We start from the raw sequence: 985,523 nt of genomic DNA on the forward strand, positions 1-985,523 counted from the left end.
TACCATTACAGCTGCCATTTTCATTAATCAGAATCACATCCTGACGTCCTTCAATCCCTTTAGAAGACTCGTGAAGCGATTTAAACAGAAGGAAAATATCGTTATAACTATACCAGAGAAGTTGAACTGGGGTTTCCAAGAGAGATGGAGGGGACCGTATATAGGTTATTCATGGCTGTCCACGAATATAAGTTGCGCCAGACAAGTGATGCCGGTAAGAGACAGGGACTTAACAGAGGATGAATGGTTTGGCAACGACGAACACAGGCACAGTCCTCTACACGATCTATTTGTTATGAGAACGTATAAGAATTATGAGTTTGAAGACAGAAACAAGCTGTATAACTTTAGATATATGTGGTATGACCTGACACTGAGGAACGTAACTGAGGAACAAAAAGTCTGTGGGCCCACGTTGTGTCTTTTGGCGAAACCAGGTTACCATTTGGGCCGCTCTGTAAGCTTTGCAACAACTGCTTTACATCAGAATGAAAATTTTGATGGAAATGGTCTTAGAGTTTTTTACGGCAACGTAATCAATTGCGACGAATGGATTCCTCGTGACTGGGGGCACTTTATTTGTGTCTCCCCTCTTGATGATGACTTTAGCATGGTAACATCGGGATCGCCTCTACATTACAATGACTTTATATTTGGCATTGCCAGTTTCTTTTTTGAAAGAATTAATTCGAAGATACTGGTGTTCACAGATGTTAGACCGTATTGGCATTTAATATTTGATACCTGTACACCGGCTGATGGTGATGAGAACGAAGGTGAACGCACGAAGAAGAAAAGGACTAAAAAGAAACAAGTGCCAGCGCGTGAAGTGGGAAAACCAGGCTTTCCGGGTATATCGGGAATGCGGGGTAGGCCGGGAATGCCGAAGGGACCGGGTTAAACTGTTTATTACTCCTACCTGTCCGACCGGCTAGATGCGTCAAGTTCACGGGTGGTTACTCCCCACCAACTCGCTCGAGATCGTGGTTACCATGGTTGCGCCCCGCCGATTTGCTATTAGACTACACGATCTGATCGGGAAACGGAAGTTCGTGGGGAGTAACCATAGTAACCACCGTGTTTTTTTTTTGACGTGACTTATTGTAGATTTGCCGCAGATGGCATTAACTACAACAGGCCTGAGGGTGCTCAGTTGGGCGCGAACCTCGGCTCAGGGCGTCGTCTGACAGGAAAAATATTTGAAAGAATTAATCGACCCAAGTGGGGCGACAGCGATAAGCGCTGATTGAGGGAAATCGTCGACCACGCCGGCGGGGTCGGTATCGGGGTTCTAAAGTGTTTGGCGTCGCGAGTTGATTGGCTGCCTCTATGGCTAGAGTAATCGGGTCGTCGGGATCGTATATTAAGTGGGTCTCTAGTAAATTATAAAATTATCAATTCCCATTTATAATATTAGTATGGATTCTATGGAACTGAGCACAGTAATTGATTTAATTGCACAAGAGATAAAATGAGTCTCTTCTATCGTGTGGGGTGTGAGGTGGAGTACCAACCTCATCAACCCTGGTGTCAGGGTTACTATTGAGCCGCCATGACATGGCTCATGTAACGACTACTTACTTACATCAGTAAGTAGTGACCGGGACCAACGGCTTAACGTGCCTTCCGAAGTACGGATCACCTTACTTTCGGACAATCAGGTGATCAGCCTGTAATGCCCTAACCAAACTAGGGACTACAAAGTAGTTTTTGTGATATGTTCCCACCGGGAATCGATCCCAGGATCTCCGGATCGTGAGCCCAACGCACAACCACTGGACCACCGAGGTCGTTAGAACTCAGCTGTGGTTAGTTTTATGTAAATAAAAAATAAACGATTATAAATTTAGTAGTTTTTTTTTTAATGTTTCACTGTGATCCGTAGTATCTGCCTACAACGTGAAATAGACGTGATCTTATACTATACGTATAATATGTATTGTATGTATGTACTTTTTTATTTCTTTCTAAAACTGTTTTAGTAAAAATATTTTTTTTATGTCCAACAAAATTATGTCCAATTAATTAATTATTTATTTTTTATGTCCAAAAAAGCGGGACCATTGAAGATATTTTTTTGCTATAAGTATTTGGTCGCCGATTTATGGTACTTAATTTGAAAAAAGTGAGAGTTAAGCCTTCTACCGACTGGTCTACTGCGACATGGCTAACGGGCCGAAATTAATCGGGCCGGCAAAAAATTACAATACATTATAATACAATACAATACAATACAAGAACGCTTTATTGCACGTGTGCCAGGAGAAGTACAATCGGCGGCCTTATTGCTAAATAGCAATTTCTTCCAGGCAACCTTTGGTTGAATGAACTTGCTACATATTGGAGTCGGAGACGGTGCAAGTAAATAATAATGCAATATAACTCAAAACGATTTACATAAAACATACCTACATACATAGGCATACACATACAATGCAAACATACTTATACACGCATATACATACATAACTCATTATATGAATGTATAAACTAAAGACAACTCATATAAAATATCATGATACATATATAGAGGAGAGGGTAAAATTACCTGCGTTCCCCTATAGAGTTCTGCAAACGTTATGTTGGCTCATGGAAGAGAAAAAAAGAGGTTGGAAGGGCCAAGTGAACGCGAAACGCGCGCCGTACAAGTATTGAGCAAATCATTTATACTTTATTTTTGCACTCCTTTCGTCCGCAAACTATACGATGCATAGAGCTCCGAAGGTCGTCTTGTGTATTATAACCTGCAGGGCAATAATTCAAATCGACTACCATGCAAGGAGATCTCTCCTTATCACAGGAAATCTATAAACCTTCGTATGATCGGCTATTTATCAAAATAATACATTTGTATGCAGAATCTTACGAAAAGTAATGATCAAATTGCAACCTATCACATAAAGTATACATTATCGAAAAAGTGGCTGTGGAATTTGTGAAGTAGTAAAGCTATCACTATTTATTAGGATTATTATACTTTTTATATTTTATATTATATTTGTTACAAAATATGCGTGTCTCGTGACGCTCCGGTAGGGCAGTATTGCCATACAAAAAAACTTATGTTACGACTTACATATAGTATTGTCGATTAATATTTTAATGTTTCCAACAGCTATCGTAGTTGTCTGTTTGTAGGAGTAGTAGTAAAAGAGAGTGGGGTTGACCTTACGACAGCGGTTCTCATACAAAATGCTTATTAGGGCCTTTCTTACTTCTTTCTTCTATTACGCGGAGGAACTGGCATGGTGTCCTAGTGAAATACCCTTTTTTACCTTTGATGGGTTAGCTCTTGGTCCCAGACTTGCCCGAAGGCATTGACGCATAGCACCCGCACCCGGGCAATATGCATTCGGAAATACAGAAGACGGCAGAGAATTACTCACCCTTACAGAATAGTGATGTTCCGGATATCCGTATCCGTATCCGTATCCGTATCCGCGGATATCCGAGATAAAAGAAAAATCCGTATCCGTATCCGTGTCCGTTACTTTTCATGCGGATCTTTTACGGATCTTTTTCAGGTGATTAAGTAGAATTATTAAATAAAAAGCTATAAAATTCCACTCAAATTGTTTTTATTTCTTAAAATCAAATATTTGGCACCTTTATATTGCAAAAAAATAGATAGATAGATCTTTATAATGAAAGCAAGATAAAATATCACTTTTATAACAATGAAATAACTAAATCTTTTTTTTTAAGAAAATAAAGATCCGTATCCGTATCCGCGGATCTTTACACTAAATATCCGTATTCAGATTCGTATCCGCGGATATACATTTTTAACGATCCGGCACATCACTATTACAGAATTGGATAGTTTCCTAGGTCAAAGATAAATTATGACATTCTGATTACTAAATAGAGACAGATCTGAAGCTGTCAAAAAACGTTTTTTTTTTCTATTTAACATATTTATTAATTTTAATGAACAAAAATGTGACAATAAGTGCGATACTTTGTCGTTTTCATGACGTCACAGGTTGCTTTTTCATACAAATTCCATAGTTATTTCGTGTTTTGACGTTTATTAAAAAGTAACTGATTTGACTAGTTGGAAACTACCCTATTTCATAGAAATACAGGGAGTAGGTCCGATGGCCGCTGGGGCGGAAAGGTTCTCGAATGGCGACCACGGATGACGCTCAGTGGGTAGGCTACAATGTGGACCGACGATCTGGTGAAGGTCGCGGGAAGCCGCTGGATGCGGGCAGCGCAGGACCGATCGTCGTGGAGATCCTTGGGGAGGCCTATGCCCAGCATTAGGCGTCGTACGGTTGATGATCGATGAGGGAATAGGTACATTAATACCTGCTAACATCTCGCTTATACAATTGACTATAACCACACCAATAATACAAACATAGATAATGAGTTTCAGCTACTTAATTAATTATTCATGCGGTATAATTGAACGTGTAATGTGAATTGATAATTATGAACGATGAACGCATGAATGACATTCTGTCTGATGGGTTGAAAACCTCTACTGTGATGATGTGACCTCTTCGGGGTGCATCATGCTTGGTGGTACTGCTGGCTGCCCGGATGAGAGCACTCAGCGCTCCCCATTTGTCAGGCCAAGTCAATGCCATTTGCGGCGAATTAACAATAATTAAAACACATAATAACGGGTTCTTACCGCGTTTAAAGTAGGGATATGAGACCCCCGATATTTCGACACTGTTGCAAGTGCCATAACAATGGCACAAGAATCCGTTATTATGTGTTTTAATTATGATAATAACCGCGTAAACTTACAACAATTAATCTACAATAAGTCGCGTCAAAAATAGATCAGTCGACTGTCATAAAAAGCTTTCGTCGCTTGGCTCCCACTGAGGTCTCAGGTTCGACTTTCAGCAGGGGCCTAAACCAATGATTGTCGAATTTGTTTTCGAATTTATTGTTTAAATCTTATATGCTATCATATGTCAGCGGTGTAGGAACACATCATGAGGAAACCCACATTCCCGAGAGAGTGAGGAGGAAGCGAATCTAGCGGTTCGAAGAGGAGGAATGTCCATCACATATGGATGGAATCCCTCCCCGCGCCGTGTCGTCAGATGGTGGAAAGGTGCAGGTGGAATTAGTTCGTGCAATTCCTGAGCAAAGTCAATAACTGCTTATTTTAAAAATTTAAAAGTTAATCGTTGAATAGCGTTTGAAAGACAAGAAAGTATTTACAGCGTCACGTGCCTAGCACGATATCGATTGCATAGACTTCCATAATTGGGGAGTTCTCTTTCTCTCCTTATTAATTTACGAGCACCGACAAGAGCAGTCGGTCGAGTAATCGCCTTCATTACTCCATAGATAGGGCGTGTGGAACGGTCCCAATCGCCTTCCGTTCCGCAGTACACCGACCAATTTCTCAATCGGTGATGTTCTAGCTAGAGCCCTACCCGAATCCATTTCCTCGGCCTCCAACCAGTACTGACACCGCTGCTGCTCGGCATCAGGGGTGCGCTATTGAAGTAGCGGCGTCTACTCGCTACGTCGCAAGATCGAAAACAGATCTAAAGGTTACAAAAACGTTGTCCTTTTTTCTGTTTAACTTATTTATGAATTTTATTAAAGAAAAATATAATACTAAGTGCGACATTTTGTTAAATTTTTCTATATCGTCCCGGGTTCCGTTATCATACAAATAACAAAGTAATTTCGTGTTGTGGCGTTTTCTAAAAAGTAACTGATTTGATTAGTTGGAAACTACCCTATTCCATAAATCCCCTATCGGCATTCAAACCTGGGTCCTCCGGATTGTGAGCCCAACGCTCAATCACTGGACCATGAAGGCTGCTACGTCTTCAGCCTGTGGGAGGCTTTATGGAATTCCCTTTAGGCTTTCATACAACAGAAACAAGTCAATTTAAGCGACGGTCGTTGAACCAATAAACTCGGTAAAATCGGGCTCCTGCGAGGAGGTTGCCTTAGTTCGAGCGTGTAGCGATATACTATTAAAACAATATATTCATTAACAGCTTCCGTGGTCTAGTGGTAAGAGCGTTAGGCTCACGATCTGGAGGTCCAGGTTCGATTCCCGATGGGGACATTGTCGAAATCACTTTGTGAGACTGTCCTTTGTTTGGTAAGGACTTTTCAGGCTTGAATCACCTGATTGTCCGAAAAAGTAAGTTGATTCCGTGCTTCGGAGGGCACGTTAAGCCGTTGGTCCCGGCTATTAGCCGTAAAAACACCTCCACCAACCCGCAGTGGAGCAGCGTGGTTGAGTATGCTCCATACCCCCTCCGGTTGATTGAGGGGAGGCCTGTGCCCAGCAGTGGGACGTATATAGGCTGTTTATGTATGTTTATGTTTATTTATTATTATTATTTTATTTATTTTTTTTTTCTTTTTTTTTACGTTCACTTCGGGAGCCGTGGTAGCCAAGTTAGTAGAACGCTTGTCCCTCACTTCGAGCTCGCAGTTTCGAATCCTGCCCAGGCCTAAACCAATTAATGTCGAATTTGTTTTCGAATTCATGTTTGGATCATAAAGATTATCACGTGCTCAGCGCTGAAGAAAAACATCGTGAGGAAACCCACACACCCGAGAAATGCATTTTTGGAGGTATGTGAACTAACTTGTATTGAGCTGGTTTTCCCTTCGCGGGTTGGAAGGTCAGACAGGCCGTCGCTTTTGTCAAAAACCGAACCTATCAAATCTTCAGATTAAGTAACCAGGCTCTGTGAAAAATCGGATGATGCTTGAGAGATGATGGTTGGAAGGTCAGACAGGCAGTCGCTTCTGTAAAAAACTGGACTTGTCAAATCTTCAGGTTAGGTAAGCGGACCCTGTGAAAAACGGGGTAATGCTAGGGAGATGATGAACTAAGGCGCATACATTATTAACCTTAATCTAAGAATACATACAAGGTAAAGGCACTTTTGTTTACGGGATTTTATTTAAATGTCATAAGGAAAAACGCTTCCCGCTATCACTCGCGCTACACTGTAGAATGCACGTGGAGTGATTGGATATGAAAGTTTAATTCCTTTTGTAGTTGCTTCCAATCACTTAGAACGGCTTACAGTTGGTTGGTAGTAGTTAGATATTGTACTTAGCTCGTTATGAACTGCTGCCTTAACGAAGTTGTAAGCAATTATATGACTTATGACACACAGACTTCGTGGTTTAGTGGTTAGAGCGTTAGGCTCGCGATCTGGAGATCCGGGTTCGATTCTCGATGGGGACATTGTCGATATCACTGTGAGGAACCTATGTTTGGTAAGGACTTTGCAAGCTTGAATCATCTGATTACGAAAAATTAAGTTGATTCCGTGCTTCGGAGAGCACGGTAAGCCGTTGGTCCCGGCTATGTCCTACTGCTGGGCACAGGCTTCCCCTCAATCAACCAGAGGAGGTGTGGAGCATACTCAACCATGCTGCTCCACTGACTGTGTCCAGCAGTGGGACGTATGTAGGCTGTTTATGTTATGTTATGATTTATGACAATCGACAGTCGACAGTATTTGAAGATTTGGGAATGACTTATGGTGACATGTCAATCTACCAATCCCATATATTTTTATCACTATCACTGTTTGTACTAGATGAGAGCTCTCAGCACTCCCCATTTGTCCGGCCAAGTAGTTAACGCCATCTGAGGCAAATCTAAGTAGTCACGTCAAAACAAAGGTTGGCTTTGGATGGCAGGCAGATCACCTGCACAGTTCATCATATACATCTTAGAACTTTCATATCAAATGTCGCTGCAAGTTGCCTTCTAGTATGTGGCTCTGCCCACCCCTTTCGGGATCATGGGCGTGAGTTTATATACGTATTGAATTGGCTATTCGTCTTCCAGTAGTAATCAAACCTATTTGTCTCTTCGTACCGTATTCCGTTGGCAGTCACCGATTGAATTTAATATTGAATGCGATTCTCCACTACATTGGCTGTGTGCGGTGTGTCCTATATAGGTCCAGGTGTAACAGGTGTTTTGAGAATATAGTTAGGTACAGAGCTTCTTTATTCTATGTCCCTAAGCAATCATCGCATTTTCGAATAAAAACGAATTCTAATAAGAGTACAAGAACACATATAGACTCATTTTAGATATTTTTGATGAATAGACGCTGTAATTTGGACTTAAATAAAAACTTGTATGAGCGCTCGCCATTGTTCTTTCAGAATTTAAATTCAGAATCCAAATTCAGAATTCAAATTCTGATTACACGATAATTCTAATTAAAGCCAAGAAAATCGTGTGTAGGCAACTTAGCTTCTTAGCTTATTAAAGAGGACTTAAGTCGACTTTAAATGCCCGGGCTGATAAGCGGCTAAACGTATTATGTACTTGTTTTTTTTTTACTGCAAATTAGAAAAGTTAATAAATCAAAGGCAACACTTAACCTTACATAGTATAACTGTCGTGGCCAGGGGGGTTAAATGCCCCCCCTGTAAAAAGGGTAAAAGGGGGGTACATCTAAGCAATTCATCTAAAAAAGCGAAATACAATCAAATGTCAAATAGCAATATTGCTTTCTTAGATGAATTGCTTCGATGTGGCCATTTTAACCCCCCTGATCTTAGAATTGTTCATTTCATGATGTGTTCTACCATTTCATGAAATGGTCATATTTTTTTTTCGGAAAAACGTAAGGGAAAGCTTAAAGCGTGCGAGTAAGACAGGCAGTCCGCGCGCTCCCATTTACACCTTAGCGGCCATTTAAGACTAAAGTAAGACCCAGAGGGGAGAGGTAAATCTAGTTCGGTACAAATTGGTGCGGGGCGGAGAGTTAGGGTGCGAACAGACCAATCGGTCGATCATCGATCGACAGCATCGATCGATGGTAGAATAGAATAGTCGACGTCGATCGATAGTTTCTACCAGACCAATCGATCGACGGTATCGATCGATGGTAGAATGGAATAGTCGACATCGATCGATAGTTTCTACCAGACCGACGGATCGATTATTGTCATCGCCCGGCAATCGATCGATTGCTTAATCGAACAGTATCTGTCGATCAATTAAAGGTACCAGACCAGTCGATCAACTTCGATCGACGTTGATCGATACAGTCGATCGATGATCGATCGATTGGTCTGGTAGCACCCTTACCGTTCCATACGTAATGCTTTTCTTTATTCTATGCGTATGTAGTGGGCCGATCGTAAAACTGGCCCGATCGAGATCTGCCTGGGCTCATCATGACGTGCCCAATTTAAAATTGGGCAAATCGATGAGAGCAACGCGTACTTATAAACAAAAAAATCTCTCTTAACGTTATCCATGTCTACACTGTGTAAAACTGACATATGTCATATTTTCCCATTTTTTTAAAATTCAAACAGCGAATAGCGTACTGACCAATTAAAAATAAATTACTGGACCCGCTTTCAGAGTCCGACGGCAAGTGAAATGCGCGGGAATTCTCCGCGTTCTCATTTCAAAAGATTCTTGAAATCCGCTCCTGTGTCAAACGGTGTAGCTCTAAATTGCAGCTGTTTTTAGAGTCGGGAGGTTGATTTCTAAACTCTCTTTCTCTCGACTTGTGAGAGAATTCTTGTTTTGAACAGCGAGTTTCGTGTTTATAATAAACACAGTACTCTCCTTGCCTCGCAAACTAAGGAATTTCTTCCAGTGAATGCCTTCTTAGAAAATTTCTAGAATACGGCAAAAAATAAAATTTCGAAAAAGACTGCCAATAAAAAAGATAAGTTACTAACGCCGTAAATCCCTGGGAACAAATATTTTAATTATCTTTTTAAAAACTATCTAGGTAAGTTAGTAGCTATGTTTTTGTTTCAATGTCTCGTTATAGTAAGTAAGTACTTTTTTTTTTTACTTACCCACCTAGTCTGTAATAGCTAATAAATAACGTAAATTATTTTCTTCGTGTACCTCTGACTACCTCAGTTGGGGATATAGTCAGTTGGGGAATTACGCGTGAGTTTATGTATGTATCAAAAAAGAAGGAAGTTATCAATTTGACTTTGTATGTGGCATTATTGGAATTGCACAATATGTGTATTATGTTAACAGCCTCCGTGGTCTAGTGGTTAGAGCGTTAGGCTCACGATCTGGAGGTCCGGGTTCGATTCCCGATGGGGACATTGTCGAAATCACTTTGTGAGACTGTCCTTTGTTTGGTAAGGACTTTTCAGTCTTGAATCACCTGATTGTCTGAAAAAGTAAGATGATTCCGTCGGAGGGCACGTTAAGCCGTTGGTCCCGGCTAGTAGCCGTAAAAACACCTCCACCAGCCAGCATTGGAGAAGCGTGCTCGAGTATGCTTCATACCCTTTTTGATTGAGGGGAGGCCTGTGCCCAGCAGTGGGACGTATATAGGCTGTTTATGTATGTCATGTATACTTACCTATATTGTTTCTCTTTATTTACGTTAGAAGAATAATTGATCCATCAATTATTGATGTAATTGTGCCTGGGTGGAATATAAAGGGTCATCATTTATACCCAAAAACAAAGATAAAAGATGCATAATATATCTGTTATCCATGAAATAAGAAGATGAAGAAAAATCTGTGCAGCGCCATCTACATTGCAAGGAACGTATCTTGAAATAATTCCTCATTCTTTTCAAATAGCACAAGTGGGGGTGGAACTTTATATCAAGCCAAGAATAAGACTGCTATATTCGCTTCGTGTTTCAGACGAAGTTTTATTACTTAAGTACTAACAATATTCTACATACAACGGTATTTCAGAATTCAGACGGCGAATGAGGAAAACTGTTTCTTTATATAGAATTTTAGATTAAAATAAAATGAATTGATTCCCAAAACAGTAAATTAGAAATAGAAATAGCCAACTTAATATTGGCCATTTTGAGAATATGGCGTTTTTGTATTTAGAATTAGACAGTTTAAGGGTTGGTCCATTAACCTCTTAGTTAACCATTATAGAAATTGCAACTTTTATAACTAAACTAAAAAAATAGTTTTTTCTTTTTTATTTTACGTTTTAATTTATTTTTCTTATCATCACAAAAATAGACGTTTTAAACTTACAAATTTTATCTTAAACCGGACTAACGTTCATGAAATTCAAATTTGGAATTCGCGTTCGCTTTTTAAATCTGCGAGGATTACGTTGTCGATGTCAAACTAATCCCGACAATTCTTATTTAAAATTCGAATTTTATTCTTCCCGATTGTCTTTGGTTCTTGCAGTTTTACCATTCGTTGGTTTTTATGTTTTTTACTCTGTGGTCCGTATATTTAAGTTGGGATTTTTAAAGGGACTTTATGGAGCTTGACTTTAAACCACGAACTAAAAAGCTGGCTAACTAAGCACCTACATACCTATCTACTAGCTACGGTTGTGGACATATTTTACGTCTTTGTAGAAGGCGTCTGAAGCAACTAAGTAACATTTTAATTCTATAAATACTACGAGTTCAGTCTTCTTTTTATCGTGTGGGTTGTGAGGTGGAATACCAGCCTCATCAACCCTGGTGTCAGGGCTATGTTTAAGCCGGGCCCCTGACATGGCTCATGTAACGATTACGCACATCAGTAAATAGTAACCGGGACCAACGGCTTTACGTGCCTTCTGAAGCACGGATCACCTTACTTTCGGGCAATCAGGTGATCAGCCTGTAATGTCCTGACCAAACTAGGGATCACAAAGTGATTTTTGTGATATGTCCCCACCGGGAATCGAACCCGGGGCCTCCAGATCGTGAGTCCAACGCTCAACCACACCACAAAATTACCGTGTTTCGACTAAAATAACTTAACATAGCATCACGCCTGTATCCCAGTTGTGGAGTAGGCAGAGGTTATAGGTTAGGTCAGGTTATACCCACTTCTCTCCAGCTATGTTTACATCCCATGTAATAGGGGACACCTGTGAACTTTGGCACACGTGTCTAAGAGCCCACATAAACTAACATAATACGAATATTGACCCCGATTCCTGCAGGCACCACCTAATTTGATTTTAAGTTATACTCGTCATTTTCTTATCCGCTGAAAAGGAAAGGAACGGATGATTGACAACTAATATAATTTAAAAATAAATTAATGAACAATATTATGGGAAAGTACTATTATGCTAACAAACGTTATGCAAAAAGGATTATGATAATTAAAATTATGACATAAACATTTATGACATATAATATACTAGCGACCCGCCCCGACTTCGCTCGGGTGCAATTCTGAGGAAAAAAATAATTTATTTACGACATCACATTAAAAACCTGAAAAATAACAGTATTTCTCCACTATTTCACGCACGCACACACGTGCACATACACCCAACACACACACACACACACACACACACACACACACACACACACACAGATACACACACACACACACACACACACCTTTTCTTTTATTATTTCTTTTTTATTATTATTATTTACTGTTATCCACTGCGCATATGGATTAACATAACTCTGGTCTGTACATTACTCCAACGCTTTGCCAGACTCACTGACCCCTAAGATACAGGTTTTTACCTAGTTTAGGGGACAGCGAATCAAATCCTTGTATTTTAAGTACAACCATTGTAATTTTCATTGTAACAATTTTTTTTTTTTGGAAATAAACTTATTATTATTATTTTTATCTATCTTTGAGATTCTCAATATTTTTAAGAAATATTGGTGTACTAATATTATTATTATTATTTAATGGATGTTATTATACAATATAAACCTTCCTCTTGAATCACTCTATCTATTAAAAAAAACCGCATCAAAATCCGTTGCGTAGTTTTAAAGATTTAAGCGTACATAGGGATATAGGGACAGAAAAAGCGACTTTGTTTTATACTATGTAAGTAGTGATGTTTGACTGCTATGTACGTAATATATTTGAACATGTTGACGCAACATAGACCCTATTTAGCAGGCAATTTATACTACTTGCTATGTATCGAGTTATACACTTGCATCATACACGTCACATACACGTCACATACACGTCACATACACGTCACATACACGTCACATACACGTCACATACACGTCACATACACGTTACATACACGTCACATACACGTCACATACACGTCACATACACGTCACATACACGTCACATACACGTCACATACACGTCACATACACGTCACATACACGTCACATACACGTCACATACACGTCACATACACGTCACATACACGTCACATACACGTCACATACACGTCACATACACGTCACATACACGTCACATACACGTCACATACACGTCACATACACGTCACATACACGTCACATACACGTCACATACACGTCACATACACGTCACATACACGTCATACACGCGAACCAATCGCATTCACATACGATTCACTGCACAACTCACCGCACTCAACGGACATCCATCTAAAACTGTAAAAATACGAATAATTGCAAATCAAAACCACATTTTTAAATCAAGAAGGATTTTAATATTTGAAAGAAAGAAAGAAAGAAACATTTATTACTTCCGGACATCACAGACACTGACAGACAGGTACATTACATTTAACACAGGACAGAAACCACACGGAAATCAATAAGTACACAGACAAAAAAAAAATATCCAAAACAAAAAGAAAAGCAAACCAAAATCATAAAAACAATAATAATAAAACAAAGTATTTATTCTAAATGCAACGCACTGACGGCCCGATCATCTGCGGTGGAGTCCGGAATAAAAGGACCTCGCTCAGCATAAGTCGCGGCGTGGGCCACGACGCTGGTATTCTTCGGGCCCTGCCTTTGTCCGTATTTCCCTTGTCCGTACTGAACAGAACATATTTTTTTACGAGTACCTATGATGGATTTGCTCTTGGCCTCAAACTTGCCCGAAGGCATTGACGAGGCCTAAGAAATAAGTACTTAAACTCACAGCTATTTCTCACCGAAAAAGAATTTCATTTGCTTCGATCCTGACATATGTCTCTTGCTTCCTTCACAATCAATCATTCATTCATTTTTGAAGTATGTTAAAAATACTAGAATATAATAATTCTGAATTGGTTAATGCCCCGTCGCCGAAAGCCAATTTACAAACTAAACTATATCCTGACTATAGTTACTAAACTCCCGTTTTTCACAGGGTCCGCTTACCTAACCTGAAGATTTGACAGGTCCGGTTTTTACAGAAGCGACTGCCTGTCTGGCTTTCCAACCCGCGAAAGGAAAACCAGCTCATTACAGGTTAGGTCGCATTCCTCCGAAAATGTTTTCCTTGACTACTGCTGAGCACGTGATAATCATCTATGGTCCAAACATGAATTCTAAAAAAACTCGATAAGTCCTGTGTTGGATTCGAACCTGCGACCTCAAAGTGAGAGGTAAGCGTTCTACTAACTAGGCTACTACGGCTCGACTATAGTTACTAAACTAAACTAAGTTATTACCGGTGGTGAGTCAACAACAACCGGAAGTGAGGCGGGCACCTGATTGAACATCCGGTTACGGGATATTGTCTGGCCTGAGGTAACTTTCCTTTTCGGTCACTTTGTACGGTAACATAATACAACGTAAAGAATATAACATAATAGAGATTGCTTCATGAGCAGTAAGACCGCATGTGCATATCTTATATTCTTCATATCTTCTTTATTTATTTAACAGTTTCAAATTCGGTTTCGAATTTATATTTGCATCATAAATGATCGTCACGTGCTCAGCGGTGAAGGAAAACATCGTAAGGAAATCGACATTTCTGAGAAATGCGTTTCGAATGTGACCTAACCTGTATTGGGCTTGTTTTCCCTTCGCGTATTGGAAGGTCAGACAGGTAGTCGCTTCCGTAAAAAACCGGACCTGTCAAATCTTCAGGTTAGGTAAGCGGAACATATGAAAAACGGGATAATGCTAAGGGGATGTTGATGATAATTTATCTATAAAGGTTTCGTTTTTCCTTTTGACGATCGGAACCCCGAAAAGATACCCAAAATCAAAAAAGAGTGTTACAAAGGTGATTATCCGTTTTTACCCGACTGTGGCAAAAAGGAGGGTTATGTGTCGGAAATTATAAATCAGAATTTGCGCATATACCTAAAAGTAAGTGCGGGCAATGTCAACATATGTCTTTAATAGCAATATTGCTTACTTAGCCTATTTCCCACCGGGGTAAGCAGAGACTACAGAATTCCATTTGCTTCGAGTTTCATTTTGGCGTGAGTTTATGTATGTATGTATGTATTGCTTTCTTAGTTAAATTGCTTCGATGTGGCCTTTTAACCACCCTATTCTCAGATCCCAGTGGGAATACATAATTTTGTTAAATAAGCGGATAACAGCCTCCGTGGTCTAGTGGTAAGAGCGTTAGGCTCACGATCTGGAGGTCCGGGTTCGATTCCCGATGGGAACATTGTCGAAATCACTTTGTGAGACTGTCCTTTGTTTGGTAAGGACTTTTCAGGCTTGAATCACCTGATTGTCTGTAAAAATAAGATGATTCCGTGCTTCGGAGGGCACGTTTAGCCGTTGGTCCCGGCTATTAGCCGTAAAAACACCTCCACCAACCCGCAGTGGAGCAGCGTGGTGGAGTATGCTCCATACCCCCTCCGGTTGATTGAGGGGAGGCCTGTGCCCAGCAGTGGGACGTATATAGGCTGTTTATGTATGTATGTATGTAAGCGGATTCCTATCCTACCTCTGATAGGTACGATGAAAATTCAAGAATAACCAAATTAGGTCTTTATCTTGGAATATACGTAAAACTAAATTGTACAATGAATTAAATATTAGCATGGAATTTCAGGTTGTCTAGACGAAAATTCGCCGTGATTTTATTTTTAGAATACCTAACCATTTTGGTGAAGAAAAGAAAAATATTCAAATACTATTTAATCGGCACTTTGCTTATACAGGCATAGAAGAAGGAATAATACTAAGTACAGAACGGCAACTCTCTGCTCCCCACCATCGGGTGAGCTAGGTTTACCTCACCCCCTGGGTCCTACTCGGTCTTATTATAGTTTGTAGGTTCTCTAGGCCTTCAAGAAGTGGCAAAAAGGTGTAGAGCTTAGTTTATCTATGACAAAAAAAAAACTCACCGAATGGCGCATGGCGTGGTCGTGAAAATTATAAAGCGAGGGTTCAAACACCTTTAAAAGAGTGCGTGAATTCAGAGTCAGGTAAAAAAGCACATTTCCATAGTCTGAGATAAGCGGTGTCAGCTTAAAGTGGGCAATATCCGAGGACAAGTCGCCAAATGAGAATATCATGACATGTCCGGGCTTGATCGCCAGCAGATAATATGGAGACAGCTTCTTCTCCAGAATAGTTTCGCGTTTTTTTTTATTTATTTATGTTAATGCAACTTTTTTTACTGTATTTCTTTTTATTTATTTTATTTAATAGTAAGGTTGGTAATCCACCTTACAACCCACACGATAGAAGAAGAGTGCAATTCACATTTGGCTCGACCATTATAGACGGCGATATGACTCATCAGGTTGATCTAACAGGAAGCTCGGAGAGATGTGTGCACTTAGTTCATCTTACGATAGATGTACCTCCGACCAACCCAATTGGGATTTCATCGTGAGCTTTTATTAATTCCAATACCAAAGATGATTCAAGGAGCCTACGTAGTATCGTCTGAGGTTACCTAATGACTTCAGAGGCTCTCAAAAAAAAGACATAACATAACACCACGATGCACGATGTACCAAACAAGTAAAGATTACGCTCTTCAAAGCATTTTGTACATCTTTGTACACGTGCGGTTTGTGGATCAGCTTTACGAAGCGTATATACAGTGACCTGAGAGTGCAATACAACAATGCGTTCAGGGCGCTGCTGGGGCTGTTGCGACGCTGTAGCGCCTCCGGTATGTTCTGCGAGGCGCGTGTAGACGACTTCCACGCGATCATGCGTAAGCGCTGTGCGTCTTATTGCGCCGTGCGCGTGCCAGCCCCAACACCATCATGAGCGCATTGGTGGACCGGTACGACTCGCCGCTGCTGAACCGCTGGGTGCGATTGCACGCTGTTACATAGCTGCCCGCGGCTTCGGTGATTCAGGCCGGTCTCATGTGTCTTATTTTTATGTTGTTTGTCTTTCGAATCTGTTACTAATACTAGGTTAAGCTTTTTGTTACTAACTAAATATGGACTAGTTACCGAAATAAATATTTTGAATTTGAATAACAACATGCGCTCACGACTATATTTCAATAGGTTAGTTTCCAACTAGTCAAATCAGTTACTTTATACTTAACGTCAAAACACGAAATTACTACGGAATTTGTGTGAAAAATCAACCTGTGACGTCATAGAAAAAAATACATTTTTCTGTATTAAATATCTAATAATAAGTGCGACACTGTATGTATGTACTTACATGTAATAATAAATTTGAATTTGAATTTCACAATTTATCTTTGACTTAGGAAAGTAACTAATAGGGCTAGTCATAAGTACATCCATCGCAAGATGAACGTAAGCAAAATTTTAGCAAAATTCGCAACCATGAATGAAACGCAAATATGTGAGTTTATGAGCTTCAGTTCATGTCTGAATCAGAGATAATTGATATCATGAGGTTTCCAGGATTTGTGTCCAATTAATAATAATAATAATAAAGGCGTCGGGATGTGACGACCCCATCGCCCCCTGGTGAATTTATCAGCGAACCTGGTTAATTCATCAGTGCAGTCAGTCTCCGCAGGCCAGCTTGTGGCGAGCTGTTGGTGAGTGACGACACCACGGAGCTGAGATCCCCCGAGAGTCGGTCAGGCCCTCCGTCTCCGACTTGCCTTCACTGGCCGGCCGGAGTGGACCCCAGCGGGGGCCGCAGGACTCTCACCTCTGGCTTGCCTTCATTGGCCGGCCAGAGTGGGGCGTTAGAGCTATACGCTCGCAGGGTGGAAGTGAAAGATGCATAAGTCGCGAGTTGGTGAGGCGGGTAAACCACCTCGCAGAAAGCGGTGTACACCTCTCGACACCCTGAGCTGCTCACAACCATGTTGCTGCCTTGCCGTCCAGTCGCGTCGGCTAGATAGGTGGCCCATCCAGTGAGTGGCGAGTCGCCGCCTGCTCATTTATCCATGTTTACCAACATTGGTCGAGCAGGCGCCATAGTCCCCCATAGCTCCAGTATCCCGGTCCACTAACCCCCAACCCAATAGCCCAGTTCCCTTTGTTCCTATAATTTGCAATAGTCCTACACAAACCGGGGATTGTCTTTGAGTGCACTCCCATAGTGCATACAGGGATAATCGCCGGTTGGTGCCACACCACATTTAGATTAAACTGTCTTAAGGGGCCTCTACGTGTTGGCTTCGGCCCCACGCACGCCTTCCAAAAGTCCGGGCCTCCATAGGCCCGAGATATGAAAAAGACATACAATAATAATAATAATATTTATTGACAAAAATATTGGTACATAGTTTTCCTTAAGTTAAGCATAATTGACATGAATATAATTAAGTAGGTACCATAGCCGACTAAGTATATAAATACTTGTATTTCAGTCTATGATGCCTCTCTCCTGGAGAAAGACACAATAGCAATAAGCTAAATCGTGGACGTGGGACTTAAACACAGCTGGCGAGGATTGGGTGTATTATCATACACATCTGCCTGCCCCTTTGGGGATATAGGCGTGATGTTATGTTATGAAACAAAAATATTTTTCATAATAGCCCTCTCCTTTTATAGCCTTTGTATATTTTCACCACGACTAAAGAGCACATTATTAAAACATTACTTTGGAAAGAAAAATGTATTTTTGACTTGGTCTGCTGTTTACATACCGTCTACGAACGGCCTCCCACTTATACAGGGTGTTAGTGACATCGTAACGAAAACTTTTAGGTTGATTCAGATCAAAATTCTAAGTAGATATCAAATAGAATTTCCCGTAGCAAAAGTATGGAACTGAAAATACTTAAAAACATTTCATGAATTTTCCGGTAGGAAAATCCACTTGATATCAACTCAGAATCATGATCTGAATCATCCCCCTCAGTATTTGTTACGATGATACTAACACCCTATCTACTTGTAGGTACTTTTATACTTGTACAGAGTGTAAGTAACAACGTTAAAAATACTGAGGGGAATGATTCAGCTCAAGTGGAGATGAGTTAATATCAAGTGGAATTTACCATCGCAAAAGTATAAAACTGAAAATAATAAAAAAAACACAATAAACGTGAATTTTGCTACGGAAAATTCCACTTGATATTAACTCAGATTCACGAGCTGACTCATCCCCCTGAGTATTCGAATTTTTAGACTTCTTTTATTTTATTCTCACGTTTAACATTCCAGCTACGACGTAATGGTCGATTAAGTAGGGATTTTTAACATATTTAATAGGTACATTTGGATATTTTACTGTAGAAGCTGTGGTAGCCCAGTTGGTAGAACGCTTGCCTCTCAATTTGAGGTCTCAGGTTCGAAACCAGTACAGGCCTAAACCAATGATGATCGAATTTATTTTAGAATTTATGTTTGAATCATAAATGATTATCACGTGCTCAGCGGTGAAGGAAAACATTGTTAGCAGACCCACATTCCCGAGAAATGCATTTTCGGAGGTATGTGACCTAACCTGTATTGGGCTGGTTTTCCCTTCGCGGGTTGGTAGGTCAGACCAGTCGCTTCTCTAAAAAAACCGGACCTGTCAAATCTTCAGGTTAGGCAAGCAGACCTTGTGAAAAACAGGATAATGTTATCGACTTTAAGCCACGTCAAAAAAACTAATAATTTAAAAGCCTTTACTGCTTTATTATGAATCGAAGACTAAAGCTAATACCACAGATAAGGTATAAAATATAGTCTGCGCCACGAAAGAAGTCAGAAATCAGAAAACATAATAATTTATTCAACGTAATTATCATGGATAAACTTGTTGAAGGTCAATGTAACATTTTTGAATTTACGTCATTTCGCAAGGTGAGAAGAAATGACAAGGAACTGCAACAGCAACACATATTTTCCTATGGCTACTGTCTATTAGTATAGATAAACGTGGAACTCTTCAGCACAGTATATACTAAGAGGACATTAACTTGAAACAATTCAAGGTAAATAGTCAAGACAAGACCAGCGAATTACAGGGTAAGCAGTGAGTCGTATTTACGTAATCTGTTTCAATAATATTGTCTCGGGTAAAAGTACTTGGGTACAAGGTACGCGAATTGAAGAACGTCAAATGAAGAACTTTTAAAGTTTTAAGACACATCATAGAAACAACGGTGACATCAAATCAAATCAAATCAAAAGAGATTTATTGCAATTGTACAGTACAAAAAAAGATGTCATAGGTACATTATCAAAATAGAAAAAATACAGTTCTTAGGTACAATTTAACCCAATCGGTTAAATAATCAATTTAAACATAAGAGAGAGAAATAATAATAATAAAAAAAACATTACATAGTATATTCAATGAATTAGTAGGTCTATGAAATAACTATTGATTTATGTGATCAAAAATTCTTTGACGTCATAAAAGCATTTTTGTGCAAGCCATGTCTTAAGAGCAGTTCTAAATTTGTTCATATTCATAGTTGTAAATGACTACGAGAGTTTATTGTACAACCGAATACACATGATGAACGAATTTTTTGTGACAAGTTCGAGTCTGTTTACTGGTTTGTGTAATTTATTTCTGTATTGTTTGCGTAACGTTCTATTGCTAAGTTCATAATTATATTGGAACAGCTTTTTGTGCTTATGAGAAAAAATGCATACATAACATAAACTGCCTATATACGTCCCACTGCTGGGCACAGGCCTCCCCTCAATCAACCGGAGGGGGTATGGAGCATACTCCACCACGCTGCTCCACTGCGGGTTGGTGGAGGTGTTTTTACGGCTAATAGCCGGGACCAACGGCTTAACGTGCCCTCCGAAGCACGGAATCATCTTAATTTTTCGGACAATCAGGTGATTCAAGCCTGAAAAGTCCTTACCAAACAAAGGACAGTCTCACAAAGTGATTTCGACAATGTCCCCATCGGGAATCGAACCCGGACCTCCAGATCGTGAGCCTAACGCTCTAACCACTAGACCACAGAGGCTGTCATAAATATATATTTCTAAAATAATAAGAGAATATCACAGGATATTTATTTATAAAGAAAGAGTTTTTTTTTTTTATTTATAAGAGAGCTCGAAGCAAATGGAATTCTAGAGTCTCTGCTTACCCAGGTGGGAAATGGGCGTGAGTTTATGTACGTATGTATGTGTTTAAAATAATAATAAATATAATTTTAATAATATTCTATTTTTACTTATATGTATCATTGTATGTATATATTTATAGTAATGTATATATATATATATATATATATATATATATATATATATATATATATATATATATATATATATATATATATATATAATATAATTATATATATTTTATTTATTTATTCATGTTTTTTCTCTTATACTATTTTACTTTTTTGCGCGCTACACTGCAGCTGTACAAGTGTACTATATCCTCTGCCGAATGTTGTCTGGAAGAGATCGCTCTTAGCAATAAGGCCGCCTTTGCCCACCTTAGAATAAGTTTACCCTGTAAATGTTTTGTGAATTTGTGTGCAATAAAGTGTTTTATTATTATTATTATTATTAAATATATCCACAAGTCGTGTACCGTGTTACCTGGTAGCGGGGAACAATTTAAGGGCCAATAAAGTTAAACTGTTCGAAAAACGAGCGCAGAGGAGGGGGAGTTAATCGGTTGGAATATCACTTAGCAATGCACCGCTGTGCCGTACCGCCTATGTCACTACCCATCGTTTGTTTAACCCAGTTACATCGTGAATAACTTACCTTTATAATACATGTACCTATAAATACAAAAGAGGTAGGTGCCGTGCCACCCCCGGACACTTCATACAAAACGTATATTTTTTTAACTTAATCTTTATTCTTGGTTTTCATTTACACCTCCACCAACCCGCATTGGAGCACCGTGGTGGAGTATGCTCCATACCCCCTCCGGTTGATTGAGGGGAGGCCTGTGCCCTAAAACTATTTTAATAGTAAGAACACTGGTTGCTAAGCACTGGTTGCACTGGTTGCACTGGTTGGTTATTGCAAAAGCGGTATATAAAGCGAAAGTTGATGGTAGGGCTGGCAGAGGAAGACCGAGAAGGACTTACGATGATCAAATTGGAGATGTCCTTAGAAAAGGTTCAATACGATCTACTCTGAACCGGCGTGCGTGTATGAAGCGATTGATGAATGTGGAGGAAGCAAGAGAAGTGTGTCAAGATCGAAGCAAATGGAATTCTATAGTCTCTGCTTACCCCGGTGGGAAATAGGCGTGAGTTTATGTATGTATGTAACACTGGTTGCTTTTTGTTTTTCAAATTGTTGTTGTATTTTGATCCTATCTGCTGAAAAAGAGCTGGTAAATAAAGCTCTTATTCCCCTTTTGTGCCTTTTTACTGTCGGAAATGTTCCGACAGTGAGAACATTTCCAAGACTGGCACATCACTGCTAGCATTATCCCGTTTTTCACAGGGTCCGCTTACCTAGCCTGAACATTTGACAGGTCCGGTTTTTTACAGAAGCGACTGCCTGTCTGACCTTCCAACCCGCGAAGGGAAAACCAGCCCAATACAGGTTAGGTCACATTCGAAACGCATTTCTCAGAAATGTCGATTTCCTTACGATGTTTTCCTTGACCGCTGAGCACGTGATAATCATTTAATGATCCAAACATGAATTTGAAATAGCTTATTGGTTTAGACAATTTATTGAGTGATATTAGCTAACAATGTGCTAATCAAACTGGGGACAGTCTCATAAAGTGACACCATCGGGAATAGAACTTGGGACCTCCGGATTGTGAGCCTAACGCTCAACCACCGGACCTCGGGGGCCTAGTCTTTCATTATCATAATAGTCCTTCGCTTTGTCAAAGGTTGGTAATTTGTATTGTAATAATTGAATTGTCAACCCACTGTGTTAATGAATTCAACTCATTATCATTCACTGAAGGACTTGGCTTTATTTATCTGCTGATAAACAACAATAATGACTGAGTGTTCCAGCGGTTGAGCGCTGGAATTATGATCCGGAGGTCCCGGGTTCAAATCCAGGTGACACGTATATCAAAAACATAGCAAATATATTAAATTTAGTTTGTATTTATAGTTAATTACTGCAGTTTTTATGTTACTTTTATAATGCTTCAACATACAGGGAATTAAATAAATAAAACTTTTTGAATTTTTCGACGGAAAATTATACTTGACTCATAGGTAAGCTGAATCATCGCCCTGAGTATTTGGTACGGTGTCACTAACAGCCTATATAAGCGATTAATAGACAAAATTTACTTATTCTAGTTTGAAACTATAGTCTAATATAAATTTTAATCAATCTTGTGTCTGCGTGATAAGTGGTCATTTTGTGTTTTTTTTAATTATTTTCAATTTCATACATTTGCTATGGAACATTCCACTTGATGGCGACTCAGAATCATGAGTTGAATCATCGCCCTGAGTATTCTGAGTACGGTTTCACTAACACCCTGTATAAGCAATTAATAGATAAAATGTACTTATTCCAGTTTGAAACTCTAGTCGAATATAAATTGTAATCAATCTTGTTTCTGCGTGATGAGTGGTCATTTTGTGTTTTTTTTAATTATTTTCAATTCCATACTTTTGCTATGGATTAGAAAATTAAATAACAAAAACGGTGTTACGAAAAACGGTTTTATAGAAAAATCGGCCATGTTAATAAGGAAAAAAATTTAAGGCTTTATCATCTTATTTATATAATTGAATCCACACGTACGTACATATACTCACGCCTATTTCCCACCGGGGTAAGCAGAGACTATGGAATTCTATTTGCTTCGATCCTGGCATACTTCTCTTGCTTCATCCACATTCATCGATCCTTTCATACACAAGTAATAGTAATAGTAAGTGGAATGTCACTTGATGGCAACTCAGAATCATGAGTTGAATCATTGCCCTGAGTATTCTGAATACGGTGTCAATAACACCCTGTATAAGCAATCAATAGATAAAATGTACTTATTCTAGTTTGAAACTCTTATATAAATTGTAATCAATCTTATTAAAGTCTCCTTTAAACGACTTTTCGTGTCTTGGGTCAAAAAATTGTTCTTGAAAATTGTAAAGGCGATTTTCTGTTACAAGTGTAAGTTGTAAGAGTCATAGATATTGTATCAGACTGTTAGACCAACGTGATAGGTGTGCCGTATCGCCGTCTATAATGGTCGAGTCAACTGTGTTAGTGAAATCTGCACTTAAGATAAATTAATAACGCATTAGTGCAAGTCCGGTACGGGGTTTAAACTGGCGCTCGCCGTGAACTACAGAATCACAGTACAGTCATGAGCAATAATAATGTACCCACTTTAGGACTCTGTCTCACTAACATATTTGACATTTATTGAGACTTACAGTTCAGATTGTCAAAAAAGTTAATGTGACATTGTACCAAAGTGTATACATATTAATGCTCGTGACCGTACCTATTTACGAAAAATCGGAATGAGATCTGTGTATCTCGTCCCGAAGCTATTTTGTAGAACATTTAAACCAAACAAAGGTAAGTACTTTAACAGGGTCACTGTGTATGAACCACATATGAAGCAATAAATTTGAATCTCATACGTGCATGCCCCATATGTGGGGCACATTTTTTCTTGCGATAGTGTGTCTATGTACACATTGCACGTAAGGGGTTGATATCTAATTTTAAGTTACACAAGTGAACATGTTAAAAAACTGTAGCTATTACGAATAAAATGATAACAGTATAGAACAAAAGAACAATGTTAATTATACAAATGCAGATATTAAAGAAACAAAAATGGCGAATGAATAAAAACATATCTACAGTAATTGTATTACCAACTGAAATAACACTGCAAAAATGTAATTTTCTTAATTAGATAAAATACTTTGAAACGAAAGGTCTACGTGCTTACCTACAGAGAGGACGTAGCTACCACAATGTCATTGACTGTGAAGCATGATAATAGAATTAAATAAATATTATAAATTAAATAAATAAATAAAATAAAATAAATAAAAAATAAAAATAATGGAATCAGCATAAGCTATGCTGATGCCGCTTCTGTCATAGAATAAGGGATAATACTGCGTATAATAGTAATAATAAATAATAAAATAATAATAAAAATATATTTATTTCCACATATTTTTACAATAGTGTTCATAAAGATAATTCATTTAAGTCTTAAGGGTAATCTTAAACAGAAAGTACAGCTGATGCCTAAAATAGACTAATAAAGTATGTGCTATAGGCATTAGCTACCATCGCAGAACGATGAATGAACACACGTGTGAAACAAGTTTACAAAAAAGTTGTCATCGAGAAGAAAAACAAAATAAAATTAAAAAAGAAAAGACAACGAGTTATTGACAAGATATTATATAACATAGATAAATCTGAGTATCTATGTTGTGTGTTTCTGTCTGTCTGTGTGTGTGTGTGTGTGTGTGTGAGTGTGTGCGCGCGCGTGCGTGTGCAAGTAACGAGGATACAGTATAGTATAGAACAGCAACTCTCCACTCGCCACGCGGACCCTGTGAAAAACGGGACAATGCTAGGGAGACGATGATATCCAGCTTAGGACAGCGTAGCAACAGTGCGTAATAAAATTATCTATCGATTCAATAGATTTTGTCTAAACCGATAAGTTTGTTTCTTTCCCTAACATGCGTGACACGTGATTTTTTTGGTATTTTGACAGTACGACATGACTTATTTGGGTTCGCACATTAGCACCAATCGACATAATTATGTCGTCAGAATCGATAAAATGACCGTGAAACATTTTATCAGTTAGCTCAGCTATATGTGACTCTGCCCACCCTACAAGGCAATACTAGCGTGAGCTTACGTATTATGTATATACATTACAACGACAATAGTCGTAATCTTCTATTTTCACAACTGTGTTAGTGGGGGCTATTAAATAATTAATGCGAAGCATGCGCAGGCTTCACGGGAAGCGGAAGTGGAATAATTATACGTGTATCTCATCGGATGCACTCAGCGCGAAAGCCTCTTTTCCGCACCGGGTCTATCGCTAATGATATTTCCAGACAGGTTGTTTCAGTATGGGCGGGGTTATGCGGTAACGCACAATTCATTTAAATGAAAAATATAAGAAATAGGAGATCATTATTATTGCGTATGGCAGACAAAAATAAAATATCCTGAATGGATCATTATATCCAGCTTAACCTCCCCTAACCAAGTATCTGCCGCATCCATTTCACCCTCTCCCTTTTTTATTCTTCTTTTTTAGAAGAAGAATCTTCTTTTTCTATATACACTTCATTTGTTAATTAGTGACAGGTGGTTTAGAAGTTAGGTTGGGACAGACATGAACACATACAAACATACATAGCAGTCAAACACATAACCTCAACCTTTTTGCTTCGCCTAAGTCGCGTAATTAGAATAAAATATAACATTCACATATCACATCCTGGGACAGAAACTAGCAGTCTACGAGCTGCAAGCCAAGCACAGCCATGCATAATGTTTTGTAGCAGTAGCTTAACTGATGCACAAAATAACATTTTAATTAAATTCCTGACTCTATCTTGTATTTTGCCATTCTGTTTCTCGGACGACTGCAGGCGAGAAGCGAGTAATATGAAGTTTATCTAAACTTATAATAATATACATTATTGAATAGAATGTCTAGTTCAGTACAATCAGTGATTGCAGTTCAATTGCCTTTGTGAGGTAACCCTGTTTTTTTTTTAAATAGGCCTATTCTATCCGTGACAACTATAAACGGGGGGGGGGGGGGGGGGGTTAAACAGGCCAAATCGAAGCAATTCATTTAAATAGCAATATTGCTATTTGACATGCCCATATAAGGGCGCAATGTCAATGAATGTCAAATAGTAATATTGCTTTTTTAGATGAATTGTTTCAGTGTGACCTTTTTACCGGCCTCTGTGGTCCAGTGATTGAGCGTTGGGCTCACGATCCGGAGGTCCCGGGTTCGAATCCCAGTGGGGACATATCACAAAAATCACTTTGTGATTCCTAGTTTGGTTAGGACATTACAGGCTGATCACCTGACTGACCAAAAAGTGAGATGATCCGTGCTTCGGAAGGCACGTTATGTTATTATTCCCGGTTTAGTTACTGATGTAAGTAAGTAGTCGTTACATGAGGCATGTCAGGGGCGAGTTGGTAGAATGCGTGCCTCTCACTTTAAGGTCGCAGATACTCGTACGAATCCAGCACAGGCTTAGACCAATGATCGTAGAAATTGCTTTCGAATTCATATTTGGATCATAAATGATTATCATCATCATCATCAATTTAAGAGCCACGCTCTTGTCGGTGTAGCATTTTCCATTCCAGTCTATCAAAGGCTAATTCCTTGACTTCCCTATAAGACACGACGTTAACCTTTTCTTTAATCTATTCCATGTAAGCTCTTCTTGGTCTTCCCCTTCCTCTCTTTCCTTCTAGCTTTCCTTCTATGATGTTTTTAATGAATTCGTCGTGTCTTATTAGGTGTCCAATCATCTTGCCTCTTCTAACACATTATGCATAAATGATTATGCATAATGTATTTTCGGACTTATGCGACCTAACCTGTATTCGGCTGGTTTACCCTTCGTAGGTTGGAAGGTCAGACAGGAAGTCGCTTCTGTAAAAAACCGGACCTGTTAAATCTTCAGGTGAGGTAAGTGGACCCTGTGAAAAACGCTGTGAAGATGATGATGATAACTCATTGGTAAGAAAAAAATAAATTGAAAATTGTTATCGCTAGAAGTAGAACCTCTCCCTCTGTCTTGTAACAGTTCATTTCAAGAAATGCCCTTAGTGTCTTCATGGAAAGCACATCGTTTGAGACGTCTTATCATTTAACAACCATAATTTCTTTATTAACGTTTAATCTTCTGCGTTCAAAAACACCGTTTGAGTCTTCAGCTTGGCTTCTTGTACGTTTGCATTCAATTTTATGTAATAAGTTTTCATTTAATGTCACAGGATATCAATTATCTATGTTAGGATCATAGATAATTGATATCACGTGGTTTCCAGGATTTGTACCCGGTTAATTGCAATAGGCTAGCCATAGCGGCAGCCAATCAGCTCGCGACACCAAAAATTTCAGGACCCCGATACCGACCGGCGACGATTTCCCACAATCAGCGCTTATCGCTATCGACCCACTAGGGTCGATTAATACTTTCAAATATTTTTCCTCTCAGACGACGCCCTGAGCCGAGGTTCGCGCCCAACTGGGCACCATCAGGCCTGTTGACATAAATTTTAACGGGTGAGAGCGTTAAGCGCTCCCCATTTGTCCGGCCTTTTGCGGCAAATCTACAATAAGCCACGTCAAAAAAAGGTGTTCTCACACTGTCTTAGCATATAAGAACATCGTGAGAGAGTCAGCCGACCGGGACGGATCCGACTAGCGTGACGACTTTGTTTAACACAAACCGACTTCAGGTTTGTATTTGAATATTTGTATTTAAACGGTCTCCGTGGTCCAGAGAGCCTTCAGCGCTATGTGTTTTATTCATGATTTTTGCGATATATCCCCGTCGGGGTTGTTTATATTACGTAAATAAACTATTAAAGAAATCCTACGGAACCTTTTTACCCATTTCCTTCCTTTACAAACCTCGAGAAATAATAAGGGCCATAATACTTGTTAATTATGTTTTGTAAACAGCGAGTGAAGCCAGCGCCCGGAATTAGTATAAGCCCATAAGCCAAAAGGAAATAAGTCTACCCTCTAAACTTGTAAGGATTTTCATTTTGTCTGAATATATACTTATTTTATACAGACAGTTCAGATTTTTTTTATTTTAATTAAAACACATAATAACGGGTTCTTGCCGCGTTTAAATCAGGGATATGAGACTCCCGATATTTCGACACTGTTGCAAGTGCTATGATCACGGGATGACTGATGAGATCGGAGTGGAGTGGGTAGATCCATAATTTTCTACGGGCAGACATACACTCACACACACATACAGCTTTAACGTATAACTTTGACATATATAACTTTTTATTTGACTTGACCTATTGTAGGAAAATCTACAATTATGGTTTTTACTATTACGCTTATGGTATTTACTAGGGATTCTCTGAAAATGCATAAATGGTTTTGTCATAATTTTAGTTATCATAATCCTTTTCGCATAACGTTTTTAAGCATAATAGTACTTTCCCATAATAACATCTAAGAATTCTGGTTTGTTAGGTATAACTTATTTTTGGACTAATATTTGTTGGTATAAATTTGATTCGCATATAAATAGGTATCCATAATTCTTTTTTTGGAATAATAGTGTTTTGTCATAATTTTTTCAAGGCATAAAAGTAGGTTAGGGTGCGGCGGGGATGGCCCTTGGGCCACCCCTACGCCGCCAGCATGTTTATCTTACACACGAAAAGTATGCTGAATGATGACCAACAGCATGAAGTAGAGTCAAAAAATATAAAAAGTCACAATCATGAACCAAATGCAGCCAAGGAAAAAGTAAGTTTCGGAAATATTCAAAGTTGTGCCAAAACTTTTCTTTTTCGGAGTATAGTTTTTATGCTTATAATAATTATGCTTATATATCATTATTGCCATTAATTATTATGCTTAAAGTAGTTATGAGTTTCAAAATTATGCTTAAAAAGTTATGACAAATTAATACGATGCGTAACTAATAATAGGACAAGTAACATTATGCCATGGTAAATTATTACATTGAAATTTATGCGTAAAAATAGAGAACCTATTTACTATTTGGCTGGACAATTGTAGAGCGCTGAGGGCTCTCACCCGGTACAAAATTTAATAAAATAAGCAAATAAGATAAATTGATAACTCATTAATGTAAGCCGTGGTAGCCCAGCTGGTAGAACGTCTGCCTCTCACTTTGAGATCGCAGGTTCGAATTTGTTTTCGAATTCATGTTTAGATCATAAATTATTATCACGTGCTCAGCGGTGAAGGAAAACATCGTGAGGAAACCCACATGCCCGAGAAATGCATTTTCGGAGGTATGTGACTTAAACTCTATTGGGCTGGTTGTCCCTTCTAGGTAGAAGGTCAGACAGGCAGTCGCTTCTGTTAAAACCTGTCAAATCTTCAGGTTAGGTAAGCGGACCCTGTGAAAAAAAATGGGATAATTCTTAGGCGATGATGAGGTCTGTAAGTGCCCAGTTGATCGCGAATTTCAGTTTCAGATGATTATTTTTGAAAGGTTTAATCGACTCTAGTGGGCCGATAGCGGGGTCAGTATCGGGATCCTTAAGTGTTTGTTGTTGCGAACTTATTAGCAGGCTCTACAGCTAGAATTATTATATATAAATATATATTATGTAGATATTTTTAACAATGGGTTCAACGCGCGGTACGAATTAAATAATTATGTCAATGTGCAAAAGCTAGTGCTGTGACATTAATTAGCATAGTGATGTATCTGTAGTAGTCAAGATTCGGTCGATGCTTTTGTACCTGACAACACACTACCGAACGGGGTTATGACGGGTTTAATTAAATTCTCAACTCAACAAAAGCACAATTCGAAATTCAAGTGCTTACTTGACTCAATAAATCGAATGCGACACTCAACTGCACATATTGAATACCTTACTGTAACTGAAACTACACGACTGTACAAATGTCCATATCCACTGTTCCTGAAATATTTCACTAGTTGGCAGTTTGATTTATAAGCCATGCTGCATGGCACGCCAAGGGTGTAGGCTTTAACATTGCCTGAAATTCAAAGAATCATCCCCCTAGCATTATTCCGTTATCCACAGGGCCCGCTTACCTAACCGGAAGATTTGACAGGTCCGGTTTTTTACAGAAATGCCTGTCTTACCTTCCAACTCGCGAAGGGAAAACCAGTCCAATACAGGTTAAGACATATACCACCGAAAATGCATTTCTCGGGAATGTGGATTTCCTCACAATGATTTCCTTCACCGCTGCGCGCGTGATAATCATATAATTGATCCAAACATATTAATAATGTTTAAAACAATAAATTTATTAATAAATAAACTAAGCCGCCTTATATAATTTTAATTCAGTTCAAGAATACCTAAGTAAGAAAAATAATTAAGAGATTTCTATACGCATCGTATATGTTTGCACTTTGTTTTATTGTGTTTTATTATTTGAACTTTGACTTAACTTTGTTGAATGAAAAATGTTTTTGTTATACTTCTATTTTTATTTTATTAGTTATTCATTTTTATTGACTTTTATTAATTTGAATTTGTTTTATGTGAATTAATTCAATGACATTTATTTAAATCTGTATAACAATTAATTTCATTATAGGACCTTTGTATGAATTGACACTTTAATATTTTAAATTTTATAAATTTTGCATGATTTATGTAATTTAAATGTCACACTGGATTTATAGCAAATAAAGAATCTTATCTTAACTTATCTTTAATGTGTTCAGTGACATTGTTTTTAATATTTAATTTTTTGTTTTTTAATATTTAATTTAGCAACGGACGTCAATTTTCTTTTCACAATAGGCCATTTTTTTTGAACTATGTACATCCATCTTTTAATTTACCCTTTTCAAATGCAAATAAAGAGTATTTCCATTATTTCTATCTATTATTAGTTTATGATGTTTACCTTATTCATAAGGCACACTCTCTACTGCTCTATCCACCCTATTCAGGAACAGGGGGTTATTTTCTAAAGTAAAGTAAGCTGTACGGTTGTTCTAAGTGATGTACTGCACACGGTAAATATGAGTGTGTTATATTAACGGCCACCTCTATTAGACATGTGGTAATGAGACGCAACAGAGAAAGTAGTAGAATAGGTTAGTTTCCAACTATTCAAATCGGTTGAAAGCCCTGTGCTGGGAGGTTTTCTGGCCACTTCTTTCCCTCAGCGTTACAGATTCTGACGTTCAAAAAGCGCTAACTTTGTAAGCCAATTTTGAAAAATAACTATTTTTGAATTTTTTTTTTGGTTTCTTATTATTAAACGTCAATTCACATAATTACTATGTAATTTTCACGAAAAAGCACACTGTGACGTCATAAAGAAGCATAAAATGTCGGACTTATTATCACGTTCTTCTTGATTAAAATTCATAAATAAGTTAAATCTTCTTCTATCGTGTGGGTTGATGAGGTTGGTAAACCACCTCACCTGGTTACTATCGCCAAAGGCTACGTACTTACATTAGTAAGTAGTAACCGGGACCAACGGCTTAACGTGCCTCCCGAAGCACGGATCATATTACTTTTGGGACAATCAGGTGATCAGCTTGTAATGTCCTAACTAGGGATCACAAAGTGATTTTTGTGATATGTCCCCAACGGATATTGAACTCGGGACCTGGGGACCTCGGGATCGTGAGCCCAATGCTCAACCACTGAACCACGGAGGTCGTTAAATAGAAAAAAACAATAAGTTAAATAAAGGAAATATCTTTCGTTAGTTTTAGAATTGTGTTTATCTAGTAATCACAATTTCATAATTTATCTTGACCCTAAAGTTGCTTAACTTCAACAATCACAGACCGAGCGCGTTTACCCCAGCGCCACCGAGCTCCTCAGTTTTTCGAGTTTATTCTTTATACTACAATAAATTACATATGTCCAACGTACGTTGCGTCTCTGTGCCTTTTATAAAGAAAATAAATAAAAAATAATCAATATTACTTAAAAAAATCAATAAGTCTTTATTAAAATTCATAAATAACTATAAAAACTTAGTCTAATTACACATAGATACAAAATGATAATTAAATGATTTTTAAATTAATCCAACATCAGTGAATTAACGTCTATGTGCACGTGCGTCATGTTCAAATAATCTAAAAAAAAAACCTTAAAATTAATCTTAAAAAAATTAGAACAAAACCCACTCCATAGCTTCTCTGTCCGTACGCACTGCAGAGCAAATTTTACTGGAGGGGATGTGGAACATACCACATAGTGTAACCAAGTAGGTTAGCTATAACTTACTATATACCACATCTATCTACGAGTAACTTTACTCTTCCTTCTATCGTGTGGGTTGTGAGGTGGATTACCAACCCCATCAACCCAGGTGTCAGGGTTACTATTGACCCGCCAAAGGCCCCTGACATGACTCATGTAACGACTAACTTACATCAGTAAGTAGTAAGCGGGACCAACGGCTTAACGTGCCTTCCGAAGCACGGATCATCTTTCTTTCGGACAATCAGGTGATCAGCCTGTACTGTTCTATAACATCACAAGGTGATTTTCGTGATGTGTCCCCGCCGGGATTTGAACTCGGGACCTCTGGATCGTGAGCCCAACGCTCAAACCACTGGACCACGGTGGCCGTTTAGTAACTTTACTAAGCAGCTTACTTTCATACATACATAAGAACACATTTCCCGCTGGGGTAGACAGACACAACGGAATCCTACTTACTACTTCTTTTTTTTTTTTGACGTGACTTATTGTAGATTTGCCGCAGATGGCATTAACTACTTGGCCGGAGAAATGGGGAGCGCTGAAGGCTCTCACCCGGTACAACGTTTAAGACAACAGGCCTGAGGGTGCCCAGTTGGACGCGAACCTCGGCTCAGGGCGTCGTCTGAGAGGAAAATATTTGAAAGAATTATTCGACCCTAGTGGGTCGATAGCGATAAGCGCTAAATGAGGGAAATCGTCGACCACGCCGGCGGGGTCGGTATCGGGGTCCTGAAGTGTTTGGTGTCGCGAGCTGATTGGCTGCCTCTATGGCTAGGGTAATCGGGTCGTCGAGATCGTATATTACGTCCTTCGGGCGCCGATACTTTTCAGTACCGTCCCTAAGCGGGATGTATTCGGAAGCCGCAACTACCAGGGGATTTGGGTGGTGCGGAGCAGAATCGAAAAAACGTTTGGAAGCTAATTTGAGCCATTGGGCAATGGTTGGCAGACCTAAAGCCTACTTACTACAATCCTGGCAATAAATAATGACAAATGGTAATATGGGTAATGATGAACCTTATGGTGAAAAGAGAAAAGCCCATAACAATTGTCCATCGTATTAGAAAGGACACAATCCTGCGGTTTTTACATGATCACGCCTATTTGGTGTTATTTTGACATGACATAAAACCATATGTATGTTTGTTTTTTCCTGTTTGTGCAATAAAGTATTTGTTATGTTATGTTGTTATGTCATAAGCAAAACGTAGATATACCACAACATGACTTATTGTAACCCTCAATAGGTACGGTACCTATAAAAAATAGGAATGAAATGCACCTCTGCATTTTTTTGGTCCTTAGAAAGTACCTTATAACATTTTCTGTATTCCGATGACATTTATGCAAAATTACATCATGATCCGTTGAGTAGGTTTTGCGTACAAACACATTAAAGAAACTCACTTTCCTTAAACCGCGTAATTCTCACTTCCGTTCCCGCCCTTTCTGTTTACTTCCTTTTTTAATTAATTAATTTGATGTACAACATTTTCAATTATAAATCATTTATATTAATTACATTTAATAATATTTTAAATAATTAAAATACTTTTAAATTAAAGGCCAATTTGCTTGTACGATAAATGTGTAGGTAAATTCCAAAAGGTAAGGTAAATACCGTCGTTTCGTAACTTTTAACTTTAACCTAGTTTTGCATTTTTCACTAACGCAGTTAGCTATCGACTATTATAGACGGCGATGCGTTATACCACTAATCATGTTGGTTTAATAAAATGAAAACCCCTGTGTCCAGTGTCCACCTCCTAGTAATAAGCAGAGCAGGGACTTAGGTATGACAAGTATGAAAAACGAACAGCCTCCGTGGTCTAGTGGTTAGAGCGTTAGGCTCTCGATCTGGAGGTCCGGGTTCGATTCCCGATGGGGACATTGTCGAAATCACTTTGTGAGACTGTCCTTTGTTTGGTAAGGACTTTTCAGGCTTGAAAAAGTAAGATGATTCCGTGCTTCGGAGGGCACGTTAAGCCGTTGGTCCCGGCTTTTAGCCGTAAAAACACCTCCACCAACCCGCATTGGAGCAGCGTGGTGGAGTATGCTCCGTCCCCCCTCCGGTTGATTGAGGGGAGGCCTGTGCCCAGCAGTGGGACGTATATAGGCAGTTTATGTATATTATGTATGCAAAAGATATGTATGTAGCATTAATAAGAGCCCAGCCTATCCTGTGCGGCAGGGGTATTAGGGGTGAAGCGTAGGTAGGGAATATACCTACTTAGTTCTTCTTCTGACTACCCCAATTGGGAATATAATTGCACGGATCACCTCACTTTCAGTCTGTAATATCATTACCGAACTAAGGATTGAAAAGCGGTTTTTGTGATATGTTCCCACCGGGATTCGAACCTGGGACCTCCAGCGCTCTACCACTGGACCACTAGAGGAGCAAACAGTGTCCTGTCTACGCCGTATTATTGTTTAATCTATGGCTGAAGTTGGTTTGAGAAATCACATAGCTGAAACTTTCAATACCAGTTTTCTACGAACTATGTAATAACCAGCCCTTTAATTGTAAACTGCTGAGTTTCTAGAACATTCTAGAATTTAATAAGATGTTCTGAGAATTTGCTGTAAGTAGTTATTTGTCCCGTCTAGCGCTTTGAAACTATAAGTATCCTTTAATCGAGGGATTCTAAAACTTACACTCAAAGTATTTTGTCTTGGCTCTGGATAGGTAAGTCGTATAGATAAGTCGAAATAGGGTTAATATAAAAATTGTTAACAATCAGAATATTTAGCTCCTCAATATTATCGTGAACATAACATCATCGTCATCAATTTAAGAGCCACGCTCTTGTCGATGCAGCATTTCCATGCTACTTTTTTAGGGAAAAATAGGGCAGTGGTTTCCCTCTTGCCTACCGCCCCGCAGTACTCCGTCTGACGCAAGTGGGATGGCGCCCAGAGTAGTCTATTACAAAGCCATACTAGGACCCCTGTCTTCCGCCTCTGAATAGTACTGACAGTTACTGCTGCTCTAAACCAATCCGGAACATTGTAATGCTGTATCCTGAATATAAATAATCCCTACATAATAATCGCTTTGAGGTTTGAGTAGAGAACGCCTGAAAAGTACAGAAAAGGGAAGATGATTGGACACTTGATAGGACAAGACGAATTTATTAAAAACATCATAGAAGGGAAGCTTCAAGGAAAAAGAGGAAGGGGAAGACCAAGAAGAGCTTACATGGAACAGATTAAAGATAAGGTGAAAGTCGTGTCTTGTAACGAAGTAAAAGATTTTTTTGATAGATAAGAATGGAGAATGCTACACCGACCGGCTTTACGACGGAAAATTCCACTTGGTGACAACTCAAAATCTTGGTCTGAATCGTCCCTCAGAGTTTTCGTTACGATGTCAATTGCAGTCTCTCTGTATAAGTTTTTTTGCCTTTGATGGGTTTGCTCTTGGCTCCAGACTTGCCCGAAGGCATCGACGAGGCCTAAGATGGAGAGAGCTTGCCCAGAAGGTGCCTGTTCACACTGGCCTTGAAAGCACACGGGTTATATGCATTCGGAAATATAGAAGACGGCAGGGAATTCCACTCCTTACCAGTAAGTATAGGTAGTAGGCATATATATTAAGATTTATCTACCTATTCTAAGTATATTCCTTAACACTTCATCTCACCCTTGTCACCTCAAACGAGGATTAAATTTTATAATTATATTTAACTAATTAGTGAGAGTAATCCTTTCAACTAGCACTTTGTGTAACTAAATATATATCTAATACTTAGTAAGTAGAGATTGTAAGCGCTTTTACCTTCAAATAATAAAGTTGTACTATTGGTTTTAGTCACTCTATACTCACTTTTACGTATATTATAACTAGTTTTTTGGATTTCTGGTATAAGTAAGTAAATTAAATTCATCAATTTTTGGTTTATGTACTATTGATTTTATAATAAAATACCACGTGATATATAATTTATTTAAAAAAGTTTATATAATAAAACAATCACCTAAATTATAAAACGTGTTGCTCTAGCTAATAAATATTAAAAAAATAAAATGTATTAATACGTAAATTGATTTAAAAGATGTGCAGTTTCTTGTCATTCTTCTCGGCCATAACACGTTGCGAAATGACGTAGATTCAAAGGATGTGAAATTGACCTTCAACAAGTTTCTCCATGATTTATTAATTAATTCAGTTTTCACTAACACAATTTGCTCAACCATTATATACGGCGATACGGCTCATAACGTATCAGGTTGGTCTAACAGAATTCGGTGAGGTATAGGTACTTAGTTCAACTTGCGATGAATGTACCTCTGACTGGCCCAATTGGGAATAAGTCGTGAGCTTAAAATTCAATCTCACTTATATTCACTTTAAGACAGAATTGCAAATGTAAATTGTAAATGAGTTCTAATAGTAGCACTTTTATGTAAGTGATTCCTCAAAACACGAAGTATTCGACAAACAAAACACTTGTAACAGTTTAACAAGGGTATTGAAAACTAGTGTAAGTACTTAACTAAGGTTAGGAAATAATTAACAAAGGGTAATAGGTTCGATCCCCGATCGGCACAAAATTGATTTAAAGACATACTCGAACATGTAGGTATGGGAGCTTAAGCTGGATATATGATCCACGCAGGATATTTTATTTCTCTCGCCCCACACTCTCTCTCATGAGACTATCACGCCCCGTTTCTTAAAAGGAGTGGACAGAGCCACAAATAATCTGAAGACAACCTTGCAGTCACTATTTATGCGAATCGCGATGGCTTAGGCTGGCCTGCTTGGCTTCGGCGATGTCTTAAAAACGCATGGATGGTGGTTGCCTGGAAGAAATTGCCGCTGAGCAATAAGGACGCTTATAGTATTGTATTCGTGTACTTACCTATGTTTAAATCGTTTTGTGTGTAATGTAATAAAGAATATTTGATTTGATTTGATGGCTTTGATAAACTGTATAGTGACAGGAATAATCCAATCAAAACCATAAATGTGAAATGAGAGCCAAGTTCAAAATTATGATAAATGCCTTGGTTGTTGACTTCAACGACAAAAGAAGTGTGATCTAAATGGGTGCCAAGTTCAATGGTCAGTTCTGAAATTGATTTAATTTATTTACATATAAAATTTACTAACATAAGATAATGTATTCTAGCCTAAGGTATGTATGAAATTCTGATTACTAAATAAAGACAGATCTTAAGGTGACAAAAAAAAAATAAAGTGCGACATTTTGACACATTTTTCTATAAAAAAGGTTGCTTTTTTGCCTACAAATTCGATTTCGTGTTTTGACGTTTAGTGAAAAGTAACTGATTTGACTGGTTGAAAACTAGTGTATTATCTACGATTACGTGTGTGACGGACAACTAGTTGACCAGCTAGTTCCGCGCATAAATAACAGATGGCGCGCAAAGCATTGAATGCAGTCCTGAAACGCGCAAGCGAAGTTTGCACAGCGCGACGCATATATACAACTTCCAACATGACCCCGTTGGATTGTCGATCCCCAGTCACTAGCAACTTGTGGCTAACGAGGTACTATGCTCTATTCGGTACCCCTAAAACATCCTTTGGCTAAGTACGTGTAAAGCCTGCTTCTAGCTTCCACATAAAACGTTGCATATCGCTCTGCGTACGTTCATATTAATGTATTTATGTGTAGAGGGGTATTCTGGAAATAGCAAAACATGCAGTAGTATTCCGCGATAAATGGTTGGCAAGCTGTAATACTATATTTATTGGAGCGTATTCCACCACGCTAATGTAACGTGGTGAGCGGCTCTCAAAGCTTTCACGTATTTAACATGGTGAATACCTAATATTTAGTTGGCAACAGTACTAAAATGAACACACGCACGCAATCACGCAAGCTTACACGCACGCATGCACGTAAGCACGCGAGCACGCAAGCAAGCAAGCATGCATGCACGCAGACAACCAGAAAGTGCCTACGAAATTCTGGAGGTACATTCACTTAGTGGTCATTTACTTAGTTAAGAGTCTTTTTGTAAGTAATTATTTCTTTTTATTTTGGTGCAATAAAGTGTCCAGCAAGAACTGGGCTTCTGAATGTATGATATTTTTTATTTTATTTTTGACAACATTACAATCAGTCGTAATACAATTTTCGTGTATTACAAAGTAATAACTGAAGATAATGTTTCTAATTCCTGTATACCATATAATTTTATTTTGTTATACCTGTCATTTTCTTATACGCCGAAAAGGAAAGGGACGGATGATTGACAGCGGGAGATTCAAATATGTATTTCGATGGTATACAAACCGTTTGACGTGCACTGTCAACTTAAGTCAATCGGGTTATTGGCTATTAGATTTGGACTTAAAATTGACGTGAGTTCCATAATAAATATGCCTGTCGATTAACCATCCCTTTCCATTTCGGCGGATATGAAAATGACAGGTATAACTTAGAATAAAATTAGATGGAGTCTACAGGAATTACCACCAATGATTGCCTACTATTTCGATACCATTATTTGATCCCAGTTCATAGAAGCAATCTTCAATCCGGCAACTTACCTCTAGCAAGTCAAGTGGTAAGATGAAACAAACACGTCAATCGTAGCGGTGTAGACAGGCGAGATACAGTTGGTGTACTGTCACTGTGAGAACGAGGCACTGCACTGAATTGTTATAGGGTTGCCATCTGTTACTTTTAAAACAGAATCAGAATCATTTATTCAACGTAATTATCATGGATAAACTTGTTGAAACTCAACGTAACATTTTTATATTTACGTCAATTCGCAAGGTATTATGGCTGAGGAGAAGAAATGACAAGAAACAGCAACAGCTACACATCTTTTAAAAACCAATGAGGGTATATATTACAAGTTATTTAATAACTAGAGGAACATATTCAATACCAGACATTTTTATAATTTAGGTAGTCATTAATCTTATGATAAGCTTTTTTACATAAAGTAAGCTTCACATGAGCTTTAAATTCATTTTCTGACAAATTTAAAATATTACTTATCTGGTATTTTATTGTAAAAACGTATACATAACCTCAAAAAAGATGAATTTAATTTACTTAATCTGATTTTGAATAGCTAAAAAAGCAATATTTATATATATATTTTCAACATAAGCTGATGACTATATCCCAATGAACTGAGTACCCCAATAGGGTAGTCAAAGGTACATCCATCGTAAGATGAACTACTTAGTAACACACACCTCACAAGCGCTTTCTGTTAGACCAACGTGATAGCATCGCCGTATATAATGGTCCTCTGACTACCCCAATCGGGATAGAGTCTGATAATTATTTAACAAAAATATTTACGTACAGACAGAAAAAAACATATCTAATCTAAAAAAATAAAAAGCTTGATAAAAAAATAAAATATAAACATATTTTAGGCCTTTATGTTATGTTTTGATCGTGTAATATAAATCCTCCTTCTATCTATACCAAAAAGAGAACGTGTCAAAATGAGTATTTAAAAAAAAAACAAAATTACATACATTTACACTTTAATACTATTTCCTAACTACAACCGTAGTTTGTTGGTTTCACGCTCATTCCCTTATTTTGTTTAAGTACCAGCATTTACAACAACTATTACATGTTCTTTGGTTTGCAAAAGCATTTACAAATAAAAAAATATTTATAGCTATGTTGATACTTTCTCGCCACCCCTAGCGCACCGTCGATACGGCACGACTTTTAGACACAAAATATATTTCTCGCTTGGAAATATTGAAAATTATTTTCAAACAGAGAATATGGTGTTTTGGCGGGAAACCGACTCTGCCTTTCAGTATTGCTACTGTGTAAAATATTGGAAAATGTTGCCATTTATTTTCACGAGAATTGTGGTTTTCGAAGTGCGATACGTTAATTGTGGGAATAAAAATAAATAAAGCTTCCGGCGTGTTTTAAACACTCGATTTAATTTTCATATATTTTATAACATACATTGAGTTACGTTGTGAAGCTTGGTTATGAGGATATGAACATATTCTATTCCTGTGATTTTTATGTTTCCCCACCGGGATTTGAACCCGGGACCTCCGGATCGTGAGCCCAACGCTCAAAACCATGGACCACGGAGGCCGACCCACTGAGGTAAGCAGAGATTATGGAATTCGAATTGCTTCAATCCTGACATACTTCCCTTGTCGCCTTCACATTCATCAATCGTTTCATACACACACGTGTTAAAGTAAAATATAAGTAAACATAAATTGCATTCGTAACGTCTAAAAGGCCATCTAAATCATAAACACACACAGTAGCGGGAGGATTATTCGCACCTTCCCAAATCCTAGGCTGGAAGGGCTGTCTGTGTCCAGACTGGACAATATCCGTTCACTGTAATCCAGTGACAGTCTCTAAAGGTATTACTGTCTACGACTATTGTATACACGTACCATAGCACATGAAATCCCAAACTGTATATATTTGATTTTAGAATCAAGAACATCATGTACTTTCTCCCTATTGGGGCGGGTTGGGAGTTCGTTCTTTTAGCTTACTGTGTCCCGCTGCCTCCGTGGTCTAGTGGTTAGAGATTAGGGCTCACGATCTGAAGGTCCAGGTTCGATTTCCGATGGCGACATCGTCGAAATCACTTTGTGGGACTGTTCTTTTTTTGGCTGTAAGGACATTTGCAGGCTGATCACCTGATTGTCCAGAAGTAAGATGGTCCGTGCTTTGGAAGGCACGTTAAGCCGTTGGTCCCGGTTACTACTTACTGGTGTAAGTAGGTAGTCGTTACTTGAGTCACGTCAGGAGCCTTTGGCGGCTCAATAATAACCCTGACACCAGGGTTGATGAGGTTGGTAATCCGCTTCACAACCCACACGATAGAACGAAACTAGGGATCACAAAAAGTTTTTGTTATAAACATGTTCCCATCAAGATTCGAACTCAGAACCTCCAGATTATTATGTGCTTTGTATATTTTCTAGCTAAGAATAAGGATGAAACTATTGAAAGTCTAAGTGCTAGGTGATGAAAAAACATTCACGCCAAAACTAACAGTTTCGCGCGCTGTGACGTCATTACCGATTGATTGATGCTACGGAGGAGAGGGTAGGGTGGCCATGGTTTTATTTTATTTAACCAAAAATGTACATATCCATGGAATAATGCAGACATACCAATAAACCGTCTTGGGTTTGTCCTGGCATGCCATCGCTTCATTATATCTTGTTTTAGAAATTGTTTTACTATTTTTAAACAGTGATGTGTTTTTTTTTCAACAGTATTACTTTTTATTCCATTGTTATTAATGATATTAAGCATACTGGATAAGCAGTTCAAGCACATTCAGGCCTGTTGTCTTAAATTTTGTATCGCGTGAGAGCCCTCAGCGCCGCCAAGTAGTCAATGCCATTTGCGCAAAAAATGCTTAAAGTTCAGATTATAATTCTCTATAATAGGCTCATAATAATACAGATAACGTAAAATAACGTTCCGTTTCCTTATCATCTCCGGATCCTCTTTTGTGGACGTGATTAACACTTTCAAGGACAGAACGTCTAATGACGTTCCGATCCCAAGGTGTCATATTACCTATTATGAACCATCAATGACCCATGATCTCTGTCCGTAAAAGGGTTAAAACATTTTTTTTTGGATATCACTAATCAAATTTGCACTATGATTTATGACTATTTCTGTCTTTTTCTACCCATTTACGGGTTGTGGATGCAAGTCTCTATACGTTTTTTTATTTCTACATTACCTAGACCTTAAAATCAATGAGAACTAATAGTTTTTTCTTCCTGCTATTCATGTGGGATGTATAATAAAAAGGGATATTTTAATTACTTGACTCCTTCTGTTTTCAAAAAATGCCCCTTATATTCCGAGAACAAACTAATAACGGACAACTACTTTATATTTTTTAAAACTTCCTTCCATCCCATTTATTAAGCATTCTAAATTCATACCATAAACAACCAAATCCCCATTCATTATCCTTCCATAGTATTATGTGTGTATGTATATAGTATGATCGTCGAGGTGCCGATCTATTGCATAGCCTCCGTCGAAATTCTAAAAAGAACCAATTGGTTAAAGAACATATTTTTTTACTTTAATGAATTTCTTTGCTATAATAATGTATATACACTTAATTAATGTACTTACCAATGACATGTAGTTTACGTTACCAATAAAGATTTGTATTTGTATCTGTTAATTTCTTACATTTATCTTAAGAAATCCAAAATCGTAGTCATACGAATATACTGTAAAAAAAAACCAGCAGTAAGTCGGCTGAAGTGACTCGGAGCTAACTGCCTCTTGACATCACGCCGACGTGGCAAACTATTCACTTTTTGCTAAAGTGTTGCTCTTAGTTAGTTTCGGGAAAGTCTCACTAAGATTAATATATTTCGGTCGTCCTACTTACTTTTTTTGTTTTTGTTTAATAAACTACGCACAGATTATTTTTATTAATTCTGATCTGACTGGGTGCGAATAGAAAACAGAAAGGTTAAAAAGGCCACATCGAAACAATTCATTTAAAAAGCATTATTGCAATTTGACATTTGCGGATATAAAACTAAGGGCGCATTACCAACATATGTCAAACAGCAATGTTGCTTTTTCAGATTAATTGCTTAAATGTGGCCTTATCTCATAGACAGGTTAAACAAATAAAAAATTATACTTAATTAAAATATGTATTTCAAGTAGCCTAATACATGTAGGTGGCTACAACTTAAATTTATTATTATTATTAAAAATTAAGTACAGCACTTAATAAAAAAAAATTACAGTAAATATTAGACAATGTATGGCTGTTTAAATTTCTCACAAGGTAAACACCTCTGAACTCCCAAACTAGAGTCTTCTTCTATCGTGTGGGTTGTGAGGTGAGTACCTCATCAACTCTGGTGTCAGGGTTACTATTGAGCCGCCAAAGGCCCCTGACATGGCTCATGTAACGACTACTTACTTACATCAGTAAATAGTAACCGGGACCGACGGCTTAACGTGCCTTCCGAAGTACGGACCATCTTACTTTCGGAGAATCAGGTGATCAGCCTGTAATTTTTTAACCAAACTAGGGACCATAAAGTATTTTTTGTGATATGTCCCTACCGGGAATCGAACCCGGGACCTCCGGATCGTGAGCACAACGCTCCACCACTGGACCACGGAGGTTGTCAAACTAGCGCAGGTTACGTTGTATCTCCAAATCTTGTTAGTATTGCGAAACTAGCCCACTATTTCCACTCTATTCTGAAAACATCCAATCCCTCTAACATTTCACACTCATAACACAACTCATGCACGTGAAGCCTGAAGCGTCGTCACGTCACGTCACGTCACGTCGCGTGTGACACGTGACACGACACGTCACGAGATAACTAGTGACATCAGGCATACTACGCTACGATAACGATTCAAAACGATTTCGAGTTTGCAATATTCTAAATGTTGTCATAATGTATTTGCGCTGTAAATGTATTTCAAGTATTTTGATTACTGTGTTTGTCTGTTAAACGTTCATCGTCTCCCTAGCGTAACTTGAAGATTTGACAGATCTGGTTTTTTTACAGAAGCGACTGCCTGGCTGGCCTTCCAACCCGCAAAGGCAAATCCAGCCCAATATAGGTTACGTTAGGTTAGGTCACTTATCTCCGGAATACATTTCACGGGAATGTTCGTTTCCTCACGATGTTTTCCTTCACCGCTGAGCACGTGATTATCATTTATGATCCAAACATGAATTCAAGAACAAATTCGAGAATCATTCAACAAAGTTAGAGGCAAGCGTTTTACCAATTGGGCTATCGCGGCTCTGAATTCAACTTTATGAGTTTGAATTCGTTTGGATCATAGATAGTCGATATTACGTGATTTTTTGCCTTTTTAATAGAAATAGGCTCACCCTCTATGACATGGGTTTAAACATAGCTGGCGCGGAGTGGGTGTTATGTTATGTTACTAGGTTACGTTGAGCTGCGGCACCCATATACCTTTATATTTTCCAACTAAATATTATTGTGTTAACAGCCTCCGTGGTCCAGTGGTTAGAGCGTTAGGCTCAAGATCTGGAGGTCCGGGTTCGATTCCCGATGGGGACATTGTCGAAATCACTTTGTGAGACTGTCCTTTGTTTGGTAAGGACTTTTCAGGCTTGAATCACCTGATTGTCCGAAAAAGTAAGATGATTCCGTGCTTCGGAAGGCACGTTAAGCCGTTGGTCCCGGCTATTAGCCGTAAAAACACCTCCACCAACCCGTAGTGGAGCAGCGTGGTGGAGTATGCTCCATACCCCCTCCGGTTGATTGAGGGGAGGCATGTGCCCAGCAGTGGGACGTATATAGGCTGTTTATGTATGATTTGTATGTAATGTATATTTTAATGTTGTACTTAAATTTATATGTGTGTCGTAGGTTTTACCTAAATTAACTTTTTGTATAATGATTATAAACCTATTAAAATAGTTGCTAAACTTTTTTATACTTTCAGATGAACGAATCAGTTTAAACTTATTTTTTTTTTCGATTTCTACAGTCCAACTTTCAACTGACAAAGTTTTTAATTAATTTTTGAAACACCTCCCGTGAGATAAATTTTATCACGAAATTCTTTTTTTATCTTTTATAATATTAAAAACTACTTGGAACTTGTACCTTGTAACGCGAGAAGGGGAAAAGGAAAACGGTGTTGGAATCGACTGGTTTTAGCTTCTAAAGAACACATTCATAAAATTCGCTTTCTGATGCAAGTGTTAGTAGCCGCGTTGGAAGAGAAAGGCCTAGGCGTCCATACTGCGAACAGATCCAGGATGTTTTAAAGAAAGGTCAGGTCAAGAGTACTGTAAACCGGCGAGCATGTATGAAGACTTTGATGAGAGTGGAAGAAACTTAAATGTTGTGTCAGGATCATAGTAAGTCGAATTGGTTACCTACCCCAACGGGAAATAAGCTGGGTGTTAGTGACATCGTAACGAAAACTTTGAGGGATGATTCAGACTTTAATTCTGAGTTCATATCAAGTGGATTTTTTCGTCACAAAAGTATGGCACTGACAATAATTAAAAAAAAAACACCGACAGGAAAATCCACTTGACATCAACTCAGAATCACGGTCTGAATCATCCCTCAAAGTTTTCGTTACGATGTCACTAACAGCCTGTAGATGTATGTATGTTAAATCCGATAAGAATGCCCGCGGGTAGTTTCCAACTAGTCAAATCAGTTACTTTTTACTAATCGTCAAAACACGAAGTTACTATGTATTTAGAATTTGTATGAAAAAGCAACCTGTGACGTCATAGTAAAACATGACAAAATGACGCACATATTATTTCATTTTCCTTTACTAAACTTCACAAATAATTAAATAGAAAAAAGAAAACGTTTTTTGTCACCATTTGATCTGTCTTTATTTAGTAAAAATCAGAATTTCATAATTTATCTTTGACCTAGGAAACTATCCAATTGTTATGGCTTTTCTCTTGTCACCGTAAGGTACATTTAAGATACATTACCCATATTATCCATCTTAGGACTTTGTATCAACAGTGACTGCTAGTTAGCTAACACTGATGAAGTTGAAATGGTTTCTAAACCAACACTGACAGTACAATGTAGGTAAATCACGCGTTTTCCGGATTATGGATTTTTTTATGAATAAAAAATGTAGGTAATTTGCTAAGTTTATATGAGAGAACGCAAAAGTAACTTTATACTCTAAATACTCTCATCTTAAACGAAAAATCAGAATTTCCGACTAGAGTTCGACAGTAGCAATCTACCATAATATCTTCCTAGTATACAGGGTGTTAATGACATCGTAACGAAAACTTTGAGTGATGAATGAAATCATGTTTCTGAGTTGGTGTCAAGTGAAATTTTCTGTCACAAAATCATGGAACTGAAAATAATTTAAAAAACACTAAAAGCATCATGAATTTTCCGTCAGGAAATTCCACTTGATATCAACTCAGAATCATGGTCTGAATCATCCCCTTCATCATTATTAAATTAAATTTACAATAAGTCACGTCAAAACAAAATAGTGACAGTGATTGCAATAATAGTTTGGAACCTAGCTAGTCCCCGTCATAACAGCTACTCCATCACACCACTCATCACTAATTTAAGAGCCACGCTCTTGTCGGTTTAGCATTCTCCATGCTTCTTTTTTGGGGAAAATTGGGCAGTGGTTTCCCCTCTTTCCTTCCACCCCGCAGTACTGACGCGACTAAAATAATAATAAATAAATAATATTCGTTTATTTACTAAAAGAACACAGGTATAATTATACATAAAATAAGTTACATAACACTAACAAAACGGACGCAGTCCCTGCACTAAGAGCAGCTTCTGTCGCAGGGGCCAGGATTTGTTATATACACATACATACATAAACTCACGCCCGTAATCCCTAATGGGGTGGGCAGAGCCACAAGCAATCAAAGACAACTTGCAGCCACTGTTGATACGTTATCGTAAGCTGGATATGATGAACCTTATGGTGATAAGGGATCAGCCTATCGCCCATAACATAAGTCCATCATGTGAGGACACAATCCCTCTGTCGGTTTTTACGACATGCCCGGGAAGACAAGCAGCTGAACGTGTTCTATGTTTTTTATTTGCTCCCAGAACAGCATAGAAGCAATATAATAATGTTATATATATTATGGATACAATAATGAACACACGGATTTTAGCAAAAAAAGAATCAACAGTAATCATCATCACCATTTAAGAGCCACGCTCTTGTCGGTGTAGCATTCTCCATGCTACTTTTTTGGGGAAAATAGGGCACTAGTTTCCCTCTTGCCTTCCACCCTGCAGTACTCTGTCTGACGCGAGTGGGATGGCGCCCAAAGTAGTCTATTTCAAAGCCGTACTAGGACTCCTGTCCTTCGCCTCCGCCTGTCTTCCTTAGTAATAATAATTCATAATTCATTTATTCGTTTTAAAAATGGTAGGTGGGTCGTTCTTCTTTTTTATCGACAATGATCTGTCCTTCGTTCTGCTTCTGATAAGTTATGTTTTAGAATTTTATTTCATGTTTTGATTGTCCAAAAATATAGTTATCTTATTATACTCAAAATACAAGCAAAATACTAATCGGTTCCTCAATTAGTTATTAACGTAGCTTGATCGTTTTTCACAAAATTCTGTGACAGAGTGGTAAATTGAAATGCTGTCTCCGATGAAAAGGGCCACTCTGTCACAATATTTTTTGGAATGCGCCTGCAAAGAAAAGTATGTTACCAAGATAAAGAGAACCACGAAATAGTCCTCTACAGACACATATTTATATGATGTTTTAAAATAATTATTGCCGTTGTAATTTTAAAGATGTTAAATCCGATAAATCGAGAAAATGTCTTTTTATTGTCGATAAAAAAGAAGAACGACCCAGGTACAGTTTGCAGGTGGTCAGCATTTAGCCTAGTTCTATTAAAGTAACAGCTACTTAAGGCTGCGTTTCCATTGACGCGGAGCTGGGCGGAGAGGAGCGGAGATGTGCAGGAATCGACCAATCATCGTGAGGGAGAGAGTGACAGCGTCTTCGTTTTTCGCTCTCTCGAACGCTGTGATTGGTCAAATGTCCGCGTCAGTGGAAACCCGGCCTAAAATACGCTCCCCTCCATTCGTGTAGATATTAGTACGTCACAACTTGTAACTTGTAAGTTTTAACGATTTACTAGTTCCATCAAAGTAGCAGCTACTGATCTGACACCCCTATTCGTAGCCTATTTTCCTCACACCGGATGGAGACATTGACTAACTTTTTTAATTTGTGGAAGTGGACATAATCGACGGAAGTGACGTCATCCATCTACTCAGTGACGGGAGAGCGATGAAAAAAAATCTGTAACTTTTATTTTTAGGAAGGCATTATTAGGATGTATGGAAGCGGTTTGAATTAGTATGATTACGAATATTTCATCATGTCTCTATTATTTTTCAGCATAAGCTCACAACTATATCCCAATAGGCTGGTTTCCAACTAGTCAAATCAGTTACTTTTTAAACGTCAAAACATTAAATTACTATGGAATTGGATCGTGTTCTAGGTTTAACATAAATAATGAAATGCTGATTACTAAATAGACACAAATCTAAAACTAGGTATTAACGAAAAAAAAAAATTATTTTCCTATTTAACTTATTTATGAATTTTAATGAACAAATCCGTAATAGTAAGTGCGACCTTAATCTCTTTTCTCTATCATGATCACCAGCCCATTAACGTCCCCACTGCTGGGGCACGGGCCTTCCCTATGGATGGATAGGGAGATCGGGCCTTAAACCACCACGCGGGCCCAGTGCGGATTGGTGGTTATTAACGTCTGCTAATGCAGCCGGGACCAACGGCTTAACGTGCCTTCCGAAGCACGGAGGAGCTCGAGATGAAATCTTTTTTTTTATGGTCACTCATCCTAAGACCGGCCTTTGCGAAAGTTGCTTAACTTCAACAATCGCAGACCGAGCGCGTTTACCGCTGCGCCACCGAGCTCCTCGACCCTCACAGTACCTCACAGTATTCTTTGTCATACAAATTCCATAGTGATTTCGTGTCTTTGACGTTTAGTTAAAAGTAACTGATTTGACTAGGCGACTAGCTTATTTGTATGAAAAAGCACACGTGATAAAATGTCGGACTTATTATTGAGTTTTTCTTGATTAAAATTCATAAATAAATTAAATAGGAAAAAAGAAAAATATTTTCGTTAGTTTTAGATCTGTCTTTATTTAGTACTTAATCAGAATTTCCTAATCTTGAACCTAGTACAGTCATGAGCAATATAATGTACACACTTTAGGACTCTGTCGCACTAACATTTTTTGATATTAAGTGAGACTTACAGTTCAATTTGTCAAAAAAGTTAATGTGACATGGTACCAAAGTGTATACATATTAATGCTCGTGACCGTACACGACCCAATTCAGGAAATCAGAGGAATATCCATCGCAAGATGAAGTAAGTACACAAACCTTAGGAAGCTTCATGTTAGACCAACGTGATAGATGGCAAGCCGACCCGGGTGAGAGCCTTCAGCGCTCCCCATTTGTCCGGCCAAGTAGTTAATGCCATCTGCGGCAAATCTACAATAAGTCACATCAAAAAAAAAAGGCAAGCCGTATAACCGTCTATAAAGGTCGAGCCAACTGTGTTAGTGAAAACTGTACTTAAGATAATTTTACAATTTTGTTGATGCAAGTCCGGAACCGGAGGTCGAACCGGCGCTTCCCGTGAAGCAATCCCGACCAACAACAGGACCATAGTGATTACAGCTTTCAGCCCAGTTTTGTTAGTATTTAAAAAAAAACTTTATTGCACCAAAATAAAAGAAAATATTTACAAAAGAGACTTAACTAGGTTCAGTTAGGTATTTTTAGTATTTTTTTTTATAATTCTGCTCAATCATATTTACAATATTTATTTTCGAGTTTGCCTATTTTTAACTGACTTGCAAAATAGGAGTTTTCTTTTTACTTTCGTTCAGGAAGATGGCACGGAAGCAGATGGCATTAACTACTCGGCCGGCCAAATGGGGAGCGCTGAAAGCTCTCACCCGGTACAACGTTTAAGACAACAGGCCTGAGGGTGCCCAGTTGGGTGCGAACCTCGGCTCAGGGCGTCGCGTCGTCTGAGAGGAAAATTATTTGACAGAATTAATCGACCCCAGTGGGTCGATAGCGATAAGCGCTGATTGAGGGAAATCGTCGTCCACGCCGATTGGGGTATCAGAATAGTACAGAATCTACCAAAAATGGCGTCTAAACAAAACAAACAACCTTTATATTGGATAATGAACTACTTGTATTCCGCGGGTCTGATTGTGCTCTGTTTTTTTCACTGCGCCATTACAGCAGATACAATGGCAGTTCGCTTGATGAGGACCGTGGAGGATAGAAGAAGTGGATGTGGCACTTGGCCCTGACAATCGGGGAGCGATAATGCTAATACGCTATCCCGTTTTAGTTTTAGCATAGAATAAGGAATAATACTTATAGTATAGCGCGGCAACTCTCCGCTCCCCAGCTGCTGATCTAGGTTTACTTCACCACCCCCCCACTAGATACCCCCCCCCCCCCGCTCATAGTGGTGGGTACTTAGTTCATCCTGCGTTGGATGTATCTCTGACTACCCCTATTGGGATATAGTTGTGAGCCTATTTTTTTTGACGTGAATTATTGTAGATTTGCCGCAGATGTCATTAAATACTTGGCCGGACAAATGTGGAGCGCTGAAGGCTCTCACCCAACGTGAGCTTATGTTATTACATTCCACACCGGTTTAGAGTAGATCGTACTCTACTTTTTCTTAGAACGTCCCCAATTTAATCAATGTATGTCCTTCTTTGTCGTCTCTGTTAGCCTTAATAAAAACCTTCGCCTTATACACCGTAATACCGTAAAAAAATCATACCAGATTTTGACCCTGCGATACAAGCTGGGCTTAGCGCAGGGATCGACGCAATCCATTGGTAATCGTTAAGTATGCTCTGTGTGTATCTATATTGTTTCTTGTAACTGTGTCTTTATAGTAAATAAACAGTAAACATTATAGCAAGTAAAAAAGTTAAGATAAATTTGTGAGGATCGAAGCAAATGGAATTCCATAGCCTGCTTACTCCGGTGGCAAATAGGCATGAGTTTATGTATGTATTATAATAATTTACGCTATCGGAAAAAAGTCATAAGGATACATCCTCCCCCCCCCCCCCCCAATACTAATTACCGCATCCACCCGAAATTCTTCCCACATCTCCGTTAAAACCATTCATTAACTCTAGAACAGTTTAATTCTCGTCAGAAGAAGGTAATGAGACGTCCGCTTCCACTTTTTAATTTTATGCCTTCATTTAGCTTTCCTTCTCTTTATTAGTTAATTGTTATAGTTGCTATTCTAGTCTGCATTTTGAGATGGTACAGACGTTGGATGGAATTCAGTTTGATGTCCTTTCGGAGGAAACTTTAAGGGTAAGAATGTTGTTAATATAATACTAAGTAGTCACGTAAAAGTACGATGATTCTGTGCTTCGGAGGGCACGTTAAGTGTACACCTCCACCAACCCGCAGTGGTACAGCGTGGTAGAGTATGCTCCATACTCGCTCCGGTTGATTGATGGGAGGCCTGTGCCCAGCAGTGGGACATATATAGGCTGTTTATGTTATGTTTATGTTTAATAAGTAATTATAATTACAATTTTAATCAGGTTACAATCATAATAAATTTAAGAGCCACGCTCTTGTCGGTGTAGCATTATCCATTATCATCAAATACCAATTCCTTCACTTCCTTATAAGACACGACGTTCACCTTCTCTTTAATCTGTTCCATGTAAGCTCTTCTTGGTCTTCCCCTTCCTTTCTTTGTAGCTATCCTTCTATGATGCAGCGCATAATAACACATCACTAATTTAAGAGCCACGCTCTTGTCGGTGTAGCATTCTCCATTCTTGTCTATCAAAGACCAATTCCTACACTTCCTTAAAAGACACGACGTCCTCAATAACTCTCAATATTTGCCTCTTTTCCCTTACTCTTACTAGCACTTCCTCATTGGTAACTCTTTCAATCCAACTTATTCTTTCCGTCCTCCTCTAACACCACATTTCGAAGGCCTCGAGTCTCTCTCTGTCTTTCTGTGTCAGCGTCCACGTTTCGCATCCATAGAGGGCTATCCATACGAAAGTTTTGATGCATCGTTTTCTGATTGCTTTGGCTATCTTAGCCTTGAATGCATGCACAATTGCAATTAGAAAAAAGTAAAGCTTAATTACAACGTCACGCAAATCCTTGGAAGGGCTTAATTCTCGTGAAATTTACGTCAAATTGCCGTGAAAATTCGCGTCACCGCGGCGTTGTGGCAATCAAATTATTGTGAGAGCCGAGGTCAATAGCTGCATCATTTACCCTGACCGCTTTAAGTGTGGCGTGTGTTATGAGAGACTACATAAACAGCCCACGTCCCACTATTGGCTATGGAGCATACTCCAACACGCTGCTTCACTGCGGTTTGGTGGAGTTTGGGCTAGTGGCTCGGGACCAGCTGCTTAACGTGCCTTCCAAAGCATAAAATCCTCTTAGTTTTTCGGACAATCAAGTAACTTAATCACTACGATGTCCTAGCCAAACAAAGATCAGTCTTACAAAATTGCTATGCGCCAAAAAAGTATGCCGTTAAGGGAAAAAGAGAAAGGAGGATTTTACTATGACATTTTCTAGAACTCTCTGGTCTGAAATTCTAGGACTCTTCGGTCGCGTTTGTTTATGCTTCGTGACATTGTCAATCCGTCACAATACATTAATAAACCTTTGAAACTTTCATCTCCCTAGCATTAGTGTTTTTGACAGGTCCGGTTTTTTACAGAAGCGACTGTCTGACCTTTCAACCCGCGAAGGGAAAACCAGTCCAATTTAGGTTTGGTCACATACCTCCGAAAAAGCATTTCTCGGAAGTGTGGGTTTCCTCACGATGTTTTCCTTCACCGCTGATCACGTGATATTAATTTACGATTCAAACATAAATTCGAAAACAAAATCGACAATCATTGGTTTAGGCCTGTGATTCGAACCTGGGACCTCAAAGTGAGACGCAATCGTTCTACCAACTAATCTACCACGGCTCCCGTCCGAGTCAGATTTTTTCGGTTTAATTTTCTCTTTGTGTTTCCCTAGTCACGAGTGAGTGCTATTAAACAAAAATCATACTTTATTTTGTTTGAGAATCAGCTTGTAAATCGAGCCACAAGCAATAGTTGTACAGCTTAGATGCAATTTGAGCGAGCACGGACGCTGCGGCTAAGAGAAGTAAGCCACTGGTAGCTATAAGCTATAAATATACACAGGGTGTTAGTGACATCGTAGCCAATACTGAGGGGGATGATTCTGAGTTAATCGTCTCCCTAGCATTATCCCGTTTTTCACAGGGTCCGCTTACCTAACCTGAAAATTTTGACATGTCCGATTTTTGACAGAACGACTGCCTGTCTGACATTCCAACCCGCGAAAGGAAAACCAACCTAAAACAGATTAGGTCCCATACTTACCTCCGAAAATGCATTTCTCGGGAATGTGGGTTTCCTCACGATGTCTTTCACCGCTGAGCACGTGATAAACATTTATGATCCAAACATGAATTCGAAAATAAATTCGACAAGCATTGGTATAGGGCTGTGCTAGATTCGAACTTGCGACTTCAAAGTGAGAGCCAAGCGTTCTACCAACTGGGTTACTACGGCTCCACTTGATATCAACTCAGAATGATGGTCTGAATCACGGAATAGAAAGAGGTTGGAAAGGTCCTAACGCGCATTTGTATAAGCATACATACATAAACTCACGCCTATTTCCCACCGGGGTAAGCAGAGACTATAGAATTCCATTTGCTTCGATCCTGACACACTTCTCTTGCTTCCTCCACATTCATCAATCGCTTCATACACGCACGCCGGTTCAGAGTAGATCGTATTGAACCTTTTCTAAGGATATCTCCAATTTTATCATCGTAAGTCCTTCTCGGTCTTCCTCTGCCAGCCCTACCATCAACTTTCGCTTTATATACCGCTTTTGCAAGTCTATTATCCTTCATCCGCTCAACGTGTCCAAACCAACCTAACATTCCCTTCTCAATCCTAGTCACTATATCGTCTTTTACACCACATCTCTGTCTTATCACACTGTTTCTCACTCAACGCACGCTGCACGCTGTATAATATTTGTTTTATCCATGAAATTAGAAATTTAAACGAAGACAACTCTGGACAGCGCCATCTACATTAGTTTTGGGGAAGGGGGCCGTTATATACACCTATAATTTAAAATATGTGTACATACAATTAATTATTATGCATTTTTGCAGGACATTGCATTTATACTAGTGTTACTTAAGGCTTAATAATAAATAAATAAATAATACTAGCTTATAGTTTCATAGCTTTTGCTGTGCCAAACCCTGGATGCGGTCTAGCTACTACTCCTGGCCATTATGATAAAATTTAATGTGTTCTGTCCTCAATTCCGACGAGTATAAGAGTTAATAGTGTCCAGTTGATGAAGTGTTTTACATACATACATCTTTGGACGAGCGCCGTAAATGCTCCCCATTTGTCCGGTCAAGTTGTGAACAGTTGAGGTAACCCTACAGTAGGTCCCGTCAGAAACAATAACATTTTGATTTTCTTTATTTAGATTTCATTTTGAACCTAATACATTGAAACAACAGGTATTAAATACTGGTAATCTTCTTCTATAGTGTGGGTTGTGTGTGAGGTTAACTACCAACTTCATTAACCCTGGTGTTAGAGTTATTATTGAGCCGCCAAACGCCCCTGATATGGCAATACCGGTGGTATACCGATAATACCGGTCATACCGGTAATGAAGTTGGTAATTCACCTCACACACAACGCACACTATAGAAGAAGAAGATTACCGGTATTTAAGGCCTGTTGCATACCGGTAATAACGGTAATACCGGTAATTATTATTATTATCACTTTTAAAAGATCATACACTTAATTCTAATATTAAAAATATCCTATATACCTCCCACTGCTGGGCACAGGCCTGCCATAAATCAACCGAAGGATGGTATGAAACATATTTCACCACGCTGCTCCACTGAGGGTTAGTCGTCGGGACCAACGTTTTAATGTGCCTTCCGAAGCATCGAATTATCTTAGTTTTTCAGACATTCAGGTAACTTAAGTCCTAGGCAAACAAAGCACAGTCACACAAAGTGACCTACCGGGAATCGAACGTGAACTTCTAGATCGTAATGAGATTACGCTGCAAGATCACGGACGCCGTAAAAATTAACATGCCTATTCCTAAATAAATATTAACACTATTTACCATAGTCTCTACCTATTTTGATAAATGAAAACAAAAGAGATTAAACTGAGGCGTTAGGAAAAACAAACCTCGTTTCAACATTCTACTTTAATAACACTAAAAGCAAACATACTCAACACAAAATAAATCCTCACATCATATAAATAACCAGCATTTTCGAAGGCGTTACTTCGATACGATAATAAACATAAAACAAAATTCCCCCTACAAAATACCTTCTAATTAATTAATTTACCCTAAAAAATACCTTACACATTAAACGTAAGAACATTAAAATTTAAATTTGAACTCATTCGGGAACGCGGCAACATTAACAGGGCCGTATTAAGCGAAATTACAGAATTACAAAATTACAGAATTACAAGGAACCGACCGAATAAGGTTGGTAATCCCCTGTAATCAAATGAGGAAGAATTACTTACCTGAGCGGTGAACGCCGGAATTGTTACAGCACATGCTATGAGCGACGGTGCGAGGTTTTCGTTTAGAAATCTCTTCAAAAACCAAAGTAATGAACTCTGAAAACAAAACAATATTTAAGTATTACACATAAGATAAGATTCTTTATTTGCCATAAATGGACTGTGACAGATGTTACAAAAAAATATAGTTTACCGTGCATTTAAATTACATAAATCATGCAAAATTTATAAAATTTAAAATATAAAAGAGTCAATACAAAGGTCCTATTATGAAATTAGCTGTTGTACAGATTTAAATAAATCTCATTAAATTAATTCACATAAACCAAATTCAAATTAATAAAAGTCAATAAAAATTATAGAAAACTAATAAATATAACAAAATTATTTTTCATTCAACAACGCAAAAAAGCAATAAAGTACTTATAAGACAGTTACGACTTCCGTTCATGAAGTAAATGCCCTAAAATAGCATCACACCTGTGTTTCCGACGGGGTAGGCAGGGGTGACTCGTATATAGGTACACTAAACCTACTCTTCGCTTGCTATAAGTCCCATATAATAGGGGACGAGGCAAGCGTTCTACCAACTGGACTACTAATACACGCACCGTATTACATCGCCCGTGTCAGCGCACACGTCATCAACGCCCCAGTTTGGTTCTATCGTCGCCGCCATATATTACCCGTGTAGCCGCCACTCTATGTTAACATGATACACACACGAGGAAGTATACATTATTACATACCTGCGATCGAAGTATAGTGAAGCTCTAGTAGCCCAGATGGTGGAACGCTTGCCTCTCACTATGAAGTCAAAAGTTCGAAACCAGGACAGGCCTAAACCAATGATTGTCGAATTTGTTTTCGAATTCATGTCTGGATCATAAATGATTATCACGTGCTCAGCGGTAAAGGAAAACATCGTGAGGAAACCCACATTCCCGAGAAATGCATTTTCGGAGGTATGTGATCTAACCTGTATTGGGCTGGTTTTCCCTTCGCGGGTTGGAAGGTCACACAGACAGTCGATTCTGTAGAAAACCGGACCTGTCAAATCTTCAGGTTAGGTAATCGGACCCTGTGGAAACGGGAAAATATTGATTCTCTTAATAATGAGTGTAAGATGTAATTGTGCCTGTAATTGTGTAATAAAAAAGGCCGTCATTATGACCCAAAAACAAAGATAAAAGGTGCATATGTCTCAAATCCATGAAATTAGAAGTTTAAACGAAGGAAAAACTGTACAGCGCCATCTATATTGTTTTCGAGGAACTTAGCTTGGAAAGTTCCTTCATTGGGAGAAAAAAAAACATATAACTCTTCTTCTATCGTGTGGGTTGTGAGGTGGATTACAAACCTCATCAACCCTGGTGTCAGGGTTACTATTGAGCCGCCAAAGGCCCCTGACATGACTTATGTAACGACTACGCACGTACATCAGTAAGTAGCAACCGGTACCAACGGCTTAACGTGCCTACCGAAGCACTAATCATCTTACTTTCGGAAAATCAGGTGATCAGCCTGTGATGTCCTAACCAAACTAGGGTTCACAAAGTGATTTTTGTGATACATACAACACACATACACAGAGTTTTGTGTAACATATAACTGTTCAAAGAGAACAGGTTACCACCACCACCATCACCATAACCACCACTTTGTTTATTTTACCACTTTTTGTATTTTATGTGTTCTCGCAAATAAATTGATTTGATTTGATTTATTTGCAGTAGTTCGTAACAGGTCCAGGCTATTACTTGTTACTTTTACCCGTTCCGATAAATACGCCTCAAATCTAAAATGAGTATTCTATTCTTCCAGAACTAGTAGTATACGAACTCGTAGACGTCGCAAGTAGATTTCGTAACAAATAGCTGAAATAAAGCGAGAGCTTTGTGCCTGCATCAGCCTCCAATATCTCAAACAGCCGATTCTTGTTCAGGTTTATTTTACTTTATTTTTTTTTATTTAAGGAAAACAAAGGAAGGAAGGTTTAGGATTTAAGGAAGGTTTACGTAGGTACTTGTTACAAGCAAACTATATTGACAAAAATATTCACTTTGAACCATCGACAAGAAAAGGAAGACTTACACTGAAATCACGAAAGCGCCTTTTTGAAAAATCGGACTATTGTGATTTCTTCAACAAATTCTTTTTTCCCCGGGTCCCGGGTTTGAATCCCGGTAGGGACAAATCACAAAAAACACTTTGTGATCCCTAGTTTGGTTAGGACATTACAGGCTGATCACCTGATTTTCCAACAAGTAAAACGTTCCGTGCTTCGGAAGGCACGTTAAGCCGTTAGTCCCGGTTACTACTTACTAATGTAAGTACGTAGTCGTTACATGAGTCATGTCAGGGGCCTTTGGCCGCTCAGTAATAACCTTGACAAAAGGGTTGATGGGGTTGGTAATTCAACTCACAATCCACACGATTAGAAGAAGAAATCCTTCTTCTGTGCCTTCTGTGCCTGGTTAATGTTTATAGGCTTGCCCCCTAGTACCTGGCATTCAAACTTAGATGGCAAAGAGTGGGTATGTATACTGCATGCCTCTTTCTACCCATTCTGGGATACACACATATGTAACCGTTAGAAGTTCTATAAACTACTCCAAAACATACGTAAGCAGTAGTAGAATTGGGAAGTAGTCGGCAACACGGGAATAATATCTCGACGCTCTTACGTGGGGGTACAAACGAGAATTTAATTTTTTTTCGCGTCTCGGAAGGTGTACTAATGCATGTCCGTTTAGTGTGGAGGTGGCTTTTAGCACTACATAATATAAAACAAAGTCGCTTTTCCTGTCCCTATATCCCTGTGTACGCTTAAATCTTTAAAATTACGCAACGGATTTTGATGCGATTTCTTTTAATAGATAGAGAGATTCTAGTGGAAGGTTTATATGTAATTATAAAAACATCCATGAAATAGCGGAGAAATACTGTTATTTTTGAGGTTTTTAATGTGATGTAAATAATTTCATTTTTTTCTCAGCATTGCACCCGAGCGAAGCCAAAAAAAAGTAAAAAGTAAAAAAGTGTCCGTGACGCATTTCGTCACAAGCGACAGCGTGAGTATTCACTCCTCGTCGGCTACAGACTATTTATAACCGGGAACAAATCCCGGGCATCATTATATCCATCTTTAAACGTATATCAGGAATTGCTGAGAGTTGCATTATTAATGACTTACAGCTCTACCCATCCCGATAGGCTTTGCGAGCGTGATGTTACTAAATACGTATTTTTTAATCTTCCATCTCCATACTAGCCGTGCCTTTAAACCATCTCAACCGTTACTCCGTAACAGCGTAACGCGTAGCACGTCTACGGCGTAGCATTATTAAAACACTGATGTTTTACAAACGCACATTTGATTGGACAAAACGTAAGCCTTAAAAAACCTTGTTAGAATGATTCCAGTGATATATAGGCACATTAGGCTTTCCAAGAAATTATATTAAGTTTTCTCGGAATGGAGTTATGAGATTTTTTTCATATTATGTGGTTTCTTATGTGCTTTTTTTTTCGATAGGAGATTTGTTTTGATACATTTTGGTAAATGTGTATTATTACTATTTAGTAGAGCTTTAGTAGCACAGTTGGAAGAACGCTTGTCTCTCACTGTGACATCGCAGGTTCGAATTCATATTTACACATACACACACACACACACACACACACACACACACACACACACACACACACACACACACACACACACACACACACACAGTAGTAATTAGATAAGATAAAAATACACTTTGTAAATAAAATGTAAAAATAAAACTATGCCACTCAGATTATTAGATGTAATTCTTTTATACAGGGTATATTGCTCGAAGGTTATTTTGCATAACAGAATAACAGATCCAATCGGCCTTTCCATCTATCAGAGTATCTAGTGGTCTCTGCCAAGGGCATAGAGTAGAGAGTTATAGACGAGACATGAGCCTTATCAGAGACCTTTGGCAAGGGTTGCTGGGGTTGGTCATCCACCTCACAACCCACACGATAGCAGTTTGAATTGAATTGCAGAAGCAATATTGCAATTTGCGCATATAAAAGTAAGTGCGCCATGCAAACAAATGTCAAATAGCAATATTGTTTTTTTTTATGAATTGCTTCAATATAATAACATAACATAACATAATATTGGTGCTAATTCCTGTAAATACCACCTAATTTTATTTTAAGTTATATCTGTCATTTTCTTATCCGCCGAAAAGGAAAGGGACGGGTAATTGACAAGCATAAAATTTATGGAACACACGTCAATTTTAAGCACAAATCTAAACCAACCGTCTAAAAATTTTACATCAGTCAATAACCCGACACATTCATTTACTCATTCTTCCTAAAATTAAGAGCTGTGAATCATCCGTCCCTTTCCTTTTCGACGGATATGAAAATGACGGATATAACTTAAAATAAAATTAGGCGGTGTTTGCAGGAATCGGGGCCATTGTATTACCTATTTTATTTCATATTTTATATCATTTTATTGTATAATTTTATTTTATTGTATCTTTTATTTTTGTATATGGGTTTTTTATGCCTGAAATAAATGACTTATTATTATTATTATTATTATATAGCCTTTTTAACCCCGCTAATGATTAGTCCGCTCTCCATTTAAGTAGTCTTAATCTTTTTGAAGAGGATGCAATTCCTTCCTCAATGCATTAAGTAAGGTTTTTATTGAAGGAAGGAAAAAAAATACATACTTTTTTAAGGTTGTAGGTGTAATGGGGTCTTACACCTAGCAAATAAAGAATAAATCGCGTAGTGAAATGAATTGTAATTGTCATTTTCGGGATATCTAATTATATATACAAAATGTCTACGCAACTAGTGGTAGGTTTGCACATTATAAACTTATTATCTATCAATTAAAAAAGGACAATTTAAAGTAAAATATGCAGTACGCGCATGCGCGGCGCAATCGTTCCTCTCGCGGCGTCGAAGAGTGCGGACGTGCGCGGAGCGCGCCGCTACAAGGTTTACGCGGTTATTATTATAATTAAAACACATAACACCGTGTTTAGTACAATTGTCCAAACCATTTACCCCAATTACATTTACCACAAGCATCAACTTCACACCACCACTTGTTTAATACGGGGCAACATCTATTGAACGAAATTAATACTTGTACCGTAACGTTAGAAAACCAAACAAAAAAATATGAGTGTGAAATTGATCAGCTCCAGGCACAGATAAAAAAACTGACAAAATCCTTAGAAAATATGACACTGGACTACGAAGTAGCTCAGAAAACTATTCGAAAGCACGAGCTGGCCGCTGATGAGTTAGTGAATTTGAGTTTTCACAACGCGGAACGCTTCGATTCACTAATTAATCGTCAGTATAGTTGCAATCATTCATCCTCGCAGACTGAGCGGCCTGCTCGTGTTTCCGAGTCCTCCCCGCTGTCCGCGCCCGCGCCGGCCCATAAGCTGGTACCGGCGGCGCAGGACTTGCTCCTCACACCAATTGTTAATGACAATAATACGTCCTTCTCGTCGGCGACCGGGCAGGCGGCGCCCGCGCCGGTAAACAAAGCGCAAAATATTATTATGTTTAGTGACGAAATTGGAGGGGATGTAAGGGGCTCCAAACGACACCTTTCGGAGCCCAAGCCAACCTCGCCTGCACGCGGTACATCCTGCTATTCAACGAAAGAGGCTCTGGCGACCCACCAACACGCACTGGACCAGCGCGGTGGGCTTATGGTCCAAACCCCCCCCAATATGACCTCAACACATAAAAAACGGCCCCCAGTCCCCGGCAGCCCCGTTGTCCGTGGCTACGGTAGCGGCTACGGTAACGGCGGGGCAGGGGGTGCGAAGAATCTCCGGGCTGGATTCGGCTACCACCAACGACGACTGTACCTGGCAACATACAACACGTGCACACTGAGGACCGACGAGAAGCTTACCGAGTTGGAAGAATCTATCAGCAGGTTACACTGGGATGTCATCGGGTTGTCTGAAGTCCGAAGAAAGGGCGAGGACACGATAACTCTGGGCTCCGGTAACTTGCTGTACTTCCGGGAGGGCGAACAACTGTCCATGGGTGGTGTCGGGTTTATCGTCCACAAGTCCCTAGTCAACAACGTGTTGACCATCGGTAGTGTTTCGAGCAGGGTAGCGTACCTGGTACTCAGAATATCATCGCGATATTCGCTGACTGTCATCCAGGTATACGCTCCGACCTCGGGACACCATGATGACGAAGTGGAGACTATGTATGAGGAGATTTCTAAAGCCATGCATAGCCATAAAAGCCACTACACGATTGTGATGGGGGACTTTAATGCACAGTTGGGGAAACGTTGCGGTAACGAGCTGAGAGTGGGGCAATTTGGATTTGGGGTCCGGAACACCAGAGGCGGGATGCTTGCGGACTTTATGGAGAAGGAGAACCTCTATATGATGAACTCCTTCTTCAGGAAGCCCGCGACCCGCAAATGGACCTGGATAAGTCCCAATGGCAGGTATAAAAATGAGATCGATTTTATCATGTCGACGAAAAAGCACATATTCAATGATGTCTCTGTGATCAATGCCGTTAAGACGGGAAGCGATCACCGCATGGTAAGAGGCACATTGAATATCAATATCAAGCTAGAAAGATCGCGACTGATAAAATCCACGCTCCGACCGGCGCCAGCCCAGATCCAAAACCCCGAGCGCTTTCAGCTCGAGCTTCAAAACCGCTTCGAGTACCTTGAGAACTGCGCAGACGTGGACGATATAAACGACCTGATGGTGGATGCTGTCCGCACGGTAGGTTCTAAACACTTTAGAACCCGCCGTACCAAAACGCAGAAACTCTCCGCACACACACTCGAACTCATGGATAAGAGACACGAAATGAGGCTGCAGGACTCAGCGGATGTCGTACGTTATAGACAACTTAATAGACAGATCTCGAAGTCTTTGACGAGCGACCTTCGCCAATTTAATACTAAACGTATTAAAGAGGCTATAGAGCGGAACAAGGGCTCCAAGGTGTTCGCAAAAGATCTGTCTATTGGGCAAAGTCAACTAGCGAGACTGAAAACTGAGGACGGCAGAATCATTTCGTCGACTCCAGAAATCCTGAGAGAGATTGAGAGTTTCTATAGACAGCTATATTCCACGAAAACATCAGGCGAAAGCATGGCTCGAGACCCTCGAGCCAAGCTTACCCGACACTACACTGAAGATATCCCGGACGTCAGCCTGTACGAGATTAGGATGGCCCTCAAACAACTCAAAAACAACAAAGCGGCAGGAGATGACGGAATCACAGCAGAACTTCTGAGAGCGGGCGGAACGCCAATACTTAAAGTCCTCCAGAGGCTCTTCAATTCCGTCATATTTCAGGGCAAAACGCCGAGGGCATGGAGCGGAAGCGAGGTGATCTTGTTCTTCAAGAAAGGGGATAAAGCCCTACTGAAGAACTACAGACCTATCTCGCTTCTGAGCCATGTCTACAAGTTGTTTTCGAGGGTCATTACGAATCGTCTCGCTTGCAGGTTTGACGACTTCCAGCCTCCCGAACAAGCCGGTTTCCGAAAAGGCTTTAGCACCATAGACCACATCCATACGCTGCGGCAGGTTATACAGAAGACCGAAGAGTATAATTTGCCACTTTGCTTGGCGTTTGTGGACTATGAGAAAGCCTTTGATTCGATCGAGACCTGGGCTGTGTTGCAGTCTCTTCAGAGGTGCCAAGTGGACCATAGGTACATCGAAGTGCTAAGGGACCTCTACCAAAATGCCACTATGTCAGTTCGAGTACAGAACCAGAGCTCTAATCCGATCCAACTGCAGCGAGGAGTGAGACAGGGAGATGTCATCTCTCCGAAACTGTTCACTGCTGCATTGGAGGATATTTTTAAGCTTCTGGACTGGAAAGGATTTGGCATCAACATCAACGGCGAGTACCTGACGCACCTTCGATTTGCCGATGATATAGTCCTAATGGCTGAGACCCTGGAAGACCTGAACACCATGCTCGAGCATCTCAGTAACGCATCCCAACGAGTGGGTCTTAGCATGAACATGGCAAAGACAAAAATTATGTCCAACGACCATGTCGCACCCACTCCAGTTCAGGTTGGGAACGTTACACTCGAAGTTGTAGACCAGTACATTTACCTAGGACAAATAATCCAGTTAGGTAAGTCCAACTTCGAGAAAGAGATCTCTCGTCGGATCCAACTCGGATGGGCAGCGTTCGGGAAGCTGCGGAATATCTTCTCGTCCAGAATACCTCAGTGTCTCAAGACGAAAGTCTTTGACCAGTGCGTGTTGCCAGTGATGACCTACGGCAGTGAGACGTGGCCGCTTACTATGGGTCTCGTGAGGAGGCTCGGTGTCGCTCAGCGGGCAATGGAGAGAGCTATGCTCGGTATTTCCCTGCTGGATCGAATCAGAAATGAGGAGATCCGCAGGAGAACTAAAGTCACCGACATAGCTCGGAGAATTGCAAAGCTGAAGTGGCAGTGGGCAGGACACATAGCGAGGAGAACCGATGGCCGATGGGGCGGAAAGGTTCTGGAGTGGCGACCACGTGTCGGACGACGCTCAGTGGGTAGGCCCGCTACAAGGTGGACCGACGATCTGGTGAAGGTCGCGGGAAGCCGCTGGATGCGGGCAGCGCAGGACCGATCGTCGTGGAGATCCTTGGGGGAGGCCTATGCCCAGCAGTGGGCGTCATACGGCTGATGATGATGTGACGAAATTGGCAAAACAATGGGTTTACAACTTAGCCATTTCTTGAGGCGGGCAGTAATTAATAATTGTATGCCGGGTGCCTCCTATTTAGACATTTTAAAAAGAATAATTTCTTATAATTTCTCGAAAAATAGTACAATCATAATCTTGGCCGGTAGGAGAGGTAACGCGAACAAAGAACTACTTTCCCATTATATTTCCTTACTTAACAGCCTACCGAATGTAGAACAAGTGATTTTGTTTGCATTGCCTTTCAGCCAAAGTCAGCTTAATTCCGAAAATAAGTTTAGGCATGATCTAAACCTGACATTGCATACTTTAGTATGCGATTATTATAATAAATTTCAGTTCATTGATACGAATTCCTATGTTAGGAATTTTTATTTGACCAAAGGTAGATATTACTATCTATCTAACTTTTACAAAAGACAAATAGCGAAGTCGCTATCCTTTTTTTTTACAATAGAATCAGCCAATTCGTTGGCTTTTAACGCGTCTGCTCCTATTGAGCAGCCTATTTTTATTTCTGACATTTGTAATTTAAATTAAATTTAATGACAACAGAGAAAAACTTTGGCTGTAGTAAGTTAAATGAGGACATATTAAATATAAAATGCAATAAGAAAAATACAAATGTAATCAACCTGGTACACCAAAACATACAAGGAATATTGGGCAAGGAACTTGAAATTGAACTTTTTTTAAACAGTAATTGTGTTGATATTATGTGCGTAACTGAACATTGGCTAAAAAAACATGAGTTCGTTTGCTTCAATAATCACCAGGTTGCCAGCTCGTACAGCAGGGAGACGGCTATCCGTGGCGGTTCATTAATATTAGTACGTAATTGTTTAAAATATAAGGAACGAACGGATATTGTAAGTCTCTCAGTTGAGCGAACTGTTGAGCTAGCCTGTATTGAACTCAGCCGGCTTATTGTATTGAGCGTATACAGACCCCCCGCTTCATCTTATGATCTATTTGAGAAAGTTATTGATGAAGCTTTATGCAAATTATGTAATAAAAGCAAACATGTTATCGTCTGCGGTGATTTTAATATTGATATTCTGGAAAATTGCTCATTAAGTACTACATTCAAATCTTTATTTCTGTGTTATAATCTTGTAAATCTTTTTTCAGAACCAACCCGAATCACGTCACAGTCCGCGAAATGTATCGATAATATTTTTAGTAACTTAGAACCTTGTGATAAATTAATAATTAATAAATTAAAGTCAGATCACTGTGGTCAACAAATATCTTTCAACTTATTTGTTGACCGCTCACTGAAAAAGGATGTTACATGCAATCCCATATCAAGTAGTCGTTTAGAACAATTCAAAGATAATATGTCAAACAAATTACCAGAACTTCCTTACTGTGATGACCCAAATTTGTTATATAACTCCCTATTTAATCTAACAAAATCGGAATTTAATAAAGTATTTAAGGCAAAAACAATTAAGAAAGCAGACACACCAATTTTTAGTGACTGGGCGACGGTAGGAATTTATAAGAGTAGAAACAGGTTGTATGAACTTTACGAAGAAAGAACATACAATCATAGCGTAGCTTTTCACGACTATGTAAAACAGTATTCAAAAGTTTTCAAACGTGTTTGCGTTACCGCGAAGGCAATGTTTGTTAGCAGTAAAATTAAAGGTAGCTCAGATATTATTAAAATGACTTGGAAAGTTATTAATAGCGAAACTGGGAAAGTCAAAGCACGCGATCTCGAGTATCAATTACAAATTGACGGTAAACTACTCACAAATGATAAGCAAGTTGCTGAAGCTTTTGAAAAATTCTTTACTGACATTCCATTTTCGACTACCAAGGACTTGAAGTCATCTCCTGCACTCGCTCAATCACTTGTAAGGGAGCACATAGATACGTCCAAAGTAGATAAACTAACATTTACACACGTGAGTCCTAGGGACGTCTTAAGAGCTTTTAAATCTTTAGAAATCAAAAAGACTGCAGATCTTCATGGTCTCTCTGTTAAAGTCATTAACTCCGTGATTGATTGCATAGCTCCCTATCTATCATGTATATTTAATAAATGTGTAGACAATGGTGTGTTTCCAGATTTAATGAAGCACAGTAAAGTCATTCCATTGTTTAAAGCTGGTAGTACTTCTGACCCTACTAATTTTAGACCAATATCTATACTACCCACGCTTAGTAAAATATTTGAAAAAATTTTATTACTGCAATTACTTCAACATTTCAATTTAATGTCTAATAAACAATTTGGTTTCACAAAGGGTCGCTCAACAACCGATGCTGGTGTTGAGTTAATAAATCATGTTTTTCAGGCTTGGGAGGAGTCCAAAGATGCTATTGGTGTCTTTTGCGACCTTTCCAAAGCCTTCGATTGCGTTTGTCATGATATCTTAATCGCGAAACTTCGTCACTATGGAATAACTGATAATGCCATCGCTCTTTTGGAGTCATACCTTAGTGGCCGCGTTCAGAGGGTTGATGTGCATGGCTCCAGATCGTGTGGATCTAACGTCACTATAGGCGTCCCGCAGGGCTCAATTCTAGGTCCATTTCTATTCCTAGTTTACATAAACGACCTACCTAGTCTTGTAAAACATGAGGTGGTGCTGTTTGCAGATGATACCTCCTTACTTTTTAAAGTAAAGAGACGACAAGATTCCTTTGACGATGTAAACAACGCCATATCAGAGGTAGTGGATTGGTTTACTGTAAACAACCTGCTACTTAATGAAAATAAAACAAAATATGTTTATTTTACGTTATCGAATGTTAGTAGGCCCCTCGATTCTATTATTGTAAAAAATAAGGAATTGGACCTCACGGATACTGCTGTATTTTTGGGAATTACTTTGGACGCTAAGTTGCAATGGAGTCCTCATATTGATAAGTTGTCCAAAAGGCTCAGCTCAGCAGCATTCGCGGTCAAAAAAATTCGTTTAATAACCGATGTAGAAACCGCGCGATTAGTTTATTTTGCCTACTTCCACAGTCTAATGTCGTACGGCATCTTGCTGTGGGGTCATGCTGCAGATATGAACAGCATTTTTGTTCTGCAAAAGCGAGCCATTCGGGCGATTTACAAATTGGGACCCAAGATGTCACTTAGAAATAAATTTAAAGAAATTAATATTTTAACTTTGGCATCACAATATATCTTTGAAAACTTAATATATGTAAAAAAACATATAGGATTATTTGCAAAAAATAGCGATCGGCACATTGTTAATACCAGGAACAAAAATAAACTTGCTTTACAAGTCAGTCGATTACATAAGATTACTAAATCTTTTAAGGGGCAATGTATACGTTTTTACAATAAGATTCCCATTGACATTCAGAATTTGCCTTTCAACTGTTTTAAGACAGTAGTTAAACAAAAACTTTACAAAAAAGGTTATTATAAAGTTAGTGATTATTTAGAAGATATGAATGCATGGGATTAACTGTCTGAGAACTGATATTAGGCAGCTAAATTACTCAATTGTATACCAATATTTTATGTTTTATGTTTATTTTTATTTTTTAAAGAACGTCTAGGGCCCTGTGCCGAGGTTTTTCTTGCAGCTTCTTTTCCCCGGCTATACAGGTTGTGAGAAGCTGCAGTAGTTTTAGGCGGATGAGACGTTCGTTATGTAAAATTGACGATTCAAAGTGTAACTATGTTACCTACTGAATAAAGATATTTTTGAATTTGAATTTTGAATTAGATATCTTAGAGACATACTTACATAAAAAAGAAACAATTCAATTTCATTATCATTCAAATGAAATCATTTTATTAGCGAGAGCACATAGAAACCACACCAATCTTTTCAGCCCATCGTACTTTGATCTATGCCATCCATCAGACTGCACTATCTAGTAAAAACACCGACTGTTTACTGACACGGCACGCCACGTTCTTGATTGAATCCGCCTAAAACTAGTTCCAACTGGTTTGGACCGGCTAAAAGCGGTTGAAAGCGGATTTTTTTTAATTTTTGGCAACACGTCGCCCGGCCAATCGCGCTCTATGGCCACAGACAAATTGGTTGGCTGTGCCGCGTCAAATTTTATGTTTTCATCTCGTGTGTAATCTGTGGTTCTGGTTAGTGGGTGGGCTAAAAAAATGTGGGAATTGCGGCTACGACGCTCGTATTGAGTCAAATATAGAATATTCGACAAGAACAGTGTTATTAATATATAGATTGATTGAGGGTGAGAAACAGTATGATAAGACAGAGATGTTGTGTAAAAGACGAGATAGTGACTAAGATGTCGTTATAAGCGTTTAATTGTACTTACATTTATATTTTGTTAAAATTGTTCATAAGAAATGTGTTTATATCTTATAGTTTGTTTGTTTTCATTTACGGTAAATGTTGTGTACGCAAGTAATTGTAATATACCAAGTCTTTCTTTTTATAATACTGTATTTAAAGGTTTTATATGTATTTTATATGTAGCTGTATATGTACCAAAATAAATAAATAAGATAGAGAAGGCAATGTCAAGTTGGTTTGGACACATACAGCGGAGGCAGGATAATGGGATTACGAAAGCAGTATATAAAGCGAAGGTTGGTGGTAGGGCTGGCAGAGGAAGACCTAGAAGGAGGTACTTTAACCAAATTGGAGATGTCCTTAGAAAAGGTTCAATAAGATGTACTCTGTAGCGGCGTGCGTGTATGAAACGATTGATGAATGTGGAGGAAGCAAGAGAAGTATGTCAGGATAGAAGCAAATGGAATTCCTTAGTCTCTGGTTACCCTGACGGGAAATAGGCGTGATTTTTTGTACGTATGTGTAATATATAGATCAGTACAGTGTATCTATTTCCTTAATAACTCTCGCCAACCATCTAATTTCCGGATATAAAACAGCAATAAAGTACTTACATACACTTATTTACTTAAGTACTTTAAAAAACATTTTTTAGAAAAAGAAAAACAATCAACTACGTACCCCATTCGACCCCTCCCTCCTAAGCCCGTGTATCTCTACGAGACACTATCCCTGGTTATAATAATGCAGGTCACGTGACGAGATAAGCCTTATATGTAAATATGTGTGTTCATTAGCTGCGTGACGGCGGTAACGAGAGGTGACCCTTGCAACGCGTGTTCCTATTCAGATACTAACGTCCTCCATGGTCCAGTGGTTGAGCGTTGTGCTCACGATCTGGAGGTCCCGGGTCCCTATATACGTCCCACTGCTGGGCACAGGCCTCCCCTCAATCAATCGGAGGGGATATGGAGCATACTCCACCACGCTGCTCCACTGTGGGTTGTTGAAGGTGTTTTTACGGCTAATAGCTGGGACCAACAGCTTAACTTGCCCTCCGAAGCACGGAATCATCTTACTTTTTCAGACAATCAGGTGATTCAAGCCTGAAAAGTTCTTACCAAACAAAGGACAGTCTCACAAAGTGATTTCGAAGATGTCCCCATCGGGAATCGAACCCGGACCTCCAGATCGTGAGCCTGACGCTCTAACCACTAGACCACGGAGGCCGGTGGGGACAAATCACAAAAATCACTTTGTGATCGTTAGTTTGTTTAGGACATTACAGGCTGATCACCTGATTGTCCAAAAGTAAGATGATCCATGCTTCGGAAGGCATGTTAAGTTGGTCCCGGTTACTACTTACGTAAGTACGTAGTCGTTACATGAGCCATGTCAGGGGCCTATGGCGGCTCAATAATAACCCTGACACCAGGGTTGATGAGATTAGTAATCCATCTCACAACCCAGACGGTAGAAGAAAAAGAATTCAGATACTACATAAAACTACACATAAATGGGGCTTAAAGAAGTCGCCATACTCTGAATATGGTCACCCGGATTAAACCCTAACTCACATAGTGAACGAGTGCCCTCTACACCGGTTCCCAGTAGGCTGATAGGCTCTGCACGGTAACCGTGCCGATAATCGTGCCGGTAATTTGCGCGCGGCGCAAATTATATCGAGGCCTTCGACCATCTACTTAGATAGCATTCGTATCGTTTATTGGTCGAAGCGCTCAATATAATTCGCGTCGTGTGACGGATACGGCAGACACTTGGTTGAGGGAGCTTAAGCTATATATATAGTCCACGCAGGATTTTTTTTTGTCATACGCAATAATAATTGAGGTACTACTATTATAATATCGGCCTGCCGGCCTCTGTGGTCCAGTGGAGCGTTGGGCTCACGATTCGGAGGTCACACGACATATCACCAAAAAAAAAATAACATCTAGTGATCCCTAGTTTGATTCTGTATTCGGCTGGTTTTCCCTTCGCGGGTTGTTAGGTCAGACAGGCAGTCGTTTCTGTAAAACACCGGACCTGTCAAATCTTCAGAACGGGATAATGTTAGGGAGATTATGTGATCCCTAGTTTGGTTAAGACATTACATGCCGATCTCCTGATTGTCCGAAAGTGAGATGATCCGTGTTTCAGATGGCACTTTAAGTTGGTGGTTACTACTTACTGATGTAAGGGAGTAGTTGTTACATGAGCTATAGAAGCCTTTGGCGGCTCAATACCCTGAGACCAGGGTTGATAAGGTTGGTAATCTACCTCAAAACCCATATGATAGAAGGTTATAATACCTGTTTAATGCAATACAAAAATCATTATTAACATGTGCCTAACGCGTGAGCGAGCAAGATACAGTCTTTGCGCTCTCTCTCTTACTCATAAGTCATCCGTCTCACTATATGACCATTTAAGACTAAAGTAAGACTCAGAGGGGGTGAAGTCTGCGCCCGATACGAATTGGTGCGGGGCGGAGAATTACCGGTCTATACACAGTCTTTAATCTATGCTCAAGCATAGTTGGCGAGGAATGGGCGTATACTTATTACTATACCCCTGTCTACCCTTTGAGGGATAGAGGCGTGATGCTATTGTTATGTTTAGTTTGTTTATCTCACAATATGAACACGCAGCAACCGCAGACTATGTTTTTGGGTCCTCATTTAAATGGGTATACTTTACCCGACTTTAACAAATTGTGTTTTGTTAGGATATTGATAATAAAAACCATTTCACCTTGATATATTTATTAGTGAAAGCTACATCTTACATTTCCTTTTCTTTCTTTTATTTTTAAGTTAAATATTATTATAACCACAATCAACAACTTTTTTATTAGTGTATTGTATAGTTTTTCTTTAAATTGTAGTCTAGAATAGTATGTTCTAACTGTATTGGCAACGTAAGAAAGTGACTTCTACGATACGGACTTTTGCCTAGTGCAGGAGTTACAGCTAATCTTGTAGGAATGTCGAATAACAGTTATGCACCAATATTATGTCTGAAGATGATTGTATATTGTTTCTGAGTAAAAAACATTATTATTATTGTATGTCATTTCCATATCTCGGGCCTATGGAGTCCTGGACTTTTGGAAGGCGTGCGTGGGGCCGAAGCCAATACGTAGAGGCCCCTTAAGATAATTTAATCATAAAAAAACATCAAAACAGAGCATCATGCTTGTGTCAGAAGTGTACACCCGTCCACTCTTGGCAAACTATATTTATGTCCCATGTAATAGAGGGCGAGCCTATTGCCATTAACAGGGCACAAATCCTGGAAACCACGTGATATCAATTAAGTAATCCAAACATGAATTCGAAATTCAAACTCATACGATTGAAGGAAAAGATTATATTGTAAAATTCACCAGACCATAACTAGTTGATAGCAGATTACGTTTTAACAAAGACATGTATTGCTTTACAAGCCTAGAATATCTTGGTAATCTCTTCTGAAGAGATATTATAGCTAGTAAGAAGATTTATATTTAGATTTGTGTTCACAAAAGCTTTTTTGATAAATAAAATATTTGCCATATTTTTTTATGTTGGAGGGAATGTTATCTTTTGTTCAATTTTTCCAATACCTACAGAGTGTGTGACACTGTACGGAATACTGAGGGGGATGATTTAGCTCATGATTCTGAATTGATTTCAAGTGGAATTTTTCGTCTTAAAATTTATATTTGATATTTTTATAAAATATTTTCAGTTCCATACGTTAAGCCGTTGGTCCGGGTTATTAGCCGTAATAAACACCTCCACCAATCCGCAGTGGAGCAGCGTGTTGGAGCTTGCTCCATACCCCCTCCGATTGGTTGAGGGGAAACCTGTGCCCAGCAGTGGGACGTAAGTAAATTCCATTTGATTTTAACTCAGAACCATGAGCTGAATCATCCTTCTCAGTATTCGTTACGATGCCAAAGGCCCCTGACATTACTCATGTAGTGACTCCAGGACCGATTCCTTACCGTGCATTCTGAAGTACGGACCAAGGATCATTTTACTTTCGGACAATGGGGTGATCAGTCTGCAATGTCCTTAACAAACTAGGGACCACACAGTGACTATTTTTTTACAAATTCAAATTTATTTATTTCAGACATTAATACATCCATAGGGGTTAGTATGAAAGAAAACTTAATAGCTAATGCTATTTTAATAATTTACTTATAAATAAGAGCTGGGTTTCGGCAATATATGAGCCTTTGTCCAGTGCTCAAAAAATGAACCCTGGGCACATGCTGCTACAATTTTCACGTACTTTTGTCATAAGTCTCCACCGGTTGTGAACCAAATTCTCAATCACTTGACCACAGAGGTCGCATTTACAATTATTATTGTAGTTTAAAACGAACTTTAGATTGAATACAAAGATTAGGATTAAACGTTTAACTACCAAAATTTCAAACCAAAATGATACAAACTAAAAATTATTACCAACTCAAATAATAATAGAAACAACGTTAGACCACTATAAAGATAACAGATATTAAAGTTAAAATTAAGGCCACAAACAGACAAAAGGGTTTATTTTATGCACATAATGCGGAACCGGAAGTGATAGTGAAACCGGATGTAACGTCACAGCTTTGTTATGCTAATTCGTTTAGTTTCCGCTTGCTTTTATTGCTGAAATTGGTGCGATATATGTTAACGTAGTTTTACTTGGTTAAAAAATTTAAATTTAAAAACTAAAACCCGACTACGGAAAAAACACGCTCTAAAAAGTATGAAACAAGAAATTAGATATAATTTCTCTGCAATTCTTCCGAATAGTGATGTTTGGAAGATAGCCGTGGTCGTGTGCCGTGGTAAGCAAACACTTAGGATCGATTGGACTGTGTGTCAAACTAAATACAATCCAATACAAAGTGATAGTGACATCGTAACGAAAACTAGAATTGAATATAATATAAAAACATGAATTGCGTCGGAAAATTCCACTTATAATCAACTCAGAAACATGGTCTGAATCCTCCCTCAATGTTTTCGTTATGATGAGACTAACAAACTGTACATAGCTTATCGAATTTGTACTAAGTTTTCATTTCTCGGCCAATATGGTATACTCATTATATTTATATAATATTCTACATAATATACTATGTAGACTCTATTTTTGACGTGACTTATTGTACATTTACAAAGGAAGAAAGAAAATATTTATTTCTATATTGGACGCAACATTTACAAAACTAAAAAATTACAGAAATAAAAAAGACAAATAATTACAGACATTAAATACACAATGGAGGCGCCCAAAATAAAAAAAGGATCTATGTTTTTGTTGTTGTTTTTTTGCGCGGCCTTTGGCCACACAATTTATTTATTTCAAATACCTAGGAAAACAATTTTGAAACGAAATTTGCAATTTGTAAAATGCAAATAGTTTGTGCGTTAGCCAACGATGTCTCCACTTATAAGTTTGTCCTGTTAATGTTTTGTAAATTTGTAAGCAAGAAAGTGTTTTATTATTATTATGTGTATGTCGTTTCCATATCTCAGACCTATTATTATTATTATTATAAACACGTGCATCACTAAGAAGTTTGACAGGATAAGTAATAAATTAATTATTGACAATAACTGGGTAATACAAAAAAGAAAAGAAAAGTTAACGTTACATCAGTTCTAACGCTTTGAGGGCAGATACAAATTTATTGTGTTCAATAATAACCCTGACACCAGGGTTGATGAGGTTGGTAATTCACCTCACAACCCACACGATAGAAGGAGAAGATTGTAGATTTGCCGCTTTTTTTGACGTAACTTATAGTATTGCCGCAAATGAAATTGAAACTAGGAGCGCTGAAGGCTCTCATCCGGTACAAAATTTAAGAAAACAAGCCTGAGGTTGACCATTTTGGCGCGAACCTCGGCTCAGGGCGTCGTCTGAGAGGAAGAATATTTGAAAGAATTAATCGACCCTAGTGGGTCGATAGCGATAAGCGCTGAAAGAAGGAAAACGTCGACCATTCCAGCGGGGTCGGTCCCGGGGTTTTTAAAGTATTTGGTGTCGCGAGCTGATTGGCCGCCTCTATGGCTAGAGTAATCGGGTCGTCGGGATCGTATATTACGTCCGTCGGACAACTGGCATTCACTACTTGTCCGGACAACTAGTGCAGTATGCTACAAGCGACGTATGCATGGCAACTCTGACCTATAACCAAATATTATACCAAGGAGCTAGGAAACAAAAGGCGCAGCTATGAGAGACCTTTGAGATACACGAAATCATTTTATGTCTTTAGGAAATCAGGTGAGTCAAGGTGCAGTTTTCAACATAAGTGTTCAGTGTTCGCCTTCTATGTTTAAACCCCTGTATAGCGGGCGAAAAATGGTTGCCATTAATGATAATAGGAAAATTATATTATTGCAAAAATTATATTATTGAAAATTATATTATTATTACGATGATAAATTATACTTGATATTAACTCAGAATAGAAGTGTGCTGACACTTCTCTTCTTCTTCTATTCTGAGTTAATATCAAGTATAATTTTCCATCGCAAAAGCATAAAATTGAAAATAAATAAAAAATAAACATGAATTTCGCGACAGAAAATTCCGATATGTTGCGATATCACTAACACCCGTATGTACACACCTCTGCCTACCCTTCGGGGATACAGGCGTGAGAGAGGGGGGGGGAGAGAGGGGGAGAGAAAATGTTTATTCAACAAATTGTGACACATGACAATTCTTATGCTTATGATGAACCGCATAGTGACAAGTGAACTGTCGAGCGCTTATAACGTCCATAACCTACCCCCACCTACCCTACCTTAACATCTTGTTGTCTGGAAGATATCGCTTTTAGCGATAAGGCCGCCTTTGCCCTGTCCCGTGAATGTGTGTGTAATTAAGTGTTTCATTATTATTGTTAGTGAAAGAAACCTTAGTAAGTATATTTGTATTTGTTATGTTTTATATAAGTATTATATAATATTTATAAAGATTGGATTGTATCATTAACTGAAATGCAGATTATTTATTTATTTATTTATTTATTGAGTACAACTACATCATATATATAAAACATTCACAAATAATACAATTATTAAAATTAAGACTTATATATATGACAATTACAGTGTACATAGCATCTACAAATTAGTAATAAAATTAACACAGCAGTCTCTACTTATTTAAATATGAATAAAATATGAAAGTAAAGTAAAATAAAAAAAAATGAACTTATTAATTTACTTATTACTTACTAAATAGTTAAGAATTTGGACTTAAGTATTTCAGGACATTTCTCACAAATCTTGAATGAGTGTCATGGAACACATCAAGGTTTTCAACGCGACCATTGGCGAAATTGTATTGGTTTAAAATTCTAGTCATCGGTGATTGCAAACCCAAGTTTGTTTTAGACGGAGGGGTGTAAAAGATGTTTTTAATTTTATATCGAGGATATTTATAGGGAATTTTGAGTGAAACTCTGTTAAGTAGGTGATCGCAGTGAATATGTCCATTGATTAGCTTGTGTAGGAATTTCATGTCCAGTAGAAATCTTCTGTTGGCCAGAGTAAGCATGTCAAACTTATCGAGACGCTGTCCATAAGGTTGCCGATGAGAAAAACCTCTGCTACAGTAAGCCAAATGTCTGGTAAAAGCTCTTTGTATGCCCTCAACACGTTGTGAATGAATTGCATAGAATGGACTCCATGACGTACTGGCATATTCGAGATGGCTACGCACAAGAGCATTATAGAGGAGGACCTTGGTTTCGAGGCGTTTAAAACTAACCGTATTTCGCTTAAGAAAACCAAGCATTTGGGCAGCTTTTTTAACTGTCTTATCAACATGAGATGCGAATGTCAATTGACTATCCATAATAACGCCCAGGTCGCGTACTTCCTTCACCTCCTTTACAGCTACGCCGCCTATCTCGTACATAGTAACAAGTGGTTTCTTTTTTCTAGTGTATTTAATATGAAAATATTTGTTAACATTGAGGGACATACAATTTTGCTCGCACCAGGTTTTAATCGCATTCAAGTCATTCTGCATAAGGAAAGCATCGGAATTGGAATGTATAGAATTATACATTTTTAGGTCATCTGCAAACAGAGAAAATTTTGAATTTTTGATATGATCTGTAATGTCATTGATGAAGACCAAAAAAAGTATTGGCCCAATATGGGAGCCTTGGGGAACTCCTGATTTAGCAAAATATGCTTCAGATTCATAACCGTCAACCACCACGCTCTGAGATCTACTAGAGAGGTAGGACTTGAACCATTTGAGCAGCGATCCTTCGATACCATATATTTTAAGTTTTTGTAGAAGAATGTTGTGATTAACTCTATCAAAGGCGCTGCTAAAGTCCGTATATATGGCGTCGACTTCTGATCCCTTATCCACCTCATCAGATATATCTTAAATAAAGGGTACTAAGTTGGTCAGTGTAGAACGACCTTTTCTGAAGCCATGTTGGTTATCAGAGATATTTTTATCGACATACGATGTTAACACAGGACACACGAGCGACTCGAATAGCTTAGAAAAACCTGAGAGAATTGATATAGGTCGATAGTTTTGTATATCATCATGATTCCCTTTTTTAAAAACTGGGACAATACGTGCTTTTTTCCATTGATCAGGAAATACCCCTTCATCAAGAGAGCGATTAAAAATCAAAGTTAGTGGTAGAGCTAGCGATGTACCACAGCGTTTTATGAACAGAGGAGGGATAGAATCTGGTCCTGCTCCCTTTAGTGCGTCAATTTTTTTGATATTTTTCAACACATCGCGCTCATGGAATTGTAACTTATTTATACAATTATCAGAAGAAATGTTGGTTATGTTTAATGATTGAAGAGGTATGTCTGAAGAATAGGCCGATTGAAAGTGAGTAGCAAACAAATTGGCGATATCTGAACCTGACTCAACAGCAACACCATTCAATTGCATTCTAGCTGGTATATTAGAGTGACCACCACGTTTATTTTTGATGAAGCTCCAAAACAATTTAGGATTTTTTGGGATAGAAGATTCTATACTATTTTTGTATTCATTATAGCATTTATCGTACAACTTATGACAACGACTTCGAAGTAATTTATATTCGATTTCATCGCGAGGATTTCCGTATTTACGGTGTCTAATACGAACCCTGTCTTTTTCTGCCAAGAGCTTAGAAAGCGCGAATGAAAACCATGATGGTGCGTTGGATTTCTTAATATTACGTTTAGGTACAAATTTATTAATGGTGTGATATAAAATATCGTAAAATACGCTAACCATTTCGTTTACAGTATTACAACATACTAGTTCGCGCTGCCAGTCCACTTTTTTAAAACTACATATAATACCCTCATAATCAGCCTTATAATAATTAGGTTTAATATTAATTTTAGGACGTATATAACTAACATCACAGTAAGAAATATTTAAAACTAAGGCAGGGTGGTTTTGGTAACATTTTGTTAGGTTGCTAAGAGGACTAGTCACATATGCTTGGGATGATTTACATAGGATTAGATCAAGAAATCGACCTTCGCTATTACTAATACTATTAACTTGGTATAGATTATTACTAGCTATAAAATCTATTAAAGAATAACCCAGAGCTGCGTTATAATTAGATGGCTCCATATAATTACAGTTTTCTTTGACATTCCAGTCAATAAATCTTAAATTAAAATCTCCTAAAATAACGAGATCATCTGTGTATGGAATAACATTATCAATACTTTCAAGGAGACGCGATAAAGATTCTAGTTTCACTGGTGGAGGCAAATATACTACACAAATGGAAAGCTTTCTTACCGAGCCATTAACGATAATTTCCAATGTCACCCAAAGATTTTCCAAGTTAGTCTCCCAACTTTGTACACGAACTGAAGGAATATCTTTTGAAACCGCCAGCATTACGCCTCCACCCTCTTTTTTTGTACTATTTAAGCAAGTTCTGTCTCCGCGATATAACACATACTCATCACCTACCAACTCACCATTCGAAATGTTACTATTTAACCATGTCTCAGTAAAAGCGATAACTTTATAATTGCAATTATGAACACTTTTAAACAACTCATTAGTCTTTGTTCTGAGTCCCTGAACGTTTTGATAGTAAATATCAAGCATTTTTAACAAATTAGATCTAAATCATTTACTGACATAACAATATGTTTAATTGAGGCTATTAAGGCTTTCAATACTTTTAATGTAAAGTGCTTGATGAGTTTCATCTTTCCGAACAAAAATACGCCCATTTCGAATCCAGATGAATTTGTAGGAGAGCTCCTTGGCTTTTTTACGAGTCGCGGCGTGTAGGTGTTTGTTCGCAGGTGTCAGATGCTCAGTGACGTAGACCGGAGTACGGGTTCCCCCAATTCCGAGGTGGCGAGAGCTCAGCTTGTCTTGGGGGTTCTTCTTGTTGAAGTTGGTGACAGCGGCTAGCACCGTATCGCGAACTCGTGCGCTGCGCAACTTAACCACTACAGCTCGCGGTCTGTCGTTGTCTCGAGCCAATTTAGCGACCCTGGTTGCATGCAGGATATCATCGGGCTGAAGAGGAATCTGTACAGCTTTTGTTAGTTGTGTGAAAGTGTCCATCAAATTCTCTGAGCGGTGTTCTGGTATGCCATTGACTTCGATGTTTCCCTCCCTCATGTGCAATTCGACTGAATTGAGTCTATCAGCTAGGACAGATACTGTAGATTTTAGAGCCTCGTTGTCAGTTTTGAGCTGAGCAATCGTAGCGGACCTTTCTTCCAGGGCCGTTTTCATGTCCTCAAATTGTTTATTGAAGAAATTAACTGACTCCTGGAAGTTATCAATTTTATTATTGATGGTTTCAAGTTCCGCCTTAACGAGCTTCTTTAGAGTCACGCTCATTGCGGTTTGAAGCTCTTGTTGTATAATTTCACGGAGCCTTTCCTCAGCAAAGTGGCTATGAGAACACGGTGGCGGCGGTGTTAGCGGGAGAGACTCAGAAGGCATGACAGCGGCAGTGGTGGCACCCATAAAATTCGATTGACCGTCAATTTTTTGCGTCTTTGATTGGCAAGCACCATTTGGGCGAGATGTAGGCGCGTTAGTATTACCTACTTTGGGTTGTTTTCTGAGGCAATCAGGACATTTCCAGCTTTTTCGTGGTTTATCCATCAATTGGAACAGCTTGTATGACACGTTGGCGCAGTGTAAATCATATTTAAGCTTGCAAACAAAGCAAGATAAAAACTCTCTTTTCGGTATTGCGTTATGGCATTTAGCACATTCTTTCGTCTCATTTCCCTTCAAATTATTATTAGTGGTTGCCATTTTACTTACTAATAAATTTCAACAATGTTTACTTGCCAATCAATCACGAAGTAAAATACACCTTATTTCGCCGCACTAGAGCTAGAAGTAGAGATTGCGCCATTCACGAACTCGCGGCCGGTTGGCTACTAGCGAGCGCGGGGTCAATGAATTTCGGGAAGCGCGGGCGCGGTTCCTGGAAGCGCGCGCGTACAAACTTCGGCAATAATTTAGGTAGGTAAGTAATTTCTAACCTTTAAAATTTTATTGTTTATTGCACGTCAATTAAAGGAAAATTCACTTATTTGCACACACTACACTGTAACACTATTGATTTTCGATATAACTGTAGTATTTTTATAACTTTATGTAAGGTATTTATCAGTAAAAACAAATAAAAACTGCGGAGCGATTAAAATTACGTGTTGCCGCTGCGCGCGGCGGCAGTGTTGTTTACTTCGATATATGCTGTATTTTCCAAAATATCAAATTAACAGTTAGTGAAACCTAGTGCGTGAGAAGATCGGAAGAAGAGAGAGACGGAAAGCGAGACGGCAATATATGACAGTGACAATACGTTTATCTCAACTGTATATTTGGCTATGTGATAAATGTTATTATTGTATAAAAAAATATTTTGAAGATGCTAAGAAGTTTAATATTAATAATGTTTAGAGAATTTTGAGGCTATATATTTATTTTTGTTAATTATTGTAAGCTTGTTTTCTTTAATTATTTTTGTTTTTATTAGATTTATGTTAGGTTAGTTAAGTTAGTAAGTAGATTTAATTAGTTAATTAAGTACTCACCTACTTACCTCCTAAATTTTCGCATGCTTACATCTAGCGGATCATGTGATACTTGAAACATAAAACCCATCAGCTGTTATACAAAACCATGAATCCTAAGCGAATAAATGATTTGATTTGATTTTGATTTGATTTGATTTTGATTTGATTTAGAAATTTAATTACAATACTAAACAGTATTAAACGCAAACTCCTTCCTACCTCTTTGTCCAGCAGCATACGTCCAAAGTTATGATTAGCCCGGCTCCAAACTTGCTAATTTGAATATTGCTATAAGTCAATATTGATTTTACAAACATAACTCCGTGTTACTTGCCCGCCAGGCGTAAATTGCAAGCGTCTCGCTTGGGAGAAGACGCTTAGGTATATGCCTGTGAATATACCTATAAGTAAATCCTGATATAAAAGATTTCATCTTCTTCTTCACTCACATCTCACCAGCATTATCCCGTTTTTCACAGGGTCCGCTTACCTAACCTAAAGATTTGTCCTGCCTGGTTTTTTACAGAAGCGACGGCATATCTGACCTTCCAAACCGCGAAGGGAACATACCTCCGAAAATGCATTTCTCGGGAATGTGGGTTTCCTCACGATGTTTTCCTTCACCGCTGAGCACGTGATAATCATTTTTGATCTGAATATGAATTCGAAAATAAATTCGACGTGAGAGGCAAGCGTTCTACCAACTGGGCTACCACGGTTCCGAAAAGATTGAATGAGAAAAAGAGAAAAATTGTTTGTTACATACTGTCATAATAATAAAGAATAATAAGTACTATAAATTAGAACAGACACTCTACGCACCAAAGCATACCCAACCCATATAGGACGAACACATTTCCGAACATAAAACACACGAATGCTAATTTCACTACTCATCATTATTAGATTTTATCGTGTATCAAAATTTGAATTCAGAACAAAGTATTTCCCGCGTAAATAAAACAAAAAGTAGTTACATTAGTTCTGAATTCAAATTATTTTACACGATAAAGTTAATTGGGTCGTGTATTAGGTTCAAAATAAATTATGAAACTCTGTTTACTAAATAAAGACAGACCTAAAACTAACGAAAAACATTTTCTTTTTTCCATTTAACTTATTTATGAATTTTAATCAAAAAAACGTAAAATTAAGTCCGACCTTTTATTACGATTTTCTATGGCGTCACAGTATGCTTTGCTATTTCGTGTTCTGACGTTTAGTAAAAAGTAACTGATTTGGCTAGTTGGAAATTTTGCTAATTGCGATGATTGCCAAGATGATTAAAAATAGAAAAATATTGTATAAGTATGAATATATTTGGTACGGCGCAAAGTAATGTACAACATAATTTTATGATAAAATTCAGTTTAAAACGAAGCTGCAGTTAACATACTTGCCAAGTTACTAAACTGTTCACTGTGATGTATTGTAGAAGTCTGTTAGTAACTAAAGCCTCCGTGGTAACGGCTTTCGACTGAAGACCTGAAGGCCCAGGTTCGTTTTCCAATGCGGATATTGACAAAATCACTTTTTAGACTTTCTTTTGTTTGATCCAGAAGTTCACCGGCTGGCTTCTCGAACGTAGAGCGCCGATTCAAACCACAGTACTTACCGGATTTGCATGTATTAGTCATAAGCAGTTTTGAACATTATAGACGGCTCACCATCTACCACATTGGTCTAACAGAAAACTCGGTGAGGCGTAAATACTCAGTTCATCTTGTAACAGATGTAACTCTGACTACACCAAGAGCTACTTTCCATGCTTCGTTCCCCAAAAACAATACAGACAGCTATAACGTCATAACTACTTACTTTCTCATTGCTCGGGTAAGTACATAATTACTCAAAAATATAATTTAATGGTAGAGGCATAAATGAAAATAATTGTTGCTTGATATTTGGATCAGATACATAATATATAAACTCCCGCCTATTTCCCACCGGGGTAAGCAGAAACTATAGAATTCCATTTGCTTCGATCCTGACACACTTCTCTTGCTTCCTCCACATTCATCAATCGCTTCATACATGCACGCCGGTTCAGAGTAGATCGTACTAAGCCTTTTCTAAGAACATCTCCAATTTGGTCAATGTAAGTCCTTCAGAGATGTATGACGGATCAGATATGGTATAGAATTATAATGCTACCTATATTGCTTTTCTTTATAATGATCAGAAAAATAATGGGTGGAAGATGTGTTGTGCCTGGGTGTAATAACAAGGGTCATCATTTATACTCAAATACAAAGATAAAAGATGTACGTATTATAAAATAATAATAATAATAATAATCATCTTTATTTCAGACACAGGTCCATATAAAACGTATATACAAATACTAGGTAGGTGGGTCGTTCTTCTTTTTTATCGACAATAAAAAGACATTTTCCCAATTAATCGGACTTAACATCTTAAAAATTATAACGGCAATAAATATTTTAAAACATCATATAAAGATCTGTCCGTAAAGGACTATTTAGTGGTTCTCTTTATCTTGGTAACATACTTTTCTTTGCAGGCGTATTCCAAAAAATATTGTGACAGAGTGGCCCTTTTCATCGGAGACAGCATTTCAATATACCACTCTGTCACAAAATTTTGTGAAAAACAATGAAGCTACGTTAATAACTAATTGAGGAACCGATTAGTATTTTGCTTGTATTTTTGGACAATGGAAACATGAAAAAAAAATCTAAAACAACTTATCAAAAGCAGAACGTAAGACAGATCATTGTCGATAAAAAAGAAGAACGACCCAGGTATCATACAATAAAATAATACAATATAAATAATACAATTTGTAGGGAGCGCTGGTAATTTTAATAAAACCCCACACAAACAATTGAATGAACTGTATTACTTAGGATATTAATTAAATTACAAGATCCAAACATTGAGACGCGTTGGCTTGCTCGCGCTAGAGATGTGACTGACCATAAATGGTAGACTATTAGGTATGTCCCATACACAATTAATAAATTAAAATTTGGATACAAGTCTTAACCACTTCTTATACATAGGGGATGACCAGGTCACGCCAGATAGCTCAGTAAAAATCGAGTTCTCGGATGTACGGATGCGGTCCATGAAGGATTCCACTCATAATATGTCTGTTATCCATGAAGTTCAAAGGTTAACACGTTCAGCTGCTTCTCTTCCCGGGCATGTCGTAAAAACCGACAGAGGGATTGTGTCTTCTAACATGATGGACTAATGTTTGGGCGATAGGCTGATCCCTTATCACCATAAGGTTCATCATATCCATCTTTGGACTTCGTATCAACAGTGGCTGCAAGTTGTCTTTGATTACTTGTGGCTCTGCCCACCCCATTAGGGATTACGGGCGTGAGTTTATGTATGTATGTATGTAAAAGGTTAAACGAAAGCAACTCTATACAGCACCATCTATATTTATTTTTGAGGAACGTAGCCTGGATGGAATGGCGATAGAATGGCGATTACTCCGCCGACAAGAGCGCAGCTCTTAAATAATGAGAACCTGAAAAGTTCTTCATTGGAGTATAGTTGTGAGCTTATGTTGAACACTGCATCCAGAATCACCTGATTTCCTAAAGACATAAAATGATTCGGAAGCAACGTTAAGCCGTCGGTCCTTATATATTCTCAGTCCAGCATAGAAGAAAATAAAAATCAACATTTAAGCACACACATACAAACATAAACAGCCTATATACGCCCCACTGCTGGGTACAGTATGGAGCATACTCCACCACGCTGCTCCACTGCGGGTTAATGGAGGTGTTTTTACGGCTAATAGCCGGGACAAACGGCTTAACGTGCCCTCCGAAGCACGAAATCATCTTACATTTTCGGACAATCAGGTGATTCAAGCCTGAAAACTCCTTACCAAACAAGGACAGTCTCACAAAGTGATTTCGACAATGTCCCCATCGGGAATCGAATCCGGACCTCCAGATCGTGCGCCTAACGCTCTAACCAGTAGACCACGGAGGCTGTTTTAGTACTAATTACCAATGACAAGGAAAGCCAATAAAACTGGAATAACTCAATCATATCCCGCAAATCGTCAGTTACGAGTTTTGAAAGCCGAACAAAGTGTACCTATTGTTGCTTAGGACAGTGGCAGGTATAAGGTGGTAAGCGGAAGCGATTCGCGGAAGATTTGCGATTTGAGGTCGGTTACCAACCTCATCAACCCTGATGTCAGGGTTATTATTGAGCCGCCAAAGGCCCCTGACATGGCTCATGTATCTACTACATACTTACATCAGTAAGTAGTAGCACTGATCACCTTACTGTCGGACAAACAGGTGATCAGCCTGTAATATCCTAACCAAACTAGGGATCACAAAGTGATTTTTGTGATATGTCCCCACCGGAATTCGAACCCGGAGCCTCCGATTTGCAAGACCAACGCTCAACCACTGGACCACAGAGGCCGTGGAAGACACACACACACACATGAATACACATGAACTCGCACTGACAATTTAATTTCAAAATTTACTGTAATAATTTGTACTATTCTATTTCACCTCATTCTTAAAATAATATTATAATATTATAGTATTTTATGCAACAGTTGTATAAGAAGGGTCAAAAAATGCGAGTGGCGTGAGTTGCGATGTGAGCCTTGGCGAACATCGCAATAAGAGACGCCACGAGCATTTTTTGACCTAGTTATACAACGTTGCATACAATACTTTTTCTACGACGACGTAATTTTAAACGAAACACAAAAATTTTCCAATTTATTTTCCAACGCGCGGGAAAATGGCGGCAAATGTATACTTTTTTTTTATAGTATATCTATGGCACCAAACAAAGTAAAGGTGCCAGTTTCCAGGTCAAAAAAAAAAACAACAACAATGCTTTTTTGGCGACATTATAGTACAGTTACACTTTGTAAACAATGCTTTTATAGGCCATAGAGCGTACACTTTTTCAAAGAGTTTAATTATGTATGTACTTATATTAGACTTTTTGGTTATTTAAATGCCAGATTAAAGTAGAGGAGTAGAAAAAATAATAATAATTGTATATTTTGGATATTTTAGTACCTACTTAATTGTTTTAGAACTCCGCTCAAACTGTTATAAAACAACTGTGTTATAAAAAACATAAATAATTATACTTACTGTTACATTCTCTTTTGTAATTTAAATTTTTGTTGTTATTTTTATTTATTATTTATTTATTTGTACACACTAAAACAGACACAAGAAACATACAAAAAAAACAGATAGTACAGGCAAGCTTATTTCTCCGATATCTTTAACTTTTTTCCTGCGCTGCAATGTATACGTGTACCTAATCTAGCGAGTGAGTTGGAAGGTCAGATACGCAGTCGCTTCTGTAAAAAACCGGACCTGTCAAATCTTCAGGTTAGGTAACCGGGCCCTGTTAAAAACGAGATAATGCTAGGAGGAAATGACGATTTTCAATTAGGATTTTATACTATTTAAAGCACAAGATGTGAATGAAAGTAACCAATACAATTGAATTTATTTAATCAAACAACACACTATTATTCATCAATTTTCCGACAGGAAAAATTACACTTGATATCAACTCAGAACAATGGTCCGAATCATCCTCCAAAGGTTTCGTTACGGTCTCACTTACACGTTGTACTTGAGAGAATTAATCGACCCTAGTGGGCCGATAGCGATTTCGCTTAAGCGTACCACTATTACAGCTACGTAACCAAACTCGCTAAGCCAAAGGATATAAGTTTCGCGGTTGTTCTAATTCCAACATCGGCCGTCCTCAGGGATCGACTTTGGTGACCAACTTCCTAAGAACTAAAGCTGCAATAAGTATTTGTACTTGGGAAATATTGTACCTATTACTTTGCTTTGTACTTTCTTGGGAGTTGTTACCTGTCCTTAGCCTTGAAGGCAGCCAATCAGCTACAACAAACACTACATCGCTCTGATACCGAACCTGTCGGCTATTTTTTTGACGAGACTTATTGTAGGTTTGCCGCAAATAGCATTAACTTGGCCGAACAAATCTTCTTCTATCGTGTGGATTATGAGGTGGATTACGAACCTCATCAACCCTGGTGTCAGGGTTATTATTGAGCCGCCAAAGGCCCCTGATAGGACTCATGTAACGACTACCAAGTCCTGGTACAAAATTCAGGACGAAGGAGTCCAATTAGCTACGAACCTCGGCTCAGGGCCACGTCTGAAAGAATTATATTTGAAAGAGTTAATCGACCCTAGTGGCGCTGAGGGTGAGACCTCAGCGCTCCCCATTTGTCTGGTAACGGCCTCCGTGGGCCGGTGGTTGAGCGTTGGACTCACGATCCGGAGGCCCCGGGTTCGAATTCCGGTGGGGAGACATATCACAAGAATCATGTTGTGATCCCTAGTTTGGTAAGAACAAGATGATCACCTGATTGTCCGATAGTAAGATGATCCGTGCTTCGGAAGGCATCTTGAGCCGTTGGGCCCGGTTACTACTTACTGATGTAAATATGTAGTCGTTACACGAGGCACGTTAGTAGCCTTTGGCGGCTCAGTAATAATCCTGATGAGGTTGATAATCCACCTGACAACCCACACGATAAGAAGAATAACTCATTGGTGCAAATTCTGCACCGGGGCTCGAACCGACGCTCCCCGTGTCCAGTCAACAAGGTACTGAACAACATCTTACACCAAAATAAAAACCCCATTATAATCCTTACCCTTCCTTCATAAAATTCCCTTCCTACGCCATAAAAAACGGCATATTATATTCGGGTTATTAGACGGAGAGTTGATACAAATAACGAAACGCAGGGTAGATGTAAGATCATTGCGGTTAGACAGTCGTGAATGAGATATGATTGCGCAGTTGTATTGTACGAGACGGAAGCGATACGATGGAGAAAGGGAAAGACGGAGAAAACAAAAAGGGAAAGGAGAGGATAGAGGATGAAGAAAGTGGAGAAGAAGGTAACTGAGAGGAAAAATCAGAGAGAGAGAATGACAGATACAAATATTTTTATTAAAAGAGTCACTTTTTAAATGACTAGTAGCACACCCCAGACACTTCATGAAAAACACGTCAATTTACACAGACACTACACATTGACGTTATCGTACACGCGCATCTGTGTATATGACGTCTGACACCCATACGATTGAAGACTAAAGTAAGACCGAGGAGGGGTGTATTTTTTTAATTACTTATTTTCAATTCTATATTTTTTCTATGGAAAATTCCACTTGATAATAACTCAGGATAATTATAAATCATTCCTTTCAGTATTTGTTACGATGTCACTTACTGTACAATATAAGTACGTACAGGTAACCATACAAGTAGATTGGGTGTTAGTGACATCGTAACGTATACTGAGGGGAATAATTCAGATCATAATTCTGAGGTACCAAGCGGAATTTCCTGTCGGAAAATTTGTGCAAACTTTAGTGTTTTTTTAATTAATTTCAGTTCAATGCTTTTGCGACGGAAAATTCCATTTGATATTAAGTCAAAATCATGGTCTTAATCATCCCTCAAAGTTTTCGTTACGATGTCGTTGTTCGATTGTCGTTGGTAAGTTAGGTATCTCTAAGGACTAGTGGTAAGTCAAGGTATAAGTAAAATCGTATCATGTAAACATTGATGTTGAACATTACGAAGATTAAAATTGTTTTTTGCTGACAATTCGCTGACGTTCCATTTTGATAACAGTATTACTTCGGCGAAGTTATTCGTATTTGTTTATTGTTAGAAAATGGTAAGCTTCGTATAGATTGAACGTATAGCTGATGAAAACAGAAAGTGGATTGGAAGAAATAAGTTTATCATAAGATGGATTACTCTGCTGTACTATACATAGTTGCGCCTACGGAATAGTAGAAAGAGGTTGGAAAGGCCTTAACGCGCATTTTGTATGGGAACTGCTATCGCCACTTCGACTCCGCTCTTTTTTACTACTACTCCTGCAAACAGATAATTACGAGCTCTATTGTTTCTTAAATTCCATAGCCTCTTTACCGGCAATGTATATTTTATGTGATAGGCTGCAATTTTATCATTGCTTTTCGTAAAATACTGCATACAAAGGTATTTTTTTTGATAAATTTATGATAAGTTTTTAGCTTTTCTGTGATATAAGGAGGGGTTTCCTTTGTCCTTTTAATATACTATCGCAGAGTTCCGTGTGTCGGGTTCCGTGTAGGTACTTAAAAAAAAAACTATGCCCTTTTTGACGTGACTTATTGTAGATTTGACTCACATACCAGTAACTACTTGGCCGGACAAATGGAGAGCGCTGCGGGCTCTCACCCGATTTATTTTATGCCGTAAGTACGTATAGTGCATATATTTCTTTTCCACTAACAATAAAAATCTCCATACAACCCATACACACGAGCGAGAAGTGAACATCACTACAGAAGACATATGAAATGAAAGACACAAACCATCAGAGAAACTCAGTATTCCACTAGTGATGTGCTTATATTATATCGATATACACATGTCGATTGAATGACTGTCGATAATAAATTGATGGCAATTTGGCGACCCGTGCCGTGTCAGCGCTTACCTGGTAGGGACGAGACGTTGTCGATAATATGTTGATATTTTTTATGTTGGGGTTTTATATCACTTTATATAAACGTACATACATAAACTGACGCTCGTAATCCGTAATGGGGTGAGCAGAGCCACGAGTAATCAGAGACAACTCATCTCATCTATCGTATGTGAGGTGAATTACCAACCTCATCCTGGTGTCAGGGTTATTATTAGCCGCCAAAGGGCCCTGACATGGGTCATGTAACGACTACTTACTTACATCAGCAAGGGACCAACGGCTTCACATGGCTTCTGAAGAACGGATCATTTTACTTTTTGGACAATCAGGTGATCAGCCTGACAACAACGAAAGACAACTTACAGCCACCGTTGATACTCTATGAAGTCGTCAATTGGATATGATGAACCTTATCGTGACACGCCTATCGCCCATAAAATTGGCCCATCATGGTAAAAATGACACAATTACTCTGTCTGATAGAGTCATGATGATGCTTAGTCCAAGAAAATTATATTTATTTTATAAGCAGTTAGATATTATTGTCGTTGTTAACACTTTCAAAGACAGAACACTTTCAAAGTCTAATGACGTTCCGATTCTAACTCATACTATCTATTATGAACCATCAATGACCCATGGTCCGTGAAAGGGTTAATAATAGTAACATAAAAGTATAAATAATAGTAAAAAGTAATATTAAAGAATAATACTACATTAAAAGGTTCGCTCTCCGTCCCGCACCATATTTGATTACCTCACCCCCGATTTGCGCCAAAAAAGGCAAAAGTGTATATGTCTTCGTATGGCTGCGATATCCAGACACAATAGTTAAACAATGGCCCTTGGATTTTAAAAGAACATTCGGCATTACGGCTTTAACCCTTTGTATGCACAAATTAACGAAATAAAATGTTAATTATCGATATCGACTATCCCATCCCTAGTAGCAACAAAGAGCCGGTGATTTGTATCTGAGAATGTTTTTTCTTGAATCCCGGCAGAGCGGGGTATTATAGTGGCGTTATTGCCAGAGCGATTTATACTGTTTTCAGGCAAAGGGGGGTTGAATTATACGTACATGTGGGGGGTTGTGTTACCTGCTGTTGCATTTTTGAGCGAGCTGCTTCTATGCTGGACTGGGGGCGAATATAAAACAGAACACGATCAAGTGCTTATCTCTACGGATATATCGTACACACCAACAGAGGAATTGGGTCCTTTCTTACGTTTTTTAACCCCCGTCGCTACGCGGAGATCAGCATCCGAAAGACGTAATATCTATACGATCCCGACAACCCGATTACTCTAGCCATAGAGGCGGCTAATCAGCTCGCGACACCAAACACTTCAGGACCCCGATACCGACCCCGCCGGCGTGGTCGACGATTTTCCTCAATCATTTCTTATCTGCCAGGGTCGATTAATTCTTTCAAATATTTTTTCTCTCAGACCACGCCCTGAGTCGAAGTTCGCGCCCAACTGGGCACCCTCAGGCCTGTTGGCTTAAACGTTGTACCGGGTGAGATCCTTCAGCGCCCCCATTTGTCCGGCCAAGTAGTTAATACTATCTGCGGCAAAACTACAATAAATAAAAAAAGCTACGCGGAGAGGTGTTTTATCACTTTGTCTGTGTGTCGGTCTGTCTGACCGCGCCATCGTGGTTGCCGTTTTTTTTTTGTGGAAAAAGAGAAAAGAAAAGAGAAGCAAGATCGCGAGGAGTCGAAATCCGTTATTCGAACCCTACTTACATTCCAACATCGGATAAACGGATTAGAAGAATGAGTAAACCATTTATATAGGTGATGGGCTGTGAGGTTCAAATTCGAATTTGTTCACGAAGTCATGTTTGGATTAAATGTTTATTACGTACTCAGCGGTGACGGAAAACATCGTGATAAACCCACCTTCCTGAGAACGGAGTTAATGTAAAAAAATGTAATGTAACTTTACAGCGATATGGGTATAATTTAATTCTTAATGTCAACGTTCCAAATTCAAATTTACAATTTAATTTTTAAACTCACATTCCGTAACGTTTTTTTCGAATTTTTCATTCCAATTTTGATTTAGTTTTATAAGAAGTAGTACAAAGTTAGTGATATTTTTATTAGTCTCCCCATCTCAACAGGGCAGGGCGTGGTTTTTTGCACGTATGTATAAAATTTAGGTCACAGCCTAAATTCCGTGTCCTAAAAACATCCATCAATTCAATTCATTCGGAACAAAGATAGCTCTGAATAATCGATGTTTGTCATCGATTGTAAAACGTGGAGCGATTGTCATTTGTTTGCGTATCATACATACTCCATCCCAGCGGAGTGATTGGAAACGGATCGTTTTTAAACGTTTCAAATCCAGGTAAGCGTTCATAACTGCCGGTAAAGCTTTTGTAAACACGCGTTTTAAAAATGAAACTAGATTTGGAAAATGTTTTACTATTCTGCTTGGTTGGGTGTTGATAATGAAAGACAAAATGCGCTTTTAAAAATAGTAAGTATACGGTATTACCTATTACATTTTGCGTTTACATAATTAAACTCCTATAGTGTGGGTTGTGAAGTAGAGTACCAACTTCATCAACCCTGGTGCCAGGGTTACTATTGAGCCGCCGAATGCATGGCTCATGTAACGACTACTTACTTCCATTAGTAAGTAATAACCGGGACCAACGACTTAACGTGCCTTCCGAAGCACGGATTACTAGGGACCACAAAGTTTTTTTTTGGTGATATATCCCCACCAAAAAACAAAGTGAGAAAGGATTGTGTGGGGGTGTGATTGAGTGGGGTATGGGCAGGAGGATAAATCCTGATGAGAGAAGAAGTCATTGATTTACCACTAACGTAGATACAGCGCTTGATACAAAAACGCGGCGAAAACTTGGCACTTGTTTAGCTATACATTCGTACACTACGCACAATCACTACAACACAATCAAATCGTGTCAAATTAAGAAAGTTCGCATCGTCTTATTATGTACTCGTATATAAGCGCGCGGTGCTTCGTAACGCGATTGGGTTATACTGCGACTCGAATTGACCGGGAGTACTTGTTTAAAATAATAATTTTGGTGGGTTTTACTGCGAATATTATAATGTTTATACTATGATAACATGCACAATGTCATTACATATTAGAAATATGATGTTCTATCCTTCCTTTTCGCTTTGAGCTTCTATTTTTGCAAGTTTTTACCACGCACTTCCCCGTGTTGCTACTTGCTAGATTGGCGCCTAATCACGCACTAAGGTAAAGTACCTACGTGGTCAAAGTCGCTATATTAACAGTAATTTTAGCGTCCCACTTTTTGAGCGCTGATGTTCAATCTAGTGGAGTAGTAAACCTATGGAAGAAGTACATATCTACTTCGTATTAAAACTGTATGCAACTTGTGTTATGATTACTTTAGGCTCAACTTACCACACTAGGTATTACCAGCTCGAGTTTATACACATTATAACAATGATAACAAATGCCAAAATTGTACAGTAGCCACATTCAAATGATCCTCTCAGTAATATCTGAGGTATTACTCTCAGGGGGGTGATTCAAGTCCAGAGTATTCAACAAAATTGTGCTCACCTTACAATTATTACTGGCTCAGGCACTATTGATGAGAAAAGTTTTATGAATTATAATGAAAATAAGTATACTATTATTTATCACTTCACGAATAATGTGCTTTTCTTGCGAAACGTAAAAACAGAATGGAAAAGTGCGTTATATCCACTTTTGTTTATGAGACAAAGTAGCGTTTTAATTTAACACTCGTTTTTCCCGTTAAAGAAGGCATGGGAACATTGCCATACAGCCTGATCTGCAATGTAAACTCTGTAAAGTATATTTGTACAAGTATATTTATTGTTTAATTTTCTTAATTGAATTTTACTTTTACAAAAAGTAATATTTAAAACTCTAATTACATAAAAACAAAAGTAAAAGTAAATAAAACATAAAAATGTTACTCTAAAAATACTTAAAAGGAATAAACATATGAAAACAAAATGGCGCGAATCAAATATCGAATGTTTTCTTTTGACATTACATTGTTTGAAGTCGAAGGGGTAGGCAGAGGTGCATAGTATATACAGCCACTTTTGCTAGCTATGTTTAATTCACATGTTATAGAGGGCGAAACTATATGAGAATCAGTCTATATTATTACAGATACTAGTATAATGGGTTAAACATGGGCCGCCATATTGTAGAACATGTTGTAATGACAATGCGGCTAATTGTTGACCCGCCGTATTAAAAAAGCGGCCTTATTTTTTAATACGGTAAGCTGTATATGTAACATAACATAACATCACGCCTGTATCCCCGAAGGGGTAGGCGAAAGTGTATATACATATTATATACACCCATTCCTCGCCTGTTCCGGCCAAGTAGTTAATGCCATCTGCGGCAAATCAACAATAAGTCACGTCCAAAAAACAAATTCCTGGCCTGCTATGTTGAGGTACACTCCAGACACTTCATAAAAAAACACCTCGTTTTACACAGACGCTACACACTGACGTTATCGTACACGCGCATCTGTGTGTGTGACGTCTGACGCCATACGATTGAAGACTAAACTATGTTCGAAGGGGGTGAGGTAAACCTAGCTCAGACAGTGATGGGGAGTGGAGAGTTGCTGTTCTATACGTAGTATTATGCGAGCGAGCCGTAATATAATATAAGTACAATGGCTGCGACGTAATGTACAAGTAGGTACGTAATTTATTTGTTTTTCTTTTTTAATTTTTTAAACTATTTTTTTTGGGTTTATTGCCTGACATAAATCATCACCTCCAGCATTATTCCGTTTTTCACAGGGTTCGCTTACCTAACCTAAAGATTTGCCAGGTCCGATTTTTTACAGAAGCGACTGCCTGTCTGACCTTCCAACCCGTGAAGGGAAAACTAGCCTAATACAGGTTAGGTCACATACCTCCGAAAATGCACTTCTCGAGAATGTGGGTTTCCTCACGATGTTTTCCTTCACCGCTGAGCACGTGATAATTATTTATGATCCCAACATGAATTCGAAAAAAAATCGACAATCATTGGTTTAAGCCTGTGCTGGATTCGAACCTGCGACCTCAAAGTGAGAGGCAAGCTTTCTACCAACTGAGCTACCACGGCACTTTTATTGTCTGACATAAGTGATTATGATTATTATTTTACACACGACTTTTCTCTTCAAACGGCCGCCGTGGTCCAGTGGTTGAGCGTTGTGCTCACGATCCGCGAAGGTCCCCGGTTCGAATCCCCGTGGGGACATATCACAAAAATCACTTTGTGATCCCTAGTTTGGTTAGCACATTACAGGCTGATCACCTGATTGTTCAAAAAAGTAAGATGATCCGTGCTTCGGAAGGCACGTTAAGCCGTTGGTCCCGGTTACTACTTACTGATGTAAGTAAGTAGTCGTTACATGAGCCATGACAGGGGCCTGCTGTGGCTCAATAGTAACCCTGACACCAGGGTTGATGAGGTTGGTACTTCACCTCACAACCCACACGATATAAGAAGAACGACTTTTCTTACCATCTGTACGTCTCTCCCTCCTCTAAGTAGTAAGACTAAACTTCGCTCGTTTGTGGTTTACAATATCGGTATGAATTCATGGAATCCATCACATCATACATATTACTTTACATCGACCAGTAAACATAGGAGTCGCTGTTGGCAAAGAACTTATATTACTTATGCAATGTTAGTAAAATCGTAACGAAAACTTTGAGGGATGATTCAGAATTGGTATCAAGCGGAATTTTCCGCCGCTTTTTTTTGACGTGACAAGAAACAAGAAACAAGAAACATTTATTGAGAAGCTAGGTACATACATGCAGGTGTCAAACATTATAAAATTGTCTCAACAGCATGTCCATGTCGGACGTACAATATTACAAATAATGTCAGTATTGAGCATCAAGGAATTAAGTAAGTACCTAATAATTACTTTAATTACTTTCTTAATTTTTCTTAATTTTTTCTTTTTTTTAGTGACTTATTGTAGATTTGCCGCAGATGGCATTAAGTACTTGGCGAGACAAATGGGGAGCACTGAAGGCACTCACCCGGTACAACGTTTAAGACAACAGGCCTGAGGGGGCCCAGTTGGGCGCGAACCTCGACTCAGGGCGTCGTCTGAGAGGAAAAATATTTGAAAGAATTAAAAATATTTCCTCTCAGACAACGCCCTGAGTCGAGGTTCCGCCGCAAAAGTATCGAATGGAAAGGAACCGAAATATTTTGAAAACTTTTTTTTTCATACTTCATAAAGATCATTTACACACTAATACTTAAAGTGTACGTCTATTCAAAAACTGGTCCAATATATGTTTTTTTTTCTTTTATTCTTTCTATAATATCATAGGCATTAAGTACCTACGTATTTTCTTTGAATTAAAGTTCAGTAATAACATGGTTCGAGTATTATTTGTGAAAGTAATAAAGTAGGTAGGTACTCAACTAAAACGTATTTCAAAAATATATTTTTCTAAGTTTCTATTATTTAGACAGAGCTTAGAATCTAAATCTTTTTAGGTACTTATTATGGTCCTTAATCGCTATTCCATTAAGAAGAATTTTCGAAACAAATGTATACTCATTTGTTTATGTAAATACTATTAAACAGAACGACTATTATTGATTATATTTCTACAAGATAACATTTTACAATCGTCTCAATGGGCGGAAAAATTAGATCTGTCAAAATACGTATGCTAGTGTTGTGACGTTTATGAACATAGTGATGTATCACGTCGATATCATGTCGATATTAGGTCGACCGATTCTTTCTTCTTCTATCGTGCGTGTGAGGTGGATTATCAACCTCAGCAACCCTGGTGTCAGGGTTATTATTGAACCGCCAAAAGCCCCTGACATGGCTCATGCAACAATTACTCACTTATATCAGTAGGTAGTAACCGGGACCAAGAGCTTAGCGTGCCTTTCTAAGCACGGATCATCTTACTTTCGGACAATTAGGTGATCAGCCTGTAATGTAAAACCAAATTGGGGATCACAAAGTGATTTTTATGATATGCCCCCACCGGGTTTCTTTTGTATCTAACTATACTTATGAAGATTTGGTTCCGAAAACACTCACTACTTAGTTTAATAAGTCTTTTTGTAATTATTTCTTTTTATTTTGGTGCAATAAAGTGTATTTGTATTGTATTGTTTTGTATTGTACTTTAACTAAACCATTGCCCGCTTTAGTGTCTGTTTGTCCAGTAAGTATATGACGTTAGAAAAACTAAAAAACTGCACATTTTTTACAGAGTGTTAGTGATCCCGTAACGGAAACTTTGGCGAACGTTATCAACCCTGATTCTGAGTTGGTATCAACTGGAATTTCCTGTCGGAAAATTCATGAAAATGTTGGAGGTTTTATTTAATTAAGTATTTCGAGCTCCATAGTGTGATTTAAGCTGCATACAATCGAAATTTCAAATAAATATAACGAATTATTAAAAACCATTACTACCACCACTTTTCATGGTATATGATTTAAAATGCAACCCAAAAACTTAACATTTCCGACAAGAAAAACAAGTTTTTAGTACCTACACTTATGTAGTTCTTAATTATTTCGTTATGGTGTCCTAACACCGTACCTACCTAAATAAATTCTATCCGCAATCAGAAACTAAATCTCAAAACCTAACATCAACTGCAAAAGCAAATAAAACACACTTAAGGTTCCCCATACAATGTGCAGAACCCACTAGAACCCGTGGAACCCCATTTTATTTGTAAAAGTGAGTGGCGAACCTTGTCCGCACTTTCCGCGGAGTCGGAAACTCTATATTGTTGCAATTAAAGTGGATTTCTACGAATGCGAGGTTCAGTTTGAATTTTAATAAATTTTATCCACACTGTAGGTGCCTAAAGTTATAATATTACTGCTCTCAGGTGGGGAGGTACTCGTCGTAATCAAACAATTCAGCAATTCTCTTGAATAATGTTATATTTTCATAAACAATGTCTAACTCTCCAACGCTTCATAGCAGATTATCGCAACCGAACAAAATTCCCGCCACCGCCTTTTAAAAAGGCGGGAAAACGTTCCCGTTCGAAGAAGAAGAAATCAAAAATAATAACAAAAGAAATAATATGCCAGTTCCAAATTAAAAATAATAAAGTCGTGACACAGATTCACGACTTTTTCCGTCCGTTATTAAGTTATATAATCTAATAATAATTAAATAATAAAATAAACATTACGAACCCTAACACTAATACATTTACCATTACATTCCACATAGCTACAAATGTGCACCAATGAATTATTTATTAATTTATTTTAAGTGCAGTTTTCACTAACACAGCTAACTCGACTATTATAGACGGCGATACGGCCTACCACCTATCGCGTTTGTCTAACAGAAATCTCGGTGAAAATTATGGTAGACAGAGCTACATCCATCGCAAAATGAACTAAGTACCGAGTTTTCTGCTAGACCAACGTAGTAGGTCGTGAGCCGTATCGCCGTCTATACTTATCACGTTTAAGAATAAAATTAAATCATTTGTCCATAAAATACAGCTTCAACATTCTGCCGAAAATATTCTCATCTTCTAATTTAATTTGTTATCTTACCTCTTACTCTTCATACGCAATACCTATGTTACTTTAACTAATTTAATAATCTTATGTGAACAGCCTCCGTGGTCTAGTGGTTAGAGCGTTAGGTTCACGATCTGGAGGTCCGGATTCGATTCCCGATGGGGACATTGTCGAAATCACTTTGTGAGACTGTCCTTTGTTTGATAAGGACTATTCAGGCTTGAATCACCTGATTGCTCTTTTTAGAGATAAGGTTTAAATTCATTATTTTGTTCACTATTCTATTCTGTGTACCTACCTAATTAATTATAAAATAAATTATTTTCTTTCTCTTTTTTCTTCTTTCTTTCTTCTATTAAAGATAAAATTAAAGATTAAAGATAAACGTGAATTTATGTTATATTTTATGTAAAAGGATTATATTCTTGATAATATGATGTACTCGTAAACAACTTTAACTTCATTAGCTGGACTCTACCGTCAGCAAACAAAGACGAAGCTGACGACTGTAGCTGACCATTGACGGGTCAGCTGACTATCAGCTGATCAGGTTCAGCTAACGAACAAACATTTGTGCTCTGTATCGACACGAAATCTATTGCACCTTTATTGCACAAGCACAGTCAGCAAAGAAATTCAATGTAGTATATATTACAAGTTATTTAATAATTAGAGAAACCTTAATCATTAATCTTATAATAAGCTTTTTTACATAAAGTAAGCTTCTCATGAGCTTTAAATTTATTTTCTGAGAAATTCAAAATATTAACTGGTAGTTTATTGTAAAAACGTATACCAAAAAAGATACATTTTATTTATTTAATTTAATTTTATAAAAAAATATCTAGAAAACATATATTTCTAAAAAAATATATTTTTTCAATTGTTGTATGGCAAACCATCAAAGTAATACCTAGTAACTAAGTAAACCTTACAACTTCACAAGACTAAATAAATACATCTTTTAAAAAAATAAGGTAAGCTGCTTCGCGGGTAAGGCAAAGGGAACTATGCCCATACAGCCATGTCTTACGTATTGTTTTTTCTTGATGATTAATGAAATGATGAAAGGTGATAACGATGAATGATAAAACCTAAGCCCCCACCCGCGAAGCAGACTCCTACTCCGAACCCCAAACGAATTAACTCAAAAGTCCGCATAAACTTACGAGTTATGAAACGGCTTGTTGGCACGAAGCGAAAATAGATAGAAACACTTGGTTATTGAATATTCGGATATAATAACAATGTCGCGAATGTTTTTCGACTAACTTAATGCGATCATTAACCACAAAACACCACTTCGTATTAATTATTTAGATTATTCAATGAAGAAAGCAACTGTCCCGTTCCCGTTCCCGCCAAAAAGTCAAGAATGCTTCCTTTCTGACATTAAATCCTCTTTAAATATTTTCTTTTTTTTGTTGATTGTTTTGCAGCCAGTACCGTAACTAGCCCGACAAAGCGTCTGAGAGAGCCATTCGTACCCTCCTTTCCTCTCCTCTCCTCTCCTTTGAATTCTAAATGCGCCTCTCAACATTTCACTCCTACTTGCAAGCACTTTTGAGCACTAATTTATGGAACAATTTAATTTTTAATACCTATTGCATTTTCGAATTAAGTTTTTAAAAGAGTGCTTATTACCCGCCTTCGATAGGAGAGAGATTTTACCTTATAGGTTAAAGCGACAAAAAATATATATTAAAGTGGGAAAATGCATACATACACATACATACATAAACTCACGCCTATTTCCCACCTGGGTAAGCAGAGATTAGAATTCCATTTGCTTCGATACTGACACACTTCTCTTGCTTCCTCCACATTCATCAATCGCTTCATACACGCACGCCGGTTCAGAGTAGATCGTACTAAACCTTTTCTAACGACATCTCCAATTTAGTCAATGTAAGTCTTTCTAGATAAATGCGGTTTGTCATTAAAAGAAATACTTAAAGGAATTTTAGTTTAATAAATAGAATATAATAACTTTATTCCAAGAACAGTGAAGGTAACAAAAGTACTTATATAAATTATGACTAGTAGCTAACACTGCGCAGGGAAATGGGACTGACTCAGCATATTGTTGCTAAGAGTATGGTACGAGTATCCACTCTCACCAGCACTGATATTCTGCCAGTACCGAAGTTACGCTTTTGGCGGCGAGGTTGTGCTGCTGCCAAAGGATGTTTTCGGGGCACCGAACTGAGCATAGTACCCCGCTAGCCACATGTTGGTAGTGTGACTAGGGATCGACGATCCAACGGTGTTATGTCGGAAGTTGTATATATGCGTCTTGCTGTGTAAACTTCGATATCGCGTTTCACGACTGCTTGAAGCCTGCGTTATTGAACGTGGCGCCATCTGTTGCATGTGGGCGGAACTAACTGGTTTTAATACTCAACATACAACAACAACATAAACAGCCTATACACATCCTACTGCTGGGCTCAAGCCTCCCCTCAGCATACTCCACCACGCTGCGCCACTGGTCGGTGGAGGTGTTTGAGCTAATAGCCCGAGTCCAACGGCTTAGCGTGCCTTCCGAATCACGGAATCATCTTACTTTTTCGGATGATTAGGTGATATAGTAATACTCATGGTATTAAAATTGCTAGTAGGCATTATCCGTCCATTACTCCACCCCAGCTGTCCTGTTTGTTTTCGTAGCAATATTACACGAATACAAATTCTAATTATTCATTAATTCTGTGAATGCAAACAACGCCAACGAAACGCTAACAAACAGGAATGCATCCACAAAACGCAGGCACCACATGTTGGTCGCACACTAATTTCGCGGGAATTGTGGGGTCAAATCAAATTTATGCGACGCGGTCAACCGTCAAAATGTCATAATAAACATAACATAAGCTCACAATTATACCCCAATTGGGGTAGGCAGGTACATCCATCGCAAGATGAACTAAGCACCCACAGCTCACCGAGTTTTCAGCTAGACCAACGTGACAGTCTATAATGGTCGAGCTAACTGTGTTAGTGATCAGTAAGAGAAATCAGTAACTCATTGGTGCAAGTCAGGTATCGAGGTTCGAACCGGCATAAGCTCACGACTATACCCCAATTGGGGTAGTCAGAGGTACGTCCATCGGAAGTTGAACTAAGCACCCACACCTCACCGAGCTTTCTGTTAGACCAACGTGATAGGTGATCCGTATCGCCGTCTATAATGGTTGAGCCAACTGTGTTAGTGATAACTGCATTTATGATAAATCAGTAACTCATTGGTGCAAGTCAGGTGTCGAGGTTCAAACTGGCATAAGCTCACGACTATACCCCAATTGGGGTAGGCAGATACATCCATTGTAAGATGAACTAAGCACCCACAGCTCACCGAGTTTTCAGCTAGACCAACGTGTTAGGTGAGCCGTATCGCCGTCTATAATGGTCGAGCCGACTGTGTTAGTGAAAACTGCACTTAAGATAAATCAGTAACTCATTGGTCCAAGTCAGGTATCGAGGTTCGAACCGGCTCTCCCTGTTTGAGGAGCAACGTGCTCCGAGCAAGCCGGTAAACCTTTTTTTTGACGTGACTTATTGTAGATTTGCCGCAGATGGCATTAACTACTTGGCCAGACAAATGGGGACCGCTGAAGGCTCTCACCCGGTACAACGTTTAAGACAACATGCCTGAGAGTGCCCAGTTCAGCTCAGGGTGTCGTCTGGGCCAGTGAACCACAGCACCATAGTGACTATCTTTAAGTACATTTTAGAAACCTTAAAAGAAACTTAAGTATTTTATACTTTTTTAAAACTTAAGTAACAAGAACTTAAAATATTTAATAATTAAGTCCTAAGTTCATTTTAGCATCTTTATTAAATATACTTATAATATCTTCATCTCTCTAAGCATTGTCCCGTTTTTCACAGGGTCCGCTTACTAAACCTGCAGATTTGACAGGACTGGTTTTTTACAGAAACGACTGCCTGACTTAGCTCCATAGAAATGCCATAGTAATTTCGTATTTTGACGTTAAGTGAAAAAAAGTAACTGATTTCACTAGTTGAAAACTAGCCTATTACTGATGATGATCGACTTAAGCCTCTGTAATGTATACAATTAAACGTCGTTGATATCTTGTATTTTATTGGAAAACAAAAACATATTCATGTAACATCTGTAACAAGACACAAAACCATAGAAAGATATCATACCCCCAATTTTCAGCCTATAATCTAGGATTGTGTCCCTGATAAGTCATATATTCAGACAAAGAGATGGAGTCCCGGGAAAATGGATTTAATCAGAATTACAGCTCACAGGGCAAATCTAATTTCGGAAACCCGGAGCGACTTCCACAAAATGCGGTTTACCGAGTAAACGGTTTAGGGAGGGGAGTCAGTATCATACTGTGTAAGTCGATATATGCACAACACGAGCTCACGACTATAACAGGGTAGTCAGAGGTTCCATCGCAACATGAACTAAGTACCCCCACCTCACCGAGCTTTCGGTTAGACCAGGTGGTGAAGGTCGAGCCAACTGTATTAGTGAAAATTGCACTTAAGCATAGAATAAGGAGTAATACTTCGTATAGAACGGCAACTCTCCGCTCCCCACCAGCGTCTGAGCTAGGGTTTACCTCACCCCCCCTCGAACATAGTTTAGACTTAAATCGTATGGTGTCAGACGTCACACACACAGATGCGCGTGTACGATAATGTCAATGTGTAGTGTCTGTGTAAAATGAGGTTGTTTGTATGAAGTGTCCGGGATGTGACTTAAGGTAAATTTCGGAGGTATTCTCGGGAATGTGGGTCTCCTCACGATGTTTTCCTTCACCGCTGAGCATGTGATAATCATATAAGATCCAAACATGAATTCCAAAATCATTGGTTTACGCCCGTGCTAGGATACTAACATGCAAACTCACAGTGAGAAGCGGGTCGCACCTTTCCCTCAAAAATGTGCGAAGGGAGCGATAGTTGGCTTTCGCGTCAACTCGTGATCGGGTGCTGCGTATGTGGACAGGCCTGCTTCTGTAAGGGAGCTCATAAAACACTGTTTCTGTGATAAAGTCACATAAACTCTTTATTTTTCACTTTCCTTCCATCGACTGTAATTGGAATACCATAGTATTTAAGTTTATAAATTATGTAATACAAACTAGATTAAAAAAAAAAGAAAGGAAAACATGAAACAGTAGGACTAGAGCCCTGTGCTGGGAGGTTTTCTGGCCACGTCTTTCCCTCAGCGTTACAGATTCCGATGTGGTAGTAGTTTTTCAGCTAGTTACATAATATGTAATTTAATTTTTGACGTTCAAAAAGCGCTAACTTTGTAAGCCAATTTTGAAAAATCAATATTTTAGAATTATGAATTTTTGAATTTAAAGTGTTCTTCCAACTGGGGTACCACGGCTTTTAATATATCGACTACTTAATAATATTTATCGATAACAAACAATAGTGTGTACACCACTAGTGCGAATGTAAAGAGCCAGCTACAGCAGGCGTCGGTTAGGAATTTGACTTGTAGTAAACCTAATATTACGCCGTGGAGCCTCGGATACTGATTCAAGAGCCATGCAGACGGGGCTTGGTTAAGTACTTCATAAAATTAAATAGTTCTTTATTCAAAAAACTCACAATAATTGCCTGCTTGACAGATTTCGGATGAGTATTTAAAAAATATTAAAGTTTTTGTTTTCTCGAAAAAGCTTTACATACATACAACACATAAACTCACGCTCATTTCCCACCAGGGTAAGCAGATACTATAGAAGTCCATTACAAATACATTACATTGTATTTGTGGTGGCCAAATATGTGCGGAGAAATATGTCGGAGTTTATTGTCGCGCCTTGGCAGTCTGACAGGAGAGGATGTCAACTTGTAACCCCAATACATAGGCTGGAACACACTGCTCACTCATTGCGTGTTATGGGGCCGCGCATCTACAATAAGTTACCGAAGGATCTGAAGGATGTACCTACTGATGCAAGTTTCATTGGCAAATTAAAAGTGCTACTCACACAAAAAGCTTACTATAACGTTAAGGAGTTCATTGATGAATGAATAGTGAAGTGTTCTGATCTAGTTCTTATTAAATATTAACTACTTATTGTTACACAAAATATCTTGAATTAACCGCTCGCTTGCCCGCCCGGCCTTCGACCTGCGCGCTACTTTGCCCCGTTTGCCGACCGCCGTGAATCAACTTTGCCCGTTCGTTTTCGCTACTTAGCGCGGTGCCGTGCGGCGTGGCTCGAGTTCGACGAAACCATTCATTGTGACTCAACTTGTTATTAGAACTCTGTCAAGTGTTGTTTTTTATGTTTAGAATAAACAAAGCTATTTATTTAAGTGCTTTGTTTATCGATATTTGACTACAGTGTAAAGTTATCATAGGTTGAACACAGAGCTAGTGCGTTTTTGAGCACGATTTGTGTTTGAACGATCATATTTCAAAAATTAAAGCGATAACATAGGGTTTTTTATTTTTCATTACAATATATATACTATAAACATGAGGATAGTAAATAAAAACATACACGTGTTCCTACAAAAATATTTATTTACAGCTCTTTTATTTTGCATAAAAATTTGCCGGCGCGGGCGCAAGCGTAATTGCACGTAGCCTTAAATGCACCATTAACACTTGTTAGTCAGATTTTAATATTTCTGACTCAAAATGCTTCTAATTTTAACGTCCCGGCTAGAATTTACATGATCATAACGTTAATAATCAAATACATCAAAATTGAAGATAAAACTATTACGTTAGCCGGGAAGCGCGCGCCAAAAATATACCGTCAACTTTATCGGGTTCACAAAAGGACAAATTTTATGTTTCACGCTGAAAACTTTATTTCTACAGTTTAGTAGTTTACTTACCTACCTTGATAATAATAAAAATCCAAGTTAAAATACTCACCGTAAGTATTTAAATTCTTCACAAATCGGCACAACACATAAATCACAGCACTCGCGAACCACACATTCGAAAATGTCAACTTCAACTTTGTTTTTTTTTAATTTTTTTCTAGGAATGGAATACGGTTTTATGGTTTTATTCGGTTGGAAATTTATCAAAGAAGCAGGATAGATATATATAAACACGCTAATGAACGAGGAAGACGGATATAATTCATAAAACTAGAGAAAGGTCTAGTCGAAAGCGCTTGTAGACCACTAGTCCACACGGGCAATTTAAGCACAGGTAATCTTGTAGACTAGTGGTCTACGGGGCATATTAGGTGCAGAAAGTGTGTAGACTGGTAGTTTACGGAGCAATCAAGCGGTTAAGTATATAATTTAAATTGTTTTTTTTTTATAAAATAATGATGTTCAACTAAACTTAATGTTAATAATGTATGATAGATAAATAATGACAATGTATGATAAATACAAATAAATATATGAATATGAATATATGAAATATGAATACCATTATTTTATTTATTAATTTTTTGATTCCCGATGGGGACATTGTCGAAATCACTTTGTGAGACTGTCCTTTGTTTGGTAAGGACTTTTCAGGCTTGAATCACCTGATTGTCCGAAAAAGTAAGATGATTCCGTGCGTCGGAGGGCACGTTAAGCCGTTGGTCCCGGCTATTAGCCGTAAAAACACCTCCACCAACCCGCATTGGAGCAGCGTGGTGGAGTATGCTCCATACCCCCTCCGGTTGATTGAGGGGAGGCCTGTGCCCAGCAGTGGGACGTATATAGGCTGTTTATGTTATGTTATGTTATGTTATTTATTATTATTTGAAAAGCTGTACATAATATAGAAAAAAAACATATTACTCTTCATTAATTTCAATTTTAGCGCGAAAACGATGGGTCACGTGACATTTTGCCCGGTGACGTCACATTTCAATAAGCAAGGAAACTGTCAAACAGTATAACTTGAAACCTGACAGATAGCTTTTGTTTATTTTGTGAAATGTGACGTCACACGAAGCTCAAGCATGGCCGCTCGTGTTTCGGATCTTGTAATACACAGATAAAATACCGCATTTTTATTTTGTAAAAATACAATATTTGAAAATGATCTTAATAAAAAAGACTATTGGATGATTATCGTTAAATAATAAAAGAACTATCACCTGATTGTCCAAAAGTAAGATGATCCGTGCTTCGGAAGGCACGTTAAGCCGTTGGTCCCGGTTAATACTTACTGATGTAAGTAAGTAGTTACATGAGCCATGTCAGAGGCCTTTGGCGGCTCAATAATAACCCTGACACCAGGGTTGATGAGGTTGGCAATTCACCTCACAATCCACACGATAGAAGACTAACAGAGTTGGCTCAGCCGTTATACGTAGACAGCGATACGTTGGTCTAACAGAAGGATCGGTGAAGTGTGGATTCTTAGTTCATCTTGCAATAGATGTACAGTCATGAGCTGTATCATGTACCCACTTTAGAACCCTGTCGCACTATCATATTTGACATTTAATGAGACTTACATTTCAATTTGTCAAAAAAGTTAATGTGACATGATACCAAAGTGTAGGTATACATATTAATGCTCGTGACCGTACCCACTTTAGAACCCTGTCGCACTAACATATTTGACATTTAGTGAGACTTACGGTTTCATTTGTCAAAAAAGTTAATGTGACATTGTTTCAAATTCAAATTCAAAAAATATCTTTATTCAGTAGGTAACATAGTTACACTTTGAATCGTCAATTTTTACATAACGAACGTCTCATCCGCCTAAAACTACTGCAGCTTCTCACAACCTGTATAGCCGGGGAAAAGAAGCTGCAAGAAAAACCTCGGCACAGGGCCCTAGACGTTCTTTAAAAAAATGAAAATAAACATAAAATATTTATACAATTGAGTAATTTAGCTGCCTAATATCAGTTCTCAGACAGTTAATCCCATGCATTAATATCTTCTAAATAATCACTAACTTTATAGTAACCTTTTTTGTAAAGTTTTTGTTTAACTACTGTCTTAAAACAGTTGAAAGGCAAATTCTGAATGTCAATGGGAATCTTATTGTAAAAACGTATACATTGCCCCTTAAAAGATTTAGTAATCTTATGTAATCGACTGACTTGTAAAGCAAGTTTATTCTTATTCCTGGTATTAACAATGTGCCGAAGTGTATACATATTAGTACTCGAGACCGTACCTCTGACTACAGTTATTGGGATGTAGTAATGAGCTTCTGTTACGTTATGAACTGTCACATGACTAACATAACTCTCCCCGTCTGCAAAGACCATTAACTCAATAATACCAACCAAGGCAGTCTCGACACCAGGGGCCCGATTCTCGCAGTTTGACCACGGTTTTAGTTAAAGAGTTAGTAATGTAGCTAATTCCAGACGGTTATACGGTCGCAGAATTGGGGCCCCCGAGACGTCGGCAGTCCATGTTGTTTTGTGAATTTGTTAGTTTGTTAACCGTTTTTGGAGTGAGGTGAAATTAATTTATAACAATATTGCAGTAAGGTACAGAATACCATTTACCTATATTTCCTTTAAAAAGCAGCATGGAGAATGCTACACCGAAAAGATTGTGGCTCTCAAATTAGTCTTCTTCTTCTTCTATCGTGTGGGTTGTGAGGTGGAGTACCAACCTCATCAAGTCTGTAACGACTAAATTAGTGATTTGTGACAAAATACCCATAAAGTCTATTTAGGTAGATAATGAAAATACTTAAAAGGCCGCATTGAAGCAATTCATCTAAAACCGCTATTTATATTTGACATTGGCTGCCATTATCTCTACTTACTTTTATATAAGTATATGCGCAAATAACGAAATGAAATATTACTCATTTTTAGATGAATTGCTACAATGTGACCCTTTTAGATCCCCTGTGTTCAGATAATTAGAAGACAAACACTACAACGCACTCAGAAATAAATAAGAAATACAAATTAAACCAAGAAAATCCAATTTAAGCCACGGGAATAAAACACGTTCTCTTTAAACAGTAGCTCTGAAACAGAAAATAAAATAAAAAAGGTAAAAACCCTTTTACACTGACCTCTTCTCGGGTCCAATTTACGGAAGAAATTAAAAAGCTCTAGGTGCACTATAAAACAAAGATGGCCGCCGTAATCTAGGGTTAAGTGTCCCGCAAAGTCTCGGAATAAAAGGACATGTGTAACGGTTAGTTTCTAACTTTATTTTCTGTTGCCCGGGAGTTTTTTCAAGGTTAGGATAAGTTGGAATTTAGTCTTATTTGGCTTCGCTAGTGGTTAGGATTCTTCCTTTCCTTTATCTTTTTCTTTTCTTTCCTTTATCTTCATCTTTTCTCTTTCAAATTTATCTTTTCTTATTTTACATTCTGCATTAATGTGTATCCTATAATATTTAAGAAAAATAAAGATACGCTACCTTAAACACCGTGTCACTTATTGATTGATGAATTGATGGCATAATAACCAAAAAGGAAATTCGTGTTTATTTTAACACGTACTGACGCGTCTTGTTAACTTAAGTTCACCTAAGTGAAATATTTCTTACTCTGTTTATGTACACTCAAAATCACCTCAGCAATTTCTTCCCGTAGGTAGGTGTTTTAAGACAGTTTCCGGCCAAGTAGTTAATGCCATCTGCGGCAAATCTACAATAAGTCACGTCAAAAAAAAAGGAACGAACAGCCTACACGAGTGCCCCACCAGTTCATGAGCCACCAGTTCATGATGATGGTTCAGTAGATGATTCAGACCATGATTCTGAGTTGATATCAAGTGGAATTTTCCTTCGCACACGCTGTATAATAATAAATCTTAGTAAAATACTCAGTAAATCAGATTAAAATATCATTCCTAGTACACCTTGTTATTCTCTTCATTATAAAAATACCGGTGCAATATACGGGTATAAAATACGGGCTGTGCTACACTGTTTTCTTTGAAAATTAAGCTTCCAGCTAATTTTCTCTTTGTTGCTTATTACTTAAAGGGATTCCTTAAGGATTCCTCAGGTGATTCATTAGGTCAGTGCGGTGTATGGTTTGTGTGCTGTGGGTTTGATTCTTAGTGGAGAAATTGGACTTTGAAACAAAAACACATCACACACATTAACTACTCGGCCGGACAAATGGGGAGCGCTGAAGGCTCTCACCCGGTACAACGTTTAAGACAACAGGCCTGAGGATGCCCGGTTGGGCGCGAACCTCGGCACAGGGCGTCGTCTGAGAGGATGTGTAGGCTGTTAGTTCAGGACACTTACAAGAGAGCACGCAGCCGCCAGCTGTTGGCTGTGCCGCGCGCGCGCACTGTGTCGTGCGAATTCACCTCTTATGCGTGCTTTGCGTCTCTCTCAAGAGATAAATGTTCAAACCAAACCAAAACCATCTTACTCTCAAACTATTATCATCATCATCACCAGCCCACCAACGTCCCCACTGCTGGGGCACGGGCCTTCCCTATGGATGTATAGGGATATCGGGCCTTAAACCATCACGCGGGCCCAGTGCGGATTGATGGTTATTAACGACTGCTAATGCAGCCGGGACCAACGGCTTAACGTGCCTTCCGAAGCACGGAGGAGCTCGAGATGAAAACTTTTTTTTTTTGTGGTCACCCATCCTATGACCGGCCTTTGCGAAAGTTGCTTAACCACAACAATCGCAGACCGTTGTTTACCGCTGCGCTACCGAGCTCCTCACTCTCAAACCATTTACCCTTCAAATCCTTACAAAGCCGTCTTTATTTTGTCAAAAAATTAATCAGGACACCTATCTTTTTAAACGTCAGTTGAGCTACACTTAATTCTTCTACGTCATTTAATCCCGGGTAATAGAATTAGAGGCCCTTTACAAATCACGGGACTTTGTCCCTCTGTCCCGTAAGCCCGTCCTAATGGGACATTTTATTTTCTAACGTTTTTTCTTTACCTGATTGATATTACCCTTTTTAGGTGATATATTGTGGTATCTATTACATTTAATGGTGGAGAAAACATAGAGGTTTGCTTTTAGTTTAAGAGTAAAAAAGTATAGGGAAATAACACTATGTATAGAAGAGATACTCCTCACTCCCAGATAGTGCCTGTGTTTGGTATTTTAGAGAATGCAATCCCGATCTCGCGAGATCACGTCAAATTTTTCGAGATCAATACCGAAGCATAGTATTACGAGATCCCATTCGAGATTTATGGGATTGGGCGAATCTCCTTGAGTTATACTTTTTGACTGATTTCCAAAGAAAACTTAATTATATAGTTAGTAATATTGAAGATAAAGGTTTTCTTTCAAAAAATATTTTGTTTTAATTAACCTCACTATCACAAACAAGCAGTTTTCATCTTTTTCAGCCATCCTAACTTTACATTTTTTATGAACCCGCGACATCCCGAAATTGATATTTTCCAATCCCGCGAGATCTCGAATTCTCGAAGACGTAAGAAAGCGCGTGCGGACTGTCTGACCCGCTTAGGGCCGGTACTGAAAAGTATCGGCGTCCGAAGGACGTAATATACCGGCCATCTGTAAAGGGCCTACGATCCCGACGATCCGATTACTCTAGCCATAGAGGCAGCCAATCAGCTTGCGACACCAAACACTTCAGGACCCCGATACCGACCCCGCCGGCGTGGTCAACGATTTCCCTCAATCAGCGCTTATCGCTATCGACCCACTAGGGTCGATTAATTCTTTCAAATATTTTTTCCTCTCAGACGACGCCCTGAGCCGATGTTCGCGCCCAACAGGGCACCCTCAGGCCTGTTGTCTTAAACTTTGTACCGGGTGAGAGCCTTCAATGCTCCCCATTTGTCCAGCCAAGTACCTAGTTAATGCCATCTGCGGCAAATCTAATAAGTAAAAAAGACAGTCTGTCTCGCTCGCACGCACGGTTGAGGCAGCAAACGGGTTTTCTCGCAGCTTGTTTTCCTACACAGGATGTGAGAAGCTACAATAGTTTTAGGCGGATGAGGCATTCGTTATGTAAAAATTAACGACACAAAGTAACTATGTTATCCTAGGTCTACCCCTTCCTCTCTTCCCTTCAATTTTTCCTTCTATAATTTTTGTTATAAATGAATCGTGTCGTATCAGGTGGCCAATCATATTTCCTCTCCAGTTCTCTATAGTCTTCAATATGGTTCTCTTTTCTTCAACTCTTTCCAGCACTTTTCATTTGACACCATTTCAGTCCAGCTTATACCCTCCATCCTTCGCCAACACCACATCTCAAACGCTTCCAACCTCTCTCTGTCTCTCTGTGTCATAGTCCACGTTTCACTTCCATAGAGTGCAATGCTCCAAATATATGATTTAATAAACCGCTTCCTTGTTTCGGTCGTGTCGTATCGGGAGGTGAAGGTTTTGGCGGGAAGAAGAGAGGAATGGCGATTACTCCACCGACAAGAGCGCAGCTCTTAAATAGAGAGAGAGAGTAACTATGTTACCTACTGAATAAATATATTTTTGAATTTATATTTGACAGTTTTAATGAGACTTATGTATGGTGTTTTCGGGCTTTGCTATTACTTACTAAGAAATACATAGTCACATATAACGCTAATAAACGACCTTGCTTCCGGATCGACTCCCCGGTAAGGCATACAATTTCCAATCCTATTACACACAGAAAAGACATCCAATAAAAGCAATCTTAGCAGATTTATCACCGGATTGTTGCCAAAAATACTACGCGGTTGGAAATACCCGGGTATTTATACTATTAAGAGGGTTCTATCCGGGGTTTGTCGTGGTAAAAAAATGTGATTTCCCTAAAATGTCTCTTATGAGCTCGGGCGTGAGTTAATGTATAAGTGACATAGGTAAGACACTATGGTGCTGACACTAAGGTGCTAACACTATTGTGCTGACACTATGGTGTTGACACTATGGTGTTAACACTATGGTTTTGACACTATAGTGCTGACACTATGGTATTGACACAATGGTGGCACCAACAAAATGTATGCAGTTGACTCCTGGTGTTTTGTTGGTTGCGACGCCGTGGTGTTCAAGTGAAATAAGGCCATAAAACAGCATAACGCTTGTATCTCCGAAGGGGTAGAAAGAGGTAATCCTTGCAACCACGTGATATCAATTATCTATATCCAAACATAAATTCTAAATTAAAAAGTCGAATTCAGGATTTTTTTTTCACGACTATATACCCTGTATACAGGGTGTTAGTGACACCGCACATAATCAGCGCTTTTCTGAGTTAATATCCAGTAAAATTTTTGGTTAGTAACTCATGAAAATATAATAATTATAATAAAAACACTTTATTGCACACAAATTCACAAAACATTTACAGGATTAACTTATTCTAATGTGGGCAAAGGCGGCCTTATCGCTAAGAGCGATCTCCTCCAGACAACCTTCGGCATTTGTACAGCTGCAGTGTAGCGCGCAAATAAGTAAAATGAAATAATAGACACATTTTATATATACATACAATGGTACATATAAGTAAAAATAAAATATTGAAAAAAATATATTGAAATATTAAAATAAATAATATATTTATATAAGTGTTTACTTTTATTTATTTTTCAATTTATACTTCTCCGATGAAATATTCCACTTGATATTAACTCGGAATCATGAGCAGAATCATCCCCTCAGTATTCGTTACGGGGTCACTAACACCCGCATAAGTCAATGCTAGAGAGGTATTTTAGATATTTAACTGATCAATGCTCCCATACAATCGCCAGGCAACGAAATGAAGATCGTTTGCTATAGCAACTTGCTCGAACTAAACTTGAAACATCCAAACCCCTAATGCTAACTTAGCGAGTTACACTAAGATTATTAGCACACGTAACTAAGAGCATTCCTTTCACATTCCTACCGAATTTAAGTTGGGTCATAGAATAAACAGTTACATTACATATATAGAAGGGACATTCTCTGCCATGCATACGAGCTTGGTGCGAGCTTGATTTAAGTATCTCGGACATTAGTCTATTCCAAAAGCCGTTAAGGAGCTGTCTCTATTTCATCAGTTCTCCATTTAAATAAACGAACGCATATATTTTTTAAATAATATAGGCTGGCTGGCTGGATGACAAGCATAAAGCGCACTATTGCTTGATATTTGGATCATATTATGTAAAGAATGATGTTGCTAACTATATTGCTTCTGTTTTTTTTGATCAGAATAATAATGGGTGGAAGTTGTAATTGTGCCTTCGTGTAATAAAAAGGGTCATCATTTATACCTAAAACGACGCTAAAAGGTGCATATTATGTCTGCTATCCATGAAATTTAACAACGCCATCTATTGTGTGTTTGGGGAACTCCGGTTGGAAAGTCCGTCATTCAGTTAGTTCGTGACTGCTCGTGATTATGTATGGTTCACGACAGGAGCAAGGGAGCGCGAATGGACCGTCCGTCTCACTCGCACGCACGGAGTAAGAACGACATTTTTGTAAGGAGTGTCCAGGCTGCCGTTTAGTCTTAGTTCAGTTTTAATTAAGTTTAGCTATCGGGTTCAAATGTCGAGTGCTTAAGTTGTTTAAACTCAAAAGTGAAGATGTTTGAAGATTACCACGCTTAGGCATTTCTCTTCCAACTCGATGACTTAGATACACACGGATCATAAATCTTTTTCGTAAGTCAGTCAGTTTTTTGTTTACAGCCTCCGTGGCCTAGTGGTTAGAGCGTTGGGCTCACGACCTGAACGGTCGGGTTCAATTCCCATCGAAATCACTTTCTGAGACAGTCCTTTGTTTGATAAGGATATTGCCGGTTTGAGTCACCGTTGGTCTCGGCTATCAGCCGTAAAACACTTCCATCAAAGTGGAGTATGCTCCGTACCCCCCTCCGGTTAATTGAGGGGAGGCCTATGTCTAGCAATGGAACGTATATAGGCTGTTTATGTTATGTATATGTTATGTTTCTGTTCATAATTAAGGACTTAAGGCGGATTTATATTTGTCCGATGTGTTGTGACGTGTCGTGTCGTGACGTGATGGCTAATTTTCACATTTATATGTTATGTTCTGACGCCTCATGAAGATATTTTGAATCAATACAGCTCTGACTCTACCGCGATCGTTTCTGATACGACACAACACTAGCCATCAACACAATACGTATGTATTACTAGTATGAACTTTTTTTTTTTTTAACGTGACTTATTGTAGATTTGCCGCAGATGGCATTAACTACTTGGCCGGACAAATGGGGAGCGCTGAGGCTCTCACCCGGTACAACGTTTAAGACAACAGGCCTGAGGGTGCCCAGTTGGGCGCGAACCTCGGCTCAGGGCGTCGTCTGAGAGGAAAAATATTTGAAAGAATTAATCGACCCTAGTGGGTCGATAGCGATAAGCGCTGAATGAGGGAAATCGTCGACCACGCCGGCGGGGTCGGTATCGGGGACCTGAAGTGTTTGGTGTCGCGAGCTGATTGGCTGCCTCTATGGCTAGAGTAATCGGGTCGTCGGGAACTAGTATGAACGTTACTATACTAAATGTATGAAACCGATACCGTTCTGACGCGTCACGTCACAACACATCAGGCAAGTATAAATCCGCCTTGAAGTAATCAGAGCGGGGGTGAGGTAAATCTAGCTCGGCCGCTGGTGCGGGGCGGAGAATTACCGTTGCTATAAATCAAATCTAATTCTTTGTGTTCTTTAGTTGAGCACAGCCGTACAAAAAGATGTTACATAAAATTATTCGATCTCTGTATTCAGCCTGTAGGTATTTAAAAATAAATTCTTTTTTTTTACAATAGGATTTTAAGCAAAGAAGTCAATTTAAGGATACTATTAATCTTTCTTCTTTTTTGAAGATTTCTTTATTCTAATTAAAACAAATGTAAATTGTTACTGGCAATAAATTTATTTTATTCTTATTCTTATTCTTAAACACAATACATAATACCGGATTCTTACCGCGTTGTTATCAGGGATATGAGACTCTCGATATTCTCTATATTTCTCGATATTTTCTTTATTCTGTCTTAAGTACACGTATGTGTGTATGTGTATGGCTACGTCTATGGGATGCAAATGGTGGTGTATGTATGCCACTTGGGTTTATGTATTCTATCGTAGTGCGGCGCGTCTGGAGCATATATTAACCTGGACAGAACTGTGAGGGCATAGTTCTAACGGAACTATTCTGAAGGAGAATTTATTCAGAATTCAGTGCTTCGAAGCGCACGTTAAGCAGCCTCTTCCGGCTACTATTTACTTAATCATGTTGAAAAAGAAAAGAAAAGGGTCTTCTTCTATGGTCTTCTATCGTGTGGGTTGTGAGGTGAATTACCAACCTCACCAACCGTGGTGTCAAGGTTATTATTGAGGCGCCAAAGGCCCCTGACATGGCTCATGTAACGACTACTTACTTACATCAGTAAGTAATAACCGGGACCAACGGCTTAACGTGACTTCCGAAGCACGGATCATCTTACTTTCGAACATTCGCTTGATCCCTATACGAACCCATAGGTGTTAGTGACACCGTAATGAAGACTTTGAGGGATGATTCAGACCTTGATTCTGAGTTGATATCAAGTGGAATTTTCAGTCGGAAAATTCATGTTTAGTGCTTTTTTTTACATTTTCATTTTCATAATTTTGCAACGGACAACTTGATTGAATCACTTGATATCAACTCAGAATCATGAGTTAAATCATCCCCCTCAGTATTCGTTAAGATATCACTTACACCCTGCTTCTTTCAGGACTTGTATCGAAACTATCTTGCCTTCGTGGTCCAGAATAGTCAGTCTTGAAGGATTTGCGAGAGTCTAAAGTTATAACCGGGCCAAAGGCGAATATTCCAGCTTTTATTCCTCTGCCCACGAGTTTATTTTATAACTTCTCGCCGGTTTCATCTTATAACTTATTTAATACAATACTAGTTCCTGTTGTAAACCTTGTTGCTCATTTTACTGCACTTACTTAGTTACATATATACATAAACTCACGCCTATCTCCCACCGGGATAAGTGCCCTAACACCTGCACTATTAAAGACCTTTACGAAGCCACTGACAATGCCGTAAACGTGACAAATTATTGGTCAGCAAAAATTTAGTTTCGATCGCCATCGACTCGCAAAGAAGAAGAAGCACAGACTATAGCATTCCATTTGGTTCGATCCTGACATACTTCTCTTACTTCCTCCACATTCATGAACATACTTAGTTATAAAATATAATTATTTTTTGTAACAACCTCCGTGGTCTAGTGGTTAGAGCGTTAGGCTCACGATCTGGACGTCCGGGTTCGATTCCCGATGAGAACATTATCGAAATCACTTTGTGAGACTGTCCTTTGTTTGGTAAGGACTTTGTTTACATCGGTATTTGTTTAGTGGGTGCATCGCAATCGTTAATTTTATAAATAACCGCAATACAAGCTCTGCCTACTCCCCACCTTGTATGTTCTATGACACATTACCGACCGGCCCACGACACTGTGCGTATGTGTGTAAGTTAACCAGTGCCTGAAGACTAGTGAGAGTATCCTGCCTACCCTACAAGGAGTATCGGTAACGTACCACATCATATTGCCATAGTTCGAATAACTAATAATTCATATTGTCCGAAAAAGTAAGATGATTCCGTGCTAACGCACGTTAAGCCGTTGGTCCCGGCTATTAGCCGTAAAAACACCTCCACCAACCCGCATTGGAGCATCGTGGTGGAGTATGCTCCATACCCCATCCGGTTGATTGAGGGGAGGCCTGTGCCCAGCAGTGGGACGTATATAGACTGTTTATGTATTGTTAGTAACAGAATATTATATCTAAGTTAGTAAAATTTATAATTTTCACTGGATGTCACATGCATATACAACCAGTGAGTGAGGATGGGACTGTCCATCCTTTGTGAGACCACCTTCAGGAGACTGTTGCCGCTACCCCGCACTCGCTCCCACATAAACAACACACGCACAAAACTAGTAATTTACAAACAATGAACAAATAATGTATAAACAATAAACACAAGTGCATATAACAATAACCGCGCCACATGTGCTACCCGGGTATGTACCCGGTACATAAACTTACATAAAAATACCCGGGCAAGACGCCTCGTAAAAGATACAGAGCAGTTTACACGCGGCGCGTGATTCTGCATAACTACCTCGCTTAGAACTACAGGCGCTGGATGAGACATATATTAGCGACATCTTAAATTGTCTACTTAACAGTTATAACATAATATAAAATATGTCAAATATGGTAGTTTATCATTTACTTAACGATAATTATCGAATTTTTACAATACAATACAGTACAAATGTAGGCATATTATTGCGCCAAAATAAAAAGAAATAATTTCAAAAAGACTCTTAACTAAGAACATGGCAAATGGCGGCCTTATAAAGTGAGGAAAAATGTAAAAATTAAAAAATTGCGGATACAAACTATAAAATAATATAAAGAAATATTAAAATAAATATTTTATTTTTACAACATAAGAATGCGATTTTTTATCTGTGTCAGGACTCAGGACCCGAAACACGGGCGGCCATGATCGAGCTTCGTGTGACGTCACATTTCACAAAATAAACAAAAACTATCTGTCAGGGTTCAAGTTATACTGTTTGATAGTTTCTTTGCTTATTGAAACGTGACGTCACTTTTCGCACGAAAATTGAAATTAATGAAAAAAGTATGCTTTTTTCTATTATATAAAGCTTTTTCGTAAAAATCAAATATTTTAAAAGGTATAAAATAAGCTAATGTTTAAAATACTTCTTCTATCGTGTGGATTGTGAGGTAGATTACCAACCCCATCAACCCTGGTGTCAAGGTTATTATTGACCCGCCAAAGGCCCCTGACATGACTCATGTAACGACTACGTACTTACAGCAGTAAGTAGTAACCGAGACCAACGGCTTCACGTGCCTTACAATGCTAACTTTCAGACCATCGGGTGTTTAGTGTGCAATGTCCTAACCAAACCAAGGCTCACAATGTGATTTTTGTGATGTCCCCACCGGGATTCGAACTCGGGACCTGCGGAGCGTTCAACCACTGGAGCAAGAAGGACCGCATCCAGTAAACCTTTATCTTTGGCCCACACAATATCCAATAAACAACCATTTAAATATTATCATATCAGTGTATACTCCGTTTAAAGCTAACGTTCACAAAGTCTGAACGTATATGTTGTTTACTTTCAGCTACTTCAGTTTAAAATCACTTTGTAGGTATTAATGGGCTAAGACTTTCGCAATTCGTCCGCTTTACAACTGGTAACTTATCTGAAGAAAAGGTATTGCGTGCGAGAGAGACGGATATAGGCCGCGCTCGCTCCAAGGCGGAGAGTATACCTTCTATATTTCGTCGTCTTATAGTCGTTTCTGACGGTGCGTGACGCGGCTTACCACATATCACGTTGGTCGAATAGAAAGCTCTGTGAGGCGTGGGTACTTAGTTCATATTGCGATAGATGTTCAGACTTAGACGGAGGATAGAAGTCCTAGTACGGCTTTGAAATAGACTAGGTACTCTGGGCACTATCCTACTCGTGGAGAATAAGAGCTTGTCCAGAAAGGGCGAATTCGCCGCGATTCTCTCGCGTGTTGCGTCCACAAGGTACGTGCCAACGCGCGAGCATTTGGGAAAATTTTGGCGCTCCATTGCCCTCAATACGTGCACTCGCTCTAAGAGCTTGTCCACAAAGGGCGAATTCGCCGCGAAACGATTCGCGCGAAATGATTCGCGCGTTAGTGAGATACTAGACAGCAATACATCGCGTACACAAGCATCGCGCGAATTCAAAATACGCGCGTAAATCGTGTGAATCATTTCGCGCGAATCGTTTCGCGGCGAATTCGCCCTTTGTGGACAAGCTCTAATACACCGACAAGAGCGTCAATCGTCACTTTTAAATTAGAGAGAGAGCGAGAGAGAGAGAGAGAGCGAGAGAGAGAGAGAGAGAGAGAGAGAGAAAATGTTTATTCGACAAATTAGTGATTACATACATATACATTATAATGACATCACATCAGAAATCAACGCACACACGAAATATTTTCTATAGGTATAGAAACATGGAAAACGAACACAGAAACTTATACCTAAATTAAAATGTGACGTCATGTCGGCTTACCCATGTGTAGTGGATGGTGTCCCGTATAAAAGGTCCTCACTCAGCTTATGCCGCGGCGTGAGCCGCGACGCTGGTATTCTGTGAGACCTGACCTGAGTAATGAGTGAAGTACGGACATCGCGCCACCATTGTACATACCTCTGACTACCAGTACCCCAATTGGGATATAGTCGTGAGTTTATGCATGTATGTATGTCTATCATGAAGTAATCATGCATTTAGTTGCTCATGTCGTTAAACGTTTTGTGTTCATTGATCTGACCAAACTACATCATGATGTGGCCAACGAGTGATGTTCTATTTCATGAAATATGACCATTTCATGAAATTATCGAGGAGATCGTGAAATTATCAATTTTAAGATCTGGCCACGACATCTAATAATGGTCGAGCCAGATGTGTTAGTGGAGTAAGTTTTATCTTACTTAACAATAATAAGGAAAATAAGAAAAAAAAAACATTATACACATACAAATAAATACACTCACATACACACACACAACACACATACAAATATATGTACATATGTGTATGTGTGTGTATTTACATATAAATATAATGTAATAACTTATAATTACCTAACTCATTGGTGCAAGTCCGGTACCGGGGCTCAAACCAGCGGTCCCCATTTGAGAAGCTAGCCGGTGAACCGCTGGGCCACAGTGACTACCAACATAAGACATAACTTTCACCAACACTCCTACAAGTTAACACAAAAGGTCGAATTCCACAGACTACATTAAGCCGTAGACTTCACTCACGGAAGCGCCTACGGTTAAATCTAGATATTATGGACACGTGTCAAGTCTAGACCTAGGTCGTGATATGTCAGCTGACCGGCACCATAGACAAGTTATCAGGTAAGACATAAAACTATGTTATAGACATAACATAACAAATACTTTTCTGCACACGTAGGAAACACAAAACAAAAGAGAAACAGAAAAGTAGGACAGGCGGTCTTCTTGCTAAGTAACAATCTCTTCCAGGCGACCTTTGAGTATAGGATATACTTAATGTTATATATAATATGGCGGGATAGTGCAGCATGGCAATGCTTGTTATGTACCACCATAAACTACATACTTAATTATAATACACATTAATTGTGATAAGAAATAAATATGACATCGTAACGAAAACTTTGAGGGATAATTCAGACCATGCTTCTGAGTTGACATCAAGTGAAATTTTCCGTCAAATCAAAAGTATGGAATTGAAAATAACATAACATACATAAACAGCCTATATACGTCCCATTGCTGGGCACAGGCCTCCCCTTAATCAACCGGAGGGGGTTTGGAGCATACTCCACCACGCAGCTCCACTGCGGGTTGGTGGAGGTGTTTAACGGCTAATAGCCGGGACCAACGGCTTAACGTGCCCTCCGAGGCACGGAATCATCTTACTTTTCCGGACAATCAGGTGATTCAAGCCTGAAAACTCCTTACCAAACAAAGGTCAGTCTCACAAAGTGATTTCGACAATGTCCCCATCGGGAATAGAACCCGGACCTCAAGATCGTGAGCCTAACGCTCTAACTACTAGATCACGGAGGTTGATTTAAAAAAAAAAAGAAACAATAAAGATCATGAATGTTGCGACAGTAAATTCCACTTGATATCAACTCAGAAACATGGTCTGAATCATTCCCCTCAGTATTCGTTACATGTCACTAACACACTGTGTAAATTGTTCAATACTTACCTGTTAAGTACATACGTATATATAGCTTTCCTAACAGAGTGTTGGTACTTTATCTTTGGTGGTACGTTAAAATTACAACAATAAGGCAAAATTATATCTATTTAGAGCTGTTAGGCCACACCTCTACTCGCTGTCAAATTGACAAAATAATCGCTTTGCTACAAGTAAGTATACCTAGTAATATTACATAATCACGCGCAGTTTTACCCTAGTCTGCTTAAAAAGTTCTGCACACACTTTTGTAAATATATAAAAGCTTATGCCCGTAACCTGAAAGAGGGGCTATCTATCCTACTCAGCCTGTATCCACCCACTGCTGGGTACAGGCCTCCTCTCTTTCACGCCATCCTTGCCGGTCCTGTGAAAGTCTCATCCATAGCATTGCTTTTTTTTTAAAGAACGTCTAGGGCCCTGTGCCGAGGTTTTCCTTGCAGCTTCTTTTCCCCGGCTATACAGGTTGTGAGAAGCTGCAGTAGTTTTAGACGGATGAGACGTTCGTTATGTAAAAATTGACGATTCAAAGTGTAACTATGTTACCTACTGAATAAAGATATTTTTGAATTTGAATTTGCTTTCCGGCATACCTCACAATGTCATCCGACCACCGGGCTGGTGGTCTGCCTCGATATCGCATACCATCCCTTGGTCACCATTCAGTAACAGCCTTAGTCCATCTGTTGTCTTCCCGTCTTGGCAAGTGTCCTGCTCATCTCCAAAGAGGGTATGTAGAACTTTTTCCTACTAGGTTTATTTACCTTTAATTATAATATTTACATAATCACACGCAGTTTTATCCTGGCCTGCTTAAAAATTCACGCCCGTGACCTATAGAGTAGACAGAACTTTTTCCTATATCACTAGGTCAGTTTACGTGAACTGAAGATTTATCAGGTCAAGTTTTTAATTCAAATTCACGAAAATAAAACAAAATCAGAAATGAAATTCAAAGGGAAGACCAGACCAATACAGATTAGGTCACAAAATACCTCGGAAACGCTTCTCGGGTTTTCTCCCATGTTTTCCTTGATCCAAAAAGGTTTTGCTTGTAATTTCCTTTACAATGTTTTTTAATTTTATGTAATCCTTGTTATTGCACGATCCCGCACCTAAATATAATATCTGGGGGGTTAAAATGGCCACATCTAAGAAAACAATATTGCTATTTTACAGTTGTTCGCATTGCGAACTTACTTTTATATGCGCAAATGTCAAATTGCAATATTGGCCCCGATTCCTGCAGACACCGCCTAATTTTATTTTAAGTTATATCCGTCGAAAAGGAAAGGGACGGATGATTCACAGCTCTTAATTTTAGGAAGAATGAGTAAATGAATGAATAACCCGGCCGAATCAAAAGGTACGTCCCTGGTATGCAATCCGTTTGACGTGCTGTCTACTTAACTGTGTCGGGTTATTGACGGATGTAAAATTTTTAGACGGTTGGTTTAGATTTGTGTTTAAAATTGACGTGTGTTCCATAAATTTTATGCTTGTCGATTACCCGTCCCTTTCCTTTTCGGCGGATAAGAAAATGACAGATATAACTTAAAATAAAATTAGATGGTATTTACAGGAATTAGCACCAATGTGTTCTTAGATATATTGCTTCGATGTGGCCATTTTAACCACTCAGTACTTCTTGCCTCTGGTCTTCTTCTTCTAATCCTATTATCCCCTGTTGGAATCTAGGGCTCCAATAACAGATCTCCACACCTCGCGGTCTTTTGCAGCCGTTGTAGCTTGGTCCCATGACATGCCGAGAATTTTCAACTCTCGGTCAACCGAGCGTCGCCAGGTCTCTTTGGGCCGCCCCCTTTTGCGTTTGCCTGCCTACGGTCGGCTGGAAGAAATTGATATAGAGCAATTAGGCCGCTAATTATTCTGTAATCTTTTCTGTCTTTGTTTTACAATGTTTCGTGTGTGTATGTGCAATAAAGAATACCTGTCAGATTTGATTTCGAAAATAGATTCAAAGTCAATTAAAAAAGTTATTATCCTTTGTAAAAGCAAGAAAGGCCCAATTGTAAAGATGGCGCAACATCTCGCAATTTCCGGTTTGGACAACGGAACTAGTGAATTTCATAACAAACCGCCTATTCGGTCCTCTTTTGTCTACAGCCTCCGAGACAGGCTTTAGCCGACTTGCTTTTAGCTTATTTTCAGGTCAAGCCAAGGTTGAACTCGCTTTTTTAAGTTTTGGTTCCGTAGGTATTTTTATTTTTGAAAACTGAGCTGAGGACACCACCTAAAGTACTTATATCATCACTACATAGTATAAAACAAAGTCACTTTTTCTGTCCCTATATTATATAGGTACCTATGTTAAATCTTTATTTAAAACTACGCAACGGATTTTGATGCGGTTTTTTTTTAAATAGATAGAGTGATTCAAGAGGAAGGTTTATATATATAATAACATCCATTAAATAATGGAGAAATACTGTTATTTTAAAGGTTTTTAATGTGATGTCGTAAATAATTTCATTTTTGGGGCGGGTCGCTAGTCAAACATAAAACATAAACAGCCTATTTACTCTATCAACTGGACGGGGTATGGAACATACTCCACCACGCTACTCCACTGCGGGTTGGTGGAGCTGTTTTACGGCTAATAGCCGGGACCAACAGCTTATATCACTTACTTATATCATTAAGTTTAAAAAGTGACTTTTCTCCTTCACAAGTTTTTCTATGTCACCCGCGGACCCCTAACTCTTTAAATCTGGTCAAAGGTTCTTAACCTCCAACCGTCGCAACGGCAGTCGATAATAAAAACGTGATCGGTTATCGTGATCGTCTTCAAGCTCCAATATGATTACTGAATCTAGGACGACCCAGTAGTTATGTAGCGCAGAGTACTCGTAGAAGAAAGAGTTTGGAAGGGCCAAGTGAGCACGAAATTTCATACTTCAACTTTGCACTCCACTTGTCCGCAAACTTTACGACGCACGGAGCTCTGCGATAGTAGGTACATTAAAAAATCATCTTGTGCATAATAACATGCAGACCAAAAAATCAAATATCGACTATAATAATAATAATAATAAGGCGTCGGGATGTGACGACCCCATCGCCCCCTGGTGAATTCATCAGCGAACCTGGTGAATTCATCAGTGCAGTCAGTCTCCGCAGGCCAGCTTGTGGCGAGCTGTTGGTGAGTGACGACACCACGGAGCTGAGATCCCCCGAGAGTCGGTCAGGCCCTCCGTCTCCGGCTTGCCTTCACTGGCCGGCCGGAGTGGACCCCAGCGGGGGCCGCAGGACTCTCACCTCTGGCTTGCCTTCATTGGCCGGCCAGAGTGGAGCGTTAGAGCTATACGCTCGCAGGGTCGAAGTGAAAGATGCATAAGTCGCGAGTTGATGAGGCGGGTAAACCGCCTCGCAGAAAGCGGTGTACACCTCTCGACACCCTGAGCTGCTCACAACCATGTTGCTGCCTTGCCGTCCAGTCGCGTCGGCTAGATAGGTGGCCCATCCAGTGAGTGGCGAGTCACCGCCTGCTCATTTATCCATGTTTACCAACATTGGTCGAGCAGGCGCCATAGTCCCCCATAGCTCCAGTATCCCGGTCCACTAACCCCCAACCCAATAGCCCAGTTCCCTTTGTTCCCATAATCTGCAATAGTCCTACACGAACCGGGGATTGTATTTGGGTGCACTCCCATAGTGCATACAGGGATAATCGCCGGTTGGTGTCACACCACATTTAGATTAAACTGTCTTAAGGGGCCTCTACGTGTTGGCTTCGGCCCCACGCACGCCTTCCAAAAGTCCGGGCCTCCATAGGCCCGAGATATGAAAAAGACATACAAAAATAATATTAGTCTGTGACCCGTGTCTCTGGTAAATACCCTCCGAAAGAGGAGAAAAATTATACTTTAAAAAAGAAATAATAATAAAAACACTTTATTGTACACAAATTTACAAGACTTAAACTTATTCTAAGGTGGGCAAAGGCGGCCTTATCGCTAAGAGCGATCTCTGCCAGACAACCTTCGGCAGAAAACTTGAACTCGAAACTTGCGACGGTGTAGCGCGCTAAAAGTAAAAAAATCACAACAACACACTATTATGCAAGAAGATCCCTCCTTATTATTAGAAATGCTAAAAACCTTAGTATGATCGGCTATTTATCATAAAAATACTTTTGTAAGTGTGCAGTATCCTACGAATAGTAAATAAAAATAAAATAGTAACCTATCACATAAAATATACATTGCCGGTAAAGCGGCTATGGAATTTGAGAAGCAGTAGAGCTGTCGTAGTAATCTGCTTGCAGGAGCAGTACTAGTTAATACTTTCGAGGACAGGACGTTTAATGACGTTCCGATTCCAAGGTGTCATACTACCTATTATGAACCATCTATGACCCATGGCCTCTGTCCGTGAAAGGGTCAAAGAGTGGGGTTGAACCGGCGACAGAGGTTCCCATACAAAATGCGCGTAAGGGCCTTTCCAACCTCTTTCTACTATTTCGTGTTATATAGGTTTAAAAAGTTAGCTTCTTTTTACACTGTGTTCTTGTATTCTCCATACCCCCTCCGGTTGATTGAGGGGAGGCTTGTGTCCAGCAGTGGGACTTATATAGACTCTTTATCTATGTTTGTACTGCTCGCCAGTTAAGAAAGTTTAGCCATAGAGGCGGTCAATCAGTTCGCGACAAAAACACTTCACAACCGACGATTTCCCTTATTCAGTGCTTATCGCTATCGACCCTTTGTTTGTCTGTTGTCTTAAATTTGGACCTGGTGAGAACCCTCAGCGCTCCCCACTTGTCCGGCCAAGTAATCTTCTTCTATCGTGTGGGTTGTGAGGTGGAGTACCAACCTCATCAACCCTAGTGTCAGGGTTACTATTTTTGTGATAGGTCCCCACCGGGATCGAACCCAGGACCTCCGAATCGTGAGCCTAACGCTCAACCACTGGACCACGGAGGTCGCCAAGTAATTCTGCAATAAGTCACGTCAAAAAAAACAGTTATGTAAGTCCCGTTGAGAGTAGATTAGGCAGTTTATGTTATGAACATATGACAGTCATAATAGCGTCAAATATTATGGTTTCCATTCTATAATGAATTGTGTTTGCACGGATCGACATCTCCCTAGCGTTATCCGGTTTCTCAGGGTCCGCTTAGGTAAGCGGAAAAACGGACTTGTCAAATCTTCAGGTTAGGTAACCTGAAGATTTGACAAGTCCGTTTTTTTACAAAAGCAACTGCCTGTCTGATCTTCCAACCCGCGGAGGGAAAACCAGGCCAATAAAGTTAGATCACATACCTCCGAAAATTTCTTGAGAATGTGGGCTTCCTCACGATGTTTTCCTTCACCGCTTCTTCTTCTATCGTGTGGGTTGTGAGGTGGAGTACCAACCTCAACAACCGTGGTGTCAGGGTTACTATTGAACCGCCAAAGGCCCCTGACATGGCTCAAGTAACGACTACTTACTTACATCGGTAAGTAGTAACCAGGACCAACGGTTTAACGTGCCTCCCGCACGGATCATCTTAATTTCGAACAATCAGGTGATCAACCTGTAATGTCCTAACCAAACTGAGCCTTCACCGCTAATCATTTATGATCCAAACATGAATGTTTTTGTATGCAATAAGGTGTTTTCAATTCGTATTTTCATGTTATGTGAATTATCTAATGTGTACTAATTCTATTAAGCCGGGAAAGATACCTATATAACTGTATAAATAAATAGGTAAGTACTTAATATTATGCCAAGAAATGTATTCTTCGCTAGGTCACTTGAGACTTTTCCCATAAAATATAACATAAAGTTTCATAACAACATAATAGCTTTATTACAAACAACATAAAATTAACAATATAACAAAGTTCCACGTAAAAAGATGAAATAATACCCTATACAGCCACAAACTAAACCACCTGTATAGAACCTTGTCTCAGTGAGTTGTAAAGCCAAAAGCAAAACAAAGAGTTCAACATCCGAAGTGTTATTAAAGCGACAAGGTTCTAAAAGGTGTAACAAGGGAAGTACTTTCTATGAAAGAACAGTTTGGTAATAAATAAGTGTGCATTGCCTGAGAACTACCATTTTGGTACCGAACGTCGGCGATTACGCGCGAATTTCATATTAAGAACGATATTTCTTTTTAATTAAAAAATAATAATAATCTTAAATTCTTTTCCTGGTATAATCTTGCAGATAAAAAAATAAGTGTGAATTTTTAAATCGTTTTCTTTTTCCTATAAAATAACATTTTCCTTTTAATAATTTGGCTTTATAAATAACCTTTAAATTATTTAATTTATTTCACTTTTTTTATAAATATTGTGTTTTTCATGGACAAACGTTTTGTGCCTGTGATGTGATTTAAAAAATATTGTATTTCGTGTTTACCGTGCCAGAATTTTGACGCTTTTTGGTAAGTTTTTCTTTACATTTTCCTTTCTTGGACTTTAAATATTTTGATTAAATTTCACTGGAATAAAAATAAATTAAATATTTAAACCTACTTATTCAATTTTTGTGACTGTACTCAGAAGGTTAGTTAAGTATGATTAAGTGTAAATGAATAAACCATTGATGTATACTTAATTTGTATTCTCTTGTATACTTAAGTATAATACAGAGTAGGCAAGATAGTGTTATTGGTAAACAATCTTCTTCCTGTATCGTGTGGGTTGTGAGGTGGATGACCAACCCCATCAACCCTGATGTCAGGGTTGCTATTGAGCCGCCAAATGCCCCTGATATGTATGGGTCATGTAACGACTTCTAATTTACATCAGTAAGTAGTTACCGGGGCCTGTAATGTCCTAACTAAACTAGGAATCACAAAGTGATTTTTTGTGATATGTCCCCACCGGGAATCGAACCCGGATGGATGTGTTACGAAATTGATATTGTACGGTCACGAGCATCACTATGCAAATATTTTGGTACCATGACAATTTGCACTGTAAGTCTCACTAAATGTCAAGTATGTTAGTGCGACATAGTCCTAAAGTGGGTACATTATATTGCTCATAACTGTAGCAATACATGAGTTACGAAAAAGAAAAGCAGCCATCAATTGGCTAAAATGCAGTGCTTGAAAATATTTTTTGTTAAGTTTTCTCCGATCTTTCATACCTAATAACACTATGATTTTGCAGTTTAAGCTGCGCAAAAGGTTATAGATTATAGTGTAAAAATCTAAAATTGTGTTTGCTTTACTGAAACAATTTATGTTTCCCTTCTCAAATAATATAAAGAACTGGTAAAATTTAAGGACACTCAATAGTGGCGACACCTGATGGGAGAAAAATATTAAATATTCTCTTTAGAGGATCAAGGATGAAGGATAATAGGATTACGAAAGCAGTAAATAAAGCGAAGGAGAAAGGAAAGACTGATCACCTGATTTCGAGGCTGATCACCTGATTGTCTGAATGTAAGATGATCCGTGCTTCGGAAGGCACGTTAAGCCGTTGGTCCCGGTTACTACTTACTGATGTAAGGAAGTCGTTACATGACCCATATCAGCGGCATTTGGCGGCTCAATAGTAACCCTGACACCAGGGTTAATGAGGTTGGTACTCCACCTCAGAACCCACACGATAGAAGAACTCATCCATGTGTAACTAAATGGACATACGAGGAGGTAGATGATGTTTTTTCCTTCACCTGTAAGGAGCATAAGAAAGTTCTAGAAGTTTCTTAACTATATCCATTACTTGTAAACTATGCCGTGTAACACTTATCTACAAAGAGCAATCTATGTCACTATGTTATTATCACACGACTTCACGTGTTTTTATAATAATGATAACATCTATAGCTTTGTTTGTAGTCCCTCTGTGTGTCGATGTGCGAAAGAAGATTGGAAGTATGGAAGAAGATTGCATATTTGCCGCAAATGGCATTAACTACTTGGCCGGACAAACGGGGAGCATTGAGGGCTCTTACAAGGGGTGTCCAGCTGGGCGCGAACCTCGGTTCAGGGCGTCGTCTGAGAGAAAAATATTTAAAAGAATTTATCGACTCTAGTGAAGGAAAACGTTGACGACGCCGGCGGGGTCGGTATCGGAGTTCTGAAGTGTTTGTTGTCGCGAGTTGATTATCTGTGGTTAGAGTAATCGGGTCGTCAGGATCGTATATTATGTCCTAATTACGACTAACAACAACAACAGTAGCTTTTTTTTTACCTTTTTTTGCTTTTTTGCCTTTTTTTCTTTAATCTGAAGTCTTTGTATAAGGGTTCTAGTGCGTGTGTCAGAGTTAATGGCGCTCTGTCTTCCTGGTTCGACATCTCTGTTGGTGTCAGGCAGGGATGCGTGGCGTCACCATGGCTGTTTAATTTATTCATGGATAGTTGTCTGAATGAATTGAAAGAATCTATGAGTGGGGTAAGAATGGGGGAGTTGCTTCTGAAGTGCCTCCTGTATGCTGATGATCAAGTTCTTGTAGCATCATCGGCGGAGGATCTTCAGTACATGGTATCTCTAATGGTAGATGAATTACAAAAGAAGGGTATGAGAGTGAATGTTAATAAGACGAAAGTTTTGGTGATGGAAAGAGAAGAAAATGTGTCTGAGTGTAGAATTATGATTGGGAATGAAATGGTAGAACAAGTGAATGAATTTGTGTATTTGGGTACTATGTTTACAAGGGATGGTAAATGTGATGAAGATATAGAAAGGAGAGTGAGATTGGGTAATTCAGTGAATGGGGCAATGCACGCAGTTGTTAGTAGCCAATGTATCTCGCAAGATGCGAGGATGGCTGTTCACAATGCAGTGCTTGTCCCTACGCTGAAGTACGGTAGTGAATGTTGGGTATGGCAGAAGAAGCATGAAAGTAGGATCAATGCCGTAGAAATGAGGTCTTTGCGTAGCATCTGCGGTGTGAAGTTGAGTGATAGAGTGAGAAACAGTGTGATAAGACAGAGATGTGGTGTAAAAGACGATATAGTGACTAGGATTGAGAAGGGAATGTTAGGTTGGTTTGGACACGTAGAGCGGATGAAGGATAATAGGATTGCAAAAGCGGTATATAAAGCGAAAGTTGATGGTAGGGCTGGCAGAGGAAGACCGAGAAGGACTTATGATGACCAAATTGGAGATGTCCTTAGAAAAGGTTCAATACGATCTACTCTGAACCGGCGTGCGTGTATGAAGCGATTGATGAATGTGGAGGAAGCAAGAGAAGTGTGTCAGGATCGAAGCAAATGGAATTCTATAGTCTCTGCTTACCCCGGTGGGAAATAGGCGTGAGTTTATGTATGTATGTATGTTCTTTTCTTCTAAAAGTTCAGAAAATTCAATTCTATGAACTCATAGACCCTACTCACCTTCAACTCAGCAGGACTCAGGGTGGTAGAGAATAAAATTTACCAGGTGGTAGAGATCGGTAGAATATGCTTCATACTCCTTCGATTTAAGAGAGGCCCAGGATACAAAGGACCGGAAAATGTTATACCCATTTATGTATGCAAATCCAAAAACAATTCTGATAAAGGTTTCTACAGCTATTGTTTATTAAATATTTTTTTCTGTTCATTGCTGCTTGCTTCTGAATTCTTTGAAATAATAAAATAAGTTTAAATAATTTAGAAACTTTTTTCTCGTTTGTCTTAAACTAATGTACACTCGTTTGAACACAAGTGTATTGTTCTCTTACTTTTTGTCAATTATAAATAAATAAATATATTTTTACCGAAATCTATAATATATTCTTATTAGTGAAGATATACGTAACCTTTAGAATAGAATAGAATAGAATAACTTTATTCCCAAAACAGTGCAGTACAAAAGTAGAGAAGATAAAGATAAGTATACAAATCAAAAACACACTGCCAGGGAAAAGGGGCTGACTCAGCATGTTGTTGCGAAGGATAGTAGAAATACCACTCTTAGCAACACTGATATTCTGCCAGTACCTAAGTTACGCTTATAAATACTTTGAACTATCGTGCCAACAAAAAGTGTCGGGATTTACTTACAATAAATAAGAAAATAAGCAAATATAATTATGAAGAAAATATATGAATTACCTTTAGGACTTCTGGTGGATATCTTAAGAATAAAGGAATAAAAACATCTGCCAGCGCAAGTTGCAACTCATCCGATCGGATGTAAAACACTACATAAAAATCGAGGTGCTTTTCAGCATTAGAACATTTTACCAAGTTCATACTTTACCATCAATGTAATAAAGTTACGTGCTGGCACATAATGTTAGTAACCGTTACGCGAATTAGCCCTCTGAATTTTCGCACGATGGCGGGAAAACAATGCGTTGCCGTGGCAACGGCAATATGGCGCCGGAATGTGTTGCGTTCACAAGACAATGTCGCAATCAAGATAATAAACATTGCAAAGGCAAAGGTTTTTTTGCATACGTTTTTATTGGCCTGTGAAAACAATCACTATTGATTGGCTGCCAGAATGCGAGTTTGTTTGTTTTTCAAAATTATTTTTGGCCTGTGATACTCGCGAAATTGGAATAATTGAACGTGATACAGTGAATTTGTTTTCATACAGTATTGTGATCGAGTTCCAATTTAAATATTTGATCGAATTGTTGTATGGGACAAATTATATTATTTCGCCCTTGTGTTTCTGTGAATGGGTATAGTCATATTGATATATTTATAAATTGAATAAAGAAATAAAGAATACACACAACATACGTACAATACAAAATTACACACACAATTATAATGATTTTAATGTATACTTACTTAAAAATTGTATTATTTTAAAGTCATTGTAGTCCTGTGTGTGGTGGTGAGCTTACTTCTCAAACAGGGAGCGCCGGTTCAAACCCCGGTATCGGACTTGCACCACGGAGTCATTATCATCATATCGATTTGACAGATCCGGTATTACAGTTGCGACTTCCTGACTATAAATTATATCTGACCTTTCACTCTGAAGGCACCCCCGGACACTATACAAAAACCTCATTCTTACCCTGTTCGGCCTAACGCCATAGAAGAAGGAATAACACTACATATAAAACGTCAACTCTTTGTTCCCCACCAGCGGCTGAGCTGTAAACCCAGCTCACCCCCTCTCGGTCTTAGTTTAGTTTTCAATCGTATGCGCGTCAGTCGTCCCACACACAGATGCGCGTGTATCAATGTATAGTGTCTGTGTAACACAAGATTTTTGTATGAAGGGACTGGGGTGGGCTAACGCGTAAATATACGATCCCGTCGACCCGATTACTCTAGCCATACTCTAGCCATAGAGGTGGCCAATCAGCTCGCGACACCAAACACTTCAGCACCCCGATACCGACCCCGCCGGCGTGGTCGACGATTTCCCTCAATCAGCGCATATCGCTATCGACCTACTAGGGTCGATTAATTCTTTCAAATATTTTTCCTCTCAGTCGACGCCCTGAGCCTAGGTTCGCGCCTAACTAGGCTCCCTCAGGCCTGTTGTCTTAAACGTTGTACCGGGTGAGAGCCTTCAGCGCTCCCCATTTATCCGGCCAAGTAGTTAATGCAATCTGCGGCAAATCCCTATGCCCTATCCCACATAATATATATCTCTAAATAAGTATATTATGTTCTGTAAAACAATACTGGTTAACATTTCACATTATTATAAAACATTGACAAGTTAGTCTCCCATGACAAGTACAATTAAACAATTATCTTTACTAATTGTCCAAACCCATGTATGTTTTAACAATACGCAACCTCGCCCTACTAAATTGATAGTACTTACATTGTTAATACTAGGAAATTACTACTTATGCCTGCTACAGACATTAGCAATTCAACCCCGCTTCGCCTGGGTCATATAACAAGGAATAATACTAGGTACGTACGTACGTACGAACGGCGTCTGTGGCCCAGTGGCTGAGCATTGGGCTCACGATCCGGGGTTCGAATCCCAGTGGGGACGTATCACAAAAATCACCTTGGGATCTCTAGTTTGTTTAAGACATTATAGGGTGTTAATGACATCGTAACGAATACTGAGGGGAATAATCCAGACCACGATTCTGAGTTGATATCAAGTGGAATTTCCTGCCGGAAAATTCATCAAAATTTTAGCGTTTTTTTATTATTTTCCGCTCGGATTTTCCACTTGATACCAGCTCAGATTCATGGTCTTAATCATCCGTCAACGTTTCCGTTACGATGTCACTTACATCCTGTATATGTATATCAAAATATATTAACCAAGTGAGAGCTCTTAGTGCTCCCCATCTGTTCGGTCAAGTAGTTTTGCAAAAAAATAATTTATAATATTTTTTTGTTACGTAAATGTTCCGATTCAAACAAATACCTCCCTCCAAATCTAAATAGCTACCTTCTTTATACTATACTAGGTCCTATGATTTAAATTTTGGGCCATCGTATTCCCTTCTTACCCAATATTAAATACAATCTGGTTATTATCTAAAATAATTACCTACATCGTTTTAATTTTCACACGTTTAGCTTTTAAACCTACAATTATGAATCGCGAAACCTTTTTGTTAAAATTAATGTAATCTATCAGATTACGATGGAAAATTATCTCGCATCTAATATAGCATGTTGAAATGTCTTAGACAAAGAATAGTTTGGAACAGCAAGTCATTTTGTTAACTTTGCAATCTTGTAGCCAAGATAGGCTGTAATTAATTACAAAAAAAAATTAGTATGACACAGTTTTCTCGACCATTATAGACAACGATACGGCTCTTCACCTACTACGTTGGTGTAACAGAAAGCTCGGTGAAATGTGGGTACTTAGTTCATCTTGCAATGGATGTACCTCTGACTACCCCAATTGGGATATAGTCGTGAGCTTATGTTATGATTTTATATGAAAAAGAGCTTGTTTTAAGTTTACGCGGTTATTATCATAATTAAAACACATAACAACGGGTTCTTACCGCGTAATAACGGGTTCATATCCCTGCTAAAAACGCGGTAAGAACCCGTTATTATGTGTCTTAATTATGAAATAGAGGTGTTGAAAGCTTAACTTTCGACATACATAGCAAACGAAGTAGCGTGATTCCCAGCAGTGGGACAGGATATAACATGACAGCATCACGCCTGTATCCCTGAAGGAGTAGGTAGAGGTGTAAAATATATACATCCACTCCTCGCCAGCTATAGGTAATAGTCTCTTGTAGCAAATGTAAATTGTTACTGGCAAAAAATTTATTTTATTCTTATTCTTGTAACATCATTGGCCTTATACGTCTGTTTCAGACGATTTATGACGTCATTGCCTCAAAGAAATGCACTTTCTTTCATGGCTGTGCAAGCCAATCCTAGAGCGGCAAACTCTACCGCACACTCTGCAGGAGAAGTCTCCAACTGGTGGATTGTTGTCGGTTTGATGGCGTTTCATTCTCCTGCTCGCCAGTGTGTCAAACCAGGTGCCAGGTCTTGTAACAAGGAGAAAACATATTGCCATTAACCGGGCACAAATATTGGAAACCACGTGATATCAATTATCTATGATCCAAACATGAATTTAAACTCATATTTTATTAATTCGTTATATACCTATACCCTCATTGGTTTTTAAAAAATGTGTTGCTGTTGCAGTTTTTGTCATTTCTTCTCCTCAGCCATAACACCTTGCGAAATGACGTAGAATCAAAAATGTAACACGAAGACCTGTATTGTGTTACATTTTTCTTAATAAGAAGTGGTCTAAGACTAATTTACTATAACTATAAAACAATTTTCTCATACCAAATGTGTTTTATTTCCACAAATAGGATAAAATATTATGCAAGTCGCATAGACTCACGATCGTGCGACTTACAAATTATTCCTACGGCTCACAATCGTGAGGGTCTGATTGCTGAAGACCAGCTAAGCTGGGATTTTTTTTGTATTTTTCCCGGGGTCTTTGCATGGCATAAAAAGCTGTCACTAACATTTTATAGGCCTACGAAAGATTTCGTTTCTTCGGTTGGAAAGGGTTATAATTAACAACAGTCTATCATCCTTCCCTTTCCTTTTCGGTGGATAAGAAAATGACAGGTAGTTACATAAAATAAAATTAGGAGGTGTCTGCTATCAGGGCCAATATGAACCGAAATATCTGAATCGAACAAACTCAAGTAACCTTTAACCTCAATTCAATACAATACAGATTGTTATCTAAACACTTTTTATTTCAACCGTTTCTGTTACAAAAATAAATCTTTGAGATTTTAGGTCACGAATCTGGCATTTTTACCTGTTGATAGTAAGATAGCTCGATTTTGCAAGAAATTATTATTAGACCTGCGTCTTATCTGAAATAATTATCTACAAGACAATAGTAATAGTCTATGCAAGCGATAGAATATAAGGATAAGATTTTATGCATTATTTAATCGTTTACCTTGTAACCTAAAAAGTAAAGACGATATAGTGACTAAGATTGAGAAAGGAATGTTAAGTTGGTTTGGACACGTAGAGCGGATGAAGGATAATAAGTAGGTAGGATTACAAAAGCAGTATACAAAACGAAGGTTGGTGGTATCGATGGCAGAGGAAGACCTAAAAGGACTTTGACCAAATTGAAGACGTCCTTAGAAAAGGTTCAGTACGATCAGCTCTGAACCGGCGTGCGTGTATGAAACGATTATCGAATGTGAAGGAAGCTAGAGAAGTGTGTCAGGATTGCAAGCAAAAGGAATTCTATAGTCTCCGCTTACCCCGATGGGAAATAGGTGTGAGTTTATGTATGTATGTATGTTATCTTGTAACCTGACATGCATAATATAAACAGCCTATATGCGTCCACCAACATAGCTCGGAGAATTGCAAAGCTGAAGTGGCAGTGGGCAGGACACATAGCGAGGAGAACCGATGGCCGATGGGGCGGAAAGGTTCTAGAATGGCGACCACGTGTCGGACGATGCTCAGTGGGTAGGCCCGCTACAAGGTGGACCGACGATCTGGTGAAGGTCGCGGGAAGCCGCTGGATGCGGGCAGCGCAGGACCGATCGTCGTGGAGATCTTTGGGGGAGGCCTATGCCCAGCAGTGGGCGTCATACGGCTGATGATGATGATGATGATATGCGTCCGACTGCGAGGCACAGGCTTCCCCTCGAGCATACTCCACCACGCCAATAGGAGGTGTTTGAGCTAGTACCCGTAGACCAGCGGCTTGAAGTGCCTTCCGAAACACGGAATCATCTTAGTTTTCCGATAGATTTTCCAGAAGATTCTAGTTGAATACACAGGGATAAAAAGTACAAACAAAATAAGTTCTTCTCATACACACACACACACACACGAGCAGCTCAGGCAGATAATTGTCCATCATTTGTTATCACAACTCACATCTGCATAGACACTTATGAATATTTACACATGTGAATGCTTTCAGCAAACACAGACACATACATAATTACATACTAAACTAGGTAGGCTACGTTAGGCCATAGAATAAAGAATAATACGTATAGAACGGTAAATCTCCGCCCCGCACCGATTGGCAACGGGTACCGACCTCACCCCCTCTAACACCCGTATTCTAAGATGTTCACTCCAACTTTATCTTTGTATTTATTTTTATAGCCACAAGTATTCCCATGCTGCACTATACCGCTATATTAAATATCTTCTATATAAACAGCCTATATAGGTACGTCGCATTACTGTGCACAGGCCTCCCCTCAACCGGAGGGGATATGGAGCATACTCCACCACGCTGCTCCAATGCGGGTTGGTGGAGGTGTTTATACGGCTAATAGCCGGGACCAACGGCTTAACGTGCCCTCCGAAGCACGGAATGATCTTACTTTTTCGGACAATCAGGTGATTCAAGCCTGAAAAGTCCTTACCAAACAAAGGACAGTCTCACAAAGTAATTTCGACAATGTCCCCCATCGGGGAACCCGGACCTCCAGATCGTGAGCCTAACGCTCTAACCACTGGACCACGGAGGCTGTTATAAAATAATATCTCCTGTATTTAGATAACAAAAATCGCCTGGAAGAGATTGCTACTTAGCAATAAGTCCGCCCTTTGCACTCATTCTGTTTCTCCTTTGTTTTGTATTTTGTATTTTCCTGTTTGTGCAATAAAGTATTTTTTATGTTATGATATAAGCGCTGAGGGCTTTCACCATCCATCGCTATAACTACTCGTCTTAATGTGTTTACACTCGAAAAATCCAACACAATAATTACAACTTCTGCGCGGGAGTTCAAATATAAATATTGAACTGAGATAGTTTTCTTTCATCTCATATTTCTAAGATTGATCCGAGATATCAAAACAAACTTAATACCTTCTCACGGTACACAGGGTGTTTGAGGGATGATTCAGAGATTCTGAGTTGATATCAAGTGGAATTTTCCGTCGCAAAAGTATGGGACAGAAAATAATAAAAAAAAAGAAAAAGGGGTTGACAGACAGACGAACAGACGGAAGGAAAAGAAAGTGATCCTGTAAAAACACAAAAATTTTCGAATTTTCCGACAGGAAAATCCACTTGATATCAACTCAGAATCATGATATAATAATAATAATAATAAGTAATAATAAAAGAAGTTTATTCAACCACAAATATTTTACAAAATTGCTTAAACCTAATTAAGTACATGTAACACATTATCAGTTGTGGCCGAAAAGGAGGAGCCTCAGCATTGCTGCTGCTTTTCAGTCACCCCCTGTATAACCAACTGAGTCGCTACACTGGACGCCGCGAGAACATTTTACCAAAACAAAAACACTATTGAAATTAAAATTTAGACAGAAACATAAATATAAGCCATGCTGCAATTTGGTCGACCAACTGGCGAGGAATAAACATGGTCATGGTCTCAATCATCCTCCTCAGTTAGCTATATATCTGACGGAACTGGGGTACCAGTTGGAAGTATACTGCCTACCCCAATGGGAAATAGGGCGTGATCTTATGTATGTTTGTAATCTTATTGTTCTACAGGTCACTGAACCACAATGGCATTCCTGCTATTAATCCTCCTATCAGCAGCAAGCAGCCAAGAGGTGTCGACTCCAGCAAACCTGCTTGGTCCCAGGAACTACAACTACCATGCTTATCGATACTTGGAGGACCCCGAGCCTACCAAGTAAGTTATTTAGAGATCAAATTCAAATTCAAAAATATCTATCTTCAGTGGTTGGGTTACCTACATAGTTGTTGCTGGCAACACAAGTTCAATAATATTATATAATTAAGTACGAATAGTTTTATAATTATGGCAATATTATGCCGACTTAAATGGCCGACGCCTCTCGCGAAAGTGTAACAATTGTATAAAATATATAAATAAACTAGCGACCCGCCCCGACTTCGCTCGGGTGCTATGCTGAAGAAAAAATGAAATTATTTACGACATCACATTAAAAACCTCAAAAATAACAGTATTTTTCCACTATTTAATGGATGTTATTATACATATAAAAATTCCTCTTGAATCACTCTATCTATTAAAAAAAACCCGCATCAAAATCCATAACATAATATAAATAGCTTATATACGTCCCACTGCTGGGCACAGGCCTCCTCTCAATCAACCGGAGAGGGTATGGAGCATACTCCACCACGCTGCTCCACTGCGGGTTGGTGGAGGTGTTTTTACGGCTAATAGCCGGGACCAACGGCTTAACAAAATCAAAATCCGTTGCGTAATTTTAAAGATTTAAGCATACATAGGGATATCGTTAATAACCATCAATCCAATCCGCACTGGGCCCGCGTGATGGTTTAAGGCCCGAGCTCCCTACTCGTATCCATCCATACGGAAAGCCCGTGCCCCTGCAGTGTGGACGTTAATGGGCTGATGATGATGAGGAATATAGGTACAAAAAAAGCGACTTTGTTTTATACTATGTAGTGATAGTGACAAGAAACAAACTGGTGTTTGCACAGTAGAATTTGGCAGTAGAATCAGTCCAGTACAATCGTCGGGACCAACGGCTTAACGTGCCATCTTACTTTTTGGACAATCAGGTGATCAGCCTGTAATATTCTAACCAAACTAGGGATCACAGAGTCATTTTTGTGATATGTCTCACCCGGCATTCGTGAGCCTAACGCTCAACCACTGGACCACGGGGGCCGTTAGCAAAGAAGTGAAACGTAACTTTTCTTTTTCAGAAAAGGACCAATATTATTTCCAAATGATGCGCCACCGCCGCCTAGACCCCCACTCATAGTCACCGCGAGACCCCTAACAGAATCCATCGCCAGAAGTGAACTCAACAACTCCATAGCATCGTCCTCACAGATCAATCCGGAATTTCGGCTTAAGCCAAACTTTCTCAAGCCAGAGTTTCGGCTTAAACCGGAGTATAGAAAGCCAGATTATTTGAAAGGATTCCTGTCAAGGATTAAGGATTATCGGCCATTTGTGCTGCCAACACCAGCTGCCGATTATGCTGCTTATGACGGAAGGAAGTCAGTCTTGGATGATATTGGGGACAATGGATACGGCGATTATACGGTAAGTTTGAATTTACTATTCATATGTTAGTGTGGGAGGAAGGGGAAGACCAAGAAGAGCTTAAATGGAACAAATTAAAGAGAAGGTGAACGTCGTGTCTTATAAGAAAGTGAAAGAATTGAATCGTGTACCAGGTTCACGACAAATTATGAAATTCTGTTTACTAAATAAAGACAAACATTTTCCTTTTTATATTTAACTTATTTATGAATTTTAATCAAGAAAAACGTAACATTTAAGTCCGACATTTTATCACGTTTTTCTATGACGTCACAGTGTGCTTTTTCATACAAATTCCATAGTAATTTTGTGTTTTGATGTTTATTAAAAAGTAACTGATTTGACTAGTTGGAGACTAGCCTATTGGCCTTTGCCTCTTTTAGTGATGATATTAGTGTCAATCTGCCAACGCGGGAGACATTGCAGAATTGTTAATTAGTTTTATTACAATCCGTAGACTTCTTTCCTGGTGCGGATTATTATTTTAAAACTAGTCTTTCGTTTTGTGGAGGAAGCAAAGAATACCAGCGTGGCTAACGCCGCGAATTATGCTGAGAGAGGTCTTTTTATTCAAGTCCTTTTAGGTCGCCACCGCAGATGATCGGGCCGTCAGTTCAGTCAGTTCATTTTTAAATACTTATTTTTTTTTAGATTTTGTTTTGTTTTTTTTTTCTCTCTCCTTGGCATTTGTTTTTTTTTTCTAATATATATTTTTTTAATTTTAGTGTTCTTTTTATTGGTGGTTTCTGTCCTTTGTTAAATGTAATGTACCTTTCTGTCAGAGTATGTGGTGTCCGAAAATAATAAATTTTAATGTTCCTTTCTTTAGAAGTGTGTCAGAATCGAAGCAAATGGAATTCCTTAGTCTGTTTACCCCAGTGGGAAATAGGCGTGAGTTTATGTATGTATGTAGTTTATCTTTAATCTACGTTTTGTAGTAACAGTAGATCTACTATGTTACATTTTCAAAATTCGAAATAAAACCTAAAATAATTCAAATTGAATCCATACAAATCAAATAGCTTTTAGAAATGAATCAGTTATGTAACATGTAATGTTGCAATGTAATATTGAGCCCGGGACGAATACTATTAGATTGTCATAACTGAATGCTTAATAATGAGTTTCCTCTCGTAATGGAGTATTCAGAGCGAATTAATAGGTATCTGACTGTGTTCTTTTTATACATATAGAATATGATCGAAGGGTTAAAGCCATGGTAGCCCAGTTGGCGCTTCACTCTCACTTTGAGGTCGCAGGTTCGAATCCAAGCACATGCCTGAACCAACGATTTGTTTTCGAATTCATGTTTGGATCATAAATTATTATCACGTGCTCAGGGTGAAGGAATACATGGTGATGAAACCCACCATGACCCAAACATGTTTGGATCATAAATAATTATCATGTGCTCAGCGGTGAGGAAACCCACATTCTCGAGAAATGCATTTTCGGAGGTATGTGACCTAATCTGTATTGAGCTGGTTTTCCGTTCGAGGAGGAGCTCGGTGGCGCAGCGGTAAACTCGCTCGGTCTGCGATTGTTGAAGTTAATAAACTTTCACAAAGGCCGGTCATAGGATGGGTGACCACAAAAAAAAAGTTTTCATCTCGAGCCTCTCTCTCCTCCATGCCTCGGAAGGCACGTTAAGCCGTTTGTCGCGTGGTGGTTTAAGGCTCAATCTCCCTATTCATCCATAGGGACGTTAATGGGCTGTGATGATGAAGCGGACACCGTGAGAAACAGGATAACGCTAGGACGAGGCTAGATGACAAAATAACTTCTCAAAGAAAAAACAAGTTAAAAAATTAATAAACATCATTAAGTTGAAAACAGTAACACATCACATCTAGGACAGTCAGCATCGCGAACATTCTTCCACCGTGACTCGCCATCTCTGCCGATCAAACGCTGGATTTGGCCATAGAACACGCGATAGTAGAGTAGTTTCCAACTAGTCAAATCAGTTACTTTTTTCTAAACGTCAAAACACGAAATTACTTTGGAATTTGTATAAAAGAGCAACGTGTGACGTCATAGAAAAACGTGACAATATGTCGCCCTTATTATTACATTTTTATTTATTAAAATATCTAATACTGAATTATAGACGTTTGTTCGGCCACCTGTGTGGCAAATCAAACATAAGTAATGACATAATAAAAAAGCACAATAGGTACTTACCTACCTAAGTACTTCAACAATAAATCATCTCCCTAACGTTATCCCGTTTTCACAGGGTCCGCTTACCTAATTATTGCTTATTCTATGCCTGACGATTTGATATTTTTTTTTGACACTTTTCGATTTGTTCTTATTTAGTAATCAGTATTTCATAATTAATCTTTGACCTAAGAAACTACCCAATTTTATAAAGTCAAATAATCCTTTTTTAAAAGACAGAGAGAGAAATAGAAAAACATAAAATAAAGAATTTAAATCAAAATAAAAACAAATCTCAAAAATATCAAAAATAGGTATCTTTATTGATTAAGTAATTTAATTACACTTTGAATCGTATTTTTTTACATAAATATTATTTATAAAATGAATTAAGGATTTATTAAATAATAATATTAAAAAGAAATAGACGATTCGACGTGTAACGATGTAACCTACTGAATAAAGATATTTTTGAATTTTAATTGAGTAGGTAATGAACCCTTCTTCCCCACCGCACTACCAAGCCGCACTACCAGTTGTGCCGTGGGGAATATTTATTCCCTTCTGCACTACCAGCTAGTAGTGTCGTAGGGAATTTAGAATTTCAAAACACCCTTATTCCCTTCAACACTACTCTATTAATTTACTTACTAATAATATAATTTACTTACTAATAATTTACACCGACAAGAGCGTGGCTCTTAAATTGATGATGATGAACTTGGCCTTGCGCGCCAGTCTTCAGAATCTGAACGTAACGTAATAATATAAGTCAACAGTGATTCAGGTGGCTATATTTATTATAACATAAAAAAGTATATTTCACTTATCTTGATTCCTTTTATTTTCAAAACACAAATGTCGTACAATAATAGCCATCAACCTTATGTTTTTAAAACTTCCTTCAGTCCCATTCATCAACCATTCTAAATTCATACCATAAACAACCAAATACCCATTTATTATTCTTCCATAGTATTATCTCTTACTTTCTACTCACTTTCCTATCCCCGTTCTCACTCCCCGCTCATCTTCTAGCCTCCCATCCCAAAGGAACAATTTTGTGATATTATTTTTTTTCTATCCATTCATGTTGTAATGATTGATTACAGCACCATTGTGCCATGGCACCAACCAGGTGTTGTTTCATTTTCTTAATTAATGATATACCAGACTTTTTCTTAGGGGGAAATAGTTTTGCTATTGATATAGGGTGGGCTGTTCGGCGAACACGGGACTTATGCCGTACTGTTACGGACTCTAAACCACTGAATTCGATTTTATATATTTATGTGCCTATGTTTAGACAGCCTCCGTGGTCTAGTGGTTAGAGCGTTAAGCTCACGATCTGGAGGTCCGCGTTCGATTTCCTATGGGGACATTGTCGAAATCACTTTGTGAGACTGTCCTTTGTTTGGTAAGGACTTTTCAGGCTTGAATCACCTGATTATCCGAAAAAGTAAGATGATTCCGTGCTTCGGCGGGCACGTTAAGCCGTTGATTCCGTAAAAACACCTCCACTAACCCGCAGTGGAGCAGCGTGGTGGAGTATGCTCTATACCCCCTCCGGTTGATTGAGGGGACGCCTGTGCCTAGTAGTGGGACGTATATAGGCTGTTTATGTGTGTGTGTGTGTGTGTGTTTGGATGTGCTTTCCAGGATTTGTGCCCGGTTAATGGCAATAGGGTCGCCCTGGTGAGGAGTGGGTCTGTATACTATACACCACCCCCTACTCCTTCAGAGATACAGGCGTCATACTATGTCTTCTTCTTCTTATCGTGTGGGTTGTGAGGTGGAATACCAGCCTCATCAACCCTGGTGTCAGGGTTATGATTGAGCTGTGTTACTATGTTATAGAATAGGAGAGTTATAAGAATAAGAATAAAATAAATTTATTGCCAGTAACAATTTACATTTGCTATATTCAAATTCAAAATTTAAAATTCAAATTCAAAATTGATGAATTCAAATTCAAAATATTTATTTCGGAAACTAGTCCATATTTAGTTAGTAACAAAAAGCTTAACCTAGTATTATTAACAGATTCGAAAGACAAACAACATAAAAATAAAACATATGAATGAGACCGGCCCGAATCACCGAAGCCGCGGACAGCTATATACTATGAACTAGGTAATTATGAATATTGCGAATATAAGATTCTTCTTCTATCGTGTGGATTGTGAGGTGAATTACCAACCCCATCAACCCTGGATTATAAGATTAATTAACGGATGTTTTTGGAAAATATAGTACATAACATAAACAGCCTATACTCGTCCCACTGTTGGGCACTGGGCTCCCTGTAATATTTTAAAAAACAAGATGGGGTGTAAGATGGTATTATATGTCGTGGCCAGATCTTAGAATTGATCATTTCATGACGTGCTCGACCATTTTATAAAGTAGGTAAGTAGGTAACATTTACACTTTGAATTATAATTTTCTACATAACGATCGTCTCATCCGCCTAAAACTACTGCAGCTTCTCACAGCCTGTATGGCAGGGGAATAGAAGCTGCAAGAAAAACCTCGGCACAGGGCCTTAGACGTTCTTTAAAAATTAAATTTTTATGGGGCAGTCAGAGATACATCCATCGCAAGATGAATTAATTAAGTACCCGCACCTCACCAAGCTTTCTGTTCAGTGTTTTGTGTTATCGTTTCAGTTGGTGGCAAGTCACCCCCATATACCTGTAGTCAACTCGCCTCGCGTTTCATGAGTCTGAGTCAGTTTACTCCGAAAGAACAGAAAATCCGAATAGAAAATATATTTCGCAACATTTTAGGATCAAATTTCTTCATTCTGAGTAAACTGACCCATCCAGGCGAGTTGACTACAAAAATATACACAAAAAGTGTTAACTCGCCCGCAAGGCAAGTATTAAGTGGGCGAGTTGCCACCTAACATTTTTTTCCTACCACACAGGTACAGACACCTCTACCGCCAATCTACAAGGTCTTAGCAGATCACGCCAAGCAGAAAGTCCTTAAACTGAAGCACAATCCGCTGGAGCCAGCTCATCATGATTACCAGGTAATAATTGTATACAGGGTGTTAGTGACATCGTATGAATACTGAGGGGGATGATTCAGACCATGATTCTGAGTAAATATCAAGTGGAATTTTCCACACACACACACACACACACACAGACACAGTGGATTTTTTTTAACTCAGAGTAATGAGCTGAATCATCCCTCTCAGTATTCGTTACGATGTCACTTACACCCCAAACAAGTAGCCAACCAGGTCGCTTGAAGGTAGGAAGGAAAGTATGTAAAGTGTGCGTGTATGTTTTAGGTTAAAGAACCAGATTATTCTCACCGCTACCAACATAACGACGTGAGGGACGATGGGGAAGCAGATTATGATCATGTAAGTAGTTGGTATAGTTTGTAATTTATAAAAAGCATAACGTTGCCTTTTAGCCCTTGAAAAGGCTCTTTCTGATATCATTTTCTTCAACAAAACTTTGATTTCTTTCAATTAATTTTATAAGATCTCCTTTTGGATTGAAACAAGCTTTTCTATTGCAACAAAAATCACTTCCGAATTGTGTCTTCTCCAAAAGTCGTTTACAAGGTTTACACCACAAGGCGATTTTTTTTAAATACAATACGCTCGCGTTTGACCACAATCTCACCTGATGGTAAGTGACTCATGGTCAGAATGGTCTGACTCATCCGTGAGACGTGAGTTACCACACAGGACTCGTGTAATTTAGTGCTGGTATATCTGCCTTGTTTCTGTGATCTGTGGAATATGTAGAGCGGTTTAACACTTTCAAGGACAGAACGTCTACGGACGTTCCGATTCCATGGTGTCTTACTACCTATTATGAACCATCAATGACCCATGGTCTCTGTCCGTGAAAGGGTTAATAAACATAGTAAATAACACTCTTATAACAGCAAAAGTACCTATCTTATTACAGGCTTCGAACTATGCCTTCTCCTACACGGTTAAGGACCAGAAGACAGGCGATGACTTCTCACATTCCCAACACAGCACCGGTTCTTCTACCAACGGAGAGTACAGGGTTCGACTCCCAGACGGGCGTATGCAGATAGTCTCCTACACAGCTGATCATAACGGCTACAAAGCTGACGTAAGATACGACGACGAAGACAAAACTTCTGGAAACAGAATCGATGATAATCATGATTACAAACAAAAACCCGATTACAAGAATACTCTTGATTACCGAACAAATGATTACAAACATGATTATGATGAAAATGATTACGATAAACATAATGATTACAAAAGTAATCCTTACGATTATGTTGTCAGTCGGGATTACAAACCAGTTGCAAGTAAAGATTCTTACAATCAATATACTGATTTATCAAAAGAATATAATAGTGACTATTCGTTAGAATATGACGGTAAAGATGATAACTACAGTCCACATAGGAGCAAGTTCTCTTCTTTCGTACCTAAAAGTTCTAATTTAGGCACAATTATTGTACCAACAGAGAGACAGCTAAATTCTGTGTCTTCAACTGTAAGGCCTTCTTATGAAGAACTGAAACATCTTTTTGTGAATAAACCCACGCAAAACTATTACAAAAATGTCGAAATTAACGTCCCATCGACAACACCAAATACTTTTAATTTTGATCAAACGACAGAGCATGTTGTTGTGATAGGGAAGACGAACCCAAATCTGTATACTAATATTAGGAACGTACCGCTAACTGCTACTCCCTCGCCGGTATCAACTAGTAATTTTGTAACACCAAGGAGTTACTTAGTATCGACGATTGCTAGTTTAGCTAAAGGAGAAAAACCAGTGTTGTCCGACAGCTTTATTAATAGGATTAACAAGTACTTGACATTTACTTAAAATGTACTTGCTTACATTAATTTTCGGTGCCGATGAGGATAAAATCTGGCTATTTCTCCCATTTTGGTTTTGGTTATATTTTTACACTATGACCCTTTGCGCATCAAAATAAAACCATACTTAGTGTTATATTTATTCCCTAAAGATCGGCAAGAACAAAACTTATTTTCAATAAAAACAGCCATTTTCCAACTGATGGCTTTTCTTAAATGGGTTACGGACAAGCTACCGAAATGATAAAATAACACTTTTAAAAAAAAATCAGCATGTTACAGTTGCCGTAACTGAATGTTTTTTTTTTTTGCCAAGGTATAGGACTACTTACCTCCACCAATCCGCATTGGAGCAGCGCAGCGTGGTGGAGTATGCTCCATACCCCCTCCGGTTGATTGAGGGGAGGCCTGTGCCCAGCAGTGGGACGTATATAGGCTGTTGATGATGATGATGAGGACTACTTACTTTAGCCAGAAAATTATACAAAATCGTTTAACAGAACTTTGCACTACCGTTCTCAGCCAAGACAAGTTTTTTTTGGCTTTTGCAATTCACCCTATTATTTTATTAATTTCCTTTGCCTAAATCTAACCAAGTTGTATTTCCTTAGTAAGTATTAATTATTTAAGTCTGAAAGTTTACCAATTTACAAGAAAAACCAAAACCATCTAAAGATCGTTTTTAAATTGTTTTTGTTAATATTATTACAAACATCTTTATTCTTAACATTAATTTTGAAAATAGGTAAGTACTTAATAAGTTTTAGTCTAATTTATAAAGTCATAATTGTTACTTAAGAAATATTTAGTTAAGTACTTTATTAAGGATTTAAATTCATGTAAATATTTATTAAAATTGAATCGTAGGTACATAATACTTTACACTTTTGCTAATAAATTATTTTTAAACAATTTGATTTTTATTTTGTATCAGTACAAACTAACGACCTTCGTGGTCTAGTGGTTGAGCATAGATCTCACGATCCGGAGGTCCGGGGTTCTAATACCGGTGTGGACATTATCACAAAAATCACTTCGTGATACCCAGTTTGGTTGGGACATTGCAGTCTGATCACCCGATTGTCCGAAAAATAAGATGATTCCCTGCTTCGGAGGGTACTTTTAGCCGTTGGTCCTGGCTGTTAGCCGTAAAACACCTCCATCAACCCGCAGTAGAGGAGCATGGTGGAGTATGATCCATTCAACACCAGTTTGGTAGTAACACGGGAAAAAAAATGTGTTTGAGAGGAGGCGGGTGCCCAGTAGTGGGACGTATATGGACTGTTTAAAATGTAATGTTTTTATTTATCATTTTGGACCTTTGGACTTCGTATCAAAAATGGCTGCATGTTGCCTTCTGTTGAAGTGCCAGTTGTGCGAACGCTATTGCCGCTCCCGTATTGGACTTTTCATTCACACAAGACGTTGCCACAAAAACGCTATATAAACCATCTGATCAAGATGTAAAGTCCAAAATGATAAATACATAAAACGTACCATTTTAAACAGTCCATATACGTCCCACCGCTGGGCACACGCCTCCTAATTATGTCATTTTGTCGATTGGTGCTAATATGCGAATAAAATGATAAAAATAAAATGATGTCTACAATTGCAAACTCAGTTTCAAAATTGGTTGAACAGATCCAAAAACTCGAGAAAATGAATGCCTTCTTGTAACATTAATGCTGATTAGATGAGGAGAGATGGTTAAGAACGTGCCGGGTTTTATAAACAGGTTCCTCAAACACTAAAAATCACTAAAAAGGTAAGTGGCATAAGATTAGGATAGAATAGAAATCACTTATTTTAGAATTGATGAGGCTGGTATTTCACCTTACAACCCACATGATAAGAAGAAGATTTATATTAGATTTAAGTTGGTATAGGTACACAGTAGGACTGAACATAATAATTAAACCTTATTTCTAAAAAGGGACGTCAGCTCAGCAAAATGTTGTGACACTTCGACATTGAGGAACAAACGCTGACTTTCAGTAGTGGCCCAAAAATACTATACAACAGAAGACACTTCCTCGTAGGCCTTTACATCTTGATCAGATGATTTATACAGCGTTTCTATGGCAACGTCTTGTATGGCTGAAAAGTCCAATACGGGAGCGGCAATAGCGTTCGCACGACTGGCGCTTCAACAGAAGGCAACATGCAGCCATTTTTGATACGAAGTCCACAAGTCCAGTCCTTGTCAGATGACTAAACCCAGTATCATTCCTTATTCTATGAAAGAAGCTAAACAATTTTGTGTGAAATAAAGAGCTATTGATTTACTTAATAATATGTTAAAATAACAATAATAATATGTTAATACTAGTTTGGTTAGGACATTACAGGCTGATCACCTGATTGTCCAAAAAGTAAGATGATCCGTGCTTCGGAAGGCACGTTAAGCCGTTGGTCCCGGTTACTACTCAATGATGTAAGTAAGTAGTCGTTACATGAGCCATGTCAGGGGCCTTTGGCGGCTCAATAATAACCCTGACACCAGGGTTGATGAGGTTGGTAATGTACCTCTCAATCCACACGATAGAAGAAGAGAAGAAGAAGATGTTAAAATGAGATGAAGATGAGGCGCACGCCGGACCTGTTAAATCTTCAGGTTAGGTAACCGGACCCAGTGATAAACGGGATAACGGTAAATGATAATGATGTAGTGACTTAAAGGTCGGTCAACTCATATTGCTGATCATCCTCGCAGTCCATGTGTCCCAAGTCTCATATTTAGCTTTAGATTTAGCAACGCGGTGTACTCGTAACTTCTTGATGGATAGAGCTCACAGACCGTGCAGCTACGTTAGGTATGCGTTGTCTAATCAAGAACTTTCCATGCTATGTTCCTCAAAAGTAATATAGATGTCGCTGTCGAAATTTAACGTAATAATTACCTATAAACTGCCTATATACGTCCTACTGCTGGGCACAGGCCTCCCCTCAATCAACCGGAGGGGGGTATGGAGCATACTCCACCACGCTGCTCCACTGCGGGTTGGTGGAGGTGTTTTTACGGCTAATAGCCGGGACCAACGGCTTAACGTGCCCTCCGAAGCACGGAATCATCTTACTTTTTCGGACAATCAGGTGATTCAAGCCTGAAAAGTCCTTACCAAACAAAGGACAGTCTCACAAAGTGATTTCGACCATGTCCCCATCGGGAATCGAACCCGGACCTCCAGATCGTGAGCCTAACGCTCTAACCACTAGACCACGGAGGCTGTAATAATTACCTATTTCCTCATTACTCGGTTACATAATCATTCAAAAATACATTGTAATGGCAGAAGATGGGAGAAGAAGAAATAGGATGGGTGACCGCAAAAATAAAAAAGTTTTCAACTCGAGGTCCTCCGTGCTTAGGAAGGCACGTTATGCCGTTGGTCCCGCATTAGCAGTCGTTAATAACCATCAATCCGCACTGGGCTCGCGTGATGGTTTAAGGCCCGATCTCCCTATCCATCCATAGGGAAGGCCCGTGCCCCATTAGTGGGGACGTTAATGGGCTGGTGATGATGATGATATTTAGATCACATTACGTATAGAATTATGTTCCTACCCATATTGATTTCCTTGATTTTGATCATAATAGTGAGTGGAAAACGATTTATGTCTTGGTGTAATAAAAAGTGTCATTATTTACTTATATCCAAAAACAAAGATAAAATATGTCTGTTATCCATGAAACTAGAACACCTGTTGCCTGTTGTGCTTTTCTGTATATGTTGTCCTTATCTCTGTATTTTGTGTCCATTGTGCTCAATAAAGTATTTTATCTTTCTATCTAGAAGGTCAAACAAAGGCAAATCTTTACAGCACCATCAATTTTTTGTTTAGGAAACGTGACCTGGAAAATCCCTCAAGGATTAGTTGTGTATCTCCCTATCCATCCGTAGGAAAGGCCCGTGCCCCAGCAGTGGGGACGTTAATGGGCTGATGATGATGATTAGTTGTAAACTTATGTTCTGTTTTTAAATGCAATTTACACCGAAGTACGGAATATCATCCGTGGTCTAGTGGTAAGAGCACCTCAGCGTGGTTGAATTTAAATTTTTATTATCTAAGGATTTTATTAATGTCCCAAGGAACCCTAAAAAGTTGCAAGTATACGGAACTCTGCAAGATAAGACGACTCTCCTGCGGTCTATGGGCTGTCGATTATTGGCGACGATTCCAATAGTGATGGACTTAGAAAGTAACGAACGAAAAATAAAACTGAAAATGAGACTACCTGAACTCTAAAATACCAGGGCCACACCCCCCTGGGCCAAGTAACACCAATTCATCGAAAAAGGCAATTAGTAATTTGACATTTGCGCATATAAATGTAAGTGCGCAATGTAAATAAATGTTACTAGCAATATTGCTTTTGTAGATGAATTACTTTGACGTGGCCTTTCTAACCCTCCAGGAGACTAAGCTTTGGTCTATGGGCAAAGAAAACCACAGACTGGGTGACAATTTTATTGTCAGGAGACGTTGTGGTCGACTTTAAAATGGCGTGGCGTGGTGAGTTAGATACTCATTTGACATATCGGAACGAGAAATCCCGGGATAAGTTACATTTAAAAGAGGTGTAGGTAGTGTAAAACTATTTTTTTTTATAACTTACATATAAAACCAATAGTGTATCTACCACATTTCTGCAAATACATACATACATAAACTCCTATTTCCCACTGGGGTAAGGAAAAAATATGGAATTCCATTTGCTTCGATCCTGACACACACTTCTCTTACTTCCTCCACATTCATCAATCGTTTCATACACGCACGCTGGTTTAGTGTAGAACTTACTGAACCTAAGAAAATGAACATATTATGAAATATAAATAATAATGATAGAGAAGAGTAGTGGAAAGACCTTAGAATCAAGCCTTATTTTATTTATTTTCTTATCTTAGGGGAGCTTACGGCATTTTTGACACAATATTTAATAGCCTCCGTGGTCTAGTGGTTAGAGCGTCAGGCTCACGAGCCGGAGATCCGAGTTCGATTCCCGATGGGGACATTGTCCTTTGTTTGGTAAGGACTTTTCAGGCTTGAATCACCTGATTGTCCGAAAAAGTAAGATGATTCCGTGCTTCGGAGTGCACGTTAAGCCGTTGGTCCCGGCTATTAGCCATAAAAACACCTCCACCAACCCGCAGTGGACCCCATACCCCCTCCGGTTGCTTGATGAGAGGCCTGCCCAGCAGTGAGACGTATAGAGGCTGTTTATGTTGTACATCACAATTAGTAGAAAAGTGGAAGGCTAGTAATTACAATCGATAAAAATCAATCGACATCGTAACGAATTACTCGTCCCATCCCTAGTCAATACTGCACCTCGCTTGTTCCGCTGAGTCCGGTTGGCGATGCGCCAAAGAACTGCCCTCAATGATACATACATACACACACACACATACATACACGTACATAAATTATATGTTTGATATAAGTTTGAAGCGTGAAAAAGCGATTGGCATTTCAAAAATTTACATTTTGATTTGCGAACTACCGATTCGCGTCTGAACTGAAGTCTGAAAGGATTTTGCTGGAAATCAGAAGTAACATAAACTTACTCACATACATTATATAAACTCACGGTTTTAATCCCTAATCGGGTGAACAGAGCCAAAGCTGAATATCCTAATATTCAACAGACTGTATTAGCACAGCCTGGACACTGCATACAAAAATCCTGATCAATAGCTTGGTTAGGACATTATAGGCTGATCATCTGATTGTCCGAAAGTAAGATGATCCGTGCTTCGGAAGGCACGTCAAGCCGTTGGTCCCGGTTCCTATTTACTGATGTAAGTGAGTAATCGTTACATGGGCCATGTCAGGGGCCTTTGGCGGCTCAATTATAACTCTGACACCAGGGTTGATGAGGCTGGTATTCCATCTCACAACCCACACGATTAGACTGTGATTGATTATGATGTGATTGATTTGACTGTGCTTGTTTCTCATGCTTGGTAAACTGTGGTGGTACAATAAACTGTTTCTTCGCATGGATAACGTTGTGTTATTATTTCGCTTACAAGAAGTCCAGTCCACAACTAGATAGGCAGGAACGCACAAAGGCTTATGCTTGTCACAGTCCAATATAAATTAAAAAACTGAATGTACAAACAACTCGAGGCAAACATCAACTTCTAAAGCACGTCTGGTACTCCACACCTTTGTACAACGCGCCAACAATCAAGTAGTGGCGTCTGCGCTACTGTCAGCGATCTAGCGGTTAGGGACGCTCATCGACCCGATTATCTAGCCATAGAACCAGCCAATCATCTCTCGACACCAAACACTTCAGGACCCCGATACTGGTCGACGACTTCCCTCAATGAGCGCTTACCGCTATCGACCCACTAGGGTCGATTAATTCTTTCAAATATCCTCTCAGACGACGCCCTGAGCCGAGGTTCGCGCCCAACTGGGCACCCTCAGGCCTGTTGTCTTAAACGTTTTACCGGGTGAGAGCCTTCAGCGCTCCCCGTTTGTCCGGCCAATTAGTTAATGCCATCTGCGGCAAATCTACAATAAGTCACGTCAAAAAAAAAGGGACGCTCATAAAGAGAAATTTTAAATTGAAAAAATATCGGACTCGGACGGGACTTGGACCCGCAGCTCTCGTCAAGCCGGGACGAGCGTGTAACCATTACATCACCGTAATATTTGAAAGGTTTATTGTCTTCCACATATATTTTTTTTTTTTTTTAATTAAGATGGGTTTTACACTTTTAATGTTAATAAGTTTTATAAATCACCGTATTTTTTGTATTTACTGTTTATTGTAATTGTGTAAATTTACTTTTTAACGCTAGAAAATATTAATTATGCATCCATTTTTGATGCTAAGAAGGAAGTATCTTTGTCTATGACAATACCTTTTTTATAGTAACGAAAACCATAGACATTTTTACATTTTGTATTTTTGTTCGTGATCCAAACAGCCGCCTCCCGCTAACCGCTATCACCCAGACGAACAACGAAACAGAATTAAAATTAACATGCCAGCAATGGCGAACTGCTGTAAGTTAGAACAAGAAAGTTGGCATCCCGGACAAAGGGCCAGCCCTGGGGTAATCTAAACTCACCTGCAGCTGTCTTCCACATGACATGGCCACTGCAAGTTGGTAAGTGCACTGGTTTATCTAAACCATAGAATAAAGTATAACGACCTAGAACGGTAAATAACTCTAAACCTTCTGATGACGGTGTATATAATTCGGATGAATTGTCATGTGATTTCAGCCTAGTAACAGATAGTTAAATGATGAAATTCTGATTACTAAATCAAGACAGATTTAAAACTAACGAAATCAATTTTCTTTTTAACTTATTTACGAATATTAATCAACAAAAACGTAATAATAATAAGTCCGGCATTTTATCACATTTTTTACAACTCACAGTGGGCTATTTCATACAAATTAAAACACATAATAACGGGTTCTTACCGCGTTTAAAGCAGGGATATGAGACTCCCGATATTCCGAAACTGTTGCAAGTGCCATGTTCACGGGATGACGGGATAAGGTAAGAACCCGTTATTATGTGTTTTAATTATGATAATAACCGCGTAAACTTAAAACAATGTATATATCATACAAATTCCATAGCAATTTCGAGTTTTGACGTTTAGTAAAAAGTAAGTAACTGATTTGACTACTTAGTTGGATGGAAACCAGTTTATAACCAGCCTATTTGCTATTGAATAAATCGTATTAATGTGTATTTATTGTAATTGTTATAATTTTGTAATACTAAATAATTATATGTAAGTAAGTTTAAGTAGTATGTATCTATGTACATATATACCGCGATGTCCGTGGCCTCACTCGGCAGGGCCCGCAGAATACCAGCGTCGTGGCTCACGCCGCGACTTATGCTGAGCGAGGTCCTTTTATTCCGGACTCCACCGCAGATGATCGGGCCGTCAGTGCGTTGCATTTAGATACTTTGTTTTATTATTATTGTTTTATGAATTTGGTTTGTTTTTCTTTTTGTTTTGGTATTTTTTTATTTTATATATTTTTTTTGTCTGTGTACTTATTGATTTCCGTGTGGTTTCTGTCCTGTGTTAAATGTAATGTACCTGTCTGTCTGTGTCTGTGGTGTCCGGAAGTAATAAATGTTTCTTTCTTTCTTTCTTTCTTTCTATTGATTTAGGACAATTACAATCTAAATTAAACACACAACGATAATGAAATGCTTCTGTCTTCCAACCACAAAGAGAAGATTTCCATTCCTAAAGCCTAGCTGGTACTACAAGAATCGATTTGCCAGCACTCAGTTGAGGCCTAGAGTATGTAGGAATGTTTGGTGAACAAACACAGACTACCCCCGTACAGGAAAGCCGCGATGTTGCTAACTATAGCCTTGTTCTATACTGGAATTTAATACTTACATTGATGGTTTACATTAGGGGCCGTCTATTAATCATGCGAGACTCGAGAGGGGGAGTGGAGTCCATGAAAAAATCACGAAATATCATAAGGGGGAGGGGGGGTGTAGTAATATATCACGAGTATTTTTTTCTGTATTTTTTTTTCGGCAAACGCGCGATACCGAACCGAAAATCGGCGTTTCGTGCAATTATTTTGGTTGGTACTAAAAAATACACGTGATATAGGAAAGGGAGGGGGGTAGTCTTGAACCTCACCATGTATCATCAAGGGGAAGGGGGGGTTAAAAATGCCAAAAAAACATCACATGATAATGGACGGCCCCATAAGGATTCTTCATTCGCGTGGGTTATAGGCGTGGGTAATAGTAAGGCTCTAGATTTTTTCAAGTTGTGCGAGCCGTGGTAGCCCAGTTGGAAGAATGTTTGCCTCTCACTTTAAGGTCGCAGGTTCCAATCCAGCACAGGCCTAAACCAATGATTGTCGAATTTATTTTCGAATTCATGTTCGGATCATAAATGATTATCACGTGCTCAGCGGTGAAGGAAAACGTCGTGGAAACCCATATTCCCGAGAAATGTATTTCGAGAGTATGTGACCTATAATATTAATGTCCCACTGCAGGGCAAAGGCCTCTCTTCCCTATGTGACCTAAATAAAAAATGTATTTATTGATCCAAACAACTTAATAACTAATTGGTACAATTAGATAATGCTAGAAGATTGACAATTTTAAAGCATTGCTGGCTCTTACAATAGGTACAAGGTGCTTAAGGTACCAGCTATCTTCCATTTGTACAGTAATTGTATTATATTCTTGAGTTGAGCGGAGTTCTAAAGCAATTATTATTAAAAATGGCTGAATATACGCCCCAGATTCCGTTACCAAGATCGGAACCGACCCGGATGGTAAGGTTTCCGTTTGTTTTGGAAGGACCAACGTGACTTAGTTAATTTATTCAATAGCCCGGCTAATAGTTTACCGCTCCCTCTCCGCTCTTTGATGTGGAATTAACTGTTTCCAACTGGAGTTTTGACAAGTTAACACCCTTCGGACTAGGTACAAGATTGTTTCAGATGTTTTGTGATAATTATTGTTGGCGTTAAATTGTCCGCGGTGAAGGTGATGTTGGAAAACATGCTAGAATAAAGAAGGATATTACGTCAACTCAAACTCGAAAATATCGCATAATTAATTTGGTAACGTACTTACTTACTTATACTTAGTTACACTTTGAATCGTCAACTTTTACATGCCGACCTAAATATATCTTTCGTCAAACATCTCCTTCGCTTACTGTAGCTTCTCACAACCTGTATAGTCGAGGAAAAGTACCTAAGTACAAGAAAGACCACAGCACAAGGCCCTAAACGTTCTTACATACATACATACATAAACTCACGCCCGTAATCCCTAATGGGGTGGGCAGAGCCACAAGTAATCAAAGACAACTTGCAGCCACTGTTGATACGAAGTCCAAAGATGGATATGATGAACCTTATGGTGATAAGGGATCAGCCTATCGCCCATAACATTAGTCCATCATGTTAGATGACACAATCCCTCTGTCGGTTTTTACGACATGCCCGGGAAGAGAAGCAGCCTAAACGTTCTTAATAGTAAAAAACGCACAATCTCCGCCCCGCTCCAATTCGTATCAGAGCCGAGCTAGAAGAGCTCTCCTTAGCCTGCTCTTACTAGTTAGGTCTTACTTTAGTCTAAATATCCGTAAGCTGATAAAGGAGAAAAGGAGCGTAAAAACTGTGTATCTCGCTTGCACTTTCTCAAATCCTGGGAATCACATGAATTCATACCCATGAAGTCGAATTCAGTGGTTTAGAACCCAAGCCGGGACTCGAACTAGGAACACTACGGCGCAAGTCACACGATCTCCGACCAGGTCTATCGCGGATTTGCATGTGTCTCTTTATATTGTCTATACTTTATATTGTTCCCATAACGGAGGAAAGCAGGCTCTACTTTTCTGGACCTAGGAATGTGCATACTCTCGCTACAATTTTCACAATAGCATTGCGGTAGTAGGTACATCTGCACGGGCAATTACTTAATGATAACTTAAATTATAAGACGCTCAAGTTCTGTCATAATAACAATAAAAACCGAGTACTTACTTACCTAAAAAATGTTTGTTGTTTTTAAAATTTAGTATACTTATTTACCAACTAGAAACACTGACTAATTAACGAAAATAAAACAAACAAAAGTGTGGTGGAGTTAATTCGCGTAATGGCAGAACGTAACATCAACAAGAAGGTATTGTTATGTGTCCGCCATTTTGAAAATAACCAAAATGGCCGCGTTATGTGTTTTGGCGCGAGAATGGTCGAAAGAAGTATGATTGTGGATGTGTTTCAGTAGGCTTGTAATGTTTTTATTGTGTTGTGATATTAGGATATTAGCCAAAATGTGCCTGTGGTTCTTGTAAGACTCTAAATGTGATAACCTTTTATGCTTTCAGGATATTTCCTTACAGTGGGGAACTTTCGTTTAATTTCGATTCTCAAAGAAAACTTTCGTACTTACACGTTACATACGATTACACCGATTTAGATTACGAGACCATGGCACTCAACTTACTAGGATCGTGACCCTAGCTCACCACATTCGCTTTCACCATTCTCATTAAAATCTGTCAAAGGAAAACTTAAGCGTAAAATCTGTTGAAAACCTGAGTTCACGGGATCAATCCTCACTTGTAAAACTTTTCGTATCCTGTGGGTGAGGTTGATGACTTCATTAACAGTGGTTGGGAATTGAAGAATGCATAAGCATAACATAAAATAGGTTCATGACTCCCCACGGACTGGGACGTTTCCCAGTGGTCAGAGGAATATTCATCGTATCATGAAGAAAGCAAGCACCCACGCCTCACCGAGCTTAGGTCACTATTGAGAAATGCAAACGCCTACTAATATTATAAAGCAATACATTTTATACCCTTGATGTAAATGCTGTATATTTTCTATAAGGCGCTCTTACATCTTACTTCACTATTGAACTAGTCCAAAGGTTCTTGAGAATAAACTTAAACACTTATCGGTCATTTACAAAAGGCAAGAGTAGGTATTTAGTTGTAGGTCGATAGGCAATATAACTAACATAGTAGGCACCTATCTACCTGTTACGACTTTACCTTAACAAAATGAAGTCCATTGACTGTTATGAAGGTACTTATTATTCTGAATTCCTTGCAGGAGGCAGTGGATGTGTAAGGCTGCAGTCACACAAGAGCCGCGCTTATTGCTAAGAGCCAAGCGACTCGCTAACTTCTTCTGTTGCCCAGTGGTTGAGCTCACGTTCCGGAGCTCTTGGGTTCGAATGCGGGTAGGACAAAAATATCGTAAAAGCCACTTTGAGTTCCCTAGTTTGGTTAGGACGTTTCATTACAGGCCCGTCACGTCAACATTGCGTCATCAAGCCAACCTTATCCCTCCCCCCACTCCTAGGCATTACTTTGGTCTTAAATGACTGTATAAGCCGTTAAGGAGTACCTAAGGGGGAACGTGCGGACTCTCTGTCTCGCTCGCACTTACACGTTACGCGGCACACGGACAGACAGACAGTCCGCGCTCCCTCCCCTTACACCTTAGCTGCTTTCGTCCATCTAAACCATACAATAAGGAATAAGTAATACTACGTGTCAGTCACTTGATGAGTACCTTCCCAAGTAGCAACCGATTGTCTTAAAAGAGAATTGTAGATATCTTGAAGGCAAGTAGACTAAATCAAACCCTTGTCTTGGATAAGTCTTATAGGTCTCCAAGATATCCCTCAAGATATCTTGAAGATACAGTTTAGTAAAAGTGGGCACATACTTTAACTCTTATACAAGACAGACTTAAGACAACGCTAAGTCAGACTTAAACCCTACTTTAGACAATGTTCTTGCATATTCTAAACTTAGAATTCTTGTAGTATCACTTAATACCAAGAATGTATACTTGAAGATATCTACAATACTTAGTTAAGACTATAGGATTGAATTGCACTGAGTCAATTGTAACTTAACGAAGTAAAACTTCAGGTCATACTAAAACGATTTTTACTTCACGCGTCTTTATTTTAGAATATAATGGCGAACATTTATATTAACACAAGAAATGAAGTCTGTAAGAAAATGGCGTCTAAAATATTTGTTAAGTTGTTTTAACAAAAGGTTATTCTGCCGTTTCACATACAGGAAATTATAAACGCATGATTGTTTCTCGTGTAAAATCGATAGAAAGTGTTAAAAAACAGAAGGGCCTTTAATATACCAGAAAAATAATAATAAAATTTGGATTGATTATTCAGCAAATAAAAAAAAATGGTGACATATAGTATAGAGAAATTCATTTTCTATTAATATGTGACAGCTGAACGCAGTAATTGTTACTACAACAGAAATATATATTAATTTACTTCAGTTTTTGACGATAATATTGTCAAAAAAATATTACATGTTTTCTTCCTGTAAGTGCAAAATGGCGTTAAGTAATATTTTTCTAAATGAAGTAAGACTTTAGAAACAATTGATTTCGTAAGAATCAGTTTAGAAAAGTAAAGTCAAGTTGCACTTCATCAAGTACTAGTTAAGATAAATTTTACTTCAATTGTCTAGGAGTATACCAACTTAAGACAAAAAGTATTTAGTGAATTCTTACTTAAAACTCTTATATCTAAAGTGATCCTCTATTTTGATTTAGTAAAGTAATGTCGTAAAATCATGTTTGTTTATTCTGTGCCAGAATTATCTATGTAACAAGTAACAATTAAAATCGAACAAGCTTAAAACCTATGGAAAGTATGTTTGTTTGAGAGGTAAGTTTTTCGACTCGTGGAAGATAAAAAAATATTGTTATGCTGAGTTCTTACTTGGATAGGAATGTGATTTACTTAATTATTTAATATTTATCACAATTGGAACTAACAAACATAAACTCAATTTGCTAATGAGTCTCCGCGCATACATTCTCATAGGTAGCTACATGGTTCGCTGACGCAAAGTAGGTACGATCACCGCGCTTCTAATTGCCAAAACAATGTGATTATTGTAAAAATTAACGAGTATGGGTGAATTTCAACAAGTCTCATTTTTTTATCATTTCGGTGAGATTTTTTATTTTAATACTTTTCTTCACATGTTTGACGACAAATAAAACTTTAACCTATTTTGAATTATGTGCGTGAGTGGGCATCAAATACGATCGAAAGTTACTGAGATATTTAAAATTGAATTTTTATGAGTCCACTGAAATGATAAGTACCCACTGAAATGATATAAATATACACCGAAATTATATAAATGTACACTGAAATGATAATGAGTCCACTGAAATGAAATTAACCCACGGAAATGATACAGTCAAGAAAAATTGTGCTGCTTAGCTAGGGTTCCGTACAAAGTGAAGTTTGATTTATACATAAATAGCCTATATACGTCCCACTGCTGGGCACAGGCCTACTCTCATTTAACGGGGGGGGGGAGAGGAGGGTATGGAGCATACTCCATCACGCTGCTCCACTGCGGGTTGGTGGAGATCGATTTATACATTCTTAGATAAATAGTTCAATACTTGCTAAATAAAAAATAGTTTAATACTATTTACTAATAGTAATAGATTGTTGTTCGTTTCTTTCATCGAGCAATAAAAAATGCATTTAGTTGTTGTCAATATGTGGAGCCGTGGTAGCTAATAGGTGGGTGGTAAGGTAATTCATGTTTAGATCAGAAATGATTGTCACATGCTCAGCGGTGAAGAAAAACATCGTGAGGAAACCCACATTCCCGAAAATTCCATTTTCGGAGGTATGTGACCTAATGTGTATTGGGCTGGTTTCCCCTTCGTGGGTTGGAAGGTGAGACAGGCAGTCGCTTCTGTAAAATACTGGACCTGTCAAATCTTCAAGTTAGGTAAGCGGACCCTGTGAAAAATCGGTATAATGCTAGGGGGATGATGCTTATTGTCAATATCTCTTTTTTGTGGCTATTGTAATTGCTTCTTTATTACTTACCTACATTATTTTAAATAATATAGGTTCACGTAGGACCACAATCTCACCTGATGGTAAATGACGATGTGGTCTAGGGTGGATCACACTTACCTAGCAAATGCCTATTCACCCTAGTCTTGAAGTCTCCTAGATTATAACGAGTTGGAAGTTATATCCATACCCAAGAGCTCGAGATGGTTGGTAATTCACTCCGGAAAGTCCCAGTCAGGAGGAAAGGACTCCGTTTTGCGGTGAACAGACACGCCTGGGTCATGGAAGCGTTGAGTCCAACCTACTTGTTGTCACCCCAGTCTGAGACGGACTTAAGGGGCAGTTTCACACGACTCACAAGATCCTCTCTGAGGGCACTATCATCTCTGGTGCTTACGCGTGCATTGGACATGTATCTCTCCGTCACTGTGCTATCGTCTGCATGCCTAAAGATACCGGGCATAATCAGCAGATCATTGATAGAAAAAACGTGGCGGAGAGAACAGATCCCTGAGGAAGTCCGGCATTAATAGCATGTAGATCAGACAAGCACCCATCAACTACTACCCGAATCAATCTATCCCTATCTATCCAATTACATAGGCTAGAAGGGATCCTGAATATATCAAGGGACATAACAAGATCCTCGCCTTGATTCTAGATTGCCTCACTCCATAAGCGTGTAGCATACACAAGAAGAACATCAGTTGACCTATCTCTGAGTAAATTGTTGGCTTCAGGGTACGCCAGGAGGCGGTTGTTCAGGATTAGCGGCGGTTGTGCCGAGATGGGGCGGTAGTTAGCAGGGTTGGTACGAGTGCCTTTTTTGGGCATACACTGCACATTGGCAAGGTTCCATGGTTTCGGGAATTGTCCTGAACCCAGAGAGAGCAGGTAGAGGCGTGTCAGTAGGAGACTATTCAGGTGCACAGTTCCGCAGTACTATTGCTGGGATATCATCAGGACTACTGACCTTATTCACGTCTAGAGTGCGAAGCATTTTTATACGGCAGAAGTTTGCTTCGACCGATTTGACTAGCGGCTAAAAGGTTTTACTACCAGCTCAGTTAGTTTGGCATCAATTTGGCCAATATTGTCGAAACGTGCCCTGCGCATTGTCTTCTTGCAAGACTTTGCAGCGGTATTCAGGGAATTTTTCAGAGCCCGCATGTTAGGGGGCATATTAGAGCTTCTGCACTAGCATACTCCGCGATGTACCATGAGCGAGCCTTATCGTCAGATGATATGTCAGAAAATGGGATAGAGTATTCCATTGCCTGACAACTAATATGGCATCTCCGCAGCTCGTCGAGTCTTCTGAAGAAAAGCAAACCTCACGCCAAGGATAGGTTTGCGAAGAAGTGCCGCATCTCATTCCAATTTGCTAGCGTGTGTCACCATATTTGCCTCGATCCTCTGGGGCTAGAATCAGGTGGGGAATAGACAGACACATATCTCACCAGACAATGGTCGGATGTTCCCAAGGGGGAAGTCACTGATAGAGATTGATATTGGTCCGGATCAGTTATCAGTAAAAGGTCCAAGCAGTTGGCGCTATAGTTAGCAACGTCAGGTATCTTTGTAACGCAATTCACCAGATGTGAGAGATTTTGCCACACATGGCAAAAGCTTGCGCCTCTTTGCCAGCATGGTTGGTCTTCTGGAATGGGAACAACCACTCTTGCTGGTGGGCGTTGGAGTCCCGGAGAAGAACAAGTTGCGCTGAGAGATACCTCCGCCGTGCCAACTCCACTGTCCTACTGAGGTAGGTGAATAACCTGTTTGTCTCAGAGTTACCGCTGTGCGATCGGTAGACACTGGTGTAAACTATTTTATCTAGGCCAGTGTCCACCAGGATCTAAAGAATGGATAAGTCTGGGTATTCAAGGTTACCGAGAAAAGCAGAAAGAGGAGTTTGATAGAAGGTTATATGACGTTTTCCAATCACCCAAAATGGTTTTGGAAAACCATGAGATCATCTCGAGGAAAAATAAAATAGCTCCACAGAACTGTTAAAAAGGCCCTTAAAACATTACCTAATTCGAAACAAAAATTTAACACACGGATCTCTAAAACTTAACGGTTTTATCATTTCAGTGTTACTTATCATTCCCATGAACTGTTATTGGCATTTCAGTCCACCGAATCCACCGGAATGATAACACCGAGATGATAAAAAACAGGTTATTTTTGTATAAACTGTGAATTTAAATAACTATCGAAAAATCGACACTTCTCAAACAAAACAGTACTTGCAGCCGATTTAACACATCAATATGAAATAAATTGAACTAATCTAACACGAGTTATAATGGCTACCGAAATGATTTTTTACTGATTTTTTTTTGTCCCCCTATCACCGAAATGATAAATTTCTTTTTTTGGCGGGAAACCATTACACGCTGTGACGGGTATGTTCACATCTAGCGGTCGAGCCGAACCAATGCGAGGTGTTGGCAGGTAAGGAGGTGTCATAGACGCAATGTTGACGGAGTTATTCTACCAAAACTTACTGTCCTCTGAAATGATAACTTTTTTTCGGACAAAATTTAACTGCCTGTCAAATGTACGAGAAGGAAGGTAAACAGACAGAAATAGCTTTTGTTGTTAGATTATTTAATAATTTAACGAAATTCTATCAATTTAAATCCCAATAATAGAAAATAATTGTAGAGCAAGACATTTTATAAGCGATAATGAGTTACGGACAAGCTACCGAAATGATAAAATGACACTTTAAAAAAATTTTTCAGCGTGTTACAGTTGCTGAAACTGACTGATTTTTTTTGCCAAGGTAGAGGACTACTTACTTTACCCAGAAAAAATATTCAAAATCATTTAGCAGAACTTTGCACTACCGTTCTCAGCCAAGACAACTTTTTTTTTCACTTTTGCAATTCACCCGTATCCGTTGAATATTGTATATACGAAGAACCCTTGCAATATGATTAACGTCGTGTGTGCGCGGTAGTTTCTAATCCCACCTAAAACATTATTGTTAAAAAAGGCGGCCAAATTCCCGATGTCTTTATCAAGCTAAAAAAATAAAGGAATCGAATCTAATGTCCACTTTAAATGCATTTAACCATACACAAAACTTAAAATAGATATGTTTTGTTTATGATTGTGAATAAAGCTTAGTTAAAAATAGTACATTTTTAAAATTATTAAAAGAAAGAATGAAAGAAGAAAGAAAAGTATCTAGACACGCGGTAGCATGTCAAGCCAAGTTCAAGAAATAGAACTGGCGAGCCGCACCGTGTGTATTATTACACGAACCATTTGGAGCCACTTTTGACCCCCTCATAAATCAAAAACTATTTCACATAAACGTATCAAATTTGGCTCATATATTGAGACTTGTGAGATACATATATAAGTGTTCTAAATTTCATAAGCTTATCTCAAACGGTTATTTAGATATGTCCAAAATCCTCATTTTTATCATTGACTGACTGACTGACTCATTTTTATCAAAACTCTAACCCAGTTCCAGATGACCTAGAGAGTTAAAATTTGGTGTGCAGATAGGTAATTAGATGAATATAAAGGAAAAAATAAAAAAACTGGCAACTTTTTAATAATTAGATTCTATCATGAACGTTTAACATAAATACCTAATTAGTGCCTGTACCTAACTATAGATGTAAGTATCAGTAAGTAATCAAAACTCATGACAGCCGGTCTTTTTGTGGTAGGTATGTAGATTAACTTAACATAACATACAATCACGCCTGTATGCCCTATCGGGGTAGGCAGAGCACTAAGTGATCATAAAACCACTTGATGCCACATTCGACAAGTACTTTAAGGGTAGGTAAGCAAGTTGGAACATGTGTTTAGCGGTGATAGGTTGCCAGCTTTTCGCCCACGATACAACACAACTCTCATCCATTTTACTGGCATATATTTTTTTTTAACTTAACGTGAATCTTAAACGAGTTTAATAGGTATTCAAATGTCTTATACCTATAAAATCGACTTTTAGTTTTGAATTTGTCCTTTTAAAAGGACCCACGCGTTACGAAGATATGTACTTACCTACAATAAGACAGACTTTAGGCTACAATATATTATCTTATGTTATAAGAAGATATGATATGTTATACTGTTACTTATAAATAAATTTCAGGACTGACCATTGAACTTGGCACCCATTTAGATCTCACTTCTTTTGTCGTTAAAGTCAACAACCAAAGCATTGCATAATATTGAACTTGGCTCTCATTTCACATTTATGTTTTTGATTGGATTTATTTATTATTAGACTAATAGGTACCTAATTTTATATTTTAACTTAGCAGGTTTTAATATAAAACTCGTTTTTTCATGGTGTAGTCTTGCCGTGCGCTTAGACTAGGTTAGACTAGCTTAGTCATTTTTGAGAAGATTTGTGCGAGACGTAGGTACCTGGGCCGCCACACGCAGGATCGGATTTGAAAAACAGGAACTTACGATTTTTTTGCCAAAATTAAATGATTGTGTTATACCAATCGATATAAAAAAAATGATGGCAATGAAGAATATATCGCATCGCTAACAAAAACAGTGGGATGTGCATTATCACAGGTTAATTTTCTGTATTTAATATTCTGCCTTCGAAAACCACCAGATCCTTTTATTATTTGGTCTTCATCCATCTTTTTGCTTGCTTCTATTTCGATTTTATCGTCCATTGAATAGACTTTTCTTATGTTTTACTTATTGTAGTCAAAAAAGAATAAAACAGTCTTGTATAGGAGCAACAAATAATAAAAATTGCCTTAAGTATATCTAGGCAATCAATTTTTACTTTACAAGACTAAACTGATACTTCACTAAATCAATTTCGTGTTAAGTGAGCCTTTAAATAATCTGAGTAAAGTAAAAGAATACTTGTAGACTTAACATTAGGCTGAGATAAGACTAAATAGTTTTGTGAATACTTAACTTGGTTTTGTGTATTCTAAATTATCTAAAGTAGGATTTGTTGAAAACTATATAGTATTAAAGAAGGAAATGAATTTATGAAGTCCTAATAAGTCCTATTTGATTTGGATAAATCTCACTTTAGCTAAAGTTTAGACATATATGACTTAATCACAATTCTTGATTGCTACTTGGGTTAGCTCTTAGCAATGAGCAAGGCTCTTTTAGTGTGGCCTTAGCCTAAAAGAGTGCTCTGGTACGGTCGGCAATTATGCAAACTGCGCTGCCTCCTTATTTGTCGAGTGTTTTCTCGAGAACTAGTGTTGGGGTGTTGCGGTTACGTGTTTGTTTATATCGATTAATTGGGCAATGGGCTCTCCTTCTATTTTAATGCGAACAGTGATGGACTGAAAATACCCACTGCTGGGTATAGGCCACCTCTCTTTCACGCCATCATTTCCGGTCCTGTACAAGTCTCATCCATTGCTTTCCGGCGTACCTCACAATGTCATCCGACCACCGGGCTGGTGGTCTGTCTCGATATCGCATACCATCCCTTGGTCACCATTCAGTAACAGCCTTAATCCATCTGTTGTCTTCCCGTCTTGCCAGTGTCCTGCCCATCTCCACTCAACTTTTTTAATTTTTATATCTGCCTACCCCATTAAGGATAACGGGCGTGAGTTTAGGTATGTAGGTGCATCTGTAAACAACATAGTCTGGAGTTCTCTTTACTTTAGTCAGAGGTACCTCCATACATTAACCATTCCATTGCTAGATTAACTAAGTATCCACACCTCACCGAGCTTTCTGTCAGACCAACGTGATAGGCAGTAAGCCTTTTTTTTGACGTGCCTTATTGTACATTTGCCGCAGATGGCATTATCTACTTGGCCGGTCAAATGGGGAGCGCTGAAGGCTCTCACCCGGTACAACGTTTAAGACAACAGGCCTGAGGGTGCCCAATTGGGCGCGAACCTCGGCTCAGGGCGTCGTCTGGGAGCAATAATATTTGAAAGAAATAATCGACCCTAGTAGGTCAATTCTCAAGGTCAATAGCGATAAGCGCTGATTGAGGGAAGGCAGTAAGCCGTATCGCCGTCTACGAGGGGAGGTCAAAAAGTTCGCGGAATGGAGGGGTTGGAGGGGGTTGGTTTACTCGTACAGGTAGCCGCTAGTTGCACACCTCATTAACAGTATATGTACCAAGTTTGAAGCAAATCGGGTCATTAACGTTTGAACTATCGACCAGCAAACAAGTGAATCGGGAAGAACTCAGCGAATATGGAGAAAATTGAACACCGCGCCGTCATTAAGTTCCTCAGACGATTTTTCAAGAGCTGTTAGCAGTTTACGCGGACTCTGCCCCTGGTAAAACCATGGTTTACAAGTGGCATAGTCTTTTCAAGCAAGGAAGAGAGTCGATTGAAGATGACCCCCGCTCCGGACGGCCCATTGAGGCCACCACACCGGAAATCATCGAAAAAGTAGAGAAACTTGTATTAGAAGATACCCGCTTGAAGAAGAAGCAGCTTGCAGCAATGGTCGGTGTATCCGAAACAAGTATTTTAAATATCCTACATCAACATCTTGGGATGACTAAGGTCAGCGCAAGATGGGTTCCAAGAATGCTCACGCCACTTCAAAAAAGCGAGCGTGTCGAGTGTTCTCGCCAGTTTTTAGAGCTCTGTGGAGAGAATAAGGAAGAAGTTATGGCCCGGATTGTTACTGGAGATGAAACCTGGGTTCACCACTATGAACTTGAGTCGAAGCAAGAGTCGATGCAGTGGCATAAAAAAGGCACACCTCCTCCAAAGAAGTTTAAGGTGTCACAATCGGCCGGAAAGATCATGGCCACTATTTTTTGGGATACAGAAGGTATTTTGCTGATTGATTATAAAGATCGTGGTGTGACTATAACGGGACATTACTACGCTTCTTTACTGGATAGATTGAAAGAGGCTATCAAGGAAAAAAGAAGAGGAAAGCTGTCAAGAGGTGTGCTCCTTTTGCACGACAACGCACCCGTCCACACGTGCCATGTTGCGACGGCTGCCATTCACCGATGCGGGTTCGAAAAATTAAACCACCCGCCTTACAGTCCAGACTTGGCCCCCAGCGATTATTATTTGTTCCCAAAAATTAAAAAGGAACTGCGTGGACGAAAATTTGGCGATGATGAAGAAGTCAAGTCTGCAATTTCGGCCTATTTTGACAGCAAAGAGAAATCTTTTTTTATGATGGAATAAACAAATTATTTGATAGATCCGGAAAATGTGTTAAGGTTAAGGGAGAATATATTGAAAAGGAAAAATAGTTTCGTGTTTAATTTCGACCCCCTTCCCCCTCATTCCGCGAACTTTTTGACCTCCCCTCGTATAACGGTAAATACCATCTATCGATAATTTAAAATATCGACACGGCGGACATCCCTAGTCATTGCCAGTCGATGTCGACAGCAACGCATCAGAATCGACAGTGTTGCTATTGTGTCGTTATCTTTCCAGTTATTATCTACGTTATTGTATAATCCCCTGGGACGCCGGTTCTCATTGAAAACTAGTCGAGGGTTTTGCTAAATACATTGAATAATCCTGTCTATCTTGTCTCGTTTAGGTATTGTACGGATGATTGGATTGGATACCAATTATGAAGCAGATAAGAATGCACAGTATTTAATAATATTCAATAGGTACATTTTTTTAGGAGGATCTCGGTGGCGCAGCGGTAAACGCGCTCGATCTGCGATTGTTGAAGTTAAGCAACATTCGCAAAGGTCAGTCATAGGATGGGTGACCACAAAAAAAAGGTTTTCATCTCGAGCTCCTGCGTGCTTCGGAAGGCACGTTAAGCCATTGGTCCCGGCTGCATTAGCAGTCGTTAATAACCATCAATCCGCATTGGGCCCGCGTAATGGTTTAAGGCCCGAACTCCCTATCCATCCATAGGGAAGGCCCGTGCCCCAGCAGTGGGGACGTTAATGGGCTGATGATGATGATGAGACATTTTTTTAAATAAAATAGGCTCGGGTTTGGCCACAAACTCACCTGATGGAACCTAAGTGACGATGTGGTCGAGCGTGGATCACGCTTACCTAGCAAATGCCTATTCACCCCAGCTATGAAGACTCCCAAATTATGACGAGTTGGAAAAACAGACGACGGCAGACAATTCCAGTCCTTTGCCGTTCGCATCAAAAAGGAAGAGGCAAAACTTTTAGTGCGGATTGGAGGTATATCCACAACATAAGGATGAAATGCCTGGCGACGTCTAGTTGTCCGTAGATGGAATGGATAGATATCTAGCTAATTAATAGATAATTATAATTAAATAAGTACCTTCTTGCGTGGTGGTGTGCTCCATACCCCCTCCGGTTGATTGAGGGGAGGCCTGTGCCCAGCAGTGGGACGTATATAGGCTGTTTATGTTATGTTAAGTACCTTCAGATTTTGTAATAGGTATCGTTTAGGTATACAGGGTGTTAGTGACACCGTAACGAATACTGAGAGGGATGATTGAGCTCATGATTCTGAGTTAATATCAAGTGGAATTTTCTGTCGCAAAATTTATTATTTTGCTTTTTTTTATAATTATTTTCAATTCTATACCTTTGCAATAAATATTACACTTGATATTAACTCAGAATCATAAGCTGAATCATCCCCCTCAGTCTGTATTCGTTACGACTTTACGATTTCACTTACATCCTTACACCCCGTACTTAAAAGTACGTACATGTGGCCATACGCGTCGGCGGCGGGGATGGCGGGTACGTACGGTCACGAGTCACGAGCATTAATATGTATACACTTTGGTACCATGTCACATTAACTTTTTTGCCAAATTGGACTGTAAGTCTCACTAAATGTCAAATATGTTAGTGCGACAGAGTCCTAAAGTGGGTACATTATATTGCTCATCACTGTACGGGTGTTAGTGACAGCATACCATAAACTTTGGGGGATGATTCAGACCATGATTCTGAATGGATATCATACGGAATTTCCTGTCGGAAAATACATGAAACTTCAGGGATTTTTTTAAATTATTTTCAGTTCCATATTTTTGTGATGGAAAATTCCATTTGATATCAACTCAGAATCATGGTCTGGATCATCCCTCAAAGTGTTTGGTACAGTGTCACTAACATCCATACATACCCCAGTACCCATACACCTGTGATATTTAGTTGGCATACATATTTAGAAACACACATAGTCTAAAATATACACATAAACATTACATAGGTACCTACTTATTTACCTCCTTTTTGGAAGTTGGTTAAACCTATGCTTGTTTGTGTAAAAGTTTACCATCAACAAGTTTATCTATGATAATTATAATTATGTTGAATAGATTAATTTGAGTTTGAGTTAGTATGTAATTAGAGAGGAAAGGTAATTGAAAATGTTGAACTACAAAGGTACAAACTTTGATAATATTATTAGCTTGACTTTAATTTGTATTCTTGTCTCTCTATAACTCTCTCTGTAACCTATAATTAAAAATAATTATAGAACATATTATTTATTTAATTATCAGTCAATGCTTACACTTACAGTATATACCAATCATGCAAACAATTTCAACTTCATTTTACCTACTTATCATAAAAATACAAAACAAATATTATTCAAATGTAAACAACGATCTCATAACCAAACACATCAATTTATTTACCAACATTAAATATCCCATACAATCAGACATTGTGGTGGAGTGTCTATATCCCAATTGATGTAGTCAGACGTACATCCATCGCAAGATGAACTAACCCACACCTCACCGAGCTTCCTGTTAGACCAACATGTTAAGTATTAAGCTGTATCACCCTTTACTAGACTAGATTTTAGTGGCTTGGTTTTTAGCAGCATTTTGTCACCATGTAATTAATGACATATAAACTCACACCCATTTCCCACCGAGGTAAGCAAAGACTATGGAATTCCATTTGCTTCGAATTTTACACATTTCTCTTGATGCACTCACTTTTTCTTCAGTTTTCTTTTTCTTTTAATTAATGACTCTTCTGTTTATGTAGACATAACTAGAAAGATTACAGTGTGCTTTCTTTAATTTCTCATAAATATTTATATTGGCAGTACTGGCTGGCTGATCACATTTTATCTTCTTTTCTTAAAGGCAGTATTATAAAATCCTGTGCCTTAACATCAGTCTTTAATTTCTCTTTATTTTTTATTTTTTTTGTGAAATATTCATTCCACCTTATACCAAAGGTAAAACTTTTCATACAAGTATCTCAATTCTTCTAACCAAACAATATCACGTTCTATCGTAGTCACTTCACATTGATAAGCAGAAACCATTCTAATATTTCTTATATCATCTATGAAAATATCTCCAATGATACTTGCGTAGTTTCCTTCTTCAAAATTAAGAACATTTTGTTTAGTACTGGATATAGCATCGAGCATTTTCAATTTTATGTCCATATTATCGTCGCCGAAGCGATATTGAGTCGCAAAATCTCTATGGAGAAATTTTAACTTATCATTAGGGACATTAAGGTTGTGTTTTGTACTATCGTAGTATACTTGAACAGTACCCGTGGGGTCGCTAAGTTCTAGGTTCGTAGTAGCACCAGTTTTGTTATAAACACAAGTAATAACACCGTGTATCATTATATTTTTGAAGCTCATTCCAAATATTTCATAAATGTACTTGTTTTCATGTGATCTATTCGCGCGAAATATGTCTTGAATATAGAGCTTCAGAGGGCTCTTTTGGAAATTAGAAAAGCTCTTATCCATTTCGGATTGTTTACAATGCAATAAAATTAAATTAACACTGGAGTAAGCTCAGAACACACATTTCAAAATTTTCAAAACTCAAAAGTAAGTTGATGTTTCAAACTTTTAAACTGTCATTGTCAGTCAAATGTCAATGTCATTTCAGTACGATTCTAATCGTTTCATCATCGTTCCGTAACTTCCAATAGTTCAACTCGGTAAAGCTATCGGGAATAGGGGTTAATTTAATTTCAACCTTTGCCTATTCTTCAGTCAATCACGGACTAATAAGAAGATACTATTCAGTCAGGACGTGGCTCAGGCCTTATTAAGATTTGGACACAAGTTTATAAATACGACGAAAAATAACATTAAGACACAATTAACATTTTAACACGATGGCTGCACAGCTTTTACCTTTCCCCAAGCGGATAAACAAGATTAAAAAAAAAGTATCTGTCACTTCCAGTCTTCATTGCTTCAGCGGCGCTCAGATATTTCAATTAATTTTCACGTTTTATTCGTGATTTTATTTAAAATTATATTTCATTTTGTAAGTATTTTAATACTGGAGCATTAATTAATCGTTTCTTTGTGTAAATTACAAGAGTACGTAATTTATAGGTTAGAATATAAGTGAATATTGTTTCGTTCATATTTTGTGGTTTTTGCTGGTAGAACCATGGGTGAAGAGGGAATTTCTCCACAAGAAGTCCAGGCTTTGTGCCAGACCCCTGACCCTTCAACTAGTGTAAGTATATCCTTTGTAATATTTCAGAAAATTTGGAATTTGTATCTACCAAATTACTTTTCTTTTCAAGTCTGTAGGAATTTATATGGCTTCGTATTAATTTCAAAAGTGCCGAAAGTAGTTGAAGGTATCGATATTTTGTTGTACAGTTCCTTTGAAGTTAGTTCTTATGAATAAATAATGAACTGAAGGAGTTATTTGAAGTCGCTTAATTGGCAACATAATAATTATTATGAAATTGATAAGCATTCAGCTTCTATCTTGTGAATACCTACCTGTTCAATTTATCTAATCTTGGCATTGTTTATAGAATGCATACAGATAAACTTAGTAAGTTTTAATAAGAATGTCAATGATTAAAAAAAAACAAACGACTGAATGTTTCTTTTTTCCCAGTGAAAAAAAAAACGTCACTTTATGTACATATCTGAGAACTATATAATGATACCTATTCAAGCTTGCTTGGTTTATAAATTAATAATAATAAATAATGTTTTATCAAGCCTGTGATGACACTTTTTAATAACATTATGATATGTCACCTCTATCCCATTATTTAAGAGCTGCACTCTTGTCGGTGGAGTAATCGCCATTCCTCTCTTCTTCCCGCCAAATCCTTCACCTCCTGATATGACACAACCTGCACCTTCTCTTTTTGTTGCATAAATGTTCTCCTACCCCTTCCTCTTTAAAATTTTCCTTTTATGATGTTAATTTGATTTATTTATTTTTATGAGATAACAATCAATTATACAATATATTAATATAAACATGTATAATCAACACATTGGTGCTAATTCCTGTAAATACCATCTAATTTTATTTTAGGTTATATCTGTCATTTTCTTATCCGCCGAAAAGGAAAGGGACGGGTAATCGACAAGCATAAAATTTATGGAACACACGTCAATTTTAAGCACAAATCTAAAACAACCGTCTAAAAATTCGCCCGGGTTATTCATTTATTTACGCATTCTTCCTAAAATTAAGAGCTGTCAATCATCCGTCCCTTTCCTTTTCGGCGGATAAGAAAATGACAGGTATAACTTAAAGTAAAATTAAGAGATGTCTGCAGGAATCGGGGCCATTATCCACATAATCTAAATATATAAAATGAGAAACTGACTAACTGACATATCAATGCACAGCCTAAACGGCTAAACGTAGGCACTTGAAATTTGGAAGGGACGTAGCTTAGGTACCGTAGAGGTGCACTAAGAAAGGAATTCCCGAAATTCCCACGGGAACGGGAATTAGCGGGAACATCCTTTTGTATGAAAAATCTAAACCGCTTAAGCTAGACGCTTGAAATTTGGCATGCCTTAGTAAATTTAAAGCTTAGTTGCAACAGGATATTGCAAAATTACCACGAGAACGGGAGTTAGCGGAAAAAAACATTTGTATGAAAAAATCTAAACCGCGTAATATAGATACACGCCACGCAGACGAAGTCGCGGGCAAAAGCTAGTGTTCTTTATAAACATAATTGTATCAGGTGGCCAATCATACTTCCTCTCCAGTTCTCTAAAGTCTCTATCTATGTCACCTCTCTTGTTCAAATTAAGTAGGTACCTAAGAAATGTTTTCATTAGGTAATGATTGCATGTTACTAATATGTTTTTAATATCAAAATAATGTTATCATCCATTGAGAAAATGTCTTCTTTTTAACAAGGAGATATAAATATTGATTGTGGCTTCTTGGCAACTTAGACAAATGAAACAATTTTTAAGAAGAATCAAAACAAAAATTTGTATGGAAATACTGTTGTGTGACATCATCAATTAAAACGGCCAGACATTTTTGTTGAGTCCAGACATTGAGTCTTCAAGGCAAGAGTGAATAGGCATTCTCTAGGTAAGCGTGATCCACCCTAGACTACATCGTCACGTCGCGGACACGACGTCATAGATAGATAAATATAGCCTTTATTATGGACTTATACATAATATTAAAAAAGAAAAAAGATGTGTTTAATTATGCTCTTCGTCCATTTGTCTTTTGACAAAGGCCTCCTCCAGCTCTTTCCACTTATCCCTTCTCTCGCCAGCCTTCTCCACATATTTCCTGCTGTATTTTTTATCTCTTCTTCCCATCTCTTAATTGGTCTTCCTCTCTTTCTTGTTCCGTATCTGGGGTACCACTCGGTTACGTCTTTTGTCCATTTCTCAATTTTTTCTCGCATCATATGTCCAGTCCAACGCCATTTGATTTTTCTTATGTGTTCTTTTATGTCTTTGACCTTCGTCTTTTTCCTTATATCGGTCAGTCTCACTCTGTCTTTTCTTCTAACTTTTAGGATGCTCCTCTCCATACTGTTCTGACAAACTTGAATTTTTTTGGCTTGAACTTTCGTAAGAGACCATGTTTGACATCCATACGATATACAACGACGTCATACTCATAGTTATTTCATCATCATCAGCCGTACGACGCCCACTGCTGGGCATAGGCCTCCCCCAAGGATCTCCACGACGATCGGTCCTGCGCTGCCCGCATCCAGCGGCTTCCCGCGACCTTCACCAGATCGTCGGTCCACCTTGTAGCGGGCCTACCCACTGAGCGTCGTCCGACACGTGGTCGCCACTCCAGAACCTTTCCGCCCCATCGGCCATCGGTTCTCCTCGCTCGCGTTATTTCATACATAATTAAAATTTGAAATTAAGGCAAAAAGAAAAATGGCATTGGGTTTTAATCATCTTAGACTGGCTTTTATTTCTAGATTAGCATTATTTTCTCTTTGACACCGACAAATACGTTTTTACTTCTTAGTTAAGTTAAAAAATATCCCTCACGTTTTACATTAGTAAAATAAAAAGTAGAAGCAAAAATTCATTCAAACTTATTACAATATAGGTATTTAAAAGTACCTACCTCTTGTAATTTGAATACACTATTCATTGTACTCTACTTTTGCAATATTAGTTTAGTCATCACTAAATCTGCAAATTCATAGAAATTCCATCTATTAAGTTTGACATAGTGTAATTTGAGAATTGAGATACATTATATTGTCATGAAGCGGGAAGCCGCTGGATGCGGGCAGCGCAGGACCGATCGTCGTGGAGATCCTTGGGGGAGGCCTATGCCCAGCAGTGGGCGTCATACGGCTGATGATGATGATATTGTCATGAGTCATGAGTTCAATAGGATATGGAAAATTACATGGGACGTAGGGCCTGTTCACACTAGCGATTTTTCAGCAATTTCACGGCGAGGTCAAGTCGCGGCGTACACGCGGCGACATCGCAGCGTGCACGCGGCGACATCACCACGATTTATCTATCTCCACGATATCGCTGTGTGCTCGCGGCTAACACACCGCAATTTCGCCGCGATTATTTTTTAGTAGCAAACTACACACATTTCGCTACCGTTCTGCAGTCTTTTATTTACTTACACATACATACATACATAAACTCACGCCTATTTCCCACCGGGGTAAGCAGAGACTATAGAATTCCATTCGCTTCGATCCTGATACACTTCTCTTGCTTCCTCCACATTCATCAATCGCTATTTCGTTTCGTTTCGTTTTATTTACTTATTAATTCATTTCGAAATTATGTGAGTAACGAGTAAAGAGTCATTCTCAGATATTTATAAAACTCGTTAGCACAATAAATCAGAGGGGGTACTTAACATTTCATTTAAGAAGAGCTTACATGGAACAGGTTAAAGTGAAAGGCTTAGGGGACATCTCGTCCCAGGCTAACGTCGTGTCTTTTAAGGAAATCAAAGACCAGTCTTTGATAGAGAATGCTGCACCGACAAGAGCATCATCTTCCTAGCTTTATCCCGTTCTCACAGGGTCAGCTTACCTAACCTGAAGACCTTCCAACCCGTTAAGGGAAAACCAGCCCAATATAGGTTAGGTCACGTACCTCCGAAAATGCATTTCTCGGGAATGTGGGTTTCCTCACGATGTTTTGCTTCACCGCTGAGCACGTGGTAATCATTTGTGATCCAAATATGAATTCGAAAACAGTCGACAATCGGTGTAGGCCTGTGCTGCAAGCGTTCTAACAACTGGGCTTCCACGGCTCCGACCGACAAGACACCGACAAGAGCGTGGCTCTTAAATTAATGATAACATTTTTTTAATGTAAATATTTAAATCAATTTTAAAAATGTTTCCAGGATTTCATGTTCCAACAAACGATGTACCGCATCAAGGACCCGAAGAAATCCCTTCCATTCTACACTGGAGTGCTCGGGATGACGCTGCTGAAGCAACTTCACTTCCCAGGTAAGGTGACTTAATATAAGCTCATCATCATCGTCATCAGCCCATTAACGTCCCCCCTGCTGGGGCACGGGCCTTCCCAATGGATGGATAGGAGATCGGGCCTTAAACCATCACGCGGGCCCAGTGCGGATTGATGGTTATTAACGACTGCTAATGCAGCCTGGACCAACGGCTTAACGTGCCTTCCGAAGCACGGAGGAGCTCGAGATGAAAATTTTTTTTGTGGTCACCCATCCTACGACCGGTATTTGCGAAAGTTGCTAACTTCAACAATCGCAGACCGAGCGCGTTTACCGCTGCGCCACCGAGCTCCTCACATCACATAACATAAGCTCACTATATCCCAATTGGGGTGGTCAGACGTAGACTACAGTCTTCTTCTTATCGTGTGGGTTGTGAGGTGGAATACCAACCTCATCAACCCTGGTGTCAGGGTTATTACTGAGCCGCCAAAGGCCCCTGTCACGGCTCATGTAACGACTACTTACTTACATCAGTAAGTAGTAACCGGGACCAACGGCTTAACGTGCCTTCCTAAGCACGGATCACCTTACTTTCGGACAATCAGGTGATCAGCATCTAATGTCCTAACCAAACTAGGGATCACAAAGTGATTTTTGTGATATGTCTCCACCGGGATTCGAACCTTGGGCCGCCGGATCGTGAGCCCAGCGCTCAACCACAAGACCACGGAGGCCGTAGACTACATTGATAACCGACTTTTGTTTTTTTTCCAGCGATGAAGTTTTCGTTATTCTTCATGGGCTATGAGAACCCGAATGAGATTCCCCAGGATGAGAGCCAGCGGGCTGTCTGGGCAATGACAAGGAAAGCTACCTTGGAGCTAACATAGTAAGTTCTTCAATAAATACCAAATAATATTTACATTTGTCAGAGAATAAATTTAAAGCTCACGTGAAGCTTATTTTATGTAAAAAAGCTTATTATAAGATTAAAGATTACCTAAATGATAAAAATGTCTGGTATTGAATGTGTTCCTCTAGTTATTAAATAACTTGTAATGTATACCCTCATTGGTTTAAAAGATGTGTTGCTGTTGCAGTTTCTTGTCCTTTCTTCTCCTCAGCCATAACACCTTGCGAAATGACGTAAATTCAAAAATGTTACATTGACCTTCAACAAGTTTATCCATGATAATTACGTTGAATAAATGATTCTGATTCTTCTCTCGTGTCATTTGGATTGTAAGCTCAATAACCCAACTCATTAACCCTATCCAGCGGTGGTGCTAGTTTTTTGGCCTGTCTAAACCTGTCCTGACTAAACAAAGGACAGTCTCACAAAGTGATTTTCGACAATGGACCATCGAACCTGGACCTCCAGATCGTGAGCCCAACGCTCTAACCAATAGATCACGGAGGCTATCACAACAGCTACAACTTATTACTTTCCTCTCATTTTCCAGTAACTGGGGGACAGAGAAGGATGATTCAAGTTACCACAACGGCAACTCAGACCCGAGGGGCTTCGGCCATATTGGAATTTTGGTTTCTGATGTAGAAGCTGCTTGTGCTAGGTAAGTTTTTATTATCTGTACATATCATTAAATATGAGCCGTGGTAGCCCAGTTGGAAGAACACTTGACTAAACGAACGGCTAAACCATTGATTTAGGAATTTGTTTTCGAACTCATTTTTGGATTACTAATGATTATCCCTCATTATTCTTTTAATACATTTTCAGGTTTGAACAACAAGGCGTGAAGTTTATAAAGAAACCTCAGGACGGCAAGATGAAGGGGCTGGCCTTCATCCAAGACCCTGACGGATACTGGATCGAGATATTCTCTAAGGATGTCGTAACTCGCGCCAACTCTTCGTTTTAGAGGGTACTTTCAACACAATCATTGAATAAGGAATAATACTACGTATAGAATAGTGTAGTTTCCAACTAGCCAAATCAGTTACTTTTTACTTAACGTTAAAATTCGATATTACTATGGAATTTGTGTGAAAAAGCACACTGTGATATCATGGAAAAACGTGACAAAATGTCACACTTATAAACTTTTCTTTATTAAAATCCATAAATAAGTTAAACGGAAATAAGAAAACGTTTTTTGTCACCTTTAGATCTGTCTTTATTAGGAATCAGGAAGTCATAATTTATCTTTGACCTAGGAAACTACCCAAGGGCAACTCTCCGCTCCCCACCAGCGGCTGAGCTAGGTTTACCTCAACCCTCGGTTACTTTAGTCTTCGCGTCTGGGCGTCACACACACAGATACGCGTGCACGATAACGTCAGTGTGTAGTGTCTGTGTAAAATGAGGTGTTTTATATGAAGTGTCTGGGGTATGACACAACATAACTTAGGTAGAGGTGTATATTATACAGGATGATTTGGCTCAAGATTCTGTGTTAATATCAAGAATTTTCCCCTGTCATAACGAATCAACTTATCACCTATTAAAGTTTATCATATCCTTATTAGGACTTAGTATCAATAGGCTGCAAGTTGTCTTTGATTACTTGTCGCTCTGCCCACCCCATTAGGGATTACGGGCGTGAGTTTATATATGTATGTTGTGCTGTATACTTGAGAGATCCTACTGTGGAACATATTTGAAATTGAGTGGACATGAGTAAATGTGACATGGAAAAAAAACATGATTCAATTTTCAGCGCCAGAATCATGATCGTAGTTTTGACAAAACTCAATTCACTTGTAGCCAGAGCCAAAAAATATAAAAAAAATGACCGATTTTATTATAATAATCCAAGTTCACGCCTATGTTCCCAATTAGAGTAGTCAGAGATCGTTTTTGATAACTAAGTATCCGCGTTTCACCGAGCTTTATTACACCAACGTCACACACGTTATCGTATGCCCGCATAAGTGCGAGCGAGACGGCGCGCGCTCTCTCCCTTACTCCTTAGCTGCTTACGGCCATTTAAGACTAAAGTAAGACCCAGAGGGGGTGAAGTCGGCGCCCGATGCGAATTGGTGGGGGGGGAGTTACCGTTCTGCGATTCTTTATTCTGTGCCAACGTGATAGGTAATGAATCTTATCGCCGTCTATAATGGTCTGTAACAAACTGTGTATTTATATTATGAGCGTAAAATTGTTCTATTTCACGCACTGTAGGTTTATGTCAGTGATATTCTATTCATTGTAATATTTTTTTAAAATTTCAAGCACTGATTCTTAGAATCGTCGGCCTTAAATAGTAAAGAGTTTATATCTTAAGTAATCTTCATTTAAGGGTAATATTGATTGCCCTTATTAATTGTAGCCATATCTCGCCGAACTTTATATTAGACCAACGTTATAGGTGGGCCGTATCGCCGTCTATAACGGTCGAGCCAACTGTGTTAGTGAACGCTGCACTTAAAATAAATAGTGAGGTGTGGGTACTTAGTTCATCTTACGAGGTACCTCTGACTACCCCATTGGGATATAGTCATGAGGTTATTATGACTATTTTGATATTGACGAAAATACCAACTCTAAGTTATACCTGTCATTTTCTTATCCGCCGAAAAGGAAAAGTAATCGACAGGGTAAAAAATTTTGGAACACACAATTTCATTTTGGCCAGAAATTCACAAAATGAAGAATGTAGCCTATTAACCCGACAGAATTAAGTTAACAGCACACGTCAAAAAGGTTGCATACCATCGTGATGCCTATTTGATTCGGCCGGGTTATTGTTCCATTCGCTCATTCATTTTGAAATTAACAACTGTCAAATTATCAACCATCAGTTCCTTTCCTTTTCGAGGGGTATGAAAATGACAGGTATAACTTAAAATAAAATTAGGATATGCCTGCGGGAATCAGTACCAATATATTTTTAATATAATTTTCAAAGGTGTTAATATTATTATTATAAGCAAATATTTTGTATCCTCTGTTAGTATAAACATTGCGTTTGGACTTTTTATATTATAGATATAGGTAATCGAGTGCAATTATTATTATATAAACTTGTGTAAAATATCATATTAATTTGTTGAAATAATATAATAAATAAATATTTTTTATTTGTTTATATTTTAATAGCCTTACGATCTGGAAGTCTCGGTTCGATTCCCGATGGAAAATTGTCGATTGGTAAGGAAATTATTTGAATTACCTAATTGTCCGAAAAAGTACGATGATTCCGTGCCTCGGAGGGCACGTTAAATCGTTGCTTCCCCCTATTAGCCGTAAAACACCACCACCAACCCGCAGCAGCGTGGTGGGGTATGCTGCATACCCCCTCCGGTTGATTGAGGGGTAGCTTGTGCCCAGCTGTGGGACGTATATAGGCTGTTCATATTATTTTGTTTATATTTTACTATCCAGCATTATACTTTCCTCTGTTGGTCATAGGATTCCATAGGTACATGTCCATAAGACGGATAGGAATTATCATCATCATTAATTTAAGAGCCACGCTCTTGTCGGTGCAGCATGCAAATTTTTAGGGAAAAATAGGGCAGTGGTTTCCCTCTTGCCTTCTGCCCCGCATTACTCTGTCTGACGAGAGAAGAGCTTCCTATCTTAGAAACTGCGAAAAGTCCCGTATAAAATTTCACCCCCTCTAAAGTGGTTGGGGCAGATGTTCCCGCAACCCGAATGTCCCGCACAACTGACCAATAGGACGTCATTGCCCTTGAGGCGTGTAACTTTTTGCACTAATGCTATAATAACAGTTGCGCTCTCTAGCGCACAGTTGGTGAATTATGAAAAAGACCTTTAAGCACTCGATGCATTCACATAAAAGGACACTTATGGCATTGTTAACTCTATTTAAGATTTTTTGTCATTTATGACTTAAAACTAGATGTGCGAAATGATGCTCGATTTTTTGTTAATCACAAATGGTCCGCATACCAATTTTTAGCTTTCTCCCTTGAAAATTGCGGAATGCTCTATACAAACTTCCACCCCCCATTTTATGGAAGTAGGAGGTTAGAAAGAGACAATGGCCCCGATTCCTGCAGACACCTCCTAATTTTACTCTAAGTTATACCTCTCATTTTCTTATCCGCCGAAAAGGAAAAGGACGGATGATTGACAGCTCTTCATTTTAGGAAGAATGATAAATGAATGAATAACCCGGGCGAATCAAAAAGGTATCTCGCTGGTATGCAAACCGTTTGACGTGAGCTGTTAACTGAATTCTGTCGGGTTATTGGCCAATGTAAAATTTTTTGACGGCTGTTTTAGTTTTGTGTTTAAAATTGACGTGTGTTCCATAAATTTTATGCTTGTCGATTACTCGTCCCTTTCCTTTTCGGCGGATAAGAAAATGACAGATAGAACTTAAAATAAAATTAGATGGTATTTACAGGAATTAGCACCAATAAATAGCCTATATTATTGCTCCGTTTTAACGTGAAAGACGAACAAACAGCCACATAAACTTTTTCGCATTTATAATATCAGTATGAATTCGTCGTAGGTAAACCCTGAAAAATAATAAATATTATTGTGAAATCACCAGTGAACCATTCTATTATACGTTCAGGCCATGTACTTATAATGTTGTGATAAATTGGCTAGATTAGTAATACCTAGTAGTGAAGTAATAAAAAAAATAAGAATTCGGTGACAGTTCAGTGCCTGTTGAAATATGAAGGCGGTAGTGTGGGTGGGAGTATTTGCTTTGACTGTCGCTGTGCCCATTGAGGTAAGTTCTAACCACAGAATAGAAGAAAGTTGGAAGGGCCACGTGAGCGCGAAACGCGCGCCATACAAGTAGTTATTAAAAGTCCGCGATAGTTATTAAAAGGTGAATTGTAGCGTTGACAGCGACTTTCCGAACGGCGACCCTCGCTACGGCGAGTCTCTTTACGGCGAGTGGCCTTATTTTCCCTCTACGTCGAGCGAGTTTTGACGTTATTGTACAGTTATGGCGTTTATTTATTATGGTTGGTATTCCACCTCACAACCCACACGATAAGAAGAAGAATGTAGTCTACGTCTGACCACCCCAATTGGGATATAGTGAGCTTATGTTATGTGATGTGAGGAGCTCGGTGGCGCAGCGGTAAACGCGCTCGGTCTGCGATTGTCGAAGTTAAGCAACTTTCGCAAAGGCCGGTCATAGGATGGGTGACCACAAAAAAAAGTTTTCATCTCGAGTTCCTCCGTGCTTCGGAAGGCACGTTAAGCCGTTGGCCCCGGCTGCATTAGCAGTCGTTAATAACTATCAATCCGCACTGGGCCCGCGTGATGGTTTAAGGCCCGATCTCCCTATCCATCCATAGGGAAGGCCCGTGCCCCAGCAGTGGGGACGTTAATGGGCTGGTGATGATGTACAGTTATGGTAAAAACTGTTTTGCTATTTTCTTATACTTTTCAGTTCGTTGTTTTTGTATAAGTAGTAGTGTTAGAGGTCGTCTTGTGCATTATAAGCTGCAGACCAAAAAATCTGATATCGACTATCATGCAAGGAGAACCCTCCTTATCACGGGAAAGCTAAAAACCTTAGTATGATGGGCTATTTATAAAAAAAAAACCTATTTTGTATGCAGTATCTTACGAAAAATTGTGATAAAATTGCAGTCTTATCACATAAAGTATCATCACTAATTTAAGAGCCACGCTCTTGTCGGTGTAGCATTCTCCTTGCTACTTTTTAGAGAAAAATAGGACAGTGGTTTCCCTCTTGCCTTCCGTAGTAGCTTCCGTACATAAAGTATACATTGCCGTTAAAGTGGCTATGGAATTTGAGAAGTAGTAGAGCTATCGTAGTTATCTGTTTGCAGGAGTAGTAGTAAAAGAGAGTGGGGTTGAACCGGCGACAGCGGTTCTCATACAAAATGCGCGTTAGGGCCTTTCCAACCTCTTTCTTCTACTCCGTGGTCCTAACGTACACCCGAATAACTATCTATAACATCGCACATAGTATTTATATTATTACTAGCTTTTGCCCGCGACTTCGTCCGCGTGGCGTGTTATAAAAGAGAACTATTTCTCATACAAAAGGATTTTCCCGCTAATTCCCGTTCCCGTGGGAATTTCGGGAATTCCTTTCTTAGTGCACCTCTACGGTACCTAAGCTACGTCCCATCTAAATTTTAAGTGCCTACGTTTAGCCGTTTAGGCTGTGCGTTGATATGTCAGTCAGTCAGTTTCTCCTTTTATATATTTAGATAATCTTCTCTTCGTATCGTGTGGGTTGATGAGGTACCAACCTCAACCTGGAATACCAATTCCACCTCACAACCCAACCCTAGTGTCAAGGTTATTATTGAGCCGCCAAAGGCCCCTGACATGGCTCATGACCAGGACCAACGGCTCAGCGTGCCGAAGCACGGATCATCTTACTTTCGGACAATCAGGTGATGAGTCTGTAAAGTCCTAAGCAAACTAAGGATCACAAAGTGATTTTTGTGATATGTCACTACCGGGATTCGAACAAGGGACCTCCGGATCATTAGACCAACGCTCAACCACTAGACCACGGAGGCCTATTATTATAATTTCATATTATCAGTACAGAACTAGGAGAAAAATGCTTCAGGCAAGGTCGTAAGAGCGTGTCATTAAATAACTGTATAAGAAGAAAATTTGTGATAGGACAAAGTTTTCCTTACAGCATACATACATACATAAATTCACGCCCGTATACTGTAACAGGGTGGGTAGAGTAATCAAAGACAACCTGCAGCCACTGTTGATACGAAGTCAAGATGGATAGGTATGATGAACCTTATGGTGGAAACGAATTCATCTGTCGGATTTTACGACTGCATTGATTTAGAAGCTTGATTTTTTTTTCAAGGAAACGCATCATACCTAACTTGACAGACAAACACAAAAATAAATTAATAGTAAAATGCATACAAAAAGATCACTACATAGTATAAAACAAAGTCGCTTTTTCTGTCCCTATATCCCTATGTACAGTCATGAATGATATTATGTACCCACTTTAGAACCCTGTCGCACTACCATATTTGACATTTAATGAGACTTACAGTTTAATTTGTCAAAAAGTTAATGTGACATGGTATCAAAGTGGTATATGTACATATTAGTGCTCGTGACCGTACGCTTAAATCTTTAAAACTACGCAACGGATTTTGATGCGGTTTTTTTTCAATAGATAGAGTGATTCAAGAGGAAGGTTTATGTACAATAACAGCCATTAAATAGTGGAGAAATACTGTTATTATTGAGGTTTTTAATGTGATGTCGTAAATAATTTCATTTTTTCTCAGCATTGCACCCGAGCTAGTCGCTAGTATATTATAAAATCTTTACGTTAGAGCACTACTTATACGCTTGTCATTAATTTCCAGTTTTTTCCCTCTAAGTATGTGAGTTATTTTTCTTTGTATACCCAATAGCAGGTATAACTCTTTGGTGAAAACTTGGTTGCCTATTGTACGGTCACGTGTACTAATATGTATACACTTTAAAACCTTGTTCCATTAACTTTTTTGCCAAATTAAACCGCAAGTCTCATTAAATGTCAAATATGATAATGCGACAGAGTTCCAAAGTGGGTGCATGATATTGCTCATGACTGTACTACATATATTATATGTGTTATATTTATAATGTTTTATAAAAGCCGTATGTTTTCCTTAAATAAATAAAGTGATCCCATAAAGATTCCGTTTTACCTTTTGAGGTTCGGAAACCTAAAAAGGAAGAGGAGGCACTTTTCGAGTAGTTGCTGTATAAAGTGCTATTATTATAATATCTGTAACATTTTAGGTCAGAGTCGTTCCCGATAAAGACTCGGAAATAAAGCGACAAATTTTCACTTGGCTCCAAAGGGAATACATTGCCAACGATGGAGACCTCTCAAAGATAAGCCAGCAAAGTTCGCCAGAAGACTTCCGAATCGAAAGCTACATTTACGAAAACAGCATACCAACATTCGTTGTCACCACTAACGACAACAAACGGTATAAAATACGTATAAAAAAGAAAGATGTAATTCGAAAAGGTTAGTACTTATATCTAACTTTTTTGGTATTTTAAGTTGCCATTTACGTTCTCGAGTTCAAGACTTTACTCACGGGATTCGAGAATATCATTCTGCTAACAAAACATCATCATCTCCCTAGCATTATCCCGTTTTTAACAGGATCCGCTTACCCATGAAGATTTTACAGGTGTTTTACAGAAGCGACTGCCTGTCTGACCTTCCAACCCGCGAAGCGAAAACCAGCCCAATACAGGTTAAGTCACATTCCTCCGAAAATGCATTTCTCGGGAATGTTGGTTTCCTCACGATGTTTTCCTTCACCGAGCTATACAAAACAACTCACTATCTATACTGCCAACAAAACAAAATAATTCCAAAATAATGATATTATATGCCTCAGTCTTACTGGAGTAAATTTGACGTGAGGTGACGTAGGGTGGTATTAATAAACGAATCTTAATTGCAAAACGAATCTTAATTAAACGAATTGCTATTTAGCAATAAGGCCGCCTATTGTACCTATGTTTTTATTCGTATGTTTATGTCCTTTGTATATGTCGTTGTGCAATAAAGTATTATTGATTGATTGATTGATTGAATCTTAACTGAGACTGCCCTCAAGATCACGCTCAAGTGCCTGTTTTTATATAAGAACTGTCATATTGACATGATCTTGAGAGCAGTCTCGAAGCTGAGGTTAGTTTATTAACCTCTCATCTGCTGAGATGAGAGGCACAATAGCTTTTACATTGTGTCTGGCCCTGATCAGTGTTTCCCGCATTCGAAGGGTTAATACCGCCCTAAGGGTGGTAATAATAAACAAATCTCAACTGAGACTGTTCTCAAGATCACGCTCAAGTCCCTGTTTTTATATAAGAACTGTCACATTGACATGATCTGAGAGCAGTCTCGATGCTGAGATTAGTTTATTAATACCACCCTAAGAATATCGATTTTCAGCCGAGTTCGAGGTTTTCCTTTAAGGTCGCGTCAATTGGGGAAGGGGTCGGGGTTTGAGTTAACAACGTTTTAGAATAAGGGTTTAAAGTTTCATAGTCTTAAGTACACAACATTCGCGAAGTTGCCTGCTCTCTAACTCTATAATCTTATTAAATATTTTTGTTTTAGATGTTTATGAAAATCTCGCATACATTCAACCCGAACATAAGGTGAGTTTAACTATATTTATATCCATAGTAGGTCTTCTTCTTCTATCGTGCGGGTTGTGAGGTGGTGTGCCAACTCTCATCAACCCTGGTGTCAGGGTTACTATTGAGCCGCCAAAGGCCCCTGACAATGGCGCATGTAACGAATACTTACATCAGTAAATAGTAACCGGGACCGACGGCTTAACGTGCCTTCCGAAGCACGGATCATCTTACTTTTCGGACAATCTGGCGATCAGCCTGTAATGTCCTAACCAAACTAGGGATCACAAAGTGATTTTTTTGATATGTCCCCATCGGGACCTTCGGATCGTGAGCCCAACGCTCAACCATTGGACCTCGGAGGTCGTTATCCATAGTAGGTACCTTCATATAACGGATGTTTCATATGAGAATCACGAAGAAGTCCATAAAGTCAATGATGAACATAATGGAAACGAATTTTAATCTTAAAGAAATAGTCACTTTAGTCCTGTGACACACGGGCTTTCTTCTCAAACGGGGAGCGCCTGTTTGATCCCCGGTTGGCGTACTTGCACTAATGCGTTATTAATTTATCTTAAGTGCAGTTTTCACTAACACAGTTGGCTCGAACATTAAGATGGCGATACGGATCACCACCTAACGTTGGTCTTATAGAAAGCTCGGTGAGGTGTGTGTCATCATTAGTTTAAGAGCCATGCTCTTGTCGGCGTAGCATTCCCCCGATACCGACGCCACCGACGTGGTCGACGATTTCCCTCATTCAGCGCTTATCGCTATCGACCCACTAGGGTCGATTAATTCTTTCAAATATTTTTCCTCTCAGACGACGCCCTGAGCCGAGGTTCGCGCCCAACTGGGCACCCTCAGGCCTGTTGTCTTAAACGTTGTAGCGGGTGAGAGCCTTTAGCGCTCCCCATTTGTCCTGCCAAGTAGTTAATGCCATCTGCGGCAAATCTACAATAAGTCACGTCAAAAAAAAAATCTCCATACTATATTTTTAGGGAAAAATAGGGCTATATGGGAGGTGTGTGTACTTAGTTCAAATTGCGATGGATGATTATGACTAAACCAATTGGGAAAATAAATGGTCGCGAGCTTATTTTTTGGACATGATTCGACCACTACACTAGAGCGTTACCCATCACCAGCGGGCTTAGCACCGTAAGCGCGACTCTTTCTCGCCTCGACATACGTCACCCGTCACTCTCTCACAGTACTGCACAGAAAGAGACAGACGAACTCTGTCGCGGGGAGAAAGAGTCGCGTGTTTACGGTGCTAGGCATGCAGGTAGATTTAGTAATGATCATGACGACAACAGGGGGTTAAAAAAGCCACATCGAAGCAATACATCTAACAAAAAAAAAAAAAAACAATTGGCTACTTGACAACCAATTTAAAACCGAGTAAAATGAATGAAATACTGACCTGTGACGTCATCAATAAAACATCATACTCATTGTTACTTAATTCATAAATAAAATTCGAAAATAACTCGAAAAGTAAAATGAGATTGATTTTTGATCATCTTAGACTGGTTTCTATTTCTAGAATAGCATTTTATAATTTATTCTTGACCCAGTCAAATACCCTATTGCTATTTGACATTTGTTTGCATTGCGCACTTACTTTACTTTTTATATGCGCAAGTGTCAAATTGCAATATTGCTTTTTTAGATGAACGGCTTTGATGTGTCCTTTTTAACCCCCCAGGTTACAAGTTTGTTAAACAATTTGTAACTTTTTCAGGTGGCACAGTCAATACATTCGTACTCTTCATACAAATTTTCACCTGCTTATAAAACTTATCTGGAGTACAATGAAGTCGACGTGGGAACTCCCTTGACAGAAGCAGAAGTATTAAGTATAAGGCAAAGTCAATCCACCCAATCAGGAAAGTCTACTTACTGGGTGAATTTCGGTCAATATTTCGGCCTGGATACCACTAAACCGAAAGATTTTCGAATAGCGAAAGATTTGCAACTTCTTGTGACGTCATCTAAAATTATTAATCAGAATGAAGAAGCAGCACTCGCAAACATAAAAGCAATTTACGACAAGGAATTAAGAGGTAAAGATTTTAATGTAAAATGGGACACTGAAGGCAGGTTCAATTTTCTAAAAGTGATTTCGAAAAAGTATATAGAACATCCTCAAGAAAGAGACATTAAATTACAAATAAAAAACAGAGGCATAGTAAAGCAAATCTTCTTAAAGACTTCTCTTGAGCCAGATGATATATCGATCGTACAACATCCCAGTAAAGAAAATAAAATAAAATATTTGACAAAATTGTCAGAATATGTAGACTTAGACATAAATAACCCTAAGAATATTGAAGTACTACAAAATCTTTTTATAATTTTATTATCTGAATTAAAAAGTAATTCAAACATGAATTTCAAAACAGCAGCTTTAAAGGTCAAAAATATGTATGAAAAAGAAATCGGAAGAAACAACTTTGATTTAAAGCTAAACAATGTGGATGGGAAAAAATATTTAGAAATAGATGTAAAAAAAAGTGTTGATGACAATTATGACATTAAAGATGATGACAGTCATATAAATGACGATGAAAATAATGATAACGATACTTATGAAGATAAAAATAACAATATAGATAACATTGACTATATTAAGAATGTCGATATTAAGAACGGTAGCGATTACGGTAACATTGATGATATTAGCGATGATAATATTGAAAACGACAGTGATTATGGTAAGATAGACAACATTAGCGATGATGATATTAAAAACGACAGCGATAATGTTACCATTGATGATATTAGCGATGATGACATTAAAAATGATAGAGATAATGGTGACATTGACGACATTAGTGATGATGAGTATAAAATTAACGGTGATAAAGGTAAGATTGATGATAGTAGCGATGATGACATTAAAAATGATAAGGATAATGGTGACATTGACGACATTAGTGATGATGACTATAAACTTAACGGTGATAAAGGTAAGATTGATGATAGTAGCGATGATGACATTAAAAATGATAGGGATAATGGTGTCATTGACGACATTAGTGATGATGAGTATAAAATTAACGGTGATAAAAGTAAGATTGATGATAGTAGCGATGATGACATTGAAAAGGACAGTAAAGATGATAACAATGACTACACTCGCGATAATAGTTACATTATCGGAGAAATAAGCGATTATGACGGTAATAAAGATTATATTGAAACAAATCCTTTAGTAAACTATAATATTGAATACAATAATGTCAATAATGAGCATATAGAAGGCGATAACACTGGCGATAATGACGAACACTATGATAATAATTACGATTCAAAGCAAAAGTACTATAATGCTTATACTTATGTAATTGGTAATAAAAGAGGCGTTAAATACAAGAACGATGTTGAAAACGGTTATCCAACACCGATACAAGACTCGAGACCGATGATTGACACTGTTGAAGATGATTCATCACACAGTGGTTTATATCATAGAAGTCCAAATAATGATAACACTAAATCAATTGAAGATCGTAAAGACATTGAAATAAATGGCAAACGTGAGCCCGTTGATGATTTGTCACGAGGCCTTCCTTTGCAGGGTAATGTAAACAGTACAATATTTGTCAAATCTGCATTATTACCAGACGAAATATCGTCATTAAAAGAAAACGTAAAAAATAATCCGGGTGCTGTTTGGAAGCAGTTTGAACCCTTGACAAAAGACTTGAACATAGAAAATCCGAGCGATTTATCACTTTTTGCAGACTTTTATATCCTAGTAGTGTCGTATTTACAGAATAATCCAAAGGACAGTTTTTTAAATAATGTTTTGACTGTTAAAAAGTTATATGAAGACATTTTATCAAAATATCCATATACTATTGAAAGTGTTAAGGTAAATGGAAAAGGATATTTAAAAATAACATTAGCACAATCAGATGATGAACCATTTGCTTCAGATTTCAGTAAATTAAATTACCTAGATGCATTTACTGCAGAAGGTATGAGATCATATGATACCGCAGATAAAAATCCTTTCACATTCAATTCAGATAGATACAACCCGAACAATATTGAAAAAAATAAATCCATAGACTACGGTGAAGTGTTTAAGAAATTAATAATTCCGCGTGAATGTAATCCTAAAGTACAACCGTATAATATTGACGGAACAACACATTTAAACTTTGAGGTCCACCGCTCTGAACAACATAAGTCATTTCCCAGAACATTTAGAGATATTGCAAGGAAATTTAAAATCCAGCAATCGGTTATTCAAGAATATCAGTCACATCCGGAGAAATTTGATATCAGTCAACATTTTATCAAAAATAAAAATGGAACAGATAACTATAAAGAAACTATATCAATTGTATTAGTTATGAATGAAGACGTTGCAATTAACTTGTTAAATTTTGTAGACGAGCAACCAAAAGAACTATGGTGGTCATTCTACGATCGATTAGGTATGGATATAAACAACGAGCAAGATAACGAGATTTTCAAATATTTGTACCTCATCATAATGTCTCAAGCAATGGAAAACGATTCTGGAGTTGTCGATGCTGTAAAACTCCTTTATATAGCTGAGATAAAAGGGCATTACGTGGATGCAGTTGTCTTTACGCGAAATGGTATTACGTTTCTATATCTAATTGTAGATAAGTCTTATCCGCGACTAAAACCGCACCCGAAACCGCCATCGCAACTGCAACCGAAAGTAATAGAAATACCAACGATAAATTATCTAATGAGAATACGAAAACTATGGGACTCCAAAAATAATATTAACTTTTCTTGGTTAAACTTTATAAGATTATTTGGTTTAGACCAAAACAATCCTCAAGATGTTGTTATAGCTAAAGATCTGAATGTAATTTACTTGTCATATTTACTGGTGGTTCGTAACCAAATAACTGCTATGATGATGACAAGAAAAATCTACGTAAACGTATTGGCAGATAAACAATACCATCTAGTATTCGCAAAAAATTATTATGGATATCCTGTGCTCAAAATTATACAAGGAGGACAAAGAAACAATTCTGGCAAGGCCAATTTCTTTATAGTCCTCGATTAACGTCAAAATTACAATATTAAAACAATAGGCAACTACAATTGCATATAAATATGATTAACAATTACTTATTAAATCTGAATAGTCTAAGTAAGAATTACAAGACACAGAAGTGAAATCTCTTACACCTGAAATAGATAATTAATTTGATGTAAGGCCAAGAAAATAAGAAGACATGGTAAGGAGTTTAAACATAGTATCTGTTTTTATAGTTGATTAAAAAGACACTTATAGAAGCGCTGAAACAGGTATTTTTGTGGAAAACAGTACGAAAAACCATTTTGAAGAAGACCATAGAACTTTACAGCCCACTATTCCTATTAATTTTATGCTAGTAGGTAGTGTTTTATTTCGACACTGAGAACTCACGGAAAAGGATTATTTAAACTATGATAAATAAAGTTGATTGTGAACGAAATCTTTTATTTTGGAGCACCTAATCTGTGAATCAACTTCCCAATACCTCGTCTCAGTCAACAGTTTTGCTCTTTTCACTTTAAGTTAGCAGGCAGTAGCTTCTGTAAAAACAGAACCGGTTAAATCTTTAGGTTAGGTAAGCAGACCCCGTCAAAACGGGACACCGTTAAGAGATTATGATGATTTTTAGTTAAGTAAGTATGTAAGTATACCTAATACTACTACAATTCTCTAAAAGCAACCTCAGCGCTATGCTCACAGCTTAGGCTGTGACGTTTGTCACCTCCAAACAAAACCTTTAATAAATTAATCAGAAACATAAAATTACTTTCACTAACTCCGTAAAAATGTCTGCAGGATTTTTTGCAAAAATGTAATATTTGGGTCTAATTTAAAGCTCGATAAGAAAGAGTAGAAAGTTCTAAGGACTAAAACTGTCTATTTGTGAGTTCTCCTTGATAGCTTATTCTTCTTAACATGACTTAATGTTTTGCCTCGGATGGCATTAACTACTTGTACTATTATGATAACTTTTTGTAAAATACGTTGCTGCAGTTTTCTTCGAATACCCCAACGAGATTTTTTGGGCTTTCAAACTTCATTCTAGCCAGTTTTTGCTTTCTTAACGTGCTATATAGGTAATAGTGCCTATTCATTGTAAGTAGTTGTGTTGTTGAAGCTACCATTCACCATAATAATATTAATAATACCTAATATGTCTCCGTAATAATAGGATACCTAAATAAAATAAATGTCTTACTACGACTTTCAATTCGTGGCTGAATACCTAGAGTAATATTAACATTGATCAATCACTGTGTCTCCCAATATAATAATAAATTATAGTAAACATCAGTCAACTGACACTTCGGATAATTTAGGCAAGCCTGTATGATTCAAAAAAATAAATAAAACCAATTAGTGCAAACATTAATAATTTCACATGAAACATAGGAGAAAATGAATTAACATTATTGCGATAATGATAAAAGCATGTTATAGCGATAAGCGATTTCACAGGTACAGGCGACAAGGCAGAAAAATAGCAAAGGTCGCTTTGGTCAAAGCGAAAGCAAAGCAAGCGGACGATGATATTGCCAGTTTTTTTCACGTGTTGTGCTATAATATGTGCATCGGTTTGCAGTGAAACGGTAAATAAGTTTTGAGTTAACTAAACGAATACACTTATTGATGTGTCCTACATAAAACACATGCATGACAAACAAGAATTAAAATAATTCATCTAACACTTGAAAGCGTTAAAAACTTGAAACACAACCTATATACTGTGTGAATTACGACACTTTGTTTTGGAAATTCAAGCGTTATTGATTAAATGACTAAGCTTTCAGATTGTTAAATCTTTTTCTAATTATGTGGTAGAATACAAAAAGTATTTAATTAATACTTAGTATTTACAATTTATTTGGAGCCTTGATCAAATGTGCGTTCCACAAGGTTGAAGTTTAGGTTCATTTCTCTTTTTAGTCTATATAGATTACTTATGATTACAATTATCTGAACTATTTTAAAGAAAGAAAGAAAGAAACATTTATTACTTCCGGACACCATAGACACAGACAGACAGGATTTGATTGTTTTATTTATTTATCATTTATGAAATACACACCAACATAATCATTACAAGTTCTTAACCTAATGCGACAATACTAGGACACTAGAAGATGTTGCACTATTTGCAAATGATGATATATCAATATATTTCAAATTGAATAAAAATAAAGTTGCTCTCCGACGTTCTAGAGTTCTATCTATCTATCCTACTTTGCCTGTATATCTACACCTGCTGCTGGGTATAGGCCTGATCCTTTCCAGTCCCGGTAGGTACAAGTTTCATCCATTACTTTCCGGCGTACCTTACAATGTCATTCTACCATCGGGCTGGTGATCTGCCTCGATTTGCATATCATCCCTTGGCCACCATTCATCTGTTATCTTCCCTTTTTGCCAAGTGTCCCGCCGATCACTTAAGCCTAGTTTTAGATTTAGTGTCCATTAAATTCATCTTTATTTGGGTTATGTAATTATCTTTTGACTTTGCGTAAAAAAGCTTTTTTACAAGATTATTTTTTATTATTATTTTAATGATAAATGGTTGGTTCTGATTCATAGTTATAATCTTTGATAAGTATGTATGTAACATTATGTTCATTAGACTCGCTTATTTTTGCGTTTGTTTAATTTTTTCTTTCGTTTTTGCGAAATAACGAAATAATTACGCTAGAAATATTTTCGTAACAAGCAAACAGCAGGTCTAAAGCAATTCACCTAAAAATATCATCATCATCAATCAGCCCGCATCATTCCACTACTGGGTCCATTTTGTACAACCCTTTTCGGTCCTGCGCCACCGTCATCCATAACTTTCCAATTTTTAACAATATGCCCAGCTGTTTGCGTCGTACGGCTGATGATGATGATATTCAAAATATGGTTGCTTACGAGACTGCGTTATAGATTTCGGGCACATCCCGGACACTTCACGAAAAACACCTCGTTTTACACAGACTACACATTAACGTCATAGTACACGCGCATCTGTGTTGTGACGTCAGACGCCCATACGATTTAAGACTAAGGGTGGTATTAATAAACTAATCTCAGCTGAGACTGCTCTCAAGATCATGCTCAAGTCTCTGTTTTTATATGAGAACTGTCACATTGACATGATCTTGAGGGCAGTCTCGAAGCTGAGATTAGTTTATTAATACCACCCTAAGGGCTCAGCTTCGAGACTGCTCTCAAGATCATGTCAATATGACAGTTCCTAATACATAAAAACAGGAACTTGAGCGTGATCTTGAGGGCAGTCTCAGTTGGATTCGTTTTTTAATTCCACCCTTAAGCATGTTCGAGGGAGGTGAGGTAAACCCAGCTCAGCCGCTGGTGGGAAGCGGAGAATTGCCGTCCTAACGTACTTAGTATTATTCCTTGTTCTATGCTTTGAGTAAGAAGAAAACCTTACGCAAGATAGGTAGGTATAACTTGCCAATAACATTCCACGGTATATTATCAATAGGTGTGGTTAACTAAAAGTGTTGCTAATTGAAAAGACACGATACTTAATATAAAATAATAATAAAAGCTCACGTGAATAGTATACATGGTTAAAGACCGTAAATTCTTGTAGGAGTCAGTCAGTCATGACCGGATAATTTATACTAAAATGTGTTAATGGCAGAGCCTTGGTAGCGCAGTTGGAACAAAGCTTGACTCTCACTGTGAACTCTGGCTTCAATCCCAGCAAGAGTCTAAACCATTGATTTTCGAATTAGTTTTCGGATTCATGTACTAGAGTGGCTAGTGGTAGCCCATTTGGTAAAACGCTTGCCTCTCACATTAAGGTCGCAGGTTGGAGTCCAGCACAAGCCTAAATCAATGATTGTCGAATTTGTCATGCCATAAAACTAGTTAAAATCTTTTGAAATTATTTCTTTTTTTTTTTGCAATAAAGTCTATTTGTATTATATTGTATTTGTTTTCGAATTCATGTTTGGATCATAAATGATTATCACGTGCTCAACGGTGAAGTAAAACATTGTGAGGAACCATTCATTCCCGAGAAACGCGTTTCGAAGATAAGTATGTGATCTATTAAGTAGATTTATAGGACTGATTTTCCCTTCGCGGGTTGGAAGGTCAAACAGGCAGTCGCTTCTGTAAAAACCGGACCTGTCAATCTTCAGGTTAGGTAAGCGGACCATGTGGAAACGGTATAACGCTAGGAAGATGTCGACGTTTCATTTCAGACGGGTGATCGTAATGTGGACGATAGGACATCACGACGCCGCGAATTTTTTGGTAGCGATCGACCCGCTGATATTTCAAATGAAGATTACGATGTACGTATTTTAATGACACTTTTTATTATACAGGGTGTTAGTGACATCGTAACAAATACTTAGAAGGATGATTCCGCTCATGATACTGAGTTTATATCAAGTTAAATTTCATATCGGAAAATTTATAAATATTTTTGTGTTGTCTTTAATTACTTTCAATACCATACTTTTGCGACGAAAAATTCCAATTGATATCATCTCAGAATCTAGGTCGGATTCATCCCTCAAAATTTTCGTTACGATGTCACTAACACCCTCTATAGTACCATATTTATACGTGAATGATTTTTTACATTAAGTAGCTAAAGTAAATCTTATATCCGTTATGCGACCGATTCAAAACAATGGGGTTTGGATTTTAAAAAGACATTCGGTCTTAGGCGGGTGGACCCGTGGTAGACGAGTTGGTAGAACGCTTGCCTCTGACTGTGAGGTCGTAGGTTTGAATCCAGCACAGGCCTAAACCAATGATTATCACGTGTTAAGCGGTGAAGGAAAACATCGTGAGGAAACCCACATTCCCGAGAAACGCTTTTTCGGAGGTAAGTGACATAAGCTGTATTGGGCTGGTTTTCCCTTCGCGGGTTGGAAGGTCAGACAGGCCAGTCGCTTCTGTAAAAAACCGGATCTGCCCAATCTTCAGGTTAGGTAAGCGGACCCTGTGGAAACGAAATAATGCTAACATTAGCAGATGATGATGATGACAGTATCCTCCTAAGGCCGATATTTGCAGATACTTACAATAGTTAATTAAACAATGGGATTTGATTTTTAAAAGGACATTCGGTCCTACGACTTAAAGTTTTTTTTTTATTTGCAGTGGCCAGACATAAATGACTATGATACCGTAAGTGAAAGTTAAATTATACAGGGTGTTAGTGACATCGTAACGAATACTGAAGGGGATGATTCAGACCATGATCCTGAGTTAATATCAAGTGGAATTTTCCACCAGGCAGAATCAAGGTCTGAATAATCCCTCAAGGGTATGTTATCACATCATAGACACTATTTCCTTAAATTTTGTACCGGGTGAGAGCCTTTAGCGCTCCCCATTTGTGCGGCCAAGTAGTTAATGCCAGTTGCGACAAATCTATAATAAATCACTCCAAAAACAGATGATGAACATAGCGAAGGCACTCACTTGCGTATTTTTATAATATTAGTTAGAATATATTCATACAAGCTCGGTATTTTAAAAGTAGCTACAAGATTAGGTTATACCATAACTTGTCACAGCTTTATTTTAGATCCCAATAATAATCTTGTGTTGTATTTTTTTCAGGATACTACATATTATCGTAAATTCTATGTAAACCCAACAGTAATCAATAAAAGTGAATCTATAAGACAACGTGTCACACCAACAAGGCAGCCTCGTACGAATCATCTACAAAAATATAACAATAAACTGCTTGCTAAAATCTTCAATCATGCCTTGAGCTTATTACTCGAGGTATTGTACCATGGAAGTCCAAGTATTGATACTGAGCATTACTTGCTGGAGAAAATCAGGAGATATACTCAAACAGCGTCACCAAAAAGTCATCTAAGCGCCAAAATTTACAAGAAATTAATTCTTCTGGAGGCACATCTAACCAATGGCAAGAGCGTGTTGCTAGATCAAAGTAATGAAGACCAATATTGGCGGCCAAAAACATTTTTACCAAAATTAGATCACCTACCATGCAGAGATGTATTAGATGACCTTATTGTTAAGGCACACGCCACGTATATGGACTTAACAAAATATCCAAATTGCTATCCAGAAGCTGTTGAGAAGAAGAATACTTTCAACAAAATCATACTAGACTCGCTAAATCCATTTATTCGGTATGAAGACACTGAAAACCGACATCATCCAAAAGAGGAGATAGAACCATTCAAAGCTAAACCCATAAGTAGTGACAGCGGCGTAATGGAATTGCTTCAAAACTATCGACCAGGTCTTATGATTACTCTACCTGGCAATGAACCCTTAATTTCTCTTGATAGCGCTACTAAAGTAGTAAATAGCCCCGTCGATATACCAGAAATTAATCTTACAAAGGAGGTACTCCTTAATAGTAACATACCGAAAATAAATCCTAGCACCGATCTTGATTCCATAAGAAATGAATTAATAAAAAACTTGTATCCTGCAAATAAATTGTCAAAAAATCCTTTAGAACAACTAATGGTATCGCCTCAAGATGTACCATATGACATACCTGATTCAGGGTCTACTACTTATGACTTAATTAACCAAGCAATATTTGAAGACGAAATCAAAGAAGCTGAACAAAAGTGGTTGAAGGAACATAAATCTGACATTAAAAAACATCCACGTGAATACAAGAAACCGTTTAAAGTAGTAGCTCTTAAACCACTATATTCTAATGAAATCGATGAATCTGCGGTGCTAACTGATGAAAATATCGATATTAACAATTATTACGGAAGAGACGTCGATTTATCTAATGAAAACCCGGAAGACTTCAAAAATGCTTCAAAAATAAAACTTCCAAAAAAGAAATTAATAAATACCTCTTTTGTGAACGAGAAAACGGTGAGTACAAACACCTATTACAGACCATCAAAAAATATGAAAACTAATGCAGTTAAACATAAGCATAGAGTTAGACTTCCATCTACGCCAGAAGATATCAGTGATGACTTTGTACCTGTCAAAGCAGTCATTGAAAATTATGTTAGGACTATAAAACTAAGCGCGCTTAAAGCTTTATCAAGTCAGGAAGGCAATGTAAGTAACTCAATAGTTCAAAATGTTGTTGAAAGTATTATCAAAGTTCCCATAAGAGGTAAAGACCAGAAAACAAAATCAAACATTCCTAAAAAAAGTTTTCCATGTTATAATACCTAATGTCTTTTTTACTCCGCAAGATTAGAGAACCAAAAATTACCGACTCAAAATCAAAAATTAGTCCTAATGATGACCTCGCACCAACTACTCAGCAACTTGCTTTTAGCAACTAGTTGTCAAGTTCTAAGCTCACATCAAGGGAACGGTTTGATATTTTACACATGCTTAAACTTATTAAAGAATATAACTTTTAACAGAAAGTTCTTACCCTTTTTTCGATAATCCTATATTAGTACCATCACATCATCAGTTTAAGAGCCACGCTATTGTCGGTGTAGCATTTTCCATTCCAGTCTATCAATGGCCAATCCTTGACTTCCCTATATGACACAACGTTAACCTACCTCGTTATTAGTACCACGGGCTCAATTATATAAACCAGTCGCATACAATCGGATGATGATGATCAATATTATTTCTAATTATTCGTATCACTGTCTAAAGTGTTATTAACTAAACTTTCAGTCACCAACAAATTGTAATAAAAATATTTTTTTTATTTACAGTCACCAAACAGTGAGAGCTATGAAAAAATAACTTATCTTCCATTACTAAGTGAGGATACTGGAGAATACATACGTCCTCCGTCAACAGACGTTCATAAAAGAGAAAAAAATAATCTTTCACTGCCCGTTATCGAAATCGAAAATCAGAATAATAGTCCGTTAACGGAGATTACAAAAAAGGTTCAGTTTTTAAATCACTCGCCCCATCACCAGCAATCCGAAGAAAACGATGACATTGATATTAAAAAAATCTACAGCGAGGAAACAAATATACCGAATAAAACTAAAGAACCTTACCACCATCACTTGAACTTACCATTTGAAGTTATAAATGTTTCGCCGGTCCTCTTTTCAAAGCCTGCAGACAACATTGCAAATTTAAATAAATTAAAACCTAATTCTAATATTCCACAGGATAATGACAATATATTTATCTCTAGCAGTGAAGAGAACGATAATACTAAATTACCTAACTATGATGACGAAACGATGCAATCGGATGAAAAAATATCCGGTGAAATGTATGATTTAAAGCCTATGTTTGATATTATGCAACAAATTATGTATAAAACACCACTTCTAACAAAAAATACGGACCAAGGACAGACTGAATTTAAATCGAAAACAAACGACATTCAGAAAAGTTCTGGTTATTATCCGGATCTCGATTTAACTAAGTTGACTGCACTTCTTAAACTTAAGCCCAAAAACCCAATTTCAATAAACAATAGTTTATACTCTGTCCCCGAGTCCGTAGAAGTCATAACCACATCATCAATAACGGATATCCCGAAAGACAACATTTTGTCTCCGGATTCAGTGAGTTTAGTCGCACAACTAGAGACTCTTAATTCTAAATCCAAAAGACCAAAACCAATACCCGGTTCAACAGAAATTGTACTTACGAAAAAAATCTTCGCTATCCTGACAAACCCTGATTTATCTACTAATCCTGATTTACAAAACCAGATTCAAGAACTAATTATACTTCTAGACAAAGTAAAAAATCCTGAAACTGCAGACTATGATGAACTTTATACCGTGCAGATTTCCTCGGAAGAAATCCAGACAAAAGATCCAGTTTCGTTGATAGTTGAAACATTCCAGAAACTTTGTGAACATCCAGAAAAGAAAAATACTCTGATTTCTCTTCTTCGAAGCATGATCAACCATGATGATACTAGGACTAATAATGTAAAACGACTTCCGTATTTAATTAAAATGTTAAAAATCAGCCCACAAGATTTTCGGGAAGTCAAGATCGAGGACCTAAGTCCTACAATTACTGACAATGACAATTTTATATCAAAATTAAATAGCAAAAATAATTACGAAAATTCATCTGAACTAAACGAAGGATATATAATTAAAACTTTGAATAACAGTGTAGTTCATCCCAGAGAATCACCAGAAGCAGCAAAGGATAAACTTAACCTTAACAAATTTATAAATAATATCTTCAAAGACCGTAACCGCAACTTGAAAAATATCGCTAATTTTGCAGATACCCCAAAGAGTGAAATAAATTTTGATCTTATGAAATCTACGCCAGATGTTATTGAGCTAACTTATAAAATGAAGAGATCTGGTTCCCCTAATAATTACTATGTCAGATATAGGATTCCTTACCATGTCTTTGCGTCTAACTTTAAAAATCTTTTGTTACGTAAAACGAGGTCAGATCCCGAACATTTATTTGAGCAGCTGAATCCATTGACAAACATAACAGAAGTATCACCAGATTTAAAATATGTTAATAGAAACGAGTTACTGAAAATGATTGCGGTTGACGGAACTTACGTAAAAGCCAAGGCTCTAAAAAATCCGACAAACGACTTACGAGAGCCACGTCCTGATGACCTTAAAAGTATGTTAGAATTTGAAAACACTATAAATGCACTTGATAAACTGATTAACGTAAATGTAACTACAAAGCAGCTAGAGCAAGACCACAGATCAAGAAAGCACTCAATTAGTTACATCGATAATGAGCACGATGATGAGTCGAGCGAAATAACCCTTTACGACGGACACAATTTAAAAAGAGGAGGTTCAAACTACAGCGCAGAGTTAGAAAATACGACTGAAAATTATGTGCCTCCAACATTTCCAGATATAAACAACTTAGGTAACTTTTTCCTTCACGCGATTTCAAGTAATGTCACTAATTTGAGAAATCATACAAAAGATCTAATCCAAATATTATCTAATGGCAATGTTTCGTCTACTACAGTGTCAAGTACAAATATTGAGATAGCATACAATAAAACAAAAACTTCAGATGGTGGAAATAGTATGAACCGGGGAGAAAACAGTACAAGTATCACAAGAAATGTTACTACTGCAAAATACACTATTAAAGAAACTTCAAATGCAATTGTAAACAAAACATCACACGTGACAAAAGCCAACGTTACTGCCCCATCACCTGTAATCAATCGAACTTGGATATGAGATTAACATATCCTTAAATATTTTCATATTTACCTATATTTTTAATTATTTATTATATTAAATTTGTGAGATCAGGAGCATGGAATAAGTAAAACAATTTCTGGAGTAACACTGTTCTTTTATTTCTATTAAACCCTTTTTTGCTTTGCAAATGTCCGTTATATTGTAGCATTCTTTCTTCTACATTCACTCACTTCTAAGAGAATACTTCCTCTAAGTTGTCAAAGCGATAAAAGTGAAGTAGATTTACATTTTCATAATGCATAGGACTGTTGCCAATCGATAGTTGACCTTGAAAATCGTCTATACAATCGATAGGATTGTCGATACTATCGACCTAAAGCTATCGATAGTATTACTTCTGACTATTAAAAGAACTATCGATACTTAGTTTTTTTTTAACTAGGTATCGATTGTCTATAGTGCATAGTCTTCTGTAGTGTGGGTAGTCAGGTCGAAGACAGTTCTGACCTGGTGTTAGGATTATTATCGAGCCGCCAAAGGCATCTGACGTACTTCATTGTCATGTACTTATAGAGAAAAAGATCAGTTACTGAGCTAGCGAGTTGTTTGTAAGCAGTGATGAAAATATGAACCATTACTCGTCATAATTATTTCCGTATTTATAATAGCTACAGTTACGAGTATTCGACAGAAAGAAAGAGTATTTTTTGAACATGAAGTGTGTGCGAATAACTGAAAAATGAAGCCACTGACAATGCCGTAAGCGTGGCCAATTATATTGGTCAGCAAAAATTTAGTATCGATCGCCATCGACTCGCAAAGAAGAAGACTGAAAAAATGATACAACTCGAGTTGTATTACTTTTTACCCTTTTTACTGACGGTACAGAATTATCAAACTGATGTTTTTACATTATGTGTTTGTGGTCTATTACAGAAACGACACGTAATCAGAAGGTCAATCCATTACTTTGCAAGAAACTGATTGGACTTTTGCAGCAGTAGGTACATAAATACCTAAAGACTACAATATGTCTAAGTAAGTATTAGTCACACGAAATCCTCATTTCGAGGTAATCAAATATTTTAGTCAACAATGTCCAAGAATTTTCGATTAGTAGTACCTAAGTAGGTAGCCAAAGTAGGGACTATCTCGCAGTGTTATTAATTGCATGTCTCAGGAAACGAACACAAGACCTCCAGATACATACATACATACATAAACTCACGCCCGTAATCCCTAATGGGGTGGGCAGAGCCACAAGTAATCAAAGACAACTTGCAGCCACTGTTGATACGAAGTCCAAAGATGGATATGATGAACCTTACCAAGACCTTATGAAGACCTCCAGATATTCTAACATAATTATGAAACCACGAAATAGATTGAAGATTATTAAGAATTAACTTAGAGGGCTAAGTTTTTATAAGTACAGTGATATTGGATATTGTAAACAAACATAATAATATTACCTAACATGGAATGTAGAGACTGTAAATGGTATCTCTACTTTTGTGAAATCAAAAGGTGAAATTCGCAATGGATTAGAGACCTGTGTCTAAATTAATATCAATATTATTTTTTAAGAAATTGTAACTTAGATACATTTCCCGCCATTTAACAAAAAAAAAATAAAGAAAAATTCTATATCACTTTTGCATTTCATCGATGTGTTCGATATGTATAATAAACATGAATAAATTTATTGATTTTCTGCGAATTAAATAACTTACAAAAATTAAATAAGTTTTATTAGATATTTAGATTAAATATCAGTATATGTTCACAAATAAAATTAAATTTTATATTATGAAAATTAATAATGAAACGAACGAACATGGACATGATGCGCTTATTTTGTAATTTAAAACGCTAAGATACTTGCATACATAAGTAAGCAATTGGCAATCTCTCAGAGCAATCTACGGCAGCTATCTCTCTTGTATATTCATGTTATTTCGTAAAAGATGTAAAATTAGATTATTTTGTGTCCGACCCATAGAGATAGGAAATTATATGGAGGCGCCCTGTTCTACTATATAAACATCATCTTATACAAATATGAGTAGTTTATGAAACAGGTCGTCAATAATCGTTTTGTCTCTTTTTTACTAGTACAAAATTTCATTTGGTAAAAGAGATAAATATATATTTGTTATTTCTAGTTATGGCAACATTTTGTGATGACGTCACAACAGCTGTAGGTACGTGCCATTTTTCGCCATTTTATGCGCTGTGTTTTGTGGTACTTCTGCTGTCAAGTAGCTGTTTATGAGATCGTATTTTGTGTTTTGCGGATAAATTACGAGGATTTGATTTGCTAAATCGAAGTTGAAGTTGAAAAAAGTGATATTCAACATGTCCGTGTATTGTATTGTACAGTGTGGTGCCAGAAAGGACAGAAATCAACCGTATTTGTCACTTCATAGGTTAGTACCCCGTATTCATTGAATAATACAAACAATCCTATAGATTTTGATGTTACAACGCAACTGAGCCATGAATTTGCATTAAACCTTTATATATTTTGAGTAATTGTCATATTACAAACCGTATTTTTCTTTGTTTTCCAATATCTTTATTCGTCATAGTCAAATTAGTGTTGCGCCAATAATACTGGCTAAGAATACTAGTTATTATTTTTACGTTAACAGGTTTCCAAGAAATAAAAGCTTGAGAAGACGATGGTTAGAGAGAGGCTGTTGGTGTTTAAATTTATATTTAAATTTCAGCCTAGCTTGCATCATCTCACTACTGGCTAGATAGATAACATATTTGTATCATGTTATCACAACATGTTTATACTATCTATCATTCAATTACATATTATTATGTACTTAATATACTTAGTCTGTAACTATTATATGTCGAAACAATTATGAGTTGTACAAATTTTATATAAATAAATGAATGTTATCTTTCATTTCAGGCCATCTTTCAATCCAAAATTGTCGACTGGATTTACTGAAACAGGTGATATTGGAAAACTAATCCACAGCTGCAACGTCGTCTGTGCTGCCATTGCCCGTACGTCTGTCTCATAAGTCAGTACATGAAAAGGTATTTATCAAATAATTTTATATTTTTAACATGATATAGTATAATTCAACCAGGTACACAATGCACTTAAATCAGATATATTTTAGTACATACACTGTTTTAACATTATTATTAAACTTTATTTCAGTCTGTTCAAGACGCGATGAAAAAATTAAAAGATAGCCAATTTGAAGAATATTATGGAAGATCTGCAGAATAAAAATCAAATAATAAAGGGCAAAGTGTATTGATGGAAGAATTGGCAGGGCCGCAAGACTTTTTGAAAAGGCAGGTAAATAAATTTCAAGGTTTACCTTAGCCAAAGAAGTATTCCCAAGAAATAAGAAAGTTTGCTTTAACTTTACATTTTCTTTCTCCGAAAGCGTATAATAATTATATATGCAATGTGACAGGGTGTCACAAAGACAATTTCTAAACAAATTGACACTGTTTAGATTTGTATTTATTGTAAATATAATGTAGTTACATAATAAATAATGTCTGAAATGAATACTTGCTAATAAACAGATTTACGTTATAATTTATGTTTCATTATACACTCCAGGTGGATTCGAATTGTGCGCAATAAAGAATGTAATCAATGTTATAGAGTTGTTAAGGAAACTACTTAGATAAATCTTGACTAAACCCTTTACAAATACAAATATACTTTATTGCACACAACATACCAAAAAGAACAAGTTTTACACAAAACATACACGAAAAATACAGTACACCACCTAATTACCCTTTACCTTCCCTTTCTGTTCTCTTATGAATACTTATTATTATAATGCTATACCTATTATTGGTCAGCAAAAATTTAGTATCGACTCGCAAAGAAGAAGATGCTATACCTAGTAGGTACGAGTATGGTAATTCTAGTATTGAAACAGCTTGCAGCCCTAGTAAAGGCCGCCATTTTATGCGACGAAGTGGCACGTTTTTTTTGTAGGTATTTCCAGTCCATACTCTTATATGTCTATGGTCCGACCGCGCGTTGTAAACAAATGGGTTTGTTATTGTGAATGTATTTTATTCGTTTTATAATTTATATTCTGTTGATGTGGTGTGAATTTATATATTTGAAGACTATTTAAATAAGTTTCATTGTATTAAAATGCTTTCTTCACGGCCGAAGTTCATAAAACCTGGTAAGGACACAATGTTTTTTATTCAAATTTGCTTAGGTGTTTATTTCCTTGGATTAAAATCGAATTGATTAAATTATCTATATGTGCGGAGCATATTGTATGTAATTATTATATTTCGTAAGTTAATACAATGACGATACTTTATTAAAAAAATTTGAGGTTGTAATTTGCTTATAATTTGTTTACTTTTCTATTTTAAGGAGAAGACACTCTTTATCCGACAAGAAGAAAAGATGGTGGAATTGAGACTCTAGTGAATCCAAATATAGAGTCAGCATTATCAATAGACAAAGATGCTAAGAGTAATTTTGTCTACAACCGCTACCATCATTTACCTTTGGAAACTCAACGGCAGAAGTTACCGGTGTTTCAGTATAGGAATCATATTCTGTACCTGCTAGAGAAGTATCAAACCGTGGTGCTTATTGGTGAGACTGGTTGTGGGAAGTCTACTCAAGTTCCTCAGGTAAGTTTGTGAATTAAACTCTATTTTCAATATTTCTGGTACATTAAAAGTTTGAGAAATCGTTGATTAGTTCATAAAATAATTTTAAAGTTACAAAGCTCTACGAGGGCATTTTTGGAATTTCATGCAGTTTTTATTAACAAAACCTAATAAATAACAGATTTGCTAGTTTCAATCCAGGTATTAATTTGTAGTCTCAGTTTTTACCTGGAAAGAAAATAGCTTGATGGTTTTCAACTACATTGTCCTCTACCTACCAATTGCAGTGCCCTTACGGGGTCCAAGTTAAAACCATAATACTAAGTATTTCTGTATTTTTATATCGCATTTTGTACGAATACATGGTCACAATAAAACATTTCTATTTCTTAAGTTTTGTTGAAGGACATCACATCAAAATATATCTATCAAAAAGAATAGTTGAAAATGAGTTGTAACAAGATAAAAATAATTAAATTTTAATTTGTAAGTACTTATATCCTTAAATAAAATTTAAAAGTGTTCCATAAAAATCTTGAAACTTAAATAATACATAATTCGAAACTTAAATAATGAGAATGTTCTCCTTTTTTGAACTAAGTTATAAATCCAAAATAAATTGAGAGTTACAGTGTATTTTTGAAGGTAATTCAGTTTGGTTTGTGTTTCTGTCTTAAATTGAAAGAAATAAACTATTTATTATTAGAGAATGCCACAATAACAATACAAAAACAATAAAAGGAAGGAAGTAATTGCCTTAAAAGGAAGTTTCGGTTTCGGTAGAAATCTTGTTTTGGTCGAACACTACTTGTTAGAGGTATAATTAAATCGCCTGTGTGAAAAAAATAGCAATGACATCTGATTAGATGTAATTTTTTTCACAGGCGTTTTTTTTTCCCTCAATAGAACGCTTTCAGCTGCTATAATCTCTTGATTAGCGTGAACACCGACAGAGGTATTGTGCCACCTCTAATATGATTATAATTGGGTATTTTTCTAGGTCAAAGATAAATTATGAAATTTTAATTACTAATTAAAGACAGAAAAGAAAAACTTTTTCCTTTATCTATTTAATAATAAGTGCGAAATGACACGTTTTCCTACGACGTCACAGGTTGCTTTTTCAGTCGAATTCCGTAGTAATTTCGTGTTTTGACGTTTAGTAAAAAGTAACCGATTTGACTAGTTGAAAACTACCTTATTATGGGCGATGGGAAAGTCAATTGTCATCACGCCATTCATCATAATCCATCTTAGATCTTCGTATCAAAAGCGGTTGTTAGTTGTCTTCTTATTACATACATACATAAACTCACGCCTATTTCCCACCGGGGTAAGCAGAGACTATAGAATTCCATTTGCTTCGATCCTGACACACTTCTCTTGCCTCCTCCACACTCATCAATCGCTTCATACACGCACGCCGGTTCAGAGTAGATCGTATTGAACCTTTTCTAAGGACATCTCCAATTTGATCATCGTAAGTCCTTCTCGGTCTTCCTCTGCCAGCCCAATCATCATCATCATCATCATCATCTGTGTGTTGTCTTCTTATTACTTTTGGCATTACCCACCCCGTTAGGACTTGCGGGCGTGAGTTTTCCTATGAGTTTTGTACATATTGTCCCAGCCGTGTCGTATTGTTAGACTTAATTCTTTTCTAACTCGTTGACGAACGTATAATATTAAAATCAGTAGGCTACCAGTGGTCCAGTGGTTGAGCGTTGGGCTCACGATCCGGAGGTCCGATTCCCGGTGGCGACATATCCCAAAAATAATTTGTGGTCTCTAATTTGGTTAGGACATTACAGGCTGATCATGTGATTGTCCGAAAGTAAGATGATCAGTGCTTCGGAAGCCACGTTAAGCCGTTGGTCCCGGTTACTGATGTAAGTAAGTAGTCGTTACATGAGCCATGTCAGGGGCCTTTGGCGGCTCAATAGTAACCCTGACACCAGGGTTGATGAGGTTGGTACTCCACCCATAACCCACACGTTACAAGGAGAAGTAGGCTACCAGTTTCATTGACGTGTTTCGCTCATTTCCACGATAAGAATTTACTATTAACACGTTTCGGGACAAAGCGTCTAGAGGCGACGTTCTAAATAAGTAAAACATACATACATACAAAAAACTCACGCCTGTTTCCCACTGTGGTAAGCAGAGACTGTGGAATTCCATTTGCTTTGATCCTGACACACTTCCCTTGCTTAGTTCTCATTCATCGATCGTTTCATACACGCACGTAGTTTCGAACGAGAAAACTCATAATATTACTTACCTTACTTAAACAAAATAATGTAGGTATCTTACGTATATTATTCCACATTGCCGTGAAAGACACGTTTATTCCCAAATGTTCTAGCCTAGGTTCATAGTCATAAAATTAACATAAAACATACATAAATTAGTTCATATTACATTATACTAAGCCACGCAACTTAAATGTTATCGTACGTGGATCAATATTATTAGAAATCCCTCAGGTATTGTGAGTAAATTCTATACTACATACATACTATAAGTATGTATATATATATTTATAAGCTGTGGATAATACGGCCAAGTAGTTAATGCCATCTGCGGCAAATCTACAATAAGTCACGTCAAAAAAAAAAAAAAAAAAAGCATAATATAGTTGGTTGCATGTTAAGATAAATTTTGTTTTAAGCTATTACAATTTGTAACATTATAATATGTAACTGTTTGTTATCCCAAATAAATAAAAAAAAAAAAAATACGGTAAGTACTTATTCAAATTCAAAAATATCTTTATTCAATAAGTAATATAGTTACACTTTAAATCGTCAATTTTTACATAACAAACGTCTCATTTGCCTAAAACTACTGCAGCTTCTCACAACCTGTATAGCCAGTGAAAAGAAGCTGCAAGAAAAACCTCGGCCCCCCTAGACGTTCTTTAAAAAAATAAATAAACATAAAATATTGGTATACAATTGAGTAATTTAGCTGCCTAATATCAGTTCTCAGACAGTCGATCCCATGCATTCATATCTTCTAAATAATCACTAACTGTACAATAGCGTTTTTTGTAAAGTTTCTGTTTAACTACTGTCTTAAAACTTATACTCTCTCTCTTATTTCTCTTTTGTTTTGTATATTGTTATGTTGTGTTATGTTATGTAATGTTATATTAGAAGATTGATAGGGTTTACGTATGTCATAGAATGAAGAATTATACTACGTTTGCGAACGGACACTCGTACTATAGTGGTTCATCATCATCAATTTAAGACCCACGCTCTTGTCGGTGCAGCATTTTCCATGCTACTTTTTTTAGGGAAACATAGGGCAGTGGTTTCCCTCTTGCCTTCCGCCCCGCAGTACTCTGTCTGACGCAAAAGGGATGGCGCCCAGAGTAGTCTATTACAAAGCCATACTAGGACTCCTGTCCTCCGCCTCTGAATAGTGACTATAGTGATTGCGAGGTGTTTTTTTTTATTGAAAGATTTGAGTGCGTTTGACCACGATCCAGCTTGGTTTTGGTCTTAAAAATTTGCTTATATTCTAAATTAAGATTACAAGAGTTGTATAACAGGGGTTAGGGGTTAGGGGGGGGGGAGGGTTGTATTCTACATACATTTTAATTACATAAGTTGTGCACGTCTGTAATTGGTGCAAACACTAGTACTAGCCTTAAGAAAGTTTTATTAATTGTTGTGTGTTTGTACTGTTGATGTGCCTAATAAATAAATGAATAAATAAATAAACAGGGGGACTAAAATGGCCACATCGAAGAAATTCATCTAAGAAAGCAATATTGCTATTTATCAGTTGTTTGCATTGCGCACCTACTTTTATAATTTTTATATGCGCAAATGTCAAATTGCAATATTGCTTTCTTAGATGAATTGCTTCGATGTGGCCATTTTAACCCCCCAGGGGTCTCCAAACTAGGCAATGCCTGAATCTTGGAGAACCTTAACCCTTTCACGGACAGAGACCATGGATCATTGGTTCATAATAGGTAGTATGACACCTTGGAATCGGAACGTCCGTAGACGTTCTGTACTTGAAAGTGTTAATATTACTTACAATGTAAAATATGACATAAAAAAATAAGCATTACAAAATAAACTGTAGTATAGGTATAAATTGAGGAAGAGGTAAGTGAAAAAAATATTTTACGATGTCAATACGATGTAAGGGCTCCTACGCATAAACACGATACGATGCGGCGTCGTTTCACAATACGATGTCGCGTCGTGGAAATCTACGACACTTCGTCGTAACGTGTCCATACGTGATATGACGTCGTGACGTTAGAAACTCACGATGCAATCCTGCGCAGTTGTTATTAGAAATACAAAGATGACGGATGATGAAATGGATGTATCCAGTATCTTCTGAGTATCTCTGTCTGTCTTTCTTCGTCTTCTTATTAACATCAGAAGCAGAATGCGTCTAGTGAGTTCCATTTTTCGGAATGAACTAACATCACCCCAACTGTATCGACGGCATCGTGCCGTGGTTGGCACGTTACGATGTCGTGTTATTTTACGAAGTTCATCGTAGATTTCCACGACGCGACGTCGTATCGTGTTTATGTGTGGGAGCCCTAAGTCGCGCGTTCTTCGAACAGGGTTATTATAGATCCTACACAATAGGTTAGGTATACCTTAGAGTCTTCTTTTATGCAGATAACTTGCCAGAGATCATAATTGTCACTGACTTTGCAAGGTCTTTATGGTTCTAATTTGATTAACGTGTCAAATCTATAAATCGACCTATGCACTCCTGCATTTTCTGAGACAAAAACACTTCATTATGCTCTTCTAGGGGTCGATTAAATGATTACGTCTTATAGTCCACTCAACGATGGAAAAATATAGGTATACAAATATAAACTCACGCCTATTTCCCAGTGTGGTAAGCAGAGACTATGGAATTCTATTTGCTTCGATCCTGACACTTCTCTTGTTTCCTCCACATTGATCAATCGTTTCATACACGCACGCCGCGCCGGCTCAGAGTAGATAAACAAGCGAAACAAAGAAAAAGCCAAAATAAAAATAAATAATTTCAAAAGAGTCTGAACTTGATTTAGGCCTGTGCTGGAGTCGAACCTGCGACCTCAAAGTGAGAGGCAAGCGTTCTACCAACTAGGCTACCACGGCTTCCACTAGCCACTTTACTGGCAATGTATATTTTATGTGATAGGCTGCAATTTTATCATTACTTTGGACAAAGATATCAAGTTCTGTTATCAGGGTTTTTTTTTAAAGCAGATAATTGAGTAATTTCCTAGGTCAAAGATAAATTCTGAATCTTATTACTAAATAAAGGTAGATCTAAAACTGACAAGAACGTTTTGTTTTTTCTATTTAATTTGTTTTTGAATTTTAATCAATAAAAACGCAATAATAAGCCCGACATTTTATCACGTTTTTCTGCTTTTCATACAAATTCCATAGTAATTTCGTGTTTTGACGTTAAGTAGATGGAAGCTTAAAGTAACTAGAGAAACTTGAAACTTGGAAACTAGCCTAATGTCAACCGAAAATCTAGTTTTTAAAATTATGCTTATTTTAGTGTATCATTTGATAATTATGGTATCATTTTAAAGAGGAAGGTATCCAGAGTAAGATAATACAGTGAAACCTGATTAAGTGAGACATCAAGGGACCTGCAATGTCGTTTCACTTATAGAGGTATTCCACTTACCCAGTGTCTCAGATATACAGGTATAAATAAATATCTGTCTCATTAATAGAGGTGAGAATACAGGTTATTTCAGTTATACAGGTGCGATCATTAAATAAAATAACATGTTATGTATTTTCCAAATAAACATCTGTATGATAGTAAAGCGAAACTAAAAATTAAGGTAATTGAAGCTCAAAATTTGTACTTACGTACTTGGAATTACGTGTGGAATTTGTGGGTAGAATAAGAATGAGTAAACAAACAATGTTATCTCAGTTACAGAGGTTTATGCATATAAAATTTACTCGCTGTCTCAGTTATAGAGGTAACTATGATGATAAATCGGAAGAACGAATCCCAGATATAGAGGCTTACCTCGTCCCACTAACAGAGGTAATTCAGTGCCAAAGTGTTGGGACCTCAGCATGAGTTCCAGTCATGGAGGTTTCTCACTTATCCAGGTTCCACTTAACCAAGTTTCACTGTATAAGAAAACAATGTGACAAAGAGAAATGATAGAGCAGAGTATTTTTCAAATGCTTTTTAGATATAAAGACCTTTTATTTTATTTTAATAGGTATTTTATAATAACAATTCGTCCAAAAACAAAGTGTCTATTAATTAAAATTCAAAATTCGTCGACCTTCTTAATCCGCAGTCGAGTGGGGATTTAGAAATCTATAAATAATAATTCGACTGCTTTTAAAAATAGAGTTCAAAGTTTGTATTATATACCTGTTTCGGTGGCACCACAATCACACCATATGGTTTGTGATCGTTCTTTCTCTTTCCTTTATTTTAGTGTGTGAGGGAGATGGAATTTTATGAGATTTGTATTAGTTCTCGGCTAGCCGGGTGGGTTGATCTTGATCGGTGTTGCTAGTTGTTGGAGAATTCTGCGGATCTTGTAGTTTTTGATGAGTCTCAAAGTCTTGCTACAAACCATTCTGAGCGTGTTCGCTGATAAGTGGGAGTCCCCATTGCTGCGCCGATGGTTGAAGCTCCACCTCTCTTAAGTTTTCATTTGCTCTGTTTTATACTAACCCTAGCTTTAAGTTTGTATTGTTACTAACATCTATGGACCTCTGTCTGAAAATAAATAATTTGAATTGCGCATTTTTAACAAAAACAAAAAGATTTTTTCTCTGCAAAAAACATTCGTCGGGCTCTGGCAACCCCGTTCGGTTGTCTCATTCCGTGACACACGGTCCGCGGTGCGCACGCACGCCCCACTGAGACGGACTCGCAAAAAATATATATTTACATCGAAAATACTACCTCATACACAAACAACACGAAAACAGTGCAGTGCAACCCAATTTGGATTAAAGTGAAACCATAAATAAGTGTTTAGTTCTAAACATCAAATTGTTTTGATAACACCATCCGCAGAATCGATTTTACAACACATTGTTTGAGAAAAACCGAGTGTTCCGACGAACTCGATGCTATAAAATTTGCAAAGAAAAAAATTAAAGTACGCAAATCAAAAATCTGCAATTATGTTTATGCAGATTGCGACGAAAAGATGCGGTGAATCAGTGCGACGAAATTTGACCCACGTACAAATTCTCAGATGCCTTGGAACTTACGTTTGTTAAAATTAGCTTTTAAGATGTTTGTTATTAAGGTGATTCGTTTTCCATACAAAAGTTGATGCAGTGCTACAGGAAAACGGATAGAGGAATATTGTTATAAAACCGATAAATAGTAATATTTTGGTGTATTATTTTCGCAAACTAACAAAAATTTAGGGTCCGAATACGAGAAGTACCATATTTCAGACCCCTCAATTTTGATCAATTCTACATTTGTAGTGGTGCAGATTACAGTGTATTTGCTGAGCGTGTAGAGGTGTCAATGTTAGTTTGTGTGCGTGATAGTTTTTTTTTCTAAAGGCTTTGACTACTTGACAAGTGTAATAGAATGTCAGTGACAATTTATAAACAGATTTTGTATGAAGAGAATAAATATAAATAAAAAACTAAAAATACTACAATCTGAGAAAAGGAATATTGGAAAAATATTTTTGTAATAACGTATCTTATTTAAACATTTTTAAATAATGGGTAAATACCGTGTTTTAAAAGAGGACATATATTATAATAAAAAATCAATACATAAAATGAAATGGCTGTATGGGCATAGTTCCTTTTGCCTTACCCTTCGGGGAAAACCAAATCAAAAAAGAAGTTGTTGCATTTGCCGGCCTAAATAGTAGTCATTTATAATTAATTGTTTTTCCATCCAACATAAAGATTTATTTATATTCTCTTTGCCGCGGACTTTTTGGTGGGACCGGGAACGGGAAGGTTGCTTTCTTCATTGAATAATCTAAATAATCAATACGAAGTGGTGTTTTGTGGTTAATGATCACATTAGTCGGAAAACATTCCCGATAGTATTATTAAATCGGAATATTCAATAAACAAAGTGTACACCTATCTATTTTCGCTATGCGCCAACAAGCCGCTTACTTCGTTTGGGGTTCGGAGTAGGAGTCTGCTCCGAGGGTGGGGGCTTAGGTTTCATCATTTCATTAATCATCATCAAGAAAAAAAAACACAAGACATGGCTGTATGTTCATAGTTCCCTTTGCCTTGCCCTTTGGGAAAAAAAATAAGATAAATTTTGAAATTCTTATGTATAATAAACAAACATCACAGACATCATGACAGATCTAAAACTAAATAAAATCTTTTTTCTTTTTTCTATTTGACTTATTTATGAATTTTAATCAAGAAAACGTGATAATAAGTTCGACAGCAACCAGTTCAGGTCCCCGAAACAGCCCATTTCAGGCCGCGTATATATGGAAATACTACTTCAATACGTCCCAGCCTCGTCTTTTTTTAACGTCCTCGTTATAAAAAGACGTCCTAACCTGAACTAACTAACCTAACAATAAACACCACGCGTAAATATATGTCCAGAAATGCGCTGTGAGTCGTCTGGACTGGGCGCGAAAACAACATAGAATTCGATTAGGTGCTAAGTGTCCCGCATGCTATCACCAGCTGTCACTGACATACGTATGAAGTCCCGCGGATTTTATTGGAACTAAATGACAAGTCATAATAATTATATGCGGATACTGCGACATCAGCGCCGTGCTTGCGGGACGTCCTGAAGCGCTATTACATCTTTCAAACGCGATGCGACAAAGTTTGAACCTACGCAATTTAGGAAAAATCTACCTTATTATTACTGTACTGTGATCGTTATTTGTAAAATCATACAATACATATACACAATTCTTTATACACAATATAATTATTATGACATATTGTGGACTTTTCGGTATACCTACAAAAAAGGAACAATTCAACCATACGTTGTTTTGTTATATCTCAATGGGCTCAGGCAGCGTTTTCGCCGAAAGCTCCAAGTCGGCTATATTTGTAACGATAATTATGTTTGACATTCATCATCATTTTTGAACCATTTTATACAAAAAAATACTTGTATAAATTATAAACCCTAAAGCACGCCCATGAATCACTCTACTCATTGGTGAAAACCGTATGAAAATCCGTTCAGTAGTTTTTTAGTTAGCCGCATGTTCACTGATGCGATTAATGCCTGTTAGAATTTTACAAAATAAAAAATACGGAAATTACGGAAGGTACTTTAGTGCAAAGTAAATTATTGTATACTTAATTATACTATTATTGGTAAAAGTGATACTTTTTGAAAATTCCGTAACAAATAGACGGGTTCGCCAAATTCAATTGTAAAAAAAAAATACAAAAAGTAAAAACAATTTAAACATGCAGTTGGGTTTGAACCGTGAACCTTAAGAATGGCGGCTACTGCTTTACCAAATGCGCCATTTAGAAGTTAGAAGTAGACTTCAAATTATGCATCTCTTTTAATAGCTAACCTAGTTCGCATGTGTGTGTGACAGCTTCGTGTTTGTACACAAATTGAAATGACACCAACTTTTGATGCAATGTTTCAATATGATATCTTCAGTAAATACTTCAAAATTGTAGCTTAACTTAAAGATAATGTATGTAAGATTTCGCCACTTAACATTTCACTGGGTCAGAACTCAACACTAAACGAATAAATGGAAAAAAATACGAAAACTGCAGAAGTAACGCCATCTACTGACGCAGCGTTACCTAGCTGACTGAAACACATCACCTTAAGAGAGAAATCTATGGTGTGTTACTTATTAATAGCCGGTTCCTGAAGTTTCGTTAGCGCTCCGAAAACTGTTACGATTTCCGAGCATATTTTTTCTCGTATTTGTGAAGCCTTAGTTTTATTTATGTGCAGCACGTGTAGACATCATTGGATTATAGATTACGGTAATTTACCCTTGACTCATACAAGATGATGTGGCCCGCATCACAAGCCAGCAAAGTTCTTACCCTTCTGCTTCTATGTATTCTAGTTTACTGCATTTACATGGACACATTTTTGTTTTTAAGGATAAGAAACTACAAAATTGATGTATTCGAGTACAATAATAGAAATACCTCACAAGACACCTCGACTCATCTGGCTGTTTTACCAAGTTACGAAGATGTTACCTGGGTACCTTGTAGCATCAATCCCTTATGTCATCCAACAGTCAAAGGTCTCATGGTAGACCCAGTTAATCATTACATATACGGTCCATTATGTGCCATTGTAGATATAGGCCTAGGGATATCGGAAAATATGCTCTTCCTCACGCCAAATATGATTTCATTTTTCCACGTATTTATTGCTTTTATCGGCGCTAAGCTTTTGACATGCCAAGCTTTGGCTTTAAGAAGAGTTGGTATAGTGTTGTTCCAACTCAGAATGTTCCTAGACGATTTAGATGGGCATGTAGCTAGGGAAAGAAAACATATCAAAGGAGAGAGATCTGAAGTCGGGACGCTTGGTTACTGGGTTGATGGTATATCTGACTTAGTTGGAGTCGTGGCTATGATGTTGGGAATACTTTGGTACTTGAAATGCAATCCCCCACGAAGGGGTTACAAAGGTACCCCCGTAAGCACGTTGCCGTACCATCAGCTCAAGGAAATCAACTCGACAGAAGACATAGAAAAGGACCACACAGCAGAAGTGGGGATCTCTTACAAAACAAAAGTGTCTTTTCAGAGAATGGTCCAAGTAATAGGACTGTTCTCTGGACAAATGGTGCTGTCTTCGTTAGCGTGGAATAGATACATAGATGTATACCAGGAACTGCTAGAAAATTGTACTGATTACGATGTTTTTAGAAGAGAAACTATGTTTAAGTCAGGTGTGTTTTTCTTTGCAACTGGATTGTGGAGGATTGTAAATCCACATTCGTATTTGCACCTATTGTCTTTAGCGGTGTTTTGTGATAAAACGTGGGGATTTTTGAAAGCTGTACATTATACTGGATATGTACTGTTGGTGATAGCTGTTGGAACTTCAGAGTATTTAGTCGGAAATATAAGAAGCTTTGTGATAAGTGACAGTCGATGATATTAGGCTTCTTCCATCAGCATTTAAGTTGATCAAATCGAAGTCATTTTGATCAGTTTCTAGCATTTTAAAGTCAAACGAAAAGCCAAATCATTTTTTATTACATAATTAACAATTATTGCTGGTAATGTTAAGTGTATAGTGTTGTTGGTCTTTGTGAGTCAATATATTCTGCATTTACCTGTAAATTATAAATTATATTTTCCTTTAGACATGTTATGGAGTTAAATATTTGCCTGATCAAAGTGACCTTGGATTCAGAAGCAGAAAACTTAATTTACCAAAAGATGCCATAGTAATAAGGAAGCAATAGTGTTAATTTAAAAAAATATTTTAATAGTTCTATGTTGTTATTGTTACCGTATCGATAAAACGTACGGCGCAAGAGTATATTGAAAAAATATAAGTACCTATGTTCGATTGGTTGATTCTGATGACTCAACATGATTGCAATGTTATTATATATAATGTACCTAGGTTTGAGATAAGTATAGGATCCACCCACGAATGACGAGTGGTATTGTTACGGTTGCAATCACACAAAAAAAAAAATGCCGAGACTTTAGAATTTTGCTCTGTATTTCACTTTCACAGTCCAAAAGAGAGTCTATACAATCGTTTTGTACTCTCACTACATTAGAATAGGAATCAGAAAGTTCGGAAACAGATGTTGTTTTTGTTGTAACACGGTCAATTTTATACAATTCAAAAGTAACTCCACTTGATATCAACTCAGAATAATGGTCTGAATCCTCCCCCTCAGTATTCGTTACGGTGACACTAACACCCATACCTACTTGTATGACTACTAGTATGTACTTGCACGGGGTGTAAGTGACATCGTAACGAATACTGAGAGGGATGATCCAGCTCATTATTCTGAGCTAATATCAAGTAACATTTTCCATCGCAAAAGTATACAATTGAAAATAATTTTAAAAAACTAATAAAAATCATGAATTTTGCGACGGAAAATTCCACTTGATATTAACTCAGAATCGTGGACTGAATCATCCCTTTTAGTATTCGTTACGATGTCACTAACATCCTATATATTCTGCAAAGATTTTTACATTCTCGTAATGTAATCCCGCATAATTATGTGGTTTAAAGAAAGCAAAATAGTAATTTACTCTTGCACGTCTAAAAATATTAAAATACAAATATCTAACTGCGACAAATTAATGCGTTATTTGATTCAATCTCTAACTACAACGCTGCGATTGCATTTATTCCCTGTTATTTTTACCTCGCGTTATCTTTGTGAAATTCTATACCAAGTTTATCGTTGATTATATTGCTTTGATTGGCTATAGCACTTGTGCTACCACTTGAAACTGTAAGTTCTTAGAAAGTAGCTGTAGTTTTAAAATGATGACGCATATAAACTCGCCTTTGTGCTTCGTTGGCGACTTGAAGTGCATGATTGACCTCTATCACGATCAATCGAAGGTTTTCTTCCTCTTTTCCACTACTTCGAGGCGGTTCGTCATCTGAAATGTGTTAAACTGTTATGTTAGACTTATTTTTTATTTCATCAGCTTCTTTTAAGATCTCCTACAGGTTCTCTAGTGACCTTTGCTTTACTATCTCGTTTAATTTCAAGACCAGTTTTGACTTCAAAGCTTTCTTAATTTACACTATATTATTTGCAATTTCGAATAACTTGATCATTTTCAAAATCTCGCTATAGGAAAATGTATTGTCATTTTAGTGGTACTTTTTTTCAATAAACATTTGATAAATGCGCATTCTATTTAGGGTCTGTTTCCAAACTTGATGATGACTGTTTGGTAGCCTATTCAGATTTTGTTTGTGTTTTAGATTGCGAAACGGAACCTTTTTGTATCGTCTCGGTAATAGGCTTTCTTGTCAAATCGAATTATAGTAACGATGAACTCTGATTCAGTCATAGACGTATAACCAAGTTTTATTTTTCATGCTAATAATGATAATACGAGTTTAAACAATTGAAGTAAACATTGCTATTGTTTCAATGGTTGATATTAAAGAATATTCTAGTAAAGTAAGCTCTGTGATATTGATGGTTTTAACTGTGTTTTGGTTTTATAAAACTTGCAAATGAAAATGTGGAAACTCAGTAGAAACAGGCAAAATAGTTTTTTTATGGAAAGTAAATATTTTTTCTCTGGACTAAATCCAGAAATGCAGGCGGATGTTATGATACCGTCAGCCAGAAAAAAGCAGATAAATAATACTTGTATTTCACTAAAACTTAACCAAAATCAGTAGCCAAAGAATACGAAACGTATCGCGGCGGTCTTTAAGGGTAGATATAATATAAAATAGTGGCAATGGCAACACATAGTACGATAGTTATACAAAAACTGAATACGATATTTAAAAAAAAAAATAGGTAAACCGATGACTTGTGAAGTTGTGATAATAACACGAACGTCCTTGATTTTTTTTATGCAGAAGTAAAAAGCGCATTTGACGTAGACGGATCGATTTATAAGAAATTAGATCATTTAATATGCGACACGATTCAAGGTCGGAAACCGGAGGTGATGTCCAAGATCGTAAATATTATATTGTTGAGCACCATGTGCGTTTAACTACTGAAGCGAAAATAGGTTATGGTTCGACAGCTGCCAGGAAATGAGAATAAAAACTAGCAGCTCTTATAGGTGGCAGCACTGTTGAGTGTTTCGAAATTTTGACAGTTCTCCATACTGGCCCCGATTCCTGCAGACACCTCCTAATTTTACTTTAAGTTATACCTGTCATTTTCTTATCCGCCGAAAAGGAAAGGGACGGATGATTGACAGCTCTTAATTTTAGGAAGAATGAGTAATTGAATGAATAACCCAGGCGAATAAAAAAGATCTCGCTGGTATGCAAACCGTTTGACGTGTGCTGTCAACATATTTATGTCGGGTTATTGGCCAATGTAAAATTTTTAGACGGTTGTTTTAGATATGTGCTTAAAATTGACGTGTGTTCCATAAATTTTATGCTTGTCGATTACCCGTCCCTTTTTTTCGGCGGATAAGAAAATGACAGATATAACATAAAATAAAATTAGATGGTGTTTACAGGAATTAGCACCATTGTCCAACTAAAATTCGTGATAAGAATAAAACTTTATTGCCAGTTACAGTTTACATTTTGCTATAAGAACTAGGTAATTATGAATATTGCGAATACGGGAAAAAAGAAATGGCTCAGCTTGCTCATTTTCTCTTCCTGGGATATTTGATAAATTGTTATTACATGTGGAGCAACGTGGAGTGTATCCGTTTTGCAAAAAAGGAAAGCAGCCAGTTGGAAAAAGGCAGTTTCGTTTGAAAATAAGGTTTTCTTCCGATCTTTAGGGAATAAATATAACAATTATTACAAAGGGTTATAGTGTAAAAATGTAACAAAACACTGTCTTGTTTGTTTACTCAAATAGTATGGGGAACGGTCAAAATTTTTAATTTTAGAACATCCGACAGTAGCGACACCTGATAGGAGAAATAGGCAGTATTTTTATCCTCATTCTGAAATCATCAAGGAGACGTTCAAAAAGAAACGTTCTAAAACTTCTAGACCAGGTAATCCCGTAATCCCTAATGGGATGGTCAGACACAATTTGAGTCCACTTTTGATACAGAGCCCGACACAGAAGTTTGAGACCTCTGCTTTAGATGTCTTTTTAAAATCCAAGACCTATTGTTTAATATTGTGTCTTGAAATCTCGGCCTTATGAGGTTAATAAAAATAATTCTGTTTGATTTTGAACTGGGTCGTGTACTAGGTTCAAGATCAATTATTATGATTACTAAATAGAGACAGGTCTAGAACTAACGAAAAACATTTTCTTTTTTCTATTTAACTTATTTATGAATTTTAATCAAGAAAACGTAATAATAAGTCCGACATTTTATCAAGTTTTTCCATGACGTCATAGAGTGCTTTTTCATACAAATTCCATAGTGATTTCGTGTTTTGACGTTTAGTAAAAAGTAACTGACTGGTTGGAAACCAGCCTAATATAATAATATGTATAGTTGATGAACTATTTTCAGATATCGGGTACCTAGATGAATTAAAAGATTGATAGATATATTTCGGGTTAAAATGCTAGTTTTTCGACTGATTTTTACGTGGTATTGATATGGATATTGATGTGAAAGGAAAAAAGGGAAGTAGACAGGTAGATACTTTAGTTTAAAGTTAATTTTTTTCAATTTCAATAATTTGTTTTACCGACGACATAGAGCAACAGGGGCCTCTGAGGTCCGACAATAATTATAAAATCGTCAAAAATAGTTACTTAAGTCAGAATTTGAAATCGGCCAATAATATTCTGAATAATTGATTTTATTTTTGTAGGTAAATATTTAGCAATAATTTAAAATAAAAATGTATTGGTATAATAGTGCAAATGTTTACGATCAATAATAGATAATTGTACAAAAGATAATTGTTAATGTTAAAATGTGTGAATAATTCGCCTTTCCAGAAAATACTTAAGTAGGTACTTATGCGAAATTATTTTCTAAAATCAATTGTTTATTTGAAAAATATTTAAAAAAATAATAAGTTTAAAGTTTTTAATAAAACTTATTGTACGTAGGATAAAATCTGTGATTTAGAAATATTTTTTTTAATAAGTGTTACTTGCAATTTCATTGTGTGTAAGTAATTGAAAGAAAGCAAGTAGATATGTTTATATACATAACATGAACAGCCTATATACGTGTCACTGCTGGGCACAGGCCTCCTCTCAATCAACCGGAGGAGGTATAGAGCATACTCGACCACGCTGCTCCAATGCGGGTTGGTGGTTATATGTTAAAATTTTAATTTTACTTTATGACAAATAATTTATTTTTATGTAGGTAAGCAATAACGTTGCCAATTATAGTGAGGATGTTAAAAAAATCAATAATTGTGTTTTTTTTTATATAAAATATAAACTGTTTTGATTGTGAAATGTTAGATAGAGTTCTGAATAAATTTTATTGAAGATTTTGAGTTTTCTTTTTAGTACAAACTTTAGGTGTCTATTCAAGTCTAGGTACTTTAAAAAAGGCCACGAATGAAAGAAAAAAAGAAAGAAAATGTTAATTGTTTATATCACGTGCTTCTTTCGTATGAGGAGGAAGCAAGAAAAGTGTCAGGATTGAAGCAAATGGAATTCCATAGTCTCTATTATTCGCTTACCCCGCTGGGAAATAGGCGTGAGTTTATACCTATATGTGTATGTTGAAATAAAAAGTAACTGTATTGTATTTTAACAAAAACAAAGACCTGTTTATCAAAACTTACAAGTCTACACGTTCACAAGCTACAAGTTACAAGTACGTGTAAATTACGTTTAACAAATAAGTAGAGGGATTGTGAGATATGCATGTGAAATAAATATTGACACTTGTAGCATGTAATTTCCATGTGTAGTTTTGATAAACACATTCTTGTAGGTAATATTTTTTTTTTGTAAGGAGTGTCCGTGTTGTGACTCTATGCGCGAATCTCGATCTTACCGTGCTCTAGTTCGTACCAGGCGTGCGAGTGAGACAAATAGTTCGTGCGCGCTCTCATACTACCTATTGGCATAGAATAAGGAATAACACTACGTACAGAACGGCAACTCTCCGCTCCCCACCAGCGTCTGAGCTAGGTTTACCTAACCCCCTTCGAACATAGTTTAGACTTGAATCGTATAGTGTCGTCACACAGATGCGCGTGTACGATAATGTCAATGTGTAGTGTTTGTGTAAAAGAATCAGAATCAGAATCATTTATTCAACGTAATTATCATGGATAAACTTGTTGAAGGTCAATGTAACATTTTTGAATTTACGTCATTTCGCAAGGTGTTATGGCTGAGGAGAAGAAATGACAAGAAACTGCAACAGCAACACATCTTTTAAATCAATGAGGGTACATTACAAGTTATTTAATAACTAGAGGAACACATTCAATACCAGACATTTTTATCATTTAGGTAATCATTAATCTTATAATAGGCTTTTTTACATAAAGTAAGCTTCACGTGAGCTTTAAATTTGTTCTCTGACAAATTTAAAATATTATCTGGTATTTTATTGTAAAAAACGTATACATAACCCCAAAAAAGATGAATTTAATTTACTTAATCTAGAATTTTGAACAACAATTTTATTTTTATTCCTTGTATTGTAAGTATGCCTTTCACAGTTTCTCGGAAGGAGAGATACATTTTTACGCACATACATATTGTTTTCATAAATATATTGACTTGCGACCGTCAGTATATTTATTTCTTTAAACAGCTCCCTTAAAGAGTCCCGACAACGCAGATTATAAATAGCGCGAACTGCCCTTTTTTGAATAATGAAAATAGTTTCTACATCAGCGGCTCGACCCGAAAATGAGGTTTATACATTGTTTTAAGTTTACGCGGTTATTAAACGCGGTAAGAACCCGTTATTATGTGCTTTAAAATGAGGTTTGTTTGTATGAAGTGTCCGGGGTGTGCTATTGGTGCGATTCGTATTAGTGCGGGGCGGAGGGTGTCCGTTCTATAACGTAATCTTCATGAAAATTGAGTAGTACAATTCTATTCTGGTAGCAAACTTAGGGTGGTATTAATAAACTAATCTCAGCTTTGAGACTGCCCTGAAGATCATGTCAATGTGACAGTTCTTATATAAAAACACGGACTTGAGCATATATTGAGGGCAGTCTCAGCTGGGATTAGTTTATTAATACCACCCTTAAAGCAGTACAAGTTACCTATGTTGTAAAAATATAATAACATAGACAATGGCGCTGATTCCAGAACACGCCATCTAATTTTATTTTAAGTTATACCTGTCATTTTCTTATCCGCCGAAAAGGAAAGGGACGGGTAATCGACAGGCATAAAATTTATGGAACACACGTCAATTTTAGACAGAAATTTAAAAAGCCCTTCCAAAGTTTTGTATTGACCAATAACCCGACGAAATAAAGTTGTCTGCACACGTCAAGCGGATTGCATATGAGCGAGATGTTTATTTTATTTGCCCGGGTTATTCTTTCATTTTAAAATTAACAGTTGTCAATCATACGTCTCTTTCCTTTTCGACGAGTAACGAAATGACGGGTATAACTTAAAATTGTCTGCAGGAATTAGGTGGCCCCGATTCATGTGTCTAGCTTTGTTATCTGTGGTTTAATGTCGGTTGACATACCTATAGCAGAGTTTTATTTAGGCACTAATATTCTATTTATCTTCCTTCTAGTTGCAATACAACATATGCTCACGACTATATCCCAATTCGGGTAGACAGAGATACATCCATCGCGAGATGAACTAAGTACCCACACCTCACCGAGCCTTCTGTTAGACCAACGCGATGAGCCGTATCGCCGTCTATAATGGTCGAGCCAAATGTGCTAGTGAAAACTGTGCTATAAAACTTATACCTAATGTTTATGTATGTAGATAAATAATACAACACAAAAGTAAAAATTACGTCATGCACCATCCGATCGGATGTGGGATTCTAAAAAAAGATTAATTACAAAAATGTGTAATGTACGTAGAACGTGTAGTATGCGCAGGCGGCGCCTCCACCGGCTCCACCAGACAACTTTTGGCACAGTTTATATAACCCTACAAGTCTTCAGTGTAGTGCTTTATTTGTTTACAAAATTCCATCTAAAATCGTTTAGAATAACGTCATCTATTTTGGTCTGTTAATGCATCGGCGACGGCGCGCGGCGATGGCCTTTGCCTGGTTTTTTAGGGTTCCTCAAGTGTAAACAGTTCCTTAAGTGAGGAGCTCGGTGGCGCAGCGGTAAACGCGCTCGGTCTGCGATTGTTGAAGTTAAGCAACTTTCGCAAAGGCCGGTCATAGGAAGGGTGACAACAAAAAAAAAAGTTTTCATCTCCAGCTCCTCCGTGCTTTGAAACGCACGTTAAGCCGTTGATCCCGGCTGCATTAGCAGTCGTTAATAACCATCAATCCGCACTGGGCCCGCGTGATGGTTTTTGGCCCGATCTCCCTATCCATCTATAGGGAAGGTCCGTGCCCCAGCAGTGAGGACGTTAATGGGCTGATGATGATGAAGTGTAAACAGAAATCCATTGCGTAAATATTTTTTACAAAATGGTTATGTTAGTTTTACTGTGGTACATCGGATTTTCAATCGGGGAGTGCCGGTTCGAACCCTGGTAAAGGACCTGTGCTAATGAGATATTCATTTATCTTAAGTGCAGCTTTCACTAACATAGCCACTCGACCATTATAGACGGCGATACGGCTCACCACCTATCACTTTGGTCTAACAGAAAGCTCGGTGAGGTGTGGGTGCTCAGTTCATCTTGCAATGGATGTACCTCTGACTACCCCAATTGGGATATAGTCGTGAGTTTATGTTATGTTAATGTTTGCAAGAGAACAGGTGGCGTTAAAACGACGCCAGATGTTTAATGTCTGTTCAATATAAATTATTATCATAGCAATGCAATGTACAGTCATGAGCAATATAATGTACCCACTTTAGGACTCTGTCGCACTAACATATTTGATACAATTGTATTTAAGTCTATAAATTATGTAATACAAACTGGTTTTAAAAAAAAAGAAAAGAAAGGAAAACATGAAACAGTAGGACTAGGGCCCTGTGCTGGGAGGTTTTCTGGCCACGTCTTTCCCTCAGCGTTACAGATTCCGATGTGGTAGTAGTATTACAGCTAGTTACATAATATGTAATTTAAATTTTTTGACGTTCAAAAAGCGCTAACTTTGTAAGCCAATTTTGAAAAATAAATATTTTTGACATCGTATCAACAGTGGCTGCAAGTTGTCTTTGATTACTTGTGGCTCTGCCCACCCCATTAGGGATTACGGGCGTGAGTTTATGTATGTATGTATGTAAATATTTTTGTTTTTTTTTTTTTTGAATTTTGATATTTAGTGAGACTTACAGTTCAATTTGTCAAAAAACTTAATGTGACATGGTACCAAATTGTATACATATTAATGATGTACGTATATAATGCGTGTTGTATTATTTAAATCAATAAGAATACTGGTGAAGTGAATACCGGTGGGGTGAAACTCGGTGAGGTGTGGGTCTTTTGACTTGGTCCATCTTGCGATGGATGTACAATCAAGGAGCAAAAGTGCAGTCACTGAGGCCAGCGAATTTTTATAAACAGTGGTGAGATTATTCAAAATTCAAATTCCAAAAATATTTTTTATTCAGTAGATAACATAGTTACACTTTGAATCGTCAAATTTTACATAACGAACCTCTCATCCGCCTAAAACTACTGCAGCTTATCACAACCAGTATGGCCGGGGAAAAGAAGCTGCAAGAAAAACCTCGGCACAGGGCCCTAGACGTTCTTTTATTAAAAAAAAATATAAAAAAATATTTTAATATTATGAACCATTAGTTGTCATAATTATAAAATTTATGTTTTTGTAGGTGTGTTTGGTCTATTACAGAAACGACATGTAACCAGGAGTTAAATGCAACCAGTAAATTTATTACTTTGCAAGAAACTGATTGGACTTTTGCAGTTCATGTGTACGTACCTCTGACTACCCCTATTGGGATATACTTATGAGCTTATGTTACGTGTACTACAACGTTCTATATTCAATTCATATATAACGTCTATACTAGCAGTTGCAGTTCGTATTAATTAATGACTACATTAAGAAGAAAATAGGTGTACTTTATTGGCAATAGTGGCGTGCACGTTCATATTTATCGCAACTTTTTAATACTAGTTCTAAATCTAAAACCTTACAGATGCTGGTCTCATTCGATTGTTTTTCGATAAATAATTCGTCTTTTACGTCACTATTGTAATCTGTCAAGTCAAAACAGTCATCGCGTGCCGTTACTTTAGTCGTACGGAACCTCTAACGTCAAACAACGAGTAACACTTTTCTAGTTTTTTCAATCGCCTGGCGCGTTTTCGCTTCGACCGGTTACGATTTACGGGGCGTCCTTAAAGTTTTTTGAGAGCGTTTTTAGATGCCTTTTGTTATTTGACCTTTTAGGGTGACTGGGGAAAAAAAACTAGTCTTCATAGCTTTGATATGTTTTTCTACTCGGTCTTTATTCGCGGTTGAATTTAGATTCGGCGTTTAGGTGGTATAGGGCCAGATTGCAATACATAAACAGCCTATATTGGTCAGCAAAAATTTAGCTTCGATCGCCATCGACTCGCAAAGAAGAAGAACCCTATATACGTCCCACTGCTGGGCACAGGCCTCCCCTCAATCAACCGGAGGGTTAGGTTTAAAGAATATTTATTTCTCAACACAAGACATACAATGTCACTTATATGAGAAAAAAGTTATAACAATGAAATGGAGGGGGTAATGCAATTGCAATGAACATCGGAAATTACCCGGTCCCAACGCCGAATTTGTTTTTATCTGAATAGTTTTCGAATTAGCCGTTACCCAGCCCAGGCCACGACATGTACATGTTAGTACCCGTGACCGTACCACTGCCTTACATGCCTTCACATCACACATCACATCATCAGCCCATTAACGTCCCCACTGCTGGGGCACGGGCCTTCCCTATGGATGGATAGGGAGATCGGGCCTTAAACCATCACGCGGGCCCAGTGCGGATTGACGGTTATTAACGACTGCTAATGCAGCCGGGACCAACGGCTTAACGTGCCTTCCGAAGCACGGAGGAGCTCGAGATGAAAACTTTTTTTTTTTGTGGTCACCCATCCTATGACCGGCCTTTGCGAAAGTTGCTTAACTTCAACAATCGCAGACAGAGCGCGTTTACCGCTGCGCCACCGAGCTCCACAACCTTGAACCAATATCCAATACAAGCTGTTAATAATAACTCCTAATTAGGCTAAAGGGTCAAACAATCAGATTGAAGGTGACATTACGTGGCGCCTCTTATTTAACTGGAACCTTATCGGCTCAATGTCACCAAAATCACGCCAATATGTTGACGTCATCAAGCACGCATGGATTTAAACCCAAAACATTACCAGTATCATTTTATTTTTAATTATTAGCCTTTTTTTTTTACTTTATTGCGCGCCACGCTGCAGTTGTACAAGTTATATCCTCTGCCGAAGGTTGTCTGCAACAGAGGGGTTAAAAAGGCCACAACGAAGCAATTCATCTAAAAAAAAAACAATATTGCAATTTGACATTCTTCCTCTTCTCTCGTGTGGGTTGTGAGGAGGATTACCAACCTCATCAACCCTGGTGTCAGGGTTACTATTGAGCCGCCAAAGGCCCCTGACATGATTCATGTAACGACTACTTACTGTTGTAAGTAATCAGTAAGTAGTAACCGAGACCAACGGCTTAACATGCTCTCCGAAGCACGGATCACAAATTATTTTTTGTGGTATGTCTCCACCGGGATTCGAACCCGGGACCTCCGGATCGTGAGCCCAACGCTCAACAAGACCACAGAGGTCTTTTTTTTTTAATAAAAATCCGGTTATATTCAAATTACTTATTTACTTATTCTCAAGGGCTTACCGTACAAATTTATTTACACTACATTTTGTACTTTGCCTAAGGGTCTCAATGTCAATAAGCCCACTCGACATGTTTTGAAATTTCGCCGTGACGTCATCTAACCTAATGATGCGTGGGAGTCGGTCGCGGGCCGCTTTTGATTGTGCCCATTGCACATTTGCTCGAAGTTTCCAATGGTTGTTTTTTAGGGTTCCGAACTTCAAAAGAAAGAGAAACGGAATCCTTATGGGATTATTTTTTGGTTAGTCCGTCTGTCCATCAAGATAGTTTTACTTGGGAGCGCGTGGTAGTAACAAGTTGAAATTAACATTAATGCACAAATGAACAAAAAACTACCTTACATGAGATCCATAATTATAATAAATGTATACTTTAGTATTATAATGGTGCTAATTCCTGTAAATACCATCTAATTTTATTTTAGGTTATATCTGTCATTTTCTTATCCGCCGAAAAGGAAAGGGACGGGTAATCGACAAGCATAAAATTTATGGAACACACGTCAATTTTAAGCACAAATCTAAAACAACCGTCTAAAAATTCGCCCGGGTTATTCATTTATTTACTCACTCTTCCTAAAATTAAGAGCTGTCAATCATCCGTCCCTTTCCTTTTCGGCGGATAAGAAAATGACAGGTATAACTTAAAGTAAAATTAAGAGATGTCTGCAGGAATCGGGGCCAATAAGTTTAAGTAATGAATTTAAACTCATAAAGTCAATCGATATGAAACAAAATTAGTGAAACAGTTTAACATAATTAAAACACATATTGGTGCTAATTCCTGTAAATACCATCTAATTTTATTTTAAGTTATATCTGTCATTTTCTTATCCGCCGAAAAGGAAAAGGACGGGTAATCGACAAGCATAAAATTTATGGAACACACGTCAATTTTAAGCACAAATCTAAACCAACCGTCTAAAAATTTTACATCCGTCAATAACCCGACACAGTTAAGTAGACAGCACGTCAAACGGATTGCATACCACCGACGTACCTTTTGATTCGCCCGGGTTATTCATTCATTTACACATTCTTCCTAAAATTAAGAGCTGTGAATCATCCGTCCCTTTCCTTTTCGCCGGGTATGAAAATGACGGATATAACTTAAAATAAAATTAGGCGGTGTCTGCAGGAATCGGGGCCATTATCGGGTTCTTACCGCGTTAAAATCAGGAATACGAGACTCTGTAAAAACCCGGTATTATGTGTTTTGATTATGACAATAACCGTGCAAATTTCAAAAAAAGTATAAAATAGGCTATCGACTATATCCCAAATGGATAGTCAGAGGTACATCTACCGCAAGATGAACTAAGTACCCACCCTCACCGAGCTTTCTGTTAGACCAACGCGTGATAGGTGGTGAACCGTATCTCAGTCTATAATGGTCGAGCCAACTGTGTTTCTGAAAAACCGGAAAAAAGTACCAGGGTTCAACCGGCGTTCCACGTTTGAGAAGCAAGTCGGTGAACCACAGGCCCACAGAACTTTTTTTCGAGAAACAAGATCTCTACAAATTGCTAACATTGTTCGTCTGTTATCAACTTATCGGATGCGTAGCAGATCCTGTTACTCTTACGTTTTGTGAAGTTATGCAACGTTTACGAGAGTGCAAAGTTCAACATGTGTTCGCTGAACATGTGAATGGAACGCTTTAGTGATAATGTTGTAAACTTGTAACTTGACACAACGTATCTGCTACTTAGTAACTGCTATCAACGTATCTGCTACTTAGTAACTGCAATCGGATCTATCTAGCATCATACCGTGTTCACAAGGTCCGCTTACGTCACCTGAAGTAAGGTCCCGGTTTTCACAAGCGACTGTCTGACTGTCTAACCTACCAACCCGCCGCAAAACCTAACCCAATACACGTCAGGGCACATTACGCTTTACTCACGATGTTTTCCTTGATCCTGATACATAATATATGACCATCCATATGATGGACTATTTAGACAGTTAGATAGCATGGGCGGATCCAGCAAAATGCAGCCGGGACCAACGGCTTAACGTGCCTTCCGAAGCACGGAGGAGCTGGAGATGAAAACTTTTTTTTTTGTGGTCACCCATCCTATGACCGGCCTTTGCGAAAGTTGCTTAACTTTAACAATCGCAGACCGAGCGCGTTTACCGCTGCGCCACCGAGCTCTTCATCCATTCCGGATTAGTGAGAGTTAATTTGAATACAAGTTTAATTGTGGGTAGTGTGAGTTTATTTAAGTCTTCTATACGTTTTTTACCCTATTCAGTGTTGCCATGAAACTCGTTACGTGTTTGCGTGTATTTTGAGACGTAATTAACATCAAACCGCTTTTTTATGTGCATATTTGCTGGTTTTTAAATTGTTTTATAAATATTTGTCACCTTGTTTTGTGAAGTTGGTGTTTGGATCGTTTCCAATTTTTAAGCTGGTGATGTAACTGTACGTACTGCGTATGATACGGAGATACGTATCATGTTTTTTTTTTTCAATTGAAAAATACTTAATAAAAATACTTAATTTATAAATGGATGTAATGTTAATGTCATTCAAATATTTCTAAAACAATGAAATGAGATTTTTTGTTTATAAAATAGGACAAGTATCAAAAAGGGGTTCTATACTAGCGGGTCCTTATCCTGTCCTTGCGAATTTATCAATCTGTGTAAGTGCTGTAAAAATCACTTTAGATACATGCCTAGTAGCTCTACCTAGTACGTACTAGGTATGACGAGTCACATCACTATGCAAGCGACAGGTCATCGGTCTAAACGATCGTCCGATACGCCGCGTGTGTAAGATAATTATTTACAACTAAATAATGTCATTTTTTTTATTAAAGTAATTGGATGATTAGTTAATGGTCTGTTTTCTTTTGTCTTTTTTATCCCTCTAGTGTAATATACCCTAAACACATGCAGCCTATCCACCTACATACACGTCCCTTAACATAAAAATTAAATCAGCATAAGTACCTATTACAGGGACTGTAACCTGGAACCTGACAGAGGGCAGCAGTAACTGTCAGTACTATTCAGAGGCGGAGGACAGGAGTCCTAATAAGGCTTTGCAATAGACTACTCTGGGCGCCATCCCACTTGCGTCAGACAGAGTACTGCGGGGCGGAAGGCAAGAGGGAAACCACTGCCCTATTTATCCCTAAAAAGTAGCATGGAAAATGCTGCACCGACAAGAGCGTGGCTCTTAAATTGGTGATGATGACCTATTTAGCAGCTCGGTGGCGCAGCGGTAAACGCGCTCGGTCTGCGATTGTTGAAGTTAAGCAACTTTCGCAAAGGCCGGTCATAGGATGGGTGACCACAAAAAAAAAGTTTTCATCTCCAGCTCCTCCGTGCTTCGGATGGCACGTTAAGCCGTTGGTCCCTGCTGCATTAGCAGTCGTTAATAACCATCAATCCGCACTGGGCCCGCGTGATGGTTTAAGGCCCGATCTCCCTATCCATCCATAGGGAAGGCCCGTGCCCCAGCAGTGGGGACGTTAATGGGCTGATGATGATGATGACCTATTTAGTACCTTCTCATTATTACTATTTGTATGACGTTTCAATATCTTGGGCCTATGGAGGCCCGGACTTTTGGAAGGCGTGCGTGGGGCCGAAGCCAACACGTAGAGGACCCTTAAGACAATTTAATCGCAATGTGGTGTGGCGTAAGTATGTATGTATGTATTTAACATTAACATAAGCTCATGACAATATCCCAGTATTGGGGTAGTCAGAGGTACATCCAGCGCAAGATGAACTAAAGACCTGTGGTAAACTAATATTACTATAATTTTGGAATTCGCTATGGATAAACGCTCGAGCGATGATAAATTTTACCAGACTGCGGCGAAGCAAAAAGGAGGGTTATGTGTTTGACCGCCATGTATAAGTATACAGGGTGTTAGTGATACAGTAACGAATACTGAGAGGGACGATTCAGGTCTTGATTCTGAGGTAATATCGAGTAGTTATCATTCATGTTTTTTTTGTGTTTTTTTTTTTCAATTAATAAATAAGACATATTTATTTTTATTCTTGGTTTTCTATTTTCATTGTGTATAATTTTAAGTTGTTGTAGTGCCCTTACTGGGTTCCTGTTTTTACTTTCCTCTACTATTAAGACCTCTGTAAAAACATCAGCCGGGTCTGCATGACAACCGCGCCGTGCGCGGCGCGTTATATATTGAGCGCTTCGACCAATAAACGATACGAATGCTATCTACGTAGATGGACGTCAAACGGCTATTGGTCTGAGCGATCAATATAATCCGCACCGCGCGCGACGCGATTACCGTGTAGAGCCTACAGGAATGCAAGAAATAACTATATCTTATTTGTGGAAGAAGGGATGAGAAATCCCTTATTCAGGGGTCGGAAGGGGGGAATAAGACATAGATACTTAGTTTGAAATAAAGTTTTAAAAAATATACACCAGTTGTATCTGTACACACGGCATCGCGATGCGTAGTTTAGATATTCATTACAACGAATGCATTTTTAATTGGTTACATCGCGACATGAGATCTCAGACAGATTATTATTAGCATTCTAGTATAGTTTTTAGCGTTCCCTGTCTGCATTGGTAGACGCCTCTGTGGTCCAGTGGTTGAGCGCTGGGCTCACGATCCGGAGGTCTCGGGTTCGATTCCCGGTGGGCACATATCACAAAAATTACTAATCCCTAGTTTGGTTAGGACATTACTGGCTGATCACCAAATTGTCCGAAAGTAAGATGATCCGTGCTTGGGAAGGCACGTTAAGCCGTTAGTGTCCCTGTTACTATTTACTGATGTAAGGGGGCTTTGGCGGCTGAATAATAACCCTGACACCAGATTTGATGAGGTTAGTACTCCACTTCACAACTCACACGATAGAAGAAGATTGGTAGACGCAACACTTATACCTATAGGTAATTACGTCGCCAACAATTTGTATAAATTTCTACAAAATATTTGTCGTTGACATGACTTTTACAAATATTGCAGTTGTTAGAAGGTACTTAATCGAGTTACTGAGTAATTAGTTTTTTTTATATCTTAAATCAAATCAAAAATAACTTTATTCAGTAGGTAACATAGTTACACTTGGTATCGTCAATTTTTACATAACGAACGTCTCATCAGTTATAGAAACAACAAACAGAAACACTTATATGAGTTACATAAAACATGAACAGCCTATATACGTCTAAATCTGTGATTTAGATTTTTTTTTAATAAGTGTTTAGTGTTACTTACAACTTCATTGTGTAAGTAATTTAAAGAAAACAAGTAGATATGTTTATATGCATAACATAAATAGCCTATATACAGTCATGAGCAATATAATGTACCCACTTTAGGACTCTGTCGCACTAACATATTTGAGATTTAGTGAGACTTACAGTTCAATTTGTCAAAAAAGTTAATGTGATATGGTACCGAAGTGTATACATATTAATGCTCGTGACCGTACGTCCCACTGCTGGGCACAGGCGTCCCCTCAATCAACCGGAGGGTAAATGGCGCATACTCCACCACGCTCCACTGTGTGGGTTGAGGGACTTATATGAATTAATTAATAAAAAAAATAACTACGCAAAGGACGGGTCATTACATTGCTCTAAATGATCCCTGCGGAACACTATTAGCGCTAATTAGACTTGCACTTGACAGGTTTTTAATTTAAATAACTTCATCCACCCACAGCCTGACACGTGGAAGTTATTCTAGACTGATGCAATGGCGCTTCTTCACGCCATCATCACTTTAGCGGTAGACACTAACGGCCTCCTTGTCAAGTGGTTGAGCATTCGGCTCACGATCTGTAATGCAAACATGCATAACGTGATAAAATTTTGTCACTGTCATTTTATCGATTCTAACGACAAAATTATGTCGTTTTGTCGATTGGTGCTAATATGTGAACCTAAATAAGTCATGTTGTTCTGTCAAAATACGAACAAAATCACGTGACACGTATGTACGGGAAAAAAACGAACTTATCGATTTCGACGAAATTTATTTAATCGATCGATAATTTTATCCCGTTCGATTCCCGGTGGGGACAAATCACTTTGTGATCCCTAGTTTGGTTAGGACATTGCAGGCTGTCATTGGCACCTGATTGTCCAAAAAGTAAAAAGATCCGTGCTTCGGAAGGCACGTTAAGTCGTTGTTCCCGGTTATTACTTACTGATGTAAGCGCGTAGTCGTTACATGAGTCATGTCAGGGGGCCTATGGCGGCTCAGTAATAACCCTGACACCAGGTTTGATGGGGTTGGTAATTCACTTCACAATCCACACGATAGAAGAAGATAATTTTATCACGTTGCACATGTTAGCCCTGCTGATCGAATCCCGGTGGGGACATATTTTGGTTGCATTGCAGGCTGATCACCTGACTGTCCGTAAGTAAGATGATCCGTGCCCATGGGGGTCGTTCACATTCGGAGGGCAAAGCTGTATAAAGAAATAAATATACTGACGGTCGCATGTCATCATCATCATCATCATCAGCCCATTAACGTCCCCACTGCTGGGGCACGGGCCTTCCCTATGGATGGATAGGGAGATCGGGCCTTAAACCACCACGCGGGCCCAATGCGGATTGGTGGTTATTAACGACTGCTAATGTAGCCGGGACCAACGGCTTAACGTGCCTTCCGAAGCACGGAGGAGCTCGAGATGAAAACATTGACGCGCCACCGAGCTCCTCGGTCGCAAGTCAATATATTGAAAACATTATGTATGTAGGTAAAAATGGTATCTCTCCTTCCGAGAAACAGTGAAAGGTGATTACTGTGTTAGACGAGGTGTGTGTGTGATAATGTCGGGATCTCGCGAGATTGATATTTCGAGATTATAATTTGCATTTTTGGGATTGCATTCCCTAATCCATAACTCACACGAGCGAAGTCAGACAATCATTTAAGTTCATCATTTAGGACGTCGTAACCTTATCAAAATCGTTGCTAGTTATTTTCTGATCTATTTCCGAAAGAGTGGAGAGATTAGTCAGGTTAGAAAGGGAAGGAAAGTCAGGGGTGGGGTCTTACTGATTGCTACTTTCTACTCATGTTTATATTTGTTTTTGAAGACAAATAGCTACTAGAACTTGTATTCCCAACAAATAAACTGTTGCTTTTCCTTAAGGCGTAGTAAGTATGAGTTTTAGTATTACATTATATTGCTTCTATGCTGTTCTGGGAGCATATAAAAAACATAGAACACGTTCAGCTGCTTCTCTTCCCGGGCATGTCGTAAAAACCGACAGAGGGATTGTGTCCTCTAACATGATGGACTAATGTTATGGGCGATAGGCTGATCCCTTATCACCATAAGGTTCATCATATCCATCTTTGGAATTCGTATCAACAGTGGCTGCAAGTTGTCTTTGATTACTTGTGGCTCTGCCCACCCCATTAGGGATTACGGGCGTGAGTTTATGTATGTATGTATGTATGTTTAGTATTACATAATCTCGCAATGTAAACCCAGCTTTAGATAAACAATTACATAGTTCCACGCAGGGATTTCCTTATACAAAAGATATTAGTCATGTATTGTCAGGAGCAAAGGTCCACGCGGCACGGATTCCGCGCGATGTCTTTGACCAATACACGCAAGGAATGCTGTCTACGTCGATGAACCTCGTACTGCTATTGGTCGAATCCACAGATCTATGAAACAAAGTAGATATGCCCTCATCAGTAAATTAGTAAATACACAAGCCCGCATATCGCTTGTCAACTCACGTCGGCGTGTGAAGCGGCCGCACCAAGACATTTCTTTCTGGACTGCTACATCGATCTACCCGCCGTTCATTACGTAGTATCACAAGCGCTAGTTGTAGTTGCGCGATACCAATGAAGCAATGAATGTCGTTGAAAGTTTTATAATACGATCGTTTAGTAAAACATTTCGTTTTGTGCATATTTTGGATCCACCGGGTATGCTCCCGCGGCATCTCTCTATGCCAAAAACTCTGTGGCATAAAGGTTAGTGTAATTACATAGGCGGTTCGGGTTCTGCGCGATTGCTTTGGCCAATAGGCGCAAGGGATGCTATCTACGTGGATAAACATCGCACGCGTATTGGTTAAAAGTCTCGATATAATTCGCGGCGCGAAACCCGTGCAGCGGGTTCTGGATATAGTACCTACATATAACACTCCTATTTGCTTTGCCGTAGTAGGGTAAAAAATACTGTCATTATCAATGAGGAAAATTGCAGTTAATGTACTTAAACCAAATACAAGTTTCTATTGGAATATACTTACATAATATCACGCTCGCTAGCCTAACGGGGCAGAGGCAAGACAATTGACAGCCATTTTTTATACGAAGTCATATAAGTACGCTCAGGATTATCTTCCCAGTTGGACAAATCAGAGGTTGGGACTTAAACCGTAGTGTTATTCCTTATTCTATGCTTAAACATAGCTGGCGAAAGTGGGTATACTTATGTATCTCCTACACACTTCTGCTTACTACTGTACAGGCCAACATTTTCTTAAACGCCGCGAAGATCTCCCTGTAAATTGAAAATACACATTGCGTCATGGAAATAGATTAAATACACCTATATCTAGACTGGTCCTACATTCTTCTAGCGTCCATCAAAATTTATAATAAAGTGCCTAACATACCTATTAAAAGAAGAAAAAAGTGACAAAATCTTTATTAAAAAAAATAAGAGAACTTCTAATTAATAAATGTTACTACAGCACTAGTAGACTAGTAGAATATTAGTAAGAATACCTTAATGATACTGATGTTACTATTTGAAAAGCTTCCTTCTCTCTTTTAAACTTCTATTTTGTTGTGCCAGAAAGGGTCTGTGATGTGAAACTCATATGTAACTTACAAACTTGTACACCATCAAGAATTCAAGAATGTTGAATATTGAAGCGTGATGCTATGTTATTATTATGTTATCCACTAAGAAGCAAATTCATCAAAAAAAATAAAACTATATTTCAATTTGACATTTGCGCATATATAAGTAACCAACTGAGGTGACTTTTTGGCGGGAACGGAAACGGGACGGTTGCTTTCTTCATTGAATAATCTAAATAATCAATAGGAAGTGGTGTTTTGTGGTTAATGATCGCATTAAGTTAGTCGGAAAACATTCGCGATAGTGTTATTATATCGAAATATTCAATAATCAAAGTGTACCTATCTATTTTCGCTTCGTGCCAACAAGCCGCTTCATAACTCGAAAGTTTATGCGGATTTTTGAGTTAATTCGTTTGGGGTTTGGAGTAGAACTCTGCGCCGAGGGCTTAGGTTTCATCGCCATCACCTTTCATCATTTCATAATTCATCATCAAGAAAAAAATACATACATGGCTGTATGGGCATAGTTCCCTTTGCCTTGCCCTTACCAACTGACGTAGGTATCTCACTTTTTTGCAAAAATAAGTTAATGTCAAATAACATATTGATCATTGAAAAAAATGTTTTTGGCTTTCTTTTCCAGTACCTTTTCGAGATCGGCCACAAAGTATGCGTATCTCAGCCCCGTATAGCAGCAGCTATATCGCTAGCGCATCGCGTGTCCGAGGAACAAGGTTCGATGCTCGGCGAGGCAGTCGGGTATGCGGCCGCTATGACGAGCGAGCGGACGCCTGAAACTGGAATTGTGGTGAGTTAGATACCTTTTCAATCTTCTTCGTGTGGGTTGTGAGGTTGAGTACCAACCTTATCAACCCTGGTGTCAGGATTACTATTGAGCCACCAAAGGCCCCTGACATGGCTCATGTAAGGACTACTTACTTACATCAGTTAGTAGTAACCGGTACCAACGGCTTAACGTGCCTTCCGAAGCAGTTTCGGACAATCTGGTGATCAGCCAGTAATGTCCTAACCAAATTAGCGACCACAGAGTAATTTTGTGATATGTCCCCACCGGGAATCGAACCCGGGACCTCCGGATCGTGAGCCCAGCGCTCAACCACTGGACCACGGAGGTCGTTTTTAATGTCATTTGAGCATTTGTCAACTGAAAGGAAATAGCCCGAACGAAAAAGGTTACAATTCCTTTGAGCAGTTAAACGCATTATTCGTCTTGTCGTTGTCGACACTTTAAAATGCATTACTAACATATCCGGTCATTGATTTTATATCTATACAAGGTAAAAGCTGCCAAGGTTACCCAAAAAGGCCTAAAGGTCTTATCATTTGCATGTCAGACACGCTCTTGGTAGGACTTTTCCAGCGTTTGTAAGAGCAAAAATTTGCGCTGAGCTGTGACCGTTTTGCGCTGCTGCAGCATACATACAGGGTGTTAGTGACATTGTAACGAATACTAAATTCCACTTGATATCAACTCAGAATCATGGTCTGAATCATCCCTCAAAGTTTTCGTTACGATGTCACTAACAACCTGTATATGTAGGGTGGTGGAGTAAAATTAAAATAACTGTATAATATTTAAAGTTTTCTTATATTTTCTCTTTTTTTTTGTATAATTCAGAGCACACCCGTCGCCATCTTCCTTCACCTTCCTCTCTTCCCCTCTCACTCTATCTATCTATCTTTTAGTATTCCCAAAAAGTTACAATCCAAATGCACAAAGTTATCTTTGCGATTCAAAAAGCTCTTAGCAATTCAAAACTCACGTAAATGTAATAATAATAAATTGTACCGTCTAGTACATAGATGGTAGATGTAAATTGGTATTTTTTCCTTGTTTCGTGGTTAGTTTATTAGTATAATTAGCACTATAAATGCAACAGGACTTAGCGAAACGATATAATACAAACTGTAGGACACGTGACGATAATGTCAGCCTTCGATTGTATTAATTCAATGAGAGACTTTCCAAATATAGATGGCCCTTTACAGAGTTACAGAGTTGCCTTCGTTTAACCTTCTGATTTTTCAAATTCAAAAATATCTTTATTCAGTAGGTAACATAGTTACACTTTGAATCGTCAATTTTTACATAACGAACGTCTCATCCGCCTAAAACTACTGCAGCTTCTCACAACCTGTATAACCGGGGAAAAGAAGCTGCAAGAAAAACCTCGGCACAGGGCCCTAGACGTTCTTTAAAAAAAATAAAAATAAACATAAAATATTGGTATACAATTGAGTAATTTAGCTGCCTAATATCAGTTCTCAGACAGTTAATCTCATGCATTCATATATTCTAAATAATCACTAACTTTATAATAACCTTTTTTGTAAAGTTTTTGTTTAACTACTGTCTTAAAACAGTTGAAAGGCAAATTCTGAATGTCAATGGGAATCTTATTGTAAAACGTATACATTGCCCCTTAAAAGATTTAGTAATCTTATGTAATCGACTGACTTGTAAAGCAAGTTTATTTTTATTCCGGGTATTAGCAATGTGCCGATCGCTATTTTTTGCAAATAATCCTATATGTTATTTTACATATATTAATAGTTTTTTTACAATTTCACGGATAACAGACATGCACCATCTCTGATTTAGGGTATAATTGATGACCCTTGTTATTAAAGGCACAACACATCTTCCATCCATTATTATTGTGATCAAAATAAAGAAAAGCAATATAGGTAGCAACATAATTCTATACCATATGTGATAGCGCGACAGCGAAATATTGAAAATCTAAATATTATGTTAACTGTAAACAACACGTGCGGCTAGCAAACAAACAACACCTGCACTTGTTTACGACACACGTGCAAGGTACGGTAGTGGGGACAACCCTTATAAGAAGGCGAGCCGCACGAGTTGTACCATTCTTGTGTCGAACTCCGTACAGAGAACATCCAATAAAAGTAATCCGTGACAGTGAGCCATTGTTTAACTGGCGCTATGCGTCCTCCACAAAGGTCACTGTTACCTTGGGATCAGAGTATAATATTCTTACTCTAACATCAGAAGTGGGATCGTCCTGCTGCCCACCCATTATATTGAAAAAGACGGCCACAAAGGATGAAACTAAGTTTCAAATACTCGTATTATCCTAATAAGATAATAATCGTGGATGGAGTCAGGTGTTTAATTAATTAAAACTAAGGCTAAACTTGGAATTGGACCTGAATATAAAAATTGGACCTGGACTTGAGCCGTGGCATATTCATCACAATGTCTATGTACTGTCAGGATCGAGGATAATGGTGCCTACCTGCATTTGAATACTGTTGTTACGGTGAGTCGTTTTCATACTGGAACTTTATTGTTATTGACTTCATTGCTGGGTGTATTTTAATTTTTAATAATGGGGAAATTGATTTAAAGTTAACTTGGAAAGTGCTATTTCTCTTTATTTTAAAACAAAATTGACGAGACATATTCCCGCGATACGTGTCAATCATAATTCAAACCGCGTTTTCAAATCGGTTTTCATCATCGTCAAATCTTGGTATTTTGGTCTAAAAATGTTTTGAATTGGTGCAGACACGCTAACGCTGCGTGGTTTAAGCTGTATTTTCTCACTCCAAGCAATAAAGAAATGAACTTTCGTTAAATTACAACGTGATTTGTAATCTACCGTCATTAATCAAATCTTTATAAACCGATTGAAAGAGTCATGTGAATGTGATAATACACCTAGTTATTTTGTTTCATGTGACCACTGCTAAATGACGACGAGTGAATGACAAACGGCGAAGGCGTTACAGCATGGCACAGCCGTGCCGCGTGTGTGCCGTGTGGTGGTGACTTCGTGGCAGCGTATTGTATACTAAGCTGGCGCTTGATTGCCGATAGCCGCCATTTCTTTTAATAGATTATCAGAATGACCGAACAATCTTCAGAAAGCAAGAAACGTTTCGATTCCAAATGTGCTAAAGTAAAATTATTTCATCCAGGAAACTTTGTGCTTTGTAAACATACCCAATGGTCTAATAACAAGCTAGGTCCTAAATATTTAGGGCCATATCAAATTGTAAAAATTATTGGCAATGATCGATACGAAATACAAAGTCTTCGTCCTGGCCAAAAAAATACTACAATAGCTCATGAACATCTCAGATTAATACCAAACCCGAATTTAGAATGATCCGTGATAGCAGTTTACAAGACATAAAAAAAAATGGTTGTAAAGGTCACTTGTCAAAACAAGCCACAAAATAGCCTCTGAGTTCATCGAATATTTCTGAGACTGGAACTGCTGCTAATCCAAGCAACTAAAGCCTCTGAGTTTGGCAAACGTCCCTTTCACCGTGATGTTGTTGAAACAAGCTATATTTTTGGCCGCTGAGTTTGTCAACTGAACTTTCAACCAGAACAAGCTTATAAAATTTAAGCCTCTGAGTCTGGCGAAAAGTAAAAACTATTTGGTTGATTAACATCTTCACCCATTTTAATCCGATCTTTGAACAAATAACGGACTAGGAAACTATTATTTTTTAATTTGTGAGATCGTATCGATGGAACGATATAGACTTACAACTGGGCGTAACAATGCAATTTAAAGAATGAAACGATTATTATTGAATTTGCCAATTGTAAGCTCGTGTCGATGCACCGATATAGACTTACAACAACTGACTTAACAGCACAAATACTTAGTTACAAATTGAATATGCTACTACAGTGAACTAAAAGATACCCTTGTTTCAGAATAAACGCAAGCTCAGAGCACGAGCTGCGTATCAGTATGGCCGTGATAGCGCGACAGCGAAATATTGAAAATCTAAATATTATGTTAACTGTAAACAACACGTGCGGCTAGCAAACAAACAACACCTGCACTTGTTTACGACACACGTGCAAGGTACGGTAGTGGGGACAACCCTTATAAGAAGGCGAGCCGCACGAGTTGTACCATTCTTGTGTCGAACTCCGTACAGAGAACATCCAATAAAAGTAATCCGTGACAGTGAGCCATTGTTTAACTGGCGCTATGCGTCCTCCACAAAGGTCACTGTTACCTTGGGATCAGAGTATAATATTCGTACTCTAACATATGTGATCCAAATATTCTTTCATATGTCTTTGCTATTACATTTATGAAGAATTAGTTAAAGAAAATAAGTAATTATCACGTTAACGTTAAATCTATACAACGAAATTACTATGGAATTTGTATGAAAAAGTGTGACGTCAGTAGTAGTGGTAGTGTGACTAAAAACGTTTTCTTTTTTCTACTTATCTTATTTATTAATTTTTTTAATAATAAAAAATGTACCTAATAATAAGTCCGACATTTTATCACTTTCATTCTATGACGTCACAGTGTGCTTTTTCATACAAATTCCATAGTGATTTCGTGTTTTGACGTTTAGTAAAAAGCAACTGATTTGACTACGTCTCACTAAATTTTTCCTTAGCAGGCATATACACATTAGACTTACATTTTTTTTTTTTCAAATTATCTTTTCTTTTCAGTTCATGACGGAGGGAGTTCTTCTAAGGGAGATGTTTGCTTCACCACTCCTCATGCAGTATTCCTGTATAGTACTTGACGAGGTATAATGAACCACGTTATTCATCTACTTCTACTATCGTGAGGGTTAAGAGGTGGATTACCAACCTCAGCAACTGGTGTCAGGGATATTATTGAGCCGCTATGGCTCATGTAACGACCGCGTACTAACCTTGTTACAAAACGAAAAAAGTTCAACAAAGGCTTTAGACAAGTTGCAACGAATTTGACAATCGACAGAGTTTTTCACGTGACCTATTGTAGATTTGCCGGGAATAGCGTTAACTACTTGGCCGGACAAATGGGGAGCGATGACCACCGCAACGTAAGAAGTGCACGAATTGTAATGGAACTAATTAACAAGTCGACGTCTAAAGGTTAGTTTTACCTTTGATGGGTTTGCTCTTGGCCCCAGACTTGTCCGGAGGCATTGACGAGGCCTAAGATGGAGCTCGCCCAGAAGGTGCCTGTTCACTCTAGCCTTGAAAGCAACCGGTTTATATGCTTTCGCAAATATAGAAGACGGCAGAGAATTCTCCACCCCGCGCCCTTCAGTGCCGAGCTAGATCCTCACTTTCGTCGAAATCGCTGCGAGCTATTAAGGAGTAAGAGTGCCTTTCCACCAGAGATGTGCTATGCTACGATGCCACGGATGCGTTTGATATCCACCAATCATATTCATTGGTGCACATAGCATAGCACCGGTGGAAACGGATTCAACTAAGGTATGTTTTTTTATATGGAAGGATGCGTGCTATAGATGTGTGCTATGGATGCGTACTTAGCTATGTTCCGAGCAGAGTACCTACAGTATACTTTGCTTCCTCGCACAGCTACATAAAGTTGACGACAGGTCGACATGGCAATCGGGGCATGAGGTGAGCCGCGGAGACGGGGTCGCCCCGCACACCCGCACAGTCCCCGCGGCGTCTTAGTCTTAGTGTCGCACGAGTCCGTATCGACCGCGTTTATCGATTATAATCTCGCTCACATAATTTATTACTATTGTATTTTAAAAATGGCTACGGTTGCATCTTCGTCGACATGGGAATGGAAAATGAAATGGAAGATTTTATTATAAAAGTCGGAGATACCAGTGACGAAGAGTCGCTATCGACCCTCTAGGGTCGATTAATTCTTTCGAATATTTTTCCTCTCAGACGACGCCCTGAGCCGAGGTTCGCGCCCAACTGGGCACCCTCAGGCCTGTTGTCTTAAACGTTGTACCGGGTGAGAGCCTCCAGCGCTCCCCATTTGTCCGGCCAAGTAGTTAATGCCATCTGCGGCAAATCTACAATAAGTCACGTCAAAAAAAAAACAGTGACGAAGATTCTTTAAGTTTTTGTAGCGATACGTTAGATGATTCAGATGAATAAATATTAACTTAAATGAAAACGTTGTATTGTTTTATTCACATTTTGTTACATACATAATAAAAATATATCGATATTGAAAACGTCACGTCACTAGAGAATTGTCATGTCGACCTGTCGTCTACAGTAGCTTAGTATTGGTGGAAAGGGTCACATAGTTTCGTAGCGCAGCATAGCTGCATAGCACATGTCTGGTGGAAAGGCACCCTAAGGGAGCGCGCGCGCGCTGTCTGTCTCGCTCGCACTCACGCGGTAGGCTGCATACATAAAAAAACGATATTTTTGTATGGATTGTTCGAGGTGTAGCTTTACTTTAGTTTGTTTGTACGTTCTCCGTACATGCGTTGTAACTGAATCAGTTTATGGTCTTTTGTTCCAAGTCCTTATTACCACGATAACGGACTTGCTCACGCGTCGATAGTGTATGTGGGTTATGGTAGCGCTTTCTTACGCAATACACTCTGTATATCACCCACCATAACTGATTCCTGGTATTGTTAGGCTGGTCTCTGCAATATTGGTGGCCAGCGCAAGTTTCCTCTCGTTGGTGGCTGACATTTGAAACGCCTTGAAATAAAATTTAATGTTGTTGCTGATAACAGTACAGTCATGAGAAATATAATGTACCCACTTTAGGACTCTGTCGCACTAACATATTTCACATTTAGTGAGACTTACAGTTCAATTTGTCAAAAAAGTTAATGTGACATGGTACCAAAGTGTATACATATTAATGCTCGTGACCGTACACACCATCTAATTTTATTTTAAGTTATACCTGTCATTTTCTTATCCACCGAAAAGGAAAGGGACGGGTAATCGACAGGCATAAAGTTTATGGAACACACGTCAATTTCGGGCGGAAATTTAAAAGCCCTCCCAAAGTGTTGCACTGACCAATAACCCGACAGAATCAAGTTGACAGTACACGTCAAATAGGTTGAATAACGGTAGATTGATGAAGGATAATAGGATTACGAAAGCAGTATATAAAGCGTAGGTTGGTGGTAGGGTTGGCAGAGGAAGACCTAGAAGGACGTACATTGACCAAATTGGAAATGTCCTTAGAAAAAGTTCAGTACGATTTACTCTGGATCGGCGTGCGTGTATGAAACGATTGATGAATGTGGAGGAAATCGAATTCCATAGTCTCTACTTAGCCTGGTGGGAAATAGGCGTGAGTTTATGTATGTATGAGTTTATGGATGATGAAATACCCTTGTTGTTTCAGGTTCATGAAAGATCACAAATGACCGATGTTCTAATGGGACTCTTGAAGAAGATTGCTAAAGTAAGTAGGACATTACATTTAGGCTGGCTTAATGTCATAGTGAAGAAGTAGGGAATCTCTCCACTAAAGAGAAATTCAAAAATATCTTAACTCTGAATCGTATTTATTTACTTAACGGCGAACGTCTCATCTGCCTAAAACTACTGCAGCTTCTCACAACCCGTATAGCCTGGGAAAAGAAGCTGCAAGGAAAGCCTCGGCGCAGGGCCCTAGACATTCTTTAAAAAAAAGTCAGAAAATATTATTCAGTTATTATTATCATCATCATCATCATCATCTTCCTAGCATTATCCCCTTTTTCACAGGATACGCTTACCTAACCTGAAGATTTTGACAGTTTCGCTTTTTTACAGAAGCGACTGCCTGTCTGACCTTCCAACCCGCGAAGGGAAAACCAGCCATACAAGTTATTCAGTAATTATTATACAAAACTAAAACTTCTTACAGAAACGCAAAAACCTTAAGCTGGTGATATCGTCAGCGACCATGGATGCAGAGTTTCTTCGCGACTTCTTCAACCTAACGGAGAAGAAACAGAGCGATAGAGGATCGACTTCTGTCATCATGTCCATACAGGGACGCACGCATCCCATTGATGTGTTTTATAGTGAAGGTAATACATATAACACAGATAGTCAACAACAAACAGATCCAAATAAATAGACAGAAACAGATAGACACAAACAGATAAGACGCAAACAGGTAGACACAAACAGATAAGACACAAACAGATAGCCACAAACAGATAAACAGTAACAGATAGATACTAACACAATACTATCGGCCTATTGGGCTCGATTAATTCTTTCAAATATAATCCTCACAGACGACGCCCTAAGCCGAAATTGGCGCCCAAATGGACCTGTTGTCTCAAATTTTGTACCGGGTGAGAGCTCTCAGAGCTCCCCATTTGTCTGGACAAGTAATTAATGCCATATGCGTCAAATCTACAACAGGACACGACCAAAAAGCTCCCGTCTCCGAAGCAAACGCCTAGTCTAAAAATTAAATTATCTGTGTGTAAAAAATGTCTTGCTCGTCACAAGGTATCAGGCGCTTACATAATGATTATTCACCTTATCACGACATTCACAGAGCTAGTACCAGACTACGTCAAGGCAACAGTCGACACCGCCATCAAAATACATGAGAATCAACCTTTTGGAGATATCCTTGCTTTTCTGACGGCACAGGTAGCTATTTATTTTATTCATAACTATTATAATATCATTTATTAAAAACATCATACAAGGGAAGCTACAAGGAAAGAGACGAAGGGGAAGACCAAGAAGAGCTTACATGGAACAGATTAAAGAGAAGGTGAACGTCGTGTCTTATAAAGAAGTGAAGGGATTGGTCTTTGATACACAGACAAGAGCGTGTCTCCTAAATTAGTGATGATGATGATAAAATTCATGTATTTATTGTGTTTTTTTTTTAATTATTTTCAATTCTATACTTTTGCGACGGAAAATTCCACTCGATATTAACTCATCTTCACTCTTGAGGAGCTCGGTGGCACAGCGGTAAACGCGCTCGGTCTGCGATTGTTGAAGTAAAGCAACTTTCGCAGAGGCCGGTCATAGGATGGGTGACCACAAAAAAAAAGTTTTCATCTCGAGCTCCTCCGTGCTTCGGAAGGCACGTTAAGCCGTTGGTCCCGGCTGCATTAGCAGTCGTTAATAACCACCAATCCGCACTGGGCCCGCGTGGTGGTTTAAGGCCCGATCTCCCTATCCATCCATAGGGAAGGCCCGCGCCGTGCCCCAGCAGTGGGGACGTTAATGGGCTGGTGATGATGATGATTAACTCATCTCTCAAAGTTTTCATAACGATGTTACTAACATCCTGTTTATACAGTTATATCGGGTAGGGTTATATCGGAAGCCTTAACTACAGCCGTCTATCTTTTCTATTATGATCCATACAATAAATTATTTTATTTTCGTCATATTTATGTGTTCTTTTTCCAGGAAGAAATCCATGCAGCTTTGGAAACCCTTCAAACTTACGTGGAGCAGAACAACACAAGCAACCAGCATAGGAAGTACTTCCCTAGCGGCATGCAAGCGTGCAACCTCAGCGTGGTACCGATGTACGGCAGTCTACCCTTATACAGACAAGTGAAGGTGAGACCCCGCCAAGGTTCCATTGGAGGCAGCCATTCGTGTCAAACTCAAACATAAAAATATCTTTATTCAGATATTAGTGTTAATTCCTGCAGACGCCATCTAATTTTATTTTAAGTTATACCTGTCATTTTCTTATCTAAAATTTACATTTTAACATTACAATATAAAATTTTCGTAGGGTTTTTAAAATTTCTGCTTAAAATTGACGTGTGTCCATTTTATGTGTGTTTTGTGTGTGACATTTTATGTCTGTCAATCGAACCCGTCCCTTTCCTTTTCGGCGGGTAAGAAAATGACAGGTATAACTTAAAATTAGATGGTGTGTACGGTCACGAGCATTAATATACACTTTGGTACCATGTCACATTAACTTTTTTGACAAATTGAACTGTAAGTCTCACTAAATGTCAAATATGTTAGTGCGACAGAGTCCTAAAGTAGGTACATTATATTGCTCATGACTGTACTGGTATCAGCAACAACATTAAATTTTATTTCAAGGCGTTTCAAATGTCAGCCACCAACGAGAGGAAACTTGTGCTGGCCACCAATATTGCAGAGACCAGCCTAACAATACCAGGAATCAGTTATGGTGAGTGATACACAGGTTGTCCCATAGATAATGGAACATACGCTAATGGAAAATGGGTGTGTCAGGGTCGAAGTAAATTGAATTTCAGAGGCTTACCCCGCTGGGAAATAGGCGTGAGTTTATGTAGGTATGTATGTACGTTAATAGGAGATAGCTCAACAAATTCGATTTGATTTTAAAAAAGACCGTTGGGTTGCGGTTTTTTTTTTCGAATTTTTACCATTTTTTCTTGTCCATTCCCTATTTTTAAAGCTGTAGCTATAATTTATGACTTTTTAGATAAGGTTTTTTTTGTGAATTATTCTAGAAGCGTCCTTGAAAGACTTAAGCGCGTTTGACTACGATCCAGGCTGGTGTAAAGCAGCGATGTGGCATGCAAACTCAAATAGTGCCTAATTACTATTGCCTTGGAAATCCCCAAATTATCTGTATAAGAGAATTCCATTCTGGGAGCGAATAAAAAAAACAAAACACGTTCAGCTGCTTGTCTTCCCGGGCATGTCGTGAAATCCGACAGAGGATCGTGTCCTTTCTAACACGTGTAACGCCTGCCGCGTTTTACTACTGAGTGTAATTGCTCTTGTTTTTCTGTTAGGAACTATCAAAAAGTTATCATTGAAAACACTTAAAAACTACTGCTTAAAACTAAAATATTATTACATAAATAAACATATACTAATTAATTTAACAAAACATATCTATTTACAAAATAATTCCGTTAATATTGTACGACTTTAATAATTATCACATTGCGTAGGTAGCCGTACCTACATTCCACAGCCGAGCCGTTACTCTTCCGGTCGGATGTTCGACACAATCCTTCTGCCTTTGTAGCGAGAACACCTCGATTACTCGTATATTTTTTAAATACGTTTTTTTACTAATTTTGTCTACGATATAATAATTTATAGTATTGTGTTATCCCCATTAATTGGGGTTCACCCTTCGAGTTCTACAACCGCAGGACCCACTACCGGTCCTGTACTTACCTCTACCGCTTCACCTTTCGGGTTCTACAACCCGCTGGATCCACTTTCGGTCCTGTACTTACCCCACCGTTTCTGCTGCCCTGCTGCGCGCGCCGGTGTACCCCGTGTCGTCGTGGGAAGAGTTACAGGGAAGTGGTAGTTTTCCTACTGCACCAAGGGTGCTCAGCCAGTATCAAATTACCTGCGACCCAGAGATCCGATCTATGTACTTGCTAGGGATTTAATGTCAATAAACTTGGTTTTATTTCTATATACCGTTTTATTTACCCTAGTAAGTACAACCTATTTGATTCGCGTGATAAGAACGTGACACACGATGGACAATTGTTATGGGCGATAGACTGTATACCCTTGTCACCATAATCCTCACCAAAGCTGCAAGCGTCTTTGATTACTTGTGGCTCTGCCCATGGTATGGTATGATATGGCGGTGGGCCCTGTTTCCTGTATTTAGACACGTGGGTATATAAGTCTTGGCCATACTAGCCAACTCAGCTCCTTCCAGAAGTTCAGAAGCCTCCTGGGCGTTCGGAGACTCTGCCGATCTCGTGAATTTATCTATGTATTATCTCCTTCCAGTGATAGACTGCGGGTTTCACAAACTGCCATACTTCGACCCATCGGTGGGCGTGGAGAGTTTGACCATCACGCCGATATCTAAGAACAACGCCACACAACGCGCGGGCCGAGCTGGGAGAACTTCCATCGGGAAGTGTTATAGGTTAGTCATCATCGTCTCAATATACACCTAGCACCAACCCGTTTTCACAGGGTCCGCTTATCTAACCTGAAGATTTGACAGGTCCCGTTTAGAGGAAAGGGAAGACCAAGAAGAGCTTACATGGCACAGGTTAAAGAAAAGGCGATCGTCGTGTTTTATAAGGAAGTAAAAAAATGGCCTTGGATAGACAAGAATGGAGAATGCAAATAAAAAATGCTACACCGAAAAGAGCGTGGCTCTTAAATTAATGATGATAGGAACAGCCGCCGTGGTCTAGTGGTTAAAGCGTTGGGCTCACGATCTTGAGTTGTCGACATTGTCGAAATCACTTTGTGAGACTGTCCTTTGGTAAGGACTTTTCAAGCTTGAATCACCTGATTGTCTGAAAAAGTAAGATGATTCTGTGCTTCGTGCACGTTAAGCCAATGGTCACGGCTATTAGCCGTAAAAACACCTCCACCAAAGCGCAGTGGAGCGCTCCATAACCCCTCCGGTTGATTGAGGGAGGGCTGTGCCCAGCAGTGAGCCGTATATGGGCAGTTTATGTATCGTATGGTCTCATATTACAGGTTATACACAGAAGCCGAGTACGACAAGTTGCCAGCGAGCGTCCCGCCTGAGATGGCTAGAAGCGATCTGTCTTCCATGTTGTTACAGCTGAAGGCACTAGGAATAGACAATTTACTAAGGTAAGAGCATTTAACTAGTCACTGTGGTCCTGTGGTACAGCGGCTTGCTTCCCAAACGAGAAGAGCCGCTTCGAACCCAAGTACCAAACTTGCACTAATGATTTTTGACGGCGACACGGCTCACCACCTATCACGTTTGTTTAACAGAAAGCTCGCTGAGGTGTGCGATGGATGTACCTGTAACACATTGACTTAGTGGTGAGCTTTCGTTAATATCTTCTTCATCATTTCCAGATTCACGTTCCCAACCCCGCCGCCAGCTAAGAGCCTCCTAGCAGGGCTGGAGACGCTGTACGCCCTGGGGGCGTTGGACAGCAGCGGCTCCCTCACGGCCGTTGGGCGCCGCGCGGCCGAGCTGCCTGTCAGGCCTATGTGTGCCGCCATGCTCTGCACCAGCGGTCAGTTACTGATTCAAATTAAAATTTATCCTTCTTCTATCGTGTGGGTCGTGAGGTGGATTACCAACCTCATCAACCCTGGTGTCAAGGTTACTATTGAGCCGCCAAAGGCCCCTGACATGACTCATGTAACGACTACATACTTGCATCAATGAGTAGTAACCGGGACCAACGGCTTAACATGCCTTCCGAACCACGGATCGTCTTACTTTCGGACAATCAGGTGATCAGCCTGTAATGTCCTAACCAAACTGGGGATCACAAAGTGATTTTTGTGATGTCCCCACCGGGATTCGGATTCGAACACGGGACCTCTGGATCATGAGCCCAACGTTGAACCACTGGACCACGGAGGCCGCAAAATATAACCTTATTCAGTAGGTAACATCACACTTGGAATCGTCAATTTTTACACAACGAACGTCCCATCCGCCTTCTAATGTGATGAATTTGTTTGTATTTTGCGAATACAAGCTTATTTGCAGTTGGTAAAAATAGTCACAACCTATGTGGATTTATGGAGCGAACAGCTTTTCAACCGCAAAAAAAAAGTTTATGCGTTTACAGACTTTAAACGTTGGTAAACTATTCGCGACCTATTTTCGATGTATGTAAGCAATAGTCAACGGCAAAGTTGCGCCCTCCGTGCGAGAGTCGGACTCGTACTTGACCGCCTTTTTTAATTGTATTTCAGATAAATTCGGCTGTATAGATGAGGCGTTGTCAATAGCAGCCATGTTGCAAGTTGACAGCGTGTTCGTGAAGTCTGCCAGTGGCAAGGAGAATATTGCTGCCAAAGTGTGCAGGAGGAATAACTTTGAGGTTAGAATCCAGTTAGGGACCTTTCTCAATCTACGATAGGGTCTTCTTCTTCTGTCGTGTGGGTTGTGAGGTGAATTACCAATCTCGTCAACCCTGATACACAAGACACGACACGACACCTACGATACTGACGACACACAACGACACACATACGAATACGACATGACGTCTACGATAGGGTAACGCAAGTGCTATTTCAGGTAGGGTTGCCACTGTTAGACGTCGAACAACAAAGTCCACGACAAAGATGAAAGATGAAATCGTCACTTGTTTCGATATAGCACGAATGGCATCGCGTCGTGAGGAAGTTTTCTTATTTTTTTTTCGTCTTATAACGTGTGTGGCGTTAGTGGCGTAGTCACATCATCATCACCATCTGAACCAGTGACGTGCTGTTCGCGGAAATGTTCCCAAAGTGCGAATGTTGATGTTGTAAAAACTCTTTAATATTAAGGACAAATTGTTCAAATTGTTCTTGCTTGTACTCTGATCCTATCTGAATATCTAATGTAGTTTATAAGATCACACTGCTGAGTAAAGGCCTCCCCTTCCTTTCTTTTATTTATGAATAATGCCACAAGCGCATGTACACACACACACACGCACGCCCTCACGCAGGCACGCACTCACGCACGCACGCCCTTATTTCATTAATGTATATTAATTATAGTGTTCCATTTTTATCCCACAGGTAGCAGAAGGCGACATACTAATGTACCTAAACATAATGGACTCATATTTGACCGTCAAGGCATCACATTCCGACGAGAAGCGAGCGAAGCGCGCCTGCAAGGAATGGTGTCATAGGATGTACCTCAATCATAGGGTTATGGAGAAGGTAACTTGATATGATGATTATGAGACCTGGTAGCCAAAATGGTAGAACGCTTGAATCTCACTTTGAGGTCATAGGTTCGAATCTAGCACATGCCTAAATCAATGATTGTCGAATTTGTTTTCGAATTCATGTTTGGATCATAAATGACTATCACGTGCTCAGCAGTGAAGGAAAACATCGTGAACCTACATTCTGCTGGTTTTCCCTTCGCGGGTTGGAAGATCAGACAGGCAGTTGCTTCTGTAACAAACCGGACCTTTCAAATCTTCAGGTTAGGTAAGCGGACCCTGTGAAAAACGGGATAATGGTAGGGGGATGATGATGAACTTGATATGATTCCAATAACCTATTGGGCTGGTTTTTCCTTCGGTTTGGAAGGTCAAACAGGCAGTCGCTTCTGTAAATCCGGACCTGTCAAATCTTCAGGTTAGGTAAGCAGAACCTGTGGAAACGGGATATACGTCTGAGGGAATCAATCGACCCTAGTGGATAGTGAAAAGCGCTGAATGAGGGAAATCGTCGACCACACCGAAGGGGTCAGTATCGGGATCCTGAAGTGTTCGTTGTCGCGAGCTAATTGGCCGCCTATATAGCCTTCTCTTTTTCGTTATTTAATATTTTTTTTGCTAAAAATACAATTTAGCCATGCCCTGAAAAACTGTTTAAACAGTTCGTCCGTAGGAATGAGTATCTAGTAGTAACATTTATACCTAAAAGTAATATGTATATTACAATCTAGTGGTCTCGATTCCACAGCAGAAGGAGCTAGGCAGCTCCTTATTTTATTTTTAGTTATATCTGTCACTTTCTTATTCGCTGAAAAGGAAGAGGACGGATGATTGACAACTGTTCACTCGAAATCACTTTGTCTCACAAAGTTGTCTCTCTCCTTTGTTTGGTAAGGACATTGCAGGCTTGAATCACCTGGGGCCTGTTTAATAAAACTTACGATTGTAAATTACAACGACAATTTGATGTTCATTGCGTAGCTAATATGAAACTGCATAATATTCGTGATCACACACTCCGCAATGCACATCAAATTGTCACTGTAATTTACAATTGTAAGTTTTATTAAACAGGCTCCTGATTGTCCGGAAAAGTAAGATGATTAGGGCACGTTAAGCTGTTGATCCCTCAACAACCCGCAGTAGAGCAGCGTGGTGGAGTATGCTCCATACCCCCTCCGGTTTATTGTTAGGAGGCCTGTGCCCAGCAGTGGGACGTATATAGGCTGTTAAACGCATTCTATATTTGTGTTCGCTGTCAGTATTTAAAACCATGGTAGTAATGTGTTCTTAATTATGATAATTATGTTACAGGCATCGGAAATAAGAGACAGCTTAGAAAAGCTAATTAAAGGGAAATTCCAAATGGAAAACCAAGCTGTTGAAGGACTGGACTTGGGGTCAGGTTGGTATTTCTTACGTCATCTAAATCATCATCATCATCTTCCTACCGCTATCCCGTTTTCACAGGGTCCGCTTACCTAACCTGAAGATTTGACAGGAACGGTTTTTACAGATGCGACTGCCTATCTGATCTTTCAACCCGCGAAGGGAAAACCAGCCCAATACAGGTTAAGTCACATACCTCCGAAAATGCATTCCTCGGGAATGTGGGTTTCCTCACGATGTTTTCCTTCACCGCTGAGCACGTGATAATCATTTATGATCCAAACATGAATTCGAAAAAAATATGACAATCAATGATTTAGGCCTGTGCTGGATTGGAACCTGCGACCTCAATGTGAGAGGCAAGCGTTCTGCCCAACAGTGAGATGTAATAGGCTGTTTATTTATATCATGTTTATGTATAAAAAAAAAACAAAGAGCTGCCGAGGAGGGCATGTACCTCTATACAGGCGTGTTGTATGTTATGATTATGTTTTTTTATTGTTCCAGAGAAGACCCGCCGCATAATGAAGTGCGTGCTATCGGGCTGGTTCCCCCAAGCTGCTTATCTGACTGTGGACAGTTGCTACCGCGGCATCCGGGGCGCCACGCTGCATATCAGCCCCGACAGTGTCTTGTACCACATGCAGCAGCCTAAATGGTAAGTTATGATAAGGAACATATTTTAAAAATGCACAAAGTCGGAAGTCCCAGTTAGACGGTTCACCGAGATCAGTTATCATTCCATAGCCGACCATAGTTATCAGTCTTCAGTCCACAGTTATCTGTTTTTAGTCATCAGTCGTTAGTTATCAGTTTTCAGTCCACAGTCATAAGTCGACAGTTATGAGTCTGTAATCGACAATTATTAGTCTTCATTCCACAGTCATTAGTCCACAGTTATGAGTATTCAGTCCACAGTCTAGTCCACAGTTATCAGTCTTCAGTCCACAGTTATTAATCTTAAGTCCACGGTCATATAACGTGTGACTTTTGTAAAGTGTAAATTATCTTTTTCTCACAAACTTTGCTGCTTATAATACTCGTACTAAATATTTGTTTTATTGCCAACAGGGTGATATTCGCGAGTGTGCAGAGTACAGGAGACAAGACATACATGCGAGACACGATGGTCATACAGAAGGAATGGTTACTGGAGATCGCACCGCACTATTACAAGGAGATTTGACTTTAGACAGAATAAAAAGTCTCCGCCCCGCACTGATTCATACCGGGCACGGACCTCACCTCTGGGTCTTACTTTAGTCTGACAACGTAAGGATTAAGGCGGAGCGCGCGGACTGTCTATCTCACTCGCACTTACGCGGTAAAAACCAGATTTTTGTATGGAGTGTCCGATGTGTGCTTTAAGAAATAAATTATTTTAAGTTTTTTTATATTGTCCTTTGTGGTTTTGTCGTTCATCGGCTCGCTTCTCAAGCGAGGACCAGCACAATTTCGGTACCGGGAATCAAACCGACACTGCGGCGCGCCGTTTCAAGCATCCTCAGCTCACACTCGTTGCTACGAAATCTTTCCAGGGACACAATCCCTGTCGGTTTTTACGACATGCCCAAAAAGATAAGCAGCTGAACGTGTCTTTTATCTGCTCCCAGTTCCAGTACAGAAGATAGGTGGCAGAGAGGTCGTCAACTAATTAAGTAGGTAAGTAAAAAAATCTAAGAATAACTTACGGAAAATATTTGGCAACTTATCGATAACGTATTGACATATCCTTGTATGTTTGATGATATTTTAGAAGGTATATTTCATCACGTTGTTGACATTCAGTTATTTACTTAGTGACGTGTGTCTACTAATGACTTACCTGGGGACTTAAAAGGCGACATCAAAGGAATTCATCTGAAAAAGCAATATTGCAATTTGACATTTGTGTGCAATGCGCATTTACTTTTATATGCGCAACTGTCAAATTGCAATATTGCTTCTTTAGATGAGTTGCTCCGATGTGGTATTTTTGACCCCTGTGATATCAAATTTCGAATCAGACGAAAGTATTACAAAATTCGAACATGTAAATTGTTCTGATGAACTAAAAAGAACGGTCCGCGCGCAGTCTTCATGATTGAAAACTAAAGTAAAACCGGGGGGGGGGGGGGGGGGGGGGGGGGGGATGTGAGGTAAACTTAGGTCAGCCGCTGGTGGGAAACGGAGTGTAGCCGTTCTATACGCAGGATTATTGAAAGAAAGTATTTATTATTAGAGGACTCCATAGTAACAATACAAAAACAGAAGGAGAAAAAAATAAAGTTATTTACACGAAATCACAATTCTTTGTTCTATGGCCGAGGTTCGCAGCCTCAGGCCTGTTGTATTAAATTATGTACCAGATAAGAGCCCTTTCCACTCCTCATTTGTCCAGGCAAGTGTTTAATAATAACAATAACCATATTATAAGTGCAAGTGCGGCACTGTTCCCCAAACGATGAAACATCTTACATCGTGTCCTGCGTGCCCGAACACCAGCACGCAGGAGGATCTGATGAGCGCTGCAGATAGCGCCATACTTTCCAAGTTTTGGGCCGATACTATTTAGTTTGCCATCGACACGATAAGAAGAAGATAAACATATTTATTTATTAAAAGAACACGGATTCTTGTATTTGTAAATATAAGTCACTTATGTAAGTAAGTTGATGTCATATGCGACAAATCAATAAGTTACTGATGTAAGTAAGTAGTCGTTACATGAGCCATGTCAGGGGCCTTTGGTGGCTCAATAGTAACCCTGACACCAGGGTTGATAAACCTATCAACCTATCGTTTGTCGAGTTTGGTGGAGTACCAACCGGTACTCCACCTCACAACCCACACGATAGAAGAAGAATCTATCTATATCAGTCTAAATTCATATCCAATTTTGGACGTAGGCCTCTTCCATGTTTTTCCACTTCCGAAGATCTTGGGCTATCGACATCCAGCCATATCCTGCGTGCCGCACGATGTCGTCCTTCCATCTCATTGGTGGTCTTCTTCTAGGTCTTGTGAATGCTCGTGGGCGCCAATCTAACAATCTTTCTTTGCTCATTCGAGCAATGTGTCCCGCCCATCTCCAGAAGAAGAATAAGTCACGTCAAAAAAGTAAGTAGGTATGTGTCGTGGTCAAAGGCTATCCCTAAAGATTACACCAGTGTTCCTCTCAGATAAGCGATAGAATCGGAATTTCATTAGCGATTATACAGTTGTTTACCAGACTATATTATCGTTTATTAGCAGACAAGCTACTGAGTTCCTTGCTCTGTGCAGCGGTTAAAAACATATGCTAACTTGTTGTGAGTTGTGAGTCATCACATCCTATTTATAAGGGCATTGTAACTGCGCTATTCCAACGCATACCCCCCCAAGATACTGGAAGCAGGTCCGACTTAAACTATGCTGGGGCTCTTAGTTGGGCACACATAGTTTGAGGCCCGTTTGCCAGTCAAATACCCTATTGACTGAGTCAAAGATTTAGAAACAAAAGCCAAGATAATCATAAATCAATCTTATTTTACTTTTCGAATTTTATTCATGGAGTACGACTGGTGCGTTTGAGATGTGGTGTTGGCGAAGGATGGAGGGTATAAGCTGGACTGAAATGGTGTCAAATGAAAAAGTGCTGGAAAGAGTTGAAGAAAAGAGAACCATATTGAAGACTATAGAGAACCGGAGAGGAAATATGATTGGCCACCTGATACGACACGATTCATTTATAACAAACATTATAGAAGGAAAAATTGAAGGGAAGAGAGGAAGGGGTAGACCTAGGATAACATTTATGAAACAAATAAAAGAGAAGGTGCAGGTCGTGTCGTATCGGGAGGTGAAGGTTTTGGCGGGAAGAAAAGAGGAATGGCGGTTACTCCACCGACAAGAGCGCAGCTCTTAATAGAGAGAGAGACGACTGATGACGCTTTTATTGATGACGTCACAGGACAGTATCTCCATACAAACTCCAAACAAAACTTTCATTTTGACGTTTCTTAAAAAGTATCTCATTTGACTAGATTGTCAAGTAGCCTATTTGTTACAATGACTATTTGATATGGGTAATCCATCCCCCTAGCGTTATGCTGTTTTTGACAGGGTCCGTTTACCTAACCTGAAGAATTGGCAGGTCCTGTTTTTTACAGAAGCTGACTGTCTGACTTTCTAACCCGTGAAAGAAAACCAGCCCAATACAGATTAGGTCACATATCTCTGTAAATGCATTTCTCACGGGAATGTGGGTTTCCTCACGATGTTGATGTTGTATTACGATTTGATATGGGTAATCATATTACTTATTTTTTCTACTCCTCTACTTTAATCTGGCATTTAAATAACCAAAAAGTCTAATATAAGTACATACATAATTAAACTCTTTGAAAAAGTGTACGCTCTATGGCCTATAAAAGCATTGTTTACAAAGTGTAACTGTACTATAATGTCGCCAAAAAAGCATTGTTGTTGCTTTTTTTTTTTTGACCTGGAAACTGGCACCTTTACTTTGTTTGGTGCCATAGATATACTATAAAAAAAAAGTATACATTTGCCGCCATTTTCCCGCGCGTTGGAAAATAAATTGGAAAATTTTTGTGTTTCGTTTAAAATTACGTCGTCGTAGAAAAAGTATTGTATGCAACGTTGTATAACTAGGTCAAAAAATGCTCGTGGCGTCTCTTATTGCGATGTTCGCCAAGGCTCACATCGCAACTCACGCCACTCGCATTTTTTGACCCTTCTTATACAACTGTTGCATAAAATACTATTATTTATTATGTACGCTGCTAGTTTTTTGGTTTATTTGTCAACCGTTGTCGGCTGACCCGTTGTTGTCTGTGTATATATTATAAGGTTAACTTTTTTTTGAGAAATAATTGTAATCCCGATGTTTTTGAATAAAATGTGTAGGAGAAATTTTCGTTCGCTCTGGGCCCCCTGATTGGGTTGCGTCCCTGGACACGGGATCTTGTGCCCTTACCTATTAGTAAAGACGGTATTGACTGCAAGGTTGCTTGAGATAGTATGCAAAAACGCATGGGTACTTTATTTTACTAGTTTTCCGTCAGCGATTTTGTCCGCGTCTTTTAAAATTTAAAACGAGGTACTTCAACGAGAGCCATGTTGTCAAGGGGTGAGGAGTGAGGGGCCGCCCGCGGGGCTCCCATATCGAGCGCATAAAACTAAAAGAAATATTATGATGATGAATAATATTTCTTTTAGTTTTATGCATTTTTTTCTTTTGTGATTTTTTTGATATCACTAATATAACAGTTATACGGACAGTAATAAATAAAATAAAATAATAAGTTTGAACCCTCCCTACCCTATGATGTATGCAAGAAAAAATAATTATATATTATCGTTTGTGTTTATAGACAAACACTTGAAATAATCCTATTTTTCTATTTAAATGATCTAAGAAACACTCTTAAACGTCCGCCAATTTATCAATAAGGTACTTAATAGTTATATTAAGTGTTAATAACATAAATAAAAATAATAATTGGCAATAAATTACCCCTAGCAGGTTCGAATAAATAATAATTAATTAATGGTGCTGCTTCCAGTACAGACTGGTACTAATTCCTGTAAACACCATCCAATTTTATTTTAAGTTATATCTGTCATTTTCTTATCCGCCGAAAAGCAAAGGGACGGGTAATCGACAAGCATAAAATGTATGGAACACACGTCAATTTTAAGCACAAATCTAAAACAAGTCTATAACAGTATTGCATTGGCTAATAACGCTTCGCCCGGGTTATTCATTTATTTCAAAATTCATAGTTGTCAATCATCCGTCCCTTTCCTTTTCGGCGGATAAGAAAATATAACTTAAAATAAATTTAGGTTTCTGCTGAGGGATTTTCCAGGCTACGTTCACCAAAAACAATAAAGATGGCGTGTTTTTTTAATTTATCTTTTTAATTTTATAATTTATCTTTGACACATTCAAATACCCCTATAATGCTATTGTTGTATAAGGCAGAATAGAATTAGAATCATTTCGAAGTCTTCACTTTTATTCTTTGTTAGAAAATAAAACAGCGCATATTTGTAGAATTGCAGTGAGGTAAGTATTATTCGTTATTCTATGCCGGAACGTGTTAAGATAATACAACAAGGATGGTCTGGGGCTAGACGGTTTATTAACCCATCGCCTGAGCATCACGTTAGTATCAGACATCCGAGATGATAAGCACAAAATTGTGTGTCATTCTGCAATAAAGGTTACTAATTATCATTAATAATTACAATTAAATAACTTGTAATAAGAAAATTGTTACATCATTCGCAAGTTCGTAACACGCGTTTAATTATTTTTTATCTGTATTTTATACGTATTTATAACTTGTAGTTTTAAAGTGTATAAGTTATAAATGACTTTGAACCCGGATAAGTAGATATAGGACCTTTGGATGTTGTATCTCTTTCTTATTTTTGTATTTTCTGTAAATAATTACCTAGATAAGATACCTAGGTTCTTTATTTGCCATAAATGCAATGTGACAGATGTTACAAAAAAATATAGTTTACCGTGCATTTAGATTAAGTACATAAATCATGCAAAAATAAAAAAAAAATTTAAATAAAAAAGTTTCAATACAAAGGTCCTATTATGAAATTAGTTGTTGTACAGATTTAAATAAATGTCATTAAATTAATTCACATAAACCAAATTCAAATTAATAAAAGTCAATAAAAATTATAGAAAACTAATAAAATAAAAATAGAAGTATAACAAAATTATTTTTCATTCAACAACGTTAAGTCAAAGTTCAAATAATAAAACATAATAAAACAAAGTGCAAACACGATGCGGGTAGAAATCTCTTAATTATTTTTCTTACTTAGATATTCTTGCACTGAGTAGAAACACTTTTCCGTTAGCCACGAGGACAGAGCGCGTTTAAAATTGTTAAATTGGAGTGATTTTAAAGACTAGGTAAGCGCATTCGGGTACTCTATACGTATATTCAGTGTACACATTTCATTTCATTTTAGTCAGAATGAGAATCGTTTATTCAACTTAATAGGGAATAATTTACTATGGAATTTGTATTAAAAAACAACCTGTGATGTTATAGAAAAACGAGAAATAGGGCCTAATTATTACAATTTTCTTTATATTCGCACGCTGTATGGTTGAGTGATGGACTTTTATTGATATAATTTATATTTAAGATCTTTTGTACCACTCTAGAGCGAATAAATTTCATTTCATTTCATTTCATTTTTAAAATGCATAACAAAAGTAAGTAAGTTTATAAGTTAACTAGAAAAAGGAAACGTTTTTGTCACCTTTATAATGTCTTTATTTTTAATCGGAAATTCACTACCCAATTACCTATCATAGACATACTTGTAGTCTACGTCATTTTGCACGGAGGAGAAATTACAAGAAACTGCAACAGCAACACATCTTTTAAATCAATGTAGGTATACATTACATAACATAAACATACATAAACAGCCTATATACGTCCCACTGCTGGGCACAGGCCTCCCCTCAATCAACCGGAGGGGGTACGGAGCATACTCCACCACGCTGCTCCAATGCGGGTTGGTGGAGGTGTTTTTACGGCTAATAGCCGGGACCAACGGCTTAACGTGCCTTCCGAAGCACGGAAATCACTTTGTGAGGTATACATTATAAGTAATTAAATAAGTAGAAGAACGGAGCCACACTTATGTTTCTTAAAATGTTTGCATTTGTGTTTATAAGTTTACCTTTCTTTGTAAACAGATTACTTATGTACAAGCAGATACTCCCATTTGATTTGTTTATATTTAAGTAAATAAATATTGCGCTTTGGTAGCCAATGTATCTTGCAAGATCCGAGGATGGCTGTTCACAATGCAAACTTGTCCCTACGCTAAAGTACGGTAGTGAATGTTGGGTATGGCAGAAGAAGCATGAAAGTAGGATTAATGCCATAGAAAGAGATCGTTGCGTAGCATGTACGGTGTTAAATTGTGTGATAGAGCGAGAAACAGTGTGATAAGAGAGAGATGTATTGTAAAAGACGATATACCAAGTAACTAAGATTGAGAAGAGAATGTTAACTTGGTTTGGACACGTAGAGCAGATGAAGGATAAAAAGATTACGAAACAAGTATACAGGGTGTTAGTGACATCGTAACGAAAACTTTGAGGGATGATTCAGGCCATAATTCTGAGTTGATATCAAGTGGAATTTTCCGTCGCAAAAGTATGGAACGGAAAATAATTTAAATAAGCTTTAAAATTTTCATGACTTCTCCGACAGGAAATTCCACTTGATATCGACTCAGAATCATGGTCTGAATCATCCCTTTCAGTATTCGTTACAGTGTCACTAACACCCATACCTACTTGTATGGCTACTGTATGTACTTGTATGGGGTGTAAGTGACATCGTAACGAATACTGAGAGGGGTGATTCAGCTGATTATTCTGAGTTAAAATCAAGTGGAATTTTCCATCGCAAAAGTATAGAATTGAAAATAATTTAAAAAAACTAAAAAAATAACATGAATTTTGCGACGGAAAATTCCACTTGATATTAACTCAGAATCATGGTCTGAATCATCCCTCTGAGTATTCGTTACGATGTCACTAACACCCTGTATAAAGCGAAGGTAGGTGGTAGGGTTGGCAGAGGAATACCTAGAAGGACATTGACCAAATTGGAGACATCCTTAGAAAAGGTTCAGTACGATCAGCTCTGCACCGGCGTGCGTGTATGAAACGATGAACGTGGAGGAAGCGCAAGAGAAGTGTCAGGATCGAAGCAAATGGAATTCCATAGTCTCTGCTTACCCCGGTGGGAAATAGGGTTGAGTTTGTGTATGTATGTATTGCCGTTTATTTGCAAAACATATGAAAATATAATGTACTGAAATATGTAAGTAGTAGATTTATTTTAATACACAAACAATACAAGATATTAAAATTTGTTGTTAGTAATAATGACGGTTAGGTTAGGAAGGAAAAAACAACTTGTTATTAAAGCGTAGATAAACAAGATTGGAGCATAGCAGATACTTTGTAAAGGTGTGGGTAGAATGTCTGCATTTTTTCTATGTGCTTATTTATTACGTGACTACATAGGTCACATAATAAATAAGCCGTGAGTCTCTCTGAGACTCACGGAGGCGCGGTTGGGGAGAAAAACTCTCTGACCGGACCACTTTAACATTCATTTTCTTTGAATGATTTGATGTACTATTTTATTCTTGGTGTACACGTGAAAGTTAACTACTATAGAAAAAATTGCCCCGATTCCTGCAAACACCTCCTAATTTTATTTTAAGTTAAACCCGTCATTCTCATATCCACCGGTTGGATGATTGACAACTGTTAATTTAAAAATGAATGAATAATAAACTATGCAACACGTTTCATGTGTGCTGCTAACTTAACTCTGTCAGGTTATTGGCCGATATAAAATTTTGGGTGGGTTTTTTAAATTTCTGCCTAAAATTGACGTGTGTTCCATAAATTTTATGCCTGTCGAATGCCCGTCTCTTTCCTTTTCGGCGGATAAGAAAATAACAGGTATAACAAAATAAAATTAGGTGTGTACTGCAACTGCAATCAGCACTATTATGTACTTAATAGTGGTTCCGCCAGGGATAAGGTTGGTAATCCACCTCACAATCCACACGATAAGAAGAAGAATTATTTTATATTTCCTTTGTTTTGTGAAAATTTTAAAATGGCATACAATGTTAAAAACAATACAGGTATGCAGATAAATTTTAATCATGTTTATTTCTGATCGCGTACTGTGGTGTTCTTTCCTTCGTTCTGTTTTTGTACCATAAATTAGTTGAAAACAAGTATTAGGTAGGTAAGTTATTTAGGTACTTATATCAACACCAAAATAAACTTGTTATATTTTAACAACAACACGCGATAATTTCGTGGTAATTAATCGGAACAAGACGGTGTCAATATTGCGGGGAAAACACAAAAATAACTGATTATTTTAGGTTAATTAATAAGAACAAAGTTTAACCCCATCATATGTATCACCGTTAACCACGTGATATTGGTCCTGATTCACACATAAATTTATTTTAAGTTGTACCTACCTGTCATTTCTTGAGCACCGAAAACGAAAGGGACGGATAATTGACTGTTGTTAATTGTAATTAATTGCCATTGGAATTAAATAGGCAAGTGAAGTGTATTGTCAACTTAACTCGGTCGGTTTATTAGCCAATGTAAATTTTTAGATGGTTGTTTTAAATTTCTGCATAAAATTGACGTGTGTTCCATAAATTTTATGCCTGACGATTACCCATCACTTTCCTTTTCTGCGAATAAGAAAATGACAGGTATAACTCCAAACATGAATTCTAAGATCATTGGCTTAGGCACGTGCTGGATATGAACCCACGACGTCACGATGGGATTCAAGCGTTCTTCCAACAACGCTATCATGGCCATGGCTACGCTTAGGTACATAAGATATTTCACTCATGGGGTCATAATGTCACATACAGCTCAGGAATGTTAATTAATACATTAGAAATACGTTAATTGCTCGTGTAAGTCTGCGGAAATGTCTGGTTATTCAGAATATAAACAATTATTGTGGTCGTAAACAACATTTATAGGTAGGTATCTTGGTAAAAAGTCAGCCACGAATCGAGGCGGTGATGAGTAGTCTCAACACGAGAAAGGTCGGATTAGTTAGTGTTAAAGATACATAACGCAAGTTCCTCTTGAATGTGGTTGAACAAAGAGAGAGAGATAATAGGGTATTTGACTGGGACCCAATGCCCATTTATACCCACCCATTGTACCGAGTCCCCTGGCTCGTACGTCACAGGACACAGGACAGTATTTCCATACAAACTCCAAAGAAAACTTTCGTTTTGACGTTTCGTAAAAATTATCTCATTTGTAGACAAGTACCAATGTCTGACCATACAGTCATGAGCAATATAATGTACCCACTTTAGGACTCTGTCGCACTAACATATTTGACATTTAGTGAGACTTACAGTTCAATTTGTCAAAAAAGTTAATGTGACATGGTACCGAAGTGTATACATATTAATGCTCGTGTCGTGACCGTACATATAATTTTAACTTTTTCGCATTCATCGTTTATCGCCGATAACATGTGTCTTGTTAACAATGACCCCAATTTATTCGCCATTGGGTCACAATTCACAATGGCTAATACTAAAAATAATTTGTTTGGTCATTTATTATCTTTATTTTTTTAGTTAAATTAGTCTGACCTTTCAACCCGCGAACGAAAACCAGCCCAACAAAAGTTAGGTCACTTACCACCGAAACGCATTTGGGTAGTATGCTAGGTGAAAGTAAGATGATCCGTGCTTCGGAAGGCACGTTAAGCCGTTGGTCCCAGAATATCAGCCCACGATATAGCAATATTGTATTGTTACTGTGGCGTCCTCTAATAATAAATACTTTCTTTCTTTCTTTCAAATATAAATTATCAAATTCCGATTACTAAATAAAGACAGATCGCCTAGATACAGGTTTGCCTAGTTTGGGAGACAGGGTTTCAACGAGAACTGTAGCTGAGCTATTCAATAAACATTATTAAAGAAAGAAAGAAAGTATTTATTATTAGAGGACACCACAGTAACAATACAAACACAGTAGGGGAAAAAAAAATATTACACAGAATCACAATTATTAACAAAAACGTAAAAGAAACAGAAAAATAATAATAAAATACAAAATATTGGTCGTACAGTCATGTGGCGGTGGTGGACGTCCTCAATAAATGGACCTCGCTCAGCATAAGCCGCGGCGTGAGCCACGACGCGATTATTATTGTGTCTTTTTCATATCTCGGGCCTATGGAGGCCCGGACTTTTGGAAGGCGTGCGTGGGGCCGAAGCCAACACGTAGGGGCCCCTTAAGACAGTTTAATCTAAATGTGGTGTGACACCAACTTATTTATGAATTTTAATCAAGGATACCGTAATTATAAGTCCGACATTTTATGACGTTTCTTCCATGACGTCACAGTATGCTATTTCATACAGATTCCATAATAATTTTGTGTTTCCACGTTTAGTAAAACGTAACTGTTTTGATTAGAAACTAGCCTATTTTCTGTTAAAAATGACATAAATACATACATAAACTCCCGCCCGTAATCCCTAATGGGATGGGCAGAGACACAAGTAATCAAAGACAAATTGCAGCCACTGTTGATACGATGTCGTAAGCTGGATGTGATGAACCTTATGGTGATAACCCACCACCATAAGGTTCATCATATCCAGCTCATAACCAGTCTCTCGCCCATAACATTAGTCCATCATGTTAGAGGATTTCACGTTAAAAATTATTGGTATGTTTATATCATTTTGCTTTCTTCTACTCAGATCAAATCCAAATCATTTGAACGGGCCGGTCGTGATAAGCGCTGTATGAGGGATATTATCCACCGCGCCGGCGTGGCCGTTGAGGTCTCAAAGTGTTTGTTGTTGCGAGCTGATTGTCTCTGCTGGCCGCCTCTATGGCTAGAGCAATCAGGAGAGTACTGTCCAGCTAAAATTTGCGATAAATTGCTATATCGTGGGCTGGTATTCAAGGATCAAAGACTTAGCGTGCCTTCCCAAGCACGGATCATTACTTTCGGACAATCAGTTGATCATCTGTAATGTCCTAACCAAACTAGGGACCACAAAGTATTTTTTGTGATATGTCCCCATCAGGAATCGAACCTGGACTTCCAGGTCGTGAACTCAACGCTCTAACCAGTGGCAAGTAGGTTGTTTATTATTATTAATATAAACTATTACTGATCTTGCTGTAGCAATATCAAGCCACGAGAACGATATTACAATTATTATTATTGATAAGAGATTTATTAATTTGCAATAATTATTAACTTGTAAACAATGTCAGAGATACCTTAAAGGTCAATAGGTAGGTTAATACGTGGTACGTTTAAATTGTGGGTTTATGGATGTAATTTACCAGATTGTCCGAAAAAGTAAAATGATTCTGTGCTGCGGAAGGCACAAGGCTCTATACCGGCGACCGAAGGACGTAATATTACTCGATTTCTCTAGCCATAGCGGCGGTGAATCAGCTCGCGATACCAAACACTTTAGGACACCGACCCCGCCGGCGCGGTCCACGACTTCCCTCATTCAGCGCTTATCGCAATCGACCCATCGATGAATTCTTTCAAATATTCTTCCTCTCTAACGTCCTGAGCCGACGTTCGCGTCCAACTGGGCATCCTCTGGCCTGTTGTCTTAAATTTTGTACCAGGTGAGAGCTCTCAGCGCTCCCCGTTTCTCCGGCCAAGTAGTTAATGCCATTTGCGGCAAATCTACAATAAGTCACATTAAAAAAAAGGTAGCGACTGGTCCAAAGGTCTTCACCAACCTACCTATCTTGATTGACAGGAGGTCTGTGCCCAATGCGGCTCGCCATCTAGACATATGGGGCTGAAACATAGCTGGCGAGGAGTAGGTGTATAATACCGTACACGTCTGCCTACCCCTTCGGGTTTACAGGCGCGATGGTGTGTTATGTATTTCCTCCTTACGTTTGTACATAATCAATACGTTATCATGTCGGGGTCCGCTTACATAACCTGAAGATTTGACAGGTTCAATGTTGTTATTACATGGTATTAATAACAAACCTGGGTGTAAGTAGTTATCTTGTGGCTCTGCCCACCCCTAATGCTATCACAGGCGTGTGTTGTGTCTGCGAGACAAGTTACCTCACGTCTTGTGAAGTGGGGGCATCTAAAAATACTTTCTGTAATTGATTTGTTTACAAAAGCAGCCATATTTATATTAATGATTAATTAAAGTTATATGCGGGCGTGGAATATACCACAAGGTGAGGTAAGGTCTGTGAAGGAATGTTGACCTTAGAAAATAGGTACAAAGTTTTTAGCCCTAAAGTTGTTGACACTAACTGCGCAATACCAGTAAGTATACAATTACAAAGATAAGGGTTGGTCGAATCATTTGACGCAATCCAACTTTATGTGATTCAATTCATGTTTGAAGCCTGAGGTTTTTCTTGCAGCTTCTTTTCTATACAGGTTGTTAGAACACGTAATAACGGGTTCTTACCGCGTTTAAATCAGGGATATGAGACTCCCGATATCAAATACATAAACAAGCGGCAAAGAAAGAGGGTAGACAGATATATCTGCCCGTAAAAAAATATGGATCTACCTACTCCACTCCAATCTCATCAGTCTTCCCGTGATCATGGCACTTGCAACAGTGTCGAAATATCGGGAGTCTCATATCCCTGATTTAAACGCGGTAAGAACCCGTTATTATGTGTTTTAATTGTGATATAACCGCGTAAACCTAAAACAATGTAAGTTCGTAGTCTAAGTATATTGTTATATATATAATAGGTATGTATCTAGGTATAGTATATTTTATATGTGTATATATTTATAGAGGCTTAGGCATATGTTTGTGTATATATATATTTTTTAAACGGTTTTATATGTAGATATAATTATTATAATGTATTTAATATATTGCACCTCTTTTTATTCTTCCGCAGTTACTCTAATACTACCTCTGGGTTGGCTGGAAGAGATCTCTCTTAGAGATAAGTCCACCCTTGTAAACGTCCATTTCTTGTTTGTGATGTAACTAGTTGTTAAGTGCAATAAAGTATATTCTTATGTTGTTAGAAGCTGCAGTAGTTTTAGACTACGATTATGATTAAAAGTGTAACTATGTTACCAATAGGTATTCAATAGAATAGAGATATAACTATTTGAATTTGATCATAATGTGGTTTCCAGGTTGCCCGGTTAATAGCAATAGGCTCACCCCTATTACATGAGAATTAAACATAGCTGGCGAGGAGTAAGTACTACACACCTCTACCTACCCTTTCGGAGATACAGACAATCAGGGTAAGTAAAATGACGGAACTTGTTATAATAATAATTGTGATTAGAAGGATGAACATTGACCACATTGGAGATGTCCTTAGAAAAGGTTCAGTACGATCTCTTACCCGGCGTGTGTGTTTAAAACGATTGATGAATGTGGAGGAAGCAAGGAGGAAGGAAGCAAGAGAGACAAGTGTATATAATTGTTTTATTCGGACAAATGGGGAGCGCTGACGGCTCCCTCAGCCTTTTTAAATCATAATTATTATTATTTATTTAATTTCAAGATAACATAGACCCAATTGGTTAGTAACATCATCATCACAGGCCTTTACATCTTTATCAGATGATTCAAACAGCGTTTCTGTGGCAGCATAGTGGTTAGTAACATAGAATAAAACTTAAAAGATAATGTTAGTAGCGTAGGTGGTAGAAAAAACATCATAAAATTTCAATTCTTTTTACAAGTATTTTGGCCCAGTGCCTCATAATTGGGGAGTCATACCTGGCCGCGATAGTTTTCAGGATGGAGTTGGTTGATAAGTGCAGTATCAAACACACACACAACAAGGAGTTTCCATCCATTTATCATTCTTCTACGGAACCTATTAACTTTGTGATTAGATAAGTTATCTTGGCGAAATTTTATCGAATATGTTTGTCTATGAATGTAAACGGAACTAAACCTGGTTTACATTGAGCGGCTGTTCAACTCGTAAGTATAACAAATAAGTTTTGTTTTGATTATATATAGGATGCTATTTTTCCTCTAATTCAAATTCAAAAATATCTTTATTCAGTAGGTAACATAGTTACACGTTGAATCGTCAATTTTTACATAACGAACGTCTCATCTGCCTAAAAGTACTACAGCTTCTCACAACCTGTATATCCGAGGAAAAGAAGCTGCAAGAAAAACCTCGGCACAGGTTCTTTAAAAATATAAATAAACATAAAATATTGTTACACAATTTTAACGCCGAGATTTCCAGACACAATAGTTAAACAATGGGTTTTGGATTTTAAAAGAACATTCGGTACATACATACATACATACACACATAAACTCACGCCCGTAATCCCTAATGGGGTGGGCAGAGCCACAAGTAATCAAAGACAACTTGCAACATTCGGTCTTACGTCTTTAAAGCAAGTAGAGCTACGTGACTATTGGTGAACTGTCACTGTGAATCTTCTTCTATCGTGTTGGTTGTGAGGTGAATTACCAACCTCATCAACCCTGGTGTCAGGGTTATTACTGAGCCGCCAAAGCCCCCTGACATGGCTCATGTAACGACTACTTACTTACATCGGTAAGTAGTTACCGGGACCAACGGCTTAACGTGCCAGATCTTTTTACTTTTTGGACAATCAGGTGATCAGCCTAACGTCCTAACCGAACTAGGGATCACAAAGTGGTTTTTGTGATATGTCCCCACCGGGATTCGAAACCGGGACCTCCGGATCGTGAGCCCAACGCCCAACCAATGGACCACGGAGACTTTGAATAAATTCATCATAACATAAGTTTACGACCATATCCCAATTAGGACATCTCTCGGGGTTATTTTAGTCTTTAATCGTTTGGTCGTCAGAAATCACACACACAGATGCGCGTGTAAGATAATGTCAATGCGCAATCTGTGTAAAACGAGGTGTTTCGTAAGTGTCTGGTATAGACTTAATGCCTTTATACTAGACATCAGATATTAGTCATACTAATGCGGAAGAACTTAACCGTTAGGTATACAAAATTTACAACCACAGATAATTAAAACGAAGTCCAAGCGAATCCGGAATCATAGTTCAACTATGCGACGAGATAAGATGAATAAGTTCTTATCGACATAATAACAGGTGTACAAGATCAAATAGTTTGTCGATAAATTAATCGAATAATAAAGATCATGCGAATTCGTCACCACAGAGTTTTTATTAGAGATGCCGCGGGGGCATAGCCGGTGACCGAAATATGCACAAAACGAGCATATTTACAACGATAGTATTATTAAACTTTCCACGTCATTCATTGCTTCTTTAATACCGAGTAATAACAACTAGCGCTTGTGTTACGGCGCAATGAACGGCGGTTGAATCGATGTAGCGATCCATCCAGGAATGTGTTGGTGCGGCCGCTTCACCAGGCGCCATGGGCCTCGTGTCATTTAGCTCGTGTCTTAGGTTTCATGTACACTTACAACTTCAGAAACAGTAGCTGGCCAATCGGTGGACTCTAGTCTGCTTTCCCAGGCCGACTGATCGCCCAATCGACTAGTCGCCCAAAACCGTAGTCGGCATAATTCTAATTTGAATTATATTGCATTGTTTGACCATTATCATTAACACGCACGTCATAATGCGTGTAGGCAGTTCAATATTACAATAACATTTATAATCTGTGGATAGCGACAGAAATGGGATGGGCTCACGTCGTGTAGTGCCCTATGACCTAAGTACTTTATCTACGTAGATATAAAGCCTATTATGATTTGTCACGTGTGTTGATTTAATACAACTCTTATATAATGAGTTCGGGATAATTATAGTCCGTATTAGAACTTCGTATCAAAAGTGGCTGCATGATGATTTGTGGCTTTGCCTACCTCGTTAAAGTGAGTTTATGTATATACAACAGAATCTCTGTTAGACTGGGACTGAAGAACTTGACAGACAGCGACGTTATCCTACAAGCGTCCCCCATTTGTCCGGCCAAGTAGTTTACTTTAGGTAAGCCATCTGAGTGAAAGAGTTTCGTTTTTTGAGTTACGGAACCCTAAAAATAGTTTAGTTAAGTAAGTACATTTATTTATATTTTTTAAATTCGGTGCGCGCCAAATCATCTGTCAAAATCAATTTATTTTTTGTTTGGTTTTCCCCGAAGGGTAAGGCAAAGGGAACTATGCCCATACAGCCATGTCTTACGTATTTTTTTTCTTGATGATTGATGAAATGATGAAAGGTGATGATGATTAAACCTAAGCCCCCACCCTCGGAGTAGAGTCCTACTCCGAACCCCAAACGAATTAACTCAAAATTCCGCATAAACTTTCGAGCTATGAAGCGGCTTCCTGGCACGAAGCGAAAATAGGCAGATACACTTTGTTCATTGAATACTCTTCTGACTAACTTAATGCGATCACTAACCACAAAACACCACTTCGTATTAATTATTTAGATTATTCAATGAAGAAAGCAACTGTCCCGTTCCCGTTTCCCGCCAAAAAGCCTGTCAAAATCAAGCTTTAAGTACTTACTTATAAGTACTTTTTTTATAAATGTATTTTTTTTATCTGGATTGAAACTATCTATCTATTGAGAAGTTGCAATAATCTCTTACGTGGCCTTAACTTTTGTTTGCATTGCGCATTTACTTTTTGTTTGCAATATTGCTTTTGTTGATGAATTGCTTCGATGTGGCCTTTTTAACCCCCAGTTATTAATTAAAATTAGACACGTCTCTATTTAGAGGCTTATCATTATCATTCATTGGTTATGTGAAACTATTTGGCTACCTACATAGCGAGAACACGCGCATTTCAAATGGTTATTTATTATCACTAAGGTACCTACCTTCTTAATAGTCTGGTTAATAAAAGGGTTGTAGAGTGCGTGAGAGGAACTAAGCGATTCTTTCAGAAATGTCTTCAGGGCGCTTAGGGAGTTAACATACTAAGCGTCCACAGGTGTAGCAGGCGAGGCGGAGTGAAGGGGGGGAGGAAAGGTCCCATTTTTAACTTTAATTTCTGTAATATTAGCGAAAAACCTATATCCTCGTAACGGCCGGATTTCCAGACACAATAGTTAATCAATGGGATTTGGATTTTAAAAGGCATATATTGAACCTTCCCCCCCTCTGGCTCGCCACCTAGACGTGGGGACTCTTAATATGTTAACTCCCTAAACACCCTGAACGCATTTCTGAAATCGCTTAGGAAGCACGCACTCTACACCCCTTTCTGAGCCATTTGTTGACCGAACTATACATGAATAGCACATTTTCCATACAGTGTTCACGATGTTACATTCATAATAATGGCTCGTGTTTTAGTCTTCCGCATACAATGAACCTAATCTCTTGATAAATAAGTAAATGGCTCTGATTCTTGCATTTACAAAATTTATGAAACGCACGTGAATAAAAATTTTAGGCAGAAATTGGTGCTGATTCCTGTAAACACCATCTAATTTTATTTTATGTTATACCTGTAATTTTTTTACCCGCCAAAAAAGGAAAGAGACAGATAATCGACAGGCATAAAATTTATGGATCACACGTCAATTTTAGGCGCGAATCTAAAACAACCGCCTAAAAATTTTACATTGATCAATAACCCGACCTAATTAAGTTGACAGCACACATCAAAGGGCTTGCACACCAATAAGATACCTCTTTGATTCGTTCGGATTATTCATTCATCCACTCATTCATTTTAAAATTAGTTGTATTAATCATTCGTCCCTTTCGTTTTCGGCGGATAAAAAAAATTACGGGTATAACTTAAAATAAAATTAGGAGGTGTCTGCAGGAATCGGCCATATATAATAACTCTCTTAAAATTTAACATTGACCAAATTACGCCATCGACAGAATTAAGTTAACAGCACAGGTCAAATGGGTAGTTTGTTCAGTTTTTTATTCACTCACATATTGAATATATAATAATATACGGTGAATTCCAATATCCGAGTTTTGACATGTCAAAGTTACAAGTCACATTGTAAATATGTACTTACGGAACCTCAGCCAACCGAATCTCACTTGACATTATTTTCACCTATCCATCCATACTAATGATATTATAAATTCGAAAGTGTATGTGTGTGTCTGTCTGTTTTTTTATCCGCCTTTCACGGCAAAACGGAGCAACGAATTGATCAAATCAAATCAAATCAAATATACTTTATTGCACAGAACTAAAATTTCAACAATCAGACATAACACATGAAAACAGTACAATTTGGGCGGCCTTATTGCTCTAGAGCAATTTCTTCCAGGCAAACACCAAAAGGAAACAAACATTTGCAAACAACTTGGATGCGGGATGGTGCAATAAAAAATAAATACCTAAAAGTAAAACTAAAGTTAATATAATAAATACTCTATACTATACGTAGGTACATATATTAATAAATACTCAATATAATATAAACCATATATACTAAAAATATACCTAACCATAATCAGAGAAAACTATAATAATAAATAAAAGACTATACACACACATACAAAACAAGTATTGAAATAAATAAAATACATCATATATAATAGTAATATCCTAAGAATATCCGCATAAGGATTCAAAATGAACTCGCAACTGGTTTTTGAAGCTCTGAAGAGAGTTAGAGAGTTGATGTGATTTTTTAAGCGGATATGGCTGAAGGGATGGAGAGTGACATAGGCTGCTTTTTGTCTCTTTCTAACCCCCCAGTTCCCTAAAATGAGGTGGAACTTTGTATTGAACATTCCGCAATTTTCACGGTAGAAAGATAAAAATTGGTATTCGGGCTATTTGTGACTGACAAAAAATCGTGCGTCATTTTTTATTGAAAATCTGTCATTAACCACTAAAAACAGGGGTTGAAATTTTATTTACAAAGGTAAGAAGCAAAGAGAACCGTGTTAACCCGAATTTATCGCGAGTGAAACCGCTGGTTTTTTTTTTCTTTTGGCGTGACTTGTTGTAGATTTGCCGCAGATGGCAAATTCAAAAATATCTTTATTCAGTAGGTAACATAGTTACACTTTGAATCGTCAATTTTTACATAACGAACGTCTCATCCGCCTAAAACTACTGCAGCTTCTCACACCCTGTATAGCCGGGGAAAAGAAGCTGCAAGAAAAACCTCGGCACAGGGCCCAAGACGTTCTTTTAAAAAAATAAACATAAAATATTTTTATACAATTGAGAAATTTAGCGGCCTAATATCAGTCCTCAGACAGTTAACCCCATGCATTCATATCTTCTCAATAATCACTAACTATAACCCTTACCTTTTTTGTAAAGTTTCTGTTTAACTACTGTTTTAAAACAGTTGAAAGGCAAGTTCTGAATGTTAATGGGAATCTGAATGTCAAATTAACTGCTTCGCCGGACAAATGCGGGCGCTGAAGGCTCTCATCCGGTAAAAAAATTAAGACAACAGGCCTGAGGGTGTCCTGTTGAGCGCGAAAGTCGCCGACAAAAGCTAGTTCTTAACAATAAGTTAGCACCAACGTTAGATAAATATTCTAAGGTACACGCGGTAAACACGATACCGCAGTCATTATGTCTGTCTGTAACGTGTTCATTATGATTACTTGGAGAATTTGAATTACTCATCCAAATGTATGTAATTTATGTATATGTGTGTGTTGCGTTATATCTAGTGGCTGACTCGTGGTTGTTTCACGTGCAAATCATTATGGTTCCGTAGGTACTTTTTTAAATTATTTTCTGATGTAGTAAATAAATGTCACTAAATATCACTGACACACATATTGTCTACTTACTATTAATGTTACCGGTTGCCATACAACCATAAAGTTGAAGTTGAAGCTATTAATGTTTTCTGTGGTATAGTTGAAATAAAGATGTCTAATCCTCTTACTAGCTTATTAGATTTTTGTTTTTTTTTTGTTTCCCGTTGATGGGTTTGCTCCTGGCCCCAGACTTGCCCGAAGGCATTGACGGGGCCTTTAGATCGAACTCGCCCAGAAGGTGCCTGTTCACTCTGGCCTTGAAACACAGAAGACGCAAGAAAATTCCACTCCCTGTTTTTGTGAAAACTTAATTAATCCTGAACAGGTAGGTTAGGTTAGGTACAGTCATGAGCAATATAATGTACCCACTTTAGGACCCTGTCGCATTAACATATATGACATTTAGTGAGACTTACAGTTCAATTTGTCAAACAAGTTAATGTGACATGGTACCAAAGTGTATACATATTAACGCTCGTGACCGTACCTGAATTGTGCTGTAGTCGTGCACTGAAAAAACATAATCATAACAAATACACATTTATACTTACTTTTTCATTAATTTAATTATTCTTCGTTTTATTTCCCTGACGATGCGATAGCACCATATTCATATTCTTTGGTATCTTGTAATTTTGCAGTTTACTTACATTTTCATAGAATAAAGAATAATCCTACGTATAGAACGTACATTGTCTATGTGTTAAACAAAAAACATTGGACTTTTCCACAATGCGGATTTTGTAACGATGCGCCGGGCGGCGAAGCGGTTTTCTTGTGATAGGAATCAGCGGATAACATAAGTTGTGGGCCGATTGTTAAATTAGCCCGATTGCGATCTGCCTGGTCAGATCATGATGTGCCAGCATTTCACGATGTCTAATTTATTTATTAATGCGCCCAATTTAAAATTGGCCAGATCGCAACATAATTTTTTAATTTGCCTTACATTCACTTGGAAGAATCTAAATATGGCACATCGTTTCACGATCCTGGTGGTGCAGTTTGCACTACGTATGTGTGAAAATATGGTACATTTGATGTCATTCGTAATCACTAATGGGGTGAGCTGCCCATAGTATGCACGACAACTCTAATATACTTGCTGCAATAGATAAGTCCATGCAGACAAAGTTGCAGGCAACTTCTATTAAAACATAAACATTCAACATATTAACATATACATAGAAATAGATTGGTTTAGAGAATTTTGAGACTGTATTTACTGTTTTATTGTTGTTAATTGTTGTAAGTTTGTTTTTTTTATTCGATTTATATTAGGTTAGTTAAGTAAGTTCCGTGCTTCGGCAGGCACGTTAAGCCGTTGGTCCCGGTTGCATTAGCAGTCGTTAATAACCATCAATCCGCACTGGGCCCGCGTGATTGTTTAAGGCCCGTTTTCCCTACGCGTATCCATCCATAGGGAAGGCCCGTGCCCCTGCAGTGGGGACGTTAATGGGCTGATGATGATGATGATGAGTTAGGTAAGTAGATTTATATTAGTTAACAAAGTACTTACCTACTTCCTAAATTTCCGCATGCTTACATCTAGCTGATTATCCACTGTTGACAAAACCATAAATCGTATGCGAATAAATGATTTGATTTGATTTAATAAAGTAAAACACATAATACCGGGTTCTTACCGCGTTAAAATCACGGATGACACATTTGCAACAGTGTTGAAATATCGGGAGTCTCATATCCCACATTATATACATACTCCACCACTCTGCTCCAGTCATCTACACATACACTGAACAATACATAAACACTAAACAGTCTATATATTGTTTTACGTTTACGCGGTTATTATCATAATTAAAACACATAATAACGGGTTCTTACCGCGTTTTAAATCAGGGATATGGGAGTCTCATATCCCTGATTTAAACGCGGTAAGAACCCGTTATTATATTGTGTTTTAACTAAACAGTCTGCATAAATATGGATGATTGGGTGATCTTTTTAAATCGTACTTTACTTAATTTCAGAGGTGCAATTTTTCTAACGATAAAGCATTATATAATTTTGCGTAAGTAGGTATAGTTTCTTATCGATGAAATCAGTGGATTATAAAGATTTTGTTTACAGCCAACATTAAAAAAACAGCGTGGAAAATTATAAGCGGCACCTAAATTACACATAAATAAATAAATCGGTCATATGCATTCCACTCAGTGATGTGCAATTCCCAGGAATATTCCCAAAGTGGGAATGTTCTTGTTGGAAAATCTTTTTTTTTTTCTTTCTTCTTTTTTCTAGGTGTCTTTTTTCAAGTGGTTCTTTCTCGTACTCTGATCCTATCTGCCTAAAACCTAGATAATAAATCTCTTTTACGTAACTTCGGATACGCCCATTATTAGTCCCACTGCTGGGCACAGCTCTCCCTATATTATATATTATAGATTTGATTGGCAAATAGCATACTCGATCAACGTTTAAGTTCGATATGGTACAAAACATTACCTTTATGATTATATATTTATTATCTAGTACCGGGCATTAATTTATCAACAACGTAGGTACTTACCTCCGGCTTATGTGGTGACTAGTAAATGACGTGTCGATTATCTGATTAAAATGAGAAATTTGGACGTCTGAGTAAGTACCACACTTACAGCAGCCAAAAAAATAATTTAATCGTTTCTCAATCGATCGAAGCAAATATAAACATTTTAAATATAATATAAGCATTTTCCTCCTAAACTAGTTAATTATATTTTAATGATCTTTGTACTATTACTAGAAAAAAATGCAACTATGTTGTAGGGGAAATAAATATCTAATTATGTTTTCAAAATGAAACAATTTTTCGAAATTTCAGGTGGGTAATTAAATTCGCGTTGCGGATCCCTAATTTATTTTTTACTATCTAAATCACAAGTCTAGCACGCGAGACGCCGGTGTTTCCAAGATAATATATAAGTATAATATAATAAACGTCTACATATATATAATTATTTGAAGAACATTTATTATATCGGCTGTCATTGGCACCGGTCCATAATCTCTCTAGACAGAGTAGAGAACACATCGACAATACAATATATAAATAATTTATTAATAAATACGACAATAAATAAAACAGTAAAGTGCAAAAAATATTACTGTTGAAGTTACATTTTGCGGAAGTTGCGAACAAAGTGTGAAAGTTTTTTTTTATTTGGAAAATGGCTGCGTTAGTGTTGGTGTTTACGGTAAGTGTTTATTTTTACTTCTTTAAAAATAGATTTTTAAAAATACACGAATATATAAAAAAGACGAACACTACACATTTACCTACTTTAAGTATGTAAATTATACACAAGAATTAATTTACTTTATTTTATGTTTTTATAAATAAAAAGGTGGTAAAATGACGTTTTTATATTAATAATAAAATTATTTACCTTTCGGTATCATTAATTTATAAAATCAACTTTAATTTCATTTTGAATTATCTACTTAATACTCTTGAATTTTTTATTAATACATGGTGTAATTTATTCAGAAATAATATTATTAAAAAACAGAATGTAAATCCACCACAGGCTTCGTCAGTAGCACATTCATGTTCAAAAAAAAAATAAGGGAAGCATATTCAAATCATACATAATAAAATCCGCACAAGCTTCGTCAAATCTTGATTTGAATTCTAATCTTGAATTAATTCGAACTCTTGAATTGTAAAACTGTAAATGAATATGAAATGGGACCTAACACTCTAATTAATCATCATTTTAACATATTGTAGAATTTGATGTAGAAATCAATGTGAAAAAAAAGAAGTTTATTTTCACTACAAAATTTTTTCTGCTTAAACATTTTTAAAGATAATAGGGCTGTTACAGTCAGACATAATTTTATTTCAACTTGTCAGATATAGCTGTATTTATAATAATTTCAGAATATTAATATTTTAGAGCTGAAAGTAAAATAATTTATTTCGCTAAAATAAACAAATTATAACTTTATTGGTACTCTCTCAAAATTTTAAATCGATGGACTTATAAAATCTACTTACTTATTAGTAGACCGAAATGTTTTTTTTTTTCATTTTGTCCACGGAACCCTAAAAACCATGTGCATGTCTGTATATTGTTTTAGTTCAATATGTACTGACCCTAGGTAGTTTTACGAGCGTAAAATTATTTAGGTACGTCTTATAAATGTGTCCTTCCGTCTATGTCTGGTCTAATTATTATTAGACTCTCTTTAAACATAAATGGCCTATATACTTCCTACTTCTGGGCACAGGCCTACCCTAAATAAACAGAGTGTTATTGCTGTCTCTTTCTCTCTATTGTCGCCTTATGGTAAAAAACCACTAAAGCGCCTTTTAAAGAAATCACATTTGGGTCTAATTACTTTTAACAAAACCTAGCTATAGACTCGCAAGGGTCTATCCAGGCGACGTTCCGCGAAAAAATAAAATAAATGGCGCGATAATGATTTTCCTTCCTTTAACCTTCTAATTTAATGGATAAATAACAGACATACTCGTATGCATCTTTTATCTTTTTTTTTGGTTATAAATGACAATTTTTATTACACCTAATCACAGTCACATCTTCCACCCATTACTATTGTGATCAAAATAAAGAAATGCAATGTAGGTATCAACATAATTCTATACATCTTCTTCTCGTGTATGGGTTGTAAGATGGAGTAACCATCTCATCGACTCTGGTGTCAGAGTTACTATTGAGCCGCCAAAGGCTTCTGACATGGCTCATGTGACAACTACTTACATACATCAGTAAGTAGTAACCGGGACCAACGGCTTAACGTGCCTTCCGGAGCACGGATCATCTTACTATTTGTATAATCAGGTGATCAGCCTGTAATGTCCTAACCAAACTAGGGACCACAGAGTATTTTTTGTGATATGTCCCCACCAGGAATCGAACCCAGGTCCTGCGGATTGTGAGCCCTACGCTCAACCACTGGACCACGGAAGTTGTTATTCCATACATAATGTGACGCAAATATCATGCAACAATTATTTTTATATAATGCTTCTGCCATTACATTGTATTTTTGATTAATTTTTTACCCGTGTAACGAGAAAATAGGTAATTACCACGTTAAACCTAGAGAGCGCTATCTATATTACTTTTGGGTAACGTAACTTGGAAAATCCCTCATAGATCAGAATTATAATTGACGGAAGATGTGTTGTGCCTGGGTTTAATAACCAAGGGTCATCATTTATACACAAAAACAAAGATAAAAAAATATACATAATGTCTGTTATCCATGAAGTTAGAAGGTTAAACAAAGGCAACTTTGTACAGTGCCATCTATATTTTTTTGGAAAACGTGTCTTGGTTAGATCTACATTTTAACCCGAAGTAAAATCAGTTGATAGAAATCGAGATATTGATGAAGAAAGCAACAACAGAAGGTGGCTTTTCAAAAAGACGCGTGCATTCCCTTACCTTTCCGGCGGATAAATAATGATAATAAAAAAGTTTATTCAGGTAACACCTACGACACACATATACATTTATAACATTAAAATATACACACATTAATATTAAGTTGGAAAACATAAAGGTATATGAGTGCCGCAGCTCACCAAAAAAGGCCAGGGTTCAGTGAAAATTTACCCAGAGGGCAACACTGATTTTCAACCCACGACGATCGGTGAAACGCTAGTGCCCGCACAATAAATTAAAAAATAAATAAAGAGTTAAAAAAAAAGCGACTTACACATGGAAGGCCGAAAAAAATCAATAAAGAAAGAAATATTACAATAAAAGAAGGAACTATAAGTGAGTAGTGAAAGCAGTGTGTAGCTATAATTAAACCACATAATAACGGGTTCTTACCGCGTTTAAATGGGGATATGAGATTCCCGATATTTCGACACTGTTGCAAGTGTGTAGCTATGGTGCATGTGATGTGAGTGCGATAATTAAATAAACGTCATAATATAACCGTTTTACATACCATCATCATCACCAGCCCATTAACGTCCCCACTGCTGTGGCACGGGCTTTCCCTATGGATGGATAGGGAGATCGGGCCTTAAACCACCACGCGGGCCCAGTGCGGATTGATGGTTATTAACGACTGCTAATGCAGCCGGGACCAACCGCTTAACGTGCCTTCCGAAGCACGGCGGAGCTGGAGATGAAAACTTTTTTTTGTGGTCACCCATCCTATGACCGGCCTTTGCGAAAGTTGCTTATCTTCAACAATCGCAGCTCCTCAGCATAAAATTACAAATATTTTACATACCAATAAAACGATTATTATGTGCCGAGAGAAAACACAGGATCGTTAATGAAGAAACAGCATATGACAGATCTGACTCACCCACAGATCCGAACCCACCACGGATAAGAAAATGACAGGTACAACTTAAAATAAAATTAGACGGTGCGTACGGTCATGAGTACTAATATGTATACACTTTGAAACCATGTCACATCAACTTTTTTGACAAATCAAACCGAAAGTCTCATTAAATGTCAAAAATATGATAGTGCGACAGGGTTCTAAAGTGGGTACATGATATTGCTCATGCATGACTGTACTGGAATTAGCACAAATAACAACTTACGTAGTTTTCAGTTTAAGGCGACGTTATATTAATTAAGTAGCAGCTTCGTAGCAGCCCCAGGGTTCGAATCCCGGTGGGGACATATCAGAAAAATCACTTTATAATCCCTAGTTAGGTTAGGACATTACAGGCTGATCACTATAATTGTCCGAAAGTAAGATGATCCGTGCATCGGAAGACACGTTAAGCCGTTGGTCCCGGTTGCTACTTACTGATGTAAGTACGTAGTCGTTACATGAATCATGTCAGGGGCCTTTGGCTGCTCAATAGTAACCCTGACACCAGGGTTGCTGAGGTTGGTAATCCACTTCACAACCCACACGGTAGAAGAAGAAGTAGCAGCTTTGTCTGTACAACAATATGGTGGTAACATAGAAAAAAATGACATTCTGATGTTACGATATTGGCTCAATAAATATCGGAATTGGAAAATGGGAAATCGGGTTCTGAGATTTACGAAAAAAAAGAAAAAAAAAACAAAAAAAAAACGAAAAATTTTTTGAGTAAGAATTTGACTAAAGCATCTTAAGTACGTTATAGGTGTTGATCATATAAGTATTAGAGATACGTCGCTTTGGGAGGTCGTAAAACAATCCGTGTTGACTCCTGTGGTGTTTGAAACTCAATATTCAACGATTTCTGGGTTACGCCTCTAGTGATGCAGCCAACGATATGTCCAAATGCCCATTGTTTTTAATATAAACCCTTTCAGACGTCGCCCTGAGCCATAAGATGATTAGGTTACTTCTCCTTCTTTTTTCTTGGCAATAAAGAAAAATAAGCTTGCTTAGTGATCATATCACCCAAAGGTTGTCCGGAAGAAATCGCTGCCTTAGCAATAAGGATGCCTATTATACGTAAGCACAAGTGTAAATATGCACAAGATTTGACGAAGCCTGTGGTGGATGCTTAGTCTTATTTTTTAAAATATTATTACATTATTCATCACTAAATAAGGAGCCACGCTCTTGTCGGTGTAGCATTCTCCACGCTACTTTTTAGGGAAAAATACGGCAGTAGTTTCCCTCTTGCCTTCCGCCCTAATTATTTACTCAGCCTGTATCCACCCACTGCTGGGTATAGGCCTCCTTTCTTTCACGCCATCCTTTCCGGTCCTGTGCGAGTCTCATCCATTGCTTTCCCGCATACCTCACAATGTCATCCGACCACCGGGCTGGTGGACTCTCCGGGTGTCGGCACTCGGTATACCCACTAAAATCCAACGGTGTTCCTCCTTGCCGCCGTGTGGCGGGGATACGGGAACGCCAACATTCAGTTACAGCCTTAGTCCAACTGTTATCTTCCCTACAACTTCGTCTTGCCAAGTGACCTAATACCTAATTATTCAGTGTACTTAAATATAAATATTAATATATTATATTTTGTCAGATATTCGATGAAAACTCGTATAGCAACTGAGAGAGTGGGCGGGAACATTTAATTATTATTTTCTTAACATTATTCTTATCTGCTTGAACTCGCCAGTACCCCTGTAAACAAGTTAAAAATACTCTATTTAAGGTAATAACGTAGTTTGCCACATTTGTTTATGATGATAGGAAATATTCTAGTACTACACAGGGTGTTAGTGACAGCGTAACGAAAACTGAGGGTTGATTCAGGCTATGACTCTCAGTTGATATCAAGTTAAATGAAAATAATTAAAAAAAACACGAAGTGTTTCGTGAATTTTCCGACAGGAAATTCCATTTGATATCAACTCAGAATCATGGTCTGAATCATCCCACTCGGTATTCGTTACGATTTCACTAACACCCATACCTGGTATGTACTGGGCCGGGGTGTAAGTGACATCGTAACGTATTCATCGTACTTACATAATTACATACATAGATGTAGGAGTAAGATTCGCCAAAAATACATAATAACATATTGTTAAGTGGTAGTTTATTATTATAATTATAAATAATGCAGCTCAGCAAGTGCCACAGCCTAGCTGTAGCAAGATTATGGCGCTGATTTTCAGCTGCAGCCAATTTGTCACCAAAAAACATTTCTCAAAAAGTGGGTACCAGTCTAAGCACATTTGTTCTTACTAAAAAGATAACATAAGATGAACAGGTGAGTGAGACAGAGACACACGTATATTACGTGTGTGAAAGAGATAAGATATGAGTGAAGACGTATTCGATTGAACAGAGTGGAAGAGCGAGAAGTATGAAAAAAGAAAGGGACAGAAGAAGAATGGAAGAAAACGTGGGTGCCCGTCGCTGAAGGCATTTTTCGCTATAATTCGAATCATCATCATCATCTCCCTAGCATTTTCCCGTTTTTCACCGGGTCCGCTTACCTAACCCGAAAATTTTACAGGTCCGGTTTTTCCCAAAGGGAAAACCAGGCCAATACAGATTAAGACACATACCTCCGAAAATACATTTATCGGGAATGTGGGTTTCCTCACGATGTTTTCCCTCACATGATTTTAAATTTTCTTTGGAAATCAGGGTAATCAAAACAAAAAGTATAAAACTCAAGGAGATTCGCCCAATCTCGTCAATCTCGAATGTCATAATTATGCTTCGGGATTGATCTCGAAAAATTAGACAAGATCTCTCTCTATCGGGATTGCATTCCCTAGTCAGGATCGTAGTAAGGGGAATTCCATGGTCTCTGCCTACCCCAACGGGAAAAATTATAAAACAGAACGACTACTTCAGTACAATTAGTGATTATATTTCAATAAAGATAACATTGTTTTAAATTTACGCGGTTATTATCATAATTAAAACACATAATGGTGCTAATTCCTGTAAATACCATCTAATTTTATTTTAAGTTATATCTGTCATTTTCTTATCCGCCGAAAAGGAAAGGGACGGGTAATCGACAAGCATAAAATTTATGGAACACACGTCAATTTTAAGCACAAATCTAAACCAACCGTCTAAAAATTTTACATCAGTCAATAACCCGACACATTCATTTACTCATTCTTCCTAAAATTAAGAGCTGTGAATCATCCGTCCCTTTCCTTTTCGACGTATATGAAAATGACGGATATAACTTAAAATAAAATTAGGCGGTGTCTCCAGGAATCGGGGCCAATAACGGGTTCTTACCGCGTTTAAATCGGGAGTCTCATATCCCCATTTAAAAGCGGTAAGAACCCGTTATTATGTGTTTTAATTAAAGATAACATTTAGCAATAGCTTCAATGCGCGGTAACAATTAGATCTGTCAGAGTACGTAAGCTAGTGTTGTGACATTCATTAGCATAGTGATGTATTAGTCGATATTAGGTCGATCGATTATTTTCTATCTAACTTTTCTAATTAGTTTAACAGTATTTTTTTTCTTGTACCTATTCTTCTTTTTTTTTTGTTGTTGTAGTGTTGCCTGGCTGTAACTATTCATACCTTTTGTTATTCCGTTAATTTTTTATTATTTTTTTTTTTAATCAAATTCTACATACATGTTAATTACATAAGTTGTGCACGTCTGTAATTGGTGCAAACACTAGTACCTACTAGCCTTAAGAAAGTTTTATTGTTGTGTGTTTGTACTGTTGATGTGCCTAATAAATAAATAAAAAAAAAAACAGTATGTGTAGTTGTGAACTACAAAAAAGTATATTATATACATTGTTTTAAGTTTACTCGGTTATTATCATAATTAAAACACATAATAACGGGTTCTTACCGCGTTTAAAATAGGAATATAAAGAAAGAAAGAAAGAAGAAAGAGGGTAGAGAGATATGTCTGCCCGTAGAAAATTATGGATCCACCTACTCCACTCCAATCTCATCAGTCATCCCGTGATCATGGAACTTGCGACAGTGTCGAAATATCGAGAGTCTCATATTCCTATTTTAAAAGCGGTAAGCACCCGTTATTATGTGTTTTAATTATGTATATTACAATTATTATTATTAAGAGGAAGTTTAGTAACCATGACATTAAATCTAACATTGTGCAAACATTAATTAATATTTCTAATATAATCAGAACCAATTAGTTTTAATTAGTTACAATATACCTTTCAAAGAGCGTCGTTGCAGGATTTGACCTCAAATATCAGATGTTACATTTATCTAGTCGATTCAAGTTTTGCTGTGATTTTGCTGAATTGACGAACCAATTATCAAGTATGCTATTTATCTGAAGCGCGGCGTAGATCACGTAAATAGCTTATTTATTGATTGTATAACTAATTACTTATGAACGAATGAAGACATACGTAAGCGATGCTGAAAATTGACCAAATTGGCGATGTTCTTAGAACAGGTTCAGTACGATCTACTCTGAACCGGCGTGCGTGTATGAAACGATTGATGAATGTGAAGGAAAAAAGAAAAAAAAAAAGAAAAAACAAAAATTTCTTATTTTCAAAATTGGCTTACAAAGTTAGCGCTTTTTGAACGTCAAAAATTAAATTACATATTATGTAACTAGCTGTAAAACTACTACCACATCGGAATCTGTAACGCTGAGGAAAGGACGTGGCCAGAAAACCAGCACAGGGCCCTAGTCCTACTGCTTCATGTTTTCCTTTCTTTTTTTTTAAATCCAGTTTGTATTACATAATTTAAAAACTTAAATACAATGGTATTCCAATTACAGTCGGTGGAAGGAAAGTGAAAAATAAAGAGTTTATGTGATTTTATCACAGAAACAGTATTTTATGAGTTCCCTTATGAGGAAGCAAGAGCAGTGTGTCAGGATCGAAGCGAATGGAATTCCATAGTCTCTGCTTACCGCGGGGGGAATTATGCGCGTGTATGTATGTATGTAACGTAAAGGAAAAATGAAACATGGTGATTTTGGTAATACTTAGCCCTGTTCGGAAAACTCGTCACCTGCTTCGTAGTTTGAATCCCTGCTCGGGCTCAAAACCACTGGAGTCGGCTTTATGAGTTTAAAGGAGACTGGTCACGTCCCATACAAAATTAATTACCAGGCCCGGTGCGAATGAAACTTATCTCATAATTTTCGTAAAATTAGGTAAAGTAAATCTAAAAAGTCCGCATCGCTGAAATATTTGGCGAACATACTGAATTTGCCTAGTGTTTTTGTAAAGGCGCAACATTTTATCATTAGTTTTTTCGTTTATTTTTTTTTATTGAACAAACATTAATATCCATTATTACCAGTTAAAACACATACAAATCATTTATTAAGTTATGTTTCAAAATGCTAATTTAAAGTTCGAAAAAAACGAGTGAAATCGCAAAAAGAAGGGAAACGTTTCAATTTACGTAAAAAATCTAAAACCTTTTTTTTAATCATCTGTCAGAAAATCCCTCATTGTTTCTTCTCTGAAGAGCCAAAGATTTATATATATAAAAAAAAACATTTTGCACTTTTCTCGAACTTTATCTTTTTTAAACATATCTTTTTTAAATGATTTGTAAATTTTTTACTGGGATTTTATTGTTTTCTTACTAAAATAACAAATCAACGAAAAACATGACGAAAAACATGTAAGAAATAAAATGTTGCGCCTTAACAAGAACATTAGGCAAATTCAGTATGTTCGCCATTTATTTCAGCGATGCGGATTTTTGAGATTTAATTTACCTAATTTTACGAACATTGGCCCCGATTCCTGCAGACACCGCCTAATTTTATTTTAAGTTATATCCGTCATTTTCATATCCGTCGAAAAGGAAAGGGACGGATGATTCACAGCTCTTAATTTTAGGAAGAATGAGTAAATGAATGAATAACCCGGGCGAATCAAAAGGTACGTCGCTGGTATGCAATCCGTTTGACGTGCTGTCTACTTAACTGTGTCGGGTTATTGACGGATGTAAAATTTTTAGACGGTTGGTTTAGATTTGTGCTTAAAATTGACGTGTGTTCCATAAATTTTATGCTTGTCGATTACCCGTCCCTTTCCTTTTCGGCGGATAAGAAAATGACAGATATAACTTAAAATAAAATTAGATGGTATTTACAGGAATTAGCACCATTATGAGATAAGTTTCTTTCGCCTGCCCAGTCTCCTTTCATGTTTGGATCATAGATAATTGTTGTCACGTGGTTTCCAAGATTTGTGCTCAGTTATTGGCAATGCGGTCGCTCTATTACATGGGACTAAACATAAATTAGTAGCTAGGGACTTCACCCAATGCTATTCGTCTCTGCCTACCCCTTCGGGATAAGGCTATGTTGGTGAGTATAATTCAAAGCCTCGCTTTAAAGCCTCATCATCATCAGCCCATTATCGTCCCCACTGCTGGGCCTTCCCGGGATGGATAGGGAGATCGGGCCTTAAACCATCACGCGGGCCCAGTGCGGATTGATGGTTATTAACGACTGCTAATGCAGTCGTGACCAACGGCTCAACCTGCCTTCCGAAGCACATAATATCATAATTATTACTTTCGGACAATCAGGTGATCTGCCTGAAATGTCCTAATGAAATCAGCGCTTTAAAAGTGATTTTTTGTGTTATGTCCCCACCGGAATTCGAATCCGGGACCTCGCAACGCTCAACTACAGGGCCACAGAGGCCGTTACTCATAGTAGTAGACCGTAAATAGGTTGCTTAAGTATCAAGTTGTTTATGAATGATATGCAAGTAGGTGGTAAACCAGGGCACGGTGTCAAAAGTTCAGTTTTCATACTATAACCCCAATCCGTTCGTAGTAAACATTGGTAGTAAGTACACATTGTTTTCCCAAACAAAACAAAGTTTTATGTTGAGTTTTTTTTTCAAATTGAAATATGTTTATTTCAGACTTTAAGTAAGTACGGATTTCCACTGAAACGGAGATAGGCGGAGAAGACCGGAGATGTGCGGATTTGACCAATCACAGCGTTGGAGAGAGCGAAAAACGAAGACGCTCTGTCACTCTCTCCCTCACAGTGATTGGTCGATTCCTGCACATCTCCGCTCCTCTCCGCCCAGCTCCGCGTCAATGGAAACGCAGGCTTACACATCGATAGGGGTTAGTATGAAAGAAAACCGTAAGAACAAAATAAGAGCTGGGCTGGTAATCCACCTCACAACCCACACGATAGAAGAAGGACTGCAGTTTTCACTAACACAGTTGACTTGACCATTATAGACGGCGATACGGCTCACTACATTGGTCTAATAGAAAGCTCGGTGAGGTGTGGGTACTTAGTTCATCTTGCGATGGATGTACCTCTGACTACCCCATTGGGAAATAGTCGTGTTGTGTTATGTAGATAAGTGACTGTAGCGCGCAATAGCAATCGGTAGTTCTGGTTGATGGCCCGTTTGCGTCGAGCCTTTGAATAAGGTACTTATGTATAGAATGGCAACTTTTCGCTCCCCACCAGCGGTTGATCTAGGTTTATCTCACCCCCTCGGTCTTACTTTAAGCTGAAGCTGCAGTAGTTTTAGGCGGATGAGACGTTCGTTATGTAAAAATTGACGATTCAAAGTGTAACTATGTTACCTACTGAATAAAGATATTTTTGAATTTGAATTTGAATTTAGTCTTCAATCGTATAGCGTCACACACACAGATGCGCGTGTACGTTAACGTCAAGGTGTAGTGTGTGTAAAACAGCGTTGCCAGAAGTCCCGATTTTGTCAGGACGTCCCGATTTTTTAATCAAAATTTAATGTCCCGCGCGGGACAGGCTCAGTCCCGCTTTTTGGGAATAACTTGACCGTGCGTGCAACGTACTGAGAAAGTGCGGGCGGATGGCACAGACAAGTGCGGACTGGGTATTTTGATTTTGATTTCCATTTTATTTTTTTTTATTCAGAAGACGAATAAGACTCAACTATTTAACGATAGGGTAAATCTGATTAAAAATATCATATTTTTATTAAAATACATTTTCTATGGATATTTTTGCTATCTATTGTCACGGAAACGTAATTTGAACTCAAATTAAAATATATTTTTTTATTATATACGTTTAAAAGTAAGATGATTCCGTGCTTTGGAGGGCACGTTAAGTCGTTGGTCCCGGCTATTAGCCGTAAAAAAACACCTCCACCAACCCGCATTGAAGCAGCGTGGTGGAGTATGCTCCATACCCCCTCCAGTTGATTGAGGGGAGGCCTGTGCCCAGCAGTGGGACGTATATAGGCTGTTTATGTATGTTATGTATATATATACGTTATTTTTACCATGTCCCGCTTTTTTCACTCAAAATGTTCCAAAATCCCGACTTGGCAAAAAAAAAATCTGGCAACCCTGGTGTAAAACGAGGTGTTTTGTATGAAGTGTCCGGGGTGTGGCCGCGCTTTGCGCTTGCGCTTGCGGCCTTTGATAGATCAGTGTCCTATTTCCCCCTCATTAAATTCCAAGTAAATGCAACGCGTAACAAAAAGAGTACAAAATATATGTCAGATAACAAAACAATTGTTATTATTCAAACTTACAATTAAGATAAACAATAGAGTACATTGATAAAAAGCACAGAAATTGGGACATTCTTGTTGTTTCATAAATATAGGTCATATAACATGGGGGTCAGATTAGGTGATAATAATAATAAACTATTGTGAATAATAACAATTGAGAAGCTTTATCAGTGAGGTACTTGTCGTTAGTACGTACCTTATGTACACATGTCTTTATTTATGTACAATCTTAGCGATAAAAGCTTTTGAACGAAATTATTTTTATAGTTTATTGTTCTATGTTTATTCTTTTTTTGAATTCCTGTTTGGATCATAAATGATCATCAATTGCTCAGCGGTGAAGAGAAACATCTTGAGTAAACCCAAGCGGGTTTCAATTTGACATTTGCATATTATTATGTTTGTGCATAGGTTTATGCGAAATGCAAACAAATGTCAAAAAGCAATATTGCTTTTTTTTGGATAAATAATAGAATGAATGTGGCCGTTTAACCCCCTAATTAATTATTATTGCTCTAGCTATAGAGGCAGCCAATCAGCTCACGACAACAAACACTTTATGACCCCGATGCCACGCCGGCGTGGTCGATGATTTTTCTCATACAACGCTCGACACTATCGACCCATTTAAATAATTTTCAGTTGATCATAATTGAAGAAAACCATCGAAATGATATTAATTATCAGTAATTTTTAATAGACCCTACATTTCCGAAAATGTGTGTCGGGGGTATGTAGTGGGCTGGTTTTCCCTTCGCGGGTTGAATGTTCAAAGAGGCAGTCGCTTCTGTAAACCGGATACTTAGGAGGTCTTCTCTTCTTGTATCGTGTGGGTTCTGAAGTAAATTACCAACCTAAGCAACCCTGGTGTAAGGGTTATTATTGAACCGCCAAAGGCCTCTGACGTGGCTCATGTCATATGTACGTAGGAGGTAAAAAACAACTTTTCTTTCGTATAGCAACAATAATGGTATAAATGTATATAAAACTAATGCAAAAGATTAAGGATATCTGGTTATTACTATTTATTATTACATGTCAAGGACATAAATCGAACGACTTAGATAAGATAATTAAATAATCGTATCTGACAAGTTATTCTTTGCAAATTATTCCGGCTCTCCATACAGGACGCGTCGCCACGTGTGTCGCGGCATAGAAAATAGAATAATACTATGTCTCTCTTTATTTAAGAGCTGAGCTCTTGTCGGTGGAGTAATCGCCTCCATTTTCATTACTCCACAGATAGGGCGTGTAGAACGGTGGTTGCCCCAATCGCCTTCCGTTCCGCAGTACACCGACCAATTTCTCAATCGGTGATGTTTTAGCTAGAGCCCTACTAGAATCCATTTCCTCGGCCTGCAACCAGTACTGATACCGCTGCTGCACGGCAACAGGAGTGCGCTTTTGAAGTAACGGCGCCTACTCGCTACGTCACAAGATCGTCATTGAACCTAAGTAGCATTTTATAGGTTAGCCCGTCCCAGTGACCTACCCACTACGTTCTGCTAATCCTGTCGCTGTTTGGTCGGGGACTGCTTATTTTTAATTAAAGCACATAATAACGGGTTCTTACCGCGTTGAAATGGGGATATGAGACTCCCGATATTTCGACACTGTTGCAAGCAAACGGCCTAATGTGGTGGCAAAACATGAGACCACAGTGAGTGCGGTTTGTCGTAGTGAGTTTCGTGCGAGTTCAGATGGTTCCGAACATTCCGATATCAAAAACATAAACAAACGGTAAAGAAACAGGGTAGACAGATATGTCTGCCCGTAGAAAATTATGGATCTACCTACTCCACTCCAATCTCATCAGTCATCCCGTGATCATGGCACTTACGACAGTGTCGAAATATCGGGAGTCTCATATCTCCATTTAAACGCGGTGAGAACCCGTTATTATGTGCTTTAATTATGATAATAACCGCGTAAACTTAAAACAATGCTTATTTTTATATTCGCAACTAACCATCATATCTCATGGCCGTTTCACTATCCGCCACTTATGGACCCCGTAGATGGCCTACAGCTCAGCGTACTACGTATAGAAGGGTAACTCCCCGCCCCGCGACAATTCGTTCGGGCGCCGACCTCACCCCCTCTAGGTCTCTTTATTTTTAACTATTGATTGAATGTTGCGTGAATTCCGAAGCACAAATGCGTACTAAACATTGGCATAGGTTTCAAATTGATAATTGTAGCCGTTAACGAGATATAGGAATACACCGGCGGTCCTGTCTAAAAGCTTTTAAGTACAAATATTATCTGTCTTAGTACATATCAGTACAAAATTCGTACAATTTTTCTGCATAATATATTTTATTAAGATATACTTAATATGTGTAAGTGTACACTTAAGTAAATTAAATTCTGATTACTAAATAAAGACATCTAATACGTAGGAATGAAAATTATTTACTTTTTTCAAGTTAATTTATTTATGTATTTTAATTAAGAAAAACGTAATAGCAGGGTCCACAGAATACCAGCGTCGTGGCTCGCGCCGCGGCTTATGCTGAGTGAGGCCCTTTTATAAAGGACACCACCACCATCGTTGACCAGTCCATACACTCAATTATTTGTATTTCTCGTGTATGCTGTCTTTTTATTTTTTATTATGTGTTTGATTGTAAGTTATGTGTTACTCCGTGTTTATATTATATATTTGTTATTTATTTTATATTTGTTACTGTGGTGTCCCTTTATAATAAAAGTTTCTTTCTTTCTAATAAAAGTAACTGGATTGGAAACTATTCCAACTAGTCAATCGTACCCTATTGGTATATTGGTGTTCTATGGAGTAAATAAGTATGAGCTGTGGTAGCCCAGTTGGTAGAAAGCTTGACTCTCACTTTGAGGTCGAAGGTTCGAATCCCAGCATAGGCCTAAACCAATGATTTTCGATTTTTTTTTCGAATTCATGTTATCAGCAGTAAAGGAAAACATCGTGAAAAAACCCACATTCCCGAGATATGCATTTCGGAGGTTTGTGAAAATGTGGCCTGGCCTGGCTGGAGTGTGTGGCCTGGTTTTACCTTCGCGGGTTGGAAGGTCAGACAGGCAGTCGGTTCTGTAAAAAACCGGACTTATCAAATCTTTAGGTTAGGTATAGACCCTGTGAAAACCGGGAGATGGTGATGTAGTAATTAACTAACCTATTCATTCTTTTGTCAACAGAAACACACAATATCATGCATACTGCTACTGCTGTGCGTTGCGATGCTGGTCCGGGAATCGAACGCGCGACCTCCCTGGTTGGCGCCCGGCAGCGGGGTGTTTACTGAGTCAGCGGAGTGTCATACAGATGTAAGTTCATACATTCATATAACATACATACATAAGTGTAAGATCACGCCTATTTCCCCAGTCTTCTTCTTCTATCGTGTGGGTTGTGAGGTGGATTACCAACCCCATCAACCCTGGATTCAGGGTTATTATTGAGCCGCCACAGGCCCCTGACATGATTCATGTAACGACTACGTACTTACATCAGTAAGTAGTAACCGGGACCAACGGCTTAACATGATAAAATTACCGATCGATTCAATACATTTTGTCGAAATCGATAAGTTTGTTTTCTTCCCTAACGTGCGTGGCACGTGATTTTGTTCGTATTTTGACAGAACGACGTGACCTATTTGGGGTCACATGTTAGCACCAATCGACAAAACGACATAATTATATCGTCAGAATTGATAAAATTACTGTGACTAAATTTTCAACATGCAGGCCGCTAAGTGTTAGGTGCGAGTATGTTCATTGCCGCTAAGTGTTTACCTAAGTGCCGCTAAGTGTTTTGCTGGTCGCTAAGTGTCCGCGTTTAATTTGCAAAAGGCGAAATAATTAGAGATCCTGTTACTAATTGCTAAAGTCTCTTTACTAGATAACAAGAATTTTTGGCCTCAGATTGCGGGGTCAGATCATTGAACACGAGAGTGTTAAAAAAATTCGCCTGTTGATATTAACCGGATATCGGAAAAAAACAACGTTGGCGTTACTTTTGTTTGTTTCTTATTAGATAAATACCTAAACTCACACTCGTGATAACAATAGTAGGTGGGCAGTACCACAAAGAAAATTTGTGACCACTTTTAATCTTCTCTCGTGTGGGTTGTGAGGTGGATAACCAACCACATCAACCCTGGTGTCAGGGTCAGTATTGAGTCGTCAAAGGCCCCTGACATGACTCATGTAACGACTACTTACTTACATCAGTAAGTAGTAACCGAGACCAACGGCTTAACGCGTTACTTATCTCTTTTTCTGTATGCTCGCCAATATCAAGTACTTTTCACTTGGCGTTTCTTTTAAACATCCTAGATCTGATTTTGGTAGACACGCCTAGATCTTCCTCTCCCAACTCTACTACTTACACCTACATCATAAATCTATTTTGATTTTTGACTAAATTACACCGTGGAGTTATCGTGGTATACGGCTTGCTTCTCAATCGGGGACCGCCGGTCCGCACCCCGGTACTGGACTTGCTCCAATCAGTTATTAATTTATCTTAAGTGCAGTTTTCACATACACATTTCGCTCGACCAGTATAGACGGCGATACGGCTCACCACCTAACACGTTGTCCTAACAGAAAGTTCGGCGAGATGTGGGTACTTAGTTTATCTTGCGATGGATATACCTCTGGCTGCCCCAATTGGGATAATAGTGAGATTATGTTATGATCATTTTCTTTATTCTTTCCAGGATGAACTTCTAGACCTCTGCCAACGTTGCGCCAAGCTAACCAAGTCAAAGCTCGCCTACCCAGCCTGTTGCTCCACAGACCTTGAAGCCAGGAGATGGTGCTCAGACTACGTATACTTCGGCAGTGGACAGTATGACTTTCATTGAAGAAAAGAAATGCTAACAACAAGAGATTTAAGTCTGTAAGCGTAGGTTAAGAGTCATACGGCTCTAGAGAAAATGGATTGCAAGAAATGCTTTTTGCAAGCTATGCCTTTTGCAAGATATGCATATTGCAAGTTATGCATATTGCATGAGACGCTTATTGAAAGTTTTTTGAACTACGCGTCTATTCATGTATTTAATGAGTCAATTATTTTGTATCTAAATCTTGCAAGAAAACGCAAATTGCAGTCCATTTCGAATAAATCCCCGAAGTAATTGTAGGGGATGGTTTATATAAGTACTACGAGATAATGCTTTAGTTACGTTTAACTGTAGTAAAATAGAGTCAATTTGTTGGACAGAGTCTGTTTGTATCAATTGAATTACTTCCATTTTCAAAGTTGCCTATGCTGCTATGCTAAAAATGCTATTTTAAAAATATTTTTTTTTTCACTATAAGTTTGTCGAAAAACCGTTCACGTGAAACTTGTTTTTGGCTTCAAATAAATTGGAAACTTTTAGAATAGTGTCAGGTCACGCCGTCCCTCAGAATCAGATATGGCCCTCAAAAGCGACAGATAAAATCCAGACCAGCGCGCGGACGGCGTGACCTGACACTATTCTAAAAGTTTCCAATTTATATATATATGATAAAGTCAAATCAAGTCAAGTCAGTTACGTGCTCAGCGGTGAAGGAAAACCCACATTTGTAAGAAATGCAGTTTCGGATTATGTGACCAAACCTGTATTGGGCTGGTTTCCCCTTCGGGTTGGAAGGTCAGACAGGCAGTCGCTTCTATAAAAAACCAGACCTGTCAAATTTGCGGGTTAGGTAAGCGGAACCCGTGAAAAACGGATTAACGCAAGGGCTATAATGAATGACAATTAGTCATATGCAAACTGGTTTTTACATAGGTGAATAATTATTAAAGCTAAATTAATGTTCCAATAGTACTCGCTTAAAATATTGTAAGTTTATTCATTTACGAAGATTTTTTTTAATGTATCTAGGTATGTAATATACTTTAGAGTTGGTTCTTATATTCGTGGTTCCTATTCTAAAAGACTTTAATAATTTTGTAAGCAAAATATAATAAATTGTGATAAATTAGTAATGGTACTTGTTCACAAGTTTAATTTCTAATATTTATTTTGTAAGTTATGTAATTTCCAGTGAAATTTAATGGTACAGGCTATATAGTTTTTTTTTATTATTTTTTACAAATTATTATATTGTAATAAATAACAAAAACAAAACAAACAATGTCTGAAGAATCGTCGAAAGGTTATGGCTGTGATAAATTTAGTCTATTAAGTATCTAGAAAAATAAGTATGTAAAAGATAATTAAAAATATCTAATACCTAATTCTTTTTTTATTTTATGTACCTACGCCTTTTATCTACACAAATATTTAGTTAGGTTTTTAAAAATATAGACGGGATTTAAATGAGAAATATAATAAAAACAACCCGAACCCGGAACCCGAACCCGTTATTATGTGCTTTAATTATAATAAAAACAACATTAAAAATCCATAAATTATTTTATTAACACTATGTGACAATATTATAACAAGTTGTTTTATGTACAAAACTTTTCTAAATACTTTTAACGTATTCGTCTAACATCTCGTATAGTCAACGCAGATATTCGATCACTGTTTTCTATCATCAAAAACAAGTTAAAAACTTTTTACAATTTAATTAAAAATCAGAAATACTGCAAATATTAACGCCAAAAAGTAAATAAAAAAGTTTCACAAATATTTTATTAAAAAAAAAATTATTTTTAACAGAAATCGTTTTATTGATCGTACTAAAAAAAATACGTCTTCCATTATTTATCTATTTGTAGATTTGAGCACAAATCTTTTGCATTAAAATTAAGAAAATTATTCTAAAACACATGCGGCGTTTCAAAAATATACCTAAAACGCAAGTTTTACTCTTTTTTTGAATACAGTATTTTTTATTAGAATTCTGATTAGATATTGACTAAATAAAAATGTATTTTCACAATCCGCCTGTATTTTAAAATGATTTTCTTGTTATTTACATTAGAACGACAGTAAAACTAAATTTAACTGACTGCTTTAGTTAACAGACCATGAAGTTCCGAATGTTACCTTTAACTGGAAGAAGTACTAGATAGTTTTACGACCGTTATCAATTTTCTGTCTAAATAATTCTAAGTTAGATAAAAAAATATGTGACTCATTCTGTTTTTTTCTTTAATTTGATGTAAAATTCTCTTGATATCAGAAGCGTAGAAGAAAGAGGAAAAATACTAATAATAAATCGCATGAACTCTAACCGTTGCTCATGCATATTAAATTGTGAAAATGTATTTTTTATTTGCATTTTTTTTCAACAGTCTATTATCTAGTACTAGTCCAGCTTACAATAGTAATTGTTTAAGACTTTTACCACAATTATAACATCGAAGAGGTTATTTGGAAAGCGTGGTTAAAATGCCTTTTCTGGCAGGCTCTAAAATATTAAAATAAGTACTTAACAATATAAAAATTCGAGTTCGTTGCACCTGTAAACTTAATGTAGTGTAAAAAAAATAATAATTTTAAAGTAAAAAATAAATGCCGATTATAACTACGGGCCGCAATTAAATTCCTGTTTTTTTAAGAACCAAAACAGAAAAACACTTTTGAGTTTTTACAGGTGTTATACAAATACAACCAACAAAGTGAAAAGTCTTATTTGAAAAAGGCTAATTCATATAGGTAATATTTTATTATTTAGTTTATAAAATTAAAAAAGTTGAAATTTTAAAACAATATTTTTTAATTTTGTTTTGTTTTTTGTTTTGGTTCTTAAAAATACCAATCCATAAGCAAAATGTATGTGAAATTACTTATTATGCCTTAGAAGAGTTTTGTCATTTTCTTCTAATTTTACATAATTCGCTAACTTATCTGTATCTATTTTTGGATAGTCTTTGATCTTCCAACTGTCTAATTTATACATTTTATTTATAATTTACACTAATATTTTACATAGACATGAGTTTTCAGCTAAATTTCAACTATTTTTGTAGACATTCCCGCTTGGACGGATAATACGAACTCTATATGTTGCCCAATCTACTAAAAGCTGTGTGTTTTATTGATCTATATTGTGGCCAAAATTAACAAACAATGAAAAGATTTTAGCCATAAAATAGAGTATTTTTTTCGCTTTATAATACCCTGTTCACGGAAAAGGGATTGCGACCGTACTTTTAAGATAATTTTCAAGAAACGACATAGTCAACCCTATACCCGTGACCAAATTGTAGGCGGGGTGACATTACGTGATCACGGACCAATCACAGTAAAGTTAGATTTAGTTCGAGCGCTCCGATTGGTCGAGTATCACGTGATAACCTTCATCCTGGGTCAACGCGTTAGGGTTATCAATTATTAATTTTAAAAATCTTAAGTGAACAGATTAGTGTTAAGATTTTTCTTGTTCATTCTCTTGAAAATGTTTCGAAACTTAGTAGTTATTTATATAGTAATATTATAAAAGAAATCTAACTTTTATTTACAACAGACAACACGTTCTACTCTGTACAGGCTGTGGCTATAATCGTGGGGTTTAGATGTATCGCCGGCGTAAAAAAGTTATTCATTTTGTATACAGTCTCATTAAGAATAATTATATTCTCATCATGTTTAGATTTACTTGAAAATTTTTTACCATAAAAATCTTCTCAATTCTTCATATTGGAAGAATCAAATCGATTTTTATTTATGTTTACCTTTTCTATATTTTGTAAGAGCAACATCCGATTTTTGGAATATTTTATTTCAGAAACATGTTATTCTTAACTTTATGAAAGTAGAAAAATACATGTGTGTAAAATTAGTTTAGTTAATAAAATAAACGTTGACTACAAATCTTTGGTAAACATGAATTGAGATTTTTAATAATTCGCCAAAAGTATACAAAAAAAAATACGTTGTACGCGAAAAAACGTTAGTTTCACAAGCTCTGAAAAAAAAAGAAACTAAACGCAATGCGCTATAATGGCAGAAAGTAATTTAACATTTTTGATCTTATAAATAATAATAATTGTATTTTTCATTTTGATTTATATAAAAAAGGGGACTTTATCATTCTGAATTTTACAAGAACCTTTTTCAAAGTAAGTCGTCATCCGGATGTTGCTTGTCGTAAATCTCTTGCATTTTCTGGTGTTCTTTTATTTTCTTCATCTGGGCGTAGATGGAGGCAGCTTTATAGTTGATGGGCCCGTAGTCCTTCATGTCAGCGTCGGCGTATATAAATTGGTCGTCTGGCTTGAAAGGCTGCGGAGAAAAATTAATAGGTATGATTTACTAAAATATTTTACATTGCCCTCAAAGAAGCAGATTTTAAATCACCTAGCTTTTTGTTATAATAATATAATACGTGTGTACGTGTAAATTGAAGATAGCCTTTGAATTGAAACAAATTGAAGAATCGAATTGGATAATTGAAGTTACTCTTAGTGTAAAAAAATATATTTAGGGGATATTTTTATTCTGAGTTTCTCTAAATTAAAAATGAAATTTATAGTATTAATCTTCAATTATTACAATCACAGAATTAGATAAATAAAAAGTTATTTTTTTGTCTTCAACTAAAAGTAGTCACATTGTACGATTTGTATGTCATAAAATGTATGGTCATGATTCGTCAAACTATGATTCTATATATCTAGAGAATTTCTAAAAAAACTCTTTAATCCAAAAAAGAAAATGGTAATATATGTTAAGTGAAAATATATATATATATATATATATACTTACTCGTAAACAAGGAAACATGAAACTTTTATATAAATATATATTACAAAATACAGTTTTATTTTATAAAGCTTATTATATATTCGGGTTATTCATGAAATATATATAATATTTATATAACGATTAATAAATATAAAATTAAATCTAAATGAATGAATCCATCTTTTGAGGAAGAAGGTAACTTTGCTATATTATTTTATAGCGATAAGTATAAAAAGTATTATAATAATCCAAAACTACAACATATCCAAAAATAAATAACATAAAATAAATGTTAGAGCAAACTAAAACAAATAAAAGCATTAAGGATATGAATTTTGAAAAATTACCTTTTTTAATAAATGTATGTGTCACTCTTGGTATTACGGGCCTAGAAATAAAAAAATATCAAAACGTCACAACACAGCATTAACATGCCTTAAAGTGTTAGTGCACTGGGTGCTTTCGACAAAACATAAGAAATTGTACAACATAATTGAGAGATAGATAATATTTTACTGTATTTACTTAAAGTCTTAGAAAAAATTTTAATTGTAAAAAAATATTGTATTTTTTCCATTGCTCGAGATAAGTTATTATTTGAAATACAAGAAAAAAAATTGATAAAGTAGATACAAAAAATGCAGTATTGGCAAAAAAAACAAGCTTAGTAAAGTCTTAGATTATTCTTTTTTTTATCCACAAAAATACTTAAACATAAATGCATGAAATACAGGTAATTAAAAGCAGAACGTCGATTTTTTTCAATTTTACATGCTTTCAATGCGAAATTTTCACTTACGCACAATATTACCACTTTATAAATTATAATAATATTTATATTATATATTTAAAAGTTTCATTTATTCAATATAATTATGAAATACCAATTGAGAAGTTTCTTATTTTTATGAAAAATATTTTTTCAGTGGAAGATTATAATGAAATATTTTCAGAAATATATTATGAAACTAGTAAATGAAATGGATCATGAAAAAAATATAATTAATTGAAGGAGGGAATAAATAATTATTTTTTGTTTTAAGATTTCCTTGATTTTAGATCATTAAAAACTCTTTATAAGTTGGAAATTCTATAGGCCAGGATAAAATTAGTAACTTTTCTCTTATCGTGTTTCATAAACTGGAAAAGGTTACCTAAATATCTAAATGGTCTTATAAAACAAATAGTGTTAACTTACCTTTCAGACATCGATCTCGTTAAATTTGAGCGTGGCGTAGTCGCTTCTCTGACTGTGACTACCTTTTCTTTGACTACTCTGCCCATTTTTATAACTACTGTTAGTCTCTTTGTTAGTACTACCATCATTCCCTATAGAATATGTATCATACAGGTGTCTATTAGAATTGACTGTATTCTTAAATTTCAAATTATGATTCCCTAATGCTAAATCTGCGTAAACTAACTTTTTATGTTTAGGCTTCTCATCTTTAGTGCCAATCGTATTGAAATTTGTATTGTAATTGTGCTCTTGGCCGAGATTTCTCGTTGAGTTTGATATGTAGTTGCCTTTAAGTAATTGCAAGTACGATCTTCTCTCTGATTCATTATATTCAGGCTCAGGATAATCAGGCTTCTCATAGTTGTCATATACACCAACGCAAGATAGCTTTTCTCTGAGACTTTCAGATTTCTTAAGACGATTTAATTTCTGGTTGTTTTTTTCTTTAGTTCTATTCAGTGTTTTCGTATAATATTGGGGATCGGCCTGTTGATAGATCAAAGGTCCTATCGTGTTGTTATAGGACCTTTCTTGGTCTACAGGGATTCGTTTGTCTACTCTTATAGGTTGGAAGTAGCAGAAGCTGTGGTGCTTTTGAAGGGGGATTTGGAAGTTTTTCTTGTTTTTTCCTTTCGAGCTGAGGTTAGTGAAATGATTGCGTTTTTGGAGGTATTGTTGTTGGAGTATGTTAGTGTTCTGAAAATGAAAATATTAGATGGTTAGTTAGTTATTAGAACACAAGTATGAATGAGATACATCGAGATGATAAAAGATCTTAATTTATAATTTACAGTAGATATTTTATCATCCCGACATGATGTCACATAAAATATTAAAATGAAAATGATAAATGAAACAAAAAATGAAAAAGCTTTATACCTGAGAATTATCACTGTCAACTGTCAAACTACTTTGGACCGAGTTACTCCGTCTTACTAACGTCCTCTTTGGTATTGGTTTCTCAGTCAACTTTGGTATTTGCAACGTTTTATTTGGTGTTATAATTTGCTTTTTTGGTAAACCCACTTTGTTAAACTCAGATTGCTCATCAAGTTGTTTGACAACTGATTTCACTAAGGAACTGGAGGGTAGTATCATTGACAAGTTTCTTTTAGGAGTTGCTCCTATTATATTTGGTTTAGAAAAGTCTTTTTTCTCATTATCTTCATCATCACTGTCACCAGCTTTATCAACTTCTGGTAGACCACTTTTACTAGTTCTCAAAGTAAGATTATCTTTTCCTTCAAATCTTCGAAGTGGTTCAGTCTTTGATATATTTTCAGCGGATTTCGAAGGTCTTACCGGAGCGTCGACAATATCTAACGATTTAGAAAACTTTGTGTTTATCAAAGGCATAGAAAGGTTAACATAGACATGATCGGTTTTAGCTGGTGATACTAAAGGGGATATCTTCGTTCTTGGTGCTGGTATTGGTCTGTTAAGAGACGTAGTAGATACATTTATCTGGTCATCACTTTCTTCGCACACTTGTATTGAGTCTGTTAAGTTCTCAAACTGTTCCACGCCACTTATGTTAGACTTTACTTTTAGTAATGATGGAAAATTGGCGTAAATTATATCTTCAGTAGCTGCGTCTTTCTCACTTCCATCTTCTTGGTCTTTGTTATTGTTTATTTCATTGAAATTCTCGCCATATTCTGTGTTAGGATAAAACCTTTCTATATTTCTCTTCCTAACTACCCTCATAGATTGAAACTGTGGCAGTTTTCTTACATTCCTCGTATTCAAAGATGAGAATTTCTTTGTGTCTGGTTCCATTTCTTCATCGATGGTTGGGAATTGCTTCAGGAAAGAAGTTTGCATCGGTGGTAGATACGGGTTAAGTAAAACCGTTTGATGTAAAGGGTACATCTGTTGTATTGGCGATAATACTGGGATGCCATAAGTTGTTTGTATGGAATTTGACGGAGCATTCACTGGGTAGGGTATAGCGTTTTGTACGAACGGTGGGCAAACTATTCTTGGTGTAAAAGATGGATTTGTAGTCAGTTGTTTCTGCAAGGCCTCGATGCCTTTAGTAACCTTTTGGCTTTGGTTAGTTTCCACGATTCTCGGTTGTATTGCTTGAACAGGCTTGTTATTCATGCGAAAACAAAACATGGAAACGAACAAAAACAATTAGACAGCAAAATAAAAAAATAATGGATTAAGCGGAACTAAAATAAATTCACTTTTATGGAATTTCCTCACATTCGATAAGTCTTCAACATAAAAAATGTTGACAATAAAAAAATATTTTGTTTTACAGTTTAGTATTTTAAAACACTGCCAGAGGTCATGGGGCATTACGTAGTTAATTTGTGAGAAATTTCATAAATATTAAAATTAATTACGGTTGCTGCACCAAATATTGATAAGGTTTCGTAAGAAAAGTAAATTATGTATTAATAATCGGTGTGGTCATTATTACCATAATTACTATTGATGATAATAATTACAGTGCTTAGACACTGTTCCCATTAGTTTTAAGGTAAATATGTTTCAATAAATATATTATGATTAATATTTTTATTAATAATCACTTTAATCTACACAAAAATTAGTGTTTTCTACTGACTTCGGCAAAGTTGTCTATTTTATGGAGCGACAAAAATAAACTATTTCTTATTTTTAATTTCTGATTTATTAAAAACCTACTTATATAATATAATGGGAAAGAGATAAGATAAATATTTTATGACGATATATTGTGATATACACAGTGATATTATTTTAGAATCTGACACGTATATCCGACCTCGCCGATCGGGATTAACGGTATTAATACATAAATAGAATATATTTATCAACATTTTGTGCACGCATTGTCATAAACATTCAAATATGAGTGATTAACACGTTTAAAAAGAGTACGTTATCAAATGAGTACGATCTTTTTGATGCTTGTGATTAAAAAACGTACCTAACACCCGTAACAAGTTCACTCAACTTTTCCTCCAATCGACTCGGCCTCAGCTGAGATTTTGGTATTTTAACAGATTTATATCCTCGACATGAGGATGTTACTGGAGTTAAATGACGTCATGCCATATTAGAGTAAACTCGAGTTAAGTTTGAGGCACCGTCTAAGGTTACCGATTTAGCTGACCCCGAAGAAAGCCTTAAGGTCGCTTCAACTGAGGAAGTAGTCGAGGAAGAATCGAGTGATCATCTTGAAATTAAATACGGGTGTAAAGCTAAAACTTGATGCCTGTGTGGACACTAGCCTGGAAAGTGGAAAAAGCGGGCCGAAAAGGGATTTGAGTTTATAACAGTAATATTTACCTTATTAGGAGGTTGTTGGAGGCCATGGAACGGCAGGTTCTCGTACAGGCCAGGGTTGTCTGCGAGGTTGCCGTTCGCCGCATTATCTACGCCATTCGTAGGTGGGCCTGGAGAGTTTTACAAAAAAAATAATGTTATTTTCGAAAACAATGTAGGGTCGATCAACTTGATTACTTCTTTCGTACCAAGATACTTAATTTTTTTAGAGAGAATTTACATAATATTAATTCTGAATATGCATTATGAAAACGTTAAAAAATAATCAACAATGATTTTGACACTGTTCTTTTAACAGGTTCTGATTTATAGTATGTTAGTTCCTGGATGAGACCTTGAAACACACACCATGAAGTCTAACTGAAATTTTCATTATTATCCCAAATCCTGATGATTATTTCAAAGATGTGGACCAAAATTTTCTTAGAATAAGAATACTCTAGATTCAAAAATGTATCTAACATGTCAAGCATTAAATTTTAAAGTTCTATCCATAATATTTTTGTAAAAAAACTAAGCCGTATTCGTATTTTTCGTTTTTTGAATCGATAGTATTCTCAAATCTGAACAAAAAGCACACGCAATCATCACACGTGGTAAAAATAAACATGCCATACTCACTGTCGCCTGGTTTCTTCCGCTTTCTGGTCGTTCTTGGGGGTTCAGTGAAAGGCTTAACTTTAGCACTGGTCGCTATCCTATCAGGCCTTTTAAACGACACAACTAAAAACATGCTCGAATTAAATGGAGATGCAAAACAAAAAGACATTCAAGCGAAAGCCAAACAAATTGGTAATATAGAAGCTAATAATGCAAGAATATAAATTTGTGAATTAGACGATACAATGTATGTTTGAGATAAGGAAATAGAAAAGTTAAAATAATTTTAACTCGGGTTTTTTTGCTTTGATTGCGAACTAATCAACAATAAACCGGAAAGGAATAAGTACTATGTAATCTTTGTAGGGATCTCAAATGAAATCATACATTGTCTCGAATATATTAAAGATAAGAGTTATATTTTTATAGTTAGTCTGTTGATAATATGAATTATTTTTTATCGCTGATATTTTTCGTCACTGGGTCACAAATATTCCAAGTAGTTTTCTTTCTTGTCTATAAAATAAAAGTTTATTCTTCTTTATTGTCTATAAAATAGTATTTCATTTTATCAACAGACTTATTTAGTATGGGATTTTGTGCGAGTGTTAATGTGACATGTTACAATATAACTACCTCCTTCAGTTACTATAACATTCGGTGTCTCACTCTGAAATAAAGACTTCAGTCTATTCTTAGGCAAGGCATAACCCGACTTATTTAAATTGATCAAAGATAAAGCTCTTTTGTTTGATTTGTTGATCTTCTTATATTTACCATTACTGTCATCTGAGTCATTATCACTTTTTCTTCTTAAATTCTTGAAAATACCCATTACATTTTGAGCATGTTTTGTCTTAGTCCTTTTAGGATATTCAGTCTTAGGTTCAGCGTCATCAGTCTTTCTGTTTCTTTCTAGCAAACCGAGGTTAGCTTCGTCTTCTCTTTCTTCAGCTTTCTGACTCGCAGCTTGGAGTCTTGCTTGATTTTTTGGACTGAGTGTGTGGTTTGAGTTCACATGTACTAGGACTCCAGGTTTTAAAGGCCACTTATTTGGAGACACAACAGGCGTTGTATTCTCAGGTAGGCTTTCTTTAGGTGTCTCAGTTTCATTACTTTCTTCTATTTTAGCTACTCTACTAGAGTTTAAAGTTGCTTCTAGTTGCGACAGGTTAGCTTGCAAGGTCGAGTTTTCCTTAAACTTGTTCATCTCTAAAGGGTAGTTTTGTGAATCGACTAGTCTCGTCCTGTCAGATGATTTTGGGCTAAATGATAGATTGATCCGGGGCGATAAAGCAGGCAAAGCTTGCGATATAATAGACTGGGCTATAGACACTTCGTTTAAACAGCTACCATCCGGACTGAATAAAAAAAGATGAAAAAATAATGTTAAGGTCATGCATGATGAATGTTCGTTATAAAAAAAAATAAGTCATTGTACGTAATGCAACGAGAAAACATTATGATTATTATGATAAATAAATAAATATTATCATAATTATTAATATCACGTGTAATTATATTTTTGTAACATCGATAAAAGTATTATATTCACATGTAGATAGATAGCATAAGTGTAATAAAAGATGAAATAGTATTATAATATCATAAATACATAAGACATTGAAGAAATAAAATAATATAGTATCAATGATTAGAAGAATGCTTTCCAGAAAATTTTCCATGCATTAAAAAATAGTATACGGAATTTTGACAAGATAACTACAATCGGGAAGAAATCTAGGTACATCAAACCACACAGTGTTTTTCATAAATACCAAAATCTTGTAATACTTAACTACTGAGCCAAAAAACAGCGAGAAAATAAATATAAGAAAGCATTCTCCATCTATGTAAGAAATGTTAAAATATAATTTTGTTATTATTATTAGTATGATGATACCTGAACTATTAATTGTAGTCAGTCTTAGAACGTCTGGAGTTAGTGCGGTTAGGAACCTAGGCAAGAAATGAGGCTTATAAAATAGAAGTTATATAAAATTTTGGCGCTTATTCTGGAAAATTATTTTATTTTATTTTCATTTGATAGCTTTATAACTACTCCCTTCACTTACGACAAACACAATAAATGGAGCTAGGTTTAAAATTTACAAAATAAAGTAAAATTAAAAGATTTTTGTTTTTATAGCACTCAGCCGTGCATATGGAAACTCATAAAAAGAAAATTAAATTGAAACAATGACTCGGACGGGACTTGAACCCGCAGACCATGTAATTAACAAGAGGCTTAAAAAGAGCTGCGGGTTGTAGTCTCATCCTCAGATATTTTCGATTTAAATTTCTTTTTGTAGTTAAAATGAATTTTGTCTGCCATAACATTTATGTTAAAGTTTTATATTTTGAACTCTCTAACTCTGGATCTTTCTTAAACTTGTTGTAAGTAAAGGATGGTAATATTTTTAAAGCTGCCAATAATATTAAGTTTGTTTCACCAGAATAAGAACCATTATCATCGTATAATTATAATAATATAACAATCCTGTTGTAAAAATAGTGTTAGTCGATTAAAAATAAATAAAAAAGATTTATCCATGCTGCTAACTGTAAGTTATATCTAGTACAGTCAGCTACATAAAAAAAATAACTAAATGTTACTAAACTATATCTAAACCTGTAAAATCTATAAATTATGATATGTTAGTGACATCTAAAGGGGACGTCGTAATATTCTATAACAGGATTTAAGAGGATTGTCTTACTAATAAATATTTTTCAGATGTTAATCTGCAGATGACTGTACTAAACACTAAACTTGTTAGTATAATTTAAACCCTAACAATTCACTAATAAAAATCAGCCGTTGGTCCAAGCATTCAGCAAAATTACAGGCTCAAACTCAACTCAAACTTTGATGACCTTTATAACCTTTGTGGACCTTGACCTTTAGGGTCGGTGCGGGACAATTACGGGTGACCTTGTAGGGGGCATGGATAATGTGTGCCAAGAATCTGCTCGGACCAAGGGCGTTGCTGAAAATGTTCATTTTTATTTTTATATACTACATATTAAATAAATTCATATTGCATTTACTTGGTTCTAGAGATTTTAAATAAAATATAATAAAATATATCTTTAAAATAATAATAAACTTTATTCTCAGATAATTTATATATTTATAATATTCAATAAATAAATAATTATTTCATAGTTTTTGATATATATTTCTAGTATTTATTTAAATGTAAACTAAATTGATATTAGAATTTTTAACCTATAAAGCTCGTAAAATATAAAATAAAAAAAATACTAATTCATTCTCAGCTATGACATTATTGACTAAAGTAGACTAGATTTTAAATTACGAGTAGGTAATTAAAATATAATTTTTAAATGATAAGATTATACAAATAAAACGAAAACTTACTTTTCTCTCTCCTCCAATTCGACTGGATTGTTATCTAATATGAGTTTGTATGTTTGTTAAACGACGTGTTAAAATTTAGTGCAGCGTCCGGAAAAAGACAGACAACAAAATTACTAAAAAAAATCACACTTGTAAAACTATATTATTAGTTACTGAAACGTGAATTCATTCACACGTTAAGTTACAGAAAAAAATTTGGTAAAAATTTTGAGAATTTTAAGTGTTCATTTTTACGTATCATTATTACGTGATTTAACGTCATTATATTATTAACTTATTTTAAAATTATTTATACCAATTTGGGTCCCTACTAGTAGATTATTCTCAACGAGACGTGATCATTATCGTGTTATAAGTCTGTAAATTAACGTGTGAAAATACTTTTACATTTCTTTGTTAGATGATTCTTTTTTATTTAAAGCAATAGACAAATTATAATAAGAAGCAACACAAGAAGAATAAAGTCTACGTCACACACGAAAGAAGAAAGCGAAACGTAAAGGTTTTATTGAAAAATAAAATGAATGTAAAGTTAACACTAAAATATTTATGTGCAAAAAATATTGTATAAAGTTTTTTTTTGTAAAATTAACCCACTAATTTTACAAAAAAAAAGTCTTATAAAGTAAAAATGTAAAACAAAAAAATAAGCTAAAATATACTTTGTAAAACCTACATTCATTTTGTACACATTTTAAAGTAGGTAAGTACATTTAAGAATTTAAAATAGGTATGCAACGATAAAACATTAGCAAATACAAAATGGTATTAAAAAAACTATATTCATAATATTATGCCAATTCGAATACACAGTGAACTAAAAAGTTAGTGGTTAAAAAGTCCATATCGAAGCAATTAAATTAAATTAAATTAGCTTGGTGACATGTGTTGGCATGCGCACTTACTTGTATATGCGCATATTTATGTCAATATTGCTTTTTAGATGAATTGCTTAAATATGGCCATTTTAACCACCCCGTTAAAAAAAAGTACTTACATTTGGACTTGGCCCTCATTCGACGGCAGACGCAAATGATGATGATGCATAAAATGACGGTGATGACCAAAATGGTCAGAGCGATCCCACCAATGAGGATCAACTTTTTCTGGTCACGCCACCACGGGACTGCACCTGAAGGAGGAAAGTTTAGTCAGTTAATCAACTTCTTCTTCTTATCGTGTTGTGAGGTGGAATACCAGCCTTATCAACCCTGATGTCAGGGTTACCATTGAGCAGCCAAAGTCCCTGACCTGACTCATATAACGACACGTACTTACTTTAACCTATTAAGACCGAGATTTCCAGACACGATACTTAAACAATGGGGTTTGGATTTATAAAGAACATTCGGTCTTAGGAGGTTAAGTAAATAGTAGCCGGGACCTGAAGCATGGATCATCTTACTTTCGGACACGATTGTGTGCCTGATTAGGTGATCATCCCGCAATATCCTAACCAAACTAGGCATCGCAGAAGATAAATGAAATATAGGCTTATTTATTATTAATAGTCTTTTATTTATTAAGTAAAAAACACCCAACCCACAGTACTCTTAAAGTATCTATATTTTAACTAACAATTATCAAACGCCATTAAACCACAGACAAAAAATAATAGAAAGCGACCGCTAGACATTGTCTATGTTATTACAATGATTATCAACACCCCGCCTCAATGTAATAACAGGAAAAAACTTATTACTACAGTCCAAACAACAATAGTTACTTAAATACCTAAGTAATACATACAGAACTACAAAATTACTTTTCATACACCCCACAACTATTTAGAAATCTCAACAGTAAATGCTTATTTAACGGCTTTGTGAACATATCTGCAGTCTGATCTTCAGTTTTTAAATATTTTAAACACAAAGTTCCTTTCTTAACTAAATCCTTAATGAAATGATATCTAATATCAACATGCTTCAAACGCTTAACACTATCAGTATTTGCAACCATTATTGCACATTGGTTATCGCAAAACATTGTAACCGGGCAAACATTTTCAATGTTAAAATCTTTTAAAACATTAATAAGCCAACAAGCTTCGCTTGACGCCATACTAGCGGCTATATATTCAGATTCTGTTGAAGACAGACTAACACTGGCCTGCCTTTTTGAACACCAAGAAATTAAACAATTAGCAAACTTAAAACAATAGCCCGTAGTGGACTTTCTATCACTTAGGTCTCCTCCCCAATTTGCATCACAAAAACCAATTAACATGTCACTATTACATCTATATACTAATTTATAATTAAGAGTGTGTTTAACATACCTTAAAACTCTTTTTAAGGCTGTTAATAACATATTATTAGCTTTATTCTGATATCTGCTCAAAATAGATAAAACAACACAGATATCTGGTCTTGTTCCTAATGCTGCATATGACAGACAACCTATAATTTGTCTACATGTCTTTTCAATTTCTTTGTTAATTACAGACCCATTATTTACCTCTAAAAATATTTTAGCATTAAAGTTTACATCCATAGGGGTACACATTTCTTTACAATTATACATTTTAAATTTATGTAAAACATTTTCAAGATATTCCTTTTGACTTAATTCAGTAATTTTATTTTCAAAATCCTGTTTTACATGTATACCTAAGAAAATTGATACTAATCCCATATCCTTCATTTTAAATTCCTTGTTTAACAATGACTTAAGGTCACATATTACTGTTTCATCATTTCCAAAGATTAATAAATCATCAACATATAACAAAACATATGTCTTACTACCACCTATACATTTTGTATACAAACAACAATCACTTTGTGACCTAACAAAGTTTTCTTTTGTAATAACAGAATTAAATTTTTCATTCCAATATTTGGGAGACTTTTTTAAGCCATACAAGGATTTATTCAATTTAACAATTCTCTTGTCCCCATTATAAGCACCTTCTGGTAGTTCTAAGTATACATTTTCATCTATATCTCCATACAAAAAGGCCCCTGTCACATCCATCTGAAAAACAGGTAAGTTTAATTTAGATGCTACAGCCATAAATAGTCTAAAAGTTGCTAATTTTGCTACAGGTGCATAAATTTCGTCAATATTTAATATATCATTTTGTTCAAATCCCCTGGCAACTAATCTAGCTTTATACTGTATAGAACCATTGCTTTGTTTGACCTTAAACACCCACTTACTACTAATCACTTTTTCATTACATGGTGGTTCACATACATACCACGTGTCAGTCTCTTGAAGAGTTTGAAGTTCCCTTTGTACGGCCTTTTGCCACTTACAGGCATTCGGGCTTCTCATGGCCTCCTCATATGTCTTAGGCTCTTGGTCATCCACCATCACATTGTTGCAGTTGTAGAATTTTGTTTGTTTTCTTACACGCTTCTCCTTAGGACTTACAGAGCATTCTCCAATATCACCAAGCTCGTCGCTGTCACTTGGTTCATACAGACTGCCTTCAGACTCGCTATGAGCACTAGACTCCAAGTCCGATGTAGAATTGGTGTGTGGTGACTGATGATCTTCACATACTTGGGTTTCTTGAACAGCCTCTTCTTTTTCAGCGCATGTGTCAGTCAGAACTTCCTCTTCACTTGTCGCTCTTGGTCTCATCCTCTCTTCTTTAATAAATACTATATCCCTTTTAATTTCCACTTCTTTCTTATCTGGAAAATACACTCTGTATCCTTTAGTAGTTTCACCATACCCCACCATCACTCCTTTTTCTCCCTTAGGATCCCATTTCATACGCTTCTCTTTAGGGATATGAACATATACTGGGGTACCAAATATTTGTAGGTTATGAATATCATAAATCTTATTTGCCCACAATTCATAGGGCGTCTTTCCTTCAACAGAGCTCTTCCCAGTCCTATTGATGACATAGGCCGCTGTATTAACAGCTTCAGCCCATAAATTGATCGGTAAGTTTTTAGCACAAAGCATTGTTCTGGCTGCCTCCACTAAAATTCGGTTTTCACGCTCGGCTCTCCCGTTTTGCTCTGGAGTGTAAGGTACCGACGTTTGATGTACTATGCCCTTTTCCTGGAACATATCTTGAACCTCTTTGTTTATAAATTCTGTGCCATTGTCACTTCTGACAATCTTTACCTTATTTCCAGTCTCGTTCTCGGCCAGGGCAATAAATTTCTTGATGCACAACTTGATTTCATGTTTTCCTTTCACAAAATACACCTTTCTATACTTTGAATAGTCATCTTTAAACGCGACAAAGTATCTAGAACCTCCAACAGACATTGTTTGCATTGGTCCACAAGTATCAACATGAATCATTTCACCAGTCTTTGTGCAGACGTTTTCGCTCCTTGGGTAGGGCAGACGATGCATTTTGCCCTTTAAACAACTTTCGCACGTAGAGGATTGGGCACTGCTCGGAATTATATTGTTTTTCTTGAGCGCGTCTTTCACGTAACCCATGTTTTGATGTGCCATTTTTTCGTGCCATTCATTCAAATCTGTCGTTCTAACATCAGCGACATTTGCGGCGCCTGTCTTATTATAGCGAAAATCCAGGTAATACATGCTGCCGCAACGCTCAGCCACTGCCATCACTTTATTTTGCTTATAAAATTTGCACATTTTATCACCAGTTACCAAAACATAACCTTTGTCTATTGCACAGTTGACAGAGAATAAGTTTGTTTTTAATTCCGGAACATGAAGTACATTGTCTATGGTTGTATCCACCCATTCACTACCATTCCAAACATATACCACCACCTGTCCACAGCCTCGGACAGTAATTTGCGTTCCGTTTCCCACAATTACAGATTTATTTTTTTACCATAGAGTAAGATGTAAATAGTTCGTAATCACAACACATATGTTCGCTTGCACCCGAATCCACCAACCATTTTGTTTTTTGAAAATGTTCACCAAATGCACTGTCTACTACAAAAGCGTTACTTTCTTTTTGCTCACTGTTTTCTTTATTCTTTCTAAAACGACACTGATATTTAAAATGTCCTGGTTTCTTACAATAATAACATCTCATATCTTGACGACTGTCTTTCACTGTTTTGTCCGTACACTCACTTTTATAATGTCCTATTCTGTTACAATTGAAACACTTTACAGTTTTCTGGTTTGTTTTCTTGGCTACGAAAGCTGTAGATGTTTGCACACTTTCCACTTTTCCTTTAATTCTTTCCTGTTCTATTAGCAATCTTGCAACTAGGTTTTCAAAAGTTTGTTTCTCGTCTGGAGCAGACTCCCAAGCTGATATAAAATGTTTATAATCTTCCGGCAACGACATTAAAACCTTTGTTATTACAAATTTGTCAGATATTTCTTCCCCCATCTGTTTCAATTGACTCTGTAACTCCTGTATTTTAGACAAAAACACAGACATATCTGACCCTTCCTCATACTTGAACTGAAAGAACCGTTGCTGTACAATGTGTATACTAGTTTCAGATTTTTGTTCGTAAACACTTAATAACTTTTGCCACATCTTTGCCGCAGTATCACACGTGATAATGTGAAGCATGACATCCTCCGTCATTCTTGTTACTATCAGCGATTGGGCCTTCGCATCCTGAGCTTCCCATTGAGAGTGTAGTGTTTCATTTTCAGGTTTTACCGTTGTACCTTCCACTAACTTAAACAATCCTTGCCCACGCAACAATACTGATGTTTGAAATTTCCAAATATTCCAGTTCTTGGAACCCTCTAGCTTCATCACATTCTGTGTATCCATAATAGTATCCCTCCTGTAGGTTGTCCTGCCTTGCCTCCGAACAAGTAATTTCAAAATTCCTTCCTGGCGAGATGTGTATAACCACCAAAAGAGGTCGATCGACACGTGCACAGTATTTCACTCACAATAAGCCTACATTCACCTCTCAATCCAGCTAGTGGCCTGGGCCCATAACCAGAAGATAAATGAAATATAGGCTTATTTATTATTAATAGTCTTTTATTTATTAAGTAAAAAACACCCAACCCACAGTACTCTTAAAGTATCTATATTTTAACTAACAATTATCAAACGCCATTAAACCACAGACAAAAAATAATAGAAAGCGACCGCTAGACATTGTCTATGTTATTACAATGATTATCAACAATCGCAAAGAGTTTTTTGTGATATGTCCCCAGCGGGATTCGAAACCAAGACCTCCAGATCGTGGACGCAACGCTCATCTACTGGCCCACGGCGGCCAGGAAAGCGAAGTTGTATAAGTACATAGACTCACTCCTCGCTCCTATTGCCGTTAACCAGGCACAAATCCCGGAAACCACGTGATATCAATTTATCTATGGTCTAAACATGAATTCAAACTCATAAAATCGAATCCAGAGGTTTAGAGCCCGAGCCGGGATTCGAACCAGGGACATTAAGACGCAAGTCACATGTTCTCCGAACAGGTCTATTATGATAAAAGAATATCTAATAAAAAAGAAAAAAGAAAAACCAGAACGGATGAATCAATTTCCAAAGGTATTTTTCTCGGCTCTTCTTCAGCTTTTAGAGCTTAATCTCTAGGTCTTAAAATTGGGAAAGGTGGTATACTGAGATGAGTTGTGCGAAAACTTTTAAGAATTGGCATTTTTCAGATGATAAGCAATCGACATGTTATAGAAGAAAGCGTTTCAGTATTCGGAATAATTAGAAGTCATAATAACGTAACACAAATTCGCCGAAAACCACTATCTTGCAAAAATATATAATTCGTAAAAAAACATGTGAGTTGAAATATAATAAACTTAAAAAATAACGGATAAAATAATCTATAATCTATAATAATCGATAAAATAATATAAATATTACACTATTAGAACACTGAAAGCAAAATTCTGAAAATTAACATAACATCTACTAATCAATACATAAAATAATGATACAAAAGAAAGGGAAACCGATACTCCATAGTCATATTCATACTTACTTAAACTTTCCCAGTTTGCTAGAAATCAGAAAACAATTTTGTAACATTTGATGAAAATCGTATCTTATTAAAAAAGTAGAATTCGGATTTGGAATTGGAATTTCAAAACAAAATAAATATATTAAAAAGGCGAATTCGAATTTCAAACGATCTTTTATCAATTATTAACAAGAACAAATATAATTTAAGTGGCTGTTACCAACGACTTCGTTCGCTTCGTAGCGGTGGTTACCATTAATTTATTTTTTATTTATTTACTTTTAGGAAGATTAATAGCTGAATAAGTAGTACAGTAAATAAAATCATTAGTATCTATATGCTAATTACAAATCTCCACCTATAGGAATCTAATATAACTATAGAAGTGTCATAAAATCTTTGTCTCCCCAATCTTTGCTTTGTGGGTTGAATTTCGCAAAATCCTTTTTTAAACTTCTAGCACTTGTAGTTTATGAGATTTCGTGATGTCAGTCAGTCAGCCCGTGAGTGGTCTTCCGTTTTTTTAAAAAAAAAAAAAGATTGTAAAATACAAATTGACTCACCAATAGTGATGGGCAGGGAAAGAAAAAATTGGGTGGGAAAGAAAAAATATCGGGAAAATATGGGAAAATAAAATAAACACCCGAAAAATTCCCGAATCATGGGAAAATATTTTTTATTTAATTATTTTTAATCTTATTATTATTTGTATGTCGTTTCCATGTCTCTGGTCGGGTCTGTCATGGAGTCCCGGACTTTTGGAAGGCGTGCGTGGGGCCGAAGCCAACACGTAGAGGCCCCTTAAGACAATTTACTCAAAATGTGTTGTGACACCAACCGGCGATTATCCCTGTATGCACTTTGGGAGTGCACCCAAAGACAATCCCTGGTTCGTGTAGGACTATTGCAGATTATGGGAACAAAAGGAACTGGGCTATTGGGTTGGGGGTTAGTGAACCTATATACTGGGGCTACTGCACCTGCTCGACCAATGTTAATAACAGAGATACATTCGGCAGGCGGTGACTCGTCACTCACTGGTTGGGCCACCTATCTAGCCGACGCGACTGGACGGCAAGACAGCAACATGGTTGTGAGCATCTCAGGGTGTCAAGAGGTGTACACCGCTTTCTGCGAGGCGGTTTACCCGCCTTACCAACTCGCGACTTATGCATCTTTCACTTCCACCTTGCGAGCGTATAGCTCTAACGCCCCACTCTGGCTGGCCAATGAAGGCAAGCCAGAGGTGAGAGTCCTGCGGCCCCCGCTAAGGTCCACTCCGGCTAGCCAGTACTGTCACCATCTTTGTTGCTCTTCTTTGGACTCTCTCTAGTAGTGCAATGTCCTTCCGATAGTAAAGTCTCCATATTTGAAACCCATGTTCTAACAGCGGTCTGACGTAAGTAAGTTTTGTAAAGCCTAAGGAACAATTCCGTATCTATATGATAAAAAGCTTTTCTAATTATGTATAAAAGGGAGTTATCCTTCTTAGTGATTCCAATAATGTGTTCGTCCCACTTTAGATTATGTGTTATCGTTATGCCAAGGTCCTTTTGTTTTTTAACACGCTCGAGAGGTTTTGAGTCAGTGGTGTAACTCAACGTGGGGTGGTTACTGCCAACATGCAACACAGTGCATTTGTCTACGTTTAATGTGATTAGCCAATCTCGGGTCCAAGCAATTACTCTATCAAGATCATCTTGGATTATATTATCTAATAAGTGGATTCCCCGTTATTTTCGTGTCATCTGCAAAGAGTGATATATCAGACATGATACCATGTTTAAGATATGTAAGGTAGTTACTGAATAAAATAGGTCCTAACACCGATCCCTGCGGCACACCGCTGAGGACTTTTCTGGGAACAGAGTATGATTCTCCGATGCGCACAGAGAATGTGCGATTTGACAGGAAGTCTTCAATCCACTTCACGACATTGCCTCTGATTCCAAAGGGCTCTAATTTAGCAATCAATGGTGTGACAGGAACTCGATCAAAAGCTTTTTCATAGTCCAAGTAAATAATATCTGTAGGTATTCGTGCCTCCCAATTTCTTGCACAAAACCATGTTGCTCCTCGATGATGACATTCTCTCGTGCCAAAAGCATCCTATATAAAATCGAACATTCCATTCAAAATATATTACAAAGGAGATCATCGGCTTTCCATACTTTGGCCGGCCCAAATTTGAAAGTGCCGGTCAGAGAAAAAAAATGTGTCAAACCTTTCGAGTAGATTGTTCTGAACATTTTTTACTATGACACCAGACGTGTATGACCATTAGTTTGGCTTTAATTGGATTTTAAAAATCTCGACTTTTCATACATTTGTAAAAAATAATATTATTATGTCCGTTGGGAAAAAAAGGTATAAGTACAGGCGTATTACAAAGGACCGTTAGAACATTTATTAGTATGGCGCCAAACTTCTATGACCATTATTTGGACTTTCAGTTTTGGTTAATATGTTAAAATGCCGGCCATCGAAAAAAATACGTCGAATCTGTCTAATAGTTGCTTCTCAATATTTTTTAATAACACCAAACATCTATGACCATTATTTTGACATTATTTTTGGAATTTACGTTTTAGTTTAAATATGAAAAATGCCGACCAGCAAAAATATCATGTTGAGAGTATCGAGTAGATGTCTGTTAACATTTTTTTTTATAGCGCCAAACTTGTATGACCATTAGTTTGGCTTTTAGTGCATTTTAAAAATTTTGTTTCTTATTTATTTTGTATGAAAATAAAGTGCTTTGGGTAAAAAATGCGGTACGGCGGATTACAAAGGACCTTTAGAACATTTAATAATCTGGCGCAAAACATTTTTGACCGTTATCTTGACTTTTTATTCGTCTCTCTTTCCGTTTTGGTTCAAATGAGAAAATGTCAGCCAGCGAAACAAAATAAGTCAAATCTTTTGGTAAACGACTTGAACGACGTATTTTTACTATACTACCAAATGACGACTTTGGCTTTTATTGGACTTTTTAAAAAAACTTTTTTATATACATTTTAACAATGACAACAAGTAGAGCTTTCCCAATGGCTAGTTATTAGTCAGATAAATACTTTGTGTTTTTGTTTTGTGTGTTGTTAGGTGAACTTCTATATTAATACTATCTGATTTTAGATATGACGTTGGCTGTAGTTTTTGCATTCGACTCAACGTTACGGCCTAAGTTTAGGTTGAATTATGGTATTGATTCACCTTGACCGTAAATGGTTACCACCCTCCAAAGATAAGCTTGCCATCTAGTGACGAAACTCGTATATTGGCATGACGTCTGAAGTATCTGTTAGGGAAAACAGGAGTCGGGTAGTTGTACTTTGCAAGTATGCCTATCACAATATCCTGGTGCTACTCGGCCGATAACATAGTAGGTACCTCTATCACCCCACTGTTTATTCCTTGTATACACTTTTCTTTAAAAAAAGTAGTTTCTTAAGCGTGTATCACCATCAGGTAAGGTAGTGGTCAAACGCAAACCTATTTTTCAAAAGACGACCACCATATTACGCCTTTAGCAAGATAGTTCCATTATCACTAGATAAAACTTTTTTTTGATTTTTGGAAAATCGAATTAAGTTCAAAATATTGGTCATAGTCGTTTAATGCCATAGTAATAAACATTCTGACGATCCTTTAAATAACGCGCCTGTTATATTTTATTTTTATACAAAATGAATCAAAAATCAAGTTTTTTTTAAATCCAACAAAAGCCAAACTAATTAATGGTCATACACGTTTTTGTCATAGTGAATAATGTTTACAGGTATCTTCTCGATAGCTTTCACATGTGTTTTTTGCTGACCGGCACTTTTCACACAGAAACTATAACGTAAAGTCCAACAAAAGTCAAAATAATGGTCATAGACGTTTGGTGCCCTAATAATAAATGGTCAAATGGATAAGTTCTAACGGGATATACAAATATTGTTTCATGGCCGGCACTTTACATTTTCACCAAAAATGTATGAAAAATACAGTTTTTTAAAATCGAATAAAACCGAAGATATTGACCCTACAGCTTTGGTGCCATAGTAATAAATGCTCATATGGATAAGATCTAACGGAATATAGCAAAATTATTTTTTGGCCGGCACTTTGACTTCTGGGCGGAAATCCGATGATCTCTTTTAAGTTTTTTAAGAGTTCATACGACACTACGACAGAAGATAAATTGGGCATAAGTAGGCATACATTATATTTAAACGGTCTTTGTTGGAAATCCTTACTTTTAATACAAATATATGGGATAAAAAATATTTTCCCTTGAAATGGGAATTTTTCGGGTTTTTTCCCTCAGAATTGGGAAATTTCCCAAATCGCGGGAATTTTCCGGGTAAGAACCCAACACTACTCACCAACAACATCTCTCTCACAAGGTCGCGACATGCCCACGGTATTATTGGCTTGGCACAGATAAGTTCTGTAGACGCCCACGCTAGGACTCAGTTTGAGGAAGCTCTGGTGCCCACTCTGCCATATCTTCTCGTCTGTCAGACTGTCGTTGTCGTTCTTCAACTTCCAGGAGAAGGAAACCTGGAAGAAGGAAAAGTGTTTGAAGGAATATTTGTGTGCGGTGTAAGTAGCTGGATTCGACAGCTAAAAACATAGAACGCGCAAAAAAAAAAAACAAAAAGCAATATTGCAATTCAACATTTGCGCACAAAAAGTACCAGAGTTGATAATGCCAACAACAAATGTCTAAAAGCAATATTGCTTTTTTAGATAAATTCAATAGAATTAAAAAGGAACACCAAGAATAGAATTGAATTGAATGATTTGCTTTTTAATACCCCTGATTGTCCTGATAACAAGTAGCTCAACCCACCTCGTTCGGGTGAATTTATTTATTAGAGTTACACTTTTCCACTTTGCAGACCCACTCAGCTGCTAACAATTCCATTAAGTCGACTATGGGATAGTGTCCTGGCCTATCTACATATTATAACACTCTCTAAAACTTAATTTATTCGAAAACCTTTACCTAACCGCTTACCTAACCTGAAGTTTTGATAGGTTGAAGACACTGCCTGTCCGACCTTCCAACCCATGAAGGGAAAATCGGCCCAATACAGGTTAGGTCACATATCTCTGTAACGCATTTTTCGGGAATGTTCCTAACGATGTTTTCCTAATGTTCCAAACGAATTCGAAAGTCATTTGTGTAGGTCCGTACTGGGAAATTATTAAAACAAAATAACGTACTTTTTAAAGAAGAGCTTACCTCCAAAGGATTGGCGTGTGCAGTACAAACTAGCACCTGTTCTCCATCCATTTCTATCTGCTTGATTCCGCATTCGGGTATAACTGAAAACGCGAACACTTTATTGTTTTTCTTCTTCTAATACTGAAGTAAATACATAAAGATAAAATCCTCCAAAAACAGATAATAAAGTGAATATATAAACATGGCATCCCTGAAGGATTATATTTACTCCTCGCCAGCAGTGTTTAAGTCCCATGCAAAGACCTTGTATAGAATAGACCTCAGAACAATAACTAAAGCATAGAAGGAAGGCTAAAATAGCAACAGAACTCTATAATTCTGCTCTACTTTATCTTACGGAACCGGCGTAATGTTAGACAAAGACGCATATACAAAAATTGTTTCGTAATTTCGTAGGTTGTCACAAGTTTTTCATTGCCTAGTGTTGGGTTTCACTTTAGTAATATGTCGATAAAATTAAATTTACTTACAATTAATGTCGATAAATTTTTTTTACAAGATTTCTTTTTGTAGGATGCAATTATCTTCTTCTTGATGAAAGGAGACTCTGTCTCTGATAGGTAAGTATCTAACCATTTTTGGATTATATTGTCTGGTTTATATTAGTTTGGAGCTGCAGCTCACATTCAGGAAGGAAAGAAAATAGCCAACTGTTATCGTTTCATCGGTAAGTATTTTGTAATATTCGAATTTATTTATGATGTCATCCGCCGTGCACTGGTGTCGATCGACGTGCCGTGCAAATTGGAACCGCCGCCGCCGGGTCTAAGCCGCACAGACGGTAAGAGACCCGATGGGGTCACGCCATAGACATAGAAAAGAGTATGGACTGGAAATACCTACAGAAAAAACGTGCCACTCTGTAAACATAAAATGGCGGTCTTTACTAGGGCTACAAGCTGTTTCAATACTAGGATTACCATACTCGTACCTACTAGATATAGCATTATACTTAAAAAAATACGGCATACAAGTATTCATAAGAGAACAGAAAGGGAAAGTAAAAGGTAGGTAGGTGGTGTACTGTATCTTTCGTGCAAAACTTGTAAGTATTGTATGTTGTGTGCAATAAAGTATATTTGTATTTGTAAAGGAAGGTTTAGTCAAGATTTATCTAAGTCGCTTACACAAATCTATAACATTCATTACATTCTTTATTGGGCGCAGTTCGTATCAACCTGGAGTGTTGGAGTAGGAGTAAATAAGAAAAGGAGGTAAAATGAAATATAAATTAGATCGTAAATCTGTTCATTAGCAAGTATTTATTTCACACGTTATTAATTATGTACATTATATTTACAATAAATACAAATTTATTAATTTCTAAACAGTGTCAATTTGCTTAGAAACTGTCTTTGTGACACCCTGTCACATTGTTTTTTTTTTTTTTCATTAAGTCGTTTGATCTTGAGGCGGGACTTGTTCAGCTTTTCTTTTAAATTTTTCATCTCGTCTTCTTGAACTGACTGAAATAAAGTTTAATAATAATGTTAAAATAGTATATGTACAAAATAATCTATAAAAATAAAAGTAAAATATATCTGATTTAAGTGCATTGTGCAGCTGGTTGAATTATACACTCTATATATGTATATCATGTTAAAAATATAAAAAAAGAAAATTATTTGATATACCTTTTCATGTAAATCCAGTCGACACTTTTGGATTTAATATCTGAAATCAAAGATAATAATAATTTACTTATATAAAACGTGTACAACTCATAATTGTTTAGACATAAAACAACTACAGACTTAGTATATATACTAAGTTTATTAAGTACATAATAATATGTAGTTGAATGATAGATAGTATAAACGTGTTGTGATAACATGATACAAATATCTTATCTATCTATCCAGCAGTGAGATGATGCAGGCTAGGCTGAAATTTAAATTTAAACACCATTTCATCTGTCTGATCTATAATGTTCAATGTAGGAATAGCATCGTCTCGAAGACGCCTCCACTTTGAATTAGGAACACACATAAATTAATCCGCAGTAAAATGTTTCGAGCAAATACGGCTGTACTTATTTGGAATCCAATTTCGTCTATTAATGCGAATTATCCATTCTTTCTCTTTGTTATCGTCTACAGGAAATCTAAAAATTAAAAGTATCGATAATTTTAGTACATCACTATGGACAATCAACATAACCTCAAATCAATTCCGTATTCATCGATGAAACGTATAATATAATGGATATCTCAAATATTTTATGCTACAAATCTATTCAGCAAAACATATTACTTTCCTAAAATTGTTCAGCAGTTCACATTTCACTAGAAAATTACAAAAAACTTACCGATGAAACGACAGAAGTTGTTGGCTATTTTCTTTTCTTCCTGAATGTGAGCTGCAGCCCCATACCACACAAGACATAATGTCACACAGTCGAGACACTCAATTATTTGATATAAATAAAAGTTTCTTTCCATTTATTTGGAAAAATATTGTTAAATTATCACTTAAAACAATCTGAACACAAGACACTCGTAAACACAGTTGACGCGACCGTGTCAAATAGTTCGGTAAATATAAGTAAAGTCTTCTTATGTATGTTACTATGTATTTGGCCGAGTTAAAATGAGTCCAATAGGTCCAAATGACATTTCATGTTGTGACAACCTCGGAAAAAATGAAGCAAAGAGCGAATCATTTGTCCTTTTCTCACTCATAGTTTGTGTCGTAAGCTAGAAGAGAGCCGGTTTATAGTTTCTGAATTCTTATTTTAGCCTTCCTTCTATGCTTTAGTTATTGTTCTGAGGAATAGACGGAGCATATTTAAGACGAAAGAAAAACATAGGTTTTGTTTTTCGCACTCATGAGCCGTCATAAGTTAAAAAGAGATAAATATACTATCGTCGTAACGCCTTTTGTACTTGCGTAGCGGGTTTGTTATAGAAACGTACTTATTTGTATATATTTTGTGTCACGACCACTAGGGATGTTCTATGTCTTTATCGATATTATTTTAGGCCAAGATCTAAAACTTTGTACATACAAATTGAGTGATTAAATGCAGAAACAAGGCCCTTGTATCCATATCGGAGTGGATAACAAGTATTTTAATCAAAACGATACCTATTCGTTCCCAAATAGATAGATACCTATGAAGAACCGTACGGTGTGCTCACAGATTCAAAATAACTTCGACCTTCTAGACCTTCTAGTATATAATAAAAGCAAATACTTCTTTATAAGATTTTTATTCAATATAGTTAGAATACAATGACCACGAAGCACTTAACAATTCCGATTTTTGGTGGTAAAAAAATTTTTCCTCATGTTCACTTTCTTTAGAAGTGTACAGTGTCGGCTCTGGTCGTTATAACTTTACCTGCAAGAATGGCACATATTAACGTGGAGCACACAAATACACAAGAATTACATGTTTACACATTGCACATAGAAGGAATAATCACAGGTACTTACAAAAATAGTTATTCATACTAATTATTTTGTGCAATAGAGAATATTTGTATTGTATTGAATTATTTTTTCCATGCTAATGTAGAATACAAAAACGAAATAGCTGCAAATTCATCTACAAACTTATAACTAAACTTAAACTCACCTTATGTGAGATATGTGAGTGAATATTGTTGGTACTGCATCTCTATGTAATATTTTTGTTTGGTATCCTGCTCGATAGAAAGCAAGATACATCGAAATGTAATTAGCACAGGCTTAAATAAGGAGAAGGCGTCCTTCAGAAGAGAGAATCATCTCGTTTCATGGTCTGAATCCAATTGTTTCTTAATTTCTGGTTTCGTAAATTAGGATATTTAGAAAATCTGGAAAATACAATATATTTATGTAATCTTCATACAAATCGGAAACAGGTCGAAAAATAAATTAAACGAGAATAGAATAACACATGTAGATGATACATTAAAACATAATATTATGTTATCGACATCAAAGGACAACACTACTTATAATACTTTGGGTACATGATCTGTCAAAGCTGATTAACGTAAAATGTGAAATCAATTGTACAAATGGGACGGCTTTGCTGAAAATATGCATCTGCATCGTGTTTAGGGCTCAATAAACTTTACAAAAACCAGACCAGGTAATGTATTTCTTGCACACAAACATGTATTATGTGGTCGATAACTTACCCATGGTGAGACATTGTTTGATCGTTCTCCATTATAACACCCATTCTACTCTCACAACCAATAGCTACGCAAGCCATGGTTCATAATGAATAACTATTTCACAGATTGTTTATATAAAAAGTTAAAATAACGTCCCAAAACACCAAAAAACTAACGGCAGGTTTGGTATCCAGCTGACTACCACAACATCTCAAAACGGTAAACACTGACGTTCTAGACAGCGGTGTTTGTCTATGTTTGTTTCTTTTTTCCACAGAGATTGTTGCCATAGGGAAGAAAGAGAGCTGTGATAGTTTGATCGTCACTCTAAAATATTATCCGTCTATTCTATACAAGGTCTTTGGTCCCATGAGTCTATTGCCATTAACCGGGCATAAATGCTGGAAACCACGTGATATCAATTGACTACTTGACAATTGTAACAATAAAATATATCGGAAATTGTAGTCTATTTATTTTATTTAGTTTATCATTTAACGATAATTATCCAATAAATAATCTTTTTTATTAAGATCATTTTTAAATATTGTATTTTTACAAAATAAAAATGCGGTATTTTCTGTGTATTACAAGATCCGAAACACGGGATTGATTGAGCTTCGGGTGACGTCACATTTCACAAAATAAAAAAAACTATCTGTCAGGTTTCAAGGTATACTGTTTGACAGTTTCTTTGCTTATTGAATTGTGACGTCACTGAGCAAAATATCACGTGCCCAATCGGTTTTCGTGCGAAATTTGAAATTAATGAATAAAGATATGTTTTTTTATTATATACTTAAAGCTTTTTCGAGAAAATAAAATATTTTAAAAAAGTATAAAATAAGCGTTTGTATTTTTTAAAATACTTATCCGAAAATTGACAAGTTGCCAATTTCATCTAAGATCCGAAGATGAATTCAAATTCAAAAAGTCTAACTCAGTGAGCTTTGGACCAGAACTACGTTGATGATAATGATATTGAAGATCAAGATCTGAATAACGCTGATAACCAACTTACACATAACATCCAACAACACAGTGGTATTAACACTCCCGTGCCTATTGTAGGCCTCGCACAGATAGTTGCCAGCGTCTTTCCTCGCGATAGGGCCGAGGAGGAGGCTGTTAGAAGACGACAGGATGAGGGTGTTGTTCTTCCCGGAGGATTTCGTTGGATGCTCCCGACGCCACGTGTAGCTGGGGACTGGGAAGCCTCTGTGGAGAGAGAGATATAAGTTGATAAAGGAGATAAAAACTTACGACATGAAGCAAAAAGAACGAAACAGACGAGAGAAGACGATGACGTATAAGCTATAACTGAAAACACAAAAGCATTTGTTTCTCGTGGCCAATTATGGGGGGCATACTCGTACATCATGTTATGTATCGTGTTTTGTTTATTGATTAATAATAATAATCTGTTTTCTTTGTATGTTTCTTGTGTCTGTTTTATTGTGTACAAATAAATAAATAAATAATAATAATAATAAAAACACTTTATTACACACAAAACAAAACATTTACAGGATAAACTTATTCTAAGGTGGGCAAAGATTGATTATACTTGTAGAATTTTGTTTTTCATTACTCATAATAATTATTATTGTAATTATGACTTGCTGGCGTTTTGAGCTAATTATAGAATAGAAATAATTTGTTTTAGATATAAGTTTAATTTCGTTTAGTTTAATTTTCAATGTTAGAAACAAATGCTTTTGAGTTTCAGTGTCTCAAAAAACGTGTGTTTTCAGTTATAGCTTATACGTCATCGTCTTCTCTCATTTATTTATTAAGCATGCAAGCTCTTCTGTAAGCTGCATGATTTTTGAAATGAATAATACATACATTCATAATTACACGGTGTAAGCACAGTCCGCATTCATCAATCTGTTCAGAGTAGATAATACTAAACCTTTCCTAAGAACTTCTTCAATTTGGTCAAGGTATGTCCTTCTAGGTCCATCAGATGGTAACAACAGAATATTTCATAAAGTAATGACGTAAACATTTTAGTGGTCTTATCAACCGAATCCCTTTAGAATGAAGTTAAGTCCTGTAGATTGCGATAAGAAATGTGTGTTTTGTCATATTCTAAGTTCTTACTTCGCTGAGCACACTACTCGAGCTGGAATTTCGTTTTCAATGACGGACACGACCTTTGGCGTCACTGTTATGTTCTCTGGTTCATCTGAAATTAGAATAAAATACTTAATTAAAACATTAGTTTTAAAACTTATGTTATCTAAAGCTGTCTGTATGGTACAGTGGGTTGGTTAAGACCAATATTGCTATTTGTCATTTTTGTTGACGCAAATGAAAAAAGCAAAATAAGTATTGCTTATTAGATGAATTGTTTCAATATGGCCGTTTTAATCCCCCAGATACCCTGTTTATCAAAACTTACAAACCCTGGTAGTACAAGTAATTCTCTTGTAAAAATGGGGGGTGGACGAATGGGGGTCGCTGTGGGCTCTCACCCGGTCTTCTTCTATCGAGTGGGTTATGCGGTGGTTTACCAACCTCTTCAACCCTGGTGACAGGTTACCATTGAGTAGCCAATGGCTGACATCGCTCATGTAACAACTACCAACTTACATCAGTAAGTAGTAACCGGGACCAACGGCTTAACGTGCCTTCCGAATCACGGGTCATCTTACTTTTAGACAATCAGGTGATCAGCGTGTAATGTCCTAACCAAAGCAGGGAAGGAAAGTTATTTTTGTGATACGTCCCCACTGGGATTCGAACCCGGGACCTTCAGATCGTGAGTCCGACGCTCAACCACTGGACCACGGAGCCATCTCACTCGGTTATACTCACACTCAACAGCAAACTTGGTGGTGCTATTGACAGGAGGGCCAGCATCATTCCTGGAGGAGCGACATGTGTAGCTGGCGGTGTCCGTGTCGCGGTCCAGCACGCCACCTGGCCACGCTGACATGTTCCAGTGCTGGGGGGAAAGTTATACACATATATACATAAACTCACGCAGAGACTAAAAAAAGAAAAGAAAGTTAAAAACTAAAAAATTTAAAATAGGGGGCCTTAAAATGCGTTTAAAGATGTAATTCTTTAACACGTTCACTGTGTATGAACCACATATGAGGCAATAAAGACTCTCATACGTGCATGTCCCATATGTGGGGCACATTTTGTCTTGACATTTTATCTATATATTGTTTTAAGTTTACGCGGTTATTATCATAATTAAAACACATAATAACGGGTTCTTACCGCGTCATCATGGGTTCATCAGTCATCCCGTGATCATGGCACTTGCAACAGTGTCGAAATATCGGGAGTCTCATATCCCCATTTAAACGCGGTAAGAACCCGTTATTATGTGTTTTAATTATCATTTTATCTATGTCAATAAGTTCCACTGTGTTTATCGAAAAATATCATTGCACGTGAGGGGTTGATATCTAATTTTCAGTTACACAGTGAACGTGTTAAGGCACGGATAGAAGGAACCGCTATGGTTGAAGAAACGTCAGTATAATGACTTTCTTTTTCTACACTGCCCTTTCGGTTAGTGATTATTTAGAAGATATGAATACATGGGAGTAACTGTGTGAGAACTGATTTTAGGCAGCTAAATTAATCAGTTGTATAATTGTTTTTTTTTTAAAAAGTCCGTCTAGGGCCCTGTTCCGAGGTTTTTCTTGCAGTTTCTTTTCCCCGGCTATACAGGTTGTGAGAAGCTGCAGTAGTTTTAGGCGGATGAGACGTTCGTTATGTAAAAATTGTCGATTCAAAGTGTAACTATGTTACCTACTGAATAAAAATATTTTAAAATTTGAATTTGAATTTCAAACTCAACTATTTCTCTTACCAAAGTAGACTCAGTAGCCTCAAAATCATTCCTGTTGACTTGTGGCTCAATTTTCCTCTCAACCACGTAATATCGATCAGTCTTTTCTGGGTCGATGACTGCTCCATTCTTCAGCCATTGCACGCTGCACAGCGGCGCGCATTCCACCGTGCATGAAAGTGATATGTTCTGGAAAATAAAGTATCAGGTTAAAACACTGTACATTTATTTATAATAGTTAAAAAATAGTTATGGAAGAGCGGAGTCTCCTACTACAAGCAACTTCTTGCTTAAAAGGAGACCCCCGAGCCCTTGTATTGTAAAAATCTACTTTTAAAGTAAATAATAATTTTTTTTTAATATTTATTTTATTTTTTTATTTATTTTTACACTGTCACTGTGGTCTTGTGGTACAGTCATGAGCAATATAATGTACCCACTTTAGGACACTGTCGCACTAACATATTTGACATTTAGTGAGACTTACAGTTCAATTTGTCAAAAAAGTTAATGTGCCATGGTACCAAAGTATATACATATTGTCAAATGGGGACCGCCGGTTCGAACCCCAGTACCGAATTATTTAAGCTGAGTGAGGACCTTTTATTCGGGACACCATCCACTACACATGAGTAAGCCGTCATCACATTTAATTTAGGTTCAGTGTCTGTGTTCGTTTTCCATGTTCTTATATAGAAAATATTTCAAGTGTGCGTTATTTGTCTTTAGATGTGATGTCATTGTAATGTATGTGTAATCCGTCTCTGTGGTGTCCAAAATAATAAATGCTTTTTTCTTTCTTAATTTATTGTTAGTGCGGTTTTCACTAGCATAGTTGGTTCAACCATTATAGACGGCGATACGACTCACCACCTATCACGTTGGTCTAACAGAAAGCTCAGTGAGACTGCCCTCAAGATGATGCTCAAGTCCCTGGTTTTATATAAGAACTGTCGTCACGTTGACGTGATCTTTAGAGCAGTCTCGAAGCTGAGATTAGTTAATGAATACCACCCTCATATACAGGGTGTTAGTGACGTCGTAACGAAAACTTTGAGGGATGATTGAGACCATGATTCTGAGATGATATGAAGTGGAATTTTCCGTCGCAAAAGTATGGAACAGAAAATAATAAAAAGAAAAACAAAAGTTTTCATGAATTTTCCGACTGAAAATTCCACTTGATATCAACTCAGAATCATGGTCTGAATCATCCCCCTCAGTATTCGTTACGGTGTCACTAACACCCATACCTACTTGTATGGGTACAGTATGTACTTGTGCGGGGTGTAAGTGACATCGTAACGAATACTGAGTGGGATGAAACAGTTGATTTTTCTGAGTTAATATCAAGTGGAATTTTTCATCGCAAAAGTATAGAATTGAAAAAATCATGAATTTTGCGACGGAAAATTCCACTTGATATCAACTTAGAATCATGGTCTGAATCATCCCCCTCAGTATTCGTTACGATGTCACTAACACCCTGTATATAGTCGTGAGTTTATGTTATGTGATTTGGTTTTAAGAAGTTTTACAGCTGAATTATACAAGAACAGAGTCCAAGAGGCGTTTACAAACTAAGGCCGAAGACGTATCTTATATAGGACTCAAAGTATCAGCCAGACTGCGCATTAAAACAAAAATTACCTGTGATTTATATAAGGCACCGCTGTAGTGATTCATTGCGTATTTGAAACTGGGTGGGGCTGAAAAAAAATGAAAAAATATTATTAAAAAATCGGCATCAAGTATCGAAGTAAAAATTTGGGCAGTCCAATATGTTCAGGTCTATGCTGCAATTATGGGAAACATCCTAATTTTATTTTAAGTTATACCTGTCTGTTTCTTATCCGCCGTAAAGAAAAGGAACGGATGGTTGACAACTGTTAATTTTAAAATGAATGAATAACCCGACCTAATATACTAGGCATCTCGCTAATATGCAACTCATTTGACGTGTGCTGCCAACTTAATTCTGTAGGGTTATTGGTCAATATAAAAACTTGGAAGGGCCTTTTATATTTCTGCCTAAAATTGACGTGTGTTCCATAAAATTTATGCCCGTCGATTACCCGTCCCTTTCTTTTCCAGCGTATAAGAAATTCAGTTATAACTTAAAATAAAATTAGATGGTGTGTACAGGAATCAGCACCAATATATAAATTATGCAATTAATCAGCAGTCATTAATGTCTAAATGATAAAGTTGGGAATCTTCTTCTATCGTGTAGGTTGTGAGGTGGATTACCAACTCCATCGACCCTGGTGCCAGGGTTATGTTTGAGCCGCCAAAAGCCCCTACATGGCTCATGTAACGATTACTCGCTTACATCACTAAGTACCGGGACCAACGGCTTAACGTGCCTTTCGAAGCACAGATCATATTTCTTTTGGACAAGTTGGGAATGATAGAGTTGGGATAAGGATTTCCTCATTCTACTCACCAAGCACATCAATGCTAGTAGTGGCTGGTTCCCCCTCCCCGCCTGCGTTGATGCCGCGACAAGAGAAGTTGGTCCGGTGGTCCAATGTGACCGGGTCGATGGTCCAATTCTGGGAAACGATATCGCTGACCAAACGTCCACCGCGATGCCAGCGGAATCTGAAAATAACATTATTTTAATAGTAACAAGTTGGTCCCGGCTGCATTAGCAGTCGTTAATACCCATCAATCAGCACTGGGCCCGCGTGATGGTTTAAGGCCCGATCTCCCTATCCATCCATAGGAAAGGCCCGTGCCCTAGCAGTGGGGATGTTAATGGGCTGATGATGATGATGAATATAGGCCGCCCAAATTGTACTGTATTCATGTGTTATGTCTGATTGTTGAAATTTTTGTTCTGTGCAATAAAATATATTTGATTTGATTTGATGAATAGTAACAAGAAGTCGCAGTTTTATAATTTGTTTCATGTGGTTCATTGGGATTTCACGATATGATTTATCTTTTCTTTTTGATATGATTTAGCTCTTGGCCCCAGACTTGCCCGAACGCATTGACGAGGCCTAAGATGGAGTGAGCTCGCCCAGAAGGTGCCCATTCACTCTGGCCTTTAAAGCACCCGGGCTATAAGCATACGGAAATACAGAAGACGGCAAAGAATTCCATTCCCCAGCAGTGCGCATAATGAAGGACGACGAAGCGCTTTGTGCGAATAGATGGGATATCCACCAAATAGGGATGGAACCCAGCCGTACGTCGCCGTAAGTCCGAAGATTAAAGGGAGATGGTGGAATGAGCTCGTGTAGATCGCGAGCACACTCCCTGAAGTGCAGTTTTCCATAACACAGTTGAATGGACCATTATAGGCGGCGATACGGCTCACCACTTATCACGTTGGTCTAACAGGAACTCTATAAGGTGTGGGTAGTTAGTTCATCTTGCGATGGATGTACATCTGATGACCTCAATTTGAATAAAATTGTGAGCTTATGATAGCAGTAACAAAATCTTGTGATAAACCAAAGCCCTTGTTGCTTGGATTCAGTTGATTACCTGTGAGCTTCAGGACGTCCTTTCTCCTGTATGCTGCAACTCAGGACTAGAGATTTCCCCTTCACCACCTTCCACGGAGAGTAGGTCAGTTTTGCTGGACTCGGTGGGTCTGTAGAACAGTGAATGAATATGAAAATATTTGTTTTATTTTACTTATAACATAACATACATACATAAACTCACGCCCGTAATCCCTAATGGGGTGGGCAGAGCCACAAGTAATCAAAGACAACTTGCAGCCACTGTTGATACGATGTCGTAAGTTGGATATGATGAACCTTATGGTGATAAGGGATCAGCCTATCGCCCATAACATTAGTCCATCATGTTAGATGACACAATCCCTCTGTCGGTTTTTACGACATGCCCGGGAAGACAAGCAGCTGAACGTTTATCTGCTTAGTTGAATTGTTTTATCTCCTGTGGCTGCAGTGGATGCCATCACATCACATGTCGAAGTTGGACACGTGTAGATGCTGCAGAATGTTTACTTATAACATTTATTTTATATTATTAGTACGAAAAAAAAGCCCCTTATAAACTATGTTAGTAAAAACAAATTGTGCCGTTAATAGCGATTCTCCGAACTTCGATTCCCGCTACAGCGAGTCTCTTTACTGCGAGTGGCTTGACGTCGTGAAATCGGGATAACGCTAGGCAGATAATGAGTAAGGAAGGTACAATGATAATGCTAAGTAAATCTTAAAGCATCGTAAACTCCTTCATCGTATACGCACAATTGACAACCAGCTCAGTCTTTGCGCTTTCGTTGCCCCAGCCGGCTGTGTTCTTGCCCATGCACGAGTAGTTGCCATGGAAACTCTTGGTGGTATCCTGAAGCAGCAGCATAGAAGGATCCACTTCATTGCAGAGGCTGTCTGGAATTACAAAAAAGACATGGATTTTGATACTTCTCAGGCCTTCTTCTTATATCGTGTGAGTTGTTAGGTGAGTCACCAACCTCATCAACCCTAGTGTCAGGGTTATTAATGAGCCGCCAAACGTCCCTGATATGGCCCATGTAACGATTTCTCACTTACATCAGTAAGTAGTAACCGAGACCAACAACTTAATGTGTCTTCCGAAGCACGGATCATTTTACTTTCGGACAATCAGGTGATCAGGATGTAATGTTCTAATCAAACTAGGGATCTTAAAGTGATTTTTGTGATATGTTCCCACCGGGATTTGAACCCGGGACCTCCGGATTGTGAGCCCAACGTAAAGGCCCGTAAACGCAAATCTGTAAATCTTTGTTAGATGATTTAAGCAGCTTTCTGCAACGACAACAAAAACAACATAGCATCACGCGCGCATCCCCAAAGGGGTAGGCAGAGGTGTATAGTATAGATGAGCCTATTGCCATTAACCCGGCAAACGGTAATGTACTAACCTGAATATCAAAGGAATTGTAAGAGTGAACTGCTAAGTGATTTTAACTATTTTGTTAAAAAAAACATCAACTTACTGTCTTCCTGCGTCCCGTTACTGCACTCAGGTAGATGCTTCAGGACCTCTCCATCCAGATACCAGATGACCTCATCCAGGATCTGAGGGTTGCCAGAGACGACCTCGCAGGTGAGGGTCACGTTCTTGTGGTCCGTCTCCAAGATGGGGCTCGGCGAGCTCATGGTGAGTTTTACTTGAGGTTTGACTGGAAATAATGGATCCTATGATCATATTTATGCTGATAATGACAATCTTCTTCTTCCGTATGGGTTGTGAGGCCAATGATCGACCTTATCAATCCTGACAAAATAATACTACGTACAGAATGGCAACTATCCGCTCCCCACCAGCGTCTGAGCCAGGTTTACCTCACCCAGGTCCCTCACTCAGGTCCCTTACTCAGGACTTACTTTAGTCTTCTATCGTATGTGACGTCACACACACAGATGCGCGTCTACGATAACGTCAATGTAGTGTCTGTGCAAAAGGTGGTGTTTTGTATGAAGTGTCCGGAATGTGCTTTTATAAGAAACAATTACATACAAACATAAACTCATGCCTATTTCCCACCGGAGTAAGCAGAGACTATGGAATTCAATTTGCTTCGATCCTGGCACACTTCTCTTGCTTCCTCCACGTTCATCTAACGTTTCATACACGCACGCCGGTTCAGAGTAGATCGTACTGAACCTTTTCTAAGGACATCTCCAATTTGGCCAATGTACGTAGTTCTTGGTCAAGAAACAATTTGTATTCTAATCTATTTAAGATGATGAAAGAACACTCACAAAGCACGTTGACTTCAATGCTTTCGTCGCTGGTGCCGTTGCCAACGGCGTTGGCCAATGTGCAGGTGTAGTTGCCAATGTCGGTGCTTCGAGAATCCACGATGATGAGAGAGTGCTGGTCGGTGGTGCCTCCTTCGTAGTGGGAGGTGTCGTTGACGTGCACCAGCTTGTTGTCTCGCAACCTGGAAATGTAGTCAATGTTGTGTTTGTAATTGGAAGCAATTGAAGATTTGCAGGTAGTTCAAAATTAATAAAACCAACATCGAATCAGGGTATAAGAAAACCAGGTATGCTCAATCCTATGATAAGCAGCCATTGCTAGCCCATTGATGACGTAAGTCCATTAAATCGGTATCTCCAACATTCCAAGGACGTAATTTTTTAAGATAACAGGCCTGAGGGTGCCCAGTTGGGCTGGTGTCACTAACACCCTGAATATTTTAAATGAAACTGCATCCTTTAGCGGTGAACCGTGACAGACTGTGGGACAGTATAAAAGGCTATAAGAAAATAAACTTACCAAATAACTTCGGTGAGCGACGATGGGTTACTCTCATATTCACATTTCAGCAGAATCTTGGACCCTTCCACCACCGTGATGTTGGTTGACTTCACGGTGACAATCGGTGGGTCTGGAATTGACACAATCAAATCAAATCAATTTATTTGCGAATAAACAAAGAATTACAAAAAGGTGATTAATTAATTTACATAACAGAACTGTGATTTCATGAAACCGTAAAAATATAACGTGTTAGTGACATCGTAACGAATACTGCGGGGCATAATTTGCTGTGGAATTTATCGCCGCAAAATTCATGTATTTTTGGGGTATATAAATTATTTTCAATTCCATACTTTGCAATGGAAAATTCCATTTGATATTAACTCAGAATACTGAGCTGAATCATCCCTATCAGTATATGTTACAATGTCACTTACACCCTGTACAAGTACATACAAGTAGCCTTACAATAGATAGTGACATCGTAACGAAAATTTTAAGGGGTGATACACGCCATGATTCTGAGTTGATATCAAATGGAATTTTCCGTCGCAAAAGTATGAAACGGAAAATAATTGAAAAAGCACTAAAATTTTCATGTTTCCGACAGGAAAATCAACTTGATGTCAACTCAGATTCATGGTCTGAATTATCCCCCTCAGTACTTGTTACGATGTCACTAACACCCTGTATAGGGTGTCCAATATGTTTTTACCTGCTGAATTAAGATATTTTTGAATTCTTTCTTTCTTGATAGATACTTACACCAAACCTCAAGTTCTCTGTTAGCATGTATGGGATGTTCGTTGGTTTCCACCATGACCTCGTTGATGGCTTCACAGCGGAACTTCTGTCCGTTCTCGGAGCGAGTCGCCTCGAATGTCAGGTTCGATGTCGTCTCGAATGTAGTGTCGTCCTGAAATAGTATAACCCCTTATGATGTGATATATCCGATAGTTTACAACCGGCTACCGGATGAAATCACAAACACCCCGAGCTTAAATATCTTCAAAAAAGACTCCGAAACTGGCTTATCAATCAGTCTTTCTATAACTTGAATGAATTTATATAATTAAAGGATATAACATAGCTATCAATTTATTTATTCCAAATGTATTACTTATTTGCAATGTTAAAGTATAGGTATTTGATTTGATTTATATTTTAATGTAATTTGCATTTTTAGTATAAGTTATCTGTTTATCGCAGATACTTATACGACGAATGTATGTTAATATTTCTTTTTTTTTTCTTTATTATAATTTTTATAAGATGTATTTTAATTTGACGTGTAGCAAAGTTATGAATGAAAGTGATTATGATTATTATGATTATATCATTCGTCTCTTTCGTTCTAAGCTGTACAGCGTTAGTGTGACAGAGACATATTATCACACTCTCTCCCCGCCCACCCTCTTCTCAGTATCCATCATTGTGCCTAGACTACATTATGACTTTGTTTCATTGTCATTTTTTATCGAAATTGTTTCCAGTTATAAATAAATAGCTGTTATTTGATATAATTCTTTATAACATAACATTACGCCTGTGGCCCTAAAGGGGTAGGCAGGGGTGTATCCACTCCCCTCCGCCTATGTTTAAGTCTCATGTAATAGCGAGCATATTGCGATATCAATTAACTATGATCCAAACATGACTTCAAAGTTGTCGAATTCAATGGTTCAGAGTCCTAGCCGAGGTTCGAACCCGTGACACTACAATGTAAGCCACGCGTTCTCCGAAAAGCGCTATTTATTTATTTATTTATTTAATTCTTCTCTTCTTATCGTGTGGGTTGTGAGGTGGAATACTAGCCTCATCAACCCTGGTGCCAGGGTTACTATTGAGCCGCCAAAAGCCCCTGACATGGCTCATGTAACGACTACTTACTTACATCAGTAAGTAGTAACCGGGACCAACGGCTTAACGTGCCTTCCGAAGCACGGATCATCTTACTTTCGGACAATCAGGTGATGAGCCTGTAATGTCCTAACCAAACTAGGGATCACAAAGTGAATTTTGTGATATATGTCCCACCGGGATTCGAACCCGGGGCCTCCGGATCGTGAGTCCAACGCTCAACCACTGGACCACAGAGGCCGTTTATTTAATTAGTACTGCCACATGGTTTACATTTATGCATTAATACTAACTAACTCTTATATATGCCCGTGCCCCAGCAGTGGGGACGTTAATGGGCTGGTGATGATGATGATGATGATATATATATATATATTATAATATAACCCCTTATGATGATATATACAGATCTGATGTAAATCACAGTTACGGCGTACATAACTTACATATTATAACTATCTTAACTTCTAAAAATAAAAAACAAAAAGAAAACATTTAGTAAATAATCATAATATGGTCCACCCTTACAACAGCCACATCCCTGACATCAGGATATGCCAATAAATACGATAATTTATCTATATGTATACCTATCAGTTACCTGTCACGGATTACAACATTATTTTTATACTTTGATTTAAGTAACTGTCTAATATTAGTGATTTTTTTTTCTCAAAGCCGTTGCTAATACCTCGTCGCTCTAGCCCCGATCTTACTGGAGTTGATGACAAATCCGCTACTGACATCGCTTTTAACGCGTCATCAAAATAACCATTTCATAATTGAGCACCCAGTTTCTAACACTCAGACAACCTCACATCCTATACATCTGTCAAAACCCGGAATACGTCCACGAAACCTTGACTAACAACCCGGTAAACCACTAACCCAATACACATTAGTCGTAACTCACAAAGTTGTCGCCATAAAATTGTAATTCTCACTCCAGGGTACAACCGTCTTAGATGTCACGAGTCTTTGTGAACTTTGAGAAGTTAGGAATGCTGGAAGTGGCAATAAATACTCGGCCTGGCATGCCGGTGAGTGTCAATGGTATTAGTGACCCCAAAGCCATAGCTGGCATTTTCAAGGACCATTTTAGGATACAGTCGCCGCTGGGCCCTAGTAGGTTGATGTTCGACGATCAGAATAAAAACGAGATAGTGGGGACGAGATTTACGGCCAAGAACGTTGCACACGCCATAAAGTCAATTTCACGAGGGAAATCTCCGGGCCACGATGGTTTGAGCATAGAGCACCTCCAGCATGCTGGTCCACACATGTCACGAGTTCTTGCTATGTTTTATAACTTAAGTATTAGTCACACGTACTTACCTAAAGACATGTTGAAGACCATTGTAGTTCCGGTAGTGAAAAATAAAACAGGGGATTTGACTGATACATGCAATTATAGGCCGATCTCGTTAGCCACTGTCATCGCGAAAGTACTTGACGCTATGCTTAATACACAGTTGCACAAACACTTGAATATACATGACAATCAATTTGGCTTTAGACCTCATTTGTCGACTGAAAGTGCCATACTGTGCCTTAAGCATACCGTCAGGTATTATACTGATCGTGACACCCCGGTTTACGCGTGCTTCCTAGACCTGTCCAAGGCTTTTGATCTGGTGTCCTATGACGTGCTATGGAAGAAACTCGAGTCTACTAACTTACCTAGAGAACTGTTAGACATCCTCAGGTACTGGTATGGACACCAGGTCAACAAGGTCAGATGGGCGGGAGCGATGTCGGAAGAGTATGGTTTGGAGTGTGGGGTGAGACAGGGAGGCTTAACCTCCCCTTCACTCTTCAACCTATATATGAACGAGTTGATTGTCGCGCTGAGCAATCGGCATGTCGGCTGTAATATTGACGGTGTAAGCGTCAATAATCTTAGCTATGCAGACGACATGGTGCTGCTGAGCGCATCGGTCTGTGGTCTTAGGAGGCTGCTAAGTTTATGTCAGGAGTACGCTTTGAGTCACGGTCTAAAATATAATGTATTAAAAAGTCAGTATATGGTCTTTGAGGCTGGCAGAAATAAGCCAGACAACATACCGCCTGTATGGTTATATGGTACTCCATTGGAAAGAGTATACACGTTTAAATACCTAGGTCACGTCGTTACTGCCGACCTCAAGGACGATGCTGATATAGAGAGGGAGCGAAGGGCGCTGTGCGTAAGAGCAAATATGTTGGCCCGCAGGTTTGCGCGGTGTTCAAGCGGTGTGAAGATGACTCTTTTCAAAGCATATTGCACGTCGCTGTACACGTGCGTTTTGTGGGCAAACTATACGCAAAAAACGTACAATGCGCTTCGAGTCCAATATAATAATGCGTTCAGGGTGGTGATGGGGCTGAGTCGGTACTGCAGTGCCTCGGGCATGTTCGCGGAAGCACGGATAGCTTGTTTTCACAGCACTATGCGAGTGCGTGCGGCGGCACTGGTACGGCGAGTGCGTGCCAGCCCCAACGCCGTCCTGGCGGTGATCGCGGACAGATTGGACTGTCCTTACATCATGCACTGCTGCGACAGGCATGTAAAAACTGGTATTGGTTAGATATTATGTTAGTGTATTTCATTTTAATTTTATTTTAGTTTATTTTCATTGTATTTTATATCATTTTATTGTCATTTCATTTTGTTTTATTTAATTTTTTATTTTTACTGTATTGTGTCAAAAGTATTGTATATGAGCCTTATGTTGCTTGAAATAAATGTATTTTATTTATTTTTTAATAAATTAAAATGAAAATAATGGTGCTGTTTCCACTACACACCATCTAATTTTATATTAAGTTATACCTGTCATTTTCTTATCCGCCGAAAAGGGAAAGGTAATCGACAGACATACAATTTATGGAACACGTCAATTTTAGGCAGAAAAGATACCCTCCTAAAATGTAATATGACCCAATAACCCGATTTAAGTTGACAACACGTTTAACATGCCTACATAATTCGCCCGGGTTATCCATTCATTTTAAAATGAACAGTGGTCAATATGATTTACGATATGATAATTTTAAAATTTTCGGTGGAAAAGAAAATGACAGGTATAACTTAAAATAAAATATGGAGGGGTCTGCAGGAATCGGGGCCATTATTTCTTCAAAATGCGCTTTATTTTATTATACAGACCCATCGAACCTATTGTCATTAACCGGACACAAAACCAGAAAACCACGCGATAGTATTATTTTTGATCCAATCATGAATTCATACTCATTGAATCGAATTTTAGTGGTTAAAGCAGGAGCCAGAATTCAAAGCCGTGACATTACGAAATTGTTTGTTATTTGAGAAATATTCAAGGAACGATTAAAAAGGAAGAAGCATTTATTAATTTAGGGCTATTCTATAAAAAATGTATATCACCTATCACGTTGGTCTAACAGAAAGCTCGGTGAGGAGTAGTTACTTAGTTCATGTGCGATTATGTACCTCTTACTACCCCAATTGGGATATAGTCGTGAGCTCATGTTGTGTTATTATAAATAATAATAATAATTAAACACTTTATTACACTTTTTTTATTATATATATATACATATTATTATATTATTTTATTTTATACCACTTCCATAATTCCTACATCTAAACTTTTCTCAAGTATTTGCATTGTAAATTCCAATTAATTACTTATGCATAGAAAATAACAGCTTCCCTAGTAATCGGTGTGTGTCTTGGCTTTTAATTTATTTACGGGTAACTATTAATTTGTTCCGTCTTAAGACTTTAATTAGGTTATTTGAAGATAGCAGTGTTGTTTTGGTTTGGAACTTGAACCTCAGCAGTGCCTATAGTATGTTTATTTATGCATATATAATAAAATATATGCAGAAAAATTGTACCAATTTTGTACTGAAGTGTACTATTTTTTTTGATGTGACTTATTGTAGATTTGCCGCAGATGGCATTAACTACTTGGCCGGGCAAATGGGGAGCGCTGAGGGCTCTCACCCGGTAAAAATTAAGACAACAGGCCGGTTTAGTCGATAAATGCCATATTCTGGAAATGACACAATAGTCTAAAAACGACAAATTCTATAAATGACAAAATCTGAAAACGCCACATTCTATTAATGACTTATTCTGCAAAAGACAGATTCTGGAAATGTCATATTCTATTATTGACAAATTCTACAAGGGTGTCCAGTTGGGCGCGAAGGCTCAGGGCGTCGGCTGAGAGTTGGTCGATATCAATAAGCGCGAAATGAGGGAAATCGTCCACCACGCCGGCGGGGTCGGTATCGGGGTCAATTTTAACAAGATAGGTCCAATTATATCTAGAACATTCTCCGTGTACTTACCGACTCGATCTCCCGTTGCTGCTCGTTCGAACATGAAACAAAGAAAGAAAAATAATTAATTAATTAAGTTTGTCAAATAGGATTATTTCAGTGCTGTTGGGAAAAGGGAAGTTCGTCAGGTATTTAAATACTTTACGGCAAAATCGATCGACTACGGGTGGTACTTTTCTCTTATGACATGCCTGGGGGTCGTGCCAGTCTCCCAGTTGGTAGAACGCTTGCCTTTCACTTTGAGGTCCCAGGTTCAAATCCAGCACAGGCCTAAACCAATGCTTGTCGAATTTGTTTTCGAATTCATGTTTCGATCATAAAAGGTTATCGTGCTCAGCGGTGAAGGAAAACATCGTGAGGAAACCCACATTCCTGAGAAATGCATTTTCGGACGTATGTGACCTAACCTATATTAGGCTGGTTTTCCCTTCGCGGGTTGGAAGGTCAGACAGGCAGTCGCTTCGGACCTGTCAAATCATCAGGCTAGGTAAGCGGACCCTGTGAAAACTAAAAACGATGGCATGCCTGGGATTGAAGAAAAGGTTTCTAGAATTGGTACAATTTAGTTTCTTGTATAAAATAAGATCTATGAGCGTTAGTTTTTAGCGACATCTGTTGGGTTATTCGGATACTTCGTTAGAATTTTAAATATCTATGACAATGACATCGCAAATGAACTGATAGTTCACTAGGCGATTTACAAATTGGGACCCAAGATGTCACTTAGAAATAAATTTAAAGAAATTAATATTTTAACTATGGCATCACAATATATCTTTGAAAACTTAATATATGTAAAAAAACATATAGGATTATTTGCAAAAAATAGCGATCGGCACATTGTTAATACCCGGAATAAAAATAAACTTGCTTTACAAGTCAGTCGATTACATAAGATGACTAAATCTTTTAAGGGGCAATGTATACGTTTTTACAATAAGATTCCCATTGACATTCAGAATTTGCCTTTCAACTGCTTTAAGAAAGTAGTTAAACAAAAACTTTACAAAAAAGGTTAAAAAAAAGGTTAAAAAGGTTAAAGGTTATAAAGTTAGTGATTATTTAGAAGATATGAATGCATGGGATTAACTGTCTGAGAACTGATATTAGGCAGCTAAATTACTCAATTGTATATCAATATTTTATGTTTATTTTTATTTTTTTTAAAAAGAACGTCTAGGGCCCTGTGCCGAGGTTTTTCTTGCAGCTTCTTTTCCCCGGCTATACAGGTTGTGAGAAGCTGCAGTAGTTTTAGGCGGATGAGACGTTCGTTATGTAAAAATTGACGATTCAAAGTGTAACTATGTTACCTACTGAATAAAGATATTTTTGAATTTGAATTTGAATTTGACTGAATGTGCGCTAGATGGCGCTGTCCGTGACAGAAATTATAGAAAAGTAACCATTTTTTTTATATCTAGTAGAAATTTACATGTCATGATCTACGCAGGATGAAATGTTTCCATACAAAAAGTAATTTTCCTAACTCATCAATTCCACAGGCAAGAAAATACCTTCTTTTCTAAAATTATCGAAGCCGTAAACCCGAAAAACCGAATCCCATGTCATCATTATTTCAAACTAAAATCGGATCACGACCATTTAGTAAGCCTCGTGTCGTTTGGTGGGTAAAGCACTTGCTATCAGCGTGAGTATTTTCAAAAAGTGCTCAGTTGTTCGCCTAACGATCATTTGAAAGTCTCAAATAGGATGGAGGAATATCGGTGGAGACATTATGGTGGAAGATTTTGTTAGAATAGACATGCCGTTTGAATTACCTTCGCTTTTCGAGTGAATACTATCTATCGTATAAAAGCATTATTAGACAGCCTCCATGGTCCAGTGGTTGAGCGTCGGGCTCACGATCCGGAGGTCCCGGGTTCGAATCCCAGTGGGGACATATCACAAAAATCACTTTGTGATCCCTAGTTTGGTTAGGACATTACAGGCTGATCACCTGATTGTCCGAAAGTAAGACGATCCGTGCTTCGGAAGGCATGTTAAGCGATGTAAGTACGTAGTCGTTACATGAGTCATGTCAGGGGCCTTTAGTGGCTGAATACTAGCCCTGACACCAGGGTTGATGAGATATATTATAGTCTTAACTGGGATATAGTTATGAGTTTATTTTATGTTACAACATTTTACAAAAACTTCAATCTATCAAAGTACAGAAGCCAGTGATGTGACGTATGTTAGCATAGTGATGTGTCAGTCGAGTATAGACCGATCGATCATTTTCTATCTAACGATTATACCATACTTATTTTTTTCATCATCATCAATTTAAGAGCCACGCTCTTGTCGGTGTAGCATTTTCCATTCCAGTCTATCAAAGGCCAATCCCTTGAGTTCCCTATAAGACACGACGTTAACCTTTTCTTTAATCTGTTCCATGTAAGCTCTTCTTGGTCTTACCCTTCCTCTCTTTCCTTCTAGCTTTCCTTCTATGATGTTTTTAATGAATTCGTCGTGTCTTATTAGGTGTCCAATCATCTTGCCTCTTCTGTCCTCAATAATTCTCAGTATTTGTCTCTTTTCCCTTACTCTTACTAGCACTTCCTCATTTGCAACCCTTACTGTCCAACTTATTCTTTCCATCCTCCTCCAACACCACATTTCAAAGGCCTCGAGTCTCTCTCTGTCCTTCTGTGTCAGTACTTATTTACTTATTTTATTATTAATTTATATTATTTTCTAAAAGATATAGGTATAGATATGGATATTTTCTAAAAGTAAAGATTAAAGACATGAAAATAGTGTAATGAGATTTCATTTCTAGGGGGGTGCCTAATTAATGCCTTTCTCTTTCATTTGAAGACTTTAAAAGAAATGCAAAATGTAAATCCAGTGTCCTTCCCCTCTGCTAAAGATATGAAACGGCAATTTTGAAGGGCTAATATATTAAGGTCCCGCAGGTAAAATGTTAAAACGTAGCGTTATTATATTACTGAGTCACTTATATTGGGCAAAGGCAGGTTTTTCTATTTCAGCAGTGGGGACGTTAATGGACTGGTGAGGTTTTTCTATATTTAGTTCCTTTATTAGGTATAGTACGGGATTATGTTATGAGTTGCTAACATAGTTTTAAGGGTATTGTTACTAACAGTCTATGGACTTAAGTCGTCTGAAAATAAACATTTTTTTTTATTTTTTATTTTTTTATAGTAGAATAGAATAGAATAGAATAGAATAGAATAGAATAGAATAGAATAGAATAGAATAGAATAGAATAGAATAGAATAGAATAGAATAGAATAGAATAGAATAGAATAGAATAGAATAGAATAGAATAGAATAGAATAGAATAGAATAGAATAGAATAGAATAGAATAGAATAGAATAGAATAGAATAGAATAGAATAGAATAGAATAGAATAGAATAGAATAGAATAGAATAGAATAGAATAGAATAGAATAGAATAGAATAGAATAGAATAGAATAGAATAGAATAGAATAGAATAGAATAGAATAGAATAGAATAGAATAGAATAGAATAGAATAGAATAGAATAGAATAGAATAGAATAGAATAGAATAGAATAGAATAGAATAGAATAGAATAGAATAGAATAGAAAAAGTTCATTATAAAAGGACGCCACACACAAAAAAAGACAACAACATCATATCAAATAGTACCCAGGACCAATAAGTCCGTCGCTACACCTTGGGCACCGCAGTGACCAGTGTCTAGAAAGTAGAACGCTGCGAAATATATCCATCCTCCTTTAATATGAGAAGCAAAAAAATATTAGAAGTGTGTGTGTGTTTTTCCTTTCCAATAGAAAAATATCTGCCTAGAGACGAGACAAAAATGTACGTTGTTAAAGCATGTGTGTAAGTATGTAAGGGAATGGCATTCAGCTAAATTAATGTCTACATAATTCTACTTCCATTCCACTATCTGAATTCCCGGTAAAAGCCCAAAATGGCAGAATCAATTGACCAATCCCGTTCCAGTAGTCTTGTTACCTTTTTATCGTAGTGATGGGCACACGTCGATGGTTTTTGTCGATAAAATTTGGCACGATGCCTCCCGATACGCGTTGGCCCATTGCCATTCGCGTTATCAATCTGTCGTATTATTTGCAAAGTGAATTTTGCGATTTTACTCTTGAAAATGTTTCGAGATTTCGTAATAGATTGGTTAAGTTCGATCGCTATTTTTAGGGTTATTTTGTTTGGCGACTTCCTTTGCGTGATAAGTTCTGACGTTTTACGATTTGCATGGATAGTATTTTGTAGTAAAATTACAACATTATTGTATGTTCGTGAAGATTTCTTTCTAGCTAATATGAGACTGAGAATATGAAGTACGAAAGAGTAGGTATAAATACCGAATAGAATGTTCTTTGGAATATTAATAATACTCTTGCAATGAAGTGAATCAGAGCGAACCATGCGTTTGTAAAAAATTGGTCTATCAGAATATAAAAAAAGATAAAAGTATCCTAGCCGGGACCAACAGTTTAAAATTCGGACAATGAGGTGATCAGCCTGCAATGTCCTAACCAAACCAAGGCTCACAAAATACTTTTTTTACCTTTGACGGGTTTGCTCTTGTCCCAAGACAGTCAGAACAGTCAGTCAGTCAGTTTGGTGTTTTTGTAATATGTCCCCACCGGGATTCAAATCCAGGACCTACGAATCATGAGCCCAATGTTCAACTACTGGACTGCGGAGGTTGTATACAATTCTATAATTATATTTCATAGAGAAGAAGCGGTGCAAATTGTAAACTTCTATCGCATAATCACTTTATAGATAGATAGATACAGGAGGAGCTCGGTGGCGCAGCGGTAAACGCGCTCGGTCTGCGATTGTTGAAGTTAAGCAACTTTAGCAAAGGCCGGTCATAGGATAGGTGACCACAGAAAAAAAAGTTTTCATCTCGAGCTCCTCCGTGCTTAGGAAGGCACGTTAAGCCGTTGGTCCCGGCTGCTGCATTAGCAGTCGTTAATAACCACCAATCCGCACTGGGCCCGCGTGGTGGTTTAAGGCCTGATCTCCCTATCCATCCATAGGGAAGGCCCGTGCCCCAGCAGTGGGGACGTTGATGGGTCGTTGATGATGATGATGATGAGATACAGAAAAGTACAACAGGCGGCCCCATTGTTTATTGGCGTTATGATCGATATCGATAAAATAATCATCTCATTACTAGCTCATAATAGGATTACTGCAGTAGGCTGCGCATTAAAGACGTTTACTTTTTTCACGTCGCGTCGTTTTTTTATACTCTGTGGAACATTGTACCGTTTTTAGTCTTTAATTCTTTTCCTCTTATTTCTTTTAAGGAGGTTCTCCATTCAAATGTAATTTCTTTTAAACTCGCATCTACTTTGTATTGAGACTTGGTTTCGATCAATCTATGTTCCAATTTTCATCCACGATTGTCTAATGGTTTAGATTTTAAAAGGCAATAGACATTCAGACACACTCTACGCCCCTGCCTTTGGTTTTGGTTTGATACAAGACCATTAAACTGGCCCCAGGGGGGACAGAGTCATCTTCTCTGCCTTCCACTGGGGCAGTTCCTATTCTGCGCGTCCTTGCCGCGGGGGTGCGCGCCTCTTACTTCAGTAGGCCAGAGTGAGATGGTGGCAGAGTACTAATAGGGACCCAGACCTACGGAGTATAACGTAGAACCCTTGCCCTTGGGTGAAAACCTCAACGGTTGCAGAGGCGGAGATGTCGAGCCATCGGTACGGCAATGCGGGACGGAAGGGGCAAGTCACAGGGAATGTAAACTAACAGGGGGCAGCAGTAACTGTCAGTACTATTCAGAGGCGGAGGACAGGAGTCCTAATAAGGCTTTGAAATAGACTACTCTAGGCGCCATCCCACTCGCGTCAGACAGAGTACTGCGGGGCGGATGGTAAGAGGGAAACCACTGCGCTGTTTCCCTAAAAAAGTAGAGAATGCTACACCGACAAGAGCGTGGCTCTTAAATTAGTGATGATGATAAAACAAACATAAATTACATTACCAGACCCTAAAAGCCTAATAACCAAAGATCAACAAAATTAGTTAATAAATTATCTAAATTATTACTTTGAACAAGTCGCGAATGAGCAGAGAGATATTATTAAGTATTAATGTAGGTTTAGGGTGTTACTGAACCGACCCATATTTTGCTGCTTGGTAGTGCTGGGATGAATATGTTAGTAGCTGCTACTGGTAACCTAGTACCTGTGTAAGCTAATAGTTCAACAGTAAATCATTACCCTCCTGCAATTATCCCACTCTAAGTGTGTTTTTCTTTTTTGACGTGACTTATTGTAGATTTGCCGCAGATGGCATTAACTACTTGGCCGGAGAAATGGGGAGCGCTGAAGGCTCTCACCCGGTACAACGTTTAAGACAACAGGCCTGAGGGTGCTCAGTTGGGCGCGAACCTCGGCTCAGGGCATCGTCTGAGAGGAAGAATATTTGAAAGGATTAATAGACCCTATAGTCGGTCGATAGCGATAAGCGCTGAATGAGGGAAATCGTCGACCACGCCGGCGGGGTCGGTATGGGGGTTCTAACTCTTAGTGTGGTCGGCACAACATCTATTCCTCTTCCTTTCTGTCAGTCATCTCAGTACTCACACCTTTCACACACATATCCTTCTTTAGTCTGTCCATCCGCATTCATACATACATAAACTCACGCCTATTGCCCACCGGGGTAAGCAGAGACTATGGAATTCCATTTGCTTCGATCCTGACACACTCCTCTTGCTTCCTCCACATTCATCAATCGTTTCATACACGCCGGTTCAGAGTAGGTATAATTAAAAATTGATCAGCATTGAATTTTTAATTTGAATTTTGTATCAAAAGTGGCTGCAAATAGTTTCTTGATTATTTAGTAGTTCTGCCCACCCCTTCGGGGAATGCGGGCGTGGGTTTATGTATGTATGTGAATTTTTAATAATTACATAGTATTATCTATAGTGATGCGACGATACGAGGTCTAGTACCATCACTAGTTATCTTTAATGAAGCTTTCATTATTTACCTGCGTCGGTTATCTCACTAATTAATTTTGTCCGTTTTTAATTAGAGTTTAGGCCGCCGGCCGCGGGCGGCGGAAATATTAAATTTAATATCACCTTTGAAGTAACTGTTACGAGTATTTTAGGATTCGTTGAAGTATCAAATTGGTTGCAAGAGAGTAAAGGTTAGCGGTTAGCTGGTGGTGGAGTAATCACGAGTCATCATCATCATCACCAGCCCATTAACGTCCCCACTGCTGGGGCACGGGCCTTCCCTATGGATGGATAGGGAGATCGGGCCTTAAACCACCACGCGGGCCCAGTGTGGATTGGTGGTTATTAACGACTGCTAATGCAGCCAGGACCAACGGCAGCTTGAGGACGTGCCTTCCAAAGCACGGAGGAGCTCGAGATGAAAACATTGTTTTTGTGGTCACCCATCCTATGACCGGCCTTTGCTAAAGTTGCTTAACTTCAACAATCGCAGACCGAGCGCGTTTAACGCTGCGCCACCGAGCTCCTCACGAATTACGAGTATCACGCCTGTATCCCTCAGAGTGTAGGCAGGGGTGTATAGGCAATGCTCAACCACTGGACCACGGAAGTCTAATCACCTATCATCATACGATATAATCATTCTTATCAAAAGTGGCTGTAATCTTTTGATCATTTCGACCCCAGTACATACGCAACGTGATAAAATTTTGTCACGGTCATTTTACCGATTCTGACGATATAATTATGTCGTTTTATTTATTTATTTTATTTATTTATTATGGTGCATCAACAGCAGTACATACACAAACACACAAAATAAAATACACATAGGAAAAGTTCCGGTATGCCTGCCAATTATAGACGCACACAACACTTATAATAAAAAGTAAAAACTGAAGTTAACAAATTAAAAGGAACAATAATTGAAAATAAAATTAAAAAAAGAAAAAGCATAGATCGTGTGATGATGATGATGATAAGATAGATCGTGTAAGGTTTCTTTAACAACGTTTAAATGGTATGAAAAAATAAATAATGCGAAAACTAAAATTGCATTGAAATGCAAAATAAATTTTAGAGATAGGTGGATATGTCGTTTTGTCGATTAGTGCTAATATGTGAGCCCAAATAAGTCATGTCGTTCTGTCACAATACGAACAAAAAGGAAAAACAAACTTATCTTTTTTTTTTGACGTGACTTATTGTAGATTTGCCGCAGATGGCATTAACTACTTGGCCGGACAAATGGGGAGCGCTGAAGGCTCTCACCCGGTACAACGTTTAAGACAACAGGCCTGAGGGTGCCCAGTTGGGCGCGAACCTCGGCTCAGGGCGTCGTCTGAGAGGAAAAATATTTGAAAGAATTAATCGACCCTAGTGGGTCGATAGCGATAAGCGCTGAATGAGGGAAATCGTCGACCACGCCGGCGGGGTCGGTATCGGGGCCCTGAAGTGTTTGGTGTCTTTCAAACTTATCGATTTCGACAAAATGTATTGAATCGATCGATAATTTTATCACATTGTGCACGTTAGCCCTGCAGAAGTGGGTTTGAAATATATGTTATAAATACATACATACATACATAAACTCACGCCCGTAATCCCAAATGGGGTGGGCAGAGCCACAAGTAATCAAAGACAACTTGCAGCCACTGTTGATACGAAGTCCTAAGATGGATATGATGAACCTTATGGTGATAAGGGATCAGCCTATCGCCCATAACATTAGTCCATCATGTTATAAATATACACAACAATAACATAAAAAAGGTTATTATAAGATAAGTGAATATCCAGAAGATATGCATGGGATTAGCTGCCTGGGAACTGATATTAGGCAGCTAAATTACTAAATTGCATAACAGTATTTTATGTTTTTTTAAAAAGAACGTCTAGGGCCCTGTGCCGAGGTTTTTCCTGCAGCTTTCTTTTCCCTGGCTATACAGCTTGTGAGAAGCTGCAGTAGTTTTAGGCGAAAGAGACGTTCGTTATGTAAAAAATGACGATTCAAAGTGTGAATTTTGAATTTTGGACCTCCAGATCGTGAGTACAACGCTCTAACGACTACAAACGTTGTGTAATAATATTATGATACGGTAACATACATAGGGAGTAAGGGAAGAACGGAAAGAACACCTATATCCGGCCCAACTGCCAACGTCACCTGCGCGCGTCGGTGCTTCGTTATGAGTCGCTGGTGGCGGTGTCCACTGGGCGCCGCGGTGCTCCTGCTAGATAACGAACGAGGCTCTGGCGACCGAGCAATGGCGGTATAACCATACCACCGGTCGGGCAATCGACCATAGAGGCAACCTTGGAGTTTAAATAACTTCAAAAATGTCTCGGGCACAAGGCAACGGGAAACCACTGCTTCTATTTTCCCAAGAGAGTCAGCATGAAGGGTCCTCGCAACCCTGATGCTGACCACGATCCTCAGATATGAGGGACCGACCCAACAGAGAAAACATACAATAGTAAATTGCGTTACTATGTCATGACACACATAGATATACAGTACTAGAGAGGACGTAAACACGAAACAAAAAATGAAAACCACATGTTCATATACGAGAAAATTGTCGGACATTTCTTAGAATGGGACTAGAAACAGTAACAATTGTAGAGCAAACGTTTCGAGACGACGATAAGATCTTGGAAATAATTCTTTAAACGCTCGCGAATATTTCGAGCAATAAGAGAAGCTTACGAGGGGAAACTAAGAGGAAACCAAGAGGACAGGGAGGGCATTGGGTGATGGTTGAGGTGTTAGACCCCCCCCTTTTACAACTCATCGTCTTCGTAGGGGCGTCATCTCACTAGGAAACCATGTTGGCGCCACCGCCGTTGTGGCAGTTAAAAGGCGTTGTATGCTCCACACCTCGGACACTTCATACAACTCCAACTCCAGACAGCACAAATTGACGTTATAGTACACGTGGCTCTGTGTGTGCGACGTCTTAGGGTAGCTACAGCTTAGGGTAATCGGACCGGCACAGTCGGTTCGGCAGTATTAGCCGAACAACAAAGCTGAGCTGATGTATAGTCCGTTCAAGAATGATCTTCATAAAAGGTAAACAAATATGGCTGCCGATATTTTTTGTCTGTGTCAAACTGCATATTAGTGAAGTGCTGAATTGATTTTAGCTCAAGTTATTTTATCAAAATGAACTGACTCTCTTGGGTTGTTTGAATATTTCGTATGATAATATTAAAATATATATTGTATGTTTCTTTGTGGTTACACTAACTCACTTTGAAAGTCATTTTTTCTGCGCATTTCGGCTTATTAAGTACAGTACACTCACTTAAGTTATTCACGGAACTGACTCGTTTTCCTGACCTGAATGAAATGTCTCATCACTAATCGTCAAATTGACAGCTAGCCACAGATTAACAAGAATTTATGATGTCAACTTTTTTGTGTGAGGTTTTGTTTGATTTTTGTTTTTACATGAAAAAATATATTTTTAATCATTATTTTACGTTAATTTCACATTGAGCTAAGAAATAATACATCTATTGAGTGCTACGGATGTTATTAGAAGAATAATTTGCGTAGTTTAGGTGAAATTCGAACATTCTTTGTAGTAACAGGTTTGTTTACCTTTTATGAAGATCATTTTTGAACGGACTATAATTACTGCACTTGTGGGGTAAACCTAGGTCAGACGCTGGTGGGAGTGGAGTTGCCGTTCAATACGTAGTACTCTAAACAGGGGCCTTATTTAATATATACCCATTTCACGTAGCACATCAGAACCTGACATGTGCAAGATGAGACAGGTACCTATATACAGAACATCGTAACGAACACTGAGGGGGATGATTCAGACCATGATTCTGAGTTAATATCAGGTGGAATTTTCCGTCGCAAATTAATGACTTTTTGTTTATTTAAATTGTTATCAATTCTATAGTTGTGCTATAGTTTTAATCATGGTCTGATCCCTCATTTTTTTATTACTTATCTTACTTATCGCTATCGACCCACTCGGGTCCATTAATTCTTTCAAATATTCTTCCTCTCAGGCGACGCCCTGAGCCGATGTTCCGCCCAACAGCCTCAGGCCAGTTGTCTTAAATTTTGTACCGGGTGAGCTCTCTGCGCTTCCCATTTGTCCGGCCAAGTAGTTTAAATTGCCATCTGCGGCAAATTTACAATAAGTCACGCCAAAAAAAAGGTCTGAATCATCTCTCAAAGTTTTTATTACCATGTTACAAACACTCTATATTTTCGAACGTATGTTGAAGGCGCGGGCTATCACGGATTCATACTATAATTTGACCCCCATGTTTTTACTGAATCCGGGCCTGTGTGCCGGCACTACAGCGGGTGCGCTGTAAGTAATTCCTCTGTAAGGAACAAGACGTTCCGTTTAAAAAGAAAGTATTTGTTCCGGGACAAAACTATTTATTAGAATAAACAAAGTGCCCACTACGGAATTAAAAATCTTTTTCTTCCGAGAACGTTCTTTGTTTGGACACGACAATAAGGTTTTGTTTGCGACCTCTTTTTCTGTTACTAAAGTGAAGATTAAATTTTCAAATTAAGCAAATTCTCAAAATAATCAGCTATTGTACTTAAAAAACGACAATAAACTGGCGACGAGTGGGTGTATATACAGGGTGTTAATGACATCGAAAAAAAAACTTTGAGGGATGATTCAGACCATGATTCTGAGTTGATATCAAGTGATATTTTCCATCGCAAAAGTATAGAATATAGAAGTATAGAAATAATTTAAAAAACATGAATTTGGCGACGGAAAATTCCACTTGATATTAACTCAGAATCATGGTCTGAATCATCCCCCTCAGTATTCGTTACGGTGTCACTGACATCCTATGTACTATAGATACCTCAACTTGCCTTCGGGGACATATTCTATTCTTGATGTAAGATTATATCCCGCAATCTAAGAAAAATGGGTACTTATAGGGTAAAAAATATATTATGCCTTGGCGAACCCCTTTCACTTCACTTATATCTTCTTCTTCTATCGTGTGGATTGTGAGGTGGATTACTAACCTCATCAACCCTGGTGTCAGGGTTACTATTGACTCATGAAACGACTACGTACTTACATCAGTAAGTAGCAACCGAGACCAACGGCTTAACGTGCCTTCCAAAGCACGGATCGTCTTACTTTCGGAAAATAAGGTGATCAGCCTGTAATGTCCTAACCAAAGGATCGCAAAGTGATTTTTGTGATATGTCCTCACCGGGATTCGAACCCGGGTCCTCCGGATCGTGAGCCCAACGCTCAACCACTGGACTACAGATGCCGTATATATTGATTTACATCTTTTTCATATTAAGTTAAACCAGCGTTGATATTGATACTAATAACTATTCACATTTTCAAAAGATTACATCTCCATAATAATACTTTCCTAATATCTAGGAAGGCATAGGTACATATAAGCAGTATACATAATATTTACCATCTCTTAAGTCTTCCCTGAGCAGTGACAGTATGAAAAATTGCATTCCCGACCTAATTCCAACCCATTAGTGGAACGAAGATGTAGAGCGGATGAAGAGCCCCTCACAGATACGAGTAGGTAGAACCAGAATCTTAGAATAAGGAATAATTTTAGGTACAGAACGGCAACTCTCCGCTCCTCACTAGCGGCTGAGCTAGGTTTCCTCACCCCCTCTCACCCTCTCTCTTATACTTTAGTCTTCAATCGTATGGGAATCAAACGTTACACACACAGATGTGTACGATAAAGTCAAAGTGTAGCGTCTGTGTAAAACGAGGTGTTTACAGAGTGTGTCAGAATGTAAAAACACGGAACATTTTTCACATCAATGGTTTAGGCGTCTTTTTAGAAAAACATAACATAACATAACAAATACTTTATTGCACAAACAGGAAAAAACAAAATACAAAACAAAAGAGAAATAGAATTAGTACAATAGGTGGCCTTATTGCTAAGTAGCAATCTCTTCCAGGCAACCTTTAAGTATAGGAGAAAATATGTTTTGATGATGATGTTTTTTTTTTTAACACAACAACATAGCATAAGCTCACATATACTGATGGGGTATTTAGAGGTGCGTCCATCGCAAGATGAACTAAGTACCCCCACCTCACCGAGTTTTCTGTAAGACCAACGTGATAGGTGGTGAGCCGTATCGCCGTCTGTATAATGGCTAAGCCAATTTATTTAAAACTAAATGAATGGTCATTTTATAATGCTAATTTTATTTTAAGTTACAGCTGTCATTTTCTTATCCGCCGAAAAGGAAAGGGATGGGTAATTGACAGGCATGATATTTATGGAACACACGTCAGTTTTAGGCAGGAAAAACAACTCTCTAAAAATACCAAAGTCAATAACCCGACATAATTAAGTTGACAGCACACGTCAAGTGCCACAGGTGTTGACATACACAAATGGTCTTAAGCCAACTTATGTCTTTGGCTACCCAAAAAGTTTTGGCGCGTAAGTACTTTTATATACAGGGTGTTAGTGACATCGTAACGAATACTCAGCGGGATGATTCAGACCATGATTCTGAGTTAATATCAAGTGGTATTTTTCGTCGCAAAATTCATGATTTTTTTACATAAACTGCTTATATTATATACGTCCCACTGCTGGGCACAGGCCTCCCCTCAATCAACCGCAGGGGGTATGGAGCATACTCCACCACGCTGCTCCACTGCGGGTTGGTGGAGATGTTTTTACGGCTAATAGCCGGGACCAACGGCTTAACGTGCCCTCCGAAGCACGGAATCATCTTACTTTTTCGGACAATCAGGTGATTCAAGCCTGAAAAGTCCTTACCAAACAAAGGACAGTCTCACAAAGTGATTTCGACAATGTCCCCATCGGGAATCGAACCCGGACCTCCATCTCGTGAGCCTAACGCTCTAACCACTAGACCACAGAGGCTGTTCAATTCTATACTTTTGCAATGGAAAATTCCATTTGATATTAACTCAGAATAATCAACTGAATCATCCCCCTGAGTATTCGTTACGATGTCACTTCCACCCCGAACAAGTACATACAGATATATACATACAAGTAGGTATGGGTGTTAGTGACATCGTAACGAATACTGAGGAGGATGATTCTGACCATAATATTCTGACTCGATTTCAAGTGGAATTTGTTGTCGGAAAATTCATGAAAATTTTATTGTTTTTTTTTTCAATTATTTTCATTTCTATACTTTTGCGACGGAAAATTTTAATTGATATCAGCTCAGAATCATGACCTAAATCATCCCTCAAAGTTTTCGTTACGATATCCCTAATACCCTGTAGTTACATTTGTAGGGAGCGCTGGTAATTGTAATAAAACCCCACACAAACAATTGAATGAACTGTATTACCCAGGATATCAATCAAATTACAAGATCCAAACATCGAGACGCGCTGGCTTGCTCGCGCTAGAGATGTGACTGACCATAAATGGTAGACTATTAGGTATGTCCCATACAACATTGACATAATTGTCTATTCCAGTACAATCATCTATATATCCAAGTAGTAATTTGGCTTGTGTGTACAAAATTGAATTTTCCATAAAACGATGTTTAATTAAGGTTCCTCAGTATGTAATATTGATGTCCCTGTATACATATTTATATAGGGAACCACAGAAGTTGTCAAAATAATTTATGACTGTCTCCTGACTCGATGAATTAAATTTTGTCACGTGTTTTGATGAAGAGCCGTGGTAGCTTAGTTGGAAGAACGCTTGACTCTCATTATGAGGTCCCAGGTTCGAATCCCAGCATAGGCCTAAAATGATATTTAGATAGATAAATAAAATCTTTATTTAGGTTTAAGACGTCACATTAACTTCTTAATATTGTGTTATGAATGTGTTTATTTATTTATTTATTAGGCATATCAACAGTACAAACACACAACAATTAATAAAACTTTCTTAAGGCTAGTACTAGTGTTTGCACCAATTAAAGACATTCACAACTTATGTAATTAACATGTATGTAGAATTTGTTTAAAAAAAAATATTACGGAATAAAAAAGGTATGAAAAGTTACAGCCAGGCAACACTACAACAACAAAAAAAGAAGAATAGGTACAAGAAAAAAACTACTATTTTTTTTTTCTATTAAACCAGTTAAACTAACGGTCATGACCAGATGATTGCACAATGAGTTTCTTGAATTTAGGCAAACTGTTATGAAATATGTAATAATATGTGTTCCTCTAGTTATTAAATAACTTGTAATGTATACCCTCATTGGTTTTTAAAAGATGTGTTGCTGTTGCAGTTTCTTGTCATTTCTTCTCCTCAGCCATAACACCTTGCGAAATGACGTACATTCAAAAATGTTACATTGACCTTCAACAAGTTTATTCATGATAATTACGTTGAATAAATGATTCTGGTTTCTGATTGAATTGAATTATATTGAATTTGTTTTCGAATGTTTGGGTCATAAATTATTATCACGTGCTTGGCGGTGAAGAAAACATCGTGGGGAAACCAATATTCTCGAGAAATGCGTTTCGCAGTCTGTGACATAACCTATATAGGCTGGTTTCTCCTTCCCTCTACTTACTAAGATATACGTATATATAGATTATCACTATATTACTCGGGTAAGTACATAATAGTTCTATTTGTATTTTGGCGCTCGGTCTGCGATTGTTGAAGTTAAGCAACTTTCGCAAAAGTCCGGTCATAGGATGGGTGACCACAAAAAAAAAGTTTTCATCTCGAGCTCCTCCGTGCTTCGGAAGGCACGTTAAGCCGTTGGTCCCGGCTGCATTAGCAGTCGTTAATAACCATCAATCCGCACTGGGCCCGCGTGATGGTTTAAGGCCCGATCTCCCTATCCATCCATAGGGAAGGCCCGTGCCCCAGTAGTGGGGACGTTAATGGGCTGATGATGATGATGATGATGATGATGAAGTACATAATTATTGCTTAATATGTGGATCACATTATGCAACATAACATAATTCTATTATGTTGCTAGCTATATTGCTTCTCTTTATTTTGATCAGAATAATAATGGGTGGAAGATGTGATTGTGCCTGGGTATAATATAAAGGGTCATCATTTTTTTTTCTTGTTTTATATTATATATTTGTTATTTATTTTATATTTGTTACTGTGGTGTCCCTTTATAATAAACGTTTCTTTCTTTCTTTCTTTTTTTTTTACTGAAAAACAAAGATAAAATATGCATATGTCTGTTATCTATGAAATTAGAAGGCGAAACGAAGGAAAATCTGTACAGCGCCATCTATACTGTTTCTGAGCAACATAGCCTGGTAAGTGCCTCATTTTATAAGAAGGTATATAATTAAGCCTTGTATGTTTTTTTTCTTTATGACTGTACTCGCTATTCCGTCCTTATCGTTAAACAGATGACGTAAATGAAGCAACTCTGCCTGAGATGTCCCTATTAAAATGAGTGCACAAAGTTTGCCCCGTAAACTACGTTTTGTCGAGCTTAGTGTTGAGAAAACGGTATTAAAATACGTTATACGAATATTAATAGTCATTGTGGTTCAGTGGTTTACTGGTTGGCTTCTCAAACGGGGACTGCCTGTTCGAACTCCGGTACCGGACTCTGACCTAGGTCTGCCAACCATTGCCCAATGGCTCAAATTAGCTTCCAAACGTTTTTTCGATTCTGCTCCGCACCACCCAAATCCCCTGGTAGTTGCGGCTTCCGAATACATCCCGCTTAGGGACGGTACTGAAAAGTATCGGCGTCCGAAGGACGTAATATACGATCCCGACGACCCGATTACCCTAGCCATAGAGGCAGCCAATCAGCTCGCGACACCAAACACTTCAGGACCCCGATACCGACCCCGCCGGCGTGGTCGACGATTTCCCTCATTCAGCGCTTATCGCTATCGACCCGCTAGGGTCGATTAATTCTTTCAAATATTTTTCCTCTCAGACGACGCCCTGAGCCGAGGTTCGCGCCCAACTGGGCACCCTCAGGCCTGTTGTCTTAAACGTTGTACCGGGTGAGAGCCTTCAGCGCTCCCCATTTGTCCGGCCAAGTAGTTAATGCCATCTGCGGCAAATCTACAATAAGTCACGTCAAAAAAAAAAAAAAAAAAAAAAAAAAAAAAAAAAAAAAAAAAAAAAAAAAAAAAAAAAAAAAAAAAAAAAAAAAAGGTACCGGACTCGCGCTAATGACTTAATTTATCTTAAATGCAGTTTTCACTAACACAGTTGGCTCAACCTTTTTTTGACGTGACTTATTGTAGATTTGCCGCAGATAGCATTAACTACTTGGCTTGACGAATGGGGAGCGTTGAAGGCTCTCACCAAGACATGCAATATGGCTCTGGTGATAGGTAGTGAGCCTTATCGCCGTCTATAATGGTCGAGCCAACTGTGTAAGTAAAAAATGCACTTACGATAAATTGATAACTCATTTTTGCAAGTCCGGTACCCCTGTTTAGTCGAGTATACAAACTCCTCAACAACGTATCGATAAACAGAACACCACTATTTTTAATTCGATCACATTTCAGTACGCTACAAAGGATCCTTCGCCTATTTGGCTTTCTTCTTGCCCCTCAATCTCCTTTTAACTTAACTTTTATTTTCCCTCGTTCCTTTGCTTGCAACTAGAATTAACTTTGGCTGACAGTTGAGAATTTAAATAGGAAACAAATTAATGAATTTTACTCTTAAACGTTGCCTTTGTTTACTTCCCAGCGAAGCAAAGAGATCGTTAAAAAATGAGGATAGAAATCAATAGACAAGAACAAGGCAACAGGCTTCGTGCTCAGGTCGGCGTCAGCGCCTCAGCTTAGGGCGACGCCAAACTGGGCATCCTCAGGCCTGTTGTCTTAAACGTTGTACCGGGTGAGAGCCTTCAGCGCTCCCCATTTGTCCGGCCAAGTAGTTAATGCCACCTGCGGCAAATCTACAATAGATCACGTCACAAGAGAGGATTAAATTTGAAAGAATTTATCGACCAATAGCGATAAGCGCTTAATAGGTACATTATTTAAGCTGTGTTGCCCGATTTAAATAAAAAAATACACACATAAGCTCACGACTATATCCCAATTGGGAGAGTCAGAGATACATCCATCGCAAGATGAACTAAGTACCCACATCTTGCCGAGCTTCCTGTTAGGCTAACGTGATAGATCGTCTATAATAATCGAGCCAACTGTGTGAGTGACAACTGCAGTTAAGATGATGATATAAAAAAGTTTAAAATTAACTTAAGAAAATTCCTAATTGAGAAAAGTTTTTACACACTGCAAGAGTTTTTCTTATATGATAAACAGACTGTAAGTGTTGTAGATTTTGAAATAAATAGTTTTTAAGATTTTTTATAGTTATTTTTTGATTACTTTTGTTTAATGTCAAGTACTTATTTATTTATTTTTTGTATTTCTGGCTTAATTTAGTTTCTTACTATTTTTTCTTGTTTTTGCTATTCCCTCCCGGGTCCATATCTGGTATTATAATATTTATAACAACTGTTTACCATATATGGTGTGCAATAAATACATTGACTTTGACTTTTAAGATAAATTAATAACTCATTGGTGCAAGACGGGTTTCGAACCGGCTCCGATATACCACAGGACGACAGTGTCTGAATAAAAAACACTTAAACTTTCGGATCGCTTCGATTTGCCTAGTCTAAAATAAAATAAAATAATAGCTATCACATAAAATTAATTGCAACCGCTGTCGCGACCCCATTAAATTTAAAACAGCGTCTATCTAACCGCAGTAGACAAAAAATGGAATTAATCCACTCATTCTTCACTGTCAACACGGTTTAGCATAAAGCGAAAAAAATGCGACTTCGCCTAAGGAATTACAATGTCATCAATTTTGGAAATTATTTTCTAACCTAGTTACATTTTTTGTGGTGTGTGCTCTGAGTGAGGAGCTCGGTGGCGCAGCGGTAAACGCGCTCGGTCTGCGATTGTTGAAGTTAAGCAACTTTCGCAAAGGCCGGTCATAGGATGGGTGACCACAAAAATGTTTTCATCTCGAGCTCCTCCGTGCTTCGGAAAGCACGTTCAGCCGTTGGTCCCGGCTGCATTAGCAGTCGTTAATAACCATCAATCCGCACTGGGCCCGCGTGATTGTTTAAGGCCCGATCTCCCTATCCATCCATAGGGAAGGCCCGTGCCCCAGCAGTGGGGACGTTAATGGGCTGATGATGATGTGTGCTGTGAGTAGATGAAGCTTTTTTTTTTGTTATCTAGGCTTCGTTTAGTCAATACAAGCCTAGACAAGTTGCAAAACGTTCTATTTACATACATACACGCCTATTTCCCGTTGGTGTAGGCAGATACTTCGTTGTTTCACATACATACTAAGATAGATAGATAAAATCATCTTTGTGATCCCTAGTTTGGTTAGGATATTACAGGCTGATCACCTCATTGTAAGTCTCATTAAATGTCAAATATGATAGTGCGACAGGGTTCTAAAGTGGGTACATGATATTGCTCATGACTGTACATCCATCGCAAGGTAAACTAATGCGGCGGACCTAACTAGTTGACCAGCTAGTTCCACCTACATACAACAGATGGCGCCACCATTCAATAGTTCTGAAACGCGGTATTGAAGTTTACACAGCGAGACGCATATATACAACATCCAACGTAACGGCTTCCGTAGTTCAGTGGTTTGAGCGTTCGGCTCACGATCCGGAGGTCCCGGGTTCAAATCCCGGTGGGGACATATCACGAAAATCACTTTGTGTTTGATTAGGACATAACAGGCTGATCACTTGATTTTCCGAAAGTAAGACGATCCGTGCTTCGGTAGGCACGTTAAGACGTTGTTCCCGGTTACTACTTACTGATGTCAGTTAGTAGTTGTTACATGAGCCATGTCAGGGGCCTTTGGCGGCTCAATAGTAACTCTGACACCAGAGTTGATGTGGTTGGTAATCAAACAATCCACACGATAGAATAAGATTGTGAGTTGTTGCTCAACTCGGCTAACAAGTTTTTCTACTTATCAGGTATTATGGGCGATTGTACATGTCTGTCTGTATGCTTATATTGTTATATACTTCCAGTCTTCTTCTTCTTATCATGTGGGTTGTGAGGTGGAATACCAGCCTCATCAACCCTGGAGTCAGGGTTATGATTGAACCGCCAAAGGCCCGTAACATGGCTCATGTAACGATTACTCATTTACATCAGTAAATAGTAACCGGGACCAACGGCTAAACGTGCCTTCCGAAGCACGGATCATCTTACTTTCGGACAATCAGGTGATCAGCCTGTAATGTCCTAACCAAACTAGGGATCACAAAGTGATTTTTGTGATATGTCCCCACCGGGATTCGAACCCGGGGCCTCCGGATCGTGAGTCCAACGCTCAACCACTGGACCACAAGGGCCGTTAGATTACTTCTAGTAATCTGACCTGTACAGTCATGAGCAATATAATGTACCCACTTTAGGACTCTGTCGCACTAATATATTTGACATTTAGTGAGACTTACAGTTCAATTTGTCAAAAAAGTTAATGTGACATGGTACCAAAGTGTATACATATTAATGCTCTTGACCGTACATAAACTAGTATATACCATGTTATATACAGAGCGTGCCGTAATATCGAACGTTGGACTGCGGCGCTGGCGTTGAATTTTGCTTCGTCCACCTCGGTCCACCTGCCACCTGCAGGACTCCGGTTTAGGGTGGGGTGGAGTCGACATTGGACTTACAATTTCATATAAATTGTACGTCAAATCTTCGGCGACGAATGTACCTCTTAACTACTCCATTGGGATATAAAAATGTTTAGTACAATCTACTCTGAATCTGAATTGATGGTTATGCGGGAAGCAAGAGAAGTGTATTATAGAAAAATATAGATACAATAAACACCCAACAAAAGCAATTCTTCGATTTGCCTGTGGGAGTGAAAATTATAACTGTGGTACTCCCACAGTGGTGGGTTACTTATGGTTTTATGTCATGTCAAAATATGATGGATAAAAATGCAAATGCCGTTTTATTGAATATATTACAATAACATTAAAATAAAGTAGTAACATTGCGTCTCCACAGCAATCTCTGTCTCCCCAAGCAAGGTGGCTAGCCAGTCGCTCCAATAACTCAAATTCAATAATGTCTACAAATGAAACGTCACTCCTCCGGAATTTTATATTCGAGAAACTTTCCTTTTATATTGTTTCTGGCTTAAACCGGAAAATTCCGGATTTAACAAGCCGGAGCGTTTTAAAAGTTAGCGTTTTTCGCGCCAGTTGATCAATTTGAAGTCGAAAGACGAATTTTGTCGAGTGGTTTTTCTTGAGGCTTTTGAGACTTTTGAATCCAGCCTTTTAGGAGTAGGTTTACATTGTTTTTTTTATATATATTCCTTTGTGCTGTTTTGTTTCAGGAAAACTAACCCAATTGGGATTATAGTCATGCTTATGATATGACGTTGCTATGTTGGTTTTGTGGTTTCCAGGATTTGTGCCCGATTTATGGCAATAGTCTCGCCGCCGGTTACATGCGACTTAAACATAGCTAGCGAGCGACAGGAAATAGGGTGTGGCGAGTCACAGGGACTGTAACCTGGAACCTGACAGAGAGCAGCAGGAACTGTCAGTACTATTCAGGGGCGGAGGACAGGAGTCCTAGTACGGCTTTGAAATACACTGCTCTGTGCGCCATCCCACTTGCGTCAGACAGAGTACTGCAGGGCAGAAGGCAAGAGGGAAACCACTGCCCTATTTTTTCCCTTCTTCTTCTTGTTTCGATGGCATTCAGATTTTTTCAGCCCAGCATTTTGCCACTCGAACAGCATTTTCGGTGGCATTCATCATCCTCTCGCGTACAGGTATCAGGGCACGCGGGGCAAGATGTCAGGTGAGCCATGTCAATGTAGCTTGGAGAATGCTACATTGACAAGAGCGTGGCTCTTAAATTAGTGATGTGAAATATAGCTAGCGATGAGTGGATATATTACTTATACATAGTATTATAAAACATAACATAGCATCTCGCTTCGCTCGGTGGCTTTGTATACTCCGATAGAGAATAAACGCGTGGGTTTTTTTGTAACTGTACGAAGAAGAGGATATTTTTTAAACTCCCGTATTTAATGAAGGAACCCAAAACGGGTTTCAATCAAATCTAATTGATTTGTCTGTTGCGATGGCAATTCGATTATGAAGTAAAAGTTTTGGGGGTTCGATCAATTTAATTATGACTGAATCGTATTTTGTGTAACATCGGCCGATTTCTGGTTTTTCCGGTCAATATTAGCCGTTGGTCCCGGATACTATTTACTGATGTAAGTAAGTAGTCGTTACATGAGCCATACATTGTTTTAAGTTTACGCGGTTATTATCATAATTAAAGCACATAATAACGGGTTCTTACCGCGTTTAAATGTCATCCCGTGATCATGGCACTTGCAACAGTGTCGAAATATCGGGAGTCTCATATCCCCATTTAAACGCGGTAAGAACCCGTTATTATGTGCTTTAATTACGTGAGCCATGTCAGAGGCCTTTGGCGGCTCAATAATAACCCTGACAGCAGGGTTGATGAGGTTGGTAATTCACCTCACAACCCACACGATAGAAGAAGAAGAATATTCCGCTTCTACTCTGGAAGGGTAATGGTGGTTCTAGGATCAGTGCGGTCCTGTGGTACATTGGCTTGGTTTTCAAATTTCACTAACACAGTTGGCTCGACCATTATAGACGGCGATACGGTTCACATCTATTACGTTGGTCTAACAGAGAGTCCGGTGAGGTGTGGGTACTTAGTTCATCTTGCGATGGATGTACCTCTGACTACCCCATTGGGATATAGTCGCGAAATTGTTTAAATATAGAACTCGTTTATCTGCTTATTTTCACGGCAAAAATAACTGCAAGTTGTCTTTAGTTACCTGTAGCTCTGCCTACCTCATTAGGGATTACGGGCGTGAGTTTACGTATGTCGTAAAAACCGACTGAGAAATTTGTGTCCTTTCTAACATGATGGCCCATTATGGTGGACGACAAGCTATCACTTGTCATCTTGGGTCAACGGCCTCTGTGGTCCAGTGGTTGAGCGTTAGGCTCAAGATCCGGAATTCCCGGGTTCGAATCCCGGTGGGGAAACAAAAATTACTTTGTGATCTCTAGTTTGGTTAGGACATTACATACTGATCACCTGATTGTCCGAAAGTAAGATGATCTGTGCTTCGGAAGGCACGTTAAGCCGTTGGTCAGTAAGTAGTCGTTACATGAGTCATGTAAGCGGCCTTTGGCGGCTCAATAGTAACCCTGACACTAGGGTTGATGAGGTTGGTAATCCTCCTCACAACCCACACGAGAGAAGAATCTTGGTTCGATGAATACATCGAGGAAATATAGTTGTTTTCTGATGATTTGTGGCTCTATCCACCCCCTTAGGGAATGCCAGTATGAGTATATTAAAAATAGATTTAAGATTGGGATGCGTTCATGCCAGCTATAGCGTGTGATGACGTACTGCAAAAAATTTAAACTCATTTTTGGATGTTTAATTGTACTTCCTAATTAGAGTAATTTCGCCATTCCCATTTGAGGTCAGTTCACGAGATCACTACGGCCAGTTGTGTTGTGGGCATAGGCTCGGAAGTCGATATTAGGTAAGCTACCATTACTACACAAAAAAACGTACATAAAATCACGCTAGTTACGCGCACGCTAATAGGGCGGGCAGAGCCACAAGTATTCAGAAGACTTTGCAGCTATTGTTGCTTTTGATGGGTTTGGGTTTTGAAGAGTCGTTACTTGAGCTACATCAGGGACCTTTGGCGGCTCAATAGTAACCCTGACACCAGTGTTGATGGGGTTGGTAATCCACGTCACAACCCACTCGATAAGAAGAAGATGGGTTTGCTCTTGGCTCCAGACTTGCCCGAAGGCATTGACGAGGCCTAAGATGGAGCTCGCCCAGAAGGTGCCTGTTCACTCAGGCTTTGAAAGCACCCGGGTTATCATCATCAATTTAAGAGCCACGCTCTTGTCGGTGTAGCATTTTCCATTCCAGTCTATCAAAGGCCAATTCCTTGACTTCCCTATAAGACACGACGTTAACCTTTTCTTTAATCTGTTCCATGTAAGCTCTTCTTGGTCTTCCCCTTCCTCTCTTTCCTTCTAGCTTTCCTTCTATGATGTTTTAATGAATTCGTCGTGTCTTATTAGGTTATATGCATTCGGAAATACAGAAGATGATGAGATGCTCTGTTAGAAATTAGGTGTACCGGTTGACTCTTTTCTGGTTTTATAATGTGTTAAGTGATGTCAATGTGTTATAACTATGCTGAACTTATTAAAATATTTTTCAGTATGATTCTAACGAGATTGTGTGGTATGCAGGTGTGTCGAGATGGAGTGGTCGGAGCGGTGGCGGCGGCGCGCGCTGCTGGCGTTGCGCCCGCGCACGTGCTGCTGCGTGGCGCCGCTGCGCGGGGGGCTCCTCGCACTCGGGTACTTCAATATGCTTGTGTCTGTGAGTACTAAGCCTTAGTCAAGTTACAAACTAATATGAAAATGGACATGGAATTGACATGATTGGCTCCTTTTCTATCACTGTCACTGTTGATTTTGGATAATGCCTAAAAACTGCGACTTCTTCTACCGTGTGAGTTGTTAGGTGGAGTACCAACCTCATCAACCCTGGTGTCAGGGTTACTATTGAACCGCCAAAGTCCCCTGACATGGTACATGTAACGTCTACTTACTTACATCAGTAAGTAGTAACCGGGACCAACGGCTTAAAGTGCCGTCCGAAGCACGGATCATCTTACTTTTGGACAATCAGGTGATCAGCCTGTAATGTCCTAACCCAAAACATCACGAAGTGATTTTTGTGATATGTTCCCACCGGGATTCGAACTCGGGACTTCGAAATCCGGATCGCGAGCTCAACGCTCAACCACTGGTCCACAAAAATTTAAATAAATGATTTCTATTCTATTCTATTCTATTCTACTTATGCGCAGGTGCTTCTGATAGTGGGCACAGCATCGTCCACGTTCGTGCCAATGTGCGTACGAGTCCAAGAGGCCGTAGTGGAGGAGCCTTCGCCCTCCACCTGCATCGTCGGGCCCTCCGCCGAGCTGGCCCTCAGCGTGCTGCTAATAGCTGCCACTTATCGGGTACTACACCTTTTTTTAACATATGTAAGGGCCAAAGCTGGGTTCCGGCTTCAGCGCTCCATCTGCAGTTGTAGTTGTAGGAGTTGATCGTTAACTCAAAGATTCGTTAAGTAGGTTAAATTGTTTATTACGTGTTTATTAGCGCTCGTGGCTAGTACGTATCGTTTACGTTGAGTGACCGTTTCACACTGACCCACTAATATAATCGACTGCGCATCGCTACCAAAAGCAGGGCGCAACGTTAGCAAATTATGTTCGGTTGAAGACCGTACATGCTCCCAACTTATAAGAGGAAAGAAAAGTAAATTAAAAGGGTGAAACGATATGATTCGTAAAAGATCGTGTAACCAATACAGCACAGTACAAAATTTACAAGTTACTTAAATATCTTAAATATTTCATTGCCTAATTAATGCTAGATCCGTTATCTGCACTGAAGTATCTCCGTAAAGGTTTCTTGGGTGCAACAGCTGCGTAGGATGGCTCCCTCTGCTGAAGTTCCATGCTCTGACGGCTCGTCGTAGTCGTAGGTAGATTTATTTGTACTGCGTGCGTTGTCCTTTCCTTCTTGCCATTAATTATTCGACGGCATTTTCTTATAGAATAGTATACTGCAGCAGATATGACTCCTACTAACAACAGGTACAAAACAATGTATTGGTGGACGTCGTGAGTAGTTATCTCGGCGTTTGGTAACTTTTCGTTGTCTTTCTGCTGTTTCAAAAGTTTGTCTATGGTGTCGTGTAGCTTGCTTTGATTAAGGGTGGAGGAGTTGTTGTTTATTCCACTGAAGTCAAAATGCATCTCTTCCGTTAGATGCATGTTCACATCCGAAAGCTGGAGCAGGCCAGGATCGACGTTCGTCTGGCTTCCAAAATGGTTGAAGGCGAAAAGAGTCGCATCCTTTTTCTGAATGACACACCCTTCCTCCAAATCTAGTGTTCCAACTCTCTCCGTGTTCGTTGTCATAACATTATTTCCGCATATGACTCTAGCGTGGCAATTTTTGCAACAAAAATAAAGCCATCTGTTTGTTGTATGCAATTTGATCCACTCGTCGGAACATTGAACTGCAGTTGTTATGCAATGCGGATTTGTTTGCTGTCCTAGTATTTTTGCCTCGCACGGCGCCAGTTCACTATGTAGGCTTGAAATCGGATAGTTCGTGTTACAAATGAAGTTTATCTCATTTATTTGTACACATTGATTAACATCATCTTGGGTCATAGATATGTATGTATCTTTCCTGAAGTTGGCTGCTATGTGCGTTGACGTAGTTGTTACCTTTATGACGTCATCGTTAGGCTGATACATCGGGAGCGGTATTGCTCGAAACACCTGATAATCATCGTCACTCGTTAGCGGTATGTGCACTTCTAGCAGTAGGTATGATTGTGTAATACGAGCCTTGACATAAATAAGCTTGTAAATGTCTTTTAAGTTTTGTTCGACATTTTTTACAGGTAACGTGAGCCGAGTCGATATTCTCGCTGCAATCATGTGTAGTTCGTGAATTAGTTGTTTCGGGGTGAGCAGGTGGATGTCCAAATGGCCGTTGTGGATGTTCATAAGGGTATCCAAAAGTAGTTCCTGCGTACGTTTCAAGTTAGTTAAGATCAAGCTGGCTGTCAAGGACGCTGCGTTGATTTCGTTCATGGAAGACATTAATTCCACCTTATACACGATTTTATTCATGGAATCGTTAGCTCTCGTTATGTAATCGTGTATAACGTCCAGTTGCTGCTTCATGAAGTTTTCGTTGGCTTTGATCAAGTTATTTTCAGATTCGACTATGCTCGTTTGATTCTTAATTAGCTGCAAAAGATAATTTTCGTTCTGCTGGACTTGTTCAATGTCGTTTTGGTATTTCGCAGCAAAATCTTCATCCAAAACACCAAATAAAGTTCTTGCCAGGTTACCTACTCCGTTAAAGTAACCTCGTTTTCGGCGACTTAAATGTTGTTCCAGCAAGAGGGTGTTATAGGCAGTCAGCTGATCGAGTTCGTGTTTTAGTTGCGACACTACTGGTTCGCATGGCTGTTTGTCGCTTCTTTGACATAAATGATCGATATTATTTATGTATTGTTTTATCCTTGAAGTTCCTTGCCAGAAACTTGTTAAGTTGTAGTAGACTAAGAGAGTCCATTCATCGTGGATGAGTTGCAGGTTTCCTATTTCATCAAAATAAATTGGTTTGTTGGCCTTGATTGGTGTAGTTTTCAGTGGTGATGTCATCGGTGTGGCGACAGCGGTATGTTAATGTAAACAAAGACAACAACAGTATTGTGAAACAATTCTTCCTCTTGTGGCATTTAGTTGTGCGATCTCTCTTAGTAGGTTGCTCTCGTGGCATATCGTTGCTACTACTCTCTATCGTAGTTTCTGTTATCTCACGTTTCGGAAGAGGTGCCAGCTTAGTTATCGGTCGCTTGAGGACGTTGTTCTGTGTCTTGATAGTAACGACACGAACATAACCGTCAGCTCCAGGATGTAGGGTAAGTACTCGTGCCATAGCCCATTTCCCAGGAGGCAGATTATCCTCTTTTACAAGAACTAAGTCTCCAACGCAGATATTTTCCTTCGGCTTCAACCATTTGCTCTTAGTTTGCAATTGGTGAAGGTATTCGTTAGACCACCGACGCCAGATATGGTGTTGCATCTGTTCAACCAGCTTCCATTTATTACGGAGATCTATTTTATCTTCAGAGCAGTCCTCTTGAGGCAGCGACATCAGTGGTGTCCCGGTAAGGAAGTGACCCGGCGTCAGCGTGTCTAGGTCATCCACATTCTCGGTAAGTGGGCATAGCGGTCTACTGTTTAGGCAGGCTTCAATCTGCGCGAGTAGTGTTGTAAACTGCTCGTAATCCAGCTTTTGTTCTCCCAGGACCCTAGTTAAGTGAAATTTCATAGATTTCACTGCCGCCTCCCATACGCCAGCCGCCGTTGGCCATTGCGGGCATAGGAAGTGCCATTTGATTTGATGGTTATTTATTGCTTTGAAGAATTCAGGCGAGGTCATTGTTTTGTATGCGGTGAATTCTTCTTGTAAAATTCGAGCGGCTCCCTTAAAATTCGTGCCATTATCCGAATACATATGCGTCGGAGTTCCACGCCTCGCGCACAGTCTCTTTAGGGCTGCCAAAAATGCTTGAGAGCTTAGATCTGACACCAATTCGATGTGAACAGCCTTCGTAACTAGGCATATAAATATAGCGATATATCCCTTTGTAGTCTTCACTCCCCGTCCTTTGTTTAATTTGACCTCCACGTGTCCAGTGTAGTCCACGCCGCAGTGGGTGAAGGGTCGAGACGGTGTTACTCTCTCCATTGGTAAGTTTCCCATAATTTGATCTTTCTTCGTTGTTCTGAAGCGATGGCATCTCACGCATAGACGGATAATGCTTTTGGCTGCACGCGTTCCACCCACTATCCAGTAGCGTTGTCTCGTGTACGCTAATGTTAACCGCACGCCACCGTGTAACGTGTGCTTGTGTGCGTGTTCTACAACAAGCTGTGTAAGACGTCCATGATGCGGTAAGATAGCAGGGTGCTTGCTTTCTTCCGGTAGAGTGGTGTTATGCAGTCGTCCTCCCACTCGTAGTATTCCTTTAGCGTCCAGGAATGGAGTTAAATTTAATATTTTGCTTTTTGAAGTTACAGTTCCGTTTTTCTTTAGATATAAAATGTCATCGGCAAAATATTTTTGTTGTGTGACCAGAATAATGAAGTCATTAGCCTTTTGCAATTCTGTAGTTGACAAACAAATATCAAACTTGTAACTTTTATTTCTAAGCCTTGTTATGAAACGCGATACCCAGGCTAGGCATCGGGTTGCTTGAGTCATTGTGCCGCATCGTTCTAACAGCTGACTTATTGTGTTATCATCGTTTTGTTTCATAACTTGAGCATGACACTCGTAGGTCATGTCCACGTTTGTTATGAACTCCTTGCTTTCAAAGTCGGCCTTACGTCCCGTTTTTAGCCAGCTAGGTCCGTGCCACCACAAATCGAAGTTTATAAGCTGAGATGGCAGTAATCCTCTACTAGCACAGTCGGCAGGGTTGTCCTTTGATTTGACGTACTTCCATTGTGTAGCGGGTATTATCGAGGTTATGATTGCCGTTCGATTAGAGACATATTTTTCCCAGTTCTTATTACCTCCTTGCAGCCACGCCAACACGACCTGGGAGTCCGTCCAGCAATGAATGGTAAGTTCATTTTCCGATAGTGCAAGCTTGACCTTCTCCATAAGCCGCGCCAGTAGAAGCGCGCCACATAGTTCTAGTCTCGGCAGGGAAGGTTTCTTGTTCAGCGGCGCTACCTTGGTTTTTGACGTAAGCAATGTTGTGACGCATTCTCCTTGTTCGTTAGTTGTTTTGGTGTAAATTACGCAGGCGTAGGCTTTTTCGCTTGCGTCACAAAATCCAACTAATTCAATGTGCTTACTGGCACTATTTATCCACCTCGGTATTGTTATTTCGGATAAATTTTCCAAATCTGACTGGATTTTTCTCCATTCTTTCGCCGTTTCGTCGGGTATAGGTTCATCCCAGGTAAGTTTATTATTCCACAAGTTTTGGAATAATATTTTAGCACTGACTATGATCGGAGCAAGCCACCCGAGGGGGTCGTATAGCTTGCTTATATCCGATAATAACATCCGTTTAGTTATTTTCCCGTTCCGTGCAGTCAGGCTCCATTTAAAACAGAAGTGGTCGAGTGATGTATTCCAGCCAAGTCCGAGCATTTTTGTTGGTGTATCCTGTTTGAAGTTAAAGACGTTTTGTTGACTTTTCTGCTCCTCGGGGAGATCCTGAAGGACATCTGTATCGTTAGTTGCCCATTTTCTCAGCGTAAATCCGCCCCTGCGTAACAATTCGAAAAGTTGTTTTTGTAATGTTCGCGCGCCTTCTAGTGTATTATGCCCTGTAATGACGTCATCCATATAGAATTGGTGACGTAATGCTTTATTTGCCATAGGAAACTCGTGTCCTTCGTCATCTGCTAGTTGCTTTAGCGTGCGCATAGCAAGGAATGGGGCTGCTTTAGTCCCATACGTTACCGTACACAGTTCCATCTCCTGTAGTACATTGTTAGGAGATGAACGCCAGATGATCTTTTGCAGGGGCCTTTGATCTTCGTGTATAAATATGGCGCGAAACATCTTCTCGATATCGGCAGTGAGAGCGTATTTATAGCTCCTCCACTTGATAATGAGAGAACAGATATCTTTTTGCAAGTTGGGTCCTGTCTCCATGAGATCGTTGAGACTGTAGTTGCTGTCCGTTTTCATAGAGGCGTTAAAAACGACCCGCAGTTTGGTGGTAGTAGCTTCCTCCCGTACGACCCCATGATGAGGTAAGAACGCTTGCAAAGACGTGGTTGATGGTCGCGCGGCAGGTGTCATATGACCCAGTTCTACGTATTCGTCGATAAAACGCTTGTATTGTTCGGCGAAGTACGTTTGCCGTGCCATTTTCTTTTCTAGTTGTAAAAATTGAGCGACAGCTTGAGGTCTTGACTGTCCCAATTTGTCTTCTAGATCTGCTTTCATCGGCATCTTAACGACGTACTGTCCAGTACTCAGGCGCGTAGTGGTTTCCATGTAATGTTTTTCACAGAAATCACTTCGTTCAGTTGTCTCGTTATCCTCGTTAATCTCTTCCGCTTGCCAAAATTTACTTATGTTGTCTAACTCGTTGAGCGTGACTAAACAATTAAACGTTCTGTTTACATTGCCGCATAAGATCCATCCTAGCTTGGTATGTTGTGCTACAGGTGATTTATTATCCTGTTTTACCACTCCATCTTGGATTATCAACGAGTAAATATCTGCACCCAATAGGATATCGATGGGTCCAGTAACATGAAAATTAGGATCTGCTAGTTTCAGGTTCTGTAGGTGCGACCATCTTGTTTCCGTTAGGGAAGTACTAGGCAAGTTATTTACCAATTTTGTCATGACTAGTACCTCTGTAGAAAATGTAAAATCTGAATGTATAGATTTACAGTCCAATGTAAGTAAGCCTTTACTATTTCCGAGAGACGTGCCCACCCCCGAAATGACGGCGCTCAGTTTGCGTCTCTTCAGGCGTAAACGTTGGGCGGCGCTTTCAGTGATGAGGGATACTTGTGAACCCTGATCGAGTAAACCGCGTAGAGTGACGTATGTACCCTCCGCATTTTTTGCCATTATTTGGACAGTGGTGAGTAAGACCTCCGTATCATCACTCGTGCTCGTGACGTTGTGTGCGGCTCGTTCAGTTGAGAAAGATGCTTTATTGCTCTCACTTTGGTCCACATGGAGTAGGGTATGATGTTTTTTCGAGCATACTCGACATGTTTTCTCTGACGTACAATCCATGCCATTGTGACTGAATAAGCAATTCGGACATACATCCAACTTTGCTACCTTTTCGTTTCGTGTTGCTACGTTCATTTTGTTAAATATGTCACATTTCATCAGAGTATGCGTATTCTTGCATAGTGGGCAGTTTAGACGCGCTGCATAGTAAGCGTTTGCCCACTTTCCACTTCGCTTAAAGTTTGTTGCTCTCTGTTCATTAGAATAATTGTTATTATTTTTCGTTGAATTTTGCGCCCAAGCTATTTGTTTCTTTTGAGGAAATTCTTGTTTAGGGGCGCCTTGGCCCTGTTTCACCGTTTCAAAGGCAATAAACTTCATCTCAAGAAAATGGATGAATTCCATGAGATTGGGAAGTTCCCGAGGGTTTTCTAAATCGTGGATGTAGTCCGCGTACGTTGTGGCGTCAAGTTTCGGCAATAATAGGTGGACTAGAATAGGATCCCACGTTGATACATCGACGTCTATGTTGGTAAGGCCGTTTATACACTCGTTCACAGTGTCGTGCATCCTTTTTAAGTGGCTTGCCGATGCGGCTTGGATGTTAGGTAGACTGAGAAGCGTGTTTATGTATGATGAGCATAAAAGTCGTTTATTCTCATACCTGTTACGCAGGATGTCCCAGCACGAGTCGTAATTGTCAGCGCTTATATTCAGATGCTGTACGAGCTTTTCTGGTTCACCTTTCAATTTAGATTTCAGTAGCTGCATTTTTTGCGACTTCGTTAGCCAATTGCTCGTATGGATCGTTTCCACATAAAGATCGCGAAAAGACACCCACTTGTTATAGTTTCCGTTAAACTCGGGTATATCAATTGTAGGCGTTGTTTTCTGGCGATTAGTGTCCGCCCAGATTTTCCTATTGATTTCCCTTTTCAGCGAGTCGTGCATCTCCTCTAGTCTGCGGTATTCTTGTTCATAAGTCGGGTCATCGAGGACGTAGTCGAGCTCCCAGTGGATTTTATCAACAGCTTCCCACCTGGTTTTCAGTATGGCTAAACTATCGTCGAGTTCCCACTTATCCTCTAATGCCATGACGTTGATTTTAGAAGCCGTTTTTTCAAAGGCACTAAAGTTTAAAAATTGTTTCCGCAGAAGTTTTCTGTTATCCTCCGAGATTTTCATATCCGTTAACCCCGAAGGATTATTGTTATCCTTAGATGAACCTGCCATTTGGTTATCTTCCATTCGGATATCAGTTGTAGGGCATGGTGACATGACAGATAAAGATAGTTTTTCCTTTAACATCTTCTGTCGTGTTTTCTCGTACAAAGCTACCGTTTGCTCATAAATACCTTCTGTGACGTAGTCCATGTCAGGCGTCACAAGTGGTGCAAGATTCTCGTGATTCATGCTAAACTCAGCCCAGTGAGCCTCCAAAGCCTCTAGACGTCTTTCTAGATAACCCAAATTCTTCCTTTGAACAGGATCCTTGGCGTAGTTGGAGGTGATTTGCTTAATGTTATCGTAGGTCACCTTCTGTTTCTGAAGGAGTTGATCTACGTTAGTTGCCATCGTGGCGTCAGTTGGAAGCTTCGCTGAAAGAAGTACGTGCAAGTTACACAGTGATATATGCGCTTTCTCAATGCACTTGGTGAGACCCGCTTGTGGGAGGCCAAAAACACCGATTCGCTATCACAGTAACACTAACACAACACTCCGCTAGTAGCTCGAAGGACCATACGATGTAAGGGCCAAAGCTGGGTTCCGGCTTCAGCGCTCCATCTGCAGTTGTAGTTGTAGGAGTTGATCGTTAACTCAAAGATTCGTTAAGTAGGTTAAATTGTTTATTACGTGTTTATTAGCGCTCGTGGCTAGTACGTATCGTTTACGTTGAGTGACCGTTTCACACTGACCCACTAATATAATCGACTGCGCATCGCTACCAAAAGCAGGGCGCAACGTTAGCAAATTATGTTCGGTTGAAGACCGTACAACATAATAAAACCTGAATGAGTTTTGTTATAGCACTTACTCGTGCATAGGGAAACTCACACCACCACCATATTATTTTTTCCCTGACTTATTGTAGATTTGCCACAGATGGCAAATCCACGAGGCACGCTCTTGTCGGTGCAGCATCGTAACGAAAACTTTGAGAAAAGATTCAGACTATGATACCGAGTTGATATCAAGTGGAATTTTCCATCGCAAAACTATGGAACTGAAAGTAATTAGTAACACCCATACGTACTCGTATGGCTACCTGTACGTACTTGTATGCGGTGTAAGTGACATCGTAACGAAAACTCAAGGGGATAATTCAGCTTATTATTCTGAGTTAATATCAAGTGGAGTTTTCTATCGCAAAAGTATAAAATTGAGAATAATTGAAATAAACCGCAAAAAAAATACATTACACTTGAATCATTGTCTGAATCATTTCCCTCGAATCGTAGTCGTGAGCTTATTTCAAATATTCTTCCTCTCAGACGACGCCCTGAGCCGGGGTTCGCGCCCAACTGGGCACCCTCAGGCCTGTTGTCTTAAACGTTGTACCGGGTGGGAGCCTTCAGCGCTCCCCATTTGTCCGGCCAAGTAGTAAATGCCATCTACGACAAATCTACCATAAGTAAAAAAAAAATTAACGGAAAATTCCACTTGATATTAACTTAGAATCATTGTCTGAATCATTCCCCTCGGTATTCGTGTGGTCGTGACCTTATGTCAAGTTTCTGTTCCCGCATCAGAGCGACTTGGTGTTGCTGCGGATCTACTCATGGCTGGCGCTGGGTGCGTTAGCAGCTGCTGTGCTGGTATACTGCCTGGTAGTGGCTCTTATTGGAGCACTATACCTCATTGCCATTGCTGTTAGCCTCGGTAAGACATACCCTCAACTCTACAATACTTACCAGCCCAATACAGGTTAGGTCACATGTGGGATATAGAAATAACACGGAATGTTTTAAATATCTTTACTCCTTGTCGGCGCTGCAATAGCTCCGGCGTGACGTGTAGATAGATAGAGAGAGAGAGAGAGAGTGAGAGAGCATAGACCGGGACCGGAAGAACGTCATCGGGGTTGCCATTGTTGAATGTTATTATTGATGCGTTCACGTTGGCGTGAACACTCCTTATATTTTACATCGCACCATAGACTCGCCTCCATACTTTTTAAAACTGCCTTACGTCCCATTCATTACCCATCCTCCTTTCATACTATAAACAATCAAATTCCCATTCATTATCCTTCCATAGTATTCTCACTTTCCTGCACATACCTCCAAAATTTGCATTTCTCGGGAATGTGGATTTTCAAATTCTATATTTTGTTATTAACAGAAAGCTTAACCTAGTATTAGTAACAGATTAGAAAGACTACAACATAAAAATAAGCTACATGAGGCCGGCCCGAGTCACCGAAGCCGCGGTTTTCTCACCGCTGAGCATATGATAATCATTTATGATCCAAACATGTATTCGAAAACAAATTCGACAATCATTAGTTTAGGCCTGTGCTGGATTCGAACCTTGCCACCTCAAAGTGAAAGGCAAGCGTTCTACCAACTGGGCTACCACGGCTCGGCACGGCGTGAGCCTATTTTAGTTAATGCGTTACAAACACTTCCAAAAGTCTTAAACAAAATGGCGGCAAATTGTTATTGTCTCCTGATTGTGGATCTACCCACCTCATTAGGGATTACAGGCGTGAGTTAGAGTTTAAAATACTTTATTGCATGTTTCAGTATACCAGAGCTACGTGATACTTCTGGTGAGGAGTTTCATTATAGAAATCAAATTCAAGGATACGATCGACAAAACTTTATACTACAACAAGCTCTTGGACATTAAGAAAGATCCGGAGGCGCCACCAGCGGCGGCAGAGCCTCAGGGCTCTACTGTCGTGCACACAGACACAGAAGGTGAAGAAAAGACACTAATAGTGACTTCTGAGAAGGAAAAACAAACAGACACTGTTAAAGTGACGAATTTACCACCGAACGATACAAAGACACCAGTGAGCACTACTGCGACTGTTGTGAAAGTCCACGAAGGCACGGGTCGTGCAACAGTCGCGAATAAAGATGACAAAGGCAAACTGAGGGACGAGAATATTGGTAAGAACGTCAGCGCAAAGGAAGCCGCAAGTAACCGTGCGATAGTCGCAAGTAACGTCGACGGGAGCCGACAGGCAACTGCAACTGCCGCGACTGCTGGCAGCAGTTCCAAAGATGGCGGCGCTGTGAAAACAACTGAAAGTCGTGTCACGATAACAGTTGCAAGTATAAAGGAAGACCAACAGGAGCCTGAAACTAGCGCTGTAGGAGACAGTTCTAAACATGTCAACGCTACAGAAGACGCGGGCAGTAGCGCGGCAGTTGCAAGCGGAGAAGAGAAGGGTAAGCAAAAGGACAAAGAGGTCACTGACCCTGCGCCGACGCCGAAAAAACGTCGAGGTTGGTTCCGGCGCGGCGCACGCGACAAACGTGATGCAAGCGAGACAAAAGAAGCAAAAGACGACACGGCAAAGGATTAATACCAAGCAATATCAAGGATTTGCTATCCTTTTTCAACATCCCTAGCGTTAGCCCGTTCTCACGGGGTCCGCTTACCTAACCCAAAGATTTGACAGGTCCGGTTTTTTACAGAAAAGGTTAGGTGACGTATCTCCGAAACCATTTTCCATCTTCTTTAACCCTATTAAAAATCTAATATTCAAGAAAGTAAAAAAATGTGTTTATTTTTACTTGTAGGTATTATGAAGTATCAAACAGATTAATCAGAAGAGATAATAATATGGACCATACTCCACTACGCTGCTCTAGTGCGGTTTGGTGGAGGTGTTTGGTAGGTTTTGGTACCAACGGCCTAACGTGCCTTCCGGAACACGGAATCATCTTATTTTTCGGACAATCAGGTGATTGCAATAGCAGCCAAAACAAGGACAGTCTCACAAAGCAAAAAGATATCCCCATCGGGAATTGAACCTGGACCGCCAGAACGTGAGCCCAACGTTCTAACTACTAGACCATAAGAATATAGCATACTTAAGATACTATATTCAGACGAAGTTTAAGTGAGTTACCGCCTCACGTAGGTAAGACGTTGGAATAACAAATGCTGTAGAGATGAGAGGAGCTGAGTTTGTCAAAGTTATCATTTTGTCGCTTTGAAGGCATTCCAGCTAATAGGACTATCTAGAGTTTAACACGAAGCGTGCGTTTGTTTATAAGGGATGTATGATTATTTTTTTTGACGTGACTTATTGTATATTTGCCGCAGATGGCATTAACTACTTGGCCGGACAAATGGGGAGCGCAGAGGGCTCTCACCCGGTACAAAATTTAAGACAACAGGCCTGAGGGTGCCCAGTTAAGGGCGAACCTCGGCTCAGGGCGTCGTCTGAGAGGAAGAATATTTGAAAGAATTAATCAACCCTAGTGGGTTGATAGCGATAAACGCTGAATGTGGAAAATCATCGACCACGCCGGCGGGGTCGGTATCGGAGTTCTGAAGTGTTTGGTATCGCAAGCTGATTGGTCACCTCTATGGCTAGAGTAATCGGGTCGTCGGGATCGTATATATTAAGGGATGTATGAGTTTGTGCGTATAAATGCGAGTATTGGAGAACTTAAAGTTGACGGAAGTTTATTTGCAGTAGAATTTATCCGTAGATAAAATTAAATCTTTAATATTTATGCACTTCTGGGAACAGGCCTCGATCAACTGGAGGGGGTATAGATCATACTCCACCGCTTCTCCGCTACGGGTCGGTGGAGGTGTAGGCTAATAACCAGGACCAACGGCCCAACAATCCTTCCGAAGCACGGACTCATTTTCTTTCGGACACTCAGGCGATATAAACCTGCAATGTCCTTACCAAACAAATGTCAGTCTCGTAAAGTGATTTTGTCCTCGTGTGTGGTGTGGTGTTGATAATTGATGACAATGTCCTCATTGGGACTCGAATCCAGACCTCCAGATTATGAGCCCAATGCTCTAACCATGGAGGGCTACATTATAACTTGCGAAAATGTGACAAAATAAATATTGAAAATCTACTTACATGGATAGTTTGATCTTCAGGAGTGAGTTTTTGCGTGCCATTATACCACTGCAGGGACGCAGCTGGGCGTGCGCCGGATACAGTGCACACCAAGGTTGTGAGGGACCCTTGTACTACGTGCTCTCCGACGCCCGATATTGATATCTTGTTCGGTGGTACTGTAAGAGAAAGGGCATTAGTTAGATGGGTATTAGCTAAGGAATTATTTTATGATGTTTATCTTCTCCTATCGTGTGGGTAGTGAGGTGGATGACCAACCTCATCTAACCTGGTTTCAGGGTTATTATTGAGCCGCCAAAGGCCCCTTACGTGAGTCAAGTAACGAGTACGTACTTATGATGTTTATAGCCACTGCTTACCCCGATGGGAAATAGGCGTAGTAGTAAGGGCTGCTCGCCAACTACGAGAGCGTGAAGTATTTCCGACACATGTTGGAGGCAAGGGACTTCAGGGGACGGAGCATAGTACCCCGCTAGACACAAGTTGATAGTGAGACTAGGAATCGACGATTCGATTGAGTCACGTTTTTCTTCTTCTACCGTGTGGGTTGTGAGGTGGTTGGTAATAACCAACCCCATCAACCCTGGTGTCAGGGTTACTATTGAACCGCCAAAGGCCCCTGACATGGCTCATGTAACGACTACTAACATACATCAGTAATTAGTAACCGGGACCAACGGCTTAACATGCCTTCTGAAGCACGGATGATCTTACTTTCGGAAAATCAGGTGATCAGCCTGTAATGTCCTAATCAAACACAAAGTGATTTTCGTGATATGTCCCCACCGGGATTTGAACCCGGCACCTCCGGATCGTGAGCCGAACGCTCAAACCACTGAACTACGGAAGCCGTTACGTTGGATGTTGTATATATGCGTCTCGCTGTGTAAACTTCAATACCGCGTTTCAGAACTATTGAATGGTGGCGCCATCTGTTGTATGTAGGTGGAACTAGCTGGTCAACTAGTTAGGTCCGCCGCATTAGTTTACCTTGCGATGGATGAGCGTGCCCAGTCATGAGCAATATCATGTACCCACTTTAGAACCCTGTCGCACTATCATATTTGACATTTAATGAGACTTACGGTTTAAATTGTCAAAAAAGTTAATGTGACATGGTTTTAAAGTGTATACATATTAGTACTCGTGACCGTACCTGTGACTACCCTTATTGAGGTATAGTTGTGACCTTATGTATGTATGTAGTTTAGCAAAGAAGTTACTCTGTCCCAAATCACTGACAAAGTTTCGACATAAGAACGATAAAGTCGAACACCATCAAACTAACTTGGCCGACTGCTCAGTCCCTTGCGACCAATCGCTAGATCACAGTTGTCGCCTCGTAATATACAGGCACGTGGGGAAGAGATGGGAACGTAAGGGGCTTATATCGATATTTTTTTACACATACATAAACTCACGCCTATTTCCCACCGGGGTAAGCAGAGACTATAGAATTCCATTTGCTTCGATCCTGACACACTTCTCTTGCCTCCCCCACACTCATCAATCGCTTTATACACGCACGCCGGTTCAGAGTAGATCGTATTGAACCTTTTCTAAGGACATCTCCAATTTGATCATCGTAAGTCCTTCTCGGTCTTCCTCTCGATATTTTTTAGTGGATATAAAATAAGACCAAATATCAAAATAGGCTCCAAATAGTCCTCTGATTATTTATGGCTCTGCCCACCCCTTCGGGGAACATGGGCGTAACAAAATAAGTCACAGGGACTGTAACCTGGAACCTGACAGAGGGCAGCAGTAATTGTCAGTACTATTCAGAGGTGGAGGATAGGAGTCCTAGTACGGCTTTGAAATAGACTACTCTGGGCGCCATGCCACTCGCGTCAGACAAAGTACTGTGGGGCGGAAGGCAAGAGGGAAACCACTGCCCTATTCTTCCCTAAAAAGTTGCACACCGACAAAAGCGTGGCTCATAAATTAGTGATGATGATGATCAAAATAGGCGTAATAGGCATCACAAACCATACTTTAAGCAGCAAATTAAATATCTTTAGTATCAGAAATCTGAATCATGTATTCAACGTAATTATCGTAGATAAACTTGTTGAAGGTCAATTTAAAACTTTTGAATCTACGTAATTTCGCAAGGTGCTATGGCCGAGGAAAAGATAAGACAAGAAACTGCAACAGCAACACATCTTATAAATCTATGTAGGTATACAGTCATGAGCAATATAATGTACCCACTGTAGGACTCTGTCGCACTAACATATTCGACATTTGGTGAGACTTACAGTTCAATTTGTCATAAAAGTTAATGTGACATGGTACCACAGTGTATACATATTAATGCTCGCGACTGTACATTACAAGTAATTTAATAACCTAATTAGTTTATAAATATTAGGGCTTTTTTAAATATTTTCAGTTCCATACTTTTGCGACGGAAAATTCCAATGGATTTAAAACTCAGTTTATTATGGTCTCAATCATCCCTCAATGTTTTCGTTACGATGTCACTAACACCCTGTATAATTTGAGGATTTTCAAGGCAATATTTGAGTTTGCCTTAGACCACATCACTGCTTAAGACCTGGCTGGATCGTGTTCAAACGCACTCAAATCTTTTGATAATAAAAAAAACTTCAGGAGACTCGACTATCGACACATTTCCACAATCGACAAATCATAAAACACAATCCATCCCTACATAATCTTACAGGGCGGGTCATAAAACAGTTACTGATCCTGCCCTTTTTTTACACGAGGGACCTTAGGAAATTGAACTGTATTCTCCACTATGATGATCAACTTGACAATATGTCTTATACACAGATACTCATATTACTCATAAAAGTGTTGTATTATAGGGCAGCCGTTGGTCCCGGCTACTATTTACCGATGTAAGTAAGTAGTTGTTACATGAGCCATGTCAGGGGCCTTAATAATAACCCTGACACCTAGGTTAATGGGGTTGGTAATCCACCTCACAACCCACACTATAGTTTATGCCGTTTGCAGCTGTTTTTGACTATGAAGATTTGTGCGCTAAGTTCCATCTTTTACCACTGCGTCTCCGCAGGACGATCGCTGATGTGTGTCTTCTGACCAGGATAGCGCAAGCTAAAATGGATTGTCCGGACCTCCTCTGCAGTATTAAGTTACAAGTGCCTAACCGGCAATTGCGTCACAGTCGTCTGCTTCATGTTCCTCGATGCCGCACCAACTACCGACGTAACAGCTTTTTGCCTCGTGCGCTCAAACTATTCAACATTTTAAATAGTTCTGAATGCGATTTGTTTTTCAGCAGCGCTGGTTCTCTTAGGACCTCGCTTATAAATAACTATATTAAATAATAGCAATATTATTATTGGTTGTAGTAGTAGTAGGTATTTTGTTCTGTTTAATGTTTGTACTTTTATGGCTTTGCGCATGTCTTAAAATTGTATTTTCTTTTATTTGCTTTCATTTTATTCTTTCTCATATAGTTTAAATTGATTTTCAATCATTTGTGGTAGCTTGTAATTGGCATTATCGCATCATCAAAATAAAATAAAAAATAAAATAGAAGGAGTTGGTATATGTGAACAATTTTTCGGTATATTCCGTGTTTCGTACTATCTCCTTGTAAACTTTTAGTAAAAACTCGTTAAACTCCCTCCAAACTTCAAAATGAAACGAAAATGCAATTTGACTTCGCTCTACAAAAATGCAGCATAGAAAGCTGTTGGACCATTTCAAGTCAATTGACGTCAGTAGTGCTTTACGACAAAGGGTCGACAATGTCTATCAAGGAATTAGCATAGACGGGCACAAAGACAATATCGCCTATATACAGGGTGTTACTGTCACCGAAACGAAAACTTTGAGAGACGATTCCGACCATGATTTTGAGACAACCATGTTATGTTATTCATCCACCTTGATAACAAGTGGAATTTTCCGTTGCAAAAGTAAGGAACTGAAAATAATTAAAAAAACACTATGTATTAATTATCTAACAGGAAATTTCAATAAACATCAACACAGAATCATGATTTGAATCCCCAAAGTGTTCGTTACGGTATCACTAACACCCATATGTACTTATACGGTAACTTGTACGTTGACGAATACTGCGGGGGATGATTCAGCTTGTGATTCTGAGTTAATATCAAGTGGAATTTTCCGTCGCAAATGTATGGAAGCGAAAATAATTTAAAAAAATGCTAAATTTTTCATTAATTTTCCAACAGGAAATTAATTCCACTAAACATCAACTCAGAATCATGATCTAAATCTCCAAAATGTTCGTTACGGTGTCATTAACATCCATACGTACCCGTACGGCTACCTGTACGTACTTGTACGGGGTGATAGTGACATGGTAACGAATACTTGCTTTACAAGTCAGTCGATTACATAAGATTACTAAATCTTTTAAGGGGCAATGTATACGTTTTTACAATAAGATTCCCATTGACATTCAGAATTTGCCTTTCAACTGTTTTAAGACAGTAGTTAAACAAAAACTTTACAAAAAAGGTTATTATAAAGTTAGTGATTATTTAGAAGATATGAATGCATGCGATTAACTGTCTGAGAACCGATATTAGGCAGCTAAATTACTCAATTGTATACCAATATTTTTTGTTTCAAGAAAAAAACCATTTATTCGTAATAAACATTACAGTCAAAACAAAAATACACATTATATAAAATAGACAATAACAATCTATTTAGTCAAATAAGCCCCCGCGGGTGGATCCGGGCGCAAAGGTCCCCATCACGCTTGCCGCGTTACCACGTTGTATGGCGATGGACAACCTTTGCGCCAGGAAACAACCCGCACGAGCATCCGACCCCCTGTCACTTATCCTTCGCCCCACCTCCCTAACGAAGGCTATAGCCTCCGACCCCCAACAACCTGTCGTCTCGAACGCAAGTGGCACAAAGAGGTAGTTGCCCTCCAGGGCCGAATATTTCTCCCGCTTTCTACTCGCGGCAAATTCCGCCGCGGCGCCGGCTGTCTGTGCCGTTCGGCTGAGGTGCGAGGCGGCAAAAGTGCTGACGCACGTGGCATCCCAAAGTAGGCATTTCCCTCTCTGCCAAGGCACCATAGTCAGGCCGTCTGGCCTCTTTCCATCAGACCGACTGAGCCCCGGCGGCTCCAACACACATGGGATGTTGGCGGATATTAAGGCCCTCCGGACGATGTCATTGAGAGCGTGGTGGCGCGGGAATCTACCTGAACACCGACAGCAACTTAACGCGTGGCGACCACTCGCCTCCACCATGGAGCCGCAGATGCATTTATGAGGTTCGCAAACATCGCAGCCCGGGCGGAGAGCTACCGCCACACGCATAGAGTCATCGTCAAGCAGTGTTCCCACGTGAGGAGAAGGTAACGCCTGCAGCCATGCTCCCGATTCAGCCCTCGATACCGCCTTGAGCCTAGCCAGCTCTGCACCTACAGCCGCATTCTCGAGTCGTGCAAGTGCGGCCTTAGCCCCCACATCATCCCACGCGCGCTGCACCCGCGGAGAATCCGGCATGGACGCAGTCTGAACGCGAGCCGTCCACGTCGCGAAAGCATCGCTAACAAAAGGTATCGTAACCTTGTCTCCATGGGAATTTAAAATGTCAGAAACAAGGTTGTCAACCCCATGCGCCGACGCGAGAAAGGCTGGCAAGCCCACGTCCCCCGCACGCCTCACACCAAGGCCCCCATACCGTATGGGTAACGATGCCTGGCACCACTGGTCATCGGAAAGGGACACATTCAATATAATTTCCAATGTGTCCCTTAACGTGCCGTCAAACAAACCAACTTCATCGGGGCACAGCCACGTCGGGGTGGTTCTTAAAAGGTACGTTATTTTTGGTACCGCAAAACACACTCTCAACAGAAGCAAAGCGACATGAGCAGAGATGCCCCTAAGACGTTCCTGGGCGAGGAGAAGAAGCCGCCTCCTGATCTCAATTGCCTCCGGTATGGCCTCAGGAAAGATTGGTGACCCCAGTAAGGAAAAAGTGCTACGCGAAACTTGTTTGAGACCAGGAAGCAAGTCACGGAAAGAAGGCAACGAAGAAAAGGAGGCGGGCCCGCAACCGAAAAACTCACACTTAGACGTATTCACCTCCAGCCCCAACTCCCTAAAACGGGGCAGTAGAATATCCAGGTCTTGCTTTACGACCTCAGGCTTACCCCCCAATGTTCCATCATCCAAGTACCACACATTAAGAGGTGACATCATGGACGTTACTACCTTCTGGATCACGAGGCTGAAGGTAAGCGGCCCAAGTGGATCTCCCTGCTGCGCACCCACCTGAGAAAGGATCAAGGACTTATCGAAGAAAAGATTTGAAGGAAGATGATACACCTGGTACAGAAAAGGATATAAAGAAGGGATTTTCTCCTCCACCTCGGCCAGCAAAACATCCCTCTCCACTGTATTAAACGCATTTTTCACATCCAATTTGATGATAATACAGTCCGCGTTCCCCGGCTCCGCTGCAAATGTCCGCGTGGCATGGATCGCAGCCTCACATCCCCTCTGTGTGCCGAACCCCAGTTGTTGCGGCTGAAGATACTCGGCCATTTGCTCCTTGACCGCCCGGCACCCAAGCTTGGCTACCAAACGGCGAAAGGTGCTCCCCACCGCAATCGGCCTTACACCCCCCTCTTTTTTGGTTAACGCACACAAAGATGCTCCGTAAATGTATGGACATACTTCGGGATTTAGTTGCCCGCTGAGCAAAAAATTACAAAGCTTAACCAAGGCCTCCAGTAAGCGTCGCCCATTGTCCCCGGCGGAACTCGAAGTCAACTCCTTTAAGTGAGCTGGTCGAATCCCATCTAACCCAGCGGCTGACCCACTATTAAAAGTGTTTAACGCCTGGACTACATCCTCCAATTTAACCGTTAAGGCTTGAGTGGCCCGATCTGGCGCCAGTGGGAAAGTCAAGGGGCGGGACGGAGCAGGGTGCTTTGACCGTAAGGAAGCAAGCGTTTCAGGGCCCAGAGGAGCCACCGAATCATCCGACAATAACAAACGAGCGGCCCCTCTCACGTCGCCCTCAAATACTTTAGACTCAATGGTCTTCAAAATCGAGGGCGAACGGGGTGAGGGCCCCCCACCACAAATGTGTTCCAGTGTACTCGACAAACACTCAGGCGAAACTATACTGGACTTAACTTTAGTAGTGAGATTTCCCGGACCCCGTATATCAGGCGCTTTTAATGCCGAATATGCAAACGTGAGTAAGGCAAACCAATCCGACGTTTCGTTGGTCTCAATGCACTTACAAATAACGTTGCATAGTTTTTCCGCAGCTAAATTTCTTGCTCCCTTAGGTATGTGACGAAGCACTCTTACAGCTCTTTTAAGAGTACCGAGGCTCTCAAGGGAGATGTTCGGCGATGGCGGGCTCTGTGGCCGTCTACTGGCAAGAACCACCTGCGAGGGCGCAGGCCGAGCGCGCTGCCCAGCCACCTCCTTATGTTTACGCCCGATATGAATTTTGAGGCCGTGAGACGTAAACATGCGCGATGAAACAGGGCAATGAGGGCAAGTCAACGTGTGGGAAGGGGAGCTCATCATGAAGATAAAAAATAATTATTAAACAAATGAATTCGACCCAGTTAAGTAAAATTATAGGTATACAATTACAAACATCATTTATAACAAATTAATTACGTAGATGAAATAATTCAAATTAGTTTTCCTCATCAATACAATAAATCAATACAATAAATTCTCAATAAAATGACACAAATAAATAATAATAATTAATAAAACAATAAATAGAATCTTATAAAATAAAACAATTGTCCCTAGGTAGGTAGGTATGTAAAGGTACCTACCAGTCAAAACTAAATAAATTCATACGATATTACACGCAAATAAATTATATTATAAAATAGCACTTAATCTAGCAAACTTAAAAGTCCATAAAAATATTGGCTCTTGTCTCCGTTAAAACCCTTCCTCTGCGCAACCCAGCGACATCTACCAGTGATCGACCAGAACGTCGATGACACGGTGTTTGCTCACGCGCAGTGTCCGCGAGCCGGTCCGTTGAATGTGGTAGCTGGTCTTGTAACACGTGTAAGTTCGTACGTGACAACAGAGATGGCGCCACTCGACAATAGATAATGTGTAAATTGGTTCATTGATAACAATGATATTGTCGTTATCACACACACATTCACCACACAACTCCAGAGGAAGTCTCCTCCGCAATCTGCAAACACTGGAAACTTCGTCAGGCAACGCAAAACTGATGGCAAAACCGCCGCTCAAGGCCCACACATATTTGTTGTGATCAACAAAACAGCTGTGTTGTTATCGAAAATAACTATCGTGCACACGCAGCTCACTATTGTCAACGCACTGGGTCTACTGTAAACTGTTTTTAAACACTTTAGTGCTGTTAAAATCGAAACTTGTACAGCGTTGGCTTTGTACCCTACCCGAGGGTAGAAAAAAAAACTTTTTTGTTTTATGTTTATTTTTATTTTTTTAAAGAACGTCTAGGGCCCTGTGCCGAGGTTTTTCTTGCAGCTTCTTTTCCCCGGCTATACAGGTTGTGAGAAGCTGCAGTAGAAGCTGCGATTTATAGACCTATAGACACTGCAGCTTGGCACGTCGCGCGCGACTCCTGTGTTTTTTTTCTTAATTTACGCGGTTTAAGTGCGTTTCATCAATAGTAACTATTGCATTTCAAGTCTCCAATGTGAATCTACATAACAGTGATATCAGTGTTCTTGAATGTACTTACATTATTAAAATACAACCAAAAAAACAATTTCGAATTTCTAAACCTACCTCAAGAACCTATCTATACGAAACTCGCCGACGCAAACGCGTAAGCGCCGCCAATCTCATGGCGCTTACGACCTTCAGGGCGTGACGTTGACTAACGAACGTTTGAGTGGCAGCTGATGCTTTGGATACCGAGGCAAGTGCCTCGCGCGCTACTATCCACCGTAAGTACATTATTACAGAAGGGTGAGATTAGAAAACATCCACTCCGAGTTCTAATCCGAGCAGAAGCATTACCCACCTATGCAACCGTTCAAAATGATGAATTGTCACGCATGCAATAAACATACAAATATTACGGAGCGGTTGAGATGTAATAAGTGTTCAAAGTATTATCATTACGCATGTTTGAATATGACCAGGGAGTATTTCAATACTGAGAGACATAATCTGGATCGCAACTGGAACTGTCCCGACTGTACAATCCATATACGAAAACCAAGAAATGATGACACGCCGATTAGACAGCCTAACTCAGTACCATCAGTGCGTGAATCACCGGCGTTTCTAAGTGGCTACATAAACAATACGACAGTCACCATAACACCCTCTGGAAGCGATTTAGCTGTTGACTCTGCTTCTTGCCTAAATAGCTCTTGCTCTTTTAAGAATGTGACCATACGGGAAAGGTCTAGGACGCATCGACTGGATTTGTCTTTATCTCCAGAGCCTCAGTTCGGCGTGAACGCTTCAAAGAATACACTTCAAACCGACGAAGAGTGTACAAAAAATACCAATACGTGCGCCGGAGTCACCTCTATAAGCACCGGAGCCGCCTCTGTACACGCCGGAGTATCAGAAATCCTGAGTGAACTCACATCCTTTCGCAATCAGGTCATGAATATACTAGCCAGAAAAGAAGACCAACTGAATAGCCTCGAGAGCACAATAAAAACGTTGAGAAGTGAAGTATTGGCTATGCATGCTAAGTACGACCTACTTGCGAAAGGCCTTAAGAGCATTGACTCTAAGTCTAGCATAAATGATAGAAAATCTGAGCCCAAATCCTTCGTTACTTTACCACCTATAGTCTCCGAAAAAACGGACGAACGTACCTCCATTACAACTAAAGTTTTGTCAAACCAGCAGCCCACCTGCGCAGGTATTACCAAGGCGTCCGGTACGACCCCGCCGTTAAGCAAGGGGACAGGGAATAGAAATATTGGCCGTATCGAGCGAACTGAAACCTGTAACACTTCAAGTGACATCAGAAGCGCAAATTCACACAGACATGTCACAGTTACGAAGCAGACAGGAGCCAACCAACTTGCTGCCCCCACAACACCGTATGTCCCAAGCCCAACCTCACCTGCTACGACGGTGACCTTGACAACCAATCAATCCACTAGCGAACATATAACATCTGCGAAACGTCAACGGCAGTCAAGGCGCTCTGTAGTTATCAGAGCTACTGGTGAACCAGATTCCAACCTGCTGACTATGGAGCCTGTCAAATATATTCACGCATGGAACTTCCACCCATCTATGAATGAAGATAATATTCTTTCTTACATGAAGAAGAAGGCCCCCGACGCAGATTACACCGTAAGGAGGCCGGATCCAGTTCACGTTGCTCACAATTGCTTTATCTTATGCGTACCTATATGTAAATTTGAATATTTCCTATCGCCCACCAATTGGCCCAAAAATGTCACCATCCAGGAGTGGTATACATTCAAGCGGAAGCCCATCAATAATGGAAATAAAAAATTTTTTCGCAAGCAGAAAGAAGAAGCCAGCAGCGACAAAAACGGTCTGCATATACCACCAGAATGTCAGAGGCATTAAAGGAAAACTACCAATAATCAAGTATGGTATTGCAGCCCTGCCGCACCAGCTAATTGCCTTAACCGAAACTAAACTAAACGACTCAGTTTATGACACCGAGCTCATACCACCAGGTTTATCCGTCATCCGAAGCGAGCGTCGCGATCGTGGTGGTGGAGGCGTGCTAATTGCTGCGAAGCACGCATTCACACTCCGCCCTGTTAACTGCGGTATTGACTCCGATGAATTTCTTTGCGCTTATGTGACCAACGGTACTCTATCTTTGCTGTTTTGCGTGGTATATATCGCGCCTTCAGCCCCTGAAAGGAGCTATTATTCACTTTTCGATTGTATCGAAAATCTAACAAATTCTTCCAATACACCTATTATGATCGTGGGAGACTTTTTCATGAATTTTTCAAAAGTGTGTTTCTACCATCCTCCCCTTGTCTTAGCGTACCCGATGCATGTCTGGCTGCAGCCCGTCATCCTCATCCAAACCAGAACCATATTACTATGAATCGGATCAGCGAGGACGATGTGCGTCGCGCCATCAAAAAACTCAAGCCAAAACTTACTAAGGGCCCCGATGCAGTGCCACAACTTATAGTTAGAGACTGTTGCGAGATTTTTATCAGACCCTTGCAGCACATCTTTAATATCGCACTCAAGGAAGGTGTATTTCCTGCCAAATGGAAATCCTCCAAAGTCGTCCCTATACACAAGACTGGCTCGAAGTCTGATATAAAGAACTACCGGCCTATTGCTGTTTTGCCGGTATTCGGGAAAGTGTTCGAGACGGCTTTGTATAACGGTATCTACCACCAGCTTGGAGGATGGTTCTGCCCGGAGCAGCACGGTTTCTTGCCCAAGCGCTCCACCTCTTCTAATCTTGTCTGTGTTACCACGCTAGTGTCACACCATCTTGACCATGCCGGCCAGGTCGATATAGCCTACTTCGACTATAAAAAGGCTTTTGACCGAGTCAACAACGACACCTTGTTGGAGAAGTTGGCTGTCGCCGGATTCTCTACGGACCTATTGTATTTCTTTTCAAATTATCTCTCGGGCCGAATGCAATCTGTACTATATGATAACTACAACTCAGCACCCTATCCAGTGACTTCCGGCATTGGTCAGGGTAGTTCGCTTGGTCCGCTACTGTTTCTGATTCTCATCAATGACCTTCCCTCCTCTGTTCAACACGCAACATGTCTAATGTATGCGGACGACATAAAATTGGCTTTGCCCATTGAAGGCGCCTCTAGCGCTGCTCTCCTACAATCAGATATTGACGGCGTCGTGGAGTGGAGCAACCGCAACAACCTCGAACTTAATCTCGCTAAATGCGCTCTGATGACTTTCACTCGAAAACGCTGTCCTGTACATGCCCAATATAAAATTGGCAGCGAGGTATTGGGGAGAGTGAACCTAATGCGGGATCTGGGAACTTCGTTCGATCCAGAGTTAACATTCGCTCCACACGTTGATGAACTCTGTAAAGCGGCTAGAAGAAGTCTGGGCTTTATTATGCGGCAATGCAAGCATTTTACTAAGCGGCAAGCGATCTGCGCATTATATAACGCCTATGTGCGCAGCAAACTTGAGACGAACTGCATTGTATGGAATCCGCAATATGCTGATCGCGCCCTGACTGTGGAGCGAATACAAAAATCGTTTTTGCGTTTTCTGTATAAGAAAATGTATCACTATTACCCGCACCTATTTCCTACCTCGTTCATACTCGGCATGGTGGAGTACAAATCCCTAGCAGTAAGACGTGATCTCTTTCTATTGAAATTCTTTTTTCAACTTCTACGGGGTGTAATATGTCTTCCCAGTCAACTAAAACTGTTTGGTATTAGTGTTCCTACCATTTCTCATCAACGACTGCGGCCCCGTAAAAATCCACTGTTTGTACAACGCGAACACAGGCGCAAGGACATTCACCACTATACCGAGCAGTCACTCTCTTGAACATTCTTGGTTTGGACCACTCAGTGGACGTGTTCTTTGACACAGAGTCCCGTTTCCTGGCAGTTGCTAGCCGTTACTTGGAGTCTAAGGCGCTCCCTAGTTCTGCTCCTGTTTAAGGGCGCATAACATCTTTTGACCATTATATAAATTAGCATATTTTTAAATTAAGCATCTTAATGAAGTTGAAATTGTTTGCATGTTTGGTATATACTGTAAGTGTAAGCATTGACTGATAAATAAATAAATAAATAAATAAATAAATAAAAGTAGTTTTAGGCGGATGAGACGTTCGTTATGTAAAATTGACGATTCAAAGTGTAACTATGTTACCTACTGAATAAAGATATTTTTGAATTTGAATTTGAATTTGAATACTGTGGAGGATGATTCAGCTTGTGATTCTGAGTTAATATCAAGTGGAAATTTGCATCGCAAAAAAAGATTTTGCGACGGAAAATTCTACATGATAGCTGAGAATCATGGTCCGAATCACCCCCTTAGTATTCGTTACGGTGTCACTAACACCATGTACTTATAATCTTGAAGCTGTGAAGCGCCACCGTATTGTGTATTAAAGGGGGAATTCCTTGTGGTGTTGCCAGAGAATTGGACATAGACAGGTAAATGTATTTAACATACACCGGGCCTATCGTACCAACTGAGGCATTTGAGACAGAATCTCAACAAATGATGCAACTTGTAGTTGGTTACACACGTCAACTCACGTCCGCAATCCCTAATGGGCTGAGCAGAGCCACAAGTAATAATCTTCTGCTACCGCGTGGGTTGTGAGGTGGAGTACCAACCTCATCAACCCTTGTATCAGGGTTACTATTGAGTCGCCAAAGGCCTCTGAAATGGCTCATGTAACGACTACTTACTTACATCAGTAAGCACTAACCGGGACCAACGGCTTAACGTGCCTTTTTGGTTGAGCGTTGGGCTTACGATCCGGAGGACTGGGTTATCACAAAAATTACTCTGTGCTCCCTAGTTTGGTTAGGATATTACAGGCTGATCACCTAGTTGTCCGAAAGTAAGATGATCGGTGATTGGGAAGGCACGTTAAGCCGTTGGTCCCGGTTATTACTTACTGATGTAAGTTAGTCATTACATGAGCCATGTCAGGGTCTTTGGCGGCTCAATAGTAACCCTGACAACAGCACACACACGATAAAAGAAGACTTCAGTACACACAGATCCAAACACACACTCCCCCACACATATACACATCAATTCCTGTGTTGCTAGCGCAAACTTTTATAAATATAAATTCCTTCACATCTTTACTGGAACTAAGTTATTCCTTATTTACCGCTCTACAAAGTATTTTAGTCGTAAATAAGCCCTGTCTCCCTCTTCCGACGCTCGAGTAAGTGCCAAGAAATGATATTTCCTTCTGTTTGTATGAAACTATCAAGTTAAAAGAATTGCTTGAAGGAAAATGCGTGGTACTTAGTCTTTATTTTTCGCCCGCGACTCCCTTCGCGTGAATTTCGGCACGTTTTTACCACCCCCTTTTCATCCCCTTAGGGGTGTATTGTATATGTCCCTATAAGGCACTAAACACCCTGGAATCAGCAGGAAGCTTCCGGGACAAGGAAACACGTCTGTTCACAAAACGAGATTTATTACAAGAGACAAATCAAACTACTCATATTTCATCTTCATTAAAAATTATATTAAACGCCTAGCAAAAGTAATCGAGCAATTACGCTCATACATTACAGGGTGGTTCTCGGAAAAAAAAGACAGTCAAGTGCGAATGTGACTCGGGCACTGAGTGTTCCGAGCCTTTGACTATATCACACCCCGGACACTTCATACGAACAACCTCGTTTTACACAGACACCACACATTGACGTTATCGTACACGCGCATCTGTGTGTCTGACGCCTTACGATTCATGTCTAAACTATGTTTGAGTGGGGGAGGAAAACCTAGCTCAGACGCTGGTGGGAAGCGGAGCTCGACCGAGCACCCTCAGGCCTGTTGTTTTAAACGTTGTACCGGGTGAGAGCCTTCCGCGCTTCCCATTTGTCCGGCCAAATAGTTAATGCCATCTGCGGCAAATCTACAATAAGTCACGTCAAAAAAAAAAAAAAAGAAAATAAAAGTTGGGAAGCGGAGAGTTACCTATCTATACGTACTATGCTATGAAAGGATACGTTTATTGATTTCTATCATCATCATCAATTTAAGAGCCACGCTCTTATCGGTGTAGCATTTTCCATTCCAGTCTATCAAAGGCCAATTCCTTGACATCCCTATAAGACACGACGTACGACGCTAATAACCTTTATACTTATTCGACAATAATAACCGATACACTGTAATAAGTAACTAACACACGAAAATAGCTTTCCAATTTCCCCAAGCAGCGTTTTCCTATAATTTGCACCTCGAGGTAATTCATAAGAATCAGCCCTATCGTGTAGGGTCCGCCGTAACAGGGTGGCTGGACACCCAAGTAGCAAACAAGAATTGTGATTAAGTCATATATGTCTAAACTTTAGCTAAAGTGAGATTTATCCAAATCAAATAGGACTTATTAGGACTTCATAAATTCTTTTCCTTCTTTAATACTATATAGTTTTCAACAAATCCTACTTTAGATAATTTAGAATACACAAAACCAAGTTAAGTATTCTCAAAACTATTTAGTCTTATCTCAGCCTACTGTTAAGTCTAAAAGTATATTTTTACTTTACTCAGATTATTTGAAGGCTCACTTAATACTAAATTGATTTACTGAAGTATCAGTTTAGTCTTGTAAAGTAAAAAATGAATTGCCTAGATATACTTAAGGCAATTTTAATACTAAGCTTTGAGATTAGATTAGTTAAGATTATTTGTTGCTCTTATACAAGACTGTTTTATTCGTTTTTGACTACAATAAGTAAAACATAAGAAAAGTCTATTCACTGGACGATAAAATCGAAATAGAAGCAAGCAGAAAGATGGACGAAGTTCAAAAAATAAAAAGATCTGGTGGTTTTCGAATGCAGAAAATTAAATACAGAAAATTAACCTGTGATAATGCACATCCTACTGTTTTTGTTAGCGATGCGATATCTTCTTCATTGCTATCAATTTTTTCTATCGATTAGTATAACACAATCATTCAATTTTGTCAAAAAAGTCGTAAGTTCCTGTTTTTCAATTCCGAACCAGCGTGTGGCGGCCCAGGTACCTACGTCTCGCACAAATCTTCTCAAAAATGATTAAACTAGTCTAACCTAGTCTAAGCGCACGGCAACACTACACCATGAAAAATCGAGTTTTATATTAAAAACCTGCTAAGTTCAAATTTAAAAGTAGGTACCTATTAGTCTAATAATAAATAAATACTTTTCTTTCTTCTTTCATTCTTTCTTTTAATAATTTTAAAAATGTACCTATTTTTAACAAAGTTTCATTGCCAATCATAAACATATCTATTTTAAGTTTTGTATATGGTAAAATGCATTTAAAGTGGGCATTAGATTCGCTTCCAATATTTTTTTAGCTTGATAAAGTCATCGGGAACTTGGTCGCCATTATTAACAATAATGTTTTTGGTGGAATTAGAAACTACCGTGCACACGCACGTCGTTAATCAAATTGCAAGGGTTCTTCGTGTATACAATATTCAACGGATACTCGTTAATTTTTACAAAAATCACATTGTATCCGTTGGCAATTAGAAGCGCGGTGATCGTACCAACTTTGCGTCAGCGAACCATGTACCTACCTATGAGAATGTATGCGCGGTGACTCGTTAGCAAATTGAGTTTGTTTGTAACTAAAAAACTTTGCTAACGATAATATTGAACTTGGCTCTCATTTCACATTTATGTTTTTGATTGGATATCATTACTTTTTGTAGGTAAGTACATATCCTCGTAACGCTTGGTTCCTTTTAAAGGACAAATTCAAAACTAAAAGTCGACTTTATAAAAATAAAACATTTGAATACCTATTAAACTTGTTTAAGATTCACGTTAAGTTAAAAAAAATATATGCCAGTAAAATGGATGAGAGTTGTGTTGTATCATGGGCGAAAAGCTGACAACCTATCACCGCTAAACACATGTTCCAACTTGCTTACCTACCCTCATAGTATTTGTCTGTCATGAGTTTTGATTACTTACTGATTCTTACATCTATAGTTAGGTACAGGCACTAATTAGGTATTTATGTTAAGCGTTCATAATAGAATCTAATTATTTAAAAGTTGCTAGTTTTTTTTTCCTTTGTATTCATCTAATTACCTATCTGCATACCAAATTTTAACTTTCTAGGTCATCTGCAACTGGGTTAGAGTTTTGATCTATAGGTCAGTCAGTCAATGATAAAAATGAGGATTTTTGGATATTAATATCTAAATAACCGTTTGAGATAAGCTTATGAAATTTAGAACACATATGTATGTTGCAAGTCTCAATATATGAGCCAAATTTGATACGTTTATGTGATATAGTTTTTGATTTATGAGGGGGTCAAAAGTGGCTCCAGATGGTTCGTGTAATATTACACACGGTGCGGCTCGCCAGTTCTATTTCTTGAACTTGGCTTGACACGCTACCGCGTGTCTAGATACTTTTCTTTCTTCTTTCATTTCATTATTTCTTTTAATAATTTTAAAAATGTACCTATTTTTAACTAAGCTTTATTCACAATCATAAATATATTTTAAGTTTTGTGTATGGTTAAATGCATTTAAAGTGAGCATTAGATTCGATTCCAATATGTTTTTAGCTTGATAAAAGTCATCGGGAATTTGGCCGCCTTTATTAACAATAATGTTTTTGGTGGGATTAGAAACTACCGCGCACACACACGACGTTAATCAAATTGCAAGGGTTCTTCGTATATACAATATTCAACGGACACTCGTAAATTTTTACAATAATCACATTGTTTCCGTTGGCAATTAGAAGCGCGGTGATCGTACCTACTTTGCGTCAGCGAACCATGTAGGTAACCTATGAGAATGTATGCGCGGAGACTAGTGTTGGGTTCTTACCCGGAAAATTCCCGCGTTTTGGGAATTTTCCCAATTCTGAGGGAAAAAACCCGAAAAATTCCCATTTCAAGGGAAAATATTTTTTATCGCATATATTTGTATTAAAAGTAAGGATTTCCAACAAAGACCATTTAAATATAATGTATGCCTACTTATGCCCAATTTATCTTCTGTCGTAGTGTCGTATGAACTCTTAAAAAACTTAAAGGAGATCATCGGATTTCGGCCCAGAAGTCAAAGTGCCGGCCAAAAAATAATTTTGCTATATTCCGTTAGATCTTATCCTTATGAGCATTTATTACTATGGCACCAAAGCTGTAGGGTCAATATCTTCGGTTTTATTCGATTTTAAAAAACTGTATATTTCATACATTTTTGGTGAAAATGTAAAGTGCCGGCCAAGTAACAATAATGGTATTATCCTTAGAACTTATCCGTCTGAGCATTTATTACTATGGCACCAAAGCTGTAGGTTCAATATTTTCGGTTTTATTCGAATTAAAAAAAAACGGAATTATCATACATTTTTGGTGAAAATGTGAAGTGCCGGCCATGAAACAATATTTGTATATCCCGTTAGAACTTATCCATTTGACCATTTATTATTAGGGCACCAAACGTCTATGACCATTATTTTGACTTTTGTTGGACTTTACGTTATAGTTTCTGTGTGAAAAGTGCCGGTCAGCAAAAAACACATGTCAAAGCTATCGAGAAGATACCTGTAAACATTATTCACTATGACAAAAACGTGTATGACCATTAATTAGTTTGGCTTTTGTTGGATTTAAAAAAAAACTTGATTTTTGATTCATTTTGTATAAAAATAAAATATAACCGACGCGTTATTTAAAAGATCGTCAGAATGTTTATTACTATGGCATTAAACGACTATGACCAATATTTTGAACTTAATTCGATTTTCCAAAAATCAAAAAAAGTTTTATCTAGTGATAATGGAACTATCTTGCTAAAGGCGTAATATGGTGGTCGTCTTTTGAAAAATAGGTTTGCGTTTGACCACTACCTTACCTGATGGTGATACACGCTTAAGAAACTACTTTTTTTAAAGAAAAGTGTATACAAGGAATAAACAGTGGGGTGATAGAGGTACCTACTATGTTATCGGCCGAGTAGCTCCAGGACATTGTAATAGGCATACATGCAAAGTACAACTACCCGACTCCTGTTTTCCCTAACAGATACTTCAGACGTCATGCCAATATACGAGTTTCGTCACTAGATGGCAAGCTTATCTTTGGAGGGTGGTAACCATTTACGGTCAAGGTGAATCAATACCATAATTCAACCTAAACTTAGGCCGTAACGTTGAGTCGAATGCAAAAACTACAGCCAACGTCATATCTAAAATCAGATAGTATTAATATAGAAGTTCACCTAACAACACACAAAACAAAAACACAAAGTATTTATCTGAATAATAACTAGTCATTGGGAAAGCTCTGCTTGTTGTCATTGTTAAAATGTATAAAAAAAAGTTTTTTTTAAAAAGTCCAATAAAAGCCAAAGTCGACATTTGGTAGTATAGTAAAAATACGTCGTTCAAGTCGTTTACCAAAAGATTTGACTTTTGTTTCGCTGGCTGACATTTTCCCATTTGAACCAAAACGGAAAGAGAGACGAATAAAAAGTCAAGATAACGGTCAAAAATATTTTGCGCCAGATTATTAAATGTTCTAAAGGTCCTTTGGAATCCGCCGTACCGCATTTTTTACCCAAAGCACTTTATTTTCATACAAAATAAATAAGAAATCAAGATTTTTAAAATAGACTAAAAGCCAAACTAATGGTTATACAAGTTTGGCGCTATAGAAAAAAATGTTAACAGACATCTACTCGATACTCTCAACATGATATTTTTGCTGGTCGGCATTTTTCATATTTAAACAAAAACGTAAATTCCAATAAAAGTCAAAATAATGGTCATAGATGTTTGGTGTTATTAAAAAATATTGAGAAGCAACTATTAGACAGATTCGACGTATTTTTTTCGATGGCCGGCATTTTAACATATTAACCAAAACTGAAAGTCCAAATAATGGTCATAGAAGTTTGGCGCCATACTAATAAATGTTCTAACGGTCCTTTGTAATACGCCTGTATACCTCTTTTTCCCAACGGACATAATATTATTTTTTACAAAATGTATGAAAAGTCGAAATTTTTAAAATCCAATTAAAGCCAAACTAATGGTCATACACGTCTGGTGTCATAGTAAAAAATGTTCAGAACAATCTATTCGAAAGGTTTGACACATTTTTTTTCTCTGACCGGCACTTTCAAATTTGGGCCGGCCAAAGTATGGAAAGCCGATGATCTCCTTTGTAATATATTTTGAATGGAATGGTCGATTTTAATAATTCCATGCAAAGATATCTACATATTATAGGATATATAGGATGCTTTTGGCACGAGAGAATGTCATCATCGAGGAGCAACATGGTTTTGTGTAAGAAATTGGGAGGCACGAATACCTACAGATATTATTTACTTGGACTATGAAAAAGCTTTTGATCGAGTTCCTGTCACACCATTGATTGCTAAATTAGAGCCCTTTGGAATCAGAGGCAATGTCGTGAAGTGGACTTCCTGTCAAATCGTACATTCTCTGTGCGCATCGGAGAATCATACTCTGTTCCCAGAAAAGTCCTCAGCGGTGTGCCGCAGGGATCGGTGTTAGGACCTATTTTATTCAGTATCTACCTTACAGATCTTAAACATGGTATCATGTCTGATATATCACTCTTTGCAGATGACACGACAATAACGGGGAATCCACTTATTAGCCATAATATAATCCAAGATGATCTTGATAGGGTAATTGCTTGGACCCGAGATTGGCTAATCACATTAAACGTAGACAAATGCACTGTGTTGCATGTTGGCAGTAACCACCCCACGTTGAGTTACACCATTGACTCAAAACCTCTCGAGTGTGTTAAAAAACAAAAGGACCTTGGCATAACGATAACACATAATCTAAAGTGGGACGATCACATTATTGGAATCACTAAGAAGGATAACTCCCTCTTATACATAATTAGAAAAGCTTTTTATCATATAGATACGGAATTGTTTCTTAGGCTTTACAAAACTTACTTACGTCAGACCGCTGTTATCGGAAGGACATTGCACTACTAGAGAGAGTCCAAAGAAGAGCAACAAAGAAGGTGACAGTACTGGCTGGCCGGAGTGGACCTTAGCGGGGGCCGCAGGACTCTCACCTCTGGCTTGCCTTCATTGGCCAGCCAGAGTGGGGCGTTAGAGCTATACGCTCGCAGGGTGGAAGTGAAAGATGCATAAGTCGCGAGTTGGTAAGGCGGGTAAACCGCCTCGCAGAAACCGCACACCCTGACACCCTGAGATGCTCACAACTATGTTGCTGCCTTGCCGTCCAGTCGCGTCGGCTAGATAGGTGGCCCAACCAGTGAGTGACGAGTCACCGCCTGCCCAATGTATCTCTGTTATTAACATTGGTCGAGCAGGCGCCATAGTCCCCCATAGCCCCAGTATCCCGGTTCACTAACCCCCAACCCAATAGCCCAGTTAATTTTGTTCCCATAATCTGCCATAGTCCTACGCGAACCAGGGATTGTCTTTGGGTGCACTCCCATAGTGCATACAGGGATAATCGCCGGTTGGTGTCACAACACATTTAGAGTAAATTGTCTTAAGGGGCCTCTACGTGTTGGCTTCGACCCCACGCACGCCTTCCAAAAGTCCGGGACTCCATGACAGACCCGACCCGAGACATGGAAACGACATACAAATAATAATAAGATTAAAAATAATTAAATAAAAAATATTTTCCCATGATTCGGGAATTTTTCGGGTGTTTATTTTATTTTCCCATATTTTCCCGATATTTTTTCTTTCCCACCCAATTTTTTCTTTCCCTGCCCATCACTAGCGGAGACTCATTAGCAAATTGAGTTTATGTTTGTTAGTTCCATTTCTGATAAATATTAAACAATTAAGTAAATCACATTCCTATCCAAGTAAGAACTTAGCATAACAATATTGTTTATCTTCCACGAGTCGAAAAACTTACCTCTTAAACAAACATACTTTCCATACGTTTTAAAAGCTCGTTCGATTTTAATTGTTACTTGTTACATAGCTAATTCTGGCACAAAATAAACAAACATGATTTTACGACAATACTTCACTAAATCAAAATAGAGGATAACTTTAGATATAAGAGTTTTAAGTAGGAATTCACTAAATACTTTTTGTCTTAAGTGGGTATACTCCTAGACAATTGAAGTAAAATTTATCTTAACTAGTACTTGATGAAGTGCAACTTGACTTTACTTTTCTAAACTGATTCTTACGAAATCAATTGTTTCTAAAGTCTTACTTCATTTAGAAAAATATTACTTAACGCCATTTTGCACTTACGGGACGAAAACAAGTAATTTTTTTGACAATATTATCGTCAAAAACTGAAGTAAATTAATATAATATTTCTGTTGTAGTAACAATTACTGCGTTCAGCTGTCACGTATTAATAGAAAATGAATTTATTTGTACCATATGTCACCATTTTTTTTATTTGCTGAATAATCAATACAAATTTTATTATTATTTTTCTGGTATATTCAAGGCCCTTCTGTTTTTTAACACTTTCTATCGATTTTACACGAGAAACAATCATGCGTTTATAATTTCCTGTATGTGAAACGGCGGAATAACCTTTTGTTAAAATAACAGCTAGTATTTTAGTCGCCATTTTCTTACAGACTTCATTTCTTGTGTTAATGTAAATGTTCGCCATTATATTCTAAAATAAAGACGCGTGAAGTAAAAATCGTTTTAAGTATGACCTGAAGTTTTACTTCGTTAAGTTACAATTGACTCAGTGCAATCAATCAATCCTATAGTCTTAACTAAGTATTGTAGATATCTTCAAGTATACATTCTTGGTATTAAGTGATACTACAAGAATTCTAAGTTTAGAATACGCAAGAACATTGTCTAAAGTAGGGTTTAAGTCTGACTTAGCGTTGTCTTAAGTCTGTCTTGTATAAGAGTTAAAGTATGTGCCCACTTTTACTAAACTGTGTCTTCAAGATATCTTGAGGGATATCTTGGAGACATATAAGACTTATCCAAGACAAGGGCTTGATTTAGTCTACTTGCCTTCAAGATATCTACAATTCTCTTTTAAGACAATCGGTTGCTACTTGGGCAATTACGGACCTAATTGACTTTGATTATACGGACGATATAGGGTGTTTTACCTTATGAGACAAGGATGAAAAAAATCTCTCAACTGCGATTCAGATTCGCACTTTGACTTTGCCGTTGACTAATTATCTCCATACATAAAAATAAGTCGTGACAAGTTCACGAACTCCAAATTTTTGTAAAAAAAAATTTTACATACATACATAAAACTCATGCCTATTTCCCATTGGGGTAAGCAGAGACTATAGAATTCCATTTGCTTCGATCCTGACACACTTCTCTTGCTTCCTCTACATTCATCGATCGATCTTCTCTGAACCGGCGTTCGTGTATGAAGCGATTCATGAATGTGGAGGAAGCAAGAGAAGTGTGTCAGGATCGAAGCAAATGGAATTCCATAGTCTCTGCTTACCCCGGTGGGAAATAGGCGTGAGTTTACGTATGTATGTATGTATACTTTAGTCCATAATTTCCAAACATCTTTGAAAAACACCCTGTATAGCAAACGTGTTATTGAAAGGAAGTCGGTATGAAAGAGGGATTCAGTCATTAATTTACTTTGCGAAAGAAAATTAATATGATAGGAAACATCCCTGTGGTGTGATTAATATTTTATGCTTTATAAATACACTCACGCCCTTGGACCTTAATGGAGTGAGCAGAGCCACAAGCAATCGGGCAACAACCTGCACTTTCGAAGTCCTATGATGGATATGATGAACAGGTGATTATGATAATTAAAGCACATAATAACGGGTTCTTACCGCGTTTAAATGGGGATATATATAGGTGATTATGGGTGATCAAGCCGTCTCGCCATCATAATTATCATACCATCACACCTGTACCCCCGAAGGAGTAGGATGATGTGTACAGTATACACATACATCATACATACATAAACAGCCTATATACGTCCCACTGTTGGGCAAAGGCCTCCCCTCAATCAACCGGAGGGGGTGTGGAGCATACTCCACCACGCTGCTCCACTGCGGGTTGGTGGAGGTGTTTTTACGGCTAATAGCTGGGACCAACGGCTTAACGCGCCCTCCGAAGCACGGAACCATCTTACTTTTTCGGACAATCAGGTGATTCAAGCCTGAAAAGTCCTTACCAAACAAAGGACATTCTCACAAAGTGATTTCGAATCAAATCAAATCAAATCAAATATACTTTATTGCACAGAACTAGAATTTCAACAATCAGACATAACACATGAATACAGTACAATTTGGGCGGCCTTATTGCTCTAGAGCAATTTCTTCCAGGCAACCAACAAAAGGAAACAAACATTTACAACTTGGATGCGGGATGGTGCAACAAAAAATAAATAAATAAATACCTAAAAGTAAAACTAAAGTTAATATAATAAATACTCTATACTATACGTACATATATTAATAAATACTCAATTTAATATAATCCATATATACTAAAAATATACCTAACCATAATCTAAAGAAAACTATAATAATAAATAATAGACTATACACACACATACAGGTATTGAAATAAATAAAATACATCATACATAATAGTAATATCCTAAGAATATCCACATAAGGATTCAAAATGAGCTCGCAACTGGTTTTTGAACAATATGGATTTCGACAATGTCCCCAACGGGAACCGAACCCGGACATCCAGATCGTGAGCCTAACGCTCTAACCACTAGACCACGGAGGCTGTTCAGTATACACACCCACTATTATTTATTTATGCACATCAACCATCCATCGATGGGAGCCATCGGTAAGGCAATGCAGGAAGAAAGTCGCAGGGACTGTAACCTGGAACCTGGCAGAGACCTAAACCAGTGGTTGTCGTCATTGTCGAATTTGTTTTCGAATTCGATTACCACGTGCTCAGCGGTGAAGGAAAACATCGTGAAGGAAACCCACATTCCCGAGAAATACATTTTCGGAGGTATGTGACCTAACGTGTATTGGGCTGGTTTTTGCTTCGTGGAAGGTCAGACAGGCAGTCCCTTCTGTATAAAACCGGACCTGTCAAATCGTCGATTTAGGTAAGTGGACCCTGTGAAAAACGGGATAATACTAGGGGGATGATGATGATGATATTACATACATACATACCTACATAAACTCACGCCCGTAATCCCTAATGGGGTGGGCAGAGCCACAAGTAATCAAAGACAACTTGCAGCCACTGTTGATACGATGTCGTAAGCTGGATATGATAAACCTTATGGTGATAAGGGATCAGCCTATTGCCCATAACATAAGTCTAGTAGTATGAGTGTATGAGAGTGTGTGTGTGTGTGTGTGTGTGTGTGTGTGTGTGTGTGTGTGTGTGTGTGTGTATAAATACCCGCTACTACTCGTCGCTGCTATGTTTAAGTCCCTTGTATAGGGGAGCCTATTGCCATTAAATGGGTACAAATCCTGCCAACCGAAATGATTTGATAATTAAAATAATATAATTGAAAGTATCATTTCACAGGTACAGTTATTGAAACTATTCGAATCTAATTAGTTTAGAATTGATTGAAATTTCATTACTTATTCACTTGATTGACGCGTTATTTGATTTAATCGTATCAAATTGAACGCTTTTCACTGAACTAAATTGAATTGGAACACCTAGGTGATCATAATAACATAAACCCATATTCACAAGGTTAATAAACGCACCTAATTAACTGTACAGGTTACTGATTATTTAGAAGTGAATGCATGGATTTAACTGTCTGGGAGCGGATATTAGGCAGCCAAATTACTAAATTTAATATTTTATGTTATTTTAAAAAGAACGTCAAGGTTTTTCTGGCAGCTTCTTCTCCTCGGCTATACAATACAGGTTGTGGGAAGCTGTAGTAGTTTTAGGCGGATGAGACGTTCGTTATATAAAAAATGACGATTCAAAGTACAACTATGTTGCCTACTGAATAAAGCCATTTTTGAATTTGAATTTTATAATGTATTTCTGATCACTTGTAGTGACTTAGACAAGATTCCGAATACTTATGTTCAATTAGATGTTATGATAAATTAAAAAAGCAAAAAGTAATTTATAAAAAAATCCCCTCGATTTCTCTAGTCTTCCATCATCAGACCCTGACTTCCTTGACATGGGACCACCTTGGGTATATCTCCTTTCGAACAAAAAAAGAATTATCAAAATCGGTTCATATACGACGAAGTTATGCCCGAACAAACATCATCACAAACATCAATTATATATATATATATATATATATATATATGAGAACCTCCTCCTTTTGTGAAGTCGGAGAAAATATACCGACTTCAAGAAAGTAAGGAACAATATTTTGTTGGATTGTATCCAAAGCTAGAATCTAAAGTCTGAAGTGAAATACGGTCAAATCGATAACCTTATTCGTTTTTAAAGTCGATTAAAAATATACATACATACATACATAAACTCACGCCTATTTCCCACCGGGGTAAGCAGAGACTATAGAATTCCATTTGCTTCGATCCTGACACACTTCTTTTGCTTCCTCCACATTCATCAATCGCTTCATACACAAAAAAAAAACATCCATAAGTGTTTTATCAAAAATATATATTTTGTTTTTCCCGGGAGATTGAGGGTAAAAATATTACATCGAATGTGTCCAGTTGCTTATGAAGTGACGCCGATAATGTTCATAACAAAATGAAGAACTGTTGTTAGAGGAATTGTGATATGCTTACAGCCTCACTATAAGTACCACCATCACCAAGAGTTCTCAACGCATAACTTCTATTGAACAATTACCATCTCCTGAGCATCATTCCATTTTCCACAGGGTCCGCTTACCTAACCTGAAGATTTGACAGGTCCGGTTTTTTACAGAAGCGACTGCCTGTCTGACCTTCCAACCCGCGAAGGGAAAACCAGTCCAACCAACCAGGGTTTCCTCACGATGTTTTCCTTCACCGCTGAGCACATGATAAACAAATTCGTCAATCATTGGTTCAGGCCTGTGCTGGATTCGAACCAGCGACCTCAAAGTGAGGCTACCGCATCTCAACTAATTAATTTCCATTAAACGATCAATCCCAAAATAAAGACGTCATATTCCCACAAAACTTCTAAACAAAACGCATTCATGAAATCCATCACTAGACTTCAAACATACTTCAAAGCTTTGAGTGGTCGACACTAGGCCAGTTACCCTGGGCATATAACAACGTCTATAGTGTCCAACATTGGCACATTTACCCTCGAGGTGCTATCGACCCTCGATATTGCAAGGTGGTAAAATTCCCGACCCCCCATTACTTTTAGTGATGTGACCAAGTCGATAGATTTATTCATAAGGTATTACAAACATATTTCATGAGATTCAAGAACTGAATTGCATGTAGGTAAGTAGTTAAAATCCACATCGCATCGAAAGTGGCAGTGTCTTCTATTTATTTGTAACCCTGACCATCCCATTAGGATTTACCAATATTACAATTTGTCATTTGCGCATATAAAAGTAACTGCGCAATGCAAACAAATGTCAAACAGCAATATTGCTTTTGTAGGTGAATTGATTTGATATGGCCTTTTTAACCCAACACAGGCAACACAAGTAGGTATACTTAAAATATAATACAAATTGAAAACAGGAAAACGGGAATAAAAATATTAACGATTAAATTAAATTTAATTAAATTAATTAATATTTATTTCAGGCTCAGACCCATAGAATTACAATTAAAATGATAAATAAAATAAAAGATACAGTAAAATTATACAAATAAAACAAAATAAAATTGTTAAAACTGAAATACCTACTCAACTGTAAATTTTAAATTACAAGGTCAAAATCAGCTTCAAAATCTTAAGTTGTCATTCTGAGTGCGATGCAACATCGTCCAGTGCCTTATAAATACGTTATCTATATCATATAACTGCTACATAATCTGTTCCTAAAGCAAGCACAGCGAGATCTGAGAATAGCGAAGAAGTCATATGTATACTCCTGCGTCAGCAAACATCTCTTTAGCGCTGCAATATTTTGGCAACCCCATCAAAATGCGGAAGGCGTCGTTATATTGTACACGCAGTACATTAAAAAAGCTTTTAAATTTTACGTACATTTATAATTAGTACGTAACAGATTCTTTAAAAAACTCTTGCAGCGTATAGGATTATATTTCGATTTAGTATTTTTTAACGATATTTATATCATACGTAAAAGACGGACAGTCTATAATTATACCTAGTATAATAGTTCGTTTTTATATTATATAAAAAAACGCCAGGCAAAAGATCGTTTTTTCTTTCAGGCATAGGTAAAACCAAAAATAATGGTTCAAAAATTCTCGCGAGTCCGCTCGCACTTGACCCGTTTTTATTTATCGCCAGATAATTTATCTTAAATGAGAATAGAAGATAAATATACATAAATAACAATAAAAGCCTGTATCGATAAACCCACAGTAATATACTTCCCACCACTAAAATATACTATCTTGCCACTTATTAGCTATACTGAAGCAATTTATTGGGTGGGCTCTGAAAATTGCTCGCAAGTGTACGCCTGAACTGAGTTAAGTGATGGCTTAATGTGGCCTTATATGTAAAATATAGAGGATAGAGGCATTTATTTTGCCCGGCAGTGTACAGTGTTATAGTTGGATGAATTAATTGTTTTCGGGATAGCAATTGGGTGTAGGTGAAAGGAAGGGTAAATAAGGATATTATTTATGTAGGATTCAGGATTGGTTGGATATTATGTTTATGAGGATATTTGTTTTAAATAAAAGCGGCCAAGCGCGAGTCGGACTCGCCCACGAAGGGTTCCGTAGCAGCGAGTAATATAATTAAAGGTACATTGACGTGACAGTGCCGTATCACCGTCTATTAAAGTAACAACAAACATACACACATATTACAAAAATTACTTTGTGGTCCCTAGTTTGGTTAGGATATTACTGGCTGATCACCAGATGTTCCGAGAGTAAGATGATCCGTGCTTCGAAAGGCACGTTAAGCCGTTGGCCCCGGTTACTACTTACTGATGTAAGTAAGTAGTCGTTACATGAGCCATGTCAGGGGCCTTTGGCGGCTCAACAGTAACCCTGATACCAGGGTTGATGAGGTTGGTACTCCACCTCACAACCCACACGATAGAAGAAGAAGACAACAAAAATATCAGGATTTTTCACGGGTATCACCCGCCTAAGTCCGCACCCGCCTAGTTACGCCACTGATTGTAATCCAGAACTTATTATTATACATCGGAGTTTGGGATCAAACACCAAAGTTTAAGGTTCAAGGTGAAAGTCAAATATTAGTCAAACCGGTTCTCCTTTACAGGCACTTATGTAAGCTCACACCCTTAATAACGGGATAGATAAATTACAAGTAGGAAACTGGCTAAAGATAAATTAATTTATTTTAAAATAAAATAAAATATATTTTATTTTTCTCCAGTATTTTACAATATCGAAATTGTGGACCTCCCAGTAAGCAATTTAATATGCTCGTATTGGGAGTGACCACGCTGCTTCCGAGGGTTACAATATATAAATACTTAACTTAAAAATAAAATAAAGTGAAAAGAAGAACAAAAAGTGAAATGTAAACAAAAATTTGCATGCATTAAAATTTTTGTTAAAAAAAATAAAAAAAATGTAATTATATTAATTTAAAAATCCATAAAATACCCACACAATATAAATAAAAATACAAATATACTTTATTATTTAATATATTTAATTTACATGGCAAGTCAAAAATTGTAATTGAAAGATAAAAAAAACCGTCAAAAAATATATATGTATAATTATTTATTATAAAATGTATTTAATTTACGTCATGCCCGAGAAGACAATCAAAATTTTTTTGTCCAAAAGATAAAATTAAATATTCCATACTCAATCAACGAGAGAGAATTTTCATGATGCCTATAGCCCAGGATTGAGTCTATTTTAGGCATCAGCTGAAATTATAATTTTGTAACTTGCTCCTTATTTATTTTATAACTTCTAAATTGTTGTAAAATGGCTTTTTGTGGAAAAATTTAACAGCCTCCGTAGTCTAGTGGTTAGAGCGTTAGGCTCACGATCTGGAGGTCCGGGTTCGATTCCCGATAGGGAAGCCCAGACTTGAGTCTATTTTAGGCATCAGCTGAAATTATAATTTTGTAACTTGCTCCTTACTTATTTTATAACTTCAAAATTGTTGTAAAATGCCTATTTGTGGAAATATTTAACAGCCTCGGTGGTCTAGTGGTTAGAGCGTTAGGCTCACGATCTGGAAGGTCCGGGTTCGATTCCCGATAGGGATAGGCATTGTCAAAATCACTTTGTGAGACTGTTCTTTGTTTGTTAAGGACTTTTCAGGCTTGAATCACCTGATTGTCCGAAAAAGTAAGATGATTCCGTGCTTCGGAGGGCGCGTCAAGCCGTTGGACCCGGCTATTAGCCGTAAAAACACGTCCACCAACCCGCATTGGAGCAGCGTGGTGGAGTATGCTCCATATCACATAAGACAGTAGTTAAACAAAAACTTTACAAAAAAGGTTATTATAAAGTTAATGATTATTTAGAAGATATGATGCATGGGATTAATTTTTCTTTTTTTTTATTTTTTTTTATTATTTCTTTTTATTATTTATTTTTTTTATTATTCTATATTAACTGTGTGAGAACTGATTTTAGGCAGCTAAATTACTAAATTGTATACCAATATTTTATGTTTACTTTTATTTTTTTTTTAAAGAACGTCTAGGGCCCTGTGCCGAGGTTTTTCTTGTAGCTTCTTTTCCCCGGCTATACAGGTTGTGAGAAGCTGCAGTAGTTTTAGGCGGATGAGACGTTCGTTATGTAAAATTGACGATTCAAAGTGTAACTATGTTACCTATTGAATAAAGATATTTTTGAATTTTGAATTAATTAATATTATATTTTTTACGAAATGGCAACACAGGGCGGGAAGACGTAAGTTGGGCTAACCTTGAAATGTCAGCTGTCACTTTAACATACCAGCGGGCTAAGCACCGTAAGCACGCGACTCTTTCTCGCCGCGACAGAGATCATCTGCCTCTTTCTGTGCGGTACTGTGAGAAAGTGACGGGTGACGTATGTCGAGGCGAGAAAGAGTCGCGCGCTTACGGTGATAAGTCGGCTGGTTTTCTTATACCACGGAAAGAATGAGATTTTTATAATTAAAACACATAATAACGGGTTCTTACCGCGTTTAAATGGGGATATGAGACTCCCGATATTTCGACACTGTTGCAAGTGCCATGATCACGGGATGACTGATGAGATTGGAGTGGAGTAGGTAGATCCATAATTTTTTTTCTACGGGCAGACATATCTGTCTACCCTCTTTCTTTGCCGCTTGTTTATGTTTTTGATATCGGAATGTTCGGAACCATCTGAACTCGCACCAAACTCACTACGGCAAACCGCACTCACTGTGTCCTCACATTTTTCACCACATTAGGCCGTTTCAAGCTTTTTACAACACCTATTACTGGATTCCACATGGTCGATAATTTGAACCCGTCTTCCGATATCAAAAACATAAACAAGCGGCAAAGAAAGAGGGTAGACAGATATGTCTGCCCGTAGGAAAAAAAAAGAAAAAAAAAATATGGATCTACCTACTCCACTCCAATCTCATCAGTCATCCCGTGATCATGGCACTTGCAACAGTGTCGAAATATCGGGAGTCTCATATCCCCATTTAAACGCGGTAAGAACCCGTTATTATGTGTTTTAATTATGATAATAACCGCGTAAACTTAAAACAATGTATAATGAGATTTTTGTTTCGAGTGTCCGGGGTGTGTGTTTGTTGTTTTTTCTTACCCAGTTTTGCAATAATAAAATACAGGTAAAAAAAGTTATTAACGACATAAAATACAAAAGCGAAAGAGTAAGTGATAAGAAGAGAAATAAATAAAATTTCGTTCACACAAAGAGTAAATTCTCGAGTTTGAATGGAATTAGGTTCGGGCGATTTGCTCTTTAATCTGGTTATTTATCTGAGTTATTTTTTAAACTCAAACAGGTTAAGGGGATGATGCATGGCTTGCGATAGTCGTTTGTTTTGTTCGGCGGTTGAATGGTGGTGTGTTTTTGAGTCTGGGAGTGGTCGTGGAGCGTTCTCTTTTCAAATTCAAAGATTTATATACTTATCTACTTGAAATTGCACACATTTTTTTTTTCTTCTTCTGGCTTCCGCGGCTAGCGATGTGCCAATGACAAATCTTGAGTGATCTTAGTCTTCAATAATAATTATCGTGGTATCATTATGGCATTTCATATTGTTACTGTGCAGTCGTTAAAACGAGGAAACTTTTCAATAATAAAATATACCGGATAGGGAACGGAATTTGGAAAAGGTGAGGATCAGGAGAAGAATAATAATAAAATAATAATAAAAAGAGGAAGTTAAATTTTAATATCATTAGTATTAATAAACATACTTAATAAACGATAGACTGAAGGATTATTTGAAGATAAAAGGATCTGGATAGAAGTAGGAAAAGGAATGTGTAAGTCCCTGAAAAAGTTGAGCATTATCGTATTTAGGACAATTCAGGAAGATGTGATCCACATCCTCCACCTCACCACACGCCAAGCACTGTCCACCACATTTTTTTTAAATTAAGTGGTAGAGTTGAAAAAGGAACGCATAGACGTACATAACTTTCCATATTCGTTTTTCAATAACGCGGTAGCGATAATAAGTCGTTGTATTTTCCAAACAGTTCAGAAGAAAGACCACATTGAAGCGATTCATCCAAGAAAGCAATATTGCTATTTGAAATTTGTTGGCATTGCGCACTTACTTTTATATCCTCTTAAGACCGAGATTTCCAGACACAATAGTTAAACAATGGGGTTTGGATTTATAAAGAACATTCGGTCTTAGGAGGTTAAGGGCAAATGTCAAATTGCAATATTGCTTTCTTAGATGAATTGTTTCGATGTGGCCTTCTGAAACCCCCAATCGAAGTTGAGTAAACATATGACTTAATAGTGTTATCATCTTAACCCATCACTGGTTCTGACAGTACACACTGTCTAAATTTATATTAAGTTACAACTGTCATTTTCCTACCCACCGAAAAGGAAACAGACGGGTAATCGACAGGCATATAATTTATGGAACACAAGTCAATTTTAGGCTGAAAAAAGAAACTTTTCCAAAGTATATTGGCTAATAACCCAACAGATTTATTAAGTTGACCGACACGTCAAACGGATTGCATATGAGCGAAATTCCTATTTTATTTTAAAATTAACAGTTGTCAATCATCCGTCCCTTTCCTTTTCGGCGGTTAAAAAAATGAGTATAACTTAAAATAAAATTAGGATGTATCTGCAGGAATCGGGGTTATTTTCATTATAGTTTTATGCACCTACTTAATTCATTTTTAAATTTGGTATATTTCGGACATGAAAATACCAACAAAGTAGGTGAAGTAAACATACCTGCTTTAAAGTTTCTTGAAGTCTATCAAAAGTCTATCCCTTAACCGAGGACATTTCTCGAGTCCACTTTTTCCCTTTTAATTTGGTGGGGAATAAATTTTCATTAAACTCAGCTGTGATAGCAGAAAATTAATGAGAGTAATTACCCCCTCGGCTATCTAGGGAGGATGGGCAGCATTAGCGCGAAGAAAATGTTTTAAGACTTCACATTGATATATACCAATAAGAGACAGATAGAGATAAATTAGGGCAAGTCGGGGATAGATGGTCCCGGCTGCGTTAGCAGTCGTTAATAACCACCAATCCGCACTGGGCCCGCGTGGTGGTTTAAGGCCCGATCTCCCTATCCATCCATAGGGAAGGCCCGTGCCCCAGCAGTGGGGACGTTAATGGGCTGGTGATGGGGATAGTATGGCCAATCGAAAAATAATAGAAATTTTGACCAGATAATAAGATAAGATAATCGTTTATTAGTGCTCATTATTCGACACACCATTCCTGACGACCCGATTACTCTAGCCATAGAGGCGGCCAATTAGCTCGCTAAACCAAACACTTCAGAACGTGATCGACGATTTCCCTCATTCAGCGCTTATCGCTAACAATTCGCGTTATTAATTCTTTCAAATATTTTTCCTGTCAGACGACGCCCTCACAAGAGGTTTTTTCTAGATTTGTATTTGTCGTGAGGACCTTAAAAAACGGACCTACTAAGATAATGACTTGTAAATTACGCGAAGGGCTAATTACTAATAGTTTTTATAGTATAAGGGAATTTTTGAACTTTTAATATTTGCATGCTAATAATAATTAGCAGGATAGAGATTCTGGGACACTGACTTTCCCTCATTCAGCGCTTATCGCTATCGACCCACTAGGGTCGAATAATTCTTTCAAATATTTTTCCTCTCAGACGAGGCCCTGAGCCGAGGGTCGCGCCCAACTGGGCACCCTCAGGCCTGTTGTGTTAAACGTTGTATCTGGTGAGAGCCTTCAGCGCTCCCTATTTGTCCGGCCAAGTAGTTAATGCCATCTGCGGCAAATCTACAATAAATCACGTCAAAAAAAAGGTCTGAATCATCTCTTATATCATTTTGTGAGTCTGTACCTACCTATCCTAAGCGAATAAATGATTTCTGATTTCTTAATTTTCCTCGCACCTCCCGGTGTTACGAGTCAATTCCCTCCATCGTTTTGTGAGGACTCAAAAAATACAATGCCGTTTCAAATTTACATACCATTACAATAATTTGGGGTCGAAAAAAGCGCCTCTTGAGTTAATTCTGAGTTATGGAGGTCTTAAATCAAATGGCGCGTTGCGAGTGAAGATTAAACTATTATAACTTTTATTTATGAGCTCATAGAGTTCAGAAATTTCGGGCAAGTCGGCCGAGGATAGAGGTAATTCTGGTTAATGAATGGTGAATAAATTGTGGATAAATTCTCGAGATAGTGGGCTTAGTTGTAGAGGGCATTTTAGGTCTTTTGCCGTGGTCTATTGGAAGTTTGAAGAGTCCACTGTAAACGTATTGCCTCAGAGCAGTGGTTCAAAACTGGTGGTTCCCGGAGCCATGGTGGGCTTTGAAACCCCCGAAAGTAATCACTAATGATTATCAAGATTATTAGTATGACAATCAGAGCCGCAAAAACTGCAGTAACTTTTAATGTTATTGTTGTTAATAATTCTTAATTGTAAGTTTTTGCATGTTGGTGTTTGTAAAGATTTTTTTTATTTCTAATTTAAGTACATAATAAAGGGTTCTTACCGCGTTTAAATGGGGATATGAGACTCCCGATATTTCAAGACTTGCAACCGTGTCGAAATATCGGGAGTCTCATATCCCCATTTAACCGCGGTAAGAACTCGTTGTTTATTTCTGTCATACATTGTTTATCTGGGTTTCTTGTAGGAATGTTTTTTTTTCCATCGCCGCATTGGGGGCGCATGTAATGGTGATGTAATTAAAACACATAATAACGGGTTCTTACCGCGTTTAAATGGGGATATGAGACTCCCGATATTTCGACACTGTTGCAAGTGCCATGATCACGGGATGACTCTGATCCCGTGATCATGGCACTTCGGAAATGACTATGAAATATCGGGAGTCTCATATCCCCATTTAAACGCGGTAAGAACCCGTTATTATGTGTTTTAATTATGATAATAACCGCGTAAACTTAAAACAATGTATAATGGTGATGTGTTGGTAAATGATAAAAAGGCTCGGTATTAAATGTGTTTCTCTAGTTATTAAATAACTTGTAATGCACACCATTAATTTAAAAGTTGTGTTGCTGTTGCAGTTACTGTCGTTTCTTCTTCTCATAACACCTTGCGAAATGGCGTAGATTCAAAAATGTTAAATTGACCTTCAACAAGTTTATCTATGATAATAACGTTCGAAAATGATTCTGATTTAAGACCTGTGAAGATGGTACAAGACTTACCTTTCACGTTGAGGTTGACTCTCTTCCTGATGGCCGAGTCCAGCGCGGCTGATGACACCTCGCAGACGAGCTCGCCAGCCAGCTCGGCTCGCGTTACAGTCAAAGGTAACGTATGCAGCACTGTCTGCTTGTCCGGGGTTGTAGTTTGCGCTGGAACAAGAGAGTAATTGAGGTTATTAACACTGATCATCACATCATCAATAAATCATCATCACAAATCTCCATAAAGATCGCAGTCACTGTCGTCCACATCAGACTTTATTATTTTAAGATTAGAGTTAAGCAATTGCTATGTACGGTCACGAGTACTAATATGTATACACTTTAAAACCATGTCACATTAACTTTTTTGACAAATTAAACCGTAAGTCTCATTAAATGTCAAATATGATAGTGCGACAGGGTTCTAAAGTGGGTACATGATATTGCTCATGACTGTACACCAACCATACCATATATACAACCATTTTTGGTAGCGAGGGTGTGCTGCCGCCAAAGGATGTTTTCGTGGTATCGAACTGAGCATAGTACCCCGCTAGTCACGAGTTGGAAATGTGACTAGAGATCGACGATCCAACGATGCTTGAAGACTGCATTATTGAATGTGGCGCCATCTGTTGCATGTGTGCGGAACTAGCTGGCCAACTAGTTGTGTCCGTCACACATTTATAAAACAAATACCACACAAACAACAACAGTACAAATAGGCGGCCTAAACCACTGAATTCGACTTTATGACATTGTATTCATGTTTGGATCATGGTTTCCAGGATTTGTGGATATTGGCGGGATATTGGTTTTCGCGGACCGTTTGCCGCAATTCGACGTCTGAGCGCCCATTTTGCGAGATACCTAAAACGGCTAGATCACTCCAGCGAGACTTGTGCCCAGTTTATGGTTTGGCGGCGAGGATGTCCTGCCACCAAAGGATGTTTTCGGAGAATCGCACAGAGCATAGTACCCCGCTAGCCACAAATTCATAGTGTAACTAGGGATCGACGATCCACTTGAGTCATGGATGGTTGGCATTGGATGTTGTATATACTTATGCGTCTCGCTGTGTAAACTTCAATATCGCGTTTCAGGACTGCATTATTGAATGGTGGCGCCATCTGTTGCATGTGGGCGGAACTAGCTGGCCAACTAGTTGGGTGCGCCGCAATAGTAATAGGTCGGTATTCATCATAACATTGATGGCCACAAACAATTTATCCAGTGGTATTTATATCCGCAGAAAAAAAATAACTTTCCAATCTAGACCTAACGACCCGACGTCTTATTTCAAGGAAAGAAAGTACATAACTCTAACGTCCCTACAGTCTCAAATTACAGAATGAAAGGTGGGGGGAGGGGGTGTCTCAGAACAAGGATATACACGTAAACGACACTAGATGTTCCATCAACCAATCAATAATTCTTCGCACACAAACTGATAAAATAAACACAATAGAAGATTTCATTTCTAAACAGCAATGTTCGATGTTCTATTTGCTTATAGCCCAGTTCGGAAGACGCATGACTTACCTAAATTACAGTGTTACGGGTTCAAATCGCGTTAAATAAAATCTACGTTAATTCACGTCAAAAAATAAAGCCATGAAAAATTATTGAAAGAGGAAAAAATCCTCTAAAGTCATAATAATACTTTTCTTTTTCGAAAAATGTACGAAATTAGTTTAATTTAGTTATAATAAATCTACATGTCCGGCCAAGTAGTTACTTTAAAACACATAATACCGGGTTCTTACCGCGTTAATCAGGGATATGAGACTCCCGGTATTTCAACACTGTTGCAAGTGCCATGATCACGGGACGACAGAAACCGGACCCGATATTATGTGTTTTAATTATGATAATTACTTCATAATCTTATGTATAGGAAAGTTATTAATTTCGGAAGTCCTTATCACAATATAACATCGCACTACAGCCACACGCTAACACGCTTCATTTAAAATTGCATGCTACGATATCCTGTCATTGGTGAATAAATTTGTACATGTAATATATAAGCAAACACCTATTGTAAATACTGGATATCTGATCGGATATAAATAAATAAAACCTCAAACAATAGATAAATCACGTGTAAAAAACTATGCAAGGTCTATGCCACTTCAATGTAAGCCACATCTGTGTACATCTCGCCATCAATCTCCCGCGCTGTGGCCGCGGATATTACCTCCTGTGTTTTACAATTACTTGCTACACCACTATCCTTCGTATCCTGTGGTAGGAGTACCTTAGAACGAGAGAAGGAACGGAGAAATGTTTGTTTAAAGAAGGATGGAAGATAAGGTAGGAATAAAAACTTCATGCATGCTCGCCGGTTTAAAACCTTTCTTTAAAACATCCTGGATCTAATCGCGGTATGTTAAGGTTGTAAATTACGGAGAAAAGCCTGATGTTACATATTACAAAACTTAGTTTAGGCATCAGCCATACACAAAAAAATAGCTTGTAGCTATTAGATAAGTAAGTTTAGTTTCTTGGTAATTTATTTTTTGTTTCGGAAATATTTTTTAATTATTGTTAAAAAATAACAGAATGTAAATCCACCACAGGCTTCGTCAGTACCATATTGATTGTTATATTATTAGTATAGGCCTACCTCTTCCAATCCTCCTACGTAATAAATACTTATGGTAAAAAAGTAAAAAGATTATTATACTTAATTAGTGATTATTTAGAATGGAATGCGACAGAATATTCCACTTGATATCAACTCAGAATCATTGTCTTAAGCATTACCCAAAGTTTTCGTTACGATGTCACTAACACCCTGTATATGTAATAAAGCGTTTTTGTATTGTGTTGTATTGCACGATTTGTGACTCAATTCATCCTCGGCTCAATTCTGTCTGCGTCAGTTTATTTTTCCAAACCGTTTCACGATCGCTCGCTCGACTCAATCAACGCTTAAAACCGCTTGCCTCGTAAATGCCTATTCACATGAAAGGTCCATCTACATCGAAACACAGGACTAGAACAGGACAGGACTAGGTTTGGTTAGGACATTACAAGCTTATCACCTGATTGTCCGAAAGTAAGATGATCCGTACTTCGGAAAGCACGTTAATCTGTTGGTCCCGATTACTATTTACTGATGTGAATAAATAGTCGTTACAGGAGCCATGTCAGGGGCCTTTGGCGGCTCAATAGTAACCCTGACACCAGGGTTGATGAGGTTGGTACTCCACTTCACAACCCACACGATAGAAAAAGATCGAAACACACATTTTTCGACCGAAAGTTTTCGTGACCGAAACCCTTCATAAGCCATAAAACAATCTAGGCCCAATAATATATCCTATAAAATTATCCATAGGATCATATTACACGGTTCCTTTATCGCTTCGGTTGAGCATAACCCTTAAAAAAAGGTTTTAGAGATGTATGGAGCTTCTCCGGATATATTATACGAATTGTATTTTTAATTTTAGATCCATTCTACGGTCTGGCACTTAGAATAGAATACAATGGCCCCGATTCCTGCAGACACCGCCTAATTTTATTTTAAGTTATATCCGTCATTTCCATATCCGTCGAAAAGGAAAGGGACGGATGATTCATAGCTCTTAATTTTAGGAAGAATGAGTAAATGAATGAATAACCCGGGCAAATCAAAAAGGTACGTCGCTGGTATGCAATCCGTTTGACGTGCTGTCTACTTAACTGTGTCGGGTTATTGACTGATGTAAAATTTTTAGACGGTTGGTTTAGATTTGTGCTTAAAATTGACGTGTGTTCCATAAATTTTATGCTTGTCGATTACCCGTCCCTTTCCTTTTCGGCGGATAAGAAAATGACAGATATAACTTAAAATAAAATTAGATGGTATTTACAGGAATTAGCACCATTATGAATATATAAAAAGAGATAAAATTAAAATTAAATCACCACAAAACCAAATTGCTCGGTTTGACTATGGGAATGGATTTCGCTCAACAATAATATAGTAAATAATATGTATGATGAGGCTCTTCTCTCATAAACTATATGTATGAGAAAGTAAAACAATCCGTGCTTCGGAAGGTACGTTAAGCCGTGAGTCCTGGTGATCACTTACAGATGTAAATATGTAGCCGTTACATGAGCCAGGTCAGGGGGTTTTGGCGGCTCAGTAATAACCCTGACAGCAGGGTTGATGAGGTTGGTATTCCACGTCACAACCCACACGATAAGAAGAAGGGCTCGAGGCGTGAATAGGATTTAATCAGACATGTCAACACTTCTTATATAAACTGCCTATATACGTCCCACGGCTGGGCACAGGCCTCCCCTCAATCAACCGGAGGGGGTATGGAGCATACTCCACCACGCTGCTCCACTGCGGGTTGGAGGAGGTGTTTTTACGGCTAATAGCCGGGACCAACGGCTTAACGTGCCCTCCGAAGCACGGAATCATCTTACTTTTTCGGACAATCAGGTGATTCAAGCCTGAAAAGTCCTTACCAAACAAAGGACTGTCTCATAAAGTGATTTCGACAATGTCCCCATCGGGAATCGAACCCGGACCTCCAGATCGTGAGCCTAACGCTCTAACCACTAGACCACGGAGGCTGTCAACACTTGTTACTCCGATGAAAATACTTTCGTATAATATTCCTTCGATGCGTAAGTCCCATCCCTATTCAGAATAAGGTCAATTTCCCTCTGTAGAGTGTTAACACGGACCTTTGCCCGGGTCCGGTTTCAGGACCCTACTACAAACATGGTCCCTAGTTATTATAGTTAAATAGGATTCATAATATTACATCCCTTTATGTTTTTTTTTTGACGTGAATTATTGTAGATTTGCCGCAGATGGCATTAACTACTTGGCCGGACAAATGGGGAGCGCTGAAGGCTCTCACCCGGTACAACGTTTAAGACAACAGGCCTGAGGGTGCCCAGTTGGGCGCGAACCTCGGCTCAAGGCGTCGTCTGAGAGGAAAAATATTTGAAAGAATTAATCGACCCTAGTGGATCGATAGCGATAAGCGCTGAATGAGGGAAATCGTCGACCACGCCGGCGGGGTCGGTATCGGGGTCCTGAAGTGTTTGGTGTCGCGAGCTGATTGGCTGCCTCTAAGGCTAGAGTGGCTGCCTCTATGGCTAGAGAATTTTATAAGCGAACCCAATAATTGCGGTCGTGGATTATTGTACCTGTCTAAAAGGGTCCATTTTACAAGGTCTAACAAGGAGAAACATGTACGCCTCAAGACCCAACATTGAATAAGACAAGTATAATTAAACATTATGCTCTTGTCGGAGAACCAAATGAGGATTTTACAACCTTTAGTTCATGTTAACGTGGTAAACTAGACGGTACTACTTAAATAGAGTTGATATTACCGCTCACCGATTAACCTGACTTTTAAAATAGTAATATAGATATAGAATAAATATATGCACGCAGAGGATATCCATTCTAGGACCATGACAATAAATAAATGGGCTTCCGAGGCCGAAATTTTCACTTTTTCCCAAAAACGACAGATCCGACCCGCTAGTACGTAATTGGGCGCCACTGGTGTGCAGACGTCATCAATCTCTGGCCCGCTACAGTGCTGGCGTGAATATATGCGAGCGGTGCAGTAGCTTTATAGAACATGTTAGGTACGCTTAGGTTATGCTCATACTTGTAAGAAAACTTGTTGATGCGAACCCTTAGGACTAACAGAACATTTTATAGCCTTTTTACGCGTTTTACATACATATTTCCTCGCCTTATGGTTGTCTGGTAGATATCGCTTTATCGTCTTTTGTAATATTTCCTTTTATTTATGGATGAAGAATCCCACTCGAGTTAGCAGTGATAATTATAATATGATGTCACTTATTGTAGATTTGCCGCAGGTGGCATTATCTACTTTGCCGGACAAATGGGGAGCGCTGAAGGCTTTCCCCATTTGTACAACGTTTAAGAACCCGGTACAACGTTTTAGAACAACAGGCCTGAGGGTGCCCAGTTGGGCGCGAACCTCGGCTCAGGGCGTCGTCTGAGAGGAAAAATATTTGAAAGAATTAATCGACCCTAGTGAGTCGATAGCGATAAGCGCTGATTGAGGGAAGTCGTGGACCACGCCGGCGGGTTCGGTATCGGGGATTATAATATTATCAAAAGTAATCGGTTTGAGATATAATAAGTACTTACAGTCCTTTTTAATATTATAAATATGAAAGTTTGTCGACCCAGATAAACAGATAAGACAAAAATACAATAGGTACATTTACGCAACATAGGGTAAGGTTGCTTAAGTCGTACCACGGCCTAAGTCGTACCGCGGCTATATCTTGTCTGATACTTATAAATTGCGCCATCTAATGTTGCCCGCCTGAACTATTTAGTCGCCCGAGCAAACGTAAACAAATGGTCCGCTGGCCGGCTTCGTGCAGCAGAAATAATTCAAAGAAGTAAGTTTTTACGCAATTTTCATTAAAAATTTTGTCTCATTCGTAAGCTTTTTATGCCAAGAATGTGATCCTTACATTATTTCTTTGTTTACACTTATTTGTAATACTTAATTGGCAATCGTTTAGACATACTCAAACGTTCGAACTTTTTTAGGTTATGCCAGTGATTTTAATTTTAAACTTAGAAACTCCGCTGCTTAAGTCGTACCTGTGCAAAATTCCTTACTCGTACCGGTACGACTTAGGTATTGAGAAAATTGTTTAATAAGCAGGAGCGTGAGCATAGGTCAGGTCTTTGATTAGAATATGCTTCTGACCACCCCCCTTAGGGAATAACGGTCGTGATGATATGGATGGATTTAAGCAACCTTACCCTACCAATGACCAAAATAATTCACAAAATAAAAATATTTTTTAATAAAAATTCGAATATTGTGTTTCGAGATTGGGAGGTAATATTAGGAGGCATATCCATGTTTAGACAAATCTTGCAAATGGCACTATCTATCCCGATCACATTAGTGACATAGCTGACAAACTGTTAGTGTGTGTATGTTTCTATGGTCGCGGGACACAGTTCGAGCGAAATTGCGAGCGGTATTCGGGAATTGGAAAAATGTCGGACCGGCGTTATTTTTATAAAAAAAAAACAGGGTTTCGGATTACGAAGTCACTAACGGTAAGTCGGTTATAAAGATTATTGTACGAGATTTTTTATAAATCAAAGATCATTACTTCAACTTAAAAAAGAAACAAATTTTATCAATCAATCAATCAAATATACTTTATTGCACACAACATACAAAACAAATTTACACAAATGGATGATAGATACAGTACAATCTGGCGGTCTTATTGCTAAGCAGCAATTTCTTCCAGGCAACCAGTGGAAAGGAAACATATTTATTTGAAGTCCAGAGGTAGAACATGACGTAAGCTCACGGCTATATCCTAATTGGGGTAGTCAGAATTACATCCATCGCAAAATGAACTAAGTACCCTCATCGAGCTTTCTATAAGAACAGTGCGATAGGTTAAAAAATGTCATCATCATCAATTTAAGAGCTCGCTCTTGTCGGTGCAGCATTTTCCATGCTACTTTTTTAGGGAAAAATAGGGCAGTGGTTTCCCTCTTGCCTTCCGCCCCGCAGTACTTTGTCTGACGCAAGTGAGATGGCGCCCAGAGCAGAAAAAAAGTACTAAAAAAAAATAATCCAAAAAATTGTCTATGTATATTATATCGATAGACTGTCGATAATCAATAAGCAGCACTAGTTTTATACCCTTTCTAAATCACACAATCTTTACACCACAATCTACTTAAGTAACTAATCAAAATGGATTTGAATCCGCTACCCTTTAATCGGCTAATCAGCTTTGAATAGTTGAATGATCACCATTTGCCTCATCCCTTCTAAAAGGGTTTGTTTGAAATAAACTTTATTTCGGTTTCTGTTTGTTATTTTGCACGCTTCGCTTGGTAAGTAGGTTAAATAGACTTTTTTTTCTAAATTACAGCTACTCTGTTTCCCATAATGAAAGATTTTCCAGGTAATCTCCAATAAAATACCAGATGGCGCTGTATAGCTCCAACGTCTTCTACTTCTAACCATGTGGATTGTGAGTTGAATTACCAACCTCTTCAACCCTGGTATCAGGGTTATTATTGAGCCGCCAAAGGCCCCTGACATGACTCGTGTAACGACTACGTACTTACATCATTAAGTAGTACCCGGGACCAAAGGCTTAACGTATCTCCCGAAGCACTGATCATCTTCCTTTTTGGACAATCAGGTGATCAGCCTGTAATGTCCTAACCAAACTAGGGATCACAAAGTGATTATTGTGATATGTCCCCATCGGGATTTGAACACGGGGCCTCCGGATCGTGAGATCAATGTTTAACCACACACACCACAGATGCCATTTTCTCCTTGCTCGGGTACATAATAGAAACGTCAAAAGGAAAGTTTTCTTCGTATTTTGTATGGAAATACTGTCCTGGGACGTCATTAATAAAAGCGGTCAAACGTCGTACTCATTGTTACTTGATTGTGAAATCATCTCAGGCCTTTACATCTTTATCAGATGATTCAAACAGCGTTTCTGTGGCAGCTTTTAAAATGGGAGCATATTAAACATCACTTGGCAAGACAGGGTTACGAACGAGAGAGTGTTGCAAATTGCACAGTTTCCCAGTATCACCGCGATGCATAAACAACGAAGATTGCTGTGGCTGGGGCTTGTGCATCGAATGGACGCCACTCGCTTACCACGACTTACCCTGTTGAGCGAAGTTGCCTTTGCAAAAAGAAAGGTGGGAAGGCCGTTGTTGTGAAATAAAATACGAAAATTAATATTTTTCGTTTCACCATACAATTCATTTAAGGCCTATTCAATTATTCATTGAATTATGGCATTGACAGCGACTCTCCGAACGGTGATTCCCGCTACGGCGACTCTCTTTACTGCGAGTGGCTTGACGCCGCGTCTGTCATTTGCTTGTAAAGTTCAAAACACAATTTAACCGGTACTTTAATGCCAGATCGAACCGATATTAGTATTAATACGACTGTAATGCGCTTACGCTGAGCAAACTGGGACCCTCGTAATCCTGTAAATTGTTCGACATTCAACTTATTTATTATTTATTTCGCGTTTTCGTGAAAAAGGATTTTCTAAAGTGTTAACAATTTACTACGACGAAGCTTGCTTGATTTGTTTTAGTGCATTTATAGTTTAACAGATTAGTGTTAAAATCTTAAGGTTCAATGAATGAAATAAAATGCATAATAACCTTTTTCGGAGAAAACGTGACTTCATCGTAATAATTCAACTTTATGAGTTTAAATTCATTTTTCGATAGTAAATAATTATTTTTTTTGTTTATTTTTTTTTATCATCATCATCATCAGCCGTACGAGGTACGTCCCAAGGATCTCCACGACGATTGGTTCCGCTTATTAATTGATGTAACGTGGTTTTCAGGTCAGGATTTGTGCCCGGTTAATGGCAATAGCCCCTCCGGTTGATTGAGGGGAGGCCTGTGCCCAGCAGTGGGACGTATATAGGCTGTTTATGTATGTATGTATGTATGTATGTAATGGAAATAGGCTCGCCCCTTAAACACAGCTGGCGAGGAGTGGCTGTACTATACACCTCCCTTCGTGGATGGCGTGATACTATCTGGTTATTCTCTAATAGTCTAAAAACATTCCTTATTAGTAAATGTTATTATAATATTACAGAATTTTTTAATGATGATATAAATAAATATATATAGTAGGTAGTTATGCTTCAATTGCTCTAAATAAATAGGTATTATAGGTTATTAATTTAAGTGTAAAGTTCCTAAAGAGTAGATTTAAGATATGTTTGTTATAGATTCCTTTTTTATTGTTATTATTTTCGAGTAATCGGCAACTAGGTGCCCCTATTGTTTGCTGTGTCCTAGCAGGGCGTCACATGTACGCATATTTATTACAACACCTTGTATAATACAATTTGTATTATATACTTTTTATTGTATTTTAATATTTGCACGCCTGCAAGCAGGCTGAATACACTAAGGACATACATATTACTTATTAAGACCATTGTACTGTGTTCATGCAAATAAACGATCTATCTATCTATAACTTGTGACTTGCAATAAACTTCTATTCTATTCTATTCTATGGTTTTCCAATGAGTTCATGATTGAATAAACACTGGTACTGATTCCTGTGAACACACCGTCTAACTTTATTTTAAGTTATACCTGTCCTTTTCTTATCCGCTGAAAAAGAAAGAGACGGGTAATCGACAGGCATAAAATTTATGGAACACACGTCAATTTTAGACAGAAGTTTGAAAAACCCTTCCAAAATTTTCTATTGGCTAATAACCTGATAGAATTAACTTTCACACAAAAAAAAAATCAAATTTTCTTTTTTTTTTTCGCTTTTTTTTACACGTCAAACGGATTGCATATGAGCAATATGCCTATTTTACTAGCCCGGGTTATTCTTTCATTTTAAAATTAATAGTTGTCAATCGTACGTCTCTTTTTTTTCGTCGAATAAGAAAATGACAGGTATAACTTAAAATAAAATTAGGTGTCTGCAGATATAGAGGCCATTGTCTGTAAATCTAAATGTTTGTATAGTGTCTATGGCTTCCTCTAATAATAAATATGTTCTTTCTTTTTGCCTTTAAGTTATGCCTAATCCAAACTCTATTCCAACTCCTAAAGGGCATACGCCCTGCGGATAATCTAAAGTTGATTTCCCCTTTAAATGCCAAGGTTCGTGTGCTACGCTAATTCGTATCAATTATTAAAACACAATCACCCATATTAAGGAAGTTTCAGGGTGCCAGCGGATATAGCAAAATGGTTTTAGGTATGTTTTGTTAGCGTTAATAAATGTTTTAGGCCAAATGTGTTGAGAATTGCACACATTTGCACACCTACCGCACTTGTATTGTTTATTATATGCTCCCTTCAACGTTGCTGTGCCCTACAGGGTCCATGTTTTAATTCCTATGTGTATGTAACACCCCATTGTACTACATGGAATGCAATAAATAATTGAGAATGGAATTATGGTAAGTTCTTGATGAGCACATTTTATAGTGTTAATGGCCTTTCTGGTTCAGTGTTCGGTTCCCGGGTCCGACTCCCAATAGGGCTACAAAAATCATTAGCTGAACGAATTATCTGAAACGACGATACGGGCTTCGGGCGGCACGTTAAGCAGTCGTTCCCAGTTACTAGGTATAAAGTATGTAGTCGTAACATAAGCATGAGTTACTTAGTCTCTCAACCTGAAAGACTGTTTTTTTTTTGTAATCTCTATGAAAACCTAAGAGACGTGGTAGCCCAAATGGTAGAACGCTTGCCTCTCACTTTGAGGTCGCAGGTTCCAATCCAGCACAGGCCTAACCCAATGATTGTCGAATTTGTTTTAGAATTCATGTTTGGATCATAAATGATTATCACGTGCGCAGGTGAAGGAAAACATCGTGAGGAAACCTACATTCCCGAGACATGCATTTTCGGAGGTAAGTGACCTAACCTGTATTGGGCTGGTTTTCCCTTCGCGGGTTGGAAGGTCAGACAGGCAGTCGCTTGTGTAAAAAACCAGTTCTGACAAATCTTCAGGTTAGGTAAGCGGGCCCTGAGAAAAACGTGATAACGCTAGGAAGATGATGATGACTCTGTGAAATCTAAGTTATCTTGGCTAATATATATATGAAAACTAAAATTTCATTCCGAAATCGTTATTAAACTACTTGTAAAATGGTTGCCTAACTCAAATTTAATCCGCTTTTGAACAAAGAATAGCGCGGCCTAACGAACCCCATCGTCAGCCAACCGGAAATAATTACAGAATAAAACCAATTTAGTACTACTTCCTGTGGACCTAATTAAATTAGTTTTGGATTTAGAACAACCCTTTTTTAGTGTGTGCTACAATTTAAATTACATTTTGCTTTTGTAGTGGTGTTCGTTGTTGAATGGTTTCCAGTTTTTGTATTTTTTATATAATATGTATATTGTATAAGGCTTATATTTGTTTTATTGTGTGGGTTGTCAGGTGGATTACCAATCTCAGCAACCCCGGTGTCAGGGTTGTTATAGGCCTCTGACTAGGCTCATGTAACGACTATGCTCATTTTGTGCATATTTCAGTCCCACCGGCTATGGCCACCGATCTGGTTTGCTCCAGATGGCAGTAACTACTTGGCCGGACAAATATCACGGACACCAAGTCAATAGTCAAATACTTAGTCTGTTTTGTGTCATTTACTAACATAGAATAAGATATACTAACCCAAATGAGTCTTGTTACTTAAAGAAATAAATAAATAATTATTATTATGTTTGTCATTTCCACATCTCGGACCTATGGAGTCCCGGACTTTTGGAAGGCGTGCGTGGGGCCGAAGCCAACACTTAGAAGCCCCTTAAGAAAAAAAAAAAAAATAATAAAAAAGTTTATTTAGGTAAAATCTACGACACACATATACATTTACAACATTAAAATATACACACATTAACATAATAAGACAATTTAATCTAAATGTGTTGTGACACCAACCGGCGATTATCCCAGTATGTATTATAGGAGTGCACCCAAAGACGATCCCCGGTTCGTGTAGGACTATTGCAGATTTATTATTATTAAAACCCAATTGTTAGGTATACAAAAGATCCATGACGGATGATCTGTGTCCAGGATAGTGTTGAGTAAATGAAAAGTTCAGTTCCTAAAATGAACCAACTCGGATTCAAACCCGGGACATTCTAGTCGAGCCACAACATCGCAGAGGACGTCACTTATGAATGACGGATTTTCTTAAAGGCGCTGTAAATTTTTTTTTTTGTGTGTGTAAAAATTTTCCTTTTTTTATGTTTATTTTTGGTTTAATGATAAATGACGTTTGGGTAACCTTGACACCAGGGTTGATGGATTTGGTAACCCACCTCACAACCCACACGATAGACGAGAAAAATGATGACACCCAGGCACAATTACATCTTCCACCCATTATTATTCTGATCGAAATAAAGAGAAGCAATACAGGTAGCAACATAATTCTACACAATACATAATGTGATCTAAATATCAAGCAACATTTTTTTTTATATATGCTTCTGCCATTACTTTGTATTTCTGAATAACTATCCACCCCAATAGTGAAAAGATAGGTAATTATGACGTTAAATCTCGAAATATTATTTTTAGGGAACGTAGCCTCAAAAGTCTTTCATAACCAAGACATTTTCAAAACTTAAACTTAACCGTTCTCGTCACATGAACACTTAAACATTTCTTTAAGGAATACTCTCAGAAAATACTTAAGTACCTGTTAAACTTTCCATAAGTAAAACGTTAAAGGAGAAATCCTCTTTAGAAAATACCGGTAAAACTAAAAGTACCGGTTGGCAACGTCAAGCAGTGAACACACGTGGATTTTGGCGACGCATTACCGTTTACACAAACACAGAAAACAACAAATTCAAATATTAGAATAACCCTCATACTGAAATGCTTGGGACAACAAAAGAAGATATGCTCAATCCAATGAAAAGCCGCCATTGCTAGGCGATTGAGGACGCAAGTGTTACCATTAAATCGTATATCCAACATACCAAGGACTTAAATTTTATTGTTGTGAATTAAATGAATTAATGACCTACTTAATTACTATCACTAGATTATTTAAAAATCATTAAAACTGTAAATAAATCTTTTACTTAAAGTTCAAAGTTCCCTCGCAAAGTAAATTAAAAACATCATGGGTAATTTATTTTTTACAACATGGCGACGGAGGGTGAGAGGACTGACACTTTCGAGCATACTTTGTTTTATTATTATTGAAATATGTATTTTTTGAAAGCACTTTTCGTTAGATCAAAAATCAGATGTCGTTATAAAAATGTGATTTTTGACCTAACCTAATATAAACGATTTCATTCCAATTAAAGGTTGTATTAGTTACGATTGTTTACTTTACATACTAATATAATGGCCCCGATTCCTGCAGACACCGCCTAATTTTATTTTAAATTATATCCGTCATTTTCATATCCGTCGAAAAGGAAAGGGACGGATGATTCACAGCTCTTAATTTTAGGAAGAATGAGTAAATGAATGAATAACCCGGGCGAATCAAAAAGGTACGTCGCTGGTATGCAATCCGTTTGACGTGCTGTCTACCTAACTGTGTCGGGTTATTGACTGATGTAAAATTTTAGACGGTTGGTTTAGATTTGTGTTTAAAATTGACGTGTGTTCCATAAATTTTATGCTTGTCGATTACCCGTCCCTTTCCTTTTCGGCGGATAAGAAAATGACAGATATAACTTAAAATAAAATTAGATGGTATTTACAGGAATTAGCACCATTGTCTAAATAAAGAAAATAATCGAGAAAAAAGGGTATGTACTCCCATCTAAAAGGCCGACAACGCACTTGTGAATCCTCTGATGCTGCAGGTGTCTATAGGCAACGGTAATTGCTTACCATCATTCTTTTATTTACCTTTGACAGATTTGCTCTAACGAGGCCTAAGATGGAGCGAGCTCGCCCAGAAGGTGCCTGTTCACTCTGTCCTTGAAAGCACCCGGGTTATATGCATTCGGAAATACAGAAGACGGCAGAGTATTTACCCCTATTTTATTTAATAATAATCTGCGTTGCCCCGTAACGCACGGGTGTATACCCACCTTTACCCGTTCAGACCGTAAAGGAAATCTAAGTCAATGAAGTGAAAATTTGCTGCCATCTGTTGCCCGGGTTTCTGGGGAGGACTTTCATGAAATATGTATGAATGCGTGCGGGTGGCATTTGAAAAATGTAGTTGTTTTGGTGCTTGGTGCTGCGGTATTCCAGTTGGAACGCTTAACTCTCATTGTGAGCATGGGCCTAAACCAAAGACTCTCGAAATGATTATCACATGCTCAGCGGTGAAGCAAAACATCGTGAGGAACACATTCCCGAGAAATAACCAGTATTAATCTGACTTTTTCTTCGCGGGTTTGAAGGTCAGAGTCGTGGCAGCCCAGTTTGAAGAACGCTTGACTTTCACTGTGAGATCGCTAGTTCGATTCCCAGTACAAACCTAAACCAGTGATTTTCGAATTCATGTTTACATATTATACACGTGGTCGCATTCCCGAGAAATGCGTTTCGGAGGTATGTCACCTAACTTACATCGAGCTGGTTTTCCCTTCGCGTGTGGGAAGGCCAGACAGGCAGTCGCTTCTTTAAAAATCGGACCTGTCAATTCTTCAGGTTAGGTTAGTGAACTTTGTGAAAACGGGATAACTCCCTAGGGATCTCCCTACGATTTACTGTGTATCTTGTGGTTTCACACTAAATTCACAACGTGTTAAAGTCTTTACTGCGCATGTGAGTTGTTTTACTTTCGAGAAATTCTCAATTAAACGTCGTTTGAATTTGTCACTGTCTCGAACAGCTAGACTTTTCTTAATTAACTTTATACTTCAAAGTATTTGAAGCCTGAGCTAAATTAGCGTTAACTTCAAGAATTTCGGCGACCAATTTAAAGAGGGTTATAAAGACTGAGGAATTTTTGAAGTTGTACGCAATTTGTTCGACCTGGAAGTTATGTTGGAATGTTTACAATACAATACAATACAATACAAATACACTTTATTGCACCAAACTAAAAATAAATAATTACAAAAAGTCTCTTAATTAAGTACATGGCAAATGGCCTTATCGCCATTAATGGGCTTATTAATGTTTCTGTGGATATAATTTATCAGACGAATTTGTATATCGTAGCCTTACTGTAAGAAACCAAATAAGCGTTGTTTTATTTTAAAAAAAAGGACAGGCGGTAACAAAACCTTGATTTCTTTTTTAGTCGCCCTAAGTTCAGCTTACAACGGAGAATAGATCTAGAGAGATGATTTTTTAACATTGTTGATGATTCCAGTACACGCAATCTAATTTTATTTTAACACGTTCACTATGTATGAACCACATATGGGGCACAGATTTGAAACTAATACGTGCATGTCCCATATGTGGGGCACATGAAGGTAGATATGGAAAACGGGAAAATTCGACGATAGGCTTTTCAAATTGTTTTTTTTCTTGCCACAGTGTCTCTATGTACATAAACTCCAATATGTTTATCGAAAAATAACATTGCACGTGAGGGGTTGATATCTAATTTTCAGTTACACAGAGAACGTGTTAAGTTATACTTATAATTTTCTTATCCGCCGAAAAGAAAAGGAACGGATAATCGACAAGCATAATATTTATGGAACACACGGTAATTTTAAGCAGAAATATAAACAAAATTTTACATTAGCCAGCAACCCGACAGAATTAAGTTGACAGCACATGTAAAAGGAATGAATAAACGAGATTCGCGTTTGATTCGTCTGACTCATTCATTCGCTCATTCATTTTAAAATTAACAGCTGTCAATCATCCGTCCATTTCCTTTTTCGGCGGATAAGAAAATGACAGGTATAACTTAAAATAAAATTAGGAGGTGTTTGCAGGAACACTACACTTACATAACATTTAATTTGCAGCTTTTCCGACGTTTTTCTTGCAGCTTCTTTTCCCCGGTTATACAGGTTGCGAAAAGATGCAATAGTTTTAGGCGGATGAGACGTTCGTTATATAAAAATTGACGTAATTAACTATGTTACCTATTAAATAAAGATATTTTTGAATTTGATTACGCTTAGATTTCTGCGTATACTCAACTAATTAAACATGAAATTGTCACATGCAGCTACAAGAAAATTTGCACAATTGAACCACCGAACGAGAATAACGTTGATAAAATACCGATTGCACTCAAAGCAAGCTTGTAACGGTATTGTTTTCCGGCAGCATACCGGTAATGTTTCGAATACCGGTAACGGTTTCGAGTACCGGTAACGGTTCGAGTACCGGAACCTAATGAGAACCTCTGTTAACGGATGTGGGAGGATTTATAGGTTCGAAACAAACCAATCGTCTTTCTTGATAGTGATGTGGTATGTAAGGTACTCGAAGATTTTTTTATGTGACTTTAAGCTACAGTGGTTATGATTCCAGTACACACCATTTAAATTTATTTTAAGTTATACCTGGCATTTTCTCACCCGCCGAAAAGGAAAGAGACGGGCATAAAATTTATGCGTCAATTTTAAGTAGAAATTTTAAAAACCCATACAACATTTTACATTGGCGAATAACCCGACCAACTTAAGTTGACAACACGTCATACGGTTTGTATAGGTACTAACGAGATGCTTACGTGATTCACCCGGGTTATTTATTAATAAACTCATTAATTTTATAATTATTAGCTGTCAATCATCCGTTCATTATCTACGATCCAAACATAAATTTAAACCCATAAAGTTAAATATTGTGGTTTGGACCCTGAACTGGGCGTCGAACCTGGGCTTCTCCGAACCGGCTATCATGGATGTTGCAAATAAAATGTACTAATAAACAAAAAGTGATAGCTTACTACTACATCACTAGCAATATACATTATGATGATTGTAAGATTACGGAAGACCAAGTCACACGTCACCAATTTCATACGTCACCAAGTCACACGTCACCAATACCACACGTCACCAAGTCACAGTCACGTACAACCCTACGTCTAGTGTCCGAGGTAATTGTGAAATGTGTGAGCGCAATAACTCGCCGGTTTGACGTAATGAAGCGACCAAACAGAACGATTGCCTATATGTCTTACTTCTCCGGTTTTTATTAAACGGTTCTATCGAACCCTTGCTTGAAATCTGAACAATCTTTTTAAAAATTTTTTACACAACAGAACATAAGCTCACGAAGTATATCTATGTACAGTCATGAGCAATATCATGTACCCACTTTAGAACCTTATCGCACTATCATATTTAACATTTAATGTGACTTACGGTTTAATTTTTCAAAAACTTAACGTGACATGGTTTCAAATTGTATACGTATTAGAACACGTGACTGCACACACCTCACCGAGTTTTCTGTAGGACCAAACTGATAGGTGATCCCAGAGACGGTTTTGGGCCCTATCTCAACGTATTGCTTTAATGTGGCCTTTTTAACCTCCCAGGTGTGTGGTATACATTTTATCAGTGGCGAAACTTTAGTTGCGCTACTATGGTGGTTTAGTGAGATAGGACCCTTAGGACTTCGTATCAAAAGTAGATGCAATTTGTCTACAGAAAAAAAGAAGTAAGTGTGCTTATTGCACTCTGTACTATCGCTTGTAAGTACTGTAACTTTATCATATTACGCTTTGTTCCGTACTTCTTTTAAAACCAATTGTCACAAGCACAAGACGGTTATTTCTAGTTCGTAATTTATGTATTTCTATTCATCCAAATCGATAGCTAATTTGAATTTTGGATATGATCAAAACGCTTTGCAAAGTGCATTAATGAAACGCACACGACAGTGCTGCCAACGTGAAGAGACTGAACTACGTCTCTTTCTCATTACATTCTCAAGACTTTTCAAGTCGAATCACAACGGCTCAACGAGCTCATACGCCTTCTAGGCTTTTCTATTTCCCAAAAGTGCTCAATTACTCCAAATTATCGACACAAGACAAGTGCAATCTTACACACAAGGACTATATACACTGCCTGTGGTGAACGAGACCGGGGCGCCCCGAAATCCAGCAGACGAGGAGCTTCAGGTCAGTCCAATTTTCTCTCTTTAGCTATCGAAGTCAAACTCCCTAACACGCTTAATAGGTTCTTTGGGATTTCGTATCAAAAGAAAATGCAATTTGTCTACAGAGAAAAATGAAGTAAGCCTACTTATTGCACTCTATAATATCGCTTGTATGACTGTATCGTATTACGCTTAATAGGTTTCTTAGGGCTTAGAGAAAAGAAGTAAATCTACTTATTGCACTCTGTATCTGAACTGCATCGTTTTACGTTTAATAGGCTCCTTAGGACTTCGTATCGAAAGAAAATGCAATTTGTCCACAGAAAAATGAAGTAAGTCTGCTTATTGCACTCTGCAATATCACTTCAATGTAATATCGTATTACACTTAAGCCGTAACAACCGACATTGTAGCACTGATGTTGAACCGACCGACCGTCCCCAGACTCTCTTGGTGGTTTTCAAATATATCAAGCACTCGCCACACAAGTGTAGTTAATTGCAAATTGAATCCATTCCCTGTAAGCGGTGCAGTGTAATAATGAATAAGTCAAACAGTTTGTTGTGACCACAGAGTTCTTATTATAGAGAATGCCGCGGGAGCATAGCCGTGGGACCGAAGTATGCACAAAACGATCACATTATAACTTTCCACACCATTCATTGCTCCTTTGGTATAGGATAACTTGTCCACAACTTGTCTTGTGCTACGTAATGAACAGCGGGTAAAACCAAGTAGTCTTAAAAGTTCTAATGCAGCCGCTTCGCACGCCGACCTGAGTTAACAGACGACGTGCGAACTCGTGTAATTTAGTGCTTATGACATATCTCCTTTGTTTCTTTGATCTGTGTTTGTGGCAAATTCAATATTTCGAGTCTTAGCACCGCAGAGCTAAGTTGTTATTATATTACTTATGTGATGTGTTTTGTAGTTCCGTGGGTGGCCTAAGAACCTAAGCACGGGGTCAATATTATGATCCATAATCCCTGTTGGGTTGGCATTTGGTTCAATACAAATCTTATTCTTACCGCGTAAGTGTGAGCGAGATAGTTAGTACGTTTACTTCTTAGCGGCTTGTGGTCATTTCAGACGAGAGTAAGATCTAGAAGGGAGGTAATAAGTTTCATATTTGTATGTACAATCAAAGAGAAAAAGTTCAGTCACAGAGTCCAGCGAATCATTTGTAAACAGTGGTGAAATTATGAACCATTGGTTGTCATAATTAAAAAAGGTATGTGTTTGTAGGTGTTTTTGGTCTATTACAGAAACGACATGCAACCAGGAGAAAGACCTCCTTATCTCGCACTTAAAAGAAAGTGCAACCAGATAATTTATGACTCTGAAAGAAACTGATTACACTTTTGCAGCTCATCGTACATACAGGGTGTTAGTGACATCGTAACGAAAACTTTGAGGGACGATTCAGAACATAATTCTGAGTTGATATCAAGTGGAATTTTCCGTCGCAAAATTACGGATGAAAATAATTAAAAAAACACAAAAAAAATCCGACAGGAAATTCCACTTTATATCAACTCAGAATCATGGTCTGAGTCATCCCCCTCAGTATTCGTCACGGTGTCACTAACACCCGTACCTACTTGTATGGCTACAAGTATGTCAAGTACATACGGGGTGTAAGTGACATCGTAACGAAAACTGGGAGGGATGATTCAGGTCACTATTATGAGTTAATATCAAGTGGAATTTTCTATCGTCCCACCCAGAATCATGGTCAGAAACATCTCCCTCAATATTCTTTACGATGTCACTAACATGGATATGTTTTCAACACACAACAACAATTCGAAACAAAACGAGACAAACATCAAAAGATGTACCTAAATCGGTTCTAAAAGTCGTTACAAAATTAATCTGGCGTCTTGTCCGTTTCAGTCAGTCGATTGGACCCTTAAAGGGAATGTAAAAGGAGCGTACAATAAGATTGTTCAATCACAATAATGTTACAAGTTGGCACTCGAGTCGCGAGGGCACGGAAGGGTTAGATACCCAACGACTTTACCAGTTCGGGTCCCTGTTGGGTACGGATGGGGTTATGCGAGATGAGAGGCTTTTAGATAATGTCGTAGAATAAAGAATATTATTACGTATCAGAAACGCAAACTCTCCTCCCCAGGAGCTCGTGTCGGGCTTCGAGCTAGATTTAATTTAAAACTTTTTTGTACAAAAAATAAGCAAGATAAAGCGATTCTCATACTGCCCCACATGATGCAGCGTAGCGCGTGGATGCGTGTTCTTTCGTCGCTTGTAAGTATCTCCGTTTGTATAAAAAACACGCACAGTCTAACACACAGAAAATGCATCCGCATGGACGCGCGTGGACAATATTTGGTACAAGATTAGTGTTTTAGTGCACGACTAATATATTTGTTGTAAGATTCTAATATTTTTTGCGTAGGTATAAATAATAAAGTGTTAAATTTTGGTGCTAGTTTTGAACTTGTTGGTGCTACATAATTTGTTGGCAGAGTTGTTAATTTGTAGCAAAATAGTTTTATGGGTGTACCGTTAATATTTTTTTAGTTGGACAGAAAGGGTTACAAATGAGGAAGTGCTAGTAAGAGTAAGGGAAAAGAGACAAATACTGAGAATTATTGAGGACAGAAGAGGCAAGATGATTGGACACCTAATAAGACACGACGAATTCATTAAAAACATCATAGAAGGAAAGCTAGAAGGAAAGAGAGGAAGGGGAAGACCAAGAAGAGCTTACATGGAACAGATTAAAGAAAAGGTTAACGTCGTGTCTTATAGGGAAGTCAAGGAATTGGCCTTTGATAGACTGGAATGGAAAATGCTACACCGACAAGAGCGTGGCTCTTAAATTGATGATGATGATGTTAATATTTTAGAGGGACGTGCTTAGATGTAACCAAAGACTTTTGGTGAACGGAAAATTATTTTCCTTATTTAAATTCAATTGGCTCATATATTGTATACAGCCGTTCAACATACGTCTGTCCGTTCCTATTCCAGTTCCGCGACACTGACCGTGCTTCGAGCCCCACTGACCTTTTTTATTTTATTTGAAGGTATCTTCAATAAGCTTTGAAAATATCGTACTATTTGAACTCGGCTTGCATCAGAGATGGACTCGAAGGACGTACCATGACTTATTAAGGTCGAGACTGCTAGATACAAAAGTTTAATAATTTCTTCTTCTATCGTGCGACTTGTGAAGTGGATTACCACGGAATAGAAGAAAGAAACTGGAAGGGTCAAGAGAGCCAGCGTTCCGAAGCACGGATCATCTTACTTTTTGGACAATGATTGTTCTCCTAAATGGGCTACCATGGCTCTATTTACAGAATAAACAGAATAGAAATGCAAAAAATATTAAGTTAATAATTAAGTTCTTATATAAACCAAATAAATAGTATGTATGTATGGAGTGTGTGTGTGTTGTCTGGAAGAAATCGCTTTAAGCGAGAAGTCCACCATTTGCCATGTACTTAGTTAAGAGTCTATTTGTAATTATAAGATTCTTTTTATTTTGGTGCAATAAAGTGTATTTGTATTGTTTTGTATTGTAGATGCATAATTCGGTTTCAGTTGACCTAAGCAATCTGGTCGAGTTGCAATGCCAGTAATATGCTCAGTGATAACCAGGGACCCCCTTAGTAAACTTTACACCAACTCGTAGTCAACAACACTAAAATTTCTAGAAACTTGTCTCTCTTCCGTCTGACGGTCGCAAATCAATATATTTATGAAAACATTATGTATGTACGTAAAAATGTATCTCTCCTTCCGAGAAACTGTGAAAGGCATACTCGCTTCACTGATTAAGTAAATTAAATTCATCTTTTTTGGGGTTATGTATACGTTTTTACAATAAAATACCAGATCATATTTTAAATTTGTCAGAAAATAAATTTAAAGCTCACGTGAGCCTTAGCTTACTTTATGTAAAAAAGCTTATAAGGTTAATGGTTACCTAAATAATAAAAATGTCTGGTATTGAATGTGTTCCTCTAGTTATTAAATAACTTGTAATGTACCCTCATTGATTTAAAAGATGTGTTGCTGTTGCAGTTTCTTGTCATTTCTTCTCCTCAGCCATAACACCTTGCGAAATGATGTAAATTCAAAAAATGTTACATTGACCTTCAACAAGTTTATCCATGATAATTCAAATTCAAAAATATATTTATTCAGTAGGTAACATAGTTACACTTTGAATCGTCAATTTTTACATAACGAACGTTTCATCCGCCTAAAACTACTGCAGCTTCTCACAACCTGTATAGCCAGGGAAAAGTAGCTGCAAGAAAAACCTCGGCACAGGGCCCTAGACGTTCTTTAAAAAAATTAAAATAAACATAAAATATTGGTGAAGGTCGCGGGAAGCCGCTGGATGCGGGCAGCGCAGGACGGATCGTCGTGTAGATCCTTGGGGGAGGCCTATGCCCAGCAGTGGGCGTCGTACGGCTGATGATTGGTATACAATTGAGTAATTTAGCTGCCTAATATCAGTTCTCAGACAGTTAATCCCATGCATTCATATCTTCTAAATAATCACTAACATTATAATTACGTTGAATAAATGATTCTGATTTCTGATTTCGCAAGATGAACTAAGTACCCACACATCACCGAGCTTTCGGTGGATATACTCCCGCTACTTCTTCCGCTGCTGCTCATCTCACACGTCTCCGCATCCCTATTAGACCCGGAATCTAGTGACAAAGCTTCGGCCAACATTCCGGGAACTCAATTACGAACAAACTGCAAATTCCACACTATCTCCTACATCACTCATATTATGTTCAGACTCGGATGATAAACTGCATACTAAGTTCTTTAATCGTGTGAACGTAGCTTAAGATAAAGCTATGTTCAAGACAGAAGACGTATTTTTATACGTTTCCGCGATAAGAATTTCCGATTTTTTAAATGATTAAATTTAGGGTATAGACTCTAAATGTAATAACTAAAGAAATCGTATATAGATCAATTACTACACAGCCCTAATCATAGGCCTGGCTTTTTTTAGATTTCCATCTTACATTTCCATCATATCATACATTACATATGTGTAACGGTTTTGTCAGCGCACTCCAGAATTGCTCGCAGACGGTAGTATTTTCCTACTTACTTGACATTTATCGTCATATTTTTGACAATTCAGACAGTATCTTTATAAATTGTAGCATATGTGTTATTTTGGTGTTATAAGCTACATTATTCTCAAAATAAAATTATATATTTTCCAAAATTGACTTACATAGTCAGCGCTTTTTGAACGTCAAAAATTAAATTACATTTTTATGTAACTAGCTGTAAAACTACAACCACATCGGAATCTGTAACGCTGAGGGAAAGACGTGGCCAGAAAACCTCCCTAGTCCTACTGTTTCATGTTATCCTTTCTTTTTTTTTTTTGTTAAGTTTCATTAAAATCCATTCAGTAGTTTTTGCGTGAAAGTGAAACAAACATCCAAACATCTATACTCATAAACTTTCACATTTATAATATTAGTAAGATAGTAAGATTATGCCGGTTCGATCTCCGGTACTATACTTTAAGACCTGAGATTAGAATACATTTTTATTAGATTTTTGTATCAAGTTTTTATAAGAAAAGTTTTAAGTTCACCATTTTTTGCAGCTTAAGATTTAGTGTGATAAGATGACAAACATTTTTGTTTTTTTTAGGGTTTTTTTTATGAAATATTTTCGCTACTACAGTTGGCTCAACCATTATAGACGGCGATACGGCTCACCACCTATCAGGTTAGTCTAACAGAAAGCTCGGTGAGATGTGGGTGCTTAGTTCATCTTGCAATGGATGTATCTTGGCCTACCCCAATTGATTAACTACCCCGATATCTCTGGCTACACCACCCCTATAAATAAACAAACCCCGGGTATCGAACTAGTGCAAGTTATTACACGTATCAAAATTAGACACTGGCCTAACTTCGCTCATCAAAGTCCGTACGGCCCAAATACAATTAATTATCAACTTTATTAGAGGGGCCTTGTGACTAAACTTCCGTGGTTGCAGGTTTATTAGTTTGCGGACATACATGTACACATACTTAAATACATAAACTCACGCCTGTGATTTCTTGCGGGGTAGGCAGAGCAAGAGAATAATCTAAACAATGCTTATGTAGAAATAGAAGCCAATCTAAGATGATCAAATACTCGTATCGACCTCATTGTTCTTTGAAACATATTTATAAACGGATGACGTCATAATTTTTACCGACTTCAAAAAAGGAAGAGGTTCTCACTTCGACCGGCAATTTTTTTTTATGTTTGTTCGGGGATAACTTCGTCGTTTATGAACCGATTTTGATAATTCTTCACTCATTTGATTTTAGGAAGAATGAGTAAATGAATGTATAACCCGGGCGAATCAAAAAGGTATCTCGCTGTTGTGCAAACCGTTTGACGTGTGCTGTCAACTTAATTCTGTCGGGTTATTAGCCAATGCAAAATTTTCATATGGTTATTTTAGATTTGTGCTTAAAATTGACATGTGTTCCATAAATTTTACCCTTGTCGATTACCCGTCCCTTTCCTTGTCGGCGGATAAGAAAATGACAGGTATAACTAAAAATAAATTTAGATCGCGTTTACAGGAATAAGCACCATTACCACATACAAACATATATAAACTCACGCCTATTTCCCGCCGGGGTAAGCAGAGACTATAGAATTCCATTTGCTTTGATCCTGACACACTTCTCTTGCTTCCTCCGCATTCATCAATCGCTTCATACACGCACGCCGGTTCAGAGTAGATCGTATTAAACCTTTTCTAAGGACATCTCCACCATTACCAGTGTAGCATAAATAAATTAGAATGGTAACTTTTCCTCGCAAACCAATTAAAGCTAGAGCAAGAGCTCGCGACAGAAAGACACGCGCTCTCAGGCGCATAGTTTCGCAACTATCTGTAGCGTGCGATTTAATTAAGAATTCAAATTAAAGTTAATTTAATTTAGCTGCGCGGGCGGTGATTTCCCCTAGGTGTTGCGTTTAGTTTGTGCAAACTAACTGTTGTTTGTTTTTGATCCAGATATTTGATGATGCGGCGACAGCTGCTGTTAGTAGGACAGTAAAAATAACTAATTATAGTGTGCTTTTTGCGTCAACCCGCAGTGGAGCAGCGTGGTGGAGTATGCTCCATACCCACTCCGCTCGGATGAGAGGCATGTTCGCAGCAGTGGGACGTATATAGGCTGTTTAAGTTTATATTATTGTACTTTTCAACGTCCTCCGTGGTCCAGTGGTTGAGCGTTGGGCTCACTATCAGGAGGTCCCGGGTTCTATTCCCGGTGGGGACATATCACAAAAATCACTTCGTGACCCCTAGTTTGGTTAGGACATTAAAGACGATCCGTGCTTCGGAAGGTACGTTAAGCCGTTGGTCCCGGTTACTACTTACTGATGTAAGTATGTAGTCGTTACATGAGTCAGTACTGATTAAAGATATTTTTGAATTTGAATTTTATTTGTATGAGAAGTCTGTCAGGATCGCAGCAAATGAAATTCCATAGGCTCTGCTTACCCCGGTGGGATATAGGCGTGAGTTTATGGATGTATTATATTTAGAATCCGATTCGGAGAACGCGCGTAAGTTCCATTGTAGTGTTACGGGTTCAAATTCGATTCGCACTACCACCACTTCTATCGTGTGGGTTGTGGGGTGAATTACCATTTACCAACCTCATCAACCCTGGTGTCAGGGCTATCATTGAGCCGCCAAAAGCCCCTGACATGGCTCATGTAACGACTACTTTACCGCCACTGATCCACTGAGTTCGACTTTTTCATTCACCAGGATTACATGGGACTTAAACATAACTGGCGAGGAGTATATGTGTTGTCTATTATGCCTACCCCTTCGGAGATACAGGCGTGATTTTACTTAAGCGTGTATAGAAAGAGCTCCACACGTGCTAAGGTCTATAAGTATGTCATAATTTTCATCATCCCTTTGTCACAAACTAGGAATACCCAAACTACAAAATTATCCAAATTACTATGAAAACAAACTTTAAATTAAAGCGTTTTGGTTACTACAGGTACTTTTAATTTAACGCGTCAACTATAGTGGGGTGATATGTCGGACCCCGGACAGAGTTTTAATTAAAATTCGTAATTAGAAAGCTGATGGTTTGTCACCCCTGGCCTGAGGGACAGACATAAGATACTGGAAGTGATTTGAGCGTGGTTTCGGGAACACTGTGAGCATAGTTCACTTTGTTTTTTGACGTGACTTATACGTAGATTTAGAGGACCTAGAAGGACGTACATTGACTAAATTGGAGATGTCCTTCGAATAACTTCCTAACAATGTACTCTAAGGTCGTAACGCTGACAGTCCCCTTAAAATCCAAACTCCATTGCTTTACTATTGTGTCTGGAAACCTCGGCTTTACGAGGCTATGCCCTTGTGAGTGTACGAAACGATTTTTAGGTACCTCATGTAGCCGATAGGAAACCTTTTTACTGTTTTACTTTTTACTTCTTTTCTATTCTTTTATATATATTCGAATTTGGATATTGTTTTGTTTTCTACGCTTTTGACAATACAGTTTTACTCAAATACTCAAACCGAATGGTTTCATTTTCCACATATTTTTGGTGTCAACACTAAATTACCTTTAGCTTGTTCATACAGAAATGTTGTTAGATTTTTCGCGTAATTTATATGATTTCCATCCAAAATGTAAAACTAGAGATAATTTATTTATAATTATCATGCCGCTTCTATTTAAACTAAACTCATGTTAGATTCAGCTGTAGATTGAAATTAGGTCGAATTGTTCAGATCGATGTCGAAATTATTTTATTTTAAGAACTATTGGCATTTACTCTTTGTTACGATGCTGATGTAAGTATTTTTGTATGTTTCTCGTGTCTTCGTTATTGTTTAAGACAGGAAAACATGAAACAGTAGGAGTAGGGCCCTGAGCTGGGAGGTTTTCTGGCCACGTCTTTCCTTCAGCGATACAGCTTCAGATTTGGTAGTAGTTTTACAGCTAGTTACATAATATGTAGGGAAAAAGGCAAATATTGAGAGTTATTGAGGACAGAAGAGGCAAGATGATTGGACACTTAATAACACACGGCGAATTTATTAAAAACATCATAGAAGGGAAGCTATAAGGAAAGAGAGGAAGGGGAAGACCAAGAAGAGCTTACACGGAACAGATTAAAGAGAAGGCGAACGTCGTGTCTTATAAGGAAGTGAAGGAAGAAGTCTTTGATAGACAAGAATGGAGAATGCTACACCGACAAGAGCGTGACTCTTAAATTAGTGATGATGACATAATACGAGTATGTAATTTAATTTGTGACGTTCAAAAAGCCAAGCCAATTTTGAAGAACGTATATAGACTGTTTATGTTGTTAGGATGAATCAAGTCTATTCTTTTGCTAACGCGGGAGAAGAGAAAATATTTTTTTAATTTTTTTAATTAAGGTCTGCGTTGAGCCGTGGCAGTCCAGTTGGTAGAACGCTTGCCTCCCACATTGAGGTCGCAGGCTCGAATCCAATACATTACAAGTTATTTAATACAGAAACATATTTGACTACAAGTTTTTTTATCATTTACCTAGTTTTTTAATTTAATAAAATTATCTTTTAATAAGCTCTTTTACATAAAGTACACTTCACATGAGCGATTTTCTCGTGTGTCTATCGGCACCAAATACCTACTTCGAAAACAATCTTTGAAATAAACAAACAATATAATTCTTCATTTAAATAACTAAAAGTTCCAAGTTAAAGTTTAAAGTTGAGTTGTCATGTCAGCCTGAAACTGAAACGAGGATAAAGTTGTGAAGGAACTTAATTAAATTGAACTTTGAACGCACGGTTCAAAGTTTATTCGCTAGTTTGTTGTTACGACGGGTATTTCCAAGGTCATATTTCATTTATTAAATTACTTACATAATTGAGCCGTGGTAGCCCAGTTGGTAGAACGCTTGCCTCTCACTTTGAGGTCGCAGGTTCGAATCCAGCACAGCCTAAACCAATGATTGTCGAATTTGCTGTCATAAAAGATTATTACGTGCTCAGCGGTGAAGGAAAACATCGTGAGTAGAGAGTAATTTGTATTGGGCTGGTTTTCCCTGCGCGGGTTAGGTCGGACAGGCAGTAGCTTCTGTAAAAAACAGGACCTGTCAAATCTTCAGGTTAGGTAAGCGGACCTTGGGAAATCTCCTCACGATGTTTTCTTTCACCGCTGAGCAGGTGATAATCATTTATGATCCAAACATGAATTCGAAAGCAAATTCGACAATCATTGGGTTAGGCCTGCGCTGGATTCGAACCTGCAACCTCAAAAAATGTTATGGTATGATTTTAAATAAATAAAAACCTAGAAACACTCAGCGTTTAATCGTTCTAATGAAACTGTTGAAACCATTTTCCTATTCAACTGAAGTCTTAAGCGCATTCCGTTCACAATTTCAAAGTCCTTCTACAAGCGTTCATTATAAAAGAAGTGTGAAGTATAAAATCTTTTCATCAGGAATTCTGGAAGCGTGGAGCCTGGAGTATTTTTAGCTCAAGCTAAATAAGCTTAAGCCGAGGTTTACTGGGAGTTTGGAAGTCCTAAAGTATTGTGAAGTTTGCCTGAGGAAAATATTTTAAGAACATATTCTTCGGTTGAAAGTTTTACTTGGTGCGGTAAATGTGGGAACAACACGGATTATGATGGTTCCGTGAGAGTTTCAAACGATATTTCTTCATCTAACAGAAAGCTTGGTGAAGTGTGGTCACTTAGTTCATCTTGCGACGGATTTACCTCTGACTACCCCAATAGGGATATAGTCGTGAGCTTATGTTAATGTTTCTTCTTCTGGCTTTTGAATGGCTAACCGCATCAACCCTGGTGTCAGGGATATTACTGAGCCACCAAAGGTCCTGACGTGGCTCATGTAACGACTACGTAATTATATCAGTATAATAGTAATACATACCCTCTCCGGTTGATTGAGAGGAGGCCTGTGCCCAGCAGTGGGACGTATATAGGCTATTTATGTAATAGTAATACTGTACTGTGACGTCATCAATAAAAGCGGTCAAACGTCGTACTCATTGTTAATTAATTCATAAATGAAATTCGATTTGATTCCGTGCTTCGGAGGGCACGTTAAGCCGTTGGTCCCGGCTATTAGCCGTAAAAACACCTCCACCAACCCGCATTGGAGCAGCGTGGTGGAGTATGCTCCATACCCCCTCCGGTTGATTGACGGGAGGCCTGTGCCCAGCTGTGGGACGTATATAGGCTGGTTATGTTATGTTATGTTATGTTAAATGAAATTCAAAAATAAGTCGAAAAGTAAAATGAGAATGGTTTTAGATTATTTTAGATTGGCTTCTATTATTACATACATACATAAACTCACGCCTATTTCCCACCGGGGTAAGCAGAGACTATAGAATTCCATTTGCTTCGATCCTGACACACTTCTCTTGCTTCCTCCACATTCATCAATCGCTTCATACACGCACGCCGGTTCAGAGTAGATCGTATTGAACCTTTTCTAAGGACATCTCCAATTTGGTCATCATAAGTCCTTCTCGGTCTTCCTCTGCCAGCCCTACCATCAACTTTCGCATTTTATCATTTATGTTTGACCTAAATACCCTATTGAGTTGAATAATGCGTTGCTGACGTCGCTAACTGACGTATTTGATTTTTTTTTGCGACTCTGATCTGTACCTTTTGTTGTTGTCAATAAGTCACAAATTATTTTAGCAAAAAATTGCAGATACGTCAGTTTGCAAAGTCAGCCACGAATTGATTCTTATTCTGGTTCTACATGATAAAACAAATGAAGATAGAGCTAACCACAAACGATTTTGAAAACTTTAACTTAAAACCACTGCTTAAAACCCATCTTTCCATCCCGAAACTTAACTGTCACCTGTAAAAATCCTCGCGATTCTCCAGTACAAAATCCTCAGTTTATTACCGGGCATAAGCGACAAAATTCCCGGTGTTATAACATGAAATTTTTCACCTTAAACACGGTATTTTCCCAGCGACGCCATTCTTACCCAGATTTTATATACCATACAAGTCTGGAATATTGTTCTAAACGATTCTGGTTTTGAGATTTAAGAGTTTTAGTTTGGGTTTAGTGGGAAGTGTGTGTGGTTTTGACAGTAAGAATGGGTTAAAAATTATAAAGTGCTCGAGGCGGAACTTAAGAATTTGGCAAGCAGAATTCGATATTCGAACAAATTCAAAATTTAAATATAATTTATTGCAATAAAACAAAAGAACATGGAAAATAATAATAAACACTAAAATGTTCATGAATTATCCGACATAAAATTCCACTTGATATCAACTTAGAATCATGGTCTGAATCATTCCCCTTAGTATTTGTTACGGTGTTACTGACACCCATACGTACTTAACACTTGTATGGCTACCTGTACGTACTTGTACGGGGTGTATGTGACATCGTAACGAACACTGAGGGGGGTGTTTCAGCTCATTATTCTGAGTTATTATCAAGTGGAATTTTCCATTGCAAAAGTATATAATTGAAAATAATTATAGAAAAAAACAAAAAAGATCGTGAATTTTATGACGGAAAATTCCACTTGATATTATCTCAGAATTATGGTCTAAATCATCCCCCTCAGTATTCATTACGATGTGACTAACAGCCTGTATAGTACAGTCATGGCAATATAATGTACCCACTTTAGGACTCTGTCGCACTAACATATTTGACATTTAGTGAGACTTACAGTTCAATTTGTCAAAAAAATTATGTGATATGGTACCAAAGTGTATATGTCACCGTAAAATTGTAAATATCGTTAGATTATAATCTATTGATTTCACAATCTTGAAGAGCATTTATTTTATTTGACTGACACCTGTGTTTTATTCCTAACTCTATGGACACAGAACGGTCTTCTGTAAGGCCGACCAATCAGGGACAGCCGTCGGACAGTTGACAATTTGACAATTGTAAGATTGTGATTTAACAGTTTTACTTCGATAGATTATAATCTGACGAATAATAATACGTTAAATTGTAAGCGAGATTCAAATCGATAGATTATAATCTAACGTTATTTACAATTTTACGGTGACATATACATATTAATGCTCGAGTCCGTACGTGTCATACTACGACATACTACATACATACAACCGTGTTGCAATTTATTTTACTACAAGCTTTTATTAAAGTTCCTAATGCATTTGACCTCTATTGAGGAACTAGAATAGAGACTGCAAGTCGGTGGTAAACTGGAAAATGATAATGAACTCCAGCGGCGGCGCTAGTGTTGCAGATTCTGCATAGAATTATTAAGACTTGTCAATTAGTTACATTAAAATCCGTCGACGTCTATCCTTGCACGGATTATTTTAAAACTTCTTCATCTTTGAACTAAACATTTTTAAAAGCACTAACGTGTTCAATAATTTAGAAACTATGCCTCGATACCAATCACTTTGAAAGCCTCTAGAAATAGTCCAGGTTGATGCGATCTCAAATAGACCTGACATAACTGAATCTTTTCAAACATCCATTTCTCTTTACCTACATCCGATCCCAAGGTAAGGTGCTGTCTTTCACACACACACACGAACGCACGCACGCCCGCACGAACGCACGCACACACACACACACACACACACACACACACACACATTTAACACGCTTAACGTACCTTCGGATGCACGGATCATCTTACTTTTTGGACAATCAGGTGATCAGCCTGTAATGTTTTAACCAAACTAGGGATCACAAAGTGATTTTTGTGATTTGGCCCCATCGGGATTCGAACTGGAACCTCCGGATCGTAAGCACAACGCTCGACCACTGGACCACGGAGGCCTTTATAACCGTCTGGAAACCAATATCAGGCAGGCAAATTACTGAACTTATATTCAATACTAGCTTTTGCTCGCGGTTTCGTTCGCGTTAAATTCGCGGTAACACGGTTCCCCTTTCCTAATCTAACAATTTCCAGCTGCCTACCTTGAAAACTGCGAAAAGTCGCATATGAAATTTCACCCGCTCTTTGAAGGAGTTGCAGGCAGATTTAAAAAAAAATATGTACGATTTTTTTTCACTGACACAGTTGGCTCGACCTTAGACGGCGATACGGCTCACCACCTATCACGTTGGTCTAACAAAAAGCTCGGTGAGGTGTGGGTACTTATCTTGCGATGGATGTACTTCTGACTAAATGATAAAAATGTCTGGTATTGAATGTGTTCCTCTAGTTATTAAATAATTTGTAATGTATACCCTCATTGGTTTTTAAAAGATGTGTTGCTGTTGCAGTTTCTTGTCATTTACAATACAATACAAATACACTTTATTGCACCAAAATAAAAAGAAATAATTACAAATAAATTATTTATTATTAATTATTTATTTTTAATTAATTAATTATATTATTATTATTTTTCTTCTCCTCAGCCATAATACCTTGCGAAATGACGTAAATTCAAAAATGTTACATTGACCTTCAACAAGTTTATCCATGATAAGTACGTTGAATAAATGATTTTGATTTCTAATTACTACCAATTGGGATATAGTTGTGAGCTTATGTTATGTTATGCTAAATTACTCAATTGTATACCAATATTTTATGTTTATTTAATTTTTTTAAAGAACGTCTAGGGCCCTGTGCCGAGGTTTTTCTTGCAGCTTCTTTTCCCCGGCTATAAAGGTTGTGAGAAGCTGCAGTAGTTTTAGGCGGATGAGACGTTCGTTATGTAAAAATTGACGATTCAAAGTGTAACTATGTTACCTACTGAATAAAGATATTTTTGAATTTGAATTTGAATATGCATATGTCCAAGTATGTTGATTTTACCGCTCAACCGCGTCCGCTTGTCAGTGTGACTGGGCGCTAAGTCACTGCGCACGGGACCTCTAAAAATGGCTGCATTTTCGCGTCAATGTCAGTAGCCATTCGAAGCATTATTTCTCAACGTCGAACGCCAAGCTCAGTCCAGTCATGTTGACTGGGCCGTACTCAGGGAGAGGAAGACCCCGAAAGGTTATATTCTTCTATCGTGCGGGTTGTGAGGTGGATTACCAACCTCATCAACCCTGGTGTCAGGGTTACTATTGAGCCGCCAAAGGCCCCTGACATGACTCATGTAACGACTACGTACTTACATCAGTAAGTAGTAACCGGGACCAACGGCTTAACGTGCCTTTCGAAGCACGGATGATCTTACTCTCGGATAGTCAGGTGATCAGCCAGTAATGACCTAATCAAACTAGGGATCATAAATTTGTGTGATATGTTTTCACCGGGATTCGAACGTGGCACCTCAGGTTCGTGAGCCCAACGCTCAACCACTAAACCCCGGAGGCCGTCGAAAGTTTATATTAAACTAAGTATATAATGTACATACAAATCACCGCTAATATTCACTTTGTGAGACTGTCCTTTGTTTGGTAAGGACATTGCAGGCTTGAATCACCTAATTGTGTAATTAAATAATTCACCGGGCTTAGGGTTTCCATCTATTTGTCGATTTTCATCTAAATTGGTTTAGTAGGGTCGTGAAAACGAACAGACAGGCAGATGAATGTTTGTTTCTATGTAAGATTGTTTGTTACAAACAAGACACTGATTTTATAAAATAATTATTACATTAAATATTACAATTTATAATTATGAAGTTCACCTGAAATTGACAAGAGCTTTATTAATTAGTTCTGTTAATAATTAATTGAAACAAAATGTTGTTAATTATAATATATAATAAAATTATTAATCTTATTTGTGAAACTAAAAATTGAATACTTTATTATTATACACAGGCAATTTTAATTTCAATAAATTATGTAGGTATTCATTATCATTATGATTCATATTGTGAAGTAAATATAGCGTAAATTAGCAAATACCTAGATCTCCTTTATGTAATTTTAATAACGAATCGGGCTTTCTATAAGTTATTAAGTACGTAGTGAATGTTGGGTATGGCAGAAGAAGCATGAAAGTAGGATTAATGCCGTAAAATTGAGGTCATTGCGTAGCATTTGCGGTGTTAAATTGAGTGATAGAGAGAGAAACAGAGTGATAAGAGAGATATATGGTGTAAAAGACGATATGGTGAATAAGATTGAGAAGGGAATGTTAAGTTGGACACATAGAGCGGATGAAGGATAATACTTTCTTTTATACTATACTTTATTTTTCACTTTCCTCCCACCGACTGTAATTGGAATACCATTGTATTTAAGTCTATAAATTATGTAATACAAACTGGATTTAAAAAAAAAAGAAAAGAAAGGGTAACATGAAACAGTAGGACTAGGGCCCTGTGCTGGGAGGTTTTCTGGTCTTGTCTTTCCCTCAGCGTTACAGATTCCGATGTGGTAGTAGTTTTACAGCTAGTTACAAAATATGTAATTTAATTTTTTGACGTTCAAAAAGCGCTAACTTTTTAAGCCAATTTTGAAAAATAAATATTTTTGAATGTTTGTTTTTTTTTTGAATTTTTGAATAGGGTTACGAAAGCGGTATATAAAGCGAAGGTTGGTGGTAGGGCTGGCAGAGGAAGACCTAGAAGGACGTACATTGACTAAATTGAAGATGTCCTCAGAAAAGGTTCAGTACGTGAACCGGCGTGCGAGTATGAAACGATTGATTAATGTGGAGGAAGTGCAAGAGAAGTGTGTCAGGATCGAAGGAAATGGAATTCCATGATCTCTGCTTACCCCGGTGGGAAATACTGGTATATGTATGTATGTAGGTCACAGGCCTCCCCTCAATCAACCGCAGTGGGACGTATATAGGCAGTTTATGTTATGTTATGTATGTAGGTATTATAAGATGTGTTGCTGTTGCAGTTTCTTGTCATTTCTTCTCCTCAGCCATAACACCTTGCGAAATGACGTAAATTCAAAAACGTTACATTGACCTTTATCAAGTTTATTTGTGATAATTCGTTGAATAAGTTATTCCGATTTGATTTCTGATATTAAGTAGGTACCAACTTTCGTATTTTTGATAGAATGTCGCTCAATTTTGTTCTTTATTTGCGAATTACTACGTAAATAGTTTTATTTATTAATTCGTTCCGTCCCGTTGACCAAGGGTTTATGCCCTCTGTAATGAATAATAGTGATAGACTGTCTCATTTATCTTTCCTGTGGGTTGTAAGATCATCAACCCTGGGGTTAAGGTTACTGTTGCGCCGCGAAATCTTCTTCCCAGCAAATAATTCTTTAAGTGCTGAAGAGTCTTGACGTCTGCCAACAGTTCTCTCCTTGTAACACAGTACGGTCACGACCATTAATATGTATACACTTTGATACCATGTCACATTAACTTTTTTGACAAATTGAACTGTAAGTCTCAGTAAATGTTAGTCCGACAGAGCCCTAAAGTGGGTACATTACGTATATATTGCTCATGACTGTACCAACCTTCTACTATGTGGAACGCAATATATAATGATTATGATTAATTTAGTGGGGCTGATTCCAGTACACACCTTATTTTATTTTAAGTAACACTTGAATTTTTTTATTCACCGAAAATAAACTGTCAGTACTATTCGGAGGCGGAGGACAGGAGTCCTAGTACGGCTTTGAAATAGACTACTCTGGGCGCCATGCGCCATCCCACTCGCGTCAGGCAGTATACTGCGGGGCGGAAGGCAAGAGGGAAACCACTGCTCTATTTTTCCCTAAAAAGTAGCATGTAGGAAGATACACCGACAAGAGCGTGGCTCTTAAATTAGTGATGATGACCGAAAAGAAAAACAGAAAATCAAATGATTAGCCTGTGAAGTCTTTATCAAACTAGGGATTGCAAAGTGATATTTGTGATATGTCCGATAGCGAGCCCAACGCTCAACCACTGGACCACAGACGCCGATAACTTTTACTGATTACGTCTCTGTCTCTCGAATGCCGAAGTACATACGTTAAAAGAGATTTCACAGTTGTCTGTGAATACGAATGCGGAAGATAAGCTTGCTTTTGCCGAATACTCTGCATTTTCGATTCTCCGGTTAAAATCCCATTGAAGAAGTGGATTTTACATCAATTACTTTTCTTGGACATGCACAAAAAGAGAAGCAATACAATACGGTTGTAAATATAAGCTTTTGCTCAGTGATGTATTTAAGGGGGGTTAAAATGGCCACATCGAAGCTATTCATCTAAGAAAGCAATATTGTAATTTGACATTTACGCATATAAAAGTAATTGCACAGTAAATTTACATACAACACACACACAAACACATCTTATCTCATAAGTATTTCTCTTTAACTTTTATTTAAACGTTGATTATTATTGTTAAAAGAAATAAATAGATATATATATGTCGTAACAGTGGGTCGTAACATCATCATCAGAATGGAGGGTGGGCGTTAGAAGAGTGGGCGTTAGAAGACAATATTGGCCGTCATCAGTATCACAATCATTTTATTTACTTCCACATAGTTTTTGTATCACGATTAAATAAAGTTACAGCATAAGGTACACACTCACGGCAACGTCACGGTATTCGTAACGGTTACACAGTCTCTCGTTATCTAGCGCGCATAAGGACGTTAGCGCGAAGGGGCCCTCCACCACCCATGGTTCCTATATTCGGACCGAATCATCGGGACATGTGAACGTACTTGCTAGGTGCTCTTTTCCGATCACACTTTCTTGACGTCCCTACAAGTTATAGGTGAGCGACTATAGCACTCCACGTTCCGATCGTAATTATTCGACACGTCCGTTCACGACGAAGGTTTGCGGTAGACTGCCCGACTAGAACGGCAGTGCACGTCCGCTCGACACGACGACTCTGTGGTGACTTCACTCCGCTCTGCTCGTACGCCACCTTTCGTCAGAGCGTTGCAACTTCATGACGGAAGTGATGTAACTTCATTTTATTTTCCGATTTGATCAATTTCCCTTCTTAATTCATAACTAACTCCGACATATATATACTATCAAAGTTGTAATAGCAATTAGGGAGAGCGGGGCTTCCTGACACAGGTCTTTACATGAGGCTTAATAGGAAGTCCCAATAACGGGGTTATATATGATATACTATTTAAAGCAAATAAACTATTTTGATTTTGATTTTTTTTTAATTGCGCAATGCAAACAAATGTCAAATTGCAATATTAATCTTAGATGAATTGTTTCGATGTGGCCATTTTAACCCCCAAGGTACTTAGTTCATCGTGACGTATTTCCCACCGGGGTAAGCAGAGACTATTGAATTCCATTTCCTTCGATCATGACATACTTATCTTGCTTGCTCCAAATTCATCAATTGTTTCATACACGCACGCCGACTGACTGCCCAAATTTGGGGAATATAGTCATGAGATTATGTTATGTATGGTCCGAGCTTCGGAAGGAATGTTAAGCCGTCGATCCCGGTTACTACTTACTGTAAAGTACGTGGTCGTTACATGAAGCATGTGAGGGGCGTTTGACGGCTCTTGGCCGACACCAGGGTAGATGAGGTTGGTAATCCATCTCATAACCCAGACGATAGAAAAAGTTATGTGTTTGATGTGACATGGCTCAGCAAAGAGTGTCCATTGTAAGTTATAGTTATGTCCAGGGTAAAACGTGCACGGTCTGGCACTAGGCTATTAAATTCTACAGTACTCTGTACAGCGTGGAACAGGTAACACCTAAAGGCTGGACCACACCACACTCCGGACTCTATTTATAATAGTATTCAAATGTAATCTTTATAAAGTTATGCTCACAAAGGTTACAAGGCGACGTGATAGCCCAGTTCGTGGAGCGCTTACAAGGGCCTGCACTGGACTATACTTATTGTTATATTAATTCGTTGTGAGTTTACATACATGGGTTGTTCTTCTTTTTTATCGACAATGATCTGTCCTTCGTTCTGCTTCTGATAAGTTATGTTTTAGAATTTTATTTCATGTTTTGATTGTCCAAAAATATAGTTATCTTATTATACTCAAAATACAAGCAAAATACTAATCGGTTCCTCAATTAGTTATTAACGTAGCTTGATCGTTTTTCACAAAATTATGTGACAGAGTGGTAAATTGAAATGCTGTCTCCGATGAAAAGGGCCACTCTGTCACAATATTTTTTGGAATGCGCCTGCAAAGAAAAGTATGTTACCAAGATAAAGAGAACCACTAAATAGTCCTCTACAGACACATCTTTATATGATGTTTTAAAATATTTATTGCCGTTATAATTTTAAAGATGTTAAATCCGATAAATCGAGAAAATGTCTTTTTATTGTCGATAAAAAAGAAGAACGACCCACATACATACATAAACTCACGCCCGTAATCCCTAATGGGATGGGCAGAGCCACAAGTAATCAAAGACAACTTGCAGCCACTGTTGATACGAAGTCCAAAGATGGATATGATGAACCTTATGGTGATAAGGGATCAGCCTATCGCCCATAACATTAGTCCATCATGTTAGAGAACACAATCCCTCTGTCGGTTTTTACGACATGCCCGGGAAGAGAAGCAGCTGAACGTGTTCTATGTTTTTTATTTGCTCCCAGAACAGCAGATATAAATAAACGACTGCGATTGTGAGTTTAAATATAAACATTAAAATACAAGTTTAAAAATAGGAGATAAGTTGCTCTGCCATTAACCATTTTTATTATTATGTTGGTCATTACCATATCTCGGGACTATGTAGTCCCGGACTTTTGGAAGGCGTGCGTGAGGCCGAAGCTAACACGACTTATTATTATTATTATTTATCCCCATAGCAATTGATGAATGTGGAGGAAGCAAGAGAAGTGTCAGGATCGAAGCATATCTTTTGGAAAAGTGCTGCTACAGTGTTGACGAATTTTAACATAATTATACAAGGGATATTAGAGTTACATTTTGGGTAACATCAAATTTTGTATTGTATTAAAATTTATAAAAAAAAATTTTGAATTTAAATTGACTTTATACATGTTTATTTATTATTATTTTTTTTTTAATTTTAATTATTGACTAAGTTGTTTTTAATATAATGTTTCGTTGATATTAATTAGTAATATATGTACTATTTTTGAATTCGTCGAAATATTGATTAATGTTGATTTTCACTTTAAGTTGTTTGCTTTTAGATGCTCAATTGTTAAATTTTTGGATTGTTTAAATTCATAGGTACATATGTAAAATTTCAAATACAATTTAAATTGTTAATGAATAAATTCATTGAAACATTGAAGCAAATGGAACTCTATAGTCTCTGCTTACCCCGGTGGGAAATAGGCGAGAGTTTATGTATGTATGTATTATTTATCCACCTAGCGTTATCCCGTTTAAAGCTTAGATAAACGGACACCGCTTATCTAAGCTGAAGATTTGACAGGTCCGGTTTTTTGCAGAAGGAAACACACACACGCACACGCACACTCACACACACGCACACACGCACACACGCACACACACACACACACACACACACACACACACACACACACACACACACACGCACACACGCACACACGCACACACACACGCACACACACACACACACACACACACGCACACACACACACACACACACACACACACACACACACACACGCACACACACACACACACGCACACACGCACGCACACACGCACACACGCGATAAGTTTATAAAAATTGTTAGCTGTGTTTACCTTTAATTGGTTACGCGTTTAGAATAACACCTATGTTTGTTGAGTAAGCGTAGTAATAATGTTTTTTTTTTTTTTTTTTTTATATATCTTTTATTTAATAAAGGACTTGGTACAAGAATAACGACCATGTCGTCCTCGTAATTAAACAGTAAATAGGAACTTTTTTACATGATAGAAGCTTATTAATACAACTGACAATTTATTCAGTAGCTATTCTACTTCCAATACCTAATTTTACTAATTTGTAAAGTGATCTGGCGTCCTCGCTAAGCGGATCTGCCAGAGCACAATTGCAGCCTCCTACCTCCAAAAATAAATTATTATTATAAATTTGTCTCCTAAAAGATTCGTTCCGGACGCACTCCACCAGGATATGATACACATCTTCGACGGTATCACACTCAGCTAGTAATAATGTTGTAACTTTTGGTAAATCTAATAAAAAAAAAAGAAAAACAGACCAATACAAATTAGGGCTTGTGTCAATAATCTATACATTCATTTTAAGTGCAGTTCTCACTAATACAGTTGGCTCACCATCTATGCTAGTACTTTAACAGGACGCTCGGTGAGGTGTGGGTACTCAGTTCATCTTACTATGGTACCTCTCTTAAATTGGGAATATGGTATTGAGATTATGTACTTATGTACCTACTTCATCATCAACATCCTATATACGTCCCACTGCTGGGCACAGGCCTCCCCTCAATCAACCGGAGGGGGTATGGAGCATACTCCACCACGCTGCTCCAATGCGGATTGGTGGAGGTGTTTTTACGGCTAATAGCCGGGACCAACGGCTTAACGTGCCCTCCGAAGCACGGAATCATCTTACTTTTTCGGACAATCAGGTGATTCAAGCCTGAAAAGTCCTTACCAAACAAAGGACAGTCTCACAAAGTGATTTCGACCATGTCCCCATCGGGAATCGAACCCGGACCTCCAGATCGTGAGCCTAACGCTCTAACCACTAGACCACTCTAACCACTAGACCACTTACTATACCTATATTACTTTTATTATTGAGCAAATATGCTAGACTAATATTTTAATATTCATAAACGAGTACCCTTGAATAAACACAAATAACTAGAATAGTTTACATTGAATATTCTTAGAATTATTATCCAGGAAGTTAATACAAGATATTGTAATTTTATTTTTATGAAAATTGTTTTTTCTAAGAATAATGGGTACTTTAGAACAATGTTTCGAATGGCATTGTTTTTTTAGATGACTTATTTACTTGCAATAACTATTTGGCCGGACAAATGAGGAGCGCTGAAGGCTCTCACCCAGTACAACGTTTAAGACAACAGGCCTGAGGGTGCCCAGTTGGGCGCAAACCTCAGCTGAGGGCGTCGTTTGAAAGGAAAAATATTTGAAAGAATTAATGGACCTTTTCGGGCTTGAATCACCTGATTGTCCGAAAAAGTAAGATGATTCCGTGCTTCGGAGGGCACGTTAAGCCGTTGGTCCCGGCTATTAGCCGTAAAAACACCTCCACCAACCCGCATTGGAGCAGCGTGGTGGAGTATGTTCCATACCCCCTCCGGTTGATTGAAGGGAGACCTGTGCCCAGCAGTGGGACGTATATAGGCTGTTTATGTGTGCCAAGGCGAGATCATATCTATCATCATCACCAGCCCATTAACGTCCCCACTGCTGGGGCACGGGCCTTCCCTATGGATGGATAGGGAGATCGGGCCTTAAACCATCACGCGGGCCCAGTGCGGATTGATGGTTATTAACGACTGCTAATGCAGCCGGGACCAACGGCTTAACGTGCCTTCCGAAGCACGGAGGAGCTCGAGATGAAAACATTTTTTTTTGTGGTCACCCATCCTATGACCGGCCTTTGCGAAAGTTGCTTAACTTCAACAATCGCAGACCGAGCGCGTTTACCGCTGCGCCACCGAGCTCCTCCATATCTATCACAATGTCAAAAAGTTATCAGATCTCACGTAGAGCCAAATTTCTAACTCTACACGGGCTAACTATACAAACCCTTACAAACTCTACACGCTAGGTCAAATATGGGGCTTTTCCGTTTCGTTCCTACAAGAACTGTATTAACAGAATGGCAATAAACAGTCATAGATGGTAACAGAACCAAAATTTGTGAAATGGAATGAGAATTTCCAAATTTAAAATGATTGACGGTATAAAGGAGAGGCCAGTATGTGCAGAGTTTGCACTTTGCTACAATATAGACCGACCTTTACACACGCGTGATTTCGTATTCCGCTGCCGTACAGTGGACGGCAATTTCACTCCAACCCTGGATTGTCATCGATAGAATACCCTTATCCAGGGTACACTATTAGGGATATTGATATCTTGCGGTTATCTTGGGAAAGGACCGATATGCCTAATTGTATGTGGGAGATGCTTTTGTGAGAGTTGAAGTCCTTATGTTCGAAATTCATCATCTCCCTAGCATTACCCCTTTTTTCCCAGGGTCCGCTTTCCTAGCCTGACGATTTGACAGGTCCGGTTTTTTAAAGCGACCGCCTGTCTGACCTTCCAACCCGCAAAGGAAAAACAGCCCAATAAGGGTTTGGTCGCCCCACGAAAATGCATTTCTCAGATATTTTTTCCTGGCAAACAAAATAAACATGAATTCGAAAACCAATTCGACAGTCATTTGTTTAGGCCTGTGCTGGATTCGAACCTGCGACCTCAAAGTGAGGCAACACTGTTTGGTCAGTGTTTCATTTGTTTTGATGTGACTGATTGTAGATAATCTTAAGTGCAATTTTCAGCAACATTGTTGGCTCGACCTTTATAGAAGGCGATACGGCTCACCGCCTATAACGTGGGTCTAATAGAAAGCTCGGCGAGGAGTAAGTATTTACTTCAACTTTTTGATGTACCTCTGACTACCCGAATTTGGTTACAGTCATCAGTTTATATTTTAGCCTCGCCTCACATGGAACTTAAACAAAGTTGACGACGACTGGGTGTGTATACACATGTCTGCCTACCCTTTCGGGGATATAAGTGTGATGGTATTTTATGTTAAAATATTCCTAACAAGTCCCATCTCTCGGAATATCCCGTCTCGGTTCTTCAGCGCGGCAAAGTTTCACAATTTGACGACAAGCCATGATTACTGACGAGTCAACTTTAAAACAAACGGCCTCGATGGTCCAGTGGTTTGAGCGTCAGGATCACGATTCGGAGGTCCTGGGTTCGAATCCCGGTGGGGACACATCACGAAAATCACTTTGTGATCCCTAGTTTGGCTATAGGACGTTACAGGCTGATCACCTGATTGTTCGAAAGAAGGCACGTTAAGCCGTTGGTCCCGGTTACTACATACTGATGTAAGTTAGTAGTCGTTACATGAGCTACATCAGGGGCCTTTGGCGGCTAGTAACCCTGATACCAGCGTGGATGGGGTTGGTAATTACTTTACATCGACAACGACACTCTAAAACGTTTGAAACAAGTTTTTTGCTCTGAAATTCTTCCGAATAGTGATGTTTCGAGATAACCGTGCTCATATGCTGTAGTAAGCAAATTATTAGGACAAATTGACATACCTTCACGGCTATCTTCGAAACATCTATATTCGGAACAATTTCACAGAAATATTTTCTTGTACCACACTTTTTAGAGCGTGATTTTTCCGTAGTCGCGTTTTAGTTTATAAACTTCATCATCATCAGCCCATTATCGTCCCCACTGCTGGGGCACGGGCCTTCCCTATGGATGGATAGGGAGATCGGGCCTTAAACCATCACGCGGGCCCAGTGCGGATTGATGGCTATTAACGACTGCTAATGCAGCCGGGACCAACAGCTTAACTTGCCTTCCGAAGCACGGAGGAGCTCGAGATGAAAACATTTTTGTGGTCACCCATCCTATGACCAGACTTTGCGAAAGTTGATTAACTTCAACAAGCGCAGACCATGCGCGTTTACCGCTGCGCCACCTAGATCCTCGATAATTTATAAACTTATTCAACGGAATTATCATGGATAAACTTGTTGAAGGTCAATGTAACATTTTGAATTTACTAATATACTTTTTAATAATAATTAATAATATTAATTTATTGAATTGATGTGACATGATAATGCATGATTTATAATTTTAATTTGTAAACCTGAATTATAAGGTCGAATATGGCGGACATCCTAGCTATAAGATCACTTTGTACTTACCTATATTCTTACAAATAAAGCACTTTGAACTTTACTCTTACATCCCGACGACCCGATTACTCTAGCCATAGAGGCAGCCAATCAGCTCGCGACACCAAACACTTCAGGTCCCCGATACCGACCCCGCCGGCGTGGTCGACGATTTCCCTCATTCAGCGCTTATCGCTATCGACCCACTAGGGTCGATTAATTCTTTCAAATATTTTTCCTCTCAGACGACGCCCTGAGCCTAGGTTCGCGCCCAACTGGGCACCCTCAGGCCTGTTGTCTTAAACGTTGTACCGGGTGAGAGCCTTCAGCGCTCCCCATTTGTCCGGCCAAGTAGTTAATGCCATCTGCGGCAAATCTACAATATGTCACGTCAAAAAAAAAAAAAAAAATTACTCTTACATCATACCTAATGAAACCTCTCGTAGCAAAGTGCGAGGGCTTGTCCTCAACAAGGACCGCAGATCATAAATTAATTCAGTGCAGGTGCATTTCGACGTCTCAGCACATACTACATCACGGCGCAATCGTGAACGGCGCATGCAAACGAGCAATTGTGATTTATACTGCGACTGAACGTTGTAAGGGGTTTAGATTTGATTGTGGTTGGTTTGGTACTACTGTGGTACGTACATATATGACATAATAAATAGCCAATATACGTCCCACTGAGGAGCTCGGTGGCGCAGCGGTAAACGCGCTTGGTCTGCGATTGTTGAAGTTAAGCAACTTTCGCAAAGGCAGGTCATAGGATGGGTGACCACAAAAAAAAAAGTTTTCATCTCGAGCTCCTCCGTGCTTCGGAAGGCACGTTAAGCCGTTGGTCCCGGCTGCATTAGCAGTCGTTAATAACCATCAATCCACACTGGGCCTGCGTGATGGTTTAAGGCCCGATCTCCCTATCCATCCATAGGGAAGGCCCGTGTCCCAGCACTGGGGACGTTAATGGGCTGATGATGATACGTCCCACTACTGGGTACAGGCCTCCCCTCAATTAACTGGAGGGGTATAGAGCATACTCCACCACGCTGCTTTAGTGCGAGTTAGTCTAGTAGCTCGAAACCTACGTCTTAACGTGCTTTTAAGCACGAAATCATCTTAATTTTTTGGACAACCAGGTGATACAGCCGGCAATGTCCTTGCCAAAAAAGTACAGTCTCATAAAGTGATTTCGACAATATTCCCAACGGGAATCGAACCCGGATCTCCAGATCGTGAGTCTAACGCTCTAACCACTAGACCACTAGGCTGTATGTAAATGTAAATATGTAAAATGTTTGTGTCGGTTTTTACGACAAATCCGAGAAAATAAGCAGCTCAAGGCGTTCCATAGTTTTCATTCGCTCCTAGTCCACCATATTCTTTTATTCAGCGCTTATCCCTATCGACCCACTAGGGTCGATTAATTCTTTCAAATATTTTTCCTCTCAGACGACGCCCTGAGCCAAGGTTCGCGCCCAACTGGACACCCTCAAGCCTGTTATCTTAAACGTTGTACCGGGTGAGAGCCTTCAGCGCTCCCCATTTGTCCGGCCAAGTAGTTAATGCCATCTGCGGCAAATCTACAATAAGTCACGTAAAAAAAAAGGCCACTATAGAATCTGCCTAGCAGATTATATAGGCTGTTTACGTAATCAACAGTGACATCGTATCAACATTGGCTGCAAGTTGTCTTTGATTACTTGTGGCTCTGCCCACCCCATTAGGGATTACGGGCGTGAGTTTATGTATGTATGTATGTTTACGTAATATAAAGCCGTTGCCAACACCCCTCCCCCAAAATTCCCTTAGATATTCATAGGTGTAATTTAAAGACATATCCCAAACGTGCTTGGAATCATCCAGAACCTTCCTACTACAGATGAAACCTTCACTTAAGACGTTACGCTTAAGGTTTGTATTACAATGCCGCTAGGGTAAGAAAGTTAATTAATAAAGGAAGGTTAAGTCGATATGAAAATGTTGAGATAATTTTATTTGATGTCTATTGAGTGGGAATATTCTATGCTGTTCTGGGAGCATATAAAAAACATAGAACACGTTCAGCTGCTTCTCTTCCCGGGCATGTCGTAAAAACCGACAGAGGGATTGTGTCCTCTAACATGATGGACTAATGTTATGGGCGATAGGCTGATCCCTTATCACCATAAGGTTCATCATATCCATCTTTGGACTTCGTATCAACAGTGGCTGCAAGTTGTCTTTGATTACTTGTGGCTCTGCCCACCCCATTAGGGATTACGGGCGTGAGTTTATGTATGTATGTATGTGAGTGGGAATGGTACTCTTGAGGTTGTTATTTGGGAGGTTATTATGGTCGAATGGAATTTTGAACGGCCAGGTTCTAATCCGGGTATCATCATATACAGGCCAAAGGCCCCTGACGTGACTCAAGTAACGACTACGGGACCAACGACTTAACATGTTTTACTTCTGGAAAATCAGGTGATCAGCCTGCTAAGTCCTAACCAAGCTTGAGATCACAAAGTGATTTGTCCCCGCCGGGATTCGAACCCGGGACCACCGGATCGTGAGCAGAACGCTCAACCAATGGACCACGAAGGCCGTTAGAATACGTCTGAAAATAAATAAAAATTCAACTAAAATTTTCATGAATTGTCCAACAGGAAATTTCACTTAATATCAACTAAGAATCACGGTCTGAGTCGTCCTCCAAGTTTTCGATACGGGGTCACTGTTACCCTGTACCTACAAACGTACAATATTCATCATCATCATCAGCCCATTAACGTCCCCACTGCTGGGGCACGGGCCTTCCCTATGGATGGATAGGGAGATCAGGCCTTTAACCACCACGCGGGCCCAGTGCGGATTGGTGGTTATTAACGACTGCAAATGCAGCCGGAACCAACGGCTTAACGTGCCTTCCGAAGCACGAAGGAGCTAGAGATGAAAACTTTTTTTTGTGGTCACCCATCCTATGACCGGCCTTTTCGAAAGTTGCTTAACTTCAACAATCGCAGACCGAGCGCGTTTACCGCTGCGCCACGCTGTACAGTATTACTACATAATATTTAGTATTCCACTGTCGCCTGCTAGGTGATACGTCATGCATTCTGCGAGGCTACTCTGCATTCATATTGGGGTCGCTGGTTGCAATAAAATGGCACCAGAATTCAGGCTGGGAGGATTTATTTAAGAAACTGTTTACAAGGGGAACAAAAGGCAAACTAAACTAATTAAAACATGGCGACTGCCAAGCACTTTTTTTTAGGGTTCCGTACCGAAAGAGTAGTAGCGAGTAAGCGCTGCTACCTCAAAAGCGCACCCCTGATGCCGGGCGGCAGCGGTATCAGTACTGGTTTGAGGCCGAAGAAATGGATTCTGGTAGAGCTCTAGGTAGAACATCACCGATTGAGAAATTGGAAAACAAAAAAACCACACACGCCCTATCTATGGAGTAATGAAAATGGAGACGATTACTCCACCTACAAGAGCGCAGCTCTTAAATAAAAAGAGACTCCGAAAGGGTAAAATACGGGATCCTATTACTAAGACCCGCCCGTCTGTCACCAGACTGTATTTCAAGAATCGTGTTAGGTGGACAGTTGAAATTTTCACAAATTATGTATTTCTGTTGCCGCTAGAACAAGAAATACTAAAAACGAAATAAAATGATTATTCAAGGCGGGCTCTCTTACAACAAATGCAATATCTTTTTCAGTTTTCGCTCGATAGCAATAATGACTTGAAGATGATGATGAGGAACTTGAAATATTCACAAAACACTCAGCTGAATTATTAATTTTAATAATAATGATATATGTTTATGTTTTGTGTCCATTGTGCTCAATAAAGTATTTTATCTATCTATCTATAATAAATAATAAAATTAAAAAAAAGTTTAAGGGGGACTCCCATATAAACAAAAAAACAATATTTTGCCTATTTTTGCTCGATATCAAAATACAATATTAAATTTACGGTACGGAACCCTTCATGCGTGAGTCCGACTCGCACTTGGCCGGTTTTTTAATTGTAAGCGATATTTAAAGTATCACACGACGATAGAAAACAATATTCTATCGAGTATTTAATTAAACACGATGCTTTACCCAAACATTAACTTTACATTTATTGCAGTAAAATTCAGGTAAAAAAAATTCAACAGATATTTTTTTTTCCAAACATACCATCCAGCCCATATCAATCTATTCTCAAAACGTATTTCAAATGAATAACGCCGATGTCTGGAACATCCATTGCGGGTAAAGTACAGTAATTCATTACACCTACCATCCATTGCCACAGAGCACGAAACCTGATCACGCCCGGGGTCTACTAGAGGCGAAATTGAAACAATAACCATGATCCCATGCTTACCACAGAATTTAATTTGTTTCCTCTGATTTCGTACTTTTACTAAAATGTAAATATCTGTAATTGATTCTGCCATTTATAAACTAGGGATCTGAAATGTCCACATTGAAGCAGTTCATCTAATCGAATCTGATCTGTGGTCCAGTGGTTGAGCGTTCTGCTCACGATCCGGATGTCCGGAGGGGACATATCACAAAATTCATTTTGTGATCCCTAATTTGGTTAAGATTATTACAGGCTGATCACTTGCTTATCCGAAAATACGATGATCCATGCTTCCCTGGTTACTAATGGAAGTGCGCAATCGTTACATGAGTCAATGGCGGCTTAATAATAACTCTGACACCAGGGTTGGTGGGGTAGGCAATCCACTTCACAACCCGCACGATAAAAGCAAACGAAATATTGGAAATAGTCTAATAGAAGTAATTGCACAATGACTAAGTGAAAAAGCAAAATTTATATTTCGATTAATTGCTTCAATGTAGCTTTTTTCAGATAGATGACACTTTTACGCTCAGAAAAGTATGAAGTCAATGTTCAATGAAGTCAATATGCACTGGCGGCTCAATAGTAACCCTGACACCAAGGTTGATGAGGTTGGTACTTTCAATTCAAATTCAAATTCAAAAATATCTTTATTCAGTAGGTAACATAGTTACACTTTGAATCAATTTTTACGTCTCATACGCCTAAAACTACTACAGCTTCTCACAACCTGTATAGGGAAAAGAAGCTGCAAGATAAACCTCAGCACAGGCCCTAGACGTTCTTAAAAAAAAAAAAAATCTCCACCTCACACCCCACACGATAGAAGAGAATATGCACTAATAGAAGCACCGCCTCTAACAACCGAGCGTATTTCCCTTCCTTGCTCTGCGATCATCACCTACATCCACTGCCGGGTATGGTAATCGCGCCACAACTCACTGTTATGGCGCTGTTACAGCCTTAACTGTTTAATTGAACATGTTCCGTGTTTGAACGGGTCAGGTTCATAGTAAGAACATGAAGTAATTTTGGGGGGCTGTGGGCGCCTGTGGGTCAACTACTCGAAGAGTGTGTTGTCGACAATACAATGGTGAAATCATTCTGAACTACCGAGGTTTTGTAGCGCATCCACTATGTTCCTCAAGAACATATGGTTGACTGTTTTATCAGTATACGAAAAGAGACTGCGTCTATTTCATCGCCTCCTCAGCCCTGGTGTCAGGGTTATTATTGAGCTGCCAAAGGCCCCTGACATGACTCATGTAACGACTACGTACTTACATCAGTAAGTAGTAACCGGTACCTTACGAAGCCCGAATCGACTTACTTTCGGACAATCAGGTGATCAGTCTGTAATGTCCTAGCCAAACTAGGGATCACAAAGTGATTTTTGTGATATGTCCCCACCGGGATTCAACCACTGGACCACGGAGACCGAACGTCAATATCCTAACCAAACAAGGTACACACAAAGTTTTTTTTGCTAGACGTGTCACCGTCGAGAATCGAATTACTATCCGCCTTGCCGATAAAAAAATAAACAGGGGACGAACGTGTGCGAAAAATTAAATTCAAATATCACAGAATTCGATTGAAATTTGCTTACCCTGTGTTTATTTTTTTATTGGTAAAGCGGTCCGGAGTTGCACCAACGAGTTATTAATTTATCTTAAGTGCAGTTTACACTAACGCGTTGGTCTAACAGAAAACTGAAGTGTGAGTACTTAGTTCATCTTACGATGGTTGTTCTCGCTACCGCATTGGGATTTGGGTTATATGCGTGAGCTTATGTTAGGGTAAAGCGGTAGGAGTCATAGGGTGGTATTTATAAACAAATCTCAGCTGAGAATGCCCTCAAAGTCATGCTCAAGTCCGAGTTTTTCTATAAGAACTGTCATATTGACATGATCTTGAGGGCAGTCTCAGCTGAGATTAGTTTATTAATACCACCAAATTCAAATTCAAAAATATCTTTATTCAGTAGGTAACATAGTTACACTTTGAATCGTAAATTTTTACATAACGAACGTCTCATCCGCCTAAAACTACTACAGCTTCTCACAACCTGTATAGCCGGAGAAAAGAAGCTGCAAGAAAAACCTCGGCACAGGGCCCTAGAAGTTCTTAAAAAAAATATTGGTATACAATTGAGTAATTTAGCTGCCTAATATCAGTTCTCAGACAGTTAATCCCATGCATTCATATCTTCTAAATAATCACTAACTTTATTATAACCTTTTTTGCAAAGTTTATATTTCAAACTACTGTCTTAAAACAGTTGAAAAGCAAATTCTGAATGTCAATGGGAATCTTATTGTAAAAACGTAAATATACATTGCCCCACCCATAGTATAAATAAATGCAGACTCACCGTCAAGCCGCTCCTTCCCGTTGAACCGCCATACTACTTTAGGCTGTGGCTTTCCCCCCCTCACTATGCAAGTTATGTTGATCTTAGTCCTCTCCAGCAGGGGGCCGAAGGTTTCACCATCTTGCAGCTTCTGACCTTCGCCCGTCAGCATCTCGACTGATGTTGGCTTCACTGAAAAAAATATAAGAATATGTTAGGCTCAAATTAAATTATGCATAAAAAATATATACGTAATGTATGAATATTAATTAAATAATTCTTCGGCCCCACCCACGCCTTCCATATGCCCGAGATCCGAAAACGACATACAAATAATAATAAAGCTTTATTTCAGAATTTTTTCCATACATACAAAACACTTAATTATTTTTTTTAAGATAGAAGAAGACTTAAAAATTATATAAAATTAAATAAATAATATAGTGTAGTGATTATTCATTTAATACACTTTTATCACACAAAATCTATTAGATAATATTTTTCGACTTTTTATAACTAGTTAAAAGTCAATGTTATATTTTTTTATTTTGGAATGATTTTACGTAATCTCGAAATTCGTAATTCAATAAAAAAGGTAAACATGGAAAATATTGGCGGTATTCAAATTCGAAAGGCGTTGTTTATCGCTGAAATAAGGGAAGAGAAAAAAGCAACGTTCGTTCTTCTTTTTTATCGACAATGATCTGTCCTTCGTTCTGCTTCTGATAAGTTATGTTTTAGAATTTTATTTCATGTTTTGATTGTCCAAAAATATAGTTATCTTATTATACTCAAAATACAAGCAAAATACTAATCGGTTCCTCAATTAGTTATTAACATAGCTTGATCGTTTTTCACAAAATTCTGTGACAGAGTGGTAAATTGAAATGCTGTCTCCGATGAAAAGGGCCACTCTGTCACAATATTTTTTGGAATGCGCCTGCAAAGAAAAGTATGTTACCAAGATAAAGAGAACCACTAAATAGTCCTCTACAGACACATCTTTATATGATGTTTTAAAATATTTATTGCCGTTATAATTTTAAAGATGTTAAATCCGATAAATCGAGAAAATGTCTTTTTATTGTCGATAAAAAAGAAGAACGACCCATTGCCGTTTGTCATTTTGTTGAAATTGCGCACTTACTTTTATATGCTCAAATCTCAAATTGCAATATGCCTACCTATATTTAATAAAATGAATTGCTTCAATGAGGCCTTTTCAGACCCTTAGGACACAAAAATAAATATTTTTACTCCTTACAACACAAACCATTTGAATTAGAACTCACTTCACAGCACGTTCGTAGCAAATGTCGGATGTAGTTGCTACGCGCGTAGCAACGGACTACGGAGTGCATCTGCATTATAATTACTGGAATTTGCTTTTACATTCTCAAGTATTGGCTTTTGGTTGATAGTTTTTTTTGTAAGTTGTTTATATTTATACAATATATTTCTTAATCTCCAGGTTTTCATTACTCACGTTTAGGTCACGCAGGAAAACAACAATAAAGTACTCAGTTCTGACTTCAAATTTGTGTACACGATAAATCTAATAATTGATGAACATGGAAATTAGCATTCGCTTGTATTCGAAAATGTGATGCATGCTGAGTGGCATTAAGAAAATAGACGCACTGTACATACTCTACACATACTGGCCTTTCGTTCTGACCGTCAATCATTTTAAATTTCGAAATTCTCATTCCATTCCGCTTTCCTTTCACTTTACACTGACTCATTGCATCCCGGACCTTCATAAGAACAACATAAATATATTATACTGTTTAGCTCTGGCCGTGCCCTCTAATTTTGGATTTGATCTTATATCTAAGCATCGTTATAATTAGATTGTGACGTGTTATTAATAAACTATATTATACAGGATGTTAGTGACATCGTAGCGAATACTGAGGGGGATGATTCAGACCCTTATTCTGAGTTGATGTCAAGTGGAATTTCTGTCTGAAAATTCTTGACATTTTTTTGTGTTTTTTTTAATCATTTTTAGTTCCATACTTTTGCGACGGAAAATTCCACTTGATATTAACTCAGAATCATGGCCTGAGTCATCCCTCTCAGTATTCGTTACGATGTGACTAACATCTGGTATATTCCTGCTGAATTTAATACGTTATTTTGTCATCGTTATCGCCAACCATTCCTCTACACTGCCGACACGTCGGGATACCATCCTCACCACCCATCGTGCCGCATACGTATTTCAGGATTGTAATTAATTATCCCTTTTATCAATAACAAAGCACTCCTTCATAATAACTGCACTCAAACATTAAAAAAGCTGCACATTTCGGTACAGTCGAGATATAAAATCAGAGGGCACAATCAAGTAATACAGTTACGAAGACAATCGCTGTGATTGGGTGTACAGTCGCGTCCAGCGTTGTTTGGACGGCGAATAAAGAAAATTGAAAATTTTCTCTCAAAGAACAAAATGGGAAAGCTTGGGTTATGGTTTTTTGCTTTTTTCTGTTGTGCTGAGATTAAGTATTAAGGAGGAATGGAAACCAGGTCTTTGTGCTTTGTGGCCTGGATAGTGTCTTAATTACTAATCTGTAAAGTGAATACGCGACAGCCTAGTTGGGGGAACGCATGACTTACGTAATAATGTCTCAAGTTCTTTTTTTTTGACTTTTCGTGTTGTAGATTTGCCGCAGATGGCATTAACTACTTGGCCGGACAAATGGGGAGCGCCGAAGGCTCTCACCCGGTACAACGATAAAGACAACAGGCCTGAAGGTTGGGCGCGAACCTCGGCTCAGGGCGTCGTCTGAGAGGAAAAACATATGAACGAAGTAATCGATCTTAGTGGGCCTATAGCGATAAGTGCTGATTGAGGGAATTCGTCGACCACGCCCGCGGGGTCGGTATCAGGGTCCTAAAGTGTTTGGTGTCGCGAGCTGATTGACCGGCTCTATTGCTAAAGTAATCGGGTAAGTCTCAAGTTCGAATCCCAGCTCGGGCTTTAAACCACTGAATTCTGATTTTTAAAAATAGATCTTTTTTTTTCTTGATAGAAGAAAAATAGATAAGAGTGGAAGAAGTAAACATGGTGTATCAGGATCGTAGTAAATATTATTATGTGGTCTTTGCCTATGGGAATTAGGCGTTATCTAATGTACTTGGAATTTCTTATGTTAGGCACATTTTCGTCGAAGACTTGAAAGGAAAGCAAATCTTCTTATAAAACTTTATGCGATTTTCTCATCAAAAAGTATCTATTATAATACTGGAAGTTAGCGACATCGTAATGAATATTGAAAGGGATGATTGATATCAAGTGGAATTTTCCGTCGCAAAACTCATGAAAATGTTAGTGTTTTTTAAATTATTTTCATTTCTATACTTTGGCGACGGAAAATTCTACTTGATATTAATTCAGAATGCTCTCAGTATTCGTTGCGATGTCACTTACACCCTGAACAAGTACGTACAGGTAGCCATACGAGTACGTATGGGTGTTAGTGACACCGTAACGAATACTGAGGGGGATGATTCAGACCATGATTCTGAGTTGATATCACTAACAGCCTGTATATAAAATCGAAAGGTCATTGACTCATCCAACAATATCTCAGAAGTTACACGTGATGTAAGTCTCAATTTTTGGAGGGGGGTTACTTTTAGGACGTAGATATACTCATTAGGACAGGATTTTGCGAAACTCATCCCCTAGAAAGGTAAAAAGGGGTGGCAAACTTTGTATGAAACTTCTATACTTTTAATGGTAGAGTTTACAATACTGCACCAAAATAAAAAGTAAATATTTACAAATTACCACTGATAATTATTACTATTATTAATACTCATTATGAAAGAAATTAAAATGTATCTAATTATTTTTACACAATCCTTACTGGGGGTGAAATTCGAGGTGTAACTTAGTATGCAAAAAAAAATATTTTTAAAGCTATCGATTCCAAACTTGCATAAAACATACAAACACAAACTCACACCTATTTCCCACCGGGGTAAGCAGATACTCCATTTGCTTCGATCCTTACACATACACACTTCTCTTGCTTCCTACACATTCATCAATCGTTTCATACATGCACGCTGGTTAAGAATAGATTGTACTAAACCTTTTCTAAGGATATCTCCAATTTAACTTGCATATTAATTTATAATTTACCCGTGCGAAACCGGGGCGAGTCACTAGTTACTCAAAATCAATAACAGACATATTTATACCTTTTTTCCTGCAATAGTACCTTCAATAAGAGGAAAATAACTGCTGAAAGCATTCAACAATCCGTTAAGCTTGTTAACTCGTGTCTGTCTGTTTGTATTGAAATATTATTCCATAAATAGCCGTATTTTAATGAGTTGCCTATACGAAAACAACAGATATTTTCATATAGGCCGCGAGTTAATATTGTTGTTTGAGTCAGAATGTATTTTCTGGTAAGTAAGTATAATACCATATACTTATTTTGCTGAAAAATATTGTGTCTTATTGAAAAAAGGTGTAAATCAGATCCAAAAATCCAAAAATTTCATATACATGGATGGCATATTATTGCTTTAAATGTTAGCAACAAATAAGACCTTCATAACATAGGAAATAAATAACAAAATAGAAATGAATAGAGAACAATGGGCGGCCATATTGCTATTGAATATTTAGCTCAGAGAAATTATAGACGATACCTGCCTTTGGGCTGGCTTTACACTACATTTTTTCAGACACTTTTTGAAGAGATGACGCATACACGCACTGTCATGAGCAATATCATATACCCATTTTAGAAACCTGTCACGCTATCATTTTTGTCATTTAATGAGACTTACAGTTTCATTAGTCAAAAAAGTTTATGTGACATGGTATCAAAGTGAATACTTATTAATACTCGTGACCGTAGACGTCGTGAACGTACTGCCGCATACTCATAAGGAAAGTCCACGTCTTTATAAATGCATAACAGTAAACAAAATAGGAACTGACTGGTCATGTACTTCGGCAGACGAATGCGATTGGTAACTGCAGTCTATAATATCTTTGAGAATATAATTAAGGAGGAAATCAACATTCAGATAACTACAGAAAATAATTAACACAAAAAAGTCTGTGAACGAAAATTAATTAAGTAATGAACCGAACATTTATCAATATTAACAAAACAGTCTTTAATATCTTTCTTTTCAGGAGTAACTTCTAGTTAGTTTGGACCTTAATATATTTAAGGGCAAGGCCGTCTTTTATATAAAAATAGAACATTCCCGAACTAATGAGTTTTCGTACTTAAGGACCCACATTTATCACTGTATTACTCCCAAAAATCCCCTTAGGGAAATAATGTGGGAAAAGCTACCCCAGGCCATTGATTAAGAGCTATATAAGACAGTTATATACGATGCTGTTGACCAATGAAGAACTTTCCAGGCGAAATTCCGTAAAAAAATACAGATAGCGCTGTACAAAGTTGCCTTCTTTTAACCTTCTGATAACTTGGATAACAGATATAATGCTGCTGGATGCGAGCAACGCAGGACCAATGGTCGTGGAGATCCTTGGGGGTGGCCTATGCCCAGCAGTGGGCGTCTTACGGCTGATAATGATGAACAGATACTCGTATATGCATCTTTTATTTTTGTTTTTGAGTATAAATGATGACCCTATTTATTATACCAAGGCAAATCTTCACAACACATCTTCCACCCATTATTATTGTGATCAAAATAACGAGTAGCAATATAGGTAGCAACATAATTATATACCATATCTGATCAATATACGAAGTCACAATTATTTTTATATAATATGTTTCTGTAGGCTCTGCACGGTAACCGCATCGCGCGCGGCGCGAATTATATCGAGGCCTTCGACCAATAGCCGTTTGACGTCCATCTACGTAGATAGCATTCGTATCGTTGATTGGTCGAAGCGCTCAATATAATTCGCGCGCGGCGTGGTTGTCATACAGATCCGTCTGCCATTATATTTTTAAATAATTATGTACCCAAGCAATGAAACAATAGGTAATAAATAATTTTCTTTCACCCTAAGGTTGCCTGGCAGAAATTGCTGTTTAGCAATAAGGCCGCCTATTGTGCTTATGTTTTATTCGTATGTTTATGTCCTTTATATATGTTCTTGTGCAATAAAGTATTATTGATTGATTGATTGATTGATTGATTAATAATCACGTTAAAGGTTAACGTGACGGATACGGTAACGGCCTCCGTGGCCCAGTGGTTTGACCGTTGGGCTCACGATCCAGAGGTTCCGGGTTCGAATCCCGGTGGGGACATAACACAAAAATTACTTTGTGATCCCTAGTTTGGTTAGGACATTACAGGCTGATTGATCACCTGATTGTCCGGATGTAAGATGATCCGTGATTCAGAAGACACGTTAAGCCTTTTTTTTTTGACGTGACTTATTGTAGATTTGCCGCAGATGGCATTAACTACTTGGCCGGACAAATGGGGAGCGCTGAAGGCTCTCACCCGGTACATCGTTTAAGACAACAGGCCTGAGGGTGCCCAGTTGGGCGCGAACCTCGGCTCAGGGCGTGTCGTCTGAGAGGAAAAATATTTGAAAGAATTAATCAACCCTAGTGGGTCGATAGCGATAAGCGCTGAATGAGGGAAATCGTCGACCACGCCGGCGGGGTCGGTATCGGGGACACACGTTAAGCCGTTGACCCCAGTTACTACTTACTGATGTAAGTAGTCATTACATGAGCTATGCCAGGGACCTTTGGCGGCTCAATAGTAACCCTGACACCAGGGTGGATGAGGTTGATAATCCACCTCGCAACCCACACGATAGAAGCCGTTAAAGGTTTACAGCGTCAGCGTAAATGTAGTCGTTGCCTTTGCCATACTCTTTGCTTACCCCATTGGGAAATAGGCGTGAATTTATATATGTATTTGTGTAATTAAGACTAGGTATAATAACTCTATGAAAGATATAGTTCTATGATAATAAACATTATATTTCATTTTCCAGTATTTATCTTACAAAAGTAACTTCAAAAGTAAGAATGAAGTTATATTAAGATCTTCTTGTTGGAATAGTAGTTGTTTATAGAAGATAGACTTCGTTTACGAATATTAAAACATTTAAAACTTTAGTGTAGCATTCGCTCGATTACACTTAAGTCCATTAGTGATGGGAAAAAAAAAGTATCTTCTATCGAGTGGGTATCGTGTGGGGCAAAGGCCCCTGACATGGCTCATGTAACGATTACCCACTTACATCAGTAAGTAGTAACCGGGACCAACGGCTTAACGTGCCTTCCAAAGTACGGATCTTCTTATTTTCGGACAATCAGATAATCAGCCTGTAATGTCCTAATCAAGGGATCACAAAGTGATTTTTGTGATATGTCCCCAGTCCCCCGGGATTCGAACCCAGGACCTCTGGATCGTGACCCCAACGCTCAACCACTGGACCACGGAAGCCGATGTCGATGACATCTATAATTATACTTACAAGAATCATAATTATTTATTTCGCATAAAACATTCACTAAACATTTTTTTTTAAACTTTAGAGCTATACACTTGCCGATGTTACTTCGTTTTGTTTAGAATAGGGTAAACCAGCTATGGATACATTTCATCGACACTTTCCCATCACTATACAGCGATAAGTATCTGATGCAGAAAGTTAATTAAAACTCAGCAGTCCGTATTTCAAATTAATTAGAAAAGATCCTAAGAGGAGTTGTGTCTCTTGCAATTTCATTTATACCAGATTGCATTCAATACTAAACTTAATGATTTATTTTGTCTAGATATATTCTACTATATATAGTTATATAATATATGTAGCTACAAACCCATGTGTTGACAGCCTCCGTGGTCTAGTGGTTAGAGCGTTAGGCTCACGATCTGGAGGTCCGGGTTCGATTCCCGATGGGGACATTGTCGAAATCACTTTGTGAGACTGTCCTTTGTTTGGTAAGGACTTTTCAGGCTTGAATCACCTGATTGTCCGAAAAAGTAAAAATGATTCCGTGCTTCGGAGGGCACGTTAAGCCGTTGGTCCCGGCTATTAGCCGTAAAAACACACCCCCTCCGGTTGATTGAGGGGAGCCCTGTGCCCAGCAGTGGGACGTATATAGGCTGTTTATGTATGTATGTATATTCCACTTGATAAATATATATATAATTGTTATTGTTATATATTATAATTGAAGGGAAGAGAGGAAGGGGTAGACCTAGGATAACATTTATGAAACAAATAAAAGAGAAGGTGCAGGTCGTGTCGTATCGGAAGGTGAAGGTTTTGGCGGGAAGAAGAGAGGAATGGCGATTGCTCCACCGACAAGAGCGCAGCTCTTAAATAGAGAGAGAGAGGATATTCTACTTCTATCATATGTGGTCAATGATACCATTGAGCTGCCCAAAGCATGTAATGTACCATCCTGACGACTTGATTACTCTAGCCATAGAAGTGGCCAATCAGCTCGCGACAACACATTCTTCAAGACGCCGATACCGACCCCGCCGCCGCGGTCGACGTTTTCTCTCATTGAGCGCTTATCGTACTATGATTGATTAGTTATTTCAAATATCCTCTGCGAAGTGGTTTTTTTTTAATAAAATAGGCACGCTTTTGACCACAATCTCACCTGATGGTAAATGACGACTTGAGCTGAATTGTTACTTGCACCGGGCTAGGGCGCACAAAGCAACCCATGTGTCCGGCCAAGTAGTTAATGCCGTCGATAAAAACTATGATCATCATCATCATCGTCCCCCTAGCATTGTCACGTTTTTCACAGGGTCCGCTTACCTAACCTGAAGATTGGACAGATTTTTAACCTGAAGATTTTTTTTGGCGTGACTTATTGTAGATTTGCCGCAGGTGGCATTAACTACTTGGCCGGACAAATGGGAAGCGCTGAAGGCTCTCACCCAGTACAACGCTTAAGACAACAGGCCTGAGGGTGCCCAGTTGCGTGCGAACCTCGGCTCAGGGCGTCGTCTGAGAGGAAGAATATTTGATAGGGTTAATCGACCCTAGTGGGTCGATAGCGATAAGCGCTGAATGAGGGACGGTTTTTTACAGAAGCGACTGTATAAATATAAGATTCATTATACGTATACCTTTCTACCACTTGCACAAACGGCCTCTGTGGTCCAGTGGTTGAGCGATGTGCTCACGATCCCGGAGGCCTCGGGTTCGATTCCCGGTGGGGACAAATCACAAAAATCACTTTGTGATCCCTAGTTTGGTTAGGACATTACAGGCTGATCACCTGATTGTCCAAAAAGTAAGATGATCCGTGCTTCGGAAGGCACGTTAAGCCGTTGGTCCCGGATACTTCTTACTGATGTAAGTACGTAGTCGTTACATGAGTCATGTCAGGGGCCTTTGGGGGCTCAATAATAACCCTGACACCAGGGATGATGGGGTTAGTTATCACCTCACAACCCACACGATAGAAGAAAACTTGCACAAATGAGTTATTAATTGATAAATTAAGAAAGCTGCACTTGATATCTTTAACACACTTGGCTCGATCATTATAAATGGCGATACTACTCACTACCTATCATGTTGGTCTAACAGAAAGCTCGGTGAAGTGTGGGTACTTAGTTCATTTTTTTTTGCGATTGCGATGGATGTACGGTCACGAGCATTAATATGTATACACTTTGGTACCATGTCACATTAACTTTTTTGACAAATTGAACTGTAAGTCTCACTAAATGTCAAATATGTTAGTGCGACAGAGTCCTAAAGTGGGTACATTATATTGCTCATGACTGTACTTCTAACTACCCCAGTTGCAGTACAGTCATGAGCTATCCAAAAGTTATTATAAAGTTAGTGATTATTTAGAAGATATGAATGCATGGGATTAACTGTCTGAGAACTGATATTAGGCAGCTAAATTACTCAATTGTATACCAATATTTTATGTTTATTTTTATTTTTTTAAAGAACGTCTAGGGCCCTGTGCCGAAATTTTTCTTGCAGCTTTTTTTCCCCGGCTATACAGGTTGTGAGAAGCTGCAGTAGTTTTAGGCGGATGAGACGTTCGTTATGTAAAAATTTACGATTCAAAGTGTAACTATGTTACCTACTGAATAAAGATATTTTTGAATTTGAATTTGAATCTATACGACCATGTTCAGTATTCTACTCTTCCTCTACGTTTCTAGCCAAACGTTAAGTTTTTTTCAAAAACCACACTCCGTCTTTAGCGGCCTTTCACGACGAATTTAAGTTAAGTTTCAAATCCCGGATTTGATCGAACGGAATCCGCTCCTCAATTTCAATTATTATTTCAATTTGCACTCTTTCTCTTTTCGTTCCTTCCCCTGAGGTTTCCGGAGGGGATAATTGTATTGTTTGCTTTGGAGTGGCTCATTTGCTTTATAGAAATTTATCCGTGATCGCAAACAGGGTGGGTAGCGTTACAAGTCAATGGAGAAGTCATTTCGTAATGTGTTACTGCTGAGGAGAAGAAATGACAAGAAACTGCAATAACAACACATCTTTTAAATCAATGTAGGTATATATTACAAGTTATTTAATAACTAGAGGAACATTCAATACCAGGCATATTTGTCATTTAGGTAATCGTTAATTTTATAATAAGCTTTGTTACATAACGTAAGCTTCACATGAGCTTTCAATTTATTTTATTTATCAATTTTATTTTCTTAGGAAGATTAACAGTCAAATAATAACTATAGATCTAGACGATAGATGTAAACAATGCTAATGAGAAATCTCCACAAATAGAAAAAGAGTTACGCGTTGATAAAAAGGCAGGTACAGGTGATAAAGAGGTTTGTGACAAATTCAAAATATAATTAAAACACATAATAACGGGTTCTTACCGCGTTTAAAATAGCGATATGAGACTCCCGATATTTCGATACTGTTGCAAGTGCCATGATCACGGGATGACTGATGAGATTGAGTGGAGTAGGTAGATCCATAATTTTCTACGGGCAGACATATCTGTCTTCCCTCTTTCTTTGCCGCTTGTTTATGTTTTTGATATCAAGTGTGACCCACCGAACCCTACATAATTTTTACTGTTTTATTCTTTACATTTTATACATACATACAAGATCACGCTTATTTTCCGCCAAGAAAAAAACTGAGAGGAAGACCAGATCAACAATACTGTAAACCGGTGAGCATGCATGAAGATGATGATGGGAGTGGAACAAGCGAAAGTCATGTGTCAGGATCTTAGCAAGTAGAATATCGCGGTCGTTGCCTACCCCAACGGGAAATAGGCGTGAATTTTTTTTTTTACAATCGAATAATGTCAAGAATCTAACGCACCCTCTGAGTCGTCATGCGTCTTGACAGCGCGAAATTGGCGGGAAAACTGACAGTCGGCGACAGGGAAGACAGTCGCTGACAGCTGTCAACGACTGTCGTGTGGCTGTGATTATGAGAATTTGTCGCTACTGTTTTGGATATGAGGTATTTAATATTAGAACGTTAGATTTGAGTGGGTTGAGTATTCAGTTAATTTATACATAATATTATATTGTGTTAAAGTTGTTTGACTTCTTGATATTAAACGGTTAATGTGTACTTAGGAACAGGTGTACATAGAAGTTGTTATTAGTAAATTGGATTATTCAAGATATGGAATTAATTATCGTACTTTATAAAATTATTAAATAAACCAATGATTGTTGAATTTGTTTTCAAATTTGTGTTTGGATCATAAGTGATTATCACGTGCTCAGCGGTGAAGGAATATATCGTGAGGAAATTCCCGAGAAATGCATTTTCGGAAGTATGTGACCTAACCTAACCTGTACTCGTATTGAGCTGGGTTTCCCTTCACGGGTTGAATGGTTAGACAGGCAGTCGCTCCTATAAAAAAACAGTCCTGTCAAATCTTCAGGTTAGGTAAGCGAACCCTGTGAAAAACTGATAGTATGTTAGGGAGATGGTGATGATAAAATAAGTATAAAATATAATTTTACAGTAATACTGTTATTTTCTTCAAGTCCCTTGGTAACTATTGCATTCCTGAATAAGAACGAATGCTAATTTCCATGCATATTTTATCTTGTATCAAAATTTGAATTCAGAACTAATTATTATAATTGTTGTTCACGCGGGAAAACAGAACAACAAATATAAAGTTCTGAATTCAAATTCTGATGAACATGGTAATTAGCATTTGTTTGTTTTCGGAAATGATTACCGAGGGAAATTAAGAACATAAAAGCACAATAAATCGTTATGATAAGGTTGACTTCCCGTCGCTCATGTAACAATCCGTCATGTTAGAAAGAAGAATATCCCTCTGTCGGTATTCATATTATGTCTAGGACGAAAAGCAGCTCCGAATGCGTTCCGTTTTTCAGTCGCTCTCAATCCTAGTGTTAGATAGAAAAGAATCGATCGATTGATAAATCTCTATGCTAATGCACATCACAACCCTAGCTTACGTACTTAGACAGATCTAATTCTTATCTAAATATATAAAAGGAGAAACTGACTAACTGACATATCAACGCACAGCCTTAACGGCTAAACGTAGGCACTTGAAATTTGGAAGGGACGTAGCTTAGGTACCGTAGAGGTGCATTAAGAAAGAAATTCCAGGAATTCCCACGGGAACGGGAATTAGCGGGAAAATCCTTTTGTATGAAAAATGTAAACCACTTAAGTTAGACGCTTGATATTTGGCATGCAGGTACTTTAGTAAACTTAAAGCTTAGTTGCAACAGGATATTGCAATATTGTTACGGGAACGGGAGTTAGCAGGAAAAAAACATTTGTATGAAAAAATCTAAACCGCGTAAGATACGAGTAGATAGATGTTTTCAACCTATCTTCTAAATATATGGCTGTATTTTGAAAAAATGGGAGTTAGCGGGAAAAAAATGTTGTATCAAATAAGTTAGATGCTTGAAATTTGACATGCACTCCCACACACACAAATATCTCTATTTTATGACACGCCACGCGGACGAAGTCGCGGGCAAAAGCTAGTCGCACATAGAAGGTATTGTAAAATGTCATCTTTGTTTAAATATAATCACTAATTGTACTAAACTAGTCGTTCTGTTTAATACTACGTATACATAAACTAAATATGAAGTCAGGACCCTTTTACATTTGACACTGACCTGCAAAACTATTAATTTTTTACCTACATACATACATAAACTCACGCGTATTTCCCACCGTGATAAGCAGAGACTATGGAATTCCATTGTAAACACATTTAAAAAATTACACTTAAAATTATAATAACTAGATAAACTTGCGAAATGAAAAGGACTCGAAATGTTACTAATATATAGCTTAAAAGATACAAAATAATCAGTTAAAATTATTTATAAAAAGTTCTTTATTTGAAATCTCGAACTTCTTTTGTTTAGAAAAAAAAGTACTTTGTTTTGCCAGCCAGTGTATGAAGTAAGAACATAAATCAACACAGCAAGCAACTAATGCATAATTTAAAATGTTGAAAACTAGCAAACATTATATGTACTACCCAACGAAGTTCTTCCAACAACCATGACAAATGCAGAATGCTAGTGGAAGTTAGGCAACATATCACTCGTAGATGCTCCAAATATCGACGGAATATTTGAGTTCCGATAAAATATAACTTCTGGTTGGAAGGGCTGCCGCCGAGACTGATTTGGGAGTAGACAGCGTTCTAACTACAGACAAACATACAGACATCGGCAGGCACTATATTATATACTTTTAGTTCTTTTTCTAAATGAAAAAAATACCTGGTATCGAATGTGTTCCTCTAGTTATTAAATAACTTTTAATGTATGCCTAACTACATTCAATTAAAAGATAAAAAATATGTTCATTAAGCCTATATATACATTTTTCCCGTAAATAATGTTTTTTTTTTTAATAATATGGTCTCGCGTTTTACCACAAATGACAATGGGCACATTTGTATGAAACTTGGTCCAAGAACCTCCACTGATGAGACCCTATGATTCTGGGAAAATTCTATCAGATTCTGCCCCGGGGTACTTTTTCTACAGCCATGTTTGTCCTGGTTAAAAATGTGATAAAATACAGTGGGGGACTAAAATCGACTCAAGATTTGTTGCTGAATAACTAAAACTATAGCCAGGACAAACACGGGCGTAGAAAAAGAACCCCGGGACAGAATCTGATAGAACTTTCCCAGAATTATAGAGAAAGCATAAGCTTTTATTACATATAAGTCTCATCAGTGGAGTTTCTTGGACCAGTTTCGCCCATTCTCCTTTATCTGATGGTAAGTGACGATGTGGTCTAAGGTGGATCACGCTTACCGAGAATTATAATGTTTTTCTTAACATTATAATGTCATATGGTACTTATGGTATGTTTATTGTTTGTACACAGAAAACTGTTGATTCCATGAGGTAAATCGGGGAGGGGTCGAGAAGGCACAATGAAACAACGGAGCTTTATCGAGGTCTATATTCGACTGCCAAGTCAAGGGTGAGAGGTCGCAGCCTCCTCACAAATTACAAACTACCCTTTTATCTGCTTAATATTTAACAAAAACATAACAATAATTATGCATTTAATGCCTGCCGGTGTCTACATCTACGTCGTCTGTGCACAAAATGAAATATAGTCTTACACCGCTGTAAAAACATATACAAAACTGTCTGTACTTCAAATTCATACTTTATAGCTTTCGTTTCAAAGTTCAATTTATTTGCATTCGTACGGCTTGGCAAAAATAAGACTGCTGTGAAATAGCCTCGTGACTATAGCTTGCTTTCTACGCTATATCTCACTATATCTCGAGTTTAAAGTTCTTTTAAAGTTGAATGCCTCTGGAGATAAAGTTGTAGTTAAATTTATTGTGCCCGTTCGGTCGGATGGAGTTGTGAATGGGATCCAGAAAGCTTTTGAAATCTTGTTTCGGTGGGAATGTTGTTGACTAACAATGTGTAGAAGTGTAGTAGTCATAAGTGGTATTGTCTTGTTCTTCTTCTTCTTTGCGAGTCGATGGCGATCGATATTATTTATTTGCTAACCAGTAATTGGCCACGCTTACGGCATTGTCAGTGGCTTCGTGAAGGTCTTTAATAGTCCAGGTTTAGGGCATTTAGGACAGCATAAAAGGTGAGCCATAGTTCGTGATAATACTCCACACTCGCACACATCGCAACCATCAACCAGGTATCCCCACCTGCAGAGATTATCCTTGCAGCGGCCAACCTGTGTCCAGAGCCTATTTTATACTAGACACACAGGGAAGTAAGGACAATTTGTTCAGGTGGGGTTTCTCGGATGGCTCGGACTTAAAGTGCAAGTGCGGCACTGTTCCCCAAACGATGGAACATCTTACATCGTGTCCTGCGTGCCCGAACACCTGCACGCAGGAGGATCTGATGAGCGCTGCAGATAGCGCCATACTTGTTGCCAAGTTTTGGGCCGATACTATTTAGTTTGCCATCGACACGATAAGGAGAAGACACACATGGTAGGGGGGTAGTCAGAGGTACAACCAAAGAGCAAAAGTTCAGTCACTGAGCCCAGCGAATCATTTGTAAACAGTGGTGAAATTATGAACCATTACTTGTCATAATAATAAAATTTATGTTTTTGTAGGTGTTTTTGTTCATGTAATCAGGAGGTTTTAAGTGCAACCAGTTAATTTATTACTTTGCAAGAAACTGATTGGACTTTTGCACTTTATCGTACATCAATCGCAAGATGAACTAAGTACCTACACCTCACCGACCTTCCTGTTAGACCAGCATGATACATAAGATTACTAAATCTTTTAAGGGGCAATGTATACGTTTTTACAATAAGATTCCCATTGACATTCAGAATTTGCCTTTCAACTGCTTTAAGACAGTAGTTAAACAAAAACTTTACAAAAAAGGTTATTACACTTCTCATCAAAAAAATCGAAACACTTCCGTTTTCATTGTTTCTGTCCGAATTTAACACAAAAAAGAATTCATACGATAAAAAAAAATACATAAATGTATAGCTGGCAGTTTGGCCATTACAGTAATAAGCGAAAATTCTAAATTCAAAATTAGAATTTCATTTGTTTATCTTATAAACGAAATGAATCACTGTTTTGAGACAAATGTGTGTTTGGGGTTGGAGTACATTTAGCGTTTAAAAACTAAAAATTGGCGCCTATCCTTAAACTTTTTGTTTTTTATTTCAATACTGTGACTTTGGGACGTCTGAAAAAAGGTTTTTTTTCTAAAACGTATGGATACTTCGCCCACAGAAGCCGCCCAAGTTGTGGCATTGCTGGATTCTGGCCTTAGTCAGCGTGTTGTGGCTGCAAGACTGCATCTAAGCCTGTCATCTGTTCATAGAGTCTATAAACGTTATCGGGAGACTGGTTTGTTCACGCGCCGTTCAGGATCTGGCAGGAATCGGGTCACTTCTGAGCGAGATGATCGATTTATTGTAACAACTTCTTTAAGAAATCGACGCCTTAACGCTTTTCAACTGCAGCAGCGGCTTCGTGTTGTACGAAGGGTGGCTGTAAGTGACTCTACAATTAGAAGAAGGTTGAAGGATCGTGGACTGGTACCGCATAAGCCAGCAAATGGGCCGAAATTAACTGCAGACCATCGAAGAGCGCGCCTTAACTTTGCACGTGAGCACCTAAATTGGTCATACCTACAGTGGAGCAAAGTTCTCTTTTCTGATGAGTGTAAAATTATGCTGTATGGTAACGACGGAAGGAACAAGGTCTACAGAAGAGACGGAGAACGCTATGCACAATGCTGCATTGAAGAAAAGGTCAGCTATGGTGGCGGTTCGTGGACGGTTTGGGGAGGAATCAGCGCCGACGGTAAGACAGAGCTTGCTTTCGTGTCTGGGCCACGTCTGCCTGCACAAAACTGTCATCGGTACGTCGAAGAGTGTCTCGAGCCTCATGTGATGCCCTATGCACATTTTATTGGCAACGGCTTCATATTCATGCACGACAATGCTAGGGCTCACACCGCGGGCGTCGTACGAGATTATCTTAACGAAGTCGATATCTCTATTATGGAATGGCCAGCAAGAAGCCCGGACATGAATCCCATTGAACATCTGTGGGATGAATTAAAGAGACGAATTCGAGCAAGAGATCCTGCCCCAGAAACACTTAGCCAGCTGCAAGATGCAATCCAAGAGGAATGGGACAATATACCACAGCATGTGATCGTGACTCTCATCCGATCGATGAAGAACCGTATGGAAGCAGTAATTAGAGCTCGGGGAGGGAATACAAGTTATTAAATAAACGTTTTTTAGCTTTTTTTTCATTTACGTGTGTTGTTTTATCCATTTCCTTTATACTCCATACGGAATAAAAATGACTCATTTAACAAAATACGAAACCTATGAAAAATTCATTTAAATTTAGAACATTAACATTAAGATTTGATAAGCTCATATTACTCACTATTAAACGACATTTAACATTTATTCCTAAATGTACACATTTTTCTGATAATCCTGACAAAACGTAAACTTGCAAGGTGTTTCGATTTTTTTGATGAGAAGTGTATAAAGTTAGTGATTATTTAGAAGATATGAATGCATGGGATTAACTGTCTGAGAACTGATATTAGGCAGCTAAATTACTCAATTGTATATCAATATTTTATGTTTATTTTTTTTAAAGAACGTCTAGGGCCCTGTGCCGAGGTTTTTCTTGCAGCTTCTTTTCCCCGGCTATACAGGTTGTGAGAAGCTGCAGTAGTTTTAGGCGGATGAGACGTTCGTTATTTTAAAAAAGACGATTCAAAGTGTAACTATGTTACCTACTGAATAAAGATATTTTTGAATTTGAATTTGATAGGTGAGCCGTATCGCTGTATATAATGGTCGAGCCAACTGTGTTAGTGAAAACTGCATTTAGGATAAATTAGTAACTCATCAGAGGTTCGAACCGGCACTCCCCGATTGAAAAACAATAACTTTCGACTTTGCATTCGCATTCATGTTTGGATCATAAATGATTATCACGTGCTCAGGTGTGAAGGAAAACATGGTGAGAAAATCCGTTTGGTAGGTATGTGACCCCGGCCAAGTAGTTAATGCCATCTGCGGCAAATCTACAATAAGTCACGTCAAAAAAATAAGTTAGGTATCTAACCTGTATTGCGCTGGTTTTCCTTTCGCGGATAAAAACCGGAGCTGTTAATGTTCAGGTTAGGTAAGAGGACCCCGAATCGATTCTGGATTTCTTATTTAAGGGGTCCATATATTACTATAAAGTTTGTCATCAAACCTTTCTCTATTTACTCCAAACTTTCTTGCAAAGGAACCAACATATAAACAAGATCTAATTAATTAAAACCCCGAAAGGCGCCATGTGCATTTAATATGATAAATAACTGCAAGTGTGCATGCAACTCGCATGCAAGTTATGCAATATTATGCAACTATTACAAGTGCATCGCTTAATTAAATGCAGTATTGAAGCTGCAAAACATGCTCCTTGCAACTTGGCCACGCGGTGCAGGCAAATGGTTAGTGTCGGGCCAGGAAATACGCTCTCTCTCTCTCTTTCTTTAAGAGCTGCGCTCTTGTCGGTGGAATAATCGCCATAACTCCATAGATAGGGCGTGTAGAACGGTGGTTGCCCCAATCGCCTTCCGTTCCGCAGTACACCGACCAATTTCTCAATCGGTGATGTTCTAGCTAGAGCCCTACCAGAATCCATTTCCACGGCCTCCAACCAGTACTGATACCGCTGCTGCCGGGCATCAGAGGTGCGCTCTTGAAGTAGCGGCGCCTACTCGCTACGTCACAAGATCGTCATAGAACCTAAGTAGCATTTTATAGGTTAGCCCGTCCCAGTGAGCTACCCACGTTCGTTCTGCAAATCCTGTCACTGATTGGTCGGGGACTGCTTATTTTTATATTCGCAGCTAACCATCATAACTGATAGCCGTTCCACTATCCGCCACCTGTGGACCCCGTAGATGGCCTACAGCTCAGCCTACTACATACAGGCAAACAGGAAATACGCTAATCGCTTCGCTTATAGAAAAGAAAAAAGAAATGTTTTATTTATAATAACGGTTCTTGACGTTATGTTTTCTTTTAATTTATTGTAGATTTGCCGAATATGGCATTAACTAAGTTACTGCTTGGTCGGATAAACGGGGAGCTCTGAGGGCACTCACCCGGTTTGGTCACAACAGTATATATATACTTTATCGTAAAAACAAAAAAGAAGTTTTACACCTTTAAAGAGGCAGGCAGAGAGAAAAAGTAATAATAATAACACAAAGTTAAATTATAGCCACTTTTCACACTAAGTCTTAAAGTAATATAATTAAGGTTATTGAAACCTTATGGTATGAATGTCTTAGTTGTCATTATACCTATTAAAAAACAATTATCTCATCATCATTCTCCTGCCCTTATCCCACTCTAGGTGTTGTCCGCACAACATGTATTCTTCTTCCATTAATTTATGTCAGTCGTCGACGGAAAAATCCATTTGATATCAACTTAGAATCATGGTCTGAAATTATCCCCTCCAGTATTCGTAACGATGTCACTAACACCCTGTATGTGACGCGGTTACACTTTGATAAATAGATAAATATTTGCCCCCGCACGTTGCATTCTAAGTTTATCTTTATGTCCCAGACAACACGTGTAACAAAGTTACTACTACATTAACATCAACTTCAAGTTAGTAATCAAAAATGTCTTACATACATACAAGTTACATACAACCACGCTACTAATTGAAAAATAAAACCGCTCCGCTAGTATACAGGGTGTTAGTGACATCGTAACGAAAACTTTAAGAGATGATTCAGACTATGATTCTGAGTTGATATCAAGTAGAATTTTACACGCAAATTTTCGACTGAAAATAATTTTTAAATCGCTAACATTTTTATTAATTTTTCGAGAATAATTTCCACTTGATATTAACTAAGCATCATGGTCCGAATCATCCCTCAAATTTTTCGTTACGGTCACTAACACACTGCATTCCGCTAATTTTATGGCCACACGGAACTTTAGTTTTCATTACTGCCCCAGCATCGAATGTGCGACTTTGCGAAGTAATACTGCGGTTCATTTGGCTAGAATGACTCAAGCTAACTGTCCAAAAGTTTATGTGAATTCGGTGAATGAACGGTCAAAGTGTGTTTTAGTAGAATTTGGGTTTTGAAAGTGTGTCAAACATATGGATGTCACAAAAGGAGTAGATGTACATTTGCTGTTGATGTGATGAGATGTATATTGTGACCAGGGGGATTAAAGGCTACATTGAAGCAATGTGGCCGCAAATGTTTAGTCCCGCTGTCGAGAACCTTGGTTGGTACTCGCCGGTTACTCGCGCGATGCGGATGCTTAGCGCCCTCGCCCAGGACAACTCGGACGTTGACCTGTACAGCTGTTCGGTGGCCAAATTCACAGATGTGGCATTTCGCTACGGTTATAGTTTAAAAAAAAAATGTCCAATATGTGTTTGTTTCAGTCGAATTGGTTTTTACTGTAATGGCTGAATGTAAAACTGTAAAAATAAAATAAATTAATCATCTAAAAAAATAAACGAAGACCGAGAAGGACTTACGATGACCAAATTGGAGATGAATGTGGAGGAAGCAAGAGAAGTGTGTCAGGATCGAAGCAAATGGAATTCTATAGTCTCTGCTTACCCCGGTGGGAAATAGGCGTGAGTTTATGTATGTATCTAAAAAAATAATAATTAGGCATTGCTATTTGACATTTGTTGCCATTACACAGTTACTTTTGATGATGTGCAGAAGTAAAAAGTACATATATGTGTACTATAATTTGATGAGTCCACTCTCATCTTATATTGAATGGAACCGAAAGTACTGTGTCAGAATCGTAGTAAATGAAATTCCGTGATCTCTGCTTGCCCCAACGGGAAAAAAGTGTGATTCTTATGTATGTCTGTTTTGTTTTTACTTCTGATGGGTTTGTTCTTAGCCACAGACTTGCCAGAAGGCATTGACGAGGCCTAAGACGGAGCGAGCTCGCCCAGAAGGTGCCTGTTCACTCTGGCCTTGAAAGCACCCGGGTTATATGCATTCGGAAATACAGAAGACGGCAGCGAATTCCACTCCCTAGCAGTGCGCTTAATGAAGCGCTTTGTGCGAATAGTTGGGATATCCACCAAATAGGGATGGAACCCGGCTGTACTTCTGGAAGTCCGAAACCTAAAGTATGTATATGTACGTATGTAAGAATAACATACACACAATAACAGAGCCCACACACCCTTTCATTGGAGTTGTATGGGATTACCGCGCGGGCCGAGCAGGGCATTAGAAATATTCCCAACTTTCTGAACGCCTGCCTTTGTGAGGCCAGTAGGTAAGCGAGAGTAATTAAGGATTTTTGTTTTTACAGCACTCACCCGTGTTTAGGGAAAGTTACAAAGATAAAATTAAATCAAAACAATTTAAGATGACATGCCTGAGGGTGCCCAGTTGGGTGCCCAGTGTCGGGATCATAAAAGATGATCACATGATGGAAAAAATCGTGAGGAAACCGAAACCCGAGATGTGCGTTTGGGAAGTATGTGACCTAACCTGTATTGGTTTGATTGGAAGGTTCGACAGGCAGTTGCTTCTATTCAAAGATCTGTCAAATATTAATCTGTGAAATAATGCTGTATAATTTACAACATAATTAAATGTTGTTTATGGAATTAAGTGAGTAAATCCCTCAACCCTATAAGAGAGTACAGGACAAATTTGCGTCCCTCGTCACTTATCCGCTAACTCTCTGGCCACACGAACAATATGAGTTAAGTAACAACTCGCTTATAACACGCTTAACACGGAGTTGAGGCGCGTGCGACGAATAATAATACATTTGTGTTGTGCTCGAGATAACTCCGTCATTTAGTAGAGTGGCCAATTCATTAATGGATCATTATGGCTGATTGTATTATGTGATTCTATTAAGTACGCCAGGCGTATAGTACACTAAAACTAAAGATTTAACTCCTAGCCAGCCCAGGTTGCCTGGCAGATATTTCTGTTTCGCAATAAGGCAGCCTATTGTGTATATTTTATCAGTTTATACCTGTCCTATGTGTTTTTTGTGCAATAAAGAATTATTAATTGATAAGAAACGAGGTTTAAATTAATAATCCGCACAACGAAAGAACGACGGATTTTAATGAAACCACACCGGACACTTTATACAAACAACCTCGTTTTACACAGACACTACACATTGACATAATCGTACACGCGCATCTGTGTGTGTGACGTCTGACACCATACGATTCAAATCTACACTATGCTCGAGGAGTGGGGGGTGAGGTAAACCTAGCTCAGACGCTGGCGGGGAGCGGAGAGTTCCTTATTCTATGATGAAACTAAGACAAGTCATAATAGTTGTATGCAGAATACCATTATCGGGACTTCTTTCGTGACATGGACTATATTTTAAACCTGGTTTATCTTTTAGCATAGAATAAGGAATAATACAACGTACAGAACGGCAACTCTGCGCTCCCCACCAGCAACTGAGCTAGGTTTACCTCACCCCACTTCGAACATATGTAGTTTAGACTTGCATCGTGAAGGCAGCGCGCGGACCGTTGTTTTTTTTTTTCAGTTTAGTTTATATGTTCGAATTTTGAAATTGGACGCCGATGTTCTTTTGTTTGATTCGAATATTTTATCTCACACGAATATTTGATGCGCGACTGTTCGTAATTGCAACGCGACGGAAAGAGACGACGTTCACCTTCTCTTTAATCTGTTCCGTGTAAGCTCTTCTTGGTCTTCACCTTCCTCTATTTCCTTGTAGCTTCCCTTCTATGACGTTTTTAATAAATTCGTCGTGTCTTATTAAGTGTCCAATCATCTTGCCTCTTCTGTCTTCAATAACTCTCAATATTTGCCTCTTTTCCCTTACTTTAACTAGCACTTCCTCATAAGTAACCTTCATTAATATTTATTTGAGTAGCTAAATTAATTTATAATAAACAAAACCTGTCGTATATGCATATCACCGTTAGGTGGGTAACTAAATTAGTATCGAGCGCGACTCGCCAACAAACTGTACCAGTGTGGCGAGGTATTTTGTTAAATTACCTCTTAAAAACACCATCAGGTGCATCTAAAACAAACCTGTACTGAATGAAACAAAACATCTACCCTCCTCGAAAAATTCTTAAATAAACGCTTAAGCAACATAAATAACCTCCACAATTCCATCCCATATTTCTACCAACTCAACTATCCATGGCCAATTTTTTTCTCCTTCACATAAATTCACACTTAATTTAACACTTGGCATCCATCCCTTTCTTCCGCGTACAACTCGAGAGAAACGGAAACTCTCCAACAGTGTTCTTGCCATTTTTCTTATACGTTGAAAGGATATTGTGAAAAATGATATATTGACTCTGCATATATAGTTTATTTTGCGAGCGGGAATATCTAGGATATCGTCTGAATGTTATTTGTTGTAGAAAATTGGTTGAGTCTCCCCCGTCCCGTCTAGATGGAATAATATTTAGAACACCTTTGAGATTCTAAACTTCACATCTAAACTGAGAATAAATAAAACATGGAATAATTCAGCTGCTTATTGTCAAGGGCACGTCATAAAAACGGAAAGACGTATAGACGTACGTAACATAATCTCAAGATGATATTCCAATTACGATAGCTACAGGGACATCCATCGCAAGATGAACTAAGTACCCACACCTCACCAAGCTTTCTGTTCTTTCTGTTCTGTCCTCAGACCAACGTGGTAGGTAGGAAGCCGAAAGGAAAGGAAGGAAGGAGCCGTATCGCCGTCTACATTGGTCGAGACAACTGCGTTACTGAAAACTTCACTTAAGATATATTAATAACTCATTGGTGTAAGTCCAGCGCTCCCCGTTTGAGAAGCAAGTCGGTTGACCAATGACATGGAATATTCCTTTGTTAAAAAAAAAAAACACTTCGCCAAATTCCGTTTAAGAAGCAAGCCAGTTGACCACAATGACTTATAACATCGCTTTAAAAAAAGAAAAAAAAACACTTCGCCAAAGTCCGTTTAAGAAGCAAGCCAGTTGACCACAGTGACTTATAATATTGCTTTAAAAAAACACTTAGCCAAAGTCCTAATTCCTACGTCACGTAATCGTCGTGCTTCAATTTATAGCTAGGCGACGTCGGCGCAAATTAAAAATTACGATCCGACATAAATCTTTGGAACTAATTCCGTGGAAGGTATAACACGAATCAGAATTAAGATTCTTAGTAGGTAAAAGTTATATTTAGAAAGCGTCGCAGCACAATTGGTACAACGCTAGCCTCTCACTTTGAGGTCGCAGGTTCGAATCCAGCACAGGCCTAAACCAATGATTGTCAATTTTTTTTCGAATTCATGTTTGGATCATAAATGATTATCATGTGCTCAGCGGTGAAGGAAAACATCGCGACCCACATTCCCGATAAATGCGATTTCGGAGGTACGTGACCTATCATGTATTGGGCTGGTTTTCGCTTCGCGGGTTGGAAGGTCAGTCGCTTCTGTAAAAAACCGGACCTGTCAAATCTTCAGGTTAGGTAAGGGGACCGTGTGACAAACGGGATAGTGCTAACGCGATGATGAGTGGGTAAAAGTTACAAAAAAATTTTCTTTTGGAGTTTTGAATGAACAATGATAAAAAAAATATCACAACTCTTAACATCATAGTCCTGTATACTAGGTTCTAATCCCGTTTCGGGCTCAAAACCTCTGAATTCTACTTTGGGAGTTACTGATGGACTGAGTCATCCCTCTTTTTGTTTGACATTGTTTTGTAATTGCTTTGATATAGATATTTAACAATATTGTGTGTACATAGTAATTTGATATTGTAGTAGGGTTGTTGTAGCATTTACTTGGAACCGACTTCAAAATTAGAAAATTAATTAACTACTTAATTGAAAATACGTACTTATTACTTTGTGCGAAGTAAATTTATTTATTGCTTTTTAGTTCTGCGTTTGAAGTCGGTTCTTTTTTTTTTAAAAAAAAAAATTTGTTTTCAGTTCAGTTTGCCTCAACAAGGATAACGAGCGGGTATCTATGTGTGTAATTTTATAACAAAAACAGATTCAAACTTGGAAGGGTGTTTTCCCAACCCACCCCTTGTGGGATAATGATAATGCTGTATTAATTAGAGCTGCGAGTTATTGTTCTTCCTGTGGTGGTCAGATGTGGGCCTAATTATGCGGCGGTGGTTGAGAGGATTCCATGGTATATTTAATACATACATACATACATAACAGCCTCAGTGGTCTAGTTGTTAGAGCTCTCTATCTGGAGGTCCGGGTTCGATTCCCGATAGAAACACTTTCAAAAATGATTTATTGAGAAGTTCCTTTTTCATAATATAGTTTGTGGTTTACGTACCCGCAGTGGAGCAGCGTGGTGGAGTGTGCTCCATACCCCTCCGGTTGATTGAAGGGAGGCGTGTGCAGCAGTGGGACGTGTATAGGCTCTTTATGTTTATGTATGTATGAGGATTACGTTTTTATCATAATTAAAACACATAATACCGGCTTCTTATCGCTTTAAAATCAGCGATATGAGGGTGCAGAAGTTTCAATACCGTTTCAAGTGCCTTGACCACGGGATGACACGGGATGAAGTCATCCCGACCTTTTCCCTAGGACATTACAGGTTGAATCTCCTGTATGTTCGGAAAAGGAAGATATATCCGTGCTTTGGAAGGCACGTTAAGCTGTTGGTCCCGAGCTACCCCCTCCGGTTGATTGAGGGGATGCCTGTCCCCAGCAGTAGTTCGTATATAGGCAGTTTATGTTATGTTAAACTCACGCTTATTTCCCACCAGGGTAAGCAGAAACCACGCAGAAACTATGGTATTCCATTTGCTCCAATCCTGACACACTTCTCTTGCTTCCTCCACATTCATCATTTTTTTTACCCGCCCCCGTTTTAATACCCGCATACCTGTTCAGTGTAGAACGTAGTAAACCCTTTCGAAATTCATCCGAAACGCTAAAACAAATATAATCCTGAGTTAGAAAACATACATACATACATACATAAACTCACGCCCGTAATCCCTAATGGGGTGGGCAGAGCCACAAGTAATCAAAGACAACTTGCAGCCACTGTTGATACGAAGTCCAAAGATGGATATGATGAACCTTATGGTGATAAGGGATCAGCCTATCGCCCATAACATTAGTCCATCATGTTAGAGGACACAATCCCTCTGTCGGTTTTTACGACATGCCCGGGAAGAGAAGCAGCTGAACGTGTTCTATGTTTTTTATATGCTCCCAGAACAGCATAGAAGCAAGAAAACGATTACGAAAATCATTGGCTTAGGTCCTTAATGGATTTGAAGTGAGAGCCAATCGTTTTACAAACTAAGCTACCACGGCTATATATATACAGGGTGTTGTGACAACGTTACGAATACTAAGAGGGATGACTCAAACGATAATTCTGAGTTAAGAAAATTCCACTTGATATCAACTCGGAATCATGGTCTGAATCATTACTCAAAGATTTCGTTACGATTTCACTATATAGTACACTGTACACTGTAGTAGTTGTATACTGTATAGTTAGGTACATTATAATATGTTAATTGAAAACCATCCAATCTTTCCGCTTGATATGGAAACTGAGCATATTGGGACCCAAAAGTAGTTTACAAACTGGTAGGGAACTTACACAAAGACAATTAACAATATTGGTTCCTAGCTGAAATGCCTGCACCAACCCGGAGTGAAGAAGCATGGTGGAGTATGCTCCATAACCCCTCCAGTTGATTAAGGGGTGGCCCAGCAGTGGGACGTGTATAGGCTGTTTATCTTCATGTTTATTAGCACAGTTGGAAGAACGCTCGACTCTCACTGTGAAGTCACAGGTTCGAATCCAAAGCGGGCGTAAACCAAATTTCATTTTTTTTTCGAATTCATGTTTGCATCATAAATGTTCATCACATGTTCAGCAGTGAAAGAAAACATCGTAAGGAAACCAACATTTCTGAGGAAAGGTATGTAACCTAACCTGTATTGGGCTGGTTTCCCTTCGCGAGTGGGAAGGGCAGACTGGTAGTCGCTTCTACCTGTCAAATCTTCAGGTTAGGTCAGACGTGTTTACGTTTTTAATAAACATTTGTTATTTATAGATATACTTAATTTAAAATACGAACACGTTGAAAATTAAAACGCCCGACAAAATTCGCCTCTCAATAAAATTATACAATAGGGTAACTTACCATAAAATGGTTCGCTAAAAATGACAGCACTAAAGCACAGCGAGCTAATTAAAGCCGAATAATCGCAACATAATCAGTGAGTGGACGACAACTGGTGCAATTACCCCACCCCATCGCCCTGATTCCGCAGTTTACGCGCAGATAGTTTGGATATTGGTTTACTGGATGTGACAACATAACATTTAATGTTTTATTTATTAAATATTTTTTTATTCGTAAATTAAATACAACTAGTCACTTATAAATTAAAATTGTTCTAATAAATTCAATTTTGAATCGTCATTTTTTTACATAACGAACGTCCCATCCGCCTAAAAATACTGCAGCTCGTCACAACCTGTATAGCCAAGAAAATCAAATTGCAAGAAACACTACGACACAGAGTCTTAGAAGTTTAAAAAAAAAATCATAAACACATACAAGACCATATGAAAGTACGGCGAAAGTTAAAAAAAGGATGTGAAGAAGTGAGTACAATCAGAGATAGCTCTGTTCGGAGATCGGCACCGATTTCCGGCACAGGTGTGATGCTATATTACGTTATGTTACGAAGTAAATGGTGCGTAAGGATCGTAATAAGTAAAATTCCGTGTTCTCTGCTTAACCCGTTAGGTGATATGCGTGGTTTTATATTTGCATAATACACATACATTGTGTGTCTATGGTCAGTGTCCTAAAATAGGCATCCACTTGTCCTGACAGTCCCCTAATGAGCCTGTATATTTACTCCTCTCATATAGGTTATGAGGTCAATGACCAACCTCATCAACCCCGGTGTCAGATCCACCAACAGCCCCCGACACGATACTCGTTTTTATGTGTGTTTATAGAAGTTTTTTCAATCTAAATCAACCACGCTCAAACAACCTTTAAAACCACGCCTGTCCTTCCAGCATCTCTATAGCCATAACGTATTCAAATGCGATACTATCTGCGCAGCGCACCCTGTATAGTGTATACCCAATAAACACATGCACAATTTGTGAACACGCTGTATATGAGGTATAATTTGTTTATCTTGTCCATTGTACTGGTGTTTTGGCTGGTTTGGTCAAGGGCGTGTCGGTGTGTGATTTAAAGTAGGGGAGGGTATTGGCAGGGTTGGGTTTTGTGGAACAATATAGTTTTTTTAAGGGTGGTGGTATAATGGTATAGGTTATCGTGTGAAAAAATAATTAATTTGTGCGTTCTTCTCTTGTGTGGGTATATCAAAGAACAACCTCATCAACCCTTGTGTCAGGGTTACTATTGAGCCAACGACCTCCGTGGTCTAGTGGTTGAGCATTGTTCGGCTCACGATCCGTAGGTCCCGGGTTCGATTCCCGGTGGGAACATATCACAAAAAATACTTTGTGGTCCCTAGTTTGGTTAGGACATTTCATGCTGATCACCTGATTGTCCGAAAGTAAGATAATCCGTGCTTCGGAAGGCACGTTAAGCCGTTGGTCCCGGTTACTACTTACTGATGTAATTAAGTAGTCGTTACATGAACTATGTCAGGGGCCTTTGGCGGCTCAATAGTAACCCTGACACCAGGGTTGATGAGAAAGAAGAAAATATTCCCTTCATCCTCTGAAATTCTTCCAAATAGTGATGTTTAGCAGATACCCGTGGTCGAATACCAATCTGTCCAAAAAGCTTACCAAAGCACGAGGAAAGCTAACAGCACGAAACCTAACATAAGTACAAATATAAGTTAGATTTTGATGAATGTGGAGGAAGCAAGAGAAGTGTGTCAGGATCGAAGCAAATGGAATTCTCTAGAGTCTGGAAATAGGCGTGTGTTTATGTATGTATGTATGTATAAGCTAGACTGAGGTCAATTACCAGCTTCCATATAATCATGTACATATAAGTTATTCGTACGATTATACAGGGTGTTACTTGCAACAAATAAAGAATTTTGAAAAACGAAAAACAACTTAAGGCTTAATAAGCCGTTGGCGCGAGTCCTATACCGGGGTTCGAACTGGCGCTCCTCGTTTGAGAAGCAAGGTAGTGAACGACAGGACCACAGTAACTGTTTTTACCTTTCATGGCATTCACTATTCGCCCGAAGAACATAAAATAACATCTTACGTCGACACAAAACTAGAAACTATTTTAAATCCAACCGACCCACGTTCCAAGTTTAAAATCGCCGGCGTGACGTCACTTCCGGGTCGGCGTCAGCTACATCCGGTTAGGAAACGTCAAACTCCCTGCTCGATATTGAATTCTAAACTAGGTTACCAATACGATTGATTTTTCATATTTCACTGATTTATTTTTCAAAGTATACCAACTATTCCGAGTTTGCGGAAGAATTTTGCGGAAGCTTCTAAGTTGCTGTGGAGTTTGTGTTAGTTCGTATTTCGCTGTCAATTTGACGTGTCCGTTGCTTGTTCGAATGAGGGGTATCCCAGTCGCAGCTAGCTTTCCTGGCAACATTCCCTAATAAACTTTAGATGATGCTGTTTTTTTTTTTAATTTATTTGAACCATAAATTATACATTTTTGCACATAACATTCTTATTCTTATTCGAAGTTCCTAGAGTCAATAATTATTAAGGCGATAGAACTCTGAAAAAGAGACTTCCCTACTTACTGAATAGTTTGCCTGAGAACATCCGTCTAGAACCAAATAAAAGTAAATATAAAAAAAATACTTAAACAACACCTTCTGGACTCGTGTCCTAGCTAACTTATGTTATTAATTGACTATTAGATATAAGTTCATATTATTAGTAGAGACTCTTTCCTGCAGACAAACTGTTTAAACAGTTTTGCAGGGCATTGACAAATTGTATTTTTAGTATTAAGATTTAATAAATAAATAAACCTCCACCAACCCGCAGTGGAGCAGCGTGGTGGAGTATGCTCCATACCCTCTCCGGAGGCCTGTGCCCAGCAGTGGGACGTATATAGGCTATTTATGTAAAGAAATAAATAAAATAAAACTATGCCTTTGTTTAATCTTCTAACGGCCTCCGTGGTTCAGTGGTATGAGCGTTAGGCTAGTGAGCCTAACGCTCATACCACAATGTGTAGTGATACAATGGTATTAAGTCAACACGTTACTTTTTTCTGACAAAAACCCACCTTTTAACAAACACATTACTTTATGCAAATGTCGATAGATAGTGCATCATTAATTGGCGCAAAGAGAGGTGTGGCCACACATTAGTCAAGGTAGACCCATAATTTTGTGCAAACATCGATATATGGGGCAGCACTATTCGATAAACATCGATGGGCATGGCACATTAGTCAACCGATGCAAGCGCGATATGCCAACTCTTGCGCTTTAGGGTTTATCGATACAGACACGCAACACTAGTGAAGAATTAGGTTAGTAGTTTAACTGCTAGTTAGTGTGATACATTCATAAACTCACGCCTATTTCCCACCGGGGTAAGCAGAGACTGTGGAATTCCATTTGCTTCGATCCTGACACACTTCTCTTGCTTCCTTCACATTAATCAATCGCTTCATACACGCACGCCGGTTCAAAGTAGATCGTATTTAACTTTTTCTAAGGACATCTCCAACTTGGTCAATGTACGTCCTTCTAGGTCTTCCTCTGCCAGCCCTACCATCAACCTTTGCTTTGTGTACCGCTTTCGAAATCCTAATAATAATAATAGCTTTAGTTAGTGTGATCAAAATTAGTAATCTATTTGTCTGTCTGTCACTCCTACCTTTGAAAGTTTAACCTTTGTTCACCCACATTTGATATTAATTTCCTAAAATTTACAAAATGAATTAAGTTAAATTTGTATAAGTGGAAAGAAATTAAATTATTATAATTTTTATAAAAGACTTATTATTATTATTTTAATTTTAAATTGTTATTAATATTCTACGTGTTGTTACTATTGTGTTTAAATGGAATGTATTGTTTGTGTACGTTTTTGTGTGCCTAATAAATTATAGTAAAAAGACATACCAGCTAAACGCGTTGTGTTTTTTTTTTCTCCAGCCGAGAGACTATTCCTATGACAAATAATAATTATTATTTTTACTTACTTGACATTCAATCCTTATTATGACATGATATTCTACGTATACATAATTGTTGTAAGTCTGTTTGTATACTACATTTATACTGATTCTAGCATGTGAAACAAATTAAAATTATACACTTCTCATCAAAAAAATCGAAACACTTCCGTTTACATTGTTTCTGTCCGAATTTAACACAAAAAAGAATTCATACGATGAAAAAAAATACATAAATGTATAGCTGGCAGTTTGTCCATTACAGTAATAAGCGAAAATTCTAAATTCAAAATTAGAATTTCATTTGTTTATCTTATAAACGAAATGAATCACTGTTTTGAGACAAATGTGTGTTTAGGGTTGGAGTACATTTAGCGTTTAAAAACTAAAAATTGGCGCCTATCCTTAAACTTTTTGTTTTTTATTTCAATACTGTGACTTTGGGACGTCTGAAAAAAGGTTTTTTTTCTAAAACGTATGGATACTTCGCCCACAGAAGCCGCCCAAGTTGTGGCATTGCTGGATTCTGGCCTTAGTCAGCGTGTTGTGGCTGCAAGACTGCATCTAAGCCTGTCATCTGTTCATAGAGTCTATAACGTTATCGGGAGACTGGTTTGTTCACGCGCCGTTCAGGATCTGGCAGGAATCGGGTCACTTCTGAGCGAGATGATCGATTTATTGTAACAACTTCTTTAAGAAATCGACGCCTTAACGCTTTTCAACTGCAGCAGCGGCTTCGTGTTGTACGAAGGGTGGCTGTAAGTGACTCTACAATTAGAAGAAGGTTGAAGGATCGTGGACTAGTACCGCATAAGCCAGCAAATGGGCCGAAATTAACTGCAGACCATCGAAGAGCGCGCCTTAACTTTGCACGTGAGCACCTAAATTGGTCATACCTACAGTGGAGCAAAGTTTTCTTTTCTGATGAGTGTAAAATTATGCTGTATGGTAACGACGGAAGGAACAAGGTCTATAGAAGAGACGGAGAACGCTATGCACAATGCTGCATTGAAGAAAAGGTCAGCTATGGTGGCGGTTCGTGGACGGTTTGGGGAGGAATCAGCGCCGACGGTAAGACAGAGCTTGCTTTCGTGTCTGGGCCACGTCTGCCTGCACTAAACTGTCATCGGTACGTCGAAGAGTGTCTCGAGCCTCATGTGATGCCCTATGCACATTTTATTGGCAACGGCTTCATATTCATGCACGACAATGCTAGGGCTCACACCGCGGGCGTCGTACGAGATTATCTTAACGAAGTCGATATCTCTATTATGGAATGGCCAGCAAGAAGCCCGGACATGAATCCCATTGAACATCTGTGGGATGAATTAAAGAGACGAATTCGAGCAAGAGATCCTGCCCCAGAAACACTTAGCCAGCTGCAAGATGCAATCCAAGAGGAATGGGACAATATACCACAGCATGTGATCGTGACTCTCATCCGATCGATGAAGAACCGTATGGAAGCAGTAATTAGAGCTCGGGGAGGGAATACAAGTTATTAAATAAACGTTTTTTAGCTTTTTTTTTCATTTACGTGTGTTGTTTTATCCATTTCCTTTATACTCCATACGGAATAAAAATGACTCATTTAACAAAATACGAAACCTATGAAAAATTCATTTAAATTTAGAACATTAACATTAAGATTTGATAAGCTCATATTACTCACTATTAAACGACATTTAACATTTATTCCTAAATATACACATTTTTCTGATAATCCTGACAAAACGTAAACTTGCAAGGTGTTTCGTTTTTTTTGATGAGAAGTGTATAACACTGTAACTTCTCGTCTCATCAACTTTGATTTAACGCCTACCGGCAGATCACAGCGTTTTTGAGTCATGTACCCACTTTAGAACCCTGTCGCACTACGAAATTTGACGTTTAATGAGACTTGAGGTTTAATTTGTCAAAAAAGTTAATGTGACATGGTATCAAAGTGTATACATATTGGTACTCGTGACCGTACCTGTGTGTCACAGTAAATGATTTGAATTTGAATTTTGAATTTGAATTTGCCTAGCAGCAAATTATTAATTTATTTTGAGCCCGCATAACATGTGCATAAAAGTATACAAAAATTTAAGAACGAACCTACTACAATAATGCCCGCATAACATGTGCATAAAAGTATACAAAAATTTAAGAACGAACCAACTACAATAATGCCCGCATAACATGTGCATAAAAGTATACAATGCGATACCTGAAAAATTTAAGAACCTACTAAGATAATGACTTGTAAATTACGTGAAGGGCTAATTACTAATAGTTTTTATAGTATAAGGGAATTTTTGAACTTTTAATATTTTGCATGCTAATAATAATTTGCAGGATAGAGATTCTGTGACACTGACTTTTCCTCATTCAGCGCTTATCGCTATCGACCCTCTAGGTTCGATTAATTCTTTCAAATATTTTTCCTCTCAGACGACACCCTGAGCCGAGGTTCGCGCCCAACTGGGCACCCTCAGGCCTGTTGTCTTAAACGTTGTACCGGGTGAGAGCCTTCAGCGCTCCTCATTTGTCCGGCCAAGTAGTTAATGCCATCTGCGGCAAATTACAATAAGTCACGTCAAAAAAAATGTGACACTGACTTATACCATTTTGTGTCTCTGTACCTACCTATCCTAGGCTAATAAATTATTTCTGATTTCTGATTTGTACCTGTATGTATCCTATAAACATTTTCTTACTTACTAGAAAGCAATAGAAAACATACAACGAGCTGTATTCCTAAGAAACCACAATAACATCTAAAATAAAACATAGGAAATCATAAAACAGCTTCGCTAGTATTTATTTAACAACCTCGTCGAATTGAAATAGACATTTCCAACCCGAGTTCAAGTCGCACTTGGAACATAAAAGCTGTATATAAGCGGTTTTCAATCCATTTAGCTTCGGAACAAAACGCCATGAAATAAATTGTACAATTCAAAGTAATTTATTAAAAGGCTTTACAAAACTACCGAGGGATCTCTTAATATATCGCCGCGGGTAACATATCGACGTCGATGGAATCTATCGATATTTTATCGTAGGTGCGGCACAACACTAATGGTTGGCACCGCCGCAAGGAGTGTCATCCGCATTGTGGGATATATTTTCCTTGCAGGCTTTTAGGCTAAGTACTTTGGCTAAAAATTTTTAAATTTTAAATATACCGTTATAAGACATTCAAAAGGTACATTACGTCGGTTTATTCAAAACCACGTAAGCGCCTTTTAAGAAAAAATACACTCTTGATTTCTTGATTTGATTTTCATCAACAAAACCTCAATTTATTTCAATGAGGTCTGCACGCACACTCAAACACATACACACACACACAAAATATTTTGTACTAGTTTTGTTTCTAATTAGTTTAATTTCTGTTTTCCTTTATTTATTTGTATGTAGTTCTGTGACAGATATAGTCCTACTAAACAGTTTTCTGAAGTGATACCACGACACAGGCATGCCTAGTGTGGATATCGCAGTGTAATAAGCATTGTTATACAGTGGTGCTAATTCCTGTAAATACCATCTAATTTTATTTTAAGTTATATCTGTCATTTTCTTATCCGCCGAAAAGGAAAGGGACGGGTAATCGACAAGCATAAAATTTATGGAACACACGTCAATTTTAAGCGCAAATCAAAACCAACCGTCTAAAAATTTTACATCAGTCAATAACCCGACACAGTTAAGTAGACAGCACGTCAAACGGATTGCATACCAGCGACATACCTTTTTGATTCGCCCGGGTTATTCATTCATTTACTCATTCTTCCTAAAATTAAGAGCTGTGAATCATCCGTCCCTTTCCTTTTCGACGGATATGAAAATGAGGGATATAACTTAAAATAAAATTAGGCGGTGTCTGCAGGAATCGGGGCCATTGTCTATTGAATAAATATTTTTGTATTTTGTATTTTTTTAGGTAATTTCCTGTCTACGTTCCCCAAAAAATTTACAGATGGCGCTGTACAGTTTTGTCTTTGTTTACCCTTCTAATTTCATGGATAATAGACATATGCTTTGTTTTTGGGTATAAATGATAACCCTTGTTATTACCAGGCTCAACACATCTTCCACACATTACTGAAATTACAATTTAAAAATATCTTTATTCAGTAGGTACCATAGTTACACTTTGAATCGTCAATTTTTACATAACGAACGTCTCATCCGCCTAAAACTACTGCAGCTTCTCACAACCTGTATAGCCGGGGAAAAGAAGCTGCAGGAAAAACCTCGGCAAAGGGCCCTAGACGTTCTTAAAAAAAATAAACAAAATATTTTTATACAATTGAGTAATTTAGCTGCCTAATATTAGTTCTCAGACAGACAGGTTGGAAGCCGTAAAAATCGCTACCACGACCTGGTTAGATCAATGAAGAGGAGATGGTATTTCTGAAATAATTATAACGCTCACAAAGCAAGTACCTCATTATCGGAAATACTTTACAAGATTCGACACGATTTTGACACGATTATCGTTTATACAAAAACTCACGCCCGTAATCCCTTATGAGGTAGGCATAACTATAGTTATTGGTAGACTAAACCCTTCTGTTTATTCTATCTCATGTGTAAATCAACATATTTCCTCGCCTTATTGTTGTCTGGAAGAAATCGCTTTAAGCGATAAGGCCGCCATTTGCCGCGTACCTAGTTAAAAGTATTTTGTAAATATTTCCTTTTATTCTGTTGCAATTAACTATATTTATATTAAATATTATTCTGAGCGGAATGCAAGAGGGAAGCCACTGCCGTATTTTTCCCTGAAAAAGTAGCATGGAGAATGCTACACCGACAAGAGCGTGGCTCTTAAATTAGAGATGATGAAACCCTTATGTAACGTGAAATTAAATAAATAATAAATAACACAAACATGCTTGTTTCAGGAAAAAAATATGGTCTCAATTTCGGAATGAAATTAATTGAGAGAAATGAAGGCTTTGTTGAAAAGAAAAACACATATGAATGCTGTTTTTCAAAAAGTCCACCCTTATGTTTTATTTCTTGTCACATTACCAACTTGTTTAACATAACATAACATAACAAATACTTTATTGCATAAACAGGAAAAAACAAAATACAAAACAAAAGAGAAATAGAATTATATTTTTTATTGTTTGTGACTAGAGAAACAATGAAAGTGTTATATTTAAGTTAACAATGTGTATAATATGACTATAGTCATTTATAATAACATTCCTGAAAATTTAAAAATGACACAAATGCCTAAATGTAAATCTGCTTTGACAAACTGGCTTTTCCAGCATTGCTTTTATAGTGTGAAAGAATATTTAGATAGAGATAAAAATATTGACTAAATAATATTATCCTTGATTGAATATCTATTTGTAAAATTGAAATTTATTTAATTCTGTTCTTATTTGTATTTCTGAAATTGTGAAAATCAAATATTTGTATGCCTGCATGCAGGTTGAATACACGTGTATTGTATAACACCATTCTGTACTGTATTCACACAAATAAAGGTTTACTTGCTTACTTATAATCTTTGACTACTTAAGCATATGGATATATTTAAAAAAAATTAAATATCCGAAGAGGTGCAAGATATTCAACGCGAAAGAAGATTGGGCTAAAAGCAACTACTTATATCTCTTTCGTCGTTTTCAAAGGATCATTTACATCTCCCTAGCTGTTGGAAACATTAAAATATTAATAGACAATAGACCTAAGCAGTAACATAAGTTTTTTTGTATGGCAATACTGCCCTACCGGAGCGTCACGAGGCACACATATTTTGTAACGAATTTATAAAAACTAAGGAAAACCCAATAAATAGTGACTATTAGTAAACAAAGTGACTACCTGTGTCATTTCTTCTCCTCAGCCATAACACCTTGCGAAATGACGTAAATTCAAAATGTTACATTGACCTTCAACAAGTTTATCCATGATAATTACGTTGAATAAATGATTCTGATTCTGATTATGCCTACAGTGCTGAATGGGCCGTATCCCGTTTCAACAGGGTCCGCTTATCCGCCGCTTTCAAAAGTAAAAACAATTATTTGTAATTCGCTTCATAATCGTAAGATGTAACACAAGTTCTAACGATCGGCATCAGTATCATGATAACGAGATGTTCAAGTGGTAGTGGTTAACGGTAACGATGCCCTAACGAGGTTCGCCGAGTTTTTTATTTTACCCCACTGACGGTTTGTTGTGGGGTACACTTTTAGAAAACGAATCACTGAATTACGCAGGTACCATATATTCATTGGGGTAGTTGTTAAGTAAATAGTCGTTACATGAGCCATGTCAGGGGCCTTTCGCGGGTCAACAGTAACCCTGTCAGGGTTGGCATCCCCAAGATTAAATTTATATTTTCATTACTCACAACATTTTAACAGCCTCCGTGGTCTAGTGGTTAGAGCGTTAGGCTCACGATCTGGAGGTCCGGGTTCGATTCCCGATGGGGACATTGTCGAAATCACTTTGTGAGACTGTCCTTTGTTTGGTAAGGACTTTTCAGGCTTTAATCACCTGATTGTCCGAAAAAGTAAGATGATTCCGTGCTTCGCAGGGCACGTTAAGCCGTTGGTCCCGGCTATTAGTCGTAAAAACACCTCCACCAACCAGCAGCGTGGTGGAATATGCTCCATACCCCCTCCGGTTGATTGAGGGGAGGCCTGTGCCCAGCAGTGAGACGTATATAGGCTGGTTATGTTATGTTGACAACATTTTGTCTCTTCATTTCCGATCTTTAAACTACTGTAACATACTGTTTGTACGAATTTTAATTAATTCAGTGAGTTTTGCAAACTTCTGGACGTTTTCATCTCAGCCTTAGCCTCAGATAACCAGCCCTCACAGCCATTAGGAAATTTATACCCCATTCCTAACAACCAGGGTTGATGAGGTTGATACTCCACCTCACAACCCACACGATAGGAGAAGATTGGGGTAGTCAGAGGTAGATCGTAATATCCATCGTAATACGAACTTAGTATACACACCTCACTGAGCTTTTTGTCACACCAATACAAGTCAACTCGTTTAATACAAAAAAAAAATTGAAAAAAGCAGACAAAATAAAAAGAAAAAAGTGAATAAGCCTCCCCGTCAAAAGAAAAACTTTTTTATTAAATCGAAGACGGAAATGTTGAGGCATTATGAAATATCGGACGAATAATTTGACAAGCAAATCCCACAAAATTTCCAGATGAAAACTTAGAAAGGAGAAAAACATTTAAACTAATTTTTTATTCGGAAAAGTGTGGGGAGCAGATTAAATTGAACACTGACACCTGGTGAACGGTTTTTCAGATTTCTATTTCTTCGAAATTAATAATGCAAAAGAAAAAAGAATAAGAAAGAAAGTTATGTTTTGTATTTGTGACGACACCACTGTCACAAAATAAAACGCAACATAAACGATTTAAATATTACATTAACTGAGTGACGAAACGAAATAATATAAAAATAAATAGTCCTACACGAACCGTGGATTGTCTTAAGGGGCTTCTACGTGTTGGCTCCACGCATTCCAAAAGTCCGAGACTCCATAGGCCCGAGATATGGAAATGACTAGTGGTTAGGCTCACGATCGGGAGGTCCGGGTTCGATTCCCGATGGGGACATTGTCGAAAACACTTTGTGAGACTGTCCTTGTTTGGCAAGGACTTATCAGGCTTGAATCACCTGATTGTCTGAAAAATGAAGATGATTCTGTGCTTCGAAGGGCACGTTAAGCTGTTGGTCCCGGCTATTAGACTAGAGTATGCTTCATACCCCTTTCGGTTGATTGAGGGGAGGCCGGTGCCCAGAAGTGGGACGTATATAGGCTGTTTATAATTTTTATATTCTTATTCTTTTTATATTATATTTATTCAATAAAACACTGCATGTTACGGCATTGAAAGTTAGTTGAGTTTCAATAACACACGAGCAAAGTAAAACATCACTGTTTACCAATGAATGTACATCGACACTAAACAAACATCCAAACCGGAAAATTAAAAAACAACATTTAAAAAATAAAAAAATAACGGCCCATTCGAAACCAAAACAGAGGCTCGATGAAATTTATTTATAGAATTGTCACAAAAACTTGGCTAAAATCCAAATGCAAAACAAGGACTAAATACTGAGTCTACTTGTGGAGATAATCACTCGGTGCTAAAGTGCACTTGGGCGGGTTTTGGCGAGACTTGGCGAGTCTTGGCGAGTCTTGGCAACTTGGCGTTGAAGATTGAGTTTAAACTCTTCAATGACAGGTCGGTAGTGTGAGCGTCGGTGCGAGATTCTTGGTGTGATTGTATTGGAGTTTGGACGGCGAGTTCTTAAGTGCAGGGACCTAAAGGTAAGTTGTGTGTAGTACACATTGACGTATACTTATTACTATAGTATTTAATTATTTTTTTAACCAGCAAGTTTTAAAAAATCCTTAGTTTATTACAGGAAAAGTAATATTAGTCCCTAGCAATATCCCGTTTTTCACAGGGTCCGCTTACCTAATCTGAAGATTTGACAAATTAGGTTTTTTTTATAGACGCGACTGCCTGTCTGACCTTCCAACCCGCGAAGGGAAAACTAGCCTAATACAGGTATGTTATACCTCCGAAAATTTATTTCTCGGGAATGTGGGTTTTCTCACGATGTTTTCCTTCGCTGATGAGCACGTGATGATAATTTATGATCCAAACATGAATTCGAAAACAAATTCGACTATCATTGGTTTAGGCCTGTGCTGGATTCGAACTTGCGACCTCAAAGTGAGAGCCAAGTGTTTTTCCGACTGGGCTACCATGGCTCGTTTATGTATATAGTATATGTATGTATAATGTATATACATAAATAAACTCTCGCCAATTTCCCACCATTGTAAACTTAAACTATGGAATTCCATTTGCTTCGATCCTGACACACTTCTCTTGCTTCCTCCACATTCATTAATACTTTCGTATACGGACGCCATTTCAGAGCTTAAATATTTCCAATTTGGTCCATGTAAGTTTTTCTAGGTCCTTGCCAGGTCTACCTATGTATTTGTTATATTATATAATAAAAAAATAACCGTACTGTCTTTTTAGAAATTTTCTAAAAGCGCCGTACCATACCAATACAATCCCCCATACCCAGAACGGAATCAAATACTTACAGAAAACATAACTTTATTAATTAACATGTCTTTACAAGTCAAATACAAAAAGATAAACAGTGAGTGTCAATAGGCAAAAACACCAATATACCAAGGGTAATATTATTACAAATTACTCACACCATTAATTTATTAATAATTACATACATAACATGCATACATAAATAGCCTATATACGTCCCACTGCTGGGCACAGGCCTCCTCTCAATCAACCGGAGAGGGTATGGAGCATACTCCACCACGCTGCTCCACTGCGGGTTGGGTATAATTACATATTATTATAATATTTATTTACAGCCTCCGTGGTCTAGCGGTTAGAGCGTTAGGCTCACGATCTGGAGGTCCGGATTCGAATCCCGACGGGGACATTGTCGAAATCACTTTGTGAAACTGTCCTTTGTTTGGTAAGGACTTTTCAGGCTTGAATCACCTGATTTTACGACAAAGTAAGATGATTCCGTGCTTCGGAGGGCACGTTAAGCCGTTGGTCCCGGCTATTAGCCGTAAAAATACCTCCACCAACCCGCAGTGGAGCAGCGTGGTGGAGTATGCTCCATACCCCCTCCGGTTTATCGAGGGGAGGCCTGTGCCCAGCAGTGGGACGTATATAGGCTGTTTATGTATATATGTATGTATAGTAGGTAATATTTATTATCGATAACAATTATAATTTTAAAATCAATTTGCCATTCAACGCGGTAATGCGGCTAGTGTTGTGGGCACCTTTGCTCCGGGAACAGTGAGGGGCGGGTTATTTAATGACTAGTTTTTAAGTTTGTTTTTGTGACGTATTATAATTAATATATTACTTTTTTGTCACATACGACTTGTTTTGTCATAAGTTGTTTTATGTCATAAAATTGTTGTTCCAGTAGCCAAGACTTCAGTCTAGTTTCAAAGGTTGCAGGACTACTTCAGACACACTTCACACACATTTCACACACACTTCACACACATTTCACACACACTTCACACACACTTCACACTTTCCCGACATATTGCAATGGTTTATCCTCTTTTCAATTCCCGTCTTATATCGTTGCACTTTGCATGTTGGGTGGGTGTGGTTTCCTATACATATTTATCTGGCTGGCTGCCTTCCAGTAGAGGCGTCCGAGCGTTGTTTGCTTAAAATTTTGTTTGTATTTGTTCGGTTTCAAACGGGATGTGTTGTAAAACGCAGCGGGATGAGAATGGATATGTTTACATTGTGAGTAACGTGTTGGGAATAGTTTGCTTAAAAAACTATCACCTACACCACAGAACATACAATTAATAGAGCCTCCAGCACAAGAGCAGCAGTAGCAGTTTTTCAATTTGTTTTTCGTCCTTAGAAAAGGTTCAGTACAATCTACCGGCGTGCGTGTATGAAACGATTGATGAATGTGGAGGAAGCAAGAGAAGTTTATCAGGATCGAAGCAAATGGAATTCCATAGTCTCCACTTACTCCGGTGGGAAATACGCGTGAGTTTATGGATGTATGTATTACACAACCAAACTACACAAATCAGTACCAAATTACACAAATCCGCATGTCGCCTGTTGACTCACGTCGGCGTGTGAAGTGAGACATTTCTGGCTACACGCTACATCGATTTACCCGCCGTTCATTGCGTAGTAACACAGACGCTAGTTATGGTTACGCGATACCACAGAAGCAATGAATGGTGAGAAAAGTTATATTCCCAACTTTGGCTCATCTAACATGCTCATTTTGTGCATATTTCGGTCGCACTGGCTATGTTTCCGAGGAGGATGTTTCGTGAATTAAACTCTTTCATCACTTTTAAACTATTTAACAACAATTAAAGTTTATAAAAAATGAACACAATGACCTTTCAAAGTAATATATTTATTTATTTTATTATATAAAGTGCTGCCGCATGGTATACATTAAGCGTATTATATTTCTTGAAGACACCACTACGTCTTACATACACGCCTACGCCTACGTCTTATGTCGTCTTGTGTTTTTATTACATATATTTTCAGACAAAACAAAGACACGTAACACCGTATAGACTATCAATTTCTAACCAAAAACGGGCGTTTTCTTTTCTGTGGCTGGCACTGTTTCACTTGAACAAAATATAGCACTGTCGAATTGACGTGACCGCTTGTTGTTTTGTTGTTTTTAAAACTTTATTTATTTTGTTGTCGCTTACCTCAGCGGGATATTGATTGCAATCGTGGATGAAATTGAAAACCATTGACAAATGCATTCATGCGCGCGTTGTGTACTGAACACTAGAGTTGAAAGTTGTATCAGTTGCAGAATTTACACCTTCTGTAGATTACCAACCTCAGCAACCCTGGTGTCAAGGTATTATTGAGCCGCCAAAGGCCCCTGACATGGCTTCTGTAACAACTACGTACTTAAATCAGTAAGTAGTAACCTGGGACTAATAATGGCTTAACGTGCCTTCCACACACGAAGCACGAATCATCTTACTTTCGGAAAAAAGCTTGATCAGCTTTATCCTAACCAAACTAGGAAGCCGAGGTTCGTATCCACCTGAGCACTCTACGGCATGTTGTAATTTTTTTTTTTTCTCGGGTTGGAGCCTAAACCTAGCTCAGACGCTAGAGGGGAGCGGAGAGTTGCCGTTCTATACGTAGTATTATTCATTATCCTGTGATGCGCACACGGTCTTAGACTTGTTATTATATGCAATAAAATATACTGTTTCAAAAATAATTTATTGTTAAACTCAATATTCAAAACAGACAGTCACGCTCAGCTGGCGCCGTCACGTTTTGAAAATCTTTTAAATCATACATCAGTAACGTATTGATAATTTATCATAAACCTTCTGTCTGCGTGATAAATAACATTTTAATATGCGAACTCAAAATTCAGCAAACACTCCTGTCAAAACAATAGCATGTTGCACCATTTGTCTTATAAAATATTCGAAGGAGATAGTGTTGGGATCTTGTTTGGGATGTCCATGTCGATGAAAAGTACATTTGACCTAGCCATGATACCTTTGCCCACGCTAACATGTGTAATGTGAGGCCGCCTCAACGTAAAGTACCTATTAAGAACGATTACTTAAACCAAGCAGATGTCTAATGAAAAGCATGAATGTTTCATTAAATAACCTAAACAGTTGAACCTTGTACCATATACGGACTATAGAAAGAAATAATGTACTATAAAGACCATTCAAAATATTCTTAAATCAGTTTTTATCGCATGGGTTATGAGGTAGAATACCAGCCTCATCAACCGTGGTGTCAGGGTTATGATTGAGCCGCCAAAGGCCCCTGACATGGCTCATGTAACGACTACTAACTTGCATCATTAAGTAGTAACCGGGACCAACGGCTTAACGTGCCTTCCCAAGCACGGATCATTTTACTTTAGGACATTCTGGTGATCAGCCTGTAATGTCTTAACCAAACTAGGGATCACAAAGTGAAATGATGACATGAGATGATAAGCAGCATTTTTTAAATTTCAATACATCGATATTTTGACTATCGCTATTAAGACAACACTATTTTCAAGGCAACTAGTTTATTCCGTCGGAATATCGTTATGCTCGTAGTAAATGTATTGTGATCTTTTTGAATTTTAGCTCTTGACTTACAATGTTGTTTATTCAAAACGAAAATATGTTTCGTGTTAGAACAGTATGTTTCTTGTTAACCAGTGTGTTTTATTTAGCCTACCATCTGACTATGTTATAAAAAAATATCTACAGTCTGTTAGTTACATCGTAACGAAAACTTTAAAGGATGATTCTCAGTTGTTCAGTCGCAAAAGTATAGAACGGAAAACAATTTAAAAAAACACTAAAAATTTCATGAATTTTCGACAGGAAAATCCACTTGGTATCAACTCAGAATCATGGAATTTTCCATCGCAAAAGTATAGAATCGATTAATTTGATTTTTTTGTGATTTTGTGTACTTTTTTTCTGCTGTGTTTGTATTGTTACTGTGGCGTCCTCTAATAATAAATACTTCCTTTAATTGAAAAATATCTAAAAAAACACAAATAGGTGCATGAATTTTGCGACGGAAAATTCTACTTGATATTGACTCAGAGTCATGGTCTGAATCATTCCCCTCAGTATACGTCACGATGTCACCAACACCCTGTATAATACATATCCACCTTCGTCCTACATATATCCTTACATATATGGAGTCAGGATTTCACTTGTAACTTGCCAGGAACAGGTCCGATTTTGACAACATTTCTTTTGTAAGGATAGTGTTTTATATCATTTAAAATGAGAAACATCTTGAGTGGTGCAAATAATTATTGCAATCACATAAAAAAGCGATCGTTCTTTTTTTATTCCAACGGAAAATGGAATCAAAATACATTTCTGGTTCTGAGCAGCTTTTCCGCGATTTTATGAGTAAGAATTCATGTTTGGATTATAGATAATTTATATCACGCGATGACGTAACGTCTTCATACATACATACATACATAAACTCACGCCTATTTCCCACCGGGGTAAGCAGAGACTATAGAATTCCATTTGCTTCATTTGATGACGTAACGTCTTCATTTTTAACAAAATAAAGTATTTCCTATTTCTGTTGGCATCTCCTAATTTTATTTTAAGTTACACCTGTCATTTTCTTTTCGCGCGAAAAGGAAAGGGACGGATGACTGACAGCTCTTAATCTTAACAAGAATGAGTGAATTAATGATAACGTGAGTGAATAAAATATTTATCATATATGCGATCCGTTTGACGTGTGCTGTAAACTTAATTCTGTCGGTATATTTACCAATGTAATTTATTTTACATTATTTTATATTTGTGCCTAAAATTGACGTGTGTTCCATAAATTGTATGCCTGTCGATTACTGGTCTCTCTCCTTTTCGGCGGATAAGAAAATGACAGGTATAACTTAAAATAAATTTAATGCTGTATACTGGAATCAGCACCAATATGTTTATTAAAATTGTTATCTAAAATTCGATTATACTTTTAAATTCATTCATATTTAGAACTTGATTTATTTGAAGGGAAAAGAGTTTTAAGAAACTTTTGATGATTACATAAGAACCACTTAAATTAACTTTAATAGAATCCATTCAGAGAATAATAGTTTTCAAAATAAAAAGTCTATTATAAAGTTTTTCCATTTACTCTTGAGAAAGAGACTTTTGTAGATGGGATCGCAGGCACTTTAGGTTATTATAAATCTGCTTTAATCTAAATCTACTAGCTATTACTCCTAAATGGGGTAGACAGGCACTAAACTTGCCAAAAATACTATATCAGAAAATAATATAATAAGAATTATTATGTAATTGTGTAGAATTATAATAAATAATGGTTTCGATTATTTAGAATTTAGTTTAGATATTTAGAAGATATGAATGCATGAGATTAACTGTTTGGGAACTCGTATTAGACAGCCAGTTTACTAAATTGAATAACAATATTTTGTGTTTTTTTTTTGTTGAAAAACGACTAGGGCCCTGTGCTGACTTTTTTCTTGCAGCTTCTTTTCCCGGGCTATACAGGTTGTGAGAAGCTGCAGTAGTTTGAGAAGAATGAGACGTTCGTTATGTAAAAAATTACGATTCCAAGTGTAACTACTGATTAAAGATATTGTTTTTGAATTTGAATTTAGATCATAGATAATTGATATCACATGGTTTCCTGGATTTGTGCATGGTTTAGGCTCGTCCCTATTACATGGCGCTTAAATATGGCTGTCGAGGAGTGGGTGTTCTATACGCCTCTGCATGTACCTTTGGGGATACAGTCGTGAATTCGTGATGCTTTATTTTGTTTCCTTTTTTTAACTTGTTACTCTGCTGTGGGCAGAGTTCGGAATTACAGCTATAACACTGAATTTGAAGCTCATGTGATGCTTACTAGTTATTAAATAAATTGTAATGTATACCTACATGGATTTAAAAGATGTGTTGCAGTTTCTTGTCATTTCTTCTCCTCAGCCATACACCTTGCGAAATGACGTAAATTCAAAAATGTTACATTGACCTTCAACAAGTCTATCCATGATAATTACGTTGAATAAATGATTCTGATTTCTTAAATCCACAACGAAATTCCGCGTACATACCTACAAGAAATCAAGATTTGAAGCCCCAATGGTGCTCAACAAAAACCCGGAGAGTTCGGTACCGTAACGGATCACATTCGGACGAAACCCGGACGGAGGCGGGAACCCGGACACAATGACGGACGTTTTTACGGGTCTCAAATCTAACGCATTAGACACACGTATTAACGTGCAGTGCGAGTTAAAAGCGACAGGAGTTCGCGCTATTTATAATCTGCGTCGTCGGGACACTTTAAGGGAGCTATTTAAAGAAATAAATATACTGACAGTCGCAAGTCAATATATGTATTTATGAAAATATAAATGTACGTAAAAATGTATCTCTCCTTCTGAGAAACTGTGAAAGACATACTTACAATACAAGGAATAAAAATAAAATTTCTATTCAAAATTTTAGATTAAGTTAATTAAATTCATCGTTTTCGGGATTATGTATACGTTTTTACAATATAAAATTCCAGAAAATATTTTAAATTTGCATATATCGCAATCAGATCGATTATCGATTTGCAGTGTAATCGCTATAGTTTATTATCTGCAGCCCACCCCCGATGGAGCGGTGACGCGACGTGGGTCAACTGACGTAATGTCACGTGAAATGAGCCCATACGACCTTTTCTATGCGCTAGTGATGTGCTGTTATCGACACTTTGAGTATCGATGAGATACACATTATGTGGAATTTTTATGTGTACATATACAAATACAAAATGATTTATTTGTGAAACAGGTAGAGTAGGGTGTTATACATATATAGGTTAGAGCGCTGTGATCTGCCAGTCGGCGTACAAATATAAATTAATTAAACATTAATATTATAATCGAATTAAACATTAGAATTCTCTACTAATTATGCATGCCCTATTATATTTTTTTAATTATTAAAGATATAAATTTATTATTAATAATTGTCGCAATAATATAAAAGTCAAAGTATAAAAGATTAAGTCAGTTCATTTCAGGACAAAAAATTCGTCAACTCAATAGAAGGTGTTGTTAACCAGAAACGTAAATAGTTTCTTTTTAAATGTCAAATCGCATGTTATACATATCACAAAACTTAGTTTGTGGTCCCTAGTTTGGTGAGGACATTACAGGCTGATCACTTAATTGTCCAAAAGTAAGATGATCCGTGCTTCGGAAGGCACGTTAAGCCGTTGGTCCCGGTTACTACTTACTGATGTAAGTAAGTAGTCGTTACATGAACCATGTCAGGGGCCTTTGGCGGCTCAACAGTAACCCTGACACCAGGGTTGATGAGGTTGGTACTCCCTCACAACCCACACTATAGAAGAGAAGGTGAATTATTTAGAAGATTAGTGATGCATGGGACTAACTGTCTGAGAACTGATATGAGGCAGCTAAATTACTCAATTGTATAAAAATATTTTATGTTTATTTTTTTTTAAAGAACGTCTAGGGCCCTGTGCCGAGGTTTTCTTTGCAGCTTCTTTTCCCCGGCTATACAGGTTGTGAGAAGCTGCAGTAGTTTTAGGCGGATGAGACGTTCGTTATGTAAAAAATTGACGATTCAAAGTTTAACTATGTTACCTACTGAATAAAGATATTTTTGAATTTTAATTACTTCGATGTGGCATTCTTAACCCGCCAGGTCCCATCACTAAAGGGTCAGGTAATGCCTCGTGAAATTCTCGCCACAACACTGATAGCCACGGCTTCTACCAGTAATGGGACATACTTGCTGGTCTACTGTAACATTTACACACATAAGTACATACATACTCACGAGCGTGATCATTACTGTCCACTGGTTGAGGGTCAGGCACTGATCCGGAAGTCCTGAGGTCGAATCCCGGTGGTGAAACATAACAAATAAATCACCTTTCTTCCCTAGTTTGGTTAGGATATTGAAGCCTGATCACATGTCTTGATTATTCGAAAGTAAGACGATCCGAGCTTCGGGAATCACGTAAAGCTATCTCTCTATTTATCATCAGCCCATAAACGTCCCCACTGCTGGGGCACGGGCCTTCCCTATGGATGGATAGGGAGATCGGGCCTTAAACCATCACGCGGGCTCAGTGCGGATTGATGGTTATTAACGACTGCTAATGCAGCCGGGACCAACGGCTTAACGTGCCTTCCGAAGCACGGAGGAGCTCGAGATGAAAACTTTTTTTGTGGTCACCCATCATATGACCGGTCTTTGCAAAAGTTGTTTACCGCTGCGCCACCGAGCTCCTCTGGTGTTACTTCAACCTAAATGGCCATAAGCCGCAAGTATCATCCCTAATTTAAGAGCCACGCTGTTGTCGGTGTAGCATTCTCCATTCTTGTCTATAAGGACCAATTCCTTCACTTCCGTATAAGACACGACGTTCGCCTTCTCTTTAATCTGTTCTATGTAAGCTCTTCTTGGTCTTCCCCTTCGTCTCTATCCTCGTAGCTTCCCTTCTATGTTTTTAATAAATCAAATGTTCATAGATGTAGATGTTGTTTATGTTTCTTATGTTTTTTTTTAATTCGTCGTAGCTTATTAAGTGGATTAAGTGGCTGAGGAGAATATTTCTCTGAAATTCTTTCGAATTAAATAAACTACTTATAAGATCTAATCTAATTAGTTAATGTAATATGGACCTCATGTCTGAAATAAATGATTTTTAAAAAATATATTTTTTTTTTTTGACGTGACTTATTGTAGATTTGCCGCAGATGGCATTAACTACTTGGCCGGACAAATGGGGAGCGCTGAAGGCTCTCACCCGGTAACACTAATCTAAATATCATAACGTAACACTTTTATGTAAATAACCGTTTGTTTCTTAATAAACATAAATAAATTACATACGCCAAGAGAACAGCGTGAAGGTTGGCAGGGGTAATATCCATTAGAGTCACATCAAAACTGCAGGAATCTGCCCGCAAGCGCAGCTTGTCAGGAGTATTTTGAATTATGAAAACCGTACCTATGTATGTAATACATATTAAAACTAATTTATGTTCAGCTATAATATTAAATATTTATAGAGAGTCTTTCGACAATTCGGTTGCTTTACAAAAAAGAGATTATTTGAAATTAGAAAAAAATATATAATTACGAGTTTTCGGAAATTTTACAAAAACCTTTCCCTCGCAAATTGAATTCAAAATCAGAACATCAAATTAATCCGCCGATAAACAATAACACAAACGATTCATCTCAAACAATATCAAACCAAATCAAAACAACAGACGGCATAAGCGAAACAAAAATACAATTTAATACAACAGAGAATCAAGAAAACATCAAAAAGAAATAAATCGAATATGGCGGCAGTGACGCAGTTAGGTGTCACCCGCTTGGGGTGACCGCTCACATTATTTTTGTGAAAATAATTTTATATATTTTGCTACTTTTTCAAAAAAGGAAGACTTTGCCAACGACTATACTGATTTTTATATCAGTTTTGTAATACTTAAAAAGAAGGTTCGTACCGAAATGAAATTAAGAAAATTGCTCAGAAAATAGTAAAATTAAATAAAATGGAAAGCTAGTCTAAAATAAATTAGGAAGAAAGAAAGAAAATATTTTTTATTAGAGGACGTCACAGCTACAATAAATAATATTAAAAAAAAAAACAAATTACTGTTTTAAAAGTGTCCATAACACGTGAACTATTATCTCTCCTGGAGCCAACGAGATTATTGGAGTCACAAAATAGAACACAATTTTGACAAACGCTATTTATTAGTGATAGATTTATGATTATAAATCTATCACTAATAAATAGCGTTCGGGTGAGATTTCACCCGATGGTAAGTGAAAATGTGGCCTAAGGTCGAACACATTTACCTAATGTTAAGGTAGAACAGAATCTTTTGAACTCTATGCTAATAAACCTCACAAGCCTGGCTTCTGTACTTTGGCAGATTTAACTCATACCGTAGCGTAAGATATTGTAGAACTGTATAAATATATATTGAAATATAATCACTACCTAATTGCACTGAACGAGATATTATGTCTAATACAAATAATAATCATTCATTCTAGTTTTGAAGATTCCAAGATTGCACAGGTCATTTTATCCCTTTTACGATTCAAAGGCAAGCAGATACAAAGAGCTTCGGGCGAATTTATTTGGTTTTATTTATTTAATTTATTTTTGACTGTAATTCTCGGGGTGACACCCCAACTTCCGCACCGGGTGTCACCCGCACTAACGACGTCACTGGATGGTGGTATGCAATTACGCGCCACCTGTCGTGTGAATATTGAACGAATGATTTCAATTACAAATGGCGCAGGTATTGTTTCTAGGAAGGGGATTTGAGAACATTTGAGCCAGAATCAATTTTGTTTTAGAAACGAAATGTTATTTTAAGTAATTTGTTGTTTTGTTGCAATAATATATTGAGAGTGAGAGAATATAAAAGTATTATGTTAAAATTATACAAACTAAGATCCTTACGAAAAAGTATTAGAATGTCTACTTGTTTGTACCTACTACAAAATGGTTAGTTTTCTCTTTTTGTCTGCGCCGCAATGTAAATCGAACAACGCGTAGTCGTTAGATGACGTACGCGCAATGTTGTTGTACATTGATTTTAATAATGTGACATTTTTATTTTTAATTTTGGTTCTATGCAGCATAAAGCACAACAAATTTTAAAATAATTCGAACGAAATTTAAAAAATATCAACTCAGAATCAAGGTATAAATCATCCCCAAAGGTTTTGTCATATGCCTGAGACGCAGTTCAGAGAACATGGACTTGTCCAGCATTCATTTACCCACCTCGAACTCTTCGACTGGAAAGAAAACTCATTACTTGTGGAGCCGAGTTGGTTGGCGAGTTTGCCGACTTGTTCAGGTTGTAGCCTAGTCCCTAATGTCTACTACGGGACCCCAGATCCTAGCCTCCTCAGCCAAAATACCGTACCGAATCCCACCTTCTCCGCTGTAGTCACCGTTGAGGTTTTCTCCAGTTACCCAGTGCAGGGGGCCGCGTTATACCCCGCGGAACTGGATACCTGGGGCCTGTTTTATAAAACTTACAATTGTAAATTACCATGACAATTTGGTGTTCATTACGTAGCCAATATGAAACTGCAAAATATTCGTGATCACACACTCCGCAATGTACATCAAAGTCATTTTAATTTACAATTGTAAGTTTTATTAAACAGGCCCCTGAACGAACTCAACCACCGCTCGCTTCGGTCTACTGAAGCCAGCGGTGCCCAGTCTCCGTGATGCGGACGCGGCAGGAATTACTCCAGTGGACAACTAGGAACAACCCTACTCCCCCTGTCATACAAAATCTGTCCAGTGAATTAAACCTCAATTTCCTTCACTCTTTGTGGAGCTCATTCAAAAAATTCCCATTCACTCACTCACTGTGTGTATGCACAACATGCATTATTCATTCTCGCAGACTGTAAGCCGATTTGAATTCAATCTTCTATTCGCATTGACAGTGGTTTTCTTTTGATATTTGTATTCAAGATGTGTTTAGGTTTATGTAGTTAAATAAACGTTGGAGTTGAGGGGGTATTTGTGGTTATTTGTGGTGTTAAAAAAGATTCTGTTGCAATTTGAATTTCATAATAAGTAAGAGTTCTTTTTTTCAGAAATATTATGTGATTGATTGTACAACTGAAATGTCCTAAATGTTACTGAAGATCTCCGTCGTATAATAAATAACATTTTTACTGAAAAAAAAATCTAGACATTGTTTACAAAAAAAATACATACATAAACTCACGCTTATTTCCCACCGGGGTAAGCAGAGGCTGACACAAACAATAAAAATGACTATTCTTATGTATTATTAATGTAGGAAAGTGAGTAGAACGGAACGTAAGATTGATAGAAAGTAAGAACAGATGAAAGATAAGGTGAATGTCATGTGTTATAAGGAAGTGAAAGAATTGGCATTTGATAGACAAGAATGGAAAATGCTATACCGACTCTTGTCGGTCTACACGCTCTTGCGTGGTACTTAAAATAGTGATGTTGATTGACCTTCAACAAGTTTATCCATACTTCTTATCGTGTGGGTTGTGAGGTGGAATACCAACCTCATCAAACCTGGTGTCAGGGTTATTATTGAGCCGCCAAAGGCTCCATAGCCCATGATAATTACGTTGGATAAAATGATACTGATTTCTGATCACTATTAATACAATACAATACAAATACACTTTATTGCACCAAAATAAAAAGAAATAATTACAAAAAGTCTCTTAACTAAGTACATGGCAAATGGCGGCCTTATCGCTTATCTGAACACTATTAAAATGTATACATATTTGGGTATTTATTTACAATACAATACAAATACACTTTATTGCACCAAAATAAAAAGAAATAATTACAAAAAGTCTCTTAACTAAGTACATGGCAAATGGCGGCCTTATCGCTTATCGCCTTATTTACTTTTTTATTGTAAACAATATTAAACAGAAATTAAAAAAAATATAATCTATCGACCATTATAGACCGCGATACGGCTTACCATCTATTTAGTTCGTCTAACAGAAAGTACTTAGTTCATCTAGCGATAGATGTACTTCTAACTACCATAACTGGGATATATCGTGGGTTTATGTTATGTATTTTCCACTCTTACTTTACAAAGTACTTCAAGAAACCTAAACCGAGACAAAGAACCGACTTTAAACCGTTACTTTGTAACTTTTTCAACATTTTCATTTATCTTTTAATAAATCGCTGCACTGACACGTTTATAGATATTGCGAGGCCGTTCCTACATCACTTTAGCGTTATCGTGTGGAGAACAATGTATCATATCCATTGTGTGCTGTATCCGGCGCGGGCGCTTCCGTTCATACACAGGCGGCCATGTATTGTGTGCGCGGCGAATAAATCGCTCGGTGGCAATGCATTTTTCTGAATCGTGAGTTGAGTCGCTTCCTGAAGACAGAGGTCTGGTTTTAGAGGCGCTTGAGGTCGAACTTCGCGATTTGCTGATGAATTTTCTGATCGCGACATTGTCATGTACTAGCTAAGACACGGCTAACATAAGCTCATGACTATAATAATATATGATATGTGTTATTGCTGAGTAAGAACATCTTCTCTTTTTTACACAATATGTGATTTTTTTATTTTATCCACAGTATATCTTTTTTATACAATACATGATGTTAATGACATCGTAACGAATACTGAGGGGGATGATTCAGACCATGATTCTGAGTTATTATCAAGTGGAATTTTACGTCGCAAAATAAATGTTTTTTTTTTGTTTCTTTTTTTAATTATTTTCAATTCTATACTGTTACGATGGAAAATTCCAATTGATATCTACTCAGAAGTTGGTGATTAAACTCAGTACACACGACATAACTTTATTCTCTTGTTGAACAAATAACTATTAATTTTAACAATCAATAAAGTTACAATAACAAGTACCTATCAAAGTTTAGAACTATAACGTAACGTTCAGTTACAATCGTAGTCATCAACTACGCCGTAACAGCTACGTAACTAACGAGTAGCAACGGCTACAACTCGCTGAAGGAGCATGGTCTCAAATGCGTAGCAGAAATTAAATTTTCCTTTTATTTAGGTGCAATAAAGTATATTTGTACTGAATTAAAAGCTAATTTACCGTTCATTATAATTATTGTAGATATTCCTAATGGAATATTCTAGTAAGTTCCGTATAAGTGGCGTTATTAAACGGTTCCCAGTACTGGTTACTCTAGAACTGGGTACTTTAGAACATGAAATAGAAATATTTTTAAAGAATTTTATCAACGTCCATTATTTTCAGGTTTTATAGGCTTTGATTGCGTTATATGAGTGGGTTGTTTGATGTAATAAAATGCTGTTACGGTTCTATGCCCCGTTCGTTTCACAACATAACGTGGCAAGTCGCTTATAGGGGTAGGCAGAGATTTATATTATACATTATACCTACACTTACTTATCGCTAGCTATGTTTAAGTCCCTTGACAACAATCCTGTAAAACCACTATCAATTATCGATGATTTGAACACGTATTGGGACTCATAAATTCAACTCGTATTCCTTACATTACATATAAAATCACGCACGCGCAAATAATACTATAAACTTAAACTAATGACAAATATGAACAACAGACTCTGTGCTATTAAAATATAAACATAATGCGCACTGTTCATAAACCTTAATTTAAAGTATTTTTTAGTTGTAAGTAAATAAGACTGAAAAAAATTTTCTTTAATTTTTGGAGAACGTGGCCTGGAGAATTCTAGGAAAAGTTAAGTATTTTCAGCCTACATCCTGAAAACATAATTAATAGGTAATAATGTGTCATTGCAATGTAATATTGTATTACATTATGACACGTGACACAATAATTTCAGTAATCATGTGTCAATTGAGTGAAAATTACAGACGGTGGCCAATTACAAGTTTGACACTGGTATAACATGGCGGCGTAATCAAAGAGAGGAGGCTCTTTGATGTTGCCGAAGGCATATAATAAGTAGGTAGCTAAATAGGAAGTGCCTAAACTTTGACACGTTTCCTTACTGTGTAAAAGTACATATATACACAAGCAATTCAAAAAACAACACGCATAACAACATGACATAAGATAAGATAAGTTCAAGACTATATCCCATTTGGGGTAGTCAGAGGTACATCCATCGCAAGATGAACTATGCACCCACACCTCACCGAGCTTTCTGTTGGACCAACGTGATAGGAGGTGAGCCGTATCGCCGTCTGTAACGGTCTAGTACACTGTATGTATAAGTAAAAACTGCACTTGGGAGAAAAAAATAAATCATTGGTCCAAGTCCGGTACCAGGGTTCGTACCGTCTCGATTGAGATGCATGACGGTGAAGCGAAGAATCACATCATTTTCGAAGGTAAAAGTCAGTATTTAATTTGGGGTGTATAGTCACTCCGGACCGCAAGTGGTTCGGACTACAAATATTGAATACTTGAAGTATTCAATTGAATCAAAGCTTTAACCTCTCATCTGTTGAGATACGAGAAAAAAATAAAATTACATTGTGTCTGGTCGAAATTTGTGTCCCGGCATACGAAAGGTTAAACGTGTTTTGAAAAAAAATCTTTTGACTTATTTACGAAATAAGTTTATTTAAATTACTCAAGGTATTTTTATCATTTCACTGAGTGTCAAGTAGCTTATTACAACACATGCACGCTCACCGTTTATACATATTTTGTTTACTTTAAGTTAGTTTACAAGTTCTCATGAAGTGAAATGTAAATTTCTTTTGAGAATAAAGATTTCTTTAACCTGAAAAATATTTTATAAATAAATATACATTTCTTACTTTAAAAGCCTAAGCGAAAAGAACTTCAAGCGGCTATGATACCAAACCATTTTAAAAAAGATACAAAAATCAATCCAAAGCCGTCTCAAGGACAAATTTCCAAGCCCAAAAGGAAAGGAATAAAAAATCCTAACTTTTATCAAATTACCACTTCTACAACTTTTTGCCGACGAAAATTAAAAAAGGTATCCATACTAATATTATAATGCGAAAGTAGCTCTGGATGTCTGTCTGTCTACTTTTGAACGTTTAAACCGTTGAACTTCTTCTTATCGTGTGCGTTATGAGATGGATTACCAACCTCATCAACCCTAGTCTCAAGGTTATTATTGAGCCGTCAATGGCCCCTGAAATGGCTCATGTAACGACTACATACTTATATCAGTAAGTAGTAACCGGGACGAACAGCTTAACGTGCCTTCAACAACTGTAGGACAATCAAGCGATCAGCCTGTAATAGCCTAACCAAACTAGGAATCACAAAGTGATTTTTGTGATATGTCTTCACCGGAATTGGAACCCGGGGCCTCCGGATCGTGAGACCAACACTCAACCACTGAACCACAGAGGCCGTTGAACTGATTTAGATGGATATGATGACAGTTTGAGATGAGGAAGAACATAGGATAGCTTTTATTCAAATTAAAAATTAATTCATTCATGCGCGTACATTAAGTAATGTTCGATTAATCAAATTAAAAACCATATTTTATTTTATTTTATTTTATTAATTAAAGTAGTATCATATTTTTTACTTTCACATATAATCATGTACTTACTTATTAATATGTCTTAAGTGCAGTTACGCAGTTGGCTCAACCATTATATACGGTGATATAGCTCACCTATCACGTTGGTCTGACAGAAAGCTCGGTGACGTGTGGGTACTTAGTTCATCTTCCGACGGATGTACCTTTGGCTACCCCAATTGGGATATAATCGTGAGCTGAGTAATGTTATTATGAGTTCAATAATATGAAATTATATATACATATATATGTTCTGTATTTGTCCTATTTGTTAGAGTTAGAACTGGCGCCGCGGCGACGCGACATCGACGCTGTGGCGACGCGACGCCAGCGCCGCGCACGCTCGGTGTTCGGCAGCCGGCCTGCGCTGGCGTCGCGTCGCCGCGGCGTCGACGTCTCGTAAACGTCGCGCAGACGCTGGCACGACGACGACGCTCAAAAGACGCTTGTGTGGGGGGTCTCTTATTGTGTGCATTTTTATGTAATATAGTGTTAGGGTTCAGTTGTACCACGGGTCGGGAGGGTTTTGTATTTATATTGTATCCCGGAAACTATCCTTTATGGGAGTGGGAAGAGTGCAAATAAATACGATAGCCACGCGAACAGACCCGTGGGCGAAAAGCTAGAGGCAAAATAAGGAAATTCCTTTTACGCTTCGCAATCTGAGGGACATATTTTTGAAAGAGGTTTTTAATTCGACTCTTTTGAAACTTTATGGTATCGCTGCCTTTCGGCTTCGGAGAACTCGAGAATGTTGTTTTCAAGCCGGCTTCGGCTTGAAAACATTCGCCTCAACGTTGAGAGTTCTGTCCAGGCTTGATTAAAGTTGGCTTTATAAATTGAGGCCTGAAAATCGGTAAGTATGTACTTCTTTTGCGACGCCCTTTGAATCTTATATTCGTTTCTCATTTTTCTTTATGCAATCTGTTAATAAAATATTTTTGATACCTGGACATTGACACAGAGAGACTGAAACAGACTCGAAGCTTTTTTTAAAATGTGGTGTTAGAGGAGAATGATAAAAATATGTAAGACAGAATAGATTTCTCATGAAGAAGTGATAGAAGGAGTAAGAGGAGACATTTCTTTTTTTTAAGATAGGCAAGCATATTATGACCACTATCTCACCTGTTGGTGAGTGACGATGTGGTCGAAGATGGAACTTACCTAGAAAGTGCCGATTCACTCTTGAAGAGGCCCAGATGATGGTATTTATCGGAAAACAGATTCGCGCGAATTCCACAGCTTAGCCGTTAGAATTAAAAAAGCAAGCGAAACGATTCGAGTATAAATATTGAGGGTTATTGAGCACAGAAAAGGCAAGATAATTGGACAGAACTAACTAGAGACAGAACAAAGTAAGTACTTTATTGTTTTTTGATTTTGATTCCCGCGTGAACAAAACAACAATATAGTACTTAATTCTGAATTCAAATTGGGTACTTAACTATTTTGGATAAATATTTTACAATTACAAACACTTATATACCTCTTTAAATATTTTATTGTCTCGAAAAATTAAGAAAATTTATTTAAAATTTCTGGCAAAACCGGTTGATCACGTGGAATTTGCCTAATGACGTCACATGCCAATAAACAAAGAAACTATCACATTACGCGTCTATACTAGTAATAGTTTTTGTTAACTTTGTGATACGTGACGTCACACGAAGCTCAAACATGGCCGCCCGTGTTGCGGTTTTTATAATACACAGACAAAAACCGCATTCTTATTTTGAAAAATAAAATAATAAAAGTGATCTTAATAAAAAAAAGTGTTGGATAATTGTATTATTGCTATATGATAAAATACTATATCCGACATATTTCATATTTTATTGTTATAACTGTTATAATAATAATTGGTAATAAACAAGAGAATTAGCATTCGTTTGAATTCAGAAATGCGATCGCTATTATTAAAATGATACCTCGTCTGCAATTTATTTTTAAATATCGAATGAGAAAAGTATTTATTCCCCACTTTGAATTTAAATTTAAAAATGATTGACAACCTTTGCAAACTCGACTTAAATTCATTTTTAAATATCGAATGAGAAAAGAATTTAAAAAGTAGTGTTAAATCGTATTAATTCCGAACAGCTAAGAGCGAGCGGGGCGGATACGGCCCCAGGTTACGCTTTTAAATCTTAAACTTTAAACAGTTCATTTGCACTTTAAAATCAAAGTTTCTTGCTGAAAATAAAAATGTTAAAATTGTTTTCTGAATACGGAAATACGATGCAACTAGAGGAAAGGAAAATGATATATCAATATCTGAGTAGCCACTATTAACGAGAATGTGTTGTACAAATATATTTCATACATTCACATTACACATACACACATGAACTCACGCCTATTTCTCTCCGGGGTAAGAAAAGAGTATCGAATTCCATAAGGGCGCAAATTAAGGATCACAAAGTGGTTTCGTGATATATCCCCACCAGGATCCAGATAAACAGAAGGTCACGATTATATTTCCAATCGGCTAGTCGGAGGTGCATCAATCGCTAGATGAACTGCGCACCCACGCTTCACCGTCGGCTGAGAGCCTTCCCCATTTGTCTGGCCAAGTAGTTTATCTCAACAGTAAGTCAAATAATGTGCCCTACATCCTACCCTACCCTATTATTTATAATCACTATCCAATATTCCCCTGGGCCATTTCACTACAAAGATGTAAGCGATATCTTGTTTGCCCGTCGCGAATTTAAATTAAAATTTTAAATATAAATGCAAATTTTAAACGATCAATCTTTAGGCAATTATTCGAGTAGACAACTCAGATTGATGTCCCAACAAAAACATTTTGTGTAAAAACGACCCAAGCTCGAGTGGAAATTGAGGCTAGACACAGACATAAAAAAAAAAAACAAGAAATATGTGATCGTGAGTATCATAAGTTTCATCTAATCCAATATTCTTCATTTCACAGACATAAAAGAAACATTAAAAAATGTACATATATTTTAGAAAAATTTGTATTTTGACGTATTTTAGAAAAAAAGTCGCAAATTAATTTTAAACTGTACTTATTTGGCTATTTATTACACATTGCGCCCTAAATATACACAAGAAAGATTACAGCACAGTTGACGGCCTTACTGCTCCACAGCAACTTCGTCCAGGTGACAAGATCATATCAGCGGAAACATATTGGGCTATTCTTCTTATTTACGGCCTTAAGATAAAGTAATAACTCATTGGTGCAACTCCGGTAGGTATCAGGGTTTGAACCGACGCTCCCCGTATGAGAAGCAAGCCGGTGTACCGCAGGACCGCAGTTTACAATTTACTTAATTTACTGTGGTCTAGTCTAGCATTGTGTATTGAACTTGGTGTAATCTCTGCCGCGCCGCCCAATAATTAGATTTTAAATGAATTTAGTCCTCTATGTTTGAACTAAGCCAATGTTAATTTGTTTGTGAAATGAAACATCGATTTATTGGTGTCTGTTTTAGTCCATAATTCGATTTTAATTTTAATCTATGGATCTGTTTGTGCGAAAGGAACTAATCAATTCGTTTAGAAAATTGAATCGTGTTAGACTTTAGATAGTCTGTGGCCTTACCATTGACTGTTTTATCATCATTATTCCACGATAATGTCGTTCTAAAGTAAAAATGATTCTCGGGTTTTAAATACATCCTATAATTTGTAAAAGTAGACACTCAGAAGTTGGAGTCAGGTTAAGGTGTCGTTTGATCGATCGAGCGTGGTCTACGAGGGTGACCGATACTCTAGCTACAGATGCAGCCAATCACCTCGCGACAATACTACAAGACCCCGATACAGACCTGGCCGGCGTGGTCAACGATTTTCTTCATTCAGCGCTTATCTCTATCAGCCCACTAAGGTCTATTAATTCTTTCAAATATAATCCCGTCCTGAGGCTAGGTTTGCGCTCAACAAGCACCTTCAAATCTGTTGTCAAAATCTTGTACCGGGTGAGAGCCCTCAAAAAAGAACGTTTACAGGAACTATGAATTGAGAACTAGCTCCTAAAGCACTCAGAACCACAAAGGTCTGACATGGTCTTTCAAGGGGCACGCCCATAAACCAATAAAAAAGAACCCCTCAAGAAACCGAGACAAATTCATCAGCTACCCTCCTAATTCTTTTAAAAACACGCCGATGCCTTTACAATTGCTTTAAGGAGCTTTAGTAAAAGCCTTTGGTCGCGATCTTCGTCCTGTAATCCCTTTTACAATGAAAGCCTTAACTGTTTCCTTAGCCTTTGAATATTTATCGCGACTGTCGCGTAGCCTGTGATAAATTTTAGGTTAAGAATTTAAACGGGACAAAATGTGCCTTTATTTGTAAGTCATTATCTTGGCAGAAACATAAAGGTCTTTGATAAAATGTTTTGGTAAATAATTAGGCTGCCTGGCATGTGTTGGGTTAGTTTTCCCTTCGCGGGTTGGTCATACAGGCAGTCGCTTCTGTAAAGAACCTGTCAAATCTTCAGGTTAGTTAAGTGGACCCTGTGAACAACGGGATAATACTAGGGAGATGATGACGATTTATGTAATTAAGGCTCCATTGCCATTAAACGGGCACAAATCTTGGAAACCACGTGATATTAATTAATTATCTACGATCTAAACATAAATTCAGTCTCATAAAGTCGAATTTAGTAGTTTAGAGCCTGAACCGGGATTCGATTTTGAACCTACGTACTAAGTCACGCCTTCCCTGAACTATCACGTAGGTATTCGACCTTTACAAGTTCTCAAATATACCAAATATCCACTCATGTCTCTCGAAATAATAATTATTTTCGGCTAAAATAACCACAATACGTGTCGCAAACAGCCGACAATAATTCTTTATATCCACTAGGAAACAGAAAAAGGACTTCATAGGAAAGTATTTCCCGGATGACAGGGACAAAATATATTCATTTGTTAAGGCTAGAAAGAGATGAAAAATAGCACCAAGAGAATAGAGTAGCCCGAGGCGAGACAAACGTAATATCCTCGAGAGGCTAACAGAATAGTGTTGGGATGGTGTCGATGCACCATCCGTCCCATCCCTACACAACATATTCTTAATCGATATCGATAAATTAATATTCGACTTATAATATATGACTGACTGACCGGTAAGTCTTTGAGGTACTTATTTATTTATTTATTTATTTATTTGTACTGTGGTTCATCGGTTTGTTTTTAAAACGGGAAATACCGGTTCGAATCTCGGTAACGGACTTGCACCAATGATTTATAATACGTACAATTTTGACTAACACAGTTGACTCGACCATTATAGATGGAGATACGGCTCGCTACCTATCGCGTTGGTCTAACAAATTTTTTATTAAAGCACGGTGTTCAGTTCATCTAGCGATGGATGTACATCCGACTAGACCTATTGGGAATACAGTCATGAGCTCAAATTATGCTTAAATTATGTTATGACTGAGGAGAAGAATCAGCGCGAGAAAATCTTCCACAATAGCGTGAGTCATAACTAGTAATCTTCTTCTATCGCGTGGGTTGTGAGGTGAACTACCAACCTCATCAACCCAGGGGTCAGGGTTATTATTGAACCGCCAAAGGCGCCTGACATGGCTCATGTAACGACTACTTACTTACACCAGTAAGTAGTAACCGGGACCAACGGCTTAACGTGCCTTCCGAAGCACGGATCATCTTACTTTTGGACAATCAGGTGATCAGCATGTAATGTCCTGACCAAACTAGCGACCACAAAGTGATTTTTGTGATATGTCCCCACCGGGATTCGAACCTGGGACCACCGGATCTTGAGCCCAACGCTCAACCACTGGACCACGAAGGCGGGATGGGCGGATAACTAGTGAGTTTATGTATGTATGTATGACATCTGATCTTATTTGCATAAAGTTTAGGTAATGAAGCTGTTTTTATATAACTTTTGCACATTTTAACTTCTTAGCTGGCTAAAGTGGCATGGAAAATGCTGCACCGAAAAGAGCGAGGCTCTTAAATTGATGATGATGAACTGCTGGCTACGGGTGACTGCCGCCAGTGCTTCCTATTTTTCCGCTCAAGAAATCAATGCCGATGGCGGCAAATCCACAATGGGCGGAGCAGAGCGGAGATGTGCAGGAATCGACCAATCACCTTCAGAGAAAGAGTGACAGAGCATCTTCGTTTTTCGCTCTCCCGAACGCTGTGATTGGTCCAATCCGCACATCTCCGCTCTTCTCCGCTCATCTCTGCGTCTGTTGAAACCCAGCCTAAGTCAGGTCAAAAAAACAGCTGGAAATATTCTCGGTGATGGCTCATTACTGGTACTAGAATATTTAAAAAAAACTCACTGTAAGTCCTGAAGTCGGTGACCTGCACGGTGTTGCAGTCCTCCCCAACCTGGAGGTAGGTGATCTCGCAACGGAACACCCCCTCGTCCTCAGGTTGCACTCGCTCTATAACCAGCTCCGCGTAGCTGGCGTTCGGGTTGTGCGATATCGACATTCTGTTGACAAATGAGAAAAGAAAATGTTATTTGAATTATTTGACTAAGAAACAGGCTGGACCAGCATATCTACAGTTATGAGCAATATCATGTACCCACTTTAGGACTCTGTCGCACTAACATATTTGACATTTAGTGGGACTTACAGTTCAATTTGTCAAAAAAGTGAATGTGACATGGTACCAAACTGTATACATATTAATGCTCGTGACCGTACATGACGTTAGGGACATCGTAACGAATACTGAGAGGGATGATTTAGATCGTGATTCTTATTACTATTATTGCATATGGCATAAGGCAATATTCTTTCAAATATTTTTGTCCTCTCAGACGACGCCCTAAGCCGAGGTTCGCGCCCAACTGGGCACCCTCAGGCCTGTTGTCTTGAACTTTGTACCGGGTGAGAGCCTTCCGCGCTCCCCATTTGTCTGGGCAAGTAGTTAATGCCATCTGCGGCAAATCTACAATAAGTCACGTCAAAAAAAAGGAAAATATTATCCTGCGTGGATCGTAATATATCTAGCTTAAGCTCCCTCAACCAAGTTTCTGACGCATCCGTCACACAGTGCAGCTCGGCTATGCCACCTGGAAACCGGTGTAGAAGGCACTCGTTCACTATGTGAGATATGGTTTGATCCGGGTGACCATATTAATAGTGTGACGACTGCTTTGAGTTAATTTGAAGTGACGTCGCAAAATTCGTGACATTTTGTGTAATTTTTGTGTAAAAAGAATCTAACTCGATAAAAGCCTTGTCAATTAACCTCGTCAATAAACTATACTATAACTCCCGCAACTACCGACTAGTTGCGAACCCAATTAAAAGTAATGTCAAACGCATAGACCGATCAATCTAGTAGAAGAGCCACTTAATTACCATTGACCCAGAAATAGGCAATAATTGATTAAAGGAAGTCTGTAGGAGCGAGCACAAAGGATGTTCGACGTTGTACAGGACGAAAGAAAGTTCAAAATGAATGCTTTATTGACCAGAGGACAAACAAAGGATTTACTGTAAGTTCCTTCACCATACAGTTTCATTCTTCTTCTTCTATCGTGCGGATTGTAAGGAGGATTGCCAACCCCATCAACCCTGGTGTCAGGGCGCCATAGGCCCCTAACATGACTCATGTAACGACTATGTACTTACATCGGTAAGTAATAACCGGGATTAACGGTTTAACGTGCCTTCCGAAGCACGGATCATCTTACATTTGGACAATCTGGCGACCAGCCTGTAATGTCCTAACCAAACTAGGGATCACAAAGTGATTTTTGTGATTTGTCCCCACCGGGATTCCAACTCGGGACTACCGGATCGTTAGCATAATGCACATATGCACAGTTTACAGTTGCAGTTACAGTTTTATTATTTACCTTCAGGAACACTCGCGAAAACTTCATACAAAAATCTCATTTAAAATCACTTTTAAAGGTTCATGCACTTTAAAAGATAGTGAAGTATTTTTATCGGGTCGATATGTGATTAAATGTTGAATAAGGTAAAAACACAATTACCTTATATAACAAAATAAATAAGGAAATAAAAACATTTATTTTTTTAATTGTGTTACTAGCGTAGTTTTGTAAGTCTTTTTTTTGCGTTGTTTTTGTACTAACACCATATGGGCCTTAAAGTTTGAAATAAAGATAACATACTTTTATTAATAAAGTTTTTTTTTTTACTTTATTTAACATACATACATAACTCACACCTATTTCCCACCGGGGTAAGCAGAAACTATAGAATTCCATTTACTTCGATCCTCACACACTTCTCTTGCTTCCTCCACATTCATCAATCGCTTTATACACGCACGCTGGTTCAGAGTAGATCGCACTGAACCTAAGACATCTCCAATTACTTTATTTAACATTTAATCATATTCTAACTGCGTGCATTTAAGTGCAAGCGATACGGACACGGTTGTTTGTATACAAGTTTAAACCCATGTACATGTATATGTTTTTTTGTCTTAACTTATTGTAGATTTGTCGCATATAGCATTATCTACTTGCCCGGACACATAGGGAGCGCTGAGAGCTCTCACCCCGCACAAAATTTAAGACTCATGATGTGTCTGTCGCAGTCGGATTGTATAATCCGCTGTATTACATTACGGCTAGCTGTTTTCAAAACAGGGCCGTTTTGTAATGCGGCGGTTCAACGATTAGCTGTATTGAATGCGGCTAAGTAAAAAACCGCCGAAATGTATTCGTCGCCATACGTTATTCAATACGGTATTTATTAAAATTTATTTATTTATTAATAGCCGTAATGTATACGCACATGCACGTTACGAGTATAAAGTAAAATTCGCGCTATATAGACTCCAAACAAAGGACAGGAACATGATTATATTAATCAATATCAAATTGCTTAACCTCACTCCTTCTGCCAGCCCCGCAAGGACCCAATACTGCATCGTCATCGAAATACTATTAACGCAGAATCTGCGGTGGAAAAACACAGCAGCCATGCCGTAGTATAAAAAGACCAGTAGGTATACTAAAAAATATCACAGATAATTATTTTATTTGGCCCTAATAACATGTACTCTTATCCATGATATATGAAAAAAATGTATGCTCAATACTATGAAAAGCCGCCATTGCTAGCGGTTTTATGATGTAACTTTAACATGAGAGTTACCATTAAATTGATATCAGTATAATTCCAAGGACATAAATAATTACTATCATTAGTCACATACATAAACACACATACATACATACATAAACTCACGCCCATAATCCCTACTGGGGTGGGCAGAGCCACAAGTAATCAAAGACAACTTGCAGCCACTGTTGATACGAAGTCCAAAGATGGATTTGTCACATACATAAAAATCATTGAAAACTTTACGTAAATCTTTTACTAAAAGTACAAAATTACCTTGCAAAGTAAATTAATAACATTACTCGTGCGTGCATGGCAAACAGTATGACGACTGCAAACACATTGAAGCAACTCATCTAAAACCCAATATTAAAATTTGAAATTTGGGCATATTAAAGTAAGTACGCAATATCAACAAATGTCAAATAGCAATATAGCTTTTTAAGATGAATTGCTTCAATGTGGCCTTTTTAGACTACCTGATATTTTTCCTCTGTGGCCTGGCTTCGTCCCAGGGTAATGTACGAACAGATTGTCTTTTAATTAGTTTTTAATGGGGAAATCTAAGCCTGCCGCTTGACGTCTGTGTTGGTTTATTTTTATTGTGATTCCATTAAAATGGGATGAAGAATTAATGGAGCAGTGGTGATATATTAGTTAACGATTTTTTGTTACCACTTATGTTTTTATCAAATCAAATCAAATCAAATATACTTTATTCCACAGAACTAAATTACAACAATCGGACATAACACATGAATACAGTACAATTTGGTCGGCGTTATTGCTCTAGAGAAATTTCTTCCAGGCAACCACCAAAAAGAAACAAACATTTACAAACAACTTGGTTGCGGGCTGGTGCAACAAACAAATAAATACCTTATATACTTACCTTGATTTTTATCTGTGTAGTTGAAAAAAAAAGGTTTCAGTTATCTAACGACCTAGGCATAAGTTGACAGGGTGATGTGGCCATATTATGATTCTGAACAACATGTTGGAAAGTACATTGCCCTGCTACATGGTAGAAGGTTGATAGCATTATTTTGAACCAAACATGAATTCGAAAACAAATTCGATAATCATTGGTTTAGGCCTGTTCTGGATTCGAACTTGCGACCTCAAAGTGAGAGGCAAGCTTTCTTTCGTACTGGGCTACCACGGGTCAAAAACTAATATCTTGTAAATTAAAAAAAAAACATTTAAAAAAGCAAGAAGGTAAACACTTTATTTCCTCTACAAATACTCGTACATGGAAAATATAGTTCTTCGAATGCCGAAAAATTTACCGGTGGTGCTATCGTGTCTCCTTAGTGAGATAGGGCCTTTATAGTCATTCTTCCCCAGGCACTTCTTACTTTGAGGACAAATAGGGCAGTGGTTTCCCTTCCACCCCTTCTTCTTCCACCTTCCACCCAGCAGTACTCTGTCTGACGCGAGTGGGATGGCGCCCAAAGAAGTTTATTTCTAAGCCGTAGGACTCCTGCCCTGCGCCTCTGAATAGCACTGACAGTTACTGCTGCCCTCAGTCAGATTCTAGGTTTCAGTCCCTGTGACGCGCCCCTTCCATCCTGCATTGCTGTACCGCTGGCGTCGATATACTAGTAGGTAACTAATTGATTATCCATTTTCATGATTAATTCCCAAAAAGCGCAAAAGCCAAGTCCATTGAATTGAAACCGATAAATAACTCGAGCTCTAAACACTGAAGGTTTTTATTTTTGGTCGTAAAGTAAGGCTCTACCTGGTGTTAGAAGGAGACGGCTATATTTCTCTTTGTACAGGACGGCAGTTAATTTGTCGATGCCAGTTTCAGGAGAGGACGCAGTGTAAATTGTAAGCGGTGATGTAGGTTCAGTTCTCGTCGTCATCAACCCATTAACGTCCCCACTGCTGGGGCACGGGCCTTCCTTATGGATGGATAGGGAGATCGGGCCTTGAGCCATCACGCGGGCCTAGTGCGGACTGATGGTTATTAACGACTGCTAATGCAGCCTTCTGAAGCACGGAGGAGATCCTATGACCGGCCTTTGCGAAAATTGCTTAACTTCAACAATCGCAGACCGAGCGCGTTAACCGATGCGCCACCGAGCTCCTTCGGTTTAGTTCTATTTCATGTGAACTCTTTATGCTCTCCCCATTCCTCTTTTTCCTTCTATAATGTTTTGGACGATGAGTCAAACCGCCCCCTCCAGCAACACATTTCAGACATATTCCATCAGAAGCGTCTTAACAAGTCAATATTTTTGTTTAATGGCGACATTCTCGAAATACGCGGGGTTTAGCCGGAATTTGGGTACCTAAGAGTTACAAGTGGTATTACGGTTACTTGTGGCTCTGCCCACCCCATCAAAGACTAGGGGACGTGACTTTATATTTATACATCATCATCATCAGCCCATTAACGTCCCCACTGCTGGGGCACGGGCCTTCCCTATGGATGGATAGGGAGATCGGGCCTTAAACCATCACGCCGGGTCCAGTGCGGGTTGACGGTTAATAACGACTGCTAATGCAGCCGGGACCAACGGCTTAACGTGCCTTCCGAAGCACGGAAGAGCTCGAGATGAAAACTTTTTTTTGTGGTCACCCATCCTATGACCGGCCTTTGCGAAAGTTGCTTAACTTCAACAATCGCAGACCGAGCGCGTTAACTGATGCGCCACCGAGCTCCTTCGGTTTAGTTCTATTTCATGTGAACTCTTTATGCTCTCCCCATTCCTCTTTTTCCTTCTATAATGTTTTGTTTTTGTGGCTGCGAGTTGTCTTTGATTACTTGTGGCTCTGCCCACCCCATTAGGGATAACGGGCGTGAGTTTATGTATGTATGTATGTATGTAATGTTTTGGACGATGAGTCAAACCGCCCCCTCCAGCAACACATTTCAGACATATTCCATCAGAAGCGTCTTAACAAGTCAATATTTTTGTTTAATGGCGACATTCTCGAAATACGCGGGGTTTAGCCGGAATTTGGGTACCTAAGAGTTACAAGTGGTATTACGGTTACTTGTGGCTCTGCCCACCCCATCAAAGACTAGGGGACGTGACTACAAAATAATTTTATTCCGGTGAGCAATTATTTTATTTATTATTAATTTATTATTATTAATAATAACTATTATTAATTATATAAGTCGATTTTCGACAAACCTTTTTTAATTTTATTTCTTAACTCCATGGATTTTCAGGTTAAAACTAATTTGGATCTTTTTACAGATATTTACTGATTACTACTAAATAATTATAAATAACTAATAAAATAATTAATAATAATATAATTATTACTTACCTATTAGTTTTGATTGTACTGTATCTATCGTCCATTTGTGTTTTGTATTGTATGTTGCGTGCAATAAAGTATATTTGATTTGATTTGAGTTTAATCTACTAAAACATAAAGCATCTGTTGGAAGAGGACAGATGTCATACCTTTACAGTAATGGTCTTTTGTCGCGTTATTTTCCTGCCAATTCTCGTAGTTATGCTACTATAAATTATTAGTACTGCGCTTCCTAAGTTACCACTTTAATTATTGAGTGCCGTAGCCACTCCTAGTCTGCGGTCTCTGTTCTCTGTTCAATTACTATTGTTTTCATTAAATCCTCCATCTTACAATCTTAGCTATTTTTTTAAGCTTTGGGAGGATCGTGCTCGTCTTAGACCGGAATGGCGCCGCATCGTTCACAATAGCGTGAATTTATTTGAAGAAAAGCGTTGACAAGATCTCGACGCAAAGCACCAAATACGGAAGACTCGGCCAAAACCCTCCTATAACTACACACAAAATTCGTTAGGCCAGCTTTATTGTGTGCCGTGTGACCGGACCTTCAAGTCGAAGTTCGGTTTCGCCAGCCACATCAGAGACCACCACAAGAACGACCCGGGATAGATATTTAGGAGTCGCCGTCGCCGGATACGGTTTGGACGACATGATGATATTTTTTTTAATTATACAACATACTGAGCTAAGCTAAAAAAGAAAAGCAACCGAAGCTACTCGAAAAGAAGAGAAGGGGAATACCAAGAAGAGCTTACATTAGAGCAGAAGGCGAACGTCGTGTCTTATAAGGAAGTGCAAGAATTGGCCTTTGATAGACAAGAATGAAGAATACTACACCGACAGAGAAGTGTGTCGGGATCGAAGCAAATGGAATTAAATGGTCTTTGCTTCCTCATAATCATAAACAGCCTATATACGTCCGACTGCTGGGCACAGGCCTCCCCACAATCATCCGGTATGGAGCATACTCCACCATGCTGAAGAAAATAATTATAAGTCCGACACTTTGTCACATGTCATTGATGCCACAGTATGTTTTTTCATACAAATTCAATAGTAATAGAATAGTTTCCAACTAGTCAAATTCAACGGCCTCTGTGGTCCAGTGGTTGAGCGTTGGGCTCACGATCCGGAGGTCCTGGGTTCGATTCTCGGTGGGGACATATCACAAAAATTACTTTGTGGTCCCTAGTTTGGTTAGGACATTACAGGCTGATCACCTGATTGTCTGAAAGTAAGACGATCCGTGCTTCGGAAGGCACGTTAAGCCGTTGGTCCCGGTTACTACTTACTGATGTAAGTATGTAGTCGTTATATGAGTCATGTCAGGGGCCTTTGGAGGCTCAATAGTAACCCTGACACCAGGGTTGATGAGGTTGGTAATTCACCTCACAACCCACACGATAGAAGAGGAACTAGTCAAATCAGTTACTTTTTACTAAACACGAAATGGCTATGAAATTTCTATGAAAAAGCACAGTGTGACGTCATAGAAAAACGTGATAAAATTTACGGACTTATTGCGTTTTCTTAATTAAAATTCATAAATAAGTTAAATAGAAAAAAGAAAAGTTTTTCGTTAGTTTTAGATCTGTCTTAAATAGATCTATCTTAACGTAGTACACGACCCAATTTGGGTATTTTCGAGGCAAGAGTGAAGTATTATCTGAGTTTGCGTGCTCCACATTAGACCACATGGCTGCTTTAGACCAAGCTGGAACGTGGTCCAACGCACTCAAATCTTTTAATAAAAAAAAACTAATCTTTTTATTTTATGTTATGTACTTAAGTGTATTTGGGGTACATAGATCTGTTTATCTATGTTTCCATATACACATAATAATAAAAAAAAAAATTCTTTATTTCACAAATTTTAGTTACATCGTGGCCGAGACCTCCCATTAAGTAATCCTAGGATACTTGTGGCGGGAATGTCTCGCAATTCCCAAGGGAAAGGTACAGTTTGTGAGTTAAGATAAGTAATAACAAATATGACTTCTATAAAGAAAACACATAATTAAGTAGGTGTATCTAAAGATTTTCAGAGTAAGACAAAACTAAATATCAAATTTATCAAATTTTTGCCCATAGCACTATGAGTGACATATATATTCATACACATATACATATATACACATGCACATGTGTACGCACGTGCACACACACACACACACATAAGTACATAAATATTTGGTCGCTCAATAATAACCTTGAACTTGGTTGATGAGGTTGGTCAAGTCTAAGCTAAGAAGTCAAGAAGTAAGTCTAAGTTCTGGGCAGCCCTCGGCGGAGGGGGAGGCGCTTGACGCGCTCCCATGGGCGCTGGGCCCCAAAGGGCATCCGCCGGCGGGGACGCGGTTGTGTGCAATTGCGTTCCCGTATCCCCGCCACACGGCGGCAAGGAGGAACATCGTTGGGTTTTAGTGGGTATATCGGGTGGCGACACCCGGGGAGTCTCAGATAACCTCCCCGGGCTTTTTTTTTTTTGATTTTTGACGTGACTTATTGTAGATTTGCCGCAGATGGCATTAACTACTTGGCCGGACAAATGGGGAGCGCTGAAGGCTCTCACCCGGTACAACGTTTAAGACACCTCCCCGGGCGACGTGGTATGCGTAACGCATTTCCCAACGTTAAAAAAAAAGTCTATCCTAAGATTATCTTTGGCATTTACGCCAGTTAGTACGGAACCATCAGCGCGCGAGGCGGACTTGCACTTAACCGGTTTTTTTCTTACTAGCCATTGTCACCCAAGAACGCTTATGAGAAAAACCATAGCTCTATTAATATCGCAACAGTACAGTTAGACAATGCGGTACAACTTTTTTGCTGCCATTACCAGTTCAATACAGTACAGTCAGCGCATAAAGTTGTCCCATTACTGAGTACTATTGTTGTACACAATAGACAACTTCGTGAAAGCTGTTCTGATGACTGTATTACGGTTGTTCTCTCAGGTTGTTATTTTGTAAGTGGGTAGGTTGGAAATGGTTTCTAAGGTTTATTATGGCGATCCTTCGCATTCATTTATTTTATGCTTCGTGGAAGCGAATGCAAACGCAGAACTTCAACTGTTTATCACGGCCTCCGTGGTCCAGTGGTTGAGCGTTCGGCTCACGAACCGGAGGCCCCGGGTTCAAATCCCGGTGGGGCCATATCACAAAAATCACTTTATGATCCCTAGTTTAGTTACGACATTACAGACTGATCATCTGATTGTCCGAAAGTAAGATGATCCGTGCTTCGGAAGGCACGTTAAGCCGTTGGTCCCCGTTACTACTTACTGACGTAAGTACATAGTCGTTACATGAGTCATGTCAGGGGCATTTAGCGGCTCAATAGTAACCCTGACAGGGTTGAGGAGGTTGGTAATCCACCTCACAACCCACACGATAGAAGAAGAGTAACTTTTCATCAGTTTTCCAACCGATGCATAATAAAAACTGTGAAAAACAACCTGTTTAAACAGAACTCGTAACTTTATACTTTCATCCAAGTAAGGTGATGATATCTTTTAAACTTTACCAAGGGATAATAAAAAAGGCATTTTATTACAGCTTTTAACGCTGCATATAAAATGAATATCAATTACTAGTTAAGAACCTGAATATATGAAGTTTTGAGCCGTCACCAAGGCTTTTCACACACCTCATCCCAGCTGACCTTTGAACTTCATTAAAATACATTAGATTTTAAAATATATAATACAGGGTGTTAGTGACATCGTAACGAAAAAAAAAATGGAATGCCTATTTTATTGTACTAAAAACGATGGTGGGTGTTTTTCTTGTCGCAAATGTTTAATTAAGATTTTCAATTTTTACTGTGCCGCAATGTAAGTCGAACAACGCGCCACACAGACGCTAAACTTACGCGCGGCTACGTTACGCGTGTGAGATACGATGTTGATATCTAGGTAGGAGTTTTCATTCTCTTGTATTTAGATGCTTAGTAGTGGTTCAACGTTTAAAAATGTTGTTTGTTGAAGTAGAACACCTACTGCCACGATTTTTCACGCACGGTACCTACCTACCAGTTATTAAAACGTTCCTAACTTATTAACAATAAAAACCCTACTCTTGCCTTACCTTAATTGTTATTCCTTCGGATGAAGTACCTAGGTAGGTACCCTAGAACATGTCACGTCACGTAGGAATGCAACATCGCGTTTCCTCCGCGGTAGGTAGGTATCACACGCACTCACAAACACAACACCTTGCTCTTTAATAAACATCAACAATCTTCCATACTTTTGCGCAGTAAATGGTCTATGATCTATCATCATAGTCGACACTACTCATTTACAGAATGAAACAAACACTCACAAACACGAAAAAAATATCCTCGAAAAACATCACGCGATTCGGGTCAAGCTTAGTATTCGACTGAGCGGAAGCGCGCGGCGGCGGCGTTAGCGCAAAGCATCAAAGGCGCCGACTAAGGGCGCCGACGACGCACTGGCCGCGGCCGAGTCGAGCCGACGACTAGAGAGGGAGAGAGAGTATGTTTATGGTGCAAGTGACAGAGAAAGAAATAGTATCTGTTCGTATGCCTACTTTATTGGCGAGCGTTGCCCTTGACCCGTGCGCCGGCTATTCACCTGCGCATAGCTGAAGTTGTAGATACGTTATTATTATTATTGATGACATTGATAAAGTTTAATAATTAGTAATTTTTATTTGTTTATTTTAAATGTGCGTTCTATGCAGCTTAAAACACAATATGGGACTGAAAAAAATCTATTATTTTTATGAATTTGGCGACAGGAAACTTCACTTGATACCTATCAACTCAAAGAAATACCTAGTATCTGTTCGTAATGCCTACTTTATTGGCGCGCGTTGCCCTTGATCCGTGAGGCTATTCACGTCCGAGTATCCATCAAGACAGATCAAACAAGCCCTAACTCGGAGGTCTTGCGTCCCAGGGTCCTTTAATTATGTCTTAGAACCTTCTTGGCCTATGTGGTCCAGTGGTTGAGCGATGGGATGCGGAGGGTCCGGGTTCGTATTCCGGTGGGGACATATCACAAAGCCTTTGGTTGGGACGTTACAGGCTGATCACCTGATTGTCCGAAAGTAAAATGATCCGTGCTTCGGAAGGTACGTTAAGTCGTTGCTCCCGTCTACTAGGTACTTATGTAAGCACGTAGCCGTTACATGAATATTGTACACAGAACAGGATAGGTTTAATTAGTTCTTTACTGATGATTTAACAATGAGATTTAAAACTACGAATAACTTAGTACTTAGTACCTCGGTACGGTACCAACATGTAACAAGAAAAATAAGATCACTCCACTCGGACAATTTTTTTCTTTGAACATGCCGACATTGCCTACGCGGCGGAGTTGCCGAACTATCGATAGGTAGATTATCAATTGTTGAACTTGAAAATTGTCTAAACTATCGAAAGTAGTGATAGTACATTTAGATCGATACTAGCGATAGTACCGATAGGTCTTGCTTTGTAACAATAATGGGTATTGATCTAAAAGATTTATTTATTTTCGATTTTTGTGTAGCGAGGTTTTGCGTAGGTACTTACATACTAAGTTGGTGGATGGTTGACATAGTAGGTAACTAATTACCTAATCTGTGGTGGTTGTGTTAGTTGGTTGTTAGTTATTCTAATGACAACAAAGAATACAATTATTTACTGTTTCAACTGTTTTAGGTAGATAATGGCCCTGATTCCTATGAGTAAATGAATGAATAACCCGGTCGAATCAAAAAGGTATCTCGCTGGTAACTTAATTCTGTCGGTTGTTTTAGATTTCTGCTTAAAATTGACGTGTATTCCATAAATTTTATGCCTGTTGATTATCCGTCCATTTAAGAATAAGAATAAAATAAATTTATAATTTACGATAGACAGAGAAAGAAATAGGATCGGTTCGTAGTGCCTACTTTGTAGGCCGCGCCGCCGCCGCGCCGCCGCCGCGCCGCAGCCGCGCCGCCGGCGTGCGGCGCGGGGCGCGCGGAGCGGGGCGTGCGGAGCGGGGCGCGCGGCGCGGTGCGTGTGGCCGTTGACCCGTTCGAGCAGCTGTTGTCTCCATTACATCGAAAATTTTCGATAATTTGTCATTATTGTTTTTTTTATTGAAATTTGGGTTCTATGCAGCTAAAAGCACAATATGGAATTGAAAATAATTAAAAACAAAACTCAAAATTTCATGAATTTTGCGACGGAAAATTCCACTAGATATTAACTCAGAATCATGGTCTGAATCATCCCTTTCAGTATTCGTTACGATGTCACTAACACCCGGTATATAACTTATGACAGGGAGTGTTGATGGCACCGTGCGCTTAATACAATGTTTTTTTCCTTACACACTTTTAAAATCCTTTTTTATTTCTTTTTAAATAATGTCTGTGGAGTGTTAGTAAAGGCGGAGGTGGATCCTTGGTAGCTCAGTTGGTAGAACGCTTGCCTCTCACTTTGAGGTGGCAGGTTCGAATCAAGCACATGCCTAAATCAATGATTGTCGAATTTGTTTTCGAATTCATGTTTGGATCATAAATAATTATCACGTGCTCAGCGGTGAAGGAGAACATCGTGAGGAAACCCACATTCCCGAGAAATGCATTTTCGGAGGTATGTGACTTAACGTGTTTTGGGCTGGTTTCCCTTAGCGGGTTGGAAGGTCAGACAGGCAGTCGCTTTAGTCATAAAAAAAAAATTGGAGATGTCCTTAGAAAAGGTTTAGTATGATCGAATCTGAACCGACGTGCGTGTATAAAACGATTGATGAATGTGGAGGAAGCAAGAGAAGTTAATGTGTAAGGATCGAAGCAAATGAAATTCCATAAACCACCTAAATAAAGATTCTATCTATCTATCTATCCATAGTCTCTGCTTACCCCGGTCGGAAAAAAAAATTAGGTATGGTAATCTCAATATTTTTTGAAAATTATACCAACTGCCTCAAAAGAAAAACTTTTTTGTTGTTTTCAGTCTAGAGACGGCCAAAGGCTAAAAAGCGACGAAATCGCGAAGACATTGACTTCCTAACAAAAGGTCGTCTTAGTTGAACTTTTTATTTTTGTCGCTTTCAATAGGCTTTGTAGTGAGTTTCGAGTATTTTACATTCGAATGGAAATGTTCCTGTCGTATTTACGTTTGTTGTCAGTCTACAAGGACAATTACTGAACACTGTATTACAAAGAACGTGTAACGAAACGTCACGTCTAGAACATAATGAAATACCAACTGGATGATTTTTTATTTTTATTTTTATGAGTGTTTTTTGATTTATGTATTTGTGTTAAAAACATATAATAACATTCTTATAAATTAATTAAAAATGGAAAATACAAAGAAAAAAAAAACAAAAACAGAAAATACCTAAACTAAACATTGTAGCAGGGATCCCTGCTTAGTCAAACAAGCCCCCCCTCGCCTCACCCGGCGCAAAGGTCCCCATAATTTTAAAAAATATAACATAAGCAGCGTCGTAGGGCTAAAACACACACACACACACACACACACACACACACACACACACACACACACACACACACACACACTTATAGCTGTAATTTTAAAGAGTCTATTTCTACAACAATGCCTTGCCATGTACAGTCATGAGCAATATAATGTACCCACTTTAGGACTCTGTCGCATTAACATATTTGACATTTAGTGAGACTTACAGTTCAATTTGTCAAAAAAGTTAATGTGACATGGTACCAAAATGTATACATGTTAATGCTCGTGACCGTACTATGAAAATAGGGAGGATGAGAGCCTGGTGATCCGTAACACAGGCATTCCGTCTAGTATGGACACCAGTCTCACAATATAAATATGTTCACTGTGAGTAGTACTATGTTAAGTTTTACTGTAATTGTGAGTGAGAAGTAAACTTATTTCATTATTATTATTATTTATTATAATTATACGTCCCACAGCTGGGCACAGGCTTCCTGTAAACCAACCGGAGAGGGTATAGAGCATACTCCACCACGTGCCTTCCGAAGCAGTAATTCAAGCCTGCAATGTCCTTTCCAAACGGAGGACAGTCTCACAAAGTAATTTCGACAATGTTCCCATCGGGAATCGATAGGCAGATCCACCCTAGACCACATCGTCACTGGTTAGTGAGGTGAGGTTGTGGTCAAACGCCAGCCTATATTACCTATTAAAAAATATTTAGAAGAAAAATGAAAATAAAATACATTGGAAGATAAATAGAATATTTATTTTGGAATGAATGCATTGGGATTAACTGTCTGAGAACTGATATTAGGCTCCCAAATTACTAAATAGTATACAATGTTTTATGTTTTTTTTTAAAGAACGTCTAGGGCCCTGTGCCGAGGTTTTTCTTGCAGCTTCTTTTCCCCGGCTATACAGAAGAGAAGCTGCAGTAGTTTTAGGCGGATGAAACGTTCGTTATGGAAAAAATGATGATTCAAAGTGTAACTATGTTACCTACTGAATGACGAAATGATAACTGAATGAAATAAAGGGATGAAAATGGAAGTGATAACAGCTTAGCTAGTCATTTATATAATGTAATTTCTTATATTAATATTCGACTTTTTTTGATATAATATATATTTAAGATCTTTTGTAACGCTCTAGAGCGAATAAATTTTATTTCATTTCATTTATTATAACACATAATAACGGGTTCTTACCGCGTTTAAAGCAGGGATATGATATCCCGATATCCTAGACTCTCGTTATTATGTGTTTTAATTATGATAATAAACGCGTAAACTTAAAACAATGTAATTTTTTTAATCCTACATCATCATCAGCCCATTAACGTCCCCACTACTAGGGCACGGGCCTTCCCTGTGGATGGATAGGGAGATCGGGCCTTAAACCATCACGCGGGCCCAGTGCGGACTGATTATTATTAACGACTGCTAATGCAGCCGGGACCAACGGCTTGACGTGCCATCCGAAGCACAGAGGAGCTCGAGATGAAAACTTTTTTTTTGTGGTCACCCATCCTATGACTGGCCTTTGCGAAAGTTGCTTAACTTCAACAATCGCAGACCGAGCGCGTTTACCGCTGCGCCACCGAGGTCCTTAATCCTACAGTAGTGCTTAAATAGTATCTCGTCTATAAAACCACCAATACGGTGTTCCAGTGCAAATTGCTAACAATTACTCCGCTTGCTATAACTCTGCGTGTATGAACTGCACTCGTTTGAGGTTTATAAGCACCTTTATTGTTCTAGCCCGTGTTTTTATAGAGGACCGCGTTTACACCGATGGCAAATTTTGCTCCAAATGTAAGTGTAGATGTCGTGGCCAGATCTTAGAATTGATCATTCCATATGCTCGATCATTTCATGAAATTGAATATCATTCGTTGGCCACATCATGATGTAGTTTCACCCAGTAATTGTCTCTCCGCTCTATTGACGCGTGAAATCGCTTCGAGGCACTAAGGCTGGCCTCCTGATTGTTTCTCCTCGTATGTCGTTTGGACTTTGGATGTGACTTTACTATGTTTGTACTGTGGTTTTGCATGTAAAGCGGGTGTACATTATGTCGTGAGCAGATAGAAGTGGTCATTTCATGACGTGCTCGATCATTTCATGAAATAGAATATCACACGTTGCCCACAATCATGATGTAGTTTGGCCAGATCAATGAACACAAAACATTTAACGATATGAGCAACTAAATGCATGATTACTTCATGATATGGCCAAACTTTGGCAATCATATCGAGAAATTAGTAACATTATCCATCGGTAGTGGCGCTAGTGTCGACTATATTTAAAACTTGATTGATATTATAATCGATAAATCAATGTAATTGTACAATTTTCCCTATCGATTAGGTAAATAATTTGACCCCAAGAAATTAATCGACTATACGCATTTTTATTACACCACATAGCATGGACACCGCCTATATTTACGATATGGCCAAACGTTGATTGAAATATCATTAAACGTTGTAAAATTGTGCTTCAACATTCCATGATAGTTACGTTGAATAAATCGTCGCGAATATCCGCATTTTTTTTGGTAAAGTGAATTGTGTTGTGACTATTGCAAAAGATGGAAATCCGTTTCGCCAAAAATTTATTTACGTTTTTTTGTTATTATATTACAATACACATCACAACACAACAGCCTCCGTGGTCTAGTGGTTAGAGCGTTAGGCTCAAGATCTGGAGGTCCGGGTTCGATTCCCGATGGGGACATTGTCGAAATCACTTTGTGAGACTGTCCTTTGTTTGGTAAGGGCTTTTCAGGCTTGAATCACCTGATTGTCCGAAAAAGTAAGATGATTCCGTGCTTCGGAAGGCACGTTAAGCCGTTGGTCCCGGCTATTAGCCGTAAAAACACGTCCACCAACCCGCAGTGGAGCAGCGTGGTGGAGTATGCTCCATACCCCCTTCGGTTGATTGAGGGGAGGCCTGTGCCCAGCAGTGGGACGTATATAGGCAGTTTATGTATATTACAATACGGGGTGCTAGTGACATCGTAACGAAAACTTTGAAGAAGGACGCAGGCCATGATTCTGAGTTATCAATCATGGTCTGAAGCCTCCCCCTTAGTATTCGATACGATGTCACTAACACCCTGTAGTTATATACAAAAAAAAATGTTACGCGTCGGCGTAACACCGGCCCATTTTATCCGCGCACTAGCTTTCACAACCACCAACGTAGTTTAACTGTTAGTGCGTGGAAATAAAGCCGGTATTAAACTGTAACTACCGCATGCTCGCGGGTATACCTAGCCGCGATACCATAGAATAAACAATAATTCTGGTATAGAAGGGATAGTCTCCAGTATGTATTTGGGTCGTTCTTCTTTTTTATCGACAATAAAAAAACATTTTCCCAATTAATCGGACTTAACATCTTTAAAATTATAACGGCAATAAATATTTTAAAACATCATATAAAGATCTGTCCGTAAAGGACTATTTAGTGGTTCTCTTTATCTTGGTAACATACTTTTCTTTGCAGGCGCATTCCAAAAAATATTGTGACAGAGTGGCCCTTTTCATCGGAGACAGCATTTCAATATACCACTCTGTCACAAAATTTTGTGAAAAACAATGAAGCTACGTTAATAACTAATTGAGGAACCGATTAGTATTTTGCTTGTATTTTGAGTATAATAAGAATATAATAAAAACTATATTTTTGGACAATGGAAACATGAAATAAAATTCTAAAACATAACTTATTAAAAGCAGTACGTAAGACAGATCATTGTCGATGAAAAAGAAAACGACCCATTTACGTAAATCGTCATCATCATCATCAGCCCATCAACGTCCCCACTGCTGGGGCACGGGCCTTCCCTATGGATGGATAGGGAGATCGGGCCTTAAACCATCACGCGGGCCCAGTGCGGATTGGTGGTTATTAACGACGCTAATGCTGGGACCAACGGCTTAACGTGTCTTCCAAAGCACGAAGGAGCTCCCTATCCATCCATAGGGAAGGCCAGTGCCCCAGCAGTGGGGACGTTAATGGGCTGGTGATGATGAAGAGAAATTACTATGGCAGGATAATGGATTTTGTTATTTATGGTATGAATTTAGAATGGTTTTTTGGAAGTGTTTTTTAAGTAAGATATTGGCAATACTATAAAAAAAAACACCAAAAAGCAGAAAAATTGGTAAGGTACCTCTGACTACCCCAATCGGGATATTCTCGTGATCTTATGTAACGTTATGTAGTACTATATGATGTGGCAACCCTACCGCGACACTCTTCGGTGTGAGTGTTACCGGAGTTTGGAATATTATTCCCGGTTTTTCATGAGCCAGTTAAAAACTGGGTTTTGACGATCAAAAAGTTTTACTGTTTAAATTTGAGACTATTTAAATGGATGTATTATACAGTACAGGAGTAGGCAAAGTTGTATAGTATATACACCCACTCCTATCCCTCCTGCTGTGCCACATTATGTACTGAGTCTTAAAAATTGTTTTATGATATTCTGTTGTTTTTACTCTGTTTGTAACACTTCGTATGTAATGTGTCACAATTTGTTGAATAAACATTTTCTCTCTCTCTCTCTCTCTCTCTCTCTCTCTCTCTCCTAGCTAATTATGTTTAAGTCCCATGTAATAGGGGGAGAACCTTATGCCGTAAACGGTCACATTTCCTGGGAACCACGTCAAATCATCACTATCAGCCCATTAACGTCCCCACTGCTGGGGCACGGGCCTTCCCTATGGATGGATAGGGAGATCGGGCCTTAAACCACCACGCGGGCCCAATGCGGATTGGTGGTTATTAACGACGCTAATGCTGGGACCAACGGCTTAACGTGTCTTCAAAAGCACGAAGGAGCTCGAGATGAAAACTTTTTTTTTTGTGGTCACCCATTCTATGACCGGCCTTTGCGAAAGTTGCTTAACTTCAACAATCGCAGACTGAATTTATATGAAAAGGCAACCTGTGACCTTACAGAAAAATGTGACAAAATGTCGCATTTGTTATTACAGACTCCTGCCCTACGGTCAGGTTCCAGGTTACAGTCCCTGTGACTTGCCCCTGCCGTACCGATGGCTCCCATTTTCACCTCTGCAACCGTTGAGGTCTTCACCCGTATCCCTGGGCAAGGATTCCCATTCTATACGTAGTATTATTCCTTATTCTATAATAAATTCTATAATAAAATACCAGATAATATTTTAAATTTGTCAGAAAATAAATTTAAAGCTCACGTGAAGCTTACTTTATGTAAAAAAGCTTATTATAAGATTAATGACTACCTAAATGATAAAAGAGAGAGGGATTGTGTCCTCTAACATGATGGACTAATGTTATGGGCGATAGGCTGATCCCTTATCACCATAAGGTTCATCATATCCAGCTTACGACATCGTATCAACAGTGGCTGCAAGTTGTCTTTGATTACTTGTGGCTCTCCCCACCCCATTAGGGATTACGGGCGTGAGTTTATGTATGTATGTATGTATGATAAAAATGTCTGGTATTGAATGTGTTCCTCTAGTTATTAAATAACTTGTAATGTATATCCTCATTGGTTTTTAAAAGATGTGTTGCTGTTGCAGTTTCTTGTCATTTCTTCTCCTCAGCCATAACACCTTGCGAAATGACGTAAATTCAAAAATGTTACATTGACCTTCAACAAGTTTATCCATGATAATTACGTTGAATAAATAAATGATTCTGATTTCTGATTTCTATGCTACGGGCGTGATCGTATGTACGGTCACGAGCATTAATATGTATACACTTTGGTACCATATCACATTAACTTTTTTGACAAAGTTGAACTGTAAGTCTCACTAAATGTCAAATATGTTAGTGCGACAGAGTCCTAAAGTGGGTACATTATATTGCTCATGACTGTACATATACCTTGACTGTATCATGTTAGTTGAAACACAATGCGGTGGGTAAGTTAGAGAGTAGTCAGAGCGAGCAGCGAGGGGCATCTTGCGGCGGGTGACTAACGACGTGGGCAGCTGACTGATGCGGTGCTTACACGCCACTGTCTGGGGACCAGACAGACGTAAGTACGGTCACGAGTACTAATATGTATACACTTTGAAACCATGTCGCATTAACTCTTTTGACAAATAAAACCGTAAGTCTCATTAAACGTCAAATAAGATAGTGCGACAGGGTTCTAAAGTGGGTACATGATATTGCTCATGACTGTACGAGGGGTGTTCAATAAATAATGAGAATGACTATGATAAAAATAATCATAATTTAATACTTCTTCTATTTTATGGAGCCGTGGTAGCCCAGTTGGTAGAACGCTTGAGATCGCAGGTTCGAAGCCCAGCATAGGCCTAAACTAATGATTTCGAATTTGTTTTCGAATTCATGTTTGGATCATAAAATGAGTATCACGTGCTCAGATGTAAAGGAAAACATCGTGAGGAAACCTACATTCCCGCGAAATGCATTTCGGAGGTATGTGACCTAACCTATATTGGACTGGTTTTCCCTTCGCGGGTTGGAAGGTGAGACAGGTAGTCGCTTCTGTAAAAAACTGGACCTGTCAAAACTTCAGGTTAGGTAAGCGGACCGGGAAAAAGCGGGGTAACGCTAGGGACATGATGACTTCATCTATATTATAATTTTACAAGCACAACTATTTTATTACAGCAATAACTTCTAACATAACTCGTCTAGTAGTCTTATTAATAGTCTTTTTTAAATATTTAGTAAATGTCCCAACTTTAACTGCTAGTATTTACTTTACATATATCCATTGAGCACTTATATGTCTCATCCTTAATTGTTATTGAACAGCCCTCGTATGACTTTATACTGCGGGAGTGAGGTAATGTATGTGACCCTGCCCTATAAGGTGTGACCCCGCCGGCGTGGTCGACGATTTTCCTCATTCAGCGTTTACCTCTTTCGACCCATTGGATCGATTAATTATTTCAAATATTATTCTCTCAGACGACGCCTGTAGTGTAAAATTTTGTACCGGGTGAGAGCCCTCAGTGGTCATCATTTATCCGGCCAAGTAGTTAACGCCATTTGCGGAAACTGTACAATAAGTCACGTAAAAGATTAAAGAGTTGTGGGGAGTTATAGTTCATCTCCACCAACGCGCAGTGGAGCAGCGTGGTGGAGTATTGTCCATACTCCCTCCGGTTGATTGAGGGGAGGCCTGTGCCCAGCAGTGGGACGTATATAGGCTGTTTATGTATTGTTGACTCGAGGCCTTTGAAATGTGGTGTTGGAGGAGAATGGAAAGAATAAGTTGGACAGTAAGGGTTACAAATGAGGAAGTGCTAGTAAGAGTAAGGGAAAAGAGACAAATACTGAGAATTATTGAGGACAGAAGAGGCAAGATGATTGGACACCTAATAAGACACGACCAATTCATTAAAAACATCATAGAAGGAAAGCTAGAAGGAAAGAGAGGAAGGGGAAGACCAAGAAGAGCTTACATGGAACAGATTAAAGAAAAGGTTAACGTCGTGTCTTATAGGGAAGTCAAGGAATTGGCCTTTGATAGACTGGAATGGAAAATGCTGCACCGACAAGAGCGTGGCTCTTAAATTGATGATGATGATGTATTGTATAGTTCATCTTACGAGGGATGTATCTTTAACAACCTCAATTGGGGTAGAGTCGTGAACTTATGCATTGTCATGTTATGTGTGTCAAAGTCGATCAAACTACACCACTCAATCTTGCTTCCACTTCGCGCAGCTTGACACTTTATACAACATGCTGTTGACTTAGGCTCGAGTCACGCTACATCGGTAGATCTCAAGTTCCTAGCTGACACCATTATTGTAATATGTGATTTATTATTAATTCTTCTATCGTGTGGGTTATGAAGTGGATTATTAACTCCATCAACCAAGGTGTAAGGGTTACTACCGTCTTACTTTTTCGGACAATCAGGTGATTCAAGCCTGAAAAGTCCTTACCAAACAAGGGGCAGTCTCACAAAGTGATTTCACAATATCCCCATCGGGAATCGAACCCGGACCTCCAGATCGTGAGCCTAACGCTCTAACCACTAGACCACGGAGGCTATCATTATTTAGGTAATGAAGGATAAAATATTTTTTTTAGCTATTTTACTTAACCATTCAGGACCCTGAAACGGGGCCTTTGGCGGCTCGATCATAACTCTGCCACCAGGGTTGATAAGGCTGAAATCCCACCTCACAACCCACACGATAAGAAGAAGGACCCTGAAATAATATACACCCCTTATATAAACAGAACCTAATTCCCGTAGACGTTCTAGTACCCACCCCACCTATTCTCGGTCACCCCGTAATTGTCTCTCCGCTCTATTGACGCGTGAAATCGCTTCGAGGCACTAAGGCCGGCCTCCTGATTGTTTCTCCTCGTATGTCGTTTGGACTTTGGATGTGACTTTACTATGTTTGTGCTGTGGTTTTGCGTGTAAAGTCGTGACCAGATAGAATTGATCATTTCATGGCATGCTCGATCATTTCATGAAAGGGTCATATTTCATGAAGGTACAATACACTTTACAATTCACAGGCACAATATTCATCCACAGGCCCACACACAATCATACACTTTACCTTTATCTTTATCTTCTTCTTCTATCGTGTGGGTTGTGAGGCGAATTACCAACCTCATCAACCCTGGTGTCAGGGTTACTATTGAGCCGCCAAAGGCCCCTGACATGACTCATTTATAACGAGTACGTACTTACACAGTAAGAAGTAACCGGGACCAACGGCTTAACGAGCCTTCCGAAGCACGGATTGTCTTACTTTCGGACATTCAGGTGATCAGCCTGTAATGTCCTAACCAAACTAGGGACCACAAAGTAATTTTTGTGATATGTCCCCACTGGGAATCGAACCCAGGACCTCCGGATCGTGAACCAACGCTCAACCACTGGACCACGGAGGCCGTTACCTTTATCTTTATTTCACTTTGTCTCTGTTAGAAATATTATTTAGTTAGGTATTCTTTGTTTTTTTCTGATATATATTTTGTTCTTCATTTTCATTTCGAATATACCTAATTAACCGTAATAACAAATGTGCTTACACTCCGGAGCCCAGATTGTGTTTAATTGTTTTTTGATGACAAATCGGCTGCAGCTGAAAACCAGCGCCTTAACCTAGCTACAGCTAGGCTATGGCATTTGCTGAGCTGCAGTCGTTTCGGAATTATTTATAATTCTATTGTTAATTACTAACTACCACTTAACAATATGTAATTATGTATTTTTGCCGAATAAATATTTTCTTTCTTTCTTATACTACATAACAATAAAACATTTGCTTCTTTAAAATTCAGGACTACGCACGATATCGATATAAAAAAATAAATTGAAAGAAAAAAACATGTAATGAAATTCGAAATTCCCATTTAACGGTTCGAAAATAATGACCGATCGTATATTTTTTACGGTTTCTACGGTGTTTCGGCCAACGGAGGGAGAACCGGATATGTCCTTCAGCCATAACGTTTTTTTACTGCCTTTAAAGCCCGTATACGTGTTTTCACGTCATTTTATTAAATAGTTGAATAAAAATGGCGGCTGCGATGGATTGCATAAACAATTTTTTATGGTTCAAATCGTATTTCTTTTGTTATGTTATTGAAACCGCAACTAGAATGGCGATTTGGATTTATTTTTTTCGGGATTTGTATCTAGCTACACTGGATAAAAACTTTTAAAGGCAAATGGGCGAAACTGGTCCAAGAACCTCCACTGGTGGGACTTGCGTGTCATGAAAGCTTTTGATTTCCCTATGATTCTGAGATAATCCTCATTAAAATGTTTTATATTAGGATATACTTATAATTATTTATGTAGACTTAGTTATTCAGCAACAAACCTAGAGTCAATTTTTTGTACACCAATGTACAAGGTTATCACATTTATAAACTTGACTGGAGAAAAACGTCCCAGGACCGAATCTAATAGAATTTCGCAAGAAGCACAGGACAAGCAAAAGCTTTCATTACATGCAAAAATTTAAATGCAAAAATAAAAAAATAAATTACAGGTAAACGCGCTCGGTCTGCGATTGTTGAAGTTAAGCAACTTTCGCAAAGGCCGGTCATAGGATGGGTGACCACAAAAAAAAAGTTTTCATCTCGAGCTCCTCTGTGCTTCGGAAGGCACGTTAAGCCATTGATTGACATGCAAGTGTCATTAGTGCTGGTTCTTGGACCAACTTCTATAATTTTTTGCCCATTGTCATTTCCTTATTTTCTGAACTTATATAAATTACAGATTTTAAATAGAAAACTTTGCGATTCTTTTTTATTACTTGTCAAACGAGGAGCGCCGCCGCTGTGCCAGTTCGAACCCTGGTTCCGGACTTACACCATAACATATACATAAACTGCCTATATACGTCCCACTGCTGGGCACAGGCCTCCCCTCAATCAACCGGAGGGGGTATGGAGCATACTCCACCACGCTGCTCCACTGCGGGTTGGTGGAGGTGTTTTTACGGCTAATAGCCGGGACCAACGGCTTAACGTGCCTTCCGAAGCACGGAACCATCTTACTTTTTCGGACAATCAGGTGATTCAAGCCTGAAAAGTCCTTACCAAACAAAGGACAGTCTCACAAAGTGACTTCGACAATGTCCCCATCGGGAATCGAACCCGGACCTCCAGATCGTGAGCCTAACGCTCTAACCACTAGACCACGGAGGCTGTTACTAGACCACGGCTAGGCTGTTCCACGGATGAGTTATTAATTTATGTTAAGTGCAGTTTTCACCAACACAGATACACCTTTGGCGTCGGTCTAACAGAAAGCTCGGTGAGGTGTGAGTTTTTAGTTCATCTTGCGTTGCATGTACCTTGACAAGTATTATAGTTATACATAAGAAAGTATAAGAATAAAGATCCCAAACAAAGTCACAACCATTCTCAAGTCCGCTATAAAGTTCCACCAAAATTCATGAGGCTCTTGCAATAAAGGGTAGTGTATGACGCTTTCAAAATTTACGAAACGTTGAGTCCTTTTATAGGTCGTAAGCAGTTAGGCTGCGAGGGGGTGTGTGTTCTTGTAACTTTTGTGAGGTTAAGTTGTGAGGTTAAATGAGGTCAGGTTTAAGGAGGTTGTGATATGTGTTGTTTTGAAGTTTGTGTGTACATAAAAAAAAAGAAAAAAGAAACGTTACATAAGCTTGGCGGCATGACAGTTGTAACAATAAAATATGAAATATGTCGGATAGTAGTTTATCATTTAACGATAATTATCCAATAGTTGTTTTTTTTACAAAGATCATTTTGAAATTATTTTATTTTTTGCAAAATAAGAATGCTATTTTTTATCTATATATTATAAGATCCCAAACACGGGCGGCCATGATTGCGCTTAGTGTGTTGTCACATATCACAAAATAAAGAAAAACTATCACTTGAAGTGAAGCGTAGTGCAACAGTTTCTTTGTTTATTGAAATGTGACGTCACTAGGCAATGTCACGTGACCAACCGTTATCGCGCGGAATTTGAAATTAACCCTTTCACGGACAGAGACCATGGGTCATTGATGGTTCATAATAGAGGTAGTATGATATCTTGGAATCGGAACGTTCTGCCCCTGAAAGTGTTAATAAAGAAATATAGAGGTATTTTTTTCCATTGTATAAAGCTTTTTCGAGAAAATGAAATATTTTAAGAGGTATAATATAAGGGATTATAATTTTAATATACTTATCCGAAAACTGACAATTAGCTAATTAGGGTAGTCAGAGGTACAATCATGAGCAATATAATGAAACCACTTCAGGACTCTGTCGCACTAACATATTTGATATTTACTGAGACTTACAGTTCAATTTGTCATAAAAGTTAATGTGACATGGTACCAAAGTATACATATTGATGCTCGTGACCGTACATAAATTGCAAGATGAACTAAGTACCCACTCGCTGAGCTTTCTTTCATTGATAAAAAGCTGTTAAAAAAACTCACCCAAGAGACTGCAAGTTTTACGACAAGTCCATGCATGAAAGATACCATTTAATTTCCGCAATCAAAATTCACATATAAAAGTAAATGTTTTATGGCTCGCCATCATGGGGAGCTTAACCTATAAAATGCAGTGTTTTGGACTAGACATGATAACGGTTTAGTGCGAAGAAATGGCTGGAACAATGATAACGCGTCTTCGCATGCGCAGAAAGCCGTGGTAGCCCAGTTCGTAGAACGCTTGACTCTCACTGTTAGGTCGCAGGTTCTAATCCCAGTACGGCCTCCGTGGTCCAGTGGTTGAGCGTTGGACTCACGATCCGGAGGTCCTGGGTTCGATTCCCAGTGGGGACATATCACAAAAATTACTTTGTGGTCCCTAGTTTGGTTAGGACATTACAGGCTGATCACCTGATTGTCCGAAAGTAAGACGATCCGTGCTTCGGAAGGCACGTTAAGCCGTTGGTCCCGGTTACTACTTACTGTGTAAGTACGTAGTCGTTATAAATGAGTCATGTCAGGGGCCTTTGGCGGCTCAATAGTAACCCTGACCCACACGATAGAAGAAGATCCCAGTACGGGCCTAAACCAATGATTTTCGAGATCAATCATCGATCTCAACCCTGGTGTCAAGGTTCCTTTTGGGTACTTGACTGAGTCAAAAAAATAAATTACAAAATGCTAAACTAGAAATAGAAGCCAGTCTAAGATGATCAAAAATTAATCCAATTTTACTTTTAATTTTATTTATGAATCAAGTAATAATTACGACGTTTGACCTCCTTTATTGAAGACGTCCCAGGACAGTATTTCCATAGAAAACTATCGTTTTGACGTTTCGTAAAAAGTGTCTCATTTCCCAAGTAGCCTATTGAACAGCCAAAGGCCCCTGACATGGCTCATACAATGCTACATACTAACTTACTTAATTTATATACTTACTTAATTAAATAGTAGCCAAGATCGACTGCTTAACGTGCCCTCGGAAGCACAAATCATGTTACTTTCGCAAAATCGGGTGATCAGCCTGCCATTTCCAAGACAAACTGGGTACCAGAAAGTAATTTTTGTGACTATGCCACACCGGGATTCGAACCAGGGACTTCTCAACGCTCAACCTCTGGACCACGGAGGCCGTCACTAATAGTAGTTATTTAATTATACTTCGACCAGATAAAGTCAAGAGGCTCGAACTCAGAACCTCTGGTATGTCAGTCAAAGGTGTCTAACTATCACACATAATAATTATAGAGTTCGTAATGAACCAGTCAGTAATATTTCACAAGTAACAAGTTATCTTAATAGACCTTCGTCACTTCCGGCAGATTATGATTGATGGTGTCGAGGGCATTTCCGGTTGTCTATATAGGATATGACGTCACGCGAATGTGTTAAAGAGGTCAAGCGAAGCTTTGGATATTTTACGGTAGATAAAAAGAAATTGCATGATTCATCAAGTGCCTAAATATCATTTCGAACGTTAATCCTTCTTCTTCTTCTGTCGTGTGGGTTGTGAGGTGGATTACCAACGCCATCAACCCTAGTGGGTTACTATTGAGCCGCCAAAGCCCCTGACATGGCTCATGTAACGACTACTAACTTACATCAGAAAGTAACTGGGACCAACGGCTTAACGTGCCTTCAGAAGCATGGATCATTTTACTTTCGGACAATCAGGTGATCAGCCTGTAATGTCCTAATCAAACTAGGGATCACAAAATTATTTTTGTGGTATGTCCCCATTGAGATTTGAACCCGGGACCTCCGGTTCGTGAGCCCAACGCTTAAACCACTGGACTACGGAAAAAGTCAAATTCCGATACTGCTTTTGTAAATGAACTTTTTAGACCCTTTGGTGGGGTCCCCCTCACACGACACAGATCTATTACATAATTACATGACTACTGCCCGTGTCTTAAAAAAAATTAGACAGTCATAAAAATATTATAAATTCAACTAAAAAAAAAACTAAAATTATTCTGACTACCCCCATAGGGATATAGTCGTGAGCTTATGTTACGTCATAAAAAATGATGAAAAATAATGTGGGTTTATCTGAAATTTATTCGTAAAAGGTTTCTAACGCCCCCGCCCACATTCTAATTTTAACTTATAAAGTATATAAACCGATGTTTCCGGCGGCCATTTTAAATAATCCACAGATAAGTACAGACATAGCCGACAAACACCTGTACGTAGTGGAGGCACGTAACCCATCTAAATAATGATTTAAACTCCCACACCCATGCTGCTCGCGTCGCTAGCGCCGCTCTCCTGTAATATTTCACATTTTCGCGTGCTCACCCGGGTAACAGGGCCGCATGTAGGGGTCATTACGGCCCTGGAATTATTGGACCTCTATCTGGGATATCAGTTGATTTCATTTGCCATTCTTACGAGTATTCTTAAAATAAAAATATTCCTAAAATATAAATATGAAAAAAAGTGAAAACACAAACTATATTAAAAGTTATAATGAGAGGAATTATCTGTAATGTTAATATGCGAATTGTTTATTCAACGTAAATATCAGATAATCAAATAATACTAAAAAATAATAATAGTAAAAAACAGCAGGCTTCGTTAGTACCAACATTCATATTCAAAAATAAAATAAAAATTGTAAAATAAAGAATAATAATAGAATATTTAATTGTTAAGTTTATATTTGTAAAAAACTAATGTACGTAATGTAAATTATTGTATTTATTGTTTTGTAAATGAAAATAAAGGAAAGATCTTACAGTGTCGATTAATTCTAACTTAATGCACCGGTTTTTTTATGGTGAATAAATATTTATCAGACCTTTTAAAACAACGCCCTTGTTCTTGAGGAATTAGGCCTTCAGGTAGTATTAGAAATAAAATCTAGAATCGGAGCATAAAATCAACGTCTATTCAGTGAGATGAGAGAGTACAAGTGAAAGGGGTTGCGGGGGGAGGAACAATGTCAACTTAGCGCCTATTAAATAAAAATAGCAATCCGTCTTCTTCCTGTCGGGATTAATAAATATGAAAAGGCGTCGATCCCCAACAGCCCTGGAATTATTGAACACATATTTTAGGGCCTCTATCTGCGACAACAGTTATTTCGTTTGCCTAATTAAAATATTAATATGAAAAAAAGTGAAAACACAAAATATTATTAAAAGTAACAATGAGAGGAAATGATAAACAAAAATAAAGGAAAGATCTTAGAGTGTCGATTAATTCTAACTTGAAACTCCGGTTTTTTTATGATGAATATACAAACTATCAGGGATGGGTGACCACAAAAAAAAATATTTCATCTCGAGCTCCTCCGTGCTTCGGAAAGCACGTTAAGCCGTTGGTCCCGGCTGCATTAGCAGTCGTTAATAACCATCAATCCGCACTGGGCCCGCGTGATGGTTTAAGGCCCGATCTCCCTATCCATCCTTAGGGAAGGCCCGTGCCCCAGCAGTGGGGACGTTAATGGGCTGATGATGATGATACAAACTATCAGGGTTTACGGAAACTACGCTGTTACAATGTAAAATATAATAATAAATATACTTTGATTGACAAAACATCGGCCTGGATAAGGAACTGTGGAAGAGATATATTATTTACTTTGTGTTATGTGTGCTCAATAATAATATATATGAAATAAAACAGAATCAGAATCAGAATCAGAATCATTTATTCAACGTAATTATCATGGATAAACTTGTTGAAGGTCAATGTAACATTTTTGAATTTACGTCATTTCGCAAGGTGTTATGGCTGAGGAGAAGAAATGACAAGAAACTGCAACAGCAACACATCTTTTAAATCAATGAGGGTACATTACAAGTTATTTAATAACTAGAGGAACACATTCAATACCAGACACTTTTATCATTTAGGTAATCATTAATCTTATAATAGGCTTTTTTACATAAAGTAAGCTTCACGTGAGCTTTAAATTTGTTCTCTGACAAATTTAAAATATTATCTGGTATTTTATTGTAAAAACGTATACATAACCCCAAAAAAGATGAATTTAATTTACTTAATCTAGAATTTTGAACAACAATTTTATTTTTATTCCTTGTATTGTAAGTATGCCTTTCACAGTTTCTCGGAAGGAGAGATACATTTTTACGCACATACATAATGTTTTCATAAATATATTGACTTGCGACCGTCAGTATATTTATTTCTTTAAACAGCTCCCTTAAAGAGTCCCGACAACGCAGATTATAAATAGCGCGAACTGCCCTTTTTTGAATAATGAAAATAGTTTCTACATCAGCGGCTCGACCCCACAATAAAATACCGTAAGACATTATGCTGTGGAAGTAGCTGAAGTAGACAAGTCTAGCAGTGGGTACTGTAGTAAGACCACGGTAACATGATCATTAACTAACATACGGATACCTGGATATACATAAAGCTGCCTCAGGTACATGCTCTATAAATTAAACAACCATTGAAATAATAAATAATAAGTATATTGGTTACTTACTCTAAATTTCCAAAACGCACGCGTGCTCAAACACAAGTGTACACGTGTTCAAAATGGTACGTCTGCCTTCGATGCGTGCTCGAATCAAAAAAGCCCCAATGAAAGACAAACACGCCTTTTTATACCCTTTCTCCTAGTGTTGCCATATGAAGGCAACACAAATTCGCACAAAATTACAGAAAACCTAACATTCGACCATCCTGACGTAGTGCATGTCCTCATGCACGTAGACAAAACGTCTAATGTTCAAACCTAACATTCGGCGGGCCAAGTGATTCCACACTCATCGAGAACAGTTACAAAGCTTCACTTAAAATCTAAAAGTACAACGACATATAATCACATTTACGGGGTGAAACATCAGCTCTTCTTTCTAATCATAATATAAAGCTATTCAAGTTGTCAATAGTTCGCAAACCTTTCCTTCTCACGAACTATTGCAAAGCAATTGAGTGTGAACCTTCTTTCTCACACTTGTAATTATCGTATACAAACCTTCCTTCTTATATACGATAATTAAAATAATCATAATATAAAGCTACTCAAGTTGTCAATAGTTCGCAAACCCTTCCTTCTCACGAACCATTGCAAAGCAATTGAGTGTGAACCTTCTTTCTCACACTTGTAACTATCGTATACAAACCTTTCCTTCTTATATACGATAATTAAAATAATCATAATATTACAAAGCTATTCAAGTTGGCAATAGTTCGCAAACCTTTCTTTCTCACGAACTATTGCAAAGCAATTGAGTGTGAACCTTCTTTCTCACACTTGTAACTATCGTATACAAACCCTTCCTTCTTATATACGATAATTAAAATAATCATAATATTATAAAGCTATTCAAGTTGGCAATAGTTCGCAAACCCTTCTTTCTCACGAACTATTGCAAAGCAATTGAGTGTGAACCTTCTTTCTCACACTTGTAACTATCGTATACAAACCCTTCCTTCTTATATACGATAATTAAAATAATCATAACATTATAAAGCTATTCAAGTTGGCAATAGTTCGCAAACCCTTCTTTCTCACGAACTATTGCAAAGCAATTGAGTGTGAACCTTCTTTCTCACACTTGTAACTATCGTATACAAACCCTTCCTTCTTATATACGATAATTAAAATAATTGTGAACCCTCCTCACAAAATTGAAAGTCACCTTAACTAAATAGCTATGAGCCCTCCTTCTCAAGCTATTACTAAATACACATCTTACAGTTTCATCCAACAAACAGTACCTCTACTTACTTTCTTTTGATTGTATATAATAATGACACAATCAGTCATCTTCATCACTACTTTCTTTATCATCATTAACGTGAATCCAGGGTGACATTCGATTTGTTAAATGAAGTAGTCATCAATCCCAACAAATTCAAACTCAAAAATATGTTAATTCAGTAGGTAACATTGTTACACTTTGAATCGTCAATTTTTACATCTTTAAGGGATTCCCGAACTGACAATAAAGTATAATTTTGCGTTTCGCATACTATTTCGTTCAACATAGGATTAATTTCCGCATCCATCTGAAGTCCAAACATTACCTCAGTCCGTCCCGTTGTCTTCCGACGGGTGTTGTTCATGCCCCATTGGACTCTACCTATCTTGTCATCCCAGACGTTCTTGTCAAAATTAAGATTTTGCGCAGTTAACGACCCTAACATCGTGCGATTACACTGCTCTACTTGTCCATTGGACCTAGGACTTGCAACTGCGTTCAACACGTGTCTAATACCTTTATCCGAGCAAAACGTTTGAACACGTACGATGTGAAGAAAGTACCGCGGTCGCTAATAATTCGATCTGGGTTTCTGAACGTATAGAAAATATCTTCTAATTCTCGCGTTGTTGTAACTGTTTTTGGTATTTCTGACTGGCCTGATAAATTTAAATTTCGTAAAGGCATCTACGACTACCAATAGGTAAGAGTTTTCCTCTCTTTGATCGCACAAAAAGGTCCAAGGTGATTGATGTACAGGGTGTGAAAAGGCACCTCAACTTTTCGTTTACGTGGAATAGGCCCTCATTTGAATTAGTTTTCTGTTATGTACTTTAACCCATCTGCATCAATATCAGTGGTAAGAAATTCCCGAATGCGACCCAGTTCACTATCACCTAATTGAAGAGTCTACAACCTGTCCCCCTCATTGATTGACATAACCGTCGGGTAAAGACCAGCGTCAATTTCCATTGAACTAAGATCCTCAATTGGGTTCCGAAATAGAAGGTCCACGTGCGACATTTTCGTGCCAGCACGATATTCAAAAAGCAAAAACAGCCACCAGCGGGCAATACGTCTAACCAAATCGCGTTTGGAAAGCATGGAGCGCAACGCACTACAATCGGTCATGATTTTGAAATTCTGACCCAGAAGATAAACCCGAAACTTTTGAGCGAACTTACTACCTATAGCAAGAGTCTCAAGTTTATAAACCTTTTCTCTTCTGGAGATGTCTGGCGACTATAGTACGCTACGGGATAGTAGGTGTCGTTTCCATTACGTCGCTGCATCAATATTCCACTGACGCCCACTTCACTGGCGTCAGTGTGCAACTGTGTTTCGGCGGTCGGGTCGTAAATGGCTAAGATTGGCCTATCTATCAGACTACTCTTGAGATCAACAAATGCGGCTTCTTGTTCCTCAGTCCAACACCATTCCACATCCTTCTTGAGCAACTTATTCAACGGATGTGATAAAGACGCGTAACTCCTTATAAATTTTCCGAAAATATCCTACTAGTCCCAGAAATTGGCGGACGGAATGTGGACTGGTGGGACGAGGAACATCAAACACTGACTGTGTCTTTTTGTCAGCCGGCCGCACCCCAGCAGCGCTAATATCATAACCCAAATAGTTAATAATTCTGCTGTAAGAAATTACATTTTGCCAAATTCAGAGTTAGGCTTGCCTTTTCTATCAACTGTAAAGCTCTTTCTTACCTATCCAAACACTCTTCTACATCCTTTTCGTAAGTTAATACGTCATCGATGTAAGCAGTAGCTTCTGAGAACCTAGCGGAAACCAATACCTTATTCATCAGCCTTTGAAATACAGCTGGTTCGTTAGCCAACCCAAACGGCATACGATTAAATTCATATTGGTCGTCTGGGGTGATAAAGGAAGTTAAGGGTTTCGATTCTTCTGCAATAGGCACCTGGTAGTATCCAGATGCCAGATCCAAAGTTATAAAGTAGGCCTGCCCCACTAATCGAGCAATCTCGTCTTCAATCACTGCCATCAGGTACCTTATCTTAACTGTCATTGAATTCAGAAACCTATAATCAACACAGAGCCTTTGTTTACCGTCCTTCTTACGAACCAACATAATTGGACTCGCATATTCCGATACAATTTCTCGTACAATCCCCGCATTCATCATCTCACCAACCATTTCTCTTACTTGTTGTCGTTCCTTGTGCGACAATATGTAAGGCCGGTAAACCACAGGACGCTCAATATTCAATTCAATTTTCATTTCAGTCATATTTGTACATCCCAACTCCTCTAATGATTGCGCGAAGCAATGCTTGTATTCGTTCAAAATGTTAAAATAGACGTCGTTTATGTGGCTCTTCAAGCGTTTTTGCTAAAGTTAACATCTTTAGGCTCTATACCTAAATGCTCGCCAACGAGGTCTGTGGGTGATGTACAAATATGATTGACAATCTGAACTCTATTTCATCTACCTATAATATCACCTTCATCAATATAACAAAAGCTGACAATGGGGTAATATGAACAAAGAGCTGACCTTCCTCTACTTTGTATAACCCGCCGGCTATCGTGAATTCTCGGTTTGGCTTCCCCACGACTCTTCCGCTAAGCCTAACATATCAATTAATCACAACATCAGTACGAGCTCTGATAATCGCCTCTCCACTCAATCTTGCGCATGAAGCGGAGACGACCTTTACACTCGCAGTATCACCACTACCACCGTTAGCAAAAGGGAATTCATCATCATAATAAAACCTCAATTCGTTGGCATTCTTGAATACCAGCACCTGCTTCTGTTCGGTGAAGGACTGTCCTACTAATATCGGACAATTGAGCAGATTACTGTCAACCACGTAACACAAAACATCCGCACTAACACCGTCGATGCATAAATTAACCTGTGTCCTGCCCATGGACAAAATAAAATTACTACCAAAACTTTTAATGGAGTCGGGGGTTGATCACAAGTCTATCCCAAAATCAGTGTCGTTGTTTGTTTTATGAGCGAAACTTCGCTACCGAAATCTATAAACGATATCATAGAGGTGTCATTTACCCTAACTGTATTGAAATATTTTGAGCCCGACTTAGAGGTAAGTATGTGCATGATTTTAGGAATGTTACCTAGATTATCACGGTTTTCAAAAAAAAAGGGACTCTGCAAGTTTCCATTTTATGACCGAACCTACGACATCCTGTACATTGGACCAGAGGTTTGGGGCATTTAAGATACGGGTAACCTTTTTCCCTACAGTTAAAACAAAATAATTTGTAACTTGAATTTTTTTGAAGTCTTAACTGATTTATCCCTATTGTCATTATTACTTCCCGCTGTGGATTCAGTCGACTACTTTGTTTTATTAAAATGAAAGCGATCGGGCGTCGGTTGGTTCTCCTTATTACTCATCAGAAAATGGAGTTGATCAGGCTGCGTACATCGTAACGCTTATCGCTGGATCTAATTGTCTTGTCACTTAATCCGTGGATAATGCATTCCACGGCTCGTTTCCCTTCGATGTCACACCGGTTCACGATGGCTAATTCTTCATAATAATAAACCTCTAGCGGTTCACCAAACCTACTCTTTCGCCTAAGCGTAGCCTCCAGGGATTGGCCATAATCATGTTCAAAAGGAAATGCGTCTAACCACTTTTGCTGCCATTCTGCCCAGCTGTACAAAATAGAATTGAAGCTTTCATACCAAACTTTGGCCAACTCCTGCAGTTTCTGCATTGCGAAGTGGATAACGGTTGTTCTCATCCCATCCGTAAACAGTGGCACACTCATTAACTTTCTTTAACCAAGTATCAATCTTTTGACTTTTCGATGAGGGTCCAAATTCGGGTAACATGGTTCATAATACTACTGGAAGGATGTGATGTGGCGACTGCTGTCGGATAAGGTTAAGATCTTAAGTTAACTAATGATTCAACAATATTAAGAACATCTTTAGATGAAAATGTAGGGCTATCTGACCTTTCTATTCCCTTAGCTGCCGACGAACGTCGCACCTCCTGCCCTTCGCCGCGACGTCGTTGGCTGTGTCGCTCGTTGTGCCGACGCGTGAAGCGACGTCTCTCTCCGGCTGCACTCCCGGCTGCGCTCCCGGCTTGTATCGGCTCGGCTCGGCTGCGCTCCCGGCTTGTATCGGCTCGGCTCGGCTCGGCTCGGCTCGTCTCGGCTCGTTTCGGCTCGTCTCGGCTCGTCTCGGCTCGGCTCGGCTCGTCTCGGCTCGTCTCGGCTCATCTCGGCTCGTCTCGGCTCGTCTCGGCTCGGCTCGGCTCGTCTCGGCTCGTCTCGGCTCGTCTCGGCTCGTCTCGGCTCGGCTCGGCTCGGCTCGGCTCGGCTCGGCTCGGCTCGTCAGTCGTCTTCGTGGAACGATCTCGTCTTCAAGAGGCATAATCTGGAACTCGAAAACATTGGAACATGTAAATATTCTTCAGATAACCCTATATGTATATATTTATACAGATATATTTCCAAAGTAAAATATCTCAAAAACGGTGTATCCTGATTAACACATATGAATACGATCCCACTTCTGAAATGTAGTAAGACCACGGTAACATGATCATTAACTAACATACGGATACCTGGATATACATAAAGCTGCCTCAGGTACATGCTCTATAAATTAAACAACCATTGAAATAATAAATAATAAGTATATTGGTTACTTACTCTAAATTTCCAAAACGCACGCGTGCTCAAACACAAGTGTACACGTGTTCAAAATGGTACGTCTGCCTTCGATGCGTGCTCGAATCAAAAAAGCCCCAATGAAAGACAAACACGCCTTTTTATACCCTTTCTCCTAGTGTTGCCATATGAAGGCAACACAAATTCGCACAAAATTACAGAAAACCTAACAGTACATCTGTGAGTTGTCGGATTCTTCTGACGGCATATGCTGCTGAACTTAGCTTGCCCGCTAGTGATACAATATGTGGGCCCCATTGAAGTTTTGAATCTACAGTAATTCCTAAGAAAACGGTGTGTTCAACAAAATCTAGTTTCTCGTCGTTAATTTTAATGTTATTATTTACTTTCTTTACGTTTGGTAGAACAAATTTAATACACTTCGTTTTCTTAGCATTTAGAACTAGGTTATTTACTGTAAACCAGCTTAGAACCTGCGACACAGCGCTGTTTGCTTCGTCAAGTTCCTCTAACTTTCTATCGATTTTAAATATAAGAGAAGTATCATCCGCGAACAGTACAATGTCAGCTTGGTTCTGTACTACATAAGGTAAATCATTTATGTACACTAAAAAAAGGAACGGCCCCAAAATGGATCCTTGAGGAACTCCCATTTGAACATGAGAGCCCGAAGAAGTCGTACTATTGATTTGTACCTTTTGTATCCTATCACCTAGATATGAATTTAACAAACTGAGAGCTCCATTATTTAATCCATAGTGCCTCAATTTCAAAAGCAAGGTCTCGTGATCCACGCAGTCGAATGCCTTAGACAAGTCACAGAATACTCCTACGGCATTCTGCGACTTCTCCCAAGCATCGAAAATGTGTCGAATAAATGTGACACTCGCGTCTGTTGTAGACCGACCCTTAGTAAAACCAAACTGCTGGCTGTGAAGTAAGTTATTTAAATTAAAATGACATAGCAGTTGGTCGAGAATAATTTTCTCGAAAATTTTACTAAGTACTGGTAGAATAGAAACCGGTCTATAATTCGTGGGGTCTGATTTTGTGCCCGATTTAAAAAGAGGTATAACTTTACTGATTTTCATTAAATTTGGAAAAGTGCTATTTTCAACACTCATATTAAAAATGTAAGCTAGATATGGTGCTAAGATATCAATAACAGAGCTCATCAATTTGACAGACAATCCCCATAAATCTTTCGAGGTTTTAAGTTTCAGCTGTTTGAATACTTTAACAATACTACTCGGATCAACGCGTTTAAAATCAAATAATTCAGTGCAAGCAGTAACATTACTTTTCAACAATATATCAGCTTGAACAGGAGAGGACCTGAGAGATTCTGTAGTTTTTACAGGGATGTTCGTAAAGAATTTATCAAAAACTTCAGCTACATCTTTATCTTGTTTAACTAACCCAGTGCTCGATTCTATATTATATTCTAATTCACGCGGTTTCGAAGCCTTTGTTTCGCTATTTATTACTTGCCAAACTGCCTTTATTTTATTATCCGCGGTCTTTATTTTACTACTAATATGCATCTGTTTGGCTGTATAACACACTCTTCGAAATATTTTAGAATAATTTTTGACGTAGCTTTTAAAACTATCAGTGTGTGTATACGTTTTTTCCTCATATAAAGAATAAAGAGTATTTCTACTTTTGCGAATGCCTACGGTAGCCCAGTCACTGAACTTGAATGATTGACTGTTGGTAACTACCTTTTGAGGAAAATTATTTTCAAATTCTTTATGGATAATAGTAAAGAAATCCCTGTAAAAATCGTCAGGATTGTCTGTATCAAAGTTTGGACAAGGTAAGTTACTTATAAGACTATTTCGATATTTCTCTATCCGAGTATCAGTGATGGGTCGTGTACGAAATTTAATTTTCTGAACATTTTTAAGTACTGGAAAACTGACCAGCTGCCCACTGTGATCTGACTTAAAACAGTTAAGGATACTGTTGTCTTGAAAGTCACAATTGCAAAAAAAACAATATATAAAATATATTTATTCAGAATCTATTGCTTCCACAATTCCTTATCCTGGGCGATGTTTTGAAAATCAAAGTATATTTATTGAAACACATAATAACGGGTTCTTACCGCGTTTAAATGGGGATATGAGACTCCCGATATTTCGACACTGTTGCAAGTGCCATGATCACGTGATCATGGCACTTGCAACATGGATTTATGTGTTTTAATTATGATAATAACCGCGTAAACTTAAAACAATGTATATTTATTGATATATTAATTACTGCTTGTGAAACAGAAACAACAGAGAGCCCTAGTGTTAAAGTAGCAATTTCTTCCAGCCAAATAATGAAGTTTCATTTTGCCATTAAACAACGAATCACTTATTGCACCAAAATAAAAATGAATTAATAACAACACAACATACAACCACATAACCTACATCAACACATAACCAACAAACCAACATAACACACAACCTACACATACACACACACACCAACATATAACCTACTTTACCCGTGATTATGTTATACACGACAGAACAAAAGCGTCGCCCCTCCCTGAGTCCTTCCCTGTGGCGCCTCACTAAATGACGTCGCTTCTTGCATAAATTATTATAATTCGCCTCCGCAGATTTGACAGGGCTTTTTTGGTGCTTCTCGAGTGTCATTTTAGCCGCATTTATTGAGACTGAAAGTTATATTAGGTTGTTTTTAAACCGTGATGTGGTTTGAGTTTCTTGTTTTGTTTTTATTATACAGTTAGTGAAACCGTAACCAAAATTTTGAGGCATGATTCTGACAATGATTCTGAATTGATATGATGTGGAATTTCCTGTCGATCTTTTTTTAAATCGTTACTGTAAATCAAATAAGGATTGCTGCTCGATTTACTTTGCAGCGCAACAAATTCTCAAACGCCTGATTGATGATGCAAAATACGTACATTTTAATGTGTCCTTTCCTCCCACAAGTCCCATCCAACAATGCTTAAGCCGTACCTTCAACAACCTCCTAATCCAGAACCCTAAAACCAAGAAAAAGTCACAAAGAAAAACATTCCCAGCATTCCTTAAAAACGGGATTTGGCATGTGACAAACTTCAGCCATATTTGCGTGAAAACCTTGTACCAACACCACACACGTAATTCTTAAAGAGATAATCCGTGGATAAGGCTTTTTATTTTTGTTGGGCTGAGAAGCGGGAGATTTGTCGATTTGGAGATTTGTCCAGAAATTTATTTATTAAGGGTTCGATTCCCGATGGAGACATTGTCGAAATTACTTTCGCAGGATTTTGCTTTCACAAAATTGCAGGCTTGAATCACCTAATTGTCCGAAAAAATAAAATGATTAGGTCCTGCTAAAAGGAGAGGATACGTTAATCACTCCCACCAACCCAAAATGGAGCAGAATGGTGGTTGATGCTCCATACCCCATCAACCACTATAAAGGTATAAGTTATTCTGAGTTTATTTGTTGATATTTTGCTCAATATTAGATTAAGATTTACATATTATTGCCAATTACATTGAAAGTACATTGCTGAGTGTGTGATCACAAATATTTTGCAGTTTCAAATTAGCTACGTAACGAACACCAAATTTACAATTGTAAGTTTTATGAAACAGGACCCTGTTCGCTAGTTTCTCCGCGTATCGCTCTCCGCTCGCCTCCTGCCCCCACAGCGGGTTAATCTTCCTCTTGCGGTGTGATAAGTATGAGTTCAACCAAAACGTGGAATCCTTAAAAATGGAACTCCCGTCTCCATCCGGGTTTTGTCGTATTAACGCCGCGAGCGGAATGAAAAATTTCGCCCTTTTTTCTTTTTTGTTTGCGTAAAATATTTTTCCGACTTAATCCTCTGTTTGGGAAGTCTTATCTGATATGTGTAGTACAGGATTAACTTTTTTGAAGGTTTTTAGCAATGTTATTTTTTGTAAGTAATATTATTAATATTAATAGAATTCCTTAATCACTCCCATGAAAATGAAAATGAAAATGAAAATGAAAATATTTTATTTGCATTAACAATAGTGTACATTTAGAACTAGTAGCTGGAGTTTCCTATTAAGCATAGTAATGCCTGTGCCAGGAAACTCCGCTCCTTCATAGCAGAGGTTATACACATAAAATAAACAAAAAGACACTAAGTAGGTATAACAAATAATTGTTATTGTTAGTAGAGAGAGCATGCATGTGCGTCTGAGTGTGCTAGCCCTACGACATTGTCTTGGGATCAGAGGTTGCTCCCCACAGAACAGTGGGTAGCAACCTCTGCTAACAGAGGAAAGACAGTAAAGAGTAGTGTGTGTGGTGTGTGTAAGAGGGTGAGGGTGTGTGCGTGTGTGTATGAGCGTGTGTTAGTGTGTCTGTGTGTGTGAGTAAGTGCGTATGTGCAATGCGCGTGATAGCTAATGTGTAATTAGGAATGCCGAAGAAGAGTTTCGACTTCATCGTATGTTAAGTTTTTTATCCATTTTATTAAAGAGGATTTACATTCATGGTAAGTTTTCGGGTAGATTTGTATTTCTGTATTAATTTTATTATATAGGTAAGAAGAACGAATATTGTATTGAATTTTCGCAAAGCTCGTTTTGGTACTGGGAACCTTTGCAACAGTATGTTTACGTCTAGTGTTTTCTACATTCGGATTATAGCTCATAGTTTTATGTTTTTTAAGTATTAGGTTTACAATGTACAACTTACGTACCGATAGCAGGTTGCAGATTTGATACAAAGAGTCAGTGGAATACCTTCTTTTTTTAAAATACATAACCTTTAATACAGCTCTCTGAGCTTTTTCAACTTCCAAAAATTGAGTCTTATAAGCACCTCCCCATACCGGTAGACAGTAAGATATAATCGATTGTACTAAGGCAATATATATTTCATTCAAAAGATTTTTAGAGGTGTTATCTTTATTTGGCAGGCTTCTAGGAACTACATATCTCAATGTCTTAAACATCCAGATATATTTCCTAATTCTTATTGATATTTGCTCTATTTGAGGATACCAAGACAACTTTTGATCCACTATTATACCTAAGTATTTAGTATAGCACATCTCTGTTAGAGTTGGACAGTTGCAAACGTTGTTGGACACATTATTACATGCGTGTAGTTTTAGGTTGAGATTTTGTTCTTCTTTACGAAGTTTATTAATACTAAAGCGAATGTAATTAGTTTTATTAGTATTTAATGTGAGAAGGTTATGTTTTAGCCAGTTATTCACTTGTACCAATCCCTTTTCAGCAGCAGCTTTAGTGGTATTCCAGTGTTTACCAGTGAACACAATGGCAGTATCATCGGCATATGAGAAAATTTGGGCATTATTGATATTCATGTTGCAGAGGTCATTTATGTAGATTAAAAAGAGGGTAGGACCAAGGACACTACCTTGAGGAACGCCGAATGATACGTCAGTGTACTCACCAGAGATCCGACCCAGCCTAACTTTTTGCTTTCTGTTGGAGAGGTAATCTTTAAATATAGACAGTTGGGTGCCTCTAATTCCAATTTTTTCTAATTTGTGTATAAGGATAGGAAGAGATACGGTATCAAATGCTTTTTTTAGGTCTATAAATACTGATATACATTTGTTACCTTTATCCAGTTGTTCAGATATAACTGAAGTTAAGGATGTGATCGCATCTTCAGTTGAGAGACCTGTTCTGAATCCAAACTGAGATGAGGATAGTATGTTATATTTAGCTAAGTAGTTAAGCAGCCTGGAGTTTAAGAGTTTTTCAATTATTTTTGAGAGAGCAGGCAAAACGGAGATAGGTCTATAGTTATTTATGTCGTTTCTGTCTCCACCCTTGTACACAGGTGTTATTATAGATTGCTTTAACAGTGTAGGAAAAATACCCTGGGTAAAACAGAGGTTGGCTAAGTGTGTTATAATAGGAGTGACTAAAGGCCCTATAAATTTAAGAAAAGAAGCTGATATATTATCCCAACCCGGGGCACTATCCGGTTTAAGGTTCATTATTATAGAATTAACCTCTCCAGGATCAGTGTTCAAGAGGGCCATGGACTGTGGTATATTTCGAAGATGTTTGAGGTAGTTATTTTGACCATTTTGAGTAACTGTGGATTGGATACACACAGCTAGTTTTTTACCTACATCAGCAAAGTATTTGTTTATAAAGTTTGCCGATTCAAGAGGGGACGGTTTAATACGGTTAAGTTCCAAGTTCAATTTATTAGATTTATTAGTATTAGTTATATTTTTTATGTTCTCCCAGAGTAATTTATTGTTTTTAAGAGAGTTTGTAAGTAATTCTCTTTCATATTTTCTTTTAATTTTTTTGATTAAGTTATTGCAGTAATTTCTATATCGCGTGTATGTAATTTTTTTAATTTCATTATAGGGGTCTGAGCGTGATTGTTTTTGAAGTTTATTCCGATTTTTTATACATTTTAATACTCCGGGCGTGATCCAAGGCTTGATGATACGTTTTGATTTAGGTATTGTTTTGGTTATTGTGTTTTTTTTTATGGAATCAGTTATTTTTTTAATAAGGCTATCAACTACTAAATTTGGATCCTTACAGAATAATAGATCCGATAAGCTTTGTTCTTGTAAATATTTAAGTGCATTTTCAAAGTCGATAGTAGTGCTAGTTTTACTTGTGATCGGGCGCTTCTTTATTTTACTCAATGATAGAAAAGTTGTGAAATGATCTGTAGTAGTGGTAGGTAAAATGGCAATAAACGCAGAAACCTTTTTTATGTTAATTTTTAGCATAAAGTGGTCGAGGCAGCTATTTTTCCTAGTTGCCAGAATATGTCCGGGAACTACTCCAAGAAGTGATAGCATATCCAGGTATTGCGTCCTGTTTTTGTAATTGTAATACTGTTCATTAATTTTAGTTATAAGATTTATGTTAATGTCTCCCGCAATGATTAAGTTTGTTTGTGAATTTAGTGTATTTATGTGACTGCATAGTGAGGTAGTAAAATTTTCAGCGTTTTTATTTGAGGGTGAACGGTAAATACATAAGATAATATTGTTTAATATATCAACCTGGAGACATGATGCTCCGGATAGTACAACTTCCCTAACATTAGATTTTAGTGTGTCTTTTATATAAACAACCACCCCATCATTTTTATTGAGGTGTTTAGTAGTAGAGTACGAAAGGTAGTGATTTAAAGTAGGGATAGGTTTATCTGAACTGAGACAACATTCCGTTAATATTATGACGTCAAGGTCAAAAGCAAAACCAGACAGAGTAATTGTGAAGTCGGTGAAGTTTCTATATATGCTATTTATATTCTGAGAAATTATTGTAAAATCATTTTTGTTTATGTTACAGTATTTTGTTACTTCAGTGGAGTCGCATTCAATAGTTCTAGCAATATTTAAATTGTCTATTTCGTTCAATATATGTAGTGAATTAGCCATAATCCACAAGTCTACGGAAACGGATTATATTAATTTTTACTACTAAGATTCCAGTCATGATTACATAATTATTTTTATTTTTTTTTATATAGTAGGGTAGAAAGATTCTGTTACGAGGTAAGCGGGTGCATTTTAATTTACGTATGAATCGCATATGGTTCGAGTTTGATTTATTCATCGATTGGAGAATGATGTATTTATGAATGTAGACAAGAGTAACCAGTATAAAAGTAGAAAAAAATACGAAGTGTTTAAATATGATTGTGTTTCTGTGTGTGTTGAATATTTTGTTAGTTGATAGTTGTGTGTATAAGGTATATATTAATATGTTATGTGTGATTAAATGTAAAGTGTATATTACAATAGGGAGATTAATTAATAATAAGCATAAATGGCATACAGAAGGAAGTTGAAAAAATTCACGATAACCTGCTCGGAGGTCAAAGTCCGTCTGAGTGATTAGAGCGCATATTTTTGATATCGCATCGTAAGATTGAAATAGTCACTTTTCACTAGTAAACAGATGTTGAACTTGAGCCTCACTGGTGATATTTATAATGGGCGAAGTATCAGATTTTCTTACGTACACCTTACCGTACGCGGTCCAACAGTACTTGTAATCTTTGGATTTGGACAGGTCTCGTGATAGAAAGTGGAGTCTGGATGCAAGTCGAGTGAGGTGTTCTGTTATGTATATTGGAGTATCTTCTTCGGTGCGGAATCCGAGGTGTTTCGCACACAATTTTGTTTTATGCTTAATGTTGAATTGTTTAGTCGATTTTATCAGCTCTGTTTTAATTAGGGTCGAGTTAGTTTCGACTACAATGGACGTATTCCGAACCTCGACCTTTTTTCCACGCACTCTGTAAATGTCTCTTATATCGGTAGTACTCATCCTACAGCCAGTAGTCTTAGCTAAACACAAGACCATTTCCAATAGGTCTTCCTTGGTCTCGTTGTTTTTTTTTGGCACGTTTTTAATTTCGAAATTGCTCTTTCGCTGTCCTTTCTGTAAATCCTCCATTTTTTCTTCAAGTAGCATTATGTATTTTCTATCTTCCTTGGCTTGATTTTCCAATAGATTTATCCTCTTTTTGAACTCTTCATTTTGTAGGGTCAGAAAAGCAATGGAGTTCTCAATGTTTGAGTTCATTTGCTGAATCTCTTTGAGGGTCGGCATAATATCTTTAGATTCCTGTTTGTGTTGGTTAAACAAGGAAATCATCATGTTTTTCATGTCTTCTTTAAATGAACACAGTTCCTGCGCATAGTCTGCTTCATCATCCCGCCTTCTCTTGGTGCGTGTGTACACAAAGTTTGGTGGTGTTTTATCCAGGTTCGATTCTGACATAGACCTATCCATTCTGTATTGTAATAACAATTTGTAAAGTATACAATGTATTTAGGAACCGATGCAAAATTGTTTATGAATGCGCTGTTTTAAAGCACAGAACGCGGGGGTCTTGCTCGCTGGTTAGGTCGCTGCCGTTGCATACAAATTCGTATTCCGTCCAGTAGTCCGAGCTCCCCTCCTACTGTAGCTCTGTAGGTACGAAACCAACAGTCCGACGTAAACGTAGTGGAGGTATGTTGTCGTAGATAGCAATTATGCAGTTTTCTCTTTTACTCGCGGGGGTGAGGGGTCCTCTGATAGGGGTCGGCACTCACACTTGCGGCTGCACTTGCGCGCCAGCGCAAAGAAAAAATATTATTATTTGAGAAACAACACTGTACGACGATTTGAGACTTCTGTTTAACGCACTAAGAACGTAATTGGAATATTACAATTATGGATTTAGAAGTTTAGCCAGCGACACGTCCGCTCTCAACGCGATCACGGAAGAAAGAGGATAGGTACCTGAGTTACTTTTTTTTGAGGTGTTGTACTACAGCTACCTACCACGTTGGTCTAATAGAAAGCTCGGTGAGGTGTGGGGCCTTATTTCATCTTACGATGGATATCTACACTTATTGTAGATTTGCCGGAAATGGTATTAACTACTTTGCCGGCCAAATGCAAAAATATCTTTTTTCAGTAGGTAACATAGTTACACTTTAAATCGTCAATTTTTACATAACGAACGTCTCATCCGGCTAAAACTACTGCAGCTTCTCACAACCTGTACAGTCGGGGAAAAGAAGCTGCAAGAAAAACCTCGGCACAGTGCCCTAGACGTTCTTTTAAAAAAAATAAACATAAAATATAGGCAAACTCACACTATGCACTCCACAATATGCTTATCTCATCATCTCCCTAGCATTATCTCGTTTTTCACACGGTCAGTTTACCTAACCTGAAGATTTGACAGGTCCAGTTTCCAACCCGCGAAGGGAAAACCAGCCCAATACAGGTTATGTCACATACCTTCGAAAATGCATTTCTCGGGAATGTGGGTCCCCTCACGATTTTTTCCTTCACCGCTGAGCACGTGATAACAAACAAATGAATTTGAAAACAAATTCGACAATCATCGGTTTAGGCCTGTGCTGGATTCGAATCTGCGACCTCAAAGGGAGAGGCAAGCGTTCTACCAACTGGGCTACCACGATTTCACCTCCGCCTTTACTAACACTCCACATTCATTATTTAAAAAGGAAAATAAGTAGTTTAAAAGTGTATAATGAAAAAAACATCGTGTTAAGCGTCTGGTGCCATCAACACTCACTGTAATAAGATATTTATTTAAAAATCTAATGTATTTTTATGATGTTCAAAGGTCAGCTGGGATGTGGCGTGTAAAAAGGTCGATGTGACATTTTCATCAATTCACAATGAATCATCATCACCAGCCCATTAACGTCCCCACTGCTGGGGCACGGGCCTTCCCTATGGATGGATAGGGAGATCGGGCCTTAAACCACCACGCGGGCCCAGTGCGGATTGGTGGTTATTAACGACTGCTAATGCAGCCGGGACCAACGACTTAACGTGCCTTCCGAAGCACGGAGGAGCTCGAGATGAAATCTTTCTTTTTTCTGTGGTCACCCATCCTATGACCGGCCTTTGCGAAAGTCGCTTAACTTCAACAATCGCAGACCGAGCGCGTTAACCGCTGCGCCACCGAGCTCCAGAGAATACTTAGTAATTAATAAATACTTTCTTTCTTTCAATGCTGTTTTAACAGCCTACGTGGTCCAGTGGTTGAGTGTCAACCCTGGTGTCAGGGTTATCTTTGAGCCGCCAAAGGCCCCAGAAATGACTCATGTAACGACTACGTACTTACATCAGTAAGTAACCAGGACCATCGGCTTAACGTGCTTTCCGAAGCACGGATCGTCTTACTTTCAGACAATCAGTCGATCAGCCTGTAATGTCGTAACCAAGCTAGGGATCATAAAGTGATTTTTGTGATATGTCACCACCGAGATTCGAACCCGGGACCTCCGGGTCGTGAGCTCAACGCTCAACCACTGGACCACGGAGGGCATTATACTAATATATACCAATAACCCATGGTCGTGTTTTCACTCACCATAAATATGAGCGTGGTTTCACTTCTACCTTCATTTAAAAATGCCATTAATCATAGACCCCATGAAAGGTTCTCAAATTCCTCATTTGGTGTTAGCCTCACAAAGGAAGGCTTTGATGGGAATGAAGTGGATTTGGGTTCGGCCTGAAAGGGTTCCGTAGATGTGTAGGTGAAAAATAGTATTTCGGAAAGGAAAAAAAACATAATGTCCACTTATATTTTTTTTTACTGTACTGTAGATGGGGTATAATAAGTCAAGAAACTTGGTTTTGGAGACCGATTTTTCTTTTTTGATTTATGTTTTTATTTTTTTCCACCACATTGAAGCACTGCGGTGGAGTATGCTCCGTACTGTTGATTGAGAGGAGAGGCCTGTGCCTAGCAGGCTGCATATATTTCATACATAAATTCTGAAATTCAGTCTTGGATGACTGGAAGAAACGAAAGTGGTGTGGGAGAATCAATAGAAATTGGAATTTTGTAGTCTCTGCCTACCCCAAAGGGAAATAGGCGTGGTATTGTGTTTGTATGTATGTGTTCATTCTAATGGGAAACTTAAAAATAAACGATGAAAATAATGTTGGTTAATTCAAAAATAATCAAAAAACAAGATACATACAAATACAAATCCATCAAAAATGATTCCAAAATATGAGAACATTAATAATATGCAAGTTAAAGCATATTATTGCAATAAAATTGTAAACATGCACAATATTATAACACCAAAGTAGCTTAATTTTACTTCATATATCCTAACTATGAAAGTGTTACGAAACTGCTACGGCGTCGATCGTAGCAACACTGCTACGTCGTAACAAAATAATATTCAAAAACCAACCAACAGCAACTTTTCCAATATATTTTCGTCTTCTTTTTTTGGAGCATTTATATATGAAACCACGCTCGTATTACTATCGGTGTTGAATTTTGCGTCGGAAAATTCCACTTGATATTAACTCAGAATCATGGTCTGAATCATCCCCCTGAATATTCGTTACGATGTCACTAACACCCTGTATATTTTTGAATTTGAATTTTGAAGTACCAAGAAATCATAAGGTGCTATCCAACTGCGATATATAGGTACTTGTGTATCCGTGACGCCGCGGTCCCCCAGTGTCTTCGATAGCGTCTGATTTATTCCGTTTTTTGCGGTTTCCTAATTCCAAAGGACCTACATCTTGTTTGTCACAGCCGACACATTGACGTATGGAGGTATTTTTCATACATTCAGGGGTTGCAAAGGGGTTGGTAAGGAAAAAGTAGAATTTTGAACATGTTTTTTCCTTTAATACTGGAGTAGATTAAGAAAAAATATAACGTGCGTTTAGACGTTTATAATCTGTTACATTGCATACAAAAACTCACGCCAAGTTCTAGCGGGGTAAGCAGAGATACACAATACAATTGGCTCGACCATTATATACAGCGATATGGCACACGACCTACCACGTCGGTCTAACAGAAAGTTGGTGAGACGTGGGTACTTAGTTCATCTTGCGATGGATATACCTCTATCTCTCTCTCTCTATATATATAAATGTATATACGAGTATTATAATATTCTTAGAGGAGCTCGGTGGCGCAGCGGTAAACGCGCTCGGTCTGCGTTTGTTGAAGTTAAGCAACTTTCGCAAGGGCCGGTCATAGGATGGGTGACCACAAAAAAAAAATTTTCATCTCGAGCTCCTCCGTGCTTCGGAAGGCACGTTAAGCCGTTGGTTGGTCCCGGCTGCATTAGCAGTCGTTAATAACCATCAATCCGCACTGGGCCCGCGTGATGGTTTAAGGCCCGATCTCCCTATCCATCTATAGGGAAGGCCCGTGCCCCAGCAGTGGGGACGTTAATGGGCTGATGATGATGATAATAATAATATTCTTGGGCTTATGTTAGTACTTAGAAACATTTTGACCCACTTCTACTATTCAATCTACACAGAGACCCACAAAAACTGTAACACAGAACCTACTTTACTCGTGACAGCAACAAAATCGAAGCCATCTCTCACGCCGCACGGCTTTGGGCCACTTCAAGCCGAATGGTATAAATCAGCCCGGCTTGAGCCGCCCGTGGTATGTAAATCCGAGTCCCCTAATATCGGAGGGATGAATTATTGCCAGGTTATCGAGCCATTCATTGTGGGAAAGCCCTTGTAGGGGAAAGAAAGAGGTTTGATAAGAGGTGTTAAAATTTGTACCATTATTTTTTTTAATGCGCCCTGTTCGCGTACTTACATCGCAGTGTCTCAGGTTCGAATTCTGGCTCGGACTATAAAGCAATGAATTCGATATTTTGTGACAATGAACTTCCATACGAGATTCATTTACAATGGCAACCCTCTTGCATTTCACCTCTAAACACATCTCTATTTTATTTTAAGTTGTAATTACCTATCGTTTTTTTATTCGCCGAAAAATAAACTTAGAAAGTGTACTTAAAAACCGTTTACATAGAGACCGTTATAAACATAATTTTCCTTACAAAATCGTTCACTCAAATTTAAAATTTAAAATACCTTTATTCATTGAATAACGTAGTAACGCTATGAATCATCAATTTATACAGAAATTATTTCTTTTTGTATAATATCTCATCTGCCTCAAACTAATTCAGATTCTCACGCCGCCCACCCAAACCACGCTGCTCACCTAAATAGCCGCTCACTCTCTTTACTCTTCCTCAGCCCGATTTTTCACAAGAAGTATTCCGATATCCGCAACATTTCTTACACAGATGGAACATTTCAAAAATGGAACGCCAACGGAAATATAACTGGGTTTCTCAAACCTTAGGATTTATGTCAGTATGGTATAGGTCACCAAGTATCATGTTGTGCAAATGTAGAGCTTATAGATTGGACATATGACTTAGGTCATATAAGCTCTACAGGTCACGCGCGATTAGAAATTTTCAGAATCTCGTCAAGTTCATAAAAAAAATAGTGAGCTTAACTAAAACAAAATATTTTTTAAAGAATACAAAAACCTTTCCATTTTTCATTCATCGGTACGGCAATGCAGGAAGGAAGGGGCAAGTCACAGGGACTGTAACCTGGAACCTGACAGAGGGCAGCAGTAACTGTCAGTACTATTCAGAGGCGGAGGACAGGAGTCCTAGTATGGCTTTGTAATAGACTACTCTGAGCGCCATCCCACTTGCGTCAGACAGAGTACTGCGGGGCGGAAGACAAAAGGGGAAACCACTGCCCTATTTTTCCCTAAAAAAGTAGCATGGAGAATGCTGCACCGACAAGAGCGTGGCTCTTAAATTGATGATGATGACAAACACCTTTATTCTTCAATATTACTAGCTAAATAATTAAGTATTCTTTGGAAATCAGCATAATCTAAACAAAAAATACAACTCAAGGAGATTCGCCCGAGAGACCGGTGGGTTTAAATGTCACGACCAATGTTTCTAATCAACCATTCAAGTCCCACCGGTCACCCATCCAACGCGAAACTAATCTCAACGATACTTAACCTCAGCTGTTAAAGCTAGTAATTTTCGCAAGCTATGCACCTTTCTCCATCCATTACCACGGACATAAACCTGTCCGGGCAAGTCGTAACATGATTCAGAGCAGGATCGTAATGTAAACAGTATGTACCTCACGCGACAGCATGGTAATAATCGTGAATTGTAAATGAATGCTGCTGATATTTTGATTTACAACTGAGGTTATATTATACATGTCGTGGCCAAATCTTAGAATTGATCAATTCACAATGTGTTCGACCTCGACCATTTCATGCAATAGTCATATGTCATGAAATAGCCAACTTAAGTGGACCATATCGTTGACATAATTAAAGCACATAATAACGGGTTCTTACCACGTTTAAATGGGGATATGAGACTCCCGATATTTCGACACTGTTGCAAGTGCCATGATCACGGGATGACTGATGAGATTGAAGTGGAGTAGGTGGATCCATAATTTTCTACGGGCAGACATATCTGTCTACCCTCTTTCTTTGCCGCTTGTTCATGTTTTTGATATCGGAATGTTCGAAACCGCACTCTACTAGTAGAGTGCGGTTTGTCGCCATTTAAACGCGGTAAGAACCCGTTATTATGTGCTTTAATTATGATAATAACCGCGTAAACTTAAATCGTTGACGTTTCAACGTGACGTTTCATGATATTTCAATCATCGTTTGGCCATATCATTAATGTAGGCGGTGTCTATGCTATGGGTGACCAGCCCGTAAGATCTTAACTAAACCAGGATCACAAAGTGATTTTTGTGATATGTCCCCTCCGGGATTCGAACCCGGGACCTCCGAATCTTGAGCCTAACGCTCAACCACTGTACCACAGAGGCGACAATATACACGAATATGCGTACTGGAACAGCAATTACGCAAGTTCATGTGTATAACAATAATATTTTGTTCCGTCTTAACAAAGAGCTAAAGTCGCGCTCTGACAAGTTGTCAACAGGCAACTCCTGACAACTTTAAATGAAGAATCAAACAATCAAACGAGTTGTAACTTGCCGGGACTTGTCAGAATGTATGCAGGAGTAATTAAAGACGTATGCCCGTTCCAACGAGTTATAGGTTCGTGGTTGGCGATGTAGAGTTGATACTGGAAGAGGCATGAAGGTGATCGGATTACACGCGCCCTTCTTTCTTGTAAGTTATGTGTTATTCCGTGTTTTGTTTCATATTTGTAACTGTGGTGTCCCTTTATAATAAACGTTTCTTTCTTTTATTATTATTTATTTGCTGTCACATGGTGTCTTAAGGTCTAATTATAGTAAATTATCACATATGACGCTCTGGTAAAGCCACTGCAAATTGAGGGCATTTCATTTAACGTTAAAAATTTCAAATATTAATCTTTGTTTATTGACAAAATCAGAAGTAACCAGAATGCAATTTGCAGTCACTTTTAACATTAATGATTAGATGTGGTTTAAAAGTCGATACAGTGACTAAGATTGAGAAAGGAAATGTTAAGTTGGTTTGGACATGTAGAGAGGATGAAGGATAATAGGAGTAGGAAGTAGGAGAAGGTTGATGTTAGGTCTGGCAGAGGAAGACGTAGAAGGGCGTACATTGACCAAATTGGAGATGTCCTTAGAAAAGGTTCAGTACGATCTACACTGAACCGACGCGACGTGCGTGTCTGAAACGATTGACGAATGAATAACGTGACAGGATTGAAGCAAATGGAATTCCATTTTCGCTGCTTACCCCGATGGGATAAGTATTTTAACACGAAATTCTGAGATGAATATCATAATGCCGTATGATGAGGCGATCACTCCTTTACAAATAAATGTTTAGCTACTAATTATTAAAAAAAGTTTTAATACTGAAATCCGACTAGGGAAAAATCGCGCTCTAAAAAGTATGAAACAAGGAAATATTTCTCTGACATTCTTCTTGCTTCTAGTGACACCTAATTAAGGTTATTTTGTAGTCGGATAAAAATGTGCATAATTCGTCTGTCGGTATCGACCATACGCCTGAAAAGGCAAACAGCTGAACTTGTTCTATGTTTAAATTCCCTCGAGGAAAAATTCATTGTTTGAGATTCTTAATTTATTCAACCACGCTCGTTCCATACTTAGCCACATCTAGTACAACTTTACATCTTCGACCACAAACAAGTTAAGGGGTAACCTGTAACCGGTAATTGCAGTACAACCTTTCAGTTTAATTAACGAGCCTTCGCCTTAAGACGGTGTTAGTCTGTTAGTTAGAGGTATAAGGATTGACGGAGATGTATTGTTCGCAGTTAACTTGTATTGGACTTGCAAGGTTGTGTATCAGTGGGTTGATTGATTTTTTTTATCATTATTATGTAGCGTCGTTGTCAATTAAAAAGCTCTTATGTGTCACCCATGTCATTATTATTTTTTGTCAGGATCGAATGGCATTTTGCTCCTAAAACAATCAGTACAAACTCTTATGTACGTAAATATCAATTATACATAACTTCATACAACATGAATTCAATGAACTTAGCCTAGAATTTTGGATAGCAATTTTATTTTTAGTCCTTGTGTTGTATGTTTTTCACAGTTTCATAAATAATGTCTTCATAATTATATTGACTTGCAACAGTGTGTATATTAATTTCTTTAAACAGCTCCCTTATTTACATAACATAAACTGCCTATATACGTCCCACTGCTGGGCACAGGCCTCCCCTCAATCAACCGGAGGGGGTATGGAGCATACTCCACCACGCTGCTCCACTGCGGGTTGGTGGAGGTGTTTTTACGGCTAATAGCCGGGACCAACGGCTTAACGTGCCTTCCGAAGCACGGAACCATCTTACTTTTTCGGACAATCAGGTGATTCAAGCCTGAAAAGTCCTTGGTAAGGACTTTTCAGGCTCACAAAATGACTTCGACAATGTCCCCAGGAATCGAACCCGGACCTCCAGATCTTGAGCCTAACGCTCTAACCACTAGACCACGGAGGCTGTTTAATTACATCTAATGTATCAAGCGTTTTATAAAACATCCAGAATTTCCTCAATCAATAATTCAAATAACCCTTTTCGATATTCCCTTGCCGCTTAGAAGAAATAAAATTAAAAATGTTGGTTAAAACCCGCTTTGGAACTCCAAAGACCAGCAACGGGTTTGAAAACTTATCCATTAAAGCCCTTTCAAATGTTCCATCAAATGGAGCCCATAATACTCCAATCGAGGCAATTATCCAAAGGGAAAATAAAAGAATATTTAAGTGAATTCCGAACGGTTGAAATCTTGAGTCCCCCTCTGTTTGAGAAGAATGCGTTTTTGGAATATTTAGCGCTCTCAGATGGGTTCCTGTTTGACTGACGTGTAACAAGCATGTCTTCGGAGAGGAAATAAATGACTCACTAATTTAAGAGCCACGCTTTTGTCGCTGTAGCATTCTCCATGCTATTTTATTAGGGACAAATAAAGCAGTGGTTTCCTCTTGCCTTCCGCACCACAGTACTCTGAAGCGAGTGGGATGGCGCCCAGAGTATTATATTTCAAAGCCGTACTAGAACTCCTGTTCTCTGCCTCTGAATAGTACTGATAGTTACTGCTGCCCTCTGTATAGGTTACAGTCCGATGATCCGTGGCTCGGAAGGCAAGTTAATCCGTCGGTCCAGCTTACTACTTACTGATGTAAGTACATAGTCGTTACATGAGCCATGTCAGGGGCCTTTGGCGGCTCAATAATAACCCTGATTGATAAGATTGGTCATCCACTTCAAAACCCACACGATAGAAGGTTCAAACTCATAAAGTCGAATTAACGTATTTGATGATATTCGCTATTTGGTCGGACAAATGTCTCAACTTTAAAATGAACAATGTTAAAATTAAATCATTCAAATAAAAAAAAACCTGTGAATTACGTCACGGTGTAACACGCGGTCCTAGAGACAATCCTCGTAAACTTAGGCACGTATTAAAAACTTTTTGATTTTTTGCGACTCAAGACTTTGTCTGGAGTTTGACAAGAATATGCTTTTGCGATGTCTTCTCACAAAAGATTGTATTGTTACCTTCAAACGTTTTATTTAGAGTTTATTTTTGTTAAAATATCGATTAAAAGTTGTCTGGAAACGGTGAAATAATCAACGCGACTTGAAATTTTTGTCGAAGTTTTTTGGGTTATATTTTGATTGCATTTAATTTATGAGTCGCCTTCGCCGGACACGGCTTGGACGCCATGATGATAATGATGATGTCTTTGAAAGTTTAAGTTGCTATGTTATGATACACAAAGCTAAATATAAATAATATTAACATGTTTAGTGACCCATATACGGGTCATGACGGGCTAGCTCCATACGACCGTGACCCATACATGGATCACTAAGAAACGACCAGGTACACACTAAGAGCGACCTCCGTGGTCCAGTGGTTGAGCGTTGTGCTCACGATCCGGAGGCCCCGGGTTCGAACCCCGGTGGGGACATATCACAAAAATCATTTCGTGATCCCTTGTTGGGTTAGGACATTACAGGATGATCACCTGATTGTCCGAAAGTAAAATGATCCGTGCTTCGGAAGGCACGTGAAGCCGTTGGTCCCGGTCACTACTTACTGATGTAAATATGTAGTCGTTTCATGAGTCATGTCAGGGGCCTTTGGCGGCTCAATAGTAACCGTGACACCAAGGTTGATGGGGTTGGTAATCCACCTCACAACCCACACGATAGAAAAAGTATAATATGATGTACTTTATAGCACGTGCTGGAGAAAATAATATACCATCGAAATTAATGGGAAATTTGAACAAAATCTTCAAGTATCCTTAACTGAATTGAAATCACAAAAACCATAATGATTTATATAAATAAAATTATCAAAATGAATAAAATTTATTTAACGGAAAAGCCACTCGAAAATGAAATGAATTTATATTTGATTTCGATTATTTATCAAATTCTTACCAATCGTAATCCTGATTGTAAGGGTTTTCTAATTAAATTATGTTTCTTAATTTATTTTTCGAGATAAGGAACGGGAGATAAGAAACGTTTAATTAAGTTTTCGTCGGGGGTTCCTTGTTAGATTTAAATCTTTATTCTTTATTGCTGTTCAGTTAAAAGATTTCAAAGTCGGTGTAAGTTCCGGGTAAGAAGTCACGCCAAAAAAAAGTATAAATGATTTAGAGTTCGAGTTTTTTTCCTGATTATCCGGAAAAGTAGGGTGGTTTCGTGCTTCGGAGGGTACGTTAAGCCGTTGGTCCGGGTATTAGTCATGAAGAACACTTCCACCAACCCACTTGGAGCAGCAGTGGAATGTATATAGGCTGTTTATGATATAAATGGTAGGTAAGTGAATTAGGAAAGCTCAGTGGTGAAGGAAAACATCGTGAGGAAACCCACATTTCCGAGAAATGCATTTTCAGAGAACCTAACCTGTATTTGGGCTAGTTTTCCCTTCGCGGGTTGGAAGGTCAGACAGGCAGTCGCTTCTGTAAAAACCGGACCTGTCAAATCTTCAGGTTAGGTAAGTGAACCATGTGAAAAACGGGATAATGCTAGGAAGATGAAGTGAATTAGGAAAGGTTGGTGCTTTTAAATAAGTTGTAATTATTTTTAAATTTCATACAGTGTGTTACTGACACCGAATACTGAGGGGGGTGATTTAGTTCATGATTCTGAGTTAATATCAAATGGAATTTTAATCGTAAAATTCATGATTTTTATTTAAATAAAAACTACATAATAACGCCCTATATATACCATAATTATTGAATGAATGTGTTCAATATTCAAATTGAGAACCTCTTCCTCATTTGAAGTCGGTAAAAAGAGAACATTGTACATAACATAGCTGTTGTGTCGTGTTGTGTGTGTAGTCTATATACCTACACCTCTGCCTACCCTTTCAGAGGAATTCATGTGTTTTTTTTAATATGTTTTAAACAGTACTAATAACGAATTACCGGACTGAATTGGGATATAGTCGTGAACTTTGTTATATAATTTGACAATATTTCAATATAATAATACATTTTTTATACATTGTTTTAAGTTTACGCGGTTATTATCATAATTAAAACACATAATAACGGGTTCTTACCGCGTTTAAAGCAGGGATGTGAGACTCCCGATATTTCGACACTGTTGCATTATTAATACACTAATACATTTTTTTCTGATGTTTCTACCATTGTGTAACTTACTCTAGCCTCCTTTATTTAATAACACTTGCAAGCATACCTGAAACAAAAAAAAAATAGCATTAAATCAACATCACAATTTTTTTAAGAGCCACGCTCTTGTCTGTGTAGCATCCTCCAAGCTACTTTTTTAGGTAAAAATAGGCCAGTGGTTTCCCTCTTCCCGCCCCGCAGTACCTACTCTGTCTGACGCGAGTGGGATGGCACCCAGAGTAGTTAATCAAAATAATATAATAAAATTATTAAAAATAATATTGTTAAGGACGATTTAGTTTAAATAATATGATATAATATTCTCTATATGCTAATGTGAACGATGTTCTAATATAGGATAACACCATCTTGTGTTTTTTTTTACTTTTGATGGTGTTGCTCTTGGCTCCAGACTTGCCCGAAGGCATTGACGAGGCCTAAGATGGAGCGAGCTCGCCCAGAAGGTGCCTGTTCACTCTGGCCTTGAAAGAACCAGGGTTATAAACATTTGGAAAAACAGAAGACGGCACAGAATTCCACTACAACTATGTTGTTATAATATGTTAATCCCTCAAAGTCCTGAACCAAATAAACACCCAACAAAATCCCTCACAGAAGTATTGTTAACATCCTCCCTGAATCTCAGATGACACGCATAAGTTACGTTAACGTGACGTGTACGTGACCGAACGTGGCGGCACGTGTTACGTGATAACTTCACGTTAGACATTCACGGTGGGATAACCAGAGGATTCTTGTGAGATATTGTATTTAAAGTTGGGTTTTAGTCTACATTTCCGAAAGTAACCGGTAAAGTGGTCCACTGGTTGAGCGCTGGGCTCACGATCCGGAGGTCCCGGGTTCGATTCCCGGTGGGGACATATCACAAAAATAACTTTGTGATCACTAGTTTGGTTAGGAAATTACAGGCTGATCACCTGATAGTCCAAATGGTAAGATGATTCGTGCTTCGACAGGCACGTTAAGCCGTTGGTCTTGGTTACTACTTACAGATGTAAGTAAGTAGTCGTTACATGAGCCATGTCAGGGTCCCTTGGCGGCTCAATAATAATGCTGACACCAGGGTTGATGCGGTTGGTAATTCTCCTCCCAACCCACACGATAGAAGAAGAAGACCGGTAAAGTGCGAGTAGGACTCGCCTTCTAAGAAATCCATAAGCCGTTTGACCACAATCTCACCAGATGGTTAGTGTCAATGTAGTCTAGGGTAGGTCACGCTTACCTAGCAAATGCCTATTCACCCTAGCCTTGAAGACTCCCAGATTATAAGTTGGAAAAACAGATGACGGCAGACAATTCTAATCCTTCGCTGTTTGCATCAAAAAGGAAGAGACAAAACGTGTAACTAGTAAACGTAATAACTAGTAAGTATTTCATGTGCTCAGCAGGGTCTGCATGACAACTATAACGCGCGTGGCCCGATTTATATCGACGGCTTGGATCAGTGAATACTATCTACGTAGATAGACGTCGTACGTCGATATAAAATGCGCCGCACCAATGACTTATTAATTTATCTTAAGTGCAATTTTCACTAACACAGTTCGCCCTTTATAGACGGCGATACGGCTCACCACTGGGTGTGGGTACTTAGTTCATCTAGCGAATGTACCTATGGCTGTTCCGGGATGAAGTCCTGAGATTATGAATTATATTCCTTCTTTGATCCAATAAGGTACGTGGCTCTTAAAAGATTCAATCAATCAATCAACGACATATACAAAGGACAAAAACATACGAATAAAAACATAAGTACAATAGGCGGCCTAAAGATTCTACATTGGTGCTAATTCCTGTAAATACCATCTAATTTTATTTTAAGTTATATCTGTCATTTTCTTATCCGCCGAGAAGGAAAGGGACGGGTAATCGACAAGCATAAAATTTATGGAACACACGTCAATTTTATGCACAAATCTAAAATAACCCGACACAGTTAAGTAGACAGCACGTCAAACGGATTGCATACCAGCGACGTACCTTTTTGATTCGCCGGGTTATTCATTCATTTACTCATTCTTCCTAAAATTAAGAGCTGTGAATCATCCGTCCCTTTCCTTTTCGACGGATATGAAAATGACGGATATAACTTAAAATAAAATTAGGCGGTGTCAGCAGGAATCGGGGCCATTATCTACCTATATCCACTTCTTACCTATTTCCTCTTACCATAGATAGGATCGACCTAGTAAGGTAATACCATCTCGTAGCAAAGTAAAACTCTCATCCGCGGCTTATCGTCGAGTTGAGACTTATAATCCTTATAATATACGGGGGACTTGTTTGAAAGCTAATAGTTGACGAAGCGTTATCAAGAACATATTATTATGATATTGTTTGAGTTTTTCTAAAGATGAATTTACTTGTTAGAGGCGGTAATAACGTCCTTACGATAGACAAAATCAATAAAAGAAGATTAACGTAATGGTTTTAAGTAACGGTATTGAGTATGTAAGTGACATCGTAACCATGATTTTGAGTTGATATTAAGTATTTTCCGTCGCAAAAATTTGGTACTGGAAACAATAAAGAAAACGACGTGTGGCACTCGGGGACTGCCGCGGTAAAGCTATTGCATATCATTTTGTATCAACTTATGCAATTATAATTATTTATTTACTTTATTCATGCAGTATTTATTTTTCTTTGATATTAATTCAAGTTACACTTTTTGAGCGTGGTGACCGATAAGAAAACATTTTTTTCTAATCATCCCCTTAAGTACTCATACTCGTATGGATACCTGTATGTACTTCTACGAGGTGTAAGTGACATCGTAATAAATACTGAGGGAAAGGATTCAGCTCCTAATTCTGAGTTAATAATCAAGTGCAATTTTCCATAGCAAAAAAAGTAATTAAAAAAAGAATCATGAATTTTGGGACGAAAAATTCCGGCTGATATCAACTCAAAATCATGAGCTGAATAACCTCTGTCAGTATTCGTTACGTCGTCACTAACACCCTAGCAGAAGAATATCATGAAGGACGTACATTGACCAAATTGAGGTTGTTTTTAGAAAGCTAGTAGTTATGTTAAGAGACAATAATAATTAAGTAATTAAAGACATGAAACGAAACAATCAACAGAAGCTTTTAACGTGAATCTCCTAATTACCAAACAACTTTTAATGGAGAACAGAACAATAATGTCGGTAATTAAAACAATTGAAGCAATCTTTCTTTCCTTTGTATCTTTTATCTAATGTATTACCTTAATGCTTTTGTTGGCTGAATCCAAATTAAATCAAATACACATTATTGCACAGAACATAACTTTAGCAAGCAGACATAAAACATAGATGCAATAATACAATCTTCTTCTATCGTGTGGGTTGTGAGGTGGAGTACCAACCTCATCAACCCTGGTCTCAGGGTTACTATTAAGCCGCCAAAGGCCCCTGACATGATTCATGTGACGACTACACCCCTGACTATGTAAAATAACACATGATATAAACAGACCAAACGTAACGTTGTAAGATGAACTAAGTACCCACACCTCACCGAGCTTTGTGGACGAATTTTATGGAACTTTTTTTATCCAGATTATTCCGGTAAATCTAGGTCACAGCATCAGATGTACCAGCCGAGTATACCCACATTACTCCGTCCTCTGGGACCCTGGGACGGTCCGATATAACACCGTGTATGAAGATTTATGTCCCGACCTCAATCTTATCGTGTCCCGAGGAAAAACATGCCTTTACTACCCTATGGGGGTGTATTATAGTTTGTAAAGCAGTTGGTGATCTTTTTTTAGATGAATTTTTGAAAGTGCCTACTTTTAGAACTATGCCACGTTAAATTTTTTGACAAATTGAACTGTAAGTCTCGCTAACTGTCAAATATGTCGAAATACGCCGGCGTGGTCGACGGTTTCCCTCAATCAGCGCTTGTCGCTATCGACCCGCTAGGGTCGATTAATTCTTTCAAATATTTTTTCCTCTCAGACGACGTACTGAGCCGAGGTTCGAGCTCAACTGGGCACCCTCAGGCCTGTTGTCTTAAACGTTGTACCGGGTGATAGCCTTCAGCGCTCTCCATTTGTCCGGCCAAGTAGTTAATGCCATCTGCGGCAATTCTACAATAAGTCACGTCAAAAAAAAAGTTAATGTAACAGAGTTCTAAAAGTAGGTTGCTCATGACTGTAAACGTGAATAAAGGTAACTCTCCGTCCCGCACCTATTCGTTTCGGACAGTGACCTCACCCCCTCTGGGTCTTACTTTAGTCTTAAATGAATATACCTATTATACTGCTAAGGAGTAAGGGGGAGAGCGCGTGGTTTTTGTCTCTGTCACACTTAAGCGTTAGGCGGCAAATAGTAAGAATTATATGTTGGTAAATAAATACTCTATATAAAGTATTTATTTACTTAACAGCCTCCGTGGTCTAGTGGTTAGAGCGTTAGGCTCACGATCTGGAGGTCCGGGTTCGATTCCCGATGGGGACATTATCGAAATCACTTTGTGAGACTGTCCTTTGTTTGGTAAGGACTTTTCAGGCTTGAATCACCTGATTGTCGGAAAAAGTAAGATGATTCCGTGCTTCGGAGGGCACGTTAAGCCGTTGGTCCCGGCTATTAGCCGTAGAAACACCTCCACCAACCCGCAGTGGAGCAGCGTGGTGGAGTATGCTCCATACCCCCTCCGGTTGATTGAGGGGAGGCCTGTGCCCAGCAGTGGGACGTATATAGGCGGTTTATGTTTATGTTCAATAAATACTCCAGCACGTTCTAGAACATACTATAACATAAACTCACGACTATGTCCCAGTGGGGTAGTCAGAGGTACATTCATCGCGAGATGAACTAAGTACCTACAGCTCACAAAGCTTTCTGTAAGACCAACGAGATAGGTGAGCCGTATCGCCGTCTATAATGGTCGAGCCGACTGTGTTAGTGATAACTAACACTCTCAAAAAAAGATACTCTTTTAGTTTTTTATTCCAAATAAAAATAAATAACACACATCACACCCTTTCTAGGTCAGTCGGGTAAAAAAGAACTAAGTTCCGCCCCTATTCTCTGTATCCGCATTACTCTGTACGGCGACCGTCGGACAGGCACGTACAGTTTTTATGTAGTTCCGGTCTAAGACATATAACTTATAGTAATATATTTATTCTTACCTTTTGCCACCTTCTTTTATGGGCTAATATTTAGCCCAAATGTTTTTGTACGCTGCCTAAGCAGAGGTAGTTTAGATAAAAGTTTTTTGTTAAGTAGGTATATGGGAAAAACGTTTTTATTTTGTGTGTGTGAGAGTGAAAATGTTTATTCAACAAATTGTGACTCATTACAAAAATATCATAAAATATTGTGAGTTGGGTTTCATTGAATAAATATAACATCATTTAATGAATTTCTTTTATATTAATTTATTTTTATATTCGTTTTCGAATTCATATTTGGATCATAAATGATTATACGTGCTCAGCGGTGAAGGAAAACATCGTGAGGGAACTCACATTCCTGAGAAATGCATTTTCTGAGGTATGGGACCTATCCTGTATTGGGCTGGTTTTCCCTTCGCGGGGTGGAAGGTCTGACAGCCAGTCGCTTCTGTAAAAAACCGGACCTGTCAAAACTTCAGGTTAGGTAAGCGGACCCTGTGAAAACGGGATAATTCTAGGATGCTGACTTATTGAAATATTGACGCCTAAACTCCCTAGATTTATAGCGCAGATAACGAAGCGATTTTTTGTATGAAGAGTCAGTAATTTGTCAGTGATTGTCGCTGAAATTTTGCTAGGTAAAAAAATAAAGATACCTAAATTCCGGTATCTTTCTTTTTGAATATTTATAAAGACGAAACTTTGCAGTGTGATATCATCATTATCAGCCGTACAACGCCCACTGCTGGGCATAGGCCTCCCCCAAGGGTCTCCACGACGATCGGCGCTGCCCGCATCCAGGGCTTCCCGCGACCTTCTCCAGATCGTCAGTCCACCTTGTAGCGGGCCTACCCACTGAGCGTCGTCCGACACGTGGTCGCCATTCTAGAAACTTTCCGCCCCAGCAGCGCGCCTTTACTTTCCGCAGTATGATATAGTATTGTAAAATAATCATTTTTTTTTTATGAAAAATTTATAAACATCTTACTTACTTACTTTCGTCGCCTGAGGAACTAATGTTGGTCCACTAGCTTCCTTTTCTAGACTATTGAGACGTAATTTGCGTCAAATCTACAATATCTCACGTCGAAAAAAAAAACAGTATAAAGACATAGTTCTAAACCACAGCGACAATTTTTTTCCGTGGACACGAATCTTCCAAAGTGATTGCTCTATATCGAAGCGGCTTTCCAAGATCTTTGGCAATATTTTCTTAGGTTTGTGTCGGGACCTTTTAGAGCCTACATAATGTACCGAACTTCAATATGGATTGACGGGACACGACGTTTTCTCAGTAAATAGACTTAAACTTAATGGAAGGTTAGAGTTGAGGAAATTTTGTTTCTCTATAAAGAATAGGTACTTAGTCAAAAAAATGTGTTGACATAAAATATATAAAATATATTAATAGAGAAAAAGAAATATTTATTTATTTTATTTTGGCTTTTTGCGCGAAGATTTATTAATGATTTACTGCTTTGTTTTTTCCATTTTTTTACCTTTTAATTTTGAAATTGTATTTTTTTGTGTTTTTCATGTTCATAGTCTTATTTTTCTTTTTGTTTCTTTTTACCATTCATTGTTTATTTTTGTTTTATTATTTTTTTATATTGTTTTTCACGTCATACAGCGCAATGGGTTACACTGTAATGTTGTATGTACCTTTATAAATAAATAAATAAATAATTTCCATTTCAAAAGGGTACATTAATCGGCTTATTGCTCTAGAGCAATAAGTCCGCCCAAATTGTAGTGTATTCATGAGTTATGTCTGATTGTTGAAATTTTAGTTCTGTGCAATAAAGCTATTTGATTTCATTTGATTTGATTCTGATTCGAGTAATTTAAACACTGGTTCTTACCCGGTGCCGGACTGGTACCATTGAGTTATTAATTTATCTTACTACTTATACATTTTTCGTGAATTTTCCGACAAGAAATCCCACATGATTGATATCACTCAGAATCAGGATCTGAATCATACCCCAAGATTTCGTTACACGATAAAGTGCTAACGTCCAATCAGTTTCTTGCAAAGTAATAAATTAACTGGTTGCACTTAAGACTTCCTAGTTACATGTCGTTTCTGTAATATACCAAAAACACCTACAAAAACATAAATTTTATAATTATTACAACTAATGGTTCATAATTTCACCACTGTTTACAAATAATTCGCTGGGCTAAGTGACTGAACTTTTGCTATTTGATTGTACCTATAACTGAAGTATAAAAAAAAACATTATTTCACAACAAAGGCAAAATAAACTAAGCACGTAGGTCATACAACTATAATGCATTAAATAGACATAGTTACCTTTTACCCTTATAAAGGTAGCTTAGGGTACGCACTATAAAGGAATAGGGTACGGTTAGGAGTAAATACCCTTGTGGTGTGGAGAGGTATGTTTAGAAATGCCGCAATGTGTTTAAAAAAAAATGGTGGGTTGGTATTCTATCACCGTACGGTTCATCGTGACCATAGAGTTCTTATTATAAAGATTTGCATACCATGGAGATGCCTTTTGATTAGTTCGGGTTATAGTTTCATTCATTTTTAAAATTAACACCAGCAATGCAATTCTGTAAGCTAATTTTTGAAATCCGCATCTGAATCCGCGGTGAGTTTTTGTTTTGGCATTTATTTATTTATTTAATTAGGTCTGCCACATGGTTTACATTTATACATTAATAATAATTAACACTTATATATATATATACTTATATATACTTATATATATATATATATATATATATATATATATATATATATATATATATATAAATCTGATGTAAATCACAGTTACGGCGTACATAACTTACATAATAATATTTATTTATTTATTTATTTATTTATTTAATATAATTGTCTTAATTTCTAACAAAAGAAAAAAAAATAGCAAGGTATTATTATTCTGAACCACCCATACAACAGCCATATCCCTGACATCAGGATATGCTCTGTAATACATGAACATAAATTGAATGCACACTAGCGACAAGGTTGCGAGCACAGCAGGCAAAAAAAGACGGAAGACAAGAGGGAAACCACTGCCCTATTTTTCCCTAAAAAAGTAGCAGTACACCCACAAGAGCGTGGCTCTTAAATTAGTGATGTGAGGCAAAAATAAAATTAGAAGGCGTCTGCAGGAATCATCGTCTCCCTAGCATTGTACCGTTTGTCACTGAGTCCGCTTACCTATCCTGAAGATTTGACAGGTCAGGTTTCTCACAGAAGCGACTGCCTGTTTGACCTTCCAACCCGCGAAGGGAAAACCAGCCCAATACAGGTTAGGTCACATACCTCCGAAAAATGAATTTCTCGGGAATGTGTATTTCCTCACGATGCAAAGGCGTCTGGAGGAATGAGCACCATAATGCACGTAAGTTAACGTTCATTATGCGTTATCTTTCATAAAATTCAATTGACCCCGCTTTGTTCTAAAAGTTGAATCGAGCTTATTACAAGTTTTTATTGAGTTCGCTCCAATTACAATACATTAACATTTTTCATGGTTTTATTGTAAAGTTAATCATAGTTCCTCCTGACTAGAGCAATTTTATATTTTACCACTAGCTTTGCTTTTTGAGTCTTTTAAGGATTTTATTTTACTACGGCTTCATTCTTGCGGTTTACCTCATTGTTCCCCGGTAGGGTACACCGATCATCATCATCATCATCAGCCGTACGACGCCCACTGCTGAGCATAGGCCTCCCCTAAGGATCTCCACGACGATCGGTCCTGCGCTGCCCGCATCCAGCGGCTTCCCGCGACCTTCACCAGATCGTCGGTCCACCTTGTAGCGGGCCTAACCACTGAGCGTCGTCCGACACGAAGTCGCCACTCCAGAACCTTTCCGCCCCAGCGGCCATCGGTTCTCCTCGCTATGTGTCCTACCCACTGCCACTTCAGTTTTGCAATTCTCCGAGCTATATCGGTGACTTTAGTTCTCCGATAATTAATGGTAATTGGCCTATGCCCAGCAGTGGGCGTCATAAGGCTGATGATGATGAGGGTATACCGGCAACTCGACAACCTAGTCAGATGAGATACTTTTTACGAAACAGATTGGAGATTGAAACCTGCAATGTTATTTCGGGAACAGAACCCGGCCCTCAAGATCGTGGGCCCAACGCTTTAACCACTACACCACGTAGGCTGTTTCCCATTTCATATTTCAGAATCATCATCACCAGCCCATCAACGTCCCCACCGCCGGGGAACGGGCCTTCCCTATGGATGGATAGGGAGATCGGGCCTTAAACCACCACGCGGGCCCAGTGCGGTGGTTGGTGGTTATTAACGACTGCTAATGAAGTCGGGACCAACGGCTTAACGTACCTTCCGAAGCACGGAGGAGCTCGAGATGAAAACTTTTTTTTATGGTCACCCATCCTATGACCGGCCTTTGCGAAAGTTGCTTAACTTCAACAATCGCAGAATATCCATCACTATTTATCTCTCTTCATGAGTTTGTATTCATGTTTGGATCAAAGATAAATGACATCACGTGGTTAGGGTCAGGGGTAACTGACACCAGGGTTGATGAGGTTGGTAATTCACCTGACAACCCACGCGAGAGAAGAAGATCACGTGGTTTCCAAGATTTGTGTCAGGTTAATGGCAATAGGCTTGGGACTATGGCACTTAAACATACCTCGCGTGGTATGGTTGTACTAGACACCTCTGCCTACCCCTTCAAGGATATAGGCGTGATGCTGTGTTATATCTACAGAACAACGACATACAAAACAGGACAGGAGTCCAAACTTGCAATGCCGTGCGCGTACCTCAAACAGTTTGGATAGGAACCGACATGTTTATTGTCACCCGTGCCATGGCCGTGGGTGAGCCTAAATAAATGGTAAGTGGTCCGAAGTTTAGGAGGACGCGGAGACAATATAATTTATAAATACATAAGCCCCAATTCCTGCAGACCCTCGCGACACCAAACACTTCAGGACCCCGATACCGACCCCGTCGGTTCCCTCAATCAGCGCTTATCGCTATCGACTCGCTAGGGTCCTTCCTTCTTTCTTTTCATTTTTCCTCTCAGACGACGCCCTGAGCCGAGGTTCACGCCCAACTGGGCACCTTCAGGCCTGTTGTCTTAAACGTTGTACCGAATGAGAGCCTTCAGCGCTCCATTTGTCCGGCCAAGTAGTTAATGCCATCTGCGGCAAATCTACAATAAGTCACGTCAAAAAAATAAAGATTCCTGCAGTCAACTGTTAATTTTAGAATGAAAGAATGACCCGGGCAATTAAAATAGGCATTATAATGCAATCCGTTTGACGTGTGCTGGCCAATATAAAACTTTGGAAGGGTTTTTTAAATGTTTGCCTCAAATCGACACGTGTTCCATAAATTTCCGCCTGCCGATAACCCGTCCCTAACGTAACGTGTGGGTTGTGACGTGGAGTACCAACCTCATCAACCCTGGTGTCAGGGTTACTATTGAGCCGCCAAAGGCCCCTGACATGGCTCATGTAAAGACTACTTACTTACATCAGTAAGCAGTAACCAGAATCAACGGCTTAACGTGCCTTATGAAGGACGGATCATCTTACTTTCGAACAATCTGGTGATCAGCCAGTAATGTCCTAACCAAACTAGGGACCACAAAGTTATTTTTGTGATATGTCTCCATCAAACCCAAATTCAAAAATATCTTTATTAAGTAGGTAACATAGCTACACTTTGAATCGTCAATTTGTACATAACGAACGTCTTATCCGCCTAAAACTGCTGCAGCTTCTCACAACCGGTATAGCCGGGGAAAAGAAGTTGCAAGAAAAACCTCGGCACAGGGCCCTAGACGTTCTTTAAAAAAAATAAACAAAATATTGTTATAAATTTATTCGAGAATCGAAGCCGGGACCTCCGGATTGTAAGACTCTACTCCACGCCACTATCTCTTCACTCAAACCACCCTCTATTAGAGAACCTAAATAAATACCCATTTTGAATACCGGCGTCGGTTTTTTGTCGTCTATCCGAGGTCCCATATTATGTGTGCTCCTATTGGTCCCTCCAGGGAAGGAAAATATCTTAATGGGTGTTATTGTGGGGTCCACGACCCACGTTTAAGTGCGCCGACGTGGTATGGTTGAGAATTCCTCTCGCCTTTATCCGGGATGCATTTTTAGTAGGTTTTTGGGGTTAAATAAATATCCGTTGGCATTTAGGGAAAGTGATGTGAATAGATATACATACTATAAGACAGAAATATTATATTTCAATATAGATAACATTTTACTATAGCTTCAATGCGCGGTCGAGTTAGATCCGTCAAAGTACGCCAGTGTTGTGACGTTCATTGGAATATGGAATGCTCGACTGCGGGTTGGTGGAGGTGTTTTCACGGCTAACAGCCAGGACCAGCTTAAACGTGCCCTCCGAAGCACGGAATCATCTTACTTTTTCAGACTATCAAGTGATTTGAGCTTGAAAAGACCTTACCAAACCAAAGACATTCTCACATAGTGATGTCGACAATATCACCATCGGGAATCGAACCCGGATCTCCAGATCGTGAGCGTAGCGGTCGAACCGCTAGACCGCGGAGGCTGTTCAACAATTAAAATATTATACGTCAAAAAAAAAAAACAAAAAAAATAAGCCACAAAAGTGTGACCTAGGCTTTAATTCCCCTATGAAATGTATGAAAACAAGGCTAAAATATGGGCGTATTCTTGATTGCGTTTAAGAAACCTCAGACATTCCAAACCCATCAAACATTAGTATTAAATGTAAACTTCAACATGATACCTTCACGCTTTCTTGAGAAAAAGGGTCTTGACAGACTGATGGACGTAAAGTCACGATTGCCAATATGTATTATACACTTTGAAACCATGTACCGTTATTTTTTTTGACTAATGAAACCGTAAGTCTCATTAAATCTCAAATACAATAGCGGGACAGGGTTCCAAAGTGGGTATTATAATATTGCTCTGTACAAGAAAGCGATCCGTTTTTTCTTTCTGAAGTTAAGAACCTTAAAAACCAAAATCCTTCACGAAGAAGTTTCCAAATACAAAAGTGAGACATAAGGCATTGTTTACAACAAAATATTGTAGTGCAATATTGGATATATTGCAACTGTGTAGCATAGCAGATATGGGCAAATATTCTTCGCAACGAGAATATTACTGTTTGCTTTATGATGCTCTGTTTATATCTGGAGGCTGTTCCACTGTTTGTTTATGCTTCGTTTGTGTTACGAGTGTACTCGCAAGCTTGTAAAGCCGAATGTTTTAATCAGATTTTTTTACCAGATCATATTTTACAATTGTTGATTTGTTTATCACGTGCTCAGAGGTGAAGGAAAACTTCGTGAAGAAATTTATAATCCACATCACAACTTGCACGATAAAAGATGTCGTGGTTTTCAAGATTTTTTATGCCCGGTTAATGGCAATAGGCTCACCTTTCATTATAAAATAAATAAAATTAAATAATTTCTGTAAATACAAGCAGATAGTCGTGGATAGGACTTCCCAGTAAGTAATCAAGATACTTGTGTTGGGAATTATGGATTTATGGAAGTTAAACATAGCTGGCTAGGCACTCCTCGCTGGTATACTTTACACATCTGTCTACCCCTTCGGGGATATAGGTGTGATGTTACCTCCACCAACCCGCATTGGAGCAGCGTGGTGGAGTATGTATATACCATATACCCCCTCCGGTTGATTGAGGGGAGGCCTGTGGCCAGCAATGGGACGTATATAGGCTGTTTATGTTACGTGTTATGTTATCAGAGAGGGTCGCTTCAGTATCCACACCCTCTGCTGATATGCCAGTCGTGCGGACGCTGTTGCCACTCTCGTAAAGGACTTTTCAGCCATAGAAGACGTTGCCATAGAAACGCTGTATAAATCATCAGATCAAGATGACGGCCTATGATGACGTCATTTTTTTTGCTCTTGGCCCCAGACTTGCCCGAAGGCATTGATGAGGCCTAAGATGGAGCGAACTCGCCCAAAAGGTGCCTGTCTACTCTGGCCTTGAAAGCACCCGGGTTATATGCATTCGGAAATACAGAAGACGGCAGAGAATTACACTCCTTAGCAGTGCGCATAAAGAAGGACGATGCGAAGCGCTTTGTGCAAATAGTTGGGATATCCACCAAATAGGGATGAAAATATAGAAATAAACATCATAAATAAATAAATAAAAAAATAAATAAATCATAATGTACCACCCATGCTGCGAAGTTACCAACCCACAGCTTATTGTAAACATATGGTTCTTCTTCTATTGTGTGGATTGTGAGGTGAATTACCAACCTCATCAACCCTGGTGTCAGGGTTATTATTGAGCCGCCAAAGGCGCCTGACATGGCACATGTAACGACTTCTTACTTACATCAGTAAGTAGTAACCGGGACCAACAGCTTGACGTGCCTTCCGAAGCACGGAACATCTTACTTTTTGGACAATCAGGTGATCAGCCTGTAATGTTCTAATCGAACTAGGAATCACAAAGTGATTTTTGTGATTTGTCCCCACCGGGATTCGAACCCGGGGAGATTGTGAGCACAACGCTCAACCACTGGACCACAGAGGCCGAACATATTATGGTAAAGCGACCTTTTGTTAGAAGATTTACATTTAGTAGCACTTTTCGAAACACTATATTATGATTTTCGTAAAAATCTTTTAACATCAGAAAATTGTATTTGTTAACGGTAGCCAAAGCAATAATTATTACTTTCCTTTGAATTCAAAATCAGGAGAAACAAAGACAATAAACTAAATCCCCTTGGCTCCCATTGTCCGTTCACCCATTCAGAAAATACCGGTACAGATAGGAAATACCGGTACGGGAATACCGGTAACGGTTCGATGCGAAATAATACTCGACGTACAATAACAGAAGCGAAACAAAGAGAAATCCCTATCGAGACCGAAATATTTCTATGTACTCAATACTCAATTATGTCTGTGAACTATGGAATTCGTTTTTCAAATAATTGTGAGAAAAAAACCCTACATCAGCATTGACGGCCTCCGCGGTCCAGTGGTTTAGCGTTGGGCTCACGATCCGGAGGTCCCGGGTTCGAATCCCGATGGGGACATATCACAAAAATCACTTTGTGATCCCAAGTTTGGTTAGGATATTACAGGCTGATCACCTGATTGTCGAAAAAGTAATATGATACATTCTTCGGAAGGCACGTTAAGCCGTTGGTCCCGGTTACTACATACTGACAATCAGGTGATTGTCACCTGGTTGATAATTTATAATGTTCTTTAATGGCGTGCGTGAGGCCGAAGCTAACACGTTGGCTAATTTCCAACTAGTCAAATCAGTTACTTTTTACTAAACGTCAAAACACGAAATTACTATGGAATTTGTATGAAAATGCACACTGTGACGTCATGGTAAAACGCGATAAAATGTCGGACTTATTATTAAGTTTCCTTCATTAAAATTCATAATTAAGTTCAATAGTCAAAAGAAAAGGTTTTTCGTTAGTTTTAGATCTGTCTTTATTTATTAATCTGAATTTCATAATTTGTCTTGAAACTTGTACAAATGTGGTGTGACAAGTTATTAATAGTTTTATAATAGTTATCATTATTTATATGTCATTTCCATATCTCGAGACTATTATTATTATACTTAGTTTTAGTTGGGGGCGATAGGCTGATCCCTTATCACCATAAGGTTCATCATATCCATCTTAGGACTTCGTATCAACAGTGGCTGCAAGTTGTCTTTGATTACTTGTGGCTCTGCCCACCCCATTTGGGATTACGGGCGTGAGTTTATGTATGTATGTATGTATGTATGTAGTTTTAATAATAGAGTTTCACGTGAACGAATTCGCGAGAAACAGCTTGTTAAACATAATACTTATAGCTAACTATAAGCTTGAGGGTAAGCTAGATAAGCCGGATCGTAAAATTAAACCAGCAAGGCTTGGCTTAAAATCGTTATGTGTATGAGTCCCAGGGGTAAAGTTGCTTTACATATAAAATCAGTTTAGTACCAACAATATAGAAGAACATACTCGTACAATTTGATATTGTATGAAGTGGGGGGAAATACCAATAGCAAAACAAGCTTTCCATAATCATCATCATCAATTTAAGAGCCACGCCCTTGTCGGTGTAGCATTTTCCATTCCAGTCTATCAAAGGCCGATTCCTTGACTTCCCTATAAGACACGACGTTAACCTTTTCTTTAATCTGTTCCATGTAAGCTCTTCTTGGTCTTTCCCTTCCTCTCTTTCCTTCTAGCTTTCCTTCTATGATTTTAATGAATTCGTCGTGTCTTATTAGGTGTCCAATCATCTTGCCTCTTCTGTCCTCAATAATTCTCAGTATTTGTCTCTTTTCCCTTACTCTCACTAGCACTTCCTCATTTGTAACCCTTTCTGTCCAACTTATTCTTTCCATCCTCCTCCAACACCACATTTCGAAGGCCTCGAGTCCATAATAAAGGGTGCATATTCAAGGCTAAGATTGCAATCAGAAAAAGATGTGTCAAAATCTTCGTATGGAGTATAGCCCTCTATGGATGTGAAACTTGGACACTGGCACAGAAGGACAGAGAGAGACTCGAGGCCTTTGAAATGTGTGAGGAAACCCACATTCCCGATAAATGCATTTTCGGAGGTATGTGACCTAACCTGTATTGGGCCGGTTTTTCCTTTGCGTGTTGGACAGGCAGTTACTTCTGTAAAAAACGGGATCTGTCTAATTTTCAGGTTAGGTTAGCGGACCCAGTGAAAAACGGGAAAACGGGATAATGCTTGGGAGAAGAATTCATCTTGCGATGGATGTACTTTTGACTATCCCAATTGGAATTATGGTCAGCATCCATGGCTCAGTGGTTGAGCGTTAAATCCTACAAAAATCATTAGTTTCGATAGTAAATAAGATAATCTGTGTTTCGGAAGGCACGTTATGTCCTGGCATTAATTATGCCAAGCGTAAGTAACTAATTATACCAGTATTTTGGCCAGGTTGGTCGTAATTTAAAATACAAAATGGCTTCCATACTTTAATGGAGGTCGTAAAACTTCATCTTAGAAATTCATGCGGTTATTAAGTACACTTTTAATGCGTTAATTATTAATTTAGAGTGTCACTTAAGAGAACTTGTAGCTTATGTCATACACAACCAGCCTGTATACAACACTTTCAAGGAATAGAAGAAAAAGGTTGGAAGGGCCAAGTGAGCGCTAAACGCGCGCCATACAATTCAATTATGAGCAAATAGTTCATACATCAACTTGTTAGTGGGCTCTGTTTTCCGCATTTAGACTCTACAATGGCCCATTATGCGTGTAATTGTTGACTACGTAAGCCAACCTATCTCCATCCAGAAGCTCAGAAGCCTCCTTGGGTTTTCACAGGCTTCACGGAGCGACCCCATTCCTTTGAGGATTTTTACCCGTTATGCTGACACTCCCGTGCATTCCAGGATTATTTGGGGGGCAGTTTCTTCTGCGTCCAGACAGCCTCTGCAAAGTGGGCTGTCCGTTATCCCTAAGTTAAATAGGTGCTTGTTGAGTGGGCAGTGACCCGTTATACTGCCCACTATCAACTTTGCAAATATTATTTTTATCAGACTTATATTAAAAGGTCGTCTTGTGCATTACAACCTGCTCAGCAAAAAACAAAATAGCAAGTATTATGCAAGGAGATCCCTTCTTATTGCAGGAAAGCTAAAAACCTTAGTATGTTTTGCTATTTATCAAAAAAATGCCTTTGTATGCAATACACTACTAAAAGGAACGATAAAATTGCAGCCTATCACATAAAATATACATCGCTGGTAAAGTGTCTATGGAATTTGTGAGAAGCTGCTGCTTCGCTACGAGCGATTTGCAGAGTAGTAGTCATATTTTACTACATACATATATAAACTCATGCCCGTAATCTCTAATGGGGTGGGCAGAGCCACAAGTAATCAAAGACAACTTGCAGCCACTGTTGATACGATGTTCATCTTTTACTGCTGAGGGTTTATTTCAATAAACATAACATAAGCTCCCGTCTTTATTTTATTTATTTATTTATTTAAAGGTACACAAAACATGTATCAATCACGGCATGAGAAAATAAAAGGTTACAGATGTGGGAAATAACTAGATTGAAACCCAAAACATGTATATGTCGTGGCCAGATCGTAAAATTGATCATTTCATGATGTCTTCGACCATTTCATGAAATTTGGTCAAATCGTTAATGTAGGTCCATGCTATGTGGTGTAATAAAAATGCGAATGGTCGATTAATTTCTTAGGTTCAAACTTACGTACCCATTCGATATGGAAAAATCAATTATAATATCAATCAAGTTTTAAATATAATCGACATCAGCGCCACTATCGGTGGATAATGTTACTAATTTTACGATATAATTGCCAATGTTTGGCCATATCATAAAGTAATCATGCATTTAGTTGCTCACATCGTTAAACGTTTTGTGTTCATTGACCTGGCCAAGCTACATCATAATGTGGCCAACGAATGATATTCTATTTCATGAAATATGACCATTTCACGAAATGATCGAGCACATCATGAAATGATCAATTGTATGATCTGGCCACGACATATACACGGCATGGTTAGGAAAATTTGTAACGCGAGGTTAGATGCAGTTAAATGCTAAAAAGTGATTAATTACTACGTAACAACAAAATCAGAGAAGGAAAAGTGAAAAGAAACATTCTGTCACGGGGGTTAAGCATGGCTAACCTCTTTTGTTAGACACATGGTATTGCTGGCTGAGGACTTCTAGACAGGTTTGTCTACAAGTTTGAAGGGTGATATATTTTTCTATATCCCAATTGGTGTCAGAGGTACATCCATAGCAAGATAAACAAAGTACCCACCTCACCGAGCTTTAGGATAAATTAATTACTCATTGGTGCCAGTCCGGTACCGGGGTTGGAACCGGCGCTCCCCATTTGAGAACCAAGCCGATGAACCACAGTACCATAGCGGAGATAAACAAAATCTGTGTACAAACCGATCACTGGGACCAAATAAAATGTTCCAAAATAAACTTCGATTAGTTCAATATCGGTCCACTCTGCTTTTAAATAAATCCGGGAATTCAGGACCGATTAATCTGGAATAGTACCGGTACCATACCGGTACCGTTACCGATAGATAAATCAGCCGTAAATCCCGCGGAATCTGCCGCTCGTTACAATACCATTTCACTTTGACTTTGATTTGTACTGGCCATTGTTATTTTTAGAGATAATGGTTTTATTTTGCATTTTCAGTGCATTTTTAATGTATTTAATTAATTACATTGATGATTTTAAGAGTTTTTTAAGACAACCAATTTATTTATAAAATATATAATTGTTATGTCTTATATGTGAATGTTTTAGTCGAATTGGTTTTTACTGTAATGGCTGAAAAACATAAAACTGTAAAAATAAATAAAATAAAATAAATAAATATATTTATCTTATCTTTCATAGACTCAGATTTTATTTTCTCCAATCAAAAATGAGAATCATTTATGCAACGTAATTATCATAGATAGACTTCTTGAAGGTCAATTTAACACTTTTGAATCTACGTCATTTCGCAAGATGTTATGGCTGAGGAGAAGAAGTAACAATTCACTACCCCATCTATTAATTAGGTATATAAACATTCCCCATTTGTCCGGCCAAGTAGTTCATGCCGTATGCGGCAAATCTTACACAGTAAAATGCCTTAATGTAATATGAACGCTCTGTACACCACGCTCTATCGCTGTATATTATTTATGTGTCTATTATATTTATACAAAATTTTCCTGTATCCAAAGGTTGGAAGAAATTGCTGCATGAGTAATAAGGCCATCTGTTGTGCTTTTCTGTATATTATATTATGTTGTTCTCTCTGTATTTTGTGTCCCTTGTGCTCAGTAAAAAGTATTTTATCTATCTATCTATATTTGAAATTTAATTAAAATATACACATACATACATAAACTCACGCCCGTAATCCCTAATGGGGTGGGCAGAGCCACAAGTAATCAAAGACAACTTGCAGCCACTGTTGATACGAAGTCCAAAGATGGAATTAAAATATAATTTTCAAAATACAGTAAATCGTTTCAGCTACTTAACAAACCGTGAACCGCAAACAAAAAATCATATCACGAACCACCGAAATTTTCGACTGTTATAATATTCAGGATCCCAGATTCCTCTCCCATACGCTCCGCAAGCACTATTAATTTCGAAACAAAAACGGTAAACAAACACCCGCGCTCGAATCTACTCATAATTCTTGTAATATTGGACTGATATTACTGAAACTAACCGAGCAGGATTATGCATAAAAACTGCATAACGACCGCTTTTATTACCAACGGTTTATTAGCCTATAAATATTGTGGAGTACCGGTAAGTAAGGGCCCTATCTCACTAGAATACCACGGCCAACCACGGTCGCGCCACCAACAAAAATGTATATGCAATTAAAAACCGGCCAAATGCGAGTCGCACTCACGCACGAACGGACGCGGGTACCTTCTCATCGACTAGGTTAATAACAGTATGTACACAACTTTAATATAAGCTACCAGTTGTAATTTTTATGTGAAACAAAAACAATGACTGAAAAATAATTGTATTCGAACTATTTGTGACTAACAAAAAAAAAAACATTGTTTTTATCTTTTTTTTGTGGCAATCTGCCCCCAACCGCTTCAAAGAGGGAGTGAAACTTGATATGGGACTTTCCGCAGTTTTCAAGATAGGAAGCTAAATTTTGATAAATTAGGAAATGAGAAACGAGTTACCTCGAATTTAACGCGAACAAATTCAAATCATTTATTTCATATTAATATCCATAATTATAAGTACATCAGATTAGATGTGATAAAATAAAATAAAATTAAATTATATACAATCAAATAAAATTAATATTATTTATAATTATGAAATAAAATACATGAAATAAAATACATTGGTGCCCATTCGGGTGCACACAAACTTAATCCAATTTTAGTTCGACAGCTCTCCTGCACTTACAATAAGTGCAAGAAAGGGATAGAGCGGGAAAAAGTTATTCATATATGAAAACTTACATCTAGAATCGAAATTGGGTAAAATCGGTCAAATTCCCAGTTCAACCACATGATCGTTTCATAGACTTAATTGACCTAAAACCGATACTCTATCCTGCGGCTTTCAACCTAAATCTGACTTAATAACGGTTCAATTCGCAACAAATATCGCTTCAGTACGGTACCGGTATAATTAAGCCGCGCCGACGCGAACCGGTATTTTGTACCGGTAAAGCACTACCATTAAATGGCTTCCGATAGGTTGGTTCTAGAGAAATGTAGATTATTTTTGTGATAAATGTATAACATAGTATAACTGTAGTCTTAACGAACTCCGTGGTCCAGTGGTTGAGCGTTGGGCTCACGGTCCTGGGTTCGATTCCCGGTAGGGACACATCACAAAAATTACTTTGTGAAATAGAAAGAAATAGAAATAGAAATACTCTTTATTCACTAATTATTTATTTTGTGGTCGCTAGTTTGGTTAGAACATTCAGGCTGATCACCTGATTGTCCGAAAATAAGATGATCCGTGGTTCGGAAGTCACGTTAACTCGTTGGTACCGGTTACTACTTAGTATGTATGTATGTAGTCGTTACATGGACCATGTCAGGGGCCTTTGGCGGCTCAATAATTACCCTGACTCCAAGGTTGATGAGGTTGGTATTCCACCTCACAACCTACTCGATAAGAACACAGCACATCAGAACTTGTCATTTGCAAGATGAGACAGGTATACAGAATATTAGTAACATCATAGCAAATACTGAGAGGGATGATTCAGACCATGATTCTGAGTTGATATCAAGTTGATTTTCCTGTCGGCAAATTCATCAAAAATTTAGTGTTTTTTTTATTATTTTCCGTTCCATACTTTTGCGACTTAAAGTTCCACTTGATACCAACTCAGAATCATGGCCTGAATCCCTCAAAGTTTACGTTACGATGTCACTTACACCCTGTATATTTTGCAGCCGAGTTAAAGGCGAATTCACATGAACTGTCGAAATAATTTAGTTTCAGCAATATCGCTATCGATTCTCAAAGTCAATTCGAAATATTTTGATATTGGGATCGCTTGCCTGCAAAGGCTGGCGGTTGTAAATTAGAGGATGGTCAAATAACTGCAACAGAAACTGCATTTCCGAATTTCAGTGTAAATTCACGCCGTAGATTCCACTCTCTTGGGATGACTAGAGCTGGGAATGTTTGCAAATGGTTACAAAGTATACATATGTAGTATTCAGTGTTACTTTGGTATTTTATTTAACAGGTGAGATTGTGGTCAAAGGACACATGATGTTCGTGCCTCACCCAACAGGGTCCACATAATACCAGCACCGTGGTTCACGCCGCGACTTGTGCTGAGGCCCTTTTATCTCAGGACGTCTACCACTACCTTATGATCATTTCGACAAACATCCGTCTTGTTTTTTTTTTGTAATTGTTTAGTGGAAATTTGACATGATGTTATTATCTTTTTTTTTTTGTGTGTGGCGCCCTTTTATAATAAACTATTTCTATTCTATTCTAAATGAAACCCCATTTTTAATTGAAAAAAAAAATTATGATTCAATAGTATCCGAACTCCCGGGTTGATGGGGTCGGCCAATGGCCCTATTACCCACAGGAGACAAAAATTAAAAAGATTTACCCTCGAACGTTATTCACTATTAATTCCGGATTATTTTTTTTTTGTTTCTGTTATCTCTTTTTATAGTAGCCGTGGTAGCCCAGTTGGAAAAACGCTTGACTCTCACTGTAAGGTTGCAGGTTCGAATCCAGTACGGGCTATGATTTTTGAAATCGTTTTTCGAAGTCAAGTTTAGATCATTAATGATTATCACGTGCTCAGCGGTAAAGCAAAACATCGTGAGGAAACCCACATTCTCGAGAAGTGCTTTTCGGACGTATGTGACCTAACCTGTATTGGGCTGGTTTTCCCTTCGCCGGTAGGAATCTTTAGGTTATGTGAACCCTGTGCAAACGGAATAACGCTGCAAATATGATGTCATTTTGTGTAAGATTAATATTTTGATATTATTTTATTGTTACTCTGGCGTCTTCTGAGTTCTCAGCGGTCATGATTTGTCCGGCCAAGTAGTTAGAGCTACGCCATAATCAAAAGGTCAGCTGGAGGACATCTCTTTCTTAGAGATAAGCTTACCTGTACTGCCTATTTTCTTTGTACGTTTCTTTCGGCTCTTCTACTGAGTACAAATAAATAAATAAAAAATATTTTTCTTCTTTTAAACCCAGAGTCCTAGGATCTTACCAGCTGAAGATGTTCTGATTTTTATTCCCAAAAATAATAAAATAAATGTGATATCCAAGAACATCTCTACTCCCGGATTTATAGCGTGCCGACAGCTTTATCATACATTTCGCTTCACTCATGCGTCTAAATTATTTAACTTGGTTAGTGAATATATTTATTTTAGATGCGCCTAGGGATTTGAAGTTTCAACTCGAGTACTAGGGTTTATAATCGTACTAGGGACACCTAGACTGGCTTTTCACATGGGTATCGTTACTTGCAGATTTTCCGCATCACCATCACTAATTTAAGAGCCACGCTCTTGTCGGTGTAGCATTCTCAATTCTTGTCTATCAAAGGCCAATTCTTTCACTTCCTTATAAGACACGACGTTCGCCTTCTTTTTAATCTGTTCCACGTAAGCTCTTTTTGGTCTTTCCATTCCACTATTTCCTTGTAGCTTCTCTTCTATGATGTTTTTAATAAATTCGTCGTGACTTATTACCATCGCATGATGAACTAAGTACCCACACCTCACCGAACTTTCTGTTAGACCAACGTGATAGGTGAGCCGTATCGCCGTCTCATCTTCTTATCGTGTGGGTTGTGAAGTGGAATACCAACCTCATCAACCCTGGTGTCAGGGTTATTACTGAGCCGCCAAAGGCGTCTGACATGCCTCGTGTAACGACTACATACCGCCGTCAATAAAGGTCGAGCCAAATGCCAACTTAGTATACTTACTTTCCGATGTTTTCTTTTTCTAATTTCACATCTTTCAGCGCAATAAAGCTGAATTCGGTTGGTGAAAATCACGATTAAGAACGACATAATTACTAGATCAATTCGAGAGGGCCATACTAATTCGTGCACAAGCTTTGCATCGTAACAGTATGAACAGACAAGCAATGCTGGGGGATCGCCCTAATTGGGCCGACGCCAAGTGAAGTTCGGGCGAACTATTGTGGATACACCGAACTATTGTGACTATTGTCGACTAGAGGAGGGCAATTTAGTTCGACAGTGTTTTGTTTGGTCGTCAATGGGTTAATTTATCGGTGTCTTCTGTGAAAGGTTATCTTGTCCGATTAAACTGACTGCGATAGAGTTAGTTCAGTTGTAACGGAGGTATTGTGAAGTTAAGTTGTGAGTTTATAGCGTTTTTTTTAAATGGCAATAAGTTTTCATTTAGTTAAAGAGTGCCCTAAACCGAGCATGCATGAAGCCTTTGATGAGAATGGAAGAAGGGAACGTGGTCTGTCAGGAATCTGTCTACCCCAACGGAAAATAGGCTTGATGTTATACGTATATGTGTATGTTTACGAGAAAAGGAACGAGTGAGTGAGTGAGTGGAGAATATAAAGAATCTATGTACACTCCTCTCTACTGGGGGGTGGGTTTCTTCTCACACGGTTTGTCAATGACCAACCTAACCATGTCAAGTTTATTTAAGAGCCAGTAAAGACCCCCAATATTATGGCTCATGTAACGACTTAATACTTACTTCAGTTGGTTACTAAGATCGACTGCTTAACGTGCCTTCCGAAGCACGAATCATCTTACTTACAAACGATTGGGTGATCAGCCTGCCATGTCCTGATCAAACTGGGATCGTAAAGCGATTTTAGTGATAGATCGGGATTCGAACCCGAGACCTCCGAATGGCGAGCCTAATGTTCAACCACTGAACCACGGAAGCCGTCATGGCGTCCTACTGAATTTTTACCTAAAGTCCCTAACGATCAACTGACTTACACTTAAAAAAACATTCTTAACACCCAATCAGCAGCAGACACAAACAAAAGAATCTTAAAAACAAAACAACATCGCCAACCCGTTTACGTCCGCTCGAATTTACAGCCAAACGGTACTACTAACCGGTACTTCGTACTAACCGGTATTCTCCCGGGGACCGGTACAATTAGACCGGCGATAGACCGCCTAGACCCGATTAGACCGATTGGCAATCGAACGTGGAACGCTACATGCAAGTTGAATGCAAGTGAAGGAATCGACGGTATATTCAGGCGGCGACGCAATATCGTTCTACTGTTTCTGAGGACTTCACAGGTTATGTAGCTAAGTACCCGACCACTGCGAAGCAAAATGGAGGGTTATTTGTTAAATTTTTAGTAAGTTATTCCCTGAAATATATTTTTTTAAAGAACGTCTAGGGCCCTGTGCCGAGGTTTTTCTTGCAGCTTCTTTTCCCCGGCTATACAGGTTGTGAGAAGCTGCAGTAGTTTTAGGCGGATAAGACGTTCGTTATGTAAAAATTGACAATTGAAAGTGTGTTATTCAAACTATGTTACCTACTGAATAAAGATATTTTTGAATTTGAATTTGAAGTGTACATTTTATCTTGTGAGAGAGGAAATGGTCACCAGAGAGGAAGTGAAAGCCATGTAAGCGCCTTTTAGAAAAAGATTATCTTCAACAAAACCTCGATTAATTTTAATTAATTTATTTAATATATCACTACATAGTATAAAACAAAGTCGCTTTTTCTGTCCCTATATCCCTATGTACGCTTAAATCTTTAAAACTACGCAACGGATTTTGATGCGGTTTTTTCATAGATAGATAGAGTGATTCAAGAGGAAGGTTAAGTTTATAATTACATCAATCAATCAATCAATAATACTTCATTGCACAACAACATATACAAAGGACATAAACATACGAATAAAAACATGACACAACAACAATTAAATAGTGGAGAAATACTGTTATTTTTGAGGTTTTTAATGTGATGTCGTAAATAATTTAATTTTTCCTCAGCGCTGCACTCGAGCGAAGCCGGGGCGGGTCGCTAGTGTGATATATAAAGCGAAAGTTGATGGTAAGGCTGGCAGAGGAAGACCTAGAAGGACTTACATTGACCAAATTGGAGATGTCCTTAGAAAGGTTTAGTACGATCTACTCTGAACCGGCGTGCGTGTATGAAGCGATTGATGAATGTGAAGGAAGCAAGAGTAGTGTAAATAAGTGTGTCAGGATCGAAGCAAATGGAATTTTATAGTCTGCTTACCCCAGTGGCAAATAGGCGTGATCTTATGTGGAAAAGAGAACACAATTGAACATAATTTTTTTTGTTCCAATTTTAACAATATAGCACTTAGTAAGAATTAAGAAGTAAAGCTTTTTTCAACTATTTCAGCGAAGTTAAGCTCGACTCAAGCGAGAGTACCGTTACCGGAACTATTACCGGTAATTAATCTGAGGTACCGGTTGGTAGAGGGTTCTAGAAAATGGAGAAAATTATTATTTTGTTGAGTTGAAGTACTTGTTTCTTTGCATTATAGGAATTTCTATAAATAAAAAATCTACAATGTTTACAGTGTGAGTGTGTGTGTAAATGATTATGTATTCAGCTGCACACTTAATTATTATTTATGTTTTTTCATGATGACAAAGCAACTTCAAAACGATCTTGATCATACTGAGAAAGTATGATCAATAGACATACTCGTATTATAAGACCAAAATGTGTGTGACCAAAAAGTGCTATTATGCAGCACTGGACCCGCGTCCAACTTGCCAAAGACACTAAATTATATAATTATTTAATTGATTAATTAAGAGAAAACACCCGAAATAAATGATTTTTATTTTATTTTTTTATTTTATTTTATTTTTAAAATGGCCGTTTAAATTGCGTTGATTTAGAAGATTGATTTTAATACAACTACAAGAAATTTCGTCCTAAAACAAAGGACAGTCTCACAAAGTGATTTCGACAATGACCCCATCGGTAATCAAACTCGGACTTCCGGATCGTAAGCTTAACGCTCTAATCACTAGACCACGGATATGATACTCCATCTTCAGCCCATTAAAACTTGTTTCTACCCCAGATGTACTTCGCATTCAAAACACCGCCCTTACGCGTGTGCGACTAATAACATCAAAGGGGTCGCCATATTTTAACCAAAATTAACCCTTAACCAGACCCTAACAATAACTGTATCCGGTCAACTGCCGACTGTCCAAACTCTAATTAGACTTAGCTCCAGTTAAACTCGGCTTAAACTGTTACTGGCAGCGGTTACGCACTTATTCAGTTTCATATCGCAAAGTTTTCCATGTATTTTATTATAAGTTATAAACTACGCTTGTATGACGATGTGAAGAAATAAATAAATAATATGTATATATAATCGTCATAAAACAACATAGAAGGGAAGCGATTGAAGACTAAAGTGAGACCGGAGGGGGTGAGGTAAACCAAGCTCAGTGCTGGTGGGGGACGGAGAATTGCCGTTCTATTCCTTATTCTATGCTTATAGTAAAAACCACGTGAACGCCGTTTTTGAAAAAAAAGAAAAATCATCCTGATTCTGCAATTTCTTTAATTAATTTTAATCAAAATAATTTAATTAAAAAATAAAATAATTATAATAATTAATTTAATTATTAATATTTTATTTGAATATATTATTTCTTAACTATAGTGTTTCAACGCAAAATAAATAATTTTATCATATATATTATTATTATTTATCCGGGTAAGAATTTTAGACAATATTTTTTTACTTGTATAGAAATTAGCGTGTCTATTACTTCTTGCTCTGGACACCCCATTAGGCATTACGGGCGTGAATTTGTGTACATATTAATTACAAATACATTTTGTATTAACTGACAATGAAAGTACATAGCTGGCGAGGAGTGTGTATATACTTGACACCTCTGCCTACCCCTTTGCGGATACAGGCGTGATGCTATGATATGTGTTTATGTCTTCTTCTATCTTGTGGATTGTGAGGTGGATTACCAACCCCATTAACCCTGGTGTCAGGGTTATTACTGAGCCGCCATAGTCCCCTGACATGACTCATGTAACTACTACGTACTTACATCAGTAAGTAATAACCGGGACCAACGGCTTAACGTGTATTCCGAAACACGGAACATCTTACTTTTTGGACAATCAGGTGATGAGCCTGTAATGTCCTAACCAAACTAGGGATCACAAAGTGATTTTTGTGATTTGTCCCCACCGGGATTCGAACCCGGGACCTCCGGACCGTGAGCACAACGCTCGACCACTGGACCACGGAGGCCGTTATGTGTTTATGTGATAAATACATTTAAGTACCTATTTTATTTTAAAGCAAGCATGCAACGACTAATTTACATATTACAATATATTTTTAGCAAATAATTTGAAATTCTAATTTTAATTACTAACAAATCCATAAACAATAAAATCTCACTAACTCAATTCCTAGTACCCAAGTTTATCTCAAATCTAAATGAACCCATTTTGCAAACAAACAAACGGACAGGCAGAACAATAGTCTACGTGACGTAGCAGAAGCTGTTTCGTAACGATCACGTAGCACATTGCTACGTAGTTACGTAACGGCAAAACTAGGTGTAAATTGAGATATCAGGTTATCAGGTGCCTTAGATATGAAGATGAAACACCAAATACCTTGTAAATTTATAACATGTTCATAAGCTCACGACTCTATCCCAATTGGGGTGTCCAGAGGTACATCCATCGCAAGTTGAACTAAATACCCACGGTTTACTGAGCTTTACGTTGTAAATCCAAGAGAATTAATATTATTTACCGAAGGAAAAAATTCAGACAGATCGAAAGGTGACATCATACGTTTTCTTTTTCCTATTTTTACGAATTTTAATAAAGAAAAATGTAATAATATGTTCCACATTTCATCACGTTTTTCTATGACGTCTCAGGATGCTTTTTAATACAATATTTTATAGTAATTTCGGGTTTTGACTAGTTGAAAACTACCCTATTATATAGTTTTTAATAAATTCTCCCTTCCTTTCTTTGTGTCACGCGAGCGGCATGATGCCCGGAGTAGTCTATTTCAAAGCAATAGACTACTCTGGGCGCCATCCCACTCGCGTCACACAGAGTACTGCGGGGCGGAAGGCAAGAGGCAAACCACTGCCCTATTTTTCCTTAAAAAGAAGCATGGAGAATGCTACTCTGACAACGGCGTGGCTCTTAAATTAGTAATGTGAATAAAACACCCTTATATACTACTAACACGAGACTTGCATTAAGTCACCATCTATTCAATTGACCAGCTGTTATTATCAAATATTTTATTCAATAACAAAATGTCAATCAGATATATCAAATCCCGACAAACGAAAAATCAAAGAGCATGAAATGGGAAATAATGTAACATTCCCTTTGTACTTCACAAAACATGGGAAATACCGGATTTATTTTTAAAATTTTAACACTCGTATTGTGGGAACTAGAAATAGATTGAGTCCGGGAAACGGTTAATATACGGGGGTGTCGGTGCGTGTTTCCATTGTTCTGACGACAATTTATTCCTGGAATATTGTCTTTAAAACCTTTATATTGAAGTGAAAAGGAACATTTTGGTAACTCACAATATCTTTAAACTGAGTACACACGCTTCACTGAGCTACCTGTTCCGAGACCTAATAGATAGATAACATAACATAGCATCGCGCCTGTATCCTGTAAGGAGTAGACAGAGGTGTATAGTACACCCTAGGACCCTGATACCGACCCCGCCGGTGGCGTGGTTGACGATTTCCCTCAATCAGCGCTTATCGCTATCGACCCACTAGAGTCGATTAATTCTTTCATATATTTTTCCTCTCAGACAACGCCCTGAGCCGAGGTTCGCGCCCAACTGGGTACCCTCAGGCCTGTTGTCTTAAACGTTATACCGGGTGAGAGCCTTCAGCGCTCCCCATTTGTCCGGCTAAGTAGTTAATGCCATCTGCGGCAAATCTACAATAAGTCACGTCAAAAAGAGAAAAAAAAAATAGTATACCCACACCTCGCCAGCTGTGTTTAAGTCCCATGTAATAGTGGGCGAGTTATTTGAAAACCACGTGATATCAATTATCCATGCTCCAAGCTCGAATATTTGGGAGTGTAATTTTTTGTCGTCTTCTGTATTTCCGAATGCATATAACCCGGGTGCTTTCAAGACCGGAGTGAACAGGCACATTCTGGGCGAGCTCGCTACATCTTTGGCCTTGTCAATGCCTTCAGGCAAGTCTGGGGCCAAGAGCAAACCCGTCAAAGGTAAAAAAATAAAGTCATAAAATACAATTCAGTGGTTTAGAGCCCAAGTCAGTATTCCCGTGACACTATGTTGTAAGTCCCGTATTCTCAGATTCAAGAATCTCGTATCGTCAAATATAAAGGTATAATGTACTTGTGCAATGGATTCCATTATCACTCGTCAATAAATCGGATCGCAGCTATTACCTACTCTGATGGTACAAAGCGACTGATGTCTATTGCAATTAATGTGTAATTGTTTTTAAGGGTGAAATTAGATTAACTATACTTATAAGCTGGAGGAGCTCGGTGGCGCAGTGGTAAACACGCTCGGTTTGCGATTGTTGAAGTTAAGCAACTTACGCAAAGGCCGGTCATAGGATGGGTGACCACAAAAAAAAAAAAGTTTTCATCTCGAGCTCTTCCGTGCTTCGGAAGGCACGTTAAGTCGTTGGTCCCGGCTGCATTAGCAGTCGTTAATAACCATCAATCCGCACTGTGCCCCGTGATGGTTTAAGGCTCGATCTCCCTATCCATCCATAGGGAAGGCCCGTGCCCCAGCAGTAGGGACGTTAATGGGTTAATGATATGTGTGTGTGTGTGTGTGTGTGTGTGTGTGTGTGTGTGTGTGTGTGTGTGTGTGTGTGTGTGTGTGTGTAGAACGGTAACTCTTCGCCCCGCACCAATTTGTATCGGCAACGACCTCACCTTGCTTTAGTTTTAAATGGCCTTTAGCCGCTAAGGAGTAAGTGCGCGCCGATTGTCTGTCTCACTCACACTTACGCGGTTAAGGCGGCACATTGTAAGAATTAGATTCCCTCAATCAGCAGCTATCGCTATCGACTCACTAGGGTCGATTATTTCTTTCAGATATTTTTCCTTTCAGACCCCCCTGTGCCGAGGTTCGCGCCCAACTGGCACTCTCAGGCCTGTTGTCTTAAACGTTGTACCGGGTGAGAGCCTTCAGCGCTCTCCATTTGCCCGGCCAAGTAGTTAATGCCATCTGCGGTGAATCTACAATAAGTCACGTAGAAAAGAGAAAAAATAAGAATGAGATTTCTGAGTGTCCGAACAGTATTTTTAGACAAGTATTTAATTATGTTTGTGATATTTTTAAACATCCGCTTACTCTAATTTAGTACTTAATAAAAAATGTGTTCACGCGAGATTTTTTTTTTATTATTCTCCAACAAAGCTTTACTCGGGTACAGCGACCGAACATGGGTCCTCTTTTATTATATTTAATTTGGTCTCTAAAAACGTGTTTTTGTAAACTCTTTTTGTATGTACGTCGAGAAACGTTTTTCTGGAAATTACCTATGTAAAATTTTGACAGTTCAAACCTAAAAATCTTTAGGGAATTAATATAACAGCATGATTTTGCAGTTTAACGCTGCGCAAAGGGTTATAGTGTAACAATATAAACAAAACAATTTTTTTTTATTATGTATGAATTGAAAGAAAGAAAGAAAGAAAGAAACATTTATTACTTCCGGATACCACAGACACAGACAGACAGGTACATTACATTTAACACAGGACAGAAACCACACGGAAATCAATAAGTACATAGACAAAAAAAAATATACCAAATAAAAAGAAAAACAAACCAAAATCATAAAAACAATAATAATAAAACATGATTAATAATATAATTGGATACGCTTTCCCTTATTTTTTTTTTATTTTTTTGAATATGAATGTTGGTACTGACGAAGCCTGTGGTGGATTCACATTCTGTTTTTTTCTAAATAAATAATAAATAAGCTTTTTTTTTTGACGTGACTTATTGTAGATTTGCCGCAGATGGCATTAACTACTTGACCGGACAGTCAGGTCACAAATTCAGGGTAACACGTTTCCTCTTTCCTAATGTACCAATTTTAGGTTCCCATGTTGAAAGCTCGCGAAAAGTCCCATACAAAATTTCATCCCCTAATGGAAGGGTTTAAGGGCAGATTTTCAAAAAAAAAATGATGCATGATTTTCCTTTAGTCATAAATAGTCCCTTTACCAGTTATTAACTTTCTACCTTAAAAATCTTTGATGATATTATAAATACAAATTACATAATATAACATAAACAGCCTATATGCGTCCCACTGGCACAGGCCTCCCCTCAATCAACCGGAGGGGGTATGGAGCATACTCCACCACGCTGTTGCACTGCGGGTTGGTGGAGGCGTTTTTAAGGCTTATAGCTGGGACCAACGGCTTAACGTGCCCTTAGAATCACGGAATCATCTTTTTTTTTTTTTTAATTAAGATGGGTTTGCTCTTGACTTCGTTCTTCCACAAGAAGAAGAGATCTACGTTGGAACGAGCTTACCCAGAAAATGCCTATTCACCCGTAATTTAAAGGACCCCAAGTTATAAGATACAGGAAACACCGACGCCGGCAGCCCATTCCATTCCTTGGCAGTGCGCATTATGAAGGATGAAGCGAAGCGTTTGGTGCGGATTAGTGGTATGTCAACCAAGTAATAATGCTCCATACCCCCTCCGGTTGATTGAGAGGAGGCCTGTGCCCAGCAGTGGGACGTATATAGGCTGTTTATGCAACCAAGTAAGGATGGTAACCCGCCGTACGTCTGGATGTCCTCAGATGGAATGGACTTGGTGGAATGAGCTGATGGAGCTCCTGTGTTCACTCCTCATTACACTCATCTTACTTTAAACAACATAATAGCCAAAAAAAAAAAAAAACTGTAGGTACAATTTGCGGCGTGGACCTGTCAGAAGTAAAATATTAACTTTGCCATTACCAAGAACACATTAAAAAAGAAGGTATGTAATGTAAAGTAATTACATAGCGCCCATAAAACCTTATCGAGTTAACTTCGTTTTTTCTCTGAATAACTTAAAGCTTTATTTCTTATAGCAATAGTAATAAATCACGTTAACACCCACACGTAATAGGCGATTCCGAACTCATTATACATTCTATTACTTTTACACCAAATGTGAACCGTACCAACTTTTATTTACCGTCGATTCCCACTTCAGCCCATGCAAAATACACAAAACTTCCACTTCATCACCTGCAAATTTAACTTGGTAGTTCCATAAATCGCACCACCTCAGTCTGCGGTCAAATCACAATTGCGCCTGAACGAAATGTACGTGTATCACATTTCATCGAGCGCAAATAGAAGTTGGTTTTTGAGTTATTTTGCAAAGTTAATTTGCAGTCAAATCTGTTTGCGTTCGGAGGGAATAGTATGGAGTTTACAGTTTGTGGGCGGTAAATATAAGTTGGTAGTTTAGTGCGGTAGAATTGTTGAGTCTAGACGAGCTAGAGTGCATGTGTTGCATTTAATATGATTATGGATTCAATTATAGTGTGAATTGCTGGTGATACATATTTTAAACCTTAATTCCGCTGAATTCAGGTGTGGAAGTATTTTATTGAACGTAATTTGTAGGTTTAAAGCGGGTGTAATGCTACCTTAACGTATAGTGAATACTGGTTAATTTCGCTTGTAGATTACGAACGATAAAGTTGGAATAATTTTGACGTGGTTATTTTATAGATGGATGACCGTTCAGCAGGACATGGCGAATTTTTGATACAATGTGAAGTCACTTTAGGGTTCTGAATTGAATCACGTTGTCTTAATTTACCAAATACTGAATGATTTGTCACTTCTCATTATCATTAAGAGATTAAGAGCCACGATTTTGTTGGTGTAACTTCCTCCATGTTACTTTTTTAGGGAAAATAGGGCAGTGGTTTCCCTCTTGCCTTCCACCCCGCAGTACTCTTACGCAAGTGGGATGGCGCCCAGAGTAGTGTTTTTTCAAAGCCGTACTCCTGTCCTCCACCTCTGAATTGTACTGACAATTACTGCTGCCCTCTGTCTGGTTCCAGGTTACAGTCCCTGTGACTTGCCCCTTCCGTCCTGCATTGCCGTTCCGATGGCTCCCATCTTAGCCTCTGCAACCGTTGAGGTCTTCACCCGTATCCGTATGATACATCCTATATATATAATGTGTCAATAAATAATAACTGGGACTAACGACTCATCTTACTTTAGAATCACGGATCATCTTACTTTACAACAATCAGATGATCAGTCCTGTTTAAACTAGGGATCATAAAGTGATTATGGTGATTATGTCCTCAAAGGAATTCGTTCCTGGGACCTCCGGATCGTGAGCCCATCGCTCAACTACTGGACAACAGAGGGTTTTCCCTATAAGTCGACGATAACTTTATCTTCAACAGATAGATGTACTACATAATTCATGCTCTCCTCTCTTATTGTTCTGACGTAGAACATTTTATTCTCTTTGTATCATGACAATCCAGTGAAGCCTTTGTTCGTAAAACCTCCCTTTGTTGATTTAATTATGTAGCATTGTACTTAATACACGCTGTAGATTGAATGGATACATCCTTTTATAACTCGGATTAATAATTTCACGTGTAATTTTGGTTTTGTTTGAGTGAATTATTTTATTATGGAGCGTACATTGTGATTATAATTTGCGTGTTTGTGATAATCTACATTGATTCATGTGTTTTGTTTATTTAAATTATACGAGATTTTTTTACTATTGAGTTATTATAACGGATGAGGTGTTGGTATTTCATTTTGCAATGTTTCTGAGTATTCCTGACGAAGTAGGCGGATATACACACCCACGCCTCGTCAGCCATGTTTAAGTCCCATGTAATACGGAGCGAGCCTGTTGCCATTAACCGGGCACAAATCCTGAAAACCACGTTATATCAATTATCTACGAAGCAAACATGAATTCAAATTCATAATTCACATTCAGTACAATAGGCGGCCTTATTGCTAAGTAGCAATCTTTTCCAGGCAACCTTTAAGTATAGGAGATATTGAATATTATGTAATATAGCGGGAAAGTGCAGCATGGGAATACTTGTACGTATAAAAATAAATACACTTGTGTATAATAAATGTATTTGTATGTCGTTGTTATCTCGGGCCTATGGAAGTCCCGGACTTTTGGAAAGCATTATTTGCGTTATTATTCGAATGCCAGCCTGTCCTACCTGCTAGCCATGTCTCCCTCAGGGCGGTCGATGGCCGCGTCACTGGACCCGGAGTATACGTAGACTCTGGCATCCGCCTTATACCATTTGATGCTGTGCATCTCGCCGCAGGACGCGCCATCGATGCGACAGCGCAGGCGCGCAGTCGAACCAACTATTGCTGAAGCGTGATCTGTGGGCGAAGAGAGAGAAGGCGTTAGTATAAAACTAATTAAATATAGGTACTTAACCTTTGGCGGCTCAATAATAACCCTGACACCAGTGTTGATAAGGTTGGTAATTCACCTCACAACTCACACGATAGAAGAAGAATAACTTCAATAATGATGAGGGTCACTAACCCCCATCATATTTATTAGAAGCATAACCTACACAAACTTAATTAAATAAATGTAAAATTTGCAAATTGTTATTTATATCTATCTTACTGGGCCTGAGTATCCTTAGGAACCGCCCAAAGTTTGGGCATATTAAACTAACAAAATGTCTATAATTATTGTAATTTTAATGAAACTAGACATATAGACTAATTTACGAAATTTTATTTTTAAAATATTTATTGTAAATATCAATATAACAATACGTCACAAATACAAACTTAAAAACTAGTCATTAATTTAACATTTTTAAAATTGTAAAAAATTAACCACTGCAAGAAAAGCAAAAATATTAAAAAATACCTTCAAAAATACTTTACATACCCAATTAACAAACGAGAACAAATAAAAACAAACAAAATGTGATATTTATTAGAATAAATATACCAATTAATAGTAAATAAATTTTTAAGTCAGATTTGCAAAAAACGAAGTATTAATTTCTTAATTTAAGTAATTGTTATTTTATTGCTTTTTTAAAATAAATATAATATTTTATATTTAAACCCGTATCACTGTATGAAAGACAGACAGAGAGAGAGAGAGAATTAACAAATTAACTTTATAAAACAAAATCCCTAAAGCTCTTATCAAATAAGAATTCAATTCTACTACAGTTCCGACGCAACAAAATGGAGTCAACATAACGAAATTCCGAGTGTACTGCAGTTGAATCCTGGATTTTTTATTAAATTTACAGACGCTTGGAACTAAGCTGGCTATTAGTTCTGTAATCCTTATATAACCAGTTTTCGTGGAAATATGCAGGCAGGTAAACAATATGGCCGCTCTTTGTGTGTAGAGGTAGTTAAAGCCTTGTACGAGAAGCACAATGTATGCCGAGATAAAGGAAACATTGAATAAAAATATAAGTTTAACTAAAACCCGACTACGGACAAAATCACGCTCTAAAAAGTAAGAAACAAAAAAAATCTCTAAAATGCTTCCGAATAGAGACGTGAATGACTAAATCCTATGATTTTGCATGTAATCTTTGTTTTATAAATATAATATAAATATACGAATTTTGTGGTCATTAAATATTTTTTATTTAATTTTTTGAGAATGGAAATTCACTCAAATCTCCTTGTTATCTCTACAACAAGGATCTTTTGGCGAGTGACAAAAAGCTTTGTCGTACTACCACTACTGTAGCGGGCTTCGCACTGTAAGCACGCGGCTCTTTCTCGCCGCGACAGAGATCAACTGTCTCTTTCTGTGCAGTACTGTGAGAGAGTGACGGGTGACGTATGTCGAGGCCAGAAAGTGTCGCGTGCTTACGGTGCTAAGCTTGCGGGTATAGGTGATAATTATACAATAAATAATACGTACACATACTTATATTCACAGATATCTGATATATATTCTACTTTATTCATAGTTGTGACTAAATTTCACAAAAATAACAAATATTTCTTTATCTGTGATTTTTTTTAACGCTAACTCGTGACTGTAGTAGATATCCATGGCGCTACATTAAATAAAATGTGACGTCACAAATATAGTCTATGGCTCTGCACAGCAACCGCGCGATATATATCGAGAGTTTCAAACTGTTGCACTAGTGGAATAAAACTATGTTATCACTTGAGAGATTATTTTAAATTGAATGAAATACGGTAGTTACAACTGTTATTGTGACATTCACCGGGTAGAGAGAGCCACAGACAAAAAATGTAAAAAGGCGCAAAGGAGATCATCGTATTTCGGCCCAGAAGTCAAAGTGCCGGCCAAAAAATAATTTTGCTTTATTCCGTTAGACCTTATCCGTCTGAGTAATTATTACTATGGCACCAAAGCTGTAGGGTCAATATCTTCGGTTTTATTCGAATTAAAAGAACTGTATTTTTCATACATTTTTGGTGAAAATGTAAAGTGCCGGCCATGTAACAATAATGGTATATATTCTTAGAACTTATCCATCTGAGCATTTATTACTATGGCACCAAAGCCGTAGCGTCAATATTTCTGGTTTTATTCGAATTAAAAAATAAACTTGTATTTTTCATACATTTTGGTGAAATTGCGAAGTGCCGGCCAAGAAACAATATTGGTATATCCCGTTAAAACTTATCCCTTTGACCATTTATTATTATGGCACCAAACGTCTATGACCATTATTTTGGCTTTTATTGGACTTTACGTTTTAGTTTCTAAGTGAAAAGTGCCGGTCAGCAAAAACACATGTCAAAACTATCGAGAAGATACCTGTAAACATTATTCACTATGACAATAAACGTGTATGACCATTAGTTTGGCTGTTGTTGGATTTTTAAAATCTCGATTCTTGATTTATTTTGTTATAAAATAAAATATGACAGGCGCGTTATTTAAAGGATCGTGAGAATCATTATTACTATGACATTAAACGTCTATGACCACTATTTTGAACTCAATTAGATTTCTCAAAAATCTGGAGTTTTCATAGATACCTACACTTTGGCGAAAAAAGTTTTATCTGGCGATAATGCAGGTAAAGGCGTAATATCGTGGTCGTCTTTGGACACATTTTTATTAATCAAAAATAGGTTTTCGTTTGACCACTATCTAACCTGATGGTGATACACGCTTTAGAAGCTTATTTTTTTTAAGAAAAGTGAGGTACGATGCTATGTCGGACGAGTAGCACCAGGACATTGTGATCGGCATACATGCAAAGTACAACTGCCCGACTCCTGTCTTCCCTAACAGCTACTTCAGATGTCATGTCAAAATACGAGTTTCGTCACTAGACGGCAAGCATATCTTTGCAGGGTGGTAACCATCTACGGTCAAGATGAATCAATACCATAATTCGACCTAAACTTATTCCGTAACGTTGAGTCGAATGCAAAAACTACAGCCAACGTCATATCTAAAATCAGATAGTATTAATATAGAAGTTCACCTAACAACACACAAAACAAAAACACAAAGTATTTATCTGACTAATAACTAGTCATAGGGAAAGCTCTGCTTATTTTTATTGTTAAAATGTATATAAAAAAAGATTTTTTAAAAAAGTCTAATAAAAGTCAAAGTCGATATTTGGTAATATAGTAAAAAAATACGTTTCAAGTCGTTTACCAAAAGATTTGACTTATTTTGTTTCGCTGGCTGACATTTTCCCATTTGAACCAAAACGGAAAGAGAGACGAATAAAAGTCAAAATAATGGTCAAAAATGTTTTGCGCCAGATTATTAAATGTTCTAAAGGTCCTTTGTAATCCGCCGTACCGCAAGTTTTGCCTAAAGCACATTATTTTTAAACAAAACAAAAAAAATACAATAAAAGGCAAACTAATGATCATACACGTTTGGCGCTATAGAAAAAAATGTTAACAGGCATCTACTCGATACTCTCAACATGGTATTTTTGGTGGTCGGCACTTTTCGCATTTGAACTAAAACGTAAATTCCAATAAAAGTCAAAATAATGGTCATAGATATTTGGTGTCATATTAAAAAAATATTGAGAAGCAACTATTAGACAGATTTGACGTATTTAATTCGATGGCCGGCATTTTAACACATTACCCAAAACGGAAAGTCCAATAAACGTCAAAATAATGGTCATAGAAGTTTGGCGCCATACTAATAAATGTTCTAACGGTCCTTTGTAATACGCCTGTATCCCTTTTATTCCCAACGGACATAATATTTTTTTTACAAATTGTATGAAAAATCGAGATTTTTAAAATCCAATTAAAGCCAAACTAATGGTCATACACGTTTGGTGTCATAGTAAAAAATGTTCACAGCAATGTACTCGAAAGGTTCGACACATTTTTTTTCTCTGGCCGGCACTTTCGAATTTGGGCCGGCCAAAGTATGGAGAGCCGATGATCTCCTTTACCATAAAGTAATATAACAATTTTAATACAAACAATAGATGTCGAAAATGTGAAGATATATCGCGCCGCGCGAATTATGATAGATTGTGTAGAAATAAAGTGATAAGCGAAAAATAAAATAATAAAGCGAAGAGAAAACCAGCCCAATACAGGTTAAGTCACATACACACAAAATGTATCTTCCAAATCTTGAATAATATACATATAGTACATAGTATATTATAGTACGTGCTATAAACATTACAAATTCACTCAAATGTTAACGTCATGAATTTTGTTACTATCATTAATTAAAATTAACAACCCACTATCAGGTATTCCATTGAAATTCCAGATCTAAAATTATTGTGCCTGAATCAGCCTCAAATTAAAATTACATTTGGTTCTAGGTAAAATATTGTAGCAAAACTGTTAATACCCTTATATTACGTTTAATGCTAATAAATTGGGTATTTAAATATTTGAGTATTATTCATAAATTATCATAATAAATGCTTTTTAGCGCAAATTTAGTGGTAGTTTTAATTTTATTGTATTATAATATCAGTTTCATTTGAATAAAAAGATAATACCTAATGAAGGAGAAAGCCTAAGCGTCTCAGAAAATTTGTAAGTTTGACAAAAACACTGTATTGTCATCATCACCTCCTCTAGCATTATCCCGTTTCTGACAGGGTCCGCTTACCTAACCTGAAGACTTGACAGGTCCGGTTTTTTACAGAAGCGATTGCCTGTCTGACCTTCCAACCCGCGAATACAGCTTAGGTCACATACCTCCGAAAATGCATAAAAAAACTGTATTGTACCACCAATATATGCCGACGTGGATTATTGGCGATTTTAATTATGATAATAGGTACAAGTAGTTAGTCACTGTGGTCTACCTTAGAACCGGACTTGCACCAGTGAGTTAGTAATTCTCAAGTGCAATTTTTATTGATACAGTTCACATCACTAATTTAACAGCCACGCTCTTGTCGGCCTAGCATTAGCATTCTCTATGCTACTTTTTAGGGAAAAATAGGGCAGTGGTTTCCCTCTTGCTTTCCACCCCGCAGTACTCTGACGCGAATGGGATGGCGCCCAGAGTAGTCTATTTCAAATCCGTACTAGGACTCCTGTCCTCCGCCTCTGAATAGTACTGATAGTTACTGCTGCCCTGTGTCAGGTTCCAGGTTATAGTCCCTGTGACTTGCCCCTTCCGTCCTGCATTGCCGTACTGATGGCTCCCATCTCCGCCTCTGCAACCGTTGAGGTCTTAACGTGGACAAGGGTTCGACGTTACACCCTGTAGGTCTCCACTAATACATTTGGTATATAATTGTGGGCTTATGTTATGTTATAATAAGAACATGTAGATTAGTGTTATAATGCGACCCTTTCTAAGCATCCAAATCTATACTAGCAAAAGTTTAAAAACTAAAACCCGACTGCGGAAAAATCACGCTCTAATAAGTATGAAACAAAATATTTCTCCGAAATTCTTCCGCATAGTGAGTGATGTGTCTCCGCCCCGTTAATGGTGTAAATTTGTGTATGTAAAATAAAAACCAACTTCTTATCGAATAGTATACTTAATTTTACTTTATTTTTAAATACTTACCCTTAATTGTATAAGTTATGTACGCCGTAATTGTCATATATATATTAGTCACAAAACCATTCATTCTAAATGTAAAAATGTTTTAATGCATGTGATGTGGCTGTATTTGATAAATAAATAAATATATTTAAACGTGTCCTTTTGATCACAATAACAATAAAATTCCACAATCGCTACTGATTGAAACGAAAATCAAATATTTAAGTTATCACAACGGTTCCCGCCCACATTCAATAGAATTACAATCGCGATTGGAAAGGGTTTCATGATATTACGGTTGTAATCGGTAATCCGTAATCCGTAATCGGGTGACCCTCGGTTATCGGGTTTGGCATGGTAATAAGGGATGGTTGCCATTTAAACCTCGATTATAAAGGTTGCGGTTGTGTTATCGGAAAAAGTGGTGAACTGACAATTGACCATGTATCACTTTAAATTATATCGATAACAAATTGTCATATAAGACACTCTCTGCTAACACTCCAAACATGAACACCTGAAATGACCATCCAACTGTCGAACAATAAATGTCACTTCAAAACTTCATTCAGACATAAAATAGTTTCCGAATCTTCTCGAACTTTCCCGAAAATTCTCGAACGTTCCCGATATTACTCGAAGAAGCCCGATCGCCCACGACCAATAAATCTTCGGCCAATTACAGACTAACACATTTACTGCGCAACTTCTTTCGGCTTAGAGCGAATATTTCTTTTTTATTGCCATAGTTTTTAAAAGGTTAAATGTTAGAGTTATTTAATGGCAAAGACTTTTACAATTGCCTTTTTTCAGGATGGAAAGTTTTTGATAAGTTTTTTTATCTCTTCATGCGAGTCATCGGGCTTGAAACGAATTCAGGACTGCTAGAAGAATGTTACAAATAGAGTAAAGGAATGCCGACTTCTCATTTTATAGATTTTATCTCAAACTCCGTGTTTAAATGACTTGACTACCAAACCAGAGATTCTGGGTTCGATTCCCGGGCAATCTCCATCCTTGTGTATCAAAGATCGATTCCTTCACTTCCTTATAAGTCACGACCTTTGCCTTCTATTTAATCTGTTCCATGTATGCTCTTCTTGGTCTTCCTCTACCTCTCTTTTCTTGTAGCTTCCCCTCTATGATGTTTTTAATAAATTCGTCGTGTCTTATTAAGTGTCCAATCATCTTGCCTCTTCTGTCCTCAATAACTCTCAATATTTGCCTCTTTTCCCTTACTCTTAACTTCTTCCTCTTTCTGTTCTTTTCTCTTCTCTTTTCTTTTTTCAAACAATAAATATTCTAAAATCTGAACTTCATCAAAGCAAAGTATAAACTCTAACTTGAATCCCGCACATAAAGACCTTAACGACGAAAGAAAGTTCAAAATTAATTTCAACCCTGTGCAACATCATATACGACGCAAATCCGTAGGAAATCAACTTAGCAACAAAGTTTATGTTAATTACTAATAACTTACTTAGGTACTTATCTTTACTGCGTTCGTCTTTTGAGGGAAACTGTGTAGATGTGAACATGGGAAATTTGGCACATATTATTCAATTATTTTATACATATAAGTAGCGAAAAAAGGTAATATATCAGTTTCCTAAAAGATGATTAATTATATATTATATATATTTTTTTTACTTTTTATTTGATTTATTATTAATTCAAACAAATAAATAATAATTAAATAAAATTAATTTAATTATTTTTATTTATTTATTTAATTTATTTTATTTAATTTGATTAAATATTTATTATTTAAATAAAAAATAATACTGCATATAGAACTGTCACCCTCCGCCCGTACCAATTCGTATCGGGCGCCAAGCTAGATTTACTTAACCCTTCTGGGTCTTACTTTAGTCGGACTGGCCGTAAGTCGCTAAGGAGTAAAAGAGTGCGCACGCAGACTGTCTGTCCCGCACGTACTTACGCGGTAATGAGGCATAAGAAGGAGACAGGGTGTTAGTGACATCGTAACCAAAACTTTGAGGGATGTTTAAGATGTTTGAATTTTCCGTCGCAAAAGTCATCATCATCAATTTAAGAGCCACGCTCTTGTCGGTGTAGCATTTTCCATTCCAGTCTTTCAAAGGCCAATTCTTTATTAAAAACATCATAGAAGGAAAGCTAGAAGGAAAGAGAGGAAGGGGAAGACCAAGAAGAGCTTACATGGAACAATTAAAGAAAAGGTTAACGTCGCAAAAGTATGGAACTAAAATAATTAAAAAAAACACTAACATTTTCATGAATATACTGACGGGAAATTCCACTTTATATCAACTCAAAATCATGGTCTGAATCATCCCCCTCAGTATTCGTTACGATGTCACTAACACCCACACGTACTTGTATATATATGTACCTATTAGTACGGCGTGTAAGTGTCATTGTAAGGAATACTGAGAGGGATGATTCGACACATAATTCTGAGTTTAAAAATAATTTTAAAAAAATCATGAAATTTGCGACAGAAAATTCGACTTGATGTTACATCCCCTCCGGTTGATTGAGGGGAGGCCTGTGCCCAGCATTGGGACGTATATAGGCTGTTGATGATGATGTTACATCAGAATCATGGTCTGAATATTCAATATTCGTAACGGTGTCACTAACACCCTGTATACCTCTACCTACCCTTTTAGGGACAACTATGAAGGTATCTGTATGTCTGCTGCGTCTGTTTCAACCATAAGGAAGTCATCGTTTAAATACGAAGAGTTTAAACAGCCCTCTATCATCAGTCTGTCGGACGGAAGTAATTGAGAAACTTTGCACCAAAAAGTTATTCACGAACCGTTTGTCGGAAGATAGCTTTACTTTATTGCCTAATAATTTATAAGAAATTTTAGCTTTAAATGTATACAGCATTAGCACATAACTATATCCCTATTGGGAGAGTCAGACGTACACGGTACATCCATCGCAAGATGAACTAAGTACCCACACCTCACCGAGCTTTCTGTTAGGCCAACGTGACAGGTGATGATCGTCCTCTATAATGGTCAAGGCAACTGTGTTAATGAAAACTGCACTTAAAATAAATAAAAAAAACTATTGTACAGGCGCTTCTCATTTGAGAAGCTATATAAATGATGTATGATTTGCTAAGTATTCTTAAGATAAAATTCCCCAAAAGCAAAGGACTAAAAATCTTTACGAAGATTTATGGAATTTTAGAACGGTAAAATTAGAATTTATTTCTGCCTAAATTTCAGTCCAGACCGACATCCAGACTCGTTTGTTCGAGTTAACCATTTTGTGATGTTTTATTAAATTTGTTTTTCTTCAAAACATCTTGACGTAGTTTGGGAATGACATTTTTGTCGCCACATTATTTTAGGTGGTTCTAATTTTGAAAGAAAGAAGAAGAAAGAAAAAATATGTTATTCGGCATAACATAAATTAATATAACTTTCTTAAGTAATTAAATTACTTAATCATTATTATACTTAAAGCCGAAACGGCTTTAGCTCAGCAAATGTCACAGCCTAGCTGTAGCTACACTATGACACTGAATTTGACATCTGTCGTTTTATATTACGAACAAAACGTTTGAGAACGCATCTTGCGTAACTTATTCTTTACATTTGTTCAACGACGTGAATAATTCGTTGTGTAAGTTTGACTTGGAAACCCTTTACTACTTTTTTTTGATGGGAAGCGCTGAGGACTCTCATCCGGTACATTTCTTTTTTGACGTGGCATATTGTAGATTTGCCGCAGATGGCATTATCTACTTGGCCGGAAGACCCGGTACAAAATTTAAGACAACAGACCTGACAGTACCCAGATGGACACGAACCTCGGCTCAGGGCGTCAACAGAGAGGACTATATTCAAATTCAAATTCAAAAATATCTTTATTCAGTTGGTAACATAGTTACACTTTGAATCGTCATTTTTTACATAACGAACGTCTCATCCGCCTAAAACTACTGCAGCTTCTCACAACCTGTATAGCCGGAATAAATTATATTATATTTAATAATATTATCTATACTTATAATAAATCTGTAGAGAGGTCAATTCTGTACATTAAATATTTTTTCAAAATAACTATCAGGGGGTGATAAGTGATCGATACTGATGCCAAAAATGCAATCAGTAAAATTTTTGTCTGTCTGTCTGTCTGTCTGTCTGTCTGTCTGTCTGTCTGTCTGTCTGTCTGTCTGTATGTTCCTTATAGAAACAAAAACTACTGGACGGATTTTAATGAAACTTGGTACAATTATTCTTCACACTCCTGGACAGGTTATAGTATACTTTTCATCACGCTACAATCAATAGGAGCAGAGTAGTGAAGGGAAATTCTTTTGTATGAAAAATCTAAACCACTCAAGTTAGACGTTTGAAATTTGGCATGCAGATACCTTAGATACCGTAGAGGTGCACTAAGAAAGGAATTCCCGAAATTCCTACGGGAACGGGAATTAGCGGGAAAATTCTTTTGTATGAAAAACCTAAACCACTCAAGTTAGACGTTTGAAATTTAGCATGCAGGTACCTTAGATACCGTAGAGGTGCACTAAGAAAGGAATTCCCGAAATTCCCACGGGAACGGGAATTAGCGGAAAAATCCTTTTGTATGAAAAATCTAAACCATTCAAGTTAGATGTTTGAAATTTGTCATGCAGGTACCTTAGATACCGTAGAGGTGTACTAAGAAAGGAATTCCCGAAATTCCCACGGGAACGGGAATTAGCGGGAAAATCCTTTTGTATGAAAAATCTAAACCACTCAAGTTAGACGTTTGAAATTTGGCATGCAGGTACCATAGGTACCGTAGAGGTGCACTAAGAAAGGAATTACCAAATTTCTCACGGGAACGGGAATTAGCGGGAAAATCCTTTTGTATGAAAAATCTAAACCACTCAAGTTAGACGTTTGAAATTTTACATGCGGATACGTTAGGTACCGTAGAGGTGCACTAAGAAAGGAATTCCCAAATTTCTCACGAGAACGGGAATTAGCGGGAGAATCCTTTTGTATGAAAAATCTAAACCACTCAAGTTAGACGTTTGAAATTTGTCATGCAGGTACCTTAGGTACCGTGGAGGTGCACTAAGAAAGGAATTCCCGAAATTCCCACGGGAACAGGAATTAACGGGAAAATCCTTTTGTATGAAAAATCTAAACCATTCAAGTTAGCTGTTTGAAATTTGGCACGCAGGCACCTTAGATACCGTAGAGGTGCACTAAGAAAGGAATTCCCGAAATTCCTACGGGAACGGGAATTAGCGGGAAAATCCTTTTGTATGAAAAATCTAAACCACTCAAGTTAGACGTTTGAAATTTGGCATGCAGGTACTTTAGTAAACTTAAAGCTTAGTTGCAACAGGATATTACAAAATTCCCACGGGAACGGTAGTTAGCGGGAAAAAACATTTGTATGAAAAAATCAAATCTAAATAAAAGGAGAAACTGACTGACTCAGTGACTGACATATCAACGCATAGCCTGAACGGCTAAACGTAGGCATTTGAAATTTGGAAGAGACATAGCTTAGGTACCGTAGAGGTGCACTAAGAAAGGAATTCCCGGAATTCCCACGGGACGGAAATTAGCGGGAAAATCCTTTTATATGAAAAATCTAAATCGCTTAAGTTAGACGCTTGAAATTTGGCATGCAGGTACCTTAGTTAACTTAAAGCTTAGTTGCAACAGGATATTGCAAAATTCCCACGGAAACGGGAGTTAGCGGGAAAAAAACATTTGTATGAAAAAATCGAAACCGCGTAAGATAGATGTTTTCAATTCAATTCAATTAAATTATTTATTGCATTCCATGTAGTACAATGGGGTGTTACATAGGCATAGGAACTAAAACATGGACCCTGTGGGGCACAGCAACGTTGAAGGGAAGAGAGGAAGTGTGTATTAAAATTAAAAGTCAATGAACAATCAATTAAAAACTGTATTTTGAAAAATGGGAGTTATTGGGAAAAAAATTGTATGAAAAAATCTAAACTGCATAAGTTAGATGCTTGAAATTTGATATGCACTCCCACACACACAAAGATCTCTCTCTTATATAACACGCCACGCGGACGAAGTCGCGGGCAAAAGCTAGTATTTGGAATAAATTAATCGACCCTAGTGGGCAGATAGCGATAAGCGTTGAATGAGGAAAATCGTCGACCACGCCGGTGGGGTTGGTATCAAAAGCCATCAGTACTGGAATCCACAGCCACTTGCTTCTGCAATTAGGGCTTATACAATTTTAATTACTTTTTAAATCACTTGACCATTATATCTTCTCTTCTTTGCGAGTCGATGGCGATCGATACAAAATTTTTGCTGACCAATAATAATTGGCCACGCTAATATAAATAAAAAAATGGCAATATTGGCATTATATAAAAAATTTATATAAATATAAGTATATAATATACAATATGTATAGTATAGTATAGTATAGTATAGTATAGTATAGTATAGTATAGTATAGTATAGTATAGTATAGTATAGTATAGTATAGTATAGTATAGTATAGTATAGTATAGTATAGTATAGTATATGTCCTAAGCATGGGGGTGAGTGCTAGAAAAACAAAAATAATTTAAACATAAATATTTATGAAGTTTCATTTATATCAAAACTACTGTTACCTTATTGGAAAACCGGAAAAAAACTTGAAATAGAAAACCCGCTCCCATCATAATCCTATTACCTCGTGAAGACAACTTTTCAAATTATAACGGAACCCTTTCGTGTGGAGTTTTTTATTAGAAAACTTTGTTAATTTGTCCTTCGTTGCAAGTGTGTAACAGAAAGGTAAACACGAGACATGTTGCTAGCTAGTGATAGGTTGTGGTTTAAATTTGATGGACTACGAGCATTATTCTTCTTATATAAAATGTCGTCAATTGGTATAACGCTTGCCTCTCACTTTGAGGTCGCAGGTTCGAATCCAGCACAGACTTAAACCAATGATTGTCAAATTTGTTTTCGAATGCATGTTCGGATCATAAATGATGATCACGTGCTCAACGGTGAAGGAAAACATCGTGAGGAAACCCACATTCCCGAGAAATGCATTTTCGGAGGTATGTGATTTAACCTGTTTTCCCTTTGCGGGTGGGAAGGTCAGACAGGCAGTCGCTTCTGTAAAAAACCGGATTCAGCAATTCACCTATGATTTAGCAAGATACCTATGTGCTTCTGAATGTTCTTAGGTTGATAACATGTCATGAAAAATAGTTTAGTATATTTCTTTTTTTAAAAGCAATGTAACTTAAATTCTCCTCAACACAGAACCCCATCAACACAACCCAAAAACAAGACAGTTTAACAGCGCACTAAAAGTTGCGTAACAAGTAAATTTTCCGATATTCCGCGAAACGTCCACGACGGGGTATTATCCGCAACATTAACATCTTTACCGCTAGATAAATTCTCAGCTAATTCGCAAAGTTGCTGGATTTTTGGCACTCGCAGCTACTGAATGTTACGGTCCAAGTTAGAATGCGGTTCAGTGATGAAAATGTCTGAAAGTTAATAGGTCATAATTTTTTTCAAGCTTTATGAAGGGTGAAATTTTTATGGTATATTATATGGGGGGTGTTTTGATGGCTTGTTTTGGGTGTGGAATGAAATATTGGTGACATGTTTTGGATAAGGATATAAGTAAAAAATAAAGTTACGGTATAAGATCGAAAAAGTTAAGAAATTACATAAGTTTTCAAGTCGTTACATGAGCTATGTGACAACAGGGTTGCTGACGTTGGTAATCTACGTCACATTCTCTGTTATAGAAGAACCTTAAGATTTGAGAAAGACTTTTTTTTCCAAAAGCGACAGTCTGTCTGACCTTTCAACTTGAAGGGAAAATTAGCCTAATATAAGTCATAAATATAAATATTTTATCTTTCTTTCACGTAACTCCGAAAACACATTTACCGGAAATGTACATTTCAAGTATGCCTGTCTGTTGTGCAAAGACCATGTGACATAAAAAAACAATAAAACTTAGTATGACTCGGAATCTAATTTGGAAGCGTCTCACAAAAAGCAGTTATACAAACTGCAGTTTGCAATAAAAGCAGCAACATCACAGTACCTTGACTGCAACTTGCGTTCCACTGCATTACTTTTGGACTCTTCGTAATATACCTACCTAAAGGAAGTGCTTTAAAATGAAGACTTTATTTAGTTCAAACGTCTCTGGTTAGTCCACCATGATTCTGGGCCTTAAGGGCACGGGGTGTTGAAATAGTAAGCGCTGCGGGCTCTCACCCGGTACAAAGTTTAAGACAACAGGGGATTCAAAAACGCCACATAAAATAAATTTATGCAAAAAAGCAAAATTGCTATTTGACATATTTTCTTGACATTGCGTCCTCACTATTTCTTATATGCGCAAATGTCAAATTTCAATATTGCTTTTCAGGCGAATTGCTTCTATGTGGCTTCTTTAAATACCCTGTTGTATTGTTGGCTTGCGCTCATCCGAGACCAGATTGGCGCCTTAATTTGTCTGCTGGAGAGTCAAGACATGACAAATCATGCCTGGACAGGTTGAAGCAGAAAAGGATTCGATTTCACACTATTATTCTTTCCCCGACTTGATGCCTTGCTGCTATTGGCTTTATAAGTCACAAGAGCATAACGTAAAAACTACACAGCCACTGTTACCGTCGTCTGTCAAGATGTTGGGGCCAAAAATTATGATGATGATGTTGTCCTAAATTTTGTAACGGGTGAAAGCTGCGCTGCCTATTTCAATAAAACCTCTTCTTTCTTTCACCATTACTTTATACATTTTATCATCATCATCAGCCCAATGCAGTCCACTGCTTGACATAGGTCTCTTCCAAGCGCCACAAATCCCTATCCTTAGCCTTACCGCTGGTGGAAACGTCTTCTGGAGTGAAGACCGCGTCTTGGGAAACCCAGCGCGAGTCGACCTTGGCAAGACGACTTGATGAAGGTGGAAGTGCCGGGATATATTTTTATACGTCTGTTAAATACAATTTAATTCACTTCCCTATTTATTTATTTAAAAATCCAGTGTGCCAGTGCTGGAAAGGGGGTTCTAAATGGATTTTATTATTTTACATTTTTAATACAATATTCATTAATTTTTGATTTTAATAAGTTTTATTTTAATAAATATGATTTTAATTTTAAGTACATTTAGTTTTGATTTTAATAATTTATAATTTTTAACTTTATTTCATTTTTTTATTGTAATAACTTTTAATTTTAAAGTGACATAATTGTATCTTACAATATGGGCACCTACCCGAAATAAATGCATTTTATTTTATTTTTATTAAAATCTATCTCTAAAATGTATTGTCTGACCCATTGTCACTATAACTCCATAAGTTTTATCATCATATTTTAAGACTTGGTATCAACAGTGGCTGCAAGTTGTCTTTGATTAGTAGCTCTGCCTATGCATTTCGGAGGTTAGGTCACATCTAACCTGTATTGGGCTGGTTTTCCCTTTGCGGGTTGGAAGGTCAGACAGTCGCTTCTGTAAAAAACCGGACCTGTCAAATCGTCAGGTTAGGTTAGCGGACCCTGTAAAAAAACGGGATAATGCAAGGGAGATGATGATGATGGCTCTTTCTACTCCGTTAGGGGTTATAGGCGTGAATATATGTATGCCAAAATAAACTTATGATGGGTGTAGTTAGCAGTTTGGACTGTATTTTAGTTTAGAAAAGCGGTCCGAGTTGAGTTTTGATTGAATTTCGTTAAGCTTTTTAGGTGTTTAGAGAATAGGATTATGAAGCGATTTAGAAGTTTGTCTGTGACTATGAATTCGTGAATTATTTTATAATTTAGACGACGATACTGCGTGTTCAGGCCGCTTTATTACAAAACGGAGACTAAAGATATCATAACATTATATTATATTAACATTTTCACGCCAGAATAGGTATGATTCTGTATAAAATATCTCTTTTACTAAAAAAATGTTTTTTTTTTCATTAAAATTTCAAATAAATTAAATATTAAGGGAAAAGCTGCCAGTCCTTTGGGCACTTTGCCTCGGTGTGATACTTTCGAGGAGATTTTCTATTTGTAAAGAATTGTAAAAAGAAAAAAAAAAAAGAAAAAATCTTTCATTTACCCTTAGGACGTTTTCGCACTACATCCGATTTTAATTCGGTTAGAGTCCGAGAATGACGGACAATAGACAATAAGATACTTGATTATATAAAGTCTCTATGGTCCTGTGACGTAATATAAGTACGATCCCGAAGACCCTATCACTCTAACCATAGAGGCAGCCATCAGCTCGCGACACCAAACACTTCAGGACCCCGATACCGATCCCGCCGGCGTGGTCGACGACTTCCCTCAATCAGCGCTTATTGCTATTGGCCCACTAGGGTCACTTAATTCTTCCAAATATTTTTCCTCTCCGACGACGCCCTGAGCCGAGGTTCGCGCCCAACTGGGCACCCTCAGGCCTGTTGTCTTAAAACGTTGTACCGGGTGAGAGCCTTCAGCGCTGCCCATTTGTCCGGCCAAGTAGTTAGTGCCACCTGCGGCAAATCTACATTAAGTCACGTCAAAAAAAAAATGTGGTCCTGTGGTACACCGGTTTGCTTCTCAAACGGGACTGTACAGTACTTGCACCATAAAGTTATTTATTTTTTACAAACACAGTCCAGTAATAAAATTGTAACTGATTTACAGAAATAAATTCATTTTTTTTTTATTATTTTTTTTTAGTTGGCTCGACCGTTATAGACATCGATACGGCTCGCCACTCATTACGTTGGCCTAACAGATAGCTCGTTGAGGTGTGGGTACTTAGTTCATCTAGCGATACATGTAGCTCTGACTACCTCGATTGGGATAGTCTTGATCATATGTGTTACATCGGATGAATGTGCGGAAGCTACCATACAAATAGTTCTACGACCACTTCGGATCCGCCATGCTAAAACGCCCTTACAACACAAATGGTTTTTATTTTTATAAAATGTCTTGACCCGTGAAATAAAATATAAAAGAAAAGGAATCAATCCACAAAAGTTTTCCTCTTCAAAAACTCTTTTTAGAGCAAAATTTATTTTTTCAACGCTCCAGAAAAAGGCCGTAACACGACTCCACACTTACCGTACAATTCATGGCGGAAAAAATAAATAAAAAACGGATAGAAATGCGAAAGAACTTTGATATTTACACACTGGCGAAGAGTCTGCCGAGCGAAGTTTTGGTTCCAGTATTTTCGGTTCCAGTAGTTTTGGTTCCAGTAGTTTTTATACAAACATAAAATCCACGCCTATAATTCCTAACGGGTTGAGCATTGTCGCAAGTAATCAGAAGACATAACAGCCACTTTTGAAACGAAATCAAGAATATGATGTACCGTATGGTATGGTGACAGGACCTGCAGCCCCTGCAGGTCCATCGCTCGAAGGAGAAAATTGTTCTGCTGGTTTCTCGCAATAAAAATATTTTTTGATATGTCCATAACAGTTTACATACAAAATAAATTCACGCTCGCACTCCCTTATAGGGTGGACAGTGCCACAGGATCCGGAGATCCCGGGTTCGAATCCCGGTGGGGACATATCACGAAAATCACTTTGTCCCCAGTTTGGTTAGGACATTACAGGCTGATCTTCTGATTGTCCAAAAGTAAGATCATTCGTGCTTCGGAAGGCACGTTAAGCCGTTGGTCCCGGTTACTACTTACTGATGTAAGTAAGTAGTCGTTACATGAGCCATGTTAGGGACCTTTGGCGGCTAATAGTAATAGTAATAGTAACCCTGACACCACGGTTGATGAGGTTGGTAATTTACCTACCACAAGATAGAAGAAGATGGAAATCAGTGATCAAGTGCAGTTTTGGAGGAAAAATACAAAACCTCTTTTCTTGAAGTCGGTTAAAAAGGAATAAAACGTGAAAGGGTTTGCTTATTTACTGACTGGCAAGGAGTGTGCTGGGCAAAGTTTTAGATGGAGTAGTTTTCGATTTGTCCAAAGATAAATAAAGACAAACTAATCGGTTGGCTTCGTCGTAGACTTTGGGAGCATAACGGTCTTTGTAACTTCGTGTTGTACTTTCTGTCCTACTTCCAGGGTTCATGTTTATAATCCTATGTCAATCGGGGTCCTGTGGTTCACCGGTTTGCTTCTCAAGCGCGGGGGGGGGTCCGGTCCAGTTCAAGCGACGGCTGTCTTTTTCTATGTCATATAAACATAAGCCCATAATCCCTGATGGGATGAGCACTTTCCTGAACTAGTAGCATTGAAGGTTTTTTTTTTTTTAATTTTTTGTATGTAGCGTAGTCTAGTTCGTGTTCTGCGTTCCACGGAGTCCAGAACGGCTAGTTGGTGGTTTGCCCATGTAATGATGTGGTGTGATTTTTCAGTAGCATTTTAAAGCGGATACAAACATTACGAAGCATGTGCCACGCACACGATATAAAATACGTTCGTAACACATGCTTGAGCACGAATATGAAGGTGCACGAGCATGCAAGCCGTGTGGCGCATGGCGAAGCATGTTCCTTGTAATGTTTTGTATTTTAAAGAAAGTAAATGTGAAATATGTGAAATAAAAGCTTGGTTTTACTTGAATTTATTCCTCATAAAACTGATCATGAAAACATAAATATTGATCTACTATTAATTATTATTGTAAATAGGTAATACAGAAGTATAAATCGATATTTGAACTTATTAAATCCTAAGGGTACATTTCAGTGATTCAAGGCCAGGCGTGCGGCGCATGGCGAGGCATGTTCCTTGCAATGTTTGTATCCGGGGTATTAAACTTTTTTTTATTGTAATAGCTAAATATAAATGTACAAAGAATGAATGACGCATTGATATAATATTAAACAGTGTCCGTACAAATAAATGTTTTAATAAAATATCTCATTACTCTGCTGTTTATATTTGTCTGTCTGTTTATATGCTGGCCGCTACTCAAATTGGCGGGCAAACAACGCCACACATTCAGGGAGGTTTACATTAATCTCTGTAGGGATGGGAGATTGTCGATATATATTTTTTATATTTCTTTTTAGATTCTGCTGCTTGACTTCCCGGGCATGTTGTAAAATCCGACAGAGGGATTGTCATTTCCATTATCATCATCTCCGTAGGGTTATCCCGTAAGTGTATTGTGAAGGAAATTCGCAGTAGTTCAACTGGTAAGACTACTGGAAATGGGGGGTTTTCACAGGCCCTCTACCTAAGTAATAATTTATGACAAGTCCGGTTCTCTGATTTTGTCCTTTCTATGACGATTATTATCAAATCAAATATATACTTTATTGCACAGAACTTAATTTTAACAATTATTATTATTATTGCGTATGGCAGACAAAATATCCTGCGTGGATCATATATCCAGCTTAAGATCCCCTAGCCAAGTCTCTGCCGCATCCGTCACACAATGCAGCTCGGCTATGTCACCTGGGAACCGGTGTAGAGGGCACTCGTTCACTAATGAGATATGGTTTGATCCGGGTGACCACATTCACAGTATGGCGACTCCTTTAAGCCCCATTTACGTACGTGATGGGTCGTCTTTCTATGGTTAGTCCTACACCGGTTTTTTTTAACAATCAGACATAACACATGAATATAGTACAATTTATTATAATATGTCGTTTCCATATCTCGGAACTATGAAGTCCCGGACGTATTATTATTATACTCATCGTATGAAGAACTAAGTACCCATGCATCGCTTAGCTTTCCACGATTAATTGTGAAATTCTGATTTACCGATAATACTATTATGAAACGAAAATGAAATGAACTGAGGGGTTAAAATGGCCACATCGAAGAAAGCAATATTGCAATTTGCTTTCTTCGATGGAGATCGGGTCGAGACTTACCTGACGATGTCGGGTTCAACGACCGACGCCACACAAAAAAAATCTACATTTTTTCTTAAAAAAGAAGCCGTATTCTTCACGACTTCAGCAACTTTTTAATTCCCGCTAATCTCCTCCGTGATCCAGTTCGCCATCTTTAATAAATACAACTTAATGATTAATACGACTTGTTCACAAGTTCGGAAATAAAGTTTTTGTGAGAAATTTTCTTTTGGAAAACGGTTGCGGGTTTTCTTTTGCGTTTTATAATAGTTTTAATTTCAACAATGTGGATAAAACTATACATATGTCGTAAGTACCTAACTGTGAAGGAAGGAACGAATCAACATACAGGGAATAAACAACTACATTCGGATAACCAAAAGTATATAGAAAGAAACCACCTCCTCACCACGACCTGACCACCTGATTGTCTGAAAAAATAAGTTAATTCCGTGCTTCGAAGGGTACGTTACGCCGTGGGTCCCGGCTATTAGCCGTAAAAATACCTCTACCAACCCGCAGTGGAGCAGCGTGGTGGAGTAAGCTCCATACCCCCTGCGGTTGATTGAGGGGAGGCCTGTGCCCAGCAGTGGAACATATATAGGCTGTTTATGTATGTATAAAGAAAGAAAGAAACATTTATTATTCTTTATATCTCGGTATAACAGCCACAAGTTGATTCAGATCATGAATCTGAGTTAATATCAAGCCGAATGCCATCGGAAAATTCCATTTGATATTAACTCTGAATCATGGTCTGAATCACCCCTCAAAGTTTTCGTGATGATGTCACTAACACCCTGTATACACACTAATGATATTATTATTATTATTATGTATCATTCCCGGGATGATAAGCAGCTGAACGTTTCCTATATTATACTTTTCTATACTTCTGATTAAATACGACAAACAAAATCACTGCATTAAACAATTACCTAAACAATACTTCAACATCGCAACCTCACATTTCAACTTTGAAGAGAAAAATATAAAATAAGTTAACACATTGCCCTCAAGGTTTGTTTTCCCATTAAAAGAAAAAAAAAACAAGAAAACATGGCGAAACCTTAACGAGTTCCTAAACTTTTTAATTTGCTGCTAATCTTTTTCCTTATTCCAAAGTTTGCATCTGCTACAACAGCCAGTGATAAGGCGTTTATTTAATTTATGGTTGAGTGTTTACTTGCGATAAGCCGTTTACTCGTGTTTACTGGTTTGATTTAATAAACTTTTAATCGACATGTTAATAGCACATTTTTAAAACAAATACGGAAGTAAATTACTTGTCTGTGGAACTGGGAATGAAAGGAATAACGTTTACTGTTTGCATAGCTGTTTGGCTCTCTAGCGTGGGTTGAGGTCTATGACCGAATGTGTCAGTAAAACACCTGCAGCAACCCGCATTGGAGCAGCGCGTTGGAGTATGTTCCATACCCCGACCTGTTGATCCAGGAAAGGCCTGTGCCCAGCAGTGGGACGTATATAATCTGTTTATGTATTTATAAACTAATTTACATAGTCAAAAACATCGCCCTTAAAGAAAAGTCTAAATCGATGTTATCTTACTAGTAATCTTTCATAATGAAACTATAATAAAATCTAACAGTCTTACATTATGGCACATTTGAGAAACATTCAATAACAGAATATCCTATAACATAAATAACAGTAACAATAATTAACAACTATTAATCCTATAATATTACAACTTACTTAAGTGAAATGAAGTACTCCTCGTGAATAAGGTAATTAATTGACCGGGTCAAAAATAAATTATAAAATTCTAATCTAGAAATAGAAGCCAAAAAAAAACAATCTCATTTAAAAAAATAATAAAAGAAAGTTTGTAAAAGAATTGAAAATAATTTTAAAAAATCTTGAATTTTGCGACGGAAAATTCCACTTGATATTAACTCTGCATCATGGTCTGAATCTTCCCCTCATTATACGCTACAATATCTCTTACGCATGAGGATATTACGCGGAATTTCCCGTAATATAATATTATATAAATATAATATTCATGAAGATTTAAGTGTTTTATTTTTATTAATTATTTTCACTTCCATACTTTTGCGATAAAAAAATCCACTTGATGTCAACTCAGAATCACGGTCTGAAGCATCCCTCAAAGTTTTCGTTACAATATCACTAACACCCTGTATGATCGTAAGGCCCAAAGTCCTTTTAAAATCCAAATCCAATTGTTTAACTATTGTGTCTGGAAATCCGGGCCTTACGAGGGTATTGTAAAAAGTATTCTATATAAAAAATATACACAACGTTACATAGCAAAAAGTTATTTTGATCCAACAAAACCACATTAGCCGAACAATCATTCATTTTGTACACATATCAATTTCCTTGCATCATGGCACAAAAAACACCACAAAAGTTAATGACCTCACCCTGTCAACATCATAGATTTTTTTGTAAGATTAGAACAGATTGAATAAAGAAATAGTAGGCGTATCTGTCATATTTATACATACATACATAAACATAAACAGCCTACATACGTCCCACTGCTGGGCACAGGCCTCCCCACAAACAACCGGAGGGGGTATGGAGCATACTCCACCGCGCTGCTCCAATGAGGGTTGGTGGAGGTGTTTTTACGGCTAATAGCCGGTACCAACGGCTTAATGTGCCCTCCGAAGCAGGGAATCACGGAAAAGTAAAAGTAAGCACGGAAAAGTAAAAGTAAGATTACTTTCATATTTATACACACCTACATATATAAGATCACGCCTATTTCCCGTTGGGTTAGGCAGACACCACGGAATTCCACTTACTACAACCTTTATACCTATGTATCGCTTCTTCCACTCGGCGGTGAGCCGTATCGCCGTCTATAATGGTCTATGGTGGTCTCTTCTATCGTGTGGATTGTGAGGTGAATTACCAACCGCATCAACCCTGGTGTCAGGGTTATTACTGAGCCGCCATAAGCCCCTGACATGACTCAGGTAACGACTACGTACTTACATCAGTAAGTAATAACCGGGACCAACGGGTTAACGTGCCTTCCGAATCTGAAGCACGGATCTTTTTACTTTTTGGATAATCAGGTGATCAGCTTGTAATGTCCTAACCAAACCAGGGATCACAAAGTGATTTTTGTGATTTGTGCCCGCTGGGATTCGAACCCAGGACCTCCTTAGGAGGTCTATAGTGGTAATAAAAAAGTACCTCTGGCTACCCCGATTGGGATACAGTCGTGAGCTTACGTTATGTTAATTTAATCCGGCGTCTAGTTGTATATTTATCTGTGGAAGAGCGATAGTAAAAAAACGTTGGCGGGAGAAAAAGTGAATATTATTTATTGTGCGCGAAGGAGGAGATCGTATCATTTTTCTGCTGTCGCTTATATCCGAGCATAATACTGGTGATTTATTGAGTCCAATGCAGGGTTGCCACCGTTGATTACTTTTCTAAATTATACTTATAGGCGATTCTCACACTGTCCCGCATGATGCAGCGTAGCGCGTGGATGCGTGTTCTTCCGGTGCTTGTATAGAAAACACGCACGGTCTAACACACAGAAACTGTGCGTGTTTTCTATACAAACGGAGATACTTACAAGCAACGGAAGAACACGCATCCACGCGCTACGCTGCATCATGGGGGGCAGTGCGAGAATCTCCATATATTATTATACTTCAAACGTTCAAACTCAAAAATATATTCAGTTGGTAACATATTTACATTATGTTAAACCGAAAGAGCCGTGGTAGACAAGTTGGTAGAACGTTTGCCTCTCACTTTGAGGTCGCAGGTGCGAATCCAGCAAAGGCCTAAACCAATGATTCTTTCTTTCGATAATCTTTAGATTACACCTACTTAATTATGTGTTTTCTTTATAGAAGTCATATTTGTTTATTACTTATCTTAACTCACAAACTGTACCTACCCCTTGGGAATTGCGAGACATTCCCGCCACAAGTATCCTAGGATTACTTAATGGGAGGTCTCGGCCACGATGTAACTAAAATTTGTGAAATAAAGAATATTTTTATTTATTTTTATTTTATTTTATTTTTATGATTATCGATTTTTTTATTGGATCTTATCTGTAAAATCTGTAAAAAACCGAACCTTTCAAATCTTCAGCTTAGGTAAGCGGACCCCGTGAAAAGGGGGATAATGCTGGGGCGATGATGATGATAACTTAGTTTATATTTGGTAACGTAATTTTGAATCAATTTTTATAAAATATATTTTTATATTGTTTCTTTAAACAAATGGTTTATCGCATTGGAGATCATTTATTCTTTAATCAGTATCGTCTTTTGTCGTGTGCGCAGGTCGATTGCCGCTTTCACCAATCCTTGTGTTATTATTGAGTCATTAAAAACTTCTCTTGCATATAAAAGAATTCTATGCATGTTTTGAAGGGGCTATCTACTTACAATTCTTAATAATTTGGCACTTTTTTTGACGTGGCTCATTGTAGGTTTGCCCTCCTCTCTCTCGTTATTTAAGAGCTGCGCTCTTGTCGGTGGAGTAATCGCCTTCGTTACTCCATAGATAGGGCGTGTAGAACGGTGGTTGCCCCAAACGCCTTCCGTTCCGCAGTACACCGACCAATTTCTCTATCAGTGGTGTTCTAGAGCCCTACCAGAATCCATTTCCTCGGCCTCCAACCAGTACTGATACCGCTGCTGCTCGGCATCAGGGGTGCACTTTTGAAGCACAAATGCCCAATTGCCCAAATGTGCAATTTTGGTTTGCCGTCTAAATGGGTTAATATCGATAAACGCTGAATGAGGGAAAACACGGGCCATGCCAATGGGGTTGGTATCGGGGTTTTGTAGTATTTGTTGTCTTGTGCCTACGACTTATGTAACATAATGTTATTTCAATGAAAAAAAAAAATTTTTTTTTCTCATCGGTAGCAGCCCTGGGCATCGTCAACGCATCGCGAAATGTAGGTCATAGGCTATTTGCGGTTTATATCGCCATAAACCCATGGACACAAGTGCGTGGTTATTTCATACACCACCACTACATACTAACTGTGGATTACTTGGACAGAAAATTATGGTAAACTTTCATAAACTGACGCATGTAATCTCTAAAGTAATTGGCAGCAGCACAATTTATCAGAAGACCAGATATGATGAACCGTACGGGTGATAGGGTATAGGGTTATAAGGAAGTCAAGGATTTGGCATCTGATAGTCTGGAATGGAAAATGCTGTACCGACAAGAGCGTGGCTCCGAAATTGATGATGATGATCGTAGTTATGCCGCAAATGGAAAACAGACCTAAGGATGTCCAGTTGGCGGCGAATCTCGAGTCAGGGCATCGCCGCGTCGTTTGAAAGAATTAGTCGACCTAAGAGGGCTGATAGCGATAAGCGCTTACGTCGGCGGGGTTGAGAGTCATAAAATTGTAAAGCTAGCAGTTCTAACATAACAAAAACCATCAAACCAAAATGCTACCTCAAACACTTCCAACGAAAACTAACCACTATCACTTTGCAGGTAAAAGCTGATTTTCTACGAACCGCCATGATATATGTTGTATGGAGGTAAACTAGACTTTGTCATTCAAACCTTGCAAAGCAAGCCAAACGAAGTCGAGCCATTTCAGGCACAAAATAAACGTAAAACTTTACATTGGTCAGCAAAACTACGAGCAAGTGCGAGTTGGATTTGTAGTTTATGGTTCCGTAGAGTTTTGGAACTTCGTAAGAGACAGACAGACACAACTAATCTCCTTATTGTTGAAAACATATAAATATATTTAAGATTTTTAAATATGGAAACACTTTGTGATTACTTTCGTTCGCGGAGTTTCCGCGTTTTTCTTCCTTCTCACAATACAACACAAACAAGACGCTGCTGTTTTATTTCGAAAATATGATTTCACCGCCCCGACACCCAAGGATTTCTTCACTTATTATACGGAAAGGTGTAGCCACATGTTACGAATTTCCTACTTCGATCATCTCTATCATCTCTATCATCCCGTTTATCACAGGGTCCGCTTACCTAACCTGAAGATTTGACAGCTCTAATATTTTACAGAAGCAACTGGCCCGCGAAGGGAGAACCAGCCTCGGGATGTCTCGGAAATGTGTTTTTCTTCAGGCTGTTATTCTTCACCGCTGAGCGTGTAATAATTATTTATGATCCAATCATGAATTCGAAATTCGTAATTGATTGGCTTGCTGGATTCGAACTTGCTGCGACTAAACAACAAGTCAAACTGCATACATTTTTTTAGTAGTGCGATTTTGGCAGCGCCACATTGGTGTCCTAGTGCGATATGGCCCTTAATTTCAATCCAGCTGAGAAGTAACAACACAACATAACATAAGCTAACGACTATATCCCAATTGGGATAGTCACAGGTATACTCATCGCAAGACGAACTAAGTACCCACACCAGCTCACCGAGCTGTTACACCAACGTGATAGGTGAGAAGTCTCTTGAGTCTTAAAAATCTACAAATGATGACGAAAACAAACTTTAAAGAAAGTCATGTATTTATCTCTCTCTCTCACACACACACACACATACACACACACACTACACACACAATATCCCCTTACACATACATACACATATTACTTACTACATACCTAATACTTCTATTGTTACATGTCCGTTTTATAAGTTACAATTTTGTTGTATTTTCATCTTGATCTCAATATCTTTTAAGATCGTTCTAAATGTTTTAGATTCTAAGATTTGTTATGTCCTATCTTTCTTAATATATTTTTTAACTGTATTATTCAGTTAAGTTAAGTTTCCACCGGACTTGATGTATAATTTTATTAATATTAAGCGAAAATTGTATCTCATTGAGCCACTGCGATACAGGGTGATCCCTAGTGCAGGGCTCGCTGTTAAAATGTTTAAATTGTACCTTGTTTGAGTAATAAAGAATCTAGACACGCGGTAGCGTGTCAAGCAAAGTTCAAGAAACAGAACTGGCGAGCCGCACCGTGTGTAATATTACACGAACCATTTGGAGCCACTTTTGATCCCCTCATAAATCAAAAACTATTTCACATAAACGTATCAAATAATTCATATGTGAAAACTAGCCAAGACAGACCTTAGGCTACAATACATTATCTTGTTATAAGAAGATATGATATTGTTATACTGTACTGGCACCCATTTATATCTCACTTCTTTTGTCGTTGAAGTCAACAATCAAGGCATTTATGATAATATTCAACTTGGCTCTCATTTCACATTTATGTTTTTGATTGGATACATACTTACATACAATTATTTCGTACGGTACCCTAAAGTCCTGTTTGCGGAAACGTGTAGGCGCGTGTCGACGAAAATTTGTGGTGAAATACGTAGCTCCTGACTTATTGTAGTGTAAAATGATTTAGCTACAGAGCAACGAAAAATATTGTACTTACAACACATAGAATAAATACGTACAGAACGGCAACTCTCCGCTCTCCACCAGCGGCTGAGCTAGGTTTACCGAGCTTATCTACTCGACAGTTTAATAACATGAATATCACGTGGTCAGCGGTGAAGGAGAACATCGTGAGGAAACCCACATTTCCGAGAAATGCTTTTCGAAGGTATGAGACCTAACCTATATTGGGCTGGATTTGGGTTTTTTTTTTGGGCTGTCAAATCTTCAGGTTAGGTAAGCGGATTATGTGAAAAACGGGATAGCGCTAGGTAGATGAGGATGATGATGATCTTTAAAAAACCCTTAAGGTTGCCTGGTAGAAACTTATATTTAGCAATAAGGCCGCCAATTGTACCACTTCCTGTTCGTGAAGTATTTATCCTATTGGTTATGTTTATATTTGTGTAATGAAGTGTTTTTGAATTTCAATTTGCACATTTCAACTCTAACGCATGTCGATTACCCGTCCCTTTCCTTTTCGGCGGATAAGAAAATGACAGGTATAACTTAAAATAAAATTAAATGGTGTGAACTGGAATCGGCGCCACTATCCAAAGACATGTACGGTCACGAGCATTAATATGTACACACTTTGGTACCATGTCACATTAACTTTTTTGACAAATGGAACTGTGAGTCTCACTAATTGTCAAATATGTTAGTGCGACAGAGTCCTAACTTGGGTACATTATATTGCTCATGACTGTACGAAATTTAAAATTCAGAGTCGTAAAGTACGAAGTACGAACGGGTCGTACCCGTAATTCGTACAAACATGGGTGACGAGGGGCGGTCGTTTGACTAATACGACTTGCGGTCGCCTCGTAATAGACAATTTTCTATGCTATAAATCTGACTAGAGCAGTTTGTCATAGACTCCTTCGGGTGTTAGGGTGTAACTCTAAAATTATCGTTTTTTCGGGTTACTAACAACCTATTCTATTCTAAAATATAATAATAATATAATATAACCTTTATTGCACAAAAAAATATTTACATAGAATCACTTACAACTAGAATTATGTACCATATCCCTTATATCCCTTATTACGGAGCCATATACCTTTATGTTTTCCAACTAAATATTAATTTAATGTGCGTATATTTTAATGTTTTAAATGTATATGTGTGTCGTAGATTTTACCTAAATAAACTTTATTTATTATTAATTTTTTTATGTGTTCATACAAACTAATAATAATAAAAAATTGGACATGGGTCCCCAAACTAGGCGGGTGCATTGGGGAACTAGTTAACAATTTGAAGCCTAAATAAAAATAGCAATTCGAAAACTATATAATTAAAAGTAAAATTAAGTAAATATTAAATAAAATATGTTTCAAAAAGGTATAAAGGTACTTTGAAACTTTTTGGCACAAGTTATGTACTCTGTAATTGTCATATACATACAACGTGTTAGTAACATCGTAACGAATACTGAGGGGGATGATTCAGACAATGATTCTGAGTTGATATCAATTGGAATTTTCCGTCGCAAAATTCATGATTTCTTTTGTGTTTTTTTTTAATTACTCTCAATTCTATACTTTTGCGATGGAAGACATAGCACGCACATAGCATTTCACACCCTTATCCCTAAAGGGGTAAGCAGAGGTGTAATAATAAGCCTACTCCTCACCCATAAATCCTGGAATCCACGTGGTATTATTAGTATTAGAAAGAAAGAAAGAAAGAAAGAAACGTTTATTATAAAGGGACACCACAGTAACAAATATAAAATAAATAACAAATATATAATATAAAACACGGAGTAACACATAACTTACAATCAAACACATAATAAAAAAAAAATTAAAAGACAACATACACGAGAAATACAAATAATTGTGTGTATGGACTGGTCAACGATGGTGGTGGTGTCCTTTATAAAAGGGCCAAAACATAAGTAACATAAGTATTTTGAGTTCAACATCAACATCACAAAGTAGTGATTGGGTTAGTTTCCCTACAAAAAACTTAAATATTTTTCCCCCAAAAGCAATTTGAGTTATCGCAATTTGCCACATAAAAAACGCTTTTATTTTGTACGTAAAACAGCATTCATTTTTCACATTTTAATATGTAGTTCATTTAAAATTTACAGCAGCAGCAGAAAATGTATTTGGCTGGCAATGTAATTTGAAATCCCTCCGGCGGTAGTTATTCCAATTCATTTCGGTTAACTATCTTTGAATCGACTTCAATATATTTCAAATATGCCGAGTCAAAACTAGTTTTCATGCGCTCACACATCTGAGGATTATACCAGGGACGGACTTAGAAAGAGCGTTCAGTTTTTGTTTTAAAACATTATTATGTAAACCTTTTTCCGTTTGTGACAAATTTTTTTTGTAAGTATATCTTTTAACGCCATAAGTAGCCGTAGCACAGTTGTGTTCATTTTGTGCACTTTTTTTAATTTAGAATGATATGTATGTAATTGTATCGTCACTGGAAAGGCAAAATTACGCAAGCGCCAAAAGGCCATTTTGAGAAAATCCTTGAAGTCTTTATTATTATTTTTTTTTAGATAGGTACACCAACAGTACACATATTGTAAAGTTATGAAATGCAAGTCTTTTTCGTGGTTTTATCATAACTCTTTATCCATTTAACCTTATTTAGATGACATCAATGGAATAGTACGTTATTTTTTCATTTTCAATTTCTGTCCATACATAATTATAACATGGGCTGATTTTAAGATATTTTGGCGTTTACGTAATTTTACTTTTCCAGTGACAATATGTACGGTCACGAGTAATAATATGTATACACTTTGATACCATGTCACATTAACTTTTTTGACAAATTAAACCGTAAGTATCATTAAATGTCAAATATGATAGTGCGACAGGGTCCTAAAGTGGGTACATGATATTACTCACGACTGTATGTGTAGTAAAGTGAACCACAAACAAAAAAATATGTTCGTGGTTGACCTAGGTGGACAAAGGTGGACCACAGACATTTTTTTTGCTGGTAGACTACCTAGGTGAACTGACGAGGTACCACGACCACCACAGGAAAAAAAGTCACTGTGGTCCTGTGGTATACGAGCTTGCTTCTCAAACCTCCCTTGCCCCCAGGCCCTTTTATCTCAGGACGTCCACCACCACCTTACCTTTTCGACAAACGGATCATCTTACTTCTGGACAATCAGGTGATCAGCCTGCAATGTGATACCAGACTAGGGATCACAAAGTGATTTGTCCCCACCGGGACTCGAACTCAACTGGACCACGGAGGCCGTTGATGACCCACAAAGACTAGCCTAAATCCGTCCCAATACAAAACCGCTCCAGCCTGCAATGTTATTAACATCCGATTTAGGATTATGTGCTCGTGCGATGCGAATCGACAGTAGTTGTTTCACAAGGGTTCGAGTGTGTGGGAGATGTTGATAGTTTAGATAGGCACCCATTTACACATATATTGGTGTTCTAGTTTAGATATATCAATAAATGTTGTATCATTTCATTACATAAACTGCCTATATACGTCCCACTGCTGGGCACAGGCCTCCCCTCAATCAACCGGAGGGGGTTTCCGTGCTTCGGAGGGCACGTTAAGCCGTTGGTCCCGGCTATTAGCCGTAAAAACACCTCCACCAACCCGCACTGGAGCAGCGTGGTGGAGTATGCTCCATACCCCCTCCGGTTGATATCATTTCATACTACTATTTATTTATTTAGTTTTACATACCTATGTAGGTTACGGTACTTCTTCTCCTTCTTCTTTGCGAGTCGATGGCGATCGACACTAAATTTTTGCTGACCAATAACGGTTACGGTACTGTAAAACACATAATATCAGCGTCGTGGTTCACGCCGCGACTTGTGCTGAGTGAGGCCCTTTTATCTCAGGACGTCCACCACCAACTTATGACCATTCTAATGAACATCCTCCTATGCTTTTTGTAATTGTTTTGTAAAAAAAAATTAAGTGATGTTATTGTTTTGTTTTTGTGTGTGGCGTCCTTTAATAATAATAAAAAAAATCTATTCTATTCTATTTTTTAAAAAATGATGCACGATGGTTTTGTTAGTTACAAATAGTCCGCATACCAATTGTTAGCTTTCTACCTTGATATTGCGGAATGCTCTATACAAACTTCCGCCGCGCATTTTAGGGTAATGGGGGATTAGAAAGAGACAAAAATAGCCTATGTCTCTCTCCATCACTTCAGTAAGATAGAGATAGCCACCGATTCATAACCACCGATACCACGTCTGTGATGCCAAAACTTGGCCAAAACGGAATCCAAGCGGGTATTTGACTAGCTTTTTAACTTTTGTAACATAACACAGCATCACGCCTGTATCCTCGAAGGGGTAGGCAGAGGTGTAAAGTATACACCCACTCCTCACCAGCTCTATTTAAATCCCGTGTAATAGGGGGGAACCTATTGCCAAACCAAGTGATAATACTTATACGTACGTACATAGTTCATCTTGCTATAGATGAACCTCTGACTACACCAATTGGGATAGAGGCGTAAGGGTGATATTTATATTTTGGATGTATGTTTTTTAAGACAGAAGCCAAAATCGCGAGCTCATTCAGTGCACTGCCGACTGAGCAAATCGGCCATTTTCCCCAACAAATCACCATAAAGTTACTCCTCAAGCCACCCCCAATATACAGGATGCGCAATTCCGCAGACAGATTGCCCTCTCACAGCTCAGAGTGGCAGTTTGCCGGTTTTATAACACCCTGTAGATGGTGCGGTGTCACAGTTATAAAAATGACACTTTAATGTGCTTTAGAAATGTATGTTTGAAGGAGTTCGTGAGATGTTATGGAATTTCGAACCAAAAACAGGGTTTTAGTGACACTATAACATCGATAATATCAATGGTAGTATATCATAATACTATATCAATGCACGGTAACGAAAACTTTGGAGGATGACACCATTATTCTCAGTTGATATCAAGAGAAATTCCTGTCGGAAAATACATGGATTTTTTGTGTTTTTTAAATTCAATTCAAGCCCTATTTTGAGCCTTAAGCTGCATAGACCTCAAAAAAATAAAATAAAACGCGTGCGAGCGAGACAGGTAGTCAGCGCGCTCCCTTACTCCGTAACGGCTTGCAGCTAAAGCGACCTCCATCGGGGGGGTGAGGTAAATCAAGCTTGGTCCAAGCTCCTATCGGCGCGGGGCGGGGAATGTCCCTTCTATACGCAGTTTTAGGCTCAAACCATCTGTCAGCATGTCACTGCCATTTGCCAGAGCGAGAGAGAACTACAGCACACTTGTTTATGCCCTAGTCCAGCAAAGTCATTCTAAACAACTTCAGTATAACGTATGTAGGCAAAACCAGGGCACGTAGTTGTATCCATCTATCTCGCAGTATGCAAGCGTGGGTTAAGCCTGAAGTATGTTTTAAGTTAGTACAAGTTCTAAACTTGTGCTTATGTTAGTAATTAAACTAACTTGAAAGCTCACACAGTTGCGCTTGTGTTATAAGAGAAACCTTCCCTTATGTTATTACGGGATATGGGTTTTAAATGCTTTGTAAAGGTTATTTAAGGATTAGATATTAGGATTAACTTCTTTGCTGGATCAGGAGTCGACATCACTAATTTGAGAGCCACGCACTTGTCCATGCTTAACATTCTCCATGCTACTTTTTTAGGGAAAAATAGGGTAGTGGTTTCCCTCTTGCCTTTCCCCCGCTGTACTCTGCCTGACGCGAGGTTTTTTACATAAGCGACTGCCTGTCTGAACTTCCAACCCGCGAAGGGAAAACCAGCCAAATACAGGTTAGGTCACATACCTTGTGGTTTCCTCACGATGTTTCCCTTTACCGCTGAGCACGTGATAATCATTTATGATCCAAACATGAATTCGAAAACAAACTCACCGAGTATCGTATTAATTAATAACTACTTTTTTGAAAACTTTGTGAAGTTACAACTTACCTTCCGACGAGTTGTAACTACTCGTAACCCTGCCTAGCTTGATATGAACACTGTTTTAGCCGCATAGAATGAACTTGTAACAAAATAAATGGAACTGATTTGTTTAATCCATTATTTCGCTTACCGCTACTGTAGTTTCCATGCTCTAAAAGTTCATGACAACATAAAACCACTACGCAAACCCATTAGTGCGAGTCCAACTCAATTTCGAACCCAGAACTTCTTAAATGAGAGCCAGACAGACCTAACAACTAAACTCTCGATTACGTTGCAATGGAATGGAATTAAAACTGCGATAGTAGATATACCGGGTTTCAATTTAAAAACATTTTTTTTCCTTCCTAATTTACTTTTTACGTTTACGATTATGTTTTTTACGATTCGATTATAAAGAACATCATAGAAGAAAAACAATAAGGAAAGAGAGAAAGGGGCAGCCATAGGAGATCATTATGCAGGGCCCGCAGAATACCAGCGTCGTGGCCCACGCCGCGACCTATGCTGAGCGAGGTCCTTTTATTCCGGACTCCACCGCAGATGATCGGGCCGTCAGTGCGTTGCATTTAGTATACTTAGTTTTATTATTATTGTTTTTATGATTTTGGTTTGTTTTTCTTTTTGTTTTGGATATTTTATTATTTTTTTTTTGTCTGTGTACTTATTGATTTCCGTGTGGTTTCTGTCCTGTGTTAAATGTAATGTACCTGTCTGTCTGTGTCTGTGGTGTCCGGAAGTAATAAATGTTTCTTTCTTTCTTTCAAACAAATAAAAGAGAAGGTGAAATCCTTCACCTCCTGATTGGCGGAGAGAAAAGATGAATTGCGATTACTCCACCGACAAAAGCGCAGCTCTTAAATAATGAGAGAGAATTTATTTTGACATAATGAATGTAGCATAGTTTAAACGTTTTAAAACACATACTTAGTTATTGTTATAACACTTATAATTATAATAGTAAAAATAATGCGAAAACAATTAAATACGCGTTTAGTTGTTACGGTAAAATTAGTCATAAAAACGTAATTCCTAAGTAAATTATTATAAAAGTTGAGACGCGACTAAATACAGATATAAATATCTTCGCCATATTGAAATGTGAAAACTACTTTTGATCCCAGCTAAGTTCTAATTACATGAACCATGTTAGGGGCCTTTGGCGGCTCATTAGTAACTCTGACACACCAGGGTTGATGAGGTTGGTAATCCACCTCACAGCCCTCACTTCATCAGAAACTTTACAAAAAAGGTTATTATAAGGTTAGTGATTATTTAGAAGATATGAATGCATGGTATTAGTTATCTGAGAACTGATATTAGGCAGCTAAATGACTCAATTATATCAAAACATTTTATGTATATTTTTTTTTAAAGAACGTCCAGGGTACGTGCCGAGGTTTTTCTTGCAGCTTCTTTTCCCCGGCTATACAGGTTGTGAGAAGCTGCAGTAGTTTTAGGCGGATGAGACGTTCGTTACGTAAAAATTGACGATTCAAAGTGTAACTATGTTACCTACTGAATAAAGATATGTTTGAATTTGAATTTGAACGATCTTGGTCTAACAGAAAGCTCGGTGAGGTGTGGGTGCTTAGTTCATCTTGCAATGGATGTATCTCTAACTACCCCAGTTGGGATATCAACGTGAGCTCATGTTATGTTATATACCTAATCGTTGTCGACATGATCAATATTCAGTCACTGTTTCAACAATGTTTCATCCGTTATATAACTCAGTTTGTCTGAACACCACAGTTTGCGGTCGCGCGCAGCTCGCCAATTCGATTTTATGACCTCAAATAACGTTATGTATGGACTTCGATTTGAAACAGATTGAAACAAGCAAGTCAAATATGATGGTACATAACATAAACTGCCTATATACGTCCCACTGCCGGGCACAGGCCTCCCCTCAATCAACCGGAGGGGGGTATGGAGCATACTCCACCACGCTGCTCCACTGCGGGTTGGTGGAGGTGTTTTTACGGCTAATAGCCGGGACCAACGGCTTAACGTGCCCTCCGAAGCACGGAATCATCTTACTTTTTCGGACAACCAGGTGATTCAAGCCTGAAAAGTCCTTACCAAACAAAGGACAGTCTCACAAAGTGATTTCGACAATGTCCCCATCGGGAATCGAACCCGGACCTCCAGATCGTGAGCCTAACGCTCTAACCACTAGACCACGGAGGCAGAAATATGATGGTAACCACTGCAAAATAAGACATGCAGGGTATTAGTGACACCATAACGAATACTGAGGGAATGAGTCGGACCATGACTCTGAGTTGATATCAAGTGGAATTTTCCGTCGCAAAATTCATGATTTTGTAAATTATTTTCAATTGTATACTTTTGTGATGGAAAATTCCACTTGATATTAACTCTGCTGAATCATCCCCTTCAGTATTTATTACGGAAGCGGTCAGGTACGCGTGTCCCTCTCAAATTCACCGTCTACAGGTAATACAAAATCGTTTCACGCGGAAAGCCACGGAAGCTCCGTGGTTCCTTCGCAATGCAAATCTGCACATTGACCTAGGTCTGCCAACCATTGCCCAATGGCTCAAATTAGCTTCCAAACGTTTTTTCCGATTCTGCTCCGCACCACCCAAATCCCCTGGTAGTTGCGGCTTCCGAGTACATTCCGCTTAGGGACGATACTGAAAAGTATCGGCGTCCGAAGGACGTAATATACGATCCCGACGACCCGATTACTCTAGCCATAGCGGCAGCCAATCAGCTCGCGACACCAAACACTTCAGGACCCCGATACCGACCCCGCCGGCGTGGTCGAAGATTTCCCTCATTCATCGCTTATCGCTATCGACCCACTAGGGTCGATTAATTCTTTCAAATATTTTTCCTCTCAGACGACGCCCTGAGCCGAGGTTCGCGCCCAACTGGGCACCCTCAGGCCTGTTGTCTTAAACGTTGTACCGGGTGAGAGCCTTCAGCGCTCCCCATTTGTCCGGCCAAGTAGTTAATGCCATCTGCCGCAAATCTACAATAAGTCACGTCAAAAAAAAAAGGTCAGGTACGCAGGATATATTAAGGTGCGCAGACGTTCACGCAAAACACAGGCAAACACACTCGTTTGTTACGATGTACAACCTGTACAAGTAAGTACAGGTAGCCATACAAGTTAGTGACACCGAATACTGCGCGTGATGATCCAAACCATAATTCTGAGTTGATACTTTTTTTTTTAAATTATTTTCATTTTCGCACTTTTGCGATGAAAACTTTCACTTGATGTCAACTCAGTTGATGATTCCAAACTTTCTATTCGAATGAAAACTAATCAATCGAATGAGATAATTCGACATTCTAATGATTTTTGACTGCAATAAACAGAAAGCTGGGTGAGGTGTGGGGATTCATCTTGTGATGGACGTATCTCTGACTACCCCGTTTGGGATGTAATCGTGACCTTTTATGTTTTGTCGCAATGTATACACGACCTAAATCAACTTTTACGACACACCCGGAAAGAAAGACAATTATCACAATTAACAAATTATATGCATTTACGCTCGTGTTCCTTAATGGGGTGGACGGAAGCACATAGACAGATAAGGTCTTCTAAATAGAATAGAATTCAGCTTCTCAAGCTTAGTGTACACAGAGCCTTACCTATACAACGAGGAAACAAATTGTAACAAATTATTTTTATTACTAAGTAACACACAACTCTATAAGATTGCTCATAGTTTTAGAACTCAGCAATTTCGCAATTAGTAATTTACTAATTCGTTCCGATTTCAAACTTCCTTACAGAGTACACTTTAAATGTCACAACGGATTAAAGTATTAAAAGAACTCAATTAATGTCCCGTAAGAACTCGTGTAAAAAGAACTTTTAATTTGAACAAAATTTGAGCCAATTTTGAACAAGTTTCGAAAGAAACTTCTATTTTTGAGTAATTGGAAACTAAATTGGCGTTTGAGCATGTTGTGAGTTGTGGCGTAATAGTTTATAATTTATTTGAAGTTATTTAACTGTTTCTGACGTACAACATTCGCTTGTTACAAAGTAATTATGCTTAATATACTTGACACCACTATTGTAAATAATATCGGTGAACATAAGCTCACGACTATATCTCAATCGGGGTAGTCAGAGGTACATCCATTGCACGATGAACTAAGTACCCACATGACACCGAGCTTTCTGTTAGACCTACGTGATAGGTGAGCCGTATCGCCGTCTATAATGGCAGAGCCAACTGTGTTAGTGAAAACTGCATTTAAGATAAATTAATTACTCATTGGTTCAAATCCGGTACCGGGGTTCCAACTGGCGCTCCCCGATTGTGAAACAAACCGGTGTACCACATGACTAAGGCGACTCAGAATAATAATAATATATGCAACGCAACTATCGTAGATAAATTTGTTGAAGGTCAATTTAACAATTTTCAATCTACGTCATTTCGCAAGGTGTTATTTGGGGAGAAGAAATGACAAGAAACTGCAACAGCAACACATCTTCTAAATCAGTGAGGTTAAATCATTACAAGTTATTTAATAATTAGAGGAACACATTTAGTACCAGACATTTTTATCTTTTAGGTACCTAATCATTAACCTTATATAATAAACTTTTTTACATAAAGTAAGCTTCACATGAGTTTTTCAGATAAATTATTTACTGTCAAATTCAAAATATTGTCTGGTATTTTATTGTAAAAACGTAAACATGTACCCAAAAGAGATGAATTTGATTAACTTAGCCTAGAATTTTGTATATCATTTTTATTTTTGTTCCTTGTATTGCAAGTATGTCTTTCACAGTTTCTCGAAATGTGAGATGAGATATGAACCTCATCATTAAATTAAGAGCCACGCTCTTGTTCGTGTAACGACTAAGTACTTTACATCCGTAAGTAGTAACCGGGACCAACAGCTTCACGAGCCTTTAGAAGCACGGATCTTACTTACGGACAGACGGTTGATCAGCCTGTAACATTCTAACCAAACTAGTGCTCACGAAGTGATTTTTGTGATATGTCCCCATCGGGATTCGAACCCGGATCGTGAGCTTAAAGCTCAATCACTGGATCACGGAAGCCGTTCTTGTGATGAATGAAACAAAACATTCCAAAACCTGAACTCTCGACTCCTACAATTTCCCTCCAATCTGAAATAACAGCTACAGCTTTTCAAGCTGTCAATTACAGCTAAAAGCTGCTGACAGCTTCACCAGTTCGGATTGTAGCTAACACTGGCTGGCACTTGTAACTTGTTTTTTTTTAATTGATGGATTGGTCGCGCTCGGAGTGGCGAGTTGGCAATGTGCCTCTGGTAAATCTTACGAAAGAAACTCACACATACATGAGGTCACATCACATGTACGTACAGTCATGAGCAATATAATGTACCAACTTTAGGACTCTGTCGCACTAACATATTTGACATTTAGTGAGACTTACAGTTCAATTTGTCAAAAAAGTTAATGTGACATGGTACCAAAGTGTATATGTCACCGTAAAATTGTAAATAACGTACACCCCGAATACTGAGGGGGGTGAGCTCATGATTCTGGGTTAATATCAAGTGGAATTTCCTGTCACAATATTCATGAAAAAATACACTTAAATGCTAGTGTAGTTTTTAATTAAGTTTGACGAAAAATACCACTTGATATCAACTCAGGATGGTCTGAATCATCCCTCAAAGTTTTCGTTACGGTTTCACTAACACCCTGTTATATTAGACAAGAGGTTAGTACTTGGGTTCTATGGTTTGAATACAGATAAAAGTTGTATACCTAATTATTAAGCAATTGTCAAAATTTACATTTGCCTCTAACAACATCGTTACATTTTATTTTATAAATACCAAACTATAAACACCTAACCAAATTAGGTATCTCAAAGTGATTTTTGTAATTATATCCCTATCGGGATTCGAACCCGGGACCTCCGGATCGCAAGCCCGACACTCAAACATCGGTCCACAGACGCCGATTTCTCCCTTTCTCTCAGTTGTGACTCTGTCCACCCCAAAAAAGATCACGGGCGTAAAGTATCATATGTTTAGTTTTTTTATTATAAACACTTCAGTTATCTAGTTATTACGCAACATTTCCACAGTGATGGATGTTGAGAAGCAGTGGGATTAAAACTGTGTAATCCAAGGCCCCGTTTATGGGATTACGTTCTGAATACACACAACCATCAAAAAACACAGATATAAAATTAGTACTGGAAGAGGCTTTACTAAAAGAAGTTAAAACGTGATGTTTTGGATAGATGGCGCTTTGCTCGCGTCGGCAGATCGAAAAAAAAAGGTAAGAGAACATAATATTCTGTACTTTATATGACACGTTATTTACGCCTAAACGCTGCTCGCCAAATTTCCTAACAGAATATTAAAGAAAACCTTATTAATCCATTATAATTACGTGCTTAAAACTTCCATATCCCGTCGTCTATTTTTTTTGTATATTTCCCTCGCGTTAGCAAGTCAGGTTGAAATCGCTTTAAGCGATAAGGCGTCCAATAGCCATGTACCTTTTTTTAATACTGCGTTTTATTTTAGTGCAAAAAAGTAGGTACATTATTTTAATATGGCAACTTCCCTTATCAGTCTTAATGGTGAGTTGTTTTATGATGACATATGATTCTTTCCATCATGAGTTACACAAAGGCCCCGATTCCTGCAAACACCTCCGAATTTTCTTTTAAGTAACACCCGTCAGTTTCTTATCCGCCGAAAAGGAAAGGGATGGATGATGGACAACTGTTAATTTTGAAATGAATGAATAACCCGGGCGAATATCATAGGCATCTCGCTGGTATGCAACCCATTTGACGTGTGCTGTCAAGTTAATTCTATCGGGTTATTGGCCAATATAAAAAAGGAGGGTTTTTAAAATTCTTACCTACGATTGACGTGTGTTCCATAAATATGCCTATCGTTACCGTCCCTTTCTTTTTCGACGAACACGAAAATGACAGGTATAACTTAAAATAAAATTAAATGGTGTCTACAGGAATCAGCACCAATGTATGTTATTGTTTATTAACGTAAAACCACGCTCAAACTTTGTAACAAACCACGCTCGTCCTTTCCAGTAACCATATCTAACTCCACGTTTCGTCCAACGAAGCAACTTCATATTCCGTTATGGCTTTATTAAATTTCAGACACTCAATTTTGTTCTACCAACTTGAGATTTGCAGAAAATATAGGCATAAAGTAAATATGCCTTTTCAAAAGGATTCCTTTAAATTTTAGAATAAACAAATAGTTTTTATAAAAAAATCTAAGTTTTACTTCTAATTCTAGGTTCGAATTTCAGCTTGGGCATAAACCAATGATTTTGGAATTCGTATTTGGATCATAAATGATTATCACGTGCTCTGCGGTGAAGGAAAACATCATGAGGAAACACACGTTCCTAAGAAATGAGTTTCGAAGATATGTGACCAAACTAATTGGTTTTTAAATAGAAAATAGAAATTGTTTATTTTAAAAGCTCATCAAACCTGGTGTCAGGGTTATTATTGAGCCGCCAAAGGCCCCTGACATGACTCAAGTAACGACTACGTACTTACATCAGTAAGTATTAACCGGGTCCAACGGCTTAACGTGGCTTCCGAAGCGCGGATCATCTTACTTCTGGACAATCAGGTGATCAGCCTGCAATGTCCTAACCAAACTAGGGATCACAAAGTGATTCGTCCCCACCGGGATTCAAACCCGGGACCTTCGGATCGTGGGCAGAACGCTCAACCACTGGATCACGGACCCGGTGAAAATCGGGATAACACTGGGGAGAAGATGGGAGATAATTAAAGCTTTTATAAAATACTAGCAACCCGCCTCGGCTTCGCTCGGGTGCAATGCTGAGGAAAAATGAAATTATTTACGACATCACATTGAGAACCTCAAAAATAACAGTATTTCTCTACTATTTAATGGATGTTATACATATAAACCTTCCTCTTGAATCACTCTATCTATTAAAAAAAACCGCATCAAAATCCGTTGCGTAGTTTTAAAGATTTAAGCGTACATAGGGATATAGGACCAACCCGCAGTGGAGCAGCGTGGTGGAGTATGCTCCATACCCCCTCCGGTTGATTGAGGGGAGGCCTGTGCCCAGCAGTGGGACGTATATAGGCAGTTTATGTAGGGATATAGGGACTGAAAAAGCGACTTGGTTTTATACTTTTATATGTAGTGATATATATTTACACGGACTCGGACTATCTCTGTTTGGAAATTATATTCCTGAGCTTATGCTAAGATGTATTCGCTTAATGAGATGTCCATTGAGCGTGTTTTTATAATTATGTATGTTACTAAAAATGAATCCCTCACTTTTGACCCGAAGATTCGTAAAGCACTCATAAACAAAATGGTGTATGGATTTGAAAATGTCCAGTAGTACTACGAAGCTTTTTTGAAGTGTATTGCTCGTGACAGCGGGACTGGAGGCTTCGAGGGTGCTACAGAGATGAATTTCGGTTAATTAATTGTCGGGACATAATATTTTCCAAGGCCTATTCATATTTGCATCAGACGGGCAACTAATAATATATTATGGAATTAATTTCATATTTTGTTTAGCGTCAGCGGTGTTCTTCTATGAGTTGTGAGCCGGATTACCAACCTCATCAGCCCTGGTATCAGGGTTACTATTGAGCCGCCGAAGGCCCCTCTCATGACTCATATAACGACTATGTACTTACATCAGTAAGTTGTAACCGGGACCAACGGCTTCACGTGTCTGCCGATGCACGGATCGTCTTACTTTCGGACAATCAGGTGATCAGCCTGTAATGTCCTAACCAAACTAGGGATCACAAAGTGATTTTTGTGTTATGTCCCCACGGAGATTCGAACCCAGGACCCCCGGATCGTGAGCCCGGTGATTGCGTCAGCGGTGATTTCGTGGAACAAGTACGTGGTAATTTCAAGAATATTTACCTTTCCAAGGTACAAACATAATTTATCATCACGCCTGAATACCCTATGGGATACGACGAGGTATATAGTATACACACACACTCACTCTTCGCCAGGTATGTTTAAGTTCCATGTAATAGGGGCGAGTGTTGTCATAACTGGGCATACATTCTGGAACTCGCATCGATTATTTGTGATCGAAACACGAATTCAAGCTGATAAATTAACTTAGTTAGAGTCTTGAGGAGCTCGGTGGCGCAGCGATAAACGCGCTCGGTCCGCGATTGTTGAAGTAAAGCAACTTTCGCAGAGGCCGGTCATAGGATGGGTGACCACAAAAAAAAGTTTTCATCTCGAGCTCCTCCGTGCTTCGGAAGGCACGTTAAGCCATTGGTCCCGGCTGCATTAGCAGTCGTTAATAACCACCAATCCGCACTGGGCCCGCGTGGTGGTTTAAGGCCCGATCTCCCTATCCATCCATAGGGAAGGCCCGTGCCCCAGCAGTGGGGACGTTTATGGGCTGATGATGATGAAAGAGTCTTACCATACAATACAAATACACTTTATTGCACCAAAATAAAAAGAATTTATTACAAAAAGTCTGTCAACTAAGTACATGGCTAATGGCGGCCTTATCGCTTAAATTTCTTCCAGACAACCATAAGGTGAGGAAAAATGAGTCTGAGGTGAGTCTTTTGTAATTATTTCCTTTTATTTTGGTGCAATAAAATATAATTGTATGTGCAATTGTAATGATTCTTGTAGCACTCTTTCGTGCTTAGGGACACGCACAAAATCAACGTCATGGGTTCGAATCATGGCTCTGGCTTGAAACCACTGAATACGACTTTATGAGTTTGAGTCATTATGGTGGGCACTGTTGTCATTATGGTGGGCAACCTTGCGCATTTAAAGAGGTCAGATGCGAATGATTGTATTGTCAAAATTTTTAATCATCAAAATAAGTCAAATGTAAATTTGTAATAAGCGCTTTTCCTTATTGTAACAACTTAACCAGCGCACATAACGAATGTATTCACAGGATGAATCAATATCTTTACAATTTGACATACCGTCATAGTGACGTATTATTTTTTGACAAATTCAAATTCAAAAATATCTTTATTCAGTAGGTAACATAGTTACACTTTGAATCGTCAATTTTACATAACGAACGTCTCATCCGCCTAAAACTACTGCAGCTTCTCACAACCTGTATAGCCGGGGAAAAGAAGCTGCAAGAAAAACCTCGGCACAGGGCCCTAGACGTTCTTTAAAAAAATAAACATAAAACATAAAATATTGGTATACAATTGAGTAATTTAGCTGCCTAATATCAGTTCTCAGACAGTTAATCCCATGCATTAATATCTTCTAAATAATCACTAACTTTATAAATTAATAAATTTAGTCCTAATTTTATATTGACACAAGATAGCTTGTATCTATCGATGTATTTTAAACGTATCTAAATATGGCATGGACAGGAGAAGGACCCGATTTACGGTACAAGTTAGAAAGAATTTCAGACATGTTCTGGGAGAACCCTTCGATGCTGACTGACACGGGTTCGTTAGAAGACTGCATCAGTTTCGGTTCGCCATCATGTTGTAGTAACATTGCGATGTAAATCAGTGACATTATTGCTTCGTAAAAAAACCTTTTTGTAAAATGTTATCTCCAATGTTTCGTAGGAATATATATTTCGTGCAAAAGCAGATTAAACGGGACTAACCCGGCTCGCAAGAAGTGGAATATTTAATTAGCCCAAGTGTTAGCAGAACGGTGGGTATTGTCCCACGTTTGCCCCACATTTGTACCGCGGTAGTTTAGAAGGGTCTTTAGTTTAAAGTTAATATTCAATAGAATGACCATGTTTTGTTTGGATTTGATTAAGGAAAAGATCTTGAGTAAACCCAGTTTCGGAGACTTTCACCGCGGCTTGTAAGATCTGAGAGCCAGTCGCTTCCATAAAACCAGACCTGTTAAATCTTCAGGTTAGGTAAGCGCACCCTTTGTAAAACGGAATATAGGGAGATCATAATGATAGAATAGAATAGATTTTTTTATTATAAAAGGACGTCACACACAAAAACAATGACATAATTTTTACAAACAATTACAATAAATATAGAAGGATGTTCATTAGAACGATCATTAGGTGGTGGTGGGCGTCCTGAGATATACCTATGATAATGACAAACAATAAAAAAATATAGATAGCACTTACATGAAAAAGAAATTACAAAAGATAGAAAAGACACAATCGTTTTTGACGACAGGTCCGCGTTCTGATTTTTTTTTTTTTTACTTTATTTTACCAAGCCTACAACAAAACTGATATTTTTTTACATGAAAACATACTTATTATACCTCTGCAAGTTGCACTTTTATAAAATACACGATGTTAAAGCAAATTTATTCAGAAAAGGAAATGTAACTCAAAGAAATGCATAGCACGGCCGCCTTCTAAAACCAGATAAATAAAAACCGGTCAAGAGTGAGTCGGACTCCGGCAGCGAAGGGTTCTGTAGCCATTACAAGATACAAGTCACATTTTTTTGTAGTATCAACATGGACCCGATAAGGGCAATGCAACTGGTAGTAAGGACAACATACTTAATTATTAGTCAGTGATAAAATTTATATTTATCATACTATATTTTAACAATATTATTGCACATATTTTTTTTATATATATTTATTATTAATTTATAAAATTTTATTAAAAATTATACATTTTAATTTTTATTGGTTTAATATTTATTGTCATTGAAAATACAAATAATCGATCAAAACATGGTATAAAAGAAAATTAGTCTTTTTTCCCTCTTAGTAGAATCTGTTTTGTCTATCTGTATTTGGATTTACATGCGGTTTTTACTGTATTGTTATATTTTGCATTTATTTATGACTAAGATAGGGTAAAAAATGTTCCCAAGCGCAGATTATAAACTTTTATTTTTTGAGAATGATAATTAAAAAAATATATTGCAACATAGTATTATGTCATTATCTGGCACCAAAACGGAGTTTTTCATAGTGTCCACTTTCAATTTAAGTACTAATAACTTCATAAAAAAGGAGCGGTAATTTAAAACATAAAAATAAGGCAATTAAACGTAAACGCCAAAAGGGTTTCTAATTGTCCAAGGAACCCTGAAAATATAACGTCCGAGCGGCGTTATGACTATAAGCTCTTGTTGGTATAAATTTAACTTTATAAGCCTTTTCTTAAGGACGTTTTATGTAACTTGTAGTTTGTAGTTTCTTGGGCGTATTATACAGGGTGTAAGTGACATCGTAACGAATACTGGAAACGATAATTCAGCTTATTATTCTGAGTTAATATCAAGTGGAATTTTCCCTTTAAAATTATTTTGTGTTTTTTTTTATTTATTTTCAATTTATACTTTTTTGATGGAAAATCCACTTGATATTAACTCAGAATAAGAAGCTGAATCATTCCCCTCTGTATTCGTTACGATGTCACTTACATCCTGTACAAGTACGTAAGGTAGCCATACAAGTATGTATAGGTGTTAGTGACACCGTAACGATACTGAGCGGAATAATTCAGACCATGATTCTGAGTTGATATCAAGTGGATTTTCCTATCGGAAAATTCATGAAAAATTTAAGTGTTTTCTTTTAATTATTATACTTTTGCGACGAAATTTTTTTTTACGTTAGTTACGATGTCACTAACACCCTGTATAAGTGTCCTATATTTGTGGGCGAGACATCCGACCAAGTAGTAATAGGCATATGAGGCAAATCTACAATAATTCACGTCAAAATTATAAAAAAATAAATATATAGCAGCATGAACAGTCTCCGTGGTCTAGTGGTTAGAGCGTTGGGCTCACGATCTTGAGGTCTAGTTTCGATTCCCGATGGGAACATTGTCGAAATCACAGACTATCCTTTGTTTGTTAAGGACTTTACAGGCGTTAATCACCTGATTGTTTGTGAAATGAAGGTCATTCCTTGCTTCGAATGGCACGTTAACCCGTTGATAAAACTGACTACAAAACTAAATACAACCCTCCTTTTTGATAGGTCACAGTCGGGTAAAGAGGAAAGCGTTTTCATAGTTCATTTCTTACGGTTTGTTGTAGGTATTTTCGTTCTTATGACGTCATTACTAAGTACCTGTAACAAAAAAAAATCATTAGAAACTGTTATAAAAAAATCATAGTACTAATTGTATAACAATATAGAACATTTCTTTTTCCAGACTTATTGTAAATTTACCGCAAATGGCTTTAACAACTTGGTCGAACAAATGGGAAGCGCTGAGGACTCTTATACGGTACAAAAAATTAAGACAACAGGCATGAGGGTGCTCTGAGCACGAGCGACTGAGAAATTATTTTTGAAAGAAATAATCGATCCTAGTGGGTCAACAGCGATAAGCTTTGAATGAGGAAAATCGTCAACCACGCCGGCGGGGTCCTGAAGTGTGAGTACAGTTTACTAAATAGACAAAAAAGTTAAGAGTAGGCTTTAACTGCTAAGTTCGCAACTTTAGTTACAAATTCAAATTCAAAAATATCTGTATTCAATAGGTAACATAGTTACACTTTGAATCGTCAATTTTTACATAACCAACGTCTCATCCGCGTAAAACTACTGCAGCTTCTCACAACCTGTATAGCCGGGGAATAGAAGCTGCAAGAAAAACCTCGGCATAGAGCCCTAGACGGTTTTTACTGTCAAAATACTGTCAGACAATTTTAATAATATAAGTAAGCCTAATATTAGTTCCCAGACAGCTAATCACACGCATTCGTATCTTCTAGATAATCAGTAATCTTAAAATAATCTTTTTCTCTAATCTTAAAATTATTTTTTGTTTTCGTACCCCGGATATAAAAAATCTTTTTTAAAAATTTAATTAAAAAAATTTCTTATATCCGGGGATATAAAAAATCTTCCGGCCAAGTAGTTAATGCCATTTGCGGCAAACCTACAGTCACGTCACCCTAGCATTATAACAGGGTCCGCTTGTTTGCAACAACCATTGAGCCAAACCATTCTTAATTAAAAAAGAAAAATATTATTTATATGGTAACATTCGTTCCAACCATTCACTCTCTCTTCATTTTAAAATTATATCGAATCAACACGTTCTCTGTAATATCTCTTTTGAAAAAAAATTAATAAACCGTGAAATTGCCGTCACAAACTCTTTTATTTATGTCTTTCCTAGACATAAGTTGGTGCCGAAACAAAAGTGATTGCGCATCGTAAAAACTGTTTTTTCGTCGCGAGTGCACGTTGCCGATCTCGTGGGCGCGTGAGTGCGAGTCGCCATTTGCAAGGATTTTGCGCATATTTCATCATCAAGGGGCGTGCTAGAAGTGAAATAAGAGGCCTGGACCAACATTCGTCAAGGAATATACCACGGATCGTCACAGAAGCCTCAACATATTTCACGCATTTCTCCGGTGAAAATCTACTTGTTGTAAAGAGAGGCCGCCATTATTCGAACTTCAACGATAACCAAACGTGAATCAACGAGTCGGTCAATGCAGTCATTCAGCCGTTCAACTCTTGACAGATACTGTTCGTTCGTTCATCTGTCAATGTCAAGCATCATTCATTCGTTCGCCCCGTGTTTTGATAAACAAATACGTCTGCATTTCTGCGAAAAATATTAATTATTTACGGAATTTTCTGCGATTTTCAACATGGGACGCAGAAAAAGCATTGCGGATGAAGAAGACAGGGCGTCTCAGGACAAACGGCTGAAAGTTCAATTGGCACAATGCAAATCGAAATTGACGAAAGCAGAAAACTTTTTGCGTGAACAGAAAGGACCTCTAGATACGGATGCTATTACCCTCCGGCTGCAGCTATTGGAGAAAGTTTTACTGACCGTGAACGATCTTTTGCTAGAAAAGCAAGTTTTAACTTGGAGCGACGACGACGAGTTCGACGATGATGGACTAGAAGAGAGATGTCTTAGCGTGATAATAAGCTACAAGAAGGCGCTCGCGCAGGCAAGTTCGTCGAAGCAAAATACATCAGCTAGTGATAGTGCCAGTGACAGATATTCATCAATGAAACTTCCTGAAATTGACATTCCAGTGTATGAAGGAAAGGACTACACCAAGTACCAATCGTTTATCGAACTATTCACGGCTATTATTCATAGAAATGGTAAACTAGAACCTATCCAAAAGTTATTCTATTTAAGAAAATATTTGAAAGGGGAGCCGTTGTCACTTATTGAAGGGCTACCCTTAACGGGTGATTCTTATGAGAAGGCATTGGCTTTACTCAAAGCTAGATATGATAATAAGTTTCTCGTTGTTACAAACCATGTACAGGCAATCTTGGATTTTTCGCCGATTGTGAAGGGTGCTGCCAGCAATTTACGAGAGTTAATAGCTCATGCTCGTCAACATTTAGGAGCCTTGAAGACCCTTGGACAGCCCACTGAACATTGGGATATGATAATTTTACCCATTTTGTTGCGAAAAATAGATCAGTTTTCTTGCAGAGCATACCATAGTGAGCGTGTTGATAACAAGCTGCCAAATCTGGATGACTTCTTTGCATTCATTGAAAGAAGGGCCAGCAGCTTCGAGGAGAGCCAAAGGAGCGAAGGTAAGAACTCCACACAATTATTTAATAAAAAAGTTACTAACCTCGCAAGCAGAGAGTTACCATCTTGCAGGTTTTGTAAAGATCCTTCTCACAAATTATTCAAATGTCAAAAATTCCAAACATTGTGCCCAAAGGATAGGATTGAATTTGTTTTGAACAATAATTTGTGTAAAGTTTGTTTAGGATATCACAATAAAAAATGTCATTTTCATTTCAAATGCTCTTTGTGCAATAGCAAAGATCATAATACTCTATTGCACCTGGACGCAAGTGAATCAAAAGCTTCATTGCACAGCAACATCAGCAACAGCACTGTACTGCTGCCCACCATTAAAGCAAAGCTCTTCAGCCAAGACGGAAAATCACATATTATTGCTAGAGGGCTAGTGGACAGCGGCAGTCAAGTTTCATTTATAAAATCTGATCTTGCCAAAATGTTAAATTTAAAGCCATTCAATAGTAATTTAAATATTACAGCTCTAGGTCAACAAAACAGAACTACCTCAAAAGCTGTCAATGTGCATTTCATGTCACTTCAAAACAATTTTAATTGTCAAGTGACTTGTTCCATTGTGAACCAAATAACTTCAACGTTACCTCAGCATGCAATTGATATGAAAAATATCCCCATGCCAAAATCTGCAGTGCTTGCAGACGATGAATATGGTACTCCAGGTGACATCTCATTTTTGCTGTCAGCTGACATGTTTTTCAAAATTATGCGGCCTAACAAAATTCAATTAGGAAGCAATCTCTACCTAATAGACACCGAATTTGGCTCAATTGTGTCAGGAGAGATCAAAGAGAATGCATCATCTTTAAATAAAAATCTAGTAACACTGCATGCAATGACTACTTACAATGATGAACAGCTTGATCACCTCCTTACAAAGTTTTGGAATACTGAACTAGTACCTGAAACGAAGCCGGAGGTTACAGTAAAGCAGGATCCCTGCGAAGCCGCTTTTAAACAGTCGGTACAGTTAATTGATGGCAATTTTCAGGTTTCACTTCCACTTCAAAGGCCTCTAGATCAGCTTGACTTAGGTAACACGTTTCCCATTGCAGCCAAAACATTAAATTACATCGAAAAGAGACTAGATAAAGATGAGCAGCTTAAAGAAAAATACCATGCATTTATCAACGAATATGTTGAGTTAGGACATGCCAAAATCTTGCCCTTCAGCCATGCTGAAGCGAATAAAAGGTATTTCATGCAGCACTTACCCGTAATAAGGAATGACAAAAAAAACCAATAAAGTCCGTGTTGTGTTCAATGGCAATACTCGAGCAAGGGCGCACCCCAGCTTAAACGAAATGCTTATGAACGGTCCTAAGGTGCAAAAAGACCTCTTTGATATTTTGCTGTCATTCAGAGCTCACGAGTATGTTCTTTTGGCCGACATTAGGCATATGTATAGAGCCATTTTTCTACACCCAGAGCACAGAGTGCTCCAGAATGTTCTGTGGAGAAATAAAAATAATAACCTAATTATTATTGAATTACAGACCGTCACATATGGGTTGAAGTCCTCCAGTTATCTGGCCACAAGGTGCCTGGAAGAACTAGCACGCCAGTACGAGGCTGAGTTCCCTAGGGCGGCAGCTGTGATCCGGAATTCCATGTATGTAGATGATGCGCTGTTTGGAGGTCAGTCAATAAAAGAGGCATTGGAGGTAAGAGATCAGCTTATTTCATTACTTCAGCGAGCCGGCTTTAGCTTACATAAATGGGCCGCCAGTGATCCTCGTCTTCTTGTTGACATTCCAATCAGTAAGCAGCATTTTGATGAACATGAGCTCTGCAAAGAAAACTTATCTATAAAAGCACTCGGCGTAACGTACGATGTCAAAAGCGATACGTTAAAAGTGGGTTGTCCTATCAAAAATATGCATGGAGACTGGAGCAAGCGTTCCGTACTTAGTGTCATAGGGTCCTTCTTTGACCCTCTCGGGCTGGCAGGGCCAATCACAGTCCGAGCTAAAGAATTTTTACAAAAATTGTGGATTGAAAACTTAAAATGGGACTCTCCCTTACCTGATAAAATATTAAAACAGTGGAAACAATTTTACTATCAAATGCAGCATTAATTTTAGCGAAGTTATATGACAGAGTCAGAATAAACTACTCAAATATTAAAATTGATGCCAAATACATGTTTTCGGATTCACAAGTTGTGCTGTGCTGGCTTAAGTCAAACAAAAACTTGAAGGCTTATGTACAAAATAGAACAAATGTTATTCGGTCGTTGACTAATGATTGTAATTGGTATCACATTGATGGCGCGTTCAATCCGGCAGACTGCTTATCTCGCGGATGTGACCCGGCCGAGCTTGCCTCTAACACCCTGTGGTGGAATGGTCCACCACAGCATTCTAAACCTAATTATGTGCCTGTAGAATCCTTGGTAAGCTGCAATCACCTGTTGTGCTCTGCTCCTACTTACGATACACGGGAGCGGGAAACGGTCGGCTTGAGCGTGACATCAACTGTGCCTGAAATACCTGAAATAATTTTAAAATATTCCTCTTGGAACAAAACTGTAAGAATAATGACTTGGGTTCTTAGATTTGCATATAACTGTAAAAATAAAAATAATAGGCTAAAACATAACTTAACTATACAAGAATTAAAAAACACAGAAAATAAAATATTTAATATTGTACAAAATTCATATTTTGTTCACGAAATTCATTGTATTAAAAATAAGCAACCTATAGGATCTCATTTAAAATCATTAACTCCGTTTCTAGACAACAATAAAGTATTAAGAGTTTCTGGCAGATTACAAAATGCTTCAATTCCATATTCACAAAAATATCCTGTTATTTTACCAAAAAATTGTCACATTACGGATTTAATTATTTTAAATGAGCATTTAGCCTTATTGCATGCGGGTCCAAAAATGACCATGTCTAATCTAGCACTGCGTTACTGGATTATAAGCTGTAATCGAGAGGTAAAAAAGATTTTAAACAAATGTGTTAAATGTTATCGTTTTAAAGCTCAATGTGCTGAACAGTTAATGGGTTCATTGCCCACTGATAGAGTTAACCAGGCTAGTACCTTCAGCATTGTTGGTATTGATTACTGTGGCCCATTTCAAGTTAAGCAATCTAGCCTTCGAAGGAGTGTGGTCTCCAAAGGTTATGTTATAGTGTTTGTGTGTTTTGTCACCAAAAGTGTGCATTTAGAGTTGGCCTCAGATATGACTTCGCAATGTTTCATTGCAGCCTTAAAACGATTCGTTTCAAGGCGCGGGTTGCCACGCGTTATCCACTGCGACAACGCCAAAACTTTCAAAGGTGCGGATAATTCTCTTAAAGAGTTGTACAAGCTACACAGCTCTACTCAACATCAATCGACCGTAATTAATTTCGCCTCTTCAAAGGGCATCAAATTTGATTATATACCCAGTTATTCACCAACGTTCGGCGGGCTCTGGGAAGCCGCCGTTAAAAGCGCAAAGTTTCATTTTAAAAGGATAATAGGTCCCAGCATTTTCAACTATGAAGAGTTTAATACAATCATCATATCGGTAGAAGGTATATTGAACTCTAGGCCTTTGACGGCTCTGTCTAGAGACCCTTCGGACCTATCATGCCTAACACCAGGCCACTTCTTAATAGGTAGACCGATAACGACCATCCCAGAGGCTGACTGTGTTTCAGTGCCTACCAATAGGCTTCGATTTTGGAGACGATGCACACAGATACAGCAAAGTTTTTGGCATGTATGGCATAAGCAATATTTGTCGTTATTAAATAATCGGCCTAAGTGGCACCATAATCAACCCAACATAGAGGAAGGTGCTTTAGTACTTTTAAAGGATGAGCGCTCTGCTCCACTCAGCTGGCCATTGGCTAGGGTTACAAAGCTGATTTCAGGACCCGATCAAAGGGTGAGGGTAGCAGAAGTGAAAACTTCTTGCGGCATGTCACGTAGAGCCATTAATAAATTATGTATATTGCCAATAGAAACATAAAATAATATTTAAAAAATGTTTATTTTTTCTCATAAAATAGTTAAAAAAGAAAAAGGTTTATTTTTTCTAATATAAGCATAGCTTAAGAGTCAAAAAGTTCATAATATTTTTGTAAAAATTGTATAACTTAATATTAGTTAATATGGCTCTTGCGTTATAGTAGGGTGCGTAGTGCAGTTGACATTGAGTACATTCTCTTAGTACGGTTTCCGTCGCATTATGTGGCACTTTATATTTGTACCCCTGTTGTACGCACCGTGCTAGATCGCTAATTATTAGGTGGTCGGAGTTGTAGTTTTTCAGTTGTAAGTTTAGTACCCGGCCCTCGGGAATATGTTTGCAACAACCATTGAGCCAAACCATTCTTAATTAAAAAAGAAAAATATTATTTATATGGTAACATTCGTTCCAACCATTCACTCTCTCTTCATTTTAAAATTATATCGAATCAACACGTTCTCTGTAATATCTCTTTTGAAAAAAAATTAATAAACCGTGAAATTGCCGTCACAAACTCTTTTATTTATGTCTTTCCTAGACACCGCTTACCTAACCTGACCATTTGACAGGTCCGGTTTTTTACAGAAGCGACTGCCTGTCTGGTCACATACCTCCGAAAATGCATTTTTTGGGAATGTGGGTTTCCTCACGATGTTTTCCTTAACCGCTGAGCACGTGATAATAATTTATGATCCAAACATGTATTCGACAATTATTGGTTTAGGCCTGTGCTGGATTTGAACCTGCGACCTCAGAGTGGCGCAAGCGTTCTACCAACTGGGCTACCACGGCTCTATCATCCATCTTGTGATGGATGTACCGTCGCTAGGTATTACTAAGAACTCTAATCCCGGTTAATCCTAGTTAGAATTAAATATTCTACGAACGAACTCCCGGGAAACAAGTAGTATATACTTTATTTGCAAATTCCGAAGCCAGTTTAGATCTTATTTGATAAAACCAATATCAACATACTGCCTTTGAGTAGGAGTAGTAAAACTAATTTTACACGAACCACTTTCAAGCTCGAGGAAACTCAAATGGTAATATGCTTTTGACAGTTTTTCAGGAAAATTACGTGGGGTTCGAATGTTAGCGGTTAGCGAGTCCTATGTGGAGGTCAATGACCTACCTCGTTAAGCCGTTGTTCCCGGTTATTAGCAGAAAAAAAAACACCTCCAATATGAACTAAGTACCCACATCTTACCAAGCTTTCTGATAGACCAACGTGATTGGTGGTGGCCGTATCGCCATCTATAATGGTCGAAACTTTTACGTCGGTTCATACTTTCAACCGTCAAACATGTATGAAGATTTTGATAACGCTAGAAAAAAAATGCAATAAGGCCGCCCATTTGTACTGTTGCTAAATGTTTTTAATTCAAATATTAAATTAAATTTAAAAAAAAAGTATGTTGGTATGTTTGCGTGCAATAAATACGTATATTTGATTTGATTTGAAGAAGCATGTGTGTCAGGATCAGTAATTAGAAATCTATGGTCTCTGCCTACCTCGATGGGTAATAGGTGTGAATTTATGTATGTATAAGAAGGTACCTTTCAAAAGACCCAAAGTGTTAGGTAGTGAGCCGTATCGCCAAATATCAAACGAATATTCGACGGATCTCTACTACACTACGGCGCTTAGAGCTTGACGCCAAGCGCGATGAATTGAAAGCCCGACCGCCTACGGCGATCAATTATGCATATTTAAATGGTGTAATCACATGCCCACTATGAGCGAGGATTTTTTCCAATAAGATTGGCTATATAAGCCACATGCGAGCACATGAACGTCGGAGTTGAAGCAGTCGCCGTAGCCGAAATCGGCTGGATCGCATCATCATTATCACTACACTATAAAAGCTTATCGCTCATCCGCTATTAGTCGTATAAACCTCGAATTAAGATGATGTGTCGTATGTTGTACGGTTACACGCTGGCTCAAAGCCAACCACCGGTAATGCTCTACCGGTCCCCGCACCGGATCTTACCGGTCTTTTAACACACGTTTTTACCGGTAGAAGTCCAACTTACACACACACATAATCTCCAATATAATGTGTAAAACCACATTCAATGAGATGACAATTTTGCAGCCTTTTTTAAACATAACTCTTGTACATTTTATAATGTATTTGGATCCGTGGTAACCCAGTTGCTAGAACGCTTGCCTCTCACTTTGAGGTCAGGTGGGCCAAAGTAATCAATCAAGTAAGGACAATTCGTTCAGGTGGGGTTTCTTGGATGGCTCGGACTTAAAGTGCAAGTGCGGCACTGTTCCCCAAACGATGGAACATCTTACATCGTATCCTGCGTGCCCGAACACCTGTACGCAGGAGGATCTGATGAGCGCTGCTGATAGCGCCATACTTGTTGCCAAGTTTTGGGCCGATACAGTTTAGTTTGCCATCGACACGATAATAAGAAGAGACTTTGAGGTCGCAAGTTTGAATCCAGCGACAAAACCAATGATTGTCGAATTTGTTTTCGAATTCATGTTTGGATCAAAGATTATCACGTGCTCAGCGGTGAAGAATAACATCGTGAGGAAAACCCACGCTCCCGAGAAAAGCATTTTCGGAGGTATGTGACCTAACCTGTAGTGGGCTGGTTTTATCTTGGCGGGTTGGTAGGTCAGACAGGCAGTCGCTTCTGTAAAAAACCGGACTTGTTAAATCTTCAGGTTAGGTAAGCGGACCCTGTGGAAAACGGGATGATGCTAGGAGGTGATGATAATGTATTTGCCTCCTTTTTTTCATAGGTGTCTTCGTAAAGCTTCGGTACACCAAAAACAGGTTAGAAATTGTACGCGACAAATACAACACGTGTAGATCGTGCGTTCACAACGTCGTGTTTGAGTAATATTTTTCTTAGAAATCATAAATTCATGTTACGGGAACGATACGATACATAAACATAAAATGCAAAGATAAACACTTACGACACTTACGGGTAAATAAACTACATAATAAAAATACATAAATAAATTATAATAACGACCTCCGTGGTCCAGTCGTTGAGCACTGGGCTCACGATCCGGAGGTCCTGGGTACGATTCCCGGTGGGGACACATCACAAAAAATACATTGTGGTCCCTAGTTTGGTAAGGACATTACAGGCTGATCACCTGATTGTCCGAAAGTAAGATGATCCGTGCTTTGGAAGGCACGTTAAGCTGTTGGTCCCGGTTACTACTTATTGATGTAAGTAAGTAGTCGTTACATGAGCTATATCAGGGGCCTTTGGCGGCTCAATAGTAACCCTGACACCAGTGTTGATGGGGTTGGTACTCCACCTCACAACCCACACGATAGAAGAGAGGATTATAATAAATAAATAATTATTCAAAAAATTCGAAATTCAAAAATATTTATTCTTCAAAATTGGCTTACATAGTTAGCGCTTTTTGAGCGTCAAAAATTAAAACTATTACCTTATAAGAATTTGTATCGTAATATTTAATAGAAGGAAGAGGTTGCTTTCTATGATTTGAGGTTTTCTATGATTGGCTAACCAAACCTAACGCGCATTTTGTATGAGATCCGCTGTCGCCAGTTCTACCCCACACTCTTTAACTACTACTCCTGCAAACAGATAACTACGATAGCTCTACTGCTTCTTAAATTGAATAGTTACTTTACCGGCAATGTATGTTTTATATGATAGGCTGCAATTTTATCATTACTTTTCGAAAGATACTGCATACAAAAGTATTTTTTGATAAATAGCCAATCATAGAAAGGTTTTTAGCTTTCATGTGATAAGGAGGGATTTCCTTGCATGATGGTTGATGCACAAGACGACCGCATTGTATGTAAGTAGTTTCTAATAATAATAATAAGTTATAAAAATAACATTTAAATAGAAAGTTGACAATGACTTCAGATCTATAGCAATCCTGAAGAAAATAGGAAGGGTTTATAATATTTTTTATTATTTGAAGGTTTTCTAGACCTTCAAGTAGTGACAAAAAGGTGTAGAGCTCATAAAGATTATCTATGACAAAAATTATAATTTCGATCACCGAATGGTATGGTCACACTTACGCCATCTACGTATATTGTAGTCGAAACGTATATAGGGAGGGTTCCAACACCCTTAAGCCTACAGAACAAAGAGGAAAAAAATTAAGGGTTAGTACAATATGTTGACGGACGGGCTAACCTATAAAATGCTACTTAGGTTCTATGACGATCTTGTGACGTAGCGAGTAGACGCCGCTACTTCAAAAGCGCACCCCTGATCAGCAGTATCAGTACTGGTTGGATGCCGAGGAAATGGATTCTGGCTCTAGCTAGAACATCACCGATTGAGAAATTGGTCGGTGTGCTGCGAAACGGAAGGCGATTGGGGCAACCACCGTTCTACACGCCCTATCTATGGAGTAATGAAGGCGATTACTTCACCGACAAGAGCGCAGCTCTTAAATAGAGAGAGAGTACAACATGTTTAAAAATGGCTACAATTTATCATCTAATTACTCTTGGCTCTACCCAACCTATTACGAATCACGGGCATGGGTTTATGTAAGTATAAATAGACTTCAAACGTTACTAGATCAATAAAATTGGATAATTAAATGATTCAAATGAGTAGGTAATCAAATTCATATACATTTGTGACATGAATAACCACGTAATTAATCATTTCGATTAATTAGGTTTATGTTCAAAGTCTTTACGGTGGGACGTATATAATGTTCTTTGTTCATTCAACTTTATTTTTGGGAATACTACCATGCGATGGTTTGGACACGTGAAGGGGATGTGAATTAATAGGATTACGAAACCGGTACCTATATGTATAAAATGAAAGTTGACAAAAATAACCCGATTGTACGATTGATAAGGTCTACTTCTAACGTGTGGATTGTGAGGTGGATTACCAACCCCATCTACCCTGGTGTCAGGGTTATTACTGAGCCGTAGGCCCCTGACATGACTAAAGTAACGACTACTTACTTACATCAGTAAGTAGTAACCGGGACCAACGGCTTAACGTGCCTTCCGAAGCACGGATTATCTTACTTTCGGACAATCAGGTGATCAGCCTGTAATATCTTAACTAAACTAGGGACCACAAAATGATTTTTGTGATTTGTCCCCACCGGGATTCGAACCCAGGACCTCCGGATCGTGAGCCCAACGCTCAATCACTGGACCACGGAGTTTGTTAGATGAATACTATCGTTTCACAGCAATACTATCTATAGTATTGCCTGACTATTGCAAGAACCTTCGATAGTTCGGCAAGAGTAATCTAACCCCGATACCAGGGTGATGAGGTAAATTATTGACCTCACAATCCACACGATAGAAGAAGAGTAATTCTTTTTTAAAGATACGAACTTCACGAGATTTCATTAGACATTTTCATGAGTGAAAACTTAGCGGGTATCTAGATGATGCTAACGGGCAGCCATCTTGTGAAGCTGGCTGAATGGAGATCTGTCTCGTAATAAATTATACCGCTGCATAGACAAAAGGAGATCCCGACGGTCTTATCTGAGATACACACGGGCTGTGAGTGTGGGGAGCGAGATAGCGAATGGTCCGACAGACAGGGACAAAAAATCGATCTTAGAAGTGTTTAATAAACTAACAGCTGAGACTGCCCTCAAGATCACGCTCAAATCCCTGTTTTTATATAAGAACTGTCACGTAGACACGATCTTGACAGCAGTCTCGAAACTGAGATTAGTTTATTCTTCTTCTCCAACTAACGACCTCCATGTTCCAGTGGTTGAGCGTTTTGTACGAATAGTTGGGATATCCACCAAATAAGGATGGAACCCGGCCGTAAGTCTGGAGGTCCGAAGATAAAAGGGAGATGTCGAATCTTCTTCTTCTAACGTGTGGATTGTGAGGTGGATTACCAACCCCATCAACCCTGGTGTCAGTGTTACTATTGAGCCGCCAAAGGCCCCTGACATGGCTCATGTAACGACTACTAACTTACACCAGTAAGTAGTAACCAGGACCAACGGCTTAACGTGCCTTCCGATGCACGGATCATCTTACTTTCGGACAATCAAGTGATTAGCCTGTAATGTCCTAACCAAACTAGGGACCACAAACTATTTTTTTGTGATATGTCCCCACCGGAAATCGAACCAGGGAGCTCCGGATCGTGAGCCCAACGCTAAAACCACTGGACTACGGAAGCAGTTACGGAAGGAAGAGATGTGGAATGAGCTCGTATCATATCAATGTTGTCCATTCGTGTCGCACGTGTGTATAACTTATCGCGCAGTAGGACTGCCGGCGGTGATACTTTCTTGTGAAATAACATTTTTGATAGTGCCATTTGTTTCTCCACTCCGCCGGGATCTGGTTGATGTGTTATTTTTTTATGTTATATTCTAAGGACAATCTAAACAGGAAGCTTTTTTTACTTTTACTGATCATCATCTCTTTAATTAAAACACAAAATAACGGGTTCTTACCGCGTTTAAAGTAGGGATATGAGACTCCCGATTTTTCGACACTGTTGCAAGTGCCATGATCACGGGATGACTGATGAGATTGGAGTGGAGTAGGTAGATCCATAATCATTCATAATCTCATCGCCTTAGCTTTATTAAATGTCCACAAGGTCCGCCTACCTAACCTGAAGATTTGACATGTCTGGTTTTTTTACAGAAGCGACAGCCTGACCTAACCCGTGAAGGGAAAACCAGCCCAATACAGGTTAGGTCACATACCTCCGAAACGCATTTCTCGGGAATGTGGGTTTCCTCACGATGTTTTCTTCATCGTTGAGCACGTGATAATAATTTATGATACAAACATGAATTAAAAAAAAACTTTAGAACTGTGCAGTTTGTTTCTGTGACTCACTGTAAGGTCACAGAAACTAACTGCACAGTTCTAAAGTTTTTTTTTTTAATTCATGTTTGTATTATAATTATTGTGACTCACTGTAAGGTCACAGAAACTAACTGCAAGCCATTGTAATAGTTGTTAAGTATTTAGCAATATCTTTTAAGTAACAAAAGGCTAATACTCATTTAGTTATAAGAGCGCCCGTCAACAAACTGGTATAAGTTTGGCGAAGTTAATTTTTTAAGAAAAATTATACCTTTTTTGGAATAAATAAAAAAAAGCGTTTTTCCAACTGGGCTACCACGGCCCACGGTTTTTTTAGTAGCGTCATACAACAGGGGGTGGGTGGTATGCGTCATATTTCAGAATTATTTATTCAAAAAGTTTCTACTTCGCTGTTCCTTGTTTTAGAATGTCATGGTTCGTTATTTTAAACAAGAACTAAGTTTAGTAGGAAGTATTCTTGATTCATGCTAAAAATACATTAATGTTATAACTACACTTTAAAAATATAACTACACTTTGAAATTAAATTAAAGTGTGGAATGAGTTAAAAATGTAATTTCATTATTATATTCATTTGTATTATAGTATTTTTACTACATAGTTGACGGCCTCTGTGGTCCAGTGGTTGAGCGTTGGACTCACGTTCCGGAGGCCCCGGGTTCGAATCCCGGTGGGGACATATCACAAAAATCACTTTGTGATCCCTAGTTTGGTTAGGACATTACAAGCTGATCACCTGATTGTCCGAAAGTAAGATGATCCGTGCTTCGGAAGGCACGTTAAGCCGTTGGTCCCGGTTACTATTTACTTATGTAAGTGAGTAATCGTTACATGAGCCATGTCAGGGGCCTTTGGCGGCTCAATCATAACCCTGAGACCAGGGTTGATGAGGCTGGTATTCCACCTCACAACCCACACGATAAGAAAAGAACTACATAGTGGTTATATACGTAAATTAAGTATTGTTTATTTTTTAAACGTACGTAAATTAAAGCTCTGTTTGGAGATTGTGTGACTTCCATTACATGTCGAGGATTCGATCCCGGTCGTGTTTTCTAATCCGGGGATTTCGGGATTATCTAAAGTTAATCGTGGGATCCCGGGATATTCCCGGGATTGTATCGGTAATAGAAAGTGGTTACAAAAAGACAGTGAAATATATCGAAATCAATCGCGTGATTCCGGAATCCCGCGATCCGGGATTCCGGGATCGAATCCTCTAATTGCATGTCACGGATTCGAATCCCCGCTCGAGCTCTAAACCACTAAAAACTACAACTTTGAATACATTTAGAAGTTTACTGATTAAATCTATGTCACAAATATAAATGCCAAAGAATGACTGCCATGTTGTTTTGATTTTACAGTGAGTTACATTAAACATAGTATATAGTGCTTTTTTTTTCAAATTCGCTTTGATATGAAATGGCCCCGATTCCTGCAGACGCCTTCTAATTTATGACGCCTTATAATATAATACCTGTCATTTTCTTAACCGCCGAGAGGGAAAGGGACGAATAACTGACAGCTGTTAATTTTAAAAAGAATGAGTGAATGAATGAATAACGCGGGCGAATGAAATAGCTGCTGGAATGCAACCCGTTTGACGTATACTGTCAACTTAATTCTGTCGGGTCATTGGCCAATGTAATGAATAATTCATTATTGCAAGTTCGGTACCGGGGTTCGAACTGTTGCTCCCCGATAGAGAAGCAAGCCACCACAGGACCACAGCGACTCAGAAAGAAAACAAAAGATTTAAACCAAAAATTATCTCGTTACAATAGATACGCACCGTCAGGAGCGATGCGGAAACTTTTCCTTTCAAAATTTTAATTGCCCTGCAAAATTTAAAGTTTCACTAAACTCGTTTGAAATCTAAGTTAGCGGTAATAAATGCTTCGACTTCAGACAAAAGTTTCAACATTTAATTCCTTCCTGGAATTGCGCTGATAAATAATTATTCGGGAACACGCTAAAGTGCTAATCTCAGCAGAGGTGGATGCTCCGAGTTTGATAGGGTTCGTGGAAATGTATATTTAGGAGGGTTAGTCTTGCTTTACAAAATGGAGGTATCACTTACATGTATAGATAGATAAGTATGTAGATAGATAACAAAACATAAGCTCAAGACATTTACATACAATTATAAATTAAAGTAATTAATAGCAGTCAAAATATACACATTATATAAAATAGACAATGGTGCTAATTCCTGCAGACGTCATCTAATTTTATTTTAAGTTATACCTGTCATTTTCTTATCCGTTGAAAAAGAAAGAGACGGGTAATCGACATACATAAAATTTATGGAATACACGTCAATTTTAAGCAGAAACCTAAAACAACCGTTTAAACATTTTACATCGGCCAATAACCCGACAGAATTAAGTTAACAGCACACGTCAAACGGTTTGCAAGCCAGCGAGATACTTTTTTGGTTCGCCCGGGTTATTCATTCATTTACTCATTCTTCCTAAAATTTACGACTGTCAATCATCCGTCTCTTTCCTTTTCGTCGAATAAGAAGATGACAGGTATAACTTAAAGTAAAATTAGGAGGTGTCTACAGGAATTGGGGCCAATAACAATCTATTTAGTCAAATAAGCCCTCGCGGGTGGATCCAGGCGCAAAGGTCTCCATCACACTTACCGCGTCACCATGTTGTATGGCGATGGACAACCTTTGCGCCAGAAAAAAACCCGCACCAGCATCCGACCCTCTATCACTTATCCTTCGCCCAAGACTCATCATCACCAGCCCATTAACGTCCCCACTGTTGGGGCACGGGCCTTCCCTATGGATGGATAGGGAGATCGGGCATTAAACCACCACGCGGGCCCAGTGCGGATTGATGGTTATTAACGACTGCTAATGCAGCCGGGACCAACGGCTTAACGTGCCTTCCGAAGCACGGAGGAGCTCGAGATGAAAACTTTTTTTTTTATGGTCACCCATCCTATGACCGGCCTTTGCGAAAGTTGCTTAACTTCAACAATCGCAGACCGGGCGCGTTAACCGCTGCGCCACCGAGCTCCTCAAGCGCGCCCAAGACTATAAAGCTTCAGACTATATCCCAATAGAGTAGTCAGAGAAACATCCATTGCAAGATGAACTAACTACAAACACCTATTACTAAACTACTACAACTACACGTATGAGCTCTGTGGTCCAGTGGTTGAGCGTTGGTCTCACGATCCGGAGGCCCCGGGTACGAATCCCGGCGGGGACATAACACAAAAATAACTATGTGATCCCCATTTTGGTCAGGACATTACCGGCTGATCACCTGATTGTCCGACAGTGAGATGATGCGTGCTTCGGAAGGCACGTTAAGCCGTTGGTCCCGGTTACTACTTACTGAGGTATATAGTCGTTACATGAGCCATGTCAGGGGCCTTTCGCGGGTAAATAATAACCCTGACACCAGGGTTGATGGGGTTGGTAATCCATCTCATAACCCACACGATAAGAAGAAGATAAGAAGACGACTACGCGTATATGTTTCTTATGTGTGTGTGTGTGTGTGAAACACACCTCTCCTATTACATGGGACTTAAACATAGCTGCCAAGGTGTGGGTGTATATAATATACAGTATACAACTCTACCACTTCGGGGATATAGGCGTGAAGCTTTACTTCTAGTGTGAAAAAAAAAACCATACAAGCCCGTTACTTTTACGAACACGTAGTAACTGAGGCATCGAGTGCTTCATAATCATAACATATCGAATGACCATCAAAACACCATACAATCACCCTATCAAAAGGCTTTTCAAGTTATTTCTAAATACTAGTGGCTTTTTCCATTCCATTAGGGTTTACGGGCGTGAGTAAACTCACTAATAGTGTTTGCAAAAACATATTCTTTCTATCTTTATTTTTGAATTTGTTGTCTTGCATTATTATATTTATTTATTTATTCAATCTTTTTTTATTTATTTATTCCCTCTCCGGTTGATTGAGTGGAGGCCTGTGCCCAGCAGTGGGACATATATAGGCTATTTATGTTATGTTATGTTCAATCTTAATTCTACATACGAGTATACAATATAATTAAGTCTAAGGTACCTTAAATTTAGGCCCATGCTTCCACATAGTAGTTTAAATAAAAATTAATTGCTGCTAATACACTGTATTTAGCGTTGCATTTAATTTGCAATTCAAATGCAACCCATTTCCCGAGCAGTAAAAAAAAGGAAACATGTCGATACTAAACTAACTGTTTGCTAGAAAATTACGCAATTAAAAGCGCAAAGTTTTACTGAAAAATACACATAACGTAACATAAGACCACGACCACATCCCAATTGGGGTAATCAGAGGTACATTAATCTTAAGTAAATTAAACTTAAGTAAATTAAACTTAAGTAAATTAAATTCATCTTTTTTGGGGTTATGTATACGAGTACGTTTTTACAATAAAATACCAGATCATATTTTAAATTTATCAGAAAATAAATTTAAAACTCATGTGAAGCTTACTTTATGTAAAAAGCTTATTATAAGATTAATGACTACCTAAATGATAAAAATGTCTGGTATTGAATGTGTTCCTCTAGTTATTAAATAACTTGTACCCTCATTGATTTAAAAGATGTGTTGCTGTTGGAGTTTCTTGTCATTTCTTCTCCTCAGCCATATTATAACACCTTGCGAAATGACGTAAATTCAAAAATGTTACATTGACCTTCAACAAGTTTATCCATAATAATAACTTTGAATGAATGATTCTGATTTCTGAACTAAGTACATACAACTCACCGAAGACAGAAACAGAAATAACATGTAACATAGTTACACTTTGAATCGACAATTTTTACATAACAAACGTCACTACTACTGCATCTTCTCACAACCTGTATAGCCGGGGAAAAGAAGCTGCAAGAAAAACCTCGGCACAGGGCTCTAGACGTTCTTTAAAAAAAACAACATAAAATATTTTTATACAATTGAGTAATTTAGCTGCCTAATATCAGTTCTTCTTCTATCAGAATGACCCAATTGAAACATTAATGCGCTAATTTAGTTTTCTCTGTGCTGTGCTAAGTCGCGATCCTGAGTTCGCTGACAGTGCTTATCATAAATTTGTTTGCCGAATCCGAATCCGAAGGTTCGTTTCTTTTTGTTTTAAACAAAAGATTTAAAACAAAAATTGTCTCGTTACATAAGTCCTTTGTGTGTGTGTGTGGCTCATCATCATAATCACCAACTAACATAAACCACAAAATAATTCTCCTTATCTAAATAACAATAACAAATTCCTGAAACAAACCGTCTGACACACCCTAATCTGAACAATGCACTTTTAATTTAATCTGTCCTTTTCTCACAATTAACATAATAGCTATTCTCCTCTCTTTCTAACTTCTTTACATAAATTTCAGTTAAAACTTCGAACCGACTTTGAGAACATAATAACATCACTTCAGAATAAGATTTCGTAAACTTTGTTATAAACAACATACTCTACTATGTTGCTGACTTTGTGTTGTGATTTCTGCTTGCACATCGTGCAAGTAAGATGCACAGTGAAAACAAAACTATGCGATGCAAATTAGGAAGTCTCCTAAGCCTGAAAGCAGAGCAAAATTCTTCCGCATCGAACACTTGTCTGAAAATTCACCTTTATGATATGTGCAGCAGAACATAATATAAGGTCGATTTTAGACTTGTAAATTTGAAAGTCTAATGACGGCATCAGAATAATTCGGCGTATAAAGTCTGGATGATTCCCGAATTTTTTAAAAAATAACTGTTTACAAAAATCGACCTCTCTGTCAAAAAAGACAGAAACAATTCGCTTAAAAAGCAATACTGTAATTTGACATTTGAAAAGTAAGTATCAAGAAAAATCAAAAAGCAATATTTACTTTGATTATATACTATTTTATTATATACTTTACCTCCATGGTCTAGTGGATAGAGCGGTGGGCTCATGACCTGGAGGTCCGGGTTCTATGCCTGATGGGGACATTGCCGAAATCACTTTGTGAGATTGCTCTTTGTATGGTAAGGACATTTCAGGCTTGAATCACTTGATTGCACGAAAAAGTAAGATAATTCCATGCTTCAGAGGGCACCGTAAGCAGTTGGTTCCGGCTATTAACCGTAAAACAGCTCTACAAACCCGCAGTGGAGCAGCCTGGTGGAGTATGCTTCATTCCCCTCTGGCTGATTTACCCCATTATTCTTTGATTTGTGATTATTTTTCCATATCAAACTGAAAATTCTGACAGCACGGAGAAGATTTTTGATTTGCTGTCATTTTAATTTACAATATAATAATAATAAAATATTTTATTATATAATATCTATCCACAATGTTAGAAACAAAAGGCCACAATCGCTCCGAAAGTCCGGAATTTGTTACGTGATCGCAAATGTTTTTTATTGGCTCTCAGCATAGCAACTTGCGACTTGTAAGCAAACAAACTATGTAAGTACTTACGCCAGTTACTGGCATGATGTGAAAGTACCTAAAATCAAGTTTTGACCAGTCCAAACAAGTTTGCACCGGTTTCGAAGTCCGAGTGTTGTAATTTTTAACTTCGTGCATTTGATATTTAAATGCGGATTGTCAAAAGGCTACTTTTGAGCTTGTTCTTTTTATTTTTTATTTACTTTTGCAACTGTGAAACTGCAAGTAAGACCGGGGCGGGTTTCATAACTCACTTTGCTTGAAAAATAAAAATACGTAGCTACTTCGTTCGAGCGAAATTTCGTTTTTCTTACGTGCTTCCTTTCATAGTTCCTGTCTTCACTATATTTTCATATAGGAGTACCTGTAATAATACGCGTAGGTATATGAATGAATATATCTGTTGGCGTGAGATCTGGCAACCCCCATTGCCTAGGTATTGTTGATATATGGCGCTTAGCAACAGGTGTGTAAGTTAGGTTTTTTACATTATTATAATTTTGTGATCTTTTACTCTTTATTATACGTTAATACTGAGTTGGTCATCTTTGATTTCGTTCGCTAATAATCTCAATCTTTGCACATATTTCTTTTAGGTAAAAATACAATTTTTTCTATACTTTTCATGAAAAGCAGATATAGATAAGCACAAAGTACAGTCAACATGCGAATCCATTGAAAATATGAAGAGTGACACCGTAACGAAAACGTCAAGGGATGATTCACGCCATGATTCTGAGTTGATATCAAGTGGAATTTTCCATTGCAAAATTATAGAATTAAGAAAAAAAACATGATTTATGAGACGGCAATTTCTGATGATATGAACTCAGAATCAGTAGCTGAATCATCCTTCTCACTTTTCGGTATGATGTCAGTTACAACCTGTATAATTTTATACATACTAGTCATAATCATTTTTATTCATAACTTTATTACACTTCAAATTAAAATACATCTTATAAAATTTATAAAGAGAAAAAAAGAAAATACATTCATCGTATAAGTATCTGCTAATACAGATAACTTATACTGAAAATACAAATAATATAAAAATATAAATCAAATCAAATACCTATACTTTAAAATTGGAAAAAATACATTTATAATTATATTATATTATATAATAAATTCATTCAAGTTATAGAAAGACTGCTTGACAAGCCAGTTTCGGAGTCTTTATGAAGACATTTACCGGGAGGAACCTATCAACACCGCCCCCCCCTCCCATATGTATACGTAATTATTTTTTACCCCCTGACGCCGACACTCCTGGTAGAACAACTTTGTCAGTCAATCGGAGGTCTTCTTCTCGTACATATAAAATAAAAAAAATATTAAATATACCAAAACTTTATAAAATCCGTGTCTTTAGATCAGGTACTTACTTACACGTGAAGGAAACCTTAATTTTATCATTATTCACTATTTGGTTGTTATAAAAAAACATAATGAATGTACGAAAATAAATGAACCATTGTAGAATATCACTCACAGTGGCAGCATTATAACCAACTATATCACAATCACCCCAAAGTATACAATCCCTCGTTAATACCAGCACTATCAATAGCACATGACGTTTATGAATCGGGTTTATCAGCCCGACGTTCCGACACGTCATGCCACGTTTCGACACGTTTTGACATGTCCCGTTACGTTAATACACGTTTTTATCGCCATGTCATTATTTTGTGAGTAGAATATAATTCTTTGCTGTATAATTTCTCGATTAATTTCCTAGAAAAGGGTTCATATGCATCAATCAAGTATATTGTGTTATTTATGAGAGTATTTGTAATGTAATAATGTTTGATGTTCCTTACACATATACATACATACATGAGATCGCCTATCTTGCAGCTTCTTTTCCCCAGCTATACAGGTTGTGAAAAGCTGCAGTAGTTTTATGCGGATGAGACGTTCGTTATGTAAAAATTGACGATTCAAAGTGTAACTATGTTGTCTATTGAATAAATATATTTTTGAATTTGAATTTTAATTTGAATTAGCAGTTGGGGTATGCAGATACCATGGAATTCCACTTACTACGATACTAAAACACCACTTTCGCTCCTTCCACTCTCATCAAAGACTTCAATTCGGTAAATAATTTCAATTTTATCTAAGTGAAAAATAATTTTATTCGTTACAAAAATTTCGCGACGTTTTTATACTCTTGTTTGAGCGAAGCAATTTTTTTCCCAGCGATAAAATGCTCTAGGGAAATCGGCGAAAGCGATAGTAACTCTTTGTATATTGCTTATATATATACTTAAGTTAAGAACATACAGAATGTTAGTGAAATCGTAACGAATACTAAGGAGGTATATTCAGACCATGATTTTGAGTTGATAACAAGTGGAATTTTCCGTCGCAAAAATATGGAACTGAAAATAGCTAAAAAATCACTAAATTTTTTAGGAATTTTCTAACAGGAAATTCCAATTGATATCAACTCAGATCATCACCCTCTTCAGTATTCGTTACGGTGTTACGGTGTGTATGGCTACCTGTAAGTGACATCGTAACGAATACTGAGGGGGATGATTACATTCATGATTCTGAGTTAATATCAAGTGGAATTTTCCATCGCAAAAGTATAGAATTGAAAATAATTAAAAACAAAAACAAAAAGAAACACCTGAATTTTGCGACGTAAAATTCCACTTGATATTAACTTAGAATCATGGTCTGAATCATCCCTCAAAGTTTTCGTTACGATGTCACTAACAACCTGTATTTACTTAGTATAAAACTTCGCAAATCTCTAACATTAAACATTAACCTTTTCAATCATTGTTGTTTTAAATATATACATACCTACATAAACTGTCGCCTATTTCCCACCTTTAATCAATCGTTGCATACACCCACGCCGGTTCGATCGGTAGATCGTACTTGTGGTATATCTATGTTTTACTTATGGCCTTATGTCATGTCAAAATATTATGATTGATAAAAAAATGCAAATATCGTTTTACAGAGGTTACAGGTCCGAAACTATATGGACCTATCCCAGAGATGGAAATTTGGCGAGGTTGTGAGAGTACTGGGGCCGGTGCACTATCTGGTGAGAACGGACGATGGAGAGACCTGCAAGAGGCACGTTGACCTGATGCTGCAGACCTCAGTAACAACCAACCAACGAATAGTAGCTAACTATAAGATTTAGCGGGGAGAACCTGTGGTATATCTATGTTTTACTTATGGTCTTATGTCATGTCAAAATATTATGATTGATAAAAAATGCAAATGCCGTTTTACTGAGTATAATATATTCCATTACTGAACCTTTCTAAAGACATCTCCAATTTTGTCAATGTAGTCCGTCTAGGGCTTCCTTTTCTTATACTGCTTTCGTAATCCTATCCTTCATCACCTCTATGTGTCCAAACTAACTTTAACATTCCCTTGGTTGAGGTGGTGCGCTGTTTTAAATAAATTCTCCTAAACTTCTTCAAGAGGCCAAATCAGGTTCCATTGTTTGAAGTTGGCATTGTTTGACCCGTTCAGAGTGCTATTGAGAACCCACTTGACCCAAATTTTACAATAGCAGCCCACGTTTTCCAGAAACAAAGTGAAATGTGACACTTCCTACAGATAACAATTATACATAGCTAAATTTAAAAAAAGGATGTTTCTTTTTATAGCCGGAGGGACTGGTCGGAGTACGCACAGGACCGCGAAAAAAGGAAAGAGGAAGGGGAGGCCTTTTCCCAGCAGTGGGATCTTGTAGGCTAGATAAGATTAGTTTTTATAGCACTTACTCGTGCTTAGGGAAACTCACAAAGAGAAAATTAATTCGAAAAAAAAAAACTGACTCGGACGGGAATTTAACTTGTAGTTCTCGTCAAGTCGGGACGAGCGTGTTAACCATTACACCTACAGGTCCTCCTGTCCATGCGAAATTCTTCGATCTATGTATTGTCATTAATTTACCACCGTATGGTCGTAATGGTGAACACGTTGGTTTAGGTTTACGCGATTATTATCATAATTAAAACACATGATAATGGGTTCTTACCGCGTTTAAATCAGGGATATGAGACTCCCGATATTTCTCCAATCCAATCTCATCAGTCATCCCATGATCATGGCACTTGAAACAGTGTCGAAATATCGGGAGTTTCATATCCGATTTAAACGCGGTAATAACCCGTTATTATGTGTCATAATTATGGTTAACACGCGCGTCCCGGCTTGACAAGAGGTGCGGGTTCAAGTCCCGTTGTCGAAATTCTAAAGTGTAGTACATATTTTTTTTTTGCGCTACACTGCAACCGGACAAGTATACTATATCCTCTACCGAAAGTTGTCTGGAAGAGATCGCTATTAGTGACAAGGCCCCATTTGCCCACCTTAGAATAAGTTTCACCTGTCTTGCAAAGTGTGCAATAGTGTTTTTTTTTTTATTCTTTTGCAGACCAGTGTTTAAGCGCTTCCGTTCATTGAGTACTATAATCTACAATGTACGACAGCCAATAAAATATCCCCACCAAACTTTACCCACTATGACGTCACAAGAAACATTTTTACCAAGTTACAGTTGTTATTATTTCCCCGAGTTGTTATCTTTATTTATGACGAGTTGGAAATCGTAAAGTTTGTTGAAATATGCTCCGCTGTTGTTGCTGAGGTCAATGTACTGGAAGCGGCATTGTTGGGTCGTATTTTGTTGGTTTTTAACACGTGAGTTTATTGGCTGTATGTGTAAATTGTAAATCATATCCTGGACAAAAGGGCGCAGGGGGAGGGGTTCGCGTTGCTTCCATAATGGATATTTTTGTATACAATTGAAATGGCGTTACTCTATCAATCGTAGCATGTATCGAGCGTACTCCAATATAGTGATTTACAGTGGTTGTAGGGGCTTCTACACTCCAACTATTTTAATGGTCAATATCTCCACACTGGAACATTTAATCCCCATGCGTTCTATACGCATGCATTTTATTCCATTTCGAAAAATCTACACCAGAATCCATTGCCGTATACATTTTAAAAGCTTTTGAAAATATAACATACATACATACATAAAGCCGTGCCTATTTATACATTGTTTTAAGTTTGCGCGGTTATTATCATAATTAAAGCACATAATAACGGGTTCTTACCGCGTTTAAATGGGGATATGAGACTCCCGATATTTCGACACTGTTGCAAGTGCCATGATCACGGGATGACTGATGAGATTGGAGTGGAGTAGGTAGATCCATAATTTTCTACGGGCAGACATATCTGTCTACCCTCTTTCTCTGCCGCTTGTTTATGTTTTTGATACCGGAATGTTCGGAACCATCTGAACTCGCACGAAACTCACTACGACAAACCGCACTCACTGTGTCCTCACGTTTTTTCACCACATTAGGCCGTTTCAAGCTTTTTACAACACCTACTACTGGATTCCACATACTCGACAACTTGAACCCGTCTTCCCTGTTGAAATTTTTATGTTTTCTGATTTCAATAGCCTCTTTTACGAGTCTGGGGATGTAATGACGTTCTGTCGATAATATTTGTGCCGTGCCTATTTTTTACCACTGGCAAATTGAATTCCATAGACTAAAGCAGAGACTATGAAATTCCATTTGCTTCGATCCTGACACACTTACATTGCTTCCTCCAAATTCATCAATCGCTTCATACACGTACAGTCATGAGCAATATAATGTACAAACTTTAGGACTCTGTCGCACTAACATATTTGACATTTAGTGAGACTTACAGTTCAATTTGTCAAAAAAGTTAATGTGACATGGTACCAAAGTGTATACATATTAATGCTCGTGACCGTACGCCGGTTCAGAGTGACGTACTAAACCTTTTTTTAAGGACATCTCCAATTTGGTCAATATACGTCTTCCTAGGTCTTCTGCCAGCCCTACCACCAACCTTCGCCTTATATACCACTTTCGTAATCCTATTATCGTTCATCCGCTTTACAACTCAATCAATATACAACTTCGTAACAATAGGTTAATCGTATTAGTAGAGAACGACCAAAAGTAGGTACCCTGATGTACAGACAAACGGACCAAAGATTTCATTTTGAGAGAAAAATACAAGTGTTTTGTCAACTCTGTTAGTGAGTACATAAACTGCCTATATACGTCCCACTGCTGGGCACAGGCCTCCCCTCAACCAACCGGAGGAGGTATGGAGCATACTCCACCACGCTGCTCCACTGCGGGTTGGTGGAGGTGTTTTTACGGTTAATAGCCGGGACCAACGGCTTAACGTGCCCTCCGAAGCACGGAATCATCTTACTTTTTCGGACAATCAGGTGATTCAAGCCTGAAAAGTCCTTACCAATCAAAGGACAGTCTCACAAAGTGATTTCGACAATGTCCCCATCGGGAATCGAACCCGGACCTCCAGATCGTGAGCCTAACGCTGTAACCACTAGACCACGGAGGCTGTCAGTGAGTAGTCTTTCTGTTAGTGAGTAGTCTTTAATAAATAAATACAGTAATTGTATGCGAAGTTAAGGAACATAGATAATTGATATCACGTGATTTCCAAGATTGCACACAAATCAGAAATCAGAATCATTTATTCAACGTAATTATCATGGATAAACTTGTTGAAGGTCAATGTAACATTTTTGAATTTACGTCATTTCGCAAGGTGTTATGGCTGAGGAGAAGAAATGACAAGAAACTGCAACAGCAACACATCTTTTAAAAACCAACGACGGTAAACATAACAAGTTATTTAATAACTAGAGAAACACATTCAATACCAGACATTTTCATCATATAGGTAGTCATTACACCCCGGACACTTCATACAAACAACCTCGTTTTACACAGACACTACACATTGACGTTATCGTACACGCGCATCTGTGTGTGTTACGTCTGATGCCATACGATTTAAGTCTAAACTATGTTTGAGGGGAGGTGAGGTAGCTAGCTCAGATGCTGGTGGGGAGCGGAGAGGAGTATTCTACGGCCATGGTATAGGCAATAGGCTCGCCCCCTCTTTACATGAGACTTAAACATAGCTGGAAAAGTGGGTGTCTATACTATACAGCTCTGCCCCTTTGGGTTTACAGGCGTGATGCTGTTTTGGTACAATGCAAATAGCTGCAAAGACGCATAAATTTTAACTTCCCTTAAACAAAACTTCCATACAAAATGCCACTTCCATAAACCCTAACCCAGTGTACAGCGACCCATATTTCTTTTCATTCGCGACACCTCGCGAGTCTTTACGACTGAACAACAGAGTCTACCTTTACTGCCTGAAGACTTCTGCTCTCCTAGTACCTCGGGTGCTTGACTTCAAGTGAGAACTTCTTTGCATATTACAATAATAAATGAGATTGGCGTCTTTACCACCGCCACTGCAGCTTTGTTGTCCTGGTACTCTAGACGCTTGACTTTGTAGAAGGAAACTTTTTTGTAGTGCTAAAGTCGTAAAACCGAATGTTCTTTTAAAATCCAAACCCCATTGTTTTATAGCTCACAAAACAAAAAAGAACTTAAAAACAGCAACAGACAGCCAATTTTACAGAATTTTACTAAGATGGGGTGTAAGCGAACCCCTCTTTACTTCAATTAATCCCAAAACTAATCCATGACTAAACCCAACTGACCAGGATTCGACCCTGGGTAGTCAAACTGAGTGATTAAAATGGCCGATATTGTTGCGATCGTCTAGTATAAAAGTAGGACCTTATGTTGTGTTTTGTAGTAAGTAACTGAAATTCTTTAATATGAAAGTAGCTGAGTCAGATATGAAGGCATGTTATTGAGGGCATGTAAATAAAGAATTGAGGAGCTCGGTGGCGCAACGGTAAACGCGCTCGGTCTGCGATTGTTGCAGTTAAGCAACTTTCGAAAAGACCGGTCATAGGATGGGTGAAAAAAGTTTTCATCTCGAGCTCCTCCGTGCTTCGGAAGGCACGTTAAGCCGTTGGTCCCGGCTGCATTAGCAGTCGTTAATAACCACCAATCCGCACTCTTCTTCTATCGTGTGGGTTTTTGAGGCGAATTACTAACCTCATCAACCCTGGTGTCAGGCAATCCGCACTGGGCCCGCGTGGTGGTTTAAGGCCCGATCTCCCTATCCATCCACAGGGAAGGCCCGTGCCCCAGGAGTGGGGACGTTAATGGGCTGATGATGATGATAGTAATTTCGTATTTAGACGTTTAGTAAAAACTAACTGATTTGATTAGTTGGAAACTAGCATATTGTTAATAGCCAATATCTTCCAGGTAACTTTTGAGTTGATATCTGGTAGGTAGTATAGGATCTTGTAACTTAAATAACCAAAAATATTAATCCAACAAACACTTCTTTCAACAAAGCGCAACTTTTATAGAGTAGTTATTTTAATAAATTTTATCTTTGACACAGTACTCTGTATTTTCGCTAACATCATAATGAAAAGATCACTTACCTTACTAAAGAAAAATAATTCCAACAGTATAAAAGAAATCTCTAGAAGACAGAACCATCACGGTAACAAATACACCACTCTTCTTTTCACAAAAAATAATTCACACTCCAACATAAACGGTCGATCCGAAAACTTCACACGCAACGCCAAAAGTACATTTTGTTCTTTCGCACTCATGTTTTAGTGATATTTCTATCTCTGTCGAGTGGCACACTTTAGTGTTTGACTAAAAGCAGCGATTTGTTATGTCGCTATTCGCGAATGGAATTCGTTTTCTAAATGGCATCCGAGTGCTGTGCGCTCTGGTTTGTATATTGAAGAAGAAATGTTTTAAAGTGTTACATGCCACGTGAATTTGTTGGACCAACCAAACAGGAGGAATAATTCAGTACAATTAGTGATTATAACGGCCTCCGTAGTCCAGTAGTTGAGCGTTTTGCTCATAATCCGGAAATCCCGGTTTCGAATCCCGGTGAGGACAAATCACTTTGTGATCCCTAGTTTGGTTAGGACATTACAGGCTGATCACCCGATTGTCCAAAAGTAAGATGATCCGTGCTTCGGAATGCACGTTAAGCCGTTGGTCTCGGTTACTACTTATTGATGTAAGTAGTAGTTACATGAGTAATGTCAGGAGCCAATGGCAGCTTAATAATTACCCTGACACCAAGGTTGATGGGGTTGGTAATCCACCTCACAATCCACACGATAGAAGAAGATTAGTGATTATCTATACTAATGTTATTATAAATGCGAAAGTGTATGTGTGTCTGTCTGTTTGCTTGTCCATCTTTCATGACAAAACAGAGCGACGAATTGACGTGATTTTTTAAACGGAGATAGTTGAAGTGATGGAGAGTGACATAGGTTTTTTTTTGTGTTGTTCTAATCCACAACTAACAAAGTTTTCCTAAAATGCCGTTTACGCCACCTCTGAAGGAACTATTTGGACAGCTGCTTATTTGTCACGTATGTTAATGTGATATGGTTCTAAGAACATAAATATAGATATGACCGTATGAAAAAAAACAATTTAAAAAGTTTCAAGATAACTAACAATAGTTTTGTGCTCATTACAATAGAAGCACAAAATCATAATCTTTCTTCAACATAACATTTTACACAAGAGCAAATTTAACTTTCCAATAAATATTAAGAGCCATTGAAGCGAATAAAAATCGAGATAAAACTTTAACAAGTCGATAAAGTGGAGTAAATAATAAAGAATTGAAAGCATTCACTCGCTTTGGAAGTTTGGAACTACCTACCGTCTTTTGCTTAAGGCACCTTCCCTACGACACGGCGACATCGCGTACGGATATCGCACGAATGTGCAATTATAAAGTAACGTTGCAAGTATTAGAACATATTAGTGTAAGAAGTATTAGAACCCCGCTTACCGGGCTTGCAATAATATGTTATTAAATTATCTTAAGTGTAATTTTTAAAACAGTTGGCTTATAGACGGCGATACGGTTACACCACCTATCAAGTTGCTCTAACAGAAAGCTCGGTGAAACGGGGGTACTAGTTCATCTTGCGTTGGATGCAGCTCTGACTACCCCAATGGGGAATATCTCCATAAGCTTACGTTATTGTAATTAAACCATATGCCACAAAAGTTCGATGTTTGGAAATTTTCTCAGAACTTCGTAAATCTACTTAATATATTTATCATAAACAAAGTTTCCCAATTTGTAAAAGTTATGTCTAAGTTAGCCATATACTAAAATCGTCAATTGTTTCGATATCGCACGAACTGCATCCGTGAGGAAGTTCACTAACAGTCTATAACAAGTACATTTGTAAGATGAATTCACACTTACAAAGTGTTACTTTGGGAAATTGAATGAAAAATGTACGGTTTTCTTGGAGAAAAATTGCATTTAAAGGGTGGGAAATATGTCTTTTTGAAAGCGAATACCGTGTTGTAAGTTTTGCCTTGCCAACAGGCACAATACTAACATGCATTAACTCACGACTACATCACGTTTTACTGAGCTTTCTATTAGGCTGTTGATGATGATAATGAAACCCTGGACACCATGTGTTATCAATCATCTATGATCCAAACATGAATTCAAACTGAAAAAGTCGAATACAATAGTTTATAGCCCGAGCCAGGATTCGAACCCGTTATACTACAATGCAAGTCACGCGTTTACACAAGAGGAGTTGAAGATAATATTATTTCCTCATCATCACCAGCCCATTTACGTCCCCACTGCTGGGGCACGAGCCTTCCCTATGGATGGATAGGGAGATCGGGCCTTATACCACCACGCGGGCCCAGTGCTGATTGGTGGTTATTAACGACTGCAATTGCAGCCGGGACCAACGGCTTAACGTGCCTTCCGAAGCACGGAGGAGTTCGAGATGGAAACTTTTTTTTTTGTGGTCACCCATCCTATGACTGGCCTTTGCGAAAGTTGCTTAACTTCAACAATCGCAGACCGAGCGCGTTTACCGCTGCGCCACCGAGCTCCTCCCTCATTATTTCCTCATTCATTCCTAAAGTTCATCTTCCCTATCGTAAACCATGGCTTGTCTAAACGAAAGATTATAAATTGTAGCTCTTACCCAAATTAAATTCTTAGCTCGTTCGAGTGAGACAGACATAGCTTTTTACTCCGTGTGAGAAGGAGATAGCTATATTAATTCGTTTGTAGACGTTTATGTTAAGTGCGTTCTTGATAAATGATACTTGGAGAGATTATGTTGGTTTGTATTTGTTTGTTAATTTAGATATCCAAATAATGTGAAATACAGGGTATTGGTGACTTCGTAACGAAAACAATGATTCTGAATTGATATCAAGTTTGAATTTTCCATCGCAAAAACACGAAAATGATCATGAATTCTCCGACAGGAAAAACCACTTAATATCAACTCGGAATCATTGTCTGAATCATCCCCCTCAGCATTCGTTACGATGTCACTAATACATCATCATCATAAACAGCTTATATACGTCCTACTGCTGGGCACAAATACCCGGAGGGAGTATGGAGCATACTCCACCACGTTGCTCCACTGCGAGTTGGTGGAGACACTAACACCCTATATTATTATTACTACTGTGGAATTCCGTGGTCTCTTCCTACCCCAACGGGAAGTAGAAGTGATGTTATGTATTTACATACATACATAAACAGCCTATATACGTCTCACTACTGGGCACAGGCCTCCCCTCAATCAACCGGGGGTATGGAGCATTTTCCACCACACTGCTCCAATGCGGGTTGGTGGAGGTTGTTAAAAGTTAGTTTACATTTGACTAACAACGTTTATCGCTATCGACCCACTAGAGTCGATTAATTCTTTCAAATGTTTTTCCTCTCAGACGAAGCCCTGAGCCGAGGTTCGCGCCCAACTGGGCACCCTCAGGCCTGTTGTCTTAAACGTTGTACCGGGTGAGAGCCTTCAGCGCTCCCCATTTATCCGGCCGAGTAGTTAATGCCAAATCTACAAAAAGTCAAACAACCCTGACAAGAGAAAAAGATAGTGACTTTCACAGCTGTAAGGCATAGAATAAAGGATAATACTTCGTGCAGAACGGTATCTCCCCGCTCCGCACCATTTCGTAACAAGCGCCGACCTCCCCCCCATATATGGCCGTATACCTCTACAGAGTAGGGGAGCGACTGGGGTAAGACAGCCTACAGTAAGAACGTCATTTTTGTATGGGAACTTCTATTGTGTGGGTTGTAGGGTGGATTACCAACCCCATCAACCTTGACTCTGGGGTGTGCTTAAGGAACTAAAGCGTAAAATTATGCTTTTAAAAATACTAAACTTATACAAGTTACTAGCCCGTCGTAAACTAAAAGCTATTAGCCGACCAATTCTAGTTGTCGGTCCATCGATTAAAAGTTGAACAACTCTCTGTCGCTTTCAGAAATAGCCGGGGAATATTTTAAAACTATTTACTTTGCACCGTGAGTTTCCAAAATACGATTTCAGATTTGCAATTTCGCGTTTTATAAGTACTATTTCTGATTTTGAATATTTTTGTTTCGTTTCCACTAAAACTTAAACTTAAAGTACTTCTATTTTCTTAATATCCCCAGGCAATTGGGTCGCGTACTAGTTTCAAGATAAATTATGAAATTCTGATTACTAAATAAAGACAGATCTAAAACTAACGAAAAACATTTTCTTTTTTATATTTTGACTTATTTATGATTTTTAATCACGAAAAACGTAATATAAATCAGACATTTTATCACGTTATTCTATGACGTCACAGTGTGCTTTTTAATACAAATTCCATAGTAATTTTGTGTTTTGACGAGTGGGAAACTGGCCTAATCGCATTTCCAAATACAAACACAATATGCTAATTACCATGTTCATCAATTATTAGATTTATCGTGTATCCGAATTTGAATTCGGAACCAAGTACTTTATTGCTGTTTTAATCACGCCAATCAAAACAGAACAGAAATATGAAGTTCTTAATTCAAATTTTGAAAATAGAACAATCTCTGTCAGTTTATAATGGTCTGAAAGCGTTCGATGTTTTTTTTCGCTCCCAGTTCAGCGTAGAAGCAAGCACCTGTCTCAATATCAAAGTAGGTTATAGACTACACAAGGAATAACAGACAGAGTAAACCTTTAGCTAGTTCTTTAAACTGAAAGAATCCTCGAGTTTATATTGAAAGTTTACGCTTCAATAAGTGCATAAGTTTACATTGAGTACCACAGTGATTCCCAACCTGTGGTCCGCAAGACCTAAAATATGGCCGCGAAAGTTATCAAACTTTGAATCAACGCGCGCCCTCCGGTAAATACACGCGTTTAGAATAAATAATAAAATATTACTAAGAAGTTATTAAGGAGATGCAAGATCAAAAATTGGATATTCTCCCAGGTCAAAGATAAATTATGAAATACTGATTACTAAATAAAGACAGATCTAAACGTGACAAAAACGTTTTCTTTTTTCTATTCTACTTATTTATGAATTTAAATAAAGAAAAATGCAAAACAAGTGCGATATTTTGTCACGTTTTCTATGACGTCACAGGATGGTTCTAGTACAAATTCCATAGTAATTTCGTGTTTAAATCAAATCAAATATACTTTATTTCTCGCAAATAACTTTTTTAAAACATGTAGCAACAGTACAAATGGGCAATGTAACTGAGTTGACTAGTTGGACACTACCCTACTAGGTACATTGATTATTTTTAATTATCTACCTAAAAAACCTATTGTCATATGTTACAAATAGAAATATAAATTATTTATTGCGACCTTGTGTTCGTACAAATTGTTATAAATTACATATGACACTTTTGATAATACTGTTTCTATTTTCAAATTTTACAATTACTTTGTTTGGTTCATTTTTAGATTTATATTTTTAAACTTTGTAGTTTCAGATAAACATAATGTCATCATAACATTCGTAATATTCATAATTACCTATTTCTTATAGCAAAATAGAGGAGAGGAGGAGGTGGCGCAGCGGTTAACGCGCTTGGTCTGTGATTGTTGAAGTTAAGCAACTTTCGCAAAGGCCGGTCATAGGATGGGTGACCACAAAAAAAAGTTTTCATCTCGAGCTCCTCCGTGCTTCGGAAGGCACGTTAAGCCGTTGGTCCCGGCTGCATTAGCAGTCGTTAATAACCATCAATCCGCACTGGGCCCGCGTGATGGACTAAGGCCCGATCTCCCTATCCATCCATAGGGAAGGCCCGTGCCCCAGCAGTGGGGACGTTAATGGGCTGGTGATAATATAGCAAAATGTAAATTGTTACTGGCAATATTTATTTTATTCTTTATCATAGTGGTCTCTGATCAAGGAAAGTTTGGAAAGCACTGGAGTGGCATAAAATTTTGCGGTGGAATTCCACCGAAGCGGGGTTTTATAAGGAGGGTTATTTACATCGCTAGCCCGAAGACTTGCGCTGAGATGCTTTGAAAAGATGTTAGTGAGCGTTTAGATAGTCGTATGTTATTGGTTTATGCATAACAGACAAGGTTAGTACTTCTTCTTCTATCGTATGGGTTGTTAGGTGAATTACCAATCTCATCAACCCTATACGTAGTTTCAGGGTTATTATTGAGCCGCCAAAGACCCCTAACATGGCTCATGTAACGACTACTCACTTACATCACTGAAGGATCATCTTACTTTCGGACTATCAGGTCATCAGTCTGTAATGTCCTTACCAAAGTAGGGATCACAAAGTGATTTTTATGATTTGTTCCCACCGGGATTCGAACCGGGGACCTCCGGATCATGAGCACAACGCTCAACCACTGGACCACAGAGGCCGTTAGGTTAGTGCATATAGGGTGATTCTCCTTTTATATATTTAGATAGTGATACCGTAACGAAAACTTTGAGGGATGATTCAGTCCATGTTTCTGAATTGATATCAAGTGGAATTTCTTATTGGAAAATTCACTTTAAAATTATTTTCAGTCCGATATAGTCCAATAACCCTTTTAAACCCCAGCATAGGGACCCTTTTAAATAAAAAGAATCCAAATGACAAAAATTATAACAATTTTTAAAGCTACTTTTATTTTAAATCATACTTCAGCCACTTTTCCATAGAAAAATGTCATTCTTACCGTGTGCTGTCTAATGCGTTTGTGTGAGCGAGACAGACAACCCGCGCGTTTCTATTTACTCCCTAGGTTTCAGTCATTTAAGACTAAATTATTATTTTTTGGTGCGGGACGAAAAGTGACCTTTCTATACTTAGTATTAGTCGTTATTCTATCATTAAAATCTTCAATGACATTCACATTTGGTCGGATAACCATTAAAGTCGTAAATAACGTCTCATCTGATCTTTAGTCGTAAAACAGTGAGATAATTTGCTATCTGATTACATGACTCGTTTGCGAGTAAATTTCAACATTTACCACTCAATTTTACAATTAACCACTTAATTTTAATATTAACCACTTCATTCGCCTCAAATGGGATTAATTTTAAGCTTTTGAAAAGTAATCTGATCCTCTGTAGCGATTTCAGAAGTTTTGTTTAATTTATATATTGTATTTTACTTTTGTTACTAATGTACCTTATCTCGACTATTACTACTTACTATATACGTATACATCACTATGCTAATAATTGTCACAACACACGACAGATCTAACTCGAACCATGGTATAAGAAAATCGGGTATGCTCAAAAGTGACAGCTAACATTTCAAGGTTAGCCCAGCTGACGTCATCCCACGCTGTGTTGCCATTTCGTAAAACATAAAATACCCACGGCCAATGTTTTTATATTAACTTTGCAAGGAAATTTTGAACTTTAGAAAAAGATTTACATACAGTTTTAATATTTTTTATTTATTTGACAAGTTATAGTAATTAGTTGTATTACTACACATTAGTCAATTTTCAATAATCAAATTTACGTCCTTGGAATATTGGAGATACCAATTTAATGGTAACACAGTGGTAACTCTTACGTTATCAAAAGGCTAGCAATGGCGGCTTGTCATAGGATTAATACCACATACCTGGTATACCATGACTGGAACCGCGCATTAAAGCTATTGTAAAACATTGTCTATAATGAAATATTATAATCACTTATTGTTATTGTTATGCCGGGCAGCAGCGGTATCAGTACTGGTTGGAGGCCGGGGAAATGAATTCTGGTAGGGCTCTAGCTAGAACATCACCGATTGAGAAATAGGTCGGTGTACTGCGGAACGGAAGGCGATTGGGGCAACCACCGTTCTACACGCCCTATCTATGGAGTATTGAAGGCGATTACTCCACCGACAAGAGCGCAGCTCTTAAATAAAGAGAGAGAGATAATAATGAACTAGACAATTTGTTTAATAGTAAATTACAAAGAATGGATTTTGAGGTTAAAAATTCAAATTTTATGTATTTTTCATGATGACAGACAGATAATATCTGCCGTTTTTACCGTAAGTTTACTACGAGCAAATTACAATTATGAATGTCATTAAATTGATATACCTACTGTATTGCACACAAACAAGAGCGTACAGAATTTATACGTATACAATATAATAACTACAGCACAAATAGACGAGCTTATTCTCTGAGGCATTTTAATTTAGTTTTCTTTTCTTTAGGTTTTTTTTCGTGAGCGTTAGGCTCACGATCTGGAGGTCCCCGGGTTCATTTCCCGATGGGGACATTGTCGAAATCACTTTGTGAGACTGTCCTTTGTTTGGTAAGGACTTTTCAGGCTTGAATCACCTGATTGTTCGAAAAAGTAAGATGATTCCGTGCTTCGGAAAGCACGTTAAGCCGTTGGGCCCGGCTATCAGCCGTAAAAACACCTTCATCAACCCGCATTGGAGCAGCGTGGTGGAGTATGCTCCATACCTCCTCCGGTTCCCGGCTCCGGAGGGGAGGCCTGTGCCCAGCAGTGTCAATTTCAATTTAATAAAAACTTAATTTGATATGGTAACAAAGTGTATTACTTACACCCAGTCACGCACACAAATAAACCTTTTATCCACGCAACTTATTAACTTACCAAACCCAGGAAACATTCAGAACTTCCTCGTCGAATAAGACATACCTGAAAACAAAAAAAAATGTTTTTAAAATAAGATATCAGTAGCGAAAAAACGAAAAAAATAATAATATTTATTTCTTGTAAAATAATTCGGCTAACGTTTATTCGTATATTGAAATAGGCAAACTGCGAAATTAATATACGTGGAGTACCAGGCATATATGAACTGAAAGAGATATGTTTCATATCCATAGGATGAATTCAAGATGCCATCATTCACGATACAGCACCCACCAACTTATATTTACCGTACAATAAACACAGTTCATACAATATTGAACTTTGTTTCCTGGTGACAAGAAATGTTTACATTAAATCGAGAGCAAATACAGTTTAGGAAAAGAGAAATATAACGCACTTCTGTTTTATTGCTTTTAATGTGCTTTTTTATTTCACGGCGTTTCGTTTTGATGGTTGCTGGGGATGGGAAGAGAGGGGTTGTACCCCCTTTTAAGGTGTGATTGTAAGCGATGAGTGAATTGAATTTGTCACTGTGGTTCTGTGGTTTACCGGCTGTGCTTCTCAAGCAGGAAGCGCCGGTTTGAACCCCGGGCTTGCAAGTGCTGTTTTACTGACACAGTTGGCTCGACCATTATAGACGGCGATACGGCTCTACCTATATAGTTCAGACAGAAAGCTCGGTGAGGTGTGGGAACGTGGGTAGTTCATCGGGACGTAGATTTGACTACCCTATTGTTTTTTTTTAATTTTTGGGGCACAGCTGAAAATCAGCGTTGAGAGAGAGAGAGAGAGAGAAATGTATATTTCGCAAAACTGCACACACAAAAATCAAGCAAAAAACAAAGAAGAAAAAAACAGTAAGATTTTACAATAAAAATAAAAAATACAAACAAAGATACATACAAAAGTTGTGTGCAGTCAGGAAAAAGGGGTACGATTCAGCTATGTGCTTGCTTCATACAGTATGGAGCAAGCGCTGTTATTCTGCCGCCCCCTTCTCGTCATTCAAATCCCAAGCAAAGATTGTGCGCATAATAGTAAAAGTAAGTACATGTATTGTGTAAAATAAAAATACAAAGTTATGTGAGTGTAATACACTTTCAATATTAAATTATAATTGATAAATAACTTAAAAAATTGTTAGTTTGAACGAATAAAATAAAGTCATAAACGTAAAGGAAAACTGTTAAGTAGAATAAAATAATAAAAAATATATATAATAAAAAATATATATAATAAAAAATATGGCACTCCCTCAATGTCGGAGTGTCGCGACATATTGCTGAGCTGACGTCCCTTTTTAGAAAAAGTTGTAATTACTATGTTCACTCCTACTGTGTACCAGTACCGACTTATAAAATAAATGATTTCTATTCTATTCTGTTTGGGAAAGCAACAGTCTTAGTCTATTATTTACATTTATATGGTTGCTAGTAATTCACGTTCAGAGGCCAATTATAGCTATCCACGTGTTACATAGAGTAAATACATAAGTTAACTGAAACTCGTTGAAACTGTGCTCAATATAAAGGAAAAAAAAACAATACTTATAAACACTATACCAATAATGTAAAATGACTGTGTGGGGGTGTGTTTATGTACCTATGTGTGCGTAAGGGTGTGTCTATGTGCGCAAGGATGTGTGTTATATTTTAGTGTGGGTGACTAATATATGATAAGATTGAGTTACTAAAAAAAATAGAGTTAATATTGTGATATAGTCGTGAGCTTATGTTAATGTATGTGAATTGAGTAAGATGATAGATTTGCAGAATGAAATCTACGGTACTTTTTTAATTTGATTCAGTTTGAAAATAGGGCGCTTAGTTAATTTTTCCCCATCCCCTCTGGGTTTTACTTTAGTCTATGGCCATAAGCCGCTAAGGAGTAAGGGAGAGCGCATAATGTCTACCCGTCTCGCTTACACTTACACGATAAAAATGAGGTTTTGTTTGTGTGGTTTTGGGTTCGATTCCCGATGGGGACATTGTCGAAATCACTTAGAAAGAAAGAAAGAAAGAAAAATTATTTATTCGGCATACTTAACAATAACTTTGTGAGACTGTCCTTTGTTTAGGAGCTTTCAGGCTTGAATCAAAAAAGTAAGATGATTCCGTGCTTCGGAAGGCACGTTAAGCCGTTGGTCCCGGCTATTAGCCATAGAAAACCTCCACCAACCCGCATTGAAGCAGCGTGGTGGAGTATGCTTCATACCCCCTCCGGTTGATTGAGGGGAGGCCTGTGCCCAGCAGTGGGACGTATATAGGCTGGTTATGTTTATGTATGAAGTAAACGAGAACTCCTAAAAACTCCAATTAGCTTGATAACATCTTTCGCTTAGTCGCTCGCATTGGGACTTGTAACCTACCGCCCTTTTTATCACTTAACGGTAGGAAAACATCGTAATCTAAGAGCATTCTCTCAATCATCTGAATGTAATGTCGATGAACCCCCTGGTTATGAGAAACTGACGATGTATTTTGCCAATATAAGATAAAACGGGTGATGTTTATGGTTGAAGATTTTTCTTTCTTTTTTGTTCTAGGTCAAGGTTTGCTTGGACGTATTTTTGTTAAATGGTGTTGTATCACAACAATAACAAAACAGTACTTGCGGTGCGCCAATAGATGGTGTTAGTAAACTATTAAAACGCGGTATCAATATTGAGCTTCTATGCTGATCTGGGAGCAAATGAAAAACATATAACACGTTCAGCTGCTTGTCTTCCCGGGCATGTCGTAAAATCCGACAGAGGGATTGTGTCCTCTAACATGATGGGCTAATGTTATGGGCGATAGGCTGATCCCTTATCACCATAAGGTTCATCATATCCAGCTTACGACATCGTATCAACAGTTGCTGCAAGTTGTTTTTGATAACTTGTGGCTCTGCCCACCCCATTAGGGATTACGGGCGTGAGTTTATGTATGTATGTATGTATTGATATTGTATTAGATTCTAATAAGAAGATTCCATAAACCGGGGAGAAGAATTTGTAAGAAATATCTCGGCCCTGGGCCCTATATTCAAGATAAGTACTTACACTAAAAGCATGAAGTTTTTACTTCGACTGACTATACGATCGATACATTTTTATCTTCATCTAAAGTAGGATCACGTAGTTTATAAAATGAGGTGCATACTCCATTATGATGTAGCTCCCGCAATCTGGACGCTGGAGCTCGCTCATTCGACTTGTAACAGTATTTACAAAGTATTCTCACTTCTGTGTGCATATTACCGAGCTAAGTTTTGCTGCATAAGTTTTCTATCGGAATTAAGGGTTGGCTATGGTTGTTTTTCCTTTTTAATATATTTTGAAGCCGTAATACGAAAAATGTGGTGTTGGAAGAGGATGTAAATAATAAATTGGACAGAAAGGCTTACGAATCAGAAAGTACTAGTAAGAGTAAGGGAAAAGAGGCAAATATTGAGAAATATTAAGGACAGAAGAGGCAACATGATTGGACATTTAATAAGACGTGAATTAGAAGGGAAGCTCAAGAGAAGACCAAGAAAAGCTTGGAACAGATTGAAGAGAAGGCGAACGTCGTGTCTTATAAGGAAGTGAAAGAATTGACCTTTGATAGAGAAGAATGGAAAACGAAAGGGCGTCGCTGTTAAATTAGTGATGCATAAAAAAAAAACGCATAATGGGCTTGTTCGGAAAACGCGTGACGCACATCGTAACGCCCCTGCTTCGAATCCCGGCTCGGGCTGTAAACCACTGAATTCGATTTCATGAGTAGACTAGCAACCCGCCCCGGCTTCGCTCGGGTGCAATGCTGAGAAAAAAATGAAATTATTTACGACATCACATTAAAGTCGTAAGACCGAATGTTCTTTTAAAATCTAATACCCATTGTTTAACTATTGTGTCTGGAAATCTCGGCGTTAAGAGGTTAAAATCCTCAAAAATAACAGTATTTTTCCACTATTTAATGGATGTTATTATACATAATAAACCTTCCTCGTGAATCACTCTATCTAGTAAAAAAAAACCGCATCAAAATCCGTTGCGTAGTTTTAAAGATTTAAGCGTACATAGGGACATAGGTACAGACAAAGCGACTTTATTTTAAACTATGTACATACATAAACTCACGCCTATTTCCCACCGGGGTAAGCAGAGACTATAGAATTCCATTTGCTTCGATCCTGACACACATCTCTTGCTTCCTACACATTCATTCATTTTTTATACTATGTAGTGATATATGTATTCATGTTTGGATAGTAGATCACTTTGGGATCCCTTGTTTGCTTAGGACATTACAGGCTGATCATCTGATTGTCCGAAAGTAAGATAATCCGTGCTTCGGAAGGCACGATAAGCGGTTGGTCCCGGAATCATTTAAAAAATCGTCGTTCACCAACCCTGCAACTCCTTTATGTTTATCAGTTAAAAACTGCAGGACTCAACAGTTTGTCCACAAAGCAGTAACTTACTTCATTATCAAACTGCTTACTGCTTAGACAGTGACCGTACAAAGTAAAGAACAGAGGAGCTATTGACTGTCTTGTGGTTGGTAAGTTGGGAAAACTTGGGAAACTTTGAAACGTTTAGAAAGTAAAATAATGATGAGAAAGAGTATAAAAACCTGGGAGTCTAAAAAAGACACAACGAAGCGATTCATCTGAAAATCAATATTGCATATTGTCATTTTCGCACATCATCATCATTATCAGCCGTACGACGCCCACTGCTGGGCATAAGCCTCCCCCAAGGATCTCCAAGACGATCGGTCCTGCGCTGCCCGCATCCAGCGGCTTCCCGCGACCTTCACCAGATCGTCGGTCCACCTTGTAGCGGGCCTACTTATCTTTCCGCTCAGCGGCCATCGGTTCTCCTCGCTAAGTGCCCTGCCCACTGCCACTTCAGCTTGGCGATTCTCCGAGCTATGTCGGTGACTTTAGTTCTCCTGCGGATCTCCTCATTTCTGATTCAATCGAGCAGGGAAATACCGAGCATAGCTCTCTCCATTGCCCGCTGAGCGACACCGAGCTACGTTAAGTGCGCAATATCAACATAATATACGAGTATGTCAAATAGATTAGTCGAATTGATTCAATGTGGCCTTTTTAACCCCCCGGTCGCACACATACGTTGATGTGCTCTGACAGGTGCGTAGAATATGGTAAAGAATATGACAATTGAGTAAACCACGATATATTTCTAATAGAGGCACACAAAAATTGCATGTTACTTGTAGTAGATCGAATAAGAAGAAAAAATAAAAAGCATTGGCATTTTTTACATAAAAATATAATTTGTTGGAACCAACACCTTTTGGTACGATTATTCGTGGCTCCCTTTTGGGATTAGATACGTATATGATCCGTGCTTCGGAAGACACGTTAAGCCGTTGACCCCGGTTACGACTTACTGAGGTAAGTATTAAGTCGTTACATGAGTCATGTCAGGGGCCTTTAGCGGTTCAATAATAACCCTGACACCAGGGGTGCTGAGGTTGGTAATCCACCTTGCAACCTACACGATAGAAAAATAAGTACTTTTATTTTTTACGTGGAGTCCAACAGCAAAGTCTTTGCCTAACACTGTCAACCCTACTTTTGTAATCGTAAAATAGTTGCAAACCATTCTCCTACAAATTCTTACTTCAGAACATTAAACAACGAATCACGAAGAAAATTGCACTTTAATGGGCTCTACACAGTGGTACAAGGTTGCATCTCTACAGCTTTTCAATAGTAAATTTCTTTGTATAGAACCTTTTCGAAGTATTAGTCATCAACTACATTGTATGGGTTATGTGTACCACGATTTTTATTTGTCTGGGTTGAGCTTACAGACTTGCGTAAATGAAATTACAAATAGGTCTTTTATAGATTGGTCTACTCAAACATAATAAATAAATAAATAAAAATCGTTTATGTCGGACAAACTCCATAGAATATAATAATGGAACACTTTCTCTAGTAATCGCAATTCCTCTCTTCTTCCCGCCAAATCCTTCCTCCTTACACGATGCGACCTGCACCTTCTCTTTTATTTGTTTCATAAATGTTCTTCTAGGCCTACTCCTTCCTTTCTTTTCTTAAATTTTTCCTTCTATGATGTTTTTTATAAACAAATCGTGTCGTATCAGGTGGCCAATCATATTTCTTCTCCGGTTCTCTAAAGTCTCTACTATGGTTCTTTTTTCATTATAACACCCTCAAATGGAACATTATGCGACATAATTTTGTAAAAAGTAATGGACTGTTACAATACTATTATAGACGGCGATAAGGCTCACCTATCACGTTGGTCTAGGTAATAGAAAGCTCGATAAGGTTTGGGTCCTTAGTTCATCTTGCGATGGATGTACCTCTACCTACCCCAATTGCGATAAAGTCCGCAATGGAATTCCGTGATCTCTGCCTACCCTTACAGGTAATAAACGTGATCTTATGTATGTACCTACAGGGACAGATTACTAGAAGAACCTAAGTAGGTATATACCTACACACTTATTTATTCGACAAGAAATGGAAGCCACATAATGCTCAGAGTCAAAAAAATAAGCACCATTTTGATCAATGTAAAAGTTACCTAATATTCAGGTTCAGTATATCCAAACTCGTAAATCCAAATGCATTTGAACAGACTAAAAAAAGAAAAGATATACATTTAAAAATAATAAATAGAGTTATGTCACGAACGTTTACAGGCCGCTCCGAATGTTTGAATTTAGAACGATGGAACGTGTTTTTTGAAAAGTAACACGAATCGTTCAAATATTGGTGAATGAAAAAAACAAAAAACTTTCGAATGTGTAATCCGCCATTTTATTTTTTGGTTTACCCGCTTTCATTTACTTTTTTGCACACTTCTGAACTACTGTTTTTTTTTTATCCAATATTACGTAATACGTAATAGATTTTATTACTATCACGTATAGGCGCGCAAACTCATAAGTAGAATCATAATTAGTGACAGATTTAGGACCACATGTCACTTGGACACCTTAGTATGCAGAATACAGAAGAGGTCTTATAGTATTCTAGTGAGATCCTTAACCTCCTGATGCCCATATTTCAAGGCACAATAGTAAAAGAATGGGGTTTGGTATTTGATGAGACTTTTGCCTTAAGACCGTTAACACATCTGGGATTTTCCATACAAAAATCTCATTTTTTCCGTGAGCCGCCAAGCACGTAAGTGTGAACGATACAGACAGTTCGTGCGCTTCCCCTTACTCAAAAAAAAACTCAGAGAGGGTGAGATCGGCGCCTGATACACGAATTGGTGCGGGCGGTGAGTTATATAAAAAAAAAAAACTATAAGTAAAAGAAATACCAAAATATATTCATAAAAAATAAAAAAATATATTTTTTTTTATTTTTATTGTTAAAATACTATTCTTTATATTTAGCTGTAAAATCGTATAATAAATATAATGTAAGTAGGTGAGTATGTATGTGAAATTAACAAATGAAGAGGTAGGTTATTTAGAAATTCACATTCCAATCTCTCTATTTACCCTACAGGAATCGTGGCGTAAAGATTACTGTCAACTTGCGTTGTTTGGTTTTGTTAATTAGGGCAACTGTTTACCTTTGTGTTATTGCTAATTACGTAATTATGGCGTACATTGTGTTATGTGTTGCCTTGTCCGTAAGTACTTAAGTCTTGATGTGACTATTACCTAATTGGACAATCAGCTCGCGACAACAAACGCTTAAGGACCCTATCGACCCCGCCGGGCTTGTCGACGATTTCCCTCATTCAGCGTTTATCGCTATTGACCCACTAGAATCTATATCAATTCTTTCAAATATATCCTCCTAAGACCGAATGTTCTTTATAAATCCAAACCCCATTGTTTAACTATTGTGTCTGGAAATCTCGGTCTTAAGAGGATAATTTGCGCAACCCCAGTCCTGTTGTCTTAAATTTTGTACCCGATGAGAACCCAGCCCTCTCCATTCGTCCACCCAAATAGTTAATAGGTACCACATGCAGCAAATCTACAACAAGTCATAAAATAGAATAGAACAGAACAAAACAAAACAGAACAGAACAGAACAGAAAAGAACAGAACAGAAAAGAACAGAAAAGAACAGAAAAGAACAGAAAAGAACAGAAAAGAACAGAAAAGAACAGAAAAGAACAGAAAAGAACAGAAAAGAACAGAAAAGAACAGAAAAGAACAGAAAAGAACAGAGAAGAACAGAAAAGAACAGAAAAGAACAGAAAAGAACAGAAAAGAACAGAAAAGAACAGAAAAGAACAGAAAAGAACAGAAAAGAACACAACAGAAAAGAATAGAATAGAAATTGTTTATTATAAAAGGACGCCACACACAGACAAGACAATAACATCACTTAAATTTTTTTACAAAACAATTACAGAAAGCATAAGAGGATGTTCATAAGGTGTTGGTGAACGTCCTGAGATAAAAGGTCCTCACTTCTGGACCCTGCTGGGTGAGGCACTGATGTCGTATTTCTTAATTACTTTTAAGGTTTTTCATTGGGTCCACTTACCTAACCAATGCCTACAATACTACCTTACCTATAAGAGAAGAAACTTTTACTTAGTTTGAGTGCAGTATTTGTATGATTTGTTCCGTCTGCCTATTCTGATAGGTATTACGGGCGTGCCTATGCATTTTTTGATTGAAACCATCAACATTTTGCCAAATGTTTCCGCTGTTTTGTTAAGCTATCTAAAGCGGTGACAAACATTTTCACGCGTAAAAGCTTTTCGAAAGTACGGAATTTTCTGTTAATCTGGTAACTATGATGTTCCGTCTAAATTGGAAACATGTGGACATATCCACGTGTCTGTATCCAATATGTCATTGATATTGGATGCAGCTAGATTTGTATCGGTAGTTGCACGACTGGTCAGTAATGAATGCAATATAATGTTGCACACAAAGGCATCGTATGTGTTAATGTCTGATTGTTTAAAAGTAGTTCTGTGCAATAAAGTATATTTGATTTGATTTGATCGTAGAATATAGAGGACACCGTAACGAATACTGAGTGGAATGATTCACCTCATGATTCTGAGTTGATATCAAGTGGAATTTTCCGTCCCAAAAGTCATGATTTTCAACTCAACTCGGGCTCATGAGCTGAATCATCTCATGTACTAAAGCGCGGTAATCCCCCTTGATTTCGTTAGATTTTTGCATCGAGTGTCGGGTGTGTATGTAGACTATCTATCTGTAGGTACGTACCATACTTCAAAATAATGCTTAATCTCATTGAATATCTTCATGTTGGTTGTAGACTCTCTCTATATGATGTCCTTGCGCTTCTTGTGAAATATAGGACCCCGATACCGACCCCGCCGGCGTGGTCGACGATTTCCCTCATTCTTTCAAATATTTTTTTCCTCTCAGACGACGAGCTGAGCCGAGGTTCGCGCTTAACTGGGCACCCTTAGGGCTGTTGTCTTAAACGTTGTACCGGGTGAGAGCCTTCAGCGCTCCCCATTTGTCCGGCCAAGTAGTTAATGCCATCTGCGGCAAATGTACAATAAGTCACGTAAAAAAAAAAAAATTGTGAAATAAAAACATAAACATTGTTGCATAATCTGCAGAATAAGACCTTCTAATAACACTCATTACAACACAAATAATGTAACGAGGTAATCCCGCAACGCTCGTGTAGCATAGTAAACAAAAAGTTAAAGGGTCATTCGAAAATTTCCAACTTTTTAACATTTGCTTGTATTTACAGTCGTGTTTGTAAATTTTTAACATAATCGCTATGCAAACGAGATCGCATTGAATTAATGAGAACATTTTGCACAACTTTGGCAACCCGACAACCATTTGAATTTTGATTGTAACATTCAATTATATTTTACGAGATATTTTTTTTACATGCACCCTTTCTGCTGGACAGGGAATGAAGATATAACATTGAATGCGATCAGTGGTTCTATCAAGGGCTCACTTAGTACATAAACTTCGGTACGGTCACAAGCATTAATATGTATACACTTTGGTACCATGTCACATTAACTTTTTTTAAAAATTGAACTGTAAGTCTCACTAAATGTCAAATATGTTAGTGCGACAGAGTCCTAAAGTGGGTACTTTATATTGCTCATGACTGTACCTGTTTGAGTTTGAGTTTGTATCAGAAAATACTTTATATCAAAGTGACATCTGTCAAGAAAAACGGCGTTACTTCTTTTTCCGTTATTGACGAACTACATTTGTTTTTGTAAATCTCCCATAATACATACATACATAAACTCACGCTTATTTCCCACCAGGGTGAGCAGATACTAAGGAATTTCATTTGCTTCGATCCTGACACACTTCTCTTGCCTCTCTTCTTTTCTATCTCCTATGATAAAAGATTAAAAACAGTTGAGATAATACTTAATTTTATTTAAGAGCACCATCCAAGGCGACGCGTAGTCAGTACCTCTTACAGTGGAATAAAATGATAACATAACATAAGCTCACGGCTATATCCCGATTGGGGTAGTCAGAGGTACATTAATCGGATGATGAACTAAGTAGCCCTCACCTCACCGAACGTAAAATGATGTGTACATTTTACTTCTTTTAGTACTTTTTTACTTACCTAATTACTTAAGTGACAGTCGCACAATATTCGTAGTCAAAATATTATTTCTTACTTTTTATTCGACTGTATTTGAGCCGGGTTGTTTAATGTATTTTTATCGTTAACATAACCTCGCAATAAACAAGCTAGTTTTAATCCAGACAAAAAATTGTGGGTTAAATATTTTACCCCAATGAGATCAATTTAAAAAAGAAACAAGGTTTAACTGAAAAACATCAGATCAGAATGTAATCTCTCTTACTTTTATTATTATTTTTTTGATTTTGGTTTGTTTTTGTTTTGGATTTTTTTTCTGTGTATTGCAAACCACACGGAATGGTTTCTGTCCTGTGTTGAATGTAATGTACCTGTCTGTCTGTGTCTGTGGTGTCCGGGAGTAATACATGTTTCTTTCTTTCTTTCTTAATTTTTCAAAAAAAGACGCTTACGTGGTTTTCACTCTAAAGCGACGATATATACCTTAAAATAAACCAACGGTACAGAAAGCCTTCAAACGTCAAAACAGCCAAGCAATTCCCAAGCACTCTAAACGATAAAACAGTTTCAAAACCCGGTTGCCGAATTTAGAACCATTTACTTGTCAACTTTGTCAGTCTGAAAAAATACCGGGCTCACTCGCGGAAATTACTGGAACCGGATTTGCAAAATTCATATCCTACTCGACAATAAAATTCATTGTCGGATTTCAACACATTCAGATATGCTTCTAAAATTCAAAAGTGTTCTAAAACGAAGGACGATGAATACGGATACGCGTATATACGAATACACGAATACTCGAATTCCAACGTTTTTATTTCAGGTTGACAGTGGATAAACTGTTTGTAAAGCGAAAAAAGGTTTCAATCGTTTTGGTATTTGAACGGACGATCTTCGTTTGTTGACAAAGGTTCTGCACCGAAAATATTCGGTTGATTGCTGAAGTTAAAAAAAAGGTTCGGAATTTGCATGAGTCTGTTCACTCCGTTGTGTGTGGGAGTCGGACTTTCCGAGCTATTTGGGGATGACATTCATACAATAAAAGGCAGATACAGACATATTGTCGCAGTGGCATAGAAGAAGGAATAATACCGCTCCCCACCAGCGGCAGAGCTAGTTTTAACCCCCCCCCCCCCCCTCCTAGGTCTTACTTTAGTCTTCAATCACATGAGCGTTACACATCTCACACACAAATGCGCGTGTACGATAACGGCAATGTGTATGTAGTGTCTGTGTAAAACGAGGTCTTTAAGGGTCCATGGTGTGGTGGGTAAATCCAAGATAACATCTTGTAGTTTGGTTAGGACTTTACAGGCTGATCACCTGATTGTCCGAAAAGTAAGATGATCCACGCTTCGTTAAGCCGTTGGTCCCGGTTACTACTTACTGATGTAAGTAAGTAGTCGTTACGTAAGCCATGTGAGGGGGCTTTGGCGGCTCAATAGTAACCCTGACACCAGGGTTGATGAGGTTGGTATTCCACCTCACAACCCACACGATAAGAAGAATAATTGTATATTGCTTAGGAACCAAAGAAAAAGAATAACCAGACATCTATTTTCATAAAAAAATAGAAAATTGATAGTTTTTAATCTGTGTGACACTTTTCAAGTTCAAGTCGCGGGCAAGTCGACGCGTGAACCAGGAACCTTAACCATCTGTCAAATTTGTCGCGCTTTGACATTTACTAGGTCTACTCGCGCCGTAAGCGTGCTAGGCCTGGGCCTACTAATTCCCAGCTCGGTTTAACACCATCGATACATCCAATCTCCACATACCATCAAATTAAGCAAAGTGACTCATTTCACCGAATGCCACTTCCCATCAGATTTAATGTGTCTAAACACGAAATTCTGTTTCATTTGAGGTTTTTTTTTCCTTCTGTGGTTTTGTTACCATAAATCAACTTGGCATTACGCCTGCATCCCCAAAGAGGTAGGCAGAAGTTTATAATGTACAGTCATGAGCAATATCATGTACCCATTTTAGAACCCTGTCGCACTATGATATTTTACATTTAATGAGACTTACGGTTTATTTGTCAAAAAAAGTTAATGTGACATGGTTTCAAAGTGTTACATATCAGTACCCGTAACCGTACCTATGAGTATAGATGCTCTCTAATGAATGCATTTAAAATGAGTGTAATCTGTGTATTTTTTTTTATTATTTTACTGTTTGCACTGTAGCGCTACAGTGCCGTTGTACAAATTATGTATCGTATCCATTGCCAAAGGTTGTCTGGAAGAGATCGCTCTTAACGATAAGGCCGCCCTTTGATTTTTAACGTTTCTGTTAAAATGACATTTTGTATGGGGTTAGCATGTCTACATAGATAAAAACCCCTAAAATAAATAAAGATTAAAAAAAAAAATTTCATTTTGTGTTACTTTTTTTCCGAATGTTTTTTTTTTTGTATTGTTATATATAAATAAATACTTTCTTTCTTTTAAAAGGTTTGTCTTGTAAATATCATGCCTTGTTTAGTGTGCAATAGTGTTTTTTTTTATTAATAATTAATACAATTTACCTCAAATATTGCACAACACGATATCACCTGCTAAGCGCACTTTACAAAAAGTGCACTAAAATACGTTGAGTGCACTTTGCCCGAACCGAAAGTGCACACAAATGCAAGACAAGTGCCTACTTCAAGACGCACGCTTCGTTCTACCCACAGAGTACTTATTATAGACAGATGCCGGGAGCATAACTGGTAAGGCCAAAATATGCACAAAACGATCATATTCAAATTAAAGTATACTTTATCGGAACAAAAAAAAATAGTAACTGATAGATGGGGCGGCCGCTTGAGGCCGATGAGGAGCTCGGTGGCGCGAGGAGCTCGGTGGCGCAGCGGTAAACGCGCTCGGTCTGCGATTGTTGAAGTTAAGCAACTTTCGCAAAAGCCGGTCATAGGATGGGTGACCACAAAAAAAAAAAGTTTTCATCTCGAGCTCCTCCGTGCTTCGGAAGGCACGTTAAGCCGTTGGTCCCGACGGCATTAGCAGTCGTTAATAACCATCAATCCGCACTGGGCCCGCGTGATGGTTTAAGGCCCGATCTCCTTATCCATCCATAAGGAAGGCCCGTGCTCCAGCAGTGGGGACCTTAATGGGCTGGTGATGATGATGATGATGGGGCGGCCGCTTCACATGCGGATTTGTGTAATTTAGTATTGAGGTCATAATATCTACCTTGTTTCTATGATCTGTGGTTCATTCTTGTCATTTTCAGATGCCTACAAAAAAATATACATATTCGAAAACTTTTTATGGGTACTCAATGGATTTTTAAATTCTACAGTAAAAAAGTAATGCGTCTTTTAGAATAAAATTTTATGGATGTACTAAAGTAGAAAAGTGGAAAAGTTGAAATGGGTACGTATACAGGGTGTTAGTAACATCCCACAAAATTTGACGGATTTTTCAGACCATGATTCTGAGTTGATACCAAGTGGAATTTACCGTCGCAAAAGTATGGAACTGAAGGAAAAAACACTAAAATTTTCATGAATTTTCCAACAGACAATTCCAAATGGAAATTTTATGGTCTGAATGATCTCCCTCAGTATTCGTTACGGTGTCACTAACGCTCTGTATGTATTTTTGATCATACACATACAAGTTTCAAGTCCAATCAAGTTATTGTGGAGCTGAAATGGCGGTAGATTGGTCATGTCCTAAGAAGACTTGTGGAACACCCGTCCCGATGAGCTCTGACCAGCGGGCTTAGCACCGTAAGCGCGCGACTCTTTCTCGCCTCGACATACGTCACCCGTCACTCTCTCACAGTAATGCACAAAAAGAGACAGACGATCTCTGTCGCGGCGAGAAAGAGTCGCGTGCTTACGGTGCTAGGCCCGCTGGTGAGCGCGTGGAAAACGTAAAAGGGACGGCCCAAATAGACCTGGCGACGCTCGGTTGACCGGGAATTAAAAACTCTCGGCATGTCATGGGAGCAAGCTACAGAGACTGCAAAAGATCGCGAGGAGTGGAAATCTGTTAACACTTTCAAGGACGTCCAATGATGTTCCGATTCCAAGGTGTCATACTATCTATTATGAACCATCAATGACCCATGGTCTTTGCCTGTGAAAGGGTTAAGGGATAAAAGGATTACAAGAAGACAAAACATATACAAGTTACGCCCGTAATTCAACTGCTTCTGTTGTTCAGTGCTTGGGTGTTGAGCTCACGATCCTCAATTCCCGGGTTCATACCCCGATAATCATTAACCATTTATCATCAGACTCCGTACGGTTCATTATACCCTTGTTATGTCCTAAACGTCTTTACGGACACAGGTCATGGGTCATTGATGGTTCATAATAGGTAATAGGACACCTTGGGATCGGAACGTCATTAGACGTTCTGTCCTAGAAAGTGTAAAGCTAATTAGGCATACATAACAAAAAAAATAGTTGATTAAGAAAATAGTAGCCAGGACCGTGCCCTCCGAAGTATGGATCATCTTACTTTCGGACAATCAGGTGATCAGCCTGTAATAAAAACCAAACTCACAAAGGGATCACAAAGTGATTTTTGTGATATGTTCCCACCAGGATTCGAACCCGGTACCTCCGGATCGTTAGCCCAACGCTCAACCACTGGACCACAGAGGCCGTTGCCTCAAACACTACACTTTGACGAGAGTCCTAAAAATGTTGAGTGACATAAAAAACAAATATCTATGGCTATAAACTGCCCTAGCAATTTACATTTGAATTAAAAAACATTACCCTCTTCTATCCACTTGGGCATTCTTCGAAATACGTCGTTAAAAAAATTACAATGGTCTATTCAGAAAAGCAACAGCCTTTTATTTTTCATTGCATGTCCTCGATTTTGTTAAATGGACTTTCCTTTTTAGCACTTAAATGTTTTTGTTGGATTTGTTTTATGCTCCATAGGTGCCAATGTGGTCCATTGACCAAATTTGAGATGTCCTTAGAAATGGTTCAGTACGATCTATTTTGAACCGGCGTGCGTATATAAAATGATTAATCTTCTCATCGTGTGCATTGTGAGGTGGAATACCAACCTCATCAACCCTGGTGTCAGGGTTACTATTGAGCCGCCAAAGGTCCCTGATATGGCTCATGTAACAACTACTTACTTACATCAGTAAGTAGTAACCGGGACCAACAGCTTAACGTGCCTTCCGAAGCACGGATCGGAGTTATGTCCTGAAATACCTTCATTCAAATTCAAATTCAAAAATATCTTTATTCAGTATTCCCTCAACATTTTTATAATAAGTGCCGTTCCGTTTAACGCAGGATGGACACTTAGGTCTTGTTTGTGTGTTCCAAATACTTATGTCATGGAAAGAGACGTTTTAGGGACGTTTTGTGTATTTCGTTGACAAAAAGAAAAACATTTTAAGTTAAATGTTTACATAGTCTACGTGAAATGGAAAACCTACAAAGTTTTCTGCGAATAAACAGAAATCCCTCACGAAACATTTCAGAAGGTTTTTTTTAGTAATAATGAGAATATCTTTTTTTTTCCATATTATAACATAACAGAGCTTCTCGGCTATATTTACGAAAGGGTAGGTTTTTTTTCTTTTGACGTTACTTATTGTAGATTTGCCGCAGATGGCATTAACTACTTGGCCGGACAAATGGGGAGCGCTGAAGGCTCTCACTCGGTACGACGTTTAAGACAACAGGCCTGAGGGTGCCCAGTTGGGCGCGAACCTAGGCTCAGGGCGTCGTCTGAGAGGAAAAATATTTAAAAGAATTTATCGACCCTAGTAGGTCGATAGCGATTAGCGCTGATTGAGGGGAATCGTCGACCACGCCGGAGGGGTCGGTATTGGGGTCTTAGTGTTTGGTGTCGCGAGCTGATTGGCTGCCTCTATGGCTAGAGTAATCGGGTCGTCGAGATCGTATATTACGTCTTTCAGACGCCGATATTTTTCAGTACCGTCCCTAAGCGGGATTTATTCGGAAGCCGCAACTACCAGGGGATTTGGGTGGTGCGGAGCAGAAAAACGTTTTGAAGCTAATTTGAGCCATTGGGCAATGGTTGGCAGACCACGGTTGGTTGAGGAGCTCGGTGGCGCAGCGGTAAACGCGCTCGGTCTGCGATTGTTGAAGTTAAGCAACTTTCGCAAAGGCCGGTCATAGGATGGGTGACCACAAAAAAAAAAAGTTTTCATCTCGAGCTCTTCCGTGCTTCGGAAGGCACGTTAAGCCGTTGGTCCCGGTTGCATTAGCAGTCGTTAATAACCACCAATCCGCACTGGGCCCGCGTGATGGACTAAGGCCCGATCTCCCTATCCATCCATAGGGAAGGCCCGTGCCCCAGCAGTGGGGACGTTAATGGGCTGGTGATGATGATGATGATGGCAGACCTAGGTCAATGTGCAGATTTTCAGACTCCTCGCAAGTTATGTGATGTCCCATGTAATAGGGACGAGCTCATTGCCATTAACCGGGCAGATACCCTGGAAACCACGTGACATTAATTACTTATCTAAGATCCAAGAATTCGAATTCATAAAGATGAATACAGCGGTTTTGATCTACTGTTACTGACGAGGAGTAGATGTACAGTCATGAGCAATATAATGTCCCCACTTCAGGACTCTGTCGCACTAACATATATGACATTTAGTGAGACTTACAGTTCAATTTGTCAAAAAAGTTAATGTGACATGGTACCCAAGTGTATATATATTAATGCTCGTGACCGTACTAGACACTTCTGCCTACCCATTTAGGGATACAAGCGTGAAGCTATGTTGTGTGTGTTGTGAACTAAGCATATTTCTAGCTGTGCTGGCCATGTGGCGAAATACATCATTTATCGTACGGTCGCCATTCATTGCAGGATAAATAGAGGTGGACAAGTAGGGTGGCCATGCTTCACGAGTCCTGGGACTTTTGTTATTTATTCTTAAGCAAAGAATCGTTATTCTTCCCTTGCTGGTTTGAGAGAATACTAATACTATATTTTCAAAGGCCGAATTGTTCGAGTATAACTCCACAATAAATGGTATGACCGTTTTAGGACGAAGGTGATGCTAAATGCTGGAGAGGATACTGCGTTAAAGAAATTTATTCATTTATTTATTTACATTATGTACATTATATAAAAGGTCTTAAAGTTAATAACAGTATCAGTAGTACATAACCCTGATGGGGCATCGCAAATTGACATCGTAATTGTATAAGTATTCATAAAAAAAAGTGACAAACAAGATAAAAAGCTCTCGTTCAATTTTTCAGGACGTAAGGATTTTTCGACTACTACTACGCCTTTATCCCAATGAAGAACTCTCCAGGCTACGTTCCCTTAAAAAAAATTTAGATGGACGAATAAGTATTAGACATTGCAGTCGAAAGTCTAAATGTGTGTAGAAGCAGACATTCAAAATAACAGCATTTACACATAACATACATTGCATCACGCCTGTATCCCCAAAAGGGTAAGCAAAAGAGTATAATAAATACACCCACTCGCCAGCTAAGTCCCATGTAATAGGGGGTGACTGAAAACCATCTAAAAAAAAAACTAATTATCACAAATTGACTCCGTTTTCTGGCAACCCTCCTAGTCCCATTCGCCAGCAGTACCAAGTCCCATGTGATAGGGGGCAACTGGAAACCATCTGAAAATATAATTATCCAAAATTGACCCCGTTTTCTGGCAACCCTCCTTGGTATGTCTTTTCAACACTGAATGAAGCAGGCTGAATGTCCGACTATTCAGCCCTCACTAAGAGCCAGTAATACCAGGGTAAGAGAGAATTTCCCCTCTCGGACGATTTCCATCATTCATATATCCTGATTGGACTATTTGAAGACGGGTTTGGGTGAAATAGTAAATTAGTTTTCTATATATGAAGGTACATCAACACTTAATAATTACAACCCTAATGGGGATCTCTACTTATTTGGTAGAAGAATTAAAGAGTAGGTACCTATCAATTCAAATGGAGCCGTGGTAGACCAGTTGGTAAAAAACTTGGCTATCAGTTTGTGGTGTTTGTCGAATTCATGTTTGGATCATAAATGATTATCACGTGCGGTGAAGGAAAACATCGTGAGGAATCCCACATTCCCGAGAAATGCATTTTCGGAGGTGTGTGACCTAACCTGTATTGGGCTGGTTTTACCTTCGCGGGTTGGAAGGTCAGACACGCAGTCGCTTTTGAAAAAAAACCGGACCTGTCAAATCTTCAGGTTAGGTAAGCGGACCCTATGAAAAACAGGATAATGATGGGTGATGATGGTTTTTTTTTGACGTCAGCCCCAATCGACGTGACGTTAGCGTCAACCCCAATCGAATTAACTCAAAAGCTCGTATAAACTTTTGAGTTATGAAGCGGCTTGTTGTCATGAAGCGAACATAGATAGGTATACATTGTTTATTGTATATTCCGATATAATAACACTATCGCGAATGTTTTCCGACTAACTTAATGCGATCATTAACCACAAAACACCACTTCGTATTAATTATTTAGATTATTTAATGAAGAAAGCAACCGTCTCGTTTCCGTTCCCGCCAAAAAGTCCCTCTGTAAGTTCCTACTTCTTTAGTTATTATACCCTAAGGAGGTTGGATAAAAAGATCACTTAAAGCAATCTCCTCCTGTAAGCAACAAGGTCGCGCAATCAAAAACAAATCACAACCAAATCAAACCATTTCCTCTAAGTAGTTTCTTATTGGAATTCCTTTGAAATACAATCGATTATATCGACACGACATCAAGTCATCAAATGGTTAAATCGATGACTTGCACTAATGGCGATTTCTGTCGCGGAATAGAAGAAAGGGGTTCGAAGGGCCAAGTGAGCGCGACACGCAAGCCATACAAGTATGAACAGATAGTTCATACTTCAACTTTGCACTTCATTCGTCCGCAAACTTCACGACGCACAAGGGCTTTTGGCGGCTCAATAGCAACCCTGACACCAGGGTTGATGAGGTTGGTACTCCACCTCACAACCCACACGATAGAAGAAGACGACACACGGAACTCCGCGATAGTTTATTAACTAGTCTTATACATAATACCTGCCCTGCAAAAATCAAACTATCGACAATGATGTAAACAGATCCTACCTTATCACAGGAAAGCTAAAACTCTGTAGTATTATCGGCTATTTGTTAAATACATTGCCGGTAAAGTGGCTATGGAATTTGAGAAGCAGTAGAGCTATCGTAGTTATCTGTTTGCAGGAGTAGTAGTAAAAGAGAGTGGGTTGAACCGGCGACAGCGGGTTCTCATACAAAATGCGCGTTAGGGCCTTTGCAACCTCTTTCTTCTATTCCGTGATTTCTGTAGTATTATGACTCCCAGAATTCCTGGGATCGATTCTAGAATATTCACGCATCTTACGAGCTATGTTCAAGGCCCAAGTACCTAAAAGGTACCTATTACCATTAACCAGGCACAAATCCACCACAACCACGCGACGCCAGGTGATATCAATTATCTATGATCGTCATCTTCACGTTTTCACTGCCTGCCTGACTGACCTTCCAACCCCATGCAGGTTATGTCACCTACCTCCGAAATGCGCTGTTTGCGAATGTGGGTTTCCTCACGACGTTTTTCCTACATCAAGCACGTGATAATTATTATCATGAATGTGAAAACAAATTCGAAAATCATCTATCCTTGTCTATCCACTACGCATTAGTTATTAAGTGATCCTTTGTAGAGAGAGAAATAAATAAATAAATCCAAAACCAATTCTTTGACTTCTTTATCTCTCCTTCGATGACGTTTTTCATTTTGTTTTGTCTTGTTAATTAGTGTGCAATAATTTTTTCGATAATATTCAATTAGTGTTTGTTTTCTTCTCTTTCATTATTTTCTCAAATAAATATGACTACTGCCCTAAAAAAATTGCATGGAGACAAGATGATGATTATTCGCACATTTAGTAATCCTTTCTGAATAATAGACTACAATGCAAAATTAATATCTAGTCAACCTATTGGCCTGTACCCCCTGCTAGTTACATTTTTCTTAAATAAGGAAATTAAATATACTGCTTTAATTTATATGAAAAGGTCCAATTTTGATCTTCCTCGCCACCACTTACATTTAAAAATCCTAATGCGATGAAGTGGTATCAACGAAAATGAGAGTGGAAAAAAAAGAAAAATGGCTGCCATCCATTTCATAATATCTATCGTGCATTTCAAGGGTCCTTTCGACCCCATGCGCTCCACTCTATTATTTTAGAAGAGGCTTTCACCATTTCAAGATGTGCACGAAATAAAAAAAACGCTCGGATTTTTTTTTCAAGCCGTTCCTCTGAATGGCCGTCAATTACGCTGGTGTTTTGTGATAACAGGGGGGGAGGCTTTTTGTTTTGGTGGCTTGAACGCTAATTAGGAGTTCTCATGTTATATTGAAGTAAGGAAATTTCTGACATATACCTACTCAAAATTTCCTCTTCCAGATAAGTATTAATCAAATAATATTAGCTACATATAACATCACAAAACCGCGACAATTCAAGGTGAAACAAACTATATTATTACTAACTGAATAAAGACATTTCTGATTTTGATATTCATCTCTGGCTCTAACCATACGAACGCAAGCTAGACAGAACAAAAATGCCAATTAATAAACCAGCCACTTTTTCACTCATCCCACTCGCCGTCCCATAAAACACTTGAAATTTCCACCAGATCATTAAAACTCCCGAAAACAACGGCATAGAACTGGTAATTAGGATTTACAGGGCTTTAACACCGAGGGAATGAATTTAAAAAATGGACTCATTCTCTCGTAGTCACTCCCCTGGCCTGTTGAAAGGGGGAGATCCTAAAACTTAGCCATTCAGGTAGTCTGAACAGCCACTTAACCCCCCCAGTGGAACATAATGCCCTGAGGTATTTAAACGCATAAGGGGTAAAGAAGGCCTAAAAGGAGTAACCATAACCGCTCACTCGCATTGAGAACAGGCACTAAAAAATTAAGCTTACAGCACACAGAATCGGGCAGACGGGACAACCGCGTGACAGCGCGATATCGTATGTAATCTATTTTAATTACTACATGTTATAAAAATAAACCTTTCAGGCATCATTAATAAATAATATAATATAAATAACCTATATACGTCCAACTGCTGGGCACAGGCCTCCCCTTAATCAAACGGAGGGTGTATGGAGCATACTCCACCACGCTGCGGGTTTTTGGAGGTTTTTTCGGCATATAGCCGGGACTAACGGCTTAACGTGCCCAAAGCACGGAATGATTCAAGTCTGCCAAGTCCTTACCAAACAAAGAACAGTCTCACAACGTGATTTCGACACCATCCACTGAAAATTGGTGGAGAAAAACTTCAATGTTCAAAGTTCAAAGTGTGTTTGTTCTCTCTGGTTAGGTGGTTTAGGTGTTTACATTCCCGCAGAAGTAGAATTTATATATTTTCAATTATACTTCCTTCTCTCTTTTAAACTTCTATTTTGTTGTGCCCTATAGATGTGAAACTCATTCGTTAACTTACTAACATGTACACCATCATAGTACGCAAATAAAGAATATTGAATACTTCCTCCTCTAAGCCTCTCCCCAGTCTATGTTAACACCATTATGAATGTAGACACGATCATTTGTTCGAGTTTTTAGGAGCGAGTTTGTTTACTTTTCATATTCTGTTGACTTTACTCCGGTACATTTAATATGTTTGACGTTGTTAATACTATAAACTGGGACCCTGTCGCTATAATTATTTAACTAGGTTACATGCACCTCTTGTTAGTTGAAGAACTTCCAATATTTTATGTTTCAGCGCTGAAGGAAAACAATTTGAGGAAATTCACGTCCTCGATATATGCGTTTCGGAGTTATGTGATCTTGCCTGTATTGTTGGAATGGTTTACCCTAGCAGTTGCTTCTGTAATGAACCGGACCTACCAAATCTTCAAGTTAGGTTAGGTTATTCTGTAATGAAGCGGACCTGTCAAATCTTCAAGTTAGCTTAGGTTATTTTGTAATGAACCGGACCTGTCAAATGTTCAAGTTAGGTTAGGTTATTCTGTAATGAAGCGGACCTGTCAAATCTTCAAGTTAGCTTAGGTTATTTTGTAATGAACCGGACCTGTCAAATCTTCAAGTTAGGTTAGGTTATTCTGTAATGAACCGGACCTGTCAAATGTTCAAGTTAGGTTAGGTGATTCTGTAATGAAGCGGACCTGTCAAATCTTCAAGTTTGTGAAATAACTATTTTTTACTTTACTTTTTTTTTGCTAGTAAAGCGGACCCTGTGCGAATCTGGATAACGCTAGAGAGATAGATAAATGGATTTCGATATTAACCTGATGATTATTGGTTAGGTACTTAGCTTCTCTTCCGTTATGGGGGCAAATAAAAAACATATAACACGTTCAGCTTCCCGGGCATGTCGTATAATCAGACAGAGGCATTACGTTGTGTCTGACGTTGATAAGCTGATCCCAGTATGTGAAAACACCCTCATTACTTCACTTTAAAATGACACCCATCCACTTTTTGACCTTCAGGAACATACCTTAACCTGCGTGACTGCATTTCAAAGTGAAATACCTATTTGGATAAAAGCTCCGTCTGGCTTTCGAATGTTATTTTAGAATTCAAAGCAGCGTCTTAAATCTAGGCCATCTGTGTTCGAGCTGGATGTGAAATATGAGAGTTCTCCTTTGATTTTATGTTTTTCTTCAAGCATTTTCTTTTCAAGTGAATTTTAGCAGAATTACTCGAAATGAACGAAGCTAGAAATTATGAATAGGGATTTTTAAACAGTGAATATATTAACTCAAATATCCACACAAGATAGATAACAGGTAGCTCAGCTTTATTATTCAGAGCCGTGGTAGCCCAGTTGGTAGAAAGCTTGACTCTCACTTTAAGGTCAGAGGTTTGGATCCCAGCATAGGTCGAAACCAACGATTTTCGGGTTCATTTTCGAATGATTCACGTGCTCAGCGGTTAAGGAAAACGTCGTGAGGAAACACACATTCCCGAGAAATGCATTTCAGATGTGACCTATCCTGTATTGGGCTGGTTTTCCCTTCGCGAGTTGGAAGGTGACACAGGCAGTCGCTTCTATAAAAAACCGGACCTGTCAAATCTTCAGATTAGGTTAGCGGACCCTGTGAAAACGGGATAACGCTAGAGAGATGATGAATTGGCGACCTTATTGCTCTACAGGAAGTATTGATTGTAATGTGTAGATGAGGGGTGGTGGTGGAGGTGGGGGGTGGAACAACAAGCTACATTAAATATCAACCAATAAGAAAATAATTACATAAATATGCATATAAGGACCACGTGTAACGGCCTCCGTGGACCAGTGGTTGAGCGTTGGGCTCACGATCCGGAGGTCCCGGGTTCGAATCCCGGTGAAAACATATCACAAATATCACTTCCGCCAACGTTTTTTACTATCGCTCTTCCACAGATAAATATACAACTAGACGCCGGATTAAATTAACATAACGTAAGCTCACGACTGTATCCTAATCGGGGTAGCCAGAGGTACTTTTTTATTACCACCATAGACGTCCGGAGGTCATGGGTTCGAATCCCGGTGGGGACAAATCACAAAAATCACTTTGTGATCCCTAGTTTGGTTAGGACATTACAGGCTGATCACCTGATTGTCCAAAAAGCAAGATGATCCGTGCTTCGGAAGGCATGCTAAGCCGTTGGTAATTCACATCACAACCCACACGATAGAAGAAGAAGGACCACGTGTGACATCTATGGAGTTAAGTAGAGCCACAAGCCAAGAGACAACTTTGACGGCACTTAAGTCAAAATTCAAAAATATTTTTATTCTGTTGCTAATATAGTGACACATTTAATCGTCAATTTTTATATAACGAATTTCGCATTCGCCTAAAACTACTGCAGCTTCTCACAAACTGTACAGTCGAGGAAAGTAAGTTACAAGAAAAATCTCGATACAGGACCCTAGACAGTCTTAAAAATGTTGTTATAAAATTTAGTCATTTAGCTGCCTAATATCGGTTCTCAGACTGTTAATCCCATGCACTCATCTTCTACATAATGTCTAACCTTATAATAAGCTTAAAAAATGTACATTACCAAAAAAATCTACAAAATGGTCACCCATCCAATGACTCCTCCCAACATTGCTTGACTTTGTTGATCGGTGTCCATCAACATGTATAACTGGTCTGCGGGTTCCGGGCTACTGCAACGGACTTCTACACCAACTAAATAAATCTGCTCTTTTTTTTTATAACATAATCTCCATATTCCACTCCACACGCCATCAAAACCCAGTCAACGGAAAAAACAAAAAATCCGAAACAAAAATTTCGATTCACTTCGTCGAGTCTATTGAAAAAATAGTTTTTTTTTTTTTTTCATTTATTTCGCATACAGACGTGTAGTGTTGCCATGGACAATAGGTATGGCTCACAATGTGCAATGTTGCTAGCGTTCACGAATTAATTGTATTAAGTGAGGTGTAGGGGAAAGTTTTAGCGCGAGTGGTGGGGAATGTTATGTAAGTTTACACATTAAAAAAAATACAAAAAGTCACGTTAATCGAGAAAATATTAAGAGAAATAATATTACCATAACACTGCGTCACGCCTATCCTGGCTGAGGGCATAAAATAAGGAATAATTCTATCAATCAATCAATCAATAATACTTTATAATTATGACTACTTTACTTTATATTTCTATGTCTGAGGGCATGCTTAAAGGCGCCAGAAAATCAGAGTTCCGATATAACAAGTGCATAGGGTCATATCAGAATTTTGATTTGCTTGTACAACGAAGTGTCACGGGTTTGATTTCCGGCTTGGTCATAATTGATATCACGTGGTTTCCAAAATACGCTCGTTCCCTATTACATGGGACTTATATATCATACCTGGCGAGGAGTGGGTGGCAAGGATATAATACACCTGTGTCTACCCCTTCGAGGATGCAGGCTACGTTTTGCTATGTCATTTTTTTTAATATTCAATTTTGGGGTATATTTTTAAATAAAAAAAATATTTACATCTTAAAAAACAAAAATAAAATACAATGTGTCAAATAATAATAATAAAAAAACAGAAAATACCTTTTTTATTACTTAATGGAATTATAATAACAATCACAGAACAGAGAAAATTCAATTTGGTTTTGTTAATTTGAAAAATTCTGATGCCATCCAGTGATGTTATGTGCCTAATTCTTCTGATGACGTCATCATTTCTTTTTCATTCAAATTCAAATTCAGAAATATCTTTATTCAGTAGGTAACATAGTTATACTTTGAATCGTCAATTTACATAATGAACGTCTCATCCGCCTAAAACTACTGCAGCTTCTCACAACCTGTTAGCCGGTATAGCATTTTATCACCACCATGGTTTCCTAGAATAGGACCCTATTTTTTTTTTACATACACACATACCTAAGGCCACGTCTGTTAGTCTGTTACCCATTGGGGTAAGCAGAAACCACGGAATTAACAATAATGTGAGTATTAAAAAGAACACTACGATCCTAACATACTACTTTCGTTTCGTCCGTTGGTGAAAGCCCTTAGAGCTCTCTATTTGTCCCGCTAAGTAGTTACTGCCATCTGCGGCAAATCTAAAATAAGTCACGTCAAAAAAAAAGTTTCTTACATTCTCATCAAAGTCGCATACACGCCGGTTATTTCTGCCATAGTTTAACCGCAGCATTTTTATGAAAATGTTTTTTTTTTTAATTCGGCACTTCATGCCCGAATTTTTTTAAAAAGCCAGCCATTCGTTTTTAGTTGTAGATGTTTTTTTTTCCTTTTTGCCAGTCGCTACAATTTGCATACCGTGCAATAGAACCTACATTCGTCTATAAAGTGACATACGTACATAAACTCGCACCCGTAATCTCTAATGGGGTGGGCAGAGCAACATGTAATCTACTACTATTCATATCGAAATTGGAAAAGAAATAATCTGAAACTGAGGCCTGTGCCCAGCAGTGGGACGTTTATAGACTGTTCATGTTATGTACGTTTGGTTTAATAAAGTATATTTGTATTTGCGTACAGTCATGTGTATAATACCATTTCATCATCATTAACCCATAAACGTCCCCACTGCTGGGGCACGGGCCTTCCCTATGGATGGATAGGGAGATCGGGCCTTAAACCACCACGCGGCCCAGTGCGGATTGGTGGTTATTAACGACTGCTAATGCAGCCGGGACCAACCGCTTAACGTGCCTTCCGAAGCACGGAGGATCTCGAGATGAAAACTTTTTTTTTGTGGTCACCCATCATATGACCGGCCTTTGCGAAAGTTGCTTAACTTCAACAATCGCAGACCGAGCGCGTTTACCGCTACGCCACCGAGCTACTCATAATACCATTTAATGATACTTAAAATCATAGCTACACGCCTACAAAGTGACCAGACTAAAATAAAATAATTATACTATCCAACACAGTGTTGCCTTCGACAAAACCCGCATTGCACAGTGGTGTTGTGTTGCCAGCAATTGCAGCTTATCTGCATTCACGTCTGCTTGATGTATGCACCAGCGAGATAGCGCCATGTAGGGTTGGCAGTGAAAATATTACAATACAAATATAATGTATCAAGCACAAAGGAAACAATTAGGGAATACAATCCCGATCTCGCGAGATATCGTCATATTTTTCGAGATCAATCCCGAAGCATAACATAAAGAGATCCCATTCAAGATTGACGGGATTGGGCGAATCTCCTTGAGTTATTAACATCACTATCAACAAGCAGTTTTCATCGTTTTCAGCCATCTTAAGTTTACATTTTTTATAAACTAGACGGAATCTCGAAAATTTCGGGATCTCGAATCGAGATTGCATTCTCTAAAAACAATCATAAGTAGGTACATACATAAACAGCCTATATACGTCTCAATGCTGGGCATAGGCCTTTCCTCAATCAATGAAGGGGGTATGGAGCATACTTCAACACAGCCAAGCAAAGCACAATATTGGTCGTCATACAACTTGAATTTTTCGACTTTTGTAGATTACTTGACCGAACAAATGGGGAGCACTGAGGTCTGTTTAACTCGGTACAAAACTTAAGAATTTTTTTTTATCACCTGAGGCTCTGCTCACCCTATTAGGGATGAGTTTATGTTAGTATCTAACGAACGTACAGTCATAAACAATATCATGTACCCACTTTAGAACCCTGTCGCAATATCATATTTGACATTTAATGAGCTTTGCGGTTTAATTTGTTAAATAAAGTCAATGTGACATGGTTTCAAAGTGTATACACCTATAAATGTTATAGTGGTGCAAGAAACGTGTCCATCTCTGCCAACCCTGTTTAGATGGCGGCAACAGATTAATTTCAGCTGACCCTTAACATGCACACGTTAAATACAACTGCGGTTAATGCTAGAATGTCCGGTTAGTTTAACTACTAGGTTACTGGGTAATGTAAATTTTTAAATGTTACTGGAGATATTAAAAATAATTTCCAGTAAGAAAAAACATAGACCCAAATTATACTGTATTCATGTGTTATGTCTGATTGTTTAAATGTAGTTCTGTGCAATAAAGTATATTTGATTTGATTTGATATACCGCACTCATATACTCACGGCTATTTCCCACAGGGGTAAGCAGAGACTATGGAATTCCATTTACTTGTATCCTGACAAACTTCTCTTGCTTCCTCCACAATCATCAATCGTTTCAAAGCGCATTCAGAGCACATAGTACTAAATCTTCAACGTGGGCGTTCACCTGCTTATCATCCCAGGCATGTCGTTAAAACCATCATCGTATCTCCAGCTTTATCTCGTCTTTACAGGGTCCGCTTACCTAACCTGAAGATTTGACAGGTCCGGATTTTTAAAGAAGCGACTGCCTGTCTGACCATTCAACCCGCGAAGGGAAAACCAGCCCAATACAAGTTAGGTCACATACCTCCGAAACGCATTTATCGGGAATGTCGTTAAAACCGACAGAGGGATTTTATCTTTTCTCACATGATAACAAGAAGAAGAAAATTTCGTATCAAATCAAAGTCCCTTATTACCTCCGAGCACATTTAAAGGTCTGAATCTACGCCTAACAAGTAGACTCACTTGTTCAAACTTATAACTTATCGTGGAATGTTTGCGAATTTTATAACTTGTTAGTGCCAACCAGTTTCTGTTCTACAACTCCTTTAAATATTCTCCAAACAAGAATTCAAATGATAAAAAAATGCATTTATATTTTTTGCCGTCAATAATACTTCAATTGCCCTTGTACGAGGGGAGGTCAAAAAGTTCGCGGAATGAAGGGGTTGGAGGGGGTTGGTTTGCTCGTACAGGTAGCCGCTAGTTGCACACCTCATTAACAGTATATGTACCAAGTTTGAAGCAAATCGGGTCATTAACGTTTGAACTATCGACCAGCAAACAAGTGAATCGGGAAGAACTCAGCGAATATGGAGAAAATTGAACACCGCGCCGTCATTAAGTTCCTCACCAAGCAAGGAAAATCCGCTCAGACGATTTTTCAAGAGCTGTTAGCAGTTTACGCGGACTCTGCCCCTGGTAAAACCATGGTTTACAAGTGGCATAGTCTTTTCAAGCAAGGAAGAGAGTCGATTGAAGATGACCCCCGCTCCGGACGGCCCATTGAGGCCACCACACCGGAAATCATCGAAAAAGTAGAGAAACTTGTATTAGAAGATACCCGCTTGAAGAAGAAGCAGCTTGCAGCAATGGTCGGTGTATCCGAAACAAGTATTTTAAATATCCTACATCAACATCTTGGGATGACTAAGGTCAGCGCAAGATGGGTTCCAAGAATGCTCACGCCACTTCAAAAAAGCGAGCGTGTCGAGTGTTCTCGCCAGTTTTTAGAGCTCTGTGGAGAGAATAAGGAAGAAGTTATGGCCCGGATTGTTACTGGAGATGAAACCTGGGTTCACCACTATGAACCTGAGTCGAAGCAAGAGTCGATGCAGTGGCATAAAAAAGGCACACCTCCTCCAAAGAAGTTTAAGGTGTCACAATCGGCCGGAAAGATCATGGCCACTATTTTTTGGGATACAGAAGGTATTTTGCTGATTGATTATAAAGATCGTGGTGTGACTATAACGGGACATTACTACGCTTCTTTACTGGATAGATTGAAAGAGGCTATCAAGGAAAAAAGAAGAGGAAAGCTGTCAAGAGGTGTGCTCCTTTTGCACGACAACGCACCCGTCCACACGTGCCATGTTGCGACGGCTGCCATTCACCGATGCGGGTTGGAAAAATTAAACCACCCGCCTTACAGTCCAGACTTGGCCCCCAGCGATTATTATTTGTTCCCAAAAATGAAAAAGGAACTGCGTGGACGAAAATTTGGCGATGATGAAGAAGTCAAGTCTGCAATTTCGGCCTATTTTGACAGCAAAGAGAAATCTTTTTTTTATGATGGAATAAACAAATTATTTGATAGATCCGGAAAATGTGTTAAGGTTAAGGGAGAATATATTGAAAAGGAAAAATAGTTTCGTGTTTAATTTCGACCCCCTTCCCCCTCATTCCGCGAACTTTTTGACCTCCCCTCGTAGCCCAGTGGTTGAGCAATGGACTCACGATCCGGCGGTTCCGGGTTCGAATCACAGTGGGAGCTTAATAATCGGGAGCCCCTATTGGTAATCTAGTTTGGTTATGAGATTGCTAGCTGATCACCCGATTGTCCGAAAGATTTACACGTTAAACAGTCGGTTTTGGCTACTGTCTACTTAAGTAAGCTGTTCAACCCGAACTTGTATCCGAACTCTAAATATGATAGGTACCTATGTGGTAGGGATAAAAAAAATAAACGACTTCCTGTTCAACTAAATAAAAATAATGGTGGTTTTATTTTAGCTCTATAATTATATCTTCGTGCTAAACATAAGCACATAGTCGTTACCTAAACTCAGTTCTTTAGTCCCCAGTCTTCTTATCGTATGGGTTGTGAGGTGGAATACCAACCTCATCAAACCCTGGTGTCAGGGTTATTATTGCGCCGCCAAAGGCCCATATCGTGGCTCATGTAACGACTACTTACAACAGTAAGTAGTAACCGGGACCAACGGCACAACGTGTCTTCCGAAGCACGGATCATCTTACTTTTTGGACAATCAGGTGATCAGCCTGTAATGTCCTAACCGAACTAGGGATCACAAAGTGATTTTTGTGATATGTCTCCACCGGGATTCGAACCTGGGACCTCCTGGGCCACCGAGGCCGTTAGTCCCCAGTGAGGTGCGCAGCGCGATAACCCAGAAGACAACTTGTATTTGTAATTATTTCGAGCGTACAATAATTACCAAATGAAATATCCATTTCTTCTCGTCCCAATTTTAAGGCACTTTATATTTCCAGAGGCCCCATCTAAACGCAGCCTTAACCTCAACATCCAATTTGGATAAAAGCTTCCCCAATGCTCTCCAATTGTTATTTGAAACGCCTTTTGGATGTCTACCAGGGATTGCAATAACATTTTCATATTCAAATTGTTATATTTTGCTTCTGGGCTGGGACCGAATAAAAAAACATGGAACACGATGAACTGCTTATCTTGTTGCCCGACAAGATGAACTGCTTATCTTGTCGTAAAAACCGACAGAGAGATTGTCTATTATGTTGTATGAGCAAATCGTCAATCAATCAATAATTATTTATTGCACAAAAACATAAACTCTGGACAACCAACACATAAACAAGCGGCAAAGAAAGAGGGTAGACAGATATGTCTGCCCGTAGAAAATTATGGATCTACCTAGTCCACTCCAATCTCATCAGTCATCCCGTGATCATGGCACTTGCAACAGTGTCGAAATATCGGGAGTCTCATACGAGTATCCCTACTTTAAACGCGGTAAGAACCCGTTATTTTGTGTTTTAATTATAAACTCTGGACATTTGCAGACGAATAAAATAAGCACAATAGGCGGCCTTACACAGCTTACTACAAACTACTGGATCGTAGTAAATAGAATTTGCTAGTCTCTGTCTACCCCAATGGAAGATAGGCGTGATTTTATGTATGTATATTCTAAGAGTTATTAAGCTTCTGAACCTAGATTTCCAAACGCAATTGTTAAGTAATGGTTCGTCTTCTTCTCTCGTGTGGGTTGTGAGGTGGATTACCAACCCCATCAACCCTGGTGACAGGGTTACTATTGAGCCGCCAAAGGCTCCAGACATGACTCATGTAACGACTACTTACGTCAGTAAGTAGTAACCGGGACGAACGGCTTGACGTGCCATCTTACTTTCAGACAATGTAATGTCCTACTTAATCAAACTAGGGATCACAAAGTAATTTTTGTGGTATTTCTTCACCGGCATTCGAACCCGGGACTTTCGGATCGCGAGCCTTACGCTCAATCCCTGAACCACGGAGGCCGTTATGGTCTGTTTTAAAGGTACATTCGGTCTTATGGCTTAACGTCTGTCAGTTGCAGTATACCCAGTATAAACCTCGTATGTCCCAGGATACCAGCTAAACCACTGAATGGGCATTCAAACTCTACAGTTAACTAAATCGAAGTGCATTTTACGATGAAATAACGTGACTTTTACGAGTCCAGAGCGAATATCTTAGTCGGCAGGATCTAAGTTTATAACCCAATTGGCCTGGTTATATCAATTTTATACGACTTTCCGTATAAAATACGAAAATTTTGATATACTTTTAAGTAATTAAAAATGTTTAGTATTGTTAACTGCCATAAATGTCAATTTCTTTAAATTACTTTCACGATATATATTTAACGATAAGCAGAAATTCTATAAAATGCATTCGTTTTATAGAATTTCTTTCGTTGTACGCAGTCCAGCAGAGCAGTTGAATATACGTTTCCCACCAGTAAGCAGAGACTATGGAATTCCACAGGTAAGCGCTGAATGAGGGGAATCGTCGTCCACGCCGCCGCGCCGGCGAGGTCGGTATCGGGGTCCTGAAGTGTTGTCGCGAGCTGATTGCCCGCCTCTGTGATTGGCCGCCAATAGAATTTAAGTTAAACAATTTTCATAAAAAATAACTTACTAGCCACAGAAGATTATTCCAGTTCATCACATACCTGAAAACAAAAAATATTTTGTATTACATCAAAAGTTAAATTAATTAATTTAAAATTAAAAAAGTTAGTAAACAGAAAAGGCGGGAACGGAAGTGAGAATTATGCAGTGCGTAACAAAAGAAGGTTGGGGAAAGAATCACGATGAAAATGTCACTCAATTACAGTGTCTTCTTAAAACTGTACATCTGGTTACTTCTTCAGGGATACAGGTATGGTGCTATGTTCTGTCTAGGTAAGCATGTCCCAACCTCGACCACATCGTCACTTACTATTCGAAGAGATTGTGGTAAAATGCGTGCCTGATGTAATTTTGTTGTTTCCCACCAATACGAAACAAATCAAATCAAATATAATTTATTGCACATACGAAACATTTTAAAACACACAGGAAAGATTACAGCACAATTGGCAGTCTTATTGTTCTACAGAAATTTCTTTCAGGCGACCAGAACGACATGATACGATACGACGCAATACGTTAGTACGATATGATATATCTTTTAATAAATTAACTATACAATCATCATCACTAATTTAAAAGCCATGTTTTAATAAAGTAGCATTCTCCATGCTACTTTTTTACTTTAGGAAAAAATAGGGCAGTGGTTTCACTCTTGCCTTCCGCCCCGAAATACTCTGTTGGACGCATGTGAGATGGCGCCCAGAGTAGTCTATTTCAAAGCCATACTAGGACTCCTGTACTCCGCCTGTGAATACTACTGACGGTTATTGGTGCCCTCAGTCAGGTTCCAGGTTACAGTCCCTGTGACTTGCCCCTTCCATCCTGCATTGCCGTACCGATGGCTTCCTTCTCCGCCTCTGCAACCTGATACAAATCCCCTCTGCAATCGTCAAGGTCAGGTCATTGCCGGAATTAAAACAGGGCTCAAAATAATTAAGACTTCAACAATATAACGTAACCTGTATCATAATAAAAATAAAACTTTTACTTCAATACCACAACCTTCCAACACCATAACGGACAAGTCTGACAAAAAATATTTTCGTTATAAAAAAACTTAACTACCTGACAGAACATTTCCTACCCTAATGTAAGGTAACAGGAAGCATGGTTGGAAGGACGAAAAGTGAGGGTCTGTTAGACATTGTGTGGAGTATGTGGGGGAAATGGAACATACCGGTACATGTGGATTAGAGGGTTGGTGTAGAAAAAAAAAACGAATAAATAAACTGTTAAAAGTAAACTGTTATTTCTATAAGCAATGCGTTAAAAAACCATCTTCGATAAACGACTTTTGTTAATTCATCTTCGTTATTTTCCTAGCATTTGATTGTACCGTTTTCAAAAAATCAGTTTACCTAATCTGAAAATATTCACAAGTTCGGTTTTTTTTACAGAAGCCACTGTCAATTTGAATGAAAACCAGCATTATTACGATTTTTTTTTTCAATAAATTAGGTAAGTGCCTATGAAAAATAATTTAAAGAAGCAGAATTATGGATTGAATTATATTATCAGTCTCGCGTCACCCGCGCATACGGTCGTACGTGTAGGCAGCTCGAGCTAAGTTGATTTGTAAACATGTCAAAGGTAGTGAAATGTTGTAATTGTAACATTGTTATAAATGAAGTGCTTGCATTTATTAGTAACAAAATCGATGTGATGGACGAGGTCAGCCTCAGCCGTATATGTGTGAGTGCATTCGAGGAAGATGTTATAGTGACGGCAAAAAACCTACTGTTTGAGTCCATCTCAACGGCAGGCCGCAAGAAGACAAGGAGGAGACAAGGAAAAACGTTGCGAGACATCGATGATATTATTTGTCTTATGAAAGAAACCGACCCTGAAGAGATGCCTATTTTTGTAGCGAGGGAGTTGCAAAAACTGCCTCCAGTTTTGTTTGATCATGTAGATGTCACCAGAATACTAAAAGATCTAGTAAAAATGCGTGCAGATATAGACCGGTTTTATGAAGATTTTGCCACGGTTAAACAGCTTGAACAAGTGAACTCTGACCTTGAAAACCTAAAGAAAGCGTCAATTATTAACAATTTTAACCCACAAGTGAATACAAAGCGAAGTGCTTTTATGCTAAATAGTTTTGAATATGATAGTGGACCAATGGGAATGTCCCCTATGCCAAATGAGAAGGAAACAACCCAGGATTCCTGTAAGCCATTGTCATCTGTGAATCGCTCTAAAAAAGGTACACCAACACAAGATCTAACGACTCCGGCGAAGAATCGGCGCGTTGTACCCACAAAAGTAAACAATGACCAATCAGCTGATTCGTCGGTTCAAGTGCAAGCGCAATGCAAACTCACTACTAAACCGATGACTCACACGGCGCAGGCGCAGGCGCAGGTGCGAGCGATACACACGGCTGGGGCAACCGTCACGCACAGCGCAGCGAAAAATAAAGCGTATTCTGTAGTTGCTCGGGAAGGTGGCGCTTGGAAACCTGAGAAACAAAGTGATGAGTGGACTCTTGTCCAAAGAAGGAAGTTGAGGAACCGTTTTATCGGGAATAGAGGAAAGGCGATAATTGAGCCGGACATCAATTTCAAGGCGTCAGATATTAAGATTCCCCTTTATATTTATAATGTGTCGAAGGATTCGACAGTGTGTGACATCGAAACCTACATTAACAAGAAAACGGATACATCTATACCTGTTGACATAACGAGTATGAGAACTATGAAAGACTATGCTGCGTTTAAAATCTATGTCCCCAAACATAAATTGGATGTATTTATGAATGACGGATTTTGGCCAGAAGGAGTATCATTTAGACGCTTTATTGAATTTAAAAAGCAAAAAAATGATGATTTTGTGGATAAATAAAAAATATTTTAAATAATGGCAGTTATTAATACAATAAATATGATAACATTTAACTGTAAGAACGTTATCCGATCGGTTGATTGTGTGAGGCGGCTATGTAAGCAGGCCGATATAATCGCTTTACAAGAAACATGGCTACTTCCACATGATATACCTTTTCTGGCGAGCGTGGATAATGACTTCGCGTATACCGGCGTGTCGGCTGTTGATACTTCTGCGGGTGTGCTGACGGGGAGGCCCTACGGTGGGGTGGCTCTTCTCTGGCGGAAGTCGGTTTTCTCAACAGTCAATGTAATAGAATGCCATAGTGTCAGAATTGCGGCCATTAAAATTGTGTTGGGTGATAAATCGTTGCTTGTGTGTACTGTTTACATGCCGACCGATACAACGGAAAATTTAATAGAATTTACGGATTGCCTCGGAGAGCTAAACGCTATTATTGACAGTCAAAATGTGGAATATGTGTATATAATGGGGGATTTTAACGCCCACCCCGGTGAGTCCTTTTATTCGGAGCTTATTAACTTTTGTGCGGATCAATCTTGGACTTGTTGTGACATGAGCCTCTTACCAGCGGACTCATATACTTTTGTGAGTGACGCTTGGGGGTGTCTGCGGTGGCTAGATCATTGCGTTGTAACTAGCGCAGCCAAGTCGTCGGTAGTTAGTGCGACTATTTTATATGATACATACTGGTCAGATCATTATCCTGTTCTAATAGAATGTAATATAAATTTCATAAAACCTAAAATTATATTGCCGACTGTTAACGTAAGCAAAGTGAAATGGGGGGACAGAGATCAAGCACAAATAGAGAAATATTTTAATTTATGTAATTCTAAACTTAGACAAATAAACTTTGATTTACAATTTCAAAAATGTTGTGACAAAATGTGTAATAATGTTGATCATACAGTTTTGTTAAATGACATGTATAAAAACATTATCAATATACTTAGTGAAGCGGCAGAACTTACCTATTATGATAAATGTAAAAGAAAGGGTAGCTACGTAACGGGGTGGAATAGGCACGTTAGGGAGGCGCACATTGCGGCTCGTGACTGTTTCCACACTTGGGTCTTACACGGGAAGCCCACTAGTGGACTAATTTATAATAATATGCGTGATTCCCGTCGTTTGTTTAAGTCGAAGCTTAAATGGTGCCAAAACAATGAGCAGCAAATCCGAATGGATATAATTGCTCAGCACCACGCGAGTAAAGATTTTTCAAAATTTTGGAAGAAAACAAATGATTTAAGCTTGAGATCTGGACTCCCTGTCAGCGTTGCTGGGTCACATGATCCTGCCAACATAGCTAATGTTTTTAAAAAACATTTTAGTGTGAGCTCGCCTCTGGGTCCTACGTCAGATCGAATGCTTGATGCTGAAGACTGTCCGCCGGAACGTAGTGTTGGTTTCTCTGCCAAAGAAGTGGCATCTGTCATAAAAACTATGGTTAGAGGAAAATCTCCGGGGCATGACGGTCTCAGCATTGAGCATCTGAAATACGCCGGTGTGCACCTGCCTAGAGTATTAGCGTTGTTTTTTACTCTATGTATTGGTCACAGTTACTTGCCTGAAAGTTTAATGTACACAGTTGTGGTCCCTATAGTGAAGAACAAAACCGGAGATGCATCTGATCTAGCTAATTGTAGGCCCATATCATTGGCTACAGTTATAGCGAAAGTGCTGGACAGTCTGCTTGACAAGCATTTAGACAAGCATCTCAATCTTAGTGACGCACAGTTTGGCTTCAGGCCTGGTTTGTCCACAGAGAGTGCTATACTATGCCTTAAGCAGACTGTAAAGTACTACACTGACAGAAACACCCCAGTATACGCATGTTTTCTGGATCTCTCAAAGGCATTTGACCTTGTGTCATATGATGTCCTCTGGGAGAAGCTTCGGTATGAAACCACACTGCCGCGTGAAGTTACGTCACTATTTCGATTTTGGTACACACACCAGAGAAACTGCGTAAGGTGGGGGTCTGTTACCTCAGCGGAATACCAACTCGAATGTGGTGTTAGGCAGGGTGGATTAAGTTCACCAAAGCTGTTTAACTTATATATGAACAAGCTGATCGATGAGCTTAGCAGCACGGGCATCGGTTGTCATGTGGATGGTACTTGTATCAACAACATTAGTTACGCAGACGATATGGTGCTGCTGAGCCCATCGATCAGCGCGTTGAGAAGACTGCTGTCTATTTGTGAGCGCTATGCGGCGGCCCATGGACTCATATACAACGTGAAGAAAAGTGAGCTGTTACTTTTCAGGGCTGGTACTAAAACCTATTTCATGCCCGAAGTAAGACTTTGCGGTACGGCTCTACCAGTAGTTGCAAAGTTCAAGTATCTGGGTCACTGGGTCGTCGATGACCTGAAAGACAACGTGGATGTGGAGCGGGAACGCAGGTCGTTGGCTGTCCGTTGTAATATGTTGGCTCGCAGGTTCGCACGATGTAGTTCTCCAGTAAAAGTAACGTGCAGCCTGTGGGCTGACTGTACGCGGCGGGCATACGGCGACCTGCGCGTCCAATACAACAACGCGTTCAGGGTCCTGATGGGGCTGCCGCGGCGTTGTAGTGCGTCGGGAATGTTCGCGGAAGCCCATATTGACGGCTTTGCAGCCATTATTAGAAAGCGATGCGCTTCCTTTCTAGCGAGGACGCGCGACAGCCCTAACGGCATCCTGAGGGCGTTGGTGGACCGGTGGGACTCACCTTTTCTTAAGGTGTGGATAGGCCACCATACCGCGTAGAACCACTTCGCTTTTATTTATTGATTTGTTTTTAATGTGATTTTATTGATTTTTAATTTTAAATTGTTTAATTTGTATTTGATTTTTACTATTTTAATTGTTTGTGGTGGTTTTTATTTTAATGTATGGATTTTAAATCTGAAATAAACGATATTATTATTATATTATTATGGTTTTTTTCTAAGTGAATTATGTCACGCATACATTTCTTAAATCGTCGTCAGTATGTGAGCTATAATTATATGTATATGAATCACACACGCACAGTATGTCACTGTAGGTAATCTGTAAATGATCTAAAATTAAATAGCCTTAAAAAGAAATACAATTCCATTAAGAAAACAAAAACTTTATTAACATTTATCATGCATTCCCACATAACACTCCCCCTTCCCTTCGCGGTCGGGTAAGCGCCGGAGTTCACGAGTCCTGGCGCGGTGACCTTGATCGCGCGAGGGACGCGCAGGATTCACGCTCGACTGCGCGCTCCTCGACGTAACAATTACACGGCGCGCGGCGCGGTTTAGTCCCAATCACCAATTTAAGAGTCACGCTCTTGTCGGTGTAGCATTCTCCATGCTACTTTTTAGGGAAAAAAGGGAGAAGAAGAAGGGTCCACATAATATCAGCGTCGTGGTTCACGCCGCGACTTGTGCTGAGTGAGGCCCTTTTATCTCAGGACGTCCACCACCACCTTATGATCATTTCGACTAACATCCGTCTTGCTTTTTTGTAATTGTATTAGTGGAAATTTCATATGATGTTGTTGTCTTTTTTTTGTGTGTGGCGTCCTTTCATAATAAACTATTTTTATTCTATTCTATAAAAAATAGGGCAGTGGTTTCCTTCTTGCCTTCCGCCCCGCAGTACTCTGTCTGACGCGAGTGGGATGGTGCCCGGAGTAGTCTATTTCAAAGCCGTACTAGGACTCCTGTCCTTCGCCTTTGAATAGTACTGACAGTTACTGTTGCCCTAGTAACCTAGTGATTTTTGTGAATTGTTGCCATCGGGATTCGAGGACTATTTATATAACTACGCCCGACCCAAAAATCGTGTGGTATAAAATGACCTGTTTAAAACGGACGCAGCGCAAGGAGGTGGCTAACCAGGGAGGATTCACGCTCCAATGCCGGCAGTTGTCGAGTTATACAACGGACAAACATACTGCTTCAACTTTACAACTACGTCGGATAATATTTGCACTTATTTCAATGTTTCATTTATTCACACTTCAGTCCATTTACAGTGTTAGTGAAAACTGCACATTAGATAAATTAAAGTAAACTAAAGTAAATCCAGTACAGTAAAGGCAAGTTAACAGCCTCTTTGGTCTAGTGGTTAGAGCGTTAGGCTCACGATCTGGAGGTCCGGGTTCGATTCCCGATGGGGACATTGTCGAAATCACTTTGTGAGACTGTCCTTTGTTTGGTAAGGACTTTTCAGGCTTGAATCACCTGATTGTCCGAAAACGTAAGATGATTCCGTGCTTCGGAGGACACGTTAAGCCGTTGGTCCCGGCTATTAGCCGTAAAAACACCTTCACCAACCCGCAGTGGAGCAGCGTGGTGGAGTATGCTCCATACCCCCTCCGGTTGATTGAGGGGAGGCCTGTGCCCAGCAGTGGGACGTATATAGGCAGTTTATATATAAAGGCAATCCAGTACCGGTGATCGAAGCGGGACTGTATACATATTAGTACTCGTGACAGTACATAGCGATCACATAACGCTTCTTTTTCCGTCGCCGCGGTTGGGTAAAAAACACCGAACGTTATGTTACAAATAAATGCTTAAGTCTATCAGCTTTAGTCAAATATTCTTAGAAATAATAAGACACCTTGTGTGATACATAAAGACGCCTCAGTAATAACAAAAGCAACATTCTAGGTACATTATCTGTCATAATTACAACTTTGTCTCGTCAGAAATGTCTCGTCAAGGCCTTGTAACTGTTTACGTACACGTTAATTAAATTTACGTTATTACGTGTGAGGCTGTAAGTCGTAAATAAATTACTTGGTGATTATCTACGATCTTACGTGGAAGTAATGTGTGTAAATAGACAATCGTCTTCTTCTATCGTGTGGGTTGTGAGGTGGATTACTAACCTCATCACATCAGCGTTAGTAATGAGCCGCCAAAGGCCCCAGACATAGCTCATGTAACGACCACACCTTACATCAGTAAATACTAACCAGGACCAACGGCTTAACGTGCCCTTCGAAGCACAGATCATCTTTCCTTTGGACAATTAGGTTAACAGCCTACAACTTAATTCTGTCGGGTTAAAGCCAATGTAATAAATTTATAGTGTTGTTTTAGATTTGTACTTAAAATTGACGTGTGTTGATTTTGTGCTTGTGGATTACCCGTCCCTATCCTTTTTGGTGGATACGAAAATTACAGGTATAACTTAAAATAAAATTAAGAGGTGTTTGCAGGAATCGCGGCCATTAGAATCGATTTGTAATTAGGTTATTTTAGATGTCTAGTTAAGCCCGGTCTAGTTGGTCCCGGCTATTAGCCGTAAAAACACCTCCACCAACCCGCAGTGGAGCAGCGTGGTGGAGTATGCTCCATACCCTCTCCGGTTGATTGAGAGGAGGCCTGTGCCCAGCAGTGGGACGTATATAGGCTATTTATGTTATGTTATGTAGATGTCTAGTAGCTTTCACTTCACGGCAAATAAAAACTCTTAAAGATGGTCTAGTAACAGGTATAAAACACTACTCCTCGCCCATTTCACTGGACACTGCAGGTTCTCACGGTGAGTTACATATTAATATCGTATTTCGTCGCGCTCCGCTTGCCACCGAACAGGCGACCCTATGTTATTACAAAGGAGGTTGAGGGGATAGGATCATGGGATTAAAGTGTAAACAACTTCCTATTTTTTTTCTTTTTGACGTGACTTATTGTAGATTTGCCGCAGATGGCATTTACTACTTGGCCGAACAAATGGGGAGCGCTGAAGGCTCTCACCCGATACAACTTTTAAGACAACAGGCCTAAGGGTGCCCAGTTGGGCGCGAACCTCGGCTCAGAGCGTCGTCTGAGAGGAAAAATATTTGAAAGAATTAATCGACCCTAGTGGGTCGATAGCGATAAGCGCTGAATGCTGATGAGGGAAATTGTCGACCACGCCGGCGGGGTCGGTATCGGGGTCCTGAAGTGTTTGGTGTCGCGAGCTGATTGGCTGCCTCTATGGCGTAAACAACTTCCACAATCATCACCTCCCTAGCATTATCTCGTTTCTCACAGGGTCCGCTCACCTAACCTGAAGATTTGTCAATACAGGTTAGTTCACATACCTCCGAAAATCTTTCCTCACGATGTTTTCCTTCGCCGCTGAGCACGTGATAATCATTTATGGTCCGAACATGAATTCGAAAGCAAATTCGATAATCATTGGTTTAGGCCTGTGCTGGATACTTATTTATTTATTAACGATATAATATTAGAAACTCATTCCCACCGGGGTAAGTAGAGGCTATGGAATCCAATTCGGTTCGATCCTGACACACTTCTCTTGCTTTCTCCACATTCAAAAGGACAAATACTTTAAAGATCACCAATTCGTTTTTACCTTAAAAATCCATGAGGTGTTGGTTGAAACAATGATGTACGAAAACCAGGAAGTAAAAACCAGAAATTCGACTAAACCACGCGTATTTCGAGAACGTCGTTATAAAACTAAAATATCAACTTGTTAAGACACTTCGATTGAGGTGTGTTGAAATCTGTTGGTGGAGGTGGACGTATTGACTCGTGGTCCTTTATTTGTAAAACATAAATGTCACTCTATCCATTGTGTGTGAGATTGTGAGATTCCCGGTAGCTTTCTTGCTTTTTACCTGACACGTAATTGCTATGGGTCTCAAAATTGTTGTCCCTTGCTTTTAAAAAAATGTCTACATTTCCGATTTTACCTTTTTTTGTACACATAATTTCACCCCAGTGTCTTCGAAGTCGGTATTATTAATGAAATTTTTGAGTAATTTAAAAATGTAAGTATGTTCTCTTCTACATATATGATGGACGCACTTATGAAAGTTATAGCTCATTTTTGCAATCCTTTTATTTACGTCCAACTTTTTGAGCATTCATATTCTATCTAATGCAATTAGTATATCAAGATCTGAAGGCTCTTGATATACTAATTGCATTTGCATTCAAGATCGGAATGGTTGTTCATTAATTTGTTTCACCCTAATTTTATTTTAAATTGTGTCTTACTAACATAGTTTTGCAAGTCTTTTTGTACTAACGCTATATAGGTCTTTAGGGCTGAAAAGAATATATTTTATTTATTTAAAGCAATTATTAGACTATCCAATACATCCCGCCCGAAACGCCAAGGTTATGAGCTCATGGATTTGGTAGTTTAATAATCGCTTAAGGTTGCTTGGAATAAATTTCTACCTATTCGTCCTACTTGTTATATTTAGCTATGTGCAAAGTGTTAATGAATTGAAGACATTAACTGCATGTCCGTTACAACTCACCGAGACGCCAAGGCCACGTTGCCGTGCAACACGTGCTGTGTTACCGCAAATTATTTAGCGACGTGTCGCCAAGTGACATTTCAATACGATTAGTTGTATGACGTAGACTTGGCGTCTCGTTGAGCTACCAAGCCCTACAATCAAGTGTGCTATAATCGCTAATAAAACATCAATTTCTGACAATTCTTTTGAATCTGGATAGAAACTGAGACCACAAATTCTTACCTGGATTGAAAGTAGCTTGTCTATTGCGAGATTTTATTAGTAACAAAAATTACATTTGAATGTGATTTTTCAAAAAAGCCTTTACGTATTTTTTTTACCTTTGATGAGTTTGCTCTTGGCCCCAGACTTGCCCGGCACTGGAGAGGCCTAAGATGGAGCTCGCCCAGAAGGTGCCTGTCCACTCTGACCTTGAAAGCACCCCGGTTATAATATGCATTCGGAAATACAGAAGATGGCAAAGAATTGCACTCCCTAGCAGTGCGCATAATGAAGGACGATGCGAAGCGCTTGGTTGTTGTCCTAACAAGGATATATCTACGATATTGTCTTGACCGTTGTATTTTATATCCACCTCGATAGAGACTGCAAGCGTGAATTGTGTTAAAATGACTATACTTTCAATATAGAAAGGACATATTTTTTTATATAATTTCAACATCAAACCGCCTTATAAAAAACAGGACAAATCTTCGACCTCCCAAGTAGAACTCACCAACCATTTGATTCTTCATGTTATAAGGCTTCAAAGCTCCAATTTCATTAGCGTCACCAGATTTACTTGACCCCTCGTCTTCTTTACTAGTACTTTACTTGTATATAATGTTGTATGAAAGGTTTATGGAAGAGAGGTCTTGTTATTGTGGTCGAGGATATAAATATGCCAGGTTTTTTTTACTGTAGGTTGTAAGGTAACTGTCGTCAATATGGTGTTTTGAAAGTTTTATGGAAGACCTTCACGCCCTTAATACCTATAGGCTTGGGCTGAAGTGGATTCCCTCATTCTGTGCTTATCGATATCGGCCCACTAGTGTCGAATAATTATTTCTTGTTAATACCGTCAGATGACGCCTTGAGCCGAGGTTCCTCAGCGCTCCCCATATGTCCGGCCAAGTAGTGAATACCATGTGCGGCAAGTCTACAATAAGTCACGTTGTGTGACAAGATCATCACTAATTTAAGAGCCACGCTCTTGTCGGTGTAGCATTCTCCATTCTTGTCTATCAAAGACAAGAATATGACACTGATTTTTATATGCACAAATGTCAAAAAACAAAATTGCTTTTTAAACGAATTGGTTCGATTTGGCTTTTCTAACCTTAAGTTGTTAAAGTTAAAGAAAAGCCTATTTCCTTTCCCCTCATGACAGCTTCTTTGACGTGTATACTAGAAAACAGTAATCAAAAGACAGTGTTACCAAAACACAAAGCAAATTTCAACAAAATCGCAACGAAAATTGCCAAAAGCTGCACAAAATCTATTAGTCCATAGCGTTACATTGAAAACACAGGCAAATAAACCTAGCCTTTATTCCCTAGACAATAGGACTCACAATCCTAAAACTATTAACTAAACGTCTTATAGCGATTGCATACAAAATGAGTTTGGGGTTCCATGTTAGGATTTAAAGGAATTTCGGTTTTATTCCGAATGGGTTTAAAGGAGAATTTTGTATGGAAGTGGGGTGTGATTTTGTAAGCTAGTACGTACCTAATATGGTTATTTGAGTATTTCGTTTGGATTTTGTTTCACTTTGAAGCGAATGCTAGTCCTTTGTGTACTGAATTGTTTTTAATTTTGTAGGTGAGGATATGAACCCTGTTTTTTGTGCGAAGGGAGCGATGGCTGACTTTCGCGTCAACTCGTGATCGGGTGCTGCGTATGTGGACAGGCCTGCTTCTGTCAGGGAGCTCATAGAACACTATTTCTGTGATAAAGTCACATAAACTCTTTATTTTTCACTTTCCTTCCACCGACTGTAATTGGAATACCATTGTATTTAAGTTTATAAATTATGTAATACGAACTGGATTTAAAAAAAAAGAAAGAAAGACATGAAACAGTAGGACTAGGGCCCTGTGCTGGGAGGTTTTCTGGCCACGTCTTTCCCTCAGCGTTACAGATTCCGATGTGGTAGTAGTTTTACAGCTAGTTACATGATAGGTATGTAATTTAATTTTTGACGTTCAAAAAGCGCTAACCTTGTAAGCCAATTTTGAAAAAAAATATATTTTTTTTGAATTTTTTATTTTACTTTTTATGTTACCGGAAGAAGTGTCCAGTCACATAACATAACATCACGCCTGCATCCCTGAAGGGGTAAGCAGAGAAGTCTAGTACACCGTCGCGTCCCATGTATTAGGGGTCGAACCTATTGCCAGGCCTGCTAGTATCCTGTTGTGTGCCATCTTTGCGATATTAACACAATTGGCCAACGTTAATCAAATAGTTAACATCGTTAATCGCTAGTCCGTTTTTTGTCCGGCCAAGTAGTTAATGCCATCTGCGACAAATCTGTAATAAGTCACGTCAAAAAAAAAATTCTAGTCCGTTAAAAAACAAGTTAACTCCGTTGAACTCGTCCGTCCTTAGAAAAGGTTCAGCACGATCTACTCTGAACCAGAGTGCGTGTATGAAGCGATTGATGAATGTGGAGGAAGCAAGAGAAGTGTGTCAGGATCGAAGCAAATGGAATTCTATAGTCTTTCCGTACCCCGGTGGGGAAACATCATCACTAATTTAAGCCACGCTCTTTTGAATTTGAATTTGAGCATCATCCGTGCTACTTTTTTTTTAGGTAAAATAGGCCAGTGGTTTTCCTCTTGCCTTCCGCAGTGCTCTGTCTGACGCGAGTGGGACAGCGCCCAGAGTAGTCTATTTCAAAGCCGTACTAGGACTCCTAATCTCCGCCTCTGAATAGTAGTAACAGTTACTGCTGCCCTCTGTCAGGTTCCAGGTTACAGTCCCTGTGACGCGCTCCTTCCGTACTGTATCCGGGAAATAGGTGAATTTTTTGTTTTGATGTGCTCTTATATAATCAACGGAATATAAGCCTTTATTTCTGACGTTTTTACATAAATATAGTTTCCTTAAATAGGGTATGGAGTAATGAAAATGGAGGCGATTACTCCACCGACAAGAGCGCAGCCATTCAATAAAGAGAGAGAGAAAAATAGGGTGTATCGTTGCTTTTGTTAATAGCTTTTTTTTGTTTATTGACATCTTCATTTAAAATTAATATAAAAACGTCAGAAATAAAGGCTTATATTATATGATTATATAAACAAAGGAATGCAGATGTCTGATGGCAGTAATAATAACAACAGCTTCTGAAACAAACTGAGACCACAACTTCAATACTGTGGACTTCATAAATCAGCTGCAATCCAGTTTCAGTTCTCAGTCCGCACCGTAAAGGAAAGGCTTCAGTGTGAGCGAGATACAAGACGGTAAAACAAGGAGGAAAGATATCCAGAGGCTTAGCCAACTTGCAAATTATGTTAACTAAAACCCCGAATAGTACAGTAACTTCATAACCATGCGGCACGATGAGTGGGGATGGAGTCCCGACATGCTGGCAGAATAGTGATTAGTGTTTTTTTTTTTTTTGAATAAAGTATTCATTGATTGGTTGATTAGTAATAATGACGAAAATAGTAACACCAACAGGAATATGCACTTTAATTCATAATTCATTTATTCGCCTTAAAAATGGTAGGTACAGTTTGCAGATGGTCAGCATTTAGCATTAGGTCAACATTTTTAGTTATGAAAATTATAACATGCAAATAATAATGACAAGAAGATATTAAATTATTAAACTAAAATAAATTAAAGAATATAACAATTATTCTTTCCAAATCAAAAAGTCATTAATTACAAAACAATACAGAAAAACAATGTCATAGAATAAAATCGATAAAATATTAACACACATTTATTAACAGCACTTCACATAGAAATTATAACGATGCTTAGATATAAGTTACAGTGAAGAATTAATGATCAAAGTCCAAAATTAGAGGGCACGACCAGAGCTAAGCTGTATACTATAATGTTGCTCATATGAAGGTCGGGGATGCAATGAGTCAGCGTAAAATAAAAGGAAATGCGGAATGGAATGAGAAATTCGAAATTTAAAATGATTGACGGTCAGAAAGGAAAGGCCAGTATGTGCAGAGTTTGTACTCTGCTACAACCATGCGGATCGGTGCTGGCTGGCAATCAGTCTTTGCTTGTTCGTAATAATATTTGAAGTAATAAGTACGAAGATATTCAATGGTCAATCACACACGAGTTCGGTAATCAACTGTTTTAATACACTCTCTCAGTTTCAAACATACATGCATAAACTCGCGCCTATTTACCATCGGGGTAAGCAGAGGCTATGGAATTTATCTGACACACTTCTCTTGCTCTTCAAAGCGTTTATTAACCATTGTAGACACAATACCAGATGGATATTTAGGCTGCAGGAATATTAACCATCGCTTCCCGCTAACACTGACACCGAAACAAAATACCTCAATGAAATAGTTGGCAAGTTGAACCGACCACTGTTTTAATGTTTTCAAATTTATTCCTTCTCCACCAACCCCACCGGGACTGGGTGGAGATGAGGTGGAGATAGTGGGAGTGGGAGCCCCACCGGTGGTAATTACCAATGCTAAATACTAGTTGTCTGCTGGCACTTTGTACTTAAGTAGGTAAAGTAACCCCCGCGGTAAAATGTTTCATATAACTAGTTTAGAGAATTATTTCTTCGTAAATTGCTTTTAAAACGCGATTACTTAATGAAACTGCTATTTAACTAACATAAACAACCTACAGTACACATTTCTTTACAGAATAAAGAATAAATATATAGTTTTTTTTTTAATTTTGAACCGATTTCCACCAAACATAGCTAAGAACACTCTCGACTGATATATATATACCTTTAAAAAAAACCGAATTTAAATCGGAACATACGTTTGGGAGCTACGATGCCACAGACAGCCACATACACATTTACACACACACACACACAGACATGTCACACTTATAACACCCCGTCGTTTTTGCGTCGGGGATTAAAAATATCTGTATTCAGTAGGTAACATAGTTACACTTTGAATCGTCAATTTTCACATAACGAACGTCTCATCCGCCTGAAACTACTGCAGCTTCTCACAACCTGTATAGCCGGGGAAAAGAAGCTGCAAGAAAAACCTCGGCACAGGGCCCTGGACGTTCTTTAAAAAAATAAACATAAAATATTGTTACACCATTGCGTAATGTAGTTGCCTAATATCAGTTCTCAGATAGTTAATCCCATGCATTCATATCTTCTAAATAATCACTAACCTTATATGTGTGTGGCCGTTGGCCCCGGTTACTACTTACTGATGTTAGTACAGTCATGAGCAATATAATGTACCCACTTTAGAACTCTGTCGCACTAACATATTTGACATTTAGTGAGACTTACAGTTCAATTTGTCAAAAAAGTTAATGTGACATGGTACCAAAGTGTTTACATATTAATGCTCGTGACCGTACGTAGTCGTTACATGAGTCATGTCAGGGGCCTTTGGCGGCTCAATAATAACCCTGACAGAGTTGATGAGGTTGGTAATCCACCTCACAACCCACACGATAGAAGCGCCTTTATAAAAAATCATATTCAGATGTGAAATTTGTTAACAAAACCTTGAATTAGACGCGCTAGATTCAATCCAGGTAAAAAAAAAAATCAAAATTAGTACCCGGTTTTTATACTTGGTTTTTAAATATTTGAGTGCGTTTGACCAAGATCCAACCTGTGGGGCATGCGCAACGGGATAAAAGTTTATCACGGTCATTTTATCGATTCTGTGACGATAATAAATTGCAAGATTGAATAAATAAATAAATAATAAAAAAAACATACAATATGCTAGTTTCCAACTAGCAAAATCAGTTACTTTTTAAACGTCACAACACGAAATTAGGTACTATGGAATTTGTATGAAAAGCACAGTGTGACGTCCTAGAAAAACGTGATAAAATGTCGGAATTATTATTACGTTTTTCTTGATTCATCATCAGCCGTATAACGCCCACTGCTGGGCATAGGCCTCCCCCAAGGATCTCCACGACGATCGGTCCTGCGCTGCCCGCATCCAGCGGATTCCCGCGGCTTTTCTTGATAAAAATTCATAAATAAGTTGTTTTTCGTTAGTTTTAGATCTGTCTTTATTTAGTAATCAGAATTTCATAATTTATCTTGAATCTAATACCCGACCATCATATTTCATATTCTGCTGCTATCAGAACAACACTAAGTTTGACAGTTTTATGGAACAACTTGATGTTTTTTTGCAGCGCTTTTATAATAGAAAGTGCATTGTCTGCGGGGACTTCAACGTCAATATGCTGGCCAATGACGATAACAACAACAAATCTGAATTCTTGAGTTTGTTGGGTAGCTACAATTTCAGGCATCTAGTAAATTCAGTTACGTTTTTCCGAAATGATATTGAGTCATGCATCGATAACATTCTTACAAATATGCCCAGTGATAGCTTTGATTCTCCAATAATAGACCGAAATGGTCACTCTGATGGTCATGCAGCTATTTTGGCCACTTTTCATACGGAAGAAATTAGTGCAGATCGGGGAAAGGAGACAGCGTTTTACACTTGTAAAAGGCTGTTTAATGTCAGAAATCAAAAGAAATTTCGTGAAAGAATTCTTGGTCAGGATTGGTGTGCCTTGGGAATAAATGGTTTCATAAAGCAATTTAATGTGATATTTGGAATGAGTTTTAAAAATGCAAAGAGAAAAGTCAATTTAAAAAAGTACAAAAAAATTAGATGGGTCACAAGAGGTATCAAGGTATCTAGTAAGATGAAACGTATTCTATGTAACACAAATAATCAGAATAGTCACACTTCGATTAACAAGTATAAGGATACATTTATCCGTCTCTATAGAAAAGTAATTAGACAAGCAAGATTACTAGCGCTACAAACTGATATAACTCGAGCTGCAAATTGCTCTCGGGGAATTTGGCAAGTAGTTAACAAATTAGCAAACAAGAAAAGTGTTACGTTTAAAGAAAAAATTTTGTTGAAATTGGATGGTAAAATAATACAGGACCCTAAAAGCATTGTAGAAGTGTTTAGTAATAAATTTGACTACGGGAATAAGTCTAACAATTATAATTCTGCTCTTTATTGCCTTAAACAAAACGTTGAACGTGTCAAAACAGCTATGCCAATTACTATGACAAATCCGAGAGAGATTGCTAAAATTGTCAAAGAAATGAAAACCAAACATTCTTGTGGTTACGACGATGTTCCCATCACTATTATAAAGAATAATATTGATGTCTTATCTATTCCATTAGCCCATTTCTATAATATGTGTATCGAGGAAAGCACTTTCCCTGAGCAATTAAAAATAGCAAAAGTCGTACCGGTACATAAAAAACTTAGTAAAACTGACCCCCAAAATTATAGGCCCATTTCCCTCCTACCGATCCTATCTAAAATATTCGAAAAGGTCTTAAAAATAAGATTAGTTTCTCATTTAAATTCTAGTGCAATACTAAATTCGAGACAATATGGCTTTCAAAAGGCAGTCGGAACAAGTGATGCCATAGACGCTCTAGTATCTGATACAATAGAGAGTCTAAATAGTAAAAATAAGGTTGCGGGGCTATTCCTAGATCTAAGCTCAGCTTTTGATTCGGTAGATCATTGCCTGTTAATTCATAAATTGGAGCATTATGGAGTGAGAAGCAGCTGTCTTCACTTGTTTGAGTCTTACTTGAGCAATAGGAAACAATTTGTCGAAGTAACGGACATCTCACCTGAAAATGTGGAATTGCGGATCAAATCTAAGTTAAAGCACATCAAGAGAGGCGTTCCCCAGGGATCAATATTGGGCCCAATATTTTTTCTCGTTTTTGTGAATGATTTATTATTTTATGTGCAAAATTTATGTAGTAATGTCAAATTAGTAAACTTTGCAGATGATACAAATGCAATTCTGACTGGTAAAACTATGACCGAACTAAACACTGTATTAAATGAAACTCTAAATGCTTTTGAAGAATGGTTCACATTAAATAACTTACAGATTAATGTATCTAAAACTAAGCTCCTACTCTTTAAAACGACATCTCGAAATAATGACATTTTAAGTGGCAATTTATGTAATTCAAGAATCACCTCGGCTGATGAAGTTAAATTTCTGGGAGTTCATATTGATACCTTGTTAAACTGGAAACTAGAAGTGTCAGCTGTTGTAAACTCAGTAAGCTCTGCTTGCTATGCACTTAGAACTCTGCGAGATGTTTTAACTACACCTCAATTGAAAACGGTATACCACGCGTTAGTGGAATCAAAATTTCGCTATAGTATTGCACTATGGGGAAATAGTTACGAATATAACATGAAACGAGCTTTTGCAGTACAAAAAAGAGCTATACGTACAATGGTGCGTATTCCTCCATGGGAGAGCTGTAAAGACCACTTCAGACGCCTAGGTATCCTAACTTTACCGAGTTTATACATATTGGTGGTAATGATGGGCTTTATTAAACGGCGACTTAATTTTGAATCTGACTCGGAGAAGCGAGACAGAGAAAATACGCGAAGGAAGGATCTAAAAAATGTTATACGACCAAAACTAGAAATATCAATGCACTGTGCTCGGTATCAAGCTGTGAGACTGTTTAACAGGATGCCCCTGGAATTGAAAAGTCTTTCGGATTCGCATATATTTGAACGGAAATTAAAAGCGCTTCTTTTACAAAAGTGTTGCTATCATGTTGATGAATTTTGAGTCTTGTTTTGAAATTTATTATTTATTCACACTTTAATAATTACATATTGTTTATTTTGCACTGTTTTTATGTGGTCTTTGACATGTCTGTTTTTAAATCGTGTTCAATCTTGATTAATGATATTTTGAATTCTAATATTAATTTCACATTTATGTAATATTATTTGTACTTATTAATTGTATTTTAATTGATGTCTCGCATGTATATTAATCGATGTTTTTAATGTATTTTAGTTGACGGCTTGTTTAAAATTATGTTTAATTCTGAAGATATTATTTTTGTTTCAATATTGACTTTTTATAATTTGTAAGTATGTAAAATCTACTAGATGTGTTCGAACACAATATTGTTATTGTTTCCGAAATAAATGAAATGAAATGAAATGAAATGACCCAATTATGTCGTTTTGTCGATTGGTGCCAATATATGGATAGAGAAATGTTGGATTATTGAGTTGAAATGAACGGAGTGAATGGATTAGGAAGAGTGATTTTGAAAAGAAAGGGGAGGTTGGGTGAGAGTTGAAGTGAAAGTGTGTTTTATGCGAGTTGACTATAAAATTGTGTCTCAAACAAACAAGAAAATTAAAGAATCTATTCAAAAGTGCATAGTGTTTCATTCTCGCCTGACGATCCCACATGTAAACAGATTACAGGAGAAACACCTGAACCATAGTTTGTATATGATTTGTCCCAAGCGGAAATTGAACCCACAACCTCCGTGTTCAAGCCACCAAAGAAGTCTTCTTCTTTATCGTGTGGGTTTGAGGTGGAGTACCAACCTCATCAACTCTGGTGTCAGGGTTGCTATTGAGCCGCCAAAGGCCTCTGACATGGCTCATGTAACGACTTATTATTTACATCAGTAAGTAGTAACCGGGACCAACGGCTTAACCAAAGAAGTATTTTTCTCTCATCACCCGTCGTCGTTCAACAAGCCGCAAACAGATTGGCCCTGACCCGGAAAATAGAGAAAAAAGTTTTTATTTTTAATCCTATCTAAGTAAATAAACTACGTGTTTATTGCTTTTTTTTTTTTTTTTTTTTGTACTAAAACATGAATTATATGGGTACATTAATTTAAAAACATAAAAATGGAAAATACAAAGAAGAAAAAAAAAATACAAAAAACAGAAAATACCTTAACTAAACATTGTAGCAGGGATCCCTGCTTAGTCAAACAGGCCCCCCTCGCCTCGCCCGGCGCAAAGGTCTCCATAACACTCACCGCGTTGCCACGTGTTTATTTTAAACTATCCTTTTGCTCGCGACTGCGCCTGCGTGGACGCCGAATATTGCTAAGCATTGTTTCCCATTGGCGTAATTAAGAATTAAATCAATGTAATCTTCTGTGATTCTTCTGGCTTGTTTCTCAAACGACTGAAAGGTTTCAATACATCTGAGGCTGATGATTCATCTCAAGTTTCTGAGTTATCAAGTAGAATTTTCCGTCGCAAAAGTCAACATTTTATTTTCATTTGATTACCTATATCGGAATATCTTTGTGAGACTGTCCTTTGTTTGGTAAGGATATCGCTGGCTTGAGTCAACTGTTCGAAGAAATATTATGATTCCGTGCATCAGAGGGTACGTGAAGCAATTTGCAGTGGAGCAGCGTGGTGGAGTATGCTACATACCCCGTCCGGTTATTGAGGGGAGGCCTGTGCCTAGCAGTGGGACGTATATAGGCTGTTTATGGTATGCATGTTACAAAAATGTTGTCCTTGAGTCTTCTTATATCGTGTGGGTTGTGAAGTGGACCAACCTCATCAACCCTGGTGTCAGGGTTGCTATTGAGCCGCCCAGGGCCCCTGACATGACTCATGTAACGACTATAAGTAACACACAAGATTATTTTGCATTTATAATATTAGTGCCGATAGTATCTGAGTAAACAAGGGTCGTATTTAAATATTTTCTGCAACATCAGTGTAGCGAAATGATAATCAATATTGATGTAATGACTTCGACCTATATCGACACATACGTTTTTGTAGGGTTGCCACGATAGAAATTCAAATTCCTACATACCTATGTAAATATTTATAATACATAAAACATTATCATCACATCCCTAGCATTATCCCGTTTTTCACAGAGGATGTTTTTACACGTCCGGATTTTTGACTGCCTGCCTGACCTTCCAACCCGCGAAGGGAAAACCAGCCCAATACAGGTTACGTCACATACCTCCGAAAACGCATTTCTCGGGAATGTGGGTTTCCTCTGAATGTTTTCCTTCATCGCTGAGCACGTGATAATCATTTATGATCAAAACATGTATTCGAAAACAAATTCGACAATCATAAAGAGCTTATATATATCCCACTGTTGGACACAGACATCAAATTGCATAAGCTCACGAAAATGTCCCAATTGGGGTAGTCAGAGGTACCCATCGCGAGATAAACTAAGTACGCACACCTTATCGAGCTTTCTGTTAGACCAACGTGATAGGTGGTGATCCGTATCGCCGTCGGTAATAGCACAGGCCTCCCTTCTATCAACCAAAGGAGTGACGGGCTTCCACGGACATAAGGTCACACCTATTTCCAATTAGGGTAGGTAAAGCATTAACGACTGCTGATGCAGCCGGGACCAGCGGCTTAACGTGCCTTCCGAAGCACGGAGGAGCTCGAGATGAAAACTTTTTTTTGTGGTCACCCATCCTATGACCGGCCTTTGCGAAAGTTGCTTAATTTCAACAATCGCAGACCGAGCGCGTTTACCGCTGCGCCACCAAGCTCCTTGTACCAGACTTGTACAAATGAGTTATTATTTTATCTTAAGTGCAGTTTTCACTAACACAGTTAGCTCGACCATAAAAGACGGCGATACGGCTCACCTATCACGTTGGCGGGTATTTAGTTCATCTTGCAATGGTACCTCTGACTACCCCAATTGGATTGTAGTCGTGAGCTTGTGGTATGCACATCACAACATTGTTATTGAAATCATTTTACCACCTTTTTTGTATTCTATGTGTTCTCGCAAATAAATTGATTTGATTTGATTTGATTTATGATATCAAAAGTGTGGCAACCCTGAGTAAATTCACTGCAACGCTGTAGGCAGCCATCGCGCTGTAAAAGCCGAAATATTCATATCAGCGCATATTTTATGCATCGCCAACGTTGACTAGTTATTATGGGTGCTAGATAGATGTAGTTCTTCTATCGTATGGCCTGTGTGATCAACCTTATCAACCCTGGCATCAAAGAAATTTATCTAAAAAAGCAATATTGCTATTTGACATTCGTTTGCATTGCGCACTTACTTTTATATGCGCAAATGTCAAATTGCAATATTAAAAACACCTCTATCAACCCGCAGTGGAGCAGCGTGGTGGAGCATGGTCCGATTCATTAAATTGAGGCCTGTGCCCAGCAGTGGGGGCGAATATAGGCTGTTTATGTTATGGTAAACTTAACAATTATGACTGAATCAAAATACGTAATTTCCTTTCAATGAAAGTATTAATTCGATTCATAACCAGTTATCCGAAAAATTCAGAGGGTAAAGGGAATTTCATGTTTGACTGCATTTTCACTTCATTTTAAACAGACGAAGGTAATTTTCTGTAACAACATTTTATTTCACGGAATTCCTGTTGCCGCGTGGTTTACTTTCACAAATGATTATCACGTGCTCAGTGGTAAAGGAAAACATAGAACCCACATTCCCGAGAAATGCATTTTCAGAGGTATGTGACCTAACCGTATTGGGCTGGTTTTCCCTTCGCGGGTTGGAAGGTCAGACAGGCAGTCGCTCCTGTAAAAAACCGGACCTGTCAAATCTTCAGGTTAGTTAAGCGGACCCTGTGGGAAACGGGATAATGATAGGGAGATGATTATGTGTTTTATTTTAAATTATACGTAGATTCGTTTGTAATTAGTAGTGTTGTGGGAAATCAAAATATTATTACTATTATTATTTTCGTATTTCTATGTCCTTTGTATATGTTGTTGTGCAATAAAGTATTATTGATTGATTGATTAATAATACCTATTGAAACGACCTTTTTATCTTCGAAATCTCTTATCCGGTATAACATTTAAAACAGGCCTGAGGGTGCCCAGTTGGGCGCTAACCTCGGCTCAGATTAGTTTTGAAACAATCAATCGACCCTAGTTAGCCGATAGCGATAAGCGCTGAAAGTTGTCGACCATCCCAGCGGAGTCGGTATCGGGGTCCTGAAGTATCTGTCGCTAGCTGATTGTCCGCCTTTATGGCAAGAGTATTCCGGTCACCAGGTTACTCAGTGAAAAAATATACATGTCACCTAATGTCAATCCCATCTCAACTGCCTCCGTTGTCCAATGGTTGAGCGTTGGGCTCACGATCCGGAGTTCCTGGGTTCGATTCCCGGTGGGGACATATCACAAAAAATACTTTGTGATCCCTAGTTTGGTTAGGACATACATGCTGATCACCTGATTGTCCGAAAGTAAGACGATCCGTGCTTCGGAAGGCACGTTAAGCCGTTGGTCCCGGTTACTACTTACTGATGTAAGTACGTAGTCGTTATATGAGTCAGGGGCCTTTGGCGGCTCAATAGTAACACTGACACCAGGGTTGATGAGGTTGGTAATTCACCTGACAACCCACACGATAAAAGAAGAAGAACAGTCAATCCCATAGGTACATTTTGTAACACTGTTGATGTCATAATCCTTTTTAAACTGGCTAACCAGTAGAAAACAAAAGATAATCAACTTTTCCTACCTCTATAAATTCTTGTACCGGCCTGAAAATAACCTAAAAACCAGTAGCAACTTCCAACAAAAGGCTACACAGGGTGTCCTTTAGTTCGTCAAGCGTTCAGGTGCGTTCCGCTCACTGGTTTGATTTACGCCCGCGTCGGGCTACAAATCACCACACCCTTTATAGTGCGAGTGAGTTATAGACACCCTGTTGTGGAGGAGGGCAGTGAGTCCGCTCTGTGAGTGAATTGAGTTGATTGGGTCATGGTATCAAGTAGGAAAATGGTAAAATTCATACTCCTTTTAATTATGTTTAAAGAAGTTTTAATTTTAAAATAAAATAAGAAATATAATTGATTATTCATTGTTTTAAGTTTACGCGGTTATTATCATAATTAAAACACATAATAACGGGTTCTTACCACGTTCAAAGTAGGGATATGAGACTCCCCATATTTCGACACTGTTGCAAGTACCATGATGAGATATGTCTGCCCGTAGAAAATTATGGATCTACCTACTCCACTCCAATCTTATCAGTCATCCCGTGCTCATGGCACTTGCAACAGTGTCGAAATATCGGGAGTCTCATATCCCTACTTTAAACGCGGTAAGAACCCGTTATTATGTGTTTTAATTATATAATTGATTTATCTTAAATGCGGTTTGCACTAACACAGTTGGTTTTACCATTATAGACGGCGATACGGCTCAGCACCTATTAGGATGGTGTTAACAGAAAGCTCGGTATCGTGTGGGTACTTACTTCATCTTGCGATGGCTGTACCTCTGTCTACCCCAACGGGATAGATGGCATTAACTATTTGGCCGGATAAATGGGGAACCGCAGCTCAGGGTGTCGTCTCAGAGGATTACATCTGAAAGTTTTAATCTACCCACTAAGGTCGATAGCGATAAGCGCTGAATGAGGGAAATCGTCGACCACGCCGGCGTGGACGATATCGGGGTCCTGGTGGGTTAAAATGGTCACATCGAAGCAATTCATCTAAGAAAGCAATATTCCTATTTGACATTTGTTTGTATTGCGCACTTACTTTTACATGCGCAAATGTCAAATTGCAATATTGCTTTTTAGATGAATATAATTGCTTCGATGTGGCGTTTTGAACCCCCTTTTGGTCACCTCTAGTGCTAGAGAAATAACTCAATTGAGCGCGAACCTCGGCTAAGGGCGTCATTTAAGAGGATTACCATTGAAAGTATTAATCGACCTACTAGGGTCCATAGCGATAAGCGCCGAATGAGGGAAATCGTCGACCACGCCAGGGAGGTTGTTATCTGGGTCCTGGAGTGTTTTATCGCGAGATTGGCCATCTCTATAGCTAAAGTAATCGGATTGATTTCATCACCGATTTTGGCGGGTTACTCATAAATATTGCAAGATTGGGAGTTGAATCGTTTTAACAGATCTCGAGAATCAATCAGTTCTGCCCACCACTGTGCGGGCAGTGAGCGTGACCAGCCAACTGGCGGAGTGGCGGTCAGATGCAGGCAGCGAGGTTTGATAGAGATTCAGATACAGTTAATTCTGCCAATGTACATTACACACGCTATATTCCTTAGTAATGAAAGTAAATGATCATTACGTTTCCAAAATAATCAAAATTTGTATTAAAAGCCAAACAAAACCAATACCTCAGTGTGTCTGTGGGAGTAGGTCGCTTAAAACACAGTTAAATTATAGCTAGGCGATTCTTAGAATAATAAAGATTTTTTTGGAGCTACTTTTCCCCGGCTATACAGGCTGAGAGAAGCTGCGGTAGTTTTAGGCGGATAACACGTTCGACAAAAAAGCCGATTTTTCAATTAACAGGAGGAGAAGCATAAAAACAATAATCTTAACATAACACAACATAAGCTCACGACTATATCCCAATTGGGGTAGTCAGAGGTACATCTATCACAAGATGAAATAATCACCCACACCTCACTGAGGTTTCTGTTAGACCAACGTGATAGGTGAGCCGTATCGCCGTCTATAATGGTCGAACCTACTGTGTTATATATGTATGTATGTAGCAAAGTTCGAAAATTAAAAAGAACTCTTACTTGTGTTATGAATCAAGTTAACTGCACAACTTGGCCGTACTAACACCTGTCGTAGATTAAACTTGGCTAACTATAATATATTAACAGCATGTTGGCAAGATGGTGCTTTAGTTAGGGGCTTACTACCCCCATTGTGCTATGGATAAACAGCTTAATTGTGTTATTTAGCTGGCGAGAAGTGAATATTTATACTATACACCTCTGCTTACCCCTTCAGGGATACAGGCGTGATGCTATGTTGTAATTTTTTATTATCAGTGGACTAGCACTAATAACGTAACACAACATAAGTTCATAGGCATACGGCCTCCGTGGTCCAGTGGTTGAGCGTTAGGCTGACGATCCGGAGGTTCCGGGTTCGAATCCCGTTGGGGAAATATCCGGGGGCCGGCTCCCAATGACTCATCTTTATTGCACAAACGGGAAAATATAAAATAAAAAATAATGATAACGAGTTATTAATGTAATAACTCATTTGTCTTAAGTCAGTAAGAATACGTGATACCCCTGTTCGGAGAATGTAAGTCACGCGACTTGCATCGCAGTGATACAGGTTCGAATGCCGGTTCGGGGTATTAAACACTGAATTTAATTTTATGAATTTTAATTAATGATCTGTGTCATTGATATAACATAATTTCCGAGACAGCTGGGCTTCATATAAATCAAATCAAATCAATTTACTTACGAGAACACATAGAATACAAAAAAGTGGTAAAATAATTCACATAACAATGTTGTGATATGTTCGGCCTGCATGCAGGCGTACAAACATTTTGGGTGTACAAATATACCTACATTAAAAATAATAATAACAAAGCATCCATCTATTCATGTACCCTTTTCAAAAGCAAGTAAAGAGTATTTCTATTTCTTAAAGAAATGGTATATTGAAAATAAAATTATTAAAAATTATACTTATTATTAAAAAAAAAATTGAAACTTATAAAAATTCATTCGGTGGTATGGAGCCGGAGCCGGGATTCAAACCTGTGACACTAAGTACCCACGTACTTAGTTCATCCGATGATAGTACCTCTGACTACCCCAATTGGGATAAAGTCGTGAGCTTATGTTAGGACGATAAACAGCTGAACGCGTTCTACGCTATTCACACAAAGTACTTTAAACATTTTATATCGCAAGGAACAATACAGTTAATATATATCACAATAAGTCTTCTCTCTGCAGTAGTATAAAACACAATAGATATATATGAGCTGCCAAAATGGTGCGGTTTTAACGACAGCACTGCAAAGGAGGAAGCCATAAAGTTGCGTATGACTCATTCGTTCTCGGCTACACTGAGGATTGGCTAGACAAATAAGCTTGCCAAAACATCTGCATATATGTGGGAGGGAGCGGAGAAAAACACTCAAGCCCAATTCCCACTGTTTATTTTTAAAGTTTTACCACAAAATGCACACACAATATATTTTTTGAGTAATTCTTCACAAAATATTTGTAATACCACGCGCACACACTTTCGCCATCTTTTTTAATCTCCCGTCCCTTTCACTCCTTACCTCTCACACTTCCGCTATATTCAGTTCCTTCCGTCTTCGCTCGTATCTTCCCTCCTTCTCGTACACCTGTACCTCGCATATCCTGTTTCTCTGTCTTTCAATTCCGTCTCATTCCTTCTCCTTTATCTTACCATCACCTTACTCTCTTACACCTCAAACACCTACACACACTCATACCCCACATTCGGCCGTCCTGACCACCAGTCTGTCCTCAGACTGCAGACTTCAGGATGTATTCATCACCTTACATTCTGTCATTTTCCGTCATACCACATCATCAAGTTACATCTTATCTTATCATCTTATATGTATCTATTAATTATGTTTATATAAAAAAAATATGAAATGAATTTGTTTACTCTACCATACAAAAATATTGACACTCTAGTATTAGGTTTAATTATAAGTATAGCCTTAATTATCCAGAGTTTAAAACAACAAGTAACACTTTGTATATTCATTATGTAGGCATAGTATTGTAACTCTTAGTTAAATATAAATAGGTTTAAGTTTGTAAGTTGCAGAATCTTAAAACATAGTTTAACTTTTAGTTATTAGTAAGTAAATATAGGTAAGTAAGTAACATCTTAAAGCTTATTTGTACTATTTTAGGTTACACAACTTAATATAAAACATAAGTCATACTTTCAGTTTTTTACTCCTAATAGATTAAAGAAGAACGCAGGTAAGTTACAACATAGTATTTTTTTTTTATTCTTATAGTTTACTTATACAGATTTTTACTTCTTACTTTATGAAACAACTTATGATTTTATGAATTAAATGTTATAAACATGTAAACAATTGTTTTTATTTTAATACAATCTTAAAGTGATAGGTGCTCTTCCTAATATGCTTCACATCCATTCATCTTTCATCATAACATGCAAAGAAAAATGAAATAATAAAAAAAAATGAGAGAAAATTCTTCTTCCCTGTAAATAAGTAATATATATAATTATATACCTTTGATATAGATGTTGTTAATCTTCTGGCCATTTCTTCATATTGTCAGCAGAGGATGATGTTCTTTTGGAGCCCTCTGTGCTGTCATTTACCTTCTCTACATCATAGCGGTCATTCCTCTTCACTTTGGTAACCTTGTAGGGTCCTAGAAATTTTGGTTTCAGCTTCATTCCGCTTCCAAATTGTGTTCTTTTGATGGCTACGAAGTCTCCAACTTTGTATTTATTACTTTCTTCTCTGTTTCTATTGTAATTTCGTTTATTTTCTTCCTGTATTTTCTGTATTTGTTCTTTAGCTTTTCTACGTAATTCCTGTCTTTCTTCTATAAAGTTGTCTCTTTCTTCTTGCTGTAGTAACTCATATATTCGGTCATCTTTACCAGTTCTCATTTTTGATCCTGTTAGTAGTTGGAATGGAGTGGTGCTGATGCTTCTATGGTGTGTGCTGTTTATTGCTCTTTGTACTCTGCTCACATGCTTGTACCATAAGCTTGGATCTTCAATGCATAATTTTGTGAGAACAGATATCAATGTTCTGTGAACACGTTCTACTTGTCCATTTCCGCGTGGAATGCCTGTGGTGATTAGTACATGCTCTATACCTTCATCTTTACAATACTGTGTAAAGTCATTGCTCGTAAAAGCACTTCCGCGGTCTGTAATAAATCTTGCTGGATTCCCGAATGTTTGTTGATGTATCTTCAATTTATCTATTGTCTCTTTTGCAGTCACGCCTTTGGTCGGAAATAACCACACAAACTTTGTAAAGCCGTCAATGACTGTCAATATATTATTATACTGTTTCTTGGTCTCAGTCATGGGCCCAATATGGTCAAGATGTATAGTACTTAATGGTGTCTCTCCTTTGTCTATTGGGTTAAGAAATCCTTCCTTCTTGTTCTTCCTTGTTGCTAGTAAGCATGGTATACATGTAGCTATGTAGTTCTGTACTTTTACTTCCAAGTTCTTTATGTAGTAGCTTTTACTGATAAGTTCTATTGTCTTCTTTACTGCGAAATGTCCATTTGAGTGTGCCTTCTCTATTATACCTGTTTCCATGGCCATTGGTACTACTAATAGCTTCTCTGTACCCTTGTAGAGTAATCCATCTTGTAAACTATAATCTTCATATGGTTTATCTTTTAAAATAGCACAAATCGCCTTTATTCCTTCATCTGTCTCTTGAGCTTTTCTTAAGCTTTCATGCAGGTTATTCAGCAGGCCTACAAAAGGGTTGCGGCTGAGTGCATCTACATGCTGCATCTTCTTTCCCGCTCTGTGCTCAATAATGAAGTCAAATTCCTGTAAGAATAAAGCCCATCTGGCTACTCTAGCCGTTAAATCCTTTTTCTGTAATGTCATCTTGAACGCTTGACAATCCGTGATAATTCTGAACCTTATTCCATGTAGATAATGTCTGAATCTTTTTACTGCTTCGATAACAGCCAATGTTTCTAGTTCATAACTACTATATTTCTTCTCATAATCATTAGTCTTCTTGCTCATGTAGTACACTGGATGTATATCTCCATGTTCATCTTTTTGCATCAAAATAGCACCATACGCCAAGCTGGAGGCATCTGTATGTACTTCTGTCTCATATTTTTGGTTATATATCTTCAAAACTGGGTCATCTGTTAGCTTCTGTTTTAGTGTATTGAATGAAACTCTTTCTCTTTCTTCAAATTCGAATTTTGAATCTTTTCTTAACAAATTGGTAAGTGGACTTGCAATGAATGCGAAGTTTGGTATATACTTCCTGAAATATGATGCTAGGCCCACAAAGCTATGTAATTGTTTGAGTGTCTTAGGCTCTGGGAACTTGGCCACAGCTTCTATTTTGTCCTGTGATGGTCTCACTTCTCCATTTTCAATTCTGTGTCCCAGGAAGTTGATGTTCGTCATAAGTAGGCTAGCTTTTTTCCAATTTATTTGCAATCCATAATTGGCTGCCGTCTGAAGTGTCATCTGTAGTCTTTGCAAACCCTCCTCTTCATCTTTTGCTGTAATAATAATATCATCAATGTAAACAATCATCCAACCTCTTGTAAGACATTACAATGTGGACGCCTTATAGATGTTGTCTTAAAATGAGATATTAGTTTCCCAGGGCGTGGAAATAGGCACCGAACTCAGAGAATAGGGGGAGAATAAGATTAAAATGTTGGGCGCCGTATAGAAGATCCCCTCCTATTACAAACAAAGCCAAGGTATTGGAAATAATAAAGATTTCACTTTTAACAAAGGTATAATTGATTCAACAATTTCACAATAAAACAATATGAAGTCAGTCGGTTACAAACCATCCTAATGTAAATTAAGAAATAAATCTATTACTATAACATGGTATCTTAACTTAGTATTATACCTAAACAACTAGGTTTTATCCCTCTGAGGATAAGTAAAGTGTCAGGACGGCAGGTCCTGACATAAGGCATGGAGTATGTATTGAGGATAAATACTCCATGTATTAGTTGAATAACGCATTGAGAGAATGGCACTATCCATAATAAGTTAAATTAATCATGAAGAAGAGATATCTAGATGTTATCCAGAGATTTTAACACCAAACTGGAATTATGTACATTCATGACCGCAGCAGGAACTGACCCTGACGGTAAAAGTAGATAATGAACACAAATGGTAGTCATGGCTGGGGAGCTAGACCCTGAAGGAAGACCTTGAAGTTGATTTTTGAAGTTAGTCTTTACAGTTGATCATTCTGGTAGAACTTTAACACTGGACTCGGCCGGTGGACTTTGACCCCTGTAACAAAATGACATGTTACAGCTCTGTCAACCCCGTTACGACGCGGAATTAAAGGTAAAAACACTCACCACATCACGTGGGACGATATTATAACAGCATTCCCCCTAGTCGATGGACTAAACCATTGTTTTTATACTGAAAGAAAGAACGTGAGGTTAGGTCATTGTCATGAACATATGTAGCTCATAATTGCCAACGTTCCACGATAATAACCATCTAAACACTCACCAGAAGACTTCACCATCCTTCCATCATAATATATGTGGCTTATACACCACTTTAAAGAAATAATCGCGACGGGACTAAATTGCCATCGTCATCGCGTAAACGAAATGTCAAACGAACATAACTTTTTCCCGGCGCGTAGGCACACACCTGTATGCCATACAGCCAAGTGGGAAGTGTAAAAAAAAACGTGTTACAGTTCCGTTTTAGTTGAGGAAGAAAAATTTTATTTAAAAATTTAAAATTTTTAAATAAAATTTTTCGCTACACTCTAGTAACGAAAGAGAAATAACAAGCGACTCCTGATGAGTTAACTTGTTATGAACGTACATTTACCTTACAAAGGTAAAAGAATGGAAAGAAACAAACATGATCACCATGTATCAATCTTGAAAACACATCTCATGTAGCCCAAGGGAAAAAGGATGAGTACATTACGCACTAGCCTCGTGCTTACCTGAGTTAAAATTTGGGATTCTCCCAAGAAAACACATTGCACATAGGCAACATATGTTTGAATCAAATCAAAGAAACACCCTGGTGGTGTCAGACGACAACTCAAAGAATTAAATCTAACACTGCTTAACCTTAAATGAACATACAAATATCTTGAACATAGTCAAGTTAAAGGAAGACCTACCTAACTTTTAAATTTAAAATAACAGACTAAACCTTATGCATACGTTTTACTTAGTCATGGCCATGACACTAAACTTATTCCAAGTAAAAACTATTTAAGTACTTAAAAAAAACTTAATCTATTTTCTTTTTTACATATAAGAGTGAATATCCTTGGCGTCATTTGGGTGACAATCAAACACACACCAAATGCATAAACAAGGCCTACGGATATTACTCGAACGAGGGAAACCTCATCAAATGGATCATCTTCCTATAGGGATGACCACTTAACAGGTAATGTCCTTGAACACAACTTTGAAAGTGAGAGAAGACCTAAACTTCCTCACTAGGACCTCGAACAACAAGATCTTTAATGTGGAAGGAACCCAAAGGTTTACCTTCTAAGGTTTTCAATGAATAAACTACATTACCTAGCTTTTTATGCACTACACATTTTTCAAACTTAGGGGCTAGTTTAGCAGAAAAGTGCTTGGGAGCGCTGGACAAAGGAAAACATCTTTTATAAATAATTTGACCTTCCCGCAATTCCAAAGGACGCTTCCTAAGATTATAATATTTTACATTGTGTTGATATGCCTTTTTAAGGTGACATTCAACTTTCTTGAAGACTTCAGCCATACGCGGCAACCGAGAAGCAAAAGTTTGGGTATCTACTACTATGGTAGACCCATCACAAGGTGAAGAATCTTGTGTATAAGTAGCACCATCGATGACCATCTCTCTACCATGATTTAGATAAAAAGCAGTATATTTTGTACTTTCGTGGACCGAAGTATTGAGCGCACACTGGATTTCCTGAATGTTCTGATCCCATTTACGATGATCAGAACGCACGAGGGAAGCAATGGCACGAACAATATCACGATTCACGCGTTCAGTTTGATTACACTGGGGATGGTATCGAGGATTATAGAATATATGAGGTACTCCGAATGAAGTTAAAGAATCTCTAAATTCTTTAGAAGTGAATTGAGGACCGTTGTCGGTATACAGGATACGACATACGCCATGGACTAGAAAAACATGTTTCTCAAGACATTTCACAATGGCCTTAGAAGTTGCACTACGCAAAGGGAATAAAAGGACATACTTACTGAAATAATCAGAGACCACGAATAAGTATTGATTGCGAGAATAAGAAGAAGGGAAAGGACCTAATATATCGCATGATATAGCCTCCCAAGGTTTAGTAACTTGACGGGGGTTACCCATCAGACCAGGCCTAGCAGTATTGACCGGCTTGTATGAACGACATACCTCACAATTGTCAACATATGATTTTACATCTTTAAATAAAGAAGGCCAGAAATAAATGGAAGAAATTTTCTTGTGGGTCTTAGCCACACCGAAATGACCGGAAGAAGGCTCATCATGATATTTTCGAAGAACTTCTACATATTTTTCACGGGGAACAACGATTTTCCAATCGTGTTGAGAAATAAGATGATATTTATTTTTAGATAAACGACATAGTTTACCATTTACTACCGAGAAATTAGGATAACGACGAGGATTTTTAGTACAACCGTTAAAGACTTCAATATACCAAGGATCAGAAATAGTGTAGGGATCGATCTCAATTGAGCCAATCTTGATTCTAGACAAAGTATCAGGTATCACATGTTCTTTACCTTTCCTGTGAATTATATCAAAATCGAACTGACTCAAACGACATGCCCATCTATTTAGACGACCACTCGGATTACTAAGATTCTGAAACCACTGCAACGAGGCATGATCGGTTATAATATAACATTTGCTACCCTCAACATAAGGACGGTATAACTCCAGAGAATAAATCACAGCTAACAGTTCTCTTTCTGTCGCTGAGTAATTGATTTCTTGGGCGTTTAATGTTCTGCTACTATAAGCGATAGGGTGATCAATACCATCGACCCTTTGAGTTAAAACAGCACCAATAGCAAACGAGGAAGCATCCGTATGGATGTAAAATGGCTGAGAGAAATCAGGACATTGTAGAATAGGTGACGAGATAAGAGCAGATTTAAGTTGGGTGAAAGCTTCTTCAGCTTCCGGAGACCATGTAAAAGGTACCTTCTTACTAGTAAGTCGAGACAAAGGTCTAGCAACATGAGAGAAATTTTGGATAAAACGACGGTACCAACCCGCCATTCCCAAGAAACGTTTAACTGACTTCGCGTCAGTTGGCGTTGGAAAATTTGCAATAACATCTACTTTAGAAGGATCGGTCCTAAGACCATATCGATCAACTACGAAACCGAGATATTTAAGTTCAGATCGACAGAAAAATGACTTTTTCACGTTAATAGTGAGATTAGCGAATCTTAGTTTTTCATAAACCGCCTTTAGAATTTTCACGTGTTCTTCAAAAGAACTGGTACAGATAATGATGTCGTCAATGAAACAAAACACTTTGTTATCAAATTGAGAGGAGAAAAGATTATCCATTAGCCTTTGCATAGTAGCGGAGGCTCCTACAAGACCAAAACACATGACCTTGTAATGAAATAGCCCACGGCCAGGAACCGTGAAAGCTGTTTTCTCTTTCGAAGAAGTAGAGAGAGGAATCTGATGATACGCAGCACTCAAGTCAAGAGAAGTTAAGTATTTAGCATCGCGAAGATTGTCCATGATATAATTAATATATGGCAGTGGATAGGCATCAGGTTTTGACACTGAATTTAACCTTCTACTATCTAAACACAGACGAATATCACCATTGGCTTTAGGTACCATGGTTACTGGAGAATTCCAAGGAGAGAAAGATGGTTCAACAATATCATGTTGGAGCATTCGGTTTAACTCACCGTCTAGAAGTTTAAGTTTTTCAGGACTAATACGATAATATTTTTGTTTTATGGGTTTCGCATCGCCTGTTTCTATAACATGTTCTATTAAATGAGTACGACCAAGGCCGACTAACTCTGAATCAATATTTGAGAAAAGTTGTTTAACGTTAACAATTTCTTGTTTTTGAAAATCCGAAAGAGAATCTAAATTGCGCAAGCCATTTTCTTTGACACTTGCTACATTGTATAAATCGACAGGCTCTATTGCAGGTAGACACGCCAGAACTTCTGGGGCTAAGTTAAATGATTTCCAGAAATTAATTCCGAAATGTAATGGAAGTTTGATTTCGGGTTGAATGTAAAATTGAATGAGCTTAACCTCATTGTTATATTCAATAGGAATATCCATGTAAAATTGGCAAATGTATTCGTGACCACTCGCCACTTTCAAAAATACAGGGGACTTTAAATTACGCAATGGGATACCAAGATTTTTAAAGAATTTATGAGCATTGTTTCCTAAAATAGAACAAGCGGCTCCACAGTCGAGTAGACCAGAAATTTTAATACCATAGACTTTAACAGTTAAATAAGGGCGAAAGTCTTTAGAATTAGGATTAAATATCGCCTCCCTGCAGGATTCAGATCCCAGAGAGACTAAGCAATCTAGTTTTTTGAATTAGAATGAGGATTACAATTTGGGCAAAGAGGAGTCTTTACCCCCTTCTTACCACATTTAAAACAAACTACTTCCTTAGATGCATTACACCGATTTGTGGAATGATTCGTTCCACCACAGCGAAAGCAAGTCGAAGAACGATTAACAGAAGCGACAGGAATGTTTTTAGAAAAATCCCTAGAGGATTTAGGTTTGCATTTAAAGTTGAAATCCGGAGCTACGGAATTTTTAGAGAAATTTGGTTCTATAAAGTTGTCAATCCTATGTTTTGACAATTCCAAACGTTTACCTATCTGTTGTAATTGTTGGATGGTAGTGACATCAATCATCCGAATTTCCCTACTATATTCCGGACGAATATTCCGCAAGATGATGTCGAGTTTATCGCTCTCAGAAAGATCTTTACTCAAACGAGACATCATACCTAGTATGATAGACAAATATATGACAATGGATTCATCCTTCGCTTGTGTTCGCGAACGAATCTCTTCAAGAAGACGAAAGTCGTAGTCAGGTAAATCAAAATCTGATTTCAAAGCAGAAACCAGTTCACTATAGTTAGAAAAACGACATTTGTTGGCGCGATACCAGCATAAAGCGGGACCATCCACCAAGTCAGTAAAACCAGTGTAGATATCATCAACACGAATGTTCCGTGCCGAACACAGCTCCTCCAAGCGAGCCAGGAAAGCGCGAACACAGGAATCACCCTTAAATTTCAAATTCAACGAGTTGAGGTTATATTTCTTTTCATGAGAAATAATAGTTTTATATTTGTTAATACACGACGGACGGTTTAATTCATGCTCGGAATCTGAAGATGAATCGGAAGTGGTATCATTATTGGCCAATGATAACAATAAAGAAGTTTTCAATTTTTCAAGGTCATCGGCCGGACGTTCTATGCGAGACAACCGCAAAAGCAAATACTGAGCACGGCCAAGAATACGCTGATGGGCCGAAGGAGATTTGTCAGGACTCGATAAACAAGAGATGATTTCATTTATTTTTGATGTTAAAGTTTTATGTTCATCATCAAGATCACACTCAAAACCCTCAGATGGTACAACTATACTGCCGCGACGGGCTTGTTTACAAGTTTGTCGAAATAATTTTCGTAATTGCTCAACAGTATTATCCCGGTCAACCTTTACATTCCGAATAGAAAGTTCATGAATAAGTTCATCTTTCAACAAGAAGTTAATATTAGCATTGAATTCCGCCATTCTGAGTAAACAAAGTAAGAACAGTATACCAGATAAGTGAAGAAGAAATATGGTTATGACACTAATGTATGTGAATATAGTTATAGTACTCTAAGTACTAACAAAATGTAATGGAGAAAAAATAAATTATAAGTAACACCCCTATTGAGTACTTATCTACATGCTACTATGGTCCTATGTATCAAATTTATGAATACTATGTTCCTATGTAACCACTGACAAATAAAATAAGATAAAAACCCACAGATTATTACTATGTCTATGTAAGAACCTCTATGTGCTCTGAGTCACTATGTTTATAATCATATAAATTACTAGAAAAAGGAATTGTGTCACTATAGTCCTATGTGATATTAAAAGTATATGACTATGGCCCTATGTAAACTAACTCAGCTAAAATAAGAAAAATAAATCTGAGAGATACTATGGTCCTGTCAATAAAATTATCACTAAGTCCCTATGCAACAACAACTGGAGATATGCTAAATTTCAAGTTTAAACCATACCTACTTATAAATAGAAAAGTAAAGTCATAAATGTGTACCTATTAAAAGAAAACACACCCTATTTGCTATAAAGTTACACCATGTGCTTATAACTAGGTTATGTTACAAAGAACAAAGAAAGTGAAATACCTACTAATTTCCAACCTTGCTTTTCTGAGCCAAACGTTGGGCGCTTACTGTAATACATTAAATGTTGGGGTGTGAGTTGCCCCTATAGATGTTGTCTTAAAATGAGATATTAGTTTCCCAGGGCGTGGAAATAGGCACCGAACTCAGAGAATAGGGGGAGAATAAGATTAAAATGTTGGGCGCCGTATAGAAGATCCCCTCCTATTACAAACAAAGCCAAGGTATTGGAAATAATAAAGATTTCACTTTTAACAAAGGTATAATTGATTCAACAATTTCACAATAAAACAATATGAAGTCAGTCGGTTACAAACCATCCTAATGTAAATTAAGAAATAAATCTATTACTATAACATGGTATCTTAACTTAGTATTATACCTAAACAACTAGGTTTTATCCCTCTGAGGATAAGTAAAGTGTCAGGACGGCAGGTCCTGACATAAGGCATGGAGTATGTATTGAGGATAAATACTCCATGTATTAGTTGAATAACGCATTGAGAGAATGGCACTATCCATAATAAGTTAAATTAATCATGAAGAAGAGATATCTAGATGTTATCCAGAGATTTTAACACCAAACTGGAATTATGTACATTCATGACCGCAGCAGGAACTGACCCTGACGGTAAAAGTAGATAATGAACACAAATGGTAGTCATGGCTGGGGAGCTAGACCCTGAAGGAAGACCTTGAAGTTGATTTTTGAAGTTAGTCTTTACAGTTGATCATTCTGGTAGAACTTTAACACTGGACTCGGCCGGTGGACTTTGACCCCTGTAACAAAATGACATGTTACAGCTCTGTCAACCCCGTTACGACGCGGAATTAAAGGTAAAAACACTCACCACATCACGTGGGACGATATTATAACAGCATTCCCCCTAGTCGATGGACTAAACCATTGTTTTTATACTGAAAGAAAGAACGTGAGGTTAGGTCATTGTCATGAACATATGTAGCTCATAATTGCCAACGTTCCACGATAATAACCATCTAAACACTCACCAGAAGACTTCACCATCCTTCCATCATAATATATGTGGCTTATACACCACTTTAAAGAAATAATCGCGACGGGACTAAATTGCCATCGTCATCGCGTAAACGAAATGTCAAACGAACATAACTTTTTCCCGGCGCGTAGGCACACACCTGTATGCCATACAGCCAAGTGGGAAGTGTAAAAAAAAACGTGTTACACTCTTGTTATATATTCTCTGAATATGACAGATATAAACCTCATAAAATAGCTTGGGCAAATAGATAAGCCAAAAGGAGCCCTTGTGAATTCGTATTGACCATTGTGGGTCACAAATGATGTGTACTTTATCGACTCTTCACTCACTGGTAGATGGAAAAATCCATTCTTCAGATCTAGACAAGTAAACACTTTGGCATCAGATAATTTATCTATACAGTCGTCAATAAGTGGAAGGGGAAATTCATCTTTCACTATCTTTGTATTTAACTTTCTATAATCAATACACACTCTTGCTGTCCCATCTTTTTTCCTAGCAACTGTCACTGGACTACAATACTCTGAATGACTCACCTGTACTATTCCACTTCTTTTCCACTCATTTACCTGATCTTCTACTTCTTGTTGTTCCTTCAGAGATAACCGTCGTGGCCGTTGAACTACTGGAACTTCGTCTTTGAGCACAATCTTCATCTTGATAGGTGACTCGTAGATCTGATGTGGTTGGTAGTTTTGCACTAACTGCTGGACTTCTTTTCTTACCTCGGTGTTCTTGATGTGACCTGTGGAACAAAGATTATTCACCTCATCCTCATTCTCTTTACACAACAAACTACACATCCACTCTTCATCTTTCGGCATAAACCACACTGAGCACCTATTTATAACTGTAGTTACTGTCCTTAAAAAGTCATTTCCTAGTATGATTTCGAATGGCATGCACTCTTTTGTCACTTCGTAGAACTTTACGTTGTAGTATTTTCTTCCATCTATGATAATTTCACATGTAATTGCGCTGTTTGCCTTCACTTTGTAGTTTCCAAGTCCTGATAATGTTAAACTTGTATTTATCCGCTTTCCGGTCGAAAATCCCGCACTAATCTCTTCACTGATTATATTTATATCGCTTCCGCTATCCACAAGACAGTTTTCATAACATTTTCCTTGAATTTCAATTGTCTTCAACAACTTTTTCTTCATATTATCGTGTAAATCGTGTTTGTTTACATTTGTTCCGGTGGAATCGCCATTTTTTCCGTCATAACCTGTTATCTGTGACTTGACCTTGAGTAACATTGGGCTGCTAACTTCATTGGTCGATATTTGACCATCTGTTTCTATCTTCGTTTTGTATTCTGATGAATGAATCTCGGAATGAATCGTGTATGTTGAATCGTGTTGAACTTCGTGAGTGTCCTCGTTGGAAGCAGCGCCCTCATACTGCAAATTGAAGTAACTTTGCTTCAGTGGCTGTCTCGGACGTTTTCGCCAATCTTCATGCGGCCGATGTTTGCCGAAGTTATCCGATGTTTGATAAGTCGTCGTATGCGGTTTTTCTCTCTCCGATGAATGAATTCCTGTTGTTGGCAATGATGTCTTCGCCTCCATTTTGTTTTCTGGGCACTCTGGAGCAATATGACCGAACTTATTACATCTGAAGCACTTAACACCTTGCTGGCGATACGGACATTGTTCTGATAAATGATTATATTTTCCACAGCTGTAACATCTTACTTTTTGCGCTTGACAATGTTGATATCTGTCGGTCTTGATAAATGACGTCGTTTTTTCTTTTCGTTGTTTCTTGATGTTTTCTTTATATTGTTCATAAATCTTGAGTTTTTCCTTTAATTCCGAGTAGGTAGTGATACCATATAGCATAAGCTTATTTGTTTCCAAGTCTTGTATGCCTTCGATTATATATTTGATAGCTACATAATCCGGCATTCTTCCGCGTTTACCGAGTTCACGCATGATGAAAACATATTCCAGATACGACTCATCTACACGTTTTTTGCGTGCAGACATAACTTCGTGTGCCGTCTTCTGGTCCATCACGTCTGGAAATTCCTTCGTTATGGCAGTCTTTAATTCGTTCCAGCTTCTGAACGTGCTTTCGGAGCGTAACCATAACGCTGCCGTTCCTGTTAGAGATCGCCTGGCGAAGAGGAGTGTTTGTAGAGGACTCCACTCGCATATCTCCGCGTGGTCTTCAACGTCTTGTACCCATTTGGTCACTGGGTATATTTTGTCAACCCCGTCGAAATTAGGGATAACGCCGTATGAAAGTTGTAGCAGAGCATCGCCGCTGCCATCGCCGTCGTAATCGTCTTCATATTTCGTCTTCTCCTTTGTCGTCGTGGCCATACCGCGTGGCATGTCGCGTCGTTAGTCTTGAATGTGTCGCACCGCGTGGTTGAAATCCGTTTTCCGTTGGACGAGCCCCCAAAAATGTGGGAGGGAGCGGAGAAAAACACTCAAGCCCAATTCCCACTGTTTATTTTTAAAGTTTTACCACAAAATGCACACACAATATATTTTTTGAGTAATTCTTCACAAAATATTTGTAATACCACGCGCACACACTTTCGCCATCTTTTTTAATCTCCCGTCCCTTTCACTCCTTACCTCTCACACTTCCGCTATATTCAGTTCCTTCCGTCTTCGCTCGTATCTTCCCTCCTTCTCGTACACCTGTACCTCGCATATCCTGTTTCTCTGTCTTTCAATTCCGTCTCATTCCTTCTCCTTTATCTTACCATCACCTTACTCTCTTACACCTCAAACACCTACACACACTCATACCCCACATATATGTAGTTTATGGTGCAAGTTTGTTAAAAGAACTATGGCATACAGTCATGAGCAATATAATGTACCCGCTTTAGGACTCTGTCGCACTAACATTAGCAATGTCCATTAAAATATATATAAAGCTCCCAAAGTACTTAAGAGATGAAACTAAAACTAATTTATTTATAAAAAGTCTAAAAACAATACTAATTAAAAAGAGTTATTATACTGTAGACGAATTTTTATATGATAAGTTTTAATTTAAATACACACTTCCTCTCTTCCCTTCAACGTGGCTGTGCCCTACAGGGTCCATGTTTTAGTTACTACGCCTATGTAACGCCCCATTATACGACATGGAATGCAATCATTAATTGAGGATTGAGAATTGAACATATTTGACATTTAGTGAGACTTGCAGTTCAATTTGTCAAAAAAGTTAATGTGACATGGTACCAAAGTGTATGTACATATTAATGCTCGTGACCGTACATACAATTCGTTTAAAAACCGGTCAAAAGCGAGTATAATTATAATCCTATAGTAACACTATCATCTTCAAAACGTCCCTCAACTAAAAAGCATGTCCTCCAGCTGCTACTGCCGCCTCCTACTGGACTTACTGAACTGACTCAGTTGAGCGTTAGGCTCACTATCCGGATGTCCCAAGTTCTAATCTCGGTGGGGACTAACCACAAAAAAATCACAAAAATGGCCTCTGGTTTGGTTAGGATATTGCAGGCTGATCACCTGATTGTCAAAAGTAAGATGATCCGTGCTTCGGAAGGCCTAAGCTGTTGGTTCCGGGTACTGCTTACTGATGTAAGTAAGTAGTCGTTACATGAGCATTGTCAGGAGCCTTTGACGGGACAAAGTAATAACCCTGATACCAGGGTTGATGAGGTTGGTAATTCACCCCACAACCCATACGATAGAAAAAGAAGAAATGGTTTTCCTCTTTCCATCCGCCCCGCAGTACTCTGTGCGAGTGGGATGGCGCTCAGAGTAGTTCATTTTAAAGCCGTAGGACTCCTGTCCTGCGCTTCTGAATAGCACTGACAGTTACTGCTGCCCTCTGTCAGGTTCTAGGTTACAATCTCTGTGACTAGACCTTTCCATCGTGCATTGCTGTACCGCTGGTTTCCATTTAAGGCTCTCATTGACTAATGACGACATCATTTAACGTCTTCAATCGCAGCCACAAAACCAAAGACCACCAAAACTTACAAATGTCTCCGTAGATTCATTACATCAACATATCATCGCTCTTTCCCCTAGCAGGGTAGACAGGCCTCAACACCTGTTACAAATTAAACTTAAACTTGCAAACAGCAATATATCACGCACCTTAGTACGGTTCGCAGGAGAAGTTTGGAGTTTGGGTTAAGTTTTGATTTTATAGGATAAATAAGTTAGATAGATACATTTTTTTTTTTACTTAGATTGTATAAAAGATAAAGAGGTCGTAAATTAGACAAAATTGTATTTTTTTTTGTATTAGTAGATATTGACTCAACGATTGCAGAATAAATAAATGCAGGACGGATGGGGCAAGTCACAGGGACTGTAACCTGAAACCTGGCAGAGGGCAGCAGTAACTGTCAGTACTATTCAGAGGCGGAGGACAGGAGTCCTAGTATGACTTTGTAATAGACTACTCTGGGCGCCATCCCACTTGCGTCAGACGGAGTACTGCGGGGCGGAACGCAAGAGGGAAACCACTGCCCTATTTTTCCCTAAAAAAGTAGCATTAATGCTACGCCGACAAGAGCGTGGCTCTTAAATTGATGATGATGAGATATTGACTAAAAATACTAGTATAAATATAGCAAGTCGTTGACTCAAAGATGTGCCGTTAACTCTGATCCTATCTTTCTGCCTACGTAATAAAGCTCTTTTTCTTTACTTTCGCGCCTTTTTACAGCCGGGAATATTCTCGGAGACGCCACATTACGTCATAGGTAGTGGAAAGAGCATTATTATGCACTCGAAGCTGGACAAATGCTATATACAGAGTGTTTGGTTAATTAGTGTTAAGTATGCTGGGGCGGAAAGGTTCTAGAATGGCGACCACGTGTCGGACGACGCTCAGTGGGTAGGCCCGCTACAAGGTGGACAGACGATCTGGTGAAGGTCCCAGGAAGCCGCTGGATGCGGGCAGCGCAGGACCGATCGTCGTGGAGATCCTTGGGGGAGGCCTATGCCCAGCAGTGGGCGTCATACGGCTGATGATGATGATGCTGAATAAATATTTTTTCTTTCTTTCCCTCTTTTTTTCTGTTAGTGACATCGTAAGGAATACTAAAACGGATGAATCAGACCATGATTCTGTAACATAATTCATGTATTTTTTAAATTATTTTCAATTCTATACTTTTGCGATGGAAAATTCCACTTGATATTAACTCAGAATCATGGTCTGATAATTGAATATCCCTCAAAGTTTTCGTTACGATGTCGCTAATAGCGTGTATAATAAAAAAAAGTTTTCTATTTATCCTCGTCCTCGGTGTGGTGTTTGGTGACGTATTTATTTCACCTGAGAATGTACCTATGACTATCCCAACTGGCATATAGTCTACAGAGATGACAATAATATACGTTTTGATGTATCTGCCGTCGTTACTCCATGCTGATTTATGCGGCCCGGGGGCGCCACCCGAAACTACTGTCATTAGTCAAAGCATCGGTTTTTTGCACCCCTTTGCGCCCAGTGTAAGTGATCGCCATACTTTGTGGTGGCTGGACTTTGACGGAACTAATGCAAAGTGCATTACATTCGTCAAAGTGTAAAAGTCAAATGTGCATGTTTGTGCGCTTGTGTCTTTGTTTGTGTGTGTGTATGTGTATATAGCATCTGTGAACGCTGGACTGTGCTTTCGGCAGACAGATAGTTATGAAACTAAAAGCATCAACCGGTAAAATTTTGTCTAAGCATATTAGTATTTAGATAGAGTGTATTTTTATATGCACAAGTATTCCCATGCTGCACTATCCCGCTATATTACATAATATTCAATATCTCCTATACTCAAAGATTGCCTGGAAGAGATTGCTACTTAGCAATAAGGCCGCCTATTGTACTAATTCTATTTCTTTTTTGTTTTGTATTTTGTTTTTTCCTGTTTGTGCAATAAAGTATTTGTTATGTTATAAACAGACAAAACTCCCAACACAACATAGCCATAGAATGAAGAATAATACTACGCATAGAACGGCAACTCCCCGCTCCCCACCAGCGTCTGAGCTAAGGTTAACCTCACCCCCCTCGAACATAGTTTAGACTTGAATCGTATGAGATTTTGATTTGAGAGTTTACTGCCATTATCCGGGAAAAATCGTGGAAACCACGTGATATCAATTATCTATTATCCTATCATGAATACAAACTACATTCAAACTTATAAGTCGAATTCAGTGGTTAAGAATCCGAGCCGGGAATCAAACCCGCGATGTACTATAAAAAAATTTCGGACTGAGACTGGAAACTTATTGCACTGAAATTCAAAATGAACATAACATCAAAAGCAATAACATAATTTGAATACTGAAACATTATCGAACCAGAATTGATTTAATTAATTAATGCAACATGATTTGACAATACACAACTAGTGGTACGTATTACATAGTGTATTGTAAAACGGCCATGTACACAAAACTTAATTAAAACTGGAAGTAATCAACGAAAACAACGAAAAATGGTTAATTGACAACTTTTGTGCTGTAATGAGATGGCTAACGGGGATGTACGAATGCTAGTGGATGGAGCCGCCTTCGTGGTCCAGTGCTTGAGCGTTGGTCTCACGATTCGGAGGTTTTGGGTTCAAATCTCGGTGAGGACTTAATACAAAAATCACCTCGGGATCCCTAGTATGAATACTGATCACCCAATTGTCCGAAAGTAAGATGATCCGTGTTTCGGAAGGCACGTTAAGCCGTTGATCCTGGTTACTACTTACTGATGTAAGTATGTAATCTTTACATGAATCACGTCAGGGGCCTTTAGTGGCTCAATAATAACCCTGACACCAGGGTTTATAAGGTTAGCAATCCACCTCATATAGATAGAAGATTGGACTTACAGCCCACAAGAACGCGATATATCATCTGACAAAAATGTAAACGCCTGAGATGATGAATTACACTTATTAGTTTTTTGTTCACTCGCACTCCAGCGCAGAAGCCCTCTCCACCTCGCCAGGTACATCCGTGGCTTGTCGTGATGGTAATAATTAAAGAGGATGCGTCAGTTATTTCAGTATGTGTTCCGATTGTGATTGTTGCTGGTAATGAGGTGGTGTGTTCCCGTCTGTACATACATACACATATAACCTCACGCCTATTTCCCACCGGGGTAAGCAGAGACTATAGAATTCCATTCTTCGATCCTGACACACTTCACTTGTTTCCTCCACATTCATCAATCGCTTCATACACGCTAGTTCAGAGTAGATCGTACTAAACCTTTTCTCATCAAGGACATCTCCAATTTATCCATCTAAGAAAGCAATGTTGCAATTTAACATTTGCGCATATATAAAAGTAAGAACGATCTATGTTTTTTCTTTTTTAAATTTTATTTTCAATTATTGTTCTTTTTAATTTGCTAACTTTAGTTTATACTTTTTATTATCAGTGTTGTGTGCGTCTATAATTGGCAGGCACACCGGAACTGCTGTTGATGTACCATAAGAAATAAATAAATAAATAAAGAACGCAATGCAAACAAATGTCAAATAGCAAAATTGGTTTCTTAGATGAATTGCTTCGATGTGGCCATTTTAACCCCCCAGTATATTATATAATGGCATGTGATATTATTTATCAGCCCTTGTTTAAGACTGGAGTGGCTTAAAGGCAGCTTATCAATATTTCAGGCTAGAATAAAAACAGGAAGATATGAAGTATTGGCATCTGGTGAGACGACGAGGGTCTGATGTGGGTACGTCATATGTCGGACAGCACCAGGGAGGGTTGCTTTGTTGATATTATAAAACTTATGGTAGATTTGAAGCGAGAATTTTGACATGAATAAGTTTATTTGATGCATCGTCGTGCAAATCTACAATAAGTCTCTCTACAATAGGACTCCGTCGCACTAACATATTTGACATTTAGTGAGACTTACTGTTCAATTTGTCAATAAAGTTAATGTGACATGGTACCAAAGTGTATACATATTAATGCCCGTGACCGTACATAACACATTGTTGTTAAGATTCCAAAGGCTAAAATTAGTTTCGCGTAAAGGCATGTTGCATAATAAAATAAATAAACAAGTTTATATTTATGATAACGTAAATTATTAATGTCAAATTCATCATCATCATCATCAATTTAAGAGCCACGTTCTTGTCGGTGTAGCATTTTCCATTCTAGCCTATCAAAGGCCATTTCCTTGACTTCCCTATGAGACACGACGTTGACCTTTTCTTTAATCTGTTCTATGTAAGCTCTTCTTGGTCTTCCCCTTCCTCTCCTTATGTGATGTTTTTTTTAAATGTAAAATTATAATTTCTAAATTGCTTAAATCTAAAAACTATGAGCAAATAGAGGCTTTTCTAAAAATAGTACAATAATAGAGTGCACATCGCAGCACACACAAACACACAAACACACTCGACGATTTCAATGCCCGCATCAGGCATCAAACCAAGATATCTAGATCGTGACGCTCTGACCTCTGGGCCACATAGGCTGTTCAAAAACACTATAATAAATAGGATGGATTGCCAAAGCTATCTGTCTATCGGAAGTTATCCGCTGTGGATATAAGATGAGATATATTTTATCTCATTGTGAATGCCAGAGGCATTACTGAACTACTATTCATCAAACCTACATACAAGTTTTGACAGTCGAAGAAAGGGATTCTGACAGTGACCACAGAAAACGCGCGGAAGCGAGCGCGGAGAAATCAAACTTGAAGGAGTTTATGGAATCAGACAACGCAAAGATATACTCGTAACTGACGTCAAAGGCCTTAGATAGGTTGTAAACGATTACGATCTTTTTCTATCGTGTGGGTTGTGGGGTGAGCCTGAACTCGTCAGCCCTGGTGTCAGGGTTACTATTGAGCCGCCAAAAGCCTGTAGCGATTTGATATACATTATTATTATGCGCGAGTTTGACTCGCACTAGACCAGCTTATTTATCAAAACTGAGACTTATTCTTCTTTTTTCTGATCTGTATTGTTGTAATTTGTTCCTATGTGTAGGGCGTTCTTTAATAATAATTCTTATTTAAAACTGTCAACCATCGCGCCCGCTCCCGCTTCCGCTCATTCATCGTAAACGAAGCCTGGTGCGTTATCCATCGAGGGTTTTCTATGATTTATAGGACGACCTCCCATTGGCCAAGCAATGCATTATCAAGTTAAGGCCTTTTGTTAAAGAAACACATTTTGTCCGTAGTCATTGCGAACTTCGCGAAAGTTTTTGAATAAGAACGTTGATGTATTGTGAAAAGATTTCAGGTTTGTTGTAAATGTAAATGGGGACGAATAAATGAGATGTTTTAAGAAGCTATTGTTAGGTAGGGTTACCATTACGAAAAGTTATAACAGAAGCCCGGTTATTTGAAAGAAGTCTTGATATTTTAATCCGCTTTTGTAATGTCGAAAGACGGATATTTTCATTCATTCTTAGTACTCTCAAATACGTACAGCTTCTGTGACCTTAAGCTTGCCTGGAAGAAATTGATGTTTAGCAATAAGGCCGCTTTCTCTTGTCCAATTTGTAATTTAAGGGAAACACCGAGAACTAGTATACACTTTGTTTATTTTGAATAACTTGAGAATTCACACAAAACATCAGTAGGTCGCGCGGTAGCGTCGCTCGGCGTTGCGGAACTGAACACTGTAGGCTGAACCCTGCCGCCCTGAAGAGACGCACACGCAGGAAAGCAAGGACCTCATAGGTTAGGACGTACTGTAGCTGCTCTTGTAGTAAATATTATTTTTGGTGTGTTGTTACAATTAAGAGTGACTTGTACCTGTTCTTGTATTTTCTTGGGGGGGAGGGGTGACAAATTTGAGCGCCTCTGGAGTCATTAGGTATCCTCGGAGGATACCACGCAGGCTTTGGTATTGGTACCCATCGCAAGATGAACTAAGTACCCACACCTCACCGAGATTTCTGTTAGACCAACGTGATAGGTGAGCCGTATCGCCGTCTATAATGGTCGAGCCAACTGTGTTAGTGAATTTATAACTTATTGTTGCAAGTCCGGCGCTCCCCGTTTGACAAACCACAGGATCACAGTGACAATTTTTTTTTTGGAGTTGTACATACCAAATCATTCAAGTTCATTCTGAAGGTAGTAAGAAGTCCAATTGTTATCTTTGAGTACCGGTTTTTTTGCAGCATGACATACCTGAAACAATGATAAAGAACATTAAGAACGTAATGAAATCATAACATAGTATCTATCAGGTCTGTATCTTTGAAATTAAGCGAGGAATAGGTGTATTTATTACACACGGCGTTAGTAACATCGTGGGGTGAGAGCCTTCAGCGCTCCCCATTTGTCCGGCCAAGTAATTAATGCCATCTGCGGAAAATCTACAATAAGTAACGTAAAAAAAAAGTGTCATCGTAACGATAACTTTGAGGGCTGATTCAGACCATGATACTGAGTTGATATCAAGTGTAATTTTCCGTCGCAAAAGTATGGATCTGAAAATAATTAAAAAAAAACACAAAAAAAAATCATGAAATTTCCGACAGGAAACTCTACTTGATATCAACTCAGAATCATGGTCTGAATCATCCCCCTCAATATTGGTTAGGGTGTCACTAACACCAATACCTACTTGTATGGCTACATGTATGTACTTGTACGGGGTGTAAGTGACATAGTAACGAATACTTGTAGGGATGATTCAGATGATTATTCTGAGTTAATATAAGAAGGCAAGAGGGAAACCACTGGTCTATTTTTCCTAAAAAGTAGCATGGACGATGCTACACCGACAAGAGCGTGGCTCTTAAATTAGTGATGACTGATGATGACCGGGATTCGAACCCGGTATCTCTGGTTCTTGAGCCTAACGGTGAACCAGTGGACTAAAGAGGCCGTTGAGTATGTAATAAATTGCCATGTAACATAGGAAACCGATATGATCGTTCATCTTGTAGACCCGGTGTCACCTCGCACCATAAAAAGCGAATCTAGGTAGGCCAGATAGACGCCATTATTTTATTGGGCCATGTCTTGAAATATCACTGGCGGTTAGGGCTGGCACGGGGCACGCGTTTTACCTGTGTTGGCCTTGTCTTAAATTAAATACTACATGTACTTACGCAGAAATTTGTAATATATTAAATTAAACGGCGGTAAAATCTTGCATTTTCAATGAGAAACAGAAACAAAATTCGATTAACATCTGCCATGACAGAAAACCATAAGCAAACATCATAGATATACCACAGAATTCAGAATACTAATTATAGTTCCTACCGTATAAATCCTAATTATAATTCCATTCCTTTATGGTTGTAAGGCCCAAAGTCCTTTTAAAATCCAAATCCCATTGTTTAACAATTGTGTCTGGAAATCCAGGCCTTACGAGGATATAGGATGTTTGTGGCACCGTAAGGAATACTGAGGGGGATGATTCAGACCATGATTCTGAGTTAATATCAAGTGGAATTTTCCGTCGCGAAATTCATATATATTTTTTAAACTATTTTCAATTCTTTACTTTACTCTAGTATTCGTTACGATGTCGCTTTTAGGTAGCCATACAAGTTCGTATGGATGTAAGTGACATCATAACGAATACTGAGGGGGACCATTCAGACCATGATTCTGAGTTGATATCAAATGGAATTTCCTGTCGGAAAATTCATGAAATTAGTGTTTTTAAAACTATTTTCAGTTCCATACATTTGCGACGGAAAACTCCTCTGAACTAATTCAGAGCCATGGTCTGAATCACCCCTCAAAGTCACTAACACCTGTATATGGATGATGGGAACTTAAGGTACGGTTGCTTGGTAATCGGTCTAAGCGATTGTACTAGTTTTATCTTTTACGCTTTGTAATCGTTCCATATTTATATGCAATTAAGAATATTTGTATATTTGTACATATTGTAGATTATTGTCAAATAGTATATTCGTCAAAAATTTCAAATTTTAATGTTGTTGTTTATTTATTTATTTATTTATTTATTAGGCACATCAACAGTACAAACACACAACAATTAATAATACTTTCTTAAGGCTAGTACTAGTGTACGTAGTAGTTGTTGTGTGGATACTTAGTTCATCTTGTGACGTATGTAACTCTGGCTACCCCAATTGGGACATCGTCATGAGCAAACGTTATATTGTTATGGTTGCACATATATACATAAACTCACGCCCGTAATCCCTAATGGGGTGGGCAGAGCCACAAGTAATCAAAGACAACTTGCAGCCACTGTTGATACGAAGTCCAAAGATGGATATGATGAACCTTATGGTGATAAGGGATCAGCCTATCGCCCATAACATTACCCCATCATGTTAGAGAACACAATCCCTCTGTCGGTTTTTACGACATGTCAGGGAAGAGAAGCAGCTGAACGTGTTCTATGTTTTTTATTTGCTCCCAGAACAGCATAGAAGCTATGGTTGGTTGGTTGTTATGGTTGTGACTGTCTCAAAATTAAGTTGCGGTGATGCGTTCTTCAATTTGGTTTTCAGAGGTCTTTGGCTGCTTAAAAACTGTGAGTTTTTAAGCAGCCAAAGACCTCTGAAAACCTCTGAGTCTTCTGAGAATTTACGTACATAACGGAATTTCGAATCAATCAGATATGTATAAATGAATTATAAAGTTCAACAGCACAGCCCTACATTCGTTTCGGTACATCTTCAATCCACCAAAATAAATAATATCAGCACCCAGCCCCGCCAAAACCTACCTTAACACTACAGGATAAAACCCACAATGCTTAAAATAAGATTCACAAGCCACCAGTACCAAAAATTGGAACCTATTTCTTCCAAACAGAATTGAGTTTTAAATGCAGGTCGGATGAAAAAAAGTGGCGAACGATTTCCAATTGTATTTTTCAGGTAGTAAAGTTGAGATTTAGATGGCTGGAGAATGAGGGTAGACAGTTGACACCAGATAATTTATATTAGAAGGAACATTGAGATTTTTAAGGTCTCTTGTGAAAGGAATCCTTATCTTAGGGAGACCTTTTGGAATATTCTAAGAAAATGGGATTAGCACGGTTGTAACAATTTCATTTTACGCAAAAACCGTATCTGAATTTGTTTTTATAAACATCTTTGGATGCTCAGCGGTGAAGGCAAACATCGTGAGGAAACCCCGAGAAATGCATTTTCGGAGGTATGTGACCTAACCTGTATTGGGCTGGTTTTCCCTTCGCGGGTTGGAAGGTCAGACAGGCAGTCGCTTCTGTAAAAACCAGACCTGTTAAATCTTCAGGATAGTTAAGCGGACGCTGAAAACGGGATTCATCATTGGATACGTCAATTTTCGACCGGTATCGAATATAGTAGGTATAATGTATCTGTTTAAAAAACAACATGACGTACCAACACGCATGTATCCCCCAAAGAGGTAGGCAGCAGACAGTCCACTCAGACCTCGCAAGCTATGTTTAAGTCGGCATAAGGGGCGAACCTATTGCTACCGGCCGCAAATAATGTCTTTAAAATTGTAAATGGTCTTATATTGTTATTAAATAAATAAATAAAAAAAAAATCCTGGAAACCACGTGATATCAATTATCTAAGAAAAAAACATAAATTCAAACTCATAAAGTCGAATTCAGTGGTTTTGAACCCGAGCGGGATCCATCCATACTTGTGACTGGCTGTGACATTACAACGTAAAAAGAAAAACAAAAAAAACTTATTTTTATTTTTCCAAGAAAAGTAACAATGCAACCATTGTTAACAGTGATACCAATATTAGCTTTGGCATGACAGGGGTTTCAGCGAATTGCTATGAATTTAAAATAGGTACGTACCTACACAGAAGTCCTAGTACGGCTTAGTACGACCAACGACTTAACGTGCCTTCGGAAGCACGGATCATCTTTCTTTCGGACAATCAGGTGATCAGCCTGTAATGTCCTTTAACAAAATAGGGATGACAAAGTGATTTTCGTGATGTGTGGGGACACATCACGAAACATCCGATGGGGATCGGGATTTGAACCCGAGACCTCCGGATCGTGAGCCCAACGCTCAAGCCACTGGACCACGGAGGTCGTATATTATATTATATTATACGTATTACCAGATAAATGATGACCACATTGCTAATGCAACAGTACAAACAGGATTTGTCGCAATTATCAAATAATTAAAACCATAAACTAGCCGTGCAATCAAAAACCGCTACTATATCGCCGGGAATTAGTATTAAAATCGTAATTAGTGGTTGTCCGGAGTATAAATTTCACAATAATCCGATGACGATGAGGATGTACAGACAAATTTACGCGTTTTAGCTGATAGTAATTAGTTTTGGTTTTAGGAACCAGTGGTGGGACGCAGGTGATTCAATCTCTATCATTGAATGACTTAAATCACTTTTGTAAGTGAGTGTATTTATTTTTATATGTACAAGTATTCCCAAGCTGCACTATCCCGCTATATTACATAATATTCAATATCTCCTATACTCAAAGATTGCCTGGAAGAGATTGCGCCTTAGCAATAAGGCCGCCTATTGTACTAATTCTATTTCTCTTTTGTTTTGTATTTTGTTTTTTCCTGTTTGTGCAATAAAGTATTTGTTATGTTATGTTGTGTAAGTGGCATAGTTGTATGTAAATGCATAATTTTACTAGGTTTTCTTTTGTTTTATTGGGAGCGTGTTTTTAGGAGCCGCTAGCCGTGGTAATCCAGTTGGTAGAACGCTTGACTCTCACTGTAAGGTCGTAGGTTGGAATCCAGCACGGGCCTAAACCTATGATTTTCGAAATCGTTTTTCGAATTCATTATTTATAAATGATTATCACGTGCTCAGCGGTGAATGAAAACATCGTGAGGAAACCCACATACCCGAAAAAACTCCGTTTCGGGGGTACCGTGACCTAGCCTATATTGGGCTGGTTTTCCATTCGCGGGTTGGAAGGTCACACAGGCAGTCGCTTCTGTAAAAACCGGACCTGTCAAATCTTCAGGTTAGGTAAGCAGACCCTGTGAGAAACGGAATAACGCTAGGGAAATGATAAAGATGATTAATTTTATTGTGATACTATTATTGATTTCCAAAACACAAATTTAGGCTTTTGATTGAATAAGAATTCTTTGCACTCTATTTGCCAGGCCACGTAGTGACTAAAATTTGTCACGAAAAAAAAACGTAAGCTCGCAACTATTGGAATAAATAGTAAATAAGATCTTTTTGAAAAAAAATTAGGTTACATTTGGTAGTTATTTATATAACAAAGATATTATATAAATTTTATGAAAAGCATAATAAAGAATTTCTATTTAGGTACCTATACGTATATATCACATAAAACCTAAACGAAGGAAGACCAAGAAGAGCTTACACGGAACAGATTAAAGTTCTTCCCCCACCGCACTACCAAGCCGCACTACCAGTTGTGCCGTGGGGAATATTTATTCCCTTCTGCACTACCAGCTAGTAGTGTCGTAGGGAATTTAGAATTTCAAAACACCCTTATTCCCTTCAACACTACTCTATTAATTTACTAATAATACCAATGCGTGGATGTGAAACGAATATAATATTACTTCTTTGAAATCAAATCAAATACAAGGAGACTGAAATGATTTCAAAGAAGTAATATTATATTCGTTTCTCATCCACGCATTGGTATTATTAGTAAATTAATAGAGTAGTGTTGAAGGGAATAAGGGTGTTTTGAAATTCTAAATTCCCTACGACACTACTGGCTGGTAGTGCAGAAGGGAATAAATATTCCCCACGGCACAACTGGTAGTGCGGCTTGGTAGTGCGGTGGGGAAGAAGGGGAAAGCGAACGTCGTGTCTTATAAGGCAGTGAAGGAATTGGTCTTTGATATACAAGAATGGAGAATGCTACACCGACAAGAGCTTGGTTCATAAATTAGTGATGAAACCCTCTGCAACATTATTTGTGCGATGTCTCTGTCCAAATACGCTCAACTTTTTGTTACTGGCAATAAATTTATTTTATTCTTATTCTTATTCTTAATCATTTAGGCAGATAAATGACTATGTTTACTAATACAGAAATAAAAATGTATTTTAAGTACGACTAATATTTAACAACATTCTCTAAATAGAAACATAATGTTAATTATTACTTAAGCGATTCAAAAATGTAACCTACACAATTTTTTTATCTTTTATTCCATAAACTTTTGTTATATAATGAAGTAACTCGTAATTTTAGCTTCATTATAATTTCTTTAGAACGTAATAAATTCAAAAGACGTATTAATTAGGCAAGAGGCTTTGCATTCTTAAATAAATATTTCAAAGACGTGACTTCAGGCTAGTTTTGCTTTGAAGACTTTTGGGATTACAACCTAAAGAAGGCAAATTATTATTTTGACGAACAACGTAACATAATACATTTGAGTTCATGTAAATGTGCAATGAATATACTAATATGAAGGTTTTCTATGGAGTAATGAAAATGGAGGCGATTACTCCACCGACAAGAGCGCAGCTCTTAAATAAAGAGAGAGAGAAGGTTTATTGACTTTATTCCACTTTAAGTATTTTCTCATATAAGCCAATAACCAACATCAGTTAGGTGTTTTTGAGCCACCAGGGCATGGCTGGTCTAACACATCGTTGGTCTAACAGGCAGCGTGAGGTATGGTACTTTGTTCATCTTGCAACCGATGTACTTCTGTAGACCCAAATTAGGATGTAGTTGTGAACTTATGTTATGTTATTATTTAAGTACAACGTATCCAGGCATCCTCCGAAAACAGCCTCCGTGGTGTAGTGGTTAGAGCGTTAGGCTCACGAACTAGAGGTCTGGGTTAAATTCCCGATGGGAACATTGAGGAAATCACTTTGCGAGACTGTCTTTTGTTTGGTAAGGACTTGCCTGAAAAAAATAAGATGATTCCGTGCTTCGGAGAGCACGTTAAGCCGTTAAAACAACTCCATCAACCCGCAGTGGAGCAGCCATACCCCCCCCCCCCCCCCCCGGTTGCTTGAGGGGAGGCCTGTGACCAGCAGTGGGACGTATGTTTATGTATGTATCTAAGCATTACCAAATTATTTCCGAGACTGAGAGAGATTGAGTTGTAACACGCACTGATTCAAATCTTTCTAAAAGTGACTCAGTTCACCTTTTCACTTCCCTAACTTAGCAGCCTGCGATACGTGCTAACACACAGTGTGGCTACCATAATTGCTTCTGTTAGTTATTAATTTAAATTATACCTCTTTCGTCACGTCGCGACATGTCGGGTAAATACGATAGGAAATAGGGGCGTAGGTAACCAGGGACGAATCAGGGTGGTAAGACGGGGGCCCTTTTTCAATCCTTACCCAATTCATTCCTATAGTCCAGAAAATGAATACACATTCATGAGTTCATGTCCTTAATTCCGTAGTCGTTCGGGCAAAACCACAAAACTACAAACATCATCATATCCATAGCATTATCCCGTTTTTTTCACAGGGTCCGCCTGAAGATTTGACAGGTCCGGTTTTTGCAGAAGCGACTGCCTGTCTGACCCTCCAACCCGCGAAAGTTAGGTCACATACCTCCGAAAATGCATTTCTCGGGATTGTGGGTTTCCTCACGATGTTTTCCTTCACCGCTGAGCACGTGATAATCATTTATGATCCAAACATGATATCGAAAACAAATTCCATTCAAACCACGGCTCACCGCCCACAACCACAAAACTGAAAACCCAGAATGAGTATGGTGCATACTACATTACGCCCCCACGATCCCATATACATATAATGTTCTAACTTTGGTATAATGATGATAAAGATAGAAAAAAATATGAGGTCTGGGGCCTATTTAATAATATACATCAAATAGTCATTGTAATTTACAATTGTAAGTTTTATTAAAGTTATAAGTTTTAAGTTATAAGTTTTATGTGATGAAGATATAGAAAGGAGAGTGAGATTGGGTAATTCAGTGAATGGGGCAATGCACGCAGTTGTTAGTAGCCAATGTATCTCGCAAGATGCGAGGATGGCTGTTCACAATGCAGTGCTTGTCCCTACGCTGAAGTACGGTAGTGAATGTTGGGTATGGCAGAAGAAGCATGAAAGTAGGATCAATGCCGTAGAAATGAGGTCTTTGCGTAGCATCTGCGGTGTGAAGTTGAGTGATAGAGTGAGAAACAGTGTGATAAGACAGAGATGTGGTGTAAAAGACGATATAGTGACTAGGATTGAGAAGGGAATGTTAGGTTGGTTTGGACACGTAGAGCGGATGAAGGATAATAGGCTTCCAAAAGCGGTATATAAAGCGAAAGTTGATGGTAGGGCTGGCAGAGGAAGACCGAGAAGGACTTACGATGACCAAATTGGAGATGTCCTTAGAAAAGGTTCAATACGATCTACTCTGAACCGGCGTGCAGGTATGAAGCGATTGATGAATGTGGAGGAAGCAAGAGAAGTGTGTCAGGATCGAAGCAAATGGAATTCTGTAGTCTCTGCTTACCCCGGTGGGAAATAGGCGTGAGTTTATGTATGTATGTATGTAAGTTTTATTAAACAGGCCCCTGGTGGTGTAATGGTTGACAAGAACGCGCGAGTGGATTCAAGTCCCGTCCGAGTTAGACATTTTCGATCTAATATACTCTTTATGACGTTGTAACGGTGTACATAAAAGGATACACCATGTACCGTCACGCGTACTAATATGTATACACTTTGAAACCATATCATATTAACTTTTTTGAAAAATGAAACTGTAAGTCTCCTAAAATGTCAAATATAATATTGCGACAGGGTTCTAAAGTGGGTACATGATATTGCTCATGACTGTACTTCTGATTTGTCCAGGAAGGCGTGCAGCTAAACGTGGTCTGTTTGTTATTCACCCTAAGTCCAGCAAATAAGCAACCAACACAACAAATCTGGACCAACAGATAAGCTTTATAAATGCAAGCTAAAATGAATGCAGTTTTTACTAACACAGATCTTTGCTCGACCATTATAGACGGCAATACGGCTCACCTATCAGGTTGGTCTAACAGAAAGCTCGATAAGGTGTGGTTACTTAGTTCACCTTGCATGTATGTATGTTTACCTCAATTGGGATATATTGAGCTTTTGTTATGTGTAAATGTTATGTGGTGTGATCACTGTCTTTCACACACACGCGCACACACGCACTCACGCGCTCACGCACTCACGCACACACGCACTCACGCACGCACGCACGCACGCACGCACGCACGCACGCACGCACGCACGCACCCACGCACGCACGCACGCACGCACGCACGCACGCACGCACGCACGCACGATCCATATACGGCGCATCTTCCGTTCTTTGCTAAAACTGTTTACATTTATAATTGTATGTGGAAGTTTGTAATGGCCTTCCAATTTATATACTTACTTAAGTTTTATTAATACTATTAAGACGCTGTAAATTTCCCAAATAAATAAAATAAAAATATAAAAGGGCCCAAAATCATCCTGACTTCGCCTTTGTTACGAACTTAGGAAATTACTTTCCAAACCAAGTAATTATACTCCTGACGCGACTGCGACATACTTGTATAATTATGGCCTGTGAAGGATGGATTCTGAAAGGCTGTCAGTGCTACTTCCGTGTACTGAAATGGTTTGTTTATGACCTACATACAAACATAACATAAACGAACTCGCGCCTATTTCCTACCGAGGTAAGCAGACACTATGAAATTGCATCTACTTGGTTCATGACATTTTTCTTTTACTTCCTCCACTTCCATCAATCATAGGTCTTCTTCTATCGTGTGGGTTGTGAGGTGAATTACCAACCTCATCAAACCTAGTGTCAGGGTTATTATTGAGCCGCCAAAGGCCCCTGTAACGACTAGTCACTTACATCAGTAAGTAATAACCGGCACCAACGGGAACGGGAAGCACGGATCATCTACCTTTCAGATCAGGTGGTCAGCTTGTAATGCCCTAACCAAACTAGGGATCACAAAATGATTTTTGCAATATATCCCCACCGGGATTCGAATCCGGGACCTCCGGATCGTGAGCTTACGCTCAACCACTGGACCACGGAGGCCGTTAATCGTAGGTAATACATACATAAGATTATGCCTATTTCCTTTTTGGGGTAGGCAGAGACAACTGAATTCCACTTGCATCAGTCTTAATACATGCTCGCCAGTTTGGAGTACTTTTGACCTGGCCTTTCTTTAAGATATCCTGGATCTGATGTACATATACACCTATGCCTTCGTCTTCCAACTCAATAAGTTCCGGCGCATCTTTTTCGTAAATCTACTTTCTTCTTCTATCGTGTGGGTTGTGAGGTGGATTACCAACCGCATCAACCCTGGTGTCAGGGTTATTATTGAGCCGCCATAGGCCCCTGACATGACTCATGTGACGACTACGTACTTACATCAGTAAGTAGTAACCGGAACCAACGGCTTAACGTGCCTTCCGAAGCACGGATCATCTTACTTTTTGGACAATCAGGTGATCAGCCTGTAATGTCCTAACCAAACTAGGGATCACAAAGTGATTTTTGTGATTTGTCCCCACCGGGATTCGAACCCGGGACCTCCGGATCGTGAGCACAACGCTCAACCACTGGACCACGGAGGCCGTTCTTTCATTCATTCTATCTACATGTCTGAACCATCTAATCATTGTTAAACGTTCCACAACTAAGCAATCTCCTTAACTATATTGCACATCCTTAATACAACAAAAAAATATACATTTACCCAACCCGTCCTGAAAACAAAATAAACCCTTGTACACAAGCTGAAACGGAACGTAAAACAAAATAAACATTGAAGAAGCCCATCTTATTTGACAGTTAGAGCCACATCCCAACAATAACAGCGGAGTAAGTACACAGAACAAGAAATTAACAACTAAATTGTTTGAACCAACCGCTCGTTCCCTCAAATTGTTCAAAACACAAATTTACTTAAACACCCCCCATACAACTTTAACTTTAAACTCTTAAAGCTTGCTTTGCGTTAACCGAAACGTTTTTATAACTTGCCAAAGAGGATGCTAACCTATTTTCGTACGGAGTTGCCATTTTAAAAGGTTAATTGTGCAAAAATTGTTGCCAAATGTGGAAAGTTTCGGCTTAAGTTTATGTTTAGGGGCGGAAATCACCTACTTAAAGGTTATAGTTACTTATTGTCGACAAAGTTGGTGGCTTTACCTTACGATTATGGTGGGGAAGGTGTTTCGTGAATGTTTTAGTGTTTGAGACTTTTGAAGAATCTGGGTTAGGTAAAAGTATGTAGGAATGTTGACACGTTGATGGTTAAAATATCATAACCGTCGTGCTTAACGAATTAAATCTGAAAGAACTACTCGCACGTCGTTTTAAATTTTTCAGTAACGACAGAACGGTTAACACTGTGAAATAACACAGATATATTTTTGGGTAAAACGTCGCCGATGTTATAGCCGTTCATAGCATGTAATTACTGATTGGTACTTGTACCGGCACAGCGGTCACATTCATCTAAATACAAAATACTTGTGTCAAAACATGGTAAAAAAACTGGTCGTAAACGTGTTAACTTGATTATAATAATAACCCCTCAAAGTACCAACTTGCAATCACGCTAATATTTGTAATAAGGTCCTAAAATGAATTTTACGAATTAGTTTGTAGTATTAGACCGAAAAATTGTTTTAGACCTACTCACTAAACTACATCATTTTTATTATGTAGGTATATCAGTGATGTGTTCCAGCCGATTTCGGGTACGGCGACTGCTTCAACTGTAAATTCAAATTCAATATCTTTATTCAGTAGGAAATATGATTGGCCACCTGATACGACACGATTCATTTATAACAAACATTATAGAAGGAAAAATTGAAGGGAAGAGAGGAAGGGGTAGACCTAGGATAACATTTATGAAACAAATAAAAGAGAAGGTACAGGTCGTGTCGTATCGGGAGGTGAAGGTTTTGGCGGGAAGAAGAGAGGAAAAGCGATTACTCCACCGACAAGAGCGCAGCTCTTAAATAGAGAGAGAGAAAAAATAGTTACACTTTGAATCGTAAATTTTTATATAACGAACGGCTCGTCCGCCTAAAACTACTGCATCTTCTCACAACCTGTATAGCCGGGGAAAAGTAAGAAAAACCTCGACACAGGGCCCTAGACGTTCTTTAAAAAAAATAAACATAAAATATTGTTGTACAATTGAGTAATTTAGCTGCCTAATATCAGTTATGTGGATAAGTAATATAATATTTTAATTAAACCGGCTGTAAAAGCCGGTCGTAAAATTTCAGCGCCAAACTTAATATTCTCTATGTTGGTAGTAAAATCGTAATTTGATACGTATATCTACATACTCAATGTACGGGGTGTTAGTGACACCGTATCGAATACTGAGGAGCATGATTAAACTCGTGACCCTGAGTTAACATCAAGTAGAATTTACCGTCAGAAAAATATGGAACTGAAAATAACTTAAACAAGCACTAAAATTTTCATGATTTTTCCGATAGGAAATTCCATTGGATATCAAATCAGAATCTGGTGCCGTGGTAACCCAGATGCTAGAAGGATTACTCTCAGTCTGAGGTCGCAGGTTCAAATCCAGCACAAGCCTAAACCAAAGATTGTCGAATTGGTTTTCGAATTCATTTTTGGATCATAAAATTATTATCACGTGCTCGGCGGTGAAGGAAAACCCACAGTCCCCAGAAATGCATTTTCGGAGGTATGTGACCTAACCTGTATTGGGCTGATTTTCCCTTCGCGGGTTGGATGGAAGATCAGACAGGCAGTAATAATAATAATAATTATTGCACACAAACCTAGACATTTACAGGAGACACTTATTCTAAGGTGGGCAAAAGCGGACTTATTTAAGCGGAAAGAGTTAATTTGGTTAAGTTTGTATGAAATTCCTATAATTTTAACAGTAAAGTTTCACACGAATGAAGTCGCGAGTAACAGTTAGTATGTATACATACTATACGTATAGTATTTTGTGTGTGCGTGTAGTGTAGTTGGTTTATATATTTAACTTATACAGAATACCTAAGACGCCTTTAGCTTTTCAAAATCAGTTAAAGAATAAACCGTAATTTCTGTTGTAATTGTAAGATCTTTGTCATGTTGAGAGCGGGTCCCTCAGGATCGGAGGCCGCGTCACCCCTGCGTAGGGGGTTGAGGCATTTGTCTTACAACCAGCGGGGAACCACGAAGGTTGGCGAATAATGAGTATTTAAATAAAGCTTGTGGTACCTATGTAGGTTGGATAATTAATTGGACTTCCATGCTGGAAGTAAACACAACGTACGCGTTCAGTTCAGCTGCTTATTATGTGCTAAATTTACAATAAGTCACGTTAAAAAAAAACTGATTACTTATGCCGCCATTTTTGAGGCCAAGTAGAGAATTATTTACAACACAGATAACATAGGAGACGAATATTATACACTAACGCAATAAATCCAACCGACCAGCCAACGCGACCAATGCAACCGACCAACCCAACTAACCACCCAACCGACCAACCCAACTAACCACCCAACCGACCAACACAACCGAACAACCAAAATAACCAACCTAATCAATGCTTGTTATCACTTTTATGGACAGTGACCCCTTTTCATTTATAGACACTTTAGGATCGGGACATCGCCTTTATAGGTTTTGTCCGTGAAAGTGTTAACCTGACGATGCTGGTTTCCAGCTTAGTATCCAACTAAATCTACTTTGGGTACTACTGGACCAGGTGATCAACTTTAAGCCGAATCGTCACTTTGGTACCATCGTATGCTATAGGGCTCAAACACTAGCAAAATTCGAATTAAAAAGACATAAGTGTCAAAGTCTTCTGTCCAGCCAAGAAGTGATACCAAACAAGTCAAATGCATAACCTATTTAAACTGTCAATCGCTTAATCGCGAACATTGTAACAGCCCCTCGACAGGGGGTCGGCAGAATATTTTATGATAACCCCCTTAATTGAAATTGACATTTTAGCGTTATGATGGGCGCAGATTTAGGGGTGCCCCAATAAATGTCTTTGTTAGGGATTGCAGTGTCGTCATTAGTGGGAAATTTGTGGGTAAATATTAATATTTCAAGTATAAAAAATGGGGGTGGGTAAAAATTTTCAGCTTTTAAATTGGAGGGTATTTTTGTCTTTCCTTTTTGATAAATTATACGTTAGTTTGTGTATTATTGAAAAGAACTACAGGGGCCTTAGCCGAATTGCAAACGAAGATGACAATTTGATTTTTGTATGGAGTGTAATACAAAAACCTCATTCTCTCCTGTGCCGCCTAACGCATAAGTGCGAGCGAGACACTGTCCCTCTCTCCAGTAGTAGCTCTCTCCCTCACTCCTTAGCGGCTTACGGCCATTTAAGACGCGGAGGGGGTGAGGTAGTCACGCGATATGAATAGGTGCGGGGCGGAGAATTAGCGTTGTTAAAACTCTTTAAACTCCTAAGACCGAATGTTCTTTATAAATCCAAACCCCATTGTTTAACTATTGTGTCTGGAAATCTCGGTCTTAAGAGGTTAATAGTCCTTACTATTAATGTTAACAAACTTTACAATCAAACGTAAATATTAGTAACATTCCCAGTTTTAATCAGTTAATATTACCATAAATGTCACTCTTACTACGAATACCAATTATTATTACATACATAAACATACATACATAAACTCACGCCCGTAATCCCTAGTGGGGTGGGCAGAGCCACAAGTAATCAAAGACAACAATCAATTATTCAAGTAATCAATTATTATTACTACGAATTAAATACACAGACACAGAGTATTGCGGAGCGGGAGAAAAGAGGGAAACCACTGCACTATTTTTTTCCGAAAAAAGTAGCATGGAGAATGCTACACCGACAAGAACGTGACAGTGATGTGACGATTATTAAAAGAAGAAGCAGCCGCAAAAGAGCAGAAACAGCCAATGTCAAAACGGGCTGCTTTCTCTTTAATTTTTTTTTAATTGTTCTTTCTTGTACTTTGGTCTTATCTGTGTAAAGACCATATAATTATAATAGTTCTTTTTAGTAAATAAAAAGTACGTAGTAGTAGTTTTCAATAGTTTTTTTTTTTACCTTCTGTGTTTATATTGTAACTGTGGCGTCCTCTAATAATAAATACTTTCTTTCTTTCTTTCTTTTTACATAACAATTTTACCGTCCCACTTCGGGAACATTCACTGGTTCTATCTATACGTTATAGGTATCTTGACATACAAATAAAAATACACTTTTTTGCACCAAAATAAAAAGAAATAATTACAAAAAGTCTCTTAACTAAGTACATGGCAAATGGCGGCCTTATCGCTTAAAGCGATTTCTTCTAGACAACCATAAGGTGAGGAAAAATGTAAAAAATTGACATTTTTGTACAAGACAACAAACCTGTATTCTCTGCATCACTAACACTATCCTATAACATTAACTCAACACCAACTTGTAAAGCGAATTACGGCCGCCCGCAATGACGGCGCGGGCGCTTCAAAATCAAACACGTTAATTAGTATGGAATCGCGCGCACACGTTCTGAACTCACTCGCCGCTCGCGATTTCTTCTACAGTTTAAAGTACTAAGTCCGTTCTTGGAAAGTACTCTGAGTTCCTTTAACAATTTGTTTTGAGTAAGAAATTAGTACTAACAATTTTACATTGAAATCACACCATTAACACCACATGGTCCGGCCAAGTAGTTAATGCCATCTATGGCAAATCTACAATAAGTCACGTCAAAAACAAAACACCACATTAGTAGGTCGTGTCTGGGTGTGTACAAAGCTGTACGAAAATACAAAGTGATCTGTCGTTCAGTTCAAATGAAGTGTCGGAATATTGAGAAAAAAGGCGCGAAAGTTATGTAAAAAGAGCTTTACTGCCTAGCCTTTAAAGCAGATAGAATCATAATACAAGAAATTAATTAGTTGGGGATTGTCAACAGCCTCCGTGGTCTAGTGGTTAGAGCGTTAGGCTCACGATCTGGAGGTCCGGGTTCGATTCCCGATGGGGACGTCGATATCACTTTGTAAGATTGTCCTTTGTTTGGTAAGGACTTTTTAGGCTTGAATCACCTGATTGACCAAAAAAGTAAGATGATTCCGTGCTTCGGAGAGCACGTTAAACTGCACGTAAAAACACCTCCACCAATCCGCAGTGGAGCAGCGTGGTGGAGTATGCTCCAATCCCCCTCCGGTTGATTGAGGGGTGGCCTGTGCCCAGCAGTGGGACGTATATAAGCTGTTTAAATAAATAAATAAGGATTAGAAGAAGAAGGTTTAGTTTTAAACTTATATTTTTTTATATATAAGTATACATTTGAAACAATTGCGCGACTCGTCACTAAACGCTCCTTACAACTCGCTGTAAACGAAGCATTAAAGGGACTTAATAATTATGATTGACTTAATAGTCCCCTGTCAGCCTAATATTAATTTATACACAAACCGTCGCTTCTAATACTACGTTATAAGGTTCATTATACCGGAGATTTTAGTATCAACATAATATAAACAAAGGTAATAGGAACATTTGTAACATGGAGTCATTAAACTGGATTTTCTTTTCATTATTAATATTCTAATATAATTGTAGAATTTATTACAGTCTTCATAATAGAAATTTATAGACAGATTCACGCGTCCCTACCAGGGTATTGAAGAGCCATTGGGCGTCAAAAAAGAACTTATACGAAATATTAACACGTAACATAAGCTCACGACTACATCCCAATTGGGGTAGCCAGAGGTACATCCATCGCAAGATGAACTAAGTACCTGTGGGTACTAACCTGACAGGTGGCGAGCTGTATCGACATCTATGGTTGAGCCAACTGTGTTAGTGAAAACTGTGAAACCTTCTTCTGTCGTGTGGGTTGTTAGGCGGATTACCAACCCCATCAACCCTGGTGTCAGGGTTACTATTGAGCCGCCAAAGACCCCTGACATGGCTCATATAACGACTACGTCCTTACATCAGTAAGAAGTAACCGGGATCAACGGCTTAACGTTCCTTCCGAAGCACAGATCATATTACTTTCGGACAATCAGGTGATCAGCTAGTAATGTCCTAACCAAACTAGGGATTACAAAATGATTTTTGTGATGTGTCCCCACCCGGATTTGAACCCAGGATCTCCGGATCGAAACCACCCTAGAACACACAAACGCGAGCTTGTATTATTATTTTAATACTAAAAAAATCAACAAATATTCTTGTCGCATCTATTCAGGATCGTCCTTTTACTAATAATAATTCCACCTTATGTGAAATTTCACCAAAAGCGAAATTTGCCTATATAATAAATAATATATTCATTCAACTCGCCTAGAGTTTCCAATCCATCGATTTTCATTACCCAAAAAGCTTTAAAAAATCTCCAATAATAAATAAAAAATACCTCTCAATCTATAACAGTGAAAAAATCCGAAATTGTACGTGCAATAAAATCGTATCACATTTCATGTTTCTCGTGTAAAAAAGTTTGGGGAAGTGTGATGAGTGATCGCGGATCTAATTCAATCACTCACTCACTCGTTCACTCACTCATTCAGATGACAGCTGACCAGAGGGAAAGCTAATTTGATTTGCTTTGTTTTTTTTTTGCTCGCCGATTTTCGTTCGTCGGAGCCAATTTTTTTCGTGCTTATCTAATATTTTATTTTTAACTCGGGTCCTACGGGGATGGATTTTAAACAGAGAATCATGTACAAATATAAATTGATGGTTGTGATTCATCAACCATCAATTGCAGGGTGGGTAGAGGTACAAGAAAACAAACAAGAAAGAACAGACCTACGATGTATATGATTATGACGAACCGTATGAAAACATTTTTTTTTCTTAAGTTTTTTTTTTAATTTAGATTTTAGTAGTTTTTTTATTCTAATCTTGTTATAAAATTTTTCACGTGTGGTATTCTAAACAGCTGTATTATATAATTTTGTATCTAATTACTTAATAATAATAATTAGTTAGATATTATAATATTATTATAGATGATCTGTGCTTCGAAAGGCACGTTAAGCGGTTGGTCCCGGTTACCACTTACTGATGTAAGTAAGTAGTCGTTACATGAGCCATGTCAGGGGCCTTTGGCGGCTCAATAATAACCCTGACACCAGGGGTTGATGAGGTTGGTAATCCACCTCACAACCCACACGGTGGAAGAAGTTGGTCTAAGAACTGAAGCTCGGTGAGGTGTCGGTACTTAGTACATTTTGCGATAGATGTACGGTCACGAGCATTAATATGTATACACTTTGGTACCATGTCACATTAACTTTTTTGACAAATTGAACTGTAAGTCTCACTAAATGTCAAATATGTTAGTGCGACAGAGTCCTAAAGTGGGTACATTATATTGCTCATGACTGTACGATAAGCTGCAAAAGTCCAATCAGTTTCTTGCAAAGTAATAAATTAACTGGTTGCACTTAAGACCTCCTGGTTACATGTCGTTTCTGTAATAAACCAAACACACCTACAAAAACATAAATTTTATAATTATGACAGCTAATGCTTCATAATTCCACCACTGTTTACAAACTCGCTGGACTCAGTGACTGAAGTTTTTCTCTTTGATTGTACTTCTCAACACCACAATTAGGATATGGTAGTCACAATAAACCGCTCGAAGCTTCCTTCTGGAACATTCCAGAACATATGTAGGCTTTGTTATTGTTTTGCGGATTACCAGCTCGTCACAAAAACTCGTATAATATGTAAATGAAACAGACTAAGTCGAGAACGGTTTGGTTACAATAATATTGCTTCGGGGTTTTGTTAAGTGCTTGGAACAGTGGTTTGTGTATGGAAAGATATGTAGAGAGTTTATTTTATAATTACTGACGTGGTCTAGTTGTGGTCGGACAGGCAGTCGCTTCTGTAAAAAAACCGAACCTGTCAAGTCTTCAGGTTGGGTAAGCGGACCCTGTAAAAAATGATACTGCTAGCGAGATGATAATGTGGTCTAGTTGTCAAAACGCATCGCTTTATCATCTGACTCAAAGGTCGTTTATCGATTGGTTACTAAGTTGGTCACGCCAGCGGCTGAACTTGAACTGAACTTACGCTGCAAAAGGGACAGGGAATATAGGATGTCCTCGCCTGACCTTTCGATAAAACTACCAGGGAACGTGGATATTCCCGAGGAGTCGGAACACTCAGCACTTCACAGCACATTTCAGTTCACAGCGGTGGCTTAGTCGCCTAGGCAAGCCTTTGAAAGCGATTGAGTGCGAAGATCTTACAAAACTGTTTATTACCTATCTGGAGTGAATTTAGCGACATAGCAGGGTCTACAGAATACCAGCGTCGTGGCTCGTGCCGCGACTTATGCTGAGTGAGGCCTTTTTGTAAAGGACACCACCACCATCGTTGACCAGTCCATACACTCAATTATTTGTATTTCTCGTGTATGTTGTTTTTATTTATTACGTGTTTTGATTGTAAGTTATGTGTTACTCCGTGTTTTATATTCTATATTTGTTTTATATTTGTTACTATTTGTTTGTTTTGTTTGTTTGGGCATGTCGTAAAAACCGACAGAGGGATTGTATCCTCTAACATGATGGACTAATGTTATGGGCGATAGGCTGATCCCTTATCACCATAAGGTTCATCATATCCATCTTTGGACTTCGTATCAACAGTGGCTGCAAGTTGTCTTTGATTACTTGTGGCTCTGCCCACCCCATTAGGGATTACGGGCGTGAGTTTATGTATGTATGTATATTTGTTACTGTGGTGTCCTTTTATAATAAACGTTTCTTTCTATCTTTTTTACATACGAGTTATACGAATGCAGTAACACACACGCGCAATTTCATACGGAAGCGCGATGGCGGTTATACTTCGCGAACCGACGGACGCCGCGTTTCGGAGCGGGGCGGGGGGGATCAGCGCGCTTGTTGTGACGTACATAGGGAAGGGGTAGCGGGAATCGTGACACAATACTAGTTTATTTACTAAATCACGAGATGGCGCCACCAGTAATAACTTAATTCGCATATCTGCTAAGATTTTTTTATAGTTGGCCATGGATTGTGTGATTATATAGACATTAGTTTTTATCTCAACCTATAGAGCATAGGCTCTAACCATTCAAAACATCCGTACACGATTTTTCACTCAGTGATTGTGAATATGGGTCATTCACTCCCTATTTTTATACGAACATGGTAAGTAGGTCAGTTATACACACTTATATAAGCGCCTATTAGGGTATTTGACTGGATCAGAGACAAATTATAAAATGCTAATCTAGAAACAGAAGGTAGTACCTACAAGATACGTTTTCAAGATAACACATTCCTCCATCATCATTTATTTCATTAATCTCATTCATCATTTATATTCATAATATTTTTTCTCCATTTTTTTCCTTTAAAAACAAAGACGTTGTTCTTACAATGTTTCCTTTCGTATCTCTGTTTTCATTCACGACGGTACCACTTAAGTAATTGCAAGGTTTTATTTGACAGGAACCATCATATATTTTTTTTTATTTTTCTAAAACATCCCCCGAGACTGTCTTTCTTATTTGAGTGATTGTCAATCATTTTTAATTTTTTCAAAATCTGAAATTAGTAAAAAAACAATATTTAGTCGCGTAACAGCTTTTGTAATAATAACGTTTTCATGACTAATTATATTTTAATAACAACTAAACGCATAACTATTTTCGCATAGTTTTTACTAGCATAACCATAAGTGGCATAACGATGACTTAGGCATGGTAATCTTAGGCATAGATTGACAATAGCATAACTTCGTAAAAAAGGTTATTATTTAGAAGATACAAATGCATGGGATTAACTGTCTGACAACTGATATTATGCAGTCAAATCACTAAATTATATATAAAAATATTTTATGATTTACTTAAAGAACGTCTACGGCCCTGTGCCGAGGTTTTTCTTGCAGCTTCTTTTCCACGGCTAAACAGGTTACGCTGCAGTAGTTTTAGGCGGATGAGACGTTCGTTATATGAAAATTGACGAGTCAAACTGTAACTATGTTACCTACTCCTTACTAACAGAAGTAAGCATACTAAAGTAAGCCAATTATGAACCTAATGGACTTCGAGATCATCATCACTAATTTAAGAGCCACGCTCTTGTCGGTGTAATATTCTCCATTCTTGTCCATCAAAGAACAATTCCTTCACTTCCTTATAAGACACGACGTTCGCCTTCTCTTTAATCTGTTCCATGTAAGCTCTTCTTGGTCTTCCCCTTCCTCTCTTTCCTTGTAGCTTCCCTTCTATGATGTTTTTAATAAATTCGTCGTGACTTGGTCTTCGAGATAAGCTTAATAAAATTGAATAATTTTAGCACGTAGGGGACCCATATAAACCCCGTGAAACAAACCTCACTCTCAAACTCAACACAACATAAAGCACCTTTCACACATTACGTATTTTAATAAAGCTTGTATCACACACGCGTCACCTCGCGTCTGTGTGGGAGCTCCATAAATTATCCCTCTCCCCACGGTATTAAACTGCGACGTAATAACGTAACTGAAATATTATTACAAGGACTTTACGACCATTTTGTTGGGAATGTCGATTAGAATAAAGCTATTAAATGTTATGATATCTACCTATACAAATTAATAAAATACGAAGAGCTCTGTGGTGTACCTAACTGCCAAATATTACATTAGACGATTCTCATACGATGCGGATTTTCGTACGGTGTATTACGCGGCGAGGCGGTGGTTTTCATGAGTCAGACATCAGCTGATTCTGTATGTCGTGGCCAGATCTTAGAATTGAACATGTCATGATGTGTTCCACCATTTCATGAAATAACCGACTCAAGTTGACCACGAAACGTCAACGTTTAATGATATATCAATCAAAGTTTGGCCATATCGTTAATGTAGGTGGTGTCCATGTTAAGTGACGTAATAAAAATGCGATTCGTCGATAACTTCTTAGGTTCAAAATTATTTACCTAATCGATGTGGAAAATTGTACAACTACATTGATACATCGATTATTATATCAATCAAGTTTTAAATATAATCGACACCAGCGCCACTACCGGTGGATAATGTTACTAATTTTACGATATGATTGCCAACGTTTGGCCATAACATGAAGTAATCATACATTTAGTTGCTCATATCGTTAAACGTTGTGTGTGTGATCTACGAACGAGTGATATTCTATTTCTTGAAATATGTCCATTTCATGCATCGCTTCGGACGTTACGCCGTTGGTCCCGATTACTATTTACTGATGTAAGTGAGTAACCGTTACATGAGACATGTCAGGGGCCTTTGGAGGTTCAAAAATAACCCTGTCACCAGGGTTGGTGTGGCTGGTAATTCACCTCACAACCCACACGATAGAAGAAGACATTTGAGTAGTAATTAAAAAAGAAAATCTAATCAGGCACTCCTTGAAAAAATGTTCTCCAAACCTAATCACACTAAGCGCAAGTTTGTAATCCGTTCATTCATTCACTCAATTTGCGAAGCAACTGACTCGATCACTCAATATGGCTTAGCCTGTAGTTTGGGATCCGTTTAAGCCTCTTACCTGTCTTACTAATAATGGCGATGTTTATGTTTGTATTATATTAATTTTATACTATATTCATGAAGAAAATAAGATTAATGAAAACAATGTCGAAAGGGATAGGCTAACGCGAACAAATTCAGGATGTACTCATATTCTAAACATCGCTAGTAGCGAGACGTCGTAACAAAAGTGGCTGTAATTTATCTTCTACTTACTTTTGGCTGTGCCTACCTCCATTAGAACTACGGGTGTGAATTTGTGTATGTGTGTCAAAGCTTAGTTCTCTATAAATATCTATACGACATCCATATGTGTATGTATATACGTATTTATAATATTTACATATTTATTATTACAATAATTATTTATTATCTTTGTATTTATTGCTCTTAATATAGTTCGGGTAGGTAAACTTAAAAAAAAGAAAGAAAGGGTTACAAATGAGGAAGTGCTAGTAAGAGTAAGGGAAAAGAGACAAATACTGAGAATTATTGAGGACAGAAGAGGCAAGATGATTGGACACCTAATAAGACACGACGAATTCATTAAAAACATCATTGAAGGAAAGCTAGAAGGAAAGAGAGGAAGGGGAAGACCAAGAAGAGCTTACATGGAACAGATTAAAGAAAAGGTTAACGTCGTGTCTTATAGGGAAGTCAAGGAATTGGCCTTTGATAGCCTGGAATGGAAAATGCTACACCGACAAGAGCGTGGCTCTTAAATTGATGATGATGAGGTAAACTTATATCATTCTGTTTTACTATTATTTTGCACAGTCTATCCCGCTAAGCTATTATTAAATTACCTATACCTAAAGGTTGCCTAGAAGAGATAGATACCTTAGCAATAAGACCGGCTATTGTACTATCTAACTAAATGATTATAATTCTTTATATTTTTTAATTTATTTTAAGTGCAATAAAGATTTGTGTTGTATTGTAAATATCGTATCTAAAATTACCACCAATATGTAATCAATACAACATTGTATTGTCGATTCTACCACAGACTTAGTTTTAACTTAACTAGTTGCATCTCTATCTTACACGTATTGTAAGTGAAGGACGGCAATAACTTAAGAGCAGTGGAAATAAAATTAGGTTGAGTTTGTGTGCGCCCGAATAGGCTACAATGAATATTCACTTATTTATGTAATTCCGTAGTTCCGTATTTCCGTTCTCATATAAAATGCGCACAACATATGAAAGAAAAGGATTACCACGAGAGAAGCTGAATTAATACATTGAAATTTAAATTCCAGTCGAACGTCAATGAAGGAATATTAAAAGAGAATAATAATGAATGAACACTTCAGCAGTGGGACGCAGGTAGGCTGTTTATGTTATGTATGTTTCGTAGGTATACTTACCGATATTTTTTAACTTTTATTTTGCTATCTATCGCTGTACGATTTTATTAAATTCATTTACTTTACCTAAAGGTAGCCTGGAAGAGATTACTACCTTAGCAATAAGACAGCTGTAATTGTTTATTTTTTTCACGTTTGTTTTAAGTGGTTTTTTTTTTTTTTTTTTTTACGTGACTTATTGTAGATTTGCCGCAGGTGGCATTAACTACTTGGCCGGAGTTTTAAGTGCAATAAATAGTTTTTGTATTGTATTGCATTAGGATGTTAAAGTTAAATAAATAATTGGCAGTAGACCATCAACTAGTTCCTATATGCATAACTTTTATGTATGCATGTGTATAAAAAAACCGCAATCGTAATGGAAAGCTGCCACGATCAGTCCTCGCTGACTCGTCGGTTCTGCACGCTAACAATCCGAAGGCAAACCTTCACTTTACTTGTGGCACAAGCCATGCGAACATGGCGGATGTCAGGAACATTGTTTGTTTATTTATTTACTTTTATAATTTTACGTGTCCTCCGAAGCACGGAATCATCTTACTTTTTCAGACAATCAGGTGATTCAAGCCTGAAAAGTCCTTACCAAACAAAGGACAGTCTCACAAAGTTATTTCGACCATGTCCCCATCGGGAATCGAATCCAGATCGTGAGCCTGACGCTCTAACCACTAGACCACGGAGGCTGTTGTTGGAGCTGTTGGTCCCGGCTATTGGCCGTAAAAACACCTCCACCAACCCGCAGTGGAGCAGCGTGGTGGAGTATGCTCCATACCCCCTCCGGTTGATTGAGGGGAGGCCTGTGCCCAGCAGTGGGACGTATATAGGCTGTTTACATAAACAGCATAAGAAATAGGTACCTGCTACAATAGCAGGTACCTATTTCTTAATTTTTGTAATTTAACCATGTCGTAGTGTGACTCTGATCCTGCAGTCAAATTGCTTATGCAATTTTGCACGACATTGCATTAATACTAGTGTTACTTAAGACTAAATAATAATAAATAAATAAATAAATAAATAAATAAATAAATAAATAAATAAAACATGTTACAAAAGTATGCAAATATAATGCACAGAAATTACGACAAGCGGCTCCAAAACTAAATGGTTTGCAGTGACAGTCCCTAAAGGCCTCGGCCTGTGGCAGATCTAGTCACATAGGTCTTTATTCTGTTGGTCCCGGCTATTAGCCGTAAAAACACCTCCACCAACCCGCAGTGGAGCAGCGTGGTGGAGTATGCTCCATACCCCCTCCGGTTGATTGAGGACAGGCCTGTGCCGAGCAGTGGGACGTATATAGGCTGTTTATGTGTATGTTTATGCCTGTGGTTTACAGCTCAACCAACAGTGCTTCGAACCTGTTACCTCACGCCTTAGGCGACACCCGCTTCAGCTTGTGCCTTGTAGACCAAGTCAGGTAGACGCCCCGGGTAACTATTACAACATTCCCGCGAAGTAAGCAACTCCGTACCTAGTTATGTATTCCGGACCTACCGCGGGTACTGTAAGAGTCCCGACGTAAGCTTTCTAAGTATTGTATGAAGCGCATTCCCAGACCTCCGGCGCAGACGAACAACATCCGTCCTGCGCATTCAGCTTTAGATAAGCCCGAACTACCGGGAGGTATTGTTGTTTGCATAGCTCTCTTAGATCATAGAACTAGCTCATAAGTTTAGTCTTAAGTTGACCACTGTAAAGTACGCATTAAAAGGTTTAAATTCAAAATTCAATTTTTGCTTTTTAAAAAGAGTCCCTCGCTCCGCGGCAACTTAAGTGGCGCAGCCGGTAGGATATCCGCTATTGGAAGAAGCTGTACCCAGAAGACCTGCAACTTGGTTATCACGGGTTACAGTACGGTGGATATTCTACGAACCAAATAAATAACTTTTGGACAAGCGGCGTGAGACAAAGGACGAGTACTCTCTCGGTGGCAACGCACAACTCTAGTAGGAGGAAATGGGATCGAGCGGTCTGTGAGTAGACTTTTTCACTATCCTGTCTTATCCCTTTCTATTCCAGCTAATTGTGAGACTCATTTAGGTAGGGTCTGACAATCGGACATAAATTGCCGAATGTTTTAGACAGCTAGCATAGTTTAGATAGGATCTGACATTTGGTCACAATCGCCGAATGTTTTAGATAATTAGCATAACGTAGTTAAGTGATCTGATTTTCTAAAGAAAAATAATAAAATATAATTGAACAGAAATAATTGAAAGTGATTTATATTATTGTCTTATTTTGCTTGTGTATTACTTGTGTATTTTTATTGTGTTTCTATTGTATTTTGTGTCTTGTGTTATATTTTAAGTAGATAAAAATGACGCAACAAATTTCTCTTGTTCCAAACGAAATGCTAAGCCTTATTCCAAAATTCAGTGGCGAACCACAGTTGCTAAATTTATTCATTAATAAAGCTGAGTATGTATTATCGGCATATGCCCAGCAACAGGACAATCCACACCAAACTCAATATGTATTTCATGCTATATCAAGCAGACTAATAGACAAAGCAGCACATTTACTAAGCGAAAGACAAGATGTGAACACTTGGTCTTCCCTAAAAGATTTATTAATCCTACATTTCGGTGACCCAAGGTCGGAAGAATGTATAGCTATCGAATTGGAATCAATGAAAATTAAATCTGGCGAATCGTATCACGATTTTTGTTGTCGAATCCAACAAGTGCGAAGCACTCTGTTTGCAAAAGTGAATCTATTACAGGATGAAGGCGTTAAGGCCGCGAAAATGATAATTTACAATAACACTTGCCTTAATGTGTTCATGTATAATCTGCCCGAGAACCTCATTAGGACGGTGCGACTTAAGGGTTCTAACACGCTCGAGAACGCCTTAAGCGTAGTTACGGAAGAAGTAAATTTCCAATTTCAATACGACGCGAAAAATAAGAACAAAACTCAACCCGCACAAATTTCACAAACACCATTTACGAGAACAGCTCAAAATTTCAGATTCATTCCATCCGGTGCTGGATTTGGACCGTTTCCACAACAGTCCCGTAATCCTTTCATACAACAATTCCAACCTAATAAATTCGGATTCACACCAAAACCCCAGTTCGGATATCGACCCCCGAACCAAAATCAAGGATTTAGATTTGGTATCCCCAACCAAAATAACTTTAAATTTGGAATACCTAATAACCAAAACTTTAAATTCGGTATCCCTAACCAACAAAATTTCAAATTTGGAATCCCAAACCAAAACGCACGATTTAATTTCCCAATGAATCATCCGTGGTATAGGCAAAACTTTAATAACCCGCAACAAACACGACCTTTGTATCAAATTATGCCTAAAGCCGAACCTCAAAAACCGCATGCATGTGCATTACCCGAGCCTGACGTGTCGATGCGGACTGCTACAGCGCAATTCATGATCGACTCCCCTGACGAATATAATAATATCTACTATACCGATGATTGCTTTGTCCCATACGATTACAACTATGAGGAAAACTATTTCACCGCGCAAGATGATTTTTCTGAGAACTGCGAGGGCGTTCCTCCCCCTGAATTTGAACAACAAGCTGAAGAAAGTGAATTGACTCCAACGGACTTGCCAGCCGAAAATTTTCAATCAAAGGCCTCAACAAAACCCCGTCTCAAATAATCCGAATAAATTGCGTAAATGCACTAAAATTACCCCATATTAGAATACCTGAAATTAACGCTACATTTATGATCGATACCGGAAGCTCTAGGTCATTCATAAGTCCCAAAAAGGCAAACGAATTTTTTGCAAAATTCAAAATTCTGGAACCATTCGAGGTTATCAGCACACATGCCCGTAGTTGCCATAATGAAGTAATACAAATTCCCCTTTTAAAGACATTTAAAAGCAAGTTACAACAAAAATTTTATGTCTACGATGTTGATAGTCGCTATGACGGTCTAATCGGCTCAGACTTATTGAAAAAACTGGACGCATCCATAGATATGAAACACCAAGTACTGCGGACCCGTGACACCGAAATACCCATACTATACGAAGCACCACACGAGTTGATTTTAGGACCTCGTACCGAAACTAGGGTTCGCATCCCAACCGATTTACAAAACGGACATGCAATTTTGGACTTTATAGAGTTCACCAAAGGTGTCCGCATGCCAACCGCAATAGTGAACTGTGTAGACTTTATGGCTACGTCAGTTATACAAAACGCTACTGACGACACCATAACAGTGACGTTTAATAAACCTCTGTCTGTGACACCGTTCCAAGAGAACGAGATCATAGTAAATTTTACCGATTATAGTTACGACGTTGACGACCTATTGAAACAAAATTTACAGAGACTAAGACTGGACCATATGAACCAAGAAGAGAGAGACAAAATATCAAAATTATGCTACGAGTTTCGAGATATATTCTACAGCGAAGACATTCCATTAACCTTTACAAATCAAGTAAAACACGAAATTCGCACGACAAATGAAGATCCAATTTATATCAGACCTTATCGTCACCCACCTGCACAAAACTTTGAAATTCAAAATCAGGTTGAAAAGTTATTGAAAGATAACGTTATTCGAGAGTCGCACTCTCCATGGAGTGCGCCAGTGCACTTGGTCCCCAAAAAACAAGACGCTTCTGGAAAAACTAAATTCCGTATGGTAATTGATTACCGTCGCCTCAACGACATCACAGTCGACGATAAGTATCCACTTCCAAACATCAACGACTTGTTTGACAAACTAGGCAAATCTACATACTTCAGTACCATCGACCTAGCGAGTGGATACCACCAAATAGAAGTAGCCGAGAAGGATCGACACAAAACTGCATTCTCTACGCAAGCCGGTCATTTCGAATTTACCCGTATGCCTTTCGGTCTTAAAACCGCACCCGCGACGTTCCAGCGAGCAATGGACAATGTCCTCCGTGGCTTGCAAGGATTACATTGCTTGGTGTATCTCGACGATATAATCGTCTATTCATCCAGCCTACAAGAACACCTAGAAAAGCTAAAAAAGGTATTCGAAAGATTAAGAGCAACAAATCTTAAAGTCACACTTGATAAATGCGAGTTTCTTCGTAAAGAAGTACTCTATTTAGGCCATGTAATAACTAAGGAAGGTTTGAAACCAAACGATGACAAAATTAAAGCCGTTTTGAAATTCCCTTTGCCAAAAACAACTACGGAAATTAAAAGCTTTCTTGGTTTAGTCGGATATTATCGAAAGTTTATAAAAGATTTTTCCAAATTAACACGCCCACTCACTAATTGTTTAAAGAAAAGAAATCGGATTCAGATCAATCAAGAATACATCAACGCATTTGAAAAGTGTAAGGAGCTTTTGGTAAATGCCCCTTTGCTACAATTTCCGGATTTCACAAAACCCTTTGTACTTACCACTGATGCCTCAGACTATGCAATAGGTGCAGTCCTATCTCAAGGACCAATCGGTTCGGATAAACCAATCGCATACGCTAGTCGTACTTTAAACGATGCAGAAACCCGGTATAGCACAACTGAAAAGGAACTTCTTGCCATTGTATGGGCTACTAAATACTTCCGCCCATACCTATATGGGAATAAGTTCACCATATATACAGATCATCGCCCACTAACATGGTTAAAGTCCATGAAAGAAACCAATAGTAAATTAACTCGTTGGAAACTACGTTTGGCAGAGTTTGACTACGATGTCGTATATAAAGCAGGAAAACAGAATAACAATGCTGATGCATTATCCAGAATAAGGGTAAACGCAGTAGGTAACGATTCGGAATCCATGCGAGTCAATATTGACGAAAGTGAACATAGACTCAGATCCTACTTGGATGACGTGGTAAACGAAGTAGTCAGACTAGGAAGCCGACCCCAAAATCGACGCAATGAGCAAGTAAACACAGATGATGTAATAGAACTCTCATCGGACGATGGAAGCGAGACCCCAAGGGCGGGATACAACGAATTGGAGTCCCAATTCCCAATCGTCTCACCATCGGAAAGTACCATTACAATCCCTGAAAACACTAATAGTAACACCGATACGATCCATTCCGCACGTGATATTGATACCAATGGAATCCCCATCTTGAACGAAGCAATCGACAGCAAACCCAATCAGATACTGGTTTATACCTGGAACAGAAATGAAACATCAATTAATAATTTGTCCAATTCAAAGCAAAGAATAATTGAAGTAACCTTACCTTTAAATAGACCGGATCTAGTAAAAGAATTCCTGAAAGGTTATGTAAGACCCAAAATAAAACAATTCATTTACTTCGAGAGTGAAATTCATCGCAAACAGTTTGTACAGGCATTTATATCCCTATTCAAGAAGGGCGCTGTACATCTCATGGAATGTACCAAAAGAGTAATAACAGTTGAAAATGAAGAAGAACAGAGACAGATAGTGCTGAAATATCATGAGGGCTCTACATGTCATCGTGGTATAAAAGAAACTTTAATGAAATTAAAACGTGTCTATTATTGGAACAATATGGACATTACAGTAACCGCTATTATCAATTCCTGTGAAACATGCAAAAAACTTAAATACGATCGGAAACCTTTCAAACCGGAATTACAGTTAACACAAACTCAGAATAAACCGTTTCAAGAACTTTTTATGGATGTATTCTCTATAGAAGGACAATACTTCCTTACAATAGTAGATGCTTTCAGCAAACTGGGACAAGCTATCCCTATCCCAAGCAAAAACACCCCTGAAATAGTACGCGCATTAATTTCGTACTTTTCTTATTACGGTACCCCTAGAATTATAAATGTAGACCCCGGCACAGAGTTTAATAATACCCTTTTGAAAGAAACCTTATGTTTCTACAAAATAAACCTTCATATCGGAACTCCGCACAACCCAAATTCCATGGGAATAGTAGAGAGGTTTCACTCTACCATTTTAGAAATTTATCGTATCGCAAAGTATGAGCGAAAACTTACCGACGCAGCTTCCGTCATGACGTATGCTATCATGGCATACAACCATACAATACATTCTACTACTGGATTAACCCCATTTGAAGTAGTATTAGGACACACGGATTCCTCAAACGCGTTTGATGTAGACTTTAATAAACATTACACCCAAAAACTAATCAATGATCATGCGAACCGAACAAAATTCTTATATAAGTACCTAACAGAGAAAATGATAGACCACAAGGAAAATATTAGGGAAAAGCGAGGAGGTGAGAAAAACATTAACTTAGACGAAGGAGAGACAGTTTACATCAAAGGAGTGAACACTAGACGTAGCAAAGACAAACCACGTTTTGAAAGGGCAATAGTATCTGGAAATATAGTTAGGAACACTGTACCCATCCATGTAAGGAACCGCGAAACTAAGGTAACTATTAAGGATATTCGACGGCCCCCACAGGTTCGCGACCGTGCTGCTGGTAATGAGCATCCAGAGCCAGAGCCAGGCCCTTCAACTGCAGAAGATTGAACGGAACCCTGGAATACTTCCTGTGAGAAAGGGACGCGCCATTATTACCTACGACAAATGGTTAATTTTTAAGACATTAGATTTAAACCTTGTATATGAGGATTTAGAGCTCAATGTTAATCGACTTGCGGATCTAAACGAACATGTGCTACATTATTTTAAACAAAACATTACCTCCGAATGCACTGATATTAAAGTACAAACTGAACATATAAAGAACATAACCATACAAAAGTTTAGACAACTTATTCCTTCTGTCAGACAAAAACGAGGACTGTTAAACCCAATAGGTTCACTAATTAAAGTTTTAACGGGGAACTTAGATAACGAAGACGCAATAAGGTACGATAGTCAGATCAGTAAATTACAACAACAACAACATAGTGTCTCTATGAAAATCGCCTTGATAACCGAAATTATGGGATCTGTTGCAAATGTAACAAATGCTACGAAGAACAATTTTATCCAGCTCGATAAAGAAATATACGATTTGAAAATATTACTAAATGAATCAATCCAGACAAGCCAAAGTATAAATAAAGTTATTCATGTCTATAGTCTTTTCTTACATAACTTCCAAATGCTCTACATAAAGCTGGACGAAATTGAAACTGCCGTTGCATTTAGTAAGGTAGGAACTTTACATCAATCGATTATTGATACCGATGAATTTATGACTGTACTTAGGAAAATAGAATTAACTGATAAATTGGTTTATCCCGTAGAATTAAATAATTTAATAAGAATTGAACAATGTGTAGAGTTAAAAGCGTTTTCTAAAGAAAATCAGATTACCTTTATTATTGAAGTTCCGTTAGTCAGATCTGAGAGTTATCATTATTATCGAGTCTTGTCATTACCTGTAACAGATAACCTAAATCTAACTACCCTAATAATTCCTAAATATCCTTACCTTATTGTGAATCAGTCGAAAGCTCTGTCGCTCTCCCACTCTTGCCTGGAAATAGAAAGAAGCATCTTCATGTGTCATGAAGACTCCATTGTTCCGCCGACTATGGAAGATGTCTGCATCACCGATCTACTGAAGTTCGTCATTAATACCACCATGTGTTCCCCTATTCACGTGGATATAACAAAATTCAAGTTACAGCCAATAGAGTCAAATCGTTGGATATTCTACTGCAAAACCGCTACTCTAATGACGTCACAATGTGGAGAGGATGTCACTAGAACATATGTGGAAGGAACCTATATACTTACCATTGAAGACGCCTGCGAAATAACAATCCAAAATGTAACTCTGAAACAACACCGATCGAAGGCGGGCAACGTTTTATATGAGAAACTTCCAATAATTGATCTTCCATCACTGTCGACGTCAAAGCCAGTCGTCTCGAAGAAGCCACTTAACCTGGATGAAATAGATTTACAGACCCTGCAAAGCCTGTCCCATGTCCTGAAAAATAGTGAAAGTGAATTAGTTAGTGAAGTGAGCACATATGGAAGTGTAGTGAACGCAAGAAACATTAGTATAGGGACTCTACTTCTCTATGTAATCATAATTTTAAGTATTTTCATATATTCATTTAAACGTTTTAAGAATTTCATATTATCAGATCGGAATCATCAAAGGGCTGAAAACCACCCCTCCGATAATTCCAATCTTATGGAGGGAGGAGTTATGTATTCCGGACCTACCGCGGGTACTGTAAGAGTCCCGACGTAAGCTTTCTAAGTATTGTATGAAGCGCATTCCCAGACCTCCGGCGCAGACGAACAACATCCGTCCTGCGCATTCAGCTTTAGATAAGCCCGAACTACCGGGAGGTATTGTTGTTTGCATAGCTCTCTTAGATCATAGAACTAGCTCATAAGTTTAGTCTTAAGTTGACCACTGTAAAGTACGCATTAAAAGGTTTAAATTCAAAATTCAATTTTTGCTTTTTAAAAAGAGTCCCTCGCTCCGCGGCAACTTAAGTACCTACGTTTGTTGTTAGAATTTGTTTTGTGTTTTAAAGCAAAGCTCTTTTATTCATTTACCATGTTAAACGCTTTCAGAATTCCTTGCCTGTATCGCGGTTTCATTTCTGTTTGCTGTGTGTTAAACGTGGGCTTTTTGTATAATGTGTTATACAGGATGTTAGTGACATCGTAACGAATACTGAGGGGGTTGATTCAGACCATGATTCTGAGTTAAAATCAAGTGGAATTTTCCGTCGCAAAATTCATGATTTTTTTTTAGTTTTTTTAAATTATTTTCAATTCTATACTTTTGCGAAGGAAAATTCCACTTGATATTAACTCAGAATAATCAGATGAATCATCCCTCTCAGTATTCGTTACGATGACACTTACACCCCGTACAAGTACATACGGTAGCCATATAAGTAGGTATGGGTGTTAGTGACACCGTAACGAATACTGAGGGGGATGGTTCAGACCATGATTCTGAGTTGATATCAAGTGGAATTTCGCGTCAAAAAATTCATGAAAATTTTCTTTTCTTTTTAATTATTATCCAATCCATACTTTTGCGACGGAAATTTCTACTTGATATCAACTCAGAATCATGGCCTGAACCACCCCTCAAAATTTTCGTTACGATGTCACTAACACCCTGTATGAGGTTCTTCAGTTGTTGCTTAGCGAATAAAACACAAATATCGCGTTCAGCTGCTTGTCCCGGTGGCGACATAGGAATCACAAAATTCACTAGGTTAGGACATTGCAGGTAGATCTCCCGATTGTCCAAAAGTGAGATGATCTTTCTTCGAAAAGCACGTTAAGCCTTTGGTCCCGGTTACTACTTACTCATGTAAGTAAGGAGTTGTTACATGAGCCTATGGCGGCTCAATAATAACTTTAACACCAGACTGACCATCTTTTTTTTCTTTTGTTTTTGACGTGACTTATTGTAGATTTGCCGCAGATGGCATTAACTACTTGGCAGGAATAGACTGACCATCAAAACATGAATTCGAAAAAAAAATGTTTAAGTCTGCATTGGGATCCGATCCTGTGACATTACTGTGAATAAAATAGAAATCAAGAGAGAGAGTTAAGTATTCTTTTCTTTCATTTGCGCAACTATGGGTCAACCATCTTTCTCTATACGGTAAAACATATCTATCTTAACACTTCATATCCAAAGTGTCTGAAAGAAGTCTTCTAATTATTTGTGTCTCTGCCCACCCGCTAAGGATTACGAGCGTGAGTTTGCGTATGTTTTTATGTGCATGTATGTTCGGTCACGAGCATTAATAATTATGTATACACTTTGGTACCATGTCACATTAACTTTTTGACAAATTGAACTGTAAGTCTCACTAAATGTCAATTATGTTAGTGCAACAGAGTCCTAAAGTGGCTACATTATATTGCTCATGACTGTTCATAGATACACTGTTTTATTTACCCAACTATCAATCCGCAGTCACGCATACATTAAGACAGTGACATAGGCAGACGTTTAATTAAAACGTCAAGGGAGTTGCAATCTGATGCGTGCGGTCCGATCCGGTCCGGTGGCCCGGTCCGGTCCGGACGATCGCAATCTCGGCCGTAACTCCCGGACGCGTCGATCCGAATAAAATACGTGGAGGAGTGAGCACAGATTTTTGGTTCCTTCTATCATCTGGATTGAAGTGGATTACCAATTATTATATAGCCCCAAAAGCCCCTGACATGGCTCATGTAACGTCTACGTACTCGCAGCAGTAAGTAACTGGGACCAACGTCTTAACGTTCCTTGCGAAGCTCTTATCATGTTACTTTCGGACAATCGTATGACCAGCCTTGGACCCACGCTCTTGTCAGTGTAGCATTCTCCATGCTACTTTTTAGGAACAAATAGGGCAGTGGTTTCCCTCTCGCCTTCCGCCCCAAACCTTTAATATCTTAACAGCGCGTCTTTCGTGTTTTTTGCAGCCTTTAATATCTTAACCAAAATAGGGATCACAAAGTGATTTTCGTGATGTGTCCCCATTAGGAAGCTATAGTGTTCCATGTTATTACTTTACACCCAAAATCTGGCAAAAAATTAGACCTACAATTCTGGTTATACTACGTCCCAAAAGAAATAAAATATGTGGTTATCTCCATGTTTTTGCCACTTTCGACACCGTCCAGTCAGAGATAAGGGTTATTTGAGTTTTCATTGCGGTTTTATGAAGCTTCGGATGTATGTATATGTATATGTTTTACTTATGTACGAAAAAAAGTAAGTGCAAAAAAGTGAAAAAGCTGAATTTAAAATAAATCCTGCCTTGTTTGGGTTGTGGGATCAATAACCGACCTTAACAACCCTGGTTATTAACCCTGGGTTTTCATTGAGTCTCCAAAGGACCCTGATATAGCACCATGTAAGGACAACATACTTAAAAAAGTATTAAATAGTAGCCAGGACCAACTGCTTAACGTGCCCTCCGAAATATGGAATCACCTTATTTTCGAACAATCATGTGATTTCTTTGATTTATTGTTATGTTTTAAAAATAAGTAAACAGTTTCATACATTTATACAATTACTTCTTCTATTGTGTGGGTTGTGAGGTGAATTACCAACCTCATCAACCCTGATGTCAGGGTTACTATTGAGCCGCCAAAGGCCCCTGACATGACGCATTATAACGACTACGTACTTACATCAGTAAGTAGTAACCGGGACCAACGTCTTAAAGTGCCTTCCGAAGCACGGATCGTCTTACTTTCGGACAATCAAGTGATCAGCCGGTAATGTCCTAACCAAACTAGGGACCACAAAGTAATTTTTGTGATATGTCCCCACCGGAAATCGAACCCAGGTCCTCCGGATCGTGAGTCCAACGCACAACCACTGGACCACGGAGGCCGTACAATTACTTAGGTGCATTAGGTAATATCAGTAACAAGGAGGTATAATAAAAATATATAGTGCCATACGAACCGGGCATTGTGCATACAGGGATAACCGCCGGTTGGTGTCACACCACATTTAGATTAAACTGTCTTAAGGGGCCTCTACGCAAGCACTTGTTGACTTCGTCCCCACGCACGCCTTCCAAAACTCCGGGACTCCATAGTCTTGAGATATGGAAAGAACATTACAAATAGAAGGATCATGTACAATACATAATAAAATTAACGTCCGTAATATACGCACGTAGATGTAGGTATAATATTACTTAAACGAAAATACCTAAGTGGTCCTTTTTTAACGTCGTAGCAATCAAATTTTATAAATTGGTCTATCTCTTTTGCTATCAAATTCCCAATCAATCAACCTACCTTTCAAATCGAGCTTCTTTAGTAAGTAAAAAACATTTCATAAAATCTCCAGTAGGTCTAAATCTCACAAAATGAAAAACAATTTAATATAAAGCTTCAGTTTTCAGCATTTTAATTCTAGAAATTTCACAGCCACTAAATTCGTCTTTCACAAACGAATCGTCGAGTTTTTCTCCTAAGATTAATGATTTGTCAAAGTTTGCTAATTTTCCTAAAGCACTTCTAATGAACCGCCCTTCCCCCGCGTCCCGCCCAGTGTACCGCCTGACCACAGAGCATGGAATGAAACCCCGTTCGGCGGATACTAGAGGCGTCTTTATCAATAAGAAAACTACAGTGAGGCATTTAACTTAAACTATTAGAAAGTTTCCCTTGTCAACAGTCATAAGATATTAAAACACTTAAACATTCGTGCCATAAACTTACACTCGTGTTTTAGTGCACTTTATTATTTTATGGCAGTTGCATAAATAACTATTAGATTCAAGTTGGCCGTAATTTCTATGAGGATGGACAGAGCTGCAAACCACCAAAAGACAACTTGCAATGACATAATTCACAATCATTGAAATCAATTATATATTATAAGATGGATGAGTATAGATTATTTATTTAGATTTTTCTATTTTGTATTGATAAAATATACTGTTACATGTTACGGTAAGTTTGTTATGAGTAGGTATAGGTCGGAAATCCGGTGGTACATTTACCTAAATTAGGTGGTAAGTAGTCTATAATATACTGGCTTGCAAATGAATTTATATTCAATTCTGTTTTATACAGTTGATATTCATCGTTCACTTGTTTTACAAATATTGTAGATTTACACATACATACATAAACTCACGCCCGTAATTCCAAATGGGGTGGGCAGAGCCACAAATAATCAAAGACAACTTGCAGCCACTGTTAATACGAAGTCCTAAGATGGATATGATGAACCTTATGGTGATAAGGGATCAGCCTATCGCCCATAACATTAGTCCATCATGTTAGAGGACGCAATCCCTCTGTCGGTTTTTACGACATGCCCGGAAAGACAAGCAGCTGAACGTGTTCTATGTTTTTTATTTGCTCCCAGAACAGCATAGAAGCAGATTATATTATTATATTTGATATTGCAGATTTAGTCTTTAAAATATCAATTTATTATTTTATCTGAACAATAATCGTAGGTAGGTGAGGGGCGAAGAATGTCCCTACTACATACCAATCAGAACATGTTCCGAAGTGATGGTAGATTAACAGTTAACTTGAATTTAAATGTGTCTTCCCTGTGACTCTTAACTGAAACCGAATCATTTTTTTTAATGTAGTCATTTTTTTTAAGGTATTCTATGTCATGTGTGTAGTATTACTGTTCTGTGCTCTGTGGGCCGCCCTCGGGCATTTCACGCCGTTTGGTCGAACACTTTTTGCGTGAGTTCGTGAAACTAGTAACTTTCTTCAGATCCGGCTGAGTAATGTCATTTCCTGATCAAATTAGTCACATTTAGACTATTCCCATTTTGGACGGAAAAAATATGCTTAATGGGAGATGTCGTTTACTTTTTCGGACAATCAGAAACAAAGAAAGAATCAATCACAGGAGTTAAAAGGCACAATTCATTTAAAAGTCAATATTGCTATTTGATATTTGTTGATACGTATTTCGCTCTTACATTGAATTATAGGTGCAAAAATCAAATTGAAGTAAATCTAAGACCCTGTGCCGAGGTTTTTCTTGCAGATTCTTTTTCCTGGCTATTCAGGTCGTGAGAAGCTGCAGTATTTTAAGCTGAATGTTACCTACTGAATAAAGATATTTTTGAATTTCAATTTGATGAATTGTGTCGACGTGGTTTTTTTAACCCCCCAGGTGATTGGCCTGCAATGTCTTCTACCCTTCGTGCAGGGCGTGAGTAGGCATAGCCGGTTATAACTAGATATATCTGGGTACAACTAAAATGGTTAATGTGCAGTAGTAAAGTTGGGCTCGGCAGTTATCTCGTCCTTAAGGCATGGGTCGGCCATGATAACTTTGTATGTGTGGAACACACATATATAGGTACCATTATTTCTTGTAGTATATATGTATACGTATTTATAACGGTATGTAATGTATTTATTTATTATTGTGCATGAATTTAATGGTTGGTTTTTTGGTTTACCCTATCTCACATAGTGAACGAGTGCCCTCTACACCGGTTCCCAGGTGGCATAGCCGAGCTGCATTGTGTGACGGGTGCGGCAGAGACTTGGTTAGGGGAGCTTAAGCTGGATATGTGATCCACGCAGGATATTTTATTTTTGTCTGCCATACGCATATAATAATAATTTATAGGTAAGTTGTACATAGTCTATACTTTATTCCGGACTCCACCGCAGATGATCGGGCCGTCAGTGCGTTGCATTTAGATACTTTGTTTTATTATTATTGTTTTTATGAATTTGGTTTGTTTTTCTTTTTGTCTGTGTACTTATTGATTTCCGTGTGGTTTCTGTCCTGTGTTAAATGTAATGTACCTGTCTGTCTGTGTCTGTGGTGTCCGGAAGTAATAAATGTTTCTTTCTTTCTTTCTTTCTATACTTGCAATCTTTTTGTTGTCTGGAAGCAATCGCTATAAGCGATAAGGCCGCCATTTGCTATGTACCTAGTTAAGAGTCTATTGTATTGTGTGGTTTACATAGTCGGCCGACATTCTTGTCATACAGGGAACGACGTTTCGAACCCCGGTACCGAATTTGCACTAATGAGTTATTAATTTATCTTAAGTGAAGTTTTCACTAACACAGTTGGCTCGACCATCATAGACGGCGATACGGCTCACCACCTATCACGCTGGCTTAACAGAAAGCTCGTGTGGGTACTTAATTCATCTTGCGATGGATGTACCTCTGACTACCCCATTTGGGATATAGTTTGTGAGTGTATCTAGTCGTTCTGTCATTCGTAGACATAAATAACCTGATTATTTGAAATTAAAATCCGTGCTTCGAAGGCAACGCCGGCTACTGTTCAACAATGGCTGCATGTTGTCTTTGTTACTTGTGTTTCTGCCCAGCCCATTAGGGATTGCGAGCGTGAATTTATGAATATGTCTCCTTATGCATTATGAGAACGACACGGGTAATTAATTACCGTGGCTTTCACTAAAAAATAATAATTTGTACAACTTTAATAGCGGAAGTAATAACAACTTCTGCAGAGTGATTGAAGCTTGGAAAAATGTAACGCCCTTATCGTTGGTGTATAATAATTATTATTATACAGGGTGTTATTGACAACGTACCGAATACCGGGATAAGAAAAAAGGTATAAATTGTAGGGAAAATATAAAAAAAAAACATCATCATAACTAATTTCACAGCCACGCTCTTGTCGGTGTGGCATTCTCCATTATTGTCTATCAAAGGCCAATTCTTTCACTTCCTTATAAGACACGACGTTCACCGTCTCTTTAATCTGTTCCATGTAAGCTCTTCTTGGTCTTCCCCTTCCTTTCTTTCCTTGTAGCTTCCCTTCTATGATGTTTTTCGTTCGTCGTGTCTTATTAAGTGTCCAATCATCTTGCCTCTTCTGTCCACAATAACTCTTAATATTTGCCTCTTTTCCCTTACTCTTACTAGCACTTCCTCATTAACTTATTCTTTCCATCCTCCTCCAACACCACATTTCAAAGGCGTCTTTCTGTGTGAGCGTCCAAGTTTCACATACATAGAGGGCTATATAAACTCCATATCATCGTCATCATCATCAGCCCATTAACGTCCCCACTGCTGGGGCACGGGCCTTCCCTATGGATGGATAGGGAGATCGGGCCTTAAACCATCACGCGGGCCCAGTGCGGATTGATGGTTATTAACGACTGCTAATGCAGCCGGGACCAACGGCTTAACGTGCCTTCCGAAGCATGGAGGAGCTCGAGATGGAATTTTTTTTTTTGTGGTCACCCATCCTATGACCGGCCTTTGCGAAAGTTGCTTAACTTCAACAATCGCAGACCGAGCGCGTTTTACGCTGCGCCACCGAGCTCCTCGATTAAACTCCATAGAAATAATATATATAGGCTATTTATGTTATATACAATCAACTACAAAAAATGCTCATAACATCCTCCCTATTGGGGTGGGGAAACTCAACTTCTTAAATAACAAAACAATGAAATAGCTTTGCTGAAAATTTACTGTTATTCAGGATGAGAAACACAATAAAAAAATCTAAATCTCACTGTATCATTGAATGGTTTAATTTCGCACCTACACCTCAAAGTCACGTAGCGTGAAGGTCATAAACCACGTCAGAAAACACAACAATAATGCGTACAAACTATCTGTTTATTCCTGATATAATTTTACGACCGAGAACATAAAAGCTGCAATAAAGTTTTGTAGTCATATCTATAACCGTCTGTAACTAGATATAAAATATAAAACACGTTCGGATGCTTATCTTTTCGGGCATGTCGTAAAAACCGACAAAAATTGGGTGCTTTCTAACGCATATATAAGCTCACGCCCGTAATCCTCAACGGGGAGGGCAGAGCCACAAGTAATCATAGACAATTTGCAGCAACGGTTGATACGATGTCTTATGATGGAAATGATGCCTAATCTCGCCCATAATATTAGGCTAAGGAAATCTTAGCATAAGCATAGGCTCACGACTATATCTCAATCGGGGTAGTCAGAGGTACGTCCATAGCGAGAGGAACTAAGTCCCCACATATTACCGAGCTTTCTTTAGTTACACCAGGAATGGAGAGAAAAGAAATCTTAGTTTGTAATGAATGGAGAAACTTTTCTACGGAACCCCTAGGTGCCGTGGAACACACTTTTACAATCGCTGCCTTAGTGATAAAAACTCGTGTCAGTAATCCAGATTTTATTATTGACTAAAGTTCAGTAGTTCAGTGGTTGAGCGTTGGGCTCACAATCCGGAGGTCCCGGGTCCGAATCTTAGTATGGACATGTCACAAAAATCACAGGCTGATCACCCTGATCCGAAAGTAAGATGATCCGTGCTTCGGAGGGCACATCAAGCATTCGGTCCCGGCTAAGTACGTAGTCGTTACATGGGTCATGGCAGGGCCTTTGGCGGCTCGATATTGACCCTGACACCAGAGTTGATGGAGTTGGTCATTGATCATACATTGCACACGAGAGAAAAGATATTGTTGACGGCATCACGCATTGCTGAACATTGTTGATTTCCTTTGTAATACCGTCTTCATAAACCATACATTTAGTACCACTCAGACGACGCCCTGAGCCGAAGTTCGCGCCCAACTCGTCACCCTCAGGCCTGTTTTCTTAAATGTTGTACCGGGTGAGAGCCTTCAGCGCGCCTCATTTGTCCGGCCAAGTAGTTAATACCGTCTGCGGCAAATCTACAATAAGTCACGTCAAAAAAAAAAATAGATTTAGTACGTAAACTGCTGCTTGAAATACGCACAGGAAACCAACGTGGTGTTTGAAGTACGTCTTAATGTGTAATAAACTGGTAAATGTAGGCGGTACAGGTCTTTGTGTAAGTTTGGATCATCATCAAAGCGAATAAATTATTTCTGATTTCCGAAAGAGCCACGCTCTTGTCGTTGCAGCATTCTCCATGCTACTTTTTAGGGAAAATAGGGCAGTAGTTTCCCTCTTGCCTTCCGCCCCGCAGTACTCTGTCTGACGCGAGTGGGACGGCGCCCAGAGTAGTCTATTTCAAAGTCGTACTATGACTCCTGAATAGTGACAGTTACTGCTGCCCTCTGTCAGGTTCCAGGAGACTGTGTGGAAGTTTGGATAGTCAATGTTAAATTATGAATTTAGATTGCCCCCAATTCTTGCAAACACTTCCTAATTTCATTTCTAGTTACCTGACATTTTCTTATCCGCCGAAAATTTAAAGGTCGCATAACTGACAGCTGTTACTTTCAATCCACAATAATATGATAAATGCGAACGTAAATGTGTTTATTTGTTACCATTTTACGCGAAAACCGTTGAACCGATTTAGATAAAATTTGGTGTGGAGATAGTTTGAGACGTAATGAAGAATGTAGGATAGATTTTATCCCGGAAATCAGCCCTTAAGGGGACATAGAGGGGCTGGTAAAACGTGACGCGCGTTCGGGAAGCCAGTGTGATACAAGACAGGTCGTATGTATGTACAGTCATGAGCAATATAATGTACCCATTTTAGGACTCAGTCGCACTAACATATTTGACATTTAGTGAGACTTACAGTTCAATTTGTCAAAAAAGTTAATGTGACATGGTACCAAAGTGTATACATATTAATGCTCGTGACCGTACGAGTATGCCTTATATAGCCCGTAGACACAGCGCATGCTCCACTACTTTGGCAGTGTAAGATAACTATTACTTAGTGTGTACAGCATGTACCATACTTCACTGTAAGTCAGGCAAGTCGTTAATTAATGAGCGGTAACCGAAACGTGCAAGTTTTACTCGGGATGTAGTTTCCGCAAGCTTTCTGTGCCTCGTTGAATATGTTTTAGGTATTCTACTATTTCTATTATATATGTTAAGGAGTGCTGGTGAATTGTTGCGCTGACAGCGACTCCCTGAACGGCGATTCCCGCTACGGCGAGTGGCTACAAAAAAAAATAGACATATAACTTTCTTATAAATCTATAGCCAACAATATACATACATTTAATACGATACGATTAATTTATAAAGAACATTGTTTAAATGTGTGTGGATTGATTATTTCACCACTCGCAGACTGTATTAAAAGAAACGCTGATTGTTTTGCCACTTCGTATACCGGGTGTTAGTGACATCGTAACGAATACTGAAAGGGATGATTCAGACCATGATTCTGAGTTAATATCTAGTGGAATTTTCCGTCGCAAAATTCATGAAATTTTGAGTTTTGTTTTTAATTATTTTCAATTCCATATTGTGCTTTTAGCTGCATAGAACCCAAATTTCAATAAAAAAAACAATAATGACAAATTATCGAAAATTTTCGATGTAATGGAGACAACAGCTGCTCGAACGGGTCAACGGCCACACGCACCGCGCCGCGCGCCCCGCTCCGCACGCCCCGCTCCGCGCGCCCCGCGCCGCACGCCGGCGGCGCGGCGGCGGCGCGGCGGCGGCGCGGCCTACAAAGTAGGCACTACGAACCGATCCTATTTCTTTCTCTGTCTATCGTAAATTATAAATTTATTTTATTCTTATTCTTAAATGGACGGATAATCAACAGGCATAAAATTTATGGAATACACGTCAATTTTAAGCAGAAATCTAAAACAACCGACAGAATTAAGTTACCAGCGGGATACCTTTTTGATTCGACCGGGTTATTCATTCATTTACTCATAGGAATCAGGGCCATTATCTACCTAAAACAGTTGAAACAGTAAATAATTGTATTCTTTGTTGTCATTAGAATAACTAACAACCAACTAACACAACCACCACAGATTAGGTAATTAGTTACCTACTATGTCAACCATCCACCAACTTAGTATGTAAGTACCTACGCAAAACCTCGCTACACAAAAATCGAAAATAAATAAATCTTTTAGATCAATACCCATTATTGTTACAAAGCAAGACCTATCGGTACTATCGCTAGTATCGATCTAAATGTACTATCACTACTTTCGATAGTTTAGACAATTTTCAAGTTCAACAATTGATAATCTACCTATCGATAGTTCGGCAACTCCGCCGCGTAGGCAATGTCGGCATGTTCAAAGAAAAAAATTGTCCGAGTGGAGTGATCTTATTTTTCTTGTTACATGTTGGTACCGTACCGAGGTACTAAGTACTAAGTTATTCGTAGTTTTAAATCTCATTGTTAAATCATCAGTAAAGAACTAATTAAACCTATCCTGTTCTGTGTACAATATTCATGTAACGGCTACGTGCTTACATAAGTACCTAGTAGACGGGAGCAACGACTTAACGTACCTTCCGAAGCACGGATCATTTTACTTTCGGACAATCAGGTGATCAGCCTGTAACGTCCCAACCAAAGGCCTTATAAACAGATTTTTGTGATATGTCCCCACCGGAATACGAACCCGGACCCTCCGCATCCCATCGCTCAACCACTGGACCACATAGGCCAAGAAGGTTCTAAGACATAATTAAAGGATCCTGGGACGCAAGACCTCCGAGTTAGGGCTTGTTTGATCTGTCTTGATGGATACTCGGACGTGAATAGCCTCACGGATCAAGGGCAACGCGCGCCAATAAAGTAGGCATTACGAACAGATACTAGGTATTTCTTTGAGTTGATAGGTATCAAGTGAAGTTTCCTGTCGCCAAATTCATAAAAAAATTAGATTTTTTTCAGTCCCATATTGTGTTTTAAGCTGCATAGAACGCACATTTAAAATAAACAAATAAAAATTACTAATTATTAAATTTTATCAATGTCATCAATAATAATAATAACAACGTATCTACAACTTCAGCTATGCGCAGGTGAATAGCCGGCGCACGGGTCAAGGGCAACGCTCGCCAATAAAGTAGGCATACGAACAGATACTATTTCTTTCTCTGTCACTTGCACCATAAACATACTTCTCTCTCTCTCTCTAGTCGTCGGCTCGACGCGGCCGCGGCCGGTGCGTCGTCGGCGCCCTTAGTCGGCGCCTTTGATGCTTTGCGCTAACGCCGCCGCGCGCTTCCGCTCAGTCGAATACTAAGCTTGACCCGAATCGCGTGATGTTTTTCGAGGATATTTTTTTCGTGTTTGTGAGTGTTTGTTTCATTCTGTAAATGAGTAGTGTCGACTATGATGATAGATCATAGACCATTTACTGCGCAAAAGTATGGAAGATTGTTGATGTTTATTAAAGAGCAAGGTGTTGTGTTTGTGAGTGCGTGTGATACCTACCTACCGCGGAGGAAACGCGATGTTGCATACCTACGTGACGTGACATGTTCTAGGGTACCTACCTAGGTACTTCATCCGAAGGAATAACAATTAAGGTAAGGCAAGAGTAGGGTTTTTATTGTTAATAAGTTAGGAACGTTTTAATAACTGGTAGGTAGGTACCGTGCGTGAAAAATCGTGGCAGTAGGTGTTCTACTTCAACAAACAACATTTTTAAACGTTGAACCACTACTAAGCATCTAAATACAAGAGAATGAAAACTCCTACCTAGATATCAACATCGTATCTCACACGCGTAACGTAGCCGCGCGTAAGTTTAGCGTCTGTGTGGCGCGTTGTTCGACTTACATTGCGGCACAGTAAAAATTGAAAATCTTAATTAAACATTTGCGACAAGAAAAACACCCACCATCGTTTTTAGTACAATAAAATAGGCGTTCCATTTTTTTTTTCGTTACGATGTCACTAACACCCTGTATAATTCGGTTTTAGTAGTTAATTACAAAGGTTACAAACACGTCCGACAATAAGAGAAGTTCGATGAATACAAAATTAATAATTAGTAATTAATAATTAGTATTTGTTATGTTATGTTATGTTAATTTAAAAATAGTAAAGAATTAATATTTTTTTTATAACCTTTTTTTTAAAGGTATTTTTATGTTGCAATTGTCAACAAACATCATAGAGGAAATAATAAAGGAAACAGAGAAGGAGGTAGACCTAGGAGAACATTTATGAGACAAAAGAGAGAAGATGAAAGTCGTGTCGTATCAAGAGGTGAAGAATTTGGCGGAGAGAAGAGAGGAAAGGTGATTACTTCACCGACAAGAGTCCAGCTCTTAAATAATAAGAGAGAGACACACATACATACACGTATATAAACTCACGCCTATTTCACGCCGGGGTAAGCAGAGACTATAGAATTCCATTTGCTTCGGTCCTGACACTTTTATCTTGCTTCCTCCACATTCATCAGTCGTTTTATACTTGCACGCCGGTTCAGAGTAGATGGAATATGTTTTTTTTTTATCAAGAGACATCTATCTACCTAAAATCTCTTCGTTGATTTTTACTCAAAAAACGGCCTCTGTGGTCCAGTGGTTAAGCGTTGGGCCCACGATCCGGAGGTGCCAGGTTTGAATCCCGGTGGAGACATGTCACAAAAATAACTTTTTGATCCCTTGTTTGGTTAGGACATTACAGGCTGATCACCTGATTGTCCGAAAGTAAGATGATCCGTGGTTCGGACGGCACGTTAAGCCGTTGGTCCCGGTTACTACTTGCTGATGTAAGTATGTAGTCGTTACATGAGTCATGCCAGGGGCCTTTGGCGGCTCAATAGTGACCCTGACACCTGAAAGAAGACTCAAAATACCTCAAAAATCTCTCCTAGTCTCCTAACTTGAGTCACTTGACCTCAAACTTAATGCTCCTATAATACAAGTATAATATAACAACAAAAACGTGAGAAATCCTTATATTTTGGGCTAACAATACGAGTCGCTTCCCACGGCATTGACTCATACAAACAACCTCATACATTTGACGAGTTCTGTCAAAAAAACATGTCTTGATTACGAAATGAAAGTGTATAATTATGTTGCAATGTCTTAGTGTAATTTCGCTTAAGAGAGAGAGAGAGAGAGAAAACGTTTATTCAAACAAACAGCACACAAAACAAAAGCATAACATTAAAATAACACTTATAGGCTATAAACATTTACCAAAAGAAAAGAAATAAAATTAATAACAAAAGTGTTGTGTGAGATAGTGCGCATTTATTTGAAAAGGTAAAACGACTCAGCATGTGTTTGCCCCAAAGGGAAGCAAACGCTGATTTTCAGTCGCACCTACATCATTCGACAAATCCCGGGGAAGCAGCTATAGATACAGTTAGATACATAGGTATAATAATATGTTGGTTTGAATATGTAAATAATTAACTTAAACGTACAAACTGGATAAACTAAATATATATAGCTAATTATGATACTTTATTTTATAATATTTCATACTTTTATAGATATGTATTATTATATACTTATTCAACGAACAATGCATAAGAAGCCTTTACACTTAAAATAGTCTAGTCTATATCGCTTTATAGTAAAAACCAAGTTAAATATATCAAGTTTAGATGTGATTTTTATTAAGAAACCCACTCGCGAGATTTCGTCTAATTGTCGGGATTGATCCCGAAGCATAATATGACGAGATCCAATATGACGAGATTGGCGGGATTGGGCGAATCTCCTTAAATTATACTTTAGTTTCGATTAGGTATGCTGATTTCCAAAGAAAAATTCCTTATTCAGTTACTAATATTGAAGAATAAAGGTTTTTGTTTACTTTCGAAAAATATTTTGTTTTAATTAACCTTACTATCACAAACAAGCGGTTTTCATCGCTTTCAGGCATGCTAACTACATTTTTTTGTAAACTAGACGGGATCCCGAAAATTTCGGGATCTCACGGGATTGATATTTCCAATCCCGCGGGATCTCGAATTTTCGATATCGAATCGGGATTGCACTCCTACTCGCAATAGACAAGCTAACGACCTCCGTGGTCCAGTGGTTGAGTATTAGGCTCACGATCCGGAGGTCCCGGGTTCGATCCCCGGTGGAGACATATCACAAAAATTACTTTGTGGTCCCTAGTTTGATAAGGACATTACTGGCTGATCACCAGATTGTCCGAAATAAGATGATCCGTGCTTCGGAAGGCACGTTAAGCCGTTGGTCCCGGTTACTACTTACTGTTGTAAGTAAGTAGTCGTTACATGAGCCATGTCAGGGGCCATTGACGGCTCAATAGTAATCCTGACACCAGGGTTAATGAGGCTGGTATTCCACCTCACAATCCACACGATAAGAAGAATAGACAAGCTAGTTTCAATCCCAGTAAAAATTGTGATCTTTCATTTTGTGGTACAGTCATGAGTAATACCATGTACCCACTTCAGAACCCTGTCGCACTGTCATATTTGACATTTAATGAGACTTACGGTTTAAATTGTCAAAAAAGTTAATGTGACATGGTATCAAAGTGTTTACATATTAGTACTCTTGACCGTACTCACGCTTAACCTGGCTTTCTGTTAGACCAACGTAAGCCGTATCGCCGTCTGTAATGGTCGAGCCAACTGTGTAATGGAAATTGCACTTAAGATAAATCACCTAATAACTCATTGGTGCAAGCCAGGTACATGAGTTCGAACCGGTGCCTCTCCATTGAGAAGTAAACCACAAATTTACCACTGTTAAAAAAATGCACAAAAAAACTTTTTTTTAAATTTACTTATGGCTCTGCTCAGTCCATTAGAGATAACGGGCGTGAATTTTGCACGTATAAAATTGTATCGAAATTGTAATTGGAATTGTGTAGAGAATGTGCAGGTCGTGTCGTATCGGGAGGTGAAGGTTTTGGCGGGAAGAAGAGAGGAATGGCAATTACTCCACCGACAAGAGTGCGCATTTAAGAAAATAGAGAGAAAAAATTGTATCTACCATCTACTCAGCCTGTATCCACACACTGCTGGGTATAGGCCTCCTCTATTTCACACCATCTTTTCCGGTCCTGTGCAAATCTCATCCATTCTTTTCCCGCATACCTCACAATATCATCCGACCACCGGGCTGGTGGTCTGCCTCGATATCGCATACCATCCCTCGGCCACCATTCAGAAACCGCCTTAGTCCATCTGTTGTCTTCCCGTCTTGCCAAGTGTCCTGCCCATCTCCACCTAAGCCTAGGGATTCCTATAGGTACCTACATCGTCGACTTTAGTGCGTTGCCGAATTTCGACGTTTGGTATAAACTTTTGGTCGTATGAAATTACTCAAAGCTAAAACCTCAACCAAGAAGCGCATTAACCAACATCTTTGTTCGCACTTGACAATGTAATTTTTGTTTAAGTGTGTAATTACTACAATGTACGTAAGGAGACAAGTTGAACGTTTAACTTTGCCCCGTAACTGCTCCGGAGGTATTCTTAAGGCTCTCAGACCAAATAAACTTTTATGGGTGCTAAAATTAAAGCCGTCATATGTTACAGCTTATGTAACTGTGTTGCGTATGAACGAATTGTAAGCCAGACCTTGTACGTTGTAGTGCTCTGAGGTGAAGTATAGTTTGGGAAGAATGAATACGTCTTGAAACCCGTTATATTATGTTTTCCTACTGAGGGATGATAGATCAATGACCGACCTTACCTTAATACAGAAATAAATTAAGACATCTGTGAGATTTTACCTGATTTAAAAAATAGTAGACAAATTAAAAATACAATACAAATACACTTTATTGCGCCAAAATAAAAAAGAAATAATTACAAAAGGACTCTTAACTAAGTACATGGCAAATGGCGGCCTTATCGCTTAAAGCGATTTCTTCCAGACAACCACCAGAATATGAAGCTGAACTGAGCATATTTTATACTAAACTAACTCAGGATGTTTAAAGAAACCTTAGGTTAAACTAGTGAGAATGGAAGAAGCAAAAGGGTGTCAAGATCGTATGACTGGATTTTAGTATCTCTGCCTACCCTAATTCGGAAAAAGCGTGATCTTATTTATATAAATACGTTACTTATCTATAATCAAACAAGCCATATGTATTATCATTTCTTCTCCTCACTCATAACCTCAGAGATGACATACTTTCAAAAACGTTAAATTGACCTTCAGTTTACCCATGATAATTTAACGTTGAATAAATGCTTCAGATTCTATTAACACAGATAACATGGCCGCGGGTATAGGCAGGGGTAGATAATACACCCACTCCACGCAAGTTAGGGCTAACATGCGCAACAAAACAAACATACAAACATAAACTCACGCCCGTAATCCCTAATGGGGTGGGCAGAGCCACAAGTAATCAAAGGCAACTTGCAGCCACTGTTGATACGATGTCGTAAGTTGGATATGATGAACCTTATGGTGATAAGGGATCAGCCTATCGCCCATAACATTAGTCCATCATGTTAGAGGACACAATCCCTCTGTCGGTTTTTACGACATGCCCGGTCCGGTACGGTTTTTTATAACATGCGCAACGTCATTTTACCGGGTGAGAGCCTTCAGCGCTCCCCATTTTTCCGGCCAAGTAGTTAATGCCATCTGCGGCAAATCTACAATAAGTCACGTCAAAAAAAAAAAAAAAAAAAATGCAACGTCATAACATTATCGAACGATTCAATTATTTTTGTCGAAATAGATAAGTTTGTTTTTCCCTAACATGCGTGCTGTTATGTTTGTCTGATTTGACCTTTAATACAACTAATAATTGACACATTCAGTCTATTACAAGTAGTTTCAGAGCATTGTTCATAGCTTGATATAGTTAGTGAATACGCAGCTAGGCTGAAGCTGGTGGCATTCTGTCCTTTATACGGCTATTACACACTTAGTACCACAATGTATTGTTACTTCGGAAGTACTACCTTCAACTGCTAGTACACATAGATATGACAGTTATAAGACTTTAAATACATACATACATACCAACCTCACCAACCCCGATGCCAAGGTTAAATTGAGCCGTCAAGGACTCATGACATGATTAATGTAACGACTACATACATGCATAAGTAAATAGTAGCCGAGACCGACTGCCTTACGTGCCCTTCGAAGCACTGATCATCTTACTTTCGGACAGACGGGTGATCGGCCTACGTTCTAACCAAACTACAGATCAGAAAGTGGATTTCGTGATATTTAGCCACCGGGATGAGAATCTGGGACATCCCGGTCGTCAGTATTATACATTAACTCACGTCAAGTTCTCAATGGGGTAAGCAGAGACTATGAAATTCCATTAATTTGCTTCGATCCTGACACACTTCTCTTAGCTCTCCCCAGTACTTACTGAATGAACATACACATACATAAATATATACATTAACTAACGCCTATTTCCCACCAGGTTAAGCAGAGACTATAGAATTCCATTTGCTTCGATCCTGACGCACTTCTCTTGCTTCCTCCACATTCATCAATCGCTTCATACACGCACGCCGATCCAGAGTACACGTACTAAACCTTTTCTAAGGACATCTCCAATTTGGTCAATGTAAGTCCTTCTAGGTCTTCTTAAGACGTCAAGTATAGGTACCCATAACATAAAGAATAGTACTTCGTATTTATTTAAAAAAAGCTACAGAGTGGGCTCCTGCAAATGCTGTCAGACGTCGGGGAAGGCCACGGAAAAGATGGCGCGACGAGTTAGACCGCTTCTCGAAACGGTGGCTCGAGCAAGCTGGGGACAGGGAGGAGTGGAAGAAGGGAAGAGAGGACTTTGCCCCACAGTGGGACATTGCGGGTTATTAATAATAATAATAGGTTATGGGTCCGATAGTTTAGAACCGGCTACCGGATGAAATCACAAACACTCCGAGCTTAAATGTCTTCAAAATAAGACTCCGAAACTGGCTTGTCAAGCAGTCTTTCTATAACTTGAATGAATTTATATCATTAAAGGATATAACATAGCTATCAATTTATTTATTCCAAATGTATTACTTATTTGCAATGTTGAAGTATAGGTATTTGATTTGATTTATATTTTAATGTAATTTGTATTTTTAGTATAAGTTATTTGTTTATCGCAGATACTCATACGACTAATGTATTTTCTGTTTTTTTCTTTATTATATTTTTTATAAGATGTATTTTAATTTGATGTGTAACAAAGTTATGAATAAAAATGATTATGATTTGTTTGGAACACCAACAGCTTCTATACTATATAAAATTACTTAAACTAATAAACACATATACACACACACACATAGGATGGGTAACACATATAGGATGGGTGACCACAAAAAAAAAAGTTTTCATCTCGAGCTCCTCCGTGCTTCGGAAGGCACGTTAAGCCGTTGGTCCCGGCTGCATTAGCAGTCGTCACCAATCCGCACTGGGCCCGCGTGGTGGTTTAAGGCCCGATCTCCCTATCCATCCATAGGGAAGGCCCGTGCCCCAGCAGTGGGGACGTTAATGGGCTGGATGAATAAACACATTGCCAATTATAGGTGATCGCATATACAACGGTTTAGAACGGGAATTCTCCGGTCGTCACCAATGAGGCACTTTCTAGACTACATTCTCCAAAAATAATAGAGATGGCGCTGTCGACATTACCAGAATTACGTTTCTCATTACTCGGGTACATAATTATTCAAAAATACGATGTAACGGCAGAAGCATATATAAAAATAGTTGCTTGACATTTGGTTCACATTATGTATAGAATTATGTTGCTAGCTATATTGCTTCTCTTTATTTTGATCAGAATAATAATGGGTGGAAGAGTTTAAAAAGGACACAATCTGTGTGACTGAATTCGACTTCGTGAGTTGGAATTCATGTTTGTTTTGTGTTGTTTGGCCAGATTTATCGTGTTCAGTTATATATTCAGTTCTTTAGTTCGGGAGAATAAATGAAAGCACTCTTCCTGATATCAGTTCACTATATTGAGTTAGGTACCGCAAGTATTACATACAGTACATATTACCGGAGCGGCGCGGCGGTCGCGCTAAGACACGCCGACCCGTTAAGACATCGGAATACAGATACGCGATTATATGCTATACTTATATAATATTTACTATGTCGCTACATTTGGATCATAGATAATTAATATCATGTAATTTCCAGGATTTGTGCCCGTTTGCAGGTAATCGCCCCTATTACATGGGACTTAGCATAGCTGGCAAGGAGAGTCTTTATTTTATACGCCCCTGCCTACCCCTCTGGCGATACAGGCGTGATTCTACGTTATATAATGTTACAATCTGACTGTGGTCGCTTTTACAGACACGCCCGGGAAGATATAAATAAAACGGTTTCTCTTTATTCAAATACGTAACTAGTTATTAAGTTTTCTTAATAAACAACAGGAGGAAGTTCTAGCGCAGTAGCTCATAGCTAAAGTAAACTAACAGAGAAAGTAGCAATTCGTCTCTTTCCAAAATGTAAACCAACTTTTAATGTACGAAATGTAAATGAAGTGCTTTTAAAAGATAAAAAAGAAATGAAAACGCCTCCAATAAAAAAAGAAAAAAGAAAAACAGTCATTGGACAAAACACTAGTTTAATTATGCATTCAAGTTTAAATTTTCAAACGTGGAACGAAAATGTCACGGGGAAGAACCGATTTCGTTAAATTAAGGGACATTTTTCGAGGAAAAAGTTTGCCTTTATCTTGCGGTCGGTGTGTTACTGTCAGTGCGAAAGTCACTTTAAACTCGTATTTTTTTTTTAAATTTATCAGACGAGACTATTTGGTGATACTATACACTGTTCTTTAATTGTCGAAATCAATAATTAATAAGTATTTTATATAATATAGAGGGAAAAAGAGATTATTTTTAACAGTTTTAAGTCAGAATTGATTTATTTATTTTCTTATTCTTCAATAGAAACATAGTTTCTTTGCTTAGGCAGCTACATTAGGCTACGAAAAATACTTAACTCTGTTATAAAACTTTATAAAATCACCTCCATACGAGTAGAAGTTTCTAAATCCAAACTGTTCTCGTCTGATTACTCCAAAAATATATTCGTGTCAACCCGACAATCGACTTACAATCGAGAACATTAATCTTAGTAAGATGTTGCTGTCATTAATAAAAGCCCTTAGAGGCCTCGGTGGATTCGCCGCATAAAATCAAGGCTTAACGACGTCGGCTACAGAGCAGAAATAAGACATTCAACAAACATACATACAATCAAGCCCGTGGTCGCCAATGGGGTGAGCAGTGGCTGCTGAACAAGTAATCAAAGACATCTACAACTACTACATTGCATACACATACACGCCATTAATATCACGCCTATTCCCAATTGGGGTAGGCAAGCCACGGAACTCCACTACGATCCTGACACACAAATTCCGCTTTTCTCACTCGCATCAAAATCAACTTGTAGCCAAAGCGTCTATACTAACTACGAAGGAGGATCTGCGATGGATGTGGTTATGATGATGGTCCATCACAATAAAATGACACAATCCTTCTATCTATTGTTACGATATTCGCGGTAAGATAAGCAACTGACAGTGTTTTGTTTTTGTTCCCAGTCAGTGGCCTCTAGCCAGTTTAAGGCCAGTGTAACTCGATAAAAGTTTCAACGCGAGTTTTATGTAAGAATGTAGAACACTGTGGTACCACAGTGGGAAAACTTATGTTGATGAAAGTGCATGGTGCAACGAATGGAAACATCTTTTAAGTGCACCGAAATAAGCTTAGTGGAAGATTATGTACCATTCGCTTTGTTGATAAGTGTTTTATAGAAAACTTACAGGATTATTGTCACTTAGGTGCATGCGATGCATATATAAAGCGTATCATATCCTCGAAACTAGGTTCACAGTAAATCATCATCATCGTCAGCCGTACGGCGCCCGTGCGCTGGGCATAGGCCTCCCCCAAGGATCAAGTTTCACAGTAAATATTGAAGCTTATATTTACCAAAGAAGAGTAGAAGTAAAGAGAGGAAAAGGAAGACCAAGAAGAGTTCACACGGAAATTAAAGAGAAAGCGAACGTTATCTCTAATAAATAAAGAAGTCAAAGAATTGGCCTTGGATAGACGAGAATGGAGAATGCTACACCGACAAGAGCGTCTTCTTCCTAGCATTTCACAGTTAAGTGCGTCACACTGCCGTGATAAATCCATCAAGTTTGAAAAGTTTTGCAACATGGCCATGATAAAATAATAAATACACAAAATAAACTTTTAACAATAACGATTGATGTATTGTATGAAAAGGCGTGTGAATTAACTTTGATTAAAAAACACTGTGAAGCCAACATTAATCGTCAAAAAAAAAGTTACAAAACAAATTGTTACAAATCACTTCTCACTTTTCAATTTTCATCTGAGCCCAACCAACTGTCGTATTTCAAAAGTAATGCAGATTAAATTTTAATTGGAAAATACGAGCATGACTTTGTATTTTTTTTATTTCAAATATTCCTAAAAAATATGTCAAGGTTTATACTCACAAATTTAACCGTTCAGTTGGTACATATTCTTTGTTAGTAATTTACCTGAAAGAGACAAAATACAAATATTATAAATGTAACACAAAAATATTCTATCATAAGCTCACAAATATATAGGGTGGTCATAGATACATACATCTAGCGCAAGATGAACTAAGTACCCATAGTACACCGAGCTTTCTGTTAGACCAACGTGATCACGATGTTAGATCAACGATGCTCACCACCTGGTGAGCCGTATCGCCGTCTATCTGTCTCAAAAATACTTTAAAAAAACATCTTATTGTTATTGTGTGTTTTTTTTGGTAATACGAAAACATTTCCCACTGCTGGGTACAGGCCTATTTTACCATGCTGCTCCACTGCATTTGTTAGAGTTTTCAAGCCTCTCGAAGGCTATCGACTTGGCTTAATAACTATTTAGCAACGAGGACTGTACGAGTTCTGCGCCGCGCGCTTTGACCAATGACCATACGCTGTTTATCTGCGTAGATAGCAGTCGCTGCGTCTATTGGTCGAAGCGGCCTCCGTGAGCCAGTGATTCAGCGTTGTGCTCCCGATCCGGAGGTACCGGGTTCGAATCCCGGTGGGGACAAATCACAAAAATCACTTTGTGATCCTTAGTTTGGTTAGGACATTACAGGCTGATCACCTGATTGTCCAAAAGTAAGATGATTCGTGCTTCGGAAGACACGTTCAGCCGTTGGTCCCAGTTACTACTTACTGATGTAAGTACGTAGTCGTTACCTGAGTCAGGGGCCTATGGCGACTCAATAATAACCCTGACACCAGGGTTAATGGTGTTGGTAATCCAACTCACAACGCACACGAAAGAAGAATTGGTCGAAGTGGATATATTTCGCGCCGGAAAAATCCAGTTGATATTAAATCAGAATCATGAGCTGAATCACCATTCAGTATTCGGTACGGTGCCATTAATACCATGTATATTTATACGTATTACATAAACATAAGTGTCTTATCGTCTTCTAGCATTTAAACTGCTAAATGAAGTTGTCGATCAACATCTCGTTTCGTTCTTCCGTTCCTGTTTTATTTTCACCCAATTCTTTATGCTTTGTTGTCAAGACCGCCATCTTGGCAATGGGACTCTTTAAATAGCATCAAAAGCTTTGTGGCCGGTTAATGGCATGAAGTTATTATCCGACCAAATATGGAACGCCATCCGAGGTATAGGTGGTACTAATTAGTTATTGGTCCCGATTCCTGCAGACACCTAATTCTATTTTAAGTTATACCTGTCATTTTCTTATCCGCCGGAAAGGAAAGAGACGAATGATTGACAGCAGTTAATTTTAAAAAGAATGACTTAATGAATGAACTAGCACCATTTTAAAAGCGAAAGTAACTAAGTCTGGAAAGCAACCGACACGTCCACGTGGACGAATTGGCGGGCGGAGTACTGGTAAAAAAAGTATACATAACATACTTAAGCAGCCTTTATACGTCCCACTGCTGGGCACAGGCCTCCCCGCAATCAACCGGAGGGGGTATGGAGCATACTCCACCACGCTGCTCCAATGCGGGTTGGTGGAGGTGTTTTTACGGTTAATAGCCGGGACCAACGGCTTAACTTGCCCTCCGAAGCAAGAATCATCTTACTTTTTCGGACAATCAGATGATTCAAGCCTGAAAAGTCCTTACCAAACAAAGGACAGTCTCACAAAGTGATTTCGACAATGTCCTCATCGGGAATCGAACCCGGACCTCCAGATCGTGAGCCTTACGCTCTAACCACTAGACCACGGAGGCTGTTAAAAGAAAATATACTTCTAAGTACCTTATTATGTTTGTTATTGCCTAGTCAACCGTTCAGCACTAATGTGGGTCGATCATAGCTAGTAAGAATATCTATAGTGCTATTTTATTATCCCGATACCGGCCTCCGTGGTCCAGTGGTTGAGCGTTGGACTCACGATCCGGAGGTCCTGGGTTCGATTCCCAGTGGGGACATATCACAAAAATTACTTTGTGGTCCCTAGTTTGGTTAGGACATTACAGGCTGATCACCTGATTGTCCGAAAGTAAGACGATCCGTGCTTCGGAAGGCACGTTAAGCCGTTGGTCCCGGTTACTACTTACTGTGTAAGTACGTAGTCGTTATAAATGAGTCATGTCAGGGGCCTTTGGCGGCTCAATAGTAACCCTGACACCAGGGTTGATGAGGTTAGTAATTCGCCTCAAAACCCACACGATAGAAGAAGAAGATCCCGATACCGACCCACTAGAGTCGATTAATTCCTTCAAATAAATCTCAGACGACGTCCTGAGCCGTGATTCGCGCCCAACCGGGCACCCTCAGGCCCGTTGTCTTAAATTTAGTACCGGGCGGGAGTGTCAGCGCTCCCCATTTGACCGGCCAAGTAGTTAATGCCATTCGCGGTAAATCTACAATAAGTCACGTCAAAAAAAAGAATAGCAAAATATTATACATCAATGTCTATTAGAGTGTTTAGTAGAGTGATTTGTCCCTCGATAATCTACCTAGTTCCGAAAACAAACGAATGCTATTTTCCATATTCATCAATTATTATAATTGGATAGTATCCTAGGTCAAAGATAAATTATGACATTCAGATTACTAAATAAAGTCAAATCTAAACGTGACAAAACGTTTTCTTATTCCTATTTAACTTATTTATTATTTTTCATTATTAAAAATGTATATTTTTATCCAATCAAAAACATAAATGTGAAATGACAGCCAAGTTCAATATTATGTTAAATGCCTTGGTTGTCGACTTCAACGACAAAAGAAGTGAGATCTAAATGGGTGCCAAGTTCAATGGTCAGTCCTGAAATTTATTTATAAGTAACAGTATAACATATCATAACTTCTTATAACATAAGATAATGTGTTGTAGCCTAAGGTCTGTCTTGGCTAGTTTTTATAAACCTACCAACGAATTATTATGTTCTATCGCTAGTTTCTACCAACAATCCAAATTTTCGGAAATATAAAATAATAACCGACAAATACTTGTAGGTTTAGAACTTGCGAAGGCTATAATTCATAATTTTATGAAAACTAGCCAAGACAGACCTTAGGCTACAACACATTATCTTATGTTATAAGAAGTTATGATATGTTATACTGTTACTTATAAATAAATTTCAGGACTGACCATTGAACTTGGCACCCATTTAGATCTCACTTCTTTTGTCGTTGAAGTCGACAACCAAGGCATTTAACATAATATTGAACTTGGCTGTCATTTCACATTTATGTTTTTGATTGGATATCATTACTTTTTGTAGGTAAGTATATATCCTCGTAACGCCGTAGGTCCTTTTAAAAAGACAATTTCAAAACTAAAAGTACTTAGTGCTCTGCCTACCCCGATAGGGCATATAGGCGTGATTATATGTTATCTTATATGTTTAGTTAATCAACATACCTACCACATAAAGACCCGCAGTCATGAGTTTTGATTACTTACTGATTCTGAGATGTAAGAATTTACATCTATAGTTAGGTACAGGCACTAATTAGGTATTTACGTTAAACGTTCATAATAGAATCTAATTATTTAAAAATTGGCAGTTTCTTATTTTTTCCTTTGTATTCATCTAATTACCTATCAGCATACCAAATTTTAACTCTCTAGGTCATCTGGAACTGGGTTAGAATTTTGATCTATAGGTCAGTCAGTTAGTCAATGATAAAATTGAGGATTTTTGGACATTAATATCTAAATAACTGTTTGAGATAAGCTTATGAAATTTAGAACACATATGTATCTCGCAAGTCTCAATGTATGAGCCAAATTTGATACGTTTATGTGAAATAGTTTTTGATTTATGAGGGGGTCAAAAGTGGCTCCAAATGGTTCGTGTAATATTACACACGGTGCGGCACGCCAGTTCTGTTTCTTTAACTTGGCTTGACACGCTACCGCGTGTCTAGATTATTAATAATAAGTGCGATAAGATAAATTATGAAATTCTGATTACTAAATAAAGACAGCTCTAAAGGTGACAAAAAGTCATAAGTCTATAAATTATGTAATACAAACTGGATTAAAAGAAAAGAAAGGAAAACATGAAACAGTAGGACTAGGGCCCTGTGCTGGGAGGTTTTCTGGCCACGTCTTTCCCTCAGCGTTACAGATTCCGATGTGGTAGTAGTTTTACAGCTAGTTACATAATATGTAATTTAATTATGTCTGACGTTCAAAAAGCGCTAACTTTGTAAGCCAATTTTGAAAAATAAATATTTTTGAATTTTTTGAATTTTAAAACTTTTTCTATTTAACTTATTTATACATTTTAATAATGAAAAATGTAATAATAACTGTGACAATTTGGTACGTTTTTCTATGACGTCACAGATTGCTTGTTACAAATTCCATAGTAATTTGGTGTTTTGACGTTCAGTAAAAAGTACCTGATTTGACAAGTTGGAGACTAGCCTAATATCGTGTAGGTATCAGAATTTGAATTTAGAACTTAGTACTTTATTGTTGTTTTGTTCACGCGGGAATCAAAACAAATCAACGATAAAGTAAGTATTTAATTCTGAATTCAAATTCGGATACACGATAAATGTAATCATTGATGAACATGGAAAATAGCATCCGTTTGGGACATTAAGAAAATAGAAAAGTAATCTACGGCACATATTTATTGTAGAAACTGATTGAAATCAAATCAAGATCAAATATTCGGTTCTCTATATTTACTCATAAAATTTTATGTAATAATTTACCATGGCATACTGTTACTTGGCCTATTATTAGTTACGCATAGTATTAATTTGTCATTACTTTTTAAGCATAATTTTGAAACTCATAACTACTACAAGCATAATAATTAATGACAATAATGATATATAAGCATAATTATTATAAGCATAAAAACTATACTCCGAATAAGAAAAGTTTTGGCACAACATTTTCGAAACTTACTTTTTCCTTGGCTGCATTTGGTTCATGATTGTGACTTTTTATATTTTTGACACTATTTCATGCTGTTGGTCATCATTCAGTACACTTTTGAGTGTAAGAGAAACATGCTGGCGGCGTAGGGGTGGCCCAAGGGCCACCCCCGCCGCACCCTAACCTACTGTTATGCTTTGTAAAAATTATGACAAAACACTATTATTCTAAAAAAGAACTATGGATACCTATTTATTAGTCCAAAAATAAGTTATTCCTAATAAACCAGTATTCTTAGATGTTATTATGGGAAAGTACTATTATGCTAAAAAACGTTATGCAAAAAGGATTATGATAATTAAAATTATGACAAAAACATTTATGCATTTTAAGAGAAGCCCCAAATATTCTTTATTGCACACACATTCCTAGACTATTTTTTTAAACACACAAGAAAGATAACAGTACAAATGGTAGCCATTCTAATCCGAGCATTCAAAGAGCCTCGACTTAAACGATATTCAGAAATCAAGATGCATTCTACGTTTTCCCGTTCTAGAAATAGAAGCCAGCACACATCCGCCCAACAGGAGCACATTTCCCGTATTAATGATGATAAGTGGTACACTTGGCCATAAATATTCTGATGTGCGAGGTACGAGTGGTACAAATGACCCGCTTGCAAGCAGATTCATTATTCTTACGTCATTGTACGAGTCAGATTTCTGCTGCTTCTCCTGAATTTGTTATCATTTTCTGGTTTCGTTTTATTCTTATTAACTGTCTAGTGGATAGAGCGCTGGACTATCTGTAGATACGAGTTTGATTTCCGATAGAGACATTAGCTTTTTTTTGTTTTTTTTTTTTTGACGTGACTGATTGCAGATTTGCCGCAGATGGCATTAACTACTTGGCCGGAGAGACATTAGCACTAGCCAAGTATGTGTTGAAAGTGTTTCAAGGAACGCTTACTAATATGTCCATATTACAATTAATAATCATTGTGGTGCCGAAGAGCTAGCAGCAGGTTAGCAGGCAACGAAGAGGCCCTAGAGCTGAACTGTTTAACAGAGACACTGTTTAACAGGACAAAGCTTAAGTTTTGTCCGTCACAAAAGCTATTGAAATGTTAAATGAAATGTCACAAAATCTGGATTTGTTTGAATTTACACTGACTGAGTTCCAAAGAATAGCATATCAATTTTTGCAGACAAACTGTTTAAACAGTTTTGCAGGGCATTGATAATTGTATTTTTAGTATTAAGATTTAATAAATAAATGAAAAAATAAAAAAAATTGGTATGTTATATGATTGTACGCTAACATTGTCGCATCGTCGCACAAGATAATGTTTTGATTCTGTAAATCCCATCGTTTATTACAATATTTCTTAACAAAGTAATATTAATATAATCATCAGTTCATGGCCTTACGCGTGTAATCGTTAATCAAATGCGGAAAATCTACAATAAGTAAAAAAAACTGCCAGTCTATGGTGGATGACGATGAATGATCAAACCTAAACCCACCCACGCAGCAAACTCCTACTCCGAACCCGAAATTAACTCAAAAGTCCGCATAAACTTGTTATGAAGCGGCTTCCTGGTACAAAGCGAAAATAGATTGGTACACTTTGTTTATTGAATATTCCGATATAATATCACTCATCATCATCATCTCCGTAGCATTACCCTGTTTTTCTCAGGGTCCGATTTGACCGGTTTTTTACAAAAGCGACTGCCTGTCTGACCTTCAAACCCGCGAAGGGAAAACCAGCACAGACAGAGATATAATATCACTATCGCGAATATTTTCCCAATAATTTAGGCCAGGTGCGCACTACGAGTTTTTCTCCGCGCGGCAGAATAAAGCAGCGGCATAATGTCGCGCTGTAATACTGCGCCGCTGCGGCGGCTCTGCCGTCAAGTGCGCGCAATACAATTTAAAACTGTTTGGTACAGCATTACAGTGCGACATTATGCCGCTGCATTTTTCTGCCGCGCGGCGAAAAACTCGTAGTGCGCGCCTGGGTTTAATGCGATTATTAACCACAAAACAATTAAGCAAGCCACCATGTCGTTTCCGTTCCCGCCAAAAAGTCCCTTAATTGTACCGAAATCAACTTATTATTGAACTTGAACTTATTGTTGTTATAAACTCAAACAGTTCCATACATCCGGCAGCCAATACGCAATAATTATTATCCGAACAAAACTACCCGTTACCTTTTAATTCCGAAGTCGTAGAGTCAAACTAACGCCACGTATAATACAGGCTCCGCTCCTTGCGTCTCAAAGCCACACGTAAGTTGTTCTTACGTGCTCACCGGGGGACATTACGTGCGGTGCACGGACACGAATGCTGTTGCTTGCACTTAGTGCATTTCAAGAGGTTTTGACGTGGCAAACTACGCAGAGGGTGCACGGGTTTTTTACATTAGTTTAGAGTAATGCGGGGAAATGTAATCATTATGAAAGGGAAGAGGTAGCTGTATGTATAGTTACCTTGATATGTAAGTAAGAAAATAATAACAAAATATTGCAATATGTCTATATCCCCTAAAGAATAGGGGGAGGTGTATAGTACCTATATACACCTGGGTTGTGAGGTAGAATACCAACCTCATCAACCAAGGTATCAGGGTTATTACTGAGCAGCCAAAGGCCCCTGACATGGCTCATGTAACGACTACATACTTACATCAGTAGGTAACAACCGGGACCAACGGCGTAACGTATCTGCCCAAGCACGGATCATCTTACTTTCGGACAAACAGGTGATCAGCCTGTAATGTCCTAACCAAACTAGGCGATCACAAAGTGATTTTTGTGATATGTCCTCACCGGGATTTGAACCCGAGGACTGCGGATCGTGAGTCCAACGCTCAACCACTGGACCGCGGAGGATGTACAACTATGCCAGCAACAAAGATATACCGTCTTCAACAAAATGAGGAGAGTGAGGACCCTGCCTTAGCCACAAGTCCGTGACTGAGGTAAGGCGAGTGAATTCAATTTCCAAAAGCCGAATATGCAGCAGTTTAAAGCCCTAGCTGGGATTCAAACTCGTGACATTGCGATGTAAGTGGAACACGTGACCCAGGAAATGGTGTCAGAACTCAGAATTATTTATTCCACTTAATTATCATGGATAAACTTGTTAAAGGTCAATGTAACATTTTTGAATCTACGTCATTTCGCAAGGTGTTATAGCTGAGGAGAAGAAATGACAAGAAACTGCAACAGCAACACATCTTTTAATTCAATGAGGGTATACATTACAAGTTGTTTAATAACTAGAGGAACACATTCAATACCAGACATTTTTATCATTTAGGTAATCATTAATCTTATAATAAGCTTTTTTTACATAAAGTAAGCTTAATATGAGCTTTGAATTTAATTTCTGACAAATTTTAAATTATTTCTGGTATTTTATTGTAAAAACGTATACATAACCCCAAAAAAGATTAATTTAATTTACTTTTTCTACTCCTCTACTTTAATCTGGCATTTAAATAACCAAAAAGTCTAATATAAGTACATACATAATTAAACTCTTTGAAAAAGTGTACGCTCTATGGCCTATAAAAGCATTGTTTACAAAGTGTAACTGTACTATAATGTCGCCAAAAAAGCATTGTTGTTGTTTTTTTTTTTTGACCTGGAAACTGGCACCTTTACTTTGTTTGGTGCCATAGATATACTATAAAAAAAAAGTATACATTTGCCGCCATTTTCCCGCGCGTTGGAAAATAATTTTTATAAATAAAATTTTTCTTTGTATAATTTTTGTTTCATTTAAAATTACGTCGTCGTAGAAAAAGTATTGTATGCAACGTTGTATAACTAGGTCAAAAAATGCTCGTGGCGTCTCTTATTGCGATGTTCGCCAAGGCTCACATCGCAACTCACGCCACTCGCATTTTTTGACCCTTCTTATACAACTGTTGCATAAAATACTATAATCTAGAATTTTTAATAACAATTTTATTTTTATTTCTTGTTTTGACTTACAAGTCAAAACTCTCGCTTTCCTTGGACCGCCTTTTAGGGATCTACCTATCTCATTAAACCGTTTTAAAATAATGGGAAGAAAATGTTTTATGTACAAATGTACATACATACATACATAAACTCACGCCTATTTCCCACCGGGGTAAGCAGAGACTATAGAATTCCATTTGCTTCGATCCTGACACACTTCTCTTGCTTCCATGTACAAATGTAATGTAGTTAATACCATCCATCAGTCAGCAATCAAACACCTAGATATAACATTGAACTATTTCTCTCAACAATTAAAGCAACTGGTTCACAGTTCGTTGGTTTCCGTTCATAACTTCTTGTTCGGTCACAGTCGGGTAAGCGAGGTCGCTAACCCCGGTCGAAGGTCGTAGAGAGCTAAAAACAATGGTGTAGGATTTTCCCACGGCTACCCCGGTAGGGATGTAGCAATATGTATCCGGATAAAGGAAAAATGTTTAGAAAACTACATTTTTTCTAGCGTTTCATACATGATAAGAAATCGAACGAGATCATGAACAATCCATAATTATATTTAAAATTGAATTGTCCAAAAAATCTAAATATATAAAAGGAGAAACTGACTGACTGACATATCAACGCACAGCCTAAACGGCTAAACGTAGGCACTTGAAATTCGGAAGGGACGTAGCTTAGGTACCGTAGAGGTGCACTAAGAAAGGAATTCCCGGAATTCCCACGGGAACGGGAATTAGCGGGAAAATCCTTTAGTATGAAAAATCTAAACCGCTTAAGTTAGACGCTTGAAATTTGGCATGCAGGTACCTTAGTTAACTTAAAGCTTAGTTGCAACAGGATATTGCAAAATTCCCACGGAAACGGGAGTTAGCGGGGAAAAAAAATGTATGAAAAAATCTAAACTGCATAAGTTAGATGCTTGAAATTTGATGTGCACTCCCACACACACAAAGATCTCTCTTTTATAACACGCCACGCGGACGAAGTCGCGGGCAAAAACCTCCTCCTTTTTTGAAGTCGGTAAAAAATCTGTGGTACCCTGTTCGGAGAGCACGTGACTTACATGGTAGTGTCCCGGGTTCGAATCCTGACTCGAGCTCTAAACCTGCGAATGGCCGAAGGCTCGCTTCCTACTGCATGGACCTTAAACGTGGCTGGCGAGGAGTAGGTGTACTATACACCCCTGCCTACACCTTCGGGTATACAGGCGTGATGCTCTGTTATGTCTATCGATAGAAACACTCAACCCTAGCAGCATATCACACGATAAAAAAACCAATATCAAACAGTTAACTTTATGGTCTTAGAAATACAGTTTATATTGCAATCGCCTTTTTTAATAAACTTTGCAATTATCTGGTCTAAGTTTTAAGTCTTGGGTTTAGAATTCAAAATGGCTTACTATTATTTTCCCTATAGAAAACATAGGGTTACGGAGTTCCCATAAGAAACGCATTCAAGTTGCATAGAATGCGTTAAAATGCACGTGGGAAAAGGTTTTTTGGTGCTAGAATGATAAAAAAACATTGAGACGGATGTTCTAGCCTGATTTGGAATTCCTAACTTGAGTAAATAATGGCTTCGATTCCTGGAAAGATCTAATTATATTTCAAGTTATACTTGTCATTTTCTTATCCGCCGAATAGGAAAGGGACGGATGATTCCGTATTCCTAGCGTTATCCCGTTTTCACAGGGTCCGCTTACATATCTTACAGATTTGACAGGTTCGGTTTTTTACAGAAACGACTGCCTGTCTGACCTTCCAACCCGAAGGGAAAACCAGCCCAATACAGGTTAGGTCACATACTTCTGCAACGCATTTCTCAGGAATGTGGGTTTCCTCCCGATGTTTTCCTTCACCGTTGAGCACGTGATTAGGCCTGTGCTGGGATTTGGACCTGCGACCTCAACGTGAGAGTCAAGGTTCAATGTGTAGTGTCTGTGTAAAACGAGGTGTTTTGTATGAAGTGTCCGGGGTGTGCCGGTATCTAACTCCCTCATTCAGCGCTTATCGCTATCGACCCACTAGGGTCGATTAATTCTTTCAAATATTTTTCCTCTCAGACGACGCCCTGAGCCAAGGTTCGCGCCCAACTGGGCACCCTCAGGCCTGTTGTCTTAAACGTTGTACCGGGTGAGAGCCTTCAGCGCTCCCCATTTGTCCGGCCAAGTAGTTAATGCCATCTGCGGCAAATCTACAATAAGTCACAAAAAAAAAGCTGGTATCTAAGCATAAAAAAAACTGAGGCAATGTACAATACTTAAATATGTTAACCTAAGAATGCGAACATACCGTATTATAACTTTGTATAAAAAACAACTATTTAGGGAATTTATTGATCGTCTTTGCTTCCCTGAGCGTCAGAACACCAATCCCAATGTTACATTGTGTTGGAAATTATACTTATTTAAATTAATTTTTAATTTAGTATATCAATTTTTACAGGGTTATGGCCGAGGAGAAAAATATGACAAGAAACTCAAGAGCAAAACAATGATATCTTTTAAATCAATGTTTAGTAAGTAAGGTACTTTACAACACAATATTTCATAAATGGAAGTATTATTTATATATTTAATATCAAACATCATCATCATCACCAGCCCATTCACGTCCCCACTGCTGGGGCACGGGCCTTCCCTACGGATGGATAGGGAGATCGGGCCTTAAACCATCACGCGGGCCCAGTGCGGATTGATGGTTATTAAACATAATAATATCAAACATACTTATTTATAATTTCCATATTATACCTAATATTGTCTACATAAAGTATTTTTTTATATATTTTTGGGATTTTGGACATTAGTTGGATTACAAATATAATTGTGTGTGTGAAGAGAGCGTGTAAATGTGTTCACATTCGTAGCGGGATAGCTAAGTACAGGGTGTTTATGTTCCTCGCTTGCGTTTATACAGGCTGCTACGTTGTGTAAACTTGGAGTGTGGTCTAATGTGTGAGAAGTGACGGGTAGCGGGTTATGTGAAAGTTGATTCAATTCAATCGATTAATCGCTTTTGTGTGATCACAATTCTGCCAACATCACGTAATGAACAAAATACAATAGGTCAGAAAGCGAGAAGACGAAAGATGTTTATAATTGTTGTTTAAGTAGGTCCTCTTGTAAGTTTTATTTTTTATTTTGTCCACTTTGTGTCTTCCGACTTTTATTGACCTCTCACACCATGCGGGGTTGGCTGGAAGTGATCTCTTTTAGAGATAAATCCACCTTTTGTACCTATTTTTGTTTTTTTTTTTATTAATTTAATTATTGTGTACAATAAAGTTGGATAAGTTGATTCGTTTGTATTTTGTTTAAATTGCGCCCTGAATAATTATTATAGACATGTATATAAAGTGCGGTGATGCCCTGATTTTGTTATGTTGGTACTGCGGTTAGGTTAGGTTAGATAGAACAGAATCGGCCTTATTTCGACTGACACATCATACTAGTAGTTGATGTCATCTGAGGCCAAACTACAATACCGATAAGAAAAAGAGCTCGTCATCTGCAAGAAAAGAAAAAAACCATATTTTCTAAGTTTTCACTAACACAGTTCGCTCGACCATTATACGTATAGACGGCGATACGGCCCACCTGTCACGTTGGTCTGACAGAAAGCTCAGTGAGGTGTGGGTACTTAGTTCATCTTGCGACGGATGTACCTCTGACTACCCCAATCGAGATTGTGAGCTACGGTGTTTTATTATTATTGTTATATGAATGAAAAACAAATACTTAGCTTAAGAGAGAGTTTTCTTTATTGTATTTTTACCAACAATTAAAACAAAACCAAGATACAAAACGTTGTCAAAAAAGAAGATATATAAAAAACAAGTAAAAAGACTATATAATCTGTGAAGAGTTCTCAACAGGGATATTGTCGTGAGCATATGTTATGTGTATATCCATAATTGAGGACTTCGTATCCAAAGTGCTGTAAGTAGTTTTCTGATAGCTTGCGGCTCTGCCCACCTTGTTAGGGGGTTGCGGGCGTGAGTTTGTGTATGTGTCGTGGCCAGATCGTAGAATTGACTATTTCATGACGTGTTCGACCATTTCATGAAATGGTCATATTTCATGAAATAGCCAACATAAGTTGACCATGTCGTTGAAACGTCAACGTTTAATTTTGCGTTATTTATTTACATTTCACATTATATTTCAATCAACGTTTGACCATATCGTTAATGTAGGCGATGTCCATGCTATGTGGTGTAAAAAAAATGCGAATAGTCGACTCATTTCTTAGGTTTAAAATTATGTACCTATTCGATATGGAAAATTGTACAATTACTTGATTCATCGATTATAATACCAATCAAGTTTTAAATATAATCGACACCAGCCACTATCGGTGGATAATGTTACTAATTTTACGATATGATTGCCAAAGTTTGGCTATATCATGAAGTAATCATGCATTTAGTTGCTCATACTCAAACGTTTCGTGTTCATTGATCTGGCCAAACTACATCATGATGTGGCCAACTTGTGATATTCTATTTCATTAAATATGACCATTTCATGAAATGATCGAGCACATCATGAAATGATCAATTCTATGATCTGGCCACGACATATCCATAATTGAGGACTTCGTATCAAAAGTGCTGTAAGTAGTTTTCACCTTGTTAGGGGGTTGCGGGCATGAATTTTTGTATGTATGAGGATCTGTTATAGTAATATCAGTTTTCATTCCCATCCATTGGTGAGTCGTGATAAAGAATTCCATTTGTGCCGGACTCTCGAGTCACGTCCGAACTATTATGTCTAAATTTTATCCAATATCTGAAATATGGGCAACGCGTGATCCTTTCCCATTTTTTTATTACATTTTATATGAAAAAGTAATCGGTTTCCATTCGACAAGCATTACATACGCATGTCGTTATTCTAATGTCTTCTATATTCGTTTGTGAGGCGAAGATCTCGGGTATAAAGCTCGCATTGATGGCTGAAATAAGATTGTATTTAAGTGCCGCCGCCGAAATATGTGAGAATTTGCTTTTAGATGTGTTCGAAAGAATTTCGATTTACATGTTAGAGATATCGTCGGCTTTTACCTATATTATATTCTTGCTTTGTGAGCTAAATAGAATTGACATTGATATTTTTATTTTGGAATAATACTATTGAAATAATCTTCTTGATATATCGACGTTTGACAGATGGATAATGGGATAATAAAAAAAAACTGTTGAAAAATTACACGCGCACAGTTGGCTCGACCATAATATACAGGGATTCGGCTCATCACCTATCAATGTGGTCTAATAGAGAGCTCGGTGAGGTGTGGGTACTTAGTTCATCTTGCGATGAAGTACCCTTGACTATCTCAATTAGGATCATAATGAAGAGCCTTTTTATTGCATGTGTGACTGTAGACTCGAACATAAATGTTTTATTTAATACAAAATGGCATAGCATCACGCCTGTTTCCCTGAAGGAGTCAGAGTTGTATAGTACACCGACCCCCTGCTATGTTTACTTAAGTGTCTTGTAATAGGGGCGAGCCTATTTCCAAACCCTGGAAACCACATGATTCCAAACATGATTTCAAACTCATAAAGTCAATAAGTTGTATTTATCTGCGTAGATCCGTCATTCAAAGATTTCCTTTTGATTCCTTCAAATGCACGCCAGATCCCTGTCTCCTCTTGTTGTCAGAGGAACGTTTCCATTAGATCCACAAACAACGGTTCGAAAGAAACTGAGTTTTCTCCAAACAAATCAATGTGGTAATAGTAAATATATTAGTTTAGAGGCCGAGCGAAACGTGACCTAATTTCAAAGAAACAAAGATATTTTTTCCCAGCACTTTTCACCTCGTACAAAGCCACAGAAAAACCAACTTTATCCTTTTCACAATAGGTAATTTTCAACCGCAAAAAGATCTTTAAAGTTGTCGCTTTGGGCCAGGATATAAAAACATTCGTTTCAATCGATTTTGACCTTTATTTTTGAAGCTGCAAAAGGGAATGTAAATGCAAACTTAAATTTGCGAGTCCTTTTTGGGCTGAATAATTTAGAGTGGCCTGTCGTACCAAATTGGACTTTATTTTAGTGGAAATAGGGGTGGGGTGGGTGGTGAATAGGAGAGCTGATTTGATAAAGGCGTTCAATGATTGGAATAAAATGCGAGCTCTCCGCGATTCTGTTTCCTTGATTTCAGAATGTCGGTCAGCTGTGTTCTCGATCATTCTCGAAACGATAAAAACAAAGGAAGAATTTATTTTTTGTCAAAACTGATTTGGGCGAAAATGCGGGATTTCTGCTTGATCAGACTATTGTTAGGACGTAAGAAAGCCGGACAGTGGTACGACCTTTAGTAGGAAGATAAGTATTTGATAAAAGTATCTTGCGCAACTCTCTTCTTCTTCCATTTCTCTGTGCTGGAGTGCAAGTGAAGAAAATACTTCAATGCTTTCAGGTGCTTATCATCCCGGGCCTTTCAGAATCACTCAACATAATACAGGGTGTTAGTGACATCGTAACGAAAACTTTAGGAGATGGTTTAGTCAATGATCCTGATTTGATATCACGTGGAATTTCTTTAATTAAATTTCTCTATTTAAACCTTCTTTTTTTTCTTTATTTCTTCTTTAAATCTATCTTTCTTTATTTAAATTATTTTCAGACCCATATTGTGTTTTAAGTTACATAGATAGAAGCCAAAGTTAAAATAAAATAAATAAAAATGACAAATTATTAATTAAGAGTCTTTTTGTAATTATTTCTTTTTATTTTGGTGCAATAAAGTGTATTTGTATTGTATTATATTGTAATAACCGTTATAAATTAAATAACGCGAATAGTCGCTTCATTCTCTCATTCTTGTCAGTGGAGTGGTAACCACACGGAAAATAATAAAAAAATAAAAATGATTGAAATTGATATGAAACTTAAAATTTATTTTAATAAATGTGGTAGGTATATAGATGGAAGTAATATTTTTAGCGTTTAGCACATTTAGTCATATTGTGACGTGCAATAATAATTACATTAGAGATTACGAGCGCGTGAATGTAATATCTGACCTTATCATATGTTGTACCCTTTTAAATATTAATCGACCAAACATAATAACGGCGCGCAATCACACAACTCATACAATCCGCTGCCTTTTCAAATGCAAATCAAAATGGCGCCTAATTTGAATATATTTGGACACAAAATATCGGCAGACAACCCGACCGGTTCAAATGGTTGAAAAATTTATTACCAATTGTTTTTTTTTTAATATTCCTGGATAAGTTGTTGTGGAGTACGCTTTATGATTAGATTTTTTACTCCAAGGAGGGGGAAGTGCGGGGGCGGGACCTAATTTCAACTCTTTGTCCACGGCCTCCGTGGTCCAGTGGCTGAGTGATGGACTCACGATCTACAGATCTTGGGTTCGATTCGCGGTGGGGACATGTTTAACAAAATAACTTTATGAAACTGTCCCTAGTTTAGCTAGGACATTTCAGGCTGATTTGGCATGAATGTCCGAAAACTAAGATGATTCCGTGCTTCGGAAGGCACGTGAGCCGTTTGTCCCGATCACTCCTTACTGATGATGTCCTCTTAGACATATCTGCCGACGGCGACGCCCTTAGCCGAGCTAGTGTTAGCCTGGACTCTTGCACTGGCGCAAGCGCAAGCGTGACTAGCAAAATCAAATTAGTGATGTAAGTACGAAGTCGTTACATGAGCCGGGTCATCCACCTCACAACCCACACAAGAGAAGACCTTTGTTTGTCTGCCTGTGTGTCTGATGATCCGATTTGAATGCAATATTTCTTTCATAGGTGAGTATTAGCGTGAAGGATTTTTGTTTTTGCACTCACCCTAGGGAAACTCATCACCAGCCCATTAACGTCCCCACTGCAGGGGCACGGGCCTTCCCTACGGATGGATAGGGAGATCGGGCCTTAAACCACCACGCGGGCCCAGTGCGGATTGGTGGTTATTAACGACTGCTAATGCAGCCGGGACCAACGGCTTAATGTGCCTTCCGAAGCACGGAGTCTCTTGTCAAGCCGGTACGAGCACGTTAACCATTACACTAGCGGGACCTTCCCCTGTCATGTGGAATTCTTCGACATCAGCGCCATCTATCTAACATATTGAGTACTATTATTTCTTAGACAGCTTCGAGGAGCTCGGTGGCGGAGGAGCTCGGTGGCGCAGCGGTAAACGCGATCGGTCTGCGATTGTTGAAGTAAGGCAACTTTCGCAAAGGCCGGTCAAAGGATGGGTGACCACAAAAAAAATTAGTTTCCATCTCGAGCTCCTCCGTGCTTCGGAAGGCAAGCTAAGCCGTTGGTCCCGGCTGCATTAGCAGTCGTTAATAACCACCAATCCGTACTGGGCCCGCGTGGTGGTTTAAGTCCCTATCCAGCCATAGGGAAGGCCCGTGCCCCAGCAGTGGGGACGTTAATGGGCTGATGATTGATTTCTTAGACAAGAGCTGTGGATTCAAGACCCGTCCGAGTCAGAATTGTTTTCGACTTAATTCTCTCTTTATCAGTGAAAAGGTTCGCCAGGTACAGGTATGTTTTTGTGTCTGGGTCTTGTTATTTATATCCTATTTTCATAGTAATCCTTCAGTCGGCTTTTACGGCTGATTGCTTTGTACGTTTTTCTTTCACTAACACGGTTGGCTCGACCATTATAGACGGCGATACGGCTCACCTATCACGTTGGTCTAACAGAAAGCTCGGTGAGTTCATCTTGCGATGGATCAGTTTTTGCAATCAGTTTCTTGCAAAGTAATAAATTACCTGGTTTCAATTAAGCCCTCCTGGTTACATGTCGTTTCCAAAAACACCCACAAACACATAAATTTTATAATTATGACAACTAATGGTTCATAATTTCACCACTGTTTACAAATAATTCGCTGGGCTCAGTGACTGAACTGTTACTCTTTGATTGTACCTTTGACTATCCCAATAGGGATATAGTCGTTAGATTACAATTTTCCTTTCTAGTATGGAGTGATTTTTCAATATTACATCCATTAAAAAGAATCTTCAAAAAAAGAATAAAATGTATTCCAGAACCAGTTTACGAAAGGAAAGAACGAAAGCACGACCCGTAATTCCCTCATAAAGTATAACATTTAACATTTTCAACACAATCCAACCCGCACGGACGATAAATCACGAAGATAAACGCAAACATTTGATAACTTAATGCTACATTTCACAGTTAATGTTACAAGAACAGAATATCTATAAATAAGGTTCCTTTTAAAAGAAAATGGAGGATGTTTAAGCGTGCTGGTGCGCCATTATTGACTGTACTTTTTAATATATTGTAAGCAATCTTCAGAAAAAAAACAAAATCGTGTGGATTGTGAGGTGGAATACCAGCCTCATCAACCCTGGTTGGTATCAGGGTTATGATTGAGCCACCAAAGGCCCTTGACACGGCTCAAGTAACGATTACTCACTTACAGTAATAGTAACCGGGACCAACGGCTTAACATGCTTTCCGAAGCACGGATCATCTTACTTTCGGACAATTAGGTGAACAAAATAAACACTCACGCCTTTATATAGAATTAGGGTGGGCAGTGAAAGTCACGACTGACGCTATTAGGTAGAACTTTACGTCCTAAAATGAATATTTGTGATCCCTAGTTATATTAGGACATTGCGGGCTGATCACCTGTCAGTCCGAAAGTAAGATCATCCGTCCTTCGGAGGGCATGTTAAGCAGTCGGTCCCAGCTAGTATTTACTTAAGTAAGTACGTAGTCTTTACATGAGCTATATCAGGAGCCTTTGGCAACTAATATCAAGCGGAAAATTCCACTTGACATCAACTCAGAATCATAGTCTGAATCATCCCTCAAAGTTTGCGTTACGATGTCACTAACACCCTGTATAGTCATAACATCATAGCTATGTCCCTACGGGGAATCGAATCCAGGACCTCCAGATCGCGAACCTAACGCTCTAACCACTAGACTACTAGGTGAATTAAATGAAAAAGTCGTTCTCGGTGCTTCTTTAGCCAGTCGTTTAATATTTTTTGTTTTCCAAAGATCTACAATGGAAACCCTGATTCAAGCGATAGCAGTGTTTTGTTTACCTATAACAAACTTTCCTGTTCATCCCATTACACAACATCTCCTCCTAAATTCAACCTTATTGCCCTTATCACGGGAGAGATCCAATAACATCCCAACGGCAAAACGATTTTGCCGTTGAAGATATTTCGCCATAATTTTGATTAAATTAATAAAAAAATATGTACAAAAGCTGTTATTCCTTTTATTAGCCTTGAATTTTTTCCTGTTTGATGCTAAAAGGATATCGAATATAGGGCGTCGTCTGAGGATTACATTTAAAAAAAAATAATCGACCTAAAGCCGATAGCAATAATAGCTGAATGATGGTACTGAAGCGTTTGGTATCGTGAGCTGATTGGCTGCCTCTATGGCGGAGGAGTGCGGTGGCGCAGCGGTAAACGCGCTCGGTCTGCGATTGTTGAAGTTAAGCAACTTTCGCGAAGGCCGGTCATAGGATGGGTGACCACAAAAAAAAAGTTTTCATCTCGAGCTCCTCCGTGCTTCCGAAGGCACGTTAAGCCGTTGGTCCCGGCTGCATTAGCAGTCGTTAATAACCACCAATCCGCACTGGGCCCGCGTGGTGGTTTAAGGCCCGATCTCCCTATCCATTCATCCATAGGGAAGGCCCCAGTAGTGGGGACGTTAATGGGCTGGTGATGATGATGATGATGGCTAGAGTAATCGGGACGTCAGGACGATATTCGATATATTACGGCCTGGTCAAGGACCCTTAGTAGGAAATCGCGTCCTAAGTGCGACCTGACTAAAAACAATTTCTAAAGTCTCAGCTACATCTCAGTGCAAAATAAGCCGACGAGAAGCTTTCGTAAATTAAACCATGGCTATCTCACGGCTCATTTATCAAACTAAGCCCTTATATCGGCGTGCTACTGCTGAAACTCACTCGAAACTCACCGGTGACATTGACAGGGTGAGTTGTTAATGCATTTTAAGTTTCAACTCTAAGCATATAAAATACCTATAGGTGACTTCTATACCCTAAACAACTATAAGTTTAAAACCTAAAACTCGACTACGAAAAAATCTACCGCTCTTAAAAGTATGAAATAAGACTGAAATTCATCCAGATAGTGATGTTTTAGCCGGGTTTTAGGTTTTTAATTTATATTTTTATTTCAAATCAAATCAAATCAAAATCTTTATTTGTGAATACATATATATTTATATTATTTATTACCATAACGTGCTTCCGATGCGTGTTTTATGCCATTTTTCGAGAAAAATCACAGACAGACAGATCGGCAGACGACCACGGCTATCTTATAAACATCACTATTTTACTCCCATTTCTGCAAAGTTTTCATACGAGTCTACTAGAAAAGTGATTATATGGTACCACAGCGATATATGTATAAACGACAAAAAGCTTATTATAAGATTAATGACTACCTAAATGATAAAAATGTCTGGTATTGAATGTGTTCCTCTAGTTATTAAATAACTTGTAATGTATATCCTCATTGGTTTTTAAAAGATGTGTTGCTGTTGCAGTTTCTTGTCATTTCTTCTCCTCAGCCATAACACCTTGCGAAATGACGTAAATTCAAAAATGTTACATTGACCTTCAACAAGTTTATCCATGATAATTACGTTGACTAAATGATTCTGATTTCTGATTATAGTCGCGTACGCGTTGAGATCATCAGGATATATAAGCGATAGTGTGTGGATAGGGCACGGGTGATTAGACAATTATTTTTATTTATTTAGGAAGAATTTCAGAGAAATATACCTATCGATCGCCCGCATCCAGCGGCAGCGCAGGACCGATCGTCGTGGAGATCCTTGGGGGAGGCCCAGCAGTGAGCGTCGTACGGCTGATAATGATGATACCTATTTTCTTGTTTCATACTTTTTAGAGCGTGATATTTCAACGCCAATGATCGAGATCCCGTACTATAAACAACATGCGTGTCTAATGCTCATAACTATTTCAAAACATCGATACAACAAAATACCCCATAATATCGTTATTCGTTACCATTACCGACTGTAAATTTCTGTTGCATACCCTCGGTTCGCGCAGTAAAGATAAACCCTTGTTATTGGTATTACTGGTACCTATTCTTGGTAGACCTGTTTCTGTTTTCCCGGTGAATAAGAAAACTTTAGACATTTTTTGCGGGATTTTTAGTAGAATGTGACGCCATAATAAGCCATGGCTGCTTAGGATATGGGGTCGGAGAAGTGAACTAGAAGTTTCTTTTTTTTTGACGTGACTTATGATTTGCCGCAGATGGCATTAACTACTTGGCCGGACAAATGGGGAACGCTGAAGCGTCTCACCCGGTACAAGGTTTAAGACAACAGGCCTGAGGGTGCCCAGTTGGGCGCGAACCCCGGCTCGGGGTGTCGTCTGAGGAAAAATATCTGAAAGAATTAATCGACCCTAGTGAGTCGATAGCGATAAGCGCTGATTGAGGGAAATCGTCGACCACACCGGCGGAGTCGGTATCGGGAACTAGAAGTTCACTTAGAAATATGTGTGTTTGTGTGTTTTCTTGCCACTGATTGCCTGGAAGAAATTACTGCTTAGCAATAAAACCGCCAGATTGTACTGTATATTTCGTCCGCGTGTGTGAAACTTGTTTTGTATGTTGTGTGCCATTAAGTATATTTGTATTAGTCTGTCATTGGCACAACTCACACGAGAGAAGACTATTAAAACTCTTCTCTAAAATAAGTCATTATTAAAAAATGTATTGATAACAGTACTTACTATAGAAAAACCTTACGGCATCAAATACTTGACCGGTTAAATGGTAAACTAAGTATAGCTAATGCGAAATCAGCTCTAAAATACAGTGTCATTAGAGCTTATGCCATCGTCTCCAGAGCCATAACACGTTCCAAAGCGGTAGTGGAATTACGTTCAATAAGAGTTCACGAGAGAAACTTTGGAATTAAACGATTTGGAATTTTACTCTGCTGTGTATTATCAACAGCCTCCGTGGTCTAGTGGTTAGAGCGCTAGGCTCACGATCTGGAGGTCCAGGTTCGAATCCCGATGGGGACATTGTCGAAATCACTTTGTGAGACTGTCCTTTAATTGGTAAGGACATTTCAGGCTTGAATCACCTGATTGTCCGGAAAAGTAAGATGATTCCGTGCTTCGGAGGGCACGTTAAGCTGTTGGTCCCGGCGTAAAAACACCTCCACCAACCTGCAGTGGAGCGTGGTGGAGTATGCTCCATACCCCCTCCGGTTGATTGAGGAGAGGCCTGTGCCCAGCAGTGGGACGTATATGTTAGGCTGTTTATGTGTTATGTATGTGTGTGTATTTTATACTGTGGCTGTGATTCTGTTATGCTGACTGTTTTATACTATGCCTGAGATTTTCTTGAATGTGGAGCATCTCCCATTAGCGTTCAGTACCTGCAAGAGGATAAGCTTTTGTTAATACCCCTTTTCGTTATTTATAAATAAAAATAAAATAACAATATAGAACATCAGAAGCTAATTTTTTTTAGTTATTTATATTTTTACAAGTAGGTTTGCGTTTTACAACAATTTTACAATACAATACAATACAAAAACTCTTTATTGCATTTAAATCATATTAAAAATACATTAGGTATTATAATTAGATAGGTAGTACAACAGGCGGTCTTATTGCTAACGTAGCAATCTCTTCTAGGTGACCTTTAGGTATAGGACATGAATTTCATAAAAAGTGTAGCGGGGTAGATAGTGCAAAATAAAAAGTAATTATACTTGATGGTAGATTTCATTTTTCATTGAAGCGAGATTTAAATTTGGCGCAAAATAGGAGAGTTATAAGGATCGTAGCATTGTGTGATCTCTACAAGGGCAAACTATATAACCAAAATTAATTCCTAAATATCGAAGACCCCTTCAACTTAAACGCACCCTTCTCAATTTAACTCTATTTCCTTTCGAATAGAATAATGTCATCGACCATTATACCACACCCCTCCTGCGCAATTTTGTCGAAATCAAATTTATCGCCGCCATAGACAAGATCGTCCAATCTGAGCCGTTACTCCGACTGATAGCTCCGTCTCTGACGATATATGACTGGAAGAGGGGGAAGAAAGACGTCGGGCTGGTAAGGCGTCGGCTTTTGAGGCGCGGGCGCAAGCGATAAGCGAGCGCCGCTGCTTAATGTACATAGTCGTAAGACCGGACCTTGTTTTGAAACCGTGTAGGATATATTTGTCATATTTGTAATTTTGTATATAAAAAAATACAAAAATATTTGTTTTTCAAAATTGGCTTACAAAGTTAGCGCTTTTTGAACGTCAAAAAATAAATTACATATTATGTAACTAGCTGTAAAACTACTAATCTGTAACGCTGAGGGAAAGACGTGGCCAGAAAACCTCCCATCACATTATCATCGGCGTAAGTGCCAAATTATAATGTGGTTCTCTCCAACAAAACCTCAATTTCAATCCAGATTTTTAACAGCATTTCAGAGTCACAATTATTAAGCCACGGTCCCTCTTAAATTTCCCTCCTCAGTTTACTCCAAGCTTGGTATAAAATCACAACATTCCATCATTTATATCTTAAATTGTCACCCACTCCCTCTTTGTCTTGTAGAGTGACAATAATTCACTCCAACAACATTTGGACATCCCCTCGGTACGTGATCCGGAAATCGCCAGTTATTTCCAGTTATATATTTTTTATTCGCCATTTTTCATTGCCTTAATGTATTTTCGTTTCGCTGTATAGATAAAGTGTAAATGTGATTTAAGGGTGCAGAGGCGTTTGGGTTTTTTTGGAGTAGCTAATTTCCATTAATATTCTTGTACTATTTTTCTGTTTCCTTTTTTATTTGCTTTCTAAAGTCAACGACCACTTAACACTTTCAAGGGCAGAACGTCTAATGACGTTCCGATTCCAAGGTGTCATACTGTCTATTATGAACCATCAATCACCCATGGTCTCTGCCCGTGAAAGGGTTAATGCATCGCGCCTGAATCCCCCTTAGGAGTAAGCAGAGGTGTGTATTATATACACCCACTCCTCGTCAGCTATGTAACCAGGCACAGATCTTGGAAACCACGTGATATCAATATCTAGGATCCAACAATGAATTCAAAGAGATAAAGTCGAATAAATATTATTTCAAACAGTAGACGATTATGTTTCAAAAAGGAATTTTGTTAGATTCTCGTTATGAATTGGAGTTATTATGCAAATGATGAACCCACTCATTATATATAATATTATGTAGACAAAATTAAATTAAACAGTTTGTAAACTGCTAAAACATAAAAGTCGTTTTGTTTTTTGAATTGTAATTTCTTTTTCTTTACCTCTTTTTAGTTGCTATACGATTTTGCATGCTGTCAACGCACCCTGTTTGGGATGTTGACTGACCATTTTTGTTTGTAACTGTATATTTTATCATGTATTGTCAATGTCCTGTTGTGTGTTGCAATAAATAAAAAAAAATGGACTCGAACATTAAAGTATTATTAATTATTTCTCACACAAATACACACACATCATCCCCTAAGTATTATCCCGTTTTGCACAGGGTCCGCTTACCTAACTTGAAGATTTGACAGGTCCGGTTTTTTACAGAAGCGACTGCCTGTCTGACCTTCCAACCCGCGAAGGGAAAACCAGCCCAATACAGGTTAGGTCACATACTTCTTGGATGTGACGAAATTTTAATGATAACATTTTTCATAAGCTCACCCTCATTTAATAACGTGTTATAACCAGAAATATTGGAACGTAGCTTAAGTGTGTTGGGTTAAATTTAATCTCGTATGAGGTTAAGCCCTATACATTTAACCCCATGGTTTCTGCACATGATTTGAAAGGCAAAATATTAATGTAATGTTTCATCCCCTAATCAGGGGATGATAAGTTTGATTGGGGGAAAACAATAAGTGGATATTTAAGGGGATGATTTAAATGGGGATGCGGTGGTGGAGAAATTGTGCATGATAAATTAATTTTCATAATATTAAAGGGAGGAAGAAAAACAAAAAGCGAAGACAACTTGCAACCACTTTTGTTACAAAATCCTAAGATAATGGATGGTTGCCTGGCAGAAATTGCTATTTATTTTTATTCGTATGTTTATGTCCTTTGTATATGTCGTTGTGCAATAAAGTATTATTGATTGATTGATTGATTGGTTATCGTGAAACCCTTGTGTCCGTCAAATGATTAGGTCAATGACCAACCTCATCAACCCTGATGCCAAGGTTACTATTGAGCCGCCAAAGCTCCTGACATGACATGTAACGACTACATTCTTGTATAAGTAAACACTAGCCGAGACCGACTGCCTAACGTGCCCTTCGAAGCACTGATCATCTTACTTTCGGACAATCGGGTGATCGGCCTGCGTTCTAACCAAACTACAGATCAGAAAGTGGACTTCGTGATGTTTCGCCACCGGGATGCGAACCTGGGACATCCCGGTCGCCAGTATTATACATCAACTCACGTCAACTTCTCAATGGGGTAAGCAGAGACTATGGAATTCCATTTGTTTCGATCCTGACACACTTCTCTTGCTTCCTTCACATTCATCAATCGCTTCATACACGCACGCTGTTCCAGAGTAGATCGTACTAAACCTTTTATAAGGACATCTCCAATTCGGTAAATGAATTTCTAAATTTTCCTCTGCCACTGAATCAATTAATAGTTACAAATATAGATTTTCGTGATATCACATACTAATGTGATTGCTGTCTGAATCGATTTAGATCTTATATTGATTTGTATCAGATGATCATATTAGGTATTCGCAAATAAATCAATTGATATCAATTTTCACTAACACAGTCGGCTCGACCATTATAGACGGCGATACGGCTCACCTATCACGTTGGTCTAACAGAAAGCTCGGTGAGGTGTGGACACTTAGTTCATATTGCGATGGATGTACCTGTGACTACCCCAATTGGGATATAGTCGTGAGTTTATGTTATGTTATGGTGAATTTCTTCCAAATTATCCAACAGTCCGTTGGGTCCACCTGCTCTAATATATATTCAGCGAGATAGTCACTATCACCCGAAGTCTCAGGATCTTACCCGTGCGCAGCAGACTGCGACAATTAAATTGACGGACTTACATAGGGGAGTGAATCATAGAGGGGAGCGGAATATTACGTCAAAATAATATCACTTTTTAGTGATTGAAAATGTTACTTAAGCAGTTTAATAGTTAACGGCCTCTGTGGTCCAGTGGTTGAGCGTTGTACTCACGATCCGGAAGTCCAGGGTTCGAATCCCGGTGTGGACAAATCACAAAAATCACTTTATAATCCCTAGTTTGGTTAGGACATTACAGGCTGATCACCGTGCTTTCACTAACACACTATAGAATAATTTGGTTCCAGTTATTACTTACTGATGTAAGTACGTAGTCGTTACATGAGTCATGCCAGGGCCCTATGGCGGCTCAATAATAACCCTGACACCAGGATGAGGTTGGTAATCCACCTCACAACCCACACGATAGAAGAAGAAGACTGAAATCTCATATGCCTCCGAATCGTGAGACCAACGTTCAACCACTGGACTACAGTGGCCGTTAGATTTCAATTGCATGTACCTATATCTACTCCGTGATTTCGGGTATATGTGCGTCCTAACTGGAAATAACAGACTGGTCCGTGCCCACCCCCCGTTGTCGAGGGGATGAAGTCAATTTGATTACATCATAACAAGGTTACGCGTCATTAAGGTGTGAGTTCGGTTCGGTTCACACCCTACGATGCTTATGAGGGTGGGTTGAGACGAGCGAGGTTCATCAGGGATGAGGACCCGGCACAAAATGTTTGAAATAAGCCACTTGGTCAATTCAGCTGTAATCTAACATAACATCCGATATTGTATGCCTGAAGGGGAAGACAGAGACTCTTCGTCAGCAATGTTTAAGTCCCGTCACATCCCAGACACTTCATACAAAAAACTCCGTTTTACACAGACACCACACATTGAAGATTTCGTGCGCATCTGTGTGTGTGACGTCCGACGCTCATACGATTGAAGACTAAAGTAAGACCGAGGGGGTGAGGTACACCTAGCTCAGCCGCTGGTGGGGAGCGTAGAGTTGCCGTTCTATACGTAGTATTATTCGTTATTCTATAGTGCCGTGTAATAAGACAAAACAACGTGGTATCAATTATCTATGAATGTAGTGGTATAGAGCCCGGGATTCGAACCCATCATACCACGATATAAATCACGCGATCTTCGAACAAGGCTATCATGGACTCAAGTTAAAATTATACAGCTTAGCATGAAAGTGACGATAGGTATTTCATTCTAATTATGCTACATTAAATAGGGTATTAGGACTTTAGGACTTCAAATCAAAAGTAGCAGAAAGTGCCAATTAGGGATTACGGGTGTGCGTAAATACCTATGTATATATTGCGTAAACTTCTTTGGGACAAAAGGGGAATCGGTTTACTGCTCTGACAATCTCAATCATTAACAATAGACACAAAAGGGTTGCAGCGCTATATAACATGAAACATTCAAATTTTCACGAACACAATAAAACGAGTCATAAACCGCCTATGACACCGCAGCATGAACCACAGATGATAAGAGGATAAATAAAAAATAAGTAAAGCGGCCGCGAACGTTATTGTGCGCTATAAAACTACGTGTGACGTACAACGGAGAAACGCTTCACACAATTCAGTTGTGTAATGGATGTGTGCCACACCGAAGTGTAACAGGGTCATAGGCTTGTGCATGGAAGGAGCCTCCCCGAGCGGCGCATTGAAGTTTTCTCGCGCCCGGCGCACCCTGGTAACAGTCTGCGGACGATTTAGTCGGTAACGCAGACTGGCCGATCCTTTCACCACGATGGCGATCCAATGTGATCGGTCCTCATCAGGACCAAAACAATAGGCTTGTATCTGTGATTTATTATTATTAGATTGATAGGGAACAATACCGGAGATTCGCATTGAGGAGCTCGGTGGCGCAGCGGTAAACGCGTTCGGTCTGCGATTGTTGAAGTTAAGCAACTTTCGCAAAGGCCGGTCATAGGATGGGTGACCACAAAAAAAAAGTTTTCATCTCGAGCTCCTCCGTGCTTCGGAAGGCACGTTAAGCCGTTGGTCCCGGCTGCATTAGCAGTCGTTAATAACCACCAATCCACACTGGGCCGTGGTGGTTTAAGGCCCGATCTCCCTATCCATCCATAGGAAAGGCCCGTGCCCCTGCAGTGGGGACGTTAATGGGCTGGTGATGATGATACCGGAGGGCAGCAGTAACTGTCAGTACTATTCAGAAGCGGAGGACAGGTGTCCTAGTATGGCTTTGTAGACTACTCTGGGCGCCATCCCACTTGCGTCAGACAGAGTACTGCGGGGCGGAAGGCAAGAGGGAAACCACTGCCCTATTTTTCCCTAAAAAAGTAGCATGGAAAATGCTGCACCGACAAGAGCGTCGCTATTAAATTTATGATGATGAGGGAACCGTGATAGCTCAGTTGGTAGAACACTTCCCTCTCACTTTGAGGTCGCAGATTCGAATCCAGCACAAGCCTAAACCAATGATTGTCGAATTTGTTTTCGAATTCACGTTTGGAACATAAATAATTATCACGAGCTCAGGTGAAGGAAAACTTCGCGAGGAAACCCACATTTCCGAGAAATGCATTTTTAGAGGTATGTGACTTAAAATGTAAAATTTTTATACGGTTGTTTTAGATTTGTGCCTAAAATTGACGTGTGTTCCATAAATTTTATGCTTGTCGATTACCCGTCCCTTTCCTTTTCGGCGAATAAGAAAATGACGGATATAACTTAAAATAAAATTAGATGGTGTTTAAAGGAATTAGCACCAATGTCTATTTATACCTAAAACCATCGTAGACTATCGTATCTACACTACAGCCACGTCTTCTAAGCATTGTCACGTCCTATAAATCCTTCAGTTCATTACGCGTCAGTGTAACACTAATCTCACAAGAAAGAGGTCGCCTAAGAGGCATTATCGTACAAAACGCAGCGATTTCCACACCCCTCCCCACTTGACTACCGTATCTTCCCACACACCACTTTTTCCCCACACCCGCATACATTTCCGCTTTTATTAAGAAGTATCTGTGTATCCGTTCAGATATAGTTGCAGCTGCGTAATGGATTGCGTGGCAAGAGATAGAGCCGTCGAGTGAGGTCGCTGATTCAACTGTTTCAAGATACTATTGTGGTGATAAATGTTTTTTTTTGGCGGGAATGTGATATGGTGGATTTTTTATTTTTTCGTCTCAGCAAAGGGTGGTGTAATGCGAAGCCTGTGGTCTGAAATTGCCGTTTTATTGTGCGAGGTATTGAGCGGGACGCTTGTGGCGTTTGAGGTGTCTGATGTAAAATGTATTTTAAAATAGGAATTCATTTTACTTCTAAGGTAAGTTTGCTGCTATTTCTACCAATGGTTTCTTTGTAATTGTTCATGTAATATCGTCCTTATAATCAACGAAAATCACTTGAGCGCATTTTTGTAAAATCACATTGTAACTTTTTTTGTTTCTTTTTTGAGCAATAAAGGGTTTTTATATTGTAGTCTTGATGGTAGTCAGACAGATAGAAGAGTACATAAGCGGCCTTATTGCTAAGTAGCAATCTCTTCCAGGCAACTTTAAAAATGATCCATCGTGTTCAAATGGAAATGGACAATGTACACATACCCTCTGTCGGTTTTTATGACACTTTCGGGAAAATAAGCAGCTGGATGCGTCCTATGTTCTTTATACGCTCCCATTCCAGTATAGAAACTGTAGGTGTCTGTCAAACGCAATCGTCTTATTCTTAGCTAAGTCATACCTTCAGTTAAATTTGCGGCGAGACCCATTCAGAAGGGTTTGCGGTTGTATCTGTATAATCGCGGAGCAAGATTAATGCTACGTCCGGGTAGTGGGTTCGAATCCCCGGCACATTAATTTGGCGACCGTAATTAGAGCAATCATGGTGAAGATGTCCAATTTATCAACTGGCCGCGGCTCTGTCAACTGCAGATTTCAGGCTGCGGTCGTATTATTGTTTATAGTTATCGTTATAAGTACCACGGATTGGTGAAGCCTACAGCGAGATCTTAGCGAGATATTTCATTAATACTTGAGAGTAAGGTAGATTCCAACTGGTCAAACCAGTTGCTTTGTAAATAAAACATGGGGTAGAGGTACAGTAAGCTGCAAAAGTCCAATCAGTTTCTTGCAAAGTAATAACTGGTTGTACTTATGAACTCCTGGTTACATGTCGTTTCTGTCTCTCTCTTTATCTCTCTTGTCGGTGGAGTCTTCCCGCTGCTGCCCTGATGCCGGGCAGCAGGCGGTGTCAGTACTGGTTTGAGGCCGAGGAAATGTCGTTTCTATAACAGACCAAAAACACCAACAAAACACAAATTACGACAACTAATGGTTCATGGTTAGTGGTTGGTACTTCTATGCTGTTCTGGGAGCATATAAAAAACATAGAACACGTTCAGCTGCTTCTCTTCCCGGGCATGTCGTAAAAACCGACAGAGGGATTGTGTCCTCTAACATGATGGACTAATGTTATGGGCGATAGGCTGATCCCTTATCACCATAAGGTTCATCATATCCATCTTTGGACTTCGTATCAACAGTGGCTGCAAGTTGTCTTTGATTACTTGTGGCTCTGCCCACCCCATTAGGGATTACGGGTGTCGTGAACCATACATAATCATGTAAGGTCACGAATTATCTGAATTCTGAATCACATTCCAAAACTGAAATGTGTCATAGTTATATGAAATACCTATGGGGCAAAATACCCACAAATGGGCAACGTGCCCATAGCTGTCTAAATATAGGGTAAAAAACCAACGATGTTAGAATATGTGATTAGAATGTTTCATAGTTATATGAATACCTATGGGGCAAAATACCCACAAATGGACAACGTGCCCATAGCCGTCTGAATATAGGGTAAAAAGCCCACGATGTTTGAATATGGGGTGAAACCCCGCGAATGGCCTCCAACCGCCCCTTACAGCCATCCCTGTCCACCTGATTGCCTTGATAAATTCATCTGATTACCTGATAAATCACCACAACGATATTACCTACTGCAATGTTTTACTGTTTGTTTTACTATCCGTTTTACTGTTTACTGTCTGTTGTTCTCTTTATCGATTTGTATCGGATAATACAAATATAGCATAACTGATATCTAAGTAATTAGGAAAATATATAAGTATTATAAGACTTAACTGAATATTCTTCCTGCACATCGACAGGAAGTCTGATAAAACTGTTGTTGATTGTTATACCTGAAAACACACTGTTTCTTCTCTAATCTGTTTCTGAATAATCTGAATATTCTTTGATTTCTGTTCTCTCCTCTTAATGCAATTTCATTTGTTCCTTTGTCGATTTATACCAAATAATACAAGTACCAATAGCATAACTGATATCTAAGTAATTAGGAAAATATATAAGTATTATTAGACTTAACTTGGGGGAGACCTATGCCCAGCAGTGGGCGTCGTACGGCTGATGATGATGATAAGACTTAACTGAATATTCTTCCTGCGCATCGACAGGAAGTCTGATAAAACTGTTGTTGATTGTTATATCTGAAAATACACTGTTATTTCTGCTCTGATCTGTTTCTGAATAATCTGAATGTTCACTGATTTCTGTTCTCTGTTCTAATGCACCTTCTTTTGTTCTCTGAAAATTATTTAGTTTTTTCGTAATGACAGCCCGCCAAAAAGCATCAACTTTTTTCTGGCCAGTGTTATTATGACATATATAACCTACAAATCGATTACTCACTCGAGTAAAAATAAAATCGATATGATGCATTTTAATATTATTATGAATTTGATTATTTAAATTCGAGAACTGATTACAGTTCGAGACACTGCCCCGACGCAAGAATTATGAAATACACATGTGTTATGATTAAGTTCAGCATTCTAAACCCTGCTGTAGATTTTGAGTAGACTGTTCAATTTGCTGCACTATGTTCTGAACAGCTTGATAAGCAGTTTGTTGACTTAGACTCAAACTCTGTTTCATTGCTATGTCCTGTTAATTTAGCTGAAGCTGTTGTTGATTATGAAACAACGCACTGAATCAAAATTTTGCTGATGTTTTCAATAAACGTAAGCAGATACGTCTATTCTGGATAACTGAAAAGTATCAGTAATATAACAACTTAATATATCTAATATCACAACTTTCTCCAGATGATGTTAGCATGTTTGGTTTGTGCTGACAAATAACGACTGAAAAAGGACTAAAAATTTGAGCTATTCCAATTTGTTGCTACTGGAGGTACAGCTTAATATAGGGCAATTAGGCTCTCACCTGAATATCCTGATCTGCGACTGAAGAGGTCGAGGCTGCTGATATCATCGACAGCTCCCTGATATGCGTCAGCGTATAGTTTACCTCTTTGAACTCTTGATTAATGTTCTCCAACTCCCGAAGCTCGTCAACAAGGAAGAACTCTTAATTGTACTGAATAATAACCTGGAAGGCATCCACTAGCTGTGGATAATGACGCCTGGATTGCTTCTGCGCCACTGATAGCACGATTGTTGATTTATGTTCTATAACTGTTGCATATGAATTGGTTAATATACGATATTTATTTGAAAACTTGGTCTTAACTTTTAGCAAATGGTTGGTATTCATTCTAATAACAATACTTACTGACTATTTCGAATATGTTTACACTGAATTTTTGCAATATAAATTGAAGTAAAACATAATAAAATTTGTACCCCAAAAACATAAAATCAATGAATTAATACTTTTCGAAACTCTTAAATGAACTGACTTACAACAAACTTAACAACTCAATTCAACTGATCTGATTTCTGATTTGTTGATAACTGGTATAGTCAATCTGATTTAATGTTGATAACTGGTATACTCAATCTGATTTAATGTTGATAACTGGTATAGTCAATCTGATTTAATGTTGATAACTGGTATACTCAATCTGATTTAATGTTGATAACTGGTATAGTCAATCTGATTTAATGTTGATAACTAACATGGTCAATCCAATTTGATGTTCATAACTGTTATCGTCAACAGTTACATGGTCTATCCGATTTGATGTCGATAACATTAACAACTGGCTTCGTCCTTCTGATTTATCAACTGATTTGGTTGATCTGATTCGCAAATAATCTGGTCAATCTGCTTTGACAATTGATTTGGTCCATCTCATTTAACTACTTATTATTGGCCCATCTGATTTGAGTCAACTGATTTAACAACTGTTATTGGCCCATCTGATTTAAGTCAACATTATTGGCCCATCTGATTTGAGTCAATTGATTTAACAACTGAATTGGTCCATCTAATTAGGTCCATCTGATTTGATGTCAACTATTCTGTATCTACTGATTTCGTACTGAGTATCACTAACATGGTCACTAAATTACATGTTCAAGATATCCCAGCATCTCCACCATGTCGTGAACCATACATAATCATGTAAGGTCACGAATTATCTGAATTCTGAATCACATTCCAAAACTGAAATGTGTCATAGTTATATGAAATACCTATGGGGCAAAATACCCACAAATGGGCAACGTGCCCATAGCTGTCTAAATATAGGGTAAAAAACCAACGATGTTAGAATATGTGATTAGAATGTTTCATAGTTATATGAATACCTATGGGGCAAAATACCCACAAATGGACAACGTGCCCATAGCCGTCTGAATATAGGGTAAAAAGCCCACGATGTTTGAATATGGGGTGAAACCCCGCGAATGGCCTCCAACCGCCCCTTACAGCCATCCCTGTCCACCTGATTGCCTTGATAAATTCATCTGATTACCTGATAAATCACCACAACGATATTACCTACTGCAATGTTTTACTGTTTGTTTTACTATCCGTTTTACTGTTTACTGTCTGTTGTTCTCTTTATCGATTTGTATCGGATAATACAAATATAGCATAACTGATATCTAAGTAATTAGGAAAATATATAAGTATTATAAGACTTAACTGAATATTCTTCCTGCACATCGACAGGAAGTCTGATAAAACTGTTGTTGATTGTTATACCTGAAAACACACTGTTTCTTCTCTAATCTGTTTCTGAATAATCTGAATATTCTTTGATTTCTGTTCTCTCCTCTTAATGCAATTTCATTTGTTCCTTTGTCGATTTATACCAAATAATACAAGTACCAATAGCATAACTGATATCTAAGTAATTAGGAAAATATATAAGTATTATTAGACTTAACTTGGGGGAGACCTATGCCCAGCAGTGGGCGTCGTACGGCTGATGATGATGATAAGACTTAACTGAATATTCTTCCTGCGCATCGACAGGAAGTCTGATAAAACTGTTGTTGATTGTTATATCTGAAAATACACTGTTATTTCTGCTCTGATCTGTTTCTGAATAATCTGAATGTTCACTGATTTCTGTTCTCTGTTCTAATGCACCTTCTTTTGTTCTCTGAAAATTATTTAGTTTTTTCGTAATGACAGCCCGCCAAAAAGCATCAACTTTTTTCTGGCCAGTGTTATTATGACATATATAACCTACAAATCGATTACTCACTCGAGTAAAAATAAAATCGATATGATGCATTTTAATATTATTATGAATTTGATTATTTAAATTCGAGAACTGATTACAGTTCGAGACAACGGGCGTGAGTTTATGTATGTATGTATGTGTAATGGTTCATAATTTCACCACTGTTTACAAATAATTCGCTGGGCTCAGTGACTGCATTTTTGCTCTTTGATTGTACGTCCTTCGCAAAATGAACTTAGTACCCACACCTCACCGAGCTTTCTGTTAGACCAAGAGCAGTTGTGGATTTGAACATAGTGGCGCGACCGTAGTGTCCTGGTGAGATAGGGGACTTATATATCTCTTGGCGTACCATTTTCCTAAAAATTCACTTATACCACACTCTCTGTGCCGCCATGCGTGCAAGTATTTATTTATTATGGTACATCAACAGCAGTACATACACAAACACACAATATAAAATACACATAGGAAAAGTTCCGGTATGCCTGCCAATTATAGACGCACACAACACTGATAATAAAAAGTATACCTAAACTAAAGTTAGCTTAAAAAGAACAATAATTGAAAATAAAATTTAAAAAAGAAAAAACATAATTCGTCTAATACAACACAACAACGTTTAAATGGTATGAAAAAATCAAACGAAAACTAAAACTATCGCAATAAAACTTAGAGATAGGTGGTTAAGTACATAAAATTATAAAATTACATAAAATTATCAGCATTTTACTTTTAAATTGAATAAATGAATCGTTGTGTATGTCCACATCACTGTTGTTTAATTCGTTGAACTTCATCAATATTCTAGAAACCGGATTATGTAGGCCTAGGTTAGTTCTAGAACGGGGAACACTAAAGTATGAGTGAGATACAGTTTATTTGCTATCTCCCTTACTCCTTACGGCTTACGGCCATTTAGACTAAAGTAAGACCCAGAGCGGATGAAGGATAATAGAATTGCAAAAGCGGTATATAAAGCGAAAGTTGATGGTAGGGCTGGCAGAGGAAGACCGAGAAGGACTTATGATGACCAAATTGGAGATGTCCTTAGAATAGGTTTAATACGATCTACTCTGAACCGGTGTGCGTGTATGAAGCGGTTGATGAATGTGGAGGAAGCAAGAGAAGTGTGTCAGGATCGAAGAAAATTGAATTCTATAGTCTCTGCTTACCCCGGTGGGAAATAGGCGTGAGTTTATGTATGTATATATGTATGTATGTTGATGAATTGCTTCAATGTGGCCTTTTTGACCCTCTGACTTTACAACACGAAAAGGAAACCATCCTAATTACAGCGTAGTTAGGTCTGAACTAAAAAGGGCTACCTTTCAAACTATTTCCCAAAATCCAATTACAAAGAGAATCACAATTTGAAGGGTACAAAACAATAACGGAATCCTATAGTCTCTGCTTACCCCGGTGGGAAATAGGCGTGAGTTTATGTATGTACGTATGTATGTAAGACCCAGAGGGGGTGAGGTCGGTTCCTGATACGATATGGTGCGGGGCGGAGTGTTACCGTTCTATACGTACGTTCTTGCTGTGTATGGAGATGTACAGTCATGAGCAATATCATGTACCCACTTTAGAACCCTGTCGCACTATCATATTTGACATTTAATGAGACTTACGGTTTAATTTGTCAAAAAAGTTAACGTGACATGGTTTCAAAGTGTATACATATTAGTACTTGTGCCCGTACAAAGTTATACCTTGTAAGGTACGAAATACAAAAGATATTAGGTTTCGTAGAAGCAGCTCATTGTTGCAGTAATTGTGTTAGGTTGTACGTCAAGACAGTGTCTGTCTAGGGGACTGTCTTTCTCGTGATTCAGGTCGAAATAAGTGAAGACGGCGAGACATTTGTACCTTGAAACTATACACTAATAGAACGCTGTGAAAAGAACAGACGTAGGTACATACTAAGATGGATATGGCGAACCCTATGGTACATTATACAAACATACACAAGCTCACAACTATAACCCAATTGGGGTAGACAGAGGTACATCCATCGCAACATAAACTAAGTACCCACATCTCACCGAGCTTTCAGTTAGACCATCGTGTCCAAATGAACATAATCATAACAAAGCATCTCGCCTGTTTTCCCTAAGGGGTAGGCAGATGTGTATAGTATGACAACTAGTCCATGCCAGCTGTGTTTAAGTCCTGTGTAGTATGGCGAGCATATTGCCAGTAACCGGGCACAAATCCTGGAAACCACGTATTAATTGATATCAATTATTTACAATCCACATGAATTCAAGTTTATAACGTTGAATTGATTAAGACACCCAGTCGGTATTCGAACCCGGGACCCTACGGTGATGTGACACACCGTATGGTGACAGAGTATGAACCAATCGCTCATGTAATTCGTATCATTGTAAAGGAAATAATCCCATTTGACTTTGACGTCAATTCTTTCAAATATTAATCCTCTCATACGACGCCCATAACCGAGGTTCGCGCACCTTCAGGCTTGATGTCTTAAATTTTGTACCAAGTGAGAGCCTTTAGCGCACCCCATTAGTCCGGCTAAGTAGTTAATGCAATTTACAATAAGTCACGTAAAAATCTAACGTCATATCCAGGAAGCTTTTTATGTTATTTTATTACTCTTAGTGGAGCACAAGTTATTTTATTGTGTGTCAGTGAGTAAAAGTGGGTCCTCTTAAGTCCTCAGGTTTCATAGGCCACTTAACCTTTCAAGCTACAACGTAGGCGAAGTGACAGATGAGACTATCGCGTACAATTTAAGTGAAAATAATTAAGTGGCCCTGATTCCTGCAGACACCAGTACCACCTCATAAACTGCCTATATACGTCCCACTGCTGGGCACAGGCCTCCCCTCAATCAACCGGTGGGGTATGGAGCATACTCCACCACGCTGCTCCACTGCGGGTTGGTGGAGGTGTTTTTTACGGCTAATAGCCGGGACCAACGTGCCCTCCGAAGCACGGAATCATCTTACTTTTTCGAACAATCAGGTGATTCAAGCCTGAAAAGTCCTTACCAAACAAAGGACAGTCTCACAAAGTGATTTCGACAATGTCCCCATCGGAAATCGAACCCGGACCTCCAGATCGTGAGCCTAACGCTCTAACCACTAGACCACGGAGGCTGTTACTACCAGTACCTGCCAGTACCACCTAATTTTAAGTTATACCTGTCATTTTCTTATCCGCCGATAGGAAAGGGACGGTTGATTGACAGCTGTTTTTTTTTAGTTTCTGGCCTGGAAACATGTCCTTTTAGCCAAGCTGTGAATTTTAAAATGAATGAGTGATTGAATGAATAGCCCGGGCGAATCAAATAGGCATCTCGCTGATATGCAACCAGTTTGACGTGTTCCGCTGTCTTAATTCTGTCGAGTTATTGGCTAATGAAACATTTTGAGAGGATTGTTTAAAATTTTATCGAAAAATTGTCGTGTGTTCCATCAATTAAAAGCCTGTCGATTACCCGCCCGCTTACCTAACCTGAAGATTTAACAGGTCCGGTTTTTACAAAAGCGACTGCCTGTCTGACCTTCTAATCCGCGAAGGGAAAACCAGCCCAATACAAGTTAGATTACATACCTCAGAAAATGCATGAACCACGTGATATGAGTTCAAACTCACAAAGTTTTCTGCAATCGTTTGGAGCTGGGCATCGAATTCTTGTCACTACGATGGACGTCAAACGTTTTCCGAACAAGGCTATCGCGGATTAGGACTTATACAGAAAAAAACAGAATCAATTTTGAAATTGCTGTTTAGCAAAAAGGCCGTCTATTGTGCTTTTTTATCCGTTTGTACGTGTCCTTACTTATGTCTTTGTGTAATAAAGAATTATTGATTGATTGATTGATAAATTCTATTAAAAAAAGGTAACAAAATTATCTTAATCTTGCACCTACACCTACATCCATTACTTTTGACTTTCTTTTTTTCTTCCTCTGGAAGCTATCTCCTAACGTATTACTTATACAAAAAGCAACAATAAAATTTTCTCCCCTACACGATTATAGAGCTGACATACGAAATCCCATCATGAAATCCGGCTTCAAACTTGCGACCCTCCGACGAGACATTTCAACACCACACATACACACCCATACATTATCCATACACACATACATAATCACCGTCTCCCCTGCAAACTAGAACTAAGCAATGGTAAACACTTAATTCAAGTGGTATATTCCCAACCCTTAAGGGAGTGCCGTATATTACGGTTATAACAATTCAAATATAACCGAGTTTGCAGTAGATTATGTTTGTTGATTGACAAACTTCAACTATTCTCATAACACCCAAAGGGTATCTGGGAGAAATTGCTACCTTAGCAATAAGATCGCCTTTTGTACGTTTGTATTCGTGTGTTATATATTATGTTGCTTTTGTGCAATAAAGAATCGTGTTGGTAACATAGTATTAAATAAATATATTTATTTAATATTTTTGTAACTTTGCAATACTTTTTCTGTTTATATTTTTCATTATGTATGTTTAAGTCGTGCTTCTCGGTAATCTCTCTCTATTTAAGAGCTGCGCTCTTGTCGGTGGAGCAATCGCCATTCCTCTCTTCTTCCCGCCAAAACCTTCACCTCCCGATACGACACGACCTGCACCTTCTCTTTTATTTGTTTCATAAATGTTATCTTAGGTCTACCCCTTCCTCTCTTCCCTTCAACTTTGCCTTCTATAATGTTTGTTATAAATGAATCGTGTCGTATCAGGTGGCCAATCATATTTAATAAGAGCAAATAAAAACATTTACACAGTGCAAATTCAGTACGTATCAATTAATAAAACATACAAATAAATAAATGTAATTGTTTAATAAATAAATTGTGTATTGTATTGTGACTCGAATTAAATTAGAGACAGGGGGGTAATAAGGCCACATTGAAGTAATTCATCTAAAAAGCAATATTGCTATTTGACATCTCTTGACATTGTGCATTTTTATATTGTGCAAATGTCAAATAGTATTTTTGCTTTTTTTAAAGTTGAATTGCACCAAAATAGCCTTTCTAGAAAGGTGTATTCTTTATTCGATTTTAGGTAGTATGCTAGACTGGAAGCGAATAAAAAACATAGAAAACGTTCAGCTCCTTGTCTTTCCAAGTATGTCGTCAAATCCGACGTTCGGATAGACAACTGTTAATGGACGATACGTATCCTATCATAAGGGATCACCCTTATCTTGGAATTTATTCATCTTAGAACTCTGCCCACCCTATTTGGGATTGCGGGCGTGATTTTACGTAAGTATGTATGTTTTGCATATTGAGGGGTTATGTAAGTTCTATCATGTTTTCATCATACAAATTCATCACACTTAATTAATTTGTGAGACTTGCACTGACTACCCCATAAATAATCAAGGGCGTGAAGTTCCGTATGTGTATGTTAATAAACGAAGTACGATTCGCTCTTGGTCGGTTTTTCCTCCATGATTAAAAGCTGTGTTATCTAAAAGTCCCCTACCAGGAGCCCAGAAGAGGGTAGAGGCTTTTAATCCGAACACAAGATTGATGTAAGTCATTCCAGAAGCGAATAGGTTTCGTCACAAACGAGACAGAGAATAACTAAAGACGTGGGTTAGAAAGAGATAGGTATACATATTGTATTGCGTTTAGCAGATTAAGGACAATAGGTTGGATTTGGTCTGTAATTATCTTTTGATATGGACAGTATTGATGTTATCTGTGAAGTTCTTTTGGGGGACGATAGCTCAAGTCTGTCTTACATATTCCAATATGTAGAAAAACACAAAAAAATCACGCCTGTATACAACGGACTGGGCAGAGACACAAGTAATCATTAAATTTAAAATTAAAAAAAAGCTGACCAGAAAACAAGTTCGCTAACAGCAGACCAGCTCAGTGGTTCCAGAAGACATTAGTGTTTCAAATGTCAGATCCCACATATGCTTGCAAGCAAACTGAGCGTGTAACATTCATTATCACATCTAACAAACGACCTGATGACCTGAACCGCTTTCCACCAAATATAGCTAAGAACACTTTTGAGTGATATACCTTTCAAACAAAAAAACCGCATTAAAATCGGATAATCCGTTTGGGAGCTACGATGCCACACACATACATACATACATACATACATAAACTCACGCCCGTAATCCCAAATGGGGTGGGCAGAGCCACAAGTAATCAAAGACAACTTGCAGCCACTGTTGATACGAAGTCCTAAGACCACACACAGACACGTCAAACTTATAACACCCCGTCGTTTTTGCGTCGGGGGTTAAAAAGACAACTTGCTGCCATTGATAAGAACGGACTCTGTGGTCTAGTGGTTAGAGTTGATGAGCCATGCCATGTCCCCACCAGGATTCGAACCCTAAATTGGATCGTAAGCCCAACGTTCAACCACTGGACCACAAATCCCTTAATATACATCAATAATCTAAGCAATAAATAGCAAAGCGGATAGTATAACATAACATAAGCTCACGACTCTATCCCAATTGGGGTGGTCAGAGGTACATCCATTGCAAAATGAACTAAATACCCACACCTCACCGAGCTTTCTGTTAGACCAACGTGATAGGTGGGCCGTATCGCCGTCTATAATGGTCTAGTTAATATTTCTTCTATCGTGTGGGTCGTGAGGTGGATTACCAACCCCATCAACCCTGGTGTCAGGGTTACTATTGAATCGCCAAAGGCCCCTGACATGGCTCATGTACCAACTACTATCTTACATCAGTAAGTAGTAACCGGGACCGACGGCTTAACGTGCCGAAGCACGGATAATCTTACTTCCGGACAATCAGGTGATCAGTCTGTAATGTACCAAACTAGGGTTCACAAAGTGATCTAGTGAGTGAGTCTAGTTGATAACTCATGGGTGCAAATCCGGCGCTCCCCGATAGTTTAATAATAATAATAATAATATAGTTTATTGTCAACAGTTACAGTAACAATGTTTAGTACATTGAGCTTATTTTTAACTGGAACATGGTACAAAGCATGGTCCACTGACTTCCAAACTAAGTGGAAAACTTGTGACTTGGAAGGCAGGGTTCCGTCGTACATATTTGTGGAAACAGTAATATTATAATCTAACTGTAACAATTACAAAAATCATAAAAAAAAGTAAGGTTATATTTAAACAAACAGTGTGCGTGTATATGTGTGCGCACGTGTGTGTGTGTGTGTGTGTGTCTGTACGCGATAGATACTATAAATAATTCTAAAACTGTGCCAAAGTACAGACTTGGTTGCCTCCACTACTTCAACCACTTAAAACTTGAATCTATAATTAAATTCAACTCTGCAATGTTTTCCGACAAGTTGTAAGCCTCGTTTACACAGCTCCCGCGGGAGTAAAGCCCATCTAAACGCACCACGGGTCCGTTCTGCATAATAATGGCTGAGCCAATTTAGTGGTATAATACCCCCTTGTGTTTGTGACCGAGTGCTCTAAAGACTCTAGTTTATAGCTGACAGACTCTGTTTAGTATACACACAACTGTTTTGATAGCTTAGTATCTTAGTTCGTAATACTGTGTACGGTCACGAGTACTAATATTTATACACTTTGAAACCAAGTCACATTAACTTTTTTGACAAATTAAACCGTAAGTCTCATTAAACGTCAAATATGATAGTGCGACAGGGTCCTAAAGTGGGTACATGATATTGCTCATGACTGTACGTGTTCAGAGCGTCGTGGAGTCATGTCTGTCATTAACTTTTTTTGGGCGCAATTCGCGGTGGATTTTTTGAAAGAAAGAAAGAAACATTTATTACTCCCGGACACCACAGACACAGACGGTCAGGTACATTACATTCAACTCAGGACATAAACCACACGGAAATCAATACACAGAAAAAAAAAGGAAAAACAAAACAAAACAAAAAAAAACCAAGATCAAAAATCATTAAAAAAAAAATAGAAAAATAAACTAAAATCATAAAAATAATACATACACACACATACATAAACTCACGCCTATTTCCCATCGGTGTAAGCAGAGACTATGAATTCCATTGGCTTCGATCCTGACACACTTCTCTTGCTTCCTCCACATTCATCAATCGCTTCATACACGCACGCCGGTTCAGAGTAAATCGTACTAAGTAAACCTTTTCCAAGGACAATTTGGTCAATGTAAGTCTTTCTAGGTCTTCCTCTGCCAACCCTACCATTAACTTCGCTTTATATGTATAGGTACCGTTTTCGCAATAAAAACTAAAAAAAATAAAAAATAATAATATATAAAATTGTAACGGGGGTGGGGAGACGGAAGCAAACTTCAGGCGAGTTTCAGGATAACACCGATTTTATTCAGGGATTCGGATTAGAGAGAGAGAGAGAGAGTACTATGGTGAGGTTGGTTGGAACTCCAAACCCGAACCGTCACTGGATACTCGTTATCTAATAAAGCGGCCAGTGCAACTGTCCAACAGTATTAGCTCCCTAGGACTCGATACAAAGCAAAAATCAAGGTTCGTACTTATACTTTTCTCGGGCGAATCTCACCACCGCGTTGTAGCTTTGCCCCACTGGCGCCATCTATTGGTGAGTAGTCGCAATAACCGTACTTATTGAGTATTTTCTTTTTATTAAATGTCTGTGTTCTTAATGGTGTTACAATCCTCCCCCTCTGTTCCTGAAGTCGTCCCGACGAAGAGGACAGGTGCTTATCATTAGAAGTATTATGTAGGTTAAGTTTCTATATCGTAAACTCATTGCTTCTTGTTTGATTTCGGGCGACCTCTAGGGCGAGGAGCCTGATTCAGTTGCAGAGATGTTTCTTTCCTTGGTCGACCTCGCTTTCGGATTGGTTGTACCGGAATAGGTGGACACGCAGCATCTCCTTTATATGGTGTCAAGGCTGATGTATGGAAGGTTCCTATAGGTTGCTCAGGGTGATCAGGTTTGGTTAAAACGTAAGAAGCGGCTCCTTGGCAGGATCTGATAGAGTAGGGACCATCTCGTCGTGGGGCAAACTTAGCAGTTCTCCCTTGAGCCATTTTGCTAGTTGCGTGCACTGTTGCGAGTACTAAATCTCCTGGTTTATAGCCTGGATCGGGTCTACGACATTTGTCTCCTTGAGCTTTTCTAATCTCTTCATTGTGTTCTTTGATTTCTCGAGCTCTCTTCAAAGTGTCGGCCAGAAGAATTAGTTTCGGCGTGACTTCAGGCACAAAATTTTCGGAGAGCACAATCTGCCTTAGATCATGTATGTTATCATCTGGAGTTCTTAATTCACGCGCAAACGTTAAATATGCTGGGGTTTGTCCTGTAACCAGACTGGTTGCTGTGTTCATAGCAAAACGTACAGAAGCGAGTTTACTAGCCCAATTACGGTGATCATCTTCCACCAGTATGGCCAGTTGAACCTTAAGGTCCCTGTTCTTCTTCTCTACGGGGTTGGCAGCAGGGTGATACACAGGAGTGAGGGTGTGCTGTATTCCCAGACAAAACATGATATGTTGCATCACAGCGCTCACAAACTGTGGCCCATTATCGCTATGTACCCGTCTTGGTACGCCGTATCGCAAGAAGACTTCATTAATCAAGGTAGCACCACAAGTCTCGGCGTTTGCGGTTTCTAGTGCAAACAGTTCGATCCATCCACTAGCAAGGTCTTCGACGATCAGTATCCAGTTCCTTCCACACTCGGTAGTCGGTAGAGGGCCAAATAGGTCAAACGATAGTGTCTCAAAACGTTGATTGGCCGCCGTAGTTTGCAATAATCCTGCTGGCTTGAGATTCGTGGGCTTGTATCTCTGACAGGCAACGCATTGTTTCGTATATGATTCGATATATTTCCGCATACCCTTCCAATAGTATCTGCGGGCTATACGCTGATATGTTTTGTCAGCGCCATAATGGCCTGCTAGAGGATCATCGTGATAGACGGCAAGTACATTAGCCCATTCATGCTGTGGAACTACAAGTTGAGCGTTCTCGCCATCTCCATCTGGACTGTACTTGTACAGTATTCCATTGTTTAGAACATATCCTTTACCGCTCCAGTATACTGCATTTTCTCTGCTGTCCGACTCTAGCGCATTTAGAACCCTTGCAACATTTTCATCCTTAATCTGTTCCTGCCTTATTTCCACCGGGCTTCGCGTAGGCATATCCACCACTACACTACAAATCCCGCAATCAGAGTTCAAGTCGCAAGTGGGCCTAGACAAGGCATCAGCCACATAGTTTGTTCGACCTGGAGTATATTGGATAGCCACATCAAAAGCTTGGATGACGAGAGCCCACCGCGCAAGTCGGCCTGTAGGGGTCTTTATTGACATCAACCATCTCAAGGCTTGGTGATCCGTCAGCACAGTGATTGGTGATCCTTCAACATATCCTCGGAATTTGTTTAAGGCCCATACCACGGCAAGCGCTTCTCGCTCGGTGGTATTATAATTCTTCTCAGCGGCAGTCAACAACCTGCTGGCATATTCTATGGGGTGCTCGTCTGAGCCCTCCCCCTGGACCAAAACTGCACCGAGTGCGACATCACTGGCATCCGTTTTTATAATATATGGCTTAGTTCCGTCGGCCTGTCTCATTATTGGTGCTGTCATTAAGCATTCCTTTAAGGTCTCGAACGCCTCATGCTGTTCATTCTCCCATTTCCATACAACATTCTTTTTAGTTAATCGAGTTAATGGTTCGATAATGTGGGCGAATCCTTTTATGAAACGACGATACCACGAACACATCTGAATAAAGGATATCAGATGCTTCAAATTCTTAGGCGGCGGTAGTTTTGCGATGGCTTCTACTTTGTCAGGATCCACCTGCAAACCTTGAGGTGTTATATAATGTCCCAGATATTTAATGGTCGCACGGCAGAAGTGACATTTTTCTGGTTTGACAGACAAGTTGTTTTCCTTTAATATTCTAAGGACCTTGCTCAGATCAGCTATATGTTCTTCAAAAGAAGCGGAGAGGATAATGAGATCGTCCAGATACGCCATCATCTTCACATTACTAACCATGACTTTTACGCGGTCTATCATTCGTTGAAACGTGGCGGGTGCATTCCGGAGACCAAAAGGCATCCTCCTGAATTGGTAAAATCCAAAAGGAGTTACGAAGCTAGTCTTACATTGATCTTCCGTCTTTACTTTTATCTGCCAATATCCAGCTCGCAAGTCAAGGCTCGTCATGTAGGGAGTAGGCTTAGCATCCTGTAACAAGTCATCTATTCTTGGCATGGGGTATTGATCTGGAACTGTTATTGCATTTAATCTACGGTAATCGACACATACCCGAACAGAGCCATCTTTCTTGGGTACCATGACTATGGGTGCCGACCATGCGGATGAAGAAGGTTCGATAATTCCGTCGTCTAACATATTATTAATTTCTGTTTTCAGAATGTCTTTCTGAGCTGGTGACAGGCGGTACGGGGGTACTGAAATCGGATTATGGTTCCCCGTGTCGATTACATGTTCCGTAAGTTGCGTAGGCTGGCTGCTGGGGAGAAACACCTCCTCGTATTCGTTGAGAAGCGTGGCGAGTTGTTTCCTTTCCTCCGTGCCTGTGTTTCCAAAGTCTATGTGCTCTATTGCTAAAGAGTTCAGGCCGATATGTTCGCATTCCCCGAATAAGGCTGCCGAGTGAGGCGATAGGTCCACTTCAGTCTCATTTAATGCCCTCTGCGCGTCTCGGTACATGTAATCAGCGAATCTGGGTGAGTATCCATCGAATACGGTCCCTCTTGCTCGCTTGTCATTCGAATGTGCACCTTCAATGTTCGCAACATAGCATGGAGGTTCACATGCTTCGGGAATGCTGTGACGTTTCTTACTAACCATGCGAGATGTTGGTACATAAGCAGATGTGGACGGTTCGTTGGGTCTGTGAGGCGAGCTTTCAATGACAGCCATTGAGATACCATCTGTCGATTCCAGATTGAGATCGTACTGTGTGTACGGGCGATCGTGAAAATGGAAAGTTTGCTGGGGAAGGTTTATAACCATTCCAGCATCTTCAATAAAGCCGACGCCAAGGAGTGTTTTGTTCTCCCTCGATTCTGGAAGCACTATAAACGTGGTGGGGACAACGCGGTCACATATCTTGACCGGTACTCGGGCGGATAGGATGTTCTCCCTGCGTTTAACGCCATCTGCCAATGTGACGATAACGTTTTCCTGAGCAAATGCTTGTCCTCTTTCCTTCATGCGACAGTATAACTCGAAGGAGGCGACGCTGGACTTGGCACATGTGTCAACGTATGCAGTGCCGGTAATGCCTCGTACTCTGATTCCTACTATGGGTCTCCGACGAGCATCCGTTTTGATGTTTAAGGCGCAGAACTCCAGGTTTTCTTGTTTTGCAGGTTGTTTAGCGACAGCACAATTAGGACATTTGCTGCGCACAACTCCTGGGGTACCGCAACCATAGCATGAGAACGCAGGTTGCGATGGAGACGGCATCTGAGTGGTTACAGTCTCAACTTTGGGTTTAAGAGCTGGAGGGCGGACTTGCTGTTGGTCAGCCCTGGCCTTTTTGCGGCATTCTGGAAGGGAATGACCAATATGTCTGCAATACGAGCAGCGTTCCTTTTTCCTCGTAACGCTTCCGCTAAACGAAGGCTTCGTTCTTTTACGCAGCAGTTCTTCGGCTCCTCTGGCAGCGTTCAGTAGGTCCTTGAAAGTAGCTGCGTTGTCTCGGTGTACTCTGTCTTGGATATCCAGGTGCAGCTGACCGTATACCATGTCCAGTTGTTGGGATTCCGAAAGAACTGGAGGCGGTAGTTGCGCTAAGAGAGCACGAAATTTTGCAATGAAGATCTCCGTTAACTCCTCCGGACCCTGCTTCATTACATATATGTCTTGATAGACCAAATATGGCGGTTTGGTGGGCGCAAATGCGTGCCGGATAGCGCTAACGAATGTAGCCCAATCTTGGATAGAGTCTTTGACGCCTTGCCACCATGTCCTGGCGTCCTTCTTCAATATCAAGGCCATTTCTTCCACGGCATCGTCATCCGAAATACGCATGCGCTTCTTAAATACTGCAACCGATGAAAGGAATTCCTCTAACTCGGCAGCGTCTCTCGTCCCATCATACGTAAAGTTGGCGGTTGCAAAAGAGTTTTCAGGTGGGGCAACAGCGGCTGTAGCTGCGGTTACTGTTGCAGCTGTCACTCTGGTCACAAAGCCTTCAAATTGTTCAGGGGACATGTTGACGCTTCCTGTCGCCATCTTTCTTGATTTTTTAGGGCTGCGTGGTCTCGACGCTATCTTTGAAACTATTACCCGATGAGGCTTGGGTCTCAGTTCGGGGCGACGCGGAGTGGGATGTTGTCCACTAGTGGGATCCAGTTTCCTCCTCTTCGGCCCGAAGTTGGGCGCCAGTTGTAACGGGGGTGGGGAGACGGAAGCAAACTTCAGGCGAGTTTCAGGATAACACCGATTTTATTCAGGGATTCGGATTAGAGAGAGAGAGAGAGAGTACTATGGTGAGGTTGGTTGGAACTCCAAACCCGAACCGTCACTGGATACTCGTTATCTAATAAAGCGGCCAGTGCAACTGTCCAACAGTATTAGCTCCCTAGGACTCGATACAAAGCAAAAATCAAGGTTCGTACTTATACTTTTCTCGGGCGAATCTCACCACCGCGTTGTAGCTTTGCCCCACTGGCGCCATCTATTGGTGAGTAGTCGCAATAACCGTACTTATTGAGTATTTTCTTTTTATTAAATGTCTGTGTTCTTAATGGTGTTACAAAATAATAATAATTACCTAATATATTTTATTTTTTAAATTCATATATTTTATTTATTTTATCATAGAGCTGAGTAATACTTTGAAAATGAAATAAAGAAGACATCTACAAGGGACACATCATCTGGGATTTTTTTATGTTAAATCCCGAGAAGCTAAATAATCTACGTAGAATCTATTTAGACTTAAAGGTAATATTTACTGTGACGGTTTCTGAGAAGAGATAAATCCGGTACCGGTACAGTTTAATTCCGGTACTACAAACAGAACCGGTAATGAATTACTGATTGAATCACTACTCAAATACCGGATACAATGGAAGTTTTATCACCGTAGTTCTATTTTGAACGAATATATTTAATTTACATAGGTACTTAACATACGTAAACTCACGCCTGTAATCATTAGTGGGGTGGGCAGTGCCATAAGTCAACAGAGGACAACTTGTCATCATCATCTCGTTTCTCACAGGGTCCGCTAACCTAATCTGAAGATTTGACAGGTTCGGTTTTTTGTTTTTATATGTATGTTAAATAAAATATCTGAAGATACATATATCTCTTTAAAAATATAGCAATTTGGAGAACATTGGATAAAATGAAGAGCCTTTTAAACAACCTTAAAATAAAAATATTTTATTGACTACCTACAAGCGACTCAGCCTACATAAACCAATTTTCTAACGAATATAGCGTGAATAAAAACCTAATTCGTATTTACGTACATAATGATATACTTCAAACACACGAAATATATTTCTTGGAACACACATATTCCAACCAGGTTGAATCAAATCGAACCCTTATTCATCATTGCATTAACGGTTATTACCGTTTCTCGTTCGGTACTAAAACCGGAACGAAGCTTCCTGCGTTTTACGGTTCGATATTAATACCGGTTGTAATCTGCAGCCCTATTTCGGGTTTATGTTTTTATGAGTGACCCTGTCGACCTTATTCTAAATAGCCTAAGGGAGTTTGTAGACAGAGGGCGAGAACACGCAACGGTTTATATCTCTATAGATCATCTGATACATCGTAAAACTTTAACCTTCGCGGGTTGGAACAGTTGAAAGATCAGACAGGCAGTGGCTTCTGTTATAAACCGGACCTGTCAAATATGCAGGTTAGGTAAGCGGACCCTGTGAAAAACGGGATAATGCTAGGGAGATGATGATTTTTTTTTCACCAGTTTGCCGTATTCTCACTAATTTAAGAGCCATGCTCTTGTCGGAGTAGCATTCTCCTAACTCTCCATGCTACTTTTTTAGGGAAAAATAGGGCAGCGGTGCCGTATTCTACTCCTTTTATATTATTCATTTCAATCATTTTATTTTAGACCTATAATCTATCATCACAAATTTAAGAGCTACTCTCTTGTCTCTTTTTTAGGGACAAATAGGGCAGTGGTTTCCCTCTTGCCTTCCGTCCCGCAGTGCTCTTTTTGACGGGAGTGAGATGGCGCCCAGAGTAGTCATAACACCTTGCGAAATGACGTAAATTCAGAAATGTTATATTGACTTTCAACGAGTTTATCCATGATAATTACTTTGATTTCTGATTCTGATATCCTCGATAAAGCGTTGTTCAAGCTAGCCTGCCGTCTCCCTTAAGGGTAATACGCGTTGGAATTGACCTTATACTTCAGACCCTAGCCTATAATATCCAGGCATCTCATAACAGCTGACACTGATGAAACGTAAGCAATACGCGAATTTAATACCATTTTTAGGGTTCTGTAACAACATTTTATAAATAAAATATTGAATATTTGGTAGCAGTTTTGTTTGGATTCATTTTATAGCGTGTACAGCATAAAAAGTCACCACACTCTCTCAGCCGTTAATCCCGGCTGCTAGCCGTAAAATACTTCCACCAACCAGCAGTAGAGCAGCGTGGTGGAGTAGGTTTGAAGGGTGGCCTGTGCCCAGCAACGGGACGGCACAGTTTAGAATCAGAATCATTTATTCAACGTAATTATCATAAATAAACTTGTTGAAGGTCAATTTAACATTTTTGAATCTACGTCATTTCGCAAGGTGTTATGGCTGAGGATAAAAAAGAAACTGAAACAGCAACACATCTTTTAAATCAATGTAGTATACATTACAAGTTATTTAATAACTAGAGGAATACATTTAATACCAGACATTTTTATCATTTAGGTAATTATTAATCTTATAATAAGCTTTTTTTACATAAAGTTAGCTTTACATGAGATTTAAATTTATTTTCTGACAAATTCAAAATACTGTCTGGTATTTTATTAAAAAACGTATATGTCACCGTAAAATTGTAAATAACGTCAGATTATAATCTATCTCGCGAGATTGTGAACTGTCGAAAAATTGAGAAACGTAATATACTGCTTACAATTTAACGTATTATTATTCGTCAGATTATAATCTATCGAAGTAAAACTGTTAAATCACAATCTTACAATTGTCAAATTGTCAACTGTCCGACGGCTGTCCCTGATTGGTCGGCCTTACAGTAGACCGTTCTGTGTCCATAGAGTTAGGAATAAAACACAGGTGTCAGTCAAATAAAATAAATGCTCTTCAAGATTGTGAAATCAAGTACGTATTTATTAATTATTTAGTAAGTAATCAATAATTCTGACATCACATGGTAAGAAAAAATGTATCAAAATTAAAAAATCTGAAACGTATCATTCAGTATACTTTTCGTGTGTAAGATAAACATGCTGGCGGCATAGGGGTGGCCCAAGGGCCACCCCCGCCGCACCCTAACCTACTGTTATGCCTTGTAAAAATTATGACAAAACACTATTATTCTAAAAATATCTATTTATTAATCCCAAAAATAAGTTATACCTAACAAACCAGTATTCCTAGATGTTATTATGGGAAAGTAAAACTATTATGCTAAAAAACGTTATGCAAAAAGGATTATGATAATTAAAATTATGACAAAAACATTTATGCATTTTAAGAGAATCCCAAATTAACATTATGCTCACTCTAATAGTTTTGTAACTCTATGGTTTAGCACGCGAGGTGCGTTTCGTATCACAATTTGACGGTTTCACTTCGATAAATTATAATCTACCGAAAAATAATACGTTAAATTGTAAGCAATATGATACGATTCATAATTATTCGACAGTTCACAATCTCGCGAGATTCAAATCGATAGATTATAATCTAACGTTATTTACAATTTTACGGTGACATATACATAACCCCAAAAACGATTAATTTAGTTTACTTAGCCTAGAATTTTGGATAGCAATTTTAATTTTTACCGACTTCAAAAAAGGAGGAGGTTCTCAATTCGACCGTATATTTTTTTTTTTTTTTTTTTTTTTTTTTTTTTTTTATGTTTGTTCGGGCATATCTTCGTCGTATATGAACCGATTTTGATAATTCTTTTTTTGTTTGAAAGGAGATATACCCAAGGGGGTCCCATGTCAAGGAAGTCAGGATCTGATGATGGAAGACCAGAGAAATCGAGGGGAATTTTCAAAAATCGTAGGAGCGACTAGTGCGTTTGTAAAGTCATATTGATCGGATCGATCTTTAGGCTTTGGGAAAACTTCCCGACCTTCGAAAACTGGTCAGCATCAGGGAGATACCCTATGGCCTGGCAAAACTATACAACCTGGAGCAATTTTTCTTTCACGAAACGTATTTAAATCTTGATCAAATTCAATCGCCGGTGCAAAAAAACAAAATGGCGGAAAAAAAAGATGGCCGCCATACAAAATTTTGTCGATTTTGGAAGAAGCCCGTTTGGGTAAAAATAATGTATGGGGCGCTTACTCAAAACGTCATGTAGAGTACGGAAATACTTTCTGGTCACCAAAAACTGCTCCGCATCAGAGAGATACTCTACGGCCTGGCAAAACTATCGCACGTGAACCAATATTTCTTTCAGAGCACTTATTTAAATCTTGGTCAAATTCCATAGCGCGTAAAAAAAAACAAAATGGCGGAAAAACAAGATGGCCGCCATACACAATTTTGTTTTTTCAGAAAATGTCTCGGGATATAAAATATATATCGGGGTTGTGATCGGATCGTCATGTTAAGTATGGAAATACTTCCCGATTTTCGAAAACTGCTCCGCATCAGGGTGACACCCTACGGCCTGGCGAAACTATCACACCTGAACCAATTTTTCTTTCACGAAACCTATTTAAATCTTGGTCGAATTTAATGGCCGGTGAAAAAAATACAAAATGGCGAAAAAACAAGATGGCCGCCATACAAAATTTTGTTTTTCCAGAAAATGTCTTGGGGGTAAAAATGATGTATAGGGGTGTGATCGGAACGTCATCTTTGAAAACTGCTCCCAATCAGGGAGACATCCTACGGTCTGGCAAACCTATTGCACCTGGATTTTGTTTGTTTCCACGACACCCATTTAAATCTTGGTCAAATTCTGTCGCCGGTGAAAAAAAACAAAATGGCGGAAAAACAAGATGGCCGCCATACGAAGAGGGACAGTTTCGAATAAACAGGACACGCGAGCTGCTTTAGCAGCGAGCGAACCACGCGAAATCTACTGTATCTATATGTATGCGTGAGTGTGTATGATAGCAGCTTCCACTGACAACCACATGTGTGTATGTATACATACACATGTGTGTGTGTGTGTGTGCGTGTGTGTGCGCGCGCGCGCGTGTGTGTGTGTGTGTGTGTGCGTGTGTCTGTGTGTGTGCGTGTATCTGTGTGTGTGCGTGTGTACGTGCGCGTGTGCTCGTGTGCGTTAGCGCGTGTGTGTGTAAACATGTTCATCAATAATAATTGTGATCACTACTAATAATATATTATATTATTATATATGAATATAAATCAGAAAATCTGTCTGTCTGCATCCTTGCTCGGTCTAACCATCACTTAAAATCGTAAAATAAAATAAAATTTTTAACAAAAAAAAAACCGACTTCAAACGCAAAACTAAAAAGCAATAAATAAATTTACTTCGCACAAAGTAATTAGTACGTATTTTCAATTAGTTAATTAATTTATAATTCTGAAGTCGGTGCCAAGTAAATGCTACAACAACCCTACTACAATATCAAATTACTATGTACACACAATATTGTTTAATACCTATATCAAAGCAATTACAAAACAATGTCAAACAAAAAATTACAAAACAATCAGTATTGAAAAATATATGAATCGGTACTTCGTTGTAGCATTTCCTTGGCACCGGCTTCAGAATTATAAATTAATTAACTAATTGAAAATACGTACTAATTACTTTGTGCGAAGTAAATTTATTTATTGCTTTTTAGTTTTGCGTTTGAAGTCGGTTTTTTTTTTTGTTAAAAATTTTTGTTCCTTGTATTGTATGTCTTTCACAGTTTCTCGGAAGGAGAGATAATTTTTTACGGACGGTTTATGTTTAACAGGACCTTCTTAAGGAAATTACAGTTTGTGGCAAAGATAGAAAATTGACTCTAAATTCGGAGGCTTTCGCGCTATATCGCCCTTAATACAGAAACAATAGAGGGTAATGTTGTGTGCGTTGTGCTCGAATTGGATCGATCTTACACATAGTGATGGGATGAGATGTTTAAAGAAAATACTAACTTTTTTTTTTATTAGATATTTTTTCTTTCTTTCTTTACGTTAACACATAGAACGGTAACTCTCCGGCCCGCAGCAACCGACCTCACCCCCCATAGGTCTTACTTTAGTCTTAAATGGCCGTGGTCCTCTGTGGTCCAGTGGTTGAGCGTTGGACTCACGATCCGGGGGCCCCGGGTTCGAATCCCGGTAGGGACATATCACAAAAATCACTTTGTTAGGACATTACAGGCTGATCACCTGATTGTCCGTAAGTAAGATGACCCGTGCTTCGGAAGGTATGTTAAGCCGTTGGTCCCGGTTACTCTACTTACTGATGTAAGTAAGTAGTCGTTACATAAGCCTTGTCAGGGGCCTTTGGCGGCTCAATAGTAACCCTGACACCAGGGTTGATGAGGCTGGTATTCCACCTCACAACCCACACGATAAGAAGAAGAATGGCCGTAAGCAGCTAAAGAGTAAGGGATAAACCGCGAGAACAACTGTGTCTCGCTCTCACTTACGCGTTAGGCGGCACACGGTAACAATAATTTTCCAACATTTCTTTTCTTTTTTCTTTCTTGCAACACCGTTGAAATATCGGGTACCAAGTGGCATTCGCGTACTCAACACATAACTACATCGCATAATAAAGTTATTTTAATCGATTTTTTTAAAAGAACCGATAAAACCGGGTAACCGGTTCTGACCTGTGTTTGGAACCGTAAATCCGGTTCCTAAAATACGGCCGGTTCTCGATGCCCTTATCGGGAGTCTCATATCCCTGATTTTAACGCGGTAAGAATCCGGTATTATGTTTTTTTAATTATGATACTAACCGCGTAAATCTCAAACAATGTATGACTTAATGTCATTTCTTTCAGCGTTTCTCCATTTCTACCTTACTCTTTACACGGTCGTTTGACCTTTGAGGTCGATGACCGCCCCTGGCAAAGATGTCAGTGTTGACACAAAATTAATTTAAACCGGCCTTAAAACAATCATTAAACGAACAGTAAAATTGTACAATGTTGCGTGTTGCGTGACATCAAAACAAACATACTTTTTGATAATTAGGCGACATGATTATATCTATAAGTACTTGCATGAAGCCACGAAGACTAATTAGGGAAAACTCACGTTAATGGGTATAGGTATGTATGTATTTATATATAAATAAATAAAGAATAAAATAAAATAGAATATTATTTTAAATAAAATAGAATAAAATAAAATAGAATATAATTTTAAATAAAATAGAATAAAATAAAATAGAATATTATTTTATTCTTTATTTATTTTATTTTTATTACTTTCATTTGCTTTTTTATGTTAGTATTTTATAATTTTATACAAGATGTTGCACTGTCCCCACCAAGTTATAATAAATGTTTCCTTTCCACTGGTTGCCTGGAAGAAATTGCTGCTTAGCAATAAGGCCGCCAAATTGTACTGTATCTATCATCCATTTGCGTACATTTGTTTTGTATGTTGTGTGCAATAAAGTATATTTGATTTGATTTATTCAAAATCCGTAATAGCCCTGTTCGGAGAACGCGAGACTTTCATCGTAGAATCACGGGTTCGAATCCCGGCTCGAGCTGAATTCGACTTTATGAGTTCCATGTTTAGATAATTGATATCACGTACTTTCCAGGATTTGTGCCCGGTTAATGGCAATAGGCTCGCACCCTATTACATGGGAGTTGAAAATAGTTAATAGAATGGCTGTATTATACCAAACATCTGCCTACCTCTTCGGAGATACAGGCGTAATGCTATCTAATGAAGTATACTTTTCCGAATATTTCACATCTCATCCCCTCCCTACGTACAAGTATTGTCCTCCAAAATAACCGCAGCTCTAAACAAGAGGTCACGGAGGGACCCCTCTTTAGAAGAAATCTTTGAGAGGGAAGACTCCTTAGCGAGGAAGCAGTTTGGAAATAGACTTTTCTAAATTGTTTCTAAGATACACATAGTACAGAATACAGAACTTCATTAATAACACATCGTTACAAGTCAAATACATGAAGATAAACATTGTCAATAGGCAAAAACACCGATATACCAAGGGTAATATTATTACATATTACTCACACCATTTACTAATCAATGATTACATATTATTATAATATTTATTATGGATAACAATTATAATTAATAATATAATATATATATTATATATATTATAATACCTTTCTTTTTCAATTACGACTTGTTTTGTCATAAGCTGTTTTATGTCATAAAATTGTTGTTCCAGTAGCCAAGACTTCGATTAGTAATAGTAATAGTATTTTGTTTTTTTATATTGCTAATATGACATGTACATAAACATGTTAATACATACTGAAAATCACGCCAATTTCACATTTGGGGAGGCAGAGAATTCTTCTTACTTAGTTATACTAACATTAATTAATTATTAATTGTCCAAGAATATTATGGCCCCGATTCCTGCAGACACCTCCTAATTACATTTAAAGTAATTTTCTTATCCGCCGAAAAGGAAAGGGACGGATGATTGTCAACAAGTTAATTTTAAAATTAATTTAAAACCCGTGCGAATAAAATCCGTTTGACGTGCTATCTACTTAATTCTGTCGGGTTATTGGCCGATGTAATTTTTTTAAACGGTTGTTTTAGATTTCTGCTTGAAATTGACGTGTATTCCATAAATTTTATGCCTGTCGATTAGCCGTCCCTTTCTTTTTTAACAGATAAGAAAATGACAGGTATAACTTGAAATAAAATTACCTGGCGTCTGCAGAAATGAGCACCAACGTATATTAATTAGTCCGATCGACTGAATAGATTCTACAGATGTTATCAGCAAAACTAAGTTCTCTTTGAGGATTTACCAAAGACTGGAAACCGGATAGTTCTCCCGAATATTCGGTTCAGTAATAGTCATGGAGGATGCTACACCGACAAGAGCGTGGGTCTTGAATTAGTGATGATGAATAGTCAAACCGAACAATTCAGTTAAACCACTATTCAGGGCATCTCTAATCACAAACATGACTGTTTACATGATATACATACGCTCAAGACTACATTCCAATTGGGGCAGACAGGGGTACATCCGTCTCAAGATGAACTAACTACTCACAGCTGCCCACACCTCACCGAGCTTTCTCTTAGACCAACGTGATGGGTGGTGAGCCGTGTCATTCAGCAAATAGCTAAATAGCATTCAGGTAATGGATCCATCAATCCATTTGCCAATGAAACACCAAGTCAATGTCTCAGTGACCCTAAGAGCAAGTTGCCAATAATTACTAGAATAACAGCAGAGTACTGAACAGAGAGGAAGGGGAAGACCAAGAAGAGCTTACATGGAACAGATTAAAGAAAAGGTTAACGTCGTGTCTTATAGGGAAGTCAAGGAATTGGCCTTTGATAGACTGGAATGGAAAATGCTACACCGACAAGAGCGTGGCTCTTAAATTGATGATGATGACTGAACAGCCATCTTGGTTGCGACGTTTGGGTGAGAGTGAGTATGTGGTGATGTAGCTTAGCGTCGAATTAGAGGGCGGAATAAACAATAACTCTACGTATAGATGGAAGAGCCATTGTGGCCCAGTTGGAAAACTGCTTAACTCTCACTTTCAAGTCACAGGTTCGAATCACACAGAGTATCCCTATACGTAGTTGTCTCCTTAGCGTTACGTCTGCTTACCTAACCTGAAGGTTTGACCTGTTTTTCTACAGAAGCGACTGCCTGTCTGATCTTCTAATCCGAAGGAAAAACCAGTCCAATACAGGTTAGGTCACATACCTCTAAAATCTAAAACGTATTTCTCGAGAATGTGGGTTTCCTCACGATGTTTTCGTTCACCGCGGAGCACGTGATAATAATTTATGTTCCAAACATAAATTCAAAAATTCATTCGTTTAGCTCCGTGCTGAGGTTCGAATCTACGACCTCACAGTGAAAGTCAAGCAATCTTGCAACTGCGCTACCACGGCTTCCTATTATTCGGGATTCGATTGCTGGCAACAACTGGACGAACTCTTTATAAAACTGCACACATACAGTTGGTGCCACATCTTATGTACTCGTAAGAATTAATTTCGAAGCTACCGCACTGTTAGAATACTGCACCAGCCTTTGGAACTAAACTTGCTTCTCATCCAACTTTGTCAACCGACTCAAAGGTCGTCCATCGATTGGTTTCTAAGGACTTCGCATACCCAACTTCTCATTAACTCAGCAATGAACGCAAACCACGCCTTTAAACTCCGAAACTATTCATTAGATGGGTCTTAGATAATTGGAAGTACGTAATGTGTAGTCATGATCATTCAATTACTTTAGATGAAGAGGCAACCAGCACGTAGTAAATACCTACTTCTCAATAAATTATGTCGTAAAAACCGACAGAGGGATTGTGTCGTTAACGTTATGTATAGACGAACTAAAGGACTAAAAAGGCTACATTGAAACAATTCGTTCAAAAAAGCAATTTTGCTATTTAACTTTGTTGACATTGCCCACTTTTATAAACGTCAAATTGCAATTTTGCTTTTTAAAATGTAGGGCTTCAATGTGGTTTCTAAAGATCTCCTGTTCACCCGTAAAACGGTTCATTATATCTACCTTAATTACCTATTAATTACTTCTGGCGCTGCCCACTCTAATAAGAATTGTGCTTGTAATATATTATGTGTTATGTCAAAGAAATAAAATAAATTGAAACCCACCTAAATAATCACTAAGTAACTTATTTTTTATTTAAAATATATATATTTTTTAATATTATTTAGAAAGAAAACAACTACCCTTTTATTCATTTTAAAATGTCTAATCACTTTTAGGAATCCCTAGTTTTATTGTAAAACCTTAAACAGAAATTAGAAACGGAAACAAACTTATTCTTTCATTTCTCAAAGTACTTACTGAGCTCAATACATAAGAATATTAAGTTGAATATTGAGTGTGAGTTAGTTTGGGAAGCGGAGTTGTAACGTGGTGTATGAAAGTTGAAGACAAATTTTGTACATTACTACGGGCAGTCTCGGTTGGGCGCAGATGTATTTGTGCTAGAAGAGACAGAAATATTAAACCTAGAAATAAGTTGTATATTTTGTCTATCTTCTTATTGGCATATGGTATTTGTGTCCTATGCTTTTTAAATAATTTAATATAACATAAATTGTCTAACAGAAAGCTCAGTGAGGTGTGGGTACTTAGTTCATCTTACGATGGATGTACCTTTGACTTCCCTATTTGGGATATAGCCGTGCGTGTATGTGTATGCATGTATTCATACATAACTAACTCGTTTGACCCTTATTTATTAGGGAAGGTAGAGTCACAGAATTTTAAAATGTAAAGTTATAATAAAACGGATGATTTATTATGGTAAACGTGTTAATAAGGCAGTATTATTAGAATCACATAAATGATAAATTTCGATCCCATCATACATAATAGCTAATTGCACAATATCCACGCACCCCGTGACAAAAATGTTTACTGAATTCGGATAGACAGGCTGTCAAAGCAGTTTTGATATATCCTACAAATTATTAATTTATCATAATGCATTTTCCGGCCAATTAGTTAATGCCACCTGCGGCAAATCTACAATAAGTCACTCCAAAAAAAAGGTGCATTTAAATATCAACAACGCTATTTTATATTTACATTTTACATACATTTTATAATCTATACTTATAATAAATCTGTAGAGAGGTCAATTCTGTACATTAAATATTTTTTCAAAATAACTATCAGGGGGTGATAAGTGGTCGATACTGATGCCAAAAATGCAATCAGTAAAATTTTTGTCTGTCTGTCTGTCTGTCTGTCTGTCTGTCTGTCTGTATGTTCCTTATAGAAACAAAAACTACTGGACGGATTTTAATGAAACTTGGTACAATTATTCTTCACACTCCTGGACAGGTTATAGTATACTTTTCATCACGCTACAATCAATAGGAGCAGAGTAGTGAAGGGAAATCCTTTTGTATGAAAAATCTAAACCGCTCAAGTTAGACGTTTGAAATTTGGCATGCAGGTACCTTAGATACCGTAGAGGTGCACTAAGAAAGGAATTTCCGAAATTCCTACGGGAACGGGAATTAGCGGGAAAATCCTTTTGTATGAAAAATCTAAACCACTCAAGTTAGACGTTTGAAATTTGGCATGCAGGTACCTTAGATACCGTAGAGGTACACTAAGAAAGGAATTCCCGAAATTCCCACGGGAACAGGAATTAGCGGGAAAATCCTTTTGTATGAAAAATCTAAACCACTTAAGTTCGACGTTTGAAATTTGGCATGCAGATACCTTAGATACCGTAGAGGTGCACTAAGAAAGGAATTCCCGAAATTCCCACGAGAACGGGAATTAGCGGGAAAATCCTTTTGTATGAAAAATCTAAACCACTCAAGTTAGACGTTTGAAATTTGTCATGCAGGTACCTTAGATACCGTAGAGGTGTACTAAGAAAGGGATTCCCGAAATTCCCACGGGAACGGCAATTAGCGGGAAAATCCTTTTGTATGAAAAATCTAAACCACTCAAGTTAGACGTTTGAAATTTGGCATGCAGGTACCATAGGTACCGTAGAGGTGCACTAAGAAAGGAATTCCCAAAATTCTCACGGGAACGGGAATTAACGGGAAAATCCTTTTGTATGAAAAATCTAAACCATTCAAGTTAGATGTTTGAAATTTGGCTCGCAGGTACCTTAGATACCGTAGAGGTGCACTAAGAAAGGAATTCCCGAAATTCCCACGGGAACGGGAATTAGCGGGAAAATCCTTTTGTATGAAAAATCTAAACCACTCAAGTTAGACGTTTGAAATTTGTCATGCAGGTACCTTAAATACCGTAGAGGTACACTAAGAAAGGAATTCCCGAAATTCTCACGGGAACGGGAATTAGCGGGAAAATCCTTTTGTATGAAAAATCTAAACCACTCAAGTTAGACGTTTGAAATTTGGCATGCAGGTACCATAGGTACCGTAGAGGTGCACTAAGAAAGGAATTCCCGAAATTCCCACGAGAACGGGAATTAGCGGGAAAATCCTTTTGTATGAAAAATCTAAACCACTCAAGTTAGACGTTTGAAATTTGTCATGCAGGTACCTTAGATACCGTAGAGGTGTACTAAGAAAGGAATTCCCGAAATTCCCACGGGAACGACAATTAGCGGGAAAATCCTTTTGTATGAAAAATCTAAACCACTCAAGTTAGACGTTTGAAATTTGGCATGCAGGTACCATAGGTACCGTAGAGGTGCACTAAGAAAGGAATTCCCAAAATTCTCACGGGAACGGGAATTAACGGGAAAATCCTTTTGTATGAAAAATCTAAACCATTCAAGTTAGATGTTTGAAATTTGGCTCGCAGGTACCTTAGATACCGTAGAGGTGCACTAAGAAAGGAATTCCCGAAATTCCCACGGGAACGGGAATTAGCGGGAAAATCCTTTTGTATGAAAAATCTAAACCACTCAAGTTAGACGTTTGAAATTTGTCATGCAGGTACCTTAAATACCGTAGAGGTACACTAAGAAAGGAATTCCCGAAATTCTCACGGGAACGGGAATTAGCGGGAAAATCCTTTTGTATGAAAAATCTAAACCACTCAAGTTAGACGTTTGAAATTTGGCATGCAGGTACCATAGGTACCGTAGAGGTGCACTAAGAAAGGAATTCCCGAAATTCCCACGAGAACGGGAATTAGCGGGAAAATCCTTTTGTATGAAAAATCTAAACCACTCAAGTTAGACGTTTGAAATTTGGCATGCAGGTACCTTAGATGCCGTAGAGGTGTACTAAGAAAGGAATTCCCGAAATTCCCACGGAAACGGGAATTAGCGGGAAAATCCTTTTGTATGAAAAATCTAAACCACTCAAGTTAGACGTTTGAAATTTGGCATGCAGGTACCATAGGTACCGTAGAGGTGCACTAAGAAAGGAATTCCCGAAATTCCCACGGGAACGGGAATTAGCGGGAAAATCCTTTTGTATGAAAAATCTAAACCACTCAAGTTAGACGTTTGAAATTTGGCATGCAGGTACTTTAGTAAACTTAAAGCTTAGTTGCAACAGGATATTACAAAATTCCCACGGGAACGGTAGTTAGCGGGAAAAACATTTGTATGAAAAAATCAAATCTAAATAAAAGGAGAAACTGACTGACTCAGTGACTGACATATCAACGCATAGCCTGAACGGCTAAACGTAGGCATTTGAAATTTGGAAGGGACATAGCTTAGGTACCGTAGAGGTGCACTAAGAAAGGAATTCCCGGAATTCCCACGGGAACGGAAATTTGCGGGAAAATCCTTTTGTATGAAAAATCTAAACCGCTTAAGTTAGACGCTTGAAATTTGGCATGCAGGTACCTTAGTTAACTTAAAGCTTAGTTGCAACAGGATATTGCAAAATTCCCACGGAAACGGGAGTAAGCGGGAAAAAAACATTTGTATGAAAAAATCGAAACCGCGTAAGATAGATGTTTTCAATTCAATTAAATTATTTATTGCATTCCATGTAGTACAATGGGGTGTTACATAGGCATAGGAACTAAAACATGGACCCTGTAGGGCACAGCAACGTTGAAGGGAAGAGAGGAAGTGTGTATTAAAATTAAAACTCAATGAACAATCAATTAAAAAAAAAATCAATTCAATCAATTGATTCAATCTAGCATGCATGCATACCTTAGTAAATATAAAGTTTATTTTTGGCTGTATTTTGAAAAATGGGAGTTATTGGGAAAAAAAAATTATGAAAAAATCTAAACTGCATAAGTATGCACTCCCACACACACAAAGATCTCTCTCTTATATAACACGCCACGCGGACGAAGTCGCGGGCAAAAGCTAGTTAACAATATAATATTTGTAAAACATTACTTACTTATTTGATAATACGAAATAGTGGCGCATAAACAATTCATCTTGTTAGAGAGAACACAGTCTCTAATCATAAACAACTAATGTGATCTTATAATATGATCATATGTTACCGAAACACCCCTAAGTTTAAGAGAGCTGTCATGGACAGCCTGCGACCTGAACCTAATCAATAATCCTTTTTTCTTCTTTTGAACTCTGCTAAGTTCTATCTAATGTGAAACTTGACGATAATGTCTTCTTCACAGAATTCTGTATAGTAATATGTGGATGTTGTTGTTGGCTGTACATATACCTAAATTGTTTAGTGCTAAGACTATAATGTAATGATTTTGTACTGCTGTTTTTCATCCCAAATAAAATAAAATAAAAAAATATATAACTCCCCAATATTTCGAAATCTCTTCCAGCATTGCTGCCTTGTATCTCTGGCTTCGTTTGTCGTAATAATAGATAGGGTAGTTGCTACAACTATTCGCCGGGGGTTTGTGTGTGGTCGGCCGTATCACTATCGAAGTATCGACGGGCGGTGTACGGAACCCAATGTGTTTTCCAGTGTTCGCGCTTTGCCGCGCGTTCTGTTTTATCGCGGGATTGTTATGTAAATAGTTTCTGTGTAAAGGGATGTTACAAATAAGTATATTCGACTATCACATTTTTGTGCCTGACTGGGAGTGGGAAAGTAAAAACTGACAAAGGGAATCTTTTCTCTCTTGATAGACAATTTTATGGGCGGTGGATTGAATCTCGCCCTGTTCGTGACTTACATTACTGTGTCACGGGTTCGAACCCCAGCTCGGACTATAAACCACTGAATGAGTTTGAATTAACGTTTGGATCATAGATAATGTCACTTGGTGTTCATGATTTGTGATTTGACTCACCTAATACGGGACATAAACATACCTACCCCTTTGGAGACGCTGGCGTGATGCTATGCGATGAGAAAGGGTAAGTTACTGTTCACCCTAGAGCCTATTACTTCTACTCCATATTAGAATTTCGTATCAAGTGGCTGCAAGTTGATTTCTGAGTTACGATTATTTGCGGCGCTATCCACCCCTTTAGGGATAACAGGCGAGAGTTTATATAAGTAAATGAGAGTCGCAATAGATATACCAAGATAACCTATGCCAATGAACCTATACAAACAGATCCAAGTTTGAACATACACAAACAGTAAACTACAGTTTAAGCCTACGTTAAATCACGCCAATCCTTAGCACACAAAGAGTGCGGCCTGAACCTACTAGTAAGGTCACGAGCATTAATATGTATACACCTTGGTACCATGTCACATTAACTTTTTTGATAAATTGAACTGTAAGTCTCACTAAATGTCAAATATGATAGTGCGACAGGTTCTGAAGTGGGTACATTATATTGCTCATGACTGTACGTAGGTAGTATTCATGTAAGGCCTACATTCAAGCACACAGTAAGCGTTCTACCAACTGGGCTACCACGTGAGTTCAAAATGAAAGTTCACGTACAAAAATATACATTTCCCCAAGCAGCCACCTGGGCACAGCCACATATAATTCCTAGTCGCGCGGTTGTAAATCCGGTGCCGGTCCGGTCCGGTGGGAGCCCACCGCAGTTTTCATAGGACTATTGTTCACTGCGTTCATGCGGTGGGTATATTTTAAATAAACATATTTAACATATATTATATACTTTGAATATACATAATCACTGTGGTCCAGTGGTTGAGCGTTGTGCTCACGATCCGGAGGTCCCGGGTTCGAATCCCGGTGGGGAAAAATCACAAAATACACTTTGTGATCCCTAGTTGGGTTAGGACATTACAGGCTGATAACCTAATTGTCCAAAAGTAAGATGATCCGTTCTTCGAAAGGCACGTTAAGCCATTGGTACGGTTACTACTTACTGATGTAAGTTAGTAGTCGTTACATGAGCCATGTCAGGGGCCTATGGCGGCTCAGTAATAACCCTGACACCAGGGTAGATGGGGTTGGTAATCCACGTTGGGGTCTCTTAGAGCTAGCCCACATCAGACGCATATCTTGATTCTTCGCAAATGAACAACAAAGCATCACGTCTGTATCCCCAAAGGGGTGAGCTGAGGTATGTAGCACGCCCATCCCTCAAACGCAAATGAAGCAGTTATCAAGAACTAGTTCCATACACTCTACACAAGACAGTATTAAAAGCTATAACTCAGCGGAATTCGAGCATAAATCAAACGGAGTCTCAAGTTACAACAAACAGAGAGACAGCAGATGGAAATTTGTTTACCTCAATCTGTCAGCTGTATTGGTTTTAACTTTGATTAGATTGAATTTCAGTTAATGGTCTTACGGTACTAGCTTATATTATGCCTTTTATTTACTTTGTAAGGATAGATTTGTTTTTAGTCACGGCTTATGAAAGATTTTGCACGGAAGGCGTTCACTACTTGGTCAGACAAATGGGGCGGAATTCCACCAGGTTATCTACGCTGACAGAATTCACTACCTCTTTCGCGAGATAAGGGAGCTGTTTAAAGAAATTAATACGATCGCCTGTCAATATATTTATGAAAAATAAAATAAATTATGTATGTACGTAAAAATTTATCTCCCCTTCCGAGAAACTGTGAAAGGCATACTTACAATACAAGAAATAAACATAAAATTGCTATTCAAAACTCTAGATTAAGTAAATAAAATTCATCTTTTTTGGGGTTATGTATACGTTTTTACAATAAAATACCAGATAATATTTTAAATTTGTCAGAAAACAAATTTAAAGCTCATGTGAAGCTTACTTTATGTAAAAAAAAGCTTGTATAAGATTAATGACTACCTAAATGATAAAAATGTCTGGTATTGAATGTGTTGCTCTAGTTATTAAATAACTTGTAATGTATACCTTCATTGATTTAAAAGATGTGTTGCTGTTGCAGTTACTTGTCATTTCTTCCTCAGCCGTAACACCTTGCGAAATGACGTAAATTCAAAAATGTTACATTGACCTTTAACAAGTTTATCCATGATAATTACGTAGAATAAATGATTCTGATTTCTGATTATTGATTTCAGAGACGCTTTGAATTTGCCAACTCTATATAACGTCGCGATATGCTACAGAGACTAATCGAAGCCCGCGATAATCGCGTCCCGCGTACTAATAACTACGCGTACTATGTACTAGTAATAACTTGAACACGTGTCTCGAATCCGGCTCGAAGGCGCACGACTTGTTTGTTCTTTTTCGTTGCCAATGTAAATTAAATTGAGAATGTTTGTAATAATGTCAATATTTACTTAGATATCTTTTCATTGTATTCGTAGCAAGTATAAATAGAAATTTTACTTGATTCAGTAGGTACCAACTTATGATGAAGAAGCATGGAATGGTATATTGATCCCCACACACGTGCAAGGAATAATAGGGTTTAAAGAAAAATAAGAAGATAGTGCCAATATTACATATCCTTTCATCCTAAGTTCACTTGGAAAGTGCTAATTAAATTGGCGCCCAACATGGGGCCGCTGGACACCTAAACAATGGTCAGGGACTTAAATCGTAACATCTTAAGATTTATTTATTACTCATTCAATTTTATTTCATACGTATATCAATTGATATCCGCACGTATCGCTATAGGATTGTGAATTAGTTAGCCAGAGACGCCAGGGTTGATGAAGTTGGTCATTGTTCAGACAACCCACACGAGAGGACTGTATTGGTTAATCCGCCGTCACTGTTTATATTCTATTTTATTTTAGTAAACCACAACTTGCAAACAAACATCGTCTTTACTACGCCATTACAGAGATGAGAAGCAAAATAAATAAATAAAATGATAACGTATTTAAGGAAAATTGGAGGATCCCTGCAAATTTGGGTTACCAGAGCGAAATATATAAGTATTCAATTACCTACAAAAATGCAATTATTACTTATTAAATTTTGGTAATTTTACGTTTCGGGAAATGGGAGGATTGTCGTAGGATTGGTAATACTTGGAACATTAAAATGATTCCCTCCTCCACCCTCTCTAAACCCGGAGGGCATCGAATATTCACAAATTTAATATCCAACCAGGTCGAATGCAATTTATGAAATGACTACCCAATTTTGCTTTACAATTTCCGGAGGTAAGTACCTGCGCAGGAGGGTAAGAAAAAAATTGGACTACATTTTCATTTAAAATATCATACAAAATCTTGAGTCACAGGGACTGTAACCTGGAACCTGACAGAGGGCAGCAGTAACTGTCTGTACTATTCAGAGGCGAAGGACAGGAGTCCTAGTACGGCTTTGAAATAGACTACTCTGGGCGCCATCTCACTCGCGTCAGACAGAGTATTGCGCGGGGAAGGCAAGAGGGAAACCACTGCCCTATTTTTCCCTAAAAAAGTAACTTAGAGAATGCTACACCGACAAGAGCGTGGCTCTTAAATTGGTAATAACATAATCTTGGAGGTTCTACTCGTACATGGGATTTTTTGTTATTATTTAAACATTCAATAAAGAATGGTTGCTTGGAGATCTCTTTTTAAGATGTATCTTTTAAGTTTACCCTTTGATAATATATATCCCTTTTATGTCATCTTTGTTTATGTCGAATAAAGAAAACTCGTTTATGAGATACTTCAGTCATAAAGGCATGAGGATATAAAGCTCTTTAGTTGTGGCAGCGATAGAACAAACCTTCATTGTTGATTACGTCATGGAACTCTATTTAGTCGCAAAGACTACGTAAAACCTTGTACGCCCGCGCCGCTTATTTTCCCCGGTACATTACCTTTCCCTTTTCATTTTTATTTTAAACAAATCCCTCTTGTATTTTTACCACGCGGTTGTTGTTTCACGTCAGCCATTTTAATTTTATATTGCCTACCATTAGCAAGCGATACGCCCAATTTATTCCCGTCTTTGTTTGCAGACGGTACCGTACCGTAATACGTTATTACCCAAAATCCCGGGACCGAACGATTCATATGTTTTATATATTAAATCTAGCGATGCTGCGTTTGGGTATATAATATCCCGTAATTTTAATGCCCCGCTTTTCATGCCCGTGACGTACCAGTTTCCACTGGCAAATATTTAAGAAACATGCTGAAATTGTTAGGAATTTTCGGTTCTTTGGAATGGAATGTGAAAAATGTGAAGGTGGTACCAACGTCTCCATACTGGTTTAGAGTAGGATGCTCTGGCTATTAAAAATCACGTGAAAGTTTAAAGTAAATAAATACTGCCGGCGTTGGAATGAACACTATGCCTTTGTGACACATATATACGTATAACCATGTCTCATTATTGTAGATTGAAAATGTAAATTGGACATACAATATCATTCAAAAAGCTTGTTTTTGTAATAGGCTTTTCCCAGCGATGGGATCTTAGGCTAGATTACATTTTGAAGTGCCTTTAAGAAAAGCCTTCTCATTCTTGTGCAATATTTCGCCACCTTGTATTAAGATGTATGATATTGAGATCATTTGTATACAATCTTAACTGTAAATCATTCATATCAAATTGAGACACTATAACGCTTTCTCCACATCCCAACCTCTGTTACCTATCAGGTTTCAACCCGTGTAGAGTAAGTTAATTCTAAAAAGTGTTATTGTTCCCACTTCACACTCACACACGTAGGAAAAAGAGAACAGTAGGTCAACTGCATACAAACGCCTGGGAAAAGCGTTTCTCAAATGCATACCGTAGTATGATCTCTTCGTGCTGGTATTATCTGTGTATTTTGATGAGGTGCGCTTGAGTTCTTTCGCTACCTACAGATAAAATAGTTTTCTATAAAGTTCTATTATGATCTCTTAATTGATTGAACGAAGTACTTTAACTTTTTTCTTTTACATAAATTATTGTAGATTTACCGCATATGGCATTAATAATCTGGCTGGACAAATGAGGAGCGCTGAAGGCTCTCGAACGGTACAAAATTTAAGAGTAGTTTAACGTAAGAGATGTTTGTCAAGATATTCTGGTTCATCTGGTTACTCATTCGATTTAAACGTAAACTCAACGACCTCCGTGGTCCAGTGGTTGAGCGTTGGGCTCACAATCCGGAGGTCCCGGGTTCGATTCCCGATGGGGACATATCATAAAAATTACTTTGTGGTGCCTAGTTTGGTTAGGACATTACTGGCTGATCACCAGATTGTCCGAAAGTAAGATGATCTGTGCTTCGGAAGGCACGTTAAGCCGTTGATCCCGGTTACTACTTACTGATGTAAGTAAGTAGTCGTTACATGAGCCATTTCAGGGGCCTTTGGCGGCTCAATAGTAACCCTGACACCAGGGTTGATGAGGTTGGTATACCACCTCACAACCCACACGATAGAAGAAGAATGTCAACTCGATCCCTTTAGAGATTATGTTCTTAATAAGAGTTCGTAATAAGCCTTCTGTTCTTTTTCTACTGTGGCAACTGACCTTTTTATGGAAATCCCTTTCAGAAGGGTTCTGATTGCGCCTGCCGTGTGAGGTTGTGAGGCGACGCTAGGAGGATATTGCTACGTCATCGGAGAGAAATTTGTTTGCATAAGGTAGATGTCGGGGCTAGTGTGGTTGTTTGAAGAAAAAGGACGTAATACTTAATGTGTTTTTGAGTTGTTCCTTGACTTATTTTTAGATTTCAAAAGTCCCACGCTGGGCGCCAGTTTTGCTTCAGAATGCAAACGTCAAAGTAATCTCTAAAATACATAACAAATACTTTATTGCACAAACAAAAAATACAAAACTAAAGAGAAATGGAAAGAGTACAATAGGCGGCCTTATTACTAAGTGGCAATCTCTTCCAGGCGACCTTAAAGTATAGGAGATATTTTATTTTATATAATATAGCGGAATAGTGCAGCGTAGGAATACTTGTACATATAAAAATAAAATTCACTTACGAGTACATAAACTACATAATAATAATACACAATACAATAATTGTGATAGTAAATAAATTAATACCTAATTATAAATATTATTTTTTTGTCTCAGGGCCATTATAATTAAGTAATTACATAACTGAATTAATTATAACTTCTTTTTATATTATCATCATCAGCCGTATGACACCCACTGCTGGGCATAGGCCTCCCCCAAGGATCTCCACGACGATCGGTCCTGCGCTGCCCGCATCCAGCGGCTTTTTATATGAATAAATATTATTTACATAAATTTTGCTGTGAGACTTTTGCAAAAATACTTTACAATACACGTAAGTGCATGTTAGGTAATTGATATCTCGTGATTTCCAGGATTTGTGCCCGGTTAACGTCAAAAGAGTCGCCCACTATTACATGGGACTTAAACATAGCTGGCGAGGAGTGGGCGGGTGTATATGTCGTGGCCAGATCTTAGAATTGATCATTTCATGATGTAATCGATAATTTCATGAAATGGTCATATTTCATGAAATAGAATATCATTAGTTGGCCACATCATGATGTAGTTTGGCCAGATCAATGAACACAAAACGTTTAACGATATGAACAACTAAATGCATGATCACTTCATGATATGGCCAAACGTTGGCAATCATATCGTAAAATTAGTAACATTATCCACCGGTAGTGGCGCTGATGTCGATTATATTTAAAACTTGATTGATATTATAATCGATGAATCAAAGTAATTGTACAATTTTCCATATCGAATAGGTACATAATTTCAAACATAAGAAATTAATCATTTTTATTACACCTCATACCGTGGACACCACCTACATTAACTACATTATGGCCAAACGTTGATTGAAATATCATTAAACGATGACGTTTCAACGATATGGTCAACTTAAGTTGGTTATTTCATGAAATATGACTATTTCATGAAATGGTCGAACACATCATGAAATGATCAATTCAAATTCAAAAATATCTTTATTTAGTAGGTAACATAGTTACACTTTGAATTGTTAATTTTTACATAACGAACGTCTCATCCGCCTAAAACTACTGCAGCTTCTCACAACCTGTATAGCCGGGGAAAAGAAGCTGCAAGAATAACCTCGGCACAGGGCCCTAGACGTTCTTTAAAAAAAAAAACATAAAATATTATTATACAATAATCTAAATAATCACTAACCTTATAAGAACCTTTTTTACAAAGTTACTGTTTAACAATTCTACGATCTGGTCACGACATATATCTCACCTCGCCGTGATGCTATGCTATTTTATATTTAGTAGTTTGTCGTAAATACTGTCGAAGTGAATACAGCGGTGGATAGCGAACGTCCCGCTAACATAGTTGCTATTGTCTAGATGTCTGGTCTGACCTCAAACGACACTGACGGAGACTAGCTGTATAATGATAGTAGATGTGTTGTGAGGGTAACCTTGAATGGAAGGTTGATGTGAATTATTCATTGAATCCCAAAGAAAAGATGCTGTATGATAGGGGTCAGTAGAAAAGCCGTCTATTTCATTACGATTGGTTCGTGTTTGATCGCAAACTCATCGAAACGCATAGTGTTACTCGAAAATCAATCTAATCTGTTAAGTAATAGTGATTATGTTTCCTTATAAAACTGTAAATTTTGACATCAGACTTACTTTTTCATATGCTAATGTCAAAAAGTAACATTTTACTCGTTTTCAGAGCGGATGAAGGATAATAGAATTGCGAAAGCAGTATATAAAGCGAAAGTTGATGGTAGGGCTGGCAGAGGAAGACCTAGAAGGACTTACATTGACCAAATTGGAGATGTCCTTAGAAAAGGTTTAGTACGATCCGGCGTGCGTTTATGAAGCGATTGATGAATGTGGAGAAAGCAAATGGAATTCTATAGTCTCTGTTTACCCCGGTGGGAAATAGGCGTGAGTTTATGTATGTTGATGAATTGCTCTAATGTGGCCTTTTTGACCCCCTGAGCTTACAACACGAAAAGGAAAACATCCTAATTACGGCGTAGTTTAGGATACGTATATGTGTCTGAAGTAAAAAGGGCTACCTACTAAACTATTTCCCAGAATCCAATTACAAAGAGAATCACAATTTGAAGGGTACAAAACAATAACTGTCTGTATCCAAATTCAGATACAATTTAATAACCGGAGTGACCTTGTAACAGCGGTCAGGCGATTTGAAATAGACTCGGGGTTAGCGAAAGAGCAAGGGTGAGCCGTACCCCGGTTATGTAGACAAGTGGGCCAAGTTAGGTGAGATATTGAACCATTTTCACTGTTTAGTACACAGTCCGCGCGCGCTCTTCCTCTTAAGTGGCTTACGACCATCTTTTTTTTAAATAAATTAGGCTCGCATTTGACCACAATCTGACCTGATGATAAGTGACAATGGTCTAAGGTGGATCACGCTTACCTAGCAAATGCTTTATCATTCTAGCCTTGAAGGCTCTCAGATTATAACGAGTTAGATAAACAAACACACATAAACAGACAACAATTGCATTTAAGACTAAAGTAAGACCCCAGAGGGGATGAGGTCGGCGCCCGGTACGAATTGGTGCGGGGCTATATCGTCGCCTTATAGTGAAAAACCACGAAAGCACATTTTTGAAAAATCACATTTTGATGTTATTTTTCTCAAGAAAACATCGATTTATATAATATTATTTTTTATCTGGATTGAAACTAAAATGTTTTGTTAGTAAAAATCACATTTGAACGTGTTTTTAGACGAAATAATTACTATTTATCCTGTTGTTTTTTTCCTTATACCCCCCCCCCCCCCACACACACACCCCCCATTTGGGATTTAATAATTCATTTTAAATTTTTAACGAATTTCATAATTTTAATTGTATTAATTTATTGGTAATGGTAATCTGGAATTAATTAATTTATTATGATTATTTTATTATTTACTACAGTAAAAATATCAACAAAGGTATATATTTAAAACAATTACAGTAAATAAAAGAAAAATATATTTTTTATCATTGGTGTAGTTTTATAAAATAAGTATGTTACTGTGACTGCCTTTATTATTATTTACCAGTAAAAAAGGTTGTTTTCGTCTCTTTTTATGAATAAAACTGATACTTTGAAAATTTTCCAACGTTTATTCATGTGAATTTGTCATGTACCTGGTTAAGAACCTTTTGTAATATTTCCTTTTATTTTAGTGCAATAAAGTATATATTTGTATTTGTGAATTCATGAGAAATGTAGCTTCTCTTCTATCGTGTGGATTGTGAGGTGGATTACCAACCCCATCAACCCTGGTGTCAGGGTTATTACTGAGCCGCCATAGGCCCCTGACATGGCTCATGTAACGACTACATACTTACATCAGTAAGTAATAACCGGGACCAACGGCTTGACGTGCCTAAAGAAATGAATGAATGTAGAAATGCAGTAATAGTAATGTTGTAGTCAGTTAAATTCTATTTGAGTGTTGTTCCAATGGGGCTGGAGTAAAGGGTTCATTCTGAAGTTTTAATACTAAGCAACGGAGGGTAAATAGTTAAATACAAACCTCACGCGATGTTACAATAGGAAAGGTTTTGCTTTTAAATTGATGACCTATTTTCGTAAGGGCTTTGCTTTTGTTGTAAGAAGATTTTTATACATAAATATCCAGCATCACGCCTGTATTCCTGAAGAGGTAGGCAGGGGTGTATAATACATGTATATATTGTGACGTGACTTGACTATTCAAAGTGTAACTATGTTACCTAGTGAATAAATATATTGTTAAGTTTGATATGTGATACAATTTTCAGCTATATAATTATCGACGACAATAGATAGCGTAAGTGTAGCGACATCATTCGGTGTTCGAAATTTAATAATTTATCTAAAAATAGATAAACTAAGCTAAATGAGCTCTACTACACCTTTTTGCCACAACTTGAAGGTCTAAAGAACCTACAAAGAATAAAAAAATATTATGATCCCTTCTTATTTTCTTCAGGTTCCTATTAAAATGTTCTTTTTATTACTTATTATTAGAAACTACACTTAAAAAAAGTTTTGTAAAAGATTATTTACGTTTATTTGTAACATAAAATATAGAAACTTAGTAAATATTTTTTGTATGGGAATGTATATTTAATCAATAATTTAAAGAAATTAAATTATTATTCTACCTCAGAAATAATGAGAAATGAGAAAAATACTAATATATTTACGTTTTACACTGAATCCGCTATACGTACGCCATCTAGGTAACAGATAGGAACTAAACTAGGGTCCCTACAGCCTTAACGACTGTCAAGACATTGCAGTCCACTCTAAAGGGCCCCATATACGGTACGATTTGTCTGTACGCCCTCGCTTCAGACTGATTTAAACGACGAATCGATAGTGTATAATCAAGATCGTTAACGATTTACTTCATCGAAGACGATATCGGAAATCGCAACGGGTCGAGCCGCTGATGTAGAAACTATTTTCATTATTCAAAAAAGGGCAGTTCGCGCTATTTATAATCTGCGTTGTCGGGACTCTTTAAGGGAGCTGTTTAAAGAAATAAATATACTGACGGTCGCAAGTCAATATATTTATGAAAACATTATGTATGTGCGTAAAAATGTATCTCTCCTTCCGAGAAACTGTGAAAGGCATACTTACAATACAAGGAATAAAAATAAAATTGTTGTTCAAAATTCTAGATTAAGTAAATTAAATTCATCTTTTTTGGGGTTATGTATACGTTTTTACAATAAAATACCAGATAATATTTTAAATTTGTCAGAGAACAAATTTAAAGCTCACGTGAAGCTTACTTTATGTAAAAAAGCCTATTATAAGATTAATGATTACCTAAATGATAAAAATGTCTGGTACTGAATGTGTTCCTCTAGTTATTAAATAACTTGTAATGTACCCTCATTGATTTAAAAGATGTGTTGCTGTTGCAGTTTCTTGTCATTTCTTCTCCTCAGCCATAACACCTTGCGAAAAGACGTAAATTCAAAAATGTTACATTGACCTTCAACAAATTTATCCATGATAATTACGTTGAATAAATGATTCTGATTCTGCAACAAAAACCCGTGCAATCATGAATATCGTAACGATGAATCGACATTTTGTCTCACGAATACTAATTTCGCTTTAATAGCCATTTCTTAACCCACATTTTTCTAGGCTTTCTTTTTTTTGTTTTGTAGCCGAATCAAAGTTACCGCCACATAGGTAAGGAAAAGAAGTTCATTTTCCATTTTATTAGACACGTAATCAATTATTATAACACGTGTTTATACTTCAGTTTCAAATAAATAAATGATCGATCGTTACGACCAATCGTTTCGGGTATGAGCGTCGTTTGCGATGCGATCAATCGCCACGATTTTCGTCAGATCGATCGTACAGACGAATTGTACCGTATTTGGGCCCTTTAAACGACACAGGCCCCTGAATCCCACACAGCTAGGTGCCCACAACAGATCCACTTCGACCACTCGCCCGAGCAAGTAACAGACGACTCCATTACCGTGGCGTAAAACAATCAAGATATGCATCGGGGTTTAACCAATAACTAACACAAGCAACAAAACATTGCTACGCAGTAGGGTTGCAGAGGTACATAACACACCGGACACTCCATACAAAAAAACTGTTACCGTAAGCTGCCTAAGAGCTTACAAGCTTACTTGGCTTACGATCATTTAAGACTAAACGGCCTCCGTGGTCCAGTGGTTGAGCGTTGTGCTCACGATCCGGAGGTCCCGGGTTCGAATCCCGGTGGGGACAAATCACAAAAATCACATTGTGATCCCTAGTTTGGTTAGGACATTACAGGCTGATCACCTGATTGTCCAAAAGTAAGATGATCCGTGCTTCGGAAGGCACGTTAAGCCGTTGCTCCCGGTTACTACTTTCTGATGTAAGTACGTAGTCGTTACATGATTAGCCTATGTTGGCTCAGTAATAACCCTGACACCAGGGTTATAATTGAGCCGCCAAAGGCCTCTGACATGGCTCATGTAACGATTACTCACTTACATCAGTATATAGTAACAGGGGCCAACGGCTTAACGTGCCTTCCGAAGCACGGATCGTCTTACTTTCGGACAATCGGGTGATGAACCTGTGCAGTCCTAACCAAGCTAGGGATCACAAGGTGTTTTCTTGTGATAGGTGTGTCCCCATCGAGAATCGAACCCGGCACCATTGCACTAGTTCAGAAATAAACAATGTAACTCAATCTACAGTCTCATCCCTAGTAACAGTGGAAGCGATGTTTATCTGTTTTTCCGTGAGTCCAAATTGAATACCGACTGCAGTGACGCCGCATATTTCGATGTCGGGGTGCGGTATGGTATTGTGGACTTCGGATTTAAATAAAATTCAGACCGTTGTGTGTTTTAGTGACTTGGTTTAAAGTATTTATATTTGGAACAATAATTTATTATTATTAAATTATCCTTTAAGTTATTAATCTTTTTAATTTTAGAACTGTAATTTTGGACTTAAATATTGTAATTTTGATTCCTAATTTAAATTATATTTGATATTTATTTTTGTTTTTTAATTGAAATTGCTACTAAAATAGGCTAAGGTCTTATTACAAACAAAACGAATCATTGTGTGACTGAATAACTAGTACAAAACTCTAGAAGCAACATTTAAGTATAAGTAATTCGTCACCATTATTGCACATGAAAAAATTACTTAAGAGGTATGTACCGTTGTTTGAAATTCTAGGTATTTCATTCAGTCAGACAATGACCCATTTTGAGTCGTACATAAGGGGCTACTATATGGGTAATGGCGTGTTCACTTATCACATCCATCTTAGTGATATATACGTATATTTACAGCCGCTGTAGATTATCTTCCAATTGTCTAGGGCTCTGCCCACCCCTTTAAGGATTACAGGCGTAAATTTGTTTATTAATCTAGATTTTATTTTTACGTGACTTATTGTAAGTTCACCTTAAAGGGTATTAACTGACGGCAAGGTGTAGTTGTTTATGTATGAACGTAGGACACAATAATAGTGCTTTAAAGTGAAAGCTTCGTTGTTTACGTGTTGCCCCCGCTGTGTTGGCAACACTGAAAAAGCTGCGAAAGCTTTTAAGCTCACGTCATGGCGGTTTCGGCACTAGAGTGAACCTGATGAACTACCGGCTTACAACTTAGTTCACCTGGATTTTAGACTTCAAAATTTTAGGGCCAGGCTTTTGAGATTTTCAATTAGTCTCCGGGGTGACGCTTGAAAAGTGTTATATAACATAACACAGCCATAGCATGGTCATAGAGAAAGACGGCCTTATATAGACAAGAATGGAGAATGCTACACCGACAAGAGCGTGGCTGTTAAATTAGTGATGTGAACATAAGATAGCATCACGCCTGTATCCTCCAAGGGGTAGGGAGAGGTGTGTAATACACCCAGTCCTTGCTATCCATGTTTTGGTCGCAATTTTTTTTAAAGTTACAGTTGTCGTATGTATTTAAATTGAATTTGTGGAAGTAACTATCAAGAGATTTAATTCGGAATGGTAAAGTATTATAATTATCTAGAAGCGTAGTCGTGGTAGCATAGTTGGAAGAACGTTTTACTCTGATTGTGAGGTCGCAGATTCGAAATTGTTGAAATGATTATCAGGTGCTCAGCGAAGGAACCACCATGGCCCCACGTCACGAAAACAGAGGTATGTGGCCTAACCTGTATTGGGCTGGTTTTCCCTTCGGGTTGGAAAGTCAGGCAGGCAGACGCTTCTGTAAAAATAGTACCTGTCAAATGTTCAGGATAGGTAAGCGGACCCTATAAAGGACAGCATAAAGCTAGAGGGATGATGATGAAAATATTATATAAATCAGAAAGTTCATAAGTACATAGAGTACATTTTTGTCTTAGTTGATATTTTTGTGGGATAGAATTGAAACAGAATTTTGACTTCCAATTATTAATATGACATTTTTGAAGAATTTTTAGTTAGAGGTACATCGCAGGATGGAGTCGGTTACCACACTTTACCGACGCTTCTATTAGGCAGTCGATTTTAAAATATTTGAATACCTATTAAAAAATAATTTTACACAACGAACTTATTAAACTCCTAAACCCATTTCTAGTAAAAGGTTTACGGCTTCTCTCTAATTGGGTTACTTTAATTATAAAATCACTTTTCTTAGAAAATTACCTTCTTTTTTAATTCCAATATTCTTTTCATGTTTTTAAAATTTCAATCGTTAAGCTAATCGACGGCCTACAGGCTTAAAAACTTGCGACGGGTTACTAGCGCAAACAACTCCACCAATCTGTAGTGGAGCAGCGTGGCTCTCGTTTTACACAGACACTACATATTGACGTTATCGTATACGCGCATCTGCATGAGTGACGTCCAATTTACTGAAGACTAAAGTGAGATCGAGGGGGTGAGGTAAACCTAGCTCAGCCGCTGGTGGGGAGCGGAGAGTTGCCGTTCTTTACGTAGTATTATTCCTCATTCTATACTGAAGAGGGTTCTGTTCCCAGTTTTGAGACTTACATTGGATGTATGTATGTAAGTATACTAGTAAAACAGGAAAGGTTAAGAAACAATTTCAGACAGGCAACCTCTTTAAATTTGCTTTTCACAGTTTTCTACCAGCTACTTTTCTTTGGCTATACAGATTTAGATTCTCAACTTCTCAACTTGAGAAGGTGCAGTTGAGACGTTCCGTTCATAACTATATTCAATATTTTTTTTAATTTGTTTAACTTTAAAATGCATACTGGATATACAAAGAATGTGTGTCCACTAACTACGATCCTGACACACTACTTTCGCTTCTTCCACTCTCATCAAAGTCTTCATGCATGCTCGCCAGCTTAGAGTACTCTTTACCTGGCCTTTCTTTAAAACATCCTCGATCTGGTCGGTTTATGTACGCCCAGGCCTTCATCTTCACATCGTCTACTTTCTTTCACACACATCATCATTAAATTAAAAGCCACGCTCTTGACGGTGTAGCTTTCTCCGTTCTTGTCTATCAAAGACCAATTCTTTGGCTTCCTTATAAGACGCGACGTTCGCCTTCTCTTTAATTTGTTTCATGTAAGCTCTTCTAGGTCTTCTCCTTCCTCTTTTTTCTGATAGCTAACCTTGTATGACCTTTTTTTATTTTAAAAGAACGTGTCTTATTAAATGTCCAATCATCTTGCTTCTTCTGTATTCAATCGCATAATGAAATTTTTAAAAAATACGTAAAATCTTACCTCTTTCAGCAGTAGCGCAGTACCCGCCGATGACAGCCAAAATGACAACTGTCAAAACCTTTGTCGCCATGTTGTCGACACTGTCACTACACCATCACTCACTACCACTAAATAGATCTGTAATCGTGCGCACTACACTAAACTATGTTAGTAATCATTTAAACACTAGTTTTATTTATTTATTTACACTGCTTCAGTCACACATGACGAGTCGTTTCGGTCGGTTGGCCTGCAAAAAAAAAAGAATTTCGGTAAGATTTTCAACATGGCAAACAATTGCAGAAATATTAATGAAAGATAAAAAAATACTCTACGCAAATATTAATGGCATGAAAGGCGCATTTTAAATTTATTACACATAAACTCACGCATATCTCGCACTGCAGTAAACAGAGAGTATGGAATTCCATTTGCTTCGATCCTGACACACTTCTCTTGCTTCCTCCACTTTCATCAATCGTCTCATACACGCACGCCGGTTCAGAGTAGATCGTACTAACAATTTTCTAAGGCTTTTCATATAGGTACGTTCGAATTACATGGTTTTATTTTTTGTGAATTTATAAATAATGCATGACGTCATCTTTCTTACTTTATTGATATGCACTTCGTAGAAAAACCAAAATTACAAATAAAAAATTCCGTTTCCAATACCATACAACAACCGGGCATTATGGGCGACTAGTTGATTTTTTCGTGAAATGTGTTTGCTATGTTTGTATAGGCACCTAGTTTATTTTGCTATCTATTGTTGCTGTATGACCAACATATACCGAAGTCTATCTGTGGAAACCTATAATTGGCTCTTTTGTGATTTATATTTATGTTTATACTATTTGATGTAGCTGTTGGTTTTCCTATAAATAAATAAATAAACCGTCCACAACCATCCAACCGTGACCGTGTGTCTCTTCCGTGTACAATTCCGTTTAATGAACACAGCGTCGTAATGTCCATAATATATGAAATGTAAAGTATCTATATATTATGTAAGTTCATGTATGCATGTGTGTATGACATAAACGATTTAAAACAATAATTCAACAGACTTTTTTTATAAAAGGTTATTATAAGTTTTGTGACTATCTAGAAGATATGAATGCATGGTATTAACTGTCTGGGTACTGATACTAGGCAGCCAAATTACTAAATTGTAAAACAATACTTTGTTTTCTTTAAAAAAAAGGGCTATACAGGCGGTGAGAAGCTGCAGTAGTTTTAGGCGGATGTGATATTCGTTATATAAAAAATGACGATGTTATGTTAGTGGGCTCTGTTTTCCGCATTTAGACTCTAAGATGTCGTAAAAAATGACGATTCAAAGTATGTTACCTACAGAATAAAGATATTTTTGAATTTGTTTTTGATAAATAAAGCCGTTATAGATTTATCCAGCGGGCGTATTCCCAAATGATCGTCTATTTATGTCTGGGCGTCGCATGCGCACTGACGGACAAATACTGCGAACTTCATCGCTAGTACATACAGCTCCGGCCAAGTAGTGACTTCCAACAAATCAGTGACTGGCACCCAAGGAAATTCTACAATAAGTCAAAGTATATAAACATATACGCAGAGCTGTATAGTAGGTACAGTCATGAGCAATATAATGTGCCCACTTTAGGACTCTGTCGCACTAACATATTTGACATTTAGTGAGACTTACAGTTCAATTTGTCAAAAAAGTTAATGTGACATGGTACCAAAGTGTATACAAGCTCGTGACCGTACATACAACCACTCCTCGCCAGCTATGTTTAAAGTCCCATGCAATAGGGTCTATTGTCATTACAATAAGTCACAAAAAATAAAACATGTAAAAGTCGACTTCATGACAAAACTGACACCAAAATTACTATAATAGGGTAAATAATAAATTTCACAAATAGCTGCCAGTCTACGATGATCAAAAATAAAATCTCACTTTTCTTATTGAATTATTTTCGAAATTAAATTACGAATTAATAATGACAACGAAGTTTTGACCATTTTTATTATGAATAACGTCATGCGCCTGTATTTCCATACAATATTTAAAATAATCGTTTTGACGTTTTTGTAACAAGTAACCCACTACCATGTGCCCGCAACTTGTTTCTCGTAGCTTAAGGTTCAGCCTACCCCATAAGAATTACAGGCGTAAATAGTCTGTGAAATTATATTTCGTTTAATTACGGTGATTGTCAGTTACCAGAAAATCTATTTTCGTAGTAAGTAGAGACTATGTCCAATAAATTATCCTGTGTAATTATTATTTATTGATAATTTTATTTAAAGTTGATTATTTCTTGAAATACTGTTTGAATTAATTTCCAATTTTGTTGTATTTATTTAGGTATGAAATATACAGGGTGTTAGTGACATCGTAACGAAAACTTTGATGGGTGAATCAGATCATGATTCTGAGGTGATAGCAAGCGGAATTTTCCGTCGTAAAATTATGGAACTGTATATAATAAAAAATACACTAAAATTATCATGAATTTTTCGAGAGGAAGTTCCACTGGTTATCAACTCTGGTAGGGCTCTAGCTAGAACATCGGTCGGTGTACTGCGGAACGGAAGGCGATTGGGGCAACCACCGTTCTACACGCCCTATCTATGGAGTAATGGCGATTACTCCACCGACAAGAGCGCAGCTCTTAAATAAAGAGAGAGAGATCAACTCAGAATCATAGTCTGAATCATACCCCTTAGTATTCGTTACGGTTTCACTAACACCCATGTATACTTGTATGGCTACCTGTGACATCGTAACGAGTACTGCCGAGGATGATTTAGCTCTTTATTCTGTGTAAATATCAAGGGGAATATTCCAAAAATGTATGGAATAATGCAAAAAACTAATTTAACCAAAAAAGGAAAAAGCATAAAAAACAAAAACAACATAAGCACTCACGACTATATCCCAATCGGGGTAGTTAAAGATACATCCATCGCAAGATGAACTAAGCACCCACACGTCACCGAGCTATCTGTTAGACCAACGTGATAGGTGAGCCGTATCGCCGTCTATAATGGTCGAGCCAACTGTGTTAGTGAAAACTGCACTTAAGATAAATTAATTACTCATTGGTGCAAATCCTGTTCCAGGGTTCGAACTGGCGCTCCCCGTTTGAGAAGCAATGCAGCGTAGGTCAGCAGGAAGAAATCTCTTCGTTTAGAGATAAGCTTACCTGTACTATCTGTTTTCTTTGTATGTTACTTGTGTCTGTTTTGTTGTATATGTCACCGTAAAATTGTAAATAACGTTAGATTATAATCTATCTCGCGAGATTGTGAACTGTCGAAAAATTGTGAAACGTAATATACTGCTTACAATTTAACGTATTATTATTAGTCAGATTATAATCTATCGAAGTAAAACTGTTAAATCACAATCTTACAATTGTCAAATTGTCAACTGTCCGACGGCTGTCCCTGATTGGTCGGCCTTACAGTAGACCGTTCTGTGTCCATAGAGTTAGGAATAAAACACAGGTGTCAGTCAAATAAAATAAATGCTCTTCAAGATTGTGAAATCAAGTACGTATTTATTAATTATTTAGTAAGTAATCAATAATTCTGACATCACATGGTAAGAAAAAATGTATCAAAATTAAAAAATCTGAAACGTATCATTCAGTATACTTTTCGTGTGTAAGATAAACATGCTGGCGGCATAGGGGTGGCCCAAGGGCCACCCCCGCCGCACCCTAACCTACTGTTATGCCTTGTAAAAATTATGACAAAACACTATTATTCTAAAAAAGAATTATGGATATCTATTTATTAATCCCAAAAATAAGTTATACCTAACAAACCAGTACTCCTAGATGTTATTATGGGAAAGTAAAAACTATTATGCTAAAAAACGTTATGCAAAAAGGATTATGATAATTAAAATTATGACAAAAAAATTTATGCATTTTAAGAGAATCCCAAATTAACATTATGCTCACTCTAATAGTTTTGTAACTCTATGGTATAGCACGCGAGGTGCGTTTCGTATCACAATTTGACGGTTTCACTTCGATAAATTATAATCTACCGAAAAATAATACGTTAAATTGTAAGCAATATGATACGATTCATAATTATTCGACAGTTCACAATCTCGCGAGATTCAAATCGAAAGATTATAATCTAACGTTATTTACAATTTTACGGTGACATATACATATAAATAAATGAATAAGCAAGACGGTGAACCACAGGAGAACAGTGGTTTATTTCTGTTTGTATTATATAAATTATTTTATATTATAAAAAAAATATATTCTTTATTTCACAAATTTTAGTTACATCGTGGCCGAGACCTCCCATTAAGTAATCCTAGGATACTTGTGGCGGGAATGTCTCGCAATTCCCAAGGGGTAGGTACAGTTTGTGAGTTAAGACAAGTAAATATTATGTAGATGTATCATAAGAAATAAATATTCCACGCTTTCTGATTTCGATTCACACAATTCACCAAAAAGTATCAAGAAAACATAGCGACACAGTTCTGGAGAAATTCTCCAATGTTGCCATCAGCAAAAACATAATAATTCGTATCTAATAAGAACGCGCACAGTTCGCGGATGTGCGCTATTTCTGTGCGCGTTGTCGAGCGCGCGGCGCGTTATTTTGGTGGTCTATGTGGCTTTTGTAGCGTCATCAATACAAACATCACACACATAAACTCACGCTTATTAACCTTAATGGGGTAGCCAGAGCGACAAGCAATTAAAAATTAGGAGTGCAACTATTTGTGATGCGAAGTCCTAAGATACAATGGGCAATATAATGGGCCATCATACGAGACAGGACACATTCTCTGTGTCGGTTTTAACGACATATACGACAAGATAATAAGCAGCTGAACACGTTGTAATGTCTCATACTCGTATCGCTCCCAATCGTAAGAAACATACAAATCAAGAACACTATGACTTTACATATTTGTGAAGAAAAAAAAAACAGTTATTGTGTTTTTGAAGCAAGTGATCAATGTTCTATGTTTTTTGGACATTACACACATATGTATGTGAATTCACGCCTACTTCCCACCGGGGTAAACAGAGGCTAGAGTTCCATTTGCTGCTTTAGAGGGGGGCTTTTTAGAGATTGCTACTTTTACTTCTTTTTTTTGTTAGTAATTTAGTCTCTGGTTACCCCAGTGGGAAATGCGAGAGTTTATATAATATGTATGTGTGTTGTAATTATGTATTTCCTGTGAGTGCACAAATACATCAAGTAATTTTTAATTTTGTACCCGTATTCATTGGATATTGTACTCAAGTTCTAAGCTAGTGAGAGAAATAAACATTTTTTTTTTAGGCTTGTTTTATTAGTTACTAGTCCAATTTAGAAGCAAACTTTAATACCTAACAGTTAAATCCTAAATTGCGAACAACACAAAGTACTAACAAGTTTATCAGTCACGATCGAAAACCAATTCAAAATTATATCCGCATAAATCATAGCGATGCGATACCATATTATTACGAAACCGCAAATTTGCGCGTTCAAATTTATGCGTGTTATCTGCCATCGCGCACACATGACTTAACATAAGCGCAGGATTTAGACAAACAAACAATAGTATATTTGCGTCCAGTAAACACGGAATCAGGTCAATACATTCCATATTTGCGGGTGTGTTAATTAATAACTTAGTATAGCTCGCAATTCTGCACTTTAGTAGCATAGAATAAGGAATAATACTACGTACAGAACGGCAACTCCCCCCCAGCGGCTGAGCTAGGTTTCCCTCCCCCCCTCGGTCTTACTTTAGTCTTCAATCGTATGGGCGTCAGATGTCACACACACAGATACGCACGAATGATAACGTCAATGTGTAGTGTCTGTGTAATACGAGGTGTTTTTTATGAAGTGTATGGGGTGTGGTTATAGATTGAAACTAGTGTGTTAGCTACTAGTGATTTCTACATATAAGATACATACATACATACATAAACTCACGCCTATTTCCCACCGGGGTAAGCAGAGACTATAGAATTCCATTTGCTTCGATCCTGACACACTTCTCTTGCTTCCTCCACATTCATCAATCGCTTCATACACCCACGCCGGTTCAGAGTAGATCGTATTGAACCTTTTCTAAGGACATCTCCAATTTGATCATTGTAAGTCCTTCTCGGACACATAAGATACAGAGGCAGAAAAGATCACGAGGAGTGCAAAACTGTTATTTGAGCTCTATTCCTAACAAAAGAATAAATATCCTTTGCTGACTAAAGTAAGTCCGAGAGGGGGTGAGGTAAATCTAGCTCAGCCGCTGGCGGGGAGTTGGCGTTCTATTCGTAGTATTATTCCTTATTCTATGCTACTAAAGTGCGGAATTGCGAGCTTAGAGATTAGAATAGAGAAGATGCTAGGGTGGGAGCGGGTGAGAGCCCTCACCGCTCCCCATTTTGTCCAGCCATGTAGTTAAAATCACATCAAGTCACGCCAAAAAAAACTGGTCCGCGTTCGGTGCTTATTTTTCTGGAGATGTCGTAAAATCCGACTGGATTGTGTCATATCAACAAATCCTTTTCATCCTGTACTTTCTCCAACATGATATACATAACACCACGCCACCAGTGTAAGCAGAGGTGTATAGAATATACACCCACTCCTCGTCAGCTATTTTTAAGTCCCATTTATGTCCCATAAGAAAGCCATGATCCATGTGGATGACGCACAAGTAAAGTATCAGGATCGAAGCGAATGAAACTCCAGTCTCTGGTTACCCCGGCGGGAAATAGGCGTGAGTTTATGTACAGTCACGAGCATTAATATGTATACACTTTGGTACCATGTCACATTAACTTTTTTGACAAATTGAACTGTAAGTCTCACCAAATGTCGAATATTGTAGTGCGACAGAGTCCTACAGTGGGTACATTATATTGCTCATGACTGTATGTATGAGTGTGTAGAGTATTTACTTCTAAAAATAAAGGTTCTTTTTTGTAGGAGTAATAGGAAACATGTATGTTTCAACATGATATAACACTTCACCTACCATTATCGACAAGACTTGTATTTTCAGAAACGTTACAACGAAATCACTTTCCATCGTCCCTCACAAAGCGAGGGGGTGAGGATTGGGGAGGGATTGTTCGTGAAAAAGACAATTTCTGTAGCCCCGAGACACCTGGCTTGCGGGATCGGTGTTCTGATGTGGTTTTGGACGCAATTTGGAAGAGATAAGCGGGTATTAGGTGTTCTAGAACGTCGCTTCTACACTGCGATAAATGACTTTGTTATGTTCAATGTTGCTTTTATAAGGCAGGCCATCACAGAATGGTCTTCTAATAGACAGACACAGGCATGGTAGACCCAAGTGGATATGGGGCGTGGAATAAGATGCTTTCCTATAAGGCTGACCGGATGCACTAGTGAGTGTCGTGGAAAAGATAGAGGATTTGAATATAATAAGTTATAAAACCGTAAATATAAGAAAAGTGACTACTACGTGACTACTGGAAGGTCAGACAGGCGGTCGCTTCTGTAAAAAACCGCATCTGTCAGATCTTCAGGTTAAAAACCGTAAACGGACCCCATGAAAAACGGGATAATACTATGTTGTGGAAAATCACATCAGAATATGATTTTTCAAAATGTAAAGTGACGATATAAAAATGTTTATATGTCGCTATATCCTCTCTCATACACCACACCCCAAAGCGCGTACAAAGGGAGTTAATATCGGTCGTCATACCACTGTACCTACTGTATACGCGTCATACCAACACATACTCACGCCTATTTCCCACCGGGGTAAGCAGAGGCAACACAATACACCTGTATTACCTATACTATACTAACTATACTATAGAAATAGTACAATCATCATCATCATCAGCCCATTAACGTCCCCACTGCTGGGGCACGGGCCTTCCCTATGGATGGATAGGGAGATGGGGCCTTAAACCACCACGCGGGCCCAGTGCGGATTGAGGAGCTCGGTGGCGCAGCGGTAAACGCGCTCGGTCTGCGATTGTTGAAGTTAAGCAACTTTCGCAAAGGCCGGTCATAGGATGGGTGACCCCAAAAAAAAGTTTTCATCTCGAGCTCCTCCGTGCTTCGGAAGGCACGTTAAGCCGTTGGTCCCGGCTGCATTAGCAGTCGTTAATAACCATCAAATAGTACAATAAGTACGTCAAATATGTATATTAACACCACAAAATAACATAAGCTCACGACTATACCCACACCTCACCGAGCTCTCTGTTAGACCAACGTCATAGGTGGTGAGCCGTATCGCCGTCTATAATGGTCGAGCAATAACTCATTGGCACAAGTCCTTATTTCTTCTTCTATCGTGTGGGTTGTGAGGTGGAGTACCAACCTCATCAACCCTGGAGTCAGGCTCACTATTGAGCCGCCAAAGGCCCCTGACATGGCTCATGTAACGACTACTTACTTACATCAGTAAGTTGTAACAGGGACCAACGGCTTAACGTGCCTTCCGAAGCACGGATCATCTTACTTTTTGGACAATCAGGTGATCACCCTGTAATGTCCTAATCAAACTAGGGATCACAAAGTGATTTGTCCCCACCGGGATTCGAACCCGGGACCTCCGGATCGTGAGCCCAACCCTCAACCACTGGACCACGGAGGCAGTCCTTACTTAATCGCCCCCCATTTGAAAAACAAGCCGATGTACAGTACCACAGTGACTTCCAATAAGTACTTCATGTTCTTATTATATAAAGTACTTATTCTATCAATCAACAACTTCACCCATTACAAAGCCACAGAACCACCCAACTCTAATTCCAAATTGGATTATAAACCTAATTACGAACAAGTCATTCTGTTTATTATTGGGTTTGATATAATGAAGCATTGAACGTCTGTTTAATTTGGAAACAAATTGTTGAGCGCCGTGACAATGTCCGGGATGAAAACATTTCTCTAATGAAATCACTCTGTACCGGGAATACCGGGATCCGTAGGGAGGGGACATTAGTATCTGATACAAATATTATCGTTATAATAACACCATCTCCCTATCGTTATCCCGTTTTTCACAGGGCCCGCTTATCTAACCTGAAGATTTGACAGGTCCGGGTTTTCACAGAAGCGACTACCAGTCTAACCTTCCAATCCGCGAAGAGAAAACCAGCCCTATACAGGTTAGGTCACATACCTCCGAAAATGCATTTCTCGGGAATGTGGGGTTCCACAGGATGTTTTCCTTCACCGCTGAGCACGTGATAATCATTTATGATCCAAACATGAATTCGAAAACAAAGTCAATCATTGGTTTATGCCTTTTAGGATTCAAACCTGCGACCTCTAAGTGAGAGGTAAGCATCCTACCAACTAGGCTACCACGGCTTCATCATTATACAACGTTATGTTGAAATATTTGTAGATGGTGTAACATCCCTATTAGACTGGACGTACAGAAAAAAAATGTTATCAACCTCAACATCCCTGGTATCAGGGTTATTATTGAGCCGCCAAAGGCTCATGACATGGCTCATGTAACGGCCACTTACTTACATCAGTAAGTAATTACCGGGACCAACGGCTTAGCGTGCCTTCCGAAGCATGGATCATCTTACTTTTGGCTAATCAAGTGATACGTCAGTAATGTCCTAAACTAGGGATCATAAGGTGATTTTTGTGATAAATCCCCACCGGGATTCGAACCCGGGACCTCAGGATCGTGAGCCCAACGCTCAACCACTGGACCACAGAGGCCGTTTAGCAAGTTAGGGATTTGACATTTGCGCGTATATAAAAATAAATGCGCAATGTTAAATTTCGAATAGCAATATTGTTTTTTAGATGAATTGCTTCTATGTGGCTTTTTTAATTCTCCTGTCTAGCCCAGCGAATGTTGTGTGAGTGTTCAACTATAACTACATGTACAACACACGACCAGTTACACGACCTTGTATCGATATACTCGTATCAGTATCTACATCACTATTGAAAATACAAAATGTAACGCGACAGGAAACTTAGTAATTTCGGGGGTGGGTTGACAAAATAGTCGATTGTTCTAGTCGTGGGGACGGGGTGTCTCGTTATAATATTACTTATCATAATAACTTGAAACAACTTCCAATACAATCATGGTAATAATTATTATTATACTCATGGAATAATTTGTTGAGTTTGTAATAAAATATTATATAGTATTACTTATACAAAAGTACCTGTACAGGATGTTAGTGCACACCGTAACGGAAAAATATCAAAACGTTTATTTGATTGTATCCCCATAGCCCCAGTATCCCGGTCCACTAACCCTCAACCCAATAGCCCAGTTCCCTTTGTTCCCATAATCTGCAATAGTCCTACATGAACTGGGGATTGTCTTTGGGTGCCCTCCCATAGTGCATACAGGGATAATCGCCGGTTGGTGTCACACCACATTTAGAGTAAACTGCCTTAAGGGACCTCTACGTGTTGGCTTCGGCCCCACCCACGCCTTCCAAAAGTCCGGGACTCCATAGTCCTGAGATATGGTTTATTTAGGTAAAACCTACAACACACACATACCTTTACAACATTAAAATATACACACATTACTATTTAGTGCCGCAGCTCACCAAAAAAGGCCAGGGTTCAGTGAATTTACCCAGAGGGCAACACTGATTTTCAACCCACGCCGATCGGTGAAACGCGAGGTGATTACTATAAACATACCTTTATACTTTAACATAAGACAACATAAGCAGACTATATCCCAATTAAGGACTTTTCACTCTACGTTCCCCAACAAAATACAGATAGCTCTGTAAAAATTCGCCTTCGTTTAGCCCTCTAATTTTATCTTTTGTTTTGGGCTTTTTGTTAGACCCAGGCACAATTACATCTTCCACCTAAAATTATTATGATCAAAATAACGAAAACCAATATAGGTACCCAGGTAATTCTATACATAATGTGAAGAAATATCAAGCAACAATTATTTTTATATATGGTTACATTATATTTTTGAGTAGTTGTGAACCTGAGTTATGATCCATCTGTATTCTTTTTGGGGAACGTAGCTTGAGAAGTCTCTCGTTGCGGAAGTCAGGGGTACATACATCGCAAGATGAACTAAGTACCAACACTTCACCGAACTTTCTGTTAGACTAACGTGCCCCGGTGAGCCGTATCGCCGTCTATAATGGTCGAGCTAACGGTGTACACATTAAATGAAAGTGCTAAATTACATTTTTAACTAAAAAAAGACCCTAGGAAAAAGTAAGATGACCGAAACATTTTCAGTATGTTTTAGTTCAAAATATAATAAATATTCTATTCCATTCCTTGTTTCCAAACATTATTATTGTAAGTCACGTCTCGTACTATAAATAATTCTAGACTAAACTGCATGTCAGAACAAGGAAACATCAAAGAAGCTTAATAAATACATTCAGGTATAACAATTTATTTTTTATACGCGTCGTTACCTGATTGGCCAAAGCTATCTTGTTTAGTATGAAAGACAAAAGTTAAGTTAGAGTTATACTCTTAGGCTGATGGTTCCGTGGTACAAAAACAAAACTTTCCAGAAATAGCATTAGACTTTTTACTTTTTAATGCCTACTAACACGTACCGACACGATAGGAAGTAATTCGATTTGTAATAGTGATTTAAGTTATTTATCAAGTGTTTTATTCTCAATAATGACTACAAGTGATCTATGATTAGGTACGATAAGCTGCAAAAGTCCAATCAGTTTCTTGCAAAGTAATAAATTAACTGGTTGCACGTAAGACCTCCTGGTTACATGTTGTTTCTGTATTAAATAGACCAAAAACACCTACAAAAATATACATTTTATAATTACGAAAACGAATGGTTAATAATTTCACCACTGTTTACAAATAATTATTAGTAATTACGATAAATATAGATATTATTACTAATTTATTACCTATTAGTTTCTATACTTATTAATTTATTTATTTTTATTGATATTATTTTTAAGACTATTGTCTAATGCATCCTGTATGACGTATAATGAATATTATGAATAAATGATTTGATTTGATAATTCGCTGGGATCAGTGACTGAACTTTTGCTCTTTGATTGTACGCGTGACTCTGCTCACCCTATTAGGGATTACGAGCGTAAGTTTCCGTATGCCTGTAGTACGTAATTCTTGATATAGTTTGCGCAAACTTTACACGAACTAAGTCCCTGCAATTCTCCACAGTGTGATAATACAGAGATGTGGTGTCAACAACGACATAAGACTAAGATTGAGAAAATAATGTTAGGTTGATTTGGACACGTAGAGCGGATGAAAGATAATAGAATTACAAAAGCGGTATATAAAGCGAAAGTTGACAGTAGGGCTGGCAGAGGAAGACCGAGAAGGACTTACATTGACCAAAATGGAGATGTCCTTAGAACAGGTTTAATACGATCTACTCTGAACTGGCGTACGTGTATGAAGCGATTGATGAATGTGGTGGAAGTAAGAGAAGTGTGTCAGGATCGAAGCAAATGGAATTCTATAGTCTCTGCTTACCCCGGTGGGAAATAGGCGTGAGTTTATGTATGTATGTAGTTCTCCACACTAAAAGATCACGCGCGTGAATCGATTTACTATTATATGTTACTTCCATTCATATTTTAGTCACGGAATCCTAAAATACGAAATGAAATAAGCAATACAATTGTCGTTGTGAATCTCCGAGAAACTTATTCAATTCTGTAATGTTTTTGTCAACGTTTACCTAATTACTCGAAAGAGATAGGTTTTGAAATTGGATTTCTTTATTAGTTTTTGTTCTATTTCTGATATAAGTAGGTACATGACATAAGCTTTTGACTATATTCGCAATAAGGTGAGTCAGGGGTACATGCATAGCAAGATTGGCTTACATAGTTAGCGCTTTTTGAACGTCAAAAATTAAATTACATAATTCCCCGTAATTCAAGGCCCCGATTCCTGCAGATACCTCCTAATTTTAGATCAGAATGTTAGTTTTCAAAAAGGCTCTTATGAAGTTTCAGTTACAAGCCCACGATATATCGGGTATGTATGTCGTACTAGTTTAGTCAGGTTTAGGCTGTGTGCACAATCATTTGAGTGTGTCAGTTTCTCTTAAACAAATCTTATTATCCAATAAAATCCTACCTAAAGGAAACAATGAACAAATAATAATAACAATTTACCCGAAACCTGAATTTACTTTAGATTTTCGCCAATGTCTTTCCCGCCTTTTAATTTATTTCATCGAGACTTGATAAGAGTTGGAGTACTGAGCAAACTAATCTCCACCAAATGGAGGGGATGAAAATGGTGGGCGGGGGTGGCAGGTAAACAAATTGATTAATGGTATAATTCCTAACTTTAATGCCACCGGGAGTTGCGAAGCGACAAAACGCTGGATGTGGTAATTTGAAAGCGATTTTGGTGATACATTCACGGGTATTAGTGAAATAGGTTTAGGTGAAATGAAACATCGTTGTGACAGAATTAGGGATGTCTTGAAAAAGATTTAGTACGGTGTCTGCCCTGAACTGGCGCGCGTGTATGAGATGTATAGTTAATGTTTAGGACGCCACAGGATAATGAAACTCCATGGTTTCTGCTTCCTCTGGTGAGGCGTGAGTACTTGTATACGTATTCATTCTTTCAGAAGTATAAAAGAAAAATCAAGAAGAAGGAGAAAAAAAAAGACGAAGAAAGAAGAAAAAAGTCTTTCAGACGTTTCTAAAGTGTCAATCCGAATTCTATCGACAGAAAGATAAATTATATGTTGCTTTATAGTTCCAAAAATCGTAATTCAAATCGATGCCCCATCCAGTCCACTACATCCGTGTACAAATTCCAGAACCGGTGATATTTCAAGAGTTGTCAAATCTGTGAGGCTTTCATCTGCTAATGACCCCAGAGATGATCAAAAATTTACTCCCAATTGCCTCCCAGACAGTATTTACTTACGACTTTGCAGGACAGGTTGGCACAGAGTAGGTAAACACCACAGACTATTTCGTAAAGTGATTTACAAGTTATTTTACTGTTATTAAACAGAACGACTAGTTAGGGATTACAATTAGGGATTATATTTATACGTAGTTAACATTTTAAAACGACGATGAAAATGATAACGACTGAGGAAGAAAGAGAAGTGTGTCAGGAAGAAAATGGAATTCCATAGTCTTTGCTTACCGCGGTGCGAAGATCGCCTTCTGAATTCGATAAAAGTAAGTATTTTCCATAGAAACTCTCCATCAAGTATAAACTACTTTTAAGATTCTTGTTCATCAGATAAAGGTATAAAAATAAAATCTTTAATCTTTTAAAAGGATATTTTTCTTTTCTCTTTAAAATATTGTTTACTTTTATGTATTGTTTTAGGTTTACGCGGTTATTATCATAATTAAAACACATAATAACAGCGTTTAACATACATACATAAACTCACGCCCGTAATCCCTAATCGGGTGGGCAGAGCCACAAGTAATCAAAGACAACTTGCAGCCACTGTTGATACGAAGTCCAAAGATGCACAACAACAACAACAACAAACAACAACAAAGATGCAACAGCGTTTAAATCAGGGATCCACCTACTCCACTCCAATCTCATCAGTCATCCCGTGATCATGGCACTTGCAACAGTGTCGAAATGTCGGGAGTCTCATATCCCCGATTTAAAAGCGGTAAGAACCCGTTATTATGTGTTTTAACTTACTTTTATGTGCCTAATATTATACACCTCCATCTACCCCTTAGAGCATACATGCGTGATCCTGTTTTTTTTTTCTCCAGCTTATCGTGTTCCACATCGGTGTAAAGGCTTATATTATGTTACGTAATTTTACGCTTCTCCAATAACATAATTTCAAAAGCAACGTGATAAATGGTGAGCCATATCGCCGTCTGTAATGGTCGAGCTAACTGTGTCTTTTCAATCAAAACATTAAATAAATCAACTTCAACAGAGTTTTAGGTATGAAAGTGTAATTTTCCACAAGTTATGTTCGGTAGCTCATGTTAAATGATCCCTGCAGCACCTTGGGTGACAGTTTCCGAAGGTTATACTGAACAACGCGCAATATTCCAGCTCTAAACGTAAATTAGCTATGACAATTAGGGATGGGGCTAGAGGTACTAGTTGAAGGTAAGAGCTGTTATTTTGTACTAGGTGTTAATAACGTTTCTTGTAGCAAGGGATGAAAAGGGAGCATAATATAATACTTAAGCTAAAATTGCTTATTTTCAATGTAGCGTCATCAGAAATCGCTTAACTATTGAAAGTCTTTTTTTTGTTACTTGCTTATTACTCAAACATATCATAAAAGTCGTGATTATAAAGAAAGTATGGATCTATATTTAATGCATGTTTTGTAATTATTGTCAGAGATGCCTTTCGACATTTTTTACAATACAATACAAAAACGCTTTATTGCACATATAAACACAACACTACAAACAATTACAAAAGTGACAAGAAAAGCTGGATCGGTGGCCTTATTGCTAAATAGCAATTTCTTCCAGGCAACCGTTCTTTTTTTTTACTCTGCCCACTCATATAATATGTATTTATGTGGTAATATGATCACATGTTTACTTATAACAGAAACGTACAGAATCTACATAGCAGTTAGCTTGTTATGTTGTTATTCCATCAACAAAAATACTCACTAAAGTACTTCACAGCTACCTGGCACGTGTTACTTTCCCATCCCTACCTTCTAAAGTTTGTCGATAAACTCACAACCTGCCGGCGACTGGCGGTTGCCTGGCAGTAATTGCTTAGCACAATATAAATAAGGCCACCTGCGGATTAGGGTTAGCTTTGCCCTTTAAGGCAGATAGCTTTGTGACTGATAAATACTATTCTAGAGATCCGACGAGGTAAACCAGTTGGAGAACGCTTGACTGTCACTGTGAGGTCGCAGGTTCGAATCTGCCCACTTAGATTTGTTGAATTTGTTTTCGAATTCACGTGCTCAATAGGGAAGGAAACCCACTTTCCTGAAAATGGATGCCGAAGGTATGTGACCTAATCTGTATTAGGATTGTTTTCCCTTCATTGAAAGTTCAGTCGCTTCTGTAAAAAACCGGACCTGTCGAATCTTCAGGTTAGGTAAGCGGACTCTGTGAGAAACGGGATAACGAATTAACGATAGAGATTATTATGAAAGAGTATTGTATGCGATTTTTTTTTATTTTTGCTGGCGGGTCAATTAGACTTTTTAATTTAATTTTGTCTCTGTAAGTTTCTCTGCCGCTGGATGCGGGCAGCGCAGGACCGATCGTCGTGGAGATCCTTGGGGGAGGCCTATGCCCAGCAGTGGGCGTCGTACGGCTGATGATGAGTTTCTCTAACCATGGGTGACTATTATAAAACGACATGGATAAGCTGAACTGCTTACCGTCACTTATAAAGTTTAATTGTTTTGTGGAATGAAACATAAACAAAAGGCATAGCTTACTGCCTTAGCAATAAGGCCGGTTTTTTGTAATGTATGTTCCTTATTGCGCATTTACATAATTTTAGCCGTGGAACAATAGAGGCTAGGAAAAAAACAGTATTTTATATTGTATTGTGCAAACGGCTACCTTTACCCTTTATAAGGCTTTCAAGCACAGAATTTTGTTTAAAATTAAGTTATTATGATTTCAGCTAATCTGTATACTTTTACTAAAGAATAACAAAAGATTAGTACAAAGTTGAATTGCTTCTGTAATGCTTCTTTTGTGAGTAGGTTTAAGTGGTTTTACATGTAGTTTGTAGGTATAATTTATGTTATTTTTATTTACATACTTTATGGGAAGTTATACAGCGCTATGTTAGTGACACCGTAACGAATACTGAGGGGGATGGTTTAGATCATGATTCTGAGTTGATATCAAGTGGAATTTCCTGTCGGAAAATTCGTGATTTTTTTAATATTATTTTCAAATCTATATAATACTAATACTACCTTTGCGACGAAAAATTCCACTCGATATCAACTCAGAATCATGGTCTGAATCATCTATCAAAGTTTTCGTTACGATGTCACTAACACCCTGTATAATTTCAATTTATTTTGCTATAATGCTTTATGTTATAATTTTTGACATTATATATTGCAAATATAAAGACTTTATTGCAAACAAATCAACAAAACAATTCACACGAGAAAGATTACAGCGACCTTATTACTTTGGCTATTTCTGTTGGTTTATTATCTATTTATACTTAGTACATAGTACCAGTCTTCATCATTATAACAACGGCGGGAAAGTGGAGTTTTTACGTAACATACGGAAGCTGACGACCATATCCCAATAGGTTAGTTTCCAACTAGTCAAAACACGAAATTACTATGGAATTTTTGTATGAAAAGCAACCTGTGACGTCATAGAAAAACGTGACAAAATGTCGCGATTATTATCACAGTTTTCTTTAGTAAAAATCATAAATAAGTTAAAAAGAAAACGTTTTTGTCACCTTTAAGTCTTTCTTTATTATTTATCAGAAATTCATAATTTATCTTTGACCTAGAAAACTACCCACTTGGGGTAGTCACACTCAGTTAGACCAACGTGATGGGTGACCCGCATCGCCGTCTATAATGATCGAGCCAACTATGTTAGTGAAAACTGCACTTAAGATAAATTTATAACCAATTGGTGTAAGTCCGGTGTTGATGTTCCAACCGGCGCTTCCCGTTTGAGAAGCAAGCCAATGCACCACAGGACCAACAGTGACTATATGTGTGTGTTTTAATAAAATGATGTATTTTATCTACACCTCACGGCTGTGTTGTGTCATCCCAACAGTCATGGCTATTGTTATGAAACTTTACACTTCTCAATTTATTGTAGTACTTCGTTGAGTTTAATGGTGGACAAAGTTCGTTCGTTCATTATTTATTATGTTCTGATAATAAATTGGATGGAGTGCACTTTGTAACGAAATGTTTTGTCTTTTAATCACTTTGAAAGATTCTTGCACGTTACACGTAGTAAATTGTCAAACAAATCAGCAAAAAAATGAATTATGTTAGTAGTTACTTTCCCGACATTTGAGTCGTGCTGCAGCGACCGTGGCCACGGGATGACTGGCGAGGGAGTGGTTGTTACTACTAAGATGTGAGTGTAACTACCCTCATTTAACTATTATTTGTCTTACGTATTTGACAGTATAGCCGTGGTAACCCCAGTTGTTAGAACGCTTGTCTCTCACTTTGAGGTCGCAGGGTCGAATACAGCACATGTCTAAATCAATGATTGCTGAATTTGTTTTCGAATTCATGTTTGGATCATAAATGATTATCACGTGCTCAGCGGTGAAGGAAAGCATCGTGAGGAAAACCACAATCCCGAGAAATGCATTTTCGAAGGTATGTGATCTAACCTGTATTGGGCTGGTTTTCCCTTAGCGGGTTGGAAGGTCAGACAGGCAGTCGCTTCTGTAAAAAAACCGGACCTGTCAAATCTTTAGGTTAGGTAAGCGGACCCTGTGGAAAACCGGATAATGCTAGGGAGATGATGATGATTTGACAGTCATTTGTGAAGTTGTTTGGTTTCTCACCTTAGAATAATACCGTACAAAGATCTATTTTACAATTTACTATATTTAATTATTTATCCTTTTTTTAAATAACTATTATATTAGTCATAAGCCAATTACAAGTTTAAGTAAATTAATAAGGAAGTATGAATCTTTCGTACTAGACTTAAATTCTCCTTTTAACATAAAGGTAAACGCCTAACTATACATAAGTTCCTACCTAATAATAATTATATTTGTGTTCATTAATACTAAATCAGTGTTTGTTAAAGACTCACCAAATTACACAAATGAGAGAGACGTAGTAGGTACATTAGTCTGAGAGCCATCAACGCAATTAGTGACGATTATTGTTTGGAGAGCAAACGCCCGCAACATGGATCAAGCTATCCACATAGATGCGACATATATCGCGGACAACAGACGCAGCAAACGCTATCTATGTAGATAAACATATCTTTTGCTGGATACCCGCGATATATGTCGTTTCTCGCGCGACAGCGTAACTCATGCCGCAAAGGCTGGAGCCAAGAGGTGTCTCCTAATTGTGTAGGTACAGGTACTCAGAGGTTGACAAACTGTACACAAAATGATTGAATGCTTAGTAGTGTATTTAGTAAATAAGTGTCAAAGTGTTGATAAAGGGTAATGGGTTGACGCGATTTGAACAGATTTGTGTATTGCTTTTGATAAAGTCATTATGTGGTTATTGTGCAAAATTACAATTTAATGAATTTGATGAAGATTTACCTATTTAAGTAATACAAAAATAAACCATATAAATAAAAAATCTAAGTTTTAGTGGATAAATTGTAATTTGAAACGGATACGAATAAGGATCACCAGGTTTTATGTTTCTCAAGGATCCTATCTTGGCCCAACACTATTCCTTATATATTCATATAACAAACGCACGCGACTGTGGTCTTATAGGGGTTCTAGTTGGATAAGTGTCTGTTATTGTATGTAATTATTTTATTTCCGTGCAATATATAGTATATTTGTATTATGTTGTACATTGAAAATGTACAATTTGTCCAGGTAAACTTTGACGAGCGCTGCCACTAAACACCGGGGTTCGTTTCGCAAGTCACTGGCTATAAAATGGATAATTAAGACGTGGAACAATTTATTTGGCTCGTAAACTGCGCACGCCGTTTGTTTTTGTAATGAAAGTGCCTTTTGGAGGATATTTATTGAGTCCTCCTGCACCGAACCGACCTCTTGTGGATTGTTCAATGAGTATTCATCGGTAATTATAATTAAATAAAGTTTGCTTTACCTATTTCGGGGATAAATTGGATTGTTTACGACGGTTTGTTGTTTCTTTGTTTTTTCATTAAGGCTTTTGCCTCTTCGTTTTATTGTCACAAAGGTCTGATTGATTGTAGTTGGTTGTTTGACTATTCTTTGTGGTTAAACATTTTCTCTATCGACTGAATGTGGTTAAAGTATTGCATAGATCCATATAGTCAAGCCGGTGTCCCTATCGGGGTAGGTAAAGTCACAAGTCATTAATAATATAGGTCGCAAATTCGATCCCATATTTACTTAAACCTGATGGGAGTCAAGTCAAGACAACCTGAAATAAGATATATTCGTTTTTTTTTTAACATAGGTACACATCACACTGTTGCAACTGTTGCAGATTACTATGTAGTTGGTACCTATTAATATCCATGTCATAAACCCATAGAAACATAAACTAACGCTAGTAATCCCCCACGGACACAGCAGGACTATACAAATTTACACACACATTCCTACTTAATTATACCTTTACTAGTTTACTATTAAATGTTATGTTACAACTGCCCCTAGAGACAATGGACACGCAAAACGTTTTATTTCAGGTTGTAATTATCCAGTGCATTAGAAGTTTAATGACATATATTTTATTTACACATTGTCATGACGAAATTTATTAAAGTAACCGGGAGCATGTACCTTCTTACATAGTATCATAGCATTACGCCTGTAACCCTAACCTGGTAGGCAGAGGTGTATATTATAGTACCAGTCCCGATTTTGGCGGGACGTGCGTGCAACGTACTGAGAAAGCGCGGGCGGATGGCACAGACAAGTGGGTAATAAATAAAACTACTAATAACTTTAAATAAGTTCTAATAAATAAAACTTTTAAAAATTTTGATTTCCGTTATTTTTTTATTCATAAGACGAATAAGACTCAACTATTTAACGATAGGGTAAATCTGATTAAAAATATCCTATTTTTATTAAAATACATTTTCTATGGATATTTTTGCTATCTATTGTCATGTAAACGCAATTTGAACTCAAATTAAAATATAAATATTCAAAAACTTTTTATTCTATACGTTTTTTTACTATGTCCCGATTTCGACGAAAGAATCCCGCTTTTTTCACTCAAAAAGTTCCAAAATCTCGAATTGGCAAAACAAAAAAAAACTGGCAACGCTAAGTACCACTCCTAGACATCCATGTTTTTAATTCCATGAAGAGGGGGAGAGCCTATTGCCATTAACTGGGCACAAATCCCGGAAACCACGTAACCTTCTTGCGACAAACATAAATCAGAAATCAGAATCATTTATTCAACGTAATTATCATGGATAAACTTGTTGAAGGTCAATGTAACATTTTTGAATTTACGTCATTTCGCAAGGTGTTATGGCTGAGCAGAAGAAATGACAAGAAACTGCAACAGCAACACATATTTTAAAAACTTTTAAAATCTTTGGAAGACCGATGGTAACTCAAAAGTACAATCTAATCTCAGTTAAACAAATCTCCAACAGCCCCCTTCCAGCCTAATGCACCCTAAATCGACAACACGGCAAAACGACTCGAGAAATTCATTAAATCTGAGACTAGGATTAATGTCTCAATAGGCATTATTTATTCACTCCATCATGCAGGGCCCACCTGCATTGGGAGCCCCCCTGCATTGGAGGGTCCCCCCACTAAGGGGGCCATAATGGATGAAATGTAAAGAGCATGTCATTGCTACTTAGCGTTAATAATGAATTTGGTAAGCGCATGGTTGTGATTCGGAAAAGTTCTCGGTAAGATAGAAGTGAAATTGGTGATGGATTCATTAATTAAAATAGAATATAATATACATAAGCTCAATAAAGTATTTTATCTATCTATCTATAAGCTCACGACTATATCCCAATTGGTTTACTCATTAGTACATCCATGGGAAGATGAACAAAGTACTCACACCTCACCAAGCTTTCTGTTAGACCAACGTGATAAGTGCTGAGTCGTATTCGCATTGTAATCACACATAACCTATTTTATGATTATTAATAAATAACACTAGTTTTACTAAAACAGAACTTTAAAATGCTTTAAGTATTGTTTTTAAGTTTTTGTGTACTGTAGCGATGGAAAAGGTAAACCATTTACATGAGAGTACGTAGTTCAAATACGACGAAAATCTTATATAGTTCAAACATTAATAATTTAAAAAGTTCAGACATAAACCCCTCCTCTAAGTCGCCCACTCAATCACTTTCTGTTCACCACCCCCAAGCAGAACTTGGCTCACACCTCTACCGTACCCCCTGAATTAACAGGGGAATTTCACTTAATATATCACTAATCACTTGTTCGCCTGACAAGTGAAATGATCACCGAAGAGATATACAATACAAAACATAAACAAACGATATACCCCGCTCCCCTCAGGGGAAATGGGGTAAAATATGAGCAGCGACACGGAACTGTTAAACGTATCATTTGTAAAAATGTATCATTTGTAAACACTCGTTTTGTTTTCGTTATTTCGCTTGAACTTGGTATTTTTTTATGAACGTTGCGTGCGCGTTGGGTCGATTTGTCTTCAGTTAAGGGACATAAGTAGGCCAGTTTTTGCAAAAGTGGCATAGAAGTAATCTCATCGGGGTGAACAGATAAGTGGGCTTATTAAACAACCATAACATAACTATATCCCAGCTCACGACTGTATCTCAATTATCACTCATTTCCCTAGCGTTATCACGTTGTCACTGGGTGCGCTAACCTAACCTGAAGATTTTGACAAGTCCAGTTATGCACAGAAGCGACTGCGTCTGACTTGCAACCCCGCAAAGGGAAAACCAGCCCAATGCAGTTTAGGTCACAAACCTCCGAAACGCATTTTTCGGGTATGTAGGTTTCCTCACGATGTTATCCTTCACCGCTGAGTACGTGATATTCATTTTATTCGTTTATTTAATCCCAACTATAAGTATAATAATCAACCAAGTAGTATTTATCACCGAGAATGGATTAAAACGGCATTACTTTTGTAAACAATTATTGTAATATTCAGTAAGAAAACAGTATAATTTAGACCTCTTTTATTTATTAATTTAATATTACACAAAAGACACAGCTCAAGTCCAGTCCAGTCGGAAAAATAGGAGGCCGCCGGCCAGTGTCGCCCAGTTTTATAACCTCGGAACGTCACCCGGCCCCTCCATTTTTCTAGTAATTCATTCGTCGTTCCATAGATGGCGCTAATCGACTAATCAATATCGGGGTTGCCAACACTTTGTCATTAACCGGGCATAAATCCTGGAAACTACGTGAAATCAATTAATTATCTATGATCCAAACATGAAGTTGAACTTAATTATAGATTGGAGCCTGAGTTGGAATCGAACACATGACACAAAGATGTAAGTCACGTTTTATCCAAACCAAGGGGTTCGTTGCAATTCGAATATTACAATTTGTCATTTGCGCATATAAAAGTAAGTGTTCGATGCAAACAAACATTTGTCCGGACAAATAGTTAATGCCATCTGCGGCAAATCTACAATAAGTCACGTCAAAAAAAAAAAAAGATGCAAACAAATGTCAAACAGCGATATTGCTTTCTTAGATCAATTGCTTCGATGTGGCCATTTAAACCCCCCAGGTCTATCACGGATTTTATACACGAGACTTTTTCACGGTTATTCCTAACAAACAGCATATCTTCGCCTCATAGATAAAACCACTTAGGCGCTTTTTTGAAAAATTGCATTTAGATGTGACATTTGATGTGATTTTTGATAATAAAACCTCGTAAGAGCTAAGCAATATAGTCTCGCCATTTTAACGCAAATTTTCAATCCAGGTAAAAAAAATTGTAAAATTTAAAAAAAAATAAGTTTTTTTTTTAAATAGAACATTACGACGTAATAAAAATCTTCAAAAAGGTGTTAACTTATTTTCAGCATAGAAGAAAACATAAAGGCGGACAAAAGATTAGAATATTTCTCAATCATAGCAAAACTATTAAGAAATGGCTTGTCCTTGATTATATGTATTTTTGCTATGGCAGTCATCATAGGAGTCAAATTGTGTGCGACCTCACGGTCTATAAGTCTTGGCTCGAGTTCAAACGTTCACTCGTTTAGCATAGGAGCTCGTTGGTGAAACTTTATCTTGATTTATAACGAATTTACCTAACTTCTATTCAGATTTAGGTTTTGCTACGTGTTTGGTTGTTTGTTACGAAATCATTTCGTAGCTGCAAGTTGTCTTCTTAGCTCTTCGCCGAGTTGCAAACGATAATTAACGAACATCGAAAGTGACAGTAATAAAAAAATATTGATTAGAAATATATTATACCACCTCACGTCTAACCCATACAATTTTATCACTGTCGTTATTCGAAACCGTTTGCGACTTGGCTAACCCCTCTGGTTGTATGTGATTCTACTCAGCCTATTAGGAATTATAAGCGTGAAATACTACGTACTATCAGTCTGAAAACTCCACAATCCACAGAAAAACAGACATTAAGACTTATTTAATAACAACTGACCTACAAACATAGAAAACGCATTAAGAAAAGTGGCCCGAAAGCCCGGTGGCACGATATCTCGTTCTTTGCGTGATCAAGGATGGAATCACATCAAATATACTTTATTGGACAGAACTAAATTTTAACAATCAGATCTTATTGCTCTAGAGCAATTTCTTCCAGGCAACCACCAAAAGGAGACAAACATTTACAAAAAAAATATATCTAAAAGTAAAACTAAACTTAATATAATAAATACTTTATACTATACGTACATATTTATATTAATAAATACTCAATATAATATAATACATATTTACTAAAAATATACCTAACCATAATCTAAGACAGATTAAATAGAATGGAGAATTAAGAATGTTCCGAGCTTCTTCTCATTCTGGGCATTCTACAAAATAGCGTTTGCCTATGTTTTTATCGCTCGCAATCCACCATATAGATGTTTCTACACCTACTTTACTATCTTATGTACTATATGCCTAATTTCCAAGGAAATTTTAACAAAGTATAGGTAATTATTATTCATCACCAGCCGTTGACAATCCATAACAATCGTAATTATTATAAAACTTGGTGTATCATTATTCATTAGACATGTCAGTCAAGACTACCCGCCCTAAACTAATTATGGTGTCATGACGGTTGGTAAGTATTGAATTTATGTACTTGTGTGTATGTATGTAAAACTCAGTTTATACTGTAATTTAGGTTGAAGGAAACATAGATCCGAGTTCTAAAGCAAAAAATATTTCACATTTGGTATTTGTATCGTCGAGTAAATTGTAATGAAGTTCCATGATATCTGCAGTAAAGTTAAAAAAAAAGATTTTTATTGAGTAGGTACTAGGTACAGTTATTATTGCAGTAACAGTTGCAGTAACGTCTTATTAAATTCAAATTCAAAAATATATTTATTCAGTAGGTAACATAGTTACACTTTGAATAGACAATTTTTACATAACGAACGTCTCATCCGCCTAAAACTACTGCAGCTTCTCACAACCTGTAAAGCCGGGGAATAGAAGCTGCAAGAAAAACCTCGGCACAGGGCCCTACAGGTTCTTTAAAAAAAATAAACATAAAATATTTTTGTACAATTCCGTAATTTAGCTGCCTAGTATTATTATCAGTTCTCAGACAGTTAATCCCATGCATTCAATCTTTGCTTTTTTTAAATTCTATGTTTGCAGGCATATAGATTTTTCACACAGTCAATGAAAGTAAAATTAAGAATTGTGAGATAACATTCTTAGTGAAGAAAGAGAGAAAATAAATAAGAAATAGTATAGAATATATTGATGTCTGACTAACTAACCGATACCGATGCAACCAGCGTTCCAGTAGCATTTTGAATTAAAAGTTTCAGCTTAAGCCACCGTAGGAGATATTAGTACTGACCTCAAAACAGTACATAAATTCAGACCCTACTCCCCAGTTCATAAAAGCGATTATTACTTGCAGTCGGGCGAGCAAAATTTTTCATTACTTTCTGGGTTTCATTTCGGTAGCACGTTTGTTTTATGTGGTGGCACAAGTTAGGAGTTTATTGCCGCTATTAGTAGTAGTGGTGCTACTGTAAATCATGTTTCAGTTTTGTCTAGACACGAATATAATGGCACATTGTGGATATTAGCAACCCTAATGTTTAATAGAAATAGAAATACTCTTTATTTGCTTTTGAAAAGGGTACATTAATAGATGGATGCTCATAAAAGTCCGTCCTTATCAGCTATCAACAATAGCATGCAAATATTGGTTACAATTTAGAAACATTTCCAATAATTATCATTTATTTTACACCACATTTTTCCAAACACATTTACATTTTTTTTTTAATAAAACCAAAATGTGAAATCATTTTAATGAAATGTGAAATTAAAAATAATTTCACCAGATTTTTAGAAGCTTCTTCTATCAGTGAGTAATCGTTACATGAGCCATGTTAGGGGCCTTTGGCGGCTCAATAATAACCTTGACACCAGGATTGATGAGGCTGGTATTCCACCTCACAACCCACACGATAAGAAGAAGGAGAAGATTACAATAGAAACATGGAAATAATCACATTAGATACATTATACAATAAAAGTGTTCCAAGTTCGTTGTATTAAACAATTTTTTGAAACTTGTATCTGTTTACTTTCTTATTAATTATTTATTAGCGTGATTGTTTTAAACCTTAGAATTATTGTTCAGTAAAGCGTGGGTACTTAGTAATAGGGAATACGACCTCTGTGGTCCAGTGGTTGAGCGTTGGGCTCACGATCCGGAGGTCCCGGGTTCGAATCCCGGTGGGGACATATCACAAAAATCACTTTGTGATCCCTAGTTTGGTTAGGACATTACAGGCTGATCACCTGATTGTCCAAAAAGTAAGATGATCCGTGCTTCGGAAGGCACATTAAGCCGTTGGTCCCGGTTACTACTTAATGATGTAAGTAGTCGTTACATGAGCCATGTCAGGGGCCTTTGGCGGCTCAATAATAACCCTGACACCAGGGTTGATGAGGTTGGTAATGTACCTCTCAATCCACACGATAGAAGAAGAAGAATAGGAAATATAGTCGTTAGCTTATGTAGTTTTTTTCAACATGCGATTATTTTTTTTTGGAAATCGTTGACGTATAATTTTCTTGTACACAAGTAGGTCTATAGAACAAACAATTTCATGGAATATAGCACCTTCATCCATCACAGCCACTAAGGTCTGTCAGTACAATAATTCCTCCAAGATAAACAATTCGCGTCCATCTCATCTTTACACCAGCTTACAGTTGGACCGCCGCCAGCTGACCGCGCGGCCCTAGGTTCGATTCCCAACCATTGATTACTCACTTGGTATTTTCGGCAACTCTGACCTGGAGGTTTTTTATAATTTTGTTCCAGATAGCTGAATGAATATTTTTTTCGATTCGTCTTCATTTCAACTTTGCTCATTTGCGTTTTAGATTTTCCTACACTTATTTTTGTATCTCTGATTTTTATATGACTTATTGTAGATTTGTCTCGGATAGTAGTCATTACTTGATCAGAATTTGTATATTGTATTGAATGTAGAGTTCAACAAGTTTACTTTAATTTACGATGTGCTTTTCCTGATATACTTACAAATGCTGCAGATTCTTATTTCGTCAGAGTCAAAACTTTAAATTTTTTCTCATTGTGAGTTTTCCCTATGCATATACCCATATGTTATTAAAACAAAAAAAAGTAACTTTACGATAATGTTTGATCACAAGTTCATCTTTTAAACTCCAATATCAGTTTACAAGAATTTCTTTAATCGAGTATAATAATGAAAACAATTTTCACGTTAATTTAATAAAGGACTTACTCCGAAAAGTTACATGAAATTTTCTCAACTTCTATTCTAATTTCGAAGAATTCATTAGTATGAGTGAGGATTCCTTCCAAAGACCTATATACTTTAATTTCATTTATACTTTATGTTAGATCCTACTACTATCTACATCATGAAATATTACCATACATACATAAAGACGCGCCCGCGAATACTAATGCGGGCTCTATAGCCACAAGTAACCAGAAAACAACTTTTCGATTGTTTTAACAATTTCAAAGTCCAAAGGTGGATTTCATGGAACGTATGGTGACAGATGAGCAACCAATCGTCGTCGTATATTGAAAAGGCTACAAACCTTTCAGTTTAACAGGCACGGGAAGTTGAACAGCTAAACAAGGTTTCTACATAGAATCCACCTAACCTCAAACATCTCCCGAAAAAGGTAAAAAACAACAAACCCAAAACAAAATTAGGGATGAACGAAGGTTCCGTCAGACGTGGTCATAATGTTTGGCTTCAATCAACGTAACCGATAGCTCGGGCCCACCGTAGCGTTCGTTGGCAAGCAGCGCGTGTAAACACACGCCGGGAATAGTTTTTACTTTCCGTCGCTGACTCAGAATGTTAGAACTCGGAGCGCCATTGTTGATGCGGTTGCTTAGTCTAAATGTTTGCTTTGCTTGCGATTTTTGTTCGTCGAATTGTGCAATTGGTAATGAAAGAGTAGGTATGGGAAATAGTTGGAATTAGGTCAGGGAATCATTGCTCATTCGTATCTGAATATCACTACAGGTCGCTTCTAACCTGCTAATACTTCAGGTTAGGTTCTGGACAACGCTAAGATGATGAATATCAACTCAAGAATTTGATTAATAGTTTTTTGTGCATTTACTACTTGGCCGGACAAATGGGGAGCGCTGAAGGCTCTCACCCGGTACAACGTTTAAGACAACAGGCCTGAGGGTGCCCAGTTGGGCGCGAACCTCGGCTCAGGGCGTCGTCTGAGAGGAAGAATATTTGAAAGGATTAATCGACCCTAGCGGGTCGATAGCGATAAGCGCTGAATGAGAGAAATCGTCGACCACGCCAGCGGGGTAAGTATCGGGGTTCTGAAGTGTTTGGTGTCGCGAGCTGATTGGCCGCCTCTATGGATTAATAGAAGAATAATAAATTAAGCAAAGACGCATACCATGCTGCTTATGATGATGGGTAAACGACTAGGGATCATGGATGTCATCGCTTAAGGGCGCTTACACACCTTGGACGATAGTGTCGACGATGCGACGTCATTGTCGTTGGTCTGTAAGCGCAACAACATAATAATAAACTCGACGTAATAATAAATGATAACCTTAATATACTTAGCAATACATTACAGATAATAATATTTTGTTTCAAATACAATACAAAGCAAAAAACACGTAAAATTCATTCTCAATTTAAACTTCAAAGTAAAACTGAATAACTATTATATATACCCACACAAAGCTTCAGAGATAGGGTGATGTAATAAAACTTAGAATTGATTGCTCCATTTAACATTAAATAAAGGGTTTCACAAGAAAGTTGTAATGTTGAAAAAACGTGAATATCCGTTATAATGAGAATAGCAGCGTTAAGCAGATTTATTTATAACAAAATGCGACTACACGAGTTGCCGGCATTATCCAGGATAATCCTTGACCTTGACTGCTGCCCTATAAAACAGACGGATGAACAAACAGAACGAGCATTTTAGCTTAGGGATTTAAAGTCACAGGTTTTAATATGTGTAAGTTTATAAACTTTAAACAAAGAAAATGTTCTTAATTTGATTGAAATTTCAAATAATCATTCATATATTATACAAATCTGTTAAAGAATTCAGATAAATATGTTGACATTTCATGCAATTTCATTTTGAAAAGAAACTTTTTTGTTTTTTCGGTAGAAAATAAGAATGTATTCGCTTCTATTAAAATGTGGTGCCTATTTTAAGGGTCAGGTCAATAGAAAAATACTAGAGCAAAGAATATCGAAATGATTGTCCATGTAGTTCCAATTTATCGATAAAAAGACTTTGAATATTAAAAAAAAATCTCTTTCGTGTCGTCTATAAATATCTAGGAGTCGTTATTTAATAATCAAAGACCGTTCAACGTCGCCCTGGTTTATTTGATTTGTGGGTATTTCTTCGTCGAATCGAAATTGAATAGAGGCATTCAAATCATGTCTTTTTGCAATTGTTTTATAAAATGCAGGGAAAAAGTACAATATAAAGTATATAAGGTGGAACATTTTTCAAACAAACGATATGTATGTGGGATTTGGCGTGTAACGGAACGTAAGGTGAGTGAAAGGGAAGGATGATAGTGTGCGAGAGAGAGGAGAGAGGCGAGGGAGGAAGGACGATTGGAAGGACGGTTACGGAGGACTTGGAGAAAATAAAATAAACGACGGAAACGAATTCGGAGTTTTTCCTTTCATATCCCTACAATTTTGGGGGCTCGTCCGGGATTGAAAGGAGAAGTTACGGTTGGAGAACGGGTGCCGGGTGCAACAGGACGACGACGGTTGGATTGCCACGCGGATTTTTGGTTAACGACGGAACGACGAAAAAAAAATATGGCGGAAGAAAAGACGACGACGGCGACAACGATGTTTCTGGAAGGCTGCAACATCACCCAATTCACAGGAGAGGATCCGACGTATTCATCAAGCAAATGGTGTCAGGATATAGAGGACAATGCGGAGATTTTTTCATGGACGCCGCATCAAAAACTTATTATAGCCAGGCGAACGCTAAGCGGGACGGCAGCTTTGTGGCTTAGATCAGAGCGAGTTTTTAAAAGCTACGATGACCTGAAAGCGGCGCTGACCAAGGAGTTTCCAGACACCGTTAATGTGAAGGAAATGCACGAGTTAATGGCGGCTCGCAAAAAGCATAGTAACGAATCTGTGTACCAGTACATGCTGATTATGAAGGAGCTGGGAAAGAGAGCAAGATTTCCCGACTACATAGCGATTCAATACATAATAGACGGTATAGTAGATCACGAATATAATAAACATATGCTACACGGTGTGACGACGTACTCCGATCTCAAAACGAAGTTGGCTATCTACGAAAAAATCAAAACAAAAGCCAGTGAAGCAAGCCGACAGCGAGGAACCGAGAGAAACCGGGCGGTTTATAATCAACCGGGAACGAGATATTCACGACCAGTTCAAGTGCAATACGTGCATAAGCGCTGCTATAACTGTGGAGAGATGGACCATGTATCAAGTGAGTGCAAAAATGGACTAAAGTGCTTTAGGTGCAATCAGTTTGGACATATTCGGCAAAATTGTAAGGCGAATCCAGTGCATACGGGTGTTAGTGGACGGAACGCAGACATGGCGTCGGCTAGACGAGAACAGGCGGAATGCGACATCGGCGATCGTCGGGTGAGTTCGGGCGCTTTCGGCGGCGACGGGTGGCGAAAGCGGTCGGCTATGTTCGGAGTGAAGTCTGAGGTCTATGGTGCATTGCCGAGATATGGCAACACTGAAGAGAATGAATTGAACGTACGAACGAAGGACGCAAGCGGCCATGACACGTATACCGAGCCAGAAAATGATCGCGAAAAAAAAAAAGATTTGACAGATCACTTCAATATTTTTCATGGCGTAAACAAAGAATTTCAAGTGAAGAAGCCGGAAAAGTTAGTTTTATTGAACAAGTTTAGTGTAAATTCACTGTTCGACACCGGCAGTGATTGTAATTTAATGGCTAGGTCAGTGTGTTCAAAGATAGGTAGCGAAATTATTGATGAAAAGATAACCATGACGGGTTTAGGCGAATGCCAGGTTTGTTCCATGGGAAAAGTTTACGTTGAAATGTTAGTAGATGATAATGTGTATAACAATGTTGTATTTCATTTAGTTCCTGATGAAGTTATGCCCTACGATGTAATATTAGGCCAGGAGTTTCTGAGTGGTGTCACCATGATAATGAATGCAGGAGTAGTAACATTGAGGAATGACAATTGGATAGGTAACATTGATTCTTTTGCAGGTTCTACTGAAGTAGATGTAGCTCATGTGCAGGACATAAGCATCCGGAATGAGGTAATGCAGTGTGTACAGGAATACCAGCCCACTCAAGAGGAGGAAGCACCCATACAATTAAAAATTATACTGAAGGATGACATTCCCATACGTCAACGGCCACGACGATTATCATTAATGGAGCAGCAAGTTGTAGAGGAACAGGTAGATGAATGGTTGCGCAAAGGAATTATACGGGTGAGTTATTCCGAATATTCAAGCCCTTTAGTACTAGTGAGGAAGAAGGATGGCACAGTTCGTGTTTGTGTTGACTATCGGCTGATAAACAAAAAGATAGTAAAGGATGAGTTTCCATTGCCCATAATCGATGATGTTATTGACAAGTTAAGGGGGGCCAAGGTGTTTAGTGTGTTGGACTTAAAGAATGGGTTTTTCCACCTAAAGGTCAGTGAGGAATCAGTTAGTTATACATCATTCGTAACACACAGTGGTCAGTTTGAGTTTTTACGTGCCCCATTTGGGTTGTCCATTTGTCCGAAGACATTTATGAGGTTTGTCACTATAATATTCAGGGAGCTAATAGCTCAGGGCATTTTATTGATATTTATTGATGATATAATCATTCCAGCTCAGGATGAGAGGCAAGGACTTGAGAGACTACGAATGATGTTGAGCGTAGCTTCACGATATGGACTACAAATGAACTGGAAAAAGGCCAAGCTGCTACAGCGAGAAATTGAATACCTTGGGCATATTGTGAAGGATGGAGAGGTGAGACCAGGTACAGATAAAGTGGACGCCGTGCTCAGATATCCTGAACCAAAAACAGTTAAGCAGTTACAAAGCTTCATAGGACTTACAGACTATTTCAGAAAATACATAGAAAATTATGCAATGATCGCTAAGCCTTTAACTAACCTGTTAAAAAATGATCAGGAGTTTCTATTTGCAGAAGAACAACGAGTAGCTTTTGAAAAATTAAAATACATGCTGGCAAGTGGCCCTGTATTGAAAATATATGACCCGAAGTTGAGAACGGAGTTGCACACAGATGCCTCAAGTATTGCCCTAGCGGCAATTCTCATGCAGTATCATCCAGGTTCCGGACTACATCCAGTACAGTATATGAGCCGAACTACTAATGACACTCAAAGTCGATACTCTAGCTACGAACTGGAAGCATTAGCCGTTGTAGAGGGAGTAAAAAAGTTTAGACATTACCTTTACGGTATACATTTCAAGATTATAACCGATTGTAAAGCATTTGAGTTGACGCTTAAGAAAAAGGATGTAACACCCAAAGTAGCAAGATGGGTCATGATGTTGGACGAGTATGATTTCGAGGTGGAACATAGAAGTGGGTCTAGAATGAGGCATGTAGACGCTCTAAGCCGTACACCCTTGGTAGCAGTAATAACTTTGAACGATGGCATTAGATTGGCTCAGGACAAGGACGATGGCTTAATGGCAATTAAGGAAATTCTTAAAGGAGGTGCTTATGAGGATTATTCGTTGGACAACGGTGTGTTATACAAAGGAATGCAGAAACAGCTAGTGATACCCAGATCTATGGAGAAAGAAATTATAAGAAAAGTGCACAGCAATGGTCACTTTGGAAAACTTAAAATGAAAGAATTGTTAAGCAGAGATTACTATATACGCGATGTAGATAATAAAATTGAAGAATTTATACTATCTTGTGTGCCATGTTTATTATCAATGAGGAAAGAAGGAAAACAGGAGGGATTCCTTAACCCAATTGAAAAAGAAAGTATCCCCTTTGATACACTACATTTGGATCACATTGGACCACTCACAGAAACGAAGAAGCAGTATAATTACATATTAACCATCATAGATGCATTTACAAAGTTTGTGTGGTTATTTCCGGTTAGGACTACGACGAGTCATGAAACTATAAGTAAGCTTCAATTGCACCAGAACATCTTTGGGAACCCACGTAGGATGATAACGGATCGTGGTACAGCTTTTACAAGTAAAGAGTTTGAGGACTATTGTGAGGAGGAAAATATACTTCATGTGAAAATAACCACTGGAGTACCACGAGGTAATGGTCAGGTGGAACGCGTACACCGAATAATAATACCAGTGTTAACCAAATTATCAGTTGAAAGCCCAGGATTATGGTACCGGCATGTTGGGAGGGTGCAAAGAGCCTTAAATAGCACATATCAAAGGACCATTAACACTACCCCATTTGAGCTGCTGATTGGTAGTAAGATGAGGAACAAGGAAGACCTGGAAATTTTACAATTATTAGAGAAAGAACACACACTTCAATATAATGAAAATAGAGAGAATATTAGACTACAAGCAAGGGAACAAATATTAAAAGTGCAAGAGGAAAATAGAAAGACATACAACAGGAAGAGGAAGGAGAGTACTACCTATAAGGAAGGAGATCTAGTACTAGTAAAGCGAACTCAGTTCGGCCCAGGGCTCAAACTGAAACCTAAGTACCTTGGTCCATACAAAGTAACCAAGTGTAAGCGTAATGACAGATACGATGTGGAAAAATTTGATAGTTCTTTAGAGGGACCAATCAGAACATCGAGCTCGGCCGATCAGATGAAGAAGTGGCCTCAATATGGTGACCAGGAGACTTTAGACTCTTGAGGGCTATGAAGTTCTGTCCTAGATAGCACAGAGGTATTTTTTTATTTTTTTTATTCAATATGTTTTTATGTTTCAGTCATGGTGTCCTCGTCATTAAATGGTGATATCATTCCGAACTTAGGCATTAACTTGTAGTGGAGGTTTTTCTAGTATGTTTTTAAAGATTTAAAGTTGAAAAGGATGTACTTATAGCATAGTTAATTGTAAACTGTCAGGATTGTGTTATGTAAGAGTTTTCACGATGTTTAGAGATAAGGAAGTTTTTAGCAGTTAAGGTTGGTTTAGATTAAGATGTTTTGATTTATATAAAAAATATTAGAGGCATGCTTGGGGACAAGCATGAGAGCAGGATGGCCGAATGTGGGATTTGGCGTGTAACGGAACGTAAGGTGAGTGAAAGGGAAGGATGATAGTGTGCGAGAGAGAGGAGAGAGGCGAGGGAGGAAGGACGATTGGAAGGACGGTTACGGAGGACTTGGAGAAAATAAAATAAACGACGGAAACGAATTCGGAGTTTTTCCTTTCATATCCCTACATGTATGTATGTATGTATCTTTTTAGAAAAACTTACAGATGAATTAGCGTTTCCTCTCCTCCCCCAGCAGAATCATGAATGTGTTTGCAGATAGGTGGGACTCTCCTCTCTTAAACAATTGGATTTACGTTCACACTCACTTGGATAAATTAAATATGTGAAATTTTATATGGCATTAATTTAATTTAATACTAACACTAAGCTAAGATACATTGTTCCTAACACATCATCATCATCAGCCCATTAACGTCCCCACTGCTGGGGCACGGGCCTTCCCTATGGATGGATAGGGAGAACGGGCCTTAAACCACCACGCGGGCCCAGTGCGGATTGATGCAGTTCCTAACATAATATGGATGTAATTATTCCGAAATAAACATATTTGAATTTGAATTAGTATTCTTTTAATAAGTAGATTAATCCATATTTTAATCGAGGTAGTGAAGAGTCAAAAAGTAATCAGAAAATACTGGTAGCCAGTTTTGATACGAAGCGTATGAAGCCCTACGGGGATGTATTCGGTGGCACGTGATTCACCCATATCATCATAGACAAATAGAGTACAACAAATAGTAGGCTCAAAGAAACGATATGTACTAATGAGGGTAACCTTCAGCCGGCGTCGAATATAATAGCTTCGTGGAAGCGTTGGCGCGTATTTATAAAGCGTGGCCTACATAACATACTGACACGCCGCGGATTATTTACGAATACGACGGACAGGGAGAAAGTTGTGGCAGGTTATAGCTATTATGGTTTGAAAATGTTACAATACTTACTGATGAACGGACTAGTGGTCCCGGGACTTGTTCAGCAGATTTTACTGTTGCTATCAGATACTTATCATGCAGATATAAGGTAGTTTATCAATAAGTAAATAAACAAGCCCTTAGTAAATGAATCAATCCATTAATTTTTAAGGTTGCACATAGATTTCATAAATAACAAATTAAAATTATCTCTTATTCAGCGCTTGTCGCTATCGACCCACTAGGGTTGATTAATTCTTTCAAATATTATCCTCTCAGACAACGCCCTGTGCCGAGGTTTGCGCCCAACTGGGCACCCTCATGCATGTTGTCTTAAATGTTGTACCGGGTGAGAGCCCTCAGCGCTCCTCATTTGTCTGGCCAAGTATTTCATGCCATTTGCGTCAAATCTACAATAAGTCACTAAAAATATATAAAACCTAATTAATAGACATAAGTTTTTAATTTAGTGGTGAAAAGTAAACAAACAAATTAGTACTTGGCGCAGACACTACCGTGCCCCAAAACGTAGTTCAAAGTTCGCTTAGATAAAACTTTTTACTATATTTTTTCTTACTTTGTGATAATAAGACAAGTTGGTATACAATAGTTGATAACGGATAATATTTGCCATCACTACATAGAGGTGGAAACTCCGGCCCTCGAAATAGATCATTATTACATTAATAATGAAGCCAAATAGGTATTTACAAAAATGATGTGGTGACTAGGTTCAGGAAGGGAATGTTTTCTATCTATCATTGTTACTTATAAAACATACACACTTACAAAATACATCACGAATGCCCGTATTCGTTATGGGGTGGGCAGAGCTACAAGTAATTGGATGACAACTTGCAGACACTTTTAAGGACAAGCGGGCGTTTCCAGAAAAAACCGGACATATGAATTCATAAATTAAATTCTAATAACTTTATTTTCAGACCGTAATAATGTCCATAGTAAAATAAAAATTACAAAAATATAAAAAACTAAAAAAAAAATAATAATAATAATAAATAAATAATTATTATTATTTTTTTGTTTAAATTATAATTTTAATTGCTTCTATTTATTTATATTATAATTGCTATTGCATAGAAGTAATTATAATTGCTTCTATGCTGTTCTGGGAGCAAATAAAAAACATAGAAAACGTTCAGCTGCTTGTCTTCCCGGGCATGTCGTAAAAACCGACAGAGGGATTGTGTCCTCTAACATGATAGACTAATGTTATGGGCGATAGGCTGATCCCTTATCACCATAAGGTTCATCATATCCAGCTTACGACATCGTATCAACAGTGGCTGCAAGTTGTCTTTGATTACTTGTGGCTCTGCCCACCCCACTAGGGATTACGGGCGTGAGTTTATGTATGTATGTATGTTAAATTATAAACTAGAACTTAAAATTAAATTAGATAAATAAAAATAAATAAAAATTAGGATTAAAATCAGGTTAAATAGGACTCAGGGAAATACGGGATACCGCAAGAGAGATGATGATGATGACAGAAGTACAAAATAGACATGATCTAAAGATAATGATGATGAATTTCGTCATCGCACGGTTTAACACTGATGTAAAGGGATTTCTGGAATAGCGGTTACTTCACTCGGGCAATTTTATACGCTGTGACGTCATAACAAGGTCGACATTGCAGTTGGTACAGGGAGATGATTTCGTGGGAATTAATGGAAAATTTCAGAACTACATTGATACATAAATCCTAAGATGAAGCATGAGTTATGTTCATCATCTCCTTTACCCGTTATTCACAGGTTCGCTAACCTAACCTGAACATTTGACAGGTACGGTTTTTCTTAAAAGCGACTGCCTGCATTACCTTTCAACCCACGAAGGGAAAACCATCCCAATATAGGTTAGGACACTTATCTCCCAAACGTATTTTCGCGCGAATGTAGGCTTCTTCACGATGTTTCCCTTTACCGCTGAGCACATGATAATAGGCTAGTTTCCAACTAGTCAAATCAGTTACTTTTTACTAAACGTCAAAACACGAAATTACTATGGAATTTGTATGAAAACGCACACTGTGACGTCATAGAAAAACGTAATAAAATGTCGAACTTATTATTACGTTTTTCTTGATTAAAATTCATAACTAAGTTAAATAAAATAAAGAAAATGCTTTTCGTTAGTTTCACATTTGTGTTTATTTAGTAATCAGAATTTCATAATTTATCTTGAACCTGGTACACGACCCAATTATTTTAGATCCAATAATGAATTCGAAAACAAATTCGAAATTCACTGGTTTAGGCCCGTGCAGTATTGCAGATTTTCAATTCTGTTTAACTTTATTTTTAATTACTTTTGTGGTATTTTCTAAATAATTACTAACATAGTTTTATGGGCATTGTTACTAACACTCTATGGACTTACTATTTATTTTCTCGTGTGGGTTGTGAGTACAATGACCAATCTCACCAGGGTTACTATTGAGCCGTCAAAGGCCCCGGCTTATGTAAGGTCCGTACCTACCAATCCAATCCAATTTTCAAATCCAATATCAAAATTTTTTGTTCAATTTTTGTTTAAAAATAAATTCTAGGTACACACCCAGCAGACGTGCACCGTTACTGGCTGTTACTTCTTCAACCCGTTACAAGTACAATTAGCAATGCTAATTCCTCAGTACTCTTTATTGTCTTAAGAGATTAGACCAAAGGCTAAAAAGTACAATTAGCGTAAGCTCTGGGTTTTTAGGGAGTTAATTTTATGTCTAGACAATAGAAGATTCTGTTGTAGACAGTAAGGTTTAATATTAATTAGTTTGAACTTTGGTCTTTCAAGGTCGTGTTTTAGATGGGCTTTTATTTTCGTTAATTCACTTAAATTTTTGCTCGACTGTTACAGACGGCGATACGTCTCACCACCTATCACGTTGGTCTAACAAAAAGCTCGGTGAGGTGTGAGTACTTACTTCATCTTGCGCTGGATGTACCTCTGACTACCCCGATTGGGATATAGTCGTGAGCTTATGTAATGTTGAAAATAATGTTATTGAAGAAGTGTATGTAAAATTACGTAACATAAAATAAGCCTTTGCTTCGAAGAGGAACACGATATGTTGGAGAGAGAAAATCAGTATCACGCCCTTATCCTCTAAGGAGTAGGCGGAGGTGTATAATATTAGGTACATAAAAGTAAGACCGCGTAGACACGTCTAAAATAAACAATGTTTTAAAGAGAAAAGAAAAATATCCTTTTAAAAGATTAAAGATTTTATTTTTATATTTTAATCTGATGAAAAAGAATCTTAAAAGCAGTTTATACTTGATGGAGAGTTTCTATGGAAAATACTTATTTTAATCGACTTCAGAAGGCTATTTTCTCAATCACTGGTAAGTCTAATACATAACTGTAAGACGATTCTTATAGTCGTGAGCTTATGTTAAATGTTGCATTAGTAACTTTATTGAAATGAAATAGAAAAGGGCACATGATAAGCTATAAAAAATAAGTAGTAGATTGTTATAATTTTGTAATATTAAATAATTATATGTAAGTAAGTTTAAGTAGTATGTATCTATGTACATATATACCGCGATGTCCGTGGTCTCACTCAGCAGGGCCCGCAGAATACCAGCGTCGTGGCTCACGCCGCGACTTATGCTGAGCGAGGTCCTTTTATTCCGGACTCCACCGCAGATGATCGGGCCGTCAGTGCGTTGCATTTAGAATACTTAGTTTTATTATTATTGTTTTTATGATTTTGGTTTGTTTTTCTTTTTGTTTTGGTATATTTTTTTTTCTATGTACTTATTGATTTCCGTGTGGTTTCTGTCCTGTGTTAAATGTAATGTACCTGTCTGTCTGTGTCTGTGGTGTCCGGAAGTAATAAATGTTTCTTTCTTTCTTTCTTTCTTTCTTTCTTTCTTTCTTTAGAATCGTAAGTACAGTCATGACTGTCATGAGCAATATAAAGTACCCACTTTAGGACTCTGTCGCACTAACATATTTGACATATAGTGAGACTTACAGTTCAATTTGTCAAAAAAGTTAATGTGACATGGTACCAAAGTGTATACATATTAATGCTCGTGACCGTACTACTTTTATATAGTAGTGATAAGAAGGATTTTATTGATCATTGTTAGCGGTACTTTTTTTTTTTATGGTTCCGAACCTCAAAGGGACAATCGACACCCTTAAAGCTGTGTTGTCGTCTGTTTTTAAATGATGATAATATTTATGTCTTTAATAAAACCAAGTTTGGCTACAAGCCGTCTATTGACTTGTGGGTCTGCCCATCCCAATAGAGATTACAGGCGTGTTTAGTATTAGACCAACAACTTGGTACCTATGTTACGAAACCTATAAAAATATTATATTTTTTAGGGAAGATTTTCAGACAAATATCCTTTACGTGTATAAAATAATGCTGACAAGAAGGCTATAATCTCGGGTATATATTGGCGCTCTCTATCCAACCCATTAGCTACATAGCATGTAGCCATGATAAACATGCACGCATCATCTTACACGAGTATGTAATACAATAACAATGTCTGCTCACGCCCAATCTCCGGGGGCGTCATTTTTCATCATTATCAATCAAAATGAATATCATTCATCATGATGACATCCCCACCCCCCACCCCCTCAAAGGGAGGGGTGTGTTGAAGTTGGTGTTTATTGTTTAGAAGGGTTTATGTAATAGTTAACACGCTCGTCCCGGCTTGACAAGAGCTTCGAGGTCAAGTCCCGTCCGAGTCAGATTCTTTTCTATTTCATTTTTTTCTTTATGAGTTTCCCTAAACACGGGTGAGTGCTATAAAAAACAAAAATATCCATGAATTGTGTTGTGGGTAAATCAGTGGGTACATAAACGTAGGTCTGTACCTAATTATAATCATTTTATTTTCTGGCAATATTATCCTCGTATGACTACACTGCGTGCTTTTCTCTGTACCATTGTACCTACAAAAAGGTTAAAAGTATTAAATCTATCATTCCCAAAAACTTACATTATCTCTTTAAATAGCAACATTATTAATGTTCCAATTTTAAATATAAATGTATTTGCAATAGGAATGGATTGTTTGAAACGTCGGGCGCCGGTGACGTCAGTAGTTCTAAATTTGAATCATTTCGAGCGCTTTGATTGGCTTACGTGTTCCAGAATGCATTTTTATTTTTGCAAACGCTAAAAATGAAAAAAATATTTCAAATTAAACGTAAGAAATAGAATGTTCTATTTTTAATTTCGTTTCTGACTGTTACGTATGTTCAGCCTAATATTAAGAACTACTAAACGGGTTTACATGCGGGTTTTATTTTTATGATCTGAAGATTATAGGTTAAAAAACAATATCGAAAACTACCATAAAAAAGTTTCAGTTAAATATTCTCTCACTTGAATGAAAAAATATTATTCTAAATAAAAGTTACACACGAAAGCTGCAAATAGAAAAAGAATGGTGCCATGTTTTATTCTGTTATAAAAACTTTTTAAAATGTAACCGTGCAATAGACGACAGACAATTAATACAGAGAGGCTTTTATTTATTTAGTACAAAAATATGGTGGTGTCTTCCGCGAAAGACCTCCACCACAAATAAATAAATATATTTCACTATTTTACTCATTACTTCTTCCTTGCTGTACTGGGAACGGAGAAAAAACACAAAAGAAATACCGATGAACTAAAAAAGATATCACATAAAAGTCGAATTCAGTGGTTGAGATTACATCCCGAACTGGTATTCGAACCCGTGACAGTACTATGCAAGTTACGCGTTCTGCGAACAGGGCTATCACGGATTCACAATGTTGATATTACTCGAACATTATTCAAATTATGATCCAAAATACATAATTTCAATTATGTTTTCAGGATTTTCGACAGTTTCAAATTACGAAGTATGTAGTAATAATATAAGGGCTGCGCAAATATTACAAGGAATCTAATTATTTTAATTAATTCAACGAGTTTATTTACTGAATACCTCTCAAATTAAATTTTAACGTTTATTGACTCAGTAAATTAATTATAGAAACACTGATGGTCTGTTTTTTTTTTTCTATGGTGATATATTATAAAAAAAATAGGGTTTTATTTCTGTAAATCTATAACAAACAAGTTACAGGGGCTTCCCTAAAAGTAGTCAGATGACATTTGTGATGGGAAAAATTATAAAATATGTGTTATGCAAGCCATGACTACGGCATTATCAATATTTTTCCTTCGAGAAAAATCCATTATAGACGACGTTGGTCTAACAGAATGCTCGGTGAGGTGTGGGTACTTAGTTCATCTTGCGATGGATGTACCTCTGACTACCCCAATTGGGATATAGCCGTGAGCTTATAGTTATGTTTTTTAAAAAATACCTACTTAGTACCTACATCGTCTGAAAACATTTGGCTCTGGTCATCCCTGTAGGAATTGTATCTTGTATAATATTTTCCCACATCATTATCATCCCGTTTTTCACAAGGTCCGCTTACCTAACCTGAAGATTTGACAGGTGAGATTTTTTACAGAAGCAACTGCCTGTCTGACCTTTCCAACCCGCGAAGGGAAATCCAGCCCAATACAGGTTAGGTTACATACCTCCGAAAATGCATTTGTCGGGGATGTGGGTGGGATGTATCATATTTTTCCACATGTCACTCTCAATAATTTTCCCTCATCGTTGTCGTTATAATAACGACACATACTTCACAACGGTTTAAATTGACATAAATATACCTACTAGGTAGGTAGGTACTTACAAAATACACAGAGACAAACCTCCCGGGCTTCTAGGAAGGAAAATTTAAACTCTTATTAAGAGTACGACGAATTGTAAATGTTGTACGTTCCGGGATAATTAAATTATTTCCCAAATGTGTTTACCGGGATATTTAGAAACGAGTAATGTATGTAATGTAGTCGAGATGCTGCTGACGACTGCCTGGGAGGAGCAAAAGCAATACTGCACAGGTTATCATTTACTTTCCAATCATACATACATAGAGTGACTAAGTCACTATGGTCCTGTAGTACGAACCGGCTTATTACTAAAACGGGGGCACCGATTTGAACCCCAGTACCGGACCTGCACCAATAAGTAATTAGTTTTCACTAACACAGTCGGCTCGACCATTATAGACGGCGATACGGCTCACCATCTATGTTCGTCTAACAGAAAGCTCGGTGAGGTGTAGGTAGATAGGTAGGTACTTAGTTCATCTTCCGATGGATGTACCTGTCACTTTTAACATACATACATAAACTCACGCCTATTTCCCACCGGGTTAAGCAGACTATGTAATTCCATTTGCTTCGATCCTGCCGCACTTTTCTTGCTTCCTCCAACCATCCATCAACCGTTTCTTACACGCACGCCGGTTCAGAATAGATTGTACCTACTTCCCATCGCATTACCTATCATCACAAAAAAAATATTAGGTAGGTACCTAGATAGACATGTAGGTAGATCTATATTTGGCCTGGGATTTGATTTTTTATTTAAATTTGAATTTGAACACGAATATCTACACTCTTTGACGTTCTGCAACGCATTTTAAGTCTTTTAACAAGCTTTTACAATAAAGCTTGATAGGTTAAGCGTTCAACTTTAAGCTGTATGTAATTTTCTTTGCCACTTTACATAGCTTTGAGGGCTTATTGTTTTTGTTTGAGTCAGGATTTTCGAGTTTACTTTAACGAAAAGTTTGTGAGTCTTTGAGAAGTCTAGAAATCTGACTCAAATTCTGACTTAATTCTGATTCTATAATCGATACAAGGACGATTGGAATTCTCGCACCTTCAAAAGAGATTCAGGGAAGTTTTAATCTAAGCAGTAGGTAGGTAATTGTGTATAGAGTATTTTAGAAATGCGTAGGTATTTTAAATTATTAAAACGGGTAAAGCATACCTAATTTCGTAGGCACGACCACAAATTGTTAACCCGTTGTCCACACACCCACGTGGCATGCATGTGGAATGTGATACGCACGACAATATTTTCCGCAACGAATTGCACCTTTTTAAATATAAAAAATACCTACTTAAACTTTGTAAAAAATCTAAAGCTTACCGAGCAATGACCCATATCCAAAATTTATGAGCCAAAATTGCGCGTCAGAAAAAGTTTATGCAGATGCCAAGGAGTCTTCAGCAAAAATTATGATAAATGTCCCGTTATATCGCAAGAATAATTACTTGGACAACTTCTACCATTGACATAAGGGAGAAATATGGCAAACGCGACAACTTCGCTAAGATATGATAATGTTATTCATAGTTATTTCTGAAGCGTTCACGAAAACGACTCAATTCTGTAGCGATAGAACCACGTAACCTAGAATTTAGAGGCCGACGTCTAAAATTAATAGAAAAAAAAATACAGATGGGCACAGGAAGTGGTCGAATAATAAATAACTAAAATCACAGCTTACGCTTTGCGTCAGAAACTCCAACACTAAATAACTAGTACATCCAATCCAAACACTTCGTCACCAACCAAATCTGATATTACATCACAAAAAGCGGTTTTAATTCTCACAGAAAAACTATCCACTGTTTAAATTTCGAATTATAGCGATGACGTCATTGACTGAAATGTGGTAGATGATACTGACACTGACGTTTGAGTTTCGAAGACTCGCGTCTCGGAGATGTCACGAGGAACGATAGCGAGAGGTCGCACGCGTGCTCGCTCGACGGCGGCTAGTTGACGACTGGCGCTGGCGCTACCCGGCCGGCTGCGCCTGTGTGCGTGAGCTGTGTACACTACAGGGTGGTTTTGCGCATGTGTGCGCTTCAGGTCACCAGAATTCGGTAAGACAAGCGTTCAGAAGTGCCATGCCCTATATTCAGACACGAATTTCTTTTTTGAAGTTTTTCGATAAAGGTGCGTTCGGTTATCGGATATGATTGCGTGGCCCCTGATTTTGTATTCGTTCCACTCACAATGGATGGAGAATTGAGACAATTTGTATAGTACCTACCTATCTACTGAAAAGTTTGTTCAATTTAGCTTTGGATAAGTTTTTAAGTTTGTGAAATGTTATTTTCTTATGTAAGTAGAGCAATCTCTTTTTGAGTATGTTTAGTAGGTATACCCAAGCTTACAGCTTTTTAGCTTCACATATCCACATACAATGCATAACCTACCCTACTAGGTTTGTTATTCAGGAAAGGAAAGTGTGTTGTTTGTATTTTCGTAAACACATTTTGTTGCTTTTCTCCCCTTAGTGATTACAGAGACAGACACAATTCACGCTCGTAAACCCTAACGGGGTGCATAGGTATAGCCATACGTCATCTCTTACACAAATCAACATATAGATAGATACTTCTTGTATGATACGTAAAGATAGACAAGAACATCTAACACACGTTCAGCTGACTCCTTATCATCTAGCTAACAGCTAAGCTTAACTATAAGTAGTTTTCTTTTTAAATTGGTTTGCAGTTTGCACACAACTATGGAACGTCAAGGAAGTCGGCTATGAGCGCAAAGCCTAACGAACTTAAGACTATTATATTACACGATTTCTCGGAATAGGGTGGTGAAGTAAGAACAAGGGGTTACAGGGATCCGATTTAGCTACAGAAAAATCTACCCGATGTTACACCACGGACACTTCATACAAAACACCTGATTTGACATAGACACTACACATTGACGTTATCGTACACGCGCATTTGTGTGTGTGACGACTGACAATTGAAGACCGAAGGGGGGGAGGTAAACCTAGCGCAGCCACTGGTGGGTAGCGGAGAGTTGCTGTTCTATATGTAGTATTATTTCTTATTCTATGCCGATGCGTCGGACCCGAGAAATCGTATAGTCTTCTATCGTGTGGGTTGTGAGGTGAATTACCAACCCCATCAAACCCGCTGTCACGGTTATTATTGAGCCACCAAAGGTCCCATACATGTGTCATGTAACGACTACACACTTACATCAGTAATTAGTAACCCTTCCGAAGCACGGATCATCTTACTTTCGGACAATCAAGTATTCACCCTGTAATGTCCTAACCAAACTATAGATCACAAAGTGATTTTTGTGATATGTCTCCGCCGGAAATCGAACGCGAGCCCAATTGCTCAACCACTGGACCACAGAGGACATTAGTGTAATCGCGGTCTGCAACCGGCACTATAATATGCCCTAGATGGTAAGCAGTCAACTGAACGTTTGCTATCAAACGTCCTATGGACCTATGTCCATATTTACGTCTTGACTCCCCTACAAGACATATCTCTACTTACGTCGATTTGTGTAAGAACTTATTAAGTTTATAATTACTGTGACTTCATTTAATAATAGGTGTTACGGACAGCCGAGAAGAGGAGGTCGCGGGGTAAGATAATGCACGCACGACCCGCTAATTGCGTTGCGAAACGGAGGAGCGACGCGGGGAGCGGTGCGGGGAGCGACGCGGGGCATGGCGCGGGGAGCGACGCGAGGAGCGGATACATGGCGCGGCGCTCCTGATTGGCCGACGTAATGCGCGCACAGCCCGCTAGTTCCGGACCGAAAATTTCCAATAAGAATCTGATTGGACACGACACGAATTACTTCTTCTCTACTTCTCTGATTTTACATCGATTTTCTATTTTTTACTTACGATTTTTACTTGTATTTTACCTTTGTATTTTTAATGTGGTTTACCAAATAAACCGGATCTTCACTTGCACCGCGGGTTTTCTTCAGTCCCAGCAAATAAAATCTGCATAAGCAACAATAGGTTACTGTCTATTTGTCTACCCTCAGACCTGAGAAAGGCATAACATAAGCTTAACAATATGTCCCAAACGAGGTGGTTAAAGGTACATCCAAAAAAGAAAAAACAAGAAAGAAGATATACATTAGATGTATATCGTTTTATTTGTAGAAAGCGCAAAGATATTACCTACCTACCGACTCTTAAAGGAATTTGATCAGAAATTGACTGAGTCAATCACGTATGAAGCAGGTAGCTTGGCAAGCCGCCAGAATAGGGTAGGCAGGAGATGTCATAATAACTTCATATAGATAGGAGATTGATAGAATTATTTATTATCAAACTAGGCTTTACTATCGTTCGCTAAGATTGGATGTATTTAATATTTTGCTAATCTGATGTGATATTAATCGGGTTTGACTTATGCAGGTTGAGCCTTTAATACGTCTATCATGTTAAGGCGAGAATTAATATATTATTAGTCGAATGTCGAGTATATAGGTACCTATGTATATGATTCATATAAACAAATATAGTAGAGGTATACATTCATACTAAATTTCCATTTGGATATGCAGTCACCACGGAATTCCACTTACCATGATCCTGACACATCTCTATCCTTTCTTCCACTCTGGAAACAGCTGGAAATAGACGTGATATTATGTATGTTTGTAAGTATATACAGGGTGTTAGTGCCATCGTAACGAATACTCAGGGGGATGATTTAGACCATGATTCTGAGTTAATACCAAGCGGATTATTCCGTCGAAAATTTTTTGATATTTTTTAGTTTTTTAAATTATTTTCAATTCTATACTTTTGCAATGGAAATTTCCACTTGATATTAACTCAGAATAATCAGCTGAATCATCCTCCTCAGTATTCTTTACGATGTCACTTACACCCTGTACAAGTACATACGGTAGCCATACAAGTAAGTATAAGTACGAAAAGTTTGAGGGATGATTTAGACCATGATTTTGACTTAAAATCAAGTGGAATTTCCTACTTTTCACTCTACAGTTTCTTTTGTTTTTGAAATAATTTTTTTCTTAGTTAAGAGACTTTTTGTAATTATTTCTTTTTATTTTGGTGCAATAAAGTGTATTTGTATTGTATTGTATTGTATTGCATTCAGTACTTTTACGATGGAAAAATCCACTTGATATTAAATCAGAATCATGGTCTAAATCACCCCTGAAAATTTTTGTTACGTCTACACTGACATCCTACATTTTTATATATCTTCGGTAAAGGGCAAATGACATTTCAATTATTGCCCTTAATAAAATCAATTTCAAAGAAAATCCCTTGTCAACTCAATTATAACCATTTCAGCTTTACCAATAATTATAACGACAGTCACTTTGGCCTAAAACTAAACTAAAATTAATGATCCGCAAAGTGATTGTCACGTCCATCAGTCGTGGATTGAGGCTGAGTCAATCTAGTAAATTGTAACCCTTAGGTACTCAAGTGTGGTCTAGGCTGGAGGTATTTAGGACTCAATGACTAATAATAAAAATGAAATGAACTGAAAATAATAAAATAGAATGTACATTATGTATTTATTTATTATTGTGCATTATATTTATTGGTAAGTTGTACTTATGGTTTGCACCCGCAATCTTTAAATTTTTACATATTTCCTCATAAACTGCCTATTACGTCCCACTGCTGGGCACAAGCCTCCCCTCAATCAACCGGAGGGGGTATGGAGCATACTCCACCACGCTGCTCCAATGCGGGTTGGTGAATGTGTTTTTACGGCTAATATCCGGGACCAACGACTTATTAAGGAATATCCGGGATCAACTTCTTATCTGGAAGTAATCGCTTTAAGCGATATGGCCTCCATTTGCAATGTAACTAGTTAACAGTCTTGTACATTTTTCCTTATATGTACTTAATTTGGCGCAATAAAGTATGCTTAAGTAATTTTAATAATAAAATACTTTATTAAGCACACCGGACACATAGTACAGAAACAAGCAAAATGAGGACAGGCTCAACAGGCGGCATTATTGCTAAAACAGCAATTTCTACCAGGCAACCTTATGACTGGCTGGTTTCGAATGACGTGAAATGCTGTCATTGGGTTTATTTAATATAATATAACATCACGAATGTATTCCCGTTTGGGGTAGCCAGAGGTACATTCATCGCAAGATGAACTAACTACACATAGCTTTCTGTTAGACCAATTTAACAAATACTTACAACGTTATATGACATACCAAGTGATAGTACATAGTTAGTCATCATCACTAATTTAAGAATCACGCTGTTGTCGGTGTAGAATTCTCCATTCTTGTCTATCAAAGGCCAATTCTTTCATTGCCTTATAAGACACGATGTTCGCCTTCTCTTTAATTTTTTCCATGTAAGCTCTTCTTGGTCTTCCCCTTCCTCTCTTTCCTAGTAGCTTCCCTTCTATGGTGTTTTTAATAAATTAGTCGTGTCTTATTAAGTGTCCAATTATCTTGCCTCTTCTGTCCGCAATAACTCTCAATATTTCCCTCTTTTCCTTTACTCGAACTAGCTATCCTCATTCCTCTCATTATGTCTCACTTTCTGTCCCTTTTAGTCCAACGTGGTTAGTATCAACGATAAATAATTTTCAATTGGGTACTTTCCTATGTCAAACATAAATTAAGAAATTCTGTTTACTAAATAAAGACGGATCTAAAGGTGACAAACAACCTTTTCTTTTTTCTGTTTAACTTCTTTATGAAAAAATAATGAAAAATGTAATAATATGTGAGACATTTTGTCACGTGTTTCTATGACGTCACAGGTTGCTTTTTCATACAAATTCCATAGTAATTTCGTGTTTTGACGTTTAGTAAAAAGTAACTGATTTGAAATGAAATGACACAAACATAGCTGAGGAGTAAGTGTACATACTACTATACACCTCTGCCTACCCCTGCGCGGACACAGACGTGATGCCATGTTTGTTAAAGTTATTTACACCGACTCATTTGGCTTCGACCATTGTGAATAAACGGTGATACGGCTAACCACCTATTACGTTGGTCTAACAGAGAGCTCAGTGAGGTGTGGGTACTTAGTTCATCTTGCGATCAATCTACATTGATCGCAAGATGAACTAAGCCTACGTACCTACGTACTCCTGTTTTCTGACTACTCCAATTGGGAATACCCGTGATCTTATGTATAAATAAATAAAATTGTTTATTTCGGATCAAAAAAAAAACATCCATATTATGTTAGTAAGAAGTGACTTATGAAACTATTGTTAGTAATGAAAATTATATTTTGCACGCATTCATGACCATCACGTGAACGGGTAAGTTCCCGTGATCGTCACCCTACGCACAAAACATCTCCAAAGCGCGATGTGTATCGATCAGCTAATGTCTTCAGGACGATAAAGCTTAGTGAAGGCATTTAATATTAGAGTGGGTTAAGTGCCTACTACTTTTCTCAATTATTAGTATTCAAACTTGGAGCGGATTTTAACTAATTACCGCCTAATTGGGCGTGGCAATAAGCCATCGCCTGTCAGTCAAGTAGTTGAAGTATTTAGTAGCTAAACAAAGTTCTCAATATCTTTTGGTACTAAGTACGAAGGTTTCAAAGGTATTATGTGATAAGTATGGGTCAAAAGGAACTTCTTGTCGTAGCGATCATGTTCTAGATATTTTGATGAGTACTAAAAGGTCGTAGTTACGTTAACTACGCCCGATATCCCTAATGGAAATCAGAAATCAGAATCATTTATTCAACGTAATTATCATGGATAAACTTGTTGAAGGTCAATGTAACATTTTTGAATTTACGTCATTTCGCAAGGTGTTATGGCTGAGGAGAAGAAATGACAAGAAACTGCAACAGCAACACATCTTTTAAAAACCAATGAGGATATACATTACAAGTTATTTAATAACTAGAGGAACACATTCAATACCAGACATTTTTATCATTTAGGTAGTCATTAATCTTATAATAAGCTTTTCTACATAAAGTAAGCTTCACATGAGCTTTAAATTTATTTTCTGACAAATTTAAAATATTATCTGGTATTTTATTGTAAAAACGTATACATAACCCCAAAAAAGATTAATTTAATTTACTTTATCTAGAGTTTTGAATAGCAATTTTATGTTTATTTCTTGTATTGTAAGTATGCCTTTCACAGTTTCTCGGAAGGAGAGATACATTTTTACGTACATACATAATGTTTTCATATATATATTGACTTGCGTGATTGAATGGTGTGAGCAGAGTTACAAATTATCAAAAGACAACTTGTAGTCAGTTTCTCGGAATCGCCCGCTCATACGTAGGTATGATGCGCGTCACTTGTGGCGAATTACCTATTCTACCGGTTCTTTCGTCCATGTATGCGTTTGACCTAGATATACTTTATTTATTCAATAGTGTAATTAATTAGTAGTACACTTCCGAAGTACAAACTGTAACAATAGCGGAATATTGCATTGAGACAAACCTGCAAGGTTTAGCAATGCGATTCAATTGTATCATTATGTAAAATGTTTTCAACAATAAATAAATAAAAAAAAAACACTTTTGATGCGAAGGTCTTCTATGGATGGATGGATGGGGTGTGAAGCCTATTCCATCACGTCGCACTACTGCGGGTGGAGCTGCGTGGTGGAGTTGTTAAATATAGACAAACTCACACTAATAATACTATAAATGCGAAAGTAACTCTGTCTGTATTTTAAGCACCTTTTCACGCTTAAACTACTAAAGCGATTTGGATGAAAATTGGCATAGATATAGTTTGAGACCTAAGAACGAACTAGAGGTAGGGGCCGCGCCGGGTCCCAAGCCACGCCGCCGCCGCCGACCCTGTAGTCGGCGCACCGATCTCGTGGTTGCACTCCTTACACGACATATAAAACTCTAGGTTTAACTGCAGAACGAACACAGAATAATTAAACAATATCTTGGAAATCTGCCCTAAAGAATGATGATGAAAAAGGGATGGAAAAACATACCACGAGGGACAACAAGTCAATACATAATCCTAAAACAATAGAAGCTTAAATTCTAACCTATAAATAGCTGTTCTTAAGTCTAAGGACCCTCGTCACCGAACAACTTTTCCGTACTCTCTTGCTCATTAAAACTCGCTCCTTTTGTTATAAAAATAGACACTATACAGCGGCATATTTAAATTGGTCGCTTGTTTTACTAAGTACTGTTGGGTTTGGAGGTGTCAATTCAAAATGTCAAGCAAAGGTCAGCGGGGCGGTTAAAGTCAGTAAAATATAATAGGGCTAAATAATATTATTGGCTATACATCTCTTGTGAATCCGTGGTAGTACAGTTCGGAGTCACGGGTTCGAATCTCGCCCCGGGACCTAAACCACTGAATTCGACTTTACGAATTGGATTCATGTTTGGGTATAATTAAAGTCACGTGGTTTTCAGGATTTGAACTAAGTTAGCCAATAAGCTTGCCTCGTTTTATACGGTTTCATAGAACTATAATACCAAAACTGACTGCATGTTGGACCGGGCAAGTAGTGACTGCAATCCGAGGCAAATCTACAACATAAATAAATAAATAAATCGTCTCTTTCGCGCTATGTGATGTACTATATCTCTCTGTAACATGCAAACTATAATTTTGGTTATTCATTTGTAACATTGTTTAGATTTGTGTTTTTAGCACCTATTCATAATAATGTACCTTCTAAACTGCCGCTACACGTTATCATCCCATACTGCATAGTATTAAATAACCTTCACCTTAAAAAATAAAAAAACTCAACGTCTTTTTAAAACTGAACGCTTGAACGCACGCGCCTAACATCTGTTCTTATTCACACAGACTAAATAAACCCCCTACATTTTTATCCTACAAACTCACAGTATATAAACCGCATGGTGTAGTATAATCTACTCTGTGGCATAGGAATGTGTAACGGTTGGATATCACCTGTTGTGACGTAATACGTCAGGTGTGTGCGAGCGGGAAGGAAGATTTTGCCGTCCTTGTTAGTAGAGGGTGGTTAGGGAATGGGGATTAACACCTGTTTATTTTTATTTGAATTTGCAATTGTAATAGCTTAAGTAAGTACATTATAATACCTGGTACGTATCTAAATTCACGCCTATAAGGAATAATGGGGTAGGTGGAACTGTTAGTCGTTGGAAAGCAGTTTTTTTTAATCATTTAAAAAAACCTGGCGACACTCATCATCATCATCCTCAGCCCATTAACGTCCCCACTGCTGGGGCACGGGCCTTCCCTATGGATGGATAGGGAGATCGGGCTTTAAACCATCACGCGGGCCCAGTGCGGATTGATGGTTATTAACGACTGCTAATGCAGCCGACACTCATGTAGATAAAATTTTATCGTTTTTTTTTGACCCAGACGGGTATTGAATCCGCAGCTCTTGTCAAGCCGTCGGCTTAATGACGATACATAGATAGAACTTCGCATGGACAGGAGGAGGACCCGGTGGTGTAATGGTTGACACGCTCGCCCTGGCTTGACAGGAGCTGCAGGTTCAAGTTTCGTCCGAGTGGAAAAAAAAAATTGTATGTTCCTGCCGGGAATCGGACCTGGGACCTCCGGATCGTGAGCCCAACGCTCAACCACTGGACCATGGAGTCGTTATTATTGTCTAATGTAAGTATACTGGTGTCATGAGTAATATCATGTACCCACTTTAGAACCCTGTCGCACTATCATATTTGACATTTACTGAGACTTACAGTTTAATTTGTCAAAAAAGTTAATGTGACATGGTTTCAAAGTGTACACTTGTGATCGTACATACTGCGATCAGATGCAGGATGTCTTAAAGATAAGCCAGTTCAAGAGTACTTTAAACCGGCGAGCGTGAACTATTTGATGACAGTGGAAGAAGCGTTGGTGAAATTCCGTGGTCTCTGCCTACCCCAAATGGGAAATAGGCGTGATCTTATGTATGTAGGTAACAGACACAGGCCTCTCAATTAATCAGATTATTATTATTGCGTATGGCAGACTGGCTGCGCCGATGTTTATATTTAATTTCTAAACTATTATTTATATATGTATTCGAACACACAACTCAATCACTCACAAATCCTTCCTTTTCCGGCGCACGTTTAAAAAAAAAAAGAATATACGAACTGTCACCTGTCAAATCAGTGTGTGTCTCTGTGTACAAGAGGGTCAACGCGCGCTCATTTGTTTTGACTTCTCAAATATAAACTCATTGAACTATAAAATACATAACGCAAAACGCAAATATAAACTGCAAAAGTGCTGTGTGAAGTGAGTGCAGTGCAAATGTAACAATTCGCTCTTGTTGGACAAGTTACCAAGGAGAAACAACCAGCGACCTAAAAATTCAAAAATTCTAAGGTACTCGTAACGTGCGCCTCCACAGACAAAAATAAAATATCCTGCGTGGATCAAATATCCAGCTTAAGCTCCCTTAACCAAGTCTCTGCTGCATCCGTCACACAATGCAGCTCGGCTACACCACCGATCAATCAGATGATAAGGAGCATACTCCATCACGCTGCTCCACTGCGGTGGAGTATATCAATCAATTATTAATTGCTCCAATCTCCGGCAGTCTGTGGTGTGGCTGTAGTGTCTCATTATTGCTCATTATTTATTTCACATACACTCCGCTAAGTCGTCCTGCGAGGCTCCAGGGGGACCATGGTGCTCATGTCTTATTGGATAGTATCCATACATACATAATGTTGAGAGTGCATGAAATGAAAAGATCGACAAAGCAAAACATTATAAGCTGAAGCACATAATAACGGGTTCTTACCGCGTTTAAATGGGGATATGAGACTCCCGATATTTCGACACTGTTGCAAGTGCCATGATCACGGGATGAATGATGAGATTGGAGTGGAGTAGGTAGATCCATAATTTTCTACGGACAGACATATCTGTCTACCCTATCCCCATTGAAACGCGGTAAGAACCCGTTATTATGTGCTTTAATTATGATAATAACCGCGTAAACTGAAAACAATATACATTATAAGCTGATTTTAATATTGCACGGAAACTGTCATTTTATAAAAAAAACAACAGAACATGACATGTATATTTAAAAAACAAAACTTAGGACGACCAAGGAGGTCGTCGTTAACACATAATATCACGCCTGTAATCCTTTATGGGGTGGACAGAGCCACAAGTAGACAAAGACTCGACAACAATGTATTTTAATATAGCAGACTCCGTGTACTGGTTAGGCTCACGCTCTGGAGGTCCGGGTTCTATTCCCGATGGCGACATTGTCGAATTCACTTTGTGAGACTGTTCTTTGTGTGCTAAGGCCTTTGCAGGTGATTCATCACTTGATTGTCCGAAAAAAGTAAGATGATTCCGTGCTTCGGAGGGTACGTTAAACAGTCGGTCCCAGCTATTAGCCGTAAAAACACCTCCACCAACCCGCAGTAGTGGTGGAGTATGCTTCATACCCCCTCCGGTTGTTTGATAGGATGCCTGTGCCCAACAGTGGGACGTATTTAAGATATTTTAATATAAGGTTGTTGGTAGGGCTGCTCCCCTGGTAGTTGCGGCTTCCGAGTACATTCCGCTTAGGGACGGTACTGAAAAGTATCGGCGTCCGAAGGACGTAATATACGATCCCGACGACCCGATCACTCTAGCCATAGAGGCAGCCAATCAGCTCGCGACACCAAACACTTCAGGTCCCCGATACCGACCCCGCCGGCGTGGTCGACGATTTCCCTCATTCAGCGCTTATCGCTATCGACCCACTAGGGTCGATTAATTCTTTCAAATATTTTTCCTCTCAGACGACGCCCTGAGCCGAGGTTCGCGCCCAACTGGGCACCCTCAGGCCTGTTGTCTTAAACGTTGTACCGGGTGAGAGCCTTCAGCGCTCCCCATTTGTCCGGCCAAGTAGTTAATGCCATCTGCGGCAAATCTACAATAAGTCACGTCAAAAAAAAAAAAAAAAAGGTAGGGCTGGTAGAGGTATACCTAGACGGATTCACATTGGCCAAATTCGGAATGTCGTTCGAAAAGGTTTAGAACGATCTTCTCTATTAAGTATTTTAATGTTAATTTACGATTTGTCGCATAAACAGCTTAAGTAGTTCTCTGTTTTTTATTCACTCCTACTCCCAGCTTAATAGCAACATAAATATTTAAGGTACCTACACTACCTACCAAGGGCCGTATAGGACACTACAATGTGACATCATGGTGGCGCCACGACAAATGTTTGGAGTTCTATAAAATATACCTCACCTGGTTGCTCAACCATTTGGTTGTTGACGACCGAACCTTGAATAAGTTCCCATTGAGATAGGGTCCTAAATGTTGCATATTATTCACACAGACATGATTACACATGATTATCATAATGTACCTAAGGCATGTAAACAACTTAAAATTCAAACACAAATTTACACATAATTTATGTTGCTTCAAATCACATACCAAAACCACAATTTATCTCAAAATAAGGACAGAATTCAGCTCAACCTACGTTAATTTCCATCTATCCTAGAAGCACTAAAATCACAGACACCCACGCACCACAGAGTAGAATATTCATGACAGACTCGGGAACAAATTAAATCAGCAGGTAAACTGTTACCTCACTGTTTTACATCTGCTGTGCATTGCAAGAGACCTATACTGCTTAAAGTTGCAATTAGTATGGTTTACAATGTACATTAATTATTTATTCATAACCTTTATGACTTAAAGTCTTTATGTGTTAGACAGAGCTACAAGTTATTCGACTATGTATATTGATATTCTAACATCCAAGGTGAATACATCGAATAAAGAATACCACGTAAAAGAAAACCTCGTGAGAAAACCCATATACCTGTTAGTAGGTTTGTGACTTAACCTGTAATTATGCTGGTTTTCTTTAAAAATGGAAGTTCAGATGACAAGTCGCTTGTATAGAAAAAAACTGTTCCTTTCGTGTCAATAACTTCATACTAGATAAGTATGCTGGCTCCGGAATTCTGTGTTATAAAATACATACATAAACTCACGCCTTTTTTCCCACCGTGGTAAGCAGAAACTGTGGAATTCCATTTGCATTGAAACTGAAAGAATTCTTTTGCTTCCTCCACAATAATCAATCGTTTCAGACACGCACGCCGGTGCAGAGTAGATTGTATTAAACCTTTTCTAAGACATCTCCAAGTTGGTCAATGTACGTCCTTCGAAGTCTTACAAAATCAATTAAAAATAAACGCTAGAGAGATAATTCTTGTGTATTTTTTTAGTTAACTATGTACTACTCATAGTTAACTGACATCGCACTATCTTCAGAAGCCCGATACCGACCCCATTCAGCGCTTATCGCTATCCACCCGAGGGTCGATCCTTTCAAATATTCTTCCTCTCAGACGACGCCCTGAGCTGAGGTTCGCGCCCAACTAGGCACCCTCAGGCCTGTTGTCTTAAACGTTGTACCGGGTGAGAGCCTTCAGCGCTGTCCATTTGTCCGGCCAAGTATTTAATGCCATCTGCGGCAAATCTACAATAAGTCACGTCAAAAAAAAAAAAGACATCGCTCTATCAATATTATCAACTATCATTGTATGTTATATCCCTTTGCGGATATAAATCCAGCATCCACCCAGTGGGCAGTGGAACATTATGTATGGAGCGTGCCGCCGCACAGCGTGTGGGGATTCTCTCGTTTGTGACGTGAGCGCGGTAACAACACTTGCAGTTACGCAGGTTGGCTTATCCCCACGTCACACAGACACAAGCAAAAAAAAAATGAAAAAAGAAATGAAATTTATGTAATGTTTTAAACCTAAATAAAGATTCTATCTATCTATCTATCTACAAGCACCCCAATCTAGAGATCTGACATCACAGAAACATTACATTACAGAAAAAAATCATTTCGTGGGACTGTTCGTTATTTGGTTTGGGCATTGCAGCCTAAGTCAAAAAGCAAAATTATTCTCTTGTTTCGAAAGGCACATTACGCCGATTTATGCCGCTGGTCTCGGACTTTTTACTTTTACTTAAGTAAGTAGTTTAAGTAGGTATGTAGTCATTGCGTCAGCTATATCAGAGCCCTGTAGCGACTTAGTAGGTAAACGTGACACCTTTATTATAGTAGCAGTGATTATGGTTATTTGGACTTTTTATTATTATTATTTATTTATTTCAGATTTAAATTGGTACTATACGTATTGGTAGTAGTAGTTGGCATTAAAAAATGAGATGTTGCAAGTTTAAGTTTCTTAATATAATTTCTGTCTCAGAGAGTTGCCTTTGGGTTAGTTTTGCACTGCATTTTTTCTGCCAGTTTTTGGGAGAGGTGAGGTTTACACGTACATCTCATATCTACTCTTTTCTACCTCTACACTAAAAACAAAACAAAACCGTCACACGAATAACAAAACACGATCCGATCAACCGTTCTTCGGCAGATGGGAGTGTGCGCTTGGCAACTGCTGCCTATAATTTCCCTAAGGCTAATACCGACGTTGAACCTACATAACTGCTAATCCTGTATGTATGGTGTCACGGCCTTGAAACACGAAGTGACGGACAGGTAGTTATATCGCGGAGATGGACGGCGAGAGACGATTTATGTGACACTCCATACGTGTCAGTGGCGACTGATTGAATGCTTCCGACATTTGGCACAAACTGACTCATATCACTTACTGGGTGCCCGTTTGACGTCAAAGTTTTGATGCGTGATGCTGAAGAGATACTTCGCCGAATGAATCAGTTCATTATGTTAATTTTGATACTCTCAGCTGATTTATATTCAATATTATTTCAAGTTGCTATCTGTTGGTATTCTATGCAGTGGGGCAAGCCACATGATGGAGAATTCTTATTGGAGATAGGCTGATGTCTTCCACTATGAGGTTTATCATTTAGGGATTAAAGGTATGTATGTGTAGGACGAATACCTGTTTTAGAATAACTCCTCCAAACAACTTAAAACTTAACATAAGCGCACGACGTCATCCCAATTGTAGTCAGAGGAACATCCATTGTACAATGAACTAAGTATAACACCTCACCTGGTGGTCAGCCATATCGCCGTCTATAGCAAACAACTTGCAAGCTGGTTATGTCGATTTTCTTATCAGCCGAGCTTCGGTTTTACTAATAGCGTCTTCAAAAAAATTAAAAGAAATCGTTCCTAAGCCACAATGACTCCTAAGAATGCTCAACAGAACTTAACGTCCGTAGCAACCACTACACCCACCATCCCCCGCGCTCACCCGCGCTCACCCGCGCTCACCCGCACTCACCCGTAGTGTACGCTAACGGCGCGCTGTTGGCCCGCGATACCCGTAATCCTCTCATTTGTTACTCTGCGCATCTCTAAACGGTCTTAGAGCGCGGTTGCATTGTGTGTCAGTGATACTAAAGTTATAAATCTGATATCGATTAACTATGTGGTGAGAGCATAAAATAAATAACATTACTATGTAAAGAACAGTAACTTTCCGCCCCGCACCATTTCGTATCGGGCACTTACCTCACCCCCTCTGGGACTTACTTTAGTCTGAAATGCGGTAGTACGCTAAAGAATAAAAAGGAGAGCGCGCCAACTGTGTCTCGCTCGCACTTACGCGTTAGGTGGCTCATGGTAAGAATGAGATTTTGTGAAATGAGATGTTATGATAGGTTACGATGCCATACTCCCATCATGTCCATGACGAAAATATACCTTAAATTGACTATATTCTTGGGAATTTGGTATGATATTTAATTGAATAATATGCATTTTTTGCTCTAACAAAGAAAACCATTTAGTTATTCTAGAAGTTCTTTTAATCGTTAGGTAACGATAGGTTCGAGATTAAGGGTCACAACGTGATTTTGACGTGTCGTACCTAAGTATAGGATAATGGAGACAGGCTTTCTAATGCAAGGTTTAACGTGACGGTAATTTACAGCGAGTGATACCGAGACCGGAGCTTGATGGTTGGCTTTTTAAACAACTCTTTACTGCTGATCCCGTCCATTTATCTAAGATTGGAGAGAGTGCAAACGAGGCTGTAGAGTACTCGTATAAGGGAATGTCGACTATGTAAGTAAGTAAGTACAGTGATTCTACATATTTTCTTAACGTCTCTCGGCAATCATCGCAATTCCAAATTCAAATGCAAATTTCCATGTGCATCGACTAACTATTAGATTTATCGTGTATGAAAATTTGAATTCAGAACTATACTTTATTGTCGTTTTGTTTACGCGGGAATCGATACAAAATAACAATGAACTACTGAGTTCTGAATTCAAATTTTCATACACGATAGACATGGAAAGCGCTCGTGCCGTATATTTTGTTTGAACACATGAGAACAAGAGCAAGACTCATTTTTTTTAATTGAACATTACGTGAGAGCCCTCAATGCACTCCATTTGTCCGGCTAAATAGTGCAACAATAGATAAGTCACGATTTAAAAACAAACATTTCGACAGTTAAATCAGTTCTCAATTCCGAAAAGTTGATGGAAAGCTTCTGACTTGTATTGCCGTATTAAAAATGAATCATTGTGCTCGGAGGCTGCGCGCGCGCACGCCTCTTTATTTAACGGACCAATCAGCAGTCAGCGCAAGAGAGAACGCGCTGTGATTGGTGTACGACATGCTGCGAGGCTGGGTTTACTGATGCTTGAAAGCATCCTTCTTGATTTGACAAACAAATATAAAAGATGTTATTTTGAGGTAAATTTTGATTGTAACCCCTTAAAAAAAACCCCTTAAAAGTTTTGGTGGTTTAAAAAATATTACTAGTGCTTATGTTCTGATATTTTGGTAAAGAAAAGATGAAAGAAGCCAAGGGGCCCACCGGGTAAGACGAAGCCGATTCAGATTGAAACAAATTCAACATCGATTTGATTCTGTCGTACCGCGTAAGCAGCCAATATGGCGATCTCTGACTCGTGACGCCACATGAAATTCGACAAGCCGATTGCTTTTTTTGTTTTGGTTTTCCCTGCAGGGCAAGGCTACGCCCATACAGCCAAGTCTTATATGTTTTTTCTTGCTGATGGTTAATGCAATGATAAAAGGTGATGACGATAAATGATGAATAATCAGAAATCTAACCCCTCACCCTCGGAGCAGACTCCTACTCCGTCCCCAAACGAATTAACTCAAAAGTCCGCATAAACCTTCGAGTTATGCAGCGGCTTTTTGGCACAAAAATAGATAGATACACTTTGTTCATTGAATATTCCGATATAATACATCGCATTCATTATTTAGATTATTCAATGAAGAATGCAACTATGTCGTTCACGTTCCCGTTAAAAAAACGAAGAATGATTTCAGAACTTTTGACAATCATCATTAAGAAAAAGAATACTAAGATATATGGGCAATTGGGCATAGTTCCCTTTGCATTGCCTGGGGAAAACTAAAACAAGGGTAAAGAATCGAAGTTGACGTTTGAAACCTATATCCGATTTAATTGTGAGTAGATGTCCAGGCCCCATAATCAGATGGGAATAATAAAAGCTAAGGAACCATGGGATATTATTTTTTATACATTTTTTTTACGTTTTAACTACAACAATATTGTGATAAGGTGGGAAAGCTTATTACGAACATGTCTACGAGATATATCCCACGTCTATTTTTTTTTAAATTGGATTATAATTATACTGAGTATTTTTTAGAAAAATAATAATATATAGCTACTAAATTATTTACTCGCCTCCAATCGTAACTAAATCTTGCCTACATAATGTGAAGGTTATTCACTGTTCAAGACGTAAGTATAAAGGTAAACTCATTCGTTCGAAGAAATAAATAAAGTAGGTGCCTCATTATAGAAACAAAACCGACCGTGAAAATAATGGATACAGCTCGCGAGCAGAGACGCGGGACGTAACATGTCTCGGGTATTGTGTTGAGCAATATTCCTGAAACCTTGTGTTCACTAAACTTATAATAATACAGAGAGAGACAAAGCCACGTTTGTTTTTAAGGTTTCGAACCTCAAAAGGAAAAACGGAACCCTTAACTTTGTTGTCTGTCCATCTGTCTGTCTAGACCCTTTTTCTCAGTGTTCTTCTTCTTCTATCGTGTGGATTGTGAGGTGGATTACCAACCCCATCAACCCTGGTGTCAAGGTTACTATTGAGCCGCCAAAGGCCCCTGACATGGCTCATGTAACGACTACTAACTTACACCAGTAAGTAGTAACCGGGACCAACGGCTTAACGTGCCTTCCGAAGCGCGGATCATCTTACTTTCGGACAATCTAGTGATCAGCCTGTAATTTCCTAACCAAACTAGGGACCACAAAGTATTTTTTTTTGTGATATGTCCCCACCGGAAATCGAACCCGGGACCTCCGGATCGTGAGCCCAACGCTCGAACCACTGGACCACGGAGGCCGTTTTTCTCAGTAACGCGTGGACATATCAAGTTGAAATTAACATCTAGGTACTGTATAATAAATAATTATAAACATAAAATATTTAGTAACTTTTAAGTCATGCTCAATGACAACACCTATTTTTTATTTATTAATATGGCAACATTGTACGTCATTTCCTCTTTTTTTTTCTCTACTCCATGTTTGCTGTAACGGTTGCAAGTTATTAATTTAAAATAAACCAAAAGTGCTTAATTTCAAACTGGTTTTTATTCCAACAGGTACTAATAATTATGTCTGCGGTCCCGTGAAGCTGTAAAAAAATCAAGTCTCTAAATCAATGCTAGACGCAAACAACTTATTTTCATACTTGGAAATATAATGCTATAGTCTCTGCTTACCCCGATGGGAAATGGGCGTGAGTGGTATGTATGATTATGTATTTATATAGCTTTCATAGGGGAACAATAACTTGCCATAGGCCTAGAATCATGTTTGGCAAGAAGGTAAGTCGTACAGCCCAAGCAAGAAAGAAAAATCCGAAACTCGTAAGTTGTTCCGTCACTGGTGTTGTTTTTTCGATTACTTACAAACTTTTTGCAGCACAAACTTTTTGGTAAAGTAATCGCGACGTAGGTATGTATGGAGAATTGGACACAATAAATAGTTTATCAACGGCAAAGTTGGGCTCGAAATCCCCGGTGCCCAAGCCGGATTCTCACTTGACAAGCTTTTTTGGACGTGACTTATTGTACGTTTGCCGCAGATGGCATTAACTACTTGGCCGGACAAATGGAGAGCGCTGAGGGCTTTCACCCGGTACAAAATTTAAAACAGGCCTGAGGGTAAAATAGATCGAGTCAATGTCCACGTAAATATGTCCTTAGAAAAAGTTCAGTACGATCTACTCTGAACCGACGTGCGTACCTATATATATGAAAAGATTGATGAATGTGAAGGAAGCATGAGAAGTGTGTCAGGATCGAATCAAAGGGAAATTAAAACATAATTTATTTTGTAACACAGAAATAAGGCTAAATTAGTAATTTCAATCTAACAAGACATTTGTTCCACCCGACCTACGCGCTAAGAGAAACAAGCGTTTACTCTGGAGCCCACATGCTTACTTATTTATTTAGATAGGTACACATATTTACACATATTTTAAACCAACAGTACACATTTTTAAAGTTATAAAATGCAAGTCTTAAGTTTTTGCACATGTGCTCCAATTACAGGTACACACTGCATTCACAATTACAACAACAAAACGAATCTAGGTCTTCCTTATATAAATAAATATGTATAAAACTTAAACAGATTATTATCTTCTAAATAAAAACAGCCAAAAATCTTCTTAATAAACATAAGAGTTAAAAATATAACGTATACGTAATAGAACAAAAATAAGTATTGTTGGAAACAAATGAATTAAAATTAAAAATGCAAATGCAAAATAAAAAAATAAAAAACATTATGATTCATTATGATACAGAGTTAGTAACATGCCTCAGTATCTTAGCTTTCAGTGTGTGAATGTAAAAAAAACATAACATAAACAGCCTATATACGTCCCACTGCTGGGCACAGGCCTCCCCTGAATCAACCGGAGAGGGCATGGAGCATACTCCGGGATTCTCTTAAAATGCATAAATGGTTTTGTCATAATTTTAATTATCATAATCCTTTTCGCATAACGTTTTTAAGCATAATAGTACTTTCCCATAATAACATCTAAGAAATCATCTGGTTTGTTAGGTATAACTTATTTTTGGACTAATATTTGTTGGTACTTATTGATTCGCATATAAATAGGTAACCATAATTCTTTATTAGAATAATAGTGTTTTGTCACAATTTTTTCAAGGCATAACAGTAGGTTAGGGTGCGGCAGGGGTGGCCCTTGGGCCACCCCTACGCCGCCAGCATGTTTATCTTACACACGAAAAGTATGCTGAATGATAACCAACAGCATGAAATAGAGTCAAATAATATAATAAAGTCACAATCATGAACCAAATGCAGCCAAGGAAAAAGTAAGTTTCGGAAATGTTCAAAATTGTGCCAAAACTTTTCTTTTTCGGAGTATAGTTTTTATGCTTATAATAATTATGCTTATATATCATTATTGTCATTAATTATTATGCTTAAAGTAGTTATGAGTTTCAAAATTATGCTTTAAAGTTATGACAAACTAATACTATACGTAACTAATAATAGGACAAGTAACATTAGGTATGCCATGGTAAATTATTACATAAAATTTTACGCGTTAAAATAGAGAACCGCATACTCCACCACGCTGCTCCAATGCGGGCGTGTGAATGTAGTCATGAAAAATATCTATACTTATCCTTTATTTTAGTATTTAATAACTTGCACTCGTCACAAATCCCTAATGGTAGAATGGTAGTTCGAATGTTCTATTGACAGCAAACCGAGGAAGCCATACTTACCTAATCTGAAGTTATTGATACCAAAAAAGGGAACAGTTTTTTTCTTTGTCTCTGTTTACCCCTGTGGGAAAAAGCGTGAGTGTATGTATGTATGTGTATAGATAGAGTTTTTCTGACTCTGGAGTTGGGTGCAAACGCTTGTTTCAGCAAACACTCCTCAAATGCAATCTTGTTGCAGCCAGGACGTGTGTCTCGCGGGAGTCACTCTGCATGTCGCAGGTCACATACTGCACCGGTGTAACTGGATACAGCGAAGACATTCACAATCTTCACCTGGGGATCTAGTGCGGTTTTCGATTTGGGAAGGTGTGAATTTTGCGTGTCTTTTTTTATATCGCCGCGACATAGAGAAAACGCAAGCACCTTTTTAAAAATCATATTCGGATGTCTTCTTCTATTCTTCTGGTGTCAGGGTTACTATTGAGCCGCGAAAGGCCCCTGACACGGCTAATGTAACGACTACTTACCTACATCAGTAAGTAGTAACCGGGACCAACGGCTTAACGTGCCTTCCGAAGCACGGATCATCTTACTTTCGGACAATCTGGTGATCAGCCACTAATGTTCTAACCAAACTAGGGACCACAAAGTAATTTTTGTGATATGTCCCCACGGGGAATCGAACCCGGGACCGTAAGATCGTAAGGCCAACGCTCAACCACTGGACCACCGTGGTCGTATTCGGATGTGATTTTTGATAACAAAACCTCACAATAGACACACTAGTGTGAATATAGTTGAAAAATGATCTCAATTATTATCTGGGACGAAATTAATTGAATTAAATATAAGACGATGATATGTACGAAGGTATGTCCTATACTAGTCGACTATGTTTTTTTTTTTCTTGTCTCGTGTGGCTGGGGCCAACGACCAACCAACCAACCAACCAACGACCAACGTCATCAACCCTGGTGTCAGGGAGTCGCCAAAGTCCCCTGACATGTAACGACTACATACTTACTAAATGAAGTAAGTAGAAGCCGCACTGACTGCTTAACGTGCCTTCAGCACGAATCTTAGTGGGTCGACTCCCAGTTGGGGAATTATCAGAAAAAATACTTTGTGATACCTAGTTTAAGCAAGATGATCCGTGCTTCGTAAAAGACGATAAGCTGTTGGTCCGGTTACTACTTACTGTAATTATTAAATGAGTCAGAATATCGGGGGCCTTTGGCGGCTCAATAATAATCCTGAGGTTGGGTTGCCCATGGAATAAGAAAACCAGGTATGCTCAAAACTGACAGCTAGCACTTCAAGGTTAGCCCAGCTGACGTCATCCCACTCTACGTTGCCATTTCGTAAAAAATAAATTACCCACGTCCAATGTTCTTAATATACTTTGCAAGGAAAAAAGATTAACGTACAGTTTTAATGATTTTTATATATGTGTCAAATAATAGTAATTAAATACATTAGTCAGTAATTCACTTCATTTTCAATAATAAAATTTACGTCTTTGGAACGTTGGATATCAATTTAATGGTAACACAGTGGTAAAACTTACGTCATCAAGGGCTAGCAACGGCGGGTTGTCATAGGATTGAGCATACCTGGTCTTCTTATACCGTGGGGTTGCTGAGATTGGTAATCCACCTCACAATCCACAATAGAGTCAGCAATCAGCTCAGGGCAGCACACACTTCAGGACCCTGACATCAAAACAACCACCGCTACAATAATGAAAAAGATTTTTATAAAATAACAAGTTTTCAAACAACTATGTCGCGTCGATGGACAAACAAACAGAATAACTTTTTCTTCCCAATACTTGTCGAGTACTCTCACTCATAACGAACACTCGTTAAATATGCGCTCGAACGAGTTTTTGCCGCGTTCATACGACTATCGAACGGTTACATAATAGGTTCTACGATAATAAGGGACAATGTAACATAAGGTTTAAAATGGTAAATATAATAATAACGTACGGTAAATTGAAAGGGTTCATGATGTTTGCAAACCCTTTGGCTAGGTAGCGTGAAGAAGGGTATCTCTTTGTAAGTTCATTGAGTGCGCAGTTCGAATCCCGGATAGGGCAAATACTTGCCAATATGATATCGAATATGAATCCGAATATGTTATCCAATCAAAAACATAAATGTAAAATGACAGCCAAGTTCAATATTATGTTGAATGCCTTGTTTGTCGACTTCAACGACAAAAGAAGTGAGATCTAAATGGGTGCCAAGTTCAATGGTCAGTCCTGAAATTTATTTATAAGTAACAGCATCTAATTATTTAAAAATTGCCAGTTTTTTATTTTTTCCTTTGTATTCATCTAATTACCTATCTCTGCATACCAAATTTTAACTCTCTAGGTCATCTGGAACTGGGTTAGAATTTTGATCTATAGGTCAGTCAGTCAGTCAGTCAATGATAAAAATGAGGATTTTTGGACATTAATATCTAAATAACCGTTTGAGATAAGCTTATGAAAATTAGAACAAATATGTATCTCGCAAGTCTCAATATATGAGCCAAATTTGATGCGTTTATGTGAAATAGTTTTTGATTTATGAGGGGGTCAAAAGTGGCTCCAAATGGTTCGTGTAATATTACACACGGTGCGGCTCGCCAGTTCTGTTTCTTGAACTTGGCTCGACACGCGACCGCGTGTCTAGATCGAGTTCATCTATAGATAAATACGAGTAAACTAACATCACGTGAATGGTTTAAGAACCGTGGTTGCTCTGTTGGAAGAACGCTTGACTTTCACTGTAAGGTCGCAGGTTTGAATTCAGTCGGGCTAAACCAATGATTTTAGAAACTGTTTACGATTTCATATTTGGATCATATAAATGATTATCACGTGCTGCGGCAAATCTTCAATAAGTCACGTCAAAAATTTAAAAATAAAAATTGTATTGGGCTGGTTTTCCTTCGGGTTGGAAGTTCAGACAGGCAGTCGCTTCAGTAATAATCCGGACCTGTCAAATCATCAGGTTAGGTAAACTGACCCGGTCAAAACGGTATATCGCTAGGAATCTCGTGAATACATTGATGAAGAAATTCACGTAAGTATGAGCTTATATTGACTGTGAAGTACTTATTTCAATTATGTACATAGTTACAGAGATACACTTCCAGCAACAAATTCCACCAGTAATTATTCTTCAGCAACAAAGTAATAATCTGCGCATTATCCACAAAACAACGCATACGCAGACAGAATGTAATTCAATCGAAAGAGAACGTTATACCGACGCCATCAGCCGGTTAAAACGGGTTTATGTCGGTTTTGCAGCGCGGCACGCACGGGCGACAATTGAAATCGCTACGCGCGCGAAAATTTCTCATGGTATGACCCGCTTTATCGCCGGATTGATGCGTCGGCGATAAAACGTACGATATGGATCGACTTTAAATGAGAATTGTGAAAGTGTACTTAACTCGTTATTGTCGTGAGGATAGAGCTTTATTTTATTAGACACGTTATTGTTTGGTACATGGAATGAGTTAGAGCTTTTTGTTTTTGACGTGATTTATTTCATGTTTGTCGCATTTGGCATTAACTACTTGGCCGGACAAATGGGGAGCGCTGGCTAGCAGACCAGAGGATGCCCAATTGGGTGCGAACTGCGAGTCTCGGTTCAGGGCGTTGTTTGAGAGGATTATACTTGAAAAAAAAAGTAGTCGACCGTAGCGATGGCCCGATAGCGATAAGCACTGAAAGAAGGAAATTGTGGACCACGCCGGCGGGGTTCGTATCGGGGTTCCTTTCTAACACGATGGACCATTATAATATGAGTGACAGGTTGTCCACCTGTCACCATGCAGTTCTTCATGTGCATCTTAGGACTTTTAAAAGAGGCTGCAAGTTGTCTTCAAGGCACTTGTGTCTCTGCCCACCCCATTAGGGATTAAGGGCGTGGTATTAATGTTTGTTTCTCTGTATCTTATTCACAAACAGCGCAACGTCTCCACATCGGTTTATAAATGGCGCGTTCGTGCTTTACATTCCACAGGATTATTCATTGATGTAAGATATTGTATGGGTAACACAAACTATAACTCCCTTTGGATAACGGTAATAAGCTGGGAGATATTATTTATTTATTTATTGCTAATTTATTTACATTTCATGACTTTACAGCCTCCGTGGTCTAGTGGTAAGAGCGTTAGGCTCACGATCTGGAGGTCCGGGTTCGATTCCCGATGTCATTGTCGAAATCACTTTGTGAGACTGTCCTTTGTTTGGTAAGGACTTTTCAGGCCTGAGTCACCTGATTGTCCGAAAAAGTAAGTTGATTCCGTGTTTCGGAGGGCACGATAAGCTGTTAGTCCCGGCTATTAGCCGTAAAAACACCTCCACCAACCCGCATTGGAGCAGCGTGGTGAGTATGCTCCATACCCCTCCGGTTGATTGAGGGGAGGCCTGTGCCCAGCAGTGGGACGTATATAGGCTTTTCATGTTATGTTGACTTTACAGTGCAGAAGCGCCAATGAGCGCCGATATTGAGTATAAGTATTTATTCGCATAAGAATTACAAGAATTGTCATATCCCTTTTTGGACGATCGGTCCTGCGCTAGGTTCTAGAATGGCGACCACGTGTCGGACGACGCTCAGTGGGTAGGCCCGCTACAAGGTGGACCGACGCGCGACGATCTGGTGAAGGTCGCGGGAAGCCGCTGGATGCGGGCAGTTAAATATTATAAGACTGTTATTAAAATACGGTTAAGTAGTGAATGCCATTTGATGCTAATCTACGAAAGCTCACGTCAAAAAAAAGGTCCACCTACTCAAATACAAATACAAAATTTACTTTATTACCCAAAATAAAAAGAAATAATTACAAAAAGGCTCTTAACTAGGTACATGGCAAATGGCGGCCTTATCGCTCACTGTAATTTCTTCATTGCTTTTCACTACATTGGTGAAATGAAGTATATTAAATATTCTATAAGTAAGTGTATCAGAAGCCGACGGTATCCAGGCTACCTTGACTCAATATTTGCTCCGGCGGCGGCGTATACTCAAACCGTCCTACATCGGTTGCATATTTATTGTGCGTGACTCGAATATGGTTTGGGCTTGCGCATCAGACGTTTTATGAAATAGAACAATAATTATTGTAGGTACTTACTTTTTTTCTAAGGTAGGTATAATTTTTAAAATATATCTGTTTAAAGGTTCATTTGAAGAAATTACTGCTTTAGCAATAAGGCTGGTTGTGCCTGTACAATTATTTGCTTTTTTCTGTACTGTGACCCATTCAACTAAA

General features: G+C 38.3%; 12 protein-coding genes and 3 long non-coding RNA genes across 30 annotated transcripts; 12 read left to right on the top strand and 3 right to left on the bottom strand.

The window, feature by feature from the left end:
- The first annotated feature begins 101,449 nt into the window (after positions 1-101,449).
- On the top strand, positions 101,450-180,467 carry LOC126378239 (uncharacterized). Its single transcript, XR_007568054.1, has 2 exons — positions 101,450-101,482; positions 179,760-180,467. It is a non-coding gene; the product is annotated as an uncharacterized LOC126378239 (long non-coding RNA).
- Positions 127,101-147,122, top strand: LOC126378099 (uncharacterized). Its single transcript, XM_050026265.1, has 6 exons — positions 127,101-127,407; positions 137,885-138,029; positions 139,061-139,406; positions 144,499-144,606; positions 144,874-144,948; positions 145,508-147,122. The coding sequence occupies exons 2-6, from the start codon at positions 137,899-137,901 to the stop codon at positions 146,420-146,422; spliced, it is 1,575 nt and encodes a 524-aa protein (XP_049882222.1). The 5' UTR covers positions 127,101-127,407; positions 137,885-137,898; the 3' UTR covers positions 146,423-147,122.
- LOC126378198 (uncharacterized) lies at positions 170,549-171,574 on the bottom strand. Its single transcript, XM_050026418.1, has one exon. The coding sequence runs from the start codon at positions 171,483-171,485 to the stop codon at positions 170,931-170,933; it is 555 nt and encodes a 184-aa protein (XP_049882375.1). The 5' UTR covers positions 171,486-171,574; the 3' UTR covers positions 170,549-170,930.
- Positions 171,943-180,467, top strand: LOC126378199 (lactoylglutathione lyase). Its single transcript, XM_050026419.1, has 6 exons — positions 171,943-172,017; positions 172,143-172,215; positions 176,356-176,464; positions 177,202-177,316; positions 177,891-178,001; positions 178,169-180,467. Exons 2-6 carry the CDS (start codon positions 172,147-172,149, stop codon positions 178,308-178,310), a joined length of 546 nt encoding a protein of 181 aa, XP_049882376.1. The 5' UTR covers positions 171,943-172,017; positions 172,143-172,146; the 3' UTR covers positions 178,311-180,467.
- A 1,581-nt stretch (positions 180,468-182,048) lies between these two features.
- LOC126378013 (protein PFC0760c-like) lies at positions 182,049-191,184 on the top strand. Its single transcript, XM_050026035.1, has 7 exons — positions 182,049-182,105; positions 185,147-185,381; positions 186,492-186,532; positions 188,262-189,387; positions 189,490-190,059; positions 190,924-191,069; positions 191,164-191,184. Exons 1-7 carry the CDS (start codon positions 182,049-182,051, stop codon positions 191,182-191,184), a joined length of 2,196 nt encoding a protein of 731 aa, XP_049881992.1.
- Positions 191,185-203,666: 12,482 nt separating this feature from the next.
- Positions 203,667-204,870, top strand: LOC126378238 (uncharacterized). Its single transcript, XR_007568053.1, has 3 exons — positions 203,667-204,075; positions 204,576-204,706; positions 204,834-204,870. It is a non-coding gene; the product is annotated as an uncharacterized LOC126378238 (long non-coding RNA).
- Positions 204,871-205,679: 809 nt separating this feature from the next.
- Positions 205,680-255,861, top strand: LOC126378073 (probable ATP-dependent RNA helicase DHX35). 2 transcript variants are annotated; one of them, XM_050026206.1, is made up of 17 exons: positions 205,681-205,839; positions 206,040-206,305; positions 238,338-238,502; positions 243,189-243,269; positions 245,830-245,889; positions 246,337-246,502; positions 246,985-247,082; positions 247,863-248,018; positions 248,523-248,613; positions 250,182-250,323; positions 250,893-251,012; positions 251,247-251,410; positions 252,105-252,232; positions 252,924-253,070; positions 254,393-254,483; positions 254,975-255,125; positions 255,539-255,861. In XM_050026206.1, exons 1-17 carry the CDS (start codon positions 205,806-205,808, stop codon positions 255,651-255,653), a joined length of 2,175 nt encoding a protein of 724 aa, XP_049882163.1. In that variant the 5' UTR covers positions 205,681-205,805; the 3' UTR covers positions 255,654-255,861. The 2 variants fall into 2 exon arrangements, with proteins under 2 accessions (XP_049882164.1, XP_049882163.1); XM_050026207.1 differs by lacking the exons at positions 254,393-254,483; positions 255,539-255,861 and having other exon boundaries at positions 205,680-205,839; positions 254,975-255,120.
- LOC126378143 (ceramide phosphoethanolamine synthase) lies at positions 213,147-222,391 on the top strand. Its single transcript, XM_050026332.1, has 2 exons — positions 213,147-213,581; positions 216,107-222,391. Exon 2 carries the CDS (start codon positions 216,293-216,295, stop codon positions 217,403-217,405), a length of 1,113 nt encoding a protein of 370 aa, XP_049882289.1. The 5' UTR covers positions 213,147-213,581; positions 216,107-216,292; the 3' UTR covers positions 217,406-222,391.
- A 22,904-nt stretch (positions 255,862-278,765) lies between the features above and the next one.
- On the top strand, positions 278,766-296,872 carry LOC126378216 (uncharacterized). The gene is made up of 3 exons (XM_050026439.1): positions 278,766-278,985; positions 293,833-293,961; positions 295,362-296,872. Exons 1-3 carry the CDS (start codon positions 278,959-278,961, stop codon positions 295,506-295,508), a joined length of 303 nt encoding a protein of 100 aa, XP_049882396.1. The 5' UTR covers positions 278,766-278,958; the 3' UTR covers positions 295,509-296,872.
- Positions 296,873-297,031: 159 nt separating this feature from the next.
- On the bottom strand, positions 297,032-960,501 carry LOC126378017 (hemicentin-1). 15 transcript variants are annotated; one of them, XM_050026058.1, is made up of 32 exons: positions 960,214-960,479; positions 945,107-945,148; positions 916,301-916,529; positions 618,863-619,034; positions 528,062-528,216; positions 465,381-465,551; positions 414,308-414,457; positions 378,702-378,859; positions 341,240-341,257; positions 335,825-335,975; positions 335,075-335,186; positions 334,555-334,736; positions 333,786-333,971; positions 333,055-333,195; positions 332,318-332,426; positions 331,266-331,423; positions 330,470-330,528; positions 328,841-329,008; positions 327,826-327,955; positions 327,109-327,193; positions 326,024-326,220; positions 320,891-320,973; positions 320,025-320,202; positions 309,780-309,914; positions 308,783-308,816; positions 306,034-306,758; positions 305,419-305,520; positions 304,801-304,907; positions 302,395-303,609; positions 301,474-302,211; positions 300,624-300,663; positions 299,723-299,815 (listed from the first exon to the last, which is right to left on the bottom strand). In XM_050026058.1, exons 3-30 carry the CDS (start codon positions 916,368-916,370, stop codon positions 301,477-301,479), a joined length of 5,886 nt encoding a protein of 1,961 aa, XP_049882015.1. In that variant the 5' UTR covers positions 916,371-916,529; positions 945,107-945,148; positions 960,214-960,479; the 3' UTR covers positions 299,723-299,815; positions 300,624-300,663; positions 301,474-301,476. The 15 variants fall into 15 exon arrangements, with proteins under 15 accessions (XP_049882017.1, XP_049882020.1, XP_049882023.1 ...); XM_050026059.1 differs by lacking the exon at positions 945,107-945,148 and having other exon boundaries at positions 960,403-960,501; XM_050026057.1 differs by lacking the exon at positions 945,107-945,148 and having other exon boundaries at positions 960,397-960,485.
- LOC126378244 (uncharacterized) lies at positions 357,743-459,032 on the top strand. The gene is made up of 2 exons (XR_007568059.1): positions 357,743-358,141; positions 458,923-459,032. It is a non-coding gene; the product is annotated as an uncharacterized LOC126378244 (long non-coding RNA).
- LOC126378136 (uncharacterized) lies at positions 365,083-377,367 on the top strand. The gene is made up of 6 exons (XM_050026324.1): positions 365,083-365,162; positions 365,375-365,427; positions 365,549-365,681; positions 366,175-366,330; positions 375,385-375,514; positions 376,381-377,367. The coding sequence occupies exons 3-6, from the start codon at positions 365,559-365,561 to the stop codon at positions 377,169-377,171; spliced, it is 1,200 nt and encodes a 399-aa protein (XP_049882281.1). The 5' UTR covers positions 365,083-365,162; positions 365,375-365,427; positions 365,549-365,558; the 3' UTR covers positions 377,172-377,367.
- On the top strand, positions 666,076-669,016 carry LOC126378153 (uncharacterized). Its single transcript, XM_050026341.1, has 2 exons — positions 666,076-667,337; positions 668,847-669,016. Exons 1-2 carry the CDS (start codon positions 666,416-666,418, stop codon positions 668,924-668,926), a joined length of 1,002 nt encoding a protein of 333 aa, XP_049882298.1. The 5' UTR covers positions 666,076-666,415; the 3' UTR covers positions 668,927-669,016.
- Positions 763,989-774,969, bottom strand: LOC126378086 (uncharacterized). Its single transcript, XM_050026235.1, has 2 exons — positions 772,733-774,969; positions 763,989-764,233 (listed from the first exon to the last, which is right to left on the bottom strand). The coding sequence occupies exons 1-2, from the start codon at positions 774,536-774,538 to the stop codon at positions 764,195-764,197; spliced, it is 1,845 nt and encodes a 614-aa protein (XP_049882192.1). The 5' UTR covers positions 774,539-774,969; the 3' UTR covers positions 763,989-764,194.
- LOC126378090 (uncharacterized) lies at positions 946,309-948,645 on the top strand. Its single transcript, XM_050026253.1, has 2 exons — positions 946,309-948,114; positions 948,506-948,645. The coding sequence occupies exons 1-2, from the start codon at positions 946,453-946,455 to the stop codon at positions 948,542-948,544; spliced, it is 1,701 nt and encodes a 566-aa protein (XP_049882210.1). The 5' UTR covers positions 946,309-946,452; the 3' UTR covers positions 948,545-948,645.
- Positions 960,502-985,523: the final 25,022 nt, after the last annotated feature.

The sequence above is a fragment of the Pectinophora gossypiella genome, chromosome 25, assembly GCF_024362695.1.
Source record: "Pectinophora gossypiella chromosome 25, ilPecGoss1.1, whole genome shotgun sequence".
Lineage (NCBI taxonomy): Eukaryota > Metazoa > Arthropoda > Insecta > Lepidoptera > Gelechiidae > Pectinophora > Pectinophora gossypiella.

Bases quoted from the DNA above. Each gene is read 5' to 3' on its own strand.
- LOC126378099 (XM_050026265.1), top strand. From the start codon at position 137,899: ATGGCATTCCTGCTATTAATCCTCCTATCAGCAGCAAGCAGCCAAGAG. The intron at 138,030-139,060 runs GTAAGTTATTTA...TTTCTTTTTCAG, and splicing joins GAGGACCCCGAGCCTACCAA to AAAAGGACCAATATTATTTC. The intron at 144,949-145,507 runs GTAAGTAGTTGG...ATCTTATTACAG, and splicing joins GGGAAGCAGATTATGATCAT to GCTTCGAACTATGCCTTCTC.
- LOC126378198 (XM_050026418.1), bottom strand. From the start codon at position 171,485: ATGGATAAGAGCTTTTCTAATTTCCAAAAGAGCCCTCTGAAGCTCTAT.
- LOC126378199 (XM_050026419.1), top strand. From the start codon at position 172,147: ATGGGTGAAGAGGGAATTTCTCCACAAGAAGTCCAGGCTTTGTGCCAG. The intron at 172,216-176,355 runs GTAAGTATATCC...AAATGTTTCCAG, and splicing joins CCCCTGACCCTTCAACTAGT to GATTTCATGTTCCAACAAAC. The intron at 176,465-177,201 runs GTAAGGTGACTT...TTTTTTTTCCAG, and splicing joins GAAGCAACTTCACTTCCCAG to CGATGAAGTTTTCGTTATTC.
- LOC126378013 (XM_050026035.1), top strand. From the start codon at position 182,049: ATGAAGGCGGTAGTGTGGGTGGGAGTATTTGCTTTGACTGTCGCTGTG. The intron at 189,388-189,489 runs GTAAGATTGATG...ACGGTGATAAAG, and splicing joins TAAAATTAACGGTGATAAAG to GTAAGATTGATGATAGTAGC. The intron at 191,070-191,163 runs GTAAAACTCCTT...ATCTAATTGTAG, and splicing joins ATTCTGGAGTTGTCGATGCT to ATAAGTCTTATCCGCGACTA.
- LOC126378073 (XM_050026206.1), top strand. From the start codon at position 205,806: ATGCTTTCTTCACGGCCGAAGTTCATAAAACCTG. The intron at 243,270-245,829 runs GTATAATGAACC...TTGTTGTTTCAG, and splicing joins CCTGTATAGTACTTGACGAG to GTTCATGAAAGATCACAAAT. The intron at 252,233-252,923 runs GTTAGAATCCAG...TTTATCCCACAG, and splicing joins GCAGGAGGAATAACTTTGAG to GTAGCAGAAGGCGACATACT.
- LOC126378143 (XM_050026332.1), top strand. From the start codon at position 216,293: ATGATGTGGCCCGCATCACAAGCCAGCAAAGTTCTTACCCTTCTGCTT.
- LOC126378216 (XM_050026439.1), top strand. From the start codon at position 278,959: ATGGCTGCGTTAGTGTTGGTGTTTACG. The intron at 278,986-293,832 runs GTAAGTGTTTAT...TTTTGTCAACAG, and splicing joins CGTTAGTGTTGGTGTTTACG to AAACACACAATATCATGCAT. The intron at 293,962-295,361 runs GTAAGTTCATAC...TATTCTTTCCAG, and splicing joins CAGCGGAGTGTCATACAGAT to GATGAACTTCTAGACCTCTG.
- LOC126378136 (XM_050026324.1), top strand. From the start codon at position 365,559: ATGGAGTGGTCGGAGCGGTGGCGGCGGCGCGCGCTGCTGGCGTTGCGC. The intron at 365,682-366,174 runs GTGAGTACTAAG...ACTTATGCGCAG, and splicing joins ACTTCAATATGCTTGTGTCT to GTGCTTCTGATAGTGGGCAC. The intron at 366,331-375,384 runs GTACTACACCTT...TTCCCGCATCAG, and splicing joins TAATAGCTGCCACTTATCGG to AGCGACTTGGTGTTGCTGCG.
- LOC126378153 (XM_050026341.1), top strand. From the start codon at position 666,416: ATGGGACGCAGAAAAAGCATTGCGGATGAAGAAGACAGGGCGTCTCAG. The intron at 667,338-668,846 runs GTAAGAACTCCA...ATTGAATTACAG, and splicing joins GGAGAGCCAAAGGAGCGAAG to ACCGTCACATATGGGTTGAA.
- LOC126378086 (XM_050026235.1), bottom strand. From the start codon at position 774,538: ATGCCACGCGGTATGGCCACGACGACAAAGGAGAAGACGAAATATGAA. The intron at 764,234-772,732 runs GTGAGTCATTCA...TTATTATTACAG, and splicing joins AAAGAAGTGGAATAGTACAG to CAAAAGATGAAGAGGAGGGT.
- LOC126378017 (XM_050026056.1), bottom strand. From the start codon at position 916,370: ATGGCGACAAAGGTTTTGACAGTTGTCATTTTGGCTGTCATCGGCGGG. The intron at 465,552-528,061 runs GTGAGTTTTTTT...TATTTTTTTCAG, and splicing joins CACCGACTTCAGGACTTACA to TGAAGCCAACATCAGTCGAG. The intron at 305,521-306,033 runs GTAGTTATATTG...GCATGTTTTTAG, and splicing joins TGTTATAGTAACTGAAGGAG to TTGTGTCGTTTAAAAGGCCT.
- LOC126378090 (XM_050026253.1), top strand. From the start codon at position 946,453: ATGGCGGAAGAAAAGACGACGACGGCGACAACGATGTTTCTGGAAGGC. The intron at 948,115-948,505 runs GTGAGTTATTCC...TAATCATTCCAG, and splicing joins TGCGCAAAGGAATTATACGG to CTCAGGATGAGAGGCAAGGA.